This window comes from Anser anser (genome assembly GCF_964211835.1).
Source record: "Anser anser genome assembly, chromosome: 22".
Taxonomy (NCBI): Eukaryota; Metazoa; Chordata; class Aves; order Anseriformes; family Anatidae; genus Anser; species Anser anser.
Genome location: NC_139743.1, coordinates 6,806,259 through 7,936,858, shown reverse-complemented (window position 1 = coordinate 7,936,858; position 1,130,600 = coordinate 6,806,259). Strand labels below are relative to the sequence as shown.

Sequence of the window (1,130,600 nt, the reverse complement as noted above, 5' to 3'; positions counted from 1 at the left end):
ATCGAGCTGAATGAAAATTAGCTATTTTCCTTATTCTGATGGTGTGGAAGTTGCAATGGATCTAGGAGCAACGGGCGCTCCTACATCTGCATTTTCTCCATCCCTGCAGGGTGCACAAAGCTCCCGTTCTATTTGCATATAAAATGCTTCATGGTGCGTCTCAGAGAGAGACTGGCAATAGTCTCAGTGCTCTTATGTCCTGGGGCTGGAGGGGAAAGCCAGCAACCAAGAAGCAACTGAAGCCCTCATATAAAAACTTTAAACCATAGCTTAAAAACAATAAAATTTTATCCCGTAAGGGACATATAGGGATCATAGTCTTATAAAATATATTTTACTGCATTGGCAGCTAGTACTTTTTAAAAAAGTTTAAATTCACACCTTTTAGACTCAAGAAACATGTGAACCCAGAACCATTTTCAATAACCTAGTCTACTAATCTCTCAGTATGAGAGACTTGACTACACTATCTGCGAGCCTGACAACTGAACTCAAACTGTAGCAAGACAGACAAACCATCAGGAACACACATCTTTTTTTAATGTGGTGTAAGAAAAGTGACAAGCAGTTCTGACAGGGAGCTTAATTTGCTGAATGTGAAGGCATCCCCATGGATTTCCAGGGGAGTTGTGCTATACGTCTGCATCAAAAAACAAAACAAACCCTTACGATTTGGCCAAATCTCCCACACAGCTAAAATAGCACTTCTTTTTTCTTCCACTTATTGTGGGGAAAGAGATAGCTTCTGAATGTTATCCCCTCTCCTGAAACACCACATTCAGTCAGAGAAAAAAAAAAACAACTTTCCCCTGTTTTCCCGTTGTTCTCATCAGACATACTGCACAATATGCAAGGGATAAAGACCCAAATCAGACTCCAAGAACCCGGGACCCCAGCATACGGCAGAATCTTGCTAGTTCTGTGGTAGTGAAGGCACTCTACTTGCAAAATAAATGGGTGAGGAAAGGATTTTCCACTGAGTGCAAAGAATGGTACTGCATAGAAGGATACAGAGAAGTAAAACACACTTACGTCACTTGTGAATGATGTGGAGACAACTCACTGGGGCAGAAACTGCCGCAACGGGTCTTACGTGTGGCTATTTGGAAGAAATTCTCGACCGCTTAGAAGGGAAGGGAAGATGGCAAAGGGATCGGAGCATCTCGTGATACAAGCTGGGAGAGCTGGGACTGTTTTGAACAGAAGGCTCGGGGGACCCTACCAACGTGTCTAACTAATGGATAGGAGGATGAAAAGAAGATGGAGCCAGACCTTTCTCAGTGGGCACAAGCTGAAGTACAAGAAATTCCATTTAAACACAAGAACATTTTTAAGGTGACGGTGGTCAAACAGTGGAATAGACTGCCCAGAGAAATCACGGAGTCTCCATCTCTGGAGATATTCAGAACCTGACTGGACAAGGTCCTGAGCAACCTGTCCTTGCTGACTGCTGCTCTGAGCAGGGGGTCTGGACCAGACGATCTCTAGAGGTCCCTTCCAATCTTCCAATCTCAACTATTCTGTGATCCCAGTCACGCACACCTATAAATGCAAACCAAATAACTTAGGGTAGGTTTTTTTTTGAGGGTGAGGGTAGGTGGGAGGGGGTGATATGAAAATGCAGTCCAGGGTTCAAAATGCTCTGATAATGTATTGAAAGAACCTTTAGGATTAATCCCAAGTGCAGTTTAAGGCAAGTTTCTTCTAGTTTAGTTAGATATCTATCTCACTCAAATTGGAATCCAAGTATTAGCAACAGAGCTTGTTTTATGATGTTTTATGTTTTTACATCTCTCCTGTGAAGAACACCAGCATTCCAAAGAACTGAACACTTCCAACAAGTTAGGGAGGAGAAATAAAAGGGTATTTGTATTTAATTTGTGGTAAGTTCTATGGAGAAAAGAGATATTAACAAGAAACAATTACAAACAGGAAAGTTAACAAATAAGCCTAACCCTAAAACAAACAAACAAATAAACCCTCTAAGAACTCTACTGTCCCTGCAGTGAAATGAGATTGAAAAGTGAGAAAAAAAATTCAGATGTTACACAGAGATTACAGGGCTGAAAAGATAATGTGTAACACTGCAATGAAAAACAAAACCCAAGACTTGTCTTGTACCAAGGTGTTAACAGTTAATGATACTCATTTCTTCTCAAGGAAGAACAGATTAGAGCTACAAAGTTGTTTTTTGTTGTTCTTTTTTTTTTAACTTTTTAAATTTCTCTTTGGTATTCAGAAGGCAGTTTGCCTTCTGACACAAAATTTTAAGTCTTTTAAAAATGCAACATCCAGATACATCTGTTCTGTATTTGCACATCTCCTCACCAACAAATTTCTTAGCAAAGTATCTAATGGGTGAAAATTATCATATTCTAATAGAAGATTATGCCCATCTACATCTGACCTTTGAATATTACACCTGTACAGTCTGAAACTGTGTTTCTGTGTAAGTACTTTTTGCTACAAGAATCACAAAGGATTCTTATATACCCGGAAAGACAAATAACACTTATCACAAAAAAGAAAACCCTATATTTGAGTTCAGTGTCATAGCCCTATAAGTCAAGAGAAAACTCAGAAAAAGGCATCTCCTTGTCTCACTGGCTTTTCAGTTACAGAAATCAGAAGTGGAAGAGAACTGGTCTTTAAGTTCAGCCCATCAAAAAGACACTGGACTGACTCACAGTACAGTATCCCTAAAACACAATTTCTCTTTCAAGCCCTTTTAAGACGTACAAAAGGTAGACAGCAAGACTGAATTGTAGCAGAGAACTTCTTTGCAGCATGTTTATAAAACACCCTTCGAATCTGGTGGAGAAACTTCACTCCAGTAACTTGGAAAGGACTGAAATCCTGACTGTTTTCCCTCTATTTAACTAGTATGTTTTGTACCTAAAACACAGCAGAGAAGAATTGTTAAAGTCACTGAAACCCTTTAAGCTCTTTCCAAAGGGCAATAAGCTTTTTTCTTTACAAAAGCTGGCTATTAGTAGAAACAACTCAGACCTACAGAGTATCAGAGCCACCTAAGCTAACTGAATACAAATTGATCTTGCAATATAATATGACTTTAGTGTCTTCTGTTTCTTCAAGAGCAACCTTTCTCTATTGGTTTCATTTCCTCCTCGTGTTTGCATAAAGCAAATCCAGATAGAAAACAGAAATTTAAAATCAAGATTCAAAACTAAGGGAGTATATCATGCCTTTGGAATACTAAGATCACGTAATACCTACTCTCTCAGCATGTCATCTGTAGGCTACAGGCATTTGGCATCAAACACCGAGTTAACTTCAGAAGCAATTAAAAAAATCAAAAACCTCCTAATGTATTTCCTAATTTAGCTTTCAAAGCAGTACTATAGCCCAAACAGCCTCAACAAACAAGAATCACTGCTCTGAAAATCCCACACCCTAAATTTGAAGCTTTTTCTAAATATGGAAAAAATGAAATTGCAAATCTTTCAATTTATTGCTTACTTGAGCTGTGTATGTAGCTGGAGTAATGGCCTTTAATAAACTGAGTTGGCAAGGATTTAAAATGTTTTGAAACAGGAACAATTCATCACCACTATATAGGCTTTCTGTAAACAACCCCCTGTTGGGTTAGAAAGTTGGCCTCTGAAGAGAATAAATTGCTTGTTTTGTCCAAAAACAGACTAATAAAAATCTCAGAAACTATACATGCATATGTATAAACAAAAAATGTGCAATAATGCACAAAAGAGCTCATTTTTTTCCCCATCTGTAAACTCCCTCTAGTTAGCTTTTGGAGATTAGTAAAAATCCAGTATTTATGACAGGGGGAAGTGACCAGAACTGCAAACTATCTGGCCAAGATTTAAGAATTTCACTTCGGGAAAACCTTCATTTTCATGCATGGTTTCCCTTCTACAGAAAGACACAGTCATGAGATATTTATCAGGCTTGCGTGGATACACACTTCTCTATCCTCCTCAGTTCATTATGCATCACTAGAATTTTCCTGGCCATAGTATTTCCATGCCTAACCTTAGACAGGCAAATCCAGACAGGCTATTTGATCAAGCAGTTTCTAAAAGGACTGGAATATAAGAAGTAGGAATACCTGGCATGACATCACTTGGTTTGTCAAAACTGATTTATCTGAGATGAAAAGGGACAATGTGTTTTTAAAAAGTGTGTGACTGTTAGTTTCAAAAATGCTTACCATTTCCAAGAAAAGGGTTACAGTAAGCGCTTTGAAAAACAGCAGGCACAGTGATAGGAAGTGTCATTTTTTATGCAGAAGATTAAAGCATCCACTCAAAACTAGTCAAAGATGTTCAGTAATGATTTCCAATGCATCCTTTTGTTTGTCATTTTAAAAAGGTTTCCTCTGATTTCTCTCCCTTAACCAGAGGGTCTGCAGAAGCAAGAGAAACTTAATGAGCTGTTCTAACTGTGGAAGAAGAAATAGTTAAAGTGATCTGAATCAGTTGTTCTTCTTTAGAAGTATATCACAGCTTCCATGATGTTCTGACAAGATCTTTTTGTGCATTCAGTCTTAAATATTTTCACAGAAGTGATCATTCAGTCATGAAAAATAATGTAACATCTGTTGCAGTTTTCTGTTTAAAGCGTAGCTTACAAAGTAAAAAAGGGAAAATCTCCCCAATTTTGTTTAAAAAAAATTAAATTAAAATGTACAGGACCAAACACAGGCACTTTCCAAAGAACAAAAATTAAACCAAACCATGAATTATTCAATAGTAATAGATGACAGCTCCGGTTTCGGAGGGTCACCTGCGGTTGCCTCAGCAGTGGCGTTAGTCTTTGGCTGCTCTGGCACATCTTCTTCCTTCTCTGCCAACCCACCCAGAGACCCCAAGGGGAAAGTGCTTTCACAATTCTGAGTTGACGAGACCTGTGAAATGACAGGCATTTGGACAGAAGAGTTGCTTTCAAAGCCATGCTCCCCTAGCTCATACTGCCCGAGGGTCTCTTCTTGTTCCTGGTTTAAGTAGTCCGGTACTAGGAAGTCACTAGAAGAGGGGCAAAGGACAGAAGAGAAATGTCACTTCTCACACAAACATTGGAGGTATCAGTTTCTTTGCATCAGTTACATCACACAAGCTACATGCTGCATTTAATAGAGAGCAAATACTCATTTCACACTGTTCTAAGATCATCGCAGCATACTTCACTGAGCACTATAACCTGGTTCTCATTAAAACACACAGAAAATTTTATTCAACACCATCTATTTTGCATCGTTGTGCATCTGTATTTCCTACACGGTAACTTCTTATTTAGGTTGTATCACCTTGATGAGAACGAAAGTTAACGACTGGAACATCATATGGCACTAAAAAGATCACTGAAAAAAGGGAGCACTCAACCTTTAAAAATAGAAACAAAAATGAGTTCAGCACAGGCAAAGATGTGGGCCTTCTCCACCCCTGAGATAAGATCCACCCAAGAAACAGCAGTAGCACTCAGAGTGGCCAGGCTGTAAACAAAAGCTTGAGGCAAGGAAGCACAGGTTCTGCTGCAAGTACAAGGAGGCTGCCAACTACAGTGGTGTTTTGTGACGTGGACACCTCATACTAGTGTGAAAAGAAATGAACTTCATTTCCTTCCCTGATCCACACCATTTTAGTTCTTTCTGGACAACAGTTCCAAAGCTTACTCTTACCAACTGTTGGCTGAGTGTATCCAAAGATAATCGACCAAACTCTTAAGTGGTATTTGCAGAGCATGAGCAGTAAGGACAATAAATTTTCTTTTCAAATGTTCAGCACCAGAAATGTAAGTTTATCCTGAAGCAAGGTATTTTTTATATCTATATATGCATTTGTATGCTTTGCTTCCTTTTTGTAATCCATTTAAAAGCAGTAAACTTATTTCAGTGGCAGCAGCATTCACTGCTTCAAATCCAAATTAACAATCTACTATGCTAACTCGAGTGTTTGTAAATTCAAGCTAAAGGCAGGCCTATAGACAACTAAAAATCATGTACTTCTCATCTGTTTGATGGCAGCAATAAAGTGCTTACCACAATCATGGCATCATCCCTCAAGAGTTTTCACTCTAGTTTTGGCGCAAGCCCTAAGAACAAGAACTGCGTAAACTCACAGATTCGAAGCACTTGTACTTTTAAACAACACTGTGCTGGAAAAACACTGACTGGCTTTCCTGGTTTGTTTTGTAATTCTTTCATCTTAACATCACTTCTAAGATAACCAAATAGGAAAAAAATGCTGAAATGTTTTGTAGTAGAAAAAGCATAATGTTTGGAAATCATGAGGGATAGCCTTGTAGATGCTGTAACATTTACAATACATTTCCTTTGCGCTTCTGAAGACAGATGACTCACACAGAGCTGCACCTTCTCTATAAATTTAAGGGCCATCTTGATCCAATTCCCTCATCCACTCTCCTGTTTTGCTACATCAAATTCCAATGGTTACAAACATTTATTTAAATAGGAGAGCACAATGCCAGCCTGATATCACAGAACACATGTAGCACCTTTTAATAGTCCTTAGTGAAGTGCATTTATGAAACATGCCGAGTCTTCTGGGCCCTGATAAACAATAAACATATAACTGGCTTTTACTATTTCAAGACATCACACCCTGTTATTCTGTTCATTTAGCAATATGTTACCTAGAAAATGAAAAATATAAGAGAAGGTATGGAGTCATGCAATCTTTCCACAATACCTACCATCAAACAAATACTTAAAATGAAGTCACAAGTCTATTTCTTACGTAAACAAACAGGCTGTGTACAAGACTTTGCATATTACATCATTTACAGAACTCCACAGATAGCAAAGTATAAAATACTGTGGCTTAACACCATTAACCTGTCCATAGATACTACTGAAAAGAGACATTAAGTAGCCTAGAAGTAGCTTCTGCATATCACTGGATTCTTCAATGCCCTCCCATAGAGTTTATACACTGTAAAACAGATCAGATATAACAGATAGTAGTGCAAGAAATAATTTGACTGGAATTAGCTGACAACCTGATGAGAGGCACAGCAGGCTGCCCTGAAAGCAGGAAAAGATGATTTAGGAAAAAAAGGAAAAAGAAAAAAAAAAAAAAAAAGCAAGTTTCCCTGTTAGGTTTTTGCTGTGCACCTCACCTGCTCTGGAAGTAGTTTGCTAGCTCTGACGCTTCATGGTTCAAGCTCCTCAGGTGAACGATTAAATTTCCAGAGTTGGTGAACATGGCGCCACATGTTTTGCACTCGTAAATCCGAGGCTTGCGGATAATATGCCGGGAAACCCGCATGTGGTGTTTATATTCCCCGAAGGAAGTGAAAGTGGCACTACATATCTGGCACCGGAAACAGCGTTTACCTTCGTGCTTCAGGCGATGCATCTTTAGCGAGTAAGCTCGGGTGAACTTTTTCCCACAGCGGTCACACTGAAATGGTTTAATGCCTGCAGAAGAGAGAGAAAAAGATGTTCACCTTTTGTAATGAGAGGTCACCGGCAAAATCCTTCCAGATTTCTAACAGCAAAAGGACAGCAACTGTGGCCAGTCACAAAGAAGTACTGATTTCGGAAGAAACACTCTGGTTAACTTTAAAATGACAAAACAATTAGTACATAGCTGCAATTTCTCAGAACCAGTTGCCAATATATTTCATAATACTGTAACCTGTCTTTAACAGTTACATTTCTTCTTTTTCACAGTTTAAAATGAACATAAGCTTCCATGGTCTGGGCTATGGCTAAGATCCTGAGCCGTAGCCAAAAAGTATCTGACGCAGCAGTCACCTCAAACCATCTTTGAGCTCCTTTGATCTTGGGAGATTCTTGTGCCAGACTGGTTCCCAACAATGCAATTATCAGACTACCCTTAATTGCAACGTCTTTTTCTTGCTGCCTCTGGCCTCAGAGAAGTGTTCTGGCAGGGGGGACTTTGTGCACAGGGATGCCCCTGCAACGGTGATAAAAGGGTAAAGCAGCAGCCTTTATATTGTGTGGGAACCCTTATATACAAGAACTTTCAGCAACTTTGCATGACAGAGAACTCTCTAAGATGGTTTAAGTTCATGCCTCACTTTTTTTTTCTTGTTTTAATTTAGACATTCTGATACTAGTTCACTTTTCATTTAGTATAGGCACTAATACAACCCTAAGCCATGAGCTCTGCAACATGCTGCTGTGCCAGAGAGTACGTAATCACACCCAAACAGAATTATTACAACATAAGACTGAATCACCAAAAAGTTAAGTTTAATAAAAAGTCTGAACTCCAGAAAGTGTAGAAATCCAAACGTGAGGTCAAGAATCTGGAATATGGAGCTCTATTCATAATAGGGCTGTCAAGGAATAAAAAAGGTTGTTTCAAAGGGCTGAATGTGCATCAGTCCAGGCTGTTAATTCCACCAGTCTTTCACTCTGCTTTCCTTATGTTCAAAGTGGGAGCTGAACTTTTAATTGGGGCTTTTATACAGAGAAAGCTGTAGTTAAGGTTACACTGAAACTGCCTGTTAAGCATGTGAAAACAAGTTAATATTCTAGAATATCGTCTTGTGGAGCTAAAACTTTTCGTGCTTTTATACTGTTCAAGGGCATCTATTTTCTCAGATAGTTTGAGGAAAATCTCTTCGGCCCTTTTGCTTATGTGAAAACATTTTTAATGCTTCCAAGGTCTGAGAGCTTCTTTCGCACACTAATTACTCTAAAACAGCTATTCAAATCTTTTCCAGCTTTGCGCAGGGGCTGCCAATTGACAGGTCAGCCAGAGATGCTTTGCTGAAGCTGTCTGCTGTCAATTATGACTTTAGCAACCTTCTTCAGATAATTTCACAACTGATATGCTCACACAGTTTGCTTTTTTAAATATTAAATGCATATTATTACTGCTAGCCTAAACACAGTCTGGTCATTTTGCCTGAAGGCATTTGACAAATAACTACCAACAGTGAAAAGATTATGCCTTGACATTTGTGGTTGCTCTGCCCTAAAATGGTACAGCATCTGAGTGCAGGTAAGTGTCAATCTCAAACTAGGAGATGCTAAACTGTTTAGTGCAATAGCCCTTTGATATTCCTTTCATTCACTAAAACAACAATGTTCTTGACAGATACCGCTGAAAAGTCTTGAAAAATACTGATAGCAAAGACATTAAGTGTTCATACAAAAAGAATGCAACTGTTGAGGATCAAAACTCAGGAGACATCCATACGCTACCTGCTACTACTATCTGTAGTAACTATATTGATTATCAAACCAATTCAATTGTCCTGCAATCCTTCCAAAAGTTCTGAGATCCAAAAGCATATGACATTCCTTCAATGCAAAGACATGAGATGGTTCATATTTTTAATGGCTGCAAGTCTCCTCTACAACACAGCAGACAATTATGACACCTAAGAGGAAAAATTTCAATCTACGTCACCTCTTTAGTATAATAAAAAAGCCAAGTACACTTTGAGATTTCACCTCAAATCTTTATAATAACTTATTCTGATGACTTTCAGGCAATCAGATTTTTTTCAGTCCACACAAATGCTAATTATCCATGAGTGCAGCTATCAGTCAGATCAGATGTATCAAAACAAGCATTCAATGAGACATACCTCTCTACCCAATCTTTCTGAAATCAATTCTCTAGCACCTGGCAGGTGATTAAAAAAGAATTGCATTACTGTATTTGCTGCACAGAGAGCAAACCTCTGCGAGTCTATAAATTAGCGATTCTTGCAAGCAGTAACACTTCTTACCTGAGTGGATAAGCATGTGTTGTTTTAAGTTCTGAATGCGAGTGAACCGGACCCCGCAGGTTGGACACTGAAAAGGTCTATCTGGACCATTTGGGCTGGGTCTCTCTGTGCTGCTGGTAGAAGGAGCAATGTAGAGTTGGTAGGGATACTGAACGTTCTCCAAACTACAAAGAAAAAATTCACTGATTTATAAGCAAGCTACAGAAAAAAGTAAGAACCCTTGTCTGTGGAAATCTGAACCTTGAACATTTGAGAAGGAAAAAAAAAATTGTCCTTTTGTATTTCTGTGGAGACCTATATTTACATCGGAAATCTCTTCCTCTATAGGTACATGTCTGACCTGCATCTTAAGTTTTGTATTCACTGACTTTGGAAAGCTGAACAGACACAGAATAACTTTCGTTTCTTTAGGCAACAGGTCTCAACAACAGCTGCAAACTGAATATAATTTTCCAGGCATGGGCATTTTATCACGCATATCGATGATTTACAAGAAGCCAACAGTCCCTGAGGAAGAATTTAAAGAACTGAGTAAATCGGAAAGAAAAGGATTATTTTGCAGTTTCAGTAATATTTACAAAGGAAATTAAAGCCGATTCATTTTTCATTTCAATTCAAGTTCCATGAACAAACATTAGTATCTACAATTACATATTTCTAAGTTTAAAATATTCATCTAATTAATCAATACGTGCTCCCTGTCTGATTCAATCAGCTCTATCAGAATAACTCAAGCATTGTACTTAAAAAAAAAAAGCACACAGACTATATTAAAGGAACAATTTAACTTTCAAAGTAATTCATTTAAAACTGACTAATTGCTCCTACGTAGCCTCTAGCTGCAAACTGTGTGTTATAATACAAGTCCTCTGGCAAGACACTTGCTTCACCAAAGGCCATAGAGAAATAGAAACAAATTGGCTGGTACAAACAGGGTAACAATAGGAGTTTGTATTTACCTGGGATTCCCCTTTCCTGAGCTTTAAGGTCTCTATTTTCTGTCAGATAGACATTTCAGCTTGCTCACAGCCTGGTGGCAGATCAGACGTCACTGGCAGCAGGGATCTGCTCTGACCCCGAATCTTCCCTGCTGGTGACAGCTAGCATGGCCAGAACAATGCAATTTTACTCAACTCTAATGTCTTAAACGCGTGGTGAATAAAGAACAATGTCTCCCATTGAAGACAGGCAGAAGGTCTCCCCAGCTGAACTAATCCTTTGGGTGGGACTTCCATCTCGAGCCCACATCACCGGTTTCTAGGCTCAGTTGAATTTGTGGACTTGTAACACATATGGGAACCAAGTGTGCAGTTTGCACAACTACATCTGCCTAGCTGCCACACAAAAATCCACAAGATCTAGATCTAGGATCCCTTCTTTAAAATCAACACCCTAACTGTACTTACTCTGGAAATAAGTGTCAGTACAACCGCGAGAAACGAGTATCTGCATTCTGAGTACAAATGAGGGGTTTCAGCAGCAAAAGTTCCAGTTGTAAAATTTGTCTGGTGAGAGAGAGCATCAAGCATCTCTTGACATACACAAGATAAGAGCTTGTTGTGGAGTTTGGTAACAGTTTGTAAAACCAATGAGCATTTTTGGCCTTGCATGGAACTGGAGTAATATTCGCTCTGAAACTCGGTACCGGGGATTTTTACAGAATTTTCCCCACATGTGAGGAGAATATTACCCCAAAAGCTGTATCTTATCCACAATAATGGAAAAGCCGGTACCAGGGAGCACAAACCAGACACACTGGGTCACCTCATGTACGGCGAGGGCTGAGTAGGCCCCGCGAATGGGCCGAGCCGTCTGGGCAGGCCCGGGCTGCACACACACAGCACATTTCTGCTCTAACGCAGACTGCCCATCCTGTTATTACAAGCCTCCTGAGAGCTGGACTATTTTTTTTGAAAACTGGACAAGCAATTTCATTGTCCTTCACTTCTTTTTATACACAGCTGTGTCCAAAAGAGCTGTGGAAAAGACAGATACTGGCAAACTTGTTGATCTCTGCTCAAGGGAATATTTAAAAGAGGGAAGTTGCCAGCTCATACCCTGGGCCTGACAGAATATAGTTCACTGCCACTTAGGGGTCCAAAAAAGATGCCTCACCACATGCATTTGCAATAAAGGAGGTTATTTTCAGGCACAGGTTCTGATTCATCTAGCCAAATTTCTGCCATAAGCACTGGCACTCCTGCTCCTCTTTGTGAGCAGATCACTAGCTAAAGAACAGATTTTACTCAGATGTGGAAACACTGGTTTTATCTCCAGAGTTGGTATGACCAAACGCTTTCCAGTTTACCTATGGAAGCTCTATCAGCACAGACCGACAGATCTGTTATCCCCCCCAAAAACAAAACAAAACAGAACAAAAAAAAGCAACATTGCAAAAAAAGCATAAGGCACATAAGTCCAGCTGTCATTATAGCCTAATAATCAAATAGCCAACTTGATTTGGGCCCAAGATGGACAACTTTTCCCCCATCCGATGTTTAACAAATATCATGCAATTTGGCTAAGGGGTAAATCCCTTCAAAAAAGGTTTCCTTGTGCTCAGCTGATTGGAGAACTCATAATTAATATTTACACAGCTATGTGCCAACAGAAGTGACAGCCGTGATGCACAGGGCTGATGAAGGGATCGCTGGATGGGAAGCAAGAACTCTCACTCTTAAATGTCCATACAGGTATACACATGTAGTGTGCTCAAATAAGAATTACGTTTTGTTCTTTGCAACAATATTTAATCTGCTTTACAGAGAACTTCATCTTCTAGTGACGTGTTTCTCGGGTCCTTCCTCCCTCATTCTGGCCAAACAGGCTTGTAAAGAGGCAAAAGTACATTGTGCTCCTAAAGCTTTCTAGGGAGATACTCAAACACTGCAGAAATTAGGAGCCACTGCTCTCCCTTTGTTTCCAGCTTTCTCGGGCTAGCTCATCCTCAAAGCCTGTACCAGTGCCAGCTTCTCTGCCACTGAAACAGAAACGAGATGTGCTATGGGGACAATCTTCCTAGAAGAAATTTAAAATAAAGGTTTAGTTTTCTATTTAAAAACTTCTTAATGAGAAAGGCTGGTTAAAGCAGATAAAAGGCTCTCCAGCTACCAGTGACTGGCATGTCTTTTTTCATTCTTACATTGCAAGCAGGCTGAAATACCTATCGGTGACAAAACAGTGGACCTTAGCACAATGAAGAAATTACATTTAAAACACAATCATATTTTCTCTACCCTGCTTCTTTTTCCTCATATATACTCAATTTTCCTTGACTTTCAATTTGTGATAATGTGGCATTTAACAGCAGAGATTTATCTAACATCTGAGAGAATTCCTGTAACAGCTGTATTAAAAGATAGGTTTAGAATGTTTTAGCTGTAACGCTAAAAGATACGACCTGCAAGTTTTTCTTCTTTTCAGCAACAGATTATACACATATTCAACATTGTAGAACTAAACACAGACAAATGTAAATGCTGGAATGCTCAGTGAGCCTAAAAATGTCCTCTATTTGTAAATAACAAGTGCTTTAGAAAAATGGGAGTTCTCATTATAATGGATCTCAGAGATCTTTTATAATTGAGCCTGTGCAACTCCTTTGTAAATGCAGCCACAAACTGATATAGAGACTAACTGTTAAATCAGCCAAGGCTGTGTTGGGCATCTTTATTAGAGAAGTGTGTTACAACCCAAAAGTGAAATATCCGAGAAAGAACGTAACAGACATCACTGGGAAACAGTAGTTTTAATATTTACCAGACTCCTGCGGGTCTATTAAACTGACTACAACTGCATGTGACCTGCTGCTTAAAAAACACTGATTATGGAGGAGGACCAATTCATTATGTTCGTTATTTAACAAAGGAAATCAAGAGATAAAACATCCTAAATTCTGAAATATTTACAAGTGTTTCCACGGTGATAAGGACATTGTATTGGAAGACCTTTAGACAGACCAATCTTTTGCTTTGTTTTATGAAAATAAAATACATACAAACTCAAATATGTATATTTCAATATAAACTTGCATTGTCTAATCACAACTGATTTTGACATTGTGAGAATGTCCACTCATAAAACAATGTACAACCTGGACTTAAACGTAAAGGTCCACTAAAAAGCTAACAAACAGCAAGTGAGGAAGTTTTTCTCCATTTGTATGTTTTGTTGATCACGTTTTCATTTGATTCAGCTAGAGTTACATGTTTGATTATATTAAGAATTCTGTAGTATCTCATTTTACGCACCCAAAACTGTGCACCCGAATTGCTGCACAGTGAATGACAGGCTGTATTTATCTGTTGATATGCCCATCCTGTGCTTGAAATGGGAATTCAGGAGTCCCTTGCTTGAAGGGCTGGCACTGCATTTCACACGTACATATGAAAGAAAACTTCTTACGACTTTGAAAGCCTCATTTTACCCATTTAACTGATTCACAGATTAAGTAAAGTCTTGGAACTTTCATTTGAATTTATAAAATAAATCACTTGGCAGAAAATCTTAATTCTGCAGTCTAAAATTTTCATAAATTCCCATAACTATTAGTTCCCTTACTGTTATATAAACAATGTGCAAACTCTAGTTCATTTTGCTGATGGTTCTGTTATCCTGAGACTAATTAATTTCAAAACTTGAGCATAAGCTAAGGCAAATATTCTTTCTTTTTCAGCATGAAAGAGACCTTTTTGCAGAATTTTTCAGTGTGTTAAAAGGATTTTCTGTATATTGAATTTTCTGTGCAGTTTGGGTGAAGATCTTTAATTTTATGGGAAAATTCTGAAATAATCCACTGCTGAAAACATGTATGCCACTTGATTTTAGAATTACAGCTTTAAAAAAGGAAGGGATTAGTTCTAATGCAACATGTGCTCCTACTACCAATTCAAACCCAAAGTGCTGGTTATTATTTTTACACTAAGATTTTCTAGCAGATGGATAAAATCTTCTCTGTCATACACAAAATCTTTTATAGGCAGTTATTTTCTCTTCAAATTTAATCCTACAATGGGATAGGTTTCAGATGGAAATGGCAGGAAAGATTTTATGAGCTATGAAAACGCAGCTCTTCATAGTTATCTCTACAGGGAGTTTCACTTGACACAGTTTCTGGAACAACTCCCAAAGATTCACACTTCTTCCTCAGACCCACTTGTCTAACAAAACACTATGCAAAAGCTAGCTTGTCAATACTTTAAAACTTTTCCTGAGGAACAGAATAGCTATCTATACACCATACTTGACACATACCACAAAAGCAAAGAAATGAAAGTCAAACGGATTGCGTGCACCCTTGTAAGCACCTTGCAGGTACGTTGCTTTGTTCCAACAGAACTACCATATAGCTTTGAGCAAACAGACCCATCTGAGCTCTGCCTTCTTTGCCAGCCTTCCCTTTCAAGGGATTCCCGTAATAAAACACTCATCTCAACACAGCAAAAGGCTACTACACGCTTACAATAAACACACAGCGTCTTGGTGAAAAGCTGCATAGAAAGTTTGGGAGAAAAGATATAAGGCTGCTCTGTGGCTTAGAACAGTAATGCCAGGGGAAGCCACAACCAGGTATCTCATCTTATTGCTTTTGTGGCTTTACGTCAGCTTCAGCACGCATGCAACCACACCTGTTTCACAACAAAGGCTTTTTTTTTTTATTTATGAATAAAGAGCAGTGATGAAGAAACAGTAAAAACACGAGTATCTTTCTTCACCAGTGTAGCCTGGAAATAAGACAGGAAATGAAAAGCAACAAGTAAGCAAATTCTGACTTTCATCACCTACATTCTTCTAAAGCATCTGATCCTTCAGGCACTGATTGTACTTTGATCAACACAGAGAATTATATGTACAAACAGCTAAACATTCTGGGATTAAGGCTGGGTAGGTTAATTACAACATACCACTTGCTGCAGAACAGTTTGCACACTACATTGGTACATACCGATCATCATCATCTGCATGAGCGTTAGTGCCAGAGGTACTCTGGAGTGTGGGTAATCCCTCCGTAACCCCCTCATCTATTGAGCCTAGGCAAAGAAAAAAGGGCAACTTAATGCAAATACGTGTTCAAAAAGGGTTTGGGGGGGGCAGGTAAATACACATACAGCTTGCTTTCCCAAATCTCGGAGAGACGCTGCTTCCTGGGTGATGAGATATTAAAATTGTCTTGGGAAAATCATTTAGAAAACCCAGAAGCAACGTGTTCCAACTCAATTTCTCCTCTGCACCGATTATCTAGTAAACGGACAACTCAATAAAGGGCAAATATTTGGCACACCTAGAAAATGAAAAGAATCTATGTTAAATGCAGCCAGAGTTTATAAAACACATCCAGTACTAACACCACAAAGCAGAAATGTTACTTTCACCTAAAGCGTATATTTCATCAAATTTCAAGACTTCATGAGCAATACAGTTCAGTTCTGCTACTTTACATGGCTTTCATGTTCCAAATCTTCCACATACGTTATCTATTCAATTGATAATGCCTTCATTTATTGATAAGATGCTGAGACAGGAAGAGCCCCCTGAGAAATTACAAATGCAACACAAAGGAGCCTAAACATCTGTCTGTACGAGAGATGTATACACCAAACCATTGAGAAATTTTGTTCAGAGCACCAACATTTAGACAAGTGGGTTTCAGAAACAGAATCTAAGGTAAATGCAGCACTAAACCAAACCTTTACGACTTCATTCACCTGATGCGCCTGTTGCTCAGACAGGCCTCTCTCACCACCACTTGGAGTCTGGCATTCAAACCTTGTTTAGGCAAACTAAGCAAGGACATTTGGGCCTGATGTCACCATAACATAACAGGGAATTTGGCAGCATAGCACTCAAACATTTCTAAGAACTTGTAGATTCCTCCCCCAGGCATACCCTTTGATAAAAACCATCCTCCGGTTTGGTTACGTGCACCCATTTAGATAAACCGTGTTTTGTTCTCCTGTAAGCTGCGTGCAGGAAGCAGACTGGATCTCCTCACGTTCCTCCTATTCCTCTGACAATGTCTACGTGTGCAATGGGAGATAAGAAAACTAAATGACTGAACTCCACCAAATTTCGAAAGGATCATGGCTGTGGTCATTCCTCTCCAAAACAGAGGTTCCCACACGTATGATCAATAACGTGAAATAACTCGGGAGCGATGCAGAAGAAATTCCATCTTGCCTCCTCTTCCCTCTGTTGAGACAGAACACTAAGCACTGCTCAAACTTTTCTGAAGCCAAGCAGCCTTTGGGTCTCTACCACTGAATCCCTACGAGACGACAACAGACAGGGGAAGGAGATTTCGCTCTCTGCACCTACATTCTGAGAATGAGCACAGCTTAGGACAGTGCTCGGAGCTGCTCTTGCTGCTAGGGTAGACGTAGCTCCAAGACAGAGGTACATGAGCAGTCTGAGTTCGGGAAGCCTTCTCTAAAGCACGCTAGGAAAATAAAGCATCATTAGGTCTACAATGACAAGTGTCAGACAAAATGGAAAACTGAAAAGAAACAAAAGCATGGAAAGAGAAGCAGAAAACATGTTTATTTTATCAAAAAGAATGAGAGTACTGTCTCCAAAAGGCTCTCCTCCCTATAAAGGACAGAGTGTTCTACAAAACCTTACTGAAGTAAAAGATTATTGTCTTAAAGTACCCAGTGTTATGGCACCAGTGATGGGAGGAAACGAGCATCTCCAGCAGTTTCAAAATAACACTAATAGAATCAAAAATTTTAATTTTGCCATGAACTGACAAACTATGGTTGGGAGATTTGCAACTATGCAATCTGCGAAGTTACAACAGTTAATCCCATTTCGATTTATCCTTCTTTCTCATGCTACGCTTAACTGAAAGTCTACCAAAAAATAATCCCAATTGCTCCTCGGTTTAATTTAATGCCTTCGCCTCTCAAATGGAAACTGTGTTAATAACTTCTGAAAATATCTTCTCATACATAGCTATTGTTGTTACTGTAATGACTTATTTATCGAGGCCCTGCTTCACATCTCCTTCTGTATTATAAAGTGCCTCCAAATATAATAAATTGCAAATGAATGATTCTGAAATTGTCCAAAGAGTGAAGAAGAGCTTTTTGCAATATCAGAAATAAAGGCAAGAATGCTTTTATACAAATGCACTATAAAACACTGAGATAAATATATGCAATTATACAAGGAAAATATCTTCAGGAAAGAGAAAGCTGTACTTTAACATATCTTTCTGCCTTCATTTGCTGTTCCTATATTACTGCATGAAGAAATACATCTTTGGGAGGTAAAAAGTGCTCTCTGAGCTACAAAGCATGTCTTATCATATATTTGGTACATGGCAACTGTGCAAAAAATGAGAGCATTGTTTCCCTTTATAGGAAAACGTGAATAAAAACTATTATCAGGATAGTTAATAATGTTATGCAAAGACCACCACATATTAATTCAAACATATTCAAGGACAAAGAACAGATTTGCACTTTGAGGATTTGGGGCTGGCTAGTATACTGTTTTTCTCTACGTAGCCCTTTAAGGAAGAACACGCTGTACTAATATCCTCAGTAACAGACATTTCAAGTTTAAACATTATCATCACTAAGATCCTCTGCCCCATGCTGTACAAATGGTCAGCTCCGTGACCTTCGTGGTACAAAAACCAGAATAGGAACTAGAAAATGGAAGATTTTCCAGCAAATGTCATGCAGCTTCCAAACAGGAACCTCTTGAAGATGGATGTGCAAAGCTGCTCGTCAACAGAAATCATTTCACAGCTGAGGAAACTGGCTAAAGCAATCTTCAGCCAGAGGAAGATGCAGCAAGGTGCCTGGGTATTACTTGCAGCACGTTTCAAAAGGAGATTTTATAGCATTGTGGCACCTCTCTTTCTACAACCGATTTCTAATCTCTCATTCTCAGGTCCCAATTCATTCAAACTCATTCTGTGTAGTTTTGCTGACATTTTGAACTCCAAGGGACACCCTCTGAAAACTTCTGTAGATAATATGCTACTCATTTGCAATCTAGTTCATTCATTTGATCTGCTTGGATATGATATTTATAGTTGGTAAAATTCCCTCCTTTCACTTGATACGCTGTTTGTAACTTTCCCTAATCATTATTTGTACTGGTTCGGTTTTGTCTGTGATGGTACAATTACGCTGATGTAATAATTTGCATCTCCGATCACTTGGCCCTGGCAAGGTCTTCCCCAAGTTCCTACTAAAATGAGTTAAAATCTGAGTCAAACTAAACCTGCTTGAACAAGGATCACTTTTCCTGGAAACTGCCCAGCAAGCAAACTGTTGCTTTTAATCTGTGTGCTATTTTGGCAAACTACATCCGAAGATTTAGAGGTCCTTAAGTCTGCTCCTCAGAAAAGGCAAACGGCATTGCCTTTGGTAAATAAAACATTTTCATTTGGAAAAAGAATTAGTGACATATGATATCAACACACGAACTCTACAAAATGACGAACAGAAACAACAACATCAAGTCTTAAAGGATTGGCCAAAGGGAAGATATTTTCATTTCTTTTTAGTGAGTATTACCCGAGATACTTTAACAACACAGACCCTATCTACTGCAAACTTAGAATGGCCAGAGCCACTTTCTGCAGAGAAGAAAGTGATACACTGAGCAAAGAAAAAAAGATTATGCAGGCTACTAGGCTACATTTATTTACTTCATTTTAGTTTATTTACTTAATTAACTGACGTAGCCTCTCATGTATACATTATGTGAATGAAGCAGACCAGCACATTCTTCATTCTTAACGGTTTTCAAATAAAAAAGGCTTGATTAAAAATCTTTCAGTAAACAAACTCTACCGAACACAGGTCAAGCCACTTAACTGAAGGCAAAATAGCTGACTAGGGCAAAATTTTGGTAATTAAACTAGAAATACTGCAAATTGCTGGCCTTCTGACTTACTAAAAGCCATTCAATACATTATGTGCAAAGAGAAAAAAACAACCTTTAAATATTAGCTATTAATAAGTAACAGCCTGCTAGAAAAACCCAAAACTGGCTTCAAATTGTCCTTCACGGAAAAAGGTTTCTCTCAGCAATTGGCAGCATTTGAAGAAGCAACTTGAGAACCAAGCCCCACAGAAATGGAAAGATTCTCAGTATTATGACTCTGTGGTTTTGCCTTCGTCTGGGACATTAAGATGACAGTGTTCCACCACTTATTTTGCAAATCTTCTTACAAAGGCTCTCTGTCATGGTTATACAAGATTTTATGTCTGATGCAAAGTACCGTTCTGTCCCTCTGTGGCTACAAGCCATAACTCTTTCAGATTTGGTGTTACAGCGTAACTGAGATCGTGCCTTTTGACACTACTGAAAACAGAATTATTTTCCCCAGTCAAGCAACCAGAGGTAAAAAGGGGCTATCAATCTCTTCTGGATAATCAGGAGGTCTACCAGCAGGCCTGCCTTCCTTAGTTGCATTCCAGTTATTTAAAGAGCTAACTCCCGTCCCTTCACCAGGGCTTATATATAACATTGCATTAAACAGGAAAAAAGAAAAGCATTTCCACAAAAACAAAACACGAACACATTTCCTCCAGTAAAATCACAAGTGCACACGCATGTACTTGTACATCTGTAACCCCAGAAACGGCCATACCTATAGAGGAAGATTGTGGGCTGATCAGGAGATCTTCCTGAACTTGCTCGCTTCCTGGGACCGTCTGCTGATCGCTCAGGGAGCTCTGGGACGCGCTAACAGGCTGCGATACCTCCTCATGAACCTCCTCATCACTTAACCTCTCCACTTTGACACGCACGTCTTCCTCGATCACGAGGGGTGAGCTGGCTTTCGTGCTCTCACACGTCACGTAGTCTGCAATTCTTCGGTTGGACTCCGAGGGCCCGGGCATTTCCAAAGTCCTAGAGTTCTCCACCTGCTTCACCTTCTCAGACTGAAGCCTTCGATCAATTCCAAAAGGAAAAGTCCAGGGAAAAGCTAAGGAGGAGTCTACAGGCTGATTTCTGGACTCCGGGTAAGAAGTTGAAGGATTCAGCACTTGGGGGGAACTCGTTTGCGTGTTACACTTGAGGGGGCTCTCAGGAGACATAACGATGTAGCTTTTGCGCTTTCTTCGTGACTCTCGGCACACGGGAATGGTTCTTTCCACCACGCTGCACTCAGAAGACACCGGAGAAAGGCTGCCGTCTCGCGAAGTGAAGTTGCAGTTTGCGCTGTTCTCCTGGCCTGCATCTAGCACCTTCTCTTGCTGGCTGTTGGGCGTATTCCATAAGATGCTTGACTTCATGAACTCCGAGCACGTGCTGGCAACACTGAACATTTGCATATAGCTGGCCGCGGCCAACACGTCGATAATGTTTTCTGTATTGATGGACAGCGTTGCCGTGTAAGCGTATTCCAGAAGAGGTATAAAACCAGTCACTGTCACATGGTGCAGGTCTAACACGCTCTTGCTCTCGTCTTCTGCTTGCCCGACGAGTTTGGATCGGAAGAAGTCGCTGCAGGCTGCCAAAACCACCTTGTGCGCCCTGAAGATTTTGTCCTGGACGCGAATGGTGATATCACAGAAGTGTCCGTCGTTGCGAAGCATGTTCAGCTTGCCAAGCATCTCCTGACTGTGAGCAGGGGAATTATGAGTGAATGTTTTAACACCCATTTTTTCACCTTTCTGCTAGCGTTCCTTCCACATATGAGAGATCACAGGTATCCTGAAACAAAGAGAAGAGCTGTCATTTTCATCTCGGAAAGCAAAAGTGAAGTGGCTTCACTTCAGACCCTGCTTGAAGAAAATGCAGTGAAATCCTCTAGGGCCTGGTTTATTATTTTATTTTTTAGGATCCAGACTGTGCAATGGATTAACTATACAAAAATGCAATTACTCAGTTGTAATTTTCAAAAATGCAGACCAAATTGTTTGCAGTCTATCACTAATATCATCTCCCACATTTCTGCTATTGTCCACTCAGAACAAATTTCCAGCACAGTTTAGAGAAAAACAAGTGCCTGTAGCACTACAAAGAAAGCATTTTTGAAACCATCATCTGTGTAAGAAACCTCTATTTTTTCTTTTCTGGGCTCAGGAAACTATTGCTCATGGCTCTTAAGCCTGAGGGACTTTGTCGAATGATTCTTTTAAGTGGAATAGACGTTTTCTTGGATCCACTTATGAGCGTGCAGGAGCAGGCAAATATCCCAGAGAAGGCATTTAATACCAGAAGTTTTAGAGAAACTACAACATGAATTTTCAGAGGGCAGAGTTCAAGCTAGTAAACACAAAATAATAGTTGCCAATAGCTCTGCTTTACTGCTGTAGTGCAGGTACTGATTGCCTAAAGCTGCTTTTAATAAATAATTTTGGACTAGGATGAGAAGTTATTGAAAATTTCTTCAAAAACACAGTGGATTACAAACCTCAAAGTGAAGTTTGGATTTAAATCAAATAGACACAAATTGATTTTATACATGTGATAAATAATGCAAGTAGTGCAACTTTTTCTTACAAAAAATACACACTGCCTGCTTGGGGACCAATTCCCTTCTATGTGTAGGAACAAATGCAAGTTTTCTGTGCAAGGTCCTGAAGGACTAGAGGGGACCGTCTGTCCCACAGTGTCTGGCAGCTGTAAAGACCATCTCCCAAAGAAAAGAATATATAAAATTGGTTCCCGTGTTTGCTCAAATTGCTTCTGAATTATTCCACCATAGAGGGAAAATAAGCTGTAATGTTACACCTTCTTAGGGCCCCCCAAGCTTCCAAGTAAAGTCTTCTGTGTTCTACATGACTCACGTAATTAACATGATACAGAAACATCATTTGGTAAAGCTGGTGGTTAAACATCAATAACAGAATTGGATCTGATTATTTCCTGGAGTCAGTCAGCTTCTTCGCATCATTCTTTGCCTCTTCCTTACACATACGCAGAACCATACCACTCTTGCAAATTGTGCATGTGAAGCTTCCCAGATACAGAGCTCACTGTAGTTTGGAACAACTTCCCACCAGTCTCACAAGTCTTAGCACATATTTAAATGGCAGCTGTCAGAGCCTACCCTGTTCGACAGACAATTGCACTCGGCTTCTTGTTGTCCTCTGATTTCACTTTTGATACCGCAAACCCTTTCGCACTGGAAAAACATTTATGCTAGAGAAGAGACTAAGACTTAACACACGTAAAGGCTGAGTGAAACTATAAGTCCATTTGGATTTAAAATGAAATTTCACACTACTGCAGAAGAAGAAGTTAAGCACAAGCAAAACACTCCTCTTCAGCGAAAGAAAACATATCGACCTCAAGAGGCATCTGAAGATCCAGACTGTTTGTTCTCCAGCATGAATCAAATGAAAAGCATATTTAATTGATCTCAGACCAAAACTCTGCAGTAAAATCTTGTAACGGCATATTCTAAAATGGCCTTAGGATAGCCTTCCTGCTGAATTCCCAGTAGCTGCAGCAATTCCTTGGCACATCAGAAGCCCAGAACCCCTGTTCAGGAACTGGCTGCGAAAAGACTATCAAGGACTATCAACAGCATATCTGGTATTTAGAAATACCACCGATATATAATGGTAAACAAAGAGAAAAACCTAGGCAAGCGATACTCCCAATACTTGTATGCCCAGAAGACTAATCACAATCATCCTTCTCCATTCATCTCAGTGAGTAATGCTCACAATCCCTCCCGTCTCCGAGAGATCTCTCCTGCTCACCTCCTTCAAACCCTCTTTTGAAGCACTGCTTGTCCTGCTTCCCCCTTCCTGCCTGCCTCTCCCCTCTTCTGGCTTCCTTTCCCCTTTCCCTTTCATCTTCTACTTCCTTGACCTTGATCTGGTTACAGAATTTAAAATAAAATAGCGGAAGGCAGCGCAATAAATTTAAATGAATTTATTACACGAGCGGAGCGCCTGCCATGAACGTGGGACCTTGTTTTGTCGAGTCACTTCCACAGCACGCCTTTGCCCCGTTCCTCGGACACACCGCTGTGCAAACAAGTGGCTCCTACACAGGCTGAAGGATGTATGCATATGCATGTTACTTTCAGTAAAATCGGAAGAGCTGGGCTGGGGAGGGGAAACAATGCCAGTTATTTATAGTTAATAAGGTAGTAAAAATGTCAAATATTTTTAGAAGGTAATTTGAACAGCATGAAAGTATTTTTTCACATGAAAAGATGGGGATGCTAAAGCTCAGACAGGTCCTAAGGCATTCAGTTCTCTTTTTTAAACTTTTAGTGGCAAGGGGCACTTTTATAGCTGCCGTAAATCCTAGTGATGAAAGAGGGTAAAGGACCGAGGCATTACAACTCCACCTCAAGTCTTCGGATTGTCAACATTTCAAAATTACTTTATTTTAAGCTTATTTTCAATTATTAGATATAATCGATAGAAATGATTATTAGATTTACCCTGACGATAACCCAATTATTAGATATACCCCGACAGCAGTTGTTAGATGCTCAGGTATGGGGTACTACATTCAGGAGTGATTAAGAACCAAAGGCAAACTAAACGCACAGTACATCGGGAGCATTTGGGGTCTGGAGATCAAGGTGTGCATGTAAAGTAAGTGATAAATGGGTCGGAGCTGGAAAAGTTGCCTTCAGCTTTAAGCCAAACACCATCAGGGGTTCCGTAAGCAGGTCCTGGGTTGGTGTCAAAGAAATGGGGGCCAGCTTTTCCCTCCCAGCTGCTGGCAGCACGACTCCTCTCTCCCATCCCTAGGCACACACGTCCACCTTGCCCTGTCCCACGCTACAGAAAAGTATTTCAGAGTTCAAGAGAAACAGAAGGAAATTTAAAGATACTTTCAGAAGTTGTTAAAATATTCTCAATGGGACACTTCAGCATGCATCAGAGTTGTTTTTAACTTCGCCTCAGACACTTGCAGCTCGAGCGAATGGTTTTTCCAGCATGCATTCCCACACTGGAAACGTGTGGGAATTCACAACCTTGCCAAGGCGCTGATCCCAGGACAAGGTGAGAAGTCAGACAAGAGCACTTCAGGACTCCCAGAGAATTTTCTCCACTCCTAGGCAAAAGCAGTTTGAAGGCAAGTGCTACAGAACCAAAGACTTCGTACAATTAGTTTGAACATTAATTCAGGTCTGGGTGTTTTTTAAGCCTACAAGCACTAATGCAGACCTGACCTTTAAGTAGTCAGAGCAACTTAGCTCATTCTTACTGTGTCAAGGCTAACAAAAAACAAGTTTTACCAAGTTATCAATTCACATACGCTGTTTTGTGACGACGATTAAACATACAGCAAGCTTCTGTGCTTAGAAGCAGTAAATATGAAATTCTATGCTATGCCCTGTAAATGGAAAAGAAATGGTAATGGTTGAAAAATTTGGCTTATGTGGCCTGCCAGTTCCACATACGCAAAAGTTGCTTCTTCGCCTCCTGACTAGCACTATGACTCAAAGCAGTGTTTTTAAAACATAGTACCTGGAATGGTCTTGGTTTTTCTTTGAACAAGTCAGTGAAGCACACTCAAAGAACTGTTCGCATTCAGTTTCTGACTTGGCTACATCATTTTACAACTCATTTTTAGCACCACAAAGCTACCGCCCCACCTTTAAACTCTGCGTCCTGACCTGAGGACACTGACAGAATATGAAGACAACTTCTGTGAATACTAAAACCGACTGACTTCAGGTATGTAAATGCCATGTTGGCTCCAGTGCCAAAATGCACAGGAAATTCCCACCCTCCTGCTCCCCAGCCCCTCATTCCTTGAACTTTGAAGCCATGGTGTAAATGGGATCACTACAGCTACCTTTGGGGAAATTTACTCATAACCCAGACCGCTTCTTGGCCACTGGTTACAGCACCATCTCATACGCAGCGGCAGCAGCCCGGGGACCTTCTGTGGGGAGAAATGCGTGAACTGGAAAGTCTCCAGTGGCTGAACTAGGAGCACTGCCCAACTGCACCCTTACCTAAAATATTAGGCTGCTAACATAACTTTCACAACACACCTCATCTCTATTTCTTCTGTGTTCAAGAGGTAGCAATTGGCTGCTCTGAGACACAGAGGTGCAAAACCAGGATCTGCCAACATCCCACTCCGCTGCACAGGTACCAGCACCCCGTTCTCCCTCAAAGCATCTCCCTGGTTAGTATAATTAAGCTTATAATTGAGTTAGAACAACTGCTCTGAGTGTGTACTTAACTTCCAAGTTTGCTGTTTCTATTTCAGCCTTGAAACACTTGTGTATCTAAACACACATCTGTTTCCCCCAACAACACCAGCTGGCCTATTAAAAGGTACTATCTCCCACTACAAATCTTGCCTTGCTTCATTTGACAAAACTGCTGGCTGGAGCTCACAAACCGTTCCCATTTCAAGTGAATCAACAGTGCTTTCTAAACTTTGTTTAAAACAGTATTTTAGGTCAGCAAACCTAGTTTGAACTCAGCCTGCCATCGCCAAGCCTAGCGGTATTTATGAGAAGAGAAGGCAAACACAAGGTTCCTTTGCTCAAAATTACGTCAATGCACAGCATTCACTTTGGTGTCCTGGAATCTGTGGAATGCAAACCTGTAACCTTTAGCTGCAGCGGGTGAGCAGGCCAGGGAAATGAACCATCCAGAGAAGCACGCAGTGGTTCTGAACTCCAATTTCCTCTAGGATAGCATACTTCAAATTGTAAGCGCACAAAGGAGCTGGTGTTAAATTAGTTACTTCATAAACACAGCGGTTGCGTTAAAACATGAAATAAATGCTGAGCTGCAGTCTATAAACGGAGTCTGAGGGGATACTGCTAGCCTGCAAAAGCCGCGACAGCATCCAGGCCTGGGGCTGACCCGGCCCTCGGTCTCTGGGCCTGGCACCAGGCCTTTCTTCCCCAAACCCTTCCCACTTGACTACCCCAAGACACTGAAAATCCTCAGGCGTCCTCTTCCTCCCAGCTTCACAGAAGAGGACGATTTTGAGGTGTTTTCCTTTGCAAGGAGTCTGTGGGGAGCTTCTGTTCTTGGACAGGGCTCTCCGGCAGGTTTGGCAGGCCTCCTGGAGGAGCGCTGTGTGCACACAGAATTGCTGACAGCGAGGTACAAAACTCTGGAAAGCTCCACCTGGGAGCTTTAATTGTAGAGTAATTCCACATTCGAAGCTGAAGCCTAGAAATGCTGCAATCCATCTATTTATTGTTAGCAGTAATATTCCCTTTCACAGCAGAACACAGACGAAAGTATGTTTTTCTTTTTGTACACTCTCCACAAGTACTGCATTTGATAATGCCATTTCTTTCGTAAAGAAGTGGTTTCGGCTCACCACTTCTGACAACCTCATAGAGGTTTTGAGGCCATTGACTCCATCTACAATTACTGTTGTTTATAAAAAGCATTTCTTAGCTTCTCTGTATTCACGGAGAAGTTTACACCTATATATTGCCACTTCATCTTTTTTCTTTTTTTGAAGGAATCCTTTCCAAATATGCTATGGCGGCAAGTTGCTTCCCAAACAGTCACCTCTTCCTCTGAAAAAAGCCCAGCAGAGACTTTCCAAAGGAAGACCTTCCCGAATTTCAACTACATACCACCAGGCGTTGGCACAGAGGGTGGCAGGAAGTATTTCAGAAGTCACATTCATAGAGGTGGACTAAAACACCAGCAGTCAACAGCTGCACACAAATAATTCTACGCTGATTCAAGCCTATGTAAACAGCCTACATAATTTTCAGATTAAAGATGAACTCCACGCACCCAGGCCTGTTTAACACTTGTGAAAGCCACGTTATGGCAATGAACACTACCACCAACCCCATGTCTTCAACAAATCAGTAAGGATCCAGCTAAGCTCCTCACAAATCCTGTAACATCTGAGTCTTACAAAGCCTAAGGACCAAGGCTGCAACCCCATCACAATAATTTGCTGAAAAGATTTGCACATCTGGAAATCCTGACCTGTGCCAGGACTTGATAACTTTACTTGCTTGGCACCAACCAAGGTACGTCTCTTCAGTACAGGATACTGAAATGCAGGTGCAAAAGCACTCATTATTCCTTTACTGTAAGTTCACTAACAGACTAGAAATAGTATTTATCTGCAAAGCACAAGGAGGAAAAGCACCTGATAGCTCCTCTACCCAAATAATTACTTGGAAACATGAAGTGCCCACAAAATATCTGTTTCATATTCCTAGCACATCCCTTAAGTTTTCTCAAAATTATAAGAATGGAAAAGCTGTAATGTAACATGCCATGAGAACAGAGAAGTTGTCTGAGGGCATGGCAAAATCTCTGATGGCAGTTACAGCACTGACTCACATTATCACTGCTATTGAAAACATTAATCTTTAATGTGGATAGGAAAAAAACAACAGATGACAGAAAAGTAGATTTGCGTGACACAAAGCTGGTAGGTGCATTTTAATTCTCAGAGCTGCTGAAAGCATTGAGACCAGTGCTGGGGTGCCAGAAACAGCAGTTTATTCTACAAACCAGTTTTTATTGTAAATTGAGACGGTAGGTCAGCTGCAACAGAACAGTTCTGAGAGGATAAAATTAGAAAACATTTACATATACATTCTGAAGGAAATTTGAGCGCATAATTTTTGAAGTAACAACAGACGCCTTTCCCCTCACTTGTGACAGCAGAGTACAGACTATCTTAGGTTTGCATGACTGGAACTTCAGCTTCGAGTTCAACTTAAGAGGGTGCTGATACTCCTCCTCTGTAGGATGCCACGGCTCCCACTCATTTATCACCCTTGCAGTTTATCATTCAAAACCCAGGTACTGTTTTTGGCAACCATGCTTTAATTGCTGTTGTTTCTAATCCATCCAATTTACTCTTGAGGTACATTACCAAACAAGAGGGAAAATGAGCAAAACATCCACCTCTTCAGGATTTGTTTTAACTCTTTATACATGCATCAAAGTGTAAGCTTTGACCAGAAACCAGTGCTGCTGCCAAATGCACTGAACTTGAGCTCTCCATGTCCTGGAACATGCGGTTTACTCTGTGGTGAGGAGACTGATACACAACTTGTATGAAGCTAACAAAAGGACTCACATTTCTGTGCAAATTGCTACAAATAATTAAAAAAAAATTCTCATCTCTCTCCTCAGTTTTTGTCAATGCGAGCCCAGGGCCTGCTCGCCAAAATCTTTCGTCACCCTTATTCAGCACCTGGTAGTGGGTTCCAAAGTTTTGGCTGAGCAGGGCATGCTCCTGCCACGTTCTGTCAATGTCCATGCTCTGTCAAAGCTCCAGGAGCCCGTCCCTTAACTGCCACTGCTCCCAGAAGCGTCCCCTTAGCACGGCTGTCTTGACTCAGAGCTGATCTGAACAGAACTGAAGGGGCCTGCGAGAGAAGCCAAAGCATCTTGTTAGGGACCCAGGTAACACGGTCTTACCAAACCTCCCCATGAGGCGGGATGGGAAAGGCACTGCTTTTGCAATCTACCTCTGCTCGTTCCTCTTACATGGTTTCAGCCTTGTTCGCCAGAAGACGTGCAGTTTGCTATTCTGTTTCTTCCTCAGTTTTGCAGAAGTTTTTTTGTTTTTTTTTTTTTTACACCCTGGATATTTAACAACTAAACAGCACAATACCTTCTGTTAAAGCAATACAAACCAAGAATAAAGGGGATATATTTACTTGGTTCCAAACATTTCAGTTTTACTGGTTCTAAACAATGCTCCAAGCAAAAAGCGTACAGAAGCCAGAATGAGAGGACCAAAGTCTTCCTCATGCTACAAGACTGCCTCTGCCTGTAAAAGCAGCATGTTTGCTGGATACGTGAAAAAAGCAACGTTTACTGTAATGAAAAACAAGGGAACACGTCTATTGCTTAAATCCCAAGTAATTGAGAATATTCAAAACAACATAAAACACATCACAGAGCTGCTGTTTTTGTAACACGAGGTCTTAACAAAGAAAAGGCTATAAACCATTAGTTAAACCATTATTTTTCAGGAGTTGCTCTTTCTACGCATACTGTGAAGCACAATATGTCTTAATTTTTTTTCCTCTAGATCATTCATTTGCAAAGTCAAGAAGTCGAATGCAAAAATTCAGCCATCCTATTCCAACAATGTGGCAGGAGATATTAGATAAAGGCAGTCTGGATGCAGGCTGACAGAAAGAAGCAGCCTAAGCAGGAGCCTACATCAGAGCCCAGCACATGGCAGAGGATGGAAATGCAAATACCCGAACGAAGGTGGATCGGTCAATAAAAGTGCCACTATAAACCTTTGAGAATTCCCCAGTGATGAAATGGAACCCGACATGGAACTTACCAATTCGGGCTGACACATCCTCCAGCGTATCCTTTGCAGACTGTATCTGCTCGGAAGCCCCAAACATGTCCTGAAACTCAAAGGAGCTCTATTCCAAGCCCTACATCTGGCAGAATTAAGAAGTTATCTGTCTGAATGTAACAGATTACAGATGCCAAGGCCACCCTCATTAAGCTTACCAGCAGCCACACACTTGCAACAGACTCTTGTGGAGCTCTGTCTTGTCATTTCCTCGTGAAAGTGACACTTCTAGATTTATTCGTGTCTTTTATCATCCCGTGTATGTGGCCTACAGGAAGCAGCCTACAAGGCTTCCTCCTGACCAGTCTCAAGTTGGCAAGAGGATTTAGTCTTACTGTAAGACTTTCTTTTCATTTCTACAGAGACACTCTGCTCGTGGCTCGGGCAAAGAGAAAAATGAGTTTTGGTCTCTGCAGCTGATAAACTTACGCCTGCCGTGAGGCAGCTTCACAGCAGATAATAATTTCCCCATTTATCTGTGAATCGGTTAACTGTGGAAGGTGTCACTGAGTTGGACTTCAAGTCACATACAGTGAAATGCAACCTGCTAAATGGTTTCGGTCCCATTGGCTTTGGGCAATGAAAATGAATCTGCACAGCACCGCGAACGGCCGCGGCCAAGAGCAGACCCTTCTGACTGATGGGAGAAGCTGCGAGCTGACAGAAGTTTGTGACCAAAACAGCCTGGGAACCACTGACAGGCAATTGAGAGCTCTGTACGTGGGCACTCACTGTGCTAGATTACTACAGCAAGATTAAAGCATAGCTACAACTCCTAGTCTAGATAAAACTTGGAGATTAAAGATCACGTTGTAGGTGTGTAAAACATGTTACCACTCCTTTCATTAGAAGTGGATCTAAAAATGTTTCCATTAGGCACCGCTCTGTGATTACAAGCATGCAATCTGATATTTTAGTTTTCAAGAAAAGGTGCTAGTGTACTAGGAGAAGAGGCAAGACTGTTCAAAGATTGTCTTATTGTGTGGCACGCACCTGCCAGAAGGCTTGGCAACGTTACCACGGTGTTAATTCAATCTCTCAAATATTTAGTGCCAAAGCTCCGGTTATTTAAAAACATAAAGATGTTTTCGTCTCTCAGAGATCAGCAGTGATATATGATTAGGTGTTTGTATACAACTGCAGAACCTGGCTAAATGAAAACAATATGAGGAAAAGAAGAACGAAAAATAAGAAACCAAACAGAAAAGGAGACAGCACCTGTGTTTACTGAAGCTGAAGCATGTCACACTAACTCGATAATGTATTTTTCAGAAAAAAAACAAATGCCACGTAAGATGAGGACTACATTAAAATGTTTGAATAACGTGACATGCAGAATTATTAGCGAAAACGAGGAGATGAATAGACAAACTACAATTCAGCTAAGGAGCTGGTTAAAAAGAAGTAATTTGTGTATTGAAATGACAGGTTGAAGAATTTACCTGTGAAGTGCCATAAGGACTTGTTTTAGCAATAATCTCCAAGTGTTTCCGTAGAGACACTGGCTCAAAAAAAATGCTGATGAAAAGGCTAAGATGTATCATCAGCACAAAGCGTAAAAACAAACGACTTAACTGGAGTCCTAGGAACAGAAGGAAATTCACTGGAAATCCAACAGTATGAAATTAAAAACCCACCATTATATACTAGGGACCTACTAATAGAGTTGAGCTATAATCTGGAAGCTAATTAGTTAAAAGTGACTTTGGAGAAAGATCTCCATAGCATTTAATTACATTGAGCAGCTAACTGAAAGGCCCACAGAATAACCAGACTATTTTAACATCTCATTTTTTGGTCAGGTGTTTGTCAGGATCTATTTTAGCCTCCCGAAAGCTTCTCAAGAGGATTTTTTGGTGCGTTCTTCCCTGCATGTCTGTTCCTTACCTCGTCTGTAAAGTAAACTATGCTTGGGTCTTCTCAGAGCATTTGACTAAGCCAGACGACATTTCAGACAGCAACATGTACTAGCTAGAACCAACAGGGCATCCATTAAGTGCACTGATCAGCAAGACAGTGCTTAATCTCAGGATCTAATTAAAAGAGGAGATTACAATAATCAGGACAGTACCGGAGCGTGCGCCACACATGAATCGTTGGTCTGACGCCACTGAGTATTTTTTTACGCAAGACCTCGAAGATGAGATGTGCCTTAAAACATTTACAGATATGCGGAGAAGATAGATGTTTTCTTAAAGGACTCCGCACCTTCCCACATCACTGAAGCTTGCTGGCTGCAACAAACCGCACACCTGATGCACCGGCTGAGCTCTTAAAGATGCACCTGGTGGGAGTGGAGAGCAGCAACTCGCGGCATTTTGGTGCAGAACGGGTGAAAGGCCTCGAGAACGCAGCCCGGTACAACCCGCTGGCTGCTCCATCCCTAACAACACGCAAGCAACTCCACACATTTTCATAACCTGTGTTGTTTTTTTTTTCTTTTTTTTTTTTTCCAAGTCTTGTCTTCCCGAGCCACGAGTTTTTCAAGTTTTGGTGTGATCATTTGAAGTCAGCTCTTTCAGAGAACAGAATGTTACCATTCACTACTTCAAAGGACCCAGATTTAACTTGTTGCCTTTTTGAAGCTGCAGTGCAAAGTATAAACTTTATGTGCCTAATATAGCTTTCACATGGTTGAATAAGCAAACTCGATAAATGCCACTTTCCCCAGCCTCCAGCACTTTGAACTTTTCATTGTAGGAATCTCACGTTAGTGCTCCATATAACACATAAAAGTAAATTTTCAGGCTGTACTTAAAACTGAGGCTCATTTAACAACACGGGCAGTAACAGCTAAGAGGTCTTGCTATATAAGCAATCATATTTATTTTCTTAATAAAAATTAATGTGCAAACTTCATTAGACGGAATGTATTGTGATATATCACAGATTCATTGCCCTGCAACTGTTTTTTCCACCAGTTCTCTGAAAAAGCCCATGACCAAACTCCTACATTGCCAGTTTTACAGCCGTATGCCCTGAAAGCGCTTGCTGGAGATGCTCGTACCACCAGCATACGAGCAAACCTGTTTGTTTTGTTTTGTTTTTTTTTTTTCCTAGAATAAAAGCAACAAATGAATTTGCAGTACCGTCATGCGGGCAAGCCCCAGAACATAATGAGATTGTACCGAGCGGACTGATGTTACATCCCTGAGGCACACATTCAAATTCAACCACTCTTTCCACAATAGCGTCATTTTAATGCGCTCTAAACACTTTCTTCAAAGTTTTCCCCTGCGCTAACTCCGATCCAGTTTGTCCCCGGCTTCCCGGTGTAGACAAGCCGCTGCACGACCTCTTCCCATGCTGTGTAACAAAGCACAAGGCTTCGTTTTCCCCGTCTTGGCGAGGAGCACGAACCAAGACCCAGACACGCTGGTACCTGCGGCCTCGCTGACCTGCGGAGGTCGAGCACTTCTGAGCGTATCGGGCAGGAAGCACGGGGTTCAGCAATTCTTCCGACCGAGCTGCGGGAATACTACTACAGTAGCAGAAAAAATTCAAGTCAAACATTAAATTCTACTAAATACTGTAAATTGCCCCAAAAAATCCATACAGCGCTTTTATTTGTCGCATGGCAGCAACCTTCTAGTCTGAACTAATTCCAGAAAGGTAATTTTTCTTGTTGTACCACGGCTACCCACAGCACTGCAGTCCTTGCTCTCAGAAGCTCTGCAAGCATCTCAACAAACTCTGGAACAACGTACATCAGAGAGTCTGCTCACCCCAATCTCCCTCCCAAATCACTAACAGAAGCCCCAAGCCCTTTTTGGGGGTGCCACGGGAAAGAAGCGGGAAGAAAAATGGCATGGGTTGTGTATCCTCGTGCCAAAATATTCTACTATATTCAAAGATTTTCTTGGTAGCTCTACTGCATTGGATCCACGGAAGAGTCAAAAGGTAAACCAAAAATCTCTGCTTCCTCACACACGTGTACGCCTATTTACAGAACGCTGCCAAGTCTTACAACATGTCTTTGAGGAGAAAAGAGGGCACACGAGGCATGTTTCAGACAGAAGAGAGTCAATTTCAGAGATCACTTTAATTGACAGCAGGTTGAAAACCACCCTTGGAAAGTAAACCATCTCTCCTGTTCCTCCAGGACAAAACCTGGGCGCGTTACGCCCCGAGAGCCGCCAGCAGCAACAGGATTTCGGGAGCTGAGGAATCCCTCCTCTCCCCACCCCGGTGCTGTCGCCCCCGAGCACTGCCTCCTACCTGACTGTGTGCGAGGCTTTAATTTTTGTCACTTGCAAATGACAAAGCTGTCGCCTCATTTTGCGGAAACAAACGACTGTAACTGCACATCACAATCATTAGGTTTGTGACAGCCAAATTTGGCTAAGTGCTAGTTTTTACTGGTTCAGCACAAAGCTTACCTGTCAACTCATTTGTTGTTTGAAGTACTCAGTTTTATTACAATAAATGACAGCTTTCCTTCTCCGACTTTAATTTCAGATTAGCAAGGAAGCATTACACCTTAATGAAATACACATTAGCCGTAATAAATTAATTTTTCTGAAGCAGAATGCAAATCTCAGCCCTCCCCAAAGCACGCTAGCCCCGCTCCTGCCAGAAGTACAAGAAGCCAGCACCGACAAGCAACGCCACGGAAAACCTGCGGAAAGAGCAAAGGGGAGAGAGATCAAGGCGCAGCCGCACGTCGGGCACAATCTCGAGAAGCAAAAAAGGCATCGCCGATCCAGACGGCGTGGCCCAGGGCCAGCTAGTCGGGGTGTCACAGACACGGCAGCAAGCAGCCGCCTTTCAGACGGAAGCGGCTATAAAGAATCCCCAACAAGTCGGAGCAAGGCAGGAATGTGGTTGTGTCATCGCCCTCTTAGCACTGTGTGTACCCTTTATTTTCCTAATGACTCAATTATGCAGGTAAAATTAAATGCCTAAAAGGAGTTCTTCCTGGCCCCGAAAACTCAAAATCCTGGTGTTTACCCACAAAGCTGCCGTCAGGTGAGCAGCGGCAACGGCGGCTCTCTCGCTTTCTTGCCTTGTATGGCCAAACCTGGGCTGGAAGAACCAACCGCATGGTTCAGGCTGGGAATAACGAGTTTTGTGGATTTTGTTTTGATTGCTTTTTTTTTTTTAAGCCTCCAGCATCTTTATTAACATCTCACAGAAACCTCTTGGAGTACGTCTTTCTTAACGTGGGTATATAGCCACGAAAAAGAAGCGACAACAACAAAACAAACAACAAAAGCTGAAAGAACTTTAGAAACTACTGGACCCGCAGAGCTCTAACACCACATAAATATCCGTCCCTAACGTGGGACCAACACTCACCATAACCACCAGGCATCTCCAGGGCTCCTGGGTCTCTGTAGGACACATCTTAACGCTTCCAAAACCCAGCAACAGACTCAGCTGTGGCAAGTACCCACCATGAATTCACTTTTTCCGTAAGGTACTCTCAGTGATGCCCAAATGCACTCTACCACCTGTAGTTACGCCTACAAACCAACATCTTCTCGACTATCCCTAACTGCATCTCCAGCTAAACAGCTCTCGGCACAATGATGATGTTCAGTTGTGCTTCTGAACACAAAACACTACGCACGTTTATAGCATTATCACAGATGAGCTACAAAATACCCTTTATGAGAAAGCCTCTTACTGCTCTGGAAAAAGCTGCCTTTATTCAACCTTCTTGGGTAGAGCAGGCAAACAAATGTTGTGGTCGAATCACCTCAAAAACAACATAGCAGACCTCAAAGGAAAAAAAAAAAGGTGATGTAGAACAGCCTCCGCAGCCAGAGGTACTAAATAGCCTGGGACAATTCAGCTGGGGGGGGAACAAAGAGAAAACTGAGAGCAGAGATCTATACAATTGCAAATGAGAAGGTGACTGGCAAAAAAGATTCTTTATTCTTTCTCGTGCTACAAAAACTAGGCGGCACTCAATGAAATTACCGTGCACCGGGTTTAAAAAAAAAAAACGCAACAGGAAATCTGGTTTCGCGCAGTTTGTGGAATTCGTTGCACAGCACACTGCAGAAGCTGGAGGTACAAACTGCTCGGAAGGTTTAGGCAAATCCGCAGATGACGGGTCCAAGAGGCACAAGTAAACAGATTGTCTGCACGCACCCTCCAGCTCAGGCCGCCTCTAAATCCTCCGCCGCTGGTAGACGCGCTGAGGGACGCTTACTGCGTCACCTACGTCTGCTCTGCTACTTTCCCCCTAATGATTTACTTCTGGCCACTGCCACCGACCACACGCCGAGCTCCATGCGTCCTGCAGCCCTTATTATCCCGGCCCTCCCGCGCTCTGATAAACCTGTTTGTCTGAAATAATTATTTCCCCGGCTCTAAATTGGAATATATTAAAAACACGCCGTCTACAAATAAAGCGCGGTTTAAGTCACTTCCTTAAATTGATTAAATGGAAATAAAGAGCTAAATTAAATTCCCGGCCTCCACAACTCCTCCCTCCCCATCACACACGTGAATGCCATTTTACCAGGTTTGCAGCTTGCTCCCTGCCACCACCATTTCATTTGTGCGCCTTCTGCAGAGCAGCACCAGACATTTGTTTTCACCCCGTGGAACCATTAGAAGGATCAATGTGACCTCCGAAGGAAGGTAAGAGGAACGGACTCCTGTGTTTACTTAGCAGTAAGTACACAACTATTTAATTAGATCTATTTGCTAAAAACTGCATCTTTCAAGGCAACAGCAGCGACCGCAAAGCGAGGAGCTTCGACTTGCTACATAAACCAGTTTTCAGGGCTTTTTTTGCTGCTTAACACTGCTGGAACAGCAATGGCCCCTCTCAAAGCGCTGCCACAGGTGAAGGCACATTTCCCACCCAGTTCCGTTCCTCTGTCAGAGCACTGAGTAACCGAGCTGCTGCCCCTCCGCAGCCACGCAACTCCAAGACTGATGTCATATTTCCAGCGACAGACTCAACGCGCTCCACGACCGTAGAGTTTTAATTTCGGAGTCAGCGCTTGACACGTTGAAGTATTTGGAATTCCTGAAGTCTGGCTGTCTGCACAGTTGCATAATTTGAGCAGGGATAACCTACTTCTAACCAGGCAAGAGAGATGTATGTCAACAGACAATCCCTTCTGCGTCAAGGGACATCTCCTTCCTCGCCACGTACCTGCAAAAGCATCGCTCGCCGGTTTGTCAGTTTGGTTTTCTTCTCGTTTAAGCAGGGAATTATGACGCCAAGAAAAAAAATTGAAGTTACACGTATCACCACAGCTTGTTGCAGAAACAGACATCCCCAAAGATCGCAGAAACAGACATCCCCAAAGATCGTTGAAAAATAAAGTTTATCAGATGCAACGGACAGCACCACTGAAGCGCCGGATGAGAAGGAAGCAACACGAGGGCAAAGGACCCGAGGTCTCCTTATCGGCGACAGGTGAGTGGTGTTTGTGCAACCTCGCCTTACGGCAGACATCACACAGCTACGAAGGACCCAAAAAGAGAGAGCCTCCTTCAAACGGGTCACGGGACAGAACCAAAAATAATGCTGGGCCACTTGTTCAGCTTCACACGCAGGGGAAGCTGTGCTTGCTTTTGATCCTCTTGGCAACCAGCTGACCAGCCCCTCGGAGCAGCACACATTTGCAACAGACACCACAGAACGAAACCACCCCTTTCAGAAGTTGCCAGAGTTTATGATTAACCTCCTGTTGCAACAAACATGGCAAGGATTCAGTTTCACTTGCCGACTACTTCTCTTACGTATTACAGAAGAAATACATAAAGGCTCTCGCCCCCCCAAAGCTCCCGGTCACAACGAGAAGAGTTCTCTCACCCCGTAAACAAAAACCGGTGGGAAAGCTCCTGGGTGGGAAAGCAAGCGCGAGCCTCCCCTCCTCGCCAGCTAGCATCCGTGCAGCACCCACCTGGGGAGGTGGAAGGAGGGCGAGAAATTCCCTTCCCCTGGAAAGGGACTGCTCCGAGTGTTCGCACCAATTAAAGCTTCAGATTAAAACCAGCTGTTTAAATAGAAGGAGTCCCCCGGGAGACGCGCTTACAGCATTATAGCCAGTTTCTGGTATAAACAGCTTTACATCAACGGGAGCGTTTACGTTGGTAGAGCGGCATCTCGGCCTGCAGGTTAACGCTTGTTCAGCTCCGTCTTCTTAAACGGGAGCACTTAAACCCAGGCAAGGTCTCCAAGCGCATCACAGCCCGGATCCGCGTTACGCGCGGACATCGCGCTGCACGAAGAGAGCTCAGTGGCAGAAGAAAGGCACAGCACATCTGGGATGCCCTGCAAGACCCCGGGACGCCAGCCTGTGAGCCTCCGAAGCAAAGCCATCCCTCCCCGGTGCCACCTCGCAGGGCAGTACCACGAGCGTGACCCGCACGTGGCAAACAACACGCCACCCGGTCTGCCAAACGTGCAGCTCGAAAGCAGGAGGCACCTCCGGGGGGGGGGCAACTCCTCCACCTAAATAAAGGCTAAGAGCACCCGGCACCCAAAGGGCAAGTGAGATTCAAATTAAAAAACAAGGAAAAAGGGAAAGCGCCATGCCAGGCAGGAGACGCACAGAGAAAAGGCGGGGGCAAACACCTAGGTGGGAAAGCGGAGAAATTTCCCACGTGGGTAGGGCAAACCTAGGACGTCATGCGAGGAGAATAACGAAAGCGGGAGGCTTCTAGAAACACGCGAGAAAGATTCTGAGCTGGATGAGAACGGGAGGCTGACAAGATCAGGGAACTTCTAAATTACAGGTACGGCTGGAAAAGAGAAATCCAATGAATTTCAGACCAGTGGTTTCCAGCTTGGGATCTGCAGGCACCCGGGCAGCACACAGCCTGCTTCCAAGCGGCCTCTGGGAGAGCAAACGGCAGAGAAAACCCCCGGCAGCCATGAAGCGCAGGGTAAGAAGAGGTGACCCCTCTGGCACGTGTAGCGAGGAAGCACCACGCTCCAGGGGCAGGCGCCAAAACAGCTGCCGCCGGGTGTCTGCGGGGACACAGGAGACATGGAAGGACACGCAGGGGAAGCCTGCTGCCTGGGAGCGCGCAGGAGAAACGCCTGCGCCCTGAAAGCTACCTGCGAAATGCCGCCCGCTCCTCTCCTGGCGTGTGCAAAACGGGCACGACACGGGATGCGCCAGCAGCTTTCCGTAGACAGGCGACGCGATGCCCGTTGCACAAGGCCCTGGAGACAGACCCTCCCTCACCAGCAGGAATAACGAGCTCCGCAGAGATGGCAGAGCCGTCTCCCAGCTTCAGTGGGAGAGAGACGTGCCTGCCTGCTTGGGTGGGAAGCCTCAGCGGCTTCCTGCAGGCAGCAAGAAGCCTCCCGGGGTGCCCGCGCTTAAGCGGGCCGCGGCGGTCAAGCACGGAGGCATTCCCCAGCACAACCTGCGTACGGAAAAAGCATAAAAGGCGTTTGGGAAGGCAGCGGTGCCCTGCTCGGGGCGCGCACGCCTATAGGCGAGGAGGCGACAGCTCTGGCGAGGCGGGAGCGCGGCGCGTGCCCCCCCCCCAGCTCCCGCGTGTGCCGGTGTTTACGTGCCCGCGGTGTTTATGTGTGCGTGGGGCAGGCCGCAGCCAAAATAACCCGGGACGGGCGGAGGGAGGGAGGCAGGTGAGAGCCGCACCGAGACCCCGGCGGGTGGGCAGCGGGGTGCTGCGGGGGGGAGGGGGGGGAGCAATGATGGGGCAGGGGGCTCTGCCTCGCTGCCTGGGGGCTCCCCTTCCTCCATAAACACACACGGGGGAGGAAGAAATAAATAAATAAATCAACAGACAAACAAGCAAACAAATAAATAAATAAAAGCAGCGGCAGGAGGCACAACTTCCCCAGCTGCTGCTTGCCCGGGGGGGGGGGGGGGGGGGGGTTGTCTTACAGGCCTGGAGGGGGCTTTGGCAGGGCTGGGGGGGCTCTGACAGACCTGGGGGGGGGGGCGGGGGGGCTGAGGGGAGCACAGGGGGATCCCACAGGCCTGGGGGGGGGGCACGGGGGGCTCTGAAAGGCCTGGGGGGGTACAGAAGGGCTCTGAGGGGGCTGGGGGGCACAGAGGGGCTCTGAGGGGGCTGGGGGGGGACAGGAGGCTCTGTCAGGCCCGGGGGGGGCACAGCCAGGTCCAGGCCAGGCGCTGCCCCCCGCTTCATCCCCCCCCCCCCACCCCCCCCCCGTCCCCACGCGGCGCTGCGGGGGGGCGCTGCCGGGGGCGGACCCGCGGTGCAGCAGCCAAAGCCCTCCCCCGGCGCCCGTTGGTTCCCCCCCCCCCACCATCGTTCCCCCCCCCACCATCCCCGTTCCCCCCCCACCCCCCCGTTACCTGCGGGGCCCGGGAGGAGGCCGAGCCCCCTACCGCGCCTGGGCCATGGCGGGGCGGCGGCGGCGGCGGCGGCAGGAGGAGGAGGAGGAGGAGGGGGGGGGGGGGGGGGGCGGGAGGAAGGCGCCGCCGCCGCCGCCTCCCCCTCAGGCGTTGTGGGGGGGGGGGGAGCGAGGAGGGGGGGGGGGGCGGCGGCGCGCGCGGGCTCGGCGCGAGGAGGGAGGGAGGGAGGGGGAGGAGGGGGCGCGGGGCGCGGGGCGCCGTGTTTGTGTCCCACAGTGCTCCGCGCGGGGCGGGCCGGGGGGCGGGGCCACGGGGAGGGGGCGGGGCTACGGGAGGGGGCGGGGCTACGGGAGGGGGCGGGGCTACGGGAGGGGGCGGGGCTACGGGAGGGGAGGGAGGGGGGAGGGGGGAGGGAGGGGGGAGGGGGGAGGGAGGGAGAGGGCGCAGGCGCGGGGAGGGGAGGGAGGGAGCGGGGAGCGGGCGGGCAGCACCCGGGGGGGGCACCCGGGGGGGGGCACCCGGTGCGTGCACAGACAGGGCCGTGCACGCGGGACAGCCCCGCTGCAAGCACCCCCCCCCCCCCCCGGGACCAGGCACCCCAAACAGCGCAGTGTGTGCGTGCACAGACCGGGGCTGGGCACGCGGGACCCCCTGGGGTGTGCACCCCCCCCCGGATCGTGCACGCAGGGCAGCCCAGGGCATGCATGGGGCAGCACCGTGCACGCAGGACACACCAGTTGCATGCATGGAGCAGCACCGTGCACGCAGGACACACCAGTTGCATGCGTGGAGCAGCACCGTGCACAGCAGACACACCAGTTGCATGCATGGAGCAGCACCGTGCACAGGACACACCTGTTGCATGCATGGAGCGGCACCGTGCACAGGACACACCAGTTGCATGCATGGGGCAGCACCGTGCACAGGACACACCAGTTGCATGCATGGAGCAGCACCGTGCACAGGACACACCAGTTGCATGCATGGGGCAGCACCGTGCACAGCGGACACAGCAGTTGCATGCATGCACAGAGCGGGACCGTGCACATGGGACACCCCGGGGGGTGCACCCCTCTGGATCGTGCACCTCAGTGGGTGCATGGACCAGGACTTTGCATACGGGACTGCGAGGTGCGTGCATGCACAGACTGGGACCGTGTACACTGGACACCCACGTTCATGTATGCGTGAACAGCACGCTGCACACAGGACACCCCCTGTGCATGCATCCCCCCAGGACTGGGCACCCCAGGCACACCAGTGCGTGCATGCACAGCCTGGGACTGCGCACGTGGGACACCCCAGGGGGTGCACCCCCCCAGACCATGCACACCAGGCACGCCAGTGAATGCAAGGACCGGGACTGTGCACACAGGACACCCCAGTGTGTGCACACACAGACTGGGACTGCGCACACGCGACCCTCTGGTGTGTGCACCCCTCTGGATCATGCACACAGGACACCCCAGCGCATGCACGGAGCAGGACCGTGCACACGCAAAACCTCGGTGCATGCACACGTGGACGAGCACCATGCCAAAAGGACTGTGCACACCAGACACCTGTGTGTGCACCCCCAGACCATGCACACCCCCGTCCATGCACCCCCCAGGACCAGGCCCCGTTCCCAGCGGGTGCCCCCCACGCAGCTGCTCCAGCACACAAAGCGCAGCCACGCACGGGAGCAGAATCCGCCCGTTTACATCTACCCCGATGGAGCTGGGAGTTAACGAGCCTCGAGTTAATCCGCTCCCGTCATTTGGTCCAAATCTGCACTAACTTGGGGTAAGCGCGGTTTAATTTGAGGTGATTAGTGCGGCCATTTTCTCCGTGGTCTATTTATTTATTTATTTATTTATTTATTTATTTATTTATTTATTTGTTGCAAGAAGTGCTCAGTAAATTGAGGCAGGAAACAGATTGAAAGGCCACCGTCCAAGAACGTTAATCAGCGGTAAAATATTTAAAAGCGGCCCCTGGAAAACGGCACGCTGCTCCCTAAATTAAAAAAAAAAAAAAAAAAAACGAGGCCAAACTCCTCGTGCTAGAGTAAAAACCCTGGGACCGTTTTTTTGCTGGTTTCTTGCAAAACCAGGGGGAGAGCGGAACCCCTGCAGGCTCTGGGATCCTGCTCTCTGCTGCTTTATTCTCCTTTTGCTTCCCCTGGCTTTGCATTCGCGGGGAGCTGCAGGGTAAACCTGGTGCACTGCTCTTTTGCAATTTACTTTGGTGAAAAGCAGGAGCAAAACGGCACCAATTTGGGCAAATTGCACGTGTGCGTGCGCACAGGTTGCTGCCGCCTTTTCCAGCTGATGAATAAGACATAATCTGCAAGGCAAGGAAGAATCTGGTCCTGTCTATCTGTGGTTTAATAAAGATTAATCAAAATCAGGGCTACCATCCCTGCTGTCCAAATGCTACCCCAAAAAGTGCAGAGCCGAGGGCATTTCGTGGTGACGCTGCTGCAGACCAAGTGGGTTCAGCGGACGTGCAGCCGATGCCATTTCCTGAAGGCGCTCGATCTGATTTGCCTTTTCTTGCTGGCTGCAGAAACGGGTGCCGCGCGTTGTGGCATCGCTTCGAAACGCCGATTTGGGATAATTTCGCGTACAAAGCCCCGGGTTCATGCAGCGGAGGTGACGGTGGGTCGCTGCCCTTGCTTCTGTCCTGCCCAAGCCTGGCCTCGAGCAAGCCGTGGGCTTGGCAGGTGAGGGGCCGGCTCCGAACGCCCAAATTCACATTGGGAAGATTCAGCGTGGTGCTCACGGTGCCGCAGCAAAATCACCAAACCCTACAAGTACCGCCCTTAAATCAACAGCTGCTGAACCTGCTGCGTGCATCCAAGACATAAAGCTACGCGGTGAAACAATGCATTGACTTTATTTCGTTTAGTAATTAATTCTTTACATTGCTGAGCACCCGGCGAGCAAAGTGCGTGGCCCCAGGAGCTGGGTGAGCGCACGACAGCAAACCAACATCACCCCAGCGAGATTTCCCCCGCAAAGCACCAAAAACAAGGAGGGTGAGCAAGGGGGACTTCTGGGTGCATGCACTGGTGGCTGCATTAGCTCACCTAGCCGTTACAGCAGCCAAACCGATCAGCCCAGACTGAAAAAAAAAATAAATTAATAATAATAATAATAAAACCCAAACAAACAAAAAAAGCACCTTAATTTAATTTCTTCCCCTTTCTCCTTTTCCCATGCAACCTCCCAGCTCCTGGCCGTGTTCTCCACCTGCCCCGTTAGGTTTCCAATTAGCAGCGGGGCTTTGGGTGTGGGAATCGTGTGGGTCTGGCAGTCAGCAGGCTCTGCAGAGCGTCGGGGGCTCCCTGCATGGGACGCTCATGGGTTTGGGCTTCAGCTGCCAGTAAATCCTGGGCTGCCTCCGTGCTGGACCAAGGCAGCCCAGAGCACGACTGGGATGCACGAGCAATAGAAGGTGGGGCTCAAGGTGCTGGATGGCACCCACAGCGTTACCCAAAATCCTCACGACCCCAAAGCCTTTGTAGAAAACTGCGTGAAGGCTCTGTGGAAATCCACTCCGGGGATCACACTTAATAAACAAAATATTCCCAGATGCGTAAAAGATCAAAGTCAGAGCTTTCCCGTAAGAGGCGACTTGCTCTTAAGCACATTTTCCAACATTGTGAGCTCGAGTCGTTGACACAGATGGAAAAAGTTTGACATGAAACCCGGGTAATTTGGTGGTAAATCTGCTCCGCATCTACCGAGAGCGAGCCCGAGCTCGTTTATTGCTTGGGACCGTAACTTGGCCGGGCTGGCTGCAGTTCCGCAGGTACAAACACCAGCGGGGAAGTTAAGAGAAACCTCTGGCAGCATCGTGACGGCTCCTGGCCTCCACCTGCAGCTCGTACACAAGATGCAAACTCCTGATGCCTTGCCTCATTTAACAGGTGAGATCTGAGCGTTTTGGAAAACGTTGGAGGCTTAAAGCCTGCAGCGAGAGCGGTGTCGGCAGCGCCGGCAGCTCCTAGGGCAGCTCAGCCGTCCGGGACAGCTTCCCTTTGAGGCAGCTCTGCTTTTCCTGCTGCCAAACCTCCAGGACTGGGAACGTGTTTGACCTTCATGGTTTGCAGGTCCAGCTCCGGTGTGCCGGCTGCACGCACAGGAATTGTTCCACCAGGAAGCTGCCCGCGTGCTCGCGCCTCTCCTGATTGCCTCTGCTGAAAAAATAAAAAAATAAAATGTGCTGCTCATGCAGATTTCCTCGCTGCTTCCGTCTGTTTTGCACCAGGAGGTCTCAAAGCCCCAGTGGGACTTGCTGTTGGCCGCACGGCTTCCCTGCCCCGAGCAGGATGCAGAGGGCACTGATGCAGGATGCATTGGAGACGTGCTTAAAGATGCTCAGCCTCTCTCTGGGGGCTGGTCTCTGGCTTGGATCCTTGAATCTTTCCCCTCCTGGTTTGCTCACCACCTGCAAGCTCCCAGAACGGGCGATCCCTGGCTCGGGGCTGTTTCACCCCCTTGCTGTAGGATGCTTCTCCCTTTGCTTCAGCAGCCCTAGGAGCAGATCCCGTGCTCTTATGAGTCTGCTTTTCTGCTCCGTGCAGGATGCTCCCCGTAGCACAGAAACCAAACGACACCTTCCCAGCGCCCTGCGCAGCTTCCCTGCATTGCTCCCACCCTCAAGGCACCGCTGCCTTGCCCTTGCTTGCCACCAGCGTGCAGGAACCGTCCCCTCCTTGCTCCTGCCTGCTGCGCTCCCTGGGGCTCAGTTAACCACCCCAACCCTGCCGAGCACTTTGGCAACCCCCAGTTTTCTCCCGGTGCCCCCTCCTTTTGTGCAAGTGCAGCTTTGGGGCTCATCCTGTGAAGGACACGACGCGCTCGAGGCTGCCGGCGGCTGCAGGGAAGGTAGCTCTGTCATCAGGGGCCAGCTGCGAGCCCCCCGCGGGGTTTGGCTGTGCCAGCCTCAAGGCACCAGCTGTCCTTGTCGTGCAGGATCAGGCCCGGAGCTGGCACCCGAAAGGAAAGCAGCGGGAGGTCAGGGGAAGAGCCTGGAAATGAGCTGAGCCTGGGCGAGCGCTGCGGAGCAGGATGGGGAGGAGGGGACGTTGTGCCAAGGGCTGCAGCTGTGGGGGCACTGGGGCAGGGTTTGGGGGTTTTGTCCTCTCTGCACCCGGGATCCTGTCCTTGAGGTGTGCTGAACTGCAGCAGCCCCTCTGAAATGCTGTCAGCCAGCACCTTTGGGAATCAGGCAGCTCGCTTGGGCGACTGAGTATGAATTTATCAGGCATCCGCATGGAGAAAGAGATCTAGAAGAGCAGAGGGGCTGAAAGAGCAGGATATGTCAGCTGAGCTGGAAATAACGGCCTAAACCAGGCGTAATGGTCCTAGGACACGCCAGGAAAGATGTTTCCGTCAGAAGTGAGGAAGGATTCATGGCTGGAGCACCAGGTGCTGGCGTGACCTTGCTGGGACACGGTGGCTGCTTCTGCCCAGGGACAATAAATCCAGCCCCGCGCGGAGCCTCCTGGGGCACGAGGAGGGCACCTCGTGCCATGGGCCTGGCTGGCTAAATTCAGCAAAACGAGGCTGAAAGAGCGTGCAGCTCCTGCCTGCTAACAGGGGGAGGAGAGGTTTAAACTGGGGAGAGAGGAAAGCAAAAGGAAAAAGGAAACCAAGGATCAGCATGAGCACAAGAGCACGCAGGGAGCAGCTATCCAGGAGTAATGCGGGTTGGGGAACCCAGCCCTTGCAGGGACGAGGCTCAGGAACACGAACAAACACCCTTTCAGCAGGTACTTGTGATGCCTGTGCCTGTGGCACAGAACCCCCCTTCCCATCCCGCATCCTCTGAGCGACGCCGGTTTTAAAGACGTCGGGGATGCCGGAGCCTGGCTTCTATCACCCCCTCGACAGCTGGGCTGTGTTTCTCCATCAATCACGATCCTATTCAGAAACTCCCCTCTCCTGCTGCCCAAACAGCTCTTCTGTGCCACACTCCTCCAGCACGACGTGGCGGAGCGAAGTGCCCTGCATCCACGTGGATGAAGCCAGCGGGGGCTGCACCGTGCCCAAAATGCTGCTGGATTTGGGGTGGAGCAGCAGCAGCTGGGCTGCCCCTAATCGTTCTCCCCAGTAAGGCCACAGAAGCATGTTTCTGCCCACCAGTCCCCGCTCTTTTTGGGGTGCCGTCATGGACACGGTGACTGGGAAGCTCCAGTAAGTTTTATTTTCTGATGCCCCCGTTCCTTTTTAACTTCGTAACACCCAGATTGTAACGATGCTCGGCTGTGATTGATTAGGGGCTTTTTCCTACCCGTTAATATTCCGAAGCCTTTGGCATTGGAAATCCCAATTATTTGACTCGAAGCCAACGATGGCAACAAGACAAAAAGGTGGGGGACAAGACGGGGCAGGAGCTGGAAAACGGGACCCAGCTGTACGGGGGGCCAAGGGAAGGCACCTGAAGCGAGCGTCCCACAGGGTTATAAATAGGGTGTCACGCGTCCTGTGCCCAGGGCTGCAGTGACACATCCCAGGGCCAGATATCGCTGCCCACACAGCCCAACAAAATAGCTGGAAGGTCTGCGCCGCCACGTGCCAGGTTTCAGCAGCCCTGCGTTTCAGAGGACGGCGCTGCACACGGAGAAACAGCACCGAGGTCTCACTGCAATATAAAAAGCGAAGGAGCCAGCAACCCTCCTGTTTTAGCCCGAGGCTGTGTTTCCTCCCGGTAAGCAGCAGAATTGGCTGCGCGTACATAAGCGCAGGGAGGAGGTGGCTGCTCATAGCAGGCTGCAAAACAGAGGACGATTCAAACTTCTGGGGAAGCGTTCTTGCTCCCTGGGTTTTGTCAGCTCTGTCACATGATGTTTTGGTTCAGCATCTTAGAGCTGAATTAACTGTTTATTTAAAACAGAATAAGCTACTGGAAAGGGAGATTTAAATATTGCTTTTGGGACAGAGACAGAAAACATCCTGTGAAAAGCGTTAAAAAAAAATACAAGAAGGTGATTGGCAGGAAATCCTTTATTGAAGAGGTAAAGGCAGAGTCACAAACAGACTTGTTCTCAAAGTCAAAAACAAAGAAAAAAAGATAAAATCAGAAAACAGTATTTTTTTTTTTTCCCCTTGCAACCGAAGTCCCGAGCTCACTTCTGTCGGATTTGTTCCGCTTGCAAAGCTCGCCCTGATTTGTGCGCGCCGGGGGAGCGAGCCCCCCGCCGTGTAACACGCGGGCCGCACGCGGAGCGAGACCTCCCCTCTCCGGCACCGCCGCGGGTTTCGGAGCGGGGACGTGGGAGCAGCATGATAAAACACAGACAGTCTTTTTTTTTTTTTTTTTTTTTCCCCTTTTTTCTTCTCATTTCCAGACAGCTACTGTACAAAACAAAAAATTTATAATAAATACCTAACACGAGAGGCTCAGTACGTTGCTACAATCCTTCACTGAAGGGAAACATATATATACACATATATATCCTAATATATAACCTCTTGGACTTAATCAGCGTAAAGGCTACGTGTTTCTACGGGAAGGCAGGACGGGAACAGCACGTGCCAGACCCCACACCTCACCCAGACCCCGCACCCCAGCCCCAGGCAGGGCCCTATCAGCATCCTGGCTGGAAAAGCAAGAAAAGATCAAAACTGGGTGCGTTTTGATCAAAACCGGGTGCATTTTGATCAAAACCGGGTGCATTTTGATCAAAACCGGGTGCATTTTCTGCAAGGAGCCTCCTGCCCTTGCACAGATGTGCACCTTCAGCCGCGCTCCTGCGGTTGCTCCTTTGACATCCCGGGGAGGTGCCAGGGGAAAACAGGCACAGTGCGGGATTTGCCTGCAGCAGGGAGGGTTTTTTTGCATAGGGGAAGCTCTGGCTAAGAGGCTGCACAGCTAATATGAGAAACTGGAAGAGGCCCTTGGCGTGCAAGACTCCTGCGCGGGGCTGATAAATACGGACGTTTTCCTTGGCACCGTCTCAGGCTGAAATTTCTGACCCATCCTAAATGGATGCTGGTTACAACGCTGGAGAGGAAACACATGCTCGCCTTTGAGCTGAAACCCTCTCAGATGCAAAGGGGAAAAGAAAATAACCCAGCAAGGCTACATGACTTTAGCATCCAGCTATTTGTTAGAGCGAGAGGCCTTAAATTCCTGGAGATTAATTAGCAGACAGAGAACATTGCCCGAAGGTAGGTCTGAACTGCAGCCCAAGCAGCTCTGCATCCAAACTCCGCAGCTGGCCTTTGTTTTTTTCTTTTCTAAAAAAGAGCCAAGCCAAAACCCTCAGCCCTCTGCTCCCTGGTTATACGCCCCTTGGCTTTGAGAAGGGTCAGCCACCGAAGGGGCGAACGTCCCCGCTTTCCGAGCCTAGGTTAGGGGACGGGCTTCTGGCCAGTGGCTCAGCCCCCGGTCCCATCCTGCACGGTGGGCACAGCACCAGGAAGGGTTTCACGCCAGCTCAGAGATGAACCCCCTGCTCCAAACCCAGAGGTCCACGCCGACTGCAAAATCCTCAGCCCTCTCCCTGCTACCGCAGAGCTTCAGCACAGCGTCACATCTCCACGCCGGAGCCTCCTCGCAGACAAGGCAGGCTGTCTGCTTGGAAAGGGGGCAAAAAGAATTTCTCCCAAAGGCACGGTTCGCAAGGTGGACCTGCCATTCGGTCACCTGCAAGCTGGTGAAAACATCTTATCGCCCCCCAGCCCTTCTTGCAGAAGCGCCCTCTCGTTTTGCAGCAGTATTTCCCGTGCTCAGAGCAGCTCCTGGACAAAAAGCAGCTCCACGAGGCCGCTTCGTTTTGCAGAGGGGGAAAGACAGATGTAGCGAATCCAAGTCCTCCTGCTGCTGCCAGCCAGCAGGAGCGAAGCCGGGTGTTTTTGCTGCGGGGACGTGCTGCTCTCCTCAATCCAGGTTGGGGTTTCCAGCCCTTTTCTCCCACTCCCCTCTGCCATGGGAGAAAGGCAGACAGGAGGGGCCATTCCCCCTGGGAATTCAAGGGGGGAGACGCATGCCTGGCCATCCGCAGGGAAGCGGCAAGGGGCACACAGAGAGGAGCCTCTGGACGCTGAGACATCCACTCACGGCACGATGTCCATGACAAAACATTTGCGGATTCCAGCCCAGCTCCCAAGGCAGCGGCTGCTGCCAACACATGTCCAGCGAGAGGCGACTGCTTCAAAAGGGGAAAGTTCAGCGAGTGAGCAGCATCTGCGCCGCGGCCAGACAGCGTCCGGGCTGGGAGAGGGGGCCCAGCCGGTCCCTGCTGGGCAGGAGGAGCTCCAGCCCTGCGAGGCTCCGTTTTAGACCTTCCAGTCCCAAATTAAGCGGGGCTGGAGCCAAACGCTGGATCTGAGCATCCTCACGCGCCCCAGGCTCGGGAAATCAGGGTTGAGCGGTGGCACCGGTCGCTGCGGTGGGGTGGGAGAGGCTGGGTCTCACTCGGCATCTGCGGGTCCTGGGGATGTTTGGGAAGGGGGGGGTTGCAGTGTTGGAGGTGATAAATCCGGCAGGAAGCGTGACGATCCCACAGCCCGGCCTCCCACCCAACGCATGCCCTCAGCTCGGTCCTGCTGCAAGCCAGATGAGCAAATTATCTTTGCAACTAAAAGCGCAGCTGATAAAGTGAGCATGCAGCGCACAGAGCCAAGGAAGACAAGAGAGGGGATGGTGGCACGGCCAAGTGGCCCTTCCAGAGGGGAATGGGGCACAGCAATAGGCGTTTCACAGCCAGAGCACTGCAGAAGCTTTAATTAATCCTTGTGGCAACCCTGCAAGTGGGATCGGGTGTAATTAAGCCTTGGTTTTAGAGCTGGGGAAATGGAGGCGTGGAGACAAGAATTCCTGGTGGGGCTGCGGCTCAGGGAACAACGGCGGGTGCTGGGGGATGTTTGGAGGCAGAGGTTTGTCACCGCCTGGATGATAAATCCAGCAGAAGCTGCCACAACTGATTAGCCCAGCCCTCAGCTCATTCCCTCTTCCAGCCAAACGAGGGAGTTATCTCCAGCTGAAACCACAGCTGATAAAACGCTCCTTGTGCTCAGACACCCACACTGCTGCATGGCGGGGACAGCGACCTGACCCGACCCGCGCAGCGGCGCTTTTGGAAAGAAACCCCAAATTTATCACATCCTAGACCAGCACCACCCACCCCAGCCCTCCTCGACCCGCAGCCCCAGCCAGCCAGAAAGGAAAAAAGAAGCGATTCCTCCCCTTTTTTGCTGCCGTTATTCCCCCCTCTGAGGTAGATGCTGATGGGGGGGGATGAACTACGGGGGTACCAGCGGCTATCGTCCTTGAGGGCATCTGTGTCCCCATCCCCGGGGGTCAGGAGCATCGCCCCGTCCCGTCCCGTCCCCACTCAGCACTGCCGCAGCAGGCAGGCGGCGGTGGCCGGCGGCGGCCCCGGGGAGCTGCATTTCTCCGGGGCGATGATGGTGCCGGTGTAGTGGACGCAGGAGGCGTTGCGCGTCCGCACGCCCTCGCCGCACGTCTGGGAGCAGGGGGACCAGGGGCCCAGGCGCCAGAGCGGGCAGGGGACGTCGCCGCAGGGCTTGATGTCCTCAGGCTTGAGGGCTCGGTCGCAGGTGGAGGAAGGTTGGCCCTCAACGTCCCGGCAGTCCACCGTCCGCCTCTGCCAGCCCGAGCCACAGGTCTTGGAGCACTCGGACCAGTCGCCCAGGACCCACTGGGAGGTGAGCATCGGGCGGATGACGTTGGCCGACTTCTTCTCTTTGCCCTTCTGCTTGCTGAAGGGGACGTCCTTGGGGATGAAGAAGGTGTACTTGACCTTGGGTGGGAAGACCTCGCTGGCGATGGTCAGCAGCTGGACGGTCAGCGGCTCGGGGAGCTGCCGGAAGCTCTGCAGCCTCTCCAAGGTCGTCATGGAGCCGCTGTACTTCAGGATGGTCCCCTTAACGAGGATGTCCTGCTCCATGGCCGAGATGGCGAAGTCGCCGTTCAGCAGGTACTTGCCCTCCAGGGTCCTCAGGGCCAGGTAATTCCCGTCGTGACGGACCCCGCGGTGGCTGCGCTGCTTGATGTCGATGTTGGTGGCCCCGGCGGGGATGGTGACGATGTCGTTGTAGCCGTACCTGTGTGGGGCAAAGCGACACGGTTATTTTCTGGGCCTGTTGAGAGGAGGCCCGTGCAGGGGATAACATTTTCCAAGAGGGATCACGGCTCTGAAGCCGTCTCTCAGTATCCCAGGGCGCTGCGGCTGTGCCAGATGTGCGCCAGGCTGGAAGAAATCCCTAAATTACATGCAAAAACGAGCAACGCAATCAAAGGAATTATCACAGTGATCATCCTCGGGAGGAAATTCCGGTTACTTTCATGCTGCCCGCACTCCCTTTCGTCTGAAACGGCCGCAGCATTTGGCACCAAAAGCCCAGATGTGCCCGGTGACTTTGTCGCTGCTGAAGGCGCAGTGGGGCAGGGGAGAGGCGGGCGCATCACAGGGTGGGTCCGGGGGCCAGACCTCGCTGCCAAAAACAGATCAGGAGCCAAACAGTTACCAGCACAGCCATCGCAGGCTGCAGATGGCTTGGCGTGAACTGGAAAGGCTTTCCTAGAAGGCAGCAAGAACCGGGGCAGCAAAAAATACCCGTGCCAGCGCCTGCAGTGCTGTAATGCCGACTGGCAGCCGTGCCAAAAGTGCCGCCCCGTGCCACGGGGCCGGCAGGGGTCTCGTGTGCATTCCCCAGGTTGATGCTGCGGTCGGTAATTACGGTCGGAGTATTTTGGAGCAAAGCCTTCGGGTCAAACCCTGCTCTCAGTCGCCCTGGCCTCCATAACCCCGATCTTAACGGGATCTCTTCTTGGCCGTAGCTACCACGCTAATCTCTCCTTAGTCAACCACAAACAATTCATAGGAGAATGGAAGCTCCATTCATCTGGCTCCCTGGAAGGAAACCATTTAGGAAATCTAATTTGACTGTGTGAGTCACCTCGCCACATGGAATGGGATGTGCTGGGCTTTGGTTGCTATCTGTTCAGCAAAGCCTCCGTGGGACACATGAACTCCGGCTCCTGACAAAGCATCTTGGGCGAGGGAAGCAGCTGCCTCAAAGCCCACGTCCTGGGACCAAACCTCACCCCAAGCCAGGGAGAAGCTGAGCTATTTATATCCTGAATCAGCCCTCAAAATGTGCCTCAAGCAGGCTCCCTGCACTGCGGAGGGATTCCTATCGTAAACTCCTCCGGGCAACGGCTTTATTCCCGTATGGGGTGTCAGCACCAGCTATGGTTTTCGGAGATAAGCTCCCCCTGCAGAAGACTGCCGCAGAGTAAAGGCAGCGAAGCCCTGGAGCCTGGGGATGAGCTCAGCCCGCGTCTGCAGGGCTGCAAACCCCGGTGGCTCCTTGAGTCCGCAGACGCAGCCCACAGCTGGGCGCAATGCTTCGGGTGCAGAAAGCAAAACGTCTTTACATAGCTTTGGAGGATTCCCAATATTCCCGGTCCAGCAACAGAATGGAAGGAAGGGGAAGGATTTCCTAAACATCACGCTGTTTCCCAGCAGTGAGAAGCAGAAGCAGGCCCTCTCTGGTTTTGCTGCTTGAGAGCAAAACACGCAAAGCCCCAAATATCCAATTTACCCCTCTGCACCACGGCAGCTTCCAGAGCCAGCACCGTAAGCCAGGTCCTGCACAGCACCCCCTGCTCCATGCAGAGACACCCCAGAACCAGCGGTGGGGACCAGGGGTAGGGGCAGGGGAGCCAGGCAGGAGCCCGGCCGTGGAAACGCTGCCTCTGCTCTTTGATAAGCCCGGGCCTGGTCTTGTTTCCTCTGTGGCGAGCGTAGGAAGCGCTTACGCAGACGCTGGGCTTTTGTGAACATCTGCCCAGCGCTCCGGGGCTGGCTGCGAGGGACGGAGCGAGCAAAGCTCCCCGGCCAGATGTTGCCGGGTCAGGAGCTCTGCGGAGCGAGAGCAGCTTTTCCGATCGCAGCCTGGAGAGGAACAAACGCGTCTCTGCTCCCTTCCGACGGCCTGGCGCTGCTCTTCTCCCCCAGCCCCTCTCTGCGGACCCGCTCTCCCCTGAGCCTTACTTGGATCTGTTGAGCGAGCCGGATATTTTCCTGCAAGTCGAGCCGTTGCCGCCGCACACCCCGCATTTGTCCAGCTTCTTGGAGGACCCGACGACGTGATCGCAGCCGGCCTTGATGCACTGCCCGTGCACGCAGATGGAGAGGGTCTCCGGACCACACAGCGTCCCGTCGATCACCTGGGGAGGAGAGGGCGAGGAGGAGCAGTCAGGGCACGGCTGCCTGCAGGGATTTGCTCTGACTCAGGGTAGGGACGGGCGTTAGGAATTGCCATCACGAGACACCTTACTTTGGCCTCAAAGACTTTAAACTCGCTCCTCCCCCTGGCTCGGCAGAAGAGCTTGCAGCGGTCCCGGGGGGACACCCCGGCGTACTTGGGGACCCACTCCAGCCGGTTCCCGTCCAGGTCGGTGAAGTTGTAGCTGTTGTACTTCTCGCACTGCTGCTCCCGAAAGCTCTTGCCTGGAAGGAAAGGCAAAAATGTGACCCCAAAGCCCTGGGCTGGGAGTCAGGAACCATTATCCTCCTCTGCCATCGCGGAGACACAGGAGAGACCCGAGGATGGGGGGAGCACGCGGGGAGCACACGGAGGAGGGACGCTGAGTGCCTCCCACCCGACCACAGGGATCGCAGCCCCCAGCAGACGGCTTTTGCCCAAAACCGCCTCCGACGGACTGCAGAGCAATCACAGGATGCTGGAGAAACAGAGAGAGGGGAGTGGGTGAGCAGATGGGTGGCTTACCATCCTGCGGGCACTCGTCGGTGTGACATGACTGGTAGCGGGTGCGCTGCCCCTCGCAGTACCTGCCGCCGTGCTGGGGCCGGGGCCGGTCGCAGTGGCGGTGGGAGAACTGCACGCCGCCGCCGCACGTCCGCGAGCAGGCGCCCCAGGGGCTCCACGGGCCCCAGTCGCCATCCACCGCCGGCTGCAAGAGGCCACAGGGGGCTGAGAGGGGCGGAAGAGGCACAAAAATTCCCCTCGTCCGCCCCCAGCTCCTCTCCCCGTGCCGCTAAGCGGGGCCCTGGTCCAGCAAAGCACTTAAGCACATGCTTTGCGTGAAGTTGCTGCCGGCTTCCACGAGTTCGCGTGCTGGAAGTTTGCGCTTTGTTGGCTGGCTCAGAAATTGCTGCTAATACCCCCCGGAAAAAAAAAAAATAAATACATCAGTTTAATCAGAGTTAATTGCAGAGCTGCTGGCTGCTTGCTCTGGTTAGGACCAGCCTGGTGAACGCGCAGCAGTGCGCTTCTAACACAAATTAGCAAAAAGCACAGTGCTGTCGGAGGAGATATCCAGAATATAAACCCAGCAAACCCCAATATGATCCCAGAGACTATGGGATGGGGATTTGGGAACCCCAGAAATCCACGTCCCAGCCCGGCAGCCCCACGTCCCCCCGAGCTGTGCCGGTACCTGGGGCTGGAGCGCGTCCTGGGGCAGGCAGGCACCATCCCAGCAGAGCCCGCCGCCCTTGCAGGGGGTGCCGTCGGCCCAGGGCAGGCTGCCGTTCTTGGTGTGGCACAGCGGCTCCCCGGTGCCCATCCTGCACCACAGCTGGGCGCAGATGTCCTCCTCCGTGGTGTTGGGGCAGTGCTGGAAGTCCTTGCCGAAGATCTGCTGGCACTGCTGGTCCAGGCTGTAGAGGGCCCCTCGGCCAGGCAGCTCGGCGGGCAGGGAGAGGGCTTTGGCCGGGGCATCGAGCAGGCAGTCGCCTGCAAGCAGCAAGGAGGTGCAAGAGTTAGGCTGGAGATGCATCCTGACACCACAGGTGGCACCGAGAAGGTGACCAGAGCTTCAGCCTGCGGTCTGATTGAGTGCCCTCCACCCCACGAACCCCTCCAGGGCTTGCAAGGAGCCCGAGCAACCGAGGAAACCGCTGCCGAGCCTTACCGTGCCCGCCGTCCAGGAACTCGGTGAGGTACATGGCGCTGCAGGGCGACCACGGCTGGCTCTTGTTCAGGTGGACAAAAAGCGGGGCCATCATGTGGTGCTTGCCGAGGGGCCCGAAGAGCCGCTCGCAGGTCTTGGAGTCGTCGTGGGGCATGCTGAGCACGTGGCCTGGGGAGCAGGGAGCACCTCTGTGAGTCACCTGCCGTTTCCTACGGCTGCAAATGCTATTTGCTTCCGTAAATCCAAAGCGATAAACAAAATGCTTGCTTGCTGTAACGCAATGATGCATGAGATGTTGGGGAAAACAACCCAAATTAGCAGATCTCTAGGAGCAAAACAAGGGTGAGAAGCTCCTGGTCCCATGCCGTAGCTCGTCACAGCTTAGTTACACCAGAATAAGGCACCCATTTCTACCAGCTCTGGCACTTGTAAATACGTTTGCTCACATAAACCAGCCCCTGCTGGTGCCTGAAGCCCCCCCGGTGCCACGACAGGCTTTGCAGCTGGTACCCAGAGTGGAGATGCCAGTGCTGGGCTGAAAACAATATAAAACACACACAAAAAAAAAAAAACAAAACAGAAAAAACACCAGAGGCTGTGCATTACCCAGTTCATGAGCCAGGGTGTAGGCTGCCTGCAGGCCCTCGTCCTCGATCACCGAGCAGCTTTTGTTGCGGTCGCACATGGTGCCGATATCCGCCACCCCCAGCGTGTCGCAGCTCTGGTGCCCGCAGAAATCCTGTCAGAAGGCAGCACCAAGAGGGGTGAGGACGGGGAAACCCAAAACTTGGTGCCCAGAAAGCACCAACCCACGATCTGCTCGGCTCATCCCCACCGGGAGCTCCATCCCGTGCTCTCCCCTCCCTCCAGGGCCACCTCGATGCCTCATCTCCCCCCGAGCCCGTGCCAGGGGTCCCTGCAGACCTGTCTGGTGAGCAGGATGGCGGTGTCGTAGTGCTCGGGGTGCCGGTCGCTCAGGGGATTGAACTGCTGCTGCCAGCTGCAGAAGTTGCGCAGGGTGAGGCCGCCGTTGTCGGACACCTCCGGCCCCGCCGCCTCGTCGTCCACCACCAGCACCTTCACCACCACCAGGTTGATGGCGTTCTTCAGGCTGGGGTGCTTGTAGATGCGGGCTGCCATGGACATCAGGGTCAGGACGTGGTTCTGCAGGGAGGGAGAGGGATGGGAAAAGCCTTGGTGACACCTCATCCACGGGGGTGCGTGGTGTACCTCGCATCTGCTCGGGGCAACTCTCAGTTTTGCTAGGCAATGAGAAGTCAGACCCGTTTATGAAGCCTACCACGTCCCTACGGAGCCATGCAACCACCTGGGCTGGTGGACGAGGTGCTGCCTTCCTGGCACACGGTGCTGTGCAGCTTGTGCCAGCGGGAAGGACGCGGCAGGTTACGGGCAGGACGATTCCACCCCGTGGTCATTGCCTTGTCCCCTTCTCCAGCCTCCGCCTGTCACATGCCGTGAACCCTTTGCACCCAGGGACCCTGTGGGAAAGCCTCACGTGTCCTCACCAGTGCTCCTGCATATTCCCAGGGCATTAACCCTGCCCTCATCTCCCCGGGGCAGGGGCCGCCGTGCGTGCACAGCCGCCGCTGCTGCAAATTTCCCTCCTGCTGCTGCAAAATTCCTGCCCGTGCCGGTCGGCAGGGTCCGAACCCGATGTCCGCAGCCACAAACCACGCTTTCTGCCCACGACACTCGGCACTGTTACTCCTTGAACGTGTTCTCTGGCCTCGGCCCACGCGTCCGAGCCGCGTGCGGCTCCTTCCCACCGCGGTCCCTGCTCGTGAATGGGGCTCGCTCCCACCCCGGGGCTTCTCCCAGCAGCATCCTCTGCTCGGCGGCTGGGACAGCCGGCGGTTACTTCATATGTCAAGTGCGCCAGCAACGTTTAGGCTGATGTAAACATCTTATCGGAGCATCGACATTCCTCTTCTGCTTGGCACCCGTTCACAGACCCGGAGTCAGGGGAAAAAAATGCGGCTATTACACAACACGCGAGTGTTGGGAAAGAGAAAGTGGCTTCTCCCGGCCCCAGACGGGTCGCCCCGCCGCGGCACCGCCAGCCCACGGAGCCGGCGGGAGCCCCCCGTGTGTGTCTCATGTCCCGGGCCAAAACACGCAGCGAATGTCGCGGAGAAGTCACCGCCGAGGCCAGAAACGCGGACGAGGTCCCTGCGAGCGCAGCCACTTGCTCCAGGGGACGGGGGAACTGTCTATCCCATGGGGAAGTCCATTGGGAACCTACCTAAAAATAGCACAAAGCCTTCCTAAAATTACCCCTGGGAGGACCTAGAAGGATGCTCTGCAGGTCCACAGCCTCCCATTTCCTTTGCATCCAGAGTGCTCGTGTAAAACCATGCGGCATCGCCAGCCATTGAGGGGACGATGCGAGAAAAAGGGGCAACTTCTTCCCAACTGCACTGCGGGGAGGTTTTCCTCTCTACAATAGTCTTAAGGTCAATACGTGCACCACAAAACGTGCCTGGGACACAGAAGCTAACCTTAATGCCATCATTCCTGCTCAAGCACTATAAGAGGTGTTAAAAATCACGGGATCATCCAGCACCTTGGAGCAAATCCTGCCCTGTCCCTGTCCATCCCCTTCCAGGTGTCTCACCAGTCTGTATTTTTTTACCTGGGAGCTCTCAGAGCCCTAGGATGTGACTGTGGGGCTATGCCCAGCCAAGAAACTATTTCAGTAGCGGGAACGCGGGGGCTTGGAAAACATCCGTCTGCCTGCCCTCCATCTGCAACGCGCCAAAAAGAGCTGGAAAGATGTAAAGTGAACCAAACAAACGGCTATTTAGCACGGATTAAAAGGTCAAATTCACTTGTTCCACCATCTGGTGTCTATTTATACCCGTCCTTGGACCGTGCAGGAGCTCACTGGGTTTCGGGTGGCCCAATGCAGGACCCCAACTGCTCCGGGGAGAGCAGCAGCCCACCTGCATCCCTCCTTGCTTTGGCCAAGGGCTCGGAGTTGGCGCTAAAAATGAGCTACGGGGTCCCCAGGGCTCAGGAGAGGCCGACTTTGCTCTTTTGGCCAACGACCGACTACAGATGAGCCGAATCCCGCTCCTCACATCTTCCCCGTGCCTTTGCAAAGAGGCTGGATGAGCCACCTAGGAGGGAACGCTCGGGCTCGTGGGCTGATTTCTGTCTCCTTGCAAGGTGCCGCTGTGATTTCCAACCTGCGCCCTCGGAGATCTTGGCAGGATTTCTGTCCAGCTGGTAAATACGGCCGCAAAACCAGCCCCTCGAGGTGCCAGCCCCCACGGATCGCGGGAGCATCCCTTCTCTGCTCCACCTGCCCTGCAGAGGTGGCACAAGGATCTCTACAGCCTGGCTCGTTTTGCTCCCAAGAAGGCCAAATTCAACCATTTTTCCCCCCGAAGTGCCCGTACCACAGCTCTGTTACTCCTCCTGCCGCAGCACTGCCATTTCCTACCCCAGCCCTGACATTGCCCTTTCCTACCCAAGCCCCGAGCGAGCCGCACACGTGCGCCACCGGCATTGCTGCTGTGCCTGGGGAGGAGGAAGAACCCTGCTCGGGCAAACTGCACGGCAGCCACTTCGCAAGGAGAAAACTATTTATCTAGACCCGCGGGGGACTCGATCCTGGGGGAGACAACGCAGCCCTTACCCAGGCAGCTGCCTGACGTGGTTACAGGTCACGGGACTGCCAGCGGCAAGCTGTACGTGCGGCGAAGAGGCTCAGCAATGAAAAAAATAAATAAGTTGGAGCACAGAGAACTGGAGTGATTGCTTGCAACTTGCCAATGCCGAAGGATTGCGCTTTCTGATACAGGCTCTTGCAAAATCTCTACTTACGTTCATCTTCAAAGGAAGCACTTGGAAGCTGAAGGCTGCAGAGATCCCCAAACTGTTTTGTAAAATTATTATAATTTTTTTTTTTTTGGGGGGGGGGGGGGACCTGGGGGGAGGATAAACCATTCTTAGACCGACACTATTGCTGTGGTATGCACATGATGATCTAATGCCGTGGTCCCACCCAGTGCAGGAGGATGGCAGGGTGCAGCCCCCGGCACGGCTCGCCTCCCCCCAACACGCTCCCCAGCTTGCACTGGGGAAAAACACCCGCGGAGCCTAACTGCTGTGCTTGGCCTGCTCTAGGGCTGTAGGTTTGTTTGTTTGTTCATAAGGTTGCTTTTTTTTTTTTTTTTTCCCCTCCCCTCCCTTCGCCCTAGAAGCCAGCATTTCTGTAGGGGGAGAGAAGAAAAGCGCTGAGATTTCTGGAGAGCGGACAGATGGAAGGAAGAAAACACAGGGTCAGATGTGAGGGCTGCCCAGCTTTTGAAAACAACTGGTGAAAACACATTTCAGCCTGCCTCCCACAACATCTGCCTGGGTGCCCTGTAAAATCAGTGGTGGCAGCCAAGGGAAACAGGGGGACAAGCTGGGGGCAAGGGGGACAGCCGCACCTCACCCGTGCCTGGCTGCCCCATCCCTTTCCCATTTCTCCCTTGATTTTCCTCCTCTCCCACCCCTCTTTTCCCTCCTTGCCGGATATTTGGGGCTGTCCCACGAGAGAAGCAGCTGCCCCTTGCCAGGCCAGGGATACGGAGGCACGGCAGCGCTGCTGCATGGGCCAGCGGAGAGCGAACCGCGTCCCCGAGGGGCTGCAGGGGGCGGCCCGAACAGGACTCCCCTCGTGCTGTGCCTTTCATACCGAAGCCCTTTATAATCAGCACTCAGCGGCAGGGCTGAGGCTCGGCAGCTGTTTAACATTACGAGGAGGAAGGCAAGAGGAGAAGAGCAGCACATCTGCCAAGGGGATGCTCGGGGGGTGCACGCCCCTCCTGCCCCGCGCAGCCGCGCGCCGGGGCTCCTCCGTCCCCTTGCACCTAGGTCTGGGGAAACGCAGGCGGTGCTGGTGGAGGGCAGGATCGGTGCAGGTTCCCTTTTGCTTTGCAAAAATCCCTGTTAATCCCATCCCTTGGGATCGGCTCAGGAGGGGTTGGCTCCTTTTGTCAAGGGATTAAGTGAGCTCCAAGGCTCAAGCTGCAAAGTATCTTAACCAAGCCTAAGAGCCGGACACAAGGGAAACTGAGGCTTGGGGTGGCTTTGGCTTTACCTCCAGGTCACTCTGACAGCTGGCCTGAGCATCAGAGGTGGCAGCAGGACCCTGGCAGTGCCTGGGTGCAGGTCAGCAGTGCCCCATGCCATGCACGGGGCCACACACTCCAGCACCCGGCTGGTCTTAGAGGGGAGGAATTGCAACAGCACTCCTAAAACCTCATAAATCTGCCTGGGAAAAACCACAAAAGTCAGGAGAGGAATCCCGGCTTAATCGGCCCAACCTCATTTTGCTGTGGCCCTTGGTCACTGCCTTCACGTGCCAGCTCTTGGAGGCACGGGATACAGGCTCCTTGCATCAACGAAGAGGGAAAGAAAAGCGGGCAGCAGCCATCCCATTTGCCGAGGAAGGCTTAGAAATGCGCCTCACCCCTGGTCTCTTGGGGACAGAAATCCCACGGCAGAGATCTCCTTCTGCTGCCAACTGGCTGGGGACGTTGCGGCCAGTTTCTGTGGCTGCCTGCTGCTTTCGGGGTCGCAGACAGACCCTGGGCATTGCTGAGCACTGCTCCAAGCGCAGCCTGCATGGGGCGCAGCCTCCAGCACATCAGAGGAATTAAGCCCTGCACCATTTCCTGCCTCATTTTTCCGTAATCAAGAACCCCACTTAGTTCTGCTAGGGATACATAGTCTTCCCCCCCTTCAAAAATCATCTTGGGTTCTCTGCAGGAAAAACACAAAGAATAATTTCTGCATCCATCCTGGGGACTCGCGCCCTTCTCTATATAGGGGAGCACTTTCTGTTCACCACCGCTCACATCCCATAAAGTCCTCCACGACCTGCTGGGTGCTCACAGGTGGTAGAGCCCAGCACTGCCCTGCTGCCGATGCCCCCCCAAACCCCCCATCTCCTGCAGTCATCAACCCAGAAGAAGGATTAAATCCCCAAATCCCAGGCCTGGTTTTGCTCTCACTTCATAATTTCCTCCCGGTTTACATGAGCATTGATGGAAGCAGAATTAAGCTCTTGTTATCTAAATTTGGTTAACAGCTGAATTATAATGGCTCAATCCATGGCACAGATTGATTAAAAATAAATCACTAATAGCATTTCCCTAATAACAGCATGACATTGATTATAATTTGCAATGCTTGAATGCATCTCATGGTGACTATCTTCTGCTTGATCTCTTGCAGCTTATGCAAGAAAGTAACTGGAAATACAAACAATGCTTGTGGCCTTCAATAAATATTTAGTAATCAAAGTGTGGTTACGGGAAGAAAAGTCACTATGTAAATATGGCTTCTTCTGACTCAACGTTGCAGCTGCCTGGGCATCTCCTTGTGAGAGCTCACTGGCACAAGGGAGCCATCACTTTTTTGGCTCCCAAAACCTAGGTCCTTAGGGAGAAGCAAGCAGGCTATTTGGTCCCCGAGTTGGGAGTTTCTCCCTGTATTTGTGTTGCTGAGATCAAAAGACAGAAATAGAGCAGGTGTTTGTTGGCTGCTTTTTACTGCTACGCTTGGAGGGGAAAATGCTCTAAGTGCAGAAGCTGCCACAAGAGCTGGCTGAAGTTTTCTCCCAAGTACTTAAACGTTACTGCCCTGTTCATCCTAAGCGAGATCTCTAAAAGCTTCCTTTCCACCAGGAAACACCCTGAGAGACGCTGCAAAGACACTCCTCTTCGGGACAAAGAGGAGACAGTAAAATAGGAGCCGAGCAGACTGGAAACTAATTATTAAGGTAATTAAGGGGGGAGCTGCCATGCATCTGCCCTGCAGCATCGCTCATGCTCCAGGGCTCTCCCAGCAAAGCCAGGGCACAGTTCCAGCATTTCAGCCCCTTGCAGCTCAGCAGCCTTCTGCCTTCAAGACCTTCAAGAGCTGCCACGGCACTGATGTGCCCACAGGGGTGTTATTTTTTCCTCTATCTCAAGCTGGGCATTATCAGGATTCCCACCCCAAAATCTATCAGAGCAGCTGCAGCAGGTTGCAGGCCACTGGGTGCTGCTTTAAAATCTTCCTGTGCCCACGTGGCTGCAGAAGGAAGATGCAAAATGCTATTTTTCCTGTCCTTTGGGGAAATCTGGGACCGCTTTCACACTACTGGAAGAGTCATTTGCACCACCATTTACTTGCCTGTTGCTTAAAGGTTTGGGTTGCTCCACTGCAAAACTGTTCTGCCTGCTGAAAGCTCTGGGGGGCTGTCTCCAAGTGCAGCATCCATTGCTCCTTGATCCCCTGCTATCTGGAGACTGAGCCCTCTGGAGCTCCTGCCAGCCCTGCTCGGGGCTACGCAAGCAAAAGTGAGCAAAGGGCAAAGCCTGAGTGATGCTGAACACCCGGAACAACAGCTGAAATCAGCTGGAGCACCGGGGCTCAGCATTTCTCAAGGTCAGGCACTGCCCGAGCAGGGCTGGAATTAAAACACTGCTTTATTAGGAGTGGAGAAGCTGGACGAAGCCGACAGAAAAAAGGACAAAGCGGGCAGAAGTGGCAAAGCCACACAGGTTTCAGGCACCCATACCAAGCTCCAAGGGCTCCTCCACCAGCCCTGTACCCCGCCAGCCACAGCAGAGGACGAGCACTTTCGGTGCACGCCTGTCACTTGCAAAGCCCCGGGGATTTCAGACCGTGCCAGCCTGGATTTGGACGCGGGGACCCAAACAAGCCTTCCCCGCCAGGAGCAGGGCAGCACGTGCAGGGAAGCGGGGCACGGCACAGGACAACGCTGGGGAGATTCCCCCATGCAAGAGCTGGGGAAACTGAGGCACTGGGAGGAGGTCCCCGAAATCAGCGACTGGTGCTGCCGAGAGCCCCTCTGCGATGAGAAGTGCGCAGCAGACCCGAGGGATCAGCCCTGTCCTTATCACATTTGCAGTTGCTCTGGCATTTCCCGGGCTCGAGCTCCCCGGCACCAGGGGGTCACGTCCCCACGCCGTCCCGCTGCGGGGGGTCTCCGCGGTGCCTGGCCGGGGGCAGCGCGTCCACGCAGGGAATGCTTCTGGCAGCGGCGGCATGGGGAAAGGGCAGCGCAGTGCATCTGCTGGGCTGCTAACAGGTGGCTCGGGAGCGGGGCTGTTACTGTGCCGTTTGCTGCCTGGCCCTTTTGCAGCACGGCTCTGTCCCTGCAGAGAGGGATGGGGACACCGGACACAAGGGACACTGCAGTACGCAGCCTAGGCAGGTATATGGGGTGGGTGCCGGCTCTGGAAAGGGTCCCCAACACCAACTGAGCCCCCTGCAGCCTTTGCCCAGGGACTTTTGGCTCCTACATGGTAAGCAAGAGTGGGGACAGAGCGCAGGTCCCCAGCCCACCGCCGGCTGTCCCTGCCTGTCCCTGCCCCACCAGGCGCCGGGGTGGGAAGGGGCCACCCCTTGCTGGCTCCGGGCCCCCCGAGGACCCCGGGGTGCAGCATTGGGTGGGGGGAACACGGGCTCCCCCCCTTGCTGGGCGCTCCTCCGTGCCTTAGGGGCTACGGGGGGCCGGGTGGGAGCGGGACACGGCACGGGTGGGGACACCGGGGAGCGAGGAGGGGGGACACAGAGGGATGGGGGCAGGAGGGACGGAGAAGTGGCGGGGAGGGGGAAAGGAAGGGACAGAGGCAGGAGGGGGGGACGGGGATGGGGACGGGGATGGGGACGGCCCTTACCTCCACGTCCTCCCCGTAGAAGCGCACCATGGAGGCGTCGGCCACCAGCAGCGTCTCCACGTAGCGCGCCTCGGAGACGAAGCGCCGGGGCCTCCGGAGCGGCTCCGCGGGGCCGGCGGCTGCCGGGGGCCGGGGCCGGGCCGCCGTCGGGGCGGCCGTCGGGGCGGCGCGGCGCTGGAGGCGGTGCAAGCGGCGCCAGGGAGGGCCGGGAGCGGGCGTCCCGAGCGGCAGCAGCTCGTAGGCCGCCCCGTCGAGCAGGAAGGCGGCGCGGAGCCCGGCGGGCGGCCCGCAGCGGCTGAGCGCGGCGGGGGCATCGGGGCGCCCCTCGACGGTGCCCGCGTAGAAGCAGCCCCGGCGGGGCGAGGCCCGGCCCGGCGGCCTCCGGCCTCCTCCCAAACGCTGCAGGCGGAGGCGCGGGGCGAGGAAGGAGGCGTCGGGCCGGAGGCGAAGCACGACGGCGCGCCCGAAGGCGGCCAGCCGCAGCGCCAGCTGCCCCGACGGGGCGGGCAGGCGGGCGGGCAGCACCGGCTGAGCCTCCCGGGCCGGCGGAGGCTGAGCCTCGCGGGGCGGCGGAGGCAGCGCCCAGGCGTGGCACAGCAGCAGCAGGTGGAGCGGGGCCCGGCCGGCCAGCAGCGCCCGCCGCCCCATGGCCCGGCCCCGCCGGGCTCCCGCTGCCCGGCCCCGCGACGGCTGCTCCGCGCCGGCTGCGGAGCCCGCTGTATTTATACTTTTCTCCCCCCGGCTTTGACATAAGAGGTTTATTTTTGATCTCTCGCTGTTCCCCGCTCCCCTCCCCTGCCAGCCAGAGGCTGGGGGAGGAGGAGAAGTGAAAGAGAAAAAAAAAAAAAAGAAGAAGAAGCAGAGAAAAAAAAAAAAAAAAAAAGCACTTTTGGATGGGGTTTGAGGCCAATCAGGCGCCGGGAGCCCCGCCTGCCTCCAAGTGTCAACTCCAGCCTGTTACTCTCCCGGCGTTAACCCCTTCGGCCCAGCCGCTGCCCGCCCGCGGCCGGGGCCTGATCCTGCCAGCCCCGGCAGCAGGGGGGGTGCAGGGTCCTGTCCCCGCTGGGGTCTTGCAGCCGCTTGTCCCCCCGCCGCGGGGCGAATTGCCCCGGAGGGGTGCCAGAGGGGGGGCCACATCCTCCCCCTGGTTTCCTGGGGGTCCCTTCGATCGCTCCTCTGGACAGGGCTGGAAAGCACCAGGGCTTTGCGCCCGCAAGGCAGGAGGTGCCCCGGGACGTTTGGCTCTGTGGGTCCCACATCCTTTGCTTTGCCAGGGACGGAGGATTTTGGGCCCCAGGGAAAGCTCCGGCAGTGACAAACCCAGGAGGTTTCCGTGCCCTGAACAGCTGGGGCCACATGGGGTTTGCTCAGGCTGGAATAAAGCAACGGGCTCCGGGGGCTAAATCAGACTTGTGGGAAATCCCTACGAGAATAAAATAATGCAGCCAGCTCCCGCTGTCCATTTTGGGGGCAGGGGGGAGCGTGACTTCATTAAACACCTGGATTTCCCCCTTTCAGATCTATTTTGTCTCCCCGTCTATATTTCCCTGCGGTCAGTGGAAATCTTACAGGTCTCAGCCCACAAAAGCCGGTGGCCACTGCCACGAGTACGGAGGTGGCAAACATCGGGAGACGGGCAGAAGCACGCTGTCGCTGGCTGGGAACCTGCTTAGCACCAGGAACAACCCGGCTGTAATGGAGCAAGGGAAATTGCTCCTTATAGATTACTCCTTCTTTCCTCTTTAGCCCTCCTTCCCCATTAGTTCATGAGATTCCTGGCTTTTGGAGCACGCTTGGTGCAGCACGGAGATATCCTGGGATGGTGGCGGGTCCCATCCTGCTCCCTGTCCTGATTTCCTAAACCTTTAACGGGGGGTAGCACACACTCAGAGCTGGGCTTGTGCCTTAACCATGCAGTGGATACGAGCCCAAGGGGCAGCTCTTCTAAACTGTGGGCTTTTCTCCCCTTAGCCTAATCCTAAAAAGACCCGAAATGGTGGAGCAGCATCTGGCACCTCGGGATTCCTGCTTCCCTGTAGCTGGGAAATCAGAGTCCCGGCCACAGCTGGGCAGCTGGGTGCAGGGCGAAGGCGCACCCTTTGCTGAGGATGTATTTACATCTGCCTTTCTATTCTTATCTCCACTTAAAAGCCACATCCCTACCTATATAGTAAACACAGCAGTGGCTCTAAATAGCAGTGCTACCCCGGGGCCAAGGCTCTGATTACTTCTTGTCTTTTTAAAGCGCGGTTTTCTTTGACTGTAGGAGGAGAGGGGAGGAAATAAGAAATAAAGAAGAAAAAAAAAAAGCAACCCCAGGCACGGTGTGGTTCGGTCTGGGACATCTCTCCAGGGCTGCGTATCAAATGTGCTCCCTCGACACCCGGCCTTGGCTGCTCTCCCCCGGCCGCCCGGCTGCAGCTGGAGGGGCTTTTTCATAGTTCAAATTTGCATTTGAAAATCGGCAGGAAAGCACAAATCAGGGCTAGGAGCCAAAAGTGAGCCTCAACTCTGTCTCCTCTAGCCCCAAAGCCCGCTGAAGGAGCCTGCGCAGGCACGCGGCTCCGAGGCAGAGGGGTGCCCCTGCGCTGAACTAGGACAGGTAAGGCTGCAGGCGATGCAGGGCACGTCTCTCCAACAGGATGCAATTTATTCCCGGCTTTCCGCTCTCCTTGCCGCATCTTTGATCTCGGAGGACATGCCTGCCTCTTAGCTTTAAGGCACCGCTGGTTTTCATTAGCGGCTCTCGCTGCAAACAGTAGCTGGAATTTCTCGTGGCCGATACAAGCCTCGCCGGGCTCGTTACGAGCGAGCTCGAAGGCACGCTCCGAGACAGCGAACCCACACCTGGCTGCCCCGCCACGGCTCCTCCAGGCAGGGGATGAGCACCCCCCAAGGCTTCTTGGGGTTCCTGCAGCTTAACCCCTCGCAGGACCCCTCCAGGCTGCCGACAAACCTCGCCTGCCACGGCTCTCCTCTCTGTGGGGCTGCCTGAGCATGCGAAATCCATTAAGCACGTAGTCACCGTGATTTAAAGCCCCTTTTGATCAGGCAGCTTGCAGACGTCTCCCCCTCCCCGTGTCCCCAGCTCTGCCAGGCTGTCCCCTCCCCAGGGCTCCTGCCACCGGGCACCCATCCCCGGGGGACTTTCGCCCGCCAGGACCGGGCCCACGTTGCCTTTTGGGCGAACTGTTTGGGAGAAAAGCCCCGGTAGGAACAAAGCAGCTCCTCTCCAAAAGCTTGCCACTAGATGTCAGTGCCGCCCTGCGCTGCGGCTTCGCAGCCCCCCCCCCGGGACAGATTGCGGCAGCAAGGGGGGGGTGAGGGGGCCACAGCCAGCCCCAAACCAGCCGTGGGTTTTCCTACACCCCATCCCTTGGCAATATCTCGAACCAGGAGGATTTTTGGCTGCTGGGGGGATGAGCTGGGCATCATCCCGGGTGCCAGCAGTGCCCGGTGCGCTCATCCCCACCGCCGCAAACCCAGGGCAGAGGTGGTCAATCCTTCTCTGACAGTGAAACAAATCCCAGAAGCCAGGAGCAAAAGTTCTCCCAGCATCTCTGAGCATTTCACTTTCTGGTCAAAATAAGCAATTTCTTTGGTTTTGCTCTCAAAACGAGCAGGTTGGAAGAAATCTCGCTCATAAAAGCTCCTCTGGGCTTTAAACCAGGGCCCCGGGTCCTGCCCAGCTGCCTTCGGTGTCCTAGCCGCAAGGGTTGGACGCTGAGGGTGAGGGAAAGGGCTGCAGCCTGGTGCTGGGCTTGGCTGTGCATGAGAAGGGGATGCCTGGAGTGAGAAGCATGTGAATTAGGAGCAAAATCGATCATCCCGGGAGAAATGCATAAATCCCTGCACTGAACACAGCCGCGAGAGGGCTCCCGTGGCTTACAGGTGCCGGTTAGTCTGCGTTTAGGGCCTCAGCCTCCTCACTCCCACGTAAAAAAAAGATGTTTTTACCTTCCCCTCAGTGCGGCATTTGCTCTGGGGAAAGCCATAGTTCCTACTGGGTCCCTTAAACGTAGGAAAATCCGATTTCAAGCTCCAGATGGAAAGGGCAGGGACAGCCGGGCTGCCTCCTCCAAAATCTCTTGGTGCTGCAGACCCAGCATCGCCTGGGGACCCCGAGAGCAAAGGGCCATGCTCGTGGCCCGGGGATTTCATTTCAAAGGCTGCAGGCTCAGATTTATGAGGCACTTACCTTTTTATTCTCAATTTTTAATTGCATTTCGATTTTTAATGCAATGCATTGCGTTAAATTACATTTAATGCCTCGATTGCCAGAGCAAGAAAGTGGCACCAGAGGGCAGCCTTGCCACGGGGGTCGTTTTGGAGCCCCACTTGCCGGCAGGTGTGGTGGGATGTGCTGTCAGGGAAGCAGGATTAGGGCTTTCCAAAAGGGTAAACCCTCTCTCCAGCACTGCAGCCTCTTGCCAGGCTTCTCACCCGAGGTTTGAGGCTTGCAAGGTGTCCTGAGAGCAGTGCATTGGTGAGAGGAGCCTCCAAGGATCTCTCCGTCCCCAGCCTTAGCGCTAAAAAAATATGGCAAGTTGTACCAAAAAAGCTCTCCTCAAAGCACACAGGAACCCCCCCTCCTCCCTATCCCACCCTCGCATGGTTTATGGGCTGACGAAAATGAATGAGCCTCATAATGCTTTGCCTGAGTGATGAGCATCCTCGGCAGCTGGATTGTGCATCGCCGTCGCCCCACGTTTATTCCAGATGTGCATAATTCTGGCAAACTTTGGGGCTTGCCCAGATCGCCACAGTTTTGCAAGCCTGGTGTATTTAGGCATATTTTCTTTATATATTTATGCCACAAATGTTGCATAAAGTTAATTAATTAAGGTTTGGCCCCACTTCGGGCAGGCCATGTACAATACAGAGCTGTGCAGTCCTGGCTCATAAACCTTCAGGCTGGGCTGTAGGGCCCATCAGGTGTGTGCATGAGTGATAATAAGTGTGTCACACTGGTTTGGGACCATCCTCTGTCTCCTCTAAATTTCCATTGACTGTTTCAGAGCATCCTGGAAAAAAATGCTTTTCTCATGGCTGTCTTCCTTTAAACAGGAGAGAGCCTTAAAGAGGAGGGGATGAGCACGGAGGGGGGGTTTGGATGCTTTCTAGAGATAGGAGCTACCACCAAGCAGAGACCTGCAAAATCAGGCAAAAATCAAGCTTTATGACTTTTTCTACATACGTCGGTATTCCCCCTAATTCCCCTATGATTCCAGGAAGCCCTGCTGGATGCCAGAGGTGACGTTGTGTGTCTGGACCATGCGGGAGGACAGCAGAGGCGAGTGTCCCTGCTCCAGGAGCAGGGGGCAGCAGGTGGACAGAGGTGGGAGCAGGTCGGTTTGCCTTTTGTCACCCTGCTCCTACACGTTGCAAGGGACATCCAAAGCACTACAGATGTGGGGAAGGAAAAGGAGAATGAGGATGCAGGAGGAGAAAAGAGCTGGGAAAACCCCAGCTGGCACTGCAAGAAGAGGTGCAGCACCTGGGGTGTCTCGGGGTGCTGCTCTGCTTGAGGATGTCCCAAGCACGGATCCTCCCTGCTCGTGGGGCAGGAAAAGAGCTGTTCTCAGCCCCATTTTGTAGCATGGGAAACCCAAGCAGAGCATCCTACCTATCCCAGTCACTGTTACCCACGCCAGGACAAACCCAGTTAAATTCATTGTCTTCCTGGACCAAGGATGGGGCTGGTTCTAGGTGTCAAAGACCTCCACGTGCTCAGGTTTCTTGCGTCTCTCTCCCTCAATGACCCTATCTAGACACAGCCAGATTTTGTCCAAGCCTTTCTTTCCTGGAAAGCCGCCTAACAACACACTTTGACTCATCTTCAGTCCCCGGAGAGGATCCTCCTTCCTGCCCATGTGGTGGGGAACTGGGAGAGCACAGCCTGAACTTTTGGGTGAGAGCCCAGGCCGCCGATCTGCCAACCTTTCAGCCGAAGACAAGTGAACTGCTCGCAACGCCAGCTTTCCCTGGCTACAGCCTTTCCACTCTATCTTTGGCGTGGAGCTCTCGGCCCGTCTATTTTAAACTATTTCTTTTATGAACTGGAACATCCAGGGGATACGTGAGGTTTTTTGCTCGCCTTTTCTTTCTAGCTTCTCACACTTGGCGTTGCGACGATGATGAAAAAGTAATGGAAGAAAATAACTTGTCGGTGCTTGCTGGTGCTCGAGAAGAAGAGAGGAAGGTGGAAAGGAGCGCTCAGGCTGCTGACCAGCTCACACCAGATCAGGGTGGGCTGTGGGTTAGGTCTGGGGGAGGTGGGATTTACCTTAAAGTGGGCTCTAGGCAAAAATCAAGGTAGGAGCCGAATTTCAGGCATTTGCATCTCACGGCCAGTAGTGAGGTCAAAAGGCATCTTCCATCTCCATTCCTTCACTACCAGGCGCTCTCTTTAGGACATCTCTATCCAGCCATTTTCCATTAAACCCAGGCAAACATCGAAGGGTGAAAAGCAGCCAGATGCAGCCTGAAATGCCTGGAAAGATTCACAGAGTGAGCCTGAGTTGTTATCTTGGGCAGGCAGCTCCACAGAACCCCAAAGAGCCCCAGCATCCGCACTGCTGCTGGGATGCCCACGCTGTCCTGCTCCTCTGAGCATCAAGAAGCTCCCTGCCCGCTCCTCCCAGCCCAACGCTCTCTGTCCTGGCTGGTTTCTGTAATCTGCCCCTCCGCGTTGGCAGGAGACACAACAGAGATGTTCCCCCTGACCACCCTGGTTAAAGGGATGTGCCTCAGAGATAGCAGCGCCCCGAGCAGACACCACAACCCGGTGGGACCGCTCAGGGGTTTTGTCCGCGTCTTCTCTAGTCGCGGGGACTGGGGAAATCATGCCATGTCCTTGAGATAAGGGAAAATAAAAAAAAAGTAATGCCTCCCCTCTTGTCTGGAGTGCTCTGAGACGTGCCAGCTGCCTGTAAAGGATGAGCCCTAGGAGCCATAGGCAGCATGTACTGCATACAGTCGACAGCTTTCTAACTCATCGCAGGCAGAAAAATGAAGGCAGCTCCATTGTGGCTTCACCTTGGCTTGCAAACAAAGCTCTGCCTAGGGGTAGGTGATTTCCCGGTGATCAGAGAGCGAGCAAGGGCAGGGGAGGCTGTGAGAGAGTAGCAGGCTGAGCTGCATCACTTAACTTCGACCCCAAAAACGCTGGTACGGTGTTAACGTCATGGGGCAGAGCTAAAAGCCAGAGTCTCAGGGGATGGAGTGGGTCCCGGCTCAGCAGATCCAAAACACTCACATTTTCTGCCTGCTTTCCCCATCAGGAGGCAGTCAGATGTTCTCCAGGCTGGAGATAAAGCCCTGCCAGTTCGGTTTGACTCATCCTCTCTTGCTGGAGAAGATCTGCCCGGTGCGGCAGCAATTAACCCTGGCTAGATGGCCATGGGGCTGCAGCACCTGGAGCCAAGGTGCTCTCACGGTGCAGACGGGGACATTTCTGCTCCCTTTTCCATCTGCTCCTCACCGGTATCCCTGCAGGGCAGAGACCCCTGAGCTCCTGGCTCCACGTGCCAGGTCTGTGCTGTTTTTTTTTCCCCCAGCGCTGAGCACCAGCCCCTGCTGGAGATGGCGAAACCCCTGCTGCCCTCCCGTCGCGTGTGAAGGGAAGGAGAATTTACTGTCCTTAAACACAAGGCCACGAAGAGCAAACAGAGCAGAGGCGGAGACGAGGGGAAGCACGCCAGCATCCCCGTCCCACGCAGGAGCCCGGCACGGCTTCAGGAATCAGCTTTGTTCCTGAGATGTCCCCGGGAGCAGTGGGCTCAGCCCAGAGCAGGATGGTGCTGCGAGGGGCACCGCCAGGACCATGTGCCACCGGGGATGCTGCTCCTGTCTCCTGGCCTTCAGGGACAAACTCATCCCGTCGGATGGAGCAGTGCTGAGGGAAGGAAGGCTCCCTCCTGGCACCTGGAGATGCCCCAGATCATGTCCAGGCCTTTTCCCTTTCCAATTCCACCCGCTGTGCTGCCAGTTTTATCTCCTTGGCCCTCTCAGCATCCCCGGACACGTTGCATGTTGGCCAGCAGACAAAATCCCTGATTCACCAAGCACAGCCTGCGGATTTTTGGGTCACAAGTTCAGCTGCAAGGCACACAACGAAGCACAGCCCGGTGACAAACCACCGCGTGGGGAAGCGCTAGCACCAAAACGAGCCGGGCTGCAGGCTATAGGCTCTGCATCTTAAGCAGCAGCCTTGGTTTATGCTCCAGACATACACACATTTTCAGGCTGTGCTTACAGCCTTTGCTGAGGCTTGAAATCACATCAAAACCAGTGCATTTGCAAAAGGGCCTTAATTCAGCATTAAACCAACCCCGCGCGTGGGCTGCGAGGATGTGTGTGACTTGGGTGCCCGACGGCAGCTCGGGAGCACTGTGGAGATGTCTGTGCTTCTCTGGGCACAAAACCAGCCTCAGTGGGAATGAGGGGGGGGAGACCCTCTTGGGCAGCTCCCTTTGCAGTGTGTCCCAGTGTTGGTGTGCCCATCGCCATCAGGAAATCTGGTCCTTGGCTGCAATCACCGAGGCCTCCTCATCTCTCTCCTTTTAGCTCTCCCGCTCCAAAAAATCCTGCCCGTGATGAGATCTTTCTAGCATCAGCAGCCCCAGCATCCTTCCCACCCCCAAATCACGGTGTGTTTGGTGGGCACGAGGAAACCCCTCTCTTCCCTTACAGTCCTTACAGTGCGCCTTGGGGTCTCAGGGGAGTGGACAACTTGGGTCCCAGCGCTCACCGAGTGGGTGAGCTCTCCCTTTGGGTGCCCTGGGGATGCGGGGAGGCTGAGCTGCCCCTGACAAGTGGGAATTGCCCCTTTGCCCCCTGGTTGGAGCCCCGGGCAGGGGCTGGGGCAGGGCAGTGAGGGATGCGCCGTGCCCAAAGCTGCTCCCCTGGAGCCCCCTGGTCTGCAGGCACCAGACGTGGAGTTGTGCCGGGCTGGAGGGCGCCTGGAGGGGCGCAGCCCCGGGCTCGGTGCGGGGCTCTGTCTGAAAATCAGGTTAACGGAGCCAACCCCACTACAGTGAGCAGCACACCCCCCGTCCTGCCAAACACAGCCCGTCCCGAGCATAGCATCCCCCAATTCTCCTCCCAGCCCTCCCCCTCTCCGCCCCCCAACTTTGCTCCCCCTTCCCCCGGGGGGATTTGGGGGGGGGGGGTCTCACCCTCCCCCTCCTCCTCGGAGCCGAACCTGCGGGCTGCAGGGCCAGGAGCGGGGCTGGCAGCTCCGGCTTCGCTTTTTATTTTTTTATTTTTTTATTTTTTTTATTTTTTTCTCCCCTCCCCTTCTCCGCTCTCCCGGCCCCGCTCCGCTCCTCCCGGCCCCGGAGTGGCTGCGGCGGGGCCAAGCCGCGCCCCGCTCCCCCCGGGAGAAAAGCCCTGTATAAAAGCCCTGCGCCCCACAAGGCAGGTAGCGGCGGGGCAGGCGGCTCGCACTCCGCTCCCTCCGGCCTCCGCCGAGTTTTGGGAAGAGGAGGAGGAGGGAGGGAGGGAGGAGAAGATAGAAGAAGAGGGGGGCTCCTGCTTTCTCCCCCCCCCATGTGAGCCGGGACGATGCTGCCGCTGCTGCTGCCGCTGCTGCTGGGTGCCCGGGCGTTGGGCGCGCCCCAGGGGGACACGGCGGTGGTCACCCCGCTGCGCCTCGACCCCGACATCAACGGGAGGCCCCACTTCGGGCGAGGCGGCCCCGCCGAGGCCGTGGTCTTCCAGCTGTCGGCTTTCGGGGAGGATTTCTACCTGCACCTCGCCCCCGACGCCCGCTTCATCGCCCCCGCCTTCGCCGCGCAATACCTGGGCACCGCGCCCGGTGCCGCACGCCCCCGTCCCGGCCTCCGCCACTGCTTCTACTCGGGGGATGTCAACGGCGACCACGAGTCCTTCGCCGCCCTCAGCCTCTGCGGGGGGCTCCGGGGGGCTTTCGGCTACCGAGGAGCCGAGTACACCATCAGCCCGCTGCCCGGGGGGGCGGCCGGCGGAGCCCACCGCCTGCAGCGCCGCGGTGCCGGCCTCCCACTCGGGGCCTCCGCCTCGCGTTGTGCCGTGGGCTCCGGCCTCACCCCCGGAGTCCTGCAGGCGTTGGCCAAGTACCGGGGGAGGGCTGGGGGGGCGCCGGGGGGGAGAGCCAAGCGGTTCGCCTCCGTGCCCCGTTACGTGGAGACCTTGGTGGTGGCCGACGAGTCCATGGTGAAGTTCCACGGGGACGACCTCCAGCACTACCTGCTGACCCTCATGGCCACGGCCGCCCGCCTCTACAAGCACCCCAGCATCCGCAACCCCATCCAGATCTCCGTCGTCAAGTTCCTCCTCATTGGGCAGGACGACAAGGGGCCCAAAGTCACCGGCAACGCCGCCCTCACCCTCCGCAACTTCTGCGCCTGGCAGAAGAAGTGGAACAAAGTCAGCGACAAGCACCCCGAGTACTGGGACACCGCCATCCTCTTCACCAAGCAGGTGGGTGCGGGTCCCCGGGGAGGGGGGGACGACCCGGCAGGGCTGCCCCCCCTCTCCCCCAGGAGCTCTGCACCCTGCCGCCCCTCGCCTCCCACCTCCTCTGCATCCGCTGCACCGTGCGTGTCCCCCCCCCCCCCCCAGCCCCAGAGCCCCTTCCCAAGGAGCCCTCCACCCTCACTGCCTGGCTTGGATGGCAAAGGGGGGGCGGCGGGGAGGGAAGCAGAGGTGTGGAACGTGCTTGAGCCAGCCTGGTTTTGGCCGGCAGCCTGCAGAAAGCCCTGCCGAGGGGTGAGTGAGGCCAGGAGGTGTGCAACAGCAGGTTGTCCCCATGCACAGAAACCTGCCGGTCCCTCCCCGAGGAGGGGAACCCCCCCCCCCCCAGCATTGGCAGCTAGCTCCGTTAGAAAGCAGCCACCACCCCAAAAAGCAGGGTCTGAGCCCAGAAGAGGAGGAGGAGGGCGGCCAGCCCCAGTTCCCCCCGGCTGGGAAGCGCTCGTGCGTTGCAGCTTGCGGTGGCACCTGCCAAGAAAAAACCTCTCCCCGCTTCCTCTGAGTCATGCGCGAGGTCCTCCCGAGGACCCGCAGCTCTCCTCTGCGCCCCGGCTGCTCCGCGTGGACCCAGCTCAGGGCTAAGGAAAGCACCGGAGAAACAGGCAGTGCTTGCAGCCCCGGGGAGCGGAGGGTCTGGCTGTATCCCTGCTTCTTGCTAGAGGTGTCACCGTGCTCGATCGGCCCCCAGGCTGCTAGTGGGAGGGAAGAAGGATGCGCCCAGGTCGAAGGGGACAGTCCCGTTTTCCCCCGATGCAGGTTGCGGCAGCAAAGACAACTTGCGTTTTCTCTTTGCCTTCTCCCTGCCCAGCTGTCTGGATGAGGGACGTTTTGGGAACTCCCCTCAGCAGCAGTGAGGCCATCCCCAAGCTGCTTTCCAGGTCAAGCACTCGAGGGTGGGAAGGATGCTGCTGCCAGTTCGGCTTGGCTGGCCCTCGCAAGCGCTCAGTGCAGGCAGGAGCGATGCTGTGCGGGATGTGAGAGACCTCAATGCCCCATCTCCCTGTCCCCCCCACCCCAGGCAGGGTCTGTGTCCTCTGGGCAGGGGTAAATCCTGCTGGAGCAGCTCCTGTCTGTGCCGGGTGGCTGCAAAGGGGAGGAGGAAGCCTGCTGACACCTCTGTGGGCAGGAGCCAGCTCCATCTCTGGTGGAAACCCGGTGAGGTCGCCAGAGCTGCACGTGGGACAAAGTTGTGCCCGGGGATCTGCAAGCCACGCCGTCCTGCAGCGCGCAGCATGGCTGGGCTGCATTTTTTACACATTGCTAAACCGTCCATTCCTGAAATCCCAAGGCAAGCTCAGTGCAAAGGCACACGATCAAGGAGACATCTGCCTTCCTTGAATGCATCCATCTGTGGTCCCCTGACACCCCAGAGCTTATCTCCCTGCCAAAAAGCTGTTACATAAGCCCCCAACTTAAATTTCACTTTGAGCCCGGTTGATCGGCGGTTTCCAGTTGTGTCAACAAGTTGCTGATGGATGGGGCTGGCCTCTCCTGCCCAGTTTTGCTCCCTGATGCCGGTCGTGCTGGACGGAGGATTCGCCTTTGGGGAGCTCGCTCCTGCCCAGCTGGATGGCGTGGATGTGCCAGCAAGCATGGCCACGGGGTCTTCACCTTCCTTCCCGGGCTGGTGCTTGCCGGAGGGGCCCACAGAGCATCATCCATCCTCCATCTGACCTCCTGCCTCTTGGAAACAACATCACGCATTACGAGGAAAGGCTCAACTAAAATTTTCACCCATCCTGAACCTTGACATCCACTGGCTGTGACAGCAAAGGTTTGCTGAACTCCTTCAGCCTCCCATCAAGCCGAAGGGATGTTGCTCCAGAGGACATCTCACTGTAGCACAGCATCACGAGGGAGTTTGGAAACCCACGCTCTGAACCTCAAGGCTGGGGAGCTCAGATTTTTGGGATTGCTTTGGACACGTGCGGGGTAAACCTCAACAGCCGGGAGAATGCTTGCGGTCTGACCTAGCCTCTGAGTACATGAATTAACATAAAAGCCACAAGGATCCCACTCAGCTGACCTGCAGAAGTTTGCAGGATGAAGAAAAGCCTTTGGGAAGTGTCCACAGATGGAGCTAAGGCTGGCGGGGGAGCCCTGGTGGTGCAGCTCGTGTGCTGCCTGCAGCCCCTTGGCATGGTGCTGGGGCAAGGGCGGCACAGGGAGCACCCGGCCGGCAGGGACAGGATGGTTGTGGCTGTTGCTCTGTGAGTTGTGTCCGTGCCTGCTTCTGGTTTAATTTCTGGCCATCTGAGCTCCGAGGATGGGTGAGGTGTCGGTGCCTGGGTACCCGGGGTCCTTGCTTGGTCGCAGCATGGGGCTATCCGCTCGCTTTGCCTCTCCGGGCTGTCTCCGAAATGGACGGAGCCCAAATGTCCGATGTCCATGCATGACAGAATGACAACACAACACCCCCACAGGCTTCATGCTGAGCTTTGCACCCAGGTCCTGGGCTTGAGTGTCCCTGCGGGAGCACCTTGCCTCCTCCCCGTGCTTGTGCTGGCAGCAGCAGGGGAGAGTGGAGCTGGTGAGAGCACCGTGTAAGGAGAGCGCTGGTCCTTTGCATGCTGCTTTCCCACCTTAAACCCATTGCATTTCCCTCTCCTTCCCTCCGTAGCTCCAGTCCCTCTCCCTGTCCTGGGCATCACCCCATGAACTCCTTCCCAGCCTCTCCTCCCGTTCCTCCAGCTCCTCTTGGCACCACCACTCACATTACCTCTTGCGCTGCCCTTCCTCAGCAGGCTGCACCCCCGGCAAGGCTGCAGGATTGGTTTTGGGGGCTCAGGACCCCCTCATTAGAGCCCTGAGCTGCTGCCCGTGGGGCTGTGGTTGGGGTCTGAGCCCAGGCCACGGGGGTGATGGAAAACCCCATTAAGAGCTGCTCGTTAATGCGGCCCTGCAGCCAGCAGGCGAGGTTGGGAGCAAGAAGTGGGTCAGTGTGTCAGTGCAGGTGTTGGGCCAGGAGCCAAAAGCTCTCCGCGCCAGCGAGGAAATGGGAACTCTTAAAAGAGCAACGAGCAGGGAGGGTGGCTGCCTGCTCCCTGCATCCCCAGGACACCCCCAAACCCACCACTGCCCCCAAATCCACAGCGCCGGCACCGCTGCACCCCTCTAAGCCCCAGGTGTAGCTCAGCATGGCGATGGCTTGTTTTTGTGGTGTTTTGGGGCAGCCGGGCTTCCTGGCCCCACTCGGTCACCTTGTGCTTGCTGGGGGTGTGGGGATGCCCCATGCTGGCTCCTGCCATGGGATGTTGTGTGCGGGACATGGCCTGGGATGCAATGGGATCCCAGATGATGATTAAGCCTGCTGCAAAGCGGAGTCAAAGCTGGTTATAAGATAGGGTTTTCCTGCTCTGCATCCTCCAGGAGCTCAGCCTGGTGAGGCACTGGCCCCCAAACCAACCTGCGGTGCTGCAGGAGCAAGGGCACCGCACCGCATCCACCCCACACCTCTCTGGAGAGCATGGTCTTGTCCATGCCCGGTAGCCCTGCACCTCCCTCTAAAGCCACCTCGGCCCTGGCCGGAGCTCTCTGAAGCTGTCGGGTCTGTTATTTACCGGTAGCTCAACCTGCCTGCGCGGGAATGCCTTTGGTTTGGAAACCTCGCTGGAAATGTTGGCAGGGCCACTCGTGCGAGATTTGTAGCAAACCAGGCACTTTGGCTGGCCAGGAGCTGAGCATGAATCACTCTTATTTATAGCATGGGAGCGCCCAGCAAGTCCCTTACGTTTCCTTTTTTTGTGGAAAGCTGCTGCAGCTCCCTGCCCCGTGCATGGCTGCCCCTGCAGCTCTGGGCTCTGTGGGATGGGGACGATGCTCCAGCCCTGTAAAAAAAAACATTGGGGAAGCTGCAGGGAGCCCATCACCCAGCCACACTCCCGCAGGTTGTGATGCTCAAAGGTGGTGATTGCAAATTGGGAAGAAAATGCGGCATTGCCCAGCCAGGAGAAGCACGGTGGTGGCTGAGAGCAGGATTTGGCCGAGCCCAGGATGGGCAGTGCTGCCAGCGGTGCTGGCGTGACGGCCCTTGGAGAGGAGCGGAGGGGTGGGGGCATCTGAGGACAAGCTGCTGGGCTTCTTCAAACAGCAGCTTTGGATTCGTGCTGGCACCTTTGGGTGCTGGAGAAGGGCAGGTGTGCCGGTACGTGTGTATCAAAGGTCGGGATCCCCCTGCTGTGACAAGTTCCTCCACGAGCAGATGCCAGGTTCTGGAGCAGATACCTGACCCCAGCAGCTCTGCAGCCACCCTGCTGCCCTGTCCAAGCACCTTTCTGTCCCCTGTCCTGGTGGCATCTACCTGGGGTCCCCGAGTTTGGGCTGGCTTCAGCTGGGCTTGGTTCCTCCTGGAGAGACAGCTGCAAAAGGTCTTGGGGACACCGGAGCATTTCCCCTAGCCGTGGTGACCTCTGGGCCCGCTCCAGGAGCTTCTTGTTCCTAGGAAGGAGCAGAGAATGTGTCAGCTGTGAGTCAAGACCAGGTCTTTCCACCGACCTGCCTGGGTCGGGACCTTGAGCTTGCTGAAGGATGGAGCCAGGCTGGCTGCTCTGCGCCAAAACTGGCTCCACCTTGGCTGGAGGGGCCGCCGGTGTGGGAATTGCTGTCGCTGAAGGCATGGGAGGATGCTAGGTATAAAAAAAGCATCCCCAGTACCAGGGCTGCATGGTCCCATCCCCTGGGGCCGATGCCTCCCCAGCAGCCTGGGGTCAGCTCCTGTTGGGATGCGGGGGAATTGGTGGGGACAGGGCCATGTGCCAGCCCCTGGCTAACCCCTTCTCTCCGTGCCCTGCAGGACCTGTGCGGTGCCACCACCTGCGACACGCTGGGCATGGCCGACGTGGGCACCATGTGCGACCCCAAGCGCAGCTGCTCCGTCATCGAGGACGACGGGCTGCCCTCGGCTTTCACCACCGCCCACGAGCTGGGTAAGGCATGGTTTCGGGGGCTCTGTGCAGGCTGGGGTCCCCCGGTCCTGGAGCGTGGAGGGGGAAACTGAGGCACGGGCACCACACCACCGCGGTGCAGCGCATGGCAAGCCCTGCATTTCTGGAGGAAAAAAACCACGTGTGGTCTTGCTGCTGTGCTCACATTAGTGGTCCTTCCCAGCCTTGTGGCTTCTGCATCACCAAATCCCATCCTCCCGCCCGGCTCTGGAATCGGGAGGGGTGGAGCGACACTGGCAAGGTTCAGAATAGCCCTGGTCCAGCCTCCGGAAGGCCAGACAATGACAGGCATCCGGAGCAGGGAAACTCCACCTCAGGCTGGGTAGGAAAGAGTGGCTGAGAAAGTGAAAGGCTTTGCTGTTGTGGTTGCTTGGTTTCCAGGATCTGGGAATCCTGAAATAACAGGCGGATGCTGGGGGTTGCTGAGGGCACACCTACATCCGGAGACACGAGCTCTGCTGCCTCCTTTTCTCTGAAATTGCCTTTGTCCTTCTTGCAACTGATGGCCATACGGGAAGGAGAGGGGAAGCGTGATGGAAAGGGCGCTGGCTTGGGGATGCTGCTGTCAGGATGACGTGTGCCTGTCCCCACATCCCCATGCAGCCTGAGCCAGGCTGCATGCAATCCCCATCCATCCCCAGACATCGCCTTCTCCTCTTGGGCTGTCCTTTTGCCATCCTTGCAAGAGTTTTCCCCACTCCGTGCCTCAGTTTCCCCCACTGCAAACAAGAGAGGGGGCCCTCCACTGTGTGCTGAGCGGGGTTCCTCATGTCGCCCCCTTTCCATCTCCCAGGCCACGTCTTCAACATGCCCCATGACAATGTCAAGGCCTGTGAGGAGGTCTTCGGCCGGCTGAAGACCAACCACATGATGTCCCCCACCCTCATCCAGATCGACCGCGCCAACCCCTGGTCAGCCTGCAGCGCTGCCATCATCACCGACTTCCTCGACAGCGGCCACGGTGAGCCCTCCTGCTGCGCCTTCGCCCTCCTGCCCTCGTCCCCATCCTGTCCTGGTCCCTGCCGTGGGGAGCAGGATCTGTCCCAGGGCTGGTGGTGCAGGGTGGCTGTGATGGGGACAGGCTCCTGGGCTGGGCAGCGGCTGTTCTGCAAACAAAATGAGAAGGAAGCGGGGAGTTTGGCAGCATTTCTGCATCAGCCGGGTGTCCCATTCAGTGACATCTGCTCTGCCAGTGCGGCTCTACCCGGCATCACCAAGAGATGGAGTCGCATTTTTTCCCTCTGCCTTTGTTGTTGCTGGATTTCGTATCTGCAATGAGCGGGCTGAGACGTGGCTGAGCCCACGAGGCTCCCCACGAGGACCCGATCGATCTTCCCCTCCCTGCTCCCGCAGGAGACTGCTTGCTGGACCAGCCCTCCAAACCCATCCCGCTGCCCGAGGACCTGCCGGGGACGAGCTACAGCCTGAACCAGCAGTGCGAACTGGCCTTCGGCGTGGGCTCCAAGCCCTGCCCGTACATGCAGTACTGCGCCAAGCTCTGGTGCACGGGCAAGGCTCGCGGGCAGATCGTCTGCCAGACCCGCCACTTCCCCTGGGCCGACGGCACCGGCTGCGGCGAGGGACACTTCTGCCTCAAGGGTGCCTGCGTTGAGAGGCACAACGTCAGCAAGTACAGGGTGAGTGCCTGAAAGCGCCCTGCAGGATCATCCCTGGATGCTTTTGCATGGGTACTGGCTGGGCGGTCCCCACTGGGGCCCTGCATGGGGACACTGATGTGAAAGGAAGACGAGGGAGAGCAGGGATGCATGGTGCAAGCAGTCACCGACTCTTTTTCAAGGCTGGATGTGGCTGTGCTCCTCTCCCCAGCCCTATGGAAGACTGGGGACCTGCAAAGCTGCAGGTCTCCCTTGTAGAGGCAGCTAGCAAAGGGATGGCTTTGAGCCCGGAGAGCCCCTGTTTGGGATGGAGCCACCAGGGAAGGGGACGGCGGGTCTCACCGTGCCATGTCCCACCAGGTGGACGGCGGCTGGGCCAAGTGGGCGCCCTACGGGCAGTGCTCGCGGACGTGCGGCGGCGGCGTGCAGCTGGCCAAGCGCGAGTGCACTAACCCGGTGCCTGCCAACGGGGGCTCCTACTGCGAGGGCGTCCGCGTCAAGTACCGCTCCTGCAACCTGGACTCCTGCTCCACGGCAGGTAAGGGAATGAGAGGCGAATCCTGCTGAAATAGACGGCCTGAGCTCAGCTTGCTCATGGCTGTCATCATTAATGCATGCTCCTGCACTGAGCCGAGAGGAAAACCCAGCTTTTTGCATGTGTTGGTTGTTGAGCCAGGCAAGTTCATCAGAGCTGTGAATCCTCTGCTCAACCCCTCCCAGGTGCAGAGGTGCTGCTCACATCTCTGGAGCAGCCGAATTTCAGCAGAGCTGAGCCTTGAGCGTGCCAAAAACCCAAACTCGCCGTAGCTCTCTGGGTGGGGAGGGAGGAGAGCCAGTCTCCAAATGTCAAATTATTCATCTGTTTCAAAGCGCTTAGAAACGTGGTGGGAACATGCCCCTAGATACGCCCCCTGCAAATGTCAGAGGTGACCTTGACGTTTGCAGTGCCCCGGTGTCCCTGGGTCACTGTGCTGTGTGAGGAGCAGAATGTCCTGGGCTCAACATGCTGAGGCTGCTGGTGCCAACCTTGGGCACCACGGGGTGTGTGTGGCCACCGCGGCGTGCACCACCCACAGCAACCCAGTAAAACACACACTGAGGGACTGGTCTGTGCCCCCACCCAATGCACTCCCCATTTCTTCCAGTGCCAGGGAAGAGTTTCCGAGAGGAACAGTGTGAGGCTTTCAATGGCTACAGCCACAGCACCAACCGCCTGACCGCCTCCGTCTCCTGGGTCCCCAAGTACTCCGGCGTCTCGCCTCGGGACAAGTGCAAGCTCATCTGTCGGGCAAATGGCACGGGCTACTTCTACGTGCTGGCACCCAAGGTTGGTGAGGGCTGGGGGGCATGAACGAATTGTCCATGTCTGGTGGGCTGCTGGGTTTGTGTGAAATTATAAAGGAGGGGAATCCACCAGGACGGGATGAATCTGTGTGGATGCATCCGCTTATTTACTGCATTTGGTCCACAAAGGGTCTTCCTCCGGGTTTGTGAGGCAACCTATAGGGTATGCTTGTAGTCCTGATGAGAGGCTGGAGTAGCAGATGAGTCCAGAGGAGAGCTACAAAGGACCACAAAGATGCTCAGAGGACTGGAGCACCTCTCCTCTGAAGAAAGGCTGAGAGAGCTGGGGATGCTCAGCCTGGAGAAGAGAAGGCTTTGGGGAGACCTCATTGCACACTTTCAGTACTTAAAGGGGTCTTATAAAAGAGATGGAGGAGGGCTCTTTACTCGGGTAGATAATGATAGGACAAGGGAGAATGGTCTTGAACTAAAAGAGGATAGATTTAGACTAGACATTAAGAGGAAATTCTTCCCTGTAAGGGTGGAGAGGCACTGGCACGGGTTGCCCAGAGAAGCTGGGGATGCCCCATCTCTGGAGGTGCTCAAGGCCAGGCTGGATGGGACCTTGAGCAGCCTGATCTAGTGGGTGTCATTTCTGCCTATGGCAGGGGGTTTGGAATTAGATGGTCTTTAAGGTCCCTTCCAACCTGAGACATTCAGTGATAATTATTGTGCTGGGGAAGTGATTCACCTGCCGGGCTGGGCTGTGCAGGCTGGTGCTGGCTGTCTTCCTAACGCAACCCCTTACATTGACACCGGTGCAAAGAAAATGACGTAAATGTAGCAGAAAGGGGAAGTGATGCTGTACGGCTTTTGTCAGACCCAGAAGAGCTCAGTTGCAAAGCAGAACATGAACAAAGTGCAACACTGTGCCTGCCAGCACCTCCTCAGGCCTGGCTGGAGTGGGGCTGGCATCAGCAGGGCGATGCAGGGCCACAGCAGCTTGTCTCTCCTCCGCAGGTTGTGGACGGCACCCCTTGCTCTCCAGACTCCACCTCGGTCTGCGTCCAGGGCAAATGCATCAAAGCGGGCTGCGACGGGAAGCTGGGCTCTAAGAAGAAATTCGACAAATGCAGCGTGTGTGGGGGAGACAACAAGAGCTGCAAGAAGGTCTCAGGCTTGTTCACCAAACCCATGTAAGCACTGGGTGGCTACACGCGCCTCCCTCTCTCCCAGCTCTGCTTTTTGGGGTGTACAGGGGAAGGCCGTGGGGCTGGTGAGGAGCAACCTCCAGGTGCCAATGAATGTCCCTGTGTGGAGAGCTGAGCTGTGAGGACACATTTAATGTGGCAATGGCTTCTGCTGGTGGAGCCACCTCTGGATCCTCCATGGTGTTGAGCTGGAGGAGCTGAAACCTCTTCCCATATCTGGGTGACCTCAGCCTAAACGAAACTTGGCGTGAGGAAAGTGATCTCCATGGGATGGAGGAGATAATCTCAGGGGTGGGAAGATCTCAGGGCCGAGGCCAAGTGGCAGCAGGTGGGAGAAGGGGACACCCAGCAGGGGACACCCCGCCAGCTCCCAGCCTGACGCCCCCCTGCCTGCTCCTCCCTTCCAGGCACGGCTACAACTTCGTGGTGGTGATCCCCGCGGGCGCCTCCAACATCGACATCAGGCAGCGGGGCTACAAGGGGCTGATCAGCGACGACAACTACCTGGCGCTGAAGAACGGGCAGGGCAAGTACCTGCTGAACGGCCACTTCATCGTCTCGGCCGTGGAGAGGGACCTGATGGTGAAGGGCAGCGTGCTGCGCTACAGCGGCACCGGCACCGCCGTCGAGAGCCTCCAAGCCTTCAAACCCATCCAGGAGCCCCTGACTTTGGAGGTGCTCTCCGTGGGGAAGATGACCCCTCCCCGGGTGCGCTACTCCTTCTACCTCCCCAAGGAGAGCAAGGAGGACAAGTCCTCCTACAAGAAGGAGGGCAAGACCCCGCCGGACCTCAACAACAGCGTCCTCAGCCTGTCCAACCGCTTGGACGGGGGCAGGCCGACCTACAAGCGGCCCTCCTACAAGTGGGCGGCGGGCGGCTGGGAGGCTTGCTCCGTCACCTGCGGCAGCGGGCTGCAGAAGCGAGCGGTGGCTTGCCGCGACTCCTATGGCCACCCGGCCTCCGAGTGCGAGGCCGCACAGAGGCCGGCTGAGGTCCGGCCCTGCGGGGAGCCCTGCCCGGTGTGGGAAGCGGGACCCTGGGCCCCCTGCTCCAAGAGCTGTGGTCGAGGCTTCAAGAGGAGGATGCTGAAGTGCACGGCCCCGGCCGGGCGCCTCCTGCCCCGGGAGAGCTGTAGTTTTCGGAGGAAGCCGCAGGAGCTGGACTTCTGCACCTTGAGGCCATGCTGAGCGGTGCCGGCAAGGATGGGCATGGTGTCTCTCGGGCTGGCGGGCAAGCAGCAGCCATGGGTTGGGAGAGGGGGAGATGTCCATAGCACATATCAAATGGGGGAAAAAGAAAAAAGGGGAAAAAAAAACAAATGAACAAACAACAGGACCTGGGTGCGGGGAAGGGCGTGCGCCCAGGCCAGAGGGCTTTCACCGAGCAGGTCGCTCGGAGCCGGAGCAGGAACCAACATCTACCTCGACGCCTCCGCACCACACACGGACCCGCAGCGGAGGCTGGGAGCCGGAGGACGGACGGATGCCACTGCCCAGGAAGGACCTGAGGACACGCGGGGGATGTCCCCTCATTGCACATCCGATGCCTGCCCCATCTTCCCAGGGCCAAGCCTACCTCCCCCCTTCCCTGTCTCCCCCAGCACTCGTGCTACGTGGGACCAAACGGATTTACTGACACAGTGATGGCAAATTGTTCTGTCCAACCACCGGCGTGATGGGGTGCTGGTCTCCTAGGGACTGTCACTTTTGGGGCACGCTGGCAATGACTTTGCAATCTGGGCACGCTGCTGCCATGGTCTGGGGAGCCCCAGGAGCATCCCCGTGCCAGGCTGGGAGGCGGTGGCTTCATTTTCATTTTCTCCTCGTGTTTATGACCTGACCAGTGTAGGTTTTATGGTGCTTAACTCCGTGCTGTTTTTTAACCTCCTCCCTCTTGTTGTAAACCTTGCGCAGAGGGGACGACGTTGCTTCCAGCAATCCCTCTCCTGAGGCTGAGGTTTTCCTATGGTGCTTTGGGGAGGCTGAGACCAGCTCTCGGCTAACTGGGTGCCCAGAGCACGGCCGGGTGCTCATTTACACCCCGGTACAGGGCAAGGAGTAAAGTACCCATCTGAAGCTCTTCAGGGCTAAAAGGGATCACTGTGGAAGTGAGATTTGAGCTGTAACTCCAGAAAGCAACTGTACTGTAGTGTCAGGGCGCGGTGCCACGGGGCTGGAAGCATCCCTGCACGTCGCTGGTGCTCAACTCCGCTCTGGAGATGGTGCTCGCTGCCGGGCAGGACCGGCACGCCGTGCCCAGGCAACCTGCCCCCTTCCCTCCGAGCCTCGGCTGGGTGATTTTGCTCTGCATTAACCCCCAGAGATGTTCTGAGCTGCAGGAGAGGAAGATGAATTTGGGCCCTGGGCTTTCCAGAACCTCTTGCAGAGCATCCGTGACCAGCTTCACCCCCCAGGGTTTTGTGCAAGGGTTTGTTCTGTACCTCTGAGGGTTACGTAGTGCTCGGAGGCTGCCTTACCTCACACACCGCCTTCCTCACAACAACCCTGTGGCACATCTCCCCCCCAGCCTTCTGCTCAGAGCAAACCATCAGGGATCATTTTTACGTCTTGCTTTTCCGCTGACGAAGGAAAAGACTCGTGGGGAGTTAGCTCTGGCTGACAGCAACCCGGAGCCTCAGGGCCGAGCTCTGCTGTTATTGGGATCAGCAGGAGGGGAGCCCAGGGAGGAGCCACAGGTTTTGGGAAGGCAGAAGATGCTTACCTTGCATCTTCTTCAAGCCTACCTTGTGCTCTGTCCCTTGTAGATATAAAGTGGAAGCTCCTCATGCTCCAAAAGGCGTCCAGCAGCTGTGGGTAGGGTGAGGAAGGTCACAAGAGACAGGACCGTGACAGCGCAAACATTTTCTTGCTGAGACCTTTCCCACCAGCTGAGCACATTTCTCGTGATAATGTTTGTGGACCCACCCTCCCTGGATTTATGTAATGCCTTTTTGAACACAATAGTATTTCTGGTCTCCACAGCGCTTGATAGAGCCAGGAGCAGATGTTGTGGTTGCTTTGCACAGCAGGGACGGGATTTAATGTTCTAGGAAATCCCTTCCAGGTCTACATTCCCATGAACGTATCATCCATTTTCGGACAGTTTTCCTGCATAGCCGAGCCTGCAGCGCTTTTGTCTGGGGACAGAGCTCCGAGGAGCTGCCCTTTTGTGTCTTGCCATCAAACAGATGGTTTCCAAGCCACCGAGAAATCGTCGTCCTTGTCCAAAGGGGGAAGGACGGGGCGGGAGGGGTTTCTTGTGTGCGGTTCTTTTGCCAAGTGTGCAGCAAAAGGACGGAGATGCCTATTGTACTGGCTGCTTTGTGTATACCATGTATACTAAACATCGATCTCTGCTGTTTGTGCATCAATAGCAAACCTGAAATAAAAACGTATTTAAAGATCCACCTGGTTCCTCGGGGGACGTGTTTGTGCACACACCGTTCGGGCGGTGTTTGCAGGGCATTTCTTGTCTTATGGCAGTCCCAGCTCATTAATTGAAGGAAGAATTTTGAAGGCCCGGCGGGTTTATTCTGAATATTATGGCAATTTGTCTTGTTTCTGCTGCAGGAATTTTATTGGAAAACAAAACAAAACAAAACAAAACAGCTTGTTGGGTGAGTCCATGCAAGTGTCCGGGCTCGCCCACACCTGGAAGCAATTGCAGCAAAGCTGCAGCACAAGGCTGCTTTGCTTTAGCCTGGAATTGGGATGCTCTTTTGTGAGAACAACAGCCACATGGAGTTAAATGGATTAATGCAAACTGGAGCTGTGCTCTCACATCCTGGAACAACCGTCCCCATTATTGGCACTCCCCATTCCTCATTTGCTCCTTCATACGTGGGACGAGCCAGCAGCCCCCTTGCACCACCTCCGCCTGGTTCAGGAGCAGAAGCTCAAGGATGCTTGTAAAATGCTTTGAGCAGTTCCCAGCATGGCCTCCGTGAGTCACGGCCCTCCTTTTTACCCCTTGGCCATGGCCAAGGGTGAGATAAGGTGAGATAAGGCCCTTCCTGCTAATGGGACACGTCTGCTGGGGGACGCCTGATGCCACCGCCTCTGGTGCTCCGCGGGGACGCAGCTCTTGCTCTTTCGTTTTCCCCCCAAAAATGCAGTTTTCTATGCAGCTGTGCTGTAACGATTTGACAAATTCAGCGTGCTTTATTGTTTTGCACAAGGCAGAGCACGTTTTGCATTTCCATAAAGAAGCAAACAGGACAGACCCGAGCGAGCACCGTCCCCCTCTCCAGCCCGGTGATGGATGGCCTCAGTCCCAACAAATCCCACGCTGCAAAGGCTCCAGCTGCACGCAGCTTTACTGGAACAGAGGCTCGCTCCTCTGGGGCCAGGTGATAGCCAGGCTTGTAACCGGCCACCCTTACAAATCCGTCAGAGAGATAAAAACTGGCACAAGGGAAACATTTACCCGATAGGGAAGGAAGAAAACGGGTGCTGCTGCCAGCACCACTGCTTCAAAGGGAAAGTTCATGTTTGGCCAAGTCGTGGTCTGTTTGCTCAGGGCCCTTTGCCACTGGAAAACCTGCAATTACCTAACGGCTCTGGGACCATGGGGACACCTGGCACGGGGTGGGGGACGCAGGTGACGGGCAGCAGGGGCTGGGAGCTGCTGGAGCAGGCTGCAGGAGAAGGAGCAGCGACACAGGGGACACCAATGCATCTTCACCTGCTTCCTCCAGCTCCACTAAATAAAAAGGAAACCCCTCTCTTTGAAACCTCAGCCTATGGAGTGGTTAAGAACAGGGATTCAAAGGTTACCTGGAGCGGGGAGTGGCGTATGGGCTGGCAGACCGGTGAGCACAGGACTCATGCCTCAGGAAAAGAGGCTGAAAAATGAATATTTCACGTAATAGGTGATCTTCTGAGCCTGAGGTCTGGTTTGCCTGTTTGCTTTCCAAAAGCCAGGCCCAGGGGTCCCGTTCAAGTGCTAGGGGAATGTCCCGTCCACAGAAGGGTAAAACCACAGGTTCCCAGGTGTCGCTTGCCCCTGGCAAGTATTTAGGAACGGCCCCTCTGTGGGCATTGGATTTTCTGTTCCCTGCCTTTGGTACTTGGAGGGGTTTTGTGCAAAGGAAAAAAAAAACATTTAATAAATAAAGACCTTCCAAAGTTCGATGGAGCAAGTGCAGTTCCCCCCATGCACTTCTTTTGCTCTGTTCCTGTGCGCTTCCCTGGGCATCCCACTTTTGGAGAAAAAGGTTGGATTACACAGCCTTCTGCGCTCACCCAGCCTACATTTTCCTTATATCTTTAAAGAATAAAAACAGCATGAAAATTGAATCTACCCCCATGGCATGGCTGGTATTCACGATGGGACATTAAGAGCTTCGGCCTCTCAAGCTTTTACGGCAGCACGTATCACAAGAGCTAAATGAAACGATTTAATACTCCAGGGTATTTGCTGAGCAGGAGGGTCCCACGGCGCTCCAGCCAAACCACCAAGTGTTTTGCTCCAAACCTGTCCCTTGCTGAGCCCAAGCACTGAGGATGGCTGGGCAGCACGGACTAAATGCCTTTTGGAAGCCAAAATCCAAGCCTGCCTCTGGGACCACCTGGAAATCTGCTTGCTTTAATTTGTCCCAAGCTGAAACCTGAGAAGCTTGAGGGAAAAGGAAAAAAAAAAAAAGGGATTACCTGAAGTGTGAGCTCAGGGAGAGAAACCACGGAGGGCGAGGGCATTTTTCTGGACAAGAGGGCTTTGTTCAGCTGGACACATGCTCAGATCGGCTCCCCGGGGCTGGGATGCTGCCTGCCTATTACTGCTATTATTATTGTTGTTGTTTCTTCTTGCCAGGAGACAAAAGCAAAACCAGGCGTGGGCTGAACAAGTGGACCTAAGGGGTAACACGTAGCCAGCGCACCGGCACACAGCAAGCACAGAGGCTCACGTGAGGCCAGGGGCATGATATGAAATGCTGATGTGGAGCAGGGATGGGGCACAAAACTAAGCATAATTTTTTTTATTCCAGGATAACTGATTTCCCCCTTTGTCACAATAGACTGCCAGTCACTTGCAGCAGACTAAACTTCCCCACATCATCCTCCACAGCCAGCAAGCTGACACATTCCCACAAGCATTTATTTTTTCTGTATTTTTTCTAATTATATAACCCAGTCGGTGCCAAACGTGTCCAGCCAACTCTAATCTGGCAGGCAGAGCTCATGCGTTTATGGCAAACAGACCCTCACTTCCTTGCTGAAGGGTGGCAGGAGGGAGAATTTATCAAGAAAAGGCTTTTTGGAAGTCTCCATGCTGTCAATGGAGACTCCTGCAAATGCATAATCCTCGAAGAAGCGACGGCAGAAAGACAGAGGAGGCGTTTGTTGGCTAAGGACCATGTCAGCATCTCGGATGGAGGTGAGGGCATGAGCTGAGTCGATCCGGCAGCTGTTAAAAATTATAATCCTTAACTAGGCAAAGCCCTTGGAAATTGCACCGCAGGGCAAGCGGTGGGAGCTTTCCAGCAGACTCCTGGGGAAGGTGCCGCTTTCGGGCTTAGTGTAATTAATATCAAGTTCAGCCAAGCAAGCCTGGGAGGCTGATGGTCTCCCAAATGGTTATTTAATGTGGCTTGATTATTTATTTTTTAAAGTGTTTTATTTTCCTCCTTGTAAATGAATTTAGCGCTGGGGAGAGGTGTTGGATTGACAGCTCTGGAAATACAAGCCCTGAAGGAAAAATGTTTGGGAGTCCTGTAAGTAACAACACCGCATGTAATCCAGGCGTTAGGGTAATTATTTGCAGCGACAGTAACAGCTGCTTTTTGCTCCAAATTCAATAATAGATATTGCTGCGAGACCACGGGGATTAGGCAGCGGTTGAGACGCTTTCAGGTGGCCGGGAGCGTCGGGCACAGCGGGGGCTGGCTGAGGCCACCGGTGGCAATACATGCTGTCCCTTAGCCACCAGGCACTTCGGGACACGGCTCGGTGCCTAATTGTTATTAATGTTAAAATACCACCCATTTTTCTGAGCCCATGAGTTTGTTTTGAGCAGGCGCTCCAGCACCTCTCCGCTCGGCGCAGCCTTCAGCTTCACGCATGTGCTCCAAGGTTGCATGGAGGCTGAATCAAAGCCTTTGTGGCATACGGAGATGAGAGAATATACTAAATATATCCCTCCCCACATCACTGGGCAGGCTCTTTTCCTTGCTAATATGCTGCTCTGGCCTTTTATACAAGCCTTTTATAGCACTTGCAATGCCTTCAAAGTGCAGCGCGCAGGCTCGGAGCAGCAGAAACATGTTAGCAGAATCCCGGGCACTACAGGGACCACGTCCCAGTGGCAGGGATCGTTACAGCTTGCCGTGTTCCCAATGCCACGTGCTGTCCAGAAGCAACTCCACAAGCTGCATGAGCACAGGCAGGAGATCTGGGCCAGGGATGGAGGGAAAGTAGCAACAAGGGGTTGAGATGAGGGAAGACTGAGAGCCACCATTATGCTCGGCTCTACCGGGGCATCTTAGTAAAGCCCAGGGAATTTGGGAAAAAACAACATCCCCGTGCTCTATGGTAAGTGAAATTAGGGAGACCGAAGGCCACGTCTTCATTTGTCTTTAGATACCTTCAGCATCTGGAGGAGAGAGAGGTTTCGGGGTCTTGCCTGGGGTCGCACTGGGGCATGGCCTTGATCTGGGTTGTCCCCAGGTGCCCGTTAACCCCCGGCTTCGGCACTTCTGAGGTGAGGATGTGTTACGTGGAAAAACAAACATGCAGGAGAACAGGCGCTGAAAGACAGGGAGAACCTGGATGGTATTTTTTTTTTATCCCAAAGGCAAGAGAAAAGGGAGTGAATGGAAATAAGGAGAAAGAATAAAAACAAGGGAAATCTCGAGAGGGAGACGTGCTTGTTGGCCCCTGCTGCCCTGCTCTGCTAACACAAGGCAGATGTTATCCCACCTGGATCCCAGGTTTTGGGTTTTCCATGTCCGTGGAGCACTGCAGAGCAGCCAGGGATGCTTCATGAGCCCGTGCCCAGGGTGTGGGCAATGCACGGCTGTCAGAGGTGGTGGGGAGAAAGGAAAATGTTCTTTTGTTGTTCAGAGGGAGGGTTTTCTCTTGTGTTTTTTTGGAAGGGGGGGAATTGTTGGGAGTATAAGTCCTTTTGCAAATAAATTTTTTGGCTCATTTCCTTTTCAACATTTTTTTTATGCTTTTGAGGAGGGGAAAGGGAGACAAAAAGAGACAACGCTCTCCTTCCAGCTCTTAGGACTATCATTGTCTCCAGGAACAAGGATCTGACATCTTGACGAAAAAGTGAAGCACAAAATTTGTGCTGCCAAAGCATTTTTTTCAGTATATATATATATATATAAAAGGACAATCTCCAGGATTAATGATTCTGCATCCTTCCTTCCTTCCTCCCATTGCTCGTGCAGATGCAATTATAAAGGCTTTAGTGATTTTATTTGCTAAAGGGATCTATTTTTTGTTCCTTGTTTTATTATTTTTTTTTCTCCTTTTTTCCCCATTTTGGAAAAGCAGCAGACCTGGGACCTACAAAACCACCAAAATCCACTCTTTCCAGAGCTTGTTTTCACCTCCCCCTGTCCCTGACTGCTCTTAGCATCTCCAGCCCTGAGCTAAGTCACCTGTTTGGGGGTTTCCTGGGCAAAACCCCACGTGCCTTCTCCGCTGCCCAGCAGAAACCACCAACCCATCACCTCTCTCTCCTTTCACCCTTGCTGGCTCCATATTTTCATGTATTATGTGTTAAACGGAAAAGCAGAGCTGGTCATTTGGTCCCGGTGGGGGCTTTGGGTTTTTCTTTGTGGTTTAAGGCCAAGGCTTTCAAAGCTAAAGGGCAAAGGCATTTTGGAAGCGAGTGGTGGTTTGGGGGGGGGGATGTTGGCAGCCTTGCTCTGGCTCTCCCAAGCCGGCAGCACAGCCTTGGCTCTGGGTAATCCTTAATCCCACAGCACGTGGGGAAATCCTGGCTTTGGGACACCACAAACCCCATCAATCCACGTCAGGCACCTCAGGTTGGAAAAACAAGGGGAAATTTGCTTTTTTTGTTGTCCTTTTGGTGTCAGGAATAAGCTCGCAAAAATGTTTGATTGGCAGGGGGTGCGTGCAAATAGCAGAGCTGGCAAAAATGGATAAAAACGCTGAAACCCCTTGGTTTGTGCAAAAAAAATGGGGTGGGCACAGCTCCTGTAGGGGGACAACATGGGATGGGGGAGCAGCCGAAAAGCTTCTGGATGCACGCAGCCGCCGTGCTGCTCCGCGGCGGGAGGGCTGCCGCCGCTGACGTTTCCTATTTGGACCCAAAAAAGCAATGTCTGCTCTAATTAGCGTGTCGCGTGCGTGTGCGTGTGTGGGGGAGGCAATGTTTTTGTTTCCTTTTAGGAAGAAAGAAAAAAATAAAAAAACACCAAAAAAAAAAAAAAGCACAGAATTAGCTCTGTTGCAAAGCCAACGAGTTGTCTCAGGGGGAAGGGGATCCAAAGGGTTTGCTCTGAACCAGCCGAGGGGAACGTGCACGGTGCTGAGCAGCCAGCACGGCTGGGAAATTATTCACCAATTCCTAAAACTGCTATGGCGGGGGGGGTGTCCTTATTTTTGGGATGATTTTACATGGCAAAAAGCTAGCAGCACTGCCCTTTGCAGCCAAAGCAGTGCCCTGCACATCCCACTGCACTGCTTCTCTCTCCTCACTGTGAAGATTTCCTCCAGGGTTATTTTTTTGCACAGCACTATTTGTGCTGGGGGAAAGCCAAAAAACACCAGAGAACCCATTTCTGATGCCTCCTCATCATTGTGCCCTCTTTTCTCCCCGTGGCCAGGACTTCACAGAGAAGCTGCCGGTGTGAAGCTGCAAGGGTTAAATATTCCACTCGTTTTTTTCTCATTTTGTCTTGTTAATATTGCCTCTGAAAAAAAACAAACAGAGGCGAATCCCGCCCTTTCCCTGGGGATTCTTTCTTGGCTTGTTCCAGAGAACATTAAATTATTTGTCTTTTTATTTTTTATTTTTTTTTTAAATTTCAGTGTCTTGTTCCGGCAGCCTTGGGGATTGAGGAAACCAAACGTCAGGATGAACAAGGAAAGCCAAAAACCCAAATAAATAAATAACTGATAAACCTGGAGCGGAAAGGAGATAAAAACCTGACGACATTCCTCTCGTGGTGCGGAGCTGAGAATGTCGATAAATTGATCAACACCGTGGGGCGGACGGACAGACGGATGAGGCCATGGGGCTTCACTGATGGCTGTCAATGGGGTGGGAGATGCAAGCACGGTTATTTAGGAAAAGGCCCTAAATCCTCCTCATTCGGAACACTGGGCCTGCTCTTTGGGGATAAATCAGTGGCTAAAAAAAAGGGGAATTTGTGAGAAATCACACTGCTTTGTGGGGCCAGAGGCTGGCTGACTGCAGAGGGTACGTGAAGCACTCGGCGTCCTCTGGGCTCAGCCCTTCGTCTTTTCCCAGGACCAGCTTCAGTTTCTGTGGATGGCTCTAAAAAAAAAAACCAACAAAACAGAACCCACTTTAACCAAAATTAGGGAAAAATGACATGGCCCAAAAAGGAAAAGAAAATGAAGTTTTTGGGAGCAGCCCAAATGCCCGTCCGTGACAGTCTCCTCAGCCTTGCTGCACCAGACCTTCAGCCCTTCCACTGGCCCCGGCTGTGCCAGCACTAAATTGCCTTGAATTACGTATACAGAGCCAGTGTTGTGCCTCCATCAGTAGAAATATTTGGGGTTTGCTCAAAACATTGTGAAAAACAATGCAGGGAAAGTTACAAAAAAAGAAGAAAAAAGAGCGGCAGTGCTGTCGTGGGTGCGCTCTCCTCCTTTCCACAGCTTGTGCTGTATTTTATTTGCGAAAACAGCACTGAGAGATGCTCGCAGCCTGGTTAGGGTCACCCATGGCACTTCCTGGGGATGCAGTGAGCATTTCCCAGGTGTTTTCACACCTTACCAAAGAGGCCCCTCCGTGTTTTCCCTCTGTAGGAAGAGGACTCGTGCGCCTTCCCCGCTAATCTCCCATCTCCGAGCTCCTCGGAGCCGATAATGAAAAACTTCCCGCTGCGCCGGGGCCGCTGCTTTTCCAGGTTAAGAACCGCTCCTCGAGGAATCCGACAGCCATAACAAAACAATTTGCTAAGATAACATTAGTTCAGCGTTGTGGCTGCTCGGCTACACGTGCCGCTGCTCGGGGGCAGCGCTCGGAAGGCTCCTGGGGCCCCGACCGAAAACTGCTGCACCCCTGGACTGTGCCCTGCAGAGGGACACCCGTCCTGGCACATCCTAGGGGTGATTTAAATGAAGTGCCAGGATGAACTGGGGTCAAACAGGAGGTTTCCTATTTAACTGGCACAGGTGGGAGGATTTGGGGAATGCTCCGGGCTGCACCGCTGCTGTCTGCATCCCGGCACCTGCTGCAGTGTGGGTGCACGAGGGTCCTGCGCACCCAAAGGGACGGATCCGGCAGCCACATCACCTCTCCCTGCTCAGAGGGAAGCCTCTTGCTGGAGCTGCTCGTCGGATCCCCGCCTGCTCGAGGCCAACATCTGCTGAGCGTGTACAGAGCCGGCAGCGGGTGTGCAGCCTTCCCAGCCCGTGCTCCCATGTTTACTCACACGGGGCTTGTTTAAATCTGGTTTGACAGCAAAATGGATGCGTGCAGTTTTTGTTATGGCTCAGGCAGATCTGATGTCTCCCCAGGGCCCGGCTTCGCCTCCTTTCAAGGATGGAAAAACACGATCCAGAGCCCGCTGCCGTGCAAGGAGGGCTTCCCACCGCGCCTCCCTCGGGCAGGCTGGTGTCGAGAGGAAAGGCAATGCTCAGGAGGGTGACGGTCTACATGTTATAAAGAAGGGCCAGAGCTCCAGTCTGGGTAGAGGCTCACCATTCCCAGCTGGTGCCCCACCATTTAGACCCCTTTCCCTTTGGAAAGCAAAGTCCATCCTCATCCATCCTCCTGGATGGCTTTATTCACCTCTAAAGGTGAGGGCGGTGGTGAGAAGCTGCAGGGGAAGAAATGCTAACACATGCTGCCCTAAATCTTCTGATGGACCCTCTAGCCAGGCAGCCACAAATCGGGATGGCCCTGAGCTTCCAGCAAGGCAGGGCAGCTCAAAAAATCAGCCAGCAATATGCCTGCCCCTAAACTGTACAAATCACATCCCAGTGACCCCTCGGCATGCCTGGTGGAGGGAGAAAGCAGAGACAAGACCCGTGCCCTGTTGCACCCGATGGCAATGGGATGCTCTCACAACAGGAGGGCTTTTGGGTCAGGGGATGATGGTGGGAAGAGCTGCTGCTGTAGGGGGCCTTGGGCTTGCATCACTGCAGGGGAAGGGAGAAGGAAAACAGCAGCCTTGAAGCAGGGAGAAATCCCTCCTGGTTTTCTGTCTTGTTCAGAAATAAAAATACCCCAAATAGCCTGAGAACGGGGCTGCTCAGCAGATGGTACTTTGGCCCTTTCGGGAAGTTTCCTATCTCTGCAGCTGGGAATCCATGATGGGAATCTGATCCCAGGGGGCTGCGGAGCTGCAGCCCCAGGAGCTTGGGTAGCTTGGGAAATTCAGAGTTATGCCCTGCCCTGAACTTTGGACACGAGCCCAGCTCTGATCTCGCTCCATCCGAGTGCCACTGAGCCCCTTCCCCATGCTGCATCTCCAGACCTTGCCCTGGGCAGCCCAGCCCCACAGAGCCACCAGAGTCCCACAGAGCAGCCACTTTCTGTCCCCAGACCACGTCCCCGGCCCCTTCCTTCTTTGGGAGACTGCTGCATCCAAGCAAGCACCATTTGTGCTCTCATCAAAGACCTTCCCGCTTTCCTTTCCCAGCACTAGTGGCTTCCTCCAGCTATTATTTTTTTCTGTCCCCATTCCTGGGGACATCTTGTGCTCAGCAGCACAGATGCAGGGTCTCAGCCCACTGGGTTTATCCCTGGCCCCTCTTGTTGCACAACCTGGGGCGAACACGAAGACTTGCAACCCAGGCAAGTTCTGCACCTCTTCTGTGGTCCCTTGTATCATTTGTACAAAACCAGTGTGCTGGCGTCCAGCTGAGCAGAGAGAAACACTGCAGCTGCTCATGCTGTCCCAAGTGTCCAAATTTTGATTAGGAAGGAAAAATAAACACAAAAAGAATGAATTTTTCATGAATTTTAGGAAAATTTGGTGAGGACTGCGGTGATTCTGTGACCAAGGCTGGGAGCAGATGGTGGAGAGGTGCGTTTTGGTGCTCACTGGGCATCTCCTGTGCAGCATTTCCTGAGCAGTATTTAGGAGCATGAGCAACAGGGATGAGAGTTTTCAAAGCTACGTGACATTTGGGGAAAGACAGCTGCAACTCGTTGAGCTCCGGACAGCGTGTTCCTTTGGGTTTCCCTTAAAAATATCCCACTTTAGCACCTGCTTTGCAGAGCAGTGCTGTGCAATGGGGCCCGAGCCCAAAACCAAGGGTGTGATTTGGGGTTGGGCTGTAGGCTGGGCTGGATGGAAAGGAAGATGGGCTGCCCCCATAGCGGTGCCTCCCCCAGGATGCAGAGTGCTGGTGTTCCCCCTCGAGTCCTTAATGGCTCATGTTTATGAGAGCTAAAAATACTTCCTTGGGGAGAGATAGGGGGACAGAAATCTGTTATCGCTTGAAGAGTTTATAGGCTTTGTTCTGGAAAGAGGCTTATATAGAAACAACATGGTATTAAAGGTTAAATAAAAAGCAACCAAAGGGCATCCCTGCGTGGAATGAGGCAGCTGGGATGAGCAAAGCCTCTGCAAGCCCAGGGATGGTGCTGGTGATGGGGACCCCGGCCAGAGCTGGCCCCTCAGAGCCATTTCACATCCCATGGACAGGCAATGCTGTTTTTGAGCCCTCCTTAGCATTTCACAGAGCCTTTCACAAGGCCTCCTCCCTACCCTGCAATGAAAATTGCAGCTGGCCAGGAGTTTCCTGATTCAACCCTTTTTTCCCCCAAGCCATACTGGAAAACAAGAATTCAGTAACGTCTGTGGGAAGCGGTCCTGAGTGATGAATGCTCTCAGAGCGAGGGGCTGGGGTCTCCACGGGATGGGGTCGAGCACATCACCCCCTGCCACCTGGGCTATTGCTCTGTTAAAAAAAAGGCTTTCTTTTCCCCGTGCTTCCAAAAACTGTTGGAATCTGGAACCGAAAATCTGTGATGTGCCAGCACTGCTGGGCTGCAACCCCCCCATGGCCAGGACCCCCCTCTCTGGGTGCAGAGCATCGCAGCAGTCCACGTACACCAGGGCTGACCTCGCTCCTGGTCTGCAGCATGCAGATTTTCCAGCTGCGCCATGGCAAGCTCTGGGTCTGCAACAGGGTGAGGGGGGTGCGGGGGGACTGGCGGTGCTCACACCGAACGCACGGCCAGGGCAGCCCTTCTGGTTTATTTTTAAAGGGCGTTCTGTTTCCAAAGAGAAAAGGGGAGACATCAGTGACGTTGGTCACGCTGAGAGAGGCACGGCTGTGCCCCTGCGCCATAAGCCCCTTTTTGTGCTGCTGAGCATCAGGCCCCCAGTGACATCGTGTTGGTGCTGCGATGTGCCAGCACGCACAGGGTGAGCATTGTGCGAGGCATTTCCAAGGGCACGGCAGCACCCGGCCGTGCTGCAGTGTCCCCACGGCCCTCTGCAGCGCCCTTAGCTCCTTGGGCAATCAATGGGGCATTGTCCCCGGAGAGCAGAGTGCGGCGTACAGCAGCTTGGAGCGGCGGCACGGAGGTCAAGGACATAAAGCTGGTCCGAGTGCCCTTCCCTCGTGCTCGTTAGCTCTGTACATTTTGCTTAAATGCCAGCACAACGTGGTGCGCGAGGAATCTGGGAGTGCTACCAGCCCGTCTGCTGTGGACGAGGACTCTGGTTTGCAAGAAGGAACGTTACTGGGAACAACCACGTTGCAAATCAGAGCCTACATTTGGGTCTGATCTGAATTTTGCTGCTTTTTCCTTGCTTCTGACATGAGATAAACCCAGACCTGGGACTGGAACAATCACAAAGAGAAGGAAGGTTAGAGACCTGGGGCTGTATGCATATCCGAGCCTCCCAGCCCCTTGCAGAACTGTCAGTGCTGGGGATGAAGGAGCCAGAGCCAGCTCCTGGCTTGGGAGGTTAGAGAGAGAGCTCGTAAACAGAACAGGTTTTCACCTGTGACAATGACCACACAGGGATGCTCTTTTAATAGACAGAAGCGGGAGAAATCGCTGCTGAAGTCCCATCCAAACCAGACCTGGGGAAAACAGCAGGAGACCGTGCAGCGCCCCATCCCGAGCACGGGTCTGGTGTTGGGGGCAGCACCGTGGGCTCCAGGGGCTGCACTCGCCAAATGTTGTAGGGTTCGTGCACGAGCAAAGACAAAGGGCAGGGAGGGAGCAGCACAGGGTAAGCTGCCCTTGGTTAGAGCCTCGTCCCACCAGGTTTGGGGGGATCTGGTGACAGCAGCTGTGCTTGTTGGATCCTTTGGCATTCTGCAAACCCGGTGAGGTCAATGGGAACCTCCCGAGAGTTTTAACCGGGCCGGGATTGGGGCTGGGAGGAATCTGCCAGCTGAACGCCCACGGGCTCCATGGACATCTGGGCCAGGAGCTGACCTCCTGGACCGTGGCTGAGTTTTCTGCAAGATGAATGCACCTAAAATATCCTCGTGGAGAGGGACTGCCTGTGTGGCTCAGTCAGCAAAGCCCTCCCTGTCCGGGAGCCCGGTGACACAACCCAAGGTGACAAGAGCTGGCTGAGCCCTGCATGGCGGGGCCATGGAGCAAACCAGGCCCTGGCACCCGTCTTGGAGGGTCATGCATCTCCTGGTGGGCTGAGGGACCATCCGGGGGAGTTTGATGAAAGGATGGGGTCTTCAGTGGGTGCCCACGAGAATCGGGAGGCAATACCGGCACCGAGCGGCTCTGCGCTCAAATTCCTGCTCCAGGCACGTGGTACGGCTTTCCCAGCCTGAATTCCTCACGTCGGTTCAGACCACATCTGACTTCTATCCCCAGCACGTCTGTACGGCTGGTTAGAGAAAACAAAAGTTGGGAGGATGGAGATAAGATTTCTGATGCTGGAAATGTGCTGTGTATCCCCTTGGTCCCGAGCAATACCTGCAGCAAAATGGGCAATTCCCTGCGAAAAATCACAGGTTTTGCTAAGACCCCAGGAAAACCCTGCTCTCGGTGCTCTGTGGACAAAATCTCCCTCCGTGCCCAGCATGGATGGATGTTATTTTTTTTTAATCTTGGCCCCACCAAAGAGCTGTGAAACCCCGCCACAAACAATGAGTCAGCTAATCCAAACCAAACGGCACTGAGAGGCGGAGGTCAGCCCAGTGCACGGCCGGGATCTTGAAAAGCAGCGCTGCCTCTCGAGCAACACCGGTGACGATAACCACGGCCCTCGGTGGCCAAACGCCCTCCTGCCCGCACGGCAGCGGGGCCAGGAGCCGGGAGCGAGCGGGGAAGGGACGGGAGTCAGCGAGGGTGGGCACCAGGTCTGGGGGCACCCACCTGGGACAGGGTCCCCGAGGCGGTGGTGGCTTCTCCCATCCCCTCCACAGCCTGTTTTGGGGACGCTTCCCACTATGCAGCCTCCGTATTACCTTCTCCACTCCTTGTTGCCCCATCCCTCTTACTTTTGGGGTTACTTTCACCCCTGTTTTGCTGGGCTCCCCTTTCTTTTGTTTCCCCCTTCCTCACCTTTCTCTCCTCCAAAAGCCTGCCTTCGACACGCTTGCGTGGAGAAAAAAATACCTCCAGCCAGCTGCCAGCGCTGCCTTTGGCCTCTTGCTCCGGTTTCATGTTTGACTCTAATCCCACAATTTATACAGCGGAGCCCTGGGCCAAACCCAATGTCTCAGGAACCTGCCAGAAACCTCAGCTTTTCCTAAGCCCTATAAACAGTTTCCTGCCTCCATCCCTGCACCTGCTGCCCATGCCGTGCTGACGGCCGGGGATGGTGGCACCGCAGGGATGTGGTACCCCAGGGATGGGGTACCCCAGGATGCCCAGGGGCCCCACGCTGCCCTCTCTTTGCATTAATGCACAAAAAGTGCATTCCTGCTGCAAGCTGTTTGCAGTGTTTTATATCTCACGCAGGCTGGAGCATCTTTTAAGGGCTGGGTGCCCCCATGCCCTGTACCCAGTCCCTGCTCCCCTGTGCAGGGGTCTGGGTTTAAAGGAAAAGGATTTGTTATTGCTGCAGTGCCTGCGGGTTGTGAAATGCTCACCTGAGGCCACAGCAGTGAAGAAATTCAGTGCCACGGGCAGCTCCCATAGGATCTTAGGGCATAGATCTTAGGATCTGGGGGGCGGTGGGCAAGCAGCAGAGGTTAGGGGAGGCAGGGAGCAGCGTGCAGGTGTCCCAGGCAGCGGGACATCCAGCTGCTGATGTGCGAGAGACCCTTCTGAAACTGAACTGCATTCTTCTTTTTCCTGTTGCTTTTTCTCCCCTGTGTTTTCTGAACAAACAAAACCCTGGCGGTGCAAACAAGCAGCAGGAGCAGGGGCTGAGGTGCACCAAGGTGCTTTCCACGCTGACACTGGGAGGAGTTTGACATACAGCTTGCACGGGGCAGCTTGCTGCATCTGCAGAGCCACTTTTGGTGCAACAAACTCTTCTTAAACCTCTTTCCAAACAACGCGAAGCAGCCACCACAGCACGACACTACCAGCTTTCTGCCCGGGAAGCTGCTCTCCAGTTTTCTCATGTTTTGACAACGGAGCAGCCCAAAGAAGTGCTAATCCCGTTTGTGTGCCGTAATAAATAGTCTGTGAGCATGCACGTCATCCTTCTCTTGGCCTGGAGTGGGGAAGCACACCACGCAGGAGAAAGTTTTTGCTTTGACCACTTTTTGTTGTGCTCCTAAAACCCAGGGGGGATGCTGCAAATTATTGAGCACCATCTGCTGGCACCTTATTTATTAACTCGCTCTTTATTTTTATGTGGCTAGAGATGTGGCATGGGACTGTTTGCTAACAGAGCGAGCTCTGCGTTATTGAGCTGCTGAATAACCCCTGCCCACCCAGGACTGCTCATGGGCGCAGCACCCATCGTTGAGGCATCACAGAGGCTTTCCATGGGCATTATACAAGGGTGGTGCCCCAAACCCAGGGGAAAAAGGCTGGGAGGGATGACAGAAGCTTTGGGCAGAACATGCTGGGTTCTGCTCTGCGGAAGGCAAGGGCAAAATGCCACTCGCTCCACCGAGGGCAGGACTTCACCCATCATCACCGATCCTGACGCCTGTTGATGTTCAGAGCCTGGCGCCCGTTCCTGATGTTCAGAGCCTAAATTCGTTAAATTGGTGTTGTCCTTCCTGAGCGCAAGATTAAAACCAGGAGATTTCGCAGGTCTTTATTGGCAGCACTCAGGGCTCCAGTTGAACAGGACATAAAGCCGTTTCCTCCTGTATAAATCACCTGGATGCTTTCAGCTCGCTCCGAGGCCTAAAACAATGATTTCAGGCTCAGGTTTGCCGCTTGGTAATTTGTCCTGGCAGCTGGCTCCATCAATCTCTGGCACAGGCAAGTAACTCAAGCCTCTGACAAGTGCTGATTTACGGCTTCAGCTAGTAAATCAGCATAAAATCATCGCAGTGCTTGCTAATATTTTTCCAAGCGGAGCCTTCTCACATGCAAGGCAAAAGGTCCTGGGACCCAGCGCCACAGCCCTCGTGCTCCTTGCGGGAGGCGACCTGCGGGCTGCTCGCAGCCTGGGCCCTGGGTCCAAAACAAATCCCCAGGGTGCAGGGGATGAAGAGGTTGGGAAAAAAAGTCGAGAGTGTTTTCTGCCGTGGAGGCGATTTGTGCCCGCCTTAAGCTGGCATTGCACTGCTCTGGAAGTGCAGGGTGGACTTGCAGGGAGCCGTGGAGTTATATTAAAGCAGGGGTTTAAGCATCAGGGCTGTGGCTCTCCCTGAAAGCCCAGGAGCATGGCCTGGGTGTGTAAATCCACGTGGGATCTGAACCGCTCCCTCTTACTGCAGAGGAAGCTGAGGGTAACGATGCCCTTTAGGTGCATTAACGGGGTGTGTAGCATTATATGGGATGACGTTGGGCCAGGGTGAATGAGCCAGGGGCTGTGTTTCCCAGCGTGTACTTCTCTCCCATGCGCTGTTCTGCTGGCAGGCCAGGAATGTGAAATTTTCATGACTTCAAAGCCTTTCTGCCAGTCTGGACTGTGTGATCCCAGCCATAGCACGGCCCCAATCCATCACCCAAGAAAGGATGTTTGGGTGTTTGTGTAAAATGACAGACTGGAGAGACCCAAAGCTGAAACCCAGATGCTTTCCCAAGAAATAAAAAGGGTTAAGGACTTGAAAAGGCGGAAAGAGCCTGTGAAGAAAACACCATTGCAGCTACTGTCTGTAACAAAACTGACCGTGGCTTTCTGCAGGCTGTTGTGCTGCAAGGCTCAGCATCCTGCCAAGCATCACAGGATGTCCTTTATGGGCTGAGGGGAGCCGAAACGACACGACCGAGGTCGCCCACAAAGCCAAGGCTGCAGTGGGAGGCAGAAGCCAGCAGCAGCCTGCCCTGACCCCAGCTGTGGGTGGCTCCGTGGGTAGGAAATGTCCCAACACCCCGACCTGAAAGCCAGTGAGTTTCCCATATAAACCCGTGCCACGTGTCTGCTTTTCTTTGTAGGAAAGACAGCACAGAAAGGTCACTGGGAGGGAGCTCCCAAAGCCCAGGGGGTCACCCAGACATCCCAACCGTTTCACCATAAATAAGTCCTTAATGGGACCAGTAAGCTCATCAGCACAAAGGGACTGCAGAAGTCAGCATCCGCCGTCATTTAGGACTAACCCTTTTCCAAACAAACGTCCATCAGTAAGGAGAGATGCCTGATAAATAAATTGTTTTCTGTAAACAGCCCATTTATTGCACTGTCCCTCTGATTCCTCTGCTGTCAAAAGCAGAAGGCAGGACTGAAACCCGTCCTGAAATCCTACCAAGCTATGAGAGCATTTGGTGACTTAGTTCCTGGCTTGGCTTTCTTTCTCTAATTGTTTGGATTTGGTCACAAGCAGGAAAAGCTGATCTCATTACAGCTGAAAGGGCCCCGCGAGAGGCCGAGCCGTGAGATCTGATGTCACGGTCGGGCGGTGCGGGTGGGAAGGGAACCTCCGTGGCGAGCCCGAAAAGGTGGGCAGCTCCTCGGGTGCCTGAGCGTCCCCTGGGTGCAGGTCCGTGGTGGCAGGCGGATTAAAATCCAGCTGTGCCTTCCTGTAGGGCCTTAACAGACTTCAAACAGCTCGGCTGTTAGTGAAGGAGGGGGGAAACCTTCACCCTTGGCTTTGTGCCTTGAATGTCAGCGCCCAGCAGGAGCACGGTGTCTCAACACCATGGTCCCATCTGCATGGGGCACAGGGGGGAAAAGCATTTCTGCCTCCGAGCCAGCAAAGTTCCCTGCTCCCAAAGGAGAGGACACGCTGACTGAGCACCGGGAAGGCTGCTAACAATTTGGCAGGTTGGACAATTAACAATTTAGAGGTTGGACTAGGTGATCTTGGAGGTGTCCTCCAACCTAAATGATTCGGTGACTCTGGATTTGGCAAAGCCTCTACAAATCTGCCCAGGAGGCAGGCACGCAGGCCGAGGCATAAAAATAAAAAGACCAGTCCCCCAGAAATGGGGAAAATGGCTTTTTTCAGGTTGTTTAGGAAGCGCTGGGAAGCCTCTCAGCTGTCCAATGCTGCACTGCCTCGCACCGCACACGTACGAAGGCGTTCGAGCGCTGGCGTGCCTGGCGGGGAAGTGCTCCCTGCACAGCACGGGCTCAGGCTGTTGATCCCAAAAGTCAATGCAAAGAATCCCGTTTCATTTTACGCACTGCGATCAGCCACGTGTACGGTGGGGCTGACCACCGGTATGCGTGGCAGTGCCAGAAGTGAACGAAACTCCTCCCCGGGGAGAGGGGTCGATTGCCTTTGGCTGCAAAATTTGTGAAATTTTCATTATTTTTTTTTTTTTTCCAAAATGCCTCCCTGGAAAATGCCTCTGGATTTCGATTTGAAGAAAAATAAACCCACGTTTTTGATTGTGCAAGGAAAAAAAAAAATCGTTTTTATTTTTGAAAGCTGGATAATTTTAGCCAAACATGGGAAACAGGAATTGAATAGGATCCACGGCCATTGGACGGGCTTAAGAGAGCTTCGAAGAGCCTGCTGACAAGGGAGCATTAGCCTGTTGACACCTTTCACATGCAATGAGCTGAGCTCACTGCTGCAATACAAATAAGCAACGGGGAGGGTGACAGGCAGGCTCGGACAGCGATGGGTGCTGCGAAACACGGCTCCAGAAGACCATCCCTGATTTAAAGCTTTCATTTTTTGGGGTCTGGGGTGCTTCTGCTGTTTTCCCGAGCTCACAGACTGCCGAAAATAAAGGCTGGAAGAAAGGGACGGTGGGCAAAAAGAGCATAAAAGATGAAAGGACCGAAAACAGAGAAACGGTGGTTTATAAAATTTAATTTCCTTCCCTGAGTGGGAGCTGCTCTAATAATATGCACAAGGAGTGAATAATACTTCAAAATATTCCCAGAGAATGAATAATATGTAATAATATTCACAGAGCATTTATTTGACTAATTTCCCCCCGTGTTTTTGGAGCAAGATCTGACAGCCCTGGATCTTAAAGGGGAGATCTGTGTCTGACTTCCTCGGGTCTGGATCAGGCCCCAAACACCTAACGGACCCGTGTTCAAGAGACATCACCGAGGGGTCAAACAATATACCTCCAGTAAATGGTGGGGTCACCTTTCCCTCCTGATCCACAAATAAATTATCTGCTAATAAATGGAACCAGAAGTGGCTTGGCCAGATGTTCCACTGGGGCCCCAGGGAGCCGTGGTGCAGAAAGGGTAAAACAGGGGGGAAAAAGGAAAAAAAAAAAAAAAAAGAAAGCCAATAAAAAATAAAATATTAGCGTCCCAGCTTCATTTGGAGCTCCGTGCCTGGTGGCTGCGCAGGATCCCCGTGGTGGGGCTGCGCCTCACTCCCCTCCCCGGCCGCAGCAGCTGTGCCCGTGTTACGGCGCGAGGTGCGATGCCCCAGCTGGGAGGACGTGCCAAAAGCAGGATATGGGAAAAAGCTGCTTTCAAACACAGATGGATCCAACCTTTATTCCTTTTTAAATTAGATTTTAGTGCGCTGGCTACTCACGGCTGGTGGAAACGGGAGATGTCAGCAGGACTCGGATAGATTTGAGGTGAGCGTCCCCAGGGCATCTTGCTAACCAGGACCCTAAGATCTCCGTCCTCCCCTGCCCACCCTTCCCTGCCCTCCTGCCGCTCGCAGACCACTCCTGCTGGCTGTCACAGCACCCAGCCCTGGTGCCCTGTGCCCCGCAGGCACCTCGGTGGCAGACACCTGCCCACCGTGGGACAAGCAGGCAGCTTTGGTGCCTCTGTGCAGCTTGGGAGGCTGTGTTTGCTCCTCTTGGAAGCGATCTGGAGCATTTGGGTTCCTTCACAGGGACTTGCATCACTTCTGATTCCCGAGCTTGCTGTGAATTAATGATGAATTAAAAGGCCTGATTAACTCAGCAGCATGAATCTGGGCTCAGTGCAATGCACACCCTGCGCCCTGCTGCCCTGCAGGGGTGACACCACAACCCTGGGCAGATGGTGACACCTCGGGGCACGATGCCACCCCATGAATAAAGGGAAACCTGCAGGTGTGTTCTGCTCGAGGCACACACACAGCCCAACGTGTTGAGCAGTTTGGGTGGAAAGAGGTCTCGGCATGTCCCCAGCCTAATACTATATGGGTTTTTTTTGGTGGGCAGGTTGACTGACAAGAAAAAAGGGGGTGTTCGGGTACCTTGGTGGGCGCTTGTATATGGGTGGGAGAGCTGGCTGAGGGGTGTGAAGGGAGGATGAGTGTGCTGGTTGGTGAGGAAGGCTCCTTCCCACTCCTCAGCCCTTGCACTGACCTGCAAACCTCAGCCTGCACCTCCAAGGGCGATGGGTCCGAGCGCTCTGCAACCCACCAGAAATTACGCACGGGAGGTGGACGGGCAAAGCAGAAGGACCTTTGATTTTGTTTTGTTTTTCCAGCTGGAAAGAGAAAGAGAAGAGAAATGTTCCTGCAGAGGAAACACTGTATTTACTTTTTTTTTTTTTTTTGGTGTTTTATTGTGGTTGAGCTGAACTGTAACAAGTCACTTTAGCTCTCTTGAACGCAGGATTTTCTCACTTTCCGGTAAACTGCAGTTACCATGGAGAGGTCTGAGACAAGCCAAATGCAAAACATTGGAAACTACACCCAAACTCACCGCAGCCATATCAAACAGTTAATTAGAAAGCCCGTCCATGTGTTTCCCATTCCCTGGAATGGTTTGAATCAATCGCCCCGTGATTTATCACCTGTTTTCTGCGCGGACGGTTCAGCTCTGCTCTCGTGCATGTGTTGGAAAGGGGATTTGTGCTGTGCAGTGAAGGAGGGAAGGGAGATATTGAGGACTTATTAAATAAAAAAAAAAAAAAGCACAACAATCATCAAATAACCGATTCTGCTCCTTCCCCCGGTATAAATCTCCCGGTGGAATGATCCACTTTGAGTCCTGATGCGATTTCTATCCCTTGGCGACTGGGAGGAAGGGGAGACAGCTTTCGCCTTGCTTTGATTTTGGAGCCTGGGGGATCAGAGCGTGCCTGGCCAGCCCGGGGCTGTGCTGCACGGTGCCCAGATGGGAATTGGGCCCGGCGAGTCCCCTTTGGGGTTTTTTTCCTTTCTCACTGCACGTGAGGCTGGGGTGGGAGGGTGGGAATTGGGGAGGTGGTTGCCAGAGGGGAGAGGAGAAGAAAAAAATGCAAATGTCCCACACGACCTCCTCTCTGTGGGGGGGGTTTCTGCCCCCCGAGCCGTCACACCTCGCTTCAGCGGGTCCCCCGGTGGCACAGCTGGTGGCTGGGAGTCCTCCGGAGGTGGCCCCATGGGGACAACAGCCTGTCCAGGGACGTGGCTCCTCTCCAGCCTGCCCACGGTGAGCTGACAGCTGTGAATCCTCATCTGGCATCTCCTTTCCACCGACGCATTTTCCTGCTCGTCCCACGCCTCGCCGCCCCGCAGACAGTGGGGTGTCCCCTCGGCTGCCCCTGCATCCCATTGCCACCTCTGGAAGGAGCAGGCAGGTAGCAGCGATGGGTTGGTGGGAGGGCAAAAACGCTGAGCCTCTGCCCCGTGCTCAGAAAATTTAATTCCTGAGCCTGCCACATCCTCCCTGCGCGAGCTGGGGCCGCAGCCCTGCCGCATCCCCGCGCCCCCTTCACAAAGCAGGGGGAAAAACACACCTCGGCGCTGCCTGGCCTGCAAGTGCTTCGAAGCAGGGCTGGTTCCTCCCACGGGGAGATCCCTCTGCCTTCCAGCTCTTTCCAAAGCAAGCTGACCTGGTTTTCTCTCTACCATCTCCTTCGCATCCTGCCCAGCGGTGTCCTTGTGCTTGGTTTGGGGTCCGCCACCGTCCCCTCCGTCGGCGCCAGCAGAGCTGGGGGTCTCCAGGCTCTTGGGGATCTCCTGAGATGAATGCGGCGTTATCAGTCAGCTATTCCCCCACACCGTGCTCCGGTGAAGTCTTCTGGCCGGGATGTGTAGGGCTGATTGGAAATCCTGCACATTTATTTGCCCCATCCCCCAAAGCAGCTGCTGGCCTGAAAGGTGGCTGCTCCTCTCGCGCTCCGCATTCCACCTTCCCTGCCAAGACTGGGGGAGAGAGGGAATGAAAGTTTGCTTTCCTATCATTAGCAGATGATTGAAAAACCTTTCAGCTCCCTGAGCCAACCGTGAGATATACCATACCAGCCCTTCGCAACAGGAGCCGAAAATCCCACATCCAGAGTGAGGAGGGGAAGAGGCAGGGACCTGCGACCCTACAAAGTCTGCAGACCCACAGGGGTTTGACCGTGGGACTTGGGGTGAGCATCACACCCACGAGGGCTGGACACGGAAATTTGTGTAGGATCTCACAGAATAAGACAGAAAAAAATCCCTATTCAAGGGGAAACTGAGGCAGATACAAGTGATCAGAGCGCAGCAGAAGTGTCCTCGCACTACAAAGGGAAGAGCTGATGGCAGGGGGCACGCGGTGCTGCCTTGGTGTGATGCAGCGAGGGGCAGCTCGGCCCCTGTGAAATGGCAGAAGGATGAGGAGGGCAGGCTGTTCTGGCTGGGAAGCTGCTGGTTTTGGTGCCTGGGACCCTGCAATCTGCGAGGAAGGAAGCTGGCCCCAGGCAGCAGGAAGAAAGAGAAATCTCCCAGGAATTTCCCCAAATTTTCCCACCCTGGGAAAGAAATGGAAACGGTGCACGTGTGCGCACACACCCTGCGACTGCTGCAACCCCTTGTGCTGCAAGATCCCACAAGAGGTGGAGACCCCAGCCCCAGAGTGAGAGCCCTGGACTGGGGTTGGGATCCCGCAGGGAGACAGCTTGGTTTGGGTACAATCTGGCTGCATTTGGTGAATGCCTGCTGGGATGGAGGTTCTTTGGATTTCATCTGAGCTGTGCAGCGGTGACCCTGCGAAGTGGTGGAGAAACCACCAACGCCTCATTTTGGAGCTGTGGGATGCTTGCCGTGGGCTTGGGCTGTCAGCAAGTGGCAGCCCTGCTGCGGCTTCGGTCCCTGCAAGGAAAAAAGCTGGGAAAAATGGGCCTTGCTTGTATGGCTGCTGCTGGGCAGAGCTGTCTGGGGGATGTTTCCCAGCAAAGCCGAGCGAAGAGCACAGGGAAAAGGAGGACAGGCTCTGCTGAAGGTATTGAGTGTGAGCACCGGCCCCAGAAACCTCCCAGCAGGAGAGAAGAAAATGGCAGGGAAATTTGCAAGGCAAGAGGGAATGAAGCTTGCAAAGAGGAATGACCTCTGCAAAGTGCTCCGAGGAGAAGCAGCTTGGAAAGGAGGATCGCAGCTACAGATGTGTGAGCGACGGGTCCAAGATAATTCAGCTGGGATCCAGCTCAAATGGGCGGCTTTTCATCGGTGCACACGCTCTGTTCCATGACAGCTCCTCTTCAGACACTGTTCTGACATAAAAAAAAAAAAATTCCCTCCTGTCTTTGTTTTCCACATCCCGATTCAAGTCGCTGTTTTGTCCTTTTCGCTTTGAAAACGTGGCCGTGAAATATTTTGGCATTTAGGGCGCTCCTTCCCCCACCTGGGAGCGGGGAAAGAAGCTTTGCAGATTGCATTGCCTTCCTTCAGCCTTGCCCATTTCTGTGAGCAGGTCCCCCAGGGCTCTGCCAGCACTGCAAAAATCGATGTGGAGAGGGAGAAGGGAGGAAGAGAAAGCAAAGCTGCCAAAACTAGAAGCCTGCACACATCCCAGGGGTTTGGAGGTGTTGGCAACGGGGTGTTTGTCACCCCTGCAACCTCCAGGACGTAATGAATAGGTAGGAGCAGAGCCAGGATTCGCTTTGCAGGCACACACATGCCTCATACAAGGGCAAAACCCCACCAATCTGCTGAAAAACGTTAAGACCTAAAACTGCTTGATCTGCACTGCTGGTGTGAAACACGAGGGCTCTGCGCAGGTGGGAGCGATGGCACCGGGGGCTGCTGGCCAAAATGGGTGTGCTGGGAGAGCCTGGACCTGAGCCTTGTGATCTCAGACTGTGACACAGCTTTAATTAGGAATAATCAGACAGGTAATGGGCACAGGGCATGCCGCATCCCTGCTCTGGGAGACCCGGCCCTCGATGAGGGGAGTTGGTGTGTTTGGAGTCCGGGTTACACCACCTTTTCATTTATCAGGGAGACGCCGTGGTTTCTTGTATTTTATTATATTTAATGGGGTATTATTTTTTTTCTTGCTGGCTGTTTGTTTGAGAAATTTCTCCCAGGGGAGCTGCTTTTGATCGCTTGGTTGCCAGACAGAATGACATCAGACAGACGCTCAGAGGAATGATAAAAAGGCAGAGCCTTATTTCTTAATAACAGTCTCTGGCAAAACACAGAGCGAAGCTAAACACACTGGAGAGCACCAGGCCCCGATGCTGCTTGGGGTACAGGGCAGGGGGGAGAGAAGGAGGCTGCTCTCCCCCAGCCTGTGTGGGGACACCCCCAGCTTTGGCCAGTGACACTGCCAGGGTGTCACAGTCCTTTGGAAAGCAAAGCAGAAGATATTAAATCAAATAGGTGCTAATGTCTTGTCCTGTCCTAATTATCACTTATCATTTCCCAGGGAAGTTGTACAGGACTCCTCTGTAGTGTTGTCACTTATTTTTCCAGCAGCTGCAGGGACAGAAATGGCACTGATTTAAGATTTGAGCCCTTATTTGCAAGTGGGAGATCTCACACCTTGAGCACCTCTCAGGCTAATTCCTCACCCCTGTCCTGGTTGCAGCTCGTCTGCCAGCCCAGCAGGACAGTGAGCACCGAGCTACATCTCAGGAAGGTTTTTGCTGCAGACTGCTTACCCCTCCTGGTGCACCACGTCCTAGCAGCTGGGTGCTGGGGAAATGGCACACAATGCTGGGAATCCCATTTTTAACACACAGAGGGAGTGGGCAAACCCTTCATGGTAATAACCAGAGACAGCAAACAGAGGTTTAGCCAAGGATGTCCTCCCCAGAGGAGCACCTCACAGCTCCCTTGTGCTGCACGAACCCACTCCAGTCGTCTCTGGGTGCTTTTCTGCTTTGTCCCCCTCCTCAAAAGCTCCTTGCCCCCGCTGTGAGTATTGCACCTTTCCTCCCTGAGCTGCAGCTATCTTGTTGTTCCTCCCGTAGGAAGGCGAAGGTTTCCTTGTGCTTCCTGATGGGTTCATGCCATGTGTGGGTATGCACCGAGGTGTAACACTTGAGGCATTGCTTACCTGTTCACCCTGAACTGGCTCTGCTGGAGCCGGACCCTGGGATGTGCCCTCGGGAGGAGCTGCTTTCTGCGCTGCTTTGGGTGTTTCACTACCCCTGCGCCCAGGATTTCACAGCCTTGCTGCCAGCTCCTGCTGCCCTCTTCCTCATACCAGCAGCTAATGGCAAAAGTTTAACGAGATGGTCAGAAACTCCTGGAGATGGGCAGAAGACCAGGAACCAAGTGATCGAAAGTTCACGGTTGCCTCAATGCCCTATTACAGATACTGCAGAAACCCTAAGGTTCCCGGTTAGAGCCCCTACAAAATCTGAAATTAAACTAAAAGCCATCTAAAGTTATAGTTACATCTGGCTTTCGGTTTCTTCTCACTGCCTTCTCTTTTTAAGTTGCTCATAAATTTTTTGGATAAAATTCCTTTTGGGCTAAAGTTTTCTATGTTTGGACATTCCTCAAAACTGCATTCAAAAAAAAAGGAGCAGAAAAGCTGAGAAAAGGGCCCTGGTGATTCACATATTTTTTCATACAAAAATCCTGTCTTCCCTCCACTTTCCCCAAAGCTCTCTGCCCCTTGCTCTGCCCAGCTGGACTGCTGAAGAAGAAGAGGACAGGAGCTAATGAAAGCACCTGGCTCACGCTGCTGTTTTTAGCAGATTTCAGAGCACCCCATAAAGGGGATCGGCACTCGCGGCCAGCGAGCTGCGCGGATGTGAAGGGGCCGGGTGGGAGAGGCTGAGATCTCCATCCCAGCCCCTTCCTCCTGGCACTTCTGCAGAGAAACAGGCCAGATTATTTTCTTTACAGCTCCTCTCCCACGGTTATTCCCTGCTCTGTGCCCTGCGGGATGCGATGTGTGGAGGCAGGCTGGGATAAGGGGTTCGCGGGCTGGGCAAGGAGGGGAGGGTGTGCAGTGAGCCTGGGATCGCATCAGCCAGGAAAAATCTCAATGTGGACACCCACGTACATTTGTATTTCCCAAATAATCTCCTTCTTCTTGACAACATGCAAAGGTGGCATGTGAAAATGCTGAAACCCTGTGTCCTAAGGATTCACAGTGAATTTGTGCTCTGTCCTCCGTGAGAAGTGGCTGAGATGGTTTCAGGTCTTGTGCGAGCTTTGGCCAACAGCCTGGCGATACCAGAGAGCTTTCCCCTCTCTGTTTCCTTGCTCGGCTTCTACAAGCAAGATTCAACCAGTAAATAAAGCTGAAAAGGGCTATTTTCCCTCTCCTCTACTTTTTTTTTTAATGCACTGCATTACCAAGGGGCAGTAAGAAAACACAGTGCAGCCAGCAGGAGGATCAAAGCGACGACTGCCTGGGCTGGGAGCGCTCCCCTTGCCCAGGAGCCCAAGGACAACTTGCTGGGGAACAGAGCTCTGCTGTCAGCCCCACAAAGGAGATCATTTTCCATTCATGCCCGTGCCCATTGTCCTGACCACAATGAGCACCCGGCCTCGGGCGAGGTGGTGGCACCAGGACCGCTTGGTGAGGATGGCCATGCACTGTGGACAAGGGAGGCAGTGTGGTTGCTCCTGGGGCAGGGAGGGAGGGGATGCATGCGTTAATTCACACCCGAGGGGGTTCGTAGGGGTCTAGTGGTTCCCACTCTTATTTGTGTTTGGTTCCTCCAGGCTGGTGGGGAATTTCCCTCTTTTCTAGTCAAGTCTGAGGAACACAAACGTCATGGTTTAATGTGTAACATGCAGAATTTGGGTAAGTAAATCCACCAAAACCGAGTACTTATAGACTTACTGGATTACTTTTCCAGTTTCTTCAAGACTTCCTATAGGATTCAAAACCAGTGATAAGAATCAGAGTTTCTCCAACCAGGAGCAAGTTTGGGAAGGGCGCCTCTCTGATTTAGACAGCTTTGTCTAATTCAGATGGTTTCACCTAATTTAGATGGCTTTGCCTCATCTGCAGAACCCTTAAAGCATTTTAAAGCTTTTGGGTGCCAGCTGTTACCAGACCAAGCTTTGGAGACAGCAGAAAATGCCTTACTCCCCCAAGGCTGCTCTCAGCGCAGGGATCCTGTATCCGTCCCCAGAACTGCACCCAGCGGCTAAATGAAGGTCCCTAATGTGTCACCTCCTCGTCCCCTTCCAAGCAACTGACACCCATGAGCATGTGCAGATGCCTTGATGCTATGGGGTTAATAAATCTGGATCTGAGCAAAAAGAACTAGAGGACAAAAAAAAATAAAAAATCAACCAGCCCCAGTGCCTGCTGCCACATCCTCTGCTGCTAAAACCCCGTCCTGCTCCAGCTGGGATGGATGCCGGGCTCCGAGCAATGGCCTTGTGTGGAACAGATTTTCCTGAGGTCTTGGACAAGCTGGCGGGGCTGGGGAGCCGCTGGAAGGAGCTGCGGGGTGGGGTGGGACGGTGAAGGCTCTTCCAGGAAACAGCCAGCTGAGAGCATCACGCACAGTCATTTCCAGCGAAAAGGGCCCTGGGAAGGCTGGGGTGAGAGATGGCTTTCCTGGAAAGATGGGTGTCAGGCACGCTGCCTTTGGATATGTGCTCACTCCCCTTGCCATCTGCTTTCTCCTCCTGCTCCCAACCCTCTGGAGAGGTGCAAAGCTCCCACCCTGCTCCCAAATCCCCAAGGCTCCCAACCCGCTCCCAATTCCCCAAAGCTCCCACCCCGCCTGCCGCCATGGTTCAGCTCCTGATGCCCAGGTTCTGAATTGAGCCCTGGCCCCCACGACACCCCCAGCCTCTTGGAAAACCACCTCTCCCTTGTCCCTGTCTTATTCTGCCTGAGATGGACACCACCTACGAAGCACCAGACAGGCGGCGAGCCGCTGGCACTGAGAGCCCCCCGGGAGCAGACCCTGTGCCCCCTGCCCCGAGCTCCATGGGGCTGGGATGAGCCCAACGAGCAAATATATAATCCCAAAAAACGCAGTTCCTGGACCCAGCATTGCCCAGAAACATTGCCCAAGAGCTAGGCTATTAATAACAGCAGTAATGCTGAACACGCGGACCGTGCCTTTTGCCGTCCAGCTGCCTTTCCCACATTACCCACCTCGTTAGCTGATAAGGGAAGGAAGCAGCTTTTCCAGTTGTAGCCACAATGAGAGATGAAGGATGCAGGATACATTTACCCAAACGTGAATTTGCCCTTTTTCCTCTTGCCAAAATAAGCAAACAAACAAATATGTGAAAGCTCAGCATGTATTTTTTTTTTTTTTCTTTTTGTGGCTATAAGTGATCGGGACAATGCTCATTTCACAGCCCATCTGCCAGATAGCTTTGCTGGCAGCCGGGAGGCCACGGGGAGAGGGACGTGAGTGCTGCCCCAGATGCAGGGCCACCGCCTGGTGCCCTCGCCCTGGGGACGAGGTGGGTGACAGGACGCAGAACAATGGCCTGGGACGGGGCTGAAAGGTTTTGATAGCGGTTTGCGGGAACCAGCAACGCTTTCCCCTGGAGACTACCATGGCATAGATTAAAGGATGACTAAAGTTCAAGGAAAACATGAGCCAGCATTGCACAATGCTGGCAAAAGGTCTCCCTTTCATGGAGAACACGTTGAAAGCTTTGAGGATGTGGGGAAGGAGGAATGCGACCCCTTTTCCAGCTGTTTTCCTACCTAGATGGCCTCCAGCAGGTCGAGCTGGATTTGCTGACCGGTGCTGTGCAGCCAGAGGGGTGGCAGGAGCTGGCTCGGGCTGTGCTAGCTGTCCCTGTCCCCTTCCAGCAGCGCTGGCCCTGCTTTCACACCAAGCTGAACCTCGCGCTCTGGAGCAGGGGCAGCCCCAGAACCCAGTTCAGGCTGACTCTGGGCTCTGCCGGAGGGTTCCTTAGTGTGAATTGTGTTAATTGCCAGGCAGGTTTAGTGGGAGAACAGCCTGGGCTTGGCTAACCTGGTGTGCATTGCAAGGAAGCCTTTCCCTTTCAGTGCAAACCCGGCGCTGTGGCTCACCCCTGCCACCTTCCCTGCCTCTCCTGGGGTCCCCACTCCCACCAGGGGTGCAGAGGTCACACCTTCAGAGAGCAGGGTCCGAGTTCCCTTGCCATGAAGAGAACGAAGCCTGGTTCACCCCACAGATGGGGGAAGATGTAAATCATCCCCCGGCACCAGGGCTGCTCCCTCCTGGGTGCTGCACGGGATCTGAGCCCCGCGGCAGCCCTGGCGGCGATGCCCACATGTCCCAATGCCTTTCCCGGCAGCAGGGCTGTGGCCTGGAGCTGGAGCATGTTCAGGGATTGCAGCGGGGCTCTTCACCCTGGAAAAATGCATCCCTGGCAGGGTAGGCAAGGAGGAAAGCAGCACATCCAGAAGAAGGGGAATTAAGAAATTCCTTTCTCCCCCCACAGACAGACACAAACCTTGAATGCGCAAGACCTCTGGCTTGCGCCTGCAGTTTTGCCATGGCCAGATGAAATCTAGGAGATAGGCTAGGAAGTGGGCTTTGATGTGCAACCACCACCCAGCTCCTCTCTGTTATTCCTTCTCCCCTGCGCCAAGCTGCTGTAATAGATGCGTCCCCTTTGCCCCCACAATTCAAGGCTTTCTGCGTGAATGAATTCATCACTCAGATAGCTACCCGCAGGCACAAGGTGGGGAAAGCCAAGGTAAATACCCATCCATCCATCAGCAGATACACGACGAAGCTCTCCCCTCTTCGAGGGATTCACCCTGGGAGTTCAAGTGCAAAGCGAAGGCTGTAGCAAGGCAGGATAGGACCCTCAGCCCTGCAAATCCCCCTCAGCCACCGAGGATGCTGCCAGCATCGCTGCCAACATGATTTATTTCGGAGGTGCACAGCCCACCCTGAGGGGTCCTGGTGTTTGCCAGCCAAAGTGATCCTACCCTGCAAAAGCCAACAAGGGGAGGGTGTTCATGCCTCTGGCACCGGTGGCTTTTGCAAAACAATGCTGTCGGCTCACAGCCACAGTCCTTTCTGAACCGTAGACAAGCAAAGCCACCATCCTTTTGGTTCAAAATATCCCCCAAATGACAAAAGAAAATGGAAAAGGAAAGTGAGACAGATTCCCATGAAGAGAGCAAATGAGTGCATCTTCACCACGTCTCCATGTCTTGCCTTCCCACGGAGGGACCCTGGCTGGTCTCCAGACCCCAGCTGGGCGAGCAGCAAAAATTTTCCGACGGGACAAAATCCCTGTGGAGGAGCAGAGGGGCGCCGAGCAAGATGCTCCCACCACGGGGGGAGCGAGCCCCAAGCTGGCTCCCTCCCTCACCCACCCTCATTGCGAGGGAGCAGGAGCCGGATAAGAGCTGTGCCGTCACCGCCCGGCACGGGGGCACCAAAGGGCTTCTCTGGGAGATGCTGGAACCGAAGGGATGTTGTTTTTGGAGGGTTCCTCCACCTCCCGCTTCATACCAGTGAAGGCAGCTGGGTGCAAACCCCCCCAGGGAGCTGCTCTACCTAGGGCTGGGCTGGTGCCTCCTCCGATAAGGATGACCCATGCTACGTGCTACACTGGTCCTCGAAGGATGAATCCTACAGGAACTTGGCTTTGAGCCCTTTGTGACTGTGGGATGTGACGGGAGTTGCTCCGGGCTCCAAGGAGAAGGGCTGGGCAGACACATCGGTGTAGCAGCATGGCCACGGGAGCAGTTGGCCAAGGTCGATGGTGATACTGAGACGGGAGCTCAGACACTGGCGGGGAGAACGAGGATCAGACCGTGGCGGATCTGCAAATGTAATGTGTTTGCTTGGAGCTGTCAAGGAAAAGAAATTTATTTGCTGACAGGGTGGTGGCAGAGAAGAAAAAGAGAGAGCAGGAGGGTGTAGCAGATGTACTGTCTTTGTTCCGCCCTCCGTTCCCAACCTTGGGTGGATTTGGGTCTCTTTGGACTGAGGATGGTGCAAGAGAAGAAATTTGGAGTGAAGTCAGGATCAAAGCCTTACAAAGTCCTTTGCACTGGTGCCGTGTAAGAAATAGGTGCATGCTACAATACTTTCCTGCCACTGGTGTCTATTTTCCCCTTACCCTTTGCACTTAGAGCTCTGGCCTGGGATTTTGTTGAGTTGGCTCTGATGATAACCATAATTTATATTTGGTGGGAGACCTGACTTCCCTCCCACCACGTCCGCGAGACACAAGTGCTCTGCCTGTAACTGCTGATACAGGGGAAACGAGCGGCTCGCAGCGAGCCGTGCTGCTCCCATTGGCACGTGATGTATCATGATTAACAATCTCTCCTTCGTGATATTACCGGCCCCAACCCCTGATCTTGGGAAGAATTCAAAGTCCAGCTTATCAGCAAAAAAATAAGCTAGTTAAACTTAAAACAGCAAGCCTCAGCTCAGGCTAGAGGATGATTTATTAAGAAACATGGACTTCGGAGACAGAGCGAGGGAAAGGAAGCCACAAACCCCACATACAGCCTGTAAAAGTTCCAGTTTATAATCTAACACGAGTGACTGCTCTGCTCGGGCTGAGAAATCATCTGGGATCCATCACAAGGTAGAGACACGCAGCTGCAACGAGCTCAGGGGCCGGAGCGTCGCTCCCGAGCGCACGATGCACAATTCAGCTCCTCCTCCTCAGCCACCCCCAGCCCTGCCCAGGTACCCCCAAATCCTGCCGAGGGGGACGAGGCAAATCCCCAGGTGTGCTTCCCCTGCTTGGGCACAGCCTGGCTCCCGTGGGACTTCACAGCATCCCCTGGTCCAGCTATGAATCGCTGCGGTGCCCCGCTTGGGAAGCATCCAGTTGTTCCCCGTTAACTAGGCAGAACTATTTCCTCTCGGGGTCTAATGACCTGGTAAAAGCAGGCATCTCCGTTACCAGCACACATCTGAACATAAACTCTCACCTAAAGCTAGGCGAAGGCACATGACGAGCAGCAATACTTTACGCTCACGTTATTTTTTTTACAAGTGCAGAGCAAAGTATTTGAAATGAAGTGAAAAGGAGATATCAGAAACCAGGTGTTGTTTTTGCGAAACCTTTTGATTTGGAAGAAACTCATTTTTTCCACTAGGAAGCTGTTACATCCCAAACCCTTGGCTCACACTTACAGAAAGCACTGGAGGTGTTATTAATGACCACTGAAACGTGAGGACCAAAGCATCTAAGCTGCCACCTCCCTTCCTGCAAACGGATTACACTCATTCATAAAACAACAAAAAAAGGCCAGTCCGATAGCATGAGCTGGGATGAAAATCATTCAGGAAACAAAGAAGCGAGGCTGGATTTCTTGCTTTGGCCATGTCATTCCCAGTAAGGCCTTCTAGTTTAATGCACTCCTTGGAAACAGGAGAATACCTGAGGTTCCCCCAAGGGCAAAAGCACAGCGTGTCAGCTGGGTCCTGATGAGAACCACCAGGTAAAACGGAGCCAGAAATGATTACAGGAGCAGTGACCAGGGGGAAGTTTCCCTTCCTGCTGCCTCCACCTGCCTCCGCTGACTGCCCGAAAGGTGTTTTGCTGTAAAGGGGGTTACACGGATGTGGGAGCAGGTTATATGGGCATGGGAACGCACTCGGGAGGGCTGTTAAAGACAGGGCTTTAATTCCTACCAGGGCTAAAGCCTGGGAGAACAGCTGAGCGTGGCTGCTGGCATTTAATATCCAACATCTGCGTCTTACGCAGCGCTAGGGCTTTGCCACGTGGGGACCACCGCCGTGCGACGCAGACAGACGCGGGTGGCAGCAGGTCCCACCGAGACACCTCCTGCCTGCTGCTCTTGGGGGTGGAAGCTCCTCTTTTTGAGGGGACCTGGGGCAAGTTTCACCCTTTTTGGGGACCAGGTGCCAGGCTGGGGGGGGCTACCTGTGAGCTACCTTCACCAGCACTTCTTCCCAAAGCGCTGAAAGCAAAGGATGCTCCGACAGCTTATTGGAGACATCCTCGTGGGATCTCCCAAAACCTGAATTTAGTGGGGACGGGGAGCACCTGCCCCTTTGGTGGAGCTGCCCCCCAGGAAGCAGACTCCGTCCTCCCCACCATCCCTGCAGCCTGTTGAGCTGCAAACCTCGCGGGTTGTTATCAGCCCCCCAGGAGAGCGGCGATAACCTGGACCCCTCCGGCTTCGTCCTGTTTGATCTGGAGCTGGCACCGGGGAAAGCAGACGGGGCGGCAGATAAGGAAGCCGAGTGCTCCGGCATCGTCCCGTGCCAGAGCTGTCATCTCCGGCCAGGAAGGCAGAGCGTCACGGTGGGAAAGGCTCGGGGACACGAAGGGCACCCCCCCCCCAACCTCCTTCCTGAGCCTTAGGGGACAATGAGTGCACCCCGTCTGCCCCACGCCTCTTAATCAGGGATGGGGCAAAGCCTCCTGCCAAAGGGCCACTGAGGTGTATCTCAAAAGCAAAAAGCTGCCAGGAGATGTGGATAACCTGGACCTGCCGCCCTTGGTGTGCAAGGGGGGGGCGAAGCCCGGGGGGAGAGCTCCCTGCTCCCCTCCTGCACCCTTCCTCCCTCGGTGTGAGCCTGTGTTTGTGCATTCTTGTTTTACAGGGAGGGAAAAGCCAACGAGAGCCAGCAAACATAAACCCAGCGAGCAGGGAAGCTAATGAGCTGCTCTCGGGCCTCACCGCCCATAAAAAGGGAGCTGCAAAAGGCCCCCAGCCCCGGGGCGAGGGGCTGGCAGCGGAGGGGCCGTGCACCGGGGCTACTGTGCCGTGTGCTCCCATGCTGGAGGCTGCCAGATGCCAGACCCTGCACACGCAGAGCTTCCACACCAAAAAAAAAAAAAAAAAAGAGCCTCAGCAGTCCCCTTTGGGGCTGGGTGGGGGCTTTGCAGCTCGGGGGCTGCACTGCGCTGTTTTTTTCTGGCTGCTCATGCTTCTCTTCCTCTGTTAAGACCAAACCCCGCAGCCCCTGCTCACACGTTTGCCCAGGTTCGGGCTCTCTGGGTGCAAGCACCGCCACGTTCCCGGGCTGCAGTCAAGGCTGTCAGCTCAAGCATCCCAACAGAGAGTCCCCGTTATGAAAAAAAAAAATCATCACCGACAGCCCCAGAACACGATCGCATGGGACAGAGGAACAGGCAGGTCAGGAAACGGGGCACAGCTGCCTGCCTGGAGCCGTGCCCACCCTGCGGCCGATTTGTCATCGGGCAGCAGAGCTTCTGCTGGAGGACAGCCTGTCCTTGCACACGTGTGCGCAAAATCCCCGTGTGTGCAAAATCCCTGGCAAGTTTGGGCTTTGCCGGGTCTCTCCCTGCAGCAGCTGGGAAGGGAAGAGCCGGACAGCGAGCCTGCGGTGCCCGTCCCCGCAAACAGCGCGTGCAGGATGCTCCTCTGGGCTTTTGTATCTGCAGCCAGGAACTGGTGATCAGCAGTGGACGTGGTCAGCGATCACGGGGCACCGTAAATGTCTGAGCGCTGCCGGATTTTGGCTCCCTTGAAGTCGCAGCCAGGCTGGTGGAGCATGGCGGGGTCGAAGCGTCCTGCTCGTGCTCCTTCTGCTGGGGCAACTCCAGTTCTTTCGATGGAGTGACTCCTGCTTTGCGTAACGCTGGCTGGGGGTTGCGTGCTCAGCTGCTGGAGCCCTGAGTTTCAGGCTGGTGTCTGCCAGGAGCTGCTCTGTGGCTCACCAAAAGCAGCAAGGACTGAGCTGGGAGGTCGTTACATCCCCCCCCCGCGTTTCCCCAGCATAAAAACCCTAAATTCCCCCCTCCAGCCTCAAAAGCCAATCCCTTGAGCCAGCCACGTGTTTTCAGCTGAGTGCCAAAACCTCACGAAATGGGCTGCTCCGCCAAATTTCCAGCCAGCTGTGACACACACCGTGTCACCCGCGCACCCCAAGCCCTCTCCCCTTGAACGCAGACGGCGCGATGCAATTCTGCCACAGAAACATTTCCAGGGCTTTTGTTTCCACCCCAGAGTGAAACAGCAAGAGAGTTTTGAAACCCTGCAACAGGCTGTTGCAAAACGTCTCCGTGGTTGGCGTTTTACCCCCCCTCGAGCTCCTGTGTGGAGAAATGGGGTTTCTGCTCTGCGGTGGGCGGACAGGGGAAATGGGCCTTCCCCTGGGGAAACGCTGGGGACCTTTGCAGCAATATGCAGAATTTTTGGCCCAGTGGGTGGCTTGGATGTAAGAACCCAGATCTCTAACACCGTGGGTGCAATGAGCTGTGCCTGTTCTCAGCACAAGACTGGCCTCCCCTTTCCACGTCCAGCGCCGTGGGGCGGGCAGGGCTGTGGGTCTGAGCACCACCTTCGGCAGCTAAAACTCCCTTTTGAGATGTTTGTTTTGAGTCAGAGCTGCTCAGAATGACCAGGACCCTCTCTGGACACCTGCACCAGAGCTGGGTTTTGTTCTGAGCCCTTGTCTACCCTTAGGAAATACGCCTGCATCGCTCCAGTCCAGCCAGCACTCCAGTGCAGACAGGTAAATAAATGACCAAACCTAAGTAAACCTGCTGGATGGGACTTTAGCAAAGGCAGACTGAAAAAGACTCCTTTTTTTTTTTTTTTTTTTTCCCTTTTTTGCCTCTTCCTGCTTTAAAACTGGTCAGAGGACGTTGGCAAATGTTCTCAGCATGGCCTAAGAGCCAGATGACATTTTCTGGGACTTTCCTAAGAGGACGCAGAGAGCAGCCTTCACTCCCCATCACCGCGCTCCTTAACTCAAGAGGTTTGCACATGAAACCATTTACACCTGGGAGAAATATTAAACCTCTGGCCCGATGGCCCCTGAGCCACAACCTCGCTTGAGGACACCAGTCCCAGCTCTTGGAAAGACCCAGCTCCAAAGGAAATTAGCACTGCAACTCGAAATGGAAAGCGCACCCTAGCAAATCCCACTGAAACCCGGCTGATTTTTCTCTTCCTTGCTCTTAGCAGCTTGGAAAACCCAAGCTGAGCTGTGGTGAACTTACAGATAAATGCTCCTGTGCTTCCATTTGGGGTCATGCACATGGTGGAAAGCTAGCACGGACATGGGTTCGCCGTCCCAGCGCCGCGGGTCCCCGTGTCCCGCGCAGGGCTGACATCAGTTCCTCTGGCTTTTATTGCCCCGGTCCCAGCTCTGGCCTGATTTTTAATTGCCTCGTAATTCCTGCAGCACTTAGAGCTTTTATAAGCCTCCTGCTTTCCCCGAGGTCAAGACTGAGTGCCCCCAGCTCCCCCGTTTTCTTAATGGCCAAATAGTTGGTGAGCAGTAAAAGAGGGAGGCGGGTGCCGTTTCCTTGCAGGAGCGGGGCACGTGCGCTGCGCGGGGCACTGCAGTTAAGGCAAAAGAGGAAAAAACATTCAGAAACGGGGCAGTTTGCGGCCTTTCATGGCCACCTCCATCTCTCGGGGCTAGGGGGCACCAGAAGGGTGGAGGAGACGTTGTGGGGAAGGATAGATGTCCTTCACGCTCCTGCTTCGGGGAGGTTTTTGCACGGTTTGTGTCAGACACTTTGGAAATGTCTTACAGGGGACGGTGGTGTTAAGAGGGGAGGTTAACCCTGCCCAGTTCGCCACGAGAAGTGGGCCTGCTGGACTGCCTGTGGGTGGTAGGGAGCAGGTGGGGTTTGGCTTGCTTCGTTTCTGGCAATTAGGAGCGGAGCGAAGCTGTACGAGGCTCGCCGAAGGAGGCTGGAAGGGCTGGGTTGAGCCGCAGCCAGGCCGGGGTTTCCAGGGAAGGTTCCTCATTAAATCAGCCACCACGCAGCAAACCCGTGTGCTGCTGAGCACTGGTGGAGACAAACCCATCCCGAGGAGCTCAGGGCAGAGAAATTCCTCTGCAGCAGCCCCAGGGCTGCGTTTGGGAGCAGCAGGAGCAGGGATGGGTGTTACTGGGTCACACTGGAGGTGACTGGTGGCACCAGTAGAAGGGTGACTGCAGCGTCCCGACTCCATCACCTGGGTGGGACCTGGCAGGAGGATGAGCTGCACAGTGCCTGCACTAAAGGGACGGGTCCTTCTGACCCACCAGTCAAACCAGTTAGCAGACTGGGACGATGGCGGGCCACACAAATCCTCTGCCGAGGCACCGGAGCTGCTGGCAGCAGCTGGCTGTGTTTACTCAGATGAGAACAATTTTTGTTCGCTTGTGCTCTTGACGGGTCCAACCTGGAGGCCTCCCAAGCCCGCTGCCAACAACAACAGGCGGGCGGGATGGTATGGGAGGCTGGGAGCGTTCCTACACCCAGCTGAGCCGTCAGCTGGCCTGGGGGCTGTGGGCTCACGGGGCCGGTGACCGAATTCCCTGGCTCCAGCTTAAGGCTGGGGTTAGGGTGTGAACAGGGATCCCCCATCATTCCCCAAAAAACCACTTGCTGGTCCCCCAGATTGAAGCACAGAGAGGGTCCTGACGCAGGGGGGGTCTGACCCTAAAGAAAATGGGTCCCTAAAGCACCTCCTGTGAGTGATGTACCTGAGCTCGGATGGGAAATACGCCTCCTTGCTGGGGTGACTGCAAAGAACAGGGCACGCCGATTGGGAATTGCCCCGAGTACGGCAAAACCCCAAACCTGAGGGCTTTCCAGCTTGGCTGGATGATTTCTTGCTGCCCGCCATGCACACGAGGAGCTGGTTGCCTTTCCTGGTACCGCGCTGCCCACACGGGCGGTGACGCCCTGTGCTGTTAGTGGGTGTGAGCGCTGGCTTTTCCCAGCAAAAATCCCATAAAGGAGGCTATCCCTGCAGAGGGAACCTGCCCCCTTGGTGCTGATACGGCCGTGCAGCAGCAGCACAGCTGGGCCCCGCTCTTTTGGCAGGGATTTACCCAAGTGAGAGCTGAATAAACCTGTCAAAGCACACCGTGCTCGGCGGAAGGCGAACCTCCCCGGTTGTCACTGAATAGATAAACCAGCTTGTCTGGTTTGCCTTCAGATTTCCTCCACGGATAATGTTTTTTTAAGGGGGAGAGGGGAGAAGTAGAGATGTCCCCAGGCTGGCAGACGTGATGCGGGGTCAGCCAGTCTCCAGCAGGGCACCGCAGTGCCCTCTCCCACCCTTGGTACCCGAAGCTGCTGGGTTCAGCCAGGGCCAGCTTTTGCCATGGGGGAAGAGATGCCAGGAGAATGCAAATGCACAAACAGAGGCAGGCAGGGGGTAACTGGGAGGCTTGGGCTTATTCGGAGGGGCCAGCTCGGCTCTTCCCGTGAGAAAGTCAGGCGGGAGCTGCAGATGAGCCTGGCCAAGCACAGAAATGCCTCCCCATCCCTCGGCAAAGTCCTCCAGGGATGCTGGAAAAGGACATGGCTTGTCCTGATCCCTGCTCCCCCCGGGCACCAGGAGGAACAGAAATAGCACGGCAGACAGGGACCAGAGCACGGAGGTCCCGTGGGGTCCCTCCCGCTGCCCAGACAGGGGTAGGGGGCTCACACGCTGTGTGGTCCTCGGGCATCAGCACCACGGTGCACATCCCACCCCGCTGCAGCGCAGATAAATTCACCAGGAGCCCACAGACATCAAACGCTTCCTCGATTTCATGTGCTGGGGCTGAATAATTTTATCAGCATCTGAAGTGCTAAAGAAAAAAACATCTTTCTGGTTCTCAGACTCTGCGGAAAGCTGAAAGACGCCCAAGGGTGAATCAAAACGCAAAAGAAACGGGAGCAATGAAAATGGAATTAAAAAGAGAGCCCTTGCTGACTTGCAGCCCAGCGCTGATGCTGGAGAAGCAAATCGTGATTTGTGAACGCCTCGAGATGGGGAAGTGGAGGCCATCGGAAAAGGGAGTGAATAAACACGGCTCTGTATGAGCTCTATGGAGATAACTGGAGGCAAGAGCTAGGCAGCGTTTTTCCAGCTGAACAGAGTTTGGCCAGACAGCATTTCGCAGGCGTGCTTCAATCCGATGAAAACAGCTATTCGGGATTCTGGAGGCAGTGTGCTTCAGGAAGGTCAGCACCTCGCGGGGTGCCCCCGATCCCCTCTCCGACCCTCTCTTACGGGTAAAGGCAAAAGGAAATATTTCTTCTGGGCAATATTCCCTTCCGTGGCGAACTCCAAACTTCTGAATCTAAAGATGAAACCAACAGTGGGAAATTTCTCAGTTCCTTATTTCAGTGGGGCTCCTCTTGGTATGTCTTTAGAGCATCAGCGACAGAGGTGGGGTCCCTGCTTAACTTCACCGGTCACACTGCGTTGGCTCCCTTTTTCTAGCCTGTGAGCTGCAAAGAGGAAAAAAAAAATGGCATTTTTCCAGGTTATTCACCCAAGGGCAGGGCTGGGGGTGAGTGGGAAGCCCTGTGGCCGTGGCGCAGGAGCTCTGGGACTGCTCTGCCTCGGTTTTCGTCTCTGGCACCAGCACCACTGATCCTCTGCAGTCCCCTTCCTGACGGCTCCGGACACCCAGACCGAGCCCCGCTCCCTGTCCTCTGCCCCAGTCCCCTCGGGATGCCCGCAGCAGCCCCGGCCCCACAAATGCCAGGGCCCAGACGTGACCTAGGTGTGGAGGGCGGCGGTGGGTGATGGCGGGGGGCCAGCCGCCCCGCCATGAGATCCCCCACTGTTCTCCACGAAGAATGGCCCCTTGTCCTGCCCCGGCAGCAGCCCAGGCATCTCACCCTGGGCTACGGGGGCAGCCAGGCGGCGCAGTTTTGGGGACAAAAGCGTCAATTCGGAGACCCAGAGACAAGGGGAGCACAAGAGTTGGGTCAGACGGGGCAGCCTCAGCCCTTGGCCCAGCCCCAGTGGTGCCGAAGTGATCACTTCACGCCGGGACCCCTGCACGGCGAAGGGGGCTTCCCTTCCCCTGCCCTCCAGATCTGGATATTCAGCACCGAGGGACGTGCTGCACGAGCGCAGTGCCAGGTGAGCCGGGCAGCGAGCAGCTCTCATGCGGCTTCGAGTCCACAGGTGTGTTAAAAGCCAGCCCAGGTTATGTTATCAAGTTTCCAGCTGAGCATCGCTGGGGGATGCGCTTGCTTTCTTCTCTCCTCCAGGAACATAAGGCCCAAAATATGGTTGGCTGTGGAGTTACGGCAGAGCAGACGCAGGGGGTATGCATGGTGGTACAAGCGGTGCTGCATACGTGCTGGCATGTGTGCATGGTACGTGTTGGCATGTGTGCATGCACTTTGTGCACTTCTGCAGAGCTCCTGGTCTGCGCGTGGAGGTGTTGTTGGCTTTGCTGCCACGCTGCTCCCACCAGATATGAGCGTTGCACTTAGCAGAGCTCGCCCAGCTGGGGAGGCTGCAAGCACTGACATAGCTTGGCGCGTGCTGTCTTGTTCTTCAGCCCGAACAGACAGCATGGTGATTGCAGAACAAGATGCACTGAGCAATGCTAAAAACCAAGCAGGCAGCAGGTCCATGGCAGGAGCAAAAGCCACTCACCTGCCACGGCCTTCACCGGCAGCAAATCCCTCTCCTGGTCCTCGTACAAGCACCAGGATCCCTGCGAGGAGCGTGAAGGTCGGGTGTCTGAGATGAGCAGCCCACTTGTGGTTTGGGTGGTATCTCCTGAGCAGCAGAAGTTAATGAGCCTGTAGGAAAATGAAATGGCTTGTAATTCTTTACTTCGGGGCTGCCAGCTATATGTTACATTTAATAGGACAGTTATCGTATGTTAAATACGGGCATGATTAAAAGCATATTTATAGAGGATTAACAGCTCTGTAATGGCTACATGTCTGCTCCGAGGCCATTAAAACTCCCAGAATATGTTTCTAATCATCTATACAATAACTATCTTAATAAATCAGAATTAGAGGCATATCTGGGGGAGTGCGGATTCCAGACTGCACCTGGTGGCGTTCTGCAGAGGGGAAGGGGTGGGATAAAAAATACAAAAAGCAGGCACGAGACGTTTGAGGCGAGAATGACCGCTGTCTGAGGAAGCCTCGCGGTGTACGAGCACGGGTGGAGGCTCACCACTTCTGCACGTGCTTTAAGGACACCTCCCAAAAACACGGTGACAGCTTCCGGAGCTGTGTGGGAGCACGGTGGGGCGAGCCCCCCAGGACAGAGCCCCCCGGCAGCACCCTGGGCAGCTGCTGGGGCTGTTCCAGAAATGTTCCTGAGCCTCCATTTGGTGCATTTCTCACCCCATCCGCGGAGGGGCCCCGGGGCCGCGGGCACCCCGCGGCCAGCAAAACGCCGCCGCGCTGCGCAGGCACTCAGCAAAAACAAACGCCGAGGCAGAGTTTGAAGTGTTTATTTTCCAGCTCCAGGCCATTCATCCAGTGACACCGCTCGGTTCCAACGAGTCCCCCTCTGTTTATAGCAGATGATTAATGAGAGCCAGATTGTCCGTGCCCCTGACGGATGTAAGTACGAAGTTGGGCCTGATCCCCCCTTTCCCCTCCCGCCTCCATCTGCAGCCACCGTGCCATCCTGATTGGCCTGGGGAACAGATTTTCTTCCTGTTTCGTGCAATCAAACCCAAGATTTTATGACTTTCTTTCTTTTTTTTTGGCCTCTCCATCTGCCCTCTTTTTGCTGGAACCTTGGCCGACACGGGAACAGGGGCCGAGGTGCGCTGGGCTCGGGGACACGAAGGGGACAGATCAAACAAAAAACGAACAAGTGACCCCAAAAGATGGGGCAGAAGACGACAAGGGTCATGTCCACCCAAAGCAGAATTAGGGGACAGTTGTGCATGGAGCAAGGAGCCCTGCCACGATGCATACAGCAGCGTGACGGCTGCTGGGCACTGTGACCATGACATGGTGACCCAGGGGACACAGCCTTGTCCCCAGCCTCCTGACTCGTCCCCATCACTCGCGGACCTTTTTGTGCCATGCCATCCATCTGCTCTCTGGGTTTCCTGCAGCGCGCAGGAAAACACACCTGATTTTCCTACAGCGGGAAGATTTAGGAAAAGCTCAGCTTTTCCCCCTTCTAGAAGCTATTTTCAACACTCCCGACGATTAATTCTTTTTAACGAGCTTGCCATGGTGCAACGGAGAGGGACTAGCGAGCTAGGGCTGAAACCAGAGACACCGGGTCTAAACCCTGGGTGCGGGGCCTCATTAGCCCCACTAATCAAGTGCCACTGGGGGAATCATTCTGCACGGAGACAGGGAAGCTGTAAGAAAGTGCTGGACATAAACTAATGAGCCCAATTAATAACAATAATAGCAAAGACATCTTTGCAATGGCTAAATGGGGTTGGATTGAAACCATCTTGAATATGTCACCGCAACAATGCTTTTGCATTCCTCCGAAGTATGGCTCGGGGCAGGAGCAGTTGACACATTTCTCCAGCACTTGAAGCTCAAATTGAAAAACTGCCATTAACATTAAAAAGGAAAAAATAACTTTTTAAAACCCCATACGTTTCTATTTTTTTCCTCCTTTCTGATTCACCCTTCCGATATTTTGCTTGGACTCCAGTCCTGATGCTTTCGTCCTCCTTAGCACATTTTTGGGCTGCTTCCACCATTGTTCTTGGAAACGTTTTTTTTTTTAAAGGACATATATTTAGATATACAACCTGGTCTCCCATGTTAAAAACCCTACCTCAGGCTGGAAAGGGAAAAAGCAGGCGGTAAAAGTGAGCCAAGCCCTTGGCCAAAGCTGCTGCCCCGTGCGCTCACGGGGTGCATGTGCCATGGGGGGCGTGCAAGCAGCTGGGCGTGCATCTGCGCACGCAAGCACGTGTGCAAGGGCCGTGCGGCAGCTGGGCCACGAGCACGTGCTGGTGGTGGCTGTGGGTGACCGGGACCTCGAGGTGTCAGCGGAGGAGCTGGCGTGGTGGGTGGGATGTTTGCCTGTGTGTGGCACCGGAGGACTCCGTCTCCAGCGCGGAGCCGTCTCCCAAAAGCCTTGCCAGCACAAACAGCAGCCTGCATGCTGCGCCGGCCCCGTGGGGGCTTCAGCATGGCCCCGGGGGTCCCATCGCCCCTCAGTGGAGGTCAGGGGGATGCAAGCATTTCCCTAAATCTGGCAGTGAACCCAAATGTCCTCGCAGCAACGCCTGGGGCAGTGCCGAGGGGCTGCAGGGGCGGTGGGTTGGGACGGGATGGTTTTAATGACCCACGAGCACGCCGCCCGCACCCAAACACCCAGTTCTGCAAAGGCAGGTCGGAGTCCAAGCAGCACTCGCAGGCTTTTCATAAACACACTTTAATAATCTTCATCAAGAATTTTAATACAGAGCGAGTTGCCTGCCAGGAAATGCATTTACACTGTCAGCTGCCGAGAGAAATAGCTCCGCACCGCTGCTCAATACCAGAAACACCCTCTCCCCCTCCCTCCCTTTCCTTCCTTTTGCTTCCTTTCCTTCCCTTTGTAGGGCCGTGGTGCTGGTGAAGTCGGGGGGCCGAGCACGCTGGCAGGGAGCCCAGCGCAGCGCAGGCAGGTGGGGTGCGAGCGGTGCTGCTGGCGCCTCCACGGACCCTTCTGCACATTTTGGGACGGACGGGCTCGCGCTCTGCCTCGGTTTTTGGTGGGTTTGGTGTTCCCAAGGCTGCAGCCAGCATCCCTCCCCCCCTCCTGCTAACCTGCAGAAGGTGCCCTTGTGGGCTCTGCTAAGGAAAAGCTGGGTATTTAGGTTATGGGAATAACGGGGGGATGCTAGCCATGGATACAGTTACAAAAGCTTTTCCTTCACAGCAAAGATTAATGGGATCAGAAAAAATTTCCTTGCTGCCTGTGGTATTAAACAATTTAAGGGATTAGTCGAGGGCTTTACCATCCTCTGGCGCATCAGGTTTTGGTTTCTGCCAGAGGCAAAATACCCGATTTGATGTACTCCGAGCCCACGGGGCTGCTTATGGTGGGAATCGCGTTTTATAGCCTTTTTCCCAACAGCTGAAACCGCTCCTGCTGTAACCCTCCCCATGCTGCTCCAAGCCCCGTGCACCAGGCCAGCCCGCTCTCCCCGGTGCGGTAGCAGGGATGCCACTGCCCCGTGTCCCCACAGATGTCCCCAAAGCCACATGTCCCCAAAGCCACGGGCCACGGGCAGGGAAGGGCTCGCAGATTCGGGGCTCAGAGCAGGGACCGGGGCGAAACACCCCGGGGAGCCCAGGGTGACCTCGGCACCAGCAGCTCCCCTTCCGTGCACTTTTATTTCTCATGGGGAAGGATTTCGGAACACCGCTTCCTGGCGTGTCAGATGCTTGTAAGCCAGAATCCAACTTACACAAAAAAAGAACGAAAAAACCCCTCCAGGCCAGTGAAATGAAGTAGTGAGATCAGACACACACGTACCAGACAGCCTCCCTGAACCCAGCTCAGCACGGGTCGGGGATGCCAGCTTTCCACCGCCACTGATCCCATCACCTCCGCCGCCCTTGTGAAGTTCTTGCCTTATTTATTTGCTTGAGATCAGAAAGGCTGGTGGGAGCCGCCTGGCAGAAATACCAGCGCTTTGCCAAGCATTTTGATGTTTCCACACAAGTTGCCTTTTACAGGCACCGGGTCCTTTGCTCCCGAAATGGTGCTGAGAGCTGAAGGCACCTTTTCATCGTGCGGGCAGCCCGCTGGGGGCACGGAGCTGCATGGCGAGGGCACCACGGGCTGCCAGATACCCAGACCTTAAAATCAGCAAGAACTTGAAAACTCTTACCGTCTCCAAGAACCTTTCATCGTGAGGATGAGAGGTTTTTGGAGATGGTAAGAATCTCTCTAAGAATCTCATCTCTTTAAGGCAAATTTTGCTTCCACCTCCCCCAGGGCTCGCTCCCTTCCCCTGCCCAAGGGATGCGGCTGCTCTTGGGCAGCATCTGTCCATCTGTGTGTGCTGATGAGAGCAAACTTGAGGCCATGGGACCAAGACAGTGAGACTGTGCTGGTGCTCATGGAGAGAAACGTCTCCAAAACTGGGCAGAAAAGAAATGAATGAAACCTTCAGCAGCAGCTCAGGATGCTGCGGGTAGCTGCATGCAACCAGGAGCAGGTTTGGCACGGGCACTGTGCTCACCCTAGGGAGGACTTGAGTCAGGGGCACCCCAAAACCAGGACTTGAGCCCTAAAACCAAGCCCTGGAGCAAAGCACGAGCCACAGTCATGCCCTGAGCAGCCACGGTGAACATCCAGGTGTCCCGGTGCCTTGCTCTCCGGGGGCTCAGCTTCCCAGCAGCCGGCAGAGTGGGATGTTGTACCTTGTTTGTGTTTCTATGGTGCTGCCCTGCCTGCTGGCTCCCCTCCTGCAGCCCCCGCCGGCCGAATCTCGGCGAGGTTAATTTCTAACATGAAAAACGGCCTCCCAAGAGCAACTGCGGTTGATTTAAAATAATAAAAATGGAAATCTCAGATTTGATGACTAATCCCGGGAGAGCGGCGTAAAGTAGTGCTAACCAATCGGCCGCGAAAGACCAGGGGAAAATTCCTGCTGGACTTCTCTCCTCAGTCCACTCCCTGGCTTCATTTTCCATCCCCAGATCCTTCCAGCCTCCAAACATATACAGTGTTGCCTCGGCAACTGGGAGACGAGATATATGTACATGAAAAAATGAGACAATCTCTTTCCTCGGCGATCGCCTGGAAGGTGGAAAATGTAAACCCCTTCTCGCTTTCGAGCACCGCCAGCTCGTGGCAGACACGCTCGCACCCCGAGCTGCTCCCGAAGGCTCCAGGTCCCGTGTGAGCAGTGAGCTCACGATGTACAGATTCACCAAAACACGTCGCCAAAAGGGGTTTTGGTGACAAACCTGCTTATCCTCCGTCTTCCAGGAACCCCCCGCTCCTTTGTGAGCCCCACTTTAGAAACAAGCACGCTTTCATTCCAGCCGGGGGAAGGCACCCATCGGCGTCGCACCCGTGCGATACTTGGTCTTCGAACAGTTCCTGGGTCTCAGGGTGTGTGTGTGAATGAAGAATAAGAAAAAACCAAGCACGACGGGAATTCAAAGAAGAGCATCTCTGCCATATCCTTATCCTGTCCCATCCTTATACCACCTTTAAATCCTGCTCTGCGTCCCTGCTGATTTGCAGGGTCACCATTTACCTCCACAGGAGGTCGTGAGCTGCGAATCTGTCCAGACTTGCAGCCCATCACCCTCTTGACGTCCTCCAAGTGAGGATGTCCCCCCAGCCCAGGAGCACGGGTACCTGAGCACGGAGTGCTATTTAACTTAATTCTATGATTCTATGTCCCCTGGGCTGCTGCAGCGATGGCCACGAGTCCCACCTCTCAGTCATCGTTCCCCCTTCGCTTTGTGCAGCACGAATCCCGACACTGGAAGTTTCCCCTACATTATCAGCAGCTTTTCTCTCCAGCCACGCTCCCTAAGGACCTGCCCAACCTGTAAGCAATTAAACCTCTGGGTCTCGTGAACTCCCCGCGGTGTCTTGGCTGCAGAAGGACCTGACGAAAAGACCAATTCCCCCCACGACGCCTTGGCACCGGTCTTGATTTCCCTGCGAGCTGTGTTGTGAGCTGTGGCTCTCAGAGCCCCCCCTTGCTCAGACGTTTCCCATCTGGAGCCCAATCGGTCCCCTAAAGCAGCAGGAATCCCACGGCACGGCCCTGATTGATTAAAACACGAGCCACTTGTCGCAGATGGCAGGAGGGCTGCAAAAGAGGGAAAAGAGCTGGGCGAGGAGGGCCACTCGTGTGCCTCAGGGGTGCGATGGAGCAGTGAGGACAAAACCTGCAGGACCCTGTTATGACTGAGTTGGGGTGGAGGCTGCTGGGGAGCAGCTCCTTCAGCTCGACCGCTAAGTCCTTTGCTTGGGATGCTGTGAAAAGCTTGAAGCAAAATTCTGGCTTCCTCAAAATCAGTGCCACGAGTCTCGGCAGAGCCAAGAAATCACCCCTTGCTTCCCATCCTCCACCATCACTATTAACAATGCCTCTTCTGAGATCTTCCCCATGAAACGAAGGACGTGCCTGGCATTAAAAGCCACCCTGATGTGCCAGGGCCACGACCCGACTTGCTCCTCAGTTGCTCCATCTCTCTGCCACCTGGTACAGAATAACCTCTCCTTGCATCGCGACCGCTGCTTGCAGAACCAGGAGGGCAGCACCACCGCCCGCTGCTGAGCTGCCCAGGAAACGTCCCCCAGGGATGGCTTTGAAATGCAGAACTGGGATAGCGGGGGACGCTGCATCATTACTCATAAAGACAAGGCGAAATGTGCTTTGCCAAAGTGTGAAAAACATTTATTTCCAAACGCAAAAATCTCTCTCAAATTTGCAATTCCCTGTGTGCTCGGGAAGCCGAGCCCTATTTGTGGAAGTGGTTGCGAAGGTAAGCTGCATTCTGCCCGTGAAGTGTGCCAGTTCTGGGGCACCGAGAAAATGAAGTGAGAAAAAGGGTGGGAATATGTGATCTGATCTGCCTTTTAAGCCATAACAGTCTCACTGAAAAACCTCACCAACTGCAACCCACCGGGCAGAGCAGGATTAAGATCACTACTCCCAGAGAAGAAAAATGATGCCCTTTCACATGCTGGCAGCGTGTTATCGTTAAAGTCAGAGGGAGATAAAATAACTGTGTGCAAATATCATCACCTTTCATCTAGAAGGCCTTTTTTTTTTCGCTTTGTGCACATCACTTTTGCTGCAGCCGCAGCGCGGCCACCTTTGGGCTGGAATGCAGCAGCGGCAGCACGGGAGGGGACGGGACGTTTATACCACTAAAATGACGAGCCAGAGGGGCAAGGGGCGTTGGTGACAGTCTCTCTGGGAGGGACTTTTGATGCTGTGCTGAATTGCTGGCTGTGAGGTAGTCCCCAATGAGCAGAGGTGGTGAGACCATTAGAAACCAGCAGCTGGAGCAGGGATGCTGGACCACGTCTGTGCTGGATCCCCAGCCCCACTATTTTTTCGCTCCCCGTATTTCTGGGTTTCTACCACAGGACCCGTTCCACCTCCCCTTTAAAGATAAAAGCTTGGGGTCAAGCCCATAAATCCCACCCCAAGGTGAGGGTTGTGCTTCCCTGGGAGGGGACGAACGCCAGACCCCCAGGCTGAACTGGACGCTGTGCTGAAGCAGTAGCTGCTTTCTCACTGGGAACACTGGTGGAGGGCAGAGGTACCGAGCGCTTCAGACCTATCGATCCGGGGCTGGGGACACCTGAGTTGGAGTGCAGGTGGAATGTCAGGTAGGTGGGAGGTGTTTCCTCAAAGCGGAATTTGGGCAGGAGCCCAAGACTAACACCCCCCCACCTCCCCTCTTGCAAATAGCGCCGAGGGCTCTTTAACGACCACGAGTGGTCTAGGCCTGGGTTAATGTCTTATCCATAAGTTATTCAGTGTTTCCTTTTAAAGACAAAATAGTTGGAATACCTCTCTTTTTCTCTTCAAATTGCAGTCGTGGCGGCTGAAAACGCAGCCTCTGCACTATTTCCATATGTGGCACCGACGCGGAGAAGCCTCTGCTGAATGGGAGTCCCACCTCTTGAATTTTTATGGGAAACTCCAGCGTTATCAAGTTTATAGCGGCACTAATACCCCCCGAGATAAGAGCAGCCTCCTTGCTAGCATCAGGCTGGGAAACAAGCCTCCCCGGGGGCTGCCGGTCACGTCCCGGGGCATCCCAAGCAGGGTTTGGGGCAGCCGCATCCCCTGGTGCCCATCCTGGTCCTCAACACCTTTGCAAACTAGAAAAGACCAACTGCGGGTCGGATCTGTATGATGCCTCCAAACTGCTCTGGAAATTACATCTTTTCCCCAAGGCAAAGCCTGATGAATATTTTTTCTCCCCTTCATGTTTTTCGGACCTTTGTTGAAAAAGTGAACGCAGGAAAGCTGAAAGCATTTGTTTTCTGGCACGGTAACTTCTCTTGGGGGGCTGATTCCCATGTAAAGGATCTCATTGCCGGGGAGTTAGAGCTTTACCTACAGAAAAATCAAACGGGCTGACCCAGCCCTGCACTGTCCCTCCTGGTGCAGAGCAAGACGGGGTTTGGCCATGATGACTACGAAGGGAATCCTTCGCTAAGATCGGAGGATGCTGCCTACAGCTGTGGTTCTTTTTGGCTCCCTAAGGGTAACATTTTCCCAAGAGCCAAAGAGCCTTTAATCCTACTGGGATTTAGGGCTTAGTTTCTTGAGCAATTTGGAAATGTGTTCTGGGAACGGCTCTTCCGTGTCACTGCAAGGGTTTGTGCATGAACCAGCACGGGCTTAGGAACAACACCAACCATCTCCCCCTCTCTTATATGAATTATTTCACGTGGATGCTCACGGGATTAGGTCTTTACTCAGATGGTCCCAGTGCTATGGGGTCCCCTCTTTGATATGAGCTGCTAATTGCTACTGTAACATTACAAGCACTGCTAACAAAGGGCTGGAAAGGGAGCTGCCGGGAGGAGCTTTCCATCCATCCATCCAGAGCACAGACATCGTCGGCATTTTTGGAATAGCTCAGGCAATTGGGACTCCAGAGGTATAGGAAGGGAAACAGATGACTTAGTCTGATGTCCTGCACTGCTCTCAATGCTATAAAACTTATACATATCTGTAGATGTGCATACATAAATAAATAAAACAGAAAGGAGATGCTGTACTGCTGGAGAAAGTGCTCAGTAAGCCTGCTTCCCCTTTCAGCACTTGCTAAAAACCATCAGGTGAGAGGTTAGGCCAGTTATAGCAAACAAGGCTACAGAAATTCCCGACAGTGACCCCTTTTTCCTCCTGTCTTTGCAGCCTCGTTGATGCAATGAGGGAAAAAGAAACAAGCAGATCAAAAACCAAAAGCTTCTCCTTCAGGATCTGCAGAGAGCACCTCTGCCCAGGCACAGCTGAACGTACTGGGGGCATGAGGCAGAGCTGCTTTGGCACCAGCTCCCAGCCGTGGAGCTCGGCGTGGCTGGAGCAGGACGGACGGGGCAGAGCTGGAGGCATCGCAGAGGACAAACCCCGCTGAGTTATCGGGGCTGCTCGAACGCGGACGGTTTCTGCAGTCGTGCTGCAAGGCGGCTTGCAGGCTGCGGGGTGCTGCGAGGATGCAGGTAAGGGACAGCTCCTGGCCCCAGGAGCAGAAAGGAAGCCCTGAGCCTTCCTCGGCTCCAGAAGGGGAGCTGAAATGCGAGGGAGATGCTTGCAGCACTCCCTGGAGGAACCCACTGCACATCGCATCTCTTCGGCGGCTCTCCTCTAAACACCCTCCGACCCCACTGAGCAGCAGCATGTGCTCATTTGCCTCAAAAACACACGCAAGGGCTCTGCCTTGCTGTTGCAATGCCCTGAGGAGAGTTTCAAGACCTGTTGCAGGTCCTCACCTGTATGGTGCTGCCCAAAGGAGGCTGCTTTGGGATATTCTGCCCGGGTTTGGCATGCTCTCGCCCCAGTGCTTGCCCATAACCGTTCACTTACTGCTCTCCTCTTGCAATCGTGCTTTTAAAACGTGGCTCAAAAGTAAATAGAGGGAAAGAGAGTGCAAGAGGCAGGGGGAAAACCCCAACCCCCAGCTCTAAATGCTGGCCTTTGTATGTTTTGTTGCACCCAGCAGTTGGCTATAAACCCTGCCAGTTACAGCTTCAGGTGCACTCGGAGCGACTCAGGAATAAAGCCACACAGTGTGCCTCAAGCCTCTGCCCGGGTTATTTGCAAGTCACAGCATCCCCCTGGCAGATGAGGGGGGATCCCACTTGGGTTAGGGGCTGGGAGTGAAAAAACTGCTCGAGAGCATGGCGTTTTCATGAATTTTCACAAAACATGAACAAACGTCCCTGCTGCTATTTGCTTCCAGCCCTCCTGTGTGGGGGACAGCGGCTTTCATGTAGGGCAGTGCCCGGCCTCAGAGGAATAACATCCAAGGCACGGCCAGGTTATTCGCCCCCCTGAAGCCTGTCATCCAGCGAGCCAGCAGCCCAGGGACAGGGGTGTAGGCAAACAGCCACGAGGCTCAGCTCTTGTAAGCATCCGCGCCAGAAACGCACACAAGGAGGCATTTTCCCTGCCCCATTTTCATGTTTCTTGACAGCAGTGGCAGCAGCTGCAGTGAAAATAGAGAAGAAAGGCCTGGCCTAGAGCTCTTTGATATGTTTGTAAATTCTCCCAAATACCCATTTGCATTTGGATTGATGATCTGGGCCACTTCGTCGTCTGTCAAGAAATATATTTTGGTTTTGTGAAAAATGTCAGGGAAAAGAAATGTTTCCTTTGATATTTCTCTTTAAAAGGTTGCAGGCTTCTTTTGAAAAGAATATGCAAGAGGAGAAACATCCACTTTGGGCTTTTCTAACAGAAAGCCTATTTGAAAATATGTTGTTTGTTTTTTTTTTCCCTCGGACCCCTCTCATCTCATCTTCCCCGCCCTCTTCCCCCTTTCAGTCTCTGCTCCTATGGAGAACACGTCCAAGTCCCAGCTTTGCCATCACACTTTCTTCAGGGGCTTCAGATGCAAAGAGGACGCTCTGGAGAGGCATGGTACCTGCTCTGGTTCACAGCCAGTCCCGATTTCAGCTCACGTTGCTTTACTTCCAGCCCAGGGACTTGGCTGTCCCCTGCCCCAACGCCTGGCGGACCCAGAGCCACCCGAGGTGCCAAATCACGGGGTGATTTCCGAGGTTTCTGGGGCCACCTTGGCACAACCACTACATCCACAAGGGACCTGTCAGCACCCAGATGTGCGTGGAAGTGAAACACCAGGCACAGGACAGGGGAGCCCCTTCCCAAAGGTCTCTCCAGTTTGTTTTTCCACCCCGCAGCACGGAGCTGAGTCCCCTCGCTCTTTGCACTGGGGCTACTCGCTGCCTCCTTCCCCATCACCCTTCTCCTACCCCAAAGTCACGGCCCTACCCTGTTTTATCGAGAAATTCCCATGTGCACGGACATTCAGGTCCCGCCGCTGGCTGCTGCAAGGAGGTGTAGTGGGATTTTCCCAGGAAGGGGGGGCTCAGATGCAGTCAGGAACTTTGTGACCCGCTGGCATTCCTGCTCTCCTTGGTGCTTATGGTTGCATTGTTATCAATAATTATTGCTGCTGCTACCTACAACCGCTTTTACAAACCTTACCGTGCCTCAGCAGAGCCTTGTTGCTTGGACCAAAGCAGGATCCATCCCAATTTCCCCATTTCCCATCCAATTCACAGAGGGCAGTGGGCTCGGCGGCCGGGTCACCTCCCCGTGCCTGCGCTTCCCCCCTGGGAACCGAGGAGCCCGTCCCTGCGAAGGGCTCGGGGCTGCCCCGTGAATGGCACCATTGAGACGCCTGTTCCCAAACACGTCTGTGGCTCCAAGTCACTACACAAATGATTTTCTTTCGATGCCTCAAGCCACCAGTTAAAGCTTCCCGTGTTTTCCTCCTCCAGCCACGGCAGCTGAATGCTCTTCTCCTGCCAGGCTCACCAGAAAAACAGGAAAGGCTGGGAAAATCACCCAAAAATGCTCCTCGCGGGCACCACTGAGCAGCCACCCTCCCTGCACACGCAGGGTTCCCTGCAGGGACTTAAAACGAGGGAAATAAGGGGGAAAAAGGCTGGCTTGTCACCTCACGTGCACCCGCCTAGACATTTTTCTTGCCTAAAACACCGTCAGAGGTCTGCAAATAGCAAAAACGCACCACGAGGTCCTGCTGGTTTCATGAACTGCTCATTCCAAAATGAAATTGGATGATTCTGGGGTGTAAAAATCGCTCTTTTGGGCAGTCCCAGATGAGCCAGGGCAGGTTTGGTTTCTCCCATGCCTATGATTTTCTGATTCAAAGTAGATTGCCACTTCTAAATTTTCATCTTTTAAATTTAGTTAAAAGAATGAGAATGGAAAAAAAAAATCCCTGTGGACTGAAGCAAGCCTTGGTTCAGTAAGAAACCCTTCAGATTTTTTACTAGCTGAGAAAAATCAACAAATTTATGTGGGCTGAACCACAAGCACTTTCTTAATTATTAAGCTTTTAGGAACTGCCAATAAACCACAGAAACCATTATTCAGCTCAGGCCGGGCTGCGCATACCTGACCTGGGAAACCTCGCAGGGCGCGGGGTTTAAGACTTCCTGAGGATTATGTCAGCCCGGGGCTTTAGGATGGGTCCTCAAGGCACTTGGCAAAGGCTTCAGCCTCAGCCTGCAAGGATGTAGATGCCACAAGGGGTTTGGTCCTGGGGGGGCTGTCGCCTGGAGGGAGCCCTGTGCCAAAATCCCGTCCTGCAGTGAGGCAGGGGGGTAACGGGGCTGCTCCCTGCTCCCCACGTTCCCCTCTGCTCCCAAAACACTCGCGAAGCATCTGGTGCTCCAAGGCAGTACCTGTAACCCAGAGGGATGGATTATTTTATATATATATATCTTTTAAACCGCTGTCTGCCCTCAAAGTGGGTTTGCCTGACCAGAAAATAAGCTAAATCACAAAGGGGTGAGTGAGCTGGCTTCCTTCAGGGAAGTAAGAGAGCAAAGGCAGAGCTCGTGTCTGTAATTTGAGGGCAGCATTTCGCCGAACTTAACAGGTTTGTGGCCTTGGTGGTGAGAATAGAGGGAGGAAGAGAAGCAAAGCAGGAGAAACTTTCAGTGTGGGTCACAAATAACTGACACTTTGGAGAGTTTTCGGAAAAAAAAATATCTAAACAGGACTGCTTTGGGTCATAGCAATATTTTCTCCAATTTAAAACGGTATTGTGTTTCACTTTGTTTCATTCTTTTAACGTGATAGTTTATTCTTTTGGTTTACTAGAACATTTTATTCTTTCAGTTGATGTCAATTTTCGAAAATCCCCAATACAGAAAGAAGGGTCAAAAAGGTTTATTTTGAAAAATGTCAAAGCAAAACATTTCTACATCAAAAAAAAGAAAAAAAAAAGAAAAAAAAGGCCCTTTTCTGGCCAAAACATGCTTGCCAAATTAGACTGGTATTTGTGAGTCATTTCTCCAGCACATTTTTCAGTGAATTTACTATTTGTCAAAAAGAAAAAAAAAAAAAAGGTTAACCTTACTCTAACGAAAACACACATGCATTGGGTTTGCATAAACATAGTTGGGGAAGAAAAGGTATTGGAAAGAGGGGCCTCCTCTTCCACTCGCTTTGCATTTGTTTCGGCATCTGTCCCTGCACGAACTGGGAGTAGAGCAGTGCCCGCAGACAAAAGCCGACACAGGCATCCCCCATCTTCTGGGGAAGACATCGGGAACCACGAGCCGGCCCCGCGGAGCAGAGCGGGTAACATATTTCGGCAGATACGCTTTTAAGTTTATTTAAACTTCAAAGCGGGGCATGGTGAATGTGATTGTTGAGGAAGAAAAACACTGCTGGTGCTGGAATCTCTTTCACAGGCGAGACAGTCCAGCCATTAGCAGGATCTTAACACACATTTTTCTTCCGCTCCTGCACGTTGCCCCAAAAGCCCTTCTACTTCAAGAGTTTCTCCTCCCTCAGATTTTTCAAGGCGCTGACTTCAATAAAGCTTTTCCGACTGCCTGCATGAGAAGAACTGGAGAGTGCTCACATCCTCACGTGGGAGCTGTCAAGTGCTAGACCTTCGTCCCTGCCACTGGAGAGAAAGTGGGTTTTTGAAGTCTCTGCTTCTGACAAAGGAAAAAAAAATAATGGTGGAAAACAACACGGCTTTACCTGGCAGCATGAAAAGCAAAGCATCTCCCAAAAAAGCAAAGCATCGCTTGGCGCCAGCTCTTGGCAGCCTTCGATTTCCATTTCCCAGAGCTGTGATTAGCCCCCGATGGGGTTCCACCAGTCCAGGTTCCCTAAGCTCTGCTTTGCTCCATGTTGCTTCTACGGAGCTTCCTCCCTCCAGGAGGAACTATTCCCACAGAAATCCCCGCCTTGAGAACCGTCCATTAAATCATTTTTCCAATGGAAGATCATGCTTTCAATTAAACGAGAAAAGCTCACAGAAAGCATCCGATTTCCTCGAAAGTGTTTAACTTGTTTTATTGGAAAATAAAAAGACCAGAACTTGAACATTGAGAAATTCCATTTTGAGCAGAGAACGATCAAGTTTTGGTCACTAATACCTTATTTCTTTTCCAGCACAAGTCAACATTTTCCCTTTTTTTTTCTTTTTTTTTTTTTTTTTTCTGACACATCACAAATTAACATTTTCCCTGGGCAGGCAGCACGTGGACCTCGAGTTTGCTTTCAGGCATCTACGTCAGCCTGGAGACATGCAGAGCTACGGGTTTCAGCTGCCTGGACGAGGATCTGAAAAAGCAGCCCTCGAGCAGGGCCGCATTTACAGGACCACCAGAGCACATTACAAGGATGGAGCTTTGCACCACCGAGATGCGATCCACCTCGTAAGGACATTTTAGATGCTGTGTACTTTGCTGGCAGCAGTCGGAGGGACCACCACGAGCGTGGAGGCTGACACCCACGTCTGCCCCAAGGGCAGGCAGCTCTTTAAAGCTTTCTTTGAAGCTTTCTCCCGGGTTTGCTCCACTTCTTCTGCCTGCAGATTGGACAGAAAGCAGCACAAGCTCTTGCAAAGGAGGAGGGATGAGATATTTGGACGTACAGAGATGCTGGGGACATGAACAGACCGCGTGCTGCTCTCCATCTCCCTCGCTGTCGCATCAGCTGGCCCACCACACACATGGTCTTTCTTTCTCTAAATCCTTCCTTGCACTCTGTAGTTACAGGACAGGCGTAATCTTCACTAAGATTAATTAAAACCCCCCCATTTGCAGGGTTGATGCCATAAAAAGCTTTAGACTCAGCTGTTCTGAAAATAAATCTCCATCTCTCCCACCCCCTCAGCTCACCCAGCACTTTGCTCTCCCCTGAATAATTCATGTCCTTTCCCAGGTCGTTGTTTTTCTTCTTCCCGGGAAGGCAGCCTATGACTACACCTGCTTTTTCCTGATTGTTAATGAATAATCCTGAATTATCCATGAAATGCTGAACGGCACCATGATCTCACCAGGCATTAACCACGCATGAGACAAGCGCAGCAACCAGGCAAAACTCAGCAGCCCGACCTGGGGAGCGCTCCACGCCAGGACGGGCTTTCTGAATAGCCAGCAGGGCAGGACACAAATCTCCCTGGCGAGAAGGACGTCGGCACCGGGAGAGACGAAAGAGGCTGGGATCGGAGCAGGGCTGCACACGTAGCACTTGGGGATCTCACTCCCAGCCCGACATCTTTCATCCGATGTGGTTAAATCCCATCTTTCTCTCCGTCCTTCTTCCTTCTCCCTGTACTGTCTTCTCCATCACTGGGCTGTCTGCCCCACTAAAGGTATCAAGGACGTTTTTTTTACTTAATTCCATCAACAGAAAATTCTCCTCGCTGATTTGGGTATTGAGAAAAAAATAAACACCACCACTTTTCCTTTCCCTTTCCCTGGCCCAGCACTAAGCAGACCTTTCCTCCCCTGTTCCCAGTCTCCATTTCCCACATTTTTGCTGCAGGCTACACCTGCTTTGCCCCAAGTCCTTTGGTCCCCTGGGGGCCTGCAGCTCATTTTTAAACCTGGCAGTGCAAATATCACAGCAAAGGGACAGCACTGGGGCAACCGAGGCACCAGGGGAGCCAGAGACCTGCCCAAAGCAGAGGCAAACCCAGCGGCAGGGTCGGGCACTTCAGCCACAATAATCCGAGACTTAATTTAATCACAAAACCATCTCTTCCCTCCGCCCCAGGAGCCTGGTGTGCTTCATTCCCCTTCTGAACAAAGCAAGGGCGAGCTGTAAAATAAGGATGGTTTACAGTTATCTAATCATCAGCTTTTCAGTCCCTAGACGCGCTGGAGCCAAAGGTTTGAGTCCCACCAGGGTTCAGGGTTGTTTTGCTTTGGGAGGTTCCCCTCTGGTGAGAGCTTTATGCACCAGCTCTGCTCTGGGGAGATGTTTTCTAGGAGGGAACAGGCAGGTAAAGTGATTGCAGCCCGGCCCCTGGCTTTTTGCACTGTTTTGGAGCTGAGAAGTCTCCAGGGTTCATCCTCTGCCCAAGTGTTGTCCTTGCACTGCAGGTCCGGGTTCTGCAGAGCACTTGGGCATGTTCACGTGTGCTTTGGGAGAGAGGGGCCTCAGCAGGGAGGCCTATTTATATATTTATTTCATATTTAAATAGGCCCCGATCCCGATATCCCATGCCCTGAGAGCTGACCCACCGGCTTGCACAACACTTCTCCTTCAGGAGGAAACGCGGTGATTAATGCTAAGCAAAACACTTCTGCAAGCTGTCGTGAGAAAATGAATGTGCGAAGCAGAAAGTTTAAAAGCTTTAAAGTTATTAGCTAAACCAGTTTCAAGTCAACTGCAGTCCACCAGCAAACCTTTGAACACAACCTGCTCTTTTCGTGCTAACCATTAAATACTGTTCATGGCGGCACTGACACGACCCTAGCGAAAAGCAGGGAGCCGGAGCCCTTTTCCCTACTTTACAGCATGGCCCTACAGATACAAGCACCCACAAAAGTGCACGAAAATATGTGCTTGTAAACCATTTATCGCTCCTTTTGTGTTACTTCTGGGTCACACCCCCTGCACCCGGCTGGCACCAGCTCTCCTTGCACACACTGCTGCAGCTGCACGCTCGTGCAGACGCGTGGTTGTTCCTCACTAGGCTGCAAACCAGAGCTGCTCTGGGGAAGCCAGGTCCATCTTCAGGATTTTGAGCCTGTGTTTAGCCCCATCACACACACACAGATCTTTTTCCTTTTTTTCCTGCCTTCCACACACACGCAGCTCCTCCGACGGATACACACGCATGCAGCTCGTGCTTTCATTGCCAGCCAGCGTGATCCGAGCTCCAGAAGCAGACGAGTTTCCAGCCAGCAATCCCATCTGGTGTCCTCAAAATCACACAAGCGAGGGCTGCCCAAATCCCGAGGACTGGAAGAGACCTACAGGATTTCCCACGTGCAATCCTTCCCAGAAACACAAGCCCGTGAGTCAGCCGGGTTGGTCCCACCTTGGCCAAGGGGGCTTCGGGATTAGGAAATTATTGGTGCAACCTTGTCATCCGGGGGAAAATTGTGTGTTATGTACCTTCAGAAACCCTGCATATGGGTGCCTTTATGATGCGGAGGGGCTGGATACAGACGGCAAAGGACTCCTGCTAAGCAGCAGGCTCCCTCTCCTGCAGAGCCAGGATGCGCTGAGTCTCCTGACTTCAGCCCAGTGCCTACGAGCCCTTGTTCCTGTCTGAGCCCCATCAGCCTCGTCTCCTCCTGCGAAATCTTTCCTGGCTTCGATGCAAGTCAGACAAGAATTTTTTCCTGGACTCCTCAGTAGCTTGCTGCTGCATCCGAGCTCAGGATTTATACCAAAGGCTAAAGTTCAGGATTGTTTTGGTTGCAAGTTTCAGCTGTCTATCATCTTCACCAACAAACGTGTCCTCCCATTTTAATAGCTGAGCAGCTGACGCCTCCAGAAGGGCAGCAAGTTTGCCAAGACAGGTCCCAGGCAGTACTTCACCAACCTCAGAAACACCACCTGCCATCAGATGCTGGAGGCGCTGCTGTGAATCGGGGCCGGGGCCTGGAGAAGCTGTTCTGGGTGGATTTACGAAGGGGCTGCAAAAACCTCCCCTTCTCTGCCCTTCTCCATGGTCAGAGCTGGGATGAGCTTTTATGTATTTGTACAACACCCTGCACAGGGGCTCTCTTCTCTGTGAGGCCTTGAGCTGATACGCTGATAGTATTCATCACGTCCTAAGTAACTTGCTTGTAAAACGCAGAGGGGGGAAATTTGTGGTGCTGGTTGGAAAAGCTTTGAAGCGAAGTGCCTTTTGCCTGCGTTACATGCAGAAGTCTGAGTCTACGGAGGCAAGCTGTGCTGCAAACACCTCCCGCTTAGCTGGCCCTGGAGTGGCAAACACAGACCCAACACGTCTTAGACAACTGCGACAAAAATTAGCCCAGTTTCGAGCAAGGGAACTCATGCAAATGAACTCTACATCACCATAACGCTAGGAATACCCTCCAAGTCCAGTCCAAAAGAGCTTCAAAGTACAAAGAGCTTCAGCCAAAAAATTATTATTTTTTTTTTGCTTTCAGGCCCAAAAAAATCACAGTTAATTTTTTTTCCATTAAACACTGAAATTTTCTGCAGAAACATCTCACATTTTCCAGCCAATTCAGAGCAAAACTTGGTGCTAAAATGTACACAACCCTTTTAATCCTAAGTGGGATGTTCAGACGGCCAGCTCCGCAGCAAAATCCTTATGGCTGGATCCCGTTCATCCCTGGCAAGGAGCCGATGAATTCAGGGAGGAATCTGGTTCATTTTGTCCAGCATAAGACAGAGACATCACAAGGCACGGACACAGCTACTTTACAGCCCAGTCCTGATCTCACAGCATCGCTGCACTGATTTCAGCAGCAGAGAAGTGAAATCAGCTCTGAATGAGCAGCAGAGCAATGAAACCAGATTCAGACCTGTGCTCAATCTGATTCAGATCCACACTTGTGCAACACATGGGCTGACTTAGCTCGAGACGTTTCTTAAGAATTATATCCTTCGGTACAAGCTGTATTTAAAATGCTGGAGAAAGCCAGTCATCCCCTTCAAGAGCAGGAGCAGGAAGAACGGGGAACGATGTTAATTCTCAAAAGTAAATAGAAAAAAAAAAATATTTGGAGAGTCAATGAAGCAACAAGACAGGTCAGCCCAGATGGTAAGAGAAGCTGGAAAGAGGGCAGCGAGCACGGGCTGGGGACGCAGCTGGGGCTCGGAGGATTACAAAGCAGAGGGAGAGGAGCACAGGGAGTTCAAGGGGTCCGGGTCAGAGGGACACGTTAAGTGGATTTAAGGGAATAGAGCTGATGCAAGTCCCACACTTTGGGCTTGGAGGAAGGTCTGATTCATACCAACGCCGAGTCATATCTCGGGTCAGCCTAAGGGCTCGGAGAGCTGGCCGACGAGGAGGGCTGCTGGTGGCAGGGCAAGCCAGAGGCTGCACAGCACCAATCCTGCCATGCCCCTTGGCATAATTCAGACACGGCAGAGGTCCGAGCTCACCTGCACTGGGGCATCTCCAAAGTCAGCTCCATCGATGCAGCTTTGAAGGATGGGAGCGTATCACCACGGACTTGAAAGCCAGCCTGCCAGAGAAAGCCATGTCAGGAAAGCAGCGCAAAATGGACACAAACCCATTTAAGGACACAAACCACACAGCTTGGCAGTCACTGGGCAGCTGGGACGACGTAGGGGTGGTAAAACAGGGATGGAGGGGCTGTGGCAACAGCTTTCCAGCGGCTCGGGGCTTTGTTGTAGGTTGTCCTGAGATTTTTCCAGCCGAACCCTTGTGCTTAACGTACTTTGGATGTTTGTGCCCAGGTGTTATTGTTATTTCACTATGGTTTTATCATCATCTAATCAAGAGCGGGATTCCTTTTGGCTTCCTTGGCTCCTGCCTTCCGAAACATGAGGACAACTGAGGGGTACCGGGACCAGAAGCTCAGCCCAGTCCTGCAAAGACATGCACAGTTTCAGACAAGCGAGCCACCCAGTGCTTTCGGTAAGCAGGGGTTAAGCAGCAGCAGCAACGTCTTTGGAGCTTTATCTGACCGCTGAGGGAGCTGCAGCCCCCACACCGAATGAGAGCCGCATGGAAAAGGCTGGCTGCGAGCGGTGCCCACCCATGGAGCTGCAACGCGGGGTCAGGGCTAGCATCGCCCCGCGACGCCCCGCAGGCAGGAGGAGAAGCAGGACTGCTTCGGTCCTGCAGGGGGAAGAGAGGGGAACGGGCTCGGAGTGTTTCACTCCGTGGGCAGGATCAGCAGGGCTAAAGCAACCTCCCAAATAACTATTGCCTCGGAGCAAACAAATCTTAGGCAGCATCACAGCAGCCTGGGCCAGCTCTTTCTCACCCCAGCAGCACCGAGAAGCAGGGGGAGTCCCACCACCTTAATTCCAGCCTGAACTGAGCCCCATGCAGACAAACAGCAGCAGACCCCAGAGCAGGATCAGGCCTCCAGGGAACGTATCCTTTTCCCACAATGGCTTGCAACTACTTGCTTGAAAAAAGTCTTCTTTTTTTTTTTTAAAAAAAAAAAAGCTGAATTCCAGTATATTCCATTACACCATATAGTTTCAGATTAAGGCTCCCAAATATGCCTTTAATTTAAGCTTAATAAAGCTGTTATTGTCCAGTCATTAATGACTGCTTATTAAAAACATATTTATTGCATATGGTGCTGAGGGATCTCGCAGAGAGCCTCAGGCAACAATCCCTACCTCCACCCTGTAGCGTTTAACGAGAGATACATGTGTACGGGGCTGCTAATTCTCAGCGAGCATGTTTCCAATAAGCACTTGTTCCTCAGCTGAGGTAGCGTGCGTGCATACCTGTGTGTGCTCAGACACACAACGGGATGCAAATGAAAGGCAGATTTAGAAGCCTTGTTTTGACAGCGTTAGCGGTTGCTTTGGGACAGGATGAAAACATGTTAATGTTAAAACTATCAAAAGTCAGCTTTTCTGCTGTATTAATAACTGCTTCAAAGACATTCGGTGGGGGTGATGGTCAGGGCACCACAGCGGTGAGGATCCAAGCCCCACGGCACCCTGCTCAGCGTCATTCCCTAATTACGGACACTGGGATGACAAAGTTGGAATAGCCTAAAATTAATTTTATCCTAAGAGGTTAACAGACTGAGATAAAAAGTATCAAAATAAGGGAAGGGTTTCTCTGCAAACACCAGGTCTTTTTCTTTGCAAAGACCAAGGATAAGGAAAATTATTTAATTTTATTCCTAGGCAAGCTGACTTTGTTGAATTTTTTGAACAGACTTACAGAAAGTGATAGACTTCTGCATCCTAGAATTGGAATTTTCAATTCCCTGTCCTTCCCCAGACAGCCTGAGCCTGCAAGTAGTCTGTAAAGACCGCAAAGTGCTGATTTTGGTACCGTGATGCCAGTTACTCTGGTGTCAAGATCCTTCACCATACCGCTGATAAGAAAAGTACACGAAAAAGAAGGGGACGGAGGGATTGTGAGAAACCTGCCAGGAACGCCAGCTCCTGTTGGCATCCGCCAGCAGCCCTGCCTCCAGCTCATTTTGTGAGCAGGGTGTGTGTCCCTTTTGGGGACCATCTGCCCTACCAAATAACAAGATGCACAAGACGTTGACCCCACCTGCCCCGCTTTGCCCACACCTCCCCGCAGCCCCTGTGCCCCCTTGACCAAGTTTATCGGCTCTGCTCAGTGAGTTTTGTTTTGGCTTTCGCTATTACGGGAAATTAAAAGAATTTGGGATCTGATTGTTGGGCGTTCAAAGACGCTCCCTGCCTCTTTCCTTCCTGTTTTCCTTCGAAGCAGCCTAGCCAGAGGCTGGGGGGTATGCGGGGAAACGCTGCCAGAAAAGCTCTAACGACCCACTTTGGAGACAGGGTTTATACGCTCAGCTGTCCCTTGTAAACCAAGCCCTGCGTGAGATTTTTCCCAAAGCTTTCAGTCCCCTCTCCTTGCCCCCACCCCTCCTGCTTTGCTCACGCTGCAAGCATGCAGAAAAAAAAAAAGACTTTGGTACAAGAAGGTCCTTTTGTGCTGCGGGAGAAAGGGGGTACAAGGAAGAATAAAACAACCCAGGTGACAAAGAGGCAGCGAGGGAACGTCGGTGTTGTCTGGGCCATCCTTTCCTGGAGGGCTCTGAGCTCCTCGCTGGAGGGAGGCAGCTCCCTCTCCCAGACACGGGACCCCCAGGCTGCAGCACAACCCCAGCCAAAAACCTGTGTGCTCACCACGGCGGCATCGTCACTGCCAAGACCCGTAAGTGGAAGTGACAGCACAGGGGGGGTTTTCCGCTCGGATCGCTTTCCTACAGCCTCTGCACCGGGGGGTTCGAATAATGCCTGAAGGTTCAAGGTCAGGATTTACAAAAGGAGCAATCCTTGGTGGGCAGCGTTGAGGCTGAGACGGAGCAGGAAAGGGGAGTCCCATGCCAGGTGAGGGGAGATTGCTTCTCCCTTCGAAGCTTCATTGGTGGTAACGGGGTGGGACCTTGCTTGTTTGAGCTGGAGGTGGGACCCATCCTGCTCACCCTGCTCGCCGAGGCGCTTGGTGCACGTGGGGAGGAGGGAAGAGACACCAGCCCTACAGGACCTGACGTGGCCCGAACACTTTGGAAAATCTCATTCGAAATGCTGAGCGCTTTCTGGCTTGGAGCGGGATAAAAAAAGAAGAATTTGCTCTGTTGTGGCCAGAGTGGATGTGTCAGCGCCGCAAGTCTCCAGGGCGAGGGATTCCTGGCTCCGGCTGGGACAGGCTCCTGGTGCAGAAGAGGGGGTCTCGGAAACGCGTGTCCCTGCTGACCAGATGTGCGTTCTCCGCACACACCCGGGAGAAGCAGCTTCGGAGCTAATCCAGCCACGCCGGGGAGCTGCGGTCACCTCCGCACCGTGCCGGCAATGAAGCGAGGGGAGCTCCCCCAGCAGCAGGTGCCTCCCCTGTGCCGGAGGCTGGCAGCACCGAGCATTGCTCACGGAGCAAACCTAGCACAGCCCCCGGCCCCCGCAGCGAGCTCAGGAAAAGCCCAGGCTGGGCGATGCTGTCCTAGGAGCCGCTATCAAAGCGGGTGTGAGCCTCCACGCTGGGGTCTCGCCGTCCTCCTGGGCGCTCGCTGACGGCCGGGTGATGTACGAGCACCATTACTGCTGCTCCGCTGCCTCTCCAGCGCGGCCCGGGCCCCGAGCCCAGGAGTTTCGCTCCTTGAGTTAATGGAAATATTATACACATGGAGCTGGCCCCGTCCCAGAGACACTCCTGTCTTACAGAGGGAGCTGCTCCTCGCTGCCCCGCAGATGGATGCAGCGGAGGGGATGGAGGGAAGGAGCCGAGACAGGCGGCGGGATGCTGCGAGGAGCCGGTGGCTGTGTCCCCAGGAGCAGGCTGACACCTGGGCAGCCCCTGCGTCCCAGAAAGACTTTCCAACACAGCTGGGCAAGGAGGACCATAGGGCTCCCCCATCGCTTCAGGCAGGAGGTGCAAAAGCAGCAGGGCTGATCCGTTCCCAGGTTGTCCCGCACCGAGATGTCCCGCACCCCTCCCAGAGCAGACCCCTAACATCCCACCCGTCCTAACTCCGGGCAGTGCAACAAGCCAAAGGTAGAGACGAACGCTCAGAGAGGGATTTCTGCCATCAGAGCATCCCTGATAACTCCATGACGCCCGCGGCTGGTTTTAACCACGTGCAAGGCGCTGGCCTCCCATCTCTGTGATCGAGTCCAAATCCGAGGAGGGTCTTGTTTTTATTAAAAATGTTTTACATCTTCTATAACCGCTCTGCCAGCTGGACGACTGCGCTTTCAGGGCAATTATATGCATCATCTAAACATCATCTAAAATGAAAGGACCTCATTTAATTAGGTTATTTAAATGACACGTTTGATGGAAAAAGCCAAGCAGACTTAACAGGATATTTAACGATCACGTTAGTTTGCATGCGTACAGAACATTATCTGAAAGCCTCGGAAATTAATGGCAAGACTTCTGTTGACTTCAGAGGCTGCGGACCAGATGTCGGCAAAGGAACGACCGGAGGGATGATACGGGGAGCAGCCACGGCCACTGCCACCTGGGGAACGCAGGCACTGCTGGCTTGCGGGAGGTTTCCAAAGGTGAATTTTCACTTGGGTCAAAATCTTGTGTTTTCCCCTCCCCTACAGAAATAGTACTTCTACCAGTTCCGCCAATTTGTGATTTTTTTCTTCCCTCTTCTCTTCGTTTCCTCCGTGTGGAAAACAAATCGGAAAGAGACTTTGAAAAGGGAAAACTCCTTTTCAGCAACACCAGACCTGAAAGCGTGCCTGTTGTTGAAAAATAAGAAATGTGGTATTTTGTACCAAAACAAACATGAGTTTGTTCAATAGTTCAATTCTTTCAACTCCTTACTTAAAAATCCAAGAAACCTAGACCAAAGGGCACGATTTTTTTTAAGCTTATTTTCAAAGTGTGAAAAAAATACTCCTAATTTCCTTACCCTTTAAAACCCAAGCTCGGCAGGTATTAAACATGCCCAACCAGGGCACCCGCTGATGGGAAGGCACAACCTCAGGAGGCACGCTGATGAGCGCAGCATTAAAAATAACCTTGCCTAGCCAAGCTGCATTTAACCTTTTCAGATGCTATTAAATGAAATTCTGCTGGAACATGGCTAGCCTAAACAATTTCTCTTTCTGCATATGCAAACGCAATCAGTGCTGTTAAGTTAGGAGCCAATTCTTAGATGCCATATTCAATATTATCCCGCTGGAACACAGAACAGCAACAGAGATACAAAGAAAAGAGAAAATGCAGAGAATTGTCATGTATGCCAACTTGAGGAAGGTAGGAAAGACATCTGTAATACTTAAAAGGGAAATTGTTGGAAATTTTTCAGATTTCTCGAGCGGCGTATTTTAACTTTTTCCTTGCGGATGCTGCTTCTAACAATTCCCAGTTTCTCACGGCGAACAAGAAACCGCCCTTTCATCTTTTTCCCAGATGCAACCCAAAGCCATTGCCATCAGTAAGGCAGTGCCTGGATGTCCCGGTGCTGGACCAAGCCCCTCGCTGTGGGGCAGAAGGGATCGGACACCCCGTGATGCTCCGTGGGGCAGCTCCTTGGCTTCTCCCTCGGCCCATTCCAGCCCCACAGGGCAGCCAAAAAATGTCAGCAAGTGAGTCACCGGCAATGGAAAGACTTGTGCCGCTAAGCCCAGATCCTGGCCCTGGCTCTTGCAAGTGACACAAGCATTTTGGCTCCTGGCCCTTGCTCTCTTTACTCCACAGACCCACAGGCACTGCTGCTTCCCCGTGGAGGTGTCTCATAATGTCACACGCAGCCCGTCCCCTCTCCCCGGCCGCCCCAGGACACAGCGGGCTGCAGGGCCAAAGGAAAGCAGAGGTGGCCCTTGAAGCTGCAGGAGGTGGTCTTAAATCCTGACACCTCTCAGGGCATGAACAGCTCGGCGGGGAGGGAGAGAAGCGAGTGGAGGAAAGCGGTGAAAGGCTCAGGCGTGTCGGGACGGCAGCGTAACGCCAGCTGCGGGGCAGCCCCTTACAATAGGTGCAAAAGACGGGAACTGGAGGCAGCTGAGAGCAAGTGGAATGGGAAATATTACAAATATTACACGCCTCATTAGTAGTAGGCAGTCCCTGCAGGCAGGGAGGGGTGCGGGCACTGTGCAGAGGATGCCCAGGGCTGGGGCACGTGTCAGCCCCTGAGGCTGCCCCGAGATTTGGCACGGGGCACAGCGGCAGGATGGCGCACACCCTGCGTGAAGGCACTTCGACCCGGACACCTACCAGCGCATCCTTTTACAAAGGCACAGACTTTTTGCATGCAGACCTGGTGGGATGTCTCTGAAGCACACCACTACCCAGCATCGCGCTGGCACGGTTCCTGCAGCTGACAACCCCCTCCCTGTCGAGGCAACTCTTCCTTCTCTAACTCCACTTTGACTGCCTTTAACTTCGCGGCGCTGGCTCTTCCCAGCCCGTCTGTGAAAGCTCAGCATGATCTCGAAGGCCCGTGCATTTACACGCAACAGAGGTTTAAGCGAGGGGAAAGCGCTTCCAGCAGATACGGGGGAGTTTTGCACACCCTGTCCAAGCCCGGCAGAACCGCGGGGAACCTGTCCGTGGTCAGACCCCGCGCTGCAGTGCAGGCGCTTCGGGAGGTCTGGAGAGGAAAACAGCTCTGGAAAAAAAAAAAAAAGAGCCTCAGAAATTCACAGGGCTTGGCCTGGTACGTGGCTGTGCATTGGAGCTGGGTAAACGAAGATCTCAGGAAAAGCTTGGTTTGGCTCAAGCCAAAACAAACGTTTTCCAAAAAACGAATAAAGAAACCAAAAACCAGACCCACGAATAGTCTCTCCTCCCTGCTGTTTCCAAAACTGCACTTATTTTGGTGAATTAACTTTTTGGACCTCCTACAATGAAACAGCCACTGCAGAATACGAACAGAGGAACCGAAAGACCGTTCAAATAAACACTCTCCTTGTGTATATTTGAATCTTTCATCATGTACTAAATTTCTGTGTAGGGCTTTTATTTGTATTTGTAAACTTTCAGATAAAGGTACTCAAAGTTTACTTTTTTTCCTAACATCACACATTCAAACAACTAGGGAGCACAAATCCAGCGCAGGCCTGTTTACCTTTCCCCCATATTTCTTACTTCTACATCCTCCTTCCCAAAAACAACAACAAAAATGCAAACTAAGGAAACTGAACACAAACAATGCTGGGAGCCTGGTGCTGGTCTGGCCACAGGTCTGCAAAAAGTTCAGGGATTCGCTCTACAAATGCAGCCATAACACTCCAGAAATTACTGCAGGGCTGGCAACAGCGAGAGATTAATCATGTTTAATGACACTTCAGTCCCCGTCCCCCCCAAATTAATGTAGGTCTTCACGAACCATTTGGTTTCAAACGAGGTGAAGAGAACTGGCAGCAATGACACACCACAAAAATGGGACTGCTGGGTTCAGCAACCCCAGGGCCACGGGGTGCTCGATTGCTATTTCCTCCCAGGGTGAGGAACGCCGACAGCTCGGTGGGACGTGGCTTTGGCATGGAAATCACTGGAAGCTACTAAAGAGCAAGGAGAGAGGGCGAAGTATGGGCATCTTTCTTTGCCCCCCAGGATGCAACCTGAAAAGTCAGCTGGGCAATGCACTACGGAGGAAGCATATCAGCATCTCAAATTCTTCAGTCCAGCCTCCTCTGAAACACAGATGTTGCTAAAAACATCCCAAAAACTGAACCTATTTGTAGTTCTATCTGTAAGCAGTGAAGTAGGTCACTTGCATTTTTGTCCAGTAAACACTGACTGCGGACAGAGAGGACTAAGTCTGAAAACTGGCCCAAAACGCGATGTATGTGCAGACTTGTTTCAAGAGCTCCTCGGCACAGGGAGAAGCAATTCCTACCGCTCACACCTTGCCCAGGCTCCTGGCAGGCAGTTTCAGGGAAAAGCCACAGGGCACACCCACTGCATGGACTCCTTGAGCGCGGGGGAAAGCTCCATCTCCTCCTGCCACCAACGCCTTTTCTGTTCTATAATGGAACAAGCAAAACGAACACGGGGAAAAATAATAACCACATTCCTTCAAAAAAGTCCTCAAAGAGTTTCCTTGTGAATTGTATGCACAGAAAATCATTTGTGTGGGCTCTTATTTTTATCAAAACCATCCCACTTCCTATGTCAATAAAGGGCCATTACCGGTTACATGATATTTCTGGCTTGTAACTTGATGTCTTGCCCATATTCCTTTGCACTGGAATCAAAAATGTCTTGTCTGTGAAGTGCGGGTCAAATAATCTGGGTTTTACAGTTGTTGGCAGCTCAGGGGTTGTTTTTTTTTTCTTCCCCTTCACTTTCTGAAACCAGTCAACAGCTCTGCCCTCGGTTCTCCTCTCTCCCCAGGAAGGTTTCCCCCAGGGACGATGTGGGTCCAGCACTCGAGTCCCTGGGGAGAGCCACGGGCGAGGAAACCCACCCAGCCCTCGTGGGGCTGTCAGCAGGGGACATGACCAGGGACGTGCCAGGTCCCCCGAGGGCTCGGTGTGCTGAGGTCGCGGCCTGATCCTGTTTTAGGAGGCAACTGCATACACAGAGCAGCAGTTTCCCCCAGAGTGATGGGGTTACGCTAGCACAGGGCAAAAAGAGATGGGAAGCAGATGCCCGGCTGCACCCCCGTGCTGGTGTCAGTTCTCTGACCGCTCCAGTCCTGTGTCACTGCTGAGCCCAGACATCGATCCTGCACTAGCAGAGCCTTGCTGGCCTGCGGCAGCAACCGGGCCTTTGTCAGGTTTTATTAATTGCACTGTGTAACTACCTCCGCACCGACGTTTCTTTCTAGCAGTTTCTTGGTCTCCGGTGGCTTCGGGAGCTGCTGATATTGCATCTCTCTCGAGCTACGTGATAGCACGATATATCCGATCCTCCTCAGTGCCCTTCTGTCCTTTTCCTGCTGACTGCGGTCCCTCCCATTGCCTTTGTAATTCTTTACCTCTGTGCATCAGCAGCGCAGAGGCTTCCTCCGACTTTCAACCCAAGCCAAAGTTGTCCTTGTCCAGCTGGGTCTTCCATTAGCTTTATTACGGCTTCACGTCTGTCTCGCTCCTGCGCACGGGGACGAGGCAGATGCTTCGCTGGGCGGCTGCACTCAGGCTCCACGCTCCTCTCCTCAGCTGAGGAAGCACCACGAGCGGCACCGGGTTATACATTTTTTCCAGATTGTTTTGAATCTGGAGGAAAAAAAAAGCGCACAATGACTAGGATCCTCGCTTTGGTGCCTCAGTTTACAGTTGAAAGGAGAAATCAGGGCCCTTGTGTTTATTTTGCAGCTCTCCAGGGTCTCTTGCATTTAGTGAAAACAGATGAGCTGAACGCACTAACCTCAGTGTTTCCCTGGGACACTGCCTCCAAACCCCATGGAAGTCAACATCCTTGAAGGAACATCTGATTCCCCGAAAGGTGAGGTTATTCCTAATGAATCTCTCCAGGGGAGCAAGAAAAGGGAGGTGGATTTTTTTTGCACATGCAACTGAAAATCCTGGAGATGGCTTTTGGCTGGGCTACGCTAATAAATAAGGACTAATTTTTGAGAGCATAACTCATGCTGGTGGGAGATAAGAAAGGAATGCGAGTTCCCTCAGAGACCAGGCTAGGAGAGAGTTATCCTCTGAGATCAGAGCAGAAATCATCGAGCCAACAGCAGAGGCCAGTCACCAATAATAAATCCACCCTCGGCAGAGCAGACCCTGCTTCGGCGGAGCGAGGCACCGTCCCGCCCGGCAGGCAGCAGGGAAGCAGGAGGCATGCCAAGCGCTTGTCCCGAAGCGAGAGCTTGGTGTTTGCAGCACAAGCTCCAGTTAAACAGCAGGCCGTTTATCTTGGTTATGAAGCGAACGCATTCCTCCAAGGTGAGGCAACGGGCTCCACGGATAGGAGACGGAGCTGGTCCTCCCGGCGGTGGTTTTGGTGGCACTCCTCTTTGGGGAACCAGCAGGGAGGAGGGAAGCGGGTCCGAGTGGTTTGAAGCTGGAGGGGCTGCCAAGACCCGGTGCTTCTCTGCAGCCACGGGAAGTGCGAGCCTCCTGGTTCACCCTGCTCCTGCACAGTTTCTGCTCTGCCTGCTTGTTTAACTGTTTATGCAGTGATGGTAGCTCAACCTGCACCTTGAGAGTACGCCACTGCTTGGAGACCCTCGTACGCCCCCCCTTCAGGGGACCTGAAAGGCTGCATCGTCCTTCACTCCCTACTTCCCAGCTTTTAGTTAAGCTTTAGGATGGATTCAAGTTGTTGTCCACCTTGGATTTAGAGATGTCAAACAGCCTTTATCTCCTCGCCTCCAGCTTGCCCATACCATGCTGTCGATGCACAGTCCCCATACCTGCTCACTCACTCAGAAACCCTGGAGGCTGCAAATTTTCCTTCTTGCTTTGCCCTCCATGCTCTGGCCACCTAAGTCTTCCCCTCTGATTTCCGACAGAAGAAGGTTTTTACCGCTACCTGTCTTAAATGGCACTGCAGCTCCGGCCAGCCCCCATTCACTGATAACCAGGAGAGCCTTGAATATGTGGCTAACCCATGTCCTGACCTGTAGCCACGTGCCCAGCACTCACTCTGTAACGAGCTTTTAGCTGGGAATCCCAATGTAGATTCTCTGATCTGAAAAGCCTAAAACTTTGGAAATTCTTAGCATGAGTGCCCTGACCCTTCTGAACCTAATTTTTAAGAGAATTTAGGTCTAATGCTAGGTACAGTCAAGCACCTGCCAATACAAAACTGCATCCAATTCATCGACGTCACAAAACAAAAAGCCCTTTTGCAGGATGTCTCACATTCCCTGCTCTTTTCCACAGCCCCCCTGCTCCCATCTCTAGTGGGAGATGCACATCTCCCTCTCCTCGTCTGTTGCGACACTTTTTTGGCAGCCAAGCCCGCGCTGTTGTGGGAGAAATCAGCTGACAGAGCTCCTAGCACAGCCTGCTCCCTTCCTGCCTTTCGGAGGCGCTCCCTGGTTTCACTCTTGCTGCCCTGTGCCTCGCGGTGTCACCGCAGCCAGGTGACATCACGGCCAGGAATTATGAAATACCCTTCCCCGCAGGCCAGGCTGGGCATGGGAGCAGAGAAATGCTTGCGCTGCGGACAGAAATAAATGACAGCTGCCCTACCCAGAGCAGCAGCAACCCTGCTGCCGGTACCACCATAAATCACGTTGGTTGTAGCAGAGCCTCTGCACCTGCACCTCCCCATGCTCTCATCCAGCCTCGCCGCGTGACATTTTGCTTTGGTCTCGCAGAGAACAGCTGGGTTTTGTCTCTTGTCTTTGCTGTCAAGTGCAGCGTGGACTAAAGGAGCTGCACAAAGCAGCAGCTTGGCAAAACTGGAGGGGCTGGCTTTGTCTCCTTTGGTGCCTCCTTCTTGCTGCACGGGGAAGATTTTTTTTGTCTCAACTGCTTCTAGGATCCTGCTCAACATCTAATTAGGGCTTGCTGACGGGATGCTAAGGAACAGTCAGCTGAACCCTTCTGGGTTGTTACCTCCACGGTATCAAACTCACGTGTTGGGTTAGGCTCAAATCTTCATTCGCTTTGGAAAGCCTGGGGCCTGTGATCCTCCAGCGTGCCCTGACTGTCCCTCTTGGATTAACACCTTCAGACAACTCAGCCAAACCTTTTGAACGTTTTGGTGCAAGCAGGCCAAGATCTCTGCTGCCTTACACAGCGTCACAGACCGCAGGACATGCAGAGGCAGTGTTAAGGGAGCATCAGATCTCCTGCCAGGTCAGAGACCCCTTCCCAGCATCTTCTCCAATGGGATCAGGACCAAGCTGCAGCGAGGCCAGAGGGGGCTGGGGGTCGAGAAGCCCTGACTTCAAACTGGGCACTCGCCTACCAGGGAAAATAGAAAAACAGCGCTGCTCTGGAGGGCTTGCAGTCGTGTGGGGAGAGAAGGGCTGGGGGCTGAGTGTCCTCCTGCTCCTCCAGCCTGGCTTTGGGCCGAGAGCAGAGCTACTGAAACTCACGTGGGAGATGTGCTCGCAGGGAGACGGAGGCACGGTGCCATCAGCAGTACAACGGGCAGAGCAAACAGCATCCCCCAGCAGAAAATGGCTTTTCAGCAGAAGAGGATACATAGAGGACAAGCCCAAGTTAGAGAGTAAATCCCTCAGCTTAAAAATTCACTGGGGTTTGGAAAAGAGGAAGGAAAACAAGAAAGGCAGCAGTAGATTTTAATTTGTGTTTTTTCAGCGGTGGAAAGAAAGGTGCTCTGGGCAGAGCAGCCCTGTGGCGTGGCTGGGAAAGCTCGCGGCCGTGAACCCAGGCTGGTGTACGACGCAGCCGCCTTGGGGAAGGCACACCACAGACCTCTGAGGACGGGGAGCCGAAACCCAGCTCTTCCCACAGCTGGAAGAGGCTCCGCTTGTGCAAACCCATCTCCCTTTGGGAGGGAGGAACGATCAGCGCTTGAACTGTCAGCTCCGGATCAGAGCGTGATCCCGGAGAGCTCGCTGCACCTGCTCTGTATTTATAGACCACTAGTGGGAAAAAGTCGAGGCGATGGGACTGTGGAGAAAGCGGGGTGGGAAAATCTGATCTCAGCTATGCAACGCCGCATTTTTCTACCAGCATATTAAATAAAACCTTCTATATTAAACCAAAGCCACATTGTTGAAATCCTAAGGGGCTAATCCGGTTTCCTCCCTAATCCTGCATCTCCCAACAGGCTCCCATAGAGACGCGCTCCAAGGAAAAGATGTGAAAAAAATTCACAGCAATCTTTTTAGTCAATGTGTCTTAATTATAAAGGAAAGCTTCCTTGAAAGCGAGGGATTTGGGGCTTTGGTGTTTTTTTACTATCAGAAAACGTGATGTTGGAGGATAGTTATCGAGCGCATTGCTGAATTGGCAACGACAGGCACTTCTGCCCCATCGGGCACTATGGAAGCTGCTTCCGGAATAGGGAGGTGTATGCTAATGAAACTCACAGCACCTCAGAAGCTAGAAGACTCTGTTCCAGCACCAGCTTTGCTATTTACTGGCAACCAAACCCTCTCCTGAACCTCTGTTTAACACTCATTGCTGTTGGCTCACCGTCATGCTTGCAGGAACAGCTCATCTCAGTCGCCTGCACGCTTCAGAAGCCCCCATGTTAGAGCGATGGGCTCTTCGTGGGAGCTCAGCTCCCAGCAGCATCTCTCTGGGGCCAGATCTTGGAGGCTATCATTCAACACATCTCATCTGAGAGGAAAATCACATGCATCTCTTATTGTGAGGCCTTAGCTAACCGTAACAGAATAAGAGGAATAACCTCACACAAAGACAGAAGGAGAACTTCTTTGGACAAGCATCACTTTCTAAGCACACCTTGGGCTCCATGAGCAACCTTCCCAGCTTCAAATCCACCTTGTAAATTCCAGTGGGACTGTGCCAGCATGGCTGAGGACACAGCTTACCCATTACCTGGACCCCAAAGCCTCCCAAGTCACTTTTTCCAAGGCCCGTTTTCCCCATTCATCACCCCACCATAAAAAAAGGCAAACACCCAACATTAAAAACCTGCTGGGAACGCGCTGGGGTTTGAAGCAGCAAACACCAGCCAGTGTGACAGAGACATCACCTAATAGCTATGCAAAGAGCTCTATTTTTAAACCTTTGCCTTGGCTACCTATTAACTCCTTTTCTCCTGGGATGACGTGAAGAGATTCCTCTCAGTTTGCAGAAAGCAACAGGCCTGATTCCTGCCTTTTAACCTTTACGATTTGTTTTCATCTCCAGGAGGGAGAACTGCACCCCCCGGACTACATCGCAAGGCCCGGCTGTGTTGGTTTTGGACAGGTCCTGAGCTGTTTCATACTTCGCACTGGCACAGCCTTGTTATACCAGCTGCTTAATAACAACACACCTGTATGCAAGCTGGGGCTGGGGGCTGCAAAGTAACCAAGCAGCGGTCTTAATTACTGCAGGGTGACACAGTGATGCCGGCATGACCTCATGGTTTACTTTAGCCGGATGATCTGACGTGATGAAGGACACATGTTTTCTCAGCTGGCCACGGCCCCTCCAGGAGACCGGGCCGACCCGTGGGCTAAGCCTCTGGTCCGGAGATGGACACCTGTCTGCGGGAGTTAGAGCCGTTCACCCATCCTTAACCTAGCTGCATCTCTTCCCCGTTGATGTGTAATCAATTTTCCTCTTGGAAAGATTTATTGAAAGTGGTTCGGGGTTTGGTTTGGCTCTCCAAACTGATGAAAAGATTTTAATTCTCTCTTTGAGATCTGTGCCTCACTACAGCTGCCTAGAATGGGCCAGGAAGCTACAAATGCAATGGCATCCACATATAAAGACTGGGAAAACATCTCTGCGGCAAGCTGAAGGCTTGCACAGGAAAATATGAGACATTTACGTAATAATTATAACTCACACTCGCACAGAATCTTTCAGCAGGGGATTAAAAAGCACTTTGCGAACATTATCGACCACAACTCTTCTACGAGGTAGGTATGATCCCCCCATTCTCTACAGGAGAGGCCAAGGCAGAGAGGTGTTTTTCCAGCCCATATTTTCAGAAGTCAGCCTGCACATTTGGAGACCTTGAAGTCTGGATGCTAAAAAATGAAATTGAAAAAGGAGCTAAAGGCTTACACACCAAATAGCAGTGGCTGCTTTTGAAAATAAGCATGTATGAGAAGCATCAGAACTAGGACTAGAACCCAGGAATTGCAGTTATCAAAGCTTGGGTATAGCTACATTATTTCACCATATTTTGCAAGCTAGTAGAAACAACTTTTTTTCTGTCTTAAACAATCAGATCCACTGTGGAGCACAGATCACCTCATCTTCCATGTTTGAGTTCGCCAACAAGATTAAGATCTTTGCTCTCCTTCCCAAAAAACTGTCACTGAAGTGGAAGATACCAAGCTGCGCTGGAGGCAGTCCCACTTATAACTCTCCAGATCATCTCCTCCTTTCTTCCCTTGCTGGGTGAATGTAAAGGAGTTTCTCTTGTGCCAGTTCTGAACGAGCCACATCAAAATGGGGACCTTGTGTTGACCAAGGTGATCACAAAGGAGCTGCAAATGGGAGAGGAAGGAGTCACAACCATGCTCCTGAGCCATCTCCTAGGGCCATGCCACGGCACAGAGGTTTTGAGAAGGTCTGATGCAGGCCATGAAGAAGGGGTGCTTATTTACAGACTGCTCACAGAAATCTTGAAAGACCATAGGAAATCCAACAGAAGTTTCAACGCTTTATTGCCAAGAGGAAATGTGACCCAGAGATTGCTGTAAGGGTTAATTCACTAGCCCTGCTCCTAATACAAACATGTACAGACCTCAATTATGCTACCCACATTTTAAAAAGACCATAAAACATATATTGCATTGGCAAGATAGTCAAATGCACCCCTGGGACTTGTGCTCTGAGCTCCTTAAAGAGGTTTTATTTGATTTTTAATTTTTTTTTTAAGCTTATCCAACACATCTGCATTATTGTGAGGTATGTGCACAAGCTCTCAGAGATTAAAGAACTTCTATCTGCAAGTACTTTACATATATAAGTAGATCACACTGGACCAGAGGTATCGTTTTCAGAATACCTGAATATCTGTCATCCGTCTCCCGCTGACTGCCAGCGCAGCACAAGCTCCCGAGGCTGTGCTGAAATCCAAGCGTGGGCTCCCCAGCCACCGGGTGCTTTTGAAAACTTTGCTCTAGACCACTACAGTCTCGGAGTTTCAGCACAACTGCTCTTCAGGCATGCAAAGTAGCCTTAAAATGTTGCTGTAGTCAGAAAAGTAACTGTATAAAAATGACACCTCATTACCACAAACATCTGCCCTGCATGTTTCTGGTGAGTCATACCCACTCCGTCTACAGAGCAGAAACACAAATACATGTTTTTACTTCTCTGACCAACACGGTGCCAGTGCAACTCAGGAAAAACCCGTGAGGGTCTCGCTGCCCGCCGTGGTCATGGCAGAGCCACCAGCTCCAGGGCCCGTGAGCGCCATGGCGGCTGCCTCCTCCCTCACACAACAGCCTTTGCTCTCACAGGCCGTAAATCCTCTCAGGGGGGTCCAAAGGGATCACCTGGAGCTCAGGAACAGGCTGACAAAAGCTTTTTGTGATAATTAAACACCCATGTCTCTCGGTACAAGGTAAATACGCATTGTTGGCCTAGGCTTAGCAGCGCTGGTAGGGTGCATTTGCTGTAGGCCGAGCACAGACAGTAAGCGCCCCAAGACCGCGAAGCGGCCTGCTTGGAGGGGCTCCTGTTATTGCCATTTATTTGGTTGAGAAACTGAGGCACAAACCCACGTTGTCTAGAGGCCCTGCGTAACTAATGACGAGCTCCCAGCTCCACGTACAGCAGCATTGGATGGGGGTAAAACACCAAAATTAACCTCCATATAGCCGCAGCTGCCTGAGCCGAAGGTGCGACCTCTTCCACTCAGGTGGATTAGAAGCGGCAGGAGTCCCATAACCCCAGCTGCCTGACAAAAGCGTGCTTTGCTGCACTGAGATGCAATGGAATAAGCAATTTGACACTTTCCCAAGTGGGGAAGTGCATGATTAATGGTATCAGAAACCAAAGCAAGTTCCCCATTCACAGCCCCAGCACCTCAGCAACTTCAAAGGGACTCTGGATAAAACACAGCACCACAACCCAGAGCTTTTGTAACAAAACACCTACTTCAGCCTTAATCTACACCACAGAGACAAAGGAGAGCAGACTTGGCAACACACACTGCAGCTCTCCCAGCTTCACCAAAGGCAAGGGAAACGGATGCTCAGATCATGGCCAGATGAACCCAGGCTGTTCCTAAACCTCTGTGCACCACAGAGGCGAGGGCTGGACCCAGACCCGCAGCAACCCAGGCATTACAGCTTGGGGCCTGGGCAAAGATGCTTCAGCAATTTGCCCACTGATAGCGTCCACTCTGCAGGGTTACAACCAAGGACATGAGAGATCCTCAGCTCAAGTTGAACTGAGTAATATGAGATTATCCATCACTAATACGCATCCAAAGCATCTGCCTCAGTCTTAAGATAGTTTTGTCTCACAGTGCCAGGAACTACAACATCCTAGAAAAACTTTGGAAAGCTTAGAGAATTAAGCTTTGTTTCAAGAAAATCTTGGGACCTGCAAGACTCGACAAAACCAGCCCTGTCCAGCCACAAGCACATCCTCAAATGCCCTGCTGGAAACAGGTCCTGAAGTCAGAGGCCAGCACTGCAGTGTTTTGTCACAGCTTAATGCATCGGATTAGTTATTAGTTATCTGCTAGAAGGGCAAAGCACCCCCAAACCCTGTACAAAAGCCTCACTGAGTTCCCACCTTCCTGCTGCAATCAGACAGCACCACCAAAGGCTAAACGAGAGCCGGGACAAGGCAGTTTTTTCAGGCTGAAAAGGACAAAAGTTGAAACCCATAGAGGTTCATTTGACCTACGCTTTGTCACGCATTTCTCATTTTGACCCTTCTTACATTTGTACCCCCCACCCCTTGCCATGGAGGGTGGTCAAACAACCTCCGAGCTCTGATAGTATCCAGAGCCCACCCGAGATCATGATTTGGCATCTACATGCGGTCTATTCCAGCCAAAAATGGCATGCAGGGCACAAGCTCTGATGAGGAAAAGCTGTTTCTCAACAAAGTGCAGTTACAGGACAACTGGTGGATCCTGCCAGGAAGAGTTTTTTTTTTTTTTTTTCCTTCAAAACAGAACTAAACCAGAAAAATGTGTGATTTTTATTGCTGGTGAAAGGTGCTGGATTTGCACTCACAAAGGAAGCACAGGATTGTGAAATGAGCTGGGGAGAACTGATTTTCCTATCTGATGAAGCTTTTCAGTATCCAGAATTTCTTCACATCTGAGTTCTTGTTCCCGTGATGTAGAACTTTTTTTTTCCAGTTGATTTTATACTATCTTAGATAACAAAATTACCAGCTTCTAGCTGTAAATCAAAATGTCTTAAGATTTGTCAAAAAAGCAGAATATATATTTTGCTATTTTAACATATTTTAATATGTCAAAATATATATTTGTCAAATATATTTTCAAATATATTTTATATTAATTTTTATATATTCCAACTGAGATTTTCAGTAGGAAATTATGTTCCCAACAGGAAATTTCACTGATTCTTTCACAAAAGATTTAAGCAAAATCCATCTAGAAGTGGCTAACAACCAGCACGGTGAGCAAGCCTTGGCAAGGGCTGGATCCACATTTTATATCTGCAGCTGAATACCTGTGCTGAGGGATTACCTGCTCTTACGTTGTCTTCCCATTGTGATGGTGGGATGGCTTGGGGTTACTAGTGCATGTTAAATAGCCACCTGGGTTTAAACCCCCACCACCCTACTTGTAAAAGGGCATCAGCTAATAACTTCGTTTGGGCGAACAGGAAGGAGGAAGCAAACTTCTGCTCTGAGAGTGGTAGAGCCGGTGGTGACTGACAGGGAAGAGAAGCCAAAAACCTCTGGACCCAACTCGCCTTTAGCTGAAGCACCTGAGTCTGCAACAGCTTCGCCTGACAGCCCCAACAGGTTAGGTACACCCCTGTATTTTAACTTGCTCTTCCATTAGAGATGCAAAAACGCATGTAAGCAAAAAAGAATCCTGTTCTGTGAGGGAAAAAAAAATGTTCTTTGTGGCTATCATCCCAAATTCTGCAAGTCAGGGAAGCATCCCCGTTGCAGGGTCTCTGGGGTCCCTTCTCCAACACCCCTTGTGTTTGGCAGCACACGAGCACAGACCAAGTGCAGGGATCTATGGTTTCAAAGCAAAAACACAAAGCTTGGGTTGCTTCACACCATCAATGTTCTCTCCATAATTTATCTTGGCCAGTGAAGAACTTGCGCTTTTGATTAATTTTGTTTAGGGAAGCAGCAGTGAATTCCAGCCCACAGCGCTCTGATGGGACACATGGATGAAAAGCATCACCACCGAGGACGCGAGCACTGCTAGGAAGTTGTCTTCGGAGAAGTCCCCAGAACTGCTGAGCCCTTCCCAGAGCACAGCCACTCACACCAAATCTTTAGCATCGCCCAACAAAAAGCTGTGCTGCAAGGAATAGGGCTGGGAAAAGAGTTTAGGCGGTGCCAGGATGCAGTCGTTCCAAAGAACTCAGAAACCACAAAATAACTTCCCCAGTCATGTACAAAAACAATCATTTTGGAAGAGCCTCCAGTGAGTACATATACTCATTTACACTCTGTTGTTATTATTATATGTGTTATTCTCCATTGGTGATGAAATCCATATGTCTGCTTTTCCCTTCGTTCTTTCTACATTAGTATCTGAGGCTTTGATTTATTTCCTGGCTTTCTATATTGATTATTCAGAGCCATATAGGAGGGAAAACATGATCCTAGAGACAGAGACAAAATCGTAAGCAAAAACAAAGGGCAAAGAGATGACCGCGGTGCCAAGTATCACACATCTGTAGTGTCTCTCAACGAGGTGGGGGGGCAGGAAAAGCGTGTAGCTGTTCTCCGAAATGAAACAGACAGGGATTTATTGCAAAAACCATGGTAAACTAAACTTATTGGGCAAGGGTTAAGAAACTAAGGACCCGATCTTATAAACACTAAAGCACATACTTAACTTGGTTTCAACATCAAAGATGACTCACGTGAGTAAAGTTATAGAGCATGTGTTTGCAGGGCATGAGGGGTTAGCATTACAGTCATAAAAGTTTGAAAAGGCTGGGATAAAAAGCGCAAATAAGCAAGGATTAAAAATAACCAAAATAGAGATAGCTGGCAAGGAAATCTTGGCAGCTAAAATAATAATAGTAAAAACCCACATAAATTAAAACATTGTTAACATATATGTGAGGGATCCTCAATCCGTTTGTTTGCCAGACTGAGCAATGATACGGTCTTGCTGTTGGAACCTTTATTCTTTATCATCCTTCTTGCTGCACGTCTAAAAATGGAGCACTGCCTATGAGAAAACAGCTTTATTTGCTTAAATATTCTCACCCAAACACAACAGCCTGCAGAGCAGGATAACTGCAGGATCAGCACTGACGGTTAAGTCTTCCCTGCAGGACCTTATCTTTGCTGATGTAACGGTGCCCGATGCCAGCACGTAGATGGAGCAATAGGTTATTCAAAATTATGACAATTTATCAGATTATATCAGATTAGCAAAAGCCAAGTGCCATTCTTTTTGCTTCACTGGTAGAGCACCTGCAAGTTCCCATCACAGATGAGGACCAAACATCACCCCATTTCAGTTCAGAACAGATGGAGCAAGCCTTGAGTGTTACTGCAGACACCACCGCGAGGCCAACCCCAGCAGCCACCTTACCCTTCGAGGGGCAAGTTCTCATCTTACTGAAAAGATCAGACAAATAGCATGTTGCAGAAAGTTTATTCCTGTTCCAAAATGCACTTTCCGAATGGTAGGTTCCCGCCTACTTCCAGATGGTTCTCCACCAGGGAAGAAAAACTCCACTCCCAGTGCTGGTGTCCAACTTCTGCCAGCCCAAAGTGAGAGCAGCACTTTGAAACACCAAGCTCGAGCTGGAAAAACTTAGAGACAGCAAGAAAGCGAGGAAAAACCCACTTACCCACAAAACTTGCACGTTTCCTGTGGGAAAATTAGAAATTATTTTTTTTTTGTGGAAGGCTGTCAAAAAGGGGATTTTTCCCATAACTTACTTTCTTTCATGGGAAATGCTGGAGTTGCAGCCAGCTCTATTCTGAAGCTCTTAGGTTTCTAGCATTAGGCTGGGAATATAATAAAAATAAGCTTCTTCTGGAAGAGTGCTGGTATTTCTAACTCCTAATAGAGCTGATTTTAGGACCAGCATGAACAGTGACCAGCAGTTTTAGAAAACTGTCAATGGGAGATACAGCAGCACAGATGAAAAATGTCAGGAGGAGCTTTGGAGCACGGTTTAGCTCCCGTTCTCTTCTCCAAGGTATTTCCTCTGTCATATTTCTCAGTGGTGTAAGGAGACAAATTATGAATTATTTTTTCAGGGATGAGAAAAGTTGCATCGGTGCCTGTCATTCACGATCCACTCAAAGCCTGATCTACCAAACGTGGCTGAGCAGCCGACTGTGGTGTGACCATGTTGTCTCTTCAGCTCCTTATTCCTCTGCACAGCCCCTTTGCTCAGCTATAAACACCTACCCCAAACCACTCAGCTGCAGCACATCCAAAATCCGACCCTGACACACGAGTCCCTTCCGAAGGGAAGCAGTGGGAGCTGCTGCTGACTTCCCTCTGGCTGCCGGCAGCAAGCGCTCTCCTGAATCCTCCTCCTGTTTTTCCCCTTCCAGGTTCATGAGAGGTCCCACCAAGTCTGTGGCAGGCTGGGGGAGGTCTGCAGCTGACCCCTTTGAAGCAGATTTGCAGAACAGGCAGCGTCTGCTGGTCACTGAGCATCAGCAATTGCACTTTCTAGACCTTGCTCCTTGACCTTAAGCATTAACAAGGCTGCAAGTCCCATTTCAAGCATTTAAGGAACCTAAAGCACGGTGCTCACACCTCAGGTAGCAGAGGACAGCCCTTCCCACTGCTCCCACTGAAAATGAGCAGGATGCTACCAGAGCAGGGCAACTGTCGTTTGTTGAAATTTAAGAAAAGTCACATCACTGTGCTAGGAATTTAACCGAATAACTTGTTTTGAGGTTCTTCCCCTCATGTGTTCACTGGAAAAAGCTAGCAGAGGTACAAGTGGAAGAAAGCAAAGCTGGCTACAAGAAGCAACTAGGGTTTGTTGAAGTCAAAGCCTTACTTTTTTTCAATAGTTCAAATGACAATTCCACAGCACTGTACTCCAGTAAAACCTAGGGCATATTTGCTACAGCAGTTGCTCTCAGATGATCGATATCTCGGGACTAGATCAGCACAAACTATGTGCAACAAGGAATGTGGTGCATTTTTATCCCCAACCTCTTCCAGCAACCATTAACTTCCTTCCTCTGCTCTTCAACTGTCTGGGTTTTCAGCGTTTGGTACCATATCCCGTGCTCTGAATTGGCAGGAAGATTAAAGAAGTCTGCAGCTCTTGTCTTCATGAAGCATTGCAAAGGGATCATGTCATGGCTAATCCCTCCCCCCCCACCTATCAGTTACTATTACAAGAAAACTAAATCGCTTGGAACCAGGAAAGTCTTTTTTTTTTTTTTTTTTCATCTCGAGATTGTCTCCGCTTACAATCTACAGCGTAACGTTAAACCTCGTTCTCCAGTAACGTCTGATCTCACCAGCGGACCGCGGCGGCGAGGAACCGTCCCAGCAGAGCCGCGGAAGTGCCTGCAGACAGAAACACAGGATCCAGACTTGGGCTCCGTGGGACAGGGAGCCTACCTTGCGCCGTGATAAGACACAGCAGAAGGAAGAAAGAGCCTTGGGGATTTTCAAGGGTCGGTGAAGACTTGCAGCTGGATGCGAGGGAGCGCGCGGCTCGGTGGTGAGAGCTGAAGAGGGATTGCAGGAGAGCCCATCTCTCCCCTTGGAGATACCACCTGGGCCAACAACCAGAAACCCGAGAGGGGCTGTGGTTAGGGAACTATGCTAGATAACACCCTCCTAGTGCCACAGAGACCTGGATCCACCCTCCTCCAATCGCTTTCCCAGAAGTCTAACCTTTTATCCTTTTCTGGGCATTACTTGTGGTTTTTTTTTCCTTTTTTTTTTTTTTTTAATGAAGTTTGCTTGCCCATCCCTGCAGGTAATTTGTGGCAGTGCAGCTTTGTGCCCGCACACCCCCTTTGCAGCCATCCCAAAGGAAACCCTGCAGCACCCCTTTGCTTCTCTAACCAGCACCAGGAAGCGATGCTTTGAGACACCCTGAGCTTTACCAGTACTTACCGAGGGAAGGACCGTGACCAGATACAAGGGTGGGGGAAACAGAGAAGCCATTTGCCCTCCCTGCTGCAATGCAGGTTAGGAGCAGAGCACCAGGGCCCCACGTCCCAGCCCTGTGGTCTGTCCAGCCTGGGAATACCAGTAATTCTGCCTGCTCCGTGGCTTCTTGCCACTACTAAAAGTGATCATGCTTCAGGGCTGCGCTCGCTTCCCATAGATTAGCTGCCTCTGCACATTCCCAAACAAAGCATTACACTATGTGAAAAGAAGGCACAAGCCCTGCAAAGCCCATCCCGCTGGCTAAGACAGGAAATATCTCCCATCATCTCAGCTAATCCTCCACCAATACAATGAGAAATGATGTCCACTGGCCGCCAAAAGATTATTAAGTGGAGAACAAAAATACTGCACCGCCCATTGCAAGCGAGCCAAAGGTAATAAAGGGGAAATACAAACTGCAGCCAATGGCTGGAAGGAGGAGGGGGCCAGGAGAAGCAGCACAACAACAGGCGACTCTCAGCAGAGCCCTGCTGCTGGAGGGCAGGTGGCTCGAGGACATCTCGGCTTAACCCCGGCTCCCCAGGCGCCGTTTCTGCCAGCTTGACAAATACACGGGAGAAGGCAAGGGCACTAAAAGACGAAGCGCTGATGTAAAACTGGGAGCGGACCGGAGCAGGCAAAGCTGCCAGAGAGGAGCCAAGCAAGCAGAAAGGTCTCCCAGCAATGCACGCTCAGGTGACACCAAACATTTCACAGCACCGTGCCAGCTTGACACTGACTTTTCTGTATGCTCAGCAGCTTCTCTCCTTAGCTTTGGCTGCGGGGAAGAACATACAGATGGTGGATCGAGCTTACAACGCACCTCGAGACCTGCCTGCAGGTCACAGAGCTCCTGGCAACGGCAGGCGCCACCAGCAGGGTCCTACCAGTGCATCCCACCACACAAGCACTACTCCCCCTTTTTATCAGCACATTAATGAACAGGATCCGATGGATCCAACTAGAACAGCCATTTGCAAACACTTTAACCGCATTCAGCGAGCCGGTGCTTCTCACATATTCCAGCATTAGGCTATGAAGAGCTCGGGGTTACCTGGGACAATCCTGCACAGCCCAGCTTTAGGAGCAGCGGTTGTGGTTAGGAGCACGGCATTTGGATGCTCCGGACAAAAATCTCACAACATCTCCGTACTGCTCTTCTCCCCAGCACTTGAGAAGGGCTGTGAAATTAAACAAGCCATTTGGACAGACAGCACCGAGGGAAACTTGGCATCTGCTTCAACATCAGCCTCCAAAAAACATTTCCCAGGTCGAATAACTTGTTTTTAAAGGCAGTATTTCTTGAGACTTTGTTTGTTTGTTTGTTTTGCTTTGTTTTCTAGCAAGTGCATTTAAGGCAAATAGCTGTAACTCCTGCAGAAGCAGCACAGGTATGCCTCCTGCTCTTTGCTTTTCCTGTAGGAAATCATCTACTGCTAATGTTTTCACAGAGTTCCCCCCACCCACACACATGCAGTCCCATCATGCTGCTGCATGGGAAATCTTACTTCAGGGGAATTTATCAGGAAAAAATTTGCTCCACCAAGAAGGTTTAACTTGATTTTTTTTCCTATCCAGAGGACAAGAATGAAAAGCAAATTAATTTTGTGCTTGATTTCACAGACAGCAGACCCTGCCCACCCGAAATGCTGTGTGCCAGCCTCACACCTGCGGAGATGCCTTGGCTGACAGTGCCAGCCGAGGTGCTTTAGCCTCGATCGCCAGCAAAGCTTAGTGACAACACAAGAACCCTCACGTTTATTTTTATTTTTAACTTTATTTTTCCAACCCGCAGCTCACAGGCATCCCCCAAGTACCCTTGCACACCTATTATTTCATTAGCTCCTGCATCTGCCAGCTTCCTTTATCTCCCTTTAGCCAGCAACTCATCGCTGCCGCAGAGCCACCTCCAGCTGAGGGAGAGCTGTGCTCTGCAGCGATAGCAGCGCTGCCGGCCAGCCAGCAACAGCCACGGCCGGACTTAATCCCCTGTATAGACAAAGGCTTGGGGAACAAATGCAATTTGTTTTAATTTACTGTTTGCTTACATTTCTGATAGCGAACGCGGAGATCTTGGCACCCCGCAGAGCACAATCTCTCCTTGGTGAGCTTTTAATTCCTCCTTCTCGTTTCCAAGCAGTGATGCTAGCCGATCCCCTCACTGCAGGGAAATGTTTCTTGTGTGCTTCGGGGAGCACAGCGACTTGTTTCCTGCTCTGCAACACCACTGGGCACCCGCGTTCTTCCAAAGCATTTGGGAACACAGCTATGGATAGGTTTGGTCTCAGATGTAGGGCAAGACAGCATCAAGAAATTAAAATTAATGGCGTTTGCATAAACCACGCACACCAGACATTAAAGTAACACCCGGATTTCTGCTGGTTCCCCAGGCACGGACAGTGCTCACCCATCCGGATTTGAGGACAAACAGACATATCCCATCACATTTTGCACTCAGATGCCTATCGAAGCATTTGGGAAGATCTGGGGACCAAGCGCCTTTGAGCACAGTGAGTGCCTGGGTCCCGTTTTCAGCAAGGCTGAGGTCTCCTTGATCCTGGTTAGAGCAGCACATCACTGAGCACCGGGCCACTTCACTACAGCTCAGCAACACGCACAAATATGAGCGAAAGTCTGCGGCTGGGCCCCCTCAGCGGCACCACGGTTATGCTAATAAAGATAATAGAAAAGAGGACGTTCCCTCCCTGAAAGCTTCGTTCGGACAGGCAGCCGGACAGAACCAGAGCAGAGGATTATCACTATCGCTAGTTTCTGTGACTCACGTCAGCTTCCCCTGCAGCCCCACAGACTGCGGCAGTGCTGGGAACGTTCGGCATCCTAATTCCCACACCCAGCCTTTGGTGCGCTGCTCCAGCGTCCCTTCGCCCGACACCTTGCCCACTAGTGGGACCGTCCAGTTCTGCAGACTAGAGCCACCCGTTACGAGGAAGATTCCTGCTGCTACTTAAGTTATTATCAAATGCTCCAAACAGCTCCATAAATGCCTGAGGCTTGACATCAAAACAGGTTTTGACTCCCAGCTCAGACACCTATTAACTTCTTCGAATTGTTCTATAACATCATTAAAATCCTACGGGAACACTAAAATGATTACACCAAAACTGGAAGACCTAATGCCTTCTGGGAAGTCTTAAAGGTGTTTTCCTTAGATATAGTCAGCAAATCCTTTGCAACAGAGTGACTTATTTCACTCTGTTTGGGTATTATATTCTCACTGGGGGCTTATTGCCAGACTTTCCATATATGAGTAACACTGAGGGTGACACAGAGGGAGCACACAAGCTCGTTTCTCATCAGGCTTGATATCTGCCAGAGGCTCCAGATAGCAAAGTGAGGCAGACGGGCCCAATCCCCACCTCTGCCATGCCATTGGAAGTCATCTGCTCTCCAACAAGGCGCAAGTCCTGATGCTTTGGGTGCTATTGGGCAACTCCATCGCCTGGGTCTGGTCCTAGTTCAAATTCCACGTGAATGTATTTCAGCTAAAAGCTGCCTTTACTGTTAAGCAGAAATGTTTTCTCGTGGTGGCCTTAAATAGAGGGTGGTTTCCAGTGGAAGTTGCTCCCTATTTAGCTGTCAAAGTTGTTCCAGGGCTTGAGCCATGAAATCAGGCTTGCTACAAGGGGGATAGCCTTTGTTCAAAAGCCTGATGACAGGACTCTTCATGCAGAAGCTTCACCAGCTCAAAGCTCCCAGAGGAGTCAATGGGAAGAGGCAAAGTGCCACCAGGCAGCAGAGACCTCTGCAATTCTCCATCACTCCCTGAAAGTGCTTGGAAATCTATAGAGAGCCTAAGATACACATTTGGACATCCAAGACAGAAGTGTATCCGTACACATACTTAAAAATGATCCCCTGCCACCGTCCCAGCCTACACTGCAACTCCCACAAGTGACAGCTCGCTAAAATGCTGGGTTTGAAGAACTGCAAGAGCCCTGCTTATAAATCCTGGCACACCGGTCCTTTATTTGCAATAACAGACCACATGCAGCTCAAGCCTAGGTCAACCCCAAACCCTCCCAGGCAGAGCTGGCCAGTTGTTCTTCCTTCTCTATTTATGCACCTGGAGATTTACGTGTGAGCCTCATCCACCAGGAATTATAGCCAGGGTTGCTCCCCACCCAGCAGGGAGGGTGTTTCTCCCCACTGCGACAGTCGCTTCAAATGCTAATCTCATCCTCCTGCAGGCTCGCAGCACCTCCCTGACTGGCAGCACCGACACACGTATTCCCACTTCCATTATCCAGAACCTCTGGGATTATGAAACACTTTGGGCTGGAGTGTTTTTTTCAGGCCTGGCAAAATCTCACTTAATAAAGCTTTCTGTTTTGGCAGTGAACCATTAACAACTGCTCCACGTCTGGTTTTCTCCTGCTTACATCTACCTTTTAGCAGCAGCTTCTAGACCATGTTTCCCGAGTTAGAGAACGGCCCACAACACAGTGCCAACAACCTTCCAGTCAAAGATAGAGAAATTTACTCTTCTGTATCCTCATATCCGATTACCCAACCCGGAAAGGCAATTAAGCTAACTGGTTGAGAATAAATCATGAGCAATAACCATTATTCCTTGACATTTACTTGTTTTCTTCTATGTCACAGCAAATAGTTACATAAGCAAATATCAGGCAAACAGCTACATGATTCAAGCAGGAAATGTCAGAAGTGTTTCTGCAGTCATCACAAGTGACACACGGGGGTTGAGTTCCTCCATGTTAACACTGCCACGTGTTTATTTGCAGGATGCTCACATGGAGGGTTTATCCAAATTGGGCTCTATGTTTAACTTGCCCCAGATCTCTAACTCCGTGTCTATGAAATGGGCTGAGGGTATTCAATTACTACAGAATCCAAAAATCCAACAGAAGCATGCAGGGAAGCTCTGGACTTGATTTTATTCCCCAACAACTCACCTATTGCCCTACAATGACACAATCCCTGGCCGTGTTTGCAGTAACAGGCAAGCAGTTGGCACTCCGGCTGCTTTTAAACTGACCTGCAGCAGAGAGCAAACCACCATTATGGGAACCTGCAAGCCATGTCAGCTTCTTGTTGAGCTCCCGTTCTGCACACCTTTCTATCTGGATGGGAAAAATCAAAGCGAAAGCAGCAGCGACAGAAGTGATCCAGCAGATGTTTCTCCCTGATACTTTTCCAGAACGATGCTCGCGTTCAACAAACCACCTAATGACCGCACACAAGTCACCCTGCTCCCGGTTTGGCCAGACAGGCAGTAGCAGACACCGCTTAATTCCCTGCTTTGCATTTCATTCAGGATTCACTAAGTTTTCCATGACTGGAGGCCTCACCACCCACATCGTACCACCACTCGCTCCCACTCCCTGTCTGTGGCCAACGATTCTCTGTATTCCGCTTTGGCAAGCCTTCCCCCCACATTTCACTAACAGGTCAAGTTCATCCTCAGATGTGGGATGCCAGTTCTTCCGCCCGTTAGCCAAGCTCCTCGCATCCATGTGGTAGCAATTAAAGGATGACTTCCTATCTGCCTCTGCTTTGCTGCTGCTTCTCTGGCTTATTGCTAAATCTCTGCTCCTTCGCTCACCCTTGTACTCTGACACTGGTGAGCATCTCTCCGAGGATCACGACTTCCTTCCGTGAGACTTCCTGGGGAAGTGTTGGCTAGACTGGTCTTCTCCATGGCCATACGAAAACACATTTGTCACTGCAAAAAAAACAATCTTCCCCCTCTGCCTCTTCTTCTGCCCCAACCTATGCTCTGTGCCATTTATAGTGCCTCTCCCCACAGCACGGTGATGGCTTCCCAGACTGGAAATAGGGGCAATTCCTGCACCGTTCCCTTTGGGATGGACACGTTGGGGAACTCAGAACTCCCAACAACAGCATTTGCTCAATGCAATAAGTACAACTGCAGTCAGTCGAGCAGAAAAGGAGTACATAAAGCATCAGAGCTACAGGCATGGAGCTGGTATATGCACAGCTCCACGGTATCGTAACAATAGGAGCAGCCATTCTGCATTTGAGAGAAAGCCATGGGGTTTATTTGTATCATGTGATGATGAAATAGCTCCTAATCCAACAGTAACTAAGGAGGATGTTAAGCCACAGCTAGTAAATGAGGTATTTTGAAATCAGCAAGCCCAGAGAACTTGTATTTGAGATTTAAAAGAGGGCTGGCCAAAGAGTGCTCTGGATCATTAATGTTGACTTTTAATAAGTCTTTGGAACACTGAGGACTGGAAGAAAGCTTATGTTGTGCCAGAGCTTTAAGAGGATAGAAACAGGATGACCCACGTAATTATCCACCTGTGACCCTGACTCCTATCCCAGGTGAAATAATGGAACAGCTGTAAAAGAACTTCATTAAGAAAGCATTAAAGGAGGGTAACAGCAAATGCCAACAGCTTGGGTTTATAGGAAGCAGATTTGTCACTAAGTTAAGAATTTTTTTTTTTGGAGTTGAATAAGTTCCTTAAGCTTGCAGGCTGAACGTAAAAGGAGCACAAAGTTTATACAATTTAAAGCCATCTGAGGCCTTACAAAAATCTCAGCCTTCCTATCCCTGTAGAAGGACTACCAAAACAGTTACAGAAACCCTGATGCAAGCCAGGAAATTGTGGGGTACAATGGGCAAGCCGTCCTTGAGTCACCATATGGTCTGGAAAGTCACAATCGAATGAGCAAAGGGAAAGGAGCAGCTATCACCGGAATTTCCCTGGTGTTAAGTGCAGAACATTGTCACTCCCTGCTCTGGATTTCCTTGGCTCAACACTTCCACAACTGAGAAGTGTGTTGGTTTCTAATTAGTTATGTCTTCAGTGCATGATTTACACGACATTTGCAAAAAGCTTCATTTAGCTGAAGCCAAATCTCCAAACTGAAGCACAAATACCAGAGGTGCGTGCAGGTACGTACCACGAGATGTGCCTCCAGAAACAGTGGCGAGAGCCAGAGCTGAATAACATCCTGCTGGTGAGGGACTAGTAAATTCGCTCCACGTTGTGAAGTCTCTGGGCCCTTGCCCAAGGGTAAGAGGAGAAATGTGGGGAAAAAATTGAGGCAGCTGGAAGTTGCTGTCCATGTCATCTTCCGGTATGAAGCAATGGGGGACGATCGGCCAAACTGCCTCATGCTTTTGGGTCCGGTATTGCACAAAGGATGCGCCTCATCTCCTGCAGCATCGCTGCCCTGCCTGGGGCTTGGCAGCCCTCCTCCCTCGCCCCTTCCTGGGAGGGCAGCTACGGTGTGACCTTTACGAGGAGGCCAGGAGCACCAGAGCCAGAAATCTTCAGCCACAGCCCTGTCATCTTCCTCTTGATTTACGTCTGCAGAGTCCCTGCCAGCTCCAGGTGCACCAGGGGCAGGTGGGCGAGAGAAGTCATCCCTCTAAAATCCTTTGCACACAGCTAGACACGTCGGATATCATCCCGCTCTGCCAAACAGCTGGGCTACCCTGGGCATCTCGAGGATGGACAGAGGGGCTGTGAACAATTTCCAAATCCCCTTGACGGTCATTGCTGAGCCTATATGACTTCATCTCGGTTACTGTTATGTTTTTGAGAGTCAAGAATAACACCAGTTTTCCATATCTTGTGGTTTTTGGAGGGTGTGAATAAATTCTCTTGCTGTGAGTTATTTAGGTATCGGTAAACCCAACCCAGCAGCGGTGAAGCCGTTGAGCAATACAGAAGGCCCACGGTGGAGGTGTGGCAGACAAAGACTCACCAGCATGACACATCTTGAGGTCCTAAATGTCAAGTGAAAACCATCAAGAAATGTAAATCCCTCTTATGTTCACGATAGGTCTACTCGATCAAGTTACCTTGAATTCAAAGCTTGTGAAGCATAAACCGTCTTCCCCTCCTACACTTGCTTTCATACCTTAGGCACCTGAATAAATACAAAATGCCCCAAAGACACTCTTGTGCCCTTTCAGGCCACCAGGAATCAAATAAACCCCAAAACCTCCATACAAATAGCTTATTGGCATATCAACAAGAAAAACTATGCTGTTGTGATCTGCCTCCATTGCATGTCTTTACCTAAAGACGCATCTCAGCAGGAGCTTTCAGCCCAAGCCTCGTTTGGTCCGAGGGGCACTGAGAGCTGAGCACGGCCTAGCAGGACTTACAGGCAGCCTCTCTCAGCTGACGTTGCTCATGTTGCCTGCTGGAACTACAAAACATACTCTGGAGAGTCAATTCACAGTTGGTTTGGCCTCAGGTTCAGCCCGCCCCATGTCTGGGACTCTAGCTGCACATTTCACTAACTCCGACCCTCGTGAATTGTCAGGGTTGGAAGAGGCAGCAGGGAGAGGCCAATGGATGATGTGCCCCAAGGCCGGAATGCTTCCTAAAGGTGAACTTCCTAAAGGTGAACTTACACCCACAGTGGCTAGGGCTGCTTCCTCCCTCACCTCTGAGCTTCCCTTCCCTCTCTCTTCCAAAAGGATCTTAGTTTTTTTTCAGGGTGCTCCTCAGCTGAGCTAAAGCCCACGAACACGCATGGAAAGCCTTCATTTTGCTCAGTGGATTTTGAACTCGGCTCGATAGGCACAAGCTTCCTACATGAACAAGTGCACGAAGAACAGGAGGAGAAGGAGAAACCTCGTTTAGGACTATACAAGGGGAAATTGCAAAAAAATTACCTAAACCTTTAGGAACATATTTATATTTTGATTTCATGTAATATTACTTCCTGGTTTCCAGCACATATTCCCTGGGCGTCCCCTATCAAATATCAGGCAGTATTAAATCACTGATCCCTGATCCCCGTAGCTCTCAGAAAAACATCTGTACTAATTTGTTGGTTTTCCTTAACATGAGGGCCAGATGAACTCCTCCAGGGCTCAGCCAAGTGAGATCGCTGACAGATGCAGAATAGAAGTGCAAAGATTTTTCCTTTATTAAAAATAAGGTTCCACACTCCAAGCCCTGAGCTCGTAGTTTGCCAGAGTGATGAAATGACACGCGGCAACCTTGATCCAACACTGTTGTGGATACAAAAACAGGGTTCTTACCTAATGCTGCTCCACTAGCAAACGATTTCTGACAGCACATCCAAAAGCGGCATGGCCGATGAGGTGAGGGGTCTGGTGACTGGACGCTGCTTTTTTTGCTCGGGGTCCCCGAAATGACTCAGTCGTTTAAGTTCACTGACCTGTGAACGCAGCGAATCTGGCACCCAGCTCACCACCGTCAGGACTCTGACTCCATCTCTGCCAAACGTTGCTGAAGCAGTTTGATGGGAAGCTGCCTTCTTCGCAGGGACAGCAGATGTGAACGTAGGCCAGTTCTTCGGCTTCGCTGTTCACGATAAGGCACGCTGGCCAAAATCACCAGCAATGATCGCTGCTGGAATAAAGTGCGGAGCCCCAGAGGGATGAGCTAGCACCAGCCTCGGTGGGCAGTCAGTCCCAGGCACGTTGACTCTTTCTTTCCATACTCAAACTCAGGCTAAAGGTGTACCAGGTCGTTCGCAGAAGCAAGCAGTCAAGATTTAAGAGCAGTGAGCTTTGGTTTGCTCCTATCACCTTTGCTATGGCTTGCTTCAACAGCCTCACGCACCCCAGCAAGGTATTAACGGGGGCATTTATCAGCGGTCCTGCCGACGGACATCTCAGTTACTTCAACCACCACAAAAAGCAGATCTAGCCATATTCCTGTTTTGCAGATGGAGCTGTGATCCTCTCCTGTTTTGTCCCGCTTTGGGGAAGGCACTGTACTCCAAAAAGTTAATTGCAACGGAGATGCATAACCAGCCTTCCCTGGAAACGATGTCATTTTCATAGGAAAACCTCCCTTCCAAGCCCGGAAGAGTCCCCAGAGATGGCACACCAATAACTGGAGGAGACCTGCTGCGTGCCTGCGATCCTTCCTGCTCTTTGCTCAGGTTGCTGCTGCCAAGAACCTGGGCAGGGACAAAAACATTTCAGCTGCCTCCAAAAAGAGCGACTAAAATTAGGGACCCTCAGCTCAGAAACCAGTGGCACCTTCCCGGTTGCCTTGAGAAACCGGCAAGGCTGGGCTCCCATCAACCAGACCTGCAGCAGTGCTGCTGTTGGAGCAGCCCTGGGGTTTTCTTTCCCGATTTCTCTACACTGAGAAATTCATGAGCTAGGACAGCACGGCTCTTCCCCTGGGACCCCTAAGAGTGTCTGGCTGGGGGATTCACCTGGTATTTTCCTGCGATTGCACAAAGAGAATACTGTGAGGGCTGTACAACCAGCTGGCACCCCACAAACTGTGCTCCGCTGTCCTAAGGAAGCATTAGGGTTTCCCCCTGTCTGGTGGGCTTTGTGATATGGATGCTTCTACATTGCAAAAAGCTGGAATGCTTCGTACAGGACGCTCACAGAGTATTAGAGGCTGCCCTTGCACTACCAGGAATACGAATTTAAGCGCTAGCCAGCGGCCAGGGAAAGACCTACTTGCATGTAAACCTCAGGCATGCGTTCAGCCCCAGAAGAGCCACCACAAGACTTGTCAGCGCCACGGGTCTCTGCGTCCGAGCGCCTTGCACTCGTTTGCCAACGCTGGTGGTTCCCAGCGGGCATCCCCCCTCCAGGAGCTCCCCCACAGTCAGAAGGGCAGAAACCCCCCAAAACCAGCATCCCTCCACCGAGAGCCCGAGGGTGCACCCCGGCCGGGGGCACTGGTCAGCCCATTGACAGGCTGTGGCTGTTCTCAATAAACTTTTATGGCCTGTCAATGTGCTGAATCCTAGGCAATAAAATCTGTCATAAAAAAAAGCCTCGCAGTGCCAGTGTCTTTTTTTTTTTTTTTTTTCTTTTTAATTTGAGGACAGCTGGGAGGGACTGATTCAAGGGCCAAGTCCATAAGATGTTTTTTTGAAAAAATAATCAGTTTTAATTACAATGGGAATTTTCAGAGCCTCCTTCTGGGGAGAGCAGCCATCTTCAGAAGTGACTTCATTTCCAGAGCTGGCTTCCCTCCCAGTATTTGAACAAGCAAGGAAAGAAAAGTTCAGAAAGTAGAGAGGTTTCAAGTTTGGCCTTAAAAGTCACGAACTGGCCTTTAAAGTTGCAGACAGGCTCTAGGGTGGGTCACAACCGATCAGGCTGCGAGTCCCAGGCTTTGGGGAAGGATTCTCCACGGCATGACCTTCAGTAGCAGACTTCGTGCATAAACCGGGCACAGATAAGGAACTTGAAATGCCTTAAGATGGCAAATCTGTAAATTTAACCCTGCCTGGCTTTTACGTTGACTTTTACAAGGGCCCACGGTCTGAACCGCCTGGTTTGCATTCCTTTCCTGCCACCAGGCATTTTTTTGCCGCTCTGGGAGAGTCCTCAGGGGCCATGCCTAGCCAGCCTAAATCCCCCTCAAGCCCTGCACCTAGTCCAGAGGAGGCAGAGGGACTTTAAGAGCAAGTCAGAGACCCCAGCAGAGCACCACCAGGAGACACAGAGACTGAGGAGACTTCAAGGCAGCCAACAGCCTCTTTATTCTCTACCTTTAAGACGGAGATAACATTGTTTTCTTAATGAGCATCTCAGGAAGATAAATATGGTGCCAGTGGTAACCGCACAGCTCTCAGGAATCAGCCCCATTCCCAGTCCCACTGGTGGCTGTTCAGGGGAATTCTCAGCCCAGCTGAGGGCTGTTTGCAGTGCCTGGTTATCAGGCTGAGCTTCCACCCTGAGCAGGGCTTTGATAAAGCTTCTGCAGCCCCAGGGACGAAAGCTGTGAGTAAGCAGGAGGAATTTTCCCCGCTCGCATCGCTCGGGCTGTCACTCACCCCTAGCTTCGGTACGAGCCATACACGAGCCTGGGAGCGAGCTGTAAATACCCGGTCCCAGCATGTGTCTGAGGGAGGGGGGATCCACGCACGGTGCAAACAGCTGGAGCTCCGGACAGCTGCTCTCCACCACGGCACATTGACTGATGGAGCCTCTCACGGAGACGTCAGCCTTCGCTAGTGTTTTCGGAAAGATAAGTCGCTAATGACCGCTGCTTAAATGATTCTTGGCAGGAAGAAAAACACAGAGGTCCTTTATGAAGAGTTGCTCTTTATCTGTCAGAATAGCAGCGCCAGTTAATTTTTTTGTTTTCATGCTATACGTTGTCTCTGGAGTAGGTTGGGGGACGCACATGGGGGAAAAGCTGCTTTCCAAGTCTTCTAGACGAGATGTTGATGTCTGAGAGATGATGGACTGCCTGCTAGAGTCCCACGGCTGTATCTCCTAATATCACCTCTTCAATTTCAGTGATTTTTTTTCCCCGATGAAAGGCTGGGGATTGACAGCAATCAGTTTGAACAGCCAGGGAGGAGGCGAGGAAAGCTGCTCTGCCCCGACACAGAGGGACCAGCTCAGACTGACAGCACTGCCTGGCAATCCACCCCAGAAGGGTGATTTATGCCGACGGGTGGCCTTCGCTCCGACTCGTTTCATTCAGGAGCCCAAGCAGCAGCTCTTTGGAGAGGTCTGCTAGCAATCTGGCTGGCCAGAAAGCAAATCAGAAAACATCCTCGATGCCTATTCTCCAAGTGACATCGCAAGCAAAGACAAGCCACTCGCTAGCAGCAGGAAGCTTGCTCCAAACCTGCACGGCTTCAGAAGTCACTTGGTTTTGCTTTCCTATTTACCCTACATGTCTTGTTTCTCATCCTCCACAGCACACCAACTTTTGCATGGCAGGAAAGCCCCTTTGCATGCTTCCTGACCTGGAATAAGTACACGAAGACTGTTTGCCAGACCCCTTCGCAAGGGGCAGGGGGTGCCTATGGGCCACGTTGCAGTGAAGGGGCACTGCGCAGCCTCAGCAGGGAGGGCAGGCTCTGGCAAACCTGGTTCTGATCCCCCTCTTCCCCTGGGGGACCCCAGAAAGGTCACTTCTCCTCCCCATCTGTACAGAGATGGATAGCCAGACTGCCCTACCAACTGGTGAGAATTAACTGGTGCCTCTAAAGCACGTTGAGAGACTCAGATGACAGGTACTATATAACTGCAGGCCCTATTATATCATTCCACCAGCCCCCGTGCCAAAAATCTGCCTTTACGGAAAAGATCCAGACACCAAATAGGTTATTAAGTGAGGTTGTCTGACAGTAGTTCAGCTACGTAGAGATGTTAAATAGTAATAATAATGAAACAATACTCAGCGTTTGAGGATGCTGTACATCTTCAAAGCACTTCACCAAAACATTAACTGATTATACCCCAAAATAAATTGCTCGCAGCTGTTACTGAGATCCATGAGGCATTCAAAAGAAATGGATGGAACATCATCCATCCCGGATCATACAGGGGATGCATGTGCTCCAGTGTAATCAAGAGCTCAAAGGAAATAACTTGCAGGGAGTTCAGCTTTTAGTGCTCTTCCGCTGCACACCTCAAAGCACGGTTTATTGTTTGGGGAAGAAGCCCGCAGCTACCTCCTCTCGACTGCAGAGGAAAGTTGTGACGGAGCCAAAACCCCATTCGAAGTTCAATGTCACGCTGCTAAAACTCCTATTTCTCCTTTACCTTCGCAGGAATGATGTGCTTATCTGCACATGCCAGACAACTTCAGGCACCTCCAGTGCTTACAGCTGCAACCACGAAGAGAACATACATCTGGCCCCGCTTCAGCAAACACCGCGGGCTTGTCCAACAACCCCATTTGCACCCATCTGTCTTAATTTAAGCGTGGCCCTCACTGCACCTTTCTGCAGTACGTTGAATTAAGACTACCTCGCCCCAACCAGTTCCCATCCATGGCTTCTGAAAGCATCACCACAGCACACCAGCCCCGCCAGCCTCTCCCAAAGCAGGCAGCAGGGAAAAAGCAGCTCCAGGTGTGGGACAAAAGCCTCACTGCTCTAACTGCCTGGTAGCACACACGCCCAGAAGAGCGCCAGGGCACTCACATCTACATAAGCCCAGGAGAAGCATTATTTCCACATACAATTATGGGCTCGCTTTCCAGCATTGGAGCTAGTTCCTGGCTGCTCCCTGCCAGAGCACGGCAGCTGCCCAGGCAGATGCCTGGAAGGACGCGAGCAGGGACCTGGCGCCTGCAGTGACTGTTAAGGTATAACACAGGGCGTCCGTCTGCAGAGCTGCAAACTGCTCGTGTGCAGCACACAGCCCATCGCTGCCACGGCCCCGTGTTGGCCACTGCCCCGCTTGGTGGTTTGCCCGCACGCCCTCGCTGTCCCGAAGGACGGAGCTGGGAAGAAAACAAACCCTGAGCAGCCCCATGCCAAGTGCCACTGTCACATCACCTTACCACATCAGGCCTGGCTCCTTCTGCCCAGCCCCTCCAAAAGGGAGGCTGCCGGCAGCGCAATAGGAACACTGATCCCTCAGTGGCATGGTAAGGGACCGGGGGGTGGCAGCACATCTGCACAGACGGAGCACAGCTGCAGGTGGGCACCCCCAGCTCCAGGGCAGCGTGCACAGAGAGCATCACCCCTGAAAAAACCTGCAGCAACAAGCGCAAACCCAAACCAAGTGATCCTGCAATACTCGAGCGTCAGGGGACAAGGCTAGCAGAGGACGACCCGCGGAAAGAGCAGGCAAGGCCCAGGTCTGCAATAACACACGCCTGATAACAGCACCCCACAGCCCCACGTAGGAGCTTTCCACATGCCAACGGCTACCAAGAGAGCAGAGCAGCCAACCTGGTGTCTACACGGGACGGCAGTGCTGCAAGGAGCACGTAGCAGGAATCAGAGAAGCCAAGGCTTGCTGGGGAAGGGGAACAGCAGGGCCGGATTGAAGACACGCTGACACAGCCCACATCCAGAGGAAGGAATAGCAGCCCCTCATTTTCTCGAACACTAAAGCTCACAGCATGCACAGTCTCGCAGGAGTTTTGTTTTCAGCCCTTTCTACCATTCGCACGCCGTGTGCTGGAGATCATCCTGCGACACATCATCAACATCTCCAAAGAATCCCAAGGTGACCGCCTTTAAAATGAAACTTCCAGTACCCTCCTGGAAAGCTTTGGAGCTGACATGCCCTTGGTAATGGAGACAGCAATCTATTTAAGGATGAGTTGTTTAAAAGCAGTAGCCTGCGGTATTTTGCCAGACTCTCTGCACTTGAGGAGAACACCATCACACCTTGCTCTGGTTTGCCCCCAGTTCACAACATACCACCTCCAAAGCAGCAGCCCGGCAGTTTCTGCAGCCTGGTGGGTTTTCTTTTGCCATCCCTGTTTTGGAGGGTGTTATTACACGCTATTGTGTGCTTTAGGCTCTGAAAAACAGGAATGGCATCCTTACGCTGTGCTACAGCTTAGCTGGGTCTGTGTTGTTTTAAGCACGCCTTGCACATCTTATCAGCTTGAGGTATATGCTTGAAGACACTAGCATGGCCCAGGGGCTGAAAACCTCACCCACCTTGCAAGTGGCAGAAAATATCTTCATAACATCCCAAAGCTCAAGTTGTCAGACATGGCTGATAGCAGGGGATGGTGCTGTGCTGCAGAGAACGATGATGCAGGAGGTGTAAAGGATCTTGGGCAAGAGAAACACCTCCAGTGCAACTACCATTCAGGATCTGTAGCATAAGGTGTAAGCAATGCAAGCTGCTGACAGCCTGCCTGACCAGAACCGAGCTCTGAAAATGCAGCTCACAGACCTCTGCGTGGGGCAGCAGAGTGGGAAGAGCCAAGACCTGCCACACGTCAGCGCTGAGAGCACCGGCAGAGCTACGTGTGAGCTCCCAGGGCGGGTGTGAGCCGTGCCCAGAGCCGAGCACTGGGCTGACAGAAGAGGCAGAGGCTGAATTTGGGGTGCTCGGGGCCTTCCCTCGCCCCCTGTGCTGCAGGGGGGTCCGTGCACCCACACGGTCGACGGAGGAGGAACGTGGAAGGGCGAAGCACACACAGCACCTGCTCGCGCTGTGCCTGGATCCAGTCAACGCTGTCAGCCTCTCACTTAAATAAAAAAAAAAAAGAAAACACAAATACAGTTTTCTCCCATCCAAGCCTCTCTCCTTCCCCCTCTGAGCTCATTCATGGCTCGGGCTCCGGGACAGCTGCCTGGTTGCCAAGTCCCCCCAGCTCACTCCTCGCCCGAGCGCAGAGCAACATGAGCAGGATGATAGCTGGGCCAGCTGTTCGAAATCACTGCAGGACTCAAAACAACTAAAGCAAAGACCAAGCAGGGAAAAAAAAAAAAAAAGAAAAAACATAAAATAGCAGAAAGCCCCTCGCTCCTTTCCCTCTGCCTGGCCATCGTGGTCTCATTGTTAGAACGATCCTTAAATCGCCAAGTGAGCCCCGGCCAAAATGACAGCTCATTAGGAATATTTAAAAAATACAATGGGTGGGGACTACGGGGACCGGGGAGTGGATTTTTTCACACCTAGGTGATTGTTTAGAAGGCAGCTCAGGTCCGTAGAAGCAACCTTGATCCCGGCTGGGAGCAGTGCCAGCAGCCCGCAGCCCCCCCAGCTCCTCCAGGCACCGGCAGAGCGCCGCGGGGGTCCCGGTGCCGCCCGGGGGGAGCTGCGTGCCTGCGGGACCCGCCGGAGGGGTCGGTGCATTTCTCACAGCCTCTGCTTCCACGACTCCCAACCTGCAGGCTTAACTCAAACCCAGAGCCCTCTCTCCCCCCAAAAAAACCCACAACAAAACCCACCGAACTCCTTCGGAAACACCGTTTTGTTGAAATCGGAGCACGGAGTGTGCAACAATGCCCATGCCCGCGTTTATGAGGCGCATTGTTTTCACGGGGTGGCTCGCACAGTGGGCCACCAAACGTCCTCAAGTGACACTAAGCACCAGCAAAAGGATGCCGAGGACGTAGAACAGAGCGGGATGCCTGCTCACCAAACACATACGGACCAGCCACAGCCCACACTCAATAGCTCAGCAAGGCAGAGGGGATTTGGAGACACAAATATCCAGAGGAACCCCGCCGACAGGAATTTTGTCAGTGGGACTGCAAGTCCAGCTTGCTGTCCCCAGAACGACAGCACAGAGGGGGACGGCTGACCACGTACAAGGCTATGGGCATGGGACACCCCTCACCACGCAGGAGCGAGGGTCTGGCCCCGCACATCAGGTCAGGCTGGGGTTTGGGATGGCACAGAAGCCGCTGACGGTGACAGGGGGCTGTGCGGGGAGTTGAGAAAGAGCAGCAGCACTCAGGCAGTTCAGAACGCGATTTTTTCTCAGCGTATCACCTTACTGCTGCTCCGCAGCCTCCGAGGCAGGTCCTCCCAGCCTCTCCGCTTCCAGGGGCAGGATGGGGCCTTGCAGCTGATTTCAATTTGAAGCCCCCACCAGGGGATAACGTTATTGCTCTGCTTTCCCTGCGTGTGCTGCCTGGCAGGGGCTCCCCGTGGCAGTGCGAGGCCACTCTCCCTCCACACCCCAGGGCTTGCATGGGACTCGAGCCAAAGCACAGATCTCTGGGAGCTTCCCCTCAAGATTTTAGGTGAATTTCTGCCTCTGGGGTGGGAAGGCGAGGCTAACATTTGGTCTCTGCCACCAACACCAGCCCCACAGGTGCCCAGATGCATCCTGAGCACTAGGACTCCCAAGACATGTCTCCGCACCTCCTTTGGGCCGTGCTAGCTCCAGAGAAACAGCAGAGCCCCGGTCCGTCAGCTCCGTTTAGTTTTGCTGCAGGCACATCTGATGAAGCAAAGCCAGGGGTTATGCTCCCCATTACAAAGCTGGAAATAAGGTTGCAAGGAAAAAAAAAGAAAAAGAAAACACAAAGCAAACACTGTTCTAGGATGTGCCTGTCATCAAAATGCCTCCTGAGCCGTTTCCACCATCACCTCCCTAATGCAAGCAGTGTTTCTGAGCAGTGTTTCTCCAGCACCGACCCCTCCCCACCTTTACTCCCCCCCCCCGGCCAGCACTGACCCCGCTGCGTGCCCCCCAAAACGCCCGGCCCCTGCTGGCTCTGAGCCCCGCGCGGCGTTTCACGAGGGAGAGGAGCGGGGCTGCCCCTCCTGCTCGGGGGACTCTTGGCTCTGCAGGAGCAGCAGTCGCTGCGCGCACATTTCACCGAGCCCACGGGCTCCCACGTCCTCTCAGCACGTTCAGAAACAGCTGAGCAGTTATTCAGGAGTCTGGTCCAGATGGACTCCTCCCTTCCTGTCCTCTGCCTTCCAGAACGCCCGTCTCTCCCCTTGGAGGAGTCAATCCCTCACCTACAGCAAAGGCTCTGGTGAAAGAGCACGAAGGGCTGTCATTTCTGGTGAGGACAGGAGCCCCTACAGCCTCTCCTGAGGTCGCTGTTCCTCACCAAGCCTCCAGGAGATGTGTCCTGACGGCGGGCTGCCCTCCCTGCACATCCCACGAGCTCCCTCCCGCTCTCTCCAGGCGGGACAATACGAGCTTACTGCTGCCTGGACGCTGCTCTTGGGCAACTGGTTTCTTTCTCTTCCATTCTGCAACCCTCCGAGGCTTTGCTGTGTGCACAGAAGGGAGGACAGATGTACAGGCAGCCCCCGGCGCCCCGCAGGACAGCAATTGCAGGATGAGGTAAGGCAGAAGGCAGTGGGTGCTCGGGGCTGGGGGCAGGACAGCTGTAGCTGTTCCCAGGATCTGCAGCGAGCTAATTGAGAAATACCAGAGTCGGACCTAAAGGAAAGCTGGGCATTCACAGCCAAGAAAGCCTAACTGCCTTGGAAGAAGCCCTGGCCTTTGTTGCACAATCTCTGCGCGAGGCACTCACTGTACTTGGAGAGCGAGAGTCCAACGGGGGATACGCGGACGCGCTCCCCCTCGCTCAGCCTTACACGGCCCGAAGCACAGCTCAGGCCTCCAGCTTCCCACCTCGCAAAAAAGCACGGCCTCCAAAAGCCAGCACTGCAGCTTATCCCGCACAACTGCCCCTGGGGAACGCGGTGCAGGAAGCAGCAGGATTTCAGCCTCCCTCGGGACTCAGGAGAGCCAAAGGCACGCAGCACCCCCTAACTCACAGAGCTGGGTGGCCTTCGAAGCCTCTGGTGGGGGTCAGCATCCGCGAGGACCCCAAGCGTGATTTCCACAAGGAGACTTAAATACAACCAACCTCTAGGTAAATAAAAGCTAGTTTGAAGCATCACGACATTGAGCAACCCAGCCTCGTGTTCACCCAGGCAGCTACAGCTGACGAGGCGTTTGGAGAAAAAGGCAGGTTTATTCCCAGCACCCAATAAGTTCATCCAAATCCTACCTCGCTGTACGCGCACCCAAACAGCAACTCAGACCCAGGCAGGACCTCCTCCTCTGCTCCAGGCTGCTGTGTGATAGCTCAGGATGATCTGACCTTTACAAAAGGACCTGGGAACAGGAGAAAGAAAGGCAAAAGCCTTCAGAAAAATCCAGGCATAACATGCTCGCATCCTCCCTGCTGCTTCTCAAGTTTTTAATTTCCTTTGTCACCACGTGTCTTACCACAGATACGACGCCAAACACACCAGGGGAACAGCTTCTCCCATCCACACCTTCAAAAATTCAGCCTTGGCTCAGCCTGATTTGTACAAACCCCACGGCCCCACACCCTTGGGAGGACAGGTTAACCGGATCACAGGGCTGAGCCACTCTCCTCCAGGCAGGACAGCTCACTTCGTCAGCCCTCTCCCTCCTTCGTGGTTCCCAAACAGCCCCAGGTGGCTGAGGGAAGTGTCCCGGAGACACACTTTGAAGCCTCTGAGGCTGACCGATCCTGGAATCAGCCCTGTATTTTTACACTTTATTATTTGACCTCATAAAGCTTAGAGAAAGCACAGGGGGAAAGATCTTATCGGAGTCGCAGCCGTGCACCTGGAAGCGCCCACCTAACCACCTGCCCAGCTCGTGTACGTGAGGTTCCCTTCTTGTTTGCACCGAGACGCCCACAAAACTGCAAGATGAACGATTGCAAACCAAAAGGGCGGGGGCTCACTTCCAGCCCCAGCAGCGGGCTGTAAACAAAGGCTGCGTGTGCACGCACACGCACACGTACGCGCGCGCACACCAAGCACACGTGCGCGCCATTGTGTGCAAATTATCTGTCTTCCGTTTGTGTTTGCCTTGGCTGCACAGCCTGCTCTTGGCGGGCTCAGCCAGCAGATATCCAGGCTAAGATAAACACCAGACAGCTGCTGGGAGCCAGAGAGATTCTGGTGATTAACAGCTGCGTGGGGCTACGCAACGGAGACCCCCGACCCCCGCGCCCGCGAGCCCCGCAGAACAGGCTGTTTCTTCTCAGTTTGCCGTTTGTCGGGAGAAGGCTGGAAGCGATCAGAGGAGATGCTCTGCGAAAGCTGCAGGTGGGAAAGCCGGCGAGGAGAAGCCACTGCCCCAAATCCTGTCCCTTCCGCAGCCCTCTGGCCACGGCGGCGTTTTGGCTTTGCCAGAGCCTCTTGCAGCCCCGACTGCAAGAAGGGAACTGCTCAGATCGAGGTTTCTTGAATCCGTGAAGAAACAGGAAATAGCAAAGCCTCTTCTTATGGCACTGGCGGCTTAACACAACCAAATCCTGCAGGTTTTGCAAACATTTCGCTGTGGGCCTGATGGAAGAGGGCTCTCCCCCACTTAACGCAGGCGTGCAGCAAGGAGGCAGGTGTGGGTTTGGGGACAGGAGTGGGACCTACAAGCAGGGAAGACAAAAAACACACCATTACCCCTTGTGCTAAGAGGGAACGGGATGCGGAGCTGCTCATTTCCAAAGGGCACAAGGACGTTCCCAGCCTGGCGCCGTGGCTGCAGGGAAGGCCGCTGTCTGTCGGGAAGGGGAGCAGCAGCCGATGGGAATCCAGCCGCAGTCCGGGACACCTCGCACACGACTGTGGAGCCAGAGGCACTTTGACAGAGGAAAGGGGCGAAAAGTAGGAAGTTGCTCACAATGCGACTATAAAAACAAAGTCGAGGGATTAGTGGATAATGTGTGGTCTGAGGAAACAAACACGTCTCTCCATAAAGACCCTAGTTCAAATAAACCGGTGCTGCTGTCATTAAACCCCACCATCTGCACATCTCTTCTCCACCGGGGTAGTGTGAAACGTAAAGGGACCGCTGAGAGGAGAAACAGTCCCCGAGCACCATCCCGTGGGGCACTTCAAAATCCAGATGTGGCTAACAGGCACCGTGACTTGGACTCGTCCCTGGATAACATTTGTACTGAAACTGAACGTCTACAGCTGAACGTCCTAGAGCTTTTACGCAGGAAGCCCGAGTTGAAGGGGCTGTGCTACAGCAACAGCCTCTGGCCTTCAAAATCATGAAGACACAGACCTTAAAAAGTCAGTGGGTGCGTGGGGAGATGGCTGGTTGTGGCCAAGGCTGGGCCGTGCCCTGTGGAGCTCTCCTCCTCCTCCTCCTCCTTTCTGTCTCCGCTCCCAGCTCCCTCCCTGAGCGCAGTGGGCAAACCTCTGGACCTGAGGAACCAGGTCGGGAATGAAACCCCCTGAGCTCGGTGGGGGAGTGGAGACCTCCCTGGCTCTGCTCAGGTCGCGCTTTCACGCCTGATTGCAGCTCATCAAGGCCCGAAGCCTAATAATGAAACAACCGAGGCTGGGAGCTCCCTCTGACAGCTTAACTGATGGTTGTAATTAGGGACTAGCCCACACAGCTTTTCATTAGCGCCGCACCGCGCAAGACTTATTATGACTGTTGGGGAGAGACTGTGCTTGACGTGCAGGAGAAAGGCATCAAGGCCCCCAGCCTTCAGGGGAGAGAGGCACAGAAAGGCCTGGTGCAAACAGGGGGCTCTCTGTACGCTGATGGATTCCTAAATGGCCCTCAGAGAGACGTGTGTCAGGCACCCCGTCCCATCACAGTGGTACCCGAGCTCCCGGGGTGGGTGTGCAGTGCGTGGACGTGGATTTACATGCCCACAGCGCGGCAGTCTGCTGTGCAGCCAGGTGTGCGGTGTCTGCAGGGAGAGCTAGATGCCGTTCTTAGCCAAGACGCGTGCTTTTCGGTGTGCTTTCAGCGCAGAGTGGTTTCATTTACATGAAGTTTGGATTCCAGGTACGTCCATTTCACTGCACGTTGGATATTCATCATTTTTAAAACTCCTGCAGCACCCTGATTATTCCCTAGACACCGATGACCGCAGGCAGCCTCTACGTCTCTGCTTCTTTCTCTCCACACAATCGACATGTCCCTGGGTCAGCCTGACCGCCTCTTCCCCTAATCCATGGTCACTGCTTTCAGCGATGATTCACTTACCAGCCTTCTCCGAGGACTGGATAAGATCTCCCGCTGCAGTTGTGGTGATGTTGGGTAGCCGAGGTGTCTGCATCACTTCCCCTGTTTTGTTCCCTGAAAAATTGAAAACATTTTGAAACATGGGAAAAGAGGAACCACACTGTGGAAGGCACTCATCTTCTAGATGGCAGATAGAACAGAGTCCTCTGGGGACCCCGCTCTCCTTCCCCCTTCTGTCTTTCCAAGCAGAACATGCTTCTCTCCCCTACACTGCAAAGAGGGGTTTGGTTTTTGTCAGTTCGATTCTGCAGCCTCGATTTTTCTTACTCCTGGGCAATGTCTGCTCTTCTCATAGCTGTTTTATAGAAGAACTTGTGATTGTAAATGGCAAAGTGAAGGAAAGGGAAGTAAACTGGTTATTGTGCTAGAATCCCTCCTGGCACTCCTCCCATCTCTATTTTCTCTTACGTTATGAAGCTGGAATAAATCAGAACAAACTTCCCTGAAGTGAGCAGTACACCGATAAACTGATGAAAGGGTATCGCTGAAAAGCAGGATCAGCACTCCGGTCCCTTGCACTGGTATAAAAAGGTGTAGCCCCATGTAAGCACCAGAGTTATCCCAAACTGCAAGTGGTGGGGAAGGAGAATAGACTCAGAGTGTTTATTAGCAGTCATAACCTTAATCAAATAACACTCAAGGATACATAAAGAAATCTGTTCCACTGCAGCCTCCCAAGCCAAATAAAGGAGTAAATGGGACCTCTATCAAAAATCCCTTTTAAAACTCATGCATGTTGGGCTCTAAAAAATATCGCCACTTCTTGGGGAGCAGCCAAAGCTCCAAAGGAGCCGCCCTAGATCAAACCAGTGGCCCACTGTGCCAGGCACTCAGTCTCCTGCTGTAACCAACCTTGATGCACTGGAGGAAGGTGATGCCCCTGGGTGAACCTGGCCCCTTGGGCAGCGGTGTCCCTGTGCGGAAGGAGGAGGACGCTCCCCGTGAGAGCACCAGACCAGCTCCGAGACCTCAATCTCCCGGTTTCACTTTGCATAGCAGGAACCTCATTCAATCTTTTTCCCCCCATCTCTGGGACTGCTTTAGTCAACGTTTACATATTATGTAGAACTACATGGGGAAAAAAAAAAGAAAAGAAAAGAAACAGACTCTGTGTAATAGAGGTGCTTGTAAATAATCACTGGCCTAATCCCCTTTGACAATGAAAGATATCCAACCAGAAAATGCTCAAGTCTGTAACTCAACCTGAAATTTAAGCACAAGGAAGTAGTGTCAAAAGGGGACTTGGGTTCCCATAAAAGCCTCTCTACTTCCAGACCCTGGGCCCCCTAGCCAAAAAAACAGAGCAAACTTCCAGACATAACATCTGAGAAGTGCAGGCCTCACAAAGGGACTCGCTAACCTCCGCCGCAGAGACAACCACCAGGAAAAGGCGCGGGGCGAAGGAAGCCTTCGAGCCCAGATGAAGTGCCTGCCAGGGAAGGGAGGCACGCTTTCCATCAGGGATGGGGCAGGCTCTGGTACATTATCCCACGAGGGCTGCTGAAAGCCCTCTCAGGGGAGCCGTTTGAAACCAGGCTGGACAAAGCCCCGGAGAAGTCTCGTGGCTGGAGTTTGTCCCCCGCTCTTGTGCAATTCCCCTGAAGTTGATGCACGGCAAAAGAATTTAGCTCAGGGTAGGATGAGGAGCCCCTGGGCAACGAGAGGTGGATTAAATAACCCTAATTATGGTCTCGGGTCTCTTTTTTGATTGCTTCCGTCCCACTGAGGATACAGAGTGTGTGAGGTCCGGCTCTGAGAGGTGAAGCGCTCGCCCTGCAGCCTCAATAACGGTGCGGGCAGTGAGTGGGAGCGCTGTCGGCAGCTCCGGGCTGTGCTCACCAGCATCCCTCCGAGCAGGGCTGAAAATCTTCCCAAAGGCAGCACGCATCGGCTGGGGAACGGGGGGCACCCAACAGAGGGGGTGCTTCTGTCTGTGAGGACGCCTGAGCTTAATCAGAGAAGAGAAGCAATAGGAGCTAAATGCTGGGCTACTTTTAAGAGCAGAGGGCCCTAAGATGTCCAGGGCTAGCTGTCCTAGCTAGATGTCCTAGCCTGCTTTATTCCCTGTCTCAGGGAATTCCCTGCCGCAGGGTGCTGATGCTGCCAGAGCCCCAGGCCAGGCTCCTCCAGCCCCGAAGCACCGAGGCAGGCACCTGCCAAGGGTGGCTCAGGGCCCACCCTCTCCACGGTCCATCGCAAAGAGCCCTCGTGGAGGCAAGAGCCTGCCATGCTATCGCTCTAGAGGGCTGCCAGACTTAAACAGGAGGGCTGTCTCCATAGCGCACACAAATATTTTCTCCGAGCGAGGGACCAGCTGGGAAAGTGTGACCATCAACCACCACCCAGCTCCGTTTGGAAGCTGCTAACGTGCTTATCTCCGATTCTCACATGATCTCAGGTGCCCCCCTAGCTCAAGACCCTTATCCAAGGCAGGGTGAACCAAGGCTTCAGCTTGCTCTCCATTGCCTCCAGCTCTCCGGCAGGTCTCTCTGTGCTGCTGCTGGTCTGGAAACGCTTGCACGCTGCACCCTCTGCCTGCACGGAGAGCACCGACACCCTGCTGACGGAGAAGGACCAAAAGTGCTGGGAAAACAGGCAGTGGGTTACAGAGAGCAAAGCTGGTAGTGCTCAGCTGAAGGGCTTCATGGTTTCCACGAGCGGTGCTGGCTGCACTGCGTCTTGCTTTACCCGGAGCCTCGAGACGCGAGACGCCACCGGTATTAAATTTCTTCCGCATGGGACAGGATCCTTCCCCGATACGCTGGGGAGTTTCTCTTTGCTCGTCGGGAATTTTCCGATGAGCTGGTTTCTCATCGGAAAATGCCGATACACTGAAATCAAAGCTCTTTGTGGGAACGTACCAGTTTCAGGGAATCTTTCATGGGAAAGTCGCCTTCAAACCCTGGCCGGAGCTTTCCGCTTGAGAGGCGCGAGCCAGAGCGTTCCCATCACCTGGCTGAGCTGGCGCCCCCGGGATGGGGACACCCCCACCCCTTTATTTTCTTTTTCCCATCTCCCCACCCCAAGACGTCTCACCACGAGGCTGATATCTCTGCGGAAAACGGAGCCCCAAGACAATATTTTGCCTCTAATAAACCCCATAACCCTCAGAAACGCAGACCCCTCAGCCCCGTGGGCAGGACATTATCCTGGGACACGGAGAAGGGCACATCTGGACGTGACATCGTGTTTGCAGGCACACGTCTTGTCCAGTTTTCCTGGGAAAAGCTTCCCAGAGCCCTGGGTTCGCCCTGAAGCAGGACTGGAAACGGGTTCAATTTAGGGAGAGTTAAAATCACCAGGGAGCTGGACCCCGTCCTGCGCAGGGCTCCAGCTCGCTGGGCGGTGTGGTGGCACGGCGGGGCTCACCGGTGTCCCCCTGGTCCCAGGGGCTGTCCCCTGTCCCTCGGAGGCTCTGCGATGGCTGAGACAACAGCACCACCCCGTGCCTCTGCCTGGCTCGGGGAAAAATGGAAGGGACGGCCCCAAAGCTCCCTCTTGCGGCTTCTGCAGCGAGGAGGCAGGAGGAGGGATGGGGACGAGGGTTTTCAGGAGGTGTGGGCGAAACCAGCCCCTGCAGCTTCCCCACCCAACGCATCCCGGCTGCATTTCGGAGAAACAGCTCCTGGGCACCGCCTGCTCGCTCCCTGGGCACCCCAACTCCATCCACAGCAGCTGGGGTCCCCGCCAGGGCATCGCGCAGGCAAGGGTTTGTCCTCTAGGCAGGCAAATCAGGATTTGGGAGCTCAGACCTGCTGCCACAGAGCATGCAGAAGCCCCCGGTACATCACTTCAAGAACTACCTGGTTTTGCTAAATTCATTACAGAAGACCCAGCTGAAGGGCTGCGGTCCTTCAAGAGGTGTTCAAAGGGAGGTGTCGCCATCCGCGACTTGCTGCTGCGGTGCTGGGGCCTGCCAGCGACAACCCTACGGGCAGTTTAACCTAAAATGCCAGCTTCTGTGGCGGTTTTAGGCTGGTTCAGGAGGATGCTCACTGCAAGCACGCTGTCGCAATGCTGATAGTGGCTGCAAGGCTTTCAGCACTTGCGGTTTGGAAGCTGGCACTTTTAACCGATTCAGCGCAGGGCTGGGGGGGATTTGTCCCTGCTCCTTCCCCAGCAATTTATTCCCCTGCTGCAACTGCTTTCTGAATTCATGTGGTGATGAAATCGGGTCCTTCTGAAGTTGTTCCCCAGAACAATCCAGAGGGCTGACGGATTGCAAAACCTCCTAGTGCCATCTTATCTGCCGGTGCTGGTGCCACACTCCAAGCTAAACACAGCTGCCGCCAAGCAGCAAAAGCTGAACTTTTTCTTAAGGACAAGATGATCTGCAGAACAAGTGTAAGGAACTTTTTGGAGGCTGTTAGTAGCTTTAGTTGTAGCTTTGGCTCCATCCTTGCCACCCAAGAAAGGCAACAGCAGCAGTCCTCTCGTGCCAACCTTACACCTGGATGCTTCAGCGTACCTGACCTCAGTTCCTCTCCCATTGCCTAATTCTTCTCCCAAGCCACAGTAAAGAACAGTTTTCAGCCCCGTTCCCCTTCTTCCCTCCACACAACCCAACTTCTTCGCTCCCCGCCAGCCATCCTCCATCTCCCACGAGCACGGGGCCCTCCGCAGCTCTCCGCCTCGGTGGAGACATTTTGCCGGGGCCGCCCGCCAGCATCTCACCACGCTCGAGTAGCGCGAGCTCGGCGCTGCGAGTTCAGCCTGCCTTCCCGTCCCTCACCACGCAGGCTGAACTTTCCAGGGAATATCGTGCCTGACAGCGTGCCAGCCTTGTTGTTCGCTATCGATGAGATAATGTCTCTTAAATCTGGATCCGTGACGCGAGGGCGCTCAGCCCCGTCTTGCCTGCGGCTGCATTCCGGTTTCAGGACAGAAATGACCAAGAGAAATATGAGAGGTTAGTGACATTCTTGGCTTGGAAATCATCAGCCTGTCGTGGAAAGGAATGCGATCAAAAAGAGGCATCGCTGGTGTTTATTTTCAAGCCCTCGATGAGTGATGCACTTGAATACACGCTGTTCTAATGCAGTGTTTGGGCTACAGGTGAACCTTGCCGAACGGGGTGAGACAGGTTATTTTTGACGGAGGAGCATATTGGGTCAAGAACTGCCCCTAAAAAGGCTCACAGTGCATCGTGCCTATTTATACCCCGGATGCTGTTTTCCTCAGGACAGGAGAGCCAACTGACGGGCAGGCATCCTGCTTCTCCACGCAGGTGGCGGCAGGAACATTGCCCAATTTCAGGTGCCTGGCGGCAGGAACATTGCCCAATTTCAGGTGCCTGCCTCGAGGGATAGGGGGAGTTCAGCCCGGCCATTGGGGTTGCTTTTGACATGCACGTGAATCTGCGATAAAGCTCTCAAAACGTGCAAGGATGTCTTTGTGCTGAAGCGTGCTGAAAACGACAGCCATATGCTGCTCTGTTAGAATGCACTTGCTCGAAGAAAAGCAAAACAAAAGCTTAACGCAGCTCGATGGAGGGCAGGGAGCCCGGAGCAGTCCTGGTTCAATAAGGGCACGTTGCCTTTTGGTTTGGCGATGAAGCACAATGCCGGGAAGGCTCTTTACAAGTCAGACATGATGGGAAAGCTCAGGTCACTTAGTCTTTATCACCCGTTACAAAAGGAGCAACAAGAAGCAATCTCCGTCCTGTCAGAACTATTCAGTTGTTCCGACAGCTCTTTTCCTAGAGGAGCGACTTCCTCTCCCCAGGCCACATCCAGAGGGGCAGAGGAGGCGATGTGGGTGAGAAACAGCGTGCTGTTTGGGCTGCTGGTTGCAGGACATGCACGCTGGAGAGGAGGGAAGAATCCAAGAATTTTTATTGGCCTAATCAGACAAAAATGTTGACAAGATCCCTACCGACGCAGGAGCAGGCTCCCATTGCACAAACGAATTCCTCGAACGGCCCTGACTTCTCGCAGAAGATAGCATCAGAGCATCTGTCGAGATGAGGAAATTACAGAGCTTTGAAAGGCCTCAGCTCCCCCAGCGGCTGTAAACATGGGCAAACTAGAGAATATGTTGTAGACAGCATCCAGCAGCATTTTCAGCGTCTGTGGCTGCAAGAAACGAGTTACAAGCACTACCAGCCGTCAAGAAGAGGGCACAGCCTGGGTAATAACAACCGGGGAAGAAAGCCCTGCTTGGTTCGGGGCGTCGGGAGCATCCTGTGCCAGTCAGACGTGGGAAGGATGAGCCACCAGCCTGGTAACCTGATCTTAAGTAACACAAGCTCAGCTCACGTGGCTCTTCCTCACCGTCCTACACAGCAACAGCTCCCGAGGCACCCAGGAAAGGCATCGCTCCTCCGGTCCTTTGGGACAGGCCTCTGGCGGTGCTGTGCCCGCCACCGCCTCACAGGAACCGAGCGGGGCTGCTAAATACCAAGTCCTTCCCATGAAGCTGCCATCTCTAATCCCCACCCTGCCTTCTCTTTTCACACACCGGCGGCTGAGGCCTTTCCCCACTGAGAGGGGCTTCCCCCCCCCCCAGTTCTCCCATCTTATTGCTCCCTCCCACTCGCAGCTGAGAATTAAAAGACATAATAAAGGGCTCTTGAACCGGAGGGGGGAGCGTCTGGGGTGGGGGGGGAAAAAAAGCAGGTCCCTTGTTCGAGCCCGGGATTCATCTGCCTCTCCCCGCGGAGATGAAGAGGCCCTTTCACCCCAGCAACCAGAAGGTTGAAGCTGGATATGTGCTTACGAGCAGGCTGTGGCTGGGAGCTGCCAGCCTGGGGCCGGACCGCGGTGACATTTCTACCCCAGATTAGCCGGCACGGCGCAAAACGCATTAGGGCCCCGGCCGGGGCGGTTGCTGGGGAGATTGCCCCTTCCTTCCCAAGGCCGCACGCCTGGGAGCGAGCTGCTGTAGCTATGAAACGGGGCACGCCGGGGCTCCGGCCCCTTTCTGCAGATGAAGGTTAATGAGAGGCTCCCCGTGCCCACCGCGCGGCCAGCAGGCCGGCCGGAGGTGGGAGCCCAGCGCCTCGCATCTCCCCGCTTTTGTTCCCCGCTTCTGCCCGGCGATTTTCATTACAAATATCCTCTTATCGGGAGGGAGGGGGGGGGGGGGGGGGCGGCCCACACAAAGAGAAAAGCTGTAATTACAGGGCTCGGGCTTCCCTCGCGGAGGAGCCGGGGGGATTCACAGGGATTCGACATGGCAGTGGTTCACACGTACGGCCCCTCCGGGGGCCAGCTCCCGTTTCGATTTCATTATCGGCAAGCTGGGCTGCCGGGGGAACTTTTGCCCCGAAACGAGTTCCCAAAAAGGGGACAGTTGCACTTCTTTTATTCTTGCTTGGGAAGCAATTTTGCCGCTTCCCCCCGAAGCCCCCGCGGCCGCGGCGGTGCGCAACGGGAGAGCACAAACGGCCTGAGCCGGCCGTGCTGCGGGCAGCAGCCTGGGAAACCTTCCTCTGTGTGGTCACCACCTGCCTCAGCAAAATCTGGAGGTGCTGAATCAACCCTTTAAACGTCTTCCAACCCCGCACACGGCTTGTGCAGGCTGCGCTCTCAAGTTGCTTATAACGACAAGCAAATTCTCTGTTCCTCCTTTTACAAGGGAGGTAAGAAACCCCACGTACAAATGGACGCACGTAAAACCTTGCAGAACTGAAAGTTGGCTTTTCGTGCTCTCTCACGTAGGTATTGCATGATTTTCCTCGGTTCAAGCTCCCTGAATGGGTTAGCACGGCACCACGAGCTCTGCAGTCCTTCACACACCGCATTAGGATGGCTGCACAGCTCCGGGTTAGGCGCCCAGCCCCATTTTACATGGAAGTGATGCCCTGGCTCAGAACAACCGGGCTGAGTTGATGCAGGAGGTTGGAGAGAAGAAGAAACCAAAGTGCCTCCTCCGCTCGGTATGAACAGCACACCTCTCCTACTCGCTCAGGCATCCTCGCATACTGGACACAAACTTGAAAGAGGGAATGTGTGAGGGTAATTCTGCACCATTCCCTGGGGAACAGACCTTTAGCCGAGTTTTTCTTCCTCCCTGGTGCTTAGCCAAGAACTCTGGGACATCTGCAGGACACCTCTCGGGGCAGGACTGATGATGAGACAGAAAACTCCAACGGAAAGATGCTTCTGCCATTAGCACATGCACTTTTAGGCGAGCTACCCCAATCCTTTGTGTTTTTATGATGTGTACAAGACAAGGAGCAGCACACTGCCCCACTCTGCAGTCCCAGAGCTGATGTACAATCCTTTGATGACAAACACTAAAAAACCCCTATCATGGACAGGGCCCCATTGTACTGGAGGCCATTCCTGCCCCTCAGCTCACACACCCAACATCCACCCGTGTACTTCTAGGTGCCTGCACCCACTGTTCCTGGGTCAAAAGCAAAGCGTGAAGTCAGGCAGTAAGTTAGGCTTCAGGTACCCCCAGTCTGCTACTAAAAACCAAGTCCCAGGTTTATGTCTTGCCTCCTTGTAAAGACCATGTGCAAAATTCAGGCCCAGGCTCTGCATTCAGTTTCCAAACAGAGCGATTTTTGCTTTGCTTCTGTCTCTTAATTCCCATCGTCTTTTCTTTCTCTCCTTATTTACTTGTTAATTTCCATGGGTCTTAATTTCCTGCCCACCGAGCCCCGCTGAGCCCAGCCTCTGCCTACACGGGATTGCACGCCACAGCCCTTCCTTCTTCAGGGAAAGGTCAGGAACAGGGGTTTAGTGTGCCGAGAAGAAAGGCAGCAGCAGACAGACAGAGAGCACTCATAAAGATCTGGCTGTGAGCCTCTCTGAGAAAATGTCAGGTTGGGGAGGCTATAATAGCTTTAATCTGCGCTACAAGGGGATTAAAAGACTCGTTCTCACAGGACAAAAAAGAAAGGAGCAGAGCGGAAGGAGCCAAACAAGGGGAGAATGAAGGCTGCAAGGGGAGGAAAGGAGAAAGTTAAAGAGCTCAACTATAAAGAGCATCGGGATTTAAAGAGCTCCGTCTTCTAGCGTAATAAATGTGAAGTGGCCTGCATGGAAAAGGGGCTTTAGCCAATGGCTTTACTTTTGCTTTTTCACACTAAGCACACACACTTCATCCTTCTTCAATCAAGGCAACTTGTTATGTTTGGCTTTGTTGATTTTCAGGGGCAAAGGAGTAGGAGGGGGAAACAGAAGGTTAATGAGGCTCTGCCAGATGCGACACTCGAGAGGAGCGGTGGGCATTATGTATTTAAACAGTGCTTTATGGTCTTTGATCCTCACCCCTGCTGTCCCTTCTGCAGAACGTCCCTCAAGCCCCCCTTGTCCTCGGGGGCCACGGAAGAGCAAAGAGGCCTGGGAACAGGAAGGAAGTAGGGCACATTGTGGGATGCTCTCCTCAAGTACTGCTTGAGCAACCTTTTCAGGCGCTCAGCGAGGCCAGGAGATGAAGAGAGTGTAATTGAAAGGGTAAGGAAAGAAGGCAACTTTAAATACCTTTCAGAGGGAAAAACCACCCCAATGCATCCTTTGCAGGAAATGTAAAGGCCAGCGAGCCACCAACATGGACAAGCAAGCAGCTCCAAAAGGGAAACGAGGTACTTAAAGCCAGCTTTTAGTATTGCTCATGTATTGCAGGAAACAGGGTTTCTTGGGGCTGGATGCTGAGCACAAATCGAGGCTGAACTGCCCCACTAGATGAGCAGGGACATTTGGGCATATTCACATGAGGACACTGCCACTGTGCTCCTCAAAGACAGGAGGTCTCCTCCCTGCCTGTATGTAAGGACATACTCGAGCCTTCAACAACTTTGAAGACCTGGCAAGACAGGAAGGTAGAAGAACCCCACAACGTTAATGTTTCCTCCATTAACACATACACCAGCCAAAGGCCCTCTGAGAAGGAAGAGGGGGGTTTCTAACTGTCCACTGTGCTAAACAGGACTGTAACACTTGCTCTGATCATTTATGCTGTCTACCTTCTCTGCTCAGCGGGCTCAAGCACCAGGGAGATGCTCCAGGACAACACCAGGCACAGTTAAATGTCTATGCAGGTCCTCTCAACTATTTTAGCAGCTCAGCATAGCAGGGCGAGCCTGCTGTACACAAATTGTACTTGGGAGGAGAGGGGGAAAGACTTTGTAATATAATAAGCAAGCTCCAGACAGGAATTAGAGCATTGCATATCCAGTGGAGACAGGGGGCTGGAGTGGCATTAAGGTAGGAAGAATATAATCACCTGAACTGGACTGCAGCCAGGATAATGGTATTAATATATTTCAAGAAGTCAGATGTGCCAAAGCCTGGATTTTACATTTAAATGCAGAAGATGGCAAATCACAGCATCCTGATTCCATTCTTCCAACGTCTGGCTGGAATAAAAGCTCTCCTGATGGGTTCTCACCCTGATGCCTACTGCCTGTGGCCACGACAGGAGACCTCACCCTGAGCCGTGTCTGGGAAGGCTGATGCTATCCCAGCACAAAGCCCTGAAGCTACCGATGCTCTGCTACAGGGCACACAGCGCCGAGGCAATGCCTGCACCATTTGGCACAGAAAAAAGCACATCCCAGTCCCCACAAGTCACCTGCAGGCACTACAGCCACGCTTAGTCACAAATAGTCACAAGCAAGCTCTGCAGAGCATAGCTCCTAGTTCGATCTGGTATCAATTACCCACTGTTCTGCAGAGATAAATGCTTAATCTGCTGTCTGTTGATACTGGAAAGGGACCAATCTACCCTGGAGTGGATATTATACAGGGGAACTTGGCTTCAGCTATGATCCCTGCTTCATATGCTGTACAAATGTTCACCAGCTTGTAGGTAATGGCTTTCATAGGGTGTACTGGATCTTTCTGTGGCAGAGCTAATCTAGAATAATACATGACCCAAGCATTCATTGTATCAGGTTTTTCTTCCTTCCCAGTATTTTTATTTTGCTGTAATATTTCAACTTCCATGTGGAATTTCTTTCAGACATTCACCCCTATTTCCTTATAGCTTACCAGATTTCCTCCTCCACGACTGGTACCAAGGTGAACTTCCCAAGCAGCAGGGCCCCTTGCTTATCGGGGTGTCTTTCACTTTCTTCCAGGAGAAAGGCCATGAGATCTCCACACTGTTCCTCTGGTTTCACACTCACCAGGAAGCCTAAATCAAGAAGTTTGCTTGTCAGGGAGAAAGAAGCAGTGATGTCGGTACCAGAGGAGGAAAACTTGTTCCTATTTCTGACCAAGCTGCCTAGGACACTGGTCTTTCCCACATCTGAGAAGCCCGGGCTCTGCAAGCTGTCCCAGGACTGTGCTCCAGCTGGAGCCCCCCCAGTTGTGGTCACAGCCACCCTCACTAATGCCACTGCGTGCCAGGAGGGCAAACCACTGTCTCAGACCCGCTGCCACCAGCCCCGCCACCCCGGCCAGGCATCTCAGGATGCGACAGACACTCAGGGAGATGCCTGCCCCAACTCTTCCCTCTCCCAAATGGGCTTTCTTGCCTCTCCCCAGCTTGCCCTTTTCTTTCCAAGCGCAGTCTCTTGACAAAGGTGATTTTTAAATCCAAATGCAGAAACCATTTTGAAATGAAGTATTATTGTACACAGAGTCAGAGCAGAAGTCACAGGTACTTGGAGCACCAGTTTGCTCTCCATTAACCACATAACAGGTTCTCAGACCAGCACTCGTCGGTACAGACCACAAATAGCTGATACAGGGGTTTGAATACAGGGAAGGTGACAAGGATTCAGTGCACAGTTGCATATTTTTCCCATTTTTATTTTTTTTTCCAAAAATCAAGCTCTAGCTCAACACAACAACTACTGTTCAGCTTACAGTGATGCCTTGAAGCTCCCTGGTTCAAGCCTTCTACACAGATCTGTGCAGAAGAAGGGAGCTTGCTGGAACAGCTGTGGGAGCTTGACACACGGATTGAGTTGAAGGTTTTTGCTGGCCTTGTTTGTTTTACCAAAGCAGCACTTCCAGTCATAGTCCAGAGAAAATAAACTTCCAGCCCACCTGATTAAAGAAGCTTGCCCTTGCCACTGTTGTGCTCAATTTAATCTGAAAGCTACAGCGAGACAAAAAACTGTCATTAGGTTAAAAAAAAAAAAAAAGCTGATTTTTTTATTGGATTTTGTATTGCTTAACAACGAGATACAGAGAGGGGCTACTTGTTCCTATGCTGTTCGTGGGCAGCTTCATCTTGGCTGTGAGAACGGACTAATATCTATGAAGGAGAGAATGGGAGCTTGAAGCCTGGCCAGTGAGAGCCTGAGAAAGGGCTCTGGCAATCCTGGTTTCTGTTTTCCTTGCTCTAAGAAAAGAAAGGGGGTTCAGGAGATTAAAACACAGATCTCACAATCCAAACTCCTGTGGTCTGTTCCCGACTCGGCTGCTGACTTGAAGTGGAAGCAAGTAAACTTGCTTCATCTCTCTGTGCCCCAGCAACTGCCAGGTGACACAGAGATGCTGCTACTTCACCGTGTGAGCAAGTTTGCAAAACGCAGGGCTCAAGGCCCCTGCACGAAAGGTGCAGAGGATGCACACACCGAGTTGTCTGGTACAGCCACAGGTCATTGTCACAGCATTCCAGCCAAGTGCCACCTCTCCAGCTATGCTCCTCGGAGCCTGCCAGAGGAAATCACAAATTATTTCCACCAGGAGGAATGAATATTGAGCTGCTTGCATAATGCCGGAGGTCAGGGTGAAAGGCAGGCATATCAGGGCTTCCTGGCAAAGGGGAAGCCTAAGCTCATCCTTCTGAGGACAAATGCAGTGTCTGTAAAGATTGTACTACACCTTTGTCCTCACGTGGAGCTGGCAGTGTGGAGTTTGCAACCATCTCTGAATGATCCTTCTTAGCAGTCTCGTAATGATACCCCTACTCAGTGACACACTGCAGCCTTGGTGCTGTAAAGTTCCTGAAAAAGCAAGAGCAAGCAAGCACACCACGAGCATCTGGGAAGCCACCACGCACAACAGATCAGCCATCCCCGGCTGATGGCTCCTTCTCCTACTGCCTCCTCGAGGCAGGAGATACAGGAATGGAAGTTGTAGGAAAAAAAGAAGGGAATCAGAACCTGGCAGTGAAAGAGAGGGTGAAGAGGGTGCTCCAAGTAGATATTGTGCTTAAGGGTACAGGGGATTCCTGCTTCCCGACCTGCTGCTTGGCCATTATTCCATATGCAACGTCTTCCAGCACGTTGTCTGATCTGCTCTTATGCTACCTAACTCCCTCCTTTTCCAAGCAGGCAGGCAAGTCTACCAGCTCAAAAGTGTCACTGCTGAGAAACGGCTCCGATAAGCTGTGCAAAACTGCTTTATTTCATTACATTGGGTTCTGCCTAGTCTTGGGTACCCTTGGAACTTCCTAAAATTACACTTCCTGGCAGCAAACTATTCCTTCCCAGCATCTACCACACACCACGGGCACACACACAACAGAAGCATGCAGCAGCACACAGAGAAGTGTCCACTGTTAAGCAGCTGTCCCTGGGAAGAGCAGAGGCTCTGCTGTCAGCAGTATGCGTGCTGGAGCTGCACGACCTGTTCTCCAAACACGCCACGGAGTATCCAGCTCCAAGAAACTACGCAGGCTGCATGAAATGCACCATTTGGTACTGGAATGTGGGAACGAGCTGTGATCCTGCGAGCTTTTCTCTTGCAACATCCCCTCTCAGTGCTTTGATCTGCTGAGAGCACCAGGAGCAGCATGCCCGTGATTAGCGAAGTCCAGCGCTGGTCAGTCTGGTGATCCACATCCTGGGGAAATACAGACAGGTCTGTCTGTTGGTGCGTGTTTTCCTTGTCCATCTGCCCTGTCACGAGCCTGACAGCTGGGCAACGTAAGCTTGCAAAACCACTCAAGTCTCGGATGACCCGGAAAGGCAGCTGTCAGACCGACGTGCCTTTCTGCGCTGGATGGCACTGGACAGCCTGAGCTGACAAGCTTCTTGGAGCAGTCTGCACACAGCTGTTCGCAACAGCAGGCACAGCAAACCAAGGCAGAGTGAGACAGCAGTCCGAGTTAAGGTGGTGCTCCCAGGGCCATCTTACCAGCTGCATTCCCAGAACATGTATCCAGCACTCCTCCTGGGCTCAGAGGTGTTCGCTCCTCCCCAAGAGCTCGCTGTGACAAGCATTTTGGGAGCGGGTTTACTTGCTATGCGTCACACATGGACAAGCTCCCTTTCTTCTGTGCCTTCCAGATGAGTCTCTGGGACTGAACTCAGCAGGCAAAATACATGGGAATCCTAAAGTCCAGCTAAGCTACCATTCCTCTTCAGCATGGGGATGGTTCTCTTTTCCAGGACCACAGCCTACCCTACTTGCCTCCTACTGTTCAGGGAGCAAAAGATGCCAGAACAAGACCATGTTGGAGGGGTGGCAGCAGGAGCTGACTTATCTTTGTCCCTAAGCAGCTTTGATTTCTGCACTGCTTCCCACTGCCCAATTCTTTGGGCAATGGGGGTGGGTTCCTGACTGACTTCAGGGCTCCTGTCACATCTCCAATGCTCCACTCTCCCCCTGTCTTCCTTCTGGTAGAGCAGGTGGCCCTATGCAGGCATGAGGCAGGCTGCTTAACACAGCAGGGACAGCATTTGGTCCTCCCTTCACCTGTCCTGGAGAAACAACTAGCAACAAGACACCAGCATGCCTCTACATGCCAGCACCAGGTGGAGCTTGAAGCCCCAAAAGCAAAGCTTGTGTGTGCCACCTGCCTTTGTGTGTATGTTAGGGCTGTTCAGACACATGGGGCGAGACATGAAACCCAAACAGCATCTGCGGGCAGCCTGCACATACTTCTCAGGACATCCAGCTCCACAGAAGTCAGGCATCTTCAGTTCAGACTCTCCACCAAGTCAGCGATGGAACAGACACTACACAGCAGAAAAACCTCTTCAGCCACTGACAGCGGGCTTGATTCATCACCCAGTCAAAACAGAGAAGCCTGGAAGCAGCCTCATTTAGCACTGGCTGGAAAAATTCTTTACAAGAAGCTCCCAGACATGTTCAGTAAGCACTGAAAATCAAATCATCCCATGCCTGTGGCTTCTTCTCTCCTTCACTGCTGGCTACACCAGCCCTCGTTAATGCGCTGAAATGCCTGCTTTCTCCAGGCCACTAGAGTCAGACGGCGCGACAGCTGCGGTCTCGAGCTCATTACTGGAGCCCTTCAGAACCAAGAACTCCAGCAGAATGTCCAAGAGGCAGAAAACCAGGTGCCTGAAATGGAGAGAAGACAAATCTTAGCCTGGTCAGGGCACAGCGGAGCTGGGAGATCAGCTCCAGACGCACAGGAGCCAAAGGAAGGCTTGTACCTTCCTCACGCAAGGAAGAAATACTCTGCCTGCCTTCGTGAGACAGACGAAAGATCTCATACCCTACAAGAAAGGTTTCAAGGGATGGTTCGGTTTCCCCCCACCCTCCCAAACCTGCAAGTGTTTGGAGCTGATGAGCAGCACAGAAAGCACAAACGCATCTCGTGGAGCAAGGTGGCACATGCACTTCTTTGCAGTTAATCACAAAAAACATCACTTTTCGAATGCACAGCAACAGGTACGCAGAAAAAACACCATCTACAAATACATGTGGCTCCCTAAGCTCTTCTGAAAACAACAGACTAAACCAGGATTAAACCAGGATTAAACCAGGTCCTATTTCCTCCCAGGACATCTACAACCTAAACAAGCCTGACAACATAATTAATGTGATTGACTCAATAACCTCCAGCTAGACTGAGGTCCTAAAACACACAACTTCGCGATAATCGTCCCAGATTCCCTTTGATAGCATATGGAGTCGAGCAAGATTAGCCAGATAGGCACTGTGCCAAGAAGCTGGCAGTGCGAAACTCACAGCAGAGCCCTGAGCATAGCTTACTGGGCCCGCTGCACAGGCTGCCGAGGTAAGGAGACTAATCAACATACCTGTTGACAACAGGATGGCCCAGGGACTCCAGCACCAGGTTCCAGCTCATGCGACATTTACTGGTTCCAAGGATTTCTTGGATCACATCTGTCAACATCAGAGACAAAGCTTTAGGAACAGCACGTCTCCACTGTAGTGAAATGGGCTCCGTCTCCTCCTGGAGGGTGCCAAATCAAAGTTTTTGATGGTGCTCTGAGCCTGAGGCATCTCGTGCCCAATATCACCACGATAAAAAACATCCAGGGACAGGAACTGATTGCCAGGAAAGTGCTTCAGCCTGGAACAGCATATGCTGGTAGCACTTTTTCATTCCCAAAGGATACTAAGGGCCCCTTACACTGCAGCAAGGAGTTAAAAGTTCAGGCTGCACTCATGGATTAGGCAGCAGCTGCTACGATGCCAAAGGTCCCCATGTCAAACTTCACGAGGGAAATACAGTGCAGCTGCATTCATGATTTCAGCCCAGTGGAAAAGCCACTCTGTCATCTCTAGAGCAAGAAGCCAGAACGATTGCTGCCCGACTCTTCAGCAATGCTACCTCTGGCAGCAGGTAGGAGCACAGCGTGGCACAGGCTGGCCTGAGCCCCTCCTTTTTGGAGTGGCTCAGCAGGAACAGCACCACCAGCACGACGAAGGAACGTGTGGCAGTCTGCACCTGGGAATCACCAGGACACATGCCCTTGCTCTCTAAGCTGTGCTGTTCCCTAGGCGGTTGTGCAAACCGCCTGGAACTGGGAAATCGCTGCTTTTCCTTGCAGGAAACCATCCAACCCCAAAGGTTGGGAACATTTCTCAGTGCCTTGGCACAAGCAGACCCCATCATGGTAAACATATTTCCAGAGATGCCGATGCACTGGAGGGTTCCCCAACCTCACCCGGGGCTCCTGACCCATCTCTGGTGCACACTTACCAGGCAAGATCCCCATCAGGCTCTGCAGGGCCAGCTCTGCTGCTGCTTTCTTCTGCTCCTCTGTCCTGGCTGGTTTAGGCACGGCTGGCAAAACTCCTCCGGGCCAGATGGATTCCTGCAGCAGCTGGAGGTACTGGACCCAGCGCTGGGTGCAGGTCAGGTTCACCACCTGGACCTCCAGCCACCTGTGGGCACAGGGCAGGAGAGAGAGATCAGAAATGTCAGACTTGTACCAACTAAGGAGCTTTCTGCTGAGGTCCTGTAGGGGAAATCACCTTGCTGGGTAAGTTGACATGCAGTTTTCAAGTGTGTATACACATAAAATACATTTTCACAAGTATTAATTAGCTGAGTTTTCCTGTGCACCAGATTTAGGTAAATGTTCCCCGTCTTACAAATACATGCAAAGTCACAAAGGAAAAGCAAAAAGCTGTGAAAAGCTCCATTGCCCTGCTGCCCAAGAGAAATCAAATGAGTTAACGGGTCTCCAGAGAGAGCATGGCTAAGGGACTCGACTGAAGTGATGTCCATGCACAAGCAGATGACAGAGCTGAAAGAGCTGGGAGAACCACCCCCATCTCCGTCTTTCAGAATTGTTGCTTTAACTCTAAAACAATCCCTGTGAACAACTGGAAGGATGTGAACGTGGTCTGGCAACCAGCACTCCCCTCATCAGCCCCTCTGATGCTAAAAGAGTCAAGGGTGTCTTGCTGGGAGACCAAAATGCACCCTCCCAGGATGGCGAGGCGTGAATATCCCGCTGCTTCGCACTCGTCTCCCTGCTTCCCTGCCGCCCAGCCCAGCCCCGTCCCCCAGTTGCAGGCAATGAGCTCACTGCAGCTCCCATCCAAACCCCGTGCTGCGTATCTATTAAAAGGAAGCGTAGGTACCTGCCAACAAAACCACTCGCTGGCCCTCCTGCTGGGCCAAACCGTGCCCTTTATATGGCAACAACCTGCAAATCCCGAGGCTGCGCCGCGGGAATGCCACTCCACAAAAGGGCTCCGAAGTGTTTGCAGCCAGGGCAGGGGAGATTTGTCAACACCACCCAAGCTGGTCAGGGGAAGTTTCTACATCAATCAGGCGGCCCCTCTTTCCAAGGTGTTAAATCACTTCCCTGTGCAACAGCAAAAGCCATGGCCATCAGTGAGAACTCACCACCGCCTAAAATCTTTCCCCGCCAGAACAAGGGGGAGCCAGCGGCCAAATCCTTGACACCACCGAGGTCAACGGGAGGGTCCCCGTTGACTTCTTGGGGCCGGGACTCGCCTGCGGCCGCCGTCCTCAGCAGCAGGGGATCCAGAGACAGAGAGGAGCGTTGGGCCGGGCTGGGTAGGGAGAAGGCTTGGATTTCGCCAGCGCTTCCAGAGTCCCAGAGGAGAGAAGTCCGCGAGCGGGGCCAGGAGACCCGTTCCTCTTGGCAGCTGGCGTTCGTGCTTGCAATTCCGTCACCACTACGCCCCGGCAGCTCACAGTACATCCAAGAGCATGGGCCCTGCCAAGGCAAACTTTATTTAACCTGCGCTCTGCCAGACTGTCTGCATTCTTCTCAGGCGAGGCATTTGGGCCAAGGGCGTCTTTCCCCGTGCAACCAGGGCAGCGCCATCAGAACATCAGGAATAGCAACACCTAAAGGTAAGCGGGCACGAGGGCAGGTAGCCATCACCGGGGCCAGGGCTGCAACCCACCGCTCCCTTCTTCAGCAGGAAAAAAGATGCCTAGCTGCAGGCTGTTAAGGCTGCACACCTAGGAGACACCAGCTGCAAAAGCAAAGAACATTAAACCCGCACTGCAGCAGCAAGGCCAGCTACGTCTCAGGGCAAGGTGGTGCTGGTGCGTGCTGTGCAGCCCCAGAAACAGCACCGGGGATGGAGACGCACGGCCTCTACGCCCCGTCTCGCCAGGGACCCCAAGTACTGATGCTGCTACAAGACAGTGCCAGAGATCCACAGCTTGGCTGCCACCAGAATAACAGGACGAAATGTCACGGCGCTGTCTGGTCTAGGAAAAGGCCACGCCTGAAAGACAATTGTTCAAAAGAGTTTATCTCCAGCAATCAGCAGAGTTTAACACCTTGGAGCCTGTGAAACCTTCCAGCCATCCCCGACCAAATTAAAGTGCTAAACTGTGGCTCCTCTAGGGACAGGAGCTTTCATTAACATGTTTTCATATACAATCTGTTTTCCTAATTGAGAAAACATCTGACAGGCAACAGAAGTTCAGAGACTTGGGGACGGAGCTGCAAACAGAACAACCCCACGTCTGGGGACAACAGATCCAATGTTGACTTGAATTTCACCTCAGCAACAGTCACTTGTCATCCTTTAAAAGGCTGCAAAAAGGACAAACTCTCTTTTTCTTAGGAATGTTCCTAAAATAGCAAAAATTCAAACAAATAGTGTGGAGAGTGAAAGCTGAACTTCGAGAAGACAGCACACATTTCCAGACGGCTCAAGAGCGGACTGAGAAGTGAGGAACGCTGGAAGGCCCCGAACAACCTTCCATCTCTAGCCCTTTTAGTCCTATAAAGTCCCCAGGATGAGGCGACAAGGCCTAGGAGTAACACCTACAGATCTTATCGCGTGTGCATGCACTTGGATTATGCAAGCGCTTGCAGGTCTTCGTTCCCACCGCCGCAAAACACAGTCAGTGGATGGATTTTCACCCCCTCTGGCAGCTCCCTGCCTTCCCGTTTGGGAAGGGAAGGGCAGGAAGGGCAGCAGCTCAAGGCAGACAGACGCTCTGGTGCCCTTTGCCAGCCTACCGGTGCGTGGACCCATCCCAAAAGCAGTGGGAAGAGAGGAACCATCAGCCTGGTCCCTCTGGCTCAGCATCCTTCCTGCAAGAGCAGCTGGTGCCCTCAGATGTTCCAAAAAAGATGATCAAAGCAGAGCAACGTGTCCATGAAGAGATTTCCTCTCTGCTCCCTCCAGTCGGTGCTCTCACCGCTCTCGACCTGCAGCAGTCCCACCACCATCCACGCTGGGGGACGCACACGGCAGTTGCACAGCAAACAGGGCCACGCCTGGGCAGCATTTATTAAATGCCGAGGAGCACATTTAATTCCTCCGCACTCACAACTGCATCTGCAACTCAGGGAGGTTCATACCTAGCTTTACTGAGAGCTCCTACCTGAGCAAACCCCGGGTTTCTGTGGCAAACCGACCTTTCCATCAGGCAGCCTTGCTGCACCAGTGCTAGGCCAGGCTTAAGAGTTCACACTTCTCGTACAGGAACTCCAAACACGTGGGCCCAAAGCCGACCTCCACCAGCTGATCACAGATGATTTTTCATACTATTAAAGGATGAAACATTTGAGATCCATGTGCCACATCAAAAATGCACAACCCCCTGTTCCCAGGTAGAAATAAATCCAGTAAGAAACACAAATAGAGCTATCTTTTTTAAGTTACTATTTCCATTCTGGTATTTCATGAAGAAGTAGCCTTAATAAGAAAGAAAGAAAAACAAACCCATCACCAAACCATCTCCTTACACTTCAGTGGAGACCAGAAATAGATAGCGAGTGACCTCCTGGGCTCAGACATTCAAATGCTTTGATAATGCCCAATGCAAAAAGGCAGACTGCAAAGGCTACGAGGTCCTGGCCGTTTGTCTGGAGGTGCATAGCTTGCCCATGCTGTAAGGGTCCTCCGTTTGAAATAGCTGCTGATGGAGGAATGAAATGGCTGCTAAAAAAGAGCTGATTTAATGCCATGGCTTAAGCTGGAACTCCAAGGTCAGCTGAAGGGGCCCATTAAGAGAGAACGGCAGAAATGCCCTGGGAATGAGAAACAAGGCCTGGGTGGTACATACCTTGGCTCTTCTCTGCCCCCTAAAAGTAATGGGGCTGCTAATGCAGAGCAGCCTAGATAAACAGAGTCAGGAAGGACAAAGCACTGTGTGCTTTGTGTTTGTGGGGTTTACCTGGCTCCTCTAAGTGGCCTGCCCAGAGGGTTCACCTGCAGAAGGAGAGCTCATCTCCACGAGCAAAGGTTGGACAAGTTGGGTTTGTGTTGTCTGGAAAAGAAAGAAGGACCACGAATGGTCCAGTGGACAAGAAGATGTAAGTACCATCCAAACTTACAAACAGCTGCTCTGTGTTGATAAACCTCTGCTTCCCTTGTCCATCAAGGTTGGGATGAGAACTGCTGAATTCATTTGAGCTGAGGAATGTTTGGGTTAAGCACTCAAGAAAACCTTCTAATGCTGATTGTGATTGAAATCTGAAGCAACAGCAGTTGTGATTCCCCCCCAAACTGGGGGTCGTAAGGATTCAGACAAACACAACCTGGAGCCCTTGTTAGGGTGAAGAGAAAGATGGGAATGCCTCTACTAGTCTGCTTTAGCTGTATAAATATAAATAGCTCTATAAATACAGATGATTTGTGCAGAACAGTAGCAAGTCCGGTTCAACATCTACTACCTTCCACCCCAGAACAAGGCCCCCGTTTCCCCGAGGTCAGTTAACACAGCGTGGCTAACCAGGAGCTCCAAAAGGGCCTGTGAGGCCAAGGTAGTGAAAAGGATTTAAGAAGAAGGCAACATCTGGAAATGCACAACGTAGTCAAGCATCTGACTCCCATGAAATCAGGAAAGGCTGATATTTAAATCACCAGACCATCCCTCCCTTCTCACTACTTGTCCCCCAAATTCTTCCCCAAAGTGTGCCTCAAACCACAAGAATATCCTTAGCTCAAGGGCTCACGAAGAGCAACATTTCAATGCTTTGACTGTAAAACATTTCTTAGCAAAGCTTATAAAACCGAAGGAACAGCTGCAGCAGGCAGTTAGAAGCACGGAAAAACACAAACGGAGAGCTTTTGCCCCCAGGCTCAGCTTTTAGCACCTGCTACTCGAGCCCACGTTCACCTTCCCCGCACAGCCGCCAGCAGCAACACGTGCAGCTGAGTGCTGGCACGCTCTGCTCAAACACCTTCCGAGCAAACCCACACTTGTCCGGGCCATCGGTAAACTCTTTGGAGAGGAAGGAAATAGAAAAGAAAAAAAAAAAAAAGAAAGAGAAGAAAAAAGAAAAAAGCCCTCCATAAATCAAATACGAAGCATCCCGAGTCCTTTTAAACTTCTGGCCAAAGGCACACACGCAAAAAGTAAACTATCCTTCTCGCCTTACTGGAAACGTTCCTCTCCTGCTGCCCTATAAAAAGTTTACGGTTGTATATGCTACGAACAATGCGTCCTGTACCCCTGCCCGAGCACACGGTGATGAAGTGTTTGACCAGCGAGGCAGCGGCCCCGTGGCCGAGTGCCTTCCCCTCGAACAGAGTGTCTTGCCAGCCTCGCGCCTCCCAAACCCAGCCCGGCCAAGGGCAGCACACCGAAGGAAGGAAGAAACAAACGGAGCTGCAGGGAGCTGACCCAGGTAGCGCTGGCATCCGATGTGCCTTTACCCTGCCCGTTACACCGGCCTGCGTGCAGCAGCAAAGGCACTGGGATTTATTTTATCTACCTGACCTAGCACCGAGATGTGGAGCACGCAGAAGGCCTGGGAGAGGTGGGCACGGGCGACACTTCACCGTGGGGCGGGCAGGAGGAAAACCAGACCGTTCCCTACTGCTTGCAGGCATCAAGTTGTACCTCGGCGTTCGGATTTGGGGCACTCTGCTGCTGCTGCCACTTCACACGCTGCTCTCTCCTAAACACACCTGCTGCGAAAAGAAAGCTCGTAAACACAGAGGGCTCCAGCTCTCACATCTTCCCCCAGTGGGTTAACCAAGCCGCTCTGCTGCCTTTTTGCTCTTCTCAAAGTCAGATCTCCCTGCAACGCCATGGGGCTCGGGAAAGGGGGGGGAAGCTGCATGATTAAAAATCGTCCCAAAAACCCCTTGATTTTTAACAAAGCATCCCGGCTTTTGATAACATCTTCATCAAGTATTTATTGAGCCAATTAAGCTCTCAGCAGTGCCCCAGGGAGAGGCCAGGCTGTCTCAGCCAGGTCCTGCTCAGAGCAGATTGCTTCATTAGCCCACTTCAGAAACAAAATACATAAAAACACCATTAACCCTTCACAAGCCTGGGAAAACTAAAACCTGCAAGGAGAAATTATTTCCTCGCAATCCTTTTCTCCTTTGTCTCCTCTATTTGCAATAGGAAGTTACTTTTTCTTCTTAATTTGGAAAAAAAAAAAAGTTGGCACGTATCTAATTGCTGAAACAGAGTCAAAAAGAAAAAAAGAGATGCAGTTAAAATAATGTTGCAATTGTTATCAAAGCACAGAGTGCTTGCTTCGTTCCAGCGGCTGTTTTTGGAAGAATGCTGCTTCTAGATGAGGGGAAAAAAAATTGTTTGGGACAGAGATTCAAAGCCAGATCCAAAATTTCCAGGTGCTTGGAGACAACTGAATCGAGGCCCGGTTCCAAGCCGATTTTTATTTACTTTACGCACACACGAAGACACACGCAGTCCCGAGGACTGCTTTTGCTGACATACCACAGGCCTGCGGTTCCTATTGCTCCTCGCGGCTCCGATAGCCAACTCCAGCGACAAGGAGGAAGATGCCATAATGTGGCTCCCCCTGCACACAAACTCTTGCTGGCATTAGGCGGGACACGGGCTCGCGCCCCCGCAGGAGCCTCAGCACCCCCGCAGCCACCCAGCTGCGCCCACCAGCACGGCCCCTGGTTGCAGAGGCGCTTGCTAAACGTGCCCGCATCAGCTCCCCCAGGGAACAAGGCAGAAGAGATCGCATTTGGAGCAACTAAATCCATTCCGACACCGCGCTTTTGGCAGCTTGCTTCTGCCAGCAACACTTGGAGGTGCTGCCCGCGCGGCGCGGTGAGCTACCTGCCAGCCACGAGGCCGAAGGAAAGTGAAGCAGCGGCGCTGGGAACAGCTTTGGCACAAAGCAGCACGGCTCCTCCCGGGGCCAGCCCTGGGCTGCAATGTCCTTTTCGGAGATAACACAGGCAGGGAACAGTGTCTGCAGCAAACACCTGCCTGAGCACGGCCACGTCCTGCCCCGCGACACCCCCTACACCCGGTGATGTGGGTGTGGGGCTCACCTACAGCTCTGCACTCACCTGGCCCCGCTGTCGGACACAGCCCCGCGTGCCCGCGGGGCTCCGGACGGCCAGGACACGTCACCTGTGGGCAGCGTGTTCCCAGCGAGCCCGGGGCTGCAGGTGCTTGGCTGCCCGAGCAGGCAGGTTTACTCAGGGACATTTAAGAGGGTCAGGCAACACTACATGCCAGTGGCACTTTAAAGTCAAAGAGGATCAAGGAGGCTGCCAAGGGTCTTTGTTTTTGCCAGTTCTGCTGGCACAGAGATCAAGGAAAAAAGAGGAGAAAAAAGAAAACAGAAAAAATCAGCGAGCAACACCCTGAAGCTACGAGCTCCTTGACTCACACCAGCAGTTGCACAAGGGCCCGCGACACCTGGCCTGAAGCTGATGGGCTCCGGCACGGGGCCCCGATGCCAAGAGGACAGCAAGAAGGCAAGGGCAGCCCGGGGTAGTGCACGGGGTAACCTGCAACAGCCTACCTGAACCCATCCTGCATGACGGTCACGGCACCGTGCCACATCCCTGCTGAAGGAGGGACAGGAGGCGGAGGCACACCGCGTGCTGCGGCATCCTTTGGACCAGCACAGACGCCTGGGTTGCTGTAGGGACCCCAAGTTTGGCTGCAATGCTGCTCGGTTAACAACTCAGGGCCCTTGCTGATCACGGGCAATGGATGCTGGTCTGGGATGTTCTCACCTGGAGGGGCTGGAGGTGGCTGTAAGCCGAGTGAGCAAGCCCCTAGCAGCAGGGCTAATGAAACCAGCCACGTTGCTGAACTGCCACCGCTGGTGCCCACGGTGAATCTGTGACGGGGGGGGACGGGAAACTTGATGGCACAGAGGCAGGGATGGCAAGAGGGGATGGTGGTTTTCACCCCCACGTGGAATAATCCCTGTAACAGCCAACTCCAAGAACATTCTGGGGACAAGGGGGACATGTCCTGCTCTCAGGAGACATGTCTCTCCCCAGCCTTGCATCCCCCATCGAAAGTGCACTGAATATCCTAGACAGCACTGGAAAGGAGAAGGATACATCCTGGCATAACCCACAGCCCTGCAGCTGCTGGCCCCGGCTGCAGCACTGGGGCCCTGCAGCACCAAACAACCCTCCTCTGCGCTGCTGCCTACCTGCGCGCCCTGGGGACAGCCGGCAGCTCCCCCTCGTGCCGGCAGAGGCGATGCGCTGCGGGCAGGGACAGCAGCCTGAGTGTTGCATGAGTGCAGAACCAGAGCTAGAGAGGGAGCCCCAGGAGGAAAACGAGAATTTGCCGAAGCCAGCCAGCCCTCGGGTGCCAACGTCCAGGGGAGCAGAGCCTGAACTTGCAAGGAACTGTGTCCCCAAAAGCCTGGTGGTCATCTGTAACCTGCCTCCCGCCTGCCCCCGGGTCTCTGGCTACATCTCACGGGTTGGAGCATCACCTCTCCAAATCCACCCGGATTCCCAGCCACCCACAAGGGCTCTAGTCCCTTCTTCCTTCAAGAGCAGTGACTTCAGAAGAGGAGACTGCTTGTTGGGGGACAGCAGCTCTCGTAGCCAGTTCCTAACAGGCTGCTTTGCTGAGGAAGAGGACGGCACAAAGCCTGGAGGAGCGCCGGCGACCCAAAACGAGCAGCAAGGCAAGCAGCTGAGCTCCTGGAGAAGGCAGGGGTGCTTCGCGTTTATCTGAACTCGTGCTCAGCGGAACGCAGCACCCCAAGCTGCCTGCTGCATGTGTGCTCCCTTCATTACACAGGCACCGCTGCTGGGGTTACGGGGTGCGACGGGTCCTCTTCTGTCAGCTCGGTGGCTTGCGTTGCTGTGGCTCTCCTGTGATGCGTGGGAAGGGGAAGCAAGCAGCTCTGCTCCTGGACCTGCACTGCACCAAGCTCTGGAAAATCACCTACGTATAAATCCTCCCCGGTCCAGCCCCAGAATCCCGGGCTCTGCTGGAAGGAGATGCAGAGCCGGGAGAGCCCCAGCAGGGCAAGACGGGCTCTACCTGGCTCCTGCTGGACCCTGACCCAGTGACCAGCATGCCACCAGGGACACGGCGAGGGCAGGGCGCGGGGTCACAGCCGCAGAGTGGCTCGCATGCTTGCCGTGTATTTTTAACCCTGCTTTGACTCACGGGCTCCAAAAAGCACACGGATTCTCCAAATGCTTTTTAGCTCTTTCCCCGAACACCCTCGGGGCCCAGAATAGCCCCAGCTACCCCCCTCTGCCATCAGGTTCCCGTTGCAGCCTCCCGGTGAGAGAGCAAGATCTCCATTCCCAGCCCGGGGGAGGGAAGCAGCAGCCGGCCCGAGGAGGGGCACGGAGCGGGGTTTGGTTACAGGCAGGGAGAGGCACACGGAGCCTGCTGGAAGCGCTCCTTGGCCCCAGGGCTGCCTGGGCTCCCAGCAAGCCTCCTCTCCACCCACCTCTCCTTTCTGCTCCAAAAAAGGATCACTCCCTGTTACATAATGGGATGAGCGCCGCTCAGATGCGGGCTTGCACGCGCGGCCTCCCTTTTACTTAACAATACCTTTTTCGGTCATACTGCCGTCCTTCTTGCTGCCATCGAGCTGACAGGCAGGGGAGACGGATAGTGCCTGGCTCCGGCTACTTCTGCTACAGAGAGGAGAAGGAGGAGTGTAGAAGGATGCTCCCTGCAAACGGAGTGGGATAGGGAGCCCTGGCTCACCAGCAAGGTAACGCTGGGCACTTCGTGTCAGCACAGGGGTCCTGTGGGCACCACGTACCTTAGAGATCAAGTTCCCAAAGGAGAGGGACCTGGTTTTCTGGAGAAGTTTGACCTCTGTGTTGGCGTTTCTTTGATTTTTCTGCTCTCGCACGAGGCACACGTGGTGCACAGCAGTGACAATGCCCATGGAGGAGGCTGCAGGAGCAGCACGTTTCCCAAAAACCAAGCGGAGAAGCGTCCAGCAGCAGCCCCCTTCCTGGCACCCAAAACTCTGCTAGGTCGGTTTTCCATCACCCACCACGTAACCCAGCCGCTGATGGGAAGGGAGGAGGGCTTCCTATCAGGGAGGGATGACTCCACTTGTACTTTGTAACCAGCCATGGCTAGAGACAGGCTGGGTGACGCCTGCCACCTCACGTTTGTCCACCCCTTCTCAGAGGCAGGAGCAATGACGCCTCAAAGAGCACACACTCCCCAAACAGCTTTGGTATCTCTCCACCTGCACAGGGTACCGGACACAGCGCCTGCCTCAGTACCTGAACTAAGGCTGTGCTAGGTCTGGCCTAGCAGTGATTAAGTTGCCAATGCTTAAATGGAACAGAAATGCCACCTTGTGTCCTTGGACGAGCAGTCGGCATCAGGTCTGAGCCAGAGAGCTCTTGATCTGCGCAGGGCAGCAATGGCCACCTGGGTCAGCCACGAGCACCCACCTCGGCCACCCTCCTGCTCAGGTATCACGAGGGTGCTGTGGCAAGCTGGCAGGGAGCACTCCTGTTCCCACGTCTTCTCCACTGCGGGGATATCTACGTCCCTCATCTCAAACATCCGCCCTGGGCACTGAGCTCTGCTCTCGTACCAGACCACAGCTTCTGTAACAGGCAGATGCTGGCTGCTCCCAGCAGCTCTGTGCCCGCTGCAGCGTCCTGCCCCCCGCGTGGGCTTCCAGGATCACTGAAAACCTCTCACCTTGCTTCAAGATAAGACAGCCTCTACCCTGATACTCCTTCCGTTCAGGGGACCAAAGCGCGTTCCCAAGCACAGCCTTCAGTGTCGGGGTGGCAGCTGCAGCAGCAGAAAGAGGAGTGGGAAGTATTCCCTGCAGCAGCCCCCGAGTAACGCTGCCCTGGCAGCGGGTCAGCTCTCCCTGCCAGCTCCTTCCCCAGCCCCTTCGCACCAGACACGCCGACTCCCGCCTGCTCCAGAACAAGCCCAGAGCCAGTGTCAACACACAGCTATCAGCACAGACGCACGCAGACCCAGGGACACGTAGTTAGCTCAAAAGGTTCTTTTTACACCCTGCGGGAGGTCCTGATCGTGGCACCCAGGACTCACAGGACTTCCTGCCTCCCTTCCAGCCTAAAGTTTGCTTGCATGCAGCACGTTCAGGTTCCCCCAGAGCCACTGAAGCAGGACTGCTACAAACACATTCGTCCTCATGTTCCTCTGCTAGCACAACACGCAGAGCTCCTCCACCTTCCAGAGCCAGGCATGTGCTTTGTGTATGACAGCTTCTCTAGTGGAAAATACCAACGCCACGTGTCCGTGCTGCAGGCCCCCTGGGTGACGGGGACACGGCTTATTAGGAGGTGATGACGTGCATGCTCAAGCTCTCATACCTCCGTGCTTACACACAAGGATTGGGTTCCAGCTCACTCCCCAAAACACCAGAACCCATTTTGGAGAAGCGGGAATGACACCCACCTCCTCCCACGCAAGGAAACCGACCTGGGAGTGACAGCCAGCAGCCCCTGACCTCAAAGTGCTTCGGCAACCTCTGCTGAGGGCAGCTCAAGTTACCACCCAGGTTACAATGTGCTACCCTGCACATTCTGACACCGGCTTTCAACATCTCCTGTAGAAGACAGGGTGCAGGAGTGGGAAAAACACTGCTCTGAGGCTCCCCCTAGCCAAAATTCTCCTGGGAAGGCTTATCGTTTACTCTAAAGGACCACATCCTCAGCTAGCGATAGTCACCGACTTACAAAAGAAAACAGAAATGCTCTCTATTTGTGTGCCTTGGCCCAATGCCTTACCACACAGAGGCACTGGCCTCAGAAAAGCTTGGCAAGTGCATACCAGCTGGAAAGGAAATCTTTCCCTAATACATCTGTGGGTCAGTGCCCAAGGCACAAGCATTACTGGCCCACTGCAGACTGCAGAGGGACACATCGGGGAGAGCGAAGGCCCTGGGAGACTGCAGTCCAAGCTGTTAATTGACAATTCCCTGTTCCCTGTGCCTGTTCATTCTCCTTTTGCAGAAAGAAAAAGCTGAGGCCCCAGGCTGCGGTAGACCAGCAGAAGCCAGCTCCTCCCTGGAGGGCTGAGGAGATGAGTACACTTGCTCCTTCAGTGAGGTAGGAAGCCTCTCACTCACAGGGCTGGATCTTTCCTTTCCCTTGTGTTAAGAGGCAGAAGGCTGTCCACTGGAGTCACGTTGCTGCTCACGGGGAAAGCAGCTTACATTGCAAACCTCCGAGATGCTCACTGCACATACACGTTACACCTCCTGATGTTTGATGCAACAGGAAGTATTTATCTGCGTTCGGATAAAAACTCTGTTTTAGTCTAACTCGAGAGGCAGTGCTGCCACAGAGCTGTGAGGTTGGTCGCTGAGGCCTTACCTTTGAATGAGGGTCCCAAAGAGCAGGTGGAAGACCTTTTGCACGTCCTCCGTGCAGAGCCAGCTCCAGTGATCCATCAGGAGCAGGCGCAGCAAGTCCAGGGCCAGGTCAGCCAAAGCCGTCTCTGAGTCTGCAAGGAGGAAGAGGAGGCTCAGATGAGGAAGCCAGCTCAGATCCTAAGCAAATATGGTAGAAAGCATCACCTGAAACCCACTCTTCTAGCCAAGAGCCTGAATGATGCTCTGCTTCCCAACCCAGCACCTCGTGCCACGTGCTAAAGCATAGCCAGCCTGGGGCCCTGCCCTCCCAGCATCCTGCCCCGAGCACTCATTTCCTCTTCCATTCAAGCAGCACCATCCTCTTCTTCCAAGGGGCACACCAGAACTTGTCCGCTCCAAGTGCAGCTTTGCTCAGTTCCTACTCAGTTCAGCTGAGGGATAATCAAATCCCAGACCATGCACAGGGATGGCAGCGTGCCCAAAGCAGGCGAGATGGACGTACTGACTGCACATCGATGAGGAATATCTTTCCCAGTCTCCCTTAACAGTCTCCCCTCTTTCACCGTGCAGTTTTCCAGGCACAAGGCTCCGGTCGGTGTCTGTGGGCTGCCATCGTGTGGCAGGCCCAGGTCTCAGCAGGACGATGTACAAAACACCTGGACAAACCAGATGCATCAGTCCTGACAGTAACCCCTGCAGGTGCCGACATATCCTGGGTGACGCTGACCGGGGACAGAAAACCTTTCTTATTCCCAGATGGATGTCAAAGCCTACGGCACACGTTCAACATGCTAGAGTGACTTGTGCGCTGCTCGGCCCCAAAGCGTTGTAGCTGGGGTGCAGAACAAACCCGTTAACGTACCACAGACCTGCCTGAGATAATCGCTCCTAGGCCAGCACCCCAACCTGCACGGCTGCATCTGCTCTGTCAGCGGAGTGTTACCGTGTGGCAGTAGCTCCTACTCTGCTGGTCCCCAGCACCTCATTTTTCAGCCACTCTCCCCCTGTGGAGAGCCAGCAGGCCTGCTGGAGACAACGGGGAGAGGGATTCTGAACCCTGGCTTGCCTCCTTCCCTCCCTGCTGCTCACCAGCTGGACTAGTAACTCCAGGCCGTTCATTTGGAGGAGATGGCATCCGAGCGCTCTCAGCGCCTCTTCTCTGGGCCACGCACAAGTTAGTCCTTGCTTTGCCCTTTGAGCCTTGACTTCCCTGAGCTAAAAGCAGAGCAGGCTGTTTAGCATCACCGCAGGCCCACAGGAAGAGTCGGGATGAAGCTCTGTTTATTCCCATTAGATCCAAGCCTCCTTCCCCAGAGAGCTGCTGGCCAACCCCCCCGAGAGGTCACCCAGTGAGCAGACAGGGATGCTGGGTGCCTTTAGCCAGTCCCTCCCCACATCCATTCCCCTCATCCCGCCCTGTCTCAGCTCTGAGGCATCACAGACCTGCAGGGATCTGACATCAATGACACAGGATTTCCTTAAGAGTTCAGCTAACTTGGCCTGCCTGTATCTCTTGTCCTATGCATGGAGCACTGACCTCCGATTCTGGTCCTGCTCCCCGGCAGCCCCAAATCAACTGCAGGCATGTGGCTCAAAGATTATAGGCAAGGCTGGTAGCACAGGCTAGGTTTCAGAATACCAGACCCATCTTGTCACAAGCATGTGCTTTCAGTCAGAGCTTGCCAAACCTGAACCACTGGAGTGAAGTTTTTGGAAAGTTCCAGCTGATACAGCTTAGCTATTCCAAGAAGATTAGAGAACATATTTTTGCTCATGCTCAGGATAATCTTGTAACCGCTCTGAGAGGACATAGGACCTTTGTGCTTCAGAGGAGAGATCTATAACCAGAAAGGGAACATCATTCCTTGAACTGAGGTTACGCATTTACTACTCCCACCAAATTCATCCAAACGTAACAACCTCAGATGTCCTTTTATAGTGTATCAACATACCAAGGCTAACTTTAGACTACCAAGAAACTTATTTGGCAGTTTAACAGAGCCTGATTTTACAACATTAGCAGTTTAGGTAGCATGTCCTTAAGAAATATCTCTGGAGTAACTGCAGAACTTCACCAAGGTGAAGATCTACAGTGACAGAACCAAGTAAAGACCCAATTTGCTTCCAATAGCAATACGGACCAGAGCGATCTCCCAACAGGTATGGAAAAGACTCGGCTTGCCTTCTCTTTAATGAAGGTGCAACAGGCAAGGGACCAGGTCCTTGTGCTCAAGACCCTGCGAGCTGAGCGTGCAGGCTCTCAGCAGGCAGCTGCTGCAGTACCAGGGGAGAAAGCCTGAAACAGGGCTGAACTCACCTGTGTCTGTGTCTGGATGCACTCCCTGTTCCGACGGGCCCAGCCTGTCTGCATCCTCCTGTGTGGGGCGTTCATTAGCTTCTCTGCTTCCCTCACCCTCAGGAGCTTTACTGGGGACAGTCTCCAGCAGCTTCTCCTGCTTGTGGATGAAGGACTCCATAGCAGCCAGCGATAAAGTGCCAGGGCCCTGTAAAAGCACCGGTGTGTTAGCACCACAGTCTCCACTGCTCAGACAGCCCCACTACCACCTGATTTGCAACTTGCTCTGTCCAACGGCACAACAAGGGCTGCTCACTGCCCTTCTGCAAAGGCCTGGCATGTGGGAACAAGGCTGCAGCAATCACAGCTTTGTGCCCGCAGATAATTTCCAGTCAGCATCCAAACATGGCAATGATTAGGATCACAGAAGGATCACAAGAGGGATCTGAACTTACAGCGCTGCCCTCCCTCACGGAGTACACGATCCTGTCATGTGCTTCACTCACACTCAGCACTGGAGTGATTTTACTGGATGAAAACCTCAGCCGGGACCTGAAGAGGAAAAACACAGCATGGTCAGGATTTTCTCCACGAGTGACGAGTTCCCGGTCTCAGCCAAAACCCTGAACCAGCTATGTTTGTCCAGTGTCAAGTCCAAGCTAAGAAGTCTGATTGGACCTAAAGTGGTTCAGAAAAGCATCTGCCCCCAGGATAACTGAGAACTAGCTGTAGAACCAACCATGCAATAAAAGCTTTAGAGTGCTTTTAACATTCTTAAACATCGGCATAACCAAGCCTTCCTGGCATCTACCACACACACCTTCTTCCACAGCTACTTGAGATAGAAGCCTCCATGCAGATAGGTGCGAGCACATCAGCATATCCAGGAAAGTGTCCAGAAAACTCTGAGTTGAGACACACTCAGCAGGATTGTGAAACCCAATTGTAAACACATATACAAAAAGGAGGATGTGAGAGGGCATTTTGGACTTGGGACAAATTGTAAAAAAGTCTTTATCATGAAGGAATGTCCTATTCAGCCAAGAGGTTTCAAAAGCTGAACTGTTTTTTTTTCTTTTTAAACTTTTTGTCCACAGCAGCTTTCCCTAGCAAAACAACTCTTTCCTGGAAAAAAAAAAAAAAGCCATACTCATGCAGAAATCTTCCCTTCTTCTGTACGGGAACAATCAGTGACAAGCCCAAAACGGCTCATCACTGCAAGCAGCACCAAACAAACACTTGGTAAGCAGGAGAGGTGCAATGACCTTTAATGTTACTCCTAAATAAATATTCAAACTTCTGCTGGGAAAAGTGATGTGTCACTGTGTGAAGCACATGGGAAAGGCAGGAGTAAGCCTTCAGGTAGACAATACAGGTAAAACTAGCTGGAACACTGCATGTTTTCTTCATCACATTTTGAAATCTGCCCTGAAGTGCTGTGCATGGAGTAATTGTTCTCACCAGCAGCAGCCCAACGTCTCACAAGCTGTAGCTGTATTTTGCAGTGACTCACCGCATGTGTAGGTCATGTAAATGCTTATGGGTAAAAAGCAATTCTTCAGGAGCATCAACATCTTTCCCAGCAAATGCCACCACCTCACAGTTCCCTCAGGAAGAAACCACAGAGAAACCTCGAGCAGAAATTGCTGTGAAAACCCTCAGCGTTCCTGGAGAATCTTTTACCCAAACAGGAACTCAAACACCCTTGCTCAGCATGTGAAAGAGAAAGCAACTCAACTAAAACATGATAGCCATGGATTATCCAAAGCACGTGAAGCATCAAGTCAGTACTTCATGCTGGAGCCAGCTTATTGATGAACTCCACGTTCTACACGAAGCACAGGGGAAGCTGAAGGAGCACTTACTTGTTAGCCTTCTTCCCGTCTGTCTGAGATTTCCCATCCACCTCAGACTCGCTAAGATCCTCCGTGGGGCTCTGGGGCTCTGACCTGGGGAACGCTGTCTTCAAGGTATCCACAATGGCATTGACAACAATCTGCAAGAGCCAGGAGAGACATCAGTCATTGGTAGGGTTTTCCGGAATGCGAATTGGGAGTTTTAAGATTTGCTGTATCCCTATTTTCCATAAGGAAAAAAAAAAGCAACAAGCAGCCCAAACTTTGAGACGGGCTCTGACCCTGTCTAGCTTAATGGCTTTCTGGGCAAGCTCAACCCAGTTACACAGAGTGCGTTTGAGTTTCTTTTTGCTACTACTGCGGCAGCAACGGATATAGACGATGAAGCCCAAGAGGCAAATGCAAAAGGAGAGTCTGAGTGCAATCAAAAGAAGTTCACGTAAGCAGTTTCCCACTTGTCTACCTTGTCTATCCTGGAGACAACAAAGGGCTTCTTGACGAATGCGATTCTGGCATCGGTGTTCAGGGCGAGGAACTCCTGCACCTCCTCACTGTTGGCAATCTCAGGGACTGCACACAGTTGCTGCAAGGAAAGATAACAGCTTTAGGTCTTCTTTGAGTCAACTTCCCTTTGCACTTTACATGAGCAGACTGGGAAAACACCAGATGTGCTCCATTGTCTGACAGTACACAGAAAGCTACAGCTGCCAGCTCAAGGCCCTGCTGCACATAAAGGAAAGTCCATTCGCCATCTCCGGCTGTCCGTCACAGACACGGCAGTTATCCCTCTGGGGCACTACTCAAGACAGCAGGGCAGGGAGAAAAAGTAGACATTCTCTGCCTGCACTTTCCCCAGTAATAGTGAAAATAAAAAAATGAGTCTAGTGGCTACCTGTGAAAATGAAACAAACAAAAAACACACTTAAAAGACACCAGCATCCAGCACAAAAGCCCAGCTCTCAGGTCTAACAGACCAGCAGTGATCTGATCTCTGCACCAAAGGAGGGGGAATGGTGAGAATCACCTCAGCAGCCACGGGAGGCAGTAGACACCAAGCAGGCACTGGGCAAGGAGCTCACCTTCAAGAAAGATTCTAGCAGACTTTTTCTGGCTTCCACTTTATCGCTGTCCATGTTTCCGAATGGAAGATCGGGGAACAATTTCTTTGGGCCTTTGATATCTTCAAATAAAACAAACGCATTAGCAAGTGCCAGAAAACTAACAGCTGTATCAAAATCTTAATGCTCTCCCACTTAAGGCCACCACTACACGCTGCCCTGCCCCAGCCCAAGATAATATGCCTCCCAGACCAGGCTGACTGAATCACGCCTTAAATCCGTACAGAACCTGCGTTCTGCTGGATGTTGTACCATCTGTGCCTTTAATGTTAAAGAATCAAGGATGCCAGTTTAGTGCAAAGACTTGAGATCACTCAAAAAGCCCCAAAATTCTCAAATCTTTCTCAAGTTTTCCAACCCAAACCCCAGATCTGTCAGTATCAAAAGATTAAGTAGGAATATTTTAAATTCAATGACTTATTTTTTTTAAACAGTGGTATTAGAAAAAAAAATTGTTTGGTTCTTCAATAAAGCTCATGTCCAACATTTGCTTGTATACAAACAAGATACCTGCAGATACCCACATTTTGATGTTGCTGCTCACTGCTAAGGTACAAAACTGCAAAAGCAAGCATTCTGATTTAAATGGGAACAAGGAGGTTTTTTGCAACACTGGAATTTGCCAGTGAAAAATATTCCTCCTCCAATCAGCTCTGCACTGGCAATGGAGGACATGAGCATCATGAACAGCCCAGGCATGCTCTGACAGTGCTGGATAACCTCAGAGCAGAGAGGGGACACAGACTAGGGTGAGAGAAGAAAAAAAAAAAGAGAAAAAAAGAAAAATGACTTTCACAGAAAGCTGATGCAGGCACTGACTTTTCAGGAACTTGCGGAGCTCTGGTTTCTCTTCCAGTCTGGTCTGGAGGTTGAGGAACTCCCGGTAACGCCGGTTCACGGTGTGGTAGGCCATTTGCTGAAGGCTGCCCGTGCTGTCACCCTCCAGGGCTGTCTCGTACTGAGGAGGAAAGCAACAGTCATTAATCCTTACAGACCCCAAAACAATCCTGATGTACTGTATTCCTTGCTGGCCCCACAACCCCCAGGCCCCAGGGAGCTCCCATCCACTAATTTCTCAGATTGACCCTCCCCTGCACAGCAGGGGCTGCACAGCACACAAATCCCTCATGATGAAGGGACTGGGTAAATTGGGATATAAGACTCCAACAGTCCCACACAATGACTGGCCAAGGGTTGTGTCCCCTGTCCTGCATCCAAACAGCCACTGTCACCATGCCTGATCTTTCCCTGCTGCCAGACAAAGATCTTTAAGCTACAGAGAGCAGAAGCCTGCAACTCCAAACCCCAGTCCGTGATGCCCAGCTGGGGCATGGATCTTAAAAAAGGGGTGGGTGCCCAGGGAGCATTTACCTTGACCGTGTACAGGGTGTAGGGGTGGAAGCCAGTCCCGCTGTGCTCCCGGGCAGTGATGGTCCCAGTTATCCGCAGGTTCTGGATGACGACTGGCCCGTCGGGGCTGTTGAGGGGCTCAAAGCTGAAGGTGCTGATGGGAGCTGTCGGGGAGGATGAGAGCAGGGGAAGAGTTTGCCCAGGGTCTGGGGGGCTTTGTGGTGGCACTTCTGATGCCCCCAGTTCTTTCCCCAAGCTGCAGGGCCTCTGCGAGGAGGACTTCTTAGGGACAGGTGGGCTCTCCTCCTCCTTCTCCACTGCTGGATCGATTTGGATGTCAGGGCAGGAGCTCAGAACAAAAGCAGAAGGGGGAAGTAGGCCAGCATCCGTGCAGGTGGCATTGCTTTCCTCCAAGTCCCCCACGCCATCCCCTGAAGCGTCCGGTCCCTCGAGCACAGCAGGGGTGTCAGGGAGGGTGTCATCGAGACACTCCTTGGCAGGCGATGGTGCCAGCAGGTCCATGTCCTGGCCAGGATCAGGCGCAGGGGACTCCAGCTCCAAACCCTCACAAGGAAACAGGGAGCCCAGGGCTTGTGGGCGGAGGAAAGGCACCTCCGTGCAGCTCAGCCCGCCTGCTGCGTCCTCTCCCTCCTCACCAGCAGCCCCGGGCACCTCCACGACCCTCGGGGAAGGGGGCAGCCCTGCAGGAGCAGAATCAGGCTGCACGGCGAAGGACAAGCGGTCAGGCACCGGGGGCGCAGGGGGCACCTCCTCTTCCCGGGGCTTCTTGGAGAAAGCCGCGACGAGCAGCAGGTTGATCCAGTCGGGATCGGCCATCTTCCTGACAGCGGGCAGCAGCACGTTGCAGGCCACCAGCTCCACCACCACGAAGCGTCCCGTCCGCGTTTCCAGGTGGGGCTGGGGCACCAACGCCTGCAGCAGCACCTCCACAGCGGCCCGAGCGTAGCCCACCTCCACCGACGGGCTGCGGAGGGCTGGATGCGTGCCCGCTATCCGGCTGTACTCCTGCCACAGCGTCCGGCTGCCCTCCGGGGTGTCCCGTAGGGCCTGGCAGGCCTGCAGGTAGCTCTGCAGGTGGTGGCTGCAGAGGAGAAGAAGGCGTCGGGCTAGGGCCTTGCGGTCCACCCGCCCCATCCGCCGCCTCAGCTCGGCGGCCAGCCCGGCCATGGCTTTCTCCACCTCGTCCTCGAAGGCGCGCTCGGCGCTGACGGTGCGGTACCAGGAGGAGACGAAATCCCGCACCACCTTGCGGATGGTGCCGGCGATCTCCCGCTCCAGCTGCTCCTCCGCTTGCGGGCTGGGCGGCGAGGGCCGCAGGGTGCCGACGAAGCGCTCCAGCCGCAGCCGCCAGCCCGGCCGGCTCAGGGCGCGGGGTCCCAGCCAGCCGCCCACGGCCGCCAGCGCCCCGCAGAGCAGCCCCAGCGCCCGCAGGTCCAGCAGCAGGCGCAGCGCCAGCAGCCAGCCCAGCACCGCCGCCAGCGCCAGCAGCTGCCGACGGCCCGGCCGCCGCGTGCTCGCCCCGCGGGACAGCATGGTGGGACGGCCACAGTGGGTTATGAGGTGCCTGCCGTGCCGTGGGGCTGCAACGCGCCGGGATGAAGCCCCCAGGGAGGGGAACTCCAACCCACCGGAATACTTTTGGGGACACGACCCCAGGGAGCTGGGCTCCAGTCCTCTGGGATCCTTATGGGAATGTAACACCCAAGGAGCAGGACTCCAATTCACCAGGATCCTTATGGGGACACAGACCCCAGGGAGCAGGGCTTCAACCCCCAGGATCTTTACGGGGTCACAACCCCAAGGAGCAGGACTCCAATCCACCGGGATCCTTATAGGAACACAGCCCCCAAGGAGAAGAGCTCCAACTCTCTGGGATCGTTATGGGGACACAGCCCCCAGGGAGGGGGTCTCTACTCCCACCGGGCTCTTTATGGGGATGCAGCTCCAGGGATAAGGGCTCCAAACCACCGGGATCCTTAGGGGAATGTAACCCTCAAGCACCGGGGCTCCAACCCACCGGGATCCTTGTGGGGACACAGCCTGCAGGCTCCTTATGGGGATACAGCTCCACGGATCAGGGCTCCAACCCTCCAGGCTCCTTATGGGGACACAACCACCAGTGAGGGGGGCTCCAACCCCTGCGGTCTTTATGGGGACACAGCCCTCAGGATCAGGGCCCCAAACCCCGGGACACTTACAGGGACAGAGCCCCAGGGATCAGGGCTCCAACCCTCCAGGATCGTTATGGGGACACAGCCCCCAGGAAGCTGAGCTCCAGCCCTCCGGGCTCTTTATGGGGACACAGCCCCAGGGAACAGGGCTCCAACCCACCGGGATCTTTATGGGGACACAGGGCCCAAGGAGTGGGGCTCCAACCCCCCGGGATCCCCAGCGGGATGCGACACCCGGGGCTCAGGGCTCCAAACCCCCGGGCTCAGGGCTCCAACCCGCCGCCCTCTCCCCGCCCCACGCTCCGGCCCCCGGCCCCACGTTACGCACCGGGCCCCCCGCTCCCACACACCGCCTCCTCGATTCGGGGCCGGGACCCGGGCCGGGGCCGCCCCACAACCGGCCCCAAACCTCCGGGCCGCCGCCACCGACCTCCGGCGGCCCGCCCCCCGTTCCGTCACTTCCACTGCTCCCGGTGGCGGCCTGCGGCCCCACAGCGCCCCATAGCGCCCACACGGCCCCCATAGCGCCCACACGGCCCCCATAGCCCCCACACGGCCCCCATAGCGCCCACACGGCCCCCATAGCCCCCACAGGGCCCCCATAGCCCCCACAGGGCCCCCATAGCGCCCACACGGCCCCCATAGCCCCCACAGGGCCCCCATAGCCCCCACAGGGCCCCCATAGCGCCCACACGGCCCCCATAGCCCCCACAGGGCCCCCATAGCCCCCACAGGGCCCCCATAGCGCCCACACGGCCCCCATAGCCCCCACAGGGCCCCCATAGCGCCCACAGGGCTCACACGGTGCCCCGCAGCACCCGCGGGGACCCGCAGAGTCCCCCCACAGCCCCCCAAAGTCCCCACAGAGCCCCCGCCCGCCCCCGAAGGGACACGGGGCTCTGATGCCCTCGCAGTTCTCGTTGTGGAACGAAAGATGCCTGCGCTTGACCAAAAAGCTTGAAGTTAGTTCATAAAGCAGCCCGGTGGTGGTGCACGAAGGGGGGGTGTGGTGCTGAGCAGCCTGTCCGGGCTGGGGCACGGCGACAGGGGGCACCCCTAAATGCACCTAAACCCCACCGTCTGGGTTGAGCACCGCAGAAAGTCATGGAATCGTATCAAAGAGTGGCTCGGGATGGAAGGGACCTCAAAAATCAGCTCGTTCCCCTGCCACCGGCAGGGATGGCACCACCAGATCGGGCTGCCCAAAGCCCCATCCAGCCTGGCCTTGAGCGCCTGCAGGGATGGGGCAGCCCCAGCTTCTCTGGGCAACCTGTGCCGGGGCCTCACCGCCCTCTGAGTGAACAATTTCCTCCTAAACTCTAATCTAAATCTCCCCTCTTTCAGTTTTAAACCATTCCCCCTCATCCTGTCATTATCAGACTGAGCAAAAAGTCACTCCCCCATCTCTTTTATAAACCCCCTTTAAGTACTGCAAAGCCACAACGAGGTCACCCCAGAGCCTTCTCTTCTTTAGGCTGAACATCCCCCAAAGCTCTTCTTTAGGCTGAATATCCCCAGCTCTCTCAGCATTTTTTTTTTTTTTTGTAGGAGTGGTGCTAATAAAATAAATGGCTGGGCTGGGATGGGGCATGGGATGGGCAGCCCAGGCCTGCTGGGCATCGTTAGCAGCACTCAGGCACTAATTGCGGTGGGATGGGGCTGGGAGTGCCCTGAGGAGGGCTGGGGACCTGCTGGGGACAGTCCTGAGGGAGGAAGGTGGTGCGGCAGCAGGGAGCTTCTGCAGGAAGGTGAGGGGGATGTTAGAAATGTTTCTGGAGTCAGGGTGGGATGGGGTACGTGTGGTGTGTTCAGAGGTGCCCTGGCTGCAAAGTGGGGGGGGCTAGGGGGCAAATCCCCATTTTGGTGCTACCAGGAGGGGCGGCGGGGGGGTTTGCTTGCCCTAAGGGGGCTTGTGTTGTGTGATCAAGCTTTGAGTGGCAGTTTGGGGCTGATAAACCTCCTGATTGAAATGGCCTCATCATTGTAGCTTTTGGTTCCTATATGGTGTGCAGTTGCAGCTCTTTTCTGATGTGAGCAGCAAAGGAAAAAAAAAAAGAAAACAACAACAACAACAAAAAAAACCAAAGCCAGGGCAGGGAATGCTCCTGGCCTGCAGCTCAGCAAGTTCTGGGCTGGGTTTGGGGCTGTTGTGGTGGGGATCAGCCCAGCTGGAGCTGTTTGCGTGAGGGGTTGTGCTGTGCTCTTTGTTTTTGGTGCATTCCCATCTCTGCTTCCTCAGGTTATGGTGTAAATGCTGTAACAGAATGGTATGTTGGATGAGTCTGGGTAATGGTGAAGCAGATCTGATTTATTTTTTTTTCCCCCCAAGTGAGCAAAATGCCATGCCAGTTGCATGAATCTTGCTGCCTCCTTGGCATGCTCAGAAGTACAGGCATGCAAGAGAGAGCTTGAGCTCTCTGGGCAGGTGGGGATTAGCACAGCTGAACCCAATGAATTGGCAGAGCCCAATTTCTCCTGTTCCACTGCTAAACATCTGAGGGCTGCAGAACGAATGATGGCACTCTCATGGCTTTGCAGTGCCTCAGCTTTCCCTCTGCAGTAGCAGTGGTGCTTGCCCTGTCCACGGATACGTTCTCCCTGACAGGCTGCAGGACTGCTGGCCGTGAGGTTTCACGGGTGCATCCCGAAGTCCATGGAGTGTTTGTTGCTTTTCTCCGTTTCTCCTTAAAATATTTAAAGTGTGCTCAGCAGAGTTGGGGGTGAGCCTGGGAGGTGCATCACAGGGCTTGGGAGATACCAAAAGCATCACTGCTCTGAATTGCGCCTGCTGGGGCACGAGCCCGGTCATTCCTCCTAATTTCTCCTGATATGTCTGTGCTGCCGAAGGATTGCAGCCTGGGGCTGAAGCTTCCAAATCAGAAGAGCTCACAGAGTGTGGCTTCTGCAGGCTTTGGCATCGAGCTGCTGGCCCTTACGTTATGGTATAGGAGCTGGTGGAGGGCGAGGTGCCGAAGTTAATGCTGTGGTGTTTTAATCAGGTCCTCAGCAGTGACAAATGGCCCCATCCCACACCACGAGCAGCTTTTTATTGCAGTGGGACCGTCTGCAGGCTGAAGTTCCTCGGTGCCACGTAACCATGCGGAGAGAGGGACCCGTGGGGAGCTGTTGTTCTTCCGTGGTGGAAGTTGGGCTGGGAAGCACGGCCAATTAAAAGAGATTAATATATAACCTGTACAAACCGAGGAAACAGACAGCTAATTATTAATGCAGAACAGAGTGCGTGGTGTTAGCGGGACGGGGAGCAAAGCGCCGTGCTGATCTGAGGAGGTGCGATGCCCTCAGGACTGGGAGCTTCCATGTGTTGTCCTGGCTGATCCCTGGTGCTAAATCCCCCAGCTGAGGTGGCATCGCCTTTCTGGAGCACCCAGGTTTGTTCCAATCAAAAATCTTCCTGCTCACAACCCTGGGATTGGGACCCCCGTCTTAGTTAAATAGTGCCTGGCTTAACGGGCTGCTTTGGGGAAGGGCGGTACCCCTGCGGCTGCTCTGGGAGCTGCTTTCTGGAAGTCACAGCTGCCTGCAAGTTTTAATGGGGGCAGTTGTAAATGATGCAGAAAAAATTAACTGGCTCAGGTATGCTGTCTCCTGGAGCTCCTTGCGGGGCCATAAAACTCGCCGTGTTGCTCCTTTGTCTCCGGCGGTGGCTCTGGTGCCGTGATTCTGCTGTTGGGGAGGAAGGATGGCTGCACAGCCCTGCTGCTGGCTGGGATGAGGACAAATATGTGCAATTCCCCGTTTTGACAAGAATTTCCTATGTGGGAAATAACTCACGGTGCAGTTCCTCTTCTTGCACGTCAGGCACAAAGGAGGCGAACGCGTGGCGAGGCGCTGTCAGAGCGGATGCCTTTACCATGGGGCTTATTTCCCCTCTCTTCTCCCCCAGAAAAAAAGGCAGGAACAGCTTGCTTGGATGGATGTGGAAGGCAGCTGGCATAAATCCCATCCTTTTTCCCCATCGTGATATCGGGGCTGTTGCTACGCTTGTTGGAGGACGAGGCTGTTCAGCGTGCAGCACAGCAGTGCTCCGGCAGTCGGGGCTGCATAAATAACCGCGAGTAGACGGAGTTGCTCATTAAGTACGAACTCGGGGGTGAAGTATAGAAGGCTTAGGCACTGAACCCTTCTTCCGTGGACTTGGAAGAGGGGAGCGTGGAGCTGTCAGGATGATTTTTATCTGACGTGAGCTAGAAAGCGTCCCCAGCACAGCCCTGGCAGGCTGGTTATAACGTCCTTTCGGTGCCTACCCTGAGCATTGGTGCTTTGCCAGCTGTCGTTGAGCACTCATTACATCCCCTACCTGCGTCTCTCCTTGCCTGGATGTTGTGGAAGGCTGGCCCCTTGCATTGCATCCCCGGGGTGTTTTTCTTCTGCCTCCTTCCTGCCTCCTTAGAAACCGGAGTTATTAACGTGGAGACAGGCTGCGTGGTGTCTGGAACGAAAAGGCCATGGTGGGACCTTAGCTGCTGTAGAAATGCTGTAATTTGGGCAGTCCTTTGTCTCCTGTGCGAGCCCTTAAGTGACCAAACGAGGCTGTTGTTGCTGCTCTGCTGGTTCTGGGTCTGGTTTTGTGCTTACCGGCCGGTAATGTCCAGCCGGAGGGGCTCCGGGAGCAATTCCTCCTCCTGGATCCCAGTGGGTGTTTGCTCTGGGATGGCTCTGGTGGCTCAGTGTGTGTCAGCTGGACCACGGCTCGGAGACCTTCAGGACGTGAACCACGCATGGCCCGTCCTCTCTCACCACCCCTGGCTGTGCCCTGCTGGGATGAAACATCCCGGCCGCATCCTGCGCGTGGCGTGATTCACACACTCCTAGCACATAAATCTAAGAAAGTGGATTTGGGGAAAAACTTGCCTGCCTCCAGTGCAACTTGTCTTTAAATTATTTAACAAGCTTCTTAAGCAACTCAGCCATTTTGCATGGAATTTGTCAAGGCTCCATCAGCTATATACAGTGCAATGTGACAGCCATACTTTTATTACAAACAGTGTATTAATCTTGGAATAGTGCTATTTGTTTTCCTCTCTTGCTTTTATGGTGCTTAAAAGCATGTATCTTCTCCTGAAAATCAATAACTAAAGCTATGAATAATAAAAAACACTGCAGTGAATGGCTCATAGAGATCCTATGGCTGTAAGTTGCAGCAGTAATGACTCTGTTTGCTATCCATTAAGTACGTGAACTCAGAAGAATTATGCAGATTATAATAGCTGTATCAACATAAGTATGTTTTGCTGATAGACTTTCCTGATTGGATCCACGGGATATAAGCCTGCTAATCCCCTGTGCAGAAGACCTGATTATATTAGAGTGCTCTGCAGATCTGCAGATAGAAAGTTAAGAAACAATTAAAAATGTTGGCCGGTGTGTGGGATTTCTCAAAAGCACTCCGGTTGCTGCTGCGTTTGTTTCTCTTGAAGCAGATGCATGTTTTTTTGTTTTTTTTTTCCTCCATCTTTGGTGCAAGGCGAAAGAGCCCAGCTCCGAGCTCTGCAAATGTGCATCTGCAAAATGGCGGGTGTGCCAAAAAGTGGGATTTGCCCCGTGAGCAGCAATTGCTCGTCCAAGTGGCCACCTGCACCTACGCGTGGTGCCTGCACGTGGGGCTGCTAAGTGCACTGCACGTCTGTGTGCCCGGACCCTTTCTTGCTCCCCCCCCATGCCTGCAGCCTTCCAGAGATCTGTTGGCTGAAGCTAATAACGGAGCTGCAATGAAAGGAAAACCAGCCTGTAATTAAAAAATCTGCTTGCTGTGCACTTGACAGTCTTCAAAGTCGTACAATTTTGTATGTAAAACTTTGCATGTAAGATCTGCTTATTAATATCACCTTGCTGCTGTAGTGTGTCACCTCGGGAGATGACAGTAAGCTCTACAAACTCTGCTCCACTTCTTTTAACAATGCCTCAGATTTCTTGCAGGTGGGGAAACTGAGGTGCAGAGACGTGACAGATCCTGCTTGTTCATCTTTCTAAGCCGTGCTGCTTCCCTGATGCTGTGTAATGGCTTAAACGAGATGAAAACTTCCCACGGTGTGGGATGTAGGGGAAGGGTAACGTATCTAAATTCCCCGTCCTCCTGTCTAAATCTCCTTGGTTGTGTCTGTTCTTGTGCTGCCGTGGGCTCTTTGGTCACGAGCTCCTGGTGCCTGACGAACACCTTGGCTCCCCTCTGCCTTCTGCACGGATGCCCGGAGAGGTTCTGGCAGGAGCAGAAAGGAGGTCGCAGCGGATCAGGACTCAGCAGAAAAAAAATAAATCCCTCCAGTCAGCATAGATGCGTACACTATTTCGAAATACACTTTTTTGGGGAGTGGGGAGTGGTGGGGAGATGAAAGCACCATTCCGCCAAGGTATCTTCCAGCTCCTCAGCTCCATGCTGAGTGATCCCATGGGGCAGGGGAGAGCAGCCCCTGTGTTTTTGTGCTCATCCCAGCTCTCTTGCTTGCAGCACAGCTGCTCGGGGCGGTGGGGAAAGTCAGACCTGGGAACTTCGGCTCCTCTGGGTGAGGCTTGGCCAGCAGGAGTAAGTGGAGCGTGACTTTTGTCCTTGCATCTGGCTCCCAGCCAGCAGCCAGCTTGAGCTTTTTCCTAAAATATGGCCAAAAAAAGCAAAAGGAAGTTTAGGGCTTGATGGTACCACAGGACAAACAGGTCTTAATGATGGCTTGAATCCCATCTAGGATGTGCGTGCTCTTAGTTGTGGTTTGCAGGCTGCTGAGGGGGGAGTGAAGGGTGTTACATCTGACATTCCTGTAGCAGCAGTTACAGGACTGACATGCGCTTCCCCATGTAGAAGAAGAGCAAGGGCATGGTTTGGGTTAGCAGGAGGAATTAACCATCAGTGCTGGGTGTTGTGAGGTTAGAGAAGGGGATGCCCTTTCCAGAGCAGCAGAGCTGGAGGCAGGAGACGCCATCTCCCCTCTGCCCTGTGCTGTCCAGGCCAGGAAGGCGCTGCCTGGAGCCGCAGCAGCTCGCCCTACGCCGGCTGGCATCCCATTAGCAAATAAAATCGTTATTTTCGGGATAACGCCGTGAGTTAATGTGATGTGCGCATCGCGAAGCCCCAAACGTGCTGCATGTGGAACTGGGCGCGTTGCAGTGATGAATGTCATGCAAAACTCCAAGGCACTAATTGAAGGTGGTTTCAACAGAATATTCAATTAATGCTCTCTGCGTCGCAGACAGTCTGGAAAAGGCACCGTTTTCTCCCGAGGATCTGTGTTACTGTGCAACAAACAGATGAAAATGAACCGTTTTATGGCCTTCTAATTGAAAGTCGATGCACCGGTTTTATTAAAATTTTCATGGTGGGGGGAACTGGATGCCTCAGGGGCTTGGTAATGGGATGAGTAAGCTCCCTCTTTGCTGCCTCGTATCCAGCCCCAGGCAGAAGCAACTGAAATCAAATGCCTGAGCCATCCCTGGTGGGATGTGTGGCGTCAGCAGGCGGCCTGGCGTCGCTCTTGGTGGGCTCCCTGCTGTTTTATTCGTGGTCACTGCACCCTTGGGAGCAGCGAGCATCCCTGGGAGAGCTGTGTCCGCAGAAACAGGTGGGGAACTTGGGTGAGGAGAGGGGGAAAATGAATTTTTCCACCCTTTTGTGGGCAGAAGGCTGAGTTTCCTCCGATTTTTGAGTTTTTCCACGCTTCTTGTGCCCCTGTGCCAACTGAACTTATCAGTAGGAGGGTTGTGCCGAAGGAGCTTCTCTCACGGGGCAGTGGGGAGCCAAAAAATGGAACAACTTCAGAAATACAACTTCAGAAATCTCTGTATTTGCTGGCTGATACATCAAAGCTGTTAGCTGAGGCCTTCCGTGGCATTGCACATGAGTACTAATTTATGCTCTCGCATCCAATGATGATTTAGCTGTTTTAAAGCATTATTTACGATGAGTTCCTGTGCCCATTTTGCCATGGTGATAGTGTTGTGATAATGGGAATTTACAGTCCTCTCTGACAAGAGACCGTAAACCAACCGGCTGGATATTTTTTTGTATTCCTACCGGCCTAATTTGTAACATAAAGCACTTAATAATTGTTATTAATGAACCTGCTGCGGTCGGTCTATGGACCCAGCTGGAAATCACATCTGCTCTCGGATTTGCAGCAAATTCCTGCGAGTGGAGGGGAGCACGAGCGCTGCTGGTGGGAGCCTTGCTTGGGCAGGACAGATTTGGGGATGATTGTGGCAAATGTGGGAAATCTCCACGCCACGCTGTTATGGGCAGAATGATACGGAGAGGTTTGATCTGCACGTCCAGGCGATAAAACGTGTTATTTGCCCGCTTGGTCGGCTTTTATTTTGCAAAGCCAAGGACCTCTGTTAGCGCGGCTCCGGGGGGAGAGGGAGTGTTTTAATACAAACGTGAAGAAGAAATGGTTTCTTAGGGACAGGGTCTGGGGACAATGAAAATGCATGTTGCTAAACAGTTGTCAGGAGAACATCCCCCGGGATTCCTGTGCCCATCCCTCATCTGAACGGAGAGCAGCCGAGGCTTTTACAGCCAACTGGGGACTGCAGACTGGTTCCAGTTTGGATAGCCAGCCCGGCATGGAGGGATAACGGATGCTTCTAATTTCTCCTGCGTCTTCCAGCAGGTTGTGCACGACCTTGAGAAAGACGTTTAATCTTGCTGTGCCTCCCTTCCTGGCTGAAATAAGGCTGCGTTGTAGTCCTCTGGGTTGCAGCCAAAATGGTGTAAAGCTACAGGCAGCGCGAGCTCAGCCGGCAAGCTCTTTTATTAAACCTTGCAAATCTCGCTCCCGGTAGCCCCCTGTTTGTTCAGGCTTCGGTGTGTTCACTGAGTTGGGATAACAGGGTCTGATGCTAGCGGAAACATCTCGTCACTGACGCAGAAATGCCATATTAGAATATTTTCTGGAAGGTGTGCCCGTGCTTTCAAGTGCTGATGTCAGTAATTAGATGGCTTCAGAGGGTCTGAGCATCGAGAATCCCCTAGCCGAGCCCTCGACTCGCAGCCCCGCGCGTTGTCCGCGGCTGTTGCAATGAGGTAATGCCGTGAAGTATCACCAGCAGATCTTTGCAAGAGGAATATTTTGCATAATTGGTTTCTGACAAGGCCTAAAATACTATTTAGAGTTACACGGCTGCGTGTTAATTTATGCCTGTACTCCTAAGCGTAACTTTGTTATATGGCAGTGTTATTTACGACGCGAGCTCAGATCTATTGTGTGTTGGTGATAGCGCTGTGATAATGGAGATATATAGCTAGTTGTGGCAAGAAGCTATAAAAGAAATGGGGAGATGTTTCTCTGCAGTTATGGACTTAATTTTTTAATGTGAGATATGGTAGTGATTGTAAGTGATGTGATCTGATAGTCAATAGCAAGCAGGTTGGCAGAGGGTTGGTTTTTTTTTGTTTTTTTTTGAAATAACTTTCTTTTGGATGATGCTTTTAAGCTCCTGCTGAGTCTGATCGCCTCCTCCGCTGTTTTTAGTGACTTAAAATCAAAATTACGGGTATTAACTTGTTGCTTTTTTGTTTCTATTAAATACCATTCTCACGTTTAGTTAAAACTTAAATCATATGAAGACGTTAATCCCACATATTTACTCTGACAAAGCTTAGCCCAGCGGAGATGAAAAATTGCATTTTTATGTAGTCATTTTGATGTTCCTTGGCAGGTTTTAGCGCTTTTGCTGTGTGGAAAGGTTGACTTTTCTGTCCTCATCCGAGGCGAGAGTCCTGAAATACTTGGATGCTTTCCAGCCCTTCCACCGGAGAAGGTCTGGCTTCAGCTGCACGTGTCGGTGCCTGTGGCCCTGTTTTGGATGGGACTGAAGCGCTTGGATTCAGAACTCCGTCAAAACATTACAGGCAGGAACATGTCTTGGTTTTGCATTAGCTTATTTGTGTCGTACTTGACAAAGCGCACCAGGAAACGATCGGGGAAAGCAAGTCTGAGGTTAAAGTTGTCTCAAAACAAAGAATGCAAATGTGGAGTCGCGAGAAGTATCAAAGCAGGGCGATTCGGAGCTGTCGGGTGTTATTTCTCCTCTTCTGTGAAATGAAATTTCTGCAGGGAAAAAGGCCTGACTCTGCACAGTGCTTCACTTCCAGCTAATCTTATTTTTCTGATGGAAAACGGCTCCATCCGAGCTTCTTTCAGCCAGGTCTGCAGCTTGCCCTTTTTGGGCCAGATTTATTCCTTCCCTCAACACGTTTCCTTGTAATCGAGGCAGCCCCAAAGCTCCAGGAAGGGAATCAAAACAGCCGTGGGTACTTCAAAGCGTGGCAGTCACTCTAGCACGCCGCGTTAGATGTCCTGTGGCCGCTAATCCAGCGTGGGACGTGACCCTTCCCAGGTGTCCCCCTCTCTTCCAGAGACCTTGAAAAGAGCCCTGATGGACTGAACTCAACTTCTGCTGAAATCACCCGCCTGCGAGATTTTCCCTGTGAAAACGCAGGGGATTGGGGGATCTGAAAGAAGTATGAGCCAGATGAAATGAGAAACGAGGGGAAAACAGGCAACATGCATGGGCAGGCGCGGCGTTAGCAAGATGGAAAGAGTAAAGGCTTTACTGCGAACAGTAAAAGCCAAGATGAAACTATCACACCGCACATAAAGCTCACAATTTACCAGTAGCCTGGCTGCGGTAAATCACTGCTGAGCTCCAGCCGAGTAGGAGCAGCTCTGGTGTGTGGAGTGTGCAGGGAGAGGAGGGGAAAGGGGGTTGCAAGAGCAAGGAGGACCAAAGTGGAGGTCATCGTGTCGTGGTGCCATGGTTTGGGGTGGAAGGGACCTCAAAGGTCCTGCATGCGTGTGGGACAAGCCTAGGAAGACCCCACTGAGTAAATGAGGTCTGTAAAGGGCAGATCGTTTCATGGGACGGCCTAGGGAATGCGAGGAAACGGCTTGTTCTTGGCTTCCCCACGGGCTTTCCTGCGTATTCTTAATTTCCTGGGAGCTCCTCGTGGGAGTAAAACTGCCTCTGTGTTTTGGCGTATCAGAGTGAGGCCCACAAGAAATGGAAGGAACGTGGTGTTTAGTCTGGAAAGCTCGTTCCTAAGTGATGCAGAGGATGCTTGTTAATATTCTCTCTGAAGGCTGCTCGTGATGATTCTTCACTTTTTACATCACATTTAAAAATTTTCTTTAAACTGCTATCACTTAAAAATCTTCTTAGCAATTACGGTTATTTAAAAAAAAAAAACTTAAAGAAAATCCCCAAGGTCAAAGCAGTTTCATCTTTATATGGATTGCAATAAATTACTTGGAGTCTATTCATAGGGTAGGGAAGACCTTTTTATGGAGAAAGGATCATTATGGAGTTGCCAGGTCGTTAATTACATTGGGTTCTTCCACTCGCGATGTGAGTCATTTCCATGAAGCAGCGAAGATCATGGTGAGAGATAATGCAGTAAAAAGTGCATTAAAATGCTTCGAATGTCCTCTGCTCATATCTGTACATCAGTCAGAGCTACAGCTGATTCCAAAAGGGCACTGCCAATTTAAATCAATAAATTTTTACTGGTTCGGCTGTGGCCGGTGTAGATACTCGGAGTCGAGGCAGGGGGCTGGTAGCACACTCGTCGTTGATGCTCAGAAGTATTAAAGTTTAATAGACTCTCCAGTCCCATTCTGGCTGGCTGGCGTGTTGGTGCAAATCCACAGCTGCTCCGTTGCCGTCAGCCGAGGGATGCAGGTGTGCGAGCAGAATCTGGCCCTCCGTGCCTTATTTACCACTCGAACCACCTGCTTTAGGAGATAAAGCAGCTGCTATCTCTCTAGCTTTAAATGTGACATTCAGCCAGTCATGCGCCTGGTCCCCTCATCACTTTAGATGCTTGTTGATTTTTTTTCTTAAATGTCAGAAGAGTTTTTAAACTTCATTTGGATGCGGCTGCCAGGCGGCGGTGGCAGCGCCGTCACCTCCCGCGAGGTCCCTCGGCCTCCGCACCGGTGCTGCTGGTGCGCAGCTGCCGACTGCAGCGCCGAGGTGGGGGCAATTAGCCCCCCCCTTTATTAACAAGGAGAGATTCTTGCTGTCGTTTGCCTCCCCTATGAACGCCGTCCTTTTTTGCAGGCCTCAATCCGAGCCTGGGGACGGGCTCTTTTCACCCCGTTTTCCTTCCATCTCTTGACGGCCAGAGAGGGAGCAGTACCGAGTGCAGCCTGGCTTCCTTTTTTTTTTTATTTGAGGCGCTTGCTCTTAAACTGTTTGCCAAAATGCCCCTCAGAACCACGGGTTGCCCTTGGCGTGAAGCAATACAAGCTCGAGTCCTAGCTCTGTGCCTGGGACGCTAGGCAAATCGGTCCCATCCATCTCCCTTTCAGCCCTGGGAGGCTCCTAAGTGAGGCTGAACTTGGCCTGGTCAAATATTTTCTGTCTGGTTGTTTTTCTTGTCTTGTGGAAGCAGTTCGCGGCTGGGCCAGCACCTAGCTCCCACCAGCTCAGCCTCATCGCGTCAGGAGGCGATGCGTTATCGAGGCGCTGCTCGGCGCTGCCCTCGGGCAGCCTTAGGAAAACAGGCCGTGGCTGGTTTTTGGAGAGAACTGCACTGCTCGTGGTCCTTGTCCTGACCCAGGAATGGGCATCAACAAGGCTGGTCTATGAAAAGATCATTTGCAAGGTCTCCCTGGTGGTTGCTCGTGAACGTTGAGGGCTCGTGGAAGGGATCAGGTACAGGTTTCCTCTCTGTGGCTCCAGCTCCCTGCTGCTGCTGTTGCCGGTTTTGATGAACGCGTCCCTGCTCCGGAGGTGAAGCTGGGAGAAGCTTCGTCGATGCCAAGGAAGCTCTGGGGATGGGTGGCTGCTGGCTGGGTGCCCTGAAGCTGCTGGCACTGAAGGTGGTGCGGGGAAAGCTGGGTTTTCTGAAGCTTCATACCCACTTCGGGTTATGATGATAAATATTTATTAAGGAAAACTGATCCCCTTTTCACTTCAGTGTTCTCCTTAAGCTCCATCACGCTAATTTGGTGGTGGAGAACCTCAAGCTGAGGCATGCTCTTTCTCCTGGACCCTCCTCTCACCATGGAGGTGATGGTGTCAGGAAAGGAGCAAAGGGAAAGCTCTCGGAGGCTCTCAGCTCTGTTTCTGCTTGCTCTCTGCTCAGGTTAGGTGTTTTGTTCAGCCCTGGTTGCGGCTGGGAAGGCAACCCACCCTGAGCCATGCTCTCCCATGGCTGGCTGGAGCCCTGTTAGTGGGTTTACGAATCTATAAACCTAGAGGAAAAGCTGCTTCTGCGTGGAAAGGACCATTCTCAATTATCAGTGTGGCGATCTGGGGGGGAGTTAAGATTATGGAGGTCTTCAAAGCACGTTGAACGTGGAGCTGATCAGCAGCCGCTGTGTGCCAGCATTGCTTCGTGTCACTGGAGATCCACCCAGAGACGGGCTGGGGTAGCTTCTGGAAGGCCACGGGGACAGATCTGCGGGGTGTCAGCAGGGGGCTGAGGTGCGGGGTTTGCTGTGAGGATGCTGAGCCAGAGGGAGCTTGGAAGGGGAGGAGGAGGAGGAGGACGGGTGATGCGTGGCTGCAGCACATCGGGTGCTGCTCCCGCACAATTTACAGCGTTTGCAGCAGCACCCAAGCTCCCGACCCGAGCTCTGCTCCGGAGAGGGGCAGGGCGGCTGTGGGGCAGGCACAAACGCGCCGTGTCTAATCACGAGCTCAAAGCCTTCACCGTCAAACCTTCAGCTCTTCACAGTCTAATTACAACTTGCCTGGTGCATTGGTTACGATGAGCAATGAAGATATAATCGCTGCTGTTATTTGTCCTTCCTGGCTCCAGCTGTTAAAACAATTCCTCCTTCATAGCCCAGCCAATTTCATGGCTCTAACGCGTCCCCGCCGCTCCCAGCCCGCTCCCGCATCCTGCGCGTCGGGCGCGAGGCACCACAATCTCCATGAAAGCAGCCTATTTCCTGCATGAAGCCCGTGAAATTGGGAAGATAATATTTTCAGAGCTGCCGGTACCCTGATTGCATGTTTGTTTGAAATGACAGTTTATGTTGTCTCTCTCTTTCATTAGGGAGGTTCAGCGATCGCGATGTTATTAACTAACAACAGCACTCACTGCATATAAACATGATTCCGCAGAGACACTCCAAGGAGCACTTGAAGGCAGAGGGGAGGGAGATTGAGAAGGAAGAGAGATGCTGTGCTTCTTGCCTTTTTTTCCCCCTCTCTCCTTCCACGGGAAGGAAGGCTTGGAAGGGATTTTTAGCTAGATGAGAAGCTCAGAAGCGTTTCGTTTTGTACTGAGGTTCCCTGACAGCGATGGGAAGCGGAGCAGCGACTCTCCAGCGTAAGATGTCTGGCAATTCCTGCAGCGCCGCGCTCTGCCAGGGCTCGAGGACTTCCGAGAAGCTGCTCCCTGCCTATAGACTGCTGAGCTGGATGGCTCTGAAACGAACCTTCGCATCTCCAAATGCTCGCTGCTGGCAGGGCGCAGCCTTGATCCGCTCTCCGTGCCCTGAAGGTGGAGGGAGGAGGGTCTGCCTGTTCTCCTTCCAACTCAAATCATCCTTCAGAGCGGGCTGAGCTGCACGCAGTGGGATGCGCCATGCCCTGCTGTGGGTGCCTCCCGGGGTCTGCAGCGTCTCCTGAAGCAGGTCCTGCCTCCACCTGGTACCCCTCGCGGCTCTGCCTCTGCACCAGGCAAATGTTGTCACTTAATTCACACGGCATGACTGCAGCCCAGGCAGGCGCTAGCTGCAGCCTCATCGCCAGCCCTGTGAAATCCTCTCTGACAGGGCTGCCTTGCTTGGGGTCTGCGAGGAAAGCTGTGCCTACAGGCTCGTCTTCGTGCACTTTAGTGATGGGAATCATTATGGGCTAGCAAAACTATTCCCTGGGGTTAGGGGAGAGCAGGGATTTTCTTTTTTTCAGATCTCGTAAGCTAAGGATGTGCCTGGATGCTGAGTTTCTGGGGTTTTCATGGAGCTGTGGCTTCCCGGGGTGCATTAAAAACCTCACTGTGCTGCCCTGGGGCAATGGGTCTGTGTGAGCAGCATCCTCCCCCAGGCAGCTGGCAGCGTGGGCACAAGCCTAAAAAAAAAATTATTCCCCATGGCTGGGGGCTGGAGGCTGGTTTTGAGGATGCGATGAAGCAATTCAGCTTTGGCAACTGCCCTGGGAAACAGCTGGGAGAGGCAGCCCTAACCGTGGTGGCAGCGTGTCTGGGTGGGCAGACAAATCCTTGGTATCCCGAGGAAGCGTAAAACAGTCTGGAGGAAATGTGAGATTTGGTGGGAAGCCCTCAGCTCAGAAAACAGAGGAGATGCTTCAAGCGTCAGGGCTGGGACTTGTTGCAGGGGTTCTGCCCTTCTCTCTCTCCTGTCTGCGTGGTGGAAGAACAAGAGGAATCGTTTTGGCGCGTGCGTCAGCACCCAAGCGGCATCGTGGATGTGCTGCTGATTTCCCATGCTGCTGGTGCTGCCTCTTATTAAACATAAATGGCTGTGGAACGGGCTGGGGGGGGGGGGGGTTATCCGTTCCGAGGTATGGAGCTTGTTTTAAATGGAGCCAGCGAAGTTGCTGGTAGCCAGGACTGCCCATTATAAGATCCTGTTTCCAGTGAGTTAACTCTCTGCCAAGTGATAATTGTTCAGGCTAAAAATTTCCATGCTGCAAGTCTGCCTCAGGCTACGTGAAATTGGGGAAAGGGGATCTTTTTTTTTTTTTTTGCCTCTTTAAAACAGGAGGAGGAAAAAAAAATAGAAGTTTGCAGCAGAGCTGAAGGGATCCAGTCTCTCCATGAGATGGAGGCAGAGACTTGGAGTTTGGCAGGGGGATGTGAAGGTTGTACAGAGCTGAGAATCGGCAGCAGGCAGGAGCAGGGAGAGGAGAGCTGGGTCTGGTGAGAGATAACTGTCCATTTTCATTACTGCCGACTCATAAACAGAAGACTCTGCTGCGGCTCTAATAGCTGCTGTCTTGTTCATCCCCATATGGGCTGGTTGGTTAATGTGGTTCTTCTGGCTGGATAGCAAAAGCATTCACGATAGGTTGTTAAAGGAGCTTGATTAAAGGTATAGCAATTTAGGAAATAGCAGAAGGCTTCTCATTCAGCCTTAATTTGGTCATTTGCATGGATTTGTTCCCTGTGATTGTTTTGAATGATGTAATTGGGTGTTATTTTCTCTATGGGAGCGCTTTATCTATTCCAAGGAAGTGCTAGCTACAGTGCAAACATGCAACCCTGGGTTCTGGTTTCTCCCTGTCCTGTCTCCAGGAATAACCATCAACCACAAGGCCAGGAGAGGCTGGTGAGCTCCTTGCATCCTGGTTTCCAGCAGCCTGTGGCCTGGGGACTTCCTGAGCCAGACGTGAGGTTCAGCTCCTGCTCAGAAGCCCCGTTCTCCGCGAGCCTGATCTCTTTCTGACCTTGCACGCAATTCTGCCTTCCACATCACCCTGTTGCAACAAGTTTGACAAGCTAATTAGGTGCGTGTGTGTGTGCAGAGAAAGCATTTCTTTTGGTTTTGCACTCAAACCCATGAAAAACAGCTCCTGAACTTCAGACCTACACATCTCCCACGGCGCTGGTGGGGGAAACCAGGGGGCCGCATCCGTCCCCTGCCCCCTGGAGGGGCGCTGGCCGTGGTGGTACCCAAAGCCCCCTCCCCGGGTGAGGCGGGGGGCTGGCATCGGGCGGTGTCAGAGCCTCCCCGCGTGCGCCAGCTGATTAGAAAGCAGAAGAATGGCAAGAGAAAATGAAAATGGGAAGGAGCTTGACAGCCCATGGAGAGGTATTTCAGCTGCAATACAAAACATTTGGTGGTAATTATAGAATAACCTTCATTTAAATGCAAATAAGCCTGTAATTAAGATAAGGGCTCTGTCATTTGCCAGTATTCCTCCTTCACTCCCTTGCCTGCCATGGATTTTGAGATGTTCCCCATCTCGCTGCGGAGCTGCCTGGTTGCCCGAGGGCTCCCGTGGCAAGGGGTGGGGGTGTGTGGGTGTCACCAAGGTGCAGAGCTTCCCCCTGAGCCGTGCCGTCATCTGCACCGGGCGCGTGATGCTCAGCAGAGGCTGCAGGTGCAGAGCTCCTGTGCCTTGTCTGGGGAGAGCCTGGAGCTGAGCTTGGAGTCCACGTTCCAGAACTGGCCACGGTGGTGGCCGCTTCCCACTGCAAAGCTGCTTGCACCTCACCTTTGCGTAGAGAACTTCGAGCTTTGCTTGCATCTGGGGCTTTGCTAGGAGGAAAAGATGCTACCAAGATGCTAGGAACTCGATAAAGACGTATTGGTAGGTTGAGTTGGAGTGAATTGCACGTGTACTTCCAGACACCGTGCAATAATCATATTTTGGCACTCTGTCCTGGAAGCATCAGTGTCACCAGCACCGAAAAACCTGCGGGTGACAACTTACACTGATTTTTCCCGGCAGTTCATGGGGAGGCAGCTTCCTGCAGGTGCTTGCTGGGAGCCCTTGGGTGCTGCAGCTTGCAGCAGGGCTCCCTGCTGCCCCGCTCCCCTGGGGACGGGCACCAGAGCGCGGCGAAGCTCTGGGAACAGCCATCGCTGGAAAGGTTAGCCAGCAACCTTTGCTTAAACTGTCTCAATCTGTATGAAATGTTATCTCTCCGCCTGACTAAAGATATGTGAGCCGAGGGAGTGGAGATGCTCCCAGATTGTATTTATCTAGCCCTTTGAAAGGGCGTTTGAGAAATTAACTCGGCAGCTTAGGAGAACTTTAATGTTTCGATAAGTGGCTGGAGCTGCGTCTCCGCTTGACATCCGCCATGGAGCACCTCCATCCCGCTTCGGAGGGGGCAAACTCCCCCTGCTGCCACGTGAAAGCTGCCAGCCCCCTGGTGCTGCGGGTGCCCCTTCTTCCTGGGCTCTTCCCCCCCAAAATCCTGCTGGGAACCAGCCCTTCTCTGGATCCGTCCCGCACAGCTGGGAGCGGGTGATGCTCGGGCTGAGCTGCCTTTCCCAAGGCCATCTGCATTGCAGATACCCACGGAAATGCTGCCTGGCTTATTCATTTATTCCCTTTCTCTTCTCCTTCCTTTTCTGGAGACTTCTGCAGGTGGCAGAGGAGGAGGGAAGGGCTGGGTGGGCACAGACCCTGTTTTGGTGGCAGTGGGGACGGGGTGCTGGCTCGGGGTGATGTCCTCGGGGGGGATTTGGGAGCTGAGACTTGGCATCGGCCAAAATTTCAGTGGCTCCTGGGTGCAGAGGCTGTAAAAACAACCAGAAACAGCTGGCAGCTCTCCTCTGGACTTCTCCAGCAAGGCATCCAAGGGGAACACCAGGAGACCCGGTCACCACTAGGACGCAACGCCGAAAGGGCCGAGCTTCTTTCCAACGCCAGCTGAGCGAAGCAGGTGGGAGAGGCTGGAGCGTGGGCTTTCCCTGCTGGAGAGGACCAGAAAAGTTACTCCTGCTGGCCTGGATGATTTCTGTGCTCCCAGCAAGGTCCAGCCAGCCTCCAGCAGAAGAGAGACCACGGGGGAGTGCCAAGGTGCAATTAAACAGCAAGAAGTATCAGCGGGTCACTGGGCTGCTTAGGAAACTAGCCAGAGGAGGGGAAAGAAAAAAAAGGAAAGGGTAATTCACTGGTGAAAATGTTCTTGAATATACAAAGAATAGTCAACATACCTCTGCTTTTAATATTTGATACCTGCCTGTGAATAATTCACCTAAGCGTACAGCCAGCTCGGTGACCTCTGAAGTGCTGCTGCGTGCACCGGGGGGAGCAGAGTGCAGGTTTGGGATGAAAGCGTTGTAATGGTGGAGGGGATGGAGGAGCCCTGGGAGGGGAGCTTGGGGAAGAGCCCCCGCGCTGTTCCCGCTGCCCACGAGATGGCAGCCGGTGCCCACGCAGGCACCCGCACCCCAGCACCCGACAGGGGGGAGAGAAATCTCACCTTGGCCCAAACCCGGTGTGCCGGGCTCCTTTAGGGCACCTGAGGTCACTCCCTGCAAGGGGAGGGTGGGAAGGGTCCTGCTCCTGCACCGCTTCACATGGACCGGGGAGAAGGTGCCGTCGGGATATCAAACCCCAGAGAGGTCAGGAGTGCCCTGCCTCAGCTGGTCGGGGGTAGGATTAGTGCCAGGAACAAGACCAAGCTGGGAAAGGGTGAGCGTATCTGCAAGCTGCTGGCTCCCTGGGGGGACCCTCCCAGCACAGCACGGCCCCAGCATCATCCCCTGATTCCCTGGGGGCTGCAGCTCAGGGCCGTTCCCTCCTGGATGTGGGCAGACAGACCTGCTGGTGCATGCTGGTGCGGAGCTTTTCCTGCACAGGAGGGGAGCCCCGTGTTCCTGGGGAGGCATTGCCAGCGATGCCAGGGGGTTTCACCGTCATTAGCTGTCTAATTGCGCTCCCAGGCTGAGCGCGGGTCTTGCCGTTGGGCTCCTGATGCTTTATTGATTACTGTCGCTTGTAACACTTCATTTTCTCCATTTCCTCCAAATCTAAGCGGCTGATTTATTTTTTCCTTCCCTCCTCGCTGCCCTTCTGAAGTCGCTTTAAGGGCTTAGCCGTGATTTCCTACGCGTTAAATCTCTATCGCAGGGGGAAAGCGGAGCCGTGGAAGGACCCGGCCTGGCACGCAGCAGGGATGCGGGATGCTCCGCGAGGGTCTCCCCTGGGGCAGGCGGGGGGAAGGTGGCTCTGCTTGCTTTCCCGGAGCTCACTGCTCCCCGGTAGTGCACGGGGGGCGACCCCATCCCTCCCTCACCCACACCACGGGCAGCGAAGGAGCCGCAGCACGGCAGAGGGCAGCAAGCCCCCGCTCAGCCAGCCCGTCCCGGTGCCCCCCCCGGAGCATTGCCCCCCTCGCTGCAATAGTTCATGTGCTACAAACAGGCCCAATTACAGTATTGATCTCCTACACGCTGGGAGCCGATGGTAGGTCCCTCCCCAGCTGGCTTGGTAAACAGAGCTCTCCATCAGCAGGCACTTCATGAATGTCACACAGCAACTTTCTCATCATCTCCCCACGGCCGGGGCGGGCGGCTCCCGGTAAGGAAGAGGCGAGCCATCTTGTGAAGAACAGCAAGAAACTGGCTCGCCTCTTCCCTTACCTCTGTGCGTTTTCCGCAGTCCTAAAATGGGATCTGTTTGGGAGAGAGGTGCAAACGGGGGGCCGCAAACTTGCAAGCGGTGCCCCAGTTGCGCTGAGCGTTGGTGACTTTTGTGGGGCTTCCCGTTTTGCACGGGTTGCTTCAGTGCACGTATTGTGTTGGTAACAAGGGAGTGCAGCCTGTCCTAAAGCTGGGAGAGCTGCTCTGGTTTAGGAGGAAACGTGCCCAGCTTTTCCCGTAGTGCAGTCAGCGTGCATCGCCTGGGCTGCCCGGAGGGATTGCGGTGTGAAGGAGCCATGGGCTGGATGGGGGAATCAGCTTTTCTTTGTTTTTTTGCCTGCATCTTGTACCCCAAAATGAAAATGCTTTGCTCTGAGTGGGTTTCATCATCGTGAAACTGGTGTTTTTGGTGAGGAAAGGGGGGAACAGTTCAGGCTGGTTTGATTTGATGTGTGCCGGGCTTTATTGCTCTCGTGGTTAAGCTGAAATATTCCATGACTTGCAAAGCCCTGGCTAAAAGGCAGGTCCCTGAGGATGAGGGAGCTGAATATCCTTCCTGGAGTGCTGGATGTGCACCGTAGACATGACCTAACACGTGTGACATATGATGGGTGGATGAGACCTGCTTTTTTATTGCTCCTGGTGTACTGTATGGCAGACCTTTACTGGGCAGAAACCTCCTTCAGGGGAAGGTGAGAGTCACTTTCTCGCTTAACCCTTCTGGTTGTCCCATGCTGCTGATGAAATAGGTTTGTATATGTGTTTATTTATTTATTTTTGCCTTAAGAGTTTACTTGTAGAGGCAGCTCTGCAGGAAATCTGCCTCCCTGCCCTGTCCCCGTGCAAGGGACACTGCAGAATGAACGGAGGCTTCAGAGGTGGCGCGCAAGCTCCAGCAAAGCCCACTGCACCACATTGGCTGCGTATCATAGCCAACAAAAGTCACGTCTACTAAAAAAGAAGAGTACAGAGCCTTGTTTTCACCGACTCCAATTAGAAATATTGCGAGAGGGTCCAGAGGTATCCTCCCGTCCTCGGGGCGGGATGCAGGAGGAATGCAGAGCAGGGCTGCGCAGCCGCCGTGCCCGCTGGTGGGAGCGATCTTCTGCAATTGAATTCAGCCTGGTGTCCCTCAGCTGTTAATATCCATTATCGGAGTGTCTGCGCACAAGGTGACAAGGACAGACGGGGAAAGGGACAGGAAAGCCTTCTTTGTGGTTTCTGGGTGTGCTTTTGCATCCGCTGGATTAAGTGGTCCCCAGTTGGCTGCGCAGCCCTGCTGGAACACGGCAGCTGCCTCTGGAAAGGGTTGGGTTGAATTTAGCATGACTCCTGGTATGTCCCTGGCTTAAATTTTTATTAAATGGCCGTGGGAAGACTGGTGCAGGAGGTGGCAGATGAAGGGCAGGCATTGGGCGTTGACGTCTGCTTGGCGGTGAGGTCCTGCTCTCGCTCCTTTGGGGCAGGAGGGTGCTGGTGGTCCTGCTCGAGGTACGTCCTTCCCTGCTGGCCCCACGGTGCAGAAGACTGCTCTGGCGTTGTAGGTTCCTTGGGTAAGGTCAATAAGAACGAGCCAACGGGACGGCTATTTTGGTGGGGGGACTCACCAGCAAGGCCAGCCCACGTGCCGGCTTGAATACCCTGCTTGTATTCTCCCAGTGTTTCAGTTTGCAGCCAAATTGTGAGAGTTGGATGCCGAGAGAAATCCATAGTTGCCATAACAACCAACAAACTATAATTAGTCAAAGAGTTAAGAAGAGGGGTCCGAAGAACAAATGGAAAAAGGAGCTGCTCTTGGAGGGATGCTGATAGAGATCAGAAAGCCTGGTCGCGAGCCTGTTACAGGAGAAGTAATCTCTCCAGACGCCGCGCGGTCTTTAGGCCCCCAGTGGAGCTGTTTGAAGTCATATAAACTCTGGGTTTTCTGATGTTTTCGCTCGTGGAGGACACAGGAATTAGAATCGCCCCATGCGCCGAGGCCGTCGCCTTTGAGGCGTGGGATTGGGTTGTGCCGGCTGGGCTGGGCGGGCTGGCGGGGGGGTGCGGAGGCTTTTCTTGATCCGGAGAGGTGGGGAGGAGGATGTGAGGAGGCAACGGAGCTCAAGGAACCCGGCTGAGCTGCGGCAAGGAGTCCTTTAGCTTGGCGGATAGGTGAGGAGCGATGCTTCGACACAGCTGAGCGGCCAAAAAGTACCTTCCTGGGATGTGGGAAGGGCAAACCTCACCGTTGTGCAAGCAGCAGAGCTTTATCGGTGTCGTTTCGAGCCTCTGGCTTTTTATGCGTGCCGAGGTGGCTTTAGCGAGGTGATTTCCCTCCCTGGTGGGCAGGGGAGGAAGGCACAGCCTGTCCGCAGCTGGGCACCCGGGGGTCAAGGCTGAATTTCCCGGAGAGCCGTGCTCGTATCCCCATCCTCGGCACCCCCGGGTGATGGGGAACCTCCTTCGCTGGCTGTCCCAGTGGTGTGCAGCTCTCACTGAGAAGTGGCTGAGCATCCCGACTCCCCTGGGGTGGAGGAGCAGAGGGCAGCCTCCCGGCGGCTCGTGCCTTGGGCTGACACAAAAATCGCCGCTCCTCCCCGGTGCTGCACCTCCGGGACTTGGCTTGCTATCGGAAATTGTTAGCAAAGCTGCAAGAAGCAGCAGCAGAAACAGCTCTGAGAGCAGTCCCATGGCGATTTAGGTCAGGCTGAGCAGAAAAGTCCTCTCGCGGGCTCTGGGACAGCTCAGCTCCTGATTTTCAGCGTGGCCGGGTAGGAGCCGCTCTGCTGTTCGGGGCCCCAGTTCTGCCAGGTGAGCACCAGCAACAAACCCCCACGTGGCGTGGGGAGAGCCGATTAGTTCAGTCGGGACCCGGGGCGGTGCTGGCCGGGCTCTCTGCCCTCTTACCTGCCTCTGCAAGGCTCTGCAGTCCCGCTTGCAGGGGCAAGAGGCAGGCAGGCAGCAGCCACGTGGGAAAAAGTCATGCTAGCATGAAAAACTACCCCTGGAACACCTCACAGACAATATAGAACAAAAAAATATATTATAATATGTCTGGAATACAATAGAAGCAAAATCTCCTGGCAGCAAACATTCATGCACTTGACTGCCAAGAAAAAAGGACCTTACAGAAGATGAGACATGAAAGGGATCCCTGCACAAAAACTAAAAGTCGGAACACAATAGTATATATTTCAGGCGTATGAAAAGGAAGTGCGACAGTAATACTAAGGAGACAAGATACTCCAACAGAACCGGGAGCTGAGCAGAGAAGAAACTCAATCAGCAGTGACACAGGCTGCATGGAGAAGGCAGCTCTTTGAATGGATCACAGGCCTTTCTTTTTTTCTTATATTAAAAAAAAAAAAAAGGCAAGCCTGCTTATTTATTATTTTTTTCCCCGGGAATTAATCTTTCTCCATTTTTCTCAGCTTGTACAGGAACAAGGGAGCACATGAATAATACATTGCCAAGACCAAAAAGATACAAGGGGCTGCGCGCACGGGAACTCGCGGCGTCGCTAACGAATACGAAGCCGTGCGAGGGTTGTGCTGCTGCCTTCGGGCAGTAGCAAGGGGTGTGCAGGTGAAACGGGAGCCGGGACGGGATGAGGAGCAGCTGGGTGGGCTGCACGGGGGAGACCTGAGGATTTTGTGGATTACCTGGCACTTGAGAGGGGTGACACGTATGCAAGGCTTTCTGCCTAGCCTCAGAAACAATTCTGTGGGTGTGCGCGCACATATTTGAGAAAAGATGATTTTTATTTTATTTTTTTTGTCCCACTTAAGTGGCTTGAGCTGGTGCTCCGAGGGCCAGGGCCTGTCACTGGGATGAAAGTGCAGGAGCTGGCAGCGCTGGGGTTCTCCCGGCCAAATGAGCGAGTGCCAAAGAGGTCCAAGAGCTGACTTTTTTACATGAAATATTCAAATGCAGTTGGAGGAGGCCTGGATTTTTTTTTTCTGTCCTTAAAGGCTACAAGAGCTTAGAGGCAGAGACCAGGGCTTTCCAGCCGTTTGATGGCTCTATACGAGAGGCTAAATTCCTTTTTAATAGATTGTTCTCTCCATCCAAGATCAGAGAGCTTGCCTTTCCCCTGCACATCCCTGGCAAGGCCCCGCTGACTGCACTTCAAGCACGTACATCGCTTTTAATGATGTCCTGTAACAAGAAGCCTCCTGCGATCGCCCCGTTCAGATCTGGAGCCTCTGAAGGATGGCTCAGAAGATCCGGGTTGCAGTGCTGGAGCCCCTTGGGAAGAACCCGAAGCTCTGCTGGATGTGTCCGTGCTCCGGCAGCACCAGTTTCACAGCCGGCAGTTCCAGCCCCGGTGCCGTAGCCGCGTGGATTTGCTTACCCGTGATTTTCCTGATTGAGCATCGTCTTGGAGCCCAGAAGAGGGCCGGGGAGGTCTTTGGTCTGCCAGTCTGATGGGCTGGCTGGCCTTCAGGAACTAAGCGCCCAGGTCAGGGTAGCCCTCGCTTATTATTGTTTTCATTTTCCGAGGAGTGAGCCTTCAAAAAGAAAACCCTGGCACCGTCTGAGCTGAAGTCGGCCCGCCTCCCTTGCGAGGGGATGCCCGGGGATGCAGCTGGAGGCAGCTCGTGCTGAAGATGAGTCTGCAGAAACGTGAGAGCCTGGCGAAGGCAAGAGCAGCTTGTGCAGGCATCCCGTCCCCAGGGACGTGCAGGGAAGGTCCCCGTCTCGCAGAGACGTCTGCCAGAGAGGAGCAGGGACAACCAGGGGCTCGGGAGGACAGGACCTTGTTGATGTGCCCGGCTGTTATTTTTGTTTACCTGTCCTAATGCTTTTTTACGGGGCTGCCGTAAAGAGCACTCATTAGACAGTGTTGATTTTCATTAATGTTGATGCACCAAAAGCTTAATCAATCTTCTGTGACCAACGACCCCGCTCCCGAGGGAGAGCAAAGCTGTTGAACAAATTAGCCGTGCAGATTGGAGGCAGAGCTCGCAGATGTGACGGCCTGGGCACCACACCGGCTTCGTGCAAGGTGCCCAGGAACAACAGCACCCAAAGAGCACCCACGCACCCTTCACACCTTGGCTGCAGCGTGCAGAGTTGTAAATGGGCTCGGCTGGACTGCCGGCGCGCTCTGCTCCCTTCCCGGCTGTGCTGCAAAGTCCCCGTGGGGTTGCCAATCCTTCCTTCCTCGGGGCCCTGCTGCCTTGCCCTTGGGGGTGAGCACAAAGCTGGCAGGGGGCTACGAGGGTAAAAAACATAGAAATTTAAGAGGGGTTGGTTCCGCAGTGAGAATTGGCTTTAAAAAAAAAAAAAAAAAAGAGCATCCCCTTCATCTTTGCTAGAGCACGCTGCTTGCGGCACGCGTGCTGGGCGAGGAGCATAAACGCTTTGAGCGCTTTCCATGGAGCAGAGGGGACATCCACATGCTCGTGGCCTGAGCTGTACCCAGGGAGGCGATGAAATTCTGCTAACCACAGCCTGGAGACCTGACTCGGAGCCCGTGCTCTGCTCTGCAGCATCCCTCCCGGCCCCAGGTGATGGCACTGGGCTGCCAGGGCCGTGTGGGGTGCTCGGTCCTGCTCCTCGGGGCTTGCAGACCTCCGGGCAGCTGCCGGGGTGGTAATGACTTTGCTTCTCCCTCCTGGGCTGGATTTGAATGGCTGGTCTGGAGGTGAAAGGCCCCCGTTCCCATTACCAATCCAATTTCCTGGACTTTTACCGGGTAGATAGGAATTGCCAGAGCGGAACAGCCTGATGGGCCATTGAGCCCAGTGTCTCCTCTCTGACAGCAGCTACTGTTTGGCATGTAATTAAAAGCCTTTGTGTTATTTGACTTGTAATTTAATAACACCCTGCCACGTACATATCTCATTCAAGAAAGAATAGGCCCTGACGTTTGCAGAGATGGGAACAAGTCCCCTTGCGTGCTGCGTCCGCGGGGTTGGCCCTGCTCGTGCCATACATCACTGCGTGCACGCGGGCATTAACTGCACCCTGAGCGTGTGCTGTGTGAGGGTCGGCGTGTTAGCAGGATGCATCCCTCTGGCACGGGGGAAGGGTTTGTTTGGGGAGAGCTGAGTCTGCAGGGAGCAACGGCGTGGCTGCGGCTGGGGGAGCTGCTCCGTGATTTATTGGGTTCTGCTGCAAACGCTGAGATTAAGGAAAGTGCCTTAAATGGTCCTTAAAAGCCGGCTTCGGTCGAAGAGATGAGCCCGTACGATTACTCCCTGTCTGCTGCCACGCAGGCTTGCTGGAGCCCCTCTCCGCTGACATTGCCGCTTGACTTTGCGCTGGAGCAGATAAGCGGGGCGCTGAGCCCCATCCATCAGCTCTGCCCGAGGGCAGGGCGGGGGGCTGGCGGCAGGCACGCATCGAGCCGCGCGCGGCGGGGCCTGCTGGCAGGTGCGTGCCTGCTCCTATCATGCTGACGGAGGCTTGCATTGCTCTGCCTCGCAGCGACAACCACCCAGCAGATCGCAATCCGCTGCCTCCTTGTTCGGTGTGTCACGTCCCGGGTGGGAGTCTGGTTTTGACTCCGAATCGCTCAGATCGCTCCGGTTTTGATCAGAAGCAGCGAGAACCTCTGAAACTGGATCTTAGCATCTCTGAAAACCTCGTGCTGGCCACTTTGCAGGGGAAAGCTCGTTTCAGCGAGGGTTTGCAGCAGCACCAGGGCTTGCCAAACTCCCGCGCTCTCTCCAGGGTCCCTCTCCGTAGGGGGGCTGTACTTAAGACTGATTAATTTGCCCACCTGAGTGCTATTCCCTCTAATTGACTGAACCTACAAGAAAACAAACCCGTGCCGATCAATAGAGAAATAATTTTGCAAATTGTGGGCATAAATCATCCCCGATCGGCGTGTGCTCACGTTGGTTAATGAATAAACCAAACAAAATCAATTTTCTTTATTAAAATGCAATTGTCCCATCTATTATTACTTTAGGCAGGCGACGCGAGGAGGAGGAGGGTGATGGTGGCTGCTCGTGTGCCGCAGGGCTGCAACGGGGAGCCGCTGGCGCTGCCGTGCTCCTGTCCTCGTGCATCGCACCAGCGGGTGCACCGTGCTCCGTGCGTGCCAGCCAGCCGAGCTCCGAGGGGTATTAATTAGTGTCATTACTGCAGTATTTCTATCTGCAAGCAGGAGATAAAGGCACCAGGTCCCGGCGCCCGTGTCGATGTTTTGTGTCGCTGCAGTTGTCACCGATCGCTCACGCTGCGGCCGCTCAGCCCCTGGGGTGGGAGCCGTGCCCCTGGTTTTGGGGGCTCGTGCTCTCCGGATCGCCCTTCTTGGCCCCTTGTGCTTGTAGCTGCAACTGGCCAGCCAGGCAGCCGCTGCCTTGCTCTGTCCTTTGGCTTTTCCATCATCAACCCATGGTGATTTTCCCCCGTAAAGCACTTTTGGGTCCAGAGGGGCGCCGTGCTGCATCCAAACTGCTGCCCTACTCGTAGGCGAAAAGCAGTTTGCGTTTGCCTCTGCAATAGGAGAAGGATCAGGGCTGCTTTGTGTCCTGATTTACAGCCTTTCTGGCCAGGAGAAGACTTGCTCTGGGTCGTTTGCCTCTTTCGATATGTGATAACTGCCTTCAAGAGCTGTGCGGGTGCCCGAAGAGTCTGCTCAGAGAGCCCCATCTTTTTATTGATTTTTTTGAATAGTACAAATGAACAAATAACAGTGCAACAATAAAAACGGGGGGATAAATAATCTCGTACTTGGCATGCTTGGCTGAGTGGGACTGCATGAAATGCAACGCGGACGGGCGCCCGGAGAAGGTCAGGTTTTTAAATCTAGACTGGAGCTAAGTAAAATATTGGCTAACTAACTGGATTCCAAAGCTCATAAAACGTTGATAGTGCTGAATGTCGTCTAGAATATATCTCCTCATCTTTTAGACAGGGAGCCAGTGCTTGCCTAGATCTTCCCTCCCCGGGGAGATGCTCCTCTGGCGCAGGAGGCGGCCAGGAGCAGGAGAAGGGAGCCTGTCAAGTGCCTTGTTTTCCTCCGTGTTGGCAGGGCAGAGCCGGAAAGGTTGCTGGGGTTAAGAGCAGCAGCAAAAGCTAAGCTATAAGCGGTGCTTCAAGTCGCCGTGCTTTGATTTCTTAAGCTGAGCCGCGGGCTGGGATCGCTGCGGAGGATGCTGGGGAAAGGCAGCGGGAGAGGAGCTCCGGGCGACAAGCGTGGCCGAGCCTTTCCCTGCCTGCGTCGGAGTCAGGAGGTGGGGATGTGTCCTCAATCCATAGCTGGGCCCCGAGGCATCGCAGGATGGCCCCTTGGTGTTACTGTCCTGGACTCATAAAGGGGAAACCAGGGTTTTGTCTGGTGCTTGACGTGAGGAAGATGCTTCTCCTATGAAGACAGGCTGAGAGAGCTGGGGATGCTCAGCCTGGAGAAGAGAAGGCTCTGGGGAGACCTCGTTGCACACTTTCAGTACTTAAAGGGGTCTTATAAAAGAGATGGAGAAGGGCTCTTTACTCGGGTAGATAATGATAGGACAAGGGGGAATGGTCTTAAACTAAAAGAGGATAGATTTAGACTAGACATTAGGAGGAAATTCTTCCCTGTAAGGGTGGTGAGGCCCCGGCACAGGTTGCCCAGAGAAGCCGGGGCTGCCCCATCCCTGGAGGCGCTCAAGGCCAGGCTGGATGTGACCTTGGGCAGCCTGATCTGGTGGTGCCATCCCTGCCCGTGGTGCCATCCCCGACTGGGCTGCTCCTGCAGCGCAGCACACAACAGTGCCTACCGCAAAGGGGAGCGGGGAAGACGAGCCAGGTAGTGTTCGCGTGGTGCTTTGAAACAGAAAGGCTTCTGAAGTCGGGATCTGGTTCTTTGCGTTGCTTCTCTCTCCTCTTTGTTCCCTTCAGGGCCCCGTAAGGAGCGCGGCTCGGTGGTGCGCCGGTGTCAAGGTCTGCTGGCCTCTTGCTCCCCGGGAGAATTACGTCCTCCCTCGGCGGCTCCACTTCAAGGCAGCGCCTTCAATTGGTATTCCTGGTGCGGCGTTTGCTCTTGAACATAGCGCATTTTTATTCAAATGATGGTATTGATCGTCGAAGATGTAATGGGGAAAATAAATGAAAACAAATAAACAGAGAAGATTTGTGCTGAACTCCTTCAAGGGCTGGTCCTGAAAGTCAAGGAACCGCCCGCGCCCTGCGCAGAGCAGGGCGATGGAGCTGCTGTCTCCTTGATTAGCGTGCGTTTGGGAGGTGTGTATGGCAACAGGAGGGATCTGCCAGTAAGTTAAGGGCCGGGACAGGCTCCTCGTTGTAAATACTGCTCACAGATGTGTGTGGCCTGCCCTTCTTACCGAAATATCCCGTGCCTGCTCACAGGGCGCTCTCCTCCGCGCGCTCCTTGGCTGGCTTTGGCCAGGCTTTCAACCTGCAACAGCCCCCAAGGATTTAGGCTTGCGCTTTGGGTCTTCTGTCACTTAGGGCTTTTGCCAGCCACTTCTTTTCTGTGTCTGATGCCAGGAATGCACTTGTTAGTTTGAAGGATGAGAGGCATCGTAAGCAGCTCGTACCGCTGATGAAGGCCCCTTCAGCACCGGGCAGAGCTGCAGCTTTGTTACCAAGAGCAGACATTTCCCTGGTAGTTGTTGCTCCTCTGAGAGTTTTGCGGTGGGGTGAGACTCATGTTTTTGCTAGAAATATTTCCAGGCCTTGTCATTGATATGAAGGCCAGCAGCACTGACTGAAACTATTAGGACTATATATATATATTTTTTTTTAACCTGTTGCATTGGGGGGGGGGGGTTAAAGGTGAGTTGTTCAGCAATGCTGTATTTTTGCACCCAAATAATAGAGTTTAATTTCTCATTCCTATCAGACTAAATGCTTTTACGTTAAAGGCAGCCAAGGAAACCAAAGTGAAAGCTTGGCTCTAAAGCACCCCCGGCCTTTAAGGATGCCCTTTCCACGCTGGCTGCAGGGAGGTTGCAGGGCTGCGGGGATGGAGCAGCACAGCCAGCGAGGAGCAAACGCCCGAGCTCATGCTGCAGTCCTTCATCTGTCCCTGATCCCTGTCCCCTGTGGCCCTGGTGCCCGTGGCTGGCTCTGCGCGGCTCCCACCAGGGCTTGCGCGGCAGCGGGCGAGTGATGGAGTGCGCCGGGGAGCCGGCCGGTTCCAGCTGACAAGATAATGAACTGCCAAATAAAGCACGGGAGAAAGGGAAATCCATGATAAATCCACCTCTCACGCACCGCGGAGGAGACGGATAAACTCCCTCTCCCCTCCTGACAGCGGGATTTTTCTCTCCCGAGCCCGCTGCAGGAGGCGCGGCAAAGAGGCCGCCCTCCTATGGCACGGATGGATGGACAGACGGACACGGGGGTGCGTGCCATCACCATGTCCCTCCCTGTGGGGCCGTGTCCCTCTCTGTTGCTGCTACGGGAAGGTCAAGCCCCTGTGCTCAGCAGGTGGCGATTCATTTTGGGGGACGTCAGGCTCCTGTTTTCCTCCTCATGGTTGGAGGGGTCCTGCCCCTCTCCCCTCGCTGCTTCCCCAGCCAGGTGCAGCTCTAACCCGAGCCCTCAAATCCCGGCCCTGCCGCCTCCAATTCTTCCGTCGCCCTCTCTGTGGGACCTGGCACAGCCTGATTTTTTTTTTTCTGAAGTGTGTGAAATGCATGAATTGGTGATTTCCCAACTTCAGCAGCTGAAGGCAGCCGTGTGCTGCTCCCACCCTAATTGCCGGGGGGAGAAAAAAAAAAAAACCAACAAAAAACACATCAAGGAGGGTCGGCAGAGAGGCACATCAGTGCAGCAATCGGGGACGGATGGACGGGGTATTTCAGGTGAGGGCTGCTCACTGAGGCTGTGCATTAGCGGAGCTGCAGGAGGAGCAGGGCAGGAGCTGAGGTGCATCAGAAAACCACTTTAGCGCGTGGGCCATGGACTGGAATAACGAGGGTGGCGGGGGTCAGCACTGGGTGCCCAGGACAGATTTGGGGTGTGCTGCGTGCCGGCTCCGTGCCCGCTCACCGGCTCTCAGCTCCCCCCGGCTTTGCCCAGCGGCTCGGAAGAGGTCAGCCACTTATTTTCAGTGTGCTCGCTCTCCCAACTCCTTTCAGTGTCTGATTAATAAATCATGAAGTTTGCCCAAGCCTCCCTCTGTCCCCACCCAAATACAAACATTCCCCGTCACCACCACCTTGCAACCAGCAAAGCTGCTCCCTCTGACAATCAATTACCCTCCGGAGATGAAATTATTGTTTAATGGCTTTTGGAACAGGCTCCTGCTCTGACATTCATCACAATCAATAATGCATCAGCGGGGACAAAAGAAATTACCTGCCTCCTGCTAAGTGAAAGAGTCCATTTGTATTCTGCGCGGCCCCTTCGCGCCCGCTGAGCCGAGGGTGGCTGCTGAGCAGGGGAGCTCGGGCAAAGTTTGCTCAAACTTTGCTGTTGGTGCTCTCGTTAGCAAGATTGGGTGTGAAAGCCACAGGATGAGGGATATCAAAGGGGGTGAGGGTGCAGTTTGGGCTGCTTGGGGGCTGGAAAAGGAGCGGGGACCATGGTGGGGGATTTGGGGAGGCTGTGGGTGTCCGCGAGCACGTGGCAGCGATGCTAAGCCTGGTGTGGGTTTCTTTCCAGCATCCTCTCGTGCAGCGCTGCTTCTCACCGTCCTTATCTCAGACAAGAAGCAGCTTAGGGCTTCCTTCAAAGCGAGGAGGGCACAGCGTCCTCCCAGAGTCGGCTCCGATCTGCCCGGCGCATCTCCCGAGATGCGGTGTGATATCAGCGCGTCCCTCCTGCAGGATCGGCGGGGTCGATGCGGCTGCAATGCGAGCAGCGTGACGCTTAACGCGTCTGCAGCCAGGCTGCCGGGTGCCTCGAGGTCCTTGGGGGGCACCACCGGCCCCAGCACGGGTTGGGGTGGCGTTAGGGAGCAGTGCTGCGTCCCAGCGCTCCCAGTTGAACCAGTTCTTCTCATTGCAGCAGGCTGCAGCAAAAGTTCTGCTTTGTCTGTCAATAATTCTCAGGGGAAAAAAAGCCCAAATACTCTAGAGACAGAGGTGGGGCCTGTGCTGCTGTCCTAAACGTAACCTGTACGGTGCCAGGTCTCCAGCAGCACCCACCCCCTGTGCACGCAGCCAGAGCTGGGTCCCTGTCCCGTGTCTTGTGGGATCTCTCGGTGATTGGGGAGCTTTATTTTTTAAGTGGCTGTCCCAGTGAAGTGGGGAGCCTCATCAGCTCAGCGCCCATGTTAGAGTCACTTGATTGCTATTGTTTGTCTGTTCTGTGCCCTAAATATAACTGGGAGCCCACCCCAAGGCTGGTGGGATCAGGTGGGACCAGCCATGCTGGGGTCCCCATTCCTGCCATGCTCTGGGCAAGGTGAGCCCCTGCTTTTGGACTCTGCACCAAAAGTAAGTAAAAATAACTAAAATTCCCCAATTATTTCCTTTATTGCTTGAAAAGAAGCCTGCATTTGATAGGGAGTGCATCTCCACCAAGACTTTGGGAAGCTGGCACCCTCCAGGGCTTCCCAGGACAGGGTTTGTGTCCCAGTGGGAGTCAGCATGTGAACAAGAGAACTTATTTCTTATTTTCCACAATCCGGCGCTTGTGTTGGCTCCTTGGGGAGCTCTTTGCTGCTTGTTTGGGCACAGAGGCACTTTTTCTTCCATCGAGGGGATAAGCACTGCAGGGCATCGTGTGCTTGAGCATCGCTGCGCTCCTGCAGGGGAAGGGCTGCACAGCACATTGGGCTGGAGAGGAACCTTCCCGTGACATTGGCTCCCCAAATCAGCTCCTTGCTGGTTGAGCAAAGGGGTTCGCCCCTGTTTAGCTCCGAATGCATCGCCGTGAGAGGTGGCTCATGGTTTGGGGGGCGACTGGCTCTTGCTTTGCGGCTCCGGGCGGCGGCACGGTGACGTGGAGCAGGCAAACGCGGAGGCTGGAGAAGGGGAGAGGAGGCACCGAGGGAGGCAAACGGCATTCGCACCAGCGCCGTGTTTAGCTGTAATCTAACATGACTTTCCCCTCTGTTGGCAAAGGGGCGCACACGATGTTAACATTCATTATCATGTCATATTCGATTGACTGCCAGAACGCATTACGCTTCCCCCTGTAACGCTGACAAAACCCATTCGCTCGCTCCGCCGAGGTCCGCGCCTCCCGATGGCCGCGGCGCGCCGGGGAGGTGGGAGGCCATCGATACCAACGCGATGAGTGCCGCTGGGGCTGTCCCCGCTGCTGCTCGGGGGGAGCTGGGCCGGGAGGCGGCTGCGCAGGGTGGCCGGGCTGCGAAAATAATAATGGTGATAACCGAGTGTAAGCGGGGCGCGTCGGGAGAGGGAATCAGGAGGGTGAAATCCCGAGGGTCAGCGCTCAGGCATTTGGTGCCCAGGGGTGAAATGGTGCTGCAGTGCTCGAGGAGACCCCCCTGTGTTTGGGGAGCAAACCCTTCTCAGGGCATTGCTCTCAGCCCCTCTGCCCAGAGAGGGAAAAACAAGCCTTGCAAAGAGAGGAAGAAGCCCGTTAATACGCACTAGGGAGCAAATTTATTTATTTTTTCCTCCTCTGGTCATATTTAAACCTGGCAAGGGGCAGCAGATCCCTGCGGATCGCTGCACAGGTGTTAAGGCTGGCTGTTCCCCAAGCACGTGAGCTCCCAATGGCATGCAAGCACCTGGTAGCTCCTGCCCCTTGCCTGCCCAACGCTTCTCCCACCACGTTTCTATAGCACCTGCAGATACGAGTCTGGTCCCCAAGCAATCCATGCAACAGCTGGGGAGCCCAAAACTCCCAAACCCGCTCTGGTGCCCCCCCAGTGCAGCCCGGTGAGATCGGCACCTTCACTCTTGTTTTCTCCCTAGCTGAGGTTTCTGCAACTTGACAAACTTCGCCCAAACTCCCTATTGATTGACCTGGTGATTAAGCTGTTGAAGCACTGCTGCCGTTTTTGTGGTGTCTGACTGTCATTTTTCCCCCAGATCTTAAAAGGATTTTTAACTGTCAGCTATATACAGCATACTTGCTCCTAATAATCAATATTGATTTTCTTGTAATATCGTCTATCTAGATGCCATGCCTTATTTGTTGTGAGATTAGAATCTCGATAAGCTTGTAAAATAAATCACATATTTTTCTCGTGTGTGAATGTGCGCATATGCAGAAATATCTTGTTAAGATCATTATCTTGATCTGCTGGCAAAAAAAAAAAAAAAAGAGACTTGTGCCTTGCAGCTGCAAAAAAACAGCCGAGCTCTGGCAGCTTTGCTCTTGCTTTAAGGTCGTGAACGTGGGGAGAGAGAAGCCCTGGCCCTGGGGTGCTGCTGTCCGTGGACAGGGAGCAGGTCAGGGACGCGAGTCCTGCCTGCTGCTTTGCAGAATGGTTGTCTGACGTGGAAGCCTGCTGGAAATTAGCATTTCTAAGTGCCTTTTTTTTTTTGCAGTGGGCACTGGCGTGTGGTTAGAAACCATGAAACTGGGTCTACTGGTCACACTTAATCCTGCAGTGCCTTGGGGCCAGCCAGGAATTAAGCTGCTCTGCTCAGCAATGCATGCAAGGCAGTTACACTGCCCTAAATGTGGGCCTTGTATGCTCTGCGTGGCATTACCTGCATAAGCAATAAATGCTCTTCCTCGGTTGTTTTGTCTTCAGGGATCTTAAAGCTTATCGGCGCGCGTGGCCAGAGCATCCTGCTGGGAGGATTTCACTGGAGATGAGGCGCTGGTGCCTGAGCAGGAGAAGATTTTCTGTAAGGACCAGCAGCAGAGAGAATATTAAAACAAAAGTTGATTGAATGTAACTGAAAATGCACCTAAGAAAATAGAAGGGTTTGCCCAAACTGTTGGGAGAAAAAAGTCGATTTTCCCATTTTTGACAGAGGACTGCCAGATAAGATGCTTCAAATCGGCTTATTGAATTACAAAAATGCCGACATTTCCAAGCAGAACGCTCTGCTTTGAAGTGAAATGCTGAGATTTTTCATTCTGACATTTCCCAATTGATATTTTTTGGTAACTTTCTGCACACCTGGTAAAAGGGAGATGGGGGGAAAAATGAAAGACTTGAAAGTAACTGAATTGCTGAATGGGTAAAAAAATAATGCTGTTCTCTAGATAATTCTCATTAAAGCCAAGCCATTTGGTTTCTGCTTCACCTCCCCATTCCTGTTCATTGTTGTGACCCAAAGCCTGAGTTTTTCTACCCACCAGCCTGATTAGATTTTTTTTTTTTTAGATTTTAAATTATTTTTTAGATTTTGCATCAAGTGTGGCAAAGGTCCCACTGAGTTCTGCGTCTCTGAGCCATTGCAGGGGCTTGTTTGGAATATGAAGACTTTCTCCTCTTCCTTTTCCTTTCCAAAATTCCTCTTTATTGAAATGAACTTCCAAGGGGTAAAAAATCTCCTCTGCTTTGTGATACCTTCCTATTCTTTTGTGTTTGGTATAAAATTGTTTTCTCCTCCTGGGTTTTGCTGTGAAGGGGATTGCTTGGAGGAAACTTGATAAATATTCTCAATTCCACACAATTCAATTTGGAGTTAAGCAGGATAATAAACTAGTTGCTGCTCTCGCCAGAAACAGAAGACACAGATGAGCCAGAGTTGAATTGCTTTGGTTCATTTTGGGCTTTTCTGTTTCCCTGGCATTCGTCTAGGAAAGGAGGGAAAGGACTGGGAAGTATTTTGGGGAGAAAAACAGTTTTTGAGAGGTATCTCTGATTCCTCCCAGTGGTGTATTTGTGTGTTGGCTTCAAAACCTGCTCTGGCAGAGGATAAGCAGCAGTTTCCCAGGTGGTACCTGCGGTTTGGACTCGGTTTTTCCCCGGTTCTTGCTCCTCTTCACCCACTCGAATTCCCCCAGTGCATGGGTGCGGGTCACCAGCCGTGGGACAGGATTTGTGCCGCCCCTTCCAGCAGCAGGGATACGAGTGGGTGCTATCTGCAGCAACCCAGGGAGAGGGATGTGTGCAGAGAGAAGGCTGGAGGGCTGCAATATGCACCAAAAGTCTTAAAAAAAATAAAAAGAAAATTAAAAAAACAGAAGAGTAAGAATAAATAAAACTAAGGAGAGGAGAAGAAAAATTAAACATCAAAAGAAGTGAAAAGGCAGCAAAAGACAAAGTGAAGTTCTGCTTCTCAAGCGTCTTTTGTGGCTCTTTCTGCACATCCCATTTGAATTTCCTCTCTGTTTGGGGGCTGGAGAAGGGGGGCAGAAAGCTGCGGCTGAGCGAGGCTGAGCCAAGGATGCTTGGTATGGTAATAACCCCTCCTGAGAGTCCCCGAGCGCCGCGCACATGAAAGCCCTGCCCCTGGCACTGCTGATTATACAGCCTCTAATTGTCTCCCATGCCTGCTCACAACATAAATACTGGAGAAGAGAGAAACCTAGATACTGTTTGCTGAGCTGGCCAAGCCAGACAAGTTCCTAGGAGAAGCCCCAGTTGTATTTGGGAAGGAAGAGTTGCGTGTCGGCGAGCTGAGCATCCTTTCTGCCTGGGACAGGGGGGTGGCTGCGCCCTGGGCCACCGCTGGGGATGCCGGCGATGTTCCCGGTGCCTGCGGGCTGCGGGCACGTCTTTGGGTTAGTTTTGGGTAAAGCTTCAGCTTAGCTGCATGTGCTCAATAAAGCTTTCAGTTCAATACCTCTTAGTGCTAAGCCTCAGTGTATTAACTCAAGACTTCCCCCGATCGGGGCATAAACATAACATGAGCTCTTACTGCCAAGAAAACATCTGATGCTTGCCTCAACGTAAGCTCAGAGAGCTTTTCCTCCTCCGGTGTGTTGTGCCAGACAGCTGGAGCTGCCCATTTGCTCCGGGTTGGACACGGGGACTCTTACGGTCCCGCTGGGGTGGCACGGCCAGGGGTGATGGGAGCAGGACGGCTCCAGCCCGTGTTGTCCTCCTTCCCCCTCGGGTCCCTTTTTGAACACCCTGCCAGCCGCTCAGCTCGGCATGACAAATATTTCAGCAAGCATTGCTCTCGCATTGTGTGCACTCGCGAAGGAGCAATTTATCAGAGCGATTTTTATCCTCATTAAGGCAAATTAAAGCCCACAAAGCTGGCAACAGAGGGGGAGAGGGGAAAAAAAAAAAGATCGGCGTTCATGAAATATTTATTAAAAACAGCCATTGTAATAAATATTTGAAACCCGGTTATTAACATTAAATCATATCAATGTCAAGTGCGCGTTGCGCATCGACTCTTCTGCTAATTGGGTGCAGGGGTCGGCAGACCCGGCGTGCTGCGGGGCCGCCGCGGCCGTGTCCGACCGATCGCGGCGCTTTGCTGCTGGAGGGGGAGGGCAAAGCCGAAAACGCCGTGGGAAATGGAAACAAATCCCGTTTGTTTGGGGGAGCGAGGCCCAAGGCTTGCCGCAAGGTGTCCCGATGGTAACCCCGATGCCTCCGCGCAGGGCGGCGGGGAGCGGCAGTGATTTTGCTTTCCGGCGCGGTTTAGCATCAGCATTCCCCAGCAGGGCGAGGTAATTATCCCATGGAGGCGTAAAACAAGGGCTGGCACTATAAACCAATGTCTCCGTGTGAAGCAAAACAAGGGAATAAATCTCCAAAGCGGGACAGTAACACGGGCAGTGAAATCAGTATTGATTATTAGAAGAGAGGGCGGTAAAACTCGCGGCGAGCCCAAAGCAGGAGCACCCTGGGTAGCTGCAATTTAGGCGGTAAGGGATGCAGGCAGGATGAGGGCTTTTCCCAAGGGATGTTCATACAGTTTATCTTTTCTTTGGGATCTGGGATTTAAAGGTGAGCTTTGGGGTATTTTTCCATCAGCAACTGGCCTCCATCCTGCCTCCCCGCCTTCTCCCCATCTGCCTACGTCCCAGCTCTCGAGGATGATGAGGTGGAGGAAGGGGCTGCCTCTGCTCTGGAGGGTTGTGGTGCAGGGGGATGTCCCAACACCAATCCTTGAGTGAGGCTTTTTTTTTTTTTTTTTTTTTTTCCCTGCAGAGGGGAAACCCCAATAGTTTGGGCAATTTGTGTGGTTTTTCGCCAAGCTGTTGATGTCTGACAAAGAATAGCAATAAAAAAATCCATTGTCTAAGTGTCAATTAGCAACAGCGGCAGCCTTTTTGTGGTTCTGCTGACCTTCTGTTTGAAACATCCTTTACTGCCTTTTAGGCTTTCTAATAAATATAAGCTTGAAATGGAAGCAAAACACTTTGTTAAATCCCAAACGCCGTTTCCCTCTTCTTCCCCAAACCACTCGCCAGCCCTGAATACTTTAGTTGCAGGGCTCTAATCGCAGCCTCCCAGGAGGGCAATGATGAGCAGAGGATTATTAGCTTCATGGCTATATTTACCAGCCCTCCGGATAGGTGCCAAGTCCGAGGGAGATTTGCAAAGGAGGTCTGCAAGGATTTCCCTGCAAAATGGCACTTTTTGCAGCCCTGCCTGTGGTTGCTGCTGGCTCTGGCTGCCTGCAGCGGGTGGGAGGGCTGCAGGGGCGGCTTCTCCCCTTCTTTAGGGACATTGGTTGTAGGGGGACAGTCGGACCAGATGATCTTGGAGGCCTTTTCCAACCTCAGTGATTCCCTGTGTGCGTGGACACGAGCTGGCTCTGCCTCATCCCCGCTCCTGCTGCCCAGTCCCCTTGCAAAACGCATTTTGTCAGTGCCGCTTGCCAGCCCTCCAATCTGAGCGGTTGTGGGTACTTTTTTTTTTTTTTATATACGTATATGTTTATTATTTGAAACGAACAAATAAATAAATGGTAATTTAGTTGTGGACCCAACCCAGCCGCCCATAAAAGCTGATGTAAACCAGATTTACGGCACCGTGCTGAGATGCTTTTATGTGAAACAGAGCTTCGGAGGGGAAGCCATCTATCAGGCAAGAAGCTGGAGTGGATGAGATTTAGAAGGCAGCCTCCTTTTGTTCCCTAATGGGTTGGACACTTCGATGTGAAAGGCGGGGAGGAGGGAAGGGGGAAATCACGAGGCGTTAGGGATGACATCTGTAGTGGCGACGCCACACACCTATGTCGTTAATAGGCTTTAAACGTTTAAGAAGGCGAATCCTCTTATTTCCCGTGTTTATTTCCTACGTTGCTGTAAATTTATCAGCCGGGGTTGGCTCCACTGAAAGCCGCGAGGAACCCGATGTGAAATGAGAGCGCCAGGGTCCTCGTTAGCGTGGGGAACCGCTAATTTCCCGGGCTGCACATCTCCCGTACCGCCTTGTGCTAATCTGAGTTTGCTTTATCAACTCGTGACCGTGCTCGCTGCCCGGCAGCCCCCGAGGGCGCTTCTCTGCTCCGCATCCCCTGCGAGAGGCACGGGGTGCGAGGCTGGGATACCGCCGTCTGCCCGTGCTGGCTTTTTTGGGGGGGATAACCCCATTTTCCTAAAAACCTGCTTTCCCTGGGAGCACGCTGATGGAACCAGGCCTGAATGCCAGGCTGAGGCTGGCTCCTGCCCCCACCCAAAGCGGCTGCGATCTTCTCCGTGCACGCAGAAGTGAGTTGCAGTTCCGCGTGGGCTTGCTGCGGGTTTTTTCCTCCGGAAGAGCGCAGGCCGGTGATTCCGGTCCGCCAGTGCTCTGCCACAGGAGGAGAAGGAGAAAAAATAAAACCCCTTCGCTTTAGTCTTTGTGAAGGGAAGCGCAGGTGAGGGAACAAAGAGACGGGGAAGCAGAGGAAGAAAGGGTGGGCGAGAGGGAGCCGAAGGAAGTCGGCGCGCAGAGAGATCAGACGGGAGAGACTCCTCTCAGGGGCATGGGGAGGCGAGGAGGACACGGGGCTGGGGAGCGCCGAGCCGGCTGTGCTTTGATGCCAGAGCTCCCAGAAATGCTTATTTCAGAGGAGCTGGGTGCTGTCGACGTGGGGGTCCCCTCCCTGCCAGGGAAACACCATGCTCGGGTCCAGCCTGGCTCCCTTGTCCTGTGTTCATCGTGCACGTGTCCCCTCGTGGTCATGGCGTGTCCCCTGCTGGGTGGCACGGGGACGCCCTGGGGCTGCTTCTCTCTCGTGCTCTGCTACGGCCAGAGGGTCAGGGAAAAAAAGGAGCAGGAAAATGGGGGCCTGGGAGGACAGAAATCGGGGCTCTGCGGCTGTTGCCGATGGGGTTTCGTGCTTCTCCTGGCAGCGATACGCTGTGAACATCTCGCTTTGCTGTAGCCCTTGGGATGGTCCTAGCAGAGCATCGGCTGGGCGCCCTCCTTCTGTCACGCATTGAAGCAAAAGCAAAGCCTTGCTAAAATGCAGGAAGATGAGAAAACCAGTCTGACTATGCTCTTTTACGTCTAGGTCGTGGCTGGAAGGTGCTTGGGTGCTTCAGCGATGGGCACGTTACGAGGGACTCCTGTAAGGGGAAGGTGCAGGGTTTGCCGGGAAAAAATGTGTTGTTCCTACAACGCAATATTAAAGTGATTCGGATTGACACAGATCAGCCCCCCCGAATGAGAAAATGGTTTCTGAAAAGTGCACCAACTTCTCTTTACACTAGGAATGACTCAGCAGTGCAGGTGCCTGGTTTCTGTGCGCTGGCTGACACATACAATGAGGAAACAGAAAGGCGGTGGGAATGCAAGGTTTCGGGGGGGTCAGAGGGCACTGCCTGCTGCCCGTCGGCTTCCCCTTTCCCTCCGTTTGGGTACAGGCTGTTGATCCCGATTCGTGCAGCCGGGAGGTGCCCGTTTTGGGATGTCTCTGGCTGGGCTCGCTGTCTGCGGCGCGGCTGCAGTTCCCCATTCAGCTCAGGGGCCCGGGGTTGGAGCAACGTCTGGCTGCACGTTCACAGGAGATGATTTCAGCCATCATTACAGCCACCCTGTACTGCACCGCCTAATAAAGACATCAATTTAGACCCCTTACAAGTGGCAATTACCTAATAAAATGCAGGAAGGACCTTCCAAGTTGGCAGTAAAATTAGCATTACCGGGTTTTAATTAATAGCCCAAGCCTGAATGTCTCTTCCATGCCCTACGCAAGAGGGATGGCTGCACGATGGCGCACGCAGGCGGGACGAGATCAGGCAAAAGGAGTCAATGAGCCCCGAAAGGGCTCCGTGCCTGGGAGACGGACGGGTGCTGCAGGGGACGTGTGGGATCCAGCTCGCGGTTACTGGAGCGAGCGGTGGGAATGCCGGGCTGTCTCTGCGGGCCGTTTGCTCCTCATGCTGCTTTCCAGCAGGCCAAGCAGGGCTTGTTGCAGTGCCGCTGGCATCGCTGCCCCGGCGCATGAGAAATTCGCGTGCGAGCACAGAAGCTCCTCGCAACTCAGCTGCTGGCTCGGGGCTGGAGCTTCCCTGCTGTCTTCCCCGGGTGCTCTTTGCAAACACTCGTCGGGAAAGCTTGCACAGCTCTGCCGCCACCCCTCCTCTCCCCTGGGGACGGCATCTTGCTCCCCTTGTCATTCCTGCAGATTTGTTCAATATTGTGCAGCTCCGGGCTGGGCGCGAGCGCGGCTCCCTCCCCGCTGAGCCCCAGCTCGGCGTCGGCGTGGGCGAGCTGCGCCTCGCCGTGCGGCACGCACAGGCAGTATTTGATCCCGTGTAAAACGGGCTGCTACAAAGTCAGCCTGTCAAAAAGGAGAAGAAGAAGGAAAAAAAAAAAAAAAGAAAAAGAGCTGAACAAATCTGAAATGGCAGGGTGACTTTATACCTAGCCAGCACTTTGCGTCGTGTAACTGCGGTATTTCTGATGCGCTACAAGGAGCCCGAGAGCTCGGCTGACTCAGGCTGTCAAACCCCAGTCCTCCCCATCCTTTTTGCTCGGTACCCGTCCCGTCTCCCTCTGCACACCCGTGGCGAGCTGCCTGGCAGGAGCAAGCGGCAGGGGAGGCTGCCCTGATGGAGGGAAGGACCCCCCGGCGCGCTCCTCAGGAGGGTGGCTCCATCAGACGGAGCAATCGCGACGCTCCGGCAAGATTGCTTTTCTGGGGGCGGGGGGAGCGCAATCTGCCTGCAAATGTGCACGCTGGAGGAGGAAAATCAAAGCGGTGCATTCAGCAGAGCCAATTTCCTCTCGGACCGGGAGGCGGCGGGGAGAGGGAAGCGGCGGTTGGGATTGGTGCTTCCCGAGCTAATTGTGTTGACAAAATAATGAAAGTATTTGTATGCGCTTGGTCTTGTTGTATATCAACTCTAACAAATAGAAATCCACGGGATTTGTTTTTTTTTCTGATTTTGCCATTCTCAGGCAATTTGTGGCTGGGAGGTGGTGGGAAATCACTGCACCGGCGGGCCAGCAGGAGACTGCATCTCCCACCTCTTGCGCTCTGCCCAGGAATTAGCAGGAGGATGGAGGAGGGATGAGTTTCAGTCCTGGCTGTGCCACCGGCACCCCTCGTAGCCCTGTGAAAGTCACCCATGTGTGTTATCTCCCCTGATGCTCCCGAATTTAGGGGGTGGCTCTCCCCTCGGCTTCCCCTGACCATGGGGAATGGGGTGAGGGGGGTGCTGTGCCAAGAGGAGCCGCTGGCCGTGCTTCCTCACCCTGGCGCTGGGTCTCGAGCTGCTGGCGTTTGTGCAGTTTGGAGCAGAGGATGGATCCTGCGCCTCTTTGGGGCTGGTTTGGGGCTGCTCGTCGCTTGCAACGAGTTACCGGAGGGGGTCTGTGGGTCAGAGCCTTCCTCTTCTGCTCATTCAGCATTGCAGAGCCCCGAGCTGGGGTTTTGGGGTGCTTCTGGGGGATAAGCAACGGATGTGCTTTGGGAAAGCCTTGCAGCACCTTGAGCGAGGGGGTCCCTGCAAATCTCTCCTCTTTGGGGACGGAGAAGAGCTGAGTGACCTGTGCTGCATCTCTCCAGGCACCTTTTGGGGCTGTTTTTGCAAAACCCTGGCTCCGTCATCCTCTGCTGGCGACGTGCAGGAGGCAGCCCTGTGTCTGCACTGCCCGTCCTGCGCTGCCAGCGGAGGGACCGCCAAATTCGGAGACAGTTGCGGGAAGCCAGGGCCCCGTCATAAAGTGTCACTGATGTGGAAATACGGGATCAAATGAGTAGCAATTCGCGTGTCACCGCATGACAGAACAAAACCCTCTACCGAGGAATTAAAGCCATAAATATCCTACAGGGCCCCTTCCTGCTAACATGCTCCTGACATCTGGAGTGGCAGCCCACTGGAACCTATCTGCTGTCAAAGAGCTGTTGCAATTAAGTCGTGAATGCAGCGGGGAGAAGGGGGAAAACAATTTTTTAAATGACTTGGCAGGTGATGGAAAACCAAAATACCCTTTTCCATTAACGCTGGCAAATTTACCTTAAAAGGACTGGGTTAGAGACTAAGTGAGCTAATTGCTGGAGTCAGTCAGGCAGGTTTTGGTCTCCGTGGGGCTGGTGTGGGAGCAATGGAGGGTCCGTGGTTGGGTTCCCACTTAGGTCCCCACCGCTGCGATACTTAACACTTTCATTGTACCACTCCTAAATCACCCTTCTGGTCAAATTTGGCCGCGTTTTTCCCTCGCAGACTCTCTCCGCCATCCCGTCCCTCCTGTTTCAGATGTCTCAAGCGGGCATAGTAACGGCAGCATCCATCCGAAACTTTGCCGCCCTGCCGAGCACCTCGAGCACGTTCCTGTGCACCTGTGTGCGAGGCTGCCTGGCGCGTCCGTCTGTCCTGGCCACCGGCAAACGCTGCAGCGGCGGCGCCTGCAAAGCCTCATTTGAATTCAGCGCGGCTGCTCGGTGCCATCCTGCTCGCTCGCCTTTCGGTGCTCTTCGCCGAGGTGGTGCTGCTCCCGATGCAATTTGCATTTGTGGAGTTTACAGGAGGTGTCACCGAGCAGATATACTGGCAAGCTGCGTCTCGCAGAGAATTTATTTTGTCGAGGTTTCGCTCCCTCCTTTCCAATCTGGCTGGCTTGGTTTCGATTAAAGCATCTAGCTGCTCCGCTAGATCACCAGCCACCGAGCCCAACGGCAGGCTTTGTGCTGGACTCGTTTGTTCCTCTTCCTTGCCCCCGCCGCTTGGCTCCTCTCCAAAGGTACAGCCGTTGCGAGACTGCCGCGTACACGTGCTCCCTGGAAATTTCTCTCACTGGCCATCTAAAAATCAGGAAACAGAATTGATCCCCTATGCCTCAGACGGCCGAGCTGAGCTCAGAAATAACGAATTGCCGTTAATCAGAGGCCGAGAGGTTCGAAAGTGCTTCGGTGACTTTGCACGGTCCTTGTCACCTTGCTGAAGGTGCCCGCAAATGGAGCTGGGTTTCAGCAGAGTGCCCAGCGCTGTCTGAAGATTGGGCCTCTTTAAGGCACTAAAGAGGCTGTCTGAAAATTGCCAATCACTTTTGGCCACGGTTTCCTAAACATTAAATTATTCCACCGGCGGCTCAGTCCTGATCAAGCTGTTTTCCGTAATTTCCACCCCCCCTCCCTGCAATTTGCACGAAGGCGGGAGGGGGGAAGACTTGAGCTGAATAACCCGTGGCGAGCAGGGGGAGCTGCTCTCGTGTCCTCTCCGTGGTGCTCCAGGAGGGAGGTTTTCTTCCCAGCCCCTTCCCGGGGAGCAGCACGGGCTCTTGAGGGCTGCTCCTGCTCGTCTGGGTGAGCAAGGCTTGCCCAAACCCACGGCATCACTCGGAAAGCCAAGGAGGCTCCACGTGGAGGTATGGCAGGAAAAAATGAGTTTGAGGAGTGGAGGTGGGTAGCCGGAGTGTGAGGGAGCATCCTCGGCGTTAGGAAGCCTCCTGCAGGGCGATGTCGGGGTTTCTGGCAGCCAAAATAAGTACAAAAAACCCCCAATAAACAAGGCCGTGGGGCCAGGCTCTGCTTCTTCCTCAGGTCTCACCCTGCAGAGCCTGCACTTGAGGCTGCGTGGCCATCCTGGTGTATTTTTCTGGGTAAATAACATCGAGTTTCTCGCTCGGAACAGCCGCGGAGCCCGGGCGGTAATTTCAGGGCAGCTTGCAGCGTCTGGGTGTTTAACTCTCCAATTTGGCCTGCAGCGGCACCGGGCAAATTGCTCGCAGCAACCAGTTTATTCACCCCCAAACGCAGTTTTGTGCTGACCGAAGCGATCCGCTCGGCACGTGTTTTCAGCCAGGAAAAAAGAAATTAAAAAAAAAAAAAAAAGAGGCAAATTGTTTCCAAATGGTGCATGTTTTCTATCAAGTCAGCTACACAGGATTTCTTTAAGGGACGGGGAAGGAAAAAAAAAGTCATCTGAAAGCGGTATACTTCATCTAGTTCAACCGTTCCGGTCATGTTTTCAGCACAAGAAACACACATTCATGTTTTTAATTGACCTGTTGTGCTGGTTGCTTGCTCTTTCAAGTTTTATTGTGAGGCCAAACATCCTCCACGTCTTCCCTGCCTGGGAAAATTGAGGGGAAAGCACTGAAATAGGAACCATCAGAACCCTTTAGAGTCATTTTGAATCAGAGCTACACGATGCAGGGTACCTTGGCATCATCGTAAAGCTCTCAATGTTACGTGGGGTTCAAGGAGAAGCTTAATCCTTCCTTTTAGCCCTAAAAAATTGAGGTCCATCCCCACTGCAGCTCTTCTCCAGCTATTTCTGGGCAAGACCCAGCCTGGATTCTCTCAAGGTCAGTGGTATTGACTGGTTCCCTTCCCTGGGAGCCAGCTGGGGCTAATGGTTTGGCTACTGGGAGCCGAAGGGCAGCCCCGTCTCCCCCAGTCCCTCCTGGTCCCTATCACAAGCACTGCGCTGTTCGGGGGGTCGGGAGCTGGCAGCTCCCTAAGGAAAAAGGACCAGGAAATGCAGAAGCATCAAAGCCTCATACCAAAGGCTGTGAACCCACCCCCGAGGCATTGCTCTCCCTCCTGGGGCCATGCTTGGGGTCCCCAAAGCTCTCAATGGGACCTGGGGCCGTGGGGCTGTGCCTTGGGTGCTCGGGGATGCTCGCGGCTGCTCCTGGGGTTTTTTGGGTGTCCTATAGCAAATGGGGTCCCTGGGGAGGGGCGGCTGCACCGATGGGGTGTTTTGTTGGCAATCCGTAAAATACTGAGACAACAGCAATGATTAAAAAAGGAGAGCATCGTCGATGGTTTTGTCTTATTTAATGCTGACATCCTGAGGTCAAACTGTTCATCTCCAAGGAAAGCGCGGCACCATTAGTCAAACACAGAAATCTCTGGCTTTGTAGTTTTGCTGCATGATTTATAAGCCACAGGGGTAAAAAAAAGGGAGTTTTTCTCTGAAAATACTAGGGAATATTTCGATCCTTTGGTTTCCTCGTTGTGCTCCCTTGCTCATTTTAACTTCGGTTTTATGACATCAAAGCGCTGGAGCTCGGCTCTCCTGGTACCGGTGTGCAGGGTTTGGCGTCCTGCAGCGGCTGGCTGCTCGCTCGTGCCCGTCGTACGGCCGTAATGCATCACGCAGGCACCATCCCGCATCCCTCTGGGTTTCTTTTAATGAGCACCTCCTGTTCGAAATGGATGCTAAGGAAGGAGTAATGGATCTAATGTCTGGCGTCACGTGGCCCAGAAATCCATCTCGAAGCCACCTGGCAGACAGCGGGGTGAGCCGCGGTGCTCCGAGCACAGGCAGGGCAGGACGGGGACAGAGGATCACTTCTTCAGCCCCGAGTCCTTCCGTGATGCTAGGGGAATGTCATTTTTTTTTTTTCCCCTCCCTGTGATCACAAAACGGGTGTTTAAGGGAAGAAATGGCAATGGCTGCTCTCAGCCGGTCCTTGCAGTTGGGCTCGCAGACCAAATGGCACCGTGCGAGCAGCTGAGCAGGTCAAAAAGTAAAACTCCCTTTTGGTGAAGATTTCAGAGTCATGAGGGCTTTGTTTCATTTCGCATTTGCAACTCTAATGTATTCTTCCCCTGCACTCCCACCCACTCCTCACACTCCACCCCAGACTTTCTACTCACATGGCTATCAGTGTCACTTCTGAAACATGTCTTTCCTTGAAAATCCAGCTTTTCATCAATTAAACATTTTTGACAGCTTTTTTTTTTTTTCCCTGAAACAAATCCTCTTAAAAAATACTCTTTGCTTTCCTGCAAAGTTTCGCTGGTTTTACCTTAAAAGACTCCAGCAGCCCGACTGCGAGGGTGATGCTGGCTTGGGCGCGAGGTGCTGGGGGCAGGAGGCTTCGTGCCGAGCTGTTCCCTTGGGTGCCCTGGGGCACAGCCCCATGGCCGGGGCTCGTCCCTGTGGCCAGCAGCTGAGTGCCACGTAGTGCTTGTGCAGGTCTCTGCGGGAGGGCTGGGCTGAAGGCGTGTGCTGGGTGTTTCCTTCATGCCCTGCATTGCTTTGGCGTCCCTGGGTGTTTGCAGGCTGCTTTTCCTCCCCCCTCCCCTCGTCTCCTCCCTTCCTCCCCTAGAAGCCCCCCATGCAACAACCCGCCCCATCCTTTCCACTTTGCAAAACCCGAAACCAAACCCTCTCCCTGCTGCCGTGCCGGTGCATCTGGGCTGTGGGCTCATGACATTGCATCCTTTTGGCAAAAAGCAGACAAACCAGTGAAAGACGTGAAAATCAAACTCCTGGTGCTGACTCTGCCAGACCCCTTCACCTCAAAAGAGTATTCCGCATCTTCCCAAAATGCAGGGCAGTAAGTCCCAAGGGACCGTGCTCTTTTCCTCCTCTGAAAATACTTGCAGTCTTTCTCTCCCATCTGAATCGGATTTAATTTTCTTGCTAGTGGCACTTCAAAGCCCTAATGAACAGCAGGTCCCGTCCCTTAGTGCCAGTCACACAGAATTGCTTTTGTGGGCATACAAATGCCTAACTGGTAAGACAGAACTGGCAGGACATGATGGCTCTGCAATGACTTGCAGACTTCTTTAATTAAGGTGAACACGTTTAGCTGGAAACAAAGCACAGTCCATGGAAGTTGCTAAGCATGTTGATTTAATTGACAATTACTGAATTTAAAGGAAGCGTTCGAGTGTAGCCAGCCCCCTGGTAAGACAAAGTCTTAGCCCACAGCCCTCCGAGGCAAGGACCAAGAAAACGAGGCAGGGCAGGATTAAATATCTTGCCCAGGGTCGTGCAGGAGGTGGTGCCAGGGCTGGGCACTGCCAGCTCTGCGTCCCAGCACCCTCAGCCTTCATTTTCTTTCTTAGTCACGGGTGCAGAATTCTAATTCTGCTCATTAGGGGTGCTTACATTTCCCTTTACTTCCGAACATCCGCGGCTGGGTTTGGAGGGACAGCGTGTGACGGGAGAGGCTGCAGGCAGCCAAACCCAGGCAGTCAGCGCCAGCCAAGGACCGGCGGAGCTCGGTGACGCTGCCCAGAAAGCAGCACTGGTGCTCCTCGTTCCAATACGGATGTTGTCGTTATGAAAAGGCAGAGGACTAATTTGTGAGATTTCTTGAGGTTTTCCCACAGAGCTCACTCCAAGCTCCCGTTTCTCCCCTGGGGAGCAAACACTCCAGTAGGGAGCTTTTAGGGACCCCCCGAGCTGTTAGCTGAACCCTGTATGCACTGGGATCACTTCAATTATGGCTTTCTAGCAGCAAAGCGTGCGCCTTGCAGCCAAGCGTCCAAAATTCCTCCCTGAGCTTTAAAAACAAGAGAAACTCCTTCAACAGGTGCCCCTCGCTTCTTTTTTTCCTGGGTTTCTGGAGCCGCTTCGAAGCTCCGTGAAGTTACGGCGGAGCCGTGCCAAATAGGCACCCACGGTGGTGGCACGCTTGTGACCTTGAGTTCCGAGCAAGCACCGCAGAAATGTGGAGAAAGCAATTAAATCCAGCGCTGGTTTAATTTGTTGTCTTGCGCCTCTGAGCAGCGGTGAGTCGTGGCACAGCTGGGCTTTTGCATTTTGAAGCTCCGCGTCCTGTATCCAGATGGAGTGGGAGGTGAAGACGGTAGCGAGCAGCGAGTACGGATCTGTGCCGGCAGAGAGGGGCCAGGCTGTGCAGGAGGGAGGTGGAAAAGGTGGTCTTCAGCACGTCCGCTCCTGCAATTAGCTACTGAAGTTTGGACCTGAAGGAGCGAGGGGTTTGCCCTGCAGAGGGGGTGGCGGCCGTGCGTGGGAAGAGTGGCTGGAAGGGCAGGCGGCCGTGCGAGGAGGGAGACGGGCCGGAGGATGAAGGCGGAGGATCCTCCAGCCCGGCTCGGAGGCGTGCCAGGGAAAGGGGCCAGAAATCCAGGGAACGGGGCCAGGGCGAGGTTATTATAATTCCTTGGAGGCTTGATTTGCCAGCTCCTGAAGCGAAAGCAAGCAGCACCCTGAAATGGAGAGCAGCTATTTTGCAGCAATTAGCTGTCGCTGCCGGCTGCTGCTTCTGGAGGGGAGCCAGGGGCAGGCCGAGGGGCGGGGAGGGTGGGTGTCCACGTCGGGCCGCGCGCACCCCTCGCCGACACATCGGGGATGTCCGTCCTGCCCGTGCACTTGTGGCTGGGAGAGAAGGGGGTTGTTGCTGGCCTGCAAAGTGTCTCTTGGCTGGAGTTGCTGCAGGATGCCATGTTACATGATTTTAGGTCCCTGCGGGTCCAAAAAGGCACAAAAGACGGCTGCGGGGGTCCTCAGAACAATAGACCCGCTTGGCGAGGCTGCGGGCGTCACGGTGCGTGGTGCTCCTCCAGCGAGCGAGGAGCTCGGCCTGCGCAGGGGTCCCCGTTAGCACCCGCGCCAACCACACGGCGTGCTTTTGGGCGTGCCCCGTGGGATTTCACGTGATGGCAGTGCGTGCAGCAGGTGCAGGGGTGTGCGCCCGCTTTGCAAGCGCCCGCCGGCGCTGGGCCGCGTGCTGGGATGCGCGCCGCTGTGCTGCCGGAGAGGGAAGCGCCAGGGGTGGCAGCTGGAGGGGGGCGGCAGGAGCCTCTTCTTTTTACAGAAAGTGAAAAATCAATCCTTGACCTTTAAAGGAGTTTATGAATTCCTGGCTTAGGGATCGATGCGCATTGATTTTTGTGTGTCTGCGTGGGCTCGCCGTGTGCGCTATCAGGTGATGAAAGCTGAGTTTTGCTGAGTCTGGAGCGGGCAGAGGCAGGTGTTGTCTCCACCGAGCTGCCAGCAGTGAAAACATTATTTTTCCTCTTTCCCCCCGCCTTTTGTTCTGTGACAGCCGATGAGCTGTGGGGTGGAGGTCACCCGGAGGTACTGGGTTTGGTATTTTGGTAAAGGAAGGATGCAGGACAGGCGGCACCTCCCTGCCCCGCTGCCCAGAGGCGTGCAGCGTGCTGCAGGGCATGCAGCACCGTGCTCCTTCCCTCTCCCGTGCCCCAAAATCCTGCCCAGGGACACCCCAGGCTGCCTCACCCTATTATTTAAAGGGTCTGCAAGAGGGGGAGGCTGCCGGCTTGTCTGGGGTGGGCAGACGATGCCCTCCTGGGCCCGCTTCTGTATGCACGCGGTGTGCCTGCGCGTCCGCCCGCTGCTCCCCCGGGATGGAGCCGCGCGAGCTGCCAGCTGGAGGGGAGACGCGGGGTGCTGGGCTGGGTGGGACGGAACAGAAGGCTCCCGAGCCTGCTCAGCTGCTGCCAGCCCCGGAGGGGGGCAAGGGAGCAGAAACGCTGACGTGTCTCAGCTCGCAGACGTGGAAAAGGCACGGCGCTAAATACCGACACCCGGCGGCACAGGCGCGAGGCGAGTCTCCGGTGGAGTGCAGGGATAGTTGCTGTTTTCCACAAGCCTCAGTTATTAAAAAATAAAAATACGAAAATTTCTGGCCCTCTATTTATGGCTGAGGTGCGGCACAGGCAGTCTCGAAGGGCTCTTCCTCCACCCCCTGCAGGGTGGGGCAGCAAGGTGATGAGGCTCGTTCTGCAACGGGGAAACTGAGGCACGGAGCAAGAAGCGACGCAGGGAGCCTGCAGCAGAACAGGCAGTGAGCGCAGGCCCATCTCGGGGTGTTTTTCAGAAGATACATCCTTCGCATCGCCTCCCTCAGGGTATTTTCCAAATCCTTTTATCTAAAGGAAGCGTACTCGGCTCTGCTGTTGTAAAATCCGTCTCTGTTAACTGGGAGCATAGCGAGGTGCCAGAAATGTCCTGCAGTGCTGCAGCATCGCTTGTTTTTAACTACTTCTGGTGAATTTGCTGGATCCATAGTGAAATGCAGAGGCTCCCCAGCCTCGTCTCTGACCATTTCCCGGTGCATTCGACCCAAGGAAGGTGCTTTCCTGTCTTCTGGTGGCTTTCTCACTGCATCTGCAGGACTTGGCATTGGCAGCGCCCTGCCAGATCTGGGTCTGGATTGCAAACACTTTGCAACCTTCCTGTTGCAAAAAAAAAAAAAATAAATTAAACAACAAAACCAAAAAACCACCAAACCACAAAAACAAGCAAACAAAACCCAACTGATTCTCCTGAACCTTAGTGCTGCCAGCCCCAAAGCAGGGGTAGGAGCAAGCGGTTTGAGGTGCGAGGGGAAAAACCCAGCCCCGTCAGCGCGCGTCCTGGCACTTCTTTATTTAATCTGACAATTTCTCCAGCCTCTCCTACTGTCTCTCCTAATGTATTCCTATTTGTTTGATCTCCTACAAACTTCCCCTCTCTGATCTTCTGATGAAATAATAAATCTGGGGCCCTTGAAGACGCTTCGCGGCAGGAGGGTCTAAACGAAAACCCTTTTAAGCATTTAGAGTTTTTTAATGTGACAATCCCCTCCTGCAAGGATACCGTATATACTGGATTGCTCGTGGCTGCTCCCTGTGAAATGCGGGTTCGTAAGCCTTGTTATTTACCAGCCTGGATCTGCTTCGCTGTCTGGGGAGGGACAAGGATGTGGAATATCCTGCTGGCACGCTGCTTGACGGCGGGCGAGCAGATGCAGAGGATATTCGCACTCATTTTTGGAGCGAGGCACACCTCTAGCCGGGGTGCAATAGGTTATAAGGGAGACCTGCTGTGAGCTCAGTGTGATGGGGAGGAAAGAGGAGTTGGAGGGAAGCTGCCGCTTTTTCACTCTGCAAGCGACTTTAAAGGAAAAAATGAAGTGTGGGAGCAGTTTTTCTGATACATGGCTGGCGTACGGCAGGAGTCGTGGTAATTATGGGCAGCTCCTTTCACTATGAATAGCGATAACCTTTGTACGAGCTGCGGTCTCCTCTCTTTGCAGCCGTGGAGTTAGGAGGCAGGAGCGAGTTAAAAGCAGCAGCCTGAGATCCGCAGCAGGTTGGGTGGTCTGGTAATGGAGATTGAGGTCCCGGGAGCTCCTTACTGCAGCAGAACGGCTTGGAGTACCCGCAGACCGCACCAAGGTCTCTTTTTATCCAACCTGAGACGTTAGAAGGTGCCTCTGGGTATAACCAGGGCTGCAGGGCCCCTTCCTGCCCGTGCCACGCTCTGTGTTACACAGGATTTAAGTGCTGCAGCCCAAGAGACAGCTCCGTGCCGCTCTGCTGAGGCTGATGGATCACAAGCATTGGAGCCGTGACCCTGGTTTGGAGAAGGGGAGCGTTTTCCAGCACCCCAACACTCGGGCACGGATGTCCTGCAAAGCCTTCCCTCAGCCCCCTGTGCCGGGCCCGGGGTGATCAGTGGGATTATTGCGAATTTCCTGCGAAATCTCAGCTCCTCCTTCGAGCTCCTTCGGGACGCCCAGCCTGGGCGCGGCTGCTTTTTGTTCCGCTATTAATCCTTCGGGAGCCTGACACTGCGCAGCCCTGGCCTTACGGCAGCTCCGAGAAGCAAACCAGCCGTCCCCTTTGCTGTTTCAGAGAGCGCTGCACTGTGTCTTGCACGGCCAGGCACTGCTGCAAAGCCCGCTGAAATCGGAGGGCTCTGGGAGACGCAGTGCCATCGTGTGGCTTTGCTGCTGGGCAGCCGCTTGTGAGGCAGGGACGGAGGCCTGGAGACCCCACGCAGCTCCGCAGGGCTTGCAGCGGGCCGCGTTCCCCCTCTCTTATCCCCTGACAAGGTGTAATTACGTTTGCTCAGTTTAGGGGCTTCGGCGGCTGCTGCTCTTCATTGCATCGCATTGCTGATTGCATCAGCGTCCCGCGGCGCCCTAACTGCGTTTGGTGGCGTTCGGGCTCAACACCGAGGAGCAAAGCAGCAAAAAAAAATCATCTGGTGCCAGGAAAGGAGCTGCTCCGTCGGTCACGGCGGTGTGGCCACGCAGGCAGAAATGCCACCCAGGGGCTTGGGGACGGAGCTCCGGCGTGTGCCAGCTCTGGTCCCTGCGCTGGGGGGGGCACAGCCCAGAGGCGTGTGGAAATGGCAAATCCTTCATTGCTGGCCGAGGGGAGGTACCTCTGCCCCCTGCCTTGGGCTGGAGGTGGTAATTCCCCCTCTCTTGTGCTAACGGATGTCACTACGTGCCTCACGAAGCGCGCCCGGCTGCAGAAGCGCCGAGTGCTGTCGATATTCGCATCCCAGTGGCATCACGAAGCTCCAGCCAAGAGCAAGCCCAACACTTTGTGCTGGATTTCATGCACAGGCTGGCCGCAGCTCTGCATAGAGAACAGGGAGAGGCAACAGAGACGGGGAAAATTCCTTTTCCAAGGTCACTGAAGGAGAGAACAGTCCAGGTATTTTATTCACAGACCGACATCCTTTCCTTGAGCTCCTTTTTATTGTTGTAGCTCTCCTTTTTCCCCCGTTCCAGCGTTGGCACCTGCTGTTTCGATGCCATCCATCGCGAGCATTCGGGCAGTCCAACACCCGGATTGGCTAAACAGCCTTAAATGAGTTTAAGGCGAGGGGAGAAACACGAGCTAGGAAGAAAATAATGAAGTTTGTGGCTCTGAATCTTAAGCAGCAGCTTTGGTTGGCGCTGCGTGGCGTACGTGGATGAACTCGCCCCTTCCCAAAGCTTGCCAGCCAATTGGCGGCTCCCTCAAGCCAAGCTGCTTTATAATTAAGTGATAATTGTTTTTGCTGGGGAGCACACAAGAAAGATAAACAGCTTGAGGAATCAATAAGCATCAAGGTCATAGGCTGAGTTATTTACTGAATCATCTGCAATTTATCTCCCAACTTTGCAGTACAAAAGAAAGCGGTGACTGCTTCACAGAGGGTTTAGAAGGACTGGGGTGAGCATTGTAAAATAATAACGATAACACACGCAGCAAATTTGGTGTCTTCACACGAAAAATCTTTAGAATTAACCAAAGCAGGTTTGGGGGCAAACTGCAGTGGAGTTTTTCACACACATGCGCCTCCCCATCCACGCACGTACTTGCTCTCTTACATCGGTTTAACCAAATCGATGCAAAGCCCTGTCTGGACACTTACTTCTCATTAGCTTAAATTTGTCCCTAACTGACGCAGACCTGACCGAGGTGGACTTGGTTGAAGCTGAGCTAGGAGCAGCCCCGCACACTGGCGGTCGGGACTGCTTCGAAGCTGCACCCTTGCTCGGCAGAGGCCAGCCTGCGGCGATCAAAAGCAATGGGTCCTTCCTTTTAAATCTTCTTTCTTTTTCTTTTTTTGCTTATGGCAGCTGAAAGTGGTCGCTTTGTGCAAGGGCTGTGGGGTGGTCCCTGTTTCGCTCTTGGCTCGCTCTGGATGCAGATGGGTGGTGATACGCACGCTGCCCTGAGCTGCGGTGGATAAGCAAGAGGGCTGCGTGCTGCTGGCACGTACAGACGCTGCCCGGAGGGGCAGATAATGCGCTGGTGCCTGCATGGGACTGGTTTCTTGTCTTGGTGTCTCATGCAGGCATTGCTGGAGCCCCTCGGCATGTTCTCCAGACCCCAAAATAACAGTTTCAGAGTACTGGGGGACCTCAAAGCCACTTGTTATCCCCATTTGACTTAGGAGCAAGCAGAGAGCGCCAACGGGGAATTGTCTCGCTCGGGATTATCAGAGCAGCCACCGAGGGGTGGCCACAGAGGAAGGTGCCCACCAGGCAGCGCCATCCCTTGCTCAGCGCAGGAAAGGGGACGCTCAGTTCGTGCAGCCTGCAGTGAAGTCAGGAGGGATGCTCCCTGGGCACACACACGCGTTATCACCTTCCTCCAAGATGCTCCTGCGGTGCTCCTCTCCGTGCCTTGTATTACCAGGGGCTTGCGAATGAAGTCTGCGACAGTTTTGTTTCTTTTGCAGCACAAAGCCCCTCACAGCAGGGCTTTAAAAGGTTACGGGGCCGAATCCTCCACAGGCGTAAATCAGGGCGAAAGCAGGCTTGATTTTGTGTTGGTTTTATCGCAGGTGAAATCTAAATAATAGCGAGCTGGTGAAGAAATAACTCGCCCAGGTACAAGACCCACATTTGCAGCACTCCAGTGCTGCAGGGGGAGAACATCTCTGCTGAAAACGCCTCCCCCTGGCCGCGGGCTCAGAGGTGCAGCATCACCCACGGCTGTACCCGTGCCGCCGGCTGGCCCCGATGCTGATTACCAGGATGGGCCCCGGGTGGCCCCGTGGGGCGGGAGGGCTGATCCCATTGTGCCCCATTCCACCGGCACGTCTGGCTGTATCGGTGGGGTAGGTGGGTGTAGATAAAGGAGCACGGTGGAGGGCACGGTGCCGGGTGTTCCTGGTTGTCGTTTTGGCCGGGAGGATTCTGGCAGGGGGGCTGGAGGAGCTGGAGCCCGACCCGCTCCTCTCCAAGCAGCACACTGTGTGCGGGATCCCTGCGGTGCCCTCGGTGTCCATCTGCTGGGCCCTCTGCCCGCCAAGGCTTTCAGCTTTCCTTATCTCCTGCCGCCTTCCCTAGCCCTCGCTCCGTCCCCCTGTCCTCCACAGGAGCATCCCTCCCCTTTTTCAGTCTCCTGCTTTGCAATGCCCTGATGATCTCCATCACTTTGCTCCCCCTCCGACCTGCAGTGCCCATTAATCTCCCCTACGTGGCTGCTGAAGCATCCTCCTATTCCTGTCCCGTTTTTCAGAAGCAGAAGCACAGGAGCAGGTACTCCGAGCCTGGCTGTGCTCATTTCCCCGAGGCATTGGAGCTGAATTTAAACAAAGGCTGGAGAGGGCCAGCTATTAACTCAGCGAGCTGCCGGGTCCCCGGTGCTTGCAGATGGGAACGGCAGGACCTGGAGCGGCCGCACAGATTACGCAGCCCACAGCCGTGTCCCTGCCTCCTGTCCAGCCCTCTGCATCGAGCCTGGCCGGCAGAGCAGATCTCCAGCATCAATTTTCTGCATCTCTGCTGGCTGCCTTGGGTAGTAACTGGTAGCGTTTCAGACCAAATCTGCAGTCCCTGTGGGCTTAGGGCACCAGCATTGCCTTTCTCCCACAGTCTGCCTGCCTGGTGCTTTCAGATGCTTCCCGTGCTCTGGAGCTCTCAGGTTCAAGCATCCTTAAGAAGGACATTACGTGGCTGTTTTGGATAGCGAAAGGCAGGGCTGCTTGACCCAGGAGGTCCCCGCGAGCCCTCCGCACAGCTCCGTTTTGTTCAGCTTTTAACTCGAACGCGAACCCAGCGAGCCGTGCCGCATCCCCCTCTCCTGTGCATCTGCGTTTCGTGCCACCAGATGCTGCCTAAGTACTGCGCCTGTTATCTCGGGTTCCTTTATCTAATGAATTTATCACATCAAGGAAGCAATTCACACACCTCCTTCACTCTCGGCAAAGGCTGAAGTGCATTACCCGTCATGCTAGTGTCCAAAATTACAACTTGGCATAGATCAATCCCGGCTTTTGAAATCCATTTAAATGGATGTAGCAATCTCCAGCAAGTGAGATTCGAGAGAAGAGATGCTGTGTTAATCTGTAATGAAACAAGAAGTAACCCTGAAGGGAAAGACAAGCGAGGGTGAATGGGGCTCTTGTTGGAATGAGCATTTCCAGCGATGTTCTCATTCTCTTTCCATTTTTGCTGTACACCCTCTATTTTTCTCCATCCTTTCTTTCTGTGCGTTCCCTTTTTCCTTTGGAGATGCTCTATATAATGATCCCATCGCTTGAGTTTTCCTGAGCAGAAACGAGCTCTTTCTTTTATTTCATTTGCTCACGACCCTAAGAAATTTTAAATGGAGATGGTGTTAGCAAAATGCAAGCTGAAAGCGTGAGGATGACAACCTTATATTATATTTATAAAGTCTGCCGTTGGATGAGTTTGAATATACTTCTTGTACTTTGGGAAATGAACTTTTGAAATTATTCACCCACATTATGATTAATTTAATTTCTTAAAGTTGAAGTGTTTGCAAAGTCAAAAAGTGTTTCCATTCCCTGTATCTTGGTGTCATAAACTTCTCTCCTTTACAACACAAATTAAGTTGTTTTGAAGCTCAAGACTGAAATTTTCAAAAACGCCTACAGCACTTTGATTAGAGCTGGTTGAAAAACTTTCTAATGAATCAGTTTTCAAAATGAAAACACGGGTTCACCGAAATCAAACCATTTTGTGGGACCATCACCATTTTCTCATTTCCGATTGCATAAAAATATTTTATTTCAATGAAGCCAAATCCCTTTGGTTCAGCTCATCATTTTGCATGCAAGACTATGTTGCAGTTTGTAGTAGGAAACGGTATTATACAGGAAAACAAAGCCTTTGCAATAATTTTGATTTTGCTAAGATTTTTTTTTTAAATCATTTGGGTTGGTGGGAAATCTTTTCTTTTTTTTTTTTTTTTTCTTTTTTCTGGTCAATGAAGAAAACGGTGCAGGTTGGAATTTCCAAGGACAGAATCGTGGTGTTTGCTCCAGCTGAGGTCTGGGCGCGTGTTTCTGTCGAGGTTTCTCCTAGCACTGGCCCCATCCACCCAACACTTCCCATCTCGCGCGCCAGAGGAGCTCAGCTGTCAGTGTAACTCATAAATCAAAACTTTGTCTGTAGTGTAGCCGGGACGAGATTGCTTTGAAGATTAATTCCTTTGAAAGATTAGGGCCGAGGGCAAGATTAGGACCTTTCTCACCCCTCAAAATGGCAGCAGCGATGTGAAATGTCTCGAGGGCTGAAGGAAATGGCAGGGCTGGGTGCTGTGGACGTGGTTGGGGTTGTGTTTGGGGAGGGCTCGCCCGGAGCAGCGAGGCAGCGCGTCTCCATCGAGCAGAGGTTGCCGTGGGTCTCCGTTAGCCACGCATGCATCTCTGGCATCCTGGTTTCCATCTGCCCTTGGGAATGAGCTCTTTTTGGAGATTTGGGAATTGCATCCTGGAGGCTGCGCTTTCCCAATAGCTGTCCCCATACCGAGCCATGGGGACCTGCTCTTCTCAACACAGGCATGCGCATTTCCACGTCTCGTCTGGCTGAAACCCAGAAATGTGGTGCTGTTGGTTGTGTCTCTCCATTTGCAGTGCCAATCCCAAACTCTCTGTAAATGCAGAATATCATCTTTTCAGGCTGGTCTACGTGAAAGGACTCCGTCAGAGGTCAAACCAGTCTGTGCTGATTGTGGAAAAGACGAAGGAAAAATCCATGGAGGAGCTTCTTGTCTAGCAGGTGACCAAGGCACGGGGGAAGGAGCGGGAGGTGTCACAACCCTCTATCGTACGCTGCGGAACCGCGTGGTTCCGAGACAAGCCACCACCAAAAATACTTGCCCAGGCTTTTGGGGGCTCAGCCTTGGTGCCAAGCCCCCGGTTTTTTGCAGACCCAATTCTGCTGCATCCCTCAGGCCCCACAGCACTTTACTTTGCCCCAGTCGTGTGCGCTAAGGGCCGGCAGAGCCCCACGCTGAGGTCCTCCCCTGGTGCTCTCCACGGGCTGCAGTCCCGGGAGCGTGCCCGGCTGGCCAGAAGGTTTCTCAATTTCCCCGTGCTGGCAGGTGCAGCACCAGGGTCAGGATTTAGGGCCTGGCCCGGCCATTTCTCCTTCCTGCTTGCCAATTAATCCCCCGCCGAGTAAACGCATTCCGCGCGCTTCATCATCCTGCAAAGAGTCCTGAAGACAAACAGAAAAGCAAGAAGGAAACAAAACAAGCCACCCGCCAATAAATTAAATGCACCAAGGAAAACACAGAAAAGACCAAGTGCACCGCAAGCAGCCCCTTCCTCCGAGTTAATTAATTGGAGCCCTGTTTGAGGACAAGCACCCTCTTAAATCCCCCATTGCCGAATGCAATTTTCTCAGTACAATCACTCAGTGTCCCTGACGGACAGGAGCCCAATCACTTCTCAACAGAAGGCGAGCGCTGCCGCAGTGCTGGAGTGAAAATAATAGATTTTTAACGCTCCTGCAAGGCTTGTAAACACCCAGCGAGCACCCCCCTCCCCGGCGCCCCTCTGCCCCTCGAGGAGGGCGATGCTGATAGGAGGTGTCGGGCTCCAGCTCGTGTTTGCTGCACCAGGAGGAGCGCCGGTGATAGACTTCTCCTGCCTGGGTTTGCAGTGGGTGCAGGAAGCCGCAGTGGGATGCGGGGCTTTATTTCTGGTTTATTTCTCACTGCTGATACCGAGGCGAAGGCCGCGCTGCTGTGCCCATCCCCAGGGAGGGGAGGTGTCAGGGCGTGCAGCCGCCGGGCAAAAAAGCTGGAGAGGAGGAAGGTGGGGTGGGAATTGGGTGTGCACGCGAGTGGCTGGAGCAAAATTCCAGCCGTGTTTTGCGTCGCTCCGAGGGTTTTTTTTGCCGTTAAATCGCCGATCGCATCCTTGACTGCGAACCAGCTCTGAGGATTTTGGTGGTTGCCTGTGCAGCGTTGGCCAGCCGCCGTGGGTCGCGGAGGTCAGCGCTATTAAACGCCTAATTCTTGGGCGCAAGGCTAACGACTTAACTATGTTTATAATATCAGTGAGAACCCATGTCAAATCCATTGTTGCATGATGTGACCAAATCCATTACTGCACACATGGAAATCAATTACTGCACATTAGGGAACATTTAACACTTGAGCCTTTTCCGCCGCGTTGTTTGCACGGTGTGGCTGGAGGAATCGTTATCTGCCACTCTGGAAATGGATTTTTTTTCTCTTTTTTTCTTCACATCGGTAACAAATGCACGCAGGTACGAGGCAAGACACACGTGCGAAGGCGCTTGGTTAATGGCGAGGGGCTGGTGCAGCAGAGCGGGTGCGGGATGGGGGCGATGGGTAGAGCACGAGCTGGCGTTACCACCCGTGCTGCTTACCCCAAAAAAGTGGGAATAAACCTTTTCCTCTGCCCTGCTCTCACGTACTCCTCTATCTGACATTTCTGTCTCTCAAAGCCACCCCACCCACGCAGGCAGCAGACATCCCTGCGCTCATTGGCCCCCACCTGTGTTTCTTTCATCTTTTCCATGTATTTATATATATATATATAAAAAAAAAGACCAAAAACAGGCAACCCTACACGTTTGTGCTGGTATTGCAGAAGATGGAGCAAGCAAGCAGCACGTTGCTGTAGGCTGCTGGTGTGCTCGTGGCCGGGCTGCAGCCCCTGCCACGTGGTGGTGCTTGGGGAGCTTTGGCTTCACCACCATCCTTAACCCCACCGGGGTCCTGACGTTTGCAAGGGCTGCAAAGGGATTTGAGGACATACGTGGACAAAAGTGATGCGTGCTAGCAAGAATTCCCCTCTTGCGTGGCTGCTTGCATGGAGCTGCTCTTTCCCTGCCTCTCTCTCCCACCCAGGAGCATCCCTGCCCACCCGGGGCTCCCTGATGCATCCCTCCTTTTGCGGCCCTTCTCCTCGCGCCCTCTCCCAAATAATAATAATAATAAAAAAACCATCCCACGGTGGGGGTTTGTCCTTTTTCCACCCGCTTGCCCGTCCCACCTTTCCCCCGGCGCTAATGCGCTCACTTAGCAGGCGCTCGCCACCTTTCCTCTCCCTCTCGCACCCTCGCATATGCGCAGAGATGAAGGAAATGGATGAAGGTTAATTTTTTTGGTCCCTCTCATAATGACTCATCCATAACGATTTCTATTGGTTATATTTCCTTGTGTGACAGAAACAATTTGCTGCATTCCTGCAAAGCCTATTTTCTCTGCATGATCTGCTTGTGTGGAGGTTTGGGGAAGTAATTTACAGATATTTTGCCTCAAAATAGCTTACAAAGACAAAAGAGTCCTGTTGACACCAAGGTGTACTCCTCGTGAGCTAGGAAAATGGGATAAAACAGCTTAAAAATAAAAACGCTTTATTATAGTCACTCAAAGTCAAATCCTACATCACACGCCACTGTCAAAAGCTGCTTTCAGCGGCGGGGAAGGAGCAGGGCTTCTCCGAGCATCGCTTTCTATTTGGGATTGGGTCGTAGGAGGGTCTGCAGGGATTTGGGGATGCCCTGCCATACCCTGCCCACCCCCCGGGCTGCTGGCAGCTCCCTGCCTGCTCCGTGAGCAGCGAGCTCTGGGCTAACGACCGTTCAAGGTGATTTGCTCAGGCAAATGCTTCGGGTGATGCGCTCGATGCTCCGTGATGGATAGCTCGGATCCTTCTTGGGTGTCCGCTGCACCGGGACGCTGCTGCTTTGTGTGGCCCCGGGAGCTGAGCATCACCTGCAGTGTGAAATGCCGATCCGAATGGAAGCACAGGGGGACGGAGGGGCTTTCGGCAGTAGAAATGCATTGAGCATCCCATGCTGGCTCCACTCGGGGTCGGGGAGCACACCAAGGTACCAGCCCGCCTCGGTGTTGGACCTTGTGCCAGGCTGGGTGCTGCGGGCGGTCTGTTGGGCCCTGCCTCCTATTTGGGGTTTTCTGGGAGCTCTGCGTTGCCGTTTTGCGTTCCCTTATTTCCATGCTGTGTTGTTCCTTGGGTGATGAAGAAAGTCCACTTTGACAACCTGGTGCTGTGAAACCCAAATGGACCAGGAATTTTGGGAGCTGATTGCAGGCACTGAGCTCAGGACGAGTGTGGGCTGGGAATCTGTGTGCCTCTTATGGCAACCCAGCACTCTTTGCCCCGGCCGAGTGCATTTTGGAGGCAGGGGGTCAAGGGGCTGTGTCAGCAGGGTGCTGGGGTCTGGCACAGCCCCGTTTGGTCCTAGCACACCTCCCATCAAACTTCACATCCTGGGCCGGATCAAACCCAAAATCTGCCTTTCTCTTGCACCTCCCGCTCTTGTGCACAGGCTTTTGGCTCCTCGTGGAGCCAAAAATTTTGGCACCTGCCTCCTCCCAGCACTGGGGCACCCTTTGGTGCCCCCTCCCAGGGCAGCAGCAGCAGCACGGTGATGCTCGAGCGCTGGGAGGGGGTCAGGGGGGCGCGGGGAAAGGCAGGCGCTTGTTCTGAGCGCGGGTCAGCCGGCAGCGCCGGCGGCAGCGAACACTGGCTCTTTATCCTCCCGCTGCCCCGCGGAACATAAAGCCCTCTTGTTGCTGTGCCTCGCGCTCGCAGCAGCGCCCGAGGAGCCAGCTCGGGTGCCGCTGCAGGCTCGGGGCAAAGGCTATCGGTGAGCGAGCGTCAATGAGCCCTTTGTAGGGGAGGCGGAGGCAGAAGGCTGCGAGACCAAGCACGTGGCTCCTGACCAAGCGGGGCGCGGGCTCATCGCCGCCGTCCCTGCTGCAGTTTTGGGTCTGGAGGGGCTGAACACCGAGGGGCTGAACAAAAGCAGGAGGAGCAGGGGCAGCATCCTCACCCCCAGCTTCCCCCAGCACCACCTTTCTCCTCTTTCCGCTCACTTCCCCATCTCCCACCCATTTCCCTACGATGGAAAAATCTCTCCGAATTCCCAGCAGTGCCCCACTGGTGCTGGTGGCTGCAACGCTCTGCACAGTTGCACATAAATAAATCCCATTTTGGAGACAAGGAGGTTTTTGCATCGGGTACCAACCTGACCCGCGGTGACAAGTGTCCCCAAGCGGTGGCAGCCACTGGCACTGGAAACCAAGACTGGTTGGGGCTGGAAGGCAACGTCTAATGCCAAGGGCCCGTTGCTGTGCTACTTTCCACATTTTTGTGGGGAATTTATTGAGGTGCTGCATGTTGTCCCAGCCCAATTAAATCCAGTGTAGGCAATTAGGGAGCGTAATTGGCTGATTGGATTTGGGAGGCAGAACGCCACGAGTCAGCTTCCCGGCAGCGGGCAGGGAGGCGTTTGGAAGCTGCTCGTGGGCGAGCTGCTCGGTGCACGGGAGCCGAGATCTGAAATGCTTTGTCTGAGCTAATAAATATGGATTTGGGGAGACGTGGGAGCGCTCTGCATCTGATAGACCTGGGAGCTGGGCTCCCAGAGAAAAGGTGCTGATCTGGGGTCCTGGAGAAGGAAATCTTCTCCTGGCCCTGCTGCAGCGTGGCTCTAAGAAGACAAATGTCTCTTTCCCCCTTTGCACAAAGGCGTTTGCCAACCTATTTTCAGCCTCGCTGCTGCAAAAGGGGAGCAGAGGTGGCCCTTCATGGTGTCAGCATGCAGCAAATTCAAAGGAACCGTTTGCTCCCTGACACTTGGTTTGTGTCTGGTGCACCCACCCACCCCCAAAACAAATTCTGAGTGGTCATTATCAGAGTGGTTTGGACCCAAATTTCCTTGAAAAATATTGTGGGGGTTGGTTTCCTACAACCTGGCCGATTTTGAAGTTTCAGAGCATCCGCTCAGCATTGATGTCACGTTCTCACCTGAAATTTTATCCATTGAAAATTCCCATTTAATAAAAGAGAAGCGAGCTCTCTGGGCGTTGGATAGGTTTGGGGCAAGTGGGGTTTGAAGCACATTTTGAAGAGGACATCCTCCAGCCTTCCTGAGCCCCTGAGAACATCCAGCTCAGTCCTAAGTGATCCCAGACCCAAAGAAGGTGTAAAATTTCCCTCCGTGCATAGGGCTGCTGTTGTGCTCCCTCACTGCTTCCATCCAGGAAGGGATTTAAGCCACGTATACACCTTTTGCACGTTTGTTGCCAAAAGGGTGAATTCCTCCCAAATTTAAGGACTTTTGGCTACGTTCGAGGGGCTGCATTTAATCTCTTTTTTTTTTTCCCTACCTGATGCAATAGGACAAAACCCTGCACCGGCAGCTCACGGAGCCAGGAGCAGAGACCTTGCATAAGCAAGCCCCAACAGAGCAGCATCGGACGGCGAGGCTTCGTTCTGTGCTAATTTGAAATGAGGTGAGCGATGGCAAATTGAGTTTCAAGGGCAGCAGAGACAAGTTGTCAATTTAGCCTGGGCTCCACGATGTCGGCACAATCCTTAGTAGCTGGATCTGAAGCTTGTTTACGGCACTGGATATAATAGCTGCAATCCCCCAGGTAGATTAAGCAATTTCTTCATTTAGGACTCTCAAAACTCGATGACATTTGGAGGGATTTTTCTTGCCCTTGCAAAGGGCGAATGGCGGCTTCCCGTGCCACCCTTACGGCTTTTCTAATGACTCCGGAGGGGGGAAGCCGAGCTTGGCAGGATGGAAATGGATGCTGGTGGGATTGGGTTTGCCAGGGTGGCTGCAGCACGGGGCCAGGGCTGGCTGTCGAAGGCTGCATCCCCAGCTGGGAATGAGCTTTTTTTTTTTCTTTGTTGAGCACTGGGCAAACACATTACGTCCTCTCACAGTGCCTCAGTTTCCCCATGTTACAGCCCTTCGGCAGCCCCCCAGTGCCTGGGTTTGCCCCGCTGCAGGCGATGCCGCAGGGGAGGATTTCCCTGGGCAAGGCTGTTAGTGGGGAAAAGAAGCCACGAGGAGTCTCTGCTTGGGTGCTGGAACTCCTCCAGCAGAAAAAAAAATAAAATAAAAGCAAATGGAACTTTTTAAATTAAAAAAGCTAATAAAAAAGAAGCAGCCCGAAAGCTTTCGAGGCAGGGGAGTGATCGGTGACATCCCTGCCTGCCTCCCCGCTCGGCTTGCAGCTGATGCGCTGTCTGATCGCGTCTCAGTAGCACGAATGTTCACAGCTGCATGTAGGACATGGGAAGTGCCTAATGACTGCTCGAGCTGGCGTCGTTCCTAAGTAGGTATGGCATGTGCTTGCTCTGCGAAGGCTTTCGGGACTGACAGCCTGTGAAAAGTGATAGAGGAGAGAAACGCCGGCGCGGGGAATTAAGCACACGCACAGATTAAATGGACGCCGTGCCGAGGAGGCGGGGATGCTCTGGCGTCACCCGAGCCTGGCGTGGGTTTGTGGGGCCACGTGTTTTGGGGTACACATGCGGGGAGCCAAGCACAAATCGAGTGCTCGGGCTGATGCTTCTGGGGTGCCCCCGGTGTTTCCGTGTGGCTCTTGAATGGGGCAGGGCCCCACGGGCTCCCTGATGCTGGCACCGAGCAGCGGCTTGCCTCGCAATGGCTTTCTGTGCCTTTTGAGCCAATATTTGGGACAGAAAGGTGCAGGATCCACCCCCTCGTCCCAAAGGCTTTCTCTCCATATAAATGTTTGCTATAGGAATCGTGGCTTAAAAATCACCTTCCCCATCTGCCTCCTGCCTCCCCTGCACGTGCATCCTCTCCCCAGGTTTTCATTATGATAATTAGGGAATTAAAATCATTTTCAATATTTTTAAACCAAATTATGAACTCGCGGGCTGCTTTCGCTACTGCCATATTGTTAAGTGTCTTAATAGGCCTATTTCCTATTTAAATATACTTCAGATGTCGTTGCTCAGATGGTCAATGTGCAACAGCCGCTATAACCACTGCTGCTCAGGCAGCGAGGGGAAGTGACCAGTTTGTGGAACCCCATAAAAGAAATCATCAGCTTTTTGGAACAGAAATAAATACCTGGCAAAGGCTGCATAGCTTGGCATGGGACGGGGATGCGCTGCCTCTTTACATCAGGATGAAATGTAAAGGAAATTGGGTCCCCCAGGCTGTGCCTGCCCTTGGGGCTGGGGGCATTTGGTTTGAGTCCTTTTGTCCCCGTGGGCAGCGCAGGTGCGAGGGGGGACCAGCGGCAAGCAGGTAATTAATAAGGGAAGCTGATGAGCTTTGGAGGTGGGATCTTAAATTTTAATTTGGGGGCAGGATTCTGCTCGGGGCTCTTAGGCTTGAAAACCTCTTATCGGCCCTGGTGAGATGCTACAGCAGCCTGAGGGCAGAGCAGGGTTTGCTCGAGCAGGGGATGGCGAGAGGGAGCCGGGGAGGTTTGCTTTCCTCCATCGCTCCCTCCCTTCAGGGCTGGCGGGGCTGGGATGAAGCAAATGAAATCAATATACCAGGAAAAAAAAAAAAAAAAACGAGCAAAAAGCCCAGACCCCCAAAAGAAGTCAAAAGCATCACAATAAAGTGTAAAGTGTTGGAATAAATATTATTAGAGTGTCTTCGGCAGCAATAAAAAGATTAATTTGCTATTGCAGGAAAGAAAAAAACTACAATGTGTTTATGCTAAAAATTGCTGCCAAGAATTGCTTTTCATCTAGCGCATTCTGTTTTATTGTTTTTTCCCTTTTCGCCCTCCCTTTTCCCCCATCTCCCCGCGATGCCTGTATTGCTGTAGGTGATTGCGAAGGCCTGATCTATTGGTAGGATATCCCTCAAACGTCTCGCGCATCTCCCCAGGGCTCTGCAATTCAGGATTTTACCTTTTTTTTCCCAATTTTTTTCTTTTAACCCGACGAAACTGATTTGCCACCGGCTGCTCTAAGAGGGTTATGCATCCTAGACTGGCAACATCTGATGTATGGCCACATTTGGAGCCACAGACTACACCAGCCTTAATAACATTCTTCTTTACAAAGTGCTCGCTGTTAAATATTTATGAGATGATGCAAGAACAACCACCGCCACCGTCCGCGAGTGCGCGAGCATCCCTCCTCCCTGCGGTTTAATGGGGCTGCATTTTGGGAAGCAGGTGGGCAGCCTCGCCTTTATTACCCATGCATCGCCTTGACGTGCCCTCACTAAACACATTTTCGGTGCCTGAATATTGGGCATCACAGATCTGGGATCACATGGAGCCACAGGGCCATGTTCTGAGCCCTCCAACTGCTCCAGCCCGGGTTGGCTCCAAGGAATATGATTTTTTCTTTTTTTGATGTGCAGGGGCTCGTGGCGAGCTCTTGGCTGCAGGGCGGGAAGAGTTTGAGTGAGATTACGCCCTGTTCCAGGATGATTTTTGGGTTCTTTTTGGAGCACAGGCTCCCCTTGTGCCCTTCTGTGAACCCCTCGGGGGAAGCAAAACAGGACCAAAATTGGTGCGTTCTTAGTTTAGGGTCAAACTCTTGCCCTTGCCTTAGCCCCACTGAGCCCTGGGGAGGTCCCTGGGCCTTTTTGTGCCTCCAGTTTGGCTTTTGGCCCCCCCAGCGACCTTTTACCAGCTCAGTGCCAGTGATGTGCCGCAGGACGAGAGGCTGGAGGGGACAGAGGGGGCTTTCTTCCACCCGCAGGGAGGATAAAAGCGCCGCTGCCGCTGGCTAACGATGCCTTGCCTTTGGTTTGGGAGGGTTTATTTTGACGATCACAGATCCTGGCTCTGTGCTCTGTGGTGGGAGCGTGTCACGGCTGGCACCTCCATCCTCACGTACATGCAGCATCATTGCAGCATGTATCACATCCCAAGGGGAGATGCCTAAACCCAACGCTCACAATTGTTTTATTAAAGTTATCTGATTTTACCTGAGCGATAACGATCTACAAATTGCGCTAGAAAAGCAGGCTTTCCTCCGACATCCTCTTGGTGCTGGCTGTGAGGGAAGTGCCTCAGTAACCATACCCAGCTCCTATCAGCGCTCACACCCCTGCCTTTGGGTCCCCAAGCCTTGCACGGAAGGACCGGTGCCCAGGACACCCATGGGTGCAGCGGGACATGGGAAGCCTTTGGTGCTTCTCTGGAAGCAGGCAGAGCAGCTTTAGCTTCTGTTGGCTCCTTGAAATGCTGCCTGTTGAATTTCCAGCCCTGGGAAGGGGCTTTGGTTCGGCGCCAGGCTGAGTTCCAGTTGGTGTGCTCTTACTTTTATTTTTTTTTGTATTATCTGAGCACTTAGCGGATGTGTTTGTAGCCTACAATTCAGAATAAAGCGATAACGCCGCGCTGCTGAAATGCTTTTTACTCTGGGAGCTTCCACTCTGCGATAGAGAAGGAGCTCGGAGCCCGGTCACGGTGGCCGAGCTGCGTTTCCTTACAGCCCGGCACGGCAACTCGAGGTGCCTTTAATAAAGAAATGAGATTATGGAAAGGAGCCTTGCAGCACAGACAAATTGGGGCGATTCTCTGCCTTGCTGCCTGCTGCCTGCTTGCTCCGGCAGTGGGCTGGGTGGTGGTGATGGATGGGGAATGCCCGGCCGATGGATGCGCAGCTTCGCTGCCACCCCGTTATTATCCCTCCCTCCCGTTATTATCCCTCCCTCGTGGCTACCTCTGAAGTGGTCCCTTGGGAGTTTCTGTGTGCTCCGAGGGGGCACAAACAGAGTCAGGGCTGCACAGCCCCAGCTCCGGGACTATTTCATGCAAAATCATAGCTTTGGTCCTCCAAGAGTGAGGCTTTAACCTTTATGAGAGGGAATAAAGCGACCGGCATCAAGGGCCAACGAACAAGGACAGCGCGTTGATGCACTCCCGTGATTTTTTATGATTACCTGGAGATGTTTGGGCTGGAGAATTTAGCGCGTAGGTATTTATTTCTTTCCCTGGCATATCTGTATGGGTGGCACGTACGCGGGATGTGCTCGCTGCCGTGGGGCTGTGCTGGAAGCCTTCACCTCCCAGCGTCTGCATCACCGCGCCCAGGGTACAGCGAGTGACAGCCGGGGACATCTGGGTGGGCGAGGAGGGGGGACGGGGCTGAAGGACCAAGCTCGGAGCTATAATGACTTGGCAGGACACTGGTATTGGAAATGTCACCTGGCTTGACAGTCGTGGCTGTGCACTTGAAACAATCCCAGCCATTAGATTGCTTGCTGCTGCCAGGTGAGGCCCCGGGCCGTGCATGTTGAGCTGTAAATGGGACACATAATATTACTAATAATTTCACAGACAGCTCTGTTCATTTCTGAAGTGAGAGGAGACACTTGTGCTATTCCGCCTGGCTCTCTTTATGGTATAATCTCCCATTGAGATTCAAGGCACAGCTCCGCTAATTAAAATGATGAATGCCGGAGGAAGGCTTTGGGTTTGGGTTCGGATTTTTTCTTCTTCTTCTGGTAGGTCTGGCCGGTATCTGCACACACAGAGACTGCTTCAGGCAGAGGATATTTGCTCACTGAATGCGTACCCAGGATAGATAGAAACGCTCACATGCCCCTGCACAAATACAGGTTGAGAGATACCTGAGTCCCGCTGAAATCTTCCTGTGCTGTCGTGAAGTCCTGGGGTTTGCGGTGGTGCACGCACCTTGACCCGCACCTTTATGGGCCAGCCTGTGCAAAGCCACAGCCGTGGCCTCGTGGCAAGGATCTCACCCAAAGGTGAGCTTTGGGGTCGGGTGGCTTCGTGGTTTGGGGTCTCCCAAACATGTACGGTGTGCCGGGGACGTGGGGACACCTCGGGCTGAGCTGTGCTGCAGCTCCTGCCTTGACCCGGCCACCTCTCCGCTGCTGTCCCTCGCGGCCCCAAGTGCTCTCCAAGAGCTGCTGTGATGCTCCTGCTGGCAGCCACCCATGGGTGACACGGGTTGGGTTTGCAAACGGAGCTGGGACTTGGGGCAGAAGCGACGAGCACAGCCAGCGATTGCTCATGCATCGCTTGCCCCCACAGAGAGCCACCGGGGCTCGGACCTCAGTCACCCAGCGACACATTTTTGCCTTAAACATCTTGTGTTTTGATTAATAAAAAGCCGGGTTAAATTAAGAGATCTGATGGGCTCTCTTCTCCTGTAATTAAAGCCTTTTTTTTTTTTTTTTTTTGGAGTACAGCCTTGAGAGCGGGCATGGAGGCACTTGAGAGCAGAGCTTCCACGCGGTGGGAAGGTCTGGGAGCCGCCGTGTGCTCCGGCGGGGGTTAAGCGGAGGGAATGAAGAGCGGAGACACATCGGGACAGCTCGCATGGGGGGCTGGAACCTCCGTGTCATGCGCTGCCACCAAAGCAGAGCTTTAAATAGGAGCGTTTTATAAGGTGCTTGCACGGCTGCGTGCTAACAATAGCTCCTGCGCGGGGCAGGGAGGCTATATGGGGAAAGGGGCTAATCTAGAGGAAGCGGGATTATTTTTCTTTTTTTTTTCCTTTTCTTTTCTTTCCCCTGTCTTGTTCTCGATGCCCTTCCCACGTCCCTGAACCTGAGGATGGCAGCGGCGGTCAGGCTGGATGTAACCCCGGGGGTTACAGATGCTGGGGGTGGCATCGGGCGCGTGACAGCCGGGCTCCAAAGCTCACGGAGACGGCCCCGCGAGCGTGTGCGGGCATCGAGCTGCCCCTGGCATTCACAATTGTTCCTCCTCCTCCGAACAAGGGCCTCTTGTCCCCGCGCTGGCCCTCGGGGCTCTCAGCTGGGGCCTCCCGTAGCCCGTGGCAGACACATCCCAAGGCCGTGCCTTTCCCCAGCGGTGCCGGGACTTATGGCTTTCTCCTTTTAGCTCCTCGCCTCTTTAGAGTGGCAAGAGCTGGGGATGCTTCCCAGCCCAGCACGTGGGTTTTTGTGCTTTGCCCCAAAGGGAGCCGGGGAGTGCTCTGTTTCCCATTTTGGCTTGGATTCAGTGACCTGCGCAGCTCACCTGGGCTTTTGCTGCCTATGCAGAGAAGCTCACATCAGTGCGCCAGGGTGAGACCAGGGGTAGGTTCCCTCTGTGATATCTGGACCTGTCCATTCATACCGGTTGCAGCTTCAGCTGCGTTGCTGATTTAAGAGCAAAGCGCAGGACTGCAAAGAATAAATATGCCTGGGCCAAAGGGACAAGTTTCCAAGTGCCTGCCCACCGACACATGCTCTCTGCGTGCAAGGACCAAGACACAGCCTATGCAGAGAGGTGAAACGCATCGCTGCAGGGTCCCGGTCCCCTCTCTGGGCCCGGGGAGCGGAGGGGCTGGACGCACCGCCACGCCGAAGCTGGCTGCTCGGCTCTGGAGCTCCTCCGTTTAATCTTCTGAATTGCGTCTAAGAGGGTAATGCCCCCACGTGTGCGCTCCTGCTTGGCTCCTCTTTGAAATCCGCAGAATCCTGGGGCTGGTGGAGCTCGGGTCCTGCGGGTGCTGCCGTCTCAGCCTCTCCTTAGGGTGCTGCCGGGTGCCAGCGGTGGGGCCGCAGGAGCTTCCCGTGAGCGGCGGGGAACGGGTGGGAGCTCGTCCCCGTGCTCGGGGACACGCAGGCTCCCAGCAGAGGTCTTTGGTTTCCGTCACTCTTTGGCTGGAGGTTTTGCAGCAGGTTCTCCTGCCTGTGACCCAAACAGCTGTGCTCAGGGGGACGTGGAAAGGCAGGAAAATCTTCAGGCAGATGCTCTGACTCGAACCGCTCTTTAATTCTGATGATTTAAATGGAAATCGTGGGAGCTTACCGAGGGATGAGTCCAGCCGCTCCGCAGCAGTTGAGCATCGTGCGTTTTAGGATCCGAGCTTTTGCAGGACTGGATTAGTTTGTTTTCATTTCTCCTCTTGCCTGCTGATCATCCAACTGTCTCAGTGTTTGGGTGAGATGCAAAGATGCTTAGAAACACCAATAATAATTAAAAATAACAAGCAATGGAACCAAAACTGCAGCCTGCAGTTTGGCTGGCAGCCCTTGGAAGCCGTTCTGTCCTCAGGCACCGAGACAGGACCTGCAGGAGAGGCCCCTGTCCTGGAGGATCTGCCGGTGGCGGTGGGGTTTAGACGGGCAGCAGCCCCCGACCCCTTCCCTAATGCTCCCTGGCACGTGTGTTTGAAGGCTAAGTTGTATTTCCTACCTAAATAGAGTCATTTGGCTCCAGGGGCCCACCCTCCGAATCCATCTGGCTCTCTGCCCGCGAGATTATGTTATATAAACCACCCCTAAATGCGGCGTCTGGGAAAGTGCCTTTATGTTTTAATTTCCAAATAGGCAGGCAAAATTGAGTGCTCTGATTGGCATCTGCAATCAGAGCCCCATTCAGCGGGAGCTGTGAAGGGAGCTGATTGCAGCAGGCGCTGCTCTGACCTTCTGGGGCCTCTGCTGCTGCCTCGGCTTCATTAACAGGATAAATATTTTTCCAGAAACAACATTTCTGAGCTGCCAGAAGTCATGACAGGGATGGGGACTATTCTGCGGCATGGTCTGCATCGAGGCAGCGCGCTCCTGCACCCTGTGGCTGAGATCTGAGTGATAAATACATGTTTTTAGCAGGCTGGGGGGGATGCCCGGGACGTGCCTGGGGACACCTGGGCTCTTTTTCTGCCCTGCCACTGAGTGGCACTGTGTTTTCCACCCTCCCTCTGCGCTTGCCTTTCCTTTGCAGCTTTCCTCCATCCTTTCCCACTGAGCTGGGGAGCTATGCAGAGCGAGCTTTGCAGCATTTTGTGCTGACGGAGCCTCGGTATCGTCCCGGTGCCTCGGGACAACGTCCCAGCACTTGCAGCAGTGCTGGTTACAGGAGAGCGAAGAGCAGATGGGGGCTGCGTCCCACGAGCACTCCTGGAGCACACCAAGGACGTGTCCATGGATAATAACGCCCGGTCCTGTGCAGTGACCGCGCCGCGTTCCCGTGAGCTGCTGCAGCATCAAACCCTGCTGCGTGCCAGAGCCTGGTGCTCGGGTAACAGCATCTGCAGCATCAGCTGAGCCCCTCGAGTGAGTTACAGCCTGGTCTCTGCTCCAGGGGCCTCTTAGCATCCTGCAGCCGGTAATAGATGTTTTTAATTCTCATGGAATTATTGAACAAACATCAGGGAAATATGTTTTACAGTCCAGAGCCGGCTCTGAGCATCGTTAACATTGTTATTGGAGCTGAGGCGGATGATTTAAGCAGGGACCTCTGACAAAGACGCACACCTGTCCATGAATAAAAGACTGCAATTTAATCCCCACGCTGTTAATTAAGCAGAGGATGAGGGTCGAGTGCGGTGCCCGCTTCAAAGGTCTCCCGAGCCCGGCGGGCGAGGTGAAGACGCTAATGCCTCCTTGGCTGCTCCTTGGCACGGCGAGCGGGCACGGGCTGCGGGATGGGGGTCTCGTAAGGGCACGCAAGCGTCGGGCACCTCGTGTCAGCCGTGGTCTGGTGCCACAGCATCTGAGCACGGGGCTGGGTGATGGAAATGAGCAGATGCTGCCAGCTTAAAGAGCGTCCGTCTCCTGTCAGAGCGGAGCAAGCTGCCCTCCTGGCTGCCGTGCTGGCAGCCGTCAGCATCCGCGGGGCTGGCAGGTCCCTTCTCTCCGTGCCAGTGCCTTGGTGGTCCCAGCTTCCCCCTCATCCGCCAGCCTTTGCTGCCCCAGGAGAGGGGCAAACGCAGCCAACTCGAGCACCCGTGTCCCTGCGGTGCGACCCGAGCAGTTGCATGCCCGTGGGCAGTGCAGCACCGCACGCCTGTGCTCAGCACCACCATGGCGTGGCCACTGGGAAGCTCCTGCTTAGAGCCCGGCACTGAACGGCATTTTGGCAGGGAAAAGGCTCTGTTCCCACTCCCCCAGAGTCCCCCTTGGGCTGCTGAGGTCCCTCCTGTTGTGGTAGGACTCGTGACACTCGGCTGGGCTGCTTGAGCCCACCTGTCTCAGCTACACCAGGAGTGCACCAGGGTATGGTGAGTCCTGCCCTGGCTTGGTCCTGCCTTTCTGCAGGCTGCCCTGGTGAACACCTTGGCCAGTGGCTGCCAAGGTTGACAAAAAGCCAGTGCCAGAAACATGAGAATCCTAGGAGGGCCTCCGAAGCAGAAATCTTGTATTTTGGCTGCAGTGAGCTCTAGAAGTGCCGGTAAACACTGATTTGCTTCATTTGGATGCAGAAATGAGCTAATGGGAGACTCTGGAGAAGCAGAGCTTGTTTGCATGCGTGTTCAGGCACACGGGCACAGTCATACACATGTTGGCTCACACTTTGGTTCACTTCACTTGCGTCCTGCGTAGGCAGCCATGCAAGGAAATTACTTCTGCATTGGTTGTGCTGCTCTGCTACAACACAGGACCAGCAGCTGGTGAGCTCCAGCTCCTCGTCTGCTTCCCCTCGGACCAAACATCTACAGTGCAACACATCTCTTCTCTGCCCACACGTCTCAAATCCTTCTGGTGTCCTACTCCGCAGCTTCCCTGCTGCCTGTGGCTCCTAGGAGAGATGCAAACGCTGCATCTGCAGTGGCGAGATGCTGGGTTTTGGTTTAAAAAGGGCTTTTTCCTGCTGTCTGCAGTGCCTGCACTCCCGTATTGTGCAAGCACTCGAGTGCCCCTCTTGCACACAGCAGCGTCGGTCGGGAAGTCTCTGGCAGCGCTTCGCAGCCTGATTGCTGGGCTCCCTCGTGGCTCCGCGTCTGCCTCGCGCTCCCCTGTGATATTTCTGAGCTTTTTCAACCAAATCGTGCCCAAAGGTAGCGTGGGCAGGAACACCGGGTGACAGCGGCTGCGGGAGGAGAGCAGCAGCGTGGGCTTGTCCTCCACTAGAGCCGGGGAGGATCTCGGCTGAGCGCATTGTTGTAAATTCCCCGACGGTGGGGAAAACTTTGATCAGAGCTTGCACCTCATTAGACATCAGAGAATTGAGCCGTGAGACACCAATCCATAGGCAGCCAGGCTTCATTAGTTTTGCTGCTCGTGGGACTGCCTGTTTAAAGAGCACGTAGGTTCTGCAAAGCTGACTTTTGTTTTTAATTATTTTTATGAGGACGTGGTCTCCTCCCCGCCTTGTTTCTTTTGCTGGGAGGGCCGTAGAGAGATCTTTAAAGCAGGTTTGGGAAACCAGAATTGGTATGCTTCGTCAAAGCGAGCCAAAAGGTTTCATTTTTTTTCTTAATCAATGCGTGTATTGGTCTGCTGTGCCCATGGGGTTGTATTTGGGGTGATCCGCATGTTCCTGATGCCCTTCTGCGTGTTCGTATTGCAGGAACTGAATCCACAGGTCAAGAACTTCAGGAAGAAGAGATGCTAAAAAAATAATAAAAAAAAAGGAAACATTTTGGCATTTGCCAACCAAACTCTTTCAGAGCTCACTGAGAGCAAACGGATGGAGCGGCAGGCGGACATGTCAGCTCTGCTTTGGGGTCGAGGAAGCAGATTTCGGAGCGGCAGAAATCCCCTGGGCTGGAAATCTGAGCTGGTTTTAGCCATTAAGACAGAGCTGGCTCCGCCGTGGGGCTGTGCTGGGAGGTCTCTGGGAGGTTCGGTTATTTCCATGCTCAGCTTTGCTCTGCCCTGCCCGCGGCTTCGGGGAAGCCCCCGCCTGAGCATCCGTCTCCGCCAAGCGCAGCGGAGGGCAGCTCCGCGCCTCTGAAGCGTAATTTCTGCGCTGGCTGTAAAGCGCCTCGGTTGAAAGACGCTGAGGAAGATGAATGTGGCTCTGAAAAGCCTGATTTGCACCATTCTCCTTCTCAGCTGTGCTCCGGGAAGGGAAGTGGCAAAACACAGAAGCCCCACGTGCTACAGACGGACCCCACAGCTGAGGGGAAGGAATTACTTGCTCGCGGACCGCGTTCCAGTCGAGATCACAGCTCAGCGAGAAAATAGAAGCAGGCGAGGTAGTCCTGCCATTGCCTCCAACCTGCTTGATATAAAAATGGAGAAGAAAAGCCAAGCGCAGAGCAGATGAGAGAGACATTTGCCTCCTTGTGTGCAGGCTGACAAGGACCGGGGATGGATGAATTCATCGCAGGTTCTCTGCCTAGTGGAGAGGGGGGAGAGGGAAGCCGTCCAAGCTGATTAGCGAGAGGTCTCTCACAGAGGCAGGCTGCCTGGACTGAATTCCCTCGTCAGCATTCCCCCCGCATTGATCTCCTCCTAAGTGGGAGAGAGGGGCGGAGGGGAGGGGGCAGGCCGGAGGGAAGGCAGCGGGGAGGTGGGGAGAGGATGGAGAGGAAGGGGAGGAAGAAGAAGGTGGGAAGGGAAAAGGCGGGGGTGCAGCGGTTGCATCCTCAGAGGTTGCATCCTCTGCTTTGGAGGCGTGGATGCAGAGCCTGCCTCCACTCTGCCATGTGCAGTGGAGCCTTTGCTGGTGAAGAAGGAGGGAACCCACCCTGGTTGTCCTCACCTTGGACCACCCTGCCCCCGGCAGGAAGGGAGCAGCCCTCTGTCACCCTGCAGGCAGCCACCGAGGAGGGGCGGGGGGCAGGAGCAGTTTGCTGCGCCCCAAAACGCTCTGGCTGGGGAGGAAGGATGGCGTCCGCACCCCGGCGAGCATCACAGGCACCTTTGTCATCCTCTGCCTCTGGGAGCACCAAGGTGGGAACGGGAGAGAAGAAATTTTTGCAAGGCAGGATCCCCCACTTGCAACAGGCGCGAGGCTTTCATCTCTAGCCCCAGCTGGTTGTGAAATATCGGGCATTAAAATCACATTATTCTGATTACTGTCTTACTACTTTTTCCACTTTTATTCCTCACTTGCATTCCAGCTCGATTTTAGTGTGTACTCCCTCCAGATCCCCCGGTGCCAGGAGTCAGTGCTGTATACCATTCGGAAGCTCAGCCTCCCAGCTTTCAGGCGGTATAATTAAAGCATTAATCTCTTACTCCAGCAGCCTGTGAGACAGCAGCTGCTAAAATAACATGGAAGGACTGCTACAAAAAGGTGCCTTGGTTCCAGGATCGCTGCGACAATTTTTAGGGTCAGCAAACATTATCTCCTGCTAGGGAGGGTCCGGGGGCGAGAACAGTACTGGCCTCAGAAACTAGAGGCTGCTGTTGGGTCTTGAATCTGCTCCTCCCTAAAGAGTTGCAATCTCTGATAGGTAAAGGATATTTAAACCTCTTTATGCTTTGTAGAGGTTGGGTTGTGCTTCTTGGGTCCAAACCCACTTCGCTGTCCTTGGGAGACCTTTGGGAAATGCACCCTCAGGCTCGGCACTGCTGGGGGAGGCTCAAAATGCGGCTCGTGCATGCGGGCTCCAAAGTTGTTGGTCTTTTTCTTGGCACGGGAACATGGATTTTTTTTCTTTTTTAATCAGCTTTGTGGGAGTGCTAGGTTTTTTTAAGAAGCTGTTGCAAGTAGCTGGACTTAATCTCTGTGAAGAATATTATTCTCCGGGACAATACCGAGCCTTAGGAGAGGGCTCCGTGATTCGGTCTGGGAGCTCTGCGGTAGGGCTGCAGCAGGAGCAAGGAGCGGGTGCTGGAGCGCGACTGTTGGGATTCCTGCTGGCCTGTGAGGCCCTGCTGCCACTCGGCAGGAGGGTGACAGTGGGCATTTATCCCTGATTAAACTCCCAGTGCTGGTTTCAGAGCCTGTCCCCCCAAGAGGACAGCCTGAATCCCTCCCCTCCTGTCCCTTTGGCACCCGGTTAGCAGAGGGCAGAGCAGCAGCAAGGTGCGAGGGGAGGCTGGGGACCTTCCCTCACCTCTGCAAAGCTCCAGCGTGGGGCTCTTTGGGGCTCATGTAAACGTGGGAAGTGGAGGAACCTGGGGAGAAATGATACCTATGAGGCTGGGTACTAGGAAAAATTGGCTAGGCATTGGAACGGGTTGCCCAGGGAATTGGTGGAATCACCGTCCCTGGGGGTGTTTAAGGAAAGGTTGGATGGGGCACTTAGGGACATGACTTAGTGGGTGATGGTGGTGGTAGGGGGACGGTCGGACCAGATATCTTGGAGGCCTTTTCCAGCCGTAATGAACTGATGATTCTCCAGGGACGCCCTGCTTATCTGCAGGCTTGGCAGTGCCGTGCCCGGGGCAGCAGGACCCAAGGCTCTCTGTAGCAGTCCTTGGAGAGGGGAAAAGCCCTTTTTTATCTCCAGATGCATGCGATGAGCTCTGGTGGTGGGAGAACAGGCTCCTCACGAGGTGCTGCGGCCTCTGAACGCAAACTGGGTTTCTCTTCCTCAAGGCACGAGCTGCCGATGATTTCCATGCCTTGATTAACGCTCTCCGGAGTCATTTCCATTGGCGGCTGCGGAGGAGCCGAAGAAGATGGATGTTTCCCATTACTTGGTGTAAGGACTGCGAGGCAGCCTCATGAAACCTTTACACCCAAAGTTTACAAAAAGCCCGCGAGCGGTGATCAATAGCGAGCTGGGGCTCCTGCACCCAGATCTGTGGGGCCATGCGGATGGGGCCGGGAGCTCTGGAGCAGGGGAAGGAGGGAGGAGGAGAGATGTCTTGGGTGTGAGGTGGGATACAGACAGAGGAGAGGAGAGTGTCAGGGGTTTTTGTTGCTCCCACAACACGTGCCTGCTTTGTTCAGCTCTCCAGTGCAACATCAATGGCTTTTCTGTTCCTTCAGGGGGAAAAAAGCCTTGCACCTCCTGGTGCTGAGCTGCCTGCGCATCTCTGTTCAGCTGCAGTGCCCTGAAGGAGGAAGGAAGGAGCTCGAAATCCCTGGAAAGGTGTAAAAATTCCTCCTAGGAGAATCAAGGTGGGTCTAGACTGAAAATTAACCTCATAACCCAGCTCCCTGCTGCCCATCCTGCCTACAGGGAGCGTGGCCCAAGGCCATCCCTGCCCCAGGGTGCTGATGCTTGGTGAGCCACTGCATCAGTCCCCTGTGAGAACGTGCCCAGCGGTACCAAGTGAAAAATGTGTGTAGCACAGCCAGGGTTCATCGGCTGCCCTGCTGGTCGACAGGCAGCAATCCCCAGAAAGCGATCGAGGCGTACACCGAGGATGATCTCTGCATGCGTGGCCGCAAGGTGATGCTGGCAACTGGCTTTGTGAACGTGGACTTCATTACACCGAGAAGTGAAAAGTGTATTCCCTGCGGAGGAGAGGTTAGTCTGTAATTTTCGGCTGAGCGAGCAGGGCTGGCAGGGTGTCCACGGGACAGCAGATACCCTAGCTTTTGCTGGCTGCAGAGGACGGCTCCTTCAGGCTCCCATCTTCTCCTTTGCAGCTGGTGGCTCCCACCTGCAGGAGGTGCAGCACCGGGAGGGCAGAGATGCCGTGGTGGTTGCATCACCAGGCACGGGCAATAATGGGATCCACCTGCTAGCGCACAATTCTGGAGAAGTATAAAATGCTCCACTGTGCCTCCGGAATAGCTGCAATTAACAGAAACCGAGCAGCCAAGGGCCAGATTTGTGTTATGGAGGCTGGGGGAGATAGCTTGAAGTGCACCCATAAGCACTGAATGGGGTCTTGAGCCTAATCAGCCCCCGGAGGCACCCGGTTTGCATGCGAGATGGATGCTGCGTGAGCTCCAGGCTGCTCCAGCCTGCGCAGGAGCGTGGTGAGTTGCTGCGAGAAGGGCTGAACACCAGCCTTGAGGTGCTCTGATCCCGCAGCTGTTGCAAAAAGGGCACGTGGGCAGTGTCAGAGCCTGTGCTGGGCTGGGCAAACCCATCGTTGTGCCGCTGAAATGCTGCAGGAAAGCCTCCTCCCAAACCCTGCGGTGGGTTTGGGCTGAGCAGATGTCGCCAGGCTCAGGAGGTGGCCGCTGCTGAGCTCCCTCCTCCAAAGAGAGACGCCTCCAGACCTTGGGCACTGCGTTACCACCAGCCAAATCTCCAAATCCAGCTGTGGCCCAGCTGTACCCAGGCAGGTCCTCATCCTCCGGGGCAACGGTGCTGACATCGGGCACGGCCTGGGCTTGCACCGAGCAGCTCTGAGGTTTATCTGTATTTCACAGGGACCGAGCAGCAGCTTACGGCTGCGCAGACCTGTGTTTTATTCATGACTCAGCCATTTCCCCATCTACAAAATGAGGATAATGACACATTCTTCCTTTAGAAAGACATTTTTCTTCTCCAAGTGTGTTAAAAACTCTGGCAACAAGGCACGTTAATTGAGCATTTTCACTTTTTTTTTTTTTTTGAGTTGCAAGAGAAAGTTTTAAGCGAGGATAATTCTCATTTTGTCTGTGTTTGGTGCTGTGGGAGGCACGGCAAAGTAAGGACAGCCCCAGCCCAGGTGGGAGGAGGAGGGAAGAGGAGAAAGCGCCGCGTGGGTCCGCTCCCTGTTGTGGCGCAGGGCTCAACGTGCTGAGCAAGCACTTGTAAATCAAGGCAGCAAAAATTAAAGGCCCCGGTAATGGGCTGGATTAATCTGCCCTGACTTCCATGTCTAAAAGTTGGATGTCAACGCCGGGGCTGGTCGCCTCGGGCTCCCTCCTGGCTGGTGGAGAGAAATAGGCATCTCCAGGGGCCGTTTATCTCCTCCCAGACAGGCTGGCGAGATGAATCACCCCCCGGAGGTGCTGGGCTCTCTCCATTGACACAAGAAGCTCGGGGTATTTTTTTTTTTATATTTTAAAAATATGTAGCTGGGGGTGTGAAGGTGAATCCTGCCTGTGGGGCTTGAAAGGAGACAGGTCTGCGGCTGGACGGGGCTTTGGGTGCAGAGCTGCAGGGATCGGGGCCGTTGTCACCGGCTGGGGATGACCCGTCCTTGGGGAGCTGCCTTCTCCCACGTGTCCTGCACCCCGAGGGATATTTCCCCACTGAATCTCCCAACTGATGCTGGAGTTTTTCCTGGCTTTATATCCACATACACGTCACGGTTCGGTACGAAAAGTGGCCGGACGCCCTGCGAGCATTTGCTGCATTGCTGCATAAGCCACCAGCCCTCGCGAACAAGCACAGGGCACGGGCTCAGCTCGCAAGGATTTGCTTGTGGACACGAGAGCGATGGGCCACATTATAAAATCATAAAACGAAGGAAATGGAAATACCAGGCTCCTAACTACCAAACCCCCAAGCTCCGTGCGTTTTGTCTTTTTAAAAACTATGCGAGAGAAGTCAGAAACAAACTGCGCACTTCCACAGTCTCTTGTGTCCTCCTTCTGTATTTCAAATGAATAATAGATAAAGGAATCATTTTATTTAAAGAGGATGAGTTGAATGGAGTTTGCTTTAAAAAAAAAAAAACACACACAAAAAAGCACCGCAGCACTCGCCCCGATTGCTATTATAAAAGAAAACTCGCCTTTTCATTTATTATTGAAGTAAATTAGGTTGATTGTCAGAAACTTGTGTGCAGGGTAAAAACGTTGCCATTTGGGTTGCAGTGAGATGAATGAATTTAATTTACCCCTTCCGTACGTTCAGCAGGCAGCGCGGCGGCCGGCGCACGGCTCCCCTGCCTCCTCGCAGTGATGCGACTGCCGGCTTCGGGCAGGGGCTTTTTGGGGCTGCGAGTGCCCATCCACATCTTGTCGCCCACCCCCAGGGATGGCTAGGGAAAAATAGGGCAAGGAGGTGCGTTGTTGTTTTCTTCCCTCCTCCCTCCGCCGGCGTGACGCAGCACCGAGCCCTCGCGGGGGTTTTTGGAGCCAGAAAGCTGCTCGAGGTGCTCAGGAGCCAGGTGCTGCTGCCAGATTGCCTTGGCCCGTGATGCTGTCCTGTGATGCTGTCCTGTGACATTGCTGTCCCGTGGCGTTGCTGTCCCGTGCTGTCCATCAGAGCTGCTGTCTGCAGGGGAGCTGGGCTGCGTCCCTGGCCAAAGGATGGATCAGCAGCCAGAAGACGCAGCCTGGATCTTTTTTTCAGAGGTTTTGCTGCTCTCCATGTACCTGAGTCAATTTAGGAGAGACAAAAGTATTTCGGTGCCGTGCTGGGTACCAAGCGTGAGCCTGCGACTTTGTTGTGAGTCAGCAATGCCAGGCTCGGGACCAGGCACGGCAGATACGCTGGCAGCCCTCCCAAAGCACCGTTTCTGGTCTCGCCTGGATCAGGAATGCCGCTGACTTCAGGCCTGCAGCCAGCTCTTCCACAGCCCCCTTCGAGGTTGTGGTTGCGAGGACATCCCCTCCTCTCTTCCTCCGGTGCTTTCAGGTGCCGGGAACAAGGCAGAGGAGTGTTCGCCTCGATGGCCCTGTCTCAAAACTCAGATCCTATTAAATGTGCTGCCGGAGGGTGGGAGCAGAGCCTCTGGTGGGGCAGCATAGGCAGAAGTGAGGTGATCATCAGCCAGGTTAATGCTGCTGCTGCGATTTCAGCCCCGGCGAAGTATTTGCTGAATTTCAGGCTATTACTACTGCTGCTCTCACCGCCCGGCCAGCCAAGCAAAGGTGAAGTCTCCACGTTCCCACTCGCTGTGCGCACTGAGTGTGTGCAAATCCACATCTGGGTCAGTGGTGCCAGAGGCTGAGAGAGGTGGAAAATTCCTCGGGGAAGCCCGTGTCAGGAAAAGGCATAGGTTGAATTGTGCGCTTTGCTGCTAAACAGAGGGAAAACCCTCGCAGGAGAGCAAATGAACCCAGACCGAATGAAGGGCGACCTCTTGGAAAGCAAAGAGAGAGGGAGCTGCAACCGGGTCTGCGCTGGGAGTGTTTGCTGATGTCAATCAGCAGTGAAGGGAGATTTTAGAGGGGGTGGCATCAGGCTGCGTTCCCCTTTGTGCGCTCCAGCTTCCCGCGCAGTGAGAGCCGTGTGTCGGTCCTGCGGGTCTGTGCCCGTCGTGCCCCCAGGCTGTGCAGCAGCCCGCGGAGCTTTTCGGGTGGTGCATGAGGCAGGAGGTGAGCTGCATAAAGCTCCGGTGACTGCTTGCAACCACTGAGCGTGGGAGCTCAGGGCAAGAGCAAGCAAAGGACGGCGTCTTGGAGGGGCAAGGAGCCACGGCAGACCTTGGCGCTCAAAGCATGAGCTGCTGCAACGTTGCTGGCTGGAAATGGGATTTCCCCCTTTGCCAGTAGGTCTGCGCACACAAAACTTCCCCCGCTGTGGCAATTACACTGCCCTGAAGTGTTCTTCTGTTACTGCTGGTTCTGCTCAGCCTGCTCGCATCGCACAGCGCCTGGAGCCACCTGCGTGCAGCCAGCACTTGGGTGCCTGGGAAAGCAAGGCCAGCTGCCCGGTCCGTTTGTTCCTTGTTTGGCTTTGGAGAAGGAGGACCTTTTCAAGAAAAGTCTCTCCAGCTGCTTTTTTTCTTTCTATTCTTCTCTGGATTCTCACCAAAAGTCATCTGCAAATGGGCAGGAGGAGAAGGCAAACAGGGAGAACGCTTGGTGAAAGTTTCCCCAAGCTGATCGTGTTTGGTTTAGCCTGAATTTCAGGCAATATGCGGGCAGAATATTCTCCTAGCAGGAAATACAGGGAGCAGCTCCAATGACAAATTTCAGGGCTTGATTCGAAAACACCAGAGATCCAGGCAGGAGGTTTGGCTGTGCAGGATTTCGCTTCCCCTGATCAATTTGGGATCAGCTGCGGCAGCACAATGAATTTAGGGCCAGAGGGGACTTTTAGATCACATAACCAGGCCCCAGAAAGTCATTAGATGCCTCTTTCCTGAGCCTTGGATTTTGTGTTTGTTGAACATAAATCTTCCAAAAAGGTGTTCAGGGTTGATTTAAAGATCTCGGGAGATGCTGAATCCAGGACTGCCATTGGTAGTTTATTGTAAAGGTTAATCACATCACCGCTAAACATTTGTGCTTTATTTAATTTGTCTGCCTTCACCTTTCAGTTCTTGGCTATTGCTGCGACTCTCCCTACTAAGAGAAAACACCTGGCGTTTTCTCCCATGACCAAACTGTACCTCTCTTCTCTCCCTCAAACTAAAGAATTTCTCAGTCCTTCATCTCAACTATTTTTTATTTTATCAGGCGATCTGTCCTTGCAGCCTTTTTCACTTCCAGTTTTCTCCAGCTTCCCTCGGTTGTGGTTTTTTTTTTTGCGGGGTTTATATTAAAAAATAATCATCCTAAACCCACGCAAGGGCTCTGCAAAACTAAGCACAGGTTTTAAAGGCTGGCAGGATTTGTGGGATGGGAGGGCTGTGCCTGTGTCCTGCTCCCCGCTAGCAGAAATATTCCCAGTAAAGCACAGGGGGAGACTGGTTACTGCTGGGCTTGGGCCAGAGAAGGGGGGGGGAAAAAGCTTTGTGTTTTAAGAACTGTAATAGATTTTAAATTGCATTTCCTCTAATGAATGACTCACCCAATTACCACAGCCTGAACACCTGTGCCCGAGGTTTGAAGTCTCCAGGGAGACTTTCACTTTTAACAATATTTATTACGATGAGTGTCAGCGCCTGGGGTGGGATCAGCCGGGAGGGAGCCTGCAGCCAGGGGCTGGCACCCCCCAGGTGCTCCAGCGATGCCTCAGCCCACGTGCCAAGGCAGGAGATCCCAACTGTGTGTGTCCCTGGGATGTCCCCAGAGCTATTTGTCCCCTTCTTGTCCCATTCTGCCGTGCTGACGTCTTGATCTAGAAGCCAGCAGAGGCCAGGAGCGTTGCTCTTGTTTGTACAATGTGGGTGCTTTGCCCATACCCAGGTGTTTGGTGGGTGGGCTGGTTCCCCAGGAGATCCAGGTGGGGACAATATGCCTGCAGCTGCTTCCTGCAGAGACCAAGCTCCATAGTTTTCGGCTTCACAAGTGGCGGTAACTGGAGGAGAAAATGCCGCGCAGCTACATCTGCGTTAGTGCCTGCAAGGCCGTGCAGTCAGCGGGGAAAGGAGCTGAGGAAACCCGTGTCTGCAGCCTGCTGGAACAGAAACCAGGGGAAAGCAGGGGCTGGCCTGCTCTGTGCTGGCTGCTGCTCCCTAACAGGTGAAAATCCCGAGGAGTTTATCGATAACCACAAACCACATGAGCCTGACGAGGCTCGTTGTGCTGCAAGTGGCAATGCCTGTGCTGCTGTGCAGGGGAACCAGGTCTGCCCTGCTTGGGTAGATGGGGGTGGGTGAGCTGCCCCCCAGGTGCTGGGGTTTAGTGGGGCTCCTCCTCCTGCAGGAAGGGGTTTGGCCAGGTCCAGAGCTCTCCATGAGGAGCTGGGGCCACAGAGGAGGAGAATTATGTTTGTTCTTGCTATCCCAGGCTGTGCTGAGGAGCTGTATCGGTGGGTGAGTTGGCTGCTCTCTGGAGACCTGGCTGCGGCAAAATAGGAGAGGGATTTTAGGCTCTAACTCCCATCCCTGTGGCAGCTTGCTTTTGAGGCTTTGGTCAGGGCTGGTGGGGTTTGCAGCAAGTGCTGTAGCCATCCATGGTGGCTGCTGGCTGTCTGCAGGTTTCGTTTTTGTCCCTGTTTGTGCCCAGGCTCCCACCTGGGGGGGGACAGGGTCTCTGAGTGGGTGGCTGGGGAGTGTAAGGAGAAGCTGGAAAGGAAGAGATGGGTTGGTGTAGGAGATCCACTAATAGGCAAATACTCTTTGCTGCTACCCCCTTCCCCTGCTACGTTTGGGGAATCCATGGCTGTGCCTCTTTATGGGGTAGCCCTGCAAGGCACAAAGGCACTTAGCAGGATAAATGCCAGTAAACTGCTGCTTTGGGGAGAAAATCAGAGGGGCCATGTGCTTGTGTTACCTCTGCTGCCCGTGTGCACAGCAAACCTTCCTCAGTGCAAATGAACCTACATCCCCTGAAATGGTGGGGAAGGGGCTGTGCCCTTGTGATCCCTCCTGCTTTTTGCATGAGAAAGCCAAAAGCCTTCCCAGGTGGAAGTATTTGGTTGCACTCATTTAGATTTAAAACTTTAAGGGAGGGGAAAGAGAACAAAGCAAAGTAAACCCCAAAAACTTACACTTGCAGCAGCTGGTGCAAAGAAGCCCGGTCCCTGCTGGGGCTGGAGAAGCCACATTTTAGATATGTGGGCACGGATCTGGCCGTGCTCTGACCTCTCTTTCGAACAAGCAAACCTGGGAAGCAGATAATCAGAAAAAGCACCTTGCCCTGTAATCCCGCAGCCCTCCAGCACGGAGCATTTTGGGGCCAAGAGCTCCTGGTGCGGGGCTGGGTGCTGCACGGAGGCAGAGGTGTGATTATCCCAGCTCCTGCTGCTCCCTGCGAGCTGCTGCTGCTTCCCCAGGCCGGAGAGCCCAGCTGATGTATTTATGCACTTTCGCCTCTCTGTGTTTAAACAGCACCTTGGAAAACGCAGTAAAAGAAGCCACAACTCTTCTTGTTGTCCTCCAGGGGTTTTAATTTATTTTTATTGTGTTGGATGCTTGCCTTTTTGTATTTTTTCAGTTTGTTTTGTTGTTCTCTGGTGCTGGAAGCTGGCCTTACTGCAGAGCAGAGGTGGTGCAGAGAAAGAGAGGTCACTGAATTGCAGAGTGCTAATAGGTATGATAAGTCAAGATAGGACAGAGGGCTGTGGCACAGATGCCAATGAGCTGTGGAATTACTTTAGATTTGTGTTTAACAGTGAGTCTGTATTTTTCCCTATAGTTTTCCTGGTTTGGGGTTTTCCTGTGTTTGCTCAGGCAGAGCCTCAGTTCCCCAGTCTGCCCCCTGCAGAGCTGGGCATTCTCCTGCATCTTTGTGTACAGGTGCTGGTGAGGGCTGAGGATGCTCAGTGCTTTTAGTGTTGAGGCTGTTACCGAAATCCCCCCAAAATATTGCTGTGGAGTTCACAGAATCACAGAATATCCTGAATTGGAGGGGACCATCCAAGTCCAGCTCCTGCTAGTTACGTTTTCCAGCTCAGGATCAGAGCATGCAGCAGGGAAAGTTCCTATGCATCAAATGCCTTTGAGCATTTTGGCACATGCACAAAAAATTGTTAGAAATTGCTTAATGTGCTCCCCAGTAACTAGACGAGCAAGTGGTGGTCAGAGCCTGTGCACCTCATATGAAGGAGCATCCTCTCCCCTTTGCAGGCTGGGCCAGGCTGCCGTGCTGGCACGCCGATGCTCCTGGCTGTGCTGGAGTGCTGCATCTCCACGAGGAGAAGACATCTCCAAGGTAAGGCAGGCTTATTGTTGATTACAAAATTACATGCGTCTGGAGGGCGCAAATCTGTTTTCCAAACTTTCAAGGTGGTTTGAACTGTGTCTGTGAGGTGCAAAATTGCTCGCACGGTGAGATTTTGGGAGCGCGGTTTTATCTGACTGGCATTAGGTAACCCTGCTTAATCCAGAGCTGGAAGCTTCAGAAAGTGATTTTCCAAACCCAGAGACGTTTCAAGCTTATAAGGCTTTTGACCTGCCTCATTTATGCTCGCCTCTTGCATTGCGGAGGCTTAGAAATGTGAATAATGTGAAATACAGTGTGAAATCTTTTGAGATATCTAAACCATGTGCATACACGTAGGAGCTTCCACCTCCCTTAAAACTTCATCTCTCCTTCCTCAGCCCAGTGTCTGATTACCTTGTGCTACCGCAGGTAGGGGAGAAGGGATGGGAGCTGGTGAGGGACGTGGACTTGTGCTCCCCACCTCGTTTCCCCTCCCTGTGGCGTCCTGTCCTGCTTTCTCTCCTCTTCGCGCTCCACCAGGATCCGTGTGCAATGTCCTCATTAAATCCTGGCTCGGAGGTGGCGGTGGTGGGGATGGTGAATGACCTCCAGCAGGCCGGGGGCTGCGTGGTTCTGAAGCGTATGCACTTTTTTGATCCTTTCTTTTTCCTGCCCTATTTTGCGAAGCTCACAGCTGTCAGAAAATGTCTGTTAGGCTGAGAAAGTGCTATTCCTTCCTAAAAGTAGACTCCCGGAGTCTACCTGCTCTTCGTATGTGGTTGTGCGCTCTTCCTGCTACTCTTCCTATCCGACCCTTTGCTGTTGCAAGGCTCGAGCCTGTTGGCCGTGCTCAGTCTCCCTCCTGCTCTCTTTCCTGTGCTGCACAGTAATTTCATGTGGCTTTTGCTCTTCTCAAAGAAAGAAGAAAGCCAAGCGTATGCCAGGCGCTGTTTGAGGCTTGCGGAGTGCTCGGTGGGCTGTGCGTCAGCTTTCCAAGGATATCGGTGCAAAAAAAAACCCCCACAAATCCTCAAAGCTTTTGGAAGTTGCAGGTGATCAAAAAGGGTGTCCCTGGGGTTGCTGGCTGCTAGCAGCTGGGTGCTCTGGTCTGGTGTCTCGTGGTGTGGTGGTGAGATTTGGGGGCTGCAGGAGCCCCTTCCTGAGGCTGCTGCAGCTGCAACACAGGAAAGGAGGAGAGAAACAGCGAGGAAAGGCAGAAGGAGGGGAAGAAATGGAGGGGATGAGCAAGGCAGCTTGAGCAATCTTAATGATCCCAGGCTTTTCCAGTCATTCAGCACTGCTGTGTATTTGCCACCTAATTTCTTCCCAAATGCCCTAAACTGAAAATAAAGCGCTGTTTAATAAACACCACTCAGCATTTCATTTCCCTGAATGTTCTGGTAGCAACTGCTAATTATTCCAATGATTTTTCCCCCCCACTGTAATTATTCAGAACCGGCTATTCACGGATCCCTCCATTGACTTATATCTATACACGCGCGCCCTGAAATATGTATATATTTTTGGTGTCCTATTGAAAATTCAATAGGATCCAATTTCAGTTGCTATTGCCTTCCCCCTGTGTCTCCCCTCTCCAATTTGCTGATGCTCCAGCTGCACGGTGGAGAAGAAAGGAGGCAGCGTCTAGCGCAGACGTACACAGCGCCGTCCAACTGAAACGGGGAGAGAAAAATTACTTCCTTGTACTACCGCACTCTTGACAAGAGCTGCCTCTTTCTTTTTTTTCTTTTCCTTCCTTTTTTTTTTTCTACCACGTTCAATTTTCTGGCTGTGCCGGGCAGGTTACAGGACTGATCTTGACTGTGCTTTGAGCCTGATGAATAACGCCACTGGCCTGTGCAGGTTTGGGTGGAGGGGAGAAGGAGCAGGCGGGGAATGCAGTCGGTCTGGGGGGGGCACGATAAGTGCGAGAAGCTCAAATCTCAAATGCGGATTTCCAAAAGTGGTGGGTTATTTGGGAAAAGAGGCCTCTTGCTCCTTGTAGGGCTGGATTACCTGGGTTTTACCTGGGTTTCTCCTTTCCCAGCTGGAGAGGGAATGGGTTTGGAGGTGTCGTGCCAGCTCTCCAAAACACAAGAGGTGCTGGGTGTGCTTGGGCACTGCATTCCGGGTGGGGTCTCTGTGGTGTGGGGTCTCTGTGTTGGGGACGGCCCTTCCAGAAGGGGGAATATCAGTCAATAAATACCAGATCACAGGATGTGGGAGCACAGCAAGCAGGGTTTGTGTGCGATGAGGCCGCCTGGGACACCAAGGGGGCTGCAGGCTCCTTTATTTCCCAAACAAACTCCAGCAGCTGGCTGAGTCTCTGTCTTTGCTCTCCAAGTCCCCGAGAGGTGGTAGAGAGCTCAAGGAGGAAAAAAAAAATAAAAAGGAACGTAGGGATGTGCTGGGGCTGCGTCACCCTCAAGCCCAAAGCACGCACAAGGTAGCAAACATCCTCTATCTCCTCGAGCCATCTGTTTGCAGAGTCTTTGCCCATGCAACAGTGCCTCTTCCCCGGGTGGGCTTGTAGCCTCCTTATAATCCGTGGGTAAACAGACATCTCATCAGCTGGGAAGCACGGCGCCGAGGTGGTGAGCTGCGATAAGAGCCCGGCTGGGACAGGGACCGGTGGCGGCGCGTGCTCCGGCGGGTGGGCGCTGGAAAAACGTCCCTGCAAAATGTTTGGGGTGAGGAGGAATCCGGTTGGTTTGGGGAAAGGAGGGAATTGAGGGGATGGTGGGACCGAGCAGGTTGCGGCCGTTGAGCTCCCCTCCGGAGGCTCTTACTGCCTTGCTGGGTCAAACCCTGTCACTTTGCTTGTGCTGCAAGGTGCTTGAAAATGGGAATTTTTTTATTTTTTTGGATAACGCAGACCTTGTGCATGAGGCGAGGGCATGATTTGCAGCATGATGGTGTGCCCATGGGGATGCAGTCCTCGGGGCTTGCAGCCCAGAGATGTTCAGGCACTGACCCAGCAGAGGAAGGTGCCCAGCAGAGGAAGGTGCCCATCAGAGCAGGGTGTGCTGCAGGGCTTGCAGGGGCACCAGGCTGGTGCGTGTGGTGCATCGCAGGCTTCTGCTGCGAGCAGTCCCGGCTGGAGACCCCCGTTTTGGGAAGGTGCTGGGGGCATTCGGAGCTGGGTGGTGATCCGGTGCCCTTTAGTAAGTGGCATTACCCTGTTTAATGTACTCAGCGCTAATCTCTTTCTAAACAGAAGCGATCTTGCTGAGTTCAGCACTGGAGGAGCAATAACCAATGAAGGAGATGAGGTTAAGAAAACTCACAAGAATCAAATGTGCTGGAAAAGGCTGGGGAAGTGCCAGGGGCACTGCGGTAAATGACCTCCCAGGGAATCGAGGACAAATAAAATCCATGCCCCGTCTCTCTTCTCCGAGGCGCCTTATGGCAATGCCTTCGCCCTCCCCTCTCCGGAGTGCCCACAGACTTTGCTTTCAGGGTTATTTTTGCGCTGGAGTGCAACAAATGCTCTGTGTGGTGAGCGATGCGATGGGGCTGAGATGAGGAATCCGCGTCGCTGCATTCAGAAAAACCAACCTCTTGAGCTCGAGGAGAGCTGCTTTAGCTGGCAGTAGCATTAGGTGCTTTACACTGTCTGGAACAGCCTGGAGAGGGCAAACAAAACCTCTGTGCCATGGCTCTTGTTTCCCGAGGCTCTCTGCAGGCAGGGCTGCTGGTGACTGTGTTGTTCCGTGAGCTAGGAGTAGAACCGTGTCCCATCACGCTTGCTCCATGGTGTGGGTTGCTCCTTGTTTTGCCCGAATTCCCTCAGGCTGTGATGGAAATGGGGTGCAGCACCCCGAGTGAATAGGCAGTCCTGGTCAGAGCTCGGTGAGGGCGCAGGGAAGTCTTTGGGCCAGATTGCTGCAGAGCTGCTCCCAAATGCTAAGTAGGAATTGTAGGATTTTAGCCCAAAATGGGGCAGAGGCGATCAGGCTGAGAGGGTTTGATTGGGGATGGTGAATGCCTGAATGCCCCGTGTCCTGGAGCTGTGGGGCCTTTCCCCACGGGCAGCAGGGAGATGTCCTTCACGGAGCCTAGGCACCCCAAAACGTCTCATGAGCGGCCGCTGCCTTTGATCCCTACCCCTAGCGCCGTGCAGGCTCGGAGGCTGCGAGGATGACTTGGCAGTGATATATTTACTACAATTACCATCTCTCTTCCCAGAGGAGGAAAAAATAGATGAATAATATGTTTTGAAGGTGTCATGGAGCGAAAGCAAGAGAGGAGCTTGAGCCTGAACTTATGAATAACTTATAGGCTTCCTCCCTTCATGCAGTCACTCCATTTGGGCTTATCTTTCTTGCCCGTAGGAGGTGTAATTAAAGGAGCAAAGCCGAGCATCCACACGCACGGCGACTGCCTGTGGTACTCGTCTGTCTGGCTCCGTGCGTCCTGTGCGTGCAAGGGCACGGGGGTGCCAAAGTGCCTTTGAGTAGGCCGGCGGATGCTTTGAGCAGAAGCTTTATGACTTTTCCCCCCGTGGTCTGCATCCCTCGTTAAGAAAAAGGGGTGTTTGGTGCATTGCTGGCTGGTCCCAGAGCTGTCGTGGCGCTCTGCGGAAGCGTTCCCTGAGCCCACCCCTTGCGCTGGTGCAGGAGGAAGCAGAAGTGACCTAGGATGGGGGACGTGGCACGAGGAAGCAGGAAAGTCCTGAACCCCCCGTGTAGGAGCTGGGAGACCTGTGTTCATTTTTGGCACCGCTGGAAATTCCCCTTCTGACCTCAGGTGGTGACTTAGCCTTCTGAAGCTTTACTCCTGTAAAATGAGGAGTAATTTGCTCTTGTCTCAACACCTTTCTCTGCTTTCTCTGTTTTGACTCTCAGAGCTCAGGGGAGGGACTGTTTTTCACCGGGTGTACACACAGAGTCTAACATAATGGAACGGGGATCTTATCAAAGGCTTGTGAATGCTATTGTAATGCATATGGTAATTATAGGTATGTATATGTAGGGATGATGAAAAAAAATCCAATGAAACATGGCATTTCCCTCTGGAAAAATGTTAGCGAAATAAAACCACGCCTGGGAGTATGTCAGTTCCAGCAAAAAATGTCTATTAAAAATTATGCAGTGCTGCTCAGCAAGGTCATGACGTTCCTTTTAGAGCCAGTTAGAGGTTTCATTTCAAAACAGCATGTCACTTTTTTTTTTCCCCTGCAGACTTTTGGGTAAGGTGTTGTACTTTGGTCTGCAGATCGGAGGGGAGAGGGGGGGATCTCATCTAAAACTTTGTGGACTTTTTTTTGCCAAAAAGGGGCCTTCCTCCCCTCTCTCTGCAGCTCGCTATGCATGCAGGTACAGCATTTAACACCTCGCATATGTGTGATTTCCAATGAATAACTTCTTTCCCCCCCGTCCCCCTATCTCGGGAGTGCAGCCCTGCTATCTGTATGTTCCTATCAGCCCAGCACATAGATATGTATGAGGGTAATGGATATTAGGCATTTATTGCAAGGCATTCTGTTGAACATCACCTGCTGTTCAACATGAAAAGTTGATGTTCCACAAAGCCACAAGCCGAAGGCTCCTTAAGAGCTGTTCCGGTGCATCGGGTAAATATACGTGCTCTGAACGAGTGCTGTGTGAATTAATAATGCATAGAACAAATCCGTAGGAAGAACAGCTACTGCACAGGGCCTGCTTATAAACTGCTCTCTCTGCTTAAGCAAATAGACGGGGAAGTTTTGTTTTTTAAAGGATAATGTGTAGGTAATAAACCAAACTAACCTAATGGACCGTATCCAGCCACGGGAGCTGGCTCGGCAGCCGGGGTCAGGTTCAGAAGCGCTGGGGAGGGCGGTGGCGGCGGCTGCTTGGCGCTTTGTGGGGTCATAGGGAACTTGGTGGTGGGGAAGACGCAGAGAGGGTGAGATGATGTTTTGGCGAGAGGAACCCTTACACCTTGCCAGAAGGGCCCCAAACGGGGCAACTTGAGGTGACCGAGGCATTGCGTTGCTTGGGGCTGGAGGGGTGGCTCGAGCCTTGCCTGTATGAGGTGGGGAGGTCTGGGTGTCAAAAAAAACTTGCCTAAAAATACCCCGTAGCCCACATCTGGGTCACTAACAGTCCTGTCCCCTTCCCTTTGCCACCCAAGGAGCTGGGAGGCTGTGACCATGAGATGCTGGTGCAGAGCCCTGCACCTCCTCAAGGTGTGCAGCTTGACCCGAGCCACGGAGAGGATGGGGAACAAGGCCAGGGACACCGCACCGAGCTCCCCGCTCCCTTTGGGATTGGGGTCAGAAGGGACTGCAGGGGAGGGACTGGCACCTCTTGTTTGTCGCCTTCCTCCAGCAGAGCTGCTGGCCCAGGTCCGCCTCGGCAGATCTCTCTGGGCGGCAGTGATAGGGAGGGAAGAGAGAAACGCAGCTGGATTTTCCCAGAGTTTGCAGCCAAATCTTCTGAATTGCAAAGTGAACAGCTCAGATTTTGGAAGGCTCTGAGGAGGAGTAAATGTGAAAAGCCAAGATTTTTTTTTTTTGCTTTGTCATTTTTCTGCCTATAATGTTGTTTTACGGGGCCGTGAGTCACCTCACGCAACGAAATGAGCCATCCTTACCACTGATGAAAATAAGGAATATTGAACATGATACTTATCTGGGTTTCATCAGGCGGGATTCTCGGGGTTCGGTGCTTCTAGTATTCTGTGTGCTGGACAAATGCTGGAGAAAAATTAAGATTTTGGTCTTGGGGGCCTTATGTGTATGGGCTGGTTGGCGTCATGCTGGTGGCGTTGGGTTGTGGAGGGATGGGATGGGTTGGGGGTGGTGGAGGGATGGGATGGGGGCGACGGATGGATGGGTTAGGTTGGGGGTGGTGGAGGGATGGGATGGGTGGTTTGGGGATGGTGGAGGGATGAATGGGATGGGGGCGATGGATGGATGGGTTGGGTTGGGAATGGTGGATGGATGGATGGGTTGGGTTGTCTGGACCCGGCCAGGATGGTTTGGGTAGCAGGAGGGTTATTTTGTGAAACAGGCTGCGGATATCGGAGGGGAACATGGCAAGGGGCTCCCGAGGGGACCCATGTGAGCATCACCACGCGGGTGACCCACACGCAGCCTTCCTCACGCGAGGAGGAGGAGGCTGAGCCTTGGCGCGCCTCCTGCTCCCATCCTTGCTCTACCCTCCCGGGGGGCTGCGCGCCGAGGACCCCCCCCTCTATGCCCCTACCCCCTGGGGCGGGTCGGGGCCAGCGGGCGGCGGGGCCGCGGGACGGGTGCGGGAGCGGTGCGGGGCGGCCCCGGCGGCGGCCCCGGAGCCAATGAGCGCGGGGCGGGGCGGGCGCTGCCGGAGCGGCGGCTGCGGTGCGGTGCGGGCCGGAGCGGCGGGCACGCAGCGCCTGTCCCTCGCACCTTGCCGCCCCTTCCGACCCCCCCTTTCCCTCTTTTTTTTCCCCCCCCTTTTTTTTATTTTTTATTTTTTTCCCTCCCCCGCCCCGCGGCGCGGATTTTTTTTTCCCCGATTTTTTTTTTTATTTTATTCCCCCCCCGTTCCCCCCCCCCCCCCTTCTCCCCCATCCCCTTTTCCTTCCCCGCTTCCCCCCCCCCCCCCCATCCCCTTCCCCGAAACCTGCGCTCCGCTCTGGGAAACGCTGGATTTTAAACCTCTCCCCGGCAGGCAGCGAGTGGGGAAGGAGGGGGGAGAATCGCAGCCCGCGGTGAGCATGGCCCAGGCGAAAATGCAGCACCCCGTCTCTTGGGTGATCTTCGCCGGGATGGCCGCGCTCCTCCTCTCCCAAGGTAGGGCCGGGCGGGGGTGCTGCGGGGGGTGCAGCCCCAAGGAGCCGGGGGGGGGTGTGTTGGGGGGAACCGCGCCCCCCCCCCCCCGGCAGCATCGGGGGGGAAAGGCTGGGAGAGGGCGAGAAGCCCCCCAAAATAAGGGGGGGGGGGTCCCCAGCCTGATGTTAAGTTGCAGGGGTGCGGATGCGGGGCTGCGGTGCGGTGGCATCACCCTCTTCGTGCCCCCCCCCTCCTCAGGGTGTGCTGGGAACTTCTCGAGGAGCACCCCCCCCCCCCCCCACCCGCCCCGGTGCTCAATTTGTATTTTATTTATTTCATTTTGGGTGGTGCCAAATGGCTCTGCCATCTCCGGCAGCTCAACTTAGTTCCCGCAGGAGCGATGCATCCAACAGGCGGGGGGGGTAAAAGGGGTGTCGGGGCCCCTCTGTGCTGTCCCCCCCGCCCCCCCTTTGCTTTGCCGGACCCGCTTGCAAGGTCGTCCCAAAAACTCGGTGCAGCCCCGAGTGCTGCCTGCCCTGCCCCGGGCTGGGGAGTTGGGGAATTGGGTGTCTGGCGTGTCCCGGGTGAGCTCTGCTGGTCCCCTCCATCCCCTGGGGATGATGCTTAAGGGGGCTTTCAAAAAAAAAAAATAATAAAATAAAATAATAAAAAAAAATTATGTTAATGTTAAAAAAGCGAGGGGGGAAGGAGGAGACGTGAGCTGGCCCCAGCTGGCCGGCAGCGCCGAGCCTGTCAGCTTGCGTTAGTCTCCTCGCAGCCATCTGGAGGGGCTGTGGGAGCGGGGTTACCTCGGGGGGGGGGGGGGTCGGGGGGGTTGGATGGGGCCGCATCCTGCACCGGGCTGTCTGCGGGGCTGGGAAGGGGAGAGGCAGCCTGGGCTGCACGCCTGGTGCTGGGGATGGATGGTCCCGGGGGTGCTGGCTGCCCCTGGGGGACATCTACAGGGTGCAGGCAGCCCTGGTGGGGGGTGGGGGGTGGGGTCAGCCTGTGCTGCCCCTTTTGCACGAGGAGGGGGATTGCAGCAGGGGCCGGCCCGCTCTGTGCTGCCCTGCAGCCTGCTGGGGGTCGGGGATGGGATTTAGGCACCCGCACGCCCAAAGCAGCCCTGCCTGGTCCCCCTCCATCAGCCGCTCTGCCGCGGGATCCCAGCGGGGCGCGAAGCCCCCGTCCGTGCGGGGCTGGGGGCTGCTGTGCCCCCGCGGCTCGGGGCGGGGGGGAGATGGCCGGCAGCAGCCCCGCGCTCAAACTTCTCTCTCCTGGGCAGGCTGGGCCCGCTCTTGCGGAGAGCCACCCGTGCCATATCGACCGGCGCGGGCTGCTTAGCATGCACGGCACACGCCGAGGCATTTCTCCTCTTCGCCTTCCTCCCGCTCGCCCTCCTCGAGCTCCCTCCTGCTCCAAGGGTTGCGGCTGCCTTCTCGCGCTGCTGGGCACGGCGCCCCGCTCCCGGGGGGGGTTCCCGGGGCTGGGAGCCCTGCTCCCCGCTGCTGCCACCTCAATGGTTGGGTGGTGGGGAGCTGGGGCTCCCCCGGAGGGGTGGCCGTCGGTCCTTCACCCCCCCCCCGCTTTCCCTTGTGCAGAATCTGTGCCTTTTAATGCTTTCTTTTGGCTTCCTTGCAGCCTTATTCTCTGCCTCTGCTCATCTCTCACGCTTCTTCCCTCTGCTTCCATCAAAGCTTGCAGATCAAAAAGTTGATTTTTTTTTTTTTCTTCTCCTTGATTTTTATTCCCCTCAGCAGCAGCAGAGCGGCTTGGGGGGTGGGGGGGGGGAACGGGCTGCCTCCCCAGGCAAGCATCCTCCGTGCCCCCCTGCGCCCAGCCGTGCCGCGCAGGAGCGATGTGGGTGCCACAAGTCCCTGAGTCACTGCCGGGGTGGGGGGAAGCTGGGAGCTGCATCACGGCCTGCCCTGGGGGGGGCCAGGGCAGAGCTGGGGGGTGATGGGGAAAACACCGCACCGGGAAGCACTCAGCAGGGAGAAGTTTGGGTCTTTTTGGGGCAGGGAGGCATTGGGTATGCTGGATTGTCAGCGCTGCGTGGTTGGGGGGAAGGAGATCCCCCCCCGGGAGGACTTCTTGCGTAACTGTGTGTGCAGGAGTCGTTTGAAGGAAATAACCTTCCCAGGCAAAATAATTTTGCTTTTTAGCAAAAACTTTCAAAGCAGGATTTGAGAAACCAGGGGCCGTTCAGCCCCAAAGGTAATGCATAGGATCGAGCCCGTGTGCGCGTTGCCGAAGACGAAAGCAGCCGGGTGCTGCTGCTTCGTGAGCCCTGCTGCCAGCCGCAGAGCGCCTTGCATTTTTAACTTTTCTGTCTGGCTGCGTGTACAAAAGTGGAACTGTTTTGTGGTGGAAAATGTGAAAATTATCGTTATGCAGGAAAAAAAAAAAAAAAAACAACTGTTTTGCACAAATCTACTCCAAACGGCTCAAGAGATCTGTGCTGCCCTCTGCAGCAGTTTATCAATACTCCAGGTCATTTACCTTTTTACAGCCAAACAAACAATAAGGAGAGTGGTTCGCGAGGGTGCTTGAGAGTAGAGAGGAGTGTGAAGTGGGGTAATTCATAGGTGCTTGACCATCTGTATTTACGCAAACATCCAAACATCCATAGGTCGTCCAAGTTTTGCAGCTTTCCTGTGTTTCTTCTTTTTTTTTTTTTTTTTTTTTTTCCTTTGGAAAGGTGCCCCCGAAATAAGGACTGGTGGGTGTCGAGTCCTGTAGGTGCCCCCAGGAGATCCCCAGGCGCTGGGGAGCGAGCCCCCCCTTTGACAGCACAGCTCCTGTTGTCTTTGTGGAGCTCTGATGTTTGATACAAAGCAGTGGCAATGAGCATCAAAAGTTCAAGGACCCATCATTTTCTCTTCCCTCTTGCCCTGTTTTAGATTATGGGGGTGCTCTAGTGCTTTCCTGGTGTCCCTTGCTCCTAACCACCTGGATTTCTTGAGGAAGGGGGGGGGGCTTGTGCAAAAATCCCACCCCAGCTCTTGGGAGGGGGAAGAGAGAAGAAAACTCCTCGCTCAACCGTGCCGAGAAGGATTAACCAGGCTAAAAGGTCATAGAAGATTTAGCCGGGCCCTTAGCATCTGTAAGCCAAGAATTATGGGAAGTTGATTTCCAAATTAGCATAAAGACCTTATTCTAATAAGCATACGCGCTGCACTAGGTATGTAAAACAACAGCATATGTCAGCAGCGTATGCTGAGCGCTCCTCGTTTGGAAGAATCATTTGCTCCCTCGGTGTGGCGGGGTTGCAGATAACTCATGAGCAGCACCACGGGCTGGGTTTGTGTGTGCTTGGAGGGCAGGATTTGGCCTGGGGACATGTCCCTAGGGAGGAGAAGGATTTGGGTGCGGGTCGGGGCTGCACGTCGTGGGAGGACTTTTTCTCCACGGAGGCGGGGGGGGAAACCTTCTGGCAGTTCGTGCAAGAAGGTAATTGCACTAATGAATGTGTATAAGAAAAATTATGTGTATCGACGTCTTTCTGTGAATACCCAGATTTATTGTTCCCCGGGGGAAATATTAGATGTGGCTTCGTTGGTGGTTAACGGTTACCGTGCGGGTCAATGAAACACGATATTCACCCCCCAACAGCAGAAAATAGCTACTTAATAGGTAATAACAGCAATAATCAATACCTACATGATTAGATAACCCAGTTATATGCAGTACATAAAAGGAGGGGAATGCGGTCTGGGTACTCAATGGCCTGGTTTCGAGCGTTGCCCAACATCTGTCACTCTTGTTGATTTTAACCGGAGCTGTAAGCAGGTATCCGGCACCCCTGGAAATCAGGCCACCGCATGGGATTAATTGGCACATTTTTAAGACTCAGCAGAGTAAACAGGAACCCAGGCAGACCTTTGCCATGAAAAGGATGCTTCTGAAAGCAGGCTGCATTGCGCAAAGCCCTGGGATGGCACCGGGAGAGCTGGGCTCAGGGTGGTGGTGGGGGTTGGTGGCTGTGCCGTGGGTGCTCCAAGCAGCTTTGCAGGGGGGGATTCCTCGTGCAGACCTTGTTGCTTGCTTCCTTCTTTCCGTGCGCGGACACGGATCTGTTCATGCAATGGTGGGCTGGGCAGCAAAGCTGTTTGTGTTGCTTTGCACAACATATAGGGGAGATTTCATCATTAAAAGAGTTGCAATTTGTAACGAGATGGGTTCTGGTGCAGTGTGGTGGGGAACTCAACCTAGGGTTGGTTCATGCTGTAGCTACAGCAGCATTTAGGAGCCTCAGTCATCAAACAGAGATTGGGTCACGCTAGCTGCTGTGCACAAAGCTCCTCTGGTGCAGCAGCATTTCTGAAGCATCTTTGGGACTGTCCCAGCCTGGCCAAACCAGGCTTGTCTAGCCCTCCTGCCCCCAGTTGGCCACACCGGGTGCTCTGGAGGACGCAACCAGTTTTGGGATGCCCCCTAAGCACTCTTTGCCTTATCTCTGTAGGCATTTTGACCATCACAGTAACCCTGGCTCATGGTTTTTTTCCATCTGCCTGTTGTGCGAGCCCTGACTCATGCATGAGACAAGTGCTTTCAGTGTTCCCAATGTCTGCTTCATTTATTTTCCTTGCTGCTTTTGCTTAAAAATATCCATATTTGTGGTCCCCCTCCCCAATTTATTTTTTCCCTATGGGGAAAAATGGATCAGTTGACAGATCTGGGTCAAGTCAGCAAGCAGGGCTCGCTGTTTTCTGCAACAAGCCGAGGTGTAGGGGGATGGCTCAGCAGCTGCTTCCAGCAACTTGTGGTCAGCCTGGCGAGGTGGGCTCCAGCCCTCCCCACAGCACACAAAGCACCATATGGGGACATCTTTTTGGCTGGGGGATCAGAAAAAAGCTCTTTTGCATTTGTCTTTCCTTTTCAAACTTCAGAATTGGCAGGAGAGGGCAACGTTTTCTTTGCTTGTTCCCCAGTCCAAGGGGTGCCTTCCTAGGGCAAAGCCCTGAAGAGGATAAATGTGATTTTTTTTCAGTGTTGCTGATAGTACTTTGATGCGCGGTGGCAAATCTCCTGTCACTCGGTGGGACCAAGCCATGATCCATCTCAGATGTTCATGGCAAAGGCTTGCAGCTGCCTCGGAGCTGCGACTTGGACTTGAGCTCTTGGTTTCAAACAGGGGCCAAGAGGAGCAGGATGCCAGGTTTTGGGATTCTGCACTGGAAGCCCAAGCCGTGCTGCTGTCTCCCATCATCAGCCAGCATCCTGTACCTCCACGCCTGCAGCTTCTCATGCCTTTAGTAGCTTTAATAGGCAAAAATAATAATTAAAAAGCCTTCCGTGAATGCATCCCTTGGGACACCCTAACCCCGGGGCCATTCTGCAGGTGCTGCATCCCGCAGGCATCACATGCCCTGTGCTCCCGGCATGTTGGGAGCTGCAGCTGCGGTAGCCTGGAGTTGCTAGCCGTCTCCCTCTTCCTTCCCGAAGCACACACCTTGCTCTTGGTTAATAATAAATCAGAGGTGCTGCCTTCACCGTGCTCTCTTATCTCCTGCCAAGAAGGATATCATGGATTTTTGATGCGCTTACAGTTAATATGTCCGATGCTGAAAGCCGTTGTAAATTAATTGACCCTTCGACCCCCTCGTCCCGTTGACTGTTCCCACTAAAGACAATGTTCCCTTCTTGGCATCCTCCCCCCTTGCTTTCCCTTCCTCCGACTCCTCCACCTCCCGCCTGCTGAGCAGGGGAGCCCAAAGAGGCACGATGCAGCCGAGGAGTGCGGCTCCGAGCAGGAGCAAAGCCCTTGTTAGCGGGCACCCTGTGTGCAGTGTTGGATTTTTTCCTTTCAAACACTGGGGAGATGCTGATAGGAGCTGGCACAGCTTCTGCAAAGCCCGTTCCCTTCCTTGGGTGGTCTAACATAAGGGTGCCGACTTTCCCCTCCTCGGTCTGGCCTGCGTTTGCCTGGGGAATGGGGTCTTTCCCCTACTGTACATCACCAAGCCTGGAGAAGCCTTGGTTCAGCTTGGGAAGGAGCCTGTAGCACCCCAAATCCTTCGCCTGCCGTGACTCGTGGTGGGAAAGCACAGCTGCTAGGAAGTAGGAAGCACCACGGGAAAATATGTAGTACTCGAAATGAAGCAGAGTATTTTTTTTTTCCATTCCAAAACAGGGCGATGGCAAATTCCCAGTGACAGAAAAATCTGAGAAAACTAAGGATTGATTTGAAGTATTTTGCTTCCGTTTCTGAGCTTACAGAAGCCTATGTACAAAGTTGTGAAGTTATTTCAAGCAAAAAAAAAAAAAACCAATCTGAAGGCAGTATTCCAGCACTATCAAAAGAGCCTCGAGTCTCGAGCCTTGTTGCATTTTTTATTGTTATTTCTTCAAAACAGATCCTCTGCTAATGTTTTGATTTTTGTCAGAAGCAGCGTTCTTGATTTAAAGACCTGGTTTGAAAGCCAAATCCAACCCGCCTCGTTGGAAGCCCGACAAGCGCTTGAAGTGCAGCAGGGTTCATTAATGCCCTAATGTTATCTCGCCCTGTAAGCGTGCCTTTTTCCAACCCCCCCTCCTCTTTAGGAGGCTGTCTGGTGAACAAGGCTAAGTTCCCGGGTTGGTTTGGTTGTTTGCAGGCTTTATTCCCTTTCTGCAGGACAGATGGTATGTATAGATGAGAGGGTGCCTACACGAGACTTCTTGCAAAGTCAATCCCCAACGCCAGTGCCGGGGTTTTTGATATTGGGCCAAGGAGCATCGGGGCTGGCTGGCGAGGGGTGGATTTGGGTTTTGCCTGATGACATCTCTCTTAATGAAGCCCAGTTTGGAACGATGCTGGTGGGGCGTAGAAGCCACCTGAGGGGCCCGGGCAGCCGAGCTGTCACTGAATGCAACATTAAAAAAATTGTGTAATTTGTTGTTTACCTTTTGTGCTGCTTTTCCGCGCGTCAACGCTTCCTGTTGTATGTTTTCAGCTTCAAAACCTGCCGTCACGTTAGCAGCCGGCTCCAAAGCCCCAAAATAATGCATAAACTATGATTATTCCTTCTGATCCACTTGTGTTTATGTAAATGGCGGGAAAAGCGGTTTTCAGCTTATTTCAGCAGCTTAAGGGATTCCTACCAAGCCTATTATTGAAAAATCAGAAAGTGAAAAGCAACTTCTGAGACGATGAATTAGGAACTCCATGGCTGCGCTGCCTGCACGGGGCTCCGGGGGCTGCGCTACCCCGGGGAGTTCCCTCGGGATTTGGGACCCTCCTGCAGCAACAGGTTGGGGAGAGCCGGGAGAGGCGAGGTTAGCCCGGGAGGAGAGGAACGGGACCCGTGGAGGGGTTTGGGGTTGAAGGTGTGCAGGGGCATCACCCAGATGTAAAACCCATGAGGGGCTGGGTACCCGTGGCCGCGAGGGATGCAGGATGCGCACGGGGCAGCGTGCCGGGGAGCACCTGTGGGACCCCACCGCGAGCATCCCCACCTTGCACAAACCCTTTTATTCTACCCCAGAAGAGGGGCAGATACTGGGCACATCCCCCTTTAGGGCGCAGATCCCTCCTGCCGCCCCGGTGCCTCTCGTCCCTCCTCTCCTGCTGCTTTCCTTTCCCCGTTCGGTCCCTTTCCCCCTTCCTTATGTTAATTTCCCACCTGAGCACCAAGTACTTTATAAATAGCAAATCTGAAATGAATTTCCTAGCAGCAATCATTATCTCCCTCGACAGCCATTAAACATTCACACAAGCAGAGCAAAATGACAAAGGGGATTGATTTTTACAGTATGTTGGGGGGGGAGGCAGGAGAAAGGAAATATGTTGACAAGGCTTTTTTTTTTTCCTTCCCCCTCTTCTCTCCCCTCCCTTCCAGATCCTCTATCTCGAGGAATTTAAAATCGCCCGATGACTTTATTTTTTTTTTTTTTTGGAGAGCAGGGTGGGAGAGGGCGAAGCTGGATACAAAAACGTAAAAACACAATTTTTATTCCCTTATTCCCCTTATTCCCTTCGCCTTTAGCCCCTTGCAAGGCTCGTGTGCGACTGGCAAACACACCGAGTTAGTTCCGCGGCCCCGGCTGCGGAGATGAATATGTCAGAGCTAATGCCTGCGAAGACGGAGGGGTGGGCTGGGGGGGGGCCCATCTCCGCAGCCGCCTCAGCAGAATAAATGTGTTGATGCAATAGTTGGGAGCCGGCGAGCTGCTGCTGTATGAGGCACTGTAGCTGAAAATTTAACTTTGATTTCAATTTTCATATTTGTCAGCAATAATTAGATTCAAGAAATGTTTTTGCCGCTGTTCTAAAATACTAATAAGTAGGAGCCTTTGTAGTATGGCTAATGGAGTCTTTTTTTTCCTAGTGGGCTAGAAAAATTCCATTAAAGGGGAAAGTCATACTGTATTACCATGCTTCAACATGCATTGACTTCACCTCTATGGTAATGTCTGCGCTGGGAGACAGTGGGGCTCGCTCCCAGCCGCAGAAATGGGGCTGGCATCCTGCCTTTGGCTTATAGGACTTCCAAGGGAGTGGGCAGGGGTGCTCTTTTTTGGGGTGATTTTTTTTGGGGGGGTGGGGCTGCTCTTTTTGGGGCAGCTGGAGGCTTTCAAAGCACTCATAGGATACCGTAGAGGTAGCCTGGCTCTCTTCCTACCAGCTTGCTTCATCACTTGGTTTTGGTATTGCAAATCCCCTTGGGATTTTTGAGGTTGGATCAATCAGGGGTTTCCCCTTGCTGGCTCTGCCATGCTCTTCCAAAGGGAAACTGCCTTTTCTCCCTCCTCACCCCTCGTCTTGACTGCTCTATGGATTTCCCCGGTGGCACGTACCAGATTTTATCCCCGAGCAACGCTGTAAAATAAAGAGTGATTAAATTTGCTGGCGATATGCACAGCAAATGGGGGAAGCTCTAAGTTGTGTCATTCTCAAGTTACTTCAGCCTATTAAGCAAACAAAAGCACTTGTGGAGTGAGAAATGAAAATGGCCAACACGGCCCGATTAATCCTGGATGTACAATTCCATTAATAAGTCAGCTTTTAATAGTGGCTCTTTCCAGGAGCTGCTGGGACCAAGAATTGATGTATTCGCTGTAATTGTATTGCAACTAATAGGATATGAAGAAAATTGTATGGAGAACCTGTTCTTTCGCCACCGTTTTCCAATCAGCTGAAATAATGCCTTCCTCTGGAAGAGCCCAGCGAGGTAATGATACTTAAATCTAAATGGAAACAGGGGTATTTTGCATTCCGGTACAGGTGGTTTGGTGATGGAGTGTGGATGCTGGGAGCCTCCGGGCGGATTTTCTGGGTGCCCTGGCATGGGGCTGCCCCCCTGGCATCTCCCCAGCGCCTTTTGTTCTCTGCGTGGGCAGCAAGAGGGGACTTTGCTCTGCGGAGTCGATGCGGTTCATTGGGAGAGTTCATTAAGGAACCTGAAGCCCTCACTCAATTCATCCTGTGTATTTATTCAGCTCCTGGATAAATAGGCTGGGCTCGGCGCTCCAGGGACTCTGACACGCTGCTGGCTCTCATTTTGCGCCGAGCTCCCGCGGTCGCGCCCGCGCACAGCTCACCTCCCGCAGCCTGGGGAGCACGCGCGGCATCCCCTGGGCGTTTGGGGAGGATTTGGGTTTTTATCGCCGAGCATCCCGCCGAGGGCTCTCGCAATAGCAATATGGCTAGCGGGAGCGTGGCACTGCTGCTCCTGCAGCGCTGCAAAGCCTGGGCAGTCTGAGCGCATCCCAGCAAACACGCAGCAGTGCCCCGGGACGCAGGGCCCTGAAATATCTGTGCAATTGCAGAATAACGCGCGTTAAAGCAAAGGAAATGTTAAGCCGAGAGCAGACTGCTTCAGAACGCAGGCGGCCGCTGACGATTGCAGCCGTTCCTTTGCTAATGGGCTGGGGAATTTGGAGAAGTTCGCAGCCGCCACTTGTCTGTGCATCACTGCCGGTCACTGGTTCGGGGCTGTTTGTTTTTCCCTCTTCCTCCCTATTTGTATGCACGCTCTGACCCTTCTTTGGTAGCAGGCTAGAGAGTAAATATAAAAGGGGAGTGGAAAAAAAAAAAAAGCCAAGGCACAGTTCAGCTTAAATCCCCAAGGAAACAGATGCAATTGCCTTACAGAAATGGCTCCAATAAGGCCAGAAAGGAATATTGCTTTTATAGCTTTTGGGATATAAAACATTTAGGAAATGTGATTGACTGGCAGGGCCTAATTTATCATTTACCCATTTCCCTCTCTCCATCCTCGTATCCACCCAAACACAGAAGTGTGCTCAGATGGCCTCGCTTACACTTTTCCCTTTTGGTGTCTCTCCTGCATGTAACACACGTGCAAACCCACATTTCCTTGCACGCTGACGTGTGCACACGTGGGCGCACATCCCGCTGTGCTCCTGGCTCCTTGTCCCTCTGCCTGTGTCATGGATTTATCATCATTCTGCTAAGCACTAGAACTCCTGTGGCTATTTATAATTAATGCTCAGAAACCTGCCAATCCATTTAATGACACTAGGAGGTCATGGCCTCCCTTATAGCTTCCCATTAATCATCATTAGAACAGTTCTGGGTTTTTTACATTCTTTTAAAATGTTAATTCACCTTTATAATGCTCCTTTCAGCTATGACTGTAAAGGGAGACTCTGTAGTTACTCCAGACTATCTTGCAAGTGTGTGCAGGTGAAAGGCGCAGTGGGACAATTGCACTTGATAAAGTCTTTTGGATGTCTCCCGCTGGAATGAATTACACTCACAAACTCTGCGAGATGGGATTTCTTCACTGCCCTCTGCTGCCTGCTCCTCGCAGCGATGCTGGCACGGCTCCCTCCCTTGTGTCTCCATCTCTCGGGTACCACCGAGCCCGTTGTGATCCCTCCCCAGCCGCAGAGCCCCGTGCAGCACGGGGGAACGAGCGGCGAGGAGGTCCCGGAGGGGAATTGCCAGCTCGTCGATGCTGACACGGAGCTCGTTCGGCGCCGGGGGCTTTGCTAGGCAGCTGTGGTTGCATTTGGGCAGGTCTTTGCTGGGCGACTTTGGTTTTGGCTCGTCCACAGCTTGGTTTTATGGGGTTGTGGTTGCGGTGGCCGCTTGGTGCCTTGTGGAGCGTCGCGCTTGTCCATCCTGAAGGTTAAGAGCCATCCCAGAGAGCAGGAGGCGTGGGGCTGTGCAGTGGTGAGCCCGTCTTTCCTGCTGCCCCCTGGAAGTGGGAAGCCCCGAGCACTTTCCCCGTGTCCCAAAGCCCCCCTGTCATTGTCACAGCCCCCCGGTGCTCCGGGAGCTGACGCAACGGCACAGCAGAGGGGCCGTAACAGAGATGTCAAGCGGCAGCTTGGAGGAGTGAAAGCTCTGGGTGCAATCTGGTAGCTTTTGGCAAACAACAGCTCTCACACAACCCCCTCTTGGCTTGCTGCTGGAAGCCGTCGTCCCCTGTCTGAAGCCAATCTGTGCTTGCCATTAACGGGACCGGCTCTGAAGGGGTGCGTGTCTGATCCGGGTTCCAGCTCTGATGCTCTCAGGAGGGGTCCCAGGGTGACGGGGCATGGCTTCGTAGCCCGGGCTCGCTTCAGATGCAATAAAACCTGCGTGCAGCCATGGGGACATCCCTGACGGAGCTCCTGGAGACACTTCCCAGCCCTGCATGCCAAGCACCCCTTGGCACACTCCGTGACCACCCCCTGCTCAGCAGGACAGGGCGAAGCACCCCCGGCACCACCCATGGGTGCCCCCGGCAGGGCTGGGGAGGCACCGCAGCCCCTCGCAGGCTTGGCTGGGTGCAGGTTTGTGCTGGCCTCGCTGCTGGCGGGCTGAGGGCTGCTGCTGCTCCCCCGGGGAGCCCTGGTCCTGGTGGGAGCTGAGCCCGGCCCCGCTTCTCTGAGTAAATACGCCAGCAGCATTTGGCTTAATGAACTGTGGCTTTTAATAAATGGCTCTTATCTTGCTGAAGTGCTGCTAAATTGTCAGGATTTAAAATTAGCCTAATAGATTTGCGGGCGATGTTTTATTCACTGGTTAGTTGGAAAAAGACAGGGAGAGGGGGGAGAGAGATGGCTCCACCCAGCTCTCCCTGAATTATACAACAGTTATTTATTTGTTTGGGCCGAAGGGGAAATGTTCTGGATTAATGTGCGATGCCTCAGCACCTGACTTAATGAGAATTTAGAGACCTATCCCAAACTGATAGTCTCCAATTAATCACTCGGTGGCCCCTCTGCTCGGCTGTCCCTGGGATATATTTTTCACGCTGGGGTTGGGTTGTGGCACCCACTGCTGCCTGCCGGGAGGTGCAGCTCTGTTTCCTTTGCCTGGGTGGATTTTGGGTGCTGTGGCTTCCAGGACCACTTCTTGCAGGTTCAGTCCGCGTTGAAGGAGAGCCCGTGTATCCGTATGGATTTGGGTGCTCTTGGAGCAAATCTGAGCCGGGCCTAGCTCAGCTTCCGATGCGTCCCAACAACTCGGGCAAGTTTCTGTGTGCCTTTATGCCTTTTGGCAACGCGGAGCCAGTTATGATCCTGTTGACAGTTTGGAGACATATGGAGGATCAGGACAGAAGAGTGTTTTATGGGAGTAATATGGGATCTGGTCGGGATGAAGGATGCCAGGGAAATGTCAGTCACTATCATTACCCTAACAAACTGCTGTACCTGCTGAGATAATAATAATATTAAGCAATTATATAGCACCTAACAAGCTCAAACAGCACAGACGGTAGCTAATTAAATCTCCCAAGACTTCCTCTGGGTGGGTGTTTTCCTAAAAGCGTGGCCCGGCTTCCGCACACAGCGTTTTGTGTGATGCCGGGTGCGCTTCTGCCCCATTTCACAGGTAGGGAAAGTGGAGGAAGGGATCGGCCCTGCTGGAAATCCTCAGCAGGGGCGAGCTGGGGCTCGCAGCTCGGTCAGCAGGCAGTCGTGGCACGGCGTTGTGCCGGCTTTGCTTGCAGGAGCCCTTTGTGGCCTTGGCTAGATGACCCAGGTTGCAAAAGGTGCTTGGATGCTGCGTGCCCGGGTGTGCTCGCTGCTTGTCCTTCATTCAATTGGGGAGTTCAGGTGCTGGGCATCGCATTGAAAATACAGCCAGCACCCCTCGATGGTACAGAAGGTTTGCAGGGCTGCATGGGGAGCGTTGCGTTTTGTCCCAGGTGCTGTCACTTCCCCCTTGGTTCATCCTTCCCCTGCCCAACCTGCATCCCTCTTGCCCTTGGAAAGCTTTGCGGCAGGCAGCACTTCCCTGCGAGCGTCCCAGGCTGGGCTGGGGCACGCGAGCTCGCAGCAGTCGAAAGGAAGACTTTCAACTTGTCCCCGCTCGTGCTCTTTTTCCCCTTGCCCTTTCTGGAGAGCAGCGGGTGGAACGACGCGTGGCCGCTCGCGCCCAGCCGGGATGCTCGACCCTGCGCGGCGAGGCAGCGGCCTCCCCGTGACTTTGGGAAGGTCAGCGTTTTGTGTCTGAAGTGGGGCCGGCAGTGGCAACGCGTGATGCGCGGTGTCAGCCATAAAGGAAATATTGTATATAAAAGATAAGTTTTTCCCTTTCTTGTGGCAGAGGAACAAGGCGCCGGGTTCATTTCGCATTCATAAAGTCTTGCTTTGGAAACGCCTTTAAGTACTGCTGAGGGAGACTTGAAGGAGCGTGTTTGAGAGTCAAATGCACATCTCCTTGGGCTCTCCTTTCATCTGCTTTAAAAAACACAATCTCTTTTTTTTAATCTTTTTTTTTTTTTTTTCCCCCTCTGTAAAAATACTAATCTTCTCCAACAGCAGCAGACACCCAGGGTGCGGGTGCTCAGCAATTAGCTCGGCGAACGGAACGAGCGGGGAGCCGAGGGAAGGGGAGGCTCAGCCGAGTGACGGCGAAACGCAGCCCGCTAATTAGGAGGCGCTCGGGGATGTGGGGCAGGGAGGAGGAAGGAGGACCTGGCAGGGAATCGGGGTCATGGTCTGGATGGGAAACCAAGCGGCGAAGGCGCCCAGGGAGGATGAGGCGTGGATGAAGCCCTGGCTGGCCTCCGGTGGGAGCTGTTGGCTGAGTCCTCTCTTGGCTGATACGGGAGAGGAGCAAGCATCCCTCAGGGGCTGGGCTTTCCCAGCAGGGATTTGTCACCTCGAGCTTCGAGTGGGTGTGGAAGCCCCACGGGTGACTCCTGTTGTCATCGAGGGAGCTGCTCCTTCTGGCTGGGCTTGGGAGCATGGGGAGAGGGGGCGGCACGCGGTGCTGTCAGCTCCCGACCTTCCTCCTCCCGCAAGGAGCCAGCTTCGGTGTGGGATGGGCAGAAGTACAGCTCAGCCTTTTTTTTTTTATTTTGGCTGAAACTTTTCCTGTCCTTGAAATCTCTTCTCCTCCGCTCTTCACTTGAGGGAAGGGAATTTATTGCACTGAAATATGTTGTCTTGTGGCTTTTTATGAAAACAGCACATGTCACTGCCCCTATTTCCTGGAGCCAAAGGATGTGGCTGGATTTCAAAAAGAAAAGGGCTGGATGATTTCATTATTGCTAACAACTGTTCCCACAAAGATAAGGACAGTCTAATCACATTCCCTGTGCAGAAGTGCCAAGGGAACCAAAAGGGTACGTTTCCATTTGATTTTCTGGGTTGTCTTCTGCGGTTTGGTCGCCTCCAGTGCCTCGCGGTGCCAGAAGCAGGCTGCAGGGCCATCGTCGGGGGGGGGGACAGCACAGCTAGCAGGGTGCCGGTGTCCTGAAGCAGAGTGGCACTATGTGGGTAGAGCCGGTTTGGGTAATAACCCCCTCCCTGGGGGAAACGGGAGGGCAGGGTGGGCACAGAGAGGTGCCGGGGGCAGATTTTGGCCCCGCGTCATCGAATCGTGGAATGGCTTGGGTTGGAAGGGACCTTACAGTTCACCCAGCACCGACCAGCTTTGTGTTGCGGGAGGGAGCTCTCTAGGCTTTGATTTGCCTCGTAGCAAGAGATAGCATTGTCCTCTCCATCCTTTAATGATCTGAGGATGTATTTCACATCAATCGATCTATCTCCGTAGCCCTGATTCTGCGCTGCCGGGGCGCGGAGAAACCCATTGAAGTCAGTGCTGTAAAACCGGTGCAAGCGGGGAGGGGATGGAGTAATGCTGCCTTCCTCCTCCTCCTCCTCCTCGCCCTGTTTGCACGCCCGTGGCACTTCGGTGCTCCGCAGGGGCTCCCGTTAGCCCTGTCGGCGAGGAGCTGCGTTCGGCAAGCAAAGCGTGGCTCTCCCTCCGGGAGCACGGGGTCACCGCTTTGGGTCCCAGCAGCGACCACCCAAAGAGAAAAGATGACTTATAATTACATTCGTAATTGAAAGTGATTAATGGTAGCAAAAGAACTTCAAGCGATTTCTTGTAATTAAATACTAATTTTAATTCCTTTGCAGTGCTGAGCACCATGTTTGCTTTACTGGCGGTATTTATGGCTGCGCCTTAGCATGTATTTTTAAGATATTAAACTGTGCGGAGTGATTAACGTTTTTTGTAACCGGGTAAACAAGTAAATATCAATTAATTTGTTTACTTTGTGCCTGTAATTAGCAATTACTATTTCATATTTTTGAGTATCTCCATTCTTGAGGATTTGTGGCTTTGAGTGAAAGCAGAGAAACCTTTGGCTACAAAGTCGGGGGAGGCCTGGCCTCTGCTCCAGGTTGCTGTAGCTGGGAAAAAAAAAAAAAAAAGAAGAAGAAAAAGGAGGTAGGGAAAGGAGGCAGCGCATGTAGGGGAAGGAGGCAGCACATCTGCAGGGGAAGGAGGCAGCACATCTGCAGGGGCTCGGGCTGGGAGAGGGCTCTGGGGATGAGCTTTGAGCCTGCTGGCAGCGAAGGCTCCTGCGGGGGCTTGGTGCGGGAGGGAGGGAGGTGGCTGCGCCTGGCAGATGCTCGGTCTCGAAGAATGGAAGTGCCACGAAATTGTCTGCTTCTGCCAGCCCGTTGCCGCCTGGCAGGGACGCCTCCATGCTGCTGGGGAGCCCACCAAGCAGGCGGGGCACGTCCTGGGCACCGAGCTGCCAGCGCCCCGGAGAGCCGCGGCGCCCAGCTCCAACACACGGCATCACGGAGTGTGGGTCTGTTCGCGGCACAGAGCCTCCACGCGGCTTCTTTCCAAGCACTGCGAGGTGTAGGTGTGCTCGTGCCCTTCCCGTGCCTTGACGAAGTTATTTTCAGATGAGCCGGGCTGGGAATCGCTTTCCTGAAAACTCGGTCCTGCTCGCATAGCAACACACCGGGCCAGAAAGCACTTGATGGAAATCGTGTCTTTTCCTCACCGGTTCCTTGATTCCTTGCTAATGCTTTTCATTCCCTCTTGCTGCTTGAGAGAACTGATCGTCTGATTAAATTAAGACAGACACAAAAGCAGCTGGCCTGCCAAAGCCTAGGATTTTATTAAAAATAATATTGTTTACAGAGTTCTCTCCTTTTATGGCGCATATAAAACAGCGTGTTCCGCCCGAGCAGCCGGCAGGCTCGCCGCAATTTACCCGGGAAGAGGAAAGAGATGGAAAGACATTAAACCTTGTCTTGATGGAGAGCAGGGAGGGCATGGAGGAGAGGGAGGTTGGGGAGAAGAGGCAGAGCGCGTCTGTGAGAGCAAATGAGAGGGAAGGGAAGGGGAGGAAGGAAGCGGCGGAGAGCCAGGATGGTTCCCTGCTCCCCGCCTCCCCTTCGCCTCTCGTGTACCTGTGCCGAAACAAAGCATCCGAAATGGAGAGAGGTTGTGGAGGGGAGGAGATAAAGCAGGTCAAAGAGCCTCCAAAGCCTTCACCTGCACGGGAGGAGAGATGTTTGCCCTCCTCGTGGTATCTGTGACCCGTCCTTGGCTCCTGTGAGGGCTCAGCGGTGTTGGTGCTTTTTGAGCCCTCGGGCACTGGGCAAGGCTGGTGCTGGGAGCACTTCTCCTGTTTGCCCAGCACACCAGCATCTCACCGAAGAGCCCTCCTGGCTCCTACATCGTGTATTTGTGCTGCATTTGTGCTCCAAGGGTCTGCCAGGGGCACGGGGAGGGTGCTCAGGGTGCAGCCGGGTGCTCTGCTCGTGGCACGGGGCGCTGGCGGTAAGGCCAGGGGACACGAAGGGGTTGCTCCGAGGTCGCTGAAGCAGCTCGAGACAGCTCCGAAACTTGAACCAGATCCCACACCTCCCACACACCCACGTGCTGGATAAAAGGGGTTTGTGGCTCACTTTGGGAGGCAAGGGGAGGGGAGGGGTGCGCGGAGGAGCCTTGCTAATGCCCCGCCGCAGGAGCGCCCTGCCTCTGCTCGGCTTTCGCTTTTTCTTTCCGTGTCTTCTGCTTGTTTGTGTGTTTGATTCGGTTCCAAATAATTAATTGTAAAAACCCGTGGCGAATGGTTTGAATGAAGGATGGATGGGTACTTTAATTAACTTGTGAAAGGATTATACACTTATGTTTTCAGTCTCCCTGACCCCAGCCGAAGTAACAAGGCTGGAACGTCCCTGCCAAGATCAGAGCGGGCTGCGGCTGGCAGAGCCCCGTGGACCACACTGGGAAGGTGTGATTGGGATATTAGCACATGGGGGCCACTCTTCCCCCTTCTAGGACGGGGTCCTGGGTCTGTTGGGACCCCGGGAGAAGCATTTCCCACCCCGCTTCCATGGTGTGCTGAGCCCCGGTGTGCTTGCCACCACCAGCCCCTTGTGCTGGCTCCACCGTGTGCTGGTTTTGGCACCTCCAAGGGGTCGGGTGCAGGTGAGGGAGGTGTCCCCGAGTTGTGCAGAGCCTTTAGGGATTGAGCAGACCTGAGCAACATTCTGGGCTAAGACGTACGAAATCTGGATGGAACCTGAGCGATCTGCCCTTTGTTTATAAGACGGCGATCCTACAAGCTTCTGGTGTCTCACGTGAAAAAGGTGCTGCCTGCCTTCTGCCCCAGACCAGGCAAATTTCAGTCCTCGAGGCTGGCTGGGAGCGAGCTCAGCCTGCCTGTCTCGGGGAGCTGAAAGCACTGCGGGATTGCCAGGAGAAGGGGGATCACAAGACGGAAAGGGGGCTTTGTGGTGGCCCCGGGTGGCTCCTTGCTAGCTCATAGGCACGAGATGGATGTCAAATCCTGTATCGATTCCTCCCTCTGAAGACGGGGAAAGGTTTGGGGCTATAGCAACAGGCGCCGCAGCCTTTGCAGCTCGACACCTTGCTGCCTTGTTTGTGACTTGCGTCTGAAGAATTGCTGAGTAAGAAGCAGAGAAAACCTCTGAAGAAAAGCGCCGAGCTCCCTCCATCCTCCCAGCATCTCCACGTGCTATATCCCAACAGCCTGTCCCCAGCGCTGACTCCTTCTGATGGCATGCCAGCCTCTCAGGGTGCTGCCGTGGGCTGACCGGTGCCTCCTGCATGGATGTTTTCACGAGCAAACCAAACTGGGAGCCGATTCCAGCAGGAATAGCGAGGGAGCAGGGCTTGCAGCTCCACCGCTGCGCGGTGCAGGGTCGAATCCTCCTCCGCATGAGTCAAAAGGGCTTTGAATACCTCCGGGAGGGAGGGGACGAAGCTTGCATCGTGCCACTGAGTCACCCAGCAATTTCCCGTCCCCCCCAGTGCCCGGCAGAGCAAAACACTCCAGGTGGGAGCCTCGGCGCTGCCGCTCCAACCAGGGCTGATTGGGCTGCGGCTCTCATGGAAAATGTATGAGCAGAAATGAATTTCTGTGCTGTACGTTGGATCAAAAGCTGTTTTGACTCTAAACAAGGCCTTTTCGGCCTTCCTTCAGTAGTGGTATCTGCCCCTGGAATCCTCCTCACTTATCGGTCCCTCGGCAAGCTGCTCTGTTTGATTGCTGATCTGCCTTATTATGTTTTTAAATGCGCTTTAATATTTTAAGTTTAGTGGCTCTTTTTTTTTTTTTTTCTCAGGCCAAATTCCAGCTTCTGAAGTGCCGTACCTCTCTCCTACTTCAATGGGAGCCTTTCACATTTATCCCAAGGCGTAACACGGCCCTTACAGCGTTTGAAACGAGATGTGCTGATTAGAGCATCGCTCGGCAGCCGCCGTCGCTGTGCTCCTCAAAGGACGGCTCCGAGAGGGGGCTGGGAGTTGGAGCTGGGAGCATTTCGGTGCTCAGCATGCCTTTTGCTGGGGCGTTGTGCTTGTTGGAGCTCTCTTTGAGTGACCTGGAAGCAGATGTTGGCTTGTAGGGTCGTGAAGCGCCTTGGTGGGGTCGATGGGCTTGGTAGGAGGTCTGTGATGGGTCTGTGGGTCACGCCTGTGAGTACGTACGATGAGCTGGAGCAGGGAGGTGAACACACAAGGTCAATCTGAGTTCTTGCCTTGTTTTGTTGTTGTTGTTGCGTATGTGTTTGTTTTCTTTTTAGCTAGAATGGTGAAATACCCGAGGACGCTGTTGAAAGATTGTTGCACCTGATATTTGAGGCTGAGAGTGCCTCTGGCCAGGAATTCAGTATTTTCAGTTCTTGCTGAAGCCAGCAACAACCGCAAATCTGTTATACATCCTTGAAGGTGCTCAGCACCCATTGCAGGAGGGTGCAAGCCTTGCACAGCGCTGTCTGATCGATGTCGGGGAGAGACGTGTGCCTGAGTGCTGCGGGAGGCGCGGTCAGGCTGCTGTTCTGATCCTAATCGCTCCTCGGAGAGAGCTCCCTTTGTGGAACAGGAGTTAAGCATTTCGTTACGGGAATTCCTTTGCTTGTTTTTGAGTTTTTTCCTCGACCTCATGGTCTTGGGGAAATCGTACGTGCCATAGGGAGGACGAGTGAGGGACGGGACAGATGTTGCTGGTGAGGGTTTGTGCTGCTGGTCCCTGCGAGAGGTACCTGGAGGCGCAGGATCCGTGCGGGGCTTGGCAGAGGATCAGCCACAAGTCCTGGCAGTGACACGTTGTGCTCTTAGAAATGCCTTTCCTTCTCTAAATGCTTTCTTCCAGAGGATAAAACTTTAGGATGGTGGCGTCGGGTGGCGGGGGGTTGTCTGGAGGGCAGGGCTGTGCCCAGAGCTCTGCCCTGGTCTCTTGCTTGCTTTGGGCAGGTGGAATCAGAGCTGGCTTGGAGCCGGGTACCTACCCACCACGGTACCCCCTGAGCCTTCAGACCTTTGCAAAATGGATAAAAGCCCCTCCACGCTCTGAAGCGAAGCCTTGAAATGAGGGGGATTGGCGGCTTCAGTCTGCAAAGATGGTCAGAAAACCTGGTGTGATGGGGTGGCCTCGGGAGACGTGCAGGACGTCGGTCGGCGTCTGCAACCCAGCTGTCGGTTTTGGCCAAGCCTTTTCAGTCCTCCCCTTGCCAGGGCCCTCGAGTGGTATGAGAGAGGGGACAAATGAGTAACGGGGTGGTGACCTAAGACGGTGTGAGCTTGGAAGGTGAGTTTGTAGGCAGAGCCCCTGTAACTACTCGAACAGCGTAGCACCAAATACCCACGGTGGGGGCATGGGGCTGGGGGCGGGCAGGGAGGAGAGGCAGTGATAACTCTATCCAGTGAAGCAGGTTGTCCCTGGAAATAGAACATGAATAAGTAATCCGGATAAATAATGGAGCTGTCTGAACTGTAACAATAAAGAATAAAAGTGCTGAGTGTGGCTTGCGGTGATTTGTGGGGTCACGCTGTCTGGACGGAGGCGCCTTTGCTCCCGCTGGTGAGCAGGTGCTTGCGGACGGAGCTCATCGGCGTCGCGGAGATTGCTGCTTGTACGGCGGGTGGTTGCGTGCCAGCGGGAGGAAATGGTTCATGGTCTGCTTCTTTGTCACGCTGCCGACGTGTTTGAGAAACCTGAAAGCTTGCTGTGTCTTAATCTGCTGCCGAACAACCTCGAAGCTTTGGGGCTAGGTGGGGTCCCACGCCTGGGACAACCTTCGTGGGCATCCGTCCGAGCTGCTCCTTGGGATCGGAGGTGCTGTGGCTTCCTGGAGGCCTTCTGGAAGGGTTTCATGAGCCTGAGTGAAAGTTATGCCAAGTACCCACCCAGAACGTCTGCCGCAAATTAGGCTGCTTTCTTCTCCTGCTGCCTCTAAGGGATGTGGCAAATAATTATTCACCACTGCCTTCATATGATATTTATGTATGGGAAGAGTGCTGTCATGTCTTGCTCAGTCTTTTCTTCTAGAGACAAAGCAAACCCCAGCGCCTTTCATCTTCCTTTGGAGTTGTCTGCGTCCCTCACCCATTTCATTGCTATTCCGTGGACTAAGCCCGGCTTGTCCGTGGCTCAGACGTGCGCTCAGTCGCAGCACATCAGCTGCAGATGTGCCTCTACCCCTACGTGGTGGCAAAAACAGCTGAGATTGAGCCGAGGAGAAGGGGAACCCCCAGCCGTGGGTTCGGCAGAGGCTGAGTGTGGTTAGCACAGGCCAGCTGCTGGGTGGCAGCCCTCAAACCCCAGCGACTTCACCTCTACCGTCCTGAAAGCGTGGCAGCGGGGTCGGGATGGAGTTAAATTAAAGCCATAAATGGAGCAAAATAATCCTCCTTTGTCCTTCTTACAACGCTGGTTCCTCCTCCCGAAGTGCACCGCGGGGCCCCTGTCCGTGCTGGGTTTCCTACTGCTCGTGTTGGGTTTGGGTTTCCTACTGCTCGCTCCGGAGGCGATTTGAAATTCCGGTCCTACCCTCGGAGCGCTGCCAGTCCCTCTCCTCCTGGCTTGGCGTCAGCTGCAAATTTTAATAAGCGCGCTCGTGGCTCCGTCGTGCACGTTGTTAAATGCGAATGTCGAATAGAGCGGGGCTCGGGACGGGCCTTAGAGGGATCCCACTCTAGGCTGCCCTCCTCGCTTGGTCATAAATAATAGATGGAGGCTCTTTGAGAGCGCTTTGTCAACAGGCTGTTAGCCCTCCTCCTCGGCGCTTACATCCAGAGCGTGTTTCCTCGACTTTCCGTGCGGGGTGCCGTGTGGGACCAGCATCAGAAGCCTTATTAAAGTCATGGTGTATCATGTCTACAGCTTTCCTCTTATCCACCAAGTCTAGTTATCCTGTCACGGCGGAAATTAGGTTGGTTTGACATGATCTGTTCTTGACAAACTCATGTTGGTGGTGGTGGTGGTGTTTTTTTTCTCGCTTTATTAAATTCTCAGGACTTACAAGCTGTGATAGTTTCATCGTTTGTTTTAGTATCTTCCCAGTGATTGAAGTTGAGCTGATTGCCTACAGCTCCCGGCTTTTTTTTTTTTCTTAAAGATATGAAGATTTCTTGCCCTTTCTGCCGGCCTCCGTGAGCTCTCGAAGAGCAGCGCTGGTGGCTCAGGGATGATTTTGCCCGATTTGTGAGCGCACTCAGGACAGCTTCATCAGTCTCCTGACTTGTTTTTTTAACCCTCCCAGCTCTGGCGTGCCTGCCTGCCTCCCTGCCAAGCATGTATTTGGGGCGATGTGCTCGTGCTATGCCTTCCTTTCCAGGGAGGGAATCAAACACAGCCCTGAAGCTCCCTGCCACGTCCTTTCCTCTCCTGCTCCGTGATGGACCCAACCTTCCTTTCCCTCTTCCTTTCAACACATCCAGGAGCTGCCTTGTTCTCGTCTCGTGTCCCTCGCTAATTGAAACTTGTTTTGCATGTTAGTGCTGCTGACTTTATCCCTGGATGCTGTTGCTATTCTGTTATACCCAACCCCAGTTATGAGCCCTTGTTTCTGAATTTTTTTTTTTTAAGGTTCCTTCTTTATTTCTAGGTCATTGAACGGCTCCTGATCAGCCGTAGCAGCCTCTCACTGTGCTTCCTATCTTCCCTTTGCATGGGGACAGCCTGCTATTGTGCGGGTAATACAGTCTCTTTCAGTAACTGCCAGCTCTCCCCTTCTTTGTACCTTAGACTATTTTCCCAGGAGACCCCATCCACCAGCTTCCTGAATTTATTGAAGTCTGCCTTTTGGAGTCCATTATCCTTATTCCGCCGCTTTCTTTCCACCGAGTTGCAGACTCCATCGTTTCAGCAGCCCTTTTGCCCAAATTACCTTCCCCTTGAAGCCAGCCGTGCGTCCTGACTGTGGAGCAGACCCAGCCTCGACCTTCCCCTGGCACAGAGCTCCCTCGATCACGTAACAGGGGCTCGAGGGACCGAATCCTGCCCCGGTGTGCTTCTGCTTTAGCCGCTGTCTGTCCTGCTGTCTGTCCCACGGCTGCTTCTTGGTTTGGCAGGGACGGGGCAGCCAAGCCCTCGGCTCTCTCGGCGCTCTCCCGTCTCGTGCCCCGTCTGGGTGACTCGGCTCTGAAATTCCAGGCAGCAGAGGCGGGCGAAGTGAATCCCACCCTCTGTAACTAAGATATGTGGGGGCCGGATTGACAGAGACCTTTAAATGCCAATAAAGCAATTCTGCCTGGCCTACAAATCTTCCTGGGGAGCTGACACGGGCTGCGGCAGTGGGCAGGGAAGTTGTCCAACCCCTGGGTGTCCATCTCGGAGCAGCCTCGTGCCCAGACGAACCGCCTTTAGCAGACTCTGTTGCAAACCAAGGGGTCGCAGCAGGATGCACGGGGGTTGCTGGTGCAGATCCATTTTTTTATAGCGGTTTCGGTGGAGATATCAGGGGGGAGTTCCCCTTCCCGGGGGGCTTGTGGTTGCTCTTTCAAGCAGGCTGTGGCAGCTCAGGCGTGGCTTGTGCAGGGCTTGGATGCACACGCGGAGGTGGCGCAGGGTGGCTGGTGCTGTCAGGATTGCAACAGCAGATCCCGTCTGAAATCCCTCAGGAAAGCAATCCCATCCACTTCAAGTCTAGCACGAGAATCAGGGCAGGCTTTGCCCCTCCAAAATTCCCCCACCCAGTTCTGCTTTGCTCTTGCAAAATGCCGGCAGCAAGCACGGCAGAGAGGTAAACGCTGCAGAAACTCCCAGCTGGTGGTGCCGGGGGTTTGGTGCAAAACACGGGGATTTCAGGACAGCGAGCAGGGCCGGAGCCCCCCGCCCGCTGCCTTCTGTCCGGCTCGAGAGCGCGAGGCCTGTGCCTGCTTAGCCACGCGCGAGGGATGGGATTTGGCATCTGTTCTCAGCGGGGCCGAGCGCGGCGCAGCGGGGTCCCAGCCCGCCGACACGGCCGCGGGGATGCACGCAGGCTGTGTGACAGGCATGATCCCAAAACAGGCTGTTCTGTCCTCAACCTGCGCCTGGGGACACGTCACCGGCGTGCGGCCGCTGACAGCTGGGTGCGCTGCTGCAGGGGAGGCAGGGATGTGCAGGCAAGGGATTGCACCGAGGTAGAAATGCATGCCCAGGGGGCACAGGCACTCGGGGATGTGCCGCAGGAGGGGCATCCCTTGGGGGCACAGACACTCGGGGACATGTCACGGTGCTGGCCAGCAGCGCCTGGGCGCTGGAAAATCAGCCGGGCCCTCGCCCCTCTATGCGCAGGGGTCAGGGAGATGCGGTCCTTCCCAGTAGCCCACGAGGATATTAAATTTAATGCGTTGATGCCCAGAAATTATCATATTAGGGAAACACTCATTAATCTCCGTCTCCCTCCCTGGGTTTTATTGTCATCCCTTCTCGCGGGCCCTCCTCCGCCGTGCCTCTTGCTCCCAGCTCACGTCGAGCTCTCCCCACCCCACTTTTGCCTCCCGCCCCTTCTCCCCTCCCGCTGCCCCCAGGGCAACTCTGCGAAGGCTGCAAGCTCGGAGACAGGGGCAGAGCTTTAAAAATAGATCTAGATTTTATTTATGGCCATTTTTATTGCTTCGTAAGGGCTGCAAGAGCAGAAGAGCTGGTTGGTGGCTTGTGGCATGGGCAGGTGACAGACAGAGGGGCTGGCAAGCGCAGCGCGGAGTGTAGGGATGCTCCTGCCGCTGCGCCTGGTCCTCAGCGTGCAGCACGCATGCTCTGCTGCAAGTACAGCGTCCCCTGTCCTCCCCTCTGTCCAGGCACTCAATGAGCCAGGATTTCTTGCTTTCCCATCATGTGTAGGGTGAATTTTCCTGCTCTGATGGGGAGCGGGCTTGATTTTGCGCAACAGGGAGTAATAACGGGTTCCTGCAGATGCGCTGGGCACGTCCCTCGCCTTGAAGTTTCCTGGCTGCGAAGCGTGTTGCTTTGTAGAAGAAGCTGAGCAAAATAGGCTTCTTAACTTAATGAGTAAACTAATTTGTCAGGCGGGCGCTGTTCTGTTTCCCTCCGCAGTGCAGGTCCTCCCTGCCAGCGCTGCACATCTTGACGTGCCCGTTACTGTACGGCTGGGAATAGCTCGGCCCCGTCAGCAGGGCTGTAATTTGGCACGAATTTGGCTCCTTCCACACAAAGATTTTTTTGTTTAATAAAGCATAAGACTGAACAGTTTGCTCTCACTCGTAGGTTCTGAAATATGCATTTAATTCCGGCGTAATGAGGAAATTATTGTATAGAAAATGAAGTGCCTCGCGACGGCTCTCCAGGACGGGGCTGCTGCGGGATGGGAGCCGCCGCAACAAGTTGGGCTTGGAAAATCTGGGGAGTGGGGGATGCTGAGGACCAGACCTGGAGAGGTGGGGACGGAGCTGCAGGGCAGGAGGGAAGGATGCTCGGGGTGAAAGCCTGGGGTGGGAATGGCTGCAGGACAGCGGAGTGAAGAGCTGTGCTGAGGAATGACAAGAATTTTCCGAGTATTTTTACATGTAGGCAAGTTTACCGACGGAAATGAGCCTCCCCAGCTCTGGTAGGTGTTTGGTGAGCATCTCCGTAGCACGTACGGACTGCTGGGGTCGTGGTGAGGGGAGGTCTGGGCTGAGCCGCGTTGGAGGAGCTTTGGTGCCTGCATCTCCTACCTGCAGAGCAGGGACAGGGCACACAAGCAGGGCTGCGGAAGGTAAAATTGCCCATTTTCAGGTATGCCCAGGATGAAAAACAGGCAAAGAACGTGGAGGTCTTTGGCTGAAGGGGACCCAGAGGTGTGGGTGCTGACAGCCAGGCGTGGTGCTCCCCAGGGCCTCGGCTGGGAGTGCAGCGCGCCTACGGGGAGGCACAGACCTCAGCGGCTGCGCGTGGTTGTAAGCAGGACTGGATCATTGCAGGTATTTAGGTATTTATTTTGATAATTCAGAAAACACAACCACTTGTGCAAGGTTGCAGCGGGCTGTAAGGAAAGCCTCTGGCTCGCTGAGGAAGGGCTTTTGATGAAGGGGCCTAAAGATGCAAGCTCCATCCATCCCCTCCGGTTACAGGGACGGAGCGGTGGGGACGAGTTCAAAGCCACTGCACAAATAAACTCTAATAGCTTTCCTCTTGCATTTATGTTATTAGGGGGTTCGTTTGACTGGCATTATGATGATAAATGAGAAATGCTTTGCACCATTACGTTGGCCGCTAATGCGTAGTGGGAAGAATTTCTACTCGTTTAAAACGGGGAAAAAAAAAGTGGCAGCTGAGGGCAGCGCAGCGGGTTTGAGCAGCGGCACCGAGCTTTTTGCGTGCGGTGGCTGCTGCGGGGGCGCCCCGTGGCTCCCACCCCACCCGGGGCTGGTGCTGCACCCACCTCGCGCCTCTGCTCTCTGCTGCGTTGGGGCAGGGAGGGCGATAAGGGGGTCGCTGGGGGAAAGCAGTCCCCTGAAGGGTTGCCACCACCCTGTAATGGATAAACACGGGTAGTCGTGCCCCGGCGTTGCTCCGTCTTGTAGGTTGTGCTCCTTTTTGCGGGGAGTCCCGCCTAACCTCTTCCCTGCGGGGCTGGGGATGCCGCCTCCGTCCCCAGTTATGACCCAGGAGCAATTAGGGTGAGACGTGCGCTGGGCACCCCGGCTGCCAACGGTGAAGGCTTGCACCAGAGCCCGCAGGCACCCCGGGAAGGCGGAGGAGAGGAGGCTGACAGTCCCCAGCCTTCCCCTGGCTCTAAAGCCGTGGAGCAAATTGAGTTCAGAGGGTCACTGTTACTCCCAGCTGCCGCGACAGAAATCCCTAATGCACCGTATGCCAGCTTTCTCCAAAGCTTCGGCTTCCTTTTTATGAGCCTCTGTCACTCTATTATCTGTCTCTGAGTTGGTCTTTAGCTCTTTAACCTCACGAGAAGGGAGGGAAGAGGAACCTTGAAAGGGGGAAAAAAAATAAAAAATAGAAAGGAAAGAAAACAGGATGCTTTCGAGAGCGGCTTTTCATCCTCGGCCATGGAGCCGTAATTGGGTGCTTGGCGAGAGCCTCGCTTGAAAGGGGCAGGTTTGAAAAGGGTCCTGGGGCGGGGGGCCGGGGGGGGCTCGCGCTGCCCTTTGGGAGGGAGGCGGGGGCCGGAGCCGTGGCCGGTCGGAGGCACCGGCGTCGAGCGGGGACCGGCGGTGGCTGCAGAGGCCGGTGGGAAGGGACGAGGTGGGGCCGCGGGTGGCAGGTAAGGCGGGTGCTGGGCAGGATGCGTCCCCTGGGGGTGCTGTCCCTGGGGGTTGGTGGTCCCTAGGGCGAGCTGGCAGGAGATGCCATTGGGAAGAAGGGATGGAACGAAGCGGCGGGCTTCCCGGTGGTCCTCCCCGATGGTTTGGGGCTGCAGTGAGGTGTGGGCGTGGGATCCGAGCGGTGCCCCGCTGCTCTGAGCTCCTGCTGCTGCTCCTCAGAGGGAAACTGAGGCACGGGGGTTGGGAGCCAGACCCAAGCCCTGCCTTGCAACTGCGAGCCGAATGCACGAGTGGATGCTCAGCTGCTGCTGGCTCCGTGCCGGGCCAAAGCAGCCCTGATGGTGCTTTGCACAGGGCAGGTGCCGTGCCACGGGGTCCCTGGGCTGTGACAGTCCCTGCTGGACCTGCTGGGACACGGGGAGCGACGTGGGGGGGCTGTGGGTGCAGCACAGCCCCGGCACCGCTCTCCTTGCAGGCAGCGTTGGGCCACTGTTGGCCCTGCACGCCGTGGCACAAGACAGGGCTTCTGCTCGGCTCTGCCTCCTGCATGCTAAATACGCCGGCTCCCTGCAGGATCCTGCAGCCTTCTGCACTGCTCTGCTGCAAAAGGGGGTGGGGAGGCGGATTTTTGTCTTCAGCACGGCAGCGGGCGGGCGGCGGGGAGATGGGAAGCAGCAGGAGCCAGCCCTGCTCCCTCGGAGGCGTTCCTACGGGGCCGATCTCCCCCAAAAGCATCCCAGCTGGGGTGCAGCGAGCGCCGGAGCCGAGCCGCCGCGTGCCCGTGTGCTGCCGCAGCGCGTTAATAACGCCTGCTGTCCCTCTCGCACGCTCGCCCTGCAGGGCTGTGCGGCCCCGGGGGTCGTGGCGCCGCGGGGGGGGCCCCACCGGTGCCTTTTTGCAGGATGCTCACCGGCTCTGGGGCAGCAGGGAGGGGAGGCGGCACCGTGTGCTGCAGGCTTTTGGGTTCTGCTCATCCCCGGCAGCGCTGCGCGAAACGCTGCGCGGAGCAGGAGGCTCCCTTTGGCCCCGACGGTGTGCGTTTATCAGCCGTGCTGTCTCGCTTTGGTTTCTGCTTCCCGGGGTGTCTGTGGGTGGCATTGGCCCGTGCTGGGATTTGCAAAAAGCCAGTCCTGAGGCTGAGTGGTGAAGGCAGGGAGGGCCAGCGCTGAGGGATGAGCTGGGGCCGGTTTTCCATCCCGGCCATGGTGCAGAGGCCAGCAGCGTGTACCCACGGGGGTATGGGGTTGGTGTCCTCCCCACCAAGCCGGCTGGGGATGCTTTCACCCAGCGCTGGGAGCTGGGAGCCAGGCACAGCTCGGGCTGCCTGCTTCTGGGGCTGTCTCTGCCCTGTTAGGGCTTACTGGTGGCCGGCTGGTGAGGGGAATAGGAAACGTTCGGGACGTTGAGCTGCGGATGGAGGGGAGCAATGGGGTGCTGCGTTTGGGGGGAGATTAAGGAAATTAAGGTCTTGGCTGTTTTGCGGGGTGGAAGGAAATCGACCTCTGCTTGGGTCGCTGACAGTAGCAGGGTGGCACAGGGGTCTGCGGGGCAGGAGCGGGCGAGGAGGCTCGTGGGGGTCGTCCCTGGCATTTCCAAGCCCTCCGTGGTTTTAAGCAAGAACCAGAAAATATCTAATTGCTTTTTTTTTTTTTTCCTCTATTCTAATAATTCCTCCTTTTTTCAGTGCTATAAATAAGGTGCCGAGAGGGAGAGCACACCAAAACTGGGTGGAAAAAAATGGTAAAGTTTTTATTGGTGCCTAACAAAGGGCCCCCCGTGGAAATGTATTCTTGCTATGGAGAAAAAAGCCATTTCGAATGGGGTGTGCGTAGAGAAGGAAAGAGAGATCACATTAAAAACTTCCACTCCCTCCAATAATGAGATTAAGGGAGCTGCCAGATGAAACCATCTGCCTAATCTTTTACCCAGAGCAGCTCAGTTCCCAGCTCCCATCCAAGGATGGCACCGAAGCCACCTTCTGCCACGAAGCGGCCTGGCGGAGGATGCCCGGTGCCCGCAGCCCTGCCGGACACAGCCCTGGGCACCCAGCTCCTCGCTGCCGGCCTGAGGGGGGAAGGAAAAGGAAAAGCAAAAAAAAAAAAAAAAAAAAGAAAGAAGAAGGGGAAAAAAATAGAAAAAAAGAAGCGGAAAAAAAAAAGGCACTCATAAAAAAGACAGTTTGACATTTTCTTGACTGTTTTGAAATTTTCCTAGCACAACAAGCTGTTTATCCGCCACTCTAGCTCTTATTGAATTAAAGTGTGGAGGGGGTGTTAGGAAGAAATCAATTCGTGCTCCATATGCTGCTCTGCCGAGGAACGCGGCTCTCTGCACACTATGGAATATGTAGGGAAGGGTGGGGGAAGGAGAGATAAATCCATCAGCTAACAAGATAAGTGCCTTGTTCCTCCATCTGTTACTGCTGTGTCCTTATCTGGGATTGCAGCGTGGCAGCGGCGATACATCTTGTGTCAGGTATTATATTCCAAATTCATATGAATGAATTTTCATGCTCGCGCCGATCCATGATCCGGCCCCAACCTCCGCCGGCTCTCTCCGTCTTCCCAGCGCCGATTGCTGCGGTGAAGCCATGTCCTGCGGGCTTGTCCTCGCCCGGCTCCTGCCCCGCTGCTGCCTTTGCATCCTAATTTGTAACTTGAGAGGGATCAAACGGGCACAGCACCGCTCTCGGCGAGGGGACGGTGCAGCCAGGAGGAGCTGGAGGCCGGCCAGCCTCGGGACGCTGACGGTGCAGCCATGAGCTGGTGGAAGGGATGGGAAAATCCAGCCTGGGAGGGAAAGGCGGCTTTGGAGGAGGAACAAGGACTCGAAAGGGCTTTGCGTATCCGCTAAGTCTCTTTCGGTGGAGGATCATGATTTCCGACAGCAGCTGCGGGTGGCGGGGCTCGGGTCCAGCCGCGTGTCTGCTTCGAGTGGTTAGCAGCGGGAGAGGCAGCGCCAGAGCGCGCTTCGTCTTGTTAGGTACACGGGGCCTTCAGAGGGAGCTGAAACCTGCTCCTGGTGGAGGCAGCCAGATTTCGGCGTTGGACCGCGTACCCAAGTTTTCGGGAGCAGAAGTTGGCTGAGATGAACCCCTGCCCCGCTGAGCAGCTCGGGGAGCTAATTTGGAGCTGGGCACGCCTGCTGCTCCTCTCCGTCCAGCTGCAGGCAAACTCCAAATGCATCTGGCTGTGAAAGCGCTGAATTTCGAGATGCTGCCCGTATTTAAAATCAGTTTAGCTCTGGACCGGCCTCAAGACTGTGCTGGATTCGATGTCTCAATCTGCAGCGAGCCAGGCTCTGCGGAGCTGGGAGCTGCTCTGAAGGTCTGGTCTTAAAGTAATCCAGGGTTGGCCTCGACAGACCGCTGCTGTGCTCGTAATTGAGGGTACAAATGAAAGCTACCGAGGAATTTTACGGGCAGTCTTCAAAACCCCAGTCTCTGTGTAACCAGCTCGCCCTAAAACCGTGGTTGTTACAGCCGTCTGGGTGTCTGAGGAGCTCTCTGCATCTTGAAGGGATAAATCAAAGTCTGGAGAGGATGCGAGGAGGCTTGTAAAACCCACGGCGTTATCACAGAGCGGCGCGGCTGGGCCGAGAAGCGATGTCAGGCCTCGTGTTTGCCGCTTTGTCTTGTCTGAAGGCGCCGGCGGTCGCTGGCGTCCCGGCTGTTCCTGGAGGGCAGGTGATGAGGGCTTCATAGGCTCGTGGGGGGCCAGCCCTCTGCCCCTCAGCCCTGGAAACGTGGTTTCACGCTGGGCTTTTCGCCCAGCTCTGGGCAGGGCCGCCCGGAGGTGGAGGAGCGCACGGGGAGGTCAGGGCCAGCTCCTTGCGGGGCCCGGCGGCGTGTGGCACGGGCTGGAGTCGTGCCTGACGTTACTCTGGGTCTGTGTTTGCTAGCAGAAGGCGCAGGCTCTGGCTCCGTTCCCCAGGCAAGAATTTAGAAACCTGTTTTTAGAAGCGAAATCTAATTTGGAATTAAAGCACAGGAATCGCTAATACGCTCGCGGGACTGAAACGCGGCCGGGCCCTTATTTCCTCCTCCTTTCCCATTTTCATATGTGCGGCTCTCCTTTGAATAACAGCCCTGGAGAGGGGGCACTCCAGGTGACATTTAGGGCTGGGGGGAGGTGAGAGGAGGCGGGTGGAGGTTTCCGTATCGCCACAATTTATGGGAGGAGGGAAAGTGGGATGTTGCACTCAAGCACCTGGCTCCTGAGCATCCCTCTTGCCTGGGACTGCGCTTTAGGAAGAATTCAGCACCTCCGAATAAATAGCAGGTTTCCAGAGGTGCTGGTGGAGGTGAGCTAGCAGGACGTGAGGTTGTCTTCGTGCTGCGTAGGGAATCGGTTCAGGCGTCCCTTGGGCACAGAGGGATGTGGGAATTGAAGTCCCTTGCCTTGGCGCTTGCACACCCGGGCTGCAGACAGGAATAAAATCGAGAGCACTCATCTTAGCTGGAGTGAGCATTAGGGTAAAGAATGTGCTTCACTTGTGGAGTGGTTAAAAATAAGTTTCAGGAGACTGCGGGGAACAGGACCCAAGCTTAGCGCTCACCAGGCTTCACCAGAGCAGGGCAGGTGCAGTTTGATCCAGAAAAGTCCTGTTTGAATGGAAAAGGGGCGAGATTCCTGCATGGGGCACGAGCACCACGACCCTGCCCAGCCCGACGTGATCCAGGTGTGCCAGAGCCGGAGAGAAGCTTTCTTACCTTCTTCTTCCTTGTTCCTGAATAAAGATGCTATTTTTATTTTCCCTTCTGTTTAGCCCCGGTGGGCTTAACCCGTCTCTGCAGAGGCACAGAAATCCCAGCTCTAATTTCAATTAAGAGCGCTCCTTTAGATTGCAGCCCAGGCTGGGGTTTGGGATCCATTCCTAATCCCTATATTAGCACTGATTCATCTCTTCCATGAGCATTATCATCAGCTGCCCTTAGGGAAAGGCGGGGAGGGATATTTCGGGAGGATAAATACCATTTGTTTGTGTTTGTATTAGCTTCCACGCCGCATCCTGATTACATCCCGCATTTTGACACAACAATTATTATTAATTTCCCGGCGTCTGCATTTGGATTCTCGCCGACACAAAGGGAAGATGACGGATAATGTCAGGCTTGGTAATTGGGTGGGGGAGGGAGAAGGAAGGGGGGGGCAGATGGGATATTATTAGATTGTAATTCTCGTTGTGGAACGGGAAGGTATTTCTCAGCAGATGTCGGCACCAGCTATTTATCCACGCGTTAGCGCCGGTGGAGCGATTGTCTCGGCCGCGCTCGGCTCCCTCACCCCTGCCCATCTTCTGCATAGAAATCCCATCAGCTCTTCATTGTGGGAATTGGCTTTTCCGACGAGCCCTGCGGATTGCCTTCTGCTCAGGCACTGCCGGCTTTGCAATTAACTTTGCAAAGGTGAGTCCCGGCCACGGCCACGGCAAAGGCGAGCCTCGCTGCTGCGGGACGGCTCCTCTGCGCCCAGCTGGCGAGGGTCTGGGAGATGTCCCGGTGGGTCTGAGTCCTTTTGATGGAGAGTTTTGAAGAGCTGGTGCTTGCTGGGGGCACGGGAGCTTCTGTGGCTTGCCCAAAGTCACTGAAGGCGGAGTGGAAGGAAAGCTGCCGCCAGCCAGCCCTCCGTGGGGCAGAGACGTGCTCCTCGACCCGAAGCGCTGGACATCTGGCTGGGGGAAAGGACGTGGCTAAGGCAAGGGAAGGTCGGTGGAGAGAGGTCAACGGTGGAGAAATCAGGGCAGGAAACGTGCCCCGTCCTCACTGCGGGGGACTTTGGTGACTGCCCTTCTTTCCATTTAACTGGGCTGTGTCAGAGAACCGCAGCGTGGAAGCGGTTGCACCCCGGTCCCACCGGGCATCCCTTGGGGTTGCGTGAGCCTTGCTGAATGCAAACGAGAGCCAGGAGTGGTCAGGATGAGGGCTTTCGAGGATATTTTTGGCATTCCTGAAGCCTCCGCCCTGTCCAACCATGGGCAAACGTTGCTGTCTGTGTCAGCAGCCGGCACACAGAAATGCCAGAGGTTGCATCCATCGCCCGAGTGCTGCCCGCACTGGGTCGTGCCCGGTGGTACCCAAGGCAGGGGAAAGCTCTGGTCCCTCCTGTGTCCCAGCGTTATCTCACCTTGCACAGCATTCGCACGTGTGAAGTGCCGGGTGATTCCTCCCCTGCTCTCCCTGTGCAGAAGGCGGCTTGAGATCAAGCTGGGAAAATAATAAATAAACCAAAGGAGCTAACTGTGATTTAGTGAGCATCGATTTCTGAGGCTGCTTGGGAAACACAGAGAGGTGCTTGCGGTGGAGCAGGGCTTAGAGGAGAGGAGGAGCAGGTGGGCCTTTGCATCTCTTTGCATCTTTGCATCTCGGGAGAACCTTAATTGTAAACGTGCTGAGCAGGTGACTTGCTGCAATATTTTCCCCTCGCCAGCACAGAGAGCAGAGGTGCTGAGGGAGTCGCTCTGGTGGCTCACGTATGGGGTTGGCAGGGGAGGAAGGGGACCAGAGCCTGCAGTACTGGGGGGCACGTGGGGCTTCAGCAACATCTCCTGGCTCCAGCCGGAGCACTGCAGGGGTGCGGGAGGTGAGCAGGAGCCTTGCTGGTGGTTGAAAGGTGTTTTTGCAGCTGTGCTGAGGGCAGCAGCACAGCACCAAGCTGCTCCTCTGTCCCGGAGAGCACCAAGCCCATTGACTTCAAATCGTCCAGCAGAGGTGTGGTGATGCCTTCTGGTCCCGGCGTTTGAGCTTTGGCTGTGCCTAGAATCCCCATTCAGCCTTGGGTCCCGTTGCAGAAACAGGACCGTCCCCCTGTCCCCCTGCACTCACCCTGGCCAGATGCTGGTGTCAGCATCTCGCCCCGCAGCCATGGGGCAGGAGTCATGCTCCTGCTCCCGGATTCCCATTTGCTGCCTGTGCTCTCCCCGATGTTGCCAAATCCCTTTGCCTGAACTCCCCCTTCTGCCTAGGGCCCTGCACATCCCGACCCAGCTGAGCCCAGCTCCCCTTCGTCTCTCCCATGAGGCCGACAGCCGCGTGGGTTTTCTCTACGGGGCAAGATGACGGGATGGTGTGTACCCCCAGGTCTGGTCCACCACCGACGTCAGGGCAGCTTGCCACCAGGTTTGCGTTGCTCGAAGGTTGCGCCTGATGGCTGGAAGGGTTGACACGCGTGCGTGCGGCTGCTGAGATGTCACGCTGAGCAGCATCTCGCTGCCTTGGTGGGGGCAGAGCTAAACCCGGAGGAGCCAGGACTGCAGGGAGAGATCCCGGTCCTGGCTCCAAGTTGGAGTCCTGCCCACGGGCGGGAGCGGAGGGCACTTCTGAAAGCTTTTCCCCGAGATGGAGCTGCCTTCCCCGCTGCGCTGGCTGGTGCACAGCGCTTTGTCTCCACCAGCGATGCGAAGGTGCTGTGCCACGAGCCCGCAGCTGCGCTTGGCTCGCGGAGGCAGGGCAAAGCCTGAGCTGCAGCGGGTGGGAACATAATCAGGAGATTTGGTTTGGGTTTCGCCCCTCCTGGCAGGTCACCGTGTGAGCGGGGCAGGGGCAGAGGCTGGAAGCATCCTGCGGGTGTGGCGGTGACGCATTTATCTACGGGGGGTGGAAGTGCAGTGGGCTGGATGGGGCACAGCCAGGGTGAAGTTTCCAGTTTGCTTTGCTCTGAAGCTGGGCCAAATGAGAAGAACCAGCTGCCGAAATGCAGCAGTGCCTGTTTATCGTGGTGTTAGCAGGGGAAGCTGGAAGGGCAGGGCAGGTTGGGTCGGGCGGGGGCGATGCAGCACGGTCCCACCACGGCTCAGCCCCCCCGAGGACCCGGGAGGTGAGGAGCCCCCCGATTGCTGCTGGGCATCGGCCGGGGGATCCTGGGCAGGCCCCTTCTCCTTGTCCCTGCTCCCAAACTTTGATCTTTTCAGCCTTTAAGCACTCCCAGCCGTGGGTTTGTGTGCTCGATATCCGGCACAATTCCCGTGGTGTTGCTAGGGGCTGGCATAATGGAAATAGCAACGCGGGGAATTATCAGAGACGTTATCGGCGCGGCCGCTGCCAAACTTTGCAGCTTTTCCGATTCTCCCCTAAAGCAGGACCCTCTTCTTCTGTGCTGTGACCTGTAGGTGCTGGAGCCAGGCCGTCGGGTCAGCTCATCTAATAGCAAACCCTTTGTCCTTTAGAACAATGAATCTGACGTTTCATTCCTCTTCTTGCATCTTTTTATGTCCATTTGCACATTGAAATCTCTTTAGCTGACTCCCGCCAGTCTTTACAAAAAGCTTTTACTGCTTCAGATGTTTCAAAGATTTCGGGTTGCCCATCAACCGGAGCGCTTTCCTTGTAAGCAGCTCTGGATCTGCAGAAGGCAGTGGGAGGGAAGCGAGCGTATTTTGAAGAAATGGGGAAGGGAGGCAAAAAGAGAAGGGGTTTTGTACTCGTTTTCTCTCGGGAGAAGCATTTTTATCTCTAAATCTGTGTAATTGATGCCCAGATTCTCTGGTGATGAGTGCCTTAGAAATGCATCTGCAGTAATAATCTAATATCCGTTTGTTAGGACTCCAAGGAAATCTAATAATACTGATGCTTTGCCTAATAGAGCTCCTTTCATCCCAGGATAAAATGCAAGGAGTTTGAGATGGAAAAGACCAATTTTAGGTCGTGCAGTTCATCTCCCTTCCGATGCAAGTCTCGAGGTATCTTACAGCCATTAAATAATTAAGGAGCAGTTACGGTCAGGGAAGCAACTAGGTGAGGAAAGCGGCAGCTGGTGAGCGCCCAGGCGCGATCCCTGGGTGTGCCGTGTGATGGGGAGCTCGCTGGGGCAGCCCGCACCGATCCTGCACCCATAGCGGGGTGGGGACCAGTGCCTTGGGCAGGAGTGCCGCGTTTGGCCCCGTGTTGGTGTGCCCCGAGCACTGCCGGAGGGGGAAAGCAAAGAGCGAGCAGTAAAATGACTGGTCCCAAAATAACGAAGGGGCAGTGCGAGGGACAGGGCGGGCGTACGGCTGATGCTGCTCGGGTTAATGATGGTGACTGTTCTGGGACTTCATCCCTGCTAGATGGGGATTTATCAACGGCTTTGGGATTTGAGGCCAGCTCTGCTCCTCACCTCCTCGCTGAGCATCCACGCGAGCGGCTCCAAGAGGAGCTGCGACCTGAGTTTCCATTCACCAGCAGCCCCCGGGAGGAACTGCAGCAGGATCTCCCTCGTTTTTTGGTGGTTGCAGCCACTTTGCACCCATTTGCTGTTTTCAGGGGCAAAAAGACTTGTGTACGTACTTGTTTTACATTTAGAAGTGCCCACATCAGCGGCGCTCTTCGGCTTCGCCCTGCGGCAGTAGGAGCTGGCACAGGAGCTGGGTCAACCCCGGGTTTGGGTCCCTCCATCGAGCACGGCCCCAAAGTAGGGGTGAGCCCAGCTCTTCCCTGGCTCGGCTGCTCACTGCGGGGCAGCAGGAATCTCGTGCAGCACGTTCCCAAATTGCACATAGGCCAGGCAGGATCCGGCCCGTGGGGCTCCCTTTGCTGGCAGGGAGCAGCTCCGGCTGCCGTCAGCCTCCACCAGCTTTAGCACGTGGTGCCCGCAGGTTCCCCGGGCTGGGGGGTGGCAGGAGGGTGGGATTTGGGGATTTGCAGAATTAACGACATCTGCAGTGAGTATCTGGGCTCCGCGCGGAGCTCAGCCCGCAGAGCCGGCGGCGAGGGGAAATCACCGGTGAGCGGTTCTGGGGATCTGCCCTCCTGTAAATAATCGGAGATGAAAATGTCAAGCCCCGAGCTCCTAATGCGAGGCTAAAGGAGGGGATAAGCGGAGGGAAACGCGTGTGTTGGCGTGGGAGGGCGAGAGATGGAGAGAGAATGATGGAGGGAGGCGGTCAGCGCGTGCCCGAGATGCAAACCCTGCGCAGGACGGGGGCGAGACCCCCATGGGCGACAGCTTGGGGTGACCCCAGGAAGCCCCTTGTAACCCCGGGGGGAGCTCTGTGGGGTGGCCGGGTTGTACGGTGCTGCTCTCCCTGGGTCCGTGCTCCCTGCTTTTCTGGCCAGCGTTAGCCTCGGGGCGGGGATTTGAAGAGTTAAACATGCAGATGTGCTCTTTCACCGCCCGCAGAAGCGCACAGCGGAGGGGAGCTGCTCCTTTTCCCCCCCGGCCAAGGCTTTGCCACCTCCTCTGGAAAGATGCTCTCCTCCCAGTCCTCTGCTTGGCTGCTGAGAGTGCTAATTAGAGGGCCAATTAGTGCTCAAGGTCAATTTGATTTGCACACTCACTCCGCCAGGAATTGGAGGGAGCCCGTCTAGTAATTTTGCCCAGCAGACGCTGCGGTGAGCGGGGGTCAGCGCCGAGCAGGGGGGCCGGGAGGTGAGGTGCCCGCTCCCTCCGCACCGCTGCCCGGCCGCATCTGGGCAGCTGCCGCGCGCGTCTGGGCAGGGGAAGGCGTGCTGCACGGGGCACAGCTCTGCCACGGAGCCTGCCAGGGTTTGCTTAATGGAGGGTGAAGCTCCGAAACACTCCGAAAAAAGGAAAAAAAAGGAGCTGGGAAGCTCGTAGAGGTGGTAGCGGAGAAATGAAGGGTTTGGGATTTAATTCTCTTTGAAGCTGGGGGGTTTTGGTGCGGAGGATAGCGGGGTGGAGGAGAGGGCAGGTGCCAAACCTCCTGTCCACCCAGTCCACATCCAGGAGCCTCATCCATCTCCGTTCCCAGTGCCAAATCCTGCTGCAGCCTGGCCAGCCCTGTGGACAGGGCACCTGGCCTTGTCCTGCTCTGTGACACACCCGGGGGGGTGCAGTGTCCCCCGCAGGGATTGGCGTGGGATGAGCCTGGCGGCTCCAGCGTGGCACGGCTGGGTGTTTGGTCCTCACCTGCGAGTTTGGGTTGCTCCGGTATGGGACGGGGAGCAGAGCCTGCCTCCTGTGGCTGCCCCAAATGCAAGGACACAGCAAAGAGACAGGAAAACACCTTTACCTGGTTCTCCCTTGGCCTCGAGTTTTCCGTCTGGCTTCAACAGTGGGTGTGATAAGGTGCATGGAAAATATTTTGTACCGAGGTGGGGGCTGCCCCTCTGCCAGTGTGCCCACAGCCCCCCCAGCCCTGCAGCCACGAGTTTTGGGGCACAAATCAAGGAGCAGACGGAGCAGGGGTGTGCACAGCAGCCCGTACCTGCACCCAGGCCTGGGGACCCAGCTCCCTGCCCCATCCCCGCACCCCCAAAACCCCGCGGGTCCCGCCGCGTGCCCCACGAGGGGCAGGCACGTCTGCCATCCCCGCAGCCAAAGCTGGCTGCGTGCAATCCGTGCTGGGGGCAGCCGCTTGATACCAGCTTCCAGCCCAAAGCCGATGAGAAATGCACAGACCGGCGGTGCTGGACTGCATACTAATGGCGCGAGAGCTCGGAGGGAGCAGGGAAGAGAAGGGGAAGGAGCCAGACTGCAGCTCCTGGCTACCCGCGATTGATTTATTACCAGGTTTGCTGATGAATGTGTGAGAAACGCTATTGGTGATAAAGCAGAAAGGCCGTAATTAAAGTAACAGCTTTCAGTTTTTAAGCACCGCTCGTGTGTTTCTTCTCTCGGGCAAGCCGCGCGGCGCTGCGCCGTGCCCCCCTCCATCCCATCGCCGCCTTTCCACCCCTGCGGGGAGGTGCCGTGCCCAGCCAGGTGGGAAGGGGAAGGTAGCGGCACGACGAAGGGGCTCTGCAGCAGATGTGGAGAGGGGATGGGGGATTTCGGAGACCTGGGCTCTGCTCTGCCACGGTGGCATGCCCAGCTGCTCGGTGCGCCGGCAAAATGCCCTCCTGCCTTTGCGCGCTGCTGTTGCAGAGCACTGCAGAGGAACTTTGCAGGATTCGGAGGGGATAGGAGGGCACTGGTGCTCCCTGCTAGCCTGGGGACTGGGGTTTTGCTTTAAATCTTCGCTGCTGGTGATGCTGAGGTGCTGGCAAAGGGTGCTCAGCACCTCCATGAATCTGGTTAAGGACACGGCACGATATAAGCTGTTACCCGTGTTTTAGGCTCTGCAGTGGCTTGTTCGTGCTCAGAGCTGGAGCTTGCCCCTTCCTCCTGCTTGTGCATGCACGTGGCCCAGCCACGAGCATCCCACTCAGCCCAGCGGGCTCAGCACCATGGCTGCTCCTCATCCGCCCCAGCCCCAAGTCCTTCTGGCTGCCTCCAAGCACCACGTCCAGCGGCTCAACCTGTCGCATCCCCTCTCCTGCCCTACCATAGCATGGGAGGGGTGGGACCTGCTGCTTGGTAGGGCACGGATCCGGTGATAGATGGCAAATGTCGCGTGCCCTCGCGTAGTAAATCCAGCAGAGAAGCGCCCCGGTTATGATGGATGAGCCGGCGGATAGAAGGATACGTGCGGTGAGGGATGGAGGGCTGAAGGGGCAAAGAGGTGAGCGTTGCTGATGACAGATAGACAGACGGGGTGTGTGTGTGTGTATACGTGTGTGTGTACGTATATATATATATATATGAAGGTGGGTAGGGAAAGGGTCTCTCTGATGAGAGATAGATTGGGAGAGATGGATGGATGGGATATTTATAGTGATGGCTGGGTAGATAGGGCTGGATGTCTGTTGATGAATAGGTGGATGATGGATAGAGGGCACAGATTGTGAGAGCTGGGGAGCTAAAGGGCCTATACGGTGCTAGATAGATTAGATAGAAGGATATATGTGATGATAGAGAGATAGTACAAGCAGCAGCCTCCGAGTCCCCAACAATGCCGCTGCTTTTAGCTACTCGGAGCTGCGGTGTAATCTCATTTTGCCCTGGTAAATTCCTTATCAAGGCAGCTTTTTTAAATGAAATCCCCTTAAAAGAAATGAGAAAAAATGAACAGATCACAACCGGCAGCACTCCCCCGCTCCTCCGCCGACAGCGGCTGACCCGGGCTGGCCGTTTCCATGCTGACGAATTAACCGCTGCGCTGCAGCAGCCCCGACTTCCAGCCATGCCTGACTCCGTGCGCGGGGTCTGCCCGGGAGCCACTGTCCTTTGGTGACCACCTCCCGCCTCCCTCCCTCCTTTGGGGACACCTTTCTGGCCTCGTCATCCTCACCCCAGCCCCGGTGCGTCCCCAAAAGCGTGCTCGTGCGACGGTGCCGTAGGCACGCGATGGCGCACGGCGCCTCCGGTGCCCGGCTCGCCTTGCGTTTTTTGGCAAGCCCCGTCGCCGTTCCCAGCCTTAGCCAAGATCGGGCTGGGAGATGAGCGCTGGCTCCTTTCCCTCTCCCCACCTCCTCCTGCAAACAGCTGAGGAGCCCCGGGGACAGATTGCGCACGGCGGAGACCGAACTTGCAGCCTGCGGGATTCGGGGCTGCGCGCCGGTGGTTTTCCCTTCTTCCCGAGCAGGCAGACAGACTCGGCAGACGTGTGAAAGTCTGTCGTTCCTCCGCGCCCGTAGCAATTAAGATGTGCTAATGGGTTCAGATGAGCCCCTAAAAAATGTGGATGTTTCGCCCAGCCTTCTGGAAGCTTTCGCTCATCTGCAAACATTTCTGCGGGTGGGAAAAGAAAGCTTTCCTCGGCAAGTCCCAGGACAAACAAGCCTCTGCGGCGTCTGGAGTGACCTGTGTCGTCCCCCACGTGATGGGGAAGGTCGGGAAGCCCTTGAGATGTTGGATGAGCATCCCCAGGGTTCACACGTCGAGGTTTGACCTGAGCCTGCCTCTGGTTGCTGTTCTACCCGTCGCTTTGTGGCTCTGGGCTGTGCTTTCTGCTGGCCAAGGACGTGGGTGAGACATGGGAACCTCTGCTTTGCCGCAGTGGTTTCCAGCCTGCTGTGCCGGGGCGGGTCACTATTTTTAAGGGGTTCGGTGGAAAATAAATCCCAGACCTGGTTTGCTTCATTGTCATGGGGTTGCTGGTGAGGAAGAGGGCGATGAGGTGCTCCCTGTCCCTTGGTGTCACCCGAGGGTTGGCTGGGCAGGTGGCATCAGCTGGTGATGCTCAGCGCTTGTGGGAGTCCTGGCAAGTAGCGCAGGACCCCGATTCACGGACACTGATGCCTTGCAGGGGATGGCTGCAGTTGTCCCTTTTTGGCTGGTGGCCACCAATGCTGGATGCCAGCTCTGTGTTGCCAATATTTTTGGCATGGGACGAGGTGGCACGAGGATGTCCCCACTTCGTGCTTGGTTATCTCAGCGAGCAGGGGGTTGGCTTTCCACATGGGGAGCAGGCAGCCAGCGGAGCACCTCTGCTGCAGGGGTGTCATATCCTACCTCTCCCCCTAGCAAAAATCAAGTTAGCACACTCTTTTTTTATTTTATGCAGTGGGGTGAGGTGTGGGGAGCACTGAGCAGAACTAAAGTGCTCACGCTGGGATGTCCTCTCCATCGCCTCTGCACTAACATCCTCGCAAACTAAAGCTGCTTGCCCCAGTGCATGGGAATCGAAGCTTGTGCAGCACCAGCTGCAGCCCTTGATGGGAACGTTGCATTTTATTTTGTGTTTGCAGAAGTTAGGGTCAGCGCTCTGGCACCCACAGATGCACCCTGTGCCCCACGCAGCCCCTGCTGCCACCCCCAGCAGCAGCATTTCCAACAGGAGCAAGGGTTCCCAGTCCCTTTTTGGAGATGCTGCCTGTGTGCATGACTCCAATGCGCAGCCCGGCCGGGCACACCATGGGGAGAGGAAGGAGAAGTGAGTTTTACTGCGGGGGGTGTTGCAGTTCAGCCCTTTGCCAGGCTCCTGTGCAGCTCTGGGTGCCCCGTGGAGGGGTTTGGGGCCGGTGTTGGAGGTGTCTGCAGGAGGAATTGCTGGGAGCCGAGGGAAGTCTGACCCCGCTCCCAGTGGGGCAGTGAGCCTCTGGCTTCGTCCCCGCGCCGTGAGGATGCTCAGACAGGTGGTGCTGAGGTCGGTGGGCATGGGGATCCGGCCCGGAGCCTTCCCCCGGTGCACCCACGGATGGGAAACATCGACGGCTGCTTGAAGAACTTGATGGATGCCTGGAGAACTTGATGGATGCCTGGAGAACTCCACAGGAGGCAACCATCAGGTGGAAAAAAGAGGCAGGACTGCTGGGGGGGCGCTTTCCGTGCTGGATGTGACATCCTTTGTGCTAAGTCTCAAGCCTGATGGCAAACACTTAGTTCACATGATTATTTTTACACGCCTCTAGCACGCTTCAACGACCCGAAACAAAGCTGGGATTGTGAATGAGGCTTAATGGGAAATATTTGCAGGTTTGGGGCTTATTTCCTCCCCCCAAAAAAAAGGCTGCACAGGCCGGTTCCCGGCAGCCTGGCCGAGCCGGAGCAGCACCGCGTCGCTGCCGGCCGGCTCCGTTCCCTTTTGATTGATTGATCGGCGTGGCAGCCTAATAAGCGATAACAGCACATATGACAAACTAAACAACCGTCTAATGAATTGATTGACATCCGAAGGATTTGACTTGATGCACAACCCCAGTCGCAGATAAGGTTAATGAGGGAGAAATTAAAATGTAGCTCGATGGGTAATGAATACAGCATGTGCCTTGTTGTAACACATGCCAGATCCATCACTCTGCATCAAGCGATGGTAGCAATTTCTAAATTATTTATTGCGCCCCTCATCCTCCTGTCTCAAGGGACGAGGCACTCGGACTGGCTTTTGTATTTCTTATACATCCATATATAACTGTACCTATCTGTCTGCACATTGTGAGAATCCATAGCCAAAGAAAATTGCTTTGAATTTTGCAATTTTCATGTTGTTTTTTTTTTTTCTTTTTTGCAAACTCAATAGCAAAAAATACAACAATCCAGAACCTGTCATGCCATTTGAATCATAATAGCTACAAATTCACTCCCCTGAATAAATGGAGAGGCTTATTTATCAAATATATACAAGATGTCTGTCTAGTTGTTAACACACAGAGGTATGAGTAGGCAGAGGAAATCGAGAAAGTTTACATATTCGCTGCTATCTCCAGGGACCCTTCCTTTCCTCCTACTTCTTATTCCCTATCCCCTCCCCCAGTCACATCTCCAACTTGCTTTGGCTTGCTCTGTTTTTCTTTTTTTTTTTTCCCTTTTTTAAATGTGTCTGGCTGACAAAACTTGGGCTGTCAGAAATGATCAAGCGACGAAGTTGCCAAGGAAGGGGGGAGAGATTTGCACGGAGCTTTTGCCTCTGCCCATGGCGTGCCGTCTGCGCGGGAGGGTCCCTCCTCTGCCAGCCGGGAGCAGCGCAGGGGGCCGCCAGCCTGCCCGAGGTACTTTTATGCTCCTGATTATCTCCTGCGTTTATTTCTGCTTTGCGAAGGGGTGAGAAGGACTCAGTCAAGGCAGCTCCGCGCTTTTTCAGAGGTCACCCTCAGGGCCAGATTTGGCCGTGCGGATGGGGAAGGAGGAAGCCCCTCGCGCCGTACCAGCTCCCTGTATGAGTTCTTATTCCTGGGTTTGGGATATTTGGAGCCAGGAGAAGAAGTAAAGGATGGGGACGAGCGCTCAGGGGCAGGGCTGAGCTCTTTGGCTTGGCGCTTTCCCCACGGAGCCGCTGCAGGCAAGGGGCCGTTCGCTGCCCATGCTGGGGAGATGCCTTGACCTGGCACCCAGCCCGGCTCCTCCTGCGAGCCCGGCACTGCCCGCCCAGCTCCAGGAGGGCAAAGCCACTTCTCCTCCCGCTTTATGCACCAGCGGCGGCTAATGAGCTCGTTTCCAGCCTCAGCATCCTTTCCCTCATAGCGAGGCGGGGGCAGAACGGGCTCAGGTAGCATGACTTCGGTGCAGATGGAGACTGGGCAGCCAGAGGGGGGAAAAAAAATAAAAAATAAATTCATCTCCTTGCTTCTAAACTGCAGCTGGGTCTGGAACCGTTCAGAGGAGATGGCTGGGGATCCCTCCCCGTGCCATTCCTCAAAAACAGAGCCATTCTCCGGCAAGCACTCGTCCGGGATTCATTTGAAACCCCCCATTGTACCCCCGTGGCTCTTCGGGTTGGAGCGCGGGAGCTGGCTGCTCCGAGGAGGTCTTATTCCTGCCACAGGTGTCCCTTGGGGACAGTGCCTCTCTGTGAGGGTGCCGCAGGTACGCCGCAGCGCCCAGCGCCGGGGAGGCCGGCAGAATTACCCTAGCAAGGCGCCGGCGTTTCAATTAACCGGCGAGACAGCCAACATTTCAGCACCTGTACATCTCTCTCCCTAGCAGCCAGGATGTATTGTATTATAAATAACAATAAGCAGGCCCAGTCAAAGGCTGTAATTGAATCTCTTCATTTTGCTGACTCGGGCGAAAAAGCCCCGTTGAGTGAATTACGCTGCGTGTAGATAATTTGGGCGACGCGTCGAGGTGACGCGCTCGGGGCAGTTACGGCGCACTCCCTCCCCGTGGTGTCGCTGCCCCCCCAAGGGCTTCAGTCGGGCTCCTGCGATGGTGAAGGCATCCAAGAGCATTCAGCTCACCCCAAATTTTCCTTCTCCTGATGGGGAGTCACCAGCGGCTGAGGTTTTTATACCTGTTGGGGAGAGAAGCCAGTTCCCTCCTCTTCTTGCAGCGTGGGGCTCAAAGCCACCTCCTCGTCCCCACCGGCTCTGCCCCCTTGCAGTCTGGCTGTCCTGGTGGTCGGTGGCCCAAAATACGCGCTCCGTGCACCCGCTGAACTCCCTGCTGGCACATCGTGGTGCCTTTTAGCAGGGCGCTAAGGGTCGTAGCAAGCGCCTGGGAATGAGGGGGCAGCAGGAGCCCAGCGCTGGGCGTCTGCTGGGCTCTTTGCTTTTCTCCTGCTGGGACAGCTCTGCGTCTCGGGGTGTTCTCTGCACCTCGGAGGGTGGCAGGGGGCGGGAGATTTGCTGGTGGCTCTGGGTCCAAACACAACACTCATCCCCATGCCCAGCTCTGCAGGGATGACCTCTGCTGTGGCTTTTCCTTGTAGCGTCGGTGTGCATCCTTCCCGTGCTGCCCAGCTGGCTCCCCGCTCTCCAAATTCCTCGTGCTGGTGGGCACAGCGCCCTCCCGCCTGCTCGCAAGCTCCTGCGAGGTGCACACCTCGTGCACCCAGCTACGGGCTCGGCAGCAAGGAAGTTTTGTGCATTTAGGTGCGTGCTGGATTCCTCTTGCAGCTGAATTTGTGGCACGGCGCAGAGTTGCGCGGATGATTTTGCCGTACAGGAATGAGCGTTCAGTTTTCCTTCCCCGGTCCTTTGCTTTGAGTATCAGCCAAGGGTGCCTGCTGGTAATGGAGAGAGCCAAAAGTTGATGCCTTCCAGATTTTCTGTTTCCTTCCGTCTCTTGAGCCTCGCAGCGACGCTTTCGTTAGGCACGCAGCCTCCTCCCCTCGCCCTCCCTCCCCTCCAATTCAATCCAGACATCTCCCGAAGGCCGGCGCATTTTTCAGCCCAAATTTTGCACTGACAGAATATATTACATCTGCATCGAGGCGGAATATAAAGTGAAGAGGAGCTTCGGGGAGCGCGGAGAAATGAGGTTTGCTACGCCGCAAGAGCGCAGGGTTAAATTGGCAGCTGCAGCCGGTGCTTCGTGGTCCCCGCTCGCCCCCCTCCCCGTGCTGCTCCTGCTCTTCCCAGACATCCCTGCCTCCTTTGCCCTGTTGCTGTTTCGGGTTTTCTTGGAGGTTTGCGTTGAAAATGCACTCTGCTTTTTTGCCTTTTTTTTCCCTCTAGAATCCACTTTGTGTGCCACTTTCTTTTCCTTTCCTTTTTTTTTTTTTTATTATTATCTTAAACATCCATTATTTAGAAACTGCTGGAGCCTGGAAACCAATTTCCATGCTTATTTCAAAGAGTTTGCAGCGTTTAGGTAGCGGTGTACAGGCTACGCCTGAGCTGGCTGCAGGGAAGCAGAGGCAGGCAGGGCTGGGCGCTGCGGGGAGGGGACTTGGGGTGGCTTTGGGTGTCCCCGCTCACGGGACATCAAGCTCCATCCCCCAGGGATGCGCTTGCAACAAGCGTCCTTCGCTGTTCGTGGCTTTGCAGGGCTTGGCGTGTAAGGCAGTGAATCCCTGGGGATGCTTTAAGCTACTCGGGGGATTAGGCAGGGTTATGAACAATCCCAGGACGCAGGAGATCCCAAAGCAGCTTGCAGGCAGCCGTCTCCTCTGCTCCTCCAGCCGAGAAAAGAACTGTTGGGATCCTGTTGTCAGAGTTTTGTGGTTTTGGGGTGGATTTTTGAGGAAGCCTCAGGTGCAGTAGGGATGAACCAATGAACCCTACTGATCATGTTTAGGACTAAGGTGGTGGGAGAGAAATCCAGGGTTGACGGATTGAGTTCATCCCTGCAGTAAGCCCGTCAAAGTCAGTGGAGTTGCAGCAAGAGCAGCGCTGGCTGGCCGGGTGCGTTCGTGGACTAAGATGGCGCTAATTAGAAATCCCTAAATGCTATTGACTCGGTGTAACCCTCTGCGGAGCTGGCTGGCGTCACACAGCATCCCTGCGTGGGCTCGGAGTCACCAGGATGCGTCGGCAAATGGCACTGCGGGCAGGGGACCCTGTGCCGCCTGGGTGCCCTGGCTTGGAGGCGAAGCGGGGCTGCGCAAGTCATCGCCACGAGGGTGTGCAGATAAAGGGGAGGGCTGGCCCAGCAGGATGCGGCCCTTTTTCCTTGTGCTAAGCCCCGAGCCTTTCATCCGGAGATTTCAAAAAGGCTGGAAAAGATCGGTCAGTGGAATTATCTCCGTTGGTTTTGCAAATCCAGAAGCCGAGGTGGCAGAAGTGGGTGGAGGCAGCACTCTGGTTCCCTGGGTGCGCCCACCTCTGCCAGAACTTCCCCAGGTGCCTCTGCATGCAACCCGCGGTTTGCACGGTGCCACCTGCAGGGTGTCTCTCCCTCCTAGATCCCTTTGGAAAACCGTGGTGCAGTTATTTAATTCAGGAGCAAACCTGTGGGCTGGAGGGGAACAGAGTGAGGCAATGCACCAGCTCCTCTTCATCACCCGGGGATGGCACCAGCAGGTTGGCACGTGCCACGCTGGCGACCTCCCTTCCCTAAATTTTAATGAGCTGGTTTAATGAGCATGGTAGGTCGTCTTGGCATCTGGAAGCACCACAAGCAGCCACGCAGCAGGGCTGTGGCGTGCCCATTTTACAGACAGCAACACCAAGCCTCGTAATGGTGCTCTCTGTGCTGTACCACAGCAGCTGCCACCCTCATCCTTACAAAAGCGATTAAGGGCTAAAATTCAAGCTGTGTTACCAGTGCTGCCCTCGGTCTCCTGGTGCTGTAGCATCCACCTGCAGCACCTCGGGCCATGCAAACCCACATCAGCCCTCGGGGCAAGGCAGGGGAGCCCAGCCCCAGGCAGCAGAGAGGGCAAACTGCTCCGGCCAGCCAGCGTTTGCAGGAGCGCAGTGGGTGCTGCTGGTGGGAGGCAGGCAGCAGCAGCGTTGGAATTTTCTCCGCGTCGCTGCAAGTTAATTCATTCCAGTAAATCATCCAAAATAATTTGCGGCGAATATCAATTTTCTGTGTGAACTTCTCGCTGGCTGCACAGAAGTATCTCTGCCGACACGGCTCCCTAATTCTGCTGATCTGAGACAACAAAGCAGCTGGGGAATAAACAGGAGGCAAGCTGGAGTCCCCAGGGCTGCCTGCGCGAGGGAGGTGCCAGGGCTTAAACACGCTTGCAGATAAAACCCAGTGAACGAAGGCGATGATTAAAGGCTAATTTGCTGTCTGTGTAGTGTTAAGTGCCCCCTTTCCTAATGAGCAGAAGGCACTGCCAACCGCATTCGCCTTTGCCGCCTCTCTTTTATTTACCTTTTCAATTATTTTAATGCCTTTCTGTCTTTGATAACGGATGCATCTCCTAGGCTGGGACTGCGTGCCCACCTCTGCACCTCGGCGGCAAAAAGGATGTGTTTTCTGTGCGAGGAGGGACTTCAATGGGCAGGAAATTTCTCAAAAGCTGCCCAGCTGCTCCACCTGTCTCGCGATGGATGTCAGCCTCCGAGCGCCTGCGCTGGAAGGAGTTCGGCTGTCACTTGGTGGACCTCTCTCCCCACCAGCTGGTAGAGCAGAGCTGTCTCAGAGCCAAAGGCAGGGCTGTGCTGGGACCCGAGGAGAAAAAAAATCTCAGGATAAGGTCTCGGGGTTGGTTTGGTTCTTGTCAGGATGGCGTTTTGTCGTTTGGCTTTCCGAAGGGAAACGTGGCATGGAGAAACGTGCGCTATGTTGGTTCCTGGGTGTGCACGCACAGGGAGATCCTGTGGACATCACCCGAGGGGCACGTGTCCGAACGCTGCACCCTGATGCCAGCTTTTGGAAGCACAGCTATTTCTGCAGCTTCCCTGTGCCTGGTCGCTCCTGTCCCCCAGAGCTCGGGTGTCAGCTGAGGGTGGTGCCTGGGGAAAAGGGGACACGCGCCCCGTGCCGCTGTGCCGCTGACCTGCCCTAGCGGTGCGCTGCTGCTGAGCTGCACGGTATGGTTGCATCCAATGCTGCTGTTTACTGACACTTATGGACAGATATACCCTTAAAAGAGTGCAACTGCTGTTTAATTCACACAATAATAGACTGGTTTGGGTTGGAAGGACCCTTAAAGCCCATCCAATTCCAACCCCCAGCTGTGGGCAGGGACACTTCCCGCTAGACCAGCTTGCTCAAAGCCCTGTCCAACCTGGCCTTGAACGCTTAAGATGTAATTGGGGATGACGTTAACAGCTGGCAGATAGGGTTTGCACCTTGGAGTTTTTTATTTTCTTGTTTATTTTTGCAAAGCACAGATAGCAGACAGCTAGGGCAAATCACTGTGCTGCGTTCAGGGGTCAGCAGCACAGGCGCTGGGGCTGTGCCTGACATGGTGAGCAGAGGCGATGCGCCGAGGGCTTCCTGCATCCTTCCCCAGACAAGGGCGAGGGAGCAAGCAACCGCTTCATTTTTTATGTTGCTCCATGATGACAGCGCCCATTTATTGTTTGGAGCTGAAAGTGGGAGCCGTTTTCCTCACCGTGCCCTCGTGTCAACACCTCCTTGGTGGCTGCAAATGTCAGAGGAGGGGGAGTCCCAGGGGCATTCAGAGAATCAAATCATACAATCATTAAGGTTGGAAAAGACCTCCAAGATCATCGGGTCCAACCTGCCCAGCCTGGATTTGTGCTTGGGATTGCCCTGGCCCATGTGCAGGCCCTTGCACTTGGCCTTGTTGGACCCCCTGAGGTTCGCACAGCCCCACGTTATCGCAGACAGGAGCTGCCAGGCAGGGGTTTACCAAGAGGAGCCGCAAAGGGGGGACAGGAGAAGTCATTTCCCCATCTGCAGGGCCTGCTACAGGGGATTGCCAAGTAAACCGTAAATGCATTTAGCATCACAGCTCCCATCCAGGGAGAAGGAAAGTTGTTTCCCCTGGATGCTCCCCGCGGGAGCAGCAGCTCAGGCACCCTCTCCTGCCCCGAGCCGGCTTGCACGGCTGGTGGTGGCCCAAAATAGATCTGGGGCACCCATTTGCAACCGGTGCCAGCGTCGCGCATCCTCTCCCGGTGGGGAAAGAGGCCCTGATTAAAGGAACTATTTATAAAGAACCTGGATGCGGGAGAGGAAGAGGTGATAATTAGCTGGTGGCTGCGCGTGGAGCCGGGGCGCAGAGCGGGGCCCGCGTATACAGGCTGCCGGTGCAAACGGGACCGGGGTGGGGAAAAGGATCCACTCCGTTCTCCTGTGCATCTCTCCAAGAGGCCGTGCTGATTAACGTTATTATTTTATTATCTCTGTTTTATTTTCGTCGCCCTGTCCTCTGTTTGCTCCCAGCGGTGGGCGCGATGGCAGCGGTGAGGGTTGGTTGGAAATTGCGTCTGTGCGGTGAGGGGGATACACCAGAGATGGTTTGGGTGATGTTTTCCACCAAGAAGGGTTTATTTGTTTTTTTGCTTACTTGCTTCCTTAGATGGTTCTGAGACAGGATGAATTTTTCATGCAGAAAAATTCAACAGTGTTTTATTGTTTGAAAAATTGGCTTTAAGTACATGTGAGTATGTGTGCATATAGGAAAAACCGGGGAGCTTTTCAGCTGTCTCCACTTATTTATTTGTTTGTTTGATGCATTGTGCAGATTTATTTAATTGATGGCAGTGCCTAGAGTGTGCCAGGCACTTGCGAAGCGCTCCCAAAGGCTGCGTTTGGGGTTTGTTTCAGCAGCACGTGGCCTGAGGACAGGCAGACGCGGCGGTAGAGGTCAGCAGAAGGGGAAGAGCCGAAGTCAACTTACGTGCGAGCTAAATCTCTTCCCTCTGAGCCGCCGAGAGCCAATACCTGCAGCCTCTCGGGGGGCTGGATTAGCTCCTTGTCACCTCCCCGGAGTGGATTCGGTTTATATATATGTGTGTGCGTGTATTTCTTTTTCATTTAGCTGGGATAAAAATTGCTGAGTCAAAGATTCGTTTTCCAACAGAGCCCCTTGGAAGGTAGATAAAGGGGACCGTGGCGCTGGGCAGGGCTATAAATAATGCGTAAGGCACGGGAGCAGCCCCAGCAGCCCTCTGCTTACAAATAGCACATCTCTCCGTAACGTATCACCCTGTTTGCCGTCCCCAATACGGGGACTTCTTCACTGGCGTTGGGCTAGCACCTACCACTCATGGACAGAAATAAAGAAGCCTCGCAAAGCCGCCGGCCGTCGCCGGTCCTGCCCGATCCTCCCGTTGCAGCCCTCTGCTCGGCGTCCTCACCCCGCTCGGGTCCTGGGCTTTAGCGCTTCGCAGAGTTACTGTGCTGAAGGTGATGGGAGCACGGGGGGCGAAATGCGCCTGGTTAGCCTGCTGCCTGCCCAGCGGTGTCCCGAGGCCTGAAATGTTGCCTTCCCTCCCTTCGTCTTTGGGATTTTGCCCGTCTCGATGCAAAACCTGCACCTGTGCGTGGCTGTTCTGGGCTGCAACGCTTGAATGCCGGGCGAATGAGGATGCTAAAGTTAGCTCGACAGCCACAAGGTTTTTTGATGAACAAAACCGCGTCTTAGATTCAGTCTGGTTTTATATCAGCCCAGGGGAAAAAAATAATCCTCGTTTACCAAACTGCTTCCGACCGCTCCCAGAAGTCTTCTCTGTCGCCAGGTCCAGCTGCCGGTCCCCTCTGCTGAGGTTGCAGATGACTTGGGTGGGCTCAGCAGTGGCTTCCCAGCAGCCTGGGTAAAATTCAGTCTCGGCTGCTCTGCAGGGAGCTCCCCGCTGGGCTGCGGGGGGCATGGGGTCCTCAGAGGCTCCTGCAACCCCGCAGAGAATTAGATCAGGGTTGGGCTTCTGTGGGCTCAGTCCTGGGCTCGCCGTGGTGCTCTGCAAAGGCAGCAAGGGTGTTCTCGAGCTTGCAAGGGCTCGCAGGGGCTTTTTCATGCAGTCCCAATCCGCGGGGGGCTTCAAAGTCCCATCCGCTTCCCTTTGAGAGGCTTGTTCAAAGGAGCCACGGCACTCAAAGCAGAACGCCGAGCAAAACCGTCGCATTTTATCCAGTTCCCGTCGAGTCTTGACGCCGAGCCGTAAATCGGCCTCAGGTTGGCACGGGGGATCCGGGCGGATCACGGGAGCTGCTGGGACCCCTGTCCGAGGGCACACGGGCAGGAGGTGCTGCTGAGAAGCACCAAGTGTCAACGCGATGATGAAAGCAAACCTTTCTCCTCCCTTTTTTCCCCTGCCTTCTTACAAAATGTGATCTTACTCCTGGAGTTTCTCAGCCTTTCTTCTCGGTCTTTGGCCTCGAGTCCCTTGTCGTGAGACACCTCTGAGTCCAGCAGTCGCAGGGAGGGAAGGACATTTCGTGGCCAACCCGGCCACGCACGGCGATGACCTTGGCGGGTTTGGAGGAGCTTTGAATCATCCCGCTCCGGGGCAGCGGGCAGCCTCTAATTAAGGAGGGTCAGGGAGGCAGCTTCGCTCGGGGAAGGGCGGCCCATGAGTGCCATCTTCAGGACTGTCGTTACCTTGAAGTTGTAACGAGGAGCAGGTTGGGTGCTGCTCCCGCAGCTCGCAGGAGGCAGCTGCCGTGTGCCTGATTCAAACACGCTGAAAATCCACTTTGGCCCAAATTGTCGGTGTTTTGTCCCAAACCTCCTCCCTGCCTCCTGCATGCCCTGGGTGCTGCCCCTCCAGCACCCTTTCTCATGGCGTGGTTGCGCCATGCTGCACTTGATTGCCCGGTTCAACGTTTTCAAGGGTATTTGGAGGAAATGTGGATGGGTCGTTGACTGGTATTTGAAGGAAGCAGAGAATTTAATTAAAAAACATGAGGGAAAATTAGCGGTAAAGGAGGCTGATTGCGAGGCTTGACGTAGGGAAGCTTCAGGTAGGGCAGCCCAGCTGACATAGGCCTGGGACCAGGAATCGCTGGCTCCGCGCTCAGTCCCGGTCCTCTGCCCTTGGGGGAAAGAAAATAACAAGGGGAAGAGGAGAAAAAAAAAACCTAGCTGTTCTTTTATTGTTGTTTGTGATTTTTTACATAAATTTTGCAGATTGCACAGTCTGCCTTTTTCCCCTGTCTGCTCTGTTTAATGCAAACGGCACCTTCCCGTTGATTGCAATCACACACTGATTGAGAGATGCTCGCTCATGGGGCTGGGAGGGAAGCAGCGAGCCTTAACCCTTTCTCCCTCCTCCCCTCATCCCATCTGGCTGCCTCACGCCTTCCTCCCTTGCCAACCTCGCTCTGTGACTCAAAACCCCGCTCCCCAAAGGACTCCTGCTTTCACATGCACAAGGCTGTCCACAGCTCCACCAGTGAATTTATTTTAATAAGCGAGGGCTTTCAGATAGATACAGACCTGCTTGCTTCAGGGCACGGGCCCAGCTCTAGCTAATGTGATTAGGAGGAAACTTTTCTTGTAGAGAAATTGTCGCCTATCTGTCTGTAGCAGAACCGTGCTGCAGGAGCAGCGGGAGGGGGGAGACTCTGCTCGGAGCAGCTTTGTCTGCTCTGTCCCGGTCCTCGTATCACCCTCATCAGCACAGCTCCTTCCTACGGTGCATTGAACGACACCCGTCCCACACGGCTCCTTGCTCTTACTCGTGCCTCGCAGATGGATTTAAGCGCACAGGGTGCTGCCTTGCTCCTAAAGCACGTGCTTTGTGCCGGTGCGTGCAGCTCTGCTGGGCTGGGGGACGCAGGAAGCGGGGTTACGGATATCGAGGGCGTCCTGCAGAGCAGTCATTTCAGCAGCAGCTTTGCACAACTGCAGGAGCTGTACGGGTTTTTTATGCAAAGTCCTGCCCTGTAAAAACTTGTGAAGACTCTTACACATCTGTAATCCCTACCACAGTGGACAGACCTGCTTGTGGTGGAGTTTGATGGATACGGTTGCTGCTTGCTCGCATTTAGGCATCCCAGCAGAGCTGGGATGAGAGCTCTACCTGCAGAGCTGTGTGATCTCAGATCTAGCTCTTGTGTCTTGCCTTGGGGCTTGTGTCACGGTATGCTGAGACCTGGCACGTGCTCGGTGCGTTGCACCTCCAAAAAATCCCGCCTGGGGATGGGGTCGTGGTGGTTGCTTCCATTTTGCTGCAGCCCCCCTGAGCTTTGGGCAGGGAGCCGAGCAGGGTTAATAACTTCACACCAAGTGACGGTGCCTGGTTTGTGAGCACCGTGGAAAAGCAACGTGTGTGAGCAATGTGCTCCTGGTCGGCGGGAGCTCAGCCGGGCACGTGCATCCCAAAGCTCAGCCATGCTCGTCCCCCCGTCTCTTGGTGCGATGCAGGAGCTGAACGAGACGTGGAGCCGAGCACTTTGCAGGCGCGGCACTGCCTGTGCCGAGGTCAGGAGCAACGTGGCCCACGGGCTGATAAGTTACCTGTGAAGGCAATGGCTTGGGGGATTGGATTGCGTTGCCCAACTCAGTTACGTCTAGATAACATCGCGGTTTAAGACATCGATCATTTCAAAGGAACCTGCAGAGGGATTTTAATGCCTCGCAAATTGCTTTTCCTTCTATTCAATTTACATTCACGATTGCACAGAGCATATTTAGGAGCTTTCCAAACCGCCACAAACAATGACAAATCTCTCCTGAAATGTTCTCCTGTTGCAGTAAATTTGACCTGACAAAAGAGAAGGAGAAAATTCAGCCTCCTCCCACGGCACGGTGGCCTCTGAACTCCGCAGCGAGCGAGGCTGGGCTCGGCGGCTCCTTACCTGCTGCCCTCAGTCGTGAACGCGGGGAAACGCTCTGCTGTGGTGCTGCAGCATCGCGGGCTGCGCCGGGGTGTGCTGTTGGATGTGCACGAGAAAAGTCCCTGATCCTGTAATCATGTCCCCATGGGAAGACTTAGTGATGGAACGGGAGGAACGGAGGGGCTGCTGGCACAGATTAAATCGCCGGGTGGGATACGTGCTGCCGTGCTGCTGGAGTCAGGAAGGAAGGACAGGGATGGTTTCTGCAGGAAGAAACTCCCTTGCTTTATTTGAGGCTGTCGGATTGAGCCTTGGGTCTGAGAACTCCCAGGAAGGATTTTTGTCCTAGCGCCAAACAGGATGAGTTATTTGGGAAGGGAGCAAGGAGCTGGAAAAGCAGGAAAGCACACAAGGAGCTGGCTGGGATTCATAGCAGAGGGGATCCCCTACGCTTACTTCTGGCAGGTTGTTGCTGGGATCCTGGCTGCAGCATGGGGCACGCAGGCTGCCTCTTGGCTAAAATGCATTTTTGGCTGTTAGGCAGGCCCAGCGGTGCTGCCAGCCCTCTCGACCCACCGTGCGGGCAGGATCCTCGCTAACTGAACCGTAATCAATAAGACGGTGATGGGTTGCTGGTGGGAGAGAATCCCTTCCTGCTGCCGCAGGGACGGGCTGCCCTGATATCTGAGGTTGCATGGCCTCGGCTGGGCATCTTGGCCATGCTGTTTTGGGGTTCCCCAGCTGCCCAGCGTGGCTGGGTCTGGCCCTGGTCATTTAGGGGATATGGTGCCCTTTAAATTACATCCTTATGGGCCCCAATGACCTCTTTGCTCCCAACCCCGTGGGTTTGGTGCAGATGTGCAACCATATCCCTAAAGAAAACGCAGAAGACCTGAGCCTTAGGGATGGATGCCTGGGTGGTGGGATGGATGCCTGGCATCCAGCAAGCTCCCCACAGGGCTGGTTTCCCTGGTTTTCCCAGGAGGGGGCTGCCGTGTCGTTTCCTGCCCCTTATGCTTTGCGCTCACCCTGTTGCTCATGCCCTCCCTGCTTGCTAGGGGCTGTTCCCAGCACCCTGGTGCTGCTTTTTCCATCCTTGCCCAGCCATCAAGCAACGGTCAGGAAAAATCAAGCATCTTGCCTGTGTTACTATTTCGTGAAAGGTGTTAATTCTGTCCGGCTGCCTTCCTGCCCTGCCTCTGCATATTCCTGAGCTTGTCCATGAGCAGGAGCATGCCTTGCCTGGGTCACCCTGGCTCCCTCCAGGTCTCCTCTGCTGGTTATCAGGAGCTTTGAGCACCACTGGGGAGATGCAGTAGGTTTCCTCCAAAACTCTTACCATTTTTTTCCACGAGCGTTTGTTGCCCCAGAGGAAATCTGCAAGCCCGCCTGGCTCCTCCTTGCCCAGATGCACCCGGGTGACCCCACAGGGCTCCCCGAGCTTCTGCAATTAGTTTCCCAAATGGAAATCTAAAGATCTTGAAGTAGCCAGCTGAGCTCCTGGTTTGTCATGGCCGGGACATCTGAGTGAAGCATTTCGCTCGGTCTGTGTCCTCTGATTTGCTGCCTGGCACCTGCCAGAGCATCGCCTGCTGGATAGAGCCGGAGATCTCAACTGGAAAATGTCAGCGAGCCTTCAGTGGATTAAGCCCAGGAGTTCTGGCATCAGTCCTGGCACCTTTTTATCTTGCTCCTCCATGAAGCTGTGATCCCTGGAATGACCATGCCTGAAGCAAAAGAAGCAATCAAATGCAGCAAGAAGAGCTCCTACAACAGAGCAAAGCTCACTGCCAGGTGTGGGCAGGCTTCCTCAGCCCTTTCGTTTAGCCATTTCATTGCCTCTTTCTCTGATTTTCCCATGCTTTTAGGGTCTGAGATAGGGCCTCGACAATTGCTCACGTGTCCCAGGAGTCTGGAAAGGGCTCTGAGGGGCTGGGTGCTGTGGTGGGGTTTCTGCTTTCCAGCCAGAGGTGTTGCAGGATCTCTAGGAGGGGATTTCAAGCTGGGAGCCAGCATTGCTGCGTGCATCTCTCCCAGCTTTCTTCACTTCATCACCCTTTCCAGAGCCACGCGATAGCCGAGCACAGACTTAGGGCTTTCATGGGCTTTCACACCCTAAGATAGCCCCAGGAGGCTGCCAGCCCTGTTACCATCACTGATTTAATCCTGCCCTTTGTGTTACAGTCTGAAAATCCTTGCGGCCATGAGGGCACATCACACTGGGGATCCTGAGAAGCATATTCAGGCCTTGCTCTGAAGTTTGCCCGTGGCCATCACAGCCGCAGAGGTGTGCCTGGCCACACAGGCACTGGGAGAGGTCTTGCTGCATCACTCGAGCCTGTGCCACCAACAGCAGGAGCTGACGTGCCCCAGGGCTTTGGGGAGCACACTGATGTACCTCGGGGTGGCCGGGAGGGTCGCTGCTGTCAGCTGAGCGTGTGCTGAGCCGTGGTGCGGAGCTGCATGGAGAGCTCTTGCAGGAGCTGAGCTGCTAGAAACTGTAAAGCGTGGAAGGAAACAGCAGCGAGCAGCAGGTTGGGGTTGTACGCTGGGCTTCGGTGTGTGGTGGGGCAGAAGCTGCTTGTGCTGTGCCCCAGAGCAGGAGCCCTGGGACGGGTGGAGGTGTGCGGACAAGAACCCACCTCCAGCAGGGCAATCTGCCCCTGCTCGTGTGCTGTGCTTAATCAGGGTGACCTCCAAACCTCACCTCTTCCAGGCGATGGGGATATACCCTCAGAAAATGACACTCACATCTCTCAAGCACTGCAGTTGGATTGGGAGATAGATTTGGTGCTCCCCAGTCTGGAGGAACACGTCCCATCAGCACGGGATCCTGTTCCCCTTGGGCGACCCCAAAAGGCACAGAGGAACCCCTGATTTCCAGTCTCTGTCGCCCTATTCGCTGCCTTGTCCACCCAAATCCGAGCTGGCACTGTGAAAAATACCCTGATTATATTCCTTTCCCCTGCCTTGCCCCTTCGGAGCCAGCCCGCTCGTTGAATTAGTGGATGCACCGCGGCTGATCATTAATCTTCGGCAGCTCTTGAGCGCTGCTGGTAAATCTCCTCTCCGCGGAGGGCTCTGACCTCGCTCGGGGCTCGAGAGGAGCTGGCTCTGGAGAGGGTCCCCGGGGTGTCACCAGCTGGTGGCGGCTGGTGGCTGGCGGGGAGGGCGAGCGCCGGGCTCGCTGCGTCTCTCCTCCTGCCTGGAGCTTGCCAGCTCGCATGGCGCAGGAGGAAACGGGTAAGTCATAAATCAATCTCGAGTGTTTCTCTTCTCTTTAGGGGAAAAATAATAACCCCAAACAAAACAAGCTTGCAGTCGGGAGAAAGGAATTCCTAATGACAAACTTACTTCAGCTAGGACACCAGGGGCTTCAGCAATATGAGATTAAACCTGCTGTGCTGAGACTCTATTACTCCATATATTACTGTGTGCTGCTGGACTGATGGTTCTCACAGGCGGAAATATAACCCTTTGAAATGTCAAGGCACATAATAAAGAGACCTAGCAGGGGAGGCTGGATGGCTCCAGGGATTGATAAAGCCTTTACAGCGCTGGCTCTGCTGCGAGCAGGGGTGGATGCCTGGTGGAGCTCACACGCTTTGCTGGCCATTTTGTTCGATGGCTTTAAGGGAGAGGTGGCTTGGGAGAAATTCTCCTGGAACAACCCTGCCTCGCCAAGTTTGCTTTGGAAATAAAGAACGAGCCTCAAAATGAATGCTTGGATGAATAGTTGACTTCTTCCGCAGTCCTCAGCTGCAAGCGTTCGTCCCTGGGGTGGCAGGCACAGAGCACGGAGGAAAGCTCCTAATGCCTCCCGCTCCCTCGTTGCATCGTTGATCTCATGCGGACAGGACCGTGTCCTTGTGAAAGGGCTGAGAGCCTGCTAGGGGGGTGCTGGGTCTCCTGCCTTTGTGTGAGACCCCACCGTAAACCTCCTGAGAAGGGTCGCCTGGTAGATACAGCCATGGCAAGGTGAAGGCAGGCAGCGGATGGGAGCGTCGTTAAGGACCTCTTAGCAAATCCTCAAGGTTAGGAAAAGCATTTGTTTGTTGGCCAGTGGATCCATAAGTCCTGTTCTGGAGATTTTCTGCTCCTCGGAGGAGGCTGATTCCTGCCGGAGGTGGGCAGGAGCTGCTGGAGGAGCTGATGCTGTGGGCCTGTCCTGCTCGCCTCTGCCCTGCTCCCCGTTCCTCCTGAAAACCACTGGCCGGTGGCTGTGCAGTACGAACCTTCCCATCTCTCCAGGGCTGCCGTGGGCTCGTTAGGGCGAGAGGAGGGGAATAAATAAATCTCCTGGAACTCATGAACTATTTACAGCCGTGCTGAGCAAGCAGTCCACAATTATTTATTTATTCTCCCCAGCCAGGCCGTGCTTGTGAGCCCGGGGAGAGGCTGTGGCTGCTCGTGCCCGGCCCCACACCATCTCCTCCGCGTGGTGAGGGCACGAGGCTCCCGTGGGATGTCCCCCCAGGACCTTGAAACGCAGCTCAACATGCCCTAGGAGCTCCTGCATGTGTTGTTGGCTCCTGTTTGGGTCTTGGGAATTAAAATATTCTTGAGCTGTGCTTGCTGAGTCCTTGTGCCCCGGGCCCCCAAAAGGAGAAAAGTCACATTGGAGAAGTGGAGAGGATTTTTACGTGGCCAGGAGGCAGGGGAGGTGTGTTAGAGGAGCCCGCTGCATGTGAAATGTGCAAGGGGAGGGTGTGAGGGCACGCACAAGGAGTGCTGGGCAGGCACATGGGCTCCAAGACTGGTAATTTTGGGTTGTTTCCCCTCTTTGGCCTCAGCTTCCCTTTCTGTAAAATGGGTGCATGGGCTTTCTGCTCAGGAGAGTGCTTGGTGAGGGAAGGTGACAAATGCTTGTCACTTGCCCTCTCCGTGGGCTCCTTCTTGCTCAGGCACACGACGAAAACATGAAATGCCTTCAGGTGACGCTTACTTCTTCAGCTCTGAAGTCAAGACCTGTCCTCAAGGGGCTGAAAATTCAGTGTTCATCCCCTCCTTTGGGTCTCTTGCATGCTGGTGCTGCTCTGTTTGCTTACTTTTAGTAAATAGCTTTTTTTCCCTTTTCCTGCAGCATTTCCAGACAATCAATAGATATTTATGAGTGATCATTACAATAATTATGCAGCTGCCAGCGGTTGGTGAAAACCAGTCTTTAAAGCAGCAGGGCGCCGGGGGCATCCATGTGCGGGGGAAGCAGCACTGGGGCTGCTCCCGTTGTCCTTCTTGCCACGCCACCGTCGTATTGCTCCACCCGTGGGTCTTCCCCAAAAAAATTTGGGCAGGAGGGGAGGCTGCAAGAAGGCAGAAATGGTCTTTTGCTCCCCTGGCAGCTTGCTAGGAGTAGCATTGCCTTCAAAGTTTTTTTTTTTTTATGTCATGGGGCTTATGGGCCAAGGACACTTCTCGCCTGCAGCTTTATATCTGTCAGTTTGATCAGCAAATGGGGGAGAGGGCCATAAAACTGCAGAGGCTGAGTCCTAGTCCCTTTAATCCCGCCAGGAGGGCCTGCGTTATTTCTCCGCCGGGAGCGCTAATAGGATTCTAATACGCTGGCAAATGGGATTTTTTACAACTGCCATTCTGTGGTTACTGAGATGGTGTGTCACCGGGACGGCCCCGTAAATCCTCCCGGAGATGGAGGGGGACGGTGGCTCGGGGAGGGGACCTGCTGGTGGCTCTGCCACCCCCTGTTGGTGCTTTTTCCCTGCTCTCAGGGCATTGCAGTGGCTTGGTCGGGTGCCATCTCCTGGCAGTACCTGCTGGTGGTTGGGATGATGGGGCAGGGGGCTCGGCTGGCTCTGCGAGGCTTGTAGGGTCGGTACCTGGCACTGGGGATTTGCTCTCCTTGCTCCCTCCGTGTCATCCTTGCACACGTGTGCCAGGACCGAGCATCCCCGTGATTGCTCTTAGCAAAAGGCTTGGGTGCCTGGTGGCCTTGAACAACCCCAACAGCCCGTTGGGGTGCTGGCAGGACCCATTTATTCCTCCCCCCATGGCTGGTCCCTGGACGAGTCCCCTTTGTCACCGAGGCTCTACATCACTGCCATCGGCTGGGGCCAGCAGCAGGCGGACTGATGAGTCTGGGGTCCCGGGCTTGCTCCCATGCATACGGAAACGTTCGTGCAGTTACAGGGCTCGCTGCAGGCTTGGGCGATGCTTTTACAGCCCTGGCTAGCGTGGGCATGGGGGCAGCAGAGCGGGCTGTGCCCGCGGGTACAAACAAACCCGACTCGATTTGAGTGCCGCTTGGGGACCCGCAGGACCCGCGTGCCCCCGCACTCCATCCCCTCCTCTGCCTCAAGTGCCAGCACCATAAATATTGCATTACTCGATCCAATCTCGGCTCCGGATTGATTTTTCTCCGGCCCTGATCACGGTAAGCCAGGAAGATGGGATTATTTTCCAGGGCAATCACAGGCTGATGGGTCCTTGCAGCTGCTTCCACACTTTTGAACATCAGTAAATAAGCTGCTCCCCATGCTGCTCTCCAAGTAGCGCCTATTTCTTGGGGCATCCACTGGGGTTTCATTGTGCTTAGCTGCAAATTGGCACGGCAGACTGGACCGAGCCTTATTCCCTTCCAGCAGTACAGGCATGTATGTTTTATCTCGTCTATTATCACCTGTGCCCGATAGCTAACAAGCTCCCGTCCACCTTTCTTGCAATTCCCGGTCGTCGTCGCGTTTCTGCAGTCCCAGCCTGACATTGGGCATCCTCGTGCTGGGTGCTGCACAAGCAGATTGCCAGGGACAGACCTGCCCCGCTGCTAATAAAACACCTCTCGTTATCCCCATTTTACAGAGAGCTGAGCCGAGGGGAAACGTGTAGTCCAAGTTAATAAAAGCTCACAGAAAAAAAAAAATCCCTCTTGATTTATCCGAGGTTATAAAGGAAGTCTGAGGTTTGAAAACAGATCTCGAGAGCGTTAAACACAAATTTGCCTATCTGTAAACAGCTCGCTCCAGATTTTTCAAATCGCCATTTTAGGAATGCAGCAAAAGTAACAGAGTTTCTTCCCCAATTAGAAAAAAAAAAAAAGAAAAAGAAAAAGAAAGAAAATGAGGAGAAAAGTTCCGCATGTAAATCGACGCTGGAGAATGAGATTGTGTTGTGCAATAAATAGGTGAAGGCAGGAAAATGTCACATTTTATTGAGGCGAGATTTGTGATGAGAGAATATCTCCTCTTAGGGCTGACTGATATGTTTGGGGAAAGATAACGACAAGCCAGCTCTTGCCCAGGTACAAGGGGAGATGGAGAGGGACGTCCCTGGCTGGGGCATCGCAGGCACCTCTGCAGCAAGGACGCGTGAACAACGCGGGGACAGCTCCTGAGCCGCCACCATTTGCGGCAGAGAGTTAATGCACAATTGGTACCATCTGCTGTGCTTCAGGAGCTGCTTCCCGTGCTGTTCAGCCCTGCCTGCCGCACATCTGTGCCAGGCGGGGGGGCAAGCAGGCTGCCGGGGCCAGCAACCCTTGCACCGAGGCAGCACGTTTTAGCTCCGGCCGCTCCGAATTGAAAATCCCAGGTTTTGGAATGCTGAAAATCCCAAGTTTTTCTTCTGCGCTCAGCTTGGTGGCTGTATCTCACCAGCACGCAGGTGCCCGAAGCGCCGGAGCTGGGCTTGGACCGAAGCCTTGTGTGTTTTGCTGGGGCTTGAGGTCCTCCCTGGAGCACGGCCACAAAACGTGAAATTTAATCAGGATCCAGCCCCAGCTCGAGCCCTCGGGGCCTGGCCGGGGTTCCCCATCGGGATGAGGTGCTGAGGTGGGAAGGGATCAAGAGCTGAAGGGGAGAACTCAAACCCCTTCCACTGGGGCTCTGCAGAGCCCCTTCTTGGCTGCTTCCTCCTCCCCGGCAAAGTCAGCGGAGATGCATCGCTTGGACAAATTTAGCCCATCCTATTGCATCCTATTTATTTATTTTTTTTAGACTTCAGAATGAGCCTTTCTAGGAAATCATGCTCTCGGTTTCCTGCTCCTCATCAGCAAAACAACACCTTTCCCCGAGGCATGGAATTAAAGCAAGAGAAAAAAAAAATAAAATAAATCAGCACCTGAGCCGCGCAGGCAGCTCGGTATAAACAACCCGGCACCTGCTGCGGTAATGGCGCGGAGGAGAGGCGGTGCTGGGGGCTTCAAACTGTGCCGAGCTGTCACCTCGGTAGCTTTGTCTGTAGGGTGCTTGTGCAAGGTCCCCGGAGGGCTGGGGTTGGGTTTTTGGAGTGTAGCATGCCCTGCGCGCCCCTCGCTGATGCCCTGTGCTGGGTGTGGGGTGCTCAGGTGGAATGTGGGGCTGTTCTGTCTGAGCTTGTCTTGAGACTTAAGTGGTGTCTGCCTGTGTTTTGGTAGGTCCTACTCTGTGCGCTTTCGGGGTGTGAATCCCACCGAGCGCGTTGGGCCGGGACAAAGCTTTCCATGGCCCACGGGCAGTCTGCGTGCTTTGGTTTCTCTCCCAGTAAAGCAGAAATAACGACCCGAGGGAATTCACCTCTTTCCGTATCACCGAGTCTTTGGACATCACCCAAAGAAATTAAAGAAATTAAATAATACTCAAATCACTGGTTTTAGCTGTTCCATTCGCTAACCTCCTTCGGTTCTCTTACGCACAACCAAGGGGGAGATCTCCTTGTCCCGGGTCCAGGAGCAGTTTCCTCTCTGGTGCTCAGGACGGGGCCAGGCGTTGTTAGGAGCTAACGCCCGGCTGTGATGGGGAATGGAGAATGGGAGGAACAGATCGATTTTCATTGCAGCAAAAGCTTAACAGTAGAGAGCCTCAAATTTCCTCTGGGGTCTAATGCTGTTTAACTTATTTCTTAATGGTCTGAAGCAAGGGGTGACCGGGGCTGTGGCCTTTGACTGCAGGAGAAATATAAAGTTGCCCTAATAGCGGAGTTTGGGGAGTTATGAAAAGGAGCTGGATAAATGAGATTGCAGTCCTCGTGGTAGAGGCCGTGTCCTTCCAGAGGGGTAAATATCATTATAAGATACGGGAAGAGGAGGAAAAAAAACAGGGCAAATCTGCTTCATATGTAGGAGAACTCGTTGCAAGGAGAGAAGCCCTGGGATGGCGCGGCTCTGTCCGTGCGCCCAGGCGGGAGCAGAGCAGCGGGATTTAGGGTGAGCCCCACGCCCCCGGGGCTGCAGAGCTCTGCGGGCTCAGCAGAGGTGCGAGGAGAGGAAAAGGCTGAGGAGCAGGATGTGCTCGTAGTCCCTGGCAGGAACCAGCAAATATCCGTGAGCACGTGGTGCTGGTATCCTTAGTCACGTTGTGTGGAAGCGATCCCGTGTGAAATACGTCTGTAGGTTCCTGGTGCTGCTGGACATATGGCTAGAGTGGTATTTAGCGCTGCTTTTTCAGCCTGCGGGTGCAGCTATAAAAGGAAGGCAGTGCTGATACAAAGTGCTTCATGGAGGTCCTCCACCACTTCCACGGAAATAAAAAAATCCAATAAAAAAATTAAGACTTATTTTTATGAAATGCAATACTGTAAAAAGGACCCCAAACTGAATTTCGGCGCTTTATAGGAAACAGGATGATGTTGTTGGCTGAAGGGTGACTTTTTTCTCCCCACAGCTGTTCCATGAAGCCAGCAGAGCCTCTGCAGACCCCTGGGGATGTTCACCCTGCCCCAAGCATGCCCGAGCCTGGTGCTGGTGTGGGCCGACGGTGTCGCTGCTTGAAATTCCCACCTTGCTCTGTGGGTTGGCTCCGTGGAAAGGAGCTGTAGGGAACGAACAAGAGGTGATTTATGTTCCCTGCAGCGAGCGTTTGGGCCGTCATCCCACTTGATCTGGGTGATTTGTGACATTTCACCTGCCGTTTAAAGTGCTGAGATTGTCGCACTTGGGCAGGGCAAACTTCTGTGAGTGATGAAGAGGGGGAAAAAAAAAAAACCCAAACCTCAATACGTTCATGTTTTTCTTTCTGTGTCGGCAGCTTGTTGAATATTCCCCCTCCTCGTCGGGAAGCAGGAATAAAGTTCGTGGCATTGGAAACATAATCGAGCAAATGGCCTTTGCGCTTATCAAGTGCCTCTGCTCTGCTTGGGCATTTAATCACCCGCAAAAGCCATTTATTGCCTCGTATACTCCTCTTCTATGAACATTAGCCCTTAAATACCTGGCATAATTAGAGGTGAAACTGCAGCGCTGCGCTGAGCCTCCTGCCCGTGGAAGGGTAACAGATGAGGTAGGAGTTCTGGTGGAGTTCAAGGTGAGAGCCGTAAAGCCGATTTTCTGCATGTGTCAGGGACATTATTTTAGGAATGTATAATTCTGCTCGCGAAAATTGAGGCTGGCTCAAATAATAATTCACACTTAATGAACTTAGAGTTATAGCTCTGGCTCCGAGATTCCCTCTGTGCCTTGCATGGTCGATTTGCCTTGTCAGATGTTTAAAGGATGGCGAAGAAATGACAAAAAGGATTTGGTGGAATTATGCGGAATTCCCCCCAAAACCTATTTCTCTGTGTTTAGATCCCTGTCTAGGAGAAAGGGAGAAATTCTCTGCAGCTTTGCTTATAATCCACTCGTCTCCTTGATCGGGACTTTTCATGTTTTTAACCTTGCGCCTTCTTCTTGCAGCTCAGCTCTTCAAAACCCTCGTGCCTTTTCTGTAAATGGGGGAAAATAACCAGAAAGTATCGATGAAGGGTTAACGCCTGGCGCTGTGTGTAGGTAGCAATTGTAAGTACCTGTCTATCACGCTCCTGACGTATCCTCTGCTACCCAGCAATCAGACGTTCAAAGACTCGATCATTAATGCGGTTATCCTTGTAACACCCCTTTGATAGTAAATTAATGGGCTGTGCTACGTAGAACATCAGCCTATTGCTAGTGCTGGTTTTATGCACTACCAGGCTGTATCACGGGGAAATATTCACCCCTTAGGAGCGTGGGCAATGGAAGCACAGCGGTTGACCCCAAACCAAGCATTAGTTATGGCAAGGAGGGAATAAATGAAAGTCTGCCCCGAAACCCCAACTATCATCCCAGCACCCAGAGGTGCTGGTTAGATACCCATTAGGTGACCATCCCGCTTCACGCTCCAGGGGTTGAAAAAGCTCTGGGGATGTGGATGGCACTTGTTGGGTTCAGCTGATGTTGCACTAGAAGATCTTGAAGATCTTTTCCAACGTGGATGGTGACTCTGTGATTCTGTCTGCTGGTGGCAGAGGTGTGTGGCCATACGGGTGGTCCCACAGTGGGGGAACCGTGGTGCTGAGGAAGCTGCAGATCTGCTTGGGGCTTGCAGAAGAAGCTGGGTCTCAACCGGTGTGCTGTTTCACGTGGGGTAAAGGAAACCTGGTTTTTGCTGCTGGTGCATTAGGAGCTGAAGCACAGGTTGCTTGGTGCTCGTTTCTGCCCCTGAATGCCCTCCCTACGGAGCTGGCTTGTTCCTGGGTGGCTCCAGGTCCCATGTGTGACCTGGGCTTGTCCCCAAAGTCTCCATCACCTCCAACCTTGGGTGACACAGGCTTTGCTTTCGGGATGGGCACCAGCCGTGTCACCCACCCCATTGGCTTCCCAAAGCCATGGGGCCAGCAGCTCAGCCCTGGGTCCAGCGCTGTGCCGCCGAGCCCTGTGTCGCTTCCTAGGAAGACGGGGATTTTTATTTTTTTTTGCTGCTGAAAACACTAGGCATCTGTATAAACAATTGTGTTAAGCCGATGTTGTAGTAATTGTGTTTGTACAGTGAAGCAAAAAGGCTCGGTTTACCCCTCTGCTGTCTGGAAATGATTCCTCCAGGTTATGTGCGAAGCATTTTTCAGTGTGCTGATTTCATTCAGGGGAAGAAAGCGTACTATTACAATGACATATTCTTCCCCAATGGTAACTTTATCCCTGCTTCTGGCTCATTGCAGAATCATAATTCATTTTGTCACAAGGATAGCAAATAAATAATAAGAATAAATTGAGCAGATTATCTCATCTTTGAGCCATGCCCAGCGTTCATCAAATCCGTGCCAAGAAGCAAGATGTATCTGCAGCCAGCCTGATCCTACAAGAACACCTACCTTAAGCTCCATTAGTGTACCTGGGAGCTGCTCACCCAGCTCCCCTGGTCCTCGCTTACCTAAAATGAGTAGTCATTAAAGTGACACGCGTTCCCAAAGCGTCTTTCTTATAAAAGGTCTAGTGAAAATGTATGTGTCGCTATTTCTCTCCATTGATTTTTACTGGAAGGACCGAAAGTACAAAGGACTAAATTCAAGTCGGGAGAAGTTTGCTGCTCTGCATTCCTCACAGTGCACATGCAAAACCATCCATTTCTTCTCTCACTTCAAGGAAGTTTTAATAACAGATGCTGCAGGGAGCTTGTGCAGGACTAAGGTCTCATTACTTTTACAGGAGATGCTACTGTACATTTACTGGTGTACTGCAAAGCGTTATAAATAATTAACACGGAACTGCACTGAATAAACCTACTGCAATCCTACTAATTGGTAAACAGACACGTATTTCACTTGGAGTATATGAGGTGTATTACCACTTCCACTGGAATGATTCACTTATATAAATTCAAGCTTATGAATAATAGTTTAAAGGGCTGAGGCTTGCTTTTATTTATTTCACAGCGCTCTGAAAACGGTAGGTGTGTCATAAGGCATGAATAAAGGTGAGGTTTGTTGTCCCAGAAAATATATACTCCAAAGTCTCGTCTGTGCTAAAGCTGGAAGGGAAGGCACTAACTTGTTAGCAAGTAACAATTACTGCTCTGGAAGCCAATGTGCTAAATTGAAATAATGTTCACTGAACCCACTCTAAGCCCCCCCACTCAAAGTTATCGCCGAACGGCACACGCTGAATGCAAAATGAGGCTGTTAATTTGCAGCCTTGCTCTCAAGGTGTGTGTAACGAAGGTCTTGCTGACAAAACAAGGCTTGTCTTCCTGTACAGCTTAATATGAATTTAACCTGATATATTTAAGCTGGAAAACGTGCAAGGGTGAATAGCTCCGCTACGACTCAGGTTGATTGGGAACATGTTTAAGTTTAAGCTGAAACAAGCCCTTCTTAAACCGAAATGGGTTCATGCTCCTGAAGGTGTTTGCCCCCCATTTAGGCGTTTTGGATTAATAATTGACTTATGTGAGAAGGTGCTGGCTCCTGCTTAGCCACACGCCCTCTGTTATTCCCTCCAGGTGGGTGCCAGGAGCAATTTTCTGCTGTGGGTTTGTGTTGCACTTTGCAGAGGGAGCGCAAAGCAGACGTTAAACCATTACCAGGTGAGAGGAGAGGGGTGCTGGCATGGGTTTGTGCAGCAGAAACACAGAGCTGAGTGAAAGCTGGCACGGCAGCAGCACCGAAGTGCGGACCCTTAGCAAGATGTACCTGCAAACTACTTGGTGTTGGAGCAAGCACGGCCAAAAGTTACGCTGCGACTCAAAAGGCAAGCTGCCAGCGTGGTGGCACAAAACATTTCAGGACTATATATAAATATCTGACCTATTTCTTATGGATAGCACAATAAGGACTCGATCAAAACCCCATTGAATTCTGCAGGAGCCTTTCCATTGACTTCAATGGCTTTTGGATTGGCCCCTATAAATGGCTCGCGAGGAGCGGGTAGTGGTGCATTTGCCTGCCTATTTTTATAACGTGTTTGATCACTCGCTCGGTGATTTTTCAAACTTCAGCCATTCGCGATGGGGAGCCAGTGCAAATTACAATGTTCGATGTCCAAAGAAATGTCTCTTGAAATTGAACTGAGGCTCATAAAGCAGATAAATGCGTTGGCATCCCATGGCCGTCGACATGAAAGGAGAGCATTAACACTCATTAAAAGGGACAAGTCGGTGCCATGCTTCCCGTGACCCTGTCACGGGAGCACTGGGTTTTTGTCGGTTTAGCGTTCAGTTCTCCCAGCCTTTGGACCGGCGCGGGGTGCGGGATCAGTGCGCCAGCTCGTTCACTGCCCTCTTTCTAAAGATCTGGGGAAGGTCCAAGAAGTTTCTCTTCAACCCGAGGCTCCGAGTGCCCCGGAGCATGAGGGCTTGCTTTATTCCACAACGGAGCCGTGCAAGTTCTCGTTGCTCACGTACACCCTCCATCCCTTCGGTTCCCTTTTATGCTCATCTTTTTAATGATGCCTGGTGAGAGGGAGGTTAATTACGCCTTGCAGAAAGAGGCATCTCGTCTCAAACCTTGCCGTGGTGTTGCTGGTTGAATTTTGTGGAGGGGCTCCTCCGCTTCTCTTTGAGGATGAGAAGATGAGAAGTGCGAGCTAGACAGCAGGTTTGTGGTAGCAGGTTTCTCCATCACCAGTTAGCAGCAGAGAAATCAAAACATGCGGGAAGGTCGCTTCCACCGGAGCTTTTGCAGAGCGTTGCCAGCTGGTCTCATTTCTGGAGGCTGGAATGTTAGGTCCCAACCTTATCTTTTTGTCTTACTTCATATAATAGAAGAACCTTGTAATCAAAATGAAAGCTTTAGGTGAAGTTAAAAGACTATTCCTGGGAATATTCTGTGATGTGAAGAAAATTCACTGTTTCTGAGCTTTGCCCCAGGTGAAGTTCAACCCAGATTTCAAAGTCTCAGAACTTCCTATAGAAGAGAATTTCCATGTTTTGCCTTTTTTTTTTTTTCCCAGAGAATAAAGATGCTGCTTTTAGTCCTATTGTATCATGCTCATCTAGATAGCAATATTCAATCTTTTATGATTTGTCAATCCCAGGAATTTTTGAGTGAAGGCACAGAGCATTTGAGAAATATTATGTGCACAGATTGCTTTATACTATAATAATAGAGTTGTTTTTTGTTAAAAGCCTTTTGTGGATGTCTTGGAAACAGTCAGAGGATTAAGTATAGAAAACCACCGTGCGTGAGGGTTACTTGTGATGTCTCAGCCAAATTGCTAGGTTCTGCAAGGACACCTGCTTGCTCTGTCAGCCTGGTACCACGCTTTCCTCAGATGAATGTGGCACTCGCTGTCGGGCTCAACATTTAGTCTGGCGGCTGGTTTTGAGGGTAAGTTTCTGCTGGAGTAAAGCAGCTGATGCTCACGCACAACCTGCGGCTGGAGGTCACCTTCCCGATGTCTCTGCCTGTCCCAGGGCTCGTCATTTAATTCGTCTCTTCCCGCTCTGATCCTGCTCATGATAAAGTCCGGGGCAGCCTTCTCCCCGGTGCCCGCTGTGGCGAAGATGGAAGCCAAGGCATTTATTTCATTTCTCCTCCACGTCTTTCTGCACTAATTGCTCCCCAGAAGACCGGCTCCCCCTGGTTTTACTGGAAATCTTCCTGCTGTCAATATTCAGGGCTGGCCAAGGCTGCAGCCCCCGGGTTGCTCTCGGCCAACTTTGCCTGCAGAGCTCCTGGGGGCGGCGGCGGCGCTGGTCCCATGCCCCCCTTTGGCACCCCAAGGCGCCGCTTTTCCTGCGTCACGGTGTGCTGCTCTGCTATTTACCGAGCTTTAAGGCCTTGATTTTCTCAGCAAACCCAGCCTTTCTATTGCTTAAGACAAACACGAGAACTTCTCCAGCAGACCTACACAAGTTTGTGTCTATATTTGTCTTCTAAACATCTTCCCGAGACGGGCCCAGACAGCGGCGTCTGCCCCAGCGGGGAGGTCTGGCTCAAACCCACGCGTTTTTAGGTTGTGTTAGGTAAACACGTTCGAGTGATGTTTCTAGGTCTTGTGAAAGGCCAGGATTATTTTGTCAAGGAGGAGTTTCAGCTACAGCGCTCTTGTATTTCATGCACTCAGTGGTTGCCCAGAAGCTCCTTGGAAAGAGTTTCTCCAGGAGCCACTACTGCAGAGTTTCGCCACTGGATGCTGGAATGGGTTGTTAGAGAAGGTTGGCCAAAGACCTTTAAAAAAATAAACAAGAACAGGTAAACAGCCAAAGCTGGTGAGCTTTGTGTTGTGGTAATTGGGAATAAAACGTTGAAGATCCATCAGGAGAAAGCTTTCTGTGCAGCTCAATACGGACAGAAGGAACCCACAGCCCTCTTGTCCTTGAGTGACTCGACGTAGGGCTCAGAGAAGCCAAACCCACCGACAGCACTTGGGTTGACCAACAAAAATTTGCTGCTGTGGAAGATCTGGTCCGTACAGCGGGATGGGGAATTAATCTGATTTTACACCCCTTTGAAAGTAAAGAGAATTCCATCCTATGCTTAACTTTGAGCCCCCCTGACATGCCATGCTCTTGTGCAGGATCGCATATTCCTTTGTGATGGACTTTTCCTCCAGCACTGTCCTGGAGGGCCATAAAATGGTGCTGTGCCGGCTCCTTGTGTGTCCTCAGGATACGACCCCATCTGTCCCCCGGTCCCTCCGATGCAGATCCTCCTCGGTTAGCCACAGCAGGGCTCTCTCGTGATTGCAATGTGTTATTTTTTTGCCTACAGCAGAACTGAAAATTAAGCGAACAGATCTGTTTAAACCTTTATAAATACATGTTTAATATCCGCTTAATGTGAGATGGAATTTATGAGCCGTTAAGTGATGCTAGATCGTTTTTATAAGAATAGAGAAGTCTGGTGGGAAAACTTCCTCCTGGGACATAATCTCATATTATTATTTTTTTAAGAGAGAGAGATTTAATATGTTATAGTTGACGTTTTCAGTGACATTCGAATATTTCCTATGCAGGAGCTTTCACAAGTGCTTTATAAATCTTTAAGGGTTTAAACTAATGAAGCCCTTATGCCAGGGGTAAGGATTACGCCTCCTCTGCAGGTGAGGAAACTGAGGCAGGGGTGTGGTGTGGGTCTGCACCACTTGTTGAGGAGGGCAGAGCCAGAAATGGGACCCTGCTCATCCTGCTCTGGGTTTGCAGGAGCCCATCCATCCACTTTATGGCATTTCCCCAAAGGACGAGACAGGTTGTGGGGTTTAACTCCCAATTTTGTAGCCTTTAGCATGGTTTTGCCTGGGGGCTTTTTGCACATCTTGCAATCCAGGAGGCAAGGAGCACGCGCAGCATCCCTGTGTTGGGTGACAGCCCCTGGGGCCCCGTCCTCTGCCCCTTTTTTTTTTCCCATTTTTTTCCCCCTTTTTATTTTATTTATTTTAATGCATGTCTGCAAGGAGCCATCGATCTACCTGCTCCCATCTCCTGCTCCTTTCGGATGCTCCTATGGCCTTTCCGAGCTGCCAGGGCTGCAGTGAGCGACTGCCTCCAGCCCCCTGGTGCAGCAGGAGCTGCCCCCTCCCAATGCAGGGGCTCAGGAGGACACGAGGAGAGGGATGGGGATGTGACATGGAGCAGAGGCTTGGTGGCTTTGGGGTTTGTACTGCTGCTTTGGAGAAGAAAGAGCTTTCTGCTTCCTGCAGCCGGTGCTGAAATGAGCTATTTTTTTTTCTTCTCTTTCCTCTGTGAAAACGCCAGTGGAATCCCTCTGTTGCTGTTGCAGTTTGTTTCGAACATTATGAGCATTTCTAAAAAATCCCCGATCTTTTTTGATATGAAACTTTTATATTCTTCTCTTCTTTCCTCCACCTGCAAGATCACACGTTTTGAGGAGAATACAGATTGACAAAAGGGGATGGATGGGGGAAATGCAACAGTTCTCATCTCACCAGATAGCTCCTTCCCATCAGAAGAGGTAACTCAGTGCTGAGTTATTTTAACATTTCCAGCCCTATTTTCTTCCCATTCCCAGGAAATTCGGGGGTTGGACCCGACGATCTCTCGAGGTCCCTTCCAACCCCTACAATTCTGTGATTCTTTGAATGCACTGGGGGCCATTAACTGGGTGATGCAGGGATGTAAATCCCTGAGCACGTTTGCACTGTCCAGATTTAGGGCTCTGGTTTGAGGCAGAGGCTCCAGATGAAGCGTGCACGGTCCCAGCACTGTCCCCGACCCATCCCCAGCTGCATCCATCATTCAGCTCCTGTTCTGGGTTCATTTTCGGTCCCCAGCCTGCAGCTGACGCAGGACATTTGGAGGCTGGCATCCCAGCTCCCCCCTGCTTGCAGCTAATTAGGGTCAGCCTAATTAGGATCCGCTCCAGACCAAGGGGCTGACCCTTGCCAAGGGGGCTCTGCTGAGTCAGGATGCGGCCCGCGGGGTCCCTGCTCGGGCTGCAGAGGGGACGCCACCATGCGAAGGGCTGTGACCACAGGCTCTGCACCAACCCAGCCGCAGTGAGGGACCTGGTGAGGTCCCAGCCTTGAGTTTTGCAGCCCTGAGGTCCTGTGCCCTATTTTTGGGGTGCTGGGGATGGCAGCACCCCGGTGGGATGCTCGCTCAGCCCCTGTCCCAGGCGGGTCTGGGAATTTCCAATAACCCCATGGCAGAGCGGGGCTATCTCAGACTATCGGCAACCGATTGTCGGGTTCCTTGTGAATAATTAAAAGGGGAAAAAAAGAAAAAGAGAGGCAGAGAGCTGAAGAAATAATCTTTTTACATTTTAATCTGAGCAGTTTTCAAGCGGTTTGATAAGGCGGGTTGTAGAAATGTCAGCTTCCCCTTATCTCTAATTGACTTAAAGTAGAAGCAGGCTTTAATCCGTGCATGCAGAGGAGCTTCTGATGGGGAGATGAGGGCAATTGATTTCTGCCTTTTTAATTAACAGTCTGGCTGCCTTAAAAACAATAGGGAGGAGGCCAGGGACAGGGGAAAAGCACGTGGTGACATTTCGAGCTGGCGGGGTGGGCCGGATGATGGGCAGGCTGTGGGGTAAGCTTGAGGCCAGCGTCTGGCTGGGCTTGCTGCGGTGTGAAACCACCACCCTGCTGCCCAGTTGCCAGCCGGTTACATCAGACTGGTCCCAGTTTAAGAGGGACTCTGAGCAGAAGAGGTGAAGGTTTGGGCTGTGGGGATTTCAGCAGGGCAGTTGTGTTTAGCAGGCTGTGAGGATTAGGGTTATCGGTGCTGCTGCGCTTCCCTGAGCTGGGATGCGGCATGCTGCCTTGGTGTGGGCTGGTTCCCCATCCTCTGCCTCCTCCGTGCAAAGAAAGGGCCCCAAACCCACATCGTGGAGCTGCTGGGAGAGAGCAGGGTGTCGCTGACCCCTCCTGCACGTCTTCAGGCTTTGGTAGGAACGGGGCCAAATTGGATGCCCTTCACCTGCAAGACTTTCCTCTTGCTCCTGACCTTGCAGCTCCGCTCACCCACACCCAAGCACAGGAGCGTGCACGCACGTGCACAGCACACAGTTAACTGTGGGATAAAGGAAAGTGCTTTCTGCATGGGCAGCCAGGGAGATTGAGGTTTTGCCTGCTCGCCTCCCTGTTGCTGGACCCGCAGCATCCCCCGGGCGAGCTCAGCGCGGTCAGCGAGCTCCCACAAACCCCAGATTTGGGGTGCTGCGGCGCAAAGCCCTTCCCCGATGGACCCCACAGGTAGGGTGGAGGCAGTAGCTTTGATGGGGGGGGGGATTTTCGGCTGATTCGCCCCTTGCAGCCGCGTTCTGGGTGGGCAAACAGCACAGATGTGCCGGCGGTAATGGCGTTTGCAGTGTGGGGAGCTGGCTGCTGTGACTGTTACGGCTCCATTTGCTGTCCTGCTGCAACACACTTACACTTGTCCGCTTAAGTGTCAGCTGCGCAGCGGAGAGGGTTGTTTATGCAGCACTTAGTAACATCTACGGGGTAATGGGCTGTGCAGAAGACCCTGGGATAATTGGTGAAATGTCTGGAAGTGGATTAGCTGCGTGTCTGGGTGGCAGATATTTGGAAATACATACGCACGCCATTCAATGTTTAAATACATATTAGGCCAAACCCCTGTTTCTCCCTCAGATTGCAGAGGTGGGGTCAGTGTGGTGTAGAGGAAGTGGGTTAAAATCCCGGGGCTTTGGGCAGGGCTGGGAGAGGTGGTGCTGGGTGCCAGGAGGGGCTGTGTGCCATCAGAGGCATGCTCCTGATGGACCGACCCCCCTGGGATGACTCTCTATGGCTATAAAGGGTTCCAAGGCAAGGGGTATTGGGGACTACGTGCTCCCCATGGCTGAAAGCAAGCAGGGAAATGCAGGAGGCAGCCCCGGAGCATCCCGGCTGCACGCGGCGAGCCGCAATGCCCTCCTGCAGCTGGTCTGCACTTTGCTTTGGCTCTCTGTAGAGGAGGTCAGGCCTTTATCTGTCTGCAGTCCCCCGCCTCTCCTGGGCTTCATCCTGCTCTTTTCCTTTCCTCTTGCTTTTTTTCTCCCAAGCAACCCTCGCTTCTTCCCAGAAGGAGACAGGAGAGTGAGCAAACTCGCCTGCCCAAGGACGCTCTGTGCCTCCCAGGGCAGAAGGAGGCCAATTCCAGAAGTGCATTTTCTGCCTGTCCCACGTGCCCCAGGGGTGCTCAGCCACACCTGCGTGTCAGATCCGACCCCTACGTCTCCAACTTCTCATCATGTTCCATAAAAAAAATTGTTTAATGAGCTTTGTGCGAGGCTGGGCAGATGAGAAGAGCGCGGAGTTTGGAGAGGAGATGGATAAACGGGGGATGCTTTTGATTTATAAAGAGCAGGGATGAGCAGAAGGGAAACGTGAGCTGGGGCGTTGCTGTTCATGGTTTGTCATGAAATAGGGCTTGAGAACCGAGACCGGCCCCGTTCTCACCAGGGTTTTCAGCGCAGGCGGTGCCAGGATGCGGCGTCGCAGGACCTGCGCTGTACAAGGGCAATGCAAATCCCAAAGGGTTCAGCCAGCAACTTGTTTTCTGTGTAGTTTACAGGTATCAATTTCTCCACATTTTAAGGTCCCTAATAATTCATAATTTCTTAATACAGTGTGTGTTCTCTCTCCTTCTGACAAATCGATTTGTTAAGGGTTATAGCTGCCGCTGCAGTGCGGTGAGGAGGAGAGGAAGACCGGCTTCTCTCCGCTTTTTGCATTCCCTTTCATATCCTAAGGGTTATCAAGTCAGCCACCAAAATACCACAGCCTACCGTGACGGGTATTTAAAAAAGAAAGAAAAAACACTAAGTCATTCGGTAGCAGAGCCTCCAAAACACATCTAAAATGATGAAGCGAGGTGCAAGCGCTACCTCCCGTGTACAAACGTAATAGAAAAGCATTATCCTTGTGTGAGCCACTAACGGGTCCTGATTGAAGGAGCCTACAATTCAATTTATATTGTACAGGTCCAAATAAATATGAAAATGCTGCCAAATCTGCCCAGATAAATCTTTGCAGACGATGAGGAGTCTGCAAGGGAATATGAATGGGGGAACAAATGTAAGGCCAAAGGGGTAGACACCAAGGGCAAAACCGCCTAATGATGGAGAGGCTTCGCTCCAAATTTTGGAAGAGGTTTGGCAGACCGCAGCGTTTCGTTAGAAGCAAGCAGGGTTTAGGCTCAAAATCACTGAAATTGTCCAGAAAATGGGAATTAGGCCCCTAAAACCCCTTCTACATTGGGAAAAGGGTGTCCTTGTGATGCTGTAGGTAGCACATGTTTCCCGTGCCCAAAACTGGGTGCTGGGAGGGAACTGCTTGGTTTCTCTGCTGGTGTAAACCAGCAGAGCTCCAGCAGCTGCACTGATTTCCCATCAGCTCAGGATCCGGCCGGAGGGGCTTTCTCCAGCCAGTTTGAGATTTTTCAGCTTCGCGTTTCGGTATAATTAACATCTGGGAGGAATTAAAGGGGTCTTGGGGGAGAAAAACGCGATCCGAAGTTTAAATAACAATTTGGTTTCAGCACAATTAAAAATAAGCTGCTTTGAGATTACCAGGGCGGTTGCTTAAATAAAGGGAGAGGAGGAGGGAGGTGGTTTGGGGTATGTTCACCCGCTGGAAACAGGAGCTCTGGAAGGAGGAGATAAAGGTAGAGATGAACAAGGAAAGGGCAGGAGGCTCTAAGGACCAAACCTGATCCTCGAGCTCCTGGGAGTAAATTCAGGTTGCGTGGATGTGAAAAGTGTCTTCATGTAGTGCCACAGCTCCACGGTGCAACTGCTTGCTGCTTTGGGTGCTTATAGAGCATCGTTGTCCTTCCTTGTGTGCAAATTCAGATGGATCCGGGCTCCAACTCCACACTTGAAGGAAAAAAAAAAGCACTCTAGAAATCAAATATTGTGCAGGTTGGTTGCCAAGACCCTCTTGAAGCTGATTGGTATCAATGGCCATCTGTGAATCCCCTGAGATTCCTTTAATTGCTTTATTTTCACTTATCTGATTGCATCTTACAATATAGAATTTGAAAGTAGAAGTGAAAATTGAAGCAAACACAAATTGTTTTGCCCATATGAAATGCTTCAGTTGCCCAGCAGCAAAACGTTAGGAGAAAACTTCAAACTGCCGAGGTTCTGATTTGAAACCCAGCCAAATTGTTACAAACTTGGAGCAAATGAAGGCGTTCATCCTGCCGTCGGATGGGGTGAGGCTTTGTGGTCATACACGCATTAAGGAACAGCTCAGGAAAAGCTTTCTGGGGGTTTTGCCTGCCGCCACCCCGGCAGTAAGGAATGACTGAATTCCTGGGGAAATTGCAAAGCCATAAATATAGGGGCGATCAAAGGAAATATCTTTTTAACCAGGGCTTAACTGGGCTGTAGAAGCAGGAAACTGTAACGGGAGAGTGCACAGAGCTTCAAGTCTGCAGGCTAATTACGGGGGAGCTGGGGCGGGTGGGGATGCTTTGCTGCATCCCCCAAAAACCGGGTGCTGCAGCACCCAGCTGCAATCCCCCTCCCCTCCCCTGCCTTGCCCCACGCAGAGCCTTTGCTATGGGGCGAGACCGAGCGGGTTTTTAGCAGCTTTGGCACAGAGGCACGGCAGCACCTTGCCGCTTTGCTGGTGGGGAGCAGGCGTCGGGAGATCGGCTGCCCGGTGGGCTGTGCACCGCGGGCACCGCTGTCAGAAAGCCACCTGCCACCGTGATGGGCCGGCAATAAGGCGAGGAACTGGGGATGGTGCAGCCGAGGAATAAACCTGCTCATTTCCTCACGGAGCCGCGCTGTACTTGGCTGGCGAGAGACAGCAGAGTCGCTATTTTCGCCGGCTTTACGGATTTCCATATTTATTACTTGTTTTGTGCCGCAGGGGGGGAAGGATGCTTTGCGATTGGAAATTTAAGTGGAGGATGTGAGGGTTTTTTCTGATTTCGTGATGCCTGCTTTGCTCCTGCGTCTTTAGGGTGGTGGTGCCGTTTGTTGCTGGGTAATTAAATAGAATCTGTTACGGTGGGTTTTTTCTTTTTTTGGGGGTGGTTTCGTGTTCTCCTGGTTTCCTGTGATGGCTTTATTTAGATCCTGGCTTGGACATAAAAGAGAAGTCCTGAAGCACAAACGCAGCCTCTGCTTTGTTCTGGGGGGCTGCACCCCCAGGAATAGAACATTTTGGTAATTTTTAATTCCACGCATGTGAAGGGTGGGTGGTAAGCAGACGCCGACAGAAGAGGTGTTAGGGAGAAGAGAAGCAGAAGAGCACCCAGACTTTTGTAGCGAAATTCCCAGAGGATCTCATAAATATAACTAAATACTTTCAGGTCTGTTAGCTTCTGAGCGGCAGCACTGTGGCACGCTCGCTGCTCCCATTCCTGTGCGCGAAAGAAAGACAGTGGATTTATGGGAAGTTTGAAAACTGTAGCCATAAAGACCAAAAGGCAAGTGGAGAATGAGGCAGGAGAGATCCCCAAAGATGCATAAAAAATGAAAATCCGACTTTTCAAGTGAACACGCGCCCACCTCCCCTTCGAGGCGTCCTGGCTGTGGCCGTGCCGCTGGGTCTCGGCGCGGTGCTCGCCCTTCCCCATCCCCGGGATGGGGACGAAGCCGGGTCCCCCTCTCCTGGGGACTATGGGGACAGGCAGGTCCCAAAGGGTTTTGCAGGAATTGCCTGGTCAGAGCCGCCTTGGCCTCACCGTGTGGTGCACAGGGCTGCGTTTGGTTGCGTTCCCCAGCCTGCCCTTTCCTGTGGGAATTTCTGTCTTTTTCCAGACACTGGGACTTGCTTTCATTTCCCTGCTATCTTCCCCTCTTTTTCTTCTTCTCCTCTCCAAGATGAATGGAGAACAGAGAGCAAACCGACACCCCGAAACAGCTTATGGTAGAAATGACAAAGGATTTTTAATCCTTTTCTCTTGTGTTTTTTCCCTTTTTAAAGGAAAATTTGATCCAAATAATCCCCACAGAAATATTAATTTTGCACAGAAAGCCAGCTTGTGTTTAGAGAATATACCCAGGCTTCCACCAGCTGCCACCAACTTTTATTTCATATGGGAGCAAGAATCCCATTTGTCATCTCATTTCGCAGGGCTCACTCACTGGCTAGGTTTGGGCCCGGACATATTGCAGCGATTATTTCCAGCCCAGTCCATCCCCACTTCTAGACCATATATTTGGTGGTTTGTGTTGCGAACAATTTGGGCACCGGTGGTGGTTTTGTTCTTTGTATGGGGTTTTTGTTTGCGAAGCTGAGGTTGACTCTTCTGGGTATTTCAATTGCCCAAATAATAAATAACATTAGCAGAAGTCAAGAATAGTGGATAATCGGTCAGCGACATACTTTGTGTTGGAAATCCTCGTGCTCCTGCAATGGACTTGTTCCTTTCCCTTATTGACTCTTGATTAAATTTTTGTAACAATTACCGACTGATAATAGGCAGATATTGATTTCTCTGGAGGTGAGCATCAAGATTTACCGACGGCAGGGTGGAAGCTATTGACTCCGAGTAAAATTATAGCTTGTGTTACGTATGGGGTTGCTCATCGCAGCCCGATTATTGGCGTGCCCGATCGGGCTGCTTTCATGTCTCTGAAGCCTCGGGATTGACAGAGTATAGAAACACAGCCACTTGGTGTGTGCCTGTCTGGTGACAGCTCCTATTTCCTCCTGGCGTGCCATCAAATGCATTTTGAAGCTGGAAATCTAATAGATATCTACCTTGAGGATGTGGAAGAGCAATTTAGGCTCCTGCAAACTGCCCATCATTGTCCTCTGATTGCAGGGCAGCTCTGCAATTCGGGCAAGACGTGCAGGCTCAGGCTTTCTGAAGCTCCGCGGGGCTGCCCCTCGGTGGGCTGACAAATGCCTGGCAGCCTTGGTCCCTCTCTGTGCTTCTCGAGAAGTGGAACCTGCTCCTGGCAAAACCCAGTTTTGCCGAGTCCGCAGATTGATGGAGAACTCGTGGCCTTTTGAAATCCCCAGAATGCTTCGTTTTGGCGTTTTCAATACAACCCTTCTGTTGAATTCAGCTCTTCTGTTTCAGGAAGTGGTTTGTGCTTTTTATTTTTTTTTCAAGATCTTTCACTTTGCGCAGCGTTTGGGAGGAAAAAGTGCTTGTCTGCTTGCTTTTCATCTGAAAAACTCTTGTAAGATCCCACTCTTGTGCTTATCACCTTTTCAAATGGAGGCAGTGTATGTCATCCTGGGCACTTGAAATTAAAAGGTACTTTGAAATACTGCCTTTAACTGCATCCTAAGGATAATAGGCAACTTGAAATCGACTGCTTCATCTCCAAATTTACAAGAACCCGCTGCTTGAACTGCTGATCTGTATCTGGAGATGATGCTATCTCCTCCTCGCGTGTGCCGATATGCCAATAGGTGGCAATCTCTGCTCGCACACAGATGTGGCATGTGCCACCTCTCCTTGCACATGTAATCCCTGGTTTGCCAGGCACGATGCAATGGGAGCAGGAGCCGATGTGGCAATTGCGTGTACATTTACCTGCTTGGCCTCGTGTGGAAGGAAAGAGCAACAGCAAAGGGGTTTTGTGCTTTTTTTTTATGAAGCTGTTTTAGGACTCCTTGTAAAGTTTTGTGGCTCTGCTAGGATGGAGAAGGGCCACAGACCAAATTCCCTGTACCTTTAAGAGCCTTTGTTGGCGTAATAGGATCCTTGATCTTGCGACTGCATAAATCACAGGCAGCCAGTTCGAGTCAATTCATATTTTTGCAGTTCGTTAGCAGCTCGGGAGGAAATTGCATTTATTATAATTGCCTCTAATTGCACCAGATTAGTGATTACAATTATTGATGGTGGCTGATTATTCATTAGGCTTCAAATCAATTCCCCTGCTTCATCATTACCCAAAACAGTAACTCTGATGAAGAGAGAGGGCTGGAGGAGTCCACGTCCACGCTCCTGCCAGGGAGCCCGCCTGCCTCCAGAAGCCATCTGAAATCAGCTCTCGACGCTGATTAGTGCGAAGGGAGAGGTCGTTAGCCAGGACGTGGGATGCCTTTAGAGGCTGGGAGCTGAAATAAGTCGGATCCTCTCCGTGGGGCTGACGCTTGGCCTGACTTGGGTGGCTTCCTTCGTGGGGCTTTTCGCACCACGATGGGGTTCATGGAGAAGAGCAGCAACAGCTCATGTTGCTGGTGCACCATCTCCAAGCGATTTGCAGTCCTCATACCGCCTCCAAGGCAGGTGAAAAAATGAAGGCAAAGGGAGCATTACCCCAAAAGCTGCCCAGAGGGGTCCGCAGCAGTCCCGTTTCCCCTCGTGGCAGCACATTGCTTGCAGAAGCTGCCCTGGCGCTCGCTGCGTGCGGCCCCAGGTGCAGGCAGCCAGGCACCTGCGCTGCTCCGCCTCGCAGAGATGCCTAATTGTGGTGAATGCCGCCTGACTCGCATAATAACCCGCGCTTCAGGTCGAGCCCATCCTCAGCCCGCTTGGATGCTCGGCTTAGATGCCGTGTGATGGAGAAGCCTGGATTTGTGAGCGCGGTGCAGCCCTCTGCCGCAGCAAGTAAATACAGCTGTAGTGGCTGCTTCTGCAGTGGGGCTCTGCTGCCCTCCCACCCGGACAGGATTGCTCTAAAGGAGCCCAAACTGCTCAGAATAAGGCTGAAGAGGTTGTGCAGGTTGGAAACTGGGTGTTTTTTTGGCTGGTGTGTGTGGGGTGTTGGCACTGGTTGGAGATGGTGCTGTCCTAGACGACCACAGGTCCGAGCCATCAGTGTCCCTGGTCTGGGAGCTCAAGGCTGCTCCAAACCCAAGGTGTCTCAGCAGCGATGGCAACTGGTCCTCTGCAAGCCTCAGCTCCTGCGGCGCCTTTGTGTCCTGCTGACCGCTGGGTGCCGTGCTGGATGGGATGTGGCAGAGCTTGGTCGTGTTCCCAGCAGTGACGGATGACTCAGGGCCCTTCCACGCGCTGGGGTCAGCAGCCAGCCGTCCCTCCTGCTGCCCCGTGAAGCCAAGGTCCTTGATCCCCTCCTGATGGGGACGAAGGGACAAATTCAGTCCCTGGAGCGCTGCTAGACCTTGGCCTCTCTCCAGTGATGTGGGTGCTTTGAAGGGTTCGGTGGGACTGTGCCAAAATCAATGCCAGCCGGGCAGGATTGGGGTTGGTGGCTGAACACAACACCGGGGTCCCCGATGGCTCCTTTTCAGCTGGTTATGATCTACATTTCCCTGAGGCTGTGCTCAAATATCACTCAGAGGAAAAAAAAAAATCATAAAAATGAAAAAAACCCAAAAAACCCCTTGTTGGTTCTGTTCATTAATCTCTCCCGTTCCCGTCAGCGGGAGGAGCGGGGCCTGAAGGCTCAATTAGCCTTGGTGGCTGCGGCTCGGTGACACGCGACAGCTTCTCTCGCTTTCTTCCCAGAGACTTTCCCTCCCCACCTCTGTCTCCGGCTGCTTGCCCGCCCCAGCTGGGTGGTGCTGTCCTCGGGGAGGTTTTTGGGGAGGCGCGGTGGGGGCGGTGGAGCAGCGTGGCTGCCAGGGGACGCAGGCGTGGAGGGACGTGGTGGCAGATGGGGTAAATGGTGCCTGCACCCCCTGAGGGCCCGATTTGTAAGGTCTATAGGGACGTTTCTTTGTGAAGCCTAGGGGATTTACCTGCAGGTGGAAGGGGCAGGGTTCCTAGTAATGGTGCCGAGATGTGCAAGCGTGCCACAGAGGGCACGGGCATTGCCACTGGCGGCTGGAGAGGGGCTGGGCGTGCGCACTGGTCCCAGTTGCAGCCCCTCACTGGTGTATGGCTGTTTTCTCCCTCAGCTCCCCACCTTCTCCTCTAGCCTCTCCTGGGCACGACAGCACCTATTCTTTTGGGAAGTTTCTCTCCTTTCCAGCACATCTCAGTGGCCGGCCTGTGCATTCAATCCCGGTTTTCCTTCTAATTTGCCTGAGCATATGCTCAGGAATGATTTGTTTTGGTGTTTTTCAACCCCCCAAAATAAAGTTATTCTTTCGTCCTACTATTTCAAATAGCTACGAGCATCTGAAGCCCCCAATGACTTTGCAGTTTGCATTCAGCAGATATTGAACGTTTTTATCACAGCGAAATTCAGGTGCTCTGATTCCTCTCCCCACGCCTTCACGTGCACAGCCTGTGCTGTCGGCGCTTTGCAATCCTCGGCGGGATTTTGGTAATGCCGTGGAGAGATGCCCTCTTCCACCGAGGTGAGGAATGGCTCAAAAGCATGGACCTAGAGCAGTTTTTAAGGTTCAGAAGGGTTTTTAAGGTTCAGAAAGGTGTCAGCAGAGAGAAAAGATGCCCCAGTGTTTTTTTAAATCCCCCCGATTTTGAGGACTGGATTGCTGCTGAAGGTTTGGGATCAACACGGCCGTGAGCGGCTTCCCCAGGTCTGAATGGAATTAATTGCCATTAATGCGGATTTACAGAAAGCGAGTTTTGAGCGTGTCTGTTTGAAAACTTCAACTGAAAAAAGTTATAGAAAGGGTAAGGTACCAATGGGGAATAAAAACGGCATCATCAGAGCCTTTCTAATAGAGCAACACAGCTTGAATTTGACTAATGAGCCTGAGAGCTTAAAAATAGATTTATATATCTATAATATCACCTTTGTAACTTTGAAGCCCTGGCAGTTGGATGCCTTGGGCTTTGGGTAGCCTGCAAACACGCTCTATTTGGCACGACGTTTGCTGCCCGCTGCTTACTCCCAGTTTTCTCCGTCCTCCAGCCTCAGTGCTAGGAGTTCTCCGGCTGTGGCAGCGTGCGGAGCTGGAGCCGACGGCGGCGGGGCAGCTCCCCGGGACCGCTGGCCGAGGGGGGTTGTAGTGCTGGATCGGCTGTCGGGTGCTTTCGGGGTTGGGGGCGGTTAGCAAGTCGAAAGAGGTCTGCAGGCTTTTTGGGACCAGGTATTGTCATTTTTGGGAGTGAGGATTGTCATTCTGGGAACAAGGATTCTCGACTTGGGACCAGGGATTGTCAGTTTGGAACAGGGCTTGCCATTTTGGGAACCAGGATTCTCATCTTGGGAACCAGGATTGTCATTTCTTCTCCCGCAGGTAAAAGAAAGCAGGCTAACAAACCGAAGCTCTGGAGATGATGTACTTGCAGGGTGCAAACCCGACCAGAGATCTTCTGTTCCCTGCCTCTCCTTCCCTCTGCACCTTCCCCTCTCGCCTAAAGGCGCCGAGGGAAATTTCAGGCGATTTACGACCGGCTTAGGAGATCAGTCTTTCAGCAGACAGAGGAACTCATTTGGGGGTTTTGAAGCAAACAGCTAAATCTTCCACTCCTGGCCAAGCCACTTGTCCTGGCCTTGGTGGGGGCTTTTGGCTGGGAGCTCTCCTCTGCCTTTGCTGCAGGATGCTGTTTTGGGGGTGAAAGATTGATTCCTTCTGTCCCAGGCCCAGGAGAAGTTTCTGAAGAAGTGGAAGGTTTTTTAAAAATAAATAAACAAACATCCTATGGAAGCCTCCATATCAAAAAGCATCCGAGGCAGCAATGCTCTGTTCGACTGATGTTACAGGAGGAAAACGAAATGAAATGTTTGGAGTTTATTGAAGAGATGAGAATTGGTAATTTTATGTTTTTGCTATGCCATCACTCAGGTTTGGGGAAACACTCGTATTTAATAGCATCAGCGTTTTCTATGCTCGTGTGTGTCTAGCTTGGCGTTGCAGATCAGAGGTTGGAGGCAATGACGGTGTTTTGAGAGTGCTCTTGTCTGGCAGATGCGGGAAGGCTTCCCGTGAGCCGTGGGGCCGTGCTGTGGGATGCTTTTTGGAGCAGTGCTGGCTGAATGCAGGGGAAAAAGCCAGGATCTGCAGATGTTCATTCCCCGTTCTGCTACTGTCTGCTCTCAGGAGCAATGTGTGTGCTCTGCGCCTCAGTTTCCCCCTTTTAATGTGACTTTTCCTTGACATTAACAAGTTGTGCAGGGTGTTACTGGGGCACAGCCCAGGAGGGAGGGAGCAACCTGGAGGAAGGAGCAGCTCAGAAATAACTTTTGCTCGGTGCCCAAATCCCTGATACAATCGAAAGCACTTCAGAAAGGTCCCAGATGCTCGCAGGGAGGCAAGCTGCTCAGCCAAGCAGGACCGAGAGGCGCATGATACAGCGATGCAGTGCCGGAGAGCGACAGCCTTGTCACGCTGACTTATGATGGATGAGGAAAAAGCCTATTTCTCATCCGTGGTGGGAAGACGTGAAGTGTAAAGAAGGATGCTCCAGGAGTCTCTGGACGATTCATCTTGTGTCGGGCACGCTCCCGGAGCTGGCGGAGTTGAGAGCGAGCGTGTGCCAGCAAAGCCAAAAGGCCCACAAAAAAAGGAGGGGCCGGGGAAAATTCATTACGCGCCGGCTAATCTCACAGGGAAATATCAAAATGTCAGCAGCACCCCCGGTAGGGGTAGAGGAGGAAAATTAACTGGTGGCATTTGTCAGGTGCTAAACCAGGCGTGGACCAGAGCAGAGCGGGAAGCGGCCGGGTGCCCGCGCCTCCTGCAGATGAAGGGGCTGCGAGCGGTGGTGGGTGTGGGGTGCAGGATTGGTCTGGGTGGATGGGGAAAGGGGGAGAGAGGGGACCTGAGCCACTGGAGTGGCTTCAGGGTCATTTTGGCATCAGGGCCAGGCTCTGCCACCTGGCTGCACCTTACAGCCTCGCAGCATGCTCACTTGCAGCACGCCTTCGCTCTCTGTGGGTGCTAAAAGGCACAGCTGAGCTTGTTTCGGGGGGAGGAATTAAAAAATCACCGGGCCCCTCTTCTCCAAGAGCTGATTTTTTGTTTCTTTTTTTTTTGCCCCTCAGGATTTGCTGTAAATCTCAGCTTGCTTTTATTTAATTGCACCTTTCTGCCTGCAAAGCAGGGGCCGGTGACCTCGGGCCTCGTGCTGCTCTGGCCGCAGCCCCGCTACCTGCGGCAGGGCACGAAGCAAGCGTAGCAGGTCGCCGGATCCGTGCCGTTATTTGCACAACTGCAAGCGGCCCGACTTCAGTTCCCAGTGCCTTGTTTTCCGGGAAAACTAAAAGCAGTTTTGCTTGGAGACATCTCCCGAGTCTGGTGGCAGCAATAAATAGCTGGGCGTTTAGGAATGATTGAGCCATTATTTCCAAGTGCCACCAAGGCTGCTGTCCCAGCAGTGCGTCTGGCAGCGCTCTCTGCTTGGTATGCACATAGCAAAGAGGGGAAGTTTAATAGCTGGAGTCCCAGGGTACGGTATTTGGTGTAATAGTTGGGGCTTGACACCAAATAAAAATCCCCTATTAAAGAAATCAGGTTAATTTACTGTGTGAAATGAACCAACTTAAACTGCTCCCAAATAGACAATATATTGTACTTTTTCAGTAGGAGCAACGAAAATACTTGAAGCTTCTGCGGCAGCGGTTCGGCTTCCTCCCCGTGCCGCCCGCTGCAAGCTGTTTGCAGTGCCAGGGGCTGGTGCTGGTGCCCGTGGAGGTGGCATTGCAGCAGCCGTGTCCCCAGCTCTGCAGGGCAGCCTCCCCATGCCCGACTGTTGCTCTCCGCTCCCAGCTGCTTGCAAAATGAGCAGAGACCCTGCTTTAGCAAGGGAGAGGTGGGGAGAGCTTTGAGTGAGAGATTGTGGGGGTAAGACATCAGCTCCTAGGTGCCGTAATACGCCAGAGACCTGCTCAGGGCCCCGTTCAGCTCTCAAAAATGAGATTGTAATGCTGATTGGGCTTGCCCAACAGGCTGTGGGTGGGCAGCCTGGCTTTGGAGACGCTGGAGGATGGGGGATGCTTGCGGTGCTGGCTGGTGGACCCCTGGGACCTCAGCTCTGCTGCCCTGCGAGGACAGCTGTGTCCTGGGGACCCTGAGAGCAAAGCCCTTGGGGGGCTGCCCAGGGGGCTGGTGGGCATGGATTAGGGGATGAGCAGCGTTAGCAGGCTGCACGGGTAGCTCTGCGTTGTGCTGCCTGGCACCAGACCTCATTTTCCCAGCAGGGAAGGATGCTGTTTGCACCTGCTCTGAGTCTCCTTCACGTTCCCTTTGAGGTGGAGGGGTCTGATGCACCTGGGTAGCGAGGGCACATCCAGGAGGTGGCCCTGGGCCCCCATGGGTGCGGGTCTGGCTGCTCCAGGTCCCCCTTTGGGCATTTTCTCTTCACAGAGGCACTGCAGCCAAGGCGTGGGCTGAGACCCCTCCTCACCAATGCACCAGCACCCCTGGTGCCGCCCTCCCTGACCCCTGCCCTTGGGGCTGGGACAGCCTGGATGTCCCAAAAGACTTTCAGTATCGATCCTCAGCGCGAGCGGTGCGAGGAACTGGAGAGCTTTAACTTGCTGCTCTTTTCTCCAGCACTCTGTTAAATGAGACTTTTCTTTGCTGAATCCTGACAGGAAAAGACAGTCTCCTCCACAACCGGAGACCCCTTCTCCTTCCCGCCCCAGGAAACCGTGGTACAACTTGAAACCGATTAATAATACACAAAGGGATGAGGTGGCTGGGCAAAGTGCGGCGGTTTCCTCGGCTAGCTTGTGTTGTGCTTTTATTAAGCTGCGATCTGAAGCAAAGGAGAGGGAGTGATTTTATAGCCTGCAGCATCTTGTTTGCAGATGATTTTCCAAAGATGCTCGGTAGAATATCAATTGCCTGCGATGAGAGATGCTGGCAGGTACTGCCTTGAACAGGAGAGGCTTCACGGTCCCTCCTGGCATCGCGGCACTGGTTGCTACTCGATCCTGTGCTCTGCCCAGGTGCAATACAGGATGGAGATGGACACTGGGGTTGGGGAGAAGCTTGCGGGGTGGGCAGAGGACGATGGGCACTGATGCAAAATGCCCACGCCTCCTGCCATGCTCTTCCCATCCCTGCAGCCCCCCAAAACCTGAGGTTTTAGTGCAAGCACAGATGTTCAGCCTGGGTTTCGGTGGCATCACTTGTCAGCTCTTGCGCTTGCAGGGAGCGGTGCAGCAGCTGGGGCTTGGACACGGGACAAGGAAACAGCCCGTGTGTTAGGCAGCGGAGAAGGGCAAGAGGAAAAATGAGGGAGGAACCGGAGCAGCGCAGGGACTTGCCCAAAGTCACGCTGCAGAGCCCGGGGAGGGAGCCAGGCTCCTGGCTGTTCTCTCCGCCCTGTGACCTGTCTGCTGGATTAAGCTGCTCGAGGTAAAAGCATCTCTCCGCTACCTCCTGGAGATGCATAGAGGACAGCGCAGTTACTGGCGTGCTTCCTAGCTGCTGTGGTGAAAGCAGCTGAATTCCTGAATGTATGGCACGCTGTAGCTGGCAGGGAAAAAAAAAAAAAGGATGAAAAGAAGCTAGGTAGGGGTTTTGCTTTAAGAAAATAATACTTTCTGGTTCGTTGCAGTGCTCTGAACCTTCCGTGGTCCCTTTGAGCCCTCTTAGATGCTAGATGATCAAGGGTGCAGACAAGCTCCTGCCATCAAGCAGAAGCTCTCCGCGAGCCACAAAGCCCAATCAGCAGGAGAGGAACAATCGAGGCGCTCGCGGTCTCAGAGCTCTTCTGCTGATGAAGAAGAGCAGGGTCCGGACAAATTTGGAATAAAAAATCAGCCACTGAGGAGGAACACCTAGTGACCTAGCCGGGGAAGGAGGCAGAGCAGCTCGCACAAAAAGTTCGCATCGAGTACTTCAGTGTCTTTTCAGAGCTTCTTTAATCACTTCCCGCCTCGTCTCCATCAGAGGGAAGGTGGCAATCAAGGCTGCTGCCTGGGGACAGTGCTGGCTTTCTGTGCCAGCAAGGCTCTTCTGCTGTGGGGCAGGCGAGAAGCAGCTCACGGGGATGGAGTGATGCATTTTTGGATGCATTCGGCTTTTTTGTAGCCAGTTAGGAATTGGCTCACATTGTGCTAAAGACCGGGATTGAGATGCTCTTGCAGAGGGAGCTAACGAAAGACAAATGCAATGTAGCCCCTTATTTATTTTTTTTCCTGCCTTCTTTCTTTGTAGTGGTAAAATGATAGAATTTCATGCAGTCAATTGAGGCTATTGAGTTGTTTTGCCACTAAAGTGCTGGAGCATTGACTGTATAGATTCACAGTGTCCCCTCGGAATAACATTCCTTTTAACAATGCGCCATCACGGGGGAACTGGGCAGGCTTTAAAAGGTTTTCCAGGGTTGTATTTCTCCCTCTCTCTCTTTCCACTCAATGCACTGAAATCAGACCTGAAGTGGGTTTCAAGGGAAAAGGGAGGGACTCGGCTGTGCCCATGCCCTGCTCTGTGGCAAGGCACCAGATCCCAGCTCTGCCTGGGGCTGGGGCCACCTCCGATGCTCATCCCTTCCTCCCAGCTCCATCACACCTGCAGCGGCTGGGATGGCAAACGGGTGATAGTTGTAAGGGATAAAAGGAAAGCAGAGGTCTGCAGGGGAAGGCATGATGCTGAGGAAACCGGATTTTCTCTGAATTCCTGTGATTTTTTCCCCCCTCTGTGTGTGCTCGCCCTCATTTTCTGTTAGCTCTTGTGTCTGCTGGCCCTCAAGGAGAGACCTTTGCTTGAAGTTAGCAGCACAGGGACATGCCAGGCCTTTCATTCATGGGCTGAAACCTCATCACGGCCCTTTTCTGATGTGATTGAATGGTGGCGTCGGTCTTTGTTCTCCGTGGGCAACCCGAACGCTATTATTTCCTCCAGAAGAGCAGAGCAGCCTTGTGGTGCAGCACCTGGCGTAGTCTCCGTGTCCATCACTGCTCTGTGGCTGCGTGGCCACCTCCGGGGTCCCACAGGGTGCCAGTTTAGTGGGGCAGACCCCATTTGGGCACAATCCTTGCCTTTGTGTGGGGTGAACTGTATCGCCTCTCTCCGGCGTCCTTGCTGTGTCAGCCCTGCTGCTGATCAGGCGGCGCCTGTGATATTTATGAAACCTGGCTTTCCAACTTCCAGCTTGTTTTAACCTTCCGTCCTCAGTTTCCTGGCTCTTCGGTGTGTGCTCTTTTAATAACTGTAACCCATCTGATAATGTTGTTATAAATTAATGATCTGTTTACAACCTTAACTCTGTTTTAATGAAGACTTTTTTTTTGTTGAGGAAAATAAAAGCTGCTGTAATTATACCTTGTAACTGCAGGGTTTTATAGCCGGTGAACTCATCCAACAAGCAATTTCGATTAGTTTATCCAGGCAAATATTCTAGTGTTGATTTCATATATATAAAAAACACACAGCTACTTCCGTGAGCAGCAGAAATAATTATGCCCGGATCCCTTTGTGTCTGTGTCTCAAGAGTAAGCTCATGCTAGATTTTCTGATGCCTTAGAGAAGTTGAAATCACAGTCCTGCCTTTCTCTGGGTAAGAGTATTAATAGTATCTTTCATCTGATCAGCTTCCTGTGTTCCCCAAACTTACATCTTGGAGATAAATGTGTCCTTCTATCAGATTTTATTGAAATAGGTTGTAAGGTATAGAAGTCACTGGAGATGGGGGCAGGATGCAGCCGCACAGGCACTGCTGGTGTGTTCCTTATTTCCTCAGGAACCAGGCCGAAAATACTTCGGGTGCCATTACAAAGCTGGAGCTGCCGCTGCTGTCGTTTAAGGGTAGAGCTTTGGGAGCTCTTTTCCAAGTCCTTCGCTTGCAGGTCTGGCTTTTTCCAAAGCTCTCAGTTCAGGTGGTTGGACAAATTCCTGACCTTTCTGAGGAATTTGACGGACAGTTTCTTGAGCACGTTGGAAAACGTAGGCATTTTGGTAACGGCACGGAGCCAGGCCCACCAGAGCCTTCTGAAGACGTTGGCTGTCGCAGGCCCTGAGGCCTACTCTGTGGGGCTGCCCTGGTATCATCAGCGAGCCTTCGAATCCATGAGCTGAACTCAGACCTCGCTGCCAGAACACGTCTGGGTGAGGAAGATGATGGAGGGTGAAAGCAGTGGGTTGGGATTTGTGTCACCCTTAATTTTAGGTGGCCTTCGGTGCTGTACTTCCGGCAGAGTTGCCGCAGTGACTGCAGTTGAGTGCGGACGCTCGGGAGCACCTACTTTTAGGGCTCCAGAAATGCCTGTGGGGCTGGGGGAGCCGGGTTATCCTTCAGTGATTGTTCTTGTCCCTATTTACAATGCTCCTGTCCCACTGGAGCCCTCTTTGCACCCCATTTCCCTGTTGTCTCACCCCCATTGCCAGCGTTGGTCAGACCCCGCAGGCCTTGCTTTCTGCCCGCCCCAGCCCCCCTCGTCTCCTCAGCTCTTTTGCTCACGTTCAATTTGCAAGTTTAAAAATAGTCAGTGCTGGGCATGAAACATGAATTCTGCCTAATGAGGGCATCAGGGAGCCTGTGCCACGCTGCACCCGAGGTAACTCTGGTTCACACCTGGCATAAAATGTGCAAGGTTTCTGCTTCAGCCTCTGCGGTCCTGGTGGTGGCATCTACCCGGGGTTTCTTTGCTGATCTCCTCATCATCTTCAGTGCTCTGAAAGAGATTATTTTCCTGGAGCTTTTGCTTGTTGTATTTGGTTTTCTGTGCAGTACCTTGCGCGGTAGGACCCTGGCTCTGTGTTGCAGATTCAGCTCATTACCACAATATCAATAGCAATGGTAGGGGAACGGTTTTTTGGGAGACTGCCTGGAGAGGACGCTGGTGGAGGACGTGCTCTCCTGGTCAGCTCCCCAGCCTCTGCGTATTGAGCTGCTTCCTTGACCTGCAATCAATTCCTCCGATTCCATCCCCGTGTTGCAACAACAAAAAGTTGTGCAAAAGCATTTCCCGCCCCTGAAAATCCATTACTGTCCCTGTCACTGTCCTTTTCTCAGCTGGCTTTTTAATTTTTTTTTTCTACCCTTTTTTTTTTTTTTTCCTGGGTTCAGTGGGGCTGTTTTTCCAAAGAGATTACAAGCAGTTATCGGAGGAACACTTTGCCAAGTGTCAGCCTGCAGCCACCTCGGGCGGGCAAGGCGGCGGGATGCGTTATCAGCGTTTGAGCAGGTATTAAATAGGCTCCTGGCCACGGCTGGGGCAGCGTCCTTCCCCGCGTCCTTGCAACGGGCAGGAGAGATCATCTTGTTACAGAGACTTGAGCACAGATGAGGGAATTGGGGTTCAGAGAGGAGTTTGGCCAGCACTTGGTGGCTCACTCCGTGACTGTTTCTCCACGTGTGACTTAAGGGGACGTCGTGACCCTGAGCGCCGAACCGGGGCCGCGTGTAGGGATGGTTTCGCCCCTTCATCCCACTTTGAACTATGCTGGAAAAGCTGCTCTTGCACCCACCATTGTGCTTTTAGATCTCTTCTCCCTCTTCCTCTATAGAAGTGCAGGTCTTCAGACACTGGCTTTTGTTTGTTGTTTATTTTTTTCAATTCTTTCAGTTTACTTATTTTTAATACCCGAGCGGTGCTGGTATATAAACCTTGGGGAGGGGAGCAGGAGCCTCACAGGAGATTTGTGCCTCAATTTTCTCTCTCTTATTTTTTTCCTGTCTCCACCACGAATCTGCATAAAGCAGCTCCTCCATGTATCATTTATTCATACGTATTTTAGCGGAAGAGGCTCTGCCTTGCGATGGAGATGTCATTTGCAAAATAATAAGGTCCCAGTTGTTGTAAAAAGAGCACCCCCACTCTTTCCCCAAGAGGTCATTCCCTCTAAATTATAAATCTTTTTTAACCAGTTAGCTTGTGGGTATACATGAGCACCGCACTTAGATTAATTCCAGGTCTTCCTCGTCGTCGCCTCCTTTTCTTTCTCTAACACACACACAAACCATTCAGCTCTCTTGAATGTCGAATCTGTATTCCTAATTGGTTCGCATCAAAGGATCTCTTTGCCTTCAGCTGCCGAGGTCGCTGCATTGTGAGAGTAAGTAAGTAACAGATATCATCAGATAATTAAGCCGGCATTAGGTGTAGGGAAGCGCTGCTCTCCTGTTTGATCCCTCGCCGTGCTGCACAGAGCCACAAACACCCGCCGAACCCCGCGTCCCCTCGGCGAGGAAGGGGAGAAGGGGCAGCGGTGCTCCCCAGGACGTGCAGAAGGGCATTATTCCTCTTTACAAATTATTTTCCTGGAGCAGGAACCTTCTCTAACCAACCCCGCTCGAATGATTCGTGACCCTGTGTTTCATCGCCTTTTTTATTATCCAAGGTGGATTTTCCCTGCTGTCCCCCGAGTGACTCTGGATGGTTCACGTTGACACCGAAGGTTTTTAAGAGGAATGCCCTCCCCGGGCTCCATGCTGTCCGTGTGGAACGAGAATGCTTGCAGGGGTCTTGGGGAGGGAGATGGGTTTTAAAATGAGCTTTGCTGACTGCAGTGGGGGTCCGGGGGGAGCTGTCATTCGCAAGGCTGCCCATGGCAGCCAGGGGCGTAGAACTGGCTTTATGCCTCCAAAATGCATGACTGCAGCCCCAGCCCTGGCTCATCCCTGTTGCTGGCGGTGAATCCCCTCCTGCTCTGCCGTGCCTCTCCGTGCTGCCATCCTCTTCACATGTATGACGTGTCCCAGTGCAGCGGGGGACGTCGATGCTTTTATAGGACCTTGGGGCCACCCCGTTACCCTCTTTCCCATTCCCAAACCTTGTGCTTTGTTCCCTGCATCTGCCCCAAAAACCACCTGAGGCTGTGGCAGCTGTATCACAGGAGCTGCTCACGTGGCCGCTCTTACGGAGGGGAAATTATTAATAACCCGACGTGTAATTATATGTGTCTTAAGCCTCGCTCGGCCTGCACCGACATCTTTTCCAGAGGAGGGAGGAGGGGTTTCAGGGAGACACCTTGCTGTTTAATAAATAAAAGAAGAGATTCATAAAGTGTCTGGCAAGCACATTCCTCACATAGAAATGTTACGGAATAACACAGGATGAATAATAGAAAAGGTTATTGAAAAATTCATAATTTCCAAGCGCCGGCGAAGGCTAGGCTTCCATGCCGTTTATTTGCCTGTAGAAAAGTGATTAAAATATATATTATTGTCCTGTCTATAGGAAAATGTATTATTAAGTGGATACTAGCATGACATTTGAAAAATCCATTTCATTCCGTTTAGTGGCGGGAGGTGGGATGGGGTGGGTGGTCCTTCGCGCGCTTTTGTGTAGCAAAAGCCTTTGCGAGCGCTGTAGTCAGGCCTGCAGAAAAACGGTAATAATAATAAAAAATAAGATGGGGGGAGGTAATTATGGCCCCTTGCCTCTCAGCAGTGCCATGCTTTCTCCATTTCGGTGTTTTCTTACATTAAAAATGAAATGAGATTCCTTCGCCTTATTTATCCCTTTAATTGAGAAGGGGCACCGAGGGTTGTCTCCGTGCCTGGGTGGGTTTCTGCCAAGCTGGCCGCTGGGGGAAGTGCCGAGATGGACACAAGCGGGGCTTTTTGGGGTGCTTGTTGGGGTTTGGTGTTATCTCGCTGGTCGTCAGCTCAGCCTCGGAGGTGTGGATGCGGGTGGGCCTTTCGTGCTGGTGGGTTGTGCCGGTTGAGCTACCAGGGCTGGTGGCATTCACGCTGCGCTCGTCCCTCCAGTTGTTGCATGCTCTGCAGTGGCTGCGTAAACACCACGTCCAGCCCTTGCTACGTCTGTGCAGACCTGTCCTGAGCTTGGCTCGGAAACTCGGAGGATTTGGTTTTTTTGGGGGATGCTGGATGTGATGCACGGCACGGGCGCTCGCCCGCCCCAAAGCACCCGGGCAGCCTGGCAGTGCACACAGAGGTCTTGGGTCATACTGGTGGTGAAGTTGTGTTCACCCATGGGATCCGGCAGGTTGGTTTGGGATATTTGGGCTTTTCCCCCAGGAGCGGACCCCTGAGGTTGGCACTTCGGGCAGAAACGTTGCACCGTGCATGGCCAGAAGCCTTCAACCCCCCAGGAACACAGCTTTTGTCACCCGTCTGCGCTGAATTTACCTGGGGGCTAAAGGGGAAGAGCTGGACCCCGTGCTCTGTTGATGTCGGTGGGGTTGTGTCGCTTCACATCAGCCTGGATCTGTCCCCAGGAAGAGGTGGAAGCTTTTCATTCCCCCTGCTCATGTCTTGATCTTGAGCAGAGTCTATATTTGCTGCGTTAATGACTCGGAGCCTATCTCCAGCTCCTCTTTAGTTTTATTCATAGATCCCATCTGGGACTGTCAGAAATAGAAAGGCAAAACCTGCAAAGAAGCCATGTGGCAAGAGAGGACATGAGGCAAAGAGCTGCTTCTAAAAAGAAAACAAGGGTTAAGATTGATTTAAAATGTTTATCGGTTTAAAAGGAGTTGCTACATATTTTCGGTTAAAACAATTAAAAAGCCAGGACCCCTTTCCGTGTTTTTTAAGTGAAATACTTTCATTTTAAGGGAGCGTTCCATGTCCAAAACTCAGCAGGGCCTAGAGCAGCTCCAAAAAGCAGTGCACGAGGCGTTGTTGTCGATCATCTCTGCAGGTCCCTCCATCCACCCATCCCTCCATCCCTCCATCCATCCCTCCCTCCCTCCATCCATCCATCCATCCATCCATCCATCCATCCATCCCCTGTGTGGGAAGCCTAGGACCCTGCCTCCCAAATTAGATACCCGGAGGTACCCTAAGTGAGCATTCCTGCCTGTGTGTCTGAGATGTGGCAGTGTTCGTTGTGCAGAGCTCTTTAAATCCGCGTGGAAAATCAGGCTGGGAGCAGAGGACTAGCGAGATCGCGCTGCAGAGGAGAACTTAATGTACCCAGAAGCCGTTGATGGACTGCCTGATACCCAGCAGCCGCAGCCAGATGGGCAGCTTCTTCCTCTCCAGCCTAGAAAAATACCTCGGAGCACAAAACGAGGCTGTGCCCGGGATAAAATGGCACTGTTCGGTGTTGGGGGTGCTGCGTGCTGCTCCCCCAGGCAGGGGCAGTGGGGGAGGACGGGGCGGTGGGGGCAGCCAGGCTGCCGCGCACAAGGCCCCGTGGTCAGCATGGCAAATCGCTGGGCACAGCTTCTGAGATCAGCTATCTCTTTGCCTATTTTTATTTTTGTTTGTTTCCCCCCCCCTCCCACAGTCTGGAGCTAAGCTAGCCTCCTTCTCCAGCTCTCCCTCCCCAGCCCCAGTACCCATCTCGGATGATCTAAATTAAAATCTGTTATCATTTCCCGGATAATCCCCTTTGATGCCCTGAATACAGCAGAATCTGTCCTGCTTCAACCTTGCATGTAAGTGCTGATAGCTTTTGAACAGCTAAATGGCTTTGTGTATCTCATACAAATGTCTGTCTCATCCAGAAGCTGGCAAGCGCGGCGCAGTCGGCTGGGGAAGCTTTATGAGTTACAAGTGGAATTACTTCGGAGAGATGCTAAGGAGGCCAGACCTTTCAGCACACGTTCCCTTGGCATCTTCTGTCTGGCAGGGACGGGGCTTGCATTGTTTTAACCTCTCCGAGCAGCTAATTGTCACCGTGCCGCTGGCGCCTTGCAATTTGTCATCGGGGCTTTCCTGGCTGTCGGGAATCCCGCCGTGCCAGCCCCAAATTTGCCACCGGCTGCTGACCTCCGAGCGCCAGTTTGCACCAAACAGAGCTCCCGGTGAGCGTTGCGTGGAGGAGAGCCTCGTGCACGTGCTTTTTGCAGGGCTGAGGCTGGAAGGAGGGCTCCCTCAAGCTCCCTCCGAGGACTCAGCAAGATGTACTGGCACGTGAGGAAGGCACTGGGGAGAGAATTTGTGAGGAGCTGGTGACAGGGTAGCGATGGGGGCGGCTGGAGGTGGTGTAGGAGCATCTTTAGGGCTCTCAGCCCCAAGTGATGGGGTAAGGAAACAGCCCCCTGTTTGGGGAATGGTGCGTAGCAAAAGGGCCAGAGGAGATGGAGGGGGAAGGAGCCAAAGGAAAAGAGATGCAGGGCGTTTTCCTTTTTAAACGAAAAATAAAAGATGCTTTTCTAGTTGCAGTCACTTCTCTCCACCTTGCCTCACCTGCCGTAGGAGCGCGGGGCTGCCCCTGTAGGCGCTCCCCTTGCGAAGGGCTGCGGCGTGGAGGGGAGCAGGGACACATTCCGGCCAGGGTGGTGCTGTGCTGGGGGGGCAGGGCACGGTGCCGCCCCGCCGTGTCCCCGTGGAGCTGGATTTGTTTCTCTAAAGCTGCCCGCTGAGTGCAGGCCAAAACGGCCAAACTGGCCAAAGAGCCTGCAAGGGGCAGCTGAGTGCACCTGACCTTCCACCTTCGCTGGTGCTTCCTCAACAAAGGAAAAAAAACCAAACCCCAAAGGCAGTGATGGTGCTGAGCAGGGGCTTTACCTGCACCGAAGGGCTTGGGGCAAGCAGCCAGCTGCACTCCTGGCTCTGGCGATGCAGCCCCGGGTCCTCCTGCGCGTCCGAGCATTTTGCATCCCCCCGTCCCGCTCTCTTTTCTCTCTCCGAAGGCTGCGGGAAGGCACCAGACCGGAGCCGTTCCCTGAGCCCGGCTGGCTCCTGGCACCGCTCTGCCTCCCCGTATTTCTTTTTTTCAGACAGACGCTCGCGGCTGGGCACGGCAGCTGGCTGAACGCATCCCGTCCTGCAGCGTCGCCGCGGCCGCGGGTCGGGATGGCAGAGCCGCGGGTACATCGCTGTGCCCCGCCGAGAGGCAGATGTGGCCTTGCTGCTGGTGGCTCTGCTCCTGCTGGCGGCTTCTGGTGCTCCACGCGTCCGTGGGCCAGGCCAGCACTTCCCAGCCTCACATCACCCCCGCCGCGGGGCTGGGGTCTTGCTACCCGACTCCATCCCTGATGATTTGCCCGCTTGGGGACCAGCCGGGGTGGCAGGGGGTGCTGCCCACCCTGGGGCTCCGGGCAGGAGGGAAGGAAAAGCCTCCCCCCCCCCCCTTAATGAGCGCAGCATTAATCGCTTGTGTCAAATCCTTGTGCTAACAAGGGACTGAAATCAAACAGGCCTCCCCGGGGAGAGCCGGGGAGTCACCGCTCAGCCATTAAAATGGTAATCTTGTGTTTTTCACCCAGGCGTTTGTCTTGCCCTTGTGCACTTGTTAGTGCTTTGGCCTTTAAATTATAGGGTGGTTTTTTTTTTTTCTTTTAAAAAAAAAGGAAGAAAGAAAAACCCTTTTCAGCTTTCCTCTCTCCTCTCCCCTCAAACTGAGAAATGCCAAAGGAACCGGGGCTGCGTGCAGGGGATGTGCAGGCCGTCGTTTGGGCTTCAGTAACGGGAAGAAGGAGCTCGTTGCCTCCCAGCAAACTGCTTTTGTCCTGGCGGGGGGATCACAAAACCGATCCTGCCCTTGCCTCCTCCAAACAAGTGACCTGGGAACGTTGTCTTCGACGCAAGTGGTAGTTGCAGGTCCCCCTTGTTCCTGCCCTCGTTTCTTGCTCGCAAGCCGGCCGCTGGGGTTTCACGCGGGCGTTTGCAGATCCCAGGACTTTTGCAAATTTCCCTCAGTGGCTCCGGCCTGCTGCGCGCAGGAGGTGCGGGCTTGCTGCTCTTTGCTGCTCCCCTGCTTTAAAACGTTGGTCAGCAGGGAAGGGACTGCTCAGGGGAGCGCGCCGGGGCAGCGAGCTGCTGGATAGCTGCGGCATCCCTTCGTCGGGGCTCGGCCAGACCCAGGCTTTCAGCACCAAAATAGCTTTGTGCCTTGGCTCAAAGCGACGAACTTGGTGCAGCAGGAACGAGGAGTTCCTGAAGTGCAGCAGCTCCAGGGCTGCCCAGGCGGTCAGGAGCCGAGGCGGTGCTGTGTGGGTCAGGGGAGGGCACTTCGCTGCTTCGGTTTCCCCATCAGCAAAAATGCAAAGAAGGAAACATCCTTCCCAGCAAGATCTGCGTGCGGAAAATGCCACAGGAGGGCTGCAGCTTGCTGCTGTGCTGAAAACGGGGTGTTCAATCGGGAGAGCTCTTGCTCTCTGAGAAATAGGCAGGAGCCCGAGGTGCGGCGTGGCTCTGGCGCAGGAGGCTGCTGGCGCCTTGGGGCTGGCCTGTGGGCTTAGCGCCTCGTTTCCCGCAGCTCGGACCCCTCCGTACCCGCTCGCTGAAGGTGTAGTGTTGAACTCGGAGCTCTGGGAGGCAGGGGCTCTCTCATCTCTCGAGAGCGAGCGCAATTAAATACATCCTAACGAGGTGTCAGGCAGCGCGGGGAGGCAGGCGCCATGGCAGCGTTTCCCCGCGGAGCCTGCCTTGTAGAATACAATGAATAATCACGCCCGTCCTGCTCTCCCCACGTGGAAATATTCCGATAAATAAATAAAATAAAATACATTTTTCATTTCGTTAATTTTTTTCCTCCCTTTATTTTTTTTTCCCCCTTCTATTTTTCATCAAAGCTCTCCCTCTGGTGAGCGATTTCCAGGCAGCGTGGCGCTCGGCGGCTTGGAGGCGAGGCTCTGCCGCAGTTGATGCATTTCTGATCTTCTCCCCGTCCCATTTTTGGGGCTGAAGGTGACCGGTAGTCTTCCTCCCCGGAGTGCTTTGTGGCTGTTGTGAGCCCCTTTGCTTGCCTGGGCTGGTTCCATTTGCATCCAGGAGCCTCCGCCGGGCCAAAAGGATGGGGAGGAAAGTGTCCCTTGGTCCTCGTGGACCAACAGATGCTGGCACCGAGCAGCTTGGCGAGGCTCAGCCAAGTGCCTTTCCCAGCCTTCCTCCCCTTCGTCCTCTTCTCGCTGGTTCCCCCCATGCTGGGACGTGCAAACCGGCACGGTGCACAAGCCCAGCAGAGCCACCAGCGTTGTGCACGAGTAAAAAGGGATGGGGAGGCTGCCCTGGCCTCAAAAACTCGACAGAGGCCACCCATGGCAGTGCCACCGGTGTGCCAGGGCTGTCCCCCCATCACGGCCCCGCGTGGCAGGGTGTTGGAGGCAGGATTAATGGATCCGGCATCCTTCAAGCAAACTGTATCCCCAACCGCTTGCCGGAGTTCAATGACACAAGACGGTGGGAAATATATGGTGTAAATCGCAGGAAAACAGCGGCACGGAGCTATGGCAGGGGGAATAAATTAAAGCCTTCCGTCACAAAGCCAATAACGGGGAAAGGGGGGAGTGGAGAGGTGGAAACAAGGGGGAGAGGATATTTATTTCCAGTTGAGGTATGAAAGCGGTGGAGAATCAATGACCAGAACGCAGAGCATCTCATGCGTGTCCCCAGTAGGTACGCAGCCCTCGCTGCCAGCCCCGGCCGGATCCTGCGGGTGCTGAGGGTGCCCAGCTCCTTCAGCCACTATCAGAAGTGGTGCAGCAGTGCCTGGCTCGCGGCACCGGGCTCCTCCTCCGCCTAAAGCTGAGCTTTATCACGTTGCGGATGCTTACTTTCAGAGCAGCTTTTGGAGCTGGTCCCAGGGTGCCTGAGGCTGGGTTGGTGCTTCGAACCGCGTCTCGCCTGGCCTCACCCGGCAGGTGCTGTGAACCTCGTGTAGAAATTCAGATTTCTGCTCCCATCTTCCCCCAGCCTCCCCAAAATATCACCCAGCGGGCTGCTCCGGGGGTGCCAAAGGCGAGCTTTTACCCCGTAACGGAGATGCATTGAGCTTCTGGAGCCCAAATCACTCGGGCGAGCAAGGCGCAAGCACCCTGCAAGGATGTTGGTGCAGTCGATGCGACTCACTGAGGGTCGCACAGCGGAGTGAGCCGAGCATCCTGGCCAAGCCTGCAGTAATCGGGGAGGGGGCGAGAGGCAGCGGGGTGGGGGGAAATGTCCCCCGTGCTCCTTGTTCGACAAGTTTGCGAGCCGGGGAGCGGGCGCGCGGGCGTCCTCACGTCCGCGGAATGTGCTCGCTGCTCCTCGGCTCCCCACTCGCCCCCTCTGATAAGGTAATGAGATGCAAGGCTTTGGTGTGTTTGACAAGCTGCTGTCCTACAGCGAGCGAGCCGAGAGCGCTCAGAGGCTGGGAGAGGAGATTAATTAATGCTAAAAGACACAGTTTGATGTGGCAATGAAATTTCGATTATAATAATCTCTAATTATCTTGTAGCACAAGTGCCTCGGCTCTCCCAGGTGTCTTCCCCAGTCTGAAATTGTTATTTGTTGGCATCAAAGGCAGAGAGCAGGGGCTGCGTGCACGGCCCCTCGGGAAGGGGAGCCTGTCCTATAGCGGGGACATCTGGCTCCTTCTGTGGTCAGTGCCCGCTGTCCCAAAATGGGGGAAAATGAAGGATTTGGGATCTTCACTGCTCCCCGCAGCCTTTTCCATAGGGTGTGATTTTTCAGAGGCATAGGGAGCTGCTCTGGGTGCTGTGCAGCTGTCTTGTGGCACTTTCCAAAACATGTAATTCAAATATTTGCTCCCTAATGCTTTTCTTTCGTTGTCAATTTATTATTATTTTTGTCCTGAGGGTTTTTACTTAAAATCAGCTCGTTCCCGGGGAGTTCGGTCTTAACCAAAGAACGCTTTGCACAAAAAAAAAAACATTTACGTCAGGTTTTTAGGTGCTTTATTGCGTATCCTCCAGGCTCAGCCCTGCTTTTTTCCCGTCAGCCTGAGCCCTTCTGTCCCGACGTCTGCACAGAAAATTGTGACCCGTCCCTTCCCGGGGGGACCTGCTGTCCTCCCGCAGACGGCCGGGCGCGCGGGGCTGTGGGCGCTCGTGCTCTGAGTGCTGAGCAGCAGATGGGCCCTTCGGCACCTCCAGGAGCAGGAATAATCGGCTGCTGTGCCGGGTGAGGGCCGTGCAGGACTCTGCGCTGCTCTGAGTCGCATTTATCCGCTTAAAATGATGTGCCGGTGCGTGCTGGGGAGAGGAAGGGTCTGGGGTTTGGGTGTGCTGCCCTTGTGGTGGGACCACGGAGGTTTGCAGGGTGCTCCCCGGGGCTGCGGGGCAGGAGGCATCCCTTACCCTGGGGCACGGCGAGCTTCAGGGTGATGCTGGTATCGTGACCTGTTGCATATCGCTGCCGGTCAGAGCATCTTGCTCCTGCTGGGAGGCAGAAAGCGCCGGGGAAAGCGGCCAGGTGCGAACTGGGCAGCTCCCCTCTCGCCCTCCAACACGTCTCTGCTGCGAGGGGGCTGCTGCAAGCTCCCGAAGCTGCGAAGCCGCCAGCCCAGCTGTGTCCCACCTCCTTGTTTCTGCACCTGCGGAGAGCAGAGCGAGGAAAAGCGACACAAAACAAACCCAAATCCCCTGGCGGGCTGTTTTGAGTCACAGATCTGTTTGCAAATGAGCTCGGGGGCTCGCCGGGTAAAAAGGGGATGCTTGGTAAATCCTATTTCACTTCACCAATGAGCTGCGAAACTATTGGATAATGGGTTATGAGTTGTAGATCTGTTTGATTGCATTGTTGCAAAGTGGGAATTGTTTTGCAACATAGATTCTTAATCACTGAGGCATCTATGATTGAATGCGTCGAAAATTGGTTGAAATTGAAAGTTAACTATACTGCAGACGGCTTATTCTTGTGTATAATTGAAAATAAATTCTAATAACTCTTCTTGAAAAGGGCTGCCAGGAGGAAATTTCCAACCTTGTCTTCTCCTCAGCTCCCTCCTCCAAAACCGCAAGTCCCCTCCTCTTCCCCCCATCTTTTCTTCGGAGAGCTGGGAAATAAAATCCAGTCTCGGCACGTCCCTCCCTGCATCGCCAGCTGCAAAATATCCAACTTGCTAACAGGCGCTGTCGTAACACGCGGGGACGGGGGTGCTAAGAGGAAGGAGAGCAGTGCACGGTTGCAGCTCCCTGCTGCAGGGCGAGGGGCAGGAATAAACGGGAAAAGATCGGGCACGGCCAGGGAGGTGAAGGCTGCTGCAGGCTCTTGCATGGGCAGGTGCAAATCTGCGGCAGCTGAGAGCGTGAAATGGTTTCTGTTTTTTTTTTTTTTTTTTTTTTTTGTGGCCAAGTGTGGATGTGCTGGTGGCCATCGGCAAGGCTTCTGCTCCGCGTGCAAATGAATCGCTCCTCTTCTTGCTCACCGAGGCGGTGGAGAGATCGGAGGCTTTTTTTTTTTTTTTTTTTGCCAGATATTTCAGCATTTCGCAGTGTTCATGGGATGGTTGATGGCAGAGAGAAGGTCAACTGCAGCTCCTACTTGGCTCCCATAATTCAAGGTCCAAGGGATGTCCCGTGGAATTAAAATTGTCAGAAATTAAGCCTGATACAAGGGAATTTTATCTCCCTAATAAAATTTTAGTGGGGACACAATTGCCCTGCGAGACCTCCTGCCACAAGTTATTCCGGAGGCTGAAGGTTTAGCAGGGAGAATTGAGTGCTCTGGAGAACAACATCCTCCCCTGCGAGAGGGCTCGGGTGGGGAGAAGCTTTTGAGACATGGTTTGGAGGCCGATGGGACCTGTTTGCTTGTACAGGCTCAGCACGCGCTCCTGAGTTTGGCCTTCAGGTGCCATTTTGTGATGCAGAAAAGATAAATTGTGCCTCGATGCGTAAGCCCTACGCTGGAGAGTATATGCCCCGCGCTCTAAAAATCATGGTTCCTTCATTACTCAAGGGACAGCAGTGGGTGATTCGGGTCTCAGTGCTTTACGTTGCCTTTTGGGATGTCCTCCTACATTGAGTAGACCTCTGTAGCCCCACATCCAGATGCCCAAAACCATCCTCGTGCCAGCCATGCACACCCTGCCCCACGGGGCTGCAACGCGCCCCCCTTTGCTCGGCGTTTCCCTCCACCCCCTCCCACTGCCGGGCTCGCCGTGCTACGGCAATTTTCTGGTCTGGCAGAAGGCGATGCACACAAAAGGTCCTGCCTCGCCGTTTTATGCAGACCACAGAGGTGAGAATCAAATGGTAGCCTGCTCTTTGCAAGCTCGTGGCAGTCTGCTGGGGGGTTATTCTTCGTGGGACGAGAGGTCAATTTTGCTTGACAAAGAAAAGAGGCTTTCTTTCTTTTTTTTTTTTTTTCGTGCAGCGCTGTGCGCTGTGCTCGAGCTATTTTTATCCCCTTCTCCACCCTCGTGATGGGATGAGGCAGTCAATAGGGTGCTTTCATGGCCTCGTTTCAGAGAGGGCTTTGCACGAGTTGAAGAGATGGGTTATTATTAAGTACTCGTGATGCTAAAGACGCTTTGAAGCCACACCTGGACTTGTTTGAGATCTAAGCCGGACCACCAAAGAAGAGAGGGCAGGCCAGTACCCAGGGATGGGGAACAAAAAGATTTTTGTGCATCGACTTTCCCTTTCTTTGTGCATTGACTCTCCTTGGCTGCTCGGGAAAAGCAGGTTGGAGTCTTCTGTGCCGCCGAGAAAACTTTGGGCAATGCTAGCTCCTTTTGGAAGAGTACCACACGTTTTACAGGGAATAATAGCTGTCTGAAGCTGGGCTAACTGCGGGGCTCTTCATGAGTTCTGTTATCATCAATGCTTAAAGTTACCATCCGAGTTTGGCATTTGACATCTTTTGGGAAAGTGCCAGCGCTGAAATAAAGCGGGCAGCGGACTGAAACTCCAACCGAGCTTAGCAATGCCTTAGCTTGTATTAGAAAAGTTGCACAAAATCAAGTAAATTGATTTTAAATCAATTTATTTAAAATGGTGCAAACTCCTAATACAGACAGAACTAGTTTAACCTTTGCTTAAATTGATTTTGCTTGCAACAGTAAATTACGGAGTGAGACTGAACCGATTTAGTGGAGGGTTAAGCCTGTTTAAGTGTGTCCGTTTTCGGGGTTTTCATTGGTTTGGAGAACGGAGATGGCCCGGTTGCGGGGAGCTTGTGTGGCGCTTCGGAGACCTGAGTTTTCTTTCTTGTTCTGCCACAGACGTTGGCAAGGCCCCATCTCTGGGCCTCAGTTTCCCACGTGGGAATGGGGGATTATGGAGCTTGCTTGTTTTGTAGGAGCGCTGGGGCACTGGAAGTCCTTGGGGTTTCCTTGCCGAGAGCCGGGTTGTCTGTCCTCCCGGAACAGATGCTTCTTACCTAACTCAAGTTAAAAGAACAGCAAAGTTTTAATCCGCAGGTTAGCAAAAAGGCACGTTTTTTTGAACGTGAGGTCTAAAAGCCAGCCTTGCGCAGGGCGGGCGCTGCGGCGTGCTGCCGGCATCCCTGCCGCGTCCATCCTGCGCCGCGTTACAGGCCGGTATTGGGGCATCCCCTCCGCACTCCGCACTCGTACACGCTCTTTCGTTTTGACATTTGTCTTTCAGGGAGTTGTGCAAAGAGATGGGCTGGGGCGGCGTTCAGACGTGTGCCGGTGCTGCTCCAGCTTTGCTGGTCCCTCCCAAGGCAGCTCCGTCGGAGAATTTTGAAGGTTAACACGGTTCTCCCGGATGCCAGAGCGGCGCAGACCTGGGTCTTTGGGAGCTGAGGGGCCTCAGTCCAACTGAACAAATGTTTTGCAGTGGATAGTAAATTCGCCGTGTTGCCTGTCTGGGGCTGATGTGATTTGAATTAATCAAATCCTGCTCAACTGAAGGAGGGGGGGAAAAAAATAGGGTCTAGATTGACAGAAGAAATGGAGTGGTGATAACTGTGTTTTAATCCAGTGGTTTAGGGCTTAGAGCAGTCGCCTGGGAATCAATCCTGCTTCATGGCCGGGGAATTTGGGTCCACAGCTCCCTGGGAGCTGCTGAAGGACGTTCAGGGGTGGGAGGTGCTCGGCTGTCCTCCTGCTGGAGCTCTCTGCTTTGTGTACCAATAGGTATTTATTAATTAGGAATCCGAGTGGCTCCCTCGTTCAGAGGTTAGGCCACTCGCTAGGGAAGCTCCGGTCCCTATTCTCATTAAGCTTTAATTATACAAAGTAAAATACCATCGACGGGAGGCAGCGAGCCCCCCTGAATGCTATATGAGGGGCGGCTGGGGCATCTAATGGGACATGGCCACAGCATCCAGCCCCCGTCGGCGGAGGAGCTGAGCCAGGGCAGGGGCCTGATGCTTCACCTCCGGGGCAGAGGAGGCTTTTTCACCTCTCCACGGACTCGCAGAGCTGCGGCGTGACCCTGGGGTGCACCTCCTGCAGCTGTGGTGGGTGCTGGAGAGGGAAGGTGCCACCCGTGGTGGTCTCTCCCCCACCCCATAAGCAGTGGATTTTATCCCAACGAAGCCAGGTATCGCCGCAGCGCTGGTGGCAGGCGATCCGAGGCTGCCGCTAACTTAAATACCCGTCTGCGTGCGTCCTGGGAGCCTATAAATTTCGAGGGATAATTAGTAGCTGCCGTAATGGAAGCAGCGGGGCACTGAGCACTTTTGCTCGAGGTTTGGAGCATCCCCGCCCCGGGTGGCAGGGAGGAAGGGCGGCGCCGTCTTCCTCTTCCTCGCCAGAGGGTCCCAGGTTGCCGCTGCCCTCGCGCCAAGGGCTTGTCCCTGGGGACTGGAGGCAGGGAGGACACGGGGAAGGGGCTGCACGTGGAGGGGTCAGGGAAAGGGTGCTCAGCGAGGGAAAGCACCTGGAAATAGCTACCCCGAGCGGTCAGCGGCCAGCGGCAGGGTTCGGTTCCCACCAATTTCCTTCCACCCGGCTCATGCCCCCGTACTCCGGAGGGAGGGAAGCATCAGGCACGGATGCTGGGGCCGGAGCACGTCCGTCGGGGTGTCGGGGGCTCGGCCTCGCCGTTGGGAAGGGGCTTTTAATGAGTTCACATTTTGGAAGCGCTCTCGACTCTTCAGGTGAAAGTTGCTCCCCGGGAGAAGCGCAAAGAGCGCTGATTTGCATTCTTATTGCCGGCAATATCCATGGGGAGAGAATGTCAGAACAGCTGTTATGTCAAATTACCTTCCTCCTGTAACAGGGGATTTTATCTGTCATCTCGTGGAGGGCAGAGGCACTTGCACCCCTTGGGGGAAGCCTGCTTTCGCATATTTTTTGCAGCCGGCGCTGGGTGGAATCGCTCAGCCTAGCCCAGCACGGTGCTGGGGAAGCACTGGGCGGGCAGCGGTGCAGGATGGGTGCAAATGGAAGGGGACGGGGCTGGGGACAGCCCGGGTCCTGCTCCGTCCCCATCACCACCCAGCTCCTTCCCCATCCCGGGCTACGGCATCCCGAAGCCTTTATCGCAGGCTTTCGCCGTAATCGCTTCTTAATTAACTCAAGTGACGGCTTTGTTTCTGGGAGCCCGTTTCCAGGGCCTTAATTTTATTTCCACGCAAAATTAGTATTTTACGTTTGCCGCTCAGAAGGAACCCACGGAAGCGGGCGAGGAGGAAGCAGGGCCGGCGCTGCTGCCGGTACCCAGGCGTTGGTGCTGCCGTCCGTCGTTTCCCAGGCAGCAGGCGATTTCCAGTGAGCGTTTGCAGGGAGGAAAAAATAAAACCAAGCATGAATCAAGATCATTAAAAGGCTCCATCTGGACTGAATTAAGGATGGGTCGCGTCAGCAGAAATTGGCGTTTTCTGGACTGTGCTGTGCTCATCGCAGCCAGGGCGTAGACAGCCCCGCGCTATTGCAGCCTCCCCCTTCACATTTAGGGAAAAGCTGGGGGCTCGCAAGAGCCTCCGAATATCCTTTGTGCTTTTTGCACAGTAAAACCCCGCAAGAAGGGGACACTGAGCCCCGTTCGGTGCTTCCAGGCTCTGCGTCTGCTTTTTCAGGGGTGGTTTGGGGCAGGGTTTTCGTGCCCACGCAGTGCTGGGCAGGGGCTGGCACCCAGGGGAGGGTTGCTGGTTCTTTAGGAGCACAGCGTGTCCTCGTTTCTTTGCTCTCCACCTGGTTTTGCAGCAGGAAACCCCACTGTGAATCTCTCCGGGCAGGGTGCGGAGGCTTGGTCCCGCTTCAGCGACGCATCGTGCCTCAGTTTCCCCTGCTGGCCTCTCTTTGGAAGTGCTTTGGAGCATCTGGGGGACATCAGAAGAGCAAGGCACCGCCTCCTCGTCCCCGCACGTGGCTCCAGGCCGTTCTCAGGGAGCAGCCCGGAGCAAGTGTGAATCCCGAAGGGGATCTGTGCCTTCCCCTCCTGCTAATGCTGCTCACGGGGTTCAGCCCTAAGCTGCTCAGCGGCATTAGGTTCCTAAATAGGCTCCAGGTGGGACGGGGCACCCTGGGGACAGAGCCATGAATAGAGCTGGGCACCCTCAGCCAGGTGACCCAGAGAACCCCGAAATAACTTGGATGGATGGGCTGGATGCCCACAGTCCAGCACCTTCACCTTGAAGCACCTTTTTAATGTTAAAACCCCTGTTTTTCTCCAAAAATTAAACCCACCTCAGGGGCCGGCTGCTCTCAATGGCAAGCGAGGGGCAGCGTGCCCTGCGTGCAGGATTACTGGACGACCCCCTGGCCGTAGCACCTTCGGCCCAGGAGGGGTTTTGGCAGCACCAGGGACCCTGCAGCCGTCCCTTGGCTCTGGCAGATAAGGACATCAGATGGGCGCCTGCCAGGAGCGATGTGCCAGGGCTGCGGGGATGGAGCAAAGCTGTGGCTTTCAGGGGTCGCAGCCTGCACCTCTCCTCCCTGCTGGGAGCTAGTGCCTCCAAATCAAGCAATTGGGTGAAAAAAAAAATAAATAAATAAATATAAATAAAAATTAAAGAAAACAAACAACAAAGCCTGGGAGTTGGGACTCAGTCCTAGGAAAGGAGCGAAATACTGGCAGTCCTTGGGGGCTGGTTTTCTAGCATGGAGATAGGAACCCCCGGTAGCAGTTTGATTTTGACAGTTCTGCTTACCAAAGAAATATTCCGTGCCTCGTGAAGCTCCCCGTGTTCAGGCGGTGGTGCAGGTGCTGGTACTGCTCTGAGCACCCCTGAGGCTCTGCTGGTGCATGGTGAAAGCGCTGCGAGGAGGTGCCACCGAGCCCCTCGCAGAGCAAAGACCTCGGGTGGGCTGGCGAGGATGGGAGCAAGGTGGCGGTGCCCAAATCCCTGCGAAAAGCATCTGGGGCTGGTGCTGCAGCCCTGGGCAGGACCCCCAGGCCCTGCTCTCATCACCCAAATCTCTGCTGCTGGTACCCGGGGGCGGATGAGCCACGCACCCCCGGGTCGGGGGTGTCGGATGTTCCGTGTTATTAATTGTAACCGCTGGATCGCACGCGTGAGCACCGATGTTTAATTACTTTGCTGTGCTTCTATCGTTCCCCACGCTCCAAACATAAAGAGCAGAGAGGCGACGCCAGCTCGGAGTGAAGGGCTGGCAGCGAGGCAGGGGGACGCTGGGAGATATTAAATCTCCGCAGTCATTCAGAGGCTCCATAATTCATAATCCTGAAACGCACAGGCTGATAATTGCCCTAATCACTGGAGAAACATGGCCAAAATGTACTGAAATAAGCCATAAAACTCATTACAAGATAACAAGATTCTATCTATTCTCGGAGGTCGCGTTAAAGCTCGGCGGGTCAGGGAGTTAATCACCTCCTCCAGCGCATGCAGTGCCGATGCGCCGAGCCGCGGCACCTCGCCGCCCGCGCTGCTTCGCACAGGGCTGGGGTGGCGAGGGCTGCTGCCTGGGCACTGCATCCCAGCCCATGGGAAGTGAGGTTTTGCTCCTGATAGATGCATGGGAACACGTTTTTTTTTTTCTTTTTTCTCTTTTTTTTTTTTTTTCCAGGGGATTGGCAGCTCGGTTGCTTTCCATTCCTCCATTACACCCCGTTTGTGGCAGCTGTGCCCCAACCCGGGTCCAGGCCGCGTTATCCCTTGGGCACCTTCAAGCATCGTGGCTTAGCACCACAGAAACGTTTCTGGGGGGGAAAACCCCTCAGCTCCTATAGGGGAAATGTCCCTGGAAGGTTTTCCTGGGCCACTCTGCCCTCGTGCCCCTCGGAGGGGCCGGGGAAGTGGCCGTATGCTGGTGCTGCCGGCAGATGCCCCCCTGCCGGATTTGCGGTGATGGATACCGTGCACACGGCTAATCCGTAATCCTTGGTAAATGCTGCTGATGAGTCAGTGCTCGTTTAACATGAAACAGCCCTCCTGTGAAATCCAGGTCCTTGGATTTAGCAGGGCTGCTTGTTGACTAAATATTAATTGGTTATTAAAAGTGTCGGCGGGGGGCAGAAATGATGAGTTTCCCCAGGGCTGTGGCTCGTTCCGCGTCCTCTGCTCACGCCCTTTGTGCCCCAGCTCCCTGTATGTGGGCACCCCTGTTCCTTTGGTGCCTGTCCTCACTGCTCAGCTTTCTTATCCCAGGGTTATTTATCATGCTCAGCCTTGAAGAAGCTGCAGAGAGGGGAGACGAGGTCCCCTGGTGCTGACATTGGCAGCACCTCTGCGCATCCGTCCTCCTTCCTTCCTTTTTCTGGTCTCACTTCCCTTTTGCTTTCTTTTCATGAGCCTAATATATACGATACTAATTTATGTATATATATATATTAGTTTTTTCCCTCTGCCCTGGGGAGATAACTGCAAGCAGGGAGGTGGGACAGGGGGAGATGTCCAAGCCTAGAAGGGGCCATGGCCCAAAGCATCTCCTCTGCTAACGTAGCGTGCGTGGGTGGAAGCGAAGGAGACCCCGCAGCCCCAGAGGTAGGGCTGGGATTTATTTCTGGATTTGGGAAGGAGGGTTGTTGCTTGAAGCTTGGCAATAATACTCCGCAAGGGAATCGGCATCCCTCCCTGTTGCTGCTTTGGGAGGATCCTTTTGCTTTGCTGTAGCCAGTTTAATTTGGGGCTGGAATGGACATTTTAAGCAGAGTTGGCAAAAAATATACACCCTGCACGAACTTCAGTTGTTCATAGGGAGATCGTCAGTCAAAATACGGTTCTGTGCTTGGTGCGTGTCTGAGTGGAACCGCCACAGCATCCCGGGATGATTTGCAGTGATTTTCTTGTGGACATGCTGTCTGTCAGGATTTTGAACAGGGAAATCATGTCAGATGGGCAAGTGCATCATTTATTCAACAAGAAACAAGTAAAAGGAATGGTTTTGGACTTTTTATTTTTATTGTGTGTGGGTATGTGTTTGCATGGGCCCGTGTCCTGCTGGGTAACAGGAGCAGCAGTTTAAAGCTGCCATGCATCTTTCTGTCCCCTAATCCTCCCTCCTGTTTCATGAGGGATTGCAGGCAGCCCCGTGGCTCCTGCAAATGAAGCTCCCCACAGGTGCAGAACGCGTTGCTTTGCCCAGCGTGAAAAATCGATAAATATGCTTGCTGCAGAAAAAATACAATGCACAGAAAAACTTGCTACAAAGCAGGGAGGAGGGAGAGCAAGAGCTCCTCTCAAAGGGACGATCATCTGAGACCTCGGAAAAGGGATAATAAAGGGAAGTGCTTTGCTGGGCAAGTAGAGCGGCGTCAGCCTGGGGATGCTGCGGGTGCCCGGAGCGAGATGTGCCTGGGTGAGGCTTTGCCTCCCACCCTGGGTTTTCCAAAAGGGATTTTCTCCCGTTCCCACAATGGCTTTACAGTGTCGAGTGGAGCTGCTTGGTGAAAAGGGGCCGTGGTGCTGCTTGGCCCCGAGCAGCCCTTTCTGTAGGGCGCAGGATCCGTGCCCAGCTGCAGCGGTGCTGGGCGCCTTCCCCGGCTTGGTGGGACTCTGTCCCCATCTAGCGATGCTGCAGCCTGAGCCGGCGCAGAGCAGCTTCGTGCTTTTACGTGCAGAGGTTGCCGTTTGCACAGCGCTGCCTTCTCACGCCTTCCTGCGTGCCAGACCTGCCCCTGGGGTTTGATTGCTCCCACGCAATGGGAACAAGCGGCGCCAGGCCCTGCCTGCCCTGCAGCACCCGACCCTTGGCAGGCGGCGATGGGGGGACGAGGTAAACCCATTGCAGTTCTGCTGGAGCAAAAGTGAGCGAGACCTGCTGAGCTGAAACCCGTGGGGAGCAGGCAGGCTGTCACCGCTCCCCGTTCTGTGGCGGTGTTACAAGAGCAGCCCCACTCACTCCTCGCAGCCCCTTGGCTTGCCTGGCTCCCAGCTGGGGCTGCGTACAAGGAGGGCACCCCCCGAGGACAAATCCACCCCAGGGGTCTGCAGCAGACAAAGGCAGCTGGGCTCGCTGGGGCCAGGCGAGGGGAGGAGGAGGACGGGGAGGACGGAGCGCCGGCAGCCGACCGTGGCGTTTGCCACCGCAGGGGACGGAGGTGACGGAGCGCTCGGCGCTCCAGCCTCCCGTTACAAATGGGCAGCGCCGGACCGTCTCAGTCTGGTGCTTTGCAATAAAAACCCACCGACGATCACAAGCTCGTGAGCGCAGCGAATTGAGCCAGCCTCAATCAGAGGAATTGCTTTTTTTTTTGTTGCTGTTGCGTGCCGCTCCTGGCGGATGGCCGTTGCAGCCGTTAGCTGTGCCCAGCAGCAGGCAGGTGGCGGGGACGGAGCAGGGCCGCTCGCAGGCTGATGCTCTGCCAAGGGATGGGACCAAGTTTCTCCTCCCTCGTAGCTGCAAAAAACTGAGGCTGTACGTGGCGTTTCTGCACGCGGTGGGGCTTTTGATACACGGCTCGTATAGTAGCAATGAGCAGGTTGTAAAGGTGGGCAGGTAGATGGATGGATATGATAAAACTGCTCTTTAATACTAAAAATCTCTTTTAGTGCTAAACTTTTCCGAGGACTAGGGCCCGTTAGGCTGCTTTGGTCAGGTGCACTCCTCCCTGCTGCCCCCCCACTACCATTTCTTCCCCTTCACTTGTTATTTTGCTTTATTGAAGACTCCTGATTGTCTTCTCTTCAGTTCTGCAATTTCTCCGGCTCCTTCCTTTGCCCCTGTAGAAGGGCAGCAATCCGTGCATGTGTGCGCACACAGACGTGCACGTGTGTGTGCACGTGTGCCCATGGATGTGCTTGTGTGTGCCGGGAGGAGGTGGGCACTGGTGCAGCACGGAGCAAGGAGAGCTGTGACAGAGGGAAAACTGGACACAAGGAAACGCTTGGAAGTAGAGAGTCCTTTAAAAGAGGGGAGGAAAAAAAAAAGAAAGGGGAGTGGGAGAAAAATATCCTTCAATTTTTGCCATTTCAAAGCTTTAAGCTGACCTGATTTCAAAGAATGCCTGTGTAATACTTTCCCTTTTTCTTCTCTCTCTCTTTTTTTTTTCTTTAATAGGTAAGTGACATTTCATTCCACGTGTCCTTAAGGCAAAGTTGGAGTGGCTTTTTAAAAGCGGGGGACTGGGACATGCAGCGAGAGGTGGGCAGGCGCCGCGGCCGGTGGCACCGGGAGTGAGGGACCAGGAGCAGCACAGGTAGGTGGCTGCCTGGGGGGACGGCCACCAGCCCTGGGGACACGCGTGGCCGGCTCAAATCCCTGCCTTGCACCCGATTCTGAGAAATGCCTTGGGTTTCTGGCAGCAGAAGGAGATGCCGGTGGGTGGGAGCAGCGTGAGGGACCCCTCTTGGAAGCTGTTGGGCTGCGGTGCTGTTGTGTCCTCTCGGTCCTGGTGCTGTTTTTTGGGGGGGAATAAGCGGTGCCCGGGGATATAAACGTGTGTGGGGTGCTCCTGCCCTGCTTCAGGGCAGCACCATGGGTTTTGGGGTTGCCGTGTGGGATGGAGGCGCTGGTGGTCGGGTGCGTGGCACGGTGTCTTCCAAGCCTCTTTGCAGCCTGCTTGGTCATCGCTTTTATTAACAGCGTGGCGTGTCGCGGCGCTTTTAGTGTTCCGGCGTATGGCAAAACTAAGATAGATGCAGAAGTGAGTCCTGTTAGCACACGGAAATGTTACTGTAGCTCCGGGAGTTAAGTAGTGCTAGAAATCTGCTTGCTGCCCTGTCATCTCCCAAATCTCGCAGGGCTGGCGGGGAAAGCCTGGCTCCAGCCCTCCTGGGCATTGCCAGGACCAGGGACACGCAGGGCCCGCGTCCCGCAGTTGCTCCCCGGCCGTTTGGGCATCCCTGGAGATGGATGTGCGGCGATATCTGTGCAGGAGGGGTTCGGGAGGAGCTGGTTTTGCTGGCACTTTGCGGTGGCAATGAGGTCAGTTCTCGGGTCCCTTTCCAGGCATACCTTCCGTGAGTGCGCCGACTCCGTCCGAAAATTTGGCCTGGCACGATGAGCCTAAATTACAACAGCAAATGCACTGGGCAGCGTCCAGGAATGGGCGGGAAGGAGTTATTGTTTCCTTGCCCTGTTTTGCTCTGCAGCGAGATATCTTCATAACCATATGTATGTGAGCAGGGCAGGGGACTGCCAAGCCAGTGTACGGCTGCGGGGCTTATCTGGAAATCCAGCAAGAGGGAAAGCAGGGTGAAAAAAGTAGCTATAAACAACAGGAAAAAAACCACCTAAACGAGCAGCGGTGCATCCTTTCTCTGCTGGCCTCCCCATGGTGCCCAGAGGAGCGTGGAGCAGCGTGTTGTAACCCTTGTTGTCAGCTCTTTAATTATTTTCCACCCCCCTTTTCGGCTCCTCATCAGCCGAGCTGACCACCAAGGCACAGACCCCCCCCGCTCACGCCCCAGCTAATGCACAGAGCAGATCGGCCCGGTGGGAAACGGGGAAATCTGCGGGTTTGACTCGAAATTAAAGGCAGGGCTGGGAAAGAGGCAGGTAGAGAATAAACACAGACCGTGGAGACCTCAGGTCTGTATGGGTGGTTTTGCTGTCCGTAAAATCCCACCCCGAGTCACAGCCATGCCCAGATGCTCAGCATCCTGGAACCCTCGAGATACCTGGCCTTCATTAGCCGGATGGTTTGGGGGGGTCATTTAAAGCTGCACCCTGGTTTCTCAGCGGCCAATTTACCGAAATAGCCATTTCTGCAGAGAAAAGCCCTCTCCAAGCACGCAGAATTTTGCCTCTCTGGCATGGCGGCATTAGGAGGAGCAGGGATGGAGGCGTGGGGAAACCTCGGAGGAGACAAGGTGTGCGTGGGGGGGAGAAGCATTTTGCTGAGAACAGTTAATGGATTTGTATTAGAAGTCCAAATCGAACCTTTTTCTTGGTAGGAAATGAAAGGTTTGGGAAAAAAAAAACACCGTTTCAGCATCCATTATGAACTTTGGTTGTTTTTTTCCCACCCAGCTTCGCAGAATAGAAGGGAAATAAATAGAAGGAAATAAATGGCAGAAGCCCTTTGCTCCAAGATGACAGTTTTCCCTTTCCTGTGGCGCGTTGTTTCGGGAAGGGGAGGGAGCTGGTGAGGAGGCTCGGGGTCTCGCCGTATCCCCGCGGGTCCCGTGCATCGCCGGTGGCAGCGGTGCCGCGGCGGCCGGGGGGGACCCGAGACGGATGGGAAAGTTGGAGCGAAACACCCCCGAAGGGAGCTGAGCTGAGAGGCAAAACACAGCGTGTGTTTGAGGCAAATATTTGGACAATCTCAAGGCTTTGTTTAAACGAAGCGTCAACTGCTAATAGCCGATCCCGCAGGGAAAAGCAGATCCTCCTGCCGGGCGCAGATTAGAGAGGGATGCTCGGGCTCCGCCGTGCAGGGATTGCGTTGCCACCGGGCACGCGGCGAGGGCCACGTCAAATCCCGAGCTCCCGAGTTTCTGCTCAGACCCATTGCTTAGAATAGCATCAAACTAAGCTTTTTCTTCCCCAAAAGTACGAGCTCGCCGTGCTCTAGCGTCAGGAAAATAACCCGCGTGCTTCGCAGAGCTCGGGCAGGGGCTGCAAGGGATGGGGTTGGGGAGCTGCTGGACTGAGGTTCCCTTGGACGGTTTAACAAGTGAGCTTCATGAGGCCAGGTGTGAGTATGGGCTGGGAAATCACTGCAGCGTGGAGGCCTTCCGCTCGCACCTCGAGCCCCGTTACCAGACTTCACAGGAGCCGGGAAGCAGCATGATAGAGCTTGAAATATTTTTTTCCTTTGATCTCGCTTGTCCTCCTGCCTCTCCTGTTCACACGCCCCTTTTTGATCTCTCCTGTGAAAGTAAAATGTTTACACCCCGCAATTACTGTAATTACTTGTAGAAAACCCAGCAAAATCCTGCCAAGGCTGCGTGAATCAAAGGCCTGTTAACCCCTTCGGTGCTGACCAGCCCAGGCAGCAGGTGCCTCTGCCGAACACGCTCCCCCTTGCCCTGCCCTGCTGGTCCTGGCTTTGCCCTCTTAAACGTGTTAAAAACAAGCAAAACAACAACAAAACCTTGCAGGTGTTGTACTCACATTTCTCAGGCTCAGGTTTTAGTGCACGTGCCTGGGAAATAAAATAGCTTTTGCTCCTTCTTATCCCCTAATTCCCCTGTGAAGCCGACACTGGAAGCACCTTGGCCAGGTGATGTATAAATGCAAAAGAAACGCTGGCAGAGGTTGGGGGGAAGCCTTGATCAGGAGCCAAGGAGCAAACAGGCAGTGCTGCTGCCCTTAATGCCTGCCCCCACGCACTGGTGCCCCCAAGCACCCACGGTTTCGATGGCTGCAGCTTGGCAGTGATGGGACCTCAGCGTCCTGGCGCCGGGGATCGATCCTGCTGCCCCTTCGCTTCCCACCAGCCCCCGTTGGTGACGGGTACGTTTCTGATTCGGGATCGATTTCCCCCCTCCTTGGCCGTCTCTGCATTTCTTTCGTTGTTTGGTGCTTAAAGCCAGCTTTCTGTGGCTCTTCGGGGATGCCCCGCTGGAAGAGGGCAGAGGTGGAGATAAAGCACCCGATCGGGCTGGACAGCAGGCAAGTAGCAGGAGACGAAGGGGTGGACGCTCATAAAACTCAGAACTGTATTTCGGTCACACCCAGGGGCTAAATCCCCAGCAGGGAAGGGTGCGAATGGTGGATTTTAGGTGTTGGTGGCGAGGGGCATTGCTGGCAGGGCTGGTGGAGGATGGCTTTGCCCCAGCCCCAGCCCCAGCCAAGCCAGCAGTGGCTTCCTGATGCAACAGGTCACGTCTCCTCCCTTCCCTCTTTCAGTCCCCCGGTCCTGGACAAACACCAACCCAGAAGGGAGAGAGGAGGAATTAAATTAACGAATACAATTTCTCCCTGTCATTGAACTCTGACTAATGAGTCTATTTCTGGGTAATAAGAAGGAGCAGGAAGTGACAAGGCACTGTAATGAATTAGTGGCCCAGAACCTCGTTAGTCAGAATAATCTTTCCATGAAAGATAAACGATGCAAACATTAATTATGAAGCCGCTGCGGAAATGCGTTTTGTTATTTGGCATCCCAAGACGTCTCCCCAGGTTATTGCTGGAGCAAGGTGCTTCAGGAAAAAAAAAAAAAAAAAGAAAAAGGGATTATAAAAGGAAGTAGTAATAACGTGCTGGGCTCCAAACATGATCGCCTTCGCGAGGTGACGCAGGAGGCGAGCAGCAGGGTGATTTCCAGGGGACACCCGGCTTTCCAGGAGCGTTCCTCCCTGCTTGCAGCAATTGCCTGCCTTGCGGTGGTGCCTGCAGGTGCCCGCGAGCCTGGAGGGTTCCCCCGTGCTGTGCAAGCCCGTGGGCATGAAGAAATGCAGATTCAAAGACATGCATCCTAAGGGGGGGGTTAAAAAAACCAGCTGGGAGTGACAGTCAGATTCTTCACCATGCAAATGGGGGCTTGCAGAGTTTTGGCTGCTGAGGCGGGCATCCATAGCTTGGCCGTTCCTGCTTTCTGCAGGAGATGGCTAAAAACTGGGGCAGGTGCAGCCCAGCGAGCCACAGCCGTGCCTCGGCTCGCCCCGTATGTAATGCCAGAGCAGCAGCTGACAGCAGGCTGGATTTGAGCTGGGAGGGAAGGAAACAGGGCCACCTTAATCTGTATATTTCATTAGGGGATAGGGAAAATCTTTCCACCCCCACTCCACAGCTTCTGGCTGCTCCCACCTCCACCGTATTAGCGCAGCTCGTCCCAATTTCCTTCTTTGTTGTTTTTATTACCGATGTATTCAGGCGGCTGCTTGCAAATTTCAAAGAGGCAGCGCGTGGAGGTTGGTCGCGGCTTCGTCTCTGCCTTCCAGGTGCAATTACTTTGCAACACAACTTTATTTTGCGCAGCGCCGTTCATAGCAAGCAGCTCGGGAAAACGCTTTGTGGGGTCTGGCGCGGGTGGGGAGGAGGCGAGGGGTGCCTGGGGGAGGGATGGAAGGGAAACTTCTGCACCACCAGCGTGCGCATCGGCTTCCAGTTCGGCAGTGACACCTTGTCACTGGATGCTGGGGTGGGTGCAAGGCTCGTGTGGGACCCAGCTTCTCCCCGTTGCTCTCCCGCAGGCGTCTCGAAGCCCCTGGGGCTGTGTCACTTGTGGCCAGGTTTAGCTCTGGTGCTCCGGGCGGGCTTTATCCGCGTAGCAGAACAAGTCAGGCACTGACACGGGCGCTTTTGCAAATCCTGCTGAGCGTTTCTGGGATTATGTAAGCGTTATTTTGCAAACATTTCTCTTCGCCTCCCCGGATCGGAGATCGCTGTCTGCTAATGGGAAGTAACAGCGGTACGTCGCCTTTCCAGGGGGTTGCGGGGGTGCAGCGGCTGTAATTAGAAGGTGCTCAGAAAGTGCCGTGGTGGGGCCAGCGTGGTGCTGTGGCAATGCAAATACTTCACAATGACATCTGTGCTGCCACGAGAGCCTGCCTCCAAACACATCCACGCCACTCCAGCTGCATTGCTCCGAGATCTGTCCAGTTAAAGCAGTGTGAATCTTACAACCTGCGTGTAGCCCTGTATTTCGGCGTCTGGGCGAGTAGATCGTGCCAGTGTAGGACGTTTCTCGGAAGCGTGCCCATCCCTCTGCCAAAAGGCACGCGGGGTCCCAGCCCTGCAGAGCTGCAGCAAGCGAGGTGCCCTTACCCCAGTGACCCCGTGGGGTCGGGACATGGGGGAAGGAGAGGTGAAACCCCCCCAGATGTGCCCAGGAGCCCGGTCCTGCCTGCAAAGGGGTCCCAGCAGCGGTTTGCCCGCGGCCGGTTCACAAGCTCCGCGCAGCCCCATTTCTCCGGCCGTGCCCCCTCTCTTAGCCTGCAGCAAACACAACAGCAAGCGCCTTCGCACGCACGTCTTCCCCCAGAGGTGCAAGCAAACGCGCTCGACTTCATATTGCGAAAGGTTAAGAGCAGCCTCTTACTGCCACCCCGCCTGCTCGGGGCAGCGTGCCTGCAGCCCCCGTGTCCGAGCCCTTACATCTCCTCTGAAACCCCAACCTGGGATTTTTTTTAAATTTTTTTTTTCTCAAGGTATTTTATGGCTAAACTTGCAGCGACAGCAGTTGCATAAATGGTTGGAGTTTTTCCCCCGCTCGCACAGGACGTAAGAGGGGAGGGCTGGGGAGCGGCGTGAGGACGCTGACCCCATTTCGATGCAGCCCCTGATGCTGAGCCATCATTTGAGGAAGGATGTTTGTTCCCCGGCAGCTGGGAGAGGGCTGGCCCTGCCTGCCACTGCTTCTGCCCTGCCCTGGCACCTCCTCGCCCTGGAGAGGCCTAAGGCAAGGGTGAAGAAGGATTAATGAGCGATTCCAGCTCTTCCCCGCTTTGCTGAGCTGCAGCGAGCTCTCAATCACGGCGTTAAATGATGTTACACTCCCAGCAATCATCACCATCATCATCGCTATTGTCTCAAGAAGGGGCGAGAGAAAGGAAATAACCCAGAGCTCATCATCTTAAAATTTTATTATTGTTTTCCATCAATTGTTAGCTAGTTGTGCTGGTACTTGAGTTAAGGGAAGGGAGAAACAAGGTGGAAATATGCTCAGAAATAGCCGCACTAAAGCACGTCCCAGAGCTGCAGGACTCCTGTGCCTGGATAATTAAGCAGCCCGGGAAGCCCCCCACGCACCGGGTTATTGTGTTTCTGCCTCAGGTGCTCTTCTGCATTTTCAAAGTGCACAGGAATGGATCAAACAGGATTTACTCCTTTCTGCAAGGGCTGGCTGACAAACCGGGCTTACGCTCTGTGAAAGCAGCTGAGGAGGAATGAAACGAGATGTTTCAAAGAGCCAGCCTGAAAAAATGCAGCCATGCAGGTGGGAGTGGAAGGGAAGCCAGAGGAGGACAGCAGAGCCCCCCCGGCAGCGTGGCGTGGGGTCCCCTGCTCCCCCCCCTGCCAGGGCTGGCCGGGACGTTACATCAGGAAACGTTGAGGTTTCAGTTGTGCCTGATTTGGGGAAGGGGCTTGAAAATAGATTTTGCAGCAGGGGTCCAGATCTGCTGGCTGGGTTGGTTTCTTCTGCGATGTTCCTGCCTCTCCAAGACCTTCTCCAAAGCCCATCGAGCCCCCAAAAATGACCTTTTATTTCAGTGGGTGGAGGATGCAGCTCTTGGAAGAAGAAGGGGGGGGATCCTTATCCTAGCGCAACGTGCTGAACCCCGAGGGGTGATGGCACATTTGTTGTGATGGGTCCCCTGGTTTGGGGGCGTCAGGACCCATCAGGGAGGTGCCTTCTGGCCAGTGTTGCTCTCGTCGAGGGAATCAAGGGGCCTGTGTGCTACCGGTCGCCTTTTGAAAGCGATTGCCGCCGCAGAGGTTTGTCATCGCTGTCAGGGCGCTGTGTTTCACCCCTTCCTTGTCTCTCTCTTGCTGTCCCTCCCCGGTTTCTGGCCCCCTGGCACGGCGCTGGCAGGCGGTGGATGCGCGCCGCAAGGCAGAGCCGAGCGGGGAGCACAGCCTCCGGGAGATAATTGACTTTGGAAGCGCTTCGTATGAGATCTGGGAAGAAAACAAGCGAAAATATGTTATTTTACAACCTTGATACTCCTGACCTCATTGGAAATAAATATACACATAACAGCCTGGAGAAATCAGATGTTGCATTTAATGGCGAGGCGGGGACGGGAGCGCGGGGCGGTGGTGGCCTCGCACGGCTCTGCAGGGTACTGCAAGCCTCCGAGCCGGGAGGCCGAGAGCTGAGAGAGGCCCGGGAGGCTGAGGGAGCTTTCGGGGTGTGCTCAGGCAGCAGGGGAGCCCCCCCGGTGTCCCCCATCTTCATCCCAAATCGCTGCTCAGGGCTGGCGCGTCCCTAGAGGGGAGATGCTGCTGGTGCCGCCCGGGCGCGGACGCCTCGCGCTGTGCTCGGAGTGGTTTTGGGGGCACCGGGGGTGCTGGGGGACCTTTTGCCCCCCCATACACCACATCCCACAGCAGCTGCACCCCCGGAGCCTGAAGCCGCGGCCTCCCCGCCGCACCCTCATCCCTGCCCCAGGCAGGTGGCGAGGTGCCGGGGGGCGATGCTGGGACCCCCCCCCAAGCTCCCACCCCTGCCGCAGCCCCCCCCGGGGGCCCAGGGCACCTTGGCTGCTGCCTCCTTCCCCGGCCCCTCTCTGCCATCTGCGCCAGGGTCGTTAAAGGTGTGAATTAGTGCTTGTCGTGCAGTGCTACTTAAAGGTAATGAAGTTTACTTGGCTGGGTAAATTACCAGCTCTCTTTAAATGGCCCTTTTTTTTCCCCTTCATTGCTATGCAGATGTATGCTAATGCGATGGTCTCCAAACACAACTTTGATGACCTTCTAATTTTTATTTATTTATTTACTTGACGAAGCAGTTTCGGCTGGAAGTGTAATTTAATTAGCGGCCCCATTTCGGAGGCTTCCCTGACAGCCAGCCCAGCGGGCAGGGGAGGGGAGCGGGGGCTGCTGCAGGGGGCAAGGGGGGGCCCCCACCGGGGTCCTGCACCCCTGGACCCCCCCAGGGGGTAGAGACCGCGCGCTTTTGGGGTTTATCAGCGCTCTGCATTGCATCAGTTTGGAAAAAAAATGGTGTTTCTGAGGCAGGAGGAGGGCGCTGAGTGTGCGTGTAATACGGGGAAACCTTTTGCATGCAGATTGAAGCTGGCACCGCAGGGAGCATCTCCTGCAGGGAGAGCAGGAGGAGGATTTGCTGGGCCGCCAGGCACCCCCTGGCTGGGTGGTGAATTTGGGATCCGGGTGCGTGGGGCAGTCTGGGGACGGGCCAGCCCCGGCCCTGGGGACGGGGCCTGCGTCACCTCGCAGCGTGCCTGCCTCCCCACAGTGAATCACGGCCCGGGAGCAGCGCCTCCGACACGGCCGTGACAGATCCGGAGTTTCTCCCCTGCAAGGGAACGTGTGGCACAGCAGCAACCGGGGGCTGGCCTGGGAAACCGGCCGACGGACGCGCCGTGCCCAAATTAACGTGGGGCTGGGGGGCAGCTCGCACCCCCAAATCCTGCTTTTCCTCCGCCTTGCCCCTTCGCCCCTTTCCGTCCCCAAAGCCGTGCCCTCCTCTCCCCGTTTCCGGCATCCCCCCTCCTCGTGTCCCCGCGGCAGGCAGCGTGCCCCGGGGCGCCCAGGCACGGCAGCTCCAGCTGCTGCTGTTGAGGTTGAAGCGTTTACGTTTGTTTATCCCAAAGACACCCCTGAGACTTCCCCGCTCATCCGCAAGCGGGGCCCGAGCGCGCGGCGAGGAAACCCGTGAAAGGCGCTTGTCAGCAAAACGTGCCCAGCTTTGTCCTCTGCAGGCGCTGCGGGTGCTGGGACCCCCCCGGCAGGATCCGGGCCCTGCCTCTGCCTTTTTGGGGGTCTCCAGAGCAGGGCTGGGTGCTCCCAGCCTCGTTGTTCGCATGGGATGCTCGTCTTGGAAGTGTCGCTCCCCACGCCTGGCGTAGATGATAACACACGAACAAATACGAGGCTGGTGACGGGGCTGCAGCCTCGCCTGCCCGTTCGTTCCCCCTGGCCGGGGGCTGATGTGGCACCAGGGGAAGGGGACAGCAGCGCCGAGGGCCCCCCCTCCTGCCACCCTTCACTGCTTTTTGAAACCCAAAGCGAGCCCAGGCTGGGAGCCGGGCAGCTCTGGCGAGGTGCGCGGACGCACGGCACGGCCACCGGAGCTGTGTCTGTTGGTGCTACCCGGAGGAGCCATCGGAACAGGCCAGGAGGAGCCCTGGGGGGGGACATTTTGTGGCCGTGCCAGCAGTCAGAGCAGCTTCACGTCTGGTTGTGGTGGTTCAGGAGCTGCTGGGGCTGGCCCTCTCTGTGAGATGCCCTCCATCCGCCGCCCGATAAACAGCAGCAGCCGCGTGCCGGGAGGGCAGAAAGCTCTGGAGCGGCGGCTGCGTGCCTCTCCCCAGCCCCTCGCCTCCTCCCGGCCCTCCTGCAGGAGCAGAAGGGCACAAAACCACCCCGGGGACCACCCTGAACCCCCGTCCCCCCCCCAGCCCCGATCTGGGCCAGAGCGGGGATGCTGGCAGCGGGAAGGCAGTTCAAACTTTTATTGGCGTATTCATGTCCTCTGATTGACTGATAAACCGGCTCCTCGTTATGTTTTTGTGTTTTACTCGTCTTTTTAATTAGCCTAAGGGCCTCATTAGCGGCAGCAACAGCAACGGCTCTGTGATCAGCCTTGCCTGGCATCCAACCTGCAGCTTGTCGCAGGGGCTGGGCGCGGAGGGGGGGTTACCTGCGAGCGGGGCGCCGCCACCACCAGGAGCCGTGCGTGTCCTCCTGCTGCTGGGGGCAGCCCCAGGACCCCCCCCCCCGCCCCCCTGATGTCCCCCCGTGCCCAAATGCTGCCCAGCACTTCCAGGCCGCCTGCTTTGCTCTCTTCCTAGCTCCCATTGAGTCCCACCGGTTCCCTGCCCTTGTATCGAACCCCTTCCCCTCCTTTTTCCCCTAGGGGAATTGGGGAGGGTCCCCTCCCCCCCCACCACCAGGGTTTGGGTTTTTGCAGGGAAATGCCGCCAGCCGTCACCGCCCCGAGGCGCGGGGACCTCAGCTTTGGCACCCGGCTTTGCCGGAGGAAGCCCACAAGGCAGCCGCACAAGGCACTGCTCCGGCAGCCAGCTGGTGCCCCCTTGTTCTGCCTGTGCCATCAGGCAGCCAATTAGCACGAAATTAATATTGTGATTAGCAAATATTATGATTTTCTATCTGAATCTGTAATAAGCTGATTATTCACTCGTAAGGAGCAGCCGCGGCCGGTAGCTGCCTCTGCCTTTTCCCTGGGGTTCTGGTGGAGGAGCACCAGTGTCAGCGCCCGGCCTTGGCCCCTCTCTTGGCCCGAGGCACCCAGCCACGGGGCAGGAAGGGTGCACGAGCCCTCCCGTGGGGTGCCAGCACCGCATCCTCGAGCAGACACCTTCCCTCCTGGGAACCACTTGCTCCCCTCTCCCCAGCAGGAGCATCCAGGGCGCAGCAGGAGGCAGCACGTCCTCACGGCCCTCGTGCCCCAGGCAGCTCCATCCCTGCGGGTGCTGGTGCCAGCCCGCTGGGATCCCTCTCTCCCACCCCACTGTGGGGCCGTGGGGGTGCTCCCCTGCCACCACCGTCCCCAGTTTGCCCTCGGGAGCTTTGCAGGGCAGCCCGGACCAGCAGGAGCGCAGCGTGCAGGCAGGGCTCGCCGCAGGAGCATGCAGGGCTGCGGCTTGTCAGCAGATGGCAATCCCCTCCTGCGGCACTGCAGAGCAGCCTCGGCGGCACTTCGGGGACCAGCAGGGTCTGCTGGAGACCCCTGGGCATCCTGCAGGGCTGAGCTCCGGTTCATCAGGTTCTGCTTTACGCCGTTTGCAGCTCGGTTTGGAGCTGGGGGCCGGTTTCCCTGCTTGCTTTTGAAGCGTCTGCCGTGCTCCTTCCCAGAGGTGGTTGCAGGAATGGCTTAGCTGTGGTTTTTGTTTTTTTTTTTTTTTCTGTATCGATTAAAATGCTTTGTGATTTTTTAAGTTAACAAGCGTCCGGGCTGATGTGGGGCATGCTGGTGGATAGCAGACCGTCCTCCCGAGGTCTCCTCGCACGGTCTGCAGGGCAGGAGTACACGTCTCAGGCCCTGCACAAAGCACCCCATGTCAGCCTTCAAGAGGGCGTTGGCAAACTTTCATCCCTTAAGGTTCCCAGCACACTGCCGAGGCATGAAAACAGACAACTTTCTCTGCATTTTTAGAAAGAGAAGTGTTTCCTCCCTCCTACCCTTTTTTGGCTGGGGAAACCGAGGCACTCGCAGTGCTTTCTGTGGCTGTGTGGGCACAGGAAGCAGGAGCAGTGTGTGCAGGGCTCTGAGCCCAGCATGCCTTCCCTGTACCCTCCCTGTGCCTAGCTTGGTCCCATCTGGGACCATTTCTGTTTGTTTTCTGTATCCACAAGCAAGAAATTCTCCTTAGAAATGGATCAGATGTGATGAGTGGGGCTCCTGGAGCACAGGGGGCAGGTCGGAGCTGTTTTGGGGTCTGCCTTGGCAAGCCAGGTGTCCATCCCGCTTCTGTATGTGTGAAATCACCCCTATTTTTGGCCATTTCTCGGTGGAAAGAAGATATAAATGGCTTTTTGGTGGAAAGCTGAGCACTAGATGGCGAAAACGAGCCGTGGAGCAGCCCACTGGCCCTCACCCTTCAGCCCCCCTGGCTCTTACCCTAGCATCCGCGCTGAAGATTTGGGGAGAAAAATTTTAAGAGCGCTAAACTGGGGAAACACGACTAATAGGAGCGTGGCTGTGGCGTGGGGCTGTGATGCCTCCCTGCCCTTCGGCATCCTCCCTCCTGCAGGTGCAGCCTGGTCCTCCTGCTCTGCTCGGCGCTGCCACCAGACCTATGGTCTGCAGCAGAGCCCTGCCCGCTTCTCCTGCGAGTGCTGCATCCTCCCTGCCCCACGCACGTGCATCGAGCATCCCTGTGGAAGCCCCTGGGTGCTTTCACCTCCTCTCTTTCCTCCTCCCTGCCCGTCCAGCTGCAGCGTTTGGGTCATTTTCGGTCATTTTGGGGTGTGCTGGGCAGACCCCTTCTGGCTCCTGCGCCCTGCGGGCAGAGCGGGTTCCCGCTGCCAGCCTTTTGTTTGCTTTCCTGCTGTCGGGCTACGGCGAGCTGGAATTACTTCTCATTCCAGCAGCTTCGCCACGCGTGCGTTTACGACCTGTGCCTGAGGCAGATTCCCTCCCATGGAGAGCTGGCTGGGGCTCTTGCAGCTGCTTTTCCTCCCGGTGCCAAGTCTGGAAGGAGTTTGTTGCATGCTAAACCGCGGCAGTCCGGCCCAGCAGGGAGCGGAGGCAGAAGCGCTGGCTCAGGGAGGGCGAAGCAGCCGTCTGTTTGTCTGTCCGCACACGTAGCCGTCCTTCTCCGCAGCCTCTTCCTAACGCCAAAAGCCCCGACGTTCCCCTCTGCCCAGGGACCGAGGGAATAAGGGGTGAGGGTGCTGCCACAGGCACCCGTGGCATTTTGGAGAGGAGCTCGGGAGGACTGATGTCTCCAGAGCAAGAAGTGGGGCGGCTGTTTTAGGGGGGGGAGAAATGAGGGTGGGCGAAATGAGAGGTCCCGGGGCATGTCTGGGTAGAAAATGGGATGGGAGAGGAGCCGTGGTGCTGGGGTTGGGCCTGGCGTGGTGCTGCAGAGCAAACGCATCCTCTCCTTGTAGCGTGCACTGGTGGAGAGAATTTATGTTCCGCTCTGGACCAGTTGTCACAGTCTGGAATTTAGAGCTGAGAATTTCAACTTTCTTCCTTCCTTTTCTTTTTTTTTTTTTTTTTAATTGAAATTTCCTGTCTGGTGGTTTTAGGGAAAATCTGGAAGGTAAGGCTCTACGTCAGCCCGAAGGCTCAGCAGTTTATAAGTGCATTAAAACCCATCAGATAACGCAGCAGGGCCGCCGCCTGCCCGCGCCTGCCCGTGGGGTTCGTGCTGCTGCAGGAGCGACGCAGAGCAGCCAAGCGAACAAAAGGCAACCCGACGGGGACGTGGGGACTCTTATCCAGGCAGAGTTAGAGACACACCGGCTCTGTAATCACTGGCAAAAAGGAGATTAAGAAGGGGCTTCGTTGTGGGCTTACACATTTCTGAAGGGAATTGAGCGGATTGATGCCATGAGGCTCTTTGAGCTCGTGTCAGATTAGACGAACAAGTGGGCATCAGTTTTAAGCCAAGGCTCTGCAAAGCAGGACACTGAAGGAATTTGGGTGAATATACATACATTTAAAATATTTTCCCGTGTGCTGATTCGTTAATCTATGTCATTGACTACCCAAGGCAGCAGTCGGAGTAATCAGTGCAAATGACTTCAAAATGAAGCCAAGCTGGTAATTAGGGATAACGAATGTCACGTCAGGAAAGCGGTGGCTTTTCTCAACAGTGGTGCGGCTTTGCACAGGTTGTCCGCACCCCGTGTCCACCTGGGGAGGTACCGGAGATGTTTCGTGGCTCCTGGGCAGGTGGCAGAGCTGTGGGGAGCTGGTGGCGTGAAGGATTTTGGTGCGTTACCCAGCTCTGCGTGGCTGCTAGCTCAGAGTTAATGTCCTCTGACTGCCTTTTTGGGTTGGTGTAAGGGTGCTAAGCTACCTTTGGTCGGAGAGGAAGCAGAAGTCTGACAACAAGCCAAAGAATAACTGAACAAGGTACTGAAATGCAAAGAAATAAGGTACTAAAACCCGAGCGTTTAGCTTGCCATCAGTATGCTTCAGAGTTAACGGCCTTTGGTGTGAATGAGTGATAAGAAATCTCACAGGTCTGCAGTGCTTAGCACCAAATCTCCGCAGGCTGTACCGTAACACGGAGCAAGTGCTGGCTTTTTCTGGAGGGATGGGCTGGGTTTGCAGGTTTATGAACGGGGTCCTGATTTCAGCCGTTGTGTCTGGGGCTCACTGGCACAATAACAACACCTGAAAGCTTGCAGTTCGTAACCACTATTCTTACCACGTTTTTCCTGGTTGTGTTTCAAGGTATATATATATTTTTTTGAAGTTGCTCTGCAAATAAAATCAATGCAGATGAAAAAATAATAAAACACAACAAGCAGCCGGACCCCTGGAAAGTGTCACCTTCACAGGGACGCAGACCGTGGCGCTGACAAAAGCGCCTGTCGGGGTGACGCGCTGGCAGATGGCAACCTCCGCTGGGACGGAGCACATGAGCAAGGAGAAATCCTGCAAAGAAACACCAAAAAAACCCCGACCCGCCCGGCACGAGGGCGAGGGCTGCGTCTGCTGGGACGGATGCTGCAAATGGGGAAGGGTCCGGGTCCATCACACCGCCTTGCACCCTCCTCGCCGGTGCTTGCTGAAGCGACCGCTTTCCCAGCACAGACTAAGCTAAAAGTAGCCCTGTGACTATTTTTTCTTCCTTTTCTTCCCTTTCTTTCCTTCCACCCCCTGTCTTTCCTGCCTGTGACTCCAGCAGACATCTGTCTAATGAATGTGAAGGCATTTATACTGGCCAAAGTGAAATGTATGAGGCTGATCGCCTTCATCTTATTACCGCTAATGGGAGCCCGCGTAGATAAATCCTCCTGGATCCTGATGGAAACTTACCTTTAAATATCTCGTGTTCGGCGTGAAATATGGTAATGCCGGGGCCGGGGGAAGGGTGAGACACAGACACTGCCTGCTGCAAACCGCGGGGCTTAATTCGCTCCTGCAGGGATTTTGGGAGCGTTCCTGCTGGGAATCGTGGGGGGATTTTAGGAGGTGGAGGTGCAGGGCTTGGGTTTTGGGGCTGGGGGCTCACTGCCTGCTCGTGTGGGTGGTCAGGGCTTGTGGACACCTTGATTTGAGGATGCCTCGGTGCTGTGTCACGTCCCTGGTGGGGAAAGTACAAATAAAGGCCAATAAACCCCAAATTCCCTGGCTGGTTAAATAGCAAGTGGCTATTAAGCACAAGGCAGCACTAGGCGCTGTGCATTTTTACGCATGTACCCAGCCCTACGTGGTAAAACCTCAACCCAGGTGCTCTTTAAATAATCAATAGTTGTTTATTAAACATGGGGCAGCTATCCAGTTAAATTTAAATTAAAGGTCTAGCCGGGAGATGAGCCCGGATTTCCAGTATTAGACTTGTGGCGGTCCCGCACAGCGTGCGCTGGCATCTGAAACCTGCTTTTCTTAACCCAAACCCGCACCTCGCCACACAGAAACCCCCTTAAAGGTGGGGAGGAAGGCCCTTGTAGGTTTTTAAGGCCCCTGTAGGTTTATAAACCAGGGGCACAGCAGCTCTGGGGCTGTGTAAGGGTGGAGGAGAGCCCTGGGCTGGGGCTGAGCCCATCCCCGCGGCCTCGGGTGGCTGGGGCACGGCGCAGCTGCTGGGTGCCAGGGGAATAGCAAAGAAAAGCAAAACATTGGCATTTCATTTGAGCGAGCTCCCTGTTTGCTGTGTAAATACCAGCGGAGGTTAATGTTTTTAAAAGTTTCAGGCTGGCTTCTTTCCCTCTGCCGGCAATTTGCGCGTGGAGGAGCCCGACTCGGAGCCCGCTTTTTGCTGCGGGCTCCACCAAGCGCACGATGCCCGGAGATGTGCAGGAGCGATGGGGCGAAATACCCCAAGTGGGGCAGAAAAAGTATCTGTGGGCTGGTACCAGATGCTCAGGGCGTGTGTGTTGGTATGAAGTTAATGCAGCTCTCAGCATCGCCTTCCCCTACCTTGTCTTCACTTAGCGTAAGTAGCTTGGCGATGCTCGGATGTTTTCCCCTTTTTCCCCCTGAGGAGGGACGGGGTGGCTCCGTCCTGCTGCCAGCTGAGCCAGACGCTTTTTTGGCACCTGGGGGCTTGCAGACGTGCCCCCGAGGATGCAGAGCTTCAGGCTGCGAGCTGGTTGCAGCAACTTGTCAGCACCCATGAGCAGCTCGCTGCGTGTCGGCGACTTGGCCGCAATTGCTTCAGCATTCCTCTAGGAAAAACAACCAAAAAAAAAATAAATAAATAAATAAAAAGGAGGCACCTTAACCGCTACTGTTTATCCCTCTTATTTTCGGTTCATTTTATGCAGTTTCAAACACAGCCGACACTCGCCCGGGTCCATTAATGGAAAATAAAGGTCACGGCTGGAGGCACCGAGCGGCGCCTCCCCGCGCGCCGTGCGTGCGCGTGCCGCAAGCTGTTCAATTTTCTCTCCGAGGCGGCGGAGGCGATCTGGGCAGAATTGGCCCCGCTGCGCCTGCCTGGCCGAGCGTGCGGCCCGCAGCACCGCGCAGGATGGCCCCCTCGGCCCTGCTCTTTGCAGGCTGGATGTTTTGCAGCATCGTCCCCTGGGATGAAGAGCGCGGCTGAATGTAAGAGCCAGTTCCAGCTCGCCACGGGGATTTCGGATGATGCTGGGCACGCTGCTGCCCCCAAACCTCACTTGTCTTCTCTGGATCACTGAAACAGGGCTACAAACCCTCTCCTTAAGGGAGATTTGGTGATGTTAAGGGCTAAAAGGAACGGAAGGTGGTTTGCTGGTGGGTTTGGGGTTGGTGCCCCTGCTTCCCCACCGTGCGGCGGGAGCTGCGGCCGGCTGAAACACCGCGGGGGAGCAGCGTGAGCTGTGCGGCGTGGGCAAGGGCTCGGGGGCGGAGGGTCCCGGACTCCGTCCCCACCATCGCAGCGGGAAACGAGGGTGGGACGTGGGTGTGCTGCCCTTGTCGTGGCCGTACCTGGGGTTTGGGTCACTGGTTGGGTGTTTTCTGATGGGATGAGGCGCTCTCATCCTCCCGGAGGTCTCCAGGAGCAGGGAGTTGTTGTGCAAGGATGGACGCCTGTCCCTTCATCTTTGCTGGTGTTTCACAGAAGCCACCCCACATGCCTAGGGGGGGGTCTCAGGTCCTTGTGTGGTGCCTGAGGCTCCGGCAGCCCCTCGGCAGGGCTCCGAGACCTCGCTGTGTCTCCTGTACCTCCGCAGCCTCATGCAGCTCGAAAATTCCCTGCCTTTAACCTAGACGTGTGGCCAAAGAGCAGACCCAAAGGCAGGCGAGGTGGCAAACCCGGGCGGGCAGCAGCCCCGTACAGCGCCGGGGTCTTCTCCTCCAGCCTGCCTGGATAACCTTGTGACAGCCGGTCCTTTATCTTGCCTTTGTCTGCAGCTTTCTCTCCCTCCTGCTTTTAGCTACGGGTGAGGACAGCTCTTCCCTCTCTCTCACGCACGGTCGCCTGTGATGTCTCTATCACGGCGCCCCGTGCCTCGCGTGCTTCCCCAGCACCCCCCGACCGGAGGCATCCTCCTGCTATCAGCACAAAGACCGCGGTGAGGGCTGGGGTGGCCACCCCTGCTGGCAGACCTGGCTCCACGGGAGCATCTCCGGGACGTCCCCACGGCCACAGCATCGTCCCTGCCACGGGGAGGTGAGCTTCGGGAGCAGCAGAGCCTCCTGCTCGCGCTTCAGACCGCCGCTGGAGCGGGGCTGGGAGTTTTGCCAGAGTCTTGCCAGAGGGAAAGTTTTTCCCTGGCTCAGTTCACGCCATGAAGGGCTTTTTTTCCCCTCCGCTTTATCCTGATACCTTTTAAACAGGATCAGCTAAATAAGCAGATACACTGTACCAGTCCACGGGCCCCTAGAGGTGAACAGCCACCGCAGATTAAAGTATTTTTTTGTGATCTCCAAAGCAGCTGTATTTTACATGCTGACCTTGTTTTGCTGATCCTATTAACGCATCATGAAACACAGACCCTCATGGCTAGGTGTGTTTGGCTTTGGTGCCTGAGAGGGAGTTTTTGCGTCCACCTGATGCGCTGGGGACTTTTTTTGGGCTCTTCAAGTGGAAATGAAAACCGTGTTTCCTTTCGGGGATGAAAACCTCATCCCCCACGTCTTGAGGATCACCCCCTGCTCCTCCAGAGTGGCTGATGAGCCATGTGGAAGGAGGGAGCTGTGCCACCTGAGGGGCCAGGAAGGCAATTTCTTACTTCTGTTAATCCCTGCGTGAGGTGCAGATGCTGTGGGCAAGGCTGGGGGATGCGCCATGGGCTTCCCAGTTTTTTTCCCCCAGGTTTTGCAGCTCTGATCTGGCTCCTGAAGCAGCCCTCCTGCGCCATCCTGGACCCAAGGGCCTCAGCTACCTGTCAGATCCAAAGGAGCCTGTCCAGGGACCCCTTCTCATGTTAATGAGTAGGGACAGTAATTAATGAGCATCATTATTCGCGTTGAGGATTGCGAGCGCTGTCACCGCTGGCTGCTGGCAGTTGCTAAAGCTGCTTGTGCTTCGTGCTGGCCGGTGGCAGAGGCGAGGAGTGGCCACGGGGACCGGCCAGCCCCAGGGTGCCCCTTCTGCCCTGCCTGGTCCCTGCGATGCTCCAGCCAGCTCCTCTTCCTCCTCCTCCTCCTCCTCCTCCTCCTCCTCCTCCTCCTCCTCCTCCTCGTCTCAATCAGCCCAGCTTCCCCAGATGGGTCTCTCTCTTCTGTTCCATCTCATTTGACACTTCATCAGCTGTAGACGGCGGCGAGACATGTCAGCTCCTGAGCTCCATCCCCTACCTGCCAAAAGGCTTGTGCTCCTTGGCAAGAAATGTGATTAGTCTGCTTCGCAGCAGAGAACTCTCTCGGGGTTATCTTGGGGGAGGGAATCGCAGCCCCCACCCCGTTTCCTAGCCCCCGGTCTGGCCAGGAGACGTTGCTTTTCCTGGCCTGATGCTGCGGTGATGCAGAGCCCCTCACCAGCAGGCTGACAAGAGGGGAGAAAACTCTCTGCCTCCTCCTTGTGTGCCCCCTGAGCCTGGCGCCTCCTCCCGTGAGCCCTTCCTGGGGCGAGGAGCTGTACCCAGCCAGCAGCCACGCACCTTCTGCGCCGTCCTTCCAAGTCCTCCTGAATCCAGGAGGATGCTGAGCCCCCTGAGAGCCTCCTGCTGCCCCTGCTCGTCCCTCTCCGTACCCAGTCCCGAGCCTGATGTCCTGTCCCTGCTGCTGCCTTGGTTGTGCCGTTGGTGGACGGGCTCAGTCCGTCTCTGCATTTCGTAGGCATTACGCGTGCGTATTGACGTCCCATAAACAGTAACGAGGGGCGTTATGTTTTGAGGCCGTTTGAAGGGAGAATGTAAAACCTACCAGGTAGAAATGCACTTCTCCAGGCAAGACCCTCAGGACGTTGAACACCGCCCTCGTGCCAGCGCCGGTCAGCGAGCCGCCGGCTCACGGCGGTGCCCAGGTGCAAGCTGTAGGGGTGAGCCCTTGCCATAGGGCTGGGATGTTGTCCCCGGGCTCCCTTTTCAACCAGATGGGGAAGACGATGTCTCTGGAGCTGTTGGCAGGTGGAGAAGCTAAAGGAGGTGAAGATTTAAGAGCCTCGGCTCCTCCTGTCGCATACTGGGGCTGTGACTTGTGATAATGCCCCCAGGCACCGGCTGTAATGCACGTAATAAATTAAAACCAAAAATGTGATTACTTTGTCGCTTGGAAGACAAATGTATGTGCCTAGGGAGTAACAAAGCATGTTTGATTTGTTGTTGTTTTTACTATGTTTACTATTATTATAACTTATTCCAAATTATTCCAGTCTGAAACGGAACGGAGGCTGCAGCTCGCAAACCTCCTCGGAGTGGAGATTGGGGTTGTGGGAAGGAAGTGGGGTTGGGGAAGGGGCCTGAAGGAGGCAAATCCTATAAAGCAGGGGACCAGGAGCCTCTTGGTTGTCTGAGCACCGGTGGGGGACCACCAGGGTCTGGGTGCTGGGGAGCTGAACGGACCCAGGCCCTGCTGCGGGCAGAGGCATGGTGAGAGTGGGCGCTCGATGGTTGGAGCCGATCAGCTGGAGATGTCGCTACTTTTTTGGGGCAGAAGGCTGAGCTTGAGCCTTTCTGGGTGCCTGCTTGTCCTGGGTGACTTTCGGCTCAGGGGCAAGTCCTTACCTTCGGGTCTGGCTCGCTTCTCCATCCCTGCTGCCGAGCAGGGAGACCCCGCGAGGTGCCCAGGGGCAGCCGGAGGAGGATCGGCTCTCATTTGCTCCCCCGTCGGAGCAGAAATCCCCTACGAAAGCTTCATCTCCCGTCATTCCTGACTGGGGAAAAGAGAAATGGAGCTTTTAATACCCATCTCTGCAGGAGTCTCTAATGCTAAAGAGCTTAGAGGGAGCACTCATGACTTTGAGAAGAGTAAAAGCCTCCCTCGTCCCCTAAGCGGTGTCCGGCTCAGTGAGCCAATGCGCTCTGATAACGTGGCAGATGGGTATTTCTAGCATTTGTTTTGATGATGAAAGTGTACATTGTGCTCAAAGATGCCCCCAGGACACATTGTTCTCTGGATAAAGCGATGAAAATTAAAACTAAGTTTCCTAGGTCAAAAGGACGCTCGTTAAACCGTTCAGGCCTAAGAGGGGAAAAAAAAAAAGGGAGAAAAAAAAAAAAGAAAAAAAAAAGAAACCAAACCACCAAACCCCAGCCCTTTCCTTAAAGGAACGTGGCTGCGGGGGAGCGGGGCGGGCATGCATGATGCGGTGCTGGAGAAGGCTGCTGGGGGCTGGGGGTTGGGGCGTGTTGGGTACCGTGTGTGTGGCTGTGCCCCGCTGGGGAGCGGGTTTGGGGCTGGCTCTGCTGTGGGGCTGGGGCTGGGAAGGCTCCGGGGGTGGCTTTTGGCACGGGGCGGCATCCAGGCCGGCCAGGAAACTGCAAAGTCACGGGGATTTAACGCAGGGAGAAGGCAGCGCCGCTCGGTTCGCTGCCTCCACGGGCACCGGCCAGGGGCCTCTGCCTTGGGGATGTGCCAGGTGGCGGAGGTCATGGCTAAAAAAAAAAAAAGAGCAACCGGAGGAAAATGTGGGGTTTGTGGGGGTTTGTGTCCGGGCAGGACAGCTTGCGGGCTGCCGGAGATGCCAAACGCCGGTCGTGGCCGTGCACACACGGGGCTTTCGCTGGGCTTTTGTCCCGTGCTTTGCAGCTCCCTCGCTGTCTGAGGGCAAACCGGGAGCCCCTAAAGATCCGAGCTTCCCTTTGTGAGCGGCCAAGCACCCCGTTGTGGAGATGGAAACGCCGGTCACAAGGGGAAGAGAGGAGCAGCGTGCGGCCTGCGCAAATTGCAGGAAAAGCGAGGCAGCTATTCAGGTGGCTCGCGGAGGGAGAAGTGGTCCTGGCTTCCTTTGTAACCCCATTATCGAGGCAGCATCGGTGAATTGTTTCCCCTCTCCATGCCCCAGTTTCCCCAGTTTGCTCTTTCGGGGGGCGCAGGCACCCCAGGAAGGCGATGCCCCGCGAGGAGGGCGCTCCTTGCGCCAGGTACCAGGGCTCCGCGTCCGACAGCTCTCACGTTCAGGCTCCACCAAAATTGAGAATATGCAAACGGCGGCCGGGCCACCCATCAAATAATCAGATCTCATTACTCGCAACATTTAAGAGATCAAATGGGCAGAAAAGCTCTGCTTTGGAAGCAAGCAGATACGTCCTTCCCTCCCTCCAGGAAATAACCCCAAACCGGCAATCCTAATACCGACTTTTTTGTGTGTCTATTTTTATGCAATACAGACTGTGCTGTATCTTTTCCGACTGCTTTCCCCCTTATTTGTTATTCGATTTGCCCTCCGGAGATCAGCAAAGAGCATCAAACGTCATTTTGGCTCTACCCTCCAGATCAAGGGAGAAGATTAACGGATGAGAGCGTGCCGCGTGCCTGGGTGCAGCTCCCTGCTCCCGCAATGCTTCGTGTTTGCAATCGAATCCGGGCTCTGCCCCAGCGCCGAGCACAAACTTCCTCCTCTCTCCCCCTAAAAACCCATCAGAAATGTCAAATCCCCTCGGCGGCAAGAAAAGCCCCGGGGCCGCAGGGTTTTCGTCCTTTCCTCCATCCTCCAGCAAGCCCATTTATTTTCTGTCATTAAACGGTTTCCTTTTGATCTGGAAATTAATTTCCAGAGAAACCCAGGAATCCAGATGCAGGCGTGCGCTCGGGGGGCACCTTGTGGTGCCGCTGGGCTGCTGCTGGAGCCGGCTCTGCTCTAGCAACAGGCGTTTGTGGCATTAAGCTGTTCTTTGGGATCATATATATATACATTTTTATATATATATGCATTTATAGGATGGTTTTTCCCCATTCTGTGCAAGCCTTTTCTTCTTGGGGGTGGCAGGGCTTCTGTTCACCTTTCTCAGAGCGATGTTTTCAGTGCACAGAGCTTGCAAGCACCCATTTTTTTCTTTTATTTCCCAAAAAAACCAGCGGGGAGGGAGCCTCTCTGTAATCCCAACTTTCCGTTTTGCTTTGAAGTAAGCCTCTATTCAGCGTGGCTGAGCACAAAAGCTCAGAAATGCAGATCCCGAGGGCTTAAAAACTAGGAGGCAAAAGGCATTAGAAAAAAAAAAGAAGTGTCTTTTTTTTTTAATCCCTGCACATTTTGGAGACTTCAGTGCACGGATCTCCATCCCGGCTGGCCGTGCCTCAGTTTCCCTTGCCTGACGGCGCCCGTGCTGGCCGGGGAGCGCAGCCCTGGGCAATGCCAGCAGGCGTGGGGCCGGGTGGTGCCCTGAATCCGAGCCCTAAAAGGTGCTTAAAAAATCCTTTCCACTTCACTTTAAAGTGGATTTATTTGTAATTCACTTTTCATGTATGTACTATTAAGGATTTGGGCTCTCAGAGGTGGATTTTTTTTTTTTTTGGACATATTACTTTTTTTTTTTTTTAAAGGGAACGCATGAGGGAAAAAGCACTTAGGTTCACCTTTAAGGATTTATTATGGTTTCTCTAGAGCAGGTATTTACTGGGGGTATTTCTCCGAGGAAATGACTGCAGATTATAAAAAATAAAATAAAATAAAATAAAAAAAACACCTCTCTCCTGAAGCCAGTAACCTTGTGGAGTGATGGATTGTCTTGCTGAAAGTGGAGTTGGGGAGAAATGGAGAAGGAGAGGAAGAAATGTAGATACCGTAGTATACTCCAGGGGGTCGGGAAAGGGATATGAATTATTAAGTAAAATTAATAATTGAAATAATTAACAGCTGCAAGAGATTTTTGTCCATTCTCCACATAATAGGGTAGTAATGTTTAGCATCAAGCTGTAGTAACCACCAGTAATTTGATGTTAATTAATTCGTTGGCTCAGCATTCCAAGCATTTATGGGTGCTTTCTTTCCTTATAAATATATTAATAAGTTTAAGTAATTCTACAAAGTAATTTCAAAAAAACATATATATAAAAATAGCAAGAAGTCCTAGCAAATGGCAAGTCATTTATTTCTGATCAGTAATTAAAATGGCTTTTTCCCCCATGAACGTACATCAGAGGAAAATAGCTTTGCTCGTGGAGCTTCTAATTTTTATTTTTCTTCCTCTGATGCTAATCGATGGCATTTGCTCTTTGGGGGTCAGACCGCTGTGCGCTCGTGTTGCCAACGTGGCGATTTCCATCGTGGGCCTTTGGGGTTTGTTGCTGGGTCTCCTAGAGGTCGGGGTTTTTCCCTTCCCTTTCCCAATTTGAGAGGTTTTGGGTGGAAACCTCCAAAAGATGCAGCCTGGGCAGGGTGGCTTGCGGGGCACTGGGTGGCCGGGAGGCGGCTGTGGTTTGGAGGAGCCAAACCCCTCCGAAAGCCCCCGGGGAGCTCGACCCATCTCCCCCCCGTGCACAGGCAGATAAATGGGGTGCAGCAGGTCTTGTTCCAAAAAATAATAATAGTAATGATAATAAATAGGTTGTAAATGGATGTGAGGATGTCCGTGGGGTTTTTAAGCGTGCGTGTGGCTGGGAGGGCTCTGCTGAACTTCAGCTCCCTGCTTGGCAGCAGGAGAGCCCCGGGTGTCCCCGTTATGAGCAGGGAAGGTGTCAGACCCCTGTCCCTGGCTCCCGGTGTCCCCAGCTCACAAATCTGCTCACAGCTTGCCTGGAGAGACCCAGAGCTCCTGCCAGCTACAGCCAGCCCCCATTCCCTGCTCTTAGAGCAAAATAAGTGCCCCGGGGCTGACCTGGTTGTAGTCACCTTGTTCACTTCTGGGATCCCAGCTCAGGAGAGGAGAGGACAAAGTCTCTGTGGGGTGTTCCAGGACCGAGAAGCCCTCATGGGGAAATGGCATCGCCCTCCCTGGGGAGCCTTTGCATCCTGTTTGCTCCCTTTGCAGAGCCAGGCACAAACCAGCAGAGCTGGGAGGGGACCCGTGCCCATCCTAGCAGCAGATGGAGGGGACAGGAGACTTATTTCTGGCCTGGCTGGTGGGAGAGGAGGCTGGCAGGTGTTACGGACACCCAGGCTGGCTTTATGTAGGGCGGCAGGCACACATTGGGGTCCCAAACCAGAGGGATGGAGAAGAGGCAGCAGCAGGCAGGCACTGCTCTATTTTCCCTGCTGCAAACGCTGCAGGACCCCGAGGTGCCCCGCGGCAGGGACCGATTCTGCTCCTGCACCAGGGAGTCGGGGAGCACTGCAAGTCTGAAGTTAAGCTAACGGGGCTCAGCTTCAGCTGCAGATTTCTGCAGACTTCTCCCACTCAGGGACTTGCCCTATATTTAATTTTTTTCCCGACTGCTTTAGTGACTCTGTAAACGCCGCGGAGTTTTTGTGTATTTTTTTTTTCCTTCCTGCTAGATGAAGTGGGTTTAGTTTTTATTGAATCAGTTTCCTCCGAGGATAGAGGTTGCGAGTGGATAAAACCTCTTTCAATCCCATAAAAATGCCGTCAGGGGATTCACTTAAATTTATTTAATCCTGTGCACTTTATCGCGGTCACTTCATCATGGCAGGTAAGTGGATGCTAATGGATCCCTTCTCTTTATGGCCTGCAGCCTCCTGGAATTAGATCCCCCAGCTGCAAATCTCTAGTTTGTGGTTGGCATTTTATCTTCTGTCTTTTATTTGATTAGCAGGAGGAGGCGAGAGGCAGGGAGCCCGTTTCAGGGTATTAAGGCCGGGAGAACTCGGTGCTCTAATCTACTCTGACCTTCTGGGGAGCACCAGCCCAATTTCCACCCGGAGGAGATGCTCTGCGGATGGCAGGACACGAAGCTCTCCCTCCCTCGCCCCCCAGCCCGGAGATTTGGGGTCTCTGGACGTGGGGCCGCGTTGCCAGGTTGGGCTCTTGCTCTTTTCTCCTTCGGGGATGAGTCAGAGCTGATGTGAGTGTGCCCCTTCGGAAGGCCTGCCTCACTCTGCTCCACATCTGACAGGCCCTTTCCATTGAAACGCTGAACTTCATCGTAACGCAGCCATTTTCTTCCACCGAGTCGAAGTGTTTGGATGCTTTCGGGTGAATGTTGTTGCACGCCTGCTCCATTAATGCTTTTAAAACCGGGTGATTTTTTTTCCTCGGGTGTCACAATTCTGCTTGTTTTTTTGGCGACCTGCTTTAGCATTCCGTTGCGGCTGCTAAATCCGAAGCGCTCGCCCTGCCCAACCCCTGAACTTCAGACCGCGTTGGTCGATGCTGGGGGATGCAAGCACGTGGTCCGGGCCCTGTTTGAGCTGAAAAACCTACAGGTAGAGAGGGGCAGCAGCCTGGGCTGCTCCTCCTGGTGCTCTTGAATCCTTTCCCGTCAGAAAAATGCATTTTTCCAGGTTTAGCACCGTGTCGGTGGTGGCGGGGAGGTTGGGTGGAGATTCAGACCACCTGGGTGAAGCTAATGGCACCGTGCGTTGGGGCATCCCCGTCTCGCCCCCGGGGGCAGCAGGAGGGACTCGTGCCCTTCGCGCATCAGTCCTGGAGCACCAAAAAGCAGCGTCTGGCCTCCGCTGGAGGGGTTGCAAGGTCCTGTCTCTAGCAAAGAGCGGAGACTTGGAGAAAAATCAGGCTTGCGGTTTTTCTAGTGGCTGGCACAAGAGGGAGGCTGCTTCTGGGGAGGAGTTTGGGAGAGCCTGGGCGTATCTGGCGTTTGTGTTCTGCACCGGGGAGGGCTTGGGACTCAGCATTTCACACCTCGGGTCCTTGCGCTGAGGCACAGGCGCCCGTCAGGTCATAGACGGGCCGAAACTGTGCTTCGGCTCTGCTGCCCCATGGCAAATGGTTCCCGACCCCCTCCCAGACGGAACGGTTTCCTTCCACCACATCGTCCTTTGGCAGCACCAGGCACCAAACTCAGTCCTAACTCCAGAATACTCTACAAAGGGTAGAAAAAAAAAATAAAAAAAAAAGCCAGGTGTGGGGGAAATTAATTTAGCAAGGCACTGGTGGTGGTGGGGTGGGAGGAGCGGTGTGCACCGATGCCCAAAGGGATTTACTGCCTCGGGGCCGGGGTCCCCCGCACTCCCCTCTTGGCCTCTCCCCGGGCAGGGGGAGCCGGTGTCACAATTAACGAGAAAACTCAATAATTGCTGCAGTGCAAAGCCATCGGCCTCCAAAACAGATGCCGAGGTTGAGTTATTGAGGAGCCCCGTGGCCGCTCAGGGAGAGAGGGGAAGGGGGGGGTATTGGTGTTTGGGGGGTCCAATTATTTCTGAACTGCAGACAGCCTTATTAACTTGGGAGGAAAATTAATTGGTGTAATTAGAAAAGCTCATTGGATTTTGGTGGGGAGTTACTGGGGGAGGTGACGGTGGGGGGGGGGTGAGCAGAAGGAGTGACAACAGCCACGGGAGGGAGGGGATGGAGAGAAAGTGGAGTGGTGGGGAGCCGGGTGGGCTGATGGAGAGAAGTACACGCAGGAGGAGATGGGAGAGAGGCAGAGGGAATTTTGAGTTATTCTGCTCTAAGTTTGGCCTTAAAAAAAAAAAAAAAAAAAAAAGGAAAAGGAAAGAAAAAAAAGAATATTCCTAAATATACATGCAAACATATATCTATATCTATATAACATAACGCGGAGGAGATTTATTGGAGGGTTTCCGTGGGTGGTTGTGTTCATTTCTGATACACCAGGCCGTCAGCACGGGGCTTCGCTGTACGTGCTGGGTGGGTGGGTTTTATCTTGGTGGATTTACGAACTCCTTAAAACATCTGTTCCGTCCTGATCCCGCTGGTGGCTGGGGAGAGGAGATGCCCATCAGTGGGCTGGGAGAGATGCGGGCGCTGCACATGAACAGCAGGGATGGAGGAAGGGGAACGGGAGCAGGGCTCCTCTTCGGGAGAAAAAAAATCATCCCTGCCGTCCGGGCGTGCTGCTGGTGGGGTGTGCGATGCTGCAGTATGGGGCAGGGTTTTTGAAGGAGGCATCAGGTGCTCACAGCCCGTGGGAGTCCAGTAGGAAATCAGCATTTTACTCCTTTCTCTTTGAGAAACCTGACCTGGAGGTGGGAAGGGCTTTACAATCCTGCTCCAAAAAGTGAAACAAAACACCGCTTGGGATGGAGCTGAGTGCTGTGGCATCGGGGATATCAATCAGATCTTCGGATCCCTGCTTTTCCAAACCGAACCAAAGCGTGGTGCAGCATCCAGCCCATCCATAGCGGGGGGTGTGCGTGCACCCGCCAGCTCGTGTGCCCCTCCGTGGGTCACACCGAGCCACAGCCCACGGCCGAAGGAGCAGCTGCCCGTGGGTGACATTGCAGGTTGCGCAGCGGCTGAGCAAGCTCTCGAGCCTAGCAAGCTGCATGGCCCCTGGGTTCTCCCCAGTGCCTTTGCCCTGATGGCTTTTCTGCCTGTTACTGAAATAACCTGTCAAGCTGAAGCTAATAATGAGCCACAAGTCAGATTCTCTCTGGTAGGTTGCCCTGGGTGTCTATCACAATCTTTAGGGGTGACCCAATTATGATAATTGGCCGATCTCGCCACTGGTGTTGGAGAAGAATTGGCAAACAAAGGAAGGAAGGAGGAAAAATAAAAGCTACTGTGAAATTTGCAGAAAACACACATATATATAAATATGTAGCTTTTTCAGGGCCCCTTTTTGGCATGAGGTGCCTTTACTATTAACCTCTTTGGCATGCCCTGCTCCGATACCTGCAGGGAGCAGTGAAATAAAACCCCAAACCCCACGGGCGATGCTCTGCATGGGTGGCTGGGGAAGTGCTGCACCCCCTGGAGATGCTGTGGGGCAGGAAGGGGCCTCCCGGGCCCCGGCTTTCTCGTTCCCCATCATTACCCCACGGCGCAGGACCAGCTCGCCAGCTTGTTTGACTTCTGTCAGGACGTTCCTGCTGGCGAAGGAGAAATAGATGGCTTTGAAAAGAGCTGGAACCGTTTCCCAACCGGAGGCTTGCTTTAAACGCAGCCCTCGGAGCCCCTCGGACTGTTGGTTTTTGGAGATGTTGCACTGCGGATCGCCGCGCCTGGGACCCGTAGCGGTTTACTTTCTGATCCGCTGTCATTATTTTGACAAATATTGTCGTAGGAGCATGCCGTTACTCTTTCCACAGGCTGGCTCGTGAGCCAGCGATGCAGCTGTTTGCACAGCTTCGTGTCCAAGGCACGAGTTCAGCGCAGCAGCTCCTCTCCCCCTCTGTGGCTCTGCGTCAGACCTCGGTTTTGCAGGAATATTGTGAATTATTCGCAGACGGACTGTGAGAAAGGGAAGAGGAGCGATTCCTGCCCCACTCAGCACCTTCAGTCAGGGCAGGACAAATGGAATAAAGGCAATTTTAGCCCCATCCTTGCTCCCTTCCACCCCCCTTGCCTTCTCTTTCCCTTGTGCCGTGCACCTCCCCCTTGCAAGCAGCTCTGGTATTATTTCTGCATCAGAATAATAATAATACAGAGAGAACACGCTGTTATGACTGCTGTGACCTCCTGCCCAGCGTGCTCCGTCGAAACGCTGCTGGAATTGCAACTTGGCACCGATCTTTTTTAGTGAAGGATCGCTTCTGGCTAATCTATAATTTACAAAACACACTCAGATTCATTTTTTATGGGGTGTTTTGATATGATGCCATTTAAAAATCTGAAGGAGACGAGGCACCTTTTAAAAGGTGCTCCCGAGTCCTTTTTTTTTTTTTGGCCGTGTTTTGGTTGTTTCTGTCGGGCCAGAGAAGGGAACCTCTTGGTGTGAAGCTTTCTGCAGCGTGCGCCGTCCCGCGGCATCGGGGCCCTGCACCCTCAGCATCCTCGCTCGCCGTGCTCGCCCCGACCCCCTGTGCATTCCTCTGGTCTTTTTTTCCACATTCTCGCTTTGTGTTGTTTAGCAGCCAGAAAATAATATGTTTATTCCCCCCTCTGTTTTTGCTTGGGGAGGCTGGGAAGGGAGGGCGAGGAGGGCTGCTGGGGCTTCCCTCCCCATCACCTGGTTCTCGCAGCAGCCCCTTAGCTCTGGAGCAGCGAAATGTCCTCACATCTCAGGGGATATAAAACTTCCGATATTCCGATGACTGTGAGAGTTTCTGCCGGCGGTGGGTGGCTGGGCACTGAGGGCAGAACCTTTCTGGGGGCCTTTGTGCAGGTGTTTTATTGCCTGCAGGCTCCCTCTGCCTTTTTCTGGTGCCCCTTCTGACTAATGCGAATCCCATCCGGCATATATTAGCAGGAAGGGCATCGTTAGCAGGAAGAGCAGTGCTGTAAGAAACCAAACATGAATCTTGCAGGGCTCTGCGAATAGCACGGGAGGGATTAAATATGTTCGTCTTTACGGTCTGGAGGGAGGGGAAGAGCTTTCTCATCAGACCCCGGCTGCAGCGTGTCCGCGGTATGATTATGTAGCCATAATTAACCTCCTCCCCGACGCAGACTGATCTGCTTTGCAATCACCCGCGAGTTGCCCAGCCTGGGAAGGAAAAGCTTCGTAGCTGTTGATAAATAGAGGCCGTGATCTTCGGCAGCCAGGTACTTGAATGCGGCAGGCGTCGGCAGACCTCGGGCTCGTTTATATCAATGCAGGGGCTGGAGGAGGTGCTGGTTTGCGCCTGCCTCCCTACATGCAAATGGGGAGCGCGAGCCCACCGGCAAGGAGGGCTGCGTGCTTGGAGGCAGAGCTCAACATTTCTGACACTTCCATGTCGTCCTGAGGAGTTTTGTTTGCAATTTTAGTAAAACCTTTGGGATGGAGGTGAACGAGCCAGTTTCTATTTAAAAAAAATAATAAAAAGCAGTCCGTGCCTTGCTCAGTCACTCGGGGGGTGATGTGGTTGAAAGAGAAGCACAGGTAAAGGGGACATCCTACAAGGCTGCGGGGCTTTTGGTGAGTGTTTGGGGACAGCTGGGTAGCTGCTCGGGTTCTGCACAGATGTCCCCGTGCCCAGAAGAGCTCTCACAGCATCCTCGCGCTGCTCACTTCTGCCAGCAATGCTCAGCCCGGGTGGGTGGGTGATGCCCCCCAGGCAGGCTGCGGCCAGCCGTGGGATGGGGAGGCGGTGAAGGCATCGCAGCCCCGCAGAGCTTCGCATTCGTGGCTGATCCCTGCTGACTCGGTGACCCGTGGTCCGGTGCTGAGGCAAAGAAATGGGGTAGGGCGCCCCAAAACCCCTTGAGGAAGGTGGATCGTGGAGCAAGTGGTGGCTTGGCTGTGTCTGGAAGGCAGGAGCGAGGGATGTGCCGGCTGATCAGCGCACAAAGAGCCCCGGCCTGGGGGCTGCACAGATCCCAGGGACTTGGTGAAAAGGTTTCAAGCTCCGTGAGGCTCCCGAGCAGGAGGAAAGCAGGCTCAGGGGAGCAGCACGTGAGTGAAGAGCATTAAACAGAACAAAACTGATAATGAATGCTGCTGTTATAGCACCTGTCAAAACTGCTCAGGAGTTTAATACCATTCAATTTCAGAAGAGAGAAACATCTTTGTGATGACTTTTTTTTTTTTTTTCCCCTTTAAAGAGGAAAAATGCTTATTGCTGCTGTTGTGCTCTAAGAGCTTCACTCCCATTTTAGCCTTTTTTTTATCCCTTTTGTGAAGATGGGGAAACTGAGGCAGGGTGCGGCTGCTCACGGATCACTGCAGCATTGCTCCCTCTCCTTGCCACGTGTCCCCAGTTCCTCGGGAAGGAGCAGTGCAATTTCCTTCTGAGATCTCCACGTAGCCGCGAGTTGTCGCGCAGCTAATATTTAGGTCAGCAGAATCTAATTCCTTTTAAAATCATAATATTATCGTCGTAATTGCAAATGTTTTCATTAGGCACTGGCTCTTGGGAGCCTATCGGGAGGCTGGCACGTGCCTGATGGGGGTTTGGGCTCTCGCTCGTGTGTCCCATCTGCGTGAAAGGCTTTGTCCCCCTCTGGGTCTCCCCTAAAAAGAGTTGGGTGGGCATTTGGGGGATTGGACTAGATGATCTTTCGAGGTCCCTTCCAGTCCCTAATATTCTGCGATTTGGTTTGGAAAGGTTGGGTGGTATTAAAGGAGCGGTGAGCGGGCAGCGATGGGGAAATGGCTGTGCTGGTGGCCTCCCGGGTGACCCTGGGGCATCACCTCCCCAGATGAAGATAACGTCAATTGCAAATTGCTCTGTGGTGCTGGGATAAAAACTAAACCCTCCCTGCTAGCTGGTGTTACTGAATCTTCATGGAGCAAACGCGGTGCACAAACCTGGCTTCCCCTATGGGGTCAGGCTGTGTCCTGTGGCTATTCACACCCAAAACCCAACCAGCTTTCCCCAGGGTGACCTCCTGAGCTACCTCTATAGGGTGGCCCTGCTCTCTGGAGAAGCTCTAAACCCCCGTGGCATGATTTGCAGCGACCGTGACATCTGTAAATGCCACCACAGCACCTTCAGCTCCGTGAAGGGTTTTTGCTTTTCACTCTTCTTGCAGAGGCAGCTGGGGAGCTGGGGATGTGCAGCCCAGGCAGGGCAGGACACCCGGCGCGGTGCCAGGCTGTCATTTCAGTGTCGCCCTTCTGCTGGGCTCTAAGCTCACCGGGAGAGCGAATCTGCTTTCCTTAAGTGAGATTTTGCGTCTCAAAGTCAGGGCTCTGCTTCCCGAGAACAAAACAAAACTCTCTCTGGAGATCCGGTCTTAATACCACCTGCCTGGAAGTCCTGATAGGGGACTTAATGCCGAAATGAATATTCATCCCTTGCTGTGGGAAGCCTGATCCCGCTCCCCATCTCATGGGGGATTACAGCCGCTTCCTGGAGGGATGGCGTGGTGACAGCTAGCTTCGGGATGGGGAGCATCTGTCCTTAAACACGCACACAGCTGGCTGTAGTCCTGATTTTTGGGCAGGTGAGGTGCTGACCTGGGCTGGGACAGGGTGGAAAAGTGATGACAACTTCCCCATGTGCTTGCGTCTCTCCAGTCTAAAGGTCCCGGAGCAAAGGCTAACACCGTGTCGATGCTCGGTCTCTGCCTGCAGGATGATTTTGTGCATCCTGGATGTGTTACGCCCTGTCCTGTGTGTCTGGCAGAGCCCAAACCGCCTGTGCTGGGCGGGAATTGATCCACGAGCTGGAAATGCCAGCGAGTAAACTGCGGGGAGCAGATCCTGGATTGCAGAGCTCCCGAAAGCTTCGTTTTCACCAAGAGGGGATGGAGAGAGCTGTGCCAACCCCTGCTGGAGGAGATAGCCGGACTTCGTACGCCTTGTTTAAATAACATTTTGTTGTTACGGCAGCTAAGCTCCTCGGTTCCCCCGACGTGCTGCGATGCGTGTGCCACCTCCCCGTCCCCCCAGCACAAGGGGGTTTCCAGCTGGATCTCTGTTGGTGCATCAAACTGCAGTTTTCCTCACCAAAACCACAACCTGCAAAAAAAAAACAACCAACTGTGCCTTAATCAAATCTATCAAGCCCCAATTGAGGAGCGAGCCGCTGTCTGTCTATCAGGGAGATGGACCCAAAATCGGCCCCTTGGATGGGATCCCGGCTCAAGCACGAGTGTTTGAGTGAATGGTGGCGCCCGCTGCGAGCTGGGAAGTTAGGCTTTTGATTCCAGTTAGAGGAAATTGCCAAAATTGCCATAATTTCTGCTCTGCGCTCCTCTCGAGTGACACTAAGCATCCCTCTCTTTCTCTGCTTGTTTCTTTATTTATTTTCAGCCGGGAGGCTGGCATTGTACGTGGGCGCGTTCCCCACCCGAAGCAGCCGAGGGCTTGTCTTGTTATCATGGCAACCCCTGCTTAGCGGCAGACCTTTTGTGTGCTAAAGAAGGGAGAGAAAAAGGGAGGTCTGGAGGAAGAAAAGGGACGGTTTGGAGGAAGAAAAGGATGCAAATGAGATCCCCGGGGATGGTTTCAGAAATCAGGCTGGCGACGCGTGGCTGTTGGGTGCTGTCTGTGGACCCTGCGCTTCTCCTCCACAGCCAGATTGGGCTGCACGAGGCGAGGGGCAGCACGGGAGATGCTCCTGGAGCTGGTCCACGGCAGAGTTTTGGGGTTCCTGAGGGTTATCCCCCCCCCAGCACCCCCTTTCCCAGCCCCTAAGGGCCGCCTTCTCCCCACACAACCCCATGCAGGGTGCTGGTCCTGCAGCACAGGCACCTCCCCGGGTGCCCTCTCGGAGAGCCAGCTCTGCTGCTCGCGAAGGAGAGCGGCTGCTGAATTTAGGCGCCTGGGTACACGGATGCCGACATCCCACCCCGCGCTTCGGTTGCTGCGGGTCGGAAGTGTTTGCTTTCTCTGTGCCTGAAGGCCGTCCCCATCCATCCCAAGACGTGCAGTTGGCCTTGGTGCTTTTTTCTCCCCCTCCTTCTCTCCCGCAAGCGAAGGTTACTCGGGGAGACCCGACAGCTCGCGGCTCTGCTCCTGGCTGCAAAACTGGGAAAATCGCGAAACCCTCGTTTGAGGGAGGGCTGCGAGGACGATTGCAGGGATGTTTGTGAAGTATTCAACACTGTCTTGGACGTGCCAGAGAAAGGCTGAGGAGGAGATGAGTAATTTTGTTTCTTAAGGGGGTTTGAACGGAGTAAAATAAGTAAGTCCTGAGCAACGAGGGCCCGTGCTGGAGCCGGCTCTGTGCTGGGCACATGGAGGGCTCGAGCAGGCAGCCGTAATTAACGCCTCCCTAACTTGCAGGCACTTGACTCCTCGACCCTGGCGGTGGTCAGTCCGCGTGCCCTTTGCCTTCCCTAATGCAGGGCAGAGAGCTGAGCAGAAACCTCCTCAAGCAGGAGGTGACTTTGGGCGTTCAGTGCCAGGGGATGGAGGGGGGGGTCCTGCAATCCCCGGTGGCGGGGGGCCGCTCGCTTCTTCCTCCGCGCCTGCAGCAGGCAGAGCTGCAAAACCCAAGCCAGAACACAAGAGAGTTTCTTTTTTTTTTTTCTTTTTTTTTCTCTGCTTTTAAAATTATTTATTGAGCTATTGATTTGCTGCTAAAAGCCTGATACGACGGGGAAGCCGGCATGGTCCTCGCCCTCGGCCGGGGTGAGCCAGCGCAGCCGCCCTGGGCACGGGATGGCTTCCATCTGCTTGAGTTAGCATCCTTTTATCTTTCACCAGCCCTGGCCCTAAGTCATGTGGCCCTACTCGGCGGGGCCATAAATTCACAGAGGCAGCGGTGTATGGGCATTGCAGGGAGGGCTGGGAGCTGCCTGCATCCCTTTGTGTTGGGGGAAGGGGCTGCAGGAGGGTGGTGGCTGGTCACAGCGGCGGTCCAACGACCCCAAATCACTCCCCGTGTGCTAAAACCTGGTGAGGGGCTCCTGCTTTCTGCCTGGAGGATCGTGGTTTTAGGAAATGATGGATAGGACAGGGTAGGACAGTAAGTAATACTCAGGGGAACGTAACCCCCAGGCGTGTGTTGGGAAATTTGGGGATAAAGCTCCAGAAAACGTCCTACTGGGTGGCTGCTCAGCTCCCAAATCAGCGAAGGCAGCGCGCGCACCAGTGCCAGCCCCGCCAGACCAGCAGCTCCCCACGGCGGCAGCTCAAGGGCCACTGCGACCCGATCCTTTTCTCCCCGTGGCTATGGGTTGGGAGCTGTATTAACAGCATCCGCAGCTATAGGAGGGGAGATGATTTATGGGTCGGGGGGCTTGGTTTGGTTCTGGCGAGCCCTCTGGGGGTGTGCAGATACCCCGTTACGCTAGAACGATGCGTTGAGATGTCAGCAGTTCTGCTCCACGTCCTCACCCACATGTGCATCCGTAAGGGTGCGTTGCAGGGCTCCTGGCACCCGCGTCTAAGCGCTGCTTGATGCGGTGGAGCATTGCAAGGAGGAGAAACCCAGGGGTACAGCCCCGATGCCAGCCAGGCGTCCCAGCAGCACGGCCGCGGCGCTCTCTGCCTCCCCCATTCCCAGCCCGGGAGGCGCTGACAGCCAGCGCCGTCCGTGATCCCGACTGACCTCCTTAAAAGGGATCAACCGCGGAAAATGAAGAGATGAAAACTAACGGGAGGAGCGAGGGGAGGGGGGGGGGAGGAGGGATGAAATTAGGAGCAGATATTAATAACCATGTTAAATATTTATCTGACCTCCTTTCACATGATCCTTTTAATGGTGACCCAAAAAGCTGATGTGCTAATATTCACTCTGGCTGCTCTGTTCTGCCTCTCTGTCAGCAGCTTTGGGTTGGTTTAAGGGGGAAAAGGTTCTTTCTTGCTTGCTTTGGGAGGAGTTGGGGGGTGATGGAGAGATCGGGGTCCCGAAGGAGCCTCACTCATCATTACAAAGTGGCACCGGTGATGATGGGGATGCTGATGGGAGCAAGTGTTCATCGTGGGGAGGGAAAGAAAATGCAAAAAAAAACCTCGGGTGATGGATTGGGTGGGTGAGAAAAGGGTGAAAATGCCCTGTGGGAATGCAGGAGATGTGCCTGGCAGTCCCCAGCATCTTTGCCCTTCTCCGCACCGCCTGTTTCTGGCCCGGCTTGGCTTCAGGCTGGTGGCTCTGGGCTGACCAGCATGAGATGTAGCTTAGTTTATTTTAGCTGATTTTTTTGCGAGCAGTCCTGTGCTAAGTGGCTCCAGGTGCTTCGAGCTGCCGCTTGGGGAAAAATCACCGCCTTGAACATTGGGGCTCTGACCCCAGGGGCCGGCCAGCACTCTCGGCTCGATGAATTACAGGTGACATGCGAGTCATTAGCGAAGGTCCGTGGATTCCTGACCGGATTCCCTTCTCCGTGCCTGAAAGCCCATCAAGTTCGAGCACGGAGCTAGGTGCTGGGTCTGACCCGTGGCTGGGGACGAGAGCGGCAGCGCCTCGGTCGTGGCTGTGGTTAACGTCTCTGATTTCCAGGCAGGTCAGAGGAAGATCAGCAACAGCTTAGGGTAATTTTAACGCGGGGAGCTCTTTCGTGTCTTTTTCGGATCACACTTTTGCTGCTTTTCCATTTATCCCCTCCATTTCCTTCCCCTGTCAGCTCCCGAGTCGCAGCAGCACTGACTGTGCATCCGAACTCGTCCGTGTTTTCCATCAACTCGTCAGCTTGCCTTTTGCTGCTGAAGTGCCCGCTGTGCTTCCTCTCTTGCTTTGGTGGCTCAAAGCCCATAAAAAGCCCTTGAGAGCCGGTGCGAAATATCCTCTCATATTATAGTATTTGTCTTTTTAAAGGAAGCTGCATTCATTAGAAGTGGGACTGAATAGAGTGCTTGGATTTTTGTCATCTCACCAGCATCAGCCCCCTGGGACGACACCCTTTCACTTCGCTGGGGCTTGACTAGGTCCTCGGAGCTGTAATTTGTGTTTTCAATTGAAGTGTCAATTAAGCAATAGCCTCGGTTTCCCCTTTGCAAGGTGGAGCTGGTGGCGCTTACCCAGCCTGGTACAGTGCGCCTGAGACGTGAAGCTGGCGAGTTTTTTCCTTGTCACAAACAATAGCGGGACAACACTTTTTTTTTTGTATTAATTGGACTGGGGATAAAAAGTGGCGTTTGAGTCCAAAATCAGAGCCCAGTGTAGCTAAGGATGGCGTTTTTCTGGCAAGAAGCTGTTTCCAGGGCCTGTTAACCTTTTGAAACTAGTTGAGCTTATTTTTAGGGGAAAAAATAATTAAAAAAAAAGTGTTCTTTCGCATTCCGTGGCTTCTGCTGAATGCCTCTGGCCCTGGGAGTTTTCCTCAGTTCCCTGACTGATGCAGAAATATTTGGAGGGAACGCGTTTCTTTCTACAGTCTGTCCTCACTTAGCCCTAAGCGACGGGGGTAAATCTGCATCTCTCTTTTTCGGTGCCTCCGTTTCCCATCCTATAAGACGGTGCTAACGACACTTCACCTATTCACACCCTGTTTGGGAATGGAAGAGATCTGGACGGGGAGTGCTGCTGCTCCCTCTGTGGCTAAGTCCCTATCACCACTGCCGCCAGCGAAACAGAAAGGCATTTAATCTTACTAAATGTAATCTCGTTGTAGAACAGGAAATTCTCCACTGGTCAGAAAGGATATTAAGATCCCTGCTCTGAAAGTGTTTGAAATTATCATCATTAATCTGGAAATGATTATTGCTTAGTTCAAGCCGAGTAACGTGAAAAATAAAGTTAACCTGAAGTGTATATGGTGAAAAGTAAATTGGATTTTTAAAAAGCTTTCGTTTTCCTAATGGAAGATAAGATTGATAACACGGCTCCAGAATTTAGAAAAGAGAACACACTTCCAAAAGTTAAAAGCAACTGGTGTGTAAGATGTCTGGAGAGGCCCAGAGAAAGCAGGACTTCTGGAGCAGTCGGGGAGGTGTCTGGTGTGCTGCAGGCACCCACTCGAGGGAAAACTCCGGTCCCTGAGTTTTCATCTTTCATCTCTTCATCTTAAGATGACCATTTCATCCAGGTCATCATTAAGATGACCTGGATCACCCCAAGGTGTCCAGGTCTGCCCTGCCATGGGGCGTGATAATGTGGAGGAGCTGGGAATCCCCATCAGCAAGCCTGGGGCTTCCCCCAGCTCCTCTTTCTGGAGGCTTTTGGTGGTTTTCTTCCTCACCAGCTGGTTTGGGTGATGGACGTGTCCTCGCAGCCGGAGCTGCAGCCGACCCCATCCCGCTGCAGGAGGCTGGAAGCCGGGCGCTGAAAAGGGGAGCCCCGGGGGGGGACGCCTCTTCCCGGTGCTTCAGGCAGGGAGATTTCAGATAATCTCTGCTATTCCCCTCTCGCTGTCGGGCCCGTCTCAGGCTGGCTGCTGTGAGCTCTCCCCGGCGCTGCTCGCCTGCTCTGCGGTGTGGATCTGAGCGCCGTCTCCTCCGACGTGGCCGGTAGCATCGCGGTGATGATCCCAGGGCTGCCTCTGCCTCCTTCCTCCCCGACGAGCCCCCCATCTCGCGGGGCCCCAGCGCCGAGGTGTGTGGGGCCAGCCGGCTCTGGTCCCCACACATCCCCCCCAGCCTGTGTTTGCGTTGACGGAAGGTTAACGCCGATGGGGCCTCACAACTTTTTGATTTATCGTCTTTCGGCGTTCATCACTCTTTTCTTTAAATTAAAACTCCCTCCAGATGGGGTCTCTGACACAGATTTATTGATCTGCAATAAAACCTCCCTCATAACCTGTGCAGCTGCCCATTCATCTTTCAGCGAAGGAGGGATCATTTCTCCATGGATGTCCCAGGAATGAAAGTGAGCTGCTAACTTTGTCCCTCTCTTGCCTCTTTTTTCCTCCACCTCTCTCAGTTTTCCCTCAGGGTTTCCACACCATTTTCCAACTGCCTCACCTCCGAGGTGGCTTTCAAGGCACCGGATGGGAACAGCACCACCTCTGAGCTTACCTCTCGTGTCCCCTCCACCTTGAGGTGCCCAGAAGGTGACGTGGTGGCAGAAAGGCCGGCTGGAAAGGTCCCGAGTGATGCTCGCAGGCTCCGAGTCTATTTCAGATACCGCCAGTCCTAACGAGGTTTCCATCCCCGAGTCTCACGGGGGATGCACAGAGGGAGGGCATAGTGGTGACCGGCTGTGGCTTCCCGGCGCAAGAAACAGCAATAATTAGATGCTGGAAGAAATTATAGCGAGATAAGTTGGCTGGAAACCATAACGATCTCCTGGTTCATGACTTCTTGCATTCACTTGTGGTTTTTTATTTTTCGCAAATGGCTCCACTTCCCAGCCTGGAAGGGACCCATCTCGAAACCTTGTCTGAGCTGGTGATGTGATTTAGCTCAAGTTTTTGCGGTGTGATCCCATTTCCCAGAGTGATTTCAATCTCGGGCCGGAGTTACCAGCAAATTGGATGTTCTGCGAAGTGTTTTTCCAATGACAGAAGAACAAGTGTGATACCAAATACGATGAGGAACTTCCGGAGTTTCAGAGAGATTGACAGCAAACTAAGCCTCCAGAACTGGAGATACTAAAGTCTAGACTTGCCCAAATCAATTTCTCTAAATTTCAGTATTATTTCATTTATGGTTTGAAGCCCGGTCTGTGGCTCGGTAGGCCCGGTGCTGAACATCCCGAGGAATCACGCAGAGTCACTCGCTCTTCGGGAAGTAAATGGGATTAGGGAAGGATCAGTCGCTCTGACAATTGAGACAGGGGTTTTTAGGTGCCTCACAGCACAATGCTGCATGAAGCAGGATTATGGTCTGTCTCACCAGAGTCACTTGACACATTGAATGTGCATAAAGATGACTACACGGGTAAGTCCGTCAGGTGACGGCTGTGCGCACGAAGGCTGTCCTTGGGCAGCTCTGTTGACTCACCTCCATCCATCGGGGTCACAGGCGTTCCCAAGAACATCCCTTTTAATGCTTTTCCTATCCTCTGGAGGTGGTCAGAGCTGCACCAGGAGCTACTGGGAAGGATGTGGGGGCAGGTGGGGTGGCAGGAGAAGCCCACGGACTGGCAGAAAGGCGAATGCACGGGCAAGATGTCCCAAAATGGTGGGTAGGCAAGACCTGGGAGCCAGATGGGACTGAGCAGTGCCCATGGATGGCTCGGGAAGAGTGCTGGCTCGAATGGGGGTAACCAGGAGGCTGGGCGAGCGTCGAGTCAGAAGGGAGGGCATCCTCATTTATCACCATAATCAGGAAGCCAGGCTGAGAAGGTTTTAATCACTGCGCACGGAGCTGGAATGCAGAGCAAGTTTATGGTTTACAGTGAGCGGACTGACACAGCTGATTGATGTCAAATATGTCATGATGTATATTGTAAAGCCAGGAGATTTAATGGTGTAACTCCATGGTAGTCTTGGAAGTGAGGCGCTGCAGAGCAGGGAGTGATGGATGGGCTCATTTACATGTAAAATTGCCGATGGCATTGACAGCACTGGTATGCGGAGGGAAGATAAGAGGGAGACAGTGAGATTCACTCTGACCCTGGTATTGAAATATTAAAATACAGCTGTAGGATCATCTGGACTTTGCAAACGGAGTGCATGTCTGGGTGTATTTGAGCATACACATACACTTGTGCCTATGGTTATAATTACGTGCACAGTATGCCGTTGCAAAGTAGACAGCTCGTGCGGCATTATCGACTCCTGGCTCAGGCAGAAATAGCTGGTGCTGCTCCTACGTCCCACAGGAGAGGGACTCCTGGGGAATCCAGATACTGCTTCGTATCGAGGAGCCCCAGTGCTTTGTGACGGGCTTGTGGTGGGAGAGGGGCTCGGAGGAGCTGGTTCCAGTAGCAGACTGGTAGGTGGCAGCTGGGGGCTCGGCGTGTCCGTGGCACGAGGCTGCTTCCCAGCTCCTTTGCAGCTCAGAGTCTCCCTTCTAATTTTGGTTGACATAAGGGGAGGGTGGGGGAAAAAAAAAGAAAAAAAAGCAAGAAAAAGGAAAATTTTGGCTGCTGAGGTGATACAAACTGAATGTGGCAGAGCAGAGAGCCTAGCCTAAATAAACTGTCAAAGGATGTTTTGTTTCCATTATGCCTGCTGCAAGCCCTTAACATTCCCGGCTGCGCTCTGTAACACAATCTTCAACTTATTTCTCGAGGAAAATGTCACAGAGGTTGGGTGAGCTGCTTGTGAGGAGCCCAGGGAAGGTCATTAGGAGCAAAACCCTTTGCTTCTAGGTGCATGCACCACTGCTGGAAAGCCTGGAGGGGGGTGCAAGACTCCAGGAGGCTGAAAGCCCCTGTTTAGAATGGTTTTATCAGGAATTAACTCTCCTTCAAACCTTTCCAGCCTATCTGCTCTCCCCCAGCCCAGGGAGCACCTATCTCTGCTGCAAATGACTCCACTGAAGCTGACGGACTTGCCCAAGCGATAAGTCTGCCCGGTTATCTCTGCAGAAACTTTGAGGGCTGAGAAGCAAGGGAGGAGAAAATCTGTCCCTCAGTGCTCGGGCTGGCTCAGAAGGGATCTGAGGAGCAGGCAGGGGAGGGGATGGGTGGGAAAAAGGAGGCCATGAGATGTCCTTGCTCCCTAATGAGGGTTACTTACATTGCTTTTACCTTGCCTTTGATCCCATCCCTCATTTCAGCCTACTTGACAGTCAGCGGAAGGGTCTAAATTGGGATATTTTTCCGAGGCAGGTTGACTAAGCACCAACTGAGCTGACCCTGATATAAACGCTTAAGAGGCTTTGCAGGGGATTAAGTGACTGTATTTTAATCTTGTCTTCTTCATGGGGATGTGTCGTGGGTCCCAGCACTCTGCCTGGGTCTGCAGGTTCGTTTTCTCTCCCTGTCCTTGCTCCTGCTCCCTCGTGCTCCTGGGACAGATGGCCTGAGTGGGGCGGGCAGGCAAAGGGACAGTATTTCCAGGAATTACCTTGAATTGCTCTTTCCTTACATTAAAAGCCTCATATTAAAACCCTCCTTGAAAAAAAATATGTATATTTTGAATTTATGAGCTGCTCTGTCATCTTTGCAGACAACGTATCAATTATAGCCACATCTCTGAGCCATTTGAGGGTGCTCTGTTGCAGAGAGCAGCTGTGGTGGGGGGAGGCACAAGGGATTTAGACTTTTCTGGCTTTCAGAGCTCATTTTGTTTCTGAACCCAAGTCCTCGGAAGATAGTGTGAATCCCTTTTTCCATTAGCTCTCATGGGCTCCAGAGGAGAGAGCCCTTTGCAGAAGAGGAATAGGGATTGCAATACCACATTGGTGGTGTCCTATCTCCAAAAGCTGCCAGATGCTCAGGAAAAAGTAACAGAGAGTTCTGCTGGAGTCATAAATTTTATCTGGGAAGCCATGATGGGGGCTGTGCAAACAGTGCTGCCAAACTAGTCCCTGTCCAGATGGGTTCATGAGATGAAACAGGAGGTCACCAGTATTTGAAATGTGGTCGCCTGTGGGAGAACCAGTCACAGGAAAGACCGCCCGTGCTATGAACTGCACAGAAAAAAAACAATAAAAGGTCATCTCTGTCCCCAGGTAGCCCTGAGTCTTAAGAATAAGTCAAGGGAATAGAGAAGTGTTGATGTTGGCTTGTTATTTTCTTGCAACTCCCCTGTGCAGCTCCTCGAATCTGTCTCCAGGGCGAGAGCTTTGGCAAAGTCCCTGCAAGTGCCTCGTGCGGCGGCAGCCTTGGGAAGCGGTGGTTTCTGTGGATGTGGGGTCTGCGGGGGGGAATCTCTCAGGCACGTTTGCTTGCGGAAGCTCTGGACCCATCCCTTGTTCCCTCCCGTATCTTCCTCTGGGTTTGCACGTGGTATGAAATACTTGGGTGCACTTGAGGTGTCCCTAAACCTCCGCCGGTGCGTTTCCCTGGGGACCCCTCCTGCCTCTCCCCGCCTGCGGAGCGGGGCTGGGAGGATGCTCTGCGCTGGTCCTGGGCGTGGGAGCCTCCTGACAACACGTCGTGCGCTCATCCCTCGTCAGGGGAGGCAGCCAGCCTCGCCGCCATCCCTTCCCCGCGAAGTTGAGGCTAGTTTCTGTTTGTTTATTTTAATTATCATCTTTCTCCCTGGCTCGGTGCTCCCGCAAGGGAGACGGCGTCTGTGTTAATGGGATTATGCGTGCTGTTTGCTGATGTGTACGTGTTTGCCACTTCCTCTCCCTTTGAATTTCACCCAGATAATTGATTTCTGTCTCTTCCTTGGCACTTGCTTTTGCGGCACAGGGTGTTATTACTCGCCTTTTGTTTCATTGCTGAGCGACGAAGCCTTTACAAGGCAGCCCGAGCAAAAACAATTGTTGAGTCTCTCGCTTTCCTTATTAACTAACAGGGGATTGCAGGCAGCTTGAAGCCTTCTGAGAGGAGTAATAACATAAGTGATGGCTTGGGAGCAAAGTGGCTCCTTCCCACTGCAAGAGGCTGGGCGGATTATCCCGGTCTCCCGGTGCCAATCCTCCACCAAAGTCGACTCTGGCTGTCTCTTGTCAGTGCTTTTATCCCCGTTTCTTCTCCGTTTTGAGCTGTTGTGTTAGCGCGGCACCTGGAGCCTTTAGGGGAAAATCAGCCTCCGAGCAAGGCAGCAACCCATGCTCCGGCAGTGAGTCCTGCCCCGTTTTGCACGAGGGGCACGAGGTTGGTGGCGCTGGTGTGGGCTCTTGGTTAGTCCATGGGGGACCACGGTTGGTCAGGAGGTGATGGGGGAAGGTGGATTTTGTAGAGGTGGGATGTGCTGGGTTAGAGACCGACCTTTCCAGGACACTTTCAAAGCAGCGCTTGGACAGAGTTGGTAAATAAAGGGAAAATAAAAATATTTTGTAAAGTTTTGAAATATAGCTGATTTTTTTTTTTAAAGGAAGAAAAGCAAATTTCCTGGCTTAAACAGAAAAATATGTGCATAGCTGGATTTTTGGTTTGCAAATCTTCCTCACCCCTCCTGCCCTTCCTTGGAAAGGACAAATTTTTTATAGAGCGGGAGACTGCAGCGACTGCCCCAAGAACATTCCATCTAACCTCATACACACACTTCCAGCGCAGTGAAGGAATTCAGTCATTGAGCTAACGAGTGGCTCAGCTCTGTTGAAAATACTACAAATGAGTCCTAACCAGCGCGATTCCCCACTGCTCCAGTGCTTGTGCACCAGTGGGATATGCTCCCCCAAAACACAGAGAACTGTCCCTCCTCTCTGTCTGCCCTTCTGGCTCCTGGCTTTGATTTTTTCTATTTGCGAAGTTTCTCAGCTTTATTTTCTCCTCCTGTTGTCTTTTTTCTTTCCCCTTCCTTTCATTTACTTTCTCCTCTCTCGCAGCCTGTTTTCTGTTTGATTTCTGCTTTTTTCTTCCTTCCCTCCCTCTCCAGACTAGAATGCGGCTAGCATGAATGAGTGATTTCCAGAAGGAATAAAACTGTTTAAGGAAGAAAAAAAATCAACAACAACATATTCGGTGCATCACTGTGTAAAAAGTACAATAATAAAGCGGAACCACACTAAATGAATTACCGTTTAAAAAAAAATTACCAACATGTCAAATACTATTAGCACTCGGATTTATAGAAAGTCTGTATGTACAGATGAAGCTCTTCTCGTTTGTTGTGTGTTGTTTGTTTTATTTTTTTTTCCCTGTTCCCTTCGTAAAGCAAATGCCAGCCACTTATAACAGCCGGTTTGGGTGCTTGGGATGAATAACTGATAAAAAGAAGAAAAGCAAGACACGTTCCCCAGAACCGTTTTTCATGATGTCAGGGTATCAAGGTAATGTGTTACTTGTTGCAGAAACTTCAGATGTGTTCCTATGTGTGAGCGAAAGTCTCATTTCCTTTGACGGGATTAATGATCACTTACTCCACCAGAGAAGGGAGATGGAAGAGAATCAAAACCAGGAGGGTTGAGAAAGAGAAATTCTGTCGAGGAATTGATTTGCTGGCATGGACTAGCAAATCAAGAGAGGACTGCTTTAATAAGAGAGCTTCCTAGGGGACTGGGTATCATGCAGCATCCTCAAGGACTGTGCTTATTGCTCGTGGAGTTTGCAATTATTTGGGTGGCCCTATCCATCATTGGAGGCCACTGTGGCAGCTAGCGTTCAATAATCCAAAAAGCTGAATTAGGGCCCCTTAGAAAGGGGAGATACTGCTCTCATCCAAAGCACTGTTTTGTAATTAATAGTATCATTGCTCTTGTGATTACTGTTATAGTTATTTTTACTTGCACACTTGAGTTTGAAAGGATGATGTGTTCAGCCAAGAGCTGCAAATGTTTTGGGCTTGGCCAACAAAACCACACGTCCGTGTTGTCAGTGTTTGCTCCTGGGTGAGTTCTCTGAAGAGCAAAAGGACTGAGCTCGTCTCTGTCTTTGTTTCACTGAAGCTGCTCCACTTTGCATGAATAAATATTTGTCAGGCCAGCAGAGATTTTATAGCCCATCAGTAGGGCACTCAGCTGGGATGGAGGAGACGTGTGTGCAGGTCCCTGTTCCAATGCCTATTTAATTATTTATCGGCAGCAGAATGGCTCAGAGAGGAGACAGAGAAAGGGCCAGAGGCCAAGTCTGTAGCATGATAGCTGAGGTATTCAGTTGCCAAGAGAGGCCTTGATTTTTATTACTGCAGATAAACTGGCTTTTGTAGGGTTCAAGTGGGTTTTCTGCTCTAGGTTTGAGCAGAATGTCTATAGTAGTGTTTTGTTTTGTTTTGTTTTGTTTTTTTCAATGTCCTTTTTTTTTCCAGGATGGGGTAACTCCCTTCACATCTTATCTCTTGGACCTCTTTGCTCTCATGCTCCTCAGATATTTTCCACCAAAGGACATCTTGCCCAACCCATATAACAGCATGCTCTTTGCGAGGGTGCTGGGGCATTGTTTTAAAGAGCTTTTGTCCCAGCTCGGCTGTTGCAGCCACCACGAATTTCTGCTGGGGTCAGCTGCCAAGCCATGTGTGTCCTGGCACAGAGGTCTGCAAAGCGTTCACTTTATCCTAGATATAGGCATTTAGTTTAAAGTGAGTTAATTAGCAGCTGAATTAAAATGGTGAAGTTCTAGTGCAATAGAGCCATGACTTGGAGAGGCTTCTTCCATCCGTGCTTTTTCAGAAGGGCTAGGACTTGGGAGATGCTCATAACAAAGATGCACTCAGAAGCCTGCATGCCTCCAGTGGTCGGATCCTCATCCTCTGCCATTAGGTGGGAAGAAAAAGGTCACTCTCGCTGACCTTCCTGGGCAGATCTTACACCAGAAGAAAGCTGGAGCTCCTTGATGGAAAGGCTGTGAAGCAAATTAAATAATAGAAGGTATTTGTCATTACTTTGAGACTAACTCATTACCTATTTGCAAAATTATGATGCTATAAAAAAATAAATAAATTGCAATACTTTTAAATAATTACCTAAATCAAAACAATTAACTCAACTAGAAAATGCTTTAGCAAACATATTACTTAGACATCTCCTTATTAGAAAGTGGTTAATAAGAAATAATGCATTAATTGTGCACTTAGTAATGGTAGGTTCCAGCCTTCCCAAGACTTTGAGTGGATTCGGTATGTGAATGAAATGAGCTTTGAGGTTTAAATACAAATTAGGAGGAAGTTTAGGCTCAACTTCAGATAGAAACCTACCTCTGCTTTGGGGGACTAGATCAGATATTTCCAGAGGGCTCTTCCAGCCTGAATGATGCCCCAGGGAAAGATGTCCTTTGTGGCTTGTTATGTTATTGCGTGGGTTCTTTTTCCTTCGGTCAATGGAAGGAAATCTCCGAACAGCTTTGAAAACTTGCTTCTTGTTATCACCTTGCTTTGGTTTCTTCTCTGTAAATTTGGGACTGCTGAGGGGAGCCAGGAGGGAAGCCCTGAGATGGGACGTCACCAGGGTTTCACGGTGGCGATGTCCTCATGGTGGTGTTAGTGGTGGCTTCCCCCAGTGACCTTCATCTCACCATAGCAGAGCACCTTGTCGCAGGAGCCCGCGGTCCCACCGGGGTCCTGTAGCGGAGGAAGCCTGAGGAAGGCCATGTGTATAGTGCCACGTTTTATATTAAACAAAAATAAATTCCCTTTAACGTGGGTTTTTCAGACAGGTTGTCCTAATATATTAACTTCTGTCTGTGTTTTGAATAGTCAATTTCACGGTGAAATGAGTTCTTAATAATATATTTACCACCTGGGAGAAATCTCCCAGCCATCTGGAAAGGAGTGGGGATTTAGTGCCTCCAAATGGAGATTGGTTTTTTATTTATTTATTTTGCCCATGCCTCCTCCCCCCAGCCGGGACCCAGAGGACGCTTTGGGTGCGAGCTGCCCATTGCGGCTTGGTTTGGGGTCTTTCTCCCCCAGCTCTTGCTGGCGTGGAGGTGTTGAGGAGCAGCTGGGGGTTCCCCAGTGCCTCCCAGTCTGAGACTGGTGTAAGGCGGAGCATGGCTATGCGTCCCCTTCACCAACCCCAGGCGAGGACAGCTTCTCTGTCAGGCACCGAAAGGGTGTTTTGGGGGAAGAGGAGTTTCTCCTGTAGACGCTGGCAAAGCCCGACTCCTTCGATGGAGATGTCAGTGATACATGACCTAAATCCAGCCTGCTTTGTGTAATACATCTTTTGAACTCCAGTAAGATGGAAGCCAGATGCAAACCAAGCTATCCTTTGATTACATGGGAAAATGGTAAATTCATCATCACTTGAAGTCTTTTAAGCAAGACTGATTGTCCCTCTAAAACCTATATGTTGCATCAGCAAGAAGTTATTGGGTTTGATAGTGTTTGCCTGAGTGCAAGGGAATAATCCTTCTGTTTGCTACAGGGCTTACAGGGTGAAATTGTATGGCGTGGCATCTTCAGGCTGTCAGATTTGATTGTCTCTTCTGGCCATTGATGCTGGGGATTGATGGAAAGTCATCATGGCCTTTCTCTTATGTCCTTACATAGCTTCCCTATGTGTTAAAACCTCATCTGTTACATCGCTGGAGTGTGAAATTCCCACGTGCCTGGAGGGGGCTCAGCGTTCACCCAATGCGAGTCCCTGCAGGAGCAGAGGAATCTGGTGGCTCCAGGGCTTGAAACGCATTAATTTTGTTTGCAAAAGTGATAACATTTGCATATCCTGATCTGCTTTAATACTCTGGAGAGGTCAGTCAAGTGAGATTAAAGGAAACTCTTTGTTACGGGGGTTTGCAAACCCATGCATGGTGCTATCACATCCCAGAACTGCTCTGGACATGTTGCACATGTCGTTGCTGCGGGGATGCTCAGCAGTCCGAATAACCTCTTTGCTATCTAAATATTCTGTGCCGTGGAAATAGGCATAACCCGGTGAGTTTTAGCTGCCAAAATCTGCTTTTTGGGAATGGTGGGACATGCCAGAATACTAGGCTGTAAGCACTGGGGGCAGCAGGGTTAGCATGCGCCGGTCTCTCCATGGTACTTGCCCACAGCCTTTAATGTTGTACACAGAGGCTAACATGATGTAGGTTGCCCTCTCTGAGGAAGGCATAAATCTCCTTTGCATTTTTCATGGGCTGCGTGCAGGCAGGCAGCTTTCTGAATACCGCTTTCTGCTGCTCGACCCCCTCTTTGCGGGCTGTTAAAGGTGGGTGTTGAGGGTGAAGGTCGTCTTCCACGGAGGCTGAATGCGATAAGGATTTGCTTGTCCATAATATTTATCCCATCTATTTCAGCTGTACATGGCAGGGGATGCCTCTAGCAATGCACCACCTTGAACTCTGTGGTCTCTAATTTGGCGCAGACACCTGGCTGCTCCTGAAATATGGATGGAAAAAAAAAAGAAAAAAAAAGAGAGCCCTGTTAGGAACAGCATTTTACGACAGGTTGCACCAAACCCCTGGATTTAGCTCTCCTTGAACTTGAAGTTGGCAATAATTGAAGACCAGATTTTGCAGCTGCTGTTCTGACATGATATTGCTGCCGGGTGTTATGAAAACCACTAGAGCTAGAAGCCAGTGCTGTATACTCTTCTTGGAGTTTCAGCTTTCAAACACACGAAGCATCAATCTCTAGCTAGCGGCTCATGAGCTATCAGCTCCTACAATCAAGTGGAAAAGAGTATTTCAAAGGTGCTTAGTTACTGGAACAGTACAAATGCTTTCTGGACCAGTAAATGCTTCCATGTATTGGTCCTGGACCATGATTAGAAAGATAAAATCTGGTCCCTCAGAAAGTGCGCGGCCCCACTGCCCCTGGTGCACAAAGGCAAAAATAAACGGGGGGGGTCAGGAAGGGTGCGGGGCCTCTGCATCCAGTTATCTCAGCCTATGGGGCTGCCTCAGGGTGTGTTTGAGCACTTTTATTTTGTTTTTTATTCTTCCTAATGGTAAATAACTAATTTTCTCCCTAGACATTTTAATACAAAGCCTTTGTGTATGAATCTCTGGATAGGCTGATTCCATACCCCAATCATAAGGGTTTATTTTGAAGGCTTAGGGTAATGCAGCCTGTACTAAAAACTTGTATAGAGATGGAGGAGCTTGAGGGGGGACCGACTTACTCTTGGATCTACCTGGAAAGCGCAGAAGGTTGTCACCCCCTGCTCGATGTTGCTCCCAGGTAGCACCCTTTTAGGGACCTGCTTATGAAGATTTAGGATCCGCAGTAAGATTGTCCTCGACTTTCCCCAAAGTGACCCCTCAGTCGCTGGCACGATAGAGGCTGAATTTCTATGTGTGACGTCACCGTGGGCACAATTTATTTAAAAAAAAAAAAAAAGTGAAAGGTTGGAGTGTTTAAAATTGAAACCATCTCCATTCACAGCCCATTTTCCATGAGCCGTTTTACTGGTGATGTGACATGATATCAATAACAATGAGGTTTCTTGCTGCCTGCTATAGTTGTTTATGGAAAGGAGTTTCGGAAAACATATTATTATAGAGGATAATGGATGGGCTGTAGGGAGACAAGGAAATAATTGCATTGAGGGGGCTTGAAAACATCATAAAGCCAAGAATGGAGTTTGGTTGGACTCTAATGTCACAAGGTCCCGAGGACTAAACTAATTCCCCATAAATCTGTGCAGCCCATTTAGGCTTACTGGTTTTCTTCTCTTCTCTACTAGTTTTTGCTCCCCTCCCCCTTTTATTTTGAAGAAACACCACAGAGGAGATCGAAGTGAATAAAAACCCACCCGATCCACAATTATGGCGATTAATTATCCGGCCGTATTTTTGTTAGCACCTCTGGATTCTCTGTCGCGGGGCTGAGAACCATCCAAGCACAGAAGAGAAAACGCAGCCCTTTCCTAAGGACCTCGAAGCTTTGTTTTGAAAAATAAGTAAATAAATATTGAAAACCCCAAACAACTGAAGAATTAAAAAGGAAAGAAAACAAGCTGCTACGGCATTGACATTGGGATCAGAAATAAAGTGGGAAGGAGCTGGGCACCCCGGTGCCGGGAGCCATGAGCTCAGCCTGTGCACTAAGAAACACCGGGGGGGGGGGGGGGACGGGACACACATTTTCCTGAAGTTTGCTGTATATTTCTTCTCCAGTGGTCCTCCTGTTGGAAATTTCAAATTGATACGCCACAAAAGACCCATTGACCGGCCATTTCACAGAGAAATTTCCCTCTATTTTCCAGTCAATCATTCCCCCCCATCCTTGTAATTTTTATTTGCATTACATCAGCGCTGGGGGGGGGGGATGGAATTCAGAAAAAAAATCAGAACTTTGACCGATTCTTTCAGAGATAGCATGAAAGAGCCTTTTCTGCCTCAGGCAGGGTTTGTTTGTTCAGATTTCCAGGGTCTGGGAAAAACAACACAATTTGGAAGCATGGCGTTATAATTATGGGATTAAATCACAGCCTGGTGGGGGTCGGTGGCTGCGCTTCCAGGGGCTGCCCGGGAGCCGGGCGAGATGGCACGATTGGTATTCCCTGCCCGTGCCGGCTGCCTTGTGTTTCAGCTCCATTTCCCCTTTTTTTTTCCCCATTTGCGGGGTCTAGCAGCCTCCGTTAGCGCAATAAGGCCGGGAGCTGGTTTGCTCCGCGCTGGCTGCTGGAAGCTGCTGGTGGTGTCTCCCCGCTGGCGGGTGGCTCCCGGTGCCAGCACGTCACGGGTGCCTTCCAGGGGCTGACGGTCTCAAGAGGGAAAACTCCGCTTGTGCGACGCGAATTGGGAACGCAGTGCCCCGTGTAGGGACGTGGGGAACCGGGCAGTGGTGTGCCGGGGGAATTCGGGTCATGGGGTCTCTTGCTCGGTGCCGGGGCTGGGCTTGGACCAGCCCGTTTGATCCCAGCGACCAGGAGATTTGTTTTTATTTTTATTTTTTTTACGGCGTGAAACCAGTGTTTCTGTCAACTTATAATGAAACAGTTTATGCAAACCTGAAAATAAGCCCATATGCTTCACTTATGTAGCCTTTTTTTTAACCTTTATTTAAATGTCAATTTTTTGGAATGACAATGGCATTTCAAGTGAGAGATTGAAATGTAACACACACGAAACGTTACCGTGAGATGTTTTGACTTCTCTTCAGCTCCCTCCTCTCCTCATTCTATTTATTTTCTGTGAAAACTGTTCACTAAACCTGACTTGAATCTACAGACAGTTTCAGTTCCTGAAAATGACATTTTCTAGCAAACGCCATCAGTCGAAAACAAAAGAAAAAAATCCTGCGGGCCTCGCTCACCCCCTGGTGCCAGCTCCAGCCCTGTGGATTTTGGCACGTCTCACTGCACGTGCTTCAGCGCCGTGTCCTAGGCAAAATTTGGGCCAGGAAAAAGCCTGTCTGGGAGGAAAAACCCTGTCTGGGGGACACCAATGCATTGTGAACCCTCTTTTGCATGCGGAATTTTTACTTCTCCCCTTTTGCGACTCGCACATTTTGCATTTCTGGCCAAATCCCGCGTTTCAAGTGGGTGGGCTCTGCAAAGCCCGAGTGCTTGATTGCCACCCGAGCTGATGCAATGCATCGACCGCGCTCCTCTGCAATCAAAAGCAGGCTCCGAAGCCCGAACCCGTGGTGTATTTATTGCGTCTCGGTGGCACCACGGAAGAGCGATGTGTTCGCATCGTTGTCGCCGGTTTACCCGTGGATTAACGGAGGCGCGGGTCAGCCGAGTGACATTTGCCGCCTTACGCCAAATGAGCCGGTACGGGAGCAAGAAGCAGGCTCTGACTCAGGAGAGCAATGAAGTGCAAACCCGAGTACTTCATCAGTCAGGGCATTGCTTAACCGCCGCCTTACAAACCAGCCCACGTGCTTTCCTGAGTCACCGTCTGGAAGGGGAAAACGCTGCGGCTCAGCGTCTTCGTCCGATGGGCAAAGCATCTTGCTTCACCCCTCTTTTTTTTTTCCTGCTGCCAATGGTGTTGTGAAATAAAAGCTTCCCTTTGGTTCTGGTCGTTGGAAAAGGGATAAATCCCATTCTCGCTGGGCCGTTTTGCTTCTGTTTTACCCCAAAGGGCACATGGTTTTTCTGCGGCAGGGTCGGGATGGCCCCACAGGTGCACAGGGTGGGCTGAGCACATCCCGAGCGGGAGCTCGCCGCTCGCTGCACCCGTGTGAGCGTGCATCCTTATTTACAGCAGGGGAAAATGAATGGGAGTCTGCTTTCCAAGGTAGATTATTTCATTATCATTGTAATTGGTACTTATAATTAGTTGCTACTGTGGTGTGTGATGTGCCCTGAGCACTGTGGCCAGAAAAATTGCAGAAGGAAAAAGAATTATTATTTTTTTTATTATTAATTATGACTATTATTTATTTTGTTGTGTATTTGCTCACTTGTTATTTCAACCTGGGCTTATTCCTCTGTGCACTAGGCAGGCAGCAGAGCTTTCTTTGCTCTGGTTCACGCTCAGAGCGGCCTCGTGCCCTCGTGCCTCTGTTTGCCCAGTTTGCTCACAAATTGGGAATATTTCTGCCTGCCTCGTTTGGAGCATCGCCGGCCTGACCCAGCCTCTCCGCAGGAAAACTCGCTGCTGCTGCTATTAATTGCTGCAAAGCCTTAGATGCAGATTGGAAGCAGCTCTGCCGCTTTTCCCAGCAGGAATAGGTGAGGGGCAGGGGGGACCCCGGTGCCACCACGAGCTCGGGCATCTTGTTAGAGCACAGAAGCCTCTTGTCAAAGCCAAATCACCCTGGAAAGCCCCCAGATATTTGTACAGTGCCCGCTCCGAGTCAGGCAAAGGGCTTCCTTTGTGGCGCTGAAACAATAACTGGCCTCATCCTCGTTAGCTGACGCAGCCTAACAAAGCGCCATTGATTTGGGTAGGTGCTCCCTCGGTGGCAGGGGATGCGAGGGACGGGGACTGCCACCCCGGCGGCTTTTCCAGCCTTTTCCAGGCTCCCACATCCGTGCGGTTGGGTTTTAACGAGCGCTTTGGAGCACGAAGTGGGTCAGCGCTTTCATCTGCTCCTCTTTGCCCCCGGCTCCCTCCCGCGGCATGGACCCCGGGCACTCGCCACGCGGTGGCACGAGCCCCTGCGGCCCCGTCCCCAGCTTGTCCTCGCTGCCGGGGGGGGGGACGGGACGTGCACGGGGGGGGGGACCCTGCTGGGACCGGTGCTGTAACCTGCTGATGCGGCTCCCCACGGATCCATGAGCTTTGTGCAAATGGCAGTCCTGGTGTGCTTTGAAGCCTGAAACCTTGAGCACTTCAAACAAGCAGAGGACAGGCAGATGATGTATGGGAAATTAATATCTAACAGGGCTAAAAATTGTTCTCAATGTCGCCCTGACTCCCCTGCCCAGCTGAGCTCTATTTACTTTCATCCCATCTAGAGCATTTAGCACAAAGAGACCCCTGACACCCTTAATTTTCTAAAACACAAAGCCTTCCATTTCCCTGCATCCAGCTGAAACCTTCCCGCTTTCTCTCTTGCTCTCCCTCGTTTTCTGGCTCTCTTTTGAAAGGCTCTTCTCCCTTGCCATAGCCTCTCAGGGGACGAACAGCAAAAGGGGGAAGTTTGGGAAGGAGAGGAATTGCCAGCGGGTCCCTGTAACCCTTTTGCGCCCGGCAGCTCACTCCCCTGCGGAGCTCGGGGGCGGCAGGATCCGGCCCAGGGCGAGCAGCAGGGGCTTTCTGCGGAGCCCTGCTGGCACAACAGGCACGTTTAGCACCCGTCAGCGCGCGGCGGAGAGTTTGTAACTGGAAATCAGGACGCCTGAAATTTCATTTATGTCACAGTAGGAAAGAAAACAAGCGAGATGTGTCGCTCTGCGCTGGCTCAGAGCAGAGCATCCCGCCGTAGCTCTCTGCGCAGCCCGAGTCCCGGGAGCCGGGTTCAGCCCTGCCCGGCGTCACTCAGCCATCTCCGGGGTTTGCTCCCCGATCCCTTATCGCAGGTGGGGAAACGAGGTCAGGGAGGGTTGCTGGGTGGGAACGGTGTGGGCTGGAGCGAGCCCGGTGTCTCATACCCCACCCCTGCGTGGACAGGGAGTGCCCGAGGTTATCAAGGCTCGGCGGAGAAAACAAGTGACGTTGTGGTGTTTCAAAACACCGCCAAGCAGATTTTCCCAGGCTGATCGTTTCGGGGCTGGTGCAAAAACACCGAAGGAAAAAAACACTTCTTTAGCAATAACAGATCAGAGCTGGGTGCTCGTGAGCCATCTTCCAGGGGCGCCGATCTGGGCTGTGATAGTGCTGCAAGAGGGGTGGTGCCGGCAGCCAGAGCCCTTGCTGGGCTCAGGTCCCCATCCTGTGGGGTGCTGCCTGGAGGGACAGGGTAGCTCCTCTGCGAATACATTTTGTGTGCCTTGGTTTGGTGTCCCGGGGCTGTGAAACAGGGAAGCGGGGGATGTCTGTGCCGTGCACGGGCTCCAGCGTCCCCCAGGGCCTCTGGTTGCTGCAGCTGTATGAATGCAAGGCGCGGAGCTGCAGCGGTGTGTCGGTGCACGTCCCCTCCCTCGGGAGCACCTGCTTGTGCCTGCAAAGCGTGGGGCTCGTTCTGCTTGGCAGGGGTGCTGAGCCCGGTGCAGGGGGCAGTGCTTCTTCATCCTCTGCCTGGCTGCTCCAGGACCCCAGGAGAAGCTTTGACCTGGCTGGTTTCATACAATTGTAGAATCATATGGGTTTCCAACCCATGGTTTGGGTTGGAAGGGCCCTTAAAGCCCATCGAATCCCAACCCCCTGCCATGGGCAGGGACACCTCCCACCAGCCCAGGTTGCTCAAAGCCTCCATCCAGCCTGCCCTTAAACACTTCCAGGGATGGGGCATCCATGCTTCTCTGGGCAACCTGTTCCAGTGCCAGTTTCCCTTTTTTCCTTTTTTTTTCCCAGTTTCCTTTTTTCCCAGAGGGACATGGCAATGGGATTCAGTCTTTCACCTCCAGCCTGCGTTTTCTGCCTCTCAGCAGCCCCTGTAGAGCCCCCGTTAGCAGCCCCAGAGGTCTGACACCTCCTGTACATGTGCTGGGACATGTCGCTGGCCTGCCTCCCACCCTCCACGGGGACAACCGGTCTCTGACCCAACAGGGTGCCTGCAAGCAGCTGTGGTTACCGGCCGTGGCACCCCGAGAGCAGGGCAGCACCGAGTTTGGCGTCTGCCGGCCGCTGCAGATCCATGTTTCCCTGAGAGACAGCAGGAGCGAACGGCTCGTGAGCCGTTCCCGCAAAGCTGGGATGCCTTCCATCGCCGGAGGGCCGGATCCTCAGCTGGTGTAAGCTGGCACCGTGTCACCGAGCAAATGGGCCAGCTGCTCGGGCAGAGGATGGCGATGGCCATCCCTCAGCAGCCGAGCCCGCTGCGTGGATCTGCAGCCGAGGGCCGGTTTGAACTGCTCTCCTCTCCCCCCTCCTACTCTTTTCCTCACTTCTCCCTTTCAATTCTCTCCCCGTCTGTTCATCCTTCTCCCCTTCTGTTCATCCCTCTCTATTCTCGAGCCATCCTTTTTTTCTCCATGAAAAAAAAGCCAAGGGAAGGAAGGGGGAGGGAAGAAGAGAAACAGTCCACCTCGATCGTTTTTTCCAATAACCTTCCCTAAAACCTCACCAGGTTACATTATGCTCTAATAGACTTTAAGCCAATCTGCCTAATGCCATTGCAAAGGTCAATTAAATTCACCCTAAAAAATTTACTCCTGGCTCATTATACATTTGGAAAATGAATTAGAAGCACAAGCTGCCCCAGAGGTTTCTGATATTTTGCTAATGAACATGTCTTCTAATGGAAGAAAGAGAAAGAAAAGCACTGCCAAAAAAACCCTTTAAACAAAAGGGTTTGCTGGTCCCACTGGGGAGCGTGCCGTGGAGCCGAGCATCTCCTGGTAGAGGGGACGGGAGGTGCTGGGGCTCAGCGAGGTCACCCACACCCAGCAGAGGAATTCGTCAAAGGCGACTCTTGCCCAAGCGTTTGCTCAAAGCCTCGGCCTTGTGTCCGTGCCCGTCCCTGTTTGCAGGCTGCTGTGGGTGGCTTGGTTTCGCCTCCGAAATGCTCCCGTTGAGCCATCGATGCTGATTTCTTGCTCCACGACTTCCCAGGCTGGCTTTGCATGCTGGCAGCCCACCCCTGGTGTAATTACGCCCGTGGCATGCCGTGTCCGCGGGGATTCCCCGGCTGCACGCCGGCAGAAAAGGAGGCAAAATTAATCAAGGGAATGATTAATTGCAAATTGTGACCCGGGTTTCTGTAAGTGACGAGGAGTTTTGAGGGATTTTTCAGGCTGAAGGTGCTCATACCTTTGAGGAGCACGAGCCGTTTTTGCTTTGGCTTGGGTTTTCTTTTGGAGAGTGGTTTAGGGGGCTTTACAAAAACCCTCTGTGCCTTTGGGCACCTGGAGTCGGTTGCTGCTGACCAGGCTTTCATCCTCCTTGCTAACGTGTGGATGCAGCCAGGTGCAGGACTGGATTCGTGCAAGCGTGCGCCCCGGCCCTTTGAGCACCCGGCTGTGGTGGCGTTAGAATATGCTATCGGCAGCGCTCAGGCTGGTGTTAATTTGGGGCTGGTATCAGTACCGTGTTAATTTTGAATTGCTTTTTGAGTTTGGGATTTGATTTCCTCCCCTGGCAGTGGAGCTTTGCTGCGGGGAGGAAGGGTGGCTCGCTGGCCCCGTTCGCATTGCCTCTCCCAGAGGTTTGCTGGATGGGGATGTAAGACACGAGGAGCTAGAAAAGGAGCCTGGGAACGCCAGTAAAATCCTAAGCATAATTTTTGTCCAAATCGACACATCGCCATGGAAAGTGTAGACTTCAATAAGGCGGCGTTTCAGACCAAATGACCACATCCCTCCCGTTTGTGCAGGAATTAAATGACCTGGGAACATCTAGATGAGCATCTTTTGGGACTGAATGCGTCGCCTCCATTGATGTAGAGATGCCACCAGGGGTAAATACGGGCTGGGGTTCACGTCACCGGCCTGTTGCCTAAGCAGCGGGTGCCAGGTGTAACCTGGTCATCTGCGCTCCTCCCATGGGGGACAATTCCCCTCCTGAAGCGGGTGGCTGAGTTTTATGGGGTACTGGGCACTCCCCTCTTGGCGGCATGGGAAGCCGGGTGTAACGCCTGTAATCTGAAGCAGGTTGCCACTCCAGCCTGAGCCGCTGCCTTTTTCCAAGAAGCTGCTGGGAGTTTTCTTGCAGAGAGATTTTTTTTTATTATTATTATTATTTTTATTTTTTTGGCAGGGGCAGAGGCTTCAGGAAAACTGAGAGACGGGGCACAACTCCCTTCGGTTTGTCTTTAATTACATCTAGGGAAGAGGTGGTAATTACAACACACCCTTCTCTTGCAGAGATCCTCAGGTGAAATCAGGGCTCGGAAGCATGCATGCTAATCAGGAGAGCCTTTTTTTTTTGCCAGGGTTGCTGTCGGTGGGGCTGGGCTGAGCGGCTGCCCGGATGGCACGCAGGGCAGCGCCTGGCAGAGCAGGGACTGCGGCGCGGGCAGGACGGGGAAAAGCTGCTCCTTCCCTCGTGCTCCGGGGATTAGGCAGGAGCTGGGGACAGCGGCACGGTGCTCGCAGTGTCAATTATTAGCGTGGTTAGTAAATTACCTAGTAAATTGGCCCTTAAAATTTCCAACTGCGTGTCCTCTCTTGCACTCCAAGCCTGCAGCTGAGTTGTTTACGCTCTTTCAGCAGGGAAGACGGATCAGCTCTGAGCTGCTGGCGTCTTGCAGAGAGGAAACCGGAGCCGATGCCGCACGCTGCTGCATGCACGGTCTCGCCCCCCAGCCCTCGTGTTGGCCAAAGTTAAAGCCCAAAGGGCCGTGGTGGGGAAAGGCGAGCCCCGGGAGCCTGTGACTCCTTGCTGTGGTTGTGTCTATGGGTTCCCAGCATTTTTGCTGCCGTTTGTGAGCAGTTTGCCTGGTTGCCCCCCCTCCGGGTGTCTTCTTCTTGGCCAGGGCTGTGCCTGGTGTGGCAAAAAGCTGTGGGCACGGGGGGGTGCACGTGTCAGCCTCGGCATCTCTACCCGTGACCAAGCAAAGTGCTGAGATGAGCCTCAGGTGAGCCCAGCAAGGCCGACCCCCGTGATGGGGCTTTTTGCTTTGCCCCTCGCTAAGCTCATTTCAGGGCTGGGGTGGGCTGTGGCAGCAGGTCTGCCCCGCAAAGAAGCAGCACCCACGTGCTTTGGGGCTAAAGCCACTCAGGACCTACCCTTGGGGGTGGATCGGGAGGGCGCTGAAATGAAGATTTGGTTTTGGTGGGGGCTGATGCTTTGCCAGAGACCCTTCCTCCCTTCGGCGCTGCCCGTCTCCTCTCCTGCTGGCTGCGGTGTGCACGGCCCGTTGCCCATCGCAAGGCAGATTTTCCCTTTGTGCATTTCCAGCTCCCCTTTTGCTTTCTCATGTGTGCTGTAAAGGTCAGCCCGTATCTGGAACACGCTTTAAATTTGCACAGAGAGCAGGGGGCAGGAAGAGAGGGGAGGGCACTGCTGCAGCAGCTCCAGCCCTGGGAGAAGACAGTTTGTTGCTTTCCCTGATGCTTCTAGGGGACACAGGACCACGCGCAGGTCCTTGGACCCACCTGGCACCCAAGGAAATAGCTCTTTTTTAGCAGAAATCCCCCAAAACATAGAGCGAGCATGCCATAACCCCTCTGGCTGTCGCAAGCTGCTGTCTCTCCGCCCGTCCATCACCCTCGTCCTTCCTCCCTCCCTCCCCGGGGGGATGCTCACCTCCAGCACCCCGCTGCCGTCAGCAGGATGATGACCCCCTCCTCATCACCGCCCAACCCCTTTCTGCCGAGCCCGCATCCCCGCCGCGTCCCGCATCCCTTGTGCTCATCACGGGGGACACCTGCAGCAGGCTGGCCGGTCCAGCGCCGTGCCCCCTCCTGTCTCCGAATCCGGCCCTTGCCTCCCCCTGTCAGCCGCTGCCTCCTCTCCCCAGGACCTGATGCTGCTTCGTTTCTGTTTTAATTTTGCTGCGGTTTCGCGACAGCCACTGCTAGGTCAGGAGTTACAGAAAGGTTATTGGTGAGTGATGGGTATTGACATCCTTAACAGTGCCCCGACCCCATCAGTCTCGCTCTGTTCTTCTTTTTCCTTACACTTGCCCTGCTTCTTTTTTTTTTTTTTTTTTCGAAAGGCTGGTCTGCCACAGATTGGCCTTTCTCATGCATAAAGCTTACTTCATCAGATTTTTACCCAAAGCCACAGTGCGCACACTTGGCTGCAAAGCAGGGAGGGAAACGCTGATTCCTCCTGGCTGAGCAGAGGCACTGAGAGAGGTTTTTAACCCCGTGATTATTTTTCCACCCCATAAACCTAACGTGCCACTTTTCCCCTATCTTTCTTTTTCTCCCCTAATTCCCTCGATCTGCTGGTGCACTGTTCCCCAGAGCCACCTGCATCGTGTTGCCTGTTCCTGGGGCTGCCACAGGGACTCCCGTGACCAACTCCACCCTGCAGAGCTCAGGCTGCACGCTGGGGGCTCAGCATCGCGGCCCCCAGCCTGGCTCCTGCGAGCTTTCCCCCTCTCCAAAGAGCCCGTCAGCACGGTGGGGACCTTGTGTGCACTGAGCGTGGCGGTTCAGCCGTGGCCTGCGATGCTCAGTAGCCTCAGTAGGAGCTTGGGACGGGGAGGCAGCATTTCTACCCAGCAATTACAAAAATTCCCCACTCGAGGCGAGGGGCAGCTCCGGCACGGCGGGGTCCCCAGCCCTACAAAGCCACGGCGCGCCCCGTCAGCACGGACAGCCTCGGCGCGGGGGCCACCGCGTGCTGCTGCTCGGGTAAATAGGGGACCTGTCAGCCCGTCACTGCATTCATCTGGAAGGACGTAAACCGTGGCATAGGCTGTTTGGAAATACGGCGGAGCTCATTCGAAGCGCCTCTTATCTCCCCATTGAGAAGCTTCTGGGGCTCGGCACCAGCGCGTTGCTCCCGCCCCTTCCCGCGACGCCGCGATAAGCCGGCGTGGCGTTATCAGATGCTTCGGCACTAAAACGCGCCGCACGCCAGCTTCGGGGCTTTTATTGTTGCATCCATAAAACCGGCTGGGAAAACTGCTGAAGCAGTAACCCTGCTCGGTTTTAAAGGCAGCTGCAAATCAGCCCCGCTCTCTGGTGCAGCGCCGAGCTGGTTTTTACGAGCTCTAATTAACCGGGATCTGCCCCGTGGTCTGCTTTCCACCCAGCCTATCCGGGGGAGTGGGACTGAACTGCGTGGTGCTGGGGTTATGGGTCTGCACTCGGGGGCTTCGGTGTGAATGAGCTGTCGTAGGGTCGGGGTTTGGTGGTCTGGACTGAACCAGGTGTGGCGGTGACAGAGGGATGGTTGGAAACAGCCCGTGCCGCGCCACCCTTCGTGCGTGTCTGTCTGCTTCAGGTCTTAGCTGGGAAGTGGGGACACAACGAACCACTTGGGGGTGCAGAAGGAAGCCACCTAATGACATCTTGTGACTGTGAGGCATGGCAAGGGGCAGTGACCCTGGGAATTACTCGGCTTGGAGTGAGCACCTCCAGGCTCCCGACGCTCCTGGGTGCTCCTGCCCATCAAATACCAGGGCACAACATTTTTTTGGCAGCTGCCTTGAGCTCCTCGGCCCCAGGAGGGGTATGGGCACGGGCTGTCCCTTTGCTTGCTTTCCTGCTGGGGATTTTCCAGGTTTGCTTCTCCTGACATTTCCTAGTGGCAGCAGGAGGGGCAGCAGGGTGCCTCCGTGCTTCCCTGTGCTCGGCAGGGCCGGGAAGGGGAGGGAAGGGAAAATTCCAGCTCCGAGGGAGGCACCGCTGTGCTGTGGGGTGGCGAGGGAGCCGAGAGCTGCCTGCTGACACCCGGCAATTTATCGGGAACCTGCGAGTTTTTTCAAGAAAGCAGTTTCTTTGACATTTTCTTTTGGCATTTGAAGGGGAAAAAATGGTAGTATTTCCCACATACGCTCGCCGTTTTCATCCCTGCCCCGAAGTGATTTAGATTTCTTGCTCTGCGAGAGTCAGCCTAGTCTCGCAAGCCGTAAACCGCGCATGGAGGGAGGTGGGAGCGAGGAGCGGTGCCTGCGAGGGTGCAGACGTGCGGGGCACGTGGGGAAGGCAGCACGTGGAGCTCGTCGCTGGGTGTGCACAGGCAGGAGCATCCGTAGAGGTGTCCGTAGGGATGCCGGGAGCTTTGCAGCCTGGTGGGCTGCCTGGTGAGAGGCAACTCTGCGCACCCGGCACCGGGCTCCCACAGATGTGACATCTGCAAGCAACAGTGAAATATCATCAGCATCATGGCTAGGCTTAAATCTTTGCCGAGTCTCCATTTTTCTTTCTTTAAACGCTTACAGAATAAATGGAATTTATAATCAGAAACCATAAAATCTCTGATTTATGGTTCATCTTGATGACAATATTTAATAACTCGTGTATATTTTATTACATCTTTTTAATGCCCTGTTGTGGAATTTTACTTAGGCATTTCGCCCTCTATATCAACCTGTCGCAGCACAGATGGGGCTGACTTTGTGCTTTGGGCTGCGGACGGAGCCAGGCTGGGCTCTGCCCAGGGCTGCCGTGAGTCCTTCCAAGCAGGCTCCGAAAGCAGACCTGGATGGCCAGACGTGGTCCGGCTTCTTCCAAAAGCCGCTCTCTGGATTGCAGAGCTGATGCTTTTCCCTGCCCAGGCAGCTCCCTTCCAGCATCCCCAGCCAAGTTCCAGCGCAGGTGGGAAGAGAAATTCAACCGTAGGTCCTCTCTTCTCTCCTGGAGGACTTTTTGCTTGGAAACCAGTATCTATTTAGGTTATTGCTTCCCCAGCTCAAGTGCATTCTCCTCTGGAGAGCAATCCCTACCCTTTCTGGGACCATTAGAGTAAATTAGCTGATGCATCCTATCAGCCCGCAGCCTGCTGCACCCGAGGTACCGATCCTGCTCTCGGCGCCTGCCTGCAGAGGGGAGCTCATCAGCGCCGCAGCCACATTCTGGCTCTGTCGAACGGCAGCAGCTCCCTCCCTCCCTCCCTCCCAGCCGGCTTTTGTAACCTTCCCCTGCGCTGCTGGGAATGGAGAAAGGAGAGGAGGCAGCTGGGGACTGGAAGAGGACGGGGAGCGGATAGGAACGGATGTCCTGAGAGCGTGGGGGTCGGTGGTGGGGCTTTGGGGACCTACAGGCTGTCTGGGCACCCGTACTGCCCGTGCTGGCATGGGGACAGGTCCCATTGCTCTCAGTGTGCTCTGGGCTGGCTGTACAGGGGACTGCAGGCTCAGCACCACCTTGTCCCAGTAGGGGCAGGTGAGCAAGCCAGGAGCGTGCTGTTCCACCCATTTTCCTCCTGAGCACGGTCCAGCGGGTTGATTTTCTCTCTCCTTGAGATGCACGGGTCCCAGCCACAGCGGGAGGTGATGGGATGGGGTCAGGGTTAGGGGCCAGAGGAGGAGCTGGGGGTCCCGTGAGCACGTTGGTAGGTACCCTGAGGAGGAGGAGAGGGTGGAAAGCAGCCAGGGAGGGAGGAGAAAGCAGCCTGGCCACACGCTGCATCATCCCAGCTCGATGGGTTCCCCATCCCCGTGTTAACAGGAGCACTGTGCTGAATGCAGCGGGTGCAGGCTCCGTGTTTTTGGGTGCCACGGCATCAGGCTCATCGCGTTTGGGCGCAGCACTGTTGGGTGCTTCATGTCAGGGCTACAAGTGAGGGAGGGGCTGTCCCACTTGAACCCTGATGGCTTCTTCTTTGGTGATGGCCAGAAGATTTAAGCCTCGTTCACAACGTTATGACAGCTTTTTTTAACCGCAGACAACTCGCAGGGCTGGACGAAATGTTTGCACTGGGAAATCAGCCACCTCCTGAAAGAGCTTTTGTTCCCTTGCAAAGCATTTGCAGAGTTTCCGTCTGTGCATTTCGGCTCCTCTGGTAGGAGGCAGGAATCATCCTGGGAATTGTCTTCCCCTTGGTGATTCAGCTGTCTGCTTCTGCTCCTGCCTTGCTCTGCTAGGAAATGGAAATGGCAGGGGTGAGAACGGCTCCGAAGAGCTGCCGCCGAGAGAGCACCCCCTGCCCTGCCAGGATGGCTTCGGGCCGGAGGGTCTGGGTGCTGCTGGATAGCCCTAAATAAAAGCATGCCTTCTGGCAGCTGAGGGTCCACAGTCTCAGATCACCGCATTTTGGAAGGATTTTTGCCAGCCCTAGCTGTAAAACCATTCACCCTGCCCTTCCCTTCCCTCCCGCATGTGCTATTTTTGTGCCGACCACGAGCAGTCGATGAGGAGCGTACACCAGAACCGTGCTGCTGCCCGGGAGGAGCGGGATGAGTCCTGCACAGATCTGAGCAAAAAAAAAATAAATCACTGGCAGGGTAAAACTCCCTTCCTGACAGTTTAGAGAGGAGCCGGTGAGGTGCCTTGATGGGCACTGCGATGCCGGCTGCCTGGGTCTGACTCTAAATTAAAGTCTAGCAAAGGAGAGGCCTCCTGAGGAGGTGGGAAGTGATCGCAGCCTATAAATACCTTCCAGGAGAGGTTGGAAATGAAGAAAGGGAATTATTCATGGTCTCGGAAGGTGGTAGGACAAGGAGAGATGGCCGGGGGCTAAGGAAGGGAGAGATTTTCTGCCTGGCCATTAAGAAAGTTCCCCGCAGCCGAGCGATGGGCAGCAGGAGACTCCCCGGGGAGGGAGCCCCGGCGCCGCCGGCAGCGCGGAGGACGAGGCATTGATGGGGGAGACGGAGGGAGAGATCTTTAGAAAATGCAAGAGGTCAACCTGCTGACCCAAGCCGGCTCTCTCCCGGCCCCACGGTCCGCCCGGTGCCATGATAAATTCCACTTACGCTACTTTACTGCGGGCACTTGATAGCTCAACGTAATGGCTAGGGTGTCTCTTCACTTGGCTGCCCCCCTCCAGACGAGGATACTGTCTGTGATCCGTGGGCTTCAGCCACAATTCTCCGCCTGCGCGGCGACGCTGCCTTTTTTATTAGCTTCCCTCTCAGAGTCTGGACTCCGGAGGTCCTGGCTCCTCTTTAGCACCGATTTGCTTCCTGACCTCGCTCCGGGCCCCGTCCATGTGCAGATCTGCAGGAGCTGCCTTCGGGAGCACATCCTCAGTGCACGTTTGTGCCGTGAGCACGTGGGGCTGGTAGCACCGGGGTGTCTGCTGCCAAAAATGAGATCAGTGGGAGGCACGGGGCTGCCCGTGGAGGAGCGACCCCTTTGGAGAGCAGCTTTGCAGCCCCCCGTCTCCTCTGGCAGAGAGCAGGAGTTACCTCCTAAAGGTGCAGAGGATGCTGCTGGCAGCAGATGTGCTAGCAGCCCCCCTTTTTTTTAACTGCAGGTCTCGTAGGTCTCATCAGTGCCGGTGTTTTTCCGTAATGCTCCTGGAGTCGTGTGATTGCGCAGGAATCTTGGCTTTCATTTAGGAGCAGTTTTGACATGTCACAGTTGCAGGGGAAAAAAAAAAAAAGCACGGAGATAGTGCCGGAACGTGTAGGCTAATAAAACCAGCCCGGCTTTATTACAACCGTTTTTATTTAAGATCTCAAAATGAAGGTCTGGGGGGGGGTCTGACGTGGGGTGGCGGAGCTGTGGGGTGTGTAAGGGGTGCGGGGCTGTGGTGGCCAAGGGCAGTGCTGAGTTGTGGTGCTGGGAATGAGCTGGGGAGCTCTGAGTGCTCATCCCTGGAGGGAACTAAGCCAGGTGGGGCGCTTTGATTTAAGGAAATGAGCAGCAGGCAAGGGGGAGGGATGGCATTTGAAGCAGTGCCGAGGTTGGATGGCTGTGTCCCCGCGCTGGTGGGGCTGCACGGGCAGCCTGGGGGCCAGTGGGTGCTGGCCGCATCCTGCTGAGCCAGCCCTGGGGAGCCCCCTCTGAGCAGAGTGGAAATGCCCCAGGAATCCGTGTCGCTTTTCAGAGGCTGTTACGGAGAATTGTTAGCAGGCTACGGCGCAGCACAGGAGCTGTCGCTGTCGGCCGCTTTTTGTTAATCTGATCTGAAGGGTCCCCTTGCGATCGCATCTGGAGCGCTCCCTTCCTCTCTCTGCGGAGGCAAATTGCTACGGGCAAGCGCCCGGTGCTTCGGTGGGGTTTGAGGTCCTGAGCGGCCAGTGCCCACGAGGTTTCCCCACCCGACGTCCACATTTCTACCTGGGCAGTGCTGGAACGCCCATGTGGTGGTTCCCCGTGCAAGCTCTTGCACCTGCATCCTTTCATTTTGTCCCCTTTGACGATTCCTGAAAGCGCATCGGTGCGTGGCGAGTCAGGATGGAGAAAGCCACGTCCAAACTCCCAGCTAGGAATTTTCCATCGAAGCACGTTTCCCATCAGAAAGAGCCTTCATTGCAAAAACCTTGTGGTTTCCTGGGACCAGTTCAGTTTTTCCAGAGCAATTGCACTTCCATTGGGAAAATCTAGGGCAGGCTGATGGCAGGAGCCTGCAGCTGGGGACACGTGCAGGCGAGGAGCCCCTGCAGCTTGTGGCCTCGTGTCCCACCTAACGAGAATTTGGGAAACCCAGGCGACTTTTCCAGGAGCCAGGAGCAAGCTGAAATGTCCCTCTTGGTTCAGATGTAATGGCACTTCCAAGGGGGAGGGAATCTATTCTGTGGAAATTTGGCTTTTTGGGAATTTCATACTGAGATGGGGAAGTTAGGGGAATTTTTTTCATTAAAAGCACATACGCACATATATATATATTCGAGTTTCAGTGGATTTCCATTTTCTAGTCAGCTCTCTGTGTGATGCCATTTCTGCAGCAGTGTATGACTTTTTTTTCCCCTCAGGAAATTTTCTAATATCAATTTAATTTTGACTCTCACAACTGCATCTATTCCACAGGGAACATATTCTATGGCCTCACCAAGAAAGTGTTTCCTCTTAGCCGCGAGTTCATTTTCCAGTTTAAAAACATCATCCAGTCATTTCTAATGAAAGATATAATCAACTTCCAGGCTTCATGGCTTAGCTGAGCCCCTAATGGAGGTGGGGGAGCCGTTCCTGCAGCTCGGCCCATATTTCCCACCGCAGGCGCGCTCACACCTGGCAAAGGAGCACTGGGCGAGATTGCATCCAGGGAGACTGATGCCCACGCAGGGGCTGTGGTCCCGTGTGGGTAAAATTCAGGAGTTGCTCCTTGGGTTCCTGCTCTCCCAGCTCGCAGGATTTGCCCTCCTGCAGCCCCAAGCAGAGGGTTTGGGGCATTGCTTCATTCCAGCCCCGCTCCCACAGCACGTGGGGTAACTGGGAACCTCGTGCCCCGCTTAGCTGGGGCTGCACGACTTCTGCAGGCAGTAAGTTGGCCAAGCTTTATTCTTTCTGTAGAACCAACGAGAAGGAAGAAAAACCCGGAAAGCCCCATTAGCGTCCCATCTGATTGTATTTCCGTGCCCACGTATCTGCTCAGCATAAAGGCTGTTGGAGTGCTAGGGGGGAACAGTCTCTCGCTGCGTTAAGGCGCTGTGCAGCAGAACGGGCTCGGGTTGTTTGGAGACCTCGCTGAATTACGCCACCGACCCCGCACCGCACATCCCCTCCTGTGCCCAGCTCTTCCCATCACTGCCTCGGGAGCAAGCGGGAATACAAATGCAAATAGCACCAGGTGAGAGAGATCAGGTGGCGATACCAGCAGGGGACCTGGTGCCGCATCAGGTGCGTCTGCCCAGCTGGGGCTGCGCTGAGGATGTGAGCCGGGGTGGTTTTAAATGAGCTCGTGCAGCACTGGAGGTCCAGACGTGACCTGAGAGCTGGTGGGAATTAATGATCTGAATATTTACCCAGCCTCGCAGCTCCCAGCCCACCCATCGCAGCATCCGAGGGAGCGGTACAGCCAGAAAAATGTCTCAAGGACCTCAGGGAGCTCTGATTTTAGGGAGTGAGAAATACGCAAAAGCTCCGAGTCTTCCTCCCCCGCAAAAAGACCTGGATGAGATAACAGGAATTTCTAATTTAAACGTTTGGGTACAAATTACCTGACAATCCAGAGAGGCATCTTGAACCGGCACTCGAGTTTTTCATTCAGAAAATATCGAGGTGTCTCAATCTGACAATCTCAGAACTTGCCTATAAAGCTTCTGAAGTGAAAAATTAATCCGAAGTAACCTCTCTTCCTGCTTTGCAGAAGCAGATTGGCTTTTGATGAATGCTTGTGCCTCCTCGCTAGGTCCCAGGCAGCCGAGCCCGGCTCTTCCCTTGCCGGGTCTGGCTCCGTGGAGGGTTGCCATCCCCTTGGTTGGTCCCGGCACGAGCCATAAGGGTCCGGACCCGCAGCCTGGATTCCTCTACCTGCAGCATTCCCACTCCCAGCTCCTCTCCTCTTGCTGCCCCTGTCAGGCCGGGTCTGTCCTTCCTCCTGTCGGCAGCCGGACGCCTTTTCTGCTGCCTTTTATCCCTCTGAATCTAGCTTATAGGATTAGGCACAAAATGGAGGGTTGTAGTGTATAATAGTGGGGAAGTAATTACCTTACAAATGGAGTGTAATTACACCGTGGTAATGCTTTTGAATAACCTCATCACCACCCGCTAGTCCTTATAACTGGAATTTCTCTACGTTTCGGCATTAAGGTTACCGACTTCTCCACAATTGTGTCTTCGGCTCGCTGGTCACCACGTCCGTGCGGTTTTAGCATTCAGTGGCACCACTGACATTGCACTTACACTCTAATTAATGTGCAGCCATGGAGCTGGCCTTCAAGTTATACGTGTGTGGTGGAAATTGCAGGTGTGGAAACCGCAGCTGCTGTGTAATCATCCCGTAATTGCGCCCGTCGTGCTGCTCGTGCATTACCCAGCTCGAGTTTGGGTGCAACTTTGCGTGGGTCCCTTGGCATCGGTGGGGGAAGACGTGGAGCGAGAGTGCTGCAGGAGCTTCTCCTTGATGGAGGCCAAGGACCCGTCTTTTGCTCTCATCAGTGGGATTTTTCCATTTTTATCCCCAAACCTCACCTGGTGAATTCATGGTGCCGCTCAGCAAAGCCGCCTCTTTTCCCATGGGTGCTTTTCCACGCGTGACATCCCTGCTGTCCCTGCCCCGGTGAGAGGGGTCCCGCTCAGCAAACCGGGGCTTGATGAGCGACCTGAAGCTAATTGCCAGCCCCATCACACCCCTCGCTCTCCCCGTGCCCCGTTACAACAAGCAAAGCTGTTTTCCTGCCTTTTGGAGCTGGTTGAGACATACAGATGACGAGCGCTGTAACATAATGCATTTTTATTATTATTAAGCTCCCAGTGACTCTTTCCCTGTCAGCATAATAGGGCTAATGAAATGTACCTACTGCTCACGGGAGCTGGGAGGACAATTTGGGCCGGTTCTCCGTGGCATTTGGAACGCTGCTGGTTATTTATTCCGGCCGTGCTCCACTCAGCGCTGCGCTCGTGGAGCCCGTCTCCCCCCGGCGGGGGCAGGATGCGGCCCCTGATGCCGCGCTGGTGCCAGGCATCCGTCCTGCCACCGCCGGCACTGCCAGCTGGCCTCGGCGCCGACTCCGCTCCAGGACAGTGGGCCAGGGTCCTCCCCGGTGCACCATCATTGGCTTTAACGAGGCTCCACCAGGGAAGGATTTGGCCCGCTCCGTTTGCGAGCTGCGTGCTGATGCCAGTTGGAAGGCACGGCGGGTGCTGGAGAGGGATCTGACAGCCCCGCTTGGTGTGGGATGGGGGGGTCCAAGTCTTGGCTGGCCTTGGGGCACCAGCAGGCACCGACTGGGTGGGAAGAGCAACGTGGTCCTTGTAGGTTTCCCCCCATCTCGCAATCTGCTGTGCTTTGCCTCCCTGCCCTCTGCCCCGGCTGTGTGGAGGGATGGAGGGAGAAAAGCCACGTGGCGAGGGGAAAAATGGGCAGCGGAGGGGGAAAATGGGCAGCGGAGGGGAAAAATGGGCAGCGGATCCTTAAATGCCATGAGGGCTGATTCGAAGCTGAAGAGCTGCTGCGAACGGGCCCTCTGGATCCGACCCAATTTGCACACGACGTGGCTGTAATTGGCACCGGGGACGTGTGCTGAGAAGCCAAGCCTTGTTGCCCCGTGGCAAAGTTACCCGCTGACATCAGGGGACTCCCCCAAACGCCTTGCCTTGTTTCGCATGGCAGGAGTGTTTGGTTTGTAGCCTGGGTGCCCTCAGGACCACCCAGAGCCCCCCACCAGCACCGTGACGAATACCCGCGTACCACTGCATCCCCACGCGGGGCAATTTCGGGTTCAGGTGCCCAGGGACGGCAGCTTTCCGGGGAGGTAACGCTGCTGCCGTGCTGGAAGCGGGGGAAAAGTTTGTGTGCTGGCAGATCTGGGGCAGGATTTAAGGGCTGTCTGAAGCGAGGCACATCCAGGACTGCAGCCCTTGGCTTTCATCCTCCTACCCGTAGGCATCCGTGAGCCCTTCTCCTCTAAAGCTGCTCTCCCATTTTAATATTCCCTGCGGTGCCTTAGAGCTCGCTCAGGGCTATTTTTTTGGGGGTGGTATATTTATAATTCAGTCGACAGGCAACAAAATTGTGGCGTTTCACGGGCAGTGGGTGATGGAATGAGGTGGTGGGGTGCAGCTACAGAGGGACGTGCTGGGGCCACAGGATTTCATCCCCCATGGAGCTGTCACCCTGCTGCTCTCGCTGGTCCCTTTGCACCCATGCCGGCGCCTCGCGGGTGAGCTGAGGACAGGGGCACGAGGAGCAGCGGGTTGGGAGAGAACAGGGATGTGCTACAGCACAAACACTCGGAAGCCGATAACTTGCGGGGAAGGCTTTGCCAGGAGGGGAAAAAAAAAAAGAAAGAAAGAAAAAAACCCTGTAAATTCGCTTTGTTTTGATATTCCAGTACTCCTCCTCGGGTGGTGTATGTGCTAATGTGTACGAGGTGGCGTTATCGGAACAAAGTATTCAGATGGCTCCTAACAGTTTGCGCTTCGCCAGCTATTTTGAAATGTTGACGAGGAAACAGAAGCGTGGTGCTGGGAGCTTGCTTCTCCTGGGGGAGGAAAAGTGCCCCCGTGTCAGCCTCCCAGCCCGGCTCTCCCCTCCGTGCCTGCGTGCCTCAGCTGAGACCGAGCCGAGGCTCTTAGGCCTCCCTTCCCACCGAAATGAGCAGCAAATCAATGCGGGCCTAATAAAAGATGATTGGAAATTGCTAATAGGAGCGTGGGAGGGCAGCCCTGCCTCCCGCAGCCAAGATGAGTATGGATTTTCTCGTGCCAGGGACTGTAAACACTTCTCCAGCTCCCCGGGGAGCCCCGGATGCTCACCCTCTCCCTGAGCCCTCGTCATTCTGCGTCCACAGAAGGAGCCCAGTAACGGCAATTAGCCGGATTAATTAGCCAGCTCCTTTCTGAGGCTGCTTGCTGTCGGCAGGTGGCTCAGTTGGTTTGGGACGGGTGGCATGGAGGGGGCAAAGCCTGCAGGATCTGCTCTGCTCCTCGCCAGCATTCAGCCCCCGTCCTACACACGTGTGACCTGGAGGGGCTGGGGGTGAATTAAATGGGGGCAGAGGCTGGGAGGCTTCAACCTCTGCTCCCGATGGCTGCTCACACCTTATTTACGGACTCAGACCTCCACCGCTCCTCTGCCTTCTGCAGCTCCGTGCCAGCACCCAGCGTCCCAGCTCCCCGCAGCCCCCCGATCCCGATAACCCCGCTCCTCTGCTCCGTGCTCTGCCCTTCGTTCTGCTTGGGGGGGGGTGATGGATGAGATCCGAGGCATTTGATTCATATGAGCTGTGTTCGCCTTGCAGAACGGGCTGTCACAAAAATAATAAACCTCTTCGGTTTAATGCCCGGAGAGGCCGTCGGACGGGCAGAGGGACTGGTGTAGATCCTCTTCGCCGTGGTTCCAAGGGAAGAGGTGCTTTGGAGAAAGACTGATTACGAGCTGCAGGACGGCTGCACAGCCTGTAAATAATTCGAGCCGCGTCCGGAGGCTGCAGTGGGAGCAGGGTCCCGTCACCCTCCGCGTGGCACCGATGCTCTGAAAGGGACAAATGCCGACCCGCGGCCCCTGAGGTCTAAGGGGATGCTGCAAGGAGCGGGGTGGGTTGGCAGGGAGTGGTGAAGCGACCTGTCCCTTGTCACCCAGGGGGGAAGGTGGCACGGTCCTGGGTGCTGTGGCACGCTAGCTGTCACGCCTGTGCTGGCTGCATCAGCACCGGTTGCATCCAGGAGATGCAAAACCCTACAGGGCGCTGTGCGGTGTGTATAGTCCATCGCATGGTCCACCAGGAGCTGCCTCACATCACACCATTGCCCTTCCTCGGGCCAAAGGCAGCTTTCAGGATGCTTTTTCTTTGGGAGGAAGGTGTCCGGGTGCTCAGGACATGGAGCTGCCTCTTGCTTTGAGGCGCGATGCCCGAAGCCCCGCCGGCACCTCTGCGCCCGGCAGCAGCCCGCGCATGCACGCAGCACCGCGGCGAAAAGTATTAACGGGGGTGGGGGGGGAGAAGTTAACCACATTTATTTAACTGCAAAAAAAGGTTGTTTTTATATCCCTTTATTGGAATATAAAGACGGCTTTTATAACCTTTTAAAGGGACATAAAAGCAGCTCGGAGACCAGAAAGCTCACACCAATTTAAAACAGACGGAGCGGGAAGGGAGGAGGGCAAAGATCCGCAGCGTCCTGGGGTCAGGAGTGACCGGCGTGGGGATGCTGCTCAGGATGGGCTCAGGTCCAAGCCGGCTGCAGCACTGACAGGCTCAGGGCAGGTCTGGAGCCTTCGCTGCCGTTAGCAGCCCTGTCTCTGGGCTTTGCCATACGTTCCTCCTCTCGGCAGCTGCAGAGCCGGTGCCTCAGACCTCTGCAGGGAGGGGAAGGTGTCACACGTAATGAGCTAACCCCTTTTATTGCATTTTCCTCCCCAGCCCACTGTGAATAAATCCTGCTTTGCCTTTGTTCCTCCTGGAACGAGGGAGGAGAGGGTCGGTAAAGGTTTGAGGCTGGAGCGACTCCTTTGCAGGCTGCATGTAAGCTCTCCGGTGGGGTTCGAGCCCAGACCCTGTTTCTACAAGGCAGCAAGGGCTGCGGCAATGTGGGTGTATTTTGGGGTATATTTGCAGAGCTCTGGGGAGGTGAGATGGCAGCGAGGACCAGGAGGGACCCGGGCAGCCAGTGTGGGTCCTCCTGGAGGCTGGGCTTGCATGCCTGTGGCCGGCACTGCCGTCATCGCCCCGCTGCCCCGAGCTTGTGGGGTCAGTGTGGGTTGCGAGCTGCAAGGGAGCCGGGTCCTCTCCCCCTGCCGGGGCAGCCGTGCCTTCGTCCCTTCCGTGTTCACGCAGCGGGCAGGCTGCTGCGACATTAAAAGCAGAGAGTGACCTTTCCACCGGCCTCCAGAGGAGGGGAGAGAGCCGAGCCCCTGCCTGCAGCAAGGCAGGCGTTGAATATGGATAGGTCGTGATTCTCCGTTAGCCCCGCGCCGTCTCCCAGATAATAGGCTTCCAGAGGTAATGCTGGATGGCCGCAAAGGGGATGGCAGCAGCAGCTGCTGCTTCTAATTTTTCTTCGTGGGGAGGGAGGTGGTGCTGAGAGCACCCCGCATTGTCTGCACGTATTTTTCATCATTACAGGCAGAAATGCCAGAGCGGTGACAGATATTAATGCAGTTCGCTCCGGGAGAAAATCTTCTTTCCATCAGACTCGATGTGCAGCAAGAGGGCAGTGCCATTTGCAACCCTAGGGAGGATGTGTTTGAAAGGTGATGCGTTTTCTACACGGGAAGTTTTATTCCAAGACGGGGCTCAGGTTGGAGAAAGGGCACCTGGAAGCGTCACGCCTGGGGCCGCAGGACTGCTCCGTGCCTGTGCCAGGGACCCAAGCGAAAGTGAATTTGCTGGGAAGTAATTGGGATCTGGTGCAAGGCAAATTGCCCTCCCAGAGCCCCCCAGAAGACGTTAGTGGCTGTACAGGGGGGGTCACTGTCCCCTGCACGGCAGTTTGGGTGGCCCGGGATCCCAGCCCGCCCCGGCATGTGGCGATGCCGCGGTTCAGCTCCCAGCCGTGAGGTTTGTGGAGTTATTCTACACAGGGCTGCACTTCCTTGCACCCCTCAGCCTCCTTTTATTTGCTTATCCCACTAAATATTCATCAGTAACATTTAAGACAAAGGAAAGAGATAATTACAAGGGGAGAGTTTTTTTGCGGTATTAAAGGTTAACAGAATTCTTGGCATTTGTGCCTTGTCGATCTCCATGTAATTATGCTCATTTCCCAGAATTCAGAGGCGACTGTGCCTGTTAACGCTCAAAGATGGTACCCCGGGAATTAAATTTATGAGATCATTTCTCAAAATCTTCAGATTCAAACCAAGCATCTTGCTTAATGGCATGACTATTATTAATATTATTCTTGGATGCGCAGCGCCGCGAGGGTCAGAGGACCAGCGGCACAACTAAAATTGATGCACGCAGGCAGCGGCGTGCCCGGCTTTTGTTCCCGAGGAGCGAGCGATTTGGCAATCTCGGCGCCTTGTGAAACGAGACTTTGTCACTTTGGGTTGGCAGGAACCGGGTCCTGCAGAGGTGCGGGCTGTCAGGTGTGAGGCACAGCAGAAGCAGCCCCTTTTCGGCTGCGCCTAGCTGGGAGTCAGGCAGGGATGGCTTGCATCTCAGCACCCTTTTATTGTTTGTGATGGTGTCTGACCTGGATCAAAACCCAGCTGCAGGTAAAAGGCAAATCAGGGGCTCCAGGAGAGTTTGATTTTCAGAGATGCCCAACATCTGCAGGGGGCTGGGCTTGCAACGAGGGCTGCTGAGCACTCGATGCTTTGCCAGGAGAGTCTGGAGAGGCTCTGCTGTTGGTGTCTGCTCTTTTGGAAAAGCCTTGGCCTAAATCAAGAAATCTGCTCAGCTCCTGGCACCTGCTCGCCCTGGTTTGTGCACACCGAGAGGCTTCCTGGTAGGAAAGGGCTGGTGAGAGTCAGCTTGGCTGGGGAAATGAGGAGGGGAGGTGGAAAGGGTGGGTTAAGATTTCCCCTCCTGCTCCCCCCAGGGGTTAGGTGGTACCTAGTGGGGCTGGGGGATGCTCGGCCCCTTGCTTCTTGTTTGTCCCTGCTGCCACCTCTCCCAGTTGTCCCTCCCAAGGGTGCCTGGGCTCTGGTGCCCCTAGCCCCGAGCTCACGGATGGGTCTGGGCTGGAGAAGAGGCTCAGGGGGAGGCGAGAGGAGGAGGAAGGTGGAGGTCTGCCAAGTGCCCAGCTCCTGCACGGCCTCCTCTGCTGAGGTGCTCTCGCGTTTAATGAGAAAACAGCTGTTAGCCCACGCAACGCGCCTTATCGGTGCATGGCAGGAGGCAAACCGAGAGATTCAGGGAGGAAAGCTCGTGTCTTTGCGTTGGACGTGTCCACGCTGGAGCTCCCAAATATCCTCGGTGGGAACCGAGGCATGGCTTGCTTTGCTTTCCAGCCTATTAAGCTCTCTCCCCCTCTCGCTCTTCCCATGCACGCTTACTCCTGTTAAAATGCAGAGTGGATTGAGTTGTAGAGCACTGGGTTAATGTCATACGCTTATAAAATGCTATTAGATGGCTAATGGCATGATTTTATCCGATGTCATCAGCTGTCTCTGGCACCTGATTCATTCTGATCAAATGCTGCCGTGGATGGAGCGTGAGCAGAGAGGATGCCTTCCTAAGCATTAATGCAGCCACGTAACTTCCCCACGAGAAACAGATTTATATAAAACCGATATCGATTCGTACCAAGGACGGCCGGGATCAATCCCAGTTAATGATTTCCACTGTGCCAACGTGGCTCGGTATCTCTGATAGGTTTTTAAGTCTCTGTATAGATGTTAAGGCTGCACGGGTGGAGGTGTCACTTCGTAAATACATATGTTGTGTTGGGTGGGCTGTCGTCAAAGGCTCGGATGCTGAGAATTACGAGAAAAGAGCAATCCTGGAGGAAAAAACGGGCCTTGGGGACCGCTTTGTGTCCCCTTCCTGAGCTGCAGTGCTGCCTGGCCCATCTGCAATGCAAACCAGAGCACCCTCAAGGTTGCTGGGGTTTATCCCGAGGCACGACGGTGATGCTACAGGGTATTTTGGCAGCTCGTGCTGAGGTCTTCCTCCTGCCCCAGCCACCTTCCTCTTCCTCAGGCAGCAGTACCTTGAGGGTTGCCTCTTGCTGTGCTGCAGGGAGGCGAATCCTTTGCTAGGTAGGCTTACTGTGAGGTCAGGTAAATGCCAGTGAAATATTAACAGCGTCGTTAGCGAGGACGTTAAAGCAACCTGTGCTGTTTTAAACCCAGTTACCGTGGTCACTGCTGGCTTCTGATGGTGCTGCACCACCACCAGCTGCAACAGGTTGGAGGTGTCTGGGCAAAAAAAAATAAAAAAAAAAAGCAAGGAGGAGGTTCTGGGCAAAAAAAAAAAAGCAAGGAGCAGGTGCTGGGGACAGCTTTTAGCCATCTGCAACCCAGCCTGGGCCCTCTGTGGTCCGAGTGCCTGCGGGGACACTCCTCACTTTCAGAAAAACGGCCCAGAAATGGCCCAGAATGGGCGATTTCTCTGCTCAGCTCAGGAATGCCTTTGGGGCGAGAAGGGCTCAAAATGGCTCCAGCCAAGTAAGGCTCTCAATCATCGCTTCTTAATTGGGGCCAGCGTTAACAAGGGGATAAATGAGTCAGGGTGGAAGCAGAGCAGTGGAGCCCACGGCCTTTGTGCCTTGGTGAATGGTCCCAGGCATCGAGGGCTGGGGGTTATTCAGGAAAAGCTCCCCCGGAGCCCTGTGTCATTCACCTGACTAATGCCAAGAGAATTACAGCACTTTTTGCAACTCTGGGCTTATTGAGGAATAACGTGCGCGATAGCACGGGTGGGGGTTCTGAAACAGTGCTCTCGTTTCGAAGGAACGAGAGCGGCCGGAGCATAAATTATGTTTCTGATCATATTTGGCAATTTCAGATTAAAAATAAATTTCTACTTTGGGGTTATAGATTGCCATCTATCAGCTTCGTGAAAAGGAAAAAAGGAATTAAAAGCAAAATCTGGCTGTACAAATTGCCTTGCTATGACCTACTTATTGGAAGTCATTTTTTTTTTCTTCTTTTTTTTTTTTTCATTCTTCTTTGAGGAATGAAATCTTTCGGTGCTGGGAGGTGTGGGATTGTATGTATATGGGCTTGCTGGCAGGTACACAGGCATGGGTGGTGTGCGGGGATCAATCATCCCTCCCTGCAAGCAGCTACACGTAAAACAGATGCTGGAGCGGTGCTAGGCGTTTCTGAGGAGGCTGAAAAAAACCGTGACAATTGTGTTATTTCAATTGATGGAGGAACATTAGCTGCAGTTTTGCATCTGGATGTTGGCCGCTGGGGCCGCTCGGATCTGCAGGGGAGGCTCCTGGGTTTGGTTCTCTGGTTTTGCTCGAAATCTGGGAGTTTGGGCAGCGTTTGCTGGGAGGCCCCTGGGCTGTGCCAAAAAAGCTGGCTCTTTGCAGCAAACACCGGCCCAAGAGGGGGACTTCTTCCCCGGGGGCATTTTGGGCCTGATTTTACCAAAAATCAGCCTCGTGTTTCAATAATTCAGAGCCCCAAAGAGCCCCAGCTGCAGGAGCGAAGGGCAGAAACACATTTCCAGGAGTAGCGGTGAATTGGCCCTGCTGAGCATCCCCCTGTCCGATCTCCTAGAAAATTGTGTAAATATCTGCTGAAAACGGCTCTGCCCGGCTCTGTGCCCCCGCCGCCCTCCGAGCGCGGTCCCCAGGCGATGCTTTCCTTCCTACGCTGCCCTGTGTATGGTCTCTGCCAGGAGAGGGGGGCCTTTAGCCTTGCTGGGAAGGAGGAGACGCGGCGAGAAATCGGTGCAGAGAGGCCATGCGTGCGCCGTGCTCATTCCGCTTGTCTCCCGCCTGTTGCTCGCGAAGGGGGGGAAAAAAAAAAAAGACTTTTATCTGAGCGGGAAGAAAGCGAGGAAGCTGAAAGCAAGGGGCCGCGTTTCGTGCTCGGCTAGGTGCTGCTTTGCAAGCATCTTAGCCCGTGTATGGCAGGCTCTGCTGCTGTCTGTGGTCAAAAACCAGCGAAGGAAAAAAGGCTCTCTCATCCCCAGAGGAGGCTACAAAGCTCCCTTTCTCTTGCTACTGAACCTTCACAGCTGGACTCAGTTGCTGGCTCCTCTGCTGCTGGAGCAACTGAATTATTGAAAGGAATCTTGATTTCGTTTTCTCTTTGCCGTTTTCGTGTGTTGTGTTTATTGTCTATAGATATTTTTAAAGTCTGAAGCAATTACAGCTGTCAGGAAAGAGACGAACTGTGACAGGCTGATTTATATGTACATTGGATGTATGCAAGGGAGGGAGAACGGAGCCGAGGAGACAGCCCAAGGATTCTGCTGGGCTTTGGGGAGCGGGAGCCAGCGGTGCTGGGTTTAAATCCCTTGGGACGTTCAAATAACACCCGTGATCTCCTCGCACCAGGCCGAATCCAGCCCTTGCATGGGCTGGAGCTCCTCGGCAGGAGCTGCCTCCCGGTGTAGCAGGGGGTCCGTCGGGGCTGGGATGTCTGGAAGCTGCCCCGAACCCGCTGCAGCGAGGGCGGCTCCTGCCCGCGCGCTCTCGGCGCAGTCGGGTGCCTTCCCTCCCCATTTAAGATGCTCCTGGCGATCTGGGCAGTGTTAGGAGGTTAACTGGGGCGGTTGTGGGAAGCCCTCTGGTTTTGCTGACAAAGGAGACGGTCCCTGCCCAGCCTTGCACGGGGAACGAGCTCTGGTGTGATGAGCGATGGCTTTGTGGGGTCCTGTGCTCGGGGGCGTTCCCCAGCAGCTCACGGGGGGGTCCCCATCCTGCCGGGGTGCTGCAGCAGTTGGCTGAAAGCAGCTCCTTCCGTTCCTCACCGCTTTGTGCGTCCCTGAAAATCGCCTGGTCTCAGGGAAACGTGATCCTGCACGAGGGGTTTCAGCCGATGACGGATGACCTTGCTCTTCGCAGCTAGGCGGGTCTCGGAGAGCCCTGGCGTGGGGGTTTGTGGACCCAGGGGGTCTGCGGCTCACCCGCCGAACCCCTCCTGCACCGAAGGCAGGCGTTCGTCCCTCGCTGCCACGGGCAGAGGCAGCTGCAGGGCTCAGCTCCCCCCTGCCAAGAGCCGGGGAGCGGAGAGGGGAAGGCTCGGCCCACCGGTGCCGAATCCAAAAAGCAGGGCTTTGGGAAGAGGGAGAAGTCAAGAGGGAGTCGCAAAGCGGTCCCCTTCTCACATGACCTCTCGGCACGCACAATAATAATAAAGCTCCATTTGATGGAGTGTTTCCTCTGCCCGGCGCAGCTCGTAATGTTGTCGAGATTAAATAGCACAGTTAGTGAATTAAGCGGTAGTTTACAGGGGATCTGGAGGCTCCGGGGATTAGTAACGGGCTACGGATCCTTTCACATCTAGGTCACCCGTTTGAATCCTGCTCAGGTTGGCAGCGATTTGAGGGAAAAATAAATAAATAGATTATTGGTGCTGTGTAACGGCTGTGGCGGGGCACGGGGGGGTGGGGTGAGGGGGGCAGGACTTTGGGATAAGGTCCCGCGTGGAGAAACCCTTGGGGACAGCGGATGGGGGAGGCCTGGCAGCACTGGGGTCGCTTCTAGGGGCGCAGCACCCCGCGTTCCTCCTCGGCCGTCCCGAAAGGCAGGAGCAGCCCGGGGCTGGGGTCCAGCAGCGGAGGATTTTAGCCCAAGGCAAAGCCGTGTCTCGGCTGCTGGCTCCGCACTTGCTCAGAGGCTCCAGGACTTTGTGCTCCGAGGACGGCTGCCCGGCGCCTTGCACCAGCACGGAACCGTGCCTGGAAATATGAACGTGGTTAGCTGCTAGCGGGGGGAAGGAGGAATTGCCAGGCATAAGCAAACGCGCTATTTGTTAAATTATGAGCTGATAAAAAACTACTCGGGGACCGTGCTTGCAGCTGGGGAGGAATTAGCCACCGACACTCACGCTGCATGCCTATGAGGGGCAGGGGACCGGGAGGGCACTCACTGCCCCCCTGATTTAGGGGGGGTGCAGGGGGGGTGGAACTTGTGCGGTGCCTCAGTTTCCCCTCCTGCAGAGGGGCTTTGCAGCCTGGGGAGGGGCTGGTGCGGAGGCAGAGGAGGGCAAAATGTCAGAGGTGGCTCGGTGCTGGCTGCCGGCCGCAGGTAAGCACGGCGGGGAAGCGAGGGGAGAGCTGGTGGTTGGGGGATGGGAGGGGGGTCCCCGCCGTGCCGTCCCCCCTCAGAGCGCGGTGCGGCGGGGGTTAAAGCGGGCGTCCTTCGCCTGCCAGGCGCGCCGCCGCCGCCGCCGCCTGCGTGCGGTGCTGGGTGCGTGTGCGGGTGCGTGCGGGAGCCCAAGTGGCGGTCAGCGATGGAGCCGCTGCCATGACAACCCCGGGAAGTCAGCCTGCGTGCCGCGCGGGGATGCTGGCGGCCAGCGGGGCTGCCATGCTGCCGCTCGCCCGCGCCCCGCCGGCCGCCCCGCTTCTGCGCTGAGGACAGCCCGGCACCATCCCACCGTCATCCCAGCATCGCCCCGACATCGTCCCGGCATCCCCACACCCCGCATCCCGTCCAAAATCAGCCTGCCTTTGGGACCCGGCGGTGGGGCCGGAGGAGAGGAACTGCTGGGCACCTCGGAGCCCTTTGCCCGCTGTGCCTTTTTGCGTCCGGACCTGTTTGTTTGTTAGCTCGCTTCCGGGGTGGTGTTTTTTTCTGGCTTTTTAAAATATTTTTGGTGGCTTTTTTGGTGGTTTTTTTTTTGTTTGTTTGTTTGGACTGCCCCCGCTCGGGGAGCCGCGAACTCGGGACAAGTGTGCGTGTGCGGGGCGGGAGCGTGGCGCAGCCGGGCGGCTCCCGGCACCTCCTTGCCCAAGTGAGCCTCGGACTGCTTCCCGGGAAGAGCCGGCTCGCCCAGCGTCCAGCACCTTTGCCACTTCTCCTCCTCCTCTTCCTCCTCCCCCCGGCCCTCCCGTCCTCCTCCCTCACCCAAGGATACTGGGGACTCCCTCCGGATGCCGCTCGGCAGGCTCAGTGCTCGCAGGCTGCCTTTCCAGGGGCTCTCCTGATCTCCGTGGAGCTCCGCATCGCTCGCCTCCGCGCCCGCCCCGGTGGTTTTGCTCCCCCCCGTCCCCACACACACGCACCCCCTCCCTCCTCTCCCCCCCTTTTCGCTCCTGGTGGCCTTGTCGGGTGTGTTTTTTGCCTGGTGGAAAAGTCCCTGCTGCCCAGGATGGGGGTCGGTGGGTGCTTAGCCCTGCCCTGGAGGTGCCTAGTCGTCCTCTGTCTCAGGCTGCTCTTCCTTGTGCCCGCAGGAGTGCCCGTGCGCAGCGGAGATGCCACCTTCCCCAAAGCTATGGACAACGTGACTGTGCGGCAAGGGGAGAGTGCCACGCTCAGGTAGGAGCCGCTGCCTTGGGGGGGGGGGCTCTGGGGGGGGGGCTCTGGGGGGGGTCGTGGAGCGCAGGGTGCGGCCGGTGCCTTTTGGGGACGTGCCTCGGTTTCCCCGCGGGGGACGCATCCTGTCGGCTGGCGGTGCAGGACAGGCGGCGAGCCGGAATGGAAATTTGGGTGCTGGGTTTGAGGTGGGGGGGGGGGGGGGGGAACGACACCTGGTGTTGGCTCAGCACCCTCCAGTCATCTCTGGGAAAGTTATCGTGGGGCTGGGGAAAAGGGGAGCGTGGTTTCCTTGCAGTCCCCGTGCTGTGCCCGTGTTTGGCTCCCCGTGTTGTGGCTGCGGGGTCCTGGTGTGGGGGGTGGGCTCCGGTGAGGGGGGCTCCGCAGGGGCGCGGCGCCAGTACGCATCACCGCTGGAGTTGTCGAAATCCCGGAGGGGTTTTGTGCCTCTTTTCTTGTGTCTGGACCCACTGTGATGAGGGGTGGGTGCTGCCCGCCTTAAAAATCCCCCTGCTTCAAAGGCGGTGGGGGGTGCTGCTACCTGCTGGCACTCTTTGGGGTGGGGGGAGATGGGGGGCTGGGGTTTACGCCCTGCGCCGAGGTCCTGCCTGCAGCCACAGCCTGAGGGGTTTTGGGGGCTGATTTTGAGCAGTGCACCCCTGGGACGTGCTGCGCCCAGGTGCCCGTTCCTGTCCCAGCGGCAGATGGACGCAGTCCTCCAGGAGGTCCTGGCCAGGCTCTTTGGTAGCGACGTTGCAAATAAAAAGCTGTTTCTTAATTTTGCAGCGCTCGGGAGCAGCGCTTGCAACTCTAGTTTGCTCGGGAGGGACTTCGGTGGCGGCGCCGTGTGTAGGTGGCACGCTCACATCTGCGGGGCCAGCTGGGTGTGTGCGCGGGAGCTGCTGCGCTCCTGCTTTACGCCAGCGAGTGGAGCAGGGCCAAGCCAGGGCAAAAAAACCCTGCCCTAAAAACCCTGGAGAGGTTTTTAAGCCAGCTCCTTTCTGGCAGGGTGGAAGGATTTAAACCAGGGGCTCCGTTTTGCCCCCATAAGGTGAATCCTGCTGCTTGCAGCCCAGCCTCTCGTCCCTGCAGCCCCTGCACCTTCCCAGGAGGAAGGGATGGAGCAGCCAGGTGGCTGTCCCTGCTTTTGTCTTGTGTCCTGGCACAGCTGGACCAGGAGGCTGGGAAATTGGCGCATGAAGGTGGAGGACAGGGTGTCTTAGATCAGTGTGCGCCCTATCATTTTTGGCTAAAATGTAGTAGTTCTTTTCCTCCCCAAAATATATGGGCTCTCCCAAGCACCAAAAACCCTATAGGTCTTGCAATGGCGGTGTCAAAGAGGGAAGATTTTATGTTAGGGGGAGGTCTGGGCAGCAAAATCTGCAGGAGGGTGGCAGCATGAGAACGGGCTCTCCGCGAACTCCCTGGGAGGAGGAGGAGAAGTGCTCTGGGGTTTGTGGCTCCGACCGTGCCACCGCTCTGCCCCACTCAGCCCGCTCCCCACGTGCAGCGTGCGTGCTGACGCACCGGACGCTCGCCTGGTGTCCGCAGAGAACAAAGGGAGGCCGGGGTGAGTCAGCAGCGGGGATGCTCTCCTTGTCCTCAGCGAGGCCTGTTGGGTGGCAAACGGGTGGCAAATCCTGCACCCGCTTTGGGAGGCAGCCCTGGGGAGGGAGGGAGGGTGGCAGCTCGGCATCGCCCTGGGGCTGCAGCGTGAGCCCGAGCTCAGCTGGGGACCTGGCTGGTGGCGAGGGACGTCCGTGTCCCTGTGCAGGCACCTGGGCACGAGCGTGCCCCAGGAGACAGGCTTGGGAGTCCTGCACATGGGCTTTGGGGTTTGCAAACGGTGCCGGTGGCATTCCCAGCGCCCTGCCCCTCAGAGCGGGCCTTGCTCTTGGAAATTGTGGCGTGCTGCTGCTGCCAGCTCCTTGCTTCAGTCTGGGAGCTGGCGAGGTGGAGGATTGCATTTTTGCAGTGGCAAATGCTGTTTTATTTTTCCTTCTGGTCTAAGGTGGGAGCGACTGGGAGCTGTGAGCCCAGCATGCCGCGTGCCCGCGGAGGTCCCAGTCCCCGCAGGCTCCGTGCTGTGGCAGCAGCCGCAAGGAGCCGAGCACGTGAAAAACGCACGCTGCCAGCCGAGGAAATCAAGGGAGCGCGAATCTTCCTCCCTGCTCTCCTCCCAGCCCGGCTCCTGGCGTAGCGATCGATCTGCTGGTGGGGAGTTAACTTGGTCGGAATAGCAATGCTGCTCCGAGAGGCTCCGGCTGCCGCCCGCAGCACCCACCAGCGACCCCGGCAGGGTGGCAGGCAGGGGCTGAAGCTGGAAGGGTGCGCGAGGCGGGGATAAACACCCCTCCTCTCTTCCCACTCGTTTCCATGCAGGGTGGGAAGGATAGCGAGGTGCAGCCAAGGACTTGGAAGGAAGCATATGTCTCTGGAGGTCCCTTCTTGTGCCTTTTTTTTTTTTTTTAATCCCCAGCTGACAAAAGGGAAAGCAAGCTGAAAAACTTAGCGGCTTCTCTGCAAGTCCCTCTTTGGGCGAGCTGCAAGTAGGTTACTCCATCGGTGGTGGCGGGGTGCCGGGGACCCTACATCACCCTCGGTTAGGGAGAGCAGCCTGCTGATGCCGGGGCAGGGCAGAGCGCTGCGTGGCTGAGCTAGCTAAGGCGTGCACCGAGGGCTGTACCCCAAAGGACTGGCGCTGGTTAATTACTTTGTGCTCCCATGCCCAGCCCTAACGCCTGTTTTAAAGGGCACGGGCGCTGCTCCGCGGCTGTTGGGTAACCGGGTTCAGCAGCCGCTGGGACGTGTGGCTGCGGGTGCTGTGGTTGGGGCTGGGGCGGTTCGGGGGCGCTGCTCAGGGCAGCGAGGTTTGGGAACCCCCTGGCTGCCGGATCCCACAGGCTCTGGGGATGCAGAAGAGGGGCCGCCAGGCAGGCACAGTGCCCTCTGCTCATTTACCTGCAGGGAGGGATCACCCGGCTACAGCGAGCGCCACAACTGGGAGTCAGAGTAGGGCTGGAGGCACCAGAGGTGTTCAAGCGTTTCCTTCTGTTTTGGGATGTCTGCTGAAGTGTTCAGTGCTCTGATAGCAGCAGCGTAGGTCATTATTAAATTCAAACCCCTGGTTAGAGCTAGGTTGGAGGCATTGGATTTACTCCGGGAAGCAGCAAAACCCCAAACCTGCAGGGATGGGAAAAGGGTCGGGGGATGCTGCGTCCCACAGCTGAGCATTTTTGCTGATGCGTGCATTGGTCTCTGAGCTGAGGCTGCTCCTGCCTTTGGGGTTACACTTAGGGTTAGAGCATAGACAGCTCCGACCCATCCTGTCTGCCTTCCTCCCACCCTGAGGATGAGGCTGGTCCATCCCCTCTCCCTCCAACCCCACCGCTCCCGGGCGGTGCCTGCCCTCTCCAGGAACAAGCGATTCGCACCGTTCACAGCCCCATCCAGCGCTGGAACCGAATCCAGGCGTTTCTGAGACCTTCGGAGGAGTTCTCTTAGCACCAAAACAAATGCCTTGATTACGATTTCGCGTTAATTGGCAGCAGTCAGCGCTTTCCACTGCGAGGCTCTGACGATGCCATCAGCATGCACCGGCTCTCACACGGCATCCCCCCAAATCCACCGGTGCCCCGAGCGGGTGCCGTGCAGATCCCACCAGAGGGCGAGGACCGCTTATTTCCCTGGCTCCTCTCCACATCGCCCCCGGCTTTCTTGGCTTTATTTGCTCCTCCTTTGATTCTAATGGGAAAAGTCAAATCTGAGTTTAACGTGAGATGAAGCTTTTTTTTTTTTTTTAACCCCGATGTTTCCTGTGGTTTCCACTCAGGCTTTGAAAAATGTCCTGCGCTCTGCCACTAATCTCTGCAGTGTTTTACCCGAGCCTGCTTTGCAAATGTATTTTGCCCCTGTTGTGCTCTTGAAGTAATTTTCGAGAAATGATAACTTGGCCTTGAAACAAAACAAAATCAAGCGTGTTTGTTTGACTTTCATGGATACAAACAGAAACTGCCTGTTTGCGAAGCAGAAAGGAATCTTACTCAGAAATGGGACTGCTTTCTGTGGCTCTGTGCTGCTCCATTTTACCCCCTTTACCTGTGGGAATTCGTGTTTTTGTGGCGTTTCTGTGCAATGTGACAAACAGGGCTGGTCTGTGGGGTCCAAACCCGGCCCCCTCCCAACCACCTGCAGCCCCCCGGGATGGGGCTGCCCCTGCTGGCTCCCTGCTGGAGCCGTGGCATGCCTCGGCTGAGGTTTTGGTCAGCTGCCGTCGTGGTTTTGCAGTCGATGAGCAGAGGAGAGCCTGCCAGAGCTGGGGGACTGTGCCTCAGGTCGCGCATCCGTGAGTTAGCGGCTTGTGCTGCCCGGGGGCTGAGCAGGATGGGGCTGGGCTTTTGGTGCCGGCAAGGAAAGCGAGACAGGGCCAAATGCAGAGCAGGGACTGTAAAAATGGTCTGGTGGTCATTATAATGTGTCTTTGGTAGCTTGTGGTTCTGTGTCTGTTTTCCTCAAGGCTCCCCATGCCTTTTGCTGGTGGTGGGAGCTGCCATAACCCTGGCAAAGGGACAATGCTTGGCCAGCCCTGTCCCTCACGCAGGCACCCCGAGCCATTCCCCGCTCCTTGAGGCACTCCCGTGCACTTGCACAGCCCCCTCGTTGCTGCTTCGTGTTCCTCCCCTGCACTCAGCCCTATGGCACACTGCTCCTGTGAAATATCTCATAGAATGGCTTGAATGGGCATGGAGTGAGTTGGAAGGGACCTTACAGATCATCTAGCTCCAACCCTGTCTTGTTCTGATGTTCTCCAGTTTCAGGACCTGGGGCGTCTTTCGTCCTGCTGCTGTTATTTAATGAGAGCTTCCCCTATAACAACTGAAGCCCAGGAGCTTCCCTGCCTGTTCCCAAAGCCCAGGTGAGGCAGGGCCATGGCCTGCGCTCCGACTGCAGAGGCCGAGGTGCGATTACTTTGCTGGTTTCTGAGCAGTGAAGGACTTGAGGGAGCACGGGCTGGGCTGGGACCAGCCCCCAGTGCACGGGGGAAGGATGGAGCTAAGCCACCCGCTCCTACGTTAACAACAGAATTTTTTTTCCCCTGTCTTCTTTGGTGTCTGGTAAGATCACCTTCTCCTGCAAACCTCTCTGCTTTGGTTCCTGAAGGTTAGGGAATAAATTCAGGGCTGTGGTCACCCCTCCCATGTTAAAATAGATCCACGTGTAGGAGAGCGCCTTCTGCATCCGTGTTTGGGAACTCAGCACAAACACAAGCAGCGGGAAGGGTTAGGGCTTGAGCTGCTGCTCGCCGCAAAGCCCAGTGCCACTTCACCCTGCCCTCTCCTCCTGGAGCTGCTGGATGCCCCTTTGTGGTGAGGGTTTCCTCTCTGCATGCCCAAGGAGCCTCCCGCACGGGGCTGCAGCACCCACACGCGGTGCTTGCGCCTGGCGAGTCGATGGCTTTGCTTGCGCCGGCACGTTTCTGAAAGAGGAGTTTATTGCTAAAGTGACATGTCAGCAAATCGTAGCCACCTCTCCCCCATCTCGGAGATGGAATCAGCTTAAAGTGGAAAAAAAAAATTGTCATATGCATGGATTTTTTTTTTTTTTTTCCCCGAGTGCAATTTCCATCTGAGATGAGACAAGCTCCTGATTGCTGTGCCAGAGGAGGGTTTCCCTTTATAGCTCTCCTGGTGGAACTGCTGCCTGTAGTTCGGTGGCGCTTGCTGGGCTGGGGTCACCTCATGCATTTCTGGAGCTGTCATCTCCACCGTGGAGCTGAGCACCTCCAGCCTACCAGCTCTGGAAAGGTGTAAAGCCAGCAGGCTTGCACCCTACACCCCTCTGAGATGGGAAGGGCTGATGGGGCCGAGGGGACCGAGCAGACCAGCAGCTACGGGGCTGGCCAGTGGAATATAGCTGGGGTGGCACTTCTGATCGCTACGGCGGGTTTATGAAATGGAGGTTCAGTTCTTAGCCCTGCCAGCACCACCTCACGTGATGTTAGGAGCCCTCCTAGGTCCTATAAATGTGTGTATTTGCGTGCAGCAATTGCAACGTTTCCTCTCCCCGGCTCCATGAGTCATCTGCTTGCTCTGCAGTCTTTTTGTGGCAGGATGCGTCCCTCTGGAAGGGAAATGCGTCCTCCTGGAGGGCACCACAGATGGGCAGCAGTGTCCTGCTCCTGCTGGGAGTTTGAGGGGGCTGCCGTGAGCGTTTTTCAGTCGTAGGCGCTGGGGAATTGTCGTTGTGGGGTTTGCGGTGTGTGGCTGTGGTGTTGTAGGGCTTCCCGGTGGGTGGATGGTCTTTGGGTTGGGGTAGGGCTTGGGGATGTGGGTGCTCGTCTTCAGCTTGCCTGAGGCACTGCCTCTTCTGCTGGTTTCAGAGCAGTTGCTCCAAGTTATCCTGCTGGAAAAGTCTTGGTCTAGCAGAGCTGTCCTTCACCCCTTCCAAACCCTGCCCGTTCCTGTTTACCGTATTAGAGCTCAGAGACCCTTATTTTCCTCTAGGAGGAAAGGGGTAAAAATAGGAAGGAATTAATCTACGGCCACATCAGTGGGAGAACGGGCTAATAGAAATTGTAATGAGAACACAGTGCCAAACAAACAAGCAAATGGGAAAACGCGATCCCACCAATGCAATAGGGAGATTTATGCCGACAAAGGGGCTGATCCAGTGCTCATTAATGTCACCACGAGTCTTTATCCTAACTGTAATGGAGTGTGGATCGGGTCGGAAGACAGCATTTGAGTCTTGCTACAATATGCAAACTGTTAACGCGCCGTGCGCGGAATAGCAATGTGGAAAAGCCTTCTCCCAGCAGAAACAGTTTGCTCTTTGTTGCATGCGGCACCTTTGCAAGGCGAATGTGAAATACCTTCTGCTCCCCTTGGGTTTGCTTTTCAGAGGTGCAAGGCTGCGAAGGAGCCGCCGAAGTCTGAGAACCAGGCTTAGCTGTCTGGGTGCTCCGGTGTCTTCTGAAATGCCAAGCGCGCCTTAATCATTAGTATATTAAAAATCTCACCTTAAGTAAGGATTCTTCAGCCGGCAATTAGTGGCGTTGGCTCTGCCCAAGCAGCAGGCATGCCGGAAGGCAGTCGATAGTTTATATGCAAAGAGAGGAGATGGGAGAGCAGACGGGTGGCTACGGGAAGTCCGAAGGCAAAGGGGTTTCTGCAGCTGGATTCCCCCTGGAAGGAGAAAACGGGGTCAGGGGGTGGGGACGGGGTGCGGGGCGATGAGGTGGGGACACCCCGGGGAGGGTGCCGCGTCAAAAAGGACACCGAGGGTCAAACAGGAGACGTGCGAGTCCGGCTCTGCATGTCAATGAGGACAGAGTAAATAAGGAATAAAACCACCTTCCAACACGAGCAGCTGGTGAAATATCACAGTTTTTTTGTTGGTGTTTTTTTTTTTTTTTTCCCTCCCAGAGATGGGAGATTTTGACCGGCTCTGCAACCACAAATGGCTCTGACACCTGCATCTGTTTTATCAGACACATGCAGAGCCCCAGACATGATCCAAACGTTCATTTCTTTGGATTTTTGAGTCTGATTTTTTATTTTTTTTTCTCATGATGGGACCATTATTTTCCCAGCGTTGCATTTGCTGTTCAGCAAAACCAGGGTACTTAAGTTCTTGCACGTCTCTAATAAGGAACACAATGGAGAGTTTTTGGCCAAAACAAATTCTCAAAGGTACAAAGGAAGAGCAGGGCAGCTCCAGGTTTAGAGTCGCTCCCAAATCTGTAGGTGGTTTGGACCTACAGGTAGGCACAGAACTGACATTTGAGGTCACGTTTGGGTTCTTACCCTTAAGTCACCCAAATTCAGTATATTACAGGTGAGGGGCTTTTTTCCAGGATAATCTTTATTACATTACATTTCTGTTCTTCTCCTGCAGTCCAATACCAAGGTCTTGACTTCAAAGGAAGAACAACGTAGGTGAAAACTTGAGCAAGTGTTTTCCAAGTCTCTGAAGGTCTGAATCTCATCTTATATTGGCATTCGGTGCGAGCTAGCACCTGCCTCTTGTACTTTTATTTGAAAATCTCACACTGAAGTTAGTTTGCTACGTAAGAATATATATATATACGTAAGAATATAAGAATATATATATATATACATACATATTCTGAAAAAGATCTTTTTACAGGAAAGAAACATTTTTTCTTGTAAGAAGAAAATTCTATTTCATTCTTGCGCACCTTGACTGGAAAATGTTTATTTTAGAATTTTATTGTTGGGAAAAGGGCGGATTTGGATTTGGTTGAAGGAAGAGTCTTTTTCTTTTAGTCAGGGTTTGAGTTCATTGAAGTATCTTGTCAAATTTTACAAGAAACATTTTGATTCAGCTGAAGCAAGATTTAGGGATTTAGAGCGTCTTATGGGAAATAGTGTAATTTTGACTTCATTCAGTCTCAGAAGGGAAAAATTCCTGGAATCAGTTTCCCTTGAGCTGCAAAAAATCTTTTCCTGCCCACCTCTGCTGCTTTATGTTTTGAAATCAATTTTTTCTCTCTTACTATGTCCTTCCTATTGCTTTCTTCTAGCTGCGAGAGCTGTTCTGCTTGGCTTGAACAAGGTTTCTGTTGAATATCAGCTCTCTGAGGCCGACTTTTAGGCTGTCCGATGCATGTTGTGACCCTGTTTGCTCAGCGAACTTGTGCAGCATACAAGTTGGCAAAATGCTGTGTTGTGTGGGGAGGGAGAAGTTTGGGTACGGTGCTCCAAAGCACCCCGGTGGTGTATGTGGGACGTGATTTAGTTCTCTGCAACCATGAGGAGCAAAATGTGTCCAATACCCTTGACGTGTGTGCTCCTGGGAGGCTGAAGGAAGCCTCTCCCCTCTCTAGATGTTTATGCTCCGTGCCATGGCAGGACCTGGTCAGAAGGCCAAAATCCCCTCGTGGTTTGTGACTGCTTTGTCGTGGAGATGGATGTCTGGGGGAGATGCCTTCACCGGGGCACATCAGCTGCATCTCCTCAATTTCTCTGTTTGTCCTTGGCTGATGGAGGATGGCAGCTGCAACCTGGTTCCAAGCCAGCAGCGTGCAGGCTGTTGATGGTGTTTAGCAAGACGTGGGGCTTCCAGCCCAGGCACGTTGGCGTGGCTGGAACCAGCATCTGTGACACGTTGGGCGTGAGAGGCCCACCTGGATCAGCTCGGTGACCTCTGCCTGTTCAAGTGGCGCTGCCCTAGGGAGTCTCAACGGCTGGCCACGATTGTGGGGTGATAAATGTCCTCCTGGTCCGTCTAGGAGTGCCAAAATCTTGATGGGTAGGCATCGTGTAGAAGCTCCAGCCACCCTGCTAGGACCAAGGCCAGGCTGGACGGGGCTTTGAGCAACGTGGTCTGGTGGGAGGTGTCCCTGCCCGTGGCGTGGGGTTGGAATCAGATGGGCTTTGAGGCCCCTTCCAACCCAACCCATAAAACCCTGATTTTATGACCTCGGTTGGTTTGGTGGGAGCTGGGCCGTGCCCTCTGTGATGCGCTGGGGAGGAGGGGACGTTGCCGTGGGGTGGTGTCCTGGGGGCACTGGGCTTTTGGGGGCATGGAGGGAGGCTGGGACCTCGCGGGGCTGGGAGATGGGGAGATGTCAGCTCTTCCTCGCAGCTTCCCTTTGCGGCGCCAACTGTCAGTAATTTAACTAACGTTTTGTAAATAAATGTGGCATTCGGACAGCTGTCACCGCGCCTGTTATAAACACTCCTTTTGTCACTAGAAGCTGGCAGTGCCGCTCCGTTTCCCCTGCAAATGCAGCTACCACTGCCAGTTAGCTCCTGGAGCCAGGGCTGTCAAGGAGCCGCATGCCGGCCGGCGGCTGAGAGGCTGTGGCTTTGCGCAGGGAGCCCAGCGAGGCATTGCCAGGGCCTGGTGCGAAGGCAGCTTTTGCATATCAGAAATAAATAAATGGCCTGATCAGCGAGCGAGAAAACCCATCGCAATGATCCCAGGCGGTCCAGCTGCAGTGCCGGGGGTGGCGCTTGTCCCTCTGCCACTGCATCCCTGCCCTGTGGGGACCCCAAGTAGGGTGCGCCCAGCTGGATCCCGGCGTTGGGGCACCCAGGGAGCAATTTGGCAGCAGCACCATGGTTGCTTTTCACGTTGGCGCCTGGGCTCTGTGCACATTAGGCCTCGGTTTCGGTAAATTCGGTCTCTCTGGGACTGGGTTGGATTGGAGCGCGGAGATTTGTCATTGGAGCCTGTTGGTCTTGCTTGTCCTATTAGGAGCATATTCCAAAGCTTCAGGCAGTCTGGATGCTTCTCCTCCTAACAAGCCTGACTGGAGAGAGGATGCTGTTTTCTTTTTCCTTGACGGGAAGTCTCGATTCCCAACCTCCTCTCATTTTTCAGGGACCCTTGCACCTCCCAACCTCCCTTCCCTGACCCACGGCGCTGTCAGGAGGTTGTCTCCTTGTGTAGGGTGTTAGAGCTTTCTGCAGTCAGCACCTCCAGCCTCGCTGTGCTGCACTGATGTGTGATGCAGGCAGTATAGGAGCCGGCACATGACATCTCTCTCTCTAAGCTGCTGTAAAATTAGCTTCATCTCAAGTGGCAGAAAATGATCATATCCTCGCTTGAGGGCGATGAAGAATATTCCTGAGTCACTGCTAGTGATGAAACAGGCAGAAAATCCAGAGTGATGCACAACTGCCCACTCGGTTTTAATCGCCGAGGCTATTTGCTGCTGCAGAGCCTGCAGAAGCAGCTTCCTCCTCCTCTCCCTCGTCTCCATCCATCACCTGATAGTGACCCAGGCTGCTCATCCCAGCAGGGCAGGGCCATTTCCAGTCCCACCAGGGCTACGAGCACCCAGTGCTCTTGGCTGTTCCCCGGGAGGAGAGGAGGGGGTAAAAGCTTCCTTTTCTGAAGGGAATAGAGGGTACAGAAGCAGCCCGTGGTCCTCAGTTCTCCTCCTTGCAGGCTGCACAAATTCTGCAGCCTGTGAAAAGCCCTCCTCCAGGATCACCCTTGTCTCCACAAATTTCCCCTGCGCTCGTGTCTCAAAGGCAGCCGCCGCGCCTAGGAGAGCGTTTCCTTTCATGTTCCTCCCATCAGCTTTAGTTCAAAGCTATCTCCCTGGATTTTTATGTCGCTGTCTTGGAATAAAGCACCCCCTTTCCTGCAACTGCCAGCGCAGTGCTTGGGAAACGCCTTGCCAAATTTGCTGGTGACTAGGCCAAGAAAACCCTTCAAAACACCGATGATCAGAAGCACGGCACTGCAATGCTTTCATCCCCTGCATATGCTCCCTGCCAGCCTGTCAGAGCCGAGGACTCCTCGAAGGAGGCTCCCTGCAAGCCTGGCTTTGCCAACTGTCCCCGTGTTCAGCATCAGCTCCCCCACACCCAGGGTGGAAAGGTCTGTAAACCCCTGGGGAAGTTTGCAAGAGGCTCAGGGCTCTCCTTCGTGTCCTGCTCTTTGCCCACCTGCAGATTTGCTTCATCGTAGTTTTGGGTGGAGAACTGCAGCAGTTCTCCAGACTGTGCAGAGCTAGACGCCTGAATGAATGGTCTCTTTTCTCCTCCCAGGACTTGTCAGTATTTATCCCTTAACCTGATTTTAGATGTTCTCTATCCTGCAGATTTGCCAGGATATGCTATTCATACAAAACTCTCCTGGTGTCACACTTCTGCTAGCATAGCTTAATATCTCATACCAGCCTGCGAGGGGAATAAGCAGTGCTGGCGAAAGCACAGATGCGCAGGCATAAATGTGTCAAAGCGGAGGTTTTGCCAGCGTAAAACCATTGCAGAAGCTCGCTCTCCTGATGGAGATTGCCGTACCAGCAAAGTTTTTACGCGCTGCTTGGCCGAAGCCAGGCAAGTTTCCGCGAATCCCGCTCTCCTCTCCATAATCCCCGGCAGCTTTGCACGCCGCGCGTTGATTTGTCTCGGTGATCATGTCAGCGCAAGCAGGTGCAGAGCTGCAGGACATACGCTGAGCATCTTGCTTTGGTGGTTGTTCCAACACGGAGCCGCTTTATCCTCGCGCCGCACGGCGTGATAAACGCGCCTTCCTCCTCCCCGGCTTAATTTCCTTTCTGCCTCATCCCTTCCCCAAACCCCTGGTGCCTTTTGGGTGAGGTTCAGCAGCAAGCTGGGGGGGGGAGATGAGCGCTGAATGGCAGAGCTGGGTGGCGATTTGGGGTTTTTGAGTGTCAGAGCTCACCATCCCCGAGCAGGCTCCTCTTGCATTCTGCACACACCGACCATCGGTGCGCACGGAAACCGGCTATCTCTCTCTCCATCTAGATATATATCTAGATATATACATACACCTTGTGCACAGCTAATGAACTGAGATAGATACAGAGCAGGGGGAGAGTAATTCCTGCGGATACCTGCCGGGAGACGCGGGGCACAGAGATAAAGGCAGCGGGAGTCGGTGCAGATGGCGAGCGTGGAGGCTGCGGGTGCCCGCAGGAAAGCGATGCTTTGCCAAAACGGAGCCGGGGGCACCTGGGGCAGGTGGGGGGACAGGCCAGCAGTAAACGCTCTAATCTTTTCGCCGGGTGCTGCCAAGTGCTGCTTGTTGCTCCTGCTGTGGCTCTGAACCGGCCCCCGCTAACTGCTGGAAAATCGGGAGGCTAACGGGAGAGGGAAGGCTGGCTTTGTTTGTGGCGTTTATTTTATTTTCGTTCCTGGCTTGGGAAGGAAGAAATAAAGTTGGATTTCAAGTGGGGTTGTTGCAGTAATGGAGGGAAATGAGAAATGCTCTTCAGCTGCCTTCTCCTTCCTCGCGTCCCCATAAATAACCCTTCTCGCTCGGAGACGGCTCGCCTCTTACTTAGAGAGCCCATTTTGGCTGCCTTATTTTTTTTATTTTTTTATTTTTTGCTGCGGCTCAAGGGCCCCTTTCCTGAGGGCAGTGCACCTTGTCAGCACCTGGCATCCCTCGGGGCTGCTCCCCGGGAAATTGCTCTCACTCCTCCCACGAACACCAAGCTCCCAGGCTGGTTTTGGGGAGCCCTCGTGGTGGGGAGCGCTGCTCCCCAGCAGCCGTGGCTCTGGGGCGTTGGCGCCCTCCCGGCTTTCCAGCCGGCTGCTGATGCCACAAAGGTCCCAAGCACTAGGGGTCGGTCCATGGGGGTGGACTTCCAGGCTCTTGGAGAGAGAGCCAAAAATTACTTAAAATGCCCACGATGCTCTTTGAGGATCCTTCAGTGTCCTGCCAACACCCAGGCTTCATGAAACCCGGTCCAGCCGTGCAATGGCTTTATCCAGCAGTGAAGCAGAGCTTGCAAATTGCATTTGGGAACCACGGGACAAAAAGTGTCATTGCAGAGATGTTTCCTGGTATCTGTGTGATCTTCCTTCAAGGATTTTTGGACAGATGTCCTGTAGAGTTTAGCCGCTAGCCTGGAAGTCACTCAGACCTTCCTTGTGAATTTATGGAAGCAGGGTGTAGACGATGGCCCTTCCCCTGCGTGTCCTCTTTCCCCTTCGCTGTTTCTGCTGATTTTTGTGAATCAAACAGCGGATTTCATTCAAGTTTTGCAAAGGGCTGGGTGGTGTTTCTGCAGCTTCCACGAAAGCAGGCAGGCTGGGTAGGTGCTGACAGACCCCGTTAGCTGTCGGAAATAGTGAAGGAACGAGCTCAACTCTTGTACGAGACACCTGAGAACCCGCAGGGGCATTGGCTTGATGCAGGACTTGGGTTAGGGAGCTTCAGTCTGAACTGGTGTCGCATAAAACACCCAGACGCGCAGGACACTGTGGGTCCTTCGTTGTGGTGTGCATGGAGCTGCTCATTAAACGCAGCAAGGAGGCCGGGTGGGAGGGCTGATCCCTGCAGACTGTGTGCAAGGCAAAGGGTGAAGCAAATGTGGTGGTGATGGAGGTGGGCTGCCTGTCCTGGCGTCGGGAAGAACCAGAAAAGCTCAGGGTTTCCTTCTTACCGCTGCCGATACCGAATGGGGGAGGCTGCGCTTTGCTAGGCTGAATCCGAAGACTGCAGCAGCTGGTGGCTGTGGCACTGCTGAAGCGGGCTGGCTCACCCTTCACTTCAAGGGGGGAAAAAAAGCACAACAGCAATGATGAGAGAGGAAAAAAAATTTAAAAAAAGCCCATAGCTCGCTTTCCAGAAGTTCCTAATGCTGCAACAGGCAAAGCATTGGAGATAAAAGAAATAAAAAAGCGAGGGAAAGAGGGAGAAAATGCATTTATGAGCTCTCAAGCTAACAGCATGCAACTCTCATATTATTTTTCGTTCTTAGCCTTTGAAAGAGAACAACGGCCCGGAGCCTTCTCGGCAGATGGACAATGTGCATGCCTTAACCACTTAACAGCCGTTAGCCTAATTTCACGTACCGGAGCCAAATTAAATAATAAGTAAGAGGCTATGAAAAGCTGGTTTGGAGGCTGCGTTACTGCCTTTCACTTGACAACCTTCTCATAAACAGATGCTCTCTCTCTACCCTATTAACCTTGTCTGAGAGCGAGGGGGGGGCTTTGGTGAGGCGAACAAGCCAGGCTGGGATGGCGAGGGGGGGGACGAGGTGGGCGGGGGGGGGGGGCAGATGTGCAGGGGCCAGATGTGCGGGTCCTCCGGAGCTCGCCGCCCACCCCCTGGCAGTGGCGGAGTTGCAGAGCAGGAGCCCGATGTGCGGCTGCGTCCAGGTCGTCGCGATGTGCCAAATGATTCCTCTCGCTCAGCGAGCCCATCTGTACCTGCCGGCAGAGGCTGCGCCTCCCGGAGCTGGCTTCGTGGGCAAATCTGCTTCGCTTGGAGGAGAGGGGAGATGGACCCATGCTCCGTGCCCCTCTGCTCCCCGGTTTGGGCTCACGCAGGGCGTGGGGGGCTGCAGCGTGCTCCGTCCTGCGTCTGCCCCTTTCGGATGGAGGCATTTTGCTGCTCTTTGCCTCTTTCCCCCCCACCATGTTGCAGTAGGAGCAGTAGTACTTGCCTAAGCTTTGGGAATTTGCGAGTATTAATTAGCTTGCAAAATGCTTTTGACGTTAATGTGGTCATGGGAGGGTGAAGCATTTGCAGGTGTGCACAGAAGCAATTGGTTCATTTTTTTTTTTTTTTTCCTGCAAAAGATTTGGGGGTGGCTGCTTTATTTCTGCACCGACCTCCCCGCCACTACCCCCTGTTCCGAATTTCAACTTCGGGCCTCTCAAAGTTCGTCGGACCAACCCCAGAATTACAGATGACCGTGAAACTATTTTTGGTGAAAGGCTTTATTTATTAAAACGCTATCTTCCTTCGTTAAAAAGATGCATCAACAGGGAATAGGTGGGCAGCTCCTGTTAGCATAGCACACCGTGCAAGCCAATGTCTAAAAATAATGCGCTCCTGCCGGGTGCTTTCTCAGCTGCAGGAGCTGTGAGATGTCCTCTAGGTGCAAGATTTCCAGCAGTTTCTTGGTGCCAGCTGCTGGGTGCACGGCGAGGTCCAGAGCAGAGGCAGAGACGTGGCTGCTTTGCTCGCACGGAAATTTGACTTCTGTTCCTTGTTGGTTTTGCTCCTTCCTCCGAGCTGTCACGCAGGCTCTGCTTTCATATGCAAAATCCGTCATCTGACTGGCACGGAAGCCAGCTTCCTTACAAGTTCGCTTCATTTTGGTCCAAGGAGGAGTAAATTACTTGCAGCCTGTGGCTGGGACGCCTGGAAGGGCTTCGTGCTGGGTGGACTCCGAGGTTCGGATGAGGCTGAATCTCATTTCACGTGGCCTTTCCCTCCTTGGGGCACTCGCAGTGTCCCTCTCCTGTACCTGGCTGCCTGTCTGTACGAGACTTGCAGGTACTTAATGTCTTTGAGCCATCTGTTCTTCTGTCAAATTTAGTTAAAATTGGCCAAAGACTTCACAAATTATTGGGGAATATTGCTAGACAGAGGCTCGCAGGCAAAGAGAACGAATGCATAAGCTTATTCCGGTAGGAGTCTGGGCTAAAAATACAGCGGGGTGTATTATTCAGAGCCGAGACAGCTGGGGAGATGGGAACCACATCCAACCTTTCCCCGTGCGGGGGATGCTCTGTGGTTTTGACTTGGGTCTACTTTTTTTTTGGTGCTGTAGAAAGCTTCTCTGCGGAGATGGGCTTTGCCTTGGGTGGGATGAGGCCCCTGCTTTTCCATGCCTGATCTCAGCAAGCCTTGGGAAGAGAGAGGGGAGTGGGGCACCCCTTGGAGAGTGCATAAGGTCTTCAGACAGGGTGACTCTCATTTTGGAGGTGCCTTTCTCTTGTCTTTGATGTAGGTGACCAGCGCAGGCTAAGGTGAGATGAAATGTGTCTGTTCCAGGAGACAAAAAGCAAAAGGAACCGGCAAAAAGCCCCCTCAAAGGCTGGGTGGCTCTCAATCAATTAGCATTTCTGTAGGAGCACAGAAAAGCACGAGCAATCTGGGATACTTGCTCATGTAACTGCAGGTGTCTGGGATGATGGATGTCTGCATCTGAGCGTGTTGCCTAGTCCCCCTTTGCAATCGCTGGAGAGCAATGGGCCTTTTTAGGGTGCAATTCATCCCAGTCTAAGGCAGATGTCTAAAATAGGTCAGACAGATTGTGTCCTAGCAGTGCCTTTTTCTCTCCATTTGCTATAAAATGGGGTCCAAATGGCTAGCTCGCATGTCGATGTGATAAATCCCAACCCAAGCATTTAGAAGAAGTGATAGGATCAAAAAAGGAAATATCTAACACCCGTCAGAGGGTGGCGTTGGAGCCGGGTGCAAGTGTTTGGCTGGCAAGCTGCAGGAATGCACCAGATACTTCCTCAAGCAGAAATGGGGCAAGAACAGACGTATTTTGGTGCTTTTATTTTGTTTTGAATTGGCTTGGGGTTTTTGATTTATTTTATTTTGGATCCTGAGTCCATTTACGTCTCATCCCTCTAACTTCCAGAAGACTCAGCTAAGCAATTCTGGACATGGCTTGTCATTAGGCACCTCGCACAGCAACCTGCGAGTTCATTAGCATTCTTTTAGCACTAACGAAATGTCCAAGCTGCATCTTTTCTGCATGAGAGGCTGAAATGCTTTAGCAGTAAGGGAAAACCAGCCTCCAGTTCAGACCACCCGGAGCAGACCTTGCTCTGCCAGCAAAGCGCTGTTTGTGTCAGCGAGGCAGAAACGACCCCCAGGAGCAAAAAGAAAAAGCTGGTGGGGAGAAAGTTTTATCTTTATGAACGCATCCGCAGCCTTTATAAACGCATCTGCAGCGGGGGCTCTGCCAGCGCAGCTGCTGGAGGTGAGTTCGTGCAGAAGACTGCATGGCTCCCAACATCTGCAGTTACAGAGAAAGCACCGGGGCTACGTTACGGGTGCTCTGCCCTCTCCTGCTCCCGTAGGAACCCGGAGGGCTGTCTGGCTCTGCTGCGTGCTCCAGGCTCCTCTGCGCCGGCGTGCCCGAGGAGACCCGGGTGCAAGCATCCCTTCTGGCTGAGGCCACCAACGTCGAGGGGCGCAGAGGGAAAGTCAGCACGAGGGGGTCGCTGTGCCCTGCCTGCCTGAGAGGCTTCCGTTGATTTTTGTTTTCTTCAATGGGAACAGAGCTGACATCCATTAAGCAGCCTCACAGCCTCTCCGGAGCAAGGCATGGAGGCAGCAGAGGCTTCACTCGCTGCTGGTTTTCTCTCTTTGGCTTGTGCATTTCTCTCCTGCTGCTCTCTGCTAACGCTCAGCAGCTCGGGCCTCAGTCGGGGAGGCGCAGAGGGGTTTGAGAGAGGAGCAGGAGAAACATGAGGTGGGACTGAAGCTCCCCTCATCTGACTCATCCCCGGGACGTATCCGTGCTTTGGGAGGCCCACTATTTATTTAACCAGCCCAGACATCCACGGATAGCTCGTCAAAACAGCCGTGGCAGAGGATAGCTGGGAGAAGCCATCCCTCCTGGCTTCGTCTGGCAGCTCTGGTGTTTTTCCTGCCCGTCTGTGGGTGCTGGGCTCGTGTTGGGATTGCAGATAGCGGGGTGCAGAGGGAGCCCTCGGGTGCCTCGGTGGGCGCTGGGTGCTGCTCCACTGAAAGGCAGCTGCAGTCGCTTGGGCAGAAGGATTTCTTTCTTCCTCCCAAGTTTGCCTAAGAAAGAGGCTTGAGGGTGGGTGGAAGGAAAAGAAATAATAGATATCTAACATATGATATAGATTAAGCTTATACAGATCATATATAAATACACGTTTGACGTTAGATATTGTCTGATGAATTCTCAGCACAATATTTTGCTCCGTGTTGCGTTTATTTACTCTTTCTCCCCTTATTTTCGGTGTTCTTGTTTCCCGTTGCTAGCTGTCACTGTGCAGCTCTGCAATAACCGAGTTTTGTATTCAGTTGCAGAGTTTTCTTTGGGGGGTTGGTTTTTAATATACTGTTTATGAAGAAGCCTGATTTTTGGGAGCGGTGCAGCAGAACGTTTCTGCAGCGAAGGGGAAGGTCTCAGGAAAAAAAAAAAAACACACAACACGAGCAAACAAACAAGAGGAGGATAAAAGGATTGCTGGACCTTTTGGACAATGAGTACTGCAGAAATACCTTTGACATTTTCCCAAACTTATTAGACGGGTCCTGAGCTTACCCTGCTGCCCAGTTTCCAAATGTCTCTGCCTAGCCCAGACCTTTGCTGCTGATTTCATCACAGACCGCGTGTTGCTAGCCCAGCCTTGCCACACAATTCCCTGGAAAAGCAGGCTGGATCTGGTTTTTAATGAAGGAATTGTTAATGCTGGCATGTACAGAGGCTCCTGTCTCTGTTTAGGAAAGCAGGAGCTTCCTCACTCCCTCTCCAATCCCCATGCGCTCAAAAGATGTTCGAGGTCCCCGTGCATCGATCCTAATTCCCTTCTGGGCACTGGTATGGGGAAGTAGATTAAATTGATTAAAGCATCTCTCCTAATCAGGGCCCTTGTTGGGATGTCCTGGGTGATGGTTTTCCACGTTCACCTCGCAGCTTCTCCAGCGAGCTGGTGACATGTCCTGTAATGGGGTGCTGGCATGCTGCTACGAGAGCACGACCTGAGCAGGGAGAAATCCAGAGCTGGAGGTGGAGGCACTGGGAGCTGTGGGCTTCGTGCTTGATTGCTTTCCTGATTGGTGCTATGTATATTAAAAAAAACAAAATGCATTAGAGGAAGAACGCTTGATGTAAAGAATGCCTGGGTGCCGACACCATCTCTGTTTTTCTTCCTTTAGCAGAACCTTGTAAAATTTTTATGAAGCATTAATGGATGGGAGAATTTTCTCAAGCGGATTGTACGAGGCAGACGTAACCCCTCGCCCCATCCAGCCCGGTTTAGCACTCGTAGGACACGGAGTGCATCGGGATAGTCCCTGGAGCCTTTCCTTGCAGAAAGGGCTCGTCTCCATCCCTGCTGCCTGCTCTGCTCGGTCCTGGATGGGGGGAAGGCGCAGGGCGTGTTGAAGAAGTGGAGGGCTGCAAACGTGGCTGCTGGGCTCAGCTTTGTAAGCTAGCCCTGGGCCTGAGGACACTTGTGATTCCTGTCTCAATCCGCGGTGGAAAGCCATTTAAAGGTTAGAGAATATCAGGGGGAGAAAGAGTGAAGCAGCATCCCAGCCATCCTTATCTGGCTCTCCCTTCAGCATGCTGGCAATGCGCTCGCAGGCAATAACTTGATCAGAAGTGATGGATAAGAGGTTTCATTCTTTCCTTTTTTTTCCCCCCCTTGCTGTTTAAATCTTCTGTGTTGAACGCTGTCATCCTCCTTTAAAGGAGGAAGGCTAACCTGGCAGCATCAGAGCCAAGGCCCAGAGACTGCGGTTTCTGTGTCCAGCTCTGCCAAGGACTTCCAGGCAGGGCTGATGGTAGGACAGGGTTGTTTTTTTTTTTTTTTACAACAGTGCCTCAAGCCGTTTCCCTTCAAGACTTAGCTGGTACGGGGAGCAAACAAGCCCTGGCAGCAGCCCTGAAGAAAACCATGGAAAACGTCCAGCTCCGAGGAGCTTAATGGGAAGTTATTAGCCTGAATATCCTCCTTATTGTGGAGGCTGGGCTGCCTTATCATCCTGACAGCTCCGAGTAATTGATGTCCCTTCAGCGGGAAGCCGAGCTGAGGTTTTGTGGTTCGATGGGAGCCCTCGCTTCGGTCGATATTCCCACTGGGGACCGGCTGGGCGTTGTGACACGGTCGGAGCGGCTCCAGGAGCTGGGCGTGGGGCTCTGACCAGCTGCAGGCACGCACAGGGAGAAAAAACAGAGAATGGACAAAGGGGAGCTGAGGATACACCAAATACGAATGGCTCGTGGTAGCATTCAGAGCCTGGGTGCCACTGGGTCTTGTATCGAACCTGCATCACGTCCCATTGCGGAGTAGGTTCTGGTGTCGCTGGTGATGGTGTGGGGTTGTGGGGTGGCTGATGGGGCTGTCCTGCTTTACTAATGAACGGTGCATGGAGCTCGCTGCACCTGGAAATTTAGAGCCTGCTCAAGGACGAGTTGATATATCTGCAATTAGCTTAGGTGGAGTGCAATGAGATGTATTTTAAGGAGAGTAAAGTAGTCATCTTTGGAAAGGAAACCTACTACTGTGAGCCTTCGAATGTCTGTAGAGAGCTGGCAGGGGGTATTTCTGCTGCTTTTTGCAACTTTTCTATTTCAAAGAAAGTTTCGTGGGCTGCTACGGAAATGGTCCCCTCAGGTAAAGATCTGTGCGTGCCCTTCTGGCATGGCTTTAAATGCCTACGGCTGCTCGGGTGCCAGGAATGAAAACTGCAACAAACTCATCGGTTGTTAATGCCTCCCGTGCTGGTCCCTGTGTGCTCCCTGTTGGACCCTCCTGCCTCGTGTCTTTTTTTTCCCAAACTTTCTTGAAATATGCTGTAGCAATCAAGGCAATTAACTATAATTGCAGAGAGACTACCTCGCGAAGGCGGGACGCAGAAATAGGCAGGTAATTACAATGAGTTATAAATGGATGGTTATTTACATGGGGAGTGATGCACGGGGATTTTTGGAGGTGGTGGCTCCAGCACAGGACAGCTGCCTGGGGTCGTTCCTCCGCGGCGTTTGCCCGCCCAGGCAAATGCTGTGCACGTCTCAGCTTCTTCCTCTGTAAAACAGGGGAATACGTGCTCACTATCTTGGGAACATTAGCAAACTGTTAGGATCCGTAAGTGCTCTCCGCTATCTGCAAATAAAATGCAAAATATTATTTAATTAGGCACGTATCTGAAGAGACACGGACTTTAAGGGCAAGCTGTTAGATCCGATTTCCTCCTGGAGCACTGCGTTGCTGGCAGGCGGGCGGTTCTGCCGGCTGCCGCTCGGTGCCCACGACGAGATGCTCGGGGTGGGCTGTGAGCGCGCTGGGCTCGGAGTTGGCCAGTACTCGTGGCCACCTCCTCGGTGCAAAGCCCTGATCCCAGTTCTTGGGGTGGAAAGGTGTGATCTCTGTTGCTGTGCCTTAATTTAAGGAGGATAACTCATCCGGATAAGGGCCGGCCATGTTGTACCATGCCTTCCTAGGGTCAGTAAGCCCCTACAAGAACCTCAGGTTAACCTTCTCCCTAGCGGACAGCTTCGCAGGCATCATACTGCGAAATAATTTTTCGACTAGATTTGAGAACAGCGTTAGGAATGACGGAGGACACCTTTCACCTGGTGGCGACAAGTACCCTGAGGGAGCCGCCGCCGAGGCAGGCGGCTCGGAGGAGCGGTGCCGTCGGTCTCGATGCGGGAGACGAGGTGCAGCGGTGGCAGGACATGTCGTGAGTTATGGAGATTTCCCGGCCCGGGTCTCCCCAGAGAGGTTTAAAACTTTTAGTGCCCTCTTGCTTGGATGTACTTAGCAACAAAGAGATTTCAATTATTTAAAGATACAGGAAGACATGAAAGCCATTAGGAAGGGACTTGGCACCCCCAGAGACATCGCAGCCTTCTCCATGCTTCCCCTAAGCAGCTTGCAGGGCTAACTGCAAAACCCAGCATCAACAGAGGGAAGGATCATGGCACAACACGACAGAGACGATGACTGCCTTGGTCTGAAGTCAGAGCCGGATTGCAAATGGTGGTTTTTTTTTGCAGTCGGTCACCCAGGTGCAATGAGGGGCTGGTTGTTGCTTGGTGTGGACCCTAAAAAAAAAGAAAAAAAGAGAATAGCAAAATCTATGCAAGGCAGATTGATCCCAGAAGGGGAGATGATGCACGAGGGTGTGCAGCTCCAGCTGGCTGTGGGCAGGATGAGGACGTGCTGTGCCTTGTGTTCGGGGCTCCTTGACCAGAGGTAGGACTTGGTTCCTGCAGGCAGTCAGCCCGGCGCCTTTAGGGCTGCGATGCGCTGTGAAAGACTTCCTCGCAGCTTCTCCTCGGAGGAGGCTCGGCCCTGTGTGATGTACACACATGCACCAGAAGGAGAGCGTCGCAGCTGCACGCATTTCTAGTGTTTCACTGGCTCATCATCCTGCTAAGAGCCTGAATTTACGTGACGCCTGTTAAACTGCGGAGGAATCTCAACCCTCATGCAGAGCGAGGGATTAGATGTGTCAGCTTTGTAAAGGCAGACGCGGGGCTTGACGTGCTCGAAATGACTCGTACCCTGTCTTACGCCTTGAAATCCATTTTAACAAGACAGGCAGCAGGTCAGGACAACGTTAGCCTCTCCTGGTGTTTCTCCAGGTCTTGTGGAAGTTGTTTCTTCTCCTACAGCTCCTAGTGATGATCGGAAGGGGCCGCAACCTCGCCTGCCATGCCCTCCCCTCCAATCGCCTGGCCACTTGTGCTGGGAAATAAGATTCAAACCGAGCCCCTCCTGGGCAGGTGCTGCCAACAGAAAGGGTTTTGTTCTCTGTGGCACAGCTCCACCTCTGATGCTTGTCACCATTTTGCATTTTACGGTGATTACAGCTAGCTGGGGAGATGGCTGCTTTTTTTTTAATTTCATTTTTTTCCCAAGGAAGGGCCAGCTCGAAGGAAGGGTTTTTAGGAAGCTGTTTTATGCACAGAGAGGAATTTCTGATCAGAGAGAGATCTTGGTGGTTTATAGTGAGGTTAATGTCACCTACTCCAGCCCTATAAAACTTAGTCATGTAATCAGCATCTGCAGTGATTGTAGAGGAGCAAGCAGCTCATCTTTTGTAAGATATCTGCAGCGGCTTAGAGGCGCCCTCCTAGGAAAGCGAAGGAAAAGTAGACTGCTTGCTTGGGTACACGCAGATGGCACCCAGGGCTAGGAGCAACGAATTCCCTCCCTGCTCATCTCGGTAGCACGGTTTAGGGGTGATCTGAGCACAAGGTGATGCTAACCCACACACCCAGGGGCGTTGGGGGCCGGCTGCCTCCCAGTCCGGCCGCAGGAGAGCCTGGCTGCTGTGGCAGAGCTTGCTGTATCTCACGCCGGAGCTGTAATTAGCTCAATCGCAAAGCTGGCGGCAGTGATTGGAAACTGCTCGTTAATGCTTGGTCTGCCCGCAGCACGTTGGGTTTGCTGCTGCTCCTGAGCACGGATGGGGCAGCACTGTCGATCAGCCGAGTGAAACCAAAGTTTTTGACAGGTTACCACCTTCCAGATAGCGTTTTATTTATTTATTTTGAACCCGCTATTACTTTTAGGGTCTTCTATGTCTCACCGTTGTTCTTTTCTAAATGATCCCTTCATGTCTTGCTGGTGGCTGTCCCAAATGGCCACGCAGGTGGCGTCAGGCTGTTAAATCCCGGGCCTTTCACCCCAGAGGTGGCCGTGACCTCAGGGAAGGTAATGCACAAATAGAGGGTGGTTTTAATTGCAGCTTTAATAGAAATGAAAGCGCCGTGGTCGGCACAGCACGCCGCAGGCAGCTCTCTGGCTGGGCTGAGGACACGTGGAGGAGGCAGAGGGGGTGCCCACCAGGTCTTCTCCAACTGCTGACTCTCTTCTTCGCGCGGAGCAAGCGCAGCTGATTTATTACAACTGTGACTGAGAACAGTCCTGGAGCAGTAGGAGAATTAAAAACATGCGTGGCATGTATATGATACAGAATAACTAATCTTTCCTGACATTTACTGTCAATCACGGGAAAAGAGGAGATAACTAACTCTGCCTCTCATGTTCTCTGGTCTACAGTCTTCAGTCATGAAGATAAATGTCAGGCATCAGCTGTCCCTTAGTACAACCAAATTCTGGCAGGCAGCAAGGCTTCAGCAGATCCTTGTGCTGGAAGGTGAATCTTTGTGGAGCCCAGATCTCACGTCAAAACCCTGGGGATTTGGTGTTAAAAGGTTTTGGTCCCAGGAGAGAGGAACACTGCACCGAGAGGTGCCAGGGTGGCCCTGGCCACCACGGCGGGGTGCCCACGAGCCAGGTTGGGCTCCAGAGGAGCTCCTCGGGCTGCTGTAATTTCTGCAAAGTGTTTGTGTCCTACATGCAGTGGCCTTTGTAGCCAGCCTGCTGTGGGATGTCTCCTCTGGTGACAGCTGGATCAGATTCCATATGCAAACCCCATTTTTTTCTGTAGAAGTAATAATGCCTTTTTAGGTCATCTGAAATCATTTTCCTATTCATCCTAGCGCTCTCAAATTATTTCTGGGGAAAGGGAAAGCATGGAGAAAGATGAAGATAAAAACAGCTTTTTATTTTTGAGTGTTTCATTTGAAAGGAGGGAAGGGGAAAAGCACACCGTTCTTGTAGTTTTAAATTGAACTGCTTAACTCGGAGTTATTTCAGAAGGAGCGTTAAGTGAAGGAGGTTTCAGCTCAGTCACCAAGGGAGAAAATAATGTTTTGGAGCTAGGCCAAAGGGATTTGTTTTTCTTCTCAGGGAGTGAGGGAAGCATCTACCCCAGCTTTATCCTCCATGCAGAAAGAGCCAGAGGAAGGACACGAGGAGCAGAGGGGACGGGAACGTGCGCCCTCGTTTAATGGCGCAGGGAGGGAGCACGGCTGCTTCTGGTGCCCACGCGTTTTGGGAAAGCGTTTATTGACATTTGCAAACACTATTTCCCTCACAGAGGTGCCTGCAAGGGCAGAGTTAACATTACTACTATTAATAATAAATAACGGTAGTACAGTAAAATGGGTGCTTAGATATTCGGTGCCATTCAGTGCATCTCCCCGTGCTTTACAGAGGAGAAATTGTAAGCACGTGTGAGAAGGGTAAATATGAGGTAGGGAGATGAGATGGAGATCAGGTGGCTCATCTGTTTCTCCTTCTTGTCCTTTCTCTTCCCAGGAGTTTTATTTCCAATTTAAGCCAAATCCGTGTGCTTTTTAGGTCTCCCTGGTGTTGGGGCTGCCTGGGGCGCAGGTCGGTCCGTGCAGACCACTTGTGCTTGCAGAATGAATCCAGGGCAGGTGAAAGTGGGGAAAAAAGGTCCCGCAATGCTGCTGTCACGGCAAATCTGCTAGCAAGGGGGGAGAGCAGGGATATCGCACGGTGCCGCACAGATAGAGCTGCTAGCGCGCGATCCGAGCGCTGCCGGGCATCGATAGCGCTTTATCAGTGGGATAAAGATAAATGTGGAGATAAGAGAGTTGGCTTTGCCTCGCCGCCGGCCTGTGGTTACCAAAAGAGTGCGTGTCACGTTGATTTCTTCATTGCGCTCCCGCGGTAAATGCCAAGTCTTGAAATCTTATTTATGGCGGAGCTAATGAAAAAATGTCCACGCGAGCCAGTGCTTCACCCAAAGGATATGGAGATCTTTTGTGCTGTCTTAATTAAGTGAGGTAACAGGGAGGCTTTTGAAGCCACCTGACGGTGTTTGGATAGCTAATTCTCTCCAGCACTGAATTAAAAAATAGGAATATTTAATAAGCAGGGTGAGGTGCCCCCTGAGTCGTGGTTTTAGCAAGACGCTCTTAAGCTCCGTCTTTCTGCGTGGTGTTGGAAGGCTGACTCATATTTCCCAGCATTGCTCGGCAGCTGTGAGGGCATGAAACTTTTTTAGATGGAAAATAAGGTTCTTGTGTAAGCACATGATTCAGGGAGCTGGCGCTTTAAGTGAAAGCGTGCTAAAAATAGTGAGAATTGGTGACAAGATAGTAGCACTTTTGGCTTTTTTTCTACCGTGAAGGGCTGTTAGCCAGCCCTATGGAGAGGAGTCAAGGGCTTCATCCTGCACTGTGACTCCAGGACGTGGCTATCCCCGTGACAAGATTTGGGGTAAAAGCAGAGGGGAAAAGGGCAGAGATAGGGAGGAGAAAAGATGGGATGACAGTGAGAGTAGAGAAGAATGGTAAGGGGGAGATACTGGGGAAAACAAGGGCCGGGGAAGCAAGGTACATCATTTCTTGAACTGGTGCCGCATGGGCTGTGATGGCATTACAGGAAGACAAAAGGAGAGAGACAGGCTGAGAAGTACAATGACTTTAATTTGTAGGCAGAGACTGTTAAAAGAGAGGAGGAGGAAAAAAAAAAAAGTGCTTTGGGTTCTTTTATTCATTACTAACCATAAAAGGCCCAGACTGTGTTGCCAGTGGCTTTAAAATCCAGGACCCTATTAAACCTTCCTTGATAGTAACTCAGCACTTGGAAGCTGAAGGAGGAGCGAGCTGCGTGGGAGGGATTGGGGGGCTGCTTTAATCAGGACTTGGGGTGAAGGTCTAGCTTTTCCGCTGGGAATGTTTTTGGGGAGCAAGGGGATCCCTCTGACTGCTGGAACTAAATGGGACCGGCATCACCCCGGTCGCAGCACCCCAGAAAAGGGTGCTGCCCTTCCCCTTCCCAGGTAGTAAATCAGGATTTACGCCCGCTGCTCACGAACCAGCTGCAGCTCAGGGGAGGGCGCGCTGAATGCGAGATGAGATGGTGGAGGGAGAGATCAGCAGATAAAGGCGATGGATAAAGCCAGCAGCAGAAGGTTCTCTGGATTAAGTCCCTTTATGATAAATAGCAGGCACGTTCCTGTCTGTTTTGAAGTGCACGCCAGGGTTAGGAGGGGCAGGGATTTGCTATCACAGTTTGGACACTTTGCAGCAGAGCAGGATGAGAGCGGTCGGTGTCCAGGTGGGACAGGGAGCGCAATGCAGGGCACGGATCCCTTCCCTTCCCCTGCCTCCTGCAGCCCTGCCCCACATCCAGCCTGGGGGAGAGGTATAATTAAAAGAGCTGTTCCCCGAGCCCCAGCGACTTATTGATTGTGCGCGTGTGTGTGTGTCTGTGCCGGGTGTGTGCTCCTTTCTCCTCGGGGGCAATAGAAGGAACCATTTATTTTTGAAGCGACGCTCGGACGTGATGCGCGGCTCCGTGCCATGCCGCGTCCTTCGCTCTCCCTGACAAACGCGCAGCGGTGCGCCGGGGCGAGGAAATGGCTCGCTGGGGAGATGCTCGCCAGGCAGCCCGGGTCTCAAAGCCCCTTCCCTGTGGGGGTTTTGGTTCAGAAATTGGGTGGTGGAGGGAGCCTCACGTTTGGGAAAGCTCTGCGTAGTGGAGATGTCGCTTGGTTTAATGTAGCCTGGGAAAAGGGGTGCAAAAATCAGGGCTGCACTCCTGCTGCACGAGAATCCCTTCTCCAAGCCTGCATGGGGAAAACAGAGGCACTTAGGGTGTGTAATCAGCCCTTTTCATGAAGCCTGACTCAGCCTCTTTGAATTTCACCCCGTGTCCTCCCCGCTGCGGAAGAGGAGCGGGTGATAACGGTGTTATCTGCTCGCTGCGCTTGAGGGAATCGGTGCTGGCGGAAGAGCGTGGCTGTGACCAAAGCCTCATTGCGGATGCAGCGTGCTCGGCCTGGCTGGGAAGGAGGACACGGAGCGAGGAGGCAACCGGAGGCACTGCTGGAGTGGCCGAGAGATGTGGCAAGGAGAAGGGCTTGGGGGCGAGCCGCTTTCCCCATAGGGATTGGGAAATGCCCCCTGCAGAATGCATAATTTCCCCTTCCTGGGTCAGGTACAAGGTGCTTGCAGGTTGTTTCTTTGTCTGCTTTAAAAGAGGTGACAAAAAGCAAGACGAACCTGAAGAAACACGTGCTTCTGTCTTTGCTTTCTCTTCCCAGTGGAAACACAGAGGATCCTTCATGTTAATGTGCAAAAATGCTCATCTCGGTGACCCGTTTGCGAGAGGTGAGGCAGTGTCACGCCTAGTTATAGACAGGAGAAGGAGGTATCGGCAGCTTTGCCTCTTCTGTAGTAAGGAGAGCATCAGGGCAAGCAGATTTGGGGATTTGGATCCCCCCAGAAGCCCTGTGTCAGAATAAAGAGATCCTCAGGACCTCTCCCCCTTTATAGTTGTAAGAAGAACCAAGAAAATGCTGCAGTCCACGAGGTCTCACCCTAAATCAGATGTTTTTGAAGGGGCTGAGAGGAGAGGAAGGAATCTCATTAGCCGCTGTTTGAAAGCTTCATTTCATCCGAGCCTGCCAAAGCGCCGCTTGCCCCTCGGAAGGGAAGCGTTAGCAAGCGCCGACGGCAGATTTCCGTGCTCGGAGCCTTAACAGGGTTGGAGGATATCTTTAAGTATTATTTGGGGATTTGGCCTGCTGGAACTGGGCAAGCTACAAAATCCAGATATTGTTGTACTTGGCAGGAGCACCGCGCTCCTTGCAGAGGGGGGGAGGCTTTGTCCTTTGCCGAAGCTTGAACAAACTTCCATTAGGAATTAAGTGGAGTCCTCTGCATTTCAGCGGTCCCTTGCAGCAGTCTCCGATGGCTTCCTTCGCGTTTGCCGTGCCTAGCTCGTGGACATCTGCAGAGCATCCATTTTCCTAGAAAGATTTGCTTCCATCTGCTCTATCGACTTCTGTAATGGAGTTAAGACCCCCCCTGCTTCCTGAGCCAGGGCACGGAGATTATCCCTCTAATATAATTCAAGGAAACCCCTCAGCTCCCAGATGGCTCCGACAGTTGCTGGGTGATAGAATTCGCTCCAGAAACAAGAACCTGGTCAATCTGGCTCGATGCGCGGCACCTACTGTTGGAGATGAGTCTGGAACGACAATTTAAACCGCTCCACCAAAGCTTTTCTCATTTTCTCTCGATTTCAAGGCTGGCTGAGGTTGAATGAGCTTTTTCACTGAGGATGCTGGTGTTTTGCAAACACCTGTGGAGGAGAAGAATGAGAAGCCGGGGGAGATGAAATGTCTTTTCCAGCTCAAGGAGTCGGTCCTCCAACTGGCCCAACACGACAGGGCTCTCTGGGCTTTAGGCACAAGACCTCCTCTGCTTTTCCATCCCCTGTTGGTACCTGGGAGTTTTGGATGCTGTGGGCATCGTGGGGCTCGGGGAAGTTGAGTGTTAAGTGCTGAGCCGGGGAGGGGACACGAGTGACAGCATCCCCCTTCCAGCGCCTGTCCTGCAGCGCTGAGCGATTCCCGTCACGTCTCTGGCACAGAAAACTTTCCATGAGAACGTCGTGATAGCTTTTTAAGGGCAAATTTTGCTCTGAAAAAAAAAAATCAAAAAAAAAAAAAAAAGGAAACACAAAACAGTAGAGACAAAAGGAAGAGATATTGATTTTTAGTTTGGATCCTTACAGAGAGGAGACTATGCAATCATGCAGTCTCTGTCTGTCTGCCTTACCCACTTCTTTCCCTCTGTAGTTTTTGAGCCCTTTGGCCAATTTCTACCCAATTTGACAGAAGGAAAGAGGTCTCAGAGATATTAAATTTCTATAAATTTCATTAAAATAGGTGGCTGGGTAGAAGGGACCAGCTATTACAGCAGCCCCATGAGACTGGGGCTCCAGCATATGCAGAGCCTTTGTTAAACATCAAGCGGTATCCGAGGAGAAAGACTTTCTGTAAGAGCAATTTCAGGAAAAATCTTTGACCAGCCCTTGCACCTTAACAGCACCGGGGAACCTGGTTGGAGAGCCCTTGAAGGCTGTGTTACATTTGTTCCACTGACTGTGGATGGCTTGTTCATTCAGAAACGAACTTGTAAGTCCTCAAAATAGGTCATGAGTGGGATGGAAGAAGCGTATGGGTCTTGTTCGGTCGTCTCTGCACCAGAATAAATTGCAGCCGTTGAGATCTGGCTGATTTCTTCCCCTGGCACGCTTCTGCTTTCTTGCTCAGCTAAAAGTGCTGAGCTCCAAATTGGGAATTGGTTCCAAGCAGGGAGCCGGCAGGGAGGGGAGGAGGGTGCGGAGGGAAGGCCAAACAAAATCTCTGTATTATTAAGATTTTAGATATACAGTTTTGATAAAAGCTTGCAAGTAGCAAATTTGCTATCAAGCCTAATGTAGCATGGCAGATTTTGTCTGAGCTAGCAAAGGATCACATTTGCAGCTCCTCTGAGGCGGGGAAGTGGGCTCAATAGGCTATTTTCCACATCCATGCTCTGTTCCTAAAAAAAAAAAGGGGGAGGGGGGTGAGGGGAGAAGGAAGGGAAAATAAAGACAGTTTCTCTTTTTTTCACTTTACCCTGATTATGAATGTGCTTGCTCTGAACGTTAGCCAGTAACGTGCATGCTAAGTGCAGGCTTTGCCATGGGATTTGTTTTTGTTGGGTGTGCAAAGTTGCTTAGGAATATTTTTCAGGAGGGCTGCAGCATTTTGACAAGTCTGACACGTGGCTGATTTGTTGGCATTTTCATTTAGAGCCCTTTTTAAGCGGCATTGATGTCTCGCTGCATCTTTCTGCACCGTGCTGAAGCTGCAAGACTGCTGAAAGGGTGGAGGAAGGCAGAAACAGCGTGCTCCGCAATATCCATCAAAAGTTGTTTTCCTTCTTTGTTGGTAATATTAGGCAGGAAATGATTTCTGCCATCCGAGCTTTGATTAAAAACTATTGATTGGAAAAGGAAAGTTTCGGGAGAGAGCCGGTGAGTTCGCACTGCTGGTTCCACCGTCACCGAGGGAGGAAGCTGATGTAAATAACGGCGCTGGAGCCCACTGAGAAATTCCCCCGGGATTACAAAGCCCCCCGGAGTTGAGCTCAGTGATTTTCGGCAGGTTGCTTGCACGCTGCTCGTACCTCTCCCAGACACATTGCGTATTCAGCCGGCCTTGCTAGCTAGTCAGTTTTGCTTTGCAGTTCACTGAGAAATGCTGCAAAGCCGCAACCTGGGTACCAGCTCGGGCCGTGCTTTGCTGAACGTGTGACCCAGCTGCAGCTTGGTTTCCCCTCTTATCTTCTCGGAGTTATGAAGCACATATTTAGACATAGCATACAGGAGACGGCAAGTTTCCCTCTGCTCATACACTAGCTTTTCTCTCAGGCATGAAGCAACTCTTCTTATTTTAGGAGGCTGTGGCGTATTTTCTTGCTCAGGAGAGCATAGGGAGATGGCTTATTTCTTGATGGGATTAGGCATGTGATCCCATTTGTTAACATCCTCTGTGGTGTGCTACCAGTTTTATTTGCACCATTTGCTGTAATTCTGTGGTTTAGTGACCCAATGTGCTTCTGTTGTAGAATGATAGAATACTTTGGGTTGGAAGGGACCCTAAAGATCGTACAGTTCCCAAACCTGTGGCTGTGTCCCCGGATCTTGCCTCATCCTTTCTGCTCGTCATTCCTTTCGCCCATTTCTGGACTGTGTTTTGTACCTTGTAGGGTTTATTAATGCCTGCCTGATAGGTTTTCTTTCTGCTTTCCTGCAGCATCCTTGATCTCACAGTCTTGGCTTCATTTAAAGGGGGAAGAAAAATAACCCTGCTGCTTCTGCTAAATCAAGTGCTGTTTGTGTTGGGAAATGAGAGTGATGCCATCAAACTCACTTATTCTGGAGATCGTCTGGGTTTTGCGGCCCGGCTGCTGGAAAATCTCATTTTGTGGAGACAGGGAGCTCGGCGCCCTTCGGGCACGTGCCGGAGGTGTAGGAAAACTGAGCGTTTGTCCTCTCTGTGCCTCTGGTGGCCCTGCTGCTCCCTCTCCTTCCTTCAGACTTCTCCCCGGTGTTTTGGAGGTGCCTCTTTAGCGGGTGAGGAGCTGTAAAGCAGCTGCCAGGGGCTCGCTTTGTTTTTATTTAGCGACTGATAAAACCCGCCTTCCCCAGGCAGAAGGTCATCTCCCTGCCTCGTGGTATGTAAGCGTTACGGCATCCTCCCACCTCGCCAGCTCCTTATCCCACAAAGAGGTGACAAAGCTTGGTGGTGGCATCCAGGGGCAGCACCCAGCACCCAGGAGCTGAGCCAGGGTCCCCGGGGCTTCCCCGCATCATACCAACAGGTCTTGTAAACGTGCAAGACCATTTAGGCTTTTAAGACATCTGAGGCCACTTTTCATCGCAGGCTAGGTTGCTGCACGGTTTTACAGGGTCATAAAAGCCCTGACAGGAGTCATAAAAGCCTCCAATTGCACTGCACAAACCCGTGGAGTATATTTTAAGGGCCCCTGAGTTTTCATTTTGCTGCTTTTATGGGAACTCATAAAAGCCTCGATGAGCACAGCCCCTGATTGGCTCCTCAGCACGGAGGTAGTTAAAATTACAGCCACCGACAAATTGTTCCAGTCTAAATAAATCAGGGCTTTGCATGTAGCATGAGAGAAGAGCCGTGCGCCCCCCCCCCCCCCCCCCCGCACGCCGGGCTGCGTGCACGCAGGGACACACGCGTGTGCTCCTCATGTGCGTTTGTCCTTTGTGCCCGTCCTCCTCTCCCCGCCGAGCTGCCGTCCGGGCGGGCACACCTCGGCCGTCCTGCCGCAGGACGCGGTGCATCGCGCACATCTTCCCGCTGGGCATCACACGTAGCTGCCCGCGCGCTCCCTTCCCTCCCCTGGGCTCGGTTTCTGCTGAATCACTCTGCTCACGTTATGGGTGTGTGCACCGCTCCCACCAAACGCACGCGGGGGCTTCCAGCATCCCCGAGTCCCTGCGGGTCACTCGTGTCCTCTGCGTCCCAGGTGAACCCCCTGGCGTCGCGGGGATGTCACCGTGCGGGACTGGCTGTCCCCAGGGCAGGGACAGCAGCGTGGCAGCGGTTGTAACGAGGGCTGCTGGGCTTTGGCTGGCTTCTCTGGCTCAATTATATTTCCATTGAGCAATGTCAGTTTGTCAAAAGGGAAATATTTCACGGGAAAAGCTTGTTGTGGCTTTTTTTTTTCTTTAATGTTACCTAACCAGACTAAAATAAATGTGTGGTTGAAATTCGTGTGCGACGTTTGGAAGCTGCAGCACCAGACCTCTTGCTGTGGCGCGACTTAAACCACGAATGCGTGGGGAGGATCCCGTCTGCCTTTGCTATCTGGGGCAGGGAAATGCTCGGTGGTTTGGGGAGTCTCGTCCGCCCGGCTGATGCCACGCAGCAGATGCAGGCACGAGGGACGTGGTGAAGGTCAGCGCAGCAGGAGGATGGAGATGAAGCACGGGGATCGGGGCTGTGGAGGGGTCTGGCAGCGAGCTGGGGGCTGGAGTGGAGATGGAAACTTCCCTGGCTGCCCCCTGCTTCTCTGCACCGTGCGGGGTGATGGTGAGGTCAGGTCGTGGCTGCTGCTGGATGCGCACGGTGTGGATGACCCCGAGACCTCCCTCCTGTCTCCCGTTTCCCCATGTATCTGCCGGAGCTTCTGGTTGGGCCAACACCAGAGGACTTCTCGGTTCCTCTCCCCGTTCCTGAGGGATGTTTCTGTCCCTCCCAGTGCTCAACAGAAGGGAGGAAGACTCAATGCCAATGACTTCCACTGCCCCAACCACCTCCTTTCCCCCAGCTGTCTGCCCAGGGCATCGCCCCAGCACAACCCCGATGCCTGCCGCAGGCTCCGGGAGCCCCAGCACCTGCAGGGGCTGCGTGGCCAAAGCCGAGGAGCCAGGCTGGGGTCCCTGGCTCCTGCGGAGCGGAGCCAGCAGGACACCGTCTGCGTGACCGTCCAGCCTGGAGAGTGTTTGGCATGGCCCAGGAAAGGGGAAGGGGGGGAGAAAGGAAGCGATCAGAAAGGTTCCCTTTGCTCTGCAAAGATAAATGTGTCTTATTTCTGTCTTGCTGTAGCTTTATATAGTAATTATATCAACTACAGCTGATCAAAGCATTTGTTAAAGAGAAAACTATCTCTCCTTTGCTTTTGTTACTGTTTGCAGCCAATTTGACAGGCTTTATATCTCTGACTACATTTTCTTTTATTTTCCACGCTTGATTTCTCTTTTCTCTTCCTTCCCCCTTGTTGGCACCTGGCACGTAGACGGATCTCTCCCCCTCCCTCCCTCCCCCCCCCCCTCCCCTCTTCCCTTCCCCCTCTCTCCATCTGGCTTAATAAAAATGTTTTTTAAGCCATCCCAGGGACTTGGGAGCACATCACAGCACTGCACCCTCTACCTGTGCCTGCTGTCCTCTGCAGAGGTGCTGAGCAGCCGGCGGGTCAGCGCGGCCCAGCAGAGGAGCCCGGGGAGCAGCTCCCCTCCCTCCTGCTCGCTGCTGTTTTCTCTTTTCCACCCTTATTGTTTCTCCAGGTGTTTATAAGGGTTTAACCTCTCGCCTCCGAGTGCTTTTCATGAGGCTGGCCCACGTCAGCTGCCCGTTTGTTGAGCCATAGCCATGAATCCCAGAAAGAGCATCCTTGCTGCTGCTGCTGCTTTAAATTTTTTTTATTCCTTTTTTTTTTTCCCTCATTGACTTTCCATCTTTCTCTAATCTCATTTAAAAACCTCTTTCTCCTCCAATGTCTGTTCTTCTTTCTCCCTCTCCCTGTTATTGGCTTTATGGCCAAATGCTTTAATTTATTTGCCATACAATATCTCTTTACCACTGTTCCGGGGATACAAGTTGTTTGGAAGACGTTACAATGATATCAATGCCTGGCACATCTGTTTGTCGGTGTGCAGCGTTTCCAGCTCACCCGCTCGGGGACGGCTGGGAGGAAGGTGTCTGCTTCTGCCTGAGCATCTGGGAGACCAACTGTAATTACCTGAGCTAAAACTTAGCTGGGATGTGGGGTTCCTGGTATAAAATGTACCAGGCAGCCCTTCTTTCCCGGTGTTAGCACCGTGGTATTTGTGCCAGTCTGCACCAAATTGCGCTTTGGTGCTGGGCAGGAATTAATTCCCTCCTTGCAAAGGGAAAGCCTTGAACCAATGTTTGGAGGAAGAGTTCTGATTCAAGTTTCGGGTCAAAATAGAAACTCCTGGGGATGAGCGTGACCTTGGCGTGGTGGGGATTTGGCGGCAGCCCTTGGGCTAGGCTGGGGTGAGACCCATCTTGCCGGGGGCTAGGCTGGCTGCAGCCCCATTAAAATCACCTCCACGCTCCTGCCAGCCAGCAGCTGCCTCCCCCACGGTGTTTTTAGCTTTCCTTATCAATGCACTTCATAACTTCTAATGTATATTGATTGCTGTCTATTTCTCCTCTTATTTTTGTGTTATGCCTGATTGCTGCTTTAGCAATAAGAATAGGGCTTTTAGCCAAAATTGTCTTTTTTGGATTGTGGAGTCCTGACTCTCTGGCTGTCTAATAAGTTTTTTGTTACGAGCCCACATTTCTCTGTTGACATTTTCCCTTCCAGCCAATTTCTCCCATAATTTTCCCCGGCGTTGGAAATGAGTCCTTTTGAAGCACTGAGTATATATATTACTGATTGGGGCAAGCCTTTATTATCCGTAGTGAATGTAATCAGGTCCTCATCACTAGTTTCTTGATAATCACTGAGCACCAGTTCAGTCATTAATTTCGTCTTTATCCATCATGTCTTCTTTCCACGTTATTTGCTAAATAGGTTGGACGTGATTGCGACACTCAGCATCCGAGCTTGTAACTCTTTGCTTTCTTAATGTGTTTACACTGCCAGCGCAGCGCTGTCCCCGCTCCTCAGGTCTGCGGTATTTTACCGTGAAGGATGCTCAGCCAAGTACAGTTAGCCTGCATTGAAGAGATGAATACCCCTTTGTTAGGCGATCACCATTGACAGTCTTTAGACCCTGATGTTTCAATACTGCCTGCCTGCGAGCTCTAATTTATGATCTTCCCCGAAATCAGGCTCTTCAGGGCTGAGCTGTTTATTTTCCCCTCGTTGCGGCGTTCGTGCAGGAATTCATCCTTTGCTGCCTGTGCCTGAGGTGGTGGGCAGCAATCCGTATGTACCCGATGGCTCTGAGATACCTGGGGCTCTAGAAACGGGAAACTAAATGGATTGTAACAAAAGCTTCGATGGGTCAGTCACTCCGATCAGCCTGCCAGCCACTCGGTGATGCCAATAATGCCACGTTCCTTCTCGTCAAGGAGGTTTTCCAGTTCCTTTTGCCTCTCGCGGAGTCCTGCGGCATTGGGTAACCGTGGGTAAATGGCTCCCTCGGGCAGGGGCTGCCAGGAGCGCTGCGTTTGCTCACTGCACAGCCTTGGAGTTTGTGCCCTCTTTGCAGTTTTTAAGCCTTCCCCTTGCCGCGGGAGCACAAATCGCTCTGGGGTGCTCAGCTCGGTGATGTTTTATTATGAAAAGCGGGGCCCAGCAGTAAGCTGCATCACCTCTGCGGGGTCACGAGGCAGCCGTGGACACGTGGGGAGCTTTTGGGTTCCTCGCCTCAGCCTGGGAGGAAGGGGCAGCACCCTAGGGCGTCCCGTAGCCACCTCCACACCTCTCATCCCCACTAGCAGGGACACGGGGACACTGCATGGATGGTTTAGCCAGGTGTCCTTACCAAACTAACACACCCTATTGATTGCAGAGGGCTAATTAGCTAGGACAGGGCTTAGCATCCCCATGCTCTTAACTTCTGGTACCCAACGCAGCCTCCTTAGACCTACCCCGGGCCTCTCTTCTGGCGCTGCACTGCGCCAATTAGAGACCTTCGGTGTCTTTCGAGGAGGGTTTTCAGAGCTCCTCTGAATCCTGCCAGGAGAAAGCTGAGGCTGTGGGCATTAAAAAATAAATAAATAAAAAATAAAATAAAACAACAGACTTGCAATCGCTGCTGATCCTCACACTGGTCTAAAATGAGCTGAGGGATGACAGGGGCCTCAGGGGGAAGCCGCGGTGACTTGCAGGATTGAGCCGAATCCTGGCGACACCTCTGCTGTCCTCCTCCTCCCCTGGTGATGTGCTGCTGCCAGTGGTTTTTTTACCTGACAGGCTGCTGTGCTCCTTCCTGCCTGCTTCTGTCCTGCACCGTGACTCGGTCTGGGGGGATAAGGCATTTACATGGGGATGAGGGTACCCACAGTTCCATTAGGGTTGGCAAATGTATAGGGAAGAGGGCTGTGAAACCTGCTTCAAGCCATAAAAGCGATGGGGCTTTGGAGGATCACCCTGCTTTGGGTGGTGGTCGCTTTTGTGTCTCCCAGTTCTGTTTTGGTGCATTGGATTTCGGTCTCTGGTCTGAGAGGGAAAGGTTTTCACAAGGCAGGAGCTTTTTCCTGGAGATGGAGACCAGGAGCGAGGTGCTGTGAATTCTGGAAGGTGTTTCATTGCCGACGGACCGACTGCCTGCTCAGGGCAGGATGCATTTTGCCAAAATGTGGAGCTTTCAGTGGGGGTTGCTGGGGTGTAGAGAAGTGCTCTGAGCCCTTCAGGCATCAGCATCTCCAACCCACGTCAGGTGTTCAAGGGAATTCGTAGGGCTTGTGCTAAGGGAGGACCTTAGACTGCTCCTGCTGACATAAACAACATGCTGCTAGAAATCTTGCTTGGCAAGACAAATTCCCCCTTTTAGAGAGAAATGCAACCAGCCAGTGGTTCATGGATAAGTAAAAAGCCAGGTTGTCGTGTTGTCAGTCTGTCCATCACAAAGCGAGCAATGGCAGCCCTCAAACTAGACTTTGAAATTCTCGACCGTGTCCTCCTCTCTTTAATGCACGTCTCGTTTTTCGGCCGTCTTTCCCCACCTCTCCTCATTTTCTCGCTCCTAGTTTCAACTTGCCTTTCTCCAGAGGCATCAGCCCCTTTGGATAATGCGCCCTGACAGCTCCTCTTACCAGAGCTTTCAGCATCGCTGTGCAGGGCTCTATGGGAATGGAAGAAAATCCACGTTGTAAGTGCTTTTATGGGCAGAAAACAAACTGCATCGAACAATCAGACAGAGCACCTTCTGCCACCCCCTGGAACCAAGCAAAACCTCGAGAGGCTGAAAAACGTACCGTGGCTGAGCTTTGGGATTTTTCTCCTCTTTTTCCTCCTTTTCTTCCCCCCGCCCCAGCTGTGAAAAATGAAGGGCAGGGGAGATATTTTACCGTGAGAAAATTGGGTAGTCTCCTGGGGAAGCGGTGAGAAGCGGGGAAGCGTGATAACGCCCGCTCGGTCCCATTTCTCACCGTGGCCCCGAGTCCGACTGCCTCCCCGGGGCAGAGCAATTCCCAAGGGAGCGGGGCTGCTTCTGCTCATCCCCACCCTCACCTATGGAACCGGCTCGCTCACCGACTTGCCTTCAGCTTTTCTTGTAAGTTCTTCCCATCTCAGCCAGTGCGGCAGCACCCACATCACCAGCAGGGCCTTGTGCTTGCTCCGTGGGCACCGCTGCTATGCCGGGTGGGAGCACGGGCTAAGGCTCGCGTGTTACAAGCTGGCACACAGCTCCACTTTCCCACATCCCCCTTGTTCCTGAAAAGACAGAAGCCGTGTCTTCTAAATTCCCCAGGTTTTGTTCATTTCTTTTCTTTTCCCCGTTTTTTCTTCCCATCTCATCTCTTCTTCATCCCCCTGCACTTCCAACGCTCCTTGCTTTTAGTCTTTGCTGTAAGCACGCAGGGAGGATCCTGTCTGTTGTCAGAGCCTCGGGAGCTTCTTCCCTTTTAAATTAAGAGTGGGTAAAGATGACAAAGTGTCTTGGAAGAGGGCAAATCCAGCGGTGGGAAAGCAGGGCAGGGGTGTCTGATAGGGCTTTGTGCCAGGACCTGCTCACCGCCAAGGCAGCATGCCCAGCAGTCCCATTTCTTGCTTTTTTACCTGTTTTCCCATCTCTTGACCCATGCACCTGAACTGGGGGGACCCATGGGGTGCAGACCCCAACGTACAGAGCCGGGTTTGTTCCCCCGTGTGCAGGAGTCGATGCTCGCCCCGCTGCTGGCCGGACTCGTGCCTGTGCAGCTGGGGCTGGAAACGGGCACATTCCATTTCTTTTTATGCTTTCCAATTCCGTTTATTGTTTTAGGATAATATAATTTACTTTGTTTTTAATACAAGGGCTGCATAAGCTACCATCTGTAATATTTTGTGTGCCTTGACATAAATTTCCGTTACGGCGCTTATTAAAAACTCCCTTTATTGCCCTGAACATCCATGGCACTCCACAAACTTGTGTTTTCCTTGACTGCCTTGTGAATTCACTAGATTTATACCTGCCAAGAGTCTTTCCGAGGGTGATGCTCAGAGGCAGGGAGCATCTTTTTCATCTCGGTCTGTGCAACGGAGCCCGTGTCCCTCACAGGGGCTCCCGGGTCACCTCGGTGTAAATAAGCAGCAGTTCCTGCTGGGACTATGCAGCCATGAAATAAGCCAGGATTAAAAGATGGAAAAGCTTTCACGAAGAGTGTGTTTCTGTCTCTCTTCTTACTGTGCCCCCAAAATCAAAATATTTCCTGCAAGTGCTGTTGTTTCTGTCTCTCTTCTTACCGTGCCCCCAAAATCAAAATATTTCCTGCAAGTGCTGTTGTTTGATCAGAGCTGGGCAGGAGCAGGGCTTTTCCTAGCAGGGACCTTTTTGTCTGCTCGGTGTTTGTGCAGTGTCTAGCCATGCAAGATCCCGTTCTCCATGTGTTCACAGGCATCCTTCTAATAACCACGATTAATAATGAATGACAACCATTAAATCACTTTAAATATCTAAGAGCAGCACGATGGAGACCCCTTGCTTCCCGGCAATGGTAATGCCATCCAGGTGCGGCGGAGCATGTTGTTCTGTCCTGTGCCACGGTCACAAAGGGGAGACCCTGCAGAGGAGCAGTGCAACCTGTCTGGTTGTTGCTTTATTTAGCTGCATTGCCTGGAAACCTGGGCATGAACCGGGACAGGTTATTCCCGCGTCAGCTCTCTGGGTTCATCGCAGTGCCGCCGGGGATTAGGTGAGGCAGCAGCTGCTCTTCTTTTGCAGGCTTGAGCCGAGCAAAGCTTGCTTTATGGCAGCTTTATGCCTGGAGAGCGGGTTTCCTGCGGGCAAAAATAATCCAGATTATAGGGACCTGCTGTGCTTGTGCAAGACGGGGAGCTGTGGTGCAGGAAAGCCTCTGTGCACGTGAACTTATCTGACTAGGGGCTGTGCTATATCAGGCTGGAATATGTCCCTTGCTGTAGTCCCTGTCTCCTGCTCTGGTGAAGGGCCATGTCTGTATAGCAGGGCCATCAAGCGACGCTTTAGCCCTGTGCAGTTGAGCCCGCATTGCTTTTGCCTCTGCTCTGGCAGAATTGGGCCCTGCATCCCAGCTTTATCCCTTAGATCCGCCCGTATTAATGGGAAGGGGATGGGGGTGAGGGGCAGCCACCAGCAGCACCGTTAGGAACCCGTGTGGGGTGGAGCAGCTGGGGGGGGGCACGTGTCCCATTTCTTCTTGGGGTGGTGCTGCCATTCCCACGAGGTGGGACAGGATGCGTCCCTGCACCCCTCATAAAGTCTCGGCATCCTAGCCAAGTTCAGAAAACAAGACCCAAACAGCGTCCACGTGCCTAACTCGCCGTGACTTTCAGTGGTGTCTCCACACCACACGTGGCGGGGAGGATAACATAATGACTGCACGGGGTGGGAGACAGTAAAAATAAGGAGCTGTTGTTTCTAGATGCTCAGCGGAGCAGAATGAAATGAAAAGCCTGTCCCGCTGTGATGAATTCCCCTGGTCATTGTTTCTGACCACGAGCACCAGCTGAACTGGGGCAGAAGGAGAAATGCTAAAACGTACTTAGGAAATGGGGAGTGAAGGGCAGAAGTGTAGAAGAGGAGTGGATAAATTATTTAAGGCACAATCATTAGAACAACAGGGAGATAAAGCAAATTTTATTTTTTTTTATTTTTTGCTTTTTGCTTCACTTGCAGTATTGGAAGTGGGAAAAATCATTTTGGATCGAGTTGGAATGAAACCTTAATAACTGACAGCTGAAGGAAAATAACAGAATTCACGCTGGATTGAATGTTACTCGTTCGGTGGGACCGGAGGAAAGCTTTGCTTGAATGTTTTCGTAGTGAGACAGGCCAGGAGGCCAAGAGAGCAGCAAAGTCCTGCGGGGCCGTGCCTGCAGCTGGCTGTTCCTGCTCTTGGTCGGGAGAACCAGGGCGAGGAGCAAACTCCTAATGCTTTGCATTCAGGTGGCATCTCATGCTTTGCAGGGACAAATGACCAAGTTTTGGGGTGGCACCCTGAGGCACTGGAGGTGCATGCAGCATGGGATGTGGCCTTGTAGGGAGAGCCCTGCTTGCATCCCTGCCCTTTTTGTGGTGGGATGCATCCCAGTGGCAACTGTCCCCTTTCTCTGGGCTTCCCTGCACATGGACAAGGCTGCTCCAGCCTCCTGAAAGGCACACGGTGCTGCTCCCAGGCCTTGGCAAAGGCGATGCAGCCGGCTCCGGACAAGTGCTTTTATAGTCTTTTAAGATTTCCAAAGCCACTCTTGGAGGGCCGTTAAGACCTTCGGCTGGTGATAATTGGATTTGTAAGACAGTGCAACATGTGATAAAGTGCTCTTGTTGGACAGGATCCCAGTTTTCTTCTATCATTCCTATTAATGTGATAAATGTCGCTGTCTCAGCTGATAGGGCCGCGTTGGATAATAAGATTGGAATCAGCTTTGATTTCTCCAGCTCAGTTCTGCATCGCAGCCCAGCAGGAGCGGGCAGGGTGAGCCTGGTGGAGGTGCTGCCACGGGGCAGGGGCTGTGCACGTCTTCGTGCTCCACCATCTCGGGGCTGGCAGGGCACCAAGGAGGAGATGGGTCCAAGGCTGCAAGCTTTCAAGCCGCCGAGCATGGAGTGGGTGAGGAAGGTGGCCTTGGAGGAGCCAGGAGGAGAGGATGAAACCCCTCCTAATTAAAGCTGATGGCAAACAAACGCAGGAGTCCAAGTACAGCTGGGAAGCACGAGTCCAATTTGGAACTGAGCAGCTGTGAAATTGGACCATCGACCACAGCTGGGGCTAGAGGAGGAGTAATGGGGTGTGCGGCCGCGGGAGGAGGCAGTCGGGGCTGGGGGGAAGCTGTTATGGCCTCAGGTATTATTGCTGCTCTCCGGGCCTTGATTTGCCATGGTCCCTGGGAGGTTGTACTTGTCTCTGCTCCCCGGGAGACGTGCAGCTAACTGGGGCCTGGATTACGGGGGGTTATGTAGGGAGGTGGCCCTTTGGAGGTCCAGTGTGCTCCATCTCCTCTGAAACAAGTGCAGGAGATGGGGTTGGGGAGAGCCTTCCTGGCACAGGCTGTGCCCCCAGGCATCTTGCTGAGGCAGAAAAAGAGGGACGAGGTGGTTTGGTTTTTCTCCAAGTCTCACCTCCAGTCTGTCTGAGAAGTAATGCTTGCTCTTGCTCTTTGTGTAAACAGATGAGAGATTTCTTTCTGAATCCAGTAGTCTTTCAGGTGGAGACGTTTTCCCGCTGTCCTTCCCTCTGTCCCTCCCTTTCCTCCCTCTGAAGCGGTGTTTTTGCTGTGGTTATTCCTTGGGGAAGGGATGCGTGTGCCGGAGAGATGCTTAATAACGCTGCAGTCGCAATCCAGTGGGCATTGTGCTGCGGGTGAGCAGTAAAATAGTTACAAGATGTTGTTTGTGATTGTGTGGGTTGTTTTTTTTTTTTAAATTTTTTTTTTAGGCCCCATGCTTTTCTTGCTAAACAAATGCCAAATTAAGTCTCCTTCTTCCACGAGGGTGGCTTGATGGGGCAGCTGGGGGCACCAGCCTTGAAATGAGGTGGCAAACCGAGCCGCTGCGCGTCTCTGCGTGGTGAAGATTTTGTACAAAATGAGGGCAGAGGGAGGAGAGCGTGGTGAGGGTGCTGCGTCCAGCATCCCCGCTGCCCTTGCAGAGCTGTTATCCTTGCTGCAAGCCACGTTTCGGGACCGAGCTGCTCGAGGTCCTTAAAGCAAAGCAATTTTGATGTCTGGTGTGTGGAGGTAGCTGGTGGTCGGAAACAGAGGCAAGTCTGAAAGTGCCCCGCTGGACAAAGCCTTTGCTAGCCATGCAAACAGAAATTATGGTCAAGACACAGGGAGGCTACCGCCGTGATCATCCCCGGCGTTATTATCCTCAGGTACCCTTACTTATAGAGCAGCTGTTTGCTGCACTCAAAGGGAAAGAGGAGCGCACACTGTTCAAACAGCCAGGCAAAGTACCCTGGGCCTGCTGAGCCCCAGTTTTGTAAATGTTATTTCCAGTCTTCATTGACTTCCCGGCGTGTCCTTTCCACTAGCTCTGATTGCTGCCTCTCTCTCTTTGGGAAGCTGGGGTTTTGTCCTCTTCATTGATTGCTCTGATCTGCGCAGAAAGGGGAGCCCAGCAGGCAGCAACGAAGAAAATGAAAATTAAAAATAATAATAATAAATATATTTAAAAAAAAAGATTCCCAGCCCTAAAAGATTCACCCTGTTTGTACCGTCCACGGCTTGGAGGCGATGCACTCAGGTGCTTGAGCTGAAGCTGAGCAGGCGGTGGCAAGAGGCTGAGGATTGCAGCAAAATGCTCCTGTTCTGGGCTCCCTGAGCGCGAGGAGAGAGAGACGGAGGGATGTTGGTGTGAATTGTGCCTTGTGAGCTGGGTTTAGGGCCAGCAGAAAGCCAGCTAGTCTTGCAGAGGCTTTGGGACTGGTGAGAGCTGGGGTTGGGTTCGGCAGCAGCAGCTCCGCGTGGCCTGACGTGCATCATGGTGGCGGATAAGCCTGAGAGGAGGAAGCTTTGCCTCCTCCTCCTCCCGGCCGTGTGGAGCTGCATCCCCTGGCCGGGCAGCTCAGGGACAGGCTCAGTCGCCCCACGCCAGGGCTCCGAGGAGGACGGGGAGCTGGGTGCATGGTGCTGTGCAGCGCAGCGCCGGCCCCGGGCTCTTATCGCCGCGGGGCTTTATCTCCGCCGGGCGCTCTCCTCATTCCTCACTGTCAGCCCTGGCAGTTTTTGCTCGGGGAACGAGTGTCAGGCAGAGCCCAGCAACGCGCTCTGCAAGGACGAGAGATCCCAGAGCAGAATCGGAAAGCAGCTGCTTCCTTATTACACCTGGCCTTGTACCCGGCGAGTCCATCATCATGCTGTCGTGACTCTGACACGCCGCGTAGCGCAGAAATCCTGCCGGGTACAATCAGTGTTAGACAAGCAGAGGGATGCTGCCCTGCTCTGCCTAAGAGATACCATCAGCGGGGACCAGGACACTATCGCAGGGTAACGATTTCCAGCTGCTAGATAAAGGCCGAGCAGAGCAGAGCTGCTTATTTTCGGAGGCAGAGCCACTGATCCTGCAGTAACACCCCCCGGTCCTTACCTCCTCGCCTCCCCTCAGCCCGGTTTTGGAGGAGGAGGCGGCACGGGGGCCGGCTGGAGCAGGAGAAGCGCCCGAGCCTGGGAGCAAACCGCATCGCAGGCGGGCAGAGTTCAGTGTTTGTCAGCAAATGGTTCTGTAATTGATCCTCTGACTCGGTCAGCTAATTAGATCTCCCTCGAAATGCATTCACTGCCGGCTCAGCCCCGCAAGTATTTGTTCAGCTGTAGGATTCAGAGGCAGCAAGCAGATGACAGAGCTGCCGTTCGCCGTCTTTGTGGCCTGGCCATTAAACACTGACCCTCGGTGCGTCTGTGCTTTAAGTTTTCTTGGGTCTAGCCCGTTTTATTGCGTCCCTGGAGCAAAGGAGCACTCCTTCATGTAGCACTTTAGATGCCACACTGCAGTCTTTTTTTATTATTATTATTATTAAACGTAGGATTTTTAATCTTGAGAGAACGGATATTTATAATTTACCACCTAGGGCTTGGTAATTAATATTTGTGTAGAGCTCTCAGCAATGTCTTGGATGTGAAATGTATTATATAAATAAAGACCGTCTTGTGAGCAGCAGGGGGAGAGGGAAAGGGAAAAAAAAAAAAAGGCTTCTGCAGCGCTGCTGGGAATAGGAGAAGCCATGGAGTCACCCCAAGCCCCCACACCTGCAGGGGCCGCAGCCCCTTAGGGAGCAGGGGGGGTCCCGCTGGGGGCCGGTGTGTGCAGGGCAGGGGCTCCGGTGGCTGCCGGCCGCCGGGGTTTTCAATCTGGAGGCTGCTCACGGCACGTGAAATGAATTTGTGTTCTAACACCGCTTCCTAGCAGAGCAGAAAATACGATGCACTCGCGGGGGCTTTGGCTGCTTGTAGGGAAAGCCGGGGGATTAAATGGGCCGTGGAGACGGGGCGGCGCTGGAGGTGCTGGCACCGCTGGCACCGCTGCCCCGCCGGTGGCAAGGGGTGGCACTGGCAGCCCCGACCTGCCCGGCCGTATGGGAGGGGGCAGCGGGGGCACCGCGGAGGATCAGGGTGGGGTGGCATCACCGAGACATGCTCCTCGCCCTTTTGGGGTCCTCTGGGAAGTCAGGGACAGCATCCCTACCAAATCTCCACTCTTCTGGGGACAAATTGGCCGGGTGGCATCAGCAGTGGCAAAGCCCAGCTGCCCCCTTCAGGGTCAGCAGCACCAGGAGCACCCCCCCTTTTGGGGGACGTTAGATACCCCTATGTCTACAGGTGGTTAAATTAAGTTCCAGTGAAAAAATGCACCTAGTCGGAGTTTGGTTTTAAAGGAAACCCGCTGAAAACTCCGAACAAGTGGGTGGATTGTGTCCAACCCCAGCCCAACACCCTGGCACGTCCATGAGTGCGGGAGCTACTCACGGCGGGGCTGAAAACTTCCAGGCTGCGCATCCCACTGCAGCTTTCAGGATGATTTCCCTGGAAAAGGGAGCTCTGGGTCCACTGGAAATATCGGGGAACTAAGCGCAGCCCAGCAATTTAGGCTTGGGGAGAGGAAAAAGCAATCTAGAGAAACTTGTTTCATTTTCCAGAAAAAAACATTAGGATTCTTTTGTTTCAATTACCTTCTTTTTGTTTAAAAAATATAGCAAACCGCTTGTTATTAAGGTTGAACAAACAAACTAACTACAAAGAGAGAGCCTGACAATGAAACAAAACCTTTATTTTCTGGTTGAACAAAATGTTTAATTTGACCCACACCATTTTTCACCTGATTTTTCAGTTCTGTCATAAAATCAATTTCCTGCATAGCTCTGTTCTCCCACGCTGCCTGTGTGATGGGTTAGGGAATCCTTTTCTCCTTTTCTTCTATTCCTCTTTTTTTTTTCCTTTTTCTATTTTCTTTCTTTTCTTTTTTGCCTTCTCCCCCTTTTTTTTCCCTTTTCTGATTTTCCTTCCCCTTTTTTCTTTTTTTCCTTCCCTTTTTCCTTCCATTTTCTCTTTGAACCTCTTTGAACCGCTCTAATTATAACGTAGCTCTTATGTAACTAATATGTGCAGGTAATATTGTGATTATATATAGAGAGCCATATGGTCCTGTGCAGTCACTTTCAGCGCTGTTAAACCACTGAAGCGGATAAACTCCATGTCCATGCACAAAGTAATTGCACAAAACTAATTTGTGTTTGCAAACAGAACTGAAATTAAGTATGTAAATAAGCAGAGCTGCAGACTAAATATTATAGTAGAGAAAGAGGGGGTGGGGAGGAGAAAGTGGAAACAACTTCATAACGGCAAAGTACAATCAGTGCAGGAGATGGAAATGTAAGTGTTTATAATGTGCAGAGAGCTAATGCTGTGAACAACTGTTAGAGGGTTTCAGGCTATAAATCCTGCCTCTCTCCTTCCCCAGCCCTGCCTCCAGCTGCAGTACCAGCTCTGTCATTCAAGGGGGAATATATATGTTATAATTTAATGTTTTTGCTGGGAAATAGATGTAGTTTAACCCCGTGTCATTCGTTTAGAGACTCTGTTTTACTTAAAAACTTTTAAGAAGGAACATTTTATAGCCTGGGGTGAGCCGTGTGAATAATGGATGCAGACGCGCGCTTCTGCGACACATAAATTTGGGCTGAGCACGCTGCGCTCGGGGCTGGCGGCGGCTCCCTCCCACCCGCCGGCGGCACAGACCCCCTGGCACCTCTTGCCCCGGCCCCAGGACTTTGGGCAGAGGCTGCTCTTTATTTCGGGAGCATTGGGTATCAGCTGCCATGGCAAGCCATGGCCCCGTAGCGTGGTCTTAGCAGGGATGTGTCCGGGGGCGATGCAAACGGCTTTCTGCGGTGCTGTCGGCGGTGAAATTTGTGTGCGGGGCACGTGCGGGGCTGGGGGGCTGCGTTTGCTCGTGCACGTCCCAGCAAGTGGAGTTTTTGCAGCACGCAGGCGCTTTGCACCCCCTCCAAATGCATCGGGGTGCCCAGGCGGGTCCCAAGCCATCGCCACACATGCCACAGCCCAGGAGAAGCGATGCTGGCTGCTGCAGAGAGGCTCTGCCCGGCCCCTCTGCTCGGCTGCCTCCAAAACGGCAATGGGAAGGTTCCCTCTGCTGGCAAATGCCAGGCTCTGGCCCCTGAAAAGCTTTGGTAATTACACTGAGCTGGAGTAAAGCTAGAGAGGGGTTTAATTGCATGAGTGCTTGGGAAAATGTCACTGAGTGTACACACACGTGACATCCTGTATTTACCAGGAGAATAGGTGCTGGCAATCCTGGCTCCTATTTATAACCTTGTTAAAAGCTTGTATTGGGACCGGAGGAAGAGCTCGGCTCGCCTTCCCTCTGCAAGTTTTCACTTCTTCTAAAATTAGCATAATGTTTGCCTCCCCGAGATGGGTGCTTGCAGGTGACTGTGAAATGGGTTGAAATCTGCCAGTGGAAGCACGCTGTGTGAGTGCAATGTCATTATTACTGCTATCATCATTAATGGTGATGTCCTTGTCATGAAATTGGTGGATTTCAGCTGTGTTAGAAACCACAGAGCTTAAAAAAAGCTACCAAGAAAATAAAGCGGAATGGCTGTTTACCAGATGGATAAGGGGCAGAATTGCTTGGGGGATATTATGACTCCTTGTTTTCAAGATGGTGCAAAAGCACAAGGTAAAATAGATACATTAATTGATAAATAAATAAATACTCCTCAAAAACAGATGGGTCCCCTTGAGCCTTAAGCCGCATCTCTTTGTTTCTTTTCCAAGCTCGTACTTCAGAACAGAGCACAAGTTGTGCGCGACGTGCGCGCCTTTCCCTGCCGCAGCGTGCTGCCGGGGTACGGGCTGTCTCCATCTGCACGGGGTTGTTTTGCCACCGGTAATGCATCCGAGATGGCTGCGGGCTGCAGAGGTTCTCTGAGCCCTACGGAAAATAGCCCTGCAGAAGCCGGGGTCTGCTTGGGGTTCCTTGCTCTCCTCTCCACGAACGGTGTTGCAATTCTGCAGCTTGGTTGGGGATGAAACCCCAGACCCCGGTGCTGTTCCCCACGGCTCTGCTGTCCATATAACGTGCTTCTGCAGAACTCTTGCAGCGTGATCTCTCACTAGGAACAGCCTGCGGGACGTTTCGCATTCAGGGCATATGGCTTGCTGCTCCAAGGTCCCGTCCCCTTGCATCGATTGCATCAGCACGAGCATCCCTGGGGCACCCAAGGGAGCTTCTCTGAGCCCCCGAGGAGCACACGGGGCGCTCCCAGTGGCAAGGAGAGGTCAACATAGCCCTGCTTGGGCAGGTCGGTCCGGCAGCAGGCAGGAGGTTACGCGGTTCTGGTGGAGTTGCTTTGGTAGAAAACAGAGGAGAAGCTGGCCCGAGCGAAGCTGGAGGTGCATGTGCAGATGGAGGCTCTGCGTCTGCAGCAGCGGCTGCCCTTTGGTATCGCTCTGAACTGCTAAGGTGGAAATTTGGCTTTGATTTCACTGAACTCATTGAATCCGCTGCAGAATTGCTGCTGTAGGAGGGAGCCCAGCCGCCTCGCCTTGACCTAAACTGAACCCCAGCCTGCAGGAGGCAAGACTTTGGGTTCAGAAAATGGGAAGGTAAAAGTTCCAAAGACGCTGGGAGAGGCTGCTGTGAGGCTGATTTCTACCCTTTGCCGTGATCATTTTGTTCTGTTGTTGTGCAAATGTTTTAAAAATAACTAGGGAGGAAAAAAACGCAAGTGCATGGCGAAAGCACTGATAAACACAGCCTGAAATGCTGTTACAGGCAGACTTTAGAGCCTGAAATCACCTCAAATGTATTCTGAATTACCTTGAGCATATTTAGACAGATCTATTTTTCATTGCAGGACATTAATGTACTGACTTGGGGGATTTTTTTGCTCTGCGCAAACATTTCTGTCGCATGCTGGGAGGAAGGAGTAATAACCCTTCTAGCACCAGGACAAGAAGAAAGACTTCGTGGGGGGGGATGGCTGGGGAGATGGTTGGGGGCATGGCCGCGAGTCCAGACTCCGGGGTTTTGTTTTTCATAGTGTGAACCAAGGCGAGCTGGAGCTTTGGAGCTGGCTTGGGCTCTGGATCCTTCTTTGAGGAGGCTGAGAGTCTGTTTTCTTACCTATCTTCCACGCTTTTCACGGCTGCCGTGCTCTGTATCCCTGAGGGTTTGTGAATTCCTTTCCATCGGTTAGGATTTGAGGTGCAAAGCGCGTGAAGTAATATAAATAGTGGCAAATTAGCGTTTTTTTCCCCGGGCTCTCCCTCTCTCAGGCACAGGCACGGGCTCCATGCAGATCGCTGGGTGAATTTAGCAGAAGCCTGGTGGTCGGAGCTCCCGAATCCTGGCTCTCCAGCTCTCCCTGTGCCCGACCTTGCTGACAGAGGGAGGAGGTGGGAACGGAGATGCTCTGCAGGGCTGGGTGCTGGAGGAGTTGCTGGAAAAAAAAAACAACAGCGCAGCTGGCAGCCCGGCCGTGGAGGGGAAGGTGTGCCCTGCCGTGCCGAGAGGAGGTTTGGGAAGGGGCTGAAAGGAGGAAGGTTTCTCCTGCTTTAGCTGCGACCCCTGGGCTTTGCTGGAGTGGCTCAAGGCAGGGGATGGGGCCGGGACTTCTGGCTTCAAGTGCTTCCAAGGACGCTGTGCACAGAAGAACAGCCGAAGGGGGCATCTCCCTCCTCCACAACTGGTGTAAATGTGAACCTTTCCTCCGTCCTGATGATGAGAGGATGAGGCAAAGAAGCACTGCGGCTGCTGCTGAGCTCCTGCCGTCAGCAGCCTCCCACCCGTGCTGTGCCCGACCCCTGGGAGAGGAACCTTCCTCAGATCCCCGTCCCCAGCTAACAGCCTCACAGCCCAGCTGCGTGCCTCGGGGCTGACACCCCTTCAGAGAGCAGATTCTCAGATGTTGCCCTTTCCAGCAAGGATTTTGGTGTGGAATCAGAGCGGCGATGTGGATGCCCTCTGGGCGAAGGAGCGTGCCGGTGGCGCACGGTGAGCGCCACGGGAAATGGCCTCGTGCATCTGTGCACCAAGCAGGTGTCCGAGCAGATGACTTGACAGCAGCGATGGGCTGGTACCTCGGTGGAACAGGGCAGAAGCATCCCATGCGAAATCTCTCCTACCTCTTCTCTTCCATTATTCCTACTCCTCTTCCTGTTTTGGGGATTGTCTGGCCTTTCTGTGTTCCCTGTGCCTATGGCACGTTCATGTCCCGTAGCCCGTGGTGTAAAGGCTTCTCTTCTGTTTGTGGAGAGTGAGGAGGAACAGTATTGATGGCAAAAGGGTGGGATTTTCCCCTCATCTAAGTACTTTCCCAACTAAAAAGAAAGAAAAAGATGACATGGACAGGTTTATCCTTAAGTGTAGGGTCTTCCTGTAAGAAAAGCTTAAAGAAAGACTGGGGAGGAAAAGATTTTCCCATCCTCTGACCAGCTGTGCTGTCCATCTGACAAAAAGCAGGTGGCCGCTTTGTTCCGATCCAAAACAAGGTTTGCTGGCCTTGCGTTGCCCTTGGCTCCAGCACTGCCGTGCACAAACCTCCAAGGCTGCAGAGGTTGAGCTCCATCATTCTTGTGTCCTCCACACAGCCACGTCCACTGTAGGGCTGATGGGGACCTCCAGGCACGGCAGCGATTAGGGAAAGAGGCTGCAGGATGGGGATGAACCTTTCTGGCTTCGCCCTCCCCTGGTTTTAAATAGGTCTGCAAAGGAGTTTGTACAAAAATAACACCCAAACTTGACATTTCTATATATTTTTAAAGTCAATAAAGCCTTGGTTGTCAGAGAGGAGCGTGCCCTTAAGCTGGTGACCTTGGCGGTTATCAGTGCTGTCGGAGATCTTTATTGCTTCCATCGTGCTTGCCTGGGATGAGGCTTTTACACGTGTCGGTGGCACGTCCGCTGGTGAGGTGACCCAGCAGGGGGACAGGGACAAGCACGGCTCCGGGAGCAGGGCAGCGAGTTGGCAACATTGATGTGTCCTGGTCTGGGGCAGAAGGATGAAGAATGTGAAGGCAAAGGGTGGAAGGAGACCGACAGGGAAGGAATTTGTCTCCACAGCTTGCTTCCCCCAGCACCCCCCCCGGTGTCCCCTGTGGGAACCGGTCACTGGTTGTTCCTGCCGAGAGAAGGCAACAATTTGGGAAGTAAAAGGCAAAGAAAGCGGCAGTGTCGGGAAAACAAAAGGGAACATTAAAAACCAACCAGCTCCTCCAGAAGAAAGCGATGTGGTCTAAAGAAGGATCCTTGAAAAATATAAGGCATCAGTCCGAAGGAAGGGAAAAGGGAGCATGCCAAATTCCCCTCTAATCCCCTCGACAACAGCCAGATATAATGGCTTGCCAGACTTTCCCCTGAGCTTGTTTTGCTTTGGTCCGGAGATTTTTGAAAACTCTGGCATGCTGGGAATTTTAATCAGGGCCAGGGCCTTGTTCTTGGTGCTGTTTCTAAATCCAAATGGAGGAGAAGGTCCAGATTTTGCCCTTAAAAAAAAAAAAAAAAGGAAAACGGAAAAAAAAAAAAAAAAAAGGAAGAAAAAGCACTGCTCCAGAGGGGAAGCGTACAAGCTGTTCCCATCCTCATTCTGTCCCGGCTGATGGAAAATCACCAGCGCTTGCCTCATGTAAATGGCACTTTATCCACTGGAAATGTGAACGCTGTCACCAGTGCCCAGGTCTGTCAAGCTTATCAGCTGAGCTAGTGAGACGGAGAGATGCACCCGGTCCTGTTCACGCCAGGAGAGTGATAGATAATAACATTTTGAGGGGAGAGAAGGCAGCGAGGCTGATGGACGGGAATTAAGGTGCCCCGTGGAAGTCCATCACTTATTCACTCCTAGTTTCATATTCAAGGGAAATGGCGTTTGCTCTCCGGTTAGTTTTCTTTCTTTCTTTCATGCTTTTAAGAGCCAGCCCCAGAATTAATTCCCTTCTCCCCTCACTCCCATCTCCTCGGCTGCTCCTCGTTTGTGCCTGTCGGGTGAGGTCGGGCGAATTTACACCTGGGGCTGAGCAAAGAGGGGCTGTGCCAGCACAGCAAGCAATGGCACGGGTGCTCGAGCAGGGGATGTGGCACGGGAGACCTCTGCTGTGGGTGGCATCAGCCTCCTCCCGGAGGCTACGATGGGAGCAGGCTCTCAAGGAGCAGCCCAGGTGTCCATGACATGGATGTCTGGATAGGATGGATCATCGCCACGGCCATGCCATGCTTGCAGACAGAAACCCGGTGGCTGAGCTGCTGCCGAGGGCTTTGGAGGTGACAAAAGGGAGGTCGGCTTGGGAGAGGCTCAGAGGGAGGCTTTGGGGTGCTTGGCAGAGGCTTTCCCAGCAAGAGCTGGGAGGGAAAGGAGCCTGGAGATGGTTTTGTTGTGAAAGAGGGTGGTTGGGCAACGGAGCCCAGAAAGAGAGAGGTGCAGAAATGGTGTTATTGAGGCTAATCATTAACTTGGTGGAAATGCATGGATAGGAAAATTCCCAATCTACAAAGGAAAGGGTCAGCGGGAGCAAGGGGCTGTCCCCTGCAGCTCACGGAGAGCCACGGGATCTCTCCCAACTACCACTGTGCCCAAGCCCCCCGAGGGATGATTAACGCGGATCCGAGCTGGTTTCCATATGTGTGATCCTGAAATATCCTCTTCCAGAGTGAACCTTAAGCACGAGTGCTATAATGTGATGAGTTAAACTGCTTGTTCGCAGTTCCACTAAAAGCAAATGGACTGGGAATTTGTTTTAAAAACTGGACAGAGCTTTATCGGCCAATTAATCAGAATGTATAATGGATAAATTAAAGGGCAGAGTCAAGCGAGGCTGCCAAATAAAAACCAATAAAGTGCAATCTGCAAATGGACATGACATTATGGGATGCCACACAACGGAAGCTGAAGGGGGAAAACAGCACGCAGCCTCGGGCCTGAGGTGTGTCGGGTTCCTCTGATCCCTTTGGCTTCCCAGCCCAAACCTTTGCGGCCTGGAGGTCAGCCCAAGTTGCACGGGAGGTTTTTGCTCCAGGCAGGAGGAGTGATGCTGGTTGAGGGGATCGCCCCTGTGACCGGGAAGCCAAATGAGTCACTGGCTGGCTCCAAGGCTGCGGGATATTTGGGAGCCCTTGCAGAAGTTCAGATTAATTTAGTCCTGGGTGCCTTTATGGGCAGCCGAAGGGGTGAATTTTAGTGTCATGGGACCAGTTTTTGCCTTGGTTTTAAATTTATAGTTGGAAATAGCAGCGTTTGGGGGCCCTGGGTACAGTCGGACATTACAATAACTGCTCCGTCGCTTTCCTGCACACAGCCGCTTCTTCTAAGGAGTGCAGGCAGGGGGCTGAGAGCAAGAGCTGGCAATTGTCGGATTGAGTTGGAAGAGCTAATTTTCTCCCAAGCTGTGCACGCTCTCCACAGTCGAGCAGACGCTCGCGCAACCGCGCGCATCCGCGAGCATCCCCGCGCGCTCCCTCGGCAGCGCAGCTCCGTTCCCGCTCGCGGGGCAGCGTCAGCAGATTTCCTGCCCTCCTCCTCCCTGCATGTGTACGTGGACGGAGAATTTTCTCCCCAGCCTCGAGTTTTCGAAGTAAACCCAAGCAGTAAATTGATTTTTCAGGTTCGGAGCTCTGACTGTGGCAGAAGTGGGGTCCCCAGGGGGCTCGGTGCCAGGCAGGGGTGCTTTCCTTCGTGCACCCCTGGTGGTGCTCACACTGCACGGTGGTCCTCTAAGTAATAATAATAATAATAATAATAATAATAATAATAATAGACTTTGCTTTCTGGCTTCCACGTGGTACCTGCAGGCTCCGGTGTTCACTCCTGGGAGGGGAGAGGAGGGGAGAGGGGGGCTGCGGCTGCACTTGTGCACCAGGTATCGCTTTACAGCACAAGCTGGGGCCGCTTCCAGGTCACTTGGCACATTGCAAGCGTTTGATGCATCCTCTGAAGGGACAACAAAGGTGTGAACCTGTCAGGAAGCAAAAACAGAAATAACTAGAAATGGATTTTTTAGTTGATTTTTTTTTTTTCTAGCACAAGTGTAAAAAAAAATATCAAAGAACTCCGTTTTGGCCTTTGCTAGCTCGGTATCAGGAGGGCAACAGCAACATCAGGGCACTATGGGCAAGGAGGGAAAGGTATTTAAATGGCTGGAAGCAATATTGAGTTGACAGAGAGGTGAAGCTGAGGGAGAGGACGTGACCAGCCCTTTTCTTCGGGAGGTTTGGATGCCAGGCTGATCCCGTAGTGCCTGTTCTGTGGCATCGCTCCCCGCAGAGAACCTTCCATAAGGAAATCTTCTAGTTGAGAGACGAGGCCAAATCCTGACGAGCATATTGTTTGTGAGCAAACACTAACAGCTAGCTTCTCAGCTGCTGCAAATGGCACAGCCATGTGGTGACTTCCACCCAGCTCTATCAAATTGTCTCTTGTCTTCGTGCTATTAACGTGGCGGTCCTTATGGTGCTGTCACAGGTGGAGCTGGGGCTGATGGAGCCATGGATAGGTCTGTAAAAGTATTTAGATGTTCCCATGTCCCCGAACTCATGTGGGATTGTGTCTCCTTTTGGAAACCCCACTGGGTGCCTGCTTCTCCAGATCTCCTTAAATACCTGTGCTGATCCTCATTTTGCCATCTTTCCCCCCAAACCACAGGGGAGTTTGGGGGAAATCTAAGCTAAGCAGGGATTTCCACGGGCATCTGTAGGATTCAGACACAGATAACACTCCTCATTTTCCTTGCTGGGAATCGTTAGCATCAGGAGGTCAGCGCGAGGTCTGTCAGGGTGCTGAGCAGGGGTGGAGGACGAGTCGCGTCCCCCCTGCACCAGCCATCCCCCTTGTCTTTTGTGCAGCTGAAGCAGCGAGGTCATGGCAGGACGGTTTGGGGGGGCTGCAGCACAGCAGGGAGCTGGGCCACCTTTGGGACAGGCTGTGTCCCCAGGTGGCACTGACATCCGCCACAAAAGCGCATCTCCTGCCTCCAGGAGGAGCTCAGGGAGCAAGGCAAGCTCGCAGGCTGCATCCTGGTGGGTGCTGAGCCCCTGCATCTCCTTGAGCATCAGCCCCCGCTGCGGATGGAGGTGCTCAGGATCAGTCTCCTTGCCTGGCTCTGCTTGCAGAGGCTCTGAATCAAAGAGGATTCACCCGGTGGCAGGGCAAATCTGAACCAGCGTGGCTGTTTGCGTATGTACCATGAGGGTTCCTCTCCGTGCACCCAGGCCAAGCTTTGCATCGCGTTTATGGGACCGAGGGAACCCGCTCAGCCAGCACGCAGCCCTGGCTGGGTGCAATTCTCCATCCTCATTAACCAAATGGCGAGGCAAAGTGCAGCAAGGCGTTAGGTGCTGTTGCATCTTCCTCGTGGAAGAAGATGCTCTTTGCAAGGGATGCTCTTTGCCCGCCTGCACCCATCTGCTGAAGGAACAGCTTCTCGCCCACTCCGGGCGAGCTCTCCTCCGTGCAGCCTCTTGCTGGAGTTTCTGCCGTGGGGTGGGAGAGCTGACGGCTGCAGCGGCACGGAGAGCAGCGTGGGAGAGGGTTGGAGCCTAGCAAATCTGGGCATGTTTTCTTCTTTTGGACAAATAGCTTATTCTCTGAAAATTCAGTTGTGGGTCAGCCAGCACCATCTGCGAAGCCCTGCCAAATCTGGTGAAGAGTTTCAGCCAAGAAACAAAGAAAGAAAAGGAAAAAATTAAAAAGCCTGGAAAAAGTCCATCTTCAAAGCCACTTTGCAAAACAAACATTTCAGGTCTTTCTTTCCCAAATTATGTTTCCTGTTGACGTTTGCCTGCTTAACAATATATATATTTTAAAGGGTTTGGAGAAGATGGCCTGGAGTGCTTAGCTTATTTGACTTGTTTGTGTGGGGAACCATTTTTGTTCCCGAACATGGACTTATGGAAAAAGCAGCCCTGGTCTGCTCGGGGCTTGGACGGTGACCGTCACAGCCTGGCTCTGTCCTCGGCAGGGACAACACGCTGCCACCGAGGCTTTGATGGTGAAGGGGTGTAAGGGCTGACCTGTGTTGTGGGGAGATATTATCCGGTGCAAACGGTCCAACGGCTGCTCTTAAGCCGAAAATGGAAATTGGGAGCCGTGGGTTACTTTAGGGGCTGGTGGCCATGGGTTTGCTATTGCAGAAGGAGCTGGCTTTTCTGCAGGAGCTCGCAAACACCTGCCTGTGTTTGCTCTCTGCCCCTCCAACGCTGCTCTTCCGTGATATCTCCTCTTCCCTTATGGTCTTGGTTTCCCGTATGCTTTTCTGCAAGAGCCGTGAGCCTCAGTACAGCATCACTAATCCTTTCTCGCTATCAGATTTTAATGGGGAAGAGGGAATAACTGAAGGTTGTTGCCAGCACCTGGGGCCACATTCTTGTTGAGCGTAAGTGGGCAGAGTCATGGAATAATTGAAGTTGGAATAGACTTTTTGGACATCATCTGCTTTAACCCCCTGCTGACTTGGAAGTTAGATCCGCAGCACCGGTGTTAGTTTGCTTCTTGCTTTTAAAAACTGCTCTACCTGCAAACCACAGGGTGTTCCACCAAACCACGGGGTATTCCAGCAAAACACGCAGGCAGGCCGATGAATGCGAGGAGACCTTGGAGTCATCATCTTGCAAAGCAGTTTATTTGACTAAATATGCCATTGATTTGTTTGGGCTGCATTCCGACTGTGTGGGCTTTGTAAGTCAATACAGCTCCAGTCCTCCTCTCTATTCTCGGTAATTGCTAGGTAGTGGATTATATTTAGAAAGTGCGACGCTGAATATGTGTGTCCGTGCGTTCGAACACCAGGTGATGGGAGCATCATCACCAGGAGAGCAGGGCCAGGGCCGGGTGAGGCTCTGCACGGGTTGCAGAAGGCAGCTGGTGAGGGTGTCGCTTTTCCAAGCTGCTCGAAGAAGGGACACGGTTGTGTCTGCTCTGCTCCTGCTGGCCGTGTCTGTGAGTCCACGCTTTCTGGATGTTGGTTTCCATCAGCTGCAGCCTGTCCCCCTTCTGTGTAATGATGGCATCAAGAAGGAGAGTCCCCAGAGTTGATAAACGTATGGGGAGAGATGGGAAGGACAAAATACGGGCAGATGGGCAAAGCAACGCTGGGGCTGGATGGAGTGTGAGGGTTATCATAGGTGGTAATGCAGGGAATGCTGGAAGGGGATGGAGTTGCCTTCACGCCATGCTGAGCGCGGTGGGGTTTGGTCTCCCGCCTGGGTGTCGTGCTGCTCCTCAGGGCAACCCATTCCCAGCAGCGAGGTTACAGCAGTATCATCACAGCCATATGTGAGGACACGCTTACACGTACCGATCCCACCGTAAGGTGGTGGTAAATGCGTTAATTGGCAGCCTGTGGGAGCCAAGGGTGCAGTCAAGTGGGATTTGCGTTTCTTTTCCCTTTCTCTTAAGAAAATGCCTCTGAAAGCAGACAATTGTAAATATTCATTTTATTTTCCCCGTAGGAGTACGGGGTTTTGATGAGATACCTGCAATTCCTCCTGGCCAGCACAATGCAGAGCTCCCCAAACCTCTTCTAAACTGAGGCAAAAGTACCTGAGAGGTCCATTCCTCAGCGAGAAATCAAATATTTCTTTGACAACAATTCTTTACATACCTTCACCGAAGAACAGCCAGATGGGCAGCCTACCCGTGCACCTGCTTTGTACGCGTTTTTCCAAACAAATCATGCCGGTAACCTCGGTGCCCCTGGTTGCAGGGACAGTCCGCACTGATTTCAGAGGGAGCCCTTAACGCACCTTCATGCCGAGCCTGCGTGCCCCCGTGCAGCCCCCCCCAGAGCGAGCCCACCCTCCCCTCACAAACACGCCGTGGCTTGTTGCGGTACAGCACAGCGGAGCCTTCGGCGCCAATCAAGGCGCATTCACTCGGCCGTGCACGCGGCGGCACCGTGTCACCCTGCTCTCCCTGGTGCACAACGTGTAATTAGTGTATATTTAGAATAACGAATTCCTGCCTTGCGGCTGGGATGGGTTTAAGGCTGCTTTAAGGCTTGTGCAAGGGGAGGCTTGCATGGGTGCTGTTCTGGGGACAAGGGGCACCTGAGCAGGCAGGATTTTTGTTGCGTGCTCGTTGCCTCTTACATTCAAGTGGATTTGCAACAGCTCCAAGCATGCAAGTGCAGCCCTGGCTGGGGAGCTTTACCTCTGCTCTGAACACGCACAGGCTTGTAGGAAGGCAATCTTTGCACTTTAAGTGCCTTCCCTGCTCCATTAACGCTGTACGCAGAGAGCTTTGCGATGGGACGATGGCAGAGGAGGTTCTTGTCCCGCATAGATGCTGATTTGCAGTGCTCTGCACACGCGAGTTACTGAGATGCTGTTCCTTATTAGCTGCCTTCCATCTATTGTCACTGTCGCTTCCCCATCCACCGCCGATTGCTCGGGAATAAATACAATTAAGAAATGAAGTGAATCAGCATCTCCCTAGGATGGAGAGAAAGAAAAAGCAATGCCTGTGCTGCTTCTCCCCCCTTGCTGGGCGTGCTGCATCCGTTCGCCATCTGAGTCTATTCCCCCAGCAGCTTTTAGTCTATCTTTGCTGGTGCTGGAGCACAAATAAAGTATGTAACAAGAGTCTTTCAGGTCCATTAGAAACACAGAGGGAAGTAGTCAATGTTAGCCAAAGGAAGCAAGCAAAGGATGAAACTGTCAGGGCTGAAGAAAAGCCATTTCCAGGCAGTGAGGAGTTGCTAATTAAATTAAATTTGAGATTTCTGCCACTCATTTCTAAGCAAAGCTGGAGAAACTTTTTTTTTTTTTCCTTTTTTTTTCCCCCTTTATAAAAAAGGGGGGGTGCTGCTGACTAAATTACTTGCTGCAGTTATTCACCCGGCGCCTCCATCCGAGCGTGCGTATTCCTGCATCCGACGGAGCCCTTTGGAGATCCCTTCCCTTTGATGCTCTGATTGATTCCCCTGAGGGACAGGCAAATGATACCTGGGGAAGCAATTTCTGATTATTTTTAGCTTTGTGAGCACCGAGGGGGATTCCACAGGAAGAGATGCATCCTGACTGCATTAACCCCTCGCAGCCCACCTCGTCCCCACCGGGCGCAGCCTGTATGGGATTTCCAGTCCGAGGAACTTCGGGGCAGGCAGCAACCCTGTCCCACGGGTGATTTTGCAAGAAGGTGATGGCATTAGGAAAATGGGAGAGTTTTGGAGCATGAGTTAAGAATCCTTGCAGCTCTTCCACCTCTTACTAAGCAGCTGTGACCCGTGAGGAATTGCGGTGTGATTGCAGGCAGTGGTGCTGCCCCGTGCAACCTGTGCGCAGGAGAGGAAGCATTCAGAGGCGCTGATGCAAGCCGAGTGCTCTCGTGGGTGGGATGGGGATGGAGGGCAGAGCAAATGGTGTAAAAAAATGAGAAGGTGAGGCTGGAATCGGTGCTTGCATTGATGGCCCTATCCAAAAAATCATTCGGGTTCAGCTTGCAAACAAAACGTTTCGAAATGTCACCGGATTTAAAATCCGGAAAAATATTCGGACTGGATTTCTCTCTTTTGCCGCAACCAAATCAAAATAGTCTTCTGTTTGCTTTTAGGCTTTCAGATTTATGGCTGATATAAAGCAAATGTAAAGGAAAGGTTGCTGAGAAAGATTGTTAAATGCAAGAATTTGGAATTAAAAATCCGAACAAAAATGCGGGCGAATTGGTGTGCTCGTGGAAATACGTTGGTGCTTCTCCATTTGCGAGACTGTAATTGAATAGCAAAAATAGCACTCTCTGCAGAGCATCTCATCCATCCCTAATGATGAGATCAGGGGAGAGGGAGCCAGAGCTCCTGGGTGCTTTTCCAAACTGTGGGAAAAGCTTGGGCCGGGGCCAGAGCTGTTGGACAGTCGGGTGAGCTGGCAGGAGGATGCGCTTCCCCGCTGCACGGCGCCTTGCAGGGCCACGGGAGGATGCAGCAGAGCACCACGTCCCCACGCTGGCAGGACAGCTCCGGGTTTCTGGAGCTCCTGGCAAGCCAGGATGCCCAGATCAAGCCCGTGGGCAGGACTTGCTGCCTCCACCCGAAATCCCGTTGCAGCCCTCTCACCTCCCAATGGGTTTTTGCATCCTCCGGGGTTGGCCTTGGTCGTGCAGAGCCTCTTGGGCTCTGCCTTACTGGTGTAAATCTTCCCGTGAAATGCCACAGGAAGATTTATATCGCAGCACAGCCTCTCCAGGTACTAATTTTGCTATAGGCCATTGGATAATGGCTCGTGGAGAAAATAACCCCCGGCCCCTCCTGCTCTCTCTGCCCTCCCTCTCCTGCCTCTTCCTTCTTTTTGTTCTCCAAACTCTTGGTCCGGGAGGGCTGGGAGGGCTCAGGAGGGGTGAAGTCCAGTGCTGTGTGCAGGGATGGGAGATGGTGTCTGCTGCAGAAAGTGGGAGTGGGTTCTGTAAGAGTGGGAAATGATAGAAAACATTGAGGATGTGGCTGAGGGGGTGGGATGGTATCGCTTTGGGTATCGCTGGCCCAGGCACAGAAGAACTTGGCGCTGGACTGGAAACACTTTCAGGCTGCTGTGTGGCTACAGGGGGAACCTCGTCTTGGGGTCCCAGAGCCCCCTGGCAAGGGGAAGCTCCGACCTCCTGTCCCCCCTCAGCTCATGGAGAGACATCGAGTTGTGAGACCAGGCCTCCCCCGATGATTTCCAGCCAGCCAGCCCTAATTTAGGCAATCCCAAGCAAGGTAGCCCTGCTGGAGGTTGCTGTATGTAATCAATGATATGTTTCTGTCAAACAAGACAAGTTTTTTTCCTTCTCCAACTGAAACAACAATATTGATCTTCTTGGTCAGTTACATAAAGACCATCTGCATTAATCTGATTTAATGGGGATTTAGCTGGCACTGGAGTGAACCTGTTACTGTTCTAATCTCATTTCAGCAACACACTGCTGTTTTTTTAATACTATTTTTCCTCTCCCCCTCTCCGCTGTCCCAGTCTATTTGGATCAGGCTACCCCCGGCCAGTTCTTTCCTTGCTTTTGCAGCTTTTCCACGTTTCCTCCGTGCTGGGCGCCTTCCCTGGCAGCTCTGCCACCCAAGCTGCCCACGGCGTGCACGGCACCCCCCAAAATCCCTCTGCCAGCAGCTGCTGGACCACGCGCCGAGGTCTTGTGCTGCGCCCCCGGAGGCGAGGGCGGGCTGGGGCTGCAGCAGCAGATTGCCTGCTTCGCGGTGCTGCGGCAGAGCCGGGCGGCCCGATGGGTTTTCTCACCTCCAGATGGCGAATACTATGAAAAGTACACGGGTGTCAGGGGAGGGGAGATCAAACACCACATTTCTGGTGCTTCTGCCGGAGGCTGGGGAGTTACCAAGACCGAGCAGCGAGAGGCAAATTAAAACCTTGCATTAATTCCATTAACTATGATCATCTTCTCGCCGGGGATGAATCGAAGCGCTCGCCGTTAGTGTTATCGCAGCCAAAAAAGTTGCGTCGAGATGCCCGTGCAGCATTAACCCGACCCCGTGGCGGAGGTGCGCCGCTCCCCCTCCCTCCCCAGCCCTCCCCCCGCGTCGCTTTGACTGCGTGGTGAACCCGAAGCGCCTCCGTGCCTTCTCGTGCTGCCTCCCGGCTGGCCGAGCCAGGAAGGTGTTAAGAGGCAGAGCAGGGCACCGCTTTAATTTGCCAAGCCACCGGCTCTGCCGTCACCGCGGCGCCAGCTGTGCCATTAGTGCCTGCACAGCTGGACTGCTGCGCTCGTGGCAGGCAGGGCCGCTTGCCTTCATCCTGCTGCTGAACCAAGCACAAAGACGCGAGAAACGCGCCCTTGCCGGTTTTAGCTCGGCTTTCTGCTTGGAAGTTGGCAGCGGGTGGGAATTTCGGGAGGGTTTTTGGACTTTGCCGAGCTCGGGTTTTGTGCCCGGGGAGGGAGGGAGGTTTTAGTGCTGGCACCTGCTTCCCGCTCTTCATTCGGTGCGTGGTTTAACCCTGTTTTCGCCGCTGGCCTGGAAATGCCGCAGAGGGCGGTGATGGGAGGAGGGAGAGCTGGACTGGTCCTGTCTGTGCTTTACACGTGGCTGGGGTGCTCCTTTTGTCCCTCCGGCCACCTCTGATGTCCACCCACCTTGTCCATCCACCTTGCCTTGTGCTCTCTGCGTGCAAGGGAGGCTCATTTCGGGTCCCTGCTTCTCCACTTCTGGGGCTGCTGGAGCAGATTCCTGGTCCTTCCCTCCCCACATCGGATGGACACCTCCTCAGGTCTACCCGGGCTCTTTCCTGCCCCCTCTGGGGGATGCAAAAGCGATGTCCTGGGCAAGCTCAGGGCTCTGAGACAGCACCATCCATGCAGGAGGAGCAGGCAGGGCGATCAGCAGCTTTTCCTGCCCCGTGCCACATCGTTTTGGGGTCAGACGGTGCTGGGCACGCCAGCTCTTTGCAGTGGGGTGCATAACTTGTCAGGGAGCGCTGGTGAGTTACCAGTCTGCAGCGGGTAATTTTTCCTTCTCTTCTGCATGGATTACACTTGTTCTCTGCTTGGCCTTTTCAGCAGGGAGAGCAGTTTGGATACACATTACCTGCACAGCAAAGTGTGCTCTAATTGGCCAAGAATTGGTCCCAAAATGTCAGGGAAAGATTTATTTCCCAGTGCAGCCTCTCCAGGTACTAATTTTTCTATGGGCCGCCAGATAATGGCTCCGGCACACAATAGCTCAGAGTCCCTAATCAGGACACAGAGCTGTAATTGGGTTGAAGGGATTTGAAATCATTAAAGCTGCATTCAGGGGAATAAAAAAGGAACCCCCCCACCTTTCCTCTTCTCTTCTGCCCCCCAGGACAGAGTAACTGTGTTTAATGAGCGGCTCCTGGCACATCACTTAGGATATTCTGGTAATTGTGTCGGCAGCAGAGCAGCCCGAGAGGAGGTCACTGAGCATCCAGAAGTGGAAAGTCTCAGGTCCTGACTTTTTGGTGATTTTGCTGGTCCAGCACCCAGCCCCGCGTCTCTGGGAGCTGCAGTGAGCCTGACTTTGCACACCCCCAGCTCCCTCATTTCGGCTGGCTCTGGGCATCTTCCAGGCTTGATTTTGGCTATCCTTGGGTGCAGAGTGAGGTCAAAGTCATTATTCCCGTTTCATGGACGGTTCCAGTGCTTTGGTGTTGTCCTGTAGGTGAAAAAGGTGAGAATTGATGAAAATAAGTGGTTCTACAGTCGGTTCACTACTCGTAGTGGCAGGTGTGAAGTTGAGAAAAGGTCTCGCACACGGGGCAGAGCAAAATTGTTCACTCTTGCTTGAATTTGCTTTGATTTTTCCTTTCTTCAGCACCCTGCTTCACACTTTTAATGGTTGAATTTCCTCTTTTTCACGTTGGGCTGTTTCTCCAGTGTTTTGAGATATTTTGAATTCCGGTTCTGTCCTCCAAAGCCCTTGCAAGCCCACCAGCTCGGTGTCACCCAGCGGATGTAAAACGTGCATCTGCTCTGATAGTTCGTGAAGATGGGGCCCCGGCAGAGCCCAGCTTGATGTGTCCTGCTCTGACAGCGTGCTGCCGAGAGCTGCCTTAGCTCAAGGCTGAAATGGTGTCAGAATATAAATGCAAAAACGAGAAGTTTTGTTTGGGTCAAATGAAACATTTTATTTGACCCCGCATGATTTTTATTTTTTTTCCCTCGGATTTTTTTTTTTTTCCTTCTGTTTGTTCAGCCACCAAAATCGCTTTATTGACACAACTCTACTGGAAATGTGATGTGTATTTTTTTAAATAAATGATGTCTTGGATAAAAGGAAAGGCACAATGCTTGCACATGGTGGTCGCCCCAGTGATCAGGAGTGATGGAACTGAACGGTTGGGCGCCGGCGCTGATTTAACTCCTGGTAGCTTCAGCAGCAGAGAAGCCCCTGCTATCATGCAGTGGGGTCGGGGTGGCACTTGGTGACTTGGAGCAAGGGGACATCACCGCTTAGCTTTTGCCTTTTATGCTACACCACCAGGGAATTAATGCAGTGGTGTGGCACAGCGTGCTGCAACGTCAGGCAGCGCTTTCCCACAAGGTTCACAGCGCACCGCGGCACTGCTCTGTAAGGATGGTGGGGAAGGTGACGCCAAGAGGCTCGCTGATCGTGGGGGAAATATTATGTCCAGGTTTAATTGGCAGTGATTGTTTTGTCTTTTGTACAAAAGCAGCAAATCCCCAGAAGCTGGTCCGGAGCACAGCTGTTTATGGCGAACAGAAGCTGCTGCTTATCTCCTTGTAGCAACCTGTCTCCAGGAGATCACGGCTTAATTAACTCGCGTGTTATCGAAAGTGAAATTGTACAGACATTGTTGGGGGAAAAAAAAAAATTATAAAAAAAAAATAAGGGGAGATAAAGTGGAAGGAAGGAGGTGACCTGAGAGCCAAGCGGAGGGAACTCTGCGGAGAGTTGAGGCACGTGGCTGGCATGGGCAGGGTGGTTTGGGTGGGAAGGACGAGCCGGGCTGCCCGGGACCCTGGGTTGGTGCAAGGAGGGGCCTAGTGCATGGTGCCCAGAAAGTATTTCCCCCGGAGGGGGCTTGCATCACCCCTCTGGCATCTCAGCACCAAGCCCTGGCTGCTTGATCCAAAGCTTGTTTAAAAGCCCGGGTCAAACAGCATCGCCTGCAGCTTTACACCCACCCCAGCGCGGCTGCACCTGGCCATGCCTCTTCCTGCCCTTTCTCCCACCCCATTCACCCCAGCACCGACCCTTTACACCCCGCAGCAGGCAGGGGGGCAGCGTGGCCCCAGCCCCGTCCCCAGCGCTCCCCGGGGCTCGGTGCGGGGCTTAATGAGACGTGTTGCTGAAGGCAGTCGCCAAGTGGCATTTCGGCGAGGGATGCGGAGCCACTTAGAGCGCATGCAGAGGGAAATTTGACAACCTTTCCCATTCATCGCTCAAAGTGCTCTGCAGATCAAAGCCGGAGAGACAATAATACATTTTGAACTAAGAACATTAATTTGTATCCAGAGCATTTTAATAAATAATTTTTTAAAATCCAGTTCAGCCCTGTCATCTCAAGCCAATTCCATTTAATATCCAGCCCTTTGACTGACAGATTTTTAACACCGTAATTAGCATGTATGGCTCTTAAAAGCCTTTGTCGGTATCTCAGGCCTTCTCTGCATTACAGCGTCTTCTCTCCCCTCCTCCCGGCCCCTTTTTGATATTGTTATTCCATTTGTAGTTGTTTATCGTGCCCACTGAGACAGATTAAAGACAGGAAGGAGTCTGAGCGTTGTTCTTACGGGCTCCTGCAAGGTACGGAGTAAGCACAGCAGAGCTCATGGATTCAAAACCTGAAGTCTCGCTTTTAAAACCACGTGTCTGAAAAGTGGAGATGGTTTCTGAAGCGTTTCATTGTTGCTCTGCTGGCTCTTTTTTGTTTGATTTGGAGTTCTACTCTTTTTTTTTTTTGGGGGGGGGGTGTTCTTTAATGAAAGCTGAGGTTTTTATATAACTGCTGAGCTGGGGCTTAAGAAGAAAATAAGAGAGGTTATGAAATACGTGGTCATATTGTAAGGTTTGGCAGCACTGAGAAATATCCTTATGTGCTCTTGCATGGAACAAAGCTTCGTGAGCTCCATCCGAGGATGAAAGCGGGTCCATCAGGAGGCAAACACAGCGCAGCCCTTGCATTCCCTCCTCGAAGGCTTTAAGTGGGATGTAGATTGTATATACTGCCGGCGTGCGTAGGTCTGAGTCTCCTTGCTCGAGCAGAACTAGTCAGTGACTGGTGGAGACGTTTGCCAGTTGTGCGTGCGATCTGATACACGGGAGGAGCGCGATTGTGTTTTCGTAAGGCAATGGAGCGTGAGCGAGGGGAACCAGACCTTGTCCGGGGTAACGGAGAAGCCAAATGCTTTCTTCTAGAGATTTTGTTCCACTTCACTGTTGGCTAAGGCTGGGCCCTAGGCAAAATCCCAGCTTTGAACAAAAGCCTGCAGCCTGAACCTGCTCCCAGACAGCAGGTGCTGCTTGTCTCAGCCACGATAAGAATCAAATCTGATAACCTGAATCTCTCCTCTGTAGCAGCACGGGGTCTCTGCAGTGCCATCGCCCTGTCCTGCAGGGGTGTAAGCCTCGGGTGCACTCGTCTGTGTGCACAATCCACTAGTGCTTCTGTGTTGCAAGACTAATGCTTAAAGCTTCGCAGCAAACACTGTAACTAAAATCCTTCCCGGGACCCCTGCACTGGGCAGGCGCTACACCTTCCGTTTTGCCATGGGATGAAAATCAAAGCAAGGAGAGCCAGCCCCTGGCCTTCAGGCAAAGCACCACCAAGCCGTGCTTTGCCATCCAAGCCATGCTCTCACAAACCTGCATTACACGAGCAGCCCCATGGAAACTGATGGGGATTGATGCGAAGTGAGTAGTGGCTTCATGTGGCGTGCTTGGAATGCTCCGTGTGCGTGCAGCCTCCTTGGTCTGTGCGAGCTGCCCTGGTTTGCGATGCCCACCTGCACTCCCTGCCCTTTTGAAGCACTTCCCTCATGGCAATCGGTGTGCGGGGTGCCCAGGGCACTCTGCACACCTGGTAGACATGCAGCCCCTCCAGGAGTTACGGGCGCTCGCGATGTACTGCATGCAGCTGCCTGCAAAGCACCGCGCAGCCAATTTGGACTGCAAAGACCTCGCACCCCGCTCAGCTCCGGGGAGCCCGCAGCGTGCGCAATGCAAATTTGCAGAAGACCGTAGCAAAGCGCCGGTGCCAGCGCTTGCTTCCCACTCATTATCCCTTCTGCGCCCACCCCGTGGCAGATGCCTTACGGGGGGACGCTCCCGGTGTCAGGGCGCGGGGCCGCTTGCCCCGGCATGCCGCAGCAGCCCTGCCAGCTGATGGTTTGTCGCGATGATGTGCCTTGGCACCCACCCGTCACCAGCTTGGAGCTGGCCCCTGGCATGCTGGCTGGGTCCAGGGGGGCTCGTAATAAAGTTTCAGGCCTGTGCATGGCTTATTGTTGGCACTTGCTGCTGCTTCTCGCCGCTCCGGGGTATTTCTTCTCTCTGGCTCGTGGCTGGCTTGCAGCTGCAGCGTGCTAACCTCCAGCCCGGCATGGGCAGCTATCCTGCGGGCCCCCAAAATTGGCCTGGAGTTAAGGCTGCACTGAGAGCTGCCTGCGGGAGCAAGGCTGAAACCCTTCCCTCCCCTGTGCCCCTCGCGTTAAAGGCTGCATTTAGTCAGTGGGTTTGGTGCCTGGCTGGCAGAGGGCTGCTGCGTGTCCTCGCAGCCTTGTTTTGTTTTCAGATTGCCTTTTTGGAGATAAATACTAACATCTGCCAAGGCACGACGGACGAGCTCTTCTTTGTAAAGACTCATTCGCCTTTCTTTCTGGAGTGCCTGCGAAATGTCAAACGCTCTTTTCCTGTGTCCTAAGTGCACATACTTACCCAGGTTCCTGGTATTTTGGATCACATCCATTTACTTGCAGTTAGGCGGAGATACGCCGATCGGGTTGGATGCCCATTTCTCACTGTTTGCTCTGTGCCGGTCTGGAGCCCTTTGAAAGCTGGACTCTTAGGTCTGGAAGCAGTTATCTGCAAATTGCAGATTGCAAAAACTGGCAATTTCTGACGTGGTGCCCGAGGTGAGTCAGTGTGGGTTTTTTTTTTTCTTTTTTCTCTTGGTGGCCTCTCCTGTGCCGTTTACCCACCGCTCCGCTGCACGATTGGGTTGGTCGGAGATTTGGGCTGAGGCTGTGTGCGAGATGTCTGATACGGGGAGATTTCTCCAGCACCCTCCTAGCACCAGGAACACCCAAGGCTGGTGTCCCTGCTGCTAAAAGCACCCCAGGCTCCGAGGTTGGGTCTGCTGGGGGTCAGCTTCTGCTCAAACTGGGGGAAAAAAGCACTTAGGCAAGTTGGCAGGGCAGGGAAAGTTGTGGATGCTCTGTACCGTCAAGGTGAGCAAGGTGATGGCATTTACGCTGGAGATATTCGGGACTCAGGATGTGGGATTAGTGTCAGCTCTCATGGCAGTGTAAATTAGGAATGCAGAGGCTGCCTCTGTTAATGATACGGGGTTGTTAGGCGCTTCAGGTACTGTCATTCTTATTTAGGGATATATTTAAGGATTAACAGTAAGAAGTCCAGCATTAACAGGAGAGAAATGAATGTTAGTGAGCTTAGGCTTGGAGGGCTTATTTTTGATGATCATCATGTGAGCTGCTTTAGGAGAGATGAGCTCCAAGATGGGGAGAGATTCTTGTATTTTCGCAGGGAAAGAAAACCTTTTGCAAGTTTAAATAGAGATCAGAACTTAGCAACAATGACGGCTGCCTGGGTAAAGCCGTGTAACTCCCTGATGCCGGAGCCTTTGCTGGACTGAGAATCTGGCTCACAGCACCCTGCCTATTTTTAGTCTCTCTTCTTTTTTTTTTTTTTTCTTTTTTTTAAACACATTTTTTGCTTTGCAGAATGTGCACAATCAAACAATGTCCACAGATTTCTTTGTTCTTTGAAATCATTCGGTGTTTTTAATTGGCAACCTCTCTGTTTAGCCTTGATCGCAGTTGGCTGCAAGTAGGTTACATTTGCTATGCGTGCTGTCTCAGGCACTTGGGCTGGGCTGGAGGAGCTACCTGCCGATGCTGCTTCTTTTCAATGGGTGCAGGCACAAAGGTTTTGTGCTGCAAAGCATTTTCTTGTATGTGTAAACTCCACATTTCATTTTCCCTGACTTTGGCTTCGGTATCTGCTGCCCACCAGCACCGGCACCGGTGCAAAGCTGTTGATTATTCTCAGGTCTTCGCATCCCGAGATTAAAAAGGCTCCTCTTGAAAACGAAACGGGCACAAAGAGCTGTTGTGTGTGCGACGAGCTGGGTCGGTTCTGATGGCTGGGAGGCAGCAGGAGGGAAGTCTCACGATGCTTCCACCTCTGCCTTAAGGAGCAGCTTGAAATGTGCATCGCAGGCTCCTCTCTCTGACGTCCCCACAATTCTTGCCTGTTTGGATTGTTGTTGTTTGGAATTATTATTTTCTCTATATTATAAAGGTCAGGTCAGTGGAAGTGCAGCTCATCCTTTGGGGTTATTTCAGGCCTGTTCTGGGGTATGCTTCAGCCCGCTGCATCTAGCAGGGGACAGAAATGGAGAGGGTTCCCAGTTCTGTCATCTGCTGCCCGACCAGGCTGGACAGCGAGCGAGTCCCCATTACTTATGCGCTTCCTGAAGCTGAAACAATTGCTATTATCCCACATAATATTGCATGACCTACATTTTTACTTGAAAGCCTCCAGCTAATAATTAGTTTGAATTTCGAATTATAAATAAACACATTTATATTCCACTTTAAAAAATAAAAGGCGGGGTGGGGGTGCAAGGAAAGCAAGCAAACCTCTTGATAGATGAAATCCCCACCTCTCCCTGCCGGTCTCTGCTTCCCCTCTGTTCCTCTGCCTTTTGGGCTGGGGAGGAAGGAGGGGATTTGCAGGGCTGGTGGAAGGAGGAGGGGGTTGGATGTGATGAGACTGCTGGGTGTTCTGGCAAACGGCAGGACCTCGGTGCTTGGGAGGTTCAGGCCATCTGGCTAAACAGGGTCAAGCTCTCCGTTGGCAGCTTGGTCTTGCTGAAGGAGCAGCAGAACGGGACTGGGACAGCACCAGGAGGTTCATCTTTTAGTGGGATCAGGCATCTGCCCTCATCGTCCCACCTCTCCATCCCATATTCAGTTGCAGGAGCCCAAAAAGCTGCGGGCGGCCGTGGTTGGGATCGTTAATGGGGTATCTTTTAATGGGCAGAGAGCGTGCTGTGCCACGAGAGGCTACACCTGGGATTTGATCCACAACCGGTGGAAAAAAGCCTGTCCTGCTGCCTCTGACCGTGGCTAACACAGAAAATGCCGTAGCACACTGAACCGCACTGTGTGGCCCCACGCCGGTAATTGTCATTCTGCTCGGAGCTGGTGGTGTGTGTATGCCTTGAAGCAAGGCAATTGCTGGCCTTTGTAATTTCCTTGACGGAAAAAAATCCAATCAGACTTAATAGGGACAAGACCAGTAGACTTCTTTGGAAATTAGTGTGAAACCTATAGAAAAGGATAGACAATGGGACGTCTCTGGTGGAATCCCACGGGCGAGTTTTGCCGTGCCGTAGGAAGGTTTTCGTTCTCCAGTTGCTTTGGTAGCACTTGCCCATAAGGTGTTATCCTAAGCAATGCTGCTTCAGGTGCTATTTTTATTCAGGAAAATGTCAAATCCTTTCTGGGAACTTACTGACTTGTTGTCTTGGTAATTTCTTACAGAAACAAGATCTATAAAAATCCCCTATTTTCCTGGCACTAGGCTTTTTTGTCTATTTTGGCTGTAAATATTTTTTAGAATACTTAAAAAAAAAAAACGGGAGCAGCTTTAATAGGACACATGCGATGTAATTTCTCCCCCAGAACAGCTCTTGTAAGGCTTCTTGAGGCACAGATGTAAGTGGGGAAGTAGCTGTGCGCGCTCGGATTTCTGATACCGGCCCGGTGTCCTTTGAATAGGCGTCCTTGTGTGCCGAGATGATATCTGGCCCCGTTCTTTCTTCATGCACTGTTCCTTAATCTGAAGTGCAGCTCTCCGGGAGCTGGCAGCCCAGCTCCAAGCAGGGTTATATTCGTGCTGAATTGGCGATGGGGAAGGGAAGCTACACGTGTCTGAAGCGCGCTGCGTGTCGGAGCGGTGCCGGCAGCTTCGCCCCTTCTTGGGACGAGCGGCAGACGACGAGCGGTGGCTGCGCGATTGCAACAAGATCCCCGGAGTCCGAAGGAGCAAAGCTCGGGCACAAAAGCCGGAGCTGCCCTAATAAAACATTTACTGGGGTTTGGAGACCTGCTCGCTCCGACACGGCGCATACATATTAAATGATCAAAGTTGCCGGGCCTTTGGAGGAGCCGGCTGCTAATCTAATGCAACCCTTGGGCTTTGCTCGCCACTGACTGCATGAAAACAAACGGCGACTCTGTTTTCCTATTTAAAAGATCTCAGAGATAAGCCAGGCGGGTCACAGTTCAGGAAGCAATAGGGTCCGGCCTCTTAAAGGCTTTGGCGAGAAGGGGCTTGGGGAGGTGGGTTGGGGATGCGGATGGGTTGGGCTCCCTCTCTTGTACCTCTGACTCCACTCTGTGCCATCTCAGCACCGCCGTGGGCTGTCCTCCTCCTCTTCGTCTCATTCTTGCCCGTCCCCATCCTAAATCTCTTTGCCCCGTGTCCTAGTGCATGGACGGGCAAGGGCTCTGTTCACTTTCCCGAGTTGCAAGGTGCTGCCAGTGGATGTAAACCAAATCAAAGAGAAAAAAAACAAAAAAAACACAAAACTACACCCTCTATAGATGTATAAACTGAGCACAGTCAAACTGAAAGTGCTGAGGAGGAAAAGGAAAACACAAAGCCCCTGGGGGGCCGTTTCTCCAAGTGGTGCAGCCCTTTATTTGGCTGCCTGCACTTGTTTCAGCCGTGCGGGGGAGGCAGCAGGTAGGAAGCCTGATGGGGCTGCTCCTTCGGAGGTGCTGAGTGCCGGGATCAGCACCTTTGTAAGCCACCAGCTATCCCATCATCTCCTGCTGGTTCAGAGCAAATACTTCATCTGCTCATTCTCGCTGCTCCACTGGTTTGGTACTGATGGGTTTGGCTTTCCGCTTGGTTACAGCATCTTTTCTGTTCCTCAAGTGTCTCCGTGTCTTTCATCTAATTCCTTAACTAGTTTCCATTTACTGACGGTCCCTTGCTTTTAAGGTACTTGAATCTGTTTGATCATCAACAAATTTCTCTTTCTGTTCCTCTGATAAAAAATTAAATCTGGGAACTTTTTGAAGGCTTTTCCCTCCACCTTTTTTTTTTTCTCCTTCTGCACTCTATGGGGAGTCAGAAAGCCCTTTTCTAGAAAAATAAAATAAATAAAAATTAGAGTTCAAAGCGTGACTTCTCTTAAAGAGAAGAAGAGGGTGAGAAGAAGCAAAAAAAAAACCCACCATATATTCTTACAGATGTGACATCAAAATGGGAAACTATAAAGGACACATTTTCAAAGGCTCGTACAGGGACTGAGTTGGTTCAGTGGGAAACGGGCAACCAAAGTCTCTCCTGGCTCTTTGAACGCGTGTCCCCAAGCCACCAAAATCCTGTTGTTTTAGCTCAAGTGTGTGGGCTTCCCCCCCGCCAAACAAACACGAGGAGCCGCCTCGGGGGGGAGCAGGGGGTCGGGGTGGGTGGCTGGTGGCAGGAGGGTGGCGCGGTGGAAGGGGTGGCAGTGCTGGGGGCCCTGGGGGCCGCCTCTGCTCGCCAGCACCCGCTGTGTCCTTGTGTCACCTTGGCTTCTGCGTCCGTGCTTGCTGGCACGGAGACGTCTCCTTTCCTGCTGCAGCGGAGATTTTGGGAAGCGCGATGGGAGACAGGGCAGGAAAAAGCCGTGGCGAGTCCCTTAGAGGGGGAGGAAGGGGCGGCAGAGCCCCGCGGTGACAGCCCCCTCCGTGTCCCGACTCTGGCCACCCCGCCTGGGTGTGCGCTGGGGAGAACCCCCTGCCTTCATCCTCCTGATGCCACGGAGCCGCCGGAACATCAGCATCCTCGGTGGGACCTCCGAGCCCCGGCCACCCCCCTTGTCTTCCCCACGGCACGAGGCACTGGGTGGCTCCGCTCCTGCAGCAGCACCTGGGGAGCCCTGCGGGGTCCCGGCCGTGCAGTCAGGGTGCTGTTACCCACAAAACTGCCTTGCCTCCCCTGAATCCTGGTTGCCTGCTTTCTCTCCGTACCCTCTTGGGGCCCAGCCACTCGTTTCAGCCAGTCCGGCCCCCCGGGCACCTTGGCCAAGAGCTGGCTCCCCTTCTGCACCCCGCCTGGCTCCCCAAAAGGCTTTTTCACCCCGTGGGTCGGTGCCTGGACATGGTTGATGCTGCCACCCCTTACCCAGGGGGTGGTGGAGATCTCACCCCTGGCACCCATCGAGTGAGCTGCCACAGGGCTCGGTGTGCCTGTGGATCAGAGCAGCAGCGGTTGTGCTTCAGTGATGGAAACAAAAGGAGCTCCCAAATGTGGGGAACCTCTTGGCTGGCCCAGCACGAGGCGAGCGGGGCTGCGGTGAGGCGCTTGGGTCCCAACCGAGCCCAGTTCAGGGTTTGCCTGTGCCCGTGGCTGCTGCAGGCAGAGCAGCCCTGAGGCACGGAGAGCATCCCCACGCTACCCTAGCCCCAGTTTTCTGCCTCCATTTTCAGAGGAAGGCACAACTGGTCAGGCAAAGCCCTTTTGTGGGTTTTTCTCCGATGAGACCGCTCAGCAGCCTCCCCAAACTGCATCCGTGCGTGCTCAGGGGTGACACAAATGCCCGGGGACTCTGCTCCATCCCGTGGCTGTGATGTCCAAGTGCTTCCAGCAGTGCTTCCAGCAGCTGCCTGATGCTTTCTGGAGGCGATGGATGTTTTGGTTTGGGGAGGCAGAGCTGCAATTAATCCCTGCTTGTCTTGTTTGCATTTTGTCCTCGTCTTGAGCTGATTGTGCAAAGGGGAAGGTGGGCAGGGTGCTGTGCAGGCTTCCTGGTGGGCTCGCTCTTACTTCCAAGACGCTCATCCAAATATCTGCTGTCCTAAATCTTTCTTTCGGGGCCTAAACCTTTTCTTTTGCTGGGCGCCGTGGGGTGGAGCTGCCTTGGTTTCCGTGCCGGAGCTGATGGAGCAGCTCAGGTCGTGGCACGGGCTGGAGCTCGGGGACGCGCGGAGGTCCTGGGCTGGTTGCCTCGCCGTGATCAGCGCCTTGCTCCCGCTCCATCTGCCTCTGCATCACCTTGGATTAATTACAGTACAATGCAGTATACGTTTATGTGGTGTCTGCACCAGTGTCTCAGGGCCCTTTTGCAATCTTAAAAATCTAATTAAGGTGCAGCCTCCAACATGAATGCTTATCACCGAAATGTGTACAGCGAGACAGACACGGCGTGCCTTCACGTCTCAACCAGGAGCTGAATCCACACTCTCGTGGCATTATTAATTACTCAAAGCTTGGTGTCCGAGACACCAATCGATACCGTGGGCCTGGCTAGATGGGAAGCTTTAAGTGAGCGTGAGGGAATGGATGATAACCATCAGCGAGAAGCGGCTGAGGCCATCCTTACCCGGCACTCAGCCTGGGAGGAGGAGGAGCTGCCTTGCAGAGACACGTGCAGGAGCAGTGCGTGTTTGTCAGCCGCTTTGACGCTGGAAGGTTTTTTATTTTATGCAGAAATAAGAGGGCTGTCTCCAGTCTCGGCCTTGGGATGGTGTTTCCCCGGGGGGGCAGGGGAGGGCTGGTGATGGGTGCAGCATCTCCCTCGCATCCCTGCTGTGCAACTCAAACTTGTCCAGCCTCTGGGAAGGACGTGGTGCCAAGCCCACCCTTGTGGAAAAACGATCACCTGGAGCACCTGTTGATTTGGTGAACAAACCCCTGTACATATTTTATAGGGGAAAGCAACATCTCCAGTCCTCTGGATGAGCCCTAGCCCTGGTCCCACTTCTGGTCCCCATCCTGCCCAGGCAGCAGCTCCCAGATTTGCTGCAAAACTTCGTTGGCCTCTCTAGAGGGTCTCACGAGTGGCAGCAGCCATTGGGAATGCTGGAAAGGGAGGGAGGGAGTGCCACGAGTGCGACGAAAACGTAAATAACCGGGGGGAAAAGGGAGAGGAAATGTGAAGTGGCCCTTTAAAAATGAGCCTCCAGAGCCCAGAGCCCAACTAGCGTTCCCTCAAGTATTCAAATGAGATTGCAGCATCAGATTGGTATGCATTAGGCTGGTCTCAATGAAAATTAACATGTAATTGCTTCAAATGAAGTAAGTGAGGAGGTAATCTGTTCTTAAATTGGATTCGCAGGATTTTGTGGTACCATAATGCAGCTGTGAAATGAAATATATTTTAAGGATGATGTCCTCAAGGGGAGAGGGGAGGAAGGGGGGCTCTGTACTGGGGAGGGTCCGTTCCCTCCCTCCCTCTCTTGTTTTAGCCCTCGCTGGTGCTAATTTACGAATGGGCAGAGCAGCATGGCTGGGAAGGCCCCATGGCTTTTCACCGCCATGTGTTCCCTTCCTGGGCGTCTCTCCCATCCCCGAATTCCCATCCTTCGGCTCTCCACGTCCCTCCCGGTGCCCACATCCCCCTGGCACCTCCTCTTGGGGACACGTCTCCATCACGTGGCGGCACGAGGATAGCAGGTGGGGCTCGTTGGTCGTGTGGCTACGGTTTTGGGTGCCCTAATCCTCCCGTGGTGTCTTCTGTTGTCTGGACAATCTCTCTCGCTTAACATTATGGGTTTGCTCGTGTCTTCCTCCTGGCCATCTCTGCCTTCTGCCAGAAGAGCAACGTGAGCTTGGCTCTGGCGATGAAATGAGGGGTGGGAGCGTGAGGGAGGACTGCTGTAGTAACCCGTGGCATAGCGACCTGCTTGGGACAGCAGTTATTCTAAAACTACAGATGTCTAAAGAGTGCGTAGCAGCATATATTTAGTACGGGTGGACCCACCTGGTCAGACACAGCCAAGATGAGGGGAACGTGCAGGGTCCCCTCCTCTCCCCATCACAGCTCCATGTTACAGAGCCCTGGGCTCTGCCAATGCCTCGAAAACCCGATCCCAGCTCTCGTGCTCCTCTCTGGCTGGGTTTCCCCGTGTTGTCCCCATCACCCCTCTGTTTGCAGCCCTCCTCGCTCCCTCTCGCCCCCTGCTCCTCCCAGCCCGCAGCCCCCTGACCCTCAGCATCCTTTTGCGGCCGGCTCCTGCTTGCTGCTCCGCAGAGAGCGCTTACCCCTCGTCGTTCCTGTTTTGTGCCTCAACTTATATGGAAAAGCCACTTTAGCGATAATTTTCCACTTGTAATAAGTTAAGTGCATCGCTTCCTTTCGAATACATTTTCAGTGCAGTTAAGCTCAGCAGTCCCTTGCCTGTGTGCTTAGTTAAATGCGCTCCTTTGCAGACCGTTGGGGTAGATGGCTTCACTTTATTCCTGGGCCATTAGTGTCAATTGCGCAAAGCAGAAGCAGGATTTATTCAGGGGGCACAGCTCATAATTGAGCGAGTTCAGCGCTGGGGAGCAGCGCTAACTGCTGGGAGTGCAGCGTGGAGGAACTTCCCCGCCGGGCTGCAGGAGGGAAAAGCGAGCCACCGGCGGGTCCGAAGCGCCGCAGAGCTGTCAGCGGGGAGGGATGGGGCGTTGGGGTGCTCTTCCCAGCTCTTCTTGGGGTCTGAAGGCTCCTTTCTGCTGTGCTGAGCCCCCTCGTCCACAGCTTTGGCTCTGTGTGCTGTGGGCATCCCACATATCCTTGCTCCGGAGCCTGCGGGGTGATGCGGAAGGCGCAAGCACCAAGGGATGGAGCTGGATGAAGATATCTTGGTTGCGTTGGCCCTGTTGTCCATCCCAGTGCTCTCCTGAGAGGGCTGTTGGAGGTGAAAGGCGGGCACTGAACGGCTCCGGCCAGGGCTTGGGTTGAGCGTTTCTCCAGCGAAGGGTTCACAGCAGGGGGAGGTCTCACCAGGCTTTTGGAGGGAGAGAGAGAGGAGGCTTCTCCGCACCTCCTTACGCAAGGAGACCTGATCTTACAGCTCTGTGATGCTTGCGAGGAGGCGATGAGATCATGAGGGAGTTTTCTTCTTGTGTCATTTCCCTTGGCTCCTTCTGAAGGTTCTCAAGGCGGCAGCTTGCAGACGTGGCGTGCAGGCAGCTGGACCTGGGGTGGTGCTGTCCCCATAGCCGGGAGTACATTTTTATAGGTATCCCTGAAAGACCTCTGGGGAAAGGGCGGCTTTCACCCGGGGGCGTTTGCCCACTGGCATCCAGGAGCCCCCAACAAGAGGAATGGAAAAAAAAAAAAAGAAAAAGAAAATCTGCAGGAACAAAATGCCCACGGCTCCCATAAGGCCTGGAGCTCCCTGGCGGGGTTAGCACTTCATTAGTATTATGGCCGTGTCCCCGCACAGCTGCCTACACGCGGTTTGGTGCTGCCGTCACCCCCCTGGCGGCATCAGCACTTTTGGAGGGCGCCCAAGCAGATGGGCCAGGAGCGGGGTCCGGAGCGAGCCCCGCACGTGGGCAGCCCCGGGGACAGGAGCTGGGGCTGGGGACACATGTCCTGTGTCCCTTGCGTGCGGCGCGTGCCTCGGCCAGGCTGCCCTCACTGCTGCTTCGTCAGCCGCTCCGAGATGGAAGATGCTATAGATGCGCAGAGCCCTGTTGTTAGCAGAGACAATAGGAGGATAAATAGAAAGGCTGGATGAGCCGAGCACGGGAGCAGGGGACTTGGAAAGGTGCTGGTGCACTGCTGCATTGCAGAGACAGAAAGACTTTTCCAGACAAGCCGCCCCTGCCTGCTGCATCGCGACCTGCCTGCTCTGCACCAGGCCGTGCCGTGCTGGCCGTGAGGTCCCCCAGGACCTGGGGGTGCCACGGGACTCGGGGCTCCTCCGTACCCTGCTTTGTGCTCTGTCAGCGCGCTGCAAAGTGGGGGCTCCGGCTCTTTTTGCAGTTCTGCCTTCCTCGCTGCCTCCCCGCTCTGGTTTCCTCCTGCTTCTTTGGCATTTGCCAACAAACTCGTCTAAGGCAGCATACTGGGAGTTGTTTGCAGCTCCGTGAATCCCGGGCAATGAACCAAGGCAGATCTTGAAGCCCGGTATATTATTATTAATGTAATTAGTGCAAATCATTTGCATGTATAAACTTTCAATTGAGGAGATCAGGTACTTTACAAACATGCATTAACTCACCCTCCCTGGAAAGGAGGTGCCAAATACGTTAAAAGCCTTGTAGAGGGCAGAAATGAAGGGCAGGGAGTTGCAAGGCTCTGCTGCAGGTTGTAGTGCGAGCCGGTGGGGAAGGCAGGACCTCCCGCCCCCGAGCCCCGGCTCCCTCTGCCCTCACCGAGCTGAAACTCCTGCCTGGGCGAGGAAGAGAAGGGGAAAGCACAAAGGGTTTTATTTTCCACTTCTGAGCGCTGCTTTTGACCAGCTCAGTGTGATTTTGAAGAGGCACCGGGGTGGAAGCTGATCTGAGGGCACCTGCTCACCCCGCAGGCTTTGGAGATGCTCCAGCTGCCGTGGGGGGGGGGGCTGGAGGTAGGCACCAGCCCCAGCAGGGACCCCCCTTCCCTGCCGGAGCCTGCTTCTGGGTTAATCACTGGGTCGTGTCCCCGTGGGGTGGGCTCCCCCCTGCAGGGAAGGGGCTGCCCTGTGCTCCCGTGCTGTGGATGTGCCTTTTTGGAGGTTCACACCGTGGTGAGCGCACGAGACACCCTCCAGCTGATCGTACAGTCCTGGGTGAGGATGCCTGCGGTGCTCCTGGGGTGCGGGTGAGGACGGATGCTCCGAGCATCCTCCCGCTGCGTGCCCACCGCAGGCATGCAGCCCCAGCAGCGGGGAGCCTCGAGCAGCCTGGGGGGCAGCTGGGGCTTTCAGCGGGCAGGAGCAAGCCCACGGGCCGGTCTGTGCCGTGGTCCAGCCTCCGCTGTGAATGTCCCCGCATGGGTCCTGCGAGCAGCGTGGGTTTGCACATGTCCTGCTCGGTCGTCCAAGCTCGGGGGGCTGAGCCGGGCGTCTGCGTTACTGCGCCTCTTGCAGCACGTGGAGGGGTCAGCGGGTGGCATGTCTTAAGTCTGAAGGTGTTTCAAGGAAAGGGCTTCGCACCACACAGCTGGGCTTGGCCAAGAAGTGCCTTGCGTGTCCCTTTTCACAAGCACACAGCTGTGTGCGTCGTGTTCTGAAACCATGAGCGGCCAAAAGTGGTCTGGCTGTAACCAGTCAGCAGAATAACGGCCGGAGGGGTGCGTGTCGATGAACACGCCTGCTCCAACGTGTGCTGCATGCCACACGCAGCACCTACAAGAACTGCAGTGCGTGTGCGCCCGCCTGCTCCGTTCGGCTGGTGCTTGGCGTGCGGGGCAGCACCGTGTGGGTGCGTGTCTGAGCATACGGTGCCGCGGCAAGCGCGCAGCGGGTGCGCGGTCTGTGTGCATGCCGAAAGCGAGCAGATGCTCCAAAGCCTCCCAGAGAAGGGCCGTACTGCTAAAAGTTGCTAGTGCGTGACTTCACCCACTTCAACAAAGAATAAGGAGAGGGGAACCGGGTTGGTTGGTGGTGCTGAGGATGCTGGTTTAATATTTATCAGGCAAAAGCTTCCAGACCTTCTCCTCCAGTGCAGCATGATAAACACGGTGCGTCCCAGCCTCCGGGGTCGTGGCAGCACCTGTCCCAAGGAGAATGTCCCCAGGCCCCTTGGCATGAGGTGGCAGTGCACCAGGTGCTGTTTCCTTCCAACTTTGGCTTTTTACCCAGGGAAGAGCCAGGAGAAGAGCTACGGGCTGGGCTGAGTGCAGGTCTGGTCAGGGCAGGCATGCCTCAAACCCTCTGCTGGGGTGCTGTACCAGAAACGGTCTTTCCCCATTAGCTGACTTCTCTAAATGTCTAATTACCTCTAGCGTGTGTTGGATGCCACTCCATTATTAGTCCGTTTAGCTCTGTTTTCTTCCCACCAAGCCCGCATCCCTGCACCACCAGAGAAATCAATGCCAGCCCTCCCATGGCAGATAGGCAAGAGGGACTGAGCATGAGGCATGCGTGCTTTCTTCCCCGTGCTCTCACCACATCCGTGCCTCAGGTGAACGAGGAGTTTGGGGTCCCCAGGGTGCCCACCTGGACCCTGGCTTTTCATTTGCTCAGGAATCGATGCCAAACCTTGGTTGCCAGCGCAGCAAAAACGTCATAGGGAAGTCTACAGGAGCAGTGGGACTGTGTTTGAATGGGATTGAGTTGTTCACGGCCCGGCCTTTAATTAATCCTAATAAATAACAATAAAATGTGATAATCACAGAAATAAATCCAAGACGTGAAGCTCCTGCCTGCGGCGGCGGTCTAGTTTAGTTGATCATTTATAGCTCAATGGAGGATGCACAAACGGGAGATGCTGTCTGGGACACGAAATGCTGCACAGGGCTGGGGGTAGTTGTTCCCCCCTGCATGGCCAAAGCAGCTCATCTCCTTGCCGGGTCTCCATGGGATGCTTTTGCAGCCAGGTTTGAAGTAAACCCCAGGCTAGTTCCTGTAAACTGATTTCCAGATTGGGCTGACCCATAGCAGAGACAAAATGCTGAGAGTTTGGAAGGGATTGCTTCAAAATCCAGAGGTGCCTAGAAATTGCTGAATTAGCCTGGGTGGAAAAAAAATAAATTAAAAGGCCTCTAGGGATGCTTGATGATGGCTTGATGCTGTGGTGCAACACGTGTGAGACTCCATCAAGTGGCCTGGGTGTGGGAAGGGGATTTCTCCAGGGTGGGCACTGAAAGCCCAGCCCTGCCCCTGCATCCCGGGATGGAGCTTGTACGCTGGTAATTGCAAAGAAAGCAGCAGTCAGGTTGCTAATTTTGCTGAGCTCTTTTCAGTTCTAATTAACATTATTCATTTCTTGTGTGTCCTGCTGGGCTGAGACAATCTGTGCTCTCCAGCCCAGCCCTCTGAAACACCAGCGATCTGCACAAGAGGCAACAGAAAGTGTTGTGCACCAATTACTGCACGTCAGTAATTAAAAACCTCCTTCCCCCCGCTGCCGGGCCACCTCTTCTCCTGACATTTTCTGTGTGCAAACTCAAGAAAGCAAAGAGAGAAGCCGAAGAGGGCACGTCACTGCTGGCTTGTGCAACCTGGGTCTGTGCCGAAACTGCGGGGAGGTGCCGGGGGCAGACTGAGACACGGGCAGGGCTCACAGCTTGGGTGCCCTGGTGCTTATTTATTTCTTGTACGTGAGGGCTGGCTGGTTTGGAGTCCTAATGGACCAGCTTGCTTGCAGAAGGCAGCTAGCAAAGCCAAGAAGCTTTGGGAGATGCTAACGGGTCGGGGAAGGGCAGTACCAGACGGGTCCCGCGTCCTCTTTGGAGCACAAGTGGACAGGCAGGGAGGATGCTCGCAGCTCTGTCCTTCTGTTGGTGCACACAGTTATCTTAAAAAAGCCCCAAATCTGCCGCTCGTGGTCACTTTGGGGTGCCCGAGTGGCAGGGGGAGCAGAGGGCCAGGGGCAGCGAGGAGCCAGGTGTCTGCAAAGCCTCGCTGCCTGCCCCCAGGGCGGTGTGACAGTGGCGTGTTAGCAGCGTCTCCATCTCCCGGAGGAGAAGCAGAGAGGGAGAAGGATCATCACTTGGCGCTGAGAGACAGCAGCTCTTCATCTTCTCGGAGGAGAAGGCCTTGCTTTCTGAGCAGGAACGTAGCCGGGATTAAGGATCTTAAGAGAGAAAATTACCTCATCTGCGCTTAATTATTTTTACATCTTCTTTTTTGGAGGCAAGTGCTGTTTTCTAGCACCCCGGGGACCTCTCCCCCCTCGTTCCCTGGCACATCACGGGGTGGGAGGAAGGCAGGGATGCTCTGGAGCGGCAGGGGAGCATCTCTGGGCTCTGCTCCTGCCCGGAGTGGGGAGGAAGAGGAGAAGCCTCCAGGCTCGGTGGTGCCTCCGCTGCCCACCTGTGCCTGGAGCCTGGCTTCCAGCCCCACCAAAGGCTTTCTGCTCGGCCGCCCGCCCCTGCCAAAGGCTTTCCAGCAAGGAGGCTGCTGGGGAGGGAAATGGAGCAGATGGAGGGGCTGGAAGAGCATCGGGGCGCTGCGAGGAGGGAACGAGCCACAGGGACCCCGGCTGATGGCCGTGCGAGGAGGAACGGGCTCGCCAGCTCCTGCTGGGGGCTTGTCCTGCCGTTACCTGCACCGGGGAGGGGAACGAAGCCCTCCGTGTGGCAGCAGGCTGCCGTCCCGAAAATAGCACACCGAAGGTCACAGTGCCTCTTCCCGGAGCTGTTTCTGCTGTTTATTGCATATATTGGCTCAGGAGCTTTAAGAGGGAGGAAAGAAAATAAAATAACAAGTTTAAGCTTGCCGATCCCAGGGACAGAGAAGCGTGTCTAGGTGATAAGAAGAGATTGCGACCAGGTGCTGTGAAGGGCGAAAGCACTTATTTCACTGTTGCCTCATGCGTTACCTGAGCCCCGTTGCTTTTCAAAAGCACTTAAATGCCCATATGATAGAGGGAATGCTTGGATTACACACTGTCTGGCTCCATTATTATCCAGGGATCTCCAAGCTGATGCATTTCACAAAAAAGTAGTGTGGAGGAGGAGAGAGAAAATATATATATTTTTAGTTCAGCCTGCTTACAGGTCCTCAGCGATAATTTCCACAGGAGGGCCCAGCACGAGAAATTCAAGCCACGTCTGGATTCTCATCTCCCAGCATTTCTTTGCAATATGGCTTTAGCAGAGAGGGTGGGCACCCCCTTTTGGGGCTGAAACACTGCTCACGGTGCTTGCAGGAGCCTATTTCATTGCATTGTGATGGGCAAGCCAGAGCCAAGGACCAAATATCCTCCTGCATTTTATTCAAACCCCATAGGTCTGAGCTGCCAGTGCTGTTGAGGTCCAGAGCACAATATAATAAAACCGTCCTTTGGGGTGAAATCTCAAAGTTTTATTCAACTCGAGCAACTTAACTCCAAGGTTTCACTCAAGTTGTAAAGCAGCTGAGAGCGAGCAAGAACTGAGTTCTTGGTGTTCAGCCCAGGCTGAATCTATTGCTTTTTTTATGAAGATAATAAAAATCTGCTCGCATTTAATTTATTATTATCGTAATATCATTATGGAACGGCAATGAAATTGTTTAATTTATCAGATGTTTTCACACCAGAGAGGGAGGATGGGCCAACGGCTTGGGTCCTTGCCTAGCAAATCCTCAGGGGACTCCTGGACCAGGCTGCCCCCCTCGCCTTGGGGCAGTCACCTCGATGGGCACCCACCATCCCCAGCAGCCAGATGCTGGGTCTCGAGGTGGTTTTCCAGGCTCCTTCTGCGATCAGAGGGGCCAAAGAGATACCTCCAAAAAGAGGCAAGGGGAGAGGAGGCAGCTTGTCCCCCCGAGGTGCGTTCTTTGCTGGCAGAGCCGAGCGAGCACTTAGGATCGCTCGTTCCTCTGCATCTCCCTCCCACGGCTATAGACTGGGAATAATGGCATCGCCCACCTCCTGGGGAGAATTGGGATGTAAAAACGAGCCGGGGGTTGTGCGGCTGTTCGTATAAACAATCTTTCCAAGTCCACGTGAGATAAGCTAGCCCTCGAGGAGGAGGAGGAAGGCAGAAGCGTAGGCAGAGAGGTGGTGGCGGCACCGTGAGAAGGAAAAGGAGTCCCTTGAGGCTGGACTCTGCCCCACCAAGACAAAACTCAAGCTGTATAAGACTCACTGCCAACATAGCTGGCACCCAGGGGAGTTCACATCTTGCAGTTTGTTCCCTGCCCAAAGTTCCCTTCACCCAAATTCGCCACAAAGCAGGGTCAGTCCCTTTAGACGGGGCGCTGCCTCCCCTTGCCCTTGGCGAGGCTACCCTGAGCCGAGGCTGCTCTCTTTCAGTGCCTCCAAAGTTAATTTGCATCCCAGCCACTGCACAAGTAATGAAGTAGAGTGGGGAGAATATAAACAACGGAGCTTAGGCTGAGTGGTTTTATGTAGAAACATTATCCGCCGTCGCTGGCATCCAGCAAAGCTCAGCTAAGTTATAACAGCTCTGCGGTCTCCAACTTGCTTGGAGAGAAGTGGGGTTCGGGCCGGGATCTGCATGGCCCTGCTGCCCGGGGAAAGGGTTGGAGAGCAAGCTGAGGTTGTTCATTAGAGTGGAGGATGCAAACCTTGACTTGGGGTATGGGGATAGAGGGTTACAGGACTGGTGTTGTCCTTCTCGGGGAGCCAGGCTGGTCCCCGCTGCGCAGGACAGAACAAAATTCCCATTCAGGAGCAAAGCTCCTTCTGGGTTTGCACCGCGCTGTCATCTGGGTGGTGCCTGTTGTTAACGAGGCTGGAATTAGGAGATTTCTGCCTCTGAAACATCACCGGATGGGTGAGATGTTTAGCTGGGGAGAGATGCGCTAAGTGGAGGAGAAGCAGCGGTGCGTATGATGGGAAGGGAAGGAAGAAGTGACAGGGGGGACAAATGGCAGGAAGCTCAAGGTTTCTCTTTAGAGGTGTGTCAAAGCTGGCTTGCTCCTGAGATATATTTTCCCTGCTCCTTTGTGAAGCAGAACAAGCTGCTCTCCCTGCTCTGCTCTGCATTTCTTCGCCTGGCTGCAGGGATCTGATGGTCTGTGGAGAGACCAAACAATGGCTTTGGGCAGGAGGGAGCGACCGGTGTCCCCCCAAAAAGTGTGGTTGGGACTCTGAATGGACGTTTTTGGCTTGGCTGTGGTTGTCTCTGAGTTAGCAAAGCAGCAAATGGGAACGGAGGGGCAAAAGGTCCTTCGGTGAGTGGTGGCGGATGGCTCTGATCTGCAATAACCGCGAAACTCTTGGGCAAATCTCTTGAGCCATGGGTTTAGATGGATATCGGTGCCCTGAGCACAGCAGGCGAAGTGCTGACATTGTCCTCTTTGGAGAGCCGCCACACTCGGTCTCCGAAACTGCTGCTGGCAGCAAAGCTAAAAATAGTGCCGAGGGGAGGAGCGGGAGCTGGGGAAGGCGGGGATGGCAGCACGCTAACGGGTCACCTCTGCCTCTGCCCAGGTGCTCCGTGGACAACCGCGTCACCCGCGTGGCCTGGCTGAACCGCAGCAGCATCCTCTATGCCGGCAATGACAAGTGGTGCTTGGACCCTCGGGTGGTGCTCCTGGCCAACACCAAAACCCAGTACAGCATCCAGATCCACGACGTGGACGTGTACGATGAGGGCCCCTACACCTGCTCCGTGCAGACAGACAATCACCCCAAGACATCGCGCGTCCACCTCATCGTGCAAGGTAAGAGGAAGGGATGTCGAAGAGGGGTTGGGCGCGGTGCTTTGACTTCTGGTCCTCCCTTCGAGCCTGGTGTCTCCTGCCATTGCTCCTACATTGACCAAAGAGGGGTCGGGCACGGTGCCTCGACTTCTGCTCATCCCTTTGACCCTGATGTCTTCTGCCATTGCTCCTACATTGACCCTAGTGCGTGTAAGACAACTCGGTGCAAATATGGAGGGGATCTTCATGCTTGGAGAGTCCAACTGAAGCTGGGCAATGCCCAAGTGTTTGCAGTCACATTTAGCCAGCTTTCCTGGAGTAGTCATGGGGCTCTGATACAGACAGCTCTGCCTCCTAAAATAATCACTGCTAAACCCACGTTGCTGTTTTTTTTTGTTGTATTTTTATTTTTTTATTTTTTTTCCTATGCTGGAGGCAATGCTTGAAGTAAAATTTGTGTTGGGGGAAAACAGAGAGCTGGCAGATTTGTGTACTTTGCGGGGGTGTGTGTATGCCTAGCAACAATATGTGTTTGTGTGCTCAAACTGTGCTCTCCCGCGAGGAGGAGGAGGGACGGCACGGGGTGCTGGAGCGCGTGCGGTGGCCGCCACCAGCCACGCGTGGCCGAGCACAGGTGGGCTCTCAGGAGGGGACATCCGAGCATGGCCACGCACGATGGCCGAGCAGATGGTTGTTCATATGAGACACCTCCTGGTGTCCGTGCCATGGGATTTGGTGGGGATGTACGCTGGGCCCCACGTGGTGGGATGTATGGGACCCATCCTGCCCGTACAGAGGAGCCCAAAGGAGGATTAATGGAGAATTTCTAATCCCTTGCTACCAACCCTTTTTTCCTCCCCCTTCTTCTGTGATTTGGCCAGAAGCCCTCTTAGCATGACACACCAGCTTGACTATTGGAATCTCATCTCGGGCTAATTTTCGAATGCTGATGGGTGTATTGATTTGGAAACAAGCTGGGTTAAAAAGGCATTGGTCTTGTACACAGAGCCGGGCTGAGCTAATCCGCCGTCGATATGCCAGGCCTGAGCATTATTGACAGCCTAATGAATAGAAGGGGGGGAAAAACCCAAACCAAGCCTTTCTCCCCCCCTCCTTCCCCTTCCGTTTTCTCTTTCCTCTTTGAGCAATCAAGCAAACTAAACAGAGCCGGACTTTCTCCATCTCCATTAACCACGAAGAGCAGGCGGATGCGTTGCCATCCCGGGTCCTTGCTGTTTATCTTGCAATCTGTTATTACCTGCCTGCGTCCCTTAAGCCAAAGTCGATCACCCGCAAGTTCTGAAGTTGCTATCAGGCGCTGGGGTGATGCAGGGCAATTTATATTGCCTCCCTTCTGATTCCAGTTTCCTGACCTAAATTTCCCATATCACCAGACATCCAGGCTCATCCGTCCTGTGTCTTGCTGTAGCATTAGGCAGAGATGTTTGGATACAGGAGTAAAAGGTCATATCTTAATTCCCTGCTGTGGTACAGTTAAGTACTGGAGGATTCAGTGACGGGCTCAGCCCTATAACCTGCTGAATATCCTTGCTGCTGCCGATGGAAATACTGGCTCTCAGGAGCACAGCCCCTAATTTCAAGAGTTATTGCTTGGCTCGCGCAGCCTTTTCTTGGGTGGAAGGTGGCAATAGCGTGATCTGCAGCAACGCGCTGGGACAGGGTGTGAAAGTGAACATCGTGCCCAATAAAGGGAGGCTTGCCGGAATGACCCCAGTTAAAGTTTGGCTGGGTGAGTCCAGGTGACAGCCAGAAAGAGGGAGGAGTGCGGCTTGCCACAACACACAGTCCAGAGCAGAAAGAAACAAAACAGCGCTCCAAACAGCTCCTGATTTCCTCTGGCTACACACAGAAGGGCCCTGGGGGCACAGCTCTGGAGGCATGAGCACACCAGCCTTGCAGGATGCAATTATATCGTGCCCCAGGGCAGGCTGCAAGCCCCAAAGGGACCAGCCGGGGGGGCAAAAAGCTCTTCCCCATCCACCCAGGACATCAGCAGCCTGCGGCTCCCCCAGGCAGGCGTAATGGGTGCTTATCAGCCCAGCTGAGAGCTCCTCAGCCCATGCTGTGCATCCATCCTGCCCCCAGCTTTAGGGGATGTCTGCATGGAGGGAGAGAAGGAGGAGATGGCACGTACCCAGTGTCTGCCAAGGGCTGCTGGAGGAAGCAGTGCTGTGGGGGGAAAGAATAAAAAACAAGCGAGGGACAGAGAGGTGAGAAGGAGCTTTTTTTAGGATATGAGGGTTGGGAATGGTCCCCAACGGGAGCAGGGGAGAATCAGCTGAAGACCTCTAGGAACCGAAGGATGTCTATGCTGCACATTTATTTCTAGGTTGGCTCCATTGATGGCTGCGATCCCAAAATAGGTGGGTAGAAGGCACCTCAACAGCTAATTTAGCCTGTCCCCCTGCAACGAGGCAGAGACATCACTGGCAAACATTTGTGAAAGCTATTCTTGAAAATCTTTAACAAAGCAGGTTCTTCCATCTCCCTAGACGCTCTATTCTACTGCTTTGCTACCTTTATAATTAGGAAACGTATGGCTAATATCTAACTTAAACCTTCTTTGTTGCAAATGAAGTGGAGTTTTTCTCATCCTATCCCCAGCGGACATGGGGAACAATTGATCAATGTCCTCTTTGTAACAACCTTTTGCTTTTGGGAAGGTTGTTATCGTGTTGCCCCTTAGCCACCTTCTTTCTGAAAGGATGCAAGCCCTCTTTCTCCCACCTTTCCTTGTCGGTCAGGCTTTCAGAAACGCTTGTCAGTCTTGAAATCCTTCCCCTGAAAGGCAAAAGGTGAGCGCTGCCGATCCAGGAATAGCAGGTTGGCGCATCTCTCCTCCCCGCTGCTGCACTAATGTGGGACAAATGAGCTCAGGAACGAGACAACAGCCCCGTGGTGTTGAATGCATCAAAGTTCAGACCTGCTGTTTAGGGGACTGCTTCAAATGGGGCCAGGCTCGGTGTTGGGGATGCGAAGTTGATGCGAGGCAGTAACGTAGCTGCAAAAGGCGCAAGGAGGTTCGCACCTGGACCTCCGAGAGAGAAAAGCTCCCAAGCACCTCCTGCCTGTTTACTGTGGGACCTGAAAGGAGCCGTTCAGGCAGCGTCCTTGTCATCCGCAGTGCCTGAAAGGTGGCCCCTGCACACCCCTCTTGTTTGTTCGTCACCCATTTGTTCTTCAGAGGGGCTGCCTCAGGACCAGATGGAGCACAGGGAAGTGGCACTGCCCGTGTTTTCAGTACCCTGGGGAGACGGATGCGTTTCTGGGTGGAAGAAGTTTTTACCCAAAAGAAACAACACCCAGAAAAGCCCCACTCACAACGGGCAAGCTCTGCGCTTGGAGGGAGGCCGAAATCCCAAAGAAGAGGACTTGAGAGTGGCCCTGCTGACCTTCGAGGAGCCGTGCTTCCCCTTCCCCTCCTCTCCTCCTTCCTCCCTCGGGTTCGCCGAACGCAGAAGTCGCTCTGGGTGCTCCTGATCCTCTTCTCCCACCCCCCTCCAGGACACTTCAGCTCTTTAAGCCTCTTGAGCGCAGCCTTTCTCCGGGGCTCAGGGTTTAAAAGCCAGAGGGGAGGGAGGAGGAGGAGGACGACGGTGTCTGGAAAGCTCTTATTTGTATTGATAATAAGCCGTCTCCAACGCGTGCCTGCACAACACTCCCACCGCCTTGTAAGATGCATTAAGGAAAGTTGGCCTTATCTCGGCGCTGGAAATGGACTTGGGGAAGGAGGCACGGTGCCTGCCGGAGTTTAATCTCACTTAGACACACGAATTTGCATGATAGAAAATGGTGGAATTTTAGTGCTTAGAAAGAAAAAGGGGAAAAAAAATGAAAAGGGGAGGCAACTGGGGGATATTAGCACTTTCCCGTTGCTTTATCAGTTTCCCTGGCCCTATCTGGCTTTTTCTGTTGTCACTGGAGCAACTAATCACCCCTCCCCTTTTGTTTGGTGTAAATGAGTTTTCCCACTCTTTCCCGGGCCTGGCTTAATCTGCAAATCCCTGCCTTTGTTTGGGAGTTAATTACCTGCTTGCCGGAGTCGGGGGGCAGCGGGCGCAGGTGGCACGGGGGCCGCCCCGGCGTGGGAGCCGGCATCGGGGCGCAGGCGGCGTGCGGGTGGCACCTTGCCCCGCGCCGCGGCACCGCTGCCAAGGTGTGCACGGAGAGATAAAGCAGCCGGGGGGGAGGCTCGCGGCACCTCCCCGAGCCGGCTTTGTTTCAAGCCCTGAACTCTGCCCGATTAATTTTCCTTTGATGCCGTAAGCCTCTGTTCGCTCGCAGGAGAATGGGAATAAGTTTTTTTTTGAGGCCGCGCCGCCTGCGCCTCGCGCCGAGGTGGATGGGGATGGAGCCTAGGGACAGGTTTCACGTGGCGGTGTAGGCTAGGGGGAAGGATCAGACCCTGCGGTTGTTGTTGCTCTTGTCCAAAGGCCTCAAGGTGGCTTGTAGGGAAAACGGGGTGGAAGTGAATGCGTGGCTTATGCCTGAGCATCTCAGACCCTTCCTGAGCATCCTCTGCCCAGGAGCCTTAGCACCGCTGTCAGAGCCGGGTGCCCCTCCTGCGGGGTCGAGCCTCTCCTCGGTGCCCCTAAAGCCACTGATGCTGCAGGTGGGAAGGGGCAGAGGAGCTTTACAACTCCCTGTGTTCTTACCAAGTGTTTTCTCAGTGTTTCTGATCGCTGTGAGCCTGGAATAGCAACTGTTCCTCGGTGATGCTCCCTCTTCCAGGTGGCTTCGCTCGCTCAGCTTTCTGTGCTGCCGTCCCCGCTCACCCCAGTAGTGTCCGGCTGCACGCCAGCGGCTGCCAGCTGCTTGTGCTTGTTTGGTCATTGCAAGGGAGGCTTGTGGTTGAGCAGCGGGCAGAATGGGACCCTGCGTGGGCAGCGCTGGTGCTGGGAGGCTGGAAACTGCCCAAGGTGGTGCAGCCCCACCTGAGCTGCCAGGAAGCAGGAGCGTGGTGTGGTAGGTGCTGTGTGCGGGTTTGGTAAAAGGCACGTCCCGAGGGCTCAGGGTGTCCCACAGGGATGAAGGATGTGCCCCCATTTGGTAACTTGGTGACGGTAAAGACATGCAGATGTTGTCCGTGGGCAGGAGCTGCTTCTGGCGTGGGTTTCCCTGGTGTGAACACACCTTTCCTTGCCAGACAAGCTGTCCTTTCCAGAAGCAAAAGCAAGTTTTGGTAATGCCTTAGAATTCATCACAAAAAAGTTTGTGGGGATCTGGCGGCATGAAATCACCCTCATCCCTCACTTCACCTGAGCTCCTGGTGTCTTTGTCTGATTCCTTCCTTCCCGTGTATTTTTGTTGGTAATTCATCCATCCCCCAAGGCCTCCCCTGCAGGCTTTGCACCATGTTCGGTCCAGGGAGGAGAGCAAATTGCAGGGGAAGCCCCTGGTGTGCATGTTGTGTTGGTTTAATGGGTTCACAACGAACATCGATTGGGGCGGCTCCCGGGGGATGAGGAGCACGGGAGGAGGATGAGGGCTGGGCGCTGGGTCTGGCCACCTCCCTTGGGGTGAAAGATGGGATTTTGTGGGGTTTAACCCGCAGACATGCTCCCCACCCAAGCGGTCGTGCACCCAGCATTGGGCTGGGCGGGCAGTCCCCAGCCTTCCCCAAGTCACTTGACCTCTTTGCAAATCAATTTAACATCTGCGAGGCAGAGATAATAATTGCCACCTACTTCACAGGGGGGTTGATGAGGATTAATTCGCTAATGTCGACAGAGGTCTTTGAAGATGGAATGCGCTATCTGAGAGCTAAACGTTATTATTAATTAGCAATTATATCGTGGGGCAGGAGGGGGGAAAACAGACTCTGGAGCTTGAACGAAGCTCTCGTCCCTGCCCTCGCTGCGGTTCTGGGCTGCCCCCATTAAGTGCCCGCTCTGCTGCTGGAGGAACCACGTCTGCAGGGACACGTCCCGCTCGTGCCGCAGCGCATCCTCCTTCTTGGGGAGCGTGGGCAAACCCCGCTGGCACGGGGAATAAAGGAGTGGAAGGGACGGGGAGGTGACCGGGGCTCAAGTATATTAACCGGTGCCCTCGTTACAAAGGGAGTGAGTTGGTAAGAGAGCAGTGATGAAGAGAAGGAAGCCTCTGTGCTTGCTTGCCCTGCGGCGATGCTAGCGGGCCGGGTGCCAGACCTGCAGAAGGGCTGTGCTGGGAAGGAGAGAGGGGTAGGGCCGTAAGCAAGCGAGTGCCCAGGGGAGGACGTCTCCTGTTCCCAAACAACGATAATTGGCAGGAGACTGGAGCGAGGGGAAGGAAGCAGCAGTGATTCATAGGACACAGACCGTTTTCATTTCCTTCGTGCTTTTCTTTTTTGCATACATCAAGGCTGTGGACGGTTTCTCTGTTTTCCTCCCCTGGAGATCCGCTGAGGCTGTTATCCGGAGTGTTGCAGGCTCCCCTAAGCGGAACCAACACGAACCCTTTGCGGTCCCTGCCGGCTGCCCCCGTGCCTTGCTGCTGTTACATCCCTGCCGCGGGATGCAGCCGTGCGGGGAGGTGCAGCGATGCCCACTGGGGCCGTTTCCACCTGCCCACACCTCCGTGGCTCCGCTATTTCCATCCCTCCCAGCCGCAGCTGTGCGTGCCTCAGCGGCGGCAAGGCGAGCTCGGTGTGCCTCTTTGCTACTCCCTTGGAGACATGCAGAGCCACGCAGGTCACCATCTGAGTGCTCCACTTCTGGAAAACAAGAGCCTGCTCCTCTTCGAGCCTTTTTCTGAGCACACAGGGTACCGCCAGCTCCGCTCTCCCATGTTCTCCAAAGGCGTTCATGGAGAGGTCGCCTGCCCCACCGGGAGCGATTCGGCAAAGATTCCACTTCTGTGGCACGGGAGGAACTGGGAGGCCAGCGGCATGCTGAACCCATGCACCTCTTACCTCTCCAGGCAGGGCTGGAGGAAGACTTTGGTTGTCTGCACATCTCACGGGGGTCCTATCCTTCCCAAAGGACGTCTCCCAAAGGAGACGGACACCTCCCCGCCGCCGTGCGTGGGTCCCAAAGTGCCGTTCAGCGCGGCGAAAGCCGGCGGTGGGTTAATGAGGTCGCTGCAGTTTAATGTTACTGCAGTAATCTCTTTTGTTTTACTACATTAAAATATTTGCGGTGGAGCGGCAGGACCACTGTAACGCGATAGCGCTACCTTAATGTTATTGTTACCCTGGAAACGCTAATGGTGGCTCAATAACATTATTGCAATTTAATCTTCCGCCAATAAAATTAAGGGGAGAACAGTGAGACCTCAACAATGTAATGTTACTACAGTAACAGCATTGTTATCGTGATCGCGGGAGCGGAGTCAACTCGTTGTAGTGGAGCATCGGGACCGGCTTTATCGTTGCCATGGCAGCGCGGGGGCATCCGCGGGAAGCCGCGGCAGGGGATGAATGGGAGGAGGTGGCGCTGGTGCACCAGTGCCACCGCTACCCCAGGGGAGGCAGCACGCCAAGGTCGCGCCGGTGTAAAGGCTCCTCACTCGCCTAATTCCTCGGCGGCGGCGGTTTTGTCGGCGCTTTTCCTCTCCTCCCTCCACGGCCGAGCTCTTCGGAGCGGGTCTGTTGTTTTAGCGGCAGTAACTCTGCAGGGAAGGATTTAAAGCGCTGCCTCCATCTAGTTCCAGATCCTTCTGCCCGGCGTTTTATAGCATGTGGCTGTTATGGAGCGATAACGTTTTATATTTATATGTCATCTTTCATCGTGAAGGATCCCAGCACAAGCTACAAATTACTGCCGTGCTGCAGGGCCAGGCAGGCAACCCGGCGCATGCTGCGGGTGAAGGAGGGGGCTTCGTCCAAGGGCACCTGAGCGAGCTTTGCTCCCCTGGAGAGATGCGAGTGAGCATCCCCTGCGTTTGGAGGACTTTTCCAGAGTCCCCGGGCTTTGTGAGTCTGAGCTTGCCCAAGGTGACAGGGTGCGATGGACGGGATTTGGGGCTTGAGTCTGGCACGCTTATGCTCTGCTCCAGGCAGGGAGTCTTTGTGCATCCCACACCGCACCGCTGTTGCAGCCACCAGGCTGCACCTTCTTGCTTCCTGCACCCTTGGGTGAGCCCTGTGCACCCCAGAGAGCACCCACCATCTCCTGGCTGGGCATGGGGAAAGCTCAGCCCCGTCCCAGCTGGCGGCACAGCCTGTTTCTGGGGTGGGGATGGGTGGGCTTGGTGCAGGAGGACAGGGAGGGAGGGAGAACCGCTGCAGGGCACTTGGTATTGATCACAATATTGTTCATTTCAGGGGGCACCAGTGTTTTGTGCAGCCCCAAGCATGGTAGCTATGGGATCGGGTGCAGCTCAAGCAAGGAGCCTCCAGTTTCCTGAATATGAACCCCAAATCTAATGGAGTGCTTTGAGCCACGAGCACAGCTTGGATGCATTTGTAGAGCTTGGCTGCATTGTGCTGGGGTAGCTGTGGACTGGCAGCACAGAGCAGAGGGGCGCAGGTGACATCTCGGTGCCACACGCTGGCACAGGCTGGGTCAGGACAGCATCCCGGTGCCATTCGCGCCGAGTGCAGTTTTCTCCAGGCTCCAGGGGAGGGAGTCAGAGCTGCTGATCTGTCCCCAGCATCCCGGTCTCATCCCTGTCGCATCCCTCCTCAGCACGCCGAGCGATGATGCTCGCTCTGCGCTTGCTTTGTCACCGTGCCTGGCAGCAGGGTTTGATGCCCAGCTTGTTCCCTGCTACCCCAGAATTACCAACACCATCTCCTCTCCTGCACATCAGGAGAGCCTCCTGACTTGGCAGGCAAGCATTTATCCTCCGCTCTGAGCCCTGCTGCTCTCTCCCTGCTTGTCAGCAGATCTCAGTCCCCAGCCAGCACTTCTTGGTGCGTTTGAAGCCTGGGCTCGGGCACGGCGCTGCCCGTCTGCCCGCGTTTCTCCAGCCCGAGCACAAATCTGGGCCCGCTCAGCGAGGCAGCTGCTTGGCTCCCTGTGTGCATCAGCATTTGATCTCTCTTCATGGGTATTTGGACTCTGACCACCAGTGTAATTCCATGTTTGTCCTTTAATAAAAGACCTGCGAGCCCCCTTGACACGGGAGTTGGAATCAGTGGGACCTCGAGTGTCCTGCGTGCCAGCTCTTCGTGGCAATCTGGTGTCGCATCTATTCTGCCAAACTGGCTCCTCTGGGAGTTACATGTTTGAAAACAGGAGCAGCAGCTCATCTCCCATTCAGTGTTTTTCTCCATCATTTGCTTTATTAAATATTGATTTTCTGTTGCATTATTAAACCTTAAGTCCCAAGCATAAATTCTGAGTTGATACTTTAATCTGGCTCTCCTTTTTGGCCTTTAGCGCTGATTTTCTGGCCAGTCCCCCCAGAGCTGAGTCCAGGAGCAAAAGCCTGTTGCAGAGGCTTGGGGAGTCCGAGAGCAGGAGCAGAGGGCTCAGCCTGAGAGGTTTGGTCTGTTTGGGGCAGCCTTTGCCGTCACATTGCCCAGGGCAACAGCTGCAGGCACCCCTTCCACGCTCCTCAAAGGTCCAGGGCATCGTGGCTTGCAATCCTGCTCGGATCAGGGATGAAACGAGTCTGGGGATACCCTAACCAAGCTTTTTAGGGCAGTCAGTCTGTACGGCACCGAGTGCCGCCTGGGGGGAGCACGGTGCCCTCTCTTGCTTTGATAGCACGGAGAGGTTGCAGTCTGACAGAGGAGTTTTGTCTGGAGCCGGTGCCTGGGCATCCTTCTGCATCACCTGCCCCCGTCTGTTTGCTCCTTGGGGCTTTTGCTGCCTTGCCCTGCCAAAATCGCCATGCTCAGGAGCAGCACTCAGCGTGGGGAAGGGAGCCGCAGATGGCGATGTCTCGTCCTAAACACGTCTCTTAAAATGCAGCTCCTGCGCTGTACAAAGCTGCGCTTTGCTAACACACAAATCCCCAGCAAAACCACGAGTCGGGCTCGGCCAAAACCCCAGCCAAAGCCGGGGAGGGATGCGGGTGGTGGGAGAGCTGCCAGCCCCAGGCGAGGACGGCCACCAACGTGTCCCCGATAGCCCAGGAGGGTCACAGTGACCCACGCCGGCCGGGCTGCGCTCGCCTCCCCTTCCCTATCGGAGAGCTGCACACAGCGCGCCCGTGCCAAAGCCCCGCGCTGCCAGCAACCAGGTGTCTGAACATACTTCCAGAGCCAAGCTTGCTCCGTGGCCAAAAGGGAGGAGGGGAAAGCAGTGTGGCAGCGCTGGCAGGTTGACGAGGAGGGAAAAAAAAAAAAAAGGCAGGGGAGGCTTGCAAACGGCCTTTGGATACCTATCCAAACGGGGCATGCTGGGCAGCATGAAATCCGCGCCTGGCAGCCGGTGCGCTGAGCAGTGATTTAAAACCCGGCTCCCGGCAGCAGGAAAAAGGAGGCAGAGTGGGAAGCAGATGTGAACACAATGCTGGAGATAAAGGAGAGGCCAAGGGAACAGCTGCCGAAGAGCTGGCCCGGCCCTGCCGCCTCCCGCGGCGGGTGCTAGAAAACCTCGATAAATATCTGCGAGCTTAAGGATGGGCTGGAGGGGTCGCTGAGCCTAGGGGAGAATGAAGGGGTGGGAAAATGGAGCATTTCTGCACTTTTTTTTGCTTCAGAGAGGTTGAAAATGGAAAAGGGGAGTTGCAAGGACATGGGAGACACGTGCAAAGAGGCTTGTGCTCTCTTTTTTTTCCTTTCTGTTCTGGTGGTGCAGTAGGGGAGAAAGATTTAGAAAAGGAGACCGGAAGAAAAAAAATGGCAAGTGGAGAACAAAAAAGGCAAAGACCTTGAAAAAAGACATGGAAATAAGGTCCTTCAGAAGTAGACGTGGAAATATAGGTCTTGAAAGTGGATCCCCATTTTGCCCCCCTTGCCGTGTCTGGGGTCACTGGGGATGTCTTCTCCACAACTTGCCCTCGCTGTAATGCCTCCACCTCGCAGCCAGCCTGCAAGCTCCAGCTCTCATCCTCCTCCTCTTTTACAAACACTTCTTTTCGCTCCCAGAATTAATTCTTTCTCGCAGTGTTTTCCTTCCCTATCTTTTCTTTTTGGCCATGTCTGTCTGAAATATTATTTTTTGCTCCTTCAGCAGCAGGGCTATATAATTGATGGCCTCGCCAAGCTTTCCGAGCTGAACATTAAACCCTTCCTGCCTTGGCTCCAGCCGGAGTTCATTACTTTCTGAAAAGCTTCATGTCTGTTTGTGCTCAGATTATTGTTGTTGTGGAGGGGAGGATATTGTCAGCAGAGAGAGAGGAGGAGGGGTTGGATTTGGCCGGGACTGCTTTGTAATCAAATCCTGCTCCCTTTGCTTTTAGCAAATTTTCCGGTGTAAAAGACCTCTTTTAGCAAAATTGGAATACCGGCACCCTCCCGAAGGCGGGAGCACAAAACCTGCCACTAATTAACGTGCAGCAAAAGGAAGTCTCGCTCCTGGGGGTGGCAGGAAAGCACCACTTTGCAGATTACCTGCAAGAGTGATGCTCGGCATCGCCACGTGCTTAATACCTGGGGTAGACGCGTGTCCCACGTCGCTTTTCCCATGGAGCGTCCCAGCGCTCCTCCTGCCGGTGCCTGAGGTCACTGGGTGTGTTTTTGCATTATGCAAATGTCTTTCTGCATCTTTCAGTCTTTTTTTTTCTTTTTCTTTCTGGCAATATGAAGTTTTTTCTCCTTTTTTTTTTTTTTTCCCCTACCCCAGTGCTTCTCCGGGCTCCCCTTCTACCCCACTGGTTTTTCAGCACTTAAAACACAGCAAGGCTGAGGTGATTACAAGGATTGGAGATGCAGTGACACTTCCCTGCCAACAAGTAATTGATTTATTAAAGACATTACAATGCATTCATGGTTGAGAGTAAGAGTTTCCTTTGAACTCACTCTAAAATCCAAAGGGATTGTGCCTGTTTGCAAGTACCACAGGCAGAATAAATCTGCGCTCCCCCCTCGCCTCCCCCCGCGCCGCCGCCGCTCCGCTGCAATTTCATTTCCCTTTGACTGGCGCAAGTAAATATCACAGCTCGACAACTCCAGTCCAGTGACCGGTGTGATCCAATTTAATAGCATTTAAAAATTCAAAGTGATTGTTAGCCAAATGGAAATGTAAGATTTCATACCCAGCCTGCCTTGGGGAGGAAAGGAAGAATGAGGGAGGGTGAGGGGGATGTAGACAAATGGACTAGATAAAAAATAATGGAAAGTAACTTAATTAAAGTGACTCGAGCCAAGTTAAAAACAGTAATGATTTTGAATCAGAGATCTGTAGGTTTTAGAAATGAAAGGGAAAGAGAAAAGAAAGGAAAGGAACTCCAGATAAAAAGCCTCCAAAAGGATGGAATGGAGGGGAAGGGGGAATAGGAAGGAAGGGGTAAAAATATTCCTTCCTTCCGTGGAAAGCACGGGCGCATGGGGAATAGACAGCGCTGTTGATGAGGCTGGGCATTAGAAAGACAAATAGGAAAATTAAAGGATGCTCTGGGGGAAGACAACTCCCTGTGGCTTTCTGGCTTTCTCAGAGGCGCGAGGGTGGCCAAGAAGAAGGCTCGAGGGTTTCATGTAGGAGGAACGGGAAATGAAGGAGCATTCCTAATGGAAAATGAGAACAGCCCCCTCGTGCTCAGAGCACGCTGATATCCCTGCCTTTCGGTACCATCGCTGCCTCCTCTTCCTTTCCTTTTAACTCCGCCAAACCTCGCATATTTGGGCTGCGAGTTCGTGATGAAATTTTAATTGCCCCTCTGTGTGCATGGGTATCCTGCTGTGCTCGCTACAGCCTGGTGGCTCGTTTGTCCTGGCAGCAGGCTCGTCTCGCACAGCCCAGTGGCGATACCTGTCCTGGCACCGGTCCTGGCCCAGGTCAGCACGGGTTGGGCTTTCCGGTGGCTTCACCAGCACCACGGGGCATGAGAAGCAGGTGCTGGCTGAGCATCCATCCGAAGGGGTGCTTTTGGGCCGTTTGCTCTTCAGGCCTCGTTTCCCCAGCTGTGAAGTGATAGTAACACTCCCTTGCCTTGCAGGGGTGTTTTGGCAGTAGGGTTATTAATGCCAGAATCGTTGGTAGAGCCCCCAAAAACGAGCATCGTGATGTGCATGGGTGCTGGGAGAAGCTGGGAGCGTGTGGGTCCATGTTGTCCTCAGTGCAGGTGAACTGGGGAGGCAAATTGAGGCAGCGGGGACCAACCTTGGCTCTGCCATCTCTGAATTTGGAGAGCTAGCCCTGCTGGCCCCTCTTTTAAGGATGCTATAAGGTGTGGGAAAGATGGGGTGGGTCCTCTCACCAGAGCTCTGCTGTTTTGCTGGCTCGTGGGCATTTGCTCTCCTGTTTCTTGTGGTTTTGGCCAAGCATCGGGTTGATTCCCCGGATTTGAGGCAGAAGGTGTTTTCGGTCAGGGGCTGGCCAGGTGACCCTTAAAAATTGGCTGCACGGAAGTGGCTGGGACCAGAGATGCTCCACGGTAGGAGTGACGGAGGCTCCTGGTGCAAAGCCTGGCTCATGTAAGGAAATGGCAAAGGGGGACAGGAGCCGGCTGGGGGGGCTTTGGGAAGGTGGATCTGCCTCAGGAGAGGTGACGGATGGCTCGGCAGGTCTCATGCTGAGATGTGTTCCTAGGGGACAGCATCTGGAAACATAAATCACCTCACCCACGGTTCATCCTGAACTGCCGGGCATTGCTGACCTTCTGGTTTATGAGCACACGAACAAAGGGTCTGGGCGTCAGTAGCAGCGTTGGCCTCGAGACCTCCTAATCAGAGGATAATAGGGCCGCGCTCCCTGCCCCATCCATTTATTTCTCACCAGAGTCGAAGGCAGTCATGAGACGAAACTTGAGCAAAAGGAAAGGCTCTGGCTGGGGGTGAGGAGGCTCCTGAAATGGATGGAGCTCAGGGAAGATGATGCAGGCTTCATCTGAGCACATCTTCGGGGTTGCCGAGGCACAGGGAGGAAAACCCGCAGCAAGTGGAGCCGCTGCGAGCGGTGGGGGGGAACGGGGCTGTTTTGGCTGGGGTTACTCAAGGCTCTGTAGGCAAATAAAGGATTTGAGGGCATGGTGTGTGAGGCACCGTGAGTGTCTCCAGCACCTCGCAAGGTTTATGGCTTGTGTGCGGTTTGGGATTGCTTTCACCTGACCCCGAGGATGCGTGTTGTATTTTTGTCTAACGTTGGCACAGCCCCTGGCACGGCGGGGCCTGAGCGCACGGAAGATGTCGTAGAGGAGATTGAGGGGGAAGGAGGGACGTAAGTAGCTAAAAGAGGCAAAAGGGACACAGACAGAGGAGACAGATAGACCGGGAAGATATAAATAGACTGCAGTGGCAATTCAGTCCGAACTTTGGGCTTGTGCTCAGTTCCCCATCAAAGCTGTGAATCACGGAGGGTGTGGAGGTGGAACCATCGGGTGACCGCGGCAGCATTTCAGGATGCTCTGCTCATCCTCCTGTGAGGCTGTCCCTAGGAGCACTGGAATCAGCTCAGTGTCAGTGTGGAAAGAGCAATCAGAAACACTTATTTCATGCTTGAGTCAGGGGAGAGGGAGCACGAGCAAGAGAGTGCAAAGATAAGAACAAAAATGCAAGAGCATAGTGTGTTTTTAATGGAAGGGAGATTTATTTCTCTCTGTGTCTTTTTAAGCCTCTAGATAGATCATAAAAAAAAAAAAAAAAAAAAAACACAACCCACACACAACCTGTCTGCCTGAAATAGCTGAAATGTAATTTAAAGAGCATCATTTTAACTAATACTTCACTTCAGAGACACCTGCCCTATATTCATTGGAGATGCAGGCTGCATTAGAGCATCTGATTTATCTTTGGAAAGGATGTTTGAGCTCCTTTGTTCCTGCATGTCCCTCTTTACAAGGGAAGTGGCGTGGGCTGGTTCGGTGGGCTCAGGTCTCCACGTGTGGCCTGTCCCCACGTGGAGAGAGCTCGGGGGGGCTCTCTTGAGGGTCTGGGGGCAGGACCAGTGCCCCCAATTTGGGACGCGTGCCCATGCCTGCTGGCTGGTCCGGGGGAGAGGATCTGAGGTTTCACACTGATTTTAGCAGGACAGTGTGTGCCGATGGACCAGAAGAGGAACGGCAGGTAAACTTGCTGCTTTTTGGTACAGGGGGCTGTGGTTTGGCTGGGAATTACTATTTACAGGCACGTCCACTCAGGATGAATGCCCTAATGTAGATCCGTGAATCCCAGCTGACGTGAGCCACAGTTACTTGTAGGATGTGGCTAGTAGGGCCGCCCCACATGGAAATCTCTCCACCTACGGTTCCCATGACCACAGGCTCTGGTATCTTGTCATCCCTTATTATCTTCTCCTCCTCTGGGTATCTTATCATCTGTTGCACCTTTCTCTTCATTGTCTTCTTCCTTGTAAGGACAGGAAATGCTTGTCATTGCGTAGATGAGACCCAAAAAAGATGCAGTGCCTTGCGTGGGACTACAGCGTGGCAGAGCAGGGAGCGGTCTAATGGTGCAGGCATCAAAGCATCCTCTGCAGCTTACTGGCAGGCAGCAAGCGGGCTTTTCTGACCAAAAAAAATGGAATTCCACGAATGCAAATCATGGTTTTCTCCCGGGACATGACCCAGCAGAGGAGAGCTCCAGTGTCCTGGTGCATCCATCCCGAGGCAGCGGTGCCAGGGCTGGACCCAAAAAGCCCCGAGATCCCAAGCGGCTCGCTGATGCTGGGGGACGGATATCGAGGGCGAGCGGGAGGAAAGGCAGGAAGAGGAGAGTTATTGTCAAATCCCTAGCTCGCCCTTTCTGATCTGAAGTTCACTTGTAATATTTTTCTCGACTCCGGTTGCTAATGCGTTTTGTTCTCCAGAGTGCGCGTGGCCCGACTTCCCGCGCAGCCTTTAATTAGTTTCTGGATGATGACATCTCCGCTGAGAATCATCTCGTCGTGTCCCTCCGATCTCGGGGGGAGATAAAGGAATCTAATAAAGACGTTCAGCATTTCTAGGTGATGGGTTTGACAAGCTTTGTATTAGCAAGAAGTCGTGTTCAAACTTTGTCGGGCACACTCAGCGCTCGGTGGCTCGTACCCTCGCGGGGACGTCTCCCAAGGGTCCTATAGAGCCTCCGCCGGCGCCTGGTGGGACCAGGGACAGAGCTGGGGACCCTCTGTGCCCCCGAGCAGGGCAAGACAGAGTCTCCATCAATTTGACAGCCAGCCTGGTCACCTTGGAGGTAGCTGCGAGAAATGCTGTCGTGCTTTGATGAGAGGTGTCAGTGATGCTGGGGAGATGATGCCGGTGTCTTAAGGCTTCAAGATCCTTCAATTTTCTGCTTTTTATGAGGCAATGCTTGTCTTGTAGGGGGAATCCCAGGTGACTTGGGGGCAAAAACTGAAAACTAGATCCTAGCTCTGTGCCGCGTGCGTGGAGCTGAAAATGAGATCTGTCTAGACAGGGAGCTGATCTGTCGAACAGTCCTTGTTCGGCTGCATTTCTTCATGGTTGACAATACAAAAACCTCACTCTTACATCTTTCTTTGTTCCTTTTTCATTTCTGTTTGAAGGAGAAGTATGAAGTAGTTTATAAAGGAGATCTGCATCATTAGACTCATTGTAGGGAAGGAAACGATATCCAGAGCAGTGCCACGACTTCCTTTGGGCGTCATAATGTGAAAGCAGAAATCAAGCCTCCCAGACCTGAACGATGGATTCTGGCTGTGCTTTGAAGCTATTTATTAATAGTCTTACTAAGCAAACTCTTACTTTATTCCCCGGAGATGTGGGGCGTGGTTTCAGGTGTTTCTCCCTTTTATGGGGGAGATGGTAGAGTGAAGGTGCGGATCCTTTTGGAGCCTTGACAGCAGGCGACCCAAAGCTAAGCAGGCAGCACCCTGGCTACGTGGCACAGTGGCAAGTGACCTGGACCCAACCCAAAGTCAGAAGGAAGTCCTTGTGCTTGAGACCTGATGCTCCTCTTGTGCCGTGTTTATTCTGGCGCAGCCCTTGTTGACTGTGGTAGGAGTACTGCTGATTTATGCTGTCGTAAGTGGAATCAGATTGGGCTCCCTTTTGGCACTTAGCTATAAAGTCTGTCTGCAGAAAGCCTGCAGCTTATGCAGTGAATTATATCTGCGTTCACAAATACTTTACTAATGAATGATTGGAAACGTCTTTTTTCCCCCCTCCTCCTCTGAATTATTTCAATGCCTTGCCATATAACCTGCCGCAGAGACAGGTGTAAAAAATTTGGTGTCCTCCAAGCTCGGAGAGCTTTGCTGCAGTAGGAGCCGTTATCTACTTGGGAAATCATTTAGATACATCTCAGTGCTGTATGACACATCTCATTATGCCTTGCTTTAGAACGAGCAATTGCCATTAGTTATTTATTAATTGCTTATTAAGGTCATTATGTATGTCCTCTTAATTTCCAGGCTCCTTTCTTAGTGCCTTCGGCTGCTGCCAGGTTTGCGCAGAGGGGGCTGGGTCCCTCAGTGAAGCTGAGCCAAGCTCGGCGTGATTGTGCAAACCCAGGGTAGGATCCCCACCCAAAATCCAAAGGTTTTTGTTTACAAGCCAGCAAAGTAGCTGGAAGCAGGCTCGGAGGATGTGTTTTCCCTTCCTCGTACCCCCAGACTTCTTCCATGCGGCTCCTGAGCCGTGTTGATATGATGGAAGGATGATGCCCTCTCTGCTTTTCTCTTAATTATGGTCATGTTAGAGGAGCACGGACTGATTTAAAAGCCCATTACAATACACCTATAATTGAAGGCGTAGGTCTCCCAACTTGCTCTCTGCAAAGCAGACAGAAATCAAACAGGGAGGGAGAAAAATCAGAAATCGAAGAGGGAGAAGGCACAGCGGAGGTGCCTGTCCTGCGGCGGGGAGCGCGGGAGCTCTGCGTGTCTCCAGCCCTCCAGCTGCTGGGTGCACGCTGGGGTGGCCACGTCCCAGGGGGACAGCCTGGTGTTGGGGTCCCTACACCCCATCCCATCCCTGCCAGCTTTGGGGGCCCCTTCTTTTGGGGTGCAGGAGCGGGAGCTCAGCCGGCCTCATAGCATCGCCAGGAGCAGGGTTGGGGCTCTGCAGAAGCAGGGCCAGTGGCAGCAGTGCTCTGCAAAACACGGCGAAGTCGGTGGGTGACAGCGGTAAGAGAGTGTTATTAAAAGCAGGAGCTCCGGCAGCCTGATGCTCGGGAAGCTGCCAGTGCACATCACAGATCGCCCGCAGAAGTCAAGGCTGAGTCTCCCTCTTTTTCTTGCTTCAAGTTGCTTTTATAGTTGTTCTTTGTTGTTCCCTTTGATCTGGAGCAGATGTTGCTCGTGCGGGAAGATGGAGGTTTGCATGTTTTATGAGGGGGAAGCGAGTCTTACCGGGAGAGCCTGGCTGCTGGCAGGCTGCTGCTGTGGGCTGTGTGCAGGGCACTGCTGGGGCTTCCCAGCCCTAGTGGGGCATGGGTGATGCTGGATCCCTCGCCCGGCCACCGTGCAGCTGGGGTGGGCTGGCACGAGACCCGTTCTGCCCGGCTCCAGCACCAGAAATGATTTGTGGGGTTAGAAATGTGTGTGTGTCTCTGCAGTACTTGCTTGGCTCTTGGGTGAGTCCCTGAGCACACCTGGGGTGTGCTTTCCTTCACAGCACCACTGTCCCAGCAATATCCCCATGCACAGGCAGGATACAAAGAGATGATGCGGCCCCATCTCCCAAATTGGGCAGAATTTGGGTGGTTAAACCAAAAAAATGCAGTTCCTCCTTGCGAGCACCCAACCTGGTGAGGCTCACCTGCGGTCTCCTTCCCCTCTGTCTTTTGGTAGTGTTGCTCCAGATCCTTGCTCCCCTAACACCGAGGGGCATCCTTGTGTCTTACTGGTGCACGGCTGAAGTTTGGGGTGTCAGGGGGCCCAGCTGACTTTGCTCCCAGCTGCACCAAGAGCTGCATCCGGAGACGGCAGTGGGGGCACATTGTTGGGGACACATCCTTGGGGACACATTGTCGGGGACACATCGTCGGGGACAGGATTGTCATGGGCAGCGCAGCCCTTGCATGCAGGGAAGGTGGACGGGGAGATAACGGTGCATTCAGGTGCTGCAGGGTACGTGCAGGGGTGTTTGCACCCACGCTGGCTCTGGGACGGGTGTTTGGAGGTGTAGCAGGGATTTAGTGCCGGCGGCAGGAGGGTGCGTGCGCACACGGTGCAAGGCAGGGAATACATCTGTGTAGGCAAGTGCATATGCTTGGATCTGCAAAGACATATATCACCTGACTGAACACCCTCAGACGTGTAAGGCGCCATATGGCTTGGTTAAATATTTAAGCACACTGTTTTCTGTCCCAGGGACTCGGCGTGTGTGAGCGAGCGCCAAGTCCAGACAAACTCCGGGTGAGCCCTGAGCACTCGCAGAGGCTGCGGCAGTTCAGAGCAGCGCAGGGACCTTTCCCATCAGCATGGCGAGGCAAGGGAGGGGGAAAAACCAGAAGTCAGATCGATAAAACACCAGCCTGTCTCTGGGGAAATCTGCACTGTGTCACCGGAGCAGCTTGGCCAACACTGCCATGTTTAATCACTTCTGAGCAGGAGAGATGCTGAACACAAAAGGACTGCCCGCAAGGAGAGGGTTCCCGCCTGGGAAGCCAGCATTTATTCAGCTTTATTTATTTATTCGTTCCCATTGGGGCGCAGCTCCATCTGCGTCCCACGTTCAGCATAAGAAATTTCTCCTCTGCCCCATCCCTGCAGAAATGCCAACTGATGGATATAGCCTTTTAATGCAAAGGGAACGGCGGCACTGATGACCATTAAATAATATTAAATATATACTTGCGATCACTTATTTATTAAAGTTTCCCTCCCTAGTATAGTAAAAGCCTTACAACGTACCTGGTAAGTCTCAAGAAAGCCATTTTAAATAGTTCGTGTGGTTAATTATTCAAACGTTTAATTAGCATACAATAATTGTCGTGTTAAATCCTACCACTGCGCATTTAATTTAAGGGTAGGCTAAAGACTTCGCTGACGTTGTCGCTCTTGTCTGCTTCCCGTCCATGCCTGCCTCGCCTCGCCCTGGGCAGGCTGCATAAATTGCTGGAGACCGACCGAGAGCATCCCGAGCCTGCCAGGGCACGGGGGCTTTTCCCAAAAGTTGCATTTTCACTTGCAAATTTGTGATTGCAAAGTCTCCCATTGCCCAGCCAAGGAGCTTCCCAATAATTTCTCCTCCCCTGCCCGGTCTTAGCAAAATTAAAATCTCTGCAGGAGTGCTTGGTGCTGCTATACTGCTGAGGAGGAGGTTGTAATGCTCTTCAGGATGCGTTTCAGGAGAAGTGGAAATCAAAGTTTAATTTGTTTTAATTATGTTTTAGAATCTGGTCAGTTAATTTGATTACAAATTTTTGTCTGTCACCCGTGTGGGTGCAAATCCTTGTGTGCAGTAACAGAGCCACAATGCAAAGGCTGAATTTACTGCCTGTGAGTCTCGGTGAGCTCGGCAAAACAAGCTAAATTTGAGTGATGTGGATTCGTTAATTAAAAACATCGCAAAGGCTCCTTTTGATTTAGCAGGCATCGCATGGAAGACGACAGATAATGTTCTAGCTTTGCTGGGACCGACAGCTGGAGCCAGCCAGGGCTTCTTCCTGGGCGATCGTGGGCAATTCTCTCCACCACTGCTCATCCTTTTCCACCTCGAAACACCACCAGTAATACCTCCGTGGCCTATTTTAGCTGCTGATACGGAAAGCTCTGCTCTGGAAATACAACTTTCTGAAGCACGTTGGTTTCCTGGATAACAATCCCAGCCTCTCCGGGAGCACGGTGGGGCAATTGTAGCACCTTTGTCATTAATTGCAGCTCCTCGGTGGACTACGTGGCTTTTGGCAGAGCATCTCGCGGCTGTTCGTCCCAGGGGCCACATGCCCTTATGCCAGGCTTAATGACACTGATGAATATTAATATTTCCTTCGGTGTCATCTTTGCAGCCGCTGTCCTGTGTCCCCAGGTGTACTCAATCTCCTGCTGATCCGGGACCGTCTGATCCGTAGTTGTCCTCCAGTGCATGATTAGCAGATTAGCCGTTGTGCCCAGAGCAGCAAAAAAATGAACTCCCAGAAGCCCTTCAAAACAGGGAATAATTCATTACCCACCTTGATTTCCACTTAAAATGTACTTTAACTACACTTCCAACTACAAACCCTAAATCACCCTCATGTTCACAAAAAATCCATCATTTTTTATTTTATTGCACGGCACTGGCATGACATAATCCCTTCCAGAGCGTCTTGGAGTGCTTTACGGATCAATAAATTACTTACCTGCGTGGCAGAGGCAATGCGTGCAAGGCCATTGCAGTCATTCTGGCTCGGCGTTCGTGCACCAGCCAGTCCCTGTGCCTGCCCTGCTGGGGACAAGCAGGGACGGGGTGCACAGGGGTGGGTTGTGGGGTTGGGATAGCAGCACGGCACTGCTCGGGGCTGCGCGTGGGCTGCTCGATGAACGGGGCTCGGCTGGGGTGGGTGGAAGGAGCAGGATGCTCTGCGGGTGATTTGTGACTCTCCTGCAAAGCACCGCAGCGGGGTGCCAATCTTCTGCTAGGCTCTGGAGAATGGCTTGGAAAAAAATAAAATAAGTCGAGGAAGGTGATGGTCTTTATTATGTTCTGCAGGTGCAGGCTGATAACGGCAGCTGATCGTTTTTCTCGCACGGCGTGCCTGAGCTTGTAGAAGCCCCAGGTCACGCCGCCGCAAGGGCCGAGCGCTCCCCATTTGCTCCTTGTCCCTTCCCTCTCGTCGGCCCCACTCCTGGGCTCTGGGCCCCTTTTATCTGCCCAATTCCCTTGAATTCATGTTGGCAGCACCAAAGCAGCAGGAGGGCTTTCATCCCTGTCGAATTTCCCCTCCTTTGCATGATCTTAGAGCTCCTTGGTAGGCTCGTTGTCTTCACGAGAGCTCCTCGGTGCTCTCCTGCTTGCAAGGACATCACGGAGCCCATGAGCTGCAAGCCACGTGCTCATTTTGGGTGCTTTCATTGCACCAGGAGTGCCTCGTGGGGGGCTGGCGTTGTCCTGGGAGGATGCAGGTCTGCTAAAAAGGGCTGGTCGTGGCTGGGAGGACAGGGTCGCTACCAGCAGCGTGGGGGGAGAAGCACCGTCTGGCACATCACACTGGTGCTGGTAGGATCTGTCTGCAGCCTCCCAAAAATAACTGAATCCCCGATGACTACAAGTCCTTCCCACATCAACTCTGTCTCCTCCACCCCCCCGTTTCCCCTCTGTTTTCCTGTCGAGGCAGACGAGACTGATGGGCTCTTGCTCTGTTTGTCACGGTAGAAGGACGGGAATTCTGCCTCCTTCACCCTCATTTTCAGATTTAAGACAGACAGAACCGGCTGCATTTTTATTTCCCTCTTTGTGCCTCTGCAGTGTCGCCGAAAATTACCGAGATCTCTTCTGACATCTCCATCAACGAAGGTGGCAACGTCAGCCTCACCTGCATAGCCACGGGCAGGCCAGATCCAACAATCACCTGGAGACACATCTCGCCCAAAGGTAAGAGCCAAATGTTGCCCAAAATATTCCAGGCAGGGGCACGGGGAGGGCTGGGAGCGACTGGGGAGGTGCTGGGGGCTGGTTCACCTGGCCCTGCAGCTGCAAAGAAAAGGTGGTGAGCGCTAAAAAGCTGCGATGTGCTGCAGGAGCTGACGGTTTTGTAAGAGAAATATCCATTCTGGTGGTCTCGGAGAGGAGATTGGTGGTTTTCTTGGGCAGTTATCAGCCTGAGGGTGTTGTGCTTGTCCCTCGGGAGCCTGGGGCTGCCCCAGGTCGCTGGAGCTGCCGCCGTGGGTGGTCGCATGCAGCAGGCTGCTGGCAGCCGCTTCGGGCGCCTGCTGAGACCTTTTTTGGGGAATAACACACATTGCATCAAAGAGGGGCTGGATATAGTATGAATCAACAAGAAAAAACGCAAAGCATTAATTGGTAACCTTGTTAATTGGCAAGCAAAACCTGAGCAGAACTGCGGGGGTGTGACTGCTGGGGAGCGAATTCCCACGCGCGCCCGTCTGGGACGGCACCATTTCAGACTCCTTTCCCGGCTGTTTTTGGCACTCCTTTTGCATTTTGCTGCTCCAACTCTCCCAGCTTTGCGGGGATCTCACTGATGAGCTGGGGGAAGGTCGTTTTGGGTGGGATGAGCCATCTGGCCAAGGGATCCTCTGCCTCCCACATCGCCCATCTGAGTGCTTGCATTCGACCTCGGTCATTTTTAACCCTGGGTCTTACCGACGTGGGCTGTTGTCCCAGACCACTCCTCAAAGTCTCCTCGGGGATATCCCGGCCGGGCTGTCCAGCAGCCGAGGGAGACGACGCAGCAGCAGCAGTGATGGATGGCGCCGTGTCTGCTCCCTCCATTCAGCTGCCTGGCGATGGCTGCGGTGTCTCAGTGCAGCTCCATTGATTTTTGCTATTTGTCTGTGCTGTAGCAAACTGCTGGGCCAGATCCATCACTCTCTGTGGCCCAGGCAGAGAGCGAGCTGAGTCAGTGGCAACTCAGCCTGCTTTGTTGACAGGAGCCTCTGAAAAAGCCATTCCCTGGTGCAGGAGTTGGCTTATTCGCTGTAGGTGGCCGTGTCGGAGAGGGTGGCCTTCGGTCGGCGTCTGGGCATGGACCGTGATGAAATGCAGGGAGCAGATGTGTGCTGCTCTCAGCCCTGACCATGGCACCTACCCGCGGCATCAAGTTGCTGTCACTCTGTCACCACCGGGCAGCACTGATGGTTGAGCCTGTCCACGTGCTGTCACCTTTAAGCCTTCTTTCCCTTTGTCCTCTTCCCCTTCCCCGCCCTGACTGCATCTTTTTGTCTCGCTCAAGCTCCTCACCGCCTGTTTTTTGCACGCACTTGGTTTTTCCTGCAGGCCCTGCTCTCCTTCCCGCATCCCCTCCTGCTCCCCAGGACCCTCCTCTCCCCATCCTGCACCCCTCACCAGCTTCTCCTGCAGCCATCCATCCTCTCCTAACCAGGCTCCTGGCTTACGAAGCCTCTTGTCTTCTTTCACAAGGGCTATTTTCGGTGTTTGCTGCCATCCAGCAGGTTTCTTCCCCCAGGGAATCTTTACCTGCGCTTGAACCAGATGTTTCCATTTTACTTAGGACTTAGCTGCTATGGAAACTGAGGATGCACCACAAGAGGAAGAGTGAGCTAATCAGAAATTACCTGTGGTGCTGTGTAATTTGCAACAGCAGCTCTTACCCGATTTTGGCCATGATTAGGCATTCTGCTTTCAAAACTCAAAGAGAACAAACAATCACAAAGATTTACCTGAATCTGGCCTCCTGCCGGTGGAGGGTGCTGAGCCCGGAGGTGGCCCAGGACATCTCCGGTGCCTGCCCATGTCCGTTCCCAGCTCAGCTCCTCTCTTCTTTCTCTCTCTGGGTCTGCTGCAGCCACCAAGCGGGGCCTCCGGTTCTCTGTTTTTAATTCAGCACACATATGAGAGGTGAGGATGTGCAGCATGGGGACTGAAGGAAGAGCCAGGGCAGGTGCCCAGAGGTGCTGTAGAAGATGCCGAGGCCGTAGCCATTTCCCTAGCAGGACAGGGTATGATTTGGAGAGCCAGGAGCCTCTGCAGTGACTGGGGACCCAAAGCTGGCTGCTGGCCCCTCTCTTGGCCAGACCAGGCTCTGCATCGATGCACATCCCCGGGGAAATCCCAAGCAAGCCTCCTGTTCCTTCGCGCCGTCTTTCTCCATCTCGCTTGGAGTGGTGGAGAAAAGGGAGGGGGGAGAATTGGTTAAGGGAAAGCTGGTGCATAATTGAAGGGTTTACATAGCGGATGGGTAAGCGGCTCTCACCGCTGCCTCTGGGGAGAGGCTTTGATAGCGCCGTCTGTGCCAGGCGCGGGCGGGCTGGGAGCTGAAGGAGCTGCTCCCCGCGCCTACCCCGGCAAGCGCTCCTCTGCGCAAAGGCACTTCACGGGCTCTATTATTTTCTTGGCAGCTGTAAGTCTGTTTTGTGGCTCTTGGTGAGAAATGGAGCAGATAAGTGTGTTTGCTCACTGGAGGAGCATGCAGTCTGATCCCGCAGAGGATTTACACCCGAAGCAGCTCAGCTCCCCAGTGGCTTATCCCACTCCAGACCCTTTTTTCAGCCACCAGCTCCTGGCAGTGCAGCCCAACAGGTTGAGGTAGAAGAAGAAGGGGCTGGGGGGAGAGATGCAGTCACGTCTTCCTCCATCTCAAGGCTCTGCTGAGAAGCCACAGCCAAGGCCATGGGCTCGGGTGCTCCAGCTGGCAGTGGGACTGGCAGCAAACTATACCAGTAAGCCAGGCACCAGCATCCAACGGGCCAGCTCCATCCCCTCTGGGCTGTCTGCTCTTGGCATCCACGAGGCGCCAAGCCCAATAGGACGGCAGTCAAGAGGGGCATCCCCAGCAGGGCAAAGGGAGCAGGGCAAAGAAAGGGAGAAGGACCTAGATAGCCATGGTCAAGCTATAAACCCAGAGCAAAGGCAGCAGCACCTATTTAGAAGGTGTGGGGGTTGTGCAGGAGGTCCAAAAGGCAGTATTGCGTGTGTGTTATTGTGCGTGCGTTACTGTGTTTGTGTTATTGTGTGTGCAGCACCGTGTATGCACCGTATTTGCACCCGTAGTGCCCAGCATCTCTTAGTTTCAAAGGCTTCAGATGTTTTGTGGTCCCCAGCATCACGGTGTTGATGCCATCCGCGAACTGTGGTGAAATCTTCCAGTTAATAGTTTGGTTATGGTCACTCAGGTGTTTCCATAGTTACTGGGCTCTTTATTTATTTTTTGGGTAACTCTGATGTTGTCATGGTGATTGCCACGTTGTCAGTCTCTCGGTGGACAAAAGCTGGAATTTCTTGGCTTAGGGAAAAGTTCAGTGTCCTGAGCTGCTGGGCACCGGGCAACGCTTGGTGCATCGGGCAGGGCCAGGGACATGGGGAAAGGGTGCACCAACTGGCTGGGCATGCAGATACACCGCTGACATATCTGCCTGGCCAGCACCCATCTGCCACAAACGGCTATCCTACAGCCAGGGGCTGCATCCAACTTGTCATCCTTAACGACCCTTGATGGACTTTGCTGCCATGGTTTTGTCTAATTGCTGTTTGATTATCGCTGTAGTATGATGGATTCTGGTGTAAGGCTTAAGACAGTGGCTGCCAGAGTAGGAAAACATTATGGTTTGGCTTGATGGTGTATTTACTCGTAAGAGGGCTGATCAAGAGGTCTTTATAGCGGGAATCCCTCATTAATCTTAGGATTAGGCTCGGCGATGAAAGCTGGAGCCTGTGCGGAGCCAGAGCCCCGCACCACATCCGAGCTGGGACGCGCGGGGCCGGTGCTGCCTTGCTGCTTGGCCAGGCAGCATCGCGAGGGGGGCGAGCTGCTCGGAGGGCCCCCGTTGTGCCGCGACCCAGGTGTCCCCCGTGATCAGCTGAGTTAACCTCGGCAGCCCTCCGCTTCCTCCCTGGAAGAGGCATAATAGCAGTCCCTCATCCGGCAGGACTGATGGGAGGATAAATACATTCAGGACGTGAGGTGCTTGGGCGCGGGAGTAATCACAGCTCGTATATGCACTTAAGATAAATGAGACTTGGTGGCCTAATGTGGCAGAGGTCTCTTGAGATCATCTGTCTATACATCAGCAGCAAAGCAGCGGAGGGACTCTGGGAGAAGTCTGGTATATTTGGATATATTGATTCTCTCTGGCTCTTGGCGGGGCTTAAAACAAGAAGACAAGCTGCTGCAAAAAAAAAAGTGCAGCTTGAGGAGCTGCATTTCCCTGGGAAGGGGACACATCTCCTCCGTTCAGAGGCTTGTCCATTAAGCACATCAGTTTCTGTCCCAAATCTTTCCAGGTCCTTTCTGAACTGCAGGCAGGGGCTGCTTTGCCTGGCGAGCATAGTGTGGGATGTTTGTAGGTGGGACATCAGGTCTGGAGCCTGGCCAGGAGGCACTGAGAGAAGCCAGGGGAATCCGCTTGGGTGGCAAATCTCTGCCTGCCTCTGTGCTGTCATCGCCCTGGCAGTGATCAGCTCAGCATCCCCAGGGAAAGCTCCCTGTAACCCTGCCTCGAGTCACCTAATTAACTTAGTAACAGCGAGCTGTACTCTCTGCTGGTCATTTTAACAGGGCAGTAGCTCTCAAAGAGAGCAGAGGGTTTGTGCAAGGCTGCTTCTGTGTTCCTCCAGAGCCTCGTGTTTCTGCGCTGTCTTTTGTTGTGGGTTCAGGAGGTTTTGGAGGAGGCCAATACATCTGCCTTGCTTCTCTTCTCAGTATTTAGGCGGCATGGATTTGTCTGAACCTCCTTAGCCTGAAAAACATCAGAGCCATCCAAAGCTCACAGTGTTGAGGAAAGGAAAGGTATAAGCCCCTCTTCGGGAAGAAGGACTTGTGGAGATGTTGTATGGGCGTATAGACACGCAGTGTCTAAAGGAAGGCAGTTGAGTCCTTCTAATGTCACTGGAGCAAAGAGTCGGGGCTGAGCTGGGTTGGGTTGGGTTGGGTTGGACTGGGTTGGGTTGGGCTGGGCTGGGTTGGGTTGGGTCAGGTTGGGCTGTGCTGTATTGGGCTGGGTCGGGTCGGGTCGGGTCGGGTTGGGTTGGGTTGAGCTGGGTTGTGTTGGATTGTGTTGGGTTGTGTTGGGATGTGTTGAGCTGTGTTGGGTTTGGTTGGGCTGTGCTTTGAGCTGGCTGCTCTGCTGTACGTGGCATCCCAATTCACCTCGTTGCATGCATCCCCCTGGTCTCGCAGTGGCCTTTCTCCAGCACCGAAGCTCTTAACCACCTGCAGAGGCCAATGCCAAGGCATCACCAGGGCCAGGCATCTTGCAGAGGCTTGGCCGAGATTGTCGTCCTCCTTCCAGGAGGCATTGCAGGCCTGGGCTCCGGCTAAATTAACTGAAGCATTTCAACAGGCTCCAATCCTGTCGGCAGCTCAACCGTCCCCTTGTTTACTGTTGAAATAATTACTGCTTTGCCATAATATTAGCTCTGAGCCGTGACTCCATTACCATTATCGCCGGAATATTACCCATTTATTATCTCCCAGCAACCCTGGAAGATGAACACTAGGCTTCAGAGACCAATTGTTTTACAACAGACAGGATCTTGGTGTGCATTGTTTAATGAGGTAAACTACATTATAGCCGGCATTAATTTGGCTGCAGTGCACTCCACTAAATCATTGTTAACCTGTAAATCTGCCACCCATTTTGATGCACACTTAATCAGCGCCCTCTGGACAGATCCACTGGGAAAAGGGTCATCGGTGACCTGGCTCTGTTGGCACCACATGGGGTGCCAGTGCCAAGGGCACGTTTCGTGCATGGCCATGGTGAAAGTGAAGGCAGTGCTGGTGGCTGGCATTGCCAGGGCTTGCTTGTAAAGTTCTTGCACTTGTGCTGCATCCTGCAAGGCGATCCTGCCAGGAGTAGGGTGAATATTTCGCCCCTGGAGTGCCAGCAGCTTCCTGCGGGAGCAGGATTAGGCAGGAGTGACTTAAACCTGGTTAATGCATTGCACACCTCATGCACTGCGCGGTTGGCTGTGGTTAGCTCTTTGTAGCATTTCCCCTCCACTGATGTGCCCTCTTTCTACCTGCTATTTCGAAGCAATAGGAGATTATGTACTTATATGCGTGTATATATAAAAGTAATATTTTTGATTCCCTGCATGGTGGAAATGAACCCTCTCAGCTGATTTGTTTGCATATTTGGCACAGCCGCCTTTAAAATACGCATTTTAGTACAAAAATAACTAGACCCCTACCAGCTACAAATGAGGCAGTGCCTTTCTGTTATGGAAAGGGGAAAAAAAGAAAAAAAACCTCTCCGCTTCAGCATGTTCCCTGAACACAGCTTTGCAATGTCACGCTTTCCCTCCTTGCCAGAGGCAAGGCGTGCGCAGTTCCTCGTCGTCATCCGGGGACGCGTGCGGGCCGGCTGCTCGTGTGGAGGTACAGCCGCCCGCGTCGGGAAGCTTTTCCCAGGCAGAAAGCAGGCAGCTCTGCCTGCACCTGAGTTTTTATCCATGGGCTCATCCCATTGCTGGCTCGCTGCCTTTCCGAGGCACCACGCTACTGCTAAAGGCCCCGATCTGCATCCGCACCATGCCCGGCAGAAGGGAGCTGGGGCCCTGTACAGAGACATATTAATAAGAATATTGGAGATTTATTTTTCTTGCTCCCAAGCCGACCTATTTGCATGACAATCTCGTAAGCCCTGCATGTGCACAGCAGCGGCAGGACTGGGTGAGAGGAGCGGGGAAGTTTCCATTCACTCCGGTGCCCGGCGTGACGCCCTCTCCGAGCATCCCTCATTTCGCCTTTGTGCAGAGACAGCGGATTTCAACCCATCCCTGTATCTTTTCACCCAGCCACTGCAGAAGGAAGGGTTTCATTTATTTACTTATTGTGAAGGGTAGGACGAAGCGGACAAAAAAACAACACGCTGACAGCGTCAGCTTGCCGGATTTTCTGTCTCTTCTTTAGTGATCAGAGCGGCTCCCTCCTTCCTGGGTAAATGGGAGGCTTTGTGTCGCTGGCTCGCTCCCTGCCTGGGACTTGCCTTTCATTCAGCTGGCATTAGGAAGCGGAGGAAGAGCAAGGGACGGGAGTGTCTGAGATGTGAGAGATCTCCACACAAATTAAAACCTTTTATCAGGCCCTAATAGCTGTGCAAACTAATTATATTTGGGCCAAACTTTGCCAGAGACTCCCCCGAGGTATTATTATAAAAATCTGAGCTGTGGAAACGCGTCCCCATTCTGTCAACACCGGGTCGCTTCAGCTATAGAAAACTCAGCTCCGGCTCATTTTAGCTCCCGTGATGTGCTTTGCATAAGCCGTGGCAGTTGTTTTGGGGAGGATGGAGCCTGGCCAGACCGTGTAACATGTGGTCCAGGTCTGTCGAGCCCAGGGGAATTTTTTCCATTGACATGGCTTTGGGGGTGCAGACGTGCATCTGGGATGCCTCCATCCCTGGAGAGACAGGAGGTGGTGATGAGTTTGGTGCATCCTCCTTTCTTCTTCTTCCTCAGCTCCCTTCCTTCCCCTGTAACAGCTGCTTGGTGCATGGGATGCCAAGTCTCAGGATATCCCACACCTCACCTGCCCTCAGTGGCTGTAGGTGGAAGCAGCACAGGGAAATGCTCAGATCCAAAGTCCTGCACCTCTGATGTTCATCCCGGTGGGAAGGACAGCCCCTCGCTCTTCTCCCCATGCCCACCGTTCCCCTGCCTGCCTTGTGCTCTTCCCCTGTGCAGATTGCTGGCTAATGGGGTGGAGCTAGCGAGAGTGCTCTCTATTAATGGAGCAGAATATAAACAGAATAAAGCCTTCATTTCCCGGGCTGTGATTTCATTATTAATATACTTTACAGTTCACAGGTTGTTCATTTGCTTCCATGTTTTCTCAGCTGGTGTAATCTGCAGCTCAGAGTGAGAAGAGTCATAAAATTTCCATTTCCAGTTGAATGTGCGTCCAATTCGCCGTGAAATGTTTCTCTCTGTCGTGAATATTAAGTGCACGAGGAGTCAGTAGCTGCGGGATTAGGCAGGGCAGGTTGCCAGCCCCCTCTCTGCATCCCGGGGGTGCGGGTGCGAGCGATGCTCGTGACATGGAAGATGCAGAGGAGGCGGCTGGAGGAAGGTGTCAGGGCATCGTGGAGGAGCAGAGAGGGAAGGGTGGCACGGAAAGGTCTAGGGACTGAGGGGAAAACTGTGTGGTGGAGAGAGGAAAGAAAACAAATGCAATAAACTAGAGAGAAAGAGAACAAAGTTGGGGAACAGTGAAGAACCGGGCTGCAAGGAGGGATGTGATGGGCAAAGGATGCCCAAGACCTGGTGGAGCTGAGCTGAGCTCCTCCGCCTCACCTCCCTGTCCCACAGCCATGACACATTGTAGGGAAAAAGTCACACCAATGTGTGCCCGTTTGTAAATCAGTCTGCTCTCTGTGCTTGGGCCAGCACCACGGGCTTTGGGGCTGGGCCCTTCCCCTAGCCTGAGCACGTGTGGAAAGGGTTTTCTTGTCTCCAGTTTGCGTGGCTGGGCAAGGAGCTGAGCCGCGCTCAGGAGCTGCTCAGCTGCCCCGTCCTGCGCCTGCTGAGCAACAGCAACAAATAGCCCTGGAGTGGCAGAGCATGTGCGTGGAAGCGTGCAGAGGCAGAAAATAGAGCTTGTCACATGAATTGGGGAAGAAAAGTGTTCTGCTGGTGGTTCCATGGCCAGCAGGAAAAAGCAGGGAGACTTGTTGCATATTCTGTGTGCCCTTGCATGGCTTTAGCAAAGCAGAACATCCCCTCTGGGGCAGGGCAGCAGGAGCGCGGGTACTTGTAGGGTGGGAGCACTTATACATGGGTGCATGTGTGTCTTCAGGCTTGCTTGTACAAGAAAGAGGAGCTGCGTGACTTTCCAGGTACGTGTGTACACGTCTGCCGTGGCAGTGGGCACAGCTGGCAGCACATGTGGCCCTGTGGTGGGCAGGATGCCACAGCTGGAGGTGGTGGCAGATGCCCACCACCCATCCCTGTAGTAGCGCTGTGTGATGCCACATCCAGCACTGCCACTGCCATCAGGAAGAGGACAAAAAGCCAAATCCTGGTGGTGTGCCCTGGCCGTGGAGATAACTCGGGTGCTGCCCGCAGCCGGCACCACCGTTTCCATCCAACTCTTTGCTGAAATGACTTCTGCCATGGCGTTCCTTACTGTGGAGAAAAAAAATGCCTCTTCCTTTCCCATCTCCTCTCGGTCGAGTCAAGATAATAATAGTCTTTTTCTGATCCCCTGAACTTTCCCATCTGCTTGGTAAAACAATGGCAATTCTTTTTCCTCCCGGCCTCTCTCTCTGTCTTCCTCTCTTTTATTTTTATCCTCCTACAGAATAATTTAAAGATGCAGCAATGCTGTAGCCCAGGGGTTTTTCCCCTTCCTGTGATACACTGCTGTTATTTAAAATGGTTTTTCCTTCTCAGAGGGGTGCCTCTGCTCCCCTCCCCGCACCACCCCACCTGCCAGGATGCTGCGGGGCTCAGCCCACTCTCCAGTCCCTCCCAGTTCCCTGGGGCCAGCATCACCCGTCCCTGCTGGTCCTGGCATCCCCGGCTCCCTGCCCTCAGACCCCGTGCCCCCGGTTGTCCCCCACCCATCTCACTGCCCGCACCTTCCGCCAGCTCCTCTCGATAAGCCGCAATATTGCGAATGGTCCTCCAGAAATGGAGACATCAGCGCCATAAAACATGAGGGACAGAGCAAGGCCACTGGGCTGGAAAATAGCGTGTCTGAAAAAATGAAGACAGGCTAAAGATGATGGAGAGGCGACAGCCAGCCTCACCAGGCCCCGGTTCGGATGGCTCTGGGGGTTAAAAGATGGGGTGGGGGGGCCTGGCTGAGAGCCACCAAGGGCTGCTGCGGAGCGGTGTGAGCCATGCTCTGGTCCCCCAGGCACCCTCGGGTCACCACATCAGCCTTGTTATCAGGGCTTCCCCGCCTCGCTTCAGTGTAACGGTTGTTCCCTGTCTTATGAAAAATTGGAAATTTATCTCTGATCAGCCCTCGCCTCGCCTGTCGGCTCCCCGGGCTCGCTGCCCCCGTTTCGGTCTGACAGGCACCGTGTACCAAATTCCCCGCGCGACGAGCTGGCTCCGTGCTGTTCAGGGTGGTCCCCATCCAAGGGGAAGAGGGGGAAAGGAAAATATCCCCCGTTCCCTGAAAGCCGTCGGCCAGGCTTGCCACGAACCATGTGCAGGGAAAGTTTCCCAGATCGCTAGGACTTCGTGCCAGCACCCTGGATGAATTCAGTCAGCACTTGACGCTTATTTTTTCACTCTAATGCCATTATGCCACTTGCTTCCCTTCCTAGGGATATTTTCTTAATGCGGCTGAAATGCAGCTTAACTGAGGTTACAGCCATTTAGCGCTTTGGATTGAAATTGCGTCTTAAGAGCTTGTCCTGCGGAGAAAGCCTTTGGGTTTAAATTTGCAGCTGGAGGGACCTCACGGTCCCGGCCACCAGCAGCTGTTTTGCAGACAAATGTGGAGGAAAGTGGGGCACCACAAGCTGGGTCAGGGCTGGGGATGCTCTTGCCCCCATCACGATGCAGGCTGGAGGGCGAGGGGTAGATCTTGCCACCGTTATCCCCATCGCGATACCTGCGACAGTGACCCCCCATGGCATTTTTTTGGGGTGCTTTGCACAACTTCTGTGAACAGCAGGCAGGAGCAGCTCGTTCCTTGGTGTTAGCCGGGGCTGAGCCTTGCGCACCGCGGCTTCTCCTCGAGAAAGCTGCCAGCAATGGGACGGGCTCCAGGAAAGCCAAGTTGCAACAGGATTTAATCGAGGAGCAGAGCTCCCGCAAACAGGATGTGTGTGTTTGTCTGAGTGATTTTCTCCAGGAGCATCTGTCACTCTCAAACATCCCGGCATCATTGCGGCAAATTATTTAAACACTACCCACTGTACCCCATCTGTCAGCCAGCCCCTCCGCACGTATGGGGCCCTACCTTGCCTCTTCTCCAAAGGAACTCGCCGGCAAAGGCTGAGAGCCAAACAACAGGACAAATTAAATCAAAAGCACAGCTTCGGCACCCAGGGGGAAAATGCACATCAGCTTTGACTTATTGCACGGCGCACGCTTACAAGAGAGAAGCAGCGGCTTTTGTCACTGCAAGGGGCCATGAAAAATGAATTAGGGCCGCTGCTGGGAGAGGGCATGCAGGAGAATCCTTCATTCTGGCGACACTGTCCTCTCTCACCTTGCGAGCAGCAACGGGCAAAAATGGTGGGGAGGAAGAGAGAGTAAAGGAGGAAAGGCGAGGGGACGGCTTGGGCTGCAGGCAGGGATGGAGAGGCTTGGATGCCCTGAGAGCGGCATCGAGGCTCGAGCGGGAGCACAGGGCGGCCGTGAGATGTTGGCTCATCAGTAACCATCAGAAGAAAGCTTCGCTCCGTTCCCATGGGGCTCCGTGTGAGCATTTTTTGGTTTACATTGGGCCTTTTGCATGTGCGCCTCCATTGAAGCAGAAAAACTGCGTGGGAAGTGACTCAGTGCTGGTGGCAGCGTCTGCACTGTCAAACCTCTCCTCTAGGACCCTTGGTGCCACCACAAACGCCACCACCTCACCCTCCGAGCAGGTAGACACCGAGGAAGAAGCTGGCTGGCTCCATGCTTGTGATAATACATCAGTATCTTGAGGAAAACAGCCCTCCAACAAGCCCTAAGCCCATCTTTGCTACAGGTCTGATGCCGCCTAAGTGCTTGGTGACCTGCAGCCACTGCTAATTTCCTTGCAGAGGGTGGCATGTGGTGGCCAGCCCGGCCCCTCTACTGGCTCTGGGCTTTGTGAGCAGCACCTGGGGAGGAGGCAGGGGCCGGGGAGCACCCATCTGCCCATCCAGGGTGCTCGCTGCCACTTTGCTAAGCCCCGAGAGGCTTCGGAGCCAGCCCTGCTCTACCACACATGGAAATGAACGGGCTCGTTCTTTACGCGCCTCGTTTGCTCCAGAGTTAGAGCCTCGTTCAAGGGTGGCTGGTCCCCGAGTTGTTGTGTCTTGTGTCTTTAAATATTAATTTCCATAATCCTTTTATTTCCCAGGGAACTACTTCTCACAAACAAAGGGTTTAATGCTCCTTTTTTATTCCCGGTAACAAATAAGTCACATGAAGCTCGCAAACATCCCGGCAGCAGCCAGCCGCGCGCACGAGCAGCAGCAAACCGTGCTGAAGTCACGGTGTGTCGGATGGGGAGGACGAGAAGAGCATCCCCAAGGGATCACGGGTCTCACGGTCACATCATCCCGAGATGCTCACCCCGACAGGGAGGGCAGGGGCTCGGCTGCGCTGGGAAGCCCCCGTGCAGCCCGGGATCCTGATTTTTTTCCATCTTGGCACCTCTGACGTGCCTTTTTGAGATGGAAGATTTGAGAGCCGAAGGCTGGGCAGCACAATAGAAGATAGACTGCTTGTACCTCATTGTGTGGAGAATAGATGGGCTGCGGGCTCCCGGAGAATAGGAGCTGCCACTCAGGTGGCTTTAATAGAACAGGCGGCAGATAGATTTCAATAAAAGAAATGAGTATAAATATTGTTAGCAGAGAAGAGAGGGAAAGTGAAAAAGATCTTGTTTGACTAGTCACAGTGGGAAACTTTCAAGGACTTTTAAGCTAAAAACTCTGCACAATGGTGCTATAATGGGCGGCTCGGCTGCGGCTCACGGCACCAGCAAGGCAAGCGGACCGGGCAGGCATCCCCGGCGTGGTGCGGCTTCATGCAGGAGGTCCGGCTGCTGCATGGCACAGGGGTGAGGTGGTTGTACCAGGGAACCCGCTCACTGCTGTCGGCACTGGGTCACCTCCTCCATTTTAGCTCCCCGTGCCTTGCGTTGGCCATCCGTGGTGTGGATGGTGGATGTGGGTTAGGCTATAGGGCTGTGCATATAGGCTGACCGGCTGGGGGTAGGCGATGTGATGGCATCAGGAGGGTCTCTGCAAGCTGCATGTCCCAGTGGGCAGTGAGATGTGCTGCACATACCCGTTTAGTGGTTATCTGGGTTGTCATAGGGCAGCAGAGAGCCAAGCGTGGTCTTGGCGCTGGTGGCAGATCGCCGAGCAAGCACAACCACAAAGGTGGGACCCGTGAAAGATCCAGCTCTGAGCAGCACAGAAAGTCGGAGGGCCTGGATGAATGTCTTCCCCAAAGCAAAGAGAGGGGTTCTGGCAGCGGGCTGCAGAGCTGCAGCCTGTGGGATTTGTTCCTGGTCATGTTTGGAGGACACCTGCAGAAATCCCTCGTCCTGTCCCCATGCTCACGGACAGCCCATTGTTCGGAAACACTCCCCGCTGTGTGCATCAGCCCAAAATCACACTCAGGGGTCTGCAGGAGGCTCCTCCATCACATCTCAAGAAGAAACAGAAGGCATCATCGGCTCCCAGCTACACCCAAAATAGCTGAAAGGAGCAGAAAAACCCAGTGCATCTGCCGTGCCGCATGGCCGTGCATGAGGACAGGCTTCCGTGGTCTAGAGGAGGAGGGGACATCGATCCCGTCGCAGAAGGACTTCACGGCGAGTGTGGATCTATCGCTCAGCATGTGCACCTGCCTGGGGGCACCCCGGAGCCCCCAGCACAGCGGTGTCACCGGCTGCCTCGCTCTTTTGCAGCCCACAGAGCCGTGCACGAGAACGCGAAGCAAAATTGGATGTGAAAGTTCTGCCGAAGCCAATTCAGTGAAGGGCACAAGCAAGGAAAACACAGTGTTTCCCCTCGGCTTGGTGACACCGGGCGCAGTCGGTGACTGTCACCTGCCCTGCGTTGGTGGAGGTGGCTTCAGCAAAGCTCCTGCACTCGTGAGCACCGTACCAAAGCCAGGCTGTGGGAGCACCACGCCCTGTGACTTCACATAACATAAAGCCCTAGAAACACGTGAATTAATACACAAAAAAAAAAAAAAAGCACACACATGTAAGGTGAGAGATTTCTTTCCTTGCTATCAGGAAACTTCAAAAAGAGAGAGACTTGGCCCTATGTAAGCACGCCTGTGATCTCTGATGGCTGTGGGCTGATTTCTGGGCTCACCATCCTTCTTCTAAGGGCTTGTGAGAAGTGAAGAGCGGGTGCTCGGTGTCCCCCCAGGAGCTGGTGCTGGAGATGTGCTTCCCAAAGGGGTCACCCCACTGCGGGCTCGCAGATGGAGCCCATGGCACGGGGCTGCAGTATTCTTGAGAGGAAGGAAGGCGCGCACCATGCTCGCCTGGGTCGATAGGGTAATCTTCAAGAAATCATTTTTTTACTGATTGCTTTGGATGATTTCCAGCAGGTTAATTACCCCAAATCTTTCTCCATCGGAGCGTGGCGGCGTTAAGCCAGCACCAGGGAGTCGGAAAGCGGGGGGACGTGGAGGTGAGGCTGCTGGAGCGGGTGTCAGTGCCCTAATCAGAAGAACAAGGGAAGTTTTGAAACGCCCGAACTCAGCTCCTTTTGTGTTAAATGAGCAATCAGGAGCAGGTAATACTGGTCAGTAAGAGGTGAAGCGGGTGCTTCCCCTACCCACGGCCAGGGCAAGTGATGGAGGCAGCTTTTGCTCTTTCCCCACGTTCACAGGGCTGTGTCACTCCTGCACTGAGCACTCAGTTTTGGGGCATTTTGGTGTTTCAGGGTGGTTTCCTTCCTCCTCCTCTTTCCCTGCTCATCAGGAGCTGAGCTGCCCCTGCTTAGGTACTAAATCACCCGCGCTGCACTTTCCCACCCTCTGCCGCAGAGGGGAGGGGGGAATCAGGTCTCGGACGCCAACAATTCTCTCTTATTACCTTTGTATATTTTATTTATTTACTATAAACTGTTATAAGAAGGCCATCACCACCGCATCGGCATGACGTGGGAAATAAATGGCTTTTGGTTTTAAGAGCGTCACTTTGAGCCGGGAGTCTGCGCGATGTTAATTTTTATTGCCAGAAGTAGTCATAAATTGATAGTTCAGAATCGCTGTAGGGGCTGTAATTAACTAGTTACTATTTCACCTCCAAAAGGAGCAATGTTTCACACTCTTACTTTCACTTATCTGGAATCAACCCCTGTCAACATCTGCTGAAGCCAGTATAAAGATTTATAGACCTTGGAGGTAAATATTGACTAATAGGCAGCTTGGCTTAATGTTCACCTTGAAGGACAATAAATTGTGCTATTGATTTGAAGCTAGATGTCAATATCTGCATTGTTGTAAACATTTTAATAAAATTATCTCCATAAAATATTCTCATTCTCCGGCCAGCCCGGTTGGTGCATGGCAAGCGCAGCGGCGTGGCGGTGCCTTGGGACCAGCACTGGGAATTTGGACATCGAGAGCCCATGGGGAGACCAAACCCATAGTGCAGCCCTGCTTAGTGCCACGGGGCTTGGAGAAGTGGCGAGGAGGCTAATGTGAGGCCCAGCAATATCAGCAGCAGCTCTGCTGGGAGCCCTGTGTTGCAGGGAGGTGTTAGCAAGCTCCTCGGGATGCTGCAGCAAGCTGCCTCGCTGCCGTGCCGGCGAGGTTTTGCTAACGGCATCGCAGCAACGTTCAGCCAGGGAAGCTGGAAGCAACATGTCCCAGAGACCTGAACATGGGCACAACAGCGAGCCGGGGGACGGTGGCACGTAATTAATTTGGGAACATGTGTTCGCTTTCTGGTGAGTTATTATCTTGTCAGAGGCTCAATGGAAACAAACGGGTGGGAGGAGGCAGAGGGGAGGCGAGTCGGGCTGGGAAAAAGAGGAGCAGCAAGGGAAGGAGAACGGCAAGGAAGGAGGACTATGGATGTCTGGGGCCCCTGATCTCCTCGTGCCACATCACATGTGCTCCGTGAAGGACCCCAAGCATTGCTCAGCCATTTTGGGGGGTGGCTTATTGCTCCATGTCGGAGCAGGATCTCACCTTGGTCTGGCCAGATCCTCCCATCCCAGCTTCCACAGCACTGCAGTGGCCAGGCTCCTCTCCTCCAGGGGCTTTGCAAAGCGTGGCCCCAACTGCTGCCTTCTGGATGGCAATCTTTCAAATGTACCAGCAGCAGCCGATCTCCGCCGTGCCACGCGAGAGCCGTCGCTCGGTTATTTATACCTCTGTGCTTTGGGCTGCTCGCGGCCATCTCTGGTGAGGCCGTGCTGGAGGCTCCTGAATGCCACGCCAAATGCTGCCGAGCATCCCAGCTCTGCTAATGATGCGGGCCACTCGTTACGAGTCTGTCCAGGCTGTTTTGCAGCTCCGGGCTGAGTTTTCCCCTCCATCCTTTGTGGTTTTGCTTCCCGTTCCCTGAGTCTTGGCTTTTATGGACAGCTGCAGAGTCGCAGGGCTGCCGGAGGAAGCCCTAACTAGTACATGATGTGATGTGTATACCACGCAGGGGGATACAGGCTCTGGTTTTCCAGCTCCCCTTCCCCTGCATTCCTCCCCAGGCTGGGTTTTTGGCCCCTTGTCCCTGTCCGTGCCGCTCTTTGTGTCCCCACTTTGCAGCGGGTTAGTCCCTCATCCTCAGCGGATGAGCGAGCTTTGTTCTTTGGAGCCGTCAGTGGCTGTTCCATTTCTGCCCTGTGTAGTATTATTATTATTATTATTAATAATAATGGGTGCTAGCTGTGCTGGTTTTGCAGCTCCTGAGGAGATGAGAGAGCTCTGCCATTAATTCCTGCAATATTTCAGCCACTAATTGTGCTCAGGCAGAGGCAGCCTTGAGAAGTTCCCGAAATTGGTTCAGGTGGAGTTGCCAAGCTCCAGGCGGTGGTGGAGGAAGGGGGAGCAGTGGCTGGGGTGCTGATCCAGGACCCCGATGCCCATGTGTTGCCCTGGCTTCGGCCTTGTGTGCCCTGTGGGAGGACTGCATCGCAATCCCAAAGGGTGTCATAAATGCGAGACCGGTCGCAGAAACAGTCCCCATCCAAAATCCGCACTGGGATGGCAGGGTTATGCCTTGCTCCTAAGTTTTGGGAGCTGAGCTTACCCCAGAGCAGCGTCTGTGTTCCTGTGCAACCCAGCGTGTGGATAAATGTTCCTGCCGTGCCCCACCGGCCCCAGGGGACCCCGGAGGCCACGGTGACAAGTGCACCCTATTGCTTTCAATAAAGCGAGGGCTGTGCTTACAGACTGTGTTTGCTTCACCCTGGCCCTGTTCCCCAGGTCCCGTCTATTTGTTTTTCCTTCCCTGGCAGTCACTAATGAATGAGGTTTGTCCGGATATCAACACGACCCCCCCATTGGAAGCAAGAAAAAACCAGAGAGGCCACAGAGTGGAGCGGAGCGGCAATTGCTCCCGGTCTGTGCCTTCACCTGTCGACCGATGTGGGCACCGGCACGATCCAGCAGTGCCGGCTGCAGCAAAGCAACTTTATGGCGCTGGTTTTTTGTTTTTTTTTTTTCCCAGCAAAGCCCGTTTTGCAGGAGGGGTTGGGAGGACGTGAGCCAGAGCTGCTGTTTCCTCGCATACCGCGTTGATTTTTGAGCCCATTCATTTCCAGTGCTCTCAGCTGGAGCAGCGCATAACAAGCTGCATGGCTTCTCTCTTTATTTACTGCCACTTCCCCATCAGAAGAAGCTCTCGATATAAAACCCAAGAAGTGTTGGGTATCCTGTTCATTAAGCCCTCTGGCAGGCAGGCACTGAAAGGAGATGAGACGAGACTTCCACGCTTAGCGTCTGCCCGGCCGGCTCCGAACCAGGCACAAATCAGCTCCGGCACCGCGCACTGCACGACTGCAGGAGCAATAAATATATGGGCATCTTGTGGCTGCACGGCTTCTGTGCCTGTGTATGTAACCATCTCGGCTGGCCTGTGTGCACGTAGGATTAAAGTCAGGCAGGTAAAGGAGAACACCGGCCCGCACTCACCCGGCACTGCCTGTTTTGCCAGTGCCCTGGGGCAGGGATCCCTCCTTTCCCCTTTACCTTGCCCCGGGGTACCTGGCACTAATGAGGCTGTGTCCGGCGCAGGCATGGTCTTCATAATGATATTATTGTCAAGTTCCCGTGCAAAGAACCATGTTTTGGTAACTTTGAGGGCTCTCTGTGTCAGGGTCGATTACATAAAGCCAAAACCCCACAGGTGCCAATGCAAAGTGTGTCAGACCCCAAAACCCCGAACACTCTGCGTCTCCGCAGGCCAATTACCGGGCACTTATTTCAGACTCCTGCACTCTGCAGACACACAGGGAAAGCCGAGAGCCTTCATCTCTCAATTTCCCGAGCTTTTGCAGGTGCCAAGCTGACCCTTGCCGTTACTTTAACAAAGTCTTCTGCTGGGTAATGAAACGCGCTCGGGCTGCCTTGCTCCCGGATCAAACCGCAGACGAGGACCGCGGTTCGGCTACGGCGAGCGATAATTCTTGCCGCGTGCGAGCCAGCTCCCACGCGCTCGGGGAAGGGCTCTGAAGCAGAGAATTATCTGGGCCTTTGCATAAACCCGAGTCAGATTTGCACGCAGAGCATCTGAAGGCCACCGGCTGTGCCGTTATTTTATCAGCAGGCAGCGCTGTGCTACTGAGAAGCCAATTCTGGGTCAGCCATAAAAGGGATCTTTTTTTTTCCTTCCCTCTCTCTCTCTCTCTCTCTTTTTTTTTTTTTTTTTTTCAGCCCACATTGCTGCAGGCCCAGTGGATATAAAACTGTAATTTTTGTGTCTCCAAAGGATATTGATTTTGGGGTAACGCCTTCATATCTTGCCCTTCAGTTGCGCTAAGTAGTGATGAGCTCAGCAGGTTTAACCGTGAGCTGCTCCGGTGCAATTTCAGCGCGGGGCTGAGGATGCAGGTGGACGGCAGCAATTCGTCACGGCAGGCTGCACGGGAAAAGTCGTGTCACCCCTTTCTGGAGTTCATGGGACGGGGATGGGACGTGGGGCTGCCTTCCAGGCTGGATCAGCACACGACAGTGTGCTGCCTGAGCACGAGGGGGCTTCGGTCAGGCTCCTGAGCACAGGGAGAAGGCCGGGTGGGCTGGGGAGGGAGCAGAGGATGTGCAGCACCCCGGGGCTGCGCGATGCCAAGGCAGCTGCTGCTGGTGCAGGCTGTGACCAGCCCCGTGTGAGCTGGCAGGAGTGACAAGTGGGATTTGGGCATCAGGATCTCAGCAGGGTGCTCGCTTTGGGAGTTGGCCTGGTGTAGCCGTACGGTGGCATTAAACAAAATGCACCAGTGCTGGCTCAGGCCCTATATGCAACCCCCATTTAGGTGTGCGTACAAGGCAGCCGCCTCCACGGGTGGCGGCGTGTGACTGCGCTCACTATTTCAGTACCATGGGAAGAGGAGTTATAAAAGTACGAGCTGGTGGGACGCGGGCAGCGTGCGCCCCACCGGGATGCTCCCGTGCATGCATTTTGCATGCACGAGTTGGGAGCAAGATGCACGCGGTTGACCGGCCAAGCACATGGAGCCACCGCAGCACACACGCCGTGGTCCCCGGGTGAAAGCGAGGGCCAGGGTGGGATCGCCCGGCCCCTCTGGCCAAGCTCGACGTGTCCCCAGGGAGCGGGGACCTGCGCCCGGCCTCGCTGCCATTGGCACTCACTCCCAGAAACAGCTGTCCAGAGCTAATTTATTTCCTAATGCTGCAGCAATGTTAATTTATAAATTACACTGGTAATTCAAGCTATTATTAATTTCAGATGGTGTAGGGCAAGCCTAATTAAAATATGACACCAATTGCCACACATATGTACCAAGGACTACCGTTTAGAATTTATAGGAATATTAAGTGTGACACCGGTCTCGGAGATGCTTCACGCCGTAATTATCGCGTCTCAGCTGCAGGAGATGGGGCGATGGGGAGGTGTCGAGGAAAGGAATAAGATGCCGCCTCCCCATTTGGGGCTGTTTAAAACCCGCTCGTGCTGTCGGTTCGCGGGCGAGCTGTGCTTCTGCAGGATGTTTAGCAGCCCCGTCCTAATTGCCGCGTTTCCTTTTTTAACTCGGTGCCTGCTGTAAGGCCGCGATCTCCATCAGCCCAGCGACTATCGCAGCCCAGCACCTGTGCCTGGCCGGCTGGGCTGCTGCTTCAAAGAGAAGCAGGCTCCGGCACGGCGCAGGGGATGTAATGTGCAGGACAAAAGGAAAAGCTGCTGCTTGCATCTGGCCGGGTTTGAGTAAAGCAGGAGCTGTGGTGCAGCACGGGGGAAAAGACGGGGTGGGTGCGTGGTGGGTGGCTCCACGGGGCGCTGGAGAAAGCTGGGTGGTTTTGAGCCTGGAGTGGTACGGGGAGAGGGACAAAGCCTTTCAGGTGAAGGGTGGTGTCGGTACCGAAACCGATGGGAGAAAGCTGGCCATGAGTTAATTGAAGCTGAAAAATTAAGGAGAGGTTTCTGTGGAGAGCACGGAGAGCCTGACAGCACCTCCAGGCTGGAGGGTGGGGTGGGATGAGTCGGTGCAGGTTTGGCAAGGACCACCCTGCCCATCCTACACTTGCTGGGGACAATATCCTCAGCAAGCGATGCTCTCAGCGGGGCTGGGGCCAGTGCAGGGCTCCAGATCTCGCAGGCACCTTCCTGGCAGGGAGATTTTGGGCTAGGACTCTCACAGTGGGTCCTGGGGCTGTGCGACAGGGTCGCGGGTGGGCAGAGGCTTGCCGCGCCTCCCCTCGCTCACAGCCCAACCCCTCTGTCCCCGCAGCCGTGGGCTTCATCAGCGAGGACGAGTACCTGGAGATCACGGGCATCACGCGGGAGCAGTCGGGCGAGTACGAGTGCAGCGCCTCCAACGACGTGGCAGCGCCTGTCGTCCAGCGAGTCAAAGTCACCGTCAACTGTGAGTAGCCTCGGGGCTTGCTGGGGACCGGCCATGGGATGGGGCCACCTTATCCCACCCCGAGGGGCTGGGGACATTCACGCTGGGCAAACCCCGCCTTTGGCCCCAGTGCCGAGGCAGGCAGTGGCAGGTTTCTGAGCAGGTGGTGTTTTGCCCTTTTATTCCCCTTTTTTCAAGCTTTTTTTTTTTTTTTTTTTCCACCTCCTCCTCAGCTGTCTCCTTCAACCTGGGTTTTCTGCCCATGGTGAGATGCTGTGCTGATAACCTCCGGGGAGAGGAGAGAAGTGAGCAGTAAATAGGCATTTTTTCATTTCTAAAAAAAAAAGAAAACAAAAGAGAGAAAGCAAGGAAGAAAGCAGCACTGTTTGTGCTCAGAGGCAGAGGTAAACACACTCCCAAACTCCTCTTGGCCACCCCTTGAGCTGCTGGGCATCAGCAGGGGGATGCAGCTGGTGCCAGAGAGCCAGGGAGCTCCAGTAGAGATAGGATGTGCTTTGGGTCCCCCTGCCAAAACCCCCTGGAAAAGAAGTGTGAGAGTAACAGGAGCTGGACATGGGCTCGGAGATGATTTTTCCTCCTGGGACATGGGGAAAGAGAAGGGAGTGAGAGGAGAGGGGTGGGAGGCACCAACCCCCGGCTCCCGTCTTCCCCGCAGACCCGCCGTACATCTCGGACGCGAAGAGCACCGGGGTGCCGGTGGGGCAGAAGGGCATCCTGCTGTGCGAGGCCTCCGCCGTCCCCTCTGCCAACTTCCAGTGGTACAAAGACGACAAGCGGTAAGAGCCTGGGGGACCCGGGGGGCTGGGGAGGGGGCACACGGACCCCCAGCACCGGCAGCTTTGATTTTTTGCAAAATGCTGGAGGCTGAACGGGCTGGTGGCGGCATGCACCGGAGGGCAGGAGCATCCCCAGGCAGGTTTTGGTCTCCATCTGTGCGGGCAGGGCGTGCATCGCTGCTGCCCACGCCTCCGGATTTGGGTCTCACGGTAAATCCCTGCCTGGGGAAGCGTGACAGCAGAAAGCGATATCAGCAGCGCGAAGCTGAGCGGTTAGGAGCGGATGGAAACAGTTGTCTTTATGATGCGTGGTGTTGGGCAAAAGGGCAGCGTCAGTCCATGTCTCTTGGAAGGGCAGGAGGAATGTGGTGACACGGGGTTTGTAACACCCGGGGCTGCTCACTGCAGTGCCCGCTGCCCCATCACCTCCCCTTGTCGGGGGGCATGTGGGGAAGGGGAAGGTGCGAGACATCGTCCTCTGGAGCTGGGGGGGACCAGGCAGCCCCCGGGGCTGATGCAGAGAGGGAAGCTGGGCTCAGCTCTTGGGTGGGAGGACTTTCGCCCACTCCCCTCCCCAGGGGTGAGTGCCTCCCTCCCTCTGCAGTGCGGCAAGCCCCAGAGCTGTCCCACTGCTGCAGTTCCTCTGCATCTCTGGGGACACCTCCAGACATCACAGGGCTGGCAGCCAGAGAACGGGGTCCAGCAGAGCAGTCCATCTCCATACCTCCCCAATACCTTCCCTGCTCCTTCCTCATCCCTGCTCTGCTCGTCTTCCCCCCCAAACCCCATGTCCCTGCGGTCAGGCCAGGCTGGAGGACAGGGCAACGTGGAAAACAGCACGAGCTTCTTTCCTGATCCTGTCCCCATCACCTTCTCCCCTTCTGCTCTCCTCCCAGGCTGGCCGAAGGCCAGAAAGGGCTGAAAGTGGAAAACAAAGCCTTCTTCTCCCGGCTGACCTTCTTCAACGTCTCCGAGCAGGACTACGGCAACTACACCTGCGTAGCCTCCAACCAGCTAGGGAACACCAACGCCAGCATGATCCTCTACGGTGAGCGGGGCCGAGGGAGGGGGCCGGGGAAGGGCACGGCTTCCCGGAGCGACCGCCGATGTGCGAGGCCTGCAGTGGGAAGCCAGGGCTTTGGGGGAGATTTGGGTTTCCTGCTCATCTTTTCTAGCCCAGTGCACGGGTTGGAGACTCACAACTTGGGTTTTGTGTGTGCCACTGCCTAGAGGTGTTGGGCAACTTTTTGGCATCCGCCATCGAGGCGAAGTTAAGACCTGGCTGCAGGTTTCCGTCATCTTGCTCTGATGAACGCCCAGAAGAGGCTCTGCTTGAAAGCATCCCCTGGTTTTAGTTTTGGGAGGAGAGATGGCACACAGCAAGGTGCCCAGGCATCATCCCCCCTCTGCCAGCCATCCCTCTGCACCGTGCCATGGCCACGGGGCCATTTCCCTGCAAGGCATACAGGACAGGCGATCTTCACTGTTGAATCCTAGAGGAGAAGCAGGGCTTGGGGACCTCTGTCCTCTCCCAGCTTCAGCCCCGCTGTTGTCCTCGTCCTTGCCACCCATCTCCTTCCCCAGCCTGTCCCGGGCCCGCTTCAGGTTTGCAGCGAGCTGGCCAGTGTGTGCATAGTGTGTCACTGTCACCCCTTCCACATCATGTCCTGTCGGGGACACCGAGCAGAAACCCCCGGAGAGCACCCATGTGGCAGTCCTGCCCCGTGGTAACAGTGACCACGGGTGACGTTAATCCCAGCCCACGTTAAACAAACCCCAGAGTGGTGCGGAGGTTGGAATTAGTCTAAGAGGGTTTGATGGGAAGCACCAACCTGCTCTGGCCTTGAGCTCTCCTGGCATTGCAAACCCTCTCCTAGCATGCGTGAATCATTTAATGAAGCCCAGAGGTTAAAAGGAACCCCTCTTGTGTAGGAGAGAGGGCTGCAGCAGGACCCCAGTGTGTCCAAAGGGGCTGGCTCAGTTGGCTTGTACGTCTGCAGTGACTTAAAACAATAAATAAAAGGAAAACAAAATAACAATTAACGCCTTGTGCCGGGGGTGCGGCAGGAAAGGTGTCTGGAAACGCGGTCGTTTTGCTGCTCTCCTCCTGCATTTCTCTGCCCGTCAGGTGTCTTATCCTGGCTTCGTGTACGCGTGTGGGAAGCTGTTTTGGGGTCACTGCGAGTTTGTGTGGTGCCCAGCCCTGCGGGGTTCACCGAGCATTTCTGTGCCATTCGTCATCTTTTTGCAATGGCAGCGTAACATGTGGTGTAACCCCCCAAAAGCCGTGTTCTCCCCCCAGAGGTGTGTTTCCCTCAAAGGTGGCTGCTGCACTGGCTGCTCAGGGCTGGCAGGCTGTACACAGCGGCGCAAGGTGCCCAGGGTCCCAAAATATGTGGGGGCTCATCCTCCTCTCGTGTCGGTGCCAGCTGTTGGGTTGTGCTCCCTGAAGCGAGGGCAAGTTCCCGTTGCTGACGCTCAGGTCTGCGCCCGCAGCCCCTGTGTAGCACTAACCTTGGGTGTTAATGAGCACAGCGATCGTTTTTTTTTGCAGGGAAAAAAAAAAAATCGGTGCTGTAAGTGACAGACATTAGCATTGTTACCTGGCGGTTAAAGCCATCATTAGGGTTGCTTAGAAACTATCGCAGCTTCTTCCCCACCGGGCTTTCTGGTAATTGTTGTCCAATGACCCCATTTTTCAGGAGAGGGACAGGACACCTCCGGGGCCACGTGCTTCTGCTGGCACCAACCCTCCCCAAATTACCCATACAGCCGGGGCACCTCTATTAGGTCCCAGGCTGTGGTCTCCTTACTGGGGTACAGGATTAAAATCTCAGGTATCCTGGGACCTCATACAAGGGCTCATCCTCTCACCTCCCCAAATTGAAGAGGACTTTTCTCTGCTGATGGCTTTGTGAGAGCGGCCCGTTATTTGGGTTCCCATCTGCTAAAGGTGTTTGGTGCGCACCGTAAGGGACGTGGGACGTGGGGAGGTGTCGCACAGGAGCCTCAGCATGGCACAGGCACCCCTGAGATGCGTTGGTCTGAGCGGTCATCCCACCGGGGAGGGAATTTGGAGCCCTCTGACCACGCGTAATTTCCGTGAAGTTGGCTCAGTGAGCCTTTCCCTCCCGTTAATCAAGTCCCCTCCGGGGCCGATGGCTCCCCAGGATGCCCTAACCTGCCATGGCCTGGAGCAGGGGACCCGGAGGGATCGTGACAGGCAGGACGTCCCCATCACCCCACGCTGGGGGCAAAATCCCCCTATAATTCCTGCCCGTAGCTGCGTTTCCTGGGGTGTGTCTTTATTTTTCACAGCAAAAGCAGAAATGGAAACCAGGTGCAATGGGTTCATTACCTGTTGCAAGAGAAATGTCTCATCCCTGTGGTTTTGGGGACAGTTTTGTGCACATTCCCTCTTCCCTGAGGCTGAACGAACCTTTGGGGGTTCTCCCCCCCAAATACAGCTTTAATCCATGTCGGTACACTGACATGAGCCTTTCCAGTGCCTTGTGACTGACGCTAGCATGGAATACATCTTGTAATCCTTTTTTTAATCTATTTTTTTCAGGGAGGTCAACTGGTGCTTTATCTAACATGTAGCAATTCTTATTATAGGCCTTCCACCTAATTCAGTGGCTCATTTGATGCTGTCTTTAATGTGATGAAGTGCTCTGAAATCAAATAATTTTCTTGAGTCGGGGAAAAAAAAAATAAGCCCACTCCTGCTCCCCTTTCGTGCAATCCGTGTGGATTCCCAGAGGCTGTTTTGTGCTAAACCCCCCCGGGAAGCCCCCTCGGTGTCCCTAGGTGAGCAGGGCTGGATTCGGGTGGCAGCATCACACGTGCTGCGCCCGTCCGCTCGTCTTCCCCACACCGAGGGCAGGCTGGGCAAAGCATCTCAAACCTGCCACTGCCCCTGTGCCTTAACCTTGACTTGTTCTTTGATTTTTAGAAGAGACAACAACCGCTCTGACACCCTGGAAAGGTCAGTAACCCGTGCCCCCGCAACGCCAGCGCTCCCCCTACTCCGTTTCCCCGCGGGTCCCTGCGGCTCCCGCCCCCCCATCCAGCGAGCGTCTCCCCCCCGAAACCCCATTGCTGCAGCTCCTATGGCCATGGTTTTTGGGGCTGCTCACAGCTTCCCCCTTGCTGCTTTAGTGTAGCCACTCTGGGTTCAGCAGCCCTCCTGTTTCTGTCCCTCCTGCTAGACTAACGTGGCCACCTCGGGCCACCTCCGCATGCCGCGTCCCCTCCTCTCTCCTCCCTCTTGCTAGGGCGCAGGCAGGGACGGCTTCGTGGTCCTATTGCCCTGTGTCACCGTGTTGCAGCCAGTCCTTCTTCCTCTGGGATGCTTTTAGTGCTGCTTTTGTGCCTTTCTTTCTGGGATGTGGCAGGGTGGGCAACATGCTGCTCGTCCTCGCATCAGCAGCCCGGGGCAGCGGGTGCTCCCGCCGCCTCCCGCCCCATCTTATCGATCGATCGATCGCTCAGCCGGGTCCTTGGGACCGGCGTCATCTCCATCTGGGGCTCGGTAGCCACGTGGCTTTGTTTGTAAAGCTTAGAGGCCAGCCATCGGGATGAACTCTAGATGTCGGGAGGGATTGGAGATAGCGCGGCGCGGAGGCTGCTCTTGTCCCCAGATCCGCCCCGGAGCCTGGCTGCTTGGTGCCGGGAGAGTTTGGGAGTTTGGGGCAGCCATGTGAGGTGTCTGTGGGTGTGGGAAGTGTGCTGCAAAGGGGAAACTAACAGTTAGGGGTCCTCAGTGCCCAGTAGGGCTGCGGAAAAAGGGGACACGTCCCGGGGTCTTGAAAGTGAGGGTTGACTTGACCTCTTGGGTGGTCCCGCTCGGGCAGGACAATTTGGGGTGTTTCTGCAAAGAGCCACCAGGTCAGGCGCCCCTCTCCGTGGTACACCAAGCTCCTCACCTTGGCTCTTCTCTTTGCTTCTCCCATCGCCCTCGTCACCCACCTCGTCCTGCCCTGATGGTGCGGGGCAGCGGGCACAGAGGTGGCACTGGTGGGACACAGGGTGGCTCCGTGGGGGCCGCGTGCCACCGGGCGCTGGGTGCGCTGCTGCTGCTGGGTGGTCTGGGGGCACAGGGTGAAAGCTTCTGCCAAACTTCGCAGGTGATAAACTCAGAGAAAACTCGGAGGCCCCTTACAGAGGTCTCTTTGTGGTGCCACATCCAGTATGGGCTGGGGAACCAGGACCGTGATGGGCTCCACGTCCCAAACCCAAGGACATGGGGATGGCTGCAGGCGGGGACCTTTTAGCGGCCACCCCACTATGTGCAATAACACCAGGGTCCCGAACAGCAGTATCTTGTCTTCCCTTGCCTTCCCTGCTCGGTGGCTAACACCACGGGTGTTTCTCGCCCCCCCCCCCTGCAGGCCCCGGTGCAGTGCACGACGGCAACAACGGCGCATGGCGGCGAGGCGGCTGCGCCTGGCTGCTCGCCCTGCCGCTCGCCCAGCTCGCCCGCCTGTTTTGATCCCCGAGCCGGCCCCGCGGAGCGGCGACGACCACGGCCAGCGAGCGACAGCAAAAAGGAGAGGAAGAAGATGTATTCACTGTTTCTGAAAATAATCATAAGAATTGAGAGAGTGTCTGGCCAGGCCTTCTGGGGGAGGGGGAGAGAGGAAAAACACGCAAAAAATGCAAAGTGAATTTGAAAAGGAGGGGGAAAAAAAAAAAATTATCCAAGGCTTCCTGCTGAAGATGCAACGCGACTGAGTCTTTTTCTTTCCTCTTTGTTTATTTTTTCGTCCACCCCTTTTTCTCCCCTGTTTCGTCGTTCTCTGCCACGGGCCAGCGCGGAGGATGGGTCGGGCGCAGCGCTGTCCCCCCCGGTCCCCTTCGCCGTTCCCGCTCGCCCGGGGCCCCTCCGTCCGGATGCGCAGGTTTTCTTCTTTGCCGAGATTTCCCCGTCTTCTCATGGACCGTGCCGCCATTTGTGTTCCGAAATATATATATATATATCCACATATACATATATATATATGTATAGATATATAGATCTTCAACAGCTACCACGCCGCCACGAACAGAAAGGGAGGAAGGAGACCGGTGCCGAGCCACGCGTTCATCGTACCCCACGCGGACATCGTGAATGATAAGGGATTCTGAGTCACGGTTAATTTTATTAATTATATTTTCTGATATGAGCCTAGAACTCTTAGTTCCTAAAAAACAAAAATGCAAAAAAAAAAAAAAAAAAAAAAAAGAAAGAAACCAGGAGCTGGGGAGCAAGCGGAGAGAAGTTTGTTCACCGAGGAGGTTTGTGCCGGCTCGTCCGCAGGCGAGGAGCTCGAAACGCCTGAGAACCGCGGCCGACCGAACAGTTCCTCTGGCAGCATTGCCAAAAACGCCGAGGGAATGGACGATGCTCACCACACATCACGGCGGAGGGAGACGCCGAACCTTTTCATGGGATATATATATACAGTATATATAAATATACATATATATATATATAATTTTTTTTTTTTTTTGGTTAGCGTTCTAGCCACGGTTCCCAGCAGGGTCCTTCCGCTGCCATTACTGCATGCTGTATATGGAGTTAGGTGTGTATTGGTCCTCCACGAGACGAGAAGAGGTTCTCGGGCCACACGTGCCCAGGTCCTGTCGCCTTTCCGCCCTTGGGTGCCGGGGACGAGGGGACGCGGGCACCCACACAGGGTCCGGGCCCCTCTCTGGCTCCTTTCGCCACGCGGCCCCGGACCTTGGCAGCGGAATAAAGCGAACCGAGGGATGGACATAGATAGAGATCTATATAGCTCAGTTTTATATTTATATATATATATATGTATATGTCTGTGTGCGTGCGTGTGTGTGTGTGTGTGTATATATATATATATATATATATATAAAAAAAAGAAGGCGAAGTGATTGGCACCCGCCGCCGAGCCATCGGCCAAGCTCCGAGACGCGGGACAACTCGACTCGCTTTATTTTTCGCGGGGGTCTCTCCTGCGCTTTCTTTTCCTCCTTTGGTTTCCTTTCCTTCTCCGGGGGCGCGCGGCGGGGCCCGGGCGCGGGCGGGCGGGCGGCGAGGGGGCTCTCTCTGCCTCTATCCATTAAAACGATTGTTCCATGTGGCCGCTCCGTCTGCTTGTGGTGCTCTTCGCCCCCGCGCTGTCCCGCCGCGGCCGTCGGGCATGGGGAGGGATGGAGGGAGGGAGGGAGCACCGAGACATTGCAGTGACGGGTGGCCCCGGCGTGGAGAGCATCAGAGGGACAGCACCCCGACCTCGCTGTTGAGCCCAGGTGTGGTGCCATCACAGGTAAGACTTTGGTGAGTAGAGGGTGTGGGATGCACCTCTGCCCGATTTGCTCCCCGCTCTGGTGGGAACAGAGGGGGCCCGACCTTACGTGGGATTTATCCCCGAAGGATGTGATTTTGGCAGGGGGCGAGAAGGCATTCGGTTAGCACGCGTTGCCCTGTGAGAGGCATTTAATTTTTGTGTTGGGACAGGCAGTTTTCTGCATCCCAGGGGCACGATGGCACAGAAGGATATGGGCAGTGCCAGCCAGCCCTGCCCCATGGGAGCATGCTGGAGCGCTGGTGGTGGCCTTGCCTTGTAGAAACTCTTGCGGCCAGCTTTGTTGTTGCCAGCAGATGTGTATCTGTGCCTCTCCTAGGAAAGGCTGGAGGGAGCTGTGCTTGTCTTTTGGCTCTTGGGCAGGGAGAGTTGACTATGGTAGAGTAAGTCCAGCAGGGAGAGGGAGGGACCCGACCCACCTCCCAGTGATGGCTATGGGGTTAATGGGCCCCCCTCCTACCTTTATTTTTTGAATTTTGAATTTTTCGGTGCTGTAGCTGAGATATCAAACACAATGTGGTGCCAGGGTTTGAGTGATGAAGAATAAGCTGGGGAGAGAGAGAGAGAGAGAGAGAGAGAAGGAGAGATGCTGGTTTATGGATGCATTTATGTGTTTATTTATTTACATATTTTTATTTGTGTCTCTTGATGATGGTAGATGAATGTCATGGCCTGAAATATGCCCTTGGTCCCTCTGGATGTAGCTGTGGTCCTGGTCCTTAGGCACTGGTCAGGTGTCACCGAGGGCCGTGGGGTAAATCCCCGCCGTGTCCTGCGAAGGGAGCCCGCGGGTGCCTTGCAGCCGGGCTCAGTGTCGGGGCCATCTCTGTAGGTCCCTGTGCCCGGCCGCAGGAAGGGGCTGTGCCACCTCCCCCGGCACTCGGCGATGCAGCTGAGGAGTTGTGATGTGCTTTGTCTGACCTAGTGCGTTACGTGTCTGTAGATTTGTTGCTCCACTGCCAGCAGCCCGGCAGAACTGGCACGGTAAATGGGAAGGATTAGCGAGGCTTTCCTTACACCACGCTGGGAGCCAGCTTGTGCTTGTGTTGGTCAGGACAGGGGTTTATTGCTTATACCGCAGCCCTCTGCAGAGCTCCCGGCCAAACCACCAGCTCTGCTGCAGGACCAGGCTGGGCAGGGCTCACCCAGCTCGGGACAGCGGAGGCCAGGCCGATCTGAGCAGTCTCGTGTGGCCAGCAGGGTCCGGCAGGGATGGGAGCAGCGCTTCTCCCTAATCCAGGGCTGGGAGATGCAGATCGGAGGCAGTGGGATGTGTAGGGGCCACAGGCAGGAGGTGAGCACGGCCTTTGTGGCACCTGCAGATGTACCGGACCCATCCTGGCTCCCAGATTATTTTTTTCCCCAAGGAGAGGCCCAAAGCAGAGAGGCTTTCCCAGGGTGTTAGCTGTGGTTCTCGCCCTGCTGAAGGTGATGATGTGAGCGCCACGTTATCCTTGGGTAATGTGGGCTTGGGTCCGCTGGGGTCTGCGTGGGGCTTGGACACCGTCTGCGCTGGTGCTGAGCGCTGGTTTCATGTCAGACGGGTTGTGGTGCCGTTGTCTTCTTGTAAGAGGTGTGTTGGGGGTCTCGGGCTGCCAGTCGGGATATGGGGTGGAGGGGGATGGTGCTATCCGTCACGTCACCTGCAGCCGGACCAGTGCTCAGCGTGGTCAGGGTGAGCTGCACCTCCACCGCCCAGCTCAAGGTGAGCCTGGGGGAGCCGTGGTGGTGCCCCAGCCACAATTCCTTTGGCTGTGGTGGAGCACACGGGGTGGTCCTCCCATCCTGGACCCCTCCCCGAAGGAGGACAGCATGTTTTGGGAAGCACTTACCTTTCCCAGGGGGGCAGCCAAGGTGTCCCTGGTGTGTGGGGCCGTGGTGGCTCGTGGAAGTCCCCGGCTGGAGCCATTCGCTCCGTTTGCAGGCAAGAGACCCTGTGGTGGGTCAGCCATCTCCCCACAGCCCCCAGTCCCTCCCACTGCCCCAGCAAGGTGCACTGGTCCCCAGCAGCCTCCCCAACACGTTTGGCTCTGGGACAGCAACCCTGGGAGCCGTTCTCCTTTCCAGGCTCTCTGGAGTGAAGGGGTGGTTGGCACATCCCAGCTGTCAGCAGGGTGGTGGGACGGAAAACTGGTCCCGAAAGGCGCAGGTCCCTTCTCCTCCTGGTCCTGGCTGCCTCTGGCCTTTGATGAAGACTTGTGTCTGTGTCTTGTGGTGGCAGATCTCGACAGGAGCAGAGCACCACCGGGAGCATTTCACCTGCAGAGGTATCCCTTGCGCAGGGGTAGGTTGCTGTGTCAGAGCAGGTGTTGTTATAAGGTGGTGAAGACGATGCTGGGGTGGTGCAATTGCCAAAAGGAGGAACCTGATGAGGCTTCTGCAGAAGGTAGGTGAGCGAGCAAAGACAGTCCTTCTCCTGCAGGGCTCCATAAATAGGTACGAGCATGTCCATGGTGCGGGTCCCATCAGCGGAGCTGCGAGGACATTTCCTTGGGGGTGCAGGAGCTGGGGCGGCAGCAGCCTCCGGTGCAGGACCGGCTTGGGGACGGGGACAAGGGAGGAGCTGAATGGCAGCAGGGCAGAGAGCAAGCAGCCCAGTCGGGAATCAGACAAACCACGGGGCTGGAAGCAGCGCCAGTACAGGGATAATTTGGGAGCCGAATGAGGCTACAACAAAGTGTGGGGTGAGGCTGCAGAAGGCACGGAGCTACCGGCTGCTCGGGAGCCCCGCTTGCTCCCCACGGCACGCGCGGTCCGCGAAGCAAAGCCCCGAGGGTACAAAGTTCGTCAAACTTTATTGATACACTGCACAATCACAACCATCTCTTATTCTTGCCGAATTAGAAAAGGTTACAACTACAATGTAACATGCACAAATCTCAGGTAGTATAGCCACCCTTGGAATACAATGATCGACGGAAACTCAAGACCGCGCGTCCTCGCCGTCGGGCGCCGGGGGCGAGCCGTCCGGCCGCGGCACGCGGAGAGCGGCGGTCGTGCGGGGGCTCTGCCACCCGCCCGCGCGGCGGGGCGACGGCCTCGGACAGCCAACACGTTCCTCACAACTGCACGTTACATGGCACGAGAAAGTCGAACGCCGTCCCGACGGAGGAGGACAAGGAAGCCAGCCCAAACCGACCCGGGGAGGAGAAGAACGGGGAGCGCGGGGCGGCCCCGGTGCCGTTTCGTCCGGCCTCGGGGCATCTCGTAGTCGTCACCTCTTGTCTCTGAAATGCCACAGCCCTTTGGCCTCGTGTCGGGGGCTAGTTCAGCGGTTCTGCTGCGGGGAGAGAGAGAAATAGGGCACCGGAGCGGTGTGCCAAGCGAGGGCCGTGCACCAGAGGACACCAGCTGGGGGCGGGGGGGTGGGGGCATGGGGGGGCTCCCCCGGGGCTGCACGGGCACAGGATGGGGCACAAGGGGGTGCCAGGGCGGCATGGGGCCATCATGGGGAGATGCAGACCAGCCCCGGTGTTGGAGTGACACACTGCCAAGCACCTCCTGCACCCCAGGGACGTGTCTGGAGGCCCCAGCAGCAGAGGGCTGAGCAGGGGCCACTCGCTCAGTTGAGGCCACCCTTTGCCAAGCGTGGTGACAAGCAGGAGCGTCGCAGGGCTGCCAGCCCCTCTGGATGTCCCCCGTGGTTTTGGAGAGCCGGGAGATGAAGCTGCCAGGTAGGACTCGAGGAGGTTATGCCTATTTCCTTGCGGGTGACGTGTCACTGGCGGTGGGAGAACATTTGCATGCTTCTGCCTTGCTTCGGGTGGGGGGGGTGGGGGTCACTTCTTCTGCAGGTCGATTGGCTGGGGTGGGGTTTTGGGGAAGGAGGTGCGGGCCACTGTGCCAGCTGGAGACGGTGCCACCCACCTCCGTGATGGTGCCCGGGACCAGGGGATGGGACCGGACCGCTGCTCGTGCTCCTTCCCGGGATGCTGGTGGAGAACGTACCAGAGCCACAAGGAGCACGAGACGTGGAGGTGACCAGTTCCGTGCTGTGCCACATCCCTGCCCATCAGGTAAACCAGAGGGGTGCCCCCAGGCCACACGGGGTTTGTAGCTGAGCTGTGGGGCACACTGAGTGTCCCAGGTGCAGGGCCCTGCATCCCTTCTGTAGCTGCCACTCCTTTCGCAGTAGCATCGCACGTGTGCTTGTTTGCACGGGTCCTGGACGGCCCGTAAGAGACCAGGGATGAGGCCAGGGCACCGCTGCATCGAGGACAGGAATGCCGTGGGGGTCTGTGCCAGGCTTTCATTTCTTTTCTGTGGGCAAGAACGCAGGGCAGGGTGGCGAGGAGGTTTCAGCAATGGCAGAGTTTGCATGGGAACAATGCGCACTTGGCCGCAGCTGTTGCGCCATCTTTAGAAGGGAGAAGAAACAGAGAAAAGTGGGGGAGGCATCATTTCCTGGGGGTGTTGGGGGACACACACACTGTGTGCTTCCTCGGTGGTGTTTTTGTCCCTTTGTCACGTTGTCCAGTGCCAGCCGTGACATTTCTGGAGCGCAGTAGGAGGGTCTGTCCCCGGAGCATGGACCCAAAGCTTCCCATCCTGGAGTGCAGGGAAGGCTCGGGGTTTCTCTTCATACCGGGTGAAGGGGATCACATAATGGGGTGTTGTCGGGCACTGGGGGCTGTAGGCAGGGAGCTGACACGGCCCCTCTGGGGTGACCGTTGTGCGTGGCAGGGGAGAGAGCCGAAGGCTTGCAGGAAGCAAAGAAGAGTCTGGCTGCATGGTTTGGTGGCTGAGGAGCCTCCAGCAGGAGGGTCAGGAAACGGCAAACTGGGGACTCCAGGAGCGTCCTTGCCATGTAGGTGCAGCAAATTAATAACCACAATTTTTCCAGTGGCGCTCGAGCTGCCTCCGGACAGTTGAACGCTGTGGTCTCTGCTCAGGCAGGGGCACAGGCACAGTGCAAGCAAAGCCATCGCAGAAGCCCCATGGCCATTTCCTGCAGTTCCCAAGCCGCCAGAACAATGTGGGGAGGTCGTGGCAAGGAGCCCTCAGGGAGATTTGGAGCTGCCTCTGTGCTGACCCAAAGGAAGGGACCACTTGGCCCCAGCCCTCCGGGTGCGCACGGGCAGGACAGGAGTGGTGGAGCTGTCGCAGTGGCCGTGCTTGGTGTTTGCTGCCTTCCTCTGCTGGTGAGTGCCTCCCTCCAGCCTTGGTGCTGTGGTGCTTTGGCTCTCATGCTGAGCAAGTGGCTGGAAATGCCGTGAGCATCTCACGTAGCCCTGGTCCACGGAGCCTCCAAACAAACGCAGGCACGGTGTCAGGGCCACATCCAAGCAGCAGGTCCACGTGTCGCGGGCAGGGGTCCGGAGCAAAGCAGGGACCGTGGCGAGCCCAAGGACTCATGTTCCCAGGAGGGCAGCCTCATGCCTACAAGAGCACAGCGGGGATGATGTTAGCTGGAGATAGTGCAGTGGGAGGTTCGTGGTCCTTCGGGGACTGAGCATCGCCCCTTGCTTGGATCAGCTGGAAGGGGTCGGTGGGCATCACAGCTGGGCCACATCCTCGGGCAGTCAGCAGGGACAGGGCAGTGGGGACGTGGTGCTGGAGGGGAGCATTAGGGGACGGAGAAGTGAGGAGATGATCAGGGAGGAGCTTTGGTGGTGAGACATCACATTCAAGACCGAAAAGGCGCAAGGCAGAGACGCAGGGCTTCAACTTCGGGGTCTGTTTGGGCGCGCAGGTGGCTTGACGCAACGACGAGATGGACATCCCCGGTGAGCGGTCCAGGCGGCCCCCGCCGTGCCGCGCCCGTGTCAGACACGATGCCACCAAAACGCCTGCCGGGTGGCAGCGGGGAGCCCCGTCCACGCCGGACCACATCCCCGGGGCACATCAGCCGCAACCGGCTCGGCGCAAAGAGGGACGAGGCAGCGGGCAAGGCTCGGCACGGCATCGCCCTTCGCGGCGGGCGGGCGGGCGACGGTGGCGGGTGACAGTCTTGGTGGCACGTGGTGGGGTCTGTACAGCGTAACCAGCGGCGAGAACGATCCCGGCACGTGGGAGACGCGGCCGTCCTCGGCCCCTCGGCGCCGTTCCCCGTCCTCCGGCGCGGCGCCCGTCCGACGGAGAGGAGTCCCCGGGCGGCCGTCCCGGCGGGCCGAGCCCGCGGCGGGGCAGAGGCGCGGCGGGGCCTCCCGGGACCCTCCGCTCCCTTATCAAAAGTCGAGGAGGAGGCGAGCGAGGAGGGCGGCCCAGAGGCAGAGGCCGGTGGCCACCCGGGATGCCGCGTTGCCGCCGTCGTGCACCGCTCCGGGCCCTGCATGGGGGAGAGAAGAGGAAGAGGAGGGACAGCGTTAAGGGCGGAGGTGAGAGGACACAGTCGTGTTATGCAAGCAGGAGCCCTGTTGTCCCCTTGTGTCCCCATCCCCTTCCCCCCCCCCCGGTGGGCAGCAAATGGGGCCAGCAGGAGATCAAGTCCCCATTTGGGTCAGCAGGAAGCCTGCAAATGTGCCATGTGTACCCCGCAGCGCCAGCCCAAGCGTGCCAAGGGACCGTGGCAATTGGTGGCGGTGGGCATCTTTGTGCCATGAGGGTCGGAGCATTGTTCCTGGTATATCTGAGAGCGTAGCGTTGTGGTGGCCCGAAGCAGGCATCCCCATCGCCCTGGGTGCCATAAGGGTGCCAGCAGTGCCCTGGGGCTAGGAAGGGGCAAGGAGACAAGCCCGTTCCCTCTGTCCCTCCCTCTCTCAGCTGTGTCTCATCATCCCTGCGCATGTCTCTCTCTGTCCCCTCACTCATTGTTCACCCTCTTGGACTTGTTGTTCTCTGTCTATCCCGTGCATCTGCTCCCCCCCACTGTCCCTGGGAGTCTCGGGGCTTGCTCCATCCTACACATCACCAGGCCGGCCCCATAAACAAGCAGCCAGCTCCACTCTGCTCTGCTCCGTGCTGCTCTGCTCCATGTTGCTATCTGCTCATGGCCATCTCCCTTCCTTGCCGTGCCGAGGTGCAGAAAGCAGGAGCACGTACCGTACAGGATGATGCTGGCGTTGGTGTTGCCCAACTTGTTCGTGGCCACACACGTGTAGTTGCCGTAGTCCTTCTCCGAGACGTTGAAGAAGGTCAGCGTCGACAAGCGGCCCTTGCTCTCGATCCGCACCCCCTCCAGCCCGTTCGCTAACCTGCAGGGAATGGTGGATAGCGCTGCTCAGAGCCCCAGACGGGGCAAGAAGAGAATAAAGCCCTCCTGGCCCACCACCACGTGTACTCAGACCCCAACCAGCCCCACAGGAGCCACCCCTTCACCCCACCATGCCACCAGAAGCACACCTCTCGCTCCATCCCCAGCCCGCTTTCCTCCCCCAGATGCCCCGGCCATATCCCCACCTTCCCAACCTGTGCCACCATCCCTGGAGGAATGACCCCAAGACCCCCTTGGTGCTGGGACCCCGACCCTCTGTGCTGCTCCCTCGGCCACCTTCGCCCCGCTTCGCATCCTCTGTGCCCCCGCACCTGGTGTCCTCCTTGAACCACTGGAACTCCGCCACGGGGACGGCCGAGGCCTCGCACTGCAGGATGCCCTTCTGGCCCACCGAGGCGCCCGTGTTCTTGGCGTTCGAGATGTACGGCGGGTCTGCGGGGACGCCACACCACGTCACGCCCCGGGGCCAGGCCCCGCGCCCACCCCACTGCCACGTCCCCCGTTTAGGACACCCACCCCCCCACCCACTTACAGTTGACAGTGACTTTGACTTTCCGGACGTCTGGGACGGCCACATCATTGACAGCGCTGCACTCGTACTCCCCGGACTGCTCCCGCGTGATGCCCGTGATCTCCAGGTACTCGTCCTCGCTCACAAAGCCCTGTCCTGGGAGCCGTGGATAAACACGGGGCACCGTCACCGACAGCGTCCAACACCTCGCCCCCCTGGGCTGGACCCCTGACAGCCCCCAAACCAACCCCCAAAGCCCCCTGCATCCCTTCCAAGCTGTGCCCCCCCAGTAGGAGGAGCTGTGGAGCCCTCCCTCCAGCAGCACCCCGCATCCAGCACGGGGGGCTCCCGAAATCCCCGCGCCTCCCCTCACCTTTCCCGGAGAGGTGCCGCCACGTGACGGTGGGCTCCGGCCTCCCGAAGGCCAGGCACATGAGGGTCACGCTGCTGCCTTCGTTCACGGTGATGTCTGATGAGATGTTGACGATCTGGGGGGGAACTGCAAGGCACACGACAACGGGGGGGCCATCAACGCCCAGGTTTGGGACCCACCCAAACGGTGCAGCGGGTCTGCTGCGCTGTGCCCGTGCCATACATGCCACCCGCCCCTCTGACACGGACAGCCTGCCATCAGCCATCGGTGTCTGCCCCATTTTCCTCCCCAGCACTGACCCCACACCTGCAAAATGCCATCCCTAACCAGCCTGAGCACAGCCCTGGGGTCTGCCCACCCACCCCAAATCACCAGCCCCCGCTGCTTCGGGCACCACCGTGATAACCGATTCTCGTTACGACCGCCAACAGCTCTCATATTTTAGCATTTTTATTAAAGCTTTCTAAATTACTGATTGTCTGCTCCATTCAATGCCGGCCATCGTGATTTATATTAGTCTATCCCCTGATACTCCATCTAATAAATAACTTGGCATTCTCCAAACCCATAAATATCCCCGTCGCTGGCAAAAAGCAATTAAATCCCGTTTGCCGACGCCATTCTCTGGCGCTCTGGGCCGTGGGGCTGGAGGATGCCGCCCGCAGGAGCTGACCCAACTATGCAGAACGGCTCTCCCTAAACCCAGCTCCACCCCGGCCCTGCCAGGTGCTGTGCCCCATGAGCCCTCTCCGAGCAATGCCATGAGGCCAGGCGCACGTGGTGCCGCACGCCCAACCCTTTTGCTGGTGGCTCTCGTGTTTTGCTGGGCTGACTGCCAGAAGGACATCGCCATCGAGCCCCAGGGAGGGATGTGATCCCATCAGCTCATCTCTCTCCTCCCGTCCCTGGGGACCGTCCCGGCCCCACTGAGGCTGCTGCCTCATTTTTCCATACTTTTGGCCCCACGGGAAGCCTGGTGTGTGACATATCACAGCTTCTCCACCAGTCGGTGCCTTGCCTGCACCTCAGAGGGGAGGGATGCCACGGCCACACAGCCAAGGGATGCCAAGCGAGGGGCGACGCGTTGTCCCCCAGCAGCTCATGCTGCCCAGATGGAAAAACAAGGATGGGGCAGCGCAGGGGAGGGTATGCTGACCAGGGGACACAGCCCACGGCGGTCTCTGTGTACCCCAAGAAGCCTCAGAAGGGCATGCACAGCCCCGTGCCGGCCGGGTGATGCTCTTAGCACTCAGCCCAGGCACGTGGGTCCTTCTCCGTAAGGACAACGGCACTGCCAGGCCCACTTCAGTGCCAGCAGCCACGGCCCCTCCACCTAAGCCACCGACCGCGTTTGGAGCTCGTCCTTAGGGCAGCGCCCTGCCACCAGCCCCTGCCACCCTCCCACCGGCTGGTCCTGCCCTGCTGTGCTCACCCACTACCGATGCCCGTGCCTTGTTAAAAGTCACAAGAGAAGGGTTAAAATACAGGCTGAGAGCACCTTTTGCTCCCAGGTGGCCACAAGGCTGGGCTTGCCTTGTCGTGCGCTCGCAGCCAGCCCTCTCCCCGGCGCAGCCCCTTGGCGAAGGCGCTGCCGAGCCTGCGCCGCCTGATGGGCCCTGCGAGGCAGTAAATTTCCCAGCAACTTGACACTTTAATATAGAAGTACAGTCTGTTATAGCAGAGGGAGATTGTCTGAGTCCTTCAGGGGAGACTGGCAATCCAAAAATGAAAAGTGTGCGCCGGCAACCGGTGAAAAATGTAGTTAGCGCTCCGAGTGCGGGCGGCACGCTCCGACGGCTTGTCCCCAACGGGTCTGTCGTGGGAAGGGGCCCCGCACATGTGGGAACCCAGACACAGAGCTGGGATTTCTCCTGCTCTGCAGGCAGAGAGCTGTCAGCCCTGACACAAGAAGCTTCGCTCTGCGGCCAGACATTGGCACCGGGCTCCGACCCCGCCGACTCGCCGCGATTCTTGCTGCGGGGACCTTTGGCATGGGAACAACGTGCCAAGGACTCGAGACACCCCCCCCTTTGGGGTGCCTTTCCTCGGTCAGATGAGGAGAGAGCTTTCTGTGCTACCACCTGCGTCCCTGCACCTCTCCCTGCTGCTGACAGCATGGGTTTGGGGCTGCCGGGTGGGACTTGGGATGCACAGGGATGCAGGCACCCAAAAGTCCCGTGAGACAGCAGGACTGCTGCCTGCAGCAGCACCCAGAAACTGGGCGGCTGCCTGCTCCTGAAAAACAGCCTGGCCACCCCTGGTGCTCTGCAGGTCCCATGTCATGCAGGTAACTGGGAGCCCCCGCCGCAGTGCCCTTTCTCCGCAGCCCATGGCCCACGAGCAGAACAGCTCAGGCTAGCCACGGAGGCCTTGTGAAGGCGATGGAGGCACCGCGCCTCTTTGCCCCTTCCCGCCAGAGCTGCCCTCTCCCCCAGGTGACGGTGACCGCAAGAGTGACTCTCGTGCAAGACCCAAGTGGGAGGCAGCTTTCCTGCAGGGCACGGAGGTGTCACGCAGGGAGGGAAGCAGCGATTGTCCCAGTGTTGGGAACTGCAGCTGGGCAAGGTTTAGAGACACCTCAGCCCAACACCAAGCACTTAAAGCTGCTCAGAGCCCTCTCCATCCCGGCAGCACCCAGGGACAACGCTCAGCTTTATCCGTCATGCAGTGGGCATGGGGCAGACCAGGACCAGCTCATTCCTGGGGCTTTCCCTGCTCCGTGCTTGGAACCACCTATGAGCAAGGAGCTAAAACCATGCCCGGGGCAGGCAAAAAAAACTGTTAATGGAATCCAAGGCAAGCAGGACGACCCAGAATATAGCTCAGCCCCAGCGCAGGCAGCTGCATTACATCAGCAATGCTTCAGCACGAAGTACTCACTGCTCCTACAGCTACACACCACCGCATGATCCCAACTCAGCCACACGCAATCAGCCCACAGACAGACGCCCTGATGGGCCAGGGTGACCACGGCCGGGGAAACGGGACTGCATCACCGTGCCACGCTGCTGCCCAACCTCATCTCACCAAAAATGCTCCTGAGAGCCATCAGGGATGCAGGGGGGGTGGTGCCCCTGGAGAGCGTGGGGCCGCCGGCCAGGTCAATACCCAGCACGACAGCGATCATTGCCTACGAGGTTACAGGGACTCGCAGGAGGACATCGAAAGAACCTGATTACATTTCTATAGATCCCACCAACTGCACTCCCCTGCACGCAGCCTCAAGGGCAGGCTGCCTTTGCCTTTGCTTTAACTCATGAGCAGGGCAGGAGGGAGCTGGGGCTGCGCAGGGATGCCGTCAGCAAACAGGACCCGAGAGCTGGGAGGCAGGATGAGGCCAGGAGCAAACACAGACGCAGAGAGAAACGTGAGAATCACAGAGACTCATGAGAAACACGACATAACACTGCCCCATGAGCCGTTCCCCACGAACACCACCACGATGCAGGTATGGGCACGGCACCTGCACGGCCACAGCTAAGCGCACAGCCCGCTCGAGCTGCTGTGGCTTGAGATTACCCATGGGCATGGAGGCAAAAGGCTCTCCGGTCCCACTCCCCAGCCTCCCTGTATCCCCAAAGCACCAGGACGGGGAACCCTGCTCACACTTCTCATCCTCCAGCACTGCTGCAGGTGCTAGCCCTGCTCATTTACATGTCAACAGCAAGCTTTTCTTGGCTTATCTTTGATTCTCCGCAGCTATCACTGGGGGCCCTCCCCCTGTCCTACATCCCCTGTGCAGATAATATCCAACATTTATGACACTCTCCTGTCACTAAATATAGAACATAATAAATGATCCCTGGGCAAACGTGTTAATAAGCAGAGAAGCAGCAAAACCGGGGCCGATGCTCGAGCAAGTACGCGGAGTGCCTGCTCTGCCTCTTGTCTCCTGACACACATAATACACTTTACAACATCTCACACACCGGCTCTTGTTAGCCCACGGCACAACGATAACACGATATTTAAGAGAAAAGGGGTGAGATGCTCCTCAGTTGTTCAAGAGGCACAGATCCCTGCCCCAAATTAGCAGTCCTTGGCTACCACCGGTACAAAACAGGGCTTGCAGGGGGGTCACCACAGTACAGCCCCATCTCCAGCTGCCTTCCACAGTCACTTTGGGGACCGATGTGGCCATCACCCACCCTGGGGGACCCTCTCCAGCCCCCCCCTGGCACACAGCGTGCTCGTGGGACAGCTGCAAGATGCTTGTCTTGGAGAGTTACAGGGGTAAGGCAACACGGCAGCGCTGCAGCTCTACCCCCTTATTAATAGTCTTGTTTTCCATTTAAAAGCCCACTACTAGGAGCAAATTGAATGTGAAGTAAATCCCTAGGAAGCCGGGAGCGGCGCGTTGGTTCGCGGTCTCGCCGGCGCGGCAAGCAGCCCGCGGAGGATTGCGTCGACCCCGTGTAATATTAATCAGGGGTAAGTTAATGCATAATGTTCACTAGGCCAAAAAAATACATTTGGGCTGTAATTTCTTGTTTGTTCAGAAAGCGGGCGAGAGAAATTGAATGTGAAAGTGATGCCACTAAATTCAATAACAATAAGCCCGTGATTTATCTCCTTCCTTTACCGCTCGAGACCCACACCGCCCGATGTGCCGATTAATATTTTACATCGGGCCCAGGTGACTGCGGCACACCGGGTCCTGCTGATGCTTGTAGGGCCTGTAAAACCCCGTGCCTCCCCTCACCTCCCTGCCCTCCTGGACCCCGAGCCGCAGCGAGATGCTGTGTGCCCTTCTGCACGATGCTGCGCGGTGCTGGAGAGCCTCTGCACCCAAAATCAGTTTCTGGTGCTCTCCACCACGACATGGTGCTGGTCCTGTGCCACCAGCAAGCTGTGCACACCCAGAGGGGGGACACCCATGGGGACGCCCATGCCGCTTGCCCAACCTGACTCAGAGCCGCTGGTGGCCCTGTGGGGCTGGCCGTGGCCTCACGCACCAGTGACACCGGCACGGCTGGGGGCCATACGTGCCATAAGCTGGGGATCCATCCCCAGCACATGCAGGCAGCCCCCAGGGCTCCCCCAAACTCTGGACACCGGCGCCATTCATGCCTCTGCTCGGCAGCAAACTGCTCTTCTTGCCAAGTGCCTGGAGAGCTCAGAGCTCGCGAGGCACTGCGAGACGCCCCGATACCACGAGGGGTGGCTACGGCAAGGGGCACGGCCCTTCCCTGCTAACCCCCGCGGCGAGAGGCAGCTCTCCGGTAATTACTGCCTGATTATCGACCCCACGCAAACACGCAGGGGCTGACTTGGCTCCTGGCCGCTCCGTATCCCAGATCCCTACCAGGAACGCTCGCCGCCACGGCCCGGGGAGTGCGGCCGGCTATTTTTAGCCACGAGCTCATTAATGCTGCACGCCACGGAGCGGCGAGGCTGAGCGAGCACTGACATACACAACGGATGTCCCTCCAGATCATTAGCTCCTAATCCATTCAAAGAGACCTCTTCGTACACCTGGGATGTGGCAGGAGAAGACGGATGCCTGCGGGCTCTGCAAAGTGCCCGGCATCCTGCAGCAGGGGGCTGCTCGAGAGCGCTCGGTGGCTTTTATGCCCCGAGACAGCCCCTGTCCCTGCCACCCATCCCAAAATGAGAGCTGACCTGCTGCTAAGAGCCAGTTACCCGTGCAAAATGGCAATGGGGACCCACGGGACACTGCTGCTCACCTGGATGTGACACTTCTTGCATTTGGCCTGTTTTGGGCATGGGCAGCCCTTAAGCACAGCACCCTTGCAACATGACCCAGATGCAAAAAACTCCACAAATAAACCAACAACTCCACCAAATATACCCAAAGCCTGCCTGGAGCTTCACATTTCACTACGGCACGGCGAATGTTCCCAGCACAGCACCACTGCAATGCACAGGGCGGACACCCCACAACACTGCCGTAGCCCCTGCAACCCAGTGGGAGAAGAGCCTGGGCTCAAATCTGCTCAGCCCGATGGATGCTTTCTGAGGACACCCTCCCAGCAGCCTTACAGACCACACCACAGCGCCTCTCCACCAGACCAGCAGCACTGTGTGCTGGTGAGACTAAGAAAAATGGCAAAGGGCCCCTCTCACATGCCGCGCAGGTCGGAGGTGGTGGCTGGCTGCAGCCAGGGATGCCAACACCGGCTCTGCCATGGGCATGACCCCGAAGAGCAGCCCAACATGCAGCACTGCTCCGCCAGATGCCGCGGTGCCAGACATGGGCAGCCCCAGGTACGATGCCACAAACTGTGTGCTCCCCGAGACTCCCCAAACCCCCTCCCTGCTGCTCCCCGACCAGGAGGCTTTTCCCTTCCCTCTCGCCAGAGACGGATCTGGCAGGAGAGCTGCAGCCCTCTTTCATTAAATGTTAATGCTTTTATTTTTTCACCAGTATTTATGGACCTCTCATCTCCTCCCATTGCTATTCACATTTCTCCCTCTCGTTCCTGCCAGATGGGTGAGGATGGACGGTTCATCTGCAGCAGCGAGATGGGCGCCTGGACGGCTTCCCAGCCACCCCTGCCTCGGCATTGTCCCCCAAAGGGGACAATCGCCTCCTGAGTGCCCTGCGGGGACGTGAGGACCTCCAAGGGCACCGTCCCACATGGCCCAGCCCCAAAGCTTCACGTGTCTGCTCTTTTTTGGGGGAGATGCAGGGCTCGCACTGCCCCGTCCCCTCCCCAGCTGTCCCCTCCGACACGAGGTGCTGTCCCTGCAGGGAGCAGGATCGTACCCTGGCACGGCTCTGGTTCCCCCCCCCCGGCTCTCCTGCTGCCTCCCTCCCAGCACCCCCAGCTGCCTCCACCCCACGCTCCCACAGCTCCACGTGAGCCTCCCCGGCACGGGCAGGATGGAGCTGTCAGAGGTGTCACCGGGCAAGGACTAATTAGCATGAGGAAAGGCAGCACAAAGGAGGGAAATATGCTGAAAGCTCAAGTTTTGCTTCCTTTTGCAGATGGGGAGAACAGCGGGACGGCACCGGTCCCTGTCAGCAAACAGAGACGGGTCCCTGCGTGCCGCCTCGCTTCTCCCAGGGTTTTGGGGTTTGGTCCTCTTATTCACCCCTACTTCACCTGGCTAACAGCCAGACCTCAGCACAGCCATCAGGGACACAAAGAAGGCCTGGCGGCCAGCAGAAGGGGATACAAACCCATCCCCGTGGCCAACACGGGGCTGCCCATGACGGGTGACCCGTGCGAATGCGCCCGGCGTCCTGCCCCGTTCCCGGGAAGGGGGCACTGCTGGGAGCTGTGCCAAAGTGGTGCTTGTCGACAGCGAGGATTATCACCTCTCATCAGCTCAATTTTGATGACAGCACAATCTGAGAGGCTCGTCAGAGTTGATTTTATCGACATAATAGATTAAGCGCATCTGACAGCTATAGTTCGGGCACGGGGATGATTTTTGTCAAATTCCTCGGTCCCGCGAGTGGCACATCACGCTGCCACCTTGCGCGCGCCGAGAGCGCTTTGGCGGGGGGGGAATTTTCCCTTTTCCCTTCTCCTGCTCTTAAATGCTGCCTTTTCTCTGCCTTCCCATGGTAAAACACGCTTTGCATGGAGCGGCTGGGCAGGCATCATAACCCATAACATTTCAGACAAATCATCTCACAACGGAGATGAGGCACTTTGCGCTCAGAGAGCGATCTGAGCGCAGCCAAAGAGAGGGGGAAAAAGGAAAACCGACCACAACCACCTTCCTACAGATGCCTTCAGAGCCTGGGAGCATTACATGGCGTGTTGTCCGTCTCCAGGTGTGTCAGAGCCTTCCCATGGCACCGTGTGCCCCCCATTTTGGATGATTTGGAAACCACCAGCACCATGCAGGGTGACATGACACCTTCAGGCCACAACCACGTTTCATGAGACAAAGCAATAGGGTAAACGAACCAACAAAGACCCCTTCATCAGAGCAAAACCAAAATCTGGACGTGCCGAGGAACTCACGTGAACAAGAAATTGGAAAATTAAGCAGAAGCATCTAGCTGCCTTTGCTGGGCAATGTCTCCCACCTGCGCACCCCTTTTTCTCTAGGTTTTTGCGTTGAGACAGTGAAAGCAATAAAACCGAAACTCCGAGTGGTATACCTACTGTGTAACCACCTGTCAGTAAATTTATGAACAATTAGGAAGTGAAAGTGCTTCCCAGGGAGCTATTTGTGTGTGTGATAAAAACGTTCTTTCTGTTTGGGAATATAATGAGGAAACAACTTCTCCCGTTCTCGCCCCCACTTTGCCGATTTTGCTTTTTGCGGTAATTAATCCAGCTGCCGCCGCTCTTTTGTTCCACCGGCTCCCGATGCCCGCCGCACTGACCCACCCGCTGCCAGCTGCTTTTGGGGGCTTTTTCCTCCTTTTAAAAAGCCTCGAGAAGAGGAGCCAGGGAATGCTCCCCATCACTTCCTACAGCTGAAAGTCGTGTCCTCTTCCGTACACCCAGCTGGATTTTGGGCTAGCGCTTTATCCCAGCCACTTGGAGGATGCTCTGCTCTCCCTTCACGATGTACAGCAGGAACATGAAAGCCCCAGGTTCCTGGCACGTGCCACTGCGACATCAAATCTCCAGCATTCAGCATCTTCCAGTAACCCTTCAGTTGCTCCCTGTACCAACTATGCTGCCCTTCCCCTCGCACATACAGCTGTGCACACACCAGACATGTGTGAGCTTTCCTGCTCCAACACCCGCCCTCACCAGCCTCCTTAATTCCTTAATTAAGGTCATGAGTGTCCTTAATGCCACTGAACAAGACCCAACCTGTCCATATTTTCCATGTCTCTGGTGCTCTGGCTGCTCTCATGCTTTTTTGGACTCTTTTTTTGGAGCTCTGCACCTCCCCAGACTTCTCCCAGACCGCTGGTGTTGCTCTCGTGGGCACCCAGCCCAGCCACAACCCTCAGAGCCCCCCAGCAGACCGTGCTCTCCTTCCCCAGCACTTGCCCATCAAACTCGTGCCCAGCTCCACCAAAGAGCTCTGATCCCGCCATCCCACGGCTCCTCCCTTGGCCAGGGAGCTTGGTCACCACCAGCAGCTCTGTCTGGGAGGTCACTGCTCGGACCCCACCAGGGGAAGGGGCCCTGCTGCCTTCCTTTGCCATGCCACGGCATCTCACGGTGCCACTAGCTCTTTGGCAATCCCATTTTCCTTCACAAAACCCATGGCAGCAGGTGCTGTTCTCGTCCTGCAAGCCCAGCTCTTTCTCTTTCAAGACCACCCCCCTCTTTGTGCCCCGGCTCCTTCATTATTCTTTCATTTTTCTCTTTTGCTGCCTCCTGATCTTTTGATGCTGGGTGCGTGTGCACGTTTCGTTTGTCTCTTTGTTGTACAAGTCTCTGGGCTTTTCTTCTCTTCTTCTCTCTCCCCTCCAGTTGCCTTGTTCTCCATTCATTGCTATTCCTTCCTGCTTTTCTCCGGGCTCTCCTTGGCTTTGAATTCCAGTACCTGCCGCATCTCCCACGTTTTACGTCTTTGTGCTCTTTGTCTGTTCTCCATTTCTTCAGGGAGGAAGGGACGGTGAGTTGGGGAGCCATTGCTCCTTTGTAGCCTCTTCTTTTCCCCTTTGCTTACGCCTTGGTCCTTTTCCCAGACACTCCTTTCCATCCCTGGGAACTCCTCTCCATCCCCTTTCCGTTCCCGTTGCCACTTCCCTGGCCAGCCCTGCTCGGTGCCGGCGGCGACCAGACCCGGCTGCTTCCAGCACCACAACCCCGAGCCCGCAAGCGCTGTGTAATCACAATTATACCCACAGGCTCCGTTTAAGTAAACATATGGAAATAGCGGTGCAAATGGAAAACCCCAGGGCAAGCCTCCAGTGCTCTCCTTGAAGGCTGGGTGTCACCGTGCCTTGACAGGTGACGCCTCCCTGCTCCCAAGAAACGCTGTCGGCTCTAAGACGTGAGCTCTTCTCCTGGTCTGGGAACACCAAAAGAGGCTCTTTGTGCCCCATAACGGGGGGAAAAGCAAGCATCTCGTCTCCGCAATGACACCTTACAGAGCACCACTGCATGACCCCTCTCCTCTCCCCCTGCCACCACCCCTCTCTGCAGACCCTGCCTCCTGCAGCGCGATGCCACACATGAGAACCACTTCCAGGTTTTGGCCACTTGCAGAGGTTTTCACTTCTTTACACGGCACTTTTCAAAGGTTCCCCACCCTGGAACGATAAAAACCCTCTTTTCTCTCCAGCGTCTCCCCCTCCTTCTTTCTACCGGTGCCTGCACTAATTGATTTTTCCTCTGCAGTCGCTCGTGGTTCGTTTTTTCCCCTCTTGTGCCATCCAGCGAGCAGCTCAATAAACTGCTCGGCGACCGGTTGGGGCCCTTTCCATCCCCACCCCCACCCGAGCAAATACCCCTGGAGAAGGAAATGTGAAACATTAGTTTAACCGCCACGGACATTATGTGTTCTTGGCTTCTGCTCCTGCTGGGAAGAGTTCTTTCCAGTCTAAGTGATTTTTTTTTTCCTTTTCCTCTTAAAAGCTCTTTGATTTTCTCTTTATTTTCCTGCACTCCAACCCCACTGCTACGAAGCCAAACTACGGGAGAGTTTTCTGCTTAAAATCACCGTTTTGCTTTTCCCCACCGGGACGATTAACCCGGTGCAGTCAGGGTTAGCCGGAGCCTATCCTCCAAACAGAGTCATCAAGCAAACACCTAATTAGACCCCGAGGAGCAGTGAAGGGGAAGATGCGCTCGGATACAGAGTGTGTCCAAACTTTGCTGGCCCATTTGCCAGCCCACCTGATGAGCAGTTTGAACAACAAGAAGGGAGAAAAAGCAAGCAAGGAGCCTCCTCCGCCTGTCGCTGTGTGGTCCCAACCTGCGATTTTAGCCAATATGCATCAATTTTTGCGCACTTTTCTGAAAAATACCAATAGAGGAGCTTGGGGGGGTGCTGAGGACCTGGGCTGAGCCCACGGCCTTCCAAGACTCGGGGCGAGGAGGGGAGCACCTCCTGGTGCCCCATTTTGCTGCTGGGGGCCATACCACAGTGAGTGGAGCACTCAGGACAGGCAGAAAAGGGACGGTTTGCTTTTACACCATGCATCATCCAGCGAGACAGAGACAGTGGCATGATCCAAGACTCCTTCCCGTTCCCTGCGAACCCTCAGTCCCAGACATACTCTGCCATCCTGGCCCCACTGAACACGGTGGCAGGACCCTTTTTGGCATCGGACAACACCATCCGGACATTGCCCACCCAGACGGGCTGCTCTTCATCCCCCACTGGAGATTCTGGAAGCTCCCCGTGGACCACCTCCACCTGCACCCCCAGCCAGAGGAACCCCCAAACCCCCTCCCCAAACGCGTCCTGACTGCAGGCACCTCACCCATCTCCTCTTTTCCCGCATCCTGCTCTTCTGCCTTGCTGCTTGCTCCCAACCTTTCCCTTCTCCAGGCTGAGCCGCCGCTGCTGTGCGCCACGTGCGCACCCCTCCGCCAAACTCTCCTAATAATAAGCAACAGCACTGACACTCGTGTGAAGCACTTTCTGCATTTACAGCACATTATCAGGTCTTTCCTACGACTGAAGAAGGCTGAACTGCTCCTCTTGCCTTGTTATGCACTGTACAGCCTCCCGGTAAGGTTTTAATAAGTATCACAGTCTCAGCTCCTGCCTGGATATCAAAGGTAGCAGGATAAAAGCAAGTTTAAAAGCAGCGGTTGTGCAAGCAGCGGTGGCGGGGGGGCCCTGCAGCACAGCCTGTCTTAGGGGAGACCGGCGTGAGGCTGGTGGGGGGGTTGCCCTTTCAGAGACTCCAGAAGTCAGTTGTTATCAGGAAGAAGGGAAAAATAAAGACTCAATTTGCTTTAGAGACGCTTGCTGAAGAGCTGCAGCTGCCTCGGTGTCACTCCAAGAGGCGGAGGATGCGACAAGTGAGACGGGACCGATTCGGGGTAAGCAGATCTGGCAGGTACCTGCTGCCAAGTGACACCCAACGGCACTTTGCTACCGTGAACAAAGGCCGTGGTCCTCCAAAACCCACCCTGGCTCGTGGGGAGAGGAAAGCAGCGAAACGCCGAGACAGGAAAATGGATTGCACCGACCAGAAACTAACAGTAACGATGCCGACAGCCGGGAGAGGCTTTAATGAAAAATCTATGGTGAGTGGGATTAAGGCAGTACAGAGGAGGGTTCTCTAAATAAATCAGAAATAGAGGACATCTGAGGAATACCAACGACCACTGTTTGGTACGGGTGGACAGTATTGATGGTCGCCGCTGAGCTCTCCGCCCGCCGCTGTGCTCTGATCCCAAAGCAACGCCGCGCCGCGCGAAACCGCTTCGGCACACAGGCACGGCGGTGTCAGCCAGCAGATTTTTCAGAAATACTTGCAAATTGGAAAATATTCCTTGTTAGCAGACATCTACAAAGTCCCACCAGCGTCTCTTGTCAGCCCAAACGCTATCCCACATTTCTCCAGCCACAGAAGAAAAGTCCCCCACCAAGCCTGCAGGATGCTCTGCTGCGTCAGTGGCACCGCCTGACCGTGCCTGGCTCTGCAGCATCACTATAACTTCTTGATTAACCATTTATTGTGCTCGGGAAAGGCTCGCTCTCATTCCCTCCATCCCATTTCTCATTACCTCCTCCTACCTCTTCTCCTCGTCCTTCCTACCCTCTCCGCTCTGCTCAGCTCGCCCTGCCGCAGCGCTCGCCCCGCCGCTGCCTGCGTTTTGCTGCCTTCCCTCCCTCCCTTCCTCATCCTCTGCTGCCGGAAGGACGCCAGCCTTGCTCTTTAACACCCACAGCCTCTTCCAAAGCACCGACCCTGAGCTCGGCATTCAGGCCTGAAATACATCCTGGCTCTTGCAACAGCCCGGGTCAAGGAGGCACGGCTGTGCCCTGCCTGCACTCCCGGCACCAGATCGATGTTGCAGTGCGACGTGGTGCGGTCTCCTGGCTCACTGCCCCTCTGAGGACAGGTGGTGGCTTTCCAAGAGGTCACATTTGGGGACAAGAAGGGTCCCTGAGGTCCTGGGCACCCGTCCCCGTGCTCCAGAGGACCCTGCCTTCACTCCTCTCCCCAAAAGTTGCGGTTCCTGGCTACATTCATCAACAGCTCAGTGCAGGCTTTAGCCTTCCACTAATTGCTCTGACGGAGGAATTAGAGCTCCTTTGGTGCCATTAGTGCCAGTAAAGCCACCCTGCCGTGCAGGCTCCCCTCGATTCTCCCCCGGGAGGTCCACTCAGGTTCCCTTTCACCGGGGACAGAGGGAGCAGCACGGGAGCCCCTGGCCCCACAGCACCCCCCGGTCAGGCTCTTGATGATGAGAGGAGGATCAGGCAGCTCACGCTCTCCTTGCACTACATGAAATCCCAACCTTTCCATGTTCAGGACTCTCCCCACCACAGGCTGACACGCCAAAACACCGCTCACATGCCTGCAAGCACCCGTCCTGTCGTCATGGGGAGCTGCCAGGAAAAAATACAAGGGGAGAGAAAAAAGCTCGCTGGCCGCCCGCCATCTCCGCTCTTATAAACCGCTGTTAACTGCTGTAATGAACCAATCCAAGAGACATATTAATAATGACACGAAGAGACACATTTACTGTTGATTGTGACTCACTGGCAGATTTATCGCCGGGTTGCTAGGAGGGAAGGTTTGGCCCTGCAGTAGCGCAATTAAAACCAAATTGAACACAGGGACAAAGAATCAATAATCTATCTGGGCAACTTTTAGTTTTGCAAAATACAAATATAAATTAATTGACCTGAACACGGATGCTAACTGGTCATCACTGCCTGCTCGTGTGGGGAATGCCGCCGGGACGGCCGCCTCCTCTGCAGAGGAGGGTCCCGAGCTTGGCGCACGTATTTAATGCCAGGAGAGCTTGGACAGAAAGGGGGCATTGGGCAATTGCATGGCCTGCGTGCACGAAAACTGCTCCCTGAGCGAAGGGCTGTGCTGTTCTCCCTCAGCTCCTGCCTTGCTCGGCAGTGCCTCCTGCTCTGAGCCACCACAAAGCAGCGCTGAGCAGTGGTGCTGGAGACGAAGCGGGAACAGAGCAGGATTTGCTTCCCTTGCCACCCTGTCCACAAGACAGCACGGTGGCATCTACAGATGGATTTTCTTGGCAGAACAAATGAGGCAAATTGTGTGCTTTGAGCCTTGCTACCAGGCAGTCGCTTCGGATGCAAACTGTCCCTCGCCTTCCCCCTTCCGAGGCCAGGGAACGGCTGCACTGCAGCCTGCGCTCCCTCTGCTCCCCTCCGCTCCTCGCCGCTGCGGCTCTTGGCACCAGCGTCTTTGTGGAATAAAAGGATTTTTGGCCTTGCTTTAATGAGATAAGATAATCGCATGGGGATTTTACTAGGCAAGATATTGGGCGTTAGGTGCCGGAGATTTATTGCGAGCTGGAGCATGAAGAGGGGAGAAGAAGAGGAGGAGATGTAATCGCTCTTGCTCTCATGCTAACGTGCTCGTTGCAGCCTCTGCTGCATCCCCACGTGCTGCACCAGCCCTGCCTCGATGGTGCTCCCCAGGTGGTCCACAGTGCAATTGCTACCCCCCAGCCCCACCAAAATCCTTGGGAAAACCACCGTGGCTTGATGGGAGCCAGGGAGAGGGGTTTCTTGGGCAGAAGGCCCCTGTGGGGCGGCACAAACCCACCCGTCCCAGCTCGCCTCTGCAGGGCGAGGGGCTGTCGGGGCTGCACGGCGCTGCCGGCTGGTGTTAATTTCATTAGGCTGAAAGCGCTCGGGTACTTCACAGGTGTTGACTGGATGGATTAGCGTGATTAGAGAGCAGACAGAATAAACCGATTAAACTTTGAAGATGGACGGCTCCTACGTAAATCACCGAGGGGCGGAGGGGATGCTCCGTGCTCTGCTCCCCTCTTTCAAAGCCAAGCCCTCCCCGTTCTGCTCCAGCATCACCGGTGCGGAGCCCCACCACTAAATCCCACGGCGATTTGGCAGGGAAACCAGCCCAGAGCAGCCTGTGCAAGCAGCAAGATGCCCAACGTCACCGTCTCCCACGCCTGCCCGTACCTCGCGGGGAGCTGACAGGCCGAGGGAGGTTTTCCCTGCTTTGATCAGTGGCCGTAATCGAACCGTGCCTCTTCCAAATGAGAAGGATACATAAATATATACATATCCGTGTTGGAGGCTTCTCAGACACATGTTGAGGCTGAGAAATTTTTCAGATTTGCTCATTGCAAAATCAATACCCATCAGCTGTTTGAAATTAAAGGAAAGATTAGGTCCTGGTTTTATACACGCTTTATTGTATTCCGAGAGCTTTCTACTCAGCCAGATAAATCTTCTTTAAGAGGATTAGGAAACTTTCATTATCTTTATCTAACCTGAACTAACACTAACTCTGAAAAATTAATCTACAGACCGGACAAAAGCCGATAGCTGGTGCAAAGGAGCCGGGATCGGAGACAACACCCGATGGAGCTGGGGTGCCAAGCAGAGACCTCCAGCAACGGAGCCCCCCCCAGGAAATGTCCTGGTGATGCTCACAGCTGGGCCAGCCCCACCACCCCATGGGGTCGCCTTGATGGTGGGCTCGAGCAGTTTGGATCCCTTACCCCAATGTCCTAAGGGTGCACCCACTGCTTGTGCTAGGGTAGGGTTGGTGTGCTTCCATAGGGAGCGTCCTCAGGCAGGAGGGTTTGGGGAGAAGGGACGCATGCTGGGGGGCTGGGGACTAACCAGCTGACCAGGATCAGGCAAAAAACAGTGCAAAAAAGGCTCTCAGAAAGGCTCGCTGCAGCCCACACTGCTGAGGGCACCTCTGATCTGCCAGCACCGAGATCCTCCCCATGGGAAGAGACTCGGGGATGCTGCTTTTCAACCCAACAGCAGCTGCTATGCCAACACGCCCCCCTACGAAGCCCTGTGCCAAAAGCTCTTTGCAGCCCTGCTCACACAATCTGCTTTCCTTCCCGCAGCCTGGTGCAGTTGCCTTCGGCTCTCCTGAAGCACCTTGTAAGAACTCCCCGCTGCAGCAGCCCTGAGCCAGGCGTGCACCAAGCGGCGGCCACGGCTCCTGTGCACAGCAGGGATGGGCACGGGAGTAGGAGAAGGAGGGAGCCAGCCCCAAGTTCAGTTTCCAGGTGTTCTCCTCCCCATGTCACAACCGTACAACACAGCAAGGTGCAGAAGCACGTCTCCATCTCGCCTTGGCACAGTGAACACTTGTCCCGATCCTTGTCCCCCAGCTATTGACCACCGAAAGCAATGGATGTTGGTCTGATCCCTCAATCCCCACCACCAAGAGGGTCTCCGAGCCCTTAGCCAGTCTGGACGCCCTCCAGCTTGGCTCAACAACAGCACCACGAACGTTACGACTCACCTTGCACGATGAGGTGGACTCGTGATGTCTTGGGGTGATTGTCTGTCTGCACGGAGCAGGTGTAGGGGCCCTCATCGTACACGTCCACGTTGTGGATCTTGATGCTGTACTGGGTTTTGGTGTTGGAGAGGATGACCACGCGGTTGTCTATAGACCACTTGTCATTGCCAGCGTACAGGATGGTGCTGCGGTTCAACCACGCTACCCGTGTCACCCTGTCATCCACGGTACACCTGCGAAGGAAGAGCAGGAGGGTCACCAAACTGGTCCAGCGTTCGTGGAGAGCATCCTGGCTCCAAAAAGGGGGACGTGTGTGGGATGGGAGCTGCACCACCAGCTCCCCGGCCCCAACCTCCAGCAAGGAGCCCATGTGCCCCCCACACACCATGCCCACACGCCAGCACCGCGCATCCCCCATCCCCGGAAATTTCACAGAACCAGCAGGTTCCCTCTATTTTATTTTTTTCCACGGCTCTGGGGAGGCGCAGATGAAAAACCCATTACGTTTGACCTCCGCGCACCGCAAAGACTTCCTGCACCCCCTGCTCGCCGAGGATTTCAGATGAAGCTGTAAAATTTGCTGACAGTTTGGCTTGTCAGCACAGCCCTCGAGCCATCCTGGTGTGATATACACCGCCGCGGCGGGGGAGAGGGGCCACGCACACGTGCGGGGAGAGAGGAAGGAGCGAAACAGCCAGAGACGGCGAGCCAGCACGCAGGAAGAGAAGGGAACATTTGGATAAGCAGCTGTAAATCCTACAAGTGCCTTGAAAACACAACACAGTCATTTCAATTATTTATTTCCTGCCTGGCTCCCTCCCTCCCTGCTCCCGCCACGAGACACGTGAAGGCTGGGGAGCTCCAGTCCGCGGCGCTGACTTACGCTTGGCAAAGAACAGAGAGGGGGGGGAAAAAGTGGAATTAAAATGTTCCCGAAGAACATGGCTTTTTCATTCCATTTGATAGATTTTCTCGATCTATTTACTTCTGGCCTTCGCTGCCTCCGCAGTACCCGCAGCCAAACCACCGTGCATTTGGCTAAATTAAGAGCAGAACATTTCTCGGGAGCTTTGCTTTTCCCACCCAAGGACCGCAGTCGAAGAGCTTTCTCTTGGTGTGAGAGCAAGCCAGAAAAACAACCCTAGGCACAAGCTCGTGCTGGCGGCTGCAGCTTTGTGCAGCCGAGATCTTAGGGAAAGGCACCTGAAGTGAGCCAAACAGCTCCCGCAGGTCCCTCTCTGCACGTCTGTAAATTCGGAGGCAGGCAGGGGGGCTGCCCCCGTCCCCGTCCCCATCTCACGCAGAGGTTCGGGGTGGTATATGCCTCCCATGCCGGGCCTGCCAAGCATCAGCCCCGTGCAGATTATTAATCAGCTCGACGCAGATTATTAATCGGGCAGAGCGGAGGGGAGGCGCTCGGCGTGTTTCGGGGTCCTCCTGGACGCTCGGTTTGGAGGCACAAGCCATACATCCTCCTGCAAAGAAGGCATTTTCCCCTTGTGGGAGCCGTACATCCACACAAGCCACATTGCACGTGGATTCCTGGAAAGCCCAAAGGTCCTGAGGCCATGCCATGCCACAGCAAGCCCTCCTGGAGCCTGCCTGGACATCGAGCACCCTCGTGCCATCCCCATGGCAGAAATTCACATTTTGGGGCCAGTGTTCTGGGCGAGCTGCATGGAGCCGAGCCCGTTCTTGCTCGGCGAGGTGGCCTCGTGCCAAGCGCACGGCACCGTCCTTTTTGGGAAACGGAGCCCTCCCTCCACTCAAATTAACTGGGGGAGAGCTAAGCGCAGCCTAGTTAAGTTCAGCCCTAGGGGATTTCAGTCTAGTGGACTATTACTGCTGTCTCACTTCATTATAATGAATAATAAAGAGATACTTACACACGGTTTCTGTAAATTATTCATTGCGTGCACTGAAAAATCAGGGCAGTAATATGTAAAACAGACAACTTGCATGTCTGCGCTCGTATAAATATCCAGACTAAAGCCCTCCGAGGTACTCCCGGGTCCCCTCATTAGGGGTGAAGTACAAGGACTAGGGTTTGAAGTGACAGGGAAGACGCGCTCGTGCCGTCTCTGGGAACGTTCAAACACCACTGCCCGGCTTCATCGCACGCTTTCTGAGGGTGTTTGGGGCTGGTACATGCCCCCTGGCAGCAGGGGCTGCTCGTTTTGCAGCAAATTCTGGCATTTCAGGCTGGAAGCCACACCTGCATGAGGCCACGGTGAGTCCCATAACACGGGCAGATGTCCTCCATGGGGAAGAGTGAGGATGGCATCCCCCTCCCTTGCCTATAACACATGACGAATGGGATTGCTCTTAAAAAAAAAACTCATAGTAAACAGGAGAGGGAAGCCCTCATGCTTCAGTGAAGGCAGGGACCACCCCCACCGAGCCTCTCTGCTTTGGAGTATGACATTTGGCACCTGCGATGCACACAGGGCTACCACGGAACGGGCTGGGCTTGCTCTCCAAAGAAAAGAGAGCTCAGGGAAAGTCATCCAGATTTCATCAGAAATTACCGAGGCACGCATTTCTACAAGGGCTGGGGCACGAGAGCACGCCGCAGATACAGCAGCACCTACAGAGACGGGAGGAAGCACGCGGGGTGCCTTTTGTGTGCTGCCGGGGATGCTCAGCGCGGCGACGGGCTTGGGAACACCTCTGAGCAGAGTCATGCTGAGAGCAATGAGACAAAAGCCCCTTCTCCCCGTTCCTCTAGCCCGCTCTTCAGTCGCTGCTGCTCGGTAGCTCATTTAGCAGCAGATCCTTTCTGCTCTGCAACTGCAGATGGGGTTGGACCCAAAAAAAACCTACCCTTAGCGAGCTCTCCATGCCCTCTTGGCGACCCATCAGAGCCAGCAGAAAAAAATGTAGTCTATCGGCTGGCACCAAGAGCCTGCCATTCCCTTCTCACACAACCTCTCCTTCCCACCCCAAGATTTCCCGGGCCCTGGAAATCAGCACTTCAGAGGCACACACCGATAAATACCCCGACACGAGGAGCGCCCTGCCAACTTCTTTCCCAGGCTCCGAAAGCGATATCCATTAGCTGCTAAGCCGCCAGCACTCCCTCGTCTGCTGAGCCGTCTTTGCTACCCATTTCCAATTGACCAGGATTATGATAATGTCTCCGGTAAGCAAACAGGTAAAGAGACTTCTTCAAAGTGTTTAGATAAAGCAGACAAGCTCTGACAAAGCTGGATAATAAAGCAGGCCAGGAGGTTTTCCCTTGAAGGGATCTAATTAAGAACAAAGACAAACCCACATTAACAGTCTCCTGGAGGCACCATATCCATCTCCAGAAGAATCGCTCCGTTACGAGTCCGGAAGGGACAAAAGAAAATAAAGGATGTGTCAGGCAGGAGGGAAATAACCCCTTCCTGTCTCCTTGGTTCACCTGGAAAAAAAACACATCAGAGAGGCAGGGGAAATAGCTCGGGATAGAGACGCAAGCATCAGCCCAAACCCTCACCACGCCGGACCTGCCCCGTCCCGGCTCCCCTTTGCAGCCCGTCTTCACGCAGTGCACCCCACCCCGTCTGCTCCACGTCCACCCCACTCAGACCATCGTCTCCTCCGAGCAGAGACCTCTCGGAGCCTGCAGCATTTCAGCTGCCTCCCACTGTGTCCGCCCTCCACCAGACCAGCTTGGTGAGGAGCAAGGGGCGAGACCTGGATGCTGTGCTTTGACCGAGCTCCGTTCCTCCCTGTGCTCCCCCTGACAATCGTGGCCTCTGGCAGGTGACATCTCCCCGGCCCCGTATTTATCCCCCCGCTCCGCAGAGGGACGGGAGAGGCCGTACCGACGCCAGCACCCCGTGAGAGACAAGGGCGATGAACCCAAACGCGGCAGCGTGGGAAGATGCATGAAGGAGGGAGCTGGGGGCACCGGCGCTCCGCTGCTTCCCCTCTAATTGCACCCATTCCTCATCCATAAATGCTAATTCTGAAGTTTTCTGAGGAATTATTTCACTTAGTGTCAACAATACAAATAACTCCGCGAGCTTGGCCTTTGTGTTTGGCGGCACTGTGTGACCGCCCCCCTCCTCCCGCACCTATTAGCAGGGACCCCCGCGTTGCTCCCACAGCAGGCGCCTGCCCAGCCTCATTAATGACACCGACAGCACTTTCCCCATGCACGGGACGTGAAATAACACCCGCTGTCTTCGTTCCCAGCCTTTCTCTTTCCAGGTCTCAGGTTTTACCTGCGGCAGCGGCTTGGCCAAGCACCAGGACCAAGCCTGCGGCTGTGCGGAGTGGAGCCAGGGCTGCCCTCACCCCTGCCCTGAGGGGAGGGAAATAACGCACCAGGGACAGCACGAGGCTTTTTGGTACTAGTTTCCTGAGGGATGGGATGCTCGGGACACACATAATGGTGCTGTGCACCCCAAGCAGCCCAGAAAAATCTTTTTGCACCTGCAGAGCGTGGCCACGGGAAGAGCCAGAGCCTCGGGGGAGATGCTCAGCTCCGGATCGACCCGCAACCCTCCCGCTTCCTTATGCAAACAAACAAATCCATACTTTTAAATACTTTTACAGTCCTTCAGCCCCAAACCATTTTTCACTCCTGTAGGCAGCGTGTCTCTTCAAAATGACAAATGGAGATGCCAAAACCAGTCGCAAACTCGCCAGCTGACCCAGTTTTCAGAAGCTAAAATATCTGACCCAGATCAGGAGCAAGGGAGAAGTGACTCAGAGCCACACCAGCGCAGAGGACCCTGTCCTGGGGACAGGAGCACAGCCTGGGGGTCCGCGGGCTGAGCTTGCCCCGGTTTCACACCGGGGTGCAGGAGGCTTTGGCACCCAGTGCAGGGACGCGGGGTGCCCGTATTATTGTGACACCCAGACACGGAGGGGGTCAGGAAGGCTCTCAAAGGTTCGCAGCCCCTGTGTGGGTGTCGAAGCCCCCCGGCAGTGGTGGCATGGTGCTTTGGCACGGGAGGCTTCCAGCCAAAAGCACCTGTCCGAGGGGCAGAGCAAGCTCCCAGGCACCTCTGGCTTTGAGAAGCAATTGTTGGTTATGTTTGCAGGGGAATCCTGCTGGGATTTTTCCTTCTTTTTCCAGTACCGCTCCAGCTACAGAGCTAAAGGGCTCTGAATGCCTTTTATTCCAGGCGGCTGGAGCAAAGGCAGAGGAGATTTATTTGTAATCATCGGAAATAAACACAGCTCCTCAGAAGTAAACACAAAAGAACAGAACCTGGCTGAGCTCCCGCTTCGTTAAATATGCAAATTAGAAACAGGCCATCAAAACACGCAGCTCCTCTAATCCTCTCCCAACAATGTAAAGCGTCAAATTAGCCGCGGGTACAATGGCATCTGCGGCGTGTGACGGCGGGTCTCGCACAATAACTCCCCGAGGGCAGGACCGCGGCGGCTGGGCTTCCGTCACTGTCATCCTGGTATTTATTCCCAAGGCAGAGGCGGGAGGCGCTTCGTCTTATTTCCCAGTCCCTTCTGCTGGCACCCTTCTTCCAGCCTGGGCCATCCGTGGTTTTCCTTCTGCCCACCCCGTTTGGGATGCGCAGACCCCTTCCGGGGTCCCAGACTCGGGTTGTGTGGCCCTGTCTTTCCTTCTAGGACAAACCCTGCTCCCTCCAACTAGACCAAAACTCCTCTTTTAGGGCCAACACAATCCTGCCCAACGCGGGAATCTCCAAGGCACAGCTCCTCTTCTGGCAAGGACGCAGCAACAGCGATTTCCATAGCAATACCAGCGCACGTCCCAGCCACATCCCCACGGCCAGCCTAAACTTCCATTTTTTCTACTATTTTTTCCACAGCCTCCCTTCCTACTCCCTCTGCTCCGCGTACCAGCCAGCCCAACGCCCCCCGCAAAGCCCTGCACCGCCAGCTCTCAATTTCTGTGAGTTTAATTAATTGCCTGGCCCACCGCTACCGCGCCGCTGGCATTCCCTAGGCGCTCTCAGGCGAGCTGAGGACCACCACAAATCCTCCCCCCTTAGCAGACCCCCCCTGTCCTCCAGCATCCCTCGGGACCCTCCTCTCCATCCCCGCTGGGATGCCGTGCGGCAGGGCTGGCCGGGGAGGTTTTCTCTCCGCCGGTTCCCCCGCGGCACAGTTTTTGCCTGCCCGTTCTCCAGCACCAGATATAGAAGCTGCTCCCCGTGAAAAATCAAAGCCCAAATTGATACATTAGAGGTTGCTAAATATAAAATATCCATCTGCAAAGATAATAAGGCTGCGAGGGCCGGGGCTGTCTTGTTACTCCATTTCAGAGAGTTTAATGGTGTTTTGGTCCATGACTGCAGCTCCCAGACATTAGAATAATAACAAGATGATGAAGAAGGCGGGAGCTGTCTTTGCGAGGCATCACAAGTCAAGACTTAACTCTCGCCGCGAGGCCCCGAGGGGGTGAAACCGCACAAAACAGCACCGATTCTCTGCGGCACGCTCATACCCTGGGGCTTCGTGCAGCCTTTCGGATACCTGGGGGGCTGCAGAGGTTGGGGTTGATGCCAAGCTCCAGCAGACATCGATTTGGGGGGGGGTCTGCGCCCAGTCCTCAGGCAACAGCTCCGCTGCTGCTCAGCTCGCTCTAATTGCTCAATGATACACAGCTCTGCTTGGCGTTGATGCCTTTCAAATGTTGCTTTTCTACACCAGCCTGAATTGGACGATTTAAAGCAGTCCTCAAACACAGCAAAATAAAGCTGTCTCCCCGTGGCTGGAGCACAAACCTCACGTCTCTACCATTTCAAACCAGTTTCCAGTCCCTTTCCTCCCCCAGGTCTGAAGGGCTGTAGGCAGATTATGTCCAAGATTTTGGCATTCCCACACTCCATTTTTTTAACTCTTTTTTTTTTTTAACTCTTTTGCCTCCAATAGGCTCACCGGTAATGATGCCAACGCCAATGCGGGCCAAGCTGTGCTGCTGACAGCTCCCAAACTAATCCTGCTGGCACGGGGAAGGGACAAGCAGAGAGGAGCGAGGTGCCCGCATCTTCTCCCCAAAGCCCTTCACTGGATTTTCTGAATTAATGCTCCGAATCGAGCAAATCCAGCAAGCGCAGTCAGCTCTTTTAAGGCGAGTTAGGCTTTCCTTCTCATTCCTAAAGCCCTTCTTTCACTTCTCGTTTCTTTTATGCTCAGCTTGCAGGGACAGACACAGCGATGCCTCCCGACAACATCAGCGAGACGGGGCCGGGCGCCGGGCACGCTCCCTTCCAGCTCCTGTTTGATTCCACAACTGCTTCGAAACGTGAGTTTCTGATGAGAAAACACATCCGTGATTCAGAACCCCCCCAGCAGCCTGCAGAAATGTTTGTACCAAGTCCAGCGAGCTCCGGATCAGGGCCCCTTCTTGCAGGGACCCATCGCGTTCCTGCCCTGCACGCAGCCTGGAGGCAGTGCTGACACCAAACCTCCCCCATGAACACCCAGAACGCAGGTTTCTCAACCTCCGATGTTGAACCCGAGTTCTACCAAGTCCCATCTCCTTCTGCACACTTGTTTGTGCTTGGACATCTTCCCTCCTTAGCAAAAAAGTGGACTGGATGCCAAGACAACCAGACAGATTTCTGACTCCTGGGGCCACTTCTGGTCCCGAGCTATTCCCTGAGATGCTCTGTGCCTCAGTTAATTTCTTGTTTGGAACACGTATGAAAATAAGAAGCACTCGTCTCTCTCTTCTCCACCTGTTTCTGGTGATATCTCTGCCAATCCGTGTTTATAGGATACATTTCTCCATACATCTGTGCCACCATATATCCATACACCGCCACGGCAGTGGGAAACCACCCAGAGGTGCAGGCGCTGTGCTCCCAGGCATCGTTCCTGAGCAAACGTGCCCTGTGGCAGCTTCCCAGGGCTACAGCAGGAGGCGATATCCACGCACCCGCCGTGTGTACGGCCCCCAGCTCTGCCTGCCTGTGTTTCCCATGGGACAAACGTGCCTTTTGGGGCCACCAGCCAGCACGTGGGTCCGTGATGTTGTGACACCCAAGCCAGAGGAAACTTGCATCTGGTTGCTCTCATCAACCTCCTTCCCAGTGCGTCCCAGTGCGTCCCAGATTGCTCCCCTGATGCTAAAACCCTTCCTGTGTTTCCAGACTGTTTCAGTCTGCTCTGAAACACAGCGCTGGTCTGAAGATAACAGCAATGGTCTCTGCCCTCAGGACCAGAGCGGGGCTGCAAACAACCAGTCTCTAACCACAGCCCCGAATTCCCCTCGCTCCTCACCCCGCTGTGCTGCTCGGTCCAGTTGTGTCCGCACACCCATCGCAGCAGGGAGGATCAGAAAGAGTCAGCCTTAGCCCCCGGGGGCCGACAGCCGTTATTAGCTTAATAGAAATCTTCATAAGAAAATATGAGGCGGCGGCAAAAGAAATAAAGCGGGAGGCCTTTTGATAGAGCAAATCAATGGGGATGTTTATAGAGCAGATGGCACTTAAATGCTAACATCGGAATAAGTCAATGCGTGCAGCCACACCTGATCTCCCGAATGGAGATGAAAATGAAGGCAGCGAGCCGGGCAGCCAGCCCAGGAAAAATGCTTCTGGAGGGAGCCCCAGCTGGGCTGCCCTGCCCTGGTGGTGTGGGCTTTGCAAGCAGCCCAGCGCGGCGCCTTCTCTTGCCCAGAGAGGCACCTAAATAACTGCAATCTCTCCCCAAAATCAGGCCCAGGACAAAGGTGAGAACGGCCTCACAGACACTGAGGTTCGAGGAAGGCAGAGATGAGCTGAGCATCCTCCCATCCTCTCCAAAGAGACCTCCAGCCTCGGTCAGCATTTACCATAGGGCATCGCTGCTTCTCCTGGAAAGCATCAGCGGGAGCACCCCAGGACCATGCAGGGAGGGAGGTGGCATCTCACCAGGGAACCCAGCTCTCCTCTCATCCCACTCTCGTCCTCCGTAGCCCAACAGAGAGGAAAAGATGCCAGGAGAGTCCTGCCAAGGCTCTTGGCAGCCCCGAGGGACTCGACGAAGGGACCGATCCTGCAGCCCCCCCCCAGGCTCGCGGCACGCCGGTGTTTACCGAGCCCTGCGCTGGCGGCGCGCGCGCCTCAATCAGCGCCTGTGTAAGAATTCAATCAGTGCTAATCTAACACAATGCAGCACCTGCTCCCTGCCTGATTTCTAGTGTTCTTCAATCAAAAGGAGGAGAAGAAAAGCAGAGTTTATTGCTCACGGTGTTCGCAGCCCCGAACAGCCGAGAACCTGGAGCCTTCGACGTGTGCGGTGTGGGTTTTGGGATGGGTTTTCTTTTTTCTTTTTGCTAGCGCTTTTTTTTTTTTTTCTCCCTTTTCTGATTTTTTTTTTTTTCCCACCACCTTCACAGGCAGGCAGAGACAGAAATAACTGTTTCGCTGTCACGGTTAGCCATGCAGTTAAGTACGGGTAATTAACGCATGGCGATGCCGGGCTCCGACCGCTATGACTCAGCCGTCCTGGTGGGGCTGGTGACGGTCCCAGCGCCGCCGCTTTCAACCCAGGACAACGCGGGCACGGCTCTGACGACTCCAGCGGTGTCCCGCGGTTGCAGGAGAAGAAAGGATGTTGGCGAGCTGATTAAAACGCGGGCCAGGGCACACCTGAGATGGAAGGAGCCGCCGTGCAGCCTGAGCAAACTGATCCGACAGCTGTCCCTGGATGGCAAAGAGGGAAAATCGGGCCAGGACAGCGCGAGGGCTGCCTTCGAGCAGCTGCCACCAAAGCACGGCGTGAGCCCTCAACACAAGCACGGGCTGGCACCCACGGAAGGCTCCACGCATCCATCAACGCAAAGAAAAAGTATCCTGAGGTTGGACACCACCGAGAGACACCCCAGCCCTTCTCGCAGCCCACCGTTAATTACCACAAAAATATATTTGTCATGAGACACCCGCTCCTATCTGTGCGACTCTTAAGGGTAATGGAGAGGTTTCAGTCTTTGGAGGATAAATCTCAGGCGCTTGGCTGCCTGCCCGGGAGGATTATTTTACATCAGGTTGAGTTCTGTAGTAATTATCTTCAAAACAGCTGGACTGCTGGATAAACTCGCTGTATCTTAATACACAGTACAAGAGCAAATACGGAGAATTAAACTGCAATTTCAGACGGGCCTGATAGATAGGCGGAAAAACCACTTGCCGGTGCTTTGGAGACTGAGGCTCAGGACTCCTCAAAGGTTAGGTGTGGGGAGGCATTTTTCCATTTGAAATCAATTCGAACTTCCCCAGAGACAGAGCGGGGGGAGGAAGAGGTTCCAGATGAAGACGTTTCACCCCAAAGCTCCCACCGGGTTGAAAAAGAAAGCACCATTTCCCTGACCCTCACGGCTGAAAAATCAGACAGCATTTGATCCTTGCCCGGCTGGAAGGCTTGGCGTTTTGCACAGCCTGGAGGTTTCGATAAGAACCTGAACTTCTCGAGCGTGGAGCTGCACCCTGCCCGCCCCAGCAAAATGCAGCCTGGATGTGGCTTCGTGCACATCAGGTCACCCCGAACAGATGGACAGATGCATGGACGGACCTACTGCCAAGCAGCACCCCCAAACGCAATTGCCCGAACACCCGTTACCTGGGAAAATAGAGAAAAAAAAATAACTTCCCTCCGTGTGAAGGTTTCACGTGTGAAAGCCCCACGGGCAGAACAAATAATGTCTAAAAAGAGAGAAATTCTGCCGATGGAGGACGAGGCCATATTTCATGGCGAACGCTACGAAGCACTCCTGCCAAATGAGAGCTCTGCAAATTAGCCGGGTAAGCAATCAGCCCAGGAATATAATTGCCAATTTGCAGAAATTTCACCAACAATTAGGCAAAATAAAATAACCCACCAGAGGAAATTCTCGGCTTGGCGCGCCCGCGCCTCCGCTGACCTGCCCGCTTTGCACCCGCTCGCTCATCGCCGGTTCGGAGAGCGGGGTTGGCAGCTCCGAGCAACAGGCAGCGAGGAGCCAGATGACATCCCGTCGTCTTCGTATGTTTGAGATACACACCCGGATTTGTATATTTGAGGTATTTGTACACGTACACGGGAGCGGTGCTAACGTCTCAACGCTCGGGAACAGAAAATATTTTTTCCTACGGGTTTGTCAGCACAAAAGAGCGGGAGAACAATAAGGGGGATCTGCTGGAAGTAAATGCTCCCGAACACTATGATGCTAACACAGGACTCAAACAAATAAACCAGCAGTGCCAATTAAATGTGCTTCGGTGAAGAGCTTGGTTATCCCACGGGGGTCAAACATGGGGGCTACAGGCTGACCTAGGGGGTGCTCTTTGCATCCTTTACAAGCATGGAGCGGGGGTGCTGGAGAGCCCTACAAAAGCCTGATGCTGCCCAATCCCGTCTGGTCGAGGTGCTGTGGTTGACATGGATCAGCCGCCCACAGAAAAGCCCAAATATTTCCTTTAAAGCACCCCAAGAGCAAGCACCTGAGGATGGCTGGAAGAGCTTCGAGCCCTCCCGTCCTATCCCCCAGCCCATTCCCCCACCAGGGCTCTCCAGAGCCCAGAGCACACCCCGTGTCCGTGGAGAAGACCCCATAGCACCAAGAGATGAAGATGTCCAGAATGCAAGAAGAAGACAGAGCAAGGCAACCGCCAGGAGGCCTCTCCATCCCTCGAGGGATGTGTCCTCACCAAACGTCCCGGCTCCGGGTGCCTGATCCTGGGCGCCCTGCGGGGCATCCCCGCAGCCCAACGACTTCCTGCAATTAGGGGGGTTTATTTGTTTGAGTTGTACATGAATATACCAAATTGCATTATCAGATCATAGTCCTGCTTCTGATTTATTCCTTCTTTGTTCTTCAAGTCTTCGTACATCTAAGCAATTAACCTCTCAAAGAGCTGGAGAACACATAATTATCCTCATTTGTCTAAACGTCACCAAGATGGCTGCCTTTCAATTAACCTTCTGGGAATGGAGGAAAGTTGGAGTGATACAGTGATCATTTCCAACTTCGGCGCAGGCTTTTTTTTTTTTTTCCTTAAAGTAATTTAATTGAAATATTCAGATGATAAAATATAGCCAGATAACTGTTACTGCAGGTAACGGGATCAAGAGGGGGCTTGCAATAGAAAAAGAAGTCAAACGAGGTACAGCAATGTTATAGCAACACGTAGCACTCCCATCTAGGAATATCAAAAGCAATTTGTGCGTGTTAATGAACGGAGCCATCCACCCTCCCCTGCTGGGCCATGGGGAAGGGCTGGCGGCATCGCTACCAGTGGGGAAACTGAGGCAGGGCCAGCCTACGGGACCTGGCTGCCAGACCCGGGGCTGGCTGCACGCCGAGGGCGCCTCTTCTTTGGCCCGTAACAAAGTCAGAGCCGGGGAGGCGGTCACGGCCGGGCTGCTTTCGCCTTTGTTTGCTTTAATAACAGCCCCGTTTTGCTGAGATAGCGTCTGACACGCCGAGCGAGGGATTAATTCCCACCCATCGCCTCGCTAATAAATATGCATCGCTTCCACCAGAGAGTGCCAGGTCAAACTTTGCACCCATATTAAGAAAGACACCAGTGTTGTCTGTCGCATGCGAATAATATTTATACATACCCACACGCTCGCGCAAAGAGATACGGAAAATAAACAACCGAGCTCCCAAGTTCATCGCATCTCCTCCCTGACAAGCGTGGCTTCTCGATTCATCGCCGTGCCGCGGCTTCGCTCCCAGCGTGAAATTGAGCCCTCCAAAAAGCAATTCCAGCTCCGGTGCCCCGCCGGGCACTGCTTTCTGCCTCCTGTCCCCCCAAAAAAAACCCGCTCGGCCCCGGTGCCTCGAGGCGATGCTTGGGCTTACACGGAGGGAACGGCACGGGAAAGCAAGCGGGTCCCTGGTAGGGACTCCATAAAACCACGTCTCTCCCAGTGCATTTATCCAGAGAGATGAAGCGAGGATAACACAATAGCCATCGAGTTTATTCTCGGCACAGGCTGACGGCGACATAATTAAAATGCAAGCTGAAGTCAAGGTACCTATCGATAAATCTTTGCTTTTGGCTCTTAGGCTTGACAGGAAGCCTATACCTGGCGAGGGGAGTTCAGACAGAGGGGGAGGCACGAATAAAGGCTCTGGTTTATGGACGGCCATTTTAATGTTTCGTTTGAGTAATGGGCCTTGCAAATTAGCACCCCGGCGGCCTGAAATACATATTTTTCCAAGGACATGCAGGCTCTCGATCCGACAGGTGATGTGGGCAAGCTGTCCCCGAGGGGAGCTGCGATCTCGGTGCTTCTCACTTGCAGTCATATTTTATCCCGGGCGGGATGACTAAGAAGGCGACAGCAGAGAGCTCAGGGAGGGGGGGATCCAAAGGCTGGGGGAGGAAATGGAGCAGAAAACGACCCCGCGCGAGACCAGCGAGGGGCTGACGAGCGGCGGCAGCAGGGAGCGGCCACGCAGCCCCGGAGGGAACCGATGCTGCAACAGCCCTGGCTCTGTGCAGCTTGGTGCAGGCAGGAAGGGATGACACGGCATGGCACGGCATGGCATGGCACAGCATGGCACGGCACGGCACGGCACGGCATGGCACAGCATGGCACAGCATGGCATGGCACAGCATGGCATGGCATGGCATGGCACAGCATGGCATGGCACGGCACGGCACCACAACATGTCAGGCTCATGCGCCCACCTCCCAGAGGAGCTCATCCTGAGCATCACCACATTCACTGGGGTGTTTCTGCAGCACCAACCCCTCCTTGAATGCTCAAAATTAAGGATTTCTTGCTCACAATGGAGCTTGTGCGAGTGTGTGGGTCTGGCCTGGATATTCAGAACGGCCAGAGACACCTCTGACACCCCAGCTTTGCCGGGGGGAAGGCAGGATGCCTGGGCTGGGGTGGAGCAGGGATAAGCGAGCCTGCAGGCAGCTGCCTGATGCCCACTGGGGCTGCAGCTCCTCCAGTGCAAACAAGGCAGGAAAGATTGAAAATCCCTGCATTAAATAACTTGGAGAGGTCGGTCGCAAGAAATATGTGAGGCTGAACACGAGGGGGAGCTCGGGCTGGAGCTCGCAGGGGAGCAGGGAGCAGAAAGTGGAGCCTACCCGCCTGCCCCCATCCCTCCTTCTCCATTTGTCTCGCTCATCTCCTTCCTTCCCCCTCTTCCCTCCACCCTCACCACACCTCCTTGCACATAATTCGCCCTGCCATTGCCTCCCTGCACTGCCACGGGCTGTGCTGCCTCTCCCAAAATCCGTACAGAGGGAAGAGACGCTCGGGTACCAGGAGGATGCTTCGGAGCTGCCCACAGCTGCGTGTAACTGCACAGCGCTGTCCCTCTGCACCGATGCTGCTGCATGGTGCTGTGCGTGTGCCCGGGGGTGTGCTCATCCCCGAGCTGAGCTGTGAATTGCTTTGAGCCTCTTAAGTAGGAGACGGACACTGGCATTCTCCTCCTTGTTGTCCCCACAGCCTCCTGCAAGAGGCACAGGGTGACATCTCCCCAGCGCACATCCCTGCTCCCTGCTCCTCCTCTCTTCCTAAAAAACGAAAATGTGGAGACAAATGCAGCCCTACAAAACCAATGTGTGGCAGGTTCAGGCCATGAGAGCCTGCTGGGCCGCCAGGAAGCTGTGTCTTCCCTGCCTCCAACCTGTTGCCTTTGGGACGTTGTCTGGATTTCATTGTAAGGACTCAGGGATGGGTCTGGAGCTGGAGCCTGCACCCTGGCTCAGGGTGTCCCAACAGAGTTTGGGAGCAGACTGGATGGGGCACGAAGTCCCCCCACAGCACCGTGCCACATTGCAGGACCTACTAAGCACTCCTGGCAGCCCTCATTCTGCCCGCAGCATCCCCATCGCACCTCTCGTATACCCTCGGCATGTATCCTGCTCCTGGCCAGGCACAAACCAGCACCAGCAGCAAGACCCGAAACACCTCCTGGATGGCTGCACTGCGGGGACGTCCGATTTTGGGAATGGGCAGATCCATGCATCCCCCCCCTGCTGGCTTCAGGCTCCAGGATGTGATGCAGGCGACGAACCCATCAGCAAGGGCAGGAGTTTGGGTGCAATCTATTTAGCAAAGCCCTCTGGATGCCCACAGAAAGGCAGCTTGCCAGCCACCGGCACGTGCCCAGCCGGTGAGAGGCGTTGGGGCGTGGGACCACCATTTCGGAGGTACTACACATGCACCCACACCAAGACAATTCTGTTTTACACGCAGGCATCTCCCTCCAGCCACACAGGTTTGACCCACAGCCCGCCGAGGAGAACGCGATGACTTTCTCTGTAGGCGCTGGGCTGAGCTCTGAGCAATCGCAGCCATCAAGGGGCATTAAATTTCATTTATAGCTACCCGAAAGCTGAAAAGAGTGGCCAAAGCCACCCTGGACAGTTAATCTGCAGTCCTGTCACCTCTCCAAGGTTGTTCTGGGAAATTCCTGCAGTCTTTTCTACCCATAACGACAAAAAAAAAAATGGGGGGGGGGGGATGGTGACGCTATTTTTGCCACCCGAATGCACACAGCCACGCGAGCAGGTACAGAGAAGGAAGAGGGAGGAATGGGCACACGCCCGCAGGCATCATTTTCTCCTGGCAAAGCTGCCGACTCAAGGAGAAACATAAAACCCTCGATGAAGGGCTTGTCTAGTTTATTATAACATCGGCTTTAATTTATGCGCCTGCCTTTTATGATTGTTCTCTATCACTGTTCCTGGGGCTTATTTATAGAGGGCCATTAGCACGGAGAGCAAGCCCTGATGAGCGAGCATTTGCAGCGTCTGCCAGGGGACCGGGGATATAAACCGAGAGGAGGAGGAGGCGAGCTCTCGCACGGGGCTGCGGCGAGTCCTCTCCCCGAAAGCCGAGAAGGATAATTCGATCTCGGAGCCAGATACAACTTCATTTCACGTGGCTCTCTTCGGGCAGGCTGCAGCCTCCTTCACTTGCACTCTGCTGAATCCCCTAGCCCCAAACTCGAGGCTGCGCGGCTGCAGCCGAGGGGAGAGCGCAAGGGGAGGGCTGGGAGCTTCAGATCTGCTCAGCGAGCCCCAGGGATGTGGGGAGAAGCCTCTGAACGGGGCCAGAGTGCTGGGAGTGGGCGAGGAAACGCCTCTGGAGCTGATGGCAGGGCTGGCAGCACGGTGCTGCGTCAATTAGACAAAGAGAAACGGAGCCGAGCGCGCTGGCAGCGGCCCTGAGGAGTGAGGCTCCCGCGCCAGCACCGCGGGGAGGCTGGCACCCGGCGAGGGGAGGCGGCTGGTGCCAAACCAGCCCAGAAAGGGAGGACGGAGGAAGGAGGGAGGAGTGAGAAAGGTGGTCTCGACTGCACCAGGAGCACCGCAGGCTGCGCGCGGGGGCCCTGACTCATCCTGCTGCATCCAGAGGAGGAGTGGGAGGATGAGGAGTGGGAGGAGGAGGAGCGGGAGGATGAGGAGCGGGAGGATGAGGAGCAGGAGGATGAGCAGCCATGGAGGACCTGCTCCCACCCACGCCTTCCCCAGAGCCCCGTGGGGGTCTGAAGCCTCCTTCAGGTCTTGTGGGAATGCAGCCTCAGCCATCACCTTTCACCAGCACTCGGGTACGGCAGTTTTGAGGCATCCTCCTGAAAATGGGCACCAGGAGAAAGGCAGGAGCTGCTCAACCAACACCAGCACTCGTCCCCATCTGCCTCCCCACCCAGGCAGACTAGCCCCTTCCACCTAAAACCCAGAGTGAAGCACTGGGAGGGCCGAGTTCCCCTTCTTAACATCACGTCGCAGCTCTTCACTGCAGGAATTCACCAATTTGTCTGCTTCCGAAGGGAGACTAATTCGGAGCAGGATTTCCATACAGCCTGTTTGGACAAAAGGTCAGCGAGGTGAAGATGCAACCAAGAGCCCAACATCGTCAAGCAGCGTTACAGGACAGGGAGGAGGCTGCAGGAACAAACACCATATCAGTCCCACCGAGCTCCTGGGGCTCTCCAGGAACCTCTGTGGGCAGGCAGCTTTCTGCTATCATGCTGGCTCTGAAAGCTCACAGCATCCTCACGGCAAAGCCCGTCCCCAAAACCCAGCAACGAGCACGGGAAAATAGGCAGAGCGCTCGGTTAAAACAGCAGCTGAGCGGGTAGGTGGGTATGTTGGCAGATAGAGATGATGTAAAATGAATTTGTACGATCAAAGCCTTCCCATACAGTTCACAGGTAATTTGCAACGAGAACAAAAGCTTTAAATTCATCCACTAAATTATTCACTACAAATCGTCCTCCCGGCTCCCGTGTTGATGTCCTTCAAGCTGCTCTAGGTGGTGATTACGTCCCCTCGGCGCGCTGAGGGGCCGCAGGGAAGCGGCCGCCTTCCACTGCAGGAGGGGCAGAGCCGCCGACCCCACACCGGAGGTTTGGTTTTCAGAGAGAACCGGGGACGGCAGGCAGCTGCCCTCGGGGGAGAAGAAACTTCAAGCTCTAACCATCCCATCAAGGGGGTGTTTTTTGCCTTTTATTTTTTTTCTCCCCGTAAGAAACTCCGAGAGTAGATGATGTTGAATTATTTTGGAATATGCTGAGCATGTCCCGCTTGGCCAGCCAGAGCCTCATCCATCGTTCCTCTTCCTCCTCCCCATTCCCAGTCCTGATCTCTCTTTCGAGCAGGACGACGCCAGCTCCGGGGCAGCCACGAGGCACGGCTGGGGCGTGCGCTGCCGAGACAAGCGGGGAGAAGACCACGGGAGCGGCGAGACACGGAGAGAGGAACGGCACAGAGAGAGGAACAATTCGGGCTGCTACAGAGGTTGCTGCCTTTCCTCCTAAGTCCTTCCATACAGGTACAAGGTCTTCGTGGATTAAAGTTTCTGCTGGAAGAGCTCAGCTAGCATCAGGCATCCTCCTGGGAGCACCTACTTTAACCAGCTGTAGGGGCAGCGTGAGCATCCTCACCCTGAGATCAATGGGTTTGGGCAGGAGAAAGCAACCACATGAAAGGGACGGGAGCTGAAGCTGCCTCCAGGAGCTGGATGCCCAAATGTCTCCTGACGGAGCAGGTAACCAGGACCCAGCTCCCCTCTTCTCGCTAGCACAGGCTCCCTTCAAAGCCGAGGTGCTCAAGAAGAACCAAACAGAGCAGGGGGAGGAGAGAGGACGGGGACAGCAAAGCTGTGCATGGAGCAGAAGCTGTGCTCACCCGGCAGCTGTGTCATAGCTGGAGGGCTTTGTGGCTCAGGGCTGTCAGCCTGCCTCTGTCTCCACATTTAAAACCCCATTTTGCACTGAAAAACACAAAACTGAGAGCCCGCATTGGAAGACAGGACGCCGCGTTCAGGGCTGCTGGGAGGAAAGAGCACTTTGGATCAGGACCCATGGCTCAGCAGAGGCACAGTCATTTTCTAATACCTTAAGTGACATTTACCGAGTCCCTCATGCTCTGCTGTGACACCGACAATGTCATAATAGGGACATGAGCGCTGCACATCTCTGTTGTGGCCTGGTACCCATCACTCAGCCGTGATGGATAGATTGCAGACTTGCGAAGCCGCTGACAAGAAGGATCAGCAAGCAGCTCTATTTGTGGCTCTGGGCAGAGAGGAAACCGATTCCCTCCGGGGCTCAGAGCTGCTCGGGACAAGGCTGATTGCTGGGTGTCAACGCACGGGAGGGACCTCATCCGGGCATTTCGGAGGGGCAGCGCTCCCGCGGGTGGCAGGATGGGGGCAAAGTCCCCCGAGATGGGACCCAGGGACAGAAGTCACCCAAGAATCACTGTTGGGGTAAAATCAGTGCTCATGGGGCTGCGGGACGGGGCTTGGGGTGCAAAGGACAGAGCCAGCCCTCAGTTCCCCACATCTCACCATCACTCCTTTCCACCTTCACGTGCACAAATGCAAGCGAGGTTTCGTGTGTTTTGTTGTTGTTGTGGGGTTTTTTTGTTTTTTTTTTTTTTTAAATCAATAACCTTCCTTCCACCCCAGGAAAACACTAAAAAATAAAAAAAAAATACAATAAAAGCCTCACCAGGCACCCTTGGCTCTCCAGAGCCTGAGCTTTATGACACTGTAGCTATTTATTGCTTGCTGTGTTTTGCAAATACCAGATGTGACGCTCATCCTGAACAGCCTAGTTTAAGGCCCCTTGGTTATTCCGTAGATGGAGCTGCTATTTTAGACAAGACAGACGCGAAGCAAAAACAAAACGTAAAGCGGACGGGGAAAAAAAGCCCTTGAAGCACTGCGACGGCACCAAAATCCATCGCGAGGCATCCACCCTTGTTTTTGGACTCAGAGGAAGGTGAAAAAGCCAGGCAGGGCTGCAAATACCCGGGGATGCTGCTCCCAGCAGCCGTGTGGGGCCGGCAGGGATGCGCTACGCGGCTCGTGCATCGCCACCTCTCCCACGCCAGCCTCCTCGCTGGGATAATCTGACGGAGAATCATGCGAAACTCCCTCCCCGTGTCCTGCACGGTGTCACGGTGCATTTGGGACGCCCGGCTGCAATTCCCACGTTCTCCTTCGGGACCTCCGCCGGCATCAAACTCCCCTACAGTCTCGCCAGCCGTGCTGGCGGGGCGCGCCGTACCAAATATTTCATCCCCAGCGTCCCGTAAGGGCTAAGGAACATGCGGACGCGCTCCATAAACCCACCATTAGAGATCCCCTGATGGAGATGGATTATAATTTGCAAATGATTAAAACACAATTAACGGCAGTAGGGAGGTACTCGAGGCTCTGCAAAGGAGCTCTGCAAATGAGGAGTTATCAGGACCTTCGGTGTCCTAAGCACCTGTCAATTCTTGGTTGAAACAAGTGCATTAGCCTCGTCCAATATCCATCTAACCTATCCACTCTCCCTTGCTCTGTTTCCCTGGCAACCATTTAAAAGTGCTGGAAAAAGGCACAGCTGCTTTCAAAAAAAAAAAAAAAAAAAAAAGGAAGGAAAAAAAAAGGAAAAAAGGATTAAAAAAAAAGGCAATATGTTCTTTTAAGACGCGTGTCTGCTTGTTCACTCTTTCCCCCCTTCTCTCTGTTCTATAGGTGCCTCTGTTTTCCCCAGCTTGCAGCTCAGGACTACAGAGAGATGGAGGGGGTGAGCCCCAGGGCCAGCTCGAGCACAAGACCCCGCCAAAAGGGGGAGAAGGTGCCCCAAAATCCGCACGTCACAGCGGAGCGCCGCGCACGGCTCTCCGGAGCGGTACAAGCGAAAAACTCCGTATTTCGCAGTGCTCCTGTCACTCTCTGAGCAAAACAGCAGTTAACAAAGGTCAAAACCTGAGGCTGTCACTAACCACTCTGCTGCTGCCTGCTAAAGAGGGTTATTTTTCCCCCCCCTCGCCTTTTTTTCCCTGCTCCTCCCTGCCCGGCTGCCTGGGCATCATCTCCCTGCGCATCCGTGCCGACGAGAGTGGCATTTGTCCTGACACCTTTGGGAGCTCGGCTGCAAAGGGTAGCAGGAAAATGGCAAGGAGAGGAGCTGTCACACAGCTTAGTGGCTGCGGAATGGTCTCCCCAAGCCTGTCGCTGCTTCTCACTGCTTCCAGGGGCTGGAAAAGAGGCGTCCCTTTCCCAGGGGTGAGCCAGCACCCAGAGCAACCCGCCCTGGGGCAAGGAGATGGGTGGGAGAGGGAGAGCTGGGTTCTTGAGGGCTTCCACTCCAGGAGACTTCACAGAGGATGGATGCAGGGGAAGAGAAGCAAGGCTGGGACCGAGGGAAGGTGCTGCTTCAAAGCCGGTCAGCCCCAGAAAGTTTGGGGAGCATAAAAACATGCTTGGAGGAGAAAGAGGCTCCTGGTGCCGCCTCTGAGCACAAACCTTCCTCCACAGCGGAGAGTCCCAGGGGAGCACAGCCCAGGGGGATGGCTCCGTGTGAAATCAAGCCTCGTCTGCTTGGCTTGGTCCTCGTGCCAATTGGATGCTCAGATACCAGCCTGGCTCCCAGCGAGCACAGGAATTGCTAAATAACCCCATGCCCCCACTGCTTCGAGGCGCGTCCCTCCCCAGCATCACCGACACGCGGCCCAGCTGCTCACCGCGTGAGGACACGGCCTCTGTCCTCGCACAGAGCAGAAACCTCACCCCGCAGGCACACGTCCACCCACCTCCCTCACACAGGTTCTCTTCTCAGCTCCCCAGCCTCTGTCGAGCCTCGACTAATTAACCATCCCTCCGCCCCGGTGAGATGGGGAGGTTGCAGGAAGACACAAAACCACGGCACTTCTCCACGCTCAGCAGGAGCGAATGGGTGCGAGGGGCTGCAAAAAGAGGGGAAAAGCAACCCAAAATAGAGGCTGGGCTGCGAGGGGTGGGGGGGCAGCACCCATGGGGGGCAGGAGCAGGGATGAGATGGGTGGCGTTAATTAATTGTGTGGTTTGAAGCGTGCCACTGCCACTTCATATTCGGCATCTTAAACAGAGGAGGGGGAACAGTCCATTAAATAACACACCAGGAAAAAAGAAAGAAAGAAAAAAAAAAAACACCAACGAAACCAAAAACAAAGGAAAAAAACCACCCTAATCTAATGTTCCACAAACACTGGGCACCCAAACAGCCTATCTTTGTCAGGAACCTCAGTTCCAAGAACCACTTACAGGCTTTCATCAACACATTATAATATTAATCAAGACTCATAATGCAGAGTGATTTGCATGCCAACAAATATATTTACACTGTAAATTGTTTGTTGAGAAGCCTCAGAGAAATATGCAATTCGCTGCTATTGAACTCGGGTAGCGGGGAAAAAAATAAAAGTACAAACTCCCTGTAGAGTTTGTTCCTTCTGGTTTTGGCAACGCGGCTCATTAGCATGCCTTCCGATTTCCACGCGGGCTCGCAGCCATTTAGCTGGATCACAGCAGTCGGGGATGGCAAGGCTTCCTAAGGGGCTGGGGGCTAAATTCGGGACACCGTCCCCCCTCCGCGGAAGGGATGTTGTTATGTTGAGGTGGTCCAGCACCAGCCCACGAGCCAAAGGACCACAAGCTGTTTAGCCAGCCCCAAGGCTTCTGGTTTCTGGGGAGGGGGGGGGATGCTGGCACAAATCTCTGGGTGACCCCAAAGAAGCCCCGATCCCGGGGAGGGCAGGACGGACGCGGCACCGGGACCCGAGTGGCTGTGGGGAGATGGGAGAGCTCCTGACTCCCGCGGCCCCTGCTGAAGTCAGCCCAAAAGCCTGAGGAGGAGCGATAGCACAGAGCAGCAAGCCCCTACAGCCCGTTTTCGTGAAGAGGAGAAGAGGAGCGATCACCACCTGTGTTATTACAGGTACGTGTCACACCGCAGTCGATGTCTCCAGCCACTGGGGGACAGGACAAGACAGGAGGCAACGCAGACAGAGAGCAGAAAAGCATTTGAGGAGACACATCTCTCGCGTGTCTGCACACTCATACCACACCACTCATCCCAAGTGACCTTCTGCTCCTTTCTGACTCCGCTTCGCCCCCTTGCACCCCACTTTCCCCACCACAGCCCCTGCCAGGGCTCTGGAGGAGGTGGGCACCAGCACATCGCGCTCTCCCGTCCAGCCTCTCGCCGCGCCGCCTGCCTGGGGCTCTGGGGCTGGGAAGGATGATTAGCCAAGGTGTTAGAGGAGAATTAAAATGAGTATGCCGTGGTGCCTCTCTAAGCTGCTGAAGAGCCGATTAGCAGGAGGCATTGATCTCCTGGTTCAGAGATCTTCTAAAGAGTGAGGTGGAAAAATAACGGGCGGGAGGAGGGGGAAAGCTAATTAACACTTGCAGGGTTGCAAGCTCTCCGTGTGGAGCTGCTATTAATGGATGTGATGGAAGGTGCCCTGGTCAGCAGAGCAAGCGGTGTTTGCTCACCCGGTGGGTGCCCGTGCGGTGAAGGGGGGCTGTGCTCAGCCCACGCCGAGTGGGAAGGAGCTGGGGGACAGGGATGGCACCGAGGGATGGGGGATAACAACAGGACACTCTGGTTTCAGGGCACTGCTGTCCCCGCGGGGTCCGGGCCATGCCGCAGCCTCCGCAGCGCATCGTGCCGCAGGCTGCTCTCGCGCAGGTCCCTCCGGCTGCGTCTGCTGCATTTACTCAGGCTTTGCAGGATTTAAATACGAGCAGAAGCTGAAGAAGTGCCCCCACATGCCAGCTAGCTCTCCTACCCGCCGGCCAGCGGCTATTTTGGGATGGCAGTAATGTTGTGTCGGCTCACACACGTGGTGCTCTCTGCAAACCCGCCGTGCGGCCGTGGCTTCATCCCCATAAAGAACGGGGGAAGGAACTGAAAGCACGGAAAGCATTTTTGTGGGGCAGAGAAAATCACGGGAATAAACTTTCAGGGCCCATCAGGTGGTTTGATCTGTTTGCATTTAATACTCCATTCCTCTAAGCATGCAAAGTGCAAGGCCATAATCCGTGCTCTGTAATTACCAACATTAGAGGACCAAAGCCTAGTCCTAACAATTCACACTACGCATACACAACAATTTCCCTAGCCTTCCCCGTGCCACAACGTTAAGGAGAGGCAGATGCCTTCAAGCTCTCTGTTCGTGATGATTGCCCTGCGAAAGCATCAGGGAAGGAGAAAGAGGTTGGCTGGGGGTGAAGGGGCATTTTATTTGATAAAATCATAAAGAGCAGTGCATCCTGCAGAGGAAGAATCTCCGAGACATAAATGTCAGGTTTATGAACAATTGAGCTGCTCTATGCCTGCCCGAAATTGCTCTTTAAGGTCAGTGCTGTAAGTGTTCCCTTGGGCAAATGGACTGCGGGACGAGTGCCGAGCGGAGGACGATGGCTGGCCCGGCGGGGAGCTGCCACCGAGGCAGGGCCAGGGACCAGAGCTGGGGCGAGGAGGCACCGAGGCCACCCCAGTGCCGCCACCTCCCCACGTCAGCGGGGCAAACATCAGCCCTGGGAGCGGTGAAGCTGCTGTCCCCTCTACGCCACATGGCAGCACGCAGAGCAAGAGGGGCCGCGGCACTGGCTGCGCTCAGATGGTTTCAGAGAGCCAAAAATGAGTGTTTCCACCACCCCCGCCAAAGGGCATGCGCTGGGATAAAATACAGGTCTCTGAGCAGTCACAAACACAAGGGCCAGGCACCCAGGCGCCCTGCTGACAACACTCATAGGTCTGTTCAGAGCCCAGGGAGGAACCAACACGCCAAGCAGACCTTGCTAAGAAGCAAGCACGCTCTCTGAATAAAGAGAAAGCACCCTAGGATGCTTCTGCTCCTCCAGGCTCAGCACCCCACCAGGGGATGTGTGACCCGTGAGCATCATCCAGCGGCTCAGGGCATATTTCGGAGCAAGAAGGAGCTGGGGAACTGAACTTGCAAAGGTTACAGCAAGCAGCCTTGACAGGAAGGATGCCTGCTAACGCAAGTTGTTTTGTACTCCTCCGGGTTGTTACAATGGGACCGTGATGGGCCATATGGTCTTGTCTTGACCCTTAAATCATCTTATGCCCTTCTAACAGCAGCGAGCGCTGTTGCTGGCTTCCATTCCTTGTTATTCTTGGCACTGGGAGGCCGGGCTTGCGAGGCAGCTCAGCCCCGTAATGAGATGCATCAGATGGAGACCATCTGGAAGGAGCAGCTAACTTTAACCTTGAGGGCTACTTGGTAAAGGACCTTCGCCAGCAGAAGCCACCTTCCCACGGACAAGCAGCCCGCTCCCAGACGCTCCCTGGAACACGTCGGGGTCTTGGGAGCCGTCGACCTCCGAAGAGCCCAGCACCGAGCCTCCTGCGCTTGATGCCTACAAGACGGGCTTCCCATCTGCTCCCTGCCAAGCCACCACGTCCTCGCCTGGGGGGGGGAAAGCTGGAGAGCGGGGCCAGGAAAGCGCCTGCAGTCACTCGGGGGAGGTGGGCAGCAGAGAGGCAGGCGGGTCGCAGCCGGAAGAAATTAATTATCCGGCGCTTCTCGTCGGGAAAGGCAGGAGGGGACGGCAAGAGGCATCCAGCTCGGATCGGGGAGCTGCAGGGAACGAGTCTGGCCGCTGGCATTTTGGACCTTCATTTCCTTTCCCCTCACCTCTTGCTCCCAATTTCCATTTGCTAATAGCAACCCTTTGCATTTCCATATTGCCGTTTATTTAAGGACTCTGCACATCTGACAGATACTGCTGACAAATCTTGCCGGGCCTCGCAGAGGGAGATAAACTTTGCTGTTAGTGGAAAACTCATTTTCCAACCGATTCCGAGGCTTTCTGTGTTTGTTTTCATCCCAATTAGGAAAGAAACCCATAAAAATGGAAATTGTTCACACAGCAAGTTTCTGAGACAAGAACCTGCTCGGGGTGGATCAAAACATTTCACATCAATGTGGCCCTTTTAGCTCCCAGCACCGACACCGCACACAACTATTTTTCTTGAAAGAACTAAAATGGCGTTCAAACCAGAGCACGGCGCCCATCAGCGCTCCGACACAGGCAGAAGTTTTCATTTTCGTGCTGACTTCCTCAAAAAAAAAAAAAAAGAAATCCTGGCAGACAGCGACGTGATGCACAAAGTCTCCCGACTTCAGCGCGGGCACGTTCTGCGCCGCTGAGATTTTCCTGACTCCTCCTTAGTTAGCACCAAAGCAGAGAGCTGCGGGAGGACAAAGCGCAGGCTCCCCCCAGCATCTCAAACCCTTGTCCCACTACCAACCTCCACCCCGAGGAGCCTGCAAGAAGTCCTTCTCCTTTCAGTATCTCCTCCTTTGGCCTACGTATGCCATGACACGTGCATCGATGCGTGCGTGCACACACCAGCACCCACAAAGCTCCCGATTCCTGCTCTGGATGAGACAGGTCCCACGCCCTGTTGCAACTCAGCAAGCCTCTCCTCCCCCCCAAAAAGCACAAGGCTAAACAATGAAGTTTGCTTCCACCCGCATCCCCAGCCTCGAAATGGGAAAGGGAACACAAATCGCGGGTTTGCTTGCGTGACACGGGCACTGTCTGCAGCCGTTGTGGCACGAGCTGTGCATGCTTGGTGCACACAGGGGGGACACCACAGAAGGGCCTGGTGGTGACTCTGCAACACTGGGAAGGTTGGGGAGATGTTCGTGGGGAGGTGGGAGAGGGATATCCCAAACCCAGCTGCTTCTGGGGACGAAAATACAGGGGGGATTTGCACCACTAGCCTTAGGAACCCAATTTCATGGAGCAGAGCCCTGAAGGACCTCCAAGCATGTGCTTAGCCTAGGAAAATCTATTACTTTAAGCATGTGCTCAAGTGCTTTACTCAGCTGTGCTTTTGTTCTTTCCGTTTTTTAATTAAAAAAGAAAGGCCGAGGCTGTAAAAGGAGGCATTTGGAAGCTGCGCTCTCGCTCGCATTCATGGGATGAGGCAAAGTTCATTTGAATGGAAATTGAGAAACCAAATCCTCGGAAAGGCTTTCAAAAGCCCACCTTAAACGGTTTTCTTTGTTCTTCGAGGGGTTAAACACCTCATTGGAGCCGGGATAGCTTTCCTGAAATAACTCTGCAGATCTCCACAAAGGCCGCCCCCGATAAAGCCGAGCACACAGGCGCAGTTTTGTGCCCAGGAGTTTGTTCCAGGGTAGAGCAGGAAGAGGGACAGAAGGGAGCCCAAGAGCCGTGCTTGCTCTCGACATCTCCAGCCCCTTCTCTGCCTCCCGAGAAGCCAGGGCTTTGCCCCAAAGAAATCTCCAACCAGCCTAAGTACGTCCCCGTGTCCTGACCCGAGACACCGCTTGAAATTATTTGGGATGGATCAAGCAAATTGTTTCATACAAAGCGTTCCCTTGAGACATGCAGAGAAATAAAGATTCCTTGGGGGAAAAGAAGAAAAAAAAAAGAGCAGTGTTTCAGCAGGGAGATGCTGTGATGGAAATAGCAACCTGCAAGGGCTTCAGGAGCAGAGTTTCCCTTCCCCCCGAGGACGACCGGGGTGCTAGCTGTCCCCCTCGCCCCAGGGCACCGCAGCATCTCCAAGGTGTGCACACCCAGGGCCAGATCCTGCTGCAAAGGAGGGTGCAGAGGCACAACAAGCACCTCTTATTTACCCACAGCCTAACCCCAAAACACCTCTCAACCTCTACTTTTCCAGAGCAGTGGACAAGAGGAGGGTGCTGTCGGAACGACTTCACTCCCTCCCTTAGGGCTTGCAGTTACAGTTTCGTATCTTGCCTGGACCGCAGGGGCTATAAATCCATCACACGCCAGGCCTGATGACAGCAGCTGGCTTCCTGGGGAAGGAAAAGCCTCTTCCCGTACAGCAGGCCATTTCGTAAGTGTCCACTAAAGAAGATTTAAACCTCCTTCCTAAGCACTTAGTGCCGGTCAAGACTCCAAAAGAGGACACTGCATCCTCCGCCACGGCTACGGCGGAGAGAAGCAGCTTTGGTGAAAAGGGCACTTGCTAAGACACCGCTTGCTAAGGGAAGGGCAGATTTGCAGGGTTTGGGGACAAAAGCCACAGCTTTGGAGCAAGCAAACTCCTGACCCAGATTATTTACAGCACAAAGTCACCTCCTGCTGCTCTGCGTGCCCAAAGCAGGTCAAGAACAGCCACAAAGCTCCCCGTGCCCAAGAAAGCTCCCGGGGCGGTGCAAAGGGGCTGGGACCTCGCAACCTTTGGTGCTTTTGTCCCCTTCCAGTGGCAGTGCCAGCGTCCCTGCAAGCCCTACGGAGGAGCTGAGCCCAGGACAGAGGTGCCGTCGATGCAGGTGGGATGCAGCGCTGCTAACACCGAGCCACACAGGGAGCACGCGAGCCACCCCGCTGTGTTATTAATACATGAACTTTGCCACCACCCTCCCACGCTGCCTGCTGATTCTTATACCATATTGCATAATTAATCTGTCAACATTCGGTGACGAGGTATAAATATTAATAATACGATCACACACTTGGCTGTTCCTTTTAAAATTCAAACTCTGCAAAGATAAATCGTGCACTTAATCTCAGCGAGCTTTGAAGAGTATATTAGAAAGGGGGAAGGAATGAAAAGAAAAAAAAAAAAAAAGAGGATACATTTGATTTTGAAACAGGATTGCCTGCTTTTACCTGGATTTGCCCTCGCTTTATCTCGGCCTCCCCCGCAGATGCCAGTGATAGCAGCACGTGCCCAGAGGCTGGGCTGCGCCTCCTCGCTGACTGATGGCAGCGGGAGGCGGGTGCTGCACGCTGAAATGCCACCGCGCCAAGATCTCCATCCCCTAACACAGCTCCGACCCACCCACAACGCTGTGCTTTGGGACGTGCAGCTGGGAAAGGCTTCAGAAAGGGCTTTAAAAATCCCCTAAAGCAGTGCCAGAAGGGGAGAGTCCAGGGGTAAGAGTTCATCCCCGCAAAGCGTTGTGTCCTCTCGCAGTGCCACCCCGAAGAGCAAAGCTCCACTCGGGCTGGGGTTACGGCTGGGGGATCGGGAAGCTCAAAGCACCGACAGGTTTGCGCATCCCTTGAAAAACAAAACTCCGGAGGCCCTGGTTCAGTGCTCCACAAAGTGCCAGCCTTTAGGTTGTCGATGGCAGCAAGTTTCGGGGCGCTTTGCCCTCTATTCATCCTCGCAGACCCTCAGCAGGAGGGATGCTGCTCTCCTGCCCGAAGAAAGCCCGTGGTCCCGTTTATAACCGAGGTGGCACGGCAGACCAGCACCTGCCCTCCCCAGCCCTGGGGCTGACCGGGGAGCCCTGTACCTGGAGAACCCCCTCTGAACCCTCACGGAGCCACTTTCCTCTTCCACGACCTCGACATCCCACACCAAGACCTCTGCTCCACGTTACCTCCATCCAACATTCATCTCCCTTGAGAAGTTGCCTCTTCCTGAGCTTTTTCCACTCCCCACGACAAAGAAAAGTCGATGCCTACGGAACACGCCGCGAAGTTTTCCGAGGCCACCCATCACCCTTCTGCCAGCTGCAGCCTCGGCCACGCCACCGACTTTTGCCTGAGCTACCGAGTTGGCACCTTGGGGACCAGGGAAATTCTCCGCACCTCCCGTCCCACACCCCTTCATCCGAACACCCCAAGGGGTGACCCGTAAATCAGTTTGTGGGCTGACGGGAGAAGCTCCTTAGCGCAAGGAGCTCCTTTCTTGTCCGACAAGGAAAGGAAGGAAAACTCAGAGAGCCCGCCAGCCTCTGCGGCACAAGGCAAAGCGATGGCAAATGCTTCCATCAACACTCCAGTCACTTTGTTTTACGGAGTACTGAAATGAAAGGGATACTTTAGATTAAAAGATTTGTTTAATGGTCTGATTAATTCATTCCAAACAGACAGAGACTGTTCTGAGGATCTCTGTTAGCTCTTAACCTTTCCAGCTTGTTTTTTTTTTTTTTTTGTGTATAAGCGAGGATGTGTTTTAATTTAATATTCAGCGCCTGCTGCGCTCTCTCTGGGCTGGATCACATGGCTCTCCTTCTTCACACGGAGAGGGACCAAATGCTTCTTAAAATAAACACGCAGAAGCTGGTAAACAAGGAGGGTGAAAGCAGGAGGGCTCACCTGTCGGCCCGCACACGCCATGGGCAATTACCCCATTCACCCTGGTTCAGTTCACAAAATTAATTAGCGCTGAACGCTGCTGGTCCCTATTATTTATGAGTTAATGAGCAGGAGAAGCTGCAGCTCCAAGGGCAAGCGCGCCGGGATGCCAGGGGCGAGCTCCCAGCCCCCGAGGGGGAGCGGATGCCCCCTGCCATGCCACGGAGCCGGGTGTCGGGGAGGAGAGCTGGCGCCGGGGGCAGCAGAGGTGTTGCTCCTGCCTTCCCGGGGGCCTGGATCAGAGAGCAAGAGCTCTGCCCGCTCCTCAGTGCTATCACCCACAGGAGCATCTGGTCCTGCTGCCCCCAGCCCACCGATCCCCCCGGTGCCTCCTGCTCCTCCGAGGATGAGGAGTGGCCGGAGCAGGAGCCGGCGCGCGGTGCCGGGGAGGAATGATGGAGGCTCAGCCACCTGTTGGCAAAGGCCATCTCTCTAACGGCTGTCGCTGTCACGCCTGCACTCAGGGAGGCCTATCGCATCATGCCTGTCTCCTGCAGGCCCCCAGCTGCTTCTCTCTCCCTCCCTCTCAAGCTACGAAGACAGATTCGGCCTCCGACTGAAACGTCAGGCCGCTTCGCCTGGAGGAGAAGGGACAGTGACAAACGCATTTAGCAAACAGGTACAAAACGCTCTCCAAGCCCCAGATCAGACAAGCACAACGTCTTGCCCCCAATGCTGCTCCCATCCCCGCCTCCCCGACCACCCCACAGCCCGGGGACCCCGCACGGCACCACCCCACAGCAGCACTGGGGCCACAACGGGGCTCAGCAGGGCGATGGAGCCGCAGCGACGCCGAGACGATCCCAAGGCACAGCTCGAGCAGCAGGCAGGGAGAAGACAGAGAGAGACATTTAATTTCCAACCGGTGCGCTATCGCTTACGGGAGAGCACAGCTCCTGCTCTCGGTTTCACTCTTCCCCCCCTTTAGGACCGCGGAGAAATATCACCGCTCGCTCCAGGCGAGGCAGAAAGCTCCGCTGCTGAGCGCTGCACCTCCCGTGCTCAGCCCTCAGCCCTCACCAGCTCCACCGTGCCGCCCGCCTCCCCGAGACACCAACAGCTCCGTGCTGTGATGGGACCTTCCCGGGACCTTCCCGGGTCCCCCCACTGCAGGACGGCAAGCAATCGGTGACGGGGTGCTCCTGGTACACACGGGGAGCTGATGAGGGGACGCACAGAGAACCTCGACTCGGCATCACTTCACCCGGGGGCACTCACCTCGGTCCTGGTGTCCCTTTTCCAGCCCAGGAGCCTACTGGGAGCCCCCTGGGCTGTGGTGCTACGTGGGGCAGGGCAGCGTTCTGGTTATTTCTATGCTCAGCCGGCTTTTGGCGCTGCGATTCTCTTCTTCCAGGTGGCAGGGCTTTGCCTGGTCCACCGGTGTAAAACAGCCCGATGCCACCCCTGCAAGGGAAGTGTCTGCCCCTCCACGGGCACCTCGCCCAGGACCTTTGCCAAGGGACAAGGAGAAAGGGAGATGGTGGCAGGAGCCACGTCTGGCCCATCACATTAATTTAGGGGGGAATAAAGGAATGTTCATTCCAGCAGGGCTAGCTGATGGAGGACTTTTAAGGTGGGAGACGACCACAAGAAACAGACCTCCCAGTCACGCTAATTAGTGGGCTAACGAGCTACGGGTGCCGCTTCCCAGAAGCGCAACTGGAACCTGGCCAGCCTGGGAGGGTGCAGAAGCTCTGCAAAGCCTTGGGGAGGTGCAGGGGGAAAAGGGAGCAGGAGGAACAAAGCAGGAGATAGGGACAAAAAGTCCAAAACGGGCTGGTCGGTGCTCGTCTGGCTGAGCCCTGTGCCTGATCACGGCGGCGTTCCGTTTTCTTACATCTGTGCTGGGAGGACAGAGGGGCTGTGCTGGCACTCTGAGGATCTACGGATGTGTGTGTGTGCTCATGAACTTGGAAAGTGGTGTGGGAAGGGGACTGGAGGGTTTTAGGAAGGGGACTCGGCTGCCTGCATCTGCTGTACGCGAGTCCTGCGTGCCCTTGACCAGCGCAGCCTGTGCGGGCGGTCGTGCCAGCGTCCTGCCCACGTGTCTGGATACGTGCTCAGCTTTTGTGGCAAAGGGGAAACCAGCAGCCGTGTCCCCAACCTGGGCACAGACCCTGGGTGCCCAGGCTGAGCCCCCGTGGCTGGGGGAGGCAGCTGTGCCCTCATCGCTCTTTACCTCCTTTAACATCCCCCCGGACCAAATCTCATATTCAGAAAAAAAAAAAATAATCAGCTGCCCAGCCAGAAAATCATTCTACTTTATTCATACGTTTATTATTTTTGTCCCATACGCTCCCATTTTGCTGCCTTAAAAAGCAGGGGGAGGGGGGATGGGGAAATCACATTCTAGAGTTTTTGCTTCTATAAGCCTTTTCCCTTTTTTTAGCACACAACAGATGTTTCACACGTCAGTGTCTCTCTTGACAAAGGCGGCCTTTTTCTGTTGGGGAAGAAGCGTTTGGAAGGAAAATTTGCTCCTAGCTCTAGTCCCAAATTCTCCAGCTCTCCGATCCTTCTGTGCCTCCGATTAAGGAGAGCGTGTCCTCCAGGCTATCCCAGCACCCTGGGCTTCCTCCAGCAGTCCCCCAGCCTTGAGCACCACCTTTGGGGTGGTTTCTACAAAAAAAAAATGGCACAGTAATGGAAATGGCCATTAATGACAGTAAATAACTTTCATTAACTTCGACAGTAACTGTCCTAAAAGGTAAAAGGATTCCGCAATTAATGGCATAATGCTGCGCGAGACTTATAGGAGGAGAATATAATTAAATTCAAACTCTCTGGACAAAACCGCATTTAGGCTGCGCTGAAGGCACAAAGCCCCAAGTGAGCGCGGATGCTGATTGCAGTAACTGGCTGGCCATTATCAGCTTGATAAAGGGCAAAGAGAAAGGAGGTCCCTGCAGCTGTCACCTCAAAGAGGAATCGCAGTCAAAACAGTACAAAAGCACAGGACTCGGTGCCAGGACTTCTGGCTATTTTTTTGGCTCAGGGTATCTAACTTGCTTGTTTTCTCCCCATGCCTCAATCTGCTCTTATGAAAAATGGGAATGATAATAGCCGGCTAATGGTGGCATTGTTTGAAATAATAGCTCTGCTAAAACAGGTGAGCTGTCTCAGCTTGCAGAAGCGATGCTGTCAGCATTGCCTGAGACTGATTTTTTTTTGTCCTTCACAATAAATCACCGGCTCCTCTCCGCTCTGTGACAGTCAGGGAACCGAGGAGTGGTCAGCTAGCCCTGCTTCCAAAGCTCCCCCCCAAAAAGTAATAGCTACGAACTCTCAGAGCACCAGGAGAGGAAGGAGATTGGGGTTCATTCTGCCCCTCCCTCCGATGCCCGTACATTAGGATGAGATGCTTGTAGAGAAAAGCAAATTGAACTCTTCCTCCGGAAAAAAACACCGAAGGAGCACACTGTGTGCATACATCGGGGGTGGTTAAAACTCCAGGATCTGTTTTTCCTTGTCAATGACCTGGCAAGGTGTGAAAGTGCCACCGCGGGAGCCCATTTGCCCCAGACACAAAACCCCAGGATGCTCCCACCCCTCTGAGCATCCCCGCCTCGCCGGGTGCCCAAAGCACAGCGCTTCGAGACACCTCTCCTCCGGTGCAGCCGCCGTCAGCGCTGGCACCCACCCCTTCCGCAGGACGAGATAATGTGCATTATTTGCTAAAATAAGTTTGACATTAATTAGCAGGAATCGCACTGGCAAAGCCTCACACTGCGCAGCAGATGTGCCGCGGGCTCACAGCTCCTTCCCTCCCCGCTGGGTGGGCTGGGGGAAAAGCTGGAGTCACAGAGTTTGTGCTACGCGTCCAGGAAGGCTGCGTCAGGAGCGATTGTCACCACCGGTGCCAAGCCGAGACATCCTCCCAACAGCGGGCTGGATGCGTTTAAAAGAGACGGGTTGGGGAAGAGACAGATGTCGCCCGTGATAGACAAGGTGACGGCGGGGGACGGCTGGCACCAGGGCTCTCTGTTCCCTGCGGGAGATGCGGGCTGGGGACACGGCCGTTTGACTTCCCCCAGAAAGTGGGCTGTGAGCGATCGAAGCGCTCGTCTGAACGCGCTTGTTTTCTCCAGAACATCAGCCTCACATTCAGGCAAGCCACTTCAATCCCTCTTCCTCCGTGCTCGATAAACCCCGGTCCATAAAATTTATTGCATGCTTCTAGATGACAAGTGCAGGAAAAATACCCAGTGCTGGGGCCTCGCCTCGTGTAGACAACCTTTACAGATGGCACTGCCACGGCTGATTTACATGAGACTAGAGGCAGGCCAGACCTCAGCACTGAAAAATCCCATACCTGGGTGCAAAGCAACCCCTTTGTCTCCACGGCCCCATTTTGCTGGCAGGCTCGTTTGGGACAAGGGCTCCAATCCAGCCACAGCTTCCTGCAGAAAGCTACCGCACGGCCAGGTCCTTCAGAGAACAGCTTGTAATGACCTGCACAAGGCCGCACATCACTGCACAACCCACATCCATCCTCCCCTGTATGGGAACCATACGTAACACACACAGCCCAGGGCAGCTGGAGGGCAGCGATGGCAGGAAACCTCTCCGTGAGCCCAGAAAAGCTGCTGGAGGACCTGCTGCTACCTCTCATTTATGGACCGTAAAAAGGAGATCGGTCCTCACGCGTTACATGCCTGGTGAAGCTGAAAGGGGACGGTCAGCCCCGTGGGAAGGGCACGCTCTCTCCATGCCCAAGGAAGGGAGGCGAGAGAGATGCTGCTGGTGGTACGAGACAGAATAAGACAGCGTCCACCAGTGCTGAGAAAAGCGCGAGGACCCAAAACGATGGGGATATCTGCAGCCCAGGGCATGGCACGGACCTAGAGCTCCTGGGGAAGGAGGGAGCAAAACCGTGGGGGTCAGCACTGAAGGATGCAGCACCACTGCACTGGGAGATGCGGTCCCTTCCCTCTGATCCGCACCAAAACCCCAGAAGCGAGAGCTGGGAGAGCAGCACGAAGCCTGCCATGCTCCATCCCCTCCCGAAGCTGCACCTTGCAACCCTAAGCTTATTAACAAACAACAGGAGAGGATCCTATAATCATTAAGGCTGGAAAAACTCCACAACATCAATGTTCCCAGCAGGCAAGGACCCAAACCATGCACGGTCCCGAGGTGAGCTGACCACAGCGCTGTCCCCGCGAGGCTGGTGGTGGTGGTGACCTCCTCCACCCATCCTCACGCTGTCCTCAGCCACAGGGGGAGGTAGGGGCTGGGGCAGCGGGGAGGTGGAAGGACGAAGGGGAAGAAATAAGGAAAAGAAAAAAGAAAACAACAAGAACAAGCTACGCCACGGTGAATGGAGTGGAAAGCTTTCCGAAGGAGCCATGTTTGTCACATTAAAGTGAGTGAAAGGCAGGCGCGGGCGCTTCCCTGCCTGTCAAGTGCGTTTGTCTCCGGTCCCGGGAATTTTCATTATTCATTACTTGCCCGGTGTGGACAGCAACACGAGCGCGAGGCTCTGTCTAATCCCCCTCTGATAATGTATTTCTGATAAGCATGACGGAGCCGATGCTGCCAACCGGATTCACATTTCCAGCGTAAAAGTGCCACTTAGAGGAGGCAGGCACTGCGAATTTAGACGGGGGATAAGGGGAGGTGTGGGCTGACGGGTCCCAGGGTGAGGGCGAGGAGCAGCGACGTGGGTGCGGGGACAGAGGTGGCATCCACAACGCCACCTGTGGGGCAGGGACGGGTGGCAGGGCTCTGCCCAGCTGCTGGCGGCGAGGATGCTCGCTTTGCACCGGTATTACGGGGGCTGCAGGGGAGGTCTGACATGCTTTAAATACGGGAAGGGTCTTGGGTTGGTTTCTGTCTGATACAAGCCACGGCTCCCCTCCACAGCACAGTCTTCAAGGAAGCAGAGGCCAAAAAAAGCCACCCGAGACACAAGTCAGAGCTCCAGAGGAGCACCGCGCGTAGAGAGCGTTCTGCTTTGGCACCTGCCTGGGGTCCACGTCCACCAGCAATTATCAGGCCTCGGATCAACCTCATTGACTCCGCTACTACCACGGTGCAACGCTACAGCACTGGACCATTAATATTTATCAGGCTTCGTATGAGGAAAAATGGCCTGTATGATCCGTTCTGTGTAATTTATGTCATGTATTTTAACAGAGGGTCATGGCAGAAGCCAGATAACAGTAACCTTGTCAACTAGTGAGATTTATAGCTTGGTTAAGACACATGTAAAGGTAGGATATTATTCCAACCCGTAAGTATCCGAAGTGTGAAAACTCTAAGGAAGAAGTATAGATGCCAGAGGGCTGAAACTCTGGCTATTTGAGAGAGAGAGAGAATTTAGGTCAAGTATAAATATGGAAAAAGTTCTCGGTGCCGAGATCTGCACGGCTGTGCTAGGATCTCCGGGGAGGAAGGAGGAGATGCTCCATTGTTTTCGACATCTCAAACTAGACCGGACTGAGTACTAAATATTATATATGGTAGAGAGGAGCTTGTGTGCTAGCAAGGGGATAGACTAAAATACAACCTCGCTATGAAAAATGGCAATGGGAAAAACACCGCCTTCCCATCCTGCTCCAGCAAGCAGCTCCCCGTACATGTCGGGAGCTGGATCGGCCGGCTTGAGGGGGCACAGGCAAGTTTGTAATGCTTTCTCAGCCCTGCAGAGTCGACGCAAGCGGGAGTTGGAGCCTCCTGACTGCTGCGTGCTGGACGGCATCGCTGCTGCACAGAGCCCGGGGTTGCTGGCACTGTCGGTCATTTCGGCACGGCGGGTCTCAGACCAAGGGTCGAGGCGATCTGCTCCTATCATCTAGTGACCCTTTTGGCACCTTTGTGCAAATACCAGGCACCAGCTCCTCCAGGAGAAGGGTTGAAAAACATAAGCGAGCCCCAGAGGATGAGTACCTCCCTGCAGAGGCCGCGGGAGAAGCCCACCTTCCCAGCTCCCTTCTCGCAGGGATCATAGCTTTGCCACAGCAGCTCTTTAAGAGCTTCCCTCGCTAACAAGCTGCTCTTGTTTTCATGTGGTGGAATGGCTTAATCCTGTATATGATAACATCCCCAACAAGCAAGTGCATTAAACTGTGACAGCTTTTCACTGACCTAAGCAATTGCATTACGAAAACGCCATTAGCGTCTCTCTCTTCTCCATCTAATCCCCCCTCCTCCCTCCGCCTGTTCCTTGGCCAGTAAAAGCTATGCTCAATACCACTATTAAATTACCCTTAGAAATACGCTCCTCAAAGAAAATCAATGCACATGTGTTTTAACACTTGTCACAAATAGATCAACTGGGCAATCAAACATATATTATTCCGCCAGAGGTTTAAATAAAGAGGAGGGCCACATGTGGGCGGCGTGCTCGCAGGCAGACCGTGCTTGGAGCTCCTCCCGGGCTGCTTCGGTGCCCGGTTGTGCCCCCAGCTCCTTCCAGACCTGCTCTCACGGTGAGGCCACGTGTGGTATGAAAAGGGTGCATGGGCAAAGGGTCGAACCCCAGTGCACCACTGCTCATTGCGCCTCGTTTCCCAGCGAGGGCGATGCACACCTGGGAGCGTGAAGCCTGGCACGAGCACTGCCGATGCTCCCCTTCGCAGCGTCGGGCTGCACGGGCGCTGCGGCACGGGCTCGCTTGTGCCCCACGCCCTTCTCCCCGTCCCCTTGCTGCATTACGTGCTGCCAGTGGGACAGTTGTTGCTGCGAGCACGGCTCCAGACGAAGGGCCATCACTGACGGCGTGCGTGGGGAAGACGCACGCAGGTCTGAAGTGCCTGATAAATACATCGTGAGCCTCGAAATCTATTCCTACTGTGAAGACATTTGCTGACACTATTTTTACTTCAACATCATTTTCTCTCTCGCTTTTTTTTTTTCCCCCTGTCTTTTTTCCTTGGTCAAATCAGGACAGAGACGGATTTCTTGCCGACTAATTAAAGCCCCACATGTTAATGAACTCCCAACACTTTACTGCCTCAGAGTGTCTGCAGCCCCACAGGAAATTAATAAGAACTTTAATCACGAAGAGACTTGAAAGGTCAGTGCCTGCTATGGGTCTCCAAACACAGAAGGCAACAGAATCATATCGTATTTTAAAAACACCCCGCCGAGAAGCCGGGGGGCTGAGGACAGAGACGAAATTAGAGGCAGAAATGAGAGATGCAGCTGCCGCCATGGGGCGAGGGAAAAGCAGGACGGGGGAGGCTGTAATCACACGCTCGCCTTTGTCTTCTGTTTAATCTGCTGTACCTCTGGTACTTCTCTTTTCCCCTGTGCAAGGCCAGGTTACACGTGATCTATCCGCTTAAGAGTAACCCTTTAGCAGCCCACCCGACGTCTCGTCTCGTGACCTTCCTCTCCATCTGCCTGCTAAATGAGCCCTCTCCAGTTTTCCCTTCCTGGCTATTTGCGTGCGTCTTCCTAAAGCTCCTTTTGAGATATTAGGTGGCTACCTAGATAAATTGACACCGCAAGCAGACGCTCCGGATGGGCCAATTACCGAATTAATCCATAACACCTACCCGGCTACAGTAGCTGGCTGTTTACAGCAGCCACCAGAGCAGATGCATTATCCGGTCATCCCTCAGCACTGACACCAGCTCCTCGCGCAGTATCAGTTCAGCATCGCAAGCACCAGCTCCGCGATGCATTTTTAGCCCAACCCAGGCAAAACCCTAATGTTTGGAGGACTTCAGCTTGAGAAGCATCTGCAAGAAGAGGTGCAAAATCAGGCGCATACTCAGCCCACCGCAGATTTTCCCGTCCACCCCAGTGGGAGCACCTAGAGAAAAAATCTCCTGGTCACAGCCATGAATCCAGACCTGGTCCGGGCACGTAGAGTTGCCCACGGTGCAGGAGACAACACAGGCTGAGGCTCGAAGCACAAGTCAGGAGAGACTCAGCCTTCCCAAACTGGACAGCCACATCCAGCTAAAGCCCCTTGGGCTGGCTTTAGGACCGTCAAAGGGAAGAGGCTTGAGAAAACTATTACTGAGCAGGCAGCTCCTGCTGGCCCCTCCAAACCCCTCTGAGAGGGGCCGGCAGCTCCCCACTCCTCCTGTCACCCCAGTTTCTCTGTCCCCTGCACCTCCATGATGCCATTTCCTACCTGCTTGGTTGGAAAAGATTCAGTGACTGGTCACAGATCCATGGCCCACTGCAGGGAGAGAAAATCATCCCTGGGGGTGTCTGCCATCCCTGCAAACTTCTCTCCTCTACCTCTTTAACCCCTTGCTGCCTGCACTCCTTAGTTGCTTTCACATCGGGTGCTCCTTGGGACAGGATTAGGAGGGACGAGATGGATGCAACTCCCCCAGGACTGTTCCCAGCACCCTCCGTGGGATGTTTTCTCTGGTCCTGCTTTAATCAGCAGCCGTTCGCCCCTTGCCTCCCTCTACCCACACAAGCTGCTTGCAATTCCCGTGTCAAGGAGAAGCGAGGCCATAAGGAAAGCCAAACAGGAGCCAGTTTCCACTGCAAGCTGGAAGGAGGCCCTTCCGTCCTGAGGTCCACAAGCTAAACCCCAGGGGGAAGGAGCCCCCAGGGTTACTGCTGGGCTCCACCTTCTTCCCTCGAGCTCAAAGGCTCTTCTGTCAGGCAGGTTAGAGCTGAGCACCACTGTGCTGCCCATCCCAGCACCATCCTCTTGGAGGCACGGCGCTGGATGAGGCCGATCAACACTCCGTTTCTCTCCAGCACTTCCCTGGCCTCATTTTGCCTCGTGGATCCTCATCCCCTCTTGGGACTGGGCCCCATCTACAGAGATAACTGGGAACAAACCCTCCGTGTCCTCCGCCTGCAGGAGCCAGCTGGCTGCTGCTCCAAAGGCAGCCTCCGCAGGGTGCACACGGGGAGCAGGAGAGACCCCGCTGCCTTCCCAAGTCTTTCCTCATCTCCAGGCCAGCCCCAGCTTCCCCTTTCATTTCCAGACAGATTTCATCTGACAGCACTCTACAAAGCAGAAGGAGAAGCGACCACCAGAGCAACAATATGAGAACCATCCCTCCAAAGACATAGCTGGGGATGTGACGGCTGCACCCGCTGCTCACCGCTAACATTGCTCCAACCCCATCCCCGCTCTGCCTCGAGCCCCCCAGTTCCCATTCCTGCCATCATTTTATTTGCTCTCATTCCCACCCTGCCCACGTTAGCCACGGGGCACGCAAACCACATGGAGAGGGCAGGAGAACCCAAACCCATGGGAGAAGTGGGTAGCAAGCTTTGCCAGCCGTAACATCCCTCCCTCCATCTGCGGCAGGGGATGGCTTCCTTTTGCTGCCGACGGCACCAATGTTGGCCTCCCAAAGAACTGGGATATATATATATATATATATATATGCACACACATATATATACACACTCATAGCTATATATATATATAAAAAGAAGAACGACCCGCTTAATGAGCTCTGATACCCTCCTTGTAAAGAGTGGGAAATTATCTGCGAGTCTAGGAATATCTTCATTAAAAATGCATTTAGCTGTGGAGCACTACGAAAGAGAGACCTGTAATACATGAAAGATTAGCCCCAGATTGCTGATTGGGCTCTTTCACATCGTTATGGTAATTAGGCTCGCGTGCTGTTGTGCTGACTCCGACACTTTGCCGGGCTCGCCTTTGTCTGGGATTTAAGGTGGATTTTCCCCCTGTTCCTCGCCCCTTCTCCCTTCCCCACCAGTAACTCCCTCTCTGGTGGTCCTGCCCCGGCCAAGGAGCAGGCTCGACCTCGGCTCCTGACTATGCAAAGTGCTCCCATCCAATTCACCTGCGCTCCCCGGCTGCCTCTGCCCACCCCAACCTGCCTCGCATGGAAGAGAGAGAAGAAATTACTGCTAATTACAAGGTGTGAGTGGATATTACAGCTCTCAATCTGCTTGCCCCTGAAACCAAATAAAAATGCAACTTAATCAGCCGATTATTAAAAGAGGGAATAAACAAACTGCGATGCATGCTCGTCCTCCCCAGCACACGAGCGCTGAGCACTGTGCCCTCTTGGATCAAGCCTCCGGAGCAGGACTCGTGTCTGAGGGCATCACCCGCTAAATCGTGCGAAATTATCACCCAGAATCGTGTAGTTCTGGCAAGACCCTGACTCCTGCCTGGAAATCTGGCTTCGGGGCTCAAGCTGTGTCCCACCCTCCGACTTTATGCAAACTTTTTGCTCGAACCAGACCGACGCAGGCCACGAGCAGTCCCTGGGGCGCAGAGATTTCGGAAACCTCCCCTTGCCACCAGCTGCCGGAGCTCCTCTGGGGCAGTGAGGGGCTTGGAACAAGCAACAAGGTGCTGTCTTCTCCCCGCTAACCTCTAAATAAGAGGTTCATGCCTCTCCACGGCCTCCAGCCCGGGTATAACGCCTCCCTGGTGACCGCGAGCTGGAGCCAGCCCTTATCATCACACACTAATCCCAGCCAGGAGCCCCCCGCCCTGTTGCTCACCCCCTTATCTCTCGCTCCCCTATCTTCCCACCTTCGATGTCCCCCAGCCTAATCCAGCTCCGAGCCTGGGGGTCACAGCGGAGCCCCTGGCCTTGTGTTAACCTTACGGCACCGGGGCAGGGTTGGAAACTTTCCTGCTGCGCTCCGAGCCTGTGACTCAGACTAATAATAGACAGGAACAATCATAAATTAATCTTCTCTTCCATCTCTGCCTTTCTCATACATGTATTGATGTGTTTCTATAGCCCCTCCGCATCCTCCCTCCTCTCTATTCATTCATCTATCCCCTGGCATGTCCTTTAATTACCTACCCATTAGGTTTCCTCTTTCCTGGCTGCACTCTTTATCCCCTCCCTGATTACTGTGGGGAATATGCTTTAACCCCGGGACAGAGCACGGGGGAAGGCTCAGGCAGGTATCCAAGTGTAGGGGAGATGCTGTGCTCCACGCTCCCTGCGAGGGCTCCAGAAATTCCCTCCTGCAGGCAAAAAGCCTCTGATTAACTGGAGGAGCTACTGTCACAGCTGTCACCCCCCCAAGGGGATGCTCTTGGGGCAGGATGGGCCCCCTGTCTGCTACAAACCTCCACCAGGAAGGGGAAAGCCAAGCCAGAGCTACCGTAAGGACACAGCTTTGCAAACCCATGCTTGTCCCTTCCTCATCTCCTGACCGCTTCAAAGCCCTCTGCAAACCCACATCTCCTCTGAGACCTCGCAAATAAGCCACAGCAAGCAAGGAGGCTGCAACGGAGGTGCCTGGCCTTTGCCAGGTGCTTGCAAAGAGAGCCCAGGCTGCGTGGAGCTCTGCTGTCCCTGCACGGTGTCAGGAAACCGTGGTGGGTGCTGACACAGCGTCTGTCTTCGGAGCAGATGAAACTTTTCCAGAGCTCAGCCCCCGGAGTCAGTGTTCATGCCCAAAAAGCACAGCAGAGGCTCTCTGTGAACAACACCACCGCCACAAATAAAACCAAGCACCAGCAGGATGACAGCTGTAATGAACCAGTGCATACGTCCCACTTGGAGGTTTCGGAGAGGCTGTTCAGCTGCTGATGACTGATGACATTTGGGTTTCAGCGAGACAGTTTGCACAGGAAATCTGCAGAGCAGCCAGTTTGACGACACCCCCTCCACTTCCCCTCGTAATTGCTTAATAAGCATTGTGTCGCAGCAGCCTGGGTTGCTGCGTGCACATCCAGCGGTGTGGGATAACACCACGCCGGGGTGCTGACGGTTACAGACTCATAAAAGGACCTCGTGAAGCCACCTGTCCCGTGCTCCATCATCGTGCCAACTGCAGCCATCCTGTCCTCTGCAGGTATCTGCCCACGATGCTCTCACAAGCCCCCAGCAGCAAGGCTCACGAACCTCTCTTGCTGCCTTTCCCAGGACTTTGTGATGCTCGCCACCAGGGAGATTCTGTTCCCAAATATCTAACCTTGATCTTCCCCACTGCAAATTAATCCAGCTCCTCCCTGCGCTGTCTCACGGTGGACGTGGAGAGCGATCGATCAGCCTCTTTTCTGTAACAACTCCTGACATGTTGGAAAAACTGAGATCACATCTCCCTCTTCCGCCGTCGGGTCCTGCGGGCAGCACCGGGAGCTCGCCCCGAGCCCTGCTCCTCTCGGGGTTTGGCATCGCACAAAACATCCGGCCCTGCTCCATCCCTCCTCTGCCACGCAGGGATGCACTGGGGGCTGAAGGATGTGCGGTGGGGAGGTATATGGGAAGCTAATTTCCGACAGATCAGAAGGTCAGTGATAGCTTGGGCAACAGAAAGGCTTCAAAAAGCATCACTTGGCCCCCCACGCACGCACAACCTTATCTTCCCCCACCCTCGTGTTCCTCCCACCCACTCGCCCTTTCTTGCTGGAGGGTAGCAGTACCTGCTCCCATCCTCCTCCTCCTCCTATGACAGCCTGTGCCCATGCAGAGCTTGGCTCCTGGGGCCGTGTCCCAGCCCTGTACCCGTGTCACCGCAGCTCGGCACCGCTGCAGCCACCGGGATGTCGGAACGAGCCCGAGCGGCTCCGGCAGGAGCTGCTATTTATACCCCAGGGACTGATGAGCAGCATGGGAGAGCACAATGGGGAGCAGCAGCAGCAGCCTGATTACCAAGGGATATTTTTAGAGCGCGCAGGGGGTGTAGCCGAGCCCTTTTTCCCCGTGGCAGAGGGTTTTCATCACCGCCCTCTCCTCCCCAAGCCACACACACACCGTTGGCTGACGGCACGTCGCCGCTGCTCGGTGCCTTGTGCATCCATCTGCTGCTAGCCCCCGCCTGACACCTCCCCGGTGCTCACGGCAGCGAATAGGTAAATCGCTGCAATCAGGCCTCAAAAAGCCACCTCCGTCCCTCCATGCACGTGTCCCTGCAAAATAAAGTGACGGGAGGTGAATAAAGGGCAGAGCTGATGTGCCCCGCGCTCAGCCGGCAGAGCTGGAGCCAAAACACCGCCCTGGCACCCGCTGCTCCTTGAGCCAGAGCTGGGCACGAGCGTGGGAACCCAGCAAAAAAAAAATAAACATCTCCAGTCAAAGGGGAGGCATCGGCCCTCATAAACCCCCAGGTGACAGGCTGGCCTTCCATCGCGGCTTAATCACAGGCAGACAGGAGCTGCTATTTGCAGGCACATTAACACAGCTGTGTCAACTTCTAGGTGAATCAGCTTTGCTTCATCAGACACATCAACAGACTCAGCACTGCCATCTCCTCTCCTGCTCAGATTTATTTTAATTGCAAGCTGCAAATAGCATTCTCTCTCATTTTCCTACCCACATCCATCTGGAAATATCTTTCAGATCTTCTGCTCTTGCATTGCCTGCTTTTTTAGCACTCTCCTCTTTCCCACCTTGCCTCGTTCCAGATTTGGGCTCAGGTTTGCAGAAGGGATCGGTGAGTTAGGAAGGAGAAGGACTTGGGCTGTGGCAGCCTGCTACTTTGTGCTTTCTCACAGACCAGCACCTGTAAAAGCATCTCAAAGTGGGCACTTTCTGACCAGGGCCTCAAAAATAGCTCCCCAGAGGATGTGAGCGACCTAATCGTGTCTGTCTCCCATGGGTGCCAGCCTTCCTGGACATTCAGAGCCACGCAGGTGCTCGCCTCGTGCACATCTCAGCCCCACGTTAAAGATGCCGGACACCCAACAGACTCCATCAGCGTGAAAAACGCCAGCCCGGCATCTCCAAAAACCAGGCTGCGCAGACATAAGGCGGATAACCAGGGGCTGGGGGTCCCCCAGCTGCCCAGGCACAACCAGCCACACCAAAACCTCTCCAGAAGGGTTTCGCACCCCTCGGCCACCCTAAGGAAGGCGGCTGCCAACACGAAGCTCCCTGTGAATCCATCAGCTCCTCCCTGCTTCCTTCCTCCCCTGGCTGCACAGGAGCTTGTCCTTGGACACCTCTTGCGGGCAGCAAATTAATCCCAGCAATCAATCCTTAATCGGAGCCACCGGGGAAGGGGGCCGAGGCGGGCCAGGCTCTGCTCCCATTTAAGTCAGACAAACGCAGGCCCGTGGAGCGACCCGAGAGCCGGCGAGATACGGCGCGGCACGCAACCGCGCGGCACCAGAAGCCAAGCGCGGCCCCAGCACCTGGCCGGTGTTTTCCTGGCTCCGGCAGAAATGTTATTAGCAAAGAGACAAGGGGAGAGAAAGTACGCCGGGTGCTAGCCACCCGGCCGGCCTTGCTAAGGGAATGCAGCGGTTAGATAGGGCTTTTCCCATTACAGCTCGTTAATGACTTGCCATTGTCCTCCCGTGCTCGGGGAGGCAGGGAGGGCAGAATCTCTCGGGCTGATTGCGGAGGTGTCCTGGAATCGCCACACAAAGCCCGCGCTGGTAATTAAAGGCTGCTCCTTCCCGTTTCTTAAGCGGGCCGGTTGGCAACGAAATCCATTCTGTCAAGAATTGCATTTCCCCTTATATACATATATTTAAATGCAATTATTTGCGAAATAAGGAACGGCCCCACTCTGCAGGCATTTTAAAAGTGCTCCATGCTGGGCCCCATCATTCCGAAGCGTATGTCTATTTTTAATGTCCTTAATGCAGCCTCCAGCCTCCTCCAGCTGATGAAGGTTTATTTCTTCCTTGCTTTCAGCTGCGGCATCCAAGCCCACCCTGAATTACGGGAGCTGTAACCCACGTGCCCAACCGAGGCTACTAACCTGCTTATTTTAATTCTCCGTGACACCAGCTATAGATGTGCACTGTGAAACTCGTGATCCTGTGATTTCTAGCAGCCCTCTTCAGGGACCGCACGAACACGCTGCTGCCAAACACGACCGACCTACTCGTAAACTGCGCTGCCTCCTCGTGCAGAGAGGAGATCATCGCCTTTACGGGGGTTTTGCACCACGCCGCCTCCCGGCTCTTTGTAGCTGCTGTAAAAACCCTACAGCACGCATCTGCACACGGGCAGAGGAGCAGTGGGAAGGCAGATTGGAGACCCAGCACCTCTGCTGTGCGGGCAGAAGGATGCAACCAGGGGGGGAACATCCCCACGGCCAAGCTGTGCCCCTCCAGGAGACGGAGCCGATCCCGGCAGGCAGCAGACCCTCTGCTGACCCCGCCACGTCCCCAAAAAGTCAGCGGGGTTTGCCCAGCACAAATCCGTCCCGCTGCGAGGAGCACAGCCATGCTGTGCAGCCCCGGTGCCTCGGTCCCTGTAGACTACTAGAGCAGCCTGCCATGGCTGCCTTTAATAACTTCGCAATCAGGTTTAAATTGCCACTGAAAAAGGTTTATAAAAGTTTGTGTTGCCTGCTAATTAAATCCATACAAATGCCGGCTCGGCATTAATTTACTGTAAAATTAGCGTGAGGCTACAGCGGGTTATTTGCGAGAAGCTTGCCCACGCTGAACCACCAGCGAGCAGCAGCTGACCTTGGGAATTATCTCCCCAAAGCCTCCCTGCCACAGATCAGATGCAGCTATTCTTCGAGGTGCCACATGCAAATATTGTTGCTTTTCAATTATTTGGCGTCCGATCCAAAGGCTTGGAGACAGCGACTAATTAAAATCTAATTGAAATAAAATTATTTCCAATTCCGACGCCTTTCATCTCCTCCCCGACCAAAGGTTCCTTGTCTCGTGGACTGCCTGTCCCTGGTCCCGGCTGCTCCTTAGCTCTGCAAACAGCCCACGTGCCACGGCACAGCTCTGCCCTGTGGTGGTGCTGGGGGGTTTGCTCCAGCCCAGGAACCTCACTGGAGCCTCCCCAGGGAGCACAGGGGGTGTTGGACAGGTGTTGGCTCTACGGAGGCGCAGGGAACCCAAGGAGGAGCAGCTCTGCAGCGAGCATTTAATTAAAAGCTGCCTTCCAGAAGTTTGGAAACTGAAGCGGTTTTGCCTGGAGGACTCAGCCTGGGGGCCTCCTCTGGCCACGCAGCGGGGTGGGCGCGGAGCAGGCTGCACAACCCACCCAGGTTTCGCTCTGAAAAGTGAGGGGGGGAAGAAAAGCATCTGCATAATTCCAGCAGAGGTGGCAGAAATGGCTTCCCGATATAGCCGCGCCTCGGCCGCCAAATATAGAACTGGACACACTGTATAAAACCCAATTACTACTGTGAAAACCTCTCTCAGACATACACACTTGAGACTGTATTAACTCCAGCAACACAGTATATCTTGTCATGCCAATAAAGTTCTTGACACTGAAATTGAGAGGAGGGAGAGCATCGCTGTGTACATGGGGACCACGGACAGAGCGAGCCACGGAAAGCGAAGGATATGGGAGAAGCAGCTGATTATAACAAGCCCATTTAATTTGCCTGACACATTTGCCCTAGTATCTTTTTTTCCTCAACGACTTCATGGCTCAGCAGGAATAATAATAATAATAATAACAAAAAAAAAAAAGCCAAACAAGGTTATAAATAAAAAGGGAGACAAAGAAAGACAGGAGCACACGTGGCGCGTAGAGGCAGCCAAGTCACCACGCCGAGGTCTCTGGAGATGGGTCCTCCTGTGGGTGCCCTGCGTGTCCTGCTAACACCAGGACCCCAAATCCATCACCGGTGCCACCTTTGGCTAGCAGCAGGGGAACATCCCACGGGGATGCCCAGAAGTGTGGGGAGGCGCGGTGGCCAACCCTTCCTTTTTGGGGTGCACGGAGGGATCCCCCCACAGAAGGGCTGGAGAGGTGCAGGGGGACTCGAGGAGCTTTGCAACCCTCTGCACAAAGGCAGGGGAGCTGGCACGGCGCCTTCCCCTTCCCTCCCTGGGTGTCCCTGCGTCCTCCCAGCCTGGGCAGCATCCCTGGGGCAAAGCTCCCCCGGAGATGCCCGCAAGCACCCCGCTAACAAAGTCTCCTTCTCCGCAGGTTTCGCTCCGGCGAAGTGCTCTTTATTATTAATCCTCGCAAGAGGTTGCGGAGGATCACGCTGATCAAATGATATCTGCATTAGCGGGAACACGGCAGAGATGTCACTACATTACGCCGCTCCTTCTCCCTCTCAGCATTCACAGTAGCTTAAGGGCTAAACAAACTTGGTCTGAGGGGAGGAGAATGGAAACCTTCTGCCTCCATCACGCGATTTAACAGCGCGCTGTGGGAATTGGCGGTGGTGGCCGGCAGCTCGAGGCCGGGGAAGCTTTGTAGGGTGCAGGGTACAGGGCAGGCAGAGCCCCCGTCCTGGCCAGGAGGATGCTGCCCAGGACCCGCTCCTCATGGGCACAAGTGGGAGAGTTCACAGCCACCTCCAGATTTGGGGTGAAATCCCATCGACATCAACAGGAGACCAATATTGATAACTATTAAAAAATAACAATAATTTCGGCTTTAGTCTCATTTGTCCCTGTACAGTCTTTTTCCTAGCTGCCCCCAGCTGTCCATTAATAATGGGGCAGCCACAGCAAAGGCCCCCTCGCATTGCCACGAAGGTCTCATGTTTGGAACCACAGCTTGCCCAGGTTTGTCCTCGTACAAACCTGAACACCATCAGGCTGGGGGCATGGGGCAGGGAGAAGGGACCCCCGCACCTGGCTGCACTCCTCACACAAAACCTTCTATAACGAGCTGAACTAAAAATACAGAAATAAAATAAAATCACAGAGGGGAATATAGGGATTTGCACCGAGAGAAGAGGTCCTGCTCTGCCCCTCGCAGCACTGGCAAAACCCTTTCCCAGCCCCTCGTGCTTGTCGGGGAAGCTGATGGTTCTTCATATTAATGGTGAGTGTCAGGGTATCAATTTCAGACTCTCCAAGAGTTGAGATGAAACATGTGCCAAGGTCAGGGCTGGAAGGCTTAAGTGTATCTATTGTCATCCGCATAATAGCATACGGATTCATTTCTATCATTTTTATCTCTCTTCTTTTTTAATAATCCTATACTGAGGATATAATTCTCTGTTAATACATTATAGAAGAAGCTTGATGGAAAAAAGCGGGGTGCTGCCTTTTTTTTCCCGCTTACAAGCAGTGAATACAGAAAGGTAGGGTTTGAGGTTGCCTGTTCTTTTTTTTTTTAACTGAAAAAATGTTTTCGATAGTTTGCTTTCCTCTTCTTTTTTTTTTTTCATATTACCTCAGACAAAATAGAAATATGAAGCTCTGTCTCCCGGGGAGACTCATTAGAGGTCCCCAAAAATTGGAAGTTTTTTGAGCTGTTATTTGCAGGTGCAGGGTTTAACAAGGACTTCTCTCTCAAGAGGGTTTCTCCAAAAAAAAAATCATTAAAAAGAGAGGTGACAACAAAATCCACCCCCCAAAGTGGGGTTTCAAACAGCCAGCTATCCTCTGTCCTCCAAAGAAATCATCTCTCAAACAACATAATCCTAACAAGTTCTCCAGATGTCCTCTGAGCCTTCCAGAAAACAGAAGACAGACATATCTTGAATTTTTAATGTGGAAAACAGTCAGAAAAGTAAGAAAGCAAACAAACAGGAACAAAAACAAACAAAAATGAAGCTTTTTAGTCCTTCTGTGTATGTAAATCTCATCTCCCATAGATTCCGGCATCTGTTTTTTCCTACTTTTGCGAAACTCAGCCTAGTTACCTGAAGAGAAAACTCCGGCAAACAACTCGAGCCGGCGTTACAAGGTCTGCACGGGGAGAGGAGGAGCTGGCTCCCCAGATGAGCCACGCCACCTGGGAGGCAGCCCTGGAGCACCGAAATGCCTCCTGGAGGAGAGGAGGTGGGGAGCAAGGGGACATCAAGAAGCGGCAGCACCACCCTGGCACTGATGCCAGGCACGGGGAGCGTCGGCCCCAGCACCGTCGTGCCCCAGGGCATTGCTTTTACCTTTGTACGGAGGCAGCAAGAAATCCTCCTCCCCTCCGCGAAGACCACTCTCCACGAGGGTTTCTCCCATGACTTATCGCCTCTCCACTGGAAAAGCCTTGTGGATACCTTCCCACCAACATAAACTCACACCAGCCCCATCTCCTCTCGTTTAATATATGATGATCAGGGCAAGCGGCTTCCAATTTGCCAACATCCAAGGCCCAGAGCAAGGAGATAAGCATTAATACTTCCAGAAAGACGTAGCAATAAAGGAATTATGGCCAGTTCCTCTGAGGCTCCAAAGACCTGGCTGAATTCATTCTGGGGCATCGTGCTGTTCCCAGCAGGTCACAAGACAAGAGCTGGATGAGGCCCAGAGGTCCACACTCTCACCCCATTTATTAAGCAGCCAAGGATGTGCAGAAACCTAAAATTTTTAGCACAGTGGAGGAAAAAAAAATATATATAAAAAAGAAAGAAAAAAAAAAAAAAGGAAGAAAAGCCACCCTTCTATTCATAGCACGGCTCAAGAGGATACAAGTTGTAATGCTGAGTGAGAGCATCCTTGGACGACAGCCCCTGGATCCCCGCTGTGCACAGCAGGGCTGAGGCTCAGGGAAGCCGCCGCAGACGCAGGATTCAACCTCTGCCCGAGCCACACACTGATTCCAAATGCCAAAACATCCCGGGGTTCACAAGCGGGGGTATGGTGAACACAGGCTCATCTAAAAAGCTTTTTATCTTTGCTCCCTAAAGAGCAGCCTCCTCCCGGGGGATTTCCGCTGGGACAGAAAGGAGCTGCACGTACATGAAGGGGTAGGGAAGAGAAGAAGCTGAGGAGGAAGAAAAAATGTATTTTTTCCCATGCCTGGAAACACATTTTCCAGCAAAAGCCCGCCCCAGCATCACTTGCTGCCCCGGAGCTGCATCCCAGCCGGGCAGGGCGGTACTCGGAGGGGAAGCTGATCTCATTGTCACATTAAGCGCCGTATCAGCGCTCACCGTGTTGAATTAGTGCCGGTAGATTTCTCTGACTAGAACATGTTAGAAATCGCAGTTGGGTTACAAGAATCAATTAGGGCCAGATGGGGGTGCATAGAAGTTAAACAATTTGCCTTATTGTAGGACTTGGTGCTACGGTGGAGGGTTCTTTACATTTTCATTTAGATTTAAAAATCACTCGAGTGCACCCTCTGTATAATTCAATCGAGGAACGGAAAGGAAACTACCACGAGGGTGAGAGATATATTGTTCTCCTCCGGAAGATAAAAGTGAAGAGAGAAAGGATGAGAGCGCGGATCCTCAGCGGGGGTAAATCTGCGCGGGGGCGCGGAAGCCAGGGCAGCACCATCAGTCTGCAGCCATCCAGAGGCAGTAAGAGTACATCAGTACATCATCTCCCACCAGCCCTGATGCTGCTTGGCCATCGGAGGGAATTCGGGCTAGATGTTTTTGTAGGATGAGGTTTATGGGATCTGATGTCAAGTCACTACAGGACGGGGAGACAGTCACCTTCAAAGCGATGGGACGAGGACCCACACGGACCGACTCTGAGCAGAGCCAGGGACTGGTAATGAGATCTAGCCAAGGTTAGTCAGGGGGAAAAAATACTCGCTAATATGCAGCACACCTCCACTGCCGCAATAAAGACGAGATTGAATTGCAGAACGTGGCTGCAGGTCTTGTTTCTATACGTTTCAATGTTGTGCTCCAACAGGTCGGAATATTGTTAGCAATTCCGTCTGCAGAGGAGACATTGCTGAGCTGGGTAAAACATGTGGCAAATTTCTTCCTGCACTCATCCTGGATCAGGTGAAGGCATTTGATTATATAGGCTCGGAGGTTATTTGCATTATGGGATTCCCAACGCTCCTCCCGAAATGGTTAGGAGCATTATGTAAATCAGCTGGAGGGGAAGCTTGCGACACACGTCTCAGCTGATGGAACAACTTTAATCTCAAACCTGGCTACTTTTCCAATTACCCTGTATGTCTTTTGCCGCCGAGTGCTTCGTAAGGGAAATCCAGCCTTTACAGGGGATCCCTGAGTCACTACGTTAGAAGAAGGAAAAGGACAAAGATCCTATTCAATTTTCCATCTGCGTGCATGGGCTAATGTGATGTTCTTCCTCCAGACAAGAGGAAAGGTTAAAGAGAGCCCTCACTGGAGAGGAAAGACGGGAGGCTTAGAGCCGAGATCTGCAAAGGAATCAGAGAGCCAGGCACCCAAAACCAAAGCCAAAGTCAAAGGATGATGAACGTCCAGGTCCACGAGGCTGAACTGCCTAAGTGGAAATGATCAGGGGAGATTTTGTGCCTGGGCTTGCCACTCCACAAGAGCACCGAGCCCCACGGGATGAACGCCCGGACGCTCACCCACTTCTCTCCCCTTCCTCGTGCATACGACGTGAAGGCAATGCAGGGCTGGCAGGGATGAACAGAAGGAGGAAAAAGATGAGAAAAGGGGCAGCGGAAGGCTGCTCCATGTCTCAGACAGGGCACGGCTTCATTCCGCACTTGATTTTTCCCTCCTCTCCTCCACCCGCCGGGCAGGACTGCAGCCACAAAGCCCCCGGGCTTCACCGGGAGAAGTCTTCGCCCTTTTCCAGTCTCTTTCCTGGGAAGCTCTTGATCATTTAACACGACATCTCAGAACAAATGACACTGTTTAAAGTAAGAGGAAAAATACCTAGAGAATCCTCTCCACCTGCTTATTACAAACGGCTTCATTTCTGTGGCGTGTTGACAGTTGCCAAGCTGCTCCCGAGCTCACCAGATTGCCACGTCCATCCCTCTCCCTTCAGATACACCTTGATTAATGTTGCATCATTTATTATTTAAGTCTGGTAACTTTGTGTAATATTGAAGACGTGCCTCATCCTTTGTTATTAAGCCCTGCCATACACCCTAGGAGGCTGCGCGATCTCCGTAGCCTTCGATCCGCCAGAAGAGAACAAACTCATCTCAATCCCTCAGTAAATAAGAGGGATTGCTGGAGGGGTGCTGTCAACATCGTGCTCCCTCTTACCACGGCCACGTTACTGCCTCGCGATGGAAAACGCTCTTAAAGGCTAATTCTCTTTCCAGCATCTACACGGCTCATTTGCTGCTCCCCTCTCCCTCTCCGTTTTTCGGCAGCAGGCACTGAAGCCGGCCGGCTCCTGGAAATCCTGTTTGTGGATATAAATGAGCCCGGAGCGGTGGCCACGACCAATTAGCCACCAGCTGAGGGCAGCTCCATGAGCCCTGAGCACCCCGAGGCCACGTGGAGATCTTGCCCACCCCAGGGGGTTAGCCAGAAGACAAAAAGGAAAATGAGGGGACAAAGCCCCTCATTTCGGACACCTCCTGGGTGGGGACGGGGCATCCTGCGGTCTTTTCCCCCTCCCAGAGCGCCAGCTGGCTCCCACGATCTACAGCCAAACCTTTCATTTCTTTTCCATCACTGACTCATCTCACCGAGGTAGAAGCAGCCTCTGCAAGCCCAACCCCACGCGGCGTTTCCATTCATTGCAATGGCAGGATCGTGGCATTTTCCAGGGCACGCCAATCTCACCCCAGCTGCTTTTCCGGATGCAAGGGGATCGCGGCCAACAGCCACTCCTCCCTCTCAGGAATGCTTCCCGAGCTTCCCTTCCCGGCACTGGTGCTCTTCAGCTTAAAAGCTGGGTGATCAAACCATGCCTGGCGGTCGCTAGGCTTAGGAGGAATTTACATCTGAATTTCACAGCTTGGGTCCGACTCTCTAACAGACTGAACAGAAAATGCAGTGAATGCTTCCCTCCTTTGAGTGCGGATCTACACCCCGAGACAAAATTCTGTGGCTAAAATTCATCCCTACTTCAAAGGAATGAGCACAACTCAAAGGCAATAAACCCAGGAAGGGGAAGGAATGAAAATATTTCAACGGCAAGAGACGAGGCCTCGCATTTCTACGGCTCTCGTAGTGCTTTGAAACACGACGGATCATACAGTCAACCACAGGTCGCAGAAGAAGTCAAGTTCACATCTTGAAATCAATCCCTGCTGATGCGGAGGGAATTTCTGAGTGACAAAACACTACCACTCGAAGCAGCACTTATGCAAAACCCCAGACGAGCACCTTGAATGGGATGCTTATTGTAGCTCAGCTAACTACAGCCATTTCGAAGCCAGGAACCTGGTGCAGGGTCATGTTCAGAGCTCCCACCGTGGCCTACAAGGAGCATGGCCAACCCAACAAGCACGCGTGCTTCAGATACTTTGTAGGGTGCAATGAAGCACCCTCCTGATCAATGCACTCAACAGCCCCCGTCGCATTTTGAACCCTGGGGCACGGCTCCCCGTTTCAGATTTTCCAGAATACCCAACTTGAGTTATTCTATGGTTTTCCCCCAGTTGGAGCAAAGAGCCCCCCAGCATTGGGCAGATTCAGGGAACCGACCCCTGCTTCTGCACGCCCTCTCGAGTCAGTGCCCTGTATCTGGATGCAACCAGCATCCAAAATCTCCAAAACGGGGGATTTGGCACCCACGTTTCGGTGCCGACACATACAACAAGCTCGTGCAGTGCGACCTTACCTGTTTGGGGACAGGATTGTCTCCGCTGGAGCCCAGCCACACTCAGTGTGAGTTCACACCACAGCCAACAAGGACGGGTTACACATTTGCAAATATCAAAGGCGAGTTGTTTGGGGAGAGTTCAGCATCTCGGGTTTGGGTTTTGTTTTTTCTTCCCCCCTTCTTTTTTAAGCTTTGTCAATACCAACTGTGCTTTTCTTCCTGGAAACTGTATAATGACGAGAGAAACTGTTTGTTTTTCTCTTTAAAGGGATGAAGTATTTCTCACTGATATTATATATGTCTGCAAAAACGATTTACAGGATTGAGTGGACGGGTCACACGGTGCCCTTTGCCTGCCCAAGGGAAGGGGGGGAAAAAAGGTCATTCCGGGGTGAGATTTCAAGAGTTTCTTTGCTTCTCAAAGCTTTTAAGTGAAATGCCACAGGAGCAGAGGCAGGACTCGGTGCAGACAGAGCTCTCGTGGAGCTCGTAGGCAACAAGAAGCGACTGCTCGTGCCACGAGGACAGCACGGCAAGCTGGGGGTCTCCAGCGACCCCCCCATCCATCAGAACCCTCCTTATACCCCCATGCAGCACCGCTCCCAACGTCGTATGTATTTTTCACAACCGAAACAGAGATGTTTCTCCCTGCAATATCTAAATACAATGAAAGAGAATAATATACATCACCTACTTGGAGCAGCCAGGAAGATGCAAAAGGCATTTCAGTGCTCTGCTGACATGGTGAGGGGCAGAGAGGAGGCAACAGCTGGGCCAGAAAAGAAAAGCGAGTCATGGACAGCTGAGAAAAGACAGAGCTGGGTCTGGCAGTGAGCCTTGGCACAAGCTGGGCACCCGTGGGACTCCTGTGGAGCTGGGGATAAGGATCCCTGAGGATCTGGGGACAGCAGTGTCACAGGACACGCCGCATGCTCTGCTCTACACAAACACACGTACATGCACGAAAAAGGGCAGAAGGAAAGAAAACGAGGACAAGGAAAGGGAGGCAGAGCCCTGCTCCTGTGACCTCTCTGCCGAAGAAAACAGCCAGGAGTAAAACAAAGCCAGGGACAGTCGTGGGGATGCGATGGGAGCGGCTGCCGTTCACCTGGTTTGTTGGTGCTGCTGCTGGATTTTGGGCAGGGGAAGAGAGAAGGGGACTGTAAGCACTTGTCAGCATGGGCTCGTCTTCAGAAAAAAAGATGGTGCGAGACAAATATAATTGCATCTGTAAGGGAGTGGCTGAGGCAGAGAGACAGGGAAGGCAGTGGGTGCAGTTTGCTTCGGTGCTAGCAAAACTCCAGAGGATGCCCATTTTGGGGACAGGTGAGCTACCCAGCGGGCTGGGGAGCATCCATCTACCACCTCTCCTCCACCTCCTCCGCTTCATTGCCTGCCTTCTCCAAGAGACACCACCGTACTGCTCCGCCAGGGAAGCCAGAGACGGCTGGAAGGAGCAGATTTCCTCGTTTTCTTTCTCTCCCTCTCTTTGGATTTACGACGGAGCGCTGCGCACCAAGAGCCTCTCTCTATTCCTGGAAGCGCGGCGCTGGCTGGGAAGCCGAGCGGCTGGCAGATAGATGCACCGGGCGATTAACCCCCTGCACACGGGAAGGGAAGGGACGGGGCTGTCCCACCGGGCACGGCCAAGAAGAGCGGAGCCCAGGAGCCCTGAGGTCCCCACTCAACGCCACGGGGTCCCTGCAGGGCACCAGGGACCCTCCATCCCCTGGGAGGTGACGGGGGGCCGTAGGAGCTGCTGTAGGAGCGGCTGGGATCCTCGCAGGCACTTATGCAGTCAAATAGCCCGCAGGTCCTGAGCCCCTCGGAGCCTTCTCGTGCCTGATCCTGCCTTCCCGAACCGCCCCGCGAACCCAAGCCCCACAGCACCTAGCAAGATCAGCCGCTAATTAAACCGTTCCCTCGACAGCTTGCAAGTTAGTTATGGCTCATTATCCTCACTTAACCGACTGGAGAAACTGAGGAAGGAGAGAGATTAAAGGATTTGCTAAATCTCCGGCAGCAGTCAGTGGCAGAGGCAAACCCGGAGCTCATAAACAGCATAAATCCCCCACCTCGGGGCTCCCAGCCCCGCACGTCTCTCCGCTTGCTGTTTTTACTGCCAACTCTCGCTTATTAAGAGGGGAACGCACGCAAGAAGCAAAGCCTGGAGAGCACCTTGCTCAAGAGCTCCCGTCTGGGGGACAGGTATAAAGAGGAGAGGATGCTGAAAGCCAAAAGGCCATAAAGCTCGCCTCTCTAAACACAGCCCCCGCAGGAGAGGTAACAGGCACAAAGCGCTGCACTTGACCACGCCGCTTAAATGAACCCGGCGAGCACCGTGCCCTTTTAATGCCTCTGGGCACCCCAGCGCTGCGCCCGCAGCATCCGGAGGCTGCGGCAGCATCTTGGAGGAGCTGAAAACGGTGATGGTTTCCTCCAAGTGAGGCAGCGAGAGCGATAAATCAGCTGCAGGAAGGGCTGGCGGAGCGGAGGGCCCCGGGGAGAGGCCATAAAGCCCGGCCGTGGGGAGGGAGAGGATGCTGAGAGAGGAGAGCGAGGGCTTGGGAGAGAGAAACGGTGAGAAATTAGAGGGAATAAAGGAGACAGAGAGCGGAGAAAGCAAAATGGGAAGAGACAGACAGAGCAAGACAAAGATGGAGGAAAGGCGCAGGGAGAAGGACGAACCCTCACCAAGAAAAAAAGGAGGAAAACAGGAGAAGGAGGCAGTGCGGGGAGAGAGAAGGCGAGCCGGAGAGAATTACAGCAGTGACAGCAATTTAGCAGCGGAGTTTCACCAGGGAAAACCAGCCCCCTGCTTCACCAAGGGGGATTTCTCCCAAGGGCTGCCTCTGCAGCACCTCCAGTTGGCCATGAAGGCAGGAGGTGGCAGGACGGGGTCCTTCCCCTCCCACCACCAGCGGCTGCGTTTCTGGCTGCTGTTCATTACAGAGAGGATATTACTGCCTGCTCCCCCCCCCCTCCTTATTGCTCTACTGCTCTGGATCACATCCTCATTACCCCCTCAACGCCCGTTTGCCAATCATCATTTGGTTATTATTATTCCTGATGACAAACTCCTGCAGCTAGCGCTCCCTCGACACAAAATCCCTGCCTCCCATACCCTGCCCTGGCACGGCCGTATTTCTGCGTGCCGCAGCGTGCCGGGGAGGAAGGGATGGGAGGGAACGAAGGCAGGGAGCGGGGATGAGTAAGCCATGAAGGCGAACCTGCAGCCTGTTCCCTGCAGGAGCAGGCAGGGAAGGTCTTCTGTGCTACGGGATGCAAAACGCCGCCGTGGGGCTGCCCCTCGGGGTGTTTTTGCCACGCCATCGCCTCGCGGCTGCCTGGGATGGAGCCGGTGTCCTCTGCGAGCAGAGCTGATAGATGGCACCTACAAGGTGCCGGCACCTACAAGGCTCTCTGGTCAAATGTTAGCAGAGGGAATGGGGATTCGGGGGGCCGTGTGCTTCTGAAAGCACATTTCTCAGCTTGGTCCGTCTGGGGTGGGTTCGCAGCCGTCACAAGTCTTTGGTGACGTCCCTGCCACCAGCCCACGAGGCCCAGGTGCACCGAGGGAGGAAAAAAGATCACTGCAAGCGTGGCTTTTGTTGCTCTGCTTCTCTGTTTCCTTGGGTTCTGTTTGTTATTTTGCCACAGGTGGCCTCAGGGTAGACACAAACAGGAACGGCCGTGGCGGCAGTCACTTCCACTGCCCAAGGGGAAAAAAACCCAAAACCAACAAAAAACACAGCCGCGGGTGGAAGGGTGGTTCCTGTAAAACCCAGTTTACGGCCCCAGAAGGGATGACACCCCATCGAGGGCTGGGAAGTCTAATTCAGAATAAAATCCAACTGAGATTCACAGATTCACAGATTTCTCTAGGTTGGAAGAGACCTCAAGATCATCGAGTCCAACCTCCGACCTAACACTAAGTACTCCACTAAACCATATCCCTAAGCTCTACATCTAAACGTCTTTTAAAGACCTCCAGGGATGGTGACTCCACCACCTCCCTGGGCAGCCCGTTCCAATGCTTAATAACCCTTTCGGTAAAGAAGTACTTCCTAACATCCAACCTAAAACTCCCCTGTCGCAACTTTAGCCCATTCCCCCTCGTCCTGTCACCAGGCACGTGGGAGAACAGACCAACCCCCACCTCTTTACAGCCTCCTTTCAGGTAACTGTAGAGAGCGATGAGGTCGCCCCTGAGCCTCCTCTTCTCCAGGCTGAACAAGCCCAGCTCCCTCAGCCGCTTCTCGTAAGACTTGTTCTCCAGACCCCTCACCAGCTTGGTCGCCCTTCTCTGGACTCGCTCGAGCACGTCCATGTCCTTCCTGTAGCGAGGGGCCCAAAACTGAACACAGTACTCGAGATGATCCAAAGCGAGCTGCGGTGACAGGGATGGGAGGAAAGGTTCACCTCCAGCTCTGCTGGGCTCTGTGCTGGCATCTCCCGTGCTTCAGCAGAGCACTCCCGGGGGCTGCAGGGGAAGAGGAGCCCACGGGCACGGCCGCTCAAGGACGCAGGGCTTCTGCACCCAGGAGGCACAGCCTGTTTTTTGGGGGCGGAGGAGCTGGATACGATGGGACACAGCTGGGAGCTCTGCCCGGGACGAAACCAAGCGGGTACTGCGGGTGTACAACCACTGCCGGGACTGCAGACAGCTTGCCCGGCCCCAGATAGGAAGCATGGAAAGACACGCTCCCACCAGGAAAAAAAAATAAATAAATAAAGCCAAATAGGATCGATATTCCCCAATAAGGGCTCCCTGCCTGCCCGCCTTACAGCCCTCCCTGCAGCAGCAGCACGCCCCAGGCACGGAGCAGTGTTTGGAGGGCAGACGGATCATCTTCCAGCACTTGACCTCCCGAGGATATCGGCAAGCCCGCGGAGCAAGGCTGCAGAGCAGAAAGAGCCCTCCAGGGCTGGGAAATCGGGGGCATCCAGGCTGTCTCCGGAACGGGATCGGGCAGGGCTGGCGCTGGAAGCGCCGCTCCTGCGAGCTTCACCTTGCAAATAAATAGCTCTGAATTGCAGCCAGAAGCAACGGGATCTTTCAAAGACATTATCTGGAAGCAGTCAGTAGAATGCACCTAAAGTCTCATTAATCATCCCGCCGCTTACAGTACTTCTTAATGGCTTTTATGGTTTATCCTTTGAACGCCAACAAAGAGTGTGATTTCTCCTGGCTTATTCTATTAAACAGAAATCAATATCTAATACAAATGTGCCGACGGTGGGATATTTGGAAAGGCCGAGGAGGCACCTGTCGTGCCTTTTCTCTCCTCTTCGATTCGAGCAGGATGGGAAAGGCTGCTCAAGAAGCAGGAGGCGAAAATAAAGAAGCAAGAGGGGCAGGAGCTGGGGAGGAAGGTTCTCATCTCTCTCTAAGGCCTCTCGTGATTTTGAGCAATGGTTGCAAGGCAGCTGAATCAACACTAAGCACAGGTATAAATAAGCTTCTAGGAGGACGGTCTCAGGAGCCAGAGCTTGTTATTAATATTTGCAGCTCAAGAGGCAGGCGGGTAGAGGGGGCTTCGCGTCTTTCGCTCCCTGTCGGGCGAAATTCCTATTCCCTGGAAATAGGACTGGGAGGTGGAAAGGAGAGGAGATTTGCTTTGCTCAATGGGCTGGGACATGCGTGCAGCTTTAGGGCATGAGTGCCCCTTTCCAGAGATGCTTTTAGCCCAGCACGTGCCTAACCCACCGCCCCAGGTAACCCAGCAAGGAGGAGCAGCCGTGAAAGTGAAGCAGCTCTGGGATTTAGCAAGCGTGGCCCAGGGCTGGCTCCTGCACTCACAGCACCAGGACCCAAACCAGCTACGACGAGCAGTATTAGCCGCATTGGAAACCAGTTCCAAGATCCTAATAGAGAATGAAATCTGTATTTGTTAAAAGCCACTTAGAGGGTTTGGAGCGTCCTTTATATACCTCCGCTCAGAAACATGCTGTTAAGTAACTTGCAATTTACCGGGTTTAAATAGTTAAGAAAATCCTTCCTGCAAACATCAGAGGCAAACCGCATCACTCCAGAAATGAGCTCGTTCACACGGAGTTTACAATTGCACCAACCACCTCGCAGTGCCGGAGAAGAAATGAGGTTTGCCCCATCCCACCTCGGTGACCTGGTTCTTGAACACACAGCAAGCACAGGATATTTTGGGGGAATACTAGAGACAAAGCAAGTAGACCTGTATTTAGTGCCACGGCCTGATGAGGCTGACGCGTGGAGCTCCCCATCCTTGTGCATCCCGACCCAGACCCAGAAACGAGCAGCAGAGAAGTGACCTCGTGCCAAGCCAGGGCTGCGGCGCTTGCACCAAGTTTTCAGCAGCTTGGCTTTCCGTGCCCCTGTCTGCAAACCCTTTGCAGCTTGAAAGATGCCAGCAAAAGGACTCGGAGATCAGATGCAGAGCTGGAGGGAAAGATGTCAGGCAAAGGTTCAAAGCAGCTTAACGCTCAGAGCCCTGCCGGAGTCTTATCTCAGGCCAAGAAAGGAGGAAAAAGAAGGGGAAAAAACCAGCACAGGCACTTGCCCGAGCCCCCCGTGCGGCAGGGTTTGTGGCACCCTTCTGCAGCACCCTATGGTATTATTTAGCACGGCTGATTGCGCTCGCTTCCTTCTTCCCCTTCAGAAAGTTTCTCTTTGGGGAGAAAAGCAAGGAGCAGAATAGTTACGGATGCTTGAGGCACTTAGCTACACTTAGCAACCCTGAGCCTGCCAGAAACATCCTTGCACAAGTGATGCTTCCAGAATTAACTCCCCGTTCTCGGCATGCTTGAAAGGAAAAAAAAAAAAAAAAAAAGGAAAAAAAAAAGGAGAGAAGAACACTAAACCTCTTAAATGGCAGCACTCGGTTCTGCTTCGGCACTGGATCACACTCGGCTGGTACAGTGCCACCATCCAAAACGCGACGGCGACCCAAGGCTTGCTGCACAGCGGCTGGGGCCCTGCCTTCCTCCCTGCCACGCATCGCTTCCTGCGAGCTGCTGCCGAAAGCAGGTGGAGTTTGAGGCTCTGCTGAGCACAAGGCTGCGCATCCTGGCCCGGGCTCAGGGTTTGCTGGCTGGGCAGGCAATGCATAATCCAAGGGATCCCGTCATGCAGCGGCACCAATATACACACGGAAAAGCATCGGCAAAAAAAAATCAGGGGGCAGAAACGTGGGTGGGAACCTCCCCGCCTGCGGTGCTGGTGCAGATAGGAGAGCAAAGCCCTCTCGCCACCACCTGCCCTTGCACCAGCAGGACCAGCGGTGCTTCCCGGGGCTGTCCCTGTCCCGTGTGGGACCGAGCAGGGTGCTGCCACCCGCGGCCACGCCGCCCCGCGCCGGCTCTTGGGAGCCCGGAGAGCAAGTGCCCGCTGCTCTGCCTCCGAGCGAGCAGAGGGAGGCGAGGCAAGAAAATGTCATTTCTCTGGCAATGCAACAAAAGGTCATTTTTTTCCTTTCCCAAGGAAAGGCATCTCCAGTTTAAATAATGAAAGCTGTCAGGCTCGTTCTGGTGCCTATCTGGACCTCCTTATTTATTTATTTAGCTGGCTCCTGCGCTGCCAGCCCATACATCACCGCCAGCCTATCTGCAGCATCGCAGTCCTTCCAGAGGCACTCCTGCTCCCGCCACCCCGACTCCGAGGCAGAGCCCCCAGCCAAAGCAAACATCTCCGGCACCTCTCCTCCGAACCGGAATGTATTTTAATAATTTAAAGCTTTACGGTCCTCTCGGTTGCTTGGTGAATTATTCACAAATTGCACAATGACAACAACAACACCGCCCACCTGCGCGCACACGGAGCAGGTGCACCTACACAAAGAGGGATGCTCTTTACAACTTCTGAGATGCTAAATCATGTCAAAGAGAAGGGATGAAAGACGGGGGGAGGCTGCCAGCCTCAAATCACATCCTCCGCTATTTCTCTGGAATAGATAACCGCTCCGGGAGAGTTTCAGGGGGCACATGACGATAGGAGACATTTCTGCGGTGCACAGGTGTGAAGAAGGCAGACGGGAGGGAGGATACAACCTGCTAACACTTCGCTCGGGCAGCAGCAGAGAAACCAGGTGCTTTTTTTTTTTTCCCAGCTGCACGGAGCTGCGAGGAGCAGCAGGGCTGGCTGAGCCGCCGGGCGGGCTGGGACGAGGCAGGCTGCGATGTGCCAAGGGCTCCAGCCGTGAGTCGGCGCCGTTCCCCCGGCAGGCAGGTACTGCGCCGGCATCGCCCCAGCTCTCCCTTCTCAAAACTTCTCTGCGCTGGCTTCTGCTGACAGTCTGCGCCGGGGTTGATTGTAAGCAACCAAATCCATTCGCACCAGCCAACCATTTATGTTTGTTTGTGTTTTTTTTTCAGAGAAACTGAAAGCAGGAGCACCTAAGAGACACGTCTGTTTGCTGTCGGAAATGCGGAGAAGAAGACCAGCTGGCGGGGAAGGCGCTGTCTGAGCTGCTGAGGGCACGACGTGCCCCCTCGGGCCCAGCCCGAACAAAACCAGAGCAGAGCCAGGCACCTGGAACAACCCTGAACGGCAGCAAAACGAGAGGGACGGCTTCGGAACCGGGAGCTTTAGCTTCGTGGCTTGTATTAGAGCCACCTAAACGGCCGTGTACACACACAAATACATACGTACATATATATATATGGTTTCTCATTCATTCAAATCCTTCCAAGCACCAACCCCAGAGCTTTGGCTCGGTCCCCAGCAGAGCCTTTCCCCGGGCCATGCTCTTCTGACCCACCAGGGTGCCTGGTCCAGCCCCAAAGCCCATCCCAGGACATGCACATGGACCGGCGCCTGCTTGCATAGTATGCAGTGAGCCCTCGACTGCTCCACAGGGAAGAACTGCTCAAAAGCCAGCAGCTTCCACAGAGATTTTAAAGCCCCCCAAGGTCCGGGGCTGTCTGCAGAGCATATGCTGACAAGGTGGTTCCGAAATGAAACCAGAAGAAGGCTAACCCCCCGATAAACCCATGTGCATTTTTTTTTTCCTTGCTCGATGAGGATTCACTGAAAGCTTGCCAAAGGAGCTCCGGCACAATTTCTCAGACATTTTATCCCGTCTGAGCTCATGCCATCTCCTCTCACGCAGCCTGCCTACGGGAAGACTGCCCCAGTGACCGGCTAAGGGGGAATCTCGGGGCTCACTTTGCTGGTCAGAGCCCCCAAGAAGCCTTTGGGAAGGGGAATGAGGACAGCAGAGCCACGCTGAGAGTCCCAATCTCTGTGAAATATTCTTCAGCTTTGCTGAGAGGACAAGAGGGGAGGTGATGCTCACGGGTGAGGTGACAGCAAGCGGGATTTATCGCCTGAGACATTGGGAAGAAAAGCCAGTCTAAACTCAGCTGAGCACAGAGGTTTTTGCCTCTGCCTGGGCTTGCGAGGGACATGACCTTTCTGAAAACTCTGGTTATTTATTTTGATAATCCTTTTGTTGGGATAAACGCTTTGCTCTCACCACAGCCCTAAGGTCATGGGAGTTAATGAGGAGAGGAGAAAGGCCAAGTGAATGGGATTTGTCCTTTGCAACTGAGTGCATTAGTGGAGGAGAGGTGAAATGAGGGGGCTGGACTCTTTCTCCTCTGCTTTCTACTTGAAAAAAGCCAACAACAGCAACACACAGCTGCACAATAAATCTCCCTTTCCATCTCCTCCTTACTCTTCTTCCTTTTACCCTTCTTTTCCCCATCGCTGTCCTTCAGCCTCCTCCAGCTAGCGATCATCCCCATCCCCACCCCACAACACCACCCGATGGAAGGAGCCTGATGCCCACGCACTGCGTCCCCCACGGGACACCCCTAAGGGAACACCGCCCTGCTCCACACGAGGCGCTCACAATCCTTTACAGATGTTAAGGCTCACAACTGCCCTTTGGGTAGAGCAAAAGGGTGGAGAGGGATCCATCCAGCTCCCTGCTCAGCTGCAGCCATTTTGGTGCAGAGATCTGCAAGAGGAATATTAAGCTCGGACTGAATGCAGCAGCCTTGCTTAAGATTTATGAAGGATGAAGGAAGGAAGATTCTGAGGCAAAGCATCATCTCGAAATAACTGCCGAGTCCTAGCGGGCATAAAAGATCTGTCCATAAACCAGTTTGTCATCACCAGTCAATAAAAATGCAAGCAACAGGAGGAGGATGCAACCACCAGCGTCCCTCGTCCCCTGCGGCACACCCAAGCGATCCCGGCCAGATCTCCTGCACACGGCTTTGTGAAGTAGGTCTTGCTCAGAAATACGTGTCCCCCTCCCCAAAGCCTCAAGGCGAGCCCAAATAACGCTCAGCAGCAGTGTAAGACCTACGGAAGAGACCGAAAATAATCCATCCGGCAGCACCAGGATGTCTGGGGGCGAAGATGTGGGCACAGCCAAAAACCAGCAGCCGGGGTGGGGGCAGCCCAAATCCCTCCAGCCGACCCTACATGTTTTTGTGGTGTTAGGACCCAGGGATCCCGGGATGGGGTCCTGGATGGAGCCGTGGGCAGGGGAGGAGCGGGGCTGCTCCAGCACCTCTGCGTGACGAGGGGCAGCGAGCTGAAGGCGGCTGGGAAGCAGCACGTTTAAGTCTGTCTTTAAAGGAGGTTGGTGGCTTTTCCTTCCTTCCTTTTCTCTTTTGAAAGCTGCCCTATACAAAGAAAAATAACCCAGTTGGTGAAAGATGAAGGGAAGTTCTCTCATCGCCTTTCCCATCACACGAAGCCCAGACACTCCTAGCAACTTCTCCCTGCCAGCCCTGGAAACCTGCACGTCTGATTTCCCTGGATTTTGTGTTCAAAGAGGGGGCATCCCTGGGAGAGCGGGGAGGCGACGCCGGCTCAGCAGCCGTGGGCTGACGGCAACGGGGAGGGAGGAGCAGAGCTGGAAGGGATCTGCCGGAGTTGTCCAGGCTCACACCCGGCTGGGCCAGGCCTGGCTCCTTGCTGAATTCTCCGGTGCTCTATCGAGTCAAGTTTTAAATAGCTCGGATGATGGAGTGGGCTCTGAGGGCTTCACAACCTCTCAGACAGGAGCGTTTCTTCCCCTGCGTATTTATTTATTCCCTAACGGCACAGCTCATCTCAGTCTTTGCCCACTTCAGCCTCTCCTCACCTTGCAAACCAGGGGGCAAATAGTCCCGGCCCCCTTCCCTGTCCTCCTGCAGCACCACCAGCCCACCACGCCGACCACAGCAGCACAGGGCTGGGTGGTTTGCAAGCTGCCGGGGGGAAAACAAGCAAAGAATGACCAGAAAGAGACCTTCACCTTCACCACGGATACACGGGGAACAGCCGCGATGCTCCAAAGCCAGCTTGAGCCAGGAAGGCAGGAGCAGCACCGGGGGGAGAGGAGAGCCTTTCTCCCCGTCCCCAGCCGTGTGCCTCACCCCCTTCTCAGCCCTTTCACCCCCCGCAGCTCTCCAAGCCGTGCTGACACCCCAAACGAGCGCTGCTTCCAGCCCCCCTCCACCATCCCCATCCCCACGGGGGTCTCAGCAGCCTTGACATGCTGCTGCGGGCTCGGGGAGGAATTTAAACCTTCGCTTTACTTCTAGCACATGCTTAACTCCCCCTGATGTCAACGGGATTAGATTCTTGCTCGAATGCCTCCCTGCATCGAGAGATATTTGGGTACCCTGGCTGCTGTGACCTGCCAGCAGAGAGGAGCCCAGATTTAGCAGGTGGGTTGGTTTGGAGCCACACACCGAGAAATGCACCCGACCAAGCACGCCGGCTGCACGCTTGCTTGCTTGTTCTCCCTCTCTCTCCCCCTTTTTTTCCTTAACCTTCTGCCTGAGAAAAGCCTCGCCATCCCTTCTCATTACTAATCATTCACATCAACCTCCCAGGAAACACTCTGGGGCCACTTGGCTATTAACAGGGCACTAACTGCAAGGCGGAGGAGGATGTATTAATATCAAATAAGAGTGATAGATGATGTGAACCACTCAGGCACTCCAACTCAGGTACTCGTGTCAGGTACTGGAGCTAATTTAAAATAATAATAATAACAACAACAATAACAACAGCAGCAGCAGCTGCCTTCATTTTCCAGGCCAATTGATTCCTCAGCAGGAATGCCATCTTGACAGATTTATTTTGATCGAATTGTCTAATTGAATACAGTTCCTGTTTCCCTTCACTTTGTGACCTTTCACGCTTGTGAAATAAATGCAATTTGGAGAATTATTCCTCAGCAGCAAACTCTGTTCCTCCAGGGCTGGGGCAGCTGCTTTGTCTCTCCAGCTCGCAAACCAAAAGCTATCAGAAGAGGTCCCTCCAAATGAGGATCCAGTTCTGGGGGCTGTGATAGTATTTCTTTTGGCCTCCATTTCTACCTCGTATAAGTTGAAATAAAGAGAAAAAGTCATAATAAAGGAGGTTTGAAAGAAATACAGCCAAACGTCGGGAAGATTTTACCTTCTGCCTCCTTGGTGTTTACTGCTCTGAGGTTCCTTAGAGTTTAGCGGGAGAAGTTTTGCTCCCACCGCCGTGATGCTACGTGATGCTTCCCCCCGTCGGGCAGGGACGTGGGCTTCCACCGCCACCAGCCTTCACCCAGCCTCACCTCCTCCCCGCGTCCTCCCGAGCCCGTCCCAGGCTCCTGCCCGCGGAGCCCTGCAGTGCCAGACACGAGGCGACGCTTCCCATAAATTTCACAGGAGCGAGGCTCGGAGATTAAAAATAACTAAGCCGTGTCCCTCGCAGACAAACGCGCTGTCTGCGCGCCGAGAGAGGTCCTGGTGAGAAGAGTTGCAGCTGAATCTTTTATAATAATATCAATCAATATTAAAAATGTATGGCCTTGTTCAATTTTTAAAGCATCTTAAATTAATCTTTAAACACAACTATTTTGCTTAAACCAAAGGCTTTGGGTAGCCTGAGAATGGTATTTCTGTCTGCTCCCCCGGGCTCGTGACAGGTATCTGGGAGAGGGCTAATAAGTAAGTAAATACTATACATCCAGCACAATTCCCCTGAACCACAAAACGGGGGGAAAAAGCAGAATTTTCCATGAAATCCATTATTGACTTAGCAGCAAAACCGACTTTATCTGTGCGGCGCGATAGGCCCCACAGACAATATTAAGTTAGCTAAATCTGCGGGGTTTAGGCTCAATAAAGAACACAGCGACTGCCCCTCGAGACGTGGGCGGTGCCGGGGAGAGGGCTCGAGGGAGGATGCGGGGCTGTAGGAGAGCTGGCCTGACCCATACGAGCATCGCTTGGGGACACCCCTGTTGGAAAGCGAAGCCCTGGAGTGCAAGGAGGAGGCTGTAGGAGATCTGGTTTGCAGATCCCTACAGCATTAGTCCCCTGCAGCACCCCAAGAGAAGCCAAAAGCCCAAAAAGACCAACACCCCGTCCCCAACACGTGCCCAAGCAGGTCCGCAGCGACAGAAAATCACCTGGGAAAAGGCTCTCAGCCAGGCAGGGAGCATCCTGGCGGCAGTGCCTCTAATGTATTCTGGGGAACGTGGCATTTTGACGGCAAGACTTCTGCCTCACTTGCCGTTTAATGTTAAGAGGCTTGTACAGTCAGCGGCGTTTAAAGAGTAATGACTGTTTTCATGGTAAATGCTCTGTTAAATAACCCAGGATTACTGTGTTGTGTTATTGCATATATAAAATGGCATTTCAAAAAATAATAATTGTTTTAGAGCTAATTGATGTTTTTAACCGGCTCCGTGCGTGGAATTTTTATTTGGCAGAGGGACGGGCTGCTGTCAGGAAGACAGCAGCGAAGAGGAGGCTTTGACCTAACGAATCTACTTGCAGGGTCAGCCAGCTCAGGTGCTGCTTCTGAGATGGTTCGAGCCTTCTCCTCCAAAGTGCCAAAAGGACCAGGGCAAAATCCCATTGCAGCCACGGGCAGGAACCTCGGTACCCCCCGTCTGCACATCCACCTGCTCCCTGCAGTGTCCCCTGCCCAACACGGGGACCGTCCCTTGGTTCATGTGGTCAACGGGATGCTGGAGAGCCATAAAATGAGGGCTAGCAGAGAGCAGCTCCCCCACACACGTACTACCGGCACCGCCATCCCTGCCTCTGGCATCTGCTCCGCACCATCCCTCGTCTCGTCCCCAGCTCTGGCCGAGGTGGCTGCCCACGCGGCGGCACTTCAGAGCCACCAAAAACCCCTCGGGGATGACACAGGGGCAGCAGCGCTGGTTCCCCCTCCCCTGTCCCCGCTGTTATTGCTGCAGATGGCGAAGGAGGACTGGGAGAACCGCCCCAGCTGGCAGCACAGCGCCGATGAATCACCGGTGAGCAATCCTGCCGCGGGGCTTAACCGTGACTCTGCCAGCGGGGACCGGGGCAGCTCGGCTCCCTCCTCTCCACCTCGGCGAGGCCAGCTCCTCGTCCCTACACCGGGGACGCAGCCTTTGAGCCTCTCCGGCCATCCCTGGAGACCTCCCGCTCGCCACGCCGTGACTTTGACCTCTGCTGGCATCGCGCCGCGGCGCTGCCCGGCCACGCTCCGTGCGCAAGGAGCTCGAGCGCGGCCGCCGGGCTGCCCAAACTCCCCGTCGACGCCCCTCGCAGTCTGCAGGCACTTGGCTCCGCTATCAAAGAGCCGAGGAGTGCTCTCGCTTTCAAACCTGGAGCCTTTGAGCTCCTCTGACAGCGGCAGCCTCGCTGACCCTTGTCTGGAGGCTTGCAGGGCGTTCAGGCAGTCAGAAGCGCCGGCTGAGTCCTGAAGCTCTGCAGAGGCAGTGACTTTCTGGATGTGGAGTTAATCACACAAGCGAGCGTCTCCGAGTTGCCAGAAGGGAGAGCGGGGCCATCAGAGGCTGCACTTGAAAGTCTCGCCCGTCTCCTAAGATCTCCACGGCCTGGCACCAAGTGCCAGCGTCCTCAGATCGCGGGGCGAGAGCGGCGCTGTCACGCAGCTCCTGGAGGCCGCTGGCTCTCATCCCGTGTAGCCAGGCGGCCGATTAACCCGACGGGTCCGCAGCGTCTCCCCTCCACGCCACAAACAGCTCCTAACGAACCTGTAGAGCAGAGGCCAAAAGCCACCAGCTCTGAACCATCACAAGAAAGGAGATGAAAGCCGTCGCCGTGCCCCAGACCCCGGCAGCAGCAGGGAAGGTGTAAAAGGAAAAGGTTTAAGAGAAGCACGCTACAAGGCGGGCGGGTGGGCAGGGAGGGAAGCTCCGTGCTCCTCCGGCAGGGGAAGGACAGCACGAAGTAATTGGACTGAAATCTCACTAAAGGCTGCCAGGCCAGGAGAGTCCAGGACCACAGGCAAGCTGGTTTGAAGTCGCTCCTCAACCTTAAAAGTCACTCCTGCGCCTGTCCCAGCCCGGGCAGCTCCCTTTCAATAAAAGCTGCCATCATTTCTGCAGCCTTTCCAGCCCCCAAAGCCTCACAAGAGCAACCAGAGATAAGATTGAGCCGACAGACCAGGAGACCGTGCCCTCCTTGAGGATTTGTGGAGAGGTGACAAGAGCAGTCCCCTTCCTTAGCATCACCCCACGCGCTGGGTACGTGCGGAGGTGGCACAGCAGCTGCACAGCCCGCGAGATAAAGGCTAAATCCGGCTCTGTGCACTGATAGCGTGAGCGGTATCGCTGGCTACACGCGCACAGCCGCACACAGGCTCCATAGAGCAAGATACAGAAGCGAGATGCTGAGGCCAAAACCTCCCCACCCTCAGTTTCTCCCCACCCTACATCCTTCCAAAGCCACGTCTCAGAGCAAGCTGTCCGCAGCTCCTCTCACGGACAGGACAGCCATCCAGTTCGCCCCCTTCCTCTCCAGAAGGAGCCTTTTCCAGGTCCCGAGGCTCTGTCCCAACCTCCTCCCTTCCTCGGAGGTCGCTGCCCCAGCGGGTCACATCTCCTTGCTGCAGCCGCAATGTCAAACTCCGTCTCCCTCTATCCCTCCAGCATCTGTCTCCGCAGTATCTGAGTGCCTCAGATGACTAAAAAGTCCCTTTGTGTGTTTTCCCAACCCTCGCCTGTACAAGTACCATTTAATCAAGCTCGGTAATGAAGCCAGAAATGAGCCAGAGCAGGCAGCGCAGCGGCACGCAGGGACCGACCCCATGACAAAGGGGACAGGAGTAGCCACAGGTCCCAGCACCTCAGAGATGCTCCGAAGGGCCCAAGCAGCCCCAAAGCTCCCAAATAACCCCCAAGCTATAACGTATATGCCGTAAATCCCAACTCTCTTCCCCTACAGCTGCTGCCCTCCTACGTGCTGTGGGATATCCATTTCTCTGAGGTCCCCACGCTCCCCCTCGCAGCTGGTGAAGGCAGCGAGGCCCACCCCAGGACCCCTACAGCACATTTTGGGCACACAGCCCGCACTTCTGAGCATCCCACAAGTGACCCCGCAAGGCCAAGCACTGCTGCCAGCTCCCGACCACCGCGTCACAGCAAGCAGAAGATGCCTGCTCTCCTCTCCCCGGGATGCTCCCTGCGTGTGCTTTTATTTCCATGCCCCCCCAGTCCGTCCAGCCCCTCTGGTTTGCAGCATTTTTAAGACGACTGCCACGTTTGGTGAACCACGGAGCAGCACACATTGAGACTTTTCTGGGCTGCTGCGTAGGGGAGAGCACGTGTATTACTAATGCAAACGCCTCTCCTGGAGCTCTTCTCCCTTGCACGCTGTCCTTGTGTGGGTCCTGCCCCCGAGCATTCCCCAGGAGGGCAGGAGGAGCCAGCACGGCCTGAAGGATGCACAGACTTCCTAAAATACCCTCTTAGGGTCAGAGCCCTCTCCAAGCCCGGTGCCACGCTGCCAGCTCCCACCCGCACACCAAACCAGTCACTGTCCTGCCCCCAAACCCGCACGTCCTGGAACCACGAGGCACAAGGGTCTCACCTGCTGCAAGGCTGACGTGGATGTGCAGAACTGCAGGGGTACCTTTAAAAGCCTGCGGCCATGATCTGACATCACCTGGAAGTCTTTAAAAAAAGTACAAGGCGAACAGAAGGCACCTCAAATCCAAAAGATCAGTGAATTGATCAAAAGCTGTGACTTCTGTTCACCATCCCACACTTCACATGAGGTTAACCGTGACTCCCGCCCCAAGAAATGCCCGTTCCCCAGCAGCAGCGCTCATCCCAGCAGGAGGAAAGGGGAGCAGGGTTGGAAATAAAGCCACTGCTTGCAGCCCGTGCTGCAGAGGTGCTGGGAGAAGCAAAGGGAGAACGCCAGCCTCTGTTTATTGGAAAGCACCCTCGGGAGCCTGCTACGGAGACCAGCGACATAAAAACCTCTGGCAGCTATTCCGGGCGAGGACTGTCTCCTCGCCATACATCCACACAGCGCCCGTCCCAGCCTCTAGGCGTTCCCCCGGTATAAATAACGATAATCCCTCACTCAGCAGTACAATGAAACACTTGCTTGGTAGTAAAAATTACTTAAAATTCATACCTACGTTGGGAAATTATTCAGTAAACTCTAATTACTTATCAAAAGCAACGATGATATTTTTAAGGAGAGGGAGTGCCCATAAATACAGACCCATAAATAAGCTGCTACTCAGTAGCACGAATTAATTTGTATTTAATTGCTAGAAATTGCTATCAATTACTAAACATTCCTTGCAGAATAGGCAAATTCTTTAAGAACAATTTCAATTGCTAATTGGAAGTCATTTTAATTTTTTTTTCCCTACTTTCTCATCCCAGCTCCCGCAGGGTGCCGGAGACGTCAGTCCCACCTGGCAAGGCTCTGCACTTTGCAGAAGCTGGGATTTTGGGGGCAGAGAAAGAAAAGCAAGTTCGAAACAGGGATCTGCTCTTGGGACGGAAAGGACGGAGCTGGAAGTTTTGCATCCAACACCCCCCGTGCAGCCAGGGAGAGGAGCAGCTCTCAGGGACCGTCCATCTCACCTGGATGCCGACCGAAGAGCTCCGCTGAAGCTCAGCAACGTCAGACCCTGCAGGGAGCCTCCCCAAAACCCAGCCTGTGTTTTATTGCCCCCCCCCGGAGCACTGCCCCTGCCCTCCTTCGGAAGCAGGGGGATGCTGCAGCCGTGCCCGTGCACACGCCATGCAGCAGGAGAAGCACCACGCAGCACGCCGAACGGCCCCGGCATTGCTTCTGAGTCATTTTCTGGTGTTTTCTGCTTTGCTGTTGGCATAACATCCCATCAGCACAGTTAATTACATCCACGCTGAGTGTGAAGGACAGGCTGATTCGCAGGAAGAGCCGGAGGCCATGCAATCCATCCCGCTGCTCTCGCAGAACAACTTCCACGCGTGCCATGCCGACGAAGTGCAGCGAGGCGCTTCCCCGCACCGACTGCCCCCAGGGGGGCTCGTCCACCCCCCCGGGGCTTTGCTGAGCGTCGGGGCTGCTCCCACCCCCCGCCCAGCAGCACGGACGTGAAGTCAGGCTGACACCGCAAGCATCTCCCCTCCCCTCATCACCCAGACGAGGCCACCGACCGCAGAGACACCCCAAAAGCGAGCGTGCAAGCATGCAGGACGCAAAATAGAGGGGGACAAGAGGGACTGCCACCCTTCATTGGAAAATCTCCTGGCACAAGGCGACTGAACGACTCCCTCAAGATCCCACAGGGACACTCGGGGCAGAGGCAGGATGTGGACAGGAGCCAGCAGCCGTCACTTCGGCCCGCCAGGAGCTCAGGGTGATTTAAGCACTTTCTGAGCACGAAGCACGGCAGGAGACCACCCTGGTCCCACCCCGGAGCTCGTCCTCGGGTGAAGCTGGATGAGAAACAGGGAGGGAGCCGGGAAGAGCCGCTGGTACCTATCACCGGAGCGCAGAGGGACGTGGGGTCTCCAGGACTGTCACTCCAACATCTCAGCATCGCTCGCTCCCCCGTCCCCCCAGGAGCAGGCTGACACTCACGCGGAGGCACGTGCCAGCCGTGACAAGCCGAGCAAATGACACGCGCATCTCCTGCTCCCAGTAACAGGCCTTCCGTGTCCAATCCATCATATTTGATGCAGATCTCTTACCCTGAAGTGTTGTCAATGAGGATTTAATTTAGTGCTAATTAGACAAATATTGCATGTTAAACACCCATTGATTATTAAGAGACAGTGAGCGCAGTTTAGCTCGGCGGCGTGCGGCGGACACGCCGTATTATAGCCGGGATGAGGCTGGTAAATGCCTTGCTGTTTCTAATCATCAGCTAGTAATTAATGTCCAATAACTTGTAACTTGGTTTATCATTATAGATTTAGGAAGGCAGCAATAGTGCTATATGCTAATTAAATATCAATTGATTATTTAAGGCATATAAAGATTTAACAGCTAGGTAATAGATATACACAGTTGTTAAACTTTAATAACCATCACACTTCCCCTTGTGTTATTAAGTTGGTGTTTAATGACAAAGAGCCTTGCTCTTGAGGATAACTTTTGGGGGAGATTTTCCAAAGTGCTTGGCTACGTACAACCCCCTGCTAAAGATCTCAGTCCCCTGCTATGGAGAACACAAACAAAGATCAGGAATTTGGGAGCCCCTGCTGTTTAAGCGAGGAAATCAACGCCCCAGGGTAGGCGAGGTGCCCAAGGGCACAGTGAGAGGCAGTGGCGGAGCTCAAGGTGCTCTCAACCTTTCCATCTAAAGTTTTATATCTCGGCTTCTCTCTCCTTCCATGCCTCTCCTGGGAAACGCAGACAAATTGCCAATCCCCTGCTAAAATAAAGCTTCCAAACCCAGCCCGGGAGCTGCTGGCATCCCGCGGGGAGGGCAGCCTCCCCATAAAAACCTCATTGGGAAAAACGCGCACGGGCTGAAGTCTGGAGCCATCTCCCTCTCGATAATAAACAGAAAGGAATCAATAAACGTCAGGCAGCATTGCAGGAGCCCTCCAAACCCCGCCACCCCATCACCTGTAGGGCAGGGTGCCTGGCACCCGCTCCCCAACAGTGTCCCCGTGCCCTTTGGCAGGTGCTGACCCCGGGAGTTATTTGGGAGGGCTGGGAGCCCCTTCGGTGTGGGAGGAAAAAAAAAAAAAAGATGAGAGACTGAAGCTTGCGTCTGAAATGGAGAAGATAAATGGCTTCTGAAGGGAAATAACCTGCCGGACTCAGTGGGTTTGGCAGCACCCCGCTAAGTGCAGCATCAGTCTTGAAAAGCCGCCGCAAGCTCAGCACCAGCAGGTCGAAGCCCGGGTTTCCGAAAGCGAGACGGAGCATGGGGCGCTGCCGGAGCTCGTCCCCGAGGGGATCCCGCAGCCAGGGCTCTGCGGTGCTGGCCACCATCGATGGCTACTGGCTTGGGACCGTGGGCTAGGAGTGGGGTGGCATAGGCAGGGGGCCGGCAAGGCTAATCCGATAAATAAAAGGATTCGGGTGGAAGTCAGTGTCACGGACCTGGCCTCAAGCTGTCACCAAAGGGTGACATAAAGCCACCCCACGGCAGGTGGCATTCCCTATTGCCTGGGAGGAAGAGCAAGGGACCTCACAGTGAATAGGAACCTCATACGAAACAAAAAGTGATGCCAAGAGATTTACGAGGTCTCCAAGCCCGCCGTGCGAGTCGTGCAGGACACCAAGAGCCTTCCCTGCAGAGCCAGGGGGAGCAGCACCCAGCCCAGGGAACCCAGCAAGAGAGCAGAGCAGACCTGCTCCTAGGGGAGCAGAGAGCCAGAGGAGCCCGCCCGAAGAGTTTTGCCGCGTTCAGAGGCGCGTCCCCGCGCCGCAGCAGGCAACAAAAGGGACGTCAGGAGCAATGAGGCAAGGCAGGGGAGGCGTCGCAGCAGATAAAGGACTCTGCAGGTACGAGACAAAACCAGCTTTGGAAACCTCGTGGAAGTGAGTTTAAAGTCTCCGGAGGATATCAATTGCGAGTCTGTCACTTGGTGTCAGGATAACTTTCCGGACAGCTCTCGGAGCTTGTTAAGCTCTTGCTTGGGCTGCATTTGAGCTGCGGTGGCAGCGCTGTCTGCAGGCACAAACGTTGAAATTAGAGATGAGAAAGACCCATGGGTGCCTTCTCAAAACAGGGTGGAAACGCGATAGGGACGCATCGCAGTGTGCCTACAAGGGCCAGTGGTGCTGTCAGCATTGGATGTCTTCAGCCCACGGCCCGGCACCTTCCAAAAGCCAAGGTGCTGTCCCCTCCAGGAGCGTACGGGCACGAGGTGGGACGCGTTGGCTGAGAGGCAATGGCCTGTTTTATGCAGGTGGTCAAACCAGCCAGTCGTCACGGTGTCTCAGCGTCGTGCTCTATGGCTCCAGGAAGCAGTTCGACGCTTCCCCCACAGCAATCATTTCATCAAAAGTCCTGCGAGCCTCCCGCTGCTCCCGCCAGCCCTGGGTCCCTAACTTTAATTAAGTCCAAACGGTCTCCTCGCGGGAACAAGGGAGGAGAGGGTGACTCAGACGGCGATGGGACCAGCCGGCACAATTATCATACAGTTAAGAGCATTAATTAAAACCGGCCCTCCCCTTAGTTATAACAAAAAAAAAAAAAAGAGCCAAACTAATCAATTCCTCTTATAGGGATATATTGGAATAAGGAGCAAGAGCAGGGAGGGTGACGGAGGGAGAGATCAGATGTGACATGAATGCTAACAGCTCCCGAACGGAGCCGCTGCTGCAGCAAGCCCCAGGCCTGGCTGCTTCCAGCAGTTACTTCAAGTCTCCTTGGAAATGGGCTCAGCCTCTTCCTCTACCTGCTGCTGCATCAGAGCAGCTCCTGTGATCGCACAAAGGACCTTAAATCTCGGCTATAACCGCCCTGATTGAATTAAATGCAACAACGCTGTAAAGCAGCCTCTTCATTTAAGGTGTAAGCACGGAGGCTTTCTTCCCTGCTCACGGCTCTCTCTTTCTGAAATGATGAGTTGCTCACGGGTTGTGCTCTTTAAAAAAAAAAAAAAAAAAAAAAGTCATCTGATAAAGTGGGTTATAAAACTGGTGGTGGTAATAAACGGAGAGCAAGGAGCCTGATGCAAAGCCAGCCGGGGAGGCAAGGCAGGGCTGTGGGGATGCAATATCCGAGCCGTGATTAATACGTGACCGCGGGTGACAGGGGAGGGAGCAGCGCGGGGTGCCGGGGACGCAAAGAGCAGCGCCCTGCCCGAGAGGAGAGCCACCCGGGTGACAGAATGGAGGGTATCAGTGCAGGGTGACGAGCGGCTCCCACGTGTCAGAGCCCAGGGAGGAGAGGTGCCCGCGGGAAGGGTGGCGAGGTCCCCACTGCAGCACCAGGCTCTGCTCGGCACGGCTACAAGCCTTCAACACATCCCTCGGGAGCACCCATCATTCATTCAGGTCCGTTGCCCTCTTGTTTTGTGCTAAAGCACTTGAACACAACCTTCCTTTGCTCCCCAAATCCTCCCCAGCACCTACAAGGGTGCCTGCGCTCACCACGGCACAAATCCTGCACCGAGATGCCACGTGGGACACAGCCAAGCAGCGCTGCAAAGCGACGGGCATGGTTTTGCAGCGACTGCTTATCCTCCAACCAGACTAACATCCCCTTCCCGAGAGCTGCAGGGAGCTTAGCTCCATCTCTCCTTCCCAAAAAGCCTCCTCCTCCTCCTCGGGACTTGCCCGCCTCTCTGCAAAACGGGGATAAAAGCACCGCGCTCCCACGGTGCCGGCATCACTCACCCAGCAGCAGAGCACGGGATGCGCTACGAGAAGGGGCCCTGGGAGCACCCAGCACTTCTTTTCCACCAGCTTCCATTCTGGTCACGTTAACATCACCACCTCTCTCCCACCAGACGAGTGCTTGGGTACCCAGGAAGCTCCTGTTCCCCCCTGCCCCTCCGCGGGCGACGGTGCCCACCAGAATCACGGCCGGGTGCCCGGGCGCAGACACGGCCATCGGCTCCTTTTTACGAGCCTTCATCGTTATTACCACCTATTTCTTTTTACATTCCTGCCAAAATACCAAGCATTAATCTCCCCTCGCTCCCTGCAGGCAAAACATGGGTAATTGGATTTATATGGGTTAGAAATTTGTTAGATTTTATATATATATATATATACACACATACATACACACACACGTATGCACACAGAGGGGAAAATATAAATAAATAGGAGGTGGGGAAGCCCTGCCCTGCCGGGATGAGGGTACCAGGGGGCTGCCTTAAACCAAAGCCTGCTCATCTCACGGACCTGCACCCGCGCTCTCCCCGTGGCCTCTGATTTAGGAACTCATCGCTCAGCACCGAACTCCCCAGCAGGAGTCACCGGTCATGATTTTTGCTTCCGTTCACTCTGTTTTTCCTTCCCCCCTCCCCTTTACTCATTCCCTTCTTGCACCTACCATTTTCCTTTTCTCCTCCTAACTTTTCTCCCTCTTCTTGCACTTTTACCCTCCCGGCCTCCCATCCCTCTCTTCTCCTGGAGCCAGGAGGTGACAGCACACACGAGCCTTGGTACACCGAGAGAAGAAAAAGCTCCTTGGGTTTCTCAGCTCTGGAGACAGCCCCAAATACCTTCCTGGGGTATTCGTTACCTTACTGCATAACTCACCATCGCCTGCCCTGATCCTACTCCACAGCAGCTGGGGTTTCCATCCTCCTCCTCCCTCAGCAGACTCTGAGACCCATTTGTGTCCTGAGGAACAGGCCCATCCGCTAGCATAGTCATGGAAACAACTCGTTTTAAGCAAATCTTGGGCAATATTCATAGGAAAACAGAAACGCAATCTGTGAGTCTTTTGCATTGAAGATCTGACCTTGAAGGGTTCTGGGAAGGAAGACAGGACCTACCGCCCAGCCAAACCAGCGGTAAACAACCCGTTACAGGCTAAAATTGCCGGCGGGGGCTGCGGGGGAACTATTTTTCTCATTAATAAAAAAAAAAAGCAGAAGAAACAGTACATCCTAACCCTCAAAGGCTGCTTGCAAGGACGGAAGGAGAAGTGATAGTCACCGAATCAGATATTCCTTATGAACTGTCTGCTCGGCTGCGGTATCTAAAGATTATCACTTAAAACAATATGTCCAGCTGTTGTACAAAGCATCCGCGGTGTAGGGCTGAGGAACGGCAGGATCTGCGCCGCGGCGGCACACTGCGAGAGCAGTCAAGGGAACAGAGAAACTCTTGGGCAAGCGGGGAGGTGAGCGACAGCCGCTGCGCCCCGGCTTCGTTTTGCAGCGTTAACACCTAATCCCTTCCCAGAAACAAAGCGTGGCGCTCGGCGAGCAGCGTGCCTTACCCAGGGAAGGACAGCTATTACCGCTCGCGAGCCAGGGGAGTTTATTATGCTTGCAAAAAGCTCTCGTGTACGCTATAGTGAAAGGATTACTAACAGTTCAGCCTCATCCCCCGGAGCTGAATATCGCTGCTTGTGACTATTTCTGGCTAGCGGAGCTCAGCAGCTTAGCACGGAGGTTGGCTCCTCGCTAGGCAGCGGCACTCGTGGCCTGGCCCTTCGAGAGGTGACGGCAAGTGACAACTCCTCCTCTCCTTGCAGGAGGCTGCGTTCTGCAAAACGCGCTTTCCTGGCAACGGTCTGCATCCAGCAGGGCTCTAGCTCTCCGTATGGACCACAGGAACCAGTGGCGTTGCCACCAAGACGGGGACGGATCCTCCGCCCAGCCCCAACGCTGCTGGCTTCTGCATTTGGGCACCAGCGTCTTTGCACGGGGCTGGCGTGGAGGGAGCCCCCGGCACCCTTCAGCGGCTGCAGCGGCTCAGGGAAATTAGCGGGCACTGTAATTATAACTATCGGGAGCAGCTAAGACAAGTTAAATACCAGCTACCTAGGGAGAAATTATTATGCCAGCCAGGAGGATCCAAATGCCAGAATCCGTGGCTGTAATTTCACTGAGTCGCCAATTACAGCTCCGACATGCCGCGAGCTCTACCTTGGAGACGGCAGGTATATATTTAGCTGCTCCAGAAAACTTTTTGGGGGAGGAGGGGGAGGAAGGGGGCAGCGATGGAGCAAGTCCTCGGTAATCTGCTCCTCGCTAATCCCCACGCTTCTCGCATTCGCACACAAAACGCGGCAGCCTCTTCCCACTTCCCAGCGAGGATTTAGCAGCAGCGAGTTCACAACCCCCATTAACAGGTAGGGGAACTGAGGGCCAAGCCCATGTATGACAGCAATAGGGAAAATGGGCCAAAAAAATCTGATTTTCTGACTTCCCAGGCCTATGCCAAGAGCCTGTGGTCCTGCTGCCTGCTCCTGCTGGCTGTATTTTCCCGAGGCCTCATCGTGTGCTGAGAGATAGACTGCGGTAGATTATTACTGAAAAAAAAAAAGCATTGTCAGAAATAATTAAAACTATAATTGCAAAAATAAATGGAAGACCAGCATCTCATGATGTTTTATTCGGGCTTTTTATTTTTAATTGGAATTGTTCTCATGCTCGCTAATTGACAAAACACAGCGAGTCACGGACTCCTCAAAGCGAATTAGCGAAGCTACCCTGTTCGTTTGGTCCCCTTCATGGACAAACAACGGGAGAGAGGCCCTGAGCCTGCCAGCAGTGAGTGGGAAGGTGGAGAGGGGATTTCACTTGAAAACCTGCCTTTAAACACAGGGAAAAAGCATCCCTGTTATTTTGCTTAGGGAGAAGGTGAAGATGCCTAATGTTTCTCATATAATCTCATCACCACCTCTGAACAGTCGTTTCCTCTAATCACCTCTGAGAAACAGCTGCTCTCGGCTCCATTTTACAGATGGGGAAACTGAGGCAGAGAGCAGCCAAGGAGCCTCCTCACGTCCTGGCATCCCTGCGATGACAGCCGAGGAGAAAACCCAGGCACCCTGCCTCATTTTCTCCCTCCAGGCGCCCATACGCGCTGCCTTTGTCTTAAAAAAAAAAAGTGCCAATATTTCTTAAATACAGATAAAACCATAAAGCCTTGAAATTTCGAGCAGCTGTTGTTTTACGTCTTTATGAACTGTACTGATGCTTGTTATAAAAGGTCGATTTGCTGGCGGCACAGCGATACGACCCGGTTTACTATACATCCCCGCTTTTACACCACTTGAATATTTGCCACCGCAGCGGCACCGCCTGCGGTTCAGTCGCTGCCTGGATCGCTTCTGCACTCAGGCTCAAACCCCGTGATGGAGAAGATGCTCCCAGACAGGATAAAAGACAAAGTCTCAGTCCATTGGGACTGCTGCACACGCTGGGGACCTGCCCGTGACACCCCCATACCACCCTAGGGGACAGATGTCCGTGCCCCTTGGCTCACGGGGCACGCATCCAAGCACTCCGTACCAAGCAGACACTCCGCAGCACTCCTCCAAAAAGCAAAAAAAAAAAAAAAAGAAAACTTAATCCTTGTTTCCACATCAAGCCCCAGCTGGGAAATCAAACCATGACCTTCCTCCACCTCCCTGCCTTTGGGTTACCGGTGTGCTCGCCGTTCCACGTCGTGTCCCCAACTGGCGTGCGGCATGGGGTACTGCTGCCATCCAAGCACCTGCCCCGCTTCCCAGCGGGTTTTGTATCTCAGAGTCAGACAGCAGGAAGCTTGATTTTAGTTTTAATAGTACGCAGAGAATTTGCAAACTGCCTGGAGTTCCCCGGAGAGGAAAGGTGCGTGACTGTTATGGGAATCGTTTGTTCTTACAATAAAAAGTAGTGAATTATCAACAGTCTCTGCTTAAAGCCGGGGAATCGTTCGCTGCGCATCTAAGATGACCTAGAAGTTGCCTGCAGATGGAGCCTTCATTTCTGCACAGATTATGCTGAGCCTCCCTAGGAAAAAGGGTGGAGAGATGGAGAGGGACGCACCCAAAATCCAATACAGGAAAACCACAACCAGCCTGAAAAGCCTCCAGGTTTCCCCACCGCTAGCGCGTGGTCCCGCTCTTCCCCACGTCTCCTTTTGCAGCCCGACGTGGGTGTAGGGACCCGATTTTGGGAAGCAAAGAGCTTCCGCCTGCCTGGTGAAGCCAGCAAGGCTCGGAGGCTCAGCCCACCTTGCGACCTGACGGCAGCTCTGGAGGGCTCTGGAAGAACCGGGACAGGGGCTAACCCTGCAGGTGCAAGGAGAAGAATTTTGGGGGTTGATGGATTTGGGGGTCTCGGCTCTCTTTGGTCCCAGCCCCAAGCAGCCGTGAGGAGGCAGGACAGCAGGGGACACCACGTCTGCTCCTTCCCTGGCTGCACAGAGACCGCGCTGTGTGCCAGGGGCAAACCGCGCTGGACGTCCACCATCAGCCGCCACCTCCTGGTGACCCAAAACCACTCCGAGGACCACGCAGGGACCTCCCTGCCCAGCAAAGCCCTGGTGCAGCTCTCCCAGGGGCTGCCCTGCAGCCTGCCCACGGCACTCCGGCACACCACTGCCCTGCTTGCTGCCCCCAAGTCCCCCTGCCGCATCCTTGTAACGCTCCACGTTGGGTTGGTGCCTGCAATGCTCTTCCCAACTCTGAGCCCCAAGACAAGAGGGGTGGTGGCCCAGAGGCTGCAGAGGGGCAGCAGCAGGGGAATGGGGTGCGGGGAAGAGGGGGATCCTTGGGAACAGCAGTGCAAGAAGAGATGGGGGGCTGAGGGGGAAAGGGAGCTGGAGGCCAGGAGCTTGGGAGTGACTGCGGCAGGGAAAGCTGAACTTGGGGAGGGAAAGGGAGGAGGTGAGAGCGTGGGGAAGATGCACCAGGGAGCAGGGGCAGGAGGGGATGCTGTGAAGGGAAAGGGGCAGAGAGAAAGGGTTTTGGGGACAGGGGTTCCTCTAAGCACCAGCTCTCGGAGTCCCACTGCGAGCTGCTGAGTTTCCAACAGGAAGGCTGAACCCTCCCCGCTCCGGGGCTGGCTGCTTCACAAACATCCCCTCTCACAAACAGCGCAGAAAAGAGGCCAGAAGCTTAAAAAAAATAAAAACAAAAAAAAAGGAAATCCAAGTCAGCCCTCTGCTGGTGGCAGCCTCGGCCGGCACCGAGCCCAAAAGCTGTGGGGTCCCTGGGGTGGGGGCTCAGCCCCCAGCACCGCTCACCCCCAGGCACTGCTTCTGCTCTGCCTTCCACGAGCATCACCTCTGGGAGCCCCAAACCCCAAACGTCACCGGCAAAAGGAATTCAGACAGCAAGGGAAGGAGCACCAAGGCCGAAGGCATCCCTCTGGGGGCTGTCCTCTCTTCTTTAGGCTGCCTCGCTCAGTCCAGCTCGGGTTAATCATCGTTGCAACTCAGTTATTGAGAGCACGAAGAAATGCACCCCGTGCTCCGTCACAGCCCCCGTTCCATGGGGCGATGGCAGCGGGGTCCCCGCGTGGCCCCAGCCGCAGGCACACGGCGGGGAGCCTGGCATGGGCAACGTCCCCAGGTGCTGCGCAGCCACAGCCCTGTTTGGGGACGTCGGGGGGCTCATCTCTAGCTCTGGCCAGAAATCTAGCGTGCCCACAGTGCCTGCGGGGCCTCCCGCAGCGTCCCCTGGGGCTTTGCTGCACAGAGGGGCCAGTGGGGAGCAGCGCCACTCACCGTACCCAAACATCCCTGCCATCCAGGCAGACAAACAACCAAGCAACGGGGTGTGGGCACCACAGAACCTCAGCCAGAGGCTGTTTCCCACCATCACACCGCGCACCAAACGTTTCACCCTCTACAAAACCACGCCGGCCACGGAGAGCCCACCGGACCCCCATGCCTCCGGCGAGCAGAGCAGCCTCTGCTCGAACCAGCGCCAGCTTTGCAGTCCCGGGACGGCTCAGGTGGAGCGTGACACACTCGGCTCGCTTGTGCCATCCCCGTGCCTGGCATAGGGAAGAGCCGCTGCTCCCCGCTGCTGCAGCCCCGACGCTCCGGGTTGGAGGGAGGGAGCAGCCAGCCTCGCGCTGCCGGGGCTGGGGCACGCTGCTCGCTGCTGCAGGGAAAGCAGCAGGCTGGCTCCTCCGGACTCACTCCTCTCCCCGCCCGGCATCCCCGTGCTCCTTCCCCACATCCCCGGGTGCTCTCCCAGCCACCCAAACCGGCTCAGGCCCTCCCTAGGGTGCCAGGGCTGAAGCACCACGGCGCGACCCCAAGCCCCGACAGGAGCTGAGCGCCGCCCGCAGCCCTGGGCTGCTCCTCCGGCCTCAGCGCTGCGATGGCTACCGAGAGCTGATCTCCTACACGGGTAATGCAGCGGGCACACCTGTAACTCGCTCAGGAAACGCAAAGGGATATCTGCTGCGCTCTGCAGCCTCGAAGCGGCCCGTCTGCGGGCAAGCTGCCTGCGTCTCTCCTACGGCAAAGCGCGCAAGGTAAAAGCATCCATCAGAATTCATAAGATGCACCCCTGGAGTAAAAGATTGATTCGATATTAACGGGTTCGTGCGGAGACTATAAAGGGATCGGGGCGAAGCGCTGACACCTCCGAGGCGCGGCAGCCCTGAGGACCCGCTGGCGATGCGGTGGCACGGCGCGGACCCCCCCCTCGCTCCCCGCCCGCCGCACGCACCGAGACAACTTCAGGCGCGGCAGCGGCGCTAAGTCACCGTCTGCCACCCGGGTCCCTTTGTCAGCGCCGCGTCTGGCACCCGCAGCCCCCCGCCAGCACCGGCAGGAGGCTGCCAGCCCCGCGCTGCCGCCGCTTCCCCCCTCCCCGGAGCCGGGGGTCCCCTACCACGACGAGCCCCCGGCATGCGAAGTCGCCAGCGGGTCCCAGGACTCTCCGGCAGCCCCGCTCGGCGCACGGCCACCCCGTAAGGCGCAGACAAGACCTCTCCGTGCCCCCCCCAGCACCCTGCCCCCCCCCAGAGCCCCCCCCAAGGCAGCGGCTCCTACCTGAGCGTGGCACTCTCCCCTTGCCGCACAGTCACGTTGTCCATAGCTTTGGGGAAGGTGGCATCTCCGCTGCGCACGGGCACTCCTGCGGGCACAAGGAAGAGCAGCCTGAGACAGAGGACGACTAGGCACCTCCAGGGCAGGGCTAAGCACCCACCGACCCCCATCCTGGGCAGCAGGGACTTTTCCACCAGGCAAAAAACACACCCGACAAGGCCACCAGGAGCGAAAAGGGGGGGAGAGGAGGGAGGGGGTGCGTGTGTGTGGGGACGGGGGGGAGCAAAACCACCGGGGCGGGCGCGGAGGCGAGCGATGCGGAGCTCCACGGAGATCAGGAGAGCCCCTGGAAAGGCAGCCTGCGAGCACTGAGCCTGCCGAGCGGCATCCGGAGGGAGTCCCCAGTATCCTTGGGTGAGGGAGGAGGACGGGAGGGCCGGGGGGAGGAGGAAGAGGAGGAGAGAAGGTGCAGAGCAAGAGATGAAGGTCACAGATCTGTGCCTGCTCGAGACGCTACTTTAAGATTCAGTCGGGCACGCGCTGCGGAGATCTGGCATCAAAAGTTTATAACCCGAGGAGGAAACGTAAGTGTCTCTGGCAGGAAAGGGAGGGCGGCCATAAAAGCAGGCTGGGGGAGCAAAACGGGCTCGGAGTTGGGTCACCGGCTGGCTGCTGCTCTTTTGTTTGAATAAGAGAGGGGAAAAGGAAAAAAAAAAAACGGAGAAGAAAAAAAAAACAGAGAAGAAAATAAAAAAACAGAGAAAAAAAAAAGCAGGGAAAAAAAAAAAAAGCAGGGGAAAAAAGAAAAAAAAAAGCACAAGCTCCCCAAACGCCGATTCTGACGCAAGATCGAAACTTCCCCGCGGAGCTGCAGGCGACGTCCCCACTGCGCTGCTCCCCGGCTCCTCCGAGCGGGTCCCGGAGCCTCGGAGGAGGAGGATGAGGAGGAGGAGGAGGATGATGAGGAGGAGAGCCCGGAGGCAGAGGCCGCCCTCCCGGTGCCCGCTCAGCGCAGGAGCGGGGCGCGGGCGAGCGGCAGCATGGCAGCCCCGCCGGCCGCCAGCATCCCCGCGCGGCACGCAGGCTGACTTCCCGGGGTTGTCATGGCAGCGGCTCCATCACTGACCGCCACTTGGGCTCCCGCACGCACCCGCACACCCGGGGCGGCGGTGGTGGCGGTGGTGGTGGCGGTGGCGTGCTTGGCAGGCGAAGGACGCCCGCTCCAGCCCCCCGCCGCGCCCCCCGCTTCGGCCGCTTCGGCCCCCCGCTGCAGCACTGCACCGCTGCGCTGCCTCCCGCCCCCCCCAAAAAATACACAGCGGGGGGCTCCCCTGCCCAGTCCAGGGGGTCTCTCCCTGCAGGTACCTGTTGCTGCTGCGCCCTCCCCGCTGCGTGCGGGGCTGGGGTGGTTTTCTCGCTGCGGGGCTGGGGTGGTTTTCTCGCTGCGTGTGTGCGGCAGAGAGGGGCCGGGAGGACGCCCGCGGGCAGGGCAGGGGAAGGGGCGCCCTGGGGCCCCGCAGCGTGGGGCGGGCGGGGAGGGAGCCCCAGGGCATCCCCCTGCCCCGTCCCCGCTCCAACATTGCAGGGCTTCACCGCTCGCACCGGGACATCACCAACAAACTCCTGGGTCAGACGCGGCCCAAAATCTCCCTTTATCCCCTCAAAGAGCAGGTGGGGGCACCGAGACCCCGGTGACCACCCGGACACATCCCTGCGCCCAACAAAAGGGGCCCAACGCCACGCTGCTGCCTCCCCGCACCGTGCTGCACAGCTCCCCGTGCCCAGCGAGGGCTGGACCACGAGGGCTTCGTTGGGTGCCTCAACCCAAAGGGCACCCCCCCGGGCTGCTGGGTGAATTTTGGGATGGGGATCAAGCCCCTCCAGGGGCTACAGGAGGAGCATAAGGGCCAGTGGAAGAGTTTTAGCTAATTTGTGGACCCAACCTGGTGCAGAGACCCATGCATGGCTACTAAAACCGATGGAGGAGGGATGTGCAAGGGTTATTTAGTGCTCCCAAGCCTCGCTATCAGCACTGCAGGTCCTTTGTATGCGGCAGTGGGACGCAGAGACCCTAAATACAGCCCTAGCCACAGGCTGGTGCTGCAGAGCCGCACGCCGGCTCCCGGCACCAGCGATGGCTGCAGGCACCAGAGGGACGCTCGCGGCAGCCTGGATAAATAGGGCACTCGGGGAGCCGAGAGGAGGAAGCACTGAAAAGCAGGGCTAAGTTTTCCACCAGAAAGCTCTCCGTTCGCCAAAAAGTTGGCTTGACCCTCGCCGTGCACCCAGCGCTGGGGTGGAGGAGGGACACCCCGTGTCCTGCCCGGTCTGCTCCCCACAGAGGAGCCGTGGCTGCAGTGGGAAGGAGGCAGCACGAACCCCCCGCGGCTCCCCAGGAGCAGCAGAGCCCGAGCCCGGGCGCTGCCGAGCCTCTTCCAGCAGCGGGATGAGCTCCAGGGGGAGGACGCTGCCGGGGCCGGCAGCTCGGCTGGGCGAAATGGTGCTTGCCCCTCGGGGCAGGGAGCTGCGGACACGGAGCGCGTGCAGCAGAAAGCCTGCCAGAGATGGTGCAGCTAGGGAAAGGGGAGATTTAAAGGGGAAAAAGCCTCGCTGCCTCAGCAAGAGCCTCTGCGGGGGCTAGAGAGACATGTCTCCACGAACAGATGTAAAGAGGTAGCTGGCTGCGGCAGACAGCTGGGCACAGGTGAGCTTCTGTGGGGCACTGGGGAGGGACAAGGGGGCTGGGGAGGCAACGCTGTGCGTATTTATGGAACAAATCCCTGCCTAACCGGGTACGGACCCAGCAGCCTGGAGCAGCTCTGCAGGGACCGCAGGCAACGCGCCTCCACCACGCTCAGCCCCGAGGCCACCTGGGCGCAGAGATGCAAGGAGGGGAGAAAGGTTTCGCTGCAGCCGAGCTCCCTCCTTCCCTGGGAGCACGGGGGATGATGTTCATGCCCGGGGAGGCACGTCCCCGCTGCACACCAGCTTCTGGCCCCATCAGTCCTTATCCTGCCTTGCCACGTCCCCCCCAGGGCAGCTCCCACCCTGGTGTCCCACACGAGAGCTGGGGTGTTTCGTGGTGACGCTCGGCACTGGGAGCGTCATCCAAAAGCGGCACCAGCAAGCACAACATCCTCTCCTGGTCCGTCCCATCACCAGCACCTGCGGGTCCCACTGGTCACCATCACCTCCTGCGTGGTGTCAGACGGGAGCATGCTGGCACGTGCGGGAGAAAAGGGCAAAGGGAAGACTTCAGAATGCAGGAGGCTGCAGGTTTGAGGTCCAAACACCGAGCTGGAAGGCATGGAAGCAGAGCCAGCTTTGTACCTAGACAGTCTGCAGACCTGAGGTCGTAAGGGATATTCTGCAGGTGGCCTCAGCGCAGGTCCATGTCTAATAATATCACGCAGCTGAGAGGGACTTGGAGGCTGGCACGAGCCCTGGGGGCATCGGGCATATGGCCGTGGCAGATCCTGCTCCTCACGGTGACGTTAACAAGCCCTGACCTTCTCTCATCATCCCAGAGGCTCAGAAAGAAACCGAGACTGCAAGGACGAGTCCCTCCACCTCCCCGTCGCTGGCTTCCCAGCCGATTGTCAATCTCAGCTTTTATTAGTGGCGCAGTTTGGCCTCCATCTCCCTTGGAGATTTCTCCCTCGTTGCTCTAATCAGGAGCTTGCAAATGTCAAGAGTACAGGCCTAGAAGTAATTAGTCGGGGACTGGAGCCCGGGGGCCGCCGAGCCGCTCGGCAGCACCGCTCTGCACAGCACCGCGGAGCAGCCCGCGGGCTCCGGGACCCACGCGTGGCCACGTTGGACTTCAGTCTCCAGCCTCCGATTATTTCCCCCTGCTGCACACAGCTCAGGGAAGCACGGAGGTGCTGTTTGTGCAGCAGGGAGCGGGTCTGGCTTCCTTGAGATCCAACGCGGTGAGAGGTGGGGAGACCCCAGGGCACCAGGACCCCACGCACTTGGCCACCAAGCGTCACCGCCCCGCTCACAAGCACCTTTCAGGACACAGCTTCACCCAGAGGAGCCAAAAAAGCCCCCAAGGCTTATTGCTAACTCCTCTGCAGCAAGACACGGGCGCTCACAGCCCATGAGAGCAGGTTGGGACAGGGGAAGCACGGACACAGGGCAGCAGCGAGCGAGCAGTGGGTACAGCGAGCCACCGTGCCCTCGCCAAAAGCCCCCAGCAGGCAGAGAAAACTGCGGATCTTCAGGTGAAGGTCACGGGAAACAGCTTTCTTTTTTCTTCCAAGCTGAGCCCTGGTTCCCTCAGCCATTCAGCCCTGTTGCGATGGAAGGAGTTAAGGCTTCACCCAGGGAAGAAAAAGCCAGCAGAGCTGCAGGGGAGAGCAGTCCTCGGAGGACGCGGGCCTGTTTAATCAAAGAGCTAATCCTGGCTCGCAGGGCTTCGCCCCCAGCGCTGGTGGAAGTTCTCCAGCTCTCCCTCCGGAGCCCCCAGAGAAGATTTTTTCTGCTCTCGAGTCCCCTGCTCGCAGACAGCTGCTCGGTGCTTCCTAAAAACGGGGCTGCTTTACGGAGCGCCCGGCTGGGGCACGAGGAATTTCTTTTTGGGGACACCGTGGGCACGGCAGCTGGCCAAGGCGCGCACCGATCCTCCCCGGCAGATACAGAGCTGGAGCCTGGTACCCTGCTACATGCAGATGGCGTCTGGGCTCGGGGTACAGGGCTTTTAACTAATATCTCTCTGCACTACTGTCCCCTCCTCGCTTCTCTCCCACCCCCTCTTTCTCTCCCTCCTTCTCTCCATCTGTCCCTACCCCCTTCCTTCTCCACCTTTTCTCTTGCACACTTGCAGCTGCTAATTTTTACCCGGCGGATTTGGCAACTCATCCCAACACCTCTTCCCCCACACCCTGCCCTGCTTCTTGCTTTCCCCGTTTGCTGGTTTCTTCCCCCAAAAACGAGTACTCGGTACCTCGAGCCCGGGAGCAAGAGGGCTGGTGTGCGTTTGGGGATACGCAACCGGCACGGCGCGAGCAGCACCCCAACTTCCACCCCTGAGCACACAGCATCCTTCTGAACCCCACAAGGAGCAGCAAAAAGCACCATCCAAACCTTTTCTCCCCGTGGAAAATGCCCTTCCAGGATGAAAGCCTTCCTAAAGCCATCCAGCAGCTGGCCTGGCCGCTGCCCAGCTGCTCGCACACCAGCAGCTCGCCATGCAAAGCGCGTCCACCTCTCCTCCCCTCCCCGTCTGTCACCCTCGGCTCTATCGGGCAGGATTTATTTATTCCACTTAATTTCTCCAGTTGTTTTATCTTGTTTTATCTTCACACTAAATCAGGATTTCTCCGCAAACTGAACTTTTATTTTCCGTGCTGTTACATTTAATGCATTTTATCGCATGAATTTAGCAAAAAAGCGCTGAGGTAATTGTGAAAAAAATGCAGCCTATTCTTCAAATTGATCGCGGGGCTCGAGCTCGCCTCGGCAGAAAATGCAAAGTCGAGCCGAGCTGCTCAGTCATCCCCTCCGACTGCTTGAACCTCACGGCTGCAGGGATGCAGAGGAGATTTTGGGGGGTCTGGCTGGCTTAGCACACTCCCACCATGCCATAAAGCGCTTGTAGACAAGCTGGGAAGCAGCAAGGACAAATCCACAGCACCACCAGAGCAAATTTGCTCGTATTTCGGTGGAGCCATGGGGCAGACAGACTGGGGGAGCTCCCCATCCCTCTGGCACCATCCTTCTGGCACCATCCCCGTGCCCTACACTCAAGCACGAATCCTCCCAGCTTCCACAAAACCCCCTGAAAAAGGTTTTATGGAAGCCAAGCCCAGCCTCGGGTTGCGCTAAAGCCACGGCGAGGCAGGTCGGGGCTCAGGAGGACGTGCAAAGCCAGGCTCAACCTCTCCCCGATGGCTGTTGGTTTTAATGGGATTGCTCTACACTTAATGCTCAGCGTGCAGCTGAAATCCCTGGCTGAAGCAGAGACATATGGCATGCTCAAACCACGGGAAAACCTGACAACCGAATTTCTAAAAGGAGGCAGCTCTGACGACACCCACCTTGCAGAGTTAAAAGCAGCCTCCCCATTACACCGAATATTAAAGAAAAAAAAAAAAAAAACCTGAAAACACTCCGCGCTGCTCAAGCAGACCTCAAAGAGGCTGAGAGACGCCCAGGTAACGCAGAGCCGTGCCGAGCCCATCGCAGCATCGCTCACAAAGCTTGAAACCTGAGGATTTCATTTTCCAGCAGCATTTCTGACAACAATCCAGGATTATTTTTTTTCCTAAGGAAAGCAAAATGTTGAGATTTTTCTTTACGATGCCAAGATTTGTTGTTGCCATTGCTGCTGGTATTTAGTGCGTTTGGGCAAGTTTTCAGCTCCCATGTGGGCTTTTCCTTAAAATCCCACTCTCGAGGGGAGGTCAGGGGGTGATTACAGTTGCGACATTTCCCTTCGTTACCAAAGCATTTCCATATGAAAACACGAGAAAGCTCAGCCCCCTACGTGGAGGACGTTGTTTTGAAAAAAAGATTGCCAAACAGAGCAACAAAAACATTGCAATTCCTCGGCAGCTTCTGCAAACGGCATCGTCTCTGCTTTACAGGCAGAGCAGGGTGTGCTTGGAGTGGGGTTTGGGCAACTGAACCCTAATGGGACTCCAGGGGTCTGGACCCCTGGGGTAATGATGATGCACAATGGCTTTGGCTGGTTTACTCCACCTTATTATGGCATTGCAAACCCACCCCACAGCACTACAAATCCACCCCATAGCTCTACAAACCCACCCTATGGCACTGCAAACCCACCCCACGGCACTGCAAACCCACCCCATAGCTCTACAAACCCACCCCATAGCTCTACAAACCCACCCCATAACACTACAAACCCACCCCATAACACTACAAACCACCCCATAGCACTACAAACCCACCCCACAGCACTGCAAACCCACCCCATAGCTCTACAAACCAACCCCATAGCACTACAAACCCACCCTATATCACTACAAACCACCCCATGGCACTACAAACCCACCCCACAGCACTGCCAACCCACCCCATTATGACATTTCAAACCCACCCCATTATTGCACTGCAAACCCACCCCGTGGCACCAGCACCCACCCCATCACCCTGCCCAGCCCCTGCCGGCAGCAGCCGAGGGGGCTGCAGATCCTCGGGGCTCCACCAGCCCCTTCCCAAATCCCGCCCCATGCACAGCCCCAGGAGAGCCGGAGGAAACCCTTCTGGGACCACTGCCCCCAGCAGACTCCGCGCCACCGCCAGCAGGGTGGGAAGCCCAGGTACGGGAAAATCAGACCGGGGACTAAAGGAGGGATTTGGAGCAAGTGGGAAGAAGAATCAGAGAAGAGAAAGAAAACACGGAGAAAGAGAAAAACGCTCCGGTGCCACCCCCCAGGCTGTTGCTTTTCCATCCCGGGGCTGCTCGGGGGAAGCTGAGCGTGAGGCAGGTACCTGTGTGCGCACTGCCCCTGCCGTGCTGTGGCCCCGTGTCCTATTTAGAGCGAGCGGAGCAGAAAGTAGGTTATGCACAGCAGAGGCTGAGGAGCTCCTGCAAGCAGGGCAGCGGCACCGCCAGCCCCCCCCCTGCTCTCGTCGGCTCGAGCACAGGGCAGCAACGTGGTCTGGTGGCCCCGGAGCCGAAAAGGTGGAGAGAGAAGGGAGGCAGCACCCGGGAGGAGGTTGGGCACAGGGTGGAGGTCTCCAGCTGAGGACACCCCAGGGGACCAGGAGCACGGACGGGTCTGAAAGCTTCTGCGAGGTGTGGGAGCTCAAATGAGACGTGCAGGTGGGAGTGAGCTCTGAGAGCAAAGCCACCCTGGGCTAAACAAGGTTTCTCCATCACTGGAGCCGTGCTCCTGGACCTCCTGGTGACTTCTCACTGCGACAAGGTGCGCAGGCACAGCGAGGCTCCCAAATCAGTCCAGAAGCAGAAGAAACGCAGGAAAAGAGGATCTTGGCCAGAAATGGCTCGGCACTGCTCGGCATGGGCATGCAATGTGAATTTAAGTCTTCCCGTTACAGGCTAGAAACAAAAATCGGGAGCTGGGATTTATTCCTGAGCCCACCAGGGGCTCGCTCAGGTGCCCACGTCAGCCCGGCGGAGCGAAAACGCTTCTTGCACCTCCTGGGAGCATTTCAAGGCTCATTTTATGGATGCTCACAAAGCGCTTTGTGAGCTCTTAACCGAATGAATGAAAGAACAAATAAATAGATAGCGCAGAGCCCTGTTCATCTTATTTCTAAATATGATGCCATCGCGTAGCCTCCGGGCTTATTTACAAAATACAGAGACGTCTAAATGATCAGAGCACAGTTGTGCCACCTACGCTAGATGCTCTAACAGGGAAACACCGGGCTCTCGGCTGCCCTGGGAGACTCAGAAACGCTGCCCCCAGCGCACGTTCGGAAGGCCAAAGAAAGGAAAAGCAGCTCTGCCCTCTCTCCCCGGCACGCTCTGCCCTTTTTTCCCGGCCAGGTGACACGAGAGCCACCCGTCTCGGTGCTGGCTGGGCAGGCACAACCGACTGCCGTGCTCGGGGGGGCGGGAGGAGCAGGCACCCCCTGCCCTGGGCTGAGCACCAAGCCCATCCTCAGGCCACGCAGGCACCTCCGTCTGCACGCACCGGTGCCCTGCACAGCTCTGCCAGCCCAGAGCAAACCTCAGGCTGCCGAGGCATCGGCAGAGCAGCCGAGACAGCAAGATCTAAAGATAAAGAGGGAGGGAGGGGAAAATATAACTGACTAATTATAGGGAAAGGGATGGGAGCTTGAAAACCTGATTTTTTCCCTGCAAGCAACAGCTTCTGCCCTGCGGCAGGAGAGCGGAGGCACCGCGCTTCGTGCTCCCACCCTGCAGCATCCTCTCCTCTTGGGCAGGACGGTCCCAAACATCCCCACGCAGCAACACAGCCCCACAAAACAGGGGGAAATGCACCCGTTCCCCATCCCTGCACAGCACCGAGATGCTGCTGGGCACAGCCAGGGGTTGTGTTATGCCGGTAAAGGTCTCGGCACCTCTCCTCGGCCTGCCCCAACCACCCAAGCCTCGTGGGCTGCAAGTCCCCGGAGAAATAAAAATTCTCCAGGTTTCCAGGCTCTTCTCTCTGCGGCCAGCGCAGATGACGGTTTTTCCCCTTTGAAATTCTTCTAAGGGCTGAAGCGCGGGGGAAAAGGGGAAAAAAATAAATGGTGAGGGAAGGATCTCAGCTCCTGCAATGTCTGGAGAAGTTCCCGGGGAGTTCGGTTTGAGCAGCGAGTGCCAGGCCCTGCGCCGCGCGTGCCACTGCTGATTTATTCCCAGTGGCACTGGGCACGCTGAGATAAATATGCAAGCCGCAAAGCCGAGGTGTGACTGCGAGCGTCTCCATCTTCCCGGGTCAGCTTTAATTCATCTTTTAGAGTCAGCCTGGCCTGAGCCGCTCGCTCCCGACTCCAACCCAATTCTCTTCAAAGCCCAGGTCTGCCTGGAATCTGGGATTTAAATCTAGGTTTGCAGCAAAGAAAACTAAGCATGCTTTATGAGCAGGAGTAACCTTGGGGGAGGGTTTGACTGCAGTTTCAAAGGCTGAGCAAGGTTTTTGTGCACAGCACCAGCTCCGTTCTGCTCGCTGTCAGCAATCCCTGCTATCTCCGCGCTGCTGACAACCCGACAATCTCCGATGCTGCAGCAAGGAAACAACCCACAGGCTGCAAAGCCTGTTAGCCCGTTTGGCACGGGGGATAACGAGGCACGAGAAGACGAAGGCATCCAAAAACGTCTGGGGAGACGGAAGGCTCGCCCAAGACCATCCTGAAAGCCCGGTGCCCATCCAAGGGCTCTGCTCCGCGCAGCATCCCTGCCTCGGAGCATCGTCCCCGTGCCTCGGAGCACCCGGAGCTGGCACCAGGAGTTTGGGTCACCCACAAACACCCCAGGCTGGAGGTGGGAAGGTGCAGGACACCCCGATCTCTTCATCCCCAGGTGCGGGTGTCAGACAAGGTGATGAGCCACGAGCCCCATTCCTCACCCCCATGCCCGCGTCGCCTCCCGTGCGCCGTTGTTAGAGCCGGCGTTTGTCACGTTAAGCAGCTCTTGTAGCAGCAAGCAGAGCCGCCAAGGAAAACATGAGCGTTGCAGATGGGTGGCATTTGCCTCCTAACTGCTTTATTTTTATTCATTTGTGGTTTTCCCTCCCATCTCCTTCGCCCTTTCGGGGTGTCCCTGTTACTGCAGCTCGCCGCTGTCCTGATGAGCAGCCTCTTGCTAACTTCTCCTGGGCCAGAAACACTCTCCTGTTGGTTGCTGTTCCTCTGCCGCTACAAATTGGCACTTCTAAAGAGATTTCCAGGCCGAGCATTAACCCCCTCTGGAGCCCAGCCACATAAACACAGGCGTTATTTGTCAAACGAGAGGGAGGCAGTCAAGCTGCAGGGAAATTTAAGTGACTTGTCTGAAACGGCGCGGAGGAACAAGCACGGAGGAGCCGAGACAGATGTCCCTAAATGCCACCCGACCTGCTTCCCTCCTCCCCGCCTGCGGCAGAAGCCCTGCAAGCCTCAGCCCGCCCCATAAATCAGCAGACGCGGGCTCCCCTTCAGAGCTGGAAATAGGACCCAGGAGCCCTGACATCGCGTGGCCGTATTTAAGCGCAAAACAAGGTTTTCCTCTAGTTGCAAATTCCAGCCCCAAACTCCTTTTAGAAAAAGGTTTGTGGAGGTTTTATTTATTGTCAACTTCTGGATGATAAAACGAGGCCAGTACGAGTCCTATTTATTTCCCCCTAGCAGGAATCGGAGGGGCTGAGATGGGAAACAAATGAAGGGCTCCAGCACTGACCCTGGGCTCGCGCTGGTTTGCAGACCGCTGGGTGATTATTTTATAATAGCTGATAGCATCTGTGATTTAATGCAGCTGTTAGAAATTAGCAAGGACTCCATCGAAAGCGTCCCAGTCACTCATGATAACAGGCTAATAAATCATTCCCCCAGTGCTCCCTGGCATTTATGGTTCTATTTTAGAGATGCAAAGCATAGATCCGGCTGCTCTCCCGGATTTATTTTTATTTATACTTTTAATAACGCAATTAAATAAATAAATTTAGGATGTTGCGACTCTGTTGCCAAAAACGGCACCGATGAGAACTTCCCCTGCATGACTTCCCTTCGTTATTTTCTCCCCACTAGCCAATTAAAGGGAAAACAAATGGCTGCTAGGCTCCTCAAAGATATTGTTCCCGATGCGCGGGGTGAAAACCTCACCCCCCTGGCATCCAGGGGAGGCAGGAGGGGAGCAGGAAGAGCGAGGAGAACTCTAGATGCCACATTTCATTTCGTCCTGTTGCCCCATCTCCCACTAGCCACCAAGCCCAGCTTTGGTATTTTCTCCCGGGGCACTGATTTGGGGCATTCACTGAGCTCCTGCAGCCAGGGTCAGCAGCAGCTCCTCCTAAATCTACCTCTGGCTGTGCCCTGGGCACTTAGAAACCTCCCCGGCACAGGACGGCTGATGCCAGGGCAGGAGGAGGACAGCCCCACCAGGCTGGCCAGCCTGGCACATCATTCTCCAAAACACCACGTCACGGTGGTGTCCCCCCTGCCCTGTCCGTGCCCCTCCGAATAAACCCAAGGCAGTTCCCTCTGCTGCCCGGGACGATGCTCCCGGTGCAGCCATCCTGCTCCCGAGCACGGCGCTGAGTCCCGAGGGACTCCCCGAACCTCCCAAGCGATGCACCGAGGAGCAGCGCATCCCTCGCCCCGTCTACCACCGACCTGGAGGAGCCCGGGAGCCTGCCTCTGCCTTGACACGCTCATTTTTGCACCTACACACGTGCCTGCTCTCCCGAGGCACGCAAGCCTTCAAAACATCTCGCTGATGGACTCGTCGGAGCTCTCGGCTCCTGTCTGAGCTGAGCCCGGAGGCAGGAGGGCTGGCAGCAGGGGGTGGGGGGAACGCACCCATCCCCCAAGGGGTCCCCATGCATCTCTGCTGTTTTTTTGGGGCTGATTTCCTCCCAAGCCGAGTTCATTTTGGATAACGTTTTTGAGCTTCTGTAAGGTTCCTGCTCTTTTTTTTTTTTTTTTTTTTTTTTAAGAATTCTTTAAAATGAACCTTCTCTATAATCTTTCCTGCGGCCGGTTTGCTTTCTCGCAGGGAGCCCGGCAAGCACGGACACCCCTGGCTGCGTTTCAAGGTCAGCTCCTCTCAGGGGGGTTCAGCACTGGGAGACCCCCCACGTCCTGGTCCCAGGTGGGAGGTGAGCCCCCGGTGCCTCCCCTCGGCACCGCTGACCTCGCTCTGCTCCACTGCAACCCACCGACATAAATACTGGGAATAAAGCACTGCTGCTCCTCCTTCATCTCTGAATATTTCTGGTTAATAGGGAGAAGGAGGCGATTCATTTCTCAGCCGTGCACGAAGCTCTGCTACGAGCGAGTGTAGAGCAAGCCAGCACCCGAAAGGATCTGCACAGACTTCACTGGGGCTGCATCAGATCTTTGTCGGGTCCATTTAAAATGCTCTAAGCATTTTCATCATAGCCTCTCTTTTAAGTAGAGTTACAGTCAGAAAAATTACTCTGCATACACGGCCCCAGAGGTTTCATATTTCTTCTCCTCTGATGACAGTTCCTGACCAGATCTGCTTAATTTACAAGTTGGGAGATAGGGTTCCTCCCCCCCCTTACCCCTTAAAACTGCCAGCCCTGCAAATTCCCTGGAATCAAAATATCCGCCTGTCCTCTCAGCTCTGCCACCTCAGCACAGGATATACGGCGCTGGGCACGGCTCCTGCCACACCAGAGGACGGGAGAGGGAAACCCGGCTGGCTCCTGACCCCAGGGCTGCAGCGCTTGGGGACGTGGGGACGAAGCCCCAGAGGTGGGTGCGGTGCGAGCACCCCGGGGACAAGGTGCTGAAGTCTTTGGGGATCACACACAAAACCTGAGTGGAAAGCCGCCACATCTTGCTGTGGGGTTTTTTTTAATTAGAGGAACACGCTGATTTTTTTCCCGCAATTACCATTTAATATAATGGAATCTGTCATTAAAGCAAGGGGTTCAGCCGCTCTGATCCTTCCCCGTTTAAATAAAGACAGGGGGAGGCTCTGGGAACCGGCAGCACGCGCAGGGCAAGGGGAACGCAATGGGGTCAGCCGGCACAGAGCTGCTGCCAGCACCTTCACGGCCCCGGGAGAAGCAAAACCAAGCCGAGCTCCTCCCAGAGCCCCAAGCAGGGAGGTGCCGGGTGTGCTGGGGAGGAAGGGGCACAGAGCACACAGCCTGGGACCTCAGCAGCTAGTGCCAGCTCAGGACAGGGGCTCTGAGCACCTTTTTTTCCTCCCCAGGTAAGTTTTTTGGGTGCACGCACCTCCCACGGATGGAGAAGCCACAAGCCCAAACCTCACCTCTCACGCAGCCCCCTGCAGCCTCCACTGAGCTTAGCCCAGCTCCCGGCCCTACACCAAACGTCTCCAGATGTCCCTCCCCGCCAGCAAGGAAGTGCTCTGATGTCTGCAAAACTCCACCAACGCCATCCTAAAAGGGCCGAGTCTAGCCAAGTATTCCCACGGGCACAGCGGGACCTAATCCTGCGCCCAGGATCCAAGGCAAAAGTCCCAGTTATTGGGGTTCGGGTTCGGGTTAGTCCCAGTCCCTAGTACCAGTTATTCCCTTCCTCACCTCAAATTCCCTTCTCAGCACACGAGAACCGGAAAAGTCCTGATCTCAAAAGAAAGCGGAGGGCTGTGGTAAGCACTTTCAGCAATATTTAATAATAAAAATTCTAATTAAAGTTTTACACGTTTAAATACATTTGTCATGTATTTTCATTAATAACATAGTGCCGTCTTTAATATGATAATCTTCTCACCCTCTGCAAATAACAGCCCCCAAACTCTCCGGCATACCCAGCACAGAGGGATGAAGCACTTTTCCCAAGGCCGTGCCGCGGATCGGTGGCAGGAGCCCACAGATCCCTGCCGTGGTCGGTACGGGAGGGGACAGGGAGAGCAGACCCTGGAGCAAACCTCAGAGCAAGCCTCTAACAAGCGGGGATAATGCGAGTATTTTTCTTGCTGGTATCGCTAGGATAACGAGAGGCAGAGCAAGCGAAGAAGCAAGAGAGCACGAGGATCAGAGGCAGGTCTCGGAAGACATCCAAACCTATTTTTCAAGACTGTCGGCACGCTGAAGACAAGCCACCAAGCTCGCTGGTGCCTTGAAGAAAGAGCTCATAGAATCATAGAACATCCCGGGCTGGAAGGGACCAACAGGGATCATCGCGTCCAACTCCTGGCACCGCACAGGTCTACCCAAAAACTCAGACCGTACGACTGAGAGAACAGTCCAAAGGCTTCCTAAACTGTGACAGGCTTGGAGCTGCTGAGCTCCAGCTCTTCCTGCTGATGCAGGAGACCAGATACGACCTGTGATGGACCTCCATCACTTCTGTGACACCTTTCAAGAGGGAAAAACGCCGGCTCTGCCGATGAATTCCAGCCACCCACTGACGGCTGCCTGCAGCAGGCTCACATCGAGTAGCTGGAAAGGGCTCTTTTGCAGTTTTGTATTTATTTTATTAATATTATTATTATTATTTTTAACCGTGGAATCATTTTATTAATATTAATAAACCCACAGAAAGTGCTAATTTCCTCCATCATTCCCCTAATTACCTCTATTGAATTGTGAGGATCATCTGCATGAATAATGACTCCCCGTGCGTTTGCTTCGCTGTTCCGCCTCTGCTCGGTGAAGCCACCGACAAGGGCCGGATCCTGCACGGATGCTCCTGTGCCCGCAGGGAGGAGGGAAGGGCCTTTTGAACCCCCAGCTGCATCGGTAATGGGAACTAATGGACTCCTCCGCAGCCTTAAAAGCCTGGCAGGGATCCCCGGGTTCATCCTGCACAAATAAAAGGGATGGGACAGGTCTGCTAAGGGCACGCGACTGCTCTAACGCTAATTCTCGGCCCACGGAGCCTCTCTCTGCAGCAGCCAGACCTCCTGGCCGCCCCAATGGCAGCTTGGCTTTGACCAAGGCCAGAATCTCACCCTGGATTTTGGTCCCATGAGCAGGAGCCAGCAGCACCCCCCAGGACACCTCCCGTTGTCACACCGGGGCCACGGGGCCAAAGAGCGAGCAGAGGCGCTGATGCCAGTGGCAGCTGCTCCAGAAGCAGGAGGAAAGACCAAAATCAGAGCAGCCCTTCCATTTCATTTCATTAATCCCAAGACGTTTTTCCTTCCCAAGTTGTCCGTACAGTTCTGGGACCACACATGGCACAGGAATGTTTTCCAGCTCGGGAAGCACTCCAAGAGCTGGTGCTCAGCACAAAACCTAGGAGGACCCGCCAATGTCACCTCCATGGCTCCTTCACGTGGGTGTCGCTGCCCTACCGGCTCTGCAGGGCATGCCAGGAGGAGAAGGGCCACCCGCCCGGCAGCGACAGCCGCACGGCACCCTCTGGCTTGCTGGGGACTCTTTAAAAGCTGCATGATGTCCTTGGACAGGATCCATCCCCTGCAGCTACCGCCAGGCTTGCAGGACCAGAGGTCTGCCGGCACATGGCAGGCTGGCACCGAGTCTCTGCGATGGCCCCACAATGTTCTGGCCCCACTTGGGCCCCTTCTCTTGGTAAATCCCCGAGCAGAGACAGGACGGGCACCCTCTGCCATCAGAAAATGTGATGCATGGAGGGGATCCCATAACCACCCTCGCCTTTATCACGGAAAAGCAGCTCCGACCAGATGCTTGCTCAAACGTAGGAGAAAAAATGAGGGAAAACCATTTCCAATTCCCCCACCCCATATCACTTGCTGCGAGCATCCTCAGCGTGCACAGCACCCTCCAGCCACTGCCCCTAAAAGCAGAAAACCACATCCCTGCCGAGAGAGTGGTGGGAGCCAGGACCCTTCAGCAAGGCTCCCACTTCACAGGAGAGGCTGCCTGGATCATATTTGTATTCATTTTCATGAACTTCCCATAAAAGTCACTAATAGAACACAATCTGCTAATTAAGTTTCGCTCAGGAAGGCATTTTCACCTTAGATTAGCAGTGTCCTTGCACATTTTTTGCCACTAATGTACTAATAACATCTTATTTATCTTCTAAATGAATTCCCTTAGACTTATCATTAAATTTGAGATATTAACGCGCGCAAATGAACCCGATGTGAAAGGAGGGCGAGTAACTCCAAAGGGATGGAAACCACGAGTCCCATTTCCCTTCCTTTTTATTGCTAGGGAAAAAGGCAGCGGGCTGGGAGCTCGGGGGAGCAATGCCCTCCCTTTTACTGCTGCAGAGGTGCAAGGAAGGGCAAGGAGCCCTCTCCAGCACCCCAATCTCACTCCCCTTGCTCCAGCAAAAGGGGAGAGCACGCACGGCTTCAGCACCCCAAATCTTTGCAGGGAGGTCTGCATCAAGCTGTTCCACGCCACAGAGCACCAAGACGCATCTCACCCCATCCCTGCTCATCCCAGGGGGGTCATAGCCATATACCCGCCCCAAAATTGGGTATATTGGCCACAGCCAGTTGGTACATAAATCTAATATATATTGGGTATATAGAGCCACACCAAAAGCCAGCCCCCACGGTCCCAAGGACTCGCACCCCTCCCCGAGCTGCCCCCATCTGTGCCTGCAGAGAGGCTGGGGAGAGGCTGGCTGCTGCACCTGCTTCCGAAAATGTGGCCTGGGTTTAAAATATTTGTCCGAGGGAGGGAGGAGGTGGGGGAGAGGCGTTCTTGCTCATGAATCTTGGCAGGATGCAGCTGCTGCCTGTGCTTCCCTGCAACTGGCTGGAAGATGGATCACGGAGGGGAGGCCAAGCTGCAAAATTTAAATCCAGATCTGCTTTGGCTCTCCGCTGTAAATCCCCCCGCTGCTAGAGCCGTGTTTTCTGCTCAGACGTCCCCAAACCTTCCTTGCCCCCAGCCCCACGGGGACAGACACGTCACCACCGCGCTGAGCATCGCGTGGGGGCCGCCGCCACCTCCCAGCGCCCGAGCACGCAGCGAGCTGGGCACGAAGGGGGGAGGTTTGCACTCTGCTGAGGCTTTTTGTCCCTCTTAGTGTAATTATTCAGGCAGCCTGGATCGAGTCCCGCCCCGGCTGAGCGAAACGAGAGCAGCGACGGTTTCCTGCGCGGTGCCCTCGTACCGGCCCTGCGCTGCGCTGCTTCGCTGCCAACTTTGCAGAAGAAACCACCACCAGCCCCTGCTACTCCTGTGCTGCTCGTCCCGGAGCCGCGGCTCTTTTCCCACTTGTAATTGGATGAGGCAACATTGACATCCAGTGGCCGATCAGATTAATCGCAGTGGAGATGGAAGATTTTCTCCTGGGGACGGAGCCCGCCTTGGCCAAGGGCCGGCAGTGACCGGCCAGGCCTCCGCCACCCCCCCTGCGCACCTCCCCTGGCCACAGGCTGAGGGGAGTTGCCTTTCAGGGCTGCTTTCTTCCCCAGTTCTCCCTGATGGAAAATAAAATGGCCCCACTGGCATAAACCAGCATCTCCAACGGGGGACGTGTTAACGTAGGCCAGCCGGCTCCCTGATTTTACATCCCAGCCTTGTGGGAGGCACAAACGCGCAGGAGGGCACAAGGCAGCACGCACGATCTGCCAGCGAGCTCCACGCTTTTATTTTACCCCCAGACTCAGGCTTTCATGCCCTTATAAATGCAACGGGCAGCGGGCATGGCTCCTTCTCCATCAGGCCCATCCTGCAAGCAGCGGTCTTGTGGGATACCGGCGGCAGGACAGTCCCCAGGGCACCTTTTCATGCTGGATTTTTCCATTCACACCTGGTGTGAAGCCTCACAGCCATCGGGACGCTGCAGCACACAGCCTCTGCCCTTCACCCGCTCCCACCACTCTCTGGGTTTTCCTTATGGGAAACCTGGGCTGGCTGGCGAACAACTCCTGAGCACCCCTCTGCTGGGATACGAGGCACGGTGCGCGTGGGTAACTCCTTTTCCTTCCCAAAACATTTCTGAGACGCAATCCGCAGCTGGACGCCCGTGAGCTTCAGGGGGATTTCTGCGTTCCCTGCTGGCAGACGACAGAACCAAGGCACCAGGAGGACACAGAGGACGGGGACGGCTATCAATCCACGCTGCCAAACCCCGTATCCGGGCCGCGTTGTGGGCCGTAGCCTTTTATGAACGATTTGCATGCCCACAGACGCAGCTAGATGCTGTTCCCTCCCCGGGCAGCTGTAAAAAAAAAAAAGCGGCTCCCCCTCCTCAAATCTGCTTTAAAGGTTCTCCGGTTTCCGCGGGGGTTTCATTTTTATTTTAAAAAGTACTAAGGCAGATTACATGCTATGCAATTAAATATTGATTGGGAATTCTCCCCAAGTATGCTTCCCCTCCATCTCTCTGCCTCCGCAGGGAGATGTCAAGTTCTGTTTCCTAAGCTGTCCCCATCCAGTGATTACGTTCATTAGGACACCAGCCTTGTGGTTAAAAGTACTTTCTTTGCTGCTGTACGTTTAATTAGACAACTCTTTCCTAGAAATTATTTATAGCCGGGCTTGGGAGCTATTGTTAGTCCGAATGTAAATAAGATTCAGAAGGGAAATCCCAGGGCACCCCTGTGGCTGGTGAGCCGCTCACTTCAATCCATTAGCACTGGTCCCAGCGCCCCTGCTTAGCGCAGGCTTCCAGGGGCTTTATGGCTGCAACTTGTGCTATTTAACGAAATAACACAGCGAGCCAGGCACAGGTTTCCAGCGCGACTTTTGGTGCAGGAGAAGTGTTTTCCCTCCTGTCCGTGCAGGAGCTGGGAAAGCCCCTGGCGTGCCGCAAGGAAGGGGTCTGGGTGGAGAAGGGCAGCGTTTGTGCCTGGATGGAGCTGGGTCGGATGGGGAGGCACGGCAGGGCTGGCAATGCCAGCGACCCCAGGCAGCACCAAACCCTTGCACGGGTCTGGCTCAGCCCCAGCCTGCGTGCCCTTTCCTTCCCCACGCACCTCCTGAGTTCGGCCGGGATGGAGCTCAGTGGGAAAAATATCGGCTTTAGAGCAACATACATCGCTGCAAACCCACCTGAGAACACCTGAGCGGGGTTAGGGGTGTGTTTAAACAGCCTGGGGTTGGAAGCGCTCCTAGGAAGGGTGCTGACGGAGCCCAGCTCCGCAGCTCCTGGAGGAAAAGCAAGCACAGGAGGCTCGCCCGCTTAGCAAAGCAGCCAACCAAAAAGACATCCGGGTGAACCCCAGGCCCCCTCCTGACCCCCTTGGCAAGCAGCATGGTCAGACAACCAAACATCTCCAGTTTCAACCCAAAGGAAGCACCGACAGGACGGGCGCGCTCCTCCCTGTCCATGCACGTCCACAGGCATGTGCCTGCTGCAATCGCGGTGAGTCGGGATGCTCAGCCCCTGTGCCAGGCCAGCACTTGCAAACCACACATCATTCCTGGGGTCAGCCTTACATTTTCCCACCTTCAGTTGTCCCCCTGACTTTTGGGCGGCTCTCTGCAGGCAGCTGTGGCTTTCTGCCCACAGCTCTCCTGACAGAGCTGCTCTCACGCAGGGGGCGGCAGCAAGGCCACGTGCAAGAAAAAGGGTAAGTCTCCGAAATAACCAACAGCAGCGGGCTGCAATCTGGACAGCAAAACCCTCAGCTGGGAAGGGGGCTCGGAAGGGGGCTTGGTCCGTGCCCAAACCTGACTGCAGAGGATGATGGAGCAGGGTCTGCCGCGCTCCTCGGGTGGCTTCTCAGCCTGCGAGCCCTGGGAGCTGAAGGTCACGGCACCACCCGCGCTGCACGGGGGGGAAATAAATGCGAAACCGAACGGCAAAAGCTCTGCTGCCAGCTTAGATGGCACGAGGGGCCGCGAGCGTCCCTTCTCCGCCAGCGCCAGTGCCAGCAAGCCGCTCGTCAATGCCACCGAGCCCAGGCAGGAGCCATCCCCGTTCCGGAGGGTAGCGCCGTGGGGAGGTCTATTATTTTAAACATATAATTGATTCTAATTCATCACTTATCGCACGGTGACAGATTTTTATATAGTTTATTATCTCAGGCACAGCACGGGGGCCCGGGGGGGGCTGGCTCCTATTGTTTGGCATTTCCTGCTCCTGCCTCATCTCTAGCCGCTCCCGTTATCTGTCTGATTAAGTTAGGGATTCTGGTATCTCCGGGTCCCCAGGTAACTGTCAGCGCTCCCCTCGCAGGATTAGGGCAGCCTGCGTGCACCTCTCCTCCTTGACCCGTCTGTCAGACGACGTCTCCGCGCTCGGCTGACGATTTGGGGATGCGGGGACAGCGACGGGACCCCCCCGCCCAGGCGCTCAGCAGCAGCACCACGATTTGGGGTGTCCCCACGGAGCCGGGTACCGCAGCGCCCTGCCCCTTGCGGGATGCAAAGCCAAACCCTGCCGCCTCCTTCCTTCGCCTCCCCAAATTGGTTGGGAATTTTGAAAAGCACCCAAAAGCACCCAAAAGGGCCTGGTTGAGCGCCGGGATGTGCAAATCCCACGGCCCGGAGAGCTCCACTGCACCGCCCGAGCATCTCCCCTCGCAGTACACGAATTCTCCGAGTTGTCACGGGTCGATTCGGAGTGTTCCCGTCTCCAAGGGTGCCTCCAACTTCTCCACGACTTTGGTTTTGTTCCATTTCAGAATGCAGAAACGCAAATGCGCACGCGCGCTTGCTTCTGATGAGCTCAACAACTCCAAAAAATGCCAGAAACCCGAATTTTCCTCTGACACTCTAAAGAGTCACTTTGCAATTTCAGTATTTCGTTTCAGCATTTTAGATTATTTTGAATTATTTCTACAACATTTCACGATGCTAAATGCAATGCTGAACATCACACGGAACAGCTAGAAGGATGTCATTATGTGACATAACACAGTGATTGAAACATTTTTACAATTTGATCCTATTTTAAAATCATTAAGGGCTGCTGCTGCTTAGCTCTGATTGAAACATCTTTTTTTTTTTTTTCCCTAGATCAAAGCGTGTCTTGTTCTAAATGTAAGGAAACAGTTTGACATTGTTCAAAAATGGCGTCAAAACCATTTTTACAACACAAACAGCAGCGGCTTTCATCTCGATGTCAAAACTGCTTCATTACAACAACAAACAAAAGGCACTTTTATCTGAGAAGTAGGATGCTTTGGTTGACTTTAAGTAGCAGCTGCCCTTAATTATTTTAAAAACAAAAGAAAACATAGCAAGGATTAACCTGCTTCACTGGTGACATGTCATACAAATGTATAAACAATATTAAAAAAAACCCTCGAATAGTCAAAATTCAAACGGAACTTTAAAACAGCGGAATTCTTTGCAATTTTTCTACCAAGGAGAGCGGTGCAGGGGAGGTCCACGCTGCTACGCTGGCATTGATGCCTGCACGCAACCAGCCCTTTACGAGCCAGGCCGACAGGCTATTGCAGACCAGATCTGGGAAAAGAAAAAGAAAAAGCAAACAGCCTTAACCCAAACGGCCTGCTGCGGGGGCACAGGCCCCAGGGAGGCGCAGGAAGGGCTTTTTGCTGGTGGGGAATGAAAAACCTGCTTCTGGCTTGGTCTTAATGCCCCGGCAGTGCAGTCCCCGACCAGGGGTGCTGTGGACAGCCCGGAACGAGCAGCATCACCGGAGAGGTGCTGAGCCTTTCCAGCACCAGGAAGGGACACCGCATGCGCACGAGGGGCCACCAAGTGTTTTTTTATGCTGCACCTAGCGCCAAGGGAGCCGAAACGATCGACCCATCAAAGTGCGAGAAGTAGATGAACAGCACCACTAACTATTTGGGGGATTTAGGAGTGACTTTATGCAAACGCACGTGCTTGTACGTACACACAGAGAGTGGAAGCTGCGAGCTGACCGAGTTTAATCGGGTGATGCTGATCCAGATAAGGACCAGAAGGACCCAGAGAGGAGCACCCCAAAGCAGAGCACGTTAAAGGAGCTGCCTGATCAACCACAGCCCCAGCCGCCGAGGGGGGACCGCTGCTCCCCTCCACCCCTTGCGCTCCCACCCGCAGCAGCAGTGCCCTGCACGGCGCTCGCCTTCCTCTGAGCCCTGGCTCCACGCCGAACCCTTGCAAACCAAACCCTTCGTGCTCCTGAGCGCCCAGGAGCCCCTCGAGGTGCCGTCAGCAGCTCCCCGGGCGCTGAATCCTCCTGGGGTGCCCCCCGTTGCAGGCAGAGCCCTGGTTTCCCATCCCCAGCTCTCGCCTTTGCTGCTGACATTTTGCTCGGTGCCTGATGAGCTTCCTCCCCCACTTCCCCTAGGAATGACACTGCTGTTATCTCCGCTGCATCTAAAGCACACACAGACTCAGTTTAGGGACAGTTAATTTCCAATTCTTTCCAGATGGGTTGGAATAATATCCCCAGGTGGTAAATACATTATTAAGAAGGCAGTTTGGTGTGAAATTGGCTATTAAAATATAGATAAAGTTTAATATATTGAGCTCCTTGTCAGAAAAATCACTTTAGAGGGAGCTTATTATTTGTTTGATATTAAAAGAGTCACAGCTCCGCTCCAAGTGACAAATGGGGAGGGGGAGGAAATGCCACCAGTAATGAACAAAAGCTTTTTAACATTTAAATTTAGGCTTCCGCTCAGCACCCCGCGCTGTTCTGGGTATGCCCGCACAGGGGATCCGTCTGTGCTCCTCAAAAGCCAGTGGCCGAGGCCGGTCCATGCCCACCAAAATGCATCCCCTCGCGCCCCTGGGGCATCCCGAGCTGCAGGAGATGCTCCCACTGCCCCCCCCCCGGGCTCCTTTTTGGGGGAAGTTTTTGGGGCAAGCAGCCTCCTTCCTTGCTCCGTCTCACCCTCCGGGGTGTTTAGGAGGAGATATCAAAAAGGAGTAATTCGGAGGAAAAAAAAAAAAATCCTTCCCAACATCCCCAGCAGCCTGGCACATCACGAGGGTTAGCACGGGATGCTCGTGGTGCTGAGGCTCCGCAACCCACCCCTCTCCACGAGCTCCGTCCCATCCCAGCGCCTCAAAAAGCACAAAGATTTTAGGACGAGCCCCAGAGTTTTGGGGTTGGCGTGTACAGAGCACCGGCGTCCCAGCCTGGGCGGGATCTACACGGAATAATTCAGCAAAACATCTCCGGTCCGACGCTGCGCTAACCAGACACCAGAGACGAGCTGCCTCTTCCCTCTGCTCCGCGCGGGGCTCAAGTTGGGTCTCCCATTACTCAGACTTCATTAGTTTTACAAAATATACTACAGAACATTTACTAGCGGGCTATGAAGAATCATAAATAATTAAAATGAAATTACGCTTGTCAAGGAAATGAACGAATCGCTTCTTCGAGATGCATTATCCCCACGCGCTTATTTATTTATTTTTACACCGCCCGCCCGGTTATGAACTCAGCGGGTTTTTATGGAGAGGGGTGAGAACAACGTGCTCTTTGGCCAAAAAAAAATAAATACTGCCGCCCTGACTTTTACCCCACTTAGCTGCAAAACAGAAGAAATTACAATTTAAATCAATGGTGTTGTGGTACATGCACCCACACTCAAAATGCGCGGCGGTGTTAAAAGCATTATTAGTCAGCATTATTATTATCTGGCAATTAGCAAACTTCAATAATTGGCACTTATTAGATCTTCCACTTGACAAGAATTTACTGTCAGGAGCCTTCGAGGGGAGGCACAGTAACAATGGAAAACATCTTAACAAATTAATTAAGCCTCCCAACAGCCCCAGAGCCCTTATGGGAAAAAAACAAACAAACAAAAAACAAACATTATTAGGGTTTTTAGGGAGGCTCCTGCCCCAGAACTACAGGGGGGCTGGGGCTCGGGGGGGCCACGGGCAGCAGCAGGCACCAGGACTCTGCTCCCAAGTCCTTGGGTTTTCTACTTGCACCTATTTATGTGTATGTATTTATTCCTTTTTTTTTTTTTTTCCTTGGTTGCCAGCATCTCCTAAAAGTCACTTCCCCAAGTTAACACCCCCCGGGGTGCGCGCGTCTCTCCGGGGGGCTCGGAGGAGCCAGGCATGTGATCATCTTTTATCTCCCATTTCTGGTGGCCCTTCGGATTCCAGGGGGTTTGATGTTTTATTAACGGCCCTGCTCTGTTCCGGGCCTGCCCGTCATTTGGGACTGGCAGCTCCGCGCCAGCCAGCGAGCGGGGAGGAGGAAGAGGAGCAGGAGCCGCAGCAGGATGCAGCCAGCCCAGACCCACCGCTCGCCCTGCCCGTGGTGCACAACTCACCTCGCGAACCCCTTGCCCACCCTGAAAACCCCTTGCCCACCCTACAAACCCCACGCCCGCCCTGCCTTCGAGCCTCGTTAGCCCCTCTCATGGGGCTGGAGGTTCTGGGATGGAAATGCATGGTATTAATTCATGAATCGGTAATTAATTCTTGCATCACTTGCAAAAAACAAAATCAAACCCCAACAACAGCGCTAGCCCAGAAGGTTTACACACACACACACACACACACGTGCCCAGGGTGGCACACACCGACCCTGGCACCTCCTTGCACCAGAAGTTTCCTATATTTGAGGGAACGGTTGCATTTCCCATAACGAAACAGCCCAGTAAAGGATGCAAGCAGCACCTTAAATAACCCCATTCCTCCTCCCAGTCTTGGAGATGATAGCGAACGCACAGCGAGTGGTGTAGTGCAGATATTCAAGGGCAGAGCCGACCACACTGCCTGCTTTCCCTTGGAGAGGAGAAAGGCGGTGTACGAGCGAGAGCAGCTAAATCCCGGTAGTTAAAACTTGGGCGGGCGCTTGCACGCTGCAAGGAGGGCAGGGAGACCCCGGGGAGCAACAAAACCCTTCAGAGACGGAGCCTAGCACCAGGGCTAGGAGAGGCTGGTGGCTGTGGCATAGTGTGGCACCGTCCTTCCCCAGTAATGCATTGCTGGAAGTGGGAAGCCACCAGTCTGCAAGACCGACCCTGCCCCACATCCTTCGGTGGCAGAAAAACCAGGGCTCTGCTGTCCCTTCCAAGCCACGCTGATGCAACCGAGCACGAGGTGCAGCTGCACCTGCAAAGAAACCTTCCCCTTCTCCGTGCCTTCCCCTTCTCCTTGCCATGCCCTGCTCACACTCCTCTTCCCAGCAATTATCCGCCGAGCCCAGCTCCCGGGGCCGTGCAAGTTTGCAGTGAGTGCGCCGAGTGCCTCCGCTAGTGGAGGAGGAGGATCAAGGTTGCCGATGCTCCTTTCAAAGGAGATCTGGAGAGGTTTGGAGGAGAGGCGGGACTGCCGGCAGGCTTTCCCAGAACATCTTATTAGAGTCACTTTCACACATCACTTGAAAGCTGCCTGACAATGTCCTTTCTTTAACAAAGCAAATATTGTATAAATTAATAGCCCTTCAGGGAGAGAGAGGCGAGCGCTTCCCGTCGCTGCCCTGACGGCCACTTTCCGCAGCCCGCTCCTGCAGCCTGAGAAAAGCAAACTGCAGGCAGCGGGGAGGTGACGCGAGGACGAGTCCTCCAGCTCCAGCCCAACGCGCATCGAGGCCCCTCGGTGCACCCCGAAAAACCTCCGGAAAGGAGGCTGCGGGAAGCAAAACAAGCCGCGAATCCCGACTGCTCCGCACCGCTGCTTTCCCGAGGCAAGCCCAAGGATCTCTTTTACCGCGCTATCAATATTTCAAGCGCGCACGTTTGTAATTTATGAAGGTAAAATGATGCTTCTCCAAAAGCACGCGGCTCCCCTACGCGCAAAGCAGTTGCAGCAAGTCGCAGGTGCACAGAGGGCTGTGGAGAGGAGACAGGCTGGGGTCTTTGCTCAAAAACCTTTTGAGACACCTGATTTAACTCAAGGGATGGGATGCGCCACCCACCTTGGCCTCACCTGCAAGCAGCTCCATCCCTGCTGGGCTTCGGGGATGGGGCACCGGGTTCCTACTGGGCTGGGACCTGCAAAAAGCATGCCCAGGGGCAGTTTGGTTTCTCAGCTGGGCAGAAAAAACCCTTCCTCCGGTCTAATTTGTGGCAAAAGGCTGCCAATGGTGTCAGCTATGGGACTCTTCACGGTGGGCCAGCCCCCAGGCAGAGAGGTTTGCAACCCCCTTCCTCTTTCCGCTCACAGCCAAAAGGACGGGCAGCAGGCTGGGCTCCCCGCAACCTCACCGACCTTATTTTTTACCTGCAGAAACCTCCTAGAGGTCCCCCAGGACCCGCACGGCGCTCCTCAAAATGTCCCCACAGCCAGCATTATGTTTCCCTCCCTTCGCTGCCCTTTTCCCTTTTATCGTGCTTAAAAACCTCGGGCTCCCCCTGCACGCATCCCGAAAAGCAGCTCCCTCCGCGAATCCCCACACCAGAGCCCCGCAATTGATTTCACCTCGGTTATCTCCGCGATTAGCCCAGCCACAGAGCAGATAGTTGGCTCTTATCAACCCATTAAAGAGTCAAAGAATGCTGTTACCAGTTTTTTATCTGCAAAACGCACACAAAGCCCCGCTGATTATTCTATTAATTTGTTAATGAACCTGTCTTGCCAGACAGACTCCCAGCGCTTTTGCAAAGTAGGGATGGGGAATTTGAATCTTCCTGGGGGTTCAGGCCCTGGGCTCACAAGGCTTTGAGCTCCCAACCTCTGTAGGATCTGAAGCAAAAGCTCGCCCCCATCAGCAGCCGCCCGGACGCGGGGCAGCATTTCAGAAACCGCTCCAGCTGCTGAATTTGGGTGGGCAGCAGCCCTTGCGCAAGGGGCACCAAGTCCACAGCTCTGCCGCAGCCCGTGTCCCTGCTAGGTTCAACAAACAGAGGGATTTAAGACGTCTTTGGCTAGCATTGCCCTGACCCCTGTGGGACAGGCTCTGGATAGTGCCAAGCAGCTCAAATCCCTGCCCCAAACCCCAGAGCACCCCAACCAGCCGCACTGCGGGCACTGGCAGCTGGAGACGCTCCTCCAGGGGCTGCTTCTGATGAAATCCACGTTACAACCTACCTCCCAGACCCTGAGCCTTTGCTTGCCTTAAAACACTCGGGAAGAACACTGAGGGATGCCATAAAGCTCACAAAATGGCCAGCACGGGTCGTGCCAGTGGCGCACAGTGGAAGGCACCGTGCGGGTACTGCAGAAACTTGCAGCATGGGCCCAGAGCTGGGACCCTACGGCACCGACAGTGCCACCAAAGCAGCTCCGGTGGCCCCGGTCACACAGCAAGACAGAGATCTCTGTGCCAACATCAGCCCAGACCCTTCTGGTTGACTCAGAAATCATGAGATATTAAAATAATAAATTTGAGGCTGCATTCTTCTAACTTTGGAGCTGCTGAGGTATCTTGAGTGCGTGTCCCCTTGCTTTACCACCGTACCTTAATGCCTCCAAACCTTTAATATATTTACTCTTACAACACCCCTGTGCAGAAGCGATATTATTACAGCTGCTGAGAGGCCCAGAAAGCTTGGGATCACACTGAAAGACAGGAGCAGAATGAGTGATTAAAAGCCCAAATCTTCTAAATCCCAGCTCTAAGCACCCAGCTACTTCTCTCCGTAGCAGGACAGACACCTCGCTTTCTGTCTCTGTGAAAGCCGAGTCCCACGGTGCTGGGAAGTGAGAACTAAATTGCAAAGACCAGATGTGAAGCTGGAAACAGGGAGCCCAGCCGGGGAGGCAGGCAAAAAGCCCATGCTACTCCTGCCGCTGTATTCACTCATGGCCAGAGCTGCTTCTCAACGGGGAAGGGAAGCAGAAAAGACTAAAATAACCAGAAAAGTGGCTGGCCTGTCAGGTTTGTGCGCTGCATCCCTGGCTTGCCGAATCCACCTGTCTCCTTGACCCACCCCTCTTCCTGAAAAACACAGGCTTTCTTCTCGGTTATTTTTAGGCGAGGGTAGCTGGATGTTTAAGCACTTCTAAAGCTGCCAACTGCACAGCAAATTAAATGCATAACCCTGGAGCACTTGGAGGATGAATACATTACGGACAAAAGAAACATGTCATCACACCCACACGCAGCTTTGTTTACTTCGCATTCATACACGGCTCCGTTGTCACCTCCATCCCTGACTCCTAATGATAAAAGACAAAAGGCAGAGAGCTCCCGCTCAGCCCCCCAAAGTCTCCATCTGATGTGCACAAATGCAATTTGTCTCGGAGCCTCCCGAGGCCCCCGATGGCGGGGCGATGCATACAGAAAGAGCTGCAGGGAGGAGGCAGCTCCCCGACAGGAGCCTGCGGGGGGAGCAGGGCCCAGGCTCGCGCCCAGCCCAACCCTGGCCAAGCCTTTGGGTCCGGGCTTCCTCAGCGGCATCCAAATGGCTGGGAGGAAAGGATTCCCACAGGTATTCAAGAGCTGCCCCTGTTCCTACAGGAACCCTTTCGATGCATTGTGTCTCACACCCCAAGTCTCCTCTGATGCACCCCCAGCTGCAGAGCGGACTCCGAGTTTCCTTAAACCCCAGCATTTAGAGCCAAAACAACCCCAGCGTCTGGCAGGGCACAGCCAGGCTGGCCTGCAGGTCCACTCCATCTGCTGCTGGCAACGATTTCCCGGGTCAAAGCGCTTTTTCAGTGCACGGAGCAGAGACAAACCATGCTGCAAGGAGTCCAGAGGAGCTCTGCATTGAAGATCACACGCATAAAAGCTCAGATCCTCGGGAGAAGCCTGTGAAAGCCTGCCTCGGAGGTAACACTGTGGGCAGACCAAGCTGCACAGAACCCCACGTTAGGACATTTATTCTTGAGCTCTTCACTAAAGGGACGGCCACAGTTGTCCCTGCTTGCCGCATGCTCGTGGTTTGATTCTGGGGGCTGATTTAAGGGGAGACACAGCGGGACGCTGCCCTTGGTCAACGGAAACCACCCCCAGCAAGACAGTTCTGCAAGCATCTGAACCACCTGATTCAGCACCGTGAGACTGACACATCGCTGGAAATAAGGGGAACCTTCATTCGATAGCTTTTTACTCCTGGCGGGTCCGTTTAGAGCTCTCCTTGCCAGAAATTACGGCATTATTTTTTCATTGCTGTGAGGAAGCACTCACAGCACGAAGCCAAAAGCACCGGAGCAGAGTCCGTCAGCTCGATGGCACCGGGGCTGCTCCGTGTTTCGCACAGCCCCGAGCACAGCTTGGCTCCTGACTACGGCCCTAAGCACCACGACAGCAATAAATATCCAAATATCCCAAAAACATCCCCAGCTGGACCACGCTGGGGGAAGCCAGATCTGAGTTGTTCTGCCTTCTGCAGCCCTGCAGAGGGAAACCTCCATTCCCAACCCTCGTGTTATCCCCGGAGCATCCCGGTGCCACCCGGGCGTCCTCACCCCGAAGGACTCCTTGCAGTCCGGACTCCCAACAGGCACCACCTTCCTCTTCCCTGCCCACACCTTTCTGTCTAACCAGCGCTTGGTATTTGAGTCTAAAGGTTAATTAAGTGTGGCTGCAAGAATGAAAGGCCACAATCAATTACCGCGCCTGCTTGTCCATTTGAGTCAATTTTTAATCATGGTGATTTGGTATTTTGGGAGGCGTGGGGTGAGGAGAAGGGCAAAATTCTCTTTCTTCCTCTCTTTTTAAAAGATATTTATTTGAGCTGGATGGTTCCCCAGGCTCCAGGCAGCGTGCCTTCCCCTGGCACCTGCCACCTTCTCTCGCCTCCCCTTTGTCTCTGCACAGCTCCAGCAGAAGGACGCCGGCGGAGATGGGGAACGTGAGAAGAGCTGTCTTTAAAATATTCCCATCGCAGCTTTCCAGACCCGCTGCCTGCCAAAAAGCTCAGCCTGCCCCGAGCCCTCGGGGCTTTACCTGAGCCCAAAGGAAGGAGCACGCATGCACGCGTCCCCGCGCGCTCCTCTCCAGCAGCAACCTGAACCCCTGCCCATCACACCCATGAGCCTGTTTGCTCCATGACACACCTCCGAACCCCCCCAAAAAGGTCGGGGCTGCCCATCGCGACCCATCCACACCCCCAACATCCCCCCCAAAACAAAAACCTCATCGCAACAACACGAACTCATCCCCTAACACACGCCCGCCACCCCAAAGGCAACTCCCCCCCAACTCACGCTCCTTCTGCCTTTTGTAATAATTAACTATTTAAAATTCTACCGGTGCTAATCGCAGCAGTCCGGGCTGTGTTCTCATTACCCGGGATCAATTCCTGTTTAATATTCACCTCCAGGGGCGGATGTGGCTGGAATGAGTTGCTGATTTCTCTCTCGCTACGCCAAAGCTAATGAGTGGCTGCTGCTATTGTAGTACAGTCATTCTCCTGTAATCAGTCAAAATAACAAGCAACAGCACCTTCCAGGGACGCGAGGTATTCTACATAAATATACATAGACAGGCAGCCACGCCAATGGACTTCACATCTCAATGAGCTATGGCCGAGGCGCAGCCTTCCCCGGCGGTGGGCGTGGGGACAAGCCCACCGCCCCGCAATTAGCTGCGGTTGTTAAGGGGCATCATTTGTAAGGGCTTGTCTGCATCTGGAGGCTCCCCAGGATTCAGATGGAGAACGGACACCTCCGCTTGCAGTCATGCACGGGCACCGAGCCTTGTGCCCCCCTAGCTTGCTTTGCTTCTATGGATACATCGGGTGGAATGAGAGGGGTGTGGGAAGTCACCCCAAATAACCCCGTGGGCAGGGTACGTGCCATGCCATAACTCACGGCCAGCCTTCCTTTCAAACCTCTCGCCATGGAAGAGCACAGAGCTCTTGCAAAAATAATAACAGTGCACAATGCCTTGGCTGCTCCCCTCAAGGCATTTGGCAACAGGTCTTGCATGCGACAGGGTTAATCTCCATCTCCCACCCGAGGGAAAAGCGGTGATAACATTTTTTCCCTCGGCTTTTGTAAGCATTAGGGGAGAGCTAAAACCCTCTCCTCCGGGGAAATCAACCCAACAAGTCGTGCTGGTGGGATCGCCATCCTGGCATGCTCCTGGGGATGGGAAATCGCTCTCAGGTCCCGCATCATGGCAATACCACGAGGCCATCTCCCTCCCCAGAGCCCTACAGGCTCCACAGCGCTGCTACAGGGCTCAGAGGCCAGCAAAGGCAAGCTGCAATCAGAAATGCAACCACCACCACCCCAAAACCGCCCCAACCACCACCCTCCCAAATCCCAGCTCCAAAACCAGGTGCGAAGGGGGCACTGGATCCAACGCAATTCGCCCTGAGGGCACCCAAAGCAGGACACAGCACCCAAAACCCCAGCAGAAGTTGCCGAACCTAAGTCCGAGGTCTTTGGGGTGAGGCGACCCGTGCCGAGCTGCCCCGCTCGGGAACCTGCGGCACCGGGGATGGGCGATGCCCTGCCTGAAGCCCGAAAGGACACGCGGGGAGAAGCGGGTGCCAGTTCTCATCAGGCCTCATGCGGACAGGTCACAGGAGGGGAGGAAAATGGGAGCTGGCAGGGAGACTTCAGCCAAAGACCAAACAGGGCTGGGTTTGCTCCCGAGCAGCAATTAGGGGCAGAAAATTCAGCAGGCTCCTTGGCAGGGGCAGTTGTCTGCTGGGTGCGTGACAACGGCAAGCGGCATGTATGGCTTTGCCAGGCAGGACCACGGGGGAAACTGAGGCACGGGAAGCAATGATGTCCTCTCCCTGTTATCTCAGGAGCGTGGAAACATTAAAAAATTGGGATTTTGCCATTAAAGTTTTAAAGCAGGATTTTTCTGTCCCCCCAGATCCATCTAACGTAAGGCACATTAACAGTACAGCTATGCCGGTGAGGACACGCGTACGCACACCAACACAAAACCTTCACACCCAGAAATAATTAGGATTTATACTTACTCCTGCCCATTAGACCACTGCCAGCTCCCTTCCTAGGGCTGTGATTGCCCCTGCACATCCCACCCCATGCGATTGCTCCCTTCCCACCAACACAACCCCGTTTTCTCTATATAGAGAGGAGCAAGAAGTCTTCCTAACAAAAAGGACACCTATGGATGGATGTCCGAGAGTCCTGGGTGTGGGTTTGGTTTGACCGATACCAAAACCCTACCAAACCATACCAATACCAAAACCAGACCAAACCTGGTACGGTTTGACCGATCAGCCTGGTTATCCCAAAGAGGGAGAGGAAACTTTGAGCCTGCAGGGGCACAGCCAGCTCCAAAGGGAGATGGAGAAGCGCCCAGCTCCACTCCGGCGATGGCACAATTAATGGAGCAAATGGAAATTGTGTACCTGGTGCTTGTCCATCACCCCCCAACAGCTCGCAAGGGAGGAGAAAACCACAGATGCCTCCAGGCAGTTTGCTCGCTGAAAATCAATAACTAGTATTAAAAAATGGATCCAGTTCCCATTGGAACAGACTGCTCAGGGCCGTGCCATAATTCTGCAGAACAGTCAATATTTACTGTAAGTGTCTCAAATAAAGATTGAGCTTCGATTTAGTAGGATCGTTACTGTGCGTTAATAATATGCCAATTGATTATTAAACATATTTACTGAGGGTATGAAAAATAGGCTAGGAGATGAAAGGGCATCTGACGCAGGAACATGATGTTAACTAGGGAACCTAATTGTGCAGAGCTGCATTAGCCAAATTATCTTTCTGTCGTTAGGAAACGTTTTATAAAGGCATTAAAATGCTACAGATAGCGAAACAATGAATGTTCAGAGGAGTTGGGCAGGAGGACAGACTGCCTCCCAACAAGGCACTGCACGCGTCTGCTTCTCCCTTTGCACCACGGTGGCACTTGGAGTCCCCAGCGCCTCGTGCCGGGTGCCCCCAGCTCTCCCTGCCCCGAATATTAGACACCAAAGACCGAAAGGAGACCCAAAACCAAGCCACGTCTGCAGGTAGCCTCAGTATCATCTGCTCCAGGCCTGCACCGTCCTCTGCCCGTGCCACAGCCCCTCTCCTGCTGCCAGGTTAATTGGGGCACACGCGGCCACCACGTCTCCCTGGGCACCGCGATGCCTTCCTGCCGTCAGAGCGCGCACGCCAGCTCGGCGGTGACATTTGGTGGCCGTCCTGAACGCGGCTTTTTGCTGCTTGAGGATTTTCACAACGTGTCCACAAATGTCACTTCAAGTAACACTTCTGGCTAAGCAGTCGATTCTCACTTTGAAAATACAGGGAAACGTCAATTTCTGCATGTTTTCCTCCTATTCTAAATCATATCCTCTTACTGAGAAAACAGCATAACTGAAGGGTTTTTTTTTTCTCCTCCTTTTTCCACAAGCTCTTGATGAAATGTAAATGATTTTCAACTTTGATCTTTATACTTCTTGGCTGTTTCTAAGTAGGTTTCTTTCCTAACGATTGGACTCGAGCTTGCTCTCGGAATAGAGCTCTCTCCTCCAAGTCCTTGCCATGCAAATTACCGAGCAGCCCAGCGCAGTAGCTCAGAACAGTCCACTCTTTTTTCTACCCGTGGAAATCATTTCCATTTGGGGTTATATATCCCACTGCTTCTACTCAATGTGCTGCTGCTCACCAGGCATTCAAATTCTGCTCATCTTATGCCGCAGGGCGATTCTGAACGCACCAAAGGCCAGGCTAGTCGGCCACGGGATGCTGATCGGATTTGTGATGGGAACAGGAGCCCCCCGAGCCCATGGAGGACTGGGATACACAGCCTCGCATCTTCCCTGGAGGTCTGGGTGGAAAGACTTCATCCAGAGCTGCCCGCCACGCGTGGCAAAGCCGCCGCCCTGGGATCCTGCAGAGCTGGGCTTTGCACGCTCTGCACTGGAGAAGACTCATTATGTCTGGGCTACTGGGCACATTTTGAATACAGCTGGTAAATATATAAATATATATATATATAAGCGTACAGAGATCTAAAGCATGACTACTTTCCCACCACCACCTCCAAAAAAGAGGGAATTAAAATTAAATTCGGACCCAGAAGACACGATGCTCTCCACGAGGGATGCTTCACGCCTCCGTGCCCGCCCGCACCGCATCCCCGCTCTGCCCAGCCTCAAAGCCCGAGCTCCCCACGTGCGGGTTTGATCCTAGTCTCCGGGCAGCCAAGGCTGGATAATTCATGCACTCCGAGGCAGCGAGAGAAGAAGAAAGGTAAAACTTGCCTTCAGGCTTCCCACCCCCCTCCTCCCGAGATGCTCCTGCCTGGTGCCGGTGCAAGGTTTTCTGCTTTCTGCTCCAAAAATCGGCTCCTCTATGCCCTTTGCTGGGGGCAGCTGGCAGGGACCCCACTGCTGGGCTGCTCAGCACCCCGAGCCCCGACATGGCTCTGCTGCCAAATCCACCTCCTCAGCCTCTTCCCACCAGTTGTCAGCCCGTCTATTTATTTAAAAGCGGGAATCCTGAAAATCCTTGGTGATCTGTAACTGCCTTTCATCAGAGGATTTCGGAGCATTTTCCAGACATGAACAGAATGAGCCTCCCTGCTCCCCGAGGAGGGCAGTAAGTAGGATTAATCCCAGTTCAGGAAACTACAGCCTGAGAAGTGAGGAGAGGGTAAAAAAAAAAAAACCAAGGCAAGAAATCACTCCGAGGCCCCAGTGCCTTCGATTTACCTTCCTCTGCTTGAACTGCCGTGTCCCGAGCCCCAGCACCGCTCAGCCCCTGGCTGAACAGAGCCCTGGACCCCAATTCCCCCACCCCAAAAGGACAATTCCTGTCTCCTCTCCGGCATTTTGATGTCCTCCCCTCCCTGCCCTCCAGGGAGGCTGGGGAGAGACCCAGCCACGCCAGGCCCCGGAGAGATGCATGAACCCGCTTGCAGGATGTGACTTTTTTTTTTGCGGTGTTTGATGGAGACGGAAAGCTCCCTCAGCAGAGACGGCTCCGCGGCAGGCACCGCCGCTGCCGGAGGGAAGGTGACGGATAGGGGAGCGGATGGCTCTCCGTTTACCTCTCCTGTCTGCCTGCCTGCTGCCGGAACGAAGATAATCTATGAGCGGCAGCGTGCATCAGCACCGCTCTCTCCCCCGGATAAATCAGAAGGGCGAAGCCGCGCTGAAGGCAGCGCTTCCCCGAGCCGCCCCCCGGCGTGCCCGCAGCACCATCCGTCTGGTGCTGAAGGTCAAAGAAGCCCCCGAGGATGGGAGAATCACCACCAAGAGGGCCGTGCTCCATCACTCGCAGGGCAGAGAAGACACGGGCAGGGTGCTGGTGTCCCACCTCGCTCCTCCAGGTGAAGCCAACCCTTTTTCCACCCGAGCCGCTGGCCGTCCCCATAGGATGGGGCATCCGAGGGACGGGGACGGCATTGCTTGCAAGGGTTGGGTAGGCTGGTCGGCTCTCTGCTCTGCGCCGTCCTCGTGGGCAGCCCTCGGGCACCTCCTTGTCTCAGGGGTCACGGGATGGGTTTTTGGGACCGCTCATCAGCGACCGGGTCCGGCCCGAGCGGTCGGAGGGCAGCCCGCGGGTACCAGGCTCTGCCCGGGCGGCGTGCCGCAGCGCCGGGCCCGGGGGCTGCGATTTATCAGCCCCGTTGACGCGGTCGGTAACCTCATCCCTCTTTGTGACACGGCCGTGATGGAAGAGGTGGCCGGCAGGCATTTCACGGGCCCTGACGTGCGCCCAACCAAGCCATCAAGCAGCCTCCCCCCGGCTCCCACCCCAAAGGCAGCCCAGCCCTCTCCTGCCCTGCGCCCTTATCCACTCCCAGCTCCTTCCCAGGAACTCGGTAATGGCCATAATCTATCTGCTGCACAACTTAATTAAAGTCAGTGCCAGAGCGGAGCTGATCGAATCATCGATGCCGCCCCGGATCCTGTGCTGTCACTGCCCCGAGCACCCGGCTCCTTCCCCGCCTGGCGCTCAGGGCTTCGTTTGATTTGCGGTTTTCCTCGACCAAAGCTACGTCTTCCTTATTTGCTCTCCTCCACGGCGTTTGGCAAGCCCCGAGCTGCAGCACAGAGCTGAGCTCTGCCCAGCAGGCAGAGGAGTGCGTGCCCGAAGCCTGCCCCGTCCCCTTCCAGGGACATCATTGCTTCCTTCCAGCTGGTAACAATAAAACAGGAGGAAGAAGCAAAAGGGAGGCTAGGGGTTACAACACAGGGTGTAATAACAACACGGGGTGTAATAACAACACGGGGTGTGAGCCTCACACTCAGGCAAGAGTAAGGAGACTGGTGCAGTTTCCCAACGGGTCGGTGTTGCCCAGCTGCCATCCCTGAGCCCCTTTTCCCCCAGGGCCACGCGCTGGGAGCCCCCTGCCCACCCTGGGGAGCGGGGTGCTGGCTCCAGCTGCGAGCACACGGTAAGGAGAGGCAGGCTGGCCCGAGGCAACGCAGGCTGGGCGAGGCGGCATTTGTCTCTGCCAGTCGCAAGCCATAATTGGTCCCCGCTTTACGGAGGAAAAAGAAATAACCTACATCCAAAACCACCTCTCCAATCAATAAGCATTTGTCCTTTGCATCTGTGGCACGGTGGCTGTGGGCTCCCTGGGGCTGCTGCCAGCCGATTTTTCTTCTCCTTTCTCCTGCCCATCACTTAAGCTAGGTGCTGAGATTCACCTCTGGACCCCCTCTGTCCCCCAGGCCGATCAATAACTAACCCTCTGCTAATGACCTTTCCTTCCCTCTGGAGGAGCAGATCCGTCAGAGAGCTGGGACAAGCCAGGAGCTTGCTCATCCCTTCTTGGACAGTGACTAATTGCTGCCATTAGATGCAGAATTACAGACAAAGAATGAAGGCAGGGAGATGACTGACCCCATGTTTAATGCAACTGATGTCCGAGTGTCCACCGCTGCCGCAGCGCCGGGGGAATGACAATGCAGCACCGAGGCCAAAGTCCTCCCGGGGCCGGTGTCCGGCCAGCCCGGCCTCCTGGCTGCAAGGCTGGGGAGAACGGAGCTGGCCACGAAGGTTTCCCCTCCTAAAACACCTCTCCCGCTCGGACTGGAGGGCTAGGAGGAGTTTAAAACCTCTTGCAGGGCAATGTTGCGCCTTTCTCTCCTCTCTGGGTTGCTTTTGAAGGTCTCCAGCCCAATTCGGAGCCTGCCCAACACTCCCCTACAGCTCGGGGGGTTTCCAAGACAGCCCCAAGCCCTACACTTGCAAGCCCTGGAATCAACCCGGCCCAAACGCATCCCCAGCCCTCCTCTTGCACTGGCGATGCAGCCGGGCTGGACCCACTGCCACGGGTGGCTTGGTGGTACACAACGTCCCCAGGGGGCTGCTAGAGCTTGTGCCACACCAGGGCCAAATGGGAAGATGCTTTTTGACTTGTAAATGGAGAACGCTGCCTCAGAAAGCCACTGGAAGAGAATAAACAGGCAATTCCCACCAGTGTGGAAAGCAGAGGGAGCTTTTTGTTGTTGCTATCGTCATCACTGTTGTTTTCCTCCCTGCAAACCCCAGGCCAGACTCTCTCTTTTTGTAAAGCATCTCTCTGATATGGAAAATTTCAGCAGCTTTCTGTGCGCAGCTGAAGCAACATATTCCCATCTCAGCTTTGCCTGCCTGTCTTTATGCATCTGATTGAGCCCGACGCTCTGCACTTCTGCCAGTTGTAGCTCGCTTTGGATTCAGAGTCAAGTTCCCGTGCGCAGGTCTTTTATGGCACATTTCTAAGCCTCGAAGTGTCAGGCACAGAGCGCAACAGGCATTGCAATTACCCTGCTTTGGATCAAACCCAGCCCCAAAATCGACAGGCACCTCTCCACCAGCTCCTCTCATGGGATTACCGAGGAATCGGTGCAAACTGTGGAGCTGAGCAGCAGGACCCTGTCCAGTTAAAGATCCCACGGGGCTCATCAGGAACCTGTCTAATTAAAAATCCCACGGGGCTCATCAGACAGAGCCCCTTTGGGACTGTGACCCAGGGTGTGACCCCGCTATCTCCTGCCACACAGCAGCACGAGGCGGGCCGGGTCGGCGACAGAGCCAGAAGAGAAACCACCTTTGGGATTTGCCTTGCTGCCACGACCGGATGGATGTCATGTCTTTGTTAGGATAAGAAATGAGTGGTCATTGGAGTCAAAGCAATTAAGAAGAACGATTACCATAACACATCCTTCTTGCCTGTCTGCTCCCTTGCTTCGCTTCCCGTCTCGGCACCTTCCCGGGGAAAGTTTGTGCGGGGCTTCGCACGCCCATCCCTTAACCCAAAGGGCTCAGGGCTCTGCCCCATGGCACCAGGAGGGGCCGGGTGGATGGGCACCAGCAGCACCCGCCTCCTGCCCTCCTCCGGCTAGCACAGCCGAGACGATTCGCAGAATTAAAAAGTACTTTGTGCTGAATTTTTTCTCCAGGTGCCATAAATATTCACCAGCGCATCGGCTCCTCCGCTGCCATCCCCGCCACCGAGCGCGGCGGCACTCCTGCCTAGGGCACTGTTCTAATAAGGCAGAAGCAGGGGAGTGAAGGGCCATATTTTTGGCTTTTTTTTTTCTTTTCCTAAGCCATTTCAAGTGTCCCTTGTGGGAGAGGAATGCAGGAGACGTCTTCTAACCACACACACCCGTATCTATCTCAGGAGCGCTATCAGCGGCTGCAGACAGAGACAGGAGGCACAATTGCCCAGACAAAGAGAGATTAGACAGACAGACAGACCAAGAGCAGGAGAAAAATGTGGATTTAAAGCATTATTCATCTAGAAAGACTTCCAAGTGCCTTGCAAATAGAGGAAAACTTTGCAGAATCATGCTCTAAAGTGCACCCACTCCACGCTCATGTTTATCAGCTCGCCCAGCGGAATACTAAACCAGACTAAAAAGCCAAGCTAAAATTATCTCAGGTAGAGGGAAGCAAAGCGCCAGCCCTCCTGCAGTCATTTGCATTGCACCTGGAGCTACAACGGCCCCCAAGGGCAGGACCCATCCCCTGAGACCTCCACGCCACCTGCCCCAGGAGCAGGATGAGCACCCCGTGTCCTCCCCGGTGCAGCACCCCTGACACAGAGAGAACAAGCCCCAGAGCACTCCTGGGGCCAAAGAATGAACCCAAGCTCACGGGGCCTCCTTTCCCCTGACCAGAGCTGTGGTCACAAACCACTAATTGAATCTCAAAGGCAAATACAGCTTTATTGGGGTACCACATTGGTGCAAATCACAGGAGAGCGTGGCGCAGGTGGGTGGAAAAGCGCCCACCAGGAGCGCTGGGCTCTACTGACCCGTGCAGGAGCTGATCCATGCCCTACGTCCCCAGGACCCGAGCGATTTCTGGTGATGACCGACCTGAGGATATATAGATATATATATAAGCCAGTGAAGGATGCTGGAGTGGAACAGTTGCTCTCTATCCCAAGAAGCCCGAGCTGCCTCCCTCCCGCTAACCTATTTCTATTCACTGCCGGATCACACACGGTGAGGTTTGTTCTCTGCTTGATTGGCACACACTTAATTAATGTTAATGGAGCACTGGCATCACGATCAAGGAGAGACTTTGAACCCCAAAGTATACTAAATCTAAAGAATTACAGCAGAATTCATGGCCTAATTACAGAGCATTGTTGAAATACCACTTAAATATAGTGATTATTAAAAGCATATTATTGATTGAGGTTTAACTGCTATGTAAATAAATCTAGTCGAAGCAAACTGAGCTACAAATTCATTACCTAGCCGTAAATCCTCGATAAATATTTTTCCATGAATCGGTTGTTGTTTATTATACAATAAATGTCTTATTAAGTCAAAATTAATTGCATATTTGGGGAAACTTCACCGAAGGCTCCCTCCCCTCTGCCGCCGCGCGGGCGCTGTGCCAGGCGTCCTTTAATATCCACTTCCCGGCTACCTGCGCCTCCCGAGACCGGCGGGGAGCAGGTGCTACGGTTGCCTCCTGCCAAAGCAAATCCAGCGAGCAGTTGGCAATTAGCAAAGCTCGTCGGCTGTTCCCCCCTCCCCGGCTCCCCCGGGGGTCCCCGTCCCGTGCCAAGAGCACGTAGGAAGCGCCCGGTCCTCGCGGCGCGGAGCCCACTGGGTCTTTGGGGGCGAGGAGACATCCCCCAGCAGAGGTGGTCAAATAAAGTAAACACTTTAAGCCAGAAAGGATGAAATTTTAATGAATTTCCCTATTTCTTCCGCAACTACAGGCGTTCGGGCTCCATAGCTGGGTGATTTTCATAGGTCCCAGCAGCTAAAGAAGGAAAGAATCTGAATTCCTCCTTGGGCATGAACTATCATGATGAATAATAAATAAAATAAAAAGCAGCAATATTTTGCATCTACCAAGAGCTTTTCATCTGTGGAGCTCAAAATGATTTACAACAAAAAGTAAGTGTTAGAGGTGTTAGGAAAGCAGAATTTCCTTCCTCTGGGAAATCTCAGTAGTTCAACATTTGTTTTCATCTTGCGATAGGGTGAGAAGTTGAAAGGTTTTTCTGGAATCATCAGTTCCACAACGCTGAAATACAGAAACAGGGACTTTTTCCTTTGTTTCATCAAACCGGTGTGTTGTACCAAACCACATTTGCAATGTTTTGATGTGCCAGTTTCAAACAAAATGTCTGAGGTTGGATTTTCCCCAGGAAAAGGGGAGAAAAGAAAAAAAACAAAAAGTGGGGCACGAGAGATGCTCCTGTTTCCAGTCCCCTCCTCCTACCATCACAAATGTAAATCCAAGTGAAAACCCAGATTGCTTTCGGAAAGGACTTTGCTAAACAACGCTCGCCCAGCTGCAGCATCCCTGGCGTCTAGCTGCCGGAGGAGGAAGCCCAAGGCTCGCAGAGGCAGGAGCAAGCTCCCGCAGAGCGCGAGCACATTAAATATAATTGTTCCCGTCCTCTTCTGGCCTGTCCATCACGGAAGGCCGAGAGGAGGCAATTACTGCCTGCGCTGTGTTTTGTCCCCAGCAACAAAGGCAGCTGGAAAACTTAGCTCAGTTTGCACAACAAAACCGGGACGGGAAAGGCTGAATCCATCTACTGGAGGAAAACGGATGCTCTCATTAGAAAAGCTTAATTATTAACATCAGCCTCCAGATCTTTTCCCTGACATTCGTTGCGTTTCTGACATCACTGCTCTTTGCAAACCTCCGGCATGGCAGCAACATCTCAGAGGACCGATGTCCCCACCGGTGCCACCACGGCCATCCCTGGGGTGCCCAGAAGCATCGCTCCATTGCGCCCAGAGAGCCCAAGTGCCCTCTTTTCCTTCCATGCCCGCTCCTCCCCACACCCTTTGGGCTCTGCTCTACGAAATGCAGCTTTCAGCTGCCTGTTGCATGGATTTCCTCTCCCAGGAATCGATATCCCCTCGTTACCAGCGCGCCATGCCTTGAACTAACGTCGCGTTCCCATTTCTGCATCCTACGGACAGGAACGTTTGCGAAGGCTGGGTGCCGCGCAGAAGGAAACGAGGTGGTGACAGGACAGGATCGTATATATTTTCCTTGACGTACCATTTATTGGAAACACATCAGTAGCCTTTCCCGGGCTCCTGATGGAGAATTGATCGCTGGGTCATAAAACTAAATCGTGGTGCTCATAATAAGAGTAAACAAGGGAGCCAGGGAGGGAGAGCGCGGCGGGACCGCAGGGACGTGCATGCGGGGTGACGAGCTGCACGAGCAGCTCTCTCGATACCTGCTCATGGTCCTCTGGGATTTAGGAGTCGATGGGATAAACTGGGTCCATGCGGAGCTTCCCCGAGATCCCATAAATCCCTAAATAACAAAGCAGGCCTTTTTGACACTGACAAAATGGAAATGACCAAGGTGCCCACCCAGGCTGGTGCAAAAGAGTTTCTCGTCCAAGCGAGGTGCTCGCGGCCGGGTGTACCCGTCACTGAGCACCCTTCCCATGACAGCGATGCCGAGCACACCCAGGGCTGAAAAACCTGAAAACTGATGGAAAAAGAGCTTTTTGCCTCAACTTCTCTCGCTGCCCGACAGGCTGTGCACATATTGCCCTATCCTCCGCAAGACGCGTGGCCCAATTACACGGCAATCAATTTTGGGAGCACTGAGGAGATAATGGAGTGATAAGAAACAGCCACTGTGGATTTGTCAATAGCAAATCATGTCAAACCAACTTAATTTCCTTTTTTGACGGTGTAATTGGTCTCGCGGATCCGGGGGGGAGGGCAGCAGATGCGATATACCTTGGCTTCATTAAAGCATCTCGCACCGTCCTACAAGTGAACTTAGGGAAGACGACACGGGCTGCACCACGGGTGGAAATCCCACCGGAGGAAGAGCTGCCGAGCACGTGCTCTTCCCCAGGGAGGGCATTTCACATGGGTTCCCCTGTCTGCCCCGGGCTGGGGTCCGTTCAGTTTGCATTTCAGCGGGGATGGGGACAATAAAGCAGAAAACACATCGGATCCTGCACAGATGAGCCTAGACTGGGAGGAGCTGCACGCCCTCCAGAAGCGAGGATTAGAAATCAAAATACTCACGATGAATTAGACAAACAGCCGAAAAATCAGCAAGATGAAATTCAATATAGACGGCTGCAAAGTAATACACTTAGGATGAAGAAATCAAACGGCGGATAGACAGCGGAACCGCGAAGCAGGGTGTGCAAACAGACAGTCAATCACAGGGCAAACACAGGCCGACCACCGCGGGGCTGCAAGGAAGCTGGGGATGGGTCTGGAGAAGTAACTCGGGCATGGGAGGTGCGGCAGAGCCCAATTGCGGATGCCAAATCCCAAGGAAGTCGCAAACACCCTGGGGAAGGATCACCCAGGATCTCTGGCTGAAGGACGTTGGGCTGGGTGGTGCAGGAAAGGGAAAATTCACGGGGCAGGGAGGAGGGAGGGATGCCGTAAGAAACTCGTGCCTGCTCCTGAGCAGTTACACCAGGAGGAAGTGGAGTGTTCTTCCAGGAGGTTTTTAGAATAAAGATCTACCGGAGATATTCTTGACCCTACGCTACCAAGACGGTGGCTGATCTCTTCATCACCTGAAAAAAACGAGGAGTGTTCTCTCCACTGCCTCGCAGCAGATCTGAAATCACAAAAAAAGCTGTTCTCTCTTTAACAAGGTCCCTATAAATCCACCGCTGCAGCTGGCTGGGAAGCACCCGCGTGTTTAAAAGCTGCTTTTATTGCTAAATGCCATCAAAGCGACGTTACAAGATAACAACAGGTGGAGGAGGAACCAAGGGTTAGGCAAAGTTTGGGCTGATATTTTCAAAGTCAGCGATGAGACAGATGTCCTGTTCTTATTAAAATTAATGGCAACTGAGCATCCCCATCTCCCAGGTGACTTTGAAAATCTCCTCCTAGCTTCCCATTTTCTGCCCAGCGCCCACATCACCGCCTCCCTCCCTCCCACCTTGGGGCTGCGGAGGGAAACAGGGCTACAAAAAAACCAAAGCATTTGCAGCAGAATAAATTACTCTTTTTTTATTATTATTATTGTTATCAAACTTATCTCCCTCTCTCCTGTTCTGTCATTTACATGCACAGAACTAATTGCACATTAGGAAACAGAGGATGAGGAGGGGACAGGTAGGACAGTGCCCGTCCTAGGGGACACGTCCCTGCCCGGCCCCGTGGGCTCCCCGCACGGCAGCCGCCGGCAGAACTAATAACTCTGCTCGGGGCACTCATCCTCTGCCTGCAAAGCAAATCACACTTGCCGGCCCTGACAGCCCCAGCCCTGGGGAATCACATCAACTGCAAGCCCGGGAAATGTGCACAGATTACAGCCAATATTATTCAAGACCAGCTTAGGTCCCCACCATCCAGAGCGGCTAATATAGCAGGAAAAAATGCACTAGGCAGGAGTGATTTCTGACGCTGCTCTTTATAACCGGGAGAAAAGAGCACCGAGAAGAAGAAGAGTGAACAGAATGATACACTTCTGCTGCGCTGCATGCCCAGGAGGCTTTAAAATATTCCTCACCTTGGCTGAGCTGGACACTGAGAGTTTCCCAGCCCAGCCGCGCTGCAGAGGATGCTCAGGGCTCTGCACGCAGCTGCGGCATCGCGCACAGCCAGGCCATGCAGGCTGCCATGGGTACCTGCATGGTCTGGGGGAAATATTTCCTCCAGGCAGGCCTAACAGGATGCTCTGCCCTACCAAAGATACCTGCCACCTGTCCGTTAAAAGTCACACTGTGCACCCGCTGCTAGTAAAGGCGCGTGAGTGCACCCCACAGGGCTGCAGACCTCTGCTTCTGTTGCGTCTCCAGTAGAAGAGGCCGGCGCCATCGGTCTGGAAACACCGCCCGCCCCTGTCCTCATCGTGTTAGAGGCAGGAGAGGTCTGGCAGAGCTTTCTCCTCTCCAAATCCCCCGTCGCGTGGTGCAGCATTAAGCCACCCGACAGCCCGTCGGTGACCTGCTGTGGTCCAGGCTCAGCAAAGAGGCGTGAAGCTCCCGGCAGAGCAGAGAGCAGGAGCGAGCCTCTCCCGTCCATTTATCACGGCTACGTGGACTGCTGCTGCTTCGGTTTCAAAGGCAGCAGGGCAGAGCAGAGGCACCGAAACCCAGCTCTCCACTTAACCAAACACCTCTTCCATCTGCAATTCCTCCGCATCCTCTCATCCCCTACCATCCATCCCACCCTGGGGTCAAGATGTCTCGAGCTGATGCCAGCCCGTGGCATTTACGAGACAAACAAGCTGCTGAAAGCCAGCTCTTCCTTCCCACTCCCTTCCCAGAAGGCTGAGATTGCAGCGAGAGGGAGGGAGCGAATTATCCTTCGGGGCGGCAGCGCCCAGGTGCAGCGAGGCGGAGGAGAGGGGAGGAGGTTGGGAGCGAGCCCACGCGGCTCACACACAAGAAACATCCTTGCGGGACTAAATTGCATTCGGGATAATAAACTATCATCTTGAAACGAGTGCTCCAATTGAGTTTTGATGTAAACACTAATATTTTCTCCACTCCGCTATTCTCTTCCAGGGAGATCTCATGTATATTTCACTATGTGTCCTACCTACTATTGCTCTCATACATCAAAGGGTTCGAGGACAAGGAGCCTGATTTTGAAAACATTATTCTTTTAAAGATTTATTCACTCGTCTTGACCACCTCCTCCGCCGAAAGGGAGAAGCTCTCCATAAATTATTTTAACGCCCTATGTAAAACACGCGCAGGCACGCCGCCCCCAGATTGCCTCCTGGTAAACTTGGCGAGGGGAGAGACCTGCCGGCCCCGTCCCTCCCGGCTCCTCTCTTCCCGGACATTTCCACGTCCTCATAGGCATGGACTACACATTTTGCCAACCCGCTGCCCCTCTGGTTCAGCATCATGACCCCAAACAGCGAGAAACCGAGGCGCGGACCTCCCAAGTGCCCTGCCCAAGGCCATGTGGGCACAGAGGGGCGGAGGAGGCACCTCCGGGCCGCCGCTTGCTCTCCCTTTCTCCTGCACTTCTGCCCAGGAAAAACCAGTCCTGGGGCTCAGCCTGACCCAGCCTGGGCTGCAGCACCTCCGAAATCCACTTCGAGCTCTGCACAGCGTGCACCAGAGCTGATGTGCCCGCCCCGCAACGCGTAGGCTCTGAGCAGCCCGGACTGACACAGCTCGGGGAGATGAAGGATTCAGAGCCGCGTTTTGGAGCCGCGGACAGTGACTGGCACAGGGTCACGGAGGACACCTGCAAGAAACATTAAAAAACTCTCACAAGTCCGAATTATACACGGCTCTTTAAGGAACAGCGCATGCAAGATTTACATAGCGGTCCCTCTGCCCCCTTCTGTGGCAGATGCTGGGAGGCACTCAAAGGAAGCTACGTTTATTTAAAATTAAATAAAAGCAGCTAATTTTGGCATGCAAGAGCTAATGCACCTGGGGGACTCCTTGCTTCAGGGCACAGCCAACAGAAGAAGGGTAACAAAGTTAAGGAAGCAATTAAGAAACCGATGTCGATGCTCCAAGGGAGGCTGGCTCTTTGGTGAAGCCACGGGGCATAGAGGTGAGATTTCACCCCCCTGTGCCACCGTGGGAAGTTGGAGAATTGCTGCCTCCGAGTCCTCCTGGGCCTGTAGGACATTAAACTGTCCTCTGGCTGCACCCTGCTGCCTGGGGCATCGCTGTGCCCGTCCAGCCTCAGCTTCTGGCCTGGAATAGGGGCAGAAGGCACGCGGTGGCCTCTCCACTGATGCTGCAAAGCAAGAGCAAGGGGAGCAGGACACCCCCAGAGCCCACAGCAAACAAGGAGCAAAAAAACAAAGCCCGAGCATCCAAGCAGGCAGCTCTGGCTCTGTCCTGCATCCCCGGGGTCACGGTTATCGCTGCCAGCCTTGCCCACCGTGCCAGCAAAACCCCACGGGATGGGGAGCGCAGCAGCAGGCTGGTGGCGGTGCGATGCGTGCTGGTGGCGAGGAGCGGTGAGCCGGCGGTGTGGTGGAGTTTTGTCAGCACCGTGTGGAAGAGCTGCGGCACTGCACGCTGCAAACAGGCCAGACGTGGCCCAAAAGCATCCCCAAATAATTGCAAAACCTTCCGTGAGCTGGCTCAGAGCTAACACCGGGCACCGGGCAATGGCCCCGCGCTTCTGCGCTCCCGGTGCCAGGTCTGGTGGAGGGCAGGAGAGAAGGGCTGGGGGGAGCCGAGCAGCCCCCATGTCCTTCCAGGAGCCTCCCCACCCTCAGCCTGGCTGGTTTCTCACAGCTCCAAAGCCAGAATTCAATTGGAAGCAAAGTCAAAGTGTTCAAAGGCTTCAAAAATCTCCGCACTTGGCTCAACCAGGCACGGGGATGCCCCTGTTCCTGACCCCGCTCGTGCACCAGCTCGCCCCAGAGCAGCCTCCCTGCTCCCCCGTGCTATTTCCCATGGGTGCACACTGACCCCACGCTTCAGCAAGCCCAAGGGAGGAAATGTGTCACCTACGAGGGCCACACGAGCTCCGCGGGAGCACTGGCACCAACACGGACACACCACTGCCTCTGCACGCTCCCTCCCGAAGTATCGCCCCGAGAGCCAGCAGTGGGGAATCTCCCCCCAAAAGGCAATTCGTCCCTGCTGAAGTAAAGGTTTTGGAGAGCCACGAATATCCCCAAGCTCTGGAGCTGTCTCTTCTGCAGCAAAGTAATAAGACGAATTTACTGGGTGAGAGCAGGAGCCTGCCAGCACCCCTGGCACGTTCCTCCTGCAAACTACACCAGCAGATGGGGCAAAACCTTTGGGATGTGGGCACCTGCGAGCTCAGACACAGCCTGACGTGTGCTCCCTTCCTCCTGATATTGCAAACCAGCACATACAAATCCGAGCTCTGCTCTCCGAGGCAGGGGGACAGGCTCTGGCAGGGTGACAGGCAGGGGGAACGGGCACAAAAGCAACACTGAGGGTCCCCAGGGGAAGGAGCAGTAGAAGAAAACAGCTGAGATTTAACTGTTGGCACCTCAAAATCTCCACAGGCAGCATCTTTGTGTCCTGACAGCATCCTATCAGCCTCTCCTAAATACTGGGCTTGATTTCCTGCAGGATTCAGGGCTTACTCCTAAGGAAGGGTGAGGCAAAGGGCTCTCGGCTGATTAACCCAAAATTTCATCCCTAAATTGCCGTTGCACAAACGGAGCAGAAATTAAGCGTGAAACAAGCATTTCCAACACATGTTTGTCTGGGACCACTGAAATCCACTTTTTTCTTGCTGCTACCTGCAGAGGAGCTGCTGCAAGGGCACCGCTGCAGGACCGGGGTGCTCCGGGTGCTGCTGGGCAGGAGCAGGCACCGGGGAGCTTTCCTCTGCGTGCAACCACCCCAAAAGATATTTCCAGATTTCCCTTCTGCAATCACTTACCGCAGGCCAGCATCTTACTCCTGTTATTCCTTTTTCCCCCCCCCCCCCCCCCCAAAAGCTCTAAAGCCAGGAAGAAACACCAAATATGAATTGATTATTTTTTAATTTTTTTTGTCTCTTTTTGCAATGTTCCCCAAATGAAAGCAAAACACCCTCGGGCACCAGCGAGTGGCATCGCTCCGTCCACCTTAAACGGAGCAAATCCGAGGGTGGCAGCTGTCTAGACCGAGCGCTCTCTGTGGGACACAGGGATGGGGTTGCTTTTCCTTCTCATATGGCCCTAAAACAGGGCTTTCGGAGCACGGGCTCGTAGTTCCAGACAGAAACCTGCGCTTACATTTTGGATGCACGGGACGCTGAGTAGCAGAAGGGTATTTCTGGCTCAGAAGCGGCCCAACGGTAGCTGAGACGTCAAGCACAGCTGACTTGCATGATTTTCCATTGATTAAGATGACAAAGTTGGGCCAAAATCTTACAAAAACAGATTACAGAGGGCTGATGCCATCTAATCTAAGCCTCAGTTCACTAGCTTTAGGCCTAAATCCTAGCTGAGTCTGGAAATGATCCGTGCTTCCTTGGTTATCTCTACCAACTCAGGGAATAAGCAGTCATGTAAAACCACACGCTGAAAGATGGCGAGGAAGTGAATTAATGAATAAAAAGACACCAGATGCTCTCCCCACCTCGGAAGCGCTCCCTGCTCCTCGGAATAAAAGGCACCAGGCAGGAGATGCGGGGTCTGGATGTCCTGCAGGGCACAAGCGCATCCTTTGGGGGTTTCCCAGCCCCCCAGCCACCAGCGCCCCCCTGCCAAAAACTCCCCCAAACAAGCCACAAAGTTCCCCTTTCCAAAATCAGTGCAAGAGCCAGGGCACAGAAAGGCAGGAGGGGTGGAGAGTGGCCGAACACCCTCCGAGGTTGGTGCTGGCCAGGTAAAACCACCCCGTGTGTGCCCCCGAGCCCCGGCAGCGGGGCAGGACCAGGGGGATGTTTGGCTGAGGGTCTCACCCCGTATCAACGATAACTACATCTGCAATAAATATGCAAAGTTGTAACTGATTTGCATTGACATTTGGACTTGGGGGGGAGCTGAAGGGAGAAAGAAATAAAGTCCATTATAGCGCGGAGTAATTTAGGATATTACCACCAGCATCTGAATTACAAATCTACCTCTCATTACTGGTATGTTAACCGGGGAAGGCAGCTTCTCGACAACATGCAAGGCAGAGTTTATTAGCATGAATTTGCATAATAATTAGCTCTGCAGCAAGCAAAGGCTGTTGTGCCTTTCAGAAAGCCAACTTTCAATGTCAATATCCAGCCCCAATTTGGCTCCTGCCTGGGGCCCTCCGGCAGCGAGTTGCTGCGGGGCGTTGGGCAGAGCCTGCGAGTTTCCCAACGCCATCGCGGGTGTCGGGGACCCACGGACGCCCTGCCTGGTCCCCAGGGCAGCTCCGGGGCTGGGAAGCACAGGAGAGCTCCTGGGAAGGGCTTTTGGCAAGCAAACTTCGCCACCTGGATAGTTCCTGCATTGCACAGATAGTTTCTTTCCCTGGTGCATCAGTGGAGTTGGCTCCAAAGAGCCCCGGAAGTCCCAGCTCAGAGCAGTCCCGAGCCATTCGGCGCCTCTCTCCATCCCACCCCAAACGCTACCTCCCTCCAGCTCCCCCTCCCACACCCCTGCTGCCAATTAAGCCTTTAGGCAACGCGATTCCCAAAATGGGATCGAAAGAAGACGCAAGAAAAAGATATTTGCTGTCTAGCAATGCCACGATGAAGGAAAAAAGTGGTGATAAAGGGAATTATCTTCATTCTCCATCTACCCAATCTGGCCCCCAGAAATATGGAACCGGTTCACGCTGATGCTTCCCAGACTGGCATTTTCCAGGTAGCGTTGTGCCAATAACAGACTCTTCGCTAGCCAGAATGCCAAAATAAAGGGGAAAACATGAGGCTATTTTAGTCTTTTCGCTGAAACCACAAGTTTCATCTTCTGGGGCTTTATCTGTAAAGATCGTCTATTTGCAGGTGCGTTTCAAACACGATTATCACAGTTCAGGCACAAGAGACAAAAACACATTCGCAGGTTGGGGAGAGGCTGGGTTTTGTCTCTCCAAATGTTTTCTTTGATATTTTTTCACAGTTTTTCAGGAAAAAAAAAAATATATATATATATGTATTGCTTGAATAAAACTCGCTGTCTTAAATCCCCCATGCTGCAGGCAGCTTCCCGAAGGCTTCCGCCCCGCCACCCTTTCCTTTTCCGAGAACCCTCGGCCAGGGGAGATGCCAAGGAGGATCCGCGCACCAGGAGGTGGCGCAGGGCACGGCCCAGCTGTCTGCCAGGCAGCCGCACGCAGCAGCGCAGCGGCTCGGCAGCACCCAGCACGCAACACGGGGTGCCCGTGCGTCCCGTGTCGCGGCGAGAGCTGCTTGTGACGAATGGGGGCTCTCAGCGTGATGTGTTAGCTGCCACCCGCGTGGGTTCCCCAGCCCCCTGCTCCTCTGCGCGCCTTGCGCAGGGGCGTGCTGGGTGCTCGGTTAACCGCTCGGCACGGCTCCGGCACCCAGGGGTGCTGAGCTCCCGGAGATGGAGCACGAAATCTAACAAAAACCCTTCAGAACTGACCCCCACAGTGCCCAGAGCTGCCTTACGAAGGAGGCAGCTGTTCCAGACAACGTGCCTCAGTTTCCCCTAAGAGGGGGTTGTTCCCAGGGAGGGACCGAGCCCATCTTTTGGGGACGGCAGCACCCCATCGCCAGCCTGAGCTCAGCTGTTGCCAGCAGAGGAAATACTGTTTGCGTCTCAGACCTGCCACCTCCAGGCCTCCAGGTGCAAGCCCTGCTCTTCGCAGCCCCTCAGCACGAGGTGTGCACGAAGCTGCCTTTCCCTTTCCCTTTTCATCTCGCAGCACCAGATGTACTGCTCAAAGTAGCTGATCAAAAGCAGCTTCTTTGGACTTTCTTCTGCCCCTAGCCCTGGTTTCATCAGGAACCCTTTTAACCCACCAGCTCCAGGCGTCCTGGCCTCCGGGGCAGCAGCCTTACAGAGTAGAAAACCTCCCCCTGCCCCCAGCTGTTGGAGCCTTAGGCAGTGCGGCAACTCCTTGTTCCTCAGTGTGATAAAGTCTGGGTCCTACGTACCCCTGAAACCCATTTCCCAATCGGAACAGGCCTCCTAATTCGATTATTTGCAGTTATTGTTTCAGGCAGGTGTAAATATGTATATATAAACATATATAAATACATCAGGCTGGTATAAAAGGATTCAGCAAAAGGACCTCAGCACCTCTGCACACCCTGAGCCCGACGCAACCCCACCTCCCCAGGACAGCAGCAGCACTTTCAAACCCTTCAGCACCCCCGTGGGCAGCAGAAGGCTGCGGGCATCCCTGCCCTTGACACCCAGGATGGAAAAAAAAAAAAGGAGGAAAGCGAGGTCCAGGTGCTGCGAGGGCAGAGCGGGGCAGGCGGAAAGGGGCTGGTGATGGGGGCCGAGACCCCCGGGTTCCCCAGGAGGAGCAGGCAGGGTCACGGATGGTTGTAAGGGACCTCCGGAGGTCCTGCACAATAAAAAAGATTTTCGTGATGCTCGGACAGAAGCCCTTGCGTCCCCAGCTTGTGCCCAGTGCCTCTTGTCCTGGCGCTGGGCACCACCGAAAACACCAAGGCTCCGCTGTCCCTTTGGGTATTTACAGACCTCAACAAGCTCCCCATGGTGGGCTCTCTCCTCCTGGGGGGCACAGACCTGCACCCAGCACGCCGGTGCTGAGCATGAGGCAGGATCACACCCCCCCCCCCCCGACCTGCTGCCAAAACACTGCCTGATGCAGCCAAGAATATCATTAAACCTTTTTTCACAGCGAGGACGCGTGGCCGGCTCCTGCTCCACTCGGTGCCCCCCGGGACACCCCCAGGACCTTCCCTGCAGAGCTTTTTCCCCCTTTTTTTTTCTCCCCCCGGGCGCTGCTGTGCGCATTTTGTGCTCGGCTGTGCCAGCCGCGGAGCGACGCGAGATGGTGCTGCGTCCCCAGGCTCAGCCAGGGATGCTCGCAGCCCCCCCGTGCCCCCGCGCGGCGCAAAGCAAAGGGGGGGCGCAAGAAACGGGGAGGGGGGGGCACAGCCGGCGTGCAGCTCCTGGTTTTCAGCTCATTTTCGGTCTGCTCGTGGAGAGAGAGATGGGTGAACAGCCCCGTTCAAAGCGCTCTCCATCTCAAGCAAGGGATTTGTGGCTGGAAAAGGAAACGCTTAGGTTCAGAGGGGAAAAAAAAAATCTGCTTGGAAGTGGAAAGTGGAGTGGAAAGACAGCGAAAACCAGCTAAACAAGTGGATTTAAAGAAAATTCGAAAAACCTTTTCCTAATGCATTGATGAAACCCTATTAAAACAAAATTTCCCATGCACCCCGATGACCGAGGAGGTCAAGGCAAGTCCCCAGACCCGTTATTTCCCCCAGGCTCAGATCCCAGCCCTCCAACAGCAACCCCAATTTCTGCGCACCACCGAGCTGTTCTGGAAAAGGCGACAATCACGGAGCAGAGGGACCCAGCAGAGCTTGTCAGCAACCTGGCGCCCGTGTGTGCCACCCCACGATAAGGAACCCAGGCACGGACACGGGGGAGAAGGGGGAATAAGCACTTAGAAGAAGCTGATTCTGCAATGAATTTAAGGAGAGTTATCAGCTGCTGCTGGGTGAATCAGCTTGGCTCAGATAAGACCCAGAACAAATATTTATTCCAAATTTACACTGACCTAAACCTGAGTGCTGGAGGGCTGAATAATTTCCATGAACTCTGTATTTTTGTCAAGTCATTTCCTGGGTTTCTTGCACGGGTTGACAAAGATTTAGGTGGGAAGGATAAATCCTGGCTGCTTACCCACCCTTGTCAAAAGGATGGGAGGGAAGCACAGATAGAAGCACAGATAGATGGCAACAAAACGAGCTCTGTAGCGTTTCGGGCTGTGCTGCTTCACGATGGCAAAACTAAGACCAAGGTTTCTCCAGGTAATTTTGACCACCGCCACGTTCAAAGGGTTCACCCAGCAGTACCTGAGAAGGGTCCCGGTTTTCAGAAAGCTTTTAATAACTACTCACCTGCAGGCTGCCCAGCCAAATATGCACCAAAAATCACCACCCACTGGCAGAAGTCTCGGCTCAATTCCTCGATACCAGGTTGTCTGCAAGATTTGGCTGAGTTTGGGATTATATAGGCTAATTTGGAGGTGCTTAAAGGCATTTCCTGGGCTTCTTCTGACTTGCCTGTCCTGCCTAAAGTGAGAATTGGGCTTTGGGCCTGCAGGTGTGGCTACATGAGGTCCCCAGCTGTACCTGTCGCCTGCTCAGCCCCAGGAGCTGCAGCTGGGTGTCTCACCAGGGCTGGAGGCTACATCGGAAGGGAAGCACCTTCCCCGTCCCCCCTCCAACCATCGCTCCCCAGGATGGGTGCAGGTCGGGCTCTGCTGGGCTTACAGAGACACAGGCATTGCCGCAGTCCTTACCAGCACAGACACCGATGGGCGAGCTGCACCTGGGGCAGGGCGCAGAAACATGCAGCTCCCGTTTCCTAGCGATGCTTTTTTCCCTTTGCAGTCCACGCGGGAGACCCTTTTATGGGGAAACTTTGCCTGCTCTGTCCACTGCTCCATCCTCGTAGGAACGAGAGCGCAGGCACGGTGCGACAGAAAGCAGCAGAAGCTAAGTGTACATGAACAGCGGAGAGCTCACCGTAAAGGTTATTTGTGCCTGCGGGCTGCTTCGGGATCCTGTGAAGCACGGAGGTTTCAGACTGACTCACGCCAGACAGAAACCTGCCTCTAACTCCAAAAGCTGCCACGTTTTCAAGTGGCTCAAGGGCTCAAGGTGCTACTTTCAGTGCACGGAGCTAGCGGTGTGATATTGTTTGGCCTCTCCCATCCCTTCCTTGTGCCACACAACAGCTCGGTCCCAACCCCTGCTCACGTCAACAGCCGCCCGCTGAGATTTCTCGTCTCGGTAATCGCCGGGCAAAAGTGGGTAAAGACCCCAGATTGGCACTAGTGGGTATTTCCTGCTTAAAGCTCCTTGTAAGCGCTAATCCGCACAGCAGTAACAATTAGCCACATTTCACGGGTAGGGAGAAGGGAGCCATGGAAATCAGGCAACTCAGAGCCACCGCTGGAGTAAATAGGGGAGCCAGGGTTAGAGCTAACGCAGCGACAGCGATACCCCCCGTAACACCACAACCTGCTGGCCCTAACGGCACAAACCCACACCACTGCAGCCAGGCCAACTTTGCACGGGAAGGAGCAAGGTCGTGCTGGATGTGGTCTGTGGGCCCGGAGGACAAGGGGAAGAGACGGGGTGGAGAGCCGCCGGGAGCGCGTTCAGTGCTCAGCTCCAGCACAGCCTCCTCCGGGTGACCTCGGGCAAGTCCCCTCCGTCTCTCTGCCACTGGGGATCAGCCAAATGGGGAGAAACCTCTCCCCGCGGGTAACATCCCGTAGGGTCTCCTCTCTGAGAGGCAGAAACTGCCTTCACCGTGTTTATGGGCGACCCAGATTAATTAGGCAATTCTGGAAGCTACCAGAGCGCGCAACGACAAATGGCAAAAAGCATTGCTACTGCTTTATGCTTTCAGTCCAACTTCAGATTTCGGGGAGGAACCAACAACGTTCCCTTAAGGTCTCGCTAAAGGAAAGGCAACAGAGAGCGGAGCTGAGTTACAACTGGGCTCACGAAGCTGGCACAAAGCAGCAGGCAGTGTGTGTTTGCATGTACATAAACACATCGCTGTGTGTACACACGCATATGGGCTTTCGGTGAGCGGGGCGGGGGTGGACCTCACAAACCGGGGGAGAAATAAAAGTCAGATAAAACCCCCGCAAAAAAAAATAACAAGGGGAGAGAGCATTCTCCTCAAACTAAGTCATTTTGCAGCCACTGATTTCCTTTTTGGTGTTGTTGTCTCTCTCCCCCCCCCCCTCTTTTTTTATCTCCCGAAGTTGGCGTTGCGCGGAGCCGTGCTCCTTTCCGAGATGTTCAGGCGTTGCCGTGTTCACACCAATTCCGTTTGTCCCACTCCAAGCCTCTCCCCGCTCACTATTACCTCCGGCCCTGTGGAGCAGGCAGCGCCCTGGCTCCCCTCCAAGCCCCAGGCTGGCACGGGGATGCTGCAGCCACCTCCCCAACCGCGCCGCGGAGGTGAGCTGGAGAATGTCACCTACACCTGGGTAATTTTTAATTTTCTTCCTTTTCCCTCTACTGTTAAATTACCTCCAGCTTATTTGTCTGGCTAGAGGTTAATGAAACACTAATGATGTTAATGAGCCTTTCATGCCGCAAGTTTTTTCAAGAAAGAGATATAATAGCTGTTTTCCTTCCCTTTTAATCTTTCTCATCGCTCGGGAGTTGCAGGGCCAAAGCAATTAGCGGCTCACGCGGCTCTGCCTTCCCTCCCGGTCACAGCCCAGTGGGGCAAAGAGAAGAAACCTATTAAACCCGCTTCACATGTCCGCAGGTGAGGAGCTGGTGGGCTGATGCAACACGCTGCTTTAGCCAGAAGGCAAAATGCTATTTGGGGGGAAAGCAAGGGAAATTAACAATCTGGAGCTGCGGCACGGCAGCGGCAGGAGCTGTCCGGAATGGTGAAGTGTCGCCATTAGCGGCGCGCTCTTCATTAGAGGAGACGGCGAGATGGAGCGCGGGAGCTGGCAGGTGAACTTCAGCAGGATGTGAGGTGTGGGTAGGGCTCGGGTTTGGCCGGCCGGCCGGGCAGATCCGCCCCGAGGAAACTTCGGAGCGGCAGCAGCCCGCTGTGCCTCGCCGTTCATCCTCATCCTCGCTCGCTCGGGAAGCTCTGGTTTCAGTCCTGTGACATCCTTGCAGCCCCCGGCCAGCCAGGAGTTGGCCGCTCCTCCCGAGCTCACAAATCACGTTTTGTTTCCATACAAAAAGAGGCACAGCGAGAGCAAACCTAGAGGATTCAGAGAAATGGCTGCTCACGGAACCGCCTGACAGCGAGGAACGCTGCCCATCTCCTCCCTGCTGCCGCACATACAGGATTTCCTTATCGCTCCCTAATCCTCCCAACACCACTGCATGGAAAAAAAATAAATAATAATAATAATAATATAATCCCAGCCCATTTTACAGACTTGCTTATGCAAGGGAGGACATGAGCTGGGTGTCCCCGTGCCAAGGCCGAGCCCCCGCTGCCACCGTGTCCGGAGGGGACGCTGGGTCCGCTCTTACTGATGGATGCCTCAGTGCCAAAGGGCACACAACTAAATTACGAGCTGGCACTTACAAGGAGTGAGGGCTCTGGCTTGTGCTTCCATTAGAGGGTATCTATCTGCATTTAAAGCTGTGCCGCTCTGATAAGGAGAAGGGAGGAAGCTAGAGAGACCTCAAAAAATTGCCTGGACGAACTCCGAGATAAGACTTTTCAGACAGACAAAAAAGCCTGTCCTGATTTATAGAGCTCCGTCCGTCCTTGACAGTACCTCTGGAGCTCCTGATCTCGGCTGTAAAAAGAAAGTTCCATCACAAATGCATGTTCTGCCCCCAAAGTATTTATCCAGACAACCTGTCAACCTACCACAGCCAGATCCTGTTGACACGGACAAGGCAGCAATACAATCGTCTGCCTTTTATTTTTCCTCTCTCCTCTCCCCTGTTCTTACTAATCACAGATGCTTTGTTTGCACAACAATAAAGAGCCCGGGTGCCTCAGTTTCCATTTTTTGTTATCGTGCCTTTCAGCCAGCATGTTTATTTATGACTGCTACAGAGTGCTTTCGCGAAGAGATGCCATTAGGCTGGAACGATGCTCTCTTGACATTGAGATCAGAATCTGCACAGACGCCACGCAACAACTCATTTTTATGTTTGCCTACTTGTCTTAATTCCTTTTTTTTTTATTATTATTATTATTTCCATCGCAAAGACTGCCAGGGAGGGAGAGGCAGAGGGGCACTTAGAGCACAAAGACACGAAGTAGCTCTGGCTGAGGCCACAGATGGTATGGGCTGGCTTGGCTAATTCTGCCCTCGTTTAGGGCAGCTGTTGGCGTGCACGCTCTTAACAAGCCCATTAAGAGAATAGGACCCCAGGCTGACAAGGGCGCAGTAATGGATTTATTCCTGCTCACGACGACGAGACGATCCTCCTGCGTGCCGTGGTGGGAGCATCTGCAGCGGGCACACCTGGAGAAAGGCTCCAGTAGCTTTGGGGCCGCGGGGTGCAGCGCTGCCCGTGCGCCCCGGTCAGGTCCTCCCGGGGAGCAGGGTGCGAGAGGTGGCATTAAGACCTCAAATCCGTCAAAACCCACGTGTATGTGGAGCACAGCCTGTGCTGATGGGCTCACCGGGTATTTCTGCTTCTAAACCCTGAATTGCCACCAGAACACAGGAGTATGCTCTTGCTGCGGTACCACCAGGGTGGCAGCCATACGACGGGGATGTTAGCACCCCAGGACGTGCCCCGTGTGGCCCCAGCAAGCCCCACTCCTCCTCTCCCCCCCAGCAGCTCCTCACGGACCTTGTGCACGAGCACAGGACCCAGCCAGCTCTCCAAAGGCACACAAGCAGCAGTGAGGTCCCCTCCATCAGCTTAACAGGTGAGAAGGGAACAAACCCCGCTGCACGGAGCTGGCTGCCCCTCCGCCTCCCAGCCCTCGGGCTCGGACGCACCCACGCCGCAGGGAGGGCCCTGGGGACGCTTTCTGGTGCCGTCCCCAAAATGACTGACCGTGCCACGTGCCCTGCCCACCAGGTTCACACGAGACAGCCAGACATGCAAAGGCAGGGGGCTGTATGATCTGGCATCTCTTTCAGCCGTTAGCGGAGGCGCGTCCTTCCCGGGCATCGGCTCCCTAATTAGTTCTATTGGTTTCAACAGTTCGGCGGACTCGGTGAATGTAATATTTAACACCCTAGAGGGAAGCCTTTCACGCCGATGCCTCTTTCATCATCTCTGCCCATCTGGTGCTCACTTTAAGCTCGCGGAGCACCACCTGCTTGGAAAACAATGAACCTGCGCAGGTCCCCGGTCCTGCAGAGCCTCCGGACCCCGCGGGGAAGGCGCGGGGGGCACCGGCAGCACCCGCACCATCCCTCTGCCCGGCTGCACGCCTCGATGTCCCCTCCTTCGAGCAGTCGTTGTCATTGCACGGCCGCCCCATGGTCTGCTGAGGACTGGTCCTGAGAAGTGTGACGGTTGCTGATGCACAGGGAGCGAGGTGCTGATTCCCAGAAAGAATTACTCTGGAGGATGTCGTGAAACGCCCGCTGTGCACACAGGGGTGGTGCAAACGGGGATGTGGGTAGGGAAACGCTCCCTCAGCCCAACGCTATGCTCTCACCATCACCGCCTTGCTCCGATTAAGCAGGGATGAAGGGTGGCACACCACCAACAGCGGTGGTGCAACTCCACAATGAGAAAGAGAGGAGCAACGGGTGCTGTGCACGAGTTGGGGTGCCAGCAGGAGCGCTGTCACAGGCCAGGACACCCCATACCCAGTGACCCCATGTGGCCACACACATCTCCCCCCTGGGTCTGCACGGACACGGGAACCAGGCCGACTGAAACCATTTGCTTGCTGCAGCCACAGCACCGCAGCTGACGCTGGGAGACACGGGCAGGAGGATGCGTCTGGAAATGATTAGATTGCTTCCAGTGACTGACACCTGCTAATAACCTGGAAGATGGGTAGAGGATACTTACATTGTCATCTCCCGCTATCTACAACTTCATTTTCCATCATCTTTGGCACTCAAGGACAGCAGCAAAGGATATTATTGCTGCCGTTATTGTTAGTGTTATTATTTAAGCCATGCAGCCACAAATCTGCAGGTACCTGGGCTGGGCTGGGCGGACGGATTACCCCACGAGATTCTCCTTCAGATCAGAGGGGAATTTATTGCAAGGATTATGTACAACTTATTTCTCTATTAAGTTAAAATAAGATTCCCCTTAAAGGTTCGGCACGTTAAGCAACAGCTGGAAGGACGGGGGCTTTAACCTCACGCTCAGCCACAGCGCCAGGCGTGGAGGGAAGATGGATGGAGGCGCACTCCAAGGGAAAGAGAATAATATCCCCCGTTTGCAATGCTGAACTGCATCTTGGGCCTCCTGCCTCCCCGGCACCAAGCCTATTAGCTTCACCGGGGCTGAAAAAAATAAATAAATAAATTCGCCAGCGCACAACAGTGCCAAGGGCAGGGAAGTTAAAGGACATTATAACTCTTTAATTACATCAGTCTTGGAGAGAAAAGAGCTGTCATTCCCTCCTTCTTCCCTCCGGGGAGCTCCTGGTATCTACCTTGGCCAGAACCCCCTTAGGAAAGTTGTCGCAACATATGTCTTCCCCGTGCTTCATGCCAGGGATGGCTTTAGCCCGGTATTAATATCCCCCACCCACTATTTACCGCGCTTGCATACACACACGGAGACACGCAAACACGCCTTTCATCTCCTGCCTTGAAAGGAGGAGAGAAAAAAAAAATAAAAACCACCTTAGTTAAGCTTTCGAGATAAGAGAGTCATGTGCGAGTCCGGGCTTTAGGCTGCCAAGGGAGGATTTCCCTCCGAGAGCACCCGAAGGCCGCTTGCAACGCGGGATTGCAAAGAAATCACAAGCACGAGGGGAGGACGTGGCTGAGCCATCCTCCCCCCCCCCAAATTCCTCCCCTGCTCAGCCCCTCGCTTAGCGCGGTGCCGCACGGAGCCATCAAAGAGCATCCCGAGAGCGCCGCGTGCTTCCTCAAATAAGCATGTTTTTAAATAAATATCTCCCTGACAAAAACGTCCTTTGTAGAAATGAAAATGGTTGTCAGAAACCTATCAGCCACCTCCTAAAAGATCCCATTATGCTGCTGTATTGAACTCCTTTTTTTTTTTTTTTTTACCAAGAAAGTTATTGAAATAGTGACGGAGACAGCCAATAGCACTTTCGGTTAAAAATGTATCACAGTGTTTTGTGATTTAAAAGCAAACAAACACGAAAGGCCCATGAAATGTTAATGCCCACGTGAGCGGGTTTGATTGCTGGTCGTTGTCTGTTTGTCAGACGTTTCCAGCTATCAATTAATTATCAAAACCCGGCCGGGAGGCTGGAGCCTGATGCAGGCACCCGGCGACGCAGAGCCCCTTGCCCAGCAGAAAGCTGGACGCGGTGACGGGTGGGGAATTCAGACCTCGGAGCGCGGCCACCGCTGTCCATCACAATTTCGGCGCCGAGCACCAGCTCACGGCAGGGTTCCTGCAAGGTCTCGTCCTTCCGCCCCTCCGCACCAGCACCAGGAGGGGCTGCTAGCCAGCGGGAGCGCCCTGCTCACCTTGGAGCCGAGGCTCTGTGATGTCAGGGAACGGGCAGCCACGTCACAAAACCCCAAAAATCTTTTCCAGCAGCCCGCGGCATTGCACAGGGCGATGCCGGAGGTGGGGCAGCTCCCAAAAGGGCTCTGAAAACGGACAGCAGCCGGAGGAGGCTCAGCCCCGCAGCAGCCGCTCCTGCAGCGCTTTGCAGAGCCCTTGCAAGCAGCAGCTTTCATTCCAGAAGAGAGGAGGGAAAAAAATAAATAAATAAACCGGGAAACCCTCTGAGCTGTGGCTGGTAGATAAGGAGATACGGCAGAGTCGGGAGGCAATGGCCCAAGGGGCCCATTAACAAGATTCCTCCCACACAACCTGCGCGAGCCCAGCCCATCAATAAAGGCTGCTCTCCTCCCCAGCCGGCCTTGCGTGGCTCCCAGCTTTCCGGCTACAGGCTGCAGATTGGATTCTTCCGTCACCACCATAAAAACAGGTGAATCGGCCCCGGCTGAGGGACCTGTGATAAGCCAGGACCCTTTAGGCACGGAGGCGCACTCCGTAAAACCGCCGCTGCCTTCCGGCACAGCCGGGTCGCGCGGCACCGGGGTGGGCGCCCTGCAAACTGCCCCTGCTCTTTGCTGCCGGAGCCCGGAGCCATTTCAGCGCCAGCTTTTCTACTTCTGCAACAGGCAACTGGCCCTGCACGGGCTGGAAATGGTGCAGGAGCCTGCCCAGGCCGTGGCGGCTTTGGTCTGTAAAGCTGGAGCTGCTCGCAGCCCCACTGCGATGATGGGGCATCGCCACCCAACCTAGGTTGGTGGCAGCAGGGCCCCGCATGGGACTTTCCTCTCTTCCCACAGCTCCCAGAGGACCCCAGGTTGCTGGAAACCCAAATCCCAGGCGGGACAGCCACAGAGAAACCCAGCGATGAAAACCAGCCAGAAGCTAGAGCAGGCAGAACCCCCGGGCTCTCCAACAAAAGCATTTTTTCCTGTTTTGTTTTGCTTTGCATTCTCATTGCCAGGTTCATTATCAGGGTCCTTATTCCTGCGCACGCTTCCCATTTTTCTCCCTCCTATCTCCCTGCCTCCAACACGGCAGCCTGTATTAGTTTATGTTAACAAGCTGTGGCAGCAGTAAGCCTGGCCTCGCCGCCTCTTCTGCTGACCAGGCACATCGGTTGTCTCTGCAGGCTGCGAGACAAACCGAGACGTGGTTCCCGGTCCTCGGAGCCTTCCTCCGTCTCAGACACGAGCACCCCTGGGGGAATTATCCTAGGATTCGTTCTGGGCCAAATTCGGGTTCAGTTTTGCTGGTCCCAGTGAGCTGCAACCAGGCTGTTGTGAGTCTGGGCTGAAGTGGAAGTGGCAAAACCCTTTTGTCTGGTGCAGAGAGCCAAATACATGGCAAAGCTCCTTTTCTCCCCGAAACAGAGACTTCTCCCAAGCAACCCCTGCCGGTGCTGTGCATCACCAGGCAGCAGCATCCCTGCAGCCCCCCCGTGTAGCACAGGGCAGGCTGGCTCGCTGCCCTCTCCTCCCAGCCCAGCCCTGCAGCCTGACAGCACCCATTTGTCTCCGCAGCTCCGGCTTCTCCCCGGCCCGGGGTGACGGCAACCAGCACTTGGAGGAAGAAGAGGAGGCGGGGAGGGGAAGAAAAGAAAAGCAAAGCCGAGCAGCAGCCACCTGGTTTTCGCTCACCACCCCACCAGCGAGCGGCACAGCCCCGCTCCAGCACACCGCCAGCACCATGCACCCAAGAGGGAACGGCGGCGAGAGGCAGGGATGCTCCTGGCACCACGACCTTGCTCTTCGCTGCTTCAAAGCCCCATCTTCACTCGCGAGAGCAGGGAAGAATCAGCGGACCCCCTTTACCTCCCCTTGCCTCCTAATCCCCAGCTCTCAGGCAGCCCCAGGCAAGGAAGGATAGCTCCGTGCTGCCGCCGAAGCCCCAGCGCCGCACAAAGCCCGGGGCCGCGCTCCGCGCCGCGGTGCCCCGCTGTGCTAATGGCCGGGCTGGCGTTGGCGCGCAGCTGAAGAGCTGCACGCGTGCCACTGATTACTGGTATGGGTCTCCGAGGCCAAAGAAGAAAAGAAATCCAGTGTAAGATTGCAAACAATTACTACTCTTAGATAATCACTGTTTTACAGGCCAGGCGCGCGCATAAATATTGCATAGTGCCGGGGCCCAGCACGTAATTGTCAGATATTATTCAAACCAAGTCGCCGCTGTATTGGCAAGAGCTGTGTGCTTGTCACAGCTCGGGGTCAGCCACTGGATGGATGAAGGATTTTGAGGGAAAGCTCAGGGACGGCAAGAAGCAGGCCAGCCCTTCCCTAACCTGCTCAGCGCTGACTTCTGCAAAGCGATCGCGCGTTCAGCGCAGCGCCGAGTAAATGGCCCAAGCCGTGACGCTGCAAACCCGCCACAGCTAGCAAAACAGGGAAAATGTGGCTGTGTGTGAATGTCGGGGTGTCCCCGCAAAATGAAGAGGGTCCTGCCCGGTGTTGTGCTTCGGGGCTCTTTGCAGATCCAGGATCCTGTACTCCCAAAGCTTCTTTTCTAGAGAACTGCCTGCAAGGCGAAGGAGGGAGCAAGGAAATGATGACGCCGGCAGCGAAACCGAAGCAGACTTCGGGACAGCGAAGCAGCTGCCTGGACCTTCCCCTGGGAGCTGCAGCGTGTCTTCCTCGACCTTCCTCACCTCAGCGATGCCTCCAGAGGCAGGAGGATGCAGGTTTGTGCCGAGCAGCATCGGCGTGCTGCTTCGCACAGCTCTGCGCAAAGGGACAGGCAGGGCACGGCCGGATCCCCGGGGCTGTATTTGTGAGCAAAACCTTGACGGCGCGGATGTGAGGCGCTTTACAGGGGCACGAGCACAAGGAAAAAGGCGCTGGGCAGCTGCCCAGCCTGCTTGCTGCAGCCCGCGGGGCAGATGTCCCTGCACGAGCCCTTTGCTGGTGGCACCAGGGGCCGGGAGGAGGCAGCGCTCCAGCCACGGCCACCGCACGCGGCACTTTGGACAAGGCTCCTTCCCTTTCCTCCTCTGAAGCTGTTTTGTTGCAAACCATCTGCTCAGCGCCCCACCGTGCACGGCAGCGGCGAGGGGGGCCCAGATGGACGGCTTCTTTGATAATTCTTTAAAACGAGGCACCCAAGCACAACGCTGCCATATGCCGAAGGGCCGGCCAGCTCGCCGAGCTGTTCCACGACCCTCCTTCCTTGGCGCGGCCGCGGGCAGCATCCCACGCGGGCTGCAGCGCTCCTCACCTGCTGAGAGCCTGCAAACGCCTCCAGGAGCTGCCCTGTCTCTGCCTAAAACCCAACAACCAGAAGGAGATGTGAGATCCTGGGCAGTCTCCAGCTTGCACACCGCGTCCTGATCTCCCAGGTGCTCGGGGGCAGGGGTCACGCTGCCCTTGAGCTCCCAGCTATGAGCTAAAACAAGGAGGGCAGGGAGAGGAGGATGCTCCCGCTGCAGTGTTAGGTTTGGGCCCCGCTCACGCCCACTTTCAGCACAGGCACCTGGCCGATTACCCTGCACAACAACCGGGACTTGGCTCCGAGCATCTCACGAACGACCTCGGTGGCACAGAAGCCAGCTGCTTTCGGGAAATAAACCCCGCCGGCACAACCTGCCTGGAAGCGTGGATTCTTCTCATTCCGAAAGCTCGGCATCACCTCCAGAGGGTCCTCAGTCCCCCCATCCCTTCCGCAACTCGTGCTGCATTCAGGGCAGCTCGGTGCCAGGCATGATCCCCCCCTCAGGATGTCCGAGCGTCTTCTGAGCCAAGGCCCTTTGCCGCAGCCCCACCACGACACCCACTCCTCAGCACGAGCCACCTCGTCACATCCTGATGCTGCTCACAGCGCCGCCCGAAAGGGGGAACTGCACCGTGGTCAGTGCCCAGGTGCCTCCCAAAACCTGCCACGCAGGGCTCAGCGCACCCACGACCCCCCCAGGTACCTCAGCTGCTCTCCCCCTTTGCCCTCCGGCACCCCGAGACCCCCGTGAGGCCCCTTGCTGATTACACGCAGGACACAGCCCGGGATTCCTGAGCAATCGCCGGCGCGCGGGGACTGGGGCTTTAAGGAAAAAACACCTTGCAAAACCCACACCACAATCAGATGGATTTCGATAGAAGCTGCAGTGAAGGATGGCTCTGCGGGATTTCAGATAAATAAAGCCACAAAGGCCGGTGAGATTGGACTGACACCTTCCAGATGATGCTTTCCTGACCCTGCGCCTTGAATATCAAATCCTCCCCATCGCCAGCAGCCCTGAACCCCAGGCTGGGGAGAGCGGGCTGGGGGGATAACAGGAGCTTCCCTGAGCCTTTGCTCTTCATAGGCTGGGATGCCAGAGCAAGGAATAGCTCAGAAGCCCCTAATCCCTCAAATCCAGCAATTTGCATCCCTGAGGATCCCTGCTGAGGTCCCACCCCGCGGTCCCAGCACAGGACACTGCTCCCAGGCAGCCCGAGAGCAGGCAGCGATCCCAGCATCAAATAACAGGGCTCCGGTAAGGCCCGGGCCCAGCTCCCGACCTGTCGGCATCGCCCCCGGGCAGCGTTCTCAATAAAGATCCGCAGCGAGTGTCAATAAGGAGGGAGATTACATCGGCTTCCAGAGGGAGTGCAAAAAAAAAAAACAGTTGGAGGGAAGAGCTGCTGCTTTGGAGCAGGAATGCAGAGCCTGGTGCTTGCGGGCAGCCGAGAGGGGTTCGCAGGGGAGCAGGCAGGTGCCACGGGGTGGCTTTGAGCTCCCCCAGGGATTGACCGAGCTGGAGGACAGCAGGGGCTCAGCGAGGGGCTCTGCGAGCCGTGCACGTAGGCAGATGAAGCTTTGCCATCCCTGCCCATCCTGGGGGGGGATTGGGGCAGGAAGGGAGATGTGCTCGGCGCCACCGCTCCAGGCGGGCGCAGAGGAGATGCCCTGGAAGGCAGGAGGCTGCTTGCGGGCTCTCCGCGAGGCCACCAGGGGTGCTCCTGGAGCTCAGCCCTGCCTGTGGCCGCGGTGAGCAGGCTCCAGGCTTCGCCCTGGGCTGAGGGGTGCTGCTGTGGGGGCTCCGGGAATCCTTCCTCTGCCTTGACCCCCGCCTGGCTGCCTCAAAGGGGCCATCGCGGTGATGGAGAGAGGGCCTCCAGTGCCTCCTCAGCTCCTCTTCTTCTGGGGACATCGGGACTCGTGGCTGTCCCATCCGGCACGCAGTGGATGAATGTTTTTGCTAAAAAAAATCACACCCACTGCCTCCAACAACACCTGAACCGGGGCTGGCCCAGAACCCAAGCAAAGTAAGCGTGGACCTTGATAACTTCATCATCCGACACGACACTTGTGAAACCATTCCCCTTTGCTAACGATACACCGGAGAGGTGCCGAGCTGGTGCAGGACAAAGCGCCCGGCCGGCTGGCAATGCAGAACGACAACCGGTGCACGAGAGCAGCCCCGAACTCCTTTCAGCAGCCCGTGATCCAGCGGCGCCCCACCAAGTAACGAAACCCTCGCTCTGTTGTGTCCGTGCAGCTCACGGGCGCTGCTGGAAGGCGCGTGCTTTAATAACTCATCTGTTGGGCCAATAAGAAAAAAAAAAGTATCGCATTATCTCGTCCACTCAGCCATCAGAGGAGCTCTGGAGCGCATTCATTCACCTCCTGTGACGCCCGCAGCTCCCAGGGCTGCTCGGGAGGGCTGTGCTCACCGTGGCCCTGGCCGGCTGCTCGCAGGGACAGATGGACCTGGATCCGTCCCAGAGCCAAGCAGCGAGCAAACAGGCACCACGCTGGGCCTGGAACCTTTTGCCACGACCACCCGGCTTCCCCCATGCGGAAAGCTCCAGGAAAGCAGCCCGAAATGCACTTTCCCACCCGGGAGCAGAGGGGTCTCGAAGCCCCTCCGCCGCCCGTGTTTCTTTAAGGCCAGCCAGCGAAGAATAACGCTCTCCAGCTGGAATTACACGGGGAATTCAGGTAAGCAGAATGTAATTAACCGAGCTGGAACGCTGCCATGTCTAACAGATGTAGAAATGCACCTTGGGAGGAGAAAAAGGAGGAGAGAGAGGAAAGAAGAGGAGCGACGGATGCCCAGGGCTCGGTGCTGCTCCTCGCACGGCTCCGGTGAGCGCGCAGGGGGCGAGGGGGGGACACAGCAGGCGAGAAGGAAGGTTCAGCGGTGGCCCTGCTCTTCCCAGCGGGGCAGAATCGGTGCCCTGATCCCAGGAAAATCCCATGGGAGATGCTGGCAGAGACTTCACATAGCTGGATTTGGGTTATCGGGCGTCTTTGGGCACAGCTCAGGCACATCGCGCCTGGTGCGCCCAGAGCAGGGGGCGTGCGCCTGACCTGGCGCCACCGACGGCCGTCTCCATCCAGCCCCACGTGCTTCCCGCAAGCCCTGCTTCTCCAGAAGCAGTTTTTTAAGTAATTTGCCCATGCAACTGCCTGCTAGCGCACGTCCTTGACTCCCTCTGCTTTGGGCTGTCTGAAGCTGGCACCCACAGCTCCAAATCCTGCACAAGCCTCACCGCCCCGCAATGCCCGAGGTGCCGGACCCGAGCCCGAACATCACTTGAGCACGGCAGGGGCTCTGTCCCACGAGGCAAGGCATGACTTCTCTCCTTCTCCTTCTGCTTCGTTTGATAATTTGACTTCTCCCTGCTCTGCCTTGTAATCAGACTGGCAGTGAATTACAGCAAGGGTGGCTCCGCTCGTTTCAGATGTCAGAGCCCGCAGTAATTGCGGCACCCACTTAAATTTATGTCAAAGAGAGGAAGCCTTTGTACGGAGGCAAGCTCGCCCTGCCAGCACGCAGCCTGGCACGTCGCTCGCTCCTCATCACCGGGTTTGGCTCTGGGAAAGATGCTGCTGAGCAGAGCCCCTCTTGGGACCACGTTCCCAGCTCAGTCCTACTCCAAAACCCCATCCGAAAAGCACAGCAGCCCTGGGCACCCTGTCCTGCCTGCACGGAGCTGGCAGAGGCTTGTCAAGCCACGCACGATTTACGCTGAAAAAGCCGGAGAACGTGATGCTTGCTCTTCACGCAGGCTCCCTAAAGCTCCCGGAACGACTTCAGCATGCACTCTGCCTGCCCTCTCCTCTCTCCCAGACAGCTGCAGCTCAGCGTCTCGAGTCGCACAAACATTTCCCTCTGCAGGGCTGTGCCAAGAGAGGGAAGGCAGCTGGCGGGGGAGCAGAACAAGTCCCAGCTGCGGGCAGATTTGCTCTCCAGGTGGGAGCTTTGCCCATCTGCAGCGGCGGATGCTGCCGGACCGGGGAGGAGCACGGCGTGCTGCAGGTGTCACTTCTGCGCCTGGCACAGCTGCAGCGCCGAGCCCAGGGGCGCCCAGCTGCTGGAAACGCTCCCACAGAGCCGCCAGAAGGGCACCGTCCTGCGGGAGCAGGGGCCGGGCTGGGGAAGGAGGATGTGAAGCGGCTTCCCAGGAGGTCACCTCGCCCCTGCCGCCCCCCTTCCACGCAGCGTGACACCGCGGTGCCACCGGGAGGGGACCGGGCACGGGAGGAGGACGGAAAGCCTCGTTAGCATCCCGGTCACGCAGGAGGTTTTTCAAGTGCCAGCCTCTGAGTGGCAACATCCCCGATGCCAGCTCTGCCCGGGGGACACCGAGGGCACCCTCTGTCACCTTGTGCGCTGTCACCCCGTTGTCACCTCGTGCAACAGCACGACATCCATTTTTCCCCCGTAAAGGCAAGGAGCCAGGGGACTTGCGGCGCAGCCGGAGCTCGCTCAGCCCCTCGCTTCCCCAGGGTGGGCACCCAGAGGGGGCTGCACCCGCTGGGAGACCCCTGAGCACACACAGCGCGGGGCCACCTGCAGCCTGGTACTCGGGCACGCAGGCAGTGGGGTCCCTTTATCCCCCCTGCACACGGGAAGGACACGGCCACCTAGCTCCAGGCAGAAGGGTGGTGGCTGGAGGAGGATGGGGAGAAGCAGCAGGAACGTGACAGGCCAGGCAGAGCTCTCGGCACGTCACATGTCACCGCGCTGCCCCTGTCCCTGACCCCCGCGGAGAGCTGCTGTGCCCGCCGCAAGCAGGCAGCGGCGCAGGTTAGAGGGAAGAAAAAAAATAAAAAAAATAAAAGCCAAAACCCAAAACGCAGAAGCCAAACATTGCAGAAGGCAGAACGCATCAAATATTAAAGGACTCAAAACTCCTCCTGTCAAGCAAGGAAGACACGGAAACTGTTCCCAGACGTGGCGGGGCCGTCACCTCCTCTGATCAGCTCGGCTTCAAACAGCTTGTCAGGGGACGCTCGCGCCGCCGGCACCCCTCGCCCGCTGCCTTTCCCAACCTCCCCAGCCCGTGGTGGTGAGAGCCGCATCCTCCATGGGTGTACACCAGCCTGGAGCTGCCACAGAGAGCTCCCCGTGCTCGTGCAGAGAGCTCCCCGCGCTCCCGCAGGCTCGGCGATGCAGCGGGAGGAGTGACCCGGGCACTCCAGCCAAGCAGCCCCCAGCATTTCCCCCCCAAAATTAAGACTCTGCTTTGCTATTGCCGCAGCCCGAACTCATCTCGGCTAACTCCACACTGCTCCCTGTATCCCCTCCGGTCCCCGGAGCCCACGGGGAGCAGCCACCTCTGCACCTCAGGCAGCGGGACGTCACCGCGGGGAGGTCGCAGCACCCTTCGCGCCCGGCCAGGTTCCCTGCTCGCGCCCACCGCGTGCACCCGCGGGACTGCAGCACCGGAAGGGTGAGGAAAGGCGCTTGCTTTAGTGCCTCGTTGTTGTTTCTTTCGTCACGTCATTGATTAGAAGCTTGCGCTAACTGGCGATAAATTAGGTTAAGGAAAAACTCCTCGGGTGGAGGCTGCTGTGCCCGCGACAGCGCAGCGCAGCGCGCCGATCCTCACGGCTGGAGAGCGGCATCCCTTCCACGCTGGCTTCCCTGAGCACATCAAACCACAGCTATTTTATATGGTAAAAAAAAAAAAAAAAAAACAACAAAATGCTGGGGGAGACGAGGGCACATCCCACCCAGGCGGCTCCTGCCCAGCAGGACAAAAAGGGGGCAAAAAGGCCCAGCCCGGCCACAAAGCAGCCTGAGCTGCTTTATCTGAGAAAACGCACACCTCGTCTCACCTTCCCAGGGCAGATATGAATAATATCCCCACCCCAGCTGCCTGGGAAGGGGCCCGCAGGCACAGGTCGCTCTTTTATCCGGACACAAAGCAGCCACACCGCCCCGCGCTGCCAGGGGTGCTAACTCTGCCTCTCCGGGCGATTTCAAGCGCTGTGTGATTGCACTCGCAGCCCGCACTTTGCATCGCTGCCTGCAGCGCGACCTCCGAGTCGGGTCCTGCTGAGCCTAAGAACTTCATCGTCGCTCACAGCTGATGCCGGGAATTAAAACCCGCCACCCCCACAAACAGCAGGGCTTCGCCAGGCGGCCGCGTGCCCGCTTCGTCCGTCCCAAAACTTCGTGGAAGTCTGGTGAAACCCATCCCTCCTCCCGCAGCAAGCAAGCAGCCTGCCTGCCCTCACTCCCGGCCCCCCAAAAAGACCCCCCTGACCTCCCCCTTGCGCCCAAACCGCTTCCACTCGGGCACGGAGCTGCCCGGGGGCGAAGAATAAAGGGGATCGGATTGACCCGCGGGAGGCAGGGCGCCGCCTGCGCCTCTCCTCGCCCCGTGGCCTCTGCCCGTGCCGCAGCCTTTTATTACAGCAGCAAATTGCTAATGGACCGCCGCTGAGGCGCGGGGATGATATCGGCTTTCCCATCAACGGCAGCTTTGCAGCGATTTCTCCCGGCGGCTGCTGAGCGGCCCCGGGTCCCATTTAGCAGCCGCCGGGGGAACCGCTGCCTGGGAGCTCCTCGCAGCACTAATTTAGGCGCATTAAATATTCAATAGCCCCCAGAATAAACACACGCACAAGATCTCATGGCCCTCCGGGACTCCCCGGCCATAGGCAGAGACGTTGCGTTGGCTTCTGGAGCCTCAGCAAAGGGCGAGGCTGAGCAATGGGCTCAGAGCACCGGCCCCGCTCTGACCCTTGCTGCGATAGCGGCAGAATTTTGCTTTTATCCCACCCGCAGCACAGTGACCACCTCTGGGCGCACGTGGCACTGAAGTGGCTATCTCACCACGGGTGGAAGCGCACAGAAGAGACAAAGGACAGCTCTCCAAAGGCTCCTGTCCTCCTCCAAGCCATCCCCGCCCCTGTACCATTCAGCACGGGCGGCACGTTGCAGACAGACAGAAATCTGTCCTCCCTCCATCCCTGCCAGCGTCACGGCGTGTCGGCGGCCCTCCACGTGCCGCAGACCCCGCCACCCATCACGAGCAGTGGGTTCAAGCACGGACCTCATCAGCCAGGGAGGCAGCGCAAGGAAGGGATAAAGACGCCGACAACAACCAGCTTTTGCCTTCCCCACGGTCGGGATTGCCGCAGCCCCAAGCTACAGGCTCCACCAAGGTCTAATTACCACCCTGCAGCACCCTACACCCCCACACCTCACTCGGTGCCCCAAAACCAAGTGGGAACCAAGCCTCGGTGGGCGACACCAGCCCCGAATGGCCATCCTCGAGGCTGCCAAGCTGCAGAGCCAGCCGGGGCCCCGCTCCCTCCGCACCCCGGCTTTTAACTTCTCCCCCAGCGCGGAGCGATCTGCTTGCTAACCGAGGGAGTGCTAACGTGGCAATGCTGGTAAATTGTAATTAATTTTCCCCCTAATTGATGCGTGGGAATACCCGGGACCCTCATTCTCCTGCCTTCAATTCCTTTATAAATATCTGATTTGACAGGTTAATTTGAAAGTAGAAGTTGGGTTCTTTACAACAATCCAAGCAGAAGCCCCAGAACACAGCCTGCTGTCTTGTTATGTGAGGCGTAATGAAAAGGGTTGAAGTTAGGTTACAGTCGTCATCATCATCATCTTTCTAATCTCACTAATTTAATTTCTGTCCCCCCCCTTTCTCGGAAGATAATAAAAGCTTCATTTCACAGTCCAGGAAATTTGGCAGCGAAAGGTGACAGGCAGCCAAAGAAAGACGGGGAAGATGCAGAAGAACGGCGCGGGCCCCTCCGAGCTGAAACGTGGTGCTCAGCAGCCCGAAGAAGGGCAGAGGAGGGGAGGCAGGACACCGAGGCATTAAGAAACACCTTTCCCAAGGTGGCAAAGTGAAATCAGGCACGGCTAATGACGCTGCTCGGTGCCAGAGGGTGCAAGGGCTGTGCGCTGGCAGGCAAACGCGCCGGCAGCTCGCTCGCTCACTCCCCGCTGCACAAGTGCCAGGTCACCTTCCAGAAGCTCCGACGACTTTGTGGCCACCGGTTTCCCATCGTAGGCACCCCAATAACGCCCCGCCAGCCCTCGGCACAGCATGCGGAGGCTGCTCGCCTCCCCGTTCCCCCGAGGAGTACGATAAAAGCTCGGGGAGCTGGGTGGAGGAAGGAGTGCTGTTGCCCCAGACGTTCGCCGGGGGGATTGCGGCGGATAAATAAACCTCAGCCTTAGATGTGGATGAGTGGCAGCCAGGCAGACTTCAATACCAGTTGCTGAGGGGATTTACTGGAAGCAGATCTGGAACGGCGAAGCATATGGGAATAGAGTGCATCCAGTGCTGGCTCGCTCTCCAAGCTGCGTTTGGGGGCTTAGGGGACTTTTTAGTGGAAATCTGCAGGAAAATGGGATCGGGAAGGTAGAAAACATGCCTAGATTTAGTCCACAGCCTGACAAAATGACGCTCAAGTGGTAACAGTCGGTACTTTTTGCTAAATCCCCGCTCCTGTTTTCTGTCTCTCTTCTTGGTCACGAGCTGCCCTTTTCATCCATGTAGCCGGTTGCGGCAGCAAAACACAAACAAAATCAGCAAACAACAAAGGCGGAGAGGAAAGGCTGCCCTTCTTGTCCTTTTTGGAATAATTCAGAGATTTGGTGGCGTTCCAGGAAATGAGACAAGAACGCCAATCCTCAGCTCCAAGGACAGCTGACCCGATCCCTGCCTACGCCCACCCCAACGAACCACTTGTGCGATTCGGTGCCCGGTGTCTCCAGGAGAAGGCTTTCCTTTCTGCCTCCGTCTCAGACACTCTGCTTGTGCCCAAGCCCTGTCAGCCTAAATTTGGGGTGGAGGAGCTGCTCGGCCCCACAGCATCAGCCGGGATGTTTTCTGAGCCGTGGCGCGGTGCAGCAGGGACCACGCATTCCCACCGCCCGCATCTCTCTCTGCCTCCCGCCGTCTCTCATAAAGGGGGAGAGAGATCGGCTGCCAATTTCTCGGCAAGAAAAAAAGAAGAAAAAAAAAAAAAGAGAGAAGAAAAAGAGGGTTTGTATCTAGTTTAGGTTATATTTTTATTGCCAGCCGTTACTGTAACATTTGCTCTGATTACCAGATTAATCAGCAGATTGCAGAGCCCATTAAATAAAATCAAGGCAGACAGCTGAGGTGCTCCGCGAGCCACGTCTCCCAGCCTGCTTCTCCCTTTCTGTCTTTTCCTGTCTGTCTTTCCCTATCCGTCGCTTAGCTCAGGACAAAGACATTTCTCCAGCCTGGACGAAGGGGGAAACCCAACATTTCCCTCTTCCCTGAGGACGCAAATCGTTGGCAAACACCAGCACGGCGGCGTCCCAGCCTCCCCGACATCGCCCCTGCCGTGTCCAAGCTCCGTTTCCCAACCCCGCAGACCGCCAGGCGGGGTGACGGACGGCACCACCACGTCGAGCCGTGTTTCACAACCCCTTGCTCAGGTCCCCTGCAAACGAGCGCTGTAGATCTCCCCCCCTCCTAACGTCACCTGTCAAAGCCTCCGCTCTGCCGGGGAACAGGATCCCGCATCAGAGCACAGCTAAATGGGGTGTAAATGCCTTTTTCATGCGCAGAAAATGGGCTGCTCGGCAGTAATAGGGGGAACTGTAAATGCTGTCAGTGGCTACATTTTGTTTATTGATTTACGCCGCGTAATGGGATGACTCGATCTGAATCACACGCGCAGGTGTCACGTCCCATTCCTCGCCAGCGGGTTTAATAAGAGCAGCACCGCAGCGCTGGGCTCGGGCGGCATGGCACGGAGAATCCCAGGGGCTCTCGCAGATCCTCAGCTCCTTGGGCACCACGCTTCTGCCTTCAGCTCGTGAGCCCACCAAGCCTGGGCGGGGAGGCTGGCAGGGCTGGAGCCAGGCTTGCCATACATCTGCACACCCCCGCGCCATCCCGCGCCACCCAAACCCCACGCTGAGTTCTCCCCAACACGGAAAACTCGAGGGATTTCTCGTTTCTGCACTGCCTGTCTCTGTAATGACACAGAGGAATTAATTCCCGTTGCTTAATTTCTGCTGCATCTGCCAGGGTCTCCCCCCTCCTCCTCCAAAAAATAAAAGGGAATCCAATCAAGACCCTCTAAGCACATCACCCCAGTGGTTACGACAGCAATTAAGAGAGAGTCAACCATTCAAATGGCCAAGCAAAACAAGGCAAATGACAAGTAATTTAAATCCTGCTGGGCACTCTCTTACCAAACGCAGCCTGCCACATTGCGGTGATCTGCAGCAGTCACTAATTGGTATCCACTCAGAGCGCTGCAAAAAGCCTCAAAATCCTGCCCCAGGTAGGGCGGTGCGAGACGTAAAGCAACGCTGTGTGCGTTTAGCCCAGCTCCCCCCACCTGGGGGTCCCGGGTCGGGCGCGAGCCCCCTCCATATCTCTTACCAGGCACAGGGGCGCTTGCCCACGAACGTCTTGCACGGACAAGAGCAGCTCGCTCCACGTCCTGGGGCCTCAAACCTCGCTTCCAGCTCCCAAACCTCTCAAACAACCTCGACCTGCCCCAGCAGGAGGAGCAGGGCTGCTGCTCTGCGGTGACTCAGCGCTCCTCAGCCTGACTCAGCACCCCGGCCCCGAGCCCCCCGCCTTGCCCCGCTCCCTTCTTCGCCCAGCGAGAGGAGGCAGGCCAGGGCGGCGGCGTCTCCGTTTTTTCAGGTCACGCTTCCCCTTGAAATACCATCACTCGGAGCAATGAAGCTGTCACTTTTTGTATTTTTAGTTTTTCAAACCTTATATTTCATTCCACCACCAGCTGCTGAAAAGGACGAGCGAAAGGCCGGAGCAGGGAGCAAAAAATCAATACGCTGCAGGAAGACAGAAGATCTGTTTCTATTCTTCATCTCTGACATCGGGTACCCAGGGAGCATCACTGAAAACAAGGCTGGGGGCTGCTGCCCTCCTGCTAAAGCCAAGTCCTCCGGTTCCCCACCCCGGGCACCACGCAGATGGACGCTCCGCCAGGGAAGGGGCTGGCTCTTTGGGAAATGCTTTTCCTACACGAATTAGAGAAGCTGAATGAATCCTACGTGGTTGGGTGGCACGAGGGGAAGCAAACCAGGCAGCCCTCGGCCACGCACATCGCCCGCATCCCTTCCCTCCCCTGCCCAGCAGCATCCGCGCCCCGGCCTTCTGCTCTGAGCTCCTCCGTTACCAAAGCGCTCCGTTTTCACCCTAATCCCTTTACCTGCCCTCGCTCCCCCCGAGTGGGGAGTGAAGTCCCCATAAACATCTCCGAAAGCGCCTCGGCATTACGCTCCTCCAGCTACCCCGCTCCCCTCTGAACGCAAAGGAAGAGAAGCCGCTGGCGCTCAGCCCCCTTCATGCTCCGGTGACCTGCTGCCTTGTGCAGCGTGCGAACGTATTGGGCACGTCCAGACAAATCAGGGGCTGCTCTACAGACGTGATAAGGAAGCCAGCAGCTACAGGAGCTCTCCCGCAGCTCAAGACGGGTGGAATAGAAATGGATTTGGGTCCCAGACGGTGGAAACTCTCTTGGAAGAGAGACCAGGCCCGACCCGAAGGGATGGGAAGGGCCTTTCTTGCAGGAACCAGAGGATGAGCACGATGCAGGACTGGAGGCTCTCTTCCCTTTCCAGGCATCACCCTTTAAAGAGCTGTGCAATCCATCTAAAACGCTTAGAAACTGAGCTCACAAAGCAGCTGAACAGGCGAAGTCCTGGGGAACACCACGGCCTGGCGGCCGGTGCTAGCCCGGCTGGCATCGCCATCCACCCACCACCCTCCTTCCCGTAGGGCCCCTTCCCAGAGGCGGCCTCCCCATAAATCGGAGGGTGAGCAACAGGCGCGGAACACGGGAACTGCAGAAGCAGCAGCGCTGCAGTCATAAATCAGGACCTAATTCAATCTCGCGAGGTGCCTTGTTTGATTAATTTATGTCAGCGTTTTCCGTTCCGCCAGCAGCTGCTGGCCCTTCCCCGTGTCGCCTCTGCCTGCCGCCCTCCGGCCGCGGCGCGCGCGTGGGCCCCCCGCATCCCCGCAGCTGGAGCCGCTCGACACCAGGAAAACTTTGCCCGACACCTTCCCGACGCGGCGGCGTGCCTCTGATCCCGGCCTGCAGCTGCCATTTCCCACCCGTCGCCCTCGCCAGCCAGCCTTCAAAATGCTGGGGGCTGCTTCTGCTTTTGTCTTCCACAGCTGGAGAACCGAATGCCTGTTGCAGCCAGCAAATAAAGGCGGACCTCACTGAAAGCCCAGATGCTGCGTCCGAGCCCAGGCTTCCTTGAAGGAAAGAAATTACCGAACTAAATGAACATGGAGCAGGGAAAAGAAAGAAATCCCAAGCTAGCTATCCCTGCTGAATCTCCTAGTACTGAGAGGCTGATCAAGAGCTGCATAAATTATCCGGCATCTCAAGACAAAAGGATATAAGGGTAACATCCACCCGACCCCAGCGGCCTCAGACAACCCAGTTTTTCCTGGGAAGCGTACAAGCAGAGCGCACTGCACATCCCGAATTGCTCCCTGCACCGCTCATTTATTCAGTAAGGAGGTAATAGACGGCGAGCTCGGTACTTGGGCCATCTGGCCTTCGCTGAGACACGTCTCCGTCTGAGCTCTCCCCCTCCCTCCCTGCACAAAATAAGCAAGAGCCTGCAAGAGGCGGCAGCACGTGTTTAATTCCGCCCTGCAGACTGCCGGAGCCATCTTCCAGGCTTGGCTTTTGGCGAGGCGAGCTCTGCGACCATTCCTTACCTAAACCACCGGGTCAGAGGGTGGCACGGCAAGGCACCGCTGCTCCGGGCATCTCCACCCAGCGCCAGAAGGCTGCGAAGAGCCGGGGCTGCAGTCAGCGTGCTGCCCCAGCAGCTCCTTGCCGGTACGGGGCTGCTGGCGTGCGGGCAAGCAAAGGCAGCTCACGCGATGGAGATAGGGGCTTGGTGGCCCTGCAGTTTGGAAATAAAACGTGTATCTGTGTGCTCCGTTACACAATGAAGAGCTGAAGAGGCCCAGCTAGAGATGCTACATGAGGCTGGTACGCTCTGCCGTCGGCCCAAGCACCAAAACATGCTCGTGGGCGTTCCCTAACGAGGCACCAAGGTGATGGAGATGTTCTCACAGCTCTCCTCCGCTCCCAGGGAGCTTCTGCTGGGGGATGCCAGGCTCAGTGCCGGCTCTGTGTTCACCTACCGGGGGAGACAAGGCCGCCTGATCGTGTGGCTAACGTGGATGCAGGCCTGCCATCCCTGTTGCCTTCCTCAGCCCTCGCCCCGTGCCAGAAGGTGTAGGATGGAGGCAATCTTGGGGGGCAAACTCGTCTGCAGTGCAGGATCCACGTGCGAGTAAGGGCATTGTGGAAGGAGAACGGCAAAGGAACGGGTCGTTTGGGGCTCATGGCAAGACTCAAGAGGCAAAGAAGGAGGTGTGTGGACCACGAGGCAGCCTCTAATACATCACCTGGCGAGGCAACCCCCCCCCAAAGCACGAAGGTTGCCAGCGCACGGGAACGACAGCTCTTCCTCCCCATCCCTGGGCCCCTTCCTTCTCCCCCTCAAGCCCAAGCCGAAGAACAGCCTTGCCTTCACCCTGGTCCCACTCCCTCCTGCCCCAGCATTTTCCCAGAGGGGAAGGCTCCCCTCTGGCCAGCTGGGACCCTCTGCCCTGCACCACGCAGGGCCCCCCCCTCGCCCCACGCCACGGTGCTGGGTGCCAACCCCCCCAGCACGATGCTACGGGGCTGCGCCCCGCTGGCACCTCTTCAGACGAAACTCCACTCCACCTATTTGTATTCATTGCAGCGGCAACTTACAAGGTTTGGAGCTGTTTCAGAACACCCTCACTGGCAATTTTCTCAAAGGCCGGTCTTCAAACAGCGACAAACCTGCCTTGATCTTCTCCGCCGAGCAGCGGGAGACGGGCTGAGCCTGTTCTCTTAATTGGTGTTACTCTCCCATTATTTCCAGGCTGGTAGAAATCCCGCAGACTCCCTGTCTGGCTGGTGGCCAGGATGGGATTTCCTTGGGACTTAGCTGAGAGCAGTAGCGAGTCAGTGGTACCTCAGTACGTACCTCCCGGGGGCAGGAACCCGCCGCCAAAGGCTTGCAGGCGCCGTCATTTCACGCCTGCCTGGAGCACAGCAGCGATGCCCTCTGCCGCGCCACGGAGAGCTGAAGGACGGAGCCGTCTTTGTTAGTCCCTGCTGTGTGGGTTAGGGACGGCACCCAGCCCCCGCCTGCCTGCGCTGACCCCACAGATGTCGAAGCAGAGCACACCCAATCCCCCTCCCACCAAATCTGACTGCTGCTGCCAATATTTGGGACAGCGCCGGGTCCCCTGCACCGATACAGGGTCAGGGAATGCTGTGAGACTAAGGGGATTTCTCAGAAACTCAGCTGGCTTTCCTACCTGTTATCCAAACGTCAGCCTGAGCTAAAAGCCACTCAAGTCACCCAGGTGGGGGGCTCCGTGCGCACGGCAGGTCCTGGCCGTAACGTCCCCATCTCCCCCCGGGTGCACTTCAGCACCCAGCAGCTGCCATCAGGGACTTTGCAAGGGCGCAGCCAGGCACACGGTGCCAGCACCGCTTCTTCCAGAGCTGAGGGGAGCTGCTGTAAGATGATGGAGTGAAACCAGGGACCGAGGTCTGCCTCCCTGCCCAGCCCTCGCCAAAGACAAGACCTCCAAGCTTGAGCAAAATTCCTTCCAAAGAGCCCCCATCTCTCACTTTCCCTTTTTAAGGCAGAGGACTGGGGGTCAGGAAGGTGGCAAATCCCTGTTTGCACTGACAGCTGCTCCGTTCGGTGTTTGGAGGCAAGAAAAATCCCTTCTGTTACCAAACCATTAGTGTTAAGCGAGAGTTATGTCTGCACGGGCAGCAAGGACGAAATGGAAGCGGGTTTCCAAAGGTTGAGCTATTTATACCGAGTGCTCAGCCAAGTTTGAGACAGGCCTCGTAATTTTAAATCAGCCTCAGATTTGCGATAGATCACCGAAGATCATGGGCCAGAACCTCTGGCAGTGTAAAACCAGTTCAGCTCAGCACACTCACATTTGACTCAGACGAAGACCCAGCTCTGGCTGTCGGCTGCTAAGCCTTTATTTTCCTCCAGCAGTGGGATCTGCAAGGCAGTTTGTGCCAGCTGAGAATAACTCAAGAAAAACTCAGGTGTGGAGTAAAAAAAAACTATTCATGTGGTCAAGGCTGCAGGACAGCCTCCATAAGCGAGGAGGAGGAGGTTTTGAGAGGTTCTGGCCTGAAAGGGTCTGGGAGCATGTGAAAAAGCAAAAACCAAAGTAAATTTAAAGAGCAGTGGATGCGACACAGCCAGAACTCTTCCCCTTGTGAACTCCGCCATCCCCACGGAGTTCAATGACAGGGAGTGGGAGTGCAGCTCCTGGAGAGCCCGGGAACAAAAGCGCTCCGTTTCCGTGACGCTAGATACGGCAGCCTTGATTTCATAACCGTGTGTCAAGCGTGTGCAGACACTGCCTGCGGGCAACGGGGAGATTTATTTCACCGCGAGCACCCCAGCCCAGTCACCAGAGCCCCCTCCGGGTGCAGGAGAGGGACCGCGAGACAGAGCCGAGTTTGCACACCTTGGCCTGAGCAGTCTCCACGGTTTTTGATGCTGCTCCCCTTCCCTTTGCACCCTTGAGACGAGGAACGTCGACGAGGCTCACCCCATCATCCTCCCACAGACCTAAGCGCCACGAATCAAACAGCCAGCGACGGGCAATGAGAGCGGGATGCTCCACTTCACCCGGCCGGTTACTGGGCACTGCCCAGCAGCCCACTACACAGAGACAACGTGACGGATCCCAGCTACGTATCGCTTATTAAACACTGATCTGGCTTTAGCAGCTCTGTTGACCGAGCGGTGTTAACCTTAATGAAAACAATGTTTGAGGCAGGCCGGCAGGACGATTCTCTACCCTTTTATCCGGGGATCTCGGAGCACAGAAACAGTAATTGATCCTCTCAGCACCTCTGCGGGTATTACACTTTTTTTATAAAGGATAAACAGAGGTACAAAGAGGTTAAACAGTTTATACAAAGTGTGGTTACTTCACTGGCGGTGTGGTGGTGCAGACCCTGTGCCCTCAGGACGCCTACAGGAGCATGTCCCTAACGCCACAGTCTGGGGCTTTTTATCCCACTTGCCCCTGCCAAGCCTGGCTGGAGCTCTGCGACGGTGGCAGAGCAGAAATAAAGCTTCACAGGAGTCAGAGATAGAGGAGACCCATTAAAAAAGAGCTCATCGTTATATTAGAAGAGATAAAAATGCATAAGGGATATAAGCCCTTACGCCTTGGCACAGAAGTCGCTCACTAACTGACTGAGATTTGCAAAGAAAATCCTTCCCAGGCAGATGATTATATCGGGCTCCACGCACCTTGCTCTGCGGGATGTGGTGCCAAGAGCCACCAGGTACGCACTGATGCCTGGGGACTGCCAGAGCACCCTAAGGTGCTTGGGTTCCTCAGAGCATCAGCACCGCGTGCGCTGCCCCCACCAAGTACCGCAGCTGAGGGGCCACTGCTCCCTGAGCCCAGAAAAATGATTTTGCTCTCCTTTACAGACAGCTTGCAGCCCTCCCAAGCCGGGAGAGGGTGTAAAAGAGGAGGCACGACAGAAAATAGGTAACAAATCCCTGTGACGTGCTCTCCAAGGAATTTTCCACCATTAAGACTTCAGAGGCTGCCTCCGGAGTGGGGGAGATGTCAAGGTTCGTAACATCCTCCTGGTCTTTTTACCATGCTGAAGTCTTCATTATCATCGCTTGGGTCCATCTCATAAAATTCATAAACCTTCCCCAAAATATCCCATGGCCAGAAAAGCGCAGGTTAGCCCAAATTCTGCGCAACACGCAGAGCGCTAATGACAAGCTCCCGACAACAAAGGCGCTCGGGCGTCAATCCGTCGGGAAACGGACTGGGGAAAAACACCTCGAGAAAAGGCAAGGAGACACACGCAGTCGGAGCCGATTAACCGATCTCATTAGGGTAATCACAGTCCAGAAGCATTTGTGTTTGCAGAAGATTATTTGATTTCCCCCAGCACTGAAAGGTCTTTTATTGCACACCTACACCTCCAGAATATCAGCCTTTGTGCCCGATGGGCAGGTCTGGCTCGCCTGCACAGCCCAAGGTGACACCTATACATCCATGTCCATACCTATACATACCAGTATATATACAAACACACACAGATTCATGCATATATATGTATATTTATATATATATGTGCACACGGAGATCTTTAGCAGAGGCTTAGTTTCGCCCAGGTATTCTCCTGGCCTCCGAAGGATTTATATTTTTAATCACACCAAATTGCCTCAGCAGGCACTCACACATCTGTGGGAGCAAGCCTGCATATTTAAAAGCCCTTTAACTGCTTTAGTGGAACTCTTGTCCCCGAGGCCACAGGTATGCCCATGAAAAACAACAGAAAAAAAAAAAATAGCCAGCGTTTGAAATGGCTGCACAGACAGCAGGTCTGGCAAATCTGGACGTTTCCAACATCGCTGCCTTGGGAGACGGAGACTGAAACAAAGTGTTCTTACCCCACAGTAATTTCACATGATTTTATCCGCGCAGCAAAGTCACTTCCCACCGCCGACAATGATTTTATGCCATGCCTGCAGGTATCACCGAGGCACCGTCCCTGCTATTGCGAGTCTCGCAACTTGAGGGGGGAACTGCGGACATGCGAGTCACGTCCATCCGGATTTAGCTCCCGAAGCCTGGGAAATGCATCCTCTCGCAGCCCCAGAGCTGACAACCTGTTAGCATCACCTATTAGCCTGATCCCGAGGGCGCCGCAGTCCAACCTGCTGCAGCTCACGGGCCTTTCAGCTAGGAGAGATGAGGGGAAAGCAGAGGCAGCGGCCCAGGGGCTGGCACGCAGCAGGTACAACTGAAAGCAAGAGGCACGGTATTTACATGTGCACAGCCTTGCTAATGGCCTTGCTGCTTGCACTCATCTGCTCAAGGTCCTGAGGATATACAGCGCAATCAACACTGACTCAGCTAGCCTCACGGGGAAATGAATTCCTACCCTTTCTCTGATGCAGTTGGAAGTCTGCATAAGTGCTCTCCCTGCACGTCGGCTGCTTCACACGCAGCTCCTCCGCTAGCTGGACGGGCTCAGCAAGAAGCAGCGCTGCCGAGGCCAATGGATGGAGTAATTCTGCCGTACAGGCGCCGCGTCGGGGCAGCTTGTTTGCACGCACGGAGAGGAACACGACGGGAAGCCCTGCCCGAGGGCAGCAGCAAGGGATGTTAGTCACGGGGAGGTGCGGGAAGGAGGTGGACACGCTCCTGTGGGACCCGAGCAGGCATGTGCTGCCGGGGTCTGCGGCCCCAGGGGATGCCTGGTGCTTCAGTACAGTTATAAGAGGGGAAAGATGACACTGGACGGGCAGTGAAAAGCCACTAGTGCTATTTTGGGGTCTAGATCAGTCTAAAATCACCAAATATAGGTTTGGCTCCAAGTCTACGCAGTCACTTGAGTTTTCCAGCACATTACTTCGAAGCGCCTGCTGTCCTCGTCCCTGCTGCAAGCAAGAGCAGCAGGGGCACCTGCACGAAGGAGCAGGGATGGCAGATTCCCCTCTCAGCAGTGGAAAGGCTTTGGTCTCACTCCCTGAGAGTGAGCCAGGACAGGAGCTGGCCCCTGGGGACAGGAGCTGGCCCCTTCCCACCCTGCAAAAACGCAAACTCTTGCCCAAAGTGCATGGTGCCTGTGCAGTCCCAGGGAGGAGACCCCAGGAACCCCAATTTTTCTCCCCCTTTGCTCACACTGCAGAGCCCCCAGTGATCACACACACCGTCCTGGCACAGCACAGGCATCCACAGCCCTCTCCGTGCACGCACAGCACCGCCAGAGCACAGCAAAGGCTGCCGCTGCCTCCCCTCCATCACCCGGCCCCGCGCGGCAGCAGGCGCCGGCATCCCTATCGGTGTTGTATTTTGCTGGGGAACTTGTAGGGCTTGTCTGGCTAATGAAAAGCTGCTTTGGATTCCCCTTTGGGCTTTTCAGGAAGGATTAGCAAGGTTTCTCCAAAGCAGACGCGGCAAGACAGCGTGTTTCTCTAAATACATCAGGGACTTCTCCGGCGCTTGGCTTTGGCAGGGGCTAAGTGCAGTTGTCTCGCAGGTTGTCTCCTTGCTTGGGTATACAAATAGGAAGGTGCTGTCAGGCATTGATATGGGGCTGCTGGGCCTTTCCCTCTCTCGGGTGCCCACACAAATCCAGCCCAGGCTAATAGCAAGTGAAAGCTGTTACCTCCTGACAGCTCTGCAGGGCTCCCTCCGCCCGCACACACGCGCACAAGCGACGCGGGCTGCGGAAAAGCTCTCCTCCCGAGGCAGCTGCCCCTTTCCTGGAGCCTGGCAGTCCTAGCAGGCAGGTCAGCAGAGCCCAAATAGCCCCTCGCACCCCGCAGAGCCATCTCATCATCCTCCCACACGTCCCCGTGCTGCAAGGATCGGGAAGGACGGCCTGCTCCTAATGGGCAGGGAGCAGAAAATCCATCTCAACCCGTTTTCTTCTCGTCCCACAGTCAGCATCGATGCCTTCTGCTCCTGCCCGAACCCTGCCACAACACAAAGCGACTTGCCCCCAATCTCCTTATGGGACCAGGGTCGTAGAACCGCACAGAGCTGGTGGGAGCCGCTGGTATCCCTCACTGGGAGTCACTGGGGCAAGCGATGAGCTGTCTCAACAACCCTTACAGGAAGCTGTTGTTGGCAGGGGTAATTGAATGTTATCCCACTAAAACAAGGGGAACAAGATGCGATAGCCATATCGTCTCAAAATAGCCTACACACAGGCCATTCATCCTTCCCTCCGGGGGCCTGGCTTTGTTTGAGCAAGATTATGAACTCCCTTTCAGAAGAGCTTCATCATTTCCACATATTTCCCATTGGCCATGGGCAGGCAGGATCAATAAAGATATAATCCGAGAGACAGCTGCAAACACAAAAGTTCCTAATGAATTCCAGCCCAGCCAGCCAGCCCAAACACGCATCCCGTCAGCTGGGAATTTGTGCAAAGCCATCATCCAGCGCACTTAAAATCTCCCCGAGGAGGGCAGGACTGGAGGCAAGGCAGTGTCAGATGGCTCCCGGTCCAGCTCAGAGCCCCGCGTTATCCCCAGAGCAATTATTCCACCAGCCATCGCTGCCTTCGCCTGAGAGGGAAGAGGCAAAGGGGAGAATATTTGAAGACAGGACTACGGAAATGCCCTGGAAGCGCGACCTGGAGGGGAAGGATGGTCGATGTGCCTACAAAGACGAGTCGGGATCCACGGCTGAGGGTGATTCACAGGCGGTGCTGCCGGTACCACCTTGCCTCGCCGTTTATTCATTTTCTGTTCCCAACTCCTTCTTCTAAACGCAATTTAGCATCTCTAAAAGTACACATGCTGTCACTTCAGCTCCGCCCTCCAAACAGCTTGACTAGTCAGATGTAGCGAGAAAAAATATGCGTGGATGTGTGTTCCTAAATTGTACCGAACAAACTGACATCTCCGTGTCAGGTAAAAGTCGCACAGAAGGGGATATCTCTCGTTTCATTTCATGATAGCACCCTCTGCTTAGCTCCAGCCTCCCATAGTCCCTAATAAGTTAAAAGCTGGTCAGCTCAAACTCCCTGTTATTCCAACAAAATGCATTTATAGGAGGTTTCACAGCTTTTTATTTTTTCTCCTTCAGAAACCATGTAACCAGACAAAACTTTCTAAGCCTTTTGGGGGAACGCCGGCATTAAATCCTGATTCCAACAAAGCACGCACCCATGGCTCCCAGGTGGATTCCTAAATCCCACTTAAACTGCCTGGACTTTGCATTAAGCTCATCGCTCCCCCAGAGAACGCAGCGCAGCCACCGCCGCTATTTAGTGCTGAAACTCCCGCGGGCGATAGAGATCTGCACTTTTCCGGAGCGAAAGGAACCAGATGCTTATCCCGCTTTTCCATCTTGGTAGAGCCCCGGCCTCTCGCATCGCTCAGCTCCGCGCACAACAGCCAAAAACTGGGGAAACTTCCCCAACGGGGCAGCGGTGCCACGGCTGGTAAATGAAATGCCCTGAACGGGGCTGCCGCGTGATGGCTTTAGGCAATGAAGTGGCCCATTTGGCAGCAGACTGACATACAATATATATATATGTATATATATGAATAAATGTATAGAGGCACACTTCAATTACACGGGTCTGCCAGGAGCAAGAGTAAGTACAGGGGAATTTGAGCGAAGCCCTGCGGCCAAAGGTCCACAGATCTAAAATTTTTCTCACTGTGAGCACAAGAAAGCATTGCCAAGGGCATTAGTTGCAGGCTGGGCAGGCGGGAATGAAGAGGTCTCCATCCTGCCCTGCAGCACAGAGGTTAAGAAGTACGTGCACGGCCTCCAGCTCGGTGCTGGACCCGCAGGGCTGGGGGCAAGGACTGGGTCTGCAGCTCTTTTCATCCACTCGCAGCTGTCTCCAAACTATGCAAAAGGTGGTAAGAAAGATCGGATGCTGCTGGCCGGGCCTTTCCTAAGCTGCCAGCAGAGCCCGGAGTCAAGTCTCCGAGAGTAAATCCTCCTCTCTGTGAAGGCAATTTGAATGCCCGAGCAGCTCGGCTCATGCGTCAGGCTTTCCTACCACTTCTGCTTCCCCAAAAGTTTACAAATGCTGTTACTTATGGCAATGGATCACCAGGATCAATAAGTGCTCTGCTGCAGTTTGTATTGAGCTAATAAAAACATTCAGCACGAGGCGCTGGCCCCGCTTGCGATCGCTGCTCTCCCATTGACTCCGCAGCCACCTGGTTAAGCGGTGCCCGGATTAGCAGGCGGGAGGGCAGGTCGGCACAGGAGCCCAGGGCCGGGCGTGCGTGCGCTGCAAACGGCCCCGTGGCTCTTACAGCAGCTTCAAACCAAGGGGCCACGGAGCAGATCGGTCCTAAAAGGGCACGAGTTATCTGCCATTTCCTAGTGCCATCCCTCCCCGGCTCCCCGTGAACTTCATTAACGCTTCTTTGCCAAGGTCGGGGAAATATTTCCCCTCTCTGGCCAGCAGGCATCTTTCCTCCTTGCAGCAAGGAAGCAGAGCTGCTCAGAGCCTGGCCCCAGGCCCTTCAGAGGTATCTGACGGGAAGGATTCAAGTGGCAGGACACGGGCTACTTTGAAATCAAACACCTTCTACGCTATTATAGGTGTTGCTGTGATTTCCTGAATGGACACAGTGTGCCTGCAGTGAGAACTCGTGTACCTAGCAGTACTCAATTTAGCTGTATGAATAGGATTAATTACTGAGAGATTAAATGACTTGCTCAAAGTCAAAACGAATCAGCGGCGGCGCCAGAAAAATAGCCCAGCAGTCCTGCCTCCCGGTCCTTCACACCTGACATCAGATCACACCACTCCAGCCGCCCGCGTGGCTGATATTTATTGACTTAATTGCAGGCGACTACCGCCTCCCTGCCCTGGGTCGCGAGACTCGAACAAAGCCGATCGCCGAGCATCCAGAGCAAAGGGAGGCTGAAAAGGCTGCTTTGTCATCTCCCCTCTCCAAAGTTAGCTGTCAAGAGCATCTGGGCATTTGGCTGGAGCGCTCCCTGATATACGAGGAGCATGTTGAACATGTGCTGCCTGCAGTTGGTACACGGTTCTTTGTCAACCCAAGCATTGCCTAAGTGCCCATAATAGGGAACAGGTTGCCCAACGGTTCCTCCTCCCTGATATTGATTATGGGGATATAATACTCCACAGAGCAGCAGCAGCTGTCTTTCACCGGCTGGATACCACGCATAATAAAGCACTGCAAGTTCCTTCTCTCGTGCAGTTATTACTCGATGCACCACGATGACTCTTGCAAACAAGCTCTGCTGGCTCAGCCTTGCTGCAGGCAGCCCTGCTTAAAACCAGCACGCAGCAGGGAACAGGTACGTGCTGCGAGGACAGCGAGAGCCCATCCGCTTCAGTATCCTGCCCCTATGGATTTGGAGGAGCATTCGGGAGCTGTACGGAAGAGCAATGTCCATGCACCCAAGAGAAAGATGCCTCACTCATCCTCATCTCATGGCAGCAACAAATGCAACCAACTCGGCTTGCAGTCACCAGCAAAGGCACCAACTACCACGTTACACCAGGCTTACACCCCTCCATCCCCCGCTGATTCTGAGAACTTGAACCCTCTTGATCTCCTTGCATGCTTCCATCCGAAAGCTCTTGGGTTTAGTCCCTCCTACTACAAACACGGAGCACTGCATGTGCGCACACAGAGTGCAGAAAAAGAAGTGGAGGGTTTCAGCGCGGGTTCCCTCCTGCTTTATTCTAGTATGCTCCTTTTCCTCAAAAAGCGCACTACCTGTATTACAGCAACAGCTGGAATGAGAGGCTTTTGTGCAAAGTTCAATACACACACAGAGGAACAAAATCTTTTACTAAGCCTGCCTGCAATCAGACAAGAAGAGTGAGCAAAATGACGCACTGCTGGGGAAGAGAGAAGCAGACTGTAAAATGATTTGCTGAAGGTCACGCAGTCAAGGCAGTGACAGAGCAGGGATTAGTCCCGCGTCCCAGCTCAATTCCTGAGCCGTGCCACTTCCCAGCTCCCATACACACTCCTCTGCGTTTGCTTGCACGACTTTTGCACCCCTCCACCCAGACTGCAAAGCAAAACGAGCAAAACTGGAGCAAAACGAGCATGTTCCAGGGGAAGGCAAGGACCTGAGCATCCCCTCCTACGTCTACACGGCCGGACCTCTTCCCAGCTGCTCCCCAGCCCCGCGGATGAAAGCAGCTCCGCGCCACGGCTCGTTTTGCCAGGCTGTCACTCACCGTTTTGTTCATTACAGGGAAATGAACTCTGCTCCCCAGCGTCCCGGGGACAGAGAGTAATTGGGTTCTGTGAAGCCTTTTCACTTAATTCACTCAAGTTGTATTTATTTCTCACGGAATTAGGTTTTAGTGGCTGATGGACAAGACATCAGAAAAAGACGGAGGCGAATGGATGGAATAATAAACTTCGATAAAGAAAAATGATGTCTCTCTGCCTATCCCTTTCTCTTTCCCCGTCTCAGTCGTCTCTGCCACTCTTTCCTCCCTTTTACCAAAGAACTTGGAGGGTTACTGCTAAAAAGCTCCACTTCATCATGATGTGGCTTTGTAAAAGGCGACCTTATTATCTAAGTTCATCACAATATGGAAAAAAGGATATTTAGTGTGGGTTAAAACATTCCAGCAGAACAATCTGCTGAATTTAATGAAATCAAAACGTTTGCAAGAACCTATTGATTGTGTTGACATTTTCCGAGAAAAATTATCAAAATGTTATTTTTGATAAGGTTGAAGTACTTCATTTCAACATATTATAATTATATCTGATATCCATATGGAGAGAAATTCAGAATATAATATGAAAGACAGAAAAAAGAAATGCCTCAACGTGCCAGAACGTAGCACGCTAACAGCAGCACTTCCAAAGATATTCTCATGGTGACACTTGGGGCAAAGCGAGACCCCAAATGGAACAAGCACACCCATCCTGGGATGTTAAATCGCTTCTTTGAGTTAATAGAGGATCTAAATAGGGGCCAGCATCCCCAGGCTACAGTCTGCAGCAAATCTGGTGTCACCAGGCCCTTGGGCAGGGGGTGGCACAGGGGACAGGCAGCAGAGAGGGAGAGCGCGCACGGCATCACCTCACCCCGTGGCACTATAAATTATGCAGCTGTCCTCATCCATTATTCAGCATAATTTATTTCGAACATTTAGATCAGCAGTTTGTGCAAGAAAAAAATAAATTTAAAAAAAATAGAAGCCGGGGTGGGGGGAAGGAGAGAAAAAAAAAAAAGGGAATTAAGTGAAGGAGAGAGGGAAGCACTGGAACGGACAGTGCGGTCATTAATCAAAGATGGGCAGCGAGATGACAGGACGGGAAGGAGCAGCTGGAAAGCCACTTAAATAACAACAGGAGCCGCGATTCCCCCGGGTCTGGAGGAGCAGGGAGTGAGTGAAGCCCCCCGTGCTGCTCTCAGGACCCACCAGCTTTTGCCCTTCTTGTCCCCAGCCCCGGGAGCATCTCACGCACCGGGCACCCCGCAGGAGCAGTTCGCCAAGCGGCTGCCCCTGCGAGCGGCAGGGAAAATAAAGCCTGCAGAGAACCTGGGCTTGTGGAGGGGAAGGATGCTTCCCCCAAAACTCAGGGCAGCCCTGCCACGGGGGGGGACACCGGCAGCCACCAGTCACCTGGAGCAGCCCGGCTTTCTGAGTGACAAATGCTTCTAATAAAGGAGTCTCAATATATATTAGCATATTACTCCGAGACTAATAAATTGAAGGAAATAGCAGCTTGCCCAGCAGATATACCCTGAGCTTAAGGCTGCTGGATTCGATGAATAAATTGCTTACTTGAATTATTGGCTCGCTTCTGACGCGGGCAGAACCGCTTAAAAGCGGCTGCCCCAAACCGCAGAGTGATCAGCAGCCCCGAGGAGCTCGGGGGCAAGAGGGAAAATCAGGACCCAGATAAACTAGGTCAAGTTATCGCCACCAAACGTCGCTTACTGCAAAGAGGAGGTGCCCTGGGTTGGCAAAAGCCTCCCTTTGTACGGAATTAGCAGGTTCCCTTAGCATCTCAAGGGGCTTCTCAGGCCCTAATCGCCCATCCCGGACCTCTGGGGAGCAAGGGGTTACCTAGGACTGGGGCTGCGGGATCCCAACGCGGGAGCAGGTGGTGGAGCCGGGTTAGGGGTGTTTGATAAACCACAGGGGGTTGCAGAAGCATTTACAGAGGAAATACACAGCTATTCTCCGGCAGAAATCAATAAAAGTTTTGTTTTGTACCTTTCAAATCTGCAGGGGACCGTCGGATCCAGCTAGGAAGAGCAAGTTTTGTTTGCAGCGGAGAGAAAAATGTTTTCATTGTCGAATTACCATGACACCTGAAGTGCTCACTAAAAACCAAAACACCCACGATTTCCTTCCCTACCACCACACGCCTCAGGGATAGCAGATTTTCTGGGCAGGACCCACAGCCCAGTGGCACTGGGACAGCCACCAGAGCTCGCTGAGCGCGGCCAGCTCCAGGAAAGCCACCGGCACTGCCAGCAGGAGCTCATTTAGCCCACGCACACCCCTCTGCTCCCATTTTCCAGGCCATAGCCCTGGAAAGTCAACGTGTGGGAAGGGGAAGGGCTCCAAGAGCTTTCCCGGCAAGCAAGCACCACAGCGAGGACGGGAGAGCTCCAAGTCTCCATAACGCCGCAGCTGCTCCGCTCGCAGGACTGGCACCGCCAGCGTCCCCGCGGGGGGAACAGGAGCAACGACCCGAGCGGGGAGCTGCGAGGGGCTCAGCCCCGCTCCCGACAGCGGTGATTTTATCAAAAGCTGACAGCAGAGGGAAGGACGGGGTAAGGACAGGGGGGAACGAGGCGGTGGCACCGCTGCGTGCGCCCCACGGGGATGGGGACCGGCCGGAGGGATTCGTGTCCTGCAGCAGCTCGTTACACCGGCTGCCTGCGAAAGGCACTCGTGCTCTAGGCTGGCCGTTTCTCAAGGTGTCACTGCCGCCTTCCCAAAGGGTCACCCAGGCCCCGTTCCCTCTGAATGACGCCGGAGGAGAAGATGCTGGCAGGAGCAGGGCAGCTGGAAAACCAGTTACCTGCAGGGGGGCCCAGCACCGAGCCCCATTACTGCTGGTGCCTGGATTTAAATGCTGCACTCAGAATCTGCACTGCTCCTCTCCCCGAGGGCCTGTCGAGGTATATCTAGGTGGTGTTCGCTACAAGAAATGCTTCGTTCCCGCACCTCACGTACTCTTGCTCCTCTTCTTCTCAGTTCCTGGGAAACTCGGTACAGCCTAAGCCGACTCGCAGAGCTTTAACGGGACCAGATGGTTCCATAAAATATAAATGCGGCGATAAAAATACCGACATACCTCCCCGTGATTAACTTTGGAGCTACTCTGACTAGGAAGGACTCAACCGAGCTTTGTTGAACCAGCAAGCTTGCCACCGTCCTCCCGCAGATGGGTCTATAAACTCCAAGCCCTCAGCTGCCTCCGGGGCGCTGCCAGGGGGGTCTGCAGCTCTTTACGGCCCCCCAGCCCCTGCTGCAGGACACGGCTGGGCTAAAAGTCTGCCAGGCAGCTAACGTGCCGGCCAGGTCCTTCCCAAAGAGGTGCTGCAAAGGGAGAGAAGCTCCAGCATGTTTGCTAGAAATGCCACGCTACCAAATGGCTTCGCAGTGGGGATTTCTGGGCAGCGACAGAGCAGAGTAGATGTTTCCATGTCATTTAAAAATACTGAGAAACTTTCATAGATTGGAAACTAAATCAAGACTAAAATTACCGCACAATTTCACTCGGTAATTTTTGCTGGCATGGGAATGATCGCACCTTGCTTTGGTAGCGAACGGATGATGCCAGACTTCAAAGGCTTATTTCAACGTTACGCAAACTTGTTAAATTAGTGGCTTGGAGGTTGTAATAAACTACCCAGATGAACATGACACGGCAAACAGCACGGCTTCCACAAAATAAAGTTGCACCTCTCTAATCTATTAGAATTCTTTGAGGACGTCGACAATACCTTCCAGAAAGGCGGTATAATTTATGGGACCTGCAAAAATGTCTTAATTAATAATTACCGGTGCCCCCGAAGAAGCAGCAGGCTCCGAAGATGAAAACCGCCGTCCTGCAGCTGCCTGGCGAAGGGACGTCACTCCCACGGGGAGCTTGGAGCGTGAGACGTGCGGAGCAGACAACAGCTGGAGGAGGGCAGCAGCTTGTCAAGGCGGGGATGCGGCAGAGTGAAAAATCAAAGCCAGACCTGAGTCATGGCTCGTCCACCCCTGCGTCGGGCAGACCCTACATCTGCCGTGCCTGGAGGAAACGTGACAACACGCGTTAGCTCGGTTCGAGCCCCCTCGGCTGGGAGAAGCACGGACCCGAGCCCACGGGAACAACCCAGACCCAAGCCCCCAAGCTCCTGCAGGGTTTGCCCTGCTCCCGCTGCATCTTCACCTCTCCACCTTTAGAGGTGAGAGGGAAAGGCACGAAAACCATGACTACGGAGACTAACGCACGTTGATAGCAGATTAAATCAGCCACCGCGGGGTGAGGTTTTAAATGGCATGGGGAAAAAAGGTGTCAAGTTTGAAGCGTTTGTGATCCGAACGCTATTCATTTTAGGCAGGAGGAGAGGACTGTGGGAAATTCAACATTATCTAACACAGGCAATTAAGAAAACAATGACAGCTGAAATTTAATACAGACAAGTACAAGGTAATGCCTATCAAAGAAACATTTCCAACAATTCATACACATTGATGGATTCTAACTTAATTGTAACTGCTCGAAAAAAAAAGAGAAAAAAACTAGACATCACTGTGGACAACTTAACAAAAACATCTGCTCAACAGACCGTGGTGGCCAAGAAAGCAAAACGGATGAAGAAAGGGAGAGACAACAATAACTGGAAATATTGCGATGCCGTTACAGAGGAAAACAACATTCCCAACGTCCAATATCATCTTTGGTCTCAGACAGATAGACGTACGTAAGAGGGGTAGGAGGAAACAACAACAAAATCTGATCCCAAACGCATTTCCATGGCAAATGAAAAAAAAAAAACAAAAACAAGGGGTGTGTAATTCAAAAGAGGGATAGGAAAGAAGAAAAAATATTGTAGAACAAAAATAAATAAATAAAAAAATCAAGGTTAAGCGGTACCTTATATTCATCCTGCAGTAATGAAAAGAACAGTGGGTATTCGATGAAACCGAAAGCCAACAAGTCTGGAAGCAGCGCGGGGCATCCCAGCAGGAATGCACAGCCCGCTCTGGGGGCCTCTGCCACGAACCACCGGTGATGCCCGGAGATGATCAGCTTCTGCAGCGGCGTTAGGCACGGGCACAAGCGTTGAAGTCCAAAGACTTGCTTATAGGATCAAAATCTATTAGGATCTGAACGGAGGCCAAACTGAAACCCCTAGGAGTCCTTTCCATTTGCGGTTTTGGGTAGCCTGGTATTTATTTCATGCCAGCTCCTTACAGAGGTCTGAGGCCAACTACTCGTGGCCTGGAGTTAGGAAAGAGGATTTCCCCTTAGTCGTCCCCGGAGAGGACTCTTCCCCTCGCAAGGAAGCCGCCCATCTCCCTGCAAGCCCCAAATGGCAGCAGCTGGAGCAGGTTAGGGGATGCTGACCCAGGCACAGCCGCTTTGCCCAGCGGAGACCTGCCCGGGGAGGACCCAAATCGGGGCCCCCAGGGTGCTCCTCACCCTGCTCCTCACCTCTCCGGGCAGGAGCCCCCAGCAGCAGCAGCAGCAGCAGTAGCAGGGCCCGGCAGCATGAGGCACTATTGATCCAGGTTTGACGGACAGCAAAAAGTGCCACTGGCCTCATCTGACCCCGCACCGAGAGCGAAGGGAGGCATGACACAGCTTCCGAGGGTTTATTCGGCGCCGCTTATGGGATCGCCGTGCAGGAGGATTAATGAGGGCAGCGTCTCGGCTGGCTTCCGAGCCCGAAAAGGACGAGGAGGACCCATGGGAAGGGAGCGTTACGGGATCCATCCCTAATGCACCACGCAGGGAGGAGAAAGCGCTCTGGTTTCCCCCAGACGTTTAATTAATTCCCAAACTGTCGACGAGCGGAGAGGCTGGGGAAGGGGAGGCAGCACGGCACGTGTTCGGGGGGACCTGCGATTCACAGCCACGGGCTGCCACCGCTCATAACCAGGGGCGGATGTGAAGGGCAATCGGAGCACATTTGCAAACAGATTTAATAATAAGGGGCTGTCTGCCTCGATGTGTCAAGCTATCTGCAAGTACCGCAAAAGAATATCATCGAGTGTGACATAATGCAAAGCAGGATAAGGTCATTTGCTTTGCTTTCCTGTGTTTTAAGGCATCAGAAAAATTCTTTTCAAAATACAGCTTTCACAGAAACATGACCGGCTGCCTAAGGAACGGCTTGAGATCAAGCGTTTGATATTCAAAATTAATCCCAGGAGGACGAGGCAAGATACGTTCCCTTTCCCTTCATCCATGCGCAGGCTGCAGATGTCTCTCTTCCATTAACTCAGCTCTCCCCCTCCTCCCTTATCCCCCTACCACGTTTTCTTCACGGGCTGAGAGTTCATCTCTTTTTCTTTTATTATTTTTTTTTATTTTTGAATGCACGCTGATCTGAACGAGGGGTCTGATCCCATGCCCCTTATTCAGATGGCATTCAGCGGGGATTTTCAGCTGAGTGAAACCTTCACGAGTGAAATCTCAGATTTTACCGTCTGAGAAAAGCCAAATACCACAAGTCTGCGGCTGAGGAAACGCAAGGTGAAATTAAGATAACCGGGGACTCCTGCAGCCCTCACCTTTGGGAAGAAGCAGAAACAAAACCCACAAGGAGACCTTCGGCGACAAGCAGGATGGTCCTGGATGAAGACACCCCAAGTTTCTTTTTGGTACCTAACCCCTGGCTGTGCACAAATGAACTAAAAAGAAAGCAAAAATAAGAAGCTGATTTTCCAGGAAGAAACCCAGTCCCTTCCTCCTCCCAAAACATCAATACCGTCGTTGAGCTTTGGGCTGAAATCTGCCTACGGTGCGTGGCTGCTCCTTGCAAAGCTTCTGCTAAAGGAAGGCCCCAAGACACCACGGCAGCACCCAGCAGGACGTTTGCACCCTCCCGGTTCGCGCTGCAGGATATCACCACCTGCCTGTGCTTCCCAAGGTCCTCCAACATCGCAGGGCCCCTGCTCGGCTCTGCAGAGACCTCTCCTTCGTAACAAGCATGTTAACATAACATACAAAACCCTCGAGCACTCGGATTTCTCAGCAGCCCCAGAGGAGTACAGGAAATTCTTCTTAATTACAATGTGCGTGTTAAATAAGGACAGCAGAAAGCAGCATTTTAAAATACCTGGAAAAAGGTTGCAAAGGCATGACTGCTGCTCCTGGTTTCCTCCTCCTCGGTTTTCCATTTTCTGTTTTATTTTCCAAAGGGCGGCCACCACGCCTAAGGGCTGCACGATCCCCAGGGACCGAACGGCGTTGAGGCTACAGCAAGGCCAACACGACCCCATCCAAGGGGCCACGTGGGGACACATCCGTGCAAAGCCACTGCCTGTCCCCACGGAGGCGGCTCCTCCACGAGGCTCAGGCGTGCACAAAGCCCCCTCACACCCACCTGGGCACTGGGATGCTCACCCGGCTCCCGTGGGTCCGGCGCTGCACGCACCCACATTCCCACCCCCCCGGAGCGCTGTCACTGAGAATCCGCTAATTAAGTACTGTTAATGAATTCCCTCCGATGCCTATTCGCAGCACATTTGTGCTCCCCCTCTGCCAGCGCTCTCGCCAACCGGTTGGCTGTCGGGAACTTGACGGAAATCAGGAGGACGGAGCCAAGAAAGCCCATTTCGGCTGCGGGGCCGCGGGTGCTCGCGCCAGGAACAGAGCGTAATGCTGTGCTCATCCCAGGAGGGAACAATCCTGCCCTGCCTGCGAGTCTGTGGCAGCGGAGAACGAGAACGTGACATCAGCCTTTTTTTTTTTTTATCGGGTATTTTATGGCTACAGGAAGATTCTGCGCCCACGGCACTGCTGACAAGCTACAGACCGAGTCCCACCAGCAAACATCGCCCAGTGCTGAAGAAGCCACGGTCTGCACACCAGGGGGACACCAAGCAGTGGGGTTGTGGGACAGGGATCATCACCCAGCCCTTCCCCTGCTCTCCGTCCCCGATACACACAGCTGGTGCTCCGGCAAGCAAAGGCAACCAGGATTTACGCTCAGTCAACGCCAAACACGCCTGTTCCTTAGACACTTCTCTCATCCCCGGGATGTCTCAGCCCCTGAGCATGGCAATTCCCTGGTGCCTAACCTCTTGATTTATTTGAAACGAGTAGGGAAGTTTTCACAAGCTTGGCGCCTCTCACTGGCAGCAGGACGATATGGGAATGGTGTGACCAATGCCCTGCGCTGACGGCAAGGTGTCCCCTGCCTCACACCCACAGGTCAAATGATGCTCGGTGCCTGGGCTCTTGCACTCCATCTGGATTCATGCCAAAAAAAGTGCAAGACCCTTACACAAAGTGCATTAGGTGCAGCCCTGACACATGTGGGAAGGACGGGACACAAGCCTCAAAGGGGGGTTGGGGCATGGTGATGGTACCCAGCACCACGAGCACACAGCAAACCCCCTGAGCATCCCTCCCGGCCCAGGAGCAACCTCCACGCTCAGGTAAGCATCCGCTGGGAGCCAGCACGCGAGGTGGCTCAGTGCAGCAGAGAAAATCCTTAAATGCCGACAGAAATGCTGCAGAGCCGGTGGGGAGGCTTTGCAGCTGGTTTCCCTGCCTTCCCAGGGGGTGGCCAGGGCTTCTCCTAGCAAAAAAAGAGGAGACATGAGACACTCCTGCTTAAGCTGAATAAAATATGTCACTCCTGATCGTGTAGCTATTAAATCACTGGCTATACAATTACTTAATTATGTAGCAGCAAAAAAAAAAGGGGGGGGGGGGGGGAGGGAGGGAGACGGTGTTTTTCCTCCTCAAAACTTCAATTTGCTACCTCAAGAAAATAATTACTCAATTCAAACATTAAATAATTGAGACATTCATTAGTGGTCCCATTGTATGATTAGCACGAGGAAGGTAGCATTTAACGACTGGGAAATTGATTCGGCAGAGAAAAAGGAAGCCGGGCTTAATGGGATAAAGGCGAGCGCGGCTCGGGGGGCTGGCCCACCCAGCCCAGGGCAGGCAGAGACCAGGGAACGAGGACGAGGATGTCCCCAGGCTGTCACCCACGTAGCCACCACCTCCAGCCCAAAGCGCCCCCAAACATCGCTGGATTTGGAACGGGGCTGAGCTTCAGGGATGTCTACAGCCCAACGCAAAACTTGGTGACTTTTGACTCCGTGCGGGTACGCGGGGTCTCCTTGCACCTTCAGGAACACCCGCCATGCAAGAACAAGGCCGGGGGTGCTCACACTCAACGCAGGAAGGCGCAGGACCCCTCCCCACATTGCTCCCCGTGCTCACCCCCCTTCAGACACCCCGTTCCTGGAGAAGAAAAAAGCTTCTGGTTCCATCAGCTCCTACCCGGGCTGCACCCCAACACCAACCCTGCGCGGATTCACTGCTGCCGCAATAACCAGCTGCCAAATAATTTGATCCGGGAGACAGGAAGCAGGAACTCTTTATCCCTCTAGATGCAATCGAGCGATTTACAGTGTCTGCAAAAAAAAACCTATTGCAGACGTGCTCCTGCTCGGCGCGGGGTGGGGAGAAAGCCAGCGGGGTGGGCAGAGGACAGCGGCTCTGCAGCTCCCGTAAAAGAGACGAGGGCAAAGGCAGCGCCGAAGGGAAAGCAATTACAAGCAATTATTGGCAGAGGCTGCCATGTGGAAACGTTCCCATTGTTTAAAGTTTGACCCACTGCGAATATCTTTCTTAAAATGGTTATTGCCTTATCCTCTCCGATCTAAATAGCTCTCTTCACACTCGGCTGCACTAAGGAAGCAGAGCGGCTCGGAGCGGAGGCTGAATGCAGAGGATTTGGGTCGCTCGCCGTTTCCCTCAAAACTCATCTCGCAGGGTCCACGGGCCACATGGGAGCCCAAAACCAGGGCAAAGCATCGCTGCTCCGTCCCACCACGCTCTCAGAGGGTGGGTGCTCACACCATGCAGCTCTCCTCTGGCCCCGGGCATCACACACGTCTCGTCCTGCAGAGGGGACACGTGGCAAGGGAGGGCACCGGGGAAGCTGAACTGCACGGCACCCAGCTGCGATCCCTCAGCCCTACTCGTTTCCCTCAAAAAAAGCACTGAAATGGGGGAGTTTGGAGCCCAAGACAAATTATTTATCCCTGATTTAAGCCTGGGGTTGAAAACTGGAAAGAGACGGCTTGGAACTGTGCGTTTTTGTAACTCAGATCATGAGATTGCTCCTTCTGTGAGCTGACACCTCGTGAATGCGTTTTCTCTCCGGAAATGCCATTACGTTTACAAAGACGGGCTTTCCAAGCGAGGGAGGGGACAGGCTTGTCTTTGCCTCACCTTGAGGCGTTCAGAACAACCCCTTTCTCCAAAAATTCGGATTCTTCCCAACTCGGAGGTGGTTTGGCGGAGCTCTGGAGCTCCGGCACGAGGGCTGAGAGGTTTCAGCACAAGGAGACGCCGCCTCGAAGCGAGGTGGTGGCGGAACAAAAGTGGCCATGTTAATCTCGGCTCCATTAAAAAATAAAAATGGATCAAAGTTGGCCAAATAGAAAAGGACAAAATCAGCAGAGAATTGCTTTAATTATTACCTTCAAGCTTGCAAAAAAAAAAAAAAAAGGGTATTACAACCGAGAGCACACAAGAAAGAGAAACTATAAAGGAAGTACTTGACAGTGCCCCTTTAATTAAACCGCTCTGAATATCATTAGCAGTGGACCTTTGGAATTTAAAGCCAATTACAATCTAAATACAAAACTTACTTGCTTGCCAAGTTGCTTACGCAACATCTTTCAGAAGTGAGCGTGGTGCGCAGGGAAGAGCCTTTGCTCTGCAAAGCACTTTCATCCAGCACCTACGAGCTGGGCACCTTGGCACGGAGGATCCTAAAAGGAGCAGCGAGAGGACGTCCCCCCGGGCTGCCACGAGGGGTCTGAACACACTCACCGTGCCCTGCGATCCACACAGGGGTCACCAGCCAGCAGATACGGGCCTTACAGACACCTGGTGGGGTTTTTGGCTCGCGGGGAGGTCCTCACACGGGGCTGTGGTCATTTGGATGAACAGATACTGAGGGTATCGGGGCCAGCGCCTTGGCTGGTGCTGTGCTCAGGCTGGTGCCTTTCCCCACCAGCTCAGCAGAAACTCAAGTCTCTGGAACAAGCTTTCCAAAGGAGACTCTCCACTGCTCACCGGCCCAAAAAGGCACACGAAATCCTCTGCAGTGACAACGGAAACCGCCAAGCTTTGCCATCCCCAGGCCTGCAGCTGCACCACCAGTAAGCACCAGGGCAGCGCCAGTAGCAGGACCCGCGCCGGCTCCCGCACGGCTCGCGGCAGGCAGACAGACGTAGCTACAGGCAGGATGACAGAGAACGAGGAGGAGCCCTCCAGCCTGCCTGCTGTCACCGCTTCTTGCCTTTGAGACGCCGCTGAAGGATCCCATCAGTTTGCGCAAGGTTTCGATCAGGCCCCGATCGCTGCGCGGCACAACTCCGCGGTTTATCTTCCCGACAAAGGATATGACTGCGCTGACAGGCGACGGCGGCTGTTCGCACGGTAACAGCTTTCCCCGCGCCGTGCTGCCACGACGGGCCGAATCCTGCGCCCCGGTGCTGGAGCTGGCCAGGGGAAGGGGCTGCACAGGTGCTTGCACGGGAGCTTTGCTCGGTCCTCGGGGTGTCGGGCACGGCAGAGCTGTCGGAGCAGTGCAGGGGGTCAGGACCAGGGAAGAGGACCCCAAGCTAAAGGGGGAGAAGGTGATGGGAAGCAAAGACTTCTGTTCTGTGCCCAAAGCTCCAGGTTATTAAAGCAAACCAATCATGAAAAATAATTAAAATTCAGTAATGTATTTTTCCTTTCCTCGCACGCTCTCCATCTCCACGGAAAAATCCCACGGAAGCGTTACAGACCGGGTGCGTGTGAGCTCTGTGCCCAAAGCAAAACGGGAATCGTCTCCCCGTCACAGCGTCTGACGGGACGGCCGCAACGAACCCCCCCGGAAATGTTCCCTGCCATATGTTCGAGGAGCCATTTCCCCAGGCGTTCATTAGCAGCATCGCCATGAAGCTCTACGGGCCTTTCCTACAAAGAGAGGGGGGACGTCAAAGGAAGTGGCAGTTGCTAATTAAACTGCGAGCGTCACCCGGAGCGAGGAAGGTGAGGTTCAACATCTCCATCCGGGAGACTGAGAAAGGGGAGAGCGAGGAGCATGCTGCAGAGGCACTTGCTACAGCGCCACAAGACCCCGCTACCCAGCTCTGGCCCTGGCTGCAAACCCAGCTCTTCCTACCCGTCGAAGGCAGGGAGCACTGCCCACGGGAGAGTACGGATTTCTGCAAGCTCCACACATTTACATTTTCTGGTAAACAAACCCGAGCACGGAGGAGCTCTCTCGCGCAGCTTTGCTCATGTAAAGTTACTCGAATAAAACTCCGAGAGGAGAAAAAAAAAAAACCAACACCGAACCTTCCAACCCTATAATTAAAATAAAAGTACCTGGGGGTTTGGGAAAGCATGGCTGGCACTCTCCTCATGATATTTAATATTACATTGCCATTTGATATTTTTATTACCTAATTGCGGGGCAGCTGGGCACCCCGAGGGGCTTGCAGGTAGCGGAGCTGCGGAGCACGGCTCCGTGCCGTCACCCACGTTGTTCTGCCTCGGCTCCGCTCTCCGGCACACCAAGCTGCAGCCTGCCAGACCCTGCTGGGGCTGCTCCACGGGCACCCCCATGTCTCAACACCTGAAAAAAGCTCCTTCAGACAACCTGAGAGAGAAAACGAGCCCAGATCTGGGAGGTGGCCGGACCTAGGGGAGCCTTCTGAGCTGGAAGCGCCAGCTCATGGTGGAAAACAATTGTTATTCCAAAGTCGCCGGCTTAAATGCAAAGATTCAGAGCCCGGAACAACAATTCAGAAGGGAATTAGAAGTGGGCTGATGGCTTTTCCAGGCAATTTCTTCCATCCTGAGGCTGGACTCCCAGAGGGATAGCACAAAGAGAAGCACAGCAGGAGGAGGAGGATGGAGCCGGCACCAACGCTTGGGCGCGGTGACTTGGTTTGTCATCCCGCAGCTCCCAGCCTCCCTCCAGGGCCCACCCCACACTCCTTCTACCTGCTCTGAAGCACACTTCCCTCCTCCCAGTCCTAGAAAAGAGCACAACCCCTGGATGGGAGAACCGTTGAGCTCCATTTCCAAACCAAAGAACCATCGAGCTCCATTTCCAAACCACTCCGGCCTCGCTGCGCAATTTTGGGCTCTTCCCGGTGCCTAAAGGGGGCAGGGGAGGCTCACCCACCCCGGCCAGCTGCTGAGACCCTCACAAAGAGCACCACAGACGCCACTTTTAATCACGTAATCCTCGCAGTCCTGCAGCTATCCCGCTCAAGGATCTCCCCACGGAGCCAGGCGAACACGTGTGCAGGAGGACTGCGCAACGCAGTTATTCTGAGAAGATGGATAGACAGGCAAAAAGACAGGGCTTGACAGCAAGCAGAACATTTCAAAGAATCTCAGCTGTTCAGTAGTCATCCATCATCCGCTGCAAACACCAGCAAGACGGGGCTGTATAATCACAAGAAAGTTTTTAACAACTGTGCCCCCCTGTACGGGTTTTTAAATCAAAGCTCTTGGGCTGGGGCCCCCTGAGCTGCCTCACCGCCACCTAATGGCACCAGGGACATCACCTGGAGGTTAATACACCTAAAGTGAAACAGGGTAAATCTGCCAGGTCTGTGTGTGGATGTCATACCTGCGTTCCCAGCTAGAAAGTATCACACACAGAAAAAAAGAAAAAAGGGGGGGAGTGCTGGAATGAACACTTCAAGCTTCGCTGATGGGGAAACTGAGGCAGGCCAGCAGCACAGCGACCTGCCCGGCGTCCCGAGGCTAAAATCCATTTATTCTACCCGCAGTCCGGTCACTCCGTCAGCAGATCACACTGCTTTGCTTTCCCCTCTGACCCCAGCCAGGAAAGTCATTTATTTTTGCCAACGCACGCTGGGCAGAGGCACTTTTTGGTGGACCCCCCCCGCGGCAGTGATTAAGTGCTCTTCCCTCCCAGCTCTGCAGGCAACACAGAGCACAGCCCCACGATGCTGATGAGCAAACAAAAAACCTGCCTTTTGTTCTCTCCCTCTACCTAATGAAGCTCAGTATCACTCGAGGATGTTATTGTTTTTAATCAATACAGAAAGAAAATGTTCACCTCGGTTCCCTTCCCAGCACAGCGAACAACACCCCCCTTCTGCCAAGCCAAAGGAGCGAGCTGGAGACTCAACTCCTCATGGGAAGAACCAGATTCCTGAGCCCAAAGACAAATAAAAGGAATTAAAAATACCTTTTTTTTCTCTTTTTATCCCCTGGAGGGAGAAGCCATAGGGCTGTGCTGGGGGAAGCAGTGGCCCCTCCATGAGGCATCCCTCCTGGGGGGACAGTGATGCTCTGAGGCTCCTGCAACCAAATAAATGCTCCCCTATCAGCAGAGCCTCCAGTGGCCCAACAAGTGACCCGTAGCCCAGGGCACCAAGGCCACCTGGATGGCCCCAAGGCCACCTGCATGGCCCCAAGGCCACCTGGATGGCACCAAAGCTGTTCCTGCACCTTCTCCACCCAAGGGAGCCCCCCAGGTCCATGCCATGGAAGGAGCGAGCTGCGTCGTTTGCTTTAAGGAATTACCAGGGAGGGAACAGAAGGACCTGGCAGGCAGCAGAGGGTTTGGAGTTTGCAATCTGGATAATCCATCTGAAACTCAGAAAGCAATGAAGGGAGTAGGAAGGAGGGAGGGAGGGAAAGTGATGAACAAAATAAAAAGGAGCAGAAAACCGCAGCCGCCCCGAGCAGCAGGTTTACCTCCAGCAGACCTAGGAGTTCCTCCGGTAGCCAGTGATACATTACTGGGAGCCAGGGGGTAATTAGGCTGCCCGGGTAATTGTATCCAGACATACAGCCTGCTCACAGACGACAGGAGGGGAACACACGGAGGGAGCCGTGGCCAGGATTTTAATCCTGCTTCGCTCTTTCCTCGCAGAGCTAGAGTCTGCAGAGCCTCACTCTCCACCCTCCGAGCTCCTGCACAACCCCAAACCAGCCCTCCCCTGGTCCTGCTTTGCCTTTGGCCGTGCCCTGCAAAGCACCGAGGGTGAAATTTCCCCCAGATGCTCAGGGCTAAGGAGAAGGGAATGAGCACAGTGTGCCTGGAAGGAGAGACGGACAGCAGGAGACCTGCTACCAGACCCACACGCCTCATTTACAGAGGCTGAAGCTGCAGCGCAGGCACGGAACGAAAACAGAGAAAAAAGCACAACAGCTCCAGAAACCTCTAGCAGATGGGACTGTGAGTCTACGAGAGAAGAGAGGGATGGAAGCTGGTAAATGCACGCACGGCAAGCCCCAGGTTTTGCTCCTCTTCCCGGTGCAAGAAACTTAGAGCAAACATCAGACATTGCTTTTCTAAACACCTTTCCCAGGAGCGGACAGACAGCGGAGGCGGGAGGGATTCAGAGCAATTTCCTGCACACGTGCCACTGTCAAGTCTCCAAACAGCAGGCTCAAAATGGACACCCGGGCTGGAATTTACTGTCTGCAGAGACAGCACAATTACCTCGCTGCGCCTCCCTCCCCGGCAGCATCCAGCTGGCCAGGAGGCAGCGCGCCCATCGGGCTCCGAGGGGGGAGCCCTGAGCCCAGGGGGGGCCAGGCTGCACCAGCCAAAGCCCTGGGGCTCCAAAACCAGGGGGAGCATCCACAACCGCAGCCCTCAGCGCCCGCAGCAGGGAGAACCCACCCGAAATGTGCCACAGGACGGGTGCAGTGCACCGGGTACTGCAGCCCCTTCGCCCCCACGACTGCGCTGCCCGGGGGCTGCTGCTACCAGCAGCGCAGGCGCCTCGAGCGAAACAGCAAAAACCCAAATGGGGTTCGGAAACCACTTTTATGGCAACATCATGGCCGGAAAGGCCGAATTTCTCCTCCCAGGCGGCGAGCTGGCAAGGTACTGCCTGCTCCCGTTGGGCTTTTAAAGAAGGTGACGGCAGCGAGAGAGCGGCAGAGCCTTAGCAGCGGCCAGCCCCGCGGCGATTAAAATGCAATAATTAAGCGAGCATCTTTTGAAGCTGTCTGCCAGGGGTGCTTCCGACACACCAAGGTTAGGTAGCTATTAGAAGTGGGTTTGTTTTCCCTCTGAGATGGCCCTGTTAAGCTGCCGGCGTCTCCTCTGCAGACAAGATAACTGATCTGCTCAGATCACAGTATATTAAAGTTCACAATTAATTTAGATAACTCCAGACAAGCTGGATTATTAGGGAAAAAAAAATTAAGAGAAATCTGGAGATTAAGACTTATAAATCTGCAGACATTAGAGAGAATTGGATTCTTTCTTATATGGACGTAAAATCAAGTCTTTTTTATATGATTCAATTATAGATTGATGGGAAGTCTCAGAAACTTGGATTAATGATCTTTTCTTAAAGGAAAAATTATATAAGAAAAAATAAAAAGAGAGTCATATAACAGAAAGAATTACTACTCCCCGAACCGTGATTAAGGTTTAGTAGGTTACGTTCAGAACAGCGTAAAAGGGAATTTGTGGATTCCCAACCACATTAAGCGAGTATAAACGGAGATAAAGGAAGCAGCGTGGGGCAGTAAATTACCCTCCTGCAGCTCGGCATAGGTGGGGAAAAGAAGTCTCCAGGTGACGGGACTGGCACGAACTGGGACAAATGAGCCGGCGGCTTCATGTCGGGGAAGGAGACATGGTTTTTATGGGACCCTGGAGCTCCTGGAGCATCCAGGAGAGCTTTAGAGCTGCGGGGTGATTGCGCTGATGGCAGCGGAGCTGGGCTGATTTACGGCAGCCGAGGAGGAGGCATCAGCTTCTCCTAGAGCAAGGAAACGCGTTCAGACGGGGCGCGAAAGGTAGGGACACAGCACCCCGTAGTCCTGGCATTAACGCCCACGGCTCAGCCCGGCCACCTTCCTACAAGTCATCCCAGCACCACTGTTTGAAAATAAATGCAACGCTTCTTACCAAAAAGAGCCATTCCAGCCCCAAAATCCCCACGCACCGAGCTTTCCCCGGACTCCTGGAGCTCCAGCTCCCACTCTTTAAAAACTAAAGGCTGGCAACTCAGCCCTGCCTCACAGCGTTAACGTGCAAACAGGCATCTTCGAAACCTGCAAGGTGCTCAGACACTATGGTAATAGGGGGCATCCGAGTCCCTTAGATAATCTGCCTCAAAGTGAATATTTCGCTAGTGTTACACCCGAGCCCTCCTCAGCGCGGATTAGCAGCCAGGCACGCCGTTAGGGAAGCCGTCGTTTATTGCTTTGTCCGAAAAAGCTCCATCTCTCTGGGTCACTCCTTCCAGCGGCGAGCTGTGCGGCAGGACGCAGCCCCGCAGCCTGGGTGCCGGACGCCGGGCTCGCCGTGGAAATGATGGCAAGAAATGCAAGGACAGCAAGGAGGGAGGGGACATCCCCAGGCAGGGCAGGGAAGGGGGAGCGACCACGCCGAAGTCTCATCCCTTGGAAATCTCAGCCCCCTTGGTTTGCACGGGTGGAGAGGAGCAGAGGGGTCACCGGGGCTTGTTTCGGATGCGCCACCTCCGAGGGCGAAAAAGACCTCGTCCTCAGCCAGGAAACGGGGATTTGCAATAAAAATAAATGCATAGTTAAATAAATAAAAGGCCCGTGGCTGATTTTCACATTTGGCAAGGGGCCGGAGCTCTGCACAAAGCAATTAAAAGGAAAATGGATTCCAGCAGGAAAAAGAACAACTTCCCCCTCTTCAAAAAAATATCTTTCTGATGAGACAAAACCTTTGCTGCACTCAGTGTGGCGCGGAGCTAAAGGCCAAGGAAGTATTTAAGCTCGCAATTAATTTCCAGTCATTTCTGAAGGCTCTGATAAGTTAACATGTCGACGGCAGTTATTTAACACAACACGTACCCTCCGGACCAGGCGGTGATGGTGGCACTGCCACGGCACCGAGGAGCAGGAGGCAAGCCCAGACCTCTGCAAAGAAGGAGGAGAGCTACAAAACCAGTCCCTGCTGCTGCAAGGAATTTCAGCACGGTTTTCTATCAAGCTCTCTTCTCTTTTTTTTTTTTTTCCCCCTTCCTGTACGGCTATGCACAGACATTGCTAATGACAACTTTTTTGTCTTTAATCCCAGGGAGTCGGCTGCAGCACTTTCCCTCCGTACAGCCCGCCGCTCCCCACCCCTGCTTCCATTAATTGATTTGTGCAGAACCTCCTGTCAAAGGAAATTGCCTGACAAGTCCAGATCCTGAAGACAGCAACGAATTTCAGAAGCCGAAGGTCTCGTGAAATGGTAACAGCCAGTGGGAGCCGGGAAACTTTATTGGCTTGCCTCCTTGTTTGAAAATTAAGGGTCTTCGGTTAAATCAAAGTTTCTCTCTCCCTCTAATAAGATGACAGTCCAGACCATTCGACTGACTGCTGAGACACTGACTCCTTGCTGGCTTTAGATCACTCAAGTGCTCCGAATTTAATCTCAAATGGCTGTTATTGGATTTTGCTCGGACTAGCTGTCTGATGGGCGCGGTAATAGCAGCCAGCAGCCCCTGTGGGCCCGCGCGGCCTCCCCACTCCTGCAGTCTGACAACCCGCTGCTGCCGAGGCATCTGGGGGAGAGCTTTTGCTCCGGCACCTTCGAGGAGCTGAGGCTCACAAGAAGACGCTCCGTCCCGTTTACTCAAGCCAGGGCTCCCTCTCCACGCACCACGGTATTAATTGTACGCAGCGGCAAGGAGCTGTGCGAGAAGTGATCCCTCCGGGTGCGTTAGAGCTCGTGGCAAGGCAAGCAATTCTCCAATGTACACATGCTCCTCGGAAGGGTAAATGTTTCCCTGCTTCTGCCTGCGTGCTCATGTCATTTACACAGCGCCGTCAATCACTGCTCTCCCAAGAAGGGGAGCAGTGTAAACTCATGTTTAATGCCAGATTTACACACGTTTCCATTCGCCACTAAATGAGACCGTTACATCTGTTGTGTCAATTGATTTTTCTAGCCCGGCTTTGCGCACGCTTGCACGGGGGCTGTGCGAAGGAATGCGGGCACTGAGATCGGACGGGGCTCCTGCTCCCCGCACAGCACTCCACCAGGAGGCACGTCCTGACCTTCACCTTCTGACATTAAGCTTCTCCCGGCCACGGACCTTCCCAACCTTATCGGCAGATCCCACGGCGCAGCCTCCGCTGTGCAAACCTTTCTCTCCGACCTGCCTCCTGCTGCAGGGGAGCTGCAGCCGTGGCCTGCGTTTCCAGGACAGACCGAAACCCAGAATCTGCCCCCCACGTGTGTAGCGGGGCCGAGGACGTCAGAATGAAACCGAGCCCAGCCCTGCCCCTTAATACGGCCCTGTTGCCCTTTGCTTTGTACTACATCACAGCACAGGATGCCGTTGCCCTTGGCAATGGCACCAACATCGCTGGCGTTCAGCCGACAGGTTGATTTGCCATCCTTTCAAGAAAGTTCTTCTCGTTGCGCTTCGCCAAAATAAAGCAACCTTCCTCGCTGAAATTATCCTTTGTAAACACCCCCCGAGGAAGCAGCGGCTCCTTTCTCCGCCGTGACTCATCCTCCCACACGACGGACCGTGAAAGGAGCAGTCACGCTGCCGTGTCAGGCTGCCGCAGGGACGGCGCGCCCCTCTCTGATTCAGCCCCCCAGCATCACCCACACCCCCGGCCCCTGCCCAGGCGTCCCCACCGCCTTCGGGCGAGCTCCCAGGTGAAGCTCCCCGGGGTGGCACCTCGGGCAGGTGACCTGCAGGATGCCTTTTGCAGCACTTCGGTGCTCTGCCTTCATCAAAATGCACAGCAGCACCTGCTGAGGCTGGAGAGCAGGGAGCTGATCCTTCCAGGGGCGGCTCTTCACCCCGAAACCAAGCAGAGCCTTCTCTCTGGAATTAAACTCTCCAGCCCCTCTGCTGGCTCTGCTCCCCCAGCAGGGAGGCACCAGCACAACCCCCGGGAGCGAAGCCCTGGCTTTCGGAGGAGCCCACGCTCCCCACCACCAGCACAGAAAGCCGAATGCAGCTGCGAGAGGCAGCAGAGCCATTCAAACCCGAGCCGGGCAGTCGAACAGAAACAGAGCCTCGATCCCACATTAATTTGCAGCATCCCGGGCTGAGCACTTCAGATAAGCGGCGCCGGAGCCAGAGAGATGACAGAGAAAAGCTTGTGTCTGTGGCACATCTGTGCGCGCACGCAACGCCCTGCCTGCGGGCTGCTGCTCAGCTGCTGACGACCTGGACAACATAATAGCGGCACACCGAGGTGCCTCGGCGAGGCAGACCCTCCGCCAAATCCCCGGCAAAAATCTTCCCTCCCCGCAGGGCTTAAAACCTCACCCTGCTCCAGTTATTCTGAAAGGGGATTCAGCGCCTCGCCGTAAATTATACGAGCGTTGGACACGAGCATCATTTATGCACAAATCACTGTTCCCTAGAACAAAGCAAGTATCAGCCTCCTGACAAAACACTTTTTAGTAGGATTGGCAAACGAATAAAACCTCCCGATGAATACCAACGGTCTGATGAAAAAGTCCTACCGATTTTAATAGAGAATGATCATTTTCCTATAGGATTTTTGAACCATCTTGTTGAATTTAATGGAGATTTTCTATTCTGGTCCACAATTATGCAAGAGTTAAAATACCTCCAGAGACGAGGAGATTATCTATTAAATTTTATAGGATTGCAGAGTCATTTCCATAGAATCCTGTTATGTTTCTATAGAGCCTGACAAGTTTAATCCCTATTGAACTTTACGGGGACTTTTCCATAAGGGACAAATAGACTCTGACATCTGTTAGCTGCAAAATGAGTAATACTCGGAAAATAGAGGTCTTACACACCACTGCCGTACTCAAAATGGTTGAAAGATGTCTTGAACAAGCAGCTTAATGGGGAAAATGCATTAAATTGGTGTCACATGGCTGCATTAGTATGGTTGTGTTGCAACATTTCTTTTATACACAATGTCATTTATACAACCAACGCTTTACAAATTGCATTTGCTACCGATGTGCACTTGATCTCATCATCCCATGCTGGGACTTTCCTGTATCAGAACAGAAAGAGTGAGAGCAATCTAAATTGAGGGAAAAAATGGCAGTTTAAAGCATGGAACTGGCAGGGTATGTGTGCACATTCCTCTGCCCTAATGCTACTAATAAATGCACAGACTCCAAGCCTCCCTCTCATTGCACTCTACTGTGGAGCTGGAAGGAGCGCCGTGCTTCTCTTTCATGCACAGCACTAAAGAAAAAACATTCAGCTGAGCTATCTGGAGACCGAAAGTCTTTTAAATTCAACCATAAAGCAGCTATAACAATGCACAAAACAAGCAGGGACAGCTAAAGGGTTCCTACACCAATTTGTCCTGGACCGGTTCAAGGCGCAAATGAAAAGCCACTGCAGCCCCCGTGGGGCTTTTCTCACCTTTCCCTGTGCAAGCTCACGTCAAACACGATGCGTGCTTGCAGTAAGCTGTACCCGTACCAGGCTCTGCTCCCTTTTAGCCAGTTTTCCCTCAAAAGCCCCAGCCTCTCTTCACGAGGTCCCACTGCTTGGATACACCACCCCTGGGGATGCGCTCGGGTTCTTCCTTGGCCGTTCCCACAGCCCTCAAATCCCTTTTTGGGATCTGGGGTGCTTCAGGCTCGCCCTGGAGAAAACAGAGGCTGAGCGCCCCTGAGCCAGGCTGAACCTCCCCACGTGAGGCAAAGCCGCAGCTGAGCCATGCTCATGGCTACAGCAACGGCAACAGGCACCTCTAATAACACCGTGGCAATAGCAACAAGGTGGTAATCGCCAAATTGGCCTTCAAATTATACGCGTATCAGTGAAAAAAAGCAGTAAGAGAAGCCTGATGGAGCCCCACTGGAGAGGGAGGGGTGCCCAGCAGGGCAACCAGCAATACCCAGAGCAGCAGTGGTGGGGCCGAGGGGAGCAAGCCAAAACCAGGCACCCAGAGCCACGTGCTTGCAGGCTCCGAAGACATACCCATGGCAACGAGAAGAACAAGCGCTTCCATATGTCTCCCCGACTGCGTTTCCTTCCCAAAGAAAAGGACAACGCGGTAGCTGAGCACAGCGCTGCAAAATATGGCTTTCATATTTCATCGGCTGCCAAACGCTAGCGGGGTGTGGACGGTGGGTGTAGGAGGGCCGGGGGTTGGTTTGGCTTTCTTCTTCTGATCCGTGTGCAAGGGAATAAAATCCCCATCGACAAGGGGACAAGTCTTTTGGCTACCTAATGCACCGAGACCCACACAAAGCGAGCACAGACCCCGAGGGGGTGCTCGGCACCCCCATGCGATGGCACCGCACAGACCGGCAGGTCCGCGTGTGCGTGCGTCTGTCCTCACCTCTGCACACAGTTTAATCAACCCGTGCCTCTAGAAACCTCACCTAGCTTCGTCGAATACCGACTAATAAGGATGCCTCACGTCCCTCCTCAGATCCCATTACAGAGCTCACCGATATCCGTGACGAAAAAGCCTCACTGACTCCTCCATCCCGAGCCTGGTACGATTGCAACGTGAGAGGAGGGAGCGAGGCTTGCGGCTCCGCTACCCGGCAGGAAGCAGCGCGACGCAGCCTTTGATCCAAGCAGGCAGCTGGGGGTTTGCCCGCACACACACACAGCTCCCAGGAAGGAGTAAAAAAGCTACGGAGGGTGAAGAACAAGCCAAGCAAGACCCCAGTGCTTCGAGCAGAGACCCAAAGGATCCCCCTGCCTAAGCACACAGGTCGGGTGAAGCCCTCCTGCAAATCCCTTCGGGTGCAGCACTGCACCAGCAGACCCCAGACCCCAACCCGGGCACCAAAACCACCTGCATTAAGTACTGGGGGCCAAGCCACTGCCACAGCTGGAGGGCAGGGACACGGCGGGACAGGCAGGGAGTTCACCCCCTGCGGGGCCCCAGTGGAGGTGGGAACCACATCCCCCCGCCGAGCCTCTCGGGTCACCCCATCCCCGAGCAGCCACTTCTCTCCCACAGAAGGATCACGCACCGGGGGTGGGGGGGGAGAAAATTTGCCTGCTCTCTGTGCAAAGAGTGAAACGCTCACCCCTGGGGAAGGTGGGGAAAATCTCGTGTGACGCGACAGCGGGGATGCCCAGCAGCGCCCTAAGAGCAGCCCGAGAAAACGGCAGCGAAGGAAAGCTGCCCCTGGGGATTTCAATGTTTTTAGGTACGCCTGGTGCAAGCATCCAGTTCCAGCAGCGATGGATGCGTTTATATCTGCGTCAATTACAGCACAAACCAACGAGCCAGGGGAAGGGTTCGTTGGGAGGGAGGTGCGCGGTTTTAAGACCCGCACCTCTCACCCAAGCACGTGTGAAAGGGGGGCTCAAGTTTTGTTCACCCACATTTCAGTGAAACATTTTTAGAAGAAGGCTGCGCTCAGAGGACAGCCCCTCTGTCGTCGCTGGGAAGGCGCAGGGCTGATTCACGTCTTGGACAAGGTCAGCTGCTTTTTCTCCACCTCCAGGACTCCGTGGAAACCTTGCTAAGCCTCTAATTAATTGCCTAAAAATTCACACTGTAAAATGAGAGCAATAAAGAATGTAATTTCCATTAGAGCTGCCTACCTGAGCACGAGGCGGGTGGCCTGGTACCCGGCGCAGCTTGGGAAGAGCAGAAGCAAGGGCAGGAGGCCACCGAGCTGTCCCCCATCAGCCACCAGCCACCGAGCTGTCCCCCACCCCTTGCTTCTCCTCTCCTTACACCACAAAACCCGGTCGGTGCAGCTGGCACGTCAAAGGGGAACCAAGGAGCGCGAGGCTCCAACAGCACGCTCCTCACAACCCATCCCGACAGCTCCTGCATCTGCGTCAAGGCAGAGCGAGCCACGTCCCTGTCTGGGAGAACCTCCTGGCAGAATTTCATCCGAGGCGGAATTAAGCATGAAGACACCAGAGCGCAGGGCAGGGGACGGTTTGCCCCTGGCGCCGCACTTCAAATATCCTCCGCGCTGTGCAATTTCATCCCCTCCGAAAGCAAGACAATTTGCCCTCTGGAAGCAAACTCGGTGGGTGGGAGGAATAAAAATGAGGCTGTGGGGGGGGGGAGGCAGGAGGGACGGGGCGCAGGGAGCTCCAGAAGCAGTGGCTGGGCTCGGTTGCACGCTTCAGGGTACGGGCAGAGCTGTCTCATTAGCAAAGGACCGGGATGGGCGACAGCCAGAAACAGAGAGGAATTTCAGGGCCCAGGCACACACCGAGGCAGCAAGGAAAGGCACGGAGAGGTGACAGCCCTGCTCACAACTTCCTAAGCACATGCAAAATCTTTCTAAAGCTTCGGCATCCCCCCAAGGGCACGTCGGGAAGCCTGCGTGGACACGGGCTCCCCAATCTGCTGGTGGGGCAGAATTGCACCCGCAGGGGAAGCTCGGCGTGAGTTTTAGGATGGAGAGGGATTTGCTTCTCTCTGCCCCTCCCTCGGCACGGCACGGCACCGCTCGCCCCGGGCCGGGACTCGCCGGGGCTGTGATTTGCAGTCTGCTCAGACGCAGCCGTAGATCACTTGGGAGAATGAACCTACAGTTTTATAAACTATTTATTAGCCCTGTCCTGTAGCGCTACATCAATACGGCCATCGGTGAAGCAAGGCAGGAGCTATAAAAATACCATCTATCCAAAATAAGCTTCATAAAATCAAACAGAGGCCAGGACAGCCTGGGATGGGATTGTGGCTTGACATATAAAGGGCCTCTCAATCTTTGAGATGGACCATTAAAATCCTCAAGCCCTTTTGGTTCACAGAAGTCTAAAACAAAAGGGGAAAAATGATGACAGCTTTCCTGGCGGAGCAGGAGGGGAAAGGCAGCGCAGGAGCCGCGCAGCACCATTTGCTCCCACACACCTCACATCGCTCTCCACGCACGACAACTGCCAGCTCCAAAAAGTTATTTTTATTTTTTTTTTAAATATCTTCTTTTCCACTGCCTCCCCCATACACAAATGGGGAAGGAGCCGGTGTTTTTCCAGGGGGGGAAAGTTTCTTCTCCCCCCAGCAGCGATGCTGGCTGAGCCGCACGGGGCAAGCGATGCCGCGGGGCAGCGCGGGACGCAGGTCACTGCATTGCTGGAGATAACGATTAACATTTCCAGCCCGCGCTCCCTCACACTGCCTCTAAAGCACGTCTTAATAAACCTCATTGCAAATAGCCTTGTATTTCTACCTCGCCGCGTCTGCCAGGGCGAGATAATGCGCCAACCCGAGGACAAGTGACGCGCTGGGAACGAGCCGCTGAGTTATGTGACAAAGCCAGCCCTGCCCAGCACGCCGCTGCCCGCCCCGCAAGCGGCACCCAAAAGGGCCGCGAGCTCTGGGCAAAGAAAATAAAACTTGCATGGGGTTTGGGGCTCTGAGAGCCTGAGGGAGAAAACCGCTGCAAAGCACGGAAATCGCTGGACAAGGGAAACATTTGGAAACCACGCACATGCTGCGTGTTTGCTGCCATGGTTTTGGCCGGGACAGAGTTAATTGTCTTTGAAGAGGCTTGCAGGATGCTGCGTTTGGGATTTTTGATGTACATAGCGGTGATAACACGCCGATGGTTTCGTTGTAGCAGAGCAGTGCTCGCACGGAGGCACGGAGTTTTCAGCTCTTTGCACTGCCCAGCCAGCGAGGGGAACGGGTACACCAGGGGCGGGGAGGGGACGCAGCCAGGACAGGTGGCCCCAAAGGACCGAGGGGATGTCCCATACCACAGGGCGTCACGCTCAGCAATGAAAGCCGGGGTAAAGAGGGAGGAAAGGGGGGGCACTAGGAGTGATGGCAGTTATCTTCCCAAGAAACCATTACGCACGATGAGCCCTGTTTTCCTGGAGGTGGCTGAACACCTATCTGCCAGCAAATGAATTCCTTGCTTTGCTTGCGTGTGTGGCTTATACTTTACCTAATAAACTGTCTTTATCTTAACCCACGAGTTCTGGCACTTTTACCTTCCCAGTTCTCTCCCCCATCCCACCTGGGGGGGGAGAGAGAGCGAGGGGCTGCGTGGTGCTGAGCTGCCTGCTGGGGCTAAACCACAGAGGTGCTTTGGGTGGTCAGAGGGAGGTGAGAGCAAGTTCGAGCATCATTTTCCTGGAAACACAGCTCCAAAGCTTTGCAAACTTCACTCGGCGCTTCCCCTGGGGAACCCACCCTGCCTAGTGCAATCCCGACAGTCCCTGGTTTGGGGGCGGAAAAATCCCGATTGCATGACAGCGGTGGGCTCGGTGACAAGTTTGCGGAGTTGCTCTAAAACTCGGCTGGCCCCAAGAGCAGCAGGGCTGAGCGTCACCTTCCTGGGGGACGCCGAACCTCCACTTCCCCGCGCTGCGACGCTCGACCCCGTGCAGGAGGCAGACGGCGCTGCCAATCCCGATCACAACTCAACTCCTCAAAGCGGTGAACTGTGAATGAAGCTCGCACACCTTCACGCCCTTCCCCTGCAGCATCAGCCCGCTTCAGTAACATCAGAAGAAAGAGAAAACAGCTTGGGTTGGACAAGGGGGGAAAAAATAAAAAGGAATAAAAAGGTTCGGGTTTACCTGCCAAGGAACCGCCAACCAGGCAAGGATGTTTTACATCTCCCACTGTGGGCCTTCAAGTAGTTCAACAATAAATGAATGCCACTTACCTGTGAGGGAAAAGAAGAAAAAAATTAAACGTTAAAGTTCACCAAGTTTTATAGCACTAGGACAACGCATTTAAAAAGCGATGGAATTTGCTTTTAAACCAGAGTGAACACAGAGGGAAAAACTCGAGTTTTAAACACACTTTAGCAAAGGTCAGCGTGAATGGCACACTGTTACAAAGGCCACCCTGCATGCTGTTTGTTTTCTTATTTATTTCTCGCAGCCTCATTTAGCTGCTTTTTCCACCCCAGTATGCGGGCTTGCAGAAGAGGAGGACGCGGCATCCGAGGCAGCTCCCGCTACGTTGCACAGCTCCTCGGCCACCATCCAGTCCCAAAACCCAACCAGACACGGGGACGCTTTCTGGTTTCCCTTGCAGCACTTGTGCCCTACCAGCAGCACCGCACGTCCCACTGCAGGCAGGGCACAACGCCAAGCAGGGCGCCCCACCAGCCGTTCCCAAAGCCAGCCGCCATGGGGTGCAGCCCCCATCCAGCCCCACCGCCTGCAGAGAAGCCCCTACACGACCTGCTACAGCCCCCAAGGGGACCCCCGGCTCCTGAGCTCCCCCTCCTGCTGGGGACATCCCACCCAGCCCACATCCATGGGACAAACCCAACCAGAAGCACCACGAGCCGTCAATCCTTCACCATCAAAGAGCAGTCAGACCTTCTGCAGAGCAGAGAGAAATTCCACTGCTGCCTATCCCCATCACAAATCTGCTTCATAAATATAAAGACGTGATAGATGTCCCCTCTAGACAGGCAGGAAACCCTTCCAGATTTTTTTTTTTTTTCCCAGGCATCTGGGAACACGGAAAGTGAGCGAGGCAGTGGCTGTACCCATCCAGCTGTTGCTCTGTAGGCTGTTGTAGGAATTGAGGATGATGTGACAGGGCACGTCTCGTTAATGTGCGACTGTGTGTACTCTAAATTACTTAAAGGGTGCCTGGGGCTATGGACAGATGCTGCTAAAATACACAATTGAATAAATAAATGGAAGGTAACAAAGAGGGAAGGGGAGGAATGCAATTGGAGAGCGATTGGCAGAGCCGCGTGCCAAGGTGTTAAAAAAAAAAAACTCCCAGCGAGCTGCCTAACCCTCTTCTGAGACTCCGCTGCTATGTGTTTCAGATGCTGAAAAGATTGAACTAATAAAAAAGAAATGAGAGAACTGTCACTGCAGATTACATGGTATTTATTCCAAAATCTGCTCATTACAGAAATTTGCAAGACAAATGGGTTTTTAGCAGGAAATGGCAGCTTTTCCTTAAGTGTATAACGAGGAGCAGAATTTGTCGGAAGCTGAATCTTTCTCTCCCTTTTCAGCTGCTCCAGCTCCAAATCTTACCAACCACCCAAGAAATACTTGCGAGGCTGAAAAAACATTCTTTTTTTCCTTTTTTTTTAAAATTCTCCACCAGTCTCTTCATAATCCTATAAGAAACTACGATTAAGAAATATTTGAAGCAAGAAAAGCTCATTTGGCCTAGAGAGTTTCTAGACGGTGAGAGCTTCTATTGCTCCTCAACGGCGTGCAAACGTTATTGGTGGAGCTGCTGCTAACCCTCCGGATCCTTCCTTCCTTGCAGGGAAAGCCCTTCACGAAGAAGAGCATTTGCTGGTCAGGCTTTAATCCCCCTGCCTTGATAAATGTTTAATTCCTGGTCCTGCCGTAGCATCTGAATATAGACTGGAGGTGGTTTGCATTCTGCCGTATCCAAGTGCTTCTAATGACATTTTGGCTTCTTTCCCAGTTAATTCCAAGTGCCTGAAACCCAAGCAGCTCCCCTCTCCCCCTCCCCTCCCTAACATCATGGATGCACACGCAGATATTTGACTGATAATGTACAAAGCCATAATATGCGGTTTTAAAGCAAGTCTCTGCAGCGGAGTCTCAAGAAGGAAGAAGAAGAAGGGGGAAAATAGGAAAATATGCCTTGAAATATTACAGAGTAGGAGCTGTCAAGTTGAAAAAGCTTCTACAAGGTTTTCAATGCCATAACTGTGTTATTTAGCTCAGGATGAGAATTTTCAGACACACATCAACAGGAAAAAAGGGGTTTCGGGAGGGGGAAAAAAAAAGAGGCGGCCTGTCTTATTTGCAGCTCTCCTTTGTTGGAAAGCAATTACAGCCTTACTCAATTTATGACCCAGAATGCACCCTAATCTACTTGTAAATGCGTCTTATTCACCACACAGCACTTTCAGATACAGCCAGGGTAAATAAACGGGAGATTGTTCCTACCTACGTTGCGGCACAACTGTTAATTGTAACGCCCCATGAAACTTAATTATGCAAAGCAGAGTGGCGACACTGCAGCCATTAATGAGATGTTTGATTCAAGAATAATTTGTTGTTTGGAGCCTCGGACTTGTTTTGCCTGTCCCTTCCACTGTGCTGCACTAATTCTCAATTCGTGCTTGTTTTAATAGGGTGTCAGTAGGGCACAAAATGGCGCAGCTGAGAAGACAACGGGAGAGCTCCCGGCTACGATCCCATTTAGCCGGCACGCAGCAAGCTTCCACCAGATGGATTTCTTGCCCTGCAACAGTCCCAGCTTCGGTCTGCCCTCCCTGGAAAAGCAACGCCGGGACATACAACATTAGGCCAAGCTGGGGATGCTACTGGGCACTTTTAGGCACAGGTATGGAGAAAGACTTGGTTATTTCTAGGCCCCAGAAGCTCCTATAGCCACTCTGGGAAATCCACAGACATCTTCCCCATTCGTTCCATAAACGCACAAATAAACGCCATAGCTTTTTTATGGCCCAGATTAGCTCAGGTAGTCAGAAAGAGCCCAACAGGTAAAACCCAGACGTGCCAACCCAAATGTTTGCCCTCTCCAAACCACCCATGCTTTCCTTCCAGCTCCTTTGCGACAGCTGCATCTGAGTAATGTTTTGGGCTCAGCCACCACGTTGCCTGCCGGTAAGTAGCATTACAGAAACCACAAATTAAAGCACATAAGAGGATGAAGAGACAAAGGAAAAGATGATGACTTTGTACAAAAACATGTAGTACACCCACCGATAAGGTGCGTGATAGATAGAGCTACACGCTGCCGCGTGGAGCCCCTTGCCGCTGCTCTAAGAGACTTTCTCCCTAAATGGGGAAATGAGATTGGTAGCCAGACCGAAGTCTATTATTTAAGCCTCCGGTTATTGATAGAAACACACTATCTTTTTAAATTTACAAGCAAGCAAGCAATTCAATTTCACCCATTTACAACAACAGAAGATGTTTGCTCATATCTGCCGTGCAGATACCGGAGCCTCTCGGCTCTCCCCCAGCCTCCTCCTGCAGAAATCCCCCCACCTCCTTCTCCCGGCCTCACATTCGTTTTTCTTCCCCGTGACACCCGCTCCTTCCAGCCCCGGCTGAGCACTGACCCGCTCCTCCATCTGGCCCCGTTAATATCTGTCATGAGTGGGCTCTGGAGACCACGGCCACCCCAGCTCTCCCAGCCCATGAATCAACGGGATTTCTTCCCCGTGTGGCAGACGAAAAGGAAGGAGAAGGGGTGCTTTATCTGTGATGTATCTGCTGTTGATAGGAAAGACGCTGTTGGCCTGCTGCAACTATCTATTTTTTTCCTTATAAATGTGACTCTTAAAATAGCAAGTCACGAAGAGGGCTTCAGACACATCCAAGGCCCTTGGGAACAAGCCCATCATGACTACACGCTTATGGCGCGCGATATTGATGGCAACCGAGATAAAGAGTAACTTGCACTCCAGCACACTGAATCCTGCCGACGCTTCTAATAAGATCAGGACAGATGATAAGGCACTCAACTGTGCCCCAGCAAGGTCATTACAGAGCATTAATAAAGGAGTCTTATTATGAACATATCACTCAGCAATATTGCATTTCCCACCTTCTCTGTTCAGAGACGATGAGCGCAGCAGTCTCTCACATCCCAGACCCGCTGGCCCGGGCTTTTGCTGTTGCAGCCATCCAGGCCAAATACAGCCAGCCTTTTTCCTTTTTTTTTTTTTGGTAAGAAATACTGATTTATTTCATCATGTAAGAAGTCGTGACCGCCTACGTGCATATCGTTCAGGTACGCTCAACTTCTAAAATTCTTCCCCTCGTCTTCTCCAACCCCCTTGCAGCCCAAACTGGCTTTTTCTCAGCACCACCAATGCAGCCCTGCTGTCCTCCGTCACACTCCTCTCCTTCTGGATGTTACACAAACAGTAAGGTTTAGGTCTGTTGGATCCCCCATCCATCATCCTTTCTCCATTTTGTTTTGGAGTCCAAGGCAGGGAGAACTGGCTCCACCAGAAACTCACACCAGACTCGGCTGAAACTCCGAAGGAATTCATACCGGTTCCTCGGAGCATTTTTTTGGCTTCCAGAAAAATAAGAGCCATGCCTGGAGAAGGGCATGTTTTTTTTCGAAACACTTTGTTTCTTTTCGACTGGTATTTCATTTTGGGTGTTGCTTTGATTTTATATAAAAAAAAATCAAAAACAATCTGACCCCAATTGTTCAGAAGAGCTATGAAAAAAAAAATCTGATATTCACAGAGCTCTGGTCCTGTTGCCCTAATTCTCACCTTCTCTTATTTTGTAATTTCCTTCTTTATAACACGGTGACTAGAGCTGTGTACAGTGTCTCAGACGTGCACTCAGCCAGGGCTGAGATATTATTGTTGATTTATACGGGCTGGCTCTGCTTAGGGAGCGGTGATTTACTTTGCTGTGTTTTCACAATGCTGCTATCTCTTTGGAGACAGATATCGCCCTCATCTTTCCCATATCCAAGCGCCCGGTGCTAAGCACTCGGCCGCAGACTGCTGAGACACTTCCACATCTTTCCTCTCCTCTCAAGCTTTGTTTCAAGGAAGGTCATTACCACTTCTGTGCTCTGTAACACTTTAACAGCCCAATTAGGAGACACGGCAGCACTTCAGCAGGTGCTGGCCAGAGCGTGCCCTTATTCCTGAAAAGCAATTCCCCCTTACATTTGTGAACACTTAAATATGGACCCAATTTTATACCCCACTTATCTCCACAATGGAACAGGTCAGGAGCTTTCCTTCCCAGCCCTATCTCGCATTTCAGCTCTGTCTTTTGTTGGTCCCCTTCTCCTCATGCTGCAGAACAAGCAGACCCTGCGCTCGGGGTCAGCGTTAGCCCTCCAGAAGGATTTACTCTTCTCTGATGCCAGCAATCTCGCACAGTCGTGTCTCATTTACAGCCCCACGCCAGAAACTTCCCCACGCCCAGCAAAGTGGCCGTGCCCACACCAAACACGCTGCTCCACGGGTTGTTTTCGCACGGACAGCTTGCTTTGAAAACTGTGTCTGCAAAACGGTCCTCGGAGACAGAAAGAGGGATGGGGAAGACGATACAGCAGAACCTGGCCATAAATACCTACTAAAGGGACCTGTTATGGCTTTGCCTTCTGCAGCGTTTTTTATATGTACATATATCAAGAAACACTTTAATAGAGTAAGTCTTCTGTACAACACCTTTTGCCCGCTATTTTCCAAGTGCAGGTACATCACTGTAATTTCACGCTTTTAAAAAATGCTCCAAAAGAGTTGCTTACTGGCCAAAGGTGGGCTTCCAGTAGTTAGAGAGCGACGGAGCAGGACTGGGATGCACGCTGCTCTGCCATCACGCACGCATTTATTAAGCTATTTGCATCCAGCCCCTATCAGTGCTTATTTACCATAACATACGAGTGCTGGCAGACCAGCATTGGGCAGAAATTCTGCGAACGAAGGAAAATGAGACCGCTTCCAGCCCAAAGCCACGGAGCAAGCCCCCCGCGCCCCGCTCCGATGCGCACGGCGCAGGCTTGCTGCTTCGGTTGGCAATCCAACCCCAGCACTTCCCTTCCCTCCCTCCCTCGGCCTCTGTTTCCCCCACCGCAGGACATCTCGAGCGGCAGCTCACTAACGGAGATATTGAGACGCCGAACAATCGAGCAACACTTGAGGAGCCTTTGAAGGAGCGGCGTTATGTCAGTACAATGGTTCACCACGAACAATAACGCGTTCTCGCTCTTAGCGCTGGCTTCCGCGCCGACCGTCCTCAGCACAACTGCCAACCCTCCCTCCGACTGCAGGATCTTTATTATTAGTGATGAGCTAAGAAGCAGAGTGAATACAGCTTGATTTTGCAGCTCCAGCACTTAGGGAAAAAGAATAAATCTCATAAACCTGTAATCGGTGCAAACTTGCTGTTGAAATCATCGAGCGAGCATAAATATGGAATCCCATTGCCGCCTCCCAGGTGAAGCCCTGCTTTAAAGTCCCTGTTTTCCCTTGCTGCGTTCCCCCTGCAAGAGCATCTCAGGCTAGACACCAGCTTGTCTTCTCTTCTCTCCACTCCCACAGCCCCTGCTCTATAAATTGTACCACTTATATCCATGAACAACTTCCTACACACTTTGTAAACTCTAATATGCTCTTAAGGAGTTTTGCGCAGTTCCTCTCTGATGCTCATAAGTAGAAAATCTTTCAGGTACAGTAGCAGAAGCCAAGATCAAATGACAGCTTGATTTAGTGTAGCTCTTGCTAACAGCTTGCAGAAATTAGAAGTAAATAGGAGGTCAAACAGCTCGCGAGCAATTTGACATTGGCAAATGTGGCTTGGTTTGGCTCCTTCAGCAGGAGGAACAACCGCATCGTTCCTTCACCCGAGGGCTCCGCAGAAGTAGAAAGGCCATTACAGCTCAAGACACTCCAACAGAAAAAAAAAAAAACACTTTAAAACTTTATTATCTTTAACAAGGCGCAGGTATTTTAAACATTGCCTGGGTAATAAACTGGCAGCATGCTATGGTTATTGTGAATGGCTCAAAATCCACAAAAATCCCACCACGATGACAGCAGAAATTGGAAGCACAATATGTAACCATCCACGGTTCTTAAAACGATGTCGGCCAGTTAAGCAAAACCTGTGCTGGGGCATAAGTGAGCATGAAATTCAATATAAGCATCCCCACTCGTTCCAGACACCAGTGGTAGAGAAACAGACCCAAAATACATAAATTGCTAAAATAAAAGACATAATGAGCTTTATATAGATTTAAAAAAAAAAAAGTATCAAAACAAATAAACAACAAACAAGACAAAAAAGCTGGAGTCATGATAAACAGAATTCCTGGAAAGGAACAAATTCTGGAAATGCCTGACTTCAGGTACTTTTGGATGTTGATTACCTTCCCTTTCATCAAAAATAAAGGTAATTAGGGACAAAATAATGTCAACTGCCTAAGACTCAGGATGGCTCAAAAGAGGCAAATAATACCTGAATGTTTTAAAATAAATAACAAATGGATTAGGGGCTCCAAACAATTCTTTCCAGAAGTATCCCTCGCATCAGCTAACCAGGTGCCCTGGGTGAAAAGGGTGAGAGGTCGCCTTGCCGGGGTCACTAATTCCCGCTCTGGAGATCCCTCCTACAAGTGGGGATTATCAAAATGCAGCAAATAACGAAGAGTAGGCCATTGTGACTGTTGCAAACGAGTGCAGCCGTAACAATGCTTCTGAAAGAGCCCGTCCCTGGATTTGAAGGCCCCCCCAGTTACAAGTACCGAGCCCTCCCAAGCGCCGCGGAGGGAGCGCAGCATTTAATTGAGAGCTACGGTTTCCACGCGGGGTCCGTGCTCCCAAAATAGTGGCAGTATCACTGAGCCCAAGTCAGCTCCTGATTTCTCCGCACCTCAGTTTCCCATCTGTCTAATGGGAATAATAACACCGACCCATTTCATAGACACATTAGCGTTTCAGAAGCACTTAGATGCTATGGTAACAGGCGACATTACACCCACCCACGCTCCCCCATGCTGACTCGATTATTCAGCAGAAAGCAGCCAGACCAGCAGCCCGGCCAGGAGAAACCTCCTTCCACGCTGGACGAAGGATGGATGAAGGATAAAGGATGGGCAACAGCACCTGGAGCACCTCACCCTGCTCCCGACTCCTTTTTTTTACGAGCGATGGGGTATCAGTGGCTGTCGCCTGGGTTTTTCTCCTTGGGAGAACTTCCCAGAGCTCAGCCCCAGCCCACCTCACCCCACCACCATGCACAACCTACTGATTTCGTAAACACATCCCAACCGGCCGCACCGCAGGTAATTAGTGACCACGGTCATCAGGAGGATGGCACACCCCGGGGAAACTTTGGGGCCGCCTGGGTCACATCAGCTGCTCTGCAGATGAATGGATTAATCAACGGTACGGCGGACAATAGAGCAGAAATTTTAACTACAGGCTGGCCACGCAGAAAAGAAGAAAATCAGAAATGTCAATGCAAGGTCTACACGTTCGTGAGTCATCCCGATGAGGGTTCTCCAGCAGAGCTTTCCTGCCTTGCCACCAGCCCCACAGTGATGCTGGTCAGATAAACCGAGATGGTTAAATGCTTTGAAGACCTTCCGTGACGCAGGGGAAAACCCGTAAGGGACATCCCTGTGCTGGCCTCCAGCTGGGCTGGAGGAAGAGGGACATGGAAGAACAAGAGGCAACCAGAGAAAGGCAGGAACACCTCCCGAGCTCGGCAAAGGACGCGGCCCCAGCGCGCACCACAGCTGGGCACCAGCTCAAGGCCACTTTTGACATCCTTCCCCACTGCCCCCGAGGAGCACGAGTCTCAGCAAAAGACGGGGGCCGCAGTGAGCAACCCTGACCCGCCTCCACCAGCCGGCCGCCTCGGCCCAGCCGCAGTATTTGTTGCTCCCTCGAGCGGCTGCCGCAGACGGGCTGTGCTGTATTTCAGAGCTGACATTACCCAGCAGGCAGCGAAAGCTGGATACTCATTAACTGCGCTGAGATGGGAGCAGCTCCTATAAAAGGCACCGAAACAATCTAGCATTCGGTGCGTGTCATTTAGCAAGAGCCAGGACTGTGATGTGTCCCCTCTTGCTGTTGGGTTTTTCTCTTTCCCTCCCGTTTTATATTTACTTGGTGACATTTGGAAGACAAAGCCCTTGAAAGCTGCGGCATCGGCCACTGGATCCGTAGTCTTCGTTCGTTCCCTCTCCCTCCCTGTCACCGAGCAGAAAACATTCAGAAACCTAATATTTGATCTCCCTCCTCCTTCTCCTCGCCTTTGATCACCTTGCACCTCTGTCACCGGCAGGACAAAGATGCTTAACAAACGGGAGCGATGGGCTGCGGAGGGAGCTCCAAGAGGGATCCAAGGCAACGGCATGAATCAGATTTACACAGCGCTTGCTACGGGCGCAGCCAAGATTTTGGCAGAGGTGTTGAGAGATCGGTGTACTTCGTGATATTTCGGGCCAGACGATCCGGAGAGGGGCTCTCTGCTGGTTAGCAGGGAGTTAAGCAAGGCAAATAGTTACCAGTTAATGGATTGCTGAACACTCGGCCAATGAGTCAGTGCTCAGCTTATAACCATGGCGCGTAGCCATCAGCAGCATCATCTACTGATGGATTTATACCAATCTACTACTAATATCTGCAATATGTTTCTAACATCTGCTAACCACTTATTAACTCTATATAGACTCCTGAAGAGCTATCAATAAATGTAACTTTAATAAGAAGGGTGACCCTGTTGCTAGCATCAGAACAGAAGCAGAAATCTCATTAAATCAACTTTCCTAGCAGGGCATCTCATCTCTGCCAGCAATCTCAGGAGAGCATCGGGCAGGATCGGAGCAGCGCCTGCCCCGCGCGTGGAGAACTGATCCCTTCTGCTTCCAGTTCCTCCAGGAGCACCACGCTGTGCAGGCAGGGACGGCCACGCGTGCTCCTCGACTAGCACAGCAAAAGGCAAGAGAAGGGGCAAGAGAAGGCAAAAGGGATCTGAGGTCGAGCCCAGTATTTTGGGGCATCTCGTTCACCCTCCTCAGAAATGTTGCAACTAGAAATAATTTCCTCCGGTGGAAGAAGCTGAGCTAAAACGCGGCAAATCAGCTCGCTCAAGGTCAGAGCATCCGTGCCAGCTTTGTCCTTGGGACTGCAGAGCCCCTGCCCCAAACCTCGAGGCAGAACCGTGCACCAGGCTGTGCGTTCCCTTCCTCTCCGCCGCAGCCCCTACACAGTTGATATTCAAGTTCCAACCCGTGAAAAAAAAAAAAAAAGTTCTTAACAAGCTCAAGTGCAGTGACCTCATTCTGCATGCGGCAGCTTCATGTGTTGCAGTAGATATTTTACTCTTTCTATATTAGAGGTGAAAAGCGTGTATTTAGGGAAGGCACCACGGCGCAAGCCAGCAGGAAGGCAGATTTCCCTTCCCTGACGGAGGTCGTCCTCTTTGTCCGCAACCTTCTGCCAGCCCAACCCAATAAATGGGGGAAACTGAGGCAGGCTGGCTCGCAGCGGCCAGGTTTCGACTGCCTTTGGAGCTGTTTGTTGCCAGCTCAGCTCTCGGGGGCAGCTTGTGTCAGCAGCGTTCACACGTCCTGCAGGGCTGGAGCCAGATCCCACGCCAAAGCCCGGCTCCTCCAGCGGGGCTCGCGCTGCACCAACTTCAGAGCCACCCCATTGCCCATCACTCCCGCGTCCAAAATAAATAGGTTTATCATCATACTTGTTATAGCCGGCCAAGAGGAACTACTCCTATGGAAAAAACAACCTCCAGCACGGCCAGCGCCGCTGTCCTGCACTCAGCAGAGAGGCTGTGGGTCTGGCACCACTTCCAGAGTGACTTTTTGCATCCAAGCCATTCACAAGGCGCTGCCAGCCTCTACCACCTGCTCTGCTCTCCCTGCCTTGGCCCCGGCTGCCGCAGCCCTCTGTAGTTAAAAAATAAAACCCAAAAAAATACCCTGGTATTGCATGGCTCCTTCCAGCGAGCAGTGGGGTTTACAGCCTCCGCCACGGCACCATCAGGCACGGCTGGCTGCGATGCTAATGCACTGCGATTCCGCCGCGTGGAGTAATGGACATTGCAGCACGAAATTAACGGTGCATCTGCTCCTCGCTGCAGACGCCGGAGAGAGTGGGCTGTAATTTCGTCTCCGATCCCCCAAATAATGTTTGTTGTCGTGCTGTAATCTTGGCAATCAATGTAACAGCTGAACAGATCGTTTCGGCTGAAATATTTGCTAAACACACTAAGACCTTGAAACCACACCTCAGCGTGTGCGTATTGTGTATGGAATTACACACTGAACTAAATAAGGACTGGATGGGGGAGAAATGGGAAGAGTTGCCAGCCAATTAAAACGCAAAAACAACAACAACGAAAAGAAAACCCTGCCGTGTTTATCTCCAGCACCTTTCACCAGCAACATCTTACCGCTTCTAAACCAGAAAAAATAAAAAAATAAAAAAACAAAGCTTTGAGCAGTGAGCATTTCAAGCACGCCACCATGCACGACGTATCAACTAAAATGTATATGCAAGGCTTTCAGAAGTGGAATTTAATGGTCACAGAAATCAATTGGCCAAACCAGCTGTACACATATTAACCTCCCAACGTCCCTCTGACTGAGCGCTGCTTTCACTCACACAGCTATAAATAGGCGAAGCCACAAAATGTTCTTATTTGGGGAATTTAGCGAGAGTTGCTTTTTTATTTCTCTTTTTTAACCTGCTCGAACTGCCAGCTTGGGAGCCGGACACAGCAGATCTAGCGAAGACAAAGCCTGAAAGACCAGGTCAAACTCACGGCCACGCTACCAAGCAGCTGCACGCCCTTCTGCAAGCCGCGGCACGCCAGTGTTTCCATGCTTTCCCTTCAGCAGCTGTGTTTATTTTGAAGGAAGCTCTCTGAAATGAAGATTGTGTCTTCTTGTGTGTGCATACAGCAGCTACGCCGCAGGACCCTGGCTTTGGCTGGGTTCTCCAGGCATTGATGTCTGTAAGTACGTGCGGCTCGACCACACTGGTTCAAAACCGGGCTGCACATCTCAGCGCGTCAATGCCACGGCCATCGCAGTGCCCAAGAGTACCACTGAAATACCACGAGGTCTCTGGGGACAGGGAGAGAAAAGCTGGTCCCTTTTTGGTCAAATTCTTGTGCTCCCAATACGTTGATTTCTTCCAGCACTGCAAAGCGTTTGTATAAATTAGCGCAGACATCAGGAATTCGTCACATTTGGCAGCTGCGGGGTGAGTTCAAACTTGTGATGGCCACATCCATTACAGCGCCGAGCTATTTATCAACAATTGATCAACACAAAGAGGGCGAACAGAACCTTTCGCTCCAGTAATCGATACCAAGGACTCACGGGAGCAGGCCCAACACCTCCCTCGCCACCTCCCCATGTGCGCAGCTCGCTCAGGGCCCCCCAGGGCTTCACCCTGCCAAAGCACCTCCCCAGACGTGGACGTTCACAGCACAGTCAGACCTGGCACCACAGGTGGAGTAAATCCATCTCGTGGACCTGCTCCAGGCAGCAGGGACCCTTTCAGCCTTAACGCAGCTATCATCCTGTGAGCATCTCATGCAAAACCCTTCATCACCTTGATGTAACGGGTAAACGGGTGAAGCGAGACAATCAGAGATGTTACGGATGGAATCGGGAGCCGGGGCTGTGGATAGGAGCGGTCAGTCCTGCTTTGCTCCGAGCACATCTCGCAGCCTCTCTGATCTCAGCTGCCATTGGGGTTAGGATCTCCTCGGGGTGCTTTGGAGACAGCACATTCGCAAGCCTGGGGTGCCAAGATACGGCAGCAGAAGGGGCAAAATGATTTCAGCAAGCAGCCCTTTAATCCTCTCAGCCCTGCCAGATCACAGCTGCTGAGTCCCAGCACTCTCGACTTGGCCTTAAAACAGAGAGTTTGGGGTCGCTGCGCACCTCTGCAGTGACCTGTCAGCTCGATTGCTTGGCTGGGACACCCTGTCCATCTCTGAACATCTCATTCAATGGGGTTTCAACCATCTGCACTGCGCAGGGACCAGCATCTCGCCCGGGCTGCGAATTTGGCTCGGATAAAACCGGTGGTCGCCAGCCAGCGAAGCCAACGGCCAGCGGGCAAGGGCAGGGCTCGAAGCCATGAGAGCCCAGCGGCATGAGCAGCACCTCCGCCGCGGTCACCCCTGCTCCCACGAGCTCCCCTTGGGGGCAGGAAGGCGAGGGAACCGCTTTGCACGTCTCTATCACGCAGCGGGCTCCGATCCGGCGGCGGGAGCCAACCTGCCTTGCCTGGATCCCGCACCAAGACGCAGGCTGCCAACCTGCCGAGGGGCTGCCAGCGCTCCCGGCCTTGGCAGCAATCCCAAGGCGGAGAAGCGACGGGCTTTTCCCTAGAGGCACCGAACAGACAGAAGAAACACCGCGGTCCTTACCAGCCCATGCCAGGGGACACGTGTCCCTGACAAGTCCCCATCCCGGCGCACGCTCCCTAGGGAGGAGGTATCCCCCCCTCCCGCACAGGCACCGCAGAAGGGCTCGTGGAAGCCACATGTGCCGAACACGGAAAGGAAAAAACACTGTTTTCCTTTAAAAAAAATTAATTTAGTCATTTTCCGCACATTTGCTAATTACTCATCAGCTTTTCTAATGAAGGTACTGTGCTGGGCACCGGGAGACCGAGGGACTTTCTGCTGAAATCAAACGTTGAGTAAGTGCTGCGTTTACCAAGGGAAGGCAGCTTCAAAGCTTTCCCTTCCACTTAGATTTTAAGCACTTCTACAAAAGAGCATTGATTTTGGGTTAAATTGACTGATTTTATTCATAGCTGGTTCATACGGTGTATTCAAAAGACAAATTGTACGAGACTGCAAGCTATGGATCAGCTCTGATAATTCAGAGTCCTCTTTCCTCTTTTTTTTCCCCCTCTTTTTTTTTTTTTTTTGTTCTAAATATTTTCCATGCTTATAATTTGCTATTATTTGGCCCCTGCTTGGACAGAAAAGGCATTTTCACAGTATGGGAGCCTCTCTTTGAAGGGAGGGTATTATATTTTAATGCCAATTACAACAGAAGTAAGAATCAGACATCCCTGCAACTCTTCAGAGCTCCTGCATAGCAAATAGCTTATCTGGGGAGGGGATGCGCGTTTTGTTCACATACATTATATTTATGCAGATAGTTTATTGACTCCAATTTAGTTGAAATATATAATAAACGTGTGTATCAAGCACTAAACACTTGTGACAAAGATCAGCTCTAATCCCCCAGGTGCAGTGCTGGAGCTGTTAGGAGAAGTGCTGTGTGACTACTCTTCAGATACACAACACGCCGGGAATGTTTCAGGCTACCGCACGTTAGGCACAACTCCGAAATCCCAGGAGAGCTGGGAAGCTGCTGGGTGCCCCTGGATGTGCACGAAGGTTTCTCCTATGATCGGCATCAGGTCACCAAGAACGTCCCCAAATTACCCAAGGCACGGACACGACACCCTACCCCACACCACCCGTGGCACGAGGCTGGGCAGCCTGAGCTCTGTGACTCAGTTTCCCCAGCCTGAAAAAAAAAAAAGGGGGAGATGCTAAAAGGTGCCGGTAAGAGGAATTCAAGAGGGAAATGTTTACAGAATGCATCTGAGGTTATACGAGACAGGCAGCGGAATTAACATCTGCGTCATCGTCACAACCCCATTAATTAGGGTTACGTGGTTCCGTGCAGCAGCAATGTGAACCTAAAACGGCAGCACCCATCCACCCCGCTCAGGAGAGGCTGCAAGACTCATTTTTTGTAACCACAGGGAAAAAAACCTGAACTATCAGACTTCTTTCCCTAGAAACTAAGGGTTTGGTGACCCCAAAGCGGTTCCTGCACTGAACACACTTGATCGTTTCAAGGAAGGGGAAGAAAAGAACAACTTGAGAAAATGCTGAAGCACGAAAACATGCAGAGCACTCAGTTCAAAGGCCTGCCTCAGAGTTTCCTTCTGTTTTATTTAAACCCTTTGGGAACATATTTAAATGGAGGAAATCAAAACAAAACAGTGGGGCTTTCTGCAGGAGGGGCCGAGCTTTGTGTGTCTTTTCCTACCTTTTTCTTTTAAAAGGAACTTTTCCATCCAGCAAACGAGCAGGGAAAAAAAAAAAGTGATACTCACCAAGCTCTGCTTGATGCACAGAAAAATAATAATAATAAATAAATAAGAGGAGAAGGAGTGCATCGATCCATGCATATAATGAGAGCCCGGCGGTGATGAGCCGCGGGAGATGCAGGACAAACGAGCACCGAGGAGCGGGGCAGGGAGCAGGACCTGGCGCTGGGTCTGCAGCGCCCAGGAATTGGGAAGGGCTGGGAAACCCAGCTTAGCATCTGCAACGAACTTATTCATGTCACACCCCGAACACGGAGGCTTGGAGAGAGGGGAAAAGGACACAGACTGTGGAGCGCGAGGTCAGGAACGCTTCTCCTTTAGCTGAATTTAATGCTGATTTGATATTACTGAAGTGGATGCCTTATAAAAAAAATTCTCTTAAGTATCCCAAGAATAATTAGATCGCCTGCAGCCATGCACAGTCCAACAGGCCAAGGCTGGTGCTCACACCAGCCCAAGAACATAGAATATCCCAAGTTGGAAGGGACCCATAAGGATCATCCCGTAACATCCCACAGAGATGTGGGTGCCAGCCTGCAAACTGCCCCCAGCTCAGGGGGGCGAAGGTAAACCCAAAGGTTTGGGCACCGAAGGGACCCTGCAGCATCCAGGGAGCCTGATAAAGCATTAAGAAGCCCGACGGCACGCAGGAGCCAAGCCACTTGAAAAGTAGGCGGACACAGACCACGCAGACACTCTCCCCACGCAGGCCACGGCTCACCGCCAGTTTTCGGCACCCCTGGGCACCCGCTGTCGCAGCCGGCGGGCACGCAAAGCGCAGATGCCAGGCACGTCTCAGAAGCTGGCTCCTCTGTTATCGTTTCAGGGCATCAGATGCCACTAATTGATACACGGTAATACTCTCATTTACTCAGCAGCAAGCTGAAGCGTTGATAATTGATGGATTGGTTTGCCTTTGATGATTTGCAAAATTAAAAGCCCCAACCCTGCAAGATGCTGAGAACCCCCCCCGACAGCCCGCGAACTCTCGAGCCTCCCCCGCGACCAGCAGGAAGGAAAGGCACTCGGGACCAGGCAGGATTGGACTTTAATTCAACAGCCCCCGTGACCGTGTGCATCTGTACCTATTAATGCGGATATAATTGTGGGTTTATATTTTATCATCATCAACTGAAATGAAATTAGAAGGAAGGAGTCCTCCTGGTCCTCCAGGAACTGGCTACACCTCCAGCCCCCGAGGGCTTTTACTTACAGGGGAAGGCAAACAGCGAGCACCAATTTCAGCAAGACCTCTCCCTCTCTCTGCTCTTTTTGATGAAAAGGTTTGCTGCAGAAACCACAAAGCCGAGGGGACTGCAGGCAATGCACTGTACAACAGCAGCCCGTGCAAAGCCCTCCTCTCCCACCCGGTTTCGCTACCCTTTTCGGAGAGGAGAGGCTTTATTCCAGCCCAGCATCCCTGGGAGGCAGCTCGGAGCACACGAAGCGAAGCACACACAGAGCTGTCTCACGAGCCCAGACGCGGAGCGTTTCCCTTCCAGTACGTTCAACAAGCTGAGCATTTAGTTGCAGCGACGGGGAGCATAGCTGGCCACGCTGACATTAATTGAGACAGGATTTCTCCCAAGATTTTTACAGATTTCTGACTCAGCTCTGCCCCGACGCTGCCCACACGTCAGCCCCGTTAGACGTGCGGGGTCAGGCAGACGTATGCTGGAGGGATGACAGTTGCACGGCTCCTCTCCGACTCGCGCTGTCAGTCATTCCGTACCCTCTCTCAATGTATTATTGCTTCTCCAGCAACGACTCCCCCATTTGCAAGCGATGATTAGCGCTCTAATCTTGGCATAATTACTCCTGCCTCTCAATTTAAAAAAAAAAAAAAAAAGACAAAGCGGAAGAGCAGCGAGGAGTCGATACCCCACCGTCACGCCACACTTTGGGAGCCAGCTGCCTACAGGACGAGCCGCAATGACAGCCCCAAGTGCTCGTGAGCAATGTCACGAGGAACCACCTGCACACAGCCACCTCACCGCTGCCTCCCCAGCTCACGGCGCCGCGGCTCAGCGGGTTTTAAGATGCGGCAAGGTCATTGCCAGCGAGGTTCTGCCGCTCACGTCCCAGCATTTGTTCTAGCTCGTTTCTATCTAGGTTCTTCTATTAGTGCCATTAAATTATGGAAATTTAAGCCTCCTGCGTTCTGGGCAAAGCAGACAGATCGCCAGCCAGGATGCCTGCCAGGACCGCGGGCTGGCTGCACCTCCCGAGCTGCTTTAATTATCTCTCCCTCTTCCTAACGGGGGGAGGTCGGAGCTCAGGTGAGTGCTCCTTGCTCTCCTCTATTTGATTCAATTCTACGGCTCATGAAATATGCTCCTGCTTCATTCGAAGGACAAATGAAATGAAACAGCCTCCTGGAAGGAGACAAACGGAGGATATGGGCGAAGACATCATTCAGGGGACTTTGGTGGAGTCAGGTGGCGATTTTGAAAGGTACCCAAGGAATTAATCCAGGAAGGAAAGTAACAGGGGAATAAGTCAATTAACTGACTGAAACACACATGGACGGCAAGGCTGCTGCAAAAAGTGTCCCGGAGAGGCTGGAAGGCAGTCTGGGGCAGCGGGAGCACCACGTTTTCAAGACAGAGGCTGAAAGGGGGATTTGTCGTGCATGGAGCAGGGATGAGGAACTGGAGCAGCACCGAAGGGATGGGCACAGGCCACCAGGATCCCTCCCCTCCTCTCCTCCCTTTGGTGATCCTCCAACAACTTGGGTCTGAAGGGAGAAGCCTTGGGATGGTGGCAACTATATCCACTATGTCTTCAAGGCCTTAGAGGTAGCTGCTGAAGGATGACAGGGACCTCTGTGGGGTACAAGAAGACAGCCGGGCACCTAGCAGCACGGGTGCTGCAAGGCTGAGGGGGAAGCCAAAGGAAACTTGGCAGAGAGGTGAGGGAACAGGCGGAGTACCTTCAGGGCAGACGCTGTGAGCAGCCATCGCCCACGTTAGTCTCCCGTAAGGGTCAAGTGAAGGCCACCACCCAGCAGCCATCACCAGCTGGTGGCCAGTGTTGGCCAACTCAAGTCCCCGGGGAGCCCTGGAGGCGCTGGACTTACCCTGGGGCCAGAAGCGGGCCACGAAGGGTTCGTCTCCAACAGCAGCAGCTCTCGCCAGATATTTTAGCGAAGACCACTTTAACTCTCCTCCGTTTGTTCTTCGAGGTTACCCACGGCCCCAGCAGGGGCTGCAGAGGACGTCTATCTGAAGCACCGACTAAAGCCGGAGGTAATTAAATACAAGGGGCCTCCCATTGTCAGCGTCGTGGCTCTGTTTTGGCAGCCGGCTCCAGCAGAGCAGAAGAGGGAAGATTTGATTTTAATCACACAGATTTCAGGTTTTATTTTGCTCATTAAAATTTCTGATAAGGATTTAGGCTGACATTATGCAGTATTTTGGAAGAGGATATGTGGCAGTGGGGGGGATGGCGAGGGCTGCATTTCCCCGTGATGAGATCTCTCTGCCTCCCCACGACAGACGCAAGGATATGAGCAGGTGTTACTTCAAAGGGAAAGGATTTGTGGGAAGCAGGGGGCAGGAGGGAATCGTCCACACCAAATCGAGGATCTAAGCGCCTCGGATTATGGAGAAAAAAGGTCCCAAGCCTGAGATGAGGTAAGGGGAGGGAGGGCCCTGCCCCATTTCAGAGCCACCTCCCAGAAGTCACGGCTCAGACGCTCTCAAAACGCATTTTTAGGCCCTGTAAGAGGGAGGTGGAGGTTTTACCCACACAGGGTCAGCTGCAGACAGGACGATGGCATCCGATCACTGAGACACGACCAAAGCAACCTGTCCTGAGCCCCCAGAGGGGCTCCATCCTCCGAGCTCCATCCCTTCGCAAAGCAAGCAGCACCCATCAAGTACGGGGGGGAGCAAACCTCCTTATCCCACTTCCATCCCCTCCCAGAAACAGGAGATGTGGGGCTAAATCATCACGCTTCTTTCCGAAGGAGCATTTCCCCTTGATTACACGCCTTTACCACCCAGGGTCAGAATTTTGTCGGGCACGGCCTCCCACCTGCGGGAGCAGCACCTCTGCTCCTCGCCACCTGCTCGCGCCCAGCAGCCGCTTTGCTTCTTGATTAGAAACCGGCAAATTTGGGCAATTTGCCTCCTATTTCTTCGGCTAGCTTTATCCGAACACTATTTTAACACCTACTAAGCATTATTCATACAGAACAAGATGTCTGCGGCAAGAAAATCACCTGAGCGAGAGGATGAATTAGCAAATGGCCAAGCATTTGGATCTGTACTCACAAACTTGGACGCGTTTTGAAGCAGGATGGATTTCTTTGTCCCCAGAGGATGTGTTCTTCTCGCAAAAAGCCCTAAGCCAACCAAGTCCCATAACGTGGTTTGTGCAGAACGGGAAATGAGCTTGGAAGCACGCTCCCCTGTTTGCTCTCAGCCTGTGCGCCCCCGATCTAGAGGCCAGGTGGGGGATTTTGGAAAGAGCAGAAATCTGAGAAATATATTAAAATGAAACCTGTAAATACCCAGTAATCGCCACCAACTCAAGGGCAGCCAGGACTATGATGCAGACCGACAAAGGCAACGGGTACCCAGCCAAACATTTCAAGCGTATCTGAAGGGCTGGTGCCAGCAGAGGATCACAAAGGTTCCCGGTGTCACTACACCAGCACCCAGAGCCACAAGCTGCCGCTGCAGGAGGATTTCACAGCTGTGGCAGTGCCAGGAGGCATTGCTTTGCCAAGCGTCCCCGCTTCTACCTCCCCTCGGTCCTGGCCGTGCCGCGGCTGTGCGCAAGGCACCGTAATTGCCATGCTCGAAAGAAGGAGTAATGCAAGGAGAAGCGTTCATGTATTTTTACCTTTTCCTAACGGGAAGCAGTGGGAGCATCCTGAGTGCAGCCCGCTCTCGGGGGGCCGGCAGAAAACCCACCCCGGGCGGCGCGATGGGAGCTGCTCGGCGGAAGGCACCAGCTGCAACGCACGGCTGCCCAGCACCGCGCGGGTCCTTCCCCTGCGCCGCGGCTGCTGGCACCCGTCCCCCACCCTCCCAGGAGAAAGAAACGGGATAAAGCCTGGGGTGAGAGCCCAGCTCCCCCCGGCACGGCACCGATGGGGGACATGGCCACGAGGGAACGATGTGCAGCCCGTGCCCGGAGTCCTGAGCAGGACGTCGGTGTCACCGCGGGGCCACCACCCCTGCCGTAAGGGCACCTCCTGCCGGGTGTTGCGACTCATCTGTTAGATCTTTCCTCTCCTCTCTCCCCCACCTGCCACCGTCTTTATCTATACATATATTATTTTTCAGCCATAGGGAAAAGAAAGAAAAGGAAATCTCTCCACCACAATAGCATGTCAGGCTCCTATCATTTTCAAAGCCTCCTCTCCCCTCCCTTTCCACTCTCCTTACTTAGCGGAGAATTTTCCTTCATTAAAATTAAGCCTCATTTCAGGCTCATCTTCTTTTCTCTCTCTCCTTTTCTCCAAATTGAATGGAACGTGATCTCCATCAACCTGGCCTCCCCGTCCCTCCCCTCCCTCCTCCTCCCGCTTTCATACCCAAACCTTCCTCACCACGGCAGAGCGATCGTACCAGCCGTCCTCCCTCTCCTCTCGCCACTCCACTGCGGGCAAATCAGCCCCACCGGAGACGACTTTCTTTCTTCCAGGAGCCTGCACGAGTTTCTCTCCCCTCTCCCCCCACACCTACCGCTTGCAGCTCATTCTCTTTAACTGGGAGGTATTTTCTCCCACATAATGGGACGAGACCTTCTCCCCTCCTCATTTCCTCACCACCGTTTCCACCTGGTTTATTTTTACCTGGTTTACTACAGCCTGCTTTCTCCCCTGCAAGCCAGCCGGAGCAGATCTGGGGGACCACTTCCATTAACCTACACCCTGCCGGAGAACCCCGATACCAGGCGAGCCCTTGTGCCCCACGGGAGGAAAGGCAACCCGGTGTGATTAGTGGGGTTTTCTCCCCCCATCCCGCTAACGCACGGCACCGCTGGGCATTTCCCAGCTGCCTGCAGCTCTGCCTTCAGAGACAGCCTAGGGACGACAGCGAGGTTTCCAGATCCCAGCGAGAAGACAGAGGTAACAGGACAGCCCCTGCCACCCTGGGTGCATTTATAAGGTGATTTTGCACCAGCCATGACCCCCCCGATGCCCAACGGGCTGCCATGGGGGCACGTTCCCCGAAGATGGCTGGTGCTCAGTGGGAACGGCCCCATCCCATTTCCTTTCCTCTTCTCCCTCCCTCCCGTATTCTCACCTCCGCTCAAGCTTTCCTCCACCAAAATCGTATTTAACATTCTCTGATGCTCAAGGCCAGCCAGCTCGTTAGCTCTGCTACACCTGGATCAGGATCTGGAGACAAATTGCTGCTTCATTATAGGAGCTGAGGCTCTAATCCATTTTTTTCAGGCTGTTTAACTTGTAAGGACAACAGATGGATACAGGGCTGCATAATGCAGGCTCCTTAAGATCCATCACACAGTCTTGGAAGTGCAAAAACACAAGGCTGAGGAATGTGAAACTAGAGCGGATCTCACAGCGGTCACCTTAAATTAGGCACAGGGAGAAAATGTGCCAAGACTACAAGTGGACCAAAACCGCCAACTTGTTTTGCTGAAGATTAGAGGAAAAACAAACTTTCTTCCCTCTACAACCCACAGTCATCTATGACATATTTGCTTCTCTCCCTCTCTAGCGAAAAAGAACAAGCAAAAAGCCCAGAAAAAAAAAATTAGTTAAGAAATTCCACTTTATTTTAGTTACAAAGGGGCAGCGGTACAAAAGCCATGCTCCTTGAGGCCACAGCCTGAAAATCATTGGGCTTTGCTTTCTGCTTTCTCACAAACACAACCGAAAGCCCTGACCTATAGAAAAACTTTCAGCAAATACGTTCATTTTGCTCAAAAAGACTTTCTGACAGCGGCAGAAAGAAACGCAACATAAAAACCCTATTCTAGCTTAGAAAAGATCCAGCGCGTTCTTCCTTTCAGCACGCTCCTCAGACAGGCGCTGAACCCAATCAGCGGAGATTTCAGGAAGTATTTCAGGGAGTCGGGAAGGCTCCCTGCTCCCTGACCCTGTTAACAGCAAAGCTTGGAAAGGCTCTGAGCGAGCAACGTGCCTGCTGCCCCTGCCAGGCAGCTGCTGGCTTTCACGTGCCGTGAGCCCCCGAGGCGCGCAGGTGACTGTCCTGGTGCTTTGGTCCGCCAGAAGTGCACTGCGACGGTGCCCGCTGGTCACTGATGGTGACACGGTGACACTGTGACACCGCCGGCTGGGTGCTCGCAGCCTACCCACACCCTGTCGTGTTGCACGTTCCTCCCTGCCGACGCAGAGCCCAGCAAGACGGGCAGCGCAGGCTGCGAAGTGCCGCTCCTTGCGAGGCTGGGGAGAGGTGCGGTGTGGGCTGCCTGGATTTCTGAACCATCAGCTGCCCAGAGGCTTTTTCGCTCCTCCATCAGTTTAACTGCTACCTACCGGCATCGGAAGGTGACTACCGACAACCTGGGAGCGCTCATTTTCCCCCTCTGCGCACAATTGTTTAGATGACAAGCCCGGGAATGCTGCAATTTCTCAGGTCTCCGAACACTTAATTCATCTCGGAGGTGACACCGAAACGTGAGGCCGGCTTTACCCCGGCACCTCCCGCTCCTCCCGGAGGCGCCTGGGCTCCAAGCAAGCCCAGGGGCTCCTGAAGCACAACGCGGCACACATCCTGCCCGGGGGCAATGCCCACGCATCCCTTTGCTGGAGGGAAGATTTGAAGCCCTGGTGCTGCCCCACGGGCACAGGGTGCCAGCGAGCTCTGGATGAGGTGCCGTTCACACAGGGAGGGACAAGCGGCCTTTCCAAAGCCAGCACGGCCCCGCCTTTGCAGAGCAAACCCTGGAAACCTTCCCCGACGCTGCTTTGGGGATTTGCCCAGACAATGGCAGGACGCAGCTCCCACACTGCCTACCCGGGGGCAGGCAGATGACTAAGGCACAAGGCCGGCCATTTACCGCGCACAACAAAGCCTGCGGGCTGCCGGCACGCACGCTCGCTCGGCATTTGTTCACGTTTCCCATTTCTTGGACTCTCTCCTGGTCCCTCTCGCAGCTTGGAGGCAATAACTTGCCTTCTTATCTGACCCAGAAGGACAGCCAGCTGTCAGCACACAAACATGGCCTTTGTTTATCCTTAAATGAAAGCTCAGTTAATTAAAACCAGAAATCACTTTCCCTTATCTGCAGCCTCTGGCCTGTGTGCGGCGGGCAGGAGGCTTCCCAGCGCGCTCGGCCCCGGGGCCGCAGGCAAGGGCCCCGACACGCCGTGCCGATAACCCTGCCGCTGCCCGGAGCATCCTCCCCGGGGCTCGGGGCTGGGGAGCCGGGAAGGTGCGGGGCAGCCAGGAGCTGCTCGGTGGGATAACGCCGCTCGCTGCCTTCCCCTCAGCTGCAGGGCCAAACGCTTCTGCTTCTTGGCTCGTGTGCAGTAAGTGTAGTGGTGTCGGAGCTCTGGTTTGGGATGCTGGGAGGATGAAACGGAAGAGGGGAGCGCTCCCCGTGGCTCTGCAGGGCTGGCACCACGGCATCCTGCACACCCCATGAGCTGCATCGCCTTGCACCCACGCCCGAAACAGCATCCCGACAAACCCCGGGCAGGAAGGTAACCAGATCAAACCTTCCTCACGCCCGCACCCTGAAGCCAGCGCAGGATCACCCCAGCACCTTGGTGGCCGGGCGACCACACCACTCCGATCCCACATCCCACCCCGCAGCCTGCCACGGCCTTCGCTCGGCCCCACAGAGCTCGCCCTCACCTTACAGCAGCCGCCCCTCGCCGAGCTGGCTGCAGCCCCGGCCGGCAGCGAGAGCCCCCCTGGCAGGGGGGGAGCTGCTGCCACGGCGGCTCGGCGCGCGCTGGAAGCCCTCGCCAGCAGCAATCATGGTGATGCGAGGCAACAGCTTGATAGAGTGCCTGTTCTGCATGCTGAAAATTGAAAGTGATCGACTTCCACCTTGCGCGGGAGGCAGAGAAAATCACATTCAACTCATTGAGAGGCTTCAACAGCAGAAAGATTGATCAACTTGATGAGAAGTGACTCTCTCGCGCTCTCTGCCATCCTCTCGCCCCCCCCCTCTCCTGTTGATAGCAGTTTCGGTGCAAACAAGGCAGGCGAGGAGCAGGAGAGGAGCCCACTTGGTGCGAGCGGGGGCTGCAGCGCCCCGAGGTGATGCTGCGGGCACCCGGCCCCGTGCCTGGGGACAGGGCTGCCCCCGGCTGGCTGGGAGCATCTTCCAGGGGTCACCCCTGAGTCTTGGCACTGGGCAGGGCGCTGGTTTGGGCAGCAACAGCTCCCAAATAACTCAAAGCCGTGGTCCGAGAGGGTCTCCACGGGAGAGCGGGGTATCCCACGGGGTGCACAGACGGTCCCAAGGCAGGCATGCCTCAAACCAGCGGAGTTATTGCCCTCCCCAGTGCAGAGTTACCCCCGTGACATTACACTCCGGCCCTGCCTGTGTCACCTCAGCACTCCAAAAGCAGAAAATGAGGGTATTTTCCACCCCAGGGGCAGCTCCTTACCGAACGGGGGGGAAACGGTTCAAGCAGAGCATGTCAAAGCTACGCTGAGTGCAAAGCACGCTCGGTGACCAACACGAAGGCGCCTGGGTATCAAAGGAGGCGCAGCGATGGGCTGCGTCTCGCTGCGGAGATGGGCAGGGTGCTGGGGGGGACCAGCATCACCTCCCCCTGCCTCCCCCTGCCTCGCTGCCCCCACACAAGCCGCCCCCTCCCTTCCCTTTCGCCGTGCCCGGCACTCGTCACTTTGCCATTTACACGTGTCACACCAAAAATCTTTCTCATTAAGTGGAAATTGAATTTCGTTAATTAAAGCAAAAGAAATCAATTAACCTTATCAGCAAACAGGAGCCATTTGAAATGGAATAAGGCAAAGGCTTCTCTCTCCTGCTTACCCCAAAGCCTTCCCTGGATGCTCGGAGCCGCGCCGTGGGCTGCGCATCAGCAGCGGATCGTGCGCGCCGGCGGGGGGACTGCAGAAGGTGGGGAGCTGCTGACGAGCAGAGTCGGAGAGGAAAGGGATTTCAAAGCAATTAACACCCCCAAGATTTACCATCAGGCTGACAAGCTCTCAGAGTAGCCATCACTCAAACATAAGGATTCAATTAACTTTTTTTCCCTCTCCCCCCCCCAACTCCCCCGGTAGCTTTGCACCGAGCAGCAGAACGACTCCGGTGAGAGTGGAAGATTTAAAATCAGGCAGAGCGGGGTTATTTTAAAGGAGATAAAAGCAGCGTTTCTGTGTCCTCCCCCCCCCCCCCCCCCCCCAAGCCGCCAACGTTTGTTTTTTCTTCCTTTTCTGCACGCCTCGTTGGAACAGCTGAAGAAATGCAGCCATCTTCCAGCTACCCCTGGATACTTTTACGGACTCATTTTCTTTTAAATCCTGCAGAGCCCTACCCTCAGAAGTGAGAAGGCAGGGGGAGGCCTGCCAGGCTGCGATGCCTGCTCCACGACCGTTGCTGGAGCAGCTCTGGCACGGGAACCGGCACCGGCTCCGCACCGCCGCCCGTCCCCGGGAAAAGTGACAGTGGTGTGGGACTGGGGACGCAGGATGCACCCCCTGAACGCGATGAGGACCAACAACCAGCACGTTGCGGGGGTTTTTCTGAGTGGGCCAGGCTTTCATACCCGGCCTCACACCCACGGGGACCTCTGCAAGGGGCCCCATGGGAACCGGGGGAGCTTCTGGCTGCTCCCCACCAGCAGGGACGCCCCGTGGAGGAGCTGCCAACCTCCCGTTCACACTCCTGAAGGCAACCCGCAGGCAAAGCAGGGGTCTCTTCCACCCCAGGCAGACAACCTCAGCTCTTCGCAGCTTCAGCTTGCCCCTGGGGGCAGAGGCCTCTGCCCAGCTGTGCTCTGGCCAATCTTCCCTACCTCCAGGAGCCTACGCTGAAGGAGTCCTTTAATATCTCAGTCTCTCTATGCAATAAAAACATCACAATAATAATAGCTCCTGCTGAGCACCCTTAATCTGTGGAGATCCAGGCACTTTAAGAAAGGAGCAAAGCAATTACATCGAGGGGACAGAGGAGAAAAGAACCCGGACACTGGGATTTGCACAAGGAAATCGGCAACCTGAGCAGCATACACCCCGATCGCTCAACCCCCCCCCTAAAACTGAGCTGTACCCACGCTTCCAGCCCAAAAAGTGCCGGGCTGCAGGGTCAGAGCAGTGCCCAGGGTGGATTTTAGGAGCAGGAAAAGGTTTTCATGCTGCTCTCAGGACGTCATCCACAACCCCCTTCTTTTCAGGGAGGAAAAGGAGGCAGAGGTGAGCCCCAGCCTCACCCCCCAAGTGCGGAGCCATCCACCTCCGCCACCCCGACCCCAGCCTCCTCCTGCCACCATCTTGCCACCAAGGGCAGGTGCCCCGAGCGTGCTCAGCTCAAAAAAACCTTTCAATTCTTCACAAACCCCATCACTGCTCCCCTGCCCCCAGTCCGTTTGCAGACAACCCCGCTAACTTGGCCTCCAGCTTTCTCAATAAATCGCCTGAGACCTTCTACCTCGTGCTGCGCAAGCACAGAGGCGTCTTTGTCCTCCCGAAGTGCCAGCTGGGTGCAAAGACCCTCAGTCGGAGCCAAGGAGCAAGTTTTCTTTCAAGCGTCTTTTCGACGCTTTCTGGCTTCCCTCCTGCAGGTGGGCAAAAACCGTTTTGTCCTACCTGGTGCTCGGGCAGGGACCGCAGCCGCTGCCCTGCAGCCGCTGGTTTTGAGAGCAGAGCCCTGAAAACCTCTGCTGAACCACAGACTGGGTGGATTTGCGCAAAACCCGAGCCCAAGGATGAAAGGAGGAGATGGAGACCTCCCCAAAACCTCTGCTGAACCACAGACTGGGTGGATTTGCGCAAAACCCGAGCCCAAGGATGAAAGGAGGAGATGGAGACCTCCCCAAAACCTCTGCTGAACCACAGACTGGGTGGATTTGCGCAAAACCCGAGCCCAAGGATGAAAGGAGGAGATGGAGACCTCCCCGGGTGCTTCCGCTTGCTCCACGCACCGGGACATTCGGGCGGACCAGGCGAGATGCTCCCCGTGGGGCAGCGGGGCCAGGAAACCCCAGGAGGCTGGGAACCGGAGAGGATTTCCTCCAGGCGCCTCGTCAGTATGAGGAACGCCACTCTGGGTGCAGGGCCAAAATAGCACGTGTTTTCGGCAGCGCAGACAAAAGTAGGGAAGAAAAGATGCAAATATCTGAGGAATGTGCCCAGCGGTCTTTTGTGCGAGCACATTAGAATACAATACAAATGTGACTAAAAAAGACTCAACAGAATAAATACTGCACTTATAATAGGCCTCAGAGAGAGAAAGAGATTTAATGGCAACATATTAAATGTAAATCAACACAAAAGGTAACTGGGAAGGGAAGAGATATACCAGCTTAGGGATTATAGCACAAAGCTGTAATATTTACTCACGAGATTAAGGCACTTATAGGAAATGAAAAATTGTCCTTTTGTAATAATTCAATCCCTCGCCTTTATCCAGGAGGATTGGCCATACCAAGCTATTTTAGAGATGCAGACATAAATTCACACCTATTATGAGCAGAGGGACGTGGGCCTGGTGTCTGTATCTGTCACGGCTCTTCTACGGGAACTCAACGCTTTGCAGGGGGAACTCATCCAAAAGCGGCCAGGCTGCGGTGCTGCCAGCAGCCACTGCCCGCGCAGCCGTGCTGATACCCACCAGAACCAAGCTGCAATGATCGCCGATTCGACCTGGACGGCTTGGATAGAGCAGAAGACGACCACGGACATCTTGGGGGGATCTTTGCTCACCGCAACCCCCGTCCATCAGACAGATGTTGGGACCCGTAGACCTGTTGGTCCACCAGCAGTGCCTGGCTGCCCTTCTGGGCAACTGGGGCAGCAAAAGCCAAGGGCTCAGCATGGCACTGCTCCCCACCTCCTTGTGGAGTCGGTAAATGCCCCCACCTCAGTTCCCCACCCCTCAGCTCAGCGTCTTTCCCTACAGCGTTGGGACTATTAGCCAAAGCACGGTCAAGGAACGCAACGTATTATCACCGCGCTTAAGTTATCTCCCAGTTTACTCTATTTTTTGAAGGCAAAAAATAAATTTTAAAAACTCAATTCGCTTTCCAGGTGCCAGGCAGAGCGGGCAGGCAATAACGAAGAGAGCCTTGTCATTTCTCAACCGCAAACCTTTTCCTAAGCCAGCCACCTCCGCTACTTGCGTGGCCCCAATCAGCAAAGCATCTTTAGCGCCTCACAATCTTTAATAGATTTGTCCTCTGCAAACCCGTTGGCAAGGGAGGGAAGCGTTATTATCTCCTTTAACCAGGCAGGGAACGGCTGCTGGAAGCAGTGTGCCCACGGCGGGGTCTGGCCGTGCCGCAGACCTGCCCACCAAAACCTGAATCTCAGCAGGGTTGGGGTGTCCAGGAGAGACTGGGGAGAACTCGGTGCTGCCAAACCTAGAGGCTGAACTAGCTAGTTTAGAGTATGAATATATCAAAAAATAACTAAAAATTGCCTGAATTCAAACAAAAAGTCCTCACCTCACCATTAAGCCAGGAACCAGGGGAACTGGAAAGGCAGACCTGCCCACCGTGCACCTCCCGGGTGTGCTGGAGAGCCTAGCCAGCAGGGCACTGCTGCTGCCTCAGAAATACGTCCCTTTTTCTGCACGCTTTACCTCCAACCAGCTGCCGGTGGAGCCAAGTCTACCAGCACCAACGCGCTGGTGCCGCGCGGTGAGGGGAGCGACACCAGTGGGGCAAGGAGAGGATGAGGAGCGCTGCGGGCGCAGCAGAGCAGCGTGCACCGACAGCAGCTCCCAGCTGAAAATCCCCCGGGGTCGTTCTGGCTCAGCACCAACCCTTGATCACCACGGCCTCGTCGGGCGCCAGGTCTCCGGGTGTCCCCCACGGCGCAGCTACGCCAGCCCCTCACGCGCTGCTGAAGCGGTTAACGCCATTTCAAGCACGCGGGGAAGCTGACAGACACAGTCCCACTCTGCTCTTTATTTAATAATAATTATCCGGATAGTAAACCCGACCCTGCTGTTTTGCTCACTTAAATTTTTTTGTTTCCCCAGCTCTGGCAGTGTCACTTCTCCCGAGGCAGCCTCCCCCACTTCACGGAGTTAAATTGCATTCTGATTCTATTAAATGGTACTAAATGTCTTCGAAATCAAAGAGCAAATATAATTTAAGTGCCATTTGGGTCTTCCCACAGGTTCTCAGCTGTTCACTCAGCAACCAACCTGTAGAAAGCCGCCTGGTGACAGGGCTATGGTTTAAAAGGAAGCACGCAGCCGGGATACACAATGCAATTCCCTTCCACAACGGCCTTTATGCAAACTCACAATGCGCCACGCTCACGGCTTAAAACAATAAGGCTGCTATAATAAGAAGAGAGGAGGAGGGGAGGCAGGCGGGCTGCTGCTGGCACGGCGTCGGGATGGGGTGCAAGCCCGCACATGGGGCACCAAGGGGAAAATGGGAGACCCTGCAAATCTCACCTGGTTTCGGCTCAGCACGACGCCGAGCCCAGCCCAAGGATGCTGCACGAGCCAAAGCTCCGGGAGCCTGCAGACCTAAGTGCATCCCACCTGCAGAAAAATGCCTCCCTGTTTTTACAGCCAGCCTGGCAGGGGAAGGGTCTCAGCAGGCTGGAGAAGTCCCGAGGAGATCCCACAGGCTTGGGTGTGGGGAAGAGGGGGCAGAAGCGACAGCTCCAGAGAAGAAGAAACTGTAAGCAGAAAGTGAAGATGATGAACCTTGATGTGCCCGTAATGTCTTGCAATTTCAAGGCTGGTTTTTAAAGGTGGAGCTCAATAGTCGCAAAACGCCCTTAATTAAGGTTTTCAGGAACACCCGTTGCCTTGACGTACTTGTGTTTTCTGAGCGACCAACAGAGAGGGAAGGTTTCAAGGAGAAGTGCAGCGCAGAGCGAGGAAGGCTGCTTGAAGGCACCCAGCCCTGGGAACCAAAGCAGAAAAACCCTCGTGCGGGCGATGTCTTGGCACGGAGCACCGCCCCGCTGCCTCCAGCCGAGCCCGAGCTCACCTACAAACGAGCAAAGCTGCAGCCAGCGTGGCTCTGCGGGGCGGCCAGGCAGCCTGCCAGCCCCAAAGCTGCTCCTTAGCTCCCGCCGAGGAGAAGAGCAGCAGCCCCGGGTGGAGAGCTGGCACCAGCACAGAGGGATGGAAAGGGCAAAAAATGTATACAGCTTTTCCCTGGTACAGGGAACAACAAAAACCAGCCCCTCCGTGCTCCATCAGCGCCCCTCCACCCGAAACCAGGGGAATGACTGCCAATGTAAGGGAGAGCAGGGCTAAAAAGGCGGCTGTGTTAACACCGAGCACGACTCAAGAGGCAGCAACAACAGCCACAGGGAGGCAAAGCTCATCTGCAGCCGTCCAGAGCAGGGCCAGAGCTGCGGCAGCACTGGCTCTTCAGCTTCCTCAGCCTGCAGCCACAAATAGTTCAAGCCCTTGCTCTCCCCGTGCTGGTGGAAGTGACTAATTGTATTTTGAGAGAGGAGCAAATCATCTCTCGAATCATCTGCACCGATTCCAATAATAGCTGCTCTTCCTCCAACGATCCTCCGTGCAGCATTAGAGCTGCCTAAGCCTCATTAGGCAGCAAGCGCTGCGCAAAGATCCGGCCAGGTCGGAGTCCAAGGTCATGCCCTGCCACGCCACAAAGCCCTCCTCGAGCCACCGAAGCACGGCACCGTCCCCAAACCCACCCCGAGCTGCGGACAAACAGCCTGCACTCGCAGCAAGGAAAGTGCTTGGAGGGGGAAGGCAGCAGACAAACATCTTGGCAACTCCAACGGCATTTTGTGCACGCGGGCTCTCCAAAAACCACTCAGTGCTGCTGGAGAGGCAGCTCCGATGTACAGCTCTGGGCACTCAGAATTACATTTCTGAGGTGGCTCTAAGGACACGGCTCCAGCTGGCGCTCACCCCCCAAGAGCTCTCTGGGGTTAGGGCAGAGCCAGGGAGCAAGCATCGCAGTTTGGGGGGTGCAGAAAAGGAGGCTGCCTCTCCCCAAAAGCCCCAGCAAAGCAGCCAGCACCCAGACCGCAAAGAAAGTGCCTCAAGGACGGCACTTCCCAATCCTCCGTGGTTTTTTCCAAGCCTTTATCCCCATGGTTGGAGATATTCAGGCGCTGCTGGTGGGCTTGAAAACAAGGCAGGGGTTTTGTAAGGAAAGCAAAGGGTCAGCAGCCATGGGCATGCTCCTGAGCCTGCCCCCATCACAGGGGAGCAGCCCAGCACCCCGGGGATGCTGCTCCGAGGAACAGCACCGAGACCACCTTTAGGTACAGGCACCCCAGGCTTCTGCCAGGTGTCATCCTCCCCAACCTCCCCAGTGCACGTCCCAGCCACGGGAGGAACTGCAAACCCGTTTCAAGTCCGTGCCTCTCCCTGCAGCGAAAGCAGTCGAGGGTTTTTAAACATTCAACACCACCCGGCCAGCGCGGGCTGCGCCGCAGAGCTGCTCACATCAAAAGATCCTCAGCTCGCAAGATTGAAACGCTCCCGAGACGGGGAACAGCGCTTCCCACCCCTGGGTGGCTGGCCTGGTTTCTAGGTCGGGAGCTGGCAAAACAGCCCGTCTGTCGCAGCAGGCTCCGCGGCGGCGCCCTGCCATCAGCTGTCCCCTCCTGGATGGCGTCACAGCGCCACACAAATCGTCCGCAGGGACACATCACACCCTGCTGCAGGGCTGTGAGGCATCAACACTGAGGAGCAGGCGTTTCTAGGAGCAGAAATGGGAACGTTGCAGAAGGATGCCCCGAATCAGGTGCGTGGGGCAAACAGGGGTGTCCCCAGGCAGGGCAGGACTCGGTATTGGTGGAAGCACCCTCTGACCCTCTCCATGCACAGACACGGCTGCAGGGCAGCCACGAGGTCCCTGCGTGGTGCAATCCTACGAAAAAGCACGCTGCCTCCAAATCTCGCCTCGGTTTCCTCCCTGGCAAGCCGCAAGCCCGCGCTCCTTGCCTGGGCTGGCAATCTGGCACTTCCCGCCGGTGCCGACCGCACGTTTGGGGAGCGGCGTTAAAAATACCCGCAACGCCTGCGCCCTCACCACCGAGCCTCCCACGGGCGCGCTTTCAGCTGCGCCCCCTTTGCTCTGCCTGCTGCGGGGAGGCTGTCGCAGTGCGGGCAGCCGCTCTGCTGCACTCCCGGCTGATTTGCGAGGAGAGGTGGGCACCAGATGGAAGGAAGGAGCTCTTCGGCTCTTTCTCCATTTTTAACCCCGCCGCGAGCGGCTGGGGAGCTGTCGTCGAGGGAGAAGGCGGCGCTTGCAAGAAACCCACCTGTAAAGGGTCCTTGTACAACGTGGAGGTACCTCCAACCAGCAAAACAGAGGGGAAGATCGGCGGGACTGTGTCCGTAGGCTGGATCCAACAGCTCAACGGTATGGAGAAAGAGGGCTTGAAGAATTGAGAGGAATCTCTCACCATCTTGGGGATGATCCATCTGTTCTCAGAAATCTAATGTCACCGTTACTATATCCTCTATCAAATGTTTCTGCCATGCTGAGGTTAAGCCTTCATCTCCATTCACCAAGGGCAAGAGAATTCCTCGGGACTTGATTCACATTTTGGTGTGGGAGCCCAAAGAGAGCTCTCAGTTGGCCCCTCCATTCAAATAGGAACAAGATTCCCTCCTACACCCCCACCAGGAGTCACCTCATCCAGCTTTTGCCTTCCAAACGCTAGGTGCCAAGTCAAGGGAAGGCTCCAGGCCTCCTCCACTGCCCCCAGAGATGCAAGAAGCGAGCAGTAACTCTTGGGCCATCCACGGCTCTCTGGGGACTATGAAGGAACCCAGGCACCCACGGACCAGACCTCCAGGCCAAGACAAAGCTAAACCCAGGTCTCTAAACCCCGTGTTTGCAAAGCGGTCCTCCTAAACGGCGCGTGTGGGGCTGGCACGACGACACCTGCCTGAGTTTGCAAGCAACAATTCATGAGGCGGGGCGGGGGGGGAGAAACAGTTTGCCTCGGCTAAAGCCTGCTGAGTTGCAGCAGATGGCTTGCTGCAAGAGCCGGGAAGGAGGAGAGAGAGCTCTGCGCAGTTACGAAAGGTTGCCTCCTCTTCGTAGTCTGCTTCTTCCCCACCTCCTTCCCCACACTCCTCCTCTCCAACGGAGAGGGATGCGGGAAGTATGCCGGTGAAATCCCACACAAGGCGCTACTTGACTGACTTCTCCAAGTTGCTTCGCTCCTCTCCAATTTACCCTAACTTTGCAAGCGAGCCACAGCCCGCTGCGAGTGAACGTGGCCGGCGTTCAGCCTTCAGATCACGTTCTCCTCGCCTCCTGCATCTCCGACCGCATGCAGCTTGGCCAGGCTCCGCGAGGAGACCCCGCGGCGCTCAGCAGCGCAAGGTGAAACCAAGGGGCTGCGAAGCAGCGTGGATCGAACCCAACCGAAATATTTGCACAGAGCTCCGTGAAGTGAAACCGCCAAGCTTCTCACGGCTTTAATTACGACTGGCAACCTTCCACGGTGTTAATAAAACTCATGTTTCTATGGCACCTTTCGTCCCACGGGTTCTTCGAGTCAAAGCCTTTGCAGACCTCGCGGGCGCACCAACACCGAGGGCGCTGGGGCGCAGCCACCTGCAGCGAGCATCGCTCCAGCCCTTACGGCAGCAAGTGAAGGCGTCCGGGTCCGATCCTCCTCCTACATCACTGGGGTGCATGAGGGGAACGGCTCCGCTATCGACAGGCTGATATAAGCAGCCCCACGCCTCTCATGTCCAGCTGAAGGCTGAAGGTACCAACTGCAGTCAGAAGACGAGCAGCATCCTCCAAATCTCAGCTCCTGACTTGGGTTTTTCTGCTGGCTTGTTCCTCCTCCTGTTTATTTCTATTTAAATATGTGCTGCACATCGGTTTTTCTTTTTTCAAGTCCCTGAGGTTTCTCCCTTTTGGGGAGCAATCTGCTGTCTGCACCATCCCTGGCCCTTCCTCTGCGCTGCCGTGCCTGCTGATGGAAAGGGGCAGCAACGCGGGGCTCGACGCTCCGCACAACCGCCTGCCTTCCCATCCACCGAAGCTCCTTCCATTCACAATGTGCTACAAAGGAGGACCGGGAAAAAATATAAGCGAGCCACCCCCACTCCCACCCATATGTGCCTTTTCTCAAGGTCACCTGCCGTCAGTTGACATGTTTTCTCCAGTCGGCTCGCTGGCAGCCAAAGCCTTGTTTAAACGGCAGAGCAGCCTTTCCAGGAAGGAAACAATTTCCTCGATGGCAAAGGAACAGAATTATCCATTTGGAAAAACGGCGCCTCGTCAGGCTGACACGTACAACAAAGGCAGCCTTCCTCCGAGACTGACAGAGGCACAGCAGGCGAGATGAGCGGAATCCCACAAAACATCATTTGGAGGTATAAAATATTCACCATAAATTGCGGTGCCACTCGGGACCTGGAATTCAAAGCGCCGAGAAGAAAGCGGAGCCTCTGCAATGACATTCAGCTCCCGAGCTCAACTTTCTCCCCAGGCCCCGAGGAGGGATGGAGGCCAGCCGCAACGCTCCGGCAGCGATGATCTGCCTCCCGTCCTGTGCTTTCAATCAGCATCTCCCCCGGTATTTTAATGAGGAGATTAATATCTTTAACCCCATTTTAATAGGCAGAGAGAAAGCAAAGATTTCGGAGAGAAGAGCTGCCTCGCAGACAACCAGGTCCAACCGCAGGCGATGCTTCCAACAGATAAGGACAAAGCATCAGATGGGGAGGAAGAAGATTTCCTCAAAGCCCCAAAGGAACGGAGCAAGGGAACACCCCCTTATTTCTAAGTGGGAACATCGCCATTTATTTCACACAAGATGACAAAGTTGCCGTAACCAGGAGGTGAGACCAGTGCCTGCTACCAGGGACAGAGCCAGCGACCTGCACCCCGAGCCGAAGGCCAGCTCAGCGCAGGTTGAGGTAGCAGCAGCCCACTTACCCATCAGCAGCCTTTGCAGTCGGTATTTGCGGTGCCCTGCACTAGCAACGAGGAGGAACTCCATGCACCTCTCAGCACACACATTTCTCAGCTGCTTTCCGCTTTCAATTTTTGCTTTTCTTTTCCTCCTAACAGATGTTCGATTTCCTGCAGAAGGTGAGGGCTTCCCATGGAAATTTCACCCAAGTTTCCATCAAAAAAAAACCTGTTCCCCTGCAAAATTTCCCAACTCTAATAAGTAACAATAACACTTGGATGTGAACCGCCCCTGGCTTGGTTTTGTTGTTTGCAAACCCTGCTGGAGGCTTTGCCCACCTGTAGTTATTATTTCATTGCTTTGTTCCTGGCTGTCAAACTTCATCTCTTTTTTTAACCTTAACACCATATGCTACCTAATGAAAAACGTCTCCATATTCACACCTGAAATTAGAGTCTTGTGTGAGTTCTCCTTCGCAGAGCCCTCATGGAATTTCACTCACAGGCTCAAGGAAAAAGAAAAGGCAAGAGAGGCCTTAAAGAGCAGAGAGAAGACCTTATTCGTCTCATCTCCCTACGACTGTTCAGCAGAAGCCTCCGTTCCCGGCTCCCTTCGCCAGAGGTCCGGGGTTAGCTGCATGTAAAATGCAAATCCCAACACGGGGAGAAGGAAAGGGCTTGGGCACCACGCACCGCGGTCACGAGAGCCGCCTGTGCTTTGAGAGAGGGGGGCGGCGCGCTGGCAAGGGTGCGCTTCTGAGCCGAGGGACTCTTCAGCTTCAAAAAAAGTGCCCAAGAGCCTCTTAATCTTGCCTCCTTTCGGAGGTGACCTTGCTGTTTGAGGCAGTGCCCCGATGACATTTGATTCTCTGACTCCTCTCACGTCTTCCTGAAGGGCTCAGAGGCAGGTATCTGCGGGCAGCCTCGGCGGAGCCTCCCCAGGGACTCCTCAGAGGTGGGCACCACAAGCAAAAAGCCCCCAGAGCCTCACTGGGCAAAACCCACATGGGTTTTTTGTGTTTTTTTTTGTGGACAGGGCAATGCCACAGCGTGCTGCGACCCCGCTCTGCAGCACACGCTGCCCTCGACACCACGGAGGGTCAGCATCAGTGAAGGGAACGGGGATTTCAAAAGCTCCCCACGAAACGTGGCAGGCTCTTGCAGGGGCACTGCAGACAACGCATCGCCTGCAGGCAGGGCTTAAAACCAAACTTGCCTTCGCGGTGAGAGCCGTGCTGTGCCGTGCCGTGCGTCACCGCGTCGGCCGCTGCTCCTGCCAGCGCTGCTTCAGAGGCCAGGCTGATGGGGCTGTCAGCACGGCTTCCTCTTCACTCCAAGCAGCCACTTAATGAGCCAGCACATCGCGTGTTTAATTAAACCGTGCTTTTCACATTTGTCATTCCCGAGCCTCGGGAAACCGAGCAGAGCTGGAAGGTGCTGGCGTGAAACCTGCGGACAGGGAGGCGCCAGCAGTGCCCCATGGCACAGACCCCAAGCACCCATCCCATTCACAGCACCTCACCCTGACCCCACAAACACTTCACAAAGTGCAGGGGGATCCGGAGCACCCCCTGTCCCATCCAACAGCAGGGCCAGCTCCCGCCCCTACTCTGCAACACGCCCGGGTGGGAATGCGTGAGCCTAGGGCTTGGCAGAAGGCACCATCAGGGCAACCAGGATCGCCTCCTCCCCTTTCCCTAAAACCAGCGGGCAGTAATGAGAAAGAGATGCCGAGGAGGAGGAAAAGCAGAGAGAAGCAACGCTTCTGGATGGAAAACAGAAAAGCGAGCTGCAGCAGAGGAACCGCGAGAGGTAAGCGAGTGCTGGATGAAGTCCTGCGAAAAACATCTCTGTTTTGACAAGGAGGATGTGCAAGGTGGGAAGCTGTTCTGTTTTGCTCACACATGAGGACAGAGCGCCGAGCCGAGAGTCGCAGGGCCCGAAGCAGAGGCCGGCAGTGCCCGCAGCGATCCCCACAGCCCCTGCGGGGTGCTCGGACCCTGCCTTCCCCCCACGTCTCCACCAGCCCCCGACGGCTTCTGACGAAAATCGCCGCCAGGACGACAAGGGTGCAGAAAGAACGGTTTGAAAATGCATTTTGTTTGTGTGTGGGAAGCAAGACCGGGGAAAAGAAAAGATTTATTTCAGACATTATGAGATGTTTTGAGCCCTTTTTCCCCTCCTCCAACCATTTAACAGCAATCAGGAGTTTTCCTTCCCAGCTTATCCTTTGACAAAATGAGCTGCGTTACCTGGGGAGCCAGATTGCCTTTTTTTTTTTTTTTTTTTGCCTCCCCCTCAATACCTGGAAACGTGAAGCTTGTTGGGGGATACCCATCACCTCCCCAAGAAGAGCAGGGCACCCTCGGCTTGCTTGCACGGCTCCCTGGCCCTGCAGCCAGCGGCGAGATTGCTCTCCCATCACACAGGGCAGCGAGGGAAGGAGCAGGAAGAAATATATAAATAAATGAAAGAACAGAAAATCGCGTTCACTTTTTTTTCCTCCCTTCAACCTTCCCCACCAGCTGCTGGTTATTTACCATTACCTCTCCTCGCAGCGTTGGCGGTGGAGCCGGGCTCCGCTCCGCAGGCTGCCGGCAGCCCAACATCACCGCGCAGCGCAGGGCTTGCTGCAAAACCAGGCAGCCCCGGGGCGCTGCCCCGTGCCCCGGAGGGAGGAAGGGAGCAGCCTCCAGCAAGAGGAAGATGGAGAGGGAGGAACAAGAGAGCCCCCTGGTAAGAGCTGTAACTAGTTTGTACCATCAGCCACAGACGAAGGAGCGCTGGAAGCGACCTCCTGCACCGCATCCCACAATGAATCTGTGGCTTCCCAGTTAACCCGCAGCAGCGGGACAACGCACTTCATCATTAACCCCAAGTTCCTAGGGTATTCCCAAACCCATTCCCACAAAAACGTGCCGAGAAGCGGAGAGAAATGAGAGAAAGCCGGATGGGTCCCCCGACAGGAATGTGCCCGTTGCTTCCACCCATCTATGCCGAAGGAAAGCGACGCCGTTCAGCACAAATAAATTAGACTGGGAGTAGCACGTGCCCCCAGAGCTGGAAGCTCAGACTTTGCAAAAGCAAATCCAAGCAGATGAGTGAGGGGGAAGCGAAGATGGGGGCTGCTGTTGAGGTCTGCCTTGGCTTGGGCTCCTGTTTTTCAAGAAATCTCTGCCCCCAAATTCGGGCAGCACTCCTCCTCCCGGCTGTCTCGGGCAGATCGATGCTCCGCCACCCTTCCTACCCATCCCCACAACACAGAGGGCTCCAGAGGGGGCTGCGGGTGTCTTTCCAGATTTATGGCCCTTTTATTTATTTCTATTGATTTTTAAAAGCACTTTTTTAAAAAAAAAAGGCACAATGGCTCTCCTGATGCCTGGAGGCCCGGCAGGGATCAGTGCTTAGTGCGTCTGCAAGTCCTCCATGCACCTGGGGACCTCCAAGCACCGTTCAGGCACCCAAATTCGGGCGATCCCATCCCCCCCAAACCCAAGCAAACCCCAATTTCCCATAGCCAGCACCATGGGACAGCACCGCCCCCTTCCCCACAGGGTCCTGCAGCCAGCTGCTTCTGCCCAAGCTCCTGCCTTTCCCTGTGGCTCCCGAAACCCTCTCCCCTGCCCAGTCTCAGCTTAAAGCTTACAGCTTATGTCAGCCCAGCTGTGGCTCCGAGTATGTTGTTGCAATGATTAATTACCCTATCTTCAGAAATTGGGCTCCACTTCTCCTGTAAATGAGTCCAGCTTCACCTTCCAACTCTGGATCCTTGTGCACTCTTTTCTGCTGGATTAAAGACCTGTCGATCTGCAGCAGCCTCTTCCCCACGGAGAAATATGCAGACCACAACCAAATCACCCCTTAAATAAGTAGTCCACAACCAAATCACCCCTTACCCTCCCTCCGATAAGCTCACCAGGCAGAGTCACTTCCCTCGCACTCCAAGACAAGACTGACAAGCCTCAATTTACCCACACAACTTAATTTTTCTGTGCTTTTTTTCCCCCATTCTCCTTCCAAAATGCTCTCATGTATGAGCAGCACACGTCCTGCTCGTACACGCAGTGCCACCTCCCAACACTCGCTATTCTTCACATGCTCCCAGAGATGCTTCTTGCCCAAAGCAGTTAATATTTATACTGAGAGCAACACCGGCTCCGAGAAAATCAGGATTATTATTCCTGTTGTATAGACGAAGGAACTGAAGCACGGAGATGAAGTGATTTGCCTAAGGTCAGGCGGAGTTGGAGGAGCTGCCTGCGCCTACCCATGCCAGGAGTTATTTAGCAACACGAGTATCAATAGATGGCAACGAAGGACACGGTTTAGTTCCTGGATCTCCCTGGTCTGATGACACCCCACGCAGCAACCCAGCCCTCATTTCCCTGACAACAGGACCTAACTGCACCCGCACACAAGCTCCCCAGGACCGGAGGCTGCTCGCCGTGCTTTCTATTACAGGCAAAAAAAAGAAAAGGCAAAAAAAAAAGGGGAGCTGTGCGGCTTGCCGGGGCCAAAACCGCTGCCTGAGCACCCAGAGCAAGGCAAAAGCTGGGTTTCCTGGCCCGGCCCAGCACCAGGCACCTGAACCTCCCCTCCTCTGCAAACGCTCAGGCTGAGAGGCAAGGACTACCTGAACTCTCACTCCTAATGGGCTTGCTGCAAATCCACGCGCGCTCCTTGCCTGTGCCCCACGCTCGACTGCACACTGAAGGCAGGGCTACCTTTGCATACCAAAAGCCTTTGAAAAATCAGGTTCTGATTCTCCCCATGCTCTTCAAAATGGAGATAATCCTATTTCCCTCGCTGTGCTTGCAGGGCTCGTTGTATGACTATTTATGAAGTGCTTTAAAGGCATTTCTCCCTGGAAGTTCTCCTGCGCTCCTCCCTGACCACCCAGCGCTCCCGGTTTGCTCTCCCATCTTCCTGGTGACCTGGGGAAGGCCTTGGGAAGGTTTTTCTTCTCCCACCCGACATTAGTCCCGCTCCCAAAGCTCCCAGAGGCCAAACGTGCCGGGGGCAGTGTGACAGCCCCATCCTGCTGGGTGCTGAGCTAGCAGCCGTACACCCAGCTCCTGGAGGGAGACTTCCAGCACCCTTGGAGACGAGCACGCCCGTTACAGCCGATGTTTTTCATGCCGCCAAGTACCCATGGCCGATGCAGTTCTCCTCGCTTCCTTCGCCGCAGCCCCACTTCATCCCCCTAAGCTGCCGATTAGGCAGGCGACGGAGACGACGAGGGATGATGAGAAGTGGCAGAGCCTCGCTTACTCCTCTCCAGCAACCCGACACGAGGAGATCCACTTGCTAAACGGTTAAAAAGAAAGTGGTGTGGCCCAGCTCATCAAAATCACACTTTAATTAACTTTGCATTGTTTTTTTCCCCCCTCTCGCCTCGCCTTTTTTTCTTCTCCTTTTTTTCCTCTCCTGGCATCAAGAACTGAATTGAGATGCAGGTGAATTCATTTTCATAAACTATCAGTTTCCATCAAATCTATCTAATCCATCTCTATATAAAATCCCTTAAGCAGAAGATCTTGCTCCCACTCTGCCTTCCACAGCTGTGTAAGCCTCGCAGAGCTAGCAGAAATACCAGGCGTGGGTGGCACTACAAGTTCCCAGCTCTCTCTAGATGTGAATATCACTGAGCTTACACGTCCTCGCCGTTCCTTCTAAAACATATGGCTTTAATGTATCACCAGTCACTTCCCATCAGGATCAAGGTTTAAATATACCCGTGGCTTAGGCCGGGAACAGCAGGTGCTGCTCGTGGGGCCGGACCCAGGGACCCGGCTCAGCAGCACAAGGGTGGGGATGAGGTGCTCCACATCTGGAGCACAGCTGCAGGGGGGAAAACGGAGACGGATGCAGGGACGGGTGGTTGGGAAAGGGCACGAGCCAACTGCTCATCCACCAGCCAGAAAGAGCGCCGTGGTTTGTAGGGAAGGGCCCAGGAGCGTTTCCTAGGTGCTCGTGTGAGCCTTGGCTCCCTGGCACGGAGGAGAAGCAGAGCCTTGCGAGTCGAGTCGTGCCAAGAAGAGGAACAACAAAGATGACGAAGCAGCACAAAGGGACAGCTCATCCTGCACAGACACCCTTACGGTGCCAGCAGAAAGCCCAGCCGGGTTGCAGCCCCGCTGCCTGCCCCGTGGCTCACAGCACGGACACCGCGGTCACCGCAGAACTGGTTTCTCTCGCCCCTTCTCTCCCCTCCCCTCTGAAATCTGCAAATCACTCAACGTCTGCACGAAATTACGGAGCAGGGATGGGAAACAAGGCGGTGTCCCCATTCATTTGCGGGCCTCTCTCCTGGGCCGTTCAGGGCACCGCAGCACTTAGAGCTTGTGGGCTGACAGCCCGTTTTACAGGTGGGGAAACTGAGGCAGGACGACTTATCTCTGGCCATCAGCAAGGTGGGGCAGAACCAGAACAAGAACCCAGACCATACTGAAAACGTTTTGCTCCGGGAACAAGCACCGCTCAGTGCCCGTCGCTCCGCAGGCACAGCACAACTCCCCGGAGCTGCCTGCGTCCGACCGGGAGCACCCGCACACCAAGGGGATGCCACCCACATCCAGAGCCCCACACCCCAGCTACAAACTCCCCAGCCGCACCGATGAGCAGGGCGGAAAGTCCCCCAGCCCTGCCTCCAGTTTCACACTGGCTTCTCTCCAAACCCCAGTTCGCTCCAGTCCCATCCCTACCACCAAGGGACTCAGCCTGCTGGACAAGGCGCTTGGCAGGGAGCAGCTAGGGCTGGCGAAGGACAGGAAAAGGAGAAGGAGACATTTCCATGATTACGGTAGCACCCAAATTTACTTATCAGGACCACACACAAAGGTACTGGCTGCAGATTGAACGCGGTTCATGGCAAGTGTTTCTGAAAGCTGCTGGAAGCTGGAGGGCTCATCAGAGAATCTTAATTGGTTTCCTCTTAAAAAAACCCAAATGCATAAATTAAAGCAAAATAATAAACTCCTGGCTGTTTTTCATTATTAATAATATTAACAAAGCGAGGAAACACAGCAAAACAACTTGCTGCAGATCCTCTAACCCAAGATGGAGCAGCCAGGATGGGGAAAGGTGCCGCAGCCAGGGCAGGATGGGGAGAGCTGGAGGAAGGTGGAGAGCCTGACTGGCTGCAAGAAGACATACTGGGATGTAAACTGGGTTTGTTACAACCTCTGGTTTGCCGGCATTCACTGTCTGTTTCTCCCAGACAGGCCTCCTCATGCTCATCTTTCATCTCCCCCCCTCCTTCCATCATCTCCTTCCCAGCAGGGCTCCCACTTGCTCTCAGTACCGTCACTCCTCTCCATTTTGCAGACAGCCCTGCCCTTGGCATCGTGGTCTCCAGAAACTGGAACGAACATCAGAGTCTCGCCCCTGGTACCCCAGGCCACGCAACACCAGCAAGGCACAGCAAGGAGATGATGCTCAGGCTGCGGGCTCGATGCTGCCTCGACCCCAGAGGGGAAACGTCCCCAGCTGCCCCAGGGCCACGAAGGCCACCGGCAGCAATAAGCCTTGGTGGGACAAGCCAGGCTGGGGAAGCGCTCCTGTGCACGGCGTGCAACCAACGGCCAAAGGTAAAACAGCAAGCCCAGGTCCAAATGTGCCCATACTTCACACGGGCCCTCCCTTGCTCCCCTGCGTAGCTAAGTTTCAGCTCAACAACTTTACCAAAGCCCTCGGTGAATTACAACTGCCTTTTAGGAACTCAGTGATACCATTTTCTACATAAAGAAAGTGAACAGTTGTGAGGCAAGAAGCCAAGGGGTAAAAAACGGAGAATAGGAGCCAGTCTCTGCTGTACAGCTGAATCTCTCATTCAATAACAAACACCGCGGACCTTGCTCCTTCTACTCTTTTTTTTTCCAAAAAAAATAAATAATATTTATATTTTAACTAAAGTGAACACAATGTCACTATAAAGAGTTTGGCCACCAGGCACTGTCGCCACCTGGGTCAGAAGCCGAAGGAGCACAAACGCCCCGTGCGTCCCTCTGTGAGCAGCACAAGGAGCGCCCCAAGGATCGCATCCACAACTCATCTCCAACGATGCCCATTAGAGGGGAGAGAACGGGTGTTAATGAGATGAAGTGTGAGAATGGGGGGAAAACGAATAAAAGCAACGGCATGAATAGCACATGAGAGGCAAATGAAATAATTACTCTGCTCACCATTGTTACAACGACGCAATAAATTCAATGTAATTCCTAAAGGCCAACCAGTTTTCTTTCTTACTTGCTGCTTCTTTCTTTCCCTTTTTTTTTCTTTTTTAAGTTCCTTTTTACAGTTTCAGAATTATGCTTTAATTAGCATAACATTTAAATTAGCGAATGGAATCTTAATTAGCTGAGGAAATAGACTTTTGTTGGAGTGGTTGCTAAAACAAATAAATCCTCTTCCTCTTTCAAGAGCCATTTGCTTATGGCACATTTAATAGCCTAGTGTACCATAAACAATTTGAGACAAGGATAAGTAATTAAATTAGAAAACATGCCGGCAGAAGTACCCCAGCCTGGCCTTCTCTGAGCTACAAGAGGCTAACGCAAACCTTCCTTCATCGGGGGAAAGTGTCCACTGGGGGTCTGCTCAATTACCGGCCACAGGACTCCGGTTGCCCAAAATTGCCATTTCTGCACCAGAGCCCCAGGGGCTCTGATCCTGGACCCAACGCGCTCGGGATTGAAGGAGGGCTCTCATGGGAAACAAGGGAGAGGGTTGCAGAAAGTTCAGCTGAAGAAGAAAAATCCAGAAGTGATGTTTTCTATTGCAGAAGGACCTTGCTGGAGAGAAAGCCCTGGGTGGTGAAGGTCTGGGTACGGTGCGCAGGGTGGGACAGGAGCCACAGGTTGCATTGCCGAGATGAATTCCTACCAGGAACTTCTTCAGCAGCTGCGTTCGAGACAGCAACCAGGGCACGAAAGGCCTGAACCTAGCTCTGCTCCACAGGACACGCTTCGAGGTCCTCACCGGCACCAGGCACGGCACGTGGCATCAGTCAGCCCGCACCGGGCACTGGGGGAGCTAGGAAGCCCAAGGGTGCCGCCGGGGAGGCAGGAGAGCCAGGCAGGGCGAGAAGCAGAGCTTAGGCTGCCAGAGCCCAACATACACAGCCTGCCAGCCCGGCTCCTTTCCACCAGGGAGCACCAAGGTGTTCACCTCCCAGCGTTTCCATATTTTACCAAACAACTAACCAAACAAAAGCACCATCCCAGCTATCACCCGGGACCAGAGCTGCACTACGGCGCAAGGAACTGCCCCTGGTTTCCAGCCCAACGAGATTCACACGTGCTCACGAGAAGCGACACGAGCTGCACGAGAGAATCGCATTAGGAAGATCACGCAGTCCTAAGCCTGTTTCCGTCTCAATGGCAGCACCAGCACTCTCTAGCCCAGGGTGCCTGGAAATCGAAGGATTGTGTTGCACAACCAACACCCCGAGCACGGTTTCGGAGGATCTGGCTCCTGGAGCCCCCGCTCCTGCCACCTCCCTGCTGCCCCTTTGCTGCTACTCCCCCTTCCTTCACTCCAGGAGTTTTCTTTACGTGAGAGAACAAAATAACAGCATTAAATCTCCAAGAGGCCAATTGCCAGCTCTCAGAGACGAGCAGCAGATATTCCCGGACGAGCACCTTGGGGGAGATGCTGGCCACGCCACGCTGAGCTGCCTCCCTTAGGCCACCCAGGGAAGAAACCATCCCTGCAAGCTCGGCGCTGGGGCAACGACGGGGAGAGCTGGGAGGCAGCCAGACCTCGGGGAGGACAGACTCCTACACCTTCTGGACTCGAAAACCGTTGCACCTTGGAGCTAACGAGCAAACCCTGGGTGGCCCTGAGCGTGGGAAGGCATCTCCCCAGCGTCCCCCTTCCTCTCCTCTTCCCCAGCGTGACGCAGGCAGGCGAGGACGGAGCGTTTCCAGCAGCAGGCCGCTCCATCCCGCTCCGGCCAGGCAACTGCAGAGAGCAATAAAAGTTTAATGGCTCCCAGCGGGTCGATTCAGAAAGAATGAAAACGCTATAAATCCAGCATAGTGCTTATGTGGAGCTTAAAAACAAACTGCTCCAATCACACTTAGCGAAGCCATCCAGTCTTCGCAGAAGTCGGGGATGAAAAGGAAAGATTTAACCTTAGCCGTGCCTTGGGCGGCATGCAGGTTAGGCAGAAAAATGAAGTTTGGACTCACTGGCAAGATTTTCTCGTCTTTGCTTTTACTTAGCGGGATGTAAACCCGTGTGTGCGCGTCTCACACAAGGGCTCACGCTCAGAGGCATCGCCAGGACTCCCTGAAGTGGCGTGGTGTGAAACGTGGACCATCAATCACCAGGGATCGGGCAAAACCTCCTCGCACACCCGAAGACGTGGGTGAAGCCAAAGGGTCGGTCTGCTTTGGCTCTCCGAGAGCCCTCGTCTAAGTGACTCTCAGCCCCGGGCACGCCAGAGCCCAGCAGGCTGAGATGTTCCCATCGAAACGCCAGCCTGCGTCAGAAGCTTAAAGCTGAATTTTGGAGCTGATCCTCATCCAAAACCGTGCAAAATTGGACTATTTCAGCCCATCTCTCCCCCTCTGTAATTTCCACTGCCACCCACGGGCATCCCCCCAGCCCTGGGACACATCCACGCCACGCAGCCCGGCTGGGCACCCTGTCGGCACAGCGCTTCCCAGGCACATGAGCAGTGCTGAGGGGACCCCATTAAACGATTTGCGACGTGGAAGCTTCCAAATGCGAACCGACGCCATGCCCACTGCCTCATTTCTCCTCTCGGTGCACGATAATAGAGGAGGGTTTTCAGTAACAGCTTCTTTCAAGGAAGATGGTCTATTATAGGCCTAACTCATTCCTCGACGCTGCTCTCTCTCCATCTTATCTCTCTCTCTTCTCTGCTTCGCTACACAGCTGCAGACTATGGCGCCAGCTTCCTGGGAGGAAGGAGAAAGCAAAACCACTCGTACAATGCCCATCTCTCACCGCACAAATGCCTCCAGAGCCGTGCCTCTCCGAACGAGGCAAAGGCGCACCACAGGCCTATCAATCTCGCGTCCACTTGCTCCTCTGTGCTAATAAAGCCGGGGATAAATAACAGTTAGCCTCTGCTCTCCCTAGGGGAGAAAAAGGCAATCAGTGGCGAGGAGCCAAAAAGTAGGATTTCCACCCCACAACGGCTTCTCCTCCTCCAGAAGCGGTGGCAGTGCCACGCTCCGGGCTCACAAGTCGTTTCTCGCTCCTTAGCGAGCTGCTCTGCCCTTCGGTAGGAGCCCGAGCCAGGTTGTGCAAGAAAGGCATTTCACACGGGCACCGACACGCATCCTCGTCACACCCCCGTGGCCAGGTGGCTGCAGGTCTCCAGACGGCTCGGAAATCCCGAGTCCCCGGCTGCACAACTCGCTACCGATCCCGAGCTGACCGAGTCCTTCACGACAAGGGGGATTCAGACCCGTTTGAGAAGCGGCCATAACCAAACCTCTCTTTCCCCTTTTGCACGCATCCGTCATCAGCATTCCCAGCAGCGCCCGGCCAAGCCATCCCGCCCAGCCAGCTCCCCTGACGTGTTTTCTCTCCCTGGAGTGAAAGGTTGATGAGATAACTCCAGCGATCTCCGTTTCCAGGCTCTGCGGGGATGTCTGCAACACAAGAGGATGCTTTGGCACTGCTGGGAAAAAGGGCCCCCGGACTCAGAGGGCAGGCTCTCCTCCAGCACCGCACCCCCACAGCTTCTCGTCGGGGATCCCGCAGAACAACGCTTGACTTGTCACGGAAAATCCCGTTTAATATTTTGGCCTACAGCTCCTAACCCCCTGAGATGTCACGCACGTGGCCACAACGCTGCGCCACGGCGGTGGCACAGCCTCTGCCAGACGGCAAAGCTCTCGCCCCGGAGACTATCGGGCGGCAGGGCGGTAACTCTAAGGACTAAGTTACGCGCACACCGCATCGCGGAAACCAATCTGGCTTAAAGCAAGCTACACTCTCACCCCAAATAATACTTTCCAAAGATAGCTATGCAAAAATAGAAAATAAAAAAAAATAAGTAAAAAAAAAATCAAACCTAAGCAAATACAACAGAAGAGAGACTCCCTTTGTGGTAAAGCACAAAATGGTGGCCAAAATACGTATTGTGACCGCGGAGCACTACTCCCTGGGATACACCCACCCTCCAGGGGATGTTCAGGACCCCGCTGCAGAACCTGGCCATGGTGCTGCAAACCCAGCGGAGCAAACCCAGCAGGAGCCGCAGGGACCAGGTCCCTGAGGGAGGCTCTCCTACAGGCAGGGCATTTCACAGGCATTTCTGCTCCGCCGAAACCCCTCCATATGACACCGCCGAAACCCCTCCATGCCACCCTGCCAGGGCAGCCCCTCACGGACCCCAAAGAGGATGCAAAACCGCCTTCACCTCCAGCCCAAACCCAAAGGGGACTTCTTCTGCCCCAACACGCAACGCAAAACCCTACCCTACACCTTCACCCCCATATATTGCGTCAAAGCAGCTTGGTCACTTATTTTTTTTTTAATTAAGTTTGAGCCCCCTGGAATCCAGACACGCAAAAAAAAGGCCAGCTTCGTCCTCCGAGCCATTGCTTCAGCAATATTTATAGCTTTCCAAGAACAAACAAACCTATCACACCGAAGCCTGAGCCTTAATGGCACAGCCTCGGGATAGATGACTTTGGGGAAATCACTGCGGCAAGTGCTGAATGATGATGGATGGCAGAGGAAAGGGGGGAAAAGGAGAGAAAAAAACAGCAGTCCGCAGAAACAGGGGGACAATTTTCCAGCTTGAGTAGAGTCACACCTCCTTGCTCCAGTGACAAATTTCCTCCATTAGGCCTATAAACCACACTTTGCCACCACCGCCCTGCAAAGCACAGGCTCTCGGTAATGGGCCTCCAAAGGCAAACGCATGCCCCAAACAAACGTTTTCCAAAACGCCTAATAACTTCGCTCCAGCTGCACGTGAAAAGCACCCAGCCGCCATCAAACCCGCGCTCAGACCTCAGCGCTCCTTCCACCCGCTGCCGAAATCCAGGGCGACAAGCAGGCAGCGAGGGGAAAGGCTGCGAGCACCTGGAGGAGCCTTCCCTTTATTGCTGCTGTTACTTAACGAAAAGCAAAGGGAAGGGATCCCAAAGGGGAAGGGATCCCAAAGGGGAAGGGATCCCAAAGGGGAAGGGATCCCAAAGGGGAAGGGATCCCAAAGGGGAAGGGATCCCAAAGGGGAAGGGATCCCAAAGGGGAAGGGATCCCAAAGGGGAAGGGATCCCAAAGGGGAAGGGATCCCAAAGGGGAAGGGATCGCCGCAGCTGGCACGGGGCGGATGGGAGCAGCTCCTGGCCGAGCCCTGCTGCCCTCCCAGCGATTCCTCCCCGCGTGCCCAATTCCCCCCAGCGGCAGCAGGCGGATGCCGACGCCGCCGAGCCCGGCAGGCGGGCGGTGAGGATTTAACAAGCCCCGCGGAGCGCTGATGGGAAGATGTTACGGCCAGGGAAAACGCGACACTCGGACACGAACTCTGACGTCCTATCTTAATCCTCGGCTGCGACAGGAGCGCTACCTTGGGCTCTCGCCCCGTGTTATTAAAGCACTCCAGATGGTTCTGATGGGGAGGACATTCATTTCGATACCCCGGACACCGAGCTGACATCTCAGCAGCTGCAGGAACATCACAGGGAAAATCAGCTCCCCACCAGCGTGTCTGTGCAGCAAGGGGGAACTCGTGAACTGAAGCAGAAAATCCTCCGCGACTGCTCCAGACTAATAATTGCCCAAACGCCGGGTGGTAGCAAAACAGAAAAAAAAAAGCAACGCCTGGCTTCGAAACAGCCCCTGCTCCTCGACCTGGTGGCATCGGGTCTGTCCCACCCCGAGGAGGAGCACAAAAATTCAATGCTAGTGAAACTGACTGGCTCGGGGGCTCCCTGGGGGCAGTGGGATGAGCTGCCCAGGCTCTCACAGTGTGTCCCCCCTCTGCAGTCCCCCCCCCATGCACCCAGCTTGGATGAAAAGATCCCCAAGCCTGTTTCTGCTCTGCAGCGTGGTTATTTGCAGGCGCTTCTCCCTCTCTCTGCACCTTGCTGATAGTTGACATTGCATCAGAGCGAGCACAGAGCCCAGCCCCGAGCAATGCTGGCGCATCCCTGGTGCACGGAAAACCCCCGGCCCCAAATCAGACCCTTTCTGATCTTGCACCTAGGGCAAAGCGTCCGCACCAAGCACTCAGTGCAGCTCCTGGAGACGCTGCTGGGACCAGAGCAAGGTCTCGAGGCCCCACTGAACCTCCTCCACGCCCACCCTTTTGCAGAGACCATCGTGCAAGCCCTGCGAGCCCAACCCACCAGGGCCACCCCGGCACAGGACGAGGTCTGTCAGCGAGCTGGCTGCGTGGAGCACAGCACCGGAGGGCAGAGGAGCAGAGCCCGGACCAATCCTGCCCCCCGGCACGGGGCTAAGAGGGACGAGGGGAGCGGGCGGTCACGGCAGCCTTCCCTTCAATCACCGCGAGGCAGCGGTGCTTGGCTGTGAGCAACACGGAGGAGATCGCCGTGGCCTTTTAAAGAGCAATATAATCTCGTGTTATTACCATCCAGAGCGGCGCGCCGAGAGGCTCCAGCGCAGCAGGAGAGTTATGAGGGCTTTGGCTGCTCTGCAAAGCGCCAGGCTGGGGCTTTTTGGAGCCCCGCTCCCCCCGACGCACCCGTGCGTGTTATTGCCGCCCGCCCCGCAGCCAGGCCGCCCCTGCAAGCCAGGGAACGTTTTGCCGTGGGTGAAGCTAATGAGGCACACCATCAGCTGACGGTGCTTGGCAAAACGCGGCGCAGCTTTCGCTAATTTACACCACCAGAGAGTCCTGCCCCAGACATTAATTATCATTCGGTTTCGGGCATGCTTGATGACTTCGGGTTCCTCTCCTCCCCGAGCCGGATGTGCTGGACGCTTTCCCCCTCCGTGTCAGCGAGGCTGGAGCTGCTCCCCCCCCTGCCAGCTGCAGCCGGCACAGATGATGGCACCAACTCCACAAAGGGATAAAAAATAACAACGGGGACAGAAAGACCTGGCAGAGCAGTGCCACAGCCGCTGTCTCTCTCTCCCTCTCCTTCACGCAGGAGATGAACAAGGATTTTTTAGGGGGGGTCACTAAAATGGGGCAGATAAGCGCCTTGCTAACTGCAAAACCCTGGGGCAGATGGAGCGGGGAGGTAAGAGCATCGCTTGACGAGGCATGTAAGAGATAGGAGGCACTGTCCGGGTTGAAGGAAGCTTATCTCCAGCCAAGCCCTCCTGCTTAAGCCAAGCTTTCCCAAGGTGACCACCTGCTGTAAAACCTTCTCAGCCGCTTGGGTTTTTGCCATGCAGAAGGGCAACAGAAATAACGCCGGCTCTCGATGCTTTCCCAGCTACAATGACACAAGTCACAGCGCTTCTGGAAAATGTTTGCCCTTGTTCCTGTAGACACTTCCCCCTTCGAGAAGACCGGGGGCTCACCGAGCTCCCCACTTGACCATATAACTATAGGTATATATATATATATGACTATATACTTGACCATATAGCTGTATGTATATATATATGACTATATCTCCAGTCCCCTTGGGACCCCCCTGCTGCCTGGTACCCAGCCCTAAGGAGCCCAGACCCTCATTTTTGGGGCCCTCTGCCTTCCGCTGCAGCCCAAATGAAGACAAACGACGATGCTCCCGCTCCCCCACCGCATCCGAGAGCATCTCCTCCTTGAAGGTCAACGGTACGAAGACGCAGACGAGAGGGCGATACCACTTAAAACCCTGCTTCCTCTGCAACAACCAAGCCGGCATCCGACCCGGTGCAAGGGAGCAGCTCAGCTGATAAGGAAAATAGTACACCAGGCAAATTTAGTTACGCTGGATTATGGGAGACCGACGTTCCCCAGGTTTTCCACCAAAGTACTGTAGTCAGGAGTCTGCTGTGAGCTGTTCCAATGAGAGGCAATAATTGAATTTGTTTTCATTTAATTTGAAGGGCCTTTAATTAAAAGCCAAGCCTGTGTGTGCAGAGAGATAAAGCTGAGCACGTGGAGTCTGGGGGTAATTTGGGTGCTGAATGCAATAATTAATTGTAAACGTGGAGGTCAGGAGACTGGCTCTATCTCCCCGCAATCAGCACGCTGCGCTGGCCATCCGGACGGAATGGGCTCGCGAGCGCCGGAAACGCTTAAGTGATTTTTGAAGCCTTAATAGCAATTATAGAGCAGCGTGGAGGTTAATTTGCCGAGTTCATTAATCAGAGAAATAAACACGTCAGCGATCGCCACGGAGAAGGGAAGCAGAGGAGCCTGCCTCCGAGATGGAGAAGGCCGACCTCGGCGCTGGGTGCTGACCGGGGGACCGGGGACAGCCGTTCGCAGCCCCCGACTCGGCGCGAACCCTGGCTTTTCTGCACTGACCCTCTGGCTTTAAAATCCTCCGCCTCTAACCCCACAGCTCTGCTAGCCAGCTAAATATCCCCCGGCTCCACGAGGCATTAAGTGGCAACACCAGCGCCGTGCTCTCCAGCTCTCCGGCTATCACCCTGCGACCTCAGCCCTGCTGGCAGCTCCTGGCCACCAGCCCTGGGGGTGGCAGCACCTCACCCCCAGCCAACAGGAGTCCTAAAGCCCTGCCCTAAAGGTACGTGAGGACACGGCGCCTCATTAGGGATATTTAGAAAAAAGGAAATGGCTTGCAATCCATTAGAGGTTAATAAAGTTGGCAGCCGTGGGGCTTCCTGGCCACGCACGGTGAGAAATGGAGGTGCTGGCGGCAGGTCACCAGCACCAGGAGGGTGACGAGGTTTGTCAGGACCCACAGCAGGTCAGAAAGGGGCCGGAATGAGGGGTACCCACGCCAGCTTCGGGTGGTTTAGACAAAATGCAGTTCTGCGCGGCGTGGAAAAAACCATCCCATTTTAGCAAGCGACCTGCACCTTCGTTTTTCACGGGAGCCCTTTTTGCAATGCTAAAACCTGCCTTTTGCACCCTGCTCCTGGCGACTTCAAAAAACTCCCTGCAATTTATTCTCCCCAGCAATGGGGCCGTGCCTCAGGAGCGAGCCTGCTCGGGAAGGACAGCGCTTGCGAGACGAGGATGGAGGCGTCCAAGGGCTCCTGCATCCACCGAGCTCTCCTCTCCTTTGAGCCTAAGGAGAGGTGACAGAATGGGGTAAGGGACCGGGGAGCGCGCCGTGCCGCTGGCCCCGTGCTCGGGGAGGTCGCTGGGGGGCCCCGTCCCCCCTCTGCTGTCCCCTCGTGTCCCCGCTGCTCGGGGCGAGCAGGACGGGAGCTGCAGAGGCTGCCCGCACACGGGAAGGCGCTGAAAGGAGCGGAGCGCTCGCAGCTTTCTCCCAGGCTGGTAATTGCTCCCTGGGGAGAGGCTGCGCCTCGCGCTGGTTCCTTCCCTCCTTCCCTCCCCACGGTCTATTTCAGGAAGTGGTTTCTGATTCTTTTTTCTTTTAAAGCCGTGGATGTACCTGCATGGAAGAGCCGTGGCTCCAAATACTGCGAGGCAACGAGCAGAAGAGCTCAGGGCCAGCCCAGCCACAAGGAACAGCAGCCAGCACGATGCAATTAGCCCAGCCACTGGCTGCGCTCTTCTGCCTCTCCAAGCACCGCTGTCTCTCGGACTTCCACCCAGGAAGAGTTTAAGAAACCTCAGCACAGTTCAAGATCTTATTTTTTACGGCAGCAGCTGCGTTCTTCAAAACAAAGAGGAGCACCCACGATGTCCGCCTTCCCCTGTGCCACCTCCTGCCCTCCCTGCTGCTCCCGGGAGCCCCGCGACGTGCCCGCCGGGCAGCTCGCTGCGCCTCCTCCTGCCGTTCTCCTCCACCTCCTCCAGCTCCAAGCCTGGGGACCTGGCCAGGAGCAGCGCTAACTTTTCCGCCCGCTAGAACTGTGCTTAATTAAACGTTTTAATTAAAACCCACAAGAGTGATTGCTCCTGTCATCCTGCGGAGGGAAGGCTAATAAAGTCCCTTCTCTCCAGGCCAGCGAGCGGCCCAAGGACGTGCTGCTGGGCACCGAGCTCAGCAGCCTGGGCAGCAGCAGGGCCTGCGAGGAACCGGGTCCTGCCCTGCACCGGGGTGGAAAAGCGACGCGGGCACAGGGCCCTGAAGGGGTCAGACCCAGAGCTCAGCGTGGGTGCGAAACCCACGCACGGGAAGGTTTGGGCACGGGGCAAGAGGATGTGAACTTGCACGGAGGGCGCAGCAGAGAAAGCAGCCGGGCACGCTGCAGCGTTTGCAAATGCAAATTTGCCGATGCAAAGGCAGGAGCATCTAGGATGGAGGCAGCAGAAGAGACGCAGGACCTCAGCAACCAGAAACGAGAAACATCAACGCCTTTAACCAGTCCAGACCTTCCATAACAAAGTCACGCACGTGCCTTTTCCCTGCGTTTACTGGGAAAGGACCCTGCAAACACCCTCAGGAAGCTGCTGGCCCACCCCAAGCAGCCCCAGGGACCGGTGGCACGAGCCATGCCCACCTCGCCCCGGCTCCATCCCTCCTCCCCGTCCCCTTCCACCGCATCCCCGCCGCCTCCCACCGCTCCTGCCCGAGCCCCCGAGGGGCTGGGGCTGCACGGAGCAGCCTCTGGGCGCTGCCCCGATCGCAGGCGGAGTGTTTGAGCAGGAGCTCACAACTTCCCTCCCTCGGTGCCCGTCAAGAACAAACAAAGTATTTGTCGGCGGTGGAGTAAAAAATTCATCAAACTAAAATAAAGTAAAATCAGAAGCAGAAATGCACACATCTACGCTCGAGTAAGCAGGGAGAGAACACGCTCGGAAACTTTTTGATCAGAGCAGAGAGACTCAAATCCTGACAGAGAAAATGTATTCATAATTTATTAAAAAAATAATTTATAATTTATTCCTAAATTCACCAGACTCCTCTTTTTTTTTTTCCCCCCCTCCCTCCCGACAAACAAGACTCGCTGCAATTCCCAAGAAGAGCAAACGACTGCACAACATCGCTGAAGGCTCCTCTCTGCCTTCAGAGCTTGGCAACATGAAAAGACGCGGCTTCGGCGCCAGAGCCCCCTCGTCCCTGCTGCCCTACGCCCCCCCAGAGACGCTCCTGCATCCCAAATCCCCCCCCCGGCCCCACACACCCAGGCTCCTGCCTTACACCCCCAGGCAGGATTGAACCCTGCCTCTCCGACAGGTAAAAAGCATCCAGGGCAAAGCGCCGCAGCTCTGAGCCCTCCCTGCTGCACTCCCCATCCAGGAAGATTATGAGGTTTACTGCTGCTTCTCCATTATCCTAAATAAAGCAGCCTTTCAAAATTGCTTCAGATGTATTAGATCATGTACTTTTTACACTGCCAGAGACACTGGTTATAATATCTTTTTAACAACGCTGGGCAGAATCTATTTTCTTCTTCCACTGAGCTGAAAAATACCGTTTTCTCAAGGAAAAGAAAAAGGAGGAGGAAAAAAAAAAGCTATTGATTTTGTTTAGGGTCAGAATAAAATATCATTGGAGTGGGTGTTGAAATCCTCAGCCACGAATTATTTCCAAAGTGACAGTTTGGGCTGTGAAGATTTTTCTTGTGAAATAAAACAAAACAAATGAAACATTGTGTTCTCCTTCTCCAGGTATATGCTCAGGCTTTCCACTGGCTCCAGCTGGTTCCTGCTGGGTGCGTTTCCCATTTCGATCTGTTTTCCCCCGGTTCCCATCCCTGCCAGGGGTGCTGCACGGCCAGAGCCAGACCCCGCCGCCCCTGCACGGCTGCGCCACGCCATGGGGCAGGGAGAAATGCCGCGGGCAGGATTTGGAGGCACGAGTCTCAGAACTAAAAGTATCGGCCAAAGCTGACTCCCCAGCTCTCTCCTGCACAGCGCCCACGTCTCAGGCAGGGACGGGTCCCTTTTCTGCTGCTTTTGAAGGCAAAAACAGAGCCGGGCACTCCCCACCCCGCAGCCTTCAGCTCGTGCTCACTTTTCCAAAGAGTCAGAAAATTAACTCCCATTTATATGCACGAGCCACTTCCCTCTAATCTATCCCCCTATCCCTGCTCTTCTGCTGCTACAAGAGATGAGTATTTGCTTTAAATACAATAATTTCTTTATAAATAAAGAACAGGCAACACTTTTGAAAGGGAAACCAGCTGTCTGCCTCCCTTTTCGGTGGATGCCGCCCCCCAGCATTGTCTGCAGGAGATGGAAGCTTGCCACGAGCACGAGGAGATCCGCAGGTCCCTGCCTTCCTCCCTCAATGTGATTTTATTTATTTAGATTTATGCAAACGCCTGAAGAGGTCACCTACCCGTATGCTCTCGATGCCCTTGACATAACTTTAAAATGCATCACAAAAACACCCTGTGCGCAGCAGTATAATTTAATATCGCACACCGCCGGGAAGGAAGGGAACAGAAAAAGCCTAAATCCCCCCGTACAGCTACCAGCTACGCCCCCTCCCTGGGCAAATACCTGCACACTTCTGTTTTAGCTTCCCCCAGCTCTTGCCTTTCCCTCGTCTTCCACCCAGGGAAGCCTCAGCCTCTTCCCCCCTCCACCTGCTGCTCAGATCAACATCTGTGCCCTACTGGCCGCCCCGTGCCCTCCCATCCGTGCCTTTGGGTCATGCACTTTTGGGTCATACAGGAGCCGCCCCTGCCGTAGCCCACCCTTGCAGCCCCCACGCGAACCCTGCCATCAGATCGGGGCCCCTCACTTTTCTCCACGCGCCTGCGCACCGAGACGCGGCTGGCTTAGCGACCTCTTGGCTTCACGAAGCCAGCATCAGGTAGAAGCAACCCAAGTGCTGCAAAAACACCCCGAAATTCACCCCAGAGCCTGATCCCACAGGGCTGCCAAACTGCTCTCACGGTGCCACGAGGCTCAGAGCCACTCAAGGCTTCCCCCCCGAGCACGTGGATGCTGTAGGGACACCAGGAGATGGTTTGGGTCCGGCTCCTGCTCGGGACACTGCACCCACGCTGAGCCAGCACCCAGCTCAGCACCCAGCACCCCTTTGAGCAGCAAATCCTGCCTGCAGGCCCCCAGGGGATGGCATTGCCCACCTCGGGAGCCTCCCGGCAGCAAGGAGCTGCCCCCAGCCCGGAGCCCAGCTCCCCGCCGCTGCCTTCGGGGTGCCCCGGGATCCCACGCAGCAACTCGTCACGGTTCCCGGCCATCAATCCCTCGGGAACGTGCGCAAAGAGTGAACTAATGAGTCTATTAGACTTAATTAAGCTAATGTGAAATTATTTACTTAATCTGGGAAGATCTTATGATGGCAAGAAATCCCCACGGAAAAAGCACACAGCTGTCTTGCACGGGCTAGCAGGAGCCTGCGAGCAAGCGGTTGCTGGAGCACCAAGCGGGCACGGGGGGACTGGGGGGACGGGACCCATCCTGCCACGGGATTTGGGCCACGCCGCCAACCCGAGGCACCTGGGTTCTGCTCCCAGCTCTTCCGCCGATCCAATTTACACCAAAATCTCCAGGAAAAGCAGCCAGGAAGCCCCGGCCACGCTTCTCCCTCATTTTCCAGACGCGCGTCTCTCCCCAGCCGGAGCCCGGGTACGCGCTCAGCAGCGGCGCCGCCGCCAAACGGGCTCTGAGCTCTGCCGGCGTAACAGCAGCCAGAATTGGGCCCGAGGGCCCGGCTGGGTGCCGACGGGGCTCGGCCGTGCTCGGCCGCTGGAGCTGCTCGTGCCGAGCCCTCGGCGTCCTCCCGTGGGACGAGCAGCCCCGGGGACCTTCGGGCCAGCAGCGCTGCGCGGGGCACGCACGGAGACGGACGGGGATTTTGCCTCACACGTTTCGCCTTTTTTATTATTTTTTTAACGTAAGAAAGCCTCATGCTCGCTTTGAATTCTTAATACGACCGAGTTCTTCTTGCCACTTATTTTGTTTTGTCATGCACTACATACAATTACACATCTCTAATCCGCAAATCCTCCCCCGACACCAGCACACGTGCCAAGCCTTTACTTCCCGCCACCGCCGCATTAAAGGTCTTTTTCTTTCCTGGCTCCTCGATGCCCTCCGGGCCCCAGCAGCTGCGAGGCTCAGACCCCAGGGCAGCTCCCACGCCAGCCGCCAGGACGAAACCCTTGCAGCGAGGTCCCGGAGAGGCTCCTGCCCCCAGCCCGGCTGCAGGGTGCTCGGCTCAGCATCCCTCAGGCGGCGGCCGCATCTCGCCCATCTCCCACGGCGCGTGAACTCCCCACTCAGATGTGAGCTCAGCAAAAACCGGCAGGCAAACGATCTAATTAATAACCAGCACGAGCAGTGGTTTCCGCTTTTCTCGTGGCAGCTTCTGTGCAAAGCGGGGGCCTCGCTGCATGGCGAGACAAGGTCGGAGGGTGCAGGCGCTGCAGGTGCCGCCAGCAACCAGCACCCAAGTCCCCTCCTGCAAGGCTTTGGTGGCCCTCGTGACACCCGGCCAGGCTGGGGCTCCCCAGGGAGCTCAGCCGGCCCAGGTGCCGCTTTCCCCTTTCCAAAAGCAGGAAGAGAGGAGCTAAGGGCTAACCCCACGTGCAGACCGCCACCCGTGGGCTCTCCCCTGCGAGCACCAAGCCCTGCAGAGGACCCGGGTCCTCCCGGCACCCAGCCCCACGGCAGCACCGTGGGTGGGGGCTAACGAGAGCTTTTTGAGCAGGAAGACAAAGAGCCAGGGGGGAAGCAAGCAAGCGAGCAACTCGGAGCCACCAGGATTTGCCCCCAGCACAGCCCTGGTCCTCTGCAATCAGCAGTGCCACTTGGGGAGCCACACGGGGAGGGCAAAAGGGGACGGCGGAGCAGAAGCAACGCCCCCAGGAGCGAGACCGTCACCAGCAGGACCCTTCCCAGCTGCTCACCCCCGACGCAGGGGCTGTCCGAGGCAGTGCTTCGTTCATCTCCCCGTATCTGCCTCCCGCTTCCCTCTCTTCTCCCACCTCCGCCCGCGTCTCCCTTCCCTCCCCTGCTACACGATGCTCGGATCCCATCTGCGAAGCGCCAGGAGGCCACGGACGTCACCGATCACCCCCCGGCGACAGCATTATCTCCTCCCCACAGCAGGAAAAGGGGAAAAGAGATACCAGCTGGGGCTTCACCCGGGGCCAGGCCGCCGCTGCCAGGAGAGCTGCGACGCCAGCAGCTCCCCCCGACCCTGCTCAGGTGAAGGAAATAAGAGAGACATCAATTTCCAGAGCTCAGCGCCAAAAATCCAGCCTTCGCCTTTGAAAGTATAATTTATTCAAGCTGCTTTATTATTGCCGAGCCCAGCATAGACGGGGGATTATGGAGAGGTCACAGCTGGAGCAATAACAATAATAATAAAAAAATATTTAAGTCAGAGGAGAGTCTTGGACGAGTTCATCATCCATCAGGGAGCTGCCTTTTTTCTAGCCAAGGTGTTTCAAAGAAAGCGAAGAGAGAAGGCAAGGGAGGGTGCTCAGGAGCAAGGACAGGGGGAAAAAAAAGCCGTCCCACGGCTCCCGCAGGCATCCTGCACTAACTCTCGCTCAACCAGCGCACGCGCAGCCGGGCTCGCGTACCCAGCTCCCCTCTTTTTGCCCTTTTCCCCCCCTTTTTTAAGCAAACTCTCTTCGCACGGAGAAGATGCCAAGGCTCAGCTCCACGCACAGCCAAAACCCAGCCAGCTGCGGACAGCACAAACCCCCCTCAGGGTGCCAATCCCCCCCTTTTCGGCTCCTTTCCAAGCTTGCTGCTAATTTTGCCCCCCGAGAGCGCAGCCCGAGCGTGCTGGCCAGGGGGGGAGCAGCAGGATGCGGCCAGCCCCGGCTCACAGCACGCCAACAAACTTCACCGTGAGCTCCCCAAACTCAACCAACTTGAAGATTCGCTCAGCGCCACTTCTGTGTTATTTTTTTTAGGGGGGGACACGGGCTTCGCACCCCCTCTGCTCATGAACCCAATTAGGCATATGCTGAGGGAAGGGTGCATGTATATTAGATTTTAATTAAGCAGTGTTAATTATAATCTATGAGATGTGCTTACTGCTTATCTGATAATTATGAGAAAGCCAATTTGGCTGCTGGCTTGTGACTAATTAAGTGGAATTAGTAATGATAATTATAGATTTAATTTTTGTTTGCCTTTATTGGCGATGGGGGTAAAGCGGCTTGGAGGGCGGTGCAGGGCGGGTGGGGAGGGGGGAGGAAACACCCCAAAAAAAGGGCATTGCACCACGGGTTTGGCCCAAAGACCCACCTAGGATTTCCCAAGAAAAGTGGATTTTCAGCAGAAATATCAAACAATTTCGGGGGGAAAAAGTTTCGCGGAAACCGCTCGACGCACAAAAAGCCTGCTGCTAAAAGGCGGCCGTCTCTTGGAGAAACTGGGCTGGTTTTTTGCCAGCCTGTACGCAGGCTGCTGGGGTCTCAAAGAAAGCTTGAAAATTTGGGTAACTGGGGGAAATCTGGACTTCCCAGCCCCGCAAAGGGAAATTCCCCACAGCCCCCCCAAGGGACAGGGCAGGGGGGAGTTCCACAGCACCAGGGGAAGCTGCAGCAGAAACCCGGGGTTTGGTTGGGAACTGCCCTTTCTCGGCAAAATGTCAGCATCTCCCATTTCTGCCCTGAGTCATCGCCAGGCAGTTTTTGGAAATGTCAGAACTCAGACTTGAGGGATTACCGAGGGAGGTGAGAAGCAGAGGCTGCAGCTCCGAGCTCCCCTCCGTCCCACACTGCCCCGGCTCCTGCTCACAAGCTGCCAGGAAGACGACGACAATTTGGGGGTGCTTCCGACTTTTTCCCGCGGTGTAACTGATAGGGTACAGAATAAAACATTAAATATCACCGCCGGGCTGCAAGGCTCCTCGAAACGCATCTTCTTCCCCCTTCGAACACGCTGCCGAAGTGGCCCAAAACGTTATACGATAGCAAGGCTTTTGTGAGAGGCAAAGAATTAAACCACAAGGAAACGGGGGGAAAAAAAATCATTGCAGCTGGATTTTTAAAAGGCCCAGCTAAACTTGCAGCTGCACGACACCACGTGGAGCTGCGCAAGCTAAGCTAATGATAATTAAATCTCCTGCTGCAGGGGTGAGCAGCAATTTCTGGCCAGGCTCTGCCACGCACAGGGTGGCAGCGAGCCTGGGATGCGCAGCAGGATCGGGGCCGTTCAATTCCCTGTTGCAAGCAGGCAAAAACCAGCCCTGGTGCTGGGGACGCTGTGCCCTGCAGCCAGTCCCTCACAGGAGCCATTTCTATTCCCTAACAGCGAGCTAAATAACACAGGACAGCGTCAGGGATAAATTACGGGCAGCAGCAGAGGGAAGGCAGTGCTGGCTGAACGCATTAAGGCAGCAGCCCCGCTGCAGGGCGGCTCATTTGCAAGGTGCTGCTGCAGAAAGAGGTGACCGCGGGGCTGCTGGCTGCGTGCGGGACAAATCCCCACCACTGGCTGCTGTGGCCCAAAATGGGCACTGCACCCAGCTGAATTCAGTGCCTGGACTGAACCAGACCACTTGTGTCACATCAGGAGCCTTCAGCAGGGACGCAGCACCCCGAGGATGACGTGGGGATGATGCTGCCTTTCCAGGGGCATCACAAGACAAGAGCCACGTCCTGGCCACTCGTGAGCACTACAGATTATTTGCAAGACAGGCCGGCGCACCGGGCTCTGGCGGCGGGTTATTAGGAGCAGCGCGAGTGATTAAGTGACAGCAAACTCATGATTTTTTTTTCATTTCATTCCAGCACCAGCTTGAAAATAGCCTTGTTTGTGAAGGAACGCCGCTCTCAGCCAGAAAAATAGACTGAAGTGACCATAACGCGCTGCTCCAAGGGATGAAATTTGACTTCGTGCCTAATCGAAAAATGCCCAGCCACGAGCTTGTCACTACAGACCCAAACCCAGCGGTGGAAGCCAGGCTTCCCTTTCCCCAGGCTTCTCCACAGAAAGGCCAGGAAAGCTGATGCTCGGGGCTGGTTTCCACCCGAAGCTGTGGCCCAGCAGCACAGCACGACCCCCCCGCAACGGGGCTGAGCATCAGCTTCAAGTGTATTTGCTGAATCACGTCTTCAGAGTCCTGCACTTAATTCCTCCGCCCCGCGTTTAGTACCTTCGTTCTGTCCTAAAGAGCTCTGGGACTCGCTGCGTGGAGAGTGCAAACAGCTTCGGCTCTGACCTCGCGCTCAGCTTTGCAAGGAAATCATTCATTTGGATTTCCCTGATGAGCACTAAGGTAAAGCAGGTCAGTATCCAGCCCCGCAGACATAAATAATGGCTCGGGGACAAAGCAGCTCCATGCCGGAGCATCCAGAGGCTGGGATCTCTTGCTGAACGCTCCCACACGTGGCTGGCAGAGGATGCATTGCTGGGCGCTCACCTACCCCTCTGAAAAGAGGAGAAATGGAGTTTTAAGAGAATAATGCTTCATAATACCGGACAGGCTGTTGGATAAAGAAAAGACAAGGCAGGAGCTGGTAAAAGCTACAGCTTGTAATTTCATTGCACCTTCTCTGCTCAATAAATGGGTTTCAGTCAGAGCATCTCTTCCACCCGACCCAAAAAGGACCTGAAGGGGGAGGTGATTGCATCGATCGTGCACACGTTTTCATGGCGGGGATAGCGGCCCCGTCCGCGGCTGCTCCCTCCCGAAGAGCTCCGCTGTCTTATTGCGGGAACATCGCCAGCGACTGCGGGGCCAGGGAGCGGGACGCTGCGGGGAATTCGTCGCTCCCCGAGGGGTAGAAACATGAAGAGAGGGGGCACAGCAGTGGGGCACGGGAACAGCAGAGGCTCAGCCTTTTCCCCACCACCGGTGCTATGGGTTTTGGCAGCCCCGTGGGATCCTTCTCACCCCACTGCCGTTAACCCTTCTGAGAGTGGCGCGGAGAAGCGTGCCTGTGGGAGGAGCAGCGTGGATCCGCAAAGATGAACAGCCCCCATATAGCTCCTGCCCAAACCCCTGCCAGCACCTTCCCTTACACCACCATCGGATGCTGATCCCCCTCTCCACCTAGCAGGAGACACTTTCATCCTACCCACATCCCCGCTCCCAGCTGGGACAACGCTCAGGCATCCAACCCCACAGCTGAAACATCCCCTTCCCTGCTCCCACAGCCCCCACTGCCACGGAGTGGCCTGTACCCGTCCCCATCCCTAAATCCCTGCCTCTCCTCCCGGAGGGCGTAGGAAACAGTGTGAGCAACCACTGCTGTGCCCAGCTCAGTCTCACTGCCTCAGCTTCCTCACCCGCAGCCTGCGGAGCAGACACGGGGCAGGAGAAGCACGGCGGGTCCTGGTCCCAGACGCGGACACAGCTCGGTGAGACCAGCACCCATAGGAACACACGGGCCGGATGACACCGCTGCCATCACCTAGCCTAAAACTGCCGCCACCGGGGCGGCTAGCTGCCAAGAAAATGGCTCTGAGCCGAAACTGGGCGTCAAACCCCACAAGAGGAGCAGAAGGCTGAGCACCTAAGCCTCCCACACCCTTTCCTTCCACCACCCGGTCGTGGCACCGGCACAAGACGCACCCGGGGGTGGCACACGGGCACGGGAGGTGGGAAGGGATGGGGACATCCCCAGCCTGCGTAGGAGCCGTACAGCACGGCCGAGGCAGGGGCTGGCGCTTTGCTGCTTACCCCCGAGGAAATCCCCGGCGGCAGCAGCAGCAGCAGCGCTCCTTTCGAGCCGCCTCTGCCTTCCCTGCAAGAGGCTGAGCCAAGCCTGCCGTGGTGTCTTCGAAGGAGAAGGCTATCAGCTCCGCGCAGCCGAGACCTTTAGCTCAAATCCATTAATCCTCTTTATTAAACCCAGGTCACCTCTGAGGCCTGGCAAATTAACCAGCGTCTCCCCACTGCAAGTACATCAAGAGGAAACGCGCTGTACAGCGCCTGTAATTTTCATGGACCAGGGCTCCGGGGTCAGAGGGCTTCCCGGGCTCCTTTCTCTGCCTTTGTCAATTTAAAAGGGAACATCGGCTTGCTCTTGTATAAATTACGGGAGAGGCAGAGCTGGGGCCGGGGCAGCCACAGGGCGCTCTGTTGCCTCCAACCACACCAGTGCCCTGCTCCTGCCCCGGATGGGAGCAGGACACGGCGAGGCCACGAGCACCGAATCCCCCAGGGGATTAAAGAAAGGGCTTGGGGGCATCCCCCGAGCACAGCCAGCAGCAGCTCCTCCGAGCCCAGCGGTGGCTGGGCAGCCTGGCACCCGCCAAGGCTCCCTTGGCCACTTGCCTCCTCGCCGCTGCTGCGAAATGCCGCGTCCCCCGTGCCAGCCCAGCTGGGGAGCGAGAGAAAGAGGCTGCAAGGGCTTTGCTCCAGCTCCGAAGTGGGTGGAAAATCGCTCCCTTGTTCCCTGGAACGTCTCCATTCGGAACTTCTCCCCCTTCCTGCAGCGTCCTGGTGGAGCCACTCTGCTCTGAGCGCTCGCCAGGCCAGCGCCGCTCTACTTCTGAAGAGCCGCAGACATTTAGCTGGGCTGGGGAGGATTTGGGGCCAAATCCCTTAAAAACCCCAATTATACACCCGGTGGAAGAGCTGCAGCCGCTCGTCCGGCCCGGTGAGGGACTTTCTGGGCTGAGGATCAAGGGCGGAGCGGGACGGGAAGCCCGGGACAGGTCTCCTCCTGCTCCTCGAAAGCTCATCCTCTGGCCAAGCAAACTTCCCAGAGCCCAGCAACTTCTGCCAGCAGAGTACTCAGCGCTGATACGTTCGGTGAGCAAAGAAATACACATTTTTCAAGGAAAAAAAAATAGTGGGAAAACTTCCAAGCGGCGCTGTAAGAGCTTCAGGCTTCACATCCCTTCCCCTAACACACATCGCTGTACAAAGCAGCGATCTCCAACAGCCTCGCAAGGCGCGGGGCTGGAAACCCATCGGATTCAGCTGAAATTCTCCGGTTTTACACCCAGAGGAGATGGCGGGGCTGAGGATCTGCCTGCCCCTCAGCTCGGCCTGACGGCGCTGGGGTTGGAGCTAGGGGCAGGGTCGGCGCACGGCACTTTACATCTCCTCCCCACCGGCTCGCATCGCAGCTTCGGTTTCCCATTAAAACCCCCGTTTCTTTCCGTATTTAATCACCGTGAGGTCATTTCGGTGACAGTTGTCAGCATCCCAGCCACAGAACCAGAGGAGCCGAGCCCCGTCCCGCTGACCAGATAAAAGGACGGGGTGCTGGGCCTCATTTCCTTGTTTTCCGTCGCGAGGTGCCCACCTCCGTGCGCGGACGGAGGCGTGGGTGGGCCGGTGTCAGCGCCCCGCGGGCTGCGCGGGGAAGCTGCCGCTCTCTCTGCTCATCAGGAGCCCCGAGGAGAGAAATTGCATCGTTCCCTCAGCGGCCCTCTGCCCACCTTGAACCAATTTCGCCTCCTTTTAATTCAATTCAGCTCCTCCTGACCTTGGCTGGCTGGCGTTGCGGAGTTTCTCTCAACAGATAGCACCAATTACAGAGGTGTGAAAATGGAAGGCTTTCAATTCGGAGAACAAACCCGAGGAGCTGCAACTTCACTGAACTGCGAAACAGGGGGTGGGGAAAGGGGGAGCAGATCGGGGCACGGGCTCAGCAACACCCCCTATTTTCCCGTCAGACACCAAACGCTTGGATTAGCCCCTCTGGGGGGGGGGAAGAGAAAGGCTTCAGGGCAGGGCTGTCCCAAAGAAGGGGGCTGCAGGAGGCTCGTGCTGCGTTCAACCCAGGGTGAGTCGAGCCTGCAGCCTTCCAGCCCGACCCAGCAGCAGCAGCAGGAGCCCGGTTAGATCTGGGCAGGAGGGCTGCTGCGGCTCGCGGAGCTGCCTGCCTCGGCAGAGATCAACGCAGGGCCGGCCTCTGTAGGAACTGCCTTCCCACGGCACCGCACAGCCCGCCGCCATCACAGAGCCCCCGCACAAAGGCGGGGACGTGCAGCTCGTGGGAACGAGGCACGGGGAGCAGCGCCCGACCGGGGCGGGCGCGCTGAAGCTCTGCGCCCAACATACAGCAACCCCAAATAAATAAAAGAGAAAACGAGTCCTGGATGCTACCAGCTATTTCATGGGCTGGAAGGATAAAAAAAAAAGCCTCGCCTGGACCTGAACGCTCCTCTCTCCATCCACCTCCACCCAGCTGGTGGCACCACGTTGATCAGTTTAAAACCCACGCGCCAACCAAGCCAAGTCCTGCTTTGATCCAGATGTGACCCTTCCCCGCTGGGCGCAGAGGACAAAATCACACTGCACAGCTCCAGGGCTGCCAGACCCCAAAGCCCCAGGGCTGCCAGACCCCAAAGCCCCAAGGCTGCCAGACCCACAACACAAAGAGCAATCAGGTCCTCCCAGCCTGGATTCTGGGCACCAGCCCGGCTGGCTGGCACCTCTGAGCGGCTCAGCACCCTTTTCCGGAGGCTTCCTCCCAAACCTCAGACCCTGGAGCCAACAAAACGCTGGGGCAGCTCGCTTCGGCCTTTCAAGAGCTGCCACGTCCCCGCAGGACTCCCAGGGCTCGGAGGCTTGTGGGTTTTTGTGGTTTTGCAGCCAGTGCACAGCACCTCCCGGCTCCCCGGCCAAGCCGCGACCGCGGCTCCCCCCAACGCCTGCCCATAAATCCTCCGCGTCAGTAAACAGCCGAATTACGGCTCCCCGCCATTGCTTAGCTGCTTTTGACACTAATTGCTCTGCGGAGTGTGCGCAACTGGCAACACCTTATTAGAAGTGAAATATATTATACCGTCCACTTATTGCTACTTCATAAAGATAAAGTGCCCCGGCCGCAGGGAGAGGCTGGCGAAGGCACCGAGGAGCAGCCCCGAGGCAGCCGGCGGACACTTGAGCGCACCGAGCAGAAGCACAACAGGAATTACCGGGACAAACGCGTGCTCTCAGTTAAATTGCAGAGAGCATTTCCATTTTGAGCCCCAGGGTTGAGTGAAGAGCGTGCTTGAGATCTCTGCCACGTTCACCTCCCGGTTTCAGCTCTGAGATCGGCGCTTTCAAAGCTTCGAGGAAAGCGGACGGAGGCGAGGCACGGAAGGACGGGGGGATCAAGGACGTGCTGCCCTCCTGGTGACATCGAGGGCAGATAAGGGTGCCCACTGACCCGAAAAAACAGGCTGCACTGCCTGCTGCTCATCAGCTCCTGCTTGCCTACCCCCAGACATCGCCTCTCCTGCTGGTGGCACTGACCAGGGCATCGCCGGCTCCGACGGTCCCCGAAGTGCAAGCCCTAGAGCCCTTCGTGCCCCAGCTCCACGTCAGCACAGCACAGGAGCGCTGGGCTCCAGCGCACTGATCTCGCAGCCTTTTCTCTCGTGGCTCTCAAAGGAGGAAGCCGCAGCTCGCTGCTTCACAGGGGAACACGTGTAGCAGCCTCCCATAGATTTGAAGCTACAGCGAGGACGCGTATTTCAACACGTGTCTCCGTGCACGCCTTAGGCAAGTCATTTTCCCTCTTTATTCCTCGGCTTCCCTGTCTGCAAACACGGGGACCATGAAATTTCTCTTCTTTGTGAAGCGTTTTAAGAGCTACGGGAACAACCTCTAAACACAAGCAAGACCTGGTGCCACCGCGTTTCAGAAACGTTTCAATCCAGTCCCTCAAGCCTTCTCTTTCCACCCAATTTGGAGAGAATTTTTGTTTTTATTTGGCATTAAAATGTGATTTCTGGTTGGGAACATCGCAGCCAGCAGGAGACAAGAGGAAGACCAACACGGGCGACGCCATCAAAGACTTCGCAGCCTGCGGTTCTCACAAAGGGAGGAGGGCACAGAAAGCCATGGGCGTGGGGGGAAAAACAGCTTCTGGGCACTCATTTCCTGCAAAATGGAGATATTCCTCGTGTACATCACAGAAGTCATTACAGCCCCGTCCCTCCTGCACTTCGGGGAGTGCAGATGCTATTATTTACCACTTCTTGGTTATTTCCCACGGGGCAGAGACAACAGGCCCCCTCCCACTGGCGGTACCACGGGGTGCAGAAGCTGTGCTTTGATTCCTGAAGGAAACGGCACGTCCTGAGCCACGCGCCTGAAATACCCGGGCTCTTCGGTTCAACAAGTTCAAATCCAAGCAGGATCAATACCTTCTCGCTCCTGAGGTACCAGCAGGTAATTGGGTATCACGCAGTGATGAGCAACCTAGTTTGCTCAGAAGCTGCAAACTTTAATCTTCATCCGTTCCTGGTACACGGAATGGAGAGGGAGGAACAGATCAAAGGAGAACAGATCAAATTCAGCTGCATTTGGGCCCAGATTGCAGAAAAAAGGGCTCATTCTTAAGCAAAACGGCTCGGGCTTCTAAGGTTCAACATCTTGAGAGGACTCGAGTACGACATACCTCGGAGAAGTTACTGCCTCTCCTGCAGCCACCTGCAACCTCAGCACCACCTCCCTTCGCTTCGGGGCTGATCCTGACACCCAGCTCCGCAGCCAGCCCCGTTTGCACCGCAGCATTCAACCACCTCTGCAGCAAACATCTACATTTACTGACTGCCTCCCCATGCCACAGCAGTGGCACCATCCCCAAACCATGGTGGTCTGCGTTAGGGGCACCCCATTTCAGCAAAGCAAGCACCCGCATCGCTCCATCCCATGCCAGCACCACCAGGGAGGGCAAGGAGATGCCGGCCCAGGCTCTGTAGGATGCACGGTGCCACCTGGCCCTACGAGACCGCCACCTTGGCCACAGAAAGGAGAGGTGGCAAGGTAGATGGATAGGCAGAGACAGGGAGAAGAACGCCACGGGCAGCAGAACGACCTCTTTGACAGATTGCCCCGCTGATCAAAGCTAACTTTGCTCCGAGGTTTCGACACCTGATTAATTACGCCGCGCCGGCTCGCTCCAAAGGTTCCCTTTTGGCAGCCCTCACCTTCCAGCCTCGCGGCCGAGGTGCCTGTGGGACAGCAGGAGGGTGGCTCTGGCAAATGTCCCGTCCCTGGGTGCCCCGAGATAAGGAGGGAAGGGGACGGCCGGGGAGGGAGCCCCTTTGTCTGCCGCGCCGCTTGTGGCGGGCAGATAGGAGGCAGCTGCCTCACGCTGACATTTCGGTGCCCAAATTAACATGCGCCGTAGCGGAGACTAAATGTCATTAGCCTCATTAGAAGCGATCACGTTAAAATAAATAATATGTAAAAAAAAAAATAAATTAAGGTGGAAATTAGCCAAGGCCATTAAATAAAATAAATAAACGGGCTGGGCCAGCGGGGAGCAGGCGGCCAACGCCAGCTGCCAGCGCCTGGGACTGCAGAAGGGAAAGGGCAGTGTGGAGGTCTCCAGGGGCTCTGCTGCCGCCCAGGAGAGGGGAAAAACAGAGGTGTAGGGTCAGGTCCAGCCCAAATGTGCCCCAATGCTTATGCCAGCACAGCCAAACGTGGCCAGCCTCCTGTCTGGGGTATGTCTGCACGTGGCTTTGTCAGGGACTGTGGGTTTTTTTTAGCGGCATCCAACTCCAGGTTTCTCTCGGATGCTTCCCATTCAATTACCAGCCACCACCGCCCGCGTTGTGCTTATGTGCAGTGACAGGACCGCTGCACAAGGTGGAAGGCTTGGTGAAAGCAGTGCTGTTTTGTCCTTGTGAAGAGAGGAATTTTTCCTGTAACCCCTCTTGCTATGCAAACACCATTTCCTTTGGGGAGGGAGAAGTCATCAGAAGGCCCTCGCAAGATCCTGCTTATGACAGAGCAGATTTGAAAGCCCAGAGATCTCCTTCCCCCTCCTTCCCTTCTGTCAAAAATTATAATCATCATTTTCCAGCTTGCTGAACAATCAAAGTGTGGCCTATATTCGCCGGCGCTCCTTCCACACGCTGCATGCATAGCAACAAGTACGGGAGGCAAAAGCCAGAAGTGAGCAGTTGCGGGAGGAGAGGCGATGGGCGGGCCGGCGGACGGCACACGAAGGCTCCTGGGGGGCGCACACAGCCCGGCTGCCCCCAGTCCCACCAGTCGGTGCCGCTCTGGGAGCCCCAGACGAAGACTTCATCGTCCTTCCGTGCTCCGCAAGGAAGGGATGAAATGTGCCTGGGCGATTGTGTGGAAATGGAAATGTTCTTGCTGCACCAGAAGGAAGCTTAGAGGTCCTCCTGCTGCAGGCTTACTTGGTCCTCAAGTGGTTGGTCACCGCAGGGTGAGCCAGGCAGGACCCCGCAGCCACACCACACGCAGGTAACCCCACCTGCCCCCCAGGCAGCTTCTATCTCATGTTAAATCCCAGCAGCACCCCAGCTCTGGCTGACAGAGTGGACATTCCCCACGGTTTCACTCTCCAGAGAGGTGAGGTCCAGGCTCAGCACCCCACCCGAGCCGCGGACCTTGCTGGGGGACGTGCTGGGCTGCCCCTTCCCCGCGGTGTGCGGAGCGCTTCCGTCTCCAGAGCTGTCAATCCAGCACTTCTCGCTAGCGCTGAATTCACAGAAAAGTAAACCTAAAAATAACTCTTCTTTTCCCCCTTCCCTCGCCTCATCTCACACGTGCCCTGCAGGCACACGGCTGTGCCGCACACCACCAAGTCCCCATCCCCTGCGTCCCCAGCACGGCTCCTCCCGGGGGCTGTCGGCCCCACTGGGCCACGGATGCACCGAGGTCGCTGCAGGTAGCTGCACCCCGCTGCCCTTTTGGGAAACTCGGCCCACGGAGACAGACCCAGGCCGTGAGATGTGAGAGGCACCACGTCCCTTTTCCAGCCCGCTCCTTGTTTTAGATGAACGTGACGAAACGCCTCCTCTGCTAACCACGCATCCCTGACCCTGCCAGGGGAGCGTCACCTCCGCGCAGCTCCGATCAACGCCCCACACCACCGTCCTCCACCACCCCACTAAACCAGGGGGAGCCGCCAGCCCCAGGGTCCTGCTCAGAGCCCACCAAACCCAAACTCCCCATCAGGTCACAGCGGCACAAGTGGCAGCAGCGCATCCCCTGCCACGCCGACCTCTCTAGACCCAACAAGCCTCCTCGCCTGGCCACCCCTGGAGGGTGATAACCCAGTCCCTGCACTTCTGGGAAGCAGGAGCGAAGTATTTCCTTCCTCCAAGTCAGAAGCAAAGAGGAGCTCCCTGAAAATCCCACCCACTGAGCAGCAAGTGTCAAAGCCACCTCTGTACGCGCAGTTGCTGCGTTGGTAATTATAAGTACCATGCCTTCATTATGGAAAGGGGGAGATGACTGGAGGGAAGGAGCTTTGCAGCAGAGCTGTTATTATTTTTTTAAGGTTAAACAAAAAAAAGAGAAGGGTGCCAGCTGAGATCACAGCCCATCCTGCGCGCACCAGCGGCTGGGAGCATCTCAGGGGAGAGCTGGGACCGGGCTCCGGCATTGCCGGAGAGGGGTGGGAGAAGGAGAGGGCTGCAGAGCCCAGGCTGGCCACAGGCAGCAGGGAAAGCAGCCAGCTTTGCACCCAGATGACCCTGTGGGATGCTACAGGGGAAAAACAAAACAAAAAACCACCCCCACACAAGTGTTTGGCTTTGGGAATAAGGTGGTGAGTGACCTGCCTGCCTGGAGCACCTAGAGGTCGCCCCCCTCCCCGCAAACACACTGGGGTTCGCGCTCTAACCCAGCCGAGCACTACCTTCAAATTGCAAATTCAAGTGTAAAATACAAACACGGCTGTTTCTGCAGCTTGAAATTCACCATAACCAAACATTCAGGCCTTTGGGGAAGATTTTCAAAGGCACCGGGGTTAAGGTACCCAGCTCCCACCGGTGTCTTTGAAAACGTTTCTCCCTTCTCAGCTTTTCCCAGGGACTCAAGGCAGCAGACGGCTCCTCCACCCAGCTGGCTGCAGCCAGCGAACGCACCGAGGGGACACAGAGAGCCTGCTGGAAGAGGCGAGGCAAGATTCACCAGTTTGGTGCGTCCTGGAAAGCGGCCACCGGAGAGAGCGGCCCCAAAGCCCCCGGAAGGAGTTCTTGTGAAAACCTGCCCGGAGCAAAAACTGCGTTAGCAGTCCTCCCATCACGTTCCCTCCTGATGTCATCCGGAAAGGGAAGAAAATGGGAACCAGGGCATGGAGGCACCGACCAGCGCTGGGACCTCTCCCCAGCATCTCCGGGTGACGGAGGGCTGATGGCAGCGGCACCTTACCCACTACCAACCCTGGCCTCTGGGAGAGCATAGAAAATCCCTTTAAGTCCCTCTCGCTCACGCTGAAATGACACTAAGGTGGAACCAATGTGCTCCAGGTACTTATCCTCGGGTTTAGTTGCAGGGATCAGCTGCCCTCCGCCAGTCCTGCATCCCCTGCCGCAGAGGGGGGCCGGCCAGGGGGGTGCAGAGGGGACCGGGAGGCAATTTGGGGGCCAGCCTCAGCCCCGTTTCCCGGCTGCCTGCCTGCGCCGTGGCACTGCTTGGGGACAGACAGACTGCAGCTCCGGAGAGGACAACAAAGCCATCGCTCAGCCTCCACGGGAAGCAGCTCCCCAGCCCAGCCACCTCTCCTGAATTGGGAGCGAAAGGCATTTTTAACCCCTGCAGTGTCTATTCCTTAATTTTAGACCGAATTTACAACCACCACCAAAGCTGCACAGCCCACTCGAGCTGAGGGGTTGCACGGTCACCAGGGGGGGTGCAGAAAGCAGGTGCTGGGTGCAGGGGGTGCCAGCAGCGCCCTGGGACAGCTCTGCAAGCCTCGGCGGGCTGCCAGATGCCCAGGAGGACGTCTCGCAGCCTGCACTGCCACGCTTCTGAGCCTGCAGGGCAGCAAAGGCAGCAATATAAATGTCTAAAGAACCTGACGCGCGTTGATTTTTGCCACCTGTAGAGCCATGATGTCACGCCACAACTGCAGAATAACCAAAATATCCCACCCCACATCATCCCCTAGCACAGCCCACCCCGTACAGCTCCCTGCTCAGCACCCAACAGCAGCTCGAAGCGTTTGCCGTTGGCTTGGCAAACAAATTACCCGCTGCACCTCCCCGTCCTGCAGCTCATTAAAAACCCTCAGCATCCTCCCCATCGGCAAGAGCCCACCTCAAAGCGCAACCGATGCCCAGGAACCCGCCTCCCCAAAGGCATCAGATGCCAACAGCATTAGGCTCCGGCATTATTTTGGATGGGAACTTGTCTTACAACGAAATAAAAAGCCGCAGAGTAAGACGCTAGCCGTGACCGGAGGGGTCAGGGTTTCATTACTGCATTAACCTTTCGTGTCTTTAGATTCCAGAAGAGTGAATTGGTAACGAGACGACACGAGCCCCGGTGGGAAAAACGCATCTTTCCTAACAAAAGTAAGAGCGGAAAAAAAAAGGGAAAAGAAAAGAACAGGGGTGGGAGAGAGAGAGGGGGAAAAAAACTGGCAAATAAGCTATTACAGCTAATAATAACTTTGCAATGCTATTTTCTGCAGGAGCCTTCAAGTTGTGATGTTTCCCTTCACTCTAATTACACCTTCTAAAAGCAGGTTCCCTTCTCACTTTAACCACCCCGTGCGAAACTCCCGCAGGATTCACATAAAAATGGCGAGGAAAAGAGTTCGCACTTCACAAACAGCCTCTGCATATCCCGGGGGAGCGTCACCTGCACAAGACACGTGGGATTACGCTCGCAAATAATAAACAGCCCTAAAAGCCTCCGGGAAGGTGCGGGCCCCAAGGGTCGGAAAAGGACCGAGAAGGCAGCACTGGAAGGTTTCCCTTCCTCTAACGCAGGCAGCAGGTTTCGGCTTGATGGATTAATGGCTGAGCCCGGCTGGGCAAATTCCTAGGCTGGTTCGGCTCAGAGGACATTCAGAGCCCAAGCAGATATTGCTGCTTAATATAAATAAGAAGGGAAAGCTACAACTGCAAAGTGCAGATCAAGGAACCTCTCCCAAGTTGCCAGAGGATTAAACGCGCGGTCCTTTTTCCTCCCTGCTACGCACAGAGGTCAAAGCCAGCACGAGCCTCGGGCCAGGCACCCGGGCCCCAAGGGAACTGCAGCAGGGCACCCAAACGCCAGGCGCTCCGTGCCAGGCCCCTGCCAGCTCCTGCAGGTTCGGCTCACCTCGATGGCAGCCCATCCACTGCCATTCCCCCTGCCTGGTCCGCCATTTGAGTTACCTCGCATCCATTTCTTTGCCATTTTGACCCAAGTGGCAAGAGGGTGCAAGAGCTGGCGCTCTGCTCAGCACAGCTCTGGGGAGGCAAGCTGCCCCCGTGCCAGGAAAACCCGCTGCCGTACCTTTTTCAAGGTAAGGCGTCGTAATGTTTTCCATCAGACCCCCTTGTATTCTCCAAAAACGAGCAGCTCGCGCAGCCACGTCATCCTCACGCTCTCCGTTAAACCACGGGTGCACCATTTTGGCTCAAGGCGCTGCTGGAGAGCCGGAGGCTGCACGTGAAAGGCTCTGCCACAGGAGGTCCCGCAGCCCACACGTGCCCTCTGAGGGCTGGTACACATCGACCCCGCTGCCATCACGCCAAACATCACTGGGACCTGGTCCCCGGCTCCTTCCCGCGCTGACAGCTCAAGTTTTAACGTGGCACCGCCCTGCCAAGGGACCCCTGGACGTGCGCGGTCCCGTGGCACGAGCCTCCAGAAGCAAGTTGCAGGCTGAGTCCCCCCTGTGCTCGTCACAGCTGTGGCACCGCCAACCTCTCCCCCTCCAGCCTCATCCTCCCACGCACGCCAGCCCCGCGCAGACGAGCGGTGGAACCAAACCACGAAAAGCTGCGGAAATTACAGCCGTGCCTCGTCCCTGCCCTTCCAAGCCCGACATAATTCTGGCTGACAGTCGCGAAAAACGCACGTTGGGTCGAGATCGGGTCTGAGCCTCAACACACAGCCCCTGTCTGTTCAGAACAGGGACTGCGATCTTTTCAGCTGCCAGAAGTGCACATCATCGCCCAGAAATGCCAGAGACTTCTTCCCCCCGGCGCACAGCCCTGCTGGCTGCCCCCACTGCCCCCTCCCCTGGATGCAGCGCGGGGCTGCGCTCGCTGCCCCACCGCCGAGCATCAGCGCGGAGCCAGCGCTCGACCCAAACCCCGGCATCTCCCCCTCATCCTCCCTGGCCTGGCGAGAGGCAGGGTTGAGACCAGCCCACGTTTTGGGAGCCACCTGCTCAGCTCACAGAGGTTGCGGCACCTCCGGCGCAGACAGACGAGGCTCCTGCAGGTGCCCGCAGCGGGGGCTTCGTTTGCACTTTGCAGAGGGGAGCAAGGGGCAGAGGCAGGCTGGCACCCAGGTATGCAGGCAGCAATCAGCAGGGACACGGGGAGAGCACGGGGAATAGCACGGGAGGGAGGGAGAGACACAGGAGGTGCCCAACTTGGAAGGGGAAAAAGCTGCGTGACCCCATCACACACAGCCAGAGGGGACCGGCTCCCCCCAGCCAGGGTCTGCGCACACCGTTCGATGCTGGCCAGCCCCCGCTGCCCGTACCAGCACTGCCGGGACCCGGCACCCACCCGGGAGGGCCAGCCCCTGTGCTTTGAACCCCGCTGGAAGCGCTCGGCAATGCCTGCTGCAGAGCAACTCGCTGCCTGCGGGCGTCCGTGCGCTGTGGGCATGAAGTCCGGGTCCCCCCGGCACGCACCGCCCGGCTCTCCCACCCTCCGCGCCGCTTCCCTCGCAGCCCCCTGCAGAGAAAGCTTTTCGCACTACCTGGGATGAAGAGCAGGGCAGTTGTGGCGGTGAAGACGATCCAGCAGGCAGGATGGTACATCTTGGAGCTGCGCTAGGCTAGCGGCTGATTTGCTTGCTGCTTGCTGCTGCTGCCGCCGCCGCCGCTGCTGCTTTCGTCTGCGCTGAATTCTGAGCAGGTTTAAATCCAATGTTTGCAGAGGGAGGGAGACTGAGTTAGCGAGCTGGAGAGAGAGAGAGAGAGAGAGAGACGGGAGCAGGCAGTCAGTGTCTCTGATTTTGCCTCGCACACACACGCACAGCTAGCAGAAGGAGCACCAGGCTCCGTCGGTGCAGCGGGGACGCAGACCTCCTACCAGGCACCCATTGGTTCGGGTTGCTGACTGACGCGCGCGCTCTTGCTCTTCTCCGGGGCTCCCTCTGCCACCGGGGCCCTAAATGTGGGCATCGACCCCCGGGCACCCTTCCCGGCACCGTGCCGGGGTTGGGGACGCGCTCGTCCCACCGGTGCCCTAGCGCCAGCAGCCCGGTGCCGCGCTGTGCCGCGTGCGCTGGGGGGGGGGGGGGGGTTGAGAGCTCTTTGCCCCCCGGCTCGCCCCTCCGCAGGGTGCCCTCCCCAGGGACACGCCGGCAGCTCTGCCTTTCAGCCGAGGGAGGCGAGTGCTCCCGGCTTTTTAACGTGAGTGGGAGGCTTTTGCACAAAAATCTCTCAAACCGAGAAGGAGCCGTCTCCGAGCATCCCAACAGAGCTGCGTTTTTCCCCTCCCGTGGGCTCACCGAGCAGCAAAAGGACGCGGAGCCCGGGGTATCTACTCTCCCTGACCCCAGCCCGCTACCATCCAGCCTCCGCCAAGGCAAAGGAGAGTTTTCTCAAGCTTTTTAACACAATCCTCTCCCTCCCAAGCCTCCGGCTTCTCCCTGATCCCTGCCTTCCCCCAGACCCTCTCAGCACGTCCCCACATCGAGCACCGAGCACCGCCGACGCGCAGCACCGGCCGCGGCCGTCCATCTCTCTGCCGTGTGCCATAGCTCCCTGGCTGCATCCACAGCTCCCTCACGGGGGCTGAGTGACATTTTCCAGCTGAGATGTGCCCCCCTCGCACAGCCACCCCCAACTCAAAGCATTTACAGGCTATGGATTGGGTTTGCTGCACTGCCAAAAAAAAAAAAAAGGCTCCAAGTGGAAAAAAAAATCCAAAAGGAATGCTTATTTCTTGACATTTTTTAAAAAACAGTTTCTTATTTCATATTCATCGCAGCTTTGTTAAAAATATATCGTAAGCATTTTAAAAGGCTGAAAGACAAACTAAAACGGCTAGTTTTGCTCAAACCAACCTCTTTCCCCATTACCTTGGGGCTAAAGGTCTCTTTTTGTTGTTGCAGGCCAGCCCAAGTGTGCTTTTAGGCCAAAAATTTCAAGGAATTTCAGCTGCGAACCCACCACAGCTTTTTGGCACCAGTGGTGGTGAACTCCTCCACCCCGTCCTCCCCCATCCCAGGGTTTTGTTCCGCTCCTCCCTTTGGTCCCTGTTCTCATCTGCCTGGGCATCCTTCCACCACCTCTGCCCCCCCCCCCAAGGACCCACACCACCATTCCCTGGGCTCTTCTCCTTCTAGACGCCTTTTTGCATTAAATTCATTAGCTGAAGAAGAAAAAAACACCCCCCCGCACCCCCCAAAAAATAAAAGTTAGCCCAGAGCAGCACCCCAAGGAGCAGGATGGGCGCACCCCATGTGCAAAGCCACCCCGACGATGCTCACCCAGCGAGGGCTGGGAAACGCCAGGCCAAACTCCCTCTGGTTTTTAGCCCTCAATCTCCATTCATTTTCTGCTCGCCATGAATAAACCACAAGTTTTTAAGAAGCTTTTAACTCAGCCTCGTTCCCACATCATCTGCTGAAGGCAGGCACCCCGTCTCCCACATCTTTCGGTGGGTTTGAGCATGCTGAAGGAAACGTGCCGAGGGACTTCTCCTTTCAGGAGGAGTAAAGCTACATTGTTCGCGGCAGCCTTGACCTCTGGAAGAGCTAAATCACTGCACCGAGGAAAAAACAAGCAGCCTTGTTCAGCGTGAGACGAGCATGGCAACACTTCTCTGCTGAGTTGTCCCCTCGCTGACACCCAGCCGGCTTGGATAATTCAACCAAGTGAATTTCCCCTCATCCCGAGCCACGTGCGCACCACTGGAGCGAGCCCAAGAGGCTCAGCACCCTTCTTCCCAATGCAAGAGGCATTTGGGGGCACAGAGCAAAATCCCTCAGGTGAACCAGCTTCCCCCAGTTCCCCCCCCAGACCCCAAAGGCATCACAAGGGGGTTGGGAACCCAGCTTCTTGCAGCACGGAGGCGTTTGGGATTTCCACACCTGCCCCAGCTCAGAGCGGGGCTGCGCAGGGCTCAGCTCCCCGCCCGCGGCTCCGAAACCTGCAGCGGGAGCTCGGAACCACCCGAGGCAAAAGGAAATATTGTTATCCTCGAGGAACCAAAGGAAACGAACAAAGAGCTCATTTCTAATTAACAGAGATGTTTGATGGGCTCAGAACAAACATGTTGCTCTGCTTTCAAAAACCAGAGTTGAAAAGCTATATTTGGGCAAATTTCAAAACAACACATTCTTTTTTTTTTTTCCCCTCCCACAGCATTTCTCCCGTATGCTATTTTTTTTCTCCACCTTGCAGTGACTATTAAACAAACCCAAGGCACATTTAGCTCGTCTCCTTGTATCTATTTTGGCCAACTAGGCTGGCACCTAAATTACCGGGCACAGCTCTGGGTACGAGCTGGGACCAGGCCTTCAGCACATCGATGCCTTCGCTTTCCCACCTGCAAAATGGGAACAAACGCGTTTTGGTCGGGCAGACGCATCTATAGCTGCTCCCCAGCTCTCTGCAGGGCTCAGCGGGGCACCGGGCTGTTTCGCCTGGTTTCCAAGACAAAAGAAGAGATGTATAAATACGTCCTTAGCTGGCAGAGCTTCTCGGGAATATCTGGGGATGTGCGGCCTTGCTTGGCTGTTTTTAACAAGCAGGGGATCAGAAGTGTACGTTCGCATCTGACAGGCAGCACCAGCTCTGAAAGGAGGCATTATGGTCTGCCGGGCACATTTAAGCGCGGTTTCGGTGCGTATTTCCAGTATTTTTTTCCAAGCCGGGTGCACGCTTCCACCCGGGACCACCCCGATTCGGGGGGGGGTAAATACCTCACCGCCTTACAAGCCTTTCACAGAGGGTCTTTTCCCCCGCCGTCTCCTCACGGCCTCACCGCGGCGGCTGCCCCTTGCTCCTTCCAGGCCTCGCCCTGCCCACAGCCGCCTCCACGGGCCTGGGGTGAAGGGATTACCCCGAAACCTGCCTGCCTACGGGCTGAGCCTCCCTCACCTCGTCCCTAACTGGTGCTCTCCCCCTGGCGATGCCCTGCACAAGGCCCCCGAGCAGCTGCAGCCCCGCGGCCCCGGCCCCAGGAGCGGTTGGGCCTCCCCCGGCCCCCCCCCGCCCTTCTTCCTGTCCCCTCGCTGCTCCCTCCTCCCCTTCCCCCGTGTTTGTGTCTCTCCCCGAATGAAAGGCTACCCTTTTCTCCTTGACATCTTGTTAGAATGTGAATACAACATCTATTGATTTGCATTTCATGCAAGGAAAGAAGAAAAAAAAAAAAGTAGTTTAAAAAAAAAAAAAAGGAGGCTCTCTGAACTCAGAGCTACTGAAGGAGTAAACAGAAAACGCAGGCGAAGGCAGCTGAGCTGAGGACACGGCTCCTGGCTCTCAGCACCCAGCCCAGAGGATGGTATTTCAGCTCAGACACCCCAGGGAGACCGGGATCTGCCCCAAACTCCTGCGGCGTCACCGCTGTCCCCAGCAGCTGCACGGCCTCCGCCGTCACCTCGTGCTGCTTCGGCTCCAGCCGTGGCCGAGGACAGGACAACTGAAGGCTTTCTGCTTTCCTACAGGTGCCACCACAGAAATAACCCATCCTGCCGGCCTGCCCGAGGGGCTCCTGCTCCCCAAAACCCAGGCGAGCAAAGCAGCGAGCGGGGATGCCCAAGGAGAGAAACCCCCCGGCACGGGAACGGGCACCATGGGTGAAGGTGAGCATCTCCCTCGCCTCCCACAGTGGGGTGCTGGGAGGATTAATTAGTGCTCGTAATAACGCACTTTGAAGATAAAGGCGGCCGGAGGAGTGAGGTGGGGACGGGGGAAGCCGGGCGCGGCGGGGCTCCTTATCGCCCGCTCAAGCTGCAGCCCCGGCTGGGCCAGCGCCGCGCGGGCTCAGATGAAAGGGAGAAGGGGAAAATTTCTGCGGCGTGAAGGAAGGGAAAAAAGAGAAAAATCAAGCACGTGCTGCTTGGGGAAAGTGAGAGAGAGAGAGATGAAAAGACTGGATCTAAGTCTCTAAAAGCTGGAGAGACCTGCTATTGATTCTGGCTTGGGAAGAAGGGGCCTGAACAAGAGCTGGTGTGTTGTTAAGTGCACTTATCTCCTCTTGTTAGATGGCAGAATGGGGCCAGACGGACAGGGTACTAATTCCCGTCACGAATCATTACCACAAGCACTGGATGAGGCACCTCCAAAGGAGCAAGGAGCCTCCAAAGGAGCAAGGAGCAGCGGCACGGCGAGGCCAAGAACCCACGGCAGATCCCAGCCCCGCGCCCATCACCTCACACAGCCAGCATGGAGCTGCTCATGTCCCCAGACCATCGCCACGTCCCCGACTGAGCACCTTCCACACCTCCCCACAACCCCAATGAAGGCTTTCATGGGGTAAAGCCATATTCACATTAGAGCAGGTCGCCCAGGACCATGTCACTCCTGGGTATTTCCAAGGATGGAGACTCCACAATGCCTCTGAGCACAGCTTTGATCAAAATGACTGAACTTCAGGGAAAAAATGAGGGGAAGAAAAAAAAAAACAGCAGAAACGGTGCATTCTGATCCATAAGATGGTTGAAGGATAACTCAGGTATCAATTACTGGCTGTGTGCTTGGGGGGGGAAGGGGAGGGACAGGGGGATGTTTGTATTTTTCAATAAGAGGGGGGAAAAAAGCATTTTTATTTTTTTAAGCTCTGCCCCTTTCATTTTTCCCTGTGCTCAGTGGCTCTCCTTGTCAGTCCTCCATAGCTCAGGTAAGAACAGAGGGCTCCAGATTAAAGGGAAACGTGGCAGCAAACAAAACCATCAAGGTAACAGAGGACAAAGTGAGGGAAGATGAAAAAGGGAACTAAGTCTGTGTTCTGCAAGATTCCCACTTTGGGCTTTTCTGTGGGTTAACCCAGAAATGGGGACCAAGGTGCGCATTTCAGACTCCAACCTCTCGGGCCAGACACGTGGATACAGAATAAAGCAGATCAGGAGCCCCAGCCTCAGCAGCAGGACTCAGCCTGTCCTGGGCTCACAGACATTTAATAAACCCTGGATTTTTATAGACATTTAGGTGGGTGGACAGACAGACAGCACGCTAGACTGACAGCTCCAAATACCTCTCTGCACGAGCGTGGGTAGCGCAGAGAGCTCACGTCCCAAGCACGCCCCGCCGCTGCAAACCCAGCCCTGCGGCGTGCCCCAGCCCTTGCTGCTGCACAGAGGCACCCAGCAGGGCTGGGGACACAAAACCTGGGGACATCAGGCTGAAATCCTGACCTCCGGCACAGCTCAGGTGCCCTGCTCCACGGGCACAACCATGGTCAGGATGCGACCCTTCGAGCGCACCGCAAAGCGAGCAGGTGCCGGGAGAGGGGGCACCGCTCCCTCGCGCAGCACAGAAAGTATTTTCCATATGCTGCCTGATCACTTATACGTTTCTTAAAATGCTATTGCACAGATATTTCAGAGGCATCATGTAGTGCCATCTGGTATGTTATATATTGCACTGAGCCCGGCCAATTCTGAGATTCTGTAATTTTATCTCCTCCATTTCGTATGCGGCACATTGCGAGGCAAGTTGACGGGGAATGGGAATTTGCAGAGGGATGGAGTGCAAGTAAATCAAAAGGAGAGGCCCACAGACGAGTGGCAAGAGCCCAGCAGTGCCAGCTCTCACCCATCCCTAATACCAGAGCGGAGATTTGGGGCTGGATTTAGCCATTTTGGGAGGGCCACCTTGCAGCAACACCTGCATCGCCCAGGGCAGAGCGCTTCTTCCCCCGGCTCTCCCACTGCATCCCTGCCTGCGACAGCAACGCCGCAGGGAGGAGAGACGCCTCCAGCATCTCCCAGATGGCCCTTTCCCTGCCTCCCCCAGCTTTTCCTGGTGGCACCACGGTCCCCCCGCTCCCCAGCACACCAACAAACGGCGCCGGAGCTCCTCTCGCCGTGCAAACCCTCCCAGCAAGGGAAGCTGCTATTGCAAGAAACTACCCAGAGCCCGTGAACAGGGCAAAGAGAGCAAGCCCTGCCCTCTAGGATAAGAGATCACAAAGTTTCACCATTTAAAGCAAATGCACCCATGGCACCAGTCAGGCACCATCTCCAGTTTTTTACCAACTCCTTCACAAGTGCCAGACGCCGCGTGCGCAAAGCTCGGTGCCGCTCCGATCAATTTATCCTCATTTTATTAGGAAAAGAGACATTAAAAAGTAAAATCTTTCAGATTTCCTGTGTTTGGCTGGCTCCCTCCTCTGGCACTTGGAAATATTTTTATTTTGTAATTGGTTTGGCCATGAAGTAAAGGGAAATACATCCGGCATCCTCCTTGGCCCCGCTCTTCGAGGCGAGGGAGCCTTGCTCTGACTCACCGCGTGCCGTCAGTCTGTTTTTAAAAGCTGCTTTTTCTGTCCCTGCTACAGCAATTAAGAGGAAAGGACAATTCACCACAAATATTATCCCTGCCTCTAATGCTAAAAAAGGAGCCATACACTCGGAGAAACAGGATTGCAAGCACCTGACCACATCCCCGGTGCATTTCTTCCCGCGACCTGCTCTGAATGCTGCGGAGGAAGATGCAAGAACCCCATAGCCAACCCCCAGGGCATTTCCTACCCAGAAAGATCTCCTCCTGACCCTCATTAATAAGGCAGCACCTCAGTTCCCCAAGCCCCAGGGCTTGTTTTTCCTCACCCCGGGAGGCACCTGCCCAGGTGCTGCAGCCCGGGGCCATTCCCAGCGTTTCCAGGGCAGCCCGTGGCCATGCAGCGAGCGCAGGAGTTGGGAGCAGGGGGAGATTTGGGGCCTTTTTTTGTTTTTAAAAAAGAGACACAACCAGCTCCTGGGGAGATCTGTATTCTGGCTCAAGCATTTTCACAAAGGTTTTGGCACCGGGCGTCTTTTTCTGCTTTCAACTGTATTTTATTATTTTTTTCTTAGTTCATTAATAAGCATTAACACCTTGTTTTTGTGAGCGCTTAATATTCTTCCCAGCACTCTGATTTTTCATTTGAAAGGGACACTTCAAGGGCTTTTTAAACATTATTTTGTTATTGTTCACGAAACACTTCTGATGGAAAACAGCATTTCCATTCTGTTTTAAAACTTGTAAACAACCTTTCCCCTTTATAAAGAAATAAAGCATGTTTATCCGTCTACCAAATACTAACAAGCCGAGAGCTACAGGGAGCCCGTTAGCTCCAGGAGCTCGGGGTGGTAGGTGTTCAGAAATAATAAATGTTTGCTTCTCCAGCTTTCCTCTAAAGTTTCAAGGACCCTTGGCTCCTCTGCCAAACCTGAACGAGCAGCCCCCAGCCGGCCTCCCCGTACCCCGGTGCTGAGCCCTTGCTTTTCCTCTGCTGCCAAATCCAGGCCACCCTCCCACAAAGGGGGGGACCCCAGGCTCGCCTGCTTCCACCCGAAAAAGCTGCTCCAGTGGCACCAGCAGCTCCAAGACGCTGGGGGGACTGGGAGGGACCCCATTTCTGCATGCTCCCAGTAATGCCAGGAGAAAGATCCACGCTTTGCATGGCAAATTGGCACCGCCGGTGCAGCACCCAATTAAAACAGCTTCTGTGTTAAATCATGGGCGTAGTTTGGGGCCACACATCCCTCTTGCATGAGCATGCACCCAAATATCCTCACCCAGGGCTGGCACAGGAGGATGGAGCAGCTAAACCCACACTAACAGCCCTCCAAAAAATCCGGGGCTCACAGCAAGCACGTGGTCTCCTGGCTAAAGTCTTTCCCAGAGGAAAACCCATGGCAGCCCTCTGGAGAGGGGATGGAGAAAAGGAAGGCGAGCTGCTGCTCCGAGGCATGACAAAGTCTCTCGAGCCCCTCCTGGAGAGCTTCTTCTGAGCACCAGGCACTGCCCACACTGCTCGGGAACACCCAGCCCCGTACACGCTACATAAATATTGACAGGGTGCGTTATTAAATAAATAGATCTGCGCACGCGTTCAATATTGACCGCCTGGAGAAGGCGAAACAAGGCCTGGGGGACGGCGGTTTTCAGCCAGCCCCAAATCGGATAAGCATACACGCAGCCGGTGCCCCGAGTAGGGCCATTTGCTCGTGCCCTGAGCACCAGCTGGGAGAGGAAAGGGAAAGGAGGCCCTGGAGAGACAAGGAGGTGAAATCTAAGCCTGGCAATGATGCCTTGACAAGCCATTTGTTTGTCTGAGCCCGTTCCCTTCTGGTCAAGTAACTCACAAATTCAATAGCGCACGCGGAGAGCTGGGGCAAGGAAGGAACGGAAAGGGAATGTATTCCTCTGGGGACAATCAGTCACAGGAGGAAGGCCTCTGGCTGCTCACACGCGCTAATGGAAGGGATTAGAGAGCTCCTTCTGGGGATCAAAGGGAAGCTCTCCCCCAGGAGCACGCTGCTGCCGTCAGCAGCCCAAGTCCCAGCGGGCTCCTTCTGCAGGAGCTCCGCAAGTGTTTTCTTTGGGGGTCGCAGTCCCCTGAGCCTCATTATGGACTGTGAAAGGAAACAAATCTCCGAGCAGGGCTTAATTTGAAGGAACCGCGCTTCATCCAGTTTCAAGTCAAAATCACACGCCGATGCCAGCGCTGTGCTGTTTCCTTGCAAACCTTGGGCCTCGAGACCTCACCCCGTCACTTCCCAAAAGGCAACCGCTGGCACATCCCCCCCGCCCCTGTGCTAATTAAACTGGAAACCACCCCTCTGCGTGGTTTCAGGTCCTGTGCAGCATTCGTCTCTCTAAAATCAACCCATAAAAAAATAATAACTACAACTGAAGCTTGCTAGGGAAAAATCAGCTTTACAAGTCATCTGGTTTGGATCACAGGAGATCAAAACCAGGAGTGGCAGCAGCCTTGCAGCTCATGGCCCCGGTAATAGGAACTTGCCTATTTCATGAACTCAGAAAGCAATCCAAAGGAGAATCATTCTTTATAATTGTTTTTCAACTTCTCCTCCAGCTGGAGGAATAATGACTGCACAATTCTCTTAACAACATGATCATAATCTATCAGTTCTATGAACTATAGAATGAACCCAAAGAGATAATTGGTGCAGGCACTGAATGATAAACATGTCAAGATTATGATTTCTTTGCTTAAAAACGAAACGAAGATATGATTGGAAATGCCATGCTTGGGGAGTATGAGCAATATTCCCATGCTCCATCATCTAAATTAGTTTATAATTTGCATACACTTGTATTTTTAGGCATTGTTCGAAGGCAGGGGAGCTGTAAAACATTAAGATCCAAACATCGTCAGGCTTTGTCCTTCAGTAGCACCTTCCAGGGCACATCTCGGTGTGCACCAGAGCCCCACCGGCTGCGCGGGGGGTGCAGAGGTGCAGGTCTGCTGGGGAGCCTCTGGGTTTATCGCCTCCTCTCCACGGGGTTTACAACCTCGAGGACCTGCCTGAAGTGCAGGGCTCACACCCACACCACCGTCAGGCTCGGCAGGCAATGAATTTTACTGCTGCACCTTTCCGCCTGCCGCTTCCCGACGCTCCCAGAAGGACAACAAATCCAGGCTGACATTCAAACCATAGCGAAACCTAAAACACAGCAAAAATCACCCGGTTTCCCGGTTGGTAACACACGCTGGGTTGGCTTTAACCAGCAGCCCCCTAAGTTTAGCAGACCGCGGTGCTTCGTCTGGTTAAGTGCGAGACAAAACCATACCACGGTCATGTGCTGGAGATCTCCGCCTGTTCAGCTGCACTCGTGTTCATTTTGAAAACGGGAGGGGAAAACACAGAAATCACCCACCTCCCAAAGCTGTACAAAAGCTGTGTGTGGTTATTTTTAATCCCTGCATCCAGGGGGAGGGTTTGGGGAAGAGCCGGGCGCTGGGGCAGGCTGCAGCACGTGCACTGCTGCTGGCCCGGGTGCTGCTGCATGGTGCACGTCGTCCCCCTGTGCAAAGCTGCTACCTGGAGGCAGTGTTTCACCCCAAAAGCTCCTGCTAGGTGCAAAGAGAACTGGGAGAAAGACCAAGGCCCTGCAACCTCTGCCAGCCCCAAAAGCACAGCAGGGCTTTGCTAGCCCCCCCGCTCTGCATCCCCTTCAACAGGTGCCCCCTGCTTGCAGGGAAGTCCTGCCTGGAAGTCCTGCACACAAAGGGACAAGGGACTGCTTAGCACTGGGATAAGGAGCACGGGAAGGGACACTTCTGCTCTTGGACAGACTGCATAATCCATGAGGAAAGGGAAAATCATAAAGGAAGCAAGAAGGAAACAAAAATGAAGCAAGCCCGTCCTTTCTGTGCTAAAACAGAAAGTCCCTTAAAGCAAGCCTAGTGAATTAAAGAGGAATCCCTCGAGAGCCTCCGTGCTCATGAACAAATTCAATTTGCCATCTCATTTTGAACTTCGGAAAACCAAAGCTCTCTAAGCAAGCGGCTGCGCACCGCGCTCTGCCTCCTGCTGTTGGGGAGCAGCCCCATCGCAGAGCCGCATGCCTGCCGACCAAGCTCCCCTCGCTGGACACCCCTACAGCTGGGACAAGGAGGGGGTTTGCACTAGGTCTTGCTACAGCCTTTTTTCCTTTTTTTCTTCCACCTCATTTTTTTTTTTTTTACTTCTCCTCGCTTCATGCTGCTTTTATCCAGCATCACAGCGATGCAGTGACTGGGGGCTGGCCGGCGGCTGTATAGGCACCGCTCCCTCATCCACCGCCTGCCAGCAAATCCACCTTTTAAATTAAAGCACATCGTAATCCATCTCTAAAGAGGACCCTGCAGAGACAAACCCCCGCCCTGTCGCTGTTACGGGACTTGTGGGCACAGACAACCTGGCTGGGGTCCCACATGCATGGGCAGGAGCAGGGCAGCTGGGGCCAAGCCAACCTGAAGGCATCCTCCCCTCCCCTCCCTCAGCATCTTCCCCCCAACCCTAAGAGGGACAATAAAGGCCACGTTATTTGGAATTCATTTTAATGTGCGCTGTCCCCATTTGTGCTGGGAAGGCAGACTGCACGGCCCTGCCTGACCGCTCGGGAACCAGCACCAAAGTGCACTGCAAACTCAAGCCAGTTGTATTACGTGCTGCAAGTAACTCACTCAAGAAACACGGACGTTCTCGTCAAATTAGTCACAATTATATATATATTTTAATTTCTGACTAGCTCATCATGGGATAACACTCAAAGCGATCGGGATGATTTTTTCTTTCCCCATCATCGCCACCAAACGAAGTGATTTGTGAGTGCACGCGCTGGGAACCAAACCACGCGCAGCAAGTCTGTTCTCACCGTCCGGGAGGCGAAGCCACCGGCACCAGGTACGGGCAGCCCCATGCGGATTCAGCTCGGTGCTCGCAAGGAGCTCGGGGAGAGCGCAAGGGGAAGGCAGCACGGCAATGCTCTGATAGCACAACCCCACTGACGAGGGGAAAGCCGTAACACGCAGGGACAAGGTGGCCGCTGTGATAAGATACAGGCTTTTTTGGAGTCGCGTTATCCCAGTGCAACCCATTACTGTGTCATTAGCAACGAAGTAATATTCTAGCGGTTGATGATTTGACTAATAAGCCTTTGTGACAAAGGCAAAAGCTAAGACAAAAGGCGCTGCTCGAACCAGCAATTTGTCCCCACAAACTCCTGAGTGGGAGACAACAGCGGGAAGCATCCGTCCAGGGAGGTGCAGGAGCTGCTCCCTGGCACCAGCTATTTATATCTGCATCACACGCCGTACCTCCAGCGGTTATAAAAAATGGGAATTCTTTGTTAAGCACACCCACAGAGCCCGTGCACCACCCCTACCTCCTTGTCCCAGCCGTGCCACCAAGGCTCCCTGCTGCAGAGCTGGTCCGGAGCCAGAGGAGGATGCTGGATGTGAAGGCACAGCTCCACGGCTTGGCACGAGGGGACCAGAGCCAGCAGCAAGGGACACAGCTCAGGTGGGAGTCAAGAGCCACCCGAGGCTCAGCAGGGCCCTTTCCCGGGTTTAAAAATCTTGCTGCTCGTGAAATCTCTCCCCAAGAGGATGCCTGGAATAAATTGTCATCTGATAATAGCTACCAGGTGGTGAGCGAGGAAAAAAGCAGACATGCACAGAATGTTTTGACTTCAAACTCATGTGGATTGTCAGAGAGGGAGTGTATTTTGTGTCCCTTCCTCTTCTCTTCCTCCCCCTCACCATTTTCACCCCTTCGCGGATTTTATTTTTTGGCTCTCTCCATGCAAACCCTCGGGGCAGCGGCTGAGGGCCAGAGGCAGAGCCCCCACCCTCCAAAGGGCCGGGGGTGGCCAAGGCAGGGCCACCAGGCCAGCTCCTCATCACCTCCATAATTAAGAAAGCAGCTGAAGGAAACCTCCAAAGCCATGGCCGCTCCTCTCACCGCCTCATCTCCCACCGTCCCTACCCTCTGCCCCTTCTTGCTGCAGCCCTCGCTCTCATCGCCCCGTAACCTCTCCCATTAACACCCGCTCAGGCAGGGGGAAAGCTGCCTGAGCTGAAGGCAGCTGCTTTTAATCTGTTAGAAACGGAGACTTCCTTGGCCTCGGGCAAGGAACAGTCACAGAGCTCCCTCCCGTCCAGCCAGAGAAAGCAAGACGACGTTTCCCGAGCAGGGCAGCAAAGGGCATCCTCCACGCGAGCTTCAGAGAACAACAAAAGGCGAAGCCATCCCTCCCCGCCTGCTTTGGGGAAATGCACGTCCCTTTCTTCCTCTCCCAGCAACGGGCTGCCTCTGCGCGAGCCCGCGGACGCGCACGCACGGAGATCACATCTTGTTCTTACCGGGAAGGGATATTGACTTGGAAAATATCAAAACCACCCCCGAGCCCGCAGCACCTCTCCTTGCTAAACAAGAAAAGGCAGCGTGAGACAGAGGCTGAATCGAAGCAGGAAGGACGTTTTACTACCCAGATGATGCGAAGAAATTAGCTTCTGTAATAAGGAGGCCAGCACAGAGCGCGAGGAGGAACTTTTCAAGGGCATCTTGCGAGTCCGGAGGTCCTCCCTTCCTCGCGGCTGTCCCTGCGGGAAGCGGCAGGAGCCAGCTCTGTCCCCAGCACGGGGGACACGTGGCTGGTGGCACGGGGCAGGCACGGCACCGAGGTGCCCCTGCACACCCTGACCCCCACAGCTCCGTCCCTGCTCCAGGGAAACAAAACCAGCCACGGGCAAGCTCTGAGGATGACAGCCAACGTAACGACACGCGTAACGCAGCCGGCTCCGTTGCAAATGTAATTGCAATCCTAATGCAATCGATGCCGATGGAAACACCGTATTTATACAGGGCCTTTCATCACTCACATGTAATGCAGTCAGTGCCAGTGCAAATATGCCAGCATCTGAAATAAAATATTTGCCATACATCTCGCGTGCATGCAGACCAAACACCGCGTACGGGAGAACCTCGCAAATCCACTCATCAGGGGCTCGGGGAGGTTTCTGTGCATCCTAAAAACTCTTAAAAAATAAATTCAAACTACAAGAGCCTGCCCAGCCGCGGCGTCCCCACCTCATCTGAACCCCAGCCACCCAGTGTGGTCACAAAGAGGCCAGGATTTGGCCCTTCCCTTTTGGAAAGTTGGCACAGGCTGGGAGGACGGAGCAAGCCCTCCTGCCCCGGCTCGCCATCCCGTCTGCCCTCTGCATTTGATCCAGGCAGTCCATCACGGGTCTCGACACATTTAATGTCTCAGTAAAGAAAAACACGATGCGTCGATGCTCCCGTAAAGCTCTGACAACTGACAGCCTAATGGCTCCTTATTTTTTCCCAGCTGCAGTTTAGAAAATGAAATAAATTTAGCTCCTTAAGCAGGCTGGCTGCTCGGTGAGGAACATGCTCGCCGCTCTCCCGTCCGCCGAGCCACAAGACCAGGCGACGGCCGAGGGAAAGGGCAGTGCGAGGGCACTGAAGGATCGTTCACAACAGATTTACAGGTCCAAATGTCCCAAGTAAAGAGCAAATATTCTCCACTGTCCCCAGCGAGGCTGGCTTATCTCAGCCCGCTCCCATCACGTCGGTATTTGGTGTCCCAGCTGGCACCAGCGCTCCCACAAACTGTGTAGTGGGACTGAAATGGAGCAAAAAAAAACTAAATTTATGTCAAAGCAGGTCAGGAGAAAGGTGAATTCCTACTCAACCTGCCCATCTCTTCATTCCCTAGTGCTGGACACAACATCCCAGCCGTGGGCCGAGACGACGTAGCGAGGCTCAAACCAGCAGACTGGAAACTCTGCCTGTGAAACGTTTCTGAGGCCACGAGTGATTGAGGACGGACGGGCCCGGAGACAAAGCTCTCGTCTCAGCGGGAAGCCTCTGGAGAAAGGAGGCTCTGGGGTCCGGTTCCTGCTTCTCTGAGCACTGTGCCGCCGGAGGAACCCATCTATCTCCTGCTGCCTGGGCTGCGGACCCCTCACTGAGGGCAGACAGGGGTGGGGGGGAGCTTATTTCTTCTCTCCCCCCACTGTGAAATGCAGCCTGGGCTGAGACATCATTTCTGAACCATTTCATAGCTGGTAACCCCGAGCAGGGAGCTGGGCACTGCTTTTGGGGGATCTCCACATCCCCAACATCACTGAGAAGGCCCTGCAGAGGTAAGAGCCTCCCCGACCGACAGCATAAACAGCGTGGTGCTTTCGGGTTCAGCTACAAGCCTTTCCTCTCCCTTCTTGCCCCCGCTAATGAATTCCTCTTGGGCAGCTTTTCCTCCTGCCCACGGGGTGCTGACCACAGAGGAAGCCGAGCAAGGGGCCGGGACAGTTGGCAAAGCCGACGAGGACAGATGGAAGGGTAGGGTGGCAGGAGGAGCTGTCAGCACCGGCAGCCCCTGGCTCACCTCCTCACAAACAAGCTCATGCGTTACCAGCCCGGGCACGTGCAGCCCCTCGGACAGACACAGGCCGGGCTCTGCCCCGCATCCATCGGCGCAGGCGAGGACACGGCCTCCTGCAGCCACCCACGGGGTTACGAGCTCCGCAGCACCCTCGCACTGCAGCACGTGTCTGGGGCTGAGCATCCCCACCGCACACCTCCTGGTCCTGGGAAATGCGCACACAGCCCGCTGCCCACCCACGTATCCCCCCCTTCGCAGCACGCCTGCCTGCAGATTGTTCCTTTCAGCACTTTTCTCACCCCAAATTCCCCGCTCTCCCCCTCCCCTTGCTGCCTGAGGCTATTTTTCTCCTGATCCAGGCCAGTGACAGCTTCAAAAGCAGGGCTCCTGCAGCACGTCTTTGCAGTTCGCTCCCGCTCTCCAGTGGAGCTTCATGAGCTCCCAGTGAGAAAACGCCTGTGAAGACCCCATTTCTCCCTGGAAGCATTCAGGAGCCAGAAAAGGGAGGAGAAGGAGGACATAGTGCAGGCCACTCCAAGAAAAAAGACCTTGAGATCTTTAACGAGCTTGTTAATTGCAGGAAAGAGGAGCTAGTGCTAGTACAGGACTGGCAGCAGCCAGAGGGAGTAAAGGGACTGGAAGCAGCGAGGAAATGAAGAGAGCTCCAAAGGCAAAGACCAAAGCAACCTCATTTCTTTGGCTCTGCTATAGATGAGTCTATCTCAGCTTGAGAAAGTCGTTTCCTTTCACTCCACCTCCCCCCTTCCCCAAAACCAAGCCACAGGGGCTCACCTTTCCCTGCGAGCATGGTGCATTGAGGAGAGCAGCAAAACCCGTGCTCAAGAGCCGGCGAAGGGGCAAGTCTCGCCAGGAGCACGGCGAGGCTCGGGGAGTGATGAAGCCGCCAAGAAGTTGTAATCAGGACTAATAGTTCGAGGTTCTTAATATTCCTGCCATCCGATAAATCAATGGCGCTAAATACGAGCAAAGGAAGGCGAGCACTGGATTGACAGGGCAAATTAGGCCGGGCTGCAGGGAGAGATTTCTCAAACAGTTTGTTCCGTCTGAGCTCACAGCGAGCTCATAAACAACAAAAAAACCTGGGAGCACCTGGGAAACAGCAAGGGTGCTGAGACATCCCTTGGCCGAGTTGTGCTCCTGGCTGGACTCCTGTTGGGGGCACCCAGACACCCCCAGGGTCTTCGTCCTGCCCTGAAAACAACACCAGCCCCCCCTTGGCACGCCAATTGTTGCCCAAAGGTTAACTAATTGTTCACCCTGCCGCTCCCAGGGTGCTGGGAGGATTAGCTCCGTGTTTACTGATTGCTTTAGGGATGTGCGCAAGCCACCATTCAAGTGCCAGGAATTGTTATTAGAGATATCCAAGCGCTGGGGTTTACAATAGGATTAGCGTCCTGAAACAGAGCTGCTTCTAACCGGGGCGCAAGTAGCGGTGCCCCGCTGAGCCTGCCCGAATAACCCCAGAAAGACTTAGGTAGTCTGGGGGGGAAAAGGGATGCACAGCCTTCAAACCAGGAGAAAAGGAACAAGGCCGCCGAGCTCTTTCAAATCATCCAGGAGGCGCCTTGCAATTTATATCACATCTTAACCAAATGCCACAGCTATAACCTCGCTCGAGTTATAAAATCATGCCCGTGCTGTGAACGACCCTGGCACTTTCAGCATCCACTTCTGGGCTCAGGACCCACGGTGCTACACAGGCAGCCCCCCCGAATTAATCTTATTCCCTACTCAAGCCACACTTAACACAGCCCAAAGCTACAGAAATGTGTTAAAAAAATGAAAAATAGTGTTTGGACAGATGTGTACCAGTGCGTTTGTCCCCGTGTTACTGCTCAGTGGGACGTCTTCAGAGAAACAACATATTCAATCCGGTCATCTGCATCTTCTGCTCCATCCCTCAGGAAACGAGATGACCAGGCGAAATACACCAGTTGCTGTATTGTCATATAGGATTTTTCCAGGTCCTTAAATCACTCTTGTCACCGTATGACAAGGGATTGGAAGGGCTGAGATTATTTATCTTAAAAAGGAGACAAATAGGAAGCCTTATGATAAATGTATATGAATTAATGAATGAGAGAGACAAAGTACATCTGGTATTTCCATCCTCCCCGCCTCGCAACACAAGCGGTCCCCTTTGATTCCCCTGAAATAGTGACAAATTCAGAGCTGATGAAAAGAAACACTTTCCCCAACCAGCCTATGAAATCTGTTGAAGCCAAGAGCTCAGAAGGTTTCAGAGACATTTATATCAATAACAGGGCTACCAGAGCTAATGGCTAATGCTAATGAAAAGAGGATAATGAGTTTAAGCCAATCTCTGATGGCTGCATTGGGCTGAATGTAACTCGTGGAGTTTAGCCAGCAGTTCCGACCTGGAAAAGCTCTAATTCACATGATATTTGCAAGTTAGGCTTGGCAAGGATATCCTGGGGGTGATGGGGGTTCTCCCCAATTCCTCCACCCTTATCTGTGACTCAGGACCCATCTCACAGCTGGACCAGGCTGAGTCTGAGCTCTGCTCTGCCCCCGTGAATTCCTGAACACCTCCCTCTGAAATATTTGCCTTCTCCTTCCCCTCTTCTTGCCCACAAAGAGCTCAGGGAGCTCTGTTTGTCCTACAACAGCCAGTTGACACCAGCTATCTGCCCACCCTGGGACTGCAGTCCAGAGCTCTCCAGTGCTCCTGGATTCTTGTTAAGTCCCATCTATGTTCCTTACCCCTGAATTACCAACACAGCAGAACACTGCTGCTCTATTTTTCCTGGGAATTGTTGCTTTGTCTTTGGTCTCTTGCTACCGTGATTATTATTGATAACAAAAGTGGTGCCCAGAAACCTCAAATGAGAGTCAAATCTCGATTAAGTACACACTGTAAGACACACTCCTTGCCCCAGGAAGCAGCTTAAACACACTGCACAGATACAAGAGGAAAAGAAAGATTTGAAAACATCCACAAGGTCACACTGGGAGTCTGCAGCACAGACAGGGAAGGGAAAAAAAATACACAAAATCACCAGTGCTGAGACATCCCTGTCCATCAGCCTTGCCCCAAAATCACCCCTTCTCTTCCTTTTGTTCATGCCACCCTTGGCTGAGAGGTGACCATGACATTTCTGTTGTTTTTTTATTTCGCTGACCAGGCCTGGCCAACAGCATCTTCCTCCTTATAATTTGGGGTCTGGACATGCAATTTGCAAGGACATCGCTCTTAATTTCTAGCATTCTGCAACATTTTCCTCCCTCGTGTTCTTAATGCCTGGCAAGGACCTCTGCATGCGACAGCACCTATGCCTGACCAAGACATTAAGGCCATCATATTAAGGCCAGATAATTAAGGTTAGATCCCCAGTGGATCCTGATTAAATAGACCAAGTCAACAGAGGGCCGGATTCCATCCAAGGGCAGCTCGCAGCACCAAAGGCAGGAGCCTCCCATTCTCTGCTGACACAATTTGGGACTTTTCCCATAGCTGAAAATCCTCCAGCACCTCTCTAAGCTCTAAATCACAGCGAAAACTACTTGAGCAGAATGGCACTTCCCTACCCGAACACATTGCAAAGAACTCTGCATATCTGTCCCGGACATCAACAGGCGCAATGATCACTGTAAAAGGTTTGAACATAGCAGAACGTTCTTTACTCGGGAGTGTAACCTGCTCGTTATTAAGTGCTATAGAACGGCAAGCTCCCGCTGTAAAAGGCTCTTCAGAAATGACAACATAAAGAATAATGGGCTCCAAGCAGGACTCAGGTGAAACTTGACAGTTAAAGCCAGGAGAATTTTATATCAAAATCCTGCGAGTTCCACAGGAGCGTAACACAGAGCCATAAATCACGATGGCTTGGCTTACAAGGTTGGTAGAATTTGGGAAATATAAAGCCCCAAAACTTTTTGATGAACGTCCCAAGTCCCGAGCTTGCTACGTGGTTCTGTGCAACTATTTTTCAAAGTGCATTGACCAACATGTCCACAAATATTTCACCTACTTCTACTGAGGACCCGACACAAGGTAAATAGTACTCAAAATAATAAAGATAGAGTCCTCCCCCCCAAAAAATGTGACATTTAAATTGCACAATGAGGGTAGGTTTCATGATGCGAAAGGAATGAGTTCTCTGGATGCTGCAGGAGAACATTTCAGCCTCTGTGACCCAAATCCTATTGCCCAAAAATCAGGGACAGGACAAGTCTTCACAACGAAGTTATGGGTTTCGCCATGGAAATGATGAGCAAATGCTCAAATACTAAATAAACACCATGAAAAAAACGTCTTCCCCTCCAAAAAAATATAGTTCCACTGCAAGCACCCAGAGGACTACTCAGCCTATTCTCCAGCAAACCCCCAGCACCTTCCTCCACCTTCCTCCCAGTGGAGGACCCAGCCCTGAGGAAGGCAGCACCGCGTGGCATGGTCTAGTCCACCCCTTGCTATTTGTTTGATGGGAACCATGTATATTAGGAAACAAAATTTAACACAAGAATAAAGTTGGAGAGCAGTTTTAGCGGCTGCATTTAGGCTGCTTCGCTTCCCCTCGCCGTGGGTTATTGATCTCTGCAGAGAGGAGTCAGCAGGCACGGCTGACACGCCGTCCCTCAGCCAGGGGTAATGTACGACCCTGTTGGGAGCTGCCGTTAACTGATGAACCCATCTGGCAGGGGAACCAGAGAAGTGATTGATTCACTCTCCATCCTGGTACTTAGACATTTCACCCTCAACAGGCCACGAAGCCTCGTTCATCATCTTCATCAATCAAATGGGTAAATATCATTAAATCTGCAGGCCACAGGCAGCATCATTTATATTTTCCTTTTTTCTCTTTTGTGTTTCAAAAGTTTGCCAGCTCCTGTCCCCACACCCTTTACTGAAAAATGGTGCTTCCACTTGCTGGGGATTCGGCAAGGGGAAACGGAGAAGCTGAGCCCTGGTAAGATGGGACACGGGAGGGCTTTGGGTCCCTCTTCCCTCCCAGGATGCAGGGGAAGCTCAGAGTGTTCCCAAGCACAGAGATGTGGCCCCATGCAGCAGCAGAGCCGTTATTTGGTTCAGCTCATGACAGTTGCATGCTGCTGGATGGGCTCAGGGAGTTTCGCTCCACGACTGACATGGGGCACAGCGCCCAGGTACCACCGCGGCAGGAGGACCACGAGCAGAGCTGGGCACAAGCCCGTGCTGCTCCACTGAATCCTGCGGAGTTACGATCCTCTACCTGCGGCGTTCATCTCACCAAGCTTCCCAAGGACAAAGCTCTGCCACAAACACCACGCTCTGGCTGTCCCCATGCAGGTGCAGGCAGAATTAAGGTATTTGTAGCACGGCCAGCACCAGAAAGACCTGGGTGAGGAGGTTATTGGTGAAGATTCAGGGAATTTGGCATAAACAGCTGCTCAAGGTGCCTAGGAGGATTGGCTGGTGTTGGGGGTACTTGCACCTTATCACAACTGTTTATCAAAGCTGTGACTCACATCTCAATGCCCTTACAGAAGCCTCTTATCACATCACATCAAGATATCTAGCATGGAGCCTGTTTAACAGCACTCAAATACCGCAAACCAGAGGACGTGCAGGAAGGGGACAGAAAACCCATTAAAACCCAACAGGTTGGAGGCTGTCCTGCAGCAAGCTGCTGTGTTCATCTCCCTCCCTCCCATCACAGATCCACACAGGTCCCCCCCTGCACAGCCGAGCGATCTGACAGGACCGCAGTGGGAGGATGGATGGACAGACCGCAGCCGCAGACAAATTCACCGCCCTCTCCCAGCAAGATGCTCCATCAAAAAAAGTTTTTTTTTTAAAAGTAGAAAACACTAGACAAAATCATCTGACTCAGGGAAATTTTTTTTTTCCAGCAAGTTCAGAAAGGCCTTGAGTGAAAATCCTTGTCTAGCACAACTGAGAGCCACACGAAGGAACAGATGCAGCAGCCAGCCCATAAATTAAGTCGCGGAGGAAAGGTTGGAAGAGCCAAATGAAATCTCCACCTGCCATTACTCCCGAGCAGAGCGAGGGCCAGGACTGCTGAAGGAGGGCCAGCACCACGGCGATGGATGGGCAGAGGAGTCATCCTATTAGCCTTAATTGCCGTTTCAATACCATACCCATGTCTCCACATAAGCCTTCATTTTGTGCAAAGTTGTCAGTTCATGTCCTGAATGGGCCAGGCTTGTTATCAGCAAGCCGTTTACAGCCCCTGGGCTGTGCATTAATTAAAAAGGCTTTGTGCTGAGGCTCATTCATTAGCACACTGCTCCTTTAATCACTGCCTCTTCAGCCACCAGGACAATCTATAAATCTCCTCAAATATGAAATGATGAAGTGGAATGGTTCAATTTATTACAACGCAATAAGTCAGGATAATGTGGAGGTGGACAGGGTGGTGCTGGAGCTGTCTCCCTGCCCAGTTATCCCATCTCATTACTGACAGCAACCACGAACGAGAAGAGCAGAAGGGATGGGGGCGTGGAGGTGAGCACGAGGGATGGGGTCCTGCCACCTCCTGCCTTCCACCCAGCCCAGCCCCAGCTTGATGCAGCTGACCAAGGATGATGCAGAAAGCAGGACACGGTTTCTTGGCTCTGAGAAGACAGAAATAGGTTTTGCCCTGAAGAAGTTCTAAAGATTTTGCTATTTTACACAAGGCATCGTCTACACAAGCAGCTACCTGCATGCACTCAGTGCTGGGTGAAAGCCTGCCTGCTTCGCATTCCTGATTTCTCATTTGCTCCCTCCTTTAAACGTTGTTTCATCATTTCTGGCAATATCTGGGTTGAGAAAGATAGACAAGATTGCAAGAGCATCAACAAGTACAAAATCCATGCAGGAACACAAAGCTTCTGCTTTGCCACTTGTGGCTCCTCTCCCAGCAGCCGGGCTCCCACACGAAGTTACCAACTAAAATACTGTAAAATATGGTATAAAATATAACCCCCACACGTTGGGCTAATTAACAAAGGGAGAAGGGGCAAAACTAGCCTGACTTTGCATTTCCTAAATAAACGCATCAAGGATGCCTAACTAGTGAGGGCAATCCAAGCATGAATCTCTCTTTTGCTGGAAATCTGGGAATTACTTGGCATCTTGAGGATGCGCCAAGGGAAGCAGCAGAACTACCAGCTCTTTTAGAAAAACAGCCGCAGCCTCCAAAGAAAGTGCAAAACGAAAACTGCCCATACAGAAGTTAACAAAAGCTAATTATGCTCTTAGATAAAAGGGAAGCGTTTAGAAGAAAAGCAGGATTTGTAAAGAACGCTGTGGTGTCTTTTGACAAACCACTTTTTCCTGTCAAAAAATACCTAATAAGAAGTATCCAGTTCCCACTCAATACTTCTCCAATTTGCTACTTTATTTTCTTTGCTCTCTCTATTCAGCCTTAGAAAGCCTTGAATTCTTCGGCACTAACAGTTATATAATTAATGTGTCTGTTAATACAATTAAAACTGCAAGTTGATTTATCCAAGTCAAAATTTATTCACAGCAAAGTCAGTTGTGATAAACTGACTACATGGAAAAACTGAAATAATCAAAATATCATATTTCAACATTTTTCTTTAAAGCTGAAAGCTGTTCCAAAGTCTCTCCTCCTTTCAAAATCCAGGTTATCATCGGTCAGGATTTTTTTTTTTTCAGATAAATGGTGGAACATGCTAGCTACAAACACACACCATTTTAACTGACCCAGCCTAATTTTGCGGGAGGGGATCTCTTGGCCCACGAAAACGTTCAAGGTTTTGATGTTTTGTTCCCATTCATTATCAGAAGTGCATTCAAAACGGTGCTACAGGATGGGAAAATTATTTCTTCCCCCATGTTACAAAGGACTGAGTGTGCACAGTGTTCAGAACCACAGATCTTTAATACTAGCAATCTGCTAAGTGCTAATTTGTCAACATGATACCTTTCATCTCCAGGCTTCCCAAAACACTTCATTTGCTCAAGAGTCACTTGTCCCACCACAATAAGGTTTCGGATCATCCACACGGTGCCTCGAGGAGGAAGTTTGGGTTCCTCTGCCCCCCAAAGAAGGGCTCCTGCAGCAGATGGGCGACTAATTACTACTCGAGTCAACAATTAACCCTGTCCCTGGCTAATCCATGAGTTTCGAGGAGCTTTTGAGAAGGAACAGCATGCCAGGGTCCTTTACCATCAGAAAACTCTATTATGCAGATCTTCAAAAAAAGCTCATTACTACAAAGCTATGAGCATTCAATCCCATTAATAAAACACATCAGTATATAATTATGATATTAGGCACTTAAATTGCAGTTTTCATCTGCGGCTCTCAAAGTGTTTTACCATAGTAAATTAAGTCCCCCTAATTTGGGCTGGCCAGAGTTTTCCATTTGAAGCTTCTTCCTTAAGAAGATTCTGATTGTGTGCTCAAACAGAAAATCGCACAGAGGGTCTGTTCTTCCTGAAGGTGTTCATTTCCCTCCCAGGGAGGGTGCACGCGGGGAAAAAACCTGCCCAAAACCCATAAAAATGCTACGGGAATGAAAAGTCAAAATGGCAGAAGAGGAATTGCCACTCATCTAAAAACCTCCACGGTGGCAGGGAAATTGTTTTTACCGCAAGCTGCCGAGGACGGGGGCTGTGGTTGATTGCATCTTAGCACAGCACTCCTCGCACCACCAGCGCTCCCCGGTTGTCCCCATCATACCGGGGTCACGCAAGACCAAAATGCCTTATGTGAATAAAACCACACCGAGGCCCATCCCTTCTTCTCGGGACTCACCCAACCTTCCTATCACCAAGTTTTCTTGCCTACCGGCATCTCCTTGCCAGGATGTGCAGCCTGGTTTGAGGATGAGGACGGAGCCCCGCTCGGGCACCGCTGCCCTTGACTAGATGGAGGCTGACAGCCACTCCTCCGGAGCCACATCCTGGCCCCACGCCGGAACAAATACGCTTCCAGCAGGCAACGAAGCTGAGTAAATCAGACATGACAATAAAAGCATCCAGGAAATTCTCTGTCTGGGAGGCAGAGCGCGCCCGGCACACCGGGTTCAGCTTTAATTTGTGAGCAGACCCACGCGCTCGGGAGGTTATCGCGTGAGCACCGGTGTAAGCGATATCACCATGGGCACCAAACAGGCAGCTTGCTCACAAACCCATTAACTGGTAAACACCAATCTTTGGTAATTCCAGCTATTAAAAACAATTCAAAGAGAAATCAGATCTCATTTCGCAGGGAGCACAGGGGTCTCACTGACTTCTTAAAGTTTTCCCATATTCGAGCTAACAGTCTATGACTTTTATACGTTCAGCTACTGCGCTGCCCCCAGGTTTATTAAATTCACAGCCAGGGAGACAGGATGGCTTTTTCTTTTTCCCAAAGAACCCCAGGAGAAAGGGAAGTTTCCCAGGCTTCGCTCCAAGCTGTGATCTAGGAAACTATGGGGGACAGAGAGTGGCAGACCACACGACAAACCAGGCAGATGCTGCTCCATGCGTGAATCCAGCATGGCCACGCACATTTCAGGAAAGTGTCTACATGCCTGGTGCCCGCACACATTAGACACACAGCACGAGCCATGTTCAGATCTCAGGGATACAGCAGCTGATCCCTTCTCCAAAAGTCCCTTTCCTTAAGCATCTTCATTTCCAGGCTGAAGTCACAAAATCAGGTCTCCACATCAACTTCTAGCTTTAAAATACCACTTCCCACCCAGCCCCCTGAAAATACAATGGAAAAGATATTTTTTTTCCCCCTATTTATGACCAAAACCACTTTTCCCCTGAAAATGCTTTTCAATCAGCTCTCATTGAAATTAAACCCATTTCACTGGAACCGGAGAGCTTTTCCAGTCTGCTCTCACACGTGTCCCACCATGGGGTGGCTCAGGGGACGATGGCATCTCTGGATTCCTCTTGGGATTTACCACCTCCGTGTCACAGGTAAGAGGATTTAATGCTCATCCCATACCACCGCATATGCTTCAAGCAATGCCTGGGTGAAACCCCATTAAATCCAGCCAGGTTTTACAAGCCACGAGAAAGAAGAAACTACACGACCAGGCACAAGCCAGGGAGAAGAGGGGTGCTCAGGAGATTTTTCTTTTGACACTTATTGTCTTCCTAAACTCTGCAATCTGTACAATATCTATGTTTGTAATCACTCGAAATTTTTCAATTAAATGTAAAAAACCAGAAACAAGTAAATCTATTCTCTCTTTTGACTGTTTTATTGATTGAAATGGATGTCTGAGCTGTGGCCACTGAACCATGAAAAGCAATCTGTCTTAGATGGGTAAGAGATCGTTAGGAAATCGTTGTGCGGAGGCAAGAATGATGGTGCGTGTGCGCACCAACACGCGTGCACACACGTGGTGCATGTGCACAGATGGCTTATTCTGCAGTCAAATGTGCATCTGCAATGAAAAAACATGTAGAAACGTATACTAATATGAAGCTCGAGGCAACCTGAGGTGTTGGCCCATCACAAGACCTATCTAAGTCTTATAACTTTTGGAATTTCGCTCAACAGTGGAGCTTTGCAAAAATGCGAAGAGGGGGAGCACAAATCTCAGGGTCTGCCCTTTGTTACAAGCATTAAGAGCAAGCAAAACGCTTCTGGGGTCACTGGGAGGTCTCACATTGCTCACAAGGAGGTTTCCTAGCTGGCAGTTCACCTTCATCTGCAGCCTTGGCCCCTCAGAAGGGCACTGAATGGGTACCAGACATCGCCAGGAACAGCTCGATTTGCACAGCCTGGGTGGCTGGGGTGTGAGCTAACCCCCAGCAAGGCAAAGCAGGGAAGGAGCTGCCCACGTGAAGCTTCTGCCTCACTTCAGGGTTCCCAGACTGCAGCGGAGACATCGAACGCGGGCTGCCAGCAGATTCGGGAACAGATGGATAACGCCTTGGTCTGCACTGACAATACTTTCCTTTTTTAAGCAAGACTATCCTAATATCAACTCGACATATCTGAGCACCTCGAGTTCAAGCTTAAATTAACTTAACACTGTAGGGTGGTTTTTTTTCTTTTATCATAACCCATCACCATCCCACACGCTGAGCGCCTCGGGGAGTTCAGCTCAGCAAATTCTCAGCCTGTGCAAGAACAAGATCATGTTTGCTGAAGCCAGCCCAGGTACCCTGGACTTGCACCCACCCCGGGGAAAATCCTTTACAGGGCAGCTCTGGCAAACCCTGCAGCAAAGTATGGCTTCGGGGAAACCTACCCTAATAACCACGCTCCTAAATGGCAGCTTAACCCCTTCCAAAAAGCCCCTTTTAATATTTTTTTTCTCCGAGTTGCTGGGACTGGGGTCCCAGCAGCTTCCTCCCACCAGCACAAGGCATCCTTGTCACGCCAAGAGCCCCGGAGGAAGCACCGAAGATGTCAGCCTCATCCGGAGCCTTTAATATACTTTCTCTAATTAAGCTATTCAATTCACCAGCTTAAATAGCTGCCAATAGCTGCTACAAATTGATTTATCTTTTGATGAAGGTAAAATTTGCTGGAAAAATGAGAAGCAAACAACGTATGGGTTTGGGGGATTAAATTACTTTGTATTGTGTTACGATTCAAACATGTTCTGGAGACAGGATGAGTCTTTTACAAGTAAATTGTTTTTATACCATACATCCATTGCTATGTAAACAGAAGCACGCTAATTTACACATCCACCTACAATACCTGCTAGATAACAGAAGTGTATGCTTAAAAGCCAGATGAGATCCTGAGCTCTCCGTGGGCACACACACAAATAAAAAGCAATCCTCCCGAAACCCACCTAGGGATAGGAAAAAAAATAAACTTCTCTGGAAAGACACACAAGGCACGATCCTTCCATAATAGCCGTGGCCTGCAGCAGTCCCTGTGAGAAAGGTCACAAACGATGAGCATGCTGGAGGTCGGGTCTGGAAAACTGCATTTCATTTCCCCAGCCATCACAGCCCGGGAGCCGTACCGACAGCACCAGCCTGGAGAGTTTGCCACCTGCGCTTCGCTCTCTTACTTCATTTATTTTAAGCTCATCAATCAGAAACACGAGGTGAAGAGGGATAAATATTTAGAGTAAATCACAGCCGGCCTGACGAGACTGAGAAGTAGTAGCCAGCGCCAGGTAATTTGCTTGAGCTCAAATGAGAGGTTTCCCCCGTGGGACAGGACATTACAACCCGGCTAAGCAGGAGAGGCGAGAGGAGAAGCTGCCCTTTGCAGCTCCAATATCCACAGCACGCAGGGCTACGGGCAGCGATGCCCACACAAATCCACATCACCCGCCTGTTCCCAGCAAAAGCCGGGCTCGTCTCACCTCAGCAGTGGAAATGAAATTTGTCTGTGTGCTCGCTCGCTCACAACCAGCTCCTTCATTTCAGATCATCCCCGACATCAGTTTCTCCAGAGAGCGAGCTAAAAAGAGTTCAGTGCAGGGGCTGCAGCCACAGAGGTTTTGCTTTTTATTGACTGTCATTTCGTGCAACCACTTTATATGCTATTTTGGACATAGGCATTTTCTACACAAACACACGGCTGACATCTAAGAGTGGATAATTTGCCCAGACAGGCAGTAAATACATCCCATCTCATGCCTCTTCCTCGAATAATTTGCTTGCCAGTGTCACCTGCCATGTAAATCATCAGCTTGGAATTTATTCTAAGCTACATTTCTAACTGCTCTGGACCGACCAGAAAAAAAGGAATCTAGCAGAAGGTCCCACAGCCCTGGCTGCCACGGCTGAACAGGGATGCTCCTTTCCTCACCAGGATTTTCAATTTATCACAGAGAAGACATCTGAATTCATGGCTTCCCAGTTGAATTTCCAGCTCTTAGTGTTGGAGGAATCCTAGATTTTCTTCTAGCTATACAAAAGCCAGTTATGTAAGGTTTTGTGCCACATCAAGAGCTCTTGTTCTGTAAATATATTTCTCACTGAATGAGTATCCAATAACTACCTACCACGTGGTTACTGCACCCAACAAGTTACAGCTGGACTGCAAAATGTCATGAATCTCACAAGATATTGTGACTTCTTTTTTCCCTGTTGGCAATTTTTGTTTAAATCCTCCCCCAGAATGAGAATCAAGTCAGAGGTTAGGGTCAATTGCAATGTCCACACTGGAGCCTTCCCTAGGAAAGAGCACAATGCAATGTTTGCTTCGTAGCACTAAGCCTAAAAACCAAGCAGGAAGACCTCCACTGACACTTCCCATCTCAAAACCTGGACATTTACTGCAGATCTTTTTGACTTTTCCAACAGAAATGGCTTAAATAAGGAGGGCTTGGCAGAGAGGTTTGGGTTGCAGCTGGGGGACACGGTCCTGGGGGGGCTGCAGCACCCTGCCCAGCCCAGCCGTGAGCATCCCTGCCTTCCCCGTCTTGTGCTCAAAACACTCGAGCATCTCTTTTGTTGCTCAACTGTCTCCCTTAATCCCTTCCTCAGTCATTATTCAATATTTGGTTTTGTGACTACATTATTTAACTTGGCAGAGCGTTTTGGGATGCAGCTTGCATGAAAGGCTCTGCTTTTAAGAACCGGGGGGGCACCGTCGTGCGGGCGGGGAGGAGAGCGCTTCAGCAGTGACAACAAAGGGGAAACCAAAGCTTCACCCATCAAGAAAACTCTCCAGGGAAAGTACGCTGGTAGTCACAAAAATCATCATTTGAGGGAATAAATCACCAAAGCAAACTCCGCTGTCGGTAATTTTGTGACGCAGAAAATTGATTCGTGCTTTACAATCAACAAGCATCTTCCTCCATAATGTATGCTCGACATTTTAACATAATTATTTACGCAACAGTTTTAACATTTGCAGCCTTCCCCGGCTGTCAACCTGGAAGTAACAAAAAAAATAAAATTTTAAAACACTCTTCTTCAGAGACAGGATTAAAGAAAAAAATCAATCTCAGAGCAACCTCCTTTGTATTTTGTTGTGACAAGACTGAATTTAAACAGCCTGTGAAGTCAAAACAACAGGAGAAATATCAATACACATTAATTTAATCAAGAAACACTCTTCTGCCATTCCAGGCCAAACTCAGCTTCGTTTCTGCCGCAGTTTCCGAGGGAGCCGCGAGCACCCCGCTGCCTGCCCACAGCCACCTGCAGCGGCCAGCGGCCTCCTGAAGGCAGCGGAGACGCCTCCGAGTCCCCTCGCCATTTGCATGCGTTTGTCACGTTCACTCGCAGGCGCGAATCAAAATTCTTGGCGTGGCAGGGCCTCGCTATCGCGTCTCCATCTCTCCTCCCGAAAAAAAAAAAAAAGGCTCATTTCTGCTGGCAAACACGCCCCGGCTGGCCGTCCTGCGGCATCCCTATTGTCTGGCACGGAGCGAAGGCTGCTTTCAAAGGACAGCCAGATGAAAGGGTAAACATGTTAACAAAAACCACCCTCACCACACTTGACTTCGGCAGATCCTGAGCGTGCAATGCAACACTTTGAAACAAGAATCTCATTAAGGGAGGCAGAGTTGAAAGGATAAGCCCCAGCATACCAAATGCAGAAATCAGATGTACTTGACCTTTCAAATGAATGTACATTTTCTGACTGACTGTTCATGTCGGAGTAATTCAAACAGGCACCTGATAATCCTCTTAAAAGACTAAAATTTGGATACCGGACTGAGTACAATGCAGCGCGGCCTGCGGGTGGTCTCGTCTCTCAGCTCCGGCCTTGCCCCCAGTTTCCTGAGGCACCTTGAAGTTCCCTCCCCTCCCTGGGCTTCCATTCCCCCCATGTGCACAGAGACATTTAGAGTCTGGGATTCATTAACAAGGCAGTGTCTTCTGTGGCAGCACAGCTGGAACCCCAAATCTGATGTTCCTTAACACAAATGGGTGATTAAGTACAATAAATGCCCCAAACACAAGGTACAACAGCAAGGCCCCTGCAGATCCCTCCCGACAGGCTGCAGCCACACTGAAGGACCACAGACCCCACTTGGCTCCTACCTCTTGCATGTCAACATATATCATGTACAGAGGCTTGCTGAGAACAAGAAACCATACAATTAAACCAAAAGGATCTCCAGAAAGCCCAATGGCTTCACAGGGAGACATTCATGAGCGAATTCCTTACAAAATGAGGTTCACCAAGCTAAGGGGGGAGCAGTGGCCAGAGCCAAAGGGACCCATGAGGTCCACCTCTGTCTCAGCACCAAGCTGCTGCCCTCAAACTTGGGCTCTTCGGCTCAAATCTGGAGATGAGAGACTCGACAACATCAGGGGTGACCACTGCAGAACAGGGAAGTAGCCACAGCTCCCGTTTACTGGGGAGCCTACAACCGGGGGAAAAGGGAAGGCAGGTGGACACGGAGCCAGGCAGAAGTACATTGATTTCCGTGTCCCCTTTCGTGCTGCCCGTGCTCCGATGCAGTCAGATGGACACACAAATTCTCTGCCTCTGAATTGCCACAGCCCCAGGTTAGGTCAGTGGAAGATTGCCTGACGGCAGGAGAGGAGGCAGGCTGCTGGTGAGCCGTGTTCCTCACACTTAATTAAGCCCACCCTGCAATCACTTCTTCACCCACAGAATCAGGGGTGAGAGCTGTTCTGTTTATTTATTTAACAGCTGGACTTGTAACGAGCTGTCATTTCCACCCAGCATCCGCCAGCTTCCCCCAGAGCAGCAAACCAACAGCTGGAGCGCGCTCCTCCTTCCGCGCTGGCCCACAGGGAATGCAGCAGCTCAAGGCCCTATTTCCCCATCAGAGGGTACTAATTACTACCCAAAGGGAGTGGTAAGCAAGCACAGAGAGCAACTGCAGGATTGTTTGCAACAACAGCACTGCTGGAGAGGTCACCAGCACGAGGTTGATGCACTGGGCATCCGCCTGGACCACATCCCCTTTATAGGTTTTTGGCATCTCAGAGATGATGGTGAGACCTGGCTGCCTGCTTTGCCCTATGGTTCAGCCTCCATCAGCTTCTCCTGGGCTTCATTTACCACATCCATGGAGGAGAGGCAGGGAGGGTGCCAAACCTGAGATCACACACCCCGGGGAGCCCACTGTCCTATAAACAGCCCTTCCTTTGGGAAGAGGGGTGTTTGGTACCTGTTAAGGGCCTGACCCTACAACCAACCATGCGCAGCAACAGACTGCTCAGTGACTAATAATGAGGGGTTTTTGAGCAACACCAAAACCTGGTAAAATCCACCATTGCCTTTTCTGACCAGTAAGCAAGCTGGAAACACACCAGCCCCCTCCCGGTCTAGCAGGGAAGCCGGCGCGAGCCACGCAGGGTGCACAACACCCCCACATTGCCATTCCAGAGCACGCCCGCGCTGCCCGGGGCTCTCAGGCATTGCCATGCAGGACAGGTACACGCAGGCTGCGCATCCTCCGGCGAGACCTCCCCTTCCTCCTCCCCCCGAGCTCCCCCGCATGTAATATTAATTGGCTAATATTTGTTTAGACCGTTCCTGACACTTCGCCTTTGGGTTCCCGCTGCGGCGCATCAGCGGCAGGCTGCTGGAGGAGGGAAACCTTGCCTTCGCTGGGGGGAGCAGGGGCTGACCAGGGATGGGGGGCTGTGGGGGACCTCCGCATTGCTCCTTCATCAGCTCCTGCAGCCACGAGACAGTCTGCAAAGAAATCCCATGGGGAAGTTGAATACAAGGGGAAAGAACAGCTCAAACAGCACCCGCACGGTGACTGCCAGGGGAGCTGCGTGGCTCCAGGTAACAGAGCTCATTTTGGGGGTTCCCGTACCAAGCCCCAAACCCTCACAAATTCTTATTTAGGAACAGCACCAGGGTCCTGCAGCAGGCCAAACCCTGCTATTTCCAAGCACCCATCACCACAGCATCTGGGCTCCATCCCCGAGAGCATCTCTGTTTAACCAACGGCTCTCCCAAGGCCAGCTGAGAAGGCAGCAGGGCCCTGCAGATCTCCTAGCCATGTGAGCACGTTCAGTGTCACCAGGAGAAGCAAATGTCCCCTCTCTGGCAGGGACCTGTCCCTCTGGCCCCCACCCCGTCCCCAAAGCCAGCAGCCCCATCCAGATGCGGCCCCACGCCAGTGAGCACTGACTCCTGTGTTTTTCTCATGTCATGCCCCTCCTCTCACCTCCTCCTAACAGCTCATGAATTTTGTCAGCTAAATTCACTGGAACCAAACCATGAAATTGCACATTTACCTCTGTCAACAGACAAAGGCTTGGCAGGGAGCCAGTGCTGCCGGAGGCAGAGCTGCCACACACCCGGCACATCCCTCCGGGGGACACCATGCCCCACTCGGTCCCCTTGGCACGGGGCAGTGACACGGGGCTCTGCGGTGAAGGATAAAGGCTGGAGCATCGCAGCGTCCCCAGCATCACTGCCTACACCCGGAGCTTCTGGCAGCACTGCTTCCCTTCGCGCCCATCCCCAACACTGACCCGAGCAGCAGCACAGAGCCCTGACAACCCCAAAACCCCCAGGCAAAGCTGCAAGGGCTCTGCTGCAGCTTTACTCGGCTCCCACCTCTCCCTCATCCATGTCCTCCCACCACTGCCCACGTCCAGGGTGGCCAGGAGAGTCCTCGTTAAGTTAACGGAGCACTAATTTGCTTGGCAGACCAAGGGGAGGGCTCAGATGCGCTGCCTTGTCCGCTGGGTGGAATCGGGTTCTGGAGATGGGTCGGCCACCGAGGCTGCCACGCTGCTTGAGGGATGCAGAGGGCTCTCTGCAAAACCTTTTAAAAGCCCGAAGCAGCCCTTGGTGCAGAGAGAGCGGGATTGAGGTGCTTCGGGGCTGCCTGTGCTGAGGACACAGAGCATCGCCACCTTGTCCCAGGTGCCTGCAGCCCCATCACCGTAAGGACTGGGCTGCACAGCCACCCACACAAACCCCTCCTCCCGTCACCCCACAAGGAGCGACCCCGCCACAGCTCAGCCCCAGAGGCTCACGCGCAGCCACGCCAGGCTCCTGCCACCATCCAGATGCCACCTCCCCCAAAAGCCAGCGCTGCCACAGGCCGTTCCTATGGAAACCAACATTTCCCATATAGACAGCACCGAGACGCCAGCACCGCTCTGCTGACACCAGAGGCAAGGGTCCCTGGGGTTGCCTTGCTCCCGGCCCCACCAGGGCTCCCAAGGCAGAGCCCAGCCCTCGTGAGGTTTAAAACTCATCCCATTGCTCCTCTCCTGCGGCACTCACGGCATCACCACCTGCACAGAATGCCCCCTCGGGCTCCAGGAAGACCCTACAGGAGGGATGCGGCATCCCCTGGGGGACAGCACCCATCCCACAGCACCGACCCCAGCCCCATCAGCTCCCCCCCCCGACAGGGGCAGCGGGGCCGGGGCTGCCCAGGCCATCAGTCACAGCGGGCTGCCCCAAATCCCAGCCCAGCCTCCCCATCGATCGCCTCGGCTCCATGAAATTAAGAAAAACGCAGGGCAAACACAAGCGAGAGTCCCTGAGCAAGACACGGGGAGCGCCTAGCTGTGAAAAATAAAAATAAAATAATAAAGCCCTGTTCCAGACTAAGGCCAGCCTTGGCTTACACGTTGTGTCCTTGGTCCCCCCAAATTAGGGGACGCAGCGCCCGGTATTACCGGCACCCACACGGATCTGCAGGGGGATCCCAGCTGGAGGTAACAGCAGGCAGGGGAGGGAACAGGGCTGGCAGCACCTCTACCATTTGTACGCTCAAACTCTTCCTCAAAGGCACTGCAAAACTGCACAGAACCACCAAAAGGTCTCCCCAACCCCCTCAAAAAATCAATTCTCAGAGCAGAACCGTGTTTTAAGGATTAAAAGTGGCCGAACAAGTCAACACAACATTATTAATGTCTATTTTCGACAAATATCTCCATTCCACCCGTCTTTCTCTCTCTCCCCCTTTCTGTCTTTTTAACCATCACTTTAAAGTCTTTCCTTGCCAACCGTGCATTGTCAAAGAACATTTTTTTTTTCAAAAAAGAAAGAAAAAAGGGAAGGAATTTAAAAGCTTTAAATCTAGTTCTCTGGTATCTGACCCCCTGAAGATTCCTGCACAGCAAATAAAGTGCTTAGCCACCCTCCTTAAAAAGATTTATAATCTACCCTATTTCCAGAGCTTGTATGATTAAACCCTACCTCTAATTCTGTTTTCAGAGCCACAGTTGAATCTGTTTGTCCTGGTTCCAGTTAGGACAGAGTTAAGTAGCTCATAGTAGCTGGTAGGGTGCTATGTTTTGGATTAGGATGAGAAGAGCGCTGATAACATGCTGATGTTTTAATTGTTGCAGAGCAGTGTTTACACCAGGCCAAGGACTTTTCGGCTTCTTGCTCTGTCCTGCCAGCGAGCAGGCTGGGGGTGCAGCAGGAGCTGGGAGGGGACAGACCCAGGACAGCTGACCCAAACTGGCCAAAGGGGTATTCCATACCATCTGACGTCATGCTAAACAATATATAGGGGTGGCTGGCCGGGGTGGGGGGGCCGGCTGCTCGGGAATAGGCTGGGCATCGGTCAGCGGGTGGTGAGCAATTGCATTGTGCATCACTTGTTTTCTTACACATTATTATTGTTAATACTATTACCATTATCACTATTATTATTATTATTGTTATTATTATTTTCCTGTCTTAATAAACCGTCTTTATCTCAACTCACAGGCTTCACTTTCCCGTTTCTCTCCCCCCATCCCAGAGAGGGAGGGGGGAGGGTGAGCGAACGGCTGTGTGGTGTTTAGCTGCCAGCCGGGTTAAACCACAACAGTCTTTTTGGCGCCCAACGTGGGGCCCGAAGGGTTGAGATATCGACAAATCTGACCAGAGTGTGTTAAACTAAAATTGGTATAAGTATTGGACCTGCTTAATAGTTGCGAGTGGCAGGGAGTGTGGGAGGATATGGGCAGGTTTCTAGAGCAGTGGTCACCTCCAGTGTTTTGGACATTCACCCCTGAACAACTGCAAAATCCTAAAAAGCTGGCAGAATGCTTGAAAAAAAGGTGTCATGACTCTGGCAGTTCCAAAGTGACACAAATCACTGTAGCGTGCTGGGGTCTGGCTTGTGCCTATCGAGCTGCAATTGATGTTATTAGCAACCTAGCTCCTGCAGCTACTCCAGCTGCAGCTCCTGCAGCCGCTCCAGTTCCAGCTCCTGCAGCTACTCCAGCTCCAGCTCCTGCAGCCGCTCCAGCTCCTGCAGCCGCTCCAGTTCCAGCTCCTGCAGCTACTCCAGCTCCAGCTCCTGCAGCCGCTCCAGCTCCAGCTCCTGCAGCTACTCCAGCTCCAGCTCCTGCAGCCGCTCCAGCTCCTGCAGCCGCTCCAGCTCCTGCAGCCGCTCCAGCTCCAGCTCCTGCAGCTACTCCAGCTCCAGCTCCTGCAGCCGCTCCAGCTCCTGCAGCTGCTCCAGCTCCAGCTCCTGCAGCCGTTCCGGCTCCTGCAGCCGCTCCAGCTCCAGCTCCTGCAGCCGCTCCAGCTCCAGCCCCTGCAGCCACTCCAGCTCCAGCTCCTGCAGCCGCTCCAGCTCCAGCCCCTGCAGCCGCTCCAGCTCCTGCAGCTGCCCCAGCTCGTGCAGCTGCTCCCACTCCTGTGGCTGGGTCAGAGAAACGAGCTGTAGCAGTGCAAGTTGACCCCGCAGAGGGTATCCCAACCCCTGTGGCAGACCCTGTGTCTGGGTCAGAGAAACGAGCTGTAGCAGTGCAAGTTGACCCCGCAGAGTGTATTCCAAGCCCTGTGGCAGACCCTGTGTCTGGGTCAGAGAAACGAGCTGTAGCAGTGCAAGTTGACCCCGCAGAGGGTATTCCAACCCCTGTGGCAGACCCTGTGGCTGGGTCAGAGAAACGAGCTGTAGCAGTGCAAGTTGCCCCTGTAGACAAGGTGAAAAAATGGTATAGAGGCTCAGGTCGTTTAAAACGCAGACAGTCTTCTGCTAAGTCTGGGCGAAGTGAAGACGAGGCTGGGCCATCAAAGGTGCAGGAGACTGAAGATGAGGATGAGGATGGCGAAAAATCAACAGTAACTACCCGGACTCCATACCAGCCATCAAAGGTGCAGGAGACTGAAGATGAGGATGAGGATGTCGGAAAATCAACAGTAATTACCCGGACTCTATACCAGCGTGAGCTACGAGATGTGCGAAAAGATTTTGGTCGCTGTATAGGCGAGCAGCTTGTCACCTGGCTGCTCCGGTGCTGGGACACGGGAGCCAATTATGTGGAATTGGAGGGCAAGGAAGCCAGGCGGCTGGGATCCCTTGCTAGGGACGCATGCATTGACAAAGCAATTGGAGATGGAGCACAATCTCGCAGCCTCTGGAGGCGTCTCCTGTCAGCTGTGAAGGAAAGGTATCTCTTCAAGGAAGAACTTGTATGTTTACCAAGCAAATGGACCACCATGGAGAAGGGAATTCAGTACCTGAGGGAATTGGCCGTACGGGAAGTAATTTATAAGGACCTAGATGACGCACAAACATCCACAGATCCAGATGCAGTCCAGTGTACACCACCCATGTGGCGGAAGTTTGTACGGAGTGCCCCATCATCATATGCCAACTCATTGGCAATACTAGCCTGGAAAACGGAGGAGAATCCCACAGTGAATGAAGTGACTAAAATACTCCGGCAGTACGAAGGAAATCTCTCCTCTTCCCTAAAGGCCTGTGTCTCAGCTGTGGAGAAACTCTCTGAAGAGGTCCACCAACTTAAAGAGAATTTATCTTCCCCTCCACCTGAACGAACCAGTGTCCACCAGCTAAAAGAGAATGCTTTAGAGAAACTTTCTGAAAAGATCCACCAACTTGAAGAAAGATTATCTTCCCCTTCACCTGAACGAACCAGTGTCCACCAGCTAAAAGAGAATGCTTTGGAGAAACTTTCTGAAAAGATCCACCAACTTGAAGAAAGATTATCTTCCCCTTCACCTGAACGAACCAGTGTCCACCAGCTAAAAGAGAATGCTTTGGAGAAACTTTCTGAAAAGATCCACCAACTTGAAGAAAGATTATCTTCCCCTTCACCTGAACGAACTAGTGTCCACCAGCTAAAAGAGAATACCTTGGAGAAACTTTCTGAAGAGATCCACCAACTTAAAGAGAGTTTATTTTCCTCCCCACCTGTACAAACCAGTGTCTCAGCTATTAGGGGTAAACGTTCATCTATGCAAGGAAGACAATATGGTGGGCACACACACCGCGCCACCCTGTGGTTTTACCTACGTGACCATGGAGAGGACATGAGAAAATGGGATGGAAAATCTACTGCGACCCTAGAGGCACGGGTACGTGAATTGCAAAGGAAAACAATTGGGAAAAAGGAGTTCTCTGAAAGGTTTGCTGCTCCAACTTCCAGCAGGCAGTCCTTTAAACACAGAAATGAAGATTCTGACCAGGACTAGAGGGGCCCTGCCTCCAGCCAGGGGGAGGAAAGGGACAATCGAGTTTATTGGACTGTGTGGATTCGATGGCCTGGCACGTCAGACGCACAGAAGTATAAGGCTTTGGTAGACACCGGTGCACAATGTACTCTAATGCCATCAAGCTATAAAGGGCCAGAGCCCATCTGTATTTATGGTGTGACGGGGGGATCCCAGCAGTTAACTGTATTGGAGGCTGAAGTGAGTCTAACCGGTAATGAGTGGCAAAAGCACCGTATTGTGACTGGCCCAGATGCTCCGTGCATCCTTGGCATAGACTATCTTAGAAGAGGATATTTCAAGGACCCAAAAGGGTTCCGCTGGGCTTTTGGCATAGCTGCTTTGGAGACAGAGGACATTAAACAGTTGTCTACCTTGCCTGGTCTCTCAGAGGACCCTTCTGTTGTGGGGTTGCTGAGGGTTGAAGAACAGCAAGTGCCGATCGCTACCACAACTGTGCACCGGCGGCAATATCGCACCAACCGAGACTCCCTGAGTCCCATCCATAAGCTAATTCGTCAACTGGAGAGCCAAGGAGTGATCAGCAAGACTCATTCACCTTTTAATAGTCCCATATGGCCAGTGCGAAAGTCTAATGGTGAGTGGAGACTAACAGTGGACTATCGTGGCCTGAACGAAGTCACGCCACCACTGAGTGCTGCAGTGCCGGACATGCTAGAACTCCAGTATGAACTGGAATCAAAGGCAGCCAAGTGGTATGCCACAATTGATATCGCTAATGCATTTTTCTCCATCCCTCTAGCAGCACAGTGCAGGCCACAGTTTGCTTTCACTTGGAGGGGAGTCCAATATACTTGGAATCGGCTGCCCCAGGGGTGGAAACACAGCCCTACCATTTGCCATGGACTGATCCAGTCTGCGCTGGAGCAGGGGGAAGCTCCTGAACACCTGCAGTACATCGATGACATCATTGTGTGGGGTGACACTGCAGAAGAAGTTTTCGAGAAAGGGAAGAAAATAGTCCAAATCCTTCTGAAGGCCGGTTTTGCCATAAAACAGAATAAAGTTAAAGGACCTGCACGAGAGATCCAGTTTTTAGGAATAAAATGGCAAGATGGACGCCGTCAAATCCCAATGGATGTGATCAACAAAATAACAGCTATGTCTCCACCAACTAGCAAAAAAGAAACACAAACTTTCCTAGGTGTCGTGGGGTTTTGGAGAATGCATATTCCAAATTACAGTCTGATTGTAAACCCGCTCTACCAAGTAACCCGTAAGAAGAATGCTTTTGAATGGGGCCCTGAGCAACGACAAGCCTTTGAACAAATTAAGCAGGAAATAGTTCATGCAGTAGCCCTCGGGCCAGTCCGAACAGGACCAGATGTAAAGAATGTGCTCTACACCGCAGCCGGAGAGAATGGTCCCACCTGGAGCCTCTGGCAGAAAGAACCTGGGGAAACTCGAGGTCGACCCCTGGGGTTTTGGAGTCGGGGATACAGAGGATCTGAAGCCCGCTATACTCCAACTGAAAAGGAGATATTGGCAGCATATGAAGGAGTTCGATCTGCTTCGGAAGTGGTCGGTACTGAAGCACAGCTCCTCCTGGCACCCCGACTGCCGGTACTAGGCTGGATGTTCAAAGGAAGGGTCCCCTCTACGCATCATGCAACTGATGCTACATGGAGCAAGTGGGTTGCACTGATTACTCAGCGGGCTCGAATAGGAAACCCCAGTCGCCCAGGAATCTTGGAGGTGATTATGGACTGGCCAGAAGGCAAATACTTTGGGATATCACCAGAGGAGGAGGTGGTTCGTGCTGAAGAAGCCCCCCTGTACAACAAGCTACCGGAAAATGAGAAGAAATATGCCTTGTTCACTGACGGGTCCTGTCGTATTGTGGGAAAGCATCGGAGATGGAAAGCTGCTGTATGGAGTCCTACACGACGAGTTGCAGAAGCTGCTGAGGGAGAAGGTGAATCGAGTCAGTTTGCAGAAGTAAAAGCCATTCAGCTGGCTTTAGATATTGCTGAACGAGAAAAGTGGCCAGTTCTCTATCTCTATACTGATTCATGGATGGTAGCAAATGCCCTGTGGGGGTGGTTACAGCAATGGAAGCAGAACAACTGGCAGCGCAGGGGCAAGCCCATCTGGGCTGCGGCATTGTGGCAAGATATTGCTGCCCGGGTAGAGAACCTGGTTGTAAAGGTACGCCATGTAGATGCTCATGTGCCCAAGAATCGGGCTACTGAAGAACACCAAAACAACCAGCAGGTGGATCAGGCTGCTAAGATTGAAGTGGCTCAGGTGGACCTGGACTGGCAACATAAAGGTGAATTATTTATAGCCCGATGGGCCCATGACACCTCAGGCCATCAAGGTAGAGATGCAACCTACAGATGGGCTCGTGATCGAGGGGTGGACCTGACCATGGACACTATAGCACAGGTTATTCATGACTGTGAAACATGTGCTGCAATCAAGCAAGCCAAACGGTCAAAACCTCTTTGGTATGGAGGACGATGGCTGAAATATAAATATGGAGAGGCCTGGCAGATTGATTACATCACACTCCCTCAAACCCGCAACGGCAAGCGCCACGTACTTACAATGGTGGAAGCAACCACCGGATGGCTGGAAACATATCCTGTGCCCCATGCCACCGCCCGGAACACTATCCTGGGCCTTGAAAAGCAAGTCTTATGGCGACATGGCACCCCAGAGAGAATTGAGTCAGACAACGGGACTCATTTCCAAAACAACCTTATAGACACTTGGGCCAAAGAACATGGTATTGAGTGGGTGTATCACATCCCCTATCATGCACCAGCCTCTGGAAAAGTTGAACGATACAATGGACTGTTGAAGACTACACTGAAAGCAATGGGTGCTGGGACATTCAAAAATTGGGATACACATTTGGCAAAGGCCACCTGGTTAGTCAATACCAGGGGATCTGCCAACCGAGCTGGACCTGCCCAATCAAACCTGTTACGCACTGTAGAAGGGGATAAAGTTCCTGTAGTGCACGTAAGAAACATGCTGGGTAAAACAGTCTGGGCTACTCCTGCCTCAGGAAAAGGCAAACCTATTCGTGGAATTGCTTTTGCTCAGGGACCTGGATGCACTTGGTGGGTAATGCAAAAGAATGGGGAGGTCCGGTGTGTACCTCAAGGGGATTTGATACTGGGTGAGAATAGCCCATGAGTTGAATTGTAGTATGTTAATTATTATATAATAATGTATGTCATCACTACCATGATTGCTATATATCATAGATGAAAATGGTGATTAATTAGAATGTATTGGACAGAGTGTAACCTGAGCATGACATAAATGGTATGGAATAAGGGGTGGATATCTGTCCTGGTTCCAGTTAGGACAGAGTTAAGTAGCTCATAGTAGCTGGTAGGGTGCTATGTTTTGGATTAGGATGAGAAGAGCGCTGATAACATGCTGATGTTTTAATTGTTGCAGAGCAGTGTTTACACCAGGCCAAGGACTTTTCGGCTTCTTGCTCTGTCCTGCCAGCGAGCAGGCTGGGGGTGCAGCAGGAGCTGGGAGGGGACAGACCCAGGACAGCTGACCCAAACTGGCCAAAGGGGTATTCCATACCATCTGACGTCATGCTAAACAATATATAGGGGTGGCTGGCCGGGGTGGGGGGGCCGGCTGCTCGGGAATAGGCTGGGCATCGGTCAGCGGGTGGTGAGCAATTGCATTGTGCATCACTTGTTTTCTTACACATTATTATTGTTAATACTATTACCATTATCACTATTATTATTATTATTGTTATTATTATTTTCCTGTCTTAATAAACCGTCTTTATCTCAACTCACAGGCTTCACTTTCCCGTTTCTCTCCCCCCATCCCAGAGAGGGAGGGGGGAGGGTGAGCGAACGGCTGTGTGGTGTTTAGCTGCCAGCCGGGTTAAACCACAACACTGTTTAAAAGAAAATGGCATGGGCAACTCTCTTCTCCTCTCCCCTCCATGCTCAGGAGTACACGCAACACACATGGGGTGTGGGGGACGAGCTGGAGCTAGCGAGGCAGCTCCAAGCATCCCTGGCTCCGAGCTTTTCCTTACCAGAGATGCAAATACCCTGCTTTATGCAGGCTTCGAGCACGATTTAGCCTCCTCACGAGCAGCCCTGGAGGGATGAGCAGGGGAGGCAGCGCAGATGCGCGGGGTAGCTGCCGCTCCAGGTTGACTGGGGGCCGGCTTGCCAGCTCAGCTCGCACTCCCAGGCATCGCCAGCTCCATCACGCCCACGGCAGCAGGAGAAAGAGCCCCAAACCAGCAAGAAAAGGAGACCCCACGCTTGATCTGGGAGAGCAAGGGCAGGACAGACCCAGCACCAGGATGGAAACCTGGCACGGGAGCACCTGAGCGAGAGACTTGGCCACCAGGCCATCGTGGAGATGCTCCCCACCACGGCAGGGGGCATGCTGGATGGAAACTGCTGCTGGGGGACTCCCGGCACACTTGTCACTTACTTCCCCTCATCTGCACGTGATCGACTTTATACCAGTGTCCTGCCGAGGAGAGCAACAGCCCTCTGCTCAAGGTCCGCGTCAGGAGGAGATGGAGCAACGGAACTGCAAAGCAAAAAGCTCAGCGCTGCAGAAGTGGCTTTGGACAGACACAGGCAATGTCACCGCACCTCGCTGCCTTACGGTACGCACGGAGTTCGTTAAGAAGCGCAATAATAAGGTGGCGCGTGTATTGAAAGCCTAGGAGAAATCGACTTTCCAATGAGACACTGCACGACGACCTTCACCTGGCTAATAGGCTGGAAGGAGTTCAAGACAAACTCCTCAATGCGGCCAGCAAGCAGCGAGCATGTCCCAGGGCTAGATGGAGATAAATCTCCAGGGAGCAAGGCCTCAAAAAGAGGATCAGAGGATAATTAACCTACGAGCGTCGTAGCTCTCACCAGCAACAGGAGACTTGGGCCTGGGAGCGGCAGAAAAACATCCCCTGACACTTTTGTTGGCAAACTTTTTCCTGAAATTCCACATGAAACAACACCAAATCAAGTTTCAAACCTTCCCCATCCCCTTGTTCATCAGACTTTTATGCTGCCAAAACCTATTTATTTCTTGCAAATCTCTGCGAGCGACTGCTCATGAATAGAAATGCTTTTATCAAAAACTGCTTGCATTTTCCACTCTAAATTTTAAAATAAGTATTTTCGGCTGGTGGAGGGGAGGTTGCCTTCTGTGAGAAAACCACGTATAATGCCCCTTCTGAGCATTTTCATTTCAAAACCCCAAAGAAAATGTATTTTAAGATTGCCAGCCTATGAGACGGGAACAAAACACCAATAGCAGCCTTCCCGAGCTTGGTTTCCAATAACTTCACCGCAGACAACCCCACCAGATCAGCTGCCTCCCCAGGGACCAGGGGTGCTCCCATGCCCGCAGCAGGACCCCGTGCCCCCACCCCACACCTCCGTGCATCCCCCAGGCTGTGCCAGTGCTGCTGAGCTCTCGCTGCTCAGCCAAAAAATTACATCCAGAGGAGTAAGCGTGGCTGGGAGCAGGCAGAGCCAGCCAACAAGGAGCGCCAGGTCATTTATCTTGATTTCTCTTAGCAACACCCGCGAAGGCTGGAACACACTGGCTTCGTTTTCTCGTTTTGAATTTCATGGGAGCCGAAAGCACCGAGCGCTGCGGGGCTCCAGCATTTCCCCAGGGCCAGCCTTCACCCATCCCACCTGCAAAGAGACGGAGCAAGGACCCAAAACACTGCTTCCGCTGGGACATCACCGCTCTGCATCCCCCAAGCCCACATTATGAGGCAGGAAACTACACAGGGGACTCAGGGGGCGAACCTCAGCCCAGGCTGAGATGCTCCCAGCAAGCTTTTGGCAGCTGCCGCAATTACAGGGCCAAAAACTGCAGCATTTGCACAAGCAGCCGAGAGCTGCTGTGCACATATCGGCTTCAGGTAGGTAATAACTGCTGTCTCCTCTCGGATTTAAATGCAAGCCCAGAATTAGAGGCAAGCCTGCTGTCCTTTCTGAAAGCCTTAATGTACGTGTCACTTCGCTTCGGAAATCGCTGCATCTGTTATATTTGGATTGCTCTGAGAAAGAAATCAACTCCCTAATGCCAATCAATTTATTGTCTCCTCACCCCAGTAAACATTTCCATGCAGAAGAAGGGAAAAAGCACCTCCAGTCCCTAACACAAAAGATCCAAAGGGCAACGATATGTCTGGATAAATGAACAGGTAGATGTACTTTCATTAAAATCACCACATTTAAATTACTCACAGATGAGATTGAAGACATGAGGTTAAAAACTTAATTGACTAAATCAACTGAGACACTGAGGGCTGATTATATCATTTAAAATAAATGTAATATTGGCCATCAAAAACTGTGCAATATATTATTACATATCAAAAGCCATTATTCAAGAAGCACAGTGTCCTCCCAAATCCCCAGCAGATTTAAGAGCATCTCCCACCCCATTTTCCTGGGGTTGTTCTCCTTCTGCAGGCCAGGTGGACAGAAGATTAGGACCGTGCCCACGAGGAGCAGGACCATGCCCAAAGCAGCTCCCAAAAAAACACTGTATGGGAATGAAAATGGTCCTGGCTGCGTCCTGCTCCCAGGAGCCAGACCCAGGACTGGAAGGACAGGAGCAGGACGTGTCCCCTGGGGCCACCAGGGCTGCTGCTGCTCGAGCCCAGCCGTACCCTGACTGCCAGCTCAGGCTGCAGGGAGCTGTTTACAGTCACCCTGCGTGACCTCGCATGTAATTTGGGTTGTTTCCTCTCATTTCTGTACCGCACGGCTAACCATGCGCTTCGCCCACGGGACTGTTCCTAGGAAAACGTCCACTCAGGGGTGCAAACGTTACCTTCTGCCTTACCCCATCCTGCTCTGAATGACTAGCAGCAGCAGCCCAAAGCCCGAAAACCCTTCAGAGGACAAGCCTGGTGGAAAGCCAGATCGGCTTGCAAATGATTTGCTAATCCAGACTGGGAGCTCATTACAGCCGGGGTGTTATCAATAATGGATGGCTGCGGTGGCCCCCGAACCGGGACCTGCAGTGCCACAAGGAACCGTCTGCAAACCTCCTTCCCCCTCATCTACCCCTGCTCCCACCAGCAGGCAGGAGGAAGGACCCTAAAACCCACATAAACAGGCAGGGGAAGGTGGGGGGGGCTAACCCCACAAGTCTCCATATAGCATTACAAACATGCAAATCAGCCTGTACGAAGGGCCCCGGGCTCTCAATTACGCCGATTACATTATAATTACAAGCGGTGCCATCGAGGGTTTCTCAAAACCCACGTCTGTTCTTAAAGGATCTGCCAGGGAAAGGCTTGCAGGGCGCATTAGTATGCACGCACCATGCGCACGCAGAGCGAGGTCTCCCACGGGAAGCTGAGCAGCCTTGCAAGAAGCAGGGCTCCCGCAAGCACCCCGACCTGCTCGCTTTGCTGGGGCTCGCAGATGTCCCTCACCTCCTTCCCGCTGCTCCCCTAGGTCCTGGGCTGCATCGGTTGGACTCGCCTTGCCCAAATATCTCGGGGTCCCATAGCATCGCTCAGGGGCCCTGCCAGGTGCCAGGAGCTTTTCCCAGGGACATGCAGTGACAGCAGCACAGAGGGAGGATGATACAGAGCAGGGGGATGTCAAAACCTCACCACTCCTGCTACCAAAAGCCCTGTGCGATGCCCATTGTTCAACACAGAAACCCCCTTCCTCGGACCTGGGGAGCCCAGGATGGGGGGCTCAGGGCCATAAAGCAGCACCAGCAGCTCCAGCACAGCTGCAGCCCCTCCACACAGCCAGCAGAGCATCCCACTGGCTTTTAGGGCATTAAGTACATTGCCTGCCCCACGGGGAGTGCCCCGCAGGGGTCTGCATTACAAAGCCATTTACTGAAAATAAAAAGCCAAAATACCCAACCAAATGCACCATAATTACAGGGTTTTCAGGCACTGGGCTTTCTTACTCTGCATACGAGTGCTGTGATAAACTAGGCTTTGGGAGCCCTAGCCAAAAACAGCCCTGTCTGCTGCTTGAAATGCCTCCCAAACAGGCACACAGCTTCGTCAGTCCTACCTGCTTCTGGGTCTCCAGAGGAGAAAAGCTGGTGGCAGAAGGCACGGGGAGGGAAGGCAGCAGGGCCAGCTGCTGCACGCCTGGCAAAAGGGGCACGGGGTCCAGAGAGCATCCCCGAGCAGGGTGCTGCCCCCCTGACCACCCCTCCCTGTCCCAGGGGGGTTTGGGGCTGCTGGGTGCTTCCTGAAGCAGGAGAGACGTTAAGATTCCCCGCACAGCACAGGAGGAGACATCCCCAGCATCCCGCCAGGTTAATTCTCTCCCTCAGTTCATTCCAGCTTATTAAAGCCAGCAGGCACCCTGCAGAGGATTCATTACCTGTGTCACTTGAAGGCAAGGCTGGGCCTTAATGAGCCGAGAAACTCAGGGAGGATGCTCCTGCACCCACTCCAGGCAGCGGGGTTTGTCCTGGAAGGGGGGAGACCCACGGCCCCCACACCCCTATTTCCAATATAATAAACAAAAGGAATGCAGAGGCGAGTTTTGCAAGTCCCAAACCCCATCCAGAGATATCCTTGCTGTCTTCTCCTTCTCCACACTTGCTCTCCCTGGCTTGCACCAAACGCCCCACCTATACATCATGCACTACCCTTGGAGCTCACCCTGCTTTCATTTATCTGCACCAGAGATCACGGGGAATTACTGGCAGAGGGCAAAAGGAGATGAATTTTCAGATAGGTGAGTGAGCACAGAACCAGAGAGATGGCAGCTGCTGCAGTACATCTTCATCCCTTTAAATAGTTCCCAGCCTTCCCCCACAGAGCCAGGCTGGCTGGGTAAAAAGAGATCTCTTCTAATTAATCAAGTCCTCTCCATCGCGGTGAAACAGAGCCGGAGCCGGCAGATAAAATATTGCGGGAGCTAACAGAGGATGGCAGGCTTGGGTTAGCGAGGCAGAAAGCAAGTGGTGGACTTCAGCTGAAGGGGCACAATTATTTCACCACCATGCTACGCTTCTATTCCCAGCCCTGCCTGGCACACTCCAGCACCAGCCTGCCTTTTTCATCTGGGTTTTATTCCCCCCCAACCCATTTTTCACTCCGATTCCTTTCTTCTCACCGGGTGGCTATTTAATTTGTTGTATTCCATGCTTTCCCTTTCATGAGCAAAAACTTGCATCTGGGCTTGCTTTCTCTCCTTCTCTCTCAATTCAATTTGAAAAAAAAATTTGCTTTTTATAAAAAAAAAAAAGACAGAAATGGCGGGGAATGCTAAAGGAGCTGGGAGATAAAAGCAGCTGTTACATACATTCACAAGAGGAAGGATGCAAAGAGGGGTGGAGAGAACATCCGCAGCCACTCATGCCACGGTTTCTGCCACACAGGGATTGCAGCCTGCCTGCCCTCAGGGAGAAGTTGGGTGGCCATGGCACAAAACCATGCCCAAAATCACGGTGCCATCATAACTAGCTAGGAGAAAGCCACTCACCTCTGCACAGGGCTGGGCTGCCGTTACCAGCAGCCTACCCCTCACTGCTGTCCTTCCTGGAGCGCCCCCAAATCAGCATCTTCAGCAGCAGCAGCTCCTCTTCACCTCCCTGCCACTCCCTTTTGCTGTATTTTGGGGGGACAGAACCCTCACCATGCCATCCCCCCAAAGCAGCTCAGCAAACCCCAGGCACTGCACCACATCCCCTATTTAAGACCAGAGCACTAATTACGGCCTCTGGGGCAGACCAGAACCTGAGCTGGGCCAACCCAATCCACCTGTGCAGACACCAAGTGTAAACGGGACTGCAGCTGATTTGTGTTATCTCCTATAAAAACCTGCAGACAGGTTGCACAACTAGTCCTCACCCATCGCTAACTCGTTATCTGGAGCCAACCTAATGAAGGGGACGACTTCTTGCCTGCAAAACCACCTCTATGACCTTCCCCTGACACCTTGCACCAGCCCAGGTGGGACTGGGGAGGGATGGGGCTGCTTGAGGTGCTCCCCATGGTTTCCTAAAAGAGCTCATATCCTCTCTAAGCCTCCAGCTAAGAGGTCCTCTCCACCACCAGGTTCCAGCAGCTCTGGAGGGCCTGCAGAAGTCCTCTTTGGCTTGCTCAGCATCATACAGCTTGTGGGCACTGAACGCATCGTGGGCAATGCTGTGCAGCTTTTGAGAGTTTGCCCCCAGCAAGGAGCAGAAGCAGAGAGGAGAAATGATGCTGGAGTCTTTTTGCAGGAGCTGGAGGCTGTGTGAGACAGATCGAGCACGTCAGAAAGGGCTAGGGAATATGGAAAAGCAGGACTGCTCAAGGAGGAATATTATCTGCAAGAAACAGAATGGCTAAAAACCATCTTTGCTGGTGATCAGAGAAATTGAGACAACAAACAGAGCACAGGAGGGATGCAATCAGTCATTTAAACCTGAGCAAGAGATCTGGCTGCCAGATCAGGGATCAGCTGATGAGAGTATTTAAAAACCAGCAGGAAGGTTTGCCATACAACCAGCCTGGAGCAACTCCCCTGGGAGTCACATCTGGTCCTGCTTTAGCAGAAGAGGAGGCACGTAACCACTACCAGGGGCTGCTTCAGAGGGAGGAGAAAAACCCACCCAGAGATGGTCTCACGTGCACAAAACACACGCTGCTGTCCCCCCAGCACTGCTGGCAGGGCTGCCCCCAGCCTCCGAAGGCAGCAGCCCCTCTAATCCCGCACATCCCTGCTTTGGACACCTTTCCTGCTCGCTCACTTTGCTTTATAGCCTGCGGCTCCCTCTGCCTGTCACAGCACCGTGCATGCTGTCCCCTGTCCCTGGGGACGCTCGCTGTGCCTCCTGCACCATACTGGGCTCTGCTTCTTTTCCACCGGCCAGGTGGGTGGAAATGGGAATGGAGCACAAAGCCACCGAGCAGGGAGTGCACCTGCAGCCCCAGAGCCTGACCCTACAACAGCACATCACTGGTGGCTCCCCGGGGATGCGTCAGGCTCCTTCTCACGGTGCAGTGACAAGCAGCAATTTGCTTTTGGGACCCGTTTCGCTGGCAGTGGTACTGGAGGGTTATGTCAAATGACCTAGCTCAGCTAGGCGTTTCCCCTTGCCCTAGCACTGGCACTCACCCCATCTGAAACCCACAGTGCCCAGCACAGACAAGACACACACCTGCCTGGAGCGCAGCCGGTCCCTGCCCGCACGCAGAAGGCACTCAGCCTTTCTGAGCTCAGAATCACCTCCCCATTAAGCATGGAACTTGTATCGCCAAGCAGGGATATGCTCTTTAACCGCACAGCCGGGAGAAATTTTACCTAGCAAATGTTTAATCTTTGCAACAGATGACAAAATGCTGCTGACCAGGAGATGAGACACGTTGCTGTGTCTGCAAGGGCAGCACCCATGCACATCGGTGCTGAGGATGCTCGCACACCTCTTGGGGAGCCCATGCTCACATTCAGACCCCAGGAGACAAACACGAACCCAACCAACACCCCTCATCTGGCTCCAGATACTGCGAAGAAACCTCCCTCTCCACGTGCACCCCTCTGCACCCACGGACGGGCACCTATGGGGAACACCAAGCATTTGCTGATCGCTCTCTGCTGCTGGCAGCATCTCTTCCCAGGGAGATCACGCACATCCCAGCCACAGGGGCCATCCAGGCTTCGAGTTGCAAAGATGAGAGTCCCGAAATCGCCGTGCAGATGTTCCCCTGGCTGTGTGCTGCCAGACCTGGGCAGGGAGGTGGGGAACCTGGTGATGCTCTGGTGATGCCCAGGGAGCTCAGCACCTCCCTGCCCACGGGAATCACAGAATCACAGAATTGTAGGGGCTGGAAGGGACCTCCAGAGATCGTCGGGTCCAACCCCCCCTGCCAAAGCAGGTTCCCTAGAGCAGGCTGCCCAGGTAGGCGTCCAGACAGGCCTTGAATATCTCCAGAGAAGGAGACCCCACAACCTCCCTGGGCAGGCTGTCCTAGTGCTCCGTCACCCTCACTGTGAAGTTCTTCCGCATGTTGTTGTGGAACTTCCTGGGCTCCATTTTGTGGCCATCGCCCCTCGTCCTGTCCCAACAAACCACTGAAAAGAGGTTGGCCAAATCCCTCTGTCTCCCACACCTCAGGTATTTGTAAACATTGATAAGATCCCCTCTCAGCCTCTCCTCACAGGGCAGATGCTCCAGGCCCCGTATCATCTTTGTGGCCCTCCTCTGGACTCTTTCCAGGAGATCCCTGTCTTTTTTGTGCTGGGGAGCCCAGAACTGGACACAGTACTCCAGGTGAGTCCTGACCAGGGCAGAGCAGAGGGGGAGGATCACCTCCCCTGACCTGCTGGCCACGCTCCTTTTAATGCACCCCAGGATCCCGTTGGCCTTCTTGGCCACGAGGGCACACTGCTGGCTCATGGCTAACCTGTCGTCCGCCAGGACCCCCAGGCATCGGAAAATTGTCTTCAACGCACTGAAGGAACCGTTTGGACTGCGCGTGCCTGGCCGAGTTGCTTACCCAGCAGATGTCTGGATGATTAAAGTCCCCCACGAGAACCAGCGTCCGGGATTGTGAGGCCACTTCCAGCTGCTTGTACAAGGCCTCATCCACCTCCTCCTGCTCTGGTGAGCTGTGGTACACCCCCACAGCGGTGTCGCTCATACCAGCCCGCCCCTTAATTCTCACCCACAAGCTCTCCACACATCTTTCTCCCTCCACCGGGTGGAGCTGGGCGCACTCTCATGGCTCCCTCACATGAAGGGCAACTCCTCCCCCCCGCTTCCCCAGCCTGTGTTTGCTAAAGGGACGTAGCCCTCCATGACAGCCTTCCAGTCACGCGAGCTGTCCCACCACGGCTCCGTGACCGCAGTAAGATCGTGGCCCCGCGACTCTACACAGACCTCGAGCTCGTCGTGTTTATTCCCCATGCTTCACACATTGGTATACAGGCACTTTAGGGAAGCAGCAGGCTCGTTTACCCCTAGAGGGACGCAAGAAGATTCCAGACAGGGTATTGGGAATATTACCTTCTCTGAGGAGCCCTCAGCTGATCCTATGGGACAACTCAGAGTTTTTTCCCTACTATCTTCAACGGTGACAGCAGTGACAATATCCCCCCAGCCCTTCTCTATCACTTCCAACTCCCCTGTCTTCCCCGTCAAACCTAGTTTAAAACTAGGGGGAACCCCCCTCAGCCTCCAGACTAAGGCAGGAGGCATGTAGGCACAGAAAAGGCCCATTTTGCAGTCATACAGCTGTGCTTCCCGGCTGCAGCTGGCCGGATCCCCCAGCCTCCCCCTCCACCCCTCTGCCATGAAGAGGAGCAAACCTTTTGCCCAGGTCCCCGGCTCCTCATTCCCATGGAAAGCCCCCTGGGCTGTGACGGCCTCGGGTACCCCAGCCTGAGCACGCAGCGGGGTGGACAGAGCCCAAGAGCCATCTGCTCCCCGTCGGCACGGGACAGGGCTGGCACCTGCCACCTTTGCTGTCTGCAGCCCACCTCAGCAAGCCAAGGATGCTTTGCCCCTCACCTGGTCCTCCCCCACCTGCAGGGCCATGGGGGGGATACGCTGGCAGAGTCTGACACTGCCGTAATTAGTTTGCAAATGCCGTCCGCCCGGTGCCACGATTTCCCCGTGATTTCCCCGTGCCCCGAAGGCTGCTGCATCATTTCGATGCTGCAGTGCCAGCAGCTGCCCCTGCTCCGTGCGCTTCCCTGCAGGAGAGGCCTGTGAGGATTTCTTACCAAAACACCTTTTGGGTCCTCCCTCTGCAAGCCCAGGGTCAGCAAAAGCAGTGGCACCGCGTTTTGGGGTCCCCCCTCTCCCCAGTCAGCGTCGGAGCATCCCAAGCACGGCCGGTCCCCAGCCTGGCTCCCTGTCGCACCTTGGCAAGATAAAGATGGGAAAAGAATTTAAAATGCCGCCACCGCTGTCTATCAGCAGGATCTGAAGTCCTTTGAAGGGAAGTGTATGATGAATTCACCCACAATCACAGGCACAGAGTGCAGGGTGACGACTTATCCTTCACCATACATACAGATTTATTAAAAATTTAAAATTGCTACATAGATCTGAAGAGCCGGGTTATTTATTTTTGCAAGGGCTGATCAATCACACGTGTCCCCAAAGGATGCCAGACCTTTAACTACTCATCTGATTATGCCTGCTGTACCCGCATTGCTCCAGCCCCAGTGCTTAATATTTTATCCACACGGCTCCTAGGCAAAGGCGGAGTGGAGTCTGATTTCCTGGCGGAGCACAGGCCTGCTTTTGGATTTTTATCAGCTCTTACTCAAGGGGCGAGAGGTGGAAGGGAAGAAATAACTTTTATTCTGCCCTCTGCCCCTCCTTTCAAAGCAACAGATTTACTTAAATCATCGCCATGCTAAAAATACAGGCTTTTCTGCTGTGAGCCGACACCTGGCCTGCGAAGCGTTTAGCAGCACGTGGAGGGGAGACCAAGGAGCTGCCTCCGACCCAAGACTGGCCTCGCCTTGCTCCTGGCCTCGGCACCAGCCACCGCCCCGCTCCTGCGTTTTAACAGCAGGCTTTCAGCAGTGAAGAGAGGAACGTGTTGGAAAAGCATTTTTTTTTTTTCTAGTCTATAAACTGCTAGGGAAATATCACGCCGCCTCCCCGAGCTGGCTACAGCCCCGTGTTTCATCGCAGCCCCGCTGCCAGCTGCCCACCCCTAAATGCCGTGAAGGCAGGACGAGACAGCCACAGGTTTGGGGTTTGGGGTGGGAGGCTGGGGGTGCTTGATCCGAGCATCCCCTAGAGCTGGAGGCACAGAAGCACTTCTCCACCCCGATATACCCGTTTGTCCTCTGGGAGGATGAAGATGGCCCAAACCACCTTTCCAGCCAAATCTCCAGAAACCACATGTCCTGACACTGGAGGGGAAATTGAGGCAGGGAAGGAGGAGAGGAGAAGCAGCTCCCTCCAAGCCGTGCTGCTCGCCAGCCCTAAATATCAAGCACCACGGCTTGGGACGTGGCTCACGCTCTCCGCTGAGTGCTCGGCGTCGAAGCGAAGGCCGTGTTATTCCGGTACATCTCCTCCGTGCGCCGGGGCTAATTGAATGGTGATGGCGCTACTAAGCAGCCCTCGCCATCCAAGACCAGAGTCAGCTGAATCTCCGAAATCATGTAATTTTTTGCATGACTGAGCGTGCAGATGTAATAAAAAAAAAAAAAAAAGGAGAGAAGAAAGAAGAGGGGAGGTAGGGAATTCAGGCCCTTAAATGAATCGCAATTGACAAAGATGCTCAGCTGGAGGGAGCTGCGCTACGAAGCACCCGGTGGGTAATTGTCCTGCTCTGGCCACAGCGGGGATGAGACGGGTCCCTTGGTCAAAGCTGTGCCCCCCTCGGAGCAGAGGCTCTCAGCTAAGGAGCAACAGGCTCATTAGCAGGCCCGGAGCTCGTTAGGGAGATGAAGAGATGGGAATCTCCCCTCCAGCCACGCCATGCGAGCGTGGATGTGATATCGCCCGGGGGAAAATGATGGCAAAGCGACACGGAGGGAGGAAAGCCAAACCCAGAGAGCTGAGACCTCTGTAGAGCTGCAGGTATGCAACCTCGCCACAGACACACAGCCACTGCATCCAGATAAGATTAATAAAGTCTACGAAGATTGACAAGGAAGAGCATGAAGGGAAAGAGCTAACTATTATTATTCCAGGCACACTGGGTGCCCACATTGCCTGCATCAAAAGGAACAAAAAGAGATTTCAGAAAAATCATGGTCAGTTAGCTAAAGATTTATGAATTTTATTCTTAGTGCACTTTAATTGCACCTATAAATTAGAAATGAGCTAATTCTGTACTGTGTAAAGTGACTGCGTTCACCTAAAAAAATTGCACTTCAACTTTTAATTCCACTTCAATTGCACACATGCACAAAGTTAACACTGCGCCACGTGGAAATCTCGGATCGTGCACTCTGGAAATTGCCATCGCAATTTAATTCCACCTCGGCTGCACACATCCATTTTTTAAAAGTTACTGCTGTGCCGTACGGAGCGACATTAATTGAGTGTTAACGAGCTGTCTGATCAGCTTCCCACTGTCCTTATTACTGGACATCAGGGTCTCTGCAATGTCCCAATTAAACAGAATCAAAGAATACTTAATACACGGTAAACTGGTTCCCAGCCACTTGAACCGATTAACCAGATGTTCTCTTTCTGTGGGCCCCTGTTGGACAACATTGTGCCGCCTGTATGGCCCAGGCAGCTCCTGTCTGGTGGCGATGAGGAAGGCATAAATGGGGATTTAGTGGGGAGGCAGATCAGCTCAGGACAGTGCCTCGGTGCAGACTCATCCTGCAATGTCCCGGAGCAGGATAATGGAGACACAGAACCAGGCTGGGTAGCTCAGGTATAATTCAAACTGGGCATCCAACATCACAAGTCATTTTGCAGGTTCTGTTTTACTTAACCAGCTCGAGTGATAAAGACAGAAGAGGAGGAAATAGATTGGATCCATGAAGAAGAAATCCTCCCATCTTAATATGACAGAAATAAAGGACCCAGAAAAACTCATTGGCAGTACAAGATCAGCTCAAAACATAAGGACCAGCAAAACCTCCTTGCACATTCACTCAGGGCTGGATGGCTGCCTTGGCGTAAGACAAAGTGCTTTCCTGCATTCGCATTAGCTTGTGTGGAAAGTGCAAGTGCAAGAGACTCCCCAAGAGACTCCCTAATTCTCAGCTGTGGGGACACCCCCACATGAACCCTTTATGCTGCCCTAACACCATCCTGCTTTCTCCTCTCCTGCGATGCAGCGCTGCACCAATTCCCACCGTGTAATGAATTCAAATCTCATAATGTCAGGGGGCAGGAGAAAAACCAACTTCATGTAGCACCCAGGTCCCTCTTTGAATGGTTTCGTTTTGTTAGGCTCTCACCCCGCCACCCCCAAAGCCCCCAAGCCTCCTGGGACACACGCACAGGAACGAGCAAAGCCGAGGTGCCGCAGACGATCGCATCCGCCTTGACACCAACCCACAGCACCTCAACTGGTCCAATGGGGCTGTGCAGCTGCAACGCTGCCGCTCTTGGTGCAAAAAATGGGGATGAGGATGGAGCGGGGAGCCCCATTCACCCACTGGGGCTTTTTCCAGCTGCAGGCGGGAAGATGCTCCAGCTGCCTGCAGGCTTGGCGGTGACACGAGTTGAGATAAAAGAGAATTTAAGGTGCAGAGGAGAGCTAAGCAGATCCTTGTAGATTGGAGCCGAACAAGATAAGGGAGCAATGATGAATATAGACACATTACGCTAGGACAATTCAAAGCACATGCAATTTTGGCTCATGGGAAAAAGCGATAGTGCCATGTACTTACAGTCCCCGAGCGGTTCGCAAAGCCGGCGGCCAAGGTTTGCCTGTGTCAATCTCAACCAAGCTCGGGCCGTCATGCTCTAAGAGGCAAAGAAAACACATGCTAAAATCATCAGCATCTAACCTCAGGAGAGGAATTCGAGGCTTCAGCAGCAAGGGCGTTCCTCAAAGCTTGGGCAACAACATTTTTACTTATTTATTTTACAAGACGGGCATGGAGCGCACAGCACAATTATCAAAGCTTTCGGCTCCCCCCACTCCTAAATGGAACAGTCAAGGAAAATAGTCTAATTTGACAATTTTCAGCTAGTTGAAATGATACGTGGAAGAGATACGGAAGAAGGAAAGTGTATTATTCACTATCTGATAAATTATCGCCATTACACGGGAAGCAAATCTGAGCACAGGGGATGCAAAGCACTGCTGCGGGCAGCACACATGTTTTTGCCAGCCACCAAAGGGCATCACCACGGGACACAGAAGCCCTCCTCAGTGCTCAGCCCTTGCTCATGAAGCCATAAAACAAGTAAAAGGAGCAGGGATAAATGTTTGGCAGATTGGGTCCGACACTGGTCACCCACCCCACCATGCTTAGGGCGGGCAGGGATAACTGAGCAGTGCGCAACCACCAGCAACACTCGGGGCACCCTCGGCAGGGAGATGAGGACAAAATAGCTGCAATTTTATGTGGAGATGAGAAAATAATACACCTTTTCCCCGTGTTTCTCCCATTCCCTCACATGACCACCAATGTTCATCTCAGTTTGTAGCACCAAAGGTGGGAAGGCACGGGTCCGGGGCAGCAAGGTCGATTCCTTCTCCTCCCAGCCCCAAATGATGCTGCGGGCAGGCACGGCTGGGACACATGCCCTGAAGGGATAGGGTGCTGGAGCCATGTGAGCATGGACCCCCCATCCCTGCTGTCCCACCTGCACCCCAAAAAGCCATCCCCATCGCTCCCAACCCGCGCAAATGTATTCATGAATTCGTTTAGAAAGTTCTCTCTGTGCTCGAGCGGGTGCTGCTTGTAATTGCTGGCGGCCAAAATCTGTTCTGTTTTTTCTGGCTGAGGTACCAGGCAATCATCAGCTGTAATTATTTCGAGTCTTGTTACAGATGGATCTCCGAGCTTTCAGTCTTAAACAGAATTCATTATTCAAATGCCTGCTCCAGCCTTCTGCGGTGGGCTGGGCATGGGCGCCGCGGGCTCCCCGCAGCCACAGCGAGCAACAAATGGTTGGGGGAAGGCGAGGACGACGGTGGGATCTGCTTGTCAAAGCTGCCCCGCTGCCTCTCCCGTTGCTTTGGCTGGGACTGGGGGAATGCGTGCCCTAGAGGAGCTTCATCCCACAGGGCTGGGGGTGGTGAGGGACCAGCTCCTGGGTTCTGGTGCAAGATTGAGATCGGGATGCGTCAGCAACCCAAAACAGCACGGCTGTGGGCTCGCCTTGTGCTGAGCTTGCTTGCTCTGCACCCACCAGGGTCTCCAGCAGCCAAGGTCACCCCACAGAGGGTCCAGAAAGCCCCAAACCCCAGCTCTGCCCTACCAGCCAGTTCCTGAGCTCGATTCGGATGCGTGACAGCATGAGTGGGAAGAGCCAGCAGGGCCTCAGGGTCTGGGGAATGATCAGAGCCCTGTGCCGGCGCGGTAAGGAGGGGCTTGGCCTGGGTTCTTCTGCTCCTACCCCAAAATTTCCACTTGGTCAAATATAAAAATGTAGTGGTAGAAATAGGCTAAATGGAGAAAGTGTTATTTGAAAAACAAATCAACTTGAGCTTTTTCTCAGCTGAACCACCCATTTCAGCCTTGTTTTCAATGAAAATAAATCCAGTTTTGCTCACTTTACGTCTTTCTGCTTTCAGAACGGATATTATCTTAAAATATAGTAAAACACTTTTGAAACTGCAGAAGTCAAATGTTTGGGGGATCCTAAAAACAGGCCAGGACAGAAAACGTTCCCCTACTGAGGGGAAAAACCTGTGGGGACTGCCAGGGGTGCACAGACACGAGCTGCACGGGGACGTGGCACCGAAAAGCCCCAAAGCCGTTTACATCCTGGCTCAGAGAGGTTTTGGCACCGAGGCAGCAGCTGGCGTCACACCGAGCACCCCTGCCGATGACGCTGGGTGCTGGATGATGCACGCACAAAAGAAAGGAGGGTTTGGAAGTTCAGGTGCTGCCTTAGGGGTGGTGAGATGCGCCTCCCGGCTCCCCCCTGGTGCTAGAGGAAAGCTTGCTTCTCCCTTCCTTGCAGCCCCCTCCCCAGATGGATTTTGGGTTTATGACAACGTAAAGATTTGCAGGGAAAGTGTCTCATTTCCTTTCAAATTTTCAATTTTTGTATCGGAAAAGGAAAAAAAATGGATTGTTTCCTGGCTGCCTTCCAGACCAAAGCTGGGGCAGTTTCCAATTTAAAAAGTCAATATTTTCCATAGGAAATTTCAATCTTTTTTTTTTTTTCCTTCCAAAAAAGATAATTTTGTCAAAGTTTTCCACCGGGAGGGGGAGAGGGCCGCTCACAGCAGGCAGCAAAGTGTTGCTAATCTTATGCACACACAAAATGGAAATGCCACTTCCTGGTGGGATTGCTGGTATTTTGTTTTGATAAAAATTTTAATCTCTGTATCCTCCCGCTACTGTTTGTATTTTTTGTGTGTCTATTTGAAAAGCAAACAATATTGCCTGCTCTCGTGGCGCTCTGGGTTTGGTTTTGCTTTACACTTATTTATTTTGCTCGGCAGTTTAAATTATTAGTCCTCGACCCTGCAAATATCTTACGGTATGTGTGTCGCAGCGCACGCAAGCAAAACGTGCTGGGCTGGTGGCAGGATGGGGCCGGGGGGGTGTTTGCAGGAAGGAAACGTGGGTGCTTTGGTGTGAACTGGTCAGAGTGTTTTAACCTGAAATGCAAAAGAAATGGGCACATCCGTTTCTGACACCTTCTGAATGCAGAGGCCAGTGCCAGGTTTGCCGGGAGGGTAGCAGCTCCCCTCCTGCTTTTGGAGAGCAGGGAAATGGATGGGGAAGGGACGGGAGCACCTGGAGAACCGTGGGGTGAAGGCAGAGGCTGTTCTGAGTCCCAAGAGCTTGGGGAAGGGACTGGCAAAGAGAGGAGCCCGCAGGCACCCAGGAAAGAGAACAAACCATCCCCTCCTGCTCTGATCCATCCCAGCTCAGCAGCCTTCGCTAGCTCAGTGACCGGACAGACACAAAGAAAATGGGAAAAAAAAAAACTGCTTCATATCAAGCTGAAGCAGTAAAGGAGAGGGGAAAAAAAAAAAAAAAGTCTAATTTTCTTTCCTGAAATGAAAACCTAAATAAAACAAGTCATTCCGTGGGCACTGGAGTTAATGAGCCCTGCTTTCCCCTAGATTTATGCCTCCTGGACTAACGACTTTCAGGCCTCAGGTGCGGGCAAGAGCAGAGCCCATGGTGAGGGCTCGGGGAAGTGGGGGGCCACTGTTTGTGCTTTTGGGATGCCCTGAACTTGGTTAAAATGGGGTCGGTTCAGAAGCCCTGCAGACCCAAAAGCAGGCTAGAGCCTGCCTTCAAACCTCACTGCTCACCTTCGCCTTCGGTCCCTTTCCCCACTGAGGCAGGCAGACCTGGCTCTTTCCCAAACCCCAGAACAGACCCTAACACCCCCCACCCCAAAAGGGTCCCTCCTTGCAGCTGCTGGATCCAACCCTGCTGCCCTAGGGAGCAAGGACAGAAGGAGTGGACCCCAAGTACAGGGGGCAGCACCAGAGAAACCCCAGGGGTGCACCCCAACACAGAGGGGCTGGGAACCCCTGGGAAAGGGGTGAGTTGTGGTCCAGAGGAGGAAGAATGCTGCTGGGAAGAGCACTCTCCTCATCCCTTGCTCACGATTCCCTTGGGAAATGCTCACTGCACATAGAGCAATTCCCCAGGGACCGGGGAAATGAGCAGCCAGAACACCTTCCCCGGCATCACTGCCCAGGAATCCAGCTCTCGCCTTTCACACCGTCCAAATATTTTAGTATCAGCCAAACCAGCCAGAAATGGGGAAAAAATATTACCCTGGGTGGTAAAGGGCAAGCCCAGCTCTGCTTCCCCCTGGACACCCAGCTCTGGAGCAGCCAGGTTTCACGCGTGGGCACCTTGTGCTCCCTGAGCAATGCGGGGGGGGACACAGGTGGGGACAGGAGGGGAAATCGCAGGCACTTTGGGTAGCCTGTAGTAAAAAGCACCTAAAACCAGGCGTGTTCCTGAGGGTGATGTGTGGGAACACTTCTTGGTAACCCTATAAACCCCATAAAATGGCATTAAGGAAAAGAAGCACGGGAATGTCACCCCAAAGAAGCCCCCAAAGCCCTGTCAGAACTGAAAATGCAGTTTATCACTTTGGTTAGCATCCATTTGTCAGTGAGTTTCTCACAGAAGGAGGGATAGGGTCGGGGACAGGGCACACATCATCCCTGCTGCAGCTCCCTGCCGACAGAGGCCGCAAGCCCACCATCCTGCCCAAACCTTGGTTTTGGGGGCTTGGGGGCACTGGGGACAGACCCCAAAACCACCATAATAAAAATACTGTACAGCAGCAGCAAGGGGCATGCAGGGAAATAGGGGATGTACTGCCAAAACCCCAATGTGGGGAAAAGGAGCACGATTTACCCCTCTCTCCCCCTCCACGATGTCCTGCTGGGGCTGGGGGGATGCATCCTGCTGGAGCTGGCCCCGACCCCAAGGATGTTCAGAGGAGCCCTGCGGCCTCCTGCCAGCGTGCTCCGGGACCCAGCTGAAGCAGCACCAGCAAGGATTGTGTTTTCTCCAGTTTGCAACGCTGCCTTTGTCTCTTGCAAAAACAAAAGCCCTGAAGAAACACAATTAAAATATTATAATTATTGGTGGTGGAGTGTTTGCTTTTATCGGCTCCCATTTAAAAAGATGCAAATAGAGGTGATTTTAGCATTCCAGTCATCCCCGCTCCCTCCTACAGGCATGGAAATATTTGGTTTAGTCAACTTTGTTGTGCTGATTCTCTACTTTCTCTCTTTTTAGTGACGAACACGATCACGCTCCTCCAGCAGCTGAGCCACCCCGGGGGTGCTGCATCCCCCTGCTGTGCTCAGACTCACCCTACAAGTGCAAAACGCCTCCACCCAGACCCCAAAACCCCCAGGGTGAGGGGGGAGCAGCAGCAGGACACCACCCCAATGCTTGTTGTTTTTTTTTTTCTCCCAGTGCGATTTTTGCAGCAGATGCTACCTGTGAGCAAAGGGTTCAGGGACCTGGGTGACCCCACAGGGAGAAAAGGGGAGGCTGGGGGTAGGGGGAACGCGAGGGTTGTGATGGGCTGGGTTTGGGGTCACTTTCCTGGGTCAGGATGGGGTCTGGGGGCAGGGGGGTGAAATCATAGTGCTATTCGGGGGCAATTGCGGGCTTGGAGCACCCTCATCTGGGCAAAGCGGAGCCCTGCACCTGGTGGAGAGCCGGGACGAGGAGAGAATAGGGTCGGGCCGGGAATTGGGGTGACCCCTGCTCCTGTACCTGTGCCGGGCGGCAGAGGTGGCGCAGCCCCCCCGTCCTGTGTCCCCCCGGCTCCTGTCCCTGCGAGGGAGCACGGAGGTGGCACAGGAGCAGGGACCAGGATCCGAGCCTAAATCCCTGCCCGAACCATCCCTGTGCTGGGGCCCTACAGCGCTACGGGGCGATTAAACCGGATTATTTGGGCTGCGAGCGAAGAAAAAAGCAAAAAACGTCAGCAGAAATGAAGAGAAAGGTCTTTGCCTTCTATCACACTCACAAAGCGTCTTCATCCCGTGCCCAATAACTCCCTTTGCAATGCAGTACACAGCTCCTGAGGATAATTAACTGCCTAATTAAAGATTAGAGCACTGTTGTTATTTCCCCCCACAGGGCCAGCCTTAAATGCGATATAGATAAGTGTTGCACAGATCGGTGGCGGTGGATGTGGCCACCGTGTACGGACTTGGAGAGGGCATTGCGAAGCCCAGAGGTTGCAGAGCCGCTGGGAAGGACACGCGGCTTCTGGCTTCTCCTGCTTGGCACTGAATTTGGGAAAAAAAAAAAAAAAGTGGAGCAAGAGTTGTGAGCATTTTTTGATGGGAGAAATTGGTGACATACGTGTTGGGTTTGGGCCAGAATTAGGGTTAGGGTTGTTAGGGTTTGGAGAGAGAAAAAACGTAGAGTCCTGTTGTGTGTGGGGTTGTGTAAAGGCTTCCAAAGGGAGTTCAGGTCTTTCAAAAGGTTTTTGTTTTAATCACTTTTCGATGGGAAAATTTGGCTATGTATGTGTTGGGTTAGGGTCATAATTATCATTAGGGTTAGGATTCACCTCCAGCTTCCCAGGGTCCACAAGCACCACCAAGCCTCCAGGCAGGTTCCAACATTTTGGTTAACAACTTCCTCAGAAAGGGGGCACAAATTGTCTTTTTATTTAACTAATTTAAAAGTTGTATTTAGAATTAAGCACAATAGGACCAGCCATTTAAACAGCCAAAATAGATGTATGTAAAATACATTTTATATGACATCTGCTTATTAAAAAATTCCCCAAGAGAAATCAGACAAAGGAGCAAAAGTCTGGGAGTGAAAATAGCTTTGCAAATAATGAATATGTATTTGAAAAATTGAATATACTCACTTAGAAAGTAGAGTAGTTGCTAGGCTGGTAAATATCAGTCTATAAAGAGAAAATTGCTGTACAGACTTGGTTTATGTAGTCTGATGTGAGGTTTCATGAAGGCTCAGGCCAACCTACTCAACAGCTCCATAAACGGAATTTTCCTTTTTTTTTTTTTTTTCAGATTAAAAGCACAAGCTGGTAGTTGAGGAACAACATCAGCCTTTTTTATTACTTCTTGTGGAACGACATAACTGGTTTCATTGTATTCTCAAGTCTCAATGAAAAGAACAATTTAACCGAGATTTACACATTGCCCTGTAGCATGTGAAACTTAGAGGTCTTCTTACGGGTTGTGAGACCCTGGCTCCAAAACAAGAGTCAAAGCAAGTAGAGCTCATATCTGTATTCATATTTGCCAAAATAAATAAATAAATAAATAGAATATAAAAAAAAGAAAACAGCCACCCAAAAAGGCTGGAAAACTACCATGAGCATACAAGAAACATGTGAGTTGGAACAAATTAAAGAGAGGGAGGGTGACGTAAATTCTGCTAGAATTCGCCATTCTGAAGAGCAATGATGTCTCCTGACGTTAAGGAGAGCTGAAAATATATCACCACCTCAGCTCAGTTTTGGATCCTTCAAGCAAGCAGCCAGCAGGCAGCCGGGTCTGCTCAAAGCGTGCATCCCACATCACCTTGCCCACTCCTGCACCCCTAGAGCATCCTTCTGAGGGTACCTGATAAAGGCAAGGGGGAAGCTCCCACCTCCTTCCCCCATTGAAGCTAATTAGTGTGAACCTCTAACGAACCTCTGCCAGCAGCTGGATTGGGCCTTCCCTGCCCTTTGCTGCACTGATTCCGACTGAGGGCCCCCCCCAAATCTTACCGGGGGAGAGGAGAGCAAAAAGCAGAGCCGGAGGAGAGCACCGCGGTGCAGAGCTGCCGCCCGCTGCCAGCTCACACCTCTCACCCCGCGCAGCTCTCCCGAGTCCCAGCTCCTCCGTACTTCGCCACCAGGTATGGAGTCCTTGGGGCCACAAAGAATGAAGCAAACTGGTCTCCTAGCACTCGGCTTCAGGTTTTCCTAAGGGGACAGATAGGACTGAGTATCTCTGCAGGTAATGCATGTCCCACTAACCATGAGCAATCCCAGTACCCAAACGTTTCTGCTGGTGGGGATCCAGGGCTGCGAGCTGGTGCCAAATGGTCCACTCTCATCCCAAGGAAGCCCGGTGCTTGGCTGGATCAAAACAAAGAGGTCTGAGCGTCAAGAGCTCTGAAACAGAGTGGGGAAGAAGGAGAAGGAGAGCTCGACGGGCCTCGCACACGTGTATGGGTTGTGTTTGAGGTGCAGTATCGCAGCCCGTCCCCGCACCGCCACGCAGCTGGCACCGCGCCGGCCTCGCGTGTTGCCGCTGGTGAGCGTAAGGGCAGCTCTGATATACATAAATCAACATATTACTCATTTTCGAGCATTGCAGCCTGACAGCTGTTACATGAGCACATTGTTAAGAACTGTCAGGCAGTGATACATGGTGTCTTTTACAACATATGTTGACTTTTATCTGACGTTGTTCCATAATTAGCCCCAGGGAGCAGGAATCTGGGCATCCGGCTGGCTGTGTGATCCCGGCTGACCTTTGCTGTGGGGGGCAGAAGAGCTTCGAGCTGGGGCTGGGGAGGATGGAGGGGGATGAAGGAGGAGCACCGATCCACGTGGTCCCCGTGGGCTTGCATCCACAGCCCAGGGACAGAGCAGCACCATCCCCTTTTGGGTTCCTGAGTGTTTCAGAGCTGTCACGAGAGGGGCCCCGCGAGGCTTGTGAGCTTTCCTTCAGGATGGAGCCCTGAATTTCAGGCTTAAAACAGGGCCGTGATCAGAGGTATGGGGTGAGGAGGGGTCCCAGTGTCCTTCCCCAAGGGACAAGTGTGTAGAGGGAAGGGGACAGTGCAGTGAGGGAGTGAGTCCTGGTGGGAGAGCAGATAAAGGAAGGAGCAGATGGTGGAGTTAATGAACGGAAAGGATAGATGGATGGACAAAAAGGCATTTTTGTCGCAACGGATGGTCGCACTTCGATTGGGATGAGGACAAATGTGCCAGCGATGCTCCCCACGGAGGGTGGGCTCCCAGCCAGCTGCAGGGCAGGTGAGGAGCAGGACATCCCCACCAGGTGGGAGAGGGCTCTGTCTGCCGCGTGGCGTTACAGCCCTGCCCTGCCTCTCCCATCGGTCCAAAAGCTGAGCGATGGCAAAGCAGGGAGCACCCCGGTGCTCCAGAACCAGCTGCAGATCACTCCCTTAACTCCTGTGGCTCTGATGCTCACACACACGTAACACCTCTTTGTCTCTGGAGCCCAAAAAGCAGGGGCAGGGGGCAGAGGGACAGATGCCAGGAGCAACCACGGAGCCTTTGGAGCCCCTGGGCTGTGCACGCCTTGGTGGATCCTGCTCATCCCCAGTCTTCTCTGCAATATTCCCAGGCTCCTGCTCCATTGAAACAAGCGCCAGGCTGCTCAGAGGACTTCGCTCTCTCCAAGGCAGCGCTGAGCTTTGGGGCTTCAGCCTGGAAGTGGAGAAACCCATTGGGACTGCTCGGTTAGCAGGGGGAACCCATTGGACTCCAGGAGCCCCCCAAATGCCTGGCTTGTTTTCCCATCCTCACTGCAGCTTCCTGAGCTTGAAAAACAGGAGAGGAAAATAAATCAATAGGACGCAAAGATAAATACGCTTTTTAGTGCTTGCGTGTTGCAGCTGATTTGTCCTGCCGTGCTGTGGCGGCTGCATAATTCATGAAGTCCCCGGTAACATGCAAAGTGGGGGTCTGCGGGCACCCAGCTCCTGCTCCATGCTCCTGGCACAGCCACAGCTCCTGCTTCTGGAGGCGGCGAGGGGGGTCCCCGCCCTGCATGGGACAGGGACTTTTTTAGGGTGTCCCTGTGCCGCTGCACTGCTGGCTCCTGGCCTCTCCATGCTGTTCACCGCCTGCCCTTGGGCTTGCTGGCTGCAGTTTTGATCCCAGCACCTGCAAAGTGAAAGAGCTGGCAGGTATCCCCAGCAGAAGGGTGAGCTCAGGACAGTCGCTGACCCAGCAGAACGCCTTCACGTGGGCCCAGGTGTGGTGAAACCAGGGGACTGGGGCTGCCGCAGCAGGGACAGGAAGGTGTCAGCCTTTAGACATCGCACCCGTCGTGGGGATCCCACCTCCTCCCCACCGAGCCACCACTGATGGGTTTTATCTGAGGATCTGGGATTTTAAAGGGGGAGATTTCAGAGGCGTTTCCTTCCAGTCTTTGAAACAAACGCGGCAGCGAAGGAGAGCACAGAGCTAAGACCTTGATGCAAGAGAAGGGCAGAAACCGACCTGCTTTTGTGGGAGATTAGGGGAAACCTAGTTTCATCTTAAGCCACCAAAGGCTTCTAAAAGCCCCAAAGAATAGACTGTGCAACTCCAAAGAGCCTCTCAGGGCTTAGCTAAGAAAAGTCAATTTAAAGTTCAGGTGCAGCCTACTTAGCTAAAGGGCTGAGCTCTGCAGAAAGCAGAGCTTTTGGGTGCCCTGCGCGGAGCTGCACCACGCTGCAGACCTGCTCTGCTCCCCCACGAGCAAACACCGTCCTCCATCACACCAGGCACTATTCTAAACAGCACCAACTTTTCTGCTTGGAAAATATTTCATTGCTCATCTTTGCATCGTGAAGGAGTCAGGAAAGCAACCCAGGGGTGATCCGTGTCCTCGGTGGGGCAGCTCCAGCGTGCGCACAGGCTGTCCAGTAAGGACATATGGCGAAATGGCAAACCAGAGGAAAAGAAAATAAGACTCAAAATAATCAAGAGCCTGCTAGAGAGCGGGGCAGGAAATCAGAGCACAAACACCAAATACATCTGCGAGGCGCAGGGGAAATTTTTAATCTTCAAAATTGGCAAAAGATTTGAGATAGCTGGAGAACAATCATCCCTCCCCTTCGTGCCTGCAGGAAGTGACAGACTTTGCACAAACCACTTCCCTTCCCTCTGATCTGGCAAAGCTGCTGCCAGCCTGTGGAGGAGACCAGCAGCTAGCCCCCAAACCCAACCCTAGATATATATATATATTAAGGAGCAGAGGGCGCTAGGAAGGGGCAGTGCAATGGGATGGGGTCCAGCTGTGCCTGCCCTGAGCTCAGTTTCTGATTTCTGGGGCAGGGAAACCACAGCCCCACACCAGGGCAACGATGAGAAGAGAGAGAGAGCACCCCTCCAAAAGCAGGGGATGCGTTTCCCCGCCGGGTTAAATGTCACGAAGTGGGGAGGGGATTAAAACCAGCACCTTCGTGCTGCCGAGCCTCCGAGGCAGCGTCGCCCTGAGATTCACACCAGCCCTGGATGAAGCTGGAATATTAATGCGCAGGAGGACGGCGTCTGCCTCGGCCAGGCACCGGCTCTGCGCGGGAGAGAGATACCAGGAGCTCAATTTGTGTTTGCCTGAGCCAAGATGAAAATCTAATTAAACATGGCGTTGGGGCTTGGAGGAGCCGGGGATGGGGCTGGAATATAAAGCGCGGCTGCCACCCGCAGATCAGAGGGCAATATTAATAAACCCACGGAGGGGGACCGGAGGATCAGCTGGTAATATTGATAAATGTAAAGCAAAGACAAAGCAGCCGGGGAATATTGGATGGTAATGCTGATAAAAATGCTACAGGGACTGCCTCGACAACAGGCTGCTGATAGCCCTGCCTGCTTCCCGGGGTGGGGGACAGCTTCAGGCATCTGGCACCCCTGCAGCAACGTGTGGTGGGGATTTCTGCTGGATTTAGCCCCTGGAAGGGCCAGGGCTGAAGGAGGAGTCGAGGGCAGAGGGTTTCACCCTGCAGCTGCTGCTCTGCAGGCTGAGAGCCTCCTGGCCTTGCCCATCACCTTTCACCCGATCCCGTTTGTTCCCTCGCAGCCTCAGTGGTGCTCAGGGATGCGGGGGGCGGCGTGGCGGCATGCACAGGTTGCTCCCTGGGGATGTGTGCGCTAAGGGGGAGAGCACTGATGGGGACAGGGCGGGGAAAGGGGCCCCAGCTCTCGTGGCAGGGCTGGTGGTTGCGTTTGACATCGTGTACAGCCCTTTTGGTCTCCTCAGGAGGAACAAGTGAAGCCGTATGGGAGGCGCCAGACACGGAAATTCAACATAAAGCTGCAAGGGACCTCCCTCACCCACTGCCTCAATTCGTCCCGCGGTGTCCTCACACCCCATTGCTCCCATTTTGCAGCAGGGAAGAGCGAGGCAGGGAGCGCTGGAGGAGAGCGGGGCTGCACAGACCCTAACCCTAAGGGCAGGACCCTAACCCTAACCCTAATCCCACCCAAACACAGCTGGTCTCCCCTGCAGGAGTTCCCAGGGCCCCTGGGGAGGGGCAGTGGCCACCAGCGACCCGAGCGTCCCCCACCTCCCTGCAGCCTCTGCTGGGGACAGCAGGCACCCAGAGCCCTGCTCTCACCACCCCCTCTTGCCTTCCCCCCTGCAGCACACCCCAGCCGGGCGATCAGGAGGAGCCCCCGAGCGCACTTTGAATCCCAGGCTGTGCGTTTCGGAGCTGCCAGAGCGATGATTTAAACATGAAGTCAGAGCAGGAACGGCGCTGTCAGAGCCGCAGCGCTCGCTCCGATCGATGGCTCCCTGAGGGGCTGCGACGTGCCTGCGCTCGGAGGCACCTGCAGACACGGCGCCTCCTCCGGAGCAGCCCCTCGGCTCCACGAGACCTCTTCCTCCCTTTGCTCTGCTAGGCAAGACCCTTGGACAAGAGCCCGAGGAGGAGGAGGAGGAGGGAAAGGAGGAGAAGAAGGAGGAGGAGGATGCATGGTACTGGGGATGGGAGGAGGAGAAGAGACAAACCTGTTACCTGGCTGCAAAAAGGGGACCTTCAGACTCTGGAAGTGCCCCAATTCATGGCTCATCGCAGCCAGGGCACCTTCTCTGCGCCCCCCTGGCTCCAGGCTCAGTTCCTGCACCCACGGAGGCGCCGCAGAGCCCAGACCCCTCCCAGGCAGCCCGAGCTCTCCTCGCCGCCTTGAAAGGCATTTTGTCCTGCTGAGGGACAACGTGTGACCCCGGGGCACCTGCGTGTTCCCCAGCCCCACCAGCACAGCTGAGCTGACCCCGTAACGTTGGGGGTGCCAAGCTCGGGGGTCCCACACACCTCGATGCTCCTCAGCCACAGGGAGCCCCTGCCCCAGCTGTCACCCCACTGTACTGAAACCCCTGACCCACGAGCACCTCAATTAGCTCCTCCAGCATCACTTAGCTCCATAAATGCCTCGGTCACGGCTGAAAAACCTCGTATTTGCTGGTTGTTTCCCTCTAATTCCTTGCAACTCCTTTCCCCTGGAGTACAGGTGCAAGTGGGCGCGTTGGTTCCCCTCCTCCTTCCCGCAGGGCTTAATCAGGCATGGAGCAAAGCTTGATTAGAGCTCCCTAATGACCCCATCATCCCCCTCCCACGGGCAGGAGGAAGGCAGCCAGCGAGGGGGATGCTTGTGGCCTTCCCCTGCCTCCCGGTGAGCAGAGGGCTGAGCAGGAAAGGCAGCACCCCGAGCTGGGTGCTGCACCGCCCCGAGCACCCACCAAACACACCGAGGCGTAAAAAGTTGGGGCATCCTCCCAGAGAGCAACCCGCCCCTCAAATCCATCGTTGCAGGGAGGCTGGGGGGACACAGAGGGACCTGGTGCCGTGGGGACAGCAAGGATGGTGAAGGGAAAAGGGGTGGATGGATGGGCGCAGCCCCTCCGTCCCGGCTCCGCAGCAGGATAACCCATGGCCAGCGATGCTGTAGGAGGCCTCCCACGGAGATGCCTCTTTTTTTTTTCCCCTCTCCCATCCCCTCCTTGTCATCTCACCGCTGCCACGCCGGCACCGCCGCCTTGTGGCACGGCCACCAGGAGGGCTGGAGGCCCCGCGGCACCGGCCACCAGCCCTGGACGTGGCACCTGGACACAGCAGGCGCAGCCCAGCCGGTGCACGCAGCCTTTTATTTTTTTTGGTGGGGGAGCCACATCTGGGCAAGCCAGCACCGCGGAGGTGACAAAAAGGTCCAAATGCAGCCAGGGAAGGGGAGCGGGGAGAGCGGCGACCTGCAGGGAGAAGCGGAGAGCCGTAAGGGAAGAGGTGGCAGCAGCTGGGGCAGGGGCACGGGGGGTGCTGGGGGAGGCGAGCAGTGGGGCAGGGCTCGCTTACCTCCTAGTCCTCGCTGGGAAGCTGGACCTGGCTCTTGGTGTCCAGCGTGGAGTCCATCACAGGGTCCATCATGGGGTTCATCACGGAGTCCATCCCGGTGTCTGTCCCCGTGTCCGTCTCAGTGTCCGTCTCGGTGTCCAGCCCAGTGTCCGTCCCAGTGTCCATCGTGGTGTCCATCACAGTGTCTGTCACGGCCTCCATCCCGGTGCCCTTCACAGCTTCTGTCACAGCCTCCGTCACGGCCTCCATCACGGCCTCCATCACGGTGTCCGGCATGCCTTGGAGCAGCACCTGGGACACGCTGCGGCGAGCAGAGGTTACGGGGCAGGGGGCACAGGACCCCACCAGGATCGGGCACCCCCTTTCTCCTTGCAGGGAGCCAGGGTTTGATGCCCTCCTGATTTTAATTCCTGGCTGATAAAATGACAGCAAGGTGAAAGGGATCTGGGCCTCTCCGCTACGGAGGGACCACAAGCCACAAACGTGGGGGGTCTCTGGGCAAATGGAGCCCCCCCAAAAAATCCACGCCAAGAGGACCTCACCCGTTTTCAGTTTGCTCCTTCCTGTCCTCCACCAGATCACCCTCCAGCAGGCTCGAGACGCGATGGACACGGGTCTGGCTGCAAAAATCTCTCCTCAGATGCTGCCCCAGCCACCGCTGCCCCCAGCACCCCATCCCGGTGGTGCCCTGTGCCCCCCCCGGGGCTTTACCTCCACCTCAAGTACTGGACCTTCATCCTGTCCTCCACGAGGACCTGCCCGGGTGCCTGCACCCCACGGTCAGCATCATCCTGGGGAAAGTGGAGGGGGGGCAAGTTAACCACGGCAGCAGGTCCTCGGGGGGGGGGGTGGGACAGGGGATGGAGGGACCCTGGGGTGGGAAGGGGGGGTGAGGAAACCTCCCCTGGGCCCCGTTGGCATGGGCACAGGGTGGCTGAAACCTGCTGCCTCTGAGGGTGCAGGCAGGAGGGTTTCCTACCTTAGGGAATGTCGGGATTCAGGCAGCCCCCCCAGGGCCCCCCATCCCGACACCCCAGAGGGGTTTATTGGGGTCCCAGGTGTTGCCGTGGGTGCTGACCTGGGGGCTTGGACCACCGGCTTGCTGGGAGGCTGGGGGAGCCGCTGCAGGCTCTGCCTGGGGCTCTGCCTGGGGCTCTGCCTGGGGCTCTGCCCGTGGCGCTGCCTGTGGCTCTCCTTGGGGCTCTGCCCGGGGCTCTGCCCAGATTTCCAGCACCCTCTGGAACAGCCTGGAGAGCAGCTCTTCACCCTGCGAAGGGAGCAGAGCTGCAGGCTGGCTGTGGGTGCACCAAGGGTTGCATCCCGACACGCAGTGCTGGCTCGGTCCTCAAAAAAATGCCCTGGACGTAAAGCCCAGGCTCCCCCGCGCCCCTGAGGGCATTCTCCTGCCTCGTCTTCGCCTTGCACAGACACCAACTGACCGTGGCCAACGCGTCCACCTCCACCACGGGGCCATCCTGGAAGAGGGGAACCCGGTGAGCCCCGGGACTCACCCAGGGACCAAACGTGCCCCAGGAGCCAGGGCCACAGCCCCCCCCGCCGCCCCCTGCTTACCGGTGCGCTGTCGGTGGGGATGTGCACGCCGGTGCCTTTCCGTGCCGCGATGTACGCCAGCCACAGGGACACGATCATCCTGGGCACCCTGCCCCGGGGCAGCCCCTGGCACCGCCGGCACCCCCGGATTGTTGGGTCAGAGCCGGAACCGGCACCAGGGGGCTCCCGGAGCAACGGGGAGAATGGGGGGGGGGGGCAATCCTGCCACGCTCAGCACAAAGCTGCCATTGCCCCGAGCTGCAGCATCGCTTGGAGGGGGTGGCAGAGAGCAAACCTCTCGCCCCACCAGCAATCTGCCCTGAAGAACTCATGAAACAGGGCTGGAGATTGGGGAGAAGCACCTCCACCCCATCACACCCCTGTGGCTGTGGGATTGAGGGCACCCGAGGGAATTCAAGCCTTGGCACCCACCCGACTCCCTGACCCCAAGGGACAAGCATCCCCCCTAGACCCCAAGGGACAAGCACCCCCCCGCCCCCCCGGCAACAACCCCAGAGCAGCCCGTCTGCTCCCAAGAGCCCCAACCCAACTCAATGACGTCAAACGGACTTTATTATTATTCTTTTTTTTTTTAGCAAATGTTTATTTATATCAAAATACAAAACATTTCTGAAGCAGGGTAATGTTACATGAGGAGCAAGTTAATCAGTTCCAAAACCCATCATTCTCCTACAGAATGGCTAGTTGTACGTAACATTGCAACACCGCCATAATTTCTTAAGTGGGTACATTAGAGGAGAAAACAAACAAAAAAAATAAAAGAAGTCAATCTATGAACATGCAATGTTACCGGCAATAAATTGTTAAGTACCCAGCAGGCCTTAAAATCCCAGCAGGTGGAGACCGAGGGACCAGCTACTTCCAGTAAGGCAGGGCTTCAAGCTATTCTCTTCCACTTTTGGTTGGCTTGTCGGCATTTACTTGGGAGCCAACACCAGTCCAGGAGCCAGAGGGGCCGGTTTGCCTTGGCAGAGCAGGTTTATTGCTTAGAGCTATCAAAGCAGACGCTCGGGGCCACCCCCAGCAGCAGGCTGGCTCCGGGAGGTCTGCGTTGGCCAAGCTGGAAGATGTAAAACCCCCCCCCCGAGGCAGGCGGGGAGGACAGCGAGGAGGTCTCATTTCCCTGCCCAGGGCAGGTTAGCACCCGATTGGAAGAAGAACAGGGGGGCGAAGGACCCCAATTCTGCCCCGTGCTGCGCAGGGCGGACGGTGGCTTCCCCTCCCCGCGGCCCCGGGGTCCTCCCCGGGGACCCCGGTGCCAAGTGGCACCTGCGAGGCCACCGCCGGTCCCTGCTGCTGGCATTTCGGAGGCCTTCACGAGAACGGAGGCCGAGAGCAACAATACAGATACAGAGATTATACAGAGCGCAGAATAAGTTTTCGTATAAGGCTTTGGTACAGCACCATCATGTCTCAGATTTATTTCTAAATCGTTTACAGAAAAAAAAAAAGCTTACTGAAAAAATAGTGTTTTGTTTCTCTTTTTTTATTTTTTTTTAATTTTTAATTTTTTTCTTCTCTTGAGGAACATACCTGAAGTTCAAAAATTAACCCTCTAGTTGCCGTCTGGGCTCACACCAAATGCTATTTTTGCTGTGTGCATCTGTGCAAGTTAAAAACTACACAAATCAAACCCAGCTGCTGAAAACTGTTCCGCAGCCACCCCCTCCAGCTGCCCATGCAGCAGCCAACAAGTGCACAAGGCAGCACCCAACACCACAGAGATTCAGCAGCTGATCGCTACTAACTTTTAGTTTTTTTAAAAAAAAATAGGAGGAAAAAAAAAAGTCACGACGACAAAGAGTATGGAACCAGCGGTACTAAAGTTTACTAAAGTTTTCTTTATTGTTACTGTTATTAAAAAAAGTCAGTTCCACTGGTTACCATGGAAACAGCACCAAAGAGCACCCTAATGTGTGTTATACATCGTAATACTCGACGTTCGAGAAATGGAAACAAGGTTGGATGGTCTAGTCTGTGTGTCAATAGGCGAGAACTCTTAAAAAAATAATAACAGTTGTCCCACACAACCAGAGACCCGTTGAGTTGTAAAGAAAATGCTGGGAAAATACTGTAGAGTTAGGAGGAAATTATATCAAGACCTACCTATGGAAGTCTAAGAGGGTTCAGAGACTATAAACCTACCGAAGGGGGTTAAAAAGTCTGCGGTCCCCACGGGGGCTGGGGACCCTCCTAGGGAGCTGGCGCGCGGATGAAATTCTCTCTGGATGCCCAAAGGATGGCTCGAGAAACCTACAGAAACGTCGGTGTTTCCGTTTGGTTCCTGTAGGGCTTTCCCACAAGGGAAGCGCCGAGGGAGCAGGGTCCCCAGAGCTGGGCAGAAGGTCCCACGTCACCTCCAGGGGCACGGGAGCATCCCCCCGGCTGCTTTCTGCCGGCCCCACGGAGAAGCCGAGGCAGGGTTGTTTCACCAAGTGGCGGGGAAAAAGTTCTAAAAAGGGAGAAGTTTGGCCTTAAAGTGCATCTAGGAGGGCGCTGGCCTCTCCCAGCCGAGCTGACACCTCTCCGAGCAGAGACGGGCGCTTTGCCCCGCAGCTCTGCCCCTTTCCCTGCAGGAAGAGCCTGGGAGGGGGCAGGAAGCCCCCAGGAAGTAAATACCCAGCGAGAAGCAAGCTCCCCCCCAGAAACGCGCTCAGCTACGGCGGATGGAGGAAGCGGGGTTGTGTGTACCAAAAAAAATACATAAATATGTCAATGAGGGAAGCGGGATGATGCTGGCCCCGCGGCCGCCCCTTGGTCCCGCGGCGCCCAGGGGAGGAGCGGCTCTTTGTGTCTGTTTGGCATCCAGAGGGTTAACGGTACTGTGGAAAGTGTGCTTTGTAAACATTGTTCCTGTTTTTTTTTCTGTAAGTGATTCAAGGGGAGATGGGGAAAAGGAGAAAGCTGCCCACGACCCAGCCCACCCTCCCCGAGAGATACCCCAAAGCCAGCCGGCCCGACCGCCGCCAGGGAGCGGCCGCAGAGACGTCCCGTCCCTTCGCTTTCTTTTTCTTTTTTAAACATATAAAATACTTCACTTATGTATTTACCGCTAATAAATGCAAGTTAGTTCCATCAAACATGCTTCGCTTTGATATCAAGAAGTGGTGCTGAACAAATCTTGGCTTGATATTAGAAACACCCTCCCCCCGACCCACCCCAACGAAGAAGACAGAAATATCATGGAAAATACAGGTGACACCTACGGAGGAGACGGTGCCGCTGCCAGGGGGCCAGCTCCGGGCACCCTTCGCCCTCCCAAACGCGTTACATTCGTGCCTCGGTCGGTTGGGGACGCGGCGAGACAGAAGAAAAGAGGTCCTGCGTGCCTGGCACCTCCGCAGGGGGAACTGAGCCCAAAACAGCACCGGGGTCCCGCACGGGGCCATGGGACCGAGCCCATGGAGGGGAGCAGCATCCCCTGGTCCCATTGTGCAGCAATCCCTAAATCCTGGCCCCCGAGGAGGGGAGCAGAGGCACGGCTCCAGCATCTCGCCCAGGCTGGGCTCAGTGCCGAAACCGCAGCTGGAGCCTCGGGAGAGCGCAGACCCCACAGGCGGATGCCCAGGGGGAGATGTGACCCCAAGGAAACAGGGGGGTCACGGCAAGCATCAGGGGACGTGGCGGGTCTGTATTGCTTTGAAGAAAAATCCCAGAGCACCCCCACCACCTTCCCCGCAAGGGCTGCTGCGGGCACGGGTCCCCCCCGTGCCAAGCAGGGCATTGATGACCCGACCCCCCCGTGTTACCCGTGCCGGTAACAGCAGCCTGCGCGGCACCGCTCCGCCTCCACGCTCCGAGATCTTCTCTTCCCAAAGAGGTATTTAAGTGCCGGGGCCAGGCCCTACGCCGGGAGACAGCACCGAGGCCGCCCAGCCAGGACTGCAGGAGCACCTAAGGGACCAAATCCCCTTGGCCCACACCGAGGGGGCTGCGCTGGGGTGGCACCGGCTCTGCCCCCCTCTCCCCAAGGCGTGTGGGTTTCCAAAAGGCAGCGAGGACGAGGACGGGTCGCCGGCAGCGCCCGGCGAGGCAGCGGTGTGCCCTACGGGAGGGATGCACGGGGAGCCCGTCCCCACAGCACCCCCACACCACGTCCTGTGCCACCGGGCTGCAAGCAGCCACGTCCTTCCCACCGCCAATAGCACCCTTTGAGCTAAAATTCCACTTGTTTCTCCGAAAAATAAAAAACAAAAAGCAAGACGCGTGCCCCTCCGTGGAAGCGCCACCGGGCACCATCACCTCGCCACGGCACGAGTCAAGCTGGCAGCAGCCAGGGCTCCCCTGGGAGCCCCCCACCCCGCTCCTATTTTTATTTTATTTTTTTTTCCACTTTTTCTACTGAAGCAGCAAGGCGACAGCGAGCAGCAGCGACGACGACCGCGCGGCGGGACAGCAGGCGAAGCAGAGCAGACCATCTCGGAGGGCAGACCCCGCACAAAGCCCCCAGCCTCAGCCAGCCCTCTCCCCCCCTCGCCACCGTATTGCTCAGACAGCACTAGGCATGGATACAAAAATAAAACAGCTATGTGGCTTAGATATATATATTTTTTATATATATATTTGTATATATATATTTTTTTTTGTCTATTTATAGGTGGATGGAGAAGCAGAGAAGCCTAAGCGCAATATAATGTAAAAATACTCGCTCTGCTCCCGCTGTTTTAGACTCTTTCCACCTCTGACAGCCTCTCTCATGCTGCACAGAAGTTTCTGACACCTAGTACTAAGGAATTATTTTAAATATTTATTCTCCCCCCCCCCTTCTAAAATAGAAAGTAACTATATATTTGTATAATTTTATGTACAACGCGGTTTCGATACACCAATATCATTTATTTAGATAGAGATACTGGGGCTCGGTTCTCTGGTCATTTTCTCTTCAAAGTGCTGGGTGGGTGGGAATCACAGGGGCTTCGAGACCACAGGGCTGAAGCCTGGGACTTGGGCGATGGGCACCCCCTCGGCAGCTCTCTTGCTTGCCTGTAGCTTCAAGAGAACCGAAACAAAACTCCCCCCGGGAGAGAAATCGGGATTTCGATGGTAAAGCAAAAACCTGGGCAAATTCTCCTCCCCGTGGCGTGAGCAGGGGCTGGCCGCTCTGCGTGGCTGGAGCCGGTGCCCAGCAGCCCCCTCCCCGTTCCTGGTGTCCCCAGAGCCCCCAGCCTCACAAAGGGACACCGCAGGGGACAGGCACGAGCCCCTCCTGCTCCGACCAGTGCAAAAACTGCAGGATGCCAGCCCCTCCGTACCGCACGCCCTGCCCCATTGCAACCAGTATAAAACCCCTATCACCTACCACTACGGCGCATGCTTGCAGCATCCAAAACCCCCAAACCCTGAGCAATCCCTCTGCCCCCTCCCCGTATTCGGTCCTTCATCCATCCATGCACGTATCAAAAAAACGCCCAGAGCCCCGGGGATTTGGGACGCTTTGGGCACACGTCCTGAGGTCACCCAGCACCGCTGGGCGAGACACCTGCTGCCGCACACGACAAGGGACGGGCAGTTTAGACAGCACAAACCTGCCAGGCCAAAACACACAAAAATGGGGAAATTGGGGAAATACTGCTTTGTGTGGCTCCAGCTCGTCCCGGTCACTCGGAGAGGGGAGCAGGCTCCGTCCTCCAGCCTCTCCCAGGAGCCCGGAGCCGTGCAGTTCTGCCACGCAGCAGTGGGTGTCATGGAAATAAAGGTCAGTGCTAGCTTTCTCCTCTTCCATGCACAGAAGGTGCCAAATCACACGTGCCATCACTGCTTCCTCATCCAGTAACAGCCCTGGAGTACCTGACTCAGGTATTTCCCCTACAGATAGTTCCCCTACAGATTTCAGCAATCACCTCTAATAGGAACCAACTACACCTCGCAGCCTCTCCTCCTCTGCAAGGACAGGCAAAGAGAAGCAAAGACATCCAGAAAAAGAAAACAAAACTAAGCTGAAGGGTGGAAATGGGAGTCGACATTCCCTTTAAAGGGTTACCCCGTGCCCAAGCAGCACGGGGATGGGCTCCTTGGTGGGCGATGAGCATCCAAAAAAAAAAAATTCAGCCATCCCCATGCCCGGAGCCATCGCATACTTTGCAATTTCAGCCCACGTCATCGCTGCCTGCGACCACAGCGGGTCCAGCCTGCCTTTGTGCCCTGCAAGGGGCTCCCGATTCGGTGCGCAAACCGGCGACGCTGCAGCGCATCAGGCGGGTGAGCTCTGACGTTGCCTCCGCCGGTGTCTTTGGTGGATGAATCCCCTGCCCCAAAAGTCCTGCTAACGAGTTTTAAAAAAAGACACGGCTCCATGCGGTGCCTGGGAGGGAGGCAGAACATCTCGTCCCACGGAGGAACCGCCGCTGGGACAGCCTGGCTCAGCCCGCGCGGCGCTTCGCAGCCGATTTAGCCGTATCCCTCTCATCTCGTCTGACTCACGCTCTTCTGGGAAGAACAGATGCAAAAGCAAAATGCTTCAACGTGAGTAACCAGAGAGCAGCATCTGCGTGGATTTTAGATAAGGGATTCTGCACGGCGTTGCTTTCCCTTTGAACGATTGTAGTGACACCACAGCTGAGGCAACATGATGTTTCTTTCCGCTTTAATGCCCCACATGCAGGCAAAAGGCCCCTCGCTCCTACCTGCTTCTCATTATCACGGCCCAGTGATGAGTCACGTACAATGAACACAGCAAAAAATAAAAAAAGGGGGGGGGGGAACATAAAAAAGAAACCTGGTCCTGCATAGCAGGGATGGGGACGCAGTGAAGGGCAGGCCTGCTGCCACGGGGCAGCAGAGAGGTGCCCTGTGCCCATCCGTTCCCAAATCCCAAATCTGGCTGCTCCCACCCCCTGCCCGACTTTGGCCATCCCAATCCCCCCCCCCCACTACCAATAGAGCTCTAAACACTCTCCCCCTATAGACAAACATAGCCTTTACATGCAAATATACCAGACTTCGCATACATAATCTACCCTTGTCCTACACTTCTCTATATATTTATATCTCATATATACATTGCTTTTAGCTCCGGCTCCTTGAAAAGACTTCCTTCCGCACAAAAAGCATCAGCTCTGCCAGCTCCGGGCTGCAGCGAGCCCAAGCGGGGCGTGGAGAAATCCCTACAGACCGCAAGCCTTCAGGCCTCCCAGGAAAACCTCCCTGCTCTCCAAAAAAATACCCCAAGCCCAGAAGCACAGCTGAAAACACGCGCTGAAACCAGCCCAGAACTCGGAGAAACCTAAATTCTCCCTCGCTGCCTTGAGGAGGAGGAGAAACCAAAATGCCAGGCAGATTTCATCCTAACCCAAACTGCAGGATATGAGCAGCAGTAAGCTCAAAGGCGTGTGTCATGCCCAGGTGCCATGGACATGACTCAGCCCTGCTGGGACGGTGAGCTGGAGTGCTGAGCCCTCAGCACCCCTGGAGGTAGGCACAGCAGTGCTGTTATTCCCTCTGTAGAGCTGGGGAAACCGAGGCAGAGGTCCTTCTGGGCAAACCCTTCCCTGCAGTTTGGTACCTACCAAAACTCCCTGACGGGCAGTGACAAGCACAGGGTGGTGGCGCCGGATGGGGTGACAAGGGAACGCACAGAGACGCAACAGCCTCGTGCCCACCAGCCACCCAGAACGGCCTCGAAGCCCCAAGTGACCAACACACAGCAGCAACGGGGAGCTCCCTGCCCTAGGAAAATCACCAGGTACCCACACAAACACTTCCCAGCATCCCGGGAGCAAACTGTGTCCCATCCTGCATGGGGGGGCTTCCACGTGGAGCCACCCACAGCAGCGGCGCCGCAAGGTGCCCTCCTGCGCCAGAGGTGCCCCCGGCACCTCCCAGAGGCTCCAGCCCAGGGGGAGTCAGGGTGCAAGTCCATGAGAGGGCTGCAAAGACAGCTGCAGGCTCCCACCCTACAGACCCCATCTCAGTACACGTACACAGCCCCAGGCAGGCGCAGGAACGGAGCCCTACCAGCGAGCAGAAAATGCTCCTGCTCTCCCCACCAGCACTAACTCGCCTTTTCACTTACGTAAACACTGCAAAACCAAACCATGGAAAAAACAAAAAAAAAACCCAAACCATCAGTGGGTTTGCACAGCAAAGTTACCTTAAAAATACCTGGCCTAAATCACTCAACAGCTCCTGCCACAAAACCAGGCAGCACGTCACATCCAGACCTGCCTGCAAAGGGAAAGCACCGATTTCACGGGCAGGGTGTGCAGGGTGGCACCCTACAGCCGTCCTTTCAAGGGGTCCACACGACACCCTTGTGCATACCTCCCTACATTATCCACCCCCAGCTGGGGGCAGCCTTATGCTGCCCATTTCTCACTTCCTAATGCTCGCAGAACAAACCTGCAGCAGCCTCCGTGCTCCTCCAGCCCCTCGGCCTGGCTGCAGCAGGCAGAGCCCATCAGAAACCCCTAGGGCACTGCTCCCACCCACCAGCAGCACCGGGCCCCCAGAGCTGGTGCTCGCTGCACGGACACATTGGCACAGCCCAAGGACAATGCCCTCGTCAGATACAGAAGCATTTTATCCACCGCAGCCCAGCTCTTTGCGTGAGACCTAATGGAACACGTCGCGTCTGCGCCATGCAAGGAGGAACCGCACGTTTACCAACGCAGCAAGAACCATCTACCTTGGACAAGCTTACAAAATAAGAGAGTTTGGCCCATGAAAATAAAAAAAATCAAGATATATTTTGCAGCACGAAAGAAAAAGGAAAAAAGCAGCAGCAGCCGTGTTTGCAAACAACCAAAACAAAACGGAGTTCAAACAGGGATGGAATGGGGGAAAACGTTTGGCATCGTCTGACACAGCTTCGATGTCCCAGGTCCGCGGGAGGAGAGGAGAGAAACCCCGTAAGGGCATGGAAACCAGAGAGCTGGGAGAAGCGAGGAAGTTGCCAAAGCAAGAGGCGAGCCCATCTGCCAAAGCACGGCCCAGCACGTGGCAAGAGTCTATCAGAAGGTAACTCGGTCTAGCGGGGAAAGGAGGTAAGGATGGTTTAGGGAAGAGACGCGTCCACGAGGCGCCCTGGCGGGATTTCCCACTCCAGCAGCGTGGCAGGTACACGGCTGAAAGAGAGAGGGCTGCAGCTCCAGCCTTTAAAGGTCGAAGACCATGAAAAGCAGGGGGGCCCATCGGCTCAAAACACCTGCAAAAGGAAAACAAACTCTCAAAAGATTGACCAAGCAAGCTGGCGCGCTCTGTCAACCTTCCCTGCGCTCCAAATCCTCCTCCTTACGGCGGGGACGGGGGCACGGTCCCGAGGTCAAAACCTCAAGAGCCCGAAGACGCTGCCTCGCCCGTAACAAACGGGCATTGCAAATAGTTTGGAAAGCACTCAAATGAAAAAGGAAGCTTTCTGCTAGAGAGGTCCAGGCCACGAGAGCGAAAGGACGAGCGAGCGAGCTGCGGCACGGAGCCTACGCGCCCCCCACCCAGCGGGGCATCGCGCCGCGGAGCGTCCCCGGCCCCGCGCGGGGTGAACGTCACCTGTGGGGCTCACGTCCACGCAGAGAGGGCGGCCACGACCGAGGCACCCGCTCGCCCCATCGGGCGTCCTCAGGGAGGCTGGATGCGGCCCCCCGCGGCCCCGTGTCCTCCTCCGCTGCAACATCAGCCACGGTCTGGGGCAGAAATCAGCTCCTCTCACACCTACGCCAGTGAGCTGAAGTCACCCGGACAGAGATTTCCCACTGCCGAACGGGCAAATGGCATTAAATCAATTCAGATCCAAGTGGATTCTAGGTAAAGCCCTAAAACACACTCAAATAAAAGAAACACTCGGTCATACTGTTAGCAAAGTTGAAGTCTCGCTCTGGTGGTTGATGGTATTACATCAGGTCACGAGGTTCTCAAAATTAAAAAAAGAGCCCTGATGCAGGCTTAAAGAGAGAGGCATTTCTAAGCGACCCTCCCTCCTTCCCGAGACAAATCCGCTCATGGTTTGAAGACCACCTAAATGAAGTTGTTAAAGCTTGAAAATATCTCTTTATCGATTAGAGGATTCTGTCAAGTGGTTCGAACCTAAGTCAGGGCTTTGAGATTTGGAAAGACGTGGTGCTCCGCTGCCACTGTCGCAGGTTTCTGAACATCCCGATGGAAGAGGAAGCACAACGTTCTGGAAAAAACAGAAATTTCTAGGCAGACTGACAAACAGATTTATACCTAAAACCTCCTGGGGAGCTTGGCTTATTGGCATTGCCTTCCCCCGACCCCTCACTCTGGCCAGGCAGGCGAGAGCTCGCACGTTTCTCCAAACATCGAAGCCCTTTGAGGTTCAACCAGCAGCAAGAGCAATAACCAAGGCAAACCACAATTAAAGGCGAGATGGCAGAGCATCTCTTGGCGATTCTACCTGGGAATAAACTAAAGTTTTGTAAGCAAATGGCAAGCCCATGGCAAAAAAAATGCCTACAGGCTCTTGGATTCTCCTGATGATTTTTCCACAGCCCGAATCCACTTAAAGCAGGGATATTCACAGGAAATACTTGGTATTTATTCCCAGGCAGGCTGGCGGGTTTAGCACTTTACCAGAGAGGAAGAAGTGTGCAAACCTGAATTAAGTGTTTGATCTTACCACTTCAAAAAAAATCTAACTATTTTGAAGGTAGGGTTCACGTGGTAGTAATAGCACTCAGTACGTAGGTAGCACTTGCAGCCCGTGGACAGCCAAGTGCTTGACAAAAGTGCTCAGATATGACTTATCCCCATTTTACAGATGGGAGAACTGAGGCACAGAGAGGTTCGGTGACTTGCCCAAGGCCACGCAGTTAGAGAGCGGAGGCAGAGCAGGGAAGAGAAGCCAAAGCCAGGTGTTCTCGGAGCAGGCTACAGCTTCCCTGCCGAAAAAAGGCCTACGTAACCCAGAGAAACATCAATTGCCAAAGGAACCTGCCCTAGGAAGAGGAAATACATTCTGGTGAAGAGTTAGGACAGCATTACCAAGAGGGGAACAGCGGGTCTCCTGGGACGGGGCAAAGAGAGGGACAAGTCCCAAAGCAGGTGTCGCAGGTCGCCTGGGCAGCTGGGCTGAAGCAGGAGGAAGGGGCACGCAGCGAAACCAGCAGCAACACGGGTCAGACCGATGCGAAATGCTGGGCTGAGCTTTGCGAGGCTGCTCGGAGAAGCCGTCCGTTGTGAGCCACAGAGCCGGGCACTTCCCAGCCGCTCTCGCTCGGGATCAGCGAGCTGCCAACAAGAGGCTTTGGGGTCTACGCAGCCAAACCCCGTTCGCTCGCACCCCTACAACGGCGTCGCCCCGTTCTGCAGTTACGGATAAAGTTTACAAACGTTACCGTAGTAAGAAATCACATCACTGCACGGCACTGGAGAACATTTGCTAGTGATACACGGAGCGTCGGGAAGAATTGATCAAAACCACCCTCACCAAGGTTGACACAAGCCACACTCGGGGGGAAGACACCCGTGGGTGAAAACAGTCCCACACCTGCGTGCTTGCAAAGTGTTCGGCACACGTTAACAAGGTTAAAACGCATATGCACAGACAGATTGTGATTTCTCAATCTCAGGCTGGTTTGAAGCCTTGGGGTCTTTCTGGTTTTCCCTTTCAGAGATAGGTAAGGAAAGATGTCAGTGACATTGTTGTTGCTGTTATCTTCACATAAAGGGAGGCTGGGAAGGGGGAGGCAAGGAGATTTGCACAATTACAGCTTTCCTGGGATTATTTGGTCTCATTCTATCATAATCAGATTCAGGGGATTACCAGTTGTTAGTTGGACCAGTAGTTTCATGTCAATTAATTACGCCCCGCGTCATTTCTTCCAGCGATTCAGGGCCAGCTGCTTAACTCCACAATTTCTACCTACGCGCACGCTGCAGAAGCAGATGTCAAAAGCTCCGCCTGTGCCTTTTACATCTGGAGATCTTTTCCGAAACCAAGGTGCAACACCCCCTTCCCACCCCACTGAAGCCGTAAGGGGGAGATGCAGATCCGAGCAGCCCCAGGCAACCCCCCTGGACCCCAGCCCACCCCAGGGTCCCCCCCAGCTCATCCTTGCCATGACCCCCCGGCCCGGCGTGCACGCAGACGAGGCTCCAGCTCCCTCCAAACCCCTATTATTATTATTATTTTTTAACCTTCTTGGGCCGGCGCGAGGCTAAAGCAAAGTGGCGTGCCCGCTGGGGTCGTCGTGGTCCACGCTGTTGAGGATGGCTGTCTGGTCTTCGGGGAGCTGCCGGTGGCAGAGGTCGTCCTTGAGCGCCGAGAGGCGGGCGAAGGGGTCCTGACGAGGGTGTCTCTTCTTCTTGCGGAGGCAGACAGCTTCGTCAGGCCACAGTACCTGAGAGCTGGGAAGGTGCTGAACCTGGGAGGCAGAGCCGTCTGCGGAGGAGAGAAGGCAGACGGATGAGAGCCAGCACCCACCTGCGTGCCATAAAATGATAACATCGAGCCCTGGTCCTCCTCCCTGTGCCACCCCAAACCCTGCCGCCCGAGAGGTGGGGAAGGGGGAGACTTCAGCTGGAAGGAAAAAGGGTGTTTTCAAGGGAGGAACGGGAAAGTCACCTCGAGGGGGGGGTAGACAGGAAGAGAGGTCAGGATGGGGGCTCCGCCACGCGAGAAGCAGGTTGGGCAGCAGAAAAAACGAACACAAAATCCTAAGGAAAGCCACTAGAGATAGGTAGACGTTAAAGGATGGAAGAGTAGTTTGGAGGCAAGGGAGGGACAGCATGGGGGCACGCAGCCATCCATTTGGGAGGCAGGAGCTGGGCAGGAGCCCAGAGACCAACCCAGTGCTGGAGCCAGCGGGGACCAGCCTGAGCGGTCCACGGGGCACCGAGGAGACGCTGCTGGGGACCATGGGGCCCTCACACTCACTGGATTGTTTTCTGTTTTTCGAGGAGCCCTTGGATGACTTTTTGGGCTTCTTTATCCGCTGGTATTTCAGAGCTTCGAGCCTCTCAGGTGCAGCAGCGTCCCCGGACGGAGATGGACGTTTTCTAGAAAGGAAAAGCAGACACGCGCCATCAGCGGCTCCAGGCCACGCTCGGACCGTGGGGCGTCCCAGGCGGGGGGCGGTCGACCCCAGCCAGCTCTGCCATGGAGAAGGAAAAGGTGAGAAGCCCGGGAGGAGGCAGCACGGCCAGCCAGGCATGCTGGGCACACGCTGCAGGAGACTGGAGGCTCCACACGTGTGCGCCACCGTCCCCTCCCTTGTGCCCCCAGCTCAGCTGCGTCGCAAAGTCCAAGTGCGGAGAGGGCGCAGCCAGCACCCGGCTCACCTGCCTGCCACGCCAGCACTGCTACACACAAAGGACGGGGCAGATCCCATGTCCGATAAGGCATTTTTGGGAAGTGGTGGGAAACCCCTTGGGATGGAGAGGGAGGGGGAGACGGAGAAGCAGCACGACAGCTCCGAGACCGGGGCTGTGTGTGACAAAGGGCGGGTGACACCGGCGCAACAAACAGGACGGTGGCAGGGATCCTGCCTGGCCCCCGCTCACGTGGAAAAGAAGAAACAGGGCCACACGACAGACAGGGACACGAAGGGCACAGCTGGGGTCAGCACCTCGCTCCCAGGTCCCTGCTAGAAGCGGCAACAGGATACAGCAGCACAGGAGCTCCTGCTCTGTAACGCTGAGAGCGGGATGCTCTGGCCCGGCAGGACGGGGCGCACCGGGACTTGGAGACAAAAACGCCAACGAGATTTCATTGCAAGGGACAAGGAGGGGATTTGCACAGAGATTTTTCTGATGGGAGAGTCAGTAGTTAAAAGCAAGTTTCCCAGACTTAGTCCCCAGGTAACTGTTGTACAGGAACCTATTCAGTACGGGAACCTGCTCAAGGTGAAGTGGCCTCCCCTTCGCAAAGGGCTCTTGCTCTATTTTCCTTCCCTATACCTGTTTTTCCCTGGCCAAGGAGTGGAAGGTAGAACCGCTGTAGAGAGCAGGGCAGTAAAAGAAAACCTTTTCCTTAGGAGAGGAGCTGGTCCAGCTCTCATCTATAACACACCACAGCATCCCCTCTTTTCCTGCTTCCCCTCTCCTCCCCCTTAGTTTTACTTTCACGTCTCGGAGTTGCACAAGCACCTCAGGCCACGCAAGCAGAAGTCAGTCTAGGCAGCTAAGCCCCGGGTAGCGACCTGGGATCAAACCGAGTCATCGGAGCAACCTGCACACGAGGTGCCCAGAGGTGGCACGGGGAGCATCCACAAAGCACCTCCCATTGCAGTAAAGCCAGGCAGAGAGGAGAACCTGGAGATTTAATGCAGCGTGCCTCCGACAAGCCTGCGCTCACCCCAACCCACCCTGCGGAGAAGGAGATGCATACGTCTGGTCTAACAACCCAGTCACTGCAGGTCAGTGCCCAAACCTTGTCACCGAGTCAGTCACGCAGATAGCACTGTCAGATAGTGCTGACAGCAGCTCCCGGAGCTTCAGGCTTCTGTGCTCGTGGCAGGGCTCAGACACCAGCTCATGCCATCCCCTGCTCGCAGCCAGCGCGCTCCAAGCCTCCTCCTCCAGCGCCTCTGAAGCTGTGTGCAGCTCCTCATGCCTCCAGAGCTATCGACAGCAGAAGTCTGGAGCTAAGCTGTTCCCCAGGGCAGTTTCCAAGTCAGCCACCAGCACGGAGCGAGTACGTGGCACATCCCCAGCACAGTTAGAGCGCGACTCAGCAGGAACAAGAGCCCACATCTTCTAGAGGGCAAATCCTTCTTCTCAACAGGCTGACTTCCACCCAAACACAGGATGCTTTTCTTCTGTTCCCACTTCATCGCACTTTGGATTATTCACTCCAGGAATTCGGATTATCCAGTCCAGGAAGCCAACAGCAGCGAATAACCATGACAGGCTCAAAACACAGGGCATGCTGAAAAAAAATGTGCATAGGAAACAGCGAGGATCCTCGTGACAGCAGCACAAGGAAGGCACTCCCACCTTCCTCTTTTGACACTGCTGCAGACGAGGAAGGTGACAAGAAGCAAATGAGGATTGTGGCCAGGATGCCAGCTAAGGCACTGTCCACCAAAACTGAAAATACCAGCAGGTTTGGGCTATATGAGCTTTTTATTTAAACAGATGAACGCATTGCCAAGAGCAAACCCAGACCGAGGAGTGCTGTGACCTTCGAGGACAGGACCCCTCATCTCCCCATGGTTTCGGGGGGAGCCCCTCCAGCAGAAGGCTTTCCTCTGCGAGTCTCCACGTGTGCCACAAAACACCGGTGCGAGCACGGCTCAAAGGCAACGCTTTCCATCCAAGATCCCAAGTGGCTGCTGGAGCAGCGCACGCTTCAGCTGGAGTGGCGCAGGCAAAGAGCTCCCAAGGGTTCCTTTCCCCCGTGAGGAGCAGAAGGGGTTGTTTTTGAAGATGCACGTGACTACAAAGCCTCTCCCTCTTGCTGTTAGCTTTGGAGAGCACCAAGGAAAGCGTAGTGTAATTTGATGAAGCAGCTGGGGCACAGCAGATGCAATGGGAACCCAACGACTGGGGTATAGAAAAGCCCCTTTCATGCTTCCCATCACAGAGACATCAAGGCGTAGATGAGATGCTCCCGGCGATCCTCTCTTCCAGCTCCCAGCGGAGCAGCACATCAGCCGAAGATGAAGCACCTCTTTAGACGAGCTGGTAGTCCTGCCGGCTGGATCCACGCAAGCCTCCCCTTGTAGGAAAGACATTTACAAGCTTGTACAGTCGCTGTGCCTAAACGTGTTCTTCCCAAGGCCCCGGCTGCCACGTACTGGTAGCCTCCAGCGAGAAATGCTGCCAGCAGCAGCTCCGAGCTCTGCTGGGGCTCTCCCTGCTGACTTGCACCAACACTGACAGCCGCCGTGCTGCACCCTGGGCACGTGCTGGCCTGGAGTAAGACCACAGCGACCCAAAGAGCCAAGAGCATGGGACATCCCTGCAGTAATCCCTGCAGGAACATTCAATAGCAGACTTTTTCCATTTTATGCCCACTGGGCACGAATAACCGCACACCAGTTGCACTTGGGCAAGTCCGTGGTCAGTCACAGCCTCAGCTACTCCAGCTCCAGCCCCGTGCCTGTGGAGCTCACGTGCACCAAGCCCCGGATGCCAGAGAGCTCAGAGATCCTGCCACTGCCCATCAGCATCCCTCTTCCACCACCCAAACAACTTTACTACTGTTACCAGAGCTCCACACGTAAAAGCCTCTCACTATTTCCATTCTTTTTTTCCCTCTAAGAAGCTGCTAGTGACTGTGGCATGTTGACAAAACTAGACAGATTTACGCAAGGGATTATGAGGAAATTGCCTGGAGCTCGTTTCCACTAGTTCTCCCTAATTGGGCTTGTATTTATGCACACAAATATCAACAGCGAGCGCACTGAACCCATGTGTCACTATAAATACTGTCTGACCTCTGGCAAGGAAGAGATGGAGTGGAGGACGAAACACCGCTACTCACCAGCCAAATTTTATCTGCTCTACCCACCCTTTATTTCTTCAAAGGTCTCCGATTCATTCGAATTAATTTTCATTTTAAGCCCAGCCAAAAGCCTCTTCCTGCCCCCAGAGTTGGTGTTTTGGGCAGCTGCCCATGCGCGAGAGATCCTGCATACCGACAGACGAGAGGTTGAGGGAGGCGGGTGAACTTCTGGAGACTTCAGCGTATTGCCAAGCAAAGGAGCTTCAAGAAACGCGCAATTTCCTGCCGTAAGCCTTCTGCGAGATGCCACAAAACACCCAGCACAGAATTTTCCTCGAGTCCTCAAAGGACAACCCTTCTGAACGAGAAAGGCTCTGAATTATGTGGTCCTGGAGAGACTGCAAAGGTACCGAGGGAGCTCCAGGCACCCCAGGACAGGAGGAGGTGGCTACAGGGAAAGAGTTATCCAGACCACACGTATCTCAGCTATGCCTTCTTCACACATTATTCCACATTTGAAGCGAAGATGTAAGGGAGAAGGCCCCGAAAAGCATCACTACTCCTTTTCAGCCCACAAGGGGGAACCCATGAGAAAATACAGGCTGTGACACTCAAGGACACGGCGCGTGATGTCCCCTCCTGGAGGTCTCACACCCGTCCCCTGCCTCCTCCTCTCCTTGAGCCAAGACAGCGACATCCAGGAACAGCTTGGACACATCACAGCATCCTCTTGGCCATCATCAGAGCCCACCATGCCCCAGCCAGGCTCCTTCAACCCTTCGTCCTCCTCACGTGAAGCGCCCAAGCTGCCTACACGAGGCTCCATCTCAAGCTCGAGTCCCCGTGGGATCCCCCAAGGTGTCCTGCAAGTGGGAATTTGCCCTCGGCCCTGAGGCGGTGCCATCCCAGGACGCCACTGCGCATCGCTTGAGATCCTTGAGCACGAGCAGCGCTGGAGAAACGCGGCGGTCACAGCCCCTGTCCCCAGAGCACAGCCACGGCACCGGAGGGTGGAAGGGGCTGGTGAGAGCGGGGGGCACACCGGAGAAGGGGGGGGCCCTCCTACAGGTCTGCAGACAGCACAACTCGGCTACACCACGGACTCCACCATGCTGACGGGAGAGGAGCAGGGAGGAGAGAGGGCAAGGGAAAAAGGGACTGGAGCGGAGAGAGAAAATGGGGATACAGTCACGGGGAAAGCAAGGGGGGGGAGAGAGGAAGATAAATGAAAAACAGGAGTGAGAAAATATATAAAGGAAAAAAAAAGACTGAAAAGAAAGAAATAATAATTAAGAAAGGAAAGAAAAACGCACTCAGACAGGAGGACTCACAACTTCTCCAAGCGGGAGGAGGCATGAAACACATGCAGAGGATCAGCACATGGACAGTCTTTAAAGGGGAACCTGGTTGCTTTCAAGCGGGGAGCGAGGGGTGCTGCTCCTCCCGCACGCCTGGCGCCGACGTCCCTGCGTCACCCGAGGCTCCGACGTGCCCGAGCCCGCGAGCTCCCGGTGTCAGCAGCACTGCCCCGGCCAGGGGGGGCCGGGGGGGCCGCCCGGAGCAGGCTGCGATGCCGAGGGGCGCGGGGGCTTGGTGCCTGGTCTGTGGTTTTTGGGTTTCCCTCTGCAGGGAGGCAACAACGCCCTCTTGCCTCTTAAAGCGATGCGTTGCCGCTCGCTGCATCCGAGCAGAAGATGAAAAAGTGCTAGTGCTAGCCCACGAATGGCATTATTTATCCCTGTTTGTCAGTAAAAACTACCCAGGCTTCACCCAGAAAAAGCCACCGTGCGACGGCTCCTGCTCCCAGCACCACCGAGCTCGCAAACTGCCTCTCCCTCCCCTCCTCTCAGCTTTTATTGCTGCAGTACAGAGAGCTGGCTGCTCTAGTATAAAATAATCCCGGTGCTCTGCATCCACTGACAAATTTTACGACCCCAAATCATCAAGAAATTACTTGGCTGGGCTCTTTACAGGATTCCTCGCTTATTAGAGCGAGATTTATTTTCCTTATGGCTTCTCTTTTTTGGGGATAATGACTCTGGACTCGCTCCTGCAACTCCAACCCCTGGCAGCGTCTCAGAGCTGGACAGAAGGCTGCTCCCCAGCCAGCGTCCTGCTGGATGATGGGACCCTGCTCCCCAAACCCCTCCAGCTCAGATGGGAGCAAACTGGGACCCGTGCAGCAGCCACACCAATCAAGGACATGAGCCTGGACTGACCCAGGCTGGGCTGAAGTCTCACTCGCTCAGGTACCCAGTTCTCCTGGATCAGGGGAAGCACTGGGGATAAAGGAGACACAAAACAGCCACAAGGGTTTCCCTCTTTCTCGAGAAGTCTGGAACAACCCAGGTGATTTTAACAAGGCTCGGCATGGGACACCCTGCTCTGGGATCAGCCAAAGAGAACAGAAGGTGGCCAAGCACAGAGCTTTGGAGACTGGAAGGCTCAAACCTAACGGGTTTTGCTGTGCCAAGAGGTTTTTGGCTCCTCCATGGAGCACACATCCCATACCTGCTCCACGATCCTTCCTCCCCTCTCTCCCCCTGCTGCTCTCCCCACCCCAGGACAAACCCTCCAGGTGAGCTGGAGGAATTCCCCTCTCCTGGAAATAATCTACCCGGTTTCCCCAGGCACCTCACCTCCCTCTCACAGGGCTCCCTTCCACTCCTGCAAGGCTCCTCAGGCTTTCTGGGGAGCATCAGCCAGGACCTTGACTCTTCCCATCCAAGGCTACAAGCTTCTGTTTTTGAAGACCTGTCCTAACAAGGCTGGGGCATGGCCAGGCCCCACAAACCATCCCATCTGCAGTCCCACCTCTTCTTTCATAACCAGCCCGGCTGACAGCAGAATGGGTCAGTGTTCTGTTCCTCTGGCTTGGGAATGAGATTTATCCCACCTCATTTTATCAGTTTTAGTGAAAGGGGAAAAAAGGATAAAGTTATCTGCTTATAGGGTCTGGAAACCATCCCCGGACTGCTCCATTGCTGTTCCAGGGATGCCTGTGGCCTTCTAGAAAACCGGCCCCACCGGGGAGCCCCTGAGAGGTATTTTGTTGGGAGCCTCTTTACAGATTTGCTTAAGGCTGTTTAATTCCAACTGGGTCAGAAGAAGTCTTACAGATTACTCCAAGGAGCATTTCAGAGAGGGCTTTCGCTACAACTCTGTTTGCCACAGGAACGATGAGGCACCTCACCGGCAGCCTCAAACTGTAGCTACACTGCTGCCGACCATAAAGACCACCTTGAAAAAAGGCTTCTCCCACTTTCTATAACAGAGAAACCTTGGGAAGAAGAAAATAGACCCAGGTAACAACAGGACCAAAAATCTCCGTTTCCTGGAACAGAACTGGGGACTTATTTTGGAGCTGCAGCCCAGGAGCACTGTTAGGAGCCAGCTTGCTCCAGAGGTGGCTGTTTCATCTGGCTCAAGGTACAAGACTCCGAGCTTTGGAGAAAGCAGGTCCCAGCACACGCCTCGCCCACGCCGCACAGCACCAGCCCTGCCGGAGCCAGGGGTGCCTCCCAGCATCATCCTCTGCCAAAGAAGCCACAGCCACGGGCAGATATCAGCTCGGCGAGCCCCGGCACACACGTGAGCATCGCCACGAGCACCCCACGCCTGATACAGCTGCACCACCGGGCTCTCCAGCCACACTGCCTCCCCAAAGGGAGAGGGGAAACCCAAAAGCCACAGAGACTGTACGTCCAGAGGTGTTGCCTAGTGTTTTACAATTCCTTATTCCCCTTTAAAGGAAGAGATGGTATTGGAAAAGCCCCTTCCATGTCCCCTCTCATGCCCCACTCCCGGCCACCCTCCACAGCGCCCACACCATCCTTTCGGACATGGATCACCCTTACCTATTGAGCTGAGGAGAAGCTTGTCTCGACAACACTGCCCAGATAGCTGAGATTAATCAAAAACAAAGCAGTTATCAACACCCGCAAGGAGCCGAGCTCCGCAACACATCAGCACGTCAACAACTCCAAAGGAAAAAGGAGGGAAAGAAACCGAACTGAAACACAAACGAAACAAGGCTGGAGAAGAAAGGGGGAAAGAAACAGAAGAGAAAGGAAAAAGAACAAAAGTAATAATCGACGAAGCGAATGGATACACTGCATAAAAGCACGGACAACAGTGCTCTAACACAGACTTGTCCTGCACCTGGAGCTCCTCGGGGCGCCCTGGCTCTGAGACTGCGTGGAGACGTGGACCTACGTGACCGTGCGTGCCTGCATGGCTACGGATCTGCCTTCCCAAAAAAGCCACGCAGAAGTCATCTCAGGCTCCTCCAGGTCTTCTCCCTCCCCGGCCTCTCCCGTGAGCCCCTCCTGCACCCTACACACCCCATCCCCAGCCGTGCCGGAGGGACTTCCTAAGGCCATAAACGCTTCCAGGTACCAGAGGGTGAGAGTGAAATGCGGAGGGCGCTGCGGGGTGAAAGGCTGCCTCCCCCCTCCCCAAAAACCACGGCTCTTCTCCGAACGCCTCCGACCGCGCCGGCGCCGCGGGGCTGGGCGCCCCGGCTCCCCGCGGGGCTCCACCACGAGCCGAGGGGTTCGGCCCCCCCCAACACAACAAGCCGAAATGAAGCGAGACGAAAGGATGGAACGAAAGCACGGCTACGGGATCTAGGGTGCTGTGAAAGAGACGGAAGGAGAGAGGAGAAATACAGAGAGAAAGACACTTTTGCCTGGAGCAACCCTGGTACCTGGAAAACCAGCCGCTACTGTCTGTCTAGTGCAGCCACATCCCTCTTTAGGGCAGGATCTGAGCGTGCCGGCGGCCTCCTGATTTCCGCTGGGGTTTTTGTTTTGTTTGTTTTTTTTTTTCCTCTCCTGACATGCTGCTGGTGGGGCTAAGTCCTCGATCTCTCCCTGCCCGCGTCCTGGGGCTGCAGCATCCCTTTTGCAGATGGGGCGGTGACTTTTATAGCTGTTTCTGTCATGCATTAAAGCTCTCTAGACTCCGCGGGAAGGAACAGAAGGAAGACAAAGGCGCGGCGGCCCTAACGTTCGAAGAAAGCCAAGAGCCAGCAGCTAGAAGAGGAAACAACCGCCGGTGACACCAGGACACTTACCTACGCGAGCCGGGAGCCGGGCCCGGTGGCCCAGGTCTTTGCCAGCCCGGCAGACGGCCCGCAGCCCGAGTCACAGAGCTCCCGGTTCCCACGTGAGAGGTCGGGGAGGAGGAAAGCGCGCCGGCAGCACCGGGAAGGCCGTCTGCCTAACCCTGAGCCGGCTCGGGCAGCGGCCATGCACCCTGCGCCCGCAGCACGAGCCTCTTCAGAGCCACGTCCTAGCAAAGCCCGCGGGACGCCATCTCCAAAAGGGATGCTGCAGCGTACCCAGACCGACCCTACGAGTTGGGATGATGATGGTGGGGAGGGAGTCGGAGGGATGGGGGGGCAAGGCAGGGAGGGAAAGCCGGGAGGGGGCCGGGGGCAAGGTTTTTTGGGGGGGGGGGGACCACGGGTTCTCACGCACTTACCCCGAGGTGGCTACCGTTGTCGATGTGGGCTCCGGTCTGAGGATCTCCTCGCTAGCCCTCCTCGGAGAAGGGATGTCTCCGAAAACATCCATGGTGTCCGCGGGCAGGGAGGAGCCCTGGGAGCCAGAATAGCCGGTGGCCAGGGGGGTGAAGGCCGTGGTGGGTCGGTAGCTGGGGCTCTCTCCCCGGCTGCTCGGCGCGGGGGATCCGGTCGACGGCGTGGACTTGCGGGAGAAGCTGACCGCCGCGGGGGGCTGCAGGGTGATCTCCGACACTTCCGCCTGCTGGATGAGGCCCGGCCGGGGCCGGGCGCGGGCGGTCAGCTCCGGGGAGCTGTTGCGGGAGCTGAGGGGGCTTTGGGTCAGAGGAGAAAGCCTCGAAGGTTGTAGCACCACCTGATGTAAACTGGGCTCAGCCCTCCTGACCTGCCGAGGGCTGGGCCGAGGTCGGGGTTGGGGCTCGTACCACCTGGTGTCCAGGCTGAATGTGCTTGTGCCGCTGTGGCCGACGGGCTCGGACGGTTCGTGGTAAGGCAACACGGGTATGCCCATACCTTGACTGGTATGTCTTAGCTGCCCTTGACATCCCATGGGTTGCATAGGTTTGTCCTGCCACTTGGTGGTGGGGGGCACGGAGGGTTGGCCCCTGCCGGGTGACTTGCCAGTCCAACTCTTTGGTGCCTCCAGGGGCAGGATGCCCGGGTAGGACGCGGGGACGACCTGGAGAGAGGAAGGGGGCGGCCCCCGAGGAAGACAACCGGTGGGCTGGGAGCCCTCGGTCGCCTCGCACTGCTGGAGCTGGGGGGGGAACGCCGCGGGGGACGCCTCCAGGCTGCCGAAGGGGAATTCAGCCCCGCCCCAGGGCTCGGGGGACCGGCCCCCCGTGGGGGTCTGGGCCAGGGGCAGCGTGCTGTTGGAGGCGTTCTCCCCGTTCTCCTCAGGGATGGTGGGGTGTCCGAAGGGCCCCTCGGGGTGCAGAGGCGGGGAGGACATGACCGAGCTGAGCGGGCTGACTTCTGGCATGTAGAAGGGCGGCGGGTCCACCTCCCCGGGGCTGCTGCTGCTGAGGTAACCGTAAAACTGGTGGTGGAAAGCCCGGGGGGCCGGCGGGTGGGCCTGGCCGGTGGCCTGCAGGGCGCCGGGACCCTCCAGCGCCCGGTGGAACCGGGGGCTGTATGCTGGTGGCTGAAGGTAGGACTCCTGGCTGGACGAGAGAGGGGTGAGCTGGGCTTTGAGGGCCGTGACAGAGGCGGGGACGACGGGGTCGTCGTTCTCCTCGTCCGACTGCCGGAACTCGGGGTACATGTCCGTCTCCTCCACGAAGGGGAAGCCCTCGATCCGCCGCGTCTTCAGGGAGGGCTCCATCTCCGCCGGGTCCATGACAAAGCGGCCGTCCGGCCCGCGGCTGATGAGCTCGATGGGGGTGGTGGCCTCAGCTTCGGCCTCCGCCTTGGAGACGCTGTACTTCTTGCTGCTGATGGCCCGCTTGGTCTTCTTGTAGAGGGAGAGCTCCTTCTCCTTGGTGGGGCTCAGCATCCGCTTGGCCTGCGGGCCTTGGTCGTCGGAGGACTCGGAGGGGGGACGGAGCGTGCGGATGCTCTCAGGACTCACCTTGCCGGAAGACAACCTGGACCACAGGGGAGAAAAACCAAGAGAGGGGGCGGTCACCGAGGGGAAACGAGCTCTTCTCGCCCAGAAGAGCTGCCGGATCCGGAAAACAAAGCGTTACCAGCTCTCCAAGGAGGAACTGCTAGAAGAAATTTGCGGGGACTACCAAGACGGTAGAGCCTTGCCCAGCTCCAACACAGGCTGCGAGAAGCAAGTGGAAGAGAGGAGCCAGAAGCACCACACATCATACCTGCTCCTCGGGTACACCTTCGCATCCCCTTAGGGCTGGCAGTTCACTCCAGTGCCTTGCAACAAGCTCCACAGTCCCATCAAAATGAAAGACAGATCCAGAGCTCACTTCCAACTCCTTCAAAAGTTTTCTACGTTCACCTGAGCTATCCACACCTGGGAAAGCCCCCAAGAGGAGGGGCTCCCCAATTTCTAGGGCTCCAGAGGGATGTCAGATAAGCATCCCCTCCTGCAGACCTCAGCATCTCACTTGGAGCTGCCGACGGATGATCTCAAATCAACTTTTTCCCTCTTCAGAATACTCAAATTGAAGGCTGAGAGCCTTAAAAGACACGGAGGTGGCAGGGAAAGACAAACATCAGAACAGCATCCCTTGTCAGAAAGCCTTGGACAAACAGGATTGAAGGGCAAAAGGTAGCAGATCCAACAGAGACGGTGTGGGCATGGTATTTCAGTGCCGTGGATGAACTGAAAAGAGCAAGACTAAGATCCACCAGCACTGGGACATTTTGCAGCCGTCCAGGAGACTAAGCGTGAGGAGTCCACACCTCAGACTCTTTCTTGCACTCACATGGGGAAGATGCTCCCGCTGTTTAGTACCTACAAGTGCTTTTGACAGGCTCTTAGAGTTGTGGCTAGCGCAGCATCACGATCCACTGCCTTTGGGCACACGTGGAAAGAGGCTTTAGCAGGGGACTCTTCATGGGAAATGACAAGATAAGCAGTTAAGAGTCTGAATTTCCCAAGAAAAAACAAACAGCACAACTCAAAACTACACCGGGCTTGCATGAAGGACTCCGTACGCAGCAGTAGCCCGTTTCCTGAGGAGCCACTTCAAGCTGGGCGTGTAATTCCTTTCCACCTGGTCAAGGTGTACGGATCCACCGGTCGTCTCTTAAAGTCTTAAAGTTTGCTGTGTTTGTCCCTGCTGCTTTCTGCTCCAAAGCCTGTTTGTCTCTTGTGAACCGTTCTGTTCCCGCAAGTTTAGGGAACACGAAAACCAAACCATCAGAAGCAATAAAACAAGGCCAGATATTTCCATTTGACCTTTGCAACAACTGTAGAAAGAGGCACCTTGAAGACCCACAGCCTGGTGCCGCATCTAAGACAGATACTTACGGGGACTCCAAACTCTTCCTGCAGTGGGTTATCGAGAGAGGAGGGTCTGGAAAAGAATAAAAAGGGGAAAGAAGAGAGAACGCTAAGGAGGCGCAACAAGACAGAGACAGACAAACAACATCACAACCACAAAAGAAGACACTCAACAAGAGGCCAAGGTTTCATCGCTCCAGTGCTTTAATGGTTGCTGACAACAAACGGCTCCCGTCACAGTTTCCTATCAGTCCTGCGGCCGCAGTCTCGCACGCTAGAGGCGAAGGAGCCGATTCCCCTGCCCTCTCCAGCTCCCCGGCCGCCTGGACGGGTGGTGGTTTCCCTACCGGGCGCTCCTGAAAGGCGGCTGCAGTCCCAGCTTTAGGGAAGTGGGGCGGCGGAGTCTCCTTCATGGGGTCTTCTCTAGCCTAGCGCGGCCATCGGGCACTGCCCGTGCAGGCGAGGCAGAGCCCAGCGCCAGGGGGACCTCGGGGAGGGCCACGGTCCCCTCCCCGGCCAAGGGGACATCCCAGCCCTAGCCCCCAAGCTCTAGGAGTTGTCACCACGCGAAAGCGCGCCCTCGGACATCCCAGGCTAGGGTTTCTCTGCCGCCTCTTCACCCACCCTTCCTCTCCCACTCCCGACCACGGACGCTTTCAGGCACAGCTGGGGGATGAAGTCAGGGCTTCACCTGAAGACGCGCACGGGTGGAAGAAGAGACAGACAGGGAAGAACATTACCAGCACAACACAGCCAGGGAGGAGAAGGAGAGAGACAACGAGGGGACAGGAAGGAGGAGGGAAGCACGCCGGGGCCGGGCTCACCTTTCTTGCGCTTGAGTTTGCGTTTGCGTTGCTTGTTGACGAAGCAGGCGGCGAGTGTGCTGAAGAGGATGGCAGCAGCCAGGAAGCAGATGGTGGCAACGATGCCAGCCAGCACCGGGCGGGCTAAACCCTCGTCCGTCAGGTCAGGCTGAGGGAATACGTCTGGGAAAAAAAAAAAAAAGCCATCAGGTGTTAGACACACACATGCTCCTGCCTGCTGCTTCTCCCTAGGGGATCAGCTGCAGTCTGAAGGGCAAAGCTGTCTTGACGCAAGGCAACTCGCTCGCTCCTGGTACTGAGGATAACCTTGAAGCAAAAACCCTGCCTTAAACCGAGCCCACGTGGGGAGACCTGTGAGTGCTGCTGCAGGCCGACACAGAGTAATTCAGCGACCTCACACGGGACGGACCCTTTGTCTCTGGTGATGGACACATCGGGAAGAAATGCCCACACCACGCAAATGCACGGTTATGCACGGATGAACACAGCTGCACAACACCCACAGTTACTTTGGTTCCTGTAATAACTCGCTGCAGCAGCACCAGGTATCTCCCTCCGAGCCCTCATCACACCACTTTGCTAGCCACGAGTGAATCAGAACCACCACCGGAGCTTATTTAGCTGCCTCCATTTGCAGACACAAGGGCGGTTATCGCATCCTGCACACACCAGTGCTCCTGCCACGCACCCGCACAGGGTCAGCGCGCGTCCGCCTGCTGGGAGCACTGGCGCTCAGCCGCAGACAGCTGCCCAGGAGTGCCGGGGCACGCACACACCCTGAGGCTGCAGCTGGCTCCGTGCACCCTGAGCTGTCAAACCCCATCAGAAACATCGTGCAAGAGGAGAGCAGCAGCTCCGGGAGGGCAGCGAGCAGGCTGCCGGCAGCAAGCAGGCTCCCTGCATCGCGCCAGCACCACTTGGGGGCAGAGAGAGACCGCTTCATTCCTGCGCGCAGCCGAGCTGGGCGGCTCCTCGTTTTTTTCCAGGAAAGCCATACAAGCAGGGCTCGTCGCATCCTCTCCTCCTGCAGACCTTCCCTTCCCATCGCCATCATCTGCTCTGCCTGGCCCTGGCTGAAAATCGCTCCTCCGAGCTGCACCGGGGTGCAGGGGACACGCTGCAGCGAGTCACCATCTCCTATTGCAAAGCTCTGCTGTGTTTGTTTTTTTTTTTTTCCCCTCTCAGACACCGCACTGCAGTGCTGCGTTTCCCTCTCTGCACCTTTCATTTCCATTTCTAGGCTGCGCAGCGCCCGGCTCCCAGCTTTGTTCTCAGGGCATCCCACAGAGCTGAGCTGCCCCTCTGCTCCGACAGATGCTGCACCGCACCCGTTGGAAAGGAACAAACGGGGGGTTTGTCCTCGCCCGCTCCGAGCACCCCTCCTCTGTTTGTGCTGGGAAGGCAGCACGGCCACAGCTTCCCCCACCACCTCCCAGATCTCCCCTTGGCTGTGGAAAGCACTGACAGCATCAGCCCCTGCACTGCAGTGCTCATTTCCAGCACAGAGCCCAAGACCAAGGCTTCCTGCGATCAGAAGGGCAGCAGCTGTGCCGGGACACTAATCCAAAGCCTGTGCCCATCAGCCCAGCTCACAGCCAGGGTTCTCAGGCAAAAACACAACCCCAGTGCTCCCAACCCGCTGCTGTGTTGCTGCTGCACCGCCTGGGCACAGCACCAGCTGCAGACAGCAGAAACGGTCCCACGGCCGCCAGGCACGGGGAGGGAAGAGGAAGCAGCACCCCTTACCTGTACTGGACACGCCAGCAACGTTACTGGGTTCGCTGATGAGATCCTGCATGACCGCCAGGACGCGGAACTCGTACCAAGTGTCCTGAAACACCAAGCACATCCGTCAGAAGCGGAGCACCCCAAAAAGCACCTCCCCAGGGCCGCAGCAGGCAGCGCAGTGCCCGCACACTGCCGGAGCAGTGTCAGGTCGGTCCCCGCTCACCTGGGACAAGTCCTTGGCAAAAAACTCGTTCTCGGTCCCGAGGATGGCATCGTCCAAGATCTCCCACCTCTCCGCAACGCGGAACTCCATGATGTAGCGGTCGATGGGAAAGCTGTGGTTGGCAGGAGGGAGCCACGACAGGAGGACGCCTTGCTGTGTCCGGTTAGCTGTGAGGCACCTCGGTGGGGTAACCAACACCAGAGGCTCTGGAGTTGTTACAGGGAATGCTGCGGACAGGGAAGATGGAACAAGGCGCCTCTGAGGTGGGGGTAAGGGAAGCGCAGAGGATGCTCTCCTCCCTGGGGTGATAGCCACGATCTCTCCCTTGTATTTCGAAGCAGGGGCTCCTCGTGCACCTGCACACCGTGTCCTGCGAGGTGCAGGTGAGCCTGCACAACTGCAGCATGCCGGGATCTCTCCCGCGTGCTGGCACCAGCACAGACAGTCCATGACTGCAGCAGCAGCTCCCTCCTCCCAGGGGGTCAGGACATGTCTCAGCACGTGCTCTGTCTCAGAGACACAAAGGCAGCTTTCCAAAAAGGGGAAGACTAAAGATGCACCGACTACAAAAAGGGGCACAGCATCTGAAAGCCTCCTCCTTCCCCGACCTGCTTGTGAGACAGCCCCCAGGCGGGTACCCAGCGCAAGGCCCTTTGTGATGCTCCCGCTCTGAGCTGCACGCAAGTGGTTTTGAGCTCTGTTAATAACGCCTGACCCAAGATGAACCTAAGGAAGATCTGTAAGGTGACCAGCTCACCTCCCCTGAACCATTAGGACAAGCTTTTAGGTGTCCTGAGCACCCAGCAAAGTCCACAAGTTTCATCCGGGACGCTCCAAAAAACACCTCTGTGGCTGGAAACCTCTGCTGCTGGCCGCCAGCTCCATCCCAGCAGACAGGACAGGCGGCAAGGAGCCAGCTCCCCTGCTCTGCGGGCCTCCCGAAGCCCCCCTCGCCCTCCGCTCCCCTCGCCCTCCGCCCCATGTGTTTATGCAGGACCCACCTAGAGTGTTCACAGTGACCACCTCACTGAAGGAGCTGGTGCCCAGCTTGTTCTGAGCCAAGACGCTGAACTGGTACGCGGTCTCCGGTTCCAAGGTATCCACCAGGAGCCAGCTGGAACCAGCTGGCACAGGGAGAGACAGCCAGTCATGGGGGCCAAACTGGGCTCTCTTCACCCTGCCAAGAGAGAGGAGAGCATCCTCAGGGAAGGTGCCTCCAACCGGGAGGACGAAGATGCCGCGTTAACTTCTCGAGTGATAATGGAGCTGTCCCGAGAGATGGTTTGGTTTGGCAGCAGCGATGTGCATGGACGTGGCGCTGACACTCGCCACCCACGAGCTGGCTCAGGGTCAGCGCACACGAGGACCTGGAGCACCATCCCATCACACCAAGGGCACTGCTACCAGCCCTCCCTGCTGTCTCGCAACCCCTGTGCCCTTATGGCAGGGTCGTATACAAAAGCATGGCCAGCAGCCCCTCTCTAAGGGTTATCTCCATCAGATCCCGAAGGCAAAAGGGCAAATTCGGTTATTTTTTCCACTTTAAGTGATGCAAAAGTGATGGGCCCTGTTCTCGTTTATACCTCAACAATTCCCAAGCCAGAGCAAAGCAGCATCCCCTTAGCTGTACCCCTGTACATACAACCCCACAGGAGACAGTTAACTAACTCACCATTTTTGCCAGGGGTCTAACCAACAAACCCAGGGCTTTTTTTCTGCATCCGGAGCCATCCCACGCATCCACCTCCAAGTCACAGCCACCAGGGGAAGCACCCTGGTGAATGAGTCCCGGGTCTCAGAGCAGCACCCCTGCACTGCGGTGATACTGCAAAAATCACCGAACCCCATGCACGTCCTAGAGAGATGCTCCAGCGAGCCCCAGCCCTCATCTGCAGGTTTCTGTCGTGTCCGCAGAGGATTTGGGAAAGATTACTGCAGCAGGTCTGTTCTGCATAGTTATGCAGGCATGTCTACAGCCATCAGTGCACTGCCAGGGAAACCCACTGGGTAGGAAGGGCTGGAGCAAAGACGAGTAATGTCGCTGTAAAGGGAGCAAAAGGTGAGGCAGCAGCAAGCTATGGAAAGCAGCAGGCTGGCAGAGCGCCACGCATGTGCAGAGTGCTTCGACCAAACCCAGAGGCTGCGGGCAGGAAAGCCCCGAAATCACCACAGCTCCGGCGGGGACTACAGCTCCCAGGAGCTGCACGGCAGAGCTGCCTGCCACCCAGGGCAGGTGATCCCGCAGTATTTAACACCCCCCTGTCGTCACGCCCCTGCTCCTGGGTGCTGCTGTGGGCAGGGAGAGCGGATGGTAGATGCAATGCTCATCGCCCCAGCCGGGGGAGAACGCCCTCACCGAGGGGGCACGCACGCACAGGTGGGATGCTCCGGTGGCCCTGGCTGTGTCAGGAACAGGAACAGCATTTCCAGCAACTGCAGAAGCAGGAGGGAAGCGTGGACTCCCCAGGAGGTGAAGCAATGCTTTGCTTGAGCATCCCGTACCGCAGCATGGAGGAACATACGTGACCACTGGCCAGCCAGCTCTCCGGATAGCACCAAATAAAGCCGAGAGAGCAGCACCCAAGCAAGGAGCAGCTCTGTCGTCACCTTCCACTCGTGATCCTCCCCCCAGCACCATCCCCATCCCCATCTCTCCTGGGCTCTCCGGGCCCAAGGACCAGCACAGCCCCAAGGACTCACATCCTACAGGACAAGATGGGTCTCTCCCTCCTTCCCGGGCTCCCCACAGCACCCTGTAAATTTCCTAACGCCCTTCCCTGCCCCTGGCTGCCTCTCTTTTCGTGGGGGGTCTGGAGAAAAGAGGGCTGGGCAGGCAGCTGGGGCAGCGGGAGCAGCAGCTGCCACCTCCCTCCAAGGCGAGGCACGTCTCAGGAGCAAGGAGGTCAGATCAGTCCTTCCCAAGGACGCTTTTAGAGGCAGCCACGTGAGGTCTGCACCACTCCATCCACTCCTCCCCACTCGCTCCCTCATTTTTCTCTTCCGCTCATTCAGTTTCTTCCATCTCCTGTCCTCTGCCTCCCGACACAATTATCCGGCCCCACCGTGCGAGCGCTGAGCCTGTCCTCAGTCCAGAGGAGAACAGAATTCATTACAGGCAGCATCTCTCCAATCCCCACTCTATCAGCAGACCCCATCTGGGCAAATTAAGGAAAGGAAGGAAAGAAAGGGAGCGAGAAGAAAGGCTCAAGAAGCGGAGGAGGACGTCAGCACCAGCCTGTGAAAGGCAAGGTGCCATCCCCTCCGCATTTCAAAGGACGGCTCTTCAGAGGAGAAGGACAACGAGTGCAGAGCCTGGAGAAGAGCCTGACCTTGCTGCAGCTACGTTTCACCCTCCCTGACGTGGGAAGGCTGGATGTGCCCCTTTGCTTTGGGTACCAGCAGCTAAGGGAGCAAAGTCTCCCGGCCAGCACCGCCCGGCGGCTGGTCGCACGCTCAGCTGGGATTTAGCAGCCCCCAGGGAGTCAGAGAGGAGGGAGAGATCATTTCTGCTTAGTCACATTTCTTCAGGAGGCACTCTAAAGATTGCATTTGCCGTCCTCTCCGTGGCTGCTAAGCTTCATAAACAGTTTATCTTGAAATTAGACGCCAGAGGCAAAGTTACAAGAATGCAAAGCGTCTCCCCTTGTAAGCAGAATAGAATTTGCTGGGGCAGACAGATGTAGTGGCTAGCACAAAAGGGAAAGGGAACACAGGAGACCTACAGCACTACTGCTGCCCGTCTCTCCGAGGCACTGGAGGGGACCGCAGCGCCGGCAGCAACTCTGCACTCAGAAAAGGTGGGGGGAAAAAATGGAAAAAGCTGCAGGGAGCAGCCCAGGGCCACCTCCACCCTACCCATCCCTCCCATCTCAGGGCCGGGGCTTGCACCAGGGCATCGGGGGTTCTACCCCACGTCACGGCACGACCCAAGCACGTTGCCCCTCGCCACCCGTCCCCCCCCGCCGCGGCACGGCCCCGCTGCTGGAAGCTGGGGTCGGCTAGGAAGGAAAAGAAGCAGAGAGCAAAGCATGCGGGGATGACTCACAGAGGGCCGTACCAAACTGAGAAAGTCTGCTCGTATCCACCGTCGTAGCCGGGCTCCCAGGAGACGTTGGCAGAGGTCATGGCAACCACAACATGCACACTGGTGGGGGCATGAGGGCTTGTGCCTGCGGGGAGAGAGACGGGTTGCAGCGGGAGCAGGGGCACGGGAGGGATTCCTGGCATTAATGCAGCCCCACAGCTCCTGGGAGGGATTTGCTCCCAGCCACGATACGAGGGGACTCCTCCGAAATAGGAAAGCCTTTGTTTCATGCAGGATTTCTGCTAATCCACATCCACAGGTGGCCAAAATAAAGGAACAGAAAACGCAGCACCACCAGTAACTAACACGAAAAGGAGACATCGCTCACCACGGGAAGCATCCCTATCCCATGTGTGACACCCTGCTCGGTGCGGCGACCCCCCGGTGCCCTCCACCAGCTGTCCCCAAGGCCCCATTTCCCCCTCCTGCCCGTACCTACGACTGTAAGGTGAGTGCTGGCAGTAATGCTTGCGACGACGTTGGTGGCGACGCACTCCCACTCGCCATGGTCGTCCTTGCCGAGGGAGCGGATCTGCAGGGTGCCGCCGGGCAGCGTGTTGTGCTTGCTCCTGCTGGGCTTCCCTACCTTGGGCAAGGAGCGGGGGGAGCAAGGCAAAGAGAGAAAAAAACACAACTCAGCAGCACGCCAAGCAGGGCGAGGCGGCAACGCGTTAACTGAGCTATCTGCAAGGCCTACAGGGCGCCACCAGGCACGAGCGGGGCTCTCGGCTCTCCGCTCCCTGCGAGGTCTCCCCGGTTTCCAGAAAGGACCTGGCACGGTAACGCGAGGGACATGTGGACGGGGGCCGGTGTTCACAACCCGTACACAAGCGGAAAAACCCCACGGCACTCGGACAGGCACCGAGACCTTCGCAAAGAACTCAATCCGGGTCCTCCAGCATCCAAAGCTGAAACTGCCACCGCCGCGGGGGACGGCGCACCAGCTGTCCCCAGCAAACGCCCTCCGAGGTGGGGGCCTGCCCCCAGGAGATGTCCCAATGGCCCCTCTCGCCCCCAGCCAGCGGCGGAGGAGAGGCAGGACCGCTCCTGGCAGAGGTTTCGGCAGGAGGGACCCCGGGGATGTGGGAAGCTGACGTGCACGAAGGTGCCTGGCAGCTCTCAAGCCGAGCGGAAAGATGGATCTTGCAACAACTCGTGTTTCTGCCCAGTATCTGAAGCCGTGCAAATCCCCCGTCGCTCCCGGTCCTCTCTGGCTGTTCTTCACGCGTGGATCCCACTGATGGGCTCCGGGGACCTGCAGCGCCTGCAAGCAGCCCGCTCCTGCGCAGGGGGAGCGGATGGGCACGGGGGTTACCGGTGCCCGGCCCAGGTCTTGTGGGGTCCTTCAGGAGGAGGCAGGTCAGCTCTCGGGGGCTGGTGGGGAGCGAGGGAGCTTTCTTCTTTCCCTGGGAAACTCCTCTCAGCCCAAGCCAGCCCAGGCTGAAGACAGGGGAGGGAAAGCCCAAAGCCGTGATGTGAGGAGGAGGGCCAGAAAGCACAAAAGAAGTTGGAAAGAAACCTAAACAAGAAGGGGGCGGGGAAGGAAGGAAAAACAAGATCGATAAGAAAACTAAAGAGCTAACAACTTTCAGGTAGGTCGCTTGAGATCTGCCCAAGCTACAGTCCTCCTTGTGCTGGTAAAACTGTGAACAGACGGAGAACCTCACGCTGCAGGGACCAAGGACGGTGCCCCCAGGGCGATGCAAGGATCCTCCTCTCTCTGAGGAGCCCTCCTGGGAGGGCTGGAAGGGGGCAGGCGGCTTGGAGAGAAGATCCTGGCAGTGGGACAAAGAGCCCAGGAGGTGCCCTGCATTGTGGCTCTCCTACGGGCACAGCAAAGGTGGGAAGCAAAGGGAAGAGGGGACTGGAAAGCCCCGGTGACACCACACCAGGCCCTACCCTGCTCTAAAGGAAGAAACATCCTCAAATCGTTATGTACAGTCCAGCACGGTTAAACCAGCTTCTTCCCATGGTCTTCCGAGTCACAGGGCACCAAAGGAGGCACTGACAGGTCCAGGCCCTTGCCAAAAATTCAGCCAAGCCCCAGGGCAGAGCCCCCCTGGGCAGGCTCTGGTGGCACGTCCCCTCTTGAGGGACAAGCATCGCCGGTGCCAGCTTCACCGGGAAGAGGAGGAGGAGGAGGAAGGTGTCCCACAGGCAGTGCCAGCGAGGAAGAGGAGGAAGGGGCCGGGGCGGGGGCAGTGCTCAGCTTTGCAGATGCTGCTGTGAAGGTTTTTTTCACGGTATCAGAAAGAACTCAGTGGCCACAAGCCGGGCTCCCCCACCCACCTGCGGGACAGGACGGCAGTGGCTCAGCCCAAAGCGAAGCAGCTGTACCTGCAGTTTGTTCTTACCGGGACAGAGTGTGGCTTCTCTGTCTGCAATATTCACCAAAAGCCAAAGGCACTGCAGATTTGTCTGGCAGGCCGGGTACCTTTCTCCAGGTGATGATAGGAAAGGGGTCTCCCGCAGCAGCACAAGGAATCAACAGCTCCCTCCCTGCCTCCTGTCTGTACTCCCAGCCTGGTAGCACCGTGAAATAGGGGGGGTCCTGCAGCCAAGGGAAAAGGCAAGGAGCGTGAGCCCACACCACCAACATCCCACCGCTCACCAACATCCCGCCTGGCAGCTCACGCCTCCGGCTCCACACCACCAAACCCTCCCAAAACGAATTCATCGGTGGTTTGGGTAAGGCCGAGGTGAGCAGCAGAAAGCGGGCGCTAACGAGGCTTTATGGCACACCGAAATCACACGCATCGAGGGAAGTTTCTGCTGAAAAGCCACCGAGCCACCTTGTTTAAATTTTAAGGAGGTAAACAGGAAAAAAAAAAAAACAAAACAACGCCCACGTCACATCAGATATCAGCCTGATTAGTCAGCTCGGCAGATGTGTGTATGTACGAGGAGGTTTGCAGAGCTCTATCGTGTGAATCTCAGCAATCAAACACTCCTCGCCACAGCTCACATGTGTCTTTTTGTTCAGGGAACAAAGCTCCTACTCCAGCAGCGCCGGTGGCTACAGCGGAGAAGCAAAAGCCCACGGAGCTTTTCTACAGCTTAAATCATCTTTTTATTAAAATCCTCTGCAAATCCAAGCCCGGGTCAGCAGGACTGAACGTTTGTTGGCAAACAGGCCATCCCGGGGATGGGAACGATGCTTCGTCAAAGCGTCCTGGTGCAGGTCTGCTAAGGCTCGATGCGACGCGCCAGCACCTTATTTTGGTTTGACACACAAGGGCCAGCACTTCCCCACTAACCTACACTCGGTAATGAACGACAACTGCAGGCAGACTTTAAAAAAATAGTAATAATCTTAAAAAACAGTAATAATCTACCTCTGCGGCACTGTGCTGAACAGGAAGGCTCACCCAGCCACACAGTAGCACAGTTTGGTGAAATGCACACATCCACAGCACCCAGCCCGGGACCCCAGCCCCCTGCACACCCCAAGAGCTCCCCTGGGGCCACCCCCCACGGCAGATGTGCTGGGGCAGCAGGAACGTTACCTTCAGTACCAGTCGGGCAGGGGGAGACTGGCCCATCGTACCCAGGGCGTTATAAGGCACACAGGTGTAAGTGCCGAGAGCATCTTCGGTTGCCTCCTCGATTCGGATCGACCCATCTTCCAGCAGGTTCCAGCCAGAGTACTGCGGCGGGGAGGAAGAGGCAGCTGCAGCATCCCGCTCACACCACCGCTTATTTGCCCTTCAGCCAACCCCAACAACTAAGCCCAGGGCGGCTGGCGCATCTCCCGGAGGTGCCCAAATTGCTTTCGAGTCCCATTCCCAGCACCCAAGCCACCTCCTCGAACACAGAGAGGGGAAAAGCAGGCGAGATCAGCCTGCCCGAGTGCAGACAGCAAGGAAATCCACATCTCGCCTTGGGTCTAGATTTCTTTTCCAGTTAACCAGGAGACTTTGGTAAACCCCGCGACGTGATTTATCCCTTCCAGGAGTAGATGCCTCAGCTCGAGCACAGACCCGTTTCCTGGAAGCACTGCTCTCTCTCCAAGGACTGCAAAAGCAGCCTGGATGACTAGTCCTCGACACCGGCATCAGCTCTGGAAATGTCTAAAATCAGGCGAGACAAATGCCACCCACGGAGCCCGAACACCCGGCGAGCTCCCGCCAGCAGCGGTGAGCAGGAGGTGAAGGCACAGCTTGTGCCTGCTCCCCAGGAAGGATTTCCCAGCCCTGAACACACCGATGACGCAGGGGTTTGTCTCGCTGATGCTTTCCTCCTTACATACAGTCAGGCTTCTTCAAGTGGCCCAACAGATTCAATGACAGTACCGTACCTCAGGTAAAACAGATGGGTTCAATGATCTTCATAGGTCCCTTCCAGCTGAACTATTCTATTGCAAAACACATGCCTAAAGGCACTGAAGATTTTTTTTTCTTTCAAAGCTCTCCTGTTTGGTGTTCATTAAAAAAGCCTCCTGTGACTCAGACTTCTGTCTCTTAACAAAAAAACCCACATCCTAAGAAGAGCAGCCACACAGCAAGGACCTCATAGGAAGGATGCCATGGCAGCAAGCACAGCAGCCTGCCCTCACCTCGCTATGTCTTGAGTAGACACATTAAAATCCCCCTCATCCCTTCACTCCCTCCTTTTTAAATGCATTCTTAAAATTAACTTAACAAAAGGAGCCATTTCGCCGGTGCGGGCGGGACATTTTGTGATAAACCTGAGCAGCTCACCGAGCACGGCCACAGCCGGGTTTTCCCTGGCCAGAGTAAGGCCAAGCCCCAGCTCACACCTTTTGTAAACTGGGGGGTGGACCAGGAGCCTCCACTCAGGCTCTTTGGCACCCCACGGAAGGGGAACACAGCCCTGCTGGGCCCTGGGGAGACCAAGGGCTGAGGGCCCCCAAACCTGGTGGCACCAAGATGACCCCACACGAGAAGCCGCGGGCACCAGCGACCAAGAACCCGCACGGGCAGCAGGTTTAAACCAAGGGAAAACTCCAGATCGTTAATATTTAAAGAAAAAAAAATTAAAATACTGAGTGTTTTCCTTAAATATTTAATGGCTAATATCCTTGCTGAGACTATCAAAGCACGATTACAGGAAGACAGAGACTTGTTAAAAGGGTCTTTTAACCATTAGGTGCCCTTGGAAGAAAACAGGGCCATCGGAAGGTCATTTCAGAGGTCTGGGAGATTCAGACAGCACGTCTACAGGCGCCGTGGGCTCCCCGAAGGAACCTGAATTAACTCAGCCCAAGCTGCTCTGGTGGGGAAAAAACAGTGTCAGCCCACCCAGGGGCTTTCTCCTCCCTGGACACGAAGGCTGGGGCTCAGCAGCTCGGGTGGAGGACAGCACGGACACCCCTTACCCTCATCCCCCCCTCCCCGCTGCTCCCTCACCTTCTCGACGCGCAGGGGCCGGCCGTCCTTGTTCCACTTGACCAGCGTGACGGGGGGCTCTGCCTCCACGGGGCAGCGGATGTACCCGTGTATCCCGATGGGAACGTAGATGACGGGGGGCATGTTCACCACGCGGGCAGGATCTGGGAGAGCAGCACCAGGTTAACACCGGGAAGGAGCCCGTCTCCCTCCCCACCCGGCTGCGGAGGACCAATACTGCTCGTGCAAGGAGTCCAAACCCCGAATACGAGTCCAAATCCCCTAAATGCGAGTCCAAACCCCAAATGCTCCTAAGTCTCCCGCCAGCTGATATCTTCGGGCTCACACTCGCATCCACTGCAACAGCTGGAGTTTCTGGGGGGCTTTATTTGCACGCAGTGGGTTCCTATCTGGAGCTCATTAAGAGCTGCGCTTCATTAAAAGCCGCATTTAAAAGGCAGCACCAAACACCCGTTCCCACACCCCGAGCGACACCGCCCTGCAGCCCGCTCTCGCCAGAAGGAAAAAAAGGCTGTGGGCAAGCCTGGAGGCGCCTCCCAAGGCGACGACAACGCTTCTGTTCCTCCTGCTGTGTACAGGGGAAACAACTCCAACCCAGCAAACAAAAACTGTTCCAACCCCAGCACCCTAAAACACACCAAGGGCAGCAGCCGAGACCGCGAAGGGACCTGCGGTCAGGCCAGCGTGAGCCGCTTCCCTCCTATTTGTTTGTACTCGCAGCCCATGCCTAATTGAGGCTGGGTTGCGTGGAAAAAATCAGCCACCTCCACCCTTCCAAATAGGATGCAAAAAAGCTTAAAATATGTATCTAACCTCCCCACGTTTCACCACCCACGCAGCAAGACGTCTCGCAATCCTCAAGTCTAGAACGTGTCATTAACAGCGCTTCTAAGAGCTTTTTAATTAAATGCGAGTGGGTTGGAGAGAACCTAGACTTTCTTTAATAAGAAGCTTTTAAAAAAAAAAAGTTACTTCTAATAAGGAGAGCGAGTATTTCTACAACTCTCGTCTAGACACCAGCAGCACAAGGTTACGGGAAAATCCTAACGGGGCTTACGCTGCGCTGGGGAAGGAAATCGTTTTTTTGGGGTGCGGCGTCCCCGTGCTGCTGATGCACAGAGGCAAAGCTCGGGGTAAAACTACGAGGTTGGGATGGAAGGGATGGGTGACGGGGGGACGCAGGGCCCAGGATGTGCAGATCTGTCCCCTCTGCGCTAGGGCAAGGGTATCCGCGAGAGAAAACCCAGAGGGGAAGAGAAATCTCATCCTGCAACTGAGGAGAACACATAAAAGTCAATGAGAAAAATTCATTGTGGCTTCTCTGGCCAAAGAGGGGGCTCAGAACCGTTCCAGCTCCAGTTTGCTGAAAGCCTACCCCAAAGTTAAGGGAAAAATAAAAAGAGTTCAGGGTTATTAAAGCCTGACACCAGAATTAAGACCCCTCACTGGAGCTTTTTTGAGGTAAAAGCACCCAAGCTCGGGAGCCGTGCAAGTTTGCAAAGCTGTGTGCACCGGATGGCAAACGCGACCCCAACAGCTCCCCAAAACCTCCTGCTGCCACGGGGCACCCCAGCACTGGCCCCATAACCCAGATTAGGGAGCAGCATGCACGGGACCGGCTTAGGAAAATGTAATCAAGGGGTGGGGCAGCCGGGGAGGAGGTAATGGGATAGAGAGGCTCCCTGCGAGGTCAGCAGGAACCCTGCCGCCGTCCTCCCGGCCGCATCCTGCCCCTTTTCCCGTGCCCTAAGGGAGCGCACAGGACCGCCAGCCCCAGCGCCCCGCGGACGTGGGGGTTTTCACTAACAGGCAGCTCCCAGCGGTGGGCCTGTAGTCACAGGCTGAAAGGTCTTCAGAAACCGAGCTCCAAGCCCCGTTTGTTCGAGCCTATCTTTCATAATAAAATAAAATCACTGCAGCCTTTTACAGCAGAGCAATATTGCAATTGCAGACTGCAGAAATTTGGGCCATTACTGTCGAATGCCATAGGATGCTGGTGGCAAACTACCCATTAAAGCAGGGGGAGCCGGAAAGAACAAGCGTGGGAAGAAACGCTCCTTTCAGAGCTGTTCCCCTCCGTTTGTTTAGATCAGTTACCGCCTGAAATTATTACACGCAGCCCTACAAATTCACAGAAAACCACGTCACAGCAACGAGCCCCCACGACAAATACCGAGAAATAAAGCGGGGATTTGATATTAAGAGCCCTGATGGGGTGTTTGCAGGGACAACAAAAGGGAACAGAGCCCTGGGAGCGCCCACGAGATGCCCGCCCTCATTAAAAGGAGCGAAATCCCTTCTGCCCGGGGTGGTGGCACCCAGCACGGAGCCACCCAAAGGCTGCTGCCCAAGCCTCCCAGTCCCCCTGTGGGTCGTACTGGGATGGCAGCACCTCCGGGCTGGCTCAGAGCCAGGCGTCCCCACCCCATCCAGCACGTGCTCATCCATCAGGACTTGGCCCTGCTTCCCACACTCACACTGCACCGTCAGGTAGGCGGAGGCGGATGGCGAGCGGCCCAGGCTGTTGCTCGGGATGCAGGTGTATTTTCCAGCATCCTCTGGCTTCACCCGGAAAATGATCAGCGTCCCGTCAATCAGGATCCGCACCCGCAGCTTCAGGTCGCTGCGAGAGACCAGGGGAGGAGAGGTGAGGGGGGGGAGAAAGCCGGAGGAGGAGCAGCAGGGAGCGAGGGCAGCCCCGGCGCAGGACGAGGGGAAGGCGCCGTCCCAAACTCACTTCTTGAAGTAGACGTTCTCCTCCTCCCAGTACCACAGGTAGGTGAGGTTCCCTGGGTACGCCTCGGCCTGGCAGGTGAACAGCGCATCCTGGGAGATGTTGACCGTGATGTTCTCCGGAGGGGAAACGATGAAGGGTGGGCCTGGGGATGGAGAGCAAGCGTCACCCCCGTGGGGACATGGGCTGGAGCCAGCATCCTCCCAAACGTGCCCAATGTGCCGTGGGGGACCCCATCCCACAGGACAGCGGGGCTGTCCCAAGGGGCACGGCAGTCCTGGGGTCCATCCCTGCACCCTCAGAGCTCCGCTGCCTCTCCCTGGGCACACAGGCTCCCACCTCTCTCAATCCCGAGCACATTTCCTTGGTCTCACCACCCGCAGGAACAACCCAGGGGAAAAGAGCAAGCTGCCCAGACACAGCGGCGAGGGGCACGGCTCGCTGCCTGGGCGCACAGCGGAGCGCAGGACACCTCCAGCTCCTCTCTCTGCCGGTAGCTGTTGACCTAATTAAAGGTTGATTTAATAAAAGAGGGAGCCGAGCGCCGAGGAGCGGGAGGCCGGCCATGCATCACCGCTATCTGACGAGGCGCTTTGTGACATGCTCAATCTTTCCCCGCTTTCCAAACAAAACCGAGCTGCAATCAGGGCCCGGCTGCTAATCGGCACAGCTGCTCCAGCAAGCTGACAGCCCGGCCACCGGGGTGCCCCAATTACGTGGATTTCTCTGCCCTACAAACAGGACACAAAGCATCGGGCACCGGGCACGGTGCCGGCGAGTCATTTCGGCCCTGGCTTTAACAGCTCCATCCCGGTCCCCCCCAAAATCTCCTGCCACATCCGTGCTGGGGACGAGGGGGATGGAGGCACACGCCGTGGGGACCGTGCCGGTGCTGGCCGGGTGCCCAGCCCGGCCGCTTCCGCAGGAGGCGGCACCGGCCGTAATCCTGCTCCCCGTGCCGTCGGATGAGCTGGCAGGCTCTGATGTTATTTAAACGTCTGGGGTTTGGGCTTCATTTCCTTGTTTATTTATTGATGGCGTTTTTAATGGAAGGCTGCGGGCAGGAGGGGTGGCAGCCTGCTGCGGCCAAGGCGTGCCGGGGACCGGCCCGGGGCTGCACCACCCGCTGCTCGGGGTCCCCGCCGTGCCATGGGGAGGCGGCTGGGGTGCTCCCGGGGATAATTCTGCAGTGGCACAGCCCTAACATCATCCCTAATGCACCCACATGGCCCCGAGCACATCAGGGCACCGTCAGAGCCCTCCTCGCCTCCTCCCAGCACCATCCCCAAACCCTCCTGTCGGTCGCTTTATTTGTCCCCAACCTCCAGCCAGCCCAGGACCAGCACCAGAAGGTGTCTTGGGATCAGCCGGATGCAGGCAAGCCCCTTCCCCACGAACAAAGCGGGATGTATCAGGGCAATCCGCCCTCTCCCAGCTCCCAGAACCACGGAGACACAGTGCATTCAGTGACTCCCCCCCCAGCCCCCCGGGGACACAGAAGACAACCCCGCAGGCACCGCGTGGGGATCCTACCTTGGACGAGCAGGCGCGTGGTGTGCACGGCCTCCCCCTGGATGCTGTAGGCTCGGCAGGTGTAGGCACCCCTGTCCTCCCGACTGATCGAGAGCACCGTCAGGCTGCCGTCGCTCACCTGGGGAACAGGAGGGGACCCTGGAGCACGTGGGGACCCCACGGGGACCCCCCCGGCACGGGGACGCTGGCTCCCTCCCCGCTTCCTCAAGGGCAGGGAGGGTGGAGATGGAGAAGAGCCGCGGCTGCTGCTAGAGCCGGCTGAGAAATGGGCTTCCCCAACTCTGCAAGACTTCGATATTAATAAACCAACACACGCGCTGCTGCTCGACGCCAAGGGGGGGAAAAAAATAAATAAAAAAAACCCTTGCAACGTATTCGTCTCCTGCAGGAGTGACTGACGCACAGCAGACTCCAAACTGCTCCGCTCCTGCCAAACGCCTCGCAACAAGCCGTGCTCTGCTCTGCAATGAGCGGGGAGTCCCACGGGAGGATCCCTGCCTGCCCCGATCCCACAGGACCCGCACCGTGTCCCCAGGGAGCGGCCGAGCCCCGCTGCAATCAGGGCCTGGGGACGTGCAGGGGGCATAAAAGCCAAGCAGCTCCCCGCGGGCAGCGGCACCCGCGTCCCATGGGCACGGTGAGACCCACGGCCCCGCACAAGCCGCCAGCCCCAGCCTGGCCCCACAACGCTGCCCCACAGCCCCACAAGTGGCCAAATCCCCATCGGGACCCCGGGGACACGGCAAAAAAGGGCCGGGGAGCGTCACCCCCAGGGGCTGCAGCATCCCCCCCAAGCAAGCGAGAGCCGCGCTCCCAGGCAGGCTCCCTCCCCGCCGCTCACTCTGCCTCATCCTTCTATTTCAATTAGTAACAAATGATTCCTAATTACTCTCATTAGTGCCTGCGCTGATTCCAATGCCTGATTTACCAATTACGGCTCGGGTGGAATCGCTGCCTGGGAGAGGAGTGGGAGCCTCTGGGATGGGAAACGGGTCCTGGGGCGGGGAAAGCCCCCCCTGCCCGAACCGTCCCCCTTCTCCCCCTCACAGCCACCACGTTCCCAAGGCGTAGCCCCCACCCAAAACCCAGGGGGGGGTCCAGCAGAGCCCCCAGCAGCCCCACCACCAGAAAACCCCTCTCCCACGGCCAAGAAGCAGGGAGAAGAGCTGAGAAAGCAAGGCTGGCTGCAGACACGCCGCAGCTGCCACCACCACGTTGTCACCCATCCTGTCCCTGATTTAAGGGACACGTGGGGGGGGTCCGTGGGGCGCCACCCCCCGCTCCGTGCAGCTGGGCCAGGCTGCTTCCCCGCCACGCACCTACCTGGTACTTGCTGCTGGCAGCCAGCAGCTCTCCCTCTCTCAGCCAGGTGACGATGGGCTTGGGGTTCCCGAATGCCATGCAGGTCAGGGTGACGCTGCTGCCTTCCTTCGCCTCCACGTACTGCGGCGGCGTCTCCGTGAAGGTGGGGGGAGCTGGGGGGGCAGAGGGAGACCCCGTCACCCCCCCGGTCCCACGCGCTGTCAGCCTCGTGGTGGCACGGTGACGGAGTTGGGGCGGCCACACGCAAGCTGGGGACACCCCACGAGCCCCCACGTCCCCAAAAGGGGGCTCCGAAATGCAAACGGGGCTCAGGCTGCGGGGACAGCAACGTCACAGGGGCTGTCCCCACCGTGCCCTACAGCCCAGCGGTCAAGGGGAGAGCCAGAAACCCCTGGAGGGCACCCCAGGGCGCCAGCCCCTTCCACACCCTCCTCCCCAGTGGCTCCATGTGCAGCCTTCCCCCCCTATTCCCATCACACATTAACTTGCTATTGTCAAAACATAAGAAAACACCGCAGTGCAGATCGAAAGGCTCCTTTCTGATTAAAGAGGCTGGCAGGATTACAGCCCGCCCCTAATTACCAGCAGTTGTTAAAGCCCACTTTCGAGGAAGACAGGTTGGCAATTTAATCTGCTCGGAAAAAAAAAAGAATTATATTTTGTGTCTCCCAAAATGATTTTTTTTTATTTCCCCCCTAAGAAAATTAAGCATCCTAATGCGCCGGGGGAAAGCCACAGCCCTCCCCCTGAAAGCTGTTTCCTGGGCCTGGAGGATTACGGTTATTATTTCGTTATTAAACCCGCGTGTGCCCAATAAAACCCATTTTGAGACCCCTCCGTGCAGGGACGGGATGCTCGGAGTAGCCCGGGACGCTGCAGGCACCACCCAGCAGCTCCCAGGCACCCCAGAGCCCTTCGGGGCTGGGCAGGGAGGAGGATATAAAACCAGCCGGTGGCAAACCAGGAGCTGGCCAGCCTGCAGCTCTGCAGGGGTTTTTTTTTTTTTTTTAATCAAGGCTCAGGTCCCTGCCACCGCCCTGCGCAGCCCAAGGGCATTCCCCAAGCGCTCCCAGCCCCTTTGCAGGATCCTCTCCTCCTCCTGCACCTCGCCCGGGCGGCTGGAGCATGAAGCCAGCCCCACCAGCCACCAGAGCCGCCTTCCTCCCTTTTTCCCCACGCTCCTCCTCCTCCTCCTTCCTCCCTCCCTTCCCAAGCTCTCCGAGCACACCAGCAGCTCAGCCCCGCGTCGCAGGGGAGCAGGCAAGGACGGAGCTGCTGCGCTCCCCGCCACCACGAGCCCTGCTTGCGCAGCTCCTTCCCGCTAATTGGGCTCAATTAGGCAGCTCTGCACCGCGCCGCAGCCCCAGCGTCCCCCCCCCCAAAGGTTAAATAAATCGCTCAAGGTCGGGCACGGCGGCGGCGAGGAGCTGGCAGCGCCCCACGGCCGCGTCCTGCTTCAAAGCGTGGCTGCCGCTAAAAATAAAGACGTCTCCCGACGTGGAAGACGACAAATTGCTAATTAGTTTAATGCGCGGCGCTAATAAAATGAAAAAGTAATTGGAGTAAATCTGAATTCGGAGAAAACAAAGATTTGATTTTCTGATCTGTTTGTTAAGAGGAGATGCGGCCCCAGCCCTGCTTCTTGATGTCTTTTCCTTTAAACAAGCTTGGCGTAATTAAACTGCGTGATTGCTAATAAAAGTTTGTCCCTTCTGTAAGCAGAGTTCCTGCTTGGAGCTGGCCTGGACGGCTTCTCATTAGTTTAGGAGGTGCAGATGCAATCGAGGTCCAGCGTGAGTCAGAAATCAAAGGGAAAACCGCCCCAGCCCTGCAGCAATCCTGCGCCTGGCACGGCTGCGCCGGGGCCTTCTGTCCTCCCTGGACAAGGCATCAACCTAGGGAACGGCCCCAAACCACGGCAGTGACGGTGACAGGGACCTGGCCTTTGCTCCGCACGTGCCCTGGCACTGCTGCCCAGCACCATCTGCGGCTCTGCGGGTGCTGGGTGCCCTCCCGCACCGCCCTCTGCCAAGTCCCAGCCCCGGCAGCCTGTGCGGTCGGGCTTGCCAAACCTGGAGGGCTCGTTACCATCCTCGTTACCTATCAGGACTAGAAAGCCACGCACAAAATCACACCCTGCAGCCCAGCTCAACAAGCAGCACCATCCTCATGCACCGCCGTGAAACGCCAGCGCTGCAAGGACGCAAGGCCCCTCACCATGGGGATGTGAACAGGGTGGGCAAGCGACGGATGCTAATTTTGACCCCAAGTCCCAGTGTAAGAGCAGCCCTGCCCTCCTCCCGGCACCCACAGCACACTCATCCCCTATCCATCACCACCCCTTTTGGCTCAGCTCATCCGCAGACCACTCCCAGCACTACTGCGCTCTCCGAGCGCACAGCACCCCGCCGCATCCCACCCCACGGGCCACCCCCGGAACGGAGCAGCGACACCGGCGCCGAAACGGGCTGGATGTAGAGCTGCCCACGAACCCTGAGCCCGCCCCGCGCCGCTGTTTGGGACTCACCGTTGACCGTGAGGTGCACCCAGCTGCCGTTGTGGAAGGTGTCGTACTGCTGGTCCAGCATCAGCACCTTGCACTCGTACCAGCCTTGGTCCTCGGAGCGCACCTGCTCAATGCGCAGGGACGCCTTGTCGTGCAGGCTGGCCCTGCCTGCGGGGGGGAGAGGGCACAGCCCATCAGCTCTGCGGCCCCCGGACCCCTCATCCCTCACCGGCTGCCCCAACCCCACAAACGCATCCTTACGGGGGATATCTCAACCCGCTGCAAACACCAAAATCGGGCTCCCCAAGGCAGCAGCACGTGGCGATGGGTCTACCCCAGCGGGCCGCCCCCAGCCCTCAGAGGTGCCACCAGAAGCCACACGGGGAGGGTGACACGTGTTGGTGTGCAGCCACGTGGGCACTGCACCTCCAGCAGAGCCCTGCCACCTCCTCCTGGCCACCTCCACGGGGAGATGTCCCTGGGGTGGTCCGATCCCGTGCCCCGCTCCCCCGAGCATCCCCCGGGCTCGCAGCTGCTCCGGGGCGCAGCGGCAGCAGCCGCCGCCGCCACCACGCGTCACCCTGGGTTTCTCTGCCTCGGTTGCTCCCGTCCCACGCAGCCCAGCTGGCTTCCTAGTGCTGCTGCTTAATTAAAACCAACTGGGTGGAAAGAAAGCGATGAGAGGCAGAGCGCGCGCGGTTTCCTACGGAGGAGCAGATTGAGCAGAGCCGCGCGCTCGGCGGCACAGCACCGCTCACCTCGCGGCCCCCCGGCCCCCAAGCCCCGCGCCCCCCCCGGCCTCACCTGCATACCCCGGGTCGACATGGGGAGGGTAGAACCCGAACTTGATGAAGATGGGGATGGGGACGCCGAACTTGAACCACTCCACCACATAGGGAGGCGGCTGCCCCGTGAGCGGGTGGATAACGTCGCATCCCAGGATCACGCTCTCGCCAGCGCGAGCGGTCACAAACTCGGGCTCCTCCCTCGAGCCGAGGGCACCTGCAAGGGGAGGAAGGCAGAAATTGCGGCCATTGCAGGGGCTGAGCCTGCTGCCAACCACTGGACCCCCTTGGGAAAGCCCAAGTGCCAACCCCAAGGGCTCCCCCACCCCAAAAACCAGAAGCAAACCCGCTTGAACCCCCTCATCCTCCCCAAAAGCCACAGGAGTTTGGTGAGCAGGGCCAAGCATCCGCAGCTGTGGCATGCCCTGGGATGTGGCTGTCCCGCAGGAGCCATTCCAGGTGGGCCAGTCGCTGTCCCTGGGTGTCACCGAGAGCCCCAGGCTCGAAACTCGTCTGCGACTTCCACTCTGGCACCCCGCTTCTCCCCTGGCTGGAGCAATTAAACTCGCTGCTCTCAGCCTTCAGCCAAGGCTCTGCTCCACCCTGGCTGCATCTCCCAGCTCGGCTGCAGCCTGTTATCATCCTGCTCTTTTCATCAGCAGCAAAGCTCGGCACATTCCTCAGCCCAGCTTTCAAAAAGGGAGACAGGGAACCAGGGCAGGGAGGTGCCCGGCCCCGAATCGCCTCTTTCCTACGGCTTCACCCCCTGCAGAAAGGGAGCTCACGCCTTTGGAGGGGGGAGCAGCAGCAGTGAGAAAGCACCGGCACAGCCAGCACGAGGAGAAAAACCCAGGCTGGGCTTTCAGGGCTCCCTGCAACCCCAAAACATCGATATGACGGGGCTGGGGGGGTGGGTGGGGGTGGGCGATGCGGCACGGGGCTCCGCAGCAGCTCCACGCACCACCTCACGCCCCTTCCCTTCCTGCAGCACTGCAGGCTGGGGATTCCCGAAACTGCAGATGCGGGGTTTGGGCTGGCCGAGCACCTCTCCTCCGGTGCGTCGCGGCGGGGGGGGGGGGGGACCCCCTTTTTCCCCAAACATCCGCCAACACCCGGCCACTGCCCGCTCCCCGGGGGATGCTCGGGGAGGGATGCTCTGCTCGGGGAGGGATGCTCGGGGAGGGATGCTCGGGGAGGCACGTTCCCACTCCTCCGCGCCGCTCTTCGGGGCCGCCGGTGATTGGCGGCGAGTGACATCACCGCTTCCCCGCCGCGGGAGCCGAGCATCACCGGCTATTTTTGGCTCCGGCACAAGCGCGCACCACCGGCCGTGCCGTGCCGCCGTCCCTCCCGGTGTCCCGCGGGATGGGAGCTCCGCCGGCTGCACCCAGACCCCCCTCCGTGCGCCACAAAGCGGGTGCCCGGGGAGGACGGCAGCCCTCGGCCCTGCGTCAGGCCAGGCGTCCCCGCTCCCTGTGGCACCGGATTGCCGCTCGCAGGCAGAGGGGAGGGCGAAGGCATCGCGCCGCAAGCCGCTCGCGAGGAGCCTTTGCTGCATTGCACGCCCTCTGCTAGAGCTCATCCCTTGCTAGAGCTCATCCCTGCCACCGGGGTCCTGCCCGGCCCCATCCGTGCAGGCGGGGGGTGGTGGCGGGGACGGGGCCACCTTGGCCCCCTTCGCACCGCCCCGGTGGCACGCTCGCACCTCCCGGGCCTCCTTATCGCTGCATCGCCGATGAGCTCAGGCTTTCGCACCCTGTCAGCAGAGACAGCATCGGCTCTGCCCTGATGGTGAAGAGCTGCAAGGATCCGGCCCTGCCCCAGCAGCACCCCAGGAACCTCACCAGCACCCCCGGGACCTCGCCAGCACCCCCGGCTCCCCGGGCTGCCCTGACCTTGCACCCACCCGCGCGTGCCCGGCCGCGGCAGCAGGAGGGGACGGGTAGCAGAGCAGCCTTGGGATGCAGCCAGCCTCCCAGCAGGAGCAGAGATGGCACTGGGAGCACTGGGATTCCCCCCCCCCCGGCTGCCCACAGCCCCCCTGCGCCGAGCGGGGCCGGCAGCTGTCACGTGCAGCTCAAGAGCATCCAAGGACAGCGCTCGCCCTGCCTCCCCGGCGCGGGCGGCTGTCTCACCCCAGCGGGTCCCCAGCAACCCGCCGGGTGCCGCAGCATCGTCCACGACCTTCCAAGGGACAGTGTCCCCGCTTTCCGCCAGCGGCAGAGGACAAAACCTCCCCACCAACCCACCACCGAGGCAGCAGGGAGCAGCCAGCCCGAACCCCTTCGCTCCCCAGCTCCATCCCTAGCACCCCGCTCCTGCCCGAGCCCACAGGGGGAACGGGACGTTGATTTTCAGCTCCCAAAAGCCCAGCAGAGCATCGGTCTGCACACAGCTGAGCTTGCAGAGATACAGAAGCACGCTGCCCGTGAGGCTCACCACTGCCACACACCCAGACACCACGGGGACGGGCCCTGGGGAGCTCCTGCTTGGAAGCCGCTTGCTCCCGGGTCCCCCAAAGGTGACCCCAAACAGCTCCTGCCTCACCCAAAGGCCCAGCACTCACCGAACACCCACGGCCTGGGGATTGCAAGCGCCAGAACGTGCGTGGAGGAAAAATAGGTCAGTGCTGGCAGCTCGCAGCGCCGGTGTCCCCTCCGCAGGCCGGCGGGTGACGGCACGCGTGGCTGCGCTCAGCCCCACGCAGACAAAGCTGGGCGATGGGCAGCGCAGCAAACGAGCCCCCAGCATCCCCCAAATCAGCTCTGCTGCCTCCAAACCAGCACTCTTCCACCCAAAATGAAGGTCCCGGAGACGGGTTCCCCACTCCAGGGCTGAACGTCAAGGATGGGCACGCAGGAACCCCCCTCGTGTCCTTGCGTCCCCACTTCCAGAGGGGAATGGGGACAGCACCCAGCTCTGTGCCCATCAGGAAGCAATGGGGCACCCGTCGGGTCAGGGACAAGGGCTCTGCCCCTTCCCAACCCACAAACGCAGCCCAGGTGCTGCTCCCGACCCCGCTGCATTCAGGCTTCCCTTGACGCCCCAGCTCCTGAAAGCGTATAAATAATGGAGACTGCAGCTTTCCATTAAAAGAAGTGATTCTCACCCTCACATTTGTGGAGAAATGCTTGAAAACAACCCGCAGATGCCAGAAGAAACAGAGCACAAACAGAAAGGGTATTTTTAAACGCGCTTGATTTTCCCAGCCAAGTTCAGGGGGGTTCGAGACTTAACCTGCGGTTTCGAAACGGGGTCAGCAGCGAGAGCCACGGCGGGGATGCGAACCCCAAGTGCCCCCCCGGAGCAGTAGCTCACACCAAGCTGGGGGCGCTTTGTAAAGAAAAAACAAGCAATCAACAGGCTTCGTCATCAGAGCGGATCCAGGAAAAATAAAAGCACACAGTGTGCCAGGAGGCAAGAATACAAGATGTGGAGGTGGAGTTGAACACATCCCAACGGGAGAGGGAAGGCTGCCATCACGTAAGACGATGCCATCACGGGGCTCCCAACGAGGCTGGGGCCACCCAGATCCGGGCTTTCAATCCCTCCTGTCCCATAAAGAGGGAGGCAAAGCCATGGCGGCACGAGGCTTGGCTGTAAAAATGGGGGATATCCCTTTGGATGTGCTTGGAGGACCCACCCCATGAAGGATGGGAAGGATGGGGCCAGCAGAAAGCATCCCAGGGAAGAGCAGGGTCGCCCCAAGGACAAGCAGAGGCTGAGGAGCTCTGAAGAAGCCGGCGATGCTGGGCCAGGAGGGGCTGGCACCGGGACACCGGCTGGGGATGCAGCTCTGCAGGGCACGGGATGCACGCAGAAGGCAGAAAGCTGCAAGGAGCTGCTCGCTCCTCAATAAAACCACCCAGAGAGCCAGCCCAACCCTGCAAGCCACGAGCACGGCACCCCCCGTGCACCCAGGGGTGCTCGCAGCCCCCCGAGAGCATCCGCCTGTCTCCGTCCCCGGGCGGCCGCCACACAGCCCGCTCCCCTTCCCCCAGCTTCAAAGCTGCATCTGTTTTGTTTTTTTTTTCAGCCAGATTCCTGCGTTTTAAACCCGATTTTCCAGATGGACTGACTGCACCGCGCGGAGGTCAAGCGACTCGCCTCAAGGTCACGCAGGGAGAGGCGGCGGCGGCGCGGGATCAGCAGCTTGGCGGCGAGCTCGAACCCCGTCGTGGGGACAAGGGACAGCCCCGTGCAGCAGCCGGTGCCATCCCGAGCCCAGGTGCTGCCCCACGGCGATGACACCGCTGGGATGGTGCCCATCAGGCGCATCAGCACCCGTGGGTGCACACCCAACGCCGTGCCACCCATTGGGGGTGCAGGGATGAAGCGCACAAGGCGACCTGCCGGCGGTGACCGCACCGTCCCCATCGCCCCGGTGCCATCCCACCGGGAGGGATCGGAGCTGGGGCATCCCCGCGCTCGACACCAGCGGCCGGGCACCTCCCGGGAGCCATCTCCCAGCAACAACCAGCAGCTCCCCGAGCAGCCGCCGGAGCAGGAACGGCCCCGGGGGAGACCTGCTGCTGCATCTGGTGCCCGCGCACCCACGGCAGCCCCGCGCCCCGGTCCCACCGCCCCGCCGCTGTCACGGTCCTCCGGCTCATAACTCTGATGCGAGCACTCGGCGTGCTGACAGCCGAGCCGCCCGCCAGCAGCTCCTGAATCACGCTGTTCCTGGCTCAGGCAATCCTCCCACCAATGCCAGCCTCTCCAGCAGGAAGCAGGAGGAACGGAGTTGTTTTTCCGAGGCCAGCTGGTCACCGAGGGCCTCGGGCTCGGGAGACGCCTGCCGCAGGGAAGGGAAGGGAAGGAAAGGGAGAGAGGCTCCTCCATCCACACGGGAAGGGACCGCGCCGGCTGCTCACCCAGCTCCAGGGCCTCGCTGCCACCCTCCAGCAGGGAGGTGAACGCGCTGACCTGTCCTGCAGCAGCTCCGGAGGGGAACGCAGGCTTGCAGAGTCCTCCCAGCACGGGGGAAGCCGCATCGTCCAAGCCGAAAGGCAACCAAGCCAGAAAAGCATCACCGCGAGAATCCTCCGCTGAGCGCCACGGCGCACACGCCCCTCCCTGCCCTTCCATCCAACAGGTCAAGAGGAGCAAAAAATCCTCCAGGAAAGGACAAAAAAGGGGAACTGGGCCAAGCCCCCGCTGGCCAACGCAGGTGCCAAGCCAACCCCTTGCCAGGGAGGCGCGGGGAGAGCAGCGGCAGCCCGCGGGATGCAGCACCTGAGCGGCGGCACCGCCACGGGTAGGCACGTATCTCCCCGAGCCAAGGTCACCGCCACAGGCCGGGCGGCCCCCTCGATGGCAGCCTTGCCCAAAACCGAGCCACCCCTCGGCACGCCGTGCCCACGAGCATCTCTGCAACGCCGCACCGGTGGGAGACGGAGGAAAGCCCCAGCGTCACAGCGCCACGGGAACGCCGGGAGGATGGGCCCCCCCTAAACCTCCCCCCGACACCCACTCCCGACGCGCCCTGGCACGGGCACGTCCCCGCTCTCCTCCCCCATGCTGTAAGAGGGGATAACGTGCGCTCTCTGAGCGGATTAACGCCTGGAAAGCCCTCGGAGAGCCTCGCCAGGCCGGGGGACTGCCCGGGGAAAGCAGGGCTGCAAGGCACCGTGCTTCTGCCCAGCTCCGCAAGGAGGAGGAGGAGGCAGGGGGAGGAAGGCCACCTCTCCCAGCAAGGCAGGGAGGGTTGAAACCGAGCCTGGGGGTGTCAAAAACAGCATCGTGTTCAGCGTGCAGAGGGAGATCTCAGCCTGAGAGCATCGCCAGCCTGGCAGGACAGCGCACCGCAGCCCTGGCTCGCTCTGCCCGCACGCCCAGGGCGCAGTGACTCAGGACGGACACACCGCGGGGACGGCACCGCAGCGGCCACCGCAGCAGAGCCCGGCACGGGGCAGAGCCACGCAGCACTCCCAGGGGACGCCCACGGCCCCCAGGACACCAGCAGACCCACGGGGCGCTGCCACCAGCCAGGCGGCTCGGCACACGCCGCAGGCTCCCTCCCCGCAGCCACATCCCCTGCAAACATCATCTCCAGTCGGTGCTGAGCGATGCGGGGTGACAGCCACCCACTTGTGTCCCTGCTTCCCGCCCCTCCACCAGGGTCCCCAACACCCTACACCCCCACCACGGTGCTTAGGAGGAATTGGGGGGGGGGGGGGGGGGGGGGGGAGGGACGCCACCCCCACCATAAAACCCCTGCTCTCCTGCTCCAGCCCCTGCTTTGGGGTGATGGGGGCGCGCGGCACCGCAGCGCCCGCTTGCTCCCCATCCCCGCGCCGTGTCCCCGCGGGGGACGCGCTGGCCCGCAGCGCCCCCTCGCCCGCCGCGCGCGGCGCCCACCCACGCATTACTCACGGCACACTCATTCATCACGTACGCGCCTCGCCGTACGCGCGCCCCTGCAGCCCACCCTGCCGGGGGGCCCCAACCCCATTAGGGCAGCCCCATCCCGACCCCAATCCCACACGTACCCACTGGGGGGGAGCCCCACGGGTGGGCTGCGGTGCGCCCGGGGGCTGGGGAGCCCGGCGGGGCTGGGAGCCGGTGCTGCAGCAGCAGGAGAGCGCAGGCAGCTTGCAGCTCACCTGCTACCTGCGGGGATGGCTGGGGGCTGGCGGCTGACAGGAGGGAAGGCAGAGCAGGAAAAGCAGGGTGATCCCCTGCTGCTGTCTCCTTCCTGACCTTGGACAACCCTGCGCCTCACTTTACCCTGGTTGGTGCTGCAGCCACCCCGGGAGGGGAGGAGGAAGGATGCCTTCCCCGGGGCAGGGACGTCGGGGGGACAAAATCACCCCCAAAGGCTGCAGAAGGGAGCGCTGACCTCGCCAGGGTACTGCAGGGGAAGCAGAGAGGGCAGGCACCGAATCCCCTCTGCGTTTCTCCTCGCTCTCCCAGCCTACCCTTGCACAGCCCTGCGGAGAAGGGCGAGCTCCGTCCCGCTCCCCAGGGAGGCTGGAAGGGAAAAAAAAAAAAAGGTGGGGAGCAAGAGACCCCCCGGGGGGACAGGCACCCCCCTGGGACACCCGGCCGGCCGCGTCCCCGCGCGAGGACTCTCCCCGACCAACTTCTTCCGAAGCGAATTTCCGAGCGCGGGGCGCGGACGCAGGCACACACGCAGCGCCCGCAGCACCCCGGCGCCCGCAGCGCAGCTCGGCGCTGCTGCTGCCTCCCCAACTCCCCGACCCGCAGCCGCTGCCCTCCGGGGAGGTCACCGCAAAAACGGGGGGTGCCTCCAGGAGACGCGCCGGGCGCGAAGCCCTGACAGCACACAGCCCCTCTATTTTATTTTATTTTTTTAATTTTTTTTCCTCCTTTTTTTTTTTCCCTAAAAGGGGGGGAATAAAAAAAAAAGCACCGAGCCCCCCCCACCGCGCCCGGCGCTCGCCAGGCACCAGCGCCGAGGGGAAACCGGCCCCGTGCCGAGCCGCGAGCACCGCCCCGCACCGCACCGCACCGCACCGCCGGGGCGCGCTCCCCCCGCCCCCCCCCGCCCCAAAACCCCGCCGCACGCCGCGGGGCGAGCCCGGGGCGCAAAACCCCGGCGCGATCCGGGCGCAAACCCCCCGGTGCAACCCCCCCCCGCTCCCAACCGGTGCATGCAAGGACCCCCCCCCCCCCCCGCACGCTCACCTTGCACGGGCACCCCGCGGGCGCCGAGCACACTTGCAACCCAAGCGGCCACATACCAAATCATAGTACTACCGGCCCCCGGTGCGCCGCATCTTCCGCCCGCCGGGCGGCCCGGCCGGGGCGGGGCGGGTTTGGCCGGGCCGGGACAGGGCTCCCCGGGGCCGGTGGGGCCGGAGGGGGCGGCTCAGGGCCGGCCGCCGCCCGCCGCCGCTCCCATCCCGCCGCTGCCGGTGCCGGTGCCGCACCTGCCTCCGCCGCCCGGCGCGGGGGGCGCAGCCTAACCCCGGCCCCTTTAGCCGCTCGGTGCCGCCCCCGCCGGCCCGCCATTGGCCCGGCCCCCGGCGGAGTGGGCGGTGATTGGTCGGGGGGGGGGGGGGGGCCGGTTCAAGGTGGGTTGGCTGGTGCGCGCGCGCGCGCTCCGCGCCCCCCCCCCCCCCCCCCCCAAGTGCGCCGCAGTGTGGTGCGCAGTGCCCGGGCCGTGCGGGGCCGGGGCCCCCCCGTGTCCCCTGCTGCCCCCCCCCGTCCCAAATTTGTCCCCTCTGGACCCGGCTGTGTCCCCTCCTGGCCCCAAAGGCGTCCTCTGCGTCCCCAGATGTGTCCCCTCTGTCCCCAGATGTGCCCTCCACCCCCAAATCTGTCCCCCCCCAGCCCCCAAATGCGTCCCCTCCTGGCCTCAGATGTGCCCCCTCCTGTCCCCAAGTCTGTCCCTTCCTGTCCCCTCCGTCCCCAAATGCGGCCCCTCCACCCCCACGTGTCCCCTCCTGTCCCCCAAATGCGTCCCCTCCTGGCCTCCAAATGTGTCCCCCCATCCCCAAATGTGTCCCCTCCTGGCCTCCAAATGTGTCCCTCCATCCCCAGATGCGTCCCCTCCTGGCCTCCAAATGTGTCCCCCCATCCCCAGATGTGTCCCCTCCTGTCCGCCCCCATACCCAAATGTGTCCCCTCCATCCCCAAACGTGCCCCCTGCCTCCACGCAGCGCCACCCCCCTTGTCCCTCAGGTGCCACCCCCAGCTCCAGATGTGCCCCCTCACCCCAAGCCGCGCCACCGTCCTGTCCCCCTGTGCCACCCTGCCCGCCACCAGCCCTGCCATCTGGCCCTGCCACCCCGCAGGGGCCCATATCCCTGCCGCCATCTGTGCGCGTCCCCGCGTCGCTGCGCTGGTTCCGTGTCACCGCCCCGCATCAGCCACCTGCCCCGCTGTGCCACCTCGCTGTCACCTGCGCCCCAGCCCCAGCTTGGCGTGACGCGCACCCACCGCCCCACAGCCGTCACCGCCGGCACCACAGCTCGGTGCCGACGCCACCCCTGGCACCAGCTGTGCCACCTGCCCGACGCAGCTCGGTCACCGCCACGCGTCACCCGCCGCGTGTCACCGCCACCTGCGCCGCCCGTGTCACCTTTGGAAGACCGCAGAAAACGGCAGGAACGGGTCCGTGGGATCCCTCTCCTCTCGGCAAAGGCCTCTGGCGATGCCAGGTTGGCAAACAGGAGCGTGACAGTGACAGAAACGGGACACTGAAGCTCCCCGGGGTGACAGCCCAGGAGGGGACAGCCTGGCACGGCCTTGTCCCCAGCACTCGCCAGGTCCCGATGCCCAAGCCATCGGGAGAGGATCTGGAAAGAGCTCCGAGCAGCTGCTGCTCTCCCCCTTCTTCTTCCCATGCGTGCCCTGGCGAGGAGGAAAAAGGGCCACAGGGTCTGGGGAGCACCGGGAGCACCCCGTGCCCCGCTCGCGGTGACACCGGCGGGCAGCGCGGGGCCTGCACCGCTGCCCCGGCTCGTGCAGACTTCCCGGCAGTTTGCTTCCCCAGCAAAACCCCCGACCTCCGAAGAGCCTGACTCAGCTCCGAGCCCTCGGGTCTGAAGTGAAAGCTTGCAAATCTGCACGGGAGAGCTGGTGCCGCGCGCTCGGGAGCGAGAGGCCAGCCCGTCTGCAAGGGCACCACGCTCTGGTCAGCGTTACCAGCTCTTTATGGCTTTAGTTGGGCTTCGCCATGATTTAAAAAAGAACAAAATAAGCGCCAAGGGCATTGATTACACACACGCCAACACAGCCCAAGGTGGGAGGCACCAGGAGCTGTGTTCGCCCGTGATGGATGGGGGCGACCCAGCCCCGCACCTCTCCAAGCCGCGCGCCCAACTGCGGCCCCATCATCCATCAAGGAACTGGAAATATGGGCTCGGGTTGGAGCGCGGCTGCCGGTTCACACCCTTGTTTTTCCAGACTAATTTGCTAGTTTTATAAAATCCCTTCCCCACTGTTTTCACACTTCTCTCCCTCTCTATTTATAGCCGGGTTTATTTACATGAGCAGGGCACTCCGTGTACTTTCCCACCACTCGGCTGTGCCGGAGCCGGGTGCGGGTGAAGGCAGCCGGCGAGGCAAGAAGCGCCCGGACCCTCGACCCCAAGGGAGCTGCCAGCCCACCCGTGCCCGGGGTCAGATCCAGCCCGGCCGTACACACACCTCTACGCCCGGGACACGTCCCCGCAGGGCACAGCGGTGCCACCGCCATGGGGTCAGCACTTTCCCACCTCGCAGGGAAGCGCATCTCTTTCCAAGGGGAGCAGCTTTGGGAGCAGCTTTCTGCTGGTATCCATCCTTTACACCGCTGGGCTGGGGACCCCCGCTGTTCCCCAGCTCAGAAGGCCACAAAAAAGGGGAAAAAGTCACTGTAGGGCAGCGCCCGGTGACAGCCCTTCCCTCTGCCCCTTGAGCAGCCACGGAGAGCAGAGCCCGCCGCGTACGGCTGAGTCACTTGACAACTGCCCAGCGATAAATTTACCACTTTGCCTAACAAGAGGGATAAAAATGTCATTGCTTTTTATTTATTTTCTTTCTTTTTTCAGTGCACTGACAGTTGCAAGAGGAAGGAATCCTCAAGCTAGCACAAGGGCGCTGCTCGAGCCAAGAGACTTTGGGGACGCGGCTCTCCCCATTGCACTTTGGGGCACTGGGGCCACGTCCTGCTGCCAGCTCCCTGCACCCTGGCTCCTGGGATCAAGGGAGGAGGAAAAAGGGTTGGGTACCACCAGAAAAACAGGAACGAGGTGCAGGTTGAGGCTAGAAATTCAGAACTGGCCAGCCCTCAGAGCAGCACGCTTTGGGTTCAGCCCTCCATTTGGGGCTACAAAAACAACAAAAAAGCTGACCCTAGGGAGGCTCTGTGGTACGGCGAGGGCACGGGCTGCAGGAGGAGACCCAGCATGCTTTATGTAAGCCCTGCTCTTGATTAACCTGCCCGGTCGGAGAGGGGCTGACCTGCAAACAGCATCTCCCAGGGTGCCAGTGCCTGTGGCTCCGCTGCCAGCCCCTCGTGCCGTGACCCGGCCGGGGAGCGCGAGCCCCGGGCTGTGCCGCCTGGACCACGGCATCTCCAGCCCACGTGGAGCACAAGTACGTGCTTATTCACAGCCCCCAGCATTTGCATGGTACAGTCACGAGTCTCGCAACACCTGATCTCCCGGGAGAGCTGCCTCCTGCACTTCGGGAGGCAACGGCCCACATTTGTAAAGTGGGACTCGGTGTCTCACAGCATCCCACATCGCCCAGCTGTCACCTCCTCCCTGCTCCGGGAGGGGACCGGGAGGAGGGAGCCTGCCCCATCCCCACCCGAGGCACGCGGGAGGACGGGAGCCGAAGTGCTGAGCCAGCCCGAAGCATCGCTGCCAGCACAGCGGGGCTGGAAATACTGAAAAGCTCCTCGCTGGAGCTGCCGGAGGACGAGCAGGCAGACGGGCTCGGGGCTGGGGTTAGGCTCGAGAGCTGCCGGCCCCTCTCCTCTGCCGGTGGCTCATCGCCGGTGCGTGACTCCAGCTGGCAAGCAAGGAGGAAGATCCTGCCATGCCTTCCCGGCTGCGCGTCCAAGGCGTGGAGCAATCCACCTGCGGTATTTCAGAAAAGACACGCTAACTTCTGCGGAGAGGGGTCAGCTGAGTCACGTTAGCAACTTTTTCCTCCCGTTAGCAGGTCTCCAACATAGCTGATTACTCATCAGCCCACTAATAGACTCACTCACACGACGCTCCCTGTATCAAGCGGCAGCAATCGCCTGTCTTGTCTTATTAACCTCCGAGAAGGATCTGGCTCCCGGAATGCCATACCCCATCCTTATCTCCTCAAGCACCTCTCCAGCCAAAACACAGCTCTCGGCAGCCCCGGGTGCGAGGTGTCCCCACCTTGGGGATGGGCTCAGCACCTGCACCCCAACTTTTTGGGGAGCCGGGCTCAGCTCCACGGGACCTTGGGCTGGAGCAGAGGCAGCCCAGGCGGGGCAGGAGACCCCCACCCAGCCCGCGGGTCGGGGTTTGCCCTCAGATGGGGCAAACTTTTTCCAGCTTTTGCTGTGCAAAAGCTCCTGCTCCCACTCAGCACCCCGGTGCTGCCGCCCACCCCGTTACTCACTGGGCCTCTTGGCACGGGGAACGCAGCCCCACGCGAGGAGCATGGGCACAGCACGTGCTCCTGGAGGCTGGGGACTTGTCATCGGCGCTGTCATCGCCGTGAGTAACGACACTTTGTCCTGGCTTCCCCTAGAACATCCCCCCAAAAAAGCCAGGAGCGTGCAGCTCTCCTCGGGGAGGGGGGTGGGGGGGCGCAGCCCCACTGCAGCTGCTGAGCTTCTATGGGGAAACTGAGGCACGGGTGACTCGCTGAAGGTCGGGCGGGCAGGCTGGCTCAGCGCCCAGTCCCGGTGCTCCAACCTCTCGCCCTGGCACCCTCTCCAGCCCCTGCACATGCAGCGTGTCATCAGCAGTGACACACTCTGCTGACGTCCCCTAATCATGTGGCAGCAGCCTCTCCGGTAATTACCGGTGGCAGGAGCGCTCCCCCCCCGCGCCACTCCTTGCCGCAGGCTGCAGCCGGGCTCCCCAGCCCCCGTGGCCAGGTCCTCTGGATCCCCCAAAAAGGGGATCAGGTCCCCTGGATCCCCCCAAAAAAGGGACGGGGACAAGCAGGTGCCAGGCTGGCTGCAGTCCCCGCGGCAGGGCTGGCTGGGGAAGCGGGGAGGAGGGAGCTGGGGAAGGGAAGGGGGCTGCAGCAGGCTCGGGGACTGGAAAGGGCTTTTGCTGCCGGAGAGAAGGGCTCTGTTGTAGCGTGCCAAGAGGCAGGGGAGGCTCAGAGCCGCCTTTGTTCAGAGGGGAGCAGGCGGTGGGGGGCTGGAGCCGTGCACATCCCTGCTGCAGTGATGCTGCTGCAAAGAGGAGGCTGCAAGTGGCCCTAAGCAGGGGCACCGCGGGGGGCTGAGCGGGGTCTTGGGGCTGTCCCCAGCACCAAATAACCAAACCTCCCCACCCCCCATCCTGGAGATAGCCTCCAGAAAATGGAACAACCCGGGGGCTGCATGGGGAGCTGAACCTGCAGGAGGGACGAGCCGTGTCCCTGCAGCCAGAGCTGCTTCCCCTCTGCCCCGGGCAGGGACACGCAGCTCGCTGCCCCTCGCTAGGTGGGCAAATTGATGCCTGCTGCAAACGAGCTCCTGCAGAGCAGAACGACCTGGGGTGGGATTGCCCAGGGCCACCGTGCTCCCAGCTACCTGCTCCTGCGTGCGCACGTGAGCAGAGGCAGAGGGAAAAGAGGCCATGGCCCCCCGATGGCTGCAGCCCAGACACCACGAGGATGGGCTCACGGAAACCCCACGCGCCCGCTCCCCACGCTGCCCCACAGCACACAGCCCCAGGACACATGGCTCAGCCCTGCACCGAGCTCAGGGCATCGCAGCCACAGCCCGAAACCTTTCCCAAGCCACAAGGGCCCCGGAGGCTGCGGGTGACAGCCAGGTGACCCTGCAGTGCAGTGACGGGGAGGAAATCCCCAGGCAGAAATCACGAACCCAGCTCTTGTTACCCACTGCACCGCTTCCCACCTGCCCTTCTCCCTCTGCCTTTGATTTGCCTGGGGGGCAAGAAGCTGGGAGCTTTTCCTTCCTCGCTCTGTGCCTCCCAAGACCCGGGATGCTGCAGGCCACAGCTCCAGACAGGCACGAACCCGAGGGGCGAGTTTGCCAGTCCTCAGCTCGCCGCTGAACTGGCGCCAGCGGCGCACGGCTGCCGGCACCGCTTCCCCGCAGCTGGGCTTGGCCCCGAGTCCGCTCCCCCCGCAGCAGGCAGCAATCAGCCCTGCATTCAGAGGGCTGCTGGGGAGGATGATTAGGCAGCGAGTCACACCACTTTGGGACAAATGTGCAATCAGCCTTCGAGCACAGCGCACCGCGCAGCCCAGGGGATGTCCCGGCAGCAGCATGGGCAGAGCAGGCTGTGCAGCACCCTGTGCTGCTGCCTGCCCCCAGCCCCAAACCCCCCAAGGATGCTGTGAGGCTCCAGGTTGCCCACCCATCGCTCCATCACCCAAACCCAGAAATGTTTTTTTCCCCGTTAGGCAGCAGCAGGACAGTTTTTGGGGCTCCGAGAAGCTGAACCATGGGACAGCTTGCAACTAATGCATGTCCGAACCCTGCTTGGCTGTAGCAGCATCCCCAGTAACCACCCAGCTAGCAGCAGAGCTGTGCTTTGACCCACCAAATTCACCTCCAGGGCCCTCCTGCACAGCTCTTGGAGCAGAATGGATAAGGACATTTAACAGAAAGCACTGCTCATCTGTCTCTATTAGCACCTTCATCCTCCCCAGCCTCCTCCTCTCCGCCTCCCCCAGCAGAGGCAGGAGCAGCCTGGTCCCATCCCTGGCTGGTGAGCAGAGGGAAAGTCCCCTTTGTGCCCTGGCACCCAAGACCCCGTTACCCCAATCCCCATGGATACGATCATCCGGATCGGACCACAGCCACCGCACCCTCTCCATCTCGGGCCCTGGTGTGTGTCACTGCCGCTGCACGCTGACATTTTTTCCCCGGATGCCACTTATTTATAGCGCGCCTGACCTTTTCCCCAAGTTTACATCCTCCTTTCCCTTCCCTTCCGCCCACCCAGCCCCGAAAGCCGCCCCCGCCTTTCTCCCAGCCTGGCTGCGTGTAGCATCCCCCGGGGCCCGGCCGGGATGCGCGGTGCCAGCATCCCCTAAAAAGCACGGGAGGAGAAATCTGGGGGTGTCCATCAGGCACGAGCCCCCCTTCCCTTCTGCGTGGAACAGCTCGGAGCTAACCCCCCTGCCCAGACAGGCAGAAATCCTCGCCGGGGGAGCGCAGCGAGGCCATTTCGGCGCAGCCCCAGCGCTGGAAGCAGCAGCCGGGCTCTGTGTGGGTGGGATCTGCCAGCGAGCTGCAGGCTGCGAGGGCAAGGGAGAGCCGGAACAGCTTCTGTGCGAGAGCATCGATTGCATCCCAGCTTCGGGCTGCTTGGCTGCCTTGGGCTGCAGGAAAATTTCACCTATTTCCCTCAAAACAGCAAGATCTGGTCCCCACCGGGAGCCCCGTCACCCGCCCCCGGGGTCCTTGGGGTCCCCAGACCCCTCTTTTTGGGCAGGGATGGGGGAAGCCTCCTGCAGCACGCTAAGGAAATGATTTTTCTTTGCCAAGCTTCTGGGAGACTCCCTTAGCCATGGAAATCCCCTTGTTCCCACCAGCCCGGGGTCTTCAAGGGGTGTCCCAGCTGCTGGGGGTGCATGAGCCGCCCCCAGGGTGCTGCAGGGACCCCAGGACGTTTCTCCCATCCCCACCAGACCCTGACCTTGCAGCAGCCAGCCCCGTGCCGCCCCTGCTGCTCTAATTACTCCTCTGGCACCCTGCGTGGGGCCCTCCGACCAAATTACAATCGATCCCTCGCTCGAGCCCAGTCGATGCCATTGACTGAGGCATCAGAAAGACAAATCCACGCTCCCACCCTGGGAAGGAAGCGGTGGCCTCGCTGGGGATGCCCCCACACCACAGCCCCAGCACCCCAAACACCGGGGGGCCAGCTTTACGCAGTGCTCTCCATCCCTAGCACCGTGCATGGTTTTTATGGTTAGGGCAAAAGCCTTCGAGGACCTGAAAACACCAGCTCGCTGCTCCATACGAGAGACCTGGCGGCAGGGAACGCATCTGCAGGACCACACAACCCCGAGCACCCAGAAAGCCCCAGCATCAAGGGAATTCCCCCCCCCAAACCTCCCCCCGTGCCCAACTCCAGCTGATTAATTCAACCAGAGCCCAGGCACGGGATCGCTCGCTAACCCTCGGCACGTGTTACATGGATGGGAAATGGGGGGGCCGCCCCTGCAGCCCCCACCAGCCCCGAGCAGATAACACAGCCGCGCTAGGAAATTACAAGGAATTTGCAGCCATCCCATCTAATCCACAGGGGAGCCGTCTGAATCCTACAAGGAGCATTTGGCCTCTGGGTGCGGAAGAGCTTAGAGGCACGCAGAGACATTAAAAACACACATGGGGATTAAGCCGGGAACCGGGAAGGGAGAGCACAGCTGGAGACCACGGGTGGCTGCAGGAGGTGCTTGGGGGCACCCAAGGGTGGTGGCGAGGTGGCCGTGGGCACGCAGGTTTCAGGCAAGGTCCAAATGCCACCCCACGGGTCCCCAGTGCCCCTGCAGCCTCGAGCAGAGCCCAGGGTGGTGGGAACCCACAAGATGCTGCAGGACAGCTGGGATGTGACCGCGGCGTGCAACAGAAGCAGGGGGCTGCAGAATTTGGGGCGGCCGGCACCGATGTCCAAGCAGGCACCGAGCACCCACTGCCGCAGCCAGGTGGCAGAGCTGGTACCCAGACCCCAATATCCATGGCCGCGGTGGTGGGGTCTCGCAAGGATAAACTTTGGAAGCGCCCCTCATCATTTGGGATTTATTCTGATCATCTCTAATCCTCCGCCTTGATTGCTGAGGCTCCCAATCTCATTAGCTGGGCTACGCCGGGTAGTTATTTATGTTGGGGGGCTCTTTAAAATTGATATTAATCCCATCTCGGTAATCTGACGTTTATTGATTTTTATTTTTAACCTGGCATTTTATTAAGGCGAGCCGAGGCAGCTCCCTGCTCACAGGGGCAGCCCCAACCCTGTACCCCCTACCCCGAACAAAGCCTCGGAGATGCAGTGCGCACCTTGAAATGTTCCCAAAAAATGGGCTGACATCACCTTGGGCCTCTGCAGACTGGGAGCATCACCGGAATGCACGAGCTGCCAACGTGCCCTGGCTCCGAGATGCTCCAGCCCCTTGGTTGTTCTCCTTTAAGCCCATTATTATCATTTTTGTTAATTATAACAGAAGGCAGCGGCTTCCGCTCGATGCGTTTGGGGACGTCCGCGCTCACAACTGCCTGATTAAGAAGGAGCCATTAGCACCCCGTCAAAACAGCTTTTCAAAAAGGAGCTTTGACAAAATTGTCACAGTCGGTGTATCGGTGTATCGGGAGAGAGGGAGCCCGCGCAGCCCGCCAGGCGCGATTTGACATCATTTTGACAGCTCGCTTTAAGGCAACTTCCAGCACCTCTGGGAAATCACCTTGCCGGTGAGCGCCGTGCCTGGGGGGCGAGCCCAGCATCCCGTCCCAGCCAGCTCCGTGCAGGATTTGGCCCCAAAGCCAGGCAATAGGATGGTCCTTGGGGTACCGTACGTCTCCCTGCAGTGCTGGTGGAGCCCGTGCCTCAGTTTCCCAAAGCACAAAGCCCTTTTGGCTCCAAGGGTAAGCCCATCAGCGTCCACTGATGTCAAAGCAACCCAGAGGGGGTCCCTCCACCTCCAGCCCTGTTCCTTCTCTGATTCATTTTCTCCTTGCCACCTTTCTGCTGCCACTAAGAGTTAATGGCTGTTTACCCGCCTCCTCTCTAGACCCTTGGCAAAAAGCGAAATGCCAACAACTTGGGGAACAGCTCATGTTTAGCTTGGCAGGACGGCTATTGTTCCTATATTGCAAATGCATGTATCATACCGAAATGTTGTGAGCGAAAGCAGACTGTTCCCCTTGGTCCTGCTAAAGCAACGGCAAGCACCACATTACAGCTGGATGCACATCAAGCCGAGCTTTGCACGGCGAAGCTGCCTCCTCCTGCCAGCAAAGGCTTCCCAAAAACGTTTGCATCAGGATCTTCCCCACCGCAGCATCGCTGCTGGGGCCAACCCAGCCCCTCCGTCCCGTCTCAGCTGGGCTCCTCTCGGTGCATTTGAACCCAGCAAGTTTTTGCATTACGCAGGGAGAAAGCTCGAAGGAAATGAGCCAGGGAACTGAGATCGCAGCAGCTGAAAACCCTAACGGGGAGCAAACCCTAAACAAGCAGGAGCAGCGTGCCCATCGCAGGGGGCAGGCAGGGACCATCGGAGCATGGATGGAGACAGACCTGGAGCAGTCGGTGCTCTGCCCGCAAACACAGCGAGCACCGAGCCAGGGATATGCGGGAGAGGTGTGGGGAAGGGATGGGGAGGGCACTCGGTGGCCTTGCTGTATTTTTAGCTCCTGGGTTTTATTTAAGAGCTGACGGTTTAATAAGGAGGTTGTTTTAATTGGAACTCGAGTCACCAAGGAAAACACAAGCAATGGGAGTAAATATATAAAGATAGTCATGTTTCTAAAGGTTGTGTGGTACCTTCCTAATTAAATGGAGTGTGTTTTAATTACAAATCAAAGTTAGTGCCATTTAAAAAAATAACCCACAGGCATTTTCCTTGATTTGAAGAGCAGCTGAAGCCAACTTGGGAAAACAGAGTTGCCAAGAAAATGGTGCAGGGGTCAGCTGCAATCGGTTCGTTTGCAACAACACCAAAACAGACCCACGAAAACCCCTGAGATGGGCCACGGGCATGGCAGGACCTGGGAGAGATGGGCAAGGGCCAGCCCAGAGAGGCAAGGAGGAAAAGCAGCTCCATAAAACCAAAGCTGATGGGAAGAAGCGGTGCCAAACTCTGCTTTTAACCTCTTGTAGCGAGGAAACCAGGAGGAGATGGAGCACTTCTAAACCAGACAAAGAATTGATGGCAGTGCCTGGTTAGCCTGGTGGGATGGCCTTCCATAAACATGTTGTGCTTATTTTTAACAGAGGATCCCAACTGTAAGAGCTCCAACCAGCACGTGTTGAGCTTCTCCTGCGTCTCCTCCAAGAAAAAACACAAAACCAAACCAGCTACAGGCAGCCGGACACCACGAGGGGGGGCGAGCCCAGAACCCCTTGGAGAAGCCACCTCCCGGAGCCATTCCCCAGCCCCTGCCTCTCGGCCCCTCTCCTTGGGGTGACTTTTAGAGGAGTTGACTGAGATCTGAAGGCTCGGGGTCCAAGCCTGCCCTCGGCTCCTGGGGGTCCCTTGCACATTGTTCCTTCCTTGCTGGTGACCCAAGCTGTCACCTGGGCACGAAGCAAGCCAGCAGGAGGATGCTGTCTCCCAGTCCAGGGGTGAAAGGGGCTGGTGGCACCCACAAAATGCTCCTCAAAGCATGACAATCATAACCCAGGGTCTGGGGGAGAGCTAAGCAGCATCAGTGAAGTATAACAGAACTACAGACAGCAAGACTTCAACCTTCCGGGCACTAGACCTTCATGCTTCTGGGCACACCCGGTGAGCAAAAACCCACTTTGGTGCTGCTCCAGCAACCCCGGTTCCTGCAGCCGGGCACCACCTCTCCAAGCACCGGCTCCTTTTCCAGGAGCGGGACACAGGCACTTCCCAGCCTTCTGCTCCCGTACCCGGTGACACCCAGCCGTCAGCGGAGGCTGTGACTGACAGCTCCCTGCATAGCGCTCCGAAACATCTCCCCAGCAATTACCTCCACAAAAAGTTATTAAGGAACGTCTTTGTCTGGAAGGCACTCATTACAAAAAAAAAAAAAGAAAAAAGAAAAAAATTGGCATGAAGAACTATGTATATTGCAAAACAAAATGTGTTGCTTTTTAATATGTTTTTATAACCCAAACAAATTTGTTTCTCACACTCCCAGGCTGGAAAAAGGAGTCGTCCTACAGTTTAGGATTGCAGTTTGCAGTCAGCTCCGCCAGAGAATCTGTTGCAAAGCTGTCGCAGCAAAAAAACGCCGTTCCCCTGCTGTGCTGCGGCTCCACCGGCGCCGGCCACTGCTCTGCACTCGCACGGCCACCACGTCCCCCAGCACGGCGGGGAAGGGGAGCCCAAGATCTGCTCTGCTGCAAGCACGGGTCCCAGGGAAAGCAGCGGAGCAGCCGCACGCACCTGTGTCACCTCCAGCTGGCAAGGACACGGTGGCCTTGCAGGGTTTCCCGCGGGCTGCGCGTGCTTTGCACAGGCATCGCTGTGCCCCGTGCCGCTGCCTGCTTTTCCTGCGGGTCCTGCACAAGGCTCAAGGCAGTGTGGCCTCGCCAAAGCAGCCAGGCACTGACCGTGCCGTGGTTTGGGGACAGAAACCCTGGGCTGACATCCCCAGTGCTGTGTCCTCTGCCTCCAATTGCATTCTGCTCTCCCCACCTGTGCCTGACTCCTCATTAGCAAGAAAAGAGGGGAAAAAAGAAACCCTGATTTTTATTTCTTCTGATGGCAACAGAATGCAGCCCTGCTCTTTGCAACGCCTGCAGAGATGCAAAAGCATTTGGTGCGCAACCGTCCCCCGGTGAGGACGCCGGAGCTGTGGCTCTGCCTCGCCAGCGATGCCCAAAGAAATCAGCCCCGTAAAGAACCCACCCGCAGCAGGCAGGGCTGCGAGGCAAACCCACGGGGGAGCTGCCGGGAGCTCGTCACGCCGTGTGCTCCGAGAAAGGCTGATTCATGCTTTTCTCCAGGCATCCCTCGCACAGCCTGGGATGAGGACGGAGCTGAGAGCTGAGCGGGCGTCTTCGCTCCGTGCTGGGCTTCCCTTCGGGAGGCATGCTGAGACCCAAAACCAGGTGTTTTGGGGAGGAAAAAAGCAGAAGAGAAGGCCTTTCAGCTTAATGAAGGAGGACCGGGCACCCCTGAGATAAATCAGCCCCAGATACCTGCTGCTCTTCCCCAGCTGGAGCTCCGACCCACAGAGGCTGCTTATTTTTAGACGGCACTGATCAGATGCATTTTACTGATATATTTTTGACTCAAAATTAAGTCATTTGGTGACAAAATGCTGGTTCATGAGTGGGTCAGGCTCAGAAAAAGAAGCTGTAACATCCCAGCTTAAGCCAGGTTAGGTACTAGGGGGCAAAGAAAGTAAAATAAAGGCACCAAAAGAAGTCCTTAAGAGGGGAAAAAAAATCAGCAGGGTTTTCAGCCCACCTCTTGCCTTACAGATTGGGAAAGGATTATGGTCTGGGGGAGTTGTGCTCCGTGCTGGGAGAAGGATAGGGGTGGGCAGTGTGCCTCAGTTCCCTGGAGGGATGCTCAGATGGGACTGCCCCATCTAAGCATCCCCAAGGGACCAGCGCCTCATCCTGCCTCTGACCACTGCAGGGGCTGGGAAACCACCTCCCCACGCTGCTTCTCCTTTGGGACGTGCCAGGCACCCCAACACCTCCGCTGTCATCGCCACCCGACGGGAACCCCCCAGGGTCGGCCCCCAGCCCCGCTGGGGACGCAGCACTGCCGAGCACCCTCCTCGCTGCGCCCCTCTCCTCAGATGCCTCCCTTCCCCTGGAAAACAAACACCTTCGGATGCCTCCCACCCCAGCCAACCTGTTTGTCACACCAGCTGCCGTCCGCCCATGTTCATCACTCTCCCTGACAGCCCCTCCTGTGTGCCGTCATCCTCACGCACGGGAGAGCCCAACAGCAGCTCCGTTCCCAGGCTGCCCTCCGCAGCACCCGGACACCTCGGCCGGTTTTATCCTAGAGGGGCAGGGCTGCCCTTGTCAGCTGGTAGCAGCCATCAGCACCGGGCTATATAAGCATGTAGGGAGATGCAGAGGAGAGGTAAAGCAGCCCTAAGGGGTTGCATACCCCACTGGAGATCCCCTGGGGAAGTCTCCAGGCAAATACCCCCATGGAAATACCCCGAGCACACAGAGCAGCCTCCAACGTGCCCCATGCTCCTTGCTCCGCAGCCCCCTGCTCATCTCTCAGCCCCCCAGACATCACCAGGCTCATCCTGAATTTCCAAACGCAGAGTTAAACAATAGCATCGACGCCTTATTAATTTGCAAGGATAGAGTCAATTAACAGCACTCCTTTGCTTCTAAAATCCTAATTGGTTTTCCACCAAATCTCCTACAGCCGCAGGTCTCTGCTCGGGCACCTCGTCTCAAGGGCAGCGGGACACGGGGATGCCAGCAGGTCCTTAGCAGAGCTGCTAGATAAACAGCAAGGTGACGCGGGTGACCCTCAGCCCCCGGCAGCTCTCCAGCACCGCAGCACTGAGAGCATGCTAATGGCTCCGACAGCTCCTGCGATGGATGCTGCAGGGAGCGAGAGTCGCTCGGGCAACCATCCGCGGGGTACCCAGCCTCCAGACGGACGGGGGCTTCCCCCAGCCAGGTCTGGTGGGGACAAACGTGCCGAGAGCAGGAAAAGAAGGAGGGAGAAACAGATTTTCTGCACGCGGAGCAAAGGCAGCAAGTTTCCCAAAGCCGTGGCGCTGCCCAAAGCCATCGAGCATCCCCTCGTCGCGCAGCCCCGCAGTGTCCCCGGTACCTGGCCAGGAGAGCCTGGGGTGGCGGAGGTGGTACAGAGCAGCCAAGGGGCTGGGAGGGTCCCTGCTCCCCTGTTTAGGGGCTCACCACCTGCAGCTGTGACCCCATGGGGTTTGGAGGCTCCAGGTGCTCCTTGTCGTGGCCATTCATCGCTGCTGCCTCCCAGCCCATCCCGGTGGATGCCCTCTAAGCCGTCCCCATCACCCTGCCTCCCCGCACCCCCAAATTAAAACAGCGATGCTCTCCCCCACGTAAAATCCCCTTCCCAGCTCGAACCCCCATTGATGATTGTGATTTTGCTCCGTTAAGAAGTGCACAGCTGCAAATCCGCCGCTGGCTCATCCCTCGCCCGTGACTCAGCTCCGAGTGCCATGCTACCAGTGCCTCGATCCATGCGCTGAGGACACACATAGGGCTGTAGGGCCAGCAGGAGCTCGTGGAAAGTCCTTCTGGCCAGGAGCAACCCCAGCGGCTCGCTCCCTGCCCTGACCCATCAGGGATTTTGGCATCTGGGACACCAGCCTCCTCCCCTGCCCCTCCATAAACCCCCCCAGCATTGTGCTGCCACCCCCGTGGCTGAGATTTACCCCATTCCCACACCCACCTTTCCCCCAGTAGGAACCGCAGCACCAGTTTGTGCTCGGACCATTGCCCCAGCTGTCCCTGGAGGGGGGCAGTGACCCAGGACCGTGTCCCCCGGGCTCAGCACCCCGCAGGCAGGGGGGAAAAGGGGCTGTCACCGCTCGGGGGGATCCATCTCCCCCCCGGCACCCTCCTCCTCCTCCTCGCTGCTCCCCCAGGTTGATGGGCAGAGAATAAACCCGTCTGATGGAGGGGCTGAGTAATGTGCCGTGCGCTCCTCCCCGGCAGTGAGTAATAGGGCTTTTGTCTCCCTCCCCAGCACGCCGAGGGCTGTGTTATATGGGGACACGGCGCTGCCGGCCCCGCACCCCGGTGGTGCTCAGCCCCAGCAAGGTGGGACCCAGGGGACAGCTCGGGGAGGGGGGCACGCAGGGGTTTCAAAGCCATGCAGGTGCCACCCCAAACGGATCGCGGTGAGCAGTGCCCAGCCTGCATCTGGGGACATCTGGGGACGTCTGGGTGGCAGCTGTGCCACCGGATGGGCCCCGCGGGCTGTGGGCGTTGGTGGCGGGGGGGGGCTCCGGGGCTGCTCTCGCTGCTGGACCCCACGAAGCGGCAGGGCCGTGGATGACACCTCCCTGCTGGGTGCCATGGAAACGCGGCTCCTGCGAAAAATCCCCGCTTCCACCTGGATTTCCTCCTCCCCAAGGTCCCACCGGAGGTGCGAAGGGGCCGACCCCGGCAGGATGGGTTCCCAGCCCTGGCTACGAGCGGGTACCCAGGGGATTTTTTTTTTTTTCCCCCCCCCTTTTTGGGTCCCTTCGGTGGGCTGCGGGCATTTCTCGGGGTGCGCGGGGCCGAGGAATCCCAGCGCATCCCTCCCGGTGCTGAGTCACTTGGCGCCGGCGGTACCCAGGCAGCGCGGGGCTGGCGTGCGGCTCCTGCTCCGGCACCCACGCGGCAGATGGCAAGCCTCTCGCCTTGTGATAGGGTTTTTTTTATTGTTGTTGTTGTTTTTGTTTAATTTCTTGGCTGTTATTTCGGTCCGCGGCCCCCCTCTCCCGCCCTTCCCCCTGCCGTGTCCTCTCGCCACCTTCCCCTGGGAGGAGAGGAGCGGGCGGCCGCGGCGAGCACCGAGTTTTTGCAGAGATGAACACCGGCCCCATCAGCACGGCACCGAGCAACACTCTGGAAAGATTAAAAAAAAAAGGAAAAATTTGAAAAAAAAATAGAGAAAACCCCAGCTGGGCCACAGCTCGCTGCAGGAGGGGGCTGCAAGCAGCCAGCTCTGCCCAAGCACCATCAGCGGCACGGGTGTGCAGGGCCTCAGCCCCTCCCCGGCCACCCACAAAGGGTGATCAGTGCTAACGAAGAGCACGGTAACGAGGTTCCCAGGAGCTCCTGCAGGGACCCGGTTTCTTCTCCGTGTCCTTTGCAATGGCTGCACGAAGCCGATGGAGAAATATCTCCGCGACGTTACGAGTTCAGCGGCTCAGCTGTGCTGGGGAAAGGAGAAGAAAAAAGCAGCGAGAGCAAGACAGGCTATAAATAAAAGCTGGAGAAGTGGGAGGCAGCAGCCACAAGGGCTTTTTGAAGCTGCAAGAAAAGCAGGTGCATTTTGGCTATGGCACTCGGTGCCTTTGTGTTTCCTGAAGAAGCCCGGGTATCCCTAATAGCCGATCTCCGGGTGGAAGTGCTGCGCCGACAGGGCTTCCCTCCCTCGCTGCTGAAAAGTCAAATAAATCTGAAAGGCAAATAGTGCGCAGAGCAGGGGGAGCGCTGCGGCGAACAAAGGGAGAGGAGGAAGAGGGAGAAAGAGAGAGGAAACGGGCTCGGAGGCTGCTGCAACGCTTCACACGCCCTTCAGGCTGGAGAACAGAGGAGGAACGGGGAGCCTCCGTGTTCCCCGTGTGCGGCAGGATGAGGACACAAAACCCAGTGGGAGCAGTTTTGCAGGAGCTGTCTCAGGGCTGCTGCCCTCCTGGGAGCCTCTGAGCGGTGCCGGGAGGGATGGAGCGAGGCCACGGGGGCTTGGGCAGGGACTGCACCAGCAGAAAAGGCTTTGCTGGGTGAAATTCGGGGGCTGTGGGGATGGAGAGGCTTGGGCTGGGTGAGAAAACTGCGTGCCTGAACCGCACCCTGCCTGCAGAGGGATGGGGCTTCTCCAGCCAAAGTGAGCCCAGAGCAAATCATGGATGGGGGAACCACCAGGGCTCAGCACATCTCAGCCTCGGGGGCACATCCAAAGCAGGAGCCCCCCCCAAAAAACGCCACGAGGAGCAGGCAGCCGTGGGGGAGCAGGGGAAGGAGGCAAAGTGACGGCTGGTCCTGTGGCGCTGGGAGACGCTGGGGACGGGGACCCCGCGCTGCACCGGCGTGCGGCGAGACGAGGGAAGAGCGGAAGAGAAGGAGACAGATGGGCAGCGATGGAAACATAAGTTAACTCGAAGGAAGCGGATAAACAGCAGGCACAGAGCAGATCTGAGCACATATGCTGCTCCGTGCACAGCCAAGCGCAGGGAGGCTCCGGCGGTCCCCATCGCCCCGTCCCCACGGGGGGGACCCAGCTGCGCCGGGAGGGTGGCGGTGGGAGCTCGGGAAAGGTGTCGTGGAAGGAAAACCCAACGCTGGACCAAACGCTGCTCCTGGTGCTGGGGCAGCAGCTGCAGGTGACTGCTGAGGATTGTAGCAGCTGATGGGAGAGGGAAGCAAGTCAATCCGAAGCCGAAGCAGGGAGGCTGAGACCCCCAGAAGTCCTTGAACCCTGCAGCGCAGTGTGTGTCCTAATAATCAGCGCCCACCCCGGTCCCACACTGGTGCTATGGCTCTGGACATGCCCCTGCAGGGGACAGGGACCCTGCGCACCCCATGCTGCCCGCGGTCCATGGGGATGCTCCCGCTGCCGCAGCCCCCGACTGGCCCGGAATACCAAGCAGGCAGAGGCACGGAGCCACCCAGAGCATCTCCAGCGACGTTCGGTCTGGTGCTAATGAGCCCCGGGCTCTCCAGCCTTGGTGAAAGTCATGACCCGGATTAATTGCTAAAAAAAAAAAAAACAAAAAAACAACACCCAAAGGCTGCTAATAAAAGAAAAGAAAAAAAAAAAAAAAGAGGCAAACAGACAAACAAAAGCACAACCAGCCCCACAGTGCATCCCAGCAGCCCGGAAAGCCCAGCCCGTGGCAGGAATGCGTGCCGGGGCCGCGGGCCAGCGCGGTGCTGGGCGCACACAGCCGCCCTTGTTCCCCGCTCCCCGCGGAGGGTCAGAGCCGCCGGCCGGCCTCGCCGCACAAGGGGCCGCCTGTTCGGAGGCAGCGGCGGGCTGCTAGCGCCTTCCCAGCCCTGGGCAGCGCAAGAGCCCTTGCTGCACGGAGCGGGCAGCCCGGTGATGCTGAGGGACCCCCACAGGGCACCCCGCCCACGCCCAGGTTTGCGCCTTTCCCTTTTTGCACAGGGAAACTGAGGCACGGGGAAGCCAAGACCCTGCCTTGGGCTCAGGACGAGGCTTCGGGAGCTGTTGCCGCCCCAAGCGCTGGCTGGAGGCGGGTGCTGCAGGCAGGGTGGGTGCGTTGCGTCCTCACCCGAGCCCCCTCCTGAGAGCAGCCTCTCCCCTCCCCGAGCTGCACATCCAAGCTCACCCTCAGGCGCTCAGCCGCTCGCTGTCGCCTTCACACAATTCATCCACCGGCCCCCACGCGGCTCCCGGCGCTTTGTTCTCAGCGTCCTCCCGTTTGCAATATCCCTCGTGGGCCTGGGGCACAGGGTGCTGAGCAGTGTGCGGTGTCCAGCCACCCAGGTGATGCTCTGCGGGGCTGCCAGCCTCAGCTTCGTGTCTGACAGCCCCCGGGGGCTGCAAGGACGGCTCCCTGGGGGCAGCAGAGGGGGATGCAGCCAAGGGGAAGCTCACGGGAAGGATTTGGCCCCGTTTCTAAGTCCTTCTCTTGCAGCAAAGCCCTGCGGATGGGGGAGATTTGGGATGATGGGAGCAGGGGGGAATGGGATGGGGCAGGGGCAGGGATGGGGCACCCAAGGGTGGAGCAGAAAGGAGGTCCTGGCCGGCCCTGAGGCCACCAAGGCTCCTTCTCCTCCACGGCCCTGAGGAAGAGGAGGGCCAGGAGGGTCTCCTTGCCCTGCCAGCCAGAGAGGGAGGAGGACGAGGAGAAAGGAGAAAGCAGATGGGAGATGTCCGCCCGCCCGGCTGCAGCTCTCCGGGCCCCGTGACCTAGTTACCAGGCAGGGAGGTGAAGCACAGAGCCGAGCTGGGCAGGTCCAGAGAAGCAGAAATAAAGGGGATACGGACAGGGAGCTCCAGGAAAGCTTGATGGGAGCTTTGCCACGGGGAGGTGGCATCTGTAGGTCCCCAAAGCAGCCGAGCCCAGCACCTCGAGGGATGCTGAGCAGAGCTGGGGGGCGGCACAAGCAGGGGGGGCTCGGAGCGAGGCTCTCCGTGCGGGGAACTCCTCGCCGCAGGACGCGTGGGCTCAGAAGCTGTCAGACACCGTGGCACATCCCCGACGGTGACACAGAGCCAGCAAAGAGCCCCAGCACAGCTCCAGGAGCCGGCAGAAAGCCCGGGGCTGAGCAGAAAGCCCGGCTCGACGAGGGGGCTGAGGTGCCCCCGCTGCTGCCCGCTGAGCCACGGGGAAGGCAGCGCAAGAAGCAATGGCTGCGGGAGAAAGGCAGGCAAGCCCAAATTAGAATTAATAAGGCACAAATTGTCAGCGGCGAAAGGGATTATTTCCGGGAAGAGGCTGCTCAGGGGCACGGGGGGAGAGGCAGCCTGGGCTTCTGTGCAGCTCCGAGCAGCCAGAAGGGATCCACAGGATGAAGCCCCGCAGCATCCCCGGACACGCAGGGGCACAGCCGGGAGGTGCGGAGGCAGGATTTGCACCAGCCCCGTTTGTTCAGCAATGCCAGCGGCCGGATCCTGACCTGTCGGGGGAGCAGCACATCCGCAGCATTGCTGCAAGGCAGCACCAGCACCCGGGGACCTGTCCCCAGCGGGCAGCGGCAACCGTGAGCCCCTGCAGCCACCTGGGCATCCGGCAGCGCACGGGGCTCCGGCTCCCTCCTGCCTTGGGGATGCTCTGCAGCGCTGCGCACCCGAGCGGGCACAACCTGAGACCCCCCCCCCCATGCCCTCCCCAAAACCCCAGGGGCTGCTTTTGGGAAGCAGGAGGGGTCCCTGCAGCCGCAGCCTGTCCGGCAGCCCCGCGGCCGCCCCGCTCCGCTCGGCTGCGTGAGGCTGCGGCGGAGGAGGGAGCGGCGGTGACTCAGGAGATGATGAAGCGGAGCTGAAGGAGGAGAGGAGAGGCGAGGAGCAGGCGTGGCGGGGAGGCAGCTGTGGCCTCCTGGTCCTCACCCACTGCCCCAGCTGCTCTGATTCACCCGGGGGCACGGCAGCACCAGAGCAGGGGGAGCAGCCCGAGCAGGGAGCTTTTAAATCCTCCCGTCCCCAGAGCATCCATCCCTCCTCCTGCCGGGAATGGGGGTGCCAGGACCCCCAGGAAAGGGGGGACATGGGGCTGGCTGCCAATGCTGATTCCCGGTGGTGTCTCTCAGTCCCCCCCCCCCCGACTCCTGCTGCTGCCAGAATTTTGGATGGTGCCCTGGGGGCAGAGCATCCCCTCAAGGAGGGGGCACAGGGCTGCCAGTGACCTGTCCCTTCAGGGGAACCTGTGCTGGGGACCTGGGGGTAGCCTCACATGCTACATGGATAGCATGGAGCGCTGTCATTGCCTCAGTTTCCCCCATGCTGGAATCAAGGCTTGGCCTCACCCCTGGCCATTTTGCCATGGTCAGGGCAGGGGGAGCACCCAGGTGGACCCCCATGGCATGAGAGCTGTGTCCCCTCCGGCTCCCAGGGCGCACCATCTACCCACGCCACCTCCAAACCTTCCCCGGGAGCCAAGCCTTGGCAAGGGGAAGGAGCTGTTTATACCGAACAAATGGAATCAATCAAAACAAAAGGCACCGGGCCTGCTTCTATTTATTACCCATCCGAGGGTTTAAAACGCGTCCCTCTGCGCCCACAGCTCCACAGAGAGGGGAAACCCCGGGGCAGGGACAGCCGGACACACGCTGCAGGTGCCCAAATCGAGCCTGGGTGCGATGTCCCCGAGCAAGGCGAGCTCTCTCCATGCTGATTCCTCTGCAGCTTCTCATCCCCCTGCATGTCCCTGGTGCCTGCTGGCAGAGCTCAGGCACCGGGTGCCCGTGAAGGGCAGCGGCAGCGCTGCCTGCGAGCGGCCGGGCACGTGGAGCGGGGGAGAGGTGAGGAGCCGGGCGCCTGCTCGAAACAGCCACCACCTCCACAGCCATAACACTCGCTCAGGATGCAGGGTGGAGGATCCAGCAGCAGGATCCAGCCCACGCTGCCGAGCTAATTGAATCTCTGCCTGCTTTCCCAGGGCTGCTGCTCCTGCTCCAGCAAATTCCCTGCGCTCCGGGGAGCGTCTCCCCTTCTTCCTCGGCCTCTCAGCCCATGACAGAGGTGATCCCTTCCAGCTGGGGCAGCGCCGTCGCTCTGCCATCGATGCAGAATTTGGCAGCAGTGAGGAAGGCCGGCGAGAGATGGTTTTTTAATGAGCTGATGAGACAGCAGCCAGGCATCAGCGTGCCAAGACGAGCACACTGGACAGACGAGCTGGCTCCCTTCTCCCCAGAGACCTGCAGGGGGGAGCCCTGGAGCCCCCCCAGACATCGCCCTGCTCACACAGCAAGGGGTGAGGGATGCTCCTGGCCATCCTCTGGGCAAACCACCCCGGTGGCCGGCCCCAGCCCCGTTGCCACGGCCGAGGTCTCCCCCTGGTGGCCCCGGCCACGCGTGGGTGCCACCCGCTGTCCTGCGTGGCCACCAGGCTCGGCAAGCGTGTGGCTGTGCTCCTGCCTTGGCAGATGGGGAAACTGAGGCATGGCGCAGCCCTGCGCAGAGGTCTCCACCTTGCACCCCGCCTGGCACCGCACTGCTCGGGGCTGGGCCCCAAATCTGGCACCATCACCTCGGGAACATCCTCCAGGGGTCCCCAGCATCTCCCCACCACTCTGCCCCACGCTGCCGGGCACTGCGGAGCATCCCTGCGCTCCCTCCTTCAGCCCCTTCCTCCCGCCCAGCCTCGATCCGCCAGAGACTCCACTTAAATTCATTCAAATTAGCTTTCAAAGAGCTGCTTAATTAAGGCTTTGCACTTCGGAGCTTCCCAGCTTTGAAGGCCACGTCGGCGGGAGGGCGCTTCGCCCCGCCACGGGGACGCCGGAGAGTCTTGCTGTAGGATGCACCCTGGGCCCCCCCGAGCGGGCACGGCCAGCCCCACCTCGCAGGCTGGAGAAGGGCCTGATCCTGGCTCCCCAAGCCACTTGGTGCTGAGTTGTGCCAGGCAGACGCGCAGGAGGATGCAAAGGAACGCAGCCAGTATCACAATGGGCCAGCTGCAGGTCGCCATCCCTGCGGGCTCGACCAGCGTCGTCTTTCAGATGAAGAGTGGATGAGTCTGCTCGCTCCCTTTTTATTTTTCCCATTTGATCTTATTAAAGCATCATTCCAAAAAAAAACCCCAGACATCGCAAATCCCATGCTCATTTTGTGGCCCTGCAGATGGCGGAGCTGGAAAACGCCCATCCAAGGGATTTTTAACACCAGCACCTGGCTCTTGAGCCGGTCCTCCCTGGGGAGGGCTGCCGTGGCTGACAGCGACGCTGCGTCCCCAGCATCCCCACGGCTGAACACTTGAAGGGCTGCCCCTCTCCTCTCCCCCTCCTCTAACCCCTTTGCTGGCATCTCACTCACCCCACGGAAATCTGCAGCACTCCCACATCCACAAATCCCTCCCGATGGGGCAGATGCGGGCAGAGGTGTTGGTCCCTAGGAGACCAGATGAGCCAGACACCGTCCAGCCATCACCCCCTGCCACGTCCCACCCCCGTGCCTCGGTTTCCCCTCTCCCGAGCGAGAATTGCCCTGCTACTCTGCTGCAGCACTGAGCAACACAGCAAGCACCCAGCAGGAGCAGCAGCACCCCAGGCAGCATCGGGAAAAAAAAACCTCTGCAGCCTCCCCGAAACCTCTCACGGGACCCGGCTGTGAGTGTGACAGGTGGTGCTGGTGCCCGGGGTGCCTCGGGTGTCTCCTGAGGACAGCAGCGATCCGCTCGGGCTCCGTGGGTGCGGTGACTAACCAGCACCCGCAGCACCGCCGTCAGTAAGCACCGATCCTGCCCGGGTGCTTCTCGCCTCCGCGCCCGGCGAGGCGCTGATTCATCTCGGCTCGCGGGCACCGGCTCCTTCGCCTCCAGCCTCCCTCTTGCCAAAAGGGAGAGGCTGGGCCTCGGCGAGGCTGCGGGGCGCTTGGCGGCCTCCCCCCCGTGCCCGGCCGCAGGGCTCAGGGTGCAGCTGCGAAGCCCCTGGGTTTGTTCCTAAATGGGGGGGGGGGGGGGCTCCTCCTCCGCGGAGCCCCGTGGGGTGCAGCCTCCGCTCGTGGCCGTGGGGATGGGGGCACCCACCCCAAGCCGGCTCCCCGGAGCCCCCACGGCCCCCTGGGGACAAGAGGGCACAAAAAAAAAAAGGAGCCGGGCCGTGGGGAGCATCCGCAGGGCCGCCGGGGCTGGCGGGGGGAGGCAGCGGGCGGGGAGCCGGGCTGGGGAGCGAGGAGCGTCTTGCCACAAGGGGGAACCCCCGGGCCGGAGAAAAGCCGGCCTGGAGCCGCTTCGTGGCTTTGCCCCAGCCCCCGGGGCTCGGCCGGGAGAGGCTGCTGTCCCCACGCTCAGCCCCGTGGGGCTCCGGACACGCGTGGGTGCCTCCTGCGCCAGCGTCGTGCCAAGAATCCACCCGTGGTGCCACCCAGCAGCACAACGAGGGGGCTTCTCCCGCCCTACGCCCCCCTGCAAATGCCTCCATCGCCCCGAAAATCCCCCGGCCCTATTGCACCTGCCCCGGGCCAGCCCTTGGATGGCTGGGCTCGCTGCCGGTGACCTGCTGTCACCGGGGGATCGGCCCCAGGGGACGAGGACGCGCGAGGCGCGCGGCTGGCGCTCGGGAAGCGGAGGCGAGCTTAGCCCAGCACGGCAGGGCGAGCTCCCCCGGGGCTGGTGGCACGACGAGAAAAAAATCCACATATTCTGGGTGGGTGGATCAGTCAGGCAAACAGGGACAGCTGGGACACTCGTATCATCGCGGGGATGGAAAGCCAAGAGGATTTCCAGGAAAATGTAGCTGGCCTGGCTCCGGTTGCCATCCCACAGCACCCACGCGGATGTACTGGGAACAGGCGCCGTGTCCTGGCACACGATGGGTGTTCCTGGTCCTTGCAGCACCCAGGAAGCAGCACGGGGGTCTTCGGTGGGACAGAGGAGCTCCCAGAGCTGAGCCCAAGCCCCCTGTCCTGCCGGTGCCACGCAGATTTGCAACCTGAGGCTCCTAGAAGCCAGCTCAGGCTTTGTGGCAGGGATGTGCACAGAGGCTGGCACAGCACAAATCCCACACGGGTGGCTTCCAGGCTCACAAACTCCCCCCCTTATCCCTTTTCAAAGCACTGGTGAAGCTCCCGGCAGGCAGCAGCCCCTCAAAAGGTATTTAGCTTGGCTACGTGGCTCTCCAAACAGGGCGGCTCCAGGCTCAGTCTCCCCATGGTGCTATTAGAAAGAAGCCCACAGCAGTGTCTGTTTAGGCAAAACATTGAATAAACTCCAGGCCGGGCATGCTCCGGTGCTGAGCACAGCTGACCAGAGCCCCGTGGGACTGAACATCTCTGGTACCTCCGCTGCGGGATGCTGGCCGAGCTCCCTGGGGCTACCTCCAGGGCCCTGGCACACATCTGTCACAGTGATGATGTGGTGGCATCTTCATCCTTGGGTGCGTGCAAAACTCTGAGCAGCCCGGCCTAGGCTGGCTCTGCCTTGAGTGGGGTTGGACCAGAGATGTCCCTGCAACCTCTGTTCCAGCCTGAATTACCCTGTGTCCATCTCTGGAGGCTGAGCAGTGCCAAACCTGGGCCAGGGCTCGAGGGAGCCCCAACATCACACAGCTCAGCGAGGCACAGCCCAGCACTCTCGAGCCAGCTCTCCTGAGCTCATGGGGCACCAGGGCACTGAACACACCTGAACGTGCCCCAGGACCTGCTTCAGCTCCTGGAGGGGCAGCACCAAGGGGCCAGGCAGGCAGACAGGGGCACTGCTGGTGCTCTGATGAGAGCTGCAATGGGATCAGGAGCGTGTCTCTCTAAAACTGAGGGATGATGAGGTCGCCACATGGCTTTAATGTACAAAAAGATGTTTTCAGGAAAAGGAAAGACATCCCTTGGAAGGCCCAATAACACTAATATATTGGGAGAAGGATGGGGAATTTGTCTGCTCTAAAAGGCCAAAGAGATGCTAGTACCAGGGGAGAAAGGCAAAGCAGAGGAAGAGGAAGAAAGATGCCAGGAGGAGGATGGAAAAGCAGAGGCAGGGACCAGCGGGATTAGCAATGAAAAACTTGCAGCTAAACTGGGCTTATGTCAGCATGTATTACCCGCGAGTGGCAGGAACGATGGGCTTGTTCATCTGCCATTTGTAAGTGGCAAATTCCCCCTCCATCCTGTTTGTTACGAATTAACTGGCATATGTCTAATCGCCTTTGCAACTCGACTGGCAGAGATTAGAGCCCTGCTCCTCCGCCGCCCCGGGCTCAGCACTTGGCTGCAAGGCCGGAGGGGAGGCTGCGGGGCTCTGCCCCTGCCTGCCCACGGGCGCCAGGGGAGGGAAGGCTGGAGCAGAGCTGCCCTTTCCTCGCAGGCTTCAAGAACCATAATGCCCGAACGCCGCCGGGCCTCGTCCCAAGAAATCCCCGCTGCTACCAGTCACCGAGGCGGTCTCGATGCTGACGTAGCTCACACCATGAGACAAGCCTCTGGTTGCTTCGCATCTCGAGGCAGATGTCTGTCACCTGCTGACTTGTCGCCCAGCTGGGGACACGGAAACATCGCCGGCAGCTACCTGAGAGATCAAGAAGAACCAAATTCCTGACTCCTTTCAAGCATCCTACCATAGATGAGCACAGCAGCTGAGCCAGAGCCACCAGTCCCCATCGCCAGGGGTTCAGGAGCCATAAAAACCTGCTTCATCCGGGGCACCCGGCACTGCTGCTAGCCAGACACGTGGAGGGGAGCCAGGATGGCGAAACCCAAAGGCACTCATTAAAAATAAAGCAGTGCTATGGGCGTGTGCATGCGTGGGGGGGATTTGCATGGCTAAATGCTTGCCCCAGGGCGTGTGTTTTTTGGCGAGCAAGGTGCTGCTTGGGTGGTGGGAGACCCTTGGCTGACATGTCGGCAGCTAGTCACGCATGTCAAAACGATCTCGGGGAGTTTGGAAAGCTCGGTTCTCAGAAAAAGCTGCTCCGCTACATCAGCACGAGCACCAGGAGCCAGAGAAAACAGCGGCTCAGGAAGGGAAGGAGCACAGGTGATTAAAGGGGGAAGTTTGCTGGGAGGCAGTGAGAGGTGCTGCAAAAGCAGGCTGTCCTCACCGGTGCGGTACGGTGACAAGGATTTGGGGACCTGAATGTTTCCTGCCACAATGCTGGGGAATCGGAGCAGCTCCTTCAGCACCAGGACATCAGCAGCAAGACTCCGCGAGCCCCACGCTCTGCAGGACATCCGTAAGGAAATGTTTTCCCTCTTTACGCCTCAGCTTTTTTCAAGAACAGAAATAAATTCCAGCCGAGTTATTCAGTGCTGAGATCAGGTGCTGAGATGAAGCAGGGGATTGCTAGATCCTGCATGAGTCGCGGCCCATGATCTCCGAAGGGAGTTTGCCCATGAATTGCTCAGGCACCGGGAACCCCTTTAGCTCTATCAGCTATTAGTGTGTTGGAAAACTTCTCCTGGGGCTGGAACGGAGAGGAAGCATCCCCTTCCCTCCGGCACAAAGGCTGCTTTGCTCCCACCCCACGCAGAGAAGCCCCTTGGACCGAAATCCTCTGCCCAGCCCTGGGGGTGATGCTGTGCCACCGCCAGCTTCACACAGGGTCACATTAAAACCTTCGCTGGGTCACCACCCCGAGCGCCCGACCTGCTGCTCTGCGCTGGTGCCACCTCCCCGGCTGGCCTTGGCAAGGGCCGGGCGCAGTGTAACGTGCTCATGGCCAGCTGGCCTCGTAATCCGCAGCTCGGGCGTGCTGGGGGACGGGGAAGGAGAGAGAGGACTTGGCTGCGAACAGGAAAGCCGTGGCACGATGCAGCCAGCCCGAGGGGTGCTCGCTGCCTGATGGCCCAGCCAGATGCTGCTCGTGCATCCAGGAGAGAAAAGGGCCGCGCACACCAAGCGCGAGCAACAGCTCCCTCGCCTCGCTGCGCCGCGCCGGGACTGCGGCTCAGGGGTGATGCTGAGAGCCAGGCGGCTAAAGCACGGTGCTGGGAAGCCAAGGAACGAGGTTCCTACCTGGGAAACCTGATCCAAGGCCGTGCCCGATTAGTATTGCTCTTTTCTCCAAGCCCTGGACCAGCACAGGGTAAGCGAGCTCATCTCAGGGCATCCCAGGGCCACAGGCTCCGAGTGCTCTCCGCACCGCTCGGAGCTCCGAGCAGCAACAGCGAGGGGGCTGCAGGAGCAGGATTCAGCCATGTCCTCCCCTCCAGGGCCTCGCTGACTCCTCGATATAGCTGTTATCCCACCGTGCTGCTGGAGACAGGCCCCGAGGAGCGCAGCCCTTCCCCGTCCTGCCCTCTGTGCAGGCGCACTGCCGGGAGGTGAAGGGCAGCGTTTTTATTTAGCAGGAAAGTTTCCATGCAGGGCCAGTCCCCGGTGCTCACCGCCTGCTGACCACAGACGTGAGAGCCCTTGTGCGCAAAATACCCGGAGAAAAGTACCTCTAATTAGAGGGTGGAGTTAAAAATATCTGCAGTCCAGAAACAGAGGGAGGCAGACGGGGAAAAGGCGCGTGCCAGTACGACTGACGCCCTGGGAGGGAGACGAGATTAGGAGCGCCTCAGCCTCACACATACGAACGATTCAAAATAGACGAGCATATGCCTGAGAAAGGAACCGGGGAGAAATGGTGGGGCTGGTGTGGGAGTGGGGTCACGGTCCGTGGCACCGGGGAATCAACAACTTGTCTAGACTACGGCAGCCAAAAAAAAAGATGCTGTCTTCAACTTGGAGCGCTGCAGCACGAGAGCATCCATCGGGAGCTGTCCTGGTGAGCGAGGCAGCACAGGGCAGGGAGGGACAGAGGCCCCACACCTGCATTTATTCCCAGAGCTGCTGGGAACGATGTTGGGTAAGTGGCATATCTGCCAAGTGCTTTGAGGGCCTCGAATCAAAAATGATGCACACCAGTAAATCAGCATCTTTTTATCCACAGCGCCTAATGCTGCGCTAGAAACTCTCCAGGACTTTGCTTCCAAATGCAGGGGGTGCTGCAAGCAACCATGGGCCCCAAGACCCTCCTGCTGCTCGTAAAGAAATTTTTGTTTGGCAGTGAACCAAGCTCATCTGCAGGTCTGCTGGGGCAGCACGACAAGCTCCCACCTCACGTTGCAGCCCAAAGGGCAGAAGCTCTGGCAGGAACCTAACGGCAGGGAAAGGGGCAGGAGGACAGCCCTGGGGGTTCGGACGGGCACCGGTCACGCTTACCCGAGGTGTCACAGCTCCTTGGCAGCCCTCGGTGCCTCTGCCTTCTTCCCAGCAGGGCTCGAACCTCAGTTTGGCCTCCAGGCACTACAAGCACGAGGACACCCATTTTCTCCCAGCTGCCTTCAGCCGCTTGCAGATCCCAACACTGGGTACAACGTGCCCCCACAACCTTTATAAATCCCGAAGGGGTTCCTTTCCCAGTCCAACCCTCGGCCACCTTCTTCCAAAGTCCTACAAATGCCCCAGGAACCAGCCCTGCTGCCAAACCCCGCAGCCCTTCGCCACTGCCATGGCTCGCCCTGGAGCCATTGGGTCACGGAGCTCTTCCTCCTCCGTCTCTCCTCATCACAAGCCTCTGCTGGAGCTCGGGAGGGCTCCTCGGCAGACACGTGCTCCCTCCCTCCCATCCTGCAGATCCCTCTGCTTCTGAGCGGGGATGAGGAGCTCGCCAGAGGATGATGGGATCGTAGGAGGCAGGTTTATGCAGCCCCTCGTCACGCCTGACTGCACCTCAGCCGTACGCAGGGCCGCTCTTAGCACATATTTCATTCTAGTTTCTTGTTTTGGCATTAAGGAATGGAAGGGGAGCTCCGTCTGTGCGTGAAAATCCGTGTTTTACACCGCAGCGCTTTGCCGTCCTGCTCTGACAGGCGCTACGGCTCTTGAACAATATTTATTGTGACTCCTTTTGCTTGCTGGGTTTCACATTTCCGATGGCTCCTCGGTGGTGACGGCGGAGAAAAAGGCAGACCCTTGCTGTGATAAAGCCGTGGAGGCAGCACGAAGAGAAGCCCTGGCTCTAACCGTATCTGCCTGAGATGGGCAATTGCCACGCGTGTGCCGTGCAAGCGCGGAGCTACAAACAAGACGATGCTCCAGGCTTCATGCCCTGGTCTTATCCTCTAAGGTCATATCCACATTTCTAAGTGACTTAAATCAGCCTCTCTGCACCACCACACACAACGCACACCTAGGAGAAGCTCCAGCAGCTTGGTGAGGGACGCGGATGCTCGGAGGAGCTCCGCACGCATCCAGCTCCCCGTCCCGGGGCACAGAGGAGCTGGAGGAGCCCGCACACCGCATTCCTGCCTGGTTCCTCTTCCTCGGCTCTGCTGCTCCCCAGGCAGGCTGCTGCTGGAGGTTAAAGAGGGACCCGACAGCTCGGTGGCACTTTATCACCGGTTACAGGCTGTGCCGCCGTATTTCACAGCTCCTGTCATTGCAGTCCGAGTGTCGCGTGTTAAAGTGACTTCTTGCTCCACGGGGACCCAGCCTGAGGATTGGCGGTGTCAGGTTTTCAGTCTTGGCAGGGGATCCCATCCCCTCCATCCCCGGTGAAGTGTCCCAGCTGGCTGTTAGGACTGATGAGCACCTCTCTTAATTTCACCAGGCTCGGATCAGCCCTGTAAGTCTCCTCGTTAGCCCCTTGAGGCAGATCTACCACATTATCAAGTTAAATACAATTTTACATCCCTTCATTCCTGCCAGCTCTGCCGGGCCGGTTCGTGGAGCAGGGGAGAGCTGGGCTTTCGCTCCAGCTGCTTCTTCACCGGCATCTCGATCACATCCCGTCAGAGCACTGCCCGTTAGCGACGCATGAGCCAGCCTCAGCCCAGGCTGACTGCTGAATTCGGGGCCAAATCCAGCGCTGGTAATTTTTCTCCCGTTTGTTAACCAGGGAAGGAGGTTCTGGGATGCTCTTGACCACACGGCAGCCCAGGATGGTCCCAGGGCACAGGTCAGGCCCTTGGCTGGGTCGGGGCAGCCTCGGCACAGCCCCAGGAGCAGCACGCCTGCCTGGCTCCTGCAGTCCCACGCTGTTTGTGCTGCTTGCCTGCTTCAAACTGGCCAAAAATGTCCAGCGCAGCACATCGCCAACACGAGACAGCGTTTTAGGGGAAATTCTCACTCCTTGCACTTCTTAGTGGGGTTCTCATTAAGTACAGCAAAACCCCACCGAGAGCAAAACTCGGGTACGTCCAAACCCAAAACCCAAAACCCAAACTTGGCCCCCGAGCTCGTTTCACAACCCCCCCGCCTTCACGGCTCCTTGCTCAGGGCCGAGTTTCTCCCGCAGACCTTCCCCTGGCCGGGGGGCTTCCCACCCCTCGGGGGGCTCCCTCTCCCCCTGGGGGGGCTCCCTCCTCCCTGGGGGTCTCCCTCCCTTCTGGGGGGGCCTCTCTGCCCCTTGGGGTTCTCCCTCCCCCTTGGGGGCTCCCTCCGTCCTGGGGGACTCCCTCCTCCCTGGGGGGGCTCCCTGGGGATCTCCCTCTCCCTCCTGGGGGGTCTCCCTCCCTCCTGGGGGTCTCCCTCCCACTTGGGGGGGCTCCCTCCCTCCTTGGGGGGGGGGCTTCTTCCTCCCTGGGGGTCTCCCTCCCTCCTGGGGGGGGGGTCTCTCCCCCATCCCGGGGTCTCCCTCCCTCCCCGCGGTGCCAGGCTCCGGGCTGGCCGCCCCCCCCTCCCGCCCCCCCCGGCGGACGGATCGCGGCCCCGCCGTCCCCGTCCCAGTCCCGGGGCCGCCCCCGTTCCCCCCCCCGGTTCTCCCCCCCCCCCGGGGCCGCCCGGGCATTGCGCAGGCTCGGCCGGGCTCCGCACACCCCCATCATGGCGCTGCGGCGGCCGGCGCTCGTCCTGCTCCTGCTCCTGCCGCTGCTCGGTGAGTCCCCGGGCACCGCAGCCGGGACCGGGGGGGACGGGGGGGAGCTCGTCCCCGTCCCCCCCCCACCCCCCACCCTTCCCATCCCCCGGTCCGGAGGGCCCCGGCCCCGGAATTGGGGAAGGAGTTGGGGGATCCGGGGTGCGGGGCTCCCGGAACGGGGAAAGGGGATGCGGTGGTGCCGGGGGAAAGGGGGAGGTGGTGGCCTGGTCCCCCGGGGATAAAGGGGATGGGGTGTGCTGGTCCCGGGGAGGAGGAGGATGTGGTGTCCTGGTCCCTGGGAAAAAGGGGGTTGCGGTGCCCCGGTCGCGGTTCCGGGGAAAAGTGGGGGATGCGGTGCCCCGGTCCCTGGGAAAAAGGGGGCTGCGGTGTCCTGGTCCTGGGGAGAAGGGGGGATGCTGTGCCCCGATCCCGGGGAGGAGGGGGGGATGCGGTGCCTGGTCCCTGGGAAAAAGGGGGATGCGGTGCCCCGATCATGATTCTGGGGAGAAGGGGGGAATGTGGTACCCAATCCCTGGGAAAAAGGGGGGATGCAGTACCCCGATTGCGGTCCCAGGGAAAAGGGGCAGGGAGATGCGCTGCCCTGACCCCGTTCCCATTCCTGACCCCAAGAAGCTGCGGTGCTGGAGGCAGCGGGGCCGGGCGAGGGGCAGGAGGAGGCTGCAGGAGCCCAGCTCAGCGAGGAGCGGGTCGAGGGCTGAGGGTGCCAGGAATGTGCAGCCTCGGCAGGCAGGCAGGGCGGACACTGGTCCCTATTCAAGCCCAGGCACAGGCGCCTATTGTTCCGGGGGCCCCGCATGAATGTTTGCAGTTTTAATTGCAAAAACATTTGCTAATTCCGCTCAGGAATGAATTCGGGCTCATTTGTTGTCTGGCTATTAATAGTGGGGGGCTGAGGAGGGGGACAGCAGCCGGTGGGCTCGCGTCGCCCTCCCCCCTTCCAGGCAGGCGGCAGAAGGCAAAAAGGGATGGAGCAGGGTTAGGGTGACAATCAGCAACTGATTTGGAAAGTTCAGCTACTGAAATACACCGGGCTGTGCACGGGTGTGCACAGACACACAAATAACTGTGCTGGGTCAGCTCAAGCTTGACGTGTGTTGAAATATGTCAAGCGTCTTATCTAAGGGTAAAACAAAATGATTCTTTAACTCCAAATGATTCGTAGAGCCTTTGGGGCCTTGAATGAAGTGAGATTTGGGCACTATTACCCCAAAAATGAAAGAAGTGACTTAGACACTCGGGTGGAGTATCCCCAGGGGATGAGGAGCTGGTCCTGCTCTGCACTCCAGGGTCTGTTCACTCACTTCGCTGTGCTTTGTAGCTGAGCAGTTTCAGCAGGAGGAATTGTGAGTACCTGATCCTGGAGCATCACACTCTTCCAGGTCCTAACTTTGGATTCAGATACTCCATTTGAATGCGAAAAATGTCAGACTTCACACAACTTTTCCTTACGGTTGGGCTGCAAGGTAGAAAGGTACTTCATTTCCTTCCCCTCCTGTGTGAGCAGTGCTGAAGTGTCCTGTTGAATCTGGCCTAAATGCAGCGAGACTGGAAATGAACTACAGATAGCTCTGCATTTATTTTGACAGACAAAAGTTGCTAAATACAGCCAAACACCACTAGTTTCAGGCCTCTGCCTGAGAGCATCTCTCAGTCGAGTAGCAGGCTTGCTCCCAGTTTTATCACAGTGGGTTCCGGCTGCATTGGCGTGCCTCCCCCTGCGATGGTTTCCATCTGTTTTCGAATATGGGGTCATAAGCCCTGAGGAGCAGAGAGAACCAAAGCTGAGAATAAAAATGCTCGTTCCACTACACTTGAGTTTACATAGTGGGGGCATCCCACTACGTTAAGGTGAGGCTGTCAGCAGTGTGTAAGATTAAACCTGTACTGAAGCTGGTGCTGGATAGTCCCAGAGGACTGAGACTGTAGGGATGCATTTGATGCCAACTGAGTAGTTAAAAAAAAAAAAAAAAGGCAGAAAAGGAAGCTGACAAGGCTAACAAGATGCTGTGATCCCAAACTGCAAAACTGCTTTAGAAATTTAAGGTGTTTCTTAGACTGCAAGCATTGCAGAGCAGGGATTGCCTTCTCTTGATCGTGGCCTTAAAACTTTGCCATGAAACCGAAGCCAGCGAAGCATGGAGCAGTCAGTGCGTACCCTGCTCTAGGCACTAAAAGCATCTAAAGATTCTGCACATCAGGGAAATGCCATGGTCATAATTATACCAGCGGAAGTTATTGGCGTCAGTGATGGAAAGCAGGGCTTAGAACTGACATCAGTGTTAAGTCCTGCCTCGATGGCTCTGGTGCAAGCTTTCCCCTGGAAATCAACATGTGGAGTTTGAGGGTTTCATGTGTTGGACTGAGGGCAGAACCATGGAGCCCTTCCCAAAATTCTCAAGTATTTCCTGATAAAAATAAAACACGTTGATCATTTATAGCACATTCACTTTTAAAGTTCAGTGTATTCAAATCTTACCTTGATTTAATTCTGATTTTTGCAAGAGACTTTTCCGAACTTACAAAGTAGAAGTACTTTTTTTTTTTAATATATATGAAGTCCATCTGTCCCAGCCACCAACAACTGTTCCGAGTCAGCTGTCAGTGCCAAAAATCACTTGGTGGAAATGTTGTTAGCTTTCTTGCAGTTATGATAAGTTGCTTGTTGTCGTTTTCTGATGGGAAGTATTTGCAGTATTGCTTTCTTTTCAACAGGCAGTAAAAAAAAAAAAAATCAGGACAAACAGCTCTGAGAGCCATGCCAAAATGAGATGCTTAATAACCTCTTCAAAAAAATTCTTAGGAAGGGCTTGGTGTTCCTATTCAGGCAAGCAATATCTGGCATCACCACCAAAGAGTACTTGGATCGCATCAACTTTACAGCTGTTGACAAAGAACGTGACACCAGCACATTCCCTCTTGCTCTGAGTATTTCAGAGAATTACTTGGTTACTGAAGCAGAAGCAGATTCAGAGAATAAAATGTGGGATTTTTGTGAGGAGAAAGAGCTGCGGACAGAGATGTTGCCCCAGTCATGAACTTCAGTTCTTTTACTGGCCTGTTTATTTTCCTTGTGAGAGTTGTATCCTGGGTCTCTTGGCGTGCGTGCTGGGGCTGATTTTCAGTTATCTGTCCGCACACTAAGGATTTGCACCAGGAACACACGTTGAATTGCCAAAACTCACCTAAACAAATAAATAAAGCGGAATGAGCTGCATTCAACTCCACAAACAAGGACAAAAGCTGCTCTGCATAATGGCTGTGGGTGGGCCTGCTTCTGGGTCTCCTGCCAGTTTGCCCCCATCTTTTGCCAGCTCCGAAGGGTTACCCCCCACTTGCTCACGCTTTCCCTGAAGCTCACTTGGATTATTATTTAAGTTTCGCTTGCAGATTGCGCTCGCTGCTTTATCGCTCTGTGCGATGAGTGGCTGGGTGTTGAAGCAGAACTGGCCTCCCAGTTGTATATTTAGAGCTAATGCTTCACAGTTGATTGCATCAAGCCCTGATGATCCGGAGAAGGTTCGTGAACTCCTGAAAGTGGTGGGAGGGAGTTAGCAAGGGGGAAATTTCCACAGCAACAACAAGTATTTTTCAGGATCCTAAGTCCTCAGGAGTTCTTTCCGTCAAAAACAAGAGCATGCGTTGCAAACGTGTCCCTCAACAGCAAGAAACAACTACTCTGTGCATAAAAGCTGGTGGCCTGCTTTGAAACTGATGTTTATATATTAAAAAAAGATGAATTCACGATATGAAATTAATTAGGATAATTACATTCTCAATCTGGCTTCTCCATCAACTGGAATATGAACTGCAGGATCTTTTTGCAATTGATAAGGGATGTTTGCCCTCTCTCTGAACTCCCAGGGAGTATCACATTTTAATAAACACAGGACCAAAACCAAAATTCAACCACTAAGTGTCAGCTCCATGTAGTGGAGGGTGTGTACCGTGCAACAAAACCCATTCCTTTGCTGAGTCAGCACATGGCCTAAGAACCATTTAATGTCTTTAATTGCACTAATGAATGTTCTGGACTTAGCCTTAATTTTCCACCCAAAGGGGTTGGATTACTGTGTGGGTACGGTTTAGTCAATAGCTGGGCTTGGGGCAGAGGAAATACCTGCTGGGTTTCAGTTCTTGTACTGCAAATGAGAGTTTTCAGTAGTTAGAAGCAGAAGAAAAATTAAAAAAAATAAGAAAAGCCTTGACTTCTTTTTGGATGGAAAGCTCAGGCCTGCGTTTTCTTACTCCCCTTCAGAGTGCTAATTCCCTCGGTATTAACTTGAGATTAGAGGCATTGTCTGGAGAGGCTAAATCTTGCTAGAGACTTACCAGCAAACGGGTCTGTCCGTGGGGAGCAGGACAGCAGCACTCCGAGGACTTTGAATGTTGGCCTCTAGGATAACCAGCTCCTCACAAACTTCTGCTTCTCATTTCAGATAAGTGGAGGTCAAGCAGGCTTTCCCTGGGGATAAACGTGGAGGGAGGTGTATATTAAAGATGTCTCCTGCACAAGACTGGCCAGCTGAGGTTGTGCTGTCACTTCTAACTCAGCAGTAGCTACCTTTGATTGCCTCGCTGCGTTTCATGCTGTAAGAACCCTTTGTGTGACTCCCCTGATGAAGTTCAGCTGTCTAAAGCACAGCTTGGAAGTGCAAAGCCAGTAAGACAGCTGCATAATTGAGCTGGTGCCCGGTCCTTATTAGAGCAGCATCCTAAGCTAGGCCTTCAAAATGCTTAGAGAAAAATACTGATACGGAGAGAAGGAGGTCTAGAGAGGGTGTTCCTCTGCAGTGCTAAAGAGGCTTGTGAAAGCTGCAATGGGTACTGAAAGGAATGGTGTTAGGTGTTGAGAAGCGGCTGGGCATATTCCAAACTGTTGGTGGGGAAAATGCAGCAGATGCAGAATTTTTTTTCTTTTTTTTTCTTTCTTTTTTTTTTTTAATAAATGGAACTTGCAAAAATAAATAGATTTTAAAAATCACCTCTGCAATTTCCCCTGCCCCTGAGAGCCCAGTCGAGGTAGGATCCCCATGAACCCACCTGCAAACTGGTGACAGCCATCAAATGGGAGTCCAGCCAACACGGGGTTGACATTAACTAATTAAAAGCAGCTATGTACATGCTGTAACTTGACAGCCCACAGGTACTTGAGATAAGCTCGAAATATTAATGGGAATTGTTCTGCTGTGCAAGAATCACTTGTCAGTAAAAATAATATAAGGTATTGGGTTGTGTCGTGCCCCGCTTGTGGAATGGAGCACAGGGCTTAACAGAGTCCGTTACAAGGGGAAATGAAGGTTTCAGTGCAGTAATAGATGAAGTAGATGAAATTAAATTCTGTTCAGATAATGCTTTAGGTTTTGTGTTGTTTTTTTTAAAGTCATAAATCCCAGGGATTTCAGAGTTAAAGCCAGAATACATCCTAACCTTCCCCCATCAGTGTACCTGATTAGTACACCACAAATGTAAGATCAGCAGGTTTCTAGAGTCCTCTTAATTCATTTGGAAACAGCTGCCTCATTTGAAGACAGTAAAACTTTAAAACTGTGCCAGGGACTTGCCATATCTTTGGCATCTAGCTAAAAGGTACCAGTCGACAACATTCAGCAGGATTTCAAGATTTTTGAGCACACTATTTAAAATATATTTGGGTGGCCTAGGTAAGATTTTCTGCTGAGCTGCAGAAATCCACTGAAATCTAAGGGGATTTGTTCCCATTACTTGGCTGTGCTTTTAACACCCTTGGCCGAAAATCCCCACATTAGTAACCTTTGGGGCAATTCTTTGTGTAGTGGCCAGCATTTTACAGGTGGGAAGTAACTTGGGGCACTCTGTTATAGAATCTGTTTTGGAGGGAGGGAGGGAGTACAATATTTCTAAAAATTCAGGTCCATTGAAAGCACCTGAATTTTCTGCTCACTCTACCTGAGACACCCAATCCACTTACCGTTTTTGACAGTCTTACCCAGCATGTCTCAAGATGTATAACTGTTATAAGGCTTTATCCTGGAGTCCTTCAGTGGTTGCTGAAGTAGCCCATAGTATTATTCTACGTATCTAAAGAAAGTCAGAATTTTTGTTTTGTTAGCAATAACAAAAAAGACTGGCAAACGATGCCATGGAAGGGAACTGTTTGGTGAAACAAGGCTTACCTGTTACTACAGCGGGGCATGGCAGTCCTGCCTTTTGCTCCCAGCAGAAAGGTTCCTGGCACGTTACATCTCTCCTGATGGCTCTGTGCTGGCTCGCTCAGGGCTGCTCAAGTGGAGGTGGTTGCACAGCTGAGAACTTAATGTTTTTTTCTGGACGTAGATGTACAAGGCTCTGCTAGATGTACAAGGTGTAATACATGGATGTACAAGGCTCTGGCTCTTTGGGCCAAGATCAGACTTGGAGACAATATTTTTGTTTTGCTATGACACTATCCTTGGACGACAAAAGCCTTAATAATATGCTGCTGCTTTTACCTGCATTCCAGTAGCACGTATGGCTTCTGTTCATGTATCAGTGTGTCTTTGCATTGTGCTGTACAAAAAAACCTCACTGCACCAATTGGTGTCCTCATTCAGTGAAAGCTACCAAAGGATGAATTCATTGTGCTATTGGGCTGCCATAAAGCTTAAGAGAATTCCTCAGAGTATTGCATGAGAACGGCTGCACAAACAGCTCTTGAATCACGGCAGTGGACAGCACTGAGCGTCCACGGGGAAGGCAGCTCTGCCATGTACCCAGAGGATCCATTAAGGAGGCTGCTGCCTGCTAATGGACTTCCTCCTGGGGCGCTTTGGCTGCTAACACTCTCTTGAATGATTTCCGGGAGCTTACACAGTTAACGGCAGGGAAGGTGTTGCAAAGCCCTGCAGTTCTTGCTGCTTCTGCAAAACAGCTTTTATCCCGAAAAGGATCTTATCAACAGCTATTTTTAATGCACGCTTAAACCTTCGCTTTAATCTTTTTCTTCTGCATTGATCTCTGCAAAAGCTTGAAGATAAACATTTCTTCATACCCACCGTGGTGTTTGGAGCGAGGTATTTTTAGAGCCTGGAAAACATCCGTCCCGTCGGGGCGAGGTTGTCTGCATCAGTAACGTACCTTAGGAGAGGAAGTCCCAGCTCCGCGCACAACAATGCCTCGTACCTCTGCGGCAGCCCTGCTCCGTGGGAGTCACCCATGCTCGGAGGAGTGGGTTGGTTCTGTCGAGGTGTTTAGAGACCAACAACCAAGGTAAAAGGAAAAAATACAGCCCCTTATCAGCATGACTGATCTGTGTTCTGCTGAGAGGGTGGACACACATGCCGTGAAGGCTCCTTGTTGATCTAGGAGCTCCCACAACAGACGAGGTGCTGCTCCGTGTCCTTCTTTGCTCTCAGCTACTCTGCTGAGATTGCAGGTAATGCAGTGGTGGGGTTGGTCTGGTCTCTCAGGGAGCGAGGAGGCAATGGCATATCTCCATTCCTGTGCACCAGCAAACAGCTATTAGTTGGCTACAATTCAGTCAGCGCTGATGGAGTTGCCTTTGAACTGGAGATGAAAGCCAGGGTGCCTTGTAATCGCCTCCTGCATCTCCTGGGTCCTCCCTCAAGCAGCCCTGGCTATCGAGCTGGTGAGCGTCCTTACGTACCTGGCGTTTTCCCTTTGCTTTAGCCAGTTCTCAGCATCCCATAAATAACAGGGCAGTGCGGAGCTCTGCCTGCCAAATCTGCCTTGTGCGTGCCGGAGGGGAGGTTAACCCAGGTACGAACTTCTCTCTTCTTCCCTCAAAAATTCTCTGCTGGGCCTGGCCAAACAGCTGTCCTTGCCCACAGGCGCTGCACGCTCTCCCACACAGGGCAAGATAAGCCCTTTGAAGTCAGCATTTTGGCTGGCAACAGCTTCTGAGGCGCTCCAGTGCCCCCCTCTCCCCGCTACCAACTGCATCTTGGGTTCTCCATCCCAACAGCTGAGCTGCGATCAGGGCTGGTGAGTGCAGGGCCGGATTGCTGGGGCATTGCCAGGGGCCAGAGGGAATTCGAGATCCCAGTTCGTTTGTGGTGGTCCGTGAGCACGGCAGGAATTGGGAGCTCCTTCCCGAGGCTGCAGCAAGGCGTGCTTGTCGCCCACCAGCAGCCCGCGGCCGGTCCACAAGAGCGATTGTTCTGCTCGCCAGGAGGATCGTGGCGTTCCGCTGCGGGCTCCCCGAGCCTCCTCTTTTCGCAAATATTTGGAACAGACTCTCTTTGGCAGCTCTGACAGTTTGACTCAGCTGCTAAGCATAGACAAAGGCAGGGACCCAGCTTCAGCGTGATAACAAGTAGCTCTGGGAAGAGAGGAGACGAGGGTCAGGTCCGGAGGTGAGGCAGCAGACTTACCCCTTACCTGTCGTTAAGGGAGAGGCTCAGAGGACTTGTTGGAGCTGGAGCTGGTTGTGTGCAGCAGTTCTGCCCGCAGCATGTAAGGGGATCCCTAACCTTCTTGGCTGTAGCACTGCACAGTCTTGAAGAGTGTGTTTTTGGAGCTTCTTGTGGTCTAGTGACAAACATGACAAGTCTGGCTGCCTAAATACTTCCCAAGAGCCTTTCAGTTCCTGGCTCATGCTCGGTCACTTCTGAGACACACATGCCTTAAGTCTCACATCTGTCACTCAGCTTCACGTTCTTGACATGAGGCAAAGTTTTCTTTGCTACAAAGACTTCCCTCTTCTCCCTCCCTCCCCGGTTTCCTTTCTGTATCCCTCATTGAGAAGCAATATCTCCTTCAAAGAAATGCCAGGGAACCCATTTGCAGAATTTACAGCTGCTTCCCAAGGCTTGAGTATCCTCCTCTTTAGCAGCAAGCTGCTAAGCATGTTCTTAAGTGGGAAGATAAGTGGTGTTATGATCCTTTCATCTTCTAGCTCAGAGCAGGCTGGAGATAACTGATAAAGGGATGACAGCGAGGAAGATGCATAGGCACCTTTGGATTTAATTCCTACTTTGCAAGGCAGTCTTTAAAGCACACTTCTGGTGCGAACACAGGCTGGTAAAATAAAGCTGGTCCTTCCATTCGCAGCATATGTCTTTTCCTCATGGCTCTGAGCAGATCCCCTGTCTGTGCCAGCAGAGCCCAAGCAGATAAGGTGCAGAGGCAGCTAGGTCTCTTCAGCGTCCTGCTTCTGGTGGGCTTGGTTTGAGGCGTCAGGCTGGGCTCTGGCACCGGCAGCTGGAAAACAGGGATAAAAAACAACATGACCTGGGATCTGCTAAGGGAAACTAGGGCCTAGATAGTCCAAAGCGACTGGTGATCTCCGAGGCACTGCCTGACATGTTTTGAAAGGGAGCTGACCCACAGGGCAGCCCTTTGACGTCTTTTGAAATCACACTACTCGAGGCATCTCAGACCGGCTTTTCAGAAACGGAGGCTCCCCAGCTCATTACTTACTTTAAGACTGTCTCTAGATGTTATTTCGGCTGGTGATTTTGTTTCCACTTCTTTTTTTTCCCCACAGCCGTCCTTTGTGGATTTGAGCTGTACCTTAAACAGGGATGCATCTGCAGTAAGGGAGGAGCAGTCTTGCACGTGATGGGCAAAGATGCATTCCTGTGCTCTGAGTCTGCACGGGAGCATACATCAGCGACAGCTTCACGGTGGGTGGGAGTCTTCAGACCCCTCTTTAACAGACTGTGCATTCAGCTCCAGAATTCCTGGTTGAGACCCTCGTCTGCTGGCTGAAACAGGTGGCTAGCACATGCCTGCAAGGGTCTTTACTGGGGATGGTCTTCGAGGTCAGCTGCATCCAGCCCACATTCCAGCTGAGTCCCTGTACCTCAGCTCCTGGCCTGGCTGGCTCCGGGCCACCCAGCCCAGAGGATGCTAACCACGGCACGCACGCTGCTTGTCGAAAGCAAACCACTTGAAAGCAGCACGTCTGTGGTCCTGGCTTGTGCCAGCCTGCTGCATTTTCCTCCGAGGAAATAAGGAAAAGCGGTTGGGGCAGAATGTGTCAAAAGCTTAACACCACCTTCGGGGCGCATGCACAGCCTACTGGAGCAGCCGCTGCTCATCCCACATCCAAGCCAGAGGAGACCAGCAAGCGGCAGGAGATGCTGTTCCCCAGGTAGCACATACCACGGTCTCTACTGGTAGCACTGCAGGTGAAGTTTGTGAGCTGCTGGGCACGCGACACCTGGGAACGTAGGTAAAATTGAGTTAATTGAGTCAGGGTCTTGGCAGGGGTTTTGGCACAGTTTGTAAGCAAGCATGATCCAGAGGAGACAAGCACTGAGAAGACCACATCCAGGTGCTGCCACTGAGGGCCTCCAGAGGTGCCCTAGCTACCCTAGCTAGAGCCTTGCTCTTTCTAAGCACCTAATCCTGTCTCCTCTATTGTGTTAAGCAGAGATGTCCACTCCCAGCACTGCATGCTCTGCATGTCAAGTCTTCTACAGACCAGGCTAGAAACCTTCCCACAGCAAGTCCCTGCTTATCTGCACGCCGAGCCGAGCCTCTGCTTCGTCTGGGGAGCTGCTGCACAGCTGAGCGGTGCTGACTTTTCTGCCCTAGAGCTCTTGCGTCACAGCCCAAAGTGTGAACAGAGGCCACAGCCTCCCTCCCAAATCAGCCCCCATCGCCTCTGCACCTCAGTGTTACTCAGCACTTTTTCACTGACAGGGAATTAAGTAGGATTTCTAGGTCATTGTGGGCCTGTCAGGAGGAATCGTCTCCTTTAGACCTCATTAGCAAGGCTTTCTGCAACACCAGGCTTCAGAACAATTGCAGCCTGGTTCCCTAAACACTGCCTAATGAGACAGAGCTGTTAGCAGCAGTTTGCTAAATAAAGGCTGTTTCTGCCTGAGACAGAATAAAGCCAGACTGGATTTTCTTAGCTGTCTCTCACACAGAAGGTATTTCAAGAGACCCTTATTATAATAATGAGCTAGATGTTGCTGTTGTGGAGGCTACACAGGGCCAGGGCTGGATGCTAGTGCCAGGTGCTTCCCCAAATGTGCCTTCAAGTAATTTGTGCTCAAGTGACCTAAAAGCCTCTCCACCTCCTTTAATGCTGTTGTCGCCCCTTTGGGTTCGAGGTATCTTGAGCATTTACCTGAGCTCCTGTGACTTCATCCCGCTCAGTGACTTGCTGCCTCGTGGTGGACAAGCTGCTTGTAGCTCTTGGTGACTTCAGTTTCCCTGGGTAGCATAGGATCTTTGATCTCTGGTTTGTGGCACAGTTTGCTCAGCGTTCACACAGACAGCTTTGGGGAGGTAAGGGGTGCGTGGAGCCAGGCTTCAGGTCCGTTCAGAACGTGTCTGTGCAGCACCTGATGCGCTGCGGACCTCAGACCTGGCTGGCTCTTAAAACTGGTGCAAAGCTGCTTGCTCGGGATGATAAGCAGCCCTCACGTTGCAATCCCTTTTCAAGCAGAGAACTGCGTCTGAAACAATTGATGGCAGCACAGCCACCGGCTTGCCCTTTAGTGGATTTTTGCAGCGCAGCACTCTGTCTCGTCCAATTTCAGACGAATGCAGCGTGCTGGCAAGCTGTACGCCACGTGCTGCACAGCAGTGGGAGAGCCCCTGTGCATCACTGCCTGCTCCAGCCCCAGCAAAGGTCTGCAGAGAAGCTTGCTTTCCTTTACATGGTTGCTTTTCAAAGGATGTTTGCAGATTGCTGATAGGAGGCAGGTGAGATTTCTGCTTGTACCTGGATGCTGAGCAGAAAGAACTTGGGTCCTCCCTGAGTATCATGAAGCCAGGTGACTTCTGATGATGGTCCTGTAATGAGATTTTTCATCCTCTCTCTCTTCCTGTTCTCAGAAGAGCTTGGATTAAAGATGAACTCTGAAGCACGATGGGACGGATCTGCCTGCCTCTGGCTGGAGCAGACACAGGAGAGCCGGGGATTATTACTTGGCCAGTTTGTAGGTGTGTTTGAAGTGGTGCTTTGATGTGGCAATGGGAGTTGATGGAAGGTAAATGGTGTCTAGACAGGTTTTTCCTCGCTCTGTTGTTGTTTCTGAAGCAGCAGAAGCAGTGCCAAACAGGCTGAACAGCTCCAGGATGCAAGAAGCAGGGCTATTTCTAGAAAGACAGAACAATGGCTCTTTAGGAAGATCCAAACCAGTTCTCACTGAACCCCTGTCAAACCCGCTGCTCTTCCGTGCCCTGCACACCGCCTGGGTCAGTTAATTGCAGCAAGATGCTGGTGGGAGCGAGCGAGGGGAAGCCCAAGAGGTAGCCAGCACATCTCCAGGTGAGCCGGCGTGGTGGTGAGGTACAGGAGAGGTCGATTAACCAGTGCCCTGGCCAGCACGGCTGGGAACTCAGGAGGTGAGCTGGTTTTGGCAGCATTTGGAGAGGGATCAGGCTGACTGTAGAAGCAGTGTGCTAGGACTCCCTCAGTGTGCTTGGTGGGATGCTGCCAGGATTTAGTGCCCGGCAGAGCTGGCCTGGCTGCCCAGTAACAACTGCAGCCAGTGGTTCAGCTACACTGGGAGGGGAAGAAGAGGCAGGCCATGATCTAGAGAGACTTGTCGCGGGCTGGCAAGCTGTGCTTTCAGTGCTGTCTTGGCTCCAATGTGCCATCTCCCCCAGGCTGTTAGGGAGGGGAAGTGGAGACTGCATTCAAATGCCTATTGTCTGTCCTTCAGCTGGGAGCAGAGCCAGAAGAGAGAGAGGCTCTGGCAGCATCTGATACAGGGGGCAGATGTTAGGGGAAACATACTCATCCATAAAACGCTGTCGCTGGGATTTTCAAGGGAGCCACAAAGGTTAAGTGACCGTGTTTTGGAACGTGTACATGAAGGTCGCAGAGAAATCCTGGGCTCCTGGGATCCTTGCTAGGCTTGGAGAAGGTTTTTGAAGGTTTTTTTGAAGGGATGAGCCCTCATGCAGCATCTGTGGGCTGTCCCAGGTGAATGCTATTCTCGGGCCCATTTGTTTAAGCATAGCCAGGGAGAAGGGCAAAGGTGCACAGAGCCAGATTTAATCTCCTGTGGGTGCCTTCAGAGGTGTGTAGCTCTTTGAGTTCAGCCTGGCTCCCTTCTCTTGTAGCCAGCTGCCAACTTCTGCAAGCACGAGCTGAAAGTAGAGTATTTCCTGACCCTGCCTGTCCTCTCCCTTCACCCCTGCCAAAGCAGGGCTCGGCCACAGGTTTCAAGCAGAGCTGGAAACTTGGCGCTGAGGCAAGGAGCAGAAAAGAGCCCAGCTTGCTCTCCTCTGTCTGGGTTGGCTTCTGTACTGCTGCGGGGAGTACAAATATGTTCCCAATCTGTTTGCTTCACTGACATGACTCCAAGACACACAGGCAACAGATACACTGACCAAGAAGGGGCCATTGTTAGAGGGACCTCCTTGACTGTGGCTCTGCTGTAAGCAACTGACCGCTGCAGCTCCGCAGCACTGGAACGCAGCCTCCCCGTGTCTCATCCGCACCACTGAGAGCGCCCAGTCCCCCAGGGACCCCCTGCACATTAGCAGGGGTTCAGTCCTGCTTTACTCGATTTGCCCACCTACGTGCCCCGATCTGGCTTTTTGATTTAAATGCCCGTCTCTGGCAGGCTGGTATTAAATCAAGCCGCAGATTAAAGAAGTTGCAGTCATTGCTTCCCTGTGAACCGTCCCTTTATGTTAACTGCTGCTTTGCTAATTGCACCCAGGCAGACATCCAGAGCAGGCAGAGAGCTTGCTCTGCGCTGGAAGCTGGGGAGCCAAGGAGCTGATGGACAGGTTAGCATTTTGGCTAAGGAGGAATAAGGGCCCCAAGAGAAAAAGAGAAGAGGAAGGGAGTTACCTCATCGGCTTCCAGCAGCCAAGGCAGGGTTGTCCTCCAAGAGGTATTTCCTTAAGCTTTATCCAGTCCGAATTTAGTTGCAACTTTTATGAACAATAAAGGCTTCCACTGTTTCCCTTGGAGGACCTGGAAGGAATCCAAATAGATTTTAGTGCTGCGAAGCAGATCCTGTTATTAATGTCAGCCTAATAATTTCTTTCCATCTCCTTCCCATCTTTCTTGCCATTCATACTCTTAAAAAGCCTACAGACAGTTATCAAGTCCAGTCCACCCTCTACTTTAGCTCCTTCTTAAATTACAGACAGAATTGTAACCCTGCATATGGCTTTTGGGTCTGTGAGAGCATTTAGTGTCCCTGTACCAGACTGGTTTGCCTCAGGAGAGGCCTGGCAGCTCCACATGTAAACCCCAAAACCAGCAGAACAGTGAAATGGGGCTAAGCTGACCTGGGGAACAGCACGTGGCCAGGAACACGCTTCCCTGCAGAGCAGCAACCCTTCCGCTGCTGGGCCTGTGGCTCTGGGAAAAGGACCAGGGCTCAACTGGGAGCAGTCGGCTGAGAAAATTCTCTGCTAAAAATAGCTGCGAGATATGTTTAAGGAGAAAAACAAGTCAGGGTCTGGGAGAAGTTCTCGGATATGTGGCTCACTCAACTCCCCCAGGACAAGGAATCTTTGAACCTCTCTGGCCAAGCCTCATTTCTGCTCCGTTAAACAAGCTTGCTGTGGTCAGGAATCCAGGTTGGGACAAGGCAGAAGGGCTTTCCTCCTCCCTCTTTGCTCTGACGTTGCCTTACTTTCCTCCTGCTTCTGCTGCTAATGTGTGCCAGCATCTTCCTAGCAGTGCTCTCTCTGCATCTAGTTTCTCATCTTTGTCTGTCAGTGACTTCATTTGGGCTACCTTTAATTCCTGATGCGCTTCCTAAGGAAACCTCTGTTGAACCCTGCAGCACAACTCCCTCTGTAGGTCTGAAGCCTGTGCTCGGGCTGATGTTAATAAGGTAAGTCTTTTTGGATCTGTTACCGTGATTCAGGGCAGCCCCTGGAAGGATATTCCCCCAGCTCACATCTTCAGGCCTTCACGTGGCCCGCGCAGCTTTCTGCTGAATGCAGTTTCCCCCTGTAAATCTGCATCCTTTGTTCTGACAGATTCACTGCAAAGCTTCAAAGCGGCCGTGGAGCAGACAGCCCCACCTCTCCCGCGTGGAATGACGGCAGTAGTTTCACAGGCTCCGGGTAGCAAGCTCATAGGCAGATGTGATTGCTCCCTTGGTGCCTGCAGTCACTTGCTGGCAACATTCATTTGTACATGTTTTGTGCAACACATTAGCTACACAATTGTGTTTTATACCCCAGGCTAGAATTATACACATGAAAAAGAGAGGCAAAATGATACTGTAAAATCTGAAAGAAAAAAAATGCTCTTAAAAGGAGAGCTGTTTTCAGTCTTGTCATAAATGCTTTCTGTGTGTGCTTGCTCACGCCCTCTCCCGTTCCCTTCTCTAGCCTGCTATCAGCTCCTGGCTCTGATGACTGCTACTTCTCCCCAACTCCCATTTTCCACAGGAAGATGACATGGTTGGTCTCTGATAAGCAGAACTTCAAATTTGTGCTTTGTTGGTCAAGCTATAGGCTGGAGGAGACCTAAGGATCAAGAGATTAGAGTCACAGACAGAGGAATAGAGGATTATAGGCTAAAACCCTGTGAGTCTCTGTATTGATGGCTGGGACACAGCCAGACACTAAAGAGCATTGCAAAGCCTGGTGCTGATAGCATATCCGCTTATTTCCTGTCTTTGCATTTCAGGCAGCTTTTGATACGTGTGTCCTCATCAAAAGGCAGGGTCAGGCAGGTATCGAGCACCCTAGCTCCTGTGGAAGTCAAATACCTGCTGAGACCAAGTCTGTGCATCGGCTGGCACGCAGCCTGGAAAACGTCACTTTGGCTTATGAGATTCTCAGCAATCCTTGAGTCGAATTCCCACACAAGGGGAAAAAAAACCAAACTTGTCCCACTTGCCCCTTTCCCGTTACAGATCTTTCTGTCTCCCTGACCCTGTCCACAGGTCCCTGCCATGCATCACTGGCCTGACTCTACCCTGGAGACTTCCTTTAACATCTGTCTGCTGCCAAGAGATCCTGTCGGGAGGAAGGGAGAGGACAGGAGGAAGACCATTGCCTCTGGCTCTTATCACAGTTATCAGCTGGTTCCCTCCCACTTGGCACTAATTTGGTATCAGCATCTGCCACTTTTAGGAGGAAAGGGACTTGCTGAAGTGAAAAATAATGTGGGATGTGCCAATATGGCAATTCTTGGGGCTGGCTTGGAAAAGAATGGAAGGCAAGTGGGAATAGGCAGGAAGGGCTGGTTTCAAATTTGCCCTGTGCAAATATTCCCACTTCTCTTTAGTGCTCACCGCTTTTGTCCTTCACTTTTGCTATTGTAAGGTCACAGAATTACACATCCACTGCAGGCTGATGTGGTGCATTCCTTACTCTTCTGTAACTTCCCAATCCTCAGTTTCTTCCTCCAGTGAACTGGGGCTGTACATCCTTACTTAACTGGAGGTGACACTGAATTTGAGGAGACCAAAGCTTAACTGATGAACATTTTATGCCCTTTAACGGATCAAAGTGATCACGGGGAAACAGTGCACAAGAGTCTCAGCAGACATCCAGGGGCCCAACCAGCTGTATTCCTTGGGTTTTCATGTCCTAAAGCAGAGGTGGGGATGAGCTGACCTCTTGAGGTCTGCTCCTGCCCTGTTTTCAGTGAATGCACTAATTTTCATGGTCAAGTATTGGCTGTGAGCCTGCCCAGTGTGAAGAGGTAATTAAGCTGTTCATTTGTTAATGAAAATGGCACAAACAATGCTCAGTACAATGTGACCGTTTTAATACATACCTAGCCAAGTCATCTGTAATTATTTCCTTGTTGCCTTATTTCTCGTCTGGCTTTTGCCAAAAACTTGGTGCCGATGTAATTAGCAGCTCTTCTGCCTAATGGTCTTTCCTCAGAGCCACACGGCAAGGCCACCTGCCCCTGTTTTTTCCTTCTGGAGAGGCAGCGTAACATTGCAAGCCCAAAGCATCTGTGCAAGGGGCTTGACCTCAGAGGTCAGTAGCAAGGCAAAATAAATGATCTGGGCAAGACTTAATCCCTTGGTTAGTGGTATCTGATGCAATGCGGGAGCTGTGTGCCGTGCTCCCTGATGCTTACCCAAAGAAAATGAGTCTTTCAGTTCAGCCTCACATTTCTTTCTTGGGAAGGGAGAAGCAACTCAGCGCTGCAAGGGCGAGTAATAACAGTGTCTTCTCTGCACAGCTTTCCTATACGTTTCCTACCTGTTTCCTCTTGATTACTCCTTGTTCCAGATCTTGAGAGGCAAAGTCAGACTTCTTCCATCTTTTCTTTGGGTTGGACTCTATGATCTGAGTAAGTCCCTTCCAACTGAGGGTATTCTATGATTCTGTTAAACTCTCTAGCCTTTTCTACTTCTGTCTCTATGGTAGTAGATTTTAGTTATCCAGCCAACTATTGCTTCATTCCTATCTTGCACATATGTGATGTCCTCTCCCAGAAAGTCCTTTCCCAGAAACTGGGGTGTGAGTTGGGGAAAACAGGAGAGCTAGGACTAATTAGTGCACAGATTAAGGTGTTGGGCAAGGCATGTACAGCCACATCTACGAAGTATTAAATGCCTATCTTCCTCATGATGTCAACAGCATTTAAATACATCTGCGGAGCTGGCTCTTGGTCTCTTGAATGGTGTCTGTTCTGATGGGTGAAGAGCTATTTCATTAAGATGGGGTAAGTAGGTTAGGCCCATCGACCTAGCAGCTTACTCACTGGGTTGCCAGCTGCTGGTTCAACCGTGCCTCTCTCCTAAAGCATCCCCTCTTCTCTTAGGAAGAACAGGGCACAACAACCTGCCAGTGGACTAGGTCCGAGCTCAGCGTGCCCAGTAAGAGCTCAGGCTTGTGCTAAGACATTGAGTAAGCGTGAACTCTCCCTGTTCAGACAGCTCTGGAGCATGGCTCGTGATGCCTCCTGATAGCACAGGCCTCAGGATTTGCAAAGCAGGTGGTGTGCAGATCTCATCATGAGAATAGGCTGTCTTGTTTTTGTGAAAGTGCAGATATGCAGGGCCTTAACACCTCACCCCTAAACATGCTGTGATGCCATGAGCAAAACCGCAACCAAAGATTGTGAAATTCTTACCTCCAGAAGGCCTTGTCAGATGGATACTTGAAGCAATGCGTCTGCAGCTGCAACCCAACAGGACAAAACCAAATATTGGGAAAGCATCAAGAAGCACTGTGCAGTCTTCACCAGGCAACACCTATGTTTCCTTCCCTGCGTGGAAGAGAGGAGGAATGTTTGTCTGCTGCAAGAAGCTGCTTTGCAGAGAGGCTTTTGTCTTAAGAGGGCTCTGTATCTCCTCACTACCAACTTGTTTCACGATTAAGTGGGGGTGTGTAGGCTGTATGTATACCAATGGCTTTGCTGTCTGATTAGGAGGTAGAGCAGCAAATCCTCCTGTCCAAGGGGGAGAAGAAAAAAGAAAAAGAAAAAAGAAGAAAAAAAAAGGAAAAAAAAAAAAGGACTGTGTGCATGGTTTGGATGCTAATGGGCCTTGTCTGCAGCAAATACAGTCAGGTCGTTAAGGTGCTGGTTTAAATTAAGAGCTTTAAACAGGTTAAGATTTTATTCCACAACTCCGTTTACAGACAGACATTCCCTTGCCTTCTCTAGTGGTGAGCAGGAAGAGCGAATTATGAGCAAATCCTGAAATGCTCACATCTTCAGATGAATGCAAATATTCAATCATCTTCCACGCAGCTTTGTACTGCGGGGTCCTGGTCCTGCTGAGACTACCAGAGACTCCCTTATTACGGCTATTTAAGAAGAAATGAGTGCCATCACCTAGCTACTTAGGAGAGGAGAAAAGCACAAGGCAGTACCACGCAGAGCACCGAACACCGCTCTGTAATACTGCATTTGCCTTCTGTAGGTTAATTATGCTCCCCGTTCCCTGCCCAGGCAGGCACATCTCCTCTGTTTGTAGGTGTCTATCAGAGATTTGGCAACCCTTTAAGTGAGCACTACAAGCCATGCATCTAAAATAAGCCATGCTGTTTTATGATAGCTGGTAAAAATAAAGCCTTACTAGCGCAGGCAGTTATAACAGCACATAGGATTTACAACCGAGTGGGTTTTTTCCAGGGTGGGCTGGCCGCAGTCTGGTGATGGCCTTTTTATAACCGTTATCAGCCCCCACACAGCCCAGGTCCATCTGTTACTTAATTTGAACGGAGACACTCCTAAGCTTTTGTTCGCTAATCTCTCGCTGCACATCTACATTGTTCGCTCCCGGGGCAGCCCACCCGTGAGTCAGGCTTGGCTTGCTGGTCTCAGGGAGGCGCCACGGAAAACTGGAATAAAAGAAAGGCATGCAGCTCCGTCTGGTCATTTGAACAGCACAGTCCACCGGCCTGCTTGTTTGTGTCAGCTTGGTGGGGCTTTTAACGGGGATCTTGGATGCGAAAGCAAGCGTACCACCGGCTCCTTCCTCCTGGACTGGAGGCAAGGTGGAAAGTTAAGACTGAGTGCTATAAAACAAAGACCTCTGACTGCATTTATAGATATAGGCTGGGTTTTTAGACAAACCTAAATGAGCTGTCACGTAGAAAGTTATGATGAGACACCTAAAAGTGTATAGGAGGATCAATAGCCAGCCTAATTTGCACTGGAACTCAGTGAGAACGAGGTATGCCATTCATTCCCTGACTGCACACTTATGTGCCCTCTGTAAATCCAGTCTTTATATATATCTCAAGTACATTTAAGTCCCTTAAGCTATTACAAAACCCCAGCCAAGGGACAGTCAGACCAAGAAAAAAAAACATACAAAAATAACAAAACAACTCAAAACTTACAAGGGCCAGAGCACGGTAGGCGTGTTTTGGTATCTTATTCCTGTAACAGACCATATTGCCTATCCCATGCCACCTTGTTTACACTGGTGCAAGTTGCATTGTGGAGTAGGAGTGGGGTATGCTGGTGACAGAGAGGAGGAAAAAGAGCCTGAAAGAAAAAGGGATGGATATTTCACAGTGCAGAAGGCTAGATGTTTCTGCAGTACAGGGCTTACGGTGATTTTCTCAAAGCAAGCTGCATGCAGCAAGCTGGCCTCCCTCTTCCTTGTCTTATCCAGTCCAGCAGACAGTACTGTGTGGCTTCCTTCGCTGTCCCTCTGGAGGTTTCTCACAAATTTAACAGTTATCTTCCTTCCTACTGCACGCCCACCACGCTTGTAAAGCAGGGGCAGTGCCGGGGTCGGCTGGGCTGCCCCTAACAAGGGGGCTCGTCTCATGCCTGCTGCTCTCGTCACTTCTGCTCTACCAGCCCTGGCTGTTTCCTTCACGCCAGCTCACAGCGCTGAGGATGGGTGCTGCAGGGGGCAGCTCCAGCCTGGCAGTCAAAAAAAAAGAAATGACACGCGGAGCACTTGGCTAACGCACTTCCAACACCTCGCCGTGGATCACGCTCCGCAGCACTCCTACTGCACGAAGGAACCACCCGGGAAGCGAAGATGCTTAACAAGGCGTGTGGTTTACAGCAGCTTTCCTGCGTGGCTTCGACGCGTTTTGAATTGCAAATCGAGCAACAGCTTATTGATGATGGAAGCCTCAAGAAAGGCATATTTTTGTTACTTTAGTGGGTAGGTGCTTAAATACAGCTGCGTGGTTTTGTACTGCTTGTGCCTGACAGTGCATTAACTAAAATTACTGTATCAGATAACTGCAAGATTGGCAAGGAAGGGTTGAACTATACTGCAACATAGGCTGTTGGCAGCAACTTGCATCAATTTTTTCCTGGTCATCCTTTTTACATTGCTTACAACACTTAAAAAAATAGTTTACCTCCTCTTCAAACTTCTGCCTAGAATTTCTAAACAGATTTAAGAGATTTGGATGGAAGGAGACAAAAGGTCAGCCTTTACATTAAACCCCGTACAGAGATAGGAGACTTAACACAGTCTAGATGTCTATAAAGCTGCTAGTTTATTTCTTCTGTAGGTTCAGTGCAACATTTTAAAGTGATTCAGATACCATGAGTCACAGTAACAAGTATGGGCTGGATCTCTTTAGCTAAAAGAAGTGCCATAAGAATATGCTATAGACTTCAGTGCCTTGTCCTGGATTCTATTTCGGAGAACTGATGGCATTTGGGATTCAACCATATGTCTGGCTGAGTCTGTAGCACATACAGATCTGGTAGGTATTCAGAGATTTAGTACATACAGATCTGGTAGGTGCGTCTGTTGTGGCATGCATGCTGCTCTGGAAAGGAATGCGTGTCTATGCACAGCTCTTCTACACATCCTGGGTGCCGAGGCCTTTGAAGAGAAATTTACATAACACAAAACCTTCGCCCGATTATTTGCACTGGGCTGAAAAAGGCCTAAAGGAACAGCTTTGGAAGAAACTTTCTGAAGGTAACGGTTGCCACTAATAACGATTTGGCACACAAAACCAAGCAATGCAGAAGTGCGCTGACCAAAGGGAACATTTGCCAACAGCAGGGAAATGTGACATAGCACAGATGCCCACCCTGCGCCACCAGGGGAGTGCTAACAGCTGGGAAGCACAGGCTTTGTGCAGATTCCTCCAGCCCTGGAGACTTTGAAAGAGGGATACCACAAAGTAACTCTTAAAAAGAGCTGCAAAGGTGCTTTGCAACTTCTTTACAATCTATGTGGTCACTTGGGAGTTTCGGTTTGCTCCCTGCACAGCTGTAGCCTTGTCATTATTCAGAGCATGCTATTTGCAGCATTCTTGTGCCACACGCAGAAGAATAAATCTGGCTTAGCAGTGATTTAAGCAGCCACATTGATCTCTGCCCACAGTCAATACTTGTAATAATGTGAGAACCTCTTGCACGGTCTCCAAGGACTCAGCTTCTGTCTAAAATTTGTTGTCATCCTGCTTTGTGCCTGAGGGATCGACCTAAATCTCTCGTGGTTAATGGGTGGGAAAGATCATGCTGTGAATAATTTCTGAGAAATGATATGGGGCCAGAGCATGATGGAGCCCTACTGTCTTGGAACAAATACTTGTCGAGTCATAACTCCTTGAGGATAACACATCATTGTGGTAATGTGTCTCTACCTTCAACCTGTGCTGTAGCTGTAGGAGAACAGAATAGAATAGTTCAGTTGGAAGGGACCTTCAAAGATCAGAAGTTCTTCAGTCAGACTGTTACCATGCTATCTACTTGATGGGACACTTTTTTGGGGAGGGGGTAAAAGGATCTCTTCTAAACAAGAACATACAACACAAATTGGAGCATCAAGTTGCCTTTACGGAACAAGGAGCCTTTGCCAAGTCCCTCTCCCTCCCCATCCTTCTCTAGTGTTTCCAAAAGGAAGATTTATAAGATAGTACAGACCAGGTAGATGGCGTGCAAGCTATCTTCTACAGGTCTTCAGGTGCATCACAGCTCTCCATAGCTACCTGCTATACCAGGTCCCAGGAGAAAGCTCTTGTTTGCAGAACTGCTCTTGTAATGCAGTTTCCTGATGAAGCAGGGTGCTGTCCCTGAAGATGGCACCACCTACAGCTTGCCCCCATTTGAAAACTGGGCCAAATGCATTACCAGGGCCACCTGCCCCAAGCAGGCAGCAAAGCAGGAGCTCCACAATTAGGCTGAGTGCTCAGGCCTGGGCCCTCAAGGCAAGACCTGTTGGTTCACGAAGCAGAAATCTCACCGCAGAAGGAATCAAAAGACTTGTTTGTATGAAGGGCCCTACAGCTGAAAACGTGTCCAGAGATTTCAAAAGGACCTTCCCAAGTCTGGAAGCAGAAGGCCTGATAGAAGTGGGCTCTGCTTCACTTAGGAGACTTCAGCAAACTACTTGTGGTTGCTCAGACCACTTCTGATAGAAACAAACCCAAAGTGGAGCATCTGCTCCGAGCTGCGACGAGTCAGCTCTGAAAGTGGCATTCTCCTGACTCACCTAAGTAAAGCAGCAGCAGACTGCAAGCAAAATGCTCACTGCACTGCCCTGTTACTCATTTCAGCTCTGATGCATAAGACTTTTCCCAGGCAGCCACATTATAGTCATGAGCACTGTCATCTTGTTCGATGTTGGATTTCTCCCAAATGCAGCGTGAATGTCTCCAAATGCAGAAGGGGGAAAGGTGGAGAGGTCCTGCTAAGAGCAGTGCTGCTGGGCCAGCTATTACTTTGCATCACCCAGTGGTTTTTATATGAATAACCATTATTTTGGACACAAAGGCAGCTTCTAAACCTTGCCAAACTCTAGCTCTCCCCAGTGGTATTTGGGGTATAAGAGCTGAGAACCAAGGCACTGAGCATCAGCAGTTAACAAGCAAGGGATGATAGGAATTGACAGGGAACATTTCAGAAATGCTGAAAGGATTTCAGGTGTTCAAGGCCCTTGAGCTTTCAGTCGGAGCAACTCTGCAGCTCTCGGGCATTTCTCGGAGTGCTGCCTTGCTCTGTTTTGTCTGATCCGTTCCACCAGAGGAGTTTTGCCCCCGCGTTGTCAGATATTCTCTTTGTCGAAAAGCTTTCCACCCTGGAGGCCAGCGCGCAGGAATTCCAGCTGTCTGTCATGATGCTGAAGATCTTTTCTTTTCCTCTGCATCTTCTTTCAGCTGCCTTTTCTGCTTTTGATTCAGGTTTGTCATGACTTTTTTACTCTGAGAGACACTCCTAACCTTTAGATACATCTGTTTTCATGTCATTGAGGCACTGGCTTCCGTCGTCTTTACTTTGCTGGTTGATCGAATGCCCAGTGAATTCGGTGCGTATCCTCTCCTAGATTTCAGCAGTCTTCTGATTGGGTTTGTAATAGCAAAGCTGCATGTGGGGCCGTGGCATACTACTAGAGCTGATTATCCAGTCCTGATTATAGCGTGTACCCTCCCGCCTATAAGACGGGGCTTTGGAGCAGCCAATGTTTTGCAGAGTCTGAGAGGTGATGAGCTTTGCAAGAATCAGGACACCCAGTTCCAAAATATCCTCTGGGATGAAGGCATGGCTTGCCTATGCTCTCTGGTTCGCTTTCTTCCTACTGTGCCATGCCAGAAACTGCCCGCTTGTGTCCCTCTGCCTCAGGAGGTCTGTTGGTGAGTGTGGGTATCCTGCAGTACAGAAATGTTGTCGGTGCCTGCTCTTGTGAAACTCAAAGCAGAAAGGACATAGAAGGCAGATTTTTCAAAAGAAAATAACATACAGAAGGGGAAAAATGACTGTACAAATTGGAAACATGTTGGAGTTCAGAGCAAGGACAGTAAAGGGAAATAGCTTGTGGTATAAGGATGCAACGTTGCGTGACTGAGCGTTTTTTCCCAACGTGAGTCTGGCTGGGACTCTACCCAAAGCACCAAACTCCTCTGTTTCCTCCTGAATTGCTGTCCTTGCATGATTTACTACCTTGAATTTACGTTACCACGTTGAGCCTTAAAATACTTGAACATACAGTCAGCATGTGCTAGAGACCTGGCACATTTCATCTTCAAGGAACTGACCAAAAACCGTTAAGACTGCCCTACTTCTGTCTCTTCCTCATTATCAAATTAATTTGCAGAAGGACACGTTCACTCTTGCATTACCAGAATGAGAATAACTACCATCGAAATAAGCTTAAGGCACAAAGAGATGTCTTATGCTGTAACATTGGTTTTGTGCCATTTTAGTTATCTTCCTCTTTAAGTGTTGCTTCTAACAATCATAATTTCCTGTATTTACTCCACGACTGTAAATAAACGTAGGCCTTCAGGACTGGCATTGGTAGCCAGGAATAGCTTTTATGTAGAGAAGTTAGTCCTCCTAGCTGTCTGAGAAGTTGTCTCAGCAGGCAGCGTGCTTCTAGCTGGGTGACTTATGAGCTGTGCTATTTCTTATTACCTTCTGTTTGTTTTTCCAGGCTGCAGACTCTTGGCCGTGGAACTGACATCCAGCAACACCAAGCCCGTGGTGCAGGAATTCCAGAGTGAGTGCCATGGGGGCCCGCTGGCTGCCTGACACGACTGCTGCACTGCCCTCTGCCTGGAGCTTTGTATCAGTCCAAACAGCTGAGAAAAACTTTGCTTGGTGCTCATGGTTATCTGGGTTTCTTGGGCAAGGCAGAACTGCTGAGAGCTTGAGATTCAGCAAAGGCCTTAAGAATATGTCTGTATATCTCTCCGTTTTCAAAACGCTTGATTGAAAGGGTTTGTTGAAGTCCCCTGAAAGCCATTGGCATTGCAAAGTATCTGCCTAAGTGCTTTTTTGAACTGGATCCCAAATGGAGGAAAGGCAGTCGCTTTGCAATTAATACACTGAAAAGGGGTTCGGGAAATGTGTATTTTTTACCTTGGCCCTAATACAGCCTGCAACGTGATCCTGGGTGAGCCACCACCAACCCTGCTGTGGTGCCTTCTTGTGTAGAGATGGAGATGACGATGCCTCCCTCAAAAGGGACTGGATATGCTGGATTTATCCACAGGCATCATGGTCCCCAGGTCACCTGGGAGGACAGCATGTTGTCGGTACATCACCAGACACCACCCAAGGAGATTCTGCAGTCCTGACTCACGCTGTATGCTCTGATTAACAGCAAGACAGCGCCGTGGACTCACCCTGTCATAAGGTCTTGTTTGCCATACATCAGAGCCTGAAGAGAACAGTGTGTTCATTTCTCTCCATAGCTGATATCTGTACGGCTATTATTTTTGCTGGCCAAAATCCATCTTCCCCAATAGCTCCTGGAACCCAGCAGTGTTTCTGTTTGTGAGGCACATGAAAGAGAAGGCTTTTGCTTTGTGGGCAGCATCTCCTAATAAAACAGAGTGTGAGGCTGCTTAAAGCAGAGCAAAAATACAGCTGCTTCCTATTAACCTGTATTATTTCCTTTATTTCTCTTTCTAGGTGTTGAGCTGTCCTGCATCATTAAATCCACTGTAACGCCAGATCCCAGAATCGAGTGGAAGAAAATCCGAGATGGCGAAACCTCTTACGTATTTTTTGACAATAAAATGCAGGGTATGACGACGCATTGTTCTCTTAAACTTCCAAACCAGCCTCAGTTCAACTGAGAACAAACAACTCAGGAAAAGGCTGGCTTGCTGCTTTCTTCTGGAACTAGAGTTCAGCAGTAGAAGTACAAGGTGGAGAGAGAGAGCAGGATGTTATTTGCCCTCTGGCAGGTCATTATTGACAGTTCTCAGTACCGAGCCAGAGAGCTGGAGTGAGATCCTAGGTAGGAAATGATTAAGAAAGCAACTGCTGCAGCTTCCCTTCTCCAGCACCTGGTGGTCCTGGTCCTTGCATGTTTTCCTTTGTGGTCACTGCAGAGAGGAAGGCTCTTAACTTTAGAGCATCAGGTTCCTTTCAAGCGGTTCTCTGGACTCCAGAAAGAGTCCGAGATCAACCACTTAGTTCAGATGCCTGAAGTTAGTTTGTGTGACTATCTTGAATTTTTTCTCTCTCTTTCCTCTGTATCAGGAGACTTTGCAACTCGTGCAGAAATTCTGAGCCGGACATCGCTGGTGATTAAAAACACCACCCGGATGGACACGGCCACGTACCGCTGTGAAGTGGCAGCACCTTCTGATACTAAAACCATAGATGAAATAAATATCCAGCTCACAGTCCAAGGTATTGCTTCAGGTCCAGATACTTTTACAAGTGCTGCTAGCTAACAGAAGAAGCCGTGAGTCTTTCCACAGTTGAAACACTGGCATTCAACAGACTCTGGAACTTGTTGCTTAAAACTGGAAATAACTGAAAGTTTTGATGCCTCTGTAGCACAGCCATCTTAGAAACTATGTCAGAAATTATTTCTTTTTACTCAGCAGTAACTTTTGTGGTTTGTGTCTTTCCCGCAGTGAAGCCTGTGACTCCCAGATGCGTAGTGCCTAAAGCTGTACCCGTCGGTAAGACAGCCTCCCTTCACTGCCACGAGAACGAAGGTTACCCAAAGTCTACTTACAGTTGGTATCGCAACAGCGAACCTTTATCACCAGACACAAAATCAAACACCAAATTCCAGAATTCGTCCTACAGCTTGAACCCCGCCACAGGCACTCTGGTAATGCCCTTATGGGTATGGTCGAGACTTGTGTTGCCAGACAGGTTATTTCTAGGGTTGCTTCTGAAAGAGAAAAAGTCATTGTGTGGCTTTCAAGGAGGGTATAATTTGAAGAAGGTTAACTGTTTTAGGACGTGGGTGATTTGGGAAAAGGAAGATTAATATGATAGAAGATATTACCCTAGCTGTTTGGTTTTGATCACTGCTGATTCCACTTGCCTTTTTACAAAGAGGGAGGAAAATGTCTCATGGCCCACCACGAAGACTGGCAAATGGAGAATTGTGCAGTCAGAACTGCTCCTCATGTTCCTGTTAGTTCTCAGAATTCCCTACAATAATCTTCTCCTTGTGAATCCCTGAAGCAACTCTGGTCCTGCTTTCCAACGTGTTAAAATAACCCTCACAGTGCCTTTCCCCGTTCCTCCTCACCAGGTTTTCCACGCTGTGCACAAAGGCGACACAGGCCGTTACTCCTGCATAGCAACAAACGACGCGGGTTTTGCCAAATGCGAGGAGCAGGAGATGGAAGTCTGTGAGTGGCCCTACATACTTTTCGGCAATGTCGATTGATATATCACCATACATAAACCATCATCACCATGGGGAAAGAAGAGGGACATCCTAGAGCATGATGTCATTTCATCTTTCTCATAGCCCCTAACACAGCTAACTTTTCCAGGAAGGAATCAGGACGAGGTTTCTGCATGGCATTTTCAAAGCTGAGCAGCATTGAAGGAGGAAACCTGAGAGTAATACTGCAAAGTCTCAGAAGGCAGCATCTCTAAAGGCTGCTTATACTGAGTCAACAGGCACCCCTGCTATGCTTTACGTAGGCCATACTGCTGATAACCCACTCTGTACAACACAGGGAGGTTCCAAAAGTATCTTAATATCTAGATGACAGGTACAAGGATATCCAAACTATCAAAGAAAGAACACAGACAATCTTTAAGGATACTCAATAACTGTATAGAGGGCATTTTGGTTACTTTTCTAAATTTGTAGAAGAACAAAGTTAGTGTTACTTGTGTTAGGAATTTCAGTTTCCTAACAATGGTCTAGTCAGTCCCTCTTGCTGAAGTACCGCTTCTAAATGAACAAGACACATCCAGAGAAGAAGAAAAAAAAACCTACAAATTCAGGGAAACATTAAAACATTGTTCAGATTCATGAACAGTTTTAGGTTCAGACAAGCAAACAGTGAATGGCACGTGACTGGACCTGGTACACACCAGACAAGAAAAGAAAGATTTGTTAGTGTTTTACTTGGCCAGAAGAGAAGCTGTCTGTGCTGTGGATGGACTCTGAGTCTTTCCTGATTGGAGGTGCACTAGGGACTCACTAGATCCTTATGAATTACTGCAGTTTGCTTAGGATATTCAAGAGATGTTACTTTAGTGTACATAAAGCTAGAACGTTGCTACCACCTTAAAATAAAAGAAAAAGATTATGGTTTCTCTCTTTTTAGATGACCTCAATATTGGTGGGATAATTGGTGGAGTCCTGGTGGTCCTAGCAGTTTTGGTGCTCATCACTCTTGGTATCTGCTGTGCCTACAGAAGGGGCTACTTTGCAAACAGTAAAGAGACTGGGGAAAGGTAAGCTGGGATTCTTACGCAAGTCCCTGCGCCCACAGCTAGCATGAATTCGTCTGAAGCAGGCTAGAAATTGGTGGCTAAAATATATTTCAGTGCCTGACCTGGACATATTTCTTCCTAGTTCCCCACCAGAGACTATAGGCCAGCCTACTTCTTGAAGTATCCAATTCCCCACCATAAACAGTGCACCGTGCTGAAGGTTTATTTGCCTAAGGGAGAATTTTTGGTATAGCTCCTTTCGTGCTTGCTACCAAGACCAGACAGAGGAGTTAGAGCTGTGCTCCGATGTCTTCATACCTTGCATGGGAAGGGGGGAGCAGCACAATTAAATGTCTACAGGTGTTTGTCCAATAGGTTGTATGCTGTCAGCATACAGAGGTCTACAGCTTAACGAGCAGAGCTTGCTGCACAATTAGTTTAAAGCATCAGGACATGCATAGAAAATATATGCAGAAGAGTAGGCTGCCTGCAGGAAATCTCACTAGTTGTGACTTGGAACCTAAATTTGGGATTAAAAACAAGCACTTTAGAATGCACATTAGAACGTTAAAAACAACAGCATTAGCATTTAAGGTGACAATTTCTTCGTGGATCAGAAACGAGCCTTGATATCCTTACAGAATTTGTAGAAGAGATAATATATGGAAAACCAAGATTCTCATCAGATAGATTCATTCCATGTTAAATGCTGCTTTTCAGTAGAAATCCTGTAGAAGAAAAAAAAACATCCCCAGAAAAAGCTCCAAATACTCCATTTAAATGCAGCTGAGGGTTGGCTTACGCTGGACCTCACAGTCCGATGTTATTTCTGGATTCCTAGGGGACTGCAAACAAGTAGTGCTGCCTTATAACTAAGGAAAATGCTGAAGGCATCTGGCAGTGGAGGCTTAAAATTGACTTTGTAATTGCCACAAGAAATAATACAGGAGGCACACAGAAAGGTAGTGCACAGGGACCAAAGTAGGGGAGACCAGAAAAGTATCAGTTAATCTTTGCAGTTTTTGCAGATAGAGCTTGGTATTGTGGAAACATACAGCAATCTTTTTACCTTGTGCTGACGGGGAGTTTTGAGAAAATGCCAGTGATGATAAATGATGGAATATGTACAGACCTGGCATTTAAGCAATGAGAGAGGTTTCTCTGTTTTCTTTTCACTGGACTGCTTTTCCTCATTTTCTTCTTTCTCAGTCCCTCCTCTTCAAAATTCTGCAGGCTCCTTGTCCCAGAAATAAGATTTTTTTTCCTTTATTTCAGTTACAAGACTCCAGCAAAACCTGATGGTGTTAACTATATCCGGACAGATGATGAGGTAACCAATGATTTGCATTTAACATCTCTC

The 1,130,600-nt window shown here is 54.2% G+C and overlaps 8 protein-coding genes and 4 long non-coding RNA genes across 68 annotated transcripts in view; 6 read left to right on the top strand and 6 right to left on the bottom strand.

Annotated features, from left to right (window-relative positions):
* The window catches only part of ZBTB44 (zinc finger and BTB domain containing 44), a 41,607-nt gene extending 1,285 nt beyond the window's left edge, over positions 1-40,322 (bottom strand). The window contains exons 1-6 of one of the 7 annotated variants that reach the window (XM_083808402.1): positions 40,221-40,322; positions 20,324-21,393; positions 15,656-15,740; positions 9,712-9,875; positions 7,117-7,417; positions 1-5,003 (exon numbers count right to left, since the gene is read on the bottom strand). The exon at positions 1-5,003 is cut by the window's left edge and continues 1,285 nt beyond it. In XM_083808402.1, the coding sequence (XP_083664528.1) occupies positions 4,721-5,003; positions 7,117-7,417; positions 9,712-9,875; positions 15,656-15,740; positions 20,324-21,341 (1,851 nt within the window). In that variant the 5' untranslated portion in view covers positions 21,342-21,393; positions 40,221-40,322 and the 3' untranslated portion in view covers positions 1-4,720. Of the gene's footprint in view, positions 5,004-7,116; positions 7,418-9,711; positions 9,876-15,655; positions 15,741-15,818; positions 15,947-20,323; positions 21,394-38,983; positions 39,577-40,220 lie in introns of those variants that run through there. The other 6 variants (XM_083808404.1, XM_083808405.1, XM_083808403.1 and 3 more) reach the window with 6 other exon arrangements.
* A 6,878-nt stretch (positions 40,323-47,200) lies between these two features.
* ADAMTS8 (ADAM metallopeptidase with thrombospondin type 1 motif 8) lies at positions 47,201-64,675 on the bottom strand. Its single transcript, XM_083808448.1, has 9 exons — positions 63,836-64,675; positions 56,052-56,291; positions 55,734-55,866; positions 55,128-55,295; positions 54,651-54,949; positions 53,981-54,164; positions 53,528-53,700; positions 53,242-53,417; positions 47,201-51,286 (listed from the first exon to the last, which is right to left on the bottom strand). The coding sequence occupies exons 1-9, from the start codon at positions 64,481-64,483 to the stop codon at positions 50,554-50,556; spliced, it is 2,754 nt and encodes a 917-aa protein (XP_083664574.1). The 5' UTR covers positions 64,484-64,675; the 3' UTR covers positions 47,201-50,553.
* Positions 64,676-73,213: 8,538 nt separating this feature from the next.
* ADAMTS15 (ADAM metallopeptidase with thrombospondin type 1 motif 15) lies at positions 73,214-86,811 on the top strand. Its single transcript, XM_083808447.1, has 8 exons — positions 73,214-74,299; positions 79,143-79,275; positions 80,087-80,254; positions 80,647-80,930; positions 81,270-81,447; positions 82,055-82,236; positions 83,214-83,389; positions 83,812-86,811. Exons 1-8 carry the CDS (start codon positions 73,403-73,405, stop codon positions 84,590-84,592), a joined length of 2,799 nt encoding a protein of 932 aa, XP_083664573.1. The 5' UTR covers positions 73,214-73,402; the 3' UTR covers positions 84,593-86,811.
* Positions 86,812-117,475: 30,664 nt separating this feature from the next.
* Positions 117,476-229,031, bottom strand: SNX19 (sorting nexin 19). Of its 17 annotated transcripts, none has more exons than XR_014574652.1 (14): positions 226,540-229,031; positions 225,988-226,126; positions 225,130-225,230; positions 224,514-224,633; positions 224,060-224,190; positions 222,650-222,746; positions 222,216-222,402; positions 219,900-220,029; positions 207,595-207,779; positions 206,684-206,771; positions 190,780-190,872; positions 189,231-189,457; positions 187,799-187,905; positions 126,406-126,544 (listed from the first exon to the last, which is right to left on the bottom strand). XR_014574652.1 is itself a non-coding variant. In XM_083808395.1 (13 exons), exons 1-13 carry the CDS (start codon positions 228,070-228,072, stop codon positions 125,154-125,156), a joined length of 3,027 nt encoding a protein of 1,008 aa, XP_083664521.1. In that variant the 5' UTR covers positions 228,073-229,031; the 3' UTR covers positions 117,476-125,153. The 17 variants fall into 17 exon arrangements, 13 of the variants coding, with proteins under 13 accessions (XP_083664521.1, XP_083664524.1, XP_083664526.1 ...); XR_014574653.1 differs by lacking the exon at positions 187,799-187,905 and adding an exon at positions 145,810-145,892 and having other exon boundaries at positions 126,436-126,544; XM_083808395.1 differs by lacking the exons at positions 187,799-187,905; positions 189,231-189,457 and adding an exon at positions 117,476-125,227 and having other exon boundaries at positions 126,396-126,544.
* Positions 229,032-230,332: 1,301 nt separating this feature from the next.
* On the top strand, positions 230,333-248,419 carry LOC310885404. The gene is made up of 2 exons (XR_014574788.1): positions 230,333-230,458; positions 244,930-248,419. It is a non-coding gene; the product is annotated as an uncharacterized lncRNA (long non-coding RNA).
* Positions 248,420-306,867: 58,448 nt separating this feature from the next.
* On the top strand, positions 306,868-650,428 carry NTM (neurotrimin). 14 transcript variants are annotated; one of them, XM_083808751.1, is made up of 10 exons: positions 312,752-312,896; positions 314,652-314,736; positions 514,601-514,685; positions 599,149-599,381; positions 621,705-621,830; positions 642,419-642,553; positions 643,209-643,329; positions 644,226-644,377; positions 647,285-647,317; positions 648,723-650,428. In XM_083808751.1, exons 1-10 carry the CDS (start codon positions 312,849-312,851, stop codon positions 648,821-648,823), a joined length of 1,119 nt encoding a protein of 372 aa, XP_083664877.1. In that variant the 5' UTR covers positions 312,752-312,848; the 3' UTR covers positions 648,824-650,428. The 14 variants fall into 14 exon arrangements, with proteins under 14 accessions (XP_083664882.1, XP_083664877.1, XP_083664878.1 ...); XM_083808752.1 differs by having other exon boundaries at positions 312,873-312,892; XM_083808756.1 differs by lacking the exons at positions 312,752-312,896; positions 314,652-314,736 and adding an exon at positions 306,868-306,886.
* A 3,002-nt stretch (positions 650,429-653,430) lies between these two features.
* Positions 653,431-995,983, bottom strand: OPCML (opioid binding protein/cell adhesion molecule like). 6 transcript variants are annotated; one of them, XM_083808758.1, is made up of 9 exons: positions 992,785-992,963; positions 945,902-946,104; positions 758,102-758,186; positions 674,992-675,224; positions 658,692-658,817; positions 658,340-658,474; positions 658,119-658,239; positions 657,636-657,787; positions 653,431-656,922 (listed from the first exon to the last, which is right to left on the bottom strand). In XM_083808758.1, exons 2-9 carry the CDS (start codon positions 945,960-945,962, stop codon positions 656,822-656,824), a joined length of 1,014 nt encoding a protein of 337 aa, XP_083664884.1. In that variant the 5' UTR covers positions 945,963-946,104; positions 992,785-992,963; the 3' UTR covers positions 653,431-656,821. The 6 variants fall into 6 exon arrangements, with proteins under 6 accessions (XP_083664884.1, XP_083664886.1, XP_083664888.1 ...); XM_083808760.1 differs by lacking the exons at positions 945,902-946,104; positions 992,785-992,963 and adding an exon at positions 810,660-810,738; XM_083808762.1 differs by lacking the exons at positions 945,902-946,104; positions 992,785-992,963 and adding an exon at positions 758,616-761,293.
* LOC310885367 lies at positions 710,632-719,943 on the top strand. The gene is made up of 2 exons (XR_014574749.1): positions 710,632-719,578; positions 719,841-719,943. It is a non-coding gene; the product is annotated as an uncharacterized lncRNA (long non-coding RNA).
* On the top strand, positions 993,146-994,438 carry LOC310885405. Its single transcript, XR_014574789.1, has 2 exons — positions 993,146-993,254; positions 993,360-994,438. It is a non-coding gene; the product is annotated as an uncharacterized lncRNA (long non-coding RNA).
* A 20,571-nt stretch (positions 995,984-1,016,554) lies between the features above and the next one.
* Positions 1,016,555-1,069,801, bottom strand: IGSF9B (immunoglobulin superfamily member 9B). 9 transcript variants are annotated; one of them, XR_014574746.1, is made up of 22 exons: positions 1,069,529-1,069,801; positions 1,061,898-1,062,095; positions 1,061,115-1,061,261; positions 1,058,588-1,058,739; positions 1,057,265-1,057,382; positions 1,055,735-1,055,876; positions 1,055,475-1,055,620; positions 1,052,998-1,053,140; positions 1,051,135-1,051,275; positions 1,050,063-1,050,179; positions 1,048,064-1,048,214; positions 1,047,590-1,047,713; positions 1,044,546-1,044,721; positions 1,043,545-1,043,771; positions 1,043,340-1,043,424; positions 1,041,594-1,041,755; positions 1,040,797-1,040,842; positions 1,037,822-1,039,447; positions 1,037,412-1,037,689; positions 1,037,043-1,037,236; positions 1,036,192-1,036,237; positions 1,028,853-1,028,943 (listed from the first exon to the last, which is right to left on the bottom strand). XR_014574746.1 is itself a non-coding variant. In XM_083808645.1 (21 exons), the coding sequence occupies exons 1-20, from the start codon at positions 1,069,590-1,069,592 to the stop codon at positions 1,028,103-1,028,105; spliced, it is 4,311 nt and encodes a 1,436-aa protein (XP_083664771.1). In that variant the 5' UTR covers positions 1,069,593-1,069,800; the 3' UTR covers positions 1,016,555-1,025,134; positions 1,028,083-1,028,102. The 9 variants fall into 9 exon arrangements, 6 of the variants coding, with proteins under 6 accessions (XP_083664771.1, XP_083664770.1, XP_083664772.1 ...); XM_083808645.1 differs by lacking the exons at positions 1,036,192-1,036,237; positions 1,037,043-1,037,236; positions 1,037,412-1,037,689 and adding exons at positions 1,016,555-1,025,134; positions 1,028,083-1,028,326 and having other exon boundaries at positions 1,028,822-1,028,943; positions 1,069,529-1,069,800; XR_014574747.1 differs by lacking the exon at positions 1,037,412-1,037,689 and having other exon boundaries at positions 1,037,043-1,037,370.
* Positions 1,069,802-1,100,717: 30,916 nt separating this feature from the next.
* The window catches only part of JAM3 (junctional adhesion molecule 3), a 33,042-nt gene continuing 3,159 nt past the window's right edge, over positions 1,100,718-1,130,600 (top strand). Inside the window, exons 1-8 of one of the 2 annotated variants that reach the window (XM_083808722.1) lie at positions 1,100,718-1,100,808; positions 1,125,519-1,125,584; positions 1,126,502-1,126,615; positions 1,127,078-1,127,230; positions 1,127,461-1,127,663; positions 1,128,096-1,128,195; positions 1,129,132-1,129,261; positions 1,130,516-1,130,570. In XM_083808722.1, coding sequence (XP_083664848.1) covers positions 1,100,757-1,100,808; positions 1,125,519-1,125,584; positions 1,126,502-1,126,615; positions 1,127,078-1,127,230; positions 1,127,461-1,127,663; positions 1,128,096-1,128,195; positions 1,129,132-1,129,261; positions 1,130,516-1,130,570 — 873 coding nt within the window. In that variant the 5' untranslated portion in view covers positions 1,100,718-1,100,756. Of the gene's footprint in view, positions 1,100,809-1,110,343; positions 1,110,414-1,125,518; positions 1,125,585-1,126,501; positions 1,126,616-1,127,077; positions 1,127,231-1,127,460; positions 1,127,664-1,128,095; positions 1,128,196-1,129,131; positions 1,129,262-1,130,515; positions 1,130,571-1,130,600 lie in introns of those variants that run through there. The other variant, XM_083808721.1, reaches the window with a different exon arrangement.
* LOC310885397 lies at positions 1,100,817-1,125,512 on the bottom strand. 8 transcript variants are annotated; one of them, XR_014574771.1, is made up of 5 exons: positions 1,123,013-1,125,512; positions 1,118,780-1,118,914; positions 1,114,559-1,115,140; positions 1,106,777-1,109,988; positions 1,100,817-1,105,273 (listed from the first exon to the last, which is right to left on the bottom strand). It is a non-coding gene; the product is annotated as an uncharacterized lncRNA (long non-coding RNA). The 8 variants fall into 8 exon arrangements; XR_014574774.1 differs by lacking the exon at positions 1,123,013-1,125,512 and having other exon boundaries at positions 1,100,817-1,104,339; positions 1,105,141-1,105,273; positions 1,118,780-1,121,164; XR_014574775.1 differs by lacking the exon at positions 1,123,013-1,125,512 and having other exon boundaries at positions 1,106,759-1,106,868; positions 1,106,964-1,109,988; positions 1,118,780-1,121,164.

Coding starts and splice junctions, on each gene's coding strand:
- ADAMTS8 (XM_083808448.1), bottom strand. CDS start 64,483: ATGGGGCGGCGGGCGCTGCTGGCCGGCCGGGCCCCGCTCCACCTGCTG. Junction 54,950..55,127: donor GTTCCTGGACGGCGGGCACG/GTAAGGCTCGGC, acceptor TGCTGCTTGCAG/GCGACTGCCTGCTCGATGCC. Junction 54,165..54,650: donor AGGACGCGCTCCAGCCCCAG/GTACCGGCACAG, acceptor GGCCTCTTGCAG/CCGGCGGTGGATGGCGACTG.
- ADAMTS15 (XM_083808447.1), top strand. CDS start 73,403: ATGCTGCCGCTGCTGCTGCCGCTGCTGCTGGGTGCCCGGGCGTTGGGC. Junction 74,300..79,142: donor CCATCCTCTTCACCAAGCAG/GTGGGTGCGGGT, acceptor CGTGCCCTGCAG/GACCTGTGCGGTGCCACCAC. Junction 80,931..81,269: donor ACAACGTCAGCAAGTACAGG/GTGAGTGCCTGA, acceptor ATGTCCCACCAG/GTGGACGGCGGCTGGGCCAA.
- SNX19 (XM_083808395.1), bottom strand. CDS start 228,072: ATGCTGTCCCGCGGGGCGAGCACGCGGCGGCCGGGCCGTCGGCAGCTG. Junction 224,634..225,129: donor TGCTAGAATCTTTCTTGAAG/GTGAGCTCCTTG, acceptor CTTTCCTTGCAG/CAACTGTGTGCAGTCCCTGA. Junction 220,030..222,215: donor GCATCCAGACACAGACACAG/GTGAGTTCAGCC, acceptor TCCTCCTTGCAG/ACTCAGAGACGGCTTTGGCT.
- NTM (XM_083808750.1), top strand. CDS start 508,109: ATGCTTTGCCAGGAGAGTCTGGAGAGGCTCTGCTGTTGGTGTCTGCTC. Junction 599,382..621,704: donor CGTCCACCTCATCGTGCAAG/GTAAGAGGAAGG, acceptor GTGCCTCTGCAG/TGTCGCCGAAAATTACCGAG. Junction 621,831..642,418: donor GAGACACATCTCGCCCAAAG/GTAAGAGCCAAA, acceptor CTGTCCCCGCAG/CCGTGGGCTTCATCAGCGAG.
- OPCML (XM_083808757.1), bottom strand. CDS start 758,268: ATGGGGGTCGGTGGGTGCTTAGCCCTGCCCTGGAGGTGCCTAGTCGTC. Junction 658,475..658,691: donor GCGGCACCTCTCCGGGAAAG/GTGAGGGGAGGC, acceptor CACGGCTCCCAG/GACAGGGCTTTGTGAGCGAG. Junction 656,923..657,635: donor CGCCAGCATCATCCTGTACG/GTACGTGCTCCT, acceptor TCCCCCATGCAG/GGCCCGGAGCGGTGCACGAC.
- IGSF9B (XM_083808644.1), bottom strand. CDS start 1,069,592: ATGATTTGGTATGTGGCCGCTTGGGTTGCAAGTGTGCTCGGCGCCCGC. Junction 1,041,756..1,043,339: donor TGCTGGCGTGTCCAGTACAG/GTAAGGGGTGCT, acceptor TTTTTTTCCCAG/ACGTATTCCCTCAGCCTGAC. Junction 1,028,944..1,037,821: donor ACAACGGTAGCCACCTCGGG/GTAAGTGCGTGA, acceptor TTTCCTTTCTAG/AAAACGTCCATCTCCGTCCG.